The 1,011,093-nt window shown below is 37.2% G+C and overlaps 24 protein-coding genes and 3 long non-coding RNA genes across 47 annotated transcripts; 15 read left to right on the forward strand and 12 right to left on the reverse strand.

Annotated features, from left to right (window-relative positions):
- Window positions 1-283: 283 nt before the first annotated feature.
- Window positions 284-28,836, forward strand: Gpo1 (glycerophosphate oxidase 1). 2 transcript variants are annotated; one of them, XM_089727121.1, is made up of 17 exons: window positions 284-591; window positions 11,151-11,246; window positions 12,264-12,432; window positions 13,056-13,278; window positions 13,995-14,158; window positions 14,663-14,796; window positions 15,813-15,970; window positions 16,413-16,606; window positions 17,149-17,343; window positions 17,893-18,014; window positions 18,868-19,004; window positions 20,236-20,389; window positions 21,999-22,187; window positions 23,813-23,911; window positions 24,593-24,691; window positions 25,965-26,120; window positions 27,978-28,824. In XM_089727121.1, the coding sequence occupies exons 2-16, from the start codon at window positions 11,154-11,156 to the stop codon at window positions 26,097-26,099; spliced, it is 2,265 nt and encodes a 754-aa protein (XP_089583247.1). In that variant the 5' UTR covers window positions 284-591; window positions 11,151-11,153; the 3' UTR covers window positions 26,100-26,120; window positions 27,978-28,824. The 2 variants fall into 2 exon arrangements, with proteins under 2 accessions (XP_089583247.1, XP_028034134.2); XM_028178333.2 differs by lacking the exon at window positions 23,813-23,911 and having other exon boundaries at window positions 27,978-28,836.
- Window positions 28,837-34,731: 5,895 nt separating this feature from the next.
- LOC149503192 (uncharacterized) lies at window positions 34,732-37,142 on the reverse strand. Its single transcript, XR_016323020.1, has 2 exons — window positions 35,693-37,142; window positions 34,732-35,583 (listed from the first exon to the last, which is right to left on the reverse strand). It is a non-coding gene; the product is annotated as an uncharacterized LOC149503192 (long non-coding RNA).
- Window positions 37,143-38,602: 1,460 nt separating this feature from the next.
- On the forward strand, window positions 38,603-71,180 carry LOC114245980 (uncharacterized). Of its 8 annotated transcripts, none has more exons than XM_089727122.1 (17): window positions 38,604-38,762; window positions 41,138-41,255; window positions 41,662-41,978; window positions 44,724-44,798; window positions 46,377-46,493; window positions 47,113-47,223; window positions 49,532-49,634; window positions 50,550-50,747; window positions 53,214-53,362; window positions 60,372-60,452; window positions 60,785-60,847; window positions 62,417-62,560; window positions 64,684-64,819; window positions 66,208-66,397; window positions 67,456-67,602; window positions 68,091-68,235; window positions 68,586-71,180. In XM_089727122.1, exons 1-17 carry the CDS (start codon window positions 38,703-38,705, stop codon window positions 68,751-68,753), a joined length of 2,322 nt encoding a protein of 773 aa, XP_089583248.1. In that variant the 5' UTR covers window positions 38,604-38,702; the 3' UTR covers window positions 68,754-71,180. The 8 variants fall into 8 exon arrangements, with proteins under 8 accessions (XP_089583252.1, XP_089583248.1, XP_089583249.1 ...); XM_089727127.1 differs by lacking the exon at window positions 38,604-38,762 and adding an exon at window positions 39,650-39,727 and having other exon boundaries at window positions 68,586-71,176; XM_089727123.1 differs by lacking the exon at window positions 62,417-62,560.
- A 40,762-nt stretch (window positions 71,181-111,942) lies between these two features.
- On the forward strand, window positions 111,943-163,362 carry LOC149503193 (uncharacterized). Its single transcript, XR_016323021.1, has 2 exons — window positions 111,943-112,082; window positions 163,266-163,362. It is a non-coding gene; the product is annotated as an uncharacterized LOC149503193 (long non-coding RNA).
- Window positions 163,363-203,517: 40,155 nt separating this feature from the next.
- LOC114246038 (trypsin beta-like) lies at window positions 203,518-207,778 on the reverse strand. Its single transcript, XM_028178415.2, has 3 exons — window positions 207,068-207,778; window positions 204,859-205,022; window positions 203,518-203,698 (listed from the first exon to the last, which is right to left on the reverse strand). The coding sequence occupies exons 1-3, from the start codon at window positions 207,566-207,568 to the stop codon at window positions 203,518-203,520; spliced, it is 846 nt and encodes a 281-aa protein (XP_028034216.2). The 5' UTR covers window positions 207,569-207,778.
- Window positions 207,779-212,797: 5,019 nt separating this feature from the next.
- LOC114245974 (chymotrypsin-like) lies at window positions 212,798-220,076 on the reverse strand. The gene is made up of 3 exons (XM_089727128.1): window positions 218,094-220,076; window positions 217,040-217,182; window positions 212,798-213,235 (listed from the first exon to the last, which is right to left on the reverse strand). Exons 1-3 carry the CDS (start codon window positions 218,568-218,570, stop codon window positions 213,064-213,066), a joined length of 792 nt encoding a protein of 263 aa, XP_089583254.1. The 5' UTR covers window positions 218,571-220,076; the 3' UTR covers window positions 212,798-213,063.
- Window positions 220,077-224,524: 4,448 nt separating this feature from the next.
- LOC114246039 (trypsin-like) lies at window positions 224,525-230,584 on the reverse strand. The gene is made up of 2 exons (XM_028178417.2): window positions 227,987-230,584; window positions 224,525-225,456 (listed from the first exon to the last, which is right to left on the reverse strand). The coding sequence occupies exons 1-2, from the start codon at window positions 228,497-228,499 to the stop codon at window positions 225,139-225,141; spliced, it is 831 nt and encodes a 276-aa protein (XP_028034218.2). The 5' UTR covers window positions 228,500-230,584; the 3' UTR covers window positions 224,525-225,138.
- Window positions 230,585-258,869: 28,285 nt separating this feature from the next.
- On the forward strand, window positions 258,870-270,710 carry LOC114246045 (protein-glucosylgalactosylhydroxylysine glucosidase). Its single transcript, XM_028178424.2, has 14 exons — window positions 258,870-259,318; window positions 260,326-260,657; window positions 261,753-262,055; window positions 262,708-262,808; window positions 263,474-263,609; window positions 264,105-264,252; window positions 264,643-264,790; window positions 265,382-265,472; window positions 266,229-266,316; window positions 266,772-266,969; window positions 267,981-268,149; window positions 268,393-268,564; window positions 269,584-269,724; window positions 270,215-270,710. Exons 1-14 carry the CDS (start codon window positions 259,143-259,145, stop codon window positions 270,322-270,324), a joined length of 2,313 nt encoding a protein of 770 aa, XP_028034225.2. The 5' UTR covers window positions 258,870-259,142; the 3' UTR covers window positions 270,325-270,710.
- A 5,269-nt stretch (window positions 270,711-275,979) lies between these two features.
- On the reverse strand, window positions 275,980-315,541 carry LOC114246040 (carbohydrate sulfotransferase 11). The gene is made up of 4 exons (XM_028178418.2): window positions 315,013-315,541; window positions 314,019-314,273; window positions 302,377-302,581; window positions 275,980-280,052 (listed from the first exon to the last, which is right to left on the reverse strand). Exons 1-4 carry the CDS (start codon window positions 315,265-315,267, stop codon window positions 279,823-279,825), a joined length of 945 nt encoding a protein of 314 aa, XP_028034219.2. The 5' UTR covers window positions 315,268-315,541; the 3' UTR covers window positions 275,980-279,822.
- Window positions 315,542-316,753: 1,212 nt separating this feature from the next.
- Oseg5 (intraflagellar transport protein Oseg5) lies at window positions 316,754-327,549 on the reverse strand. 2 transcript variants are annotated; one of them, XM_028178371.2, is made up of 14 exons: window positions 327,306-327,549; window positions 327,051-327,218; window positions 326,618-326,724; window positions 325,387-325,565; window positions 325,155-325,244; window positions 323,593-323,730; window positions 323,195-323,319; window positions 322,445-322,693; window positions 321,912-322,072; window positions 321,108-321,317; window positions 320,151-320,292; window positions 319,138-319,291; window positions 318,293-318,433; window positions 316,754-316,908 (listed from the first exon to the last, which is right to left on the reverse strand). In XM_028178371.2, exons 1-14 carry the CDS (start codon window positions 327,398-327,400, stop codon window positions 316,876-316,878), a joined length of 1,992 nt encoding a protein of 663 aa, XP_028034172.2. In that variant the 5' UTR covers window positions 327,401-327,549; the 3' UTR covers window positions 316,754-316,875. The 2 variants fall into 2 exon arrangements, with proteins under 2 accessions (XP_028034172.2, XP_089583266.1); XM_089727140.1 differs by lacking the exon at window positions 327,306-327,549 and having other exon boundaries at window positions 326,618-326,713; window positions 327,051-327,189.
- A 549-nt stretch (window positions 327,550-328,098) lies between these two features.
- Window positions 328,099-329,945, forward strand: Art3 (arginine methyltransferase 3). The gene has a single exon (XM_028178377.2). The coding sequence runs from the start codon at window positions 328,229-328,231 to the stop codon at window positions 329,783-329,785; it is 1,557 nt and encodes a 518-aa protein (XP_028034178.2). The 5' UTR covers window positions 328,099-328,228; the 3' UTR covers window positions 329,786-329,945.
- Pde1c (Phosphodiesterase 1c) lies at window positions 328,113-802,192 on the reverse strand. Of its 11 annotated transcripts, none has more exons than XM_089727129.1 (15): window positions 600,614-600,866; window positions 529,881-530,196; window positions 384,824-384,913; window positions 372,997-373,153; window positions 366,528-366,641; window positions 361,229-361,339; window positions 360,214-360,258; window positions 355,831-356,080; window positions 347,766-347,882; window positions 343,338-343,478; window positions 342,561-342,730; window positions 336,399-336,624; window positions 335,421-335,694; window positions 334,847-334,939; window positions 328,113-334,259 (listed from the first exon to the last, which is right to left on the reverse strand). In XM_089727129.1, the coding sequence occupies exons 2-15, from the start codon at window positions 530,140-530,142 to the stop codon at window positions 334,192-334,194; spliced, it is 2,118 nt and encodes a 705-aa protein (XP_089583255.1). In that variant the 5' UTR covers window positions 530,143-530,196; window positions 600,614-600,866; the 3' UTR covers window positions 328,113-334,191. The 11 variants fall into 11 exon arrangements, with proteins under 11 accessions (XP_089583255.1, XP_089583256.1, XP_089583263.1 ...); XM_089727130.1 differs by lacking the exons at window positions 529,881-530,196; window positions 600,614-600,866 and adding exons at window positions 521,167-521,694; window positions 522,650-522,813; XM_089727137.1 differs by lacking the exons at window positions 529,881-530,196; window positions 600,614-600,866 and adding an exon at window positions 801,823-802,192.
- On the forward strand, window positions 421,438-424,395 carry LOC149503194 (uncharacterized). The gene is made up of 6 exons (XM_089727143.1): window positions 421,438-421,676; window positions 422,458-422,512; window positions 423,096-423,158; window positions 423,584-423,619; window positions 424,010-424,030; window positions 424,281-424,395. Exons 1-6 carry the CDS (start codon window positions 421,587-421,589, stop codon window positions 424,370-424,372), a joined length of 357 nt encoding a protein of 118 aa, XP_089583269.1. The 5' UTR covers window positions 421,438-421,586; the 3' UTR covers window positions 424,373-424,395.
- Window positions 449,849-467,055, forward strand: LOC149503195 (maltase 2). Its single transcript, XM_089727142.1, has 11 exons — window positions 449,849-450,008; window positions 450,340-450,519; window positions 453,520-453,677; window positions 454,723-454,848; window positions 455,490-455,746; window positions 458,147-458,345; window positions 461,337-461,444; window positions 462,252-462,402; window positions 464,879-465,074; window positions 465,953-466,090; window positions 466,798-467,055. The coding sequence occupies exons 1-11, from the start codon at window positions 449,849-449,851 to the stop codon at window positions 466,865-466,867; spliced, it is 1,743 nt and encodes a 580-aa protein (XP_089583268.1). The 3' UTR covers window positions 466,868-467,055.
- On the forward strand, window positions 469,478-475,108 carry LOC114245997 (maltase A1). Its single transcript, XM_028178357.2, has 10 exons — window positions 469,478-469,761; window positions 470,253-470,432; window positions 470,595-470,752; window positions 471,502-471,627; window positions 472,110-472,565; window positions 472,633-472,740; window positions 472,939-473,089; window positions 473,414-473,609; window positions 474,032-474,169; window positions 475,005-475,108. The coding sequence occupies exons 1-10, from the start codon at window positions 469,602-469,604 to the stop codon at window positions 475,069-475,071; spliced, it is 1,740 nt and encodes a 579-aa protein (XP_028034158.2). The 5' UTR covers window positions 469,478-469,601; the 3' UTR covers window positions 475,072-475,108.
- Window positions 478,897-485,165, forward strand: LOC114245996 (maltase A1). Its single transcript, XM_028178356.2, has 10 exons — window positions 478,897-479,046; window positions 479,697-479,851; window positions 480,244-480,423; window positions 480,534-480,691; window positions 480,778-481,359; window positions 481,435-481,542; window positions 481,616-481,766; window positions 482,276-482,471; window positions 483,127-483,264; window positions 485,041-485,165. The coding sequence occupies exons 1-10, from the start codon at window positions 478,946-478,948 to the stop codon at window positions 485,117-485,119; spliced, it is 1,848 nt and encodes a 615-aa protein (XP_028034157.2). The 5' UTR covers window positions 478,897-478,945; the 3' UTR covers window positions 485,120-485,165.
- On the reverse strand, window positions 720,982-723,510 carry LOC149503196 (uncharacterized). Its single transcript, XR_016325817.1, has 2 exons — window positions 723,336-723,510; window positions 720,982-721,239 (listed from the first exon to the last, which is right to left on the reverse strand). It is a non-coding gene; the product is annotated as an uncharacterized LOC149503196 (long non-coding RNA).
- On the reverse strand, window positions 781,020-782,119 carry LOC114248118 (larval/pupal rigid cuticle protein 66-like). The gene is made up of 2 exons (XM_028181243.2): window positions 781,975-782,119; window positions 781,020-781,430 (listed from the first exon to the last, which is right to left on the reverse strand). Exons 1-2 carry the CDS (start codon window positions 781,984-781,986, stop codon window positions 781,065-781,067), a joined length of 378 nt encoding a protein of 125 aa, XP_028037044.2. The 5' UTR covers window positions 781,987-782,119; the 3' UTR covers window positions 781,020-781,064.
- A 23,426-nt stretch (window positions 802,193-825,618) lies between the features above and the next one.
- CPR65 (cuticular protein RR-2 motif 65) lies at window positions 825,619-826,741 on the forward strand. Its single transcript, XM_028181238.2, has 2 exons — window positions 825,619-825,749; window positions 826,053-826,741. The coding sequence occupies exons 1-2, from the start codon at window positions 825,738-825,740 to the stop codon at window positions 826,494-826,496; spliced, it is 456 nt and encodes a 151-aa protein (XP_028037039.2). The 5' UTR covers window positions 825,619-825,737; the 3' UTR covers window positions 826,497-826,741.
- Window positions 826,742-827,812: 1,071 nt separating this feature from the next.
- Window positions 827,813-828,870, forward strand: LOC114248111 (larval/pupal rigid cuticle protein 66-like). Its single transcript, XM_028181233.2, has 2 exons — window positions 827,813-827,966; window positions 828,450-828,870. Exons 1-2 carry the CDS (start codon window positions 827,955-827,957, stop codon window positions 828,813-828,815), a joined length of 378 nt encoding a protein of 125 aa, XP_028037034.2. The 5' UTR covers window positions 827,813-827,954; the 3' UTR covers window positions 828,816-828,870.
- Window positions 828,871-832,150: 3,280 nt separating this feature from the next.
- Window positions 832,151-833,336, forward strand: CPR63 (cuticular protein RR-2 motif 63). The gene is made up of 2 exons (XM_028181224.2): window positions 832,151-832,300; window positions 832,724-833,336. Exons 1-2 carry the CDS (start codon window positions 832,289-832,291, stop codon window positions 833,258-833,260), a joined length of 549 nt encoding a protein of 182 aa, XP_028037025.2. The 5' UTR covers window positions 832,151-832,288; the 3' UTR covers window positions 833,261-833,336.
- A 212-nt stretch (window positions 833,337-833,548) lies between these two features.
- Window positions 833,549-836,015, reverse strand: CPR62 (cuticular protein RR-2 motif 62). Its single transcript, XM_028181246.2, has 2 exons — window positions 835,976-836,015; window positions 833,549-835,478 (listed from the first exon to the last, which is right to left on the reverse strand). The coding sequence occupies exons 1-2, from the start codon at window positions 835,985-835,987 to the stop codon at window positions 834,342-834,344; spliced, it is 1,149 nt and encodes a 382-aa protein (XP_028037047.2). The 5' UTR covers window positions 835,988-836,015; the 3' UTR covers window positions 833,549-834,341.
- Window positions 836,016-837,959: 1,944 nt separating this feature from the next.
- CPR61 (cuticular protein RR-2 motif 61) lies at window positions 837,960-839,258 on the forward strand. Its single transcript, XM_028181251.2, has 2 exons — window positions 837,960-837,988; window positions 838,448-839,258. The coding sequence occupies exons 1-2, from the start codon at window positions 837,977-837,979 to the stop codon at window positions 839,201-839,203; spliced, it is 768 nt and encodes a 255-aa protein (XP_028037052.2). The 5' UTR covers window positions 837,960-837,976; the 3' UTR covers window positions 839,204-839,258.
- A 5,185-nt stretch (window positions 839,259-844,443) lies between these two features.
- On the forward strand, window positions 844,444-845,839 carry CPR60 (cuticular protein RR-2 motif 60). The gene is made up of 2 exons (XM_028181230.2): window positions 844,444-844,520; window positions 844,601-845,839. Exons 1-2 carry the CDS (start codon window positions 844,509-844,511, stop codon window positions 845,546-845,548), a joined length of 960 nt encoding a protein of 319 aa, XP_028037031.2. The 5' UTR covers window positions 844,444-844,508; the 3' UTR covers window positions 845,549-845,839.
- A 3,467-nt stretch (window positions 845,840-849,306) lies between these two features.
- Window positions 849,307-850,601, forward strand: CPR59 (cuticular protein RR-2 motif 59). Its single transcript, XM_028181222.2, has 2 exons — window positions 849,307-849,439; window positions 849,903-850,601. The coding sequence occupies exons 1-2, from the start codon at window positions 849,428-849,430 to the stop codon at window positions 850,500-850,502; spliced, it is 612 nt and encodes a 203-aa protein (XP_028037023.2). The 5' UTR covers window positions 849,307-849,427; the 3' UTR covers window positions 850,503-850,601.
- A 2,275-nt stretch (window positions 850,602-852,876) lies between these two features.
- Window positions 852,877-854,663, reverse strand: CPR58 (cuticular protein RR-2 motif 58). Its single transcript, XM_089740393.1, has 2 exons — window positions 854,559-854,663; window positions 852,877-853,369 (listed from the first exon to the last, which is right to left on the reverse strand). The coding sequence occupies exons 1-2, from the start codon at window positions 854,568-854,570 to the stop codon at window positions 852,926-852,928; spliced, it is 456 nt and encodes a 151-aa protein (XP_089596519.1). The 5' UTR covers window positions 854,571-854,663; the 3' UTR covers window positions 852,877-852,925.
- A 12,442-nt stretch (window positions 854,664-867,105) lies between these two features.
- On the reverse strand, window positions 867,106-936,134 carry LOC114248122 (zinc finger protein chinmo). Of its 2 annotated transcripts, none has more exons than XM_028181249.2 (7): window positions 935,687-936,134; window positions 902,331-902,476; window positions 874,040-874,263; window positions 873,211-873,536; window positions 872,921-873,126; window positions 872,507-872,701; window positions 867,106-871,925 (listed from the first exon to the last, which is right to left on the reverse strand). In XM_028181249.2, exons 2-7 carry the CDS (start codon window positions 902,449-902,451, stop codon window positions 871,705-871,707), a joined length of 1,293 nt encoding a protein of 430 aa, XP_028037050.1. In that variant the 5' UTR covers window positions 902,452-902,476; window positions 935,687-936,134; the 3' UTR covers window positions 867,106-871,704. The 2 variants fall into 2 exon arrangements, with proteins under 2 accessions (XP_028037050.1, XP_089583267.1); XM_089727141.1 differs by lacking the exon at window positions 935,687-936,134 and adding an exon at window positions 926,825-927,253 and having other exon boundaries at window positions 902,331-902,475.
- Window positions 936,135-1,011,093: the final 74,959 nt, after the last annotated feature.

The following is a 1,011,093-nucleotide window of genomic DNA, read 5'->3' on the forward strand; positions in this document are numbered from 1 at the left end:
TTCAGACAAATTCAATAGAAGTGTAGTGGAATAAAATTCATTCTAAGCACGGAAAGCAATGTTTGTTTCTTATTAGAATATTTAATAAATAAATAAACCATAAAACATTAGTAGAATGACGTCGATGGATTTCATGAGTTTCTCATTAAAAGATGTAAATGCGAGCTCGAAATTTTACAATGTTCTTTTTCCACGCGCACGTTTTAGGTTGTGCGCTTTCGCCTGAAGTTAGTGTTGTTCAATGTCAACAGTACAATATGAGTCAAAATCGAACGTCCAAATCTAGTACAGTCGGCAGAGTGATCGTTGACGTTTAGGTAACCCGCGCATGTAGCGTCCGCGATGCTACGCCACCTTTAGTTCGAATAATGTGGAGACTCTTACAATTTTAACACTTCAATGTGACCTCTAACTTAACCTGAATGGAATAGTGATGTGAATTAGTACAACTGTAGTGCGGTAAAAATACGCAAAGTTTTGCAAGTCGTTCCCCTTGCGTAGATTTTTGTATTATTCATAAAACTATTATTGAGGATACCCATGCCCATGTAAATCTAATAATTTTTCCTGTACGGTATATTACAAATAAAGGTACGTGTTGTTAATTATTGAATACTCACTCAAATTTCACATACCTTATTAGTAGCTATCTACTGTGTCACTATTTGAACACATGGATTTTGTAGTATAAAATCCCTTAATTTTTTAATTTAGGTAACTACTAAAATCTTGGAAATTACGCAATTTTGTATGCTGTGATGTGAGGGACGCGATTAATTTCATCACAAAACTAGATTACTTAATAAATTTTAAAATTGGGAACCCCCCATAAATAAAATAGCTTTTCGGTAATGAATACAAATGACCTTTTTTCCTGATGATTCATAAATGTAGTGCGTCGGCACTGCAGGCGTATATTGTATAATGTTATTACTGTTGTGACATAATACCAAAGACTCCGTTAATTGCGAGGAAATGGCTATAAATTAAATTATTCGTTCATGATGTACATACACATTACTCGTATACGTTAAAGGTATTTAATTAGTGTATCATATATATAATATAAAATAGTATTAACGTGTTTCAACATAAATTTATATACCTACCTATTGTGTTTGTCAATTACATTTACTTCATCCTAATAACAGTACAAGCGCTGTATTTGGAATGTACTAAAACAAGATCTAGCTTTTTAATTTTCTATAAGAATTGTGATTTATAATTAATTCTTATTGAGTATTTTTTCCTATTCAAATTAAGAGTGATCGCAGCTCGATAGGGCCCAGAATCGTCAGCCGAGTTCACGGACCGCGCATCGCGACAATTTCACAAGCTGTCGCTATTTTAGTTCTGGCTACAATACCAATCTGTGGCATGCTGCTCAGACAGAATATTCGTACATAAACACATCGTGCTCACCGTTTACTCGAGCTTGAATTGTCTCATAACGATACCTACGTACCCGATTTAACGCCGAGATTTTGACGCTATTTATAGGATTCAATCATGCTCACATTTAGTGCTACTTACTAAATTACCACTAACGGTGTGTTTAGATGAATGTTGATTTGTACTGTAATTTTATTAGTACGTTATATTATATTAATGCTCACATTTATTTGTCCATTTTAAAGTCTTGGCAAACAATTGCTCGTCACTTGGATCCTCGGGATCTTTTGTTTCCCTCTTATCCTCGGATGAACTATACTCATCTCCAAACAAACGCCGGCGTGCATCCTGCAATTGGAGATAACCACATACAAACATCTTGGTCTGTATGATTCGTAGTTTTCATCTCTTTCATGCAAGACAGGCCTGGCAAGACGTGGCCTCATCAGCAAGGTTTATCTTGTGTACTGTGGAATAATACCGTTCCATTATCTTCTGATCTACACAAAAATAATAAAGAATCGGAGCATAATTTCATTTAAAATAATACACTGATAGGCGATTATGCGATAGTGATGCATACAGTATTTTGCCGCTCTTAAAAATGTAGCCATTTTGGGAATTCCCGTCTGAGTATAGCTGGAATAACCCATTAGACTATCAGAGACTATGTAGAAAAAAACCTGAAAATTAGCCCCTAGGCGCCGTAGTGCAATACCAAGACTGCGCTAAGCATTTTTCTTCAATATTAACAAATGTGATATACTCGTAATGACATTTAACAGTATTTTTTTTTACTCTTGCTTAAGTGGGTGGACGAGCTCATAGCCCATCTGGTGTTAAGTGGATACCCGAGCCATTCACATTAACAACGTAAATGCCGCGACCCACCTTGAGACATTAGTTCTAAGTCTAATTTTTTTATAGTACAACGGCTGCCCTACTCTTCAACGAAACTGTTTCACGGCAGAAATAGGCAGGACCGTGGTGTCTACTTTTCTGTTTTCACAAGACGCCCTACCACCACTAATTACGAAAATCATAATAAATAGTCCGTGAACATTATATTTGTGAGCATTAAGTACGTATTTAGTAGAAAAATTGGTGCCCATCCGCGGGAATCGAACACGGGCACAGTCGCATCACTTGATACGAATGCATCGGGCGTCTTATCCTTTAAGCCACGAGGATTTAGAATATTGACATTAGAATTGTGACCTTGTACGGAACCTATTAAAGATTAGTTTTGTTTTTCCTTCCCTATGAATACATAGACTTCATATACGCAGATTATCATCATTATTCCATTTGCTGACAGCGTCCATAATATGTAGTAGTTTAAAAGTTACGTCTGCAGTAAATCGGCGAACAGACGTAATTACTACCATTAATAGATAATACTCCTCGTAGTAAATCTACATTGTATCAATGTATGTATACGTGATATGTAATTATAATTTTATCAACACATGGAGTAAGGCCTTGAGCTGTTATCAAACCTCTCTACCAGACAGACGCTCGCACGCGATAATCGATTTAGTAATCAAGTCTAGCATTAAGTGAAAAATAATCTATAATTACTGTGCAAATCAGCTTTATGGAAATGTTGTTGCTACATAGAGTTTTCAAGGACTTTTGCGAGAGTTTGTTGTTTAATTTGGTTTGACGGCTGGAACTCATAATTGACATAGACAAACATTTATGTAAGTCATTTTTCAAACGTCAGTATTCAAGGTTCATACAAGATTAGTATTGAATGCGACCTTCAACATAGTTATTAGTAACGTAATTTTACAAAACAAAAGACAATACAAAAATAGTATAATCCACAAAAAATACACGGGCCTATCAAATAAATTTATTTAAAGTGTAACAGAGTCAGGTTCTGTATTTTAAAAACCATCATATGGCATATGGCATCATACGCAATGTTTGATACAAGGAAGTTAAAAACGTTTTAATTTTATGCAAGACATACTACGCAACGATATGTATTGAATATTGACTTAAAAGTTCACATCCGCCTTACAGAGTGTCGTACTGATAAAAGGTTCTCAGGAAGAGAGCTGTCAATTCCCCCTTCAATAACTCCTAAAAAAATTAAACACTTGTATCTGAACTTTATTAGCCGATTTATATATTAACTTTATTGATCACTAAAGGCTTTAATAATAATACTATTTTAGACATTTACTCAACCATTACTGATTTATTGGCAGAGTTAATCGATGTAAAGGCATCAATAAATCTGTATGGGAATAGTCTCGATTTTGTACAACATAAAACCTTTCAATAACTACTGAAAGGAAATATTAAAGTACCCTCTCGTATAGCATCTAATAAATACTAAATAAAAACAAATTTATCGAGCACATTAAGAAATAAAAAAACTAAATGAATAAAATAAACGAAATAAATTAAAAGAAATATTTTCTCTGAGAAATACATCATCGTGCGCCAATCTTAAAATGTAAATATAAATTGTTGGTTTTAATATAAAAATAAAAATGGAATTGTCTAATATATAATATTTAGGTATGATCTATTACGTGACCAACGTAAATTACAAAATTTATAATTCGCTCAATGATGTGTTTTTATTACGGAATGATAATCTCGTTGTGATAATTCTATAAGAGATAGCCAATTAAAATTCATCAGACACAAATACTTCCCTTGAATTCACAACAAATCTTGAGTAGGTACCTATATAGGATTATATTTAATCATGGAAATATAATAGATAGATCACAGTGTCTTGCAGATTCTAACGGGAAATGCAACTTTAAGCAAAGGTCGTTCATTCCGATCTATTATAGTTGTGTTTGATACCTTTTGCGGTCACACAAAATATAGATAATAAAAAATAAAAGAAGAAAGCCGATCGAGACCCCTAGGTATATAATATAACCTTTGTAATAATGAACGCGTTAATGCGTTTCATTTTTAATTATAGAATTAGGTGTCCTCTGTAGGTTTTGTAGAAAATGATGGAAACTTTCATGCATAAACGTTTTGACCATAATTATTCCAGGCATCTTAAATAGCATGGCATCTTTTTGTGTAGGTTCCATTCTATTTTTATAACTGCTCCGTGATTCATGGTATTCAATTGTTCTTATCTCGAATGTGTTTCTGTGTACCAATTAAATAAAAGAAAATCCGTGCGCAGTTGGGCCTCGTGAAATGTGAAAATTTTTATTAAAAAACTAGCTGACTCTGCAAATGTCTTCGTAGTGACTCAATCGATAAATAAAAGACCTAAGCTTTTGTATAAAATAAACTTAAAACAAACAAAAGGAATCCGTCCGACGGTGGACACATCAAAGGAAAAACAAAATTGTTATTTTTATTTATCTACCTTTTAAACCTTCTCTGGACTTCCAAAAATAATTCAAGACCAAAATTAGCCAAATCGGTCCAGCCGTTCTCGTGTTTTAGCGAGACCAACGAACAGCAATTCATTTTTATTTATATAAATACCTAGATGTACATAATATATGAAATATGAAAAACAATTGTTCCATGCTGTACCAAAGCATGTATTGGATTCTTGAATATTGAAATTTAAAAAACGTACATTTCTCAGCGTTTTTTGGCCTTGGCAACGCGTTAGCATGGTTTTATGGCTGAAATTATAAAATAAAGAGTTATAAAATTGTAGATATCAGCAGGCGGCATGCTTTGACTGTTTGTTCAAATTGTCGAATCAATAATATTACTGATGAATTAAAACAGAAGTATTCTACATATAATATTTCCTTAAATATTATAGAAACGCATTGAAGGGTTATTCGACCATATTTTTATCGATACGATCATTTTATGTCCCGGAGCTCTACATGTCCTTCATCTAACGAGATTTCATAACAATCCGTAACACCGGGTAGTGGTTTCACTGTGCCTCTAGTATTGCTGACCTTTAAGCCCAAAGTCAAGAGGTTTGAATGTGCTTTGCGATATGTTCAAATACAATCAAAACTCGTAAATATTTCGGAAGATCTCTTCTGGTGAACTCCTTATCACTATAATAATGGTTTTTTAATGTTCAGTTTAAGTTTTATAACTCACTCTACGTTAACTGAGACATATTTTCGTATTGTGCTTCAATTAAAAGTAATCAGAAAACGTCTCCTGGGATTTCCAAATTAAGAGCGCTTTTATTGAAATCAAATCTCAAAATTTTTAATGGCTCTCAACAAACATTTCTACTTTAATATTATTAGTACCTAGTTAGAATATATATACGGAAAAACTAGTAGAATAATTTTAGAAAGGAAGTGATCTGTCACTGATTTGATTAATGAAACAAACTTGCGAAATATGGTAGTGTTATTACAGTCCTAGGATTAGATTTTCCTACATCACGAACGTTCCATTACGTTATCTACACGATATCTCAATGTCTATTTAGAGGACGAAAAATATTTGTTTCTCTCGATTATGAATTATTACATTTTGTGTCACTCATCATGTACGTAGTATTGTTTCTATTATACATAGAAACAGAAGGTGAGTTAAACCGATCGTGAAAATGAAAGAAAGTAGAGCTGATGATCGCCTATGAACTCGACAGAGAATTAGGCGCTAACGATGGGATAGTGTTTTGTGTTAAACTTTTGCGTTTAGCTACATTTGACGATTTTACTGCGATTTCTAGTTTTAACAAGCGAAGACCGGGTGACTGAATCGTCGAGTCTATGTTCTCGCATGTAGGTGCACTCGCGAAGCAGCTGTTTTTCAGCTGTTAAGAATTGTTTAGGGGCGTTCGGGCAGTTGTTAGCAAGCCCTCTCCACAATACCATCGAGCAATCCTAACATCCTAAAAAACATTTATACATTAATACATTATGTAAGATCCACGCAGACATCATGGCTAGTTATATATGTTGAGTTCCTAAATTGACAAGATGTTTACGATCATTAAATAAATGATTAATGTTTTCCGTACGTACTTATTTATTATTTTTAAATAAAAAGCTCCTATTAAATTTGGCTAGGCAGTGATAGGAATGCGGACAATGGAGGTGAGCGTAAACTCGGTCTATTTTCTCACTCTCATTCTTCCTAAATTGTATCTTTTATCTCTAGCCGTAACGAATCTGTCGCGAGTTAAAATTTACTCTCAACGCGCCTAAAGAAGTTTCACTTCAATAACATAATTTAATTACTCTTAAATCTTTTCAAAGTAAAAGGTTGTGTAATCAAACTCTTAGCCAATTAAAATAAAATATATTTAGTTATTTCATTCTTAAATGTTGTTGTTAAGTAAAGTTATGAATACAAAATAACAAGGAGCAATACAACGCAAATTTCATTAATTTCATTAAACTTAGATTTTTACGCTTTGAGATTGTCTTCTAAAAATAAAAATACCTGTTCGTCGGAAAGTTTTTGACAACCCTACGTATAGATGTCAGCTTTTTTATCTCTTTATCTCGTCTAAATTAAAATTTTAAACCGGTAGATATTTGTTTGCATTTTTTCTTAATCAAGGTTGAGTTTACCTTACCGGTTTCTAGAGACTGAAGGAACTTGTGAGCTTCTGTTCACTTAATAAAAATATTGCATTCATGACGGATTATACTATTTTTTCCATATTGTTAAATACACGATTACTGGGCTACTTAGGGCAGTATAAAATATTTAATGTTTATATTTAATAAACTTTGTTTAATCAAGCCTTTCTTGAGATCTAAAGCAATAAAATCGTTTGATGTGGGTAATATGTGATAGGTATGTAATCTTGTTTATTTATGTCTCTGAGAGATATAACGATCAGATGAGTTAGTCAAATTCGCATTCAATTTATATATAGTAACGTGTTTTGATTAAGGATGGTCAAGATTCTAAGAAAGAGCATTTGGTCTTTGTGGTCTTATTCCCGCTGATAGGGTTCTCAGCTTAACTTTCTAGCCTTCTAACCCAACCATCATTTAACACCCCATAGGTGAAACATCGTAGAAACTTTATATATACTATTATATATATTTACTGGTGGTAGGACCTCTTGTGAGCCCGCGCGGGTAGGTACCACCACCCTGCCTATTTCTGCCGTGAAGCAGTAATGCGTTTCGGTTTGAAGGGTAAGGCAGCCGTTGTAACTATACTTGAGACCTTAGAACTTATATCTCAAGGTGGGTGGCGCATTTACGTGGTAAATGTCTATGGGCTCCAGTAACAAATTAACACCAGGTGGGCTGTGAGCTCGTCTACCCAACTGACCAATAAAAAAATATATATATAGAAGTGAGTATAAAAATACAATAATATAGAAATCAGACGTTAGTAACCTTATCTAGAAAGCATAAAACATCGCGTTTTGAGTTCCAGTAGGTATCTTTTTAACATAGCTCAGATACCGCAATAACAAATTAAAACACAAAATAAATATTTCAGTTGTAAGTTGTGCTTTATTGATAGAATGCATGGAATACGTCACCGTGCTCTGTTAAGTATGGCAATATTATTAAAGTGTATTGTTTAAAAGCTAAGTGAATTTGAAAGAAAACGAATATTTTTGAATCTTGAATTTGAATAATTTTCTGTAAATAGTTGCTATGGTTATGTCTCTCAAATATTAAGTGTATTATCTATGGTCATGTCAAAAGAATCATTAGTGACGTTCGATTAGTCACGTAGCTTACAAAAATTAGGCATAGACTAGACGCATTACAAATATCCACTACTGACGTGACAATGACATTTGGCGCGCTAAACATGGCGGATTTTCGGCCTCATTAGACGGAGACGGAGACATTTACGTATATTCATGTTTCATTTTATGTACGCACTGAAATACTGTTATATTGTTTTCCTGCGAGTTAAAGTGCTGAGTAAGAACGAGATAGATATATGTTTATGTGTGTGCCTTCAAAATGGGTGCTATTTATATAAGCAATTGTACGTATAGAACAATATGTCGTGTCCCTACTATATAGGTCTATGCAAATATCGCGATCCACATTCGGTGTCAGGATTCTTTGATCTCGCCAAGTCTAACAAATTTTTGGTAATGCTAAAATGAACAAGCGTATACGAATAACAACAGATCGACAAAAAATCTAAAAAAAATAATACGTTCATGCACAAACACATAGCAGCTCTTTTGTTAGGTATACATATTTAGATTGCTGGTTCGCAAAGTATGCAGTCTAATATTTTCGAATAACTTATCAATTTAAATCTATAGCTTACCATTCGTGGTTAGTTTAAGGTTAGCATTAATTTCGACTTTGGGAATAATTTCGGGAATTTGTTTATCGGGGTTTTGTCGAGTATTTGTTTAGAGAAATGGACTGTATTTTATTTTAGGTCGTTGGCTAGCTTCAATTAAACTTGATTTAGAAAGAAAGCCTTTCATTTCTCTTCGTACACAATGCTAAGTACCACCAGACAATTTTGTACAACTGCAACGACTAGTGTTGCCACATGGTAATGTGTTGCCACATTAGAAACATTTATAACAAAATGTTAAGTTTATGATTGCCCTAAAAAGTTTTCACTCATCGTGTAGTCTTAGCCTTACTAGTAACGAAAACCTTTTCATTGAAAGACAAACGCGTGATGACTTCGTGATAATTTAGATATCGTGAATGACGATTACAGCCACGTTACATCACGGCGGTTCACGATGACTTCAAATAATATTTATTACGATAAGAAACGTAGTAGGTAGATACAGTACCAATAGTACGCAAGGTATCGATAGATAACGCGCGCGCGATTTGTCTAAAATATGAATGACTCAGTACTAAATGAATTTAATTCATCATTGTTTTCTGGTAGATTTAATCAATGAATATAATGTGTTTAAAAAAAATTAAAGAAGCTATATGTAGCAATACAATATATTAGGAATATTATTTAGGAATGAAGTCGTCGTTGCCTAAAAGATAAGACGTCCGGTGCATTCGTGTTAAAGCGATGCACCGGTGTTCGAATCCCGCAGGCGGGTACCAATTTTTCTAATGAAATACGTACTCAGCAAATGTTCACGATTGACTTCCACGGTGAAGGTATAACATCGTGTAATAAAAGTGAAACCCGCAAAAGTATAATTTGCGTAATTACTGGTGGTAGGACCTGTTGTGAGTCCGCGCGGGTAGGTACCACCGCCCTGCCTATTTCTGCCGTGAAGCAATAATGCGTTTCGGTTTGAAGGGTAAGGCAGCCGTTGTAACTATACTTGAGACTTTAGAACTTATATCTCAAGGTGTGTGGCGCATTTACATTGTAAATGTCTATGGGTTCCAGTAACCACTTAACACCAGGTGGGCTGTGAGCTCGTCCCTATAGCTAGGCAATAAAAAATAAATAAATAAAATAAGCAATAAAAAAAAACCTATTCTTTGTTTTACCTAGACACAAGCCCTAGATACAGTCAGTCTATTTTAGAGTAATTGAAGTCAATTCTAACAGCTCGTGTGCAGTGTCTAGAATCACTTAAGAACATCAATTTGTAAGGTACAATGTACAATACCTATAAACTGCTGTTGAAGGTCGCTATTAACATTTATTATACAGGTTTTCCAACAATATTTTTAACATTGAGATTCATACTCGCTATCTAAATAACTACATATTTGAATTCAGTCGAATCGTTTTATTTAACTGTCGGTACTCAATTTCGTTTTCTTAAAATAATATTAGAAAGAGTACCTACGCACCGTAAGAACTAGAATTTGTATATTTATGAGTGTTGTACTAATAACAAGATTCACACACACTCGCACATCTGTTTTGAAAAATATCGGTCTACAAACAGTCAACCATTTTTAAAAAAACATGATGATAACTCTAACGCGCATCAGGCTGCTAAACAAAAAAATAAGACTGAAATACAGAGTAGAAAATGGTACAAAACTGTTTTGTTTTAGCTCATTTATGCATCACAACACAATCATTTGTACAGATAGAAAAAAAAACCAAGGTCGTATTTAACTTAGCTCATTGGCTAGCTAGCTTTGGTTTGAGAAACTCACCAGTCTGCTGTCAGTTTTTTTTAACAAAGTTTTTTAGTGTCATAGACGCACAGGTTAGTTCACGACCAGAATTCTTCTGAGCACTCCCTGATATAGACCATTGTCTCCATAAGCTTAGTAGTTCCAAGCTATCAGTGAGGTATTGTTACAGCCAAAAGCGACACTGAATCGTCTGCCTTATAAGACATTACAAAATAGACATAAATTATAGAATTAATTAGGTTTTTTTGCGCGTAGACAGGTGATTCGTCTTACGGCCCATCTGGTGTTGAGTGGTTACTTGCCCACCTTGAAACTGGATGTCAATATCTCAATTGCTTAGTATAATAATTACAACAAATAATGATTTTGCGGGTTTGATTGTTATTACACAATGTTAATCCTTCATCGTGATAGTCATTCAAGAGCCTGATTCAAGTACGTGTTTGATTAGAATAATTGGTACCTGTCTGGTGGATATAGACACCGGCACTATTGCATAGATAGAACACACGACGATAACGTTTTAATTTTCAAGGTCACCTTAATCGTTTATTATTCCGTAATGCTTTTAATTTTGTATCGTTTTAATAAATTAGCGAGTGTCTCCAAATTTTAATCACATTGCGATGCGTCTGTTAGATCAACGAAGGAATGGCAATTAGATTTTCATTTCGGGGTCAATGATATTACGGTGCGGGCAATACGTAAAATACAACGAATAACTACTTTCTTTCTATAAGAAATCTTATTTTGGGTCTTCTTGTTCAGAATTGGTTAATTTTAAATTTGCAGAAAATGTCTAGAAGAAGAATTATTGCAAGTGGAGTAGCTGGCGTTGCGGGTGCAGCCTTAGCCGTGTGGGCCTTCTCCGCCGATGACTCTCCGGTTGTGAGTACAAAAGACTAATTAGAGATTTTTTGTAATGTGTTAAGCATAGTAATTTGTGTTTTTTAATAACAGCGCCATTTATTTGCCAATAGACACACTGAAAAGTGAAAATAATACTTGATATGTAGGTAGGTACCTTTATAATAGACATAATTTTTCCCTTCCCGTTTCTGTAGCCCCTCTGGGATTTAACCAGGAGATAACATCAATCGTTGGCGCGACTGCCCTTGGGCCCCTTAGCGAGCGGCTAAAGCACTTTCAAGTTATTTTCTCTTGTTTTTATTTTGTAACATAAATTCGAAATATAAAACGTCATGGCCAAGCGTTAGACTTTATAACAAAAACAAAAAAGAAAAAAAATCAAAGAGGAACTCAGATACCAGCAACACTCCTGGCATATCATTAGCGACTGTCATCCTCACATCGATACCATCCTGTTAGGTGAGAAAGACTATGAAGATAAGAATTACGTGCTAAAACTAAACAAGAAATTGTGCTAAGCAATCGGTTTTGCAAGAAGAGATTCCGACGATCACCGGAAACTAAACTAAATTATTTACATTTTACGATCCAAAATTCGTATCTCCATCGGCCGGCTTTTGTTTCTATCTAGATTCGAGCGTAGGTTGTTGGGTGCCAAGTTGTTTTAGTTGTTTACCCCAAGATTACGTACCCTTACTCCAAGATACCTCGCTAGTCATGCTTACTGCGCCCAGCGGACGCCCGGAGACTTCCAGCCCCCGCGACTTCAAGTCAGGATAAAAGTCATAATTCGAACTTACATCAGTTATGGCCAATACGAACAAACAAACTTCTTTATAATTCAAACTATTTATATATATGGTTTATTTTGGCGGTTTTTATTTTCATTCATTACTTTCAACGTTTAACGCGACGAGTACTTTACGACTTTCATAGTCACCGACGACCGTGAACTGTAAATAATATTTTATTTTTGTCTACTTCACGCTAAAACCGAGGGAAATACTAATTTATTTTTCTCGATCTTTTGCTTAGAACTGGTATTCAGCAGCAACGGTGTCAGCAAAGACCGTACGCAAGAAGCGTCCTCTGCCAACCAGAACAGAACAAGTGGCCAATCTCCAAGCTGGGCACACGTACGATTTGCTCATCATTGGAGGCGGCGCCACTGGAGTTGGGTGTGCACTCGATGCAACAACTAGAGGTATTCACCTAAATGTACCTACTCGTACCATATGTTCTCAGTGTGCTTAATGCGAGTTTTTTAACGTTCTCGATAGCGTAAAAGTTAACCCAATTTTGGATGCAGTTGGAACAGCGCCCCTAGCGGCAAACGTAGGCAAACGATCCCATTACATACAACTCTTACGCTATCGATAACGTTAATAAATTCGCACTAAGCACACAGATTAAAGGCCAACGTTTCTCCCCAAACGAAAAATAAATAAATAATACAATTTTAATGTTTTAATAACTGTTTACGACAAGCGAATCAAATAGTTTCTCACCTGCTATTCTATCCATTTATTAGTTTCATTCTTCATCCATGAACACGAACTTTGTAGATCATTTATATATTTTTGCCTACTTATATATCCTCGAAGGGCTATTCTGGCTTCTGCCAGATGTGTAGGCGAGCTCACAGGGCTCAGCCTAAGAGACTTTGCTTACATCTGTCCCAGCAAGAGCTGAATCTACCACCGGATCGAAATTTGGACCCACTGAGAAAATCCGACAAGAAACTAAGTGGTTTTTGTATAGGGGTTATCTCTACATACTTATCGATCACAATGTGGCAACTGATTGACTCAAGAAATTTCATTTTAGGTCTCCGAACAGCCCTAGTAGAAGCAGACGATTTTGCTAGCGGTACATCCAGTAGAAGCACGAAGCTCATCCATGGCGGAGTCAGGTACCTGCAAAAGGCCATCATGCAGCTCGACTATGACCAGTACAAGATGGTTAAAGAGGCTCTGCACGAGCGCGCTAATATGCTGGAAGTCGCACCACACTTGACTAGGCCCCTGCCTATTCTTCTACCAGTATACAAGTAAGTTTTATTTTATATTTTATTAAGGACCAATTTCCTGAACTCGCAATACTCAACCTACTTGCTAAATTATAATAATGTCACAAGTAGATGCTACGAAAACATTATGAACTGTATTGGATTTGAAATTAAGTTTGTTATGCCCCAAGGATGTGTGCAATGAATTCAACTCTTTCAACTCGGGGCTCAAACCGGAGGGTTGCTAACATTGCTAACACTGGCCCCAGCAAGGGCAGTGCTTCGCAAAATCTACCACCGGATCGGAAACGCGACCCACTGAAAAATCCGGCGAGAAACTCAGTGGTCTGTGTCTATGGGTTAATTCGCTCGTCGAGCCATTCGTCGCAAACGACGGGTTCGACGAGGACGGTTACCGGTGCTCGTGGTACCTAAAGCACCCATACCCTCTATATACCTTACGTAGTTTGTTTTTTAACTAGTTCAATTTACTGGTGGTAGGACCTTTTGTAAGTCCGCGCGGGTGGGTACCACCACCCCGCCTATTTCTGCCGTGAAGCAGTAATGCGTTTCGGTTCGAAGGGTGGGGTAGCCGTTGTAACTATACTGAGACCTTAGAACTTATATCTCGAGGTGGGTGGCGCATTTACGTCGTAGATGTCTATGGGCTCCAGTAACAACTTAACACCAGGTGGGCTGTAAGCTCGTCCACCCATCTAAGCAATAAAAAAAAATACGATGTCGTTTTTACGTTTCAGATGGTGGCAAGTACCGTATTATTGGTTCGGTATTAAAATGTACGATTTCGTTGCCGGCGACAGAAACGTTAAGAATTCTTATTATTTATCGAAGAAGAATACTCTTGAGTTGTTTCCAATGTTGAAATCGGATAATCTATGCGGAGGAATTGTTTATTATGATGGTAAGAATTAATATAATAAATAAGTTAAAAAGGCTTTCATATTCAACCGCCCCAACTAGGTGCTCCTGTAATGAAGGAAACAGATGAAAGAAACAAGACAAGTGTTCCCAGACCTCAAATGAGAAGTATCTCTAGAAATACACTATAATTGGGAACAGCACCTGAACTTCGTACAATAAGCAGGGTCATTGACTCCTACACCAACGAGTCGATCAGAAATGTAAATTTATTCCAATCCGTTGATTCTCTTGGGTTCCAAATCTTTGATCCAATTGCTCATTAATGAAAGCCAAAATACGTGAATGAATTTGCGTTACCTGATCTTTGACCAATTTGCGAAGGTTTGCCAAACAAATAATTTGCGGAGGTAACTTTCAAATCATAGGCCATCATGTGCGTCCCTTCTTACATTTAGTAATTGCGTTTTTAAATTATTTTCTTTCTAAAACTTAGCAACATTAAGTTTGTTCAGCGAAAATAAGACTTGTTGTAAAACTCTTTCAGGACAACAAGACGACGCTCGAATGAACTTAGCGATTGCACTGACGGCCGCTCGTCACGGCGCCACCATTGCTAACCACGTCAGCGTCACCAAACTATACAAGATAGCCGGGAAACTGAGCGGAGCTAGACTGAAGGTTCGTTTATTTGCCTTTGTACGCAGACGAGCATATGGTCCATGTTTGGCGAGTGGTTACTCTCACTCATGGATGTTAGGGACTTTTTGGCGGGAACTCGAGGAGTGAAGTTGTGTGATTTGTTTTATTTTGTCTATTTAGTGTTCCTTGGGGTTTAAATTTGTAGTAACGGTGGTTTATTAATAATTGTTTAATATCTGTGAAAGTGCACAAATGTGGGAAAATGAAACAGAGCCGCTGGACGTATCTTCTCGGGATCCTCCAAAAAGTTCGCTAAAAAAATCGCAGTAAATGACCACCATTTTACTGAAATAATATTTCATGACATATCATCTCATCTCATTTCATTTAATTTCATCCCAGTTGATTAATGTCCCAAATTAATCATCTTCATTTCATTTCATTTAACTCCATATTATCATTTTTCATAAAAATATGAACCTAGATTAAAATGGACTTAAAGGTCATAATAAACTGGTCATAAAATCCCTTTAAAAAAAAATCATGGAATTTAGCAATCCCTACAGCTTACTACTGAGTACTCGCCGCACGCCTCATTTGAATAAGGGTGTGTTAAGCGCTCAGAAAAGTGGGTAGAGTTCATTTTAAAGCGGGATGGTGTGTGTCAAAAAAGATTGCTGGATTTTTTAAATTTTTTTATAACCTTTGTAGGCAGACGAGCCTAAGGCCCATCTTACAAATTCTTTAAGGAAGATGTGGAAAGTATGTATCACTTGTATGACGGCCTCAGAAAACATTGGTCATTTGAAGTATTCGTCATCCGAACTAAGATGTTTATAAGCATCTGTCTCTGTCTGTCGTGAATTCGTGATGGTAATCATCATCATCATGGGGATGGGACCAACGTCTAAAGATTGGAGTAGATTAGGTACATATATGACATATAAGATCCTCAAATATCGTAACGTCGTAATTATCTGTGGAGTCATCGTAGTCATTGAGATAAGATATGATTCGTATGTTCATCTTCCCGTATCGACAAACAATATTTTTAGGACGAGCTATCCGGCAAGGAATGGGACGTGCAAGCAAAGTGCATTATCAACGCAACCGGCCCATTCACGGACAGCATCAGGAAAATGGATGATCCCAAAATCAAAGATATCTGCTGTCCATCTTCAGGAGTACATATTGTGTTACCCGGATATTACAGGTAAAAACGAATCAAGCCTCAGTCACAGCAAATTTACTCAAAGCATTGGAAGCATCGTTTGAACTCGCATGGTTACGGTGGCTGCTGCGAAACAGTCGTGCATTTTATTGAACGCAATCGTTGAACAAAGTACAGACTTTGATCTCATATCGAGACGTAAGTGGCAGCTTGTCCGTTAGATGTTCTACAGATATAGAACAAATTTAAAAGCAAGATATCAAATTGCCTATATCATTGAAACTGATTTTGGTAAGCCGGTTTCAATGGAGCTTTCATATGTGTCTCTATGTGAACGAGGATCAAAAAGATTCTTGAACCATGGGCGGTTTGGTTGCGGCTCTAGTACAGCTGATGTTTATAAGCCGCGGTGACTATTCAGACAGGCCATACTTTCACATACATTCGAAGGAAAATAACGTATACTCTAAATAAAATTCTCCAGTCCCGAACACATGGGCCTGCTAGACCCGGCAACATCCGACGGCCGCGTCATCTTCTTCTTGCCGTGGCTGAAGGGTACCATCGCCGGAACAACGGACCTGCCCTGCCAAGTCACCCACAACCCTAAACCCACTGAAGACGAAATCATGTTCATCCTTAGCGAAGTCAAGAACTATTTGAATCCGGACGTTGAAGGTGAATAATTTATTGTTTTTATTTTAAGGTAGTTTGAAATTTTTCTTTCGGTTTGCCAGATTTCTACAGGACGCGTAAGGGGTTTGTTTTTGTTCCATAGTATTTTATTTCCGTAACTCGCTATAACATTGACATTGCTTTTCGCGGAAACGTCATGTCTTATCTGTAAAATAAATTCATTAGTTTTATGTAGGTTTCATACTTCAGTGGTTTTATGTCGTTTTGTTTAATAGATTTATTGAAATACTTAGTCGTCAGTACAACCATAGAGCCGGTAACCTCTTCTAAGCCTCGATATTATTTCTTTCTTTTTTTGTTGCTTTCATTTAGTATAATTTATTGATCTGGTTTAAAAAGCGCTTGCTGGTAGTCTATACCATGTGGTTCATGCCGCCCATGACATGAAGGAAGGAGGAAAGTCACATACGGTCGGGATCCTCAGCAGTGAGGGAACGATGAAGAAGAGATAATTCATACTTGGATTAAATGTTTAGTATTAACAAAGTCGTTTATGACTCTATACTGAAGTTTCATGGTCACAGTCCGGCGCGGTGATGTATTGTCCGCGTGGTCCGGGATCCGGCCGCTGGTGTCGGACCCGAACAAGCCGGACACGCAGTCCCTGGCGCGGAACCACATTGTGCACGTGTCGCCGTCCGGCCTCGTCACCATCGCGGGCGGCAAGTGGACCACGTACCGGTCCATGGCCGCCGAGACCATAGATGCCGCTGTGGAAAGTACGTATTAAGGACTGATTCACACAGAAACAGTTGTATATTTACAATTTTCTATTTATATATTTATGTTTTTCAAAGGTATTTTGAGTATGTTTTGTATATGATGGGTGGACGAGCTCACAGCCCACCCGGTGTTGAGTGGTTACTGGAGCCCATAGACATCTATAACGTAAATGCGCCATCCACCTTGAGATATAAGTTCTAGGGTCTCAGTATAGTTACAACGACTGCCCCACAATTCAAACCGAAACGCATTACTGCTTCACGGCAGAAATAGACAGGGTGGTGGTACCTACCCGTGCGGACCCACAAGAGGTCCTACCACCAGTAATTACGCAAATTCTAATTTTGCGGGTTTGATTTTTATTACACGATGGTATTCCTTCACGGTGGAAGTCAATTTGTTAAGTACTTAAATTGCTTATGGCTTGAGTTTCGTTACTTGATATGCGGACAGTGGCAATAAAAAAGTCGTGTCACGTATGATTGCCACCTCACGTATGACGCGTTAAAACGCCTCTGTTTCAAAATCTGCTCCACTGATTTTAGGTGCAAGTCTCAAACCAATCTTCAGGGACAGTCAGACTGATGGATTCTTAATAGAGGGAGCCCACGGATGGACTCCTACTATGTACATCAGATTGGTGCAAGATTTCGGATTGGAGATGGAAGTAAGTTAGCAAAATGGATTCCTTTCAATTATGAATTCACATTTTCTTCAATAGTCTAGAAATTATTTACAGACAATTTTAAATATTAATAAAATGCTAAGGTTTTGTACAGGTTTTGGGCATTTTGTACAGGAATAGTATTTCTGTTGTGTGAAGCAAACTTAGATCAAACCAGTACATAAGTTTTGATTATTATTCTCAATAACCATTTAACACCAGCTCGATTGAAAATCTCACACGTATATACACACATGGCACAAGACCGGAGCGGAGATTTCGCTGGATTCCTCTTGTCAAAAACATTATAAATACTTATAAAAATACCCTATTTTTTATTGTATTCATTTTACCGTCCGTGGCAATGAAAAAGGCCTCGAACGAACGAAACTATAACGATCGTTTAAGTTGAGAATCGATTTTAATGGAAAATATTTACTATTCAAGGTCGAAACGAAATTGTAACAATCGTTTAAGTTGAGAATCAATGTTAAAGGAAAATATTTACTATTCAAGGTCGAAACGAAACTAACGATCGTTTAAGTTGAGAATCGATTTTAATGGAAAATATTTACTATTCAAGGTCGAAACGAAACTGTAACAATCGTTTAAGTTGAGAATCGATTTTAATGGAAAATATTTACTATTCAAGGTCGAAAAGAAACTGTAACAATCGTTTAAGTTGAGAATCAATGTTAAAGGAAAATATTTCTATTCAAGGTCGAAACGAAACTGTAACAATCGTTTAAGTTGAGAATCAATGTTAAAGGAAAATATTTACTATTCAAGGTCGAAACGAAACTAACGATCGTTTAAGTTGAGAATCGATTTTAATGGAAAATATTTACTATTTAAGGTCGCCCAACATTTGTCGAAGTCGTATGGGGACAGAGCGTTTGCTGTTGCCAAGATGGCGACCATGACCGGGAAGAGATGGCCAATCATCGGCAAGAAAATACATCCTGAGTTCCCGTATATAGACGCTGAGATTCGGTGAGCAACAATGGTGCTGTGATATTATATAGTTGTAAATTAGGATCTCTTGTGTGTCCGCGCGGGTACCACCGCCCTGTCTATTTCCGCCGTGAAGCAGTATTGCGATTCGGTTTGAGGAGCGGGGCAGCCGTTGTAACTGTGCTGGCCTTTAGAACTTATATCTCAAGGTAGGTGGCGGCATTTACGTTGTAGATGTCTATGGGCTCCAGTAACCGCTTAACACCAGATGGGCCGTGAGCTCGTCCAGTGACGTCACAATTATGTATCCGCAGATATGAATATCAATTATGGGTGCTAATCGTTATAGCAGCCACCCGTTATTTGCTCTTTCAGCTCTTTCAGTACTTCTCTAAGGAAATCGACATCAGACGTGTCGGCTATAAAAAAGAGAGCGAATACAATAACGACATATACCTATAGATCTGGTGTCGACTATTATTACCTACACTATTATTGAAATAGTTCTTTCCACGATTTTTAATTTTAATGAGTTCCCTATATTTTGCGCTGCTGTACGTGCTATAATCATTGTATACTAAAGATTGAGGGTAGGATGTTAGGAGCAAAAAAATCTGTCTACCCTGTTACTAATTAATTTACTATGTTACCAACTGAAACTTGATGAGACGCCTCGACAATTTTTTCACGAAACCTTAAAAGATGAGAAGAATATCGGAGAATCATTAAAATTAGGTTCTCGAATGGAGACCGCGCAGCGGAAGACGTAACGTGGGACGCCGCCTGGCTAGGTGGTGCGATGACCTCTGAACGGTGGCCGGTAGGAAGTGGATGAGGAGAGCCGCAGACTGGGCTCAGTGGTGTGGATTGGGAGAGGCCTATGTCCCCAGCAGTGGACGACTATAGGCTGTTGATGATGATGATTAAAATTAAAAATCTTTGTAGGAAACCGATAAATTTGTAGTGATATAATTTTTTTTTATGTCTAGATTGTTAGACGAGCTCACAACCGACCTGGTGTTAACTGGTTACTGGAGCCCATTAACATCTACAACGTAAATGCGCCATCCATCTTGATATATAAGTTCTAAGATCTCAGTATAGTTACAACGGCTGCCCCACCCTTCAAACCGAAAGGTATTTACTGCTTCACGGCAGAAATAGGCAGGGTCACGGCAGAAATAGGCAGGGTGGTGGTACCTACCCGCGCGGACTCACAAGAGGTCCTACCACCAGTAAGAATATTTAATAATAAAAATATTTTCCTCAGGTACGGAGTCCGTGAATATGCCTGCACAGCTATAGATATGATAGCTAGACGACTTCGTCTCGCCTTCCTCAACGTTCAAGCGGCCGCCGAAGCACTGCCCGTTGTCGTTGACATCATGGCCGAGGAACTCAACTGGAATGAGGCTGAAAAGAAAGTAAATAATCACGAAAGAATACCACTTAAAATCATCATCATCGTCGTCATCATGAAGAACTAAATCTGGCCACTTCTATAGAAATGTTACAATTTAATAGTATTTAATTCTGTTGCAAATCAGAGAAAAACATTGACTCGGGGTAACTATGGGAAGATTGTGCAGAAAATTTCTAAATGAGATTCAAAAACAGAATAATGACACATTCAAACTATGAATAAATTTATATAACATAAAGATAACATAATAGGTTGGGGAAAAAGTTTCTTCGCATTTTTTAAGAAAATTCACAAAAAAAATTAATATAGTTTATTTACATTTAAGTAAAGTATGTAGGTACCATTTTGTTCGATAGGTTTTTGCTATCTTGTAGGTAAGGACATGATCCCATTGCTATAAAAATTTTGGGGCTTCTGATCAAAATACCGCGACAATTGGTTTTGGCAGTCCTCTCGTGATGTTAACCTGACACTGCCTAAAGAGCTCTGAAGAGACCGAAACAGGTGGAAATCTGAAGGTGCAAAGTCAGAACTATACGGCGGATGCATTAACACCTCCCAGCTAAGCTCTCTTAATTTTTGCTGAGTGGCTAAAGATGTGTGAGGTCTAGCGTTATCATGATGAAAAACTACACACCTTCTGTTGATTAATTCCGGCCGCTTTCTCTCAACTTCTTGCTTTAAATTTCATCAGTTGTTCGCAGTAGAGTTGAGAATCGATGGTCCTGCCTGGTGATAACAGCTTTTAATGAATAATGCCCTTCCAGTCCCACCACACACACAGCATTAGCTTGTTGCGAGTTAACCCGGGTTTCGCCACAGTCTGTGAAGCCTGACCGGCCTTTGACCACAACCTTTTTCGCACGTTCTTGTCGTACGAGATCCACTTTTTATCACCAGTTATCAGTTTCTTCAAAAATGGTTCAATTTCATTACGTCGTAATAAAGAATCACAAATGAGTACACGGTTCATTCGGTTTCTTTCAGTGAGCTCGTGAGGTACCCAAATATAGAGCTTTTTTGTGTAACCAGTTTTTTCAAATGCGCCACAACTGTTTTGTGGTCGATTCACAGCTCTTCAGCTACGTCGTAACTATTGATATGCTGATCTTGCTCCACTTTTTCAAAAATGGCATTAATTTTATCCGAAATAGGGCGACCAGCGCGATGTGCATCTTTGACATCTAAATTTCCGGATTGAAAACGCATAAACCAAATTTGTGCTACTCTTACAGACACTTCACTAGGTCCATAAACATCGCAAATTTTTTTCGCGGCTTTCGTTGCATTTTTACCTTTTTTGTAGTAAAATTTTAAAATGTATCGAATTTCTTCAGTTGTTATAAAAAAAAAAAAAAAGATTCACTCATCTTGACAGTACGAAAAATAAATAAAAATCACACATTTTCCTAATTTGACTTTGGTATTATCTTCTTTAAAATTTAAACTTTTAATGATACCAAAACCAGCCAGATACAAATAGTATAGCCAAAGAGATTTTATTACAAGTTCATACATACAATAATGCGAAAAGACTTTCTCCCCAACCTATTATTATGAAAAAATTAAAAAATCATTTAGTTTAAATTACGTTTGCACTAAATTTACAGCGCCAAATTAAAATGGCAAACGAATTCCTTGCAAACGAAATGGGCCAAATGGTGAACCGAGCTAGTCGCGACAAGATCCCCATCAACCTGAGCAAGGAGGAGATACAGACGTACATCAAACGCTTCCAGATTATAGACAAGGATCGGAAGGGATTCGTGTCTATTAACGACATTCGGAGGAGTCTTAAGGTAAAAAGTTCCGTTATTTTATCGTGAACTAAGCAATAAAGAGTTCTCGATACACTCCCGGAACTAGCGGGTATTGTAGTATTTTATCCGGTCCGGGCGTAACTGGAATAGACCCTTAGGCTATCAGCGAATTGGTAGGCGGAAGAAAAACAAAAAAACGTGTGGTGTCGTGGGACACCGGATAGGAACGAAGCTCCTTATTATAAAAATATTAATTTTAAGTTCTATTCGAGGTATAATATAAAATAATTATTCGGGTATACAATTTTTTATTATGATTTTTTATTGATAACAAAAAAAAAACTACTTTACAAAGCTATCAACTTTATTTTATTCTCAATGATTTATAAAAAATATCTAATAAAAATATGTTATTTTTTGTACGTTATTACAAAGTTAAGTCGTGCACTGTGAGCATTACTAATAAAAATCTTACGTTACGGACGTTTTTCCCGGTTACGGTACCCCTCCGCATCGTGCCATAAGGAATTTCGTTCAAAAAAAGTATTTTATACCAGTAGTGTTCCACACGTGTAGTTTATCCTGCCTATTACTGCCACGAAGCAGTCGTTCGTTTTGATTTAGGTGGTACAATTTATATTGAATTAAACATATTCATTTATTATACGCGGATCAATATATCCGCATTAAACAAAGGCTCACTGAACATCCGCGCGTTCCTAGGATTCTAGGACATTACGCGTCAGGTTTGAGCCCCGTGAGCTCACCTACTAGTTAAGGTTACGCTGATATAGCCTCTCAAGGCTCTCAGTTCAGGTAGGAAAAAAAAAGAGTACATTACGCAAATGAGTACTGTAGTTAATAGTAACAACTATCCGTTACAGATAAGTAGTTCAAGCCAATCCAATTTACCCACCAGTGCTACATCATTGTTTTTTTTTTGTTGCTTTATGGTGGACGAGCTCACAGCCCACCTGGCGTTAAGTGGTTACTGGAGCCCATAGACATCTACAACGTAAATGCGCCTCCCACCTTGAGATATAAGTTCTAAGGTCTTAAGTATAGTTAAAACGGCTGCCCACCCTTCAAACCGAAACGCATTACTGCTACACGGCACAAATAGGCAGCGCGGCGGTACCTACCCGTGCGGACTCACAAGAGGTTCTACCACCAGTAAAAATTGTTGTGCAAGTGTTTTAGCGCTCGCGGGCAAGTGATGTAAAACCAGTATCGAACAAATTCAGGGTTTAAACAGACCGTTCCCGAAGTCGAAATGCAAATATTCACATAATAAACTATGTATAGACTGGTCGTTTAACTTTATATTTCGTAAATTCATAATTTAACAAAAATAACCGTTAGCCGGGTTCCCACGAGGTCATTGACCCCACGTGTCAGCTGTTTAGCAAAAACATTATCAAATATAATATAAATTTTCGAATGTTCTCTTTAATGATATCGCGTGTCTGAGAATCACTAACAATACCGACTATTTTGGTTTTCAGTTACATCTAGATTCCGCTCTGCGTATTACACAATGTTAAGTAAAACCAGAGCCTGTTTCAGTGGTAATACATCTTACAAAATGACAATTTTCTTGAAAGGATCAAGCGTCTTATTATTATTGTATTTCTAAACCGCTTCCACGGCTTGCTACATTTTAGAGTATGGGAGTGAAACCCAGTGACGCTGAAATAAGTGCGATTTTATCGGAAATAGACGTGACATACCACGGACAAATGGAAATACAGGATTACCTTCAGGTAGCGCTAGCTTGGTCGTAAAATAGGCTCTATGTTTTATGTGGGAAAAGGGCTAACGTGTGACCAGTTTCATCATGACATACCTACGTGTATTGTTAATTACATTTGGTTGTTGGGAAGATTTGCTATTGTCAATCAAATGTAATGTTAAATTACTCGTAAATCAAGAAATACAAGTTTGTATGGAATAATTTGAGATGCGTCGTTTTTTATTTGCCAATAAATCCTAGTTTGGCCTAATGGAAACTTCTAGCTTCTATCTCGCTTGCTGAAACCTGCAGGTCTGGAATCGGCCAGGTATCACAGCTGTGCAAATTTATTGGTAAACTAATAGGTACAATTTACTGGTGGTAGGACCTTTTGTGAGTCCGTACGGGTAGGTACCACCACCCCGCCTATTTCTAACAGTACCTAATCCGTTTCGATTTGAAGGGTGAGGCAGCCACGCATTTACGTTGTAGATGTTTATGGGCTCCAGTAACCACTTAAAACCAAATGGGCTGTGAGCTCGTCCAGCCAACTAAACAATAAAAAAATATCAGAAAATTTTAATAGCAGAGCTGTTTCAATCAGGCAATAATTATCGCGAACCACAATAAAGACGAGAAAGGTTTCTCTCTCAAATTGTTCCATAAAACTTTTACGATGTGGCGTCCGATGCTGAATGTGCTGTTCCCACAGAACTACGGCGAGGAAGTGACCGGCGAGCAACTCCACGAGATCCTACGCGAGATCGACACAAACATGAACGGTCAAGTTGAACTCGACGAGTATCTACAGGTCTATGGCGCTTCCACAGATTCACAATACCGAACCAATACTGTCAGATTAACCGCCTTTATATTACAGGCATTACGCGTTGACTTATATCGTCTTCTCGCATTAAAACTGTATAATCTCAAAACTTACTAATTTTACAGGAGAGTGTTTTAAAGGTTTAACATGTTATATTTTTAATATTAATCATCTTTGCAATATGTATTTATTTTTGATTTTTTACTAGTTACATTATCTGTCTTTTAAAGTAAGATAAAATTATGTATTAATTTTGTTAATAGTCGTCAAAACATAGGTAAACTATAAAAAAAAAAAAACTTAACTACGCTCTTTTGACAGTATTTATGGGAAAAATACTGGTGATACAAATGATTCCGCATATTAACTCAATTTCGAATATTTTTGGAAATTGTGTACACTTTTAATGCGAAAAGACGATAATAATATGTCGGCTAGTTTGCACGTTTTTACAGCTTTTTTTGGGGATTAAATTGTAAAATCATAGTTCAGCGTAGTATTATTGATCGAAGTTCAGCGTACTCAATGTTTCGGTTCATTGCTCAACTGTTATGAATATTTCTAAATTGCATATTTCAGGGTTTCGCACGGGTTTAACGGAACACTTCTGTCTTGCTATATCTGTCATTTTAATTGGAGACTGTAAAATGTATCATACTTTAAAATAGTCAATAACACTTGTTGATAATTATTCTCAAATTTTCTAATAGTTTGCTTCGGTTTTTAATGTGTACAGAACTCCAAGTGTACGGTGTAGTTTGAAGATAATAAACATTCATTTTAATTTATTTATTTAGTTAGAAGTAACTATCTGTTTATGTACTGAAACATATGTGCTTAAGTCTGTGTGTGCGTGTGCGTGAAGTTTGTGTTTTTGTGTTGTTCGTGGTACAAGTCTTTCTCGAATGGCAATTTCACAAAATAGTACTTAGAGGTTTAATTCCCTGTCAGAGGTTGAGAACCGTTAGGACTACTTCTACTTTGGACAATGCATCGAAGAAAGGAGAGAGAGAGAGAGAGAGAGAGAGAGAGCTAAAATTTTTGATTTGCGATATTGCGACACCGAATAATAATTCAGATATTCGCTTCAGATACGCAAAACGAACATACGGCCCATCTGATGATGAGTGATTACCATCAGCTTATGGACGTCAGTAATTTCAGGGGAAGAGACAATCCGCTGCCTAGTCAAGGTAGGCAGGTAGGTACTTTCGTTTCGATCTATTTACAAATGTTTATTCTACTCTATTACACACAGATGATGTCGGCCATTAAATCTGGTCACGTGGCGTACTCGCGTTTCGCTCGAATGGCCGAGATGGAGGAGGAGCATCATGAAAGGGAAACCCTCAAAAAGAAGATCACCGTAGAGAGGAGCGGCGGTGGACTGTAAATGAGTCTTTAGCGCACTTAGGTACGTTTTAGTTTCGGTCAATAATTTTGTTGCTGTATATGGGTGAATAAGCGACGACCAAATGTGGTATTGTTACGCGCTGAGGTTGGGGATAAATAAAAACTATACCGAAGTGTAAATTAACACTGTATTTATCACTTAGAACACTCACAGAACCCTTTAAAATTCCTGATTCACTTCTTCCGCTTCGCTTCAAGTGATCCGTTGGCTGTTTCGCTTCGTGTAGTTCCGATTACTAACTAACTGCGTGCCATCTCTGCAACGCTTTTATAGTCGATACGATATCCCTAGAATTATCGGGCACATTCCTCAAAAGTCGAGTGTTTTCGATGTTTGTTTCCGCTATCTGAGAATAGATGGCGTTGTACTTCTCGAGCGCTCTAGGTGTTACTAGATCCTTTGATATTCATTTCGGCTATTCGGCGATAGATGGCGTTACTCTTACCGGCTTAACAATATTAGGCGATTTTCGTAGCCCGTGGACAGCAACGTAGTCTTAATTTGCATTGCAGAAAGACTCTCCTGTCCTTCAAAGCAGAATGCGTAACTGCTTCACGTCAGTTTTTTTTTTTTTTTTGCTTAGATGAGTGGACGAGCTCACAGCCCACCTGGTGTTAAGTGGTTACTGGAGCCCATAGACATCTACAACGTAAATGCGCCACCCACCTTGAGATATAAGTTCTAAGGTCTCAATTATAGTTACAACGGCTGCCCCACCCTTCAAGCCGAAACGCATTACTGCTTCACGGCAGAAATAGGCAGGGTGGTGGTACCTACCCGTGCGGACTCACAAGAGGTCCTACCACCAGTAATTACGCAAATTATAATTTAGCGGGTTTCATTTTTATTACACGATGTTATGTTATTCCTTCACCGTGGAAATCAATCGTGAACATTTGTTGAGTACGTATTTCATTACAAAAATTGGTACTTGCCAGCGGGATTCGAACACCGGTGCATCGCTCAACACGAATGCACCGAAAGTCTTATCCGTTAAGCCACGACGACTTCAGCGAAGTGTAGAAAGATGTGGTGCCTACTCGCACTGGTTCACAGTACCTACGTCTGTGGGACAGTTTTACCTGAGCCTATCCCGATAATAATCAGGCTATACGACGCACGCCGATTTTCCCAAATACTTTTTTTTATTTTTTTTATTGCTTAGATGCGTGGATGAGCTCACGACCCACCTGATGTTAAGTACTTACAGGAGCCCATAGACATGTACAACGTAAATGCGCCACTCACCTTGAGATATGAATTCTAAGGTCTCAGTATAGTTACAACGGCTACCCCACCCTTCAAACCGAAACGAATTACTGCTTCAAGGCTGAAATAAGCAGGGAGATGGTACCTACCCGTGCGGACTCACAAGAGATCCTACCACCAGTAATTATGCAAATTATGATTTTGCGGGTTTGATTTTTATTACACGATGTTATTCCGTCATTAAGAGGCTATGTCAGCGTAACTTAACAACTAGGTGAGCTCACGGGGCTCAAACCTGACGACGTTGCTAACAATAACCCTAGCAAGAGCAATGCTTCGCAGAATCTACCACCGGATCGGAGACGCGACCCACTGAGAAGATCCGGCGAGAAACTCAGTGGGCTGTCTGTAGGTTAATTTACTCGCCGAGCCCTTCGTCGCAAGCGACGGGTTCGATGAGAACGATGAACGATGAAAGGCCAATGCCTTTTTTCCTACCTAAGTTGATAACCTTGAAGAGTTATATCATCGTAACTTGACATTTAGGTGAGCTCACGGGGCTCTAACCTGAGGAGATAAAAGTAGCGTGACAAAGCGGAATAATTTACGTAGTTATGTAATTTACATGATTCTTTTATTTTATTTCAGATCATCGCACCGTTATGGACGCTTAACGTGATTTCACAAACAGCTTAGTATTATTATTTATTTGTCAATACGTAATAATAACCTAATGGTAGTTTTTTACGTCTTTTATTCTAGGTTCTTGAAGAGATTGAACAAAGACATGAGATTTTTTTGTTGTAAATTTGTACATGTTTTATTTTGTAACTTGCACTCACATTTACCAAAACGTGATTGCTTATTGTGAGTTTTTCAAATTAATTTATTAGTAGAATGTTTTTTGTTGTTGTTTTTTTGTAAATAAAAGATATGTTAATTTACGTTGGCGAAAAATGACAACGACTGTAGATAAGATGCATTCGATCCTATTCGATTATATTAAATTAAATTTACGATTCCTAAAACGCACTTTTTAGTCAACATTTTTATTACAATAGAAGAATTTCAATGTGGCGAACCACAATTGAGCTTGATTCTTATAAAAATATACACATTAAATCAGATAAGAAATTAATAAACAATTTTAATGTATTATTATAGGTTATAGATACTCGTTTCATGCATTATGTACGCAAAATTGGAACGAGACTGCGAATTTTCGAAAACAAAATGCTTTATGTTATTAACAGAATTTATAATATACCCAAAAAAAGTCACTGCTAACGGAAAAACGAAAGAAATTATTGATTTCGTTCGTACAAACTGCCTTACTGACATTAAAAACATACACTTTAAGACAAAATTGCACATTGTCTTTCTATGTCACTTTCTACTTCATGAATTTGACTAAATTATTTGTACCTTTTTTATAATAAATTATTTTTAACGCATGAAAATGAATCACAAATGTAACGTGCAATAAATTAAATCATTAAAGAAATAATTAAGTCTCATTTATTTAAAATACCAGTCACCAAATATCATATTGGTTTTTTTCCTACCTATTACTACTAGTAACCTCGAGGGGTTAAGCTGACTTCACCGGACTTGTAGACGAGTTCACGGGGTCAGCTTGGGAGACATTGCTAACATCTGCCGTAGCAAGAGCAGTGCTTCGCTGAATCTACCACCGAATCGGAATCGCGACCCACTGAGAAGATCCGGCCAGAAACTCAGTCGGCTGTGTCTGTGGTTTAAGTTGTACGGCGAACCCTTCGTCGCATTTTACTGGTCGACGAGAAAAGTGACTTGTTATTTGTCAAATCTAATGTTTCTTTTTGATTATTTATTTTGTCTCGTGAATGGGTAAAGGAGCTTAAGACCCATCGACATCACGACGTGAAAACCGCCATTCAACTTGAAATGTGAGGTCGTAGTCTCAATTATATTGTTCACGGCTGTCCCACTACACAAACGTCCCATCCCATCCCATTTCAAATGCGTCCCATCACCAGTAAATACCGGTGGTGGTCGTAGTACGCTCTTGCCCAATCTACGGTAACCACTTAATGATGGGCCAGACCTAATCAGATGGGCCGTGAACTCATTCAGCTATTTACGCAATAACAAAACGAAGAACAAAATCATCAGCCACCTGAGCAAATGCAACGTAATAATAATAATATGTTAAAAGATCAAAGATGGAAGAGCCAGACAAAAACATTGGGAAGGACAAGCTCCAATCGTTATTTTCTGTCTCTACATGATACCGAAATGTTCAATATTACTTTGACTACACAGATCATAATATCATGTAGGTTGATTGATTACACAATAAATTGAAGTGTCCGGTACACAATACAAGGTCAGGAAAACACATTAGTTTCGTTTATGTTCAATAGATGGCAGTGAACTAATATGTTTTACAGTCTGAACAATTACTTTTTAAATTTCCAAATAAAATTCCCGTTGTATTTCAAAGAAATAATGACTATGTATGTACTATGTAAAGTATTTCAATTTTCATACACGAACTCTAAATACTACTGAGGTAAGAAGTAGCCAAAACGTAATGTTACGAAAAATCCTCTACCTGCCTAAAAAGGTTAAAGCCGGTTCAGTTCCAGTTGATATAGTGAAGCCGTTTTGGAATTTGGCCCGTCTAAATATTAAAGAGGCAAAGAATATAAAAATGTGGGTTTAAGGTTTCGCTAAGTGCAAATAACCATTATGAACTGTAACAGTTATTATGTCGATCTGACAAACGGCTGATACTTTTAGGCACTGAGCAAGTATGTAATCACTTCGTTTTATGCTTTTATGTATCGTTATTAGGAATGTTACCATTTTTTGACATTGAAAACTAATAAAAACATCGCTATCTTAGAACACATCTGACCGAGAATAGAAGGAATTTTCCGTTCTGATATTTCATGACCTCGCTCGCGTTAAACTTGAGCTCTTTAACTACCCGAGGATAGTGAACATTAATAGCACTTAGTTTAAGAGCGAAGTCATAGATGGCTCTGTAAATCTTCTAAATAGCTGTGATTCATATTCAAATTGTTTTGAATTTATAATTAGATAAGATTTTGAGATACAAATTTACATACAAACTTTATCGATTCTAAAAAGTATAGTAAATGTCAATAGAAGGCTACCAAAAATATATTTACGAAGTGTTGATGTTTCTACTTAATTTGCTGACTAATAGGTTAGTGTTGTGTGCATATCACATACCATAATATAATTTTTCATTTATAGTATTATTTCTTAAGTAGATGTAGATGAATCTAATAGAATTAATTTATTTTCTTATTGTAAGTTGTAATTTAATATTTATGTACGTATTTACCTACGTACATACTTAGTTTACATACTTCGTCTATTAATGTTTTTATTAAAATCGCATAGACAATGCAGGTGTTGGAATGAATGAATTTTTTTTACAGTAGTACCAACATCCGGTGTCAATATGCTACCTACTTACGTTTAAGTCTATAGTAAATGTATCAGAATAATAGGTAATAAATACGAGGTTAGCTGATGAAGAATTACTTACTGAAAACAAAATATTGCATGCGGTATGTAACCAATTACATTTTTTAAATTTATGTTTCAAATTTAGTTTTTCGTAACTATTTGGCGGGAAAAGTTTGACAGTGTAACATAAACTCGGGCGCGGCGCCGCGGCGTAGGGCGGCGGTAACGCCCCCGCAAGCTATAGTCGCGGGCGGGCGGTGGGTGGTATCACTTCCAAATTCTTTTGAAATTTTAAGAATTAAATTAGTGATACTAATAGAGACGAACGAGGGTGGGGCTGCAGTTTGATTGATACTTGACGGCATTTTGACTTTAGGATTAAATTAAAGATATGTTCAAAACAATGGCAATAAACGTTACTATTTAGTGATCTACGTTTTTTTCTTATTTAAAGTTTTGTTTTAGTTTGTTCAGACGAAGGTAACTTATTGTTCATGCTTAGATATTTAAAGGTACAAAATGTACTTGAATTGCGTGCTTCTGGTTTTCTTATCTATTTTCATTTCCAACTTCCTTCATCCTTATTTCATTTAATGCATGAAGGATTTCGATTTACTACGTCTGATAACATCAAGATCCACAACAATTTCAGTCATTTTAGGATCACTTAGCAAGTACAATACTAACAGGTTTTTAGCTGTGAATACTTTTAAAATCTATCACACTCAAAATACATTAAATGGGGCCACTTTGTTGGGTATAACTGCACAAAAAATTGTCTGATTAGGTTGAATCGAAATTTGATTTTAATTTGTATTAACTCAGTGACATTTACAGTAAAAATTACGATCTTTGGATCGTGTTGACATAGCTTCCAATTAACTTATTTGTCAAAATAAACGGCTTATGACAAATTATGAAGATAGTTTATTTAACTTGTTCTTAACGGACACAAGAATTATGCAAAGCGAGGTTACTGGCACAGAAATGGCATTCTATTCAAAAGAGCGGTCGGACTATGCTCTAGGTTATCATAGTAATTTGTTTACCATAAGACAGTCCTTTACCGGTGCTGATTAGCGAACAAAAACAGCGTAGTTTTCTTCACCATGCTAGTAACGTTACTCGTATTTAGTACACAACCACAAGCCAAATTTATCTAAATTTATGGTAAAACAAAAGTTGGATGTCAGTAAGTAAGATAGAGTACATGCCTTATCGAGAGTCGAGACCTAGAATAAGTGAGTAATGACTTTCGCAATTTAAAATGCGAGAAATAGAATATTATATTTTCCCTATCGATGCTAGTAGCCTTGAGAGGCTATTTCAGCTTATCCTTGACGTGTAGGTGAGCTCATGGAGCTCAAACCGGGGGTGTTGCTAACGCTGGGCTTAGCAAGAGCAGTGCTTCGCAGAATTTACCCCTGCATCGGAAACGCGACCCACTGAGAAGATCCAGCGAAAAACTCAGTGGGCTTTCTCGATGGGTTAATTTACTCGTCGAGCCTTTCGTCGCAAGCGATGGGTTCGGCGAGGACGGTGATCGGGGTAAAATATAGTTGACGGCATAATACAGTAAAGGTAAACAAATTGCTAAGTAATAAGACTCCGCCAGACAATTTTTTTTTTTTTTTTATATCTTTTCTCAGATATCGTGATTTGTAGAGTACTATAATATTATTATAAGAAGTAGCATTCTACGTCTACTAAGCTGTACGCTCAAAACCTAGGATTTTTGTAAATTTTTCATGGACACAATATAAAGAATAAATACTATTATTGAACGGGTTCTTACTACGATTTTTAGTTTTAATGAGTTCCCGGAATTTGGGCACTCTTCTAAGAGCCACGATCGTAAAAGACTGTGCGCAGGACGTTAGAACCAAAAAAATCTGTCTACCCTCTTCTAGACCGTCTTCGGAAGCTTCCGCTGAAATCCGATAACTTTTCCCGACAACGTAGATTCGGTATCTACAGTTATTTAAAAAAACTTTAAGAACAAATTGTTTTATCTAGGACTACATAGCATTATGTGTTTCAAAGAAGTTCGAAAAATCTATTTCATATTTTAAAATAAGTAGAAAACGAGTAGCAAGCCTAGCTGCGTATGCTCGTACGCACGCTTAAGCTCGGCTCCTCTTATCTATGACGTGCTTATTCGGTGGCAGGTAATGTTTTGTTAATCAGCTAATTGACGTGAGATGCAGCATGACTCATAAGAACTAGGGCGTGTCTGGACGCGGGGCGGGTAGCGCAATCGGTCCGGCCCGCCCACGATTACTTCCGCATCCGTCAGATCATCAACTCTTCATCTCTAGTATAATCACTAAAAATTATCTACCACTGATTCCCCCTTAAAACTTCACCACAGTATTGAATAGAAGGGTTTAGGTTACAGCGATTGTACCTTTATTGGTTTATCACATCTAATCATGAAATAGTTTGACTAATGCCAATTCAACATTAATATCGCACTAAAGTCTCACTAATGTCGTTCTATTCATCTAACGCTACGAGTTTCTATGTCCTATGTATATACGAGTAAACTAACACAACACTGTCATCATCTTGAGAAGCAAAGGGATGCTCACGCAATCAATTTATTGATCGTTTACTGGCTAGCTACAAAACAATCAATAAAGCCTGACCGAGCTCAAGCATTTGAAATAGTGTTGCGTGCCCATTATGACGGAACTTGCAAGATACTCTTCTATTTGAGTATGCCACAAATCAATTCAAGCGCTCATGAGTGTTGGTGATGCACGGCTAATCGTTTTACTATAATAACATGAAGCTTTTTCTAGGTAAGGAGTCTAGAAAACACTTAAAATTAGATAGGTAGACTACTGTTGTCAACATAGGTGAAAAAAGTATATATGGCCGTAAAATAACTCAAGCACTCGAGAAAGATTGATGAATGAAATAAACGAGAATGCCACCCTCTGCCGGCTGCCGGAGACTCATTCTTAAATAATAGGGCGTTTGGATTATAGCCACGGGCCATTTTTATTGAAATAAAATAACTTGAAGAATGAAGCCAAGAGACAAGTTTTTTTTTCTCAATTAAAACACATAGTTGTTCTTCACAGTACTTTATATTTATATTGAAAAGCGAATCAAAAAATATATTTTCTTATAAGGAAATAGCGTTGAACAATAATTCTGCGGAAACTATAGTGTTTTATGAACGACACTCGATTCTATGATTCAGTTTCCCGTCCCGGTCGAAGAAAAATTAAACTGTTCTTTATTCATTAACATCAACGTAAAGTATAATTTGTATCGGAATTCTCAATCCCGTCTAAACAATGAGTTCAATTGATTTCATCACTCGCTTCGTTCGTAGACTCATTAAAGAGATATACACAAAGCGTATCACGTCATTTAGCTACTGTGTGCCACATTTCCAAGTCAAGGTACACCCATACTGCGTCACTCACAGTTCAGTAATGTCGCATAAATAACCACACTACTTAAGCCCAAACAACTTTGTTTCTTACGTATTAAAGTCTAATTTAGTTTGATATTTTCTTAGGGACTAGTGAACTGAGATCGCATGTTTCTATCGTGTATTTTAGAGAAATTTGGACATTAGAGAGAATTGTATAAAGATCAAATCACTTTTAGGAGTTGAATTTTAATTAGGCACAGGATACATGCTCTCACGGGACATTCGTGCATAATGGACTTGAGTAAAGTGAATCAGCCGACGCACAGTGGGTCGATTCTATGATTTTAGTGACTTAGGGACCAACTTTGTTTTTTTATAATTTTTTTTATGTAGATAGATAGAGCTCGTTAATCTCAATAATAATTGTTTTGGGCAAAAATTACAAAAACTTTATAGTTTGGTCAGAAAAATGTGTTTTGTGATTTTTTTGTATGGAGCGGGTCACATTAAATTAAATTCCTGCTAAGTACCGCGAGGTCCCGCTTTGAAACTTTATTTTCCTTATACCTTGTCTAGTCTACTATCATTTGACGCTATGAACATGTGCATAAAGTTGCAACTCTGCCAAATAAATGGATCGAAAAAAATTAATAAATACATAGAATAAAAACCTATTTTTTTTTTTTCGTAAGTGCTTTTAAGTTAAATTTGTTTGGATTAGTAAGTAAAAGCACGTAATGATACCCATAATTACATAATACCTAACAACAATACATTTAGTAGGTCTATAATTAAGCAATCTCTCTAAATATTATATATTTTGTTTCACCTTTCGATCTTTGGGTCAGAAGACGAAAGAAGATTGTGTAAAATATCCTCATTAGTCGACGTTCTACTTCTCATTCTTGAATAACAACTCTCTGTATATTTCCGAAAATCTTTACTGCGAGCTTCCGCTGCCTCTTCCGAGAGTTTACCTATACGAATGTCACCAAAGTTCTTCATTCTTGTATATCACTGCCATGTGCCAACAATTTATGGATACTGGAAGGCATATATAATACCAGGGATATAAATTAACATACAATTCTGCGGTATATCTAAAAAATTCCGAAAAATTGGAAACGCGCTCTCCAGATGCAACAGAGTGATGAATCACGTGAAACCTCTCTATTAAATCTTTACGTGTTCCTGTAATGGGGGCTGTTTCTTCTGCATCCCTGAAAAATCTTCTGGCAGTATTGCCATCATTTGGTTGTTCCTACTCCTTGCTTGACAACATCTATAAGTAAACCGCATTCCTTTTTAAACGCTTGCTGTATAGCACTTTTTCTGGTTGTTATTTTTTCTTTGTCATCGCCCCTTGCAACTCCATTTCTTGAAGTCCAAACGATAAGACGTAAACAAAAAAAGTGTCATTTAAAAAAATATCTCACAGGAAACTACATACGATGAAAAAATTGTGAAGTAATAAAATTATATTTACCGATATGAAGTAAGCACTCCATGCATCTTATCCAGGCATGTAAAGATGGCATTCCTACAGGAATATTTCTTCATTATTTTCTCTTTGATAAGCAAGTCACTCCAAAAAACTCTGACGGTTTTGCTTTGCTAATATCACAGACAGCAGAAAATGTTTCTGACAAATATGATGTTATTCTGCCGTCTATCATCATCATGTGCAATTGATGCTTAACTTCAACTTGTTTGATTTTTGATGGCTGAAGTCTTTCTATTTCTTCTGTTATGCTAGCTTTTATAATTGTCACTGTTGACTGCGTTTCTTTTGTAAATTTAAACATTATTGGACGGCAATAAAAAGTTGATGAGGGTAGGTCGTTTTCCCAAACAATTGTTCCATCAAATTTCTGAAGCCTTATAGGAGGAACTAGACTGACCATGAAAATAGATGAATCATCATACTCTGTTTCAGTTTTTTGTTTATAATTACTTTGACCTGGGGCTCTATCAAAGCCTATTTGCTTATAAGCAGTAGCTCTCTTGCAGAGTCCAAATCCGAAGTAATCACATCTAAAAGCCTATATAGTGCCAAGTTTAGTAATGCTTGCATTTTAATAGCAGCTCCTTCTTCAGTAATAATTACCTCGTCTTTCCCTGGATAACATTTGGTCTTTTCTTGCTTAATTTTATATTAAGAAGGGTATAAATCAGACCCATTTTCACTTGCTCCTTCTCTTAGGTTTATATACTGCCACTTAATTTAAGTGAAACTAATATTGCCTTATCGGGAGAATATGTACTACTTTTCACTTTACTTGTAATTAAATACTCCTTAACTTTTTCTAGATCTTCGGGGTGATTTGACAAGTGGTTCATTATTTCTCCTACATCTTCATTTCTAGTGTTTCTCAAACTAGCAATTGTAGTAGCTTTCATTTCATCCGGGGATAACGTAAGTGATTGGTAAATTTGTTCAATGCGTCTTCGTTTTTGCCTGGATCCCAATTCTTCAAAAAGTTTTCGAGGTGCAAAAATAGATGTCGAGGCTTCTGTAGTACATTTGAGGGTGGTACATTTTCAACATCTTCAGTATTAGAAATCTCGAGCCTTTCATGTGCAGTGTTGATAGCTTCAGGTATCATTCCTTCGGGCCAGTTTATTGCACATTCTAACCAATCACATTTTTTTCTTATAAACTGTGCTAACATGCGACTACTTCGTTTCCATATTGCACTTATATTTGAACAAAATTGCGTACAGAATTTTTGGAGCTCAACATTTTTCTCTTCGGTCACGTTTATTTGATTTTGTAGGAACTGAAAGAGTTTTTTATTATCAGACAGCGACTGTAGTTGCTCTCTTAAAATCATAAATAATTCTAAATTGTTAACAAAATTATCAATTATAACGGAAACAGCAAGATCACAACGACAATCACGAGATGTTAGTAGTAGTACGAATAAACGAACACTAGTTAGTATATAATAAACATGGTCACTTTATACTTCCAGAGACAAACAAATGTTTACTATATTTTCTACTACCCAGTAATGGCTGCTTAACTAATTATCCTCATTAAATAATGTTAACTATCCTAATAATTAGAGAGATTGCTTAATTATAGACCTACTAAATGTATTGTTGTTAGGTATTATGTAATTATGGGTAACATTACGTGCTTTTACTTACTAATCCATATCAAATTTAACTTAAAAGCACTTACGAAAAAAAAAAATAGGTTTTTATTCTATGTATTTATAAATTTTTTTCGATCCATTTATTTGGCAGAGTTGCAACTTTATGCACATGTTCATAGCTTCAAATGATAGTAGACTAGACAAGGTATAAGGAAAATAAAGTTTCAAAGCGGGACCTCGCGGTACTTAGCAGGAATTTAATTTAATGTGACCCGCTCCATACAAAAAAATCACAAAACACATTTTTCTGACCAAACTATAAAGTTTTTGTAATTTTTGCCCAAAACAATTATTATTGAGATTAACGAGCTCTATCTATCTACATAAAAAAAATTATAAAAAAACAAAGTTGGTCCCTAAGTCACTAAAATCACAGTATCGACCCACTGTGCGACGCTTGACAAAATTGCGGTTTGACTTTCACTCTTATTCTGAACCTGTCTAAACCTATAAATAATGAGAGCGTTGGATCTTCATAATATAGTTTGTTATTAGTTTTTTTAGAAAGTTTTGTGAATCACTGCTATTATTTAATTTCAAATTTTATTCAATTGTTTTGTAAAATGATGTATTAAAAGCAAAGTATTTAATAACAAGTGAGGGTTTTTAAATTTTTAACCATCAAAGCGGAATTCTGAATCTGATTTTGAATATAGAATTAGATTTTTGATGCATATTTTACATATTTAACACCATATCGGTATCAAGCACTTTGAGTGGTGAAACCCTTAATCTAAAAATCACAACGAGCAACTTGTTCTTATCGATTGTTTACAGACCACGTGTAGATGTGCAATGCATCTGACGCGTCGAGCGTAACAAACATCGTGACATGTGTGCATTTTTTGCCCGCCCAAGGAGGCCGCTGGTGCGAGGTTATACACCCATTATTACGTCCTTCCTACTTTCGATTATTATTATCGGGCGGCAGCGACGCACCCGCGACGGGGAGGAGTAGAAAAGCGCAGCTGCTACCTACCAATAATCAAGATCTGTCTCGGTTAGAGCGAGACGGAGCTCACATTAATTACTAAAAAGTTAGAAGATATAGTTCGTGGCGCAATTACCAAATTAAAATAACATGTACATGACATTCTCTACGAATCCAAAAACGTATCTATCAATATCGGCCTTTAAATTTCGGTCTTAATTATTAGAATATCTGAATAAAGTTTCTGTTGCCCGAACGTGATGGGAGGCGGATCTACGAAAATTGCCGAGCGTATTCGTCATGACTCGTCAGTTCACTCGCCGCAGTTTGGCGGCCGGTCGTGAGGATGGTGCGTTCTATACGTAGACAAAGAATTATTTTTGTTTGCCATCATAAAGTAGATAATGTCGCCTGAGCCTACAAAAGTGCAGGTGGAATACATCAACGAGGAAAAACCTATAAAGGTAATTCGCACAAAGTGAAAGGATTCTGTGTTATTGTGTAACATATCGGACGCCAGCGGGCAGTGGTCTCGTGTTGGCGCAGGGGGAGGGCGGGGCGAACGCGGCCCCGGCCGTGTGGGGCCCGCCAGGCCACACGCAGGAGGTTGTGACCGTATTGCGAGCTACTCCCTTGCCGAAATAGAAACAGCATCCTCCTACGGAGTTGCTTCCCACCTATTTATAAACACAACTCAATCAGTTTATTGGATTACCATATTTATCAAAAGACAGCAACAGCACCATGCATGCCTAATTATAGAACAAAATATCCAACGTGACATGATTCTTTTAAAACAGGCTTTATGAATTCACATTTTGATCTTTGGACGAGTTTATGAATTACCTAAATTATTGTGCATAATGAGGGTTGATTAATAGTTTACCAGATGTATAAAATCACAGTCATGCGATTTCTGGTGGGTGGATCAAAGGGCGGCAGCGGCCTTGCCTACGACGACTCCCGGCACTTGTTAGGAAAAGGCGTGTCGATACAACTATTGTAACTTTGTTTCAAACTACATAAAATATATTATAACTTAAAACAATGATGAAAATATTGAACTTCACTCCAAAATTATTTTTGTGTTGGTCATAATTTAATTGTCAACGCTACTTAGTTACGGATACTCGTATTTGTATAGGCCTAGTTAAAACTAGCTGATATTTTATTTTCATATCTATTGATTGACTGAATGGTTTATTTATCGGAAACAAGAATGAGATGTTTTAAATAGCGAATGATTGTCTATGAAGAAAAAAAATCTTGAACGGACAACGCCAATGTAGTAAACAATCATCGAACGGTATCGTTTAAAAAGTTAAAGAGTGACAGATCTTCCTTGAAATTTGTTACCTACTTGAAAATGGTTTTACCGCCAAATTATAAAGTTTTCAAAGCAATGTTTCCGTTAGATTTATCTGTTATGGTAGTATGAATTACTAGATTAAAAACTTCCACATGTAGCTAGTAGCGTAATAACTTATTGGATGTATAGGAATAAGAAGGGTCACCACGGCTGGTGAGAAGACTAGAAGACGCCCTTGCATTTTTTTGAAAAGTCAATCTAATGCTCTCCCTAATATTTTAACGATTTCCTCTAAAGTTGTTGTAATCTATAAATACTTAGATTAATTTAATTTGTTTCATACCAAGAAATCCTAGCCTACTGTAAACATTATATTTACAATAAAAGGCATAACTTTAATTTCTCTTGAATCTTTAATATTTTATACAAGGTAGATTCAGTAATCAGTCTAATATTTTTTTATTTTTATCTATCATTGTTGCAACTCTTTAAAAAAAAAATTGTATATTTTGAGTTTAAATTAGCAGATTTTTTAGTGCTTAAAACAATATCAGTGTTTAGGTCACACTAAAATGTAAATTATTGTTGTTTGAATAAATTATGCATAGCACAATAGAGGTGGTAAAATAATTTAAATGTCTAAAGTGCTGTATTTAAATGTGATGTGTAAGAATGAATATGTGCAAATAATAAAATAGGTTGTAATTTTTGGAATCCTACTTTTAGACTATGTTACTTATGAACTGTATAGTATTATAACATATCTCATAAAGGAGTATAAAATCTAAATATAAGAAGTTGTTTAAAATGAGCTACATATCTAAATGGTTAGCTAAATTTCTAAAAAAAAAATCATGCATATTGAAGTTATGTGTAAAGGAAAATTGCCATAAGAAATCCATTTTTTTTTTAATTTAAAAAGTCATATTTGTAAAAAAACTTAAGCTAAACCTACTATGAAGATTGAATAGGATTCATTGTGGCCAGTAAAAAAAATTTTAGTAGCCGTGAATAATATTCGAACCATATGTTATAACCATATATTCAAGGTTATGAATTAATTTTGTAGAGCATGTAAGGTAATATTAGCTGTTCTTAAAATAGAAATGAACTTCCCATAAAATGAAAATATTATTGAATGAAATAAAATTGCAAAATTAGTAATTCTTTACAGTAAAAATTAGTTGAGAGCTAAGCTAAATATTTAGTATTCAAATCGGTAATTTGCCACTGGTTTTGAATATATAAGTTCTAAGCTATGTAATTTATTCAGTATGCCTGTCATAATATTGCACACTTTTCTTTCATTGTGGATTACATAAAAAAATTGTTGTAATGTGATAATTTACACTAATTTTGTATGATCTATACTGTAAATAATAAATTTTAGCAATTTTTGTGTCTTATAAAAAAAGTTTTTGTTTCGGCTATCCTACTGAAGTTCATCTTATAGAAATAATAGTACTTACTATTTGGATAAAAATCAAAACACATACTGAATTTACTATTATAAACGTGATTGTGTTTCAGGAGGGCAGCGGCAGCCAGTCGCCCCTGGCCTTATTGGCTGCTACTTGCAGTCGTCTCGGTGCTGCCAACATGGGGCCCGAACAGCAGCAGTCAGATAAAGAGCAGCAACATCACTTCAGTTAGTATTGCATTGTCTGGTTAGAAGCGAATGCAATAAGCCTCACTTATTTATATCAATACTAGCTGTATCCGTCCTCTTAGCTGGGCATTTAAAATTAACATTATTATTTCTCGCCCCCACAAAGATTCTCATCATTAACACCCCCGCAACTGGTGTAGGGAGTCCAACACTCATATAAATATTAGCCTATCCATTTAGTATGTGTATTTTCTACATGGATAACAAGTTTCAAGTCAATCGGATGCATGGTTCAGTAGTTATAACGGAACATCCGTAAAAACCACTGTAGATTTATATATTAGTATAGATACATATATCATATTTGACAATAAGTTCTCTAATACTGAATTAGTATAATAAATATTATTAGATTATTCAGTTCTGATGCTCATTTTACAATTAGGTCCACAACAACAACAGACACAACAGCAGCAAGTGCAACAGGCACAGCAACAGCAACAAGTGCAGCAACAGCAAGTGCAACAACAGGTTCAACAACAGCAAGTGCAACAGCAACAAGTACAACAACAACAAGTGCAACAACAACAAGTTCAGCAACAGCAAGTGCAACAGGCACAACTTATACAACAACAAGTGCAAGGTGACGCAGCAACAATAGCTGCAATACAACAACAGTATTTGCAACAACAGCAGCAGCAGCCGCAGTTAAGGGTTATTAGTTCTGCTGTAGTGCAGCAGTTGCGAGCTCAAGGACTATCAGTGAGTTTTTATTTTAAAGACCCTTTTGTTTGAAACTATTCCAGGCCACATTGTAGCCACAGTGATAACACTTTATAGTGAGCTCTTATCCAGCAACACGAGACAGGTACTTGCCTAAGAAATGGTGCCGTTAGTGAGATAAAATCAAAGCTTAGTTGATCTTTACTGGTGGTAGGACCTCTTGTGAGTCCGCACGGGTAGGTAACATCGCCCCACCTATTTCTGCCGTGAAGCAGTAATGCGTTTCGGTTCGAAGGGTGGAGCAGCCGTTGTAACTATACTGAGACCTTAGAACTTATATCTCAAGGTGGGTGGCGCATTTACGTTGTAGATGTCTATGGGCTCCAGTAACCACTTAACGCCAGGTGGGCTGTGAGCTTCGTCCACCCATATAAGCAATATTTTTTTTTTTCGAAAATACCATTTCATAGAAGGAATGGAAGAGAAAGAGCATGAGCGAGCGAAAGAGAGATAACGAGCATGTTGCCTTAAATTGACTCCTTGGTTTGCGATATGTGGAGTCTTAAAGCAGCTTTGTATCTTTGGTAGCTTTGAGATTAGGCTGGTCGTTTTTAAAGGCACAGCGATAAATACTATAAGTGGAGTTGTCACTAAAACAAGTATCGAAGATCGATGCGACTGTCGTAGCCGTTGTTCAAATTCTGGTACAGTGTCGCCCAGTCAAGTAGTACTGGGAATCGTGAGGGTTGCCAGTGACGGATTGTTAAGTATAACTCGATTCCCACATACTCATCCCACAGCCCTGAAATGTGGTTTGTTGACTTAGCGATTGTACTTATAAAAACAAAGAACTTATGTGCCAATCGACAATGAGTCCGAATGATTATTCTAAAAAATATACAACTCAATTATAAATTCAAAGATATACACATAAGACAGACTATTGAATGTGTGAGCATTTAATTTTATGTATGAACGTCATGAATCTTTACTTGTTTTTTTGTTTTGTATGTCAGACAGATTACATAATATGAGCTGTAGGTAACCAGTTCTTTTGAGTCTGAGTCACAAAAACAAAATTATTATCGCTAATAATTTTAAATATAATAATATAGACTTCTGTTTACAAAACACACTTATCCGGATTACTTTATAGTTAATTTAACATACTTTATGATACATAAGATCATCATTGAGGATTGATCTCATTTGAGGATGGACAAGTTTTAGTCTGTTCGGCGGGCGGTCCGTGGGTTATGTCACCAATTGGGTTGTTGTCGGATTCAGACAAAGGAGAAACCCCATTCTGGGCCTAAGCGTTACACGAATGGGATATGTACCAAAAAATTCGTCTATTTTGCTTGATTAACCCATTGAAATCTTAGCTTCATTGACAATAAGTTGAATTCTATTTTTTGTTTTAAACAATCTTTGTAAACATCTGCAACACTTATTTCAATATACGTAACTAGCTCCACAAACGTGTGGGTTAGAATTAGAGCATCCCTAAAATGGGATCGATAAAAAAGTTTTCATTAAAATTAAAATAAGACTGACCTAAAGGTCCTAGTTACCAAGTCATAAAATCTCTTCAAAAAATAATTTCGTGCGCAGCGCGTTTCGCATTACGTTGTTTTTAATTTTTGGCTTTCGTTCGTTTTCGTAAACAACCATAAGCACGATTTCTCGTAACAGGTTCCATTTTTATTTTCTAAGCAACCTGTTGCTGCAACGGGTTTCGTTAAAAAATACTCATCTTTAGTAGGAAACAGCCTTAAAAATATCGTTTTTTATTAAAATATCTCGAACAATAAACATAACCAAAAATGTAAACATTGTCTGATTTTACCAATTTGGCCATTGCTGGGAGACCTGAAAATTGGGCTCATGAAACCTTTTTAGGTATTGTAATTTATGTCCAAATTCTAGCACTGGAACGCCAGGCCCAAGTTTGTATGGATTTCGGGTTTCTCCTTTATACCATCGTTAATTTCTGTGAAGATAAAAATAACGTATTTTCTTTGGTATAATTATACATGAGGCCGTCAGCGCAAAAGTGGCCTAAGCTTACCACAGTTAGTATGCAGGCAATTAGGTTTGAATTTTCATGAATTTGAATTTTAGTAGGCAAAAAAACAATACGCGCAAAAATAATGTTTACAAAGCTACCTGTTTACAAAGCTACCCATCTATGGGTGAAACTATGGATAGGCCGGTTTTACATCAAAATTTATTATATCTATACATATAAATAAAATTGGAGTGTCTGTTTGTAATATTGAAATACCGCCTTTTACTACATGCATATGAATATACCTATATACGGTACATACAACAAAACAACATTTTATATAATATTTGTCTGTCTGTCTGTCTGTTTGTTTGTTCCGACTAATCTCTGGAACGGCTGGACCGATTTTGACGGGACTTTCACTGATAAGCTAGGTAGCTGATGATATAAGGAGTAACTTAGGCTACTTTTTTTAGACTAGCTTCGCCCCGCGGCGTTACCCGCGGTACGACAATAACCGCGGGTAACATCGCGGGACTCAACTATAAATAATAAAATTTAATGTTTCCGAAGCGAAGCGAGGGCGGGTCGCTAGTTTTAAATAAATTCCAATATACGTCATATAAGCTTAAATATAAAAAATTGTGGGTTAGGCCACTTTTGCGCTGATGGCCTCACATATAATAGTTTTCTCGAAGTCTTGCAGACCGACCTTAGTCTCCCTGAATTGTTTTTTCTGTCTGCACCCACAAAAAAACGTTCTATTGTTGCAGGGCAATGAGTTGTCGGCGGCTATTGTGAATGCCGCGAACAGTGTTCCGAATGGCATTCAAGTTCAGCAGCCACAGGTACGTTACAACGTAAATAAAGCAGTTTATTTGGATTTCAATAAGCACATTCCTAATAAATAAATGAAATATCAAATAATAATAATAAAAAGTGCGCTTCGGAACTGGTGGTAGGACCTCTTGTCCGCGCGGGTGGGTACCACCACCGTGCCTATTTCTGCCGTAAAACAGTAATGCGTTTCGGTTTGAAGGGTGGGGCAGCCGTTGTAACTATACTTGAGACCTTAAAACTTAAAACTCAAGGTGAGTGGCGCATTTACGTTATGGATGTCTATGGACTCCAGTAACCACTTAATACCCGGTGGGCTGTGAGCTCGTCCACCCATCTAATCAATAAAAAAAACAATTTTAGCTTTGAATTGGGAATTTAAGGTAATTTTATTATTGACACACTTGGCCTCCTGTTTATATATTTAAAGGAAAGTTTCAAACGTACTTTTTATCAATTTTAAGAAGTCCTAATAACTTGGAAATCTGTGCACGTATCAATGACAATAAAATAACACATATACAGGGTCAACAGTATAAAAAAAAAAAATTGAATTTTTAATGTGACCAGTTATTCAGACTAGTACAAATAAGAGTTGTTTCAATACAATATCTAATGTAAAGAAATGAGTTTCACTATCGGCCCTACAATATTAATGAGTAAAGGCTAGTTTACAAACTTCGTTGTTACGAATTCCTTGCTTAACTATCAGTCAAGTATTCAACTATCAGTCACGCTTTGGTGAATAACTCTGTTTTAACAAATATTATACACATATCATAAATCGGTCTTCGCTCAGAAAACTGGTAATCTGTAAATCTGGTAGTTTTACTAGTGGTAGGACCTCTTGTGAGTCCGCACGGGTAGGTACCACCATTCTGCCCATTTCTGCCGTGAAGCAGTAATGCGTTTCGGTTTTAAGGGTGGGACAGCCGTTGTAACTATACTAAGACCATAGAACTTATATCTCAAGGCGGCATTTACTGCATTTACTTTATAGATGTCTATATGGCGGCATTTACTTTATAGATGTCTATTGGCTCCGCTAACCACTCGACACCAGGTGGGATATGAGCTAGTCCACACATCTAAGCAATAAAAATAAATAAAAACAAACGAAAATGACGGTTTGTGACGTCACCGCCATTAAGATGCTAACGTGCAAGAGAGATAGCGATTTGCACCCACTACGCCCATCCCCTTTGTGCGCTTTACTACCCGTGTCCTGCGCAGAAGATGTTTAACCTAGCCTTATATACAGCGGTTCGTTTTATTAATGACTAGCTGACCCGGCAGACTTCGTAGTGCCTCAGTCGATAAATAAAAGACCTAAACCTTTGTATAAAATAAACTTAAAACAAACAAAAGTAATCCGTCCGACGGGGGACACATCAAAGGAAAAACAAAATTGCTATTTTTATTTAATTCCAAGCATTTTCATATTTATCAACCTTTTAAACCTTCTCTGGACTTCCACAAATAATTCAAGACCAAAATTAGCCAAATCGGTCCAGCCGTTCTCGAGTTTTAGCGAGACTAACGAACAGCAATTCATTTTTATATATATAGATAAATTTGTTATATTCCAGGTTATTTCTATGCAGCAGCTGCAGTCGCTACTGGGCGGCGGCGTGGTGCCGAACGAAGGTGCTACATATCAGAACTCACCGCAACAACTCTTGCAAATACATCCGCAATTGTTGCAGGTATTGATATTTCGCGAAGCAATTGCTCTTGAGTTGTTAGGTCTCATTCGGAGGCGCTCGGGCAGCTAGCAAATCCCACCCCTCCTGGCTGAGCCTTTACTCGCCCACCTGTCCTGGTGAAACTGGAAAGGCCTTCGAGCCACCAGTAATCTTTCATTAATAAAAAAAAAGGTAATTATATTTACAATACAATTGAGACTTCTACCTCAAGTCTAAGATGAGTGACGCCTTTTATTTTGTTAAACCCGTGAGCTCGTTCAACCTATGTAAACAATAAAAAGGAAATATGTTCAATTTAAGAAATCTTCAAAGGTCTGGCTTCATAGAAAATCAATTATATCCTTTTTTTTTTAAGAACTCTTAGCATCTTCATAAAAATCAAGCTTTCTAGAGATAATAAAAAAATAAAAAAATTTAATGTAATTAATTAGCTAGTCATATTAGAGATAAAATCAAACAATCGGGAAAACGATACTGTTTTCTTTCAAGATCTTTGTTTTATAAAATTAATAATATTCTTCTTTAAGCCACTCGAATATTTTTGTCTAGTTTCATTGTGGAGTGGGGCACTTTTTAGTTTTACGTCAGTTACTGCTATGTTTATAATATCCCTCCCCAGCAACAACCGGGCGGAGTGTACGGCAGTTGCCTGGTGGGCGGCGTGGCTCCCATGCAAGCCGTCACCGTCGACGGGCAGGATGCTCTCTTCATACCAGCACAACACGCTCAGGTACTACAATCCACATTACAATGGCGATAATCCCATCCTCGCGGATCGTTTGGAACCTCTGGGTCTGCGGAGGGACTTCGGTTCCCTCTGTATTTTGTACCGTATGTTCCATGGGGAGTGCTCTGAAGAATTGTTTAAGATTATCCCCTCATCTCATTTTATCATCGCACCTCCCGCCATCGGAGCAGAGTTCATCCATATTATCTGGAACCGCTGCGTTCATCGACAGTGCGTTTCCAGAGGTATTTTTGCCACATACCATCCGGCTATGAAATGAGCTCCACTCTACGGTGTTTCCCGAGCACTGTGACATGTCGTTCTTTAAAAGAGGCTTGTGGAGAGTATTAAGCGGTAGGCAGCTTCTTGATTCTGCCCCTGGCATTCCTGAAATCCATGGGGGACGGTAACCACTCACTATCAGGTGGGCGTTTGCTCATCTGCCTAATAGGGCAAAAAAAAATCCACATGAGCTTTCTCGGCTCAATCAGCTCTAGAATATGGAGGGTAGAGGTAAGGAGAACCGTCTCATATGAGAGAAGCTTGAAAAAGTGTCGCATTTTCAGCACTAAATAACAGTTCAAAAATCCTCCAGAATGGCGCTGGCACAGGCACAGGGTATGATATGAATTGAGCAGTTGTTAACTGATAGAAGTCTGCTGAGTTAGGAAATTTAATATATTTAATGACCAGAGTAGTTAGTGACGGTGTAATATACAAGACCTCACATGTTTACGTAGTCCAAACTAATTTCGTTAATATAATCCAAAATTATTGCTATGGTAAAACGTGGAGACATCGATTGCATTTTCTTATCAGCTTTAAATAAAATACTTTTTGTAATTTTGTAATGCTTACAGTTCTTTCGTTCTTTTTTATTTCTCTATCTTATTCTAATAACTCTCAGCGCCTTTTTTCAAATTTACCCGGTTGCTACTGTAGCGCCACCCTTATTTAGCAGATTTTAACGGACACTATTTCACACACAGAGACTGTTCACCTTACCTTTACCCTCTATGCCCTAGAAGTCGTAACACGTATGCTGTTACCTACCTTCAAACATACGACCGAATTCTCATTAGTATTATATGTTTGAACCAATCCTCAGACCCGACGCAGTAGTTCCTTGTGACATAAAGTCGTCGTGGCCTAAAGGATAAGACGTCCGGTGCATTCGTGTTAAGCGATGCAACGGTGCTCGAATCCCGCAGGCGGGTACCAATTTTTCTAATGAAATACGTACTTAACAAATGTTCACGATTAACTTCCATAATGAAGGAATAACATGATGTAATAAAAAACCAACGCGCAAAATTAAAATTTGCATAACTACTGGTGGTAGGACCTTTTGTGAGTCTGCACGGGTAGGTATCACCGCCCTGCTTATTTCTACCATGTAGCAGTAATGCGTTTCGGTTTGAAGGGTGGGCCGTTGTAACTATACTGAAACTTTAGGGCTCATATCTGAAGGTGGGTGGCGGCATTTACGTTGTAGATGTCTATGGGCTCCGGTAACCACTTAACACCAGGTAGGCCGTGAGCTCGTCCACCCAAATATGCAATAAAGAAAAACATAAATGGGAAAGATGGTCGGTCTATCTATTATCACTAACATTATAATAATATCTAAGGTGGACAGCGTTATCTATGTTACCGGGTCTATGAGTTCCAGTTACCACCTAACACGAGACGAGTCGCCAATTCGTCTGTCTATTTACCCTAATAAATACATCTAAAAAAAGATTTTTTATTGCCTAGACAAGCGAAGGGTTACCTTTTCTTTTTTTTTTCTTTTTTTAATTGCTTAGATGGATGGACGAGCTCACAGCCCACCTGATGTTAAGTGGTTACTGGAACCCATAGACATCTACAACGTAAATGCGCCACCCACCTCGAGATATAAGTTCTAAGTTCTCAGTATAGTTACAACGGCTGCCCCACCCTTCGAACCGAAACGCATTACTGCTTCACGGCGGAAATAGGCGGGGTGGTGGTACCTACCCGTGTGGACTCCCAAGAGGTCCTACCACCAGTAAAAACCTAGTGTTAAGAGTGTACTGGAGCTTATGAATATCGCTATTCCCCTTGAGACTTGTGATCAAAGTGTTGAGTCCTTTTATAGACAGAGCTTATGACAGTTTTGCGGCAGAAATCAGAACGAGCTTTTATGTCACCATTATTTTTTTAATTATTTTTCAGGCAATAAGACTATTTGTAAGAAATCAACAAATTCGCAATTTTTTATGAAGGTACTCTATCAATGTATGTGGTTAATCGAGTGTTTGGTTAAACAATGTGATTTTCTTTCCAGAACTTCTCCGGTATGGGACAAGTCAGTCTCGTGAACGGACAGCTGGTCAGAACGCCGGTACTGCCGGCTGGCTTCCTGCAAAACGTCATGCATCTACCAACAGGTAAACTAGACTAAAGAAATTAAAATAAATTAATATACATACATATCACATTTATAGACCTTATTTTTCGATTATATCAGAATAGATCGTAACATTTAGTTAACATCCAGACCATCACATTAGCTTCGGGAATGCTTAAGGGATTTTCATTTTCTTTGCTTATCCAAACTAAATACTTTTTTATTATTATTCTTTAAACATTAAAACGATAAAGTGTACTCTTCAATAATAGTAAACAGCGACCTCAGAAAGTCGTTTGATTATCTTAAAAATAATCGTTGTACTCGAAGGAGATACACTATGTCGTTTTACATAAAAACTATTTATTTCAAACCACTATCTAATGCATGTACGTAACCCGAACTTAATTTTGGTTACTTTCACTAGATGATGCGTTTTATTTGGATGAGTGCAGTGTGCAGAATAATGATTTGTATGCAGACGGCTTAAGATTGAATTTGGAATCTAACGTTGGCTACTTAAGCCAGTTTGACATTTATAATTTATTGATAGAATTGAATTAGCAAAGATAGGAAAAGCCGGAAAGAATGTTACTATTTTTTATTTGTTATAACTGACTCGGCAGACTTCGTAGTGCCTCAATCGATAAATAAAAGACCTAAACTTTTGTATAAAATAAACTTAAAACAAACAAAACGAATCCGTCCGACGGGGGACACATCAAAGGAAAAACAAAATTGTTATTTTTATTAATTCCGGGTACGTATTTTCATATTTATTTACCTTTTAAACCAGCAATTCATTTTTATATATAGAGATAAGTCTGTTAGTAACAACGACTGTATATAAGTAAGAATTGTGTACGCAGCACCTCCAATAAAACCATCGAATGCCTGTCGCTTCTAACAACTGTCATACTAATACGTGTTTTCCCCGGCCCGTTCCCCGGCACAGAGCAACAGGCCACCGTCACGATCCCGGGCACTAACCTATCCATACCCTTGAGCGCTTTGACCGGGAACCAGCCGATGATCACGATCCCCGGGGCGAACGTTACGTTACCGGGGATACAAATACAAGGACAGTCCGTCCCTTGTAGCTCGGTCGCCGACAAGCAAAAGGACAAGGAGCCGTCCAGCCCCACTGCGCAAGGTACCGCGTGTTACCGTGCTGGAGAACCTTCTCGATGCTTCTATTCCGATATCGTTTGCTTAATTATCAATACGTCACAGATTACTGCTACTGTAAAGTGATTGGTACATTTGCAATGCTAATTTACTCTTTATAGTATCATAATGTACGCCCATTTCACGGTTTGCTATCTCGTTTTGTACGTTTGTTTGCTCTGCTTTTTTTATATATGATATATCATTACTAAATGAGACGCCGTAAATACCTGTTTTTATTTAATTGCAAATTAGTTTAGAGATAAAGAAAAGATGCTTACAATAATCGAAATAAAATAGTCAAAGCTTTTTTCGAATTATTGTGCGAAAATTTTTATTTTAAATACATATTTTTTTGTCAGTTGGGTGAACGAGCTCACGGTCCACCTGGTGTTAAGTAGTTAGCGGAGCCCATAGATACCAACAACGTAAATGCCGCCACTCACCTTGAGATATGAGTTCTAGGTCTCAAATTTATAGTTCAATCAAACCGAAACTGATTAACGGCAGAAATAGGCAGGGTGGTGGTATCTACCTATGAGGACTCACAAGTCGTCCTACCACCAGTAATAATAAGAGTATGGCTTAGCATTAAGTAAGCATATATAATACCAATCAATACTTTGTAGTAAATGTGGCAAGATTGATATATTTTGTTTAAAATATTTAATAGAAGCATATGAAAATTTTCTCCACTAGTAATCATTCCTTTTTCACTCATTGTACTAGTTTTTGTGTACTTTCTTGAATTATGAGCTTGGTTTTTGCACAACATCTTTTCACTTGTAGACTTCACCCATCATTTATTTAGTTTTCATGCAAGGACTATTATTATCATTTGCCTTTTTAAACAATAAAATATATTTGCACACAAAAACACTTATTTGTTCTGGTTTAAAACATTGAAGAAATAAATAGAGAATGATGACATATAATATTGAAATATGAATAATTAATTAATACACTGAACAATTAAAACATTTCAACAAGGAGAGGATAGGACGAATTATGGAAAGTGTGTAATCGGGCTTGTCAGGTGGAATGGACCTAAATCGATTACAATTTTAGTATTGAGAAGATTAGTAGCGAGAAAACTGGAGGTTTCGTCGCGAGAAAGTTGCTGAGGAATATGAAGGCTAATCATAGTGGTCATCTTGTTGTGGAACTTCAGAATTGAACTGGGGTTTTGTTCAGTTATAATATTTTTATGGGTTCAGATTTGAAGAATTTCAATGTTTTTAACTGTTAATTCAAAATCATAGTTTTGCAGTACCACGTAAATTGCGGTGTGGTCTGTATTAAAAAAAAAAGCAATGACATCTTCAGATTTGAAGAGTTTCAATGTTCTTAATTTAATTCAAAATCATAGTTTTGCAGCACCATCTACCCGATGATATGTAGGCGAAGTAAAATGTCCCTTAGAAATAAGGTGACACTCTACAAAACTTGCATACGCCCCGTCATGACCTATGCAAGTGTAGTGTTCGCTCACGCGGCCCGCATACACCTAAAAACATTTCAAATTATTCAATCCCGTTTTTGCAGGATAGCCGTCGGAGCCCCGTGGTTCGTCAGGAACGTCGACCTCCATGACGACCTGGACTTAGAGTCCATCAGTAAGTATCTTCAGTCGGCGTCCATGCGCCACTTCGATAAAGCGGCACGACACGAGAACCCTCTCATCGTGGCCGCCGGTAACTACATTCCCGATCCTGCGGACAGAATGGAAAGCAGTCGACGTCGCCCAAAACACGTCATCTCGGATCCACCCGATCCACTAACGGTGCTTTTAGGTAATTCAAGCACCGGTCACCGTTCTCGTCGAACCCGTCGCTTGCGACGAAGGGCTCGACGAGTAAATTAACTCTCAGACACAGCCCACTGAGTTTCTCGCCGGATCTTCTCAGTGGGTCGCGTTTCCGATCCGGTGGTAGATTCTGCGAAGCACGACTCTTGCTAGGGTTCGTGTTAGCAACATCGTCAGGTTTGAGCCCCGTGAGCTCACCTACTAAAGTTAGGGTTACGCTGATATAGCCTCTCAAGGCTCTCAGCTTAGGTAGGAAAAAAAAAAAAAAAAAAAAAAAAAAAAAAGCAGCACCACGTACATTGCGGTGTGGTCTGTATTAAAAAAAAAAAACAATGACACTATACATCTTCAGATTTGAAGATTTTAAATGTTCTTAATTTAATTCAATATCATAGTTTTGCAGCACCGCGTACATTGCAGTGTGGTCTCTATTTAAAAAAAAAAAACATTGAGACTATACATCTTCAGATTTGAAGAATTTAAATGTTCTTAATTTAATTCAAAATCATAGTTTTGCAGCACCGCGTACATTGCGGTGTGGTCTGTATTTTCAAATAAAAACAATGACACATCAGCTTGCCCACGCGGTGGGTGTGTGAGTGGGGGTGGGGTGAGTGCGGTTGTGCATAGTGAATGTGCGTGCAGGGGGCGGCGTGGCGGTCCGCGGAGGCATGGTGCCCGTGCAGGTGCCGGTCAGTGCTAACGGGCACACGGTGTACCAGACGCTGCATCTGCCGCTGCACGCCGCGCACCACGCGCCGCACCATCTCCAGATCATACCGCAGCTGCAGCAGGTACAGTAGCTTAGGGGGACTAGAGACTAGAGTTAGAACAGGGACAAATCAGGGATGTCACAATTCTTTTGTTGAATATATTAGATTTAACTTTGTTGAATTGAAACTGACTTTTATTTAGTGTTTAAGAATATTAAATAGTTTAAATTCAGTCATCAAATTTTTGTAACTCATTAAAAATTTTAAAAAGTTAATTACCTAAAGTTAGGTACCTATTTAACAACTAAATAGTGCCCCAGCCCTATCAAAAAACTATTGTCCCCAAACGTAACCTGATTCACCCCAAAGTTTATTCTTAATTCTTTTTAGTCTAATGAGTTTAATCTACGGTAGCTCAACCCTTCACACTACTGACAACCATAGACCTATATAGTAGGGACACGACATATTGTTCTATACGTACAATTGCTTATATTAGGTACCACCGCCCCGCCTATTTCTGCCGTGAAGCAGTAATGCGTTTCGGTTTGAAGGGTGGGGCAACCGTTGTGACTATACTGAGACCTTAGAACTATATCTCAAGGTGCGTGGCGCATTTACGTTGTAGATGTCTATGGGCTCCAGTAACCACTTAACACCAGGTGGGCTGTGAGCTCGTCCACACATCTAAGCAATAAAAAATAAAAATAAAAAATAGCACCCATTTTGAAGGCACACACATAAACATATATCTATCTCGTTCTTACTCAGCACTTTAACTCGCAGGAAAACAATATAACAGTATTTCAGTGCGTACATAAAATGAAACATGAATATACGTAAATGTCTCCGTCTCCGTCTAATGAGGCCGAAAATCCGCCATGTTTAGCGCACCAAATGTCATTGTCACGTCAGTTCGGCCGTCTGTTTTGGGTTGTACATTATTTATTGACTGATATCGATTTAATATGATTGCTTATATAAAATTTCTTATTTTATCATGCTTAAAATATACAAAAATAATAATTAAAACATATTTTATAGGATCTCAAGAAAGTCGATGCCCCAAAACTATTATCTATATATATTTAAATTCATTATGGAGCCCTCATCCGAAAAATCGGACACCATTTTTCCATCGGAATCTATTGATCATGACACTAATCATAAATACCTCTTTAAAATATGTCATCAAAACATATTTAGACATTTTGTTTAGATATTTCGGGAAAAAGGCTACCGACAAAATCTCTTCGGAACTATTTAAATAAAATATTTTTATTCCGCAGTGAGTAAAACACTATTGTAAATTCGTTAAATATTTAATAATGGCATGTATTTAACGCGGCGACAAACTAATCTCGTTTAGGATTTTTAAAATAATTAAAACGGGTAGCAAAAATAATGGGTTAGGCAGCTACAGCAAAATAGCATTTTAAGTATAAAGTAGCAACTTTATATTGTATTCTATTCGCTATATTCGCTTTATTTAAATTTAAATTGGCAGTGATTTTTTGGTGAAGCAACTGAATTTATTGTTAGGCAACAACTTGGCGGCGAATATAAAGTAGAGAATAGGCCTTTATATATTATACAATGAGATTTTTTATAAAATTAACGGAGATGAGAATAAAATATGCACATAGTTATAAAAAACATACTCTTTGCGACATTTTATAAGGTCTAAATAATGCAAATTGCGGCATGCAAAAAATATTATTGGTCTATACTAATTTTTTTTTAATGGTAAACAGTAAAAGGCACAAAAGTAGAACAATTATCTTTATTTATTTATGAAACATTATAAATGAAAGAAGCTATATCAAGGTAGATAAAAAGTACTACAACTAACAAAAAAAGCTATTGCAATATTAGTGCAGGCTTTGATTTAGTAGGGCGCCCACGTTTTTTTTTGAGTCCAATCGGAATCAATTTTGCCTCTATAGGTGGAGTGGTTAGTTTTAGCCGTATGGCTAGACCCAATATATGTTTACAGATGTATATTTTAAAGAATTGAGGACAAGTGCATGTGCCTTGCTTCCATCCTGCATTAGGTAATTCGGTTTTCCAAAATGCGAAGTTTTTTTCTTAGAACTCATCAAATGTATGCCATGATTCATCATATGTCATGCCCGTAGCCTTTACTTCTTCATTAGGTACTAAATATACTTTTTTATTACAATCAGATATTAAAGTCTTTACTTTAACATTCTGTTTTGCCCAACAATATCCTTCTGTCCATTCTTTTAATTCAATATTATGAGTTTCTGGGAATGAATTTTCATTGATATCATTAGACCACTGTGTAACCATCTCGCTTGCCACAGTAAGGAATCGTGATAAGGGAAAGCGTTCCCGCATCGTATTATGATCTTTGATTGACTTGTTGAAAGCTTCCAAAGCATTGTTAGTAGTCGCTGAAGGAGTTGCTGCTGCTCCTAAGAACCAGTTTGGATTTTTGAGCAGCCATTCTTGTTCGAAATATTTTATAAATGAAGTCTTTGAAGCATGTTTCACAATAAAAGCTTGTGATGCAGCATCGAAAATTTCCTGTGACGATGCGTCATGTAAAGCATATATATCCTGCATAATGTCTTTTCTGTTTTTTTTATCCACCGTTTGCTCGACTTTTTTCTTAATATTTTTTATGTCGTGCGCCCAACGTATGCGTACCGTGGTATCAAAACCAAATACTTCCAAGAAAGCATTTTTAATTGCTGGAGCTGCATCACTCACTAGTACTTTTGGTTTGAAATCGAGGTCAAACAAAGAGTCAATCTTCTCCTTTAAACCCCTAAAAACCATTTCAGTCTTCTTGCTTCTCATTTGTTGAAACTGCTAAACAAAGCGGATAGAATTTCTGGTTTTTGTTTGTTGTTCCTACTATCAAAACAGGGAAACCTTGCCAAATTAACTTGTAGGTGGCATCCGCGTGCAAAACATCAATAGAACTTGTAAATTTCAATAACTTTTTTGTTGTCAAAACGAACCTGAAAATAGGTTGGTCACTCTCCAATATCCAGTACTTCATAATAAATGGTTCATCTTCGTCTTCGGGAATGTTTTCGTGGTCATGTATCCACTTTTCTAATTCGCCTAAGTAAATAGTAGGTTACCCAAATTTAATTCGCCGTCTGTCACTTAAATAATTATTGAGTTGTATTTTTGTAGGCAACTTAATTCCATCGATCTTTTGAAGAGCAGCTAATATAGCTTTTGGCTTTAAGTGCAGGTCAAATAGTTTGTTAATTTCAATTTTAGTTTGATCATTAATACCGTAATCGTCTCGTGCCCCAATGTCATTATGATTATGATCAGCTTCCGTACGATAAACAAAAACACAGTCGGATCCACATTCAAACAGCAAATACAGCGCTGTCGCGCACTGTGGTCCCTTCTTCCGTACTTTTTTACATCTGTAAAATCGTTTTTGTCCCTCTTCTGTCATTCGTGTGAATGTCCGAGACCAAGTTTTTTCTGAATTCACAAAATCTTCTGCCTCTTTTAAGTTGGAAAATTTATAATAAAATACCCAAAGTTTGTTATGTCCTCGTACACGCTTCGGTTTTGGTTCTTCTTGACCCTCTTGTTCTGATTCACTTGAGCTCCATTATTCCGGTACTCCATCATCACAATTCATCACACGACTGGACATCACAGGTCCTGCTGATTCATTTCTGCATTTAAACGTAGCTTTGATTCCCAAAATACGTAAAAAGCTATTTTAGAAAACGTTTACGAGTCCTTATGCGCTTGAATAGTACAAACAATAACAAGCAGTAGTGAGTCCTGTGACGATCGGCCGTCGTCGCTTCCTATTGGCTGATAGCGCGCTCCACCTCCCGCGCCGCGGCCTCCGCTTTGTTTCTATGCAACCAACACATTTGTCGATTTTTTCAATACTTTACAATTCTACAACAAAAATTCTCATATCCTAATACTTAAAATTGGGACCCGTTTTAATTTTTATAGCTGCTTGAAATTACTGCCCGAAAGTGTATTTTTATATGGAAGCCAATAGTTACTACAATACAATATTTGATATCCCACTGTTAATATTAGCTGCCAAGTCATTATTTTTAATACCTCACATATTATTTCATTTCTCCTGTTTAATATATTTACTATCTTATAGTGGCAGCCGTTATTTAGTTATTATAGATCTTATGTTTTGTAGCTCATTATAATATAATTGTTGCTAAAATATTTAACCACTACCAAATGATTTTTTTTGGAACCATGTAGTTAATCGCCTAATAAGTTGTTAGTCGCCTCATTAATAATTTGCCTTTAATAATTAAGTGATTTTAGAGAGGAAGTCACAAGGAATGACGTTTGTAATTTTATTAACGAATAAATGTTCTGTAGGTGTTTTTTTTTATCAGGCGGTCCCTTGATAAGTTTAAAATTTGAATCACTCTCAAGTGAGAGTGATCCAAATGGTGCGGCGCACCTTCCTTGACAACTTTATAAAATCAGTGTAGCAAATTTTAAAAATCGTCATATCGTTTACTTGGCAAATTTGAAGCACGAACTCGTCTTATAGAGCAAGAGCCCGCGACAGCCAGACCTTCGTTATTTTATAAAAGCTGAAAGTTTCTCTGTGTATGACTCCAGCACAGGTAAGAACGACCCCCAACTATAGAGTTCCGATTGTGGTTACTTGGGCAGGTAACAGGCAGTAAAGGTATATAAAATAGTACCTTAAATTCGTTAAAGTATAAAGTTATTTTTTTTTATTAATTACTCCAGAATATCTTTAGAAATCACGATATCAATTCCGGACACTTTTTACAGTTGCTACCCCCTGCCGGACACCCCTAAACTTTAATAAATTTTAATTATACTTTCGTTATACTATAAAAGCTGAATTTTATATATGTTACTTAGGGACTTATAAAAATATGTTACCCCAATAGCCAGACAGTTTTAATGGTTCTTACATCTTGCCGGACACATTGAGAGCCCGCTCTGTGCGAGCGCGAGGTAGCAACTGTTCATGCGGGTGTGAGTGAGATAGAGTGCTTAGTCTATTGTGATCTTTTAAGATATCCAATAAAAAATAATTTTATTACATTCATAGCAATGTTATAGAAAGTAAAAAATGTTATTTTAATATTATAAAGTACAAACAAAATATTATTACATGTCAAAGAAAAATATTTAATCGTTCTTATAATTTTCCTCATTGCCGTCGATATTTTCGTTATCTTCATCGTCGCTACTACAGTTACTCTAGTCTATTGTCACCAATATCCAATACCTTATCCATTAGTTTCTGAAAAAAATTAAGAAAAAGTATACAATTTGAATAATTAAAAAATTATGTGCAATAATTTGTCATAATAATTACATACCTGATTGAGTTTTGAGCGAATCTCCAACATAACTTGGTATTTGTCATATTTCAATACCCTGCCATTATTATCCGGGTTGATATGAGGTTGGATTTTTTTGATGAGCACTATTCCAAATTTTATATATATAATTTGATCGCAAAAATTGCTGCAATAGCTCGCTTTTACAAGTTGGTAGATTGCTAACGTAAAAAATTCGCAATTTCTTTCGGTCAAAAGCTTCGTTTACATCAGAGACTGTATACGAGTCGATGAATATTTGAAGTCGAGCAGCATCAACATCAATTACATTACGGACATTGTAAACATTGCATATAAATCTGAATGATATTATAGATGTTTTGTTGTTGATCTAAATTTTCAATTGATTCGCTGTTACGGAAATTCTTGAAAGCTTCCTGGTACTTTGGATATTTTTTAATGTTTTATATGGTTTTAATTTTCCTTTCCTGAAGAATGCACGATAAATCCCAGAAATGACAGCTGATGTGCAGTAAAAGATCACAATAGAGTAAGCACTCTGTCTCACTCACACCCGCATGAACAGTTGCTACCTCGCGCTCGCACAGCGGGCTCTCAATGTGTCCGGCAAGATGTAAGAACCATTAAAACTGTCTGGCTATTGGGGTAACATATTTTTATAAGTCCCTAAGTAACATATATAAAATTCAGCTTTTATAGTTTAACGAAAGTATAATTAAAATTTATTAAAGTTTAGGGGTGTCTGGCAGGGGGTAGCAACTGTAAAAAGTGTCCGGCAATGGATATCGTGATTTCTAAAGATATTCTGGAGTAATTAATAAAAAAAAATAACTTTATACTTTAACGAATTTAAGGTACTATTTTATATACCTTTACTGCCTGTTACCTGCCCAAGCAACCACAATCGGAACTCTATAGTCGGGGGTCGTTTTTACCTGTGCTGGAGACATACACAGAGAAACTTTCAGCTTTTATAAAATAACGAAGGTCTGGCTGTCGCGGGCTCTTGGGCTATTAGATTTCACATAATATCTAAATCACATCATCCTTGCACATAACAATATACTTACTTCCTATTAAAGTATAAATTCTACAAATACATTCATACTCAACAATATTTAAAATAAGATGAGCCAAGAACGTTTATCGATAAAACCTAAACATTAAAATCTTCTGGGGAGCACTAAAACCGCCATGTTTTGTGGCCAGATGACGTCACAGTGGCACGAATTTTTTGTTGACGTTTCATTTCCATAGGTTTCCTACTTCAGTGCTGACAACCGATGAATTATCGCTTTCCGAACGTCAGAAAGCAGACCCATTTAATAGATACTAGTTTGTAAGTAGTCATGGTCGCTCATAGATATTGGCAGTAGATAAGTCTATCTAAGTACAGGACTTTTCAATTACAGAATATGGTAGCGTTGTGGCTCATGAACAATTAATCTGTTGTATCTATTAGTTATCATAAAATATGTTTCGAAAGTCAACTCAAAAGATAAACCAAAGTACTGAAAATCTTAGTAATTTTAGTTAGTGTTATCGTCATTTTAGATTTCTAAATACTTGATTTTTAATGAAATATCGACACGCATACAATAACTTTAAAATTATTGTTAGCTCTACTTTATATGTTCATATATATATGACTCTAAATTGTATTGTTATGATTATAACAAGAGACCAGCATTATTATTATTATATATGAATAATATAATATAATGATGAATAATATAATGATGTTTTTGTAGATGCAAGCGCAGCCGCAAGTGGCGAACGTCCTGACGCCGTCCGGTCAGATTCAGCAGATACAAATAGCATCGTTGGGTAATGTAAGTACTCTGTGAAATTTTAATATTGTTAATGGCTAGGGAAAATGTGCCAAAAGTGAATAGAAAAAACTCATTGAAATTCCATCACATGAGTTTTCCCTTGAAGGTAGTTTGATTTATTTGGATTTGGTAGTTTATATGGCATAAAAATTATAATGAAGTAAGATAAAATAATAAACATTTTTCATTATATATTTTTTTATATACGTACTATTTTAACAATTATTACGTTAATGAGTAATGTATATTGAATTACGTCCGCATTAAGATTTTAAGTGTATTATTGGAACATACGTGCTGTATATAAAATGCTGGGTTTGGTTTCGGTACAGCAAGGGGCTGGCACACAGGCGGCCGTGAGTTCGGCCTCCACACCTACCACGATAACACTGCAGGTAATTGACTTACCTAAGCCGCAATAGGTATGCGCGGGCTGCAAGGGATCAGTTAACGAAACTCGAAACGGTCACCGCTGTAACATAATGGGAAAATATAATATTTATTGACGAATTCAAGTATTCCTTTAATATTATTTGATATATTTCTGGACCCCGCAATGTAAAGCACACTAAACTCGAAGTTCATAAATGATGCTTCGGGCGCTTATTCGCATTTTTGGTGCTTCCTTCTAAACTGATTTCATTTTTAGAGTTTAGTCACGCTAAACTTTTGATAATGAAATCTATACTAATATTATAAAGAGGAAAGATTTGTTTGTTTTTTTGTTTCGAATAGGCTCCGAAACTACTGGACCGATTTGAAAAATTATTTTTCCATTAGAAGCCGACATTGTCCCTGATGAACATAGGCTACTTTTATTTATTTATTTTTACTTTTTTTTTTGGTTTCATGTGTGTTTTAATGTTTCCGAGGCGAAGCGAGGGCGGGTCGCTAGTGATAGATAAACCTTTAAGTTTATTGATTAACCCCCGAGTTTAGCACGCTTTACATTGAGGGCTGAAAGATATCCAAGAGTATTTTGATAAGGAAATCCAAATTTCTTTACAATTTATGCTAAGGCAGGGGTTACCGCTTCCATAATTTATAAAATGTTCTCACCGCGAGTAATATTGGGCATTTGTAATACTCTATTCGGATATTATGGAGAAGACGGTTTATTTATTTGCCCCTTTTTTTGATAGGCGTTGCGCAATAGAACATTTTGGGGCATCGTCTTCCTTAGATACTAACCTCACATTTTTGTAAAAGCGATCTCTTTGCAAACATACGTTTTGTATTTATACAAATTTTTATACAAAACAATGAATAAAGTTCCATTATGATTTTACGATTTCACTTTGTCATACTGTGAGTTCCGCCCCGACTGTCTTCGTATCAGATGCTGTAACAATCCAGGGTGATTGTTATCCGCGATCATCTGATGATTTGACTAAAGGATTTTAAAGAAGTTATACTCTTGCGTAAACTTTGAACTGTGGTAAAGCAAACTCAATGAATTATCGCGGTGAGGTACATTTAAAAGATGACCAAATGTTTGATGGTTTTATGTGGTTTTTTACTGTTACGTGCTATATTTTCTTAGGTTAAAGTCAGATAATTAAAGTAAATATCTATCGAGATTGGAATACGCTCCTTAAAATTGAAAGAATTGAAAGAGCTAAATGCTAGTCTAAGACTAAAACCTAATACTAATTATTATTGAAGGCATTCAAATTGATTTATTTATTGTGCTCATATCGTGCAGAAATAGTGGCAAAAAGTTTGTAAGCGACATCATTATAATTATGATTTTTCAATTAGCTCTGCCTACTATCATAGATGATAAAACCATTAAACATTGGTCTCTGGTAGTCTTAAATTTAACAGCATGCATTATTTTGATTTATTAATTTATTTTTCAATTATAAACGTTTTATTTATACACTAACATTCCAATTCATTTTTATTAATGTATTATTCTAACGAAATATTGAATATTGTCAAATTAAACGCTGCACGGAAAGGCGGTATCGAATCCGATGCAAGCGGAGACTGCAACGGTCCAACAGCAACAGCCTACTCAGACAATAATAACGAGCACGCCGTCCGGACAGCAGGTCACCGTCATACCGGCCCAGGCTAACGTGCAGACGTCCGAGGTCGTCCAGGTACCGCGCCCGGGAATGTTCCGACTCGTCAACCGGGAATATTGCTGAATCGTATCTGTAGCTTAGCGGAGGTAGAACTACATTAAACAACCACTGAGACATGTTAAAATAAGAGTTGACATAAAGGCTATACCTTATACTATACTTGAGACCTATACTTATACTTGAGACTATACTTGAGACCTTAGAACTTATATCTGAAGGTGGATGGCGCATTTACGTTGTGGATGTCTATGGGTTCCAGTAACCACTTAACACCAGGTGGGCTGTGAGCTCGTCCACCCATCGAAGCAAAAAAAAAGGCTAAATACCAGGACACAAAATCCCAAAAAAAAACAGACATGTACAATGCGGCTTTAAAATGAATGTATCACCGGAGTGCTTCCTTACTTCTATGACATGTATTTCAAACAAGGTTTGAAGGAAAGCAGTCGACAGGGACTTCCTTGAGAGACAATTAAAAACTGGTTCACTCATCTCTCAGGTAGATGAGATTCTAAAATTGTTAACATTGTGAGACGTGCTCTTACGTGGCCCACGTTTTGTCTAATGTAGTAGTTCGTAGTTGCTTTAAAATTAGATGTGCCCTTTACGTAAACTAGTACTAGGAATTCTAGTGTACTGACGTATTAAGTAACTTGTTTTATTTTTTTAAATGTCATAGATTCTATTCATTTAAGTCAAATCCTCTCATTGTCATCTAATTAATACTTCTTCTATGTGCAAAATTAATGATGTCACGAAATTAAGTGATTGAGTTTTGATGAGAATGAGAATTATAATATGTGAGGATTTTCTTAATTGTCCAGAGTACATACCTACTGACTGGAATCGTTCGTTTTTCCACGGTTCGTTTACAGTATGGAGGGTAGAGGTAATAAGCACACTATGTATGAAAAAAGTCTGTCGAAAAGCGACAAATTGTGATGGCGCCACCGTAGCAAGTGGTGTAATTTCAAAGATAGTGTCAAAAGTTATTTATAAAGTTACTTATAAATTTTCATCTGAGCATTCTTCACTACGTTTTGCTACTGCTACATTTATGTTGTTACGGTAGCAAGTGGTATGTATAATATCTATAGGTAGATATTATACATACCACTTGCTACGCTAGTGTTAGTTTGGTGGGTTTTTAAGTTGTAATTTGTTGTTTACAGCTGGACACTCAACTTGACCACCAAACGCGACTCTACCCTCCACAATTTAAAGACACAATTCGTTTGACCCACAAAAGGAAACCTAGACTCTGTGAATAACTCAGCAAAATAAATAGGATTTCTTCAAGAATGCTCTCAGTTTTCTCTTGGGATAAAGATAGTATTTGATCAAAAGTCGGTTTAATACTTTACTTGTACAGTATACAGTACTCGTAGATACTCAACGTTTTCCACTCTAATCGTATTGTAGTCCATATTATTATAAAATATGTACTTTAAGTGATTTGCGGCTAGCGTTCCATTTATCCGCTCCTTAATCAGATGAAGTTGAAACTTTTTACTCTATAGCGAGCGAGTGGTTTCGGACATACTAATATTAACGTGACTATTCTCGTCACTATTGCTGCGAGAGTTTTGCGAAGTGTGACGGTGTTCACCAGTAAACTAATATTATTAATATATACGAGTACGTATATTAAAAATCTGCAATACCTACATAAAAACATTAATTTAGTGTGAACAAGTGTATTAGGTTTAGTAAAGTACTTTGTGTATGTAACAGCATGGAATTATATATATACATATATAGCGCTCAAAATAACACCTGCTTGACACAATGCACTGCATGTTTCTTTGTTAAATGTCCGTATTTTGTTATAAATATATATATATATATATTTATACTGGACTGTATATACATGGGTCGCTGTGGTGCCATCTCCCATGGGATGTTACCACAGTAATTCATTGTGATCTAAATATAACTACTAACATAGGTCAAGTTTTATTAACAATTTATATGAGTCATGGATACTTGAAATAAAAACATTATTATTATTATTATTATTATAATCGATTTTAGAAGATCCGTTTGTTATCTATTCAAATTTTGAATAATTCTTTAAGTCTTGTATATTAGTGCCTAATCATTTATCACATGTCAGTAATATCGTTACAACGGTACAGGTACCAACCCTAGGCGTGGGTGGAGTAGGCGGTGCTGTTCAATTAGTACCAGCCCTGGGACTGCCGGGTGTTCAGTTCGCGCAGATACAACAACAACAACAACAACAGCAACCGCAGCAGCAGACCGTTAATATTGGTAAATATTTAAGACTTATAAGTTACAAAATCGGGAAATAGGGAATCTGAAAATGATTAATATTTAATTAGATAGTAGGTAAGGCGTGTTCTAAAACATAGGGATAGCTAAGTTTTAATGTCTATGAACTCCAGTAATGACTTAGCATCAGGTGGACCAGAAACTCGTTGACGCATCAAAGCCAAAGGTAAAAGATAACAAAATTTATCATTTTACTAAAAGTATTTCAGGTCATCCTATTTCACTATATTTAATCTCCTTTCATAATATTTTGTTAGATTTTAAGCAGTGATGTGTTTTGGCTTAAAGGTGGAGATAGTCGTTGAACTGTAAAACTGAGACTTAGAACTCATATCATAATGTGGATGGTGGCATTTATGTTGTCCGTGGTCTTCGGTAACCACTTAACATTAAGCTCGCCGTGAGATCGCCCACCATCTAAGCAATACAAAATATATATAAAATATGTATTTAATATAATGATTTGCTGGAATATTAATTCATTACATACGTTCCATTTTACGTGTGCTAGAGTTACAAATTGTAAATGAATTTTGGCCGAAAAGACTAGAAGTCAGGCCATTAAAATAACTAAAAAAGGTGCGCGTGGGCAGGTCTTTGTTTTCTTTTGTAATTTGTTATTATTATTTTTTCTTCTTGTATAATTTTATTTAACAAGTACATATATAAACATCTGTTTTAAAGTGTTATTATCTAAATTGTATTGTGAAGTTTTAATAATTACCATCAATGCCGAGTCGACCATCAACAACCGGTAGGTACATCACAAGTTAAATTTTTGTTCGAAAACTTTAAACAATACAAAACATTTACTTGTTTTATTATAAAATATTTTATAATACTTGTATTAGTGAACAATGTTCGCCGAAGAATAATGCTGTTGCTTTGCGAAATAACCTCTAATTGTCTTCGTATGGGTCGCGTCATCACTAACTTAGAATTGCAGTAAAATGATATTCAATTAAAATGTGTTATTAATCGATTGTTATTGTAATTCCAATTGTGTAGGAGTACCTATAAAATCTGATGATTTATTTTTGGAATTTGTCATTCAGAATTATATAATTTTGTTGCACTCATACCAATGATAATCTTTCCTATTGAATTTAAGTGTCATGGATTCAGATACAGAAGTCACAGCTGTATAATTTGACATCTTAGTTATTTTAAAATCTTGTATCTAATTAAAAAAAAAACAATGTGTAAGTTTTAGATAACAAATAATACTAATTAATCTACAAACTACCTACGAGTAAACAAAGTATAATAATACAATGTCATACATTTATTAAACAGGTTAATACGACAGTATGAACAAATAATGCACAATTGAAGGTTTTTTGATTAACTATTTAAACTTTCTGTAGGGCAACAAATCCAGCAAGATCCAAATGAGCCAGGCAAGTGGCAGGTGGTGACTGTCAGTACGGCAAGCAGTACTGCAGCATCACCTCAAGAGTGTGAAGCAGCCAAACAAAGAGCAGAAAGCCCCAACTCTTCAAAAAAACACATGAAGCGAGTAGCTTGCACCTGTCCTAACTGTGATCAGGGAGAGAAGTAAGTATCATATGCAAATTGTTTGAAATCTAATATATTGTTGTGTTCTTGTGGATTTTGTGAGTTGTAGATATGGTTGAAAATACATGTTTACTATGAATTATGAAATAAATGCAAAGCTTTTGTGTCGTATTTGGCAATTTAAGGGGTAAACCGGACATTGCTACAGGATAGTAAATATTTTGTCTCAGAGCTCCTGCTGACATTTGAATTGGTAGTATTTATTAATTTTTGTAAACTACCTATTATATATATATATATATATATTTATTGCTTAGATCGGTTGACGAGCTCACAGCCCACCTGGTGTTAAGTGGTTCCTGGAGCCCATAGACATCTACAATGTAAATGCGCCACCCACCTTGAGATATAAGTTCTAAGGTCTCAGTATAGTTACAACGGTTGCCCCACCCTTCAAACCGAAAAGCATTACTGCTTCACTGCAGAAATAGGCAGGGCGGTGGTACCTACCCGTGCGGACTCACAAGAGGTCCTACCACCAGTAATTAAAATGATATCACCTGTTTACCAACACCATCAGGAAAAAATTTAACAAGTAGAAGAATTTTTTACAGTGCAATTTTTTCATACAGCATTTTCTATTTGTGAAAATTAATAAAGTTGAATGTATGCTTATAAAATTTAACTCAATTCTCACTTTTGTATAGTTTAAACATTAATAAAAAATATAGAGGCAAAAAACTATGATTTTGACTAAGCTTAAAATAATAGCATTAAACTAATAAATAGGTTCATAAATTTAAATTTTGTCAGTGAAAATGGTATAAGTAAATACTGCAATAGTGATATTATATCCAAATCTATGTTTTTGTCTTGCTTCAAGCATACATGTTGAAGCTAAGTCAAGGTAATTTTTCATACTAATTTTTGTACGCATTCCCTATTTAGAGACCTTACAAAATTTTGGACAGTATAATTGCATAAACTTCAAATATTTATTCACATACTGAACAAAAATAAATTGGCATACTGGTATACTATAATTTTTACTTTCAAAATTTAACTTCAGTCACAAAATAATGTTGAAACGTTTTTAGTCGTGTTGTCGACCGCAAGAAACAGCATGTGTGTCACATTGCTGGCTGCAACAAGGTCTATGGAAAGACATCTCATTTACGAGCTCATCTCCGTTGGCATTCTGGAGAGAGACCCTTCCTTTGCAATTGGCTGTTTTGTGGAAAACGGTAAATTATTTGTATTATAATAGAAACTACTGGATATTGTATATTATGTTATGTGTACTTGGATTTTAACCACTGAGTAATGTTACTAGCAGAAAAAATTAAGTAATAATAAAAAAACTAAATAAAGTGTTCACTTGCATTGTTCGATCATAATTAGAAATGCAGTTGTTGCTAAATTTATACTTGGATGACTAACTGTTTGATTTAATTTCTATTCAGAAAAAGATGTGAAAATTAGTGTTTATTGGATCATTCCTATTAAACTAATATGGTTTAGTTATTCAATCTTAAGCATGCTATAGAAAAAATTCAAAAAAATTCAAATAAAGTTATCAATTTTCAATATTTCAAGATTAATGATAATTTTTACATAAGATTATCGGGGCTATATATGCTTGGTCATAGCCATATTAAAATTAACTCAACCTATCAAACAGAAGAAGCTAGTGAGTCTTGAAGATTGCCTAATTTTTGGAAAAAACATCCAGGTTCACCAGATCGGATGAATTGCAAAGGCATCGTAGAACACACACAGGGGAGAAACGGTTTGAATGCCCTGAGTGCAGTAAACGTTTCATGAGGTCTGACCACCTTGCCAAACATGTTCGGATCCATACGAAAAATAGAATTACGGTATGACTTCTTATATCATTAATCACATGAGAAACGAAAACGATAAAAATGCATGTTTTTAATTAGAGTAATTTAATGTTTTTTGCATTGCGAAAATAATGAAAATTCAAAACTAACAAATTTAACCCAAAATAACTTAAAAACAGATTAAAATATGTCTTGAGTGGTAAGTTTATTCAACTTCAAGGTTCAAGAGAACCTATGTGCACTAAGACAAGAACCTAACATAACACCACCTTAGTTCAACAGTAGCTCAAAGTTCCATCCACTTTGCTATATTATGACATAATATTAATTTCAAACTAAATACATAGCTTAAAACTAATAATATTTAAAATATTCTTTTACAGGAAGTAGCAACATCGACACAATCAATGTACTCTGATTCAGGTGATGATAGTTCAGATGAGAAAATGATGTTGACTATAGAGACCATCCATCCTGAGGGAGAGAGCGAAGATAAACTTGTCATGATCCGTCCTGGACCGAAGGTTGAACCGGAACAACTGGACAGCTAGGACGAAGACAGCGACGAGTAAACATCGTCGCTGTCAAAATAAATAAAGTTAATACTACTGTGTAGTATGTTTAGACTTGCAGAACTTGAGGGAATCACATAAACGATATTGTGAAACAGTGCACGCTTGTGGAATTTATGTTCTAGGCCAACAAGTCTTTAGTACAACAAAACATTGTGTTCTCACGGTTAGCAGTTTATTGGTAATAAACTGTCTAATTAATTTGGTATAGTTGACAGTTTGGTATAGTATGGGCGACTTCTGCATTGAAATCGCATGCACAATACATACCCAATTTCCCAACTTCAAAGTGTTGAACATGAGCTTAAACTTCAAATGTGCTATCTGTGTAGCTTAAAATAAAGTACTACGAACATGAAGTGAGTGTTAATAGAAAGTGCATCAGTTATGAAATAATCGTTTTTTTTTATTAACTGTTTGCTAACTGTGTAGTTCGATGAGTGAAAATTTTAAAAAGTTGTGTTAAATTTTAATCGTTACGAAAGAGTTATGAGTTAATATGTTTTTTAAACATAAGCATGTATATAGATTACTCGAAATTCAAATTTTATTTTTGAATGAAACGTGTACTGTTGCAATCTATTTATGTGGAAAAGTCGTGCAAAATTTGGTGATATTAAATTTGACTGAAATAAGGGACTATTGAATGTTAATTGAATGATAAGGGGTTAAATTTAAAGTATTTCATAAGAGAGTAATAATAATAAAAATTGTAAATAAAATATTTTTGTCACTGAAACACTGGTAGAAGATGTCTGTAGTGGATTTAAAATGTATAAATTAAAAAAAAAAAAGCATTTCCACAAGTAGCCAAAGTGTGGTAGTATTTTTAATGCTCTTTAGATTTAAGATATTTCGAGTAAATAAAAATTCTGGAGAAAATAATTTTAAGTAAACGCTGCAAAGTATTTTCGGAGTGTTAAAAATTTTTCTTCATTTTTGAGGGATGAAAAAATATCAGATCGCCGATTATTTATGTACAGTGTATCCATCTTATATAAGAATTATTTCTATAACAAATAATATGTTCATCTGTGATTCGATAATGAAATTTTTACAGGCCTGTCAGTGCTCATGTTCATAAGAAAATGGGAATGTATGTAAATGCACAATGTTTATATGTATGGTGTTATTTAGGTACTTAATAACAATTTTTTATTGAGATTCAGGGCATTGAGTCATTTTAACTAACAGACATTTTATGAGTATGTAAATAAACCATTACTGTAGCGCGTAATATGTGGCTGAATTAAACACTTATTTCATAGCAGATTAGTAATAAAAATAAATAAAAAATAAATAAACTTGGTTGCTACTGTATATTGTACTTTAAGGTATTATTTCGAGATGTGACTTATTACTCGATTTTTACTAATCGACTTGTGTTTAATGCCAACGTGTATACTTAGCTTGTTCTTCTATATGTTCATATGAAGTTAAATTTGTAGGGTTGATTCAATTTCAATTGGATTTAATCTAACTGTAAAATATATTCAAGCATTATATATGAGTGACAATCTGTCCGTTTTTTAACTACCAACTAATAATTATGTTCTGATAATGTGAATGGCAACCAGATCATTTTGCGGACACTGAAATATAAATAAAATATATATTATGGTTTACTTTTTTTATCCAATTTTATTTACATTAGTGAGGCCGACTAGTAACAGTAAATAATAAAACATTCCAAAACTTCGAACTCTAAAAAAAAAACAAAAAGAATTATAGGATTAATTCCGTCAAAGTTAAGTGTGCTTGCATGGTGGACATAAAACACTTTTTTTAAAGCTATGATAGTGACATTTGCTGACATATTTAATGTTAGAGTTTGTACGATGTTTATTATTAGTTTTTATTTACGAACACACACACTAACCCATACTAACCTTATGTAGTAAAACCTGTATGTACTAATTTAGTGCTCAGTGTTCTTGTTGAAAGAATCGGCAGTATATCCCCACTTTATTTAACAAGCACTTGACGCTTGTTGATTATATGAAACTCCAGCAGGCGTTAAAAATTGAAATGCAATAAAATAGTTCGTCTTGAAAAAAATATTATGTTATTAAATCAAGCTGCACTACATATAAAAATTGTTGAGGAACTAATATTTGTTTTCCATATGCATTGGATAAAAATAATAAATGCTTAGTACAAGCAAAAGTGTGAGCCGGTTACTGTTGTTTTAATATTTACATATTATGTCTCTTTACATCGAATCATGTGGTGGGTCCAAATTTATAAACGAATCTGGCTAATTATATATTGAATGTAAATAAAATAAATTAACAAAACATCAGGAACGTATTAATTTTCTCTAAGCTGTGTATATGAATTATGCTAGACGTGTAAGTGTAAAAATGGTTTTATTGTTGGACTTGTTAATAAAGTATTTTATTATAACCTTCTTGTTTAATTCGTTGTAAAAACCTGTCATATACTTAAAGCAGTCATTATCATGTCTACTCGCCGAATCTTCTCAGTGGGTCGCGTTTCCGATCCGGTGGTAGATTCTGCGAAGCACTGCTCTTGCTAGGGCCAGCGTTAGCAACGTCGTCAGGTCTGAGCCCCGTGAGCTCACCTACTCGTTCTGCGAATTTAGTATAGCCCTTCGAGGTTACTAACTAGTCAGGTCATAAGTATTGTCACACAGTAAAAACTTTTCTTTTAGAATGCTGGCCACAAAAAAGTTTATTGAATTCGAATTTCGAATTGTTCATGAAAATAAAAATGTATACTTTTAGAATTTTACTCATTTTTAAATATGGAGTGGACGCTTAAAGAAGACCGTGTTGCAGTTATTGCGTTGCATCGTTGCGGTTACGCGCCAATTCAAATTTTTAACATACTGAAAAATTTGAATATAACCAAAAGATTCGTTTATCGTACCATCAAACGATACAGTGAAGACTCTAGTGTAGATGTCAGGTCAAGAAGTGGTCGCCCTCGGTCTGTTAGGACTCCAGCAGTGATAAAAGCTGTGAAGGCGCGAATTCAAAAAAATCCCAAACGTAAGCAGAAACTGTTGGCCCTTCAGATGGGGTTAAGCAGAACCACGGTGAAAAGGGTGTTAAATGAAGACTTAGGGCTTCGGGCATATCGAAGAAAAACGGGACATCGTTTGAATGCTCATCTAATGGACCTGAGACTGAAGAGATGCCGCGCTTTGTTGAAGCGGTACGCGGGAAAAAAATATCGGGAAATTCTTTTTTCGGATGAAAAATTTTTTACCGTAGAAGAGAGCTACGACAAACAAAATGATAAGGTGTACGCACACAGTAGTGAAGAAGCGAGCAACCGTATTCCGCGTGTCCAACGAGGTCATTTTCCATCCTCGCTCATGGTATGGTTGGGAGTTTCTTATTGGGGCTTAACAGAGGTACATTTTTGTGAGAAAGGTGTAAAAACGAATGCAGTTGTGTATCAAAATACAGTCCTGACGAACCTTGTGGAACCTGTTTCTCATACCATGTTCAATAACAGGCACTGGGTATCCCAACAAGATTCGGCGCCAGCTCATAGAGCGAAGAGCACACAAGACTGGCTGGCGACGCGTAAAATCGACTTCATCCGGCACGAAGACTGGCCCTCCTCCAGTCCAGATTTGAATCCGTTAGATTACAAGATATGGCAACACTTGGAGGAAAAGGCGTGCTCAAAGTCTCATCCCAATTTTTTTTTTTTTTTTGCCTTTGTAGGCAGATGAGCATACGGCCCACCTGATGGTAAGTGGTCACCGTCGCTCATGGACGTCAGCAATGCCAGGGGCAGAGCCAAGCCGCTGCCTACCATAGCCAAGCCGCTGCCTACCATAAGCCAAGCCGCTGCCTACCATAAGCCAAGCCGCTGCCTACCATAAGCCAAGCCGCTGCCTACCATAGCCAAGCCGCTGCCTACCATAAGCCAAGCCGCTGCCTACCATAAGCCAAGCCGCTGCCTACCATAAGCCAAGCCGCTGCCTACCATAAGCATGGAGTCACTCAAGAGATCCTTGATTAAGGCAGCCGCCGATATTGACATGGACCTCGTTCGTGCTGCGATAGACGACTGGCCGCGCAGATTGAAGGCCTGTATTCAAAATCACGGAGGTCATTTTGAATATACTTTAGTGTCATAAGGATCTATGTTTTGTTAAGTTCATTTTGGTATATGAATGGTTACATCTATACTAATCTATACTAATATTATAAAGAGGAAAGATTTGTTTGTTTGTTTGTTTCGAATAGACTCCGAAACTACTGGACCGATTTGAAAAATTATTTTTCCATTAGAAGCCGACATTGTCCCTGATGAACATAGGCTACTTTTTTAAAAAAAATTTTTTTTTTTTTTTTTGTTTCATGTGTGTTTTAATGTTTCCGAAGCGAAGCGAGGGCGGGTCGCTAGTAATGAATAAACTTGTTTCAATTATTTTACATTAAACATGTGACAGAATTTATGACCTGACTAGGTAGAATAGGTAGTAGGAAAAAACATGTCTATTGCTTTCTTTAATTCCTCTGTAAACAAACAAAAGTAAAAAGACCAACAGAAAAAATAAAAAAATCTTGAATAAAAATCAGTAAACAGTAGGTATGTAATCAAAAGGAGCTCCCGAAAATAGTTAATATTCCCGACGTGATCATAATCGTCACTGTTTTATTCTATTCGTCATTTAAAATGCAACAATTTAATGCTTACAAAATCCGTGTTTTTATTTTAATTTTTTTATTGCCTATATGGATGGACGATCTCACAGCCCACCTGGTGTTAAGTGGTCACTGGAGCCCATAGACATCCACAACGTAAATGCGCCACCTACCTTGACATATAAGTTCTAAGGTCTCACGTATAGTTACAACGGCTGCCCCACCCTTCAAACCGAAACGCATTACTGCTTCACGGCAGAAATAGGCAGGGTGGTGGTACCTACCCGCACGGACTCACAAGAGGTCCTACCACCTGTATGTGTTGAAAATAACATAATGTAACCATTTTAAAGTAGGCCGTAGCGCAGGGTTATTGCCCTGACGAACGAAGCAATTGGTTTACGAGGCGTCATTCAACTTGTGCAACGCGAGAGCGGTTGATGAACCTTGAGCTTAGTACGCTTTACATTGAATGCCACAAAAATAACTAAAAGACAAGCATTTAGCAACAATAAGCATTCAGAATTAATGTGGTTTTAGTTTCATTTGCATTATTATTATTATATGAGCGATTGTTTCCTTTATACCGTCGAGGTAATTTGCTATCTAGGAAAACCATTTGAAGGCTCAATAGTCTTACGGCTCGATAATACGAACTTTTATTATTGCCTATACAAATGTCCAACTGATGGTTGTCTGGAATATCGCTCTTAAAGATAAGACCGCCAATTGTACTTTTTTTTTGTATTTAATGTTTCGAATTGTTTTTTTTTTGGTGTACAATAAAGAATACTCTCTCTCTCTCTCTAAAAAACAGACTAGAAATTTCTCTCTAGAATTTTTTGTAACCCAGTTCCATTTCACAGAAACTTATAGGATAAACTTTTCTCGCCTATTAAAAATATGATGCTTTCTAGACTAGATACTAGAGCATTCCAAATTAATTTTTTTGGGGGATAAAAACGGACAATGGATAGTGACAATGTGTCGTGTCATTGTTTTAGGAAGAAAGGTTTACTGGTCGCCCGGAGCCCTTTCCATTTTCACCATTTTCACGAGGTCTTCGATTCTTCCGTATTGTAATAAATATTTTAATTGTTATCCACGAATCGATTCCATATTAAACGTAATTTAATACATTTGATTTAAGCATGCGAACGTGCACACCCATTTGGAATTCTTAACGTTCGCCTTAGTCAACCGCACGTTAACTTGTGGTTGGAAATTGTTGATGTGTCCGGTGGTTACATCCCGGAGGAACACGCGATAGGATTTCCTGAATTATCGCAGATTAGAGTTTGCGTTGACGGTATCTTACTCACAGACTAGATTGTAAAATAAATCTCTGTAAAACAATTGAGCCGCTATTCTAGACGACTTGCAGGTTTACTTCTTTGGATATAGAACCTCCATTCTACATAATGAGACGTCATATAATATTCAATGCTACAAACGAATATCATTACCATAGAGTAACGTGTTTTAAATTGCTTTATAAAATTAGCTACATCACGTTAAAAATGTTGATGTTTTGGCATGTAAAATATTGGCGACATCCTTTATATTTATTAGTTCCCGATTAACTATCAATTTATGATATTCGAGTTTAAGAAAAAAATACTTTTTGCGAAAAATATTAAAATAAAGCTATCATCAAAATAACGATCTCAGTAAAAATAATAATCCTAATAAATGTATTATACAATAATGTAAACCAACATATTGGCGGGTTCCCAGTGCAAATCGTCGATGGCGCACTTACATCGCTTAATTAGCCCCTGTTTGTTCCGCAACAAGCCTCTCAACATAATTGCTCTCCAGCGCGATTCGAGTTAACAATCTGGCGTGGTTGGGTTGTATTGCACTCTTATCGCGATGTAACTAACTCGTGTCTTGTATACCGTTCATTTTTATCTTTCTCGTTGGCAGAACACAGGTAGGTAATTCATTCTTGTAATTCATAAAATGGTCGTTGCTTTTACTTCTACGCACAAATTACAAAAGTTGTGTCGTGAAATGTCAAAATAAGAATCTTTATTATTGACGTTTGTTACTAATGTTAAACTGCAGTAAATCGTTGGGTGTTTACCAAGTCTGATTCTGTTGTTCAGTTCAGTTTAATTCCTGATTTGTCGAGAAATGAAGGCAGCATTCGAATCAAACTATCATAAAACGATAACCGCTACAATTCAGGTCGTCGCGTCGGTGAGCATTTCGCGTGTCGCTACGCGACTAATGGCCGCCATTAGTGTGCCGTGAAATCATAAGACGATTGGCGACCGCTGCCCACAAAACGAAATGTTTCATTTTTATCGTTTACACGGCGTTCGGTGTTTCAATACTTAGAAAATAAACACTTTAGGTACCTATATTATTAACGTTCCGTTTCAAACTAAGATGCCAGAATGAATGTTTAAAAACTGAGTTTCCTATCTACTTTAATCTATGAATAATTAAGAAAAAACTAACCGGAAGAAAACACTGAGGTAAATCAAGATTTAATAGCACTTCTAGATTTATGACGTTATTCATTATTTAGCAGTTGAGTACCATTTAGGTAGGCGGTTGTGCTAAAGTTTCCTGGCATATGATATAATTATAAGATATAATAATGATATTAACGAAGGCGTGTAGTAAAATTCACTTTATATTACTACACAAAGTATTATGTTAAGTAGCAGTAGATAGACACTAAAAGAGAATCATAATGGTATTTACCGTTGATAGTAAAAGGCGAGCAAGAAAGCAAGACGTGGTTCCGCGCTCGGCTGAGCTTCCACGCTGCCTTCACATCTAATGAAAGATACGCGATAAAAGTTAATTATGCCTAGCTGCCTAATTGCGGTCCTCGGTAAAAATATAATTATGCGCCTGTGCGTTATAATTCATTGACCGTTTATGCGTAATTTCACTTTACACATCACCTTTACTATGGCGATTGAAGCAAATACATACCTACCTTAATCATCTAACCCAACCTATTCGATATTATATTTATTTATTTTTGATTCTTCTTCTTCTTCTTAGTCGCATACTTCATTGCTAAAGGTCGTGTCCCTGAAAGCCCTTCGTGGCTCTTTGTACCATCAGCTTCCATTTCCTTCGGTTTTCGGCTTTTCTCAGGGCGGTCATAACAGAGAGTCCAGTGAGCGCAGTTATCTGATCTGACCAACGGTTTGCGACTGGCCGGCGCGGCGGCTGGTCTTTTCTATTTTTTTCCGCTCTGTTCTCCGAATCATTCACGACTCTGCACCATATAGAAAAATCGAGAAAACCAACGTCCGGACTAATCTCATCTTGGTAGCATTGGAGACTTTTCTGTCCTGCCAAATACGTGTAATTTTTGATTATGTACATATATTTAAATGACATTAAAATAACTATTTTACGTTCGTTTCGTTACTTTTAAATTTCAGTTGTTTATCAGATTAAAATGTGATATTTTTTTACTAAAAGTTTTCTTTTCAAACATCTCCAAGCTAGAATTAGCTCCTGTGCTAAAACACAATACAGAGACGTGCAAATACATCGAATACACACCAAATGTACCACATGATTAAATAGATAAGGTATTTACCAGGACCAAAGGAATTAATCACAATGTGAATGTCACTATCCATATCCATATAATATCGAAGTCTTAATTCTTTGACATTTTGCGCATCCATCGTTATGTCAGCTGTGGTCTAAACGGAATGCTGTCAAAGGTGTTCACTATACCAAGCTCATAGCCTTGCTTTTTTCTTCAAGTCGTTGGTCAGATGGTCCGTCAGGCTTGACGGTAGGCAGCGGCTTGGCTCTGCCCCTGGTATTGTTGAAGCCCATGGGCAACGGTAACCACTCACCATCAGGTGGGCCGTATGCTCGTCTGTCTACAAGGGCAATAAAAAAATATATAAAAAAAACATCAGGAAAGGCACTAATTCTGGCACATGATATGGCATAATAATTTCGAAATTACACTACATCACTATTATTTGAAGACATTCATGTGATTCATTAAAACATCTGAGATTTTCTGTCAGTAGCATAAAGTTTACATTCAGAGGACCAAGATACACGGAAGTTGAATTCTTTTTTCTTTTCATAGTCACCGTCGACGCCCGAGACACGTCCTTACGGATCCATCAGATCCAACAACCCTTGCATTAGACGCCATTAGCTCGAACACTAGGAGTAGGCACCCCGGTAACCGTATTCGTCGAACTCAGCAAAGAGTTCGACGTGCAACCTAACCTATACATCAGCCCGCTGAATTTCTTGCCAGATCTCAACGGTTTCCGATCCGGTAGTAGATTCATTCGCGAAGCAGCTACTCTTGAATTGTTAGATATCCTTTGGAGGCACTCGGGTAGCTGTTAGCAAATCCCACCCCTCCTGGCTGAGCCTTTGCTCGTCCACCTGTCCTTGTAAAACTAGAAAGGCCTCTGGGCCACCAGTAAACTCTCAAACTTAAAAAAACACGAGCGTCAAAATGGACGCACCGCAGAGTTTTCTTTATAACCTCTTAAATTTTCGGTTGTAAACCTTACCAACACAGCCACGTGTATTAAAAAAATAATGAAATCTTAGTACTTCAAATATTTAAAGTTTCTTTTGTGTTCGTGTTTATCGAGTGAGGACATTACTTGGGGTATGAGGTTGAGTCTCAATTTTAATATAAAAGAGCTGCCTCGTCCTTAAAATCGGCACGTATTAGTGCTTAGGGCAGCATGATATTGGTACCTACAAAATAACCTATCGCCATATAACTAATATACCATATTGCTTTAAAGATTAGGTAAAAGAAAGAAAAATATGAGAGCTTTTAATACGTTTTTATTGGTTTGGTGTTATAGTGTGTGGCTTATGCGTGTTTGTTTGTGTGTAACGGAATTTTTTAACGACATTTTCGCCGAGTCCTAGACGTCCGATTAACTATAATATTTGGACACGCATCAAGGTACGATGACAATGCAAAAAGTTTATAATTTTGCTCTGATATCCTGACCACTATAAAGAGGATATGATGGATATAATTAATTGTTCAGCGTGTTTTTCTAGTTTTCAAGCTACATTTTTTTTTAAACAGTGAAGCTTTTTTCTTGATCAAGCTGCTAAGTGTGGTCAAGTAAGTACTGCAAGTAAATAAACTTGCGTGTAAAGGTCACAATTTCTAGTTATTCCTAGCAGGTGTGATGATCAATTCACCTGCTTGTGGCACCACGGTTGGCGCGTGTCAATCCACGCGTGACGGTCGACGACTTACAACATCCGGACCTTATAATTGACGATCAAGGAGCATTATGGCAAAGATATGGATAGATGCAGTAGTTTATTTTTATATCAATTACTCCTTTATTCTATCAAATAGAAAGAAAGCGCCTTGGATTTAACTGCGGCGTCTTTTGCACTGATTACTATGATGAATATAATATCATCCACGTCGCGTCTGACGATGGTGACTGATCTAACATGTGCTTATATTATGTGGTTAGCATATCGAAATATCCTTTTGAACGATCACACGTCGCGCAGTACATCTGGTCCTGATTCGAATATGAATATGTATAAGTTGTATAAGAGCTTAGGTCGATTCGTCCCAATTTGACGCTTTCTTCTTCTCGTAAGGCAAGACTCTTTAATTTATTTAGACCTGTTCTGACATTAGAAGAGTAAATGTATTGAGCATATTTTTCCCTGTTGACTTGAAGTGGATTACTTGCACACATAACACGAAAAAAAGGTCACAGAATTACTAATATTGTTTTGGTTAAAATACCTCGAATTTTTCAATATTTATAATAGACTAGCGGCCCGCTCCGGCTCCGCTCGGGTCTTTAACATATTTGATGTTGTTTTATTTTTTAAGTAAAATAACACTTATTGCGGCGTAACTATAGTGAAACATATGCTGTTGCGACACTTTTTGTAAATAATAATGTGTTTTACAAAGTCGTAGTACATTAATTTAATTCTATCATTAATAGTTTTCGCAGGGCACGCGATGTAAAGAACATTTTAGGTAATATTTTTACACCTTGGGTTATATTATTGAAGTTTTAGTAAGGATCCGTAATTTTATTAAAAAAATAAAATAGCCTATGTCACTCGGGAATAGTGTAGCTTCCAAACAGTGAAAGAATTTTTCAAATCGGTTCAGTAGTTTCGGAGCATATCCAATACAAACAAACAAACAAACAAACAAATCTTCCCTCTTTATAATATTAGTATAGAGAAGTATAGATAGATATAAAATTCATAATTCAAGAAGTAATTCAGAAGCCAAGACATAAACGTGTACAGACATTTTTTGTGCGGTAGCCATTTGTAAACACAGCCTAAGATTGAAGGGATCGCTTCGTAGTATGATGGCATTTGTGAAATGCCACATCCATATTATTATCAGGAACGAATGCAATGAAGTGAACGACTTCACTGGACACACAGGAATATTTTCGATGCAATATTCATCTATTCAATTCTATACTGTTATAAGACCATAAGACAGAATCGTATTCATTCAGTAATCTTACAAAAAAGTAAAATAAAATACCAAATGCAAATAATATGAATGTTTATTTATCCGATTCGATATCAGCGATTTTGTTTATAGGTTATTTAGGCTGTTTATTCATAAACTTATTTTCAAAACATATCACACATGTTTTGAGTAGTTATTGGCAATACTGATGACATTCAAAACCGAAAAGCTATTAATTAAATAAAAAAATCTTTTTTCTTTTTTGGTGAAATGGAAATGGTATTTTCGAAAGATATTTTTTTTTATTGCTTATATTGCTTTATTGCTTATATACGAGCTCACAGCTCACCTGGTGTTAAGTGGTTACTGGAGCCCATAGACATCCACAACGTAAATGCGCCACCCACACCTTTAGGCTTTATTCTAAAATAATTTTAAAGAACATTCCGAAATACCCCGAGTTCGTGTGACGGAACAATTGTAGAATTATTTCTTTTAAAATAATTATAAAAAAAGCAGTTTTGGTATTTCGTATTCGTAATCCTCGGAGGTTTTTAATAATACATAATGGCGTATAGAGGTATGAAGCAGGACTGGTGAGCAGTCGACCGTAACAGAGCGTCGGTTCTTGACCGCACTTCACCAACGAAATCTCACGCGGACTAGCATTCAACAAATTAAATCATAGTTTAGAAAACGGATATATCGGAATCCGTATAGAAGATTTTACAAGGTCTTGTGGTACAATGTTGAAACAACTTACTTCTAGTACTGATTATTTGCCGAAACTGAATCAGATTTATGTCGGAAAACGAGTAAATTACTTATTTTGTTTGTTATAAGTATTTCGTGATAAGGTTAGTTTGTTACTTCTCAATAAATTAAGGTTTATTTATATAATTTAATCAGTAAACTTTTTCAAAAGCAAAGCACAGAGGTAGAAAAGTTTTAACTCTCTACAGTGAATTTCTACAGTTCTTTCTTCGGGATTATATATTCGAACTACTACCGTACCGGAACTTCGACTCGATGAGAAGATCCGGCGAGAAACTCGGCGGGCTGACGTTTAGGTTAGGTTGCACATCGAACTCTTTGCCAAGTTCGACGGTTACCGGGATCCCTAAGCCTGCTCTTAGTGTTAGAGCTGAAGGCGTCTAATGCAAGCGTTACTGGATCTGATGGATCCTTAAGGACGTGTATAGTCGAACGTAATCAAGTCTTTAAGTGAGTATTAATGAGACTATTTACTGAAAGTGGCCATTTCCCTTGAGTCCCTAGCGAAAGATGTGGCGATTCTATGCTGATTTGATTATGAATCATGAATCATCAGGAGCTATGGGTACGGTACCACAACAAACTATACTACTACTAGACTATCTTTATATTTTTCTTTATTCTCTTGTCAATTATCTTCACCGAATAAAACTCTTACTAGGGATCTAAGTATATCTTGGCAATTGCGCTACTGAGTTCCTACCATCCCAAGTAATTTTACCGCTAAGCATTCGCATTTCGATCAGAAAGGTGGTCGAATTAGAATTCTGTTGATATTTCCAGCGCGTGGCTCACAGTGGGCGACATTTGTATTATCTACTTTATAGACTAAAGCGACAGTCATGTGAACTTAAAATGGATATTTTCATACTAAAATAGTGTGATAACAAAAAACAGGATATAAATGTACACGTGGATATTATCTCGAAATAACCTTTAACTTGCTTCAATTTCTGTTGTAAGATTTATATTTTTAAGCTATTGCATAGCTTTTATCGCAGGCCTTGAGCGCGGCGCGGCGGCGACCGAATCATGAAATTCCGTAACGAAAAAACCTTACACCCCTCACTCCGCCTACAATGTAGCTCGCGTTCAACACATTCACACGTTGCGCTTGTGTAGTGTTTGTGAATAAGCGCGTGGCGTGACGTCACACTGCATGCGCATCATGAAAATTCTGCCTTCTCTCTCTCGCGCGGTCTAGCTTATGAGTGTGAAGGGGACAGTTAAGGTTTTGCTTTTATTTATGTTTAATATAGCGTGGTCTTGTTTTATTACTGTTTTAATATTAAATTATCATTTTCTAATTATAATTGCATTAGTTGATAAAAAATGCTATGCTTTACCGCGGCAGTTTCCGAGTGCCGCACGTGTTTTTATTTTTAGTTGTTCTGTTGTTTTTTTATTTGTTAGGAGATGTGGCGCCTCGGAGTGCTGAGCAACCAAGCATGACTGAAAGACGGTTCTTGATCGCGCTCGACGGCTAACTTGAAATTTTTGAAACGATTGTTCGAAAAGTGGTTTTGGTAAAACACACTTTTAATGAGTTTGGGTTTTTCTTGGGATTCTTACATTGACTTATAGTTGAGGATTTTTATTATAAAGGAAATCTTACTGATTACTTACATAGTTTATGGACTTTCTTAGTTTGTTGTATGTGGTGGTTCATAAACGAAATTATCGTTAAATTAAGTTTAAAAACATTAAGTAATCGTTGATTTTCTTATTCACTTTAGCGCTTCGAAACGCTTAAGCGATTGAAAAATGTGGCATACTACTTATAAGTGCTTTGGGATCGGCTACTTATAAAGAAAAAGACGAGACGATTGCTGAAATCATTTTGGTTTATTAGTGTATGTTTGCTGACAGTATTATAAATTATATTAATTTGAAAAATCTGCTAGTGTCCGTTCGTAGTTTATTGTATCCGCGTGTGAAGCTTAGCCTAGCTTGTTTTATATGGTTTTTTTAATAATAATCTTACCGAATAACTCATAAAATAAAACATTATACTGGTTATTTTTTTCGTGACTTTTGATTGTGCAATTTAATATATTAAAATGTTATTGGTAATATTATTGGGTGGTGGTACCTACCCGTGCGGACTTACAAGAGGTCCTACCACCAGTAATTACGCAATTTATAATTATGCAGGTTTGATTTTTATTACACGATGTTATTTCTTCACCGTGGAAAACAATCGTGAAGATTTCTTAAGTACGTATTTTACTAAGAAAATTGGTACCCGCATGCGGGATTGGAGCACCGGTACATCGCTGGATACGAATGCATCGGACGTCTTATCCTTTAGGCCACGACGAGTTCCATTTTGGTGAGCGATTTCACGGGAGCCTTGCTCTTTTAAACATGCATTTATTATAGCTGACTCTTCATCTGTTTGGGTCTCTCTCGACGGTCTCTAAGCTGGCCTACAGCAGGGACCCGAAATATTTAATGGATTTATTCCGATTTTGCGTTGCGTACTAGAATAGAATGTTGGAAACTGTTGAAGAGAGATTCCGTGTTTTTTTACACAAACAAAGTATTCAGTGAATAAAATAAACACTCTAGTTTTATTGAAGAGAATTCTAAAAAATAAGAGTTTCAAGTTCTTAATAAAAAAAAAACGATTTCAAATCAAAACAAGTAGCCTGTTCTCAACTCGACTAACATGTTGTTATTGTGGTGTGAACGCATCCTAAAAACGATTTGAGCGGGAAAGATTAGTCGTGATTTTGTAAGTTTTTGTCTTTTTCTTTAGATGTCGAAAAAATGTCGTCGGGTCTTCGTACTGTCCGTCGACCGTGACGAACGATGGTCACCGCTCTGAGAATTGACTCACACGGTTTGTTAAATAAATAACATTTGAAAAATATAATATTCTTTATTAAAGTTTTTGAAAGTATTCGTTTGAGATTAAATATTAAATCTGGTTTTAGATATTGTTAAATGTTTGAAATAACACCTAAACTATCGTAGCATCTATTGTGCGTTGATAATACTATGACCTATGACAGAAAAGTACATGAAATGCCAATAAAAACTGCAGTTCTATCAATCGCGTAGGATATACATATCAAGAGATAGCATGGAATCTCTATAATGTTTAATTATGTGTTAATCATTATGTGCTTTTATTTGAAATTATTTTTAACGACTAGGTAAATATATTCGTCAAATTAATTTTAAATCATACCAGATTTAAAAAGGGCAATATATAAATAGCCCTTTAATAACACTAGAGTTGAACCGTCGACCCATAAATTAATGACGCAGTAAATTGATTTAAATGTACTTTTAGTGGTGAGTACAGTTTTCATAGGCAATGTCACACTCAAGTGCTAACTCCAAGTTAAGTTCCAATGAATACCGACTAATTTAATAGTCTGACAATTTCACACATCATTGTTAAGGCACTCACTTTTGATATTATAGTGATGAAAAGAAAATTGTTTCTTTTTTCTTTTTTTAGTTAGACGGTTAGCGTGGCATGGACATGTGATGCGTAGAGAGAAAATGCATGTGACTAGGAGATGTATGGAAATGGTAGTGCAAGGTAGAGGGGGAAGAGGTCGACCGTCGAAAACATAGATGGGGTGTGTGAATGACGATATGAGAGAGAGAGGACTAAGTGTTGAGATGACGACTGATAGAAGAGAATGCAATAGAAAAATTCGCTATGCTGACCCCGCCTAGTCGTATACGGTGGAGAAAAAGAATAAGATTTAGTAGAGGGTGAACGGTGTCACGGCCCACCTGTTTTTAAGCGGCTACTGGTTTCATTTATCACGTAAGGGTCCCGAGGGCGAGTGAGCGTTAAAAAAAAATATCTTCATCTTGGGATAAAAACTATTCTTACATAATATTTTCGAACCTTCTCCTTGGGTTCGAGAAATCTCCAGAATTATGTTAATGTAAATCACGAATAGATATACTTTATTACAATGTGAACACTACCGATGATCTTTAGACATGAAATCGAAGTTTCAATTGAATTTTATGACGGCCGTGCCATCCTTCATATCGGAGCGTATGACTTTTGCAGCAGAAATAGGCAGGAAGGTAGTACCTGCTCATGTTTGATCCCCAGTACGCGAGTATAATTGAAGACATAACTGGATGAAGGGGATGTGATACAATTTGTTATTTTTGAGAAAACGGGTCACAAACTTTTGTTACTTGTACTTTATCTTCGTACATAGGCTTTAAGCCCGGAGTTTTAAGGTCTAATATAGTTTATAGATACATAACACTTTCATTCAATGTAAAAACACAAATCTTAAAAATGGTACTGTGCCCTCTCATGCCCCATCCACTCTTGCCTTCAATTATCAGAGAACGTTGCTGCCCAGTCTTCTGTCACAATCTTAGTGACGAAATTAGAGGAAGAGTGGGATTTTGTAATCTGGTAACTAAGACCTTTAAGTCAAGTCTTATTTTAATTTTTATTCTTATTTTTATGAAAAATTATAATAGGTATAATATGGAGTGAAATAAAATGAAGATGATTCATTTGAGACATTACACTGGATGAATGAAATGAGATGAGATGATATGGGATGAAATATAATCTCAGTAGAATGGTGGTCATTTACTGAAATTTTTTCAGTGGACTTTTTGGAGGATCCCGAGAAGTTACGTCCAGCGGCTTTGCTTCATTTTCCCACATTTGTGCACTCTCACAGATATTAAATAGTTAATAAACCACCGTTATTACACATTTAAACCTGAAGAAACACTAAATAGAAAAAATAAAACAAATCACACAACTTCACTCCTCGCGTTTTCCCCAAAGAGTCCGGAAAAGTGGGAGCGTTCTAAGCCGAAACTACCTTCAAAATTGAGTATCATCTATATATTAATTGTCGAGGGTAGTTTAAAAATCAAATGCTCGAACTGGGTCTAGATGTCAGCGCTGCACTTTACCAAGCGGCTGATCGCGCCAATAGAAGGCATAACTGGCGAAAGAGTGTTACAGAGTCACGGCTCTCAGTACTTCTCAGCCATGAAGGAAGGACCAAGAAGAAGAAATAGAGTTATAAAAGTACTTAAAAAATAATAATATCATCGTCGCCTATCATAAACTGAATACCACTGCCTCAATTCAGAAATGAGGTAAGAGTCACAGTCCTATCTATACATTGACGACCGTGAATCCCAGTGAACAAGGTTCAAATTCGTTCATATGTTTTTTTGTCGTTGCTTTTCACGCGTTTTCTCTTTAGTGTCTTCATTTACGAAACGGTCTATAATATAATTTGTGGTTAGAAGACAAGCTGAATCCGGAAAACTGTGGTTTACGATCGACGTGCACCAATAACGTTCCTAATCTATTCCAATATAGTCGCAGTACCGTAAACTTTATAAGTGATCGTCTGCTTGAAGTTTATGGAAGACTCAATGGCTTTAGTTTAATGCCTATTCACCGAAAACACTTTTTCATGTCCCATAAATATTACACTTGTGAGCAAACGTCTTTATACACTGAGAAGCTTTTGATTTATAAATGCAGTTTTGACCACAAAATCTAACTGCATTAGAAACAAAATAAGGGCTTACAACGCGCCTGTATTGTTAGTCCGCACTGATCATTGACAACGAAAGCTTCGTAAGTGTCCATAGCTTAAAGGATAAGATGCTTGATTTTTTATTGCCTGTATGCATGGACCATCTCACAGTCCACCGGATGTTAAGAGGTTACTGGAGCCCATAGACATCTACAACGTAAATGCCGCCACCCATCTTGAGATATGAGTTCTAAGGTTTCAGTATAGTTACAACAGCTGCCCCACCCTTCAAACCCAAACACATTACTACTTCACGTCATAAATAGGCAGGGTGATGGTACCTACCCGTGCGGATTCGCGGAACTGGATCTGATCTTGAAAGTTTCCGAAGCTCATTTTATTTTTTTATAAAAACTTTGGTGTTGAGGATAGCCACAGTACTGCAAAGCGATGATTGACAGCCTTGCTCTCTCTGCCACTGTTGTTTGTTAAGCACGTGTATTTTAATGTTTTTATTTTATTTTTATCAATCCTGGAAGAACTAGGCGTCTCCTCAAGACTCTCCACCATTTGCTTACATAGAATTTTAGAGTTTTTCGGCCACGTTGCGAGGAAAAACTTCTCATCACTGGCAAAGTGGAAGGAAAGAGGCCTAGGGGGCGTAGTCCCATGCGCTGGTCCGATCAGATTAAGACGACTTTGGAATCCAGCATCAATGTCGCTATCCACTGCACGGAGGACAGGAGCGAATGGAAGAACATAGTCCTAACAAAAGTGATCCATAAAGGTCACGACCCTCAGCACTGAGGAATACGACGCACGGAGGAGGAGGAGGATTTTATTTATTTTTATTTCATATAAAATTTACGAAATTTTACGTTTCCGTTCTCGTAACGTAAGATAAGATCGTCATTGCGGAGAAATCGCCCATAATGATGATTCACGCTCTAGATACAACTTAGAAACGGGGCGGTGATTTTAAGACTTTTACACTTTTTTCTTTTCTTTTTGTGAAACGAAAAGAAAAAATGTCATGGTCAGTAAATATGAAGAAACTAAGATTTGTCTGATTTTTCAGGGATTGGCACATTTGTGTACGTTTGATTTTTTGTTATTATTATTATAATATAATATATTTAACTCTATGCTAAACGGTCACATATGTGGGCATATTTTTTTAAATGAATTTTCACTATTTTTATTATTGTTGTTTAATTATTGTGTTTTTTATAATTTTAACATTAATTTGAGAAAACTATAGTCCCCGGCACGTAACTTGGCAAGAGTCGTAAGATGCGCAGAAGTCGTTTTTTAGGTCTCTTTGGTTGTCAAGCGGGACGCGGGGAAAGACGTAGAACCGTTCCGAGCGCACGATTGGTGAGTCAGTCGACCCTCCCCTCCCGCACCGCGTCCACGTTCCGTTCGCTCCTGGTTACACATGCGCCTACTAGATTGTAGGAGCCCTTTGTTTATATTGAGTTTTTGTTACGAGTTGTTATTATTGTTTTAAATTTAGTTTTAGTTACGGGTGTTATTCTTTTAAATTTGTTTGCAATGCCAGGACCAAATACCAATGACCATATAGTCGATTCAGTCACTGAGCGTTTTATTATTTACGCCAGTGACGACAGCGACTCTTCGTTATGTCAACGATGAGGAGCCAACTCCTTCCATCAGCTCAGGTGCTACCATAAATTTAATCTAAGGGGTAGCACTATTAGAAAATGATAGTGACGACGGCGACACATAATTTTTAATATTAAGTATATTTTTTTAAATAAACTTCTTAACTTTTAATTGTATTTTATTTTTAACACCTAATACACTTCACGAATTCCTCTCTTTTCTTTAACTTTCTTCTAAACACAAAAGCTTCAAAAACAAATTACGGCAAATGAAAAATTAAATTAAATTAAATTATATGCGGGCAATAAAAGTGATCATTTTTTTGTTGCAATGTGCACCATGCGCGATATTACCCCCACTACAGCAAAACCTTGCCAACTTACGTGCCGCTTACTATACTTACTATGTTGAGTTTCAAAGAAGCGAATTCTATTATTATTAAACAGTCCATTCAGTACTTTTCCAGTAGACTTTTATTTATTTAATAGTAATGTTAATAATTATTATGTCATGACACCATGCAAATCAGAAAATATATTTTATACTATTGACATTAATTGCATGATAAAAAATAAATGTATTATTATGACAAAACCTAACAAATTCTATTTAGGTAGCTACAATTTTAGACAAGTAGCAAACTCGCTACATTATTTTTTACACATTTATCTAGCCATGAATTTGGCTAATCAACCTACTGCTTCTTTTGAGCAGAAAAAAAATATGACATCTATTAATTTGGAATCCGTTCCAAGTACTTTAAATTAATTACTAAGACAACAGAGTTTACCTCTTGCAGTAAATATGATTTATTTGGACACAGCCCATCAACAAATAATATTTCTTTGAAAACAACTGTGATCAACCTGGTGCATCAGAACTTACAAGGTTTGATGGGTAAAGAACTTGAAATTGATTTGTTCCTAGATTATAATAAAGTCAATGTTCTATGTGTTACTGAACATTGGCTTAAAAAATATGAATTAAATTGTAATTTTAAAAATCACCAGGTTGTAAGTTCCTTCTGCAGAGAGAATGCTATACGAGGTGGCTCACTGATCATTGTTAATAAAGATTATAAATGTAAGGAACGTAGAGACATTGTGAGCCTCTCTGTGGAACGGATTATTGAAATGGCATGTGTAGAGCTTGAGCGATTCATTGTTGTAAGTGTGTACAGGCCCCCGAATTCGTTATATGATCTTTTTGAAAATATAATGGAACGTGTTTTATTAAAGCTTTCTGTTTCTAATAAACATGTTTTTATTTGTGGTGATTTTAATATAAATTTATTAGAAAATACAAATGCCACTATTAGACTCAGAACATTGTTAAAATCATATAACCTTAGCAATCTATTTTCAGAGCCCACAAGAATAACTAGCACATCGGCAACCTGTATAGATAATATTTTCACAAATGTAAAACCTTTACATAAATGCATTATTAATCATTTAAGTTCAGACCACAGTGGACAATTCTTATCTTTTAAAATTAAATCTGTTTCAGATGTTAATAGTACAAGAAAGCTACCGTTTGTTCCTATTAATATTAGACGTTTGGAGAAGCTTAGAGGTAAAGTTTTGGCAAAAATTCCGAATGTTTGTTATAGTGAAGATCCTAATGTTCATTACATGGATTTATTTAATGTTATTAGTTCTGAATTTAGTGCCATCTTTACTTCTAAAACTCTGATCTTACATAATAAAAGATCATTCAATGAATGGGCGACTATTGGAATTCACAAAAGTAGGCAGAGATTATACGATCTCTATCATGAAAAATCATATAATCATAATAAGTCATTTCATGAGTATGTCTCTAAATATTCCAAGCTGTTTAAAAAAGTCTGTACATTGGCCAAGTCATTGCACTTAGGCAATCTTATAAAAAATGCACCTGACAAAATTAAAATGACTTGGAATATCATTAATAGGGAGACTGGGAATGTCAGAAACAGCAATGCTGAATTAACTTTAAAAATCAATAATCGAATAATAACTTCTCATCAAGAAGTGGCCAGTGCCTTTGAGCACTACTTTACTGATATCCCAGCTTCTACCACAAAATCTTTAATTTCATCTCCTACCGTCGCCGAATCATTACTGCAAAATCATGTTGATAAATGCAGTGTTAACTTTAAGTTCACAAATATTGATATAAAGGACATAATTGATAATTTCAAGCTCATTAATATTAAGAAAACTGGTGATTTATGGGGAATTTTAATTAATGTTATAATATCCATTATTGATATAATTGCACCTTACCTTGCTACAATATTTAATGACTGTATTGATGGTGGTGTGTTTCCTGATCTAATGAAATATAGTAAAATAATACCGTTATTTAAATCTGGTAGTACTTTTGACCCCTCTAACTTTAGGCCCATTTCAGTACTACCTACATTGAGTAAAATTTTTGAAAAAATTATTCTGGAACAACTTTTGAACCACTTCAATTCCAATAACCTGCTTCATAACAAACAATATGGATTCACTAGAGGTCGGTCAACTATTGATGCAGGTGTAGATCTCATTAAAAATATTTTTCAGGCTTGGGAAGAGTCGCATAATGCCCTTGGGGTTTTCTGCGACTTATCTAAAGCTTTTGATTGTGTTGAGCATAATACATTGTTGAGGAAATTACACCATTATGGTATTAGGGGCGTTTCATTAGAACTTATTAAATCTTATTTATCCGGAAGAATCCAAAAGGTAGACGTTAAAGGAACGAGATCTTCCGGTGTCTTACTTAATATGGGTGTTCCTCAGGGTTCCATATTGGGTCCCTTCCTATTTCTTGTATATATCAATGATTTACCTAAGTTTATTGAAACCCGTCACGAGGTCGTATTATTCGCTGATGATACATCATTATTGTTTAAAATTAAACGACATTTGGAAGATTATGACGATGTGAATGATGCTATCTCGCGCGTGGTACATTGGTTTAGTGTTAATAATCTGTTATTAAATAACAAAAAAACAAAATGTATAAAATTTACCACACCTAATGTTAGACAAGTTGACACTAATATTACTGTAAGTGGAGAGACACTGGAGCTTGTGGATTCGACAGTTTTTCTTGGTATAACAGTTGATTCTAAGCTGCAGTGGGGTCCTCACATATGCAAGTTAGCGAGTAGGCTTAGTTCTGCAGCGTTTGCGGTAAAAAAAATACGAATGTATATTAATGAAGATACGGCACGCTTGGTTTATTTTAGTTATTTTCATAGTGTTATGTCCTATGGCATTTTGCTATGGGGCAATGCTGCCGATGTCGAAACGATTTTCATCCTGCAGAAGAGGGCTATTCGTGCTATTTATAATATGCACCCGAGGGAATCCTTGAGGGACAAGTTTAAGGAAATCAAAATTCTAACTTTAGCGTCCCAATACATTTTTGAAAATTTATTGTACGTGCGTAAAAACATTGAAGAATTCCCCAGAGTCTGCGATTTGCACAATGTGAACACTAGGAACAAACATAGGCTTGCGTTGCCGGCGGCTCGAAAATAAGCAACTCTTTTAGGGGGCTGGGTGTACAGCTTTTCAACAAGATCCCACTAAACGTTCAACTACTACCTGTTCATAGATTTAAGAAAACTGTTAAGGAACGTTTGTGCAACAAGGCATCTTATAAAGTTAAGGATTATTTACTAGATGGCACTACGTGGGAATGAGGCGCTCGCTCCTGGCCTTTTCATTTTTCATTATTATTATTATTTTTTTAGACTTGTTTTTTCTTTTATTGTGAATATTTCTATTTATTTAAAAAAAAGAAAATATCTGAGAAAAAACAAAAAGAAAAAAAAGCCCGCTGAGTTTGTTTCGCCGGTTCTTCTCAGGACTGTGGCTTTTTTTGGAACCGGTGGTAGAGTTAACATTGTTATTTGTATTTTGACATTCAACAAGTGTGTCATACTGACATCTAAGTTGAAATAAATGATTTTGAATTTGAATTTGAGTAATTGATTGGAAAATTGAAAAAAGTTTGATTAAAAATAACCTTTTTTTTTAAATATGATTGTAAATATTTTAAATAAAAACATGTCCTGTGCGAATCGCGTATCCGTCTAATTATTTTAAAAGGCTGAATAAAATTATCAATCGCTAATAAAACTCAAGTTTTTGCGCGGACGTAAAATTGATACGAATTTTACAAGAAGTTTGTCGCCTGGTCAGTAACGGGAGTTTCAATTAGTCAGCATATTTATTAAGGCTACGGCGTACCACAAAAGCGACAGTAGCAGAATAAATTTTTAATCGTTCGAATTAATTTAAATGGCCAACTATATAAATTTTACGAGTACCACAGATTTAACTTAATGTAATTAACAATCGAGATAAAAATTGGCTTCCTTTTGACATTAAATTACGACTCGGGATATCGTAAAATTTTTTTTTTGCTGCTTAGTTTCTTTACATTGTCTGACAGAATCTTTTGTTCCGCCATCTTTTTTTATATATTATATTGTTGCCATACTAAAGTGCCTTTTTTATAAATAAAAGGGAAGATTCATTACAAAGCCTGGCCTATGACGTCACGTAGGGTTAATTTAAAGATAGCGTGATAAATTAATAAAATTAAGCCCAATCCCGATTCTGCAGGATAGCCGTCGGAGCACCATGGTTCCAGAGGAACGTGGACCTCCACGATGACCTGGAGCTCGACCCCGTCAGTAAGTATCTACAGTCGGCATCGCTGCGCCACTTTGAGAAGACGGCACGACATGAGAACCCTCTTGTCGTGGCCGCCGGAAACTACATACCCGATCCTGTAGACCGATTGGTAAACCGTCGACGTCGCCCAAAGCACGTCATCACGGATCCTCCTGATCCATTAACGGTGCTTTTAGGTAATACAAGCACCGGTCACCGTCCTCGTCGAACCCGTCGCTTGCGACGAAGGGCTCGACGAGCGAATTAACCCACAGACACAGCCCACTGAGTTTCTCGCCGGATCTTCTCAGTGGGTCGCGCTTCCGATCCGGTGGTAGATTCTGCGAAGCACTGCTCTTGCTAGGGCGGTGTTAGCAATTCTCCGGTTTGAGCCCCGCGAGCTCACCTACAAAGCTAGGGTACGCTGAAATAGCCTCTCAAGGCTATCAGCATAGGTAGGAAAAGAAAAAAAAAAAAATTTTTCAAGTAGTAGTAATTTTTTACTGGTGGTAGGACCTCTTGTGAGTCCGCACGGGTAGGTACCACCGCCCCGCCTATTTCTGCCGTGAAGCAGTAATGCGTTTCGGTTTGAAGGGTGGGGCAGCCGTTGTGACTATACTGAGACCTTAGAACTATATCTCAAGGTGTGTGGCGCATTTACGTTGTAGATGTCTATGGGCTCCAGTAACCACTTAACACCAGGTGGGCTGTGAGCTCGTCCACATATCTAAGCAATAAAAAATAAAAAAAAGTAGCCCACTTCACCATGTTAACAATTGCTACATTAATATAATACGAATTGTTATGCTAGCGCTAGTTTGATGAGTTTTTAAGTTGTATAATAATTTGCTGCTTGTGTGTGAGTCCGCGCGGGTGGATACCACCACCCTGCCTATTTCTGCTGTGAAGCAGTAACGCGTTTCGGTTTGAAGGGTGGGGCAGCTGTTGTAACTATACTTGACACCTTAGAACTTATATCTCAAGGTGGGTGGCGCATTTACGTTGTCTATAGGCTCCAGTAACCACTTAACACCAGGTGGGCTGTGAGCTCGTCCACCCATCTAAACTTGTCTCCCACATGCGACATTTCTCCTTATAGTTCATATATTAGTAGTATAAACATCCTTATAGTATACAGTATACTATATTATATGCTATAGTATACAGTATACAGACATTCCATTTTAGTAAAAAAACGTTTGACTCAATGAAAATATTCTGCACAATAAATAGGATTTCCTCAAGAAGACTCTCAGTTTGTATTTACTCTTTAGATAAATATCGTTTTTGATCGAAATTCGATTTAATACTATGATTATCTTCCTTCCTTGCTTACCCTCTGTAATACAAACTTGATTGGATAAACGACGCTCCCATGTGGCATAGAACAAACAAACTTACAAACATAGACATTCGCTGTTAGATTATATCACGCTTTCGATACGTATAAAATATCTTAGTACATTCGAATTGGCATTAACTCAGTTTTTTTGGCAATTTGTAATTTATTTTATTTTTCTTTGTGTTCGTGGTAGTTTGAAAAGCGGTGACGTCTGTTCAACAAGTTCACGATGTATCAGAAAAACGTAAATAATTTGAAGCCATTCCCGAAAACGAAATTAATTTTAAAATTAATTTAAATGAAACTAAAATTTAGTTATTAATAATAATAAACAATAACTAATTAAGCAAAGAAAAATAATGAAACTAAACTTAATTTAGTATTGATGTTTCAAATTACAGCGGATTATTAAAAAGCTGCTGTTAGGATTCACGGTCGCGAGCGATTGAGATGTGTTTCATATCACCAGTGTGCTTAGTGCGAGTTTTTTAACGTTCTTTAGAGCGTAAAAGTTAATCCAAATTTATATGCAATGCCCCTAGCGGCAAATGTGCCTATGCTTCGCCCAGTAAACATAAGAGAGATAGCACTCAGGTAAAAAATATTCAATCATTTAAATCGTTGGAAACGGACGTTCCCGAAACTGCGAAACTCCTAAAGTGAAAATCGTTCTTGTACGTATTATTTGCAGGCGAACCTACGATACTGTAGGTGATACACTCGAGCGGAAAAGTGTGCACAGGCTCTCAAAATTTTAAAATTAATAATTAAAAACATTCTCGTGAAAAGACTCGAATGCGTCAGATTTTGATTGTGTATACTATTGTATGCGAACTCAACAAATGTAGCGGCCAATGTGGACAAGTAAAACACAACTATAAATAAATTTATAAAAAAACTCGAAGAACCAGACGCAAAAACTCAAAACAATTAATTATAAGGTATCTAAGGAATTTTCAAAATAATAAAAAATAGATTCTCGAAGAGCCAAACGATATCGTTCTAAATATTCGCATCGAATCGATCATCGTTCGATCCTTGAATCGATTCGACGCGAAATATAAATGGTATCGCTCAAAGTTCGTTAAACTCTGGATAATGGCGGTGATCTATATTACTTCAGCAGAAATAAATCCGATATGGAGGTATTCAATAATATTTATTTCAAGGATTATAGAGTCTCGAAGTAATGTTATAGTAAGGGTCTATCTATCTAGCGGACTTTTCAACGAAGTTATGGGATGCATTCCTTCTCCTACTCTTCACCAAAACCAATAAACGCTTATTTGGAATAACAGATGTTATAAAGTTTTACAAATTGTTTCTTCAATACACAAACCTTGTTGTATAAAACTAGCATTGGTTATAACATAACATAGTCAACTGTTCAATTTTGTATTAAAAAAAAACTAAAAAATACTTTTATGGCTGAGAGTATAATAGGTATTAAAAATGCTAGTCCTCTTAATTTAAGGAACAGCGATAATTTTTCGTTTTAAAACGATATAAAATCGCCTGTGTCTTACATTGTTAGCTTAGGTACCGCCGAAGGGTATGACTACGATACTTGGCGACGACGAATCCACTATATTGTAAAAGGAGGCGGCAGAACTGGAGATGGAGAGCTCTCTTTCTCTCTGGGTCCCGAGCCGCCGCCTTTAAGTCGGCGGTCCGAAGAAGGGCATTCATCCAGCTCTGGCCCCTGTGGGCAGTGGTGATGGTCATGGGGTGACTGACGGGTAGAAGCTGTGTCGTACTTTACCGTGTCTCTAGCGCACTGGCACCAGAAGGATAGGAAGATGCGTCCGTGTTCCTATACGTGTGGTCCGCGTTTCCGTCGAAGAGCAATCCGGTCGACGGTGTGACGGGTTTCGACCTGGAAGACTGGTTCTGACCCAGCGGAGTATCCCGGAACACTAGCGACACTGCCCGGGGGCCTGACAAGCCACCGTATCGCAGAGACCGGCATCATTAATCGTAGACGATCGCCTAGACGACCTGTGGCTTTGAGAGTTTGGTTGTAGTGTTGATCGCAGGGACTCGACTCCCTTCCTCTGCTCGGGATCTGACACCGGGTACCCCCTAGGCGTGGGCCCCTCGTATGAGGTTCGGCCGTCTGCCCGAAAAGAAGGTACTATACATAAATTATAATAGGTCTCTGTCAAAAAATACCGGGAAAAGAACAATACTCGTAATACACAAAATGTTAATAATTATTTATCCAAATTTATTTTATCGCTTTCAAAGTATGCTCTTATGAGACTGTGTTTTCGGAGAATAGAAATCTTCATTCTGGAACATGGCATGTTTCATACCGAACAGAAAAAACGAGTTGGAACCATAAAAAAAATCAGCCATTTCCGATACCTATTTAGACTTAATCTGTACAAGAACAAACATACAATCAAATGAAGAAGCCAAGAATAATAATTTCCAACAAAATTAATTTTTAGACCGTAGTCAAAATAAATGTTAAATTACACTGAATATGGACAGTGAATGAGTAATGTAGTGGAAATAAGATGTAATTTTGTTTGTATATTTATGAGGTCAGTGTTGATCGATCTTCGTGTATTGATGTGATGACGGGGCGGCCGCCTCCCGGATAATGACGCGCTATGCTCTACAAGCAAGGTTGATACGTAAGACTGTGTATTAAATTTTCTATCAATTTTTAATAAATTAGTTGATCTATGGTTTATTTTATTGTTGGGTGAGGCCCTAAGCATATTGTTGGGCCCGCGGTCTACTCCCAACATATGCAGACTGTCAAGTCCCCACATACCCTACGTGCCCACTAGGCGCGGACACCTCGTATGAGTTTCGCCCCTCTGCCCGATAAAAAAAACATAAAAATAATAATAATTATGGTTTATTTTATTGTTCATTTGTATTTATATTGCCTATGTGGTATTAATATTATCTTTTCTATTTGTACCGGGAATATTGGTGATGGGAAAATAGGCCGACATTCCGCCCTTTGAGGATCTTTTGTATCGTTCCCTCAACTTCGACTTCTAATCTCTAAACACCGCTCATATGTTGAAGACAGGATAAATACTTGGTCCACATTGCCTAAGATGCCTCTTCATGTAATTTGTAGTCTTACAATATGTGATGCTTAAGTTCCACTTCTTCCGCGGAAAGTCTGCAATCCTCAACGTCTTGCCGTGGACATTACTGTCAGGTAAGCCGTAGTGTATTTTAAGCTAGCTAGCATGTAAAATCTCTATATATAAAAATGAATTGCTGTTCGTTAGTCTCGCTAAAACTCGAGAACGGCTTTTGTACTTGTACTTGCTTTGAATTTTTTTGTAGTGTACACGCTTCTTCACCGCAGTCTAACGAGATCGCGGAGCTCAAGAAGATGGTGCAGCACCTCACCCTGAAGCTGGAGGAGCATACTCAATCAGCCTGCTGCTACTCTACTGATCGTTCGAGACCACGCGATCACCGCCGCTCACCATCCCGACAGCGGAGCCGAAGCAATTCCAGCTACCGAAAGTACCCCATATGCTGGTATCACAGCAAGATTAGAAGGCTTAAAGGACAAAGGGAAGATCTTCCACCGAGGGGGTGATATTTGCTCGGTAGACCGACGGATGAATGCTGTTGTTCGGAACTTGTATATATGCGAGCTTAACTTGAAAATGTCGTAAGCGAGATTCAGGCATCTGTCAAATATCTTGCGTTATATGATGGCTACCGCCACAGGCTGAACTGATTTGGCAAATTTTGGTCTTGAATTATTTGTGGAAGTCCAGAGAAGGTTTAAAAGGTAGATAAATATGAAAATGCTCGGAATTAAATAAAAATAACAATTTTGTTTTTCCCTTGATGTGTCCCCCGTCGGATGGATTCCTTTCGTTTGTTTTAAGTTTATTTTATTTTTAAGCTTAGATCTTTAATTTATCGATTGAGGCACTACGAAGACTGCCGGGTCAGCTAGTTCTCTTATAAATATACTAGATAGACGTTATATGGGCAGAGCGTATTGTAAGCCGCAAGGGTAGATATAACCACCCTATTTCTGCCTCTACTGTATATCTTGCCTAATTCTGCCGCGAAGCAGTCATCTGTACCCGTTTAAAAATGGGCAGATGTTTTCGTGTATGTGAGTTCATTTTCCGGCTTAGTGCAATGAAAAAAAAAGTAATGGAATATTTTTTTTTAGCAGCGGACCAAGATGGCTGACGTAGAGTCATCAGGGTGAGGATTTCGCTGATCAGGCATCCTTGAAGTGGGCCACGCGTTTGGTTGTAGTGTTGGCTGCAGTCACTCCTCCTACCTCTCTTTGTTTCTGCTTTGGAGACTCGAGCGCTCAGGTGCAGGGTGCAGAGTGCTGGAAAGTAGTTTAGTTACTTAGCTAATTGAATTTGACAGTTCCACATACCCTGTGTATACCGTTCGGCGCAGGGACCTCGTGAGGAGATTCGGTCTCCCAATAAAAAAAAGATGTGTGGATAGGAACGAAGTTCCTTATTATAAAAATATTAATTTTAAGTTCTATTCGAGGTATAAAGAAAATAATTATTCGGGTATACATTTTTTATTATGATTTTTTTATTGATAAAAAAAAACTACTTTACAAAGTTATCAACTTTATTTTATTCATAATGATTTATAAAAAATTTAAATATAATAATAATATACTAAGAAACAGCTATTTATATGAATAATAACCGTCATCACGTAAACTATACATTAGACACTGTATAGTCATCATACTAAGACTATACATAAATAATAAAAATCTTACGTTACGGACGTTTTTTCTTGGTTAGGGTACCCCTCCGCATCGTCCCATAAGCAACTTCGTTCCAAAAACCGAGAATCCTAAAGACACTTCCAATTTGGGGACGAATAACCGTGCGTGATTTGTTCCCAGGTACTATTTGTTATTACTATCGTGTGAATAAAAACGACAAATTTGTCGCGAAGATACCGCAAAATGATTTACTTCGGTATATGTACGCTTTCTAAATTCATCAATACGTTAAAATGGTTTCGTTCGTGTGAAATTCGACTAGTAACGTTACGAACATTCAATTTCTCGATAATGTCGCGTTCATATCGTTTCAATATGAAATCTATCCGAGATTGGCTTACGTGCTGACACCGTGGGAGAGGCCCGTGTACCACTCTTGTGCACATTGAATGCTACGGTTTCTAGTTTTCTATCTTAAAAATTTGTATTTAGAAAGCAATGGTTGTAGATCTTTTTTGAAAACTTCTGCTATTTTTCTCAGGCTTTAGTGATTATACTGGAAAATTGATGTTATTTTTGAAATTACTTTTACTCGGTTTATTCTCGTATTTTACGTACGTACCTACGTGTGTACTGTTTCCAACGTTAAGAATAAATGTCGGAAATATTATAATGACAGTTAAAGCACGAGATTAAGCCTTGAAAGTAGTTTTAATTATGTCTCCGACTCGTGAAATCACCGAAGAAAATACCTACATGCAATTGTTGTTTTAGTTAATTATTTTTATTGAATCTTTAACAGCACATATATATATTGTTTCTTTGTAAATTATACTCTTTAGTGCACGACACTAAAATCGATAAATTGTAGTTTTAGTTAAATACTTTTTATTGAATCTTTAACAGCACGTATTCTTATTTTTTATTTTTATTAAAGTCGATACATATTGTATGATACGATGATGAATGAGAAAGTTTGTCAGGTATTTTTAAGACATAAAGCTCTACTGTCTGTATTATTCCTTATAAATATTCCCCGATTTATTCGCCATTTGCGGACCGAATATTTTTTTTTTGTTTGAATGAGTAAATAATCTGAGGTGGTTTGTTGAGTTAATGAGTTAATCGATGTTATTTGTTTTTGAAGTCAGTTTCCACTCTATGGTTTGTGTATTACTAATAGAATCGTGTGATTAATATTTTTGTGTAATATTTCTATTGTGTACCATTAAATTAAATCTAAATAAGCCAATATTTTTATAAAACATACATACTTCTTCTTCTATATCGTTCCCTCACTACTGAGGATCGCGATCACATGTAACGTACTTCCAATGTGCTCGATCATGGGTGGCATGGACCGCATGGTACAGACTACCACCAAGTGCTTCTCTTGCTATATCTGACCATCTGGCTGGTGTTCTGCCCACGGCGCGCTTTCCCTCTATGCGACCCGTAATTATGAGCTTCTCTAATTCATGTGTGGGAGACCGCATGATGTGTCCGAAGTAGCTCATAACACGATATCGGCAGATGGAAGAGAGCCTTTTTCGGATGTTTAGCTGCCTTAGAATGGACTCGTTTGTTCCCATGGCTGTCCACGGTACATACATATATAAATACATACCAAATTATAATAATAAAAGTGTGTTAAAGACTGACTCGGTAGTGCAGTAGAAAGCGTACCTGACTGTTGCGCCTATGGTCGTGGGTTCGATTCCCACATCGGGCAAGCATTCCTATGATCAACAGGTATGTTTGGTCTTTGTCTGGGTGTTTATCATCTATATATGTATATTTTAAACGTTTAAAATATGTCTTTGGTGTCTATATAAATCCTAATTTGGGGCCAGATGACCGTGCGTCATTTGTTCCTATAAATTATTATAAAAACAGCTATTTAATAATAAAAAACAATAAAACATATTTTTTACGTCACACGTACTGGGAAATCGTGAAGTAGTAATCATCTATTGTTAGTCCAATCACTCTGATATTATAATAAGAAATCAAAGCCTACAGAAGTCTCAATTTAGTTTAATTTAGCTGTCAGTTGCAATGTACATTCCGTTTGGTATCGGCTAGGATTTAGCATTAGGGATGTAGTGTAAAATATTATTTGAAAGTGTTAACTTTAATTTTAGAAATATCGACAAGTTTACCATAGCTAAAAATTGTAATGAGATTATATTTATTAAGTTCATTTTTGTCGATATTTTTGAGTTTAAATTCACGTAGTTATTGATTGTGTTGTCCATAATTTGGTTATATTATGTGCTGACTTGTCGTTTAGGACAAGATAATTCAAAGTATGTTTTCTACCTCTTAGTTAAAAGTGAGACTGTATTCACGTTTTGATGTGGAATCACACACAATAAATAAATAAGAACACGGTAAAATAGAAGGCCTGAACTATCCAAAAAAAATTGTCACATACATACGCACTAGCACAGGCACAAGCACACGCACACGCACAGGTACACGCACATGTACACACAAACAAGCATACACACACACAAAGAAGAATCATTTGTTCTGAATACTGCTAATATTTAATTTTTCGGGTAAGCGTACGTTCGAGCGTGAATTGCATGCGCAACGTACACTTTTTTTTCTCCCTACCTTAGCTGATAGCCTTGAGAGGCTATTTCAGCTCAGGGGCTCGAACCGAAGTAAAGTTAGCACTGACCCTAGCAAGAGTAGTGCTTCGCAGATACCACCGGATCGAAAACGCGACCCACTGAGAAGATCCGGCGAGAAACTCAGTGGGCTGTGTCTATGGGTTAATTCGCTCGTCGAGCCTTTCGTCGCAAGCGACGGGTTCGACGAGGACGATGACCGGTGCTTGTGGTACCTAAAAGCACCAACGTACACAAGTTACATTAAACTACTTTACAAAACGATTACAGCGTTGTGTCCGCTTTTATGTGTGTAAGCAGTGTGAATTCGGCTTTACGTTTTGTCGAATTGAACAGAATTGTACAACAGGGTAATGGGCCGTTGATGAAACGTAATGAAAGTCCTACTATTGATAAATTTTCAAAATGTGAAGACTTACCTCCATAGAATTGGCAGTTTTAAAACTACATAAATTCAAATTTGGAAATCTGATTATATTAAAGTTACGCGCAGAAGAGGCAGCCCTATTCGTTACCAATGGGATTCCATCACCTGCTGGCCGGCATTGCGTAAATGACATTCCTGGGAAGCTGTTTTTTGGTGGAACTCACCGGAACGGATCCGGACATTCCGTTTCGAGTATTCAGATATTCAACCTCACGATGTGAGTCGAAAAAATAATTGAAAACTTCCGACTGAACAACAGTCTTTAGATAAAGTCAATTTTAAAATTGTTTGAGAAGTAGTTGTGGTAAAGCCTTAAACTATGCCTTTAAATCTTAGATGTTTTTAGTTGTAGGCTTGTCTTGGAACATTGGGGTTAAAATGACCTTGGATTTGTTTTATAAATAAAGTAAAAAAAAACTTCTTGTTCTTGACGTGAGCAGTATAACGAAGTAAGTAATCTATATAGGTATATATAAAAACGAATTGCTGTTCGTTAGTCTCGCTAAAACTCGAGAGCGGTTGGACCGATTTGGCTAATTTTGGTCTTGAATTATTTGTGGAAGTCCAGAGAAAGAGGAAGTTTAAAAGGTAGATAAATATGAAAATGCTCGGAATTAAATAAAAATAATAATTTTGTTTTCCCTTTGATGTGTCCCCCGTCGGACGGATTCCTTTTGTTTGTTTTAAGTTTATTTTATACAAAAGCTTAGGTCTTATATTTATCGATTGAGGCACTACGAAGTCTGCCGGGTCAGCTAGTGTAATATAAAACTTAAACGAAAATTTTTAGAATTATTCTAAAATGGAGCGTATGAAGGTATCCATGACACATAAGAACCTATTGAAAAACGAAAAATTTAATTCGTAAGCCTAATGACCTTATCGAGTAATCGTCTAGCAAATGGCATGTGGTTACTGTTACTCATTTATGAGGATTCTGCGGTCATGATTAGTACAGAGCGTTGCGAGAGGCATGCGAACGGTATCTTAGGTGTCTAGGCTCTATCTTAGTATCTTAGGTGAAAATTATGCTTATAAGATTTCTAAGTGACGTACTTAGGTGAGCAGTTGGACATTTACCTCATCTTGCGTACATTCAAGTGAAAGCAATACATATTTTAATACATTAGTAAGTTATAGATAAGTAAAGCCTTATTTATCATTGAAAACATACTTCGTGCGATTATTATCATCTATATTCACATTTTGAATTGGTTATTCTTTTTTTTTTAACAGCCTTTTATTCTTACAATATAATAATAGTGATTGCAACAGATTAAAAATAATCTTATAACTTAAATTTAATTATAAAATAATATTAACTTTTTATATTCATTTATTTGTTTGTAAAAAAAAGAAGGCTTCTTCCAAAGAAATCAAATAATCTCAATTTTGGGCCACCTCTATCCAATTTTTGCCCGCTGTCGTTGTGATGTTATCCTGCCATCACGTGGAAGGCTTTCCTCTTTATCGCTTTCCTTCTGGACCATTCCACGAAGTGATTCTTTAGGTCTATCTTTCGTCTTGTAGTTTCGCTACATGGTCCGCCTAAAATTGGCTACTTAGTTTTTATTTGATCAGTGTTGTACTTTTTTAGCCTTTGTAGGCATACGAGTACATACAGGCAGGAATGGCGCAAGATGATGCAGGAGAAAGTGATTAGAGGAGGCCACGACCCTCAGCACTGAGGATTATCGACACAAGGAGGAGGAGAGGCATACGAGTATACAGCCTATCTGGTGCTGAATGGTTATCGTTGTTCACTGACGTTAGCAGTGTCAGCGGCACAGCCAAGTCGCTGCTTACCACTGAGTATCTCGTTCGAAAAATTTCATGCTAAAGCCAGATGGTACGTACCAGAAAATATCTTTTGAAATGCGCTATAATTTTGTGACTGTGCAACAAAACATGTAGCTTTCTTTATACATCCACCATTTCTTTTTAAACCAAAGTTTCATGAATAACTAACTGACGTGCTAAAGAATAATACTTGCATAGATATTCACTTTTATCTGGGCTGGACTGTTATCTTATATACCCTTCACTTCAGCGTTTCGATTTTTTTTGGTTTATACAGCAAGTATTAGGCTGAAGTTGATGTAAATTTAAAATTTTCAATTAATTTTTAAACTTTCAGATTGCAATCTAGATTTTACAGTTTAGAACAACAATGTATTAATTTATTCATGATTTATTTGGATCTTGAACTAGTCGGCATAATATGTTAATGTATATAAAGATTAATCTATATAAAACGTACAAGGATCTTATATGCCTTTTTGTTATTTCGTTGAGAATTTTAAATGAAATAAGAACAAAATAAAGAAGAAATGTTCGAATGTCATTCCTAAAAAAACTTGCCTCGTGGGAAACTCTCTGGTCAGCTATAAGAGTAATTACAAGAGAAATAGTTGAAATATTTTAAGTGTCTAACTGCAAATTATACAAGAATAAATTAACATCTTTAAAAATTTAGGATACCTTAATGTTACCTATTGTATGCTTTTAATTGGTTTTGTTTATAGAATCATGAAAAATACTATTTTTAATAGAATCTATATAAGTAAATGATAGACTTCTACTATGCACTTTTACTGGTGGTAGGACCTCTGTGATTCTACTGACCTCTGTGAATCCGCACGGGTAGGTACCACCGCTCTGCCTATTTCTGCCGTGAAGCGGTAATGCGTTTCGGTTTTGATGGGTGGGGCAGCCGTTGTAACTATACTGAGACCTTAGAACTTATATCTCAAGGTGGGTGGTGTATTTACGTTGTAGATGTCTATGAGCTCCAGTAACCAATTAACACCAGGTGGCCTGTGAGCTCGTCCACACATCTAAGCAATAAAAAATGAATAAATAAATGTTAAGTTTGATCACGTTTCTCGGTATGCGTAGTTGGGCCGTGTTATCCTTTAAGCCACGAAGACCCTTTCCGTCACAAAGCAGTTATTTGTTTTGCAATCCATACCGTTATTAATACCGTAATCAATACCGTTTTACGATCCAATCGAGACTTCCACGTCTTCGCCTACCTCCCAAGGAGATCAGCGTTCGTTTATTACCAGTTGTCCCGTGAGCTCGTCCACACATCTAAGCAATAAAAAATAAATTAATAAATGTTAAGTTTGATCACGTCTCTTGGTATGCGTAGTTGAGCCGTGTTATCCTTTAGGCCACGAAGACCCCTTCTGTCACGAAGCAGCTATTTGTTCTGGTTTGAAGTGTGGGATAGCCGTCTTACAATCAGCGTTCGCTTATTACCAGTTGTCCTGTGAGTTCGTCCACGCATTTAATGAAATAAAAAAGGGCCCTTACTATTGAGATCCTATAATCTGAACTCTGAGTTGAGGTAAAAATAATGATTGTGTAAATGAAACCATCATTTGATTTTTTAATCAGCAATAAGACTTTTTCCACCGACGGAGGCTAGAGATATACACTAATTCAAAATATTTAACAATTTTCTAATATACAAAAAAAAGCATTTTCGTTACCTATATTTTCATTTTATTTACATCGCTAATATTATTAATAAACTTAGTTCCCAATTAGTGAACTAAACGAGGATATTCAGTAAATAAAATTTGCGATTCAAGAATTAAATAATAATTCCATAGACATTTGACTATTTCTTCTCTCTTCTTTTGAAAAATCTCATATAACTGAACACAGTCAGAACGGGTGCAACGACCGCACGATTTTATCTTTTACGCCACATTTGACGGCTAAACAGTTTCGGCACGGATCGAGAATGCGCATCGTTCATTAAGCGTGTTGGGATCACATCGATTTACTGACGGCAATACTACATAATCCAATAAGAGTTATAAGAATACTAATAATGTATTTTCAGTCGTCCAATACAATTTAGATACGGATTACGAGTGGTCAAAGCTGTCGAAGATGATAGATGAACGCAATAATGTTCGCCTTGTGCAGATTGCACTACGTTTGTTGGAATTCAATTAACACCTTCTATTGTTTTAGGAATTTATTTCTCACTAGCTGACCCGGCAGACTTCGTAGTGCCTCAATCGATAAATAAAAGACCTAACCTTTTGTATAAAATAAACTTAAAACAAACAAAAGAAATCCGTCTGACGGAGGACACATCAAAGTAAAAACAAAATTGTTATTTTTATTTAATTCCGAACATTTTCATATTTATCTAACCTTTTAAACCTTCTCTGGATCTCCACAAATAATTCAAGACCATAACTAGCCAAATCGGTCCAGCCATTCTCGAGTTTTAACGAGACTAACGAACAGCAATTCATTTTTATATATATAGATTAAATTAAATTAAATAGATAGAAGATAGATTAGCCTTCAAAACAGTTCGAACACTCGTCTCCGATCCGGACTCCTCAAGTGAGCGGTGCGCTTAATCTAGCTTCAGATACTCGTGACGGTGGAACGTTTTTGTTCTGTTAATGGTGCAACTACAGCTTCGTGTGACCGAAGCCATCTATCGATTGCCAACGATTTACCGGAGAAACCATTTAGGGTACTGAATGATTCTTCGTTGACTGTAATTTCAAATTATTTATTGGATTTCATATTTTTACTGGTTGTAGGACCTTTTGTGAGTCCGCGCGGGTAGGTACTACCACCCTGCCTATTTCTGCCGTGAAGCAGTAATGCGTTTCGGTCTGAAGGGTGGGGCAGCCGTCGTAACTATACTTGAGACCTTAGAACTTATATCTCAAGGTGGGTGGCGCATTTACGTTGTAGGTGTCTATTGGCTCCAGTAACCACTTCACACCAGTTGGGCTGTGAGCTCGTCCACTCATCTAAGCAATAAAAAAAAAATGAAACACGTGTGCGTTTTATCCGATTTCATTAATGATTAGAATCCCTTTATAATTTCACAAGGGTTATTTTTGTTATATAATTGAGGCTTCGTCTTTAAAGTAGGTAGGTTTTACGTTATGGTGTCCTTGTTAAACCAACATTTAATATCAGTTCCTCGGCCCGTTTATACATATGTAGTAATAGAAAAAATAATAAAGATCGAAATAATTTTGTATCAATCCTCTTTGAAAAGAACATTTGAATTTCTAACTACACATATACATGATTGTTTTGCGGCAAAAATAGAAATGTGGTTTTTAACCTAAAAGGCAACGCATTCTCGAAGTATATTCTCTACCATCTAATAAAAAAATCTTTGCTGTTTGCATGATTCGAGACTGACATCTATGATTCAATAACGCGGTAATTTTGTTTATTGTACAGCCATCATGAGATTTGGAATTATTTGACGTCGCTTAAGGTCATTCGTTTAAAAAAGAACATACACATTACATTACATTTAGTCTTTTGTTATGTTTTTGTCGGAGATAAAGATACTTTTACGATTAGTTCTCGTATTTATTGTTTTCATTAAATTATTTCCGACGAAGTCGCGAGAGAATACGATAAGAGTAACTTAACTATTCGCAACGTCGCAAAATAATGAAATGACTGCAATAAGTATTGATTAGAGATTAAAACTTAAAAGTACATTTTTCTTACCTATTTGCTGGTAGCCTAGGGGGCTATACAAGCCACGTCCGGACGCGTAGATGAGGTCACGGGCGAATTTGCTAACACTATCACTAGCAAGAGTTTTTTTGAGATCTCGCGGCTTAAACTAGTAGGCGTTGATGGAACCGCGACCCACTGAGAAGATCCGGCGAGAAACTCAGTGGGCTGTGTCTTTGGGGTAGCAAAAGCAGTGCAATGCAGCTGGAGGAACCGCGACCCCCTGAGAAGCTCCGGCGAGAAACTCAGTGGGCTGTGTCTTTGGGGTAGCAAAAGCAGTGCAAAGCAGTTGGAGGAAACGTGACCCACTGAGGAGATCCGGCGAGAAACTCCGTGGACTGTGTCTCTGGGGTAACAAGAGTAGTGCGCAGCATCTACGAGAAACTCAATGGGCTGTGTCTGTGAGCTAGTCCGCTCGTCAAACGCTTCGATCAACAAATCGACGAGTTCGACGAGGACGGTGACCGGGCTTAACGATGTTACCAGTACATTGCGTGTAGCTCAGGAAGGTGGTAGTGAAGTATTAGAATTCAATATTTTTTTTAGTGATATCACGTCATCCTAGTTCCCTAGTTCTAATAACTACCAACGTCTTCGGTTGCGGAAAGAATTCGCCTAGACCACGCCGGTGCAGCTATAATTGAGGCAACAAAAAATACTAGTTACAAAGTTGAAAATATAAAACTTTTGTTGTGTAGAAGAAACGAGAAACACCCGTTGTTCAAGTTTGGTGTTTCTTCATTGAAAACGTTGATAGTGATCTTTATGAATAAAAATTTAGCGATTTTGTATGTTCCCACGGCGGGCTACATTTTTTATAAGTCATGTTTGTTACACGAGCTTTTAATCTTTCTAGGGATAGGAAAATTGTTTTGAACTAAAGCTGTGGAAGAAACCTATAGTGATCTTGCTAAGAAGTAGGCAGCGGCTTGGCTCTGCCCTTGCCATTGCTGAAGTCCATGGGCGACGGTAACCACTCACCATCAGGTGGGCCGTATGCTCGTCTGCCTACAAGAGCAATAAAAAAAAAAAAGTAGTTAGCATGGCATGTGATTAGGAAAAGTATGGATTTAAATGATTCATACGGATATGGGATTTCTAGCTGGAGAATCCTAATAATTCTGCCCGGCTATTAACAAGACAATACACGTGCTTCCTACACCCGCTTTTGTTTTTAGGCCTACCTGCCAGTAAGTAGCCTCGAGAGGATATTTTGGATTCTATTTGGTTGATGGCTCGCCTCACGATCTCTCAGCCTGAGAGAATTTGCTCACATCTGTCCTAACAAGAGTAGTGCTTCTCCGAATCTACTACCGCATACATTCGAGTTCGATGAAACCGGTGACTGGGTGACTGGTGCTATTATTAAAAGCACCGAGAATGACTCCCACGAACTATAAATGCTAATTTCATATAATCCTTTTATCGGTGACCACACGTACACAGTCGAAAACACGTTTTTTTTTATTCCTTAGATGGGTGAAAGAGCTCACAGCCCACCTGGTGTTAAGTGGTCACTAGAGCCCATAGATATTTATAACGTAAATGCGCCACCCACCTTGAGATATAAGTTCTAAAGTGTCAATATAGTTACAACGGCTACCCCACCCTTCAAACTGAAATGCATTGCTGCTTCACGGCAGAAATAGGCAAGGTGGTGGTACCTACCCGTGGGGACTCACAAGAGGTGCTACCATCAGCTGCGGGTTTGAATGTTCACGATTGACTTCCACGGTGAAGGAATAACATCGTGTAATAAAAATGAAATCTGCAAAATTATAATTTGCATAGTGACTGGTGTTAGGACCTCTTGTGAGTCCGCACGGGTAGGTACCACCACCCTGCCTATTTCTGCCATGAAGCAGTAATGCGTTTCGGTTTAAAGGGTGGGGCAGTCGTTGTACTAAACTTGAGACCTTAGAACTCATGTGTCAAGGTGGGTGGCACCATTTACATTATAGATGTCTAGGCTCCGGTAATCACTTAAAACCAGGTGGGCTGTGAGCTCATCCACCGATGTATGCAATAAAAAAAAACGCTTTAACAATAATACAACTGTATACTTAATGTTATATATAAATAATTAAAGATACAATAAAAAAATTGCATGTCGAATATGATGTTGTGTTACACGTTAATGCAAAATGCACTTAATATAATGCATGATTGTAATTGCGACAGAGTTCATTGACAGCAGGCCACGTTATAAGCGGCACGAGCAAAATCTGCAAATTTAATTGTTTCAAGAAAATCAATGTGTCATTGTGTTTCGTTTTGTAAATTCTGAGAGGTTTTCACAATCACAGTATTTAATTGTGCTAATTTTTTTTATTTGTTACGAAAGATCCAACTAAATACATTGGACTAAACCGAGTTTTGATTTGGCTATCCCGAAGTGTTTTATGTTTAAATATACTGCCGTACGCTGTTAATAGTATGTTAGAAGCCTCCTCTAAAGTATCTAAACTAATTATTCTACAATTTGAACTTGAATCAATCAATTCAAGTTAAAATATATAAAAATTATAAAACATTCACATTTATACTAGGTTTTTACTAATGAAGTTCCCGTTTAGTATACAGAAAATTATGTGAGCTCGTCCACCCATCTAAGTAATAAAAAAAAAAACAATCAAAATGTACCCATGGTATCAATGCATCTCTGCCAGCGCAGTGGTAATTTTAATCTTTCAATGCCTTTCTCAAGTAGTTTGTTCTCTTGAAGAAGAAGATGTGTAGAAGGCGAATGTTTTGTCGATATTTCTGTTAATAGAGTGAATTATCAAAAAGCTAGCTAATTGAAACTTTGAAATCGTAGTGTTAGCTACTTTGAAACAGAAGTTAATTGAGAAATGTTTGAATTGTGCTAACGTTATTTTCAAGATATTTTTGCATGTAGTTATGAACATTTAGACTGTCGGTCTACGAAGAAAATTCACCCGCTCGGTGAAAGATTTTCCCTTTTTCGTTTCCCCCCTAACTTCTTTATCTGCATTGGTGCTTGCGTTTCATAAATAACTTTATATTCCTATAAAAATCTAACTCCACGATTGTGTAAGCACGCCTCCTAACAATGCAAAGAGATGTGATGGAGGTTGAGGTATTGATGAGTGCGATGTCCGCCAGCAATGGGGCGACCACAAACTCCTTTTATGCCAAGGAATTTCCTATTAGCATGTGTATGCAATCAACAGTGTCCAAGGACAGAGATTGGGCACTGCCTAGACAAAATTCTTAAGCTCCTTCTCGTATGGTAGTTGTACTATAGCTATACATATCGCGTAAGAAATTTGAAATCGTACGGGAGAAACTGATGCAGCGGGGGAGTCACGACCCTCAGTAATGAGGAAAACGACGCGAGGAGGAGGATACATATCACGCATTAGTGATGTCAACAATTTGTTTGGGTATGCGCCCGTTAAACTTACCAATAGCATTGGGGGCTTTCGTCCACAATAATCGCTGTTTTGTCTCGTCTCTATTTACATTTACGATTCCACGGGCTATGCATATGCGCTATGCGAATAACTTCAGGGGTGTAGCTAGTACCTATTAGAATGTCTTAGTATTAAATGTTAATAGTACTGATTTTCAAAAAGCCACAGTCCCGAGAAGAGCTCGCAAAACAACCTCGTTGGTTTTGTCGTATTTATGCCCTTATTTTGTTATTTCTGTTTTAAAGATGTTTTATAATTCCTTTCTTAAAAAAAAACGAAATATTAATATTAATAAAATGAATAGTTCTGAGCGAACACCTCATTACTATTTCGCACTCTCCATTAAACAGTCATTTTAATTGACTTTCAATTGAAATGCTGCACAAGTGCTCCTTAACAATTTTCTTAAAACGTATTAACATGGTTAATAAATTTTATGAAATGTTATTAGTTTTTTCAAATCAAATCAAATCAAATCAAATAAATTTATTCAACATAAATGAAAGTACATACTTGTTGAACGTCAAAAAAAAAAAACTACCGCCAATTCACAAGAACTAGCCTCCGTCCTGAGAAGAATTGGCAAGAAACTCAGCGGGCATGTCTTTCTTTTTTTTTTTTACATATGAAATTATTATTTATTTATTTTTTAATATTAGATTTTTTTTTAAATATGAATTTTTTACAATGAGTAATATAACGTAACAATTACTACAATATTGAAATGCCTGGAGCGAGCAACTCATTCCCACTTTGTGCAATCTTCTAGATAATCATTGACTTTATAGTAAGCTTTATTGCACAGATGTTCTTTAATAGTTTTCTTAAACCTATGTATATGTAGGTTCTGAACATCTTGTGGGATTTTGTTGTACAGGCGCACAGCCAAACACCCGAATGAATTTCGTATCTTATGTAACCTACTCATCGGCACAACAAGCTTGTGTTTGTTCCTAGTATTTCTATTATGTATGTCCGACTGTTTAGGAAACTCCTCAATATGTTTACGAACATACATCAAATTTTCAAAAATGTACTGGGATGGCATAGTGAGAACTTTAATTTCTTTAAATTTCTCCCTCAGGGATTCCCTTGAGTGCATGTTATAAATAGCACGTATAGCTCTTTTCTGCAGAATAAATATCATTTCTACATCGGCCGCATTGCCCCATAGCAAAATGCCATAGGACATGACACTGTGGAAGTAACTAAAGTAAACTAAACGAGCCGTGTCCGCGTTTGTTAACATTCTAATTTTTTTTACTGCGTACCTATGCTGCAGAGCTGAGCTTACTCGCCAATTTATGAATATGAGGTCCCCATTGCAGTTTGGAGTCCACTGTTATACCAAGAAATACGGTTGACTCAACAAGCTCCAATGATTCCTCAGAAACAATTACATCACTCTCCACTTGTCTCACATTTAAAGATGGTTTAATAAATTTTAAAGTAAATTTAATACATTTAGTTTTCTTACTATTCAATAATAGGTTATTGATACGGAACCAATGAACCACACACGAAATCGCATCATTCACTTCGTCATAGACTTGTAATTGTCGTTTAATTTTAAATAATAAAGATGTATCATCTGCGAATAATACGACCTCGTGTCGGGACTCAATAAAACTAGGTAAATCGTTTATATATGTTAGAAATAAAAAAGGACCCAAAATGGAACCCTGAGGTACACCCATTTTCAACAAGGTGCCTGAAGATCTTTTACCTTTCACATCTACTGTTTGTATCCTTCCTGATAAATAGGAAGTAATAAGTTCCAATGCACCATCCCTAATACCATAGTGATGTAGTTTCCTCAGCAATGTTTCATGTTCAACACAGTCAAATGCTTTGGACAAGTCACAGAAAATTCCAAGACAATCATGCGATTCCTCCCAAGATTTAAAAATATTTTTGACTAGATAAGCACCTGCATCAGTTGTAGAGCGACCCCTGGTAAACCCGAATTGTTTATTATGAAGCAGGTTATTTGAATTAAAATGTTCTAAAAGTTGTGTCAAAGATTTTACTCAACGTAGGGAGTACTGAAATAGGTCTATAGTTAGAGGGGTCATCAGTACTACCAGATTTAAAAAGAGGTATCACTTTACTATGTTTCATTAAGTCAGGAAATACACCACACCTAATACAATCATTAAAAATACTAGCAAGATGAGGAGCAATAATGTCTATTACAGACTTCAAAACCTTTACTGATATTCCCCACAGGTCAACTGTATTTTTTACATTAAGGCTATTAAAACTTTTTATTATATTGCTTGAATTAATTTCCTTAAATTTAAAAATTTCATTACATTTGTCGACATGGTTATGCAATAATATTTCAGCTGCTGTGGGGGATGAATTTAGAGAAGTGGTAGTTGAAACTGGAATGTCAGAGAAAAACTTTTCAAAAGCATTAGCCACATCTTCATGACTAGTTACCAATTTATCATCTATTTTTAATGAGAATTCTTGGTGGCTATTTCTGACTTTTCCACTTTCTCTACCAATGATGTTCCAAGTCATCTTTATCTTGTCAGGGGCATTTTTTATTAAATCACTTAAATGTCACTGATTTTGCCGCTAAACAAACTTTTCTAAATAGTTTTGAATAGTTCCTGACATATTTATGAAATGTTTCATCATTATTATAAGCTTTTTCAGAGTACAGATCATATAACTTTTTTCTACTTTTGTACACTCCGGTGGTGGCCCACTCGCTGAACACTGTTTTGTTTTTTAATGTTACAGTTTTAGGAATAAATACATCAGTAAAGACCAAATTAATTCTCTCAAACATTTTCTGGTATGACAAATTTGGGTTTTTGTTATAAATAATTTCTGAATGTTCTTGCTTAATATTATTTCTAAACTTCTCAATTCGTTTTTTATTAATAGGAACAATCACAAGAGTATTTTTATCTTTAGAATTCATATTAGATTCAAAAGACACAAATTGTCCACTATGGTCTGATGTTAACTGATTAATAATTTTTTTGTTAATCGGTGTTACATTTGTAAATATGTCATCTAAACATGTTTCCGATGTGGTTGTTGTCCTAGTAGGCTCTAAAAATAAGTTTGGGAGGTTATATGACTTTAACAGTGTTCTGAATCTAATAGTGGCATTTGTGTTTTCAAAAAGATTACTATTAAAATCACCACATACAAAAATTTGTTTATTAGAGACAGAAAGCTTTAGCAATACATTTTCCAAAATATTTTCAAAAGAATAAAGTAAAGTAATGACGCAGGCTGACCATCAATAAGGGTAGCTTATTTTTTTTTTTTTTTTTTTTTTTTTTTTTTTTTTTTTTTTTTTTTTTTTTTTTTTTTTTTTTTTTTTTTATTGCTTAGCTGTGTGGACGAGCTCACAGCCCACCGCTAAGTGGTTACTGGAGCCCATAGACATCTACAACGTAAATACGCCACACACCTTGAGATATAGTTCTAAGGTCTCAGTATAGTCACAACGGCTGCCCCACCCTTCAAACCGAAACGCATTACTGCTTCACGGCAGAAATAGGCGGGGCGGTGGTACCTACCCGTGCGGACTCACAAGTCCTACCACCAGTAATTACGCAAATTATAATTTTGCGGGTTTCATTTTTATTACACGATGTTATTCCTTCACCGTGGAAGTCAATCGTGAACATTTGTTGAGTACGTATTTCATTAGAAAAATTGGTACCCTCCTGCGGGATTCGAACACCGGTGCATCGCTTCAACACGAATGCATCGGACGTCTTATCCGTTAGGCCACGACGACCACGACGATTATATGTATAAGTTTTGTTCATAGTACTGGATCAGACATCTGGGAATTCAACTTTATTCTGTTATAGGCGTACTGGCCCGCTTCGCTGGACATTTAAAATTAACATTATTATTTACTGTCATTATTATAAGGGAGTCCAACACTCATATTAATATTAACCTATCCCTTAAGTACATGTATTTTCTACATGGATACCAAGTTTCAAGTCAATCGGATGCATGGTTCAGTTATAACGGAACATCCTTAAAAACCACTGTAGATTTATATATTAGTATAGATTCAGATCGGTACAAAAATATGTTAGATTTTATCTGCCTGTAACCTCTAGTTTTAAGCAAGTCTACGAAAGCTCAGAGTTCCCAAGCTCTGAATAAGCTCTGATCATTAGAGCGAAGAAGTCACGTAAATCCTTTGTTGCCATGTTAACGAACAGATTAGTTTGAGCAATCGGTTAGGTACCCGTACGTATTAATTGTAAGCGATACTTGGGCGTTTTTTTTAAATTAAATGATTGTTTTTTACGTGTAATTAGTAAGAAATTGTACTTAGAAATGTTTTTGAGAATAGCGGACAAATAAAGAAATATAATTTTCTTTGTGTCATATTAAAAAAAAATACAGATTTTTTTCATTTGGTATATTTAACATTTGTAATTTTCTTTTGATTTAAAAGAACACATTAAAACTTAAAAAAACGTTTTTTTCTTTTCATAAATTCTTCTCTGATCTTCTCTGAAGGTCTCTTCAGAGAATATATAGTGCTATTCACGAACTTAATCCAGCTATTTTAAAAATACTATTCTATTTTATACTGCAATTGGTTTTGACTTTGTTACATTCATTATTCCAGACCTTATTATGATAGATATTCATTATTATAAGTATGTTAATCATGCATTTGAAAATATTTTTAAAGTCAGCCATAACAACAAACATTCCATAGAAAATAGTCCGTGGAAATACAATTAATCACGTTCATAAAGAATTTAGAAACTCAGTGTTAATTAGCCTATACAACGAATCTTTTTTTTTTTTTTTTGGTCAGGAGGAAATCGCCGGACTTCCGCCCTCCACTGGGGATAGACGGCGGGGCATGTCAGAGTCGAACTGACTAAAACCTCCTGTCGCTCAACAACCAACGTCCAAACCTCGCATGAGACAGAACTCATGAAGAGGCAAAGGGGGGAAAGTGAAGCGTTTAGTGCGGAGCACATCTCTCCCATCACCCTCCCCCTCGGGACGCCGGACCGGCGGTCGTAGGCGCCACGACCACCAGCCCTCTCGGTCGGCATACAACGAATCTTATGCTTTTTTAATTATTAATAACGAATATTATTAATTACAACGTCTATTACTGAGAACGTGGGAGGTCGACGAACCTCCTTGCACGATATAGCGAGACGTGGTATGAAAACGTAACAAATAGGGTAGATCTGCAAAATTAGAAACGAAAATGAGTAAATATTACCGTGTGCCCTTAGCATAGTCTGCCACTATAGGTACGTGGGGAGAGAAAGAGAGAAAGAGAAAGAACTCATTTATTCGCTAAGCATAGTGAAAATGAGTTATAAGTGTAGTTAAAAGCAGCGTGTATGCTTTGTCATTATTTGACATGCGAATTTTAGTGCAGTGCAAGATACTATGACATTTTTTTTTTTTATGATTGAAGCATTACTGGTGGCCCGGAGGCCTTTCCAGTTTCACCAGGAGGATATTATATAATTTACCATTCATTCATCCATAATTCAACGAATAATTAAGAAACCCATTTATTTTTAATGTCGTCCCTAGGAAAATCATTTATGTGATAATAATTTTCACTAATAAGATTATCTTTTAGTTTTGTCTTAAAATGAAAATCGTCTAGGTCTCTTAATTTCTTTGGTAGTTTATTAAATATCCTAACGCCCATACCTAGTATTACTATTAGTCTTTAAAGTAGTTTTGGATTTTGGAAAAAATAGTTTGCATGATGAATGTAGAGAATGTTTAGTAAGTACATATATCAAGTTGGAAGTCGGAAACGCACTCTTTTCTTTTGTTACTTAGATGTGTGGATGAGATCACCGCCCACCCAGCTTTAAGTGGTTACTGGAACCCATAGACATCTACAACGTAAATGCAGCAACCCAGCTTGAGATATGAGTTCTAAGGTCCCAACTTCTCTAGTCTTCTTTATACAACAACGGTAAAACCGCTGCCTTACCCCTCAAACCGAAACGCATTACTACTTCACGGCAGAAATAGGCGGGGTGGTGGTACCTAGCCGCTGTGGACTTACAAGACGTCCTACCACCTGTAATTACGCATTAATTAATTAATTTAATTAATTAATTATAATTTTTTATTTTTTATTGCTTAGATGTGGACGAGCTTACAGCCCACCTGATGTTAAGTGGTTACTGGAGCCCATAGACATCTACAACGTAAATGCGCCACCCACCTTGAGATATAAGTTGTAAGGTCTCAGTATAGTTACAACGGCTGCCCCATACTTCAAACCGAAACGCATTACTGCTTCACGGCAGAAATAGGCAGGGCGGTAATACATACCCGCGCGGACTCACAACAGGTCCTACCACCAGTAATTACGCAAATTATAATTTTGCGGGTTTCACTTTTATTACACGATGTTATTCCTTCACCGTGGAAGTCAATCGTGAACATTTGTTGAGTACGTATTTCATTAGAAAAATTGGTACCCGCCTGCGGGAATTAATTAAATTATAATTTTATTTAATTAATTAATAAAATTATAATTTTGCGTGAACATTTGTTAAGTATTTATTTCATTAGCAAAATTGGTACCAGCATCCGGGATTTGAATACCGCCACAGTTGCATCGCTTGATACGAATATACCCAGGGATCTTAACTTTTAAGTCATGACGACTTCAAACTGTTAACATTAGGCTCATATTTATGTTTGAAGATGTTTTTTCGCACTTTTATTACTTTTAATTGGTAGTTCATTTAACCAATAAAACACTAATAACATACAACCGTGTACTTCCGTTGTTGATTCCAAGTTATTAAATAAGTAACTACATATAACTACAGCTTTAAGTGCACGGCGTTGCAATAGCGCTGAAAAATAGATTTCGCCAAAATTAAAGGTCGTGTTAAAATCCTTTATATATTACTATTATCACATTACTATATGTATTTTTCTAGATTATTAAGTATAACAAAGTCTTTTATATGAGTTATAACAGTGACGTAAATTCAAAAGTGAACAAGTTCAAATTCACGATTAGGAATTTAAAACTGTAAGGTTTGCTTTAAAAGCTCTCGGATTGTTCATGATGTTGATGTTTTAGCCTTCCGTGACGTGCAAACAATAGATTAATGTAAAAAGTTTCAATTCTGTCGGCTTTTTTTTTAAGTTATTTTATGACCTGGTAACTAAGACCTTTATGTCTTATTTTAATTTATATTCTTATTTTTATGAAAATAAGAATATGAATTAATATATTTGAAATGAAATGAAATGAAGATGATTAATTTGAAACATTAATCAACTGGGATGAAATTAAATGAAATGAGATGAGATGAAATATAATCTCAGTAAAATGGTGCCCATTTACTAAGATTTTTTCAGTGGACTTTTTGGAGGATCTGAGAAGTTACGTTCAGCGGCTTTGTTTCATTTTCCCACATTTGTGCACTTTCACAGATATTAAACAGTTAATAAACCACCGTTATTACACATTTAAACCCGAAGAAACATTAAATAGGCAAAATAAAACAAATCACACAACTTCACTCCTCGCGTTCCCGCCAAAAAGTCCAATTCTGTCGGCTAAATACATTGAATTAGGATAAATAGGTCTATGGTTAAATACGACTCGAACACAGATAACATAAAAATCAAACGAATCCAAAAATCCTGTATATTCATTCTTATTTGTGAGATTTTCTTGAATATATTCAATTTTATTTATTTACTTAATATTATTGTATTTAATTGTAAATAAATAATATCTCTGTCTAGTAGTTTGTTATTAATTCCCTTGAAGTTAATTTCTCAAAATTTAATAATACGCACAACTCGAACCAGAAATCATCTAACTATAATTTTCTTTTTCTTTCTACCAAAGATTACAAAACATGTAAGGACTTAATTGTATCAGTAAATTATTTGCATTTAACTAGCGAGATCAAGGAATATAACGAGTCTAAATAAACTATAAAGAGGTAAATGACCTTCGATTCATGTTTTCGTTAGAACAATAGCAGTCATAGAGCACAGAGCACTAGTTATGTTTTATGTAATTACGCTTGTTCATGTCCCGTGACGCGAACGGTTCACGGACACTTCGAGAAATCATTCTGCGTTTTATTTCATGCTTTGCTGTATAAAATAATGGACTTGTTTTTTAATGTTTTCTTTAGTGGTAACGGTTATTTATATAAATAATATCTTGAGCAAAAAATATTTTTTGTAAGAAATTTTAAAGCCATAGGTAATCTTCTTTTTTAAATACATAATATATGTCTTGATCATGAAGCCAGGGACTCAACGATACATTTATATTTTTAGCTTTTTAAAAGTTAAAGTTATTTGCGGGAATGTCGACGTACCAAGTACATATAAATGCTTACTCGTAATTAAAAAGTCCAATCATTATACATGTTCAATTTAACGTGAAACAACAATTTGACATTTGCAATTACGAGTAGAAAATGAGGAGTGTAATTTTACGTTTTAGTTTTGGCGGGCTTTCTGTCTTCACCACAGACTATATCAATGTGCAGAGAACGCTGACAGTGGCTGTATGTAAATACATCTACAATCCATCACAGTTACATTTACTATAGACATAGAAGGCTAAACTTCTTCTGAGGTTCATGAATTCATGGCTCTTAGCTATCGGAGCCTAAATAATCCAGAGTAAATTGGGTTGCCAATTTTATGACTTGAAGTTAAGTGGTTTGTATAGTTATAACTCTTTTATTCAAACTAGAACGCACTGTCGCTTCACGGCAGAAAAATAGACAGGATGTCAGCTTTGGCACACAGTACCGTTTCACAGAAGCGAGATTTTAAGCGATATTAAACATTCCGATAAAGAGCCAATAAACTTGTTCTCTAAACTAATGTATGTCCGAGGCGTTAATGCGACCTTCGACCCGGCAGTTAGGGGCATTAAATACTACACTATCAGGACAGATAAATTATATGCTAACATCACTTGGTCCCGATACAAACTTACAGGGTATGTACAATTTTAAGTCACGAATATGTATAAAAGTGTTTTTCACCTGAAGTGGATCACGCTTAGTATTGATTTGCGAAAGACAAAAATGTAAAAAACAGGTAAATATAACCATATAAGCTCATTTATGATGCCAGGCCCTTTAAGTGTTTTTCTTAGATTACGAGACTACAGGATTGAATTAAAAAACTGGTTTAATTAGAGAAACTTTTACTTGATATTGTATTATACCCTTAATGGCGGTTTATGGTCAGCGATGCCACTTAACATCCGGTAGACGCTCTGGTTGTTACTAAAAAACAACCAATTAAGTACATAATGCCACAATTTTATTCATATTTTAGTTGTAAATTCGTGTAAAAGCATTTTAACACGAATTACTTATGGTCAAGCAAGCACGAGTCTTTCATTAGTGCCTAACGGATGTTCGGTGTGCGGTTCCGTAGATTTTGTTCAACATAATCGTAAATTTATCTTGTTTATAAGTTTATTATGAGAACTAAAGCCGTTTTAATAATTATGTACGTGACCGTTACGTGTAAAATTGAGTCAGGTGGTCAAAATGATAATGGTTTGTACGGCTCGTTTCTAACTACTATACCAAGGTTCTAATGCGGTAGGCATAACATTATCTAATGCGTGCTTAAGAACGACTTGAAAGAAAAATATCACTATGATTTGAGCATTTTTTTATGTATATTTGTTACTCTTTTACGCAAAACTATTGAATGGATTTTGATGAAACTGTATAATAATACCTGTAGCTGACACACCAAAATAAGATATAAGCTATAATTAATTATGATACATTTTGAAGTCGTCGTGGCTTAAAAGATAAGACGTCCGGTGCATTCGTGTTGAAGCGATGCACCGGTGTTCGAATCCCGCAGGCGGGTACCAATTTTTCTAATGAAATACGTACTCAACAAATGTTCACGATTGACTTCCATGGTGAAGGAATAACATCGTGTAATAAAAATCAAACCCGCAAAATTATAATTTGCGTAATTATTGGTGGTAGGACCTCTTGTGAGTCCGCGCGGGTAAGTACCACCACCCTGCCTATTTCTGCCGTGAAGCAGTGATGCGTTTCGGTTTGAAGGGTGGGGTAGCCGTTGTAACTATACTGAGACCTTATATCTCCAGGTGGGTGGCACATTTACGTTGTAGATGTCTATGGGCTTCAGTAACCACTTAACACCGGTTGGGCTGTGAGTTCGTCTATCCATCTAGGAAATAACAAAAAAAATATCTATCTCTTATGTGTAAGCCATTATCGCCAAAATAGTGAACCATAAATACAATAAAAATTGATAATTTATTTCTAACGCACGTTTGGTAGTAACAAATTGGTCCTTATATCAAAATAAATACTTTTATCCGACGAAACCGTAATTCAACTAGGATTCGAAACTTTGCGAATGAAAGGACTGAAGAAGAACAAGAAAATATAATAATAATAATAACTAAAATACATGGCTAATAAAGAATCATTAAAATACTTGCTTTTTTAATTTACATTAATTATCCAAATAAAAAATTGACCTTGATTAAAAGTCTGCTCATTTATTGCCTCTAAGGCGGAACAAAGTTCGCCGGGGTCGCTAGTATTTGAATAGTTATGACTATACACTAAGGGCGCTATATTATGAAAAATGAGAAAGAAAATTCAATAAGATCAATACTCGAAGCGAATCGAGGGCGGGTTTATATATATAAATAATATATATAAAGTTTATATATATTATTTATATACATAAAGTTTCAGTTATGAGGAAGAAGGTATGTTTCGAAATGGGTGGCGGCATTGGTTTGATGTTTATTGACTACGATATCCGCTTTATCCTAAGTTAACTGTGCGCGAAGTTTATCGTTTGAGGACAAATAATCGCGACTTCGACTCAAGCCATATTCTATCATAATTATTTCGAAGTAGCAGTATAGTATCCGGCAATAAATATTGCACATCCATCAATGGAAAGAGCCAATCGGCTAACTTCGGCTTGCTTTACTTACTTGGGAATGCATTACGAATAAAGCATTCTTTCCGTCACACGATATATTAACAATCCGCTATGTTTTTTTCAAATCCTACCAATGCCGATAGCCTCGAGAGGCTATATCAGCGTTACCTTAGCGTGTAGGTGAGCTCTCGGAGCTCAAGCCGGAGGTGTTACTAACAGTGGCCCTAGCAAGAGTAGTGCTTCGCAGAATCTACGATCTGTTCGGAAAAGCGACCCATAGAGAAGATCCGGCGAGAAACTCAGTGGGGTGTGCCTATGGGTTAATTTACTCGCCGAGCCCTTCGTCGAAAGCGACGCGTTTGGCGAGGGCGGTGACCGGTGCTTGAGGTATCTAAAAGCACTGTTAATGGATCGGGAGGATCCGTAATGACGTATTTAGGGCAATGTCGACTGTTTACCATTAGGTCCACAGGATCGGGTATGTAATTTCCGGCGGCCACGACAAGTGGATTTTCGTGTCGTCCGCTATGTACATCGCATAGGTAGTGTGCGACAGAGATAACGCTCTGGCGAGCCGAAGTAAGTTATTTGTCTCTTTTCAAAGGTCGATTTCCAATATTTATCGTCGGGTACTGTACAGGTTTTCCTATTTTATTATTCAATTCTTGAAAATATGCGTTCTTTTAGACGTCCGTAGGTAAAATCTAATAAATAAATTGGTTAGTCGTACCCATGGGTTTAATACTTATAGTACTTGGCCATATTTGGCCTTTGATATCCGAAAAGATAAGGTGGTAATATTCTAAACCAATAATATCACATAGCGAAAGCTTATCCATGTTTTTTAAACGCCCTACGTGTCTCCATTGCAGCGTTGCTACGCGAAGAGACGAAACGAGAAAAAATTATAATTTTAAATAGATCTATTATTAAACACCAGTCATTAATGGTATTTATTATCTCGTTTAAAAGGTTAAGCCGGGTTGTTTGATATCGAGTTTCACGCAAGCCGTAGTGAATTCTAAAGGCGCGTGCTCCGGACAGCTGCTCGCGCAGATGCGACCGCGCATTTGTCCGGCACCGCGCCCGCTGCAAGGAATTATTCAATTTTAATTAACTAGCAAATGTCGGTTGCTTCGTTCGTGTTTTAAAAGGTCTTCCTGTCGGACATATTGAAAACTAGCAGCCGCAGAACGGCGAACGTTCGATGTTCACCATAAAGAAAAAAAAAAGGCAAAAGAAGCCGGGGGGAATTCGTTGTATGATGGATATTAATTCTGTAAGGATCATTTTTTATAGAAAATAAAAGTATGTGGCTCGAATTATCATTGTTTCTCGGTGCCTGAAATTGATAGATAATGAAAGAAACGGTTTTTTTCTGAGTTTAATTAAATACTAGATCCTGTAGTTTGTTCCGGCTTTATAAGGGTATATGGAACGATATCATATTTCTACATATTTTTAATGCGAAATAATTGTAAGGAGACCGTTAACACGAGCAATCGTTTGTTGATGTCTATGGGCTGTATTTAAAATCCGGAGGATCGGGAGGTCTGCATATGTAATGAAAAAGAGCACATACTAGCAGTAGACAGGAACCAGGATTCGTTCGGCAAGGACATTATGACGTGAATGTTGATTTTTATTGCTTTTAAAAAAATTGGTAAGAGCAAATTTAAAATTATCTCTTTTCTTTGAAAAGTCTAGTTAAAATAGAATAGTGCTATTAAAAAACAAACACTTTAAAGATAACACAATTTTTAAGCTCGGCAGTAATTCATTATCGAAACGCATATTTGTCGAAGATCAAACGAGCAAATCGTCGTTGTCAAACCAGAATCTGCTATGTGCACTTTTTGAGATTTTTACTTTTTTACCTTTTCGTATACTTCACAGCCATATCTACCGTATAAAAAAACTGTTGTGTCTATAGCTTTAATATTTATCTATAGCTTTCATTTGATATAGTTCTTAAAAAATCACCTTCATATAAAATTTTATACGAAAATGTTTTTATATTACTCGTAATATTTTTTTTTTTTTGTTCAGGAGGAAATCGTCGGACTCCCACCCTCCACTGGGGATGGAGGGTGGGACATGTCGGAGTCGAACCGACTAAAACCTCCTGTCGCTCAACAACCAACGTCCAAACCTCGCATGAGACAGAACTCATGACAAGGCAAAGGGGGGAAAGTGAAGCGTTTAGTGCGGAGCACATCTCTCCCATCACCCTCCCCCTCGGGACGCCGGCCACGACCACCAGCCCTCTCAGTCGGCAGACTGTCCGAAGCCCGCCTAGATGGCGCCGGTTAGAGTGGGTTACCCTACGGAATACCCCGCTGGGCCAGAACCAGCGTGGGTCGAGGATAGCTGGCCTTCCATCACCCGGATGCTCTTGCGTAAAACGCGTGCAGAGCAGCTTGCACGTCGTCTTCTTAGGCCCCCCTCGCCGGTCCCCAGACCGACATGTGAGGGGGACCCGAAACACTTAGAGGGCCAGGGCTTGGGCGAGATCCGCCTCCCTGGCCCCCACTCGACGGCGGCGGGATTGTGCGTCTCTCACGCGCCCCGCCGCCTCCTTCTGCGAGATGTTGCACTCGCAGAAGTCGAGCATTGCCTTCCACGACTCGTCGTCGCCGAGCATCGATGCCACAACACTCGGCAACGATAAGTCGGTTCCTATTTTTGCGACGAGGACACGGCGCCACCCCTCCCATGCGGGGCAGGCGACGAGCGTATGCTCTGCCGTGTCCAAGTCGCAACCACAATGGTGGCACTCTGCCGTCGGCTCGGCTGTGATCCGGTGCAGGAACTCACCGAAACAACCATGCCCAGTGAGCACCTGCGTGAGCCGGAAAGTGAGGCGTCCTCTGTCACGATTCACCCAATCCACAAGGACCGGGCGAATCGCCTCGACGGTCCTACGACCAGCCGAAGGATCAGCCAGCCGTCTGGACATAGCAGATTTTGGTTTCACAGCGACGAAATGTCAAATAATTATTTATCAAGTTTCATTAAATTAAGATTTGTTAATGCACTTACAATAAATAGATGCTTTGTTATCTAGACGTCTACGTATAAGACGTTATCCGTCGGTATTTGTCAGCGATGCGCCTATTAGATCTTTCCATAACGTTTAACGCATACGTTTACGGCATCTTTTGACGTCATTTCAATTAAACCTCACATTATTTTGTTGTTGCAATTAATTATCATGCTAGTTTTATCATTAAAGCACGAGCGGTTAATAGAGAGCTCTTGGATTTTATGATAATCCTTTTAAGCATTTGAGCGCGAACCGTCGATCCATCGACTTCCTATGACCGCGTATAAAATGCGGAGCGTCGGAATAGCGATTATTTGTGCAGTTTGATTATAACATTTTTAATAAGTTCATAAAGAACATTTCGAAATAACCGCTTAAAATTATTTTGTGGTGTATTTTTGTAATTTTTTATATTGTCGATAGTTATAAGATCGGTATCAATTCAGTATCCTATACTATATATGTATTCAGTATACCTATTCAGTATTAATCAGAGCCACAAACTCGAATATTCAAATAACAAGTGTGAGGTTTGTTAACTTAATATTATTATGTCGGTTGAAATAGCTGGCCGGATTTAAGCTTAGCCAGTGATCAATTAAATTAGCATAGAAATGTATTTTTATGATAGGTCATCTAATGTACGGCGATTCAAAAAACTAATAACGCCATCTATCGAGGTCTGTTATAAACTTTTAATTACTAACAAAATTAAATAGTATTAACTGATCCAGTAGTTTATTAATCAATGATAGGCCTTTTTATTTATACTGATAATTTTATTATAAGTTATCTGTGGCAGCCTAATCACAGGCCAATCTGTCGGAGACAATGTAAAAGCTTCCGCCCACGGCATAAATTCGAAGACTAGAAATGCCTCGGATTAAACGGCCATAATACTCTATTTAGGGTTCATGGAAAAAGGCGCCAAATTTTTTGACAGTGACATAAATGTAGTGCTTGACTTTATAATTTTTCCTAACAGTATAGATTTACGTTTAGAAATTGCAAGAATATTAATGCTAAATATTACAAAAATTCATTCATACTTCCTAAGCCGTCGTAATCGCAAATACTGTACTAAATTATTTCATTCATAAAACTGACCACACCCACGCGATCACGAAACCAGTGCTATAGGCAGCGCGGATGTGAACTCAGGGCGAGGCTGGGACCAGTTTTTACGTCCTTCCCTCAGGATACAGCCTCTCATCCGGCGATCTGTCGCGACCGTTCACTCGAATTGGAGTTAATGACGACGTAATTACGTACATTACATTGTAAATGAATGTTTAAGGATTATTGTAGTACCTGTGTTTAACACGCTCTGCTTACTACGACCTGTAAATATGTAGGTACATATATCACTATGAATCTTTCAATGTCATTTTCAATATCTTTAACGCCAATTAAGTGTATTATTATCTATGCTTAACGCATCCGATTGACTTAAGCATTTGTACCCGTATTAAGGATCAATATTAAAAGACTAATGTCCTGATCAGTGTCATTGGGATTAAAAAGACATAGCTTTAATTAATTATTTTTTTCGGTGACCAGTATTGTTAATTACCAAGAGTAGTAGATTATCTGTGTGCCCAAATTTTTATGCAGTTGGAATAGCGCCCCTAGCGGGAAACGTACGCAAACGATCCCATTCCATACAAATATGAGCTAACTTTTACGCTATCGAGAACGTTAAAGAACTCGCACTAAGCACACTGGAGCGACGCCAGTTGCTCCTTGTGGGGTCGGGGATTCGATATTAGAATGTGAATTCCGAGGACCATAATCGATAGACGAAATCTCAATCTGCGTTTCAAATTTGGATTTAGGTTTTTCCTATTCTTCAAACAAAATTCACGATTGTTTATTACGAACCGGACGGAAAGCCGATTGCAACTCGCCTGCGTCCGTATTCACGATTGGAAACATGAGGTAATCTAGATAGGAAATTTTTAAAACAACTGAAAACATCTCCATTTAAATATGTTATTCGGAAGTTTTGGAACGAAGTTCCTTATGGGACATTGCGGAGGGGTACCCTAACCGGGAAAAAACGTCCGTAACGTAAGATTTTTATTAGTAATGCACATACGGAGTACGACATACCTTTGTAATAACGTACAAAAAATAACATATTTTTTTATCATTCATTGACCACGATCTCAAAGCGTTCGTTTGCGCAATACACTAACTCTTATGCAAACAGCCGTGAATAAAGTGTACCACAATAAGTTCGCACGTTACCGAATAGCCGTGGGTTGTTACGAAACCTCCAGTTTTATTTTCTTTATACCTCGAATAGAACTTAAAATTAATATTTTTATAATAAGGAACTTCGTTTCTATCCGGTGTCCCACGACACCACACATCTTTTTTTTATTAAAGTTATTAGTGGCCAATAATTTCAGACGAGAATACTCGGGCCCAAGCCAACGTAAGCCAACGACTACCTTCAAGTTTATAATTTTACAGTGTTCAATTTTACCGTTGTGGATTCTATTTGAAGTCAACACCTGCAGCTGTTATCAGCAGGTGACGTGTCCCGCAATCGTTGAGCCCGCTTCGCCTTATGCCGCCTTTTCCCTGCATTGGCCCGAACTTTAATGTTTATTGTTCGATAATTTGGTGAATATTAACAAAAACTAATACTAATTACTAACACGCAAAGATACCATACAATTATTCCGGTCTGCCACTGTCTATTATTGCGAACAGTGAACCTTTAACTACGTCTTGGTGTTTGTTCAAATTTTACATATAAAATTAAGCATATGTACCGATATTTTATACCGGTCATCGTTCTCGTTGAACCCGTCGCTTGCGACGAAGGGCTCGAGGAGTGAATTAACACAGCCCACTCAGTTTCTCACCGGATATTCTCAGTGGGTCGCGTTTCCGATCCGGTGGAAGATTCTGCGAAGCACGGCTCTTGCTAGGGTTCGCGTTAGCAACGTCGTCAGGTTTTTTTTTTTTTTTTTTTCTTTTTTTATGATTGAATGATTACTGGTGGCCCGGAGGCCTTTCCAGTTTCACCAGGACAGGTGGACGAGCAAAGGCTCAGCCAAGAGGGGTGGGATTTGCTAACAGTTACCCGAACGCCTTCGCAGCAGACCTAACAACTCAAGAGCAATTGTTTCGCGAATGAATCTACTACCGGATCGGAATCGCGACCCGCTGAGAAGATCCGGCGAGAAACTCAGCGGGCTGATGCATGGGTTAGGTTGCACGTCGACCTCTTTGTCGAGTTCGACGAGTACGGTTACCGGGGTCCCTAAGCCTGCCCCTAGTATTAGAGTTGAAGGCATCTAATGCAAAGGTTATTGGATCTGATGGATCCGTAAGGACGTGTCTAGGGCGTCGACGGTGACTGGCTCCTGCATGATCAGGATTCGGAGAGTAGTCAGCGGCGGCAACGATAAGGCGATTATCATGACGCATAGCCTTATCGAAGTACCGTTCCGACGCTGACTTCATGTATTTCTGGATAGACTCGAGGCCCAGGTCGTCGTGTAGGTCAACGTTCCTCACGAACCACGGAGCTCCGACAGCTAACCTGCAAAAGCGGGATTGTAGAGATTGAAGGGTGTCTATGTGTGTGCGGGCCGCGTGAGCGAACACCACACTCGCGTAAGTCATGACGGGCCTTATGCAAGTTTTGTAAAGTGTCACCTTGTTCCGAAGGGACATTTTACTCCGCTTACAGATCATGGGATAGAGTCTACCGAGAATAAACGCGGCACGGTCACGGACTGAACGTCGTCAGGTTTGAGCCCCGTGAGCTCACTTACAAGCTCGGCGAATCTAGAACAACCCCTCGACGTTACTAGAATAGGTAGAAAAAAAAAAAAGATATTTTATATGTAGCCGTGTATATTCACAGGATGTGTAGATTGAAGAAAACTTTCTGAGAACAAAATTCATTTAAATACTTACTTATATTTCTTTCGTAAGAGCATTAATATCAGTGTGAAGCTATCTGCAATAATTACATTACGGGTAGAATTAAAACTCAGATTTTATTTCGCTTGCAGATTCGAAGCCAATTATAATGCTGTTGACATAACCACGCTTCCGGATGTAAGAAAATGTTTCAGTAATAAGTACCTAAGCTAAGTGCCGGAATTATCAACTTTAGTTGGGCGTGTTTAAGGTTTAAATTTCTGGATCGCAACAAAGTTAAATAAGCCCCACAATACGGCAGGATTTGATACATTTTGTTCGGCAGTTATCAATAAATACATCAAAGTCGCTGTATGTGGGCAGTTAGAATTTATAAAATTATTCCACTCTAATTTTATTATTGTAATATTTGTATTATTTTTTTAATTTTATTAGCAATGTTTAATTCGATTGTATATTCATGACGGCTATGTTTTACACATATTTTATTTGAATTAAAATTAATTTCCTGTATTATTTTGTAATTATTGAAATGTTGCCTTATATGATTTGATTAAGTTTCAAGCCAATCGGAAAAGAAACACAAGCCCATCTCGGAGTATATCCGAAAATCTATACTATAAAAATGTGTATGGAATTTTAATGTAATAATGTTTCGATTGTTTAGTGAAAACGCGGCTTATTTCAAATTTATCACAACACAATCATTTTGTTCCTATCGATTTTGGTTCAAGAAACTTTTACTAAAACGTTGGCATTAATTCAGCACTTCGTTATCAAAACGGTAGTTGTCATTATTAACACCGAATAAATGAACAAGAAAACACGAAAACAATATTTCATGTTTTCTGTAACAGTGAAATAATGAAACATGTTTCCATTTATCAAAGTTACGTAATTAATTGTTTTTTTTGTTGTTGTATAAAATATAATTAGTAAATTTTTACGAAGTAATGTTAGCAGTTCGTTGATTGGTTGGCAATAAATGCTTAGTATTTGTGTTAAATATCTTTTTTATTGGTTAAATGCGTGGACAAGTTCAACATATTATGTATACTAGAGGTCCCGCAGTAGTCGAAATTTGACTATAATTAATTGGAATTGTAAGTTTGTACACTATTATGATTGTATTTTATACTTCTATAATCACAAATTTCGCCAAGACTACACTATAAAAAATATTAACAAAGACAAACAATATTTAATTTATTCTCAATTTGACAACAGACGTCAAGAACAAAAGTTTGACAGTAAATAGTATGCATGCGTGTGTGCGTCAAATACGTGGTATGTAGTGTGTGTAATGTTTTTTTTACTGATTTAATGTATATTTTATGATTTTTTTTTTTTTATTGCTTAGATGGATGGACGAGCTCACAGCCCACCTGGTGTTAAGTGGTTACTGGAGCCCATAGACATCCACAACGTAAATGCGCCACCCACCTTGAGATAGAAGTTCTAAGGTCTCAAGTATAGTTACAACGGCTGCCCCACCCTTCAAACCGAAACGCATTACTGCTTCACGGCAGAAATAGGCAGGGTGGTGGTACCCACCCGCGCGGACTCACAAGAGGTCCCACCACCAGTAATTACGCAAATTACAATTTTGCGGATTATTTAAAAAAAAAATTAGCATTGTGCACTTCTTCTCTATATTCTCTAGAAGTGTGGGAAATTTCATATTCCTCTGTCCGTGCAATTTTCGTAAAAAGGGATACAAAGTTTTTGCTTCACGTATTAATATATAGATATCAACAACGTAAATGCCGCATTGTGAAATTAGTTCTGAGTCTCAGTTTTACAGTACAACGGCTGCCTCACCCTTCAAGCCGAAACGCATTACTGCTTCACGGCAGAAATAGGCAGAGTGGTGGTACCTACCCGTATGGATCCACAAGACGCCATACCAACAATAAAATTCTTAAGGAAACCTATATTCCCAATCTTGCCATATTCCGAACCTATATTCCCAAGGGAATATTTTTCGCCGATCCGAAATTGTTTTTGGGAATTGCTGGATTTCTTAGCAAAGAGTTTTTGGGTGTCTATGCTGTTAAAAATGTACCTTTTAATAAAAACGTTCTTATTTTATTTATATATCTTCATGCTGCGTTTGCTGCACACAATTGTCACGGTTAAACCATACTCCATCTCCTTGTCTTTATCGCATTTTGACTTGAGATATTTCTTATATGTATGTCGAAGATTCCTAAAAACATCTGGTTCTGGCAATAGTTCAATATAAAAACGGATAATATCCGAGAATCGTATAACAATTCCAATGTTGACAACACTGCTTTTCTCGTGTAAGATTGAGTTTCTTTGAAATAGTGTTTGTTTCGTTTCAAGCTACTGAAATAATGAATAATCTCCGACAAAAACAGTCCATGTTATAGTTTGATTTGAAATACGACCGAAAACCAGATTGAACAAAGGCGAACGTAGATGAATTGTAAAATTAATGAGATTAGTGTGCTTAGTACGAGTTTTAGTAGTAACGTTCTCGATAGCGTAAAAGTTAGCCCAATTTTATATGCAGTTGGAACAGCGCCCCTTAAGCCTTGTTCGGACTAGGCGAGTATTTTAGTCGAGTACCGAGTAATTTAGTGGCTAAACTACTCGCTACTCGCCCGAAAAAATAGAACAAAATGGATTGACTTGACTAAATTATTTACTAACCTACTCGACTAAATTTTTGGTGCTCAGACACATTTAGCTACTAAATTACTCGGTACTAGACTAAAATACTCGCCTAGTCCGAAAAAGGCTTAACGGCTAACGTAGGCAAACGATCCCATTCCATACAAATATGAGGTGACATTTACACTATCGAGAACTTTAAAAAAGTCGCACTAAGCACATAGGTTAGAAAATGGCGCGGTGAAAGATATACTAAATTAAAGTTAATGTTACCACTGTGGTTTTATTACAACAGCGGAGTAGTTGTAGTGGCAGTTTGAGCTGGCGATCACCAAAATCCCATTTAAAAAAAAATCATTCATTTAAACTACAAAGGTATTAAGTAATACCTATTTACTATAGATTCATATCTGTATATTGGATATATGAAAACTTATTTTGAAATCATTGACTATCAAGATAACATACTAATTAATGACACAATCGATAATGATAAAACGTCGCTTCCACCAGCTCGTATCGTTCACAAATAACAAACGAACAGATTTGTAAATAAGAAATAATAATAAAATCGTCATTTATAGCTGTAGTTTACATCGAAACCGGCTTCGGACATCCGATGTATGTATTGTTTGTATTTACAAGCACTCGAATAACAATGGGTTAGGCAATCGTTGTCGCGGCCGAGCTCACTCAGCGCCCGCAGTGACATCGTCGCCTGCTGTGTCAACGTTATCATTGTTTCGCATTTTCGCTTACATCATTTACATTTTTAGCGTCATCTTCAAAATTAAAAGTCGTTATTTCAGTTACGAAAGCGCATTTAGCACGAGGCATCGTTTTACCGCGCCGCTGTAAATCATCGATCGACCAGGGTCTCGTGTAGGCGCGTGAGTCAGGTGTAGCTAGTAAACATAGGGTGCCGCCGACCCTCATTGTGTGGACCGGTGGCGCGAACATTCGCGGCACGTCCTATGTTCGACGTTTTGTTTTGGAGCACCATCCGGTTCCTAGTGGTGGGGGAGAGGGGACAGGTGGGCGCAGGTAACGCGATCGACCTGAGCCAGTCCATCTCGGTGTGTCGGGCTGCGCGAGCGCCTCGCCCGTAATAAATACTAACTAGTATGGAAATGGCTAGTCATTCCGCGACAGGTGCGCGCCCGCGGCGTTCGTGCACGTGTGCTGTTAGTGAGTGCGCAGCCGCTGCCTCCCGCACCAGCATGGCCAAAGGTGAGTTTTCTTTCTCAAAAATTCGTTTGCTTCGTTCTTTTCATAGAAAGAGCGTCCGGTGACGCGCATCTGCCGTACCGTTTCGACGCAGCTGCTGTTCTTTGAATAAACAGGCCACGATGTTTTTTAGTTTGACATTCGTCTCCCGTTGTGCCCTTCGGTGGTTCTAAGGGCTCTAATACAATTAAGAGCGGTTAAGAAATGCCGGGTTGGTTCACACGTTACCATACGTCACACGTCGTGGTATATTTCGCGTGTCTGTGTAAATATTAGTATCGATAAGAGTCGCGAGTGCGTGTACTGCACTACTGTTATCGATTCCACACATGCGTCACGTCAATTGTTATCTCTGGCGGATCTGGGTCATTGTTCTTTTTTAATTCGTGAACTGGTACTGTATTTTTTAATAGTTTTGATCAAAATTCCGTAAGTTCGTTTTTAATCCCTTTAATTTTATGATTGCCAGTACTCAAAATACACGTATACCTACATACTCCATTTAGGTTAAGAATGATTAGCAGTTTTCAACTTTACACATAAAAAAACCGCTCGTTTGCAGACAAAAATGATTATAATATTAAAATACACATTTATTGTACCAATAGATGTACGCATGACTGATACACAACAAAGCTATAGGACAGAGAAAGCCATAAAAAAATTCCGAATACTGTCGCAAACTCCGGTTTTTTTCGTCTATCTTATCTCGCTTGGCAATCCAAAGTAAAAAATGAATTACAGAATTACATTTGTCATTTTTAAATATTAACTATTCAACTAGAAGCGGTAGTATCGCTTGCAGTCAAAACTCCACCTTCAAATAATTCACTTTTAGCGAGTATTTGTGTGCACAAGTATATTACAGTATATTTTTAATTGAACAAGTTTCATTCCTATCTTACAAATTAAAACCAAAACGTGTGATATTTTCGTTTTAACTAATAACAATAATCCTAATAAAATTAAAACTTTATGCATTAAACATAAATATTTTTCGGCGGTAGTTTTGAACAATTGGTTGCCAAGCAATTACATACAAGCAAATGATAAAATATTCAGAGGATGGTAGGTAGATCGGCAACTCGATTTTCAAATCGTAACGAATCGATTGAATCGTAAATTTAAACGATTCCCAGAAATCTAGAGACTAATGTTCGGTTGCCACGACAACGTGTCAACATTATATTTTTGTGCAATTATTTTTATTTCACTATGCCGCGTTTCATTTTTCTATCAGGTAGGTAACAAAAATATCATTAATAAATAGTTAATTAAAGGTTTAGAACAAGAAATCACAATATAAATTTTATTTAGGAAAACAGTACTGGAAAATAATAAATTACGTATATGGGAAAGTTCATTAACCTGTTAGTGCTAAAAAAATATAAGTTTAAGTTAAATGGTTTTGTTCATGGATTTTCGTGTTGTAAAATGAATGACATCTCTTATTAGAATTGGAAACCATACATCTGTATTTATGTATAGAGGAAAAGACAAAAAGCAGTGAAGTACCATTTTCTTTGTGTACCGATTTTTTGGCTTAGTAACAATTAATGAGCTTTAGTGTTTGTTATTAACAAATAAAAAATTTGAAATAGAATTTTTCTTCAAATTTAAATTATAAAGTAAATAGGAGGATGTATTACATAAAATCAATACATAAAACGATGTTCAGTGGTTATTGTTAAATTTCATTTAATTATCAATTGGAATATTACGTTTAGTATCCTTTCGGTTGTACGCTCATCTCTATTCTCTGCGATGACACAATCTACATACATTTCGGAACACTCTCATCTTATTTTCGTCATAAAACTAATGCAAATTTTTCATGTAATGTTATTTGTTTATTGACACACGTTATTATATGAGGCTTAAGTGGGTTTTTACGGCCGCGATGACGGTTTTGTCGCCGGCCATTATTACATGCTTCGTTCTTTATGGCTTCGTCAATTCAAATATTGTCACTGTTTTTGTTTGCTATTAAATGATAAATTGCAAATGTTAAAACCTATCACTGAGTCATTGACTTCGTTTACGTTTCCTGTCAAGGTAATGAGCTTCGCCTTAAGTCGACTCAAATGTATCGCATTGGCTGCAATAAACATTTAGTTGATGAGCTAATTTTAAATGACGTCATTCCGTTTCCTATTCCTAATATTTTGGAAATTTATTTTTATATTGTTGTTGGAAAGATGTGTTTTTTTCTAATTGTTTTGCAATCTGTCGCCAACCTCAAGGCAAATGTCTGAGGTGTGGTATTCCTTTGAAAAAAAATTATATGAATTAGTTTAAGGCATGGAGTTAATAATCTAACTCTATAGTTTAAGGTTTTTAGGATTCGAAGTTTGAGGAAAGAGGTCGAAGACGAAGGCTTCGAACAGCCAGTGATCATTTAAATTAATTGGAACACTATACTTGTAAAGGTACAAGGAAGAGAAATAATCCGAAGAGGAATTATTTAAAAAACATTACATATGAGTGAGAATTTCTGATCTTGTGTATTTTTTATAAGTGTAATCATATAAAAAGTACTATACATGAGGTACTATGTATTTAAATACGTCTTTATTAGTTTGAAATATTTCTATGGAATGGAATCATTTAATGTAACTTTCATTTGCTTTAAGGCGTGTGATTAACTTGAAATCTTGTACACCTAACAAGGACCGATGACATAACAATATTTTATTACATTAGTCTAATACCCTGTCATCTGTCAACAGGATAAAAAATACGCTCTTTATTGAGTGCAGCTTTTCATGCATGTTCTCATACATGTTAAACTATATTTTTATTTAAGCAACTTACTACATATTAAGTTGTACGTAGTAACTTGCTTAAACATTCGTGTTTCTAAGTCGTTTATTCGATCTGTTGAAACTTAGTATAGTTTGTTGGGCGATTAATAAAAGGTTTCTGGCGAAGTATTCCTTGTAATGAAAGCCTGAGATTTTTTGACAAACGAGTTGATTTCATAAATTAAATTGACAGAGAATTAAATTTAAAAAAAAAATTATATTCAATAAAAAAAAATCAAAATTCCCTCAAATAAATTACCGTATTTATAAAAATAATAGAACCTATTGTCTTCACCGAAATAAAGTAGTTTTAAAAATTACATTTACAAACACCGACGCCAACAACTTCACACGGCAACAAATTACCGTATCATTTCGTATTCCCACGTGAAAGCTGGAAAATCAAGTGTCTATACTGTCATAAGAGCAATAAAACAACACGTACGGCAGGATTGCTTGTTACATAAATGTTCGCTGTTGCTTTGTCATTATTTTAATGTGTTATTTATACTTTCTAGAAAATATTACACAGATAGAAATAGGTACTTGTTGAGTCGCTTTAAAAGTAATTAACTGAACCGCACTTACGAATATTAATGTTTGTGACTATAGAGTAAGTGTAGACAGAAGAGAAACGAATTCATGTTTAAGAACGTTAATTTGGGATTCCGTTGCAATATTTTTCAATGGGATTTAAAAAGTATTTTTTCCGTGAGTATTTAAATAGCTTTTAAAAAATTAATCGAATGATTCATAGAATTTAGTATGAAATATATAAATAAATCGTAATTCGACTAGCAGATCGGATCGCGGTATCCGCGCTGCTTTTTAGTCTGATGTCGTCACGCATCGTCTCCTCATAACGGAACCAACATAGATAGCTCGAACTATCCGAAGCTACCGAATATCTATTCGAACCGTTAAATACTTCTTTAGCAATATTGAGAACAATAAACGCATAAGTTAATTCAAACAGATTTCTGTTTATTTTTGGTGTAGACACTTGCATAACGCCAAATGCACATCGCTATTGTCGGAACAACAAGTATGTTGAAATCTGAATAATGCTTAACGTTAGGACTGGCTGGTGTTTGACTTTTATTGCTAATTGATTGATCGTCTACCAACGTATGCTGATAAAAATACAAATTTTAATAGCGAGAATCTATAAACAAAATAAGAGCGTTGTTTGTAATAATAATAATCTGTCCTACATGACACTGACAGAAGTGACAGAGTTGTGAAGGGAACAGATAATCACAAGGAAAAAAAAACTATCCACAGATTACAGAAGAAATTTTGCTAACAGCTGCTCCTGTTATCTTTTCGCGCTTATTTGTCAAGAACTCAGTCAGTGACAATAATTAAAGTCACATCACAATTGATAGATACCGACAAAAATCCAATTAAAACAATCGAATACAAACCGAGAACGTAACTGGTGTTTTTTCATATGTAGCGTTTAAAAGTCGTTGCGTTTTATTTTTGCGCTATTAATTAATTTAATCTGTGGCACAGTGAGGCGGGCGGACTCTGAAAGCGAAGGACTATTCTGTTTATGTATTTTACAAAGTTTGTTGTTTGATTTAAAAACACAATCACTGCATCAATGTTGTGTTTGTGTATTAAAATTTGGAAATAAGGCTGGATACTGTGGTAGCTGATCAGTATTCACCAAAATGAAGGCTATTGAATTAACGTCCATTTTACTTTGAAGAAACATCAAATTATCATGTCAAATTTTAAGTACGGTTTTTGTTTCATCTAGCTTTCCTAATAAAACCAAAGAATAATTGGAGCGAACAATATTTATTTTAATGATGTATCACAATTGCGTTCACATTGTTAGAGATATGACGAATCTAGTCTGTTCGAGAACTCGGACCATGAAATTGTGTGCACGAGGCGTATCGGCAATTTGCGTCAGTTTTTTTTTCATCACAGTCACGACAGGCCGGATTCCTCGTCGAGCCAATCGCTGGCTAGAGACGGTGTAATTGGGAGAAACTACGCCACCGCAAACGCTCGAGATCCATTGTCGACCAACTTAATGAGAACTTTGAAAATCGACTAAGTATCTAAAATGGTTAGTGTTTTAGAGACACGAAAGACCAGATTTGATTTGCCGGTCTGTAATGACACTGTCTTCTGGCTGTGTGTAAAGTGACTCTTTCGGCCCTTTTGTCCCGGTGATAGCGGTTTGTGTGATGCTGATGGTTCTTCGGCGGATGTAGAATTGACCACTCGTCGGCGATGATTATGTATTTTTTGTTCTGCCTTTTTTTATGGACAGATTGTCATCTTATAACATGAATTATTGAATGTAGGTATGTAAGTATTTCAGTTTCTGACTTAAAATTTTATTTTGATGTTTTAGTGAGTTTAGGAATTTTAATGTCTTTTAAGAGTGTAACGAACCTATGCGCGCCATTTAACCTATCATTATAATTCACTCCATGAAACATATATTAATTATAATTTAAATTATAAATTAATAAATTTCGTGATTGTTTTGGTAAATAATTAAACTGAAGAATAACTTCTAACCTCCCTTCTTTGATTGAGTGAAAAATTTCATAATTTATGAATATATATTTCAAGTCTACTAAAAAAAAAAAAGTTAAAAATATGGAAGGTTCGGTTTTGAAAAACGTTTAAGCGTAAACGCGTTTATGTTCATACATAGAAAGCAGAAACAGCATTGTAACGCGCTAATTGATTTCGATAAATGTTACGTGCTGTACTCACCACGGCAGCGGCTTTCTAATCACGAGAACAATAAGGGGCGTTACGAGCCTAGTCACTCGCATCAGATCGAAACACGAATGTATCAAACTGGATCATTTATTTTATTGTTGAAATTCCATTACTGTAATATGTATATCTGTGGTTTTTTTTTTATATTCGAAAGTGTCAATTCGAAATAGGTTTTTAGCGATAGTTAGACAAACGGATCTCAGTACTGGATGCCTCTTGCGAGAAATCGTTTTTTTTTAACTTGTGGATAATGTCATATTTATAACGTCATAATATCATAGTTACGTTTATATATCCATGATACGAATATAAGAAAATTAGTTTAATCGTCAAAATGTTACTACTAAAACTCTAAGCTTCATCAAGAACTTAGCTGAGCCTCAAAGCTTTGGCAGACTCATCATTATTTCAGTTCTACATTCAGTTATGTTACGGTAATGACTGAAGTCATTAATCTTGATTCCGATAGCCGTATCATACTTATTTTATAGTTCATAAAACGGCCAATCTCTTCACTATGTGCCCGATACATAAATATTTCAAATTAAACTTGGCGGAAATGTAAAAATGTACGACGTAATGCCTATAAAATTTATTCGATACAATTACCTTGACTCTTTACTGCAAATCATATATCAATAATGATGTTGTAAAATTAAAGAAAATTATGATTTTAAATTACATTATCAATTAATTGCCTTTCTGTTTGGACCACCTCCGAGTTGAAAGACATCAGATAAGGACTACATGCTTAGCTTAGCTTGTTCAGTCTAACGAACATAACACAATATATACATATATAGCTTGGGCTTTGAAGATGGTCTACGATATTATCTTTGCCTTCGAGATCTGTCCGGCAATTGTACGGGAGATTTAATTATATACTTTTTCACGGGTCGCAGACACGATTTAAATTATTTTTACGTTTTAATCAATAGCGTTTAATATTTCCGACGTTTTCAGTACAATAGTATCGATATCAATCTAGTACGTGATCGAACGACTAAGTTGTTATTTGTCGAAATTTTAATATCGCATTTACAACCATTTTGTAGATTATCAATCATCACTTGACATTTACGTTTCTCGGTAAGCAGAAAAAACTAACAGTATCTTATGGTTGGATCTTCACGATAAGAGAATCCCAGGTTTTAGATTAGATAAACCCCAACCATCTTCTGCCTTGAACATTGAGTATATTTTTTTATTTCAATACCCTCGCGTGCCTACCGCCGCGGGTCGATGTAACTTGTTTTCTTTTGCAAGTATTTGTATTTCGCGAAATGCCAAATCATTACAGCAAAAGAAAACCGATGAAGGCTATATTTAACCGAATCTTTTTACCAAATAGCTTAGCGTATTTAGTCTAATAAAATAAATTTTATAACTAACAAAATTATGATTTTTAGCCAATACACGTTATTCTAACGAATTATTTCGTAACGTGAAGAGGGTAAAGGATCCGTCGGATATTTATTAGTTCTTGACACGTGATTTATGTTCTTTAACAGAATTTCTCGCCAATATTTGAAATGCTTATTTAACATTTTTAATTAAAAAATTTTGAAGGTAGAGTAACATTTTTCGTAAACGAATACAAGGATGTGCGGTGGAATAAGATAATGAAAGAAATCTTCGATCAATAAAAGAAATTCGCTGAAACTTGATTCTCGCTAATGTTTCGAATATTCGGTCGGTGTCCGAGCATTCGTGCCCACTGGGTTTCTCGCCGGATCTTCTCAGTGGGTCGCGATTCCGATCTGGTGGTAGATTCTACGAAGCACTGCTCTTGCTAGGGCCAGTGTTAGCATCACTCCGGTTTGAGCCTCGTGAGCTCACCTACTAGTTAAGGTTACGCTGAAATAGCCTCTAAAGGCTATCAGCTTAGGCAGGGAAACAGTATAGTAGTAGGAACATTCGTTAAGTGGAAGGTCTTCCCTTCGTAATTCGCTTCAAATCATCAATCATTAAAATGGGACTGTCGCCATCGTCCCTGAAACAAGCGATAGAATTCTCCATAACTGTATTGCTGACTCACCATTGAGCTGTAGTGCATGTCCTGCTCTCTGTTGCCGGTTGCCGCTAGGAGCGCTGTTCCAACTCCATACGAATTTGAGTTTTACGCCATCGTGAAGTTAAAAAACTCGCCCTAGCACACTGCATCTGTAGGCGGGATTGTGTTGCCTTTTTTTCCTACCTATTCTGATAGCCTTGAGAGGGTATATCAGCTTCGCCTTAACGTAGAAGTGAGCTAACGGGGCTCAAACCGGAGTGTTGCTAACACTGGCCCTAGCAAGAGCAGTGCTTCGCAGAATCTACCACCGGATCGGAAACGCGACCCGCTGAAAAGATCCGGCGAGAAACTCAGTGAGCTGTGGTGCCTATCAGTAATACGCTATATAAAGTTTGCAAGTTTCATTGTATTTCACGTTGTCATTCTCTCATCGTGGAAGTCGCTTATGAACAATTGGTATGTACGTATTCATTACCTTAGAAACATGTCGTAACGTGATAGTGCAGTCAGCAATTACCGCTACGCTAACGTTACGAAAACCGTTACCGATATATGTATAACAGTTTTAACTGCATCAAGCCGTTACTGTTTATAACAGTATCACACGGTTTTTTTTTCTTGCGTTGCGTGAAAAAGAGAATGCTGTTTAATAATTAACAATGGGATTATACGTTTTGTTGCTTTGCTAATGCTGCTGTTAAAAGTTGTTAAAAATTATTTCGAGCTTAGATCTTAAATAGTTGTGCTAGTGTAATTAGGAAATTCAATTTTTAATTGCACCCCAAACTTTCCATCGTATACTAGTTTTTTTTAATACTAATGTTAATCTCTATATATAAAAATGAATTGCTGTTCGTTAGTCTCGCTAAAACTCGAGAACAGCTGAACCGATTTGGCTAATTTTGGTCTTGAATTTTTGTGGAAGTCCAGAGAAGGTTTAAAAGGTAGATAAATATGAAAATGATCGGAATTAAATAAAAATAGCAATTTTGTTTTTCCTTTGATATGTCCCCCGTCGGTCTTTTATTTATCGATTGAGGCACTACGAAGTTTGCCGGGTCAGCTAGTAATTAATAAACATGAATGATTCTTTCAATACCAATAATTACTTTGAAATAAGTTTGAAGTAACGTTTGGTTGCGTGCGTTTATAGAACAAACATTTATAAATATAATCATTGTTTTAGTGTGAAATTAAATGGACTCCAAATAAAATGAGTACACGGCCAGAGCTCTCATCCAAGGTTTAAGGTTATGTTTAAAAAAATATGACAGAATATCTTAGTGACAATAATATTGGGCTCAAGTTTATTTAACAAGAGCGATCATTCAATGCCCAGTATGCACATTGTTGTCAGCGCTATCCGGGTAGTTTCCTACTTATTGTATTACGAAGGAAGACTTGTTTATAATATGAGTCAATCGTATCAGTTACAAAGAAGCCGCATGCACATTACGAAATGAGTTCTCACGTATTGTTATCACAATGAGACTGCATATACATAATCGACCCAAATGTACGTATGTACGTAAATGAACGGTCTTAAATAATTACCTAATATTTTTCTTTCTAGAATCTTCACAAATTGTATTGGCTAACCAATAAATTAAACATTAATTTTGGTAAAACGACATGAGTAATATAATATTGTCCCTCTGATTCTTCTGTGAACAACTCTGATGCTATAGAAGTAATCGCATTAATGTTTTAGTTCAACTTATTCATAAGTAATTGTAACTGGGAACAGATCACACACGGTCGTCCGGACCCAAATTCAGATTCACTGTGCTACGGGTACCAGAGACATAACATAGAAACTTATATACGTTTTATTATAGATAATAAACTTCCAGGCAAAGAGCAAACAAATCTGTTTGATCATTGTAATGTTTGCCCGATGTGGGAATCGAATCCACGACCCTCGGTGCGACATTCAGGGGCGTTAACTATTGCACTATCGAGTTAGACAAATGAAAACTTTCTCAACAAGTTAAACGTTGATTATAACAAAATTGACTTCCACGCTGAAGGAATAACATCGTGTAATAAAAATCAAACTTGCAAAATTATAATTTGCTTAATTACTGGTGGTAGGACCTCTTGTGAGTCCGCACGGGTCGGTATCGCCACCCTGCCAGTTTCTGCCGTGAAGCAGTGATGCGTTTTGGTTTGAAGGGTGGGGCAGTCGTTGTAACTATACTGAGACCTTAGAACTCATATCTCAAGGTGGGTGGCGGTATTTACGTTGTAGACGTCTATGGGCTCCGGTAATCACTTAACACCAGGTGGGCTGAGAGCTCGTCCACGCATCTAAAAAAAATAATAATAACAAGTATATAGAGTGCTCAAAGCTACCTTCGGCGTATAGTACCTACTATAATTTAATTATCATCACAACAAGAACTCTATGAGACAAGTCATTCGACCTTCGTTCGAAGTACGTAGCGAGTTTCAATTCAGTTTTCGACACCATGATTCAGCGCTACCCGCGTAATTGAAGTCAGTAATGCAACGTAATTGTACATTTGGATAATAGATTTTTTTTCTCTCTTTAAAACCGTCATACTGCCACATTGATGTGTGGGGCACAAACTAAGACGGTATTAAGCTATTTCTGTTATTATCAAACTGGTTTTGATTCAGCTCAAAGCATTAGACATATTTCCAAGGTTCATAATATAATTTTAATCGACTATTTATATTGATGATTCTGTACGACGCGACGCATCTTGTCGCTTAGACTAACAGTAGGTACATACCGCGGAAGTAAAATATTAAATATGTTTTTTTTTAACATTAAGGACAAATTACTGAAAATTTTCCAAGATACATCTTTTTTTTTATGAATGAGTCATTACCGGTGGCCCGGAGGCCTTTCCAGTTTCACCAGGACAGGTGGGCGAGCAAAGGCTCAGCCAGGAGGGGTAGGACTTGAGAACAGCCACCCGAGCGCCTCCGAAGGAGACCTAACAACTTAAGAGCTTATCAAATGAATCTACTACCGGATTGGAATCGCGACCCGCTGAGAAGATCCGGCGAGAAACTCAGCGGGCTGCATAGGTTAGCTTGCACCTCAAACTCTTTGCCAAGTTCGACGAGTACGGTTACCGGGGTAAGATACATCTCCATATATACGATGTGTTCATAAACAACTATTATAGTATATCGTTTTATCATAGAACTAACTCAAAATACGGACTAAATCTACGGTGATCTGCAGTTTTTTTTAAGCTAAAGATTAAGCATTTTTCGAGATGTATGGACATTGTATTGAAATGACAGTACTTCCGCCTACCCGCATCAGTTCAATGACATACTGAAAATTTTGATGATTCAAAATATAAATTACTTAGTGTTGTTTACAGATTTGGGACATGTCTTTTAACAGATGTAGTATAAACACTTAAAATCACTAACACGTGTTGCGTTGCAAATAGCAAACCGAATTGACAATTAATTTCTAGTCTTATTAGCTTTGTTGATACGAAGCAGGTCATTTTAGAGCAAAATTATAAAATGAACGCATTGTCAGGTCATTCCTGGCCGTTGCGGGCTTATGACAGGATTTGGGGAAGGCCTATGCGAAAGCAAAACAATCTTTGCCGGTGTCAAATGTGTAGAAAGGTTACATTAATAGTAGGTACCTAAATATGAATTAAGGTTGTTAATAAATGCTTCTTTATCTTTATCATCGGCCCTTGATGCGTGTGCAAATATTCAAGTTACTCGGAAGTGTTGTAGCTGGTTAAAATTACGTTCAAAGATTCCGTTACGTACAAACTTCATACCCGATCCTGTGGACCGAATGGTAAACAGTCTACGTCGCCCTAAACACGTCATTACGGATCATCCCGATCCATAGATTATACACTTAATATATTTGAGACCCGATCCATAAACGGTTCTTTTAGGTACCTCAAGCACCGGTCACCGTCCTCGCCGCACCCGTCGCTTGCGACGAAGGGCTCGACGAGTAAATTAACCCATAGACACAGCCGTTTCTGATCCGGTGGTAGATTCTGCGAAGCACTGCTCTTGCTAGGGTCAGTGTTAGCAACACTTCCGGTTTGAGCCCCGTGAGCTCACCTACACGTAAAGGAGAAGCTGAAATAGCCTCTCAAGGCTTTCAGCATAGGTAGGAAAAAAAAGTATAAACTAACATATGTATGTACCGAGCTAATAAAGCATGTTAAAAATGGATATAATTCGTTTACCTATAGAGAAATCTGACCGCTATCCTCGGTGGCTTTTGCTGAATGCACGAAAAATACTATTAAACTGTTGACCGGTCGCTTTTCCTAAGGCGACAGAAGCGCCAACAACAATGTTTCAATTCAATAATAACATTTTCGAGAACATACAGTTCGCAATCAAACAAAATTAAATTTTATTTTTATAAGAATAAGTGCTAAAAAGTATTAAATTAAGTGTTCGTGTAAAAACGTGAAATAAACACAACCGTAAGCTAATATTAATTTAATGTTAACATAATAAAAGATTATTTTTATTTCGGTATTTAAACAATCAGCTAAAAATGCAACAAAGCAAAACGTAAATATGCTTAATTTACACTTTTTAATTACCGAAGACTTGTAACACGTCCTTTCTTTTCATCCCTGTTTAAAATAATATAACAATCAAATGAAAAATTGACCAGAATTGTACTCGTCTCGTTCGATTTCGGGCTCAGTCTGGACATTACGAACATACAAACCTTTGTATAGTAACAAAATAGAATTCGTGAGTTCCGTAATCGACCGTAATTTGAACTACAATGGTGCGCCGGTCAACGTACAAAAATATTTCCATGCAATTAAATATTCATTACGTGAACGCCCGCGGACAAACATTTACCATCATTACGGATGCATAAAAACATTTGGACATATTTTTCGTGTATAAAGACATCTAACTACGCTTCAGGCCGCATTAATGTTCACGAATTTGTTCGTTGACAGAGATTATACTTTGTTGTTTTATAGTACCTACAACAAAACAAAATAAATTATAATGAACTAATCTATAAAATAACGATATCAGTATTATTGTTCGAACGGTAAGATAGAATGGTAGTAAGGGAGAATAACGATTGTGTAATACATTTTAATGATACAATAGAACAGTATTATTTGAGTGTATAGCAGAATACTTTTATAATTAACATTCGTTTTTAATTTTAACTGTAGGTTAGAAAGCTGGAAGATTTGACAGTTCACTTTTAATACCAACGTAATAATAGCAGTGTGTTTAGTGTTGTGAAAAGAAGAATGAAAAGAGTAGGTGGTTTACTAATCGAATTTTCGTGTTTTTTATTAATAAGCCACGCAGATCGTATCTGTCAATATAATTAACAGGACTGTCGTTTACATTGACGATTCTAGTGAGCGATATACTATGATTTCGATATTCATGGCCAAATTTGATCCATTTATTTATTAAAAAAGAAGTTGGTAGCACAACTATATTAAATCTATTATTATTATTATTTATAAACTTCATATTTTCTCTATTTCGTTAATTTATTTATTTATTTATTTAGTTGCAAAGCAGTTACAAAGTGAACATCAATACAAAACACTGACAAATTGACAATAAGTAGGTACATGGCAGATGTCACCTCAATTATAGGTGCAATCGACAGTGCAATAGTTGACAACATTATGAAATTAGAAAAGTTAATAAAGTAAAAAGTTATTTAATAAACGCCACGATTGATTTAGAAAATAGAAGTTCAATACAAATAATAATTTAAGTACATCGGCTAAATCAGAAATTTCCTTCGCCTTTACCGTAGAGGAGTAATAAATAAATAAAATAAAATTAGATATTAAATTAAAATTGAAGAAAAGAAAAACACAATATCAAGTAACGGCATTTGAATATTCCCACGCTCCCGACTCCATTCCGTTGTGACGCAGGCCGTATGCTAATCGTCGCTCACAATGGCCGTCTTCAAATATAATAATTGCTTTAATAAGCACCTTTGAATCACAATCAAACAGAATTACAGGCGGATTGCGGCTGCCGTTTGTTTGAACTCGTATTTTGGGGTTAAAATTGAATTGATTAATTCGGTTTTCATATAACTACATATTATTTTCACTTCGTACGTTTACTTCAAGCCTGGGAGCGTTAACTAACATGAAAGTGATCTGGAATGTTGGTTTTCCTTTAAATCCAAATTGATTAGTTAGCGTTCGACCAGAAAGTGCGGTATTAAAATATCATTAAACTGTCCAATGAGTGTTAAGGTGTGTATTTCTAATCTGTTTAGTTATGTGCCATTACTGTCGTTCTCGTCTGATAGCTGTGTGTCTTGATTGTGTGCGAGGTGGAATCTGTTTTCATAGGATTTGCAAGCCGTGGTATATGAGACTAGAAACCAGTAATGAGAGGGTAATTTTTCTGAATGAAACATCTCAACTATGCTTGCATGTATTATTTATTTTTTTACTTACTCTACATAAAAAATAAGCAGTAAAATTACGGTTATTCTCATATATTTTGTGTTCATAGTGTATAATGTAATTATCTAAATAATTTTCAACAAAAACTTTGTTAAAGAAGTAGTACCGTGTTATTATAAGAGGGTCTTGGGGATTTTTTATTTTCGTGTTCGAGTGGAATCGTGTTGTAAAATACCGTAAAAATGTTATAGGAGGGTTACATGGCTAAAGATAAATAAAATTTGGCGGTATTTTATTACTGTAAAATATTGTTCCTTCACCATTAAAGTCCTTCGTAAGCACGTGTTAAGTGCGTTTTTCCTTAAAATCATTGATACCTGCGAGTATTTTATATGCGCTTTAAAAGCCTGAGTTTGTTTTTGACGTTCGCTGTTATTGAAATTTTCGATGAATATACAAGTTTCTTTTTCGAAATATTATTGTTTATTGCACAAATGAACTTTGATCGATTTAATATCAGTAAGCTATTTTAAAACATAGCTTTCCAGTAGTCCGTAATTTTGAATTTGCATTTCTTTGGTATCTGAAATACAAAAACTAGCGTATCTAAAGAAAAAATAATTGTGATTGTATTTTTCAAATATAATTATCGAGAGTAGAGCTGATCTTTTGCACCCTAAAAAGTATTTAGACGAGGAAATTGTCTTCACATATTAAATGAAAAAAAAAGGGTTTGGTTTCCGTATTGAGTCTGAAATAAATAATTTAATTACAACAAACCGTTATCATATTATCCTTAAAAAACAGTGAACAAAGAAAGGTACATAAACAGCATTCACAAACGCTTTTAAAAAATAGAAAATAGACAAAAACCGCAAACCTCCGGGCCGCAACGGTGATTAGATAGCCGAGACGGTCATTCACCTCGTCTTGCAACCATCATACAGCCTTATACTTTAGCTCCTCTCCACAATTACAAGTTTTAATGTTTATTGTACAAGTAAATTGTTTCTTAATAGTCCTATTTATTAATTGTTTGTTAGGTTCTAAAAAGTTTATTAATGATGTATTGAAAACGTTGTTTCCTGATCACGTTTTTTTTAAAATAGGTTTTCTTTTGATTATTCTTAAAATATTTAAAATTATAAACGTTCAACCTATATAACACGTTTTACGAATCATGCTAATTATAATTTGTGTGTCTCAGCTGTGAGAGATGCAGTTACAATATTAAATTATTGTCTCTAGTAACGAAGATAGAAGGAAATAGAGTTAAAAAAATAGACGTTGTGTTTTTTTTTTTGATGAAATTGTCTAGGATTCTGGTTCGTTAGTCGAATTCTTTATGTAAAACGATTAAAAGATATAATTTAATAAAATATCTCAGTAAAATAAACAGGTTTACGGAAGAAACCGAGAAGCTACGTCCACGTCCAGGTGGGCAGCGGTTTGGCTCCGCCCCTGGCATTGCTGAAGTCCATGGGCGACGGTAAGCCCTCACCATCAGGTGGGCCGTATACTCGTCTATCTTCAAGGACAATAAAGAAAGTAACGTTCATTATTCCACAATTGAGCACACTCAAAGATGATAAACGATTAATAGGCCATCATTATTACGTTTTTAAGCCTGAAGTAAAATAAAAGTTCACATAACTTCACTCGTAGCGTTCCCACCAAAAGTCGATTACCTATAGTATAATATGTCAATACTACAGACTAAGTATCATCATTATTAAATATAGAAATTTTTTCTGACTGTCACCTAATCATCCAATGACATGATATTTCTGACATTGAAATTTAAATGAGTCTGTTAATACGATAATTGCTTTCAACTTACGTAAGAGTAGTGATTTATTTGTAATTAATTGGTTTATCTGTACAATTAATTAAATATGATTGAAGTATCAGTTTGTGATATTAAAATAAAGGCTTTTATTTGCTGGACTACAACTACAATGTAGTTCGCTTCTTCGATTGTTCGGGAGTCATAAATATATTTGAAACTGCATTGAACAAAATAAAAATGGTTGACAAATATTATCGAATTTGTAAAATTAATCAATAAATACGTTTAAATTTAACAGTTTGTACAACAAAACTAATAAGAGTGCTACCATTCCTTTCCCATGGCGTCTGCCGTGAGAAAGATTTCTATCCACGTCAACAATTCTACTTGTGCAAAAAGCCGCCTTCTTCGGCAAACGGAAGGAAGGTCACACGAGAATTGATACAATTAAAAGAATAATAACACATACGAAGAATTCATTTCAACGCGAACGAACGTTGCTTTGTCGTCAATTTTTTTATTATTTCCGTGTAATTTTGTTTGCTGATAAAAATTTCTATTTTTCATGAAATTCGTTTATATTTTAGCGGCAGTTTAAATACCGTTAAAAAAGGCACGATTGGCGCCGTGTTGTTTTTAAAAATGATGATACATTTAAACGTGCATGAAAATAGCAATAAGACAGAGAGAGACAGAGAGAGAGAGTATTCTTTATTGTACACCAACAAAAGAAACAATACGAAACATTAAATACAAAAAAAAAGTACAATTGGCGGTCTTATCAATTCTTAAGAATCAAAATAACAACGTATTTTTCGTCATTACCCGACCATAATTAATGAAATAAATTATTTTTATCTGATAAAACAATAATAAAAAAAACGTAGGTGCTTTGTTATGATTATTAAATTACCATACGATAAATTTTCTTCATCGAATCGATTTCATAGTATTTAGTTCGAGTACGGTCACGATTGACATTACAAGGATCTCTGGGGTACGCTTTCAGCATTATACCGGATGATATTATAGGCATTATTAAATCAAAATACAAAAGTATCGGCCTACAGATACAGATCAGCCCTTTACGAACAATCGGCCCCGACAATTTACAGACAGGCGAATTGAATACGAAGTTTCTAATGGATCGCTGATTTTGTGAATAGTTCATCTAATGAGCGCGGTACTGGTTATTACAAATAAGCTATAAAATGTTTATTGTATGTTACACTAAAATAGTTTTATATATTACGATAGTTGTTAAGGATTCACTCCTTAAGTTCTCTCTTTCGAAAAAAATATAACTTTGTAGGTTTCTGAAAAAGTTTTTCTTTAAAGTGTTACTCTAAGATTCCAATCGTTTTTATTCAAAGATACAAAACAGAACAACGAGTCAAGGAAAATATATTTAGTTTATCATAAAATGAACAGTCTCTCGTAAATAGTACGTGAACTCATGTGTTTAATCATGTTTTTCTATTAAAAAAAGTGCTATTTTCCTTTTTTACGCTTTACGAAGTGTACCGATAAAATTAAATAGGAATTTCACGCCTACCGTACAGATCAGAACAGATTATGTTTCGAGAAATAATATACTAATCTAGACATTGCAGGGGGAGACTATCTGTTGATCGGTAGAACAACAATAGGCCAAAATGAAGTGGCGAAAGCCCAACAATAAGCGTTTAACGTCTCACGTTCTATTATATGCTTACAGTTTTCCGTGATATTAAGTATAATGGAACGATAAATTTCAATTTTCGAATACGTACTTTTGTCTTGACAACATCGTGCCACAGCACGGCACTATGCAGCCTTTTCATAGACAAAAGGTTCTTTTTTTAAGATAGCAATAGATTCTTTGCGATGCTATTGTGGCCAGTATCGAGTTTATACTTAAAAGTTTCAATTATTAAATACATACATACATATTCGGATAAATAAAAAAATTATGTAAGATCTTAATGAAATGAAGTTGATTTATTTGAGACTAGTAAATTGAGATGACATTATATGAAACAAGATGAGACAGGGACTGACTAAAATGGTGATTATAATTACTGAGACTTCTGTGGACTTTTTGGAAGAACCTCAGAAGCCACGTCCAACGTGTTGGTCTCATTTTCCGACATTTGTGCATTTTCACGGATGCTTAACTGGCAATAACCCACGATTTTTACGCGTTTAAAATTGAAGAAACACTATTAAACAAATAAAATAATTAATTTAACTTCGCTCCTGTCATTCCCGCCAAAACGTCTAGACAAAAGGTTAAGCTTAGCCATACCATTTATTCTTTTTGTGTGACGTTTCATTTTCATTTTGTAGACCATAGGAAGTCGTAATACTGTTTAAATTTATTTACTGATCTAGTATGTACTACGATCAAAAATTTTTTTTTTTTTTTTTTTATTGCTTTGCTGTGTGGACGAGCTCACAGCCCACCTGATGTTAAGTGGTTACTGGAGCCCATAGACATCTACAACGTAAATGCGCCACACACCTTGAGATATAGTTCTAAGGTCTCATATAGTCACAACGGCTGCCCCACCCTTCAAACCGAAACGCATTACTGCTTCACGGCAGAAATAGGCGGGGCGGTGGTACCTACCCGTGCGGACTCACAAGAGGTCCTACCACCAGTAATTACGCAAATTATAATTTTGCGGGTTTCATTTTTATTACACGATGTTATTCCTTCACCGTGGAAGTCAATCGTGAACATTTGTTGAGTACGTATTTCATTAGAAAAATTGGTACCCGCCTGCGGGATTCGAACACCGGTGCATCGCTTCAACACGAATGCACCGGACATCTTATCCGTTAGGCCACGACGACCACAAAAAATGTACATTATTATTTTTATCATTTTTATGTTAAATTTTTTTCGATCGTGTTTCAAGCTGACTGTCAATGTCAAAGCATAGCGCTGTGTAAATAAATATATTATAAGGAAACGCCATTAACCCAAGAGATTGATTGATAAATATATTAAACTTAAATTACGATATATTTTAATTGCACTTACCTTCTTAATAATTATATATTTCTTTTACAAAATTAGTTGAGCTTTTTCATTCTTGACATAAACGTAATCTTGTGCTACAAATTAAAACTTTGAGAGTATTATTAATAGCGTTTTATTTTGTTTGTTACAGGAATAAGAATTTCGAAGAGAGATGAAAACTGAAAATTATTCAATAAGTAAGTGATTTTTTTTTTGTAATACAAAGCAATAAACACGAAATGTGAATTTATTGTTGAGTTTATTTTGCGAGCCCCACAATTCAATACATGTCAAAATATGCAAATTAAAGAAGAAAAATAATCATAAAGAATGAGATATTTCGGTTTACTTGGAAGTAGCTTGGTCTTATAATTTATTAAAAAAAACATTCACATCTTGCCTTTATGTGCGTATTGTACGCAGAAAAACTTTCAGATGGATAAATTTTTATATAATGCGTAAATGCCGTAATAACCAATTAATCAAGTCAAACTTGAACCACAAAAAGAAACGAAATCCACGTTGCGTGTAAATGAATTCAATTTGATTTCCCAGAAATGTAATGATAGGTAGTTAATGCAATAGAGAAATAAAAAATAAAAAAAAAACATCAAAAGAACGTTAATTCCGTGACTGAAACTTCAAATCGATGGTATCGACTTGTTAGAAAAACACTTTTCGAATCCGAAATTCTTAGTAGAATATTTTTATATTAAACTTCACCAAGAAATATAATCGAGGAACATGGTAATTGCCGTGACGTGTTCACTCGTCACGCAACGATGACTGCCCCCAACCATGGCACTTTTCAACTGTCCGACTTATCTATCGAAATACCTTAGTTTTATATACATCGCTGTATTCATTGAATTGTCGAACAAAATAATGCAAGTAAATACAGCAATGAAATGCGGTACCGCGAAGCGATAGTTTAGTTGTGTGTAGAAAGTGGAGGCTGTGCCAGTCGAAGTCCAAGGTCTGTACTGTGCCGTGTGTCACTTGTTTTCAGTATCTGTGTATAAATAAATGGTTTTTGACGATTCTTAAATTGGTTTTTTATTCTCAAATTCGAACGAAAAATTTATTTTTTAGTTCTATTTGAATGTAGTTTTGATTTAGGGTTAAATTCAATAAACACTAAAGTAAGTGCTACTAATATTTATTTTCTAATACTATTGTTGTATTTTCTTTTATAGGTCTGTATATAGATATAAAATGTTGTCACAGTGTATTCAGGTAATTTTAACATTATCAAACAGGGTAAAATAGCATATACCTAAATAGCAATCGAATAAGTAGCTGTTCGTCAATAACGAGTAGTTTAATATTGTGACGTAAATATGTATTAATTTAATCTACTGCTTATTTGATATTCAAACGAAAAAGTCTGTAGAATAAAACAGAAACACGTAAGTAGGTAGGAGTTTTGTATTTGTAAGCAATAGAACAGATTACAACTTCGGATCAAAGTACAAAATATAGCTGACACAAATTATGTATCAGCTTTACACAGTATTAACTGTAAATAACAAGCAAATGTTGTAATTTTCTTGGAATTACGTAAAATAGAACGCTGATGCTACAACAATCTTTATAATTTACTAAATTGAATATTGAATTTGGTTTTTTATTGAAAACTGCTCACTTTTATTTTTAAATTGGAATAAATTGAAAATGGTTTCTTGTTTATAGAATTTAAGTGCATGTATTTTATATACCATTTTGTATAATAAACGAACGAAAATCCAAAGTATTTCTTGCTAATTTATATCTTATTAATGTGTCCTAATTTTCCTCACATGTACTTAAAATTGTTACTTATGTGAAAAGGAATATAAACACTTTAATATCGACTCCATTACCTGTTCAATATCAAGTTAATTTTGTTAAATATCTGAAATTAATTAACTGTCAATTCGTGACCAAAATGGAGGCAAAAGTGTCGTTGCGCTTAATAAATGTCGGATTACTTTTTCATAAACGTTAATAAAATGCTCATGTCATCGGATACCTTTGCCTGTTAATAAGGAAAGTTTAAAAGTACATTTAATACAGGCGCCTGTTGCGCCGACATTCGATATTTGACGCGCGTTCTCGTATTGGCCGGCTTGAGGTCATTGTCTCATCTTCGTCAGTGTTACCTATATAAACCTTTACCATTTAGATCTTATCTTACCTTGGCTCTACTTTCTAAGTAATAAACCTATTATTGAACATAGCTGTTCTTTTATGTATTTTCTTGTGCGTCTCAATCATCGAACCTTCTATTCTTTATTGTTTACTATTTTTGGTTTTAATTATTGGCTAATTTTTGAATTCTAATGTCTAATATTTTTTGAGCCACACTCGGTTTTATTTCAGCTATGTGACACGACGTTTTCACACATATGTATTTTCAATGTTTTGGGAGAAGAGATATGTACAATTCCTATTTTATTAAATTATGAACTTGTTAGAAAGTTAATAGTACAAGACTTGCTTATTTTGATTCTGTAGACAGATATTATATAATAGGTACTCAGAATTGACCTTCCGCTTTAGCAAAGGTGATTTCCTCAATGTCAAAAGTTATTTTGTTTAAAACATTAAATTATGTATTTAATGTTATATTTAAGAATATAAATTAGTTATATAAAATAAACACTGTAGACATAAAAATTGAACGCAGACGTGGAACATGTCGTATGTAATGTCAATATAACATTTCCTTCGGTTTTCGCGACACAAAACTATTTTTAGGGTTTAATCTAAATAATAAGAGACTAGCTCTCACTTGAAAACTGTATAATATTCGAAACATTGGAAAAATGTGTTTAAATGATAATATTAGGTACACGCGAGATTAAATACTAAAAGTTATTTTAAATAAGCATATTTTGTTTTTACATTGTGCCACTCGATACGATTAATATCGATATATCGACCAAAAACAATGATTATAAGTTTTGTAAACTTCGGTTATGTTACTTTAATAGAGGCTCAGTTTAGATCGAAAATTTCACTGGTGATGGTGATATTTCCATGAGAAAAGAATGTTCAGAATAGGTCCAATTCTACATTCAAAATAATATGTATCCATTTAGTATTGGCAGTTTTTGGCGGGAATGCGAGTTGCTAAATTGTATGAATTGCTTTATTTTATTAATTTGATGTTTCATTACGTTTAGATATGTAAAAAATGGTGGCTTATTAACAGTACAGGATCCGTTAATGTTCAGAAAATGAAACAAAGCCGCTCGACGTGGTTTCGAGGGTTCTTCCAAAAAGTCATCAGAAGTCTCAGTAAATAACCATCATTTACGGAGTCTTTATTTAATCCTATCTAAACTCGTTTCATTTTTTTTCATCCCAATAAATTACAGTCTCAAATACATCAACTTTATCTCATTTCGCTCCATATAATTTTTCATTTAACAGAATGAGTACGTATGTGTTTATAATTGAAGATTTTTATAAATTCGACATTGGCAACACAATAAGCGAATTGCTATACTTAGAAAAAAATAGAAGAGCAAGATGGAGTATTATATCATATCAAAAACATTTACCGCAGTCTTCGATTATTTTATAACATTCTAAAGACATCTTAACGCGATTTTATTACATTGTAAAATTTTAACACAACAATCTTTTTTTGTTATCCTATTTTTTCGTCAATTTACGGTAATATTATTTTTGGTTACAAATGTTTTATTTTATTACTTTTTTTAATCAAATAACGTACATAAGTATTATTTATGTCAAAGAATTTAAAGACAGTTTTGACAAACTTAACAGTAGTCTTTGTGAAGTATATTAAAATTAGTGTCACATTTTATTTTATCAAAATATTTAACATAAATTATACCAAAAATCACCATATCAGAGCTTTGTGACGTGAGAGTTCGGGGAGGGGTATCCTAAACCTACTGCTGTGGGCTGGAAGATAGATAGACACCAACATTTTTTTTTAAAGTGAATGACAGTCGGACTTTATTTATTTTTATTTTATTGCCTTTGTAGGCAGACGAGCATACGGCCCACCTGATGGTGAGTGGTTACCGTCGCCCATGGACTTCAGCAATGCCAGGGGCAGAGCCAAGCCGCTGCCTAACTTGATGTCTCGGGAATGCACGTGGCCGTTTCTTTTCCACGAATGCGTTAATATTGTTAGTACCTAAGAGAGTTTATTTGCTTTTTACGCTCACGTCCTGCTCATCATGAAATTTTATACACGTATACGGAAAAGAATCTTAAAACTATTCTTTACAATCTTATGTTAATAATAACAATAGGGATGCGTCTTGTGAAATATATAAAACTGTTACGATTGTATACAGTTAATATAACGACCCCACATACTGTTGAAAGCTAGATTAGTTTAATGATTATTCGCGATCGTTAATCTCGATATCGATACCGAGGATCGATTATCTCGTTAGTTTAATCGATAATAACCAGGATCCGCAGTATATGTTGCAGCTATAGGAGTTGTAGTTAAGATCGTTTTTACCGTGTTCATTGACTCGGGTGTCTTCTCGATCAATCACGATGTGGTTCTTAAGAAAAAGTTACCGGCTTATGGCAGCCATGATTGATTTTTATTTTTCCGGATGAATTTCTAGGTACATCTTAATAAATGGACGTGCAGTGTTGGGCGTAGAAGGAAATTCCACAATAATGATCAGTCTATCAATAAGCCATTTAATACAATAAAAAAGATTTACACTTTACAATTTATTTTAGTTTCAATACTTTTTATTTGTTTAATATTGATTTATAGTTTAAGATCAAAATAAAGTAGGTGGTAAATAAGGTAAGTCAGATGTCAGGGAATATAGAGATTCACCACTATTATGGGTTTTTATAACAAGATTTTAGCATTTGTATGTTACATGTATGTTTATTTGTATGTATGGAATCTTTGGAAGTCGTTGTCACCGTCAAGGCATTCGATTAAGGTCGGTCCTACCGATCTAAGAGGCCCTACCACCATCTTTACTAGTGGTAGGACCTCTTCTGAGTCCTCACGGGTAGGTATCACCACCTTGCCTATTTCTGCCGTGAAGCAGTAATGCGTTTCGGTTAGATGGGTGGGGCAGCCGTTGTAACTATACTGAGACCTGAGAACTTATATCTCAAGGTGGGGGGGCGCGTTTATGTCGGGTAGGTGGGCTGTGAGCTCGTACCCAGCTAAGCAAAAAAAAAAAAATTGAAGCTCTATGATCCTGATCAGTATCGAAGGGATAAAAAAGAAAGCTGAAATCATTAAAACTAGTACGGATTAAAATTTAAGCGTGTTTTTTATCGTATTTAATTTCAATGATGCTCACAGCTTACTCTCCTCCCCCTCGTCATAGTATAAAAAATAAATTGAACTAAAAGGAATTTTTAATTCTGGCACACGTGTTTTAGCTAAAAGGTCCGGTAAATCGTTACATTGTGGAAGCACGTGTGTCATAAATAGGGTCACCGTCCACGCAGGTGTGACTATGCATCATATATGAAAAAGGTGTATATATTTTGCTAATAGCGCAACGTGCTGATAGTGCAATAATAAAAATAAAACATTCTTATTCTAGAAGAGTCTGCCCGCGTAATGTTGAATTCATTAAATATGTTCGATAAAAGTTCATGGACTTCGGATACGGGGGTACGCCTAAGGCGCTGTTCATTAGAATATGAATGAGGAATTCAAAATATATCATATTTTTTTATGTAATTGAATAATAGTTATGCCACTTATTTGTTATAAAGGTGAATCGAATAAAACAATGATGTTGACAAACAATTTGTATTTAGAAATGTTTCTTTCATTGTATTTGATAATTCATGAAAGTTTTTTAATATCCATAGTATTATGATAGACAAATAATAATTGGCAGCGTTGAGAAAGTTATTAATTATCTAATATCAAACTCATTACATTTTCATGATGGCGAAATCTAAGCAAAAGTTCTAATTTATCATTAATTGAGTATTAAAACGTTTACCACAGACTACCTTATATAGTTAAATGTAGATTTACTGTAATTAAACAAATTGTCAACGTAAAATTAATTGCAATAAGTAGTGCAGAATCAACGGTACCTAACTCCTTCCTTACATTTATCATCTAAACCTTTAAGCACCAGCCTGCCCAACCTATTTACTAAAGCCGTACTCATTATATTTCATATAAGCTATTTATAGTGGGTTCCTGTAAGAAGAGTATTCTGCTTGCTTGTTAGAACTCAAAACCGTATCGGGGGATCTCTTATTACGAAGATTTGAATCAAGGCATTGGAATCTTCCTTAATAAGTAGGTGACTTGCGTGTATAAATCAGTTTTTAAACAGATTATAATCAGAGTTACTGGAGGGAGGGCGTCATGCGAGACCACACGGTTGGGTACCACCACTCTGCCTTTTTTATGAAGGAAGGACTGCTAGTTGGCTTTCTAGTTTCACTAGGACATGTGGGCGAGCAAATGTTCAGTCAAGAGGATTGGGATTTGCTAACAGCTGCCCCAGCGCCCTAAAGGAGGCCTAACAGCTTCGCAAATTAATCTACAACCGGATCGGAATCGCGACCCGCTGAGAAGATCTGGCAAGAAACTCAGAGGGCTGATGTATGGATTAGGTGGCCCACAGGCCCTAAGCCTGCTCCAAGTGCTAGAGCTGAAATAATCCGATGGACGTGTCTAGGTCGTCGACGGTGACTGGCTCCGTCGTGATCAGGATTTGGGGAGTAGTCAGCGGCGGCAACGATAATGCGATTATCATGACGCATAGCCTTATTAACGTCGTTACGACGCTGACTAGGTGTTTCCGGATCAGTTCGAGAAAGCCACCACCGTACCTATTTTTGCGATTTGTTTCGGTTTGAAGACTTGGGCGGCCGTTATACTATAACAACTGAGACTCATGGTTATCATTTTGTAATGTCTACGGGTTTTGGTAGATCATCAAAGTTTTTAAGCTATTGTATAGCTTTTATCGCGGGTTTTGAGCGCGGCGACCGAATCAAGAAATTCCGTAACGAAAATAAAACCTAACACCCCCACACCGCCTACCATGTAGCTCGCGTTCAACACATTCACACGTTGCGCTTGTGTAGTGTTTGTGACTAAGCGCGCGGCGTGACGTCGCGCTGCATGCGCATCATGAAAAGTCTGCCCATCTCTTTCGCGCGCGGTCTAGCTTATGAGTGTGAAGGGGACAGTTAATGTTTATAAGCATAGCGGGGTCTTCCTTAATATTATTTTAATATTAAATTATTATTGTCTAATTATAATTGCATAAGTTGATAAAAAATGCTATGAGCGGTAAACCGCGGCAGTCCCCGAGTGCCACACGTGTTCTTTATTTTATTTAAAATGACTTGCTTAAAATAACGGGGTCTTTGCCGCTTAAGCTGTTATTGAAAATAACGCGAATTAGCTTATGCCGTTTTGTAATAACGTTACAACGTGATGCAAACGGTAGTCACGGTTTTTTTATATACAAAAAATACAAAAAAAATTGAATTATAACAAAGAAAATTAATATTTATTCTGAACTGTATTTTCTTGTGAGAGCATTGCAACAATGGCAAGAGTTTACGTCAAACGCGAATAGAAATCGTGAGATTTTCATAAACGTTTATATCTTTTTTTAAGATACATAAACGGCACTATGATACTGCTATTTCTCTTTGAGATAACAATCAATTATTTATTAATGATACAGCCTATTTGTTTGGATTGACATTATTGACAAATTGGGCGGTGTAATTAGTAATTTAATTAGTGCTCCTGAAACCTGATGAACAGGTTTGCTTGCCCTTTGTTAGGGTGTCTAATATCCATATGTGTATATATTTAAACGTATTTAAGTATTCATATCAGAATCTGGTTCCCATGATACAGGGAATCCTAGTTTGGGGTTAGATCATCATCATCATCAGCCTTTATCTGCCCACTGCTGGACATAGGCCTTCCCAATGCCTTCCACATAATGCGCTCCTCCACCTTCCGCATCCAGCGACTTCCCGCCGTGCGCACTAAGTCGTCAGTCCACCTGGTTGGAGGACGCCCCACGCTCCTGGTACCCATCCGTGGCCTCCATTCGAGAACTTTCGTCCCCCACCTGGCGTCACTGGCTCGACAGATGTGACCGGCCCATTGCCACTTCAGCCTGCTAACTTTGAGAGCTATGTCGTCGACTTTGGTTCTCCGTCGAATTTCTTCGTTCCGATTATGAATTGTCAACTATATTTTTTTTTTAAATCATTAATATTGAAATCATTAAATATTAATGATTTAAAATTAATTCATTTCATTTTTTTTAAATCATTACATAGGCTTCTGTGAGACATCACGGTATGGCGCTGGCGGCGTAGTTTTACGAAAATTCTGTTTGTGTCAATCGTGTTATATTAGCTCAATAATTAGGAAAACAAGCAGCTAAATAAAATCTATATACTTATATGCCTGCATATTATAAAATAGAAAATAGGTAAATGCATAGCTATTACATATCAACCGATAGTGAGCTGTTAAAATCAAGACTATATGATAATATTAAATCGGAAGCTTTTAATAATATATTTTCTATAAATAATTTGAATTTTTGAGAAATGGGAAAGTCGAACGCTCTCTGCTGTGATCAATGTGATCAATTCGAGTCTCTAAGCTTATATTGAAGAAGTTACGAACAAATTTAACTATCAAATTTATTCTACGTACGTCAATTATTATTTAAACACGAGCGATTGGTTACGAGCACGCGTTCCGATTGTCTGATGAGGGGGTATTAACATGTAAAGTATGTTTGGAATCGATAATCTAATGCGATTGTAAATCGAACGCTAGTTAGCTTTTCGGTAATTCTATAACTATGCAAGAAGTTGCCAACTCAAATTCTGTTGTTACGTAACGTTTTACTAATAATAAATAAAATCTGATTTAAGTTTCGAAAGGTTTTTTTTAAATTCTTTATTAGAGCCATACCTATAACCTATTAGGTTAATTCGGCTAAGGTTTTATTTTGATTAAATTTTCAAAGGCTCTAATCTTAAATTCCATTTTTAAATATTTCATGACGTATCAAATTTACGATTTCATAGACGAACGAATAACAATACCGACTAAAAATAATAATAATGTACAACGATTTATTTTAATAACCAGTCCTTTCAATTATCGCATTCCTCGCACCGCTCTGAATAAGGTTCTGTATAGAGCCTTCATACTTCCAACTGGACACCTGTCGATAAGAACTGTCAACGATACGTAACGGCTACCGAACCGTGTCTTGTTATCGTATTGCTTTTCATACGCACACGTTTGCGTACATACATTAGCATTGTAAGCGGGCGGGAGTTCGACCGTGAACTTCGTACCGTGTGAACGAACTCGTTTAGGAGTCGAAATGCTCTCTCAATCGTGTTAGTTTGCTCGTTTGTCTATGGACGTGACTGCCAGGGACGGGCTCGTGCATCTGCGGGCACGCCGTGCGCTTTCCAAATCGATTCGTTCGCTCCGTTGTCTGGTTATTCACTGGGATAATTCGTGATTTTGAATATCGAATTTGTTGTTATGAACTTTGAAATAAGACAACGGATTGTCTCTGAGGAATTTAGGTGCGTGTTAATTGAATTAATAATGGTAGTTAGTATATTTAATCAAATTATCCTGTTCTTCTGTTAGTGGTGGGTCAGTGTTCTGTGAATACCTTTGATCGGTCCTGCTAACAAGTCACGGAAAGGAATTTGATTTGGTTTCGAAAATTAATAATAAAAATTTGATTTGGAAGTTATGTGAAATTGATACTGTCACGCTTTGCTGGTACTAAAACTTCTAAGCTAAGTAAGCATCGACTCGTAGGATAACCCATTCTAACCGGCGCCATCTAGATGGGCTCCGGATAGCCTGCCGACCGAGAGGGCTGGTGGTCGTGGTGCCGACGACCGCCGGTCCGGCGTCTCGAGGAGGGTGATGGGAGAGATGGACTCCGCACTGAACGTTTCACTTTCCCTCCTTAAAAAAAAAGAAAAAAAAAGTAAGCATCAACCCGCAATAACACTTAACATTAAGTAACTCCAACCCGTGTTCTGTTGAATAACAAAAAAAAATCATAAACAATATTGAGTCGCTAATTGACGATTATAACTAAATGCTCGCAAAGCAATTAATTATATAGATCGAAGCGCGGGTTTCTCGCACGTTTTAACTCCGCGTACATTCTCGCCTCTGCTCCCATATATTCGCCTGTCGGTCCGTACATCACCGGTCCCTATGTCAGAGACAGCTACGCGACTTGGCACGCACTGACCTACGACAGAACTAATGGGATTGTCGAATAAACAATCCCTCCAATCGCATTAACTGTGAGAACTTTCTGCCTCATTGCGAATTATAATTAAAAACTACCAAATCGTGAAGATAGTTAATGACGTTTCTTACTACATTTGGCATACGTCAATAGAATCTTTTACCATCAAGTGTGTATTCTTTTTTTTTATTGCTTAGGTGGGTGGACGAGCTCACAGCACACCTGGTGTTACGTGGTTACTGGAGCCCATAGACATCTATAACGTAAATGCACCATCTACCTTGAGATATAAGTTCTAAGGTCCCAAGTATAGCTACAACGGCTGCCACACCCTTCAAACCGAAATGCATTATTGTTTCACGGCAGAAATAGTCGGTGGTGGTACTACCCCGTGCGGACTCACAAGAGGTCCTCCCCCCACCAGTAAAAACACTACACATACTACACATTTGGACCCATCGGTCATGTATAAACTTTTTAACGCAGTACGCTATGATGACGTGTTATGGTTTGAACATTAGAAAACCGTCTTTGTTAACTAAGCCATTTAAATAGTATACGTTTACTTTTAACAAATGAATGCAAATCGTCTATTTGCACGACAAATACGTACAAAAAGTAAATTATTTTTAACAGTTAACATAATAATACGAATTACGAACATTGTAACATTTAAAACAAACGGACTTACTTTAATATTTGACTATTATTTTAGTTTGTATGCTTAAATGTTCAATCTACTAAAGAATTGATTTTAGTCTTTAGCTATCTATATATTAATACGTGAAGCAAAAACTTTGTATCCCTTTTTAAGAAAATTGCGTGGACGGAGGAGGATGAAATTTTCCACACTTATAGAGATTATAGAGAAGAAGTGCACAATGCTAATATTTTTTAAAAATAATGGATAAAAGATACATTAAATCAATAAAGAAAACGTTACACACACTACATACCATGTATTTGACGCACACACGCATGCATTCTATTTATTGTCAAACTTTTGTTCTTGACGTCTGTTGTGAAATTGAGAATAGAATATGGTTTGTCTTTGTTAATATTTTTTATAGTGTAGTCTTGGCGAAATTTGTGATTATCTAATATATAAAATTCTCGTGTCACAGTTTTCGTTGCCATACTCCTCCGAAACGGCTTGACCGATTTTGATGAAATTTTTTGTGCTTATCCGGTATCTATGAGAATCGGCCAACATCTATTTTTCATCCCCCTAAACGTTAGGGGTAGTCCACCCCTAAATTTTATTTTGATTTTTTAGACAAATTTTTAATTTCTATTTTTTTATGATACAACATACAAAAATACATACAATCCTCAATTTTCACCCCTCTACGATCAACCCCTATTTTTTATTGGTTAATTATAAACTTTAATTTTTTTGCCAAGATTTTCATTTTTATTTTGTCATGAATTAAAATAAAAAATCTGATGTTACTCTCAATTTTTCATCCCTCTATGATCAACCCCTATTTTTTATTTGTTAATTATCAACTTTAATTTTTTCGGCAAGTTTTTTATTTTGTTTTGTCATGACTTAAAATAAAAAAATCATATTACTCTAAATTTTCACTCTTATACGATCAACCCCTATTTTTCCATTCCGATTAATATTTTTTTTATTCTATGCACAGATCCGCAATAAGGTTGCAAGATGGCAATCAAATATTATAATTGTAGTACGATAAATTCTTATTCAAAGTTTATAATATCAAGTTCCTTTAATTATGATTTTTTTTAAATTGAATTTGATCTCCCGCCCTCGGCGGTCGACTACTGATCAACTATCAATCGATCAGCTATCCCCGCCAGGTGTCACCACTCATCCAGCAAACATCACGTAGTAGGGATGAGGACGAAGCCGGTCTCCTGTCTTACGTACTCACTATACATGAGTCGACTATTATCAAAGGCGGCAATCTGACTTTTGGACAATGATTGGTAAATCAGAAAAACGAATTATTGACTTTGTATTCCATCGGCAGTCACAAAACTCTTCGGAACGACATCTTAGATAAATAACAGGTTAACTATTAACCTTTATTTAATGCAGGTTTTGAACCGTATTCTTTGAAGGAGACGATTATATTCAAATCAATCTGTATTGACATATCAATAAAAATTTTTGTCCAAATGCACAGATTGCCACCTTTGATAATAGACGACTCACATAATAGATTATACACCTAATATATTTGAGAGCTATACAATACTATACATTTTTCAGCCATGTTTTTTTGGTTTTATTTGTGTATCAATAGTATGTTCAGTAGGTCTGAGAATCGGCTACTATCTGTTTTTCATACCCCTAAGTGAATTTTTTTGGATATTTTTTTTGTTTATAATGAGGTATTATGTGGTTAAAGGAGGTTTTTTTTTCTACAGTAGAATTTCCCTAGAAACTTATTTAAGGCAACACAACGTTTGCCGGGTCAGCTAGTAGAAGTATAAAATACAATCATAATAGTGTACAAACTTACAATTCTAATTAATTATAGTCGAATTTCGACTACTGCGGGACCTCTAGTTCTCTTTTAATGGACGTTCAATACGCATTATACAGTGATAGGCATTTTATTTATCTAAAGTGTGATTACGATTCTGTTTCGTTTGAAAGGTTTTATTTATGCCAATGAATTTTACTCATAATGTGCTTAATCTCATAGTCTAGTGATTTGCGAATTGCTTGCCGATTTCTAACCCATCGTTACATTTTAAAAGTTACCTTTTGGTATTTACCACGAAACCGTAGTGGAAAATTCGGAATATCTAAGTGAATTTCTGTTTTTTTTTTTTTTGATTGCTTGTTTTGACCTGTTCTATTAAAACTAAATCGTCGTACCTACATGAAGTGGGATAATGACACTGACAGCTAGCCTTAATGTCTTTTTGACGGAACTAGACGAATTATTGCCAAATAATTATTTTATTTTGTTTGAGTATGTAACTAAAGACAGCACAGTTACACTTGTAGCGATCGTTCAATATTAAAGGTTTTTCGTAGCAGCTTAGTGCTAGCTCAAAAAGATAGGACGTCTATTTTTCGAGTCAGTGCCCGCATCCTTATTGTTGAAGACACATGCAAATGTGACGAACCGCGTTCTCTAGCGCTTTTTTAGAATTCTGCTTTTATTAAGTTTATCACATGAAGGGATCCACAACTGATTGTTAGTGGGACAATTTGTTATGCCAATCGACGAAAAGTATGGTTGACATTTACTACATTAATATAACTAAGCCATTAGAGGTGAACAAGTGGAATACCGCCGAAGTCTAAGGTCTCAAGTATAGTTGCCCCACCCTTCAAACCGAAACGCATTATTGTTTCACGGCAGAAATAGGCGGGGTGGTGGTATCTACCCGCGCGGACTCACAAGAGGTCCTACCACCAGTAAAATTCGTGAAATTTGTTAACTTGAAAATTAGCGTGAGGTTGATTATTTATCGAGTTTCGGAACGCACAAAATATATAATACTTCTAGCTTGAAAGTTTTAAGTTTAAGATACGGCTTAGAGATACATTTCGCATTAATAAAGGCCGAGCTCACATCTCACATCTCGCCGTTTTCCCATAGAGCTGCTACAACCTACAACCATAAAACACGTTGCCCGTGTCGTAACGAGGCCGCCCGCGTTCACACGCCGCGCCGCAGCCAGCTACAAACGGAGTGATTGATACGAAATGCGCCAACTACTAATGCACGGATTAACGCCTTTTGTCTATTTGTACTTCGGTTTTTATGTGCACAAACAAATCAACGCCTTACAACTAAAGTCGGTAGAGACGTGAATCGTTTGGCTTAACTTTCAAAATGTCCTAGACTGTGTGGGATGTGGCTGTATGAAAAATCGAGATGTATGTTCTGAATGTCATTGACTTTTTGCTCTTCACGATATGTTGAAAGATTAGCATGGAACAGTGTTTCTAAGGCGCTATGAATAATGCCATGTACTAGAGACGATAGAAAAACTGCATTGGTGAAGGTTATTAACCTGATATGAAGTGGCTACCTAAACTTATTGGCCTTGCAATCATAGATATAACAATTAATATATAAGACTTGTAATGTCAGACACACTGTCAAGGTAAACATGTCAAGACATTCTTATATATAAAACGCATTAGAAGCCTTCCACGGAATAGAAAAAACAGCCTAACATTATTAGGCTTGTAGCAAGTTCTATTTAAATTCGATCTAGTTTAATCAAATCTAACAAACAAACTTCATTAAGATTATCGAATAAAATTTAGCATTGGTTAAAAAAAAAACAAACAGACAGCAGACACATGCCTATTTCAGTTGTGAAGCAGTAATGCGGTTCGGTTTGAAGAGTGGGGCAGTCGTTGTAACTATACTGATACCTTAGAACTCATATTTCAAGGTGGGTGGCGGCATCTACGTTGTAGATATCTATGCGCTCCAGTAACCACTTAACACCAGGTGGGCTGTGAGCTCGTACACCCATCTAAGCCATAAAAAAATAAAAAAATACGAGTACTACGATTAAATGCACTTTTTCATGAATAAAATTTAATTTATTCGAATAAAAGATTCATATACTAGTTGAGTCCATCGCTAAGATGGCTCATAGAATCAATAATTTGATCACAATGACTTTGCTGTTTTTTTAATATTTTAAATTTTGTAGCTGGGAAAATGTTACTTCGGTTAGAGGTATAATCAATATGAACTGATAATTTTACTGGTAAAAGAATATCATTTTGCAAGAGTAAGGTTGCCTTTTTTATTATAGAAATATGCAAAATAATAAATAACAAGTTTATCACATCTATTTAAGTTAGTTCCTGTACCAGTGTGCGAGAGAGAGAGCGACGATTTCAAACTACCCACAGGTTTTTATTTTTTTATTGCTTAGATGGGTGCACGAGCTCACAGCCCACCTGGTGTTAAGTGGTTAGTGGAGCCCATAGACATACACAACGTAAATGCGCCACCCAACTTGAGATATAATTTCTAAGGTCTCAAGTATAGTTACAACGGCTGCCCCACTCTTCAAACCGAAACGCATTACTGCTTCACGGCAGAAATAGGCAGGGTGGTGGTACCCACGCGCGCGGACTCACAAGAGGTCCTACCACCAGTAATTACGCAAATTATAATAAATAATTAATAGGAGTGGGTAAGAGAGATTCTTCCTTTGACTTATCAATCGTATCACCCCCGGACTTTATTAAAAACAACACTTGCACACAATTTCGAGGTTAATTTCGAGGAACAGATATTTTATTTTAAATTTTAAAATTTATATTAAGATAGACAGATAACTTAAAAAGGAAATACTTTCAGTGAGAACAATTAATTCGGGGCTTTATTTTTTGTTTATCGTTCTGGACTATTAGCACTATTAAGATTGGTACTCACTTGTTTTTGAACGTCGAATAATCATTATATCGTTCAAGCTGTATCGCGCGATTGTTTTATTAAGAAAAAAAACGCATTGTGACGGTTATTATCACCGCTGATGCATCTGACACAACACGAAAACATGTAAATCAAAACAACGAAGTAACGAAACATGTGAATGATTCGTCATTGGTGTACTAATACACCGAAACCAGTTTACGATCAGCTATCGTTCAGTTCGGGCACCGGAACCTATGTTAATGCGATATAAAAACCCACATAGTATGGGTTCACGACCTTGATTTGCATTAAATAAATGACGAAGTACAAACGCTTAGACTAGAGTCATAATAAAAGATATTAGCGATACAGGGCGTAGGAAAATTATTCACGAAACTCGAAGATTAATGCCAACTTAACGCGTAGCGGAAAACAAGCGCGAGTAAATTTACGTAGATTATATTCAAGTTCTTTGTTGAAATTGTTAGTAAATTATTGACATTGAATCGTAACTATCAATATATTTACTAAATTAATCTAAAGCTGCTTTCAGGCTACGCTATAATATAATAGTATATAGCTCATAGCACAACAATATCGCATACCGTATATTGTTATGAAACACGTTCACACTGTGCTGTACTATATATTATTGGCTAAGTATAGGCTGTTTTACTATATGGCACTATAATATAGCGTAGTCTGAAAGCAGCTTAAGACAGTGAAAGCATGTTCGGGAGGGATCGACAAAGGAAAGATCTTCCACCGAGCGGACGAAATTGCTCGGTAGAGTAACTGTGGGAATGTTGTTGTTCGATAATTATATAAACGTAGCCTATTGAGTTTCTCGCCGGATCTTCTCAGTAGGTAGCGTTTCCGATCCTGTAGTAGATTCTGCGAAGCACGGCTCTTGCTAGCTCTTGTTAGCAACATCGTTAGGTTTGAGCCCCGTGAGCTCACCTACCTCACCTACTAATTAAGGTTACGCTGATATGGTCTCCCTAGACGATCAGCTTAGGTCGGGGAAAAAAAAGTATAAACGTAAGCGTATCTTGAAAATGTCGTTAGCGAGAATCAGGCACCTGTCACATATCTTGCGTTCTAAGATAAGAGCCGCCACACATGTATGTGTCATGCACGATATCCTATTTACTAATTAGGTGATATCTTAAAATACTCTATAAAACATTTTCTATTAAAATATAAATGAATTTCCACAACAACTATTAAGCTTTCAAATAAATTTTAAACTGTGCTACATTTAATAGCTTTGCCATAGTACTAATCATAAAAAAAGTATAATAAGCTACTATAACAAAACAATTTTCTTAGTAATTAACTTACTTTATTCCTGATTAGAAGCGATTTAATGTACGTATTAAAACTAAAACAAAAAAACTGCAACAGATTATTAAATCTATGATGGCTTTTATCATAACGTTATTAACATAAATTAAGCGCACGCGTTGGGAGATAAGTCGTTATATGTAAAAAAAGATCTATAGGAGAGGTTCGGATGATTATATTAGCACAACGTTAAATAAACGAACATTTTCAAATGATATTCTATGCTTTATTCGTTAGTGAATTTACGTAATTAAACTAATGAATACGTAATTAATTGAAATTCTCAACCAGCGAAGTGTACGAAGGACTCACGTGAGATGCATTACTGATGGTAGGACCTCTTGTGAGTCCGCACGGGTAGGTACCAATACCCTGCCTATTTCTGCCGTGAAGCAGCAATGCGTTGTATTTTGGCGGGAAGGGTAGCCGTTGTAACTATACTGAGACCTTAGAACTTATATCTCAAGGTGGGTGGGGCATTTACGTTGTAGATGTCTATGGGCTCCAGTAACCACTTAACACCAGGTGGGCTGTGAGCTCGTCCACCCATCTAAGCAATAAAAAAAAAACATCAAGCAAGTTCTTTTCTATCAAAATTATGAACTCATGAAATAGAAGCTACTTAAACGACAGCGATTTAGGCCCAAAGTAAATTAGTAGGTAGGTTAGTAGTTGATTTCCGTGTCAGCTATATCGTTTATAGTAACAATAAAATTGAACTAAGCATGAATGCTGCAGAAGCTCATAGACACAACGACGTTATTGCCGTTCTGTGTCTTGATAAAATTGAGATTAAGGTCTCATTTGAATTGAAATAATGACTATCACACGGTTGAAACCGGAACGTTGAACTGTTAATAATGATCAAGCGGTTCATCTAAAGGTGGTTGCGATTTATAGGCTCTTTCATGTCCGACTCTCATCATAGGGTTTTCAATTATTTACAGTTCGTATTTTCATTAATGCTTTACGGCTACCGAGTTTGTGTGGACTTAAAGACGATACTGTGTTCAATGATTTCATATTAAATTAAAATACTAAAGGACTTCGCATTTGATCTCTTCTCTCTCGCTAATTGGGTTTGATTTCGATCGGATGCATAAGAATTATATAAGAAAAAAACTAAACAAGTTTAATATGATTTTTTTTTTGTTGCATAGATGGGTGGACGGTGGAGCCCCTCCGTACTCCTAAAAAAAACAATTTAACTGTTTTTTAATTTTTAAATAAAGTACTACTAATTGAATAAGAACTGTCTGATGAACTCATCTTTGTTTAATACTTCACTATTAAATTTTATTGCCTTTTGTTTATTTCACTTTTATACTAAACACAATATTGCAAATTACCCGAGCACAACAATGGCGGAGAATTTTAGGTGCGTGAGAGCAGACGTAGACACTAACGCGCATGCGCACTTGTCAGTACACAGGGGGGAAAAGTTACACTTTCTTTCCCGTACAGCGGGACGAAAACCGAACTTTCGGCGTAGGTAGGAGAAAAAATAAGTTTTGGCTAGGTTATCAAACGTAGCTTACAATGTTGCTTTATATAGCTAACATTACAACCTAACCTTTACAATTGACAGCTGTTTAAGCCCGCACACTCGATTGAACGCGCTAACGAATTTGATAAGCCGATGTAATTCACGTTAACATCATTGTAAAGCATTTACCTGTCATCGTTGTAACTAATTATTATAAGGGATCCCGTATTTATTATTGTGATATAAAAGTTAATAATTTTTTATTTCTTTAAAGATTATTCATTATTAGTTCGTTGACCTCGGAATTAAACAGGGTGTAGTTGGCTTGTAAATTTTCATGTGGTGCTTGTCTTTGTGTTGTATTATGTGGATCTTGGCTGATTTTCTTTTGTTTCTTGCAGATTACTTCGTGGATTGAACAGTTTGTTGGTGTTGAACTAGGTAAGTATATACCAAAATTATTAAACATTTTAACTATTTTTAGCTAAAATGGATTTATTATGATGATATGCAGAGGGGAAGAGGTCTACCAAAGAAGGCATGGAAGGAGTGTGTGAATTACGATATGAGAGAGAGAGAGGAGTGAGTGTTGAGGTCACGGCTGATAGAAGAGAATGGAAGAGAAAAATGAGCTGTGCCGACCCCTAGTGGGATAAGGTGAAGAAAAAGAAGAAGAACTATTTTTAGCTACTACTTTGAATTTGATCATAGTCTTTCAAATATGAAGGTAGATAGGATGAGTCAATTTATAGCTTTATGCATAAAATCACAGATATAGCATTGCTTCTTACTCAGCTTTTTTATGATCCGCAGAAATATGTAATATTGAAAAGTAAAGTAAATATTAAAAAGTAAAGTTAATATTTTAAAGTAACAATACTTAAGGCATTTTATGAAGAAATACTATCATAAATTTCAAATACATGAAATACTCTAGTCAATAAATAGAGAAACAGAACCAATCTCATTTTTTAAATATAATATATTTTTTTGAGTTTTTTACGTTCTAAAATTTTTATTCGTACATTTACTAATGATTCAAAAGAAACGTGCTCAAGGTTCATGACCTTTGTTTTTTTTTCTAAACGTCACGCTTCACGTGGGAATCCGTTGACACCGTTGTTGCCATGCTCTTGGTAATGTAACCGTCCCATGATGCGGGTCATTAGAGCAATAATGAGCAACAACAACAAAAAGAATAAACGCACTATGTCAAATTTAAAAATCATTAAGGTCTCGTTTCAGAATAAGTAAATAGTTCAGAATAATAAGTAATCAAATCGATTTTCAGATGCATTTAATTTCGATCGATTTAAATTAAAAAATTAAAAAGTAATTAATGCACGAATAAAAGTTTCGCTATGAAGGTTTACAAGAAAACGACATTACAAAAATAGTAGCGGAATCTTGCGACTAGACCCGGATGTTCATTTAAATGTAAATAATTTAAAATCGGATGTTCTGTTACGAAAGTCGATGCAATACAGGATATCTGTGCGATCAGCAGCGGCCCCTACCACGGGTATCGATACTGCGTAATCGATATTACGATCGTGAGGATTAATCGTGCTTTAATGGAAGCTAGTTCAAAATTAGTACTTATTTCACTCAAGTATGGAACTAATAGGATTTTAGTGTAAGGTAAACATTGGAAGAAACTGTCACAGATTCTCTCCTACAATTATTTATTTTGTATATATTACGTAATTCGATTGCAAAATAACACATTAGAAATTACTATATAATTTTACAATGATATATGTAATTGTCGTTACAAATTCTGTTTTTAAACAGTAGTCTATAGTTTAATTGGTCCACTTCGATACAGAATAAATCTTAAATCAATGAAATATAACTTTTAGTTACCGTGTTAAAATTAATAATTATGTAATAAATTCTCTAGTCATAATTTCGCATTCTTGCAATCTTGTGCCAGGTTATATTATCACGGTCTTTCGGACTCTAACTTTCCTGGACTTATTTGAGACATTGAGTCCAGCGTTCATATACGGATGGAGCAATAATGAAGTGAACTAATAATTATAACAATTGTGGTATCCGGAGTGGAGTTTTCAATAATTACGATCGATGCCCCGTTGGCGTCAAATTGCAGGACATATTTTTGTTGTTACTGGTGGTAGGACCTCTTGTTAGTCCGCACGGGTAGGCACCACTACTCCGCCTATTTCTGCCGTGAAGCAGTAATGCATTTCGGTTTGAAGGGTGGGGCAGCCGTTGTAACTATAATGAGACCTTAGAACTTATATCTCAAGGTAGGTGTCGCATTTACGTTATAGACATCTATGGGCTCCGGTAACCACTTAACACCAGGTGGGCTGTGAGCTCGTCCACCCATCTAAGCAATAAAAAAAAATGATTCTCCAGAGTTGCCAGATTTTCAATATTAAGATAAAGTTTCTTATTTATAGTCGACGACGGCTGCAGATGTTGTATGGCTACCGAGGCTGGTGGACTTCAGCAATAATGGGGTACAGTTGACCGCATCTATCACATAATATAAATTATAATATTAAAATACATACTATTAGAGTTGTAAGTATAGTAGGTAGAACACAACAGCGACTAAAATTCCTTTTTTTTTCTTACGGTATTTCACATATTAATTAACACATAGGTACATACTTTAAAAAATAATAAATTGGATCTAAACATCACGACGCGTCATTAGTCGGCACGTAGGCAGAAACACCCACGCGTCGCGCGGCTGTCAAACTGTCCGGGAACAATTAACGGGCTTCCTTCGAAAAATATCCAAGTGCATACGACCTTTGAACTTGACCTCCGCTTTATAGTAACAGTAAATCTGTCCATAGAAGAAAGTTAAATAAGTTTTGTCGGTTTGGCTTTTAGAAGTTCAAGTGAATTTAATTCTAATGGCGAGAGATTTAAGTAAGTTTTTCGTCTTTCGTGTCTCGTGAAGAAACTTACAGAAATGCATAATGTAATTAAATGTTTGTCTATAGATTTAAAACGGCTCTCGCCGGATCTTCTCAATGGGACGCGTTTTCGATCCGGTGGTAGATTCTGCGAAGCATCGCTCTTGCTAGGGCTCGGGTTAGCAACGCCTCAGGTTTGAGCCCCGTGAGCTCGCCTACTTCTTAGGTTACGCTGACATAGCCTCTCAAGGCTACCAGCTTAGGTTAGAAAAAAAGTTTAAAATGGCGACTTTCGAACTTTTAAATATTTTTTTCTGCACAAAGGCACTTGTTATTATTATGAAGTTTATGAGTTATTATTTTAATTATCGTTTCACTTCGTGTGATTTCAAATATTCTGATCATAAGTATTTTTTTCATATTTCGCGAGTCGTAGACATAAATATAGAATACTTTTACGGTTCAATCTAGCGTTTTTTATTGTCCCTATACATAATTATTATAATATATTATTTTCGAATACATTACAGTTTTATTGGTCGCGGACGATGACGGTGTTATTCTTGGACATTTTTAATGTTGAGTTTTTAATGTACAGTCTATTTGTCGATGAAAAAATATTTCCAGATTTTAACTCTCTTTCTTTTTCTTTTTCTTTCTTTCTCTCTTTTAACTGTAACTTAAAATCTGAATCGGGCTGACAACATTTACAAGATAAACTCGCTCAAACAAATGCCGAGTTAGAACATTAAGACGGTCTGTAGCAGACGTTTAAGTTTAATGTTAATCAGTGTTTTGGTCGTAAAATTATCTGACTAATAATAGCTCATCATTAATTTTAATTTTAAACACTATTAGTGTAAATTATTGCTTTTAGTGACAAATTGAGATCTTATAAATTTGGATCAGTCAAACCATTGTTAGTGGTCTATTAATTTAATCTCATTTAATAATATGTTGCTCTTTTAATTGTACGCTATTAAGAATATAGTTTATTATTTTGGGTTGATAAATATAAAGGTGAAGGGAAAACCGGTTTTGAAACACCACTCTTCTTCTTCTTCTTCGTCGCTTTCTTCATTGCTGAAGGTCGTGTCCCTGAAACTTGACCGTTGCCTGTCTCATGAGCCGTTTCCATCTCGTCCGGTCCTCAGCTGCTCGAATGGCGGTTGCGACTGGCAACCCAGTTAGAGCGGTTACTTGATCACACCAACGGCTAGGTAATCGGCCGCGGGGTCTCTTTCCTTCTACTTTGCCCGTCACAATTACTTTGTCCAAGTTATCTGACTGTCGGCGGGCAATATGACCGAAGTAGCTGAGGATCCTCTGGTAACAGCCTGACTCGGATGCGAAGCTGATCCAGGATAGATTTATTTGTCCTCTTGGCCGTCCACGGAATTCGGAGCATTCGTCTCCAGCACCACATTTCAAATGCGTTCAAACACCACTCAACGGATGCTTCATTTGAAATGTTCTTCAAATCATTATTTGTTCATAACAATTGATTTTCAAAAATAAAATAAATCACATTTTTAGGTAATCTCTATAAATAAAAATGAATTGCTGTTCGTTAGTCTCGCTCAAACTCGAGAACGGCTGGACCGATTTGGCTAATTTTGGTCTTGAATTATTCGTGGAAGGAAGTCCATGGAATGTTTAAAAGGTGAGAAAATATAAAAAAAACTCGGAATTATAATAAAAACAAACAAATTTTTTTTTCCTTTGATGTGTCCCCTTGATGTGTCTTTTATTTATTGATTGAGGCACTACGTAGTCTGCCGGGTCAGGTAGTTTGAAATAAATAAAAATAACTTTACTTTAAAATTAATTTTTACTCATGTAGCGTAAGATTTATACTATAAGCAACACGAGATGGTATTGTAAAAAAAATTTTCAAGTTTAATTGTTGAGTTAAATTCAGAAGTATTCTGGATCCGCACTACAGCCAATATTTCATACATTTCGTGTTATAAAACAAATTCCTTTTTATTTATTACTAGTTTCATTCTGTGTGTTTTCTTGGTTGCCTAAATGGCAGTCATAGTATAAAGAATAACTCGTCAAGTGCATTCATGTTGGTGTTTTAGGTAGGTACCACAAGCACCGGTCACCGCCCTCATCGAACCCGTCGCTTGCGACGAAGGGCTCGACCAGTGAATTAACCCATAGACACAGCCCTCTGAGTTTCTCGCCGGATCTTCTCAGTGGGTCGCTTTTTCGATCCGGTGGTAGATTCTGCGAAGCACTGCTCTTGCTAGTGCCAGTGTTAGTAACACTCCGGTTTGAGCCCCGTGAGCTCACATACATGTTAGGGCGAAGCTGAAATAGCCTCTCAAAGCTATCAGCATAGGTAGGAATAAAAAAAAGCATTCATTCTAAACGAAGGGACTATATCGGTATTCAATTCTCGTAAGCTGGTAGTATTTTTCAAGCAAAAGCACAAATTTATATGTACATACATATTCGCGAACGTCTTCCAGTATAATGAAAGTAAGTAAGCAATTGCAACTAAAGTAAGTATGGCGTAAAAGGACTTGCACTATTTTGTAGATTTCTTCCGCGATACAGTAATGCGTTCCGGCTTGAAGGGTCGGTGACCGTATTTACGTTGGGACGTCTATGGGCTATGGTAACCACTCAACACTAGGAGAACTGTGAGTTGGTTAAAACATCAATACCAAAAATAAGCCAAAACTGTTAAAATTAAGAAATACCTAAACAACTACTTTTAAGCTATGCTATATTGCTCTGCCATTCTATTGTGACACTCAATTTACATCTGCAAAATAAATCTTGTCCATTTTGTTGTTATAAGTTAACAAAAAATAATTCACCATAATCTCACATTCATATCAAACTCACAGCAATGATCATTAAAAGCATTTCGGACAAACGTGCTCGATTCTACAGAGTGACAACTTGACAAATTGTTTCCTCAAAATTACATTAAAAACCACGACGTAATTACGCGATCCTGTTCAATTTACCCATTCCAGATTTAGTTTTGCTCGTTACTCACTAAAATGTTTGTATATTTGATATGATTTTGAACCTTAAATACATAACTGCAAGGCTCGATCGTGATCAATGTCACATGCGCCATGTGAGCGTGAGTCATCTTCAGTTTGCGCGCGAACCGGTCTAGAGGCCGGGCACACGAAACAAGATCGCACCGTGGATGTGGCATTTAAGACCCTGTAGATGACATGCTTGTCGTCATTACGTTGTTTGTTTTTCGTTTATAATAATAAAATTTGGTATTTATAACAGAGTCGGACACGGCCTGTTTTATGATGAGCCCGTGGAGTATAAGTCTTTTTCGTTTTGGTGTGACATTCTTGGTATTTTACGGAAGAACGTAAACGTGTTTGACAGACAGTCTTGTAATTAACTGGTTAATAGCTACAATTTGTTTTTGCCGTTGGCTCCACGGCGATTGTATCGGTAAATTAGGGTGTATAAAAATCACATATGAGACACTTTAAGCACTTTAGACTTATAAAAATGAGAGCGAGAATAAATTATTTTACGTTATAGTGATTTAATGGAACGCCCCAGATTTAAATTTGATTTTAATCATAATCGAGTCTATAGTTTAGTTAGTTATTGTGAAAAAAACGTACAATTCGTCAAGATGGTTTATCGGGTAGACGTGAGTAGAGGACGGCGATGACACAATATGTGGGCAGACGAGTTCTAACTATAAACGTGTAGTATAAGCTTCGTTTATTATTAAAGTAACGTTATTTGGGTATTCGGTAATGAAGAAGAAATACAATAGAATAGAAGTTCGAGAACGGTTGACCGGTTTAATATTACAGGGGAACAGTTTTTTACCTACTTGAAATGCGCTTATGAATTGTATGTTTCCAGACATTGCTTTTGTTTCGTTACCATCCGGCTTTGGAATGAACGCACCTTTATTGTGTTTTCTGAGGGTTATAAGATGCCCTTCTTTAAAAGAGATTTGAGGAGAGTTCTCTCTTACTCCTCCTTCTAAGCCCGGCTTCATCGTAAAGTACTTTCGAGGAATCTAAATTCACCATACAGGCACATCTGGACCGAAACCAACGAATACCCAATACATAAAACGATTAGATTTTTAAAAATTATAAATAGAAAAAAAAAAACAACACCGATCAATGTATAAACGTTATCGTACCTAATCAATGGTTATTTAAAAAAAGCACTAACCGTTAAGAATTTTACAGCCTCGGTGAATTAGTAAGTGTGAAACCGAATCCCACACACACGTAGCTAATCGATAACTTGTCCATAAAACTATTTGTGGCTCAACGATATCGATCGTAGGAAACCTATTCGAGTAATTTAAGCCGAACTTACAGCAATATACATACTCAAATTAAATAGTATTGTTTGATATCTAAACGGACGAATATACCTAGTCAGGTCATAAATTCTGTCACATGTTTAATGTAAAATAATTGAAACAAGTTTATTCATTATGTAACCATTCATATACCAAAATGAACTTAACAAAACATAGATTCTTATGACACTAAAGTTTATTCAAAATGACCTCCGTGATTTTGAATACAGGCCTTCAATCTGCGCGGCTAGTCGTCTATCGCAGCACGAACGAGGTCCATGTCAATATCAGCGGCTGCCTTAATCAAGGATGTCTTGAGTGACTCCAAATTGGGATGAGGCTTTGAGCACGCCTTTTCCTCCAAGTGTTGCCATATCTTGTAATCTAACGGATTCAAATCTGGACTGGAGGAGGGCCAGTCTTCGTGCCGGATGAAGTCGATTTCACGCGCCGCCAGCCATTCTTGTGTGCTCTTCGCTCTATGAGCTGGCGCCGAATCTTGTTGGAATACCCAGTGCCTGTTATTGAACATGGTATGAGAAACAGGTTCCACAAGGTTCGTCAGGACTGTATTTTGATACACAACTGCATTCGTTTTTACACCTTTCTCACAAAAATGTACCTCTGTTAAGCCCCAATAAGAAACTCCCAACCATACCATGAGCGAGGATGGAAAATGACCTCGTTGGACACGCGGAATACGGTTGCTCGCTTCTTCACTACTGTGTGCGTACACCTTATCATTTTGTTTGTTGTAGCTCTCTTCTACGGTAATAATTTTTTCATCCGAAAAAAGAATTTCCCGATATTTTTTTCCCGCGTACCGCTTCAACAAAGCGCGGCATCTCTTCAGTCTCAGGTCCATTAGACGAGCATTCAAACGATGTCCTGTTTTTCTTCGATATGCCCGAAGCCCTAAGTCTTCATTTAACACCCTTTTCACCGTGGTTCTGCTTAACCCCATCTGTAGGGCCAACTGTTTCTGCTTACGTTTGGGATTTCTTTGAATTCGCGCCTTCACAGCTTTTATCACTGCTGGAGTCCTAACAGACCGAGGGCGACCCCTTCTTGACCTGTCATCTACACTAGAGTCTTCATTGTATCATTTGATGGTACGATAAACGAATCTTTTGATTATATTCAAATTTTTCAGTATGTTCAAAATTTGAATTGGCGCGTAACTGCAACGATGCAACGCAATAACTGCAACACGGTCTTCTTTAAGCGTCCACTCCATATTTAAAAATGAGTAAAATTCTAAAAGTATACATTTTTATTTTCATGAACAATTCGAAATTCGAATTCAATAAACTTTTTTGTGGCCAGCATTCTAAAAGAAAAGTTTTTACTGTGTGACAATACTTATGACCTGACTAGTTATATAATGATCATATTTATCGATAATTAAGTACCTAATTATATTTCTTGGTTTTCGTGAACATACACCGCGTAGCATCTAGTGTAAAGCTAGGTAATCATTTGGAACATTGTTTCTGTGTCTATGCTTTATACTGTGACAATAGCCACGCTAGTGTTTAAGTCCAAGAAGTAATTTGGCGGAGTTTGCTCCTATTCAATTATTTCTTATAGTCTATAATTTAAAAGTTAAAAACAAATGCAGTCATCAAAAATTAAAACAACTTTTTAATGTTAAGTAAAGGGACGTAAACCTCTGTTATGTTTGTTTGTTTGGTTTTTCTCTATAAAACACGAAACGCAATAAAGTTATTCGATTGTATTATGTCATCGTTATAACGCAGAGGCCGTTGCCTCTCGTACACTATGAATATTCAAACCAGTTTCACCGCGGCGGAACCCGTCCGAACGCGCCTCTGGCTCCCGATTCTCGGCTACTCGACATTGATGTCATTCTCGACAGGTGTTTCCGTCGTGTCCTCATAAATAAGGGTATTGTTGTTATAATGAATGGCCGCCACCAACACCTCGTTAATGTTCGACGTTTTAATGAGTTTCACAACTATTTCTTGACGGATTGCCACTGTTCTCGCTTAAATCGATACCGGGTCTGTAAGTAATTGTGCCTGCATTTTAGCGTCTGTTATTTACACGTTTTCAATGCTTCGAGGTGAGCGAGCACAGTGAATTCTGTTTGTGGTCGTTATAAACGCGACAGATGAAGTTAATGATACATCATTTTGTTTATTTCCAGTGCAAAATTACGAGTATGTCTCATGAGAGCTGTTAATTGACAGTGTGGAGGTAATTATGATATAACTAACTTGACCATACGTCTCGCTCTGGGCGGGATTGTCCCGCTGTCCCCAACGAAAACAAAAATGTCCCGCTTTCATTTATCTGTTTTGCATAATATAATATGTTTATTAGAAACTTACCGAATACTTACTTATCCCAAATCCTTATTGTATTACAAAATACATATTGAAGTAACTCTAATTTTGCTGTAGAAAGGTAGTTTTTTGTTGCGAAATTATTTATAAATACAATTTTAAGGGCAAGTTGGTGTAAGAGTTGATGTCAGTGAGGGTAAGATACTACATGCATATGAATGTATATACGGTACATACACCACAATAACATTTTTTATAATTTTTGTCTGTCTGTCTGTTTGTTCCGGCTAATCTCTGAAACGGCTGGACCGATTTTGATGGGACTTTCTCTGATGATGATATAAGGAGTAACTTAGGCTACTTTTTTTAGACTAGCTTCGCCCCGCGACGTCACCTGCGGTACGACAATAACCGCGGGTAACATCGCGAGACTCAGCTGCATGCATACATGACATACAATATCATGTATGTAGTTTGTACTGGAGGCAGAGGGTATTCTAATAATGTTGTCTCAAGGTGGATGACGGTCTTCAAGTTGTCCAGACCAATACCTCCAGAAACTATTTTACACCAGACGAACCGTATAAACATAACCACAACTTACTTGTACATTAGTGATGATCTCATTATTATTGTTATCAAGTCGAACGCATCAAGAATGCAGCCCTGCAACAGTCTCATTGACCCATCTTCGATTCCGGCTACAATTTATTTCGAATCGTTATACAAGTTATAAAACTATTGTGTTAGAGAGAGAGAGAGAGAATACACTTTATTGCACACCAAAACACAATTTACATTCAAAAAAAAACAATCAGAAAACAGATAAATTTGTACAATAGGCGGTCTTATCGCTAAAAGCGATCTCTTCCAGACAACCGTATAATTTATAGAAATTCTGGAAAATATAAAAAAATATAGCAGGTATGTTGCGGTGTACTATAGATAATACGTTATAGAAAATATATACATACAATAAACAAAATATATACCGTTTACATATAATATGAAATATATACTTATTATTATATACCAATATACATACTTACACACAATACATACTAATATACTTACATACACATAATACATCAACAGTATGGAAATAATAAATGATGATGCAAACAAACAGCACTAAGAAGATAAGTAGTGTTCCTTCACCATTCTTTTAAAACAGTTTAAAGTTTGAGCACTTCTCACTGCATCCGGCAGAGCATTCCACAATCGAACCGCCTGGACGGTGAATGAATGATCAAAGAATGATGATGAATGCGCCGGCATTTTCAGTCTCAGGCTATCCGATGATCTCAGGGAAAAATTATGCGTATCACGTAGGAACTCGAAACGTTCTTTGAGATATATGGGGGCATGGGGGTTAAAGAGAGTACAGTATAGTAATGAAAGGACATGAGTATTGCGGCGAAGGCGAATTGGTAACCACTTGAGTTTAGTGCGAAATTCAGATACATGATCATATTTCCGTAAACCAAATATGAATCTTATGCAGAAATTTTGTAGCCGCTCAAGTTTATCAAGTTGTGTTTCAGTTAAATCAGTATAGCTGGCATCGGCGTAGTCAAGAATTGGAAGAAGGAGAGATTGTGCAAGCGCAGTTTTAGTGGCAGTTGGAAGAAAATTTCGTAACCGTCTCAAAGATCCAGCTGTTGCAAACACCTTCCGGCTAACCTCTTTTATCTGAGCGTTCCATGAAAGGTTTTTATCAATTAAGATTCCTAAATTTTTCACAGTATCGCTGATAGGAATTGGTACGCCATCAAATAAAATAGCCGGAAGCTGCGACCATTTCACTTTCGAGCACAATCTTGAACTGCCGACAACAATGACCTGTGTCTTCGACGGGTTCACCCTCAATCCATGCGAATTACTCCAACGGGATAATATTGATAAGTCATTATTCAGCGTCTTCATCGCGTTGGTCAGTTCTGACAAAGAAGTTTGTGTATAGATCTGTAGATCATCTGCATACAGGTGGTAGGAAGAAGTAAGTTGTATAGAAATAGAATTTATAAAAATTGAAAAAAGTAAAGGGGATAAAACGCCACCCTGCGGTACACCTACGTGCGTTTCACACCATGAAGAATAAGCATTCTCACAGTGAATACGCTGTCGGCGACCAGACAGGTAACTTCGAAACCAATCAACCACGGTCGGAGATATGTTAATGGAGCTAAGGATGGCTAGAAGTATGTCGAAATCAACGGTGCCAAATGCATTACTGAAATCCAGCAATGCCAACACCGTCAGTTTCCCACTCTCCATGCCAAGTCTGATGGCATCCGTAATATTCACCAGGGCTGTGACTGTGCTATGACCAGGACGAAAGCCGGATTGGTAAGGGTTTAAAAGCTGATTCCTTGTAAGAAACTCATTGAGCTGGTTGTGAATCAAGCGTTCTAAAACCTTTGAAAGGAACGGTAAAATGGAAATTGGACGGTATTCTGAAAAGGATATAGGATTCGACTTTTTTGGCAGTGGTGTAATTTGTGCTTCTTTCCAAGCCTTTGGAAAGATGCCGCTAGATAATGAGTGATTGAGGATATGACAGATAACGGGAAGGATTTGGTCCAGGATAGGAAGGATCATATTACGGGCGACACAGTCACTTCCAACTGCATTGGAAGTTATAGATAATATGCTCCGCTTAACATCACAAGCCGTTAGGTGATTAAAAACAAATGGAGAGCAATTTGGGACTGGAAGAGATGAAATATGATTTAATGTTTTTGATTTAGTTGTCCCATCAAAATCGGACGACGCACAGAAATGTTGATTTAATAAATCAATACTCGAATGAGATAAATGAGTGTTATGTTGTGATTTTCCAATCCCCAGTGATCTAAGAAATTTCCAGACTTTAGCTGGATCTCCATTTTCGACAGCACTATGGATATGTTGGCGTTGTGCATCCCTACACACCCTGTTGCAGTGATTACGGATGCGGTGATAATTTGTGCCATTTTCGAGGGTAGGTTTTTTCTTATATTTTAATTTAGCAGCCGCCTTCTTGATTAAGATACTTTTAATTTCATTAGTAAGCCACGGCGCTGGCAAATGTTTTATTCTTACTGGTCGACATGGTGCGTGCTTGTCATATAGACCAGTTAATTTTGCATTGAACTGATCAACTTTCTCATTGATTGAGGTAGAACACGTCAAAGCAGTCCAGTCAATGCTGCCTGCATCTTCTCGAAGACTTTCAATATCCATACCGTTAAAACTGCGCAGCAGAAGAATTTTTGACTTAGCCTTAGGAGGTCGTACTTTGTATGAGACGAAAATGAGATCATGATATGAGAAAGCGTCAGCTGAACATTGTCCATGGTCAGCTACGTAATCAAGAGAAGTAACGAAAATAAGATCAAGAAGTGAAGGAGCACAGTTTGGAAAATGATGTGTCGAGTTCAACGGTAGAATAGTTAAATTTACCGATTCGATCATCGAGTGAAATAAAGTACTGCGAGAATTATTTTTAAGGAGGCATGTGTTAAAGTCACCCATGATAATGGTATGAGTATATGAAGGCATTATGTTTTCTAGCAAAGTTTCAAAAGAAGTAAAAAATCTATACTTGACGAAGGACAATAATAAACACCAAGTAGCATCTTCGTGTGTTGAAGTTCTATTTCAAGAAATAAGTGCTCGCCCGCACATGGCGGTGTAGGCTGTGCCGATACATTAACAACTGTACAATTAAAATATGAACGGATATAAATGGCAACGCCACCACCGCCACCAGTAATACGGTCGTTCCTAAAAAGTTGAAAACCAGGAATGGTATAAGATGTAGACGGAAGACATGGCTTAAGCCAAGATTCTGACACAAGTATAGCATGGATATTCTTAGAATCAAAACTTGCCAGCATGTCAGGGAAATGAGCCGGAATACTCTGGGCATTGATATGAACGACATTAAAATTCCTAGGAACACCAGAGAACCGTGAAGACAATGTTTCTGCTAAAGAAGGCACACTAATATCGCTGTTGTCGCTGTTTGCTGAATAAAAAGTTTCAGATTCACTTGTATCTGTTGAGTTGAGCATATAAGTAGAGAAAGTATATATATATATATATTATACACAATATCAAAATATCAATACGGTTATGAATATATATACAAATTAATAATACCCACCAACTGGGAAAGTGTCTATGAAAATTAATTTAACTATAATAGAGACAAAACAAGCCAAAAGACAAACAAAATAACAAAATAAAAGAAAATCAAAGTAGCAAAATAGAATACCTATATAAAATATACGTAGCAATTAGGTAGTATAATCTTATTAGAAAATGAAAACATTAAATAGTAAATACAAAGCAAAAGAAAAAGAAAAAAAGAAAACAAAATAAATAAATAAAAGAAACTAAAATTAAAGAAATACAAATCAGAAGCATGAGTAGCAGTGAAAAGATTACAGTATACTTAAATTCATCTCGACGTTTTCTTTATTAAGCTTCGCTTTAAACTTAATACGTGTAATTTAGCTGTATAGACGAAGATCCTTTTGCCACTTGAAAGTTGACAGTTAAAAATTGTCAATATCATGCACTGTCACTGTCACTCAAATATTTAAATTTAAAATTAAATGTACCTACCGACAAAAGGCTAGGTACTTATAAGCCAAAAAACAGGTAGTTTGAAATTAATACTACATTATTAATATTATAAATTATAAACAAAATTAACGATAAAATGTAAAAAAATCATAAAAAATAATAATTAAAAAGTTTATAAGGAAAGTTAATTTCACTTTGTCACCTGTTAATCCTGTTATACACAAGAAAGGAAACAAACAAGAAGCAAGATTATCACTATCACTTTCTAGCAGCAGCGCGCTTTGCCTTTACCACAGCCGGTTTTGTAACAGCACGCTTATGAGCATCAACCTCAGGGACTGCCTCCGATGTGTTCTTTTGAAGATGATTAAGATCTCGATGTGTAACGACGCGATGTTTGATGCCATCCGCTCCCAGAATGTAGACACAGCCATCCTTGGTCCAGACCTTCTTCATGCCGAATCTACTCCGTGCAGCCATGAAAATGTCGTGCCGCGCTTTCGTCAGAAACTCCGAAATAGTAAAGCCGGTACCCTTTAGTTTTGTTTTAGAAAACCAAACTTGACTGCGCATTTCATACGTTTGGAATTTTATCAGTATGGGACGAGAGCCTTCGGATGTTGACAATCTATTCATACGGTGACATCTTCTAATATCAGCTGAGGAGAACTCGGCCAAAGCAAGATGACTGCCTATGAAATTAGACAATACCTGTTCAATTTGCTCACCCTTAGTCTCAGCTACTCCGTGAATGATCAACATTTTTCTACGGCTGCGAGTCTCTGTATTATCCTGCATGCGCGCGAGCATCTCCACCTGCTGTTGCAAGTTATTAAGTGCCTCAGTAATGAATGCCCGAAATGACGAAAATTCCAATGCCAAACTTGATGATGTGGTTGATGGTTCTGGAGACTTGTTGAGCTGGGCTTCGAACTTCGCCATACGTGCATTAAACAGCTCTGACATCTCAGCCAGTGAAGATTCAAGTGGATTCATAGTAACAGAGCAGTGAAGTGTGTAGAAGTAATTAATTGTAAGGATAACACTTGTCCAGCTGGTAGGTACAATCAGTTGTTAGAATAAATCATATAAATAATGGTGCCGTATTTTTTTCTTATTTTACACAATTTCCACAAAAACACAGTATTTTCGTTTCAACACACAACTACCCACTCCCATTGTGTTAATATAATATGTAAATATAAATACGGCCATAAAGTCGTCATTTGTAAATGATACGATCGCTTTTTATTTGAAAACTTTCATTCAGTGAATAATACTATAAAGAACTGGTGGTCGTTTGTTAGTTATGATGGCTAACCTGTTGGGAGGATAATTAAACATCGATATTTAAACAATTTACTAAATTTAAAAACGCAATCAAAATAAGTAGAACGCTGAAATGGAGATGGACAGGACATATCTTAAGAGAGAAATACGAGAAATGGACCAAAATAATTACAGAGTGGTTGGTACCCGCGGGATGGCTGTATAAACAAAAAGGAAGACAGCCAAAACGTTGGGAAGATGAAATAAAGAGTGTAGCCGGCCCGCATTGGAGTCGAATGGCCAAAAATCGAGAATATTGGCAATCTTTAGAGGAGGCCTTTGTCGAGAGACAAGCTGTTTTTAAAACCACACCGAACGCCGAACGGAATCATTGATTATAAGCTGCACTTAAATTTAATTTATTATTAAGTAATGTATTAAGTTAGTAATTAGTAAGTAAACAACAATAAAGGCTTATTATTATTATTATTTAAACAATGACCCGTAATACCTACGTTGTTTAATTATTATGCGCAATAAAGTCAAACCACTTTGTAAAATATTATTCATTTCAGCTTTAGTATCGGTGAAAATTAATTGTTATTAATATGTTTTAATATTCTATTTTTATGTATTCGATTTGTATTAAATACTTTAAGCTAACATCGTAAGAAGAAGATAAAGCATAAAAATATTTTTAATAAAAAAAAAAAAAACATAAAAAAGTTTTACTACACAATGTGTATTGCAACTATTTTGCTAACAATACTGGCCAGTAATAATTTTGACAAATGAAATTGAGGTTAACAATTCTTGAAAATTGTTGAAATAGAAATTTTTTGACAGTGCAATTACAGCTGTAGCAACCATTGATTTTATTTTCGACACTATTATGTTTATATTGCTGGTGTATCAAATTGATCGCGGGCACAATACGTTATCTATGCGAGTCACGTTTTATTACCAAAATGGTAACGGTTGCACACGTACCGACTCCGGAATCTTGGAGAGCCGATGCTGCCCTATACCACTATGGGCATTAGAATACATTATAATTATTTGGGTTATCGCCTCCTGGAGAATATTAATTTGGTAAGGTACGTACTCGTCGGCATGGGAACATTTTCTATTTGTATTTATAGCGGAACTGTTATACTACCTACTAATACTTATAGTCTCAGAGTGCTTGTAGAAAGCATATATGATATGTATAACAGAGCCGCGATGAGCACGAAAAAATGTAGTCAATTAGGATAGGAATGTAGTTCCTGGTCGGTCGGAGTTCCTTGTAAGAGCGAAATTTAAGGAATGCTAAAAATAAGTACACTTAAAATGATTTTACGGTTTAATCTTTTAGCGAGATTAAATCGTAAAATTATTTATAATTATCTGAATAGCTCGTCAAAACATAAAATCCTAAAATTATATATCTCTAACGAGAAATGTTCTCGGTAATATTCTTTTTTTTTGTTGCTTAGATGGGTGGACGAATTCACAGTCCACCCTGGTGTTAAGTGGTTATTGGAGCCCATAGACGTTTTCAACGTAAACGCGCCACCCACCTTGGATTTGTATCATTTCGTGTTATTGCGAGTTAATATAAGGCGTTAATTCGAAAAAAAGTTCGATCGGTGTACTCAAGCGGCTAAAACACAAAGTACATACACGCACGTTAGTCCCACATTAATGGCGCGCGTAAGCCGGGAGCTTCGCCCTCGGGGACCACACGTTGGAATTAATTAGGGCTCCTGTCGCACCTCCGCTCCGTGTCCGGGGCATCTGTTGCATTCGTTCCGGCGGCCCCGATCAAACGAGATCCCGACGACAGCTGTTTGTACACACACAGCCTGCCCCTGTTTTAACTCTTGTTGGACTTCTTACGAATTGAAACTGCATAAATTTAATTTTAGGCGATCAAAACATTCCGGGCTTTGCTTACAATGTAAATTAATCGAAAAAAAACAGGATTTAAATACTGTAGAGAATACTGGAAAACTAATAGTGTATCTAATAAAACAGGAAAACGAATAAAGGGTTCGAATCCCGCCAAGGGAGGATATTTGTATGATAAATATAAAAATGTCTTTTCCAGGGTTATGGATGTATATTAAATATATGTATGTGTATAATAAAAATCTTACATTTATTTCCGTTATCTGGTACCAGTAACACAAGTTCTTTACGAACTTACCACGGGACCAGTTAACGTGACGTGATTGTTAGTAAATATTTATTTATTTATTATTATTTATTTATCTTAAATGGCCTAATTGCTTAACTAATAACTTAATTATGATAATAAAATGGTATACTGCGTTTCTGTAATATTGCGAATTTAAGGTTTGATAGGTACATATCTATAGGATAATATGACATTATTATTATTAGCTATACCGAGAGATGTCCTGTCAGAATTGTAATTTTTCCCACTTCTCTTTAATTTTTAGATTACATTACACTAATATGCTTAATTTTCTCGATATATACACAAATAAGTTATAGCCTTGTCACAGTTATGTGATTTCGATTATGATTCGGGACAAACAGATCTTAAAAAACAATGGTGATATCACTGTTTCCTCGATTCATCTGAATGAACAATGTAGTTTTCTTGCTACCGACTGAAGAATGAAAATAAGCGTAATGGTAATTCTCAAATTAATTACTTATCAAACTTGAGTAATATTCTTTTTATTGACAGATAGCGGCTAATCAAGCTCGCACTTCGCGGAGACTGGTCGTGACGAATTATTTTACTGTCTAGCGCAAGAAGCCTTTTTTTGGATCAGAAGTAAATCGCCGGACTTCCGCCTACGAGTTGGGGGCGGTAGGCGTGGCATGTCAGAGTTGAACCGAGTAAAGCTCTACGTCAGCCTAGAAAAACAGGTAGGTTTAAGAAGCTTGTTTTTCCACACTTTGGAGCATCAAACTAGGAAGGTATATTCTGAATATTTACATTATCTCGAGGCACTTAATTAACATTGCTTATTCAACGTGGCAAAAATCTTGTCATTTTAAATGTGACGTCCGCTTATTCGTCTGAGGAGTAGGATATTTAAGTGATGATTAGTTGTTGTTTTTTTTGATAAACCTGCCCAATTAACATTCTTCTTTCAAAGTTTTAATTCGAAAATATTTTATTTTACTTCGGTTTGACCTACCGTTCTACCGGTCTACCGTTAGACTGATTCTTCAATTAAAACAATTGTCATTTCTTAAAGCTATCTGTATTGCTTCATGTTGCAAGTACGAAATTTATGTAATCGTAGTAAAACTGATTGTTAGTCTTATTCAAATAATTATCTGAAATTCAGTGCAGTTTATTTCAATTATATATGTTTAATGAATGTAATTATTTGTTTATATTATAATTGTCTTGACTAGGCGCTTATTAGAATGCTCTTACATCATGGCAGTTGTAAAACAAATGCTATTATCGTTTATGGCCGTAATTCGTTAATTTTACTTCAAGAAAATGTCTAAGTGTTTTTATTTATATATTATAGTGTTTTAAATGGATGAGTTAGAAAAAACAGAATGCGTCGTAAAATAAGAGTAGATTCAGAGTAATTACATTTAGCGCAATGAAAAGAAAAACATGAAGTTGTAAATATTTTATTCGGGATGAGTAGGGATCTTGTTTTTCGAGCGTATTTATGTATTTCCGTCTATGCTGCTTGTCTTATACGGCCCATACCTCAAAATTGTCGGACAAACTTGACGTATTATTTTAAAACAAGAACCTTCACAGAGATGAAATAAAAAAATGAAAGAAAGATATTTTTTTGCCATTCTAACAATAATTTACCAGAGGTGGTAAGTTTGGAAGGAAAAACGTTTTTTTTTTCTATATTAACCATATAGACCGATAAAATAAGAATTGTCGGTTTTAAAATTTTCCTTCATTACTTTCAGACATCATCAATTTAGACATCAAAAACGGTCTTATTAACTCGAGTGCTTGTGATTAATACGTTGGCTCTGAATTTAGTCAAATGATTATTATTTAATTTATTTATTATGAATTTACTCAAATCGCCTAGCCCTCAATTCCAACACAAGATCTACTCGGACATTTTACGAAATAAAACATGCACGTAAAAAAATCCACAGTAGAGCGATTTTTTATTATTTTTCCCTTATTTGCTAATTGTATAGTGTGGTTTCATTGTTTTTATTTTCATCCCGTCGTTAATGAATCGAATGACTCAGTTTAGTGACTGACACATGACGCAGGTATACAGCCCGATAAAACGTCCTTTATCACATTACGCGAGATTTATCGGCGACAATTCAACAGATAAGATAGCCGGTTATTTATTACATACTCGTTATAGCGTTATAGACAATGCAAATTTGCATTCTGCGAGCTTAGTACGATTTGATGTTTTGTTTCCCACCAAACTTGTTTGTTTCAAGGAAATTATTGAAATTAAAAAAAATCACATTATATTTGGCAATTCTAAACATTTCATTTTTATTTAATTAGCTGTCATAATATAATAAAATAACAATAGCAGAGCTAATATAAAATGTGCATTTATTAATAAAACTCGCCGAGTTATTGACGATATCTTTTTATTTATACTTTGTGGAATTCATTTAGCGGTAATTGTGCGTAGTTAGTTTTTTGTTGATGGTAGAAACAAATTTAAAGGAGTATTTGTGAAATATTCTTGGCTTTGAATGCCTCGGTGTGCTTGACATGTCATTGTGTCAATGAATCAATTTAACATGAATGAATTCAAAGTTTCTTTTCAGATAGTAAGTGTTCGTGTCTTTTTTGTTTTTTTTTTTAGTTAGTGTACAATTTCCAACAATATTCGAAATTGAGTTAATATGCGGAATCATTCGGTATCACCAGTATTTTTCTAATAAATACTGTCAAAAGAGCGTAGTTTAGTTTTAGTTTTTTTTTTAGTTTACCTATGTTTCGACTACTATTAACAAAATTAACACATAATTTTATCTTACTTTAAAAGACAGATAATGTAACTGGTACAAAATAAAAAACAAATGTTGCAAAGATTGAATATTAAAAATATCACATGTTAAACCTTTAAAACACTCTCCTGTAAAATTAGTAAGTTTCGAAATTATACAGTTTTAATGCGAGAAGACGATTTGGTAAGGGTGTGTTGAACGCGTATTCATGTTGTCTTTTGTCACGTAATCTCCCCGGGTTGATAGTACCGGGATTGAGAAATCAAGGTAATGGAGCAGAGTGGCTCAAAGTGATCGGAGTCGCTTAATTCTTCTGGTAACAGTCGCCTATGACTGACCGGTTATTGATACATTGTATGAATTTATCGATAAACGTAATTATTTTTCCTAGCGATTGTTACATAGACCTGCTGAGTCGTAGCGAGGCATTAAATCTCAGCATGACTTGTGCGTTTACAAATCTATCGGCTGTGTTCTCAGCCCCGCGTTCCCATGGTAACCCATTTGAATTGCTTTAATGGAGCTCGTTTGTTTTAATTGGATTTATAATTGGTAGCGACTGATTTACCGTCCATATGTCTTGGTGGTTCCATTTCTAATGGTCTCATTGCAGATATTGCTATTGGGATATTGAAAGCGTTGAATGTATCGCTTGCACTCCGGCTGCGGGTTGTAACACATAAAGTTACGATTTATTATTACTTCCTTGAAGGATAATCGTGAAATTTGCTGTTTTTGTTGTCGAATTCGAAACGTGGCAAGGTCAAGCGTCGTAAAAAGTAATTTGAAGGTTTTTTCCAACATTTCAATGGAATAATGAAACTCAGTGTATTAGTATTGAGGTTAATGAATTGAAAGTAATAAAAATATATAATTTTTACAACAAATGTCCAATTATAATTATGTTCTAGTTTTGTTAATTTTAGCAATTCACGCTTCAATTTGCTTTGTTTGAGATCGGGCGGAAGGGAAAGTCTCTCCTTTACATTACATACATGGTGATTACAATACGTGGAACCAATTTATTTATGTGTAGCTTTTATCGAATTATAATAATATGTGGTTTATGCTAATATCGATGAAGGAAAGTAGTATTCAATTTGCAGGTTTTTATTTTATTTGGATCATTTATTTTATATTTCAAAGCAATGATAATAGTCGGAACTTGACTTATACTTAGTTTTACCGTGAGTAGCATTTGTGGATGAAAACGTAACCGTCCTAGGTGCTTAAACTAGACAGCACAGGTTGTGGCAAATCTAAAGTGAATTATTACTAGCTTAGTAGACATCTTTCGGCTAATGATAAAAAGTTACGAGTTCTTGTATGATGTGAGTAATTTGAAGTTAATTTATCGTAGATATTGTAGATAGCTTTTAGCGACAAGACCGCCTAATGGTATTTTTGTGTTTGCAATAAAGTATAATGCATTTTCTGAACTTTACAAAGCCGTTTTCCAGCTAACTCTCCGTGTAAATTTCATAATGTAATACATATTATGTTATAGGCAGCGATTTACGATTAAATTTAATCCCGAGCATACTAAATTAGCAACAAGGTTGCAAGATTTTTTATAAGTTCTTTCTATGCTGTATAGATGGATAACAAATGTATATGAAATATTATGTTACATACGAAAATGTGAAACTTAATTATTGGGTGAAAATAAAATAAATTAGGTCTTTTTTCAGAAGATCTTATATGTGCATGTGAAACATGTTTTACTGGTGGTAGGACCTTATGTGAGCACGGGTAGGTACCACCACCCCGCCTATTTCTGCCGTGAAGCAGTAATGCGTTTCGGCTTGAAGGGTGGGGCAGCCGTTGTAACTATATTGAGACCTTAGAACTTATATCTCAAGGTGGGTGGCACATTTACGTTGTAAAGGTCTATGGGCTCCTTAACTTAACACCAGGTGGGCTGAGAGCTCGTCCACACATCTAAGCCATAAAAAAGAAATAATAGACACGTATATAAATAAATCTTGGGGTAGAGAAGTCATTGTTCCCACGTCTATGTAATATTATAGATGGAAATTGAATAGATTAATTTTTCTCTAACAAAAACAAAAAATATGAACGCTAAATTGAATCGTCAGTGTTTTTCAATCAAATCCTATAATAACGTAATCTGAGTATCTTTTTATATCTATTGATCTCCAATCGTATTGATTAATACGCATCCGTTTTCACCGATGTACGATAATTAAGTTGATTCAATTTAGATGTAACGAATGAACACATTGGCGTGTGTTAAATGGTAATAGTCACGAGACGGTACACACCTGCCTTGAATGGAATTCACTTGAAACTTTAATAGATTATTCTAGAACATGTTCGACGAGCGCTATGTATTCACAGATAAAACGAGAAATAATTTCATTTGGAAAATATTATTATATGTTTAATATTTGCAAAACATTCAGCAGACAATCTATGGGGGTTCTCAATTCTATTTATTATTAACCTATATTTTTTAAATTCATTGTATTATGAATCAATTTGTCAAATATATGAAATAGTATGAAAACTTTTTTGTTTATGGAAATATTTTGTTAATTTCTTAGAGGATAACTGTGTTAGGAACGAGTATGTTATTGATGATTTAAGATAGATGTCGTTACTATATGGCTGTCTCATGAAATACACGAATTTAATTTGGTTAACACGCCATAGTAACGAGGTTAATTGTTATTTTTCACAGTAGTTCAAAGCTTTCCTAAGTGACAATATTTGTAATTTAACATTGTTGGGTCATATTATTTATAGATTATTTTAGATAAATCTATATGTAGGTTAAGTATATATATAATACATAAACGTGAGTAATAAAAGAAAAATTGGAACTCGAAGACTTGAAGCGAAACAAGAAAATAACGAAGATTTAAAATTTGGATTGCGGCGGAAAGCTGATGAAATGACGTGATAGAAAATTTATCGATCCAAGCACAGGCAATGGCACTGGAAGAATTCACGGGTTCAGTTTATATATTCCCGTGATCTCTTAGTGGCATCACTGGTGCAGGACGACACTTCAACTGCTACATTAATACAGAAGAATCTACAGAAAAGAAAAAAGAAAGGAAACAACAGTCTACTCTTTCTCCGCCTTCTAGACGACTACAAATTTGCGGAGAAATAAGACGCGTACCTAGTCTGTGTCGGTTTTGTACCGCACAGCTTTTGTTCAAGTGTAACTATGTATTTCGTGATTGTTAGATTAGAAATAAAAATTTCTTGGGTAGTACCCAAATTAAAAATAAATAAAAAATACCAAATTTCATAATTAAAATTTAAGTTGAGATTAACTTAAAAAATAAATAAAAAATACCAAATTTCATGATTAAAATTTAAGTTGAGATTAACTTTTATAAAAAATTACACTAACTTGTACTAACTAACTTTGGGTAGGCAACGCACTGGCGTAAACGCTGGTGACCGTGGGCGGCGGTGAATCACTTACCATCAGGTGACCCGTCTTGCTCGTTTGCCTCTCGTTGTTATAAAAAAAAAAAAAACTACTCATATGATTTCCTGCATATTCCGAGAATTTTTTATTTTTTATTTTGTGTCCCCAATAGCTCTACTATGAGGTGTTTCAGGATTATTCATTCTTTCTGGGACACCGTGTATATAGTCATAATACCGGATGTTAGGTAAATAATTTTACTAAATTTGAATTGAATCTCGTGTTCATTTTACATTTGTAAGCTCAATTTCATCTGCGAAAGAAAACCTTTTTTTTTGTAATTTGAATTACTTGTAGTTTAGACTTTTTTGTTTCAACATCCACTTAACTGAAGAAATCGTTGTATTGCGAATAACGCGGCATTGTTTAGTTCTATTCCGCAGACGGAAAAAACAAAATGGCGCTGTGTCGATACAACAGCTGATTAAATTGTGGTTGAAGTTAAGGGTTTTGTAACGAGGTTCAAAGGTAAATGTCTTCTCGCATGAACTTATTTTTGATGTCCTTTCGAAATGCAAAATGAAATAACATTAAAGCTTAGGTATATGTTTAAAAACGTTAAAAACGGACAAAAGATTATTGTTCATGACAGTACGATTTGGCACAAAAGACATGGCGTTCTAGTTTTTTTTTATTTATTTATACCGACTTATCTACCTTACTTTTTGTTCAGAGATTATTTAAATGATATTGTAATAACGGAAAGCGGAGCAGCCTTGCCTTTAAATTTCTGGTTGTGCCAATTCCCACCAACAATTTTTGTTATCTTATCTCAAACAAATAAATATCAATGATTGTATGTATTTTGTAAATACGAATACCACTCGATCGATATTTTTATTGGTATGTTTTATGTTGGTTATGCAATTTATATTCATGAGCTGTGTTATTGAAAATTTTTAGGAAGTATATAAGAGTAAATAAGTATATCTTTTTCATTTTAAATTGCATACTTTTAAATTAAACTTTTTTTGGTATTATAGCCATAAATTAAAACAATTTTTTTTTTCAACACGTTACCAAGAGGCAAATTTTATTTTCAACATTTTTCAGTTCTATTTATTTACAAATTATCTGTTAAATCGTTGTCTTATAAAAAATACAATGTTGGATTCTCAAATAATAGTTCCAACTATTTAGTTTGGAACTCATAACAGGTATTCGTGTCAATACAACGTTGAAATTGCGCAAAGCTTGTTGGTAACCACAACGATGTGCCGCCTAATTTTATGTTAGAAAGTATAAAGATACAACAACCGCTAACTTTTTACAAAAGGAATTATTTGTGGAAACTTAGCTTTTTGTGTAGCACACAGCATAGCCACGAGGTATTTCGATTAGATATTGTCTGTTTGGCATTTGATTGACGTGCAGTATTGTCGAGTTTATACTTTTTTTTAATTCGTTTGATAAGGTGATACAAGGATTTGGCTTTTATTATGCAGGAAAATAAAAAAGAAAACATCTCGGTTAAAGTTGTCACATCTCGTTTCATATTTAGTAGATATTTTCATTGCTGCCTACTTTGTTGGACTGTAAAGCTGACCATGAATACTGCAGATCTGGTGGTGTCAAAATTCTTCAGTTTTATTTGTATTAGTTTGGGCATAAGACTTGAAGGATTTCATGATAGTTCCACTTCAAAGAGATCCCCATTGACCAATATTTATACGATATTTACTAGAGAGCGGACTGATGTATTAAACAATAATGTTTTGTTAATATAGAATAGTTCTTAAATAAATCCTTTTTTAACTTGGTTTCCCAATCTTTTAATTTACGTCATTGGCAAAAAGTAAACGCTATTGCCAAAAGAAGAAAAAAGAAAAAAATCATTATTATAGTATTTCATAGTTGAGATCGAATCTCATACAAAATGAAAACATTATTGTAGCTCTGTAACTGTTACCAGTCAGAAAAAAATACAAGTCATTTTCGAAACTCGAAACGACAGTCGAACAAGTAAACCGATTTTTTCATCGGTGCACTAAAAATCGATTAGTTTTTGTGCTGGAGAAATCGATACCGAAGCAAAAAGCTATCTTTCATAAGCAATGACGCGACTGTATTCCGAACCGTTAGGCATTAAGCGCCTAACTGTTACGATTTTGCTTAAGCAGCATCTGTTTTTATTTGTTCCATACGAATTCCATACGATTAGGCGACGTCGAGATTGCCACATCCTCTCTTTTCTCTATTCTATTCTTCACAATCCTGATGCCCCTATCTATCTCCGTGAACGCTTTGAATATCTGATTCCTGACGGCAAAGTTAGTCGACAAGCTACTTCTCTTCTTTTAAAAACTCCCATACACAGCTCTAGTCGCTATAGTGGCTCTTTCACAATACAAGCAATGCGATTATGGAATTCTCTCCCTCAACCTATTCGTGCTAGTTCCTCTCTAGAAGTTTTTAAGAGTCAAATGAAGAAACATTTCCTGTCACTTTAATCGTATTTAAGTTATTGTTTTATGTATTTTTATTTATATATATTTTTCATTTAATATTAGATATTTTTTTTAATGCTTAGTTTAAAAATCATGCTTTAATAGCTCTTATATTGTACACTATTCCCCTCTTATACATCGTATTTCTCTCTGATAATGGTTTGCTGGAAGAAAACTCATGAATGAGTTAAGCTCGCCTTTGTACATAGTATTTAGACATTCTTTAAATCTGTTTTTATTGTATTTTCTTTTTGTGTACAATAAGTATAAATAAAAATAAAAAAATCGAGTTGTAGGTGTGGGCTGGTGGTTTGTTTTTCGAAACAGTTCTGGCCACACGCGCTTTGAAATAGGAGAAGAATGGTCAAGTTTCAAAAGACACTCTCGTAAATTTCGTATCGAAAAAGGTGGGTAGAACTTTTTTCGTAATTTTCGTTAGAATGTATAAATATTCATTTACGATAATTTAAATATGTATATATAAAGACAATTTACTTGCTTTTAATATGCTTTGCTATCCAGTTTATTTGGATGGTTGCAGAGTTAGGGTCCCTGAGATGTGAGGTTTTTTTTTATAAATTATTTTTGGGATATTTTTCTCTGGAAGTATTGATTGTGACTGCAAATATTGTGAATGCATATGAAGATATTACGTTACTTCAAATCGCATAATCTATAAAACGGTAAATTGCAAGAAATGCTACAAGCAAGAAATTTCATACACCTGCTTGTGGTAGAAATTAAATGTTCACGAAATTTTATTCATAAGAGATAATTAAAAATTCCTTTTGTCCTCTTTTGAATCTTTGTTTTTTATTTATTTTTTATTAAGCCATTGTAACGATCGACTTGTTTTAAGTAGTAGATTACTCAGACGCGACAGATTTTTACTTTACTATAAAATTACTACTACCATAATAAGTGTTTGTAAAAGATATTTAGTGTTCAGAATTTGGCTCGAGCTTGCTTTACTCCCTTGTGTATTGTGTTGTGTATACACTTGTGTATACACTGTAACCTTAACACAAGAAAAATCCTGTGTTTTAGCAACAAAATAAAAACTATGTTTTAAAATCATTGAAAATAATACGAACACTGCAGTGATAGTTAACTTGATATTCGACTCGTGTCCGCATTTTTTTTTTTTTTTTTCCCTACCTATGCTGATAGCCTTGAGAGGCTATTTCAGCTTCACCCTAACGTTTGTAGGTGAGCTCGCGGGGCTCAACCGGAGAGTTGCTAACACTGACCCTAGCAAGAGCAGTGCTTCGCAGAGTCTACCACCGGATCGGAAACGCGACCCACTGAGAAGATCCGGCGAGAAACTCAGTGGGCTGTGTCTATGGGTTAGTTCGCTCGTCGAGCCCTTCGTCGCAAGCGACGGGTTCGACGAGGACGGTGACCGGTGCTTGTGGTGCCTAAAAGCACCGTTAGTGGATCAGGAGGATCCGTAATGACGTGCTTTGGGCGACGTCGACGGTTTACCATTCGGTCTACTGGGTCGGGTATGTAATTTCCAGCGGCTACGATGAGAGGGTTCTCATGTCGTGCCGCCTTCTCAAAATGGCGCAGCGATGCCGACTGTAGATACTTACTAAAAGAGTCGAGTTCCAGGTCGTCGTGGAGATCCACATTCCTAAGGAACCAAGGCGCTCCGACGGCTATCCTGCAGAATCGTGATTGAATAACCTGAAGGGATTTCAAGTTGGTGCGGGCTGCGTGAGCGAACACTACGCTTGCATACGTCATGACGGGGCGTATACAAGTTTTGTAGAGAGTTACCTTATTGCGGAGGGACAGTTTGCTTCGACTACAAAGCATTGGATAGAGTCGTCCTAGAATAAACGCGGCGCGGTCGCGTACCGTTTTTATATGGGGACGGAATGTCATCCCTCTGTCGAGGGTGACGCCTAGATATTTGACCTTCGAGACCCACGGAATGGGCTGGCCAAAGAGAGTGATGGGACTAACGGCGGAGGTGTTTGCGCGCCTACTACGGAGTGGGATGCTCGAAGTGATGTTCGGAGGGCGACCCCTTTTGAAGAGCACCGCTGCGCTTTTCGTGGGGTTGATGTCTATTCGCCACTTCCGAAACCACTGTCCCATGGTGGCTACTGCGATCTGGAGTCGCCGATGAAGCAGCGACATCTTCCTACACGAGTAGTAGATAGCCGTGTCATCGGCGAAGAGCGCTAGATGGGTCTCCGGAGACCGGGGTATATCATTGATATACAAACTAAATAATAACGGGGAGAGCGCGGAGCCTTGCGGGACTCCGGCGGTCAGTTGACGGGGACGAGAACGAGTTCCCTCTACTCGATATCGAAACGAACGGTTCGACAAGAAGTCTCGTATGATGAGCACGAGTCTGTCTGGCACTCCCATGTTGTACAGTTTATAAATTAAACCGTTGTGCCAGACTTTGTCGAACGCCTTCGCGATGTCGAAGAAGAGGGCGCCGGTCGGGATTTGTTTACGCCTATTTAGTCCTATCAGAATGTGCTCCGTGAGGCGGTGCACTTGTTGTACGCACGAGTGCTTAGAGCGGAATCCGAACTGTTCGTCAATAAGAATTTTGTTCGCGGTAACAAAATCCCAGAGGCGTTTCCTAAGGAGCCGTTCGTAAATTTTTCCTATCGTCGAGAGGAGACTAATCGGACGGTAACTAGAAGTTTCGTTTGTCGGTTTGCCCGGCTTATGTATACCGATAACGTCCGCTTCTTTCCACACCGCGGGAAAGATGCAGTGCGTCATAGCGGCATTTAAAATTGTAGCCAACATTGCTATCAGTTGGACTGGCAAAAATTTTAGCGCGCGGTTGTGGATGCCGTCGGAGCCGGGTGCCTTCCTAGGTTGGAGGTTGTGGATCGCGTCTCTAACTTCGTCAGTGGTAATGGGGGGTAACGCGTCCGAGGGCGGCAGGGAAGCTCTGCGCTCGACCTCCCTGTCGACTAACTCGGTGTGTTCGGGGTCCGCGTGTTGAGTGCTGGTGGTGCACTGCTCTTGCAGTGCATCGGCCAGCAGCTCAGCCTTGTCATCGTCATCGAATGCCGGTGGTTGGCCTGAAGGGCGTATGAGGGGAGGCATAGTAGCGGTAGTTTCGGATTTGAGAGTCCTAGCTAGTCGCCAGTATGCTTGGTGGGAGGGCGCGAGTTGTTCTAGATAACTATGCCAATTATCGTTACGCGCGTCGCTTAAGCGGGAGTGGACTTCGCGTTGTAGACGACGCATCCGAATCCGGTTTGAATGCGTGGGAAGACGATCGTAGGCCCGGATTGCCGCGTTCCTAACTCTTAAGAAATTCCTAAGATCGGGGGACAGTCTGATGCGGTGGAAGCTGTCCTCCACATCGACTTCTTTTGAAGATCTAATGATCGCGGAAGAGATGTGATCGGTAATGATGTTTATGGATTCGACGGTGTCCTCGGGGGATGGATTCGAATCCGGGCCGCAAGGGAGGATTGGCGGAGCGGCGTCGGCTAGGCACGTGCCCAGCTTATTCCAATCCACCATGGTCCTCGTAACAGTGACTGGGTTGTGAGGGCGACCGAGCTGCATAACGACAGGTCGGTGGTCTGAGTCGAGCTCTGACATTGCTTCGATGGAACGTAAGCGCAGAGTTACGTTCCTAAGCAATGCCAGGTCTATAGTGCTCGGACGGAGCGCGATGTTATACGGATAACATGTTGGAGTTGGGGGACCGACTATTTCAAAGGTGAGGTCGTCTATAAACGCGTCGAGACGCCTACCGTTGACGTTTGTACGATGGCAGTTCCACCTAGTGTGGTGGCAATTTAGATCACCTGCCAGGATGACAGAGTCTCCCATGCCGAACAGTGACTCGATGTCACTGCTCAGAAGGGGCTTGTCCGGGGGGAGATAAACGGATGCGTGTCCTCAATCATTCAGTGATGCAAATGAATCAGTTTCGTTTCCCCCCGAAAGTGCATCACTTCCGATCGATCCCCATTCGTTCAATTCCTTAGAGTACAACGCTCCTTGTTAAGAACACAATGGAAATTTCATTGGAGTTTAGATCGTGACGCCGGTCGATCTATGCTCTAACGATATTTTAGTTTGCATTAAATTAGCATTGGTTCTTTACTCTAATATGATTTTTTTAAACCATCTATATCTATATATATATAAAAATGAATTGCTGTTCGTTAGTCTCACTAAAACTCGAGAACGGCTGGACCGCTTTGGCTAATTTTGGTCTTGAATTATTCGTGAAAGTCCAGGGAAGGTTTAAAAGGTAGATAAATATGAAAATGCTCGGAATTGAATAAAAATAAAAAAAAAAATTTCTTCGATGTCGGACGGATTCCTTTTGTTTGTTTTAGGTTTATTGTATACAAAAGTTTAGGTATTTTATTTATCGATTGAGGCACTGCGAAGTCTGCCGGGTCAGCTAGTTCTGTAATAAAAATACTATTTTTCGTAGTCTAATCATGTAAATGAGAATTCCGCGGCTAATATTACTGGGTTCTCACTAAAAAACTCCGGGCTCTGTTGAGTTACATGTCTTGTAACTTCACTGATGACAAAAGGAGGCGTGGAAGAAGGAATTTGAAAAGATTGTCTTCTACTTAAAAGTGTTCTAGCGTCTACATTAAAACCACACTATTCATCAATAAATATCGTTGAAATTATTATAATTTCAGACCATCATAATACTGTGCATAACACTGTGAAATATTGCAACATGAATGTAAATTGAAACAGGAATATATTGCAGGAAGTGACATACATTATTTCTCTATCGTATCCTAAATCAGCACTAGCATTTCTATAATCACATATAGGTGTGTGTATGTGCTAACAATAGCGATATTTTGTAGCAGTACACACCTGCGTGTGACGTCATCGCCCGGAACCTACCCTGCGCCTTATCCATGAATTAGCATTTCCCGAGGCGAGACCTGCTTTCCTGTTTGACGGTAGGGCTGTAACGATGTAATACTTTAAGATAGACTTTCCTTATGGCAAACAGAGAATGAAGATTGACATATAATTGGTGTATGTATGGTTTTCAAATTTATCTTATACCTTCCTGAAAACATCCGATGTACGAATTGGTTCAGGTATAATTGAAGACAAATCTTCAATCGTTTGTAACGTAAGCAAAATAGGTCTAGTTTTTACTGATCAATATTTTTATTAGTTTGCCAATTTAAGTTTTTTTTATTGCTTAGATGGGTGGACGAGCTCACAGCCCACCTGATGTTAAGTGGTTACTGGAGCCCATAGACATCTACAACGTAAATACGCCACCCACCTTGAAATCTAAGTTCTAAGGTCTCAGGTATAGTTACAACGGCTGCCCCACCCTTCAAACCGAAACGCATTACTGCTTCACGGCAGAAATAGGCAGGGTGGTGGTACCTACCCGTGCGGACTCACAAGAAGTCCTACCACCAGTAAAAGGTTTTTTTAATTGTATACAACCCTAAGCGATTGGCGCGTTTGTAGCTCGATGTACTGCTGCTGCGGCTTGTAGTTGCAGTCATGTAGTAGTTTAGCAATGTTTAGCAGACGTAATAGGCAGAACAATGCAACCCCTACTTATTTTGGTACCGAATTTCGAGGATGATTTCGTTCAAGAAACATTTTTGTTCACGAGGTCGTAATTTATTTGAGTTGCTTTTGTTAATTTAGAACGAATGTTTTCAAAATAGTCACTGCTCACGTCACTCGTTTGTCAATGCGTGGTAATCAAAACAAATCCTGACGTGATATGAGCGTTAAGACAGCTCAATATCCAAACCAGGCTCTCTAACATCTGCCTCAAGAGGAAATTTGAGTTTTTCGGTCACATTGCCAGAAAGAGCGGTGACAGTCTTGAAAAATTGATAGTAACTGGCAAGGTTGCAGGCAAAAGGTCTCGTGGCCACAATCCAATGCGCTGGTCCGACCAAATCCGCACCAGTCTGGATACCACAGTCTACGATGCCATACACACCGCTGAGAACAGAGGAAGATATCGAAACGTCATCCACAGAAGGATAATGGGAGGAGATGGTCACGACCCTCAGACATGCGGAGTGCGACTCAGGGAGGAGGAGGATATGAGCGTGTTTGGGATACAACATTAATTGTCTAGCTGCCAGCCCTAATGGCAACAGCATGAATTATGCGACCCGCTCCACTACCCGTTTTTGTCGGGATCTTGTTTATGAATGAGCCCATGTATTTATAGACAGTTTTCCTTTACAAGTGTCGTAATTATCTCAACAAGGCTTGTAGTTTCAAGACTTGGAGATTGATATAGGATGCATTAAATTAAATAAACGCTTAGTATCTTCTACATTTTGTATCTGAAATGTTGTAGTGATTTGAAAATCAATACAATGAAACCCGGGACAATTTTGTTACGCTTCCGAATTTATTTATATGTCTAGTTTCTATTGCAAAGCTGTCACAAAATTGTTTCTGTTCAAATGATACTGATAGTATCGTGTCGATTTTTTAAAAAATTTTTATTTGTATTTTTCGTTCAAAGATCATGCAAAAACTACTGATACCATTTTTATTAAACTTTTGTATTTAAAAGGTTATATAGTTAACAATATACCTATATATTGTTGTCTCTATCTTATTTTTCTGCGATGATTGGAGTTGGAAAAAGGCTATGAAGTCAAAAAATAAATTCATAATTAAGTGCAAGGATTCTGAGGAGAATAATATTTGGATAAATATATGTCGGAGAAACCGCATTATTAACACCATCATCAGACATCATAGGGGCGAATAGGCTAATCGAGTTAAAATAAATATTGAGTACATAAAACACATTTGTAGTCTTAAACAATTTAGAAATCTTCTCTTGACGTTAGCAAAGGAAAACTAAATGAACAGTTCTTAGGATGGAATGGTTCTTTTGTGGTCGTCGTGGCCTAACGGATAAGATGTCCGGTGCATTCGTGTTGAAGCGATGCACCGGTGTTCGAATCCCGCAGGCGGGTACCAATTTTTCTAATGAAATACGTACTCAACAAATGTTCACGATTGACTTCCACGGTGAAGGAATAACATCGTGTAATAAAAATGAAACCCGCAAAATTATAATTTGCGTAATTACTGGTGGTAGGACCTCTTGTGAGTCCGCACGGGTAGGTACCACCGCCCCGCCTATTTCTGCCGTGAAGCAGTAATGCGTTTCGGTTTGAAGGGTGGGGCAGCCGTTGTGACTATATGAGACCTTAGAACTATATCTCAAGGTGTGTGGCGCATTTACGTTGTAGATGTCTATGGGCTCCAGTAACCACTTAACATCAGGTGGGCTGTGAGCTCGTCCACACAGCAAAGCAATAAAAAAAAAAAAAAAAAAAAAAAAAAAAATGGAGGCACCGCTCTTCAAGAAGGCTGGTTGGTAAGTGTAAATGGCGTCTATGAACGTCTCTCGGGAATTTTGCTGCGCTTCGTTTTGCTACCAAACTAATGACCGTCTCCGACATATATATTCCAGATTCCAAGGCCCAAGGCAACAGCTATTTTAATCTGTACTCATAAGCTGTGCAGAACTGTATTATCTGATAGATTAGATTATCTGATATAAATGATCAGAACCCGATATCTTTCACAGAATTTCATTTGGCCATCGAGGCGGTAAACGCGTATATCACTTTGATTGAATTGCGAATATTGGGCCAGAATTATATTTATTTTACCTCTTTTTCTGACACTCATTAAAAATTGGTCTTGGTTTTTTATCCGTAATGATTTTTATTTTCAAAACAATCTGCGCGGTATAATCTCTTGCACGCCTTTATGATCCAATCCCGGTGCACAGCAACCCCAGTGTATACGCTGTAACCGTCCGCGATATATGACAACACACCGACTAGTATCTGTGGTTGGCTGGTCACTAAGCCATTGCCGGCGTCATCTCTGAAACATGTGAATAACTAATTTGAGTCTCCGCTCTTGTATCTCCGAGGCACTAGTCGTCGAATTCGGTTGAGTTCTGTGTCATCCGAGATCTGGACGAGGTTTAATGAGCAAAGAGAAGCTTAACTCAGTTCAGCTACCGTCCTGAGCGCGTAGACGAAAGTCCGGTACTTTCTTCCTGGCCCAACAAAAGGTATCGAAAATTGATTTTGTACTAGAAACTACAGGAGAAATCGCGGATACTTTACCAGCGCTACTGACATTAGAAACACACTAAGTTTTGTCAAGCGCTGTAATGCAATCTTTACCTAAATCAAACACCTCGTTTAACGACAATATTATTTATTACGAATACCTTCATTCATTGAGCTACAGCAAATGTCATGTAATTAATCTTTTAAAAATATTTGATAATGCATTGTAAGCTTCGTCTGATAGATGAGGTAGGAAGAAACAGACAAAACGAAAGTAAAAACTTTTCTTATTAGGATAGGCGGCTTTACCTACCATACCTACTTTACCTATGCCAGGGGCTCCCAAACTTATTTTGTCTACTGCCCACTTTGAGAATAAATTATTTTTTACCGCCCCCATTTTTCACCTACTATAAACCATTATAGCGAGAGCTCAGTCGGTGTCTAAGAGCCCTCCTAGATGAAAGTACAAATCGCCTCCCAAGCCTCTACACAACGCCCCCAGTTTTTTCTGGGTCTTTTACCGCCCCCCCTTTAGGCGTGCATTGCCTACAAGGGGGCGTTATCGCCCACTTTGGGAAAGGCTGACCTATGCGATCTACGTTGCACTATGTGCAGTGGTGTTAGGGGGCACCAGCCTCGGTACTTTCAATTAACCGTTACATTTGTACCTATTCCATTTTGACCGCACGCTTAATAAAGGACGCGGTGATCATTGCACACGGGTGCTACACTGGTTAGAGACATCTTATCAGCATAGCCGGGTAAGCGTTTAAAAGAGCTTATCAACATTACAAGCCTCAACCCAAGGTTTCTACTCTCAAAATAATAGCGTATCATTACTTCTACTACACTAAAGATGATGATGAATCGTGGCCATGTAGTTTACTACTACTGGTTTACTACATGGCCATGTTTGATTTACGAGCTTAGTACATGTTTCTAGCAGCTAAATCTATAACTTACTTATGATTGTTTCCAATAATAGGTACGCAGCACAGCGTTCCTCCTCCGACATTGTATCCTGTGATCTGGCTGCATTCTTGCTGCGTCATGATCTCTTGTTTAGTCGCTTTAAGCGATCGGCGGCTACTGAAATCCCCGAGTTTCTCGAACTGGAAATATTCATTTCATACGATTAAGCATGCACGTATTGTGTAAAGCGATTTATCACTTGATTTGACAGATGTTTTGGGCTGGTTTGGATGTTTTCTGGTAATACAATAAATAAATGTCCTGCTAAAAGGTTTATTTTAAGTTTTATCTTTATATATTCTGTTTTCGCCTTTCAAAAGTTCTACAGTTCTTATCTTTTTGCGAACCATTTAACGAAACAACGTATAATAATACTAGCTTTTGCCCGCGACTTCGTCCGCGTGGAATAATAGTTCACAAATAATGCTTTATTTTAGAACAAATTTGGTTAGCATAAAAAACGTTATAGTGAGCCAACCTTAACATATAGACATATGCTGTCGCGGACTTTTTTTAGATCTTTTAAAGGAGAACAATTCTGTCATACATTATTTTAGCGAAACTTTGACCGTTTCTGCAGCGCACGAAGCGGAAGCTCTCAAAAGGTAAACATAGCCCCGATTTTGAAACATTCTTTATTGGTGCTCCGCTTGTATTGGTCTTAGCGTGATGTTACATAGCATAAATACGATAAATGACTGAAAGAATTTTTCAAATCGGACCAGTAGTTTCTGAGATTAGCGCGTTGAAACAGACAAACTCTTCACATTTATAATATTAGTATAGATTGGTAAGATGCGCCTCGAAGGTATCAACGATATATAGCTACAATAAGTCATTTTAATGAAGACAGTTAATGTTTACGTATATTTTAATCCAAATTAAATAAATAAATAAATAAGCCTTTATTGCTGTTAGAGTTTAACTTATTTAACTAAACATAAAATGATAATAATAGAGGTAAGAAAAGTATAAAATTAACTTATACTAAAACATATCTCGGCATTCGGCTTATCTCTCCTCTTAACAGCTTGTCTTTCGACAAAGGCCTCCTCTAAGGATTTCCATTTGCTTTTGTCCTTTACTGTACGTAACCATCCTGGCCCAGCTATTTGCTTCAAGTCGTCTTCCCATCGCTTCGGCTGTCTTCCTCTGATTCTTTTGTTTTCTCTAGGGTACCATTCCGTTATTATTCTGGTCCATTTTTCTTTTTTTTCTCTCATCATATGTCCCGTCCCGTATACTATACTCGAAGTATCTCCCGTTCCTGGATAGATTTTCTGTATTTTTGTGGCGGTGGACCGACGATCTAGTCAAAGTGGCTGGTAGGGACTAGATACTAAAGGCAAGAGACCGAAAAGAATAGGGTACATTTGAAGGGACCTACACTCGGCATTGGGTGAACACGGGTCGAAGAAGATAATTCAATATAATACCGCGCCATTAGAAAATGGGTTTTGGAGTATTTCTCGGCAATATCATAAAAAAAAAAACTGATTAATATTTCAAATAATTGCCTGTTTACGGTTTTCACTGAAAATGTTTCAGTACTTCTATGCCAAAACATGTAATCATTGGTATTTGATTTTTATTAAAACCAGAATTATTTTCAATTCGTTTCGCTTCAGATTATTACAAATTGTCTCCTTCTTTACCCGCTGTACTTTTTGTAGAGTACATTTATAATTCCGTCACGTAGATCCACGCAATCTCAGATGCTGCGTTTTGTCCGTTTTGTGATTAGACAATAGCATTAAAAAACGAAATTTAAAAGTATGTACTTACTTGAAAATAAACTGTCGAAATATCTTCGTGCACGTAACGACTGGATGCTTTTTATAGTATTTTATACATAGGTCTGGTGTAACGGCCGTCTGGTGTAGTGGTAAATGACATGGTCACTACTCAAGGGGTTCGCGGGTTCGTATCCCGCCAAGGGAAGATATTTGTATGATAAATATAAAATGTCTTTTCCAGGGTTATGGATGTATATTAAATATATGTATGTGTATAATAAAAATCTTACATTTATTTTCGTTATCTGGTACCTGTAGTACAAGTTCTTTACGAACTTAGCACGGGACCAGTTAACTAAATATTTCTTTATTTATTTATTATAGGTAGTATTTGTCTTCACTGACGATTATATATTAAAAATAGTTTTTTTTAGTCTTCAAATCTAATGTAGAAATTGAGAATATAGTTTACTTACGCTTTGTTTGCCCCAACCCACTGAAAACAGATCAGTTCGTGGCACTGGATCTTTGATTGACAGTGGGATCTTCTTGATGCTCTGCTGAAGTGGTACTCTATAATCCAGAAACGCCACTGCCAGATTGTTTTTACCATTCACCTCATTATATTTTCGATTTATTTCATAATTCCTGACTCTCCTGATAACCGAAGAATCTTTTGGTACGTTTGATCCGAAAAACGCGTGAATTTCGCCGCTCTTGATCCGGATATCGTCCATGCAGTGTGCTGCCGTCAGAACAGCTTGGACCATTATAAGGGAAGCTCCACACGAAGTCGGCCTGGTGGTTTTGAAATGCAGAAAACAAGCGTAGGAATAATCGTGTATTCCAACTTCGTATCCTTTGTAAATCAGAGGTTCCAAATCTTTAGTAACATTTGAGTGTTTCGATAAAGCAAATGGCCCGAGGACAGTTAAAACGTATAAATATAACAACAGATTATTCATTTCTAATGAATCAAATAAATTGCATTTTAACTAGGAGGTTACCCAGTTTAATGGCGTTTTCATTTGATTTTTAATTATTGCAGTTGCAAAACCATGAAAGTCAAATCATTATTTTATTGCCCGTAATTTTATTAACAAATCAATTTGAAAATGCAAACATTTAGCTTCGATTTTAGAACCATTTTGAAAGCTATGAAACATGGGTCTGAGAACTTAGGTCAAAAGGTTTATTTTATTGCAAATCCATTAAAATTCATTTTATTTGGATGAATTTGATTTTAGAAACAAAACATTTATAAATCTGTTTTGAATTTCTATTCTTGAATTTATTAAATTTTCTATTAACATGAAAGTGTTCAATACATACATTTCCCTTTAAATTATGGAATATTCTTCTGGCTTTGTACTATGTTTTGCATAGAATCAGAATGAAGTAGCACCGCATAAAAATGTAAATTATGAACTTAATAATGTACATAGAATAATGGAATGAAGGTTACATAGGAATAAATGTATTTCATATATCTTATTGTATAGGAAGATAGATTTTCTACCGAGTAGGTGTCTTCGTTCGCGGCAGACTGAACGCTGTTGTCAGAAACTTTGCATATTATATGCAATTTCTCCAAATAATTGTAGTGTAATTTGCGTAATTACTGGTGGTAGGACCTGTTGTGAGTCCGCGCGGATAGGTACCCAACACTCTGCCTATTTCTGCCGTGAAGCAGTAATGCGTTTCGGTTCGAAGGGTGGGGCAGCCGTTGTAACTATACTGAGACTTTAGAACTTGTATCTCAAGGTGGGTGGCGCGTCTACGTTGTAGATGTCTATGGGCTCCAGTAACCACTTAACACCAGGTGGGCTGTGAGCTCGGGTGGACGAGCTCGTCCACCCATCTTAGCAATACAAAATAAAAAAAAGATCTTAAATGTACTTATGTCGTCGAGTCTAGTCTATACTGTGTTCTTATAGTCACGCATTTCACCTAGTAGGCCCAGAACATCAAAAATTGCAAATAAATTTTAATAAATTTGAATTAAAAATAGTGTAAGAAAAAATGATTTTATTGTAAAAAAAGCGTCAAATTCAAATTTATTTTCAATTTTTTAGTTGGATTTTCTACAAAAGCGTAATTTGTTAGTTTTTTTAAACTATTATTTATTTTTGTAAAACAGCCGTCAAGCAGTCATTATGAGAACACAATACTTTGCCTTCATGTCTTTAGGCGGGTGGCGGATTCAACCACATCCACAAGAGTTCACAAGAAAAAGAGTCTAAGGTGGTTGTGTGAAGTGAACTTTTCTGCTCATAGGTGTTCTTTCAATTTGAAAAATAAGTATTATAAGTCTTCTTAAATTAATCCAGTACGTAATCTAATATAATAAATACATAAATGAAACAAAACGTCATAAGCGCATAACTTTCTGCTTTATTATTTGCACTAAAAGCAATTTACATTATCTCTTTAACCTTAAATTCATCTAATTTGAAAAAAATAAAAAACTAACTTTCAATCTACCAGTTTTTGAAAACAAAATACCCGTTTGGCGTTGTGTTTGATCCAATCATAATAATAGCCAACGTCTGTGTAGAATACGACGTTAGGCGCTTTTAAAGGAATCTTGTGGGATACCAATCCTATTTGTATGTATCCTCGGACTATCAAAGCACTGCCTGAGTCACCCCTAGATACGAACCAAAATTTTATTATTCACTTTACTTCAGAAAGAAGAGTTCAAGTTTAAATTTTCAAGAGGTAGAGTAAATGAAAGAAGTTAAGAGTTGAAATTTAAACTTTCAAGAGGTACAACAGTAAATTAATAAGTGCTTAATCGCAAAATGGTTTGTAAATGGGTTTTTTTTTTATTGCAAGTAAAATGTTGTGTAAAGTGATTAAGTGAAATTTCCAATTTATCTAAAAGGAGTTGTGTAAGAAGTTGTATTAATAAATTAACTGATCAAAATGCTGGGACTCTTATTGAATACCTAAATCAATAAACAAAGCAAAATATACCTGTAGCGATTGACTTACATAGCTGGATATTCTGAGGCTTTGGCATTGCTAGCGCAAATGGTTCCTGGTATTGCTTCATAGTTTGTTTCTTTGTAGCAGCTATTCTGATTTCGGACAATTTGATCCAAATATTTTAACACAGGAATCACTCTGATATTGATTTCCTTTAAAAAAAACCTTTAAAAATTAGTATTGTGACAAAGGATAATTTGTTAAAAACAAACATGAAATACATCGTGTCTAAAAGAAGTAAATATAAGAAGACAATGTTCAAGTATATTGTTGTGGCTATGGAAACCTTTACTGATATGTTTATATATCTAATTGAACATTATTGTGTGTGTGCTTTGATTACTATCTTTACTTTGATATGTACTATTTAATTATTCTTATTAGTTTTATTATCTTTTTCTTAGTATTTTTTATTTCTTCTTTCCCTTCGAGTTTAATAGAATAGGTAGACATTTGGATAAATTAAAAAAACGGAAAATAAACGTATTTGTTTGAGGGATACCTAATATGAAAAGAGTTGGATAGCAGATTTCAAAGTTTTGAGCTCGTTTGTCGAATTGGTTAAGTATCGTGAAGCTAAATAAGAAATGGTTTCACTAAGATATTATTATAAGAAATAGTACAAAACAAAATTACGTCAACCACTCCCCAACCAGCGACAAATGCTTTTTCTTTATAAGGCGGGTTCCTCATCAGGGCTACTCTTTGTATTTTCGAAGTGAATCTCAACGGCTTAGATAGCCCAATGAGACCTAGATCCGAATGTAACGTCGACGGATCATAATTTTCATGTATAATGTATCTTCCAGCTTTTATTGTCAAACCCATATTTTTGTTTTCACTTCCGACAGTAACGAGAATTTCCTTTGCCTCTTCTAAGCAATGAGCCGCGGTCAGCAACATCATCTGATTGATTATCGATGATCCACATTGCCATTTGCGGACATTACCGGTTGGTGTGACGCAACCGGCTCTCAAAAAAGCTGAGTGGGGATATTCCTTGATTGACGCCAAATATCCGCCCACAATAAAACCAGACATCTCACATACTGTCCGTTCCGACCAAATTAACAAAATTGCGATTACTTTCAACATATGCATCGTAAATATGAATAGCAATATTTTGAATGTTCTGTTGTTCGTAACCGTTAAATATTAATCCACGCTAATGTTCATCGTTAAATGATTTTATGATCCAATTAATAATTGGCTGGGTTTTTGAAAAGAACGATATTAATTATTGATGTACCTATATATCGTGGGGTGAAAGGCTATTTGGTTTAAGCGAAATTTTTGCAACTTTACAGCAGACGTTAGTTTAAAAATTTTGAAAAAGAAAATTTTTTCTTCTGCTTTTTGAATGGAGTAAACTTAATTGAAGTTCAATTAAAAACATCGAACTTTTGATGTTAATCTATTTATATATATAAAAATGAATTGCTGTTCGTTAGTCTCGCTAAAACTCGAGAACGGCTGAACCATTTAGCTAATTTTGGTCTTTAATTATTCGTGGAAGTCCAGAGAAGGTTTAAAAGGTATATAAATATGAAAATGCTCGGAATTAAATAAAAATAACAATTTTGTTTGTCCTTTGATGTGTCCCCCATCGGACGGATTCCTTTTGTCTTTTATTTATCGATTGAGGCACTACGAAGTCTGCCGGGTCAGCTAGTACGAAATAAAACGGACCTTTAATTGCAAACAGAAATGTCGCTTAAACCAAACATCCTTTCACTCTTCGATATGTATTGTTATGCTATTTTTTATTGCTTTTTTTTTACTTACGTTTTACGTTTTTCTTTTAAGGTCTTACGGTGCATTTAGTGTTCACTGAGTCATTACGGATCCTCCCAGTCCATTAACGGTGCTTTTAGGTACCTCAAACACCAGTCACCGTCCTCGCCGAACCCGTCGCTTGCAACAAAGGGCTCAACAAGTAAATTAACACATAGACACAGCCCACTGAGTTTCTCGCCGGATCTTCTCAGTGGGTCGCGTTTCCGATTAGGTGGTAGATTCTACGAAGCACTGCTCTTGCTAGGGCCAGTGTTACAACACTCCCGGTTTGCGTGAACTCACTTATACCTTAAGGAGAAGCTGAAATAGCCTGTCAATGCTATCAGCATAGGTAGGAAAAAAAATGATTGACCGGAATTGTACAAAAGTTAGGCACGCGGTTCTTGTACGCCATCTTGAAAATCAAAGTATATACTGCATTTGCAAAAAGTTTCAATGATTTGATTAAAACTAAAATAATTTTACTATTTAATGTCGTCGGGTTTTTTATTAACATTTTTTCTAATGTGTCTGTTCTTACAGTTTTTGTGGTCCCGGACGACCAAATTATTATTCCTCGATATTAGAATGAATTACCTTAAATTTTGTAAATAAACATGTACTTTTTTTTGCACACACGAAGAAGTAACTGTATTTTAAGGTCTGGCAGTTTGTTCGAATGTGAATGTCGAGAATATAATAAATAAACTAATAAACGAAAGATGAAACTGTAATTTTTTTTTACTACGACTCGGTAAAGCCGAAGGTAGCAAGCACATTGAAGAATATAATGCATTAATTCAACTGAATCTATGATTCATGTCAACATCGAGGGGAATACGCCTTGAGCTGCACGTATAGAAGGTCCTACTAAATTACTTTTTTCACAGCCTACCTGATGGTTAGTAGTCACTGTCGCACATGGACATTATCAATACCAGAGACACGGGGCCAAGTTGGTGCCTACTGCTTTATGCTCCGCAAACCTCGCTTGTAGATGGTAATGTCATAACAGTCGGGAAGTTCAATCTAGAGACGCATACTTTAAATTAAAAAAAAAGTGGAAACGCTCTGCTTAACGTAGCGATTCCAGATACTACGGATGAACTTTGCTCTGGCGGCGGCAGGTGCGATGGTAAAGTGGAGATGAAGGATGAATTCCTGAAAGATTAATTCCTCAGAGCTTTCCTTACGGAACGATACAAAATACAGAGATAACCGAAGTCCCTATGTAGATCCAGAGCCTCCAAGCGATCCGCGAGAACGAGATTATTGACAATTCGAATGTCTTTCTTCTGTATGGAGTCAAATGGAAGTAGTTGGTACTTGGGAGCCCCAATTCAAAGATGGATCACGGCCAGACCAGACTTGTGCTTTGTGAGGCAGTGAGAGGAATACTCTTTTTAAATTTATTATTAGTAGCGCATTATTAATAATTTGAGTTGACTTTACCAATGGCTATAACCCATAAACGACGGTAGTCACTTTCCGGCACGTGAGCCGATGTGTCATTATTTAGTAAGAACAACACATTATTCTAGAAAATAACCACATACCTGTTTAAATGCATCTAAAAACTTGAAGCTTGATGCCATGAAAATTATGCTAAGAGGTTAGTGACAGTATTAACAGTTCTCAAACTATGGGATAATAATAAGAATAATAATAAATAAGAACTATGTACTAAGATATTTTATTTATTATAGTTATTGCAACTCAATTCCATAGCTTCTTGTGCGATCCAATCATAGTAATATCCGGTGTCTGTATATAAGGTGATGTAACTTAATTTGTGTCGGACCTTGGATGAGACCACGCCCACCTGAATGAAGCCCCGCACGACTAGGGCACTGCCAGAGTCACCTCTAAAAGAAATAACATGTAATGGAAATATATAAAGACTAGCTGTACCCGTCCGCTTCGCTGGACATTTTTCTCTCCCCCCCCCACAAAGATTCTCATCATTAACATCCCCGCGACTGGTGTAGGGAGTCCAACACTCATATAAATATTAGCCTATACATTAAGTACATGTATTTCCTACATGGATACCAAGTTTCAAGTCAATCGGATACATGGTTCAGTTATAACGGAACATTCGTAAGAACCACTGTAGAATTATATATTAGTATAGACAGTGGCGGATTAAAGGTCCAGAGCGCCCTAGGCAATAACTTTATCGGCGCCCCTGTACCGGCCATAAATGACCATCATAATACTATAAATTTTAACTACTTGTTTTTGCAATTATGATGACGTTGTATCATCAAACCCTAGACTTTAGTAGACCAAGACCCTTGTACTTACGCTAATGCGCGAATGAAATACAAACAAACCGGCAATATTGCATAATACGAGTATATCGATGCTTGTGCAATATAATCTATTATAGATTTAGAATATAGATCATCATTTAGTTCTTAATCGTCGATATACTATTTTATTTATTTATTTAAAAATTCTGAGCTCGCGCGCCCATGCGTCCACATCCAGTTGAGGTCGAGGACGAAGCGGGGTGGTTCCGGGACACGATGCGTCGCATCTGTGACGTGTCGATGCCCCGGATTAGCCCTCGACCTCCCAATCGCCAAGTGTACTGGTGGTCGCCCGAAATCGCGCAACTCCGCGTGGAGTGCATTCGGGCGAGGCGCCAGTGCGCGAGGCATCGCCTGCCGCGGCGCAACGATCCAGTGGCGTTCGCGGTGGTAGAGGCCCAGCTGTACGGCGCATTTCGCGTCGCGCAGAGGGCGTTGCAGCTGGCCATCAGAAGAGCCAAGGACCAACACATGGAGGGTCTCCTGGAGACGCTGGATGAGGATCCGTGGGGGCGACCCTATCACATGGTGCGCAATTAAATGCGCCCATGGGCCCCCCAATCACGGAGCGTTTCCAGCCTCAGCAGCTGCGGGACATCGTCTCGGCGCTGTTCCCGCAGGAGCAGGGGGGATTTGTCGCTCCCGCTATGGGCGCGCTGCTGGAATACGACGGCGATGCCCCTGCTGAGGTGCCCCATATAACAGGGGCGGAGCTCCGTGTGGCAGTACGCAAAATGTGCGCAAAGGACACTGCACCTGGCCCGGACGGCGTCCATGGCCGGGTTTGGGCCTTGGCTCTTGGTGCCCTAGGGGACCGACTCTTGAGGCTTTATAACTCCTGCCTCGAGTCGGGACGGTTTCCTTCATCGTGGAAGACGGGCAGACTTGTGCTGTTGAGAATGGAGGGGCGCCCGGCTGATACTGCCGCCGGGTACCGTCCCATCGTGTTGTTGGATGAGGTGGGCAAACTGCTGGAACGCATTCTGGCAGCCCTCATCATCCAGCATCTGATCGGGGTGGGACCCGATCTGTCGGCGGAGCAGTATGGCTTCCGAGAGGGCCGCTCAACGGTGGATGCGATCCTTCGCGTGCGGGCCCTCTCGGAGGAGGCCGTCTGTGGGGGTGGGGTGGCTTTGGCAGTGTCGCTCGACATCGCCAATGCGTTTAACATCCTGCCCTGGTCCGTGATAGGGGGGGCGCTGGAAAGACACGGAGTGCCCCTCTACCTTCGCCGGCTGGTCGGCTCCTACTTGGAGGACAGATCGGTCACGTGTACCGGACACGGTGGGGTCGTGCATCGGTTCCCGGTCGTGCGCGGTGTTCCACAGGGGTCGGTACTCGGCCCTCTTTTGTGGAATATCGGGTATGACTGGGTACTGAGGGGTGCCCTCCTCCCGGGCCTAAGCGTAATCTGTTACGCAGACGACAAGCTGGTCGTGGCCCGGGGAGGGAGCTTTGCTGAGTCTGCTCGTCTTGCCACCGCTGGGGTAGCGCATGTCGTCGGCAAAATCAGGAGATTGGGCCTCGACGTGGCGCTCAGTAAATCCGAGGCCATGTGGTTCCACAGGGCCCGGAGAGTGCCACCTGTCAATGCCCATATCGTGGTTGGAGGCGTCCGGATCGGGGTCGGGGTGCAGTTAAAGTACCTCGGCCTCATTCTGGACAGTCCTTGGACCTTCCGTGCTCACTTTCAGCACCTGGTCCCTCGTTTGTTGGGGGTGGCTGGCGCGTTAAGCCGGCTTCTTCCCAACATCGGGGGGCCTGACCAGGTGACGCGCCGTCTCTATACGGGGGTGGTGCGGTCAATGGCCTTATACGGGGCACCCGTGTGGGGCCAGTCCCTGGCCGTGGGGGTAGTGAAGTTGCTGCAACGGCCGCAACGCACCATCGCGGTCAGGGTCATACGTGGTTATCGCACCATCTCTTTTGAGGCGGCGTGTGTACTGGCTGGGACGCCGCCTTGGGTCCTGGAGGCGGAGGCGCTCGCCGCTGACTATCAGTGGCGGGCTAACCTTCGTGCCTGGGGCGTGGCGCGTCCCAGCCTCAGTGTGGTCAGAGCGCGGAGGGCCCAATCTCGGCGGTCCGTGCTGGAGTCATGGTCCAGGCGGCTGGCCGATCCTTCGGCTGGCCGTAGGACCGTCGAGGCGATTCGCCCGATTCTTGTGGATTGGGTAAATCGTGACAGAGGACGCCTCACTTTCCGGCTCACGCAGGTGCTCACTGGGCATGGTTGCTTCGGTGAGTTCCTGCACCGGATCGGAGCCGAGCCGACGGCAGAGTGTTACCATTGTGGTTGCGACTTGGACACGGCGGAGCACACGCTCGTTGCTTGCCCCGCATGGGAGGGGTGGCGCCGTGTCCTCGTCGCAAAAATAGGAAACGACTTGTCGTTGCCGAGTGTTGTGGCATCGATGCTCGGCGACGACGAGTCGTGGAAGGCGATGTTCGACTTCTGCGAGTGCACCATCTCGCAGAAGGAGGCGGCGGGGCGCGTGAGAGAGGCACAAGCCCGCCGCCGTCGAGCGGGGGCCAGGGAGGCGGATCTCGCCCAAGCCCTGGCCCTCTAAGTGTTTCGGGTCCCCCTCATATGTCGGTCTGGGGCCCGGCGAAGGGGGCCTAAGAAGACGACGTGCAAGCTGCTTTGCACGCGTTTTACGCAAGAGCATACGGGTGATGGAAGGCCGGCTATCCTCGACCCACGCTGGTTCTGACCCAGCGGGGTATTTCGTAGGATAACCCATTCAAACCGGCGCCATCTAGGCGGGCTTCAGACAGCCTGCCGACCGGGAGGGCTGGTGGTCGTGGCGCCGACGATCGCTGGCCCGGCGTCCCGAGGGGGACGGTGATGGGAGAGATGTGCTCCGCACTAAACGCTTCACTTTCCTCCCTTTGCCTCTTCATGAGTTCTGTCTCATGCGAGGTTTGGACGTTGGTTGTTGAGCGACAGGAGGTTTTAGTTGGTTCGACTCCATCCCCAGTGGAGGGTGGGAGACCGGCGATTTCCTCCGGACCAAAAAAAAAAAAAACCCGTGTATAATAGCTATTTTTGTCGACTGTCGGTTGTGCTATGTAGTTAATTACCCGAGGATGTTGGCAATTCTAGAGACCCAGTCAGACCATTGGCTATGAAGAATGGGCACTGTTCGAAGTTCGTTAAAATAAATTGTTTTTACTGGTATTCAGCGCAAATCTTGGCGTCGGTTCATAGTATAATTGCGGAAATGCATTGTGGATGAAAACTTTGGTTTCATGGCGGATGTTGCGAAGATAAAAATAAAGATGAGGAGATTCATCAATATTATTGAATTCCTCGGAGCATTCTTCATAAAGTATTTTTTTTTTCTTGAAACTTACAGGGCAACGGGGCCATTATGATTATTTCCGCTGCAAATGATGCCATTAAGTGAGGTATGTCTGAGAATTTGAGAACATGATTTTCTGGTCATAATCTTCTCTCTAGCTTCTTGAAGGTAATTCGTCGCGATCTGTTTCTCTTCCTACAATAATGTGGATTGTTAATATTATAGTGAATATGTGTTAAAATATAATTATTTATGAACATGCAACAACATCTTTCTATATTAGCTTGGTTTTAGAGTAAACGCTTTGCCCATTGAGAAACGTAAGTTCAACCCTGTTAAAAAGCCAAGGAAACGCTATAAAAAAGAAATGAGCGCTTTGGAAAACCGTGGCTGGATTATATCCACTGGAACTTGCAGATTGTTTATTTGGAATTAGAGGGTTCTTCCGAAAAGACCGCTCACTGAACGAATTAAACTCCAATCGATGTACGATGTCCAATAGATGTAGGTATATGCGAAAAGATATATTAATTGAATTTAAAGTTTAGATGGGCCCTCCAGAGTTAAAAAGTAATATGGGAGAACATTCCTTCAATATTCAGATTGTAATCTAAAAATGTTTTTATTTATTGCTTAGATGGGTGGACGAGCTCACAGCCCACCTGGTGTCAAGTGGTTACTGTAGCCCATAGACATCTACAACGTAAATGCGCCACCCACCTTGAGATATAAGTTCTAAGATCTCAGTATAGTTACGACGGCTACCCTACCCTACAGACCGAAACGCATTATTGCTTCACGGCAGAAATAGGCAGGGCGGTGGTACCTACCCGCGCGGACTCACAAGAGGTCCTACCACCAGTACGATGTCCAATAGATGTATATGCGAAAAGATATATTAATTGAATTTAAAGTTTAGATGGGCTCTCCAGAGATAAAAAGTAATATGGGAATGCTTGATGAGAACATTCCTTCAATATTCGGGTTGTGATCTCAAATATTCTTGCCGTACAGTATTGATACGCTACACATATGCGTTGTGCAGAAATTGTATTGATTATCTTTCCTTAACACCAACAGTACGTAAGAGGCAATGGAATACTTACATTAACAAATCCCCAGCCGGAAACGTAAGCTTCTTCGTCATACGGTGGGTGTTTCATGAGCGCAACTCTGCTGCAGTTCGCGCTTAGCTTTAATTGTGTTTTTAGCAGCACCAGCGCTATATCATACACCGCTGATTCGCTTTTATGGCCAGAATGTATTGCGTACTTATGACCCGATGACGTTATACCTAGATCCTTGTTCTCGTGGCCGGTGTGAATTAAGATTCCTTTAATAATACCATTTCCGCAACACTTCAAGCAATGTGCCGCTGTCATGACTATGTTTTGAGTGATTATCGAAGCACCGCACCTCCAATTACTGACTTCACCGTCTAGAAGGCAACTGGTCCCCATAAACGCTGCATGGGGCTGCCTCTCTATCTTCACGTGTTCACCATCAATGATGAACGGATCCATTTTCCTGTCACATGCTATCAACGGTAGTAATGACAGTATAATAATAGCCTTTATTGACATACTCGGTCTGACTACGGAATTCGTTGTGTTTACCAGGATTGCGTTAGCGATCGAAGTTAATTACAGTATCGGCGAAAATGCAGGTAATTGCAGCACATAATTTTTTAATGCGTATCGCTAATGAATTGAAATTAATTTGATTGTAAGCTGTGCTGGTGCAACTTCAGAAATAGTCGTCGACTAAGAAATAAGACGCCCGGCGTACTACCATATCAAGCGATGCTACTATATCTGTGGTCATATCTCGCAGACGGATATTAATTTTATTAAGGGTACAAATGTTAAGCGCATTGTTTCCACGAAAACTTACATAATAAAGGCATTGCGGAATTAAAATTAAACCTTGTTATTGATGTTAGATATCACAAAGCACGATATCACGAAGTAGCCATGTGCTCGTGTTTGGTGGGCGGAACGGGATAGCCAATTTTTCTACCTCATGTATCAAGGTGAGTGGCAGTAGTTACTTTGTGGCGTCTATGGGCTTCACTCAACCGTACCACGTAATATAGGTGATCCGTAATCATTCGCACATCCATATATAAAGAAGAACTTAGAAAAAGGATTGAGTACGGCTGGAGCTATGAAACGTTTTTCATATTAGTGGATTAAATGCTTTATGTTTATTTGCCTTGTTTAAAACTATGTCCTCCTTAAGCTATTGTCCCTAGCCCCTCAAAATTAATAGCATTATATTCAGTCTCGTTTTCGTAAGGCGACTTTTTTTCCCCTACCTAAGCTGATAGCCTTGAGAAGTTATTTCAGCGTAACCTTAACTAGTAGGTGAGTTCACGGGGCTCAAACCTGTGAGTGATGCTAACACTGACCCTAGTAAGAGCAGTGCTTCGCAGAATCTGCCACCGGATCGGAAACGCGACCTACTAAGAAGATCCGGCGAGAAACTCAGTGGGCGAGCATCTACCGAGCAAAGACATCCGTTTCCATCAAAACATAAATATATGTTCGAGTTGTAATAGCAGTTTTACTTCCTTATTTCCTTTAACTCTTGCAATAAAAACCTCTCATTATCGTAAAAAAATTAAGGTTTTGGACTGTCCACTGCACGAAGGCACTCGTTTCCCTCAAAGCATACTTTTGAATATCTACTCATATGACGGTTTTTCGTTCTTATTTCGTTAAACTTTAGCAGCAAAAACATTTGCTTTGTTAATGTTACTCGACGATTGTTATGTCATTAAAATATGTATTTACGTCTTTGTTGCAAAAATATAATTATAGTAGAAGTACCTACGCTTGAAGACGCGTAGTTGACTTGTAACTATACTGAGACCCTTAGAACTTATATCTCAATATGGGTGGCGCATTTACGTTGTAGATGTCTATGGGCTCCAGTAACCAGTTAACACCAGGTGGGCTGTGAGCTCGTCCACCCATCTAAGCAATAAAAAAAGTTGGATATTCATTGGTTTTCTGAATAAAATGTAGTTTTTCAAGCACCATCAACGTAAACGCTTTTTTTTTAGTGCTTAGTTGTGTGGATGATCTCACAGCCCACCTGGTGTTAAGTGGTTACTGGAGCCCATAGACGTCTACAACGTAAATGCGCCACCCACCTTAAGATATAAGTTCTAAGGTCTCAAGTATAGTTTTACAACGGCTGCCCCACCTTTCAAACCGAAATGCATTACTCTTTCACGGCAGAAATAGGCAGGGTGGTGGTACCTACCCGTGCGGACTCACAAGAGGTCCTAACACCAGTAATTACGCAAATTATAATTTTGCGGATTTGATTTTTATTACACGATGTTATTTATTCCTTCACCGTGGAAGTCAATCGTGAACACTGGTTGAGTACGTATTTCATTAGAAAAATTGGTACCCGCCTGAGATTCGAACACCGGTGCATCGCTCAACGCGTATGCACCGGACGTCTTATCCTTTAGGCCACGACGACTTCAACGACGAATTTACTACTGGATAGGAATCGCGACCCGCTGAGAAGATCCGGCGAGAAGAGGGCTGATGCATGGGTTAGGTTGCACGTCGAACTCTTTGCCGAGTTCTAAGAGTACGATTACCAGGATCCCTAAGGCTGCTCCTAGTGTTAGAGCTGAAGGCGTCTAATGCTAGAGTTATTGGATCTGAAGGATCTGTAAGGACGTGTCTAGGGCGATGACGGTGACTGGCTCTTGCGTGATCAGGATTCGGAGAGTAGTCAGCGGCGGCAACGATAAGGCGATTATCATGACATATAGTAGAAATACTTACGCTGAAGACGCATAGTTGGATATTCATTGGATTTTCTGAATAAAATGTAAAGTTTTTCAAGCGACATCAACGTAAGCCTTTTCTATCTCGTCTACTCTACACAGGCAAACGAAAGGTTGTGCTACGGCTACTTGAAATATGAGACCGGTGTCATGAGTTTAAATGAAAAGTGTAATAAAATTAAGCAGAATCAGTACGGCGGTAGCAGTTTAACAAGACTACCATCTGATTGTTGTTTTGAAAGAACTTGAGAAACCAAAGCCAGCTATTTAAAAAAATGAAAATAACATTAATGTAACCTTAAAAAACTTAGGTTGACAAAATAAAACAACTCAAATAACTATACTTGAGACCTTAGAACTGATATATCAAAGTGGGTGGCGCATTTACGTTGTAGATGTCTATCGGTTCCAGTAACCACTTAAGACCAGGTGGGCTGTGAGCTCGTCCACAGTATCTAAGCAATAAAAAAAAACAAAAAAAAAACAGTTATTATATTTTCTGCAAAAAACTGTTACAATAAATCAGTATACTTTTATTATAATAAACCTTTCAATTATCAAACCTGGTTCGCATTCAAAGCATATCAACCACGCCTTTGACATTTACGAGGTCAGTCCTTAACAAAAGCAATCTATTCATTGCAAAGATATTGCCTAGTTTTAGAGAAAATCTGATACAGTCCTCAGTAAGCTGTTTTCTGGCAATTACTTGTAGACTACCTAAATTATTACGTTCAAATAATTCGGAACAACTCATTAAATTGTTTTCTGCAAATTGTGATAATCGCAATTTAGTAAGTTTATATTAAGATTTAATTTTCACACTCTAATCAATATATGTACACAGTTGAACAAATTAAAATTATAAAATGCACCAATTCAAGAATGAGTACGCACCTTTACAAGTTTGCCTGAAAATCAATAGTAAGTACCTACGTTGAATAATTAAAACAATTAAAATGACAATTAGTCCCTCCGGAATCCGGTTACTACACTGTTGAAGGTTTATATATTCACATGTTTGACCGCACAAACTATATTGTATTGACATTATTATATCTCAGGCAAATAATTTATTATATAAAAAAAAGAACATAATAATCCTAAATAACCTAAAAGAACATGTTATTATCCGCAACACGCTTCGTCAGATTACAGAAATAGAGTTATCAGCAACATGCTCCGTCAAATTCCACACTAACAGTAGACACAAAATTCATATATAGTATCTTCTTGTTGGTAATTTCTGTTTCTTTTTAAGAGGAGATTTGTCGTCTAGTTTTACGACGAGCCAACATGATGTCAACTCACCTTGGCAGGCAATGGTCTAAGATTAGTTAGTTATTCAGCGTCGGAATTAGTGGGACGATGACACGGCACAATCTCGTATGTGGATGCTGAATTAGTAATAGGGCCTCAAAGATACCGAGGTCACATATGGCGACATCGTTTGATTTAAGAACGGATTACTATTAAATAAAGCTAACTGGAATACCAGTAACATCCAATCTGTTATTAGCCTAATAGCTGGTTTCTCGTAAAATATTATCTTAGAAAAATATAATCGACTTAACACACAGCAACTATATGTGTAAGTCTTCAACTGTACCACTACCTTGAGCTGGTATATTACAAAATATAAGGAAGCAGTTTTGTCTACGTGTATTGGTATTATCAAATAGCAGCATTACACTGGCTAAGATAAACAACTGCTATTTATAAGTCGCTTACAAGTTTACAGGAACGTTTAGATAACGGTCGATAGTCTTCCGAGATTTATAGCTAAAGCCCAGGGGTAAGTACTGTCGAGTACCTACGCTACTTAACTTGAACACCAACACTAACGATTTAATGACGCGTTGGACTAAAGAAAACATTTCTACATCTGCTGGTGAGTAAATATTTATTGATTTCTTTGATTCGTTTTTAAATATGCGAGAAGATTAGATTTAGTAAAGTCAAATTTAACTACATTTTTCCAATTGTTTATGCTATTACAGATTGATTGAAAGGCAGTGATTGTGGAACATATTCCCTATATAACCTCATAGTGTCCTATGATTGTACTTTTTAAAATATAAAAGCGTTATATAGACCTCTGTAGGATACCTTCCAAATTATATTTGTGTAAATGAATTAAATATTCTCTGAGTAAAATCGCTGTAACATCTATGTATACGGATGTTTATTGTTATGCTTACGGGCGGTTGTGAGAAATTATTTCGTGTTACTGAAACTTAATTTTATTAATAAAAATATATTTATCAGTTTAGCTACTCACTAGAAGTTCATTGTTAGTTTAGTTTGGTTTGGTTAATGCTTCGTAAATACATTAAAACAAACCGAAGTGGCAATAAACATTATCAAGATGTTGCTTTATTCGTGGAAGTCCAGAGAAGGTTTAAAAGGTAAATAAATATGAAAATGCTCGGAATTAAATAAAAATAACAATTTTGTTTGTCCTTTGATGTGTCTCCCATAGGACGGATTCCTTTTGTCTTTTATTTATCGATTGAGGCACTACGAAGTCTGCCGGGTCAGCTAGTACGAAATAAAACGGACCTTTAATTGCAAACAGAAATGTCCCTTAAACCAAACATCCTTTCACCCTTCGATATGTATTGTTTATTGTTTTTTTTTACTTACATTTTACGTTTTTCTTTTAAGGTCTTTACGGTGCATTTAGTGTTCAGTGAGTCATTACGGATCCTCCCGGTCCATTAACGGTGCTTTTAGGTACCTCAAACACCAGTCACCGTCCTCGTCGAACCCGTCGCTTGCGACGAAGGGCTCGACGAGTGAATTAACCCATAGACACAGCCCATTGAGTTTCTCGCCGAATCTTCTCAGTGGGTCGCGTTTCCGATTAGGTGGTAGATTCTACGAAGCACTGCTCTTGCTAGGGCCAGTGTTACAACACTCCCGGTTTGCGTGAGCTCACTTATACCTTAAGGAGAAGCTGAAATAGCCTGTCAAGGCTATCAGCATAGGTAGGAAAAAAAAATGATTGACCGGAATTGTACAAAAGTTAGGCACGTGGTTCTTGTACGCCATCTTGAAAATCAAAGTATATACTGCATTTGCAAAAAGTTTCAATGATTTGATGAAAACTAAAATAATTTTACTATTTAATGTCGGGTTTTTTATTAACATTTTTTCTAATGTTTCAGTTCTTCCAGTATTTGTGGTCCCGGACGACCAAATTATTATTCCTCGATATTAGAATGAATTACCTTAAATTTTGTAAATAAACATGTACTTTTTTTTGCACACACGAAGAAGTAACTGTATTTTAAGGTCTGGCAGTTTGTTCGAATGTGAATGTCGAGAATATAATAAATAAACTAATAAACGAAAGATGAAACTGTATTTTTTTTTTTACTACGACTCGGTAAAGCCGAAGGTAGCACATTGAGGAATATAATGCATTAATTCAACTGTATCTATGATTCATGTCAACATCGAGGGGAATACGCCTTGAGCTGCACGTATAGAAGGTCCTACTAAATTACTTTTTTCACAGCCTACCTGATGGTTAGTAGTCATGGTCGCACATGGACATTATCAATACCAGAGACACGGGGCCAAGTCGGTGTCTACTGCTTTATACTCCGCAAGCCTCGCTTGAAGATGGTAATGTCATAGCAGTCGGGACGGCAGGAGAAGTTCATTCTAGAGACGCATACTTTGAATTAAAAAAAAATCTGGAAACGCCCTGCTTAACGTAGCGATTCCAGATACTACGGATGAACTCTGCTCTGGCGGCGACAGGTGCGATGGTAAAGAGGAGATGAAGGATGAATTCCTGAAAGATTAATTCCTCAGAGCTTTCCTTATGGAACGGTACAAAATACAGAGAGAACCGAAGTCCCTACGTAGATCCAGAGCCTCCAAGCGATCCGCGAGAACGATATTATTGGCAATTCGAATGTCTTTCTTCTGTATGGAGTCAAATGGAAGTAGTTTGTACTTGGGAGCCCCAATTCAAAGATGGATCACGGCCAGACCAAACTTGTGCTTTGTGAGGCAGTGAGAGGAATACTCGTTTTAAATTTATTATTAGTAGCACATTATTAATAATTTGAGTTGACTTTGCCAATGGCTATAACCCATAAACGACGGTAGTCACTTTCCGGCAAGTGAGCCGATGTGTCATTATTTAGTAAGAACAACACATTATTCTATAAAATAACCACGTATCTGTTTAAATGTATCTCAAAACTTGAAGCTTGATGCCATCAAAATTATGCTAAGAGGTTAGTGACAGTATTAACAGTTCTCAAACTATGGGATAATAATAAGAATAATAATAAATAAGAACTATGTACTAAGATATTTTATTTATTATAGTTATTGCAACTCAATTCCATAACTTTTTGTACGATCCAATCGTAGTGATATCCGGTGTCTGTATATATGGTGTAGTAAGCTGAATTGTGTAGGATCTTGGACGCGACCACGCCCACCTGAATGAAGCCCCGCACGACTAGGGCACTGCCAGAGTCACCTCTAAAAGAAATAACATGTAATGGAAATATATAAAGACTAGCTGTACCCGTCCGCTTCGCTGGGCATTTTTCTCCCCTCCCCACAAAGATTCTCATCATTAACACCCCCGCAACTGGTGTAGGGAGTCCAACACTCATATAAATATTAGCCTATACATTAACTACATGTATTTTCTACATGGATACCAAGTTTCAAGTCAATCGGATGCATAGTTCAGTTATAACGGAACATTCGTAAAAACCACTGTAGATTTATATATTAGTATAGACAGTGGCAGATTAAAGGTCCAGAGCGCCCAAGGCAATAACTTTATCGGCGCCCCTGTACCGGCCATAAATGACCATCATAATACTATAAATTTTAACTAGTTGTTTTTGCAATTACGATGACGTTGTATCATCAAACGCTAGACTTTAGTTTACCAAGACCCTTGTACTTACGCTAATGCGCGAATGAAATACAAACAAACCGGTAATATTGCATAATACGAGTATATCGATGCTTGTGCAATATAATCTATTATAGATTTAGAATATAGATCATCATTTAGTTCTTAATCGTCGATATACTATTTTATTTCTTTATTTAAAAATTCTGAGCTCGCGCGCCCCTCGTAACTACACGCCCCTAGGCACGTGCCTAGTTTGCTTTACGGATAATCCGCCTCTGAATATAGATTAAGTAGATAAAATGTAACGGAACGAAAGAAATTGCCTAATTAATGGTGTAGATACCCGTGTATAATAGCTATTTTTGTCGACTGTCGGTTGTGCTATGTAGTTAATTACCCGAGGATGTTGGCAATTCTAGAGACCCTTTTTTTTTTTTCCTGCCTAAGCTGATAGCCTTAGAGGCTATTTCAGCGTAACCGAGCTAGTAGGTGAGCTCACGGGGCTCAAACCTGATAACGTTGCTAACACGAACCCTAGCAAGAGCCGTGCTTCGCAGAATCTACCACCGGATCGGAAACGCGACCCACTGAGAAGATCCGGCGAGAAACTCAGTGGGCTGTGTCTGAGAGTTAATTTACTCGTCGAGCCCTTCGTCGCAAGCGACGAGTTCGACGAGAACGGTAACCGGTGCTTGACTTCAAGCACACACACTAGGTACTTACCTAAAAGCACCGTTAGTGGATCGGGAGGATCCGAGATGACGTGTTTTGGGCGACGTCGACTGCTTTCCATTCTGTCCGCAGGATCGGGAATGTAGTTACCGGCGGCCACGATGAGAGGGTTCTCGTGTCGTGCCGCTTTATCGAAGTGGCGCAACGACGCCGACTGAAGATACTTACTGATGGACTCTAAGTCCAGGTCGTCATGGAGGTCGATGTTCCTGACGAACCACGGGGCTCCGACGGCTATCCTGCAAAACGGGATTGAATAATTTGGAAGGATTTTAAGTGAGTGCGGGCCGCGTGAGCGAACACTACACTTGCATAGGTCATGACGGGGCGTATGCAAGTTTTGTAGAGTTTTGTCACCTTATTTCTAAGGGTCTAGAGACCCAGTCAGACCATTGGCTATGAAGAATGGCACTGTTTGAAGTTCGTTAAAAAACAATTAAATATTTTTCACAGCACACATCTTGGCGGGCGGTTCATATCATAATTGCGGAAATGCATTATGGAAGAAAACTTTGGTTTCATGGCGAACGTTGCGAAGATAAAAATAAAGATGAGGAGATTCATCAATATTATTGAATTCTTCGGAACATTCTTCATGGAGTATTTTTTTTGGTTCTTGAAACTTACAGGGCAGCGGAGCCATTATAATTATTTCCGCTGCAAATAGTGCCAACTGGGATATTTCTGAGAAATTGAGAACATGATTTTCTGGTCATAATCTTCTGTCTAGCTTCTTTAAGGTAAATCGTCCCGATCATTTTCTCGTCCTATATTAATGTGAAGTGTTAATATTATAGTGAATATTTGTTAAAATATAATTATTTATGAACATGCAACAACATCTTTCTATATTAGCTTGGTTTTAGAGTAAACGCTTTGCCCATAGAGAAACGTAAGTTCAACCCCGTTAAAAAGCCAAGGAAACGCTATAAAAAAGAAATGAGCGCTTTGGAAAACCATGGCTGGATTATATCCACTGGAACTTGCAGATTGTTTATTTGGAATTAGAGGGTTCTTCCGAAAAGAACGCTCACCGAATGAATTAAACTCCAATCGATTTACGATGTCCAATAGATGTAGGTACATGCGAAAAGATATATTAATTGAATTTAAAGTTTAGATGGGCCCTCCAGAGTTAAAAAGTAATATGGGAATGCTTGATGAGAACATTCCTTCAATATTCAGATTGTAACCTAATTTTTTTTTTATTTATTGCTTAGATGGGTGGACGAGCTCACAGCCCACCTGGTGTCAAGTGGTTACTGTAGCCTATAGACATCTACAACGTAAATGCGCCACCCACCTTGAGATATAAGTTCTAAGATCTCAATATAGTTACGACGGCTGCCCTACCCTTCAGACCGAAACTTATTACTGCTTCACGGCAGAAATAGGCGGGGCGGTGGTACCTAACCGCGCGGACTCACAAGAGGTCCTACCACCAGTAAATATATCAATAATTAATCCAATAAATAATCAAATATTCTTGCTGAACAGTATTGATACGCTACACATATGCGTTGCGCAGAAATTACATCGATTGTCTTTCCTTAACACCAACAGTACGTAAGAGGCAAGGGAATACTTACATTAACAAATCCCCAGCCGGAAACGTAAGCTACTTCGCCATACGGTGGGTATTTCATGAGCGCAACTCTGCTGCATTTCGCGCTTAACTTTAAGTGTGTTTTTAGCAGCACCAGCGCTATATCATACCCCGATATTACGCTACTATAGCCAGAATGTATTGCGAACTTATGACCCGATGACTTTCTACCTAGATTCTTGTTCTCGTGGCCGGTGTGAAATAAGATTCCTTTAATAATACCATTTCGGCAACTGTCAAAGCAATGTGCCGCTGTCATGACTATGTTTTGAGTGATTATCGAAGCACCGCACCTCCAATTACTGACTTCACCGTTTACAAGGCAACTGGTCCCCGTAAACGCTGCATGGGGGTGCCTCTCTATCCTCACGTGTTCACCATCAATGATGAACGGATCCATTTTCCTATCACATGCTATCAGCGGTAGTAATGACAGTATAATAATAGCCTTTATTGACATACTCGGTCTGACTACGGAATTCGTTGTGTTTACCAGGATTGCGTTAGCGATCGAAGTTAATTACAGTATCGGCGAAAATGCAGGTAATTGCAGCACATAATTTTTTAATGCGTATCGCTAATGAATTGAAATTAATTTGATTGTAAGCTGTGCTGGTGCAACTTCAGAAATAGTCGTCGACTAAGAAATAAGACGCCCGGCGTACTACCATATCAAGCGATGCTACCTATATCTGTGGTCATATCTCGCAGAAGGATATTAATTTTATTAAGGGTACAAATGTTAAACGCATTGTTTCCACGAAAACTTACATAATAAAGGCATTGCGAAATTAAAATTAAACCTTGTTATTGATGTTAGATATCACAAAGCACGATATCACGAAGTAGCCATGTGCTCGTGTTTGGTGGGCGGAACGGGATAGCCGATTTTTCTACCTCATGTATCAAGGTGAGTGGCAGTAGTTACTTTGTGGCGTCTATGGGCTTCACTCAACCGTACCACGTAATATAGGTGATCCGTAATCATTCGTACATCCATCTATAAAGAAGAACTTAGAAAAAGGATTGAGTACGACTGGAGCTATGAAACGTTTTTCATATTAGTGGATTAAATGCTTTATGTTTATTTGCCTTGTTTAAAACTATGTCCTCCTTAAGCTATTGTCCCTAGCCCCTCAAAATTAATAGCGTTTTATTCAGTCTCGTTTTCGTAAGGAGACCTTTTTTGTTTCCTACCTAAGCTGATAGCCTTGAGAGGCTATTTAAGCGTAACCTTAACTAGTAGGTGAGCTCACGGGGTTCAAACCGGAGTAATGCTAGCACTGACCTAACTGCCTACCTGCTAGCTGCTAGCAAGAGCAATGCTTCGCAGAATCTGCCACCGGATCAGTGGTCGAGCATCTACCGAGCAAAGACATCCGTTTCAATCAAAACACAAATATATGTTCGAGTTTTAATAGTAGTTTTACGTCCTTATTTCCTTTAACTCTTACAGTAAAAACCTCTCATTATCGTAAACAAATAAAGGTTTTGGACTGTCCACTGCACGAAGACACTCGTTTCCCTCAACATATGCTTTTGAATATCTACTCATATTACTGTTTTTCGTTCTTACTTCTTCACCTGTACCACTACCTTGAGCTGGTATATTACAAAATATAAGGAAGCAGTTTTGTCTACGTGTATTGGTATTATCAAATAGCAGCATTACACTGGCTAAGATAAACAACTGCTATTTATAAGTCGCTTACAAGTTTACAGGAACGTTTAGATAACGGTCGATAGTCTTCCGAGATTTATAGCTAAAGCCCAGGGGTAAGTACTGTCGAGTACCTACGCTACTTAACTTGAACACCAACACTAACGATTTAATGACGCGTTGGACTAAAGAAAACATTTCTACATCTGCTGGTGAGTAAATATTTATTGATTTCTTTGATTCGTTTTTAAATATGCGAGAAGATTAGATTTAGTAAAGTCAAATTTAACTACATTTTTCCAATTGTTTATGCTATTACAGATTGATTGAAAGGCAGTGATTGTGGAACATATTCCCTATATAACCTCATAGTGTCCTATGATTGTACTTTTTGAAATATAAAAGCGTTATGTAGACCTCTGTAGGATACCTTCCAAATTATATTTGTGTAAATGAATTAAATATTCTCTGAGTAAAATCGCTGTAACATCTATGTATACGGATGTTTATTGTTATGCTTACGGGCGGTTGTGAGAAATTATTTCGTGTTACTGAAACTTAAGTTTATTAATAAAAATATATTTATCAGTTTAGCTACTCACTAGAAGTTCATTGTTAGCTTAGTTTGGTTTGGTTAATGCTTCGTAAATACATTAAAACAAACCGAAGTGGCAATAAACATTATCAAGATGTTGCTTTTCTATGTTGTCGACTAAAATATCTAAGACTCATCTTCATTATAGAGCGAACCGAGCATAGCTAATGCATTCGACCGTGGATTCAGTTACTCTTGTTTGCAAACTCATATAGTACTCGATTATGACTCGTAAATGTGTTAAATGTTCGTTTCAAATAAAATCAGCTGTGACCAAACACAAATTGATATCTCTATTTCACCATAGATTGTAACGAATATAATTTTTATTAAAAAAAAGCAGAAAGTTGGATGATCGCGTGTTCATTTCTTAGAAAATATGTAATAATTCAAATGAAGTTTACTATTTATGTACCGGATACATTGTTTACAGAATTTAATTTTTCTTTCCTACGTAAGCTGATAGTGCAGAGATACCATATCAGCGTAACTAGTAGGTGAGCTCGCGGGGCTCAAACTTAATGATGTGCTAACACGAACCCTAACCGAGCCGTGCTTCGCAGAATCTACCACCGCATCGGAAACGCGATCCACTGAGAGGATCCGGCGAGAAACTCAGTGGGTTAATTTACTCGCCGAGCCCTTCGTCGCAAGCGACGAGTTCGACGAGAACGATGATTGGTGCTTGAGGTACCTAAAAGCACCGTTAGTGGATCGGGAGGATCAGAAATGACGTGTTTTGGGCGACGTCGACGAATTTAATTAATATCGCTTGTTAAAACGTCATTCAGTTTCATATGAAAATTGTGGCTGTAGAATATAACATCATATAGCTGACAATCAAAGCGCGTTTCAGAAAATCGGTGGACTACTATCTATCAAGCATAAAATATCATGTTAAGTGGTGTCTTTTCGCAAAGTTGACTATTAGACAGATAGAGTGGTAAATGCAGCGCTCCGATTATTGGAACCACGATCCAAATTTATTTAAAGTAAGTGACGGTTGCAAGTCGCATGTACTAGTCATCTTTAGAACTGAAAAAAGTTTTTATCGCTTATTTATTTATTTATTTATTTATTTAATAAGTTGCACCAACAAAGTGATCATCAATACAAAACATTGACAGATTGACAAAAGTTCATGGCAGATGTCACCTCAATTATAGGTGCAATCGACATTGCATTAACATTAAAAGTAAAAATAAAATATACAGCTAAGATTTGGATACATTTCATTCATTGCTTAAGATTAATTTAATTGGGAGATGATCCGCGACAGATTTTTCCTGTAAGTAGTGAGACAATTTGAAAAAACATCTATTTCACTTAAAATAAGTTCAGCGCAATCGGACAACTCCGAAGGAACATTGACGGAGACCGCGCTACCGTGGACATTATTGTAGTCTCAAAGGATTCTGTTTAAGGGAGAGTAAGCACCTAAATTCGAACGAGCGGGCTTTCTTATAAACGGTTTATATTTCTTCGTTCTTGGTAGGTACTTAGGTAAGTTTAGTGCCCGATTACACCCTTATAAGAAGCTAATTTTGTATACAACGAAATGCCACAATTTATTTGTTTTAAATTCATGTGGAGGTTTATATTATTTCACAAAAGAAATACGATTTTTACACATCTTCCCTGATTGTTATTTCAGTCAATTAGAACATTAGCATTTATTCGACGAGTTTGAATCGAGTATCGTTAGAGTCTTACCGATGGTACGGTCGATGGGAGAGCACAAAGAAAAAGTACTGCAAATGGTCGGACCGTTAGGCGAAGAGCGGAATAACTGTCGTGTTCCGGTGCTGGACGCCGTTTCCAAAGCTTTGATTACTACTGCTTTATTATGCTTTCGGAACGAAGTATATTTTTTTCAATTTTTTTTTCAAAGTGCTGACGATGAGAAACTTTGCGCCGTGACAATGGAGTTCAATCGTGTTAGATTTACGTCATCTTTTTTTTAAATTAATTCATAAATTAGTGAGATTCATAAATTAGATTTTTTTGTTCTTTAAGTGTTCATAAAATGTTTTATTTTACAATAATTTTGGCTTTGTATGTTCCGAATTAACCTAATAAACTTTTACAGTTAATTAATATCGTTACGTTTCAAATTTATCGTCTAATTCAAAACACGCATTCGAGATTAATGTCCATATTTTCGAACCAAACATGCGAATGTATTCGAACAATTCACACTTCAATAACAAATCCACAACATTCCGATATTAGGTGTGAACATGAGAAACTTGCCATAGTTACTTACGATATATCGCGGCTTTCATCGAGCGAACTAGCTCCCAAATAATTCTAATGTATAATTCTTAAGATTAACATGATCAAAACATGTTTATGTGGAAACAAGACGAATTTTCCCGATACACTGCGCTGACAACACTAGCGTCGTGTCCGGACATAGAGTATAGATTAAATAGACAGAGTAGCAAACTTTAAATAATGCTTTAGATATTTTTTTCAGACAACAATCCAGAATTTGTGCTCTATTCATTGTTCTATTCATTTTGCGGTCCGCGATGAGTGTGGTGGCACCCATGCCAGAGCCCACCTCCGAGGCCCCTGTTCCGCTGGCGCCTACTCCTGCGATCCCTCGCCCTCCACGAAGGGTTGACCTAAGGCCTGCGCCACCTCCGCGGATATCGGCCGCCCCTGCATCTGCACGTAGAGGAAAGATAAACCCTACGCCAGCGCGGGCTGAGGACATCCGTTCGCCACTGGCGAGGATGGTGGATGAGTGGCCAACGCTACCGCGGCCCAGGCCTGCAGAGCCGCCTCTTTCGCCCTCGCGTGCTGCGGGGTCACAGAGGCCATACAACATGGCTGCTGGGACGGAAGAAGTAGACCACTCCCTCCCAAGCAGAGAGGAAATGGTGGCCTGCATTTCGCGGGCGGTGGCGGTTGAGGTTGGCAAGCACTTTGCCAGCCTCGAGAAGATACTCCGCTCCTCCATTGGCTCCGGGGACTGTGTCCCGGCGCCAACAAACGCCGCCGTCCCGCGGGGCCAGGCCGCCCAGCCGACCTCCACCCCCACCTCATCCACAAGGTTGGCACGACGTGGAGGCCGCAATCAGAATAACAGGGGTACGGGTGCCCAGAATCCTGCCCTGAAATCCCAGCCCCGTCCCCTTCCTCCTCCCCCGTCAAGCATGGACGAGGGCTGGACGGAAGTGGTGAAGCGGGGCAAGAAAGGTAGGCAAAAGACAGAGGCTCTGGCAGCTCCCAGAGGGGGTCGAGCGCTGACCGCTGCAGCCCGAAGCACAGAGCTGGTGGCCGTGGCTGCTCCTCGCGAGGGTCGAGCACCGGCCACCAACAAGAAGCAGAACGCCAAGAAGAAGAAGACGCGCGCAGCGCGGTCGGCTGCCGTCGTAGTGACGTTGCTACCAGCCGCCGCCGAAAAGGGCCTCACCTATAATGAGGTGATGGCCCAGGCGCGCGCGGCCGTCAACTTAGCGGAAATCGGGGCAGAGGAAGGCCTCCGCTTCCGGCATACCGCCAATGGAGCGAAGCTGCTGGAGTGTTCCGGTGCGGATAGTTCTGGTGTCGCAGACAGGCTAGTGGCGACGCTCCGCGTGGCGCTGCCGGAGAATGAGGTGCGCGTGCACAGGCCGGTGAGGATGGCCGAGATCAGGATCACCGGCCTGGACGACTGTGCCACCAAGGAGGAGGTGGCAGCTGCGATAGCCGCCCAAGGTGGATGTGCCTTGGAGAGCGTAACCGTGGGCGAACTTCGCTCAGGGTACTCCGGAGCTAGGTCAGCGTGGGCGCGCTGCCCTGTGGAGGCAGCCACTTCCTTGGCTACTCCTCCGCCGGGAAGGTCAATGGGGGATCCGGGGAGACTGCGCGTGGGCTGGATAGCGGCCCACGTGCGTCTCCAAGAACCACGTGCCTGGCGATGCCTCCGGTGCTTTAGCACCGGGCACGGCCTCGCTAAGTGCACCAGCTTAGTTGACCGCAGCGGTCTATGTTTCCGCTGCGGCCAACCGGGTCATAAAGCGGCGTCCTGCACGGCCGCCCCGCACTGCGCTCTGTGCGCTGCGGCCGGGCGTAGGGCAAACCACCGGGCGGGAGGCAAGGCTTGCTTCCCGTCCAGTGTTAATACTGAACGCAACCGGCGCCGAAAATCAAGGCGCCGGCAGAAGAGAAGGTTGGCCAGAGGAGCACTGGCCAATGTTGCAATCCCCACTGCGGCGCCGGTGCCGGAGGGTGGGGGCAGCGGTGAAGAGGAGGGGGCGATGGATGTGGTTCAACAGTAATGGACCGCACCTATCGCTTCCTCCAAGGAAACCTGAACCACTCCGCCAGAGCTCAGGACATGCTGTCTCAGAGCATGGCGGAGTGGTCCATAGACGTGGCTGTGGTCGCCGAGCCGTACTTCGTTCCCCCGGCAAATGATTGCTGGTTCGGGGACGATAGCAGCCTGGCGGCCATAGTCATAAGAAGAGACGCGACGATCCCCCCCTTGGCGATGGTGACCAAGGGCCAAGGGTTCGTCGCGGTGCAGCTGGAAGGGACCGTCGTGATCGGGGCGTACTTCTCTCCGAATAGGCCTACTGTCGAGTTCGGGCATTTCCTGGGCGGGATCGGGGCGATTGCTCGCCGCCTCGCTCCTCGTCCAGTGATTCTAGCGGGGGACCTCAACGCGAAGTCTGTCGCATGGGGCTCCCCCCGCTCGGACGCTCGTGGTAGGCTGTTGGAGAGGTGGGCGAACGTGACCGGCCTCTATTTGTTGAATAGAGGGTCGGTTGCGACGTGCGTGCGGTGGCAGGGCGAGTCTATTGTGGACGTTACGTTCGCAAGCCCGGCCATCGCACGCCGTATCCGCGACTGGAGAGTTTTGGAGGGGGCGGAGACACTGTCAGATCACCGATATATTCGGTTTGATCTCTCCGCCCGCTCCGCAGTCGCGGACGTCCACGGGGACCACCCGTGGTGCGTCCCGGTCATTCCCCAAGTGGGCACTGAAGCGCCTGAATAAGGAGCTCCTGATGGAAGCCTCTACGGTGGCGGCGTGGGCGCCCATGCGTCCACACCCAGTTGAGGTCGAGGACGAAGCGGGGTGGTTCCGGGACACGATGCGTCGCATCTGTGACGTGTCGATGCCCCGGATTAGCCCTCGACCTCCCAATCGCCAAGTGTACTGGTGGTCGCCCGAAATCGCGCAACTCCGCATGGAGTGCGTTCGGGCGAGGCGTCAGTGCGCGAGGCATCGCCGCCGTCGCTTGCCGCGGCGCAACGATCCGGTGGCGTTCGCGGTGGTAGAGGCCCAGCTGTACGGCGCATTTCGCGTCGCACAGAGGGCGTTGCAGCTGGCCATCAGAAGAGCCAAGGACCAACACATGGAGAGTCTCCTGGAGACGCTGAATGAGGATCCGTGGGGGCGACCCTATCACATGGTGCGCAATAAAATGCGCCCATGGGCCCCCCCAATCACGGAGCGTCTCCAGCCTCAGCAGCTGCGGGACATCTCGGCGCTGTTCCCGCAGGAGCAGGGGGGATTTGTCGCTCCCGCTATGGGCGCGCCGCCGGAGTACGACGGTGACGCCCCTGCTGAGGTGCCCCATATAACAGGGGCGGAGCTCCGTGTGGCAGTACGCAAAATGTGCGCAAAGGACACTGCACCTGGCCCGGACGGCGTCCATGGCCGGGTTTGGGCCTTGGCTCTTGGTGCCCTAGGGGACCGACTCTTGAGGCTTTATAACTCCTGCCTCGAGGCGGGACGGTTTCCTTCATCGTGGAGGACGGGCAGACTTGTGCTGTTGAGAAAGGAGGGGCGCCCGGCGGATACTGCCGCCGGGTACCGTCCCATCGTGTTGTTGGATGAGGTGGGCAAACTGCTGGAACGCATTTTGGCAGCCCGCATCATCCAGCATCTGATCGGGGTGGGACCCGATCTGTCGGCGGAGCAGTATGGCTTCCGAGAGGGCCGCTCAACGGTGGACGCGATCCTTCGCGTGCGGGCCCTCTCGGAGGAGGCCGTCTGTGGGGGTGGGGTGGCCTTGGCGGTGTCGCTCGACATCGCCAATGCGTTTAACACCCTGCCCTGGTCCGTGATAGGGGGGGCGCTGGAAAGACACGGAGTGCCCCTCTACCTTCGCCGGCTGGTCGGCTCCTACTTGGAGGACAGATCGGTCACGTGTACCGGACACGGTGGGGTCGTACATCGGTTCCCGGTCGTGCGCGGTGTTCCACAGGGGTCGGTACTCGGCCCTCTTTTGTGGAATATCGGGTATGACTGGGTGCTGAGGGGTGCCCTCCTCCCGGGCCTAAGCGTAATATGTTACGCAGACGACACGCTGGTCGTGGCCCGGGGAGGGAGCTTTGCTGAGTCTGCTCGTCTTGCCACCGCTGGGGTAGCGCATGTCGTCGGTAAAATCAGGAGATTGGGCCTCGACGTGGCGCTCAGTAAATCCGAGGCCATGTGGTTCCACAGGCTCCGGAGAGTGCCACCTGTCGATGCCCATATCGTGGTTGGAGGCGTCCGGATCGGGGTCGGGGTGCAGTTAAAGTACCTCGGCCTCATTCTGGACAGTCGTTGGACCTTCCGTGCTCACTTTCAGCACCTGGTCCCTCGTTTGTTGGGGGTGGCTGGCGCGTTAAGCCGGCTTCTTCCCAACATCGGGGGGCCTGACCAGGTGACGCGCCGTCTCTATACGGGGGTGGTGCGGTCAATGGCCTTATACGGGGCACCCGTGTGGGGCCAGTCCCTGGCCGTGGGGGTAGCGAAGTTGCTGCAACGGCCGCAACGCACCATCGCGGTCAGGGTCATCCGTGGTTATCGCACCATCTCTTTTGAGGCGGCGTGTGTACTGGCTGGGACGCCGCCTTGGGTCCTGGAGGCGGAGGCGCTCGCCGCTGACTATCAGTGGCGGGCTAACCTTCGTGCCCGGGGCGTGGCGCGTCCCAGCCCCAGTGTGGTCAGAGCGCGGAGGGCCCAATCTCGGCGGTCCGTGCTGGAGTCATGGTCCAGGCGGCTGGCCGATCCTTCGTCTGGTCGTAGGACCGTCGAGGCGATTCGCCCGATTCTTGTGGATTGGGTGAATCGTGACAGAGGACGCCTCACTTTCCGGCTCACGCAGGTGCTCACTGGGCATGGTTGCTTCGGTGAGTTCCTGCACCGGATCGGAGCCGAGCCGACGGCAGAGTGTTACCATTGTGGTTGCGACTTGGACACGGCGGAGCGCACGCTCGTTGCCTGCCCCGCATGGGAGGGGTGGCGCCGTGTCCTTGTCGCAAAAATAGGAAACGACTTGTCGTTGCCGAGTGTTGTGGCATCGATGCTCGGCAACGACGAGTCGTGGAAGGCGATGCTCGACTTCTGCGAGTGCACCATCTCGCAGAAGGAGGCGGCGGGGCGCGTGAGAGACGCACAAGCCCGCCGCCGTCGAGCGGGGGCCAGGGAGGCGGATCTCGCCCTAGCCCTGGCCCTGTAAGTGTTTCGGGTCCCCCTCATATGTCGGTCTGGGGCACGGCGAAGGGGGCCTAAGAAGACGACGTGCAAGCTGCTCTGCACGCGTTTTACGCAAGAGCATCCGGGTGATGGAAGGCCGGCTATCCTCAACCCACGCTGGTTCTGACCCAGCGGGGTATTTCGTAGGATAACCTATTCAAACCGACGCCATCTAGGCAGGCTTCGGACAGCCTGCCGACCGAGAGGGCTGGTGGTCGTGGCGCCGACGATCGCTGGCCCGGCGTCCCGAGGGGGAGGGTGATGGGAGAGATGTGCTCCGCACTAAACGCTTCACTCTCCTCCCCTTGCCTTTTCATGAGTTCTGTCTCATGCGAGGGTTGGACGTTGGTTGTTGAGCGACAGGAGGTTTTAGTCGGTTCGACTCCGACATGCCCCACCCTCCATCCCCAGTGGAGGGTGGGAGTCCGGCGATTTCCTCCTGATAAAAAAAAAAAAAAAAAAAAATATTCATTGTTCATCACATAAAATTCGAAAAAACAAACAATCAAGTACTATTGACTTCTAAACTTGTTTTACCCTTAACATTTTCAATAATTCTATTTCAATCAGAAGATAACCTAGATAAAATACACAGCAAGAATAGGTAGGATCTGCAAGCTCACGATATATTCTACCATCACTGCTTAATATAGAACCTAGGGAGTCTAAAAAGCTTAGAAAATTAAGGTAAATAGATTCCAATTTAAGAATGGATCATACGAAGTTACAGGAGTAATTTGAAGATACCGAGGTTGCATTTTCCGATAAATAGGAAAAAACACTAAATCCACATAGTGTTTAAGCAGACTGCTACTTAACAAGAACAAATATAAAATTATTACATTAGATTTATTGTTTTTCGGTTTTGATAATTCAATTTCGATTCAATTCGGTTCTAAATATTCGGTAACGCCTGCAATCTGAAAATCGCGACAAGAACTCGTGAAACAGTACTGTGTATACTGTATAACGTGGATAAATTAAATACATAGCTGTTATTTTTTTTATTTTTTTTTATTGCTTAGATGGTTGGACGGGCTCACAGCCCACCTGTTGCTAAGTGGTTACTGGAGCCCATAGACATCTACAACGGAAATGCGCCACCCACCTTGAGACATAAGTTCTAAGGTTTCAGTATAGTTACAACGGCTGCCCCAACCTTCAAACCGAAACGCATTACTGCTTCACGGCAGAAACAGGCAAGGCAATAAAATAATTTTGCAGTATCGACGCGCCTTCTGCAATAAAATGATTATCGTTTATCCATCTAGTTGCGGACAACGACATTAACATAAGGTGCGCACGCGCAAGACCGCCGGGCGCCTGACCGGTGCGCGCTCGTAGATTTATTGGCATTCACCGTGCTCAATGACACGGTCACTACACTCACTAGCACTACACTCCCAACTGGTCCTTTATATAACACTAACTATTAGCAGCGGCCACGCTCGTTGTATAAATAGCAGAAATAATAGAATCTTCAACGCCGCTGAGATCGTGTCTTTTTGATCGGCTTCAAACGTGGTTGCTATTTTAATACGCTTTTATTAGCTTCAGACGTATGTATGTATGTAACGGATTCTTTGAACATGATTTTGACCCGATTCAAAACGTCGGATTAACTCGAAATTTGGTATACTTATTAAGGACCGATGACAATACAATACAAAATTAAAACAAATTAAAAAAAATATAAAATTGAAATGGAACTAAAAATAAACAATAGTTTAAAAAAACTAACAAAATACGCTTTTATCGAAAATCCAACTAAAAATAGAAAATAAATTTTAATAAATTTGAATGATTTTATTGTAAAAAAAGCGTGGGGTGCATGGTATCAGTGCAGTAGTTATAAATATTTTATGAACAGATAGAGTAGAAGTGTTATTTTGATACTATCCTAAAAAGCACCCCGCGCTTTTTTTTACAATAAAATCATTTTTTCTTACACTATTTTTAATTCAAAATAAAAAATTATGTTCTATTTTTTAGTTGGATTTTCTATAAAAGCGTATTTTGTTAGTTTTTTTAAACTATTATTTATTTCTCTTCCTTACCTAATCGCTGTTAGCTTCGAGGGGCTATTATAGGTGAGCTCACCGGCTCAACCTGAGAGAATTTGTTAACACTAGCCCTAGCAAGGGTTATACGGCTCAGCTGATGGAGAGTGGTTGCTGTCGCCCATGGACTTTTTATTTATTGCTTAGATGGGTGGACGAGCTCCTATTACATCAGTAATGGGGCGCGGTCAAACCTCTGCCTACCGCTAAATGGTATGTAGGTAGGTAGGATGGTACCCACGAATCTGGGTAAAATTCGATAGTGTCCATAACAGTTTAAAGTCGTCGTGGCCTAACGGATAAGACGTCCAGTGCATTCGTGTTGAGCGATGCACCGGTGTTCGAATCTCAGGCGGGTACCAATTTTTCTAATGAAATACGTACTCAACAAATGTTCACGATTAATTTCCACGGTGAAGGAATAACATCGTGTAATAAAAATGAAACCCGCAAAATTATAATTTGCGTAATTACTGGTGGTAGGATCTCTTGAGAGTCCGCACGGGTGGGTACCACTACCCTGCCTATTTCCGCCGTGAAGCAGTAATGCGTTTCGGTTTGAAGGGTGAGGCAGCCGTTGTAACTATACTTGAGAATGGAAATTATAGAAACACTGAGTCAAAATGTCACTATCCCTAAGTTTAAATAATAGTACCTAACTAAAAAGGCATCCTTAGATAGAGTAAATACCGGAAGAAACCATAATAATAAGTTAAAAACATATTGTTAATAGAATAAGAAACAAAAACTGTACAAAACTAGATGTTAAGAATTATGTAAGAGTGAGTACAATAAACTGTGAATAGAATAAGAAATAGATAGTAAACTCTAGACATAACAACATAATACTGTACTGTAAGAAAATTAAGTTAAAACATATTGATAAATAAAGTAAGAAACGAATAATTGTAAAGAACTAGATGTTAAGAATTATGAAAGAATGAAGACAAGAAACTGTGAATAGAATAAGAAATAGATTGTAAACTGTAGACATAATATTATAAAATTGTACTGTAAGAAAATTTAAGTTAAAAAAAATATTGTAGCTATGTTGTATTGGACAATGTCGTCAAAGGTATTAAGTAAAAAAAAAAGTTATGTAGTAACATCAGTATGTATTATGTATGTATCAACAACATTATGTAGTAACAGGTTACAATAAACGGTCACATACGTAGTAAATCTATTACCCCAACAGATAAAAATACAAGGTAGTCAAATTAGCGGGAGTCCCACCCGGCAAAGAAAGTAAGGTGATGGATAAAAGAAAGAAATAGTATGAGGCATGTCAGTGCGAGAGGCATACAAGCGAGAAATAGTATGAATGTGTTACATAGAATAATAAGGTCCTGCCGAGCCTATGGGCGGGGAAAGGCTATAAAAAAAAAAAACTATACTTGAGACCTTAGAACTTATATCTCAAGGTGGGTGGCGCATTTACGTTGGATGTCTATGGGCTCCAGTAACCACTTAGCACCAGGTGGACTGTGAGCTCGTCCACCCATCTAAGCAATAAAAAAAAAAGTTATAATTGCTCTATACAAAAAATACATTCGTAATCTATCTCAATTTAATAACGAAAACTAAATCATTATCGAATATCTATATATTAATACGTGAAGCCAATACTTTGTACCCCTTTTTACGAAAATTATGCGGACGGAGGAATATAAAATTTCCCACACTTGTAGAGAATATAGAGAAGAGGTGCAGAATGCTAATATTTTTTTATATGGTGCACAAAACAGACATTAAATCAATTAAAAATAAATTACACACACTACCACGTATTTGACACACACATGCTTACATACTATTTGTGTATTGTCAAACTTTTCTTATTGTTTAAAGTCTGTGGTCAAATTAGAATAGATTAAATATTGTTTGTCTTTATTAATATTTGTCTAGAGTGTAATCTTAGCCGAAATCTGTGATTTTAGAAGTTTTAAAAGTCTTCGACAATAGAATCATAATAGTGTTAAAACTTATGATTTCAATTAATTATAGTCGAATTTCGACTAACGGGGACCACTAGTTTATCTAAATATCTATTTGCACATTACAAAGTTACACAGTAGGTAAGTAATGTGCCTTTGTGTTGGATTATGACGAAGGGCTACCAAGAACGTTCGATAAGTTCGTTGTCCTAACTCCGATGTTTCTGAGAACCCCTCAGCACTGTGGTAAGTTCTTTGAAATTTACTCCACAAAATCTTTGACATAGACCAAAGCAGTTCGCGGCCAGTTTTTGTATAAAGTCTACACGTGGACACGTTTTGACGAACCATGCCTTGAAATACTGTGAATTATTTGCATGTAGCAAAACTAACGGGTGACTAACGTCAGTTAGTTTTCCGTGTACAGCAGTAAAAATGTTCTCGATTGGGCCAATAGAGAAAATACACACACCAACATTGAAATAGGAAAGTATGCTCGGCAACATTTTTTCAGAGCAGAGAATTATATAATAGCATTTTCTCTAAAGGCTTTAAAACTTAAACGTAAAGTCTTAATAAAAATATATACAGCTTTTATAGGTCATGTTTAGTAGCTCAACTTATATGAGAGGTTTTTTCATTAAAAAACAGTTACATTAGTTCTACTTAATTTCATTTATATAATAATGATATCTTTGTCGCAGAATATGTCAAACGTTCGTTGATCAAATGTAAGTGACCGCCACTTTCTATTCGATATTACACTTTAATATGTGAATATAAAACGTGACGTTTAAAATTTTCTATCTATACTAAATATTGTAAAGCTGAAGAGTTTGTTTGTTTGAACGCGATAACCTCAGGAACTAATGGTACGATTTGAAAAATATTTTCAGTGATAGATAGTCCATTTATTGAGGATGGCTATAGGCTATATAACATCACACTAAGACTTAACGCTAAAATTTAACGTTTTTCCCAAAGTAACAATTCCACGCGGATGAAGTCGCGGGCAAAAGCTAGTAAGCAATAAATTAATAATTTTTTCACGGCAAGTTGAAGTTAGACTTAAAAGTTCAAGTATTCAATACAGTTTCTATACAAATAATTATCGGATACTAGTTCTCGAAGTTGAAGAGGTAATAATAATACACAAGAGACAAACTGCAAACACATAATTTACTCAGCTCAGTATAAATCGAAGTGTAACATTGAATCTGCTTTTTGCACAGAACGCTTTTCATCTGTTTTTTTTGTAACCGCAAGTCTTAGAATAAATTCCAGTACGTACAATTTGAAAATATGAAATCAATATTTGATAGATTAAGTTTGTTCAGATGTAGTTAATAAGTACTTAAGCGAAGGCAGTTGCTCCTCACATCAAACAAGGTCATTGAACTGAATAAAATTTGCGTTACATTGTATTATATGTTTGCAAAAAGCATATAATACATAATATGTAGTAATTGCATTTCGTTAAATTTATCATGTCAGGTTAAATTCTGACATTATTCGTGCTTAGTTTACTATACTAGCTTCTATAGTAGACTGCGGGATTTGAACTTTTAAGTCTAATATTCAACTTGCCGTGAAGAAATGTTTTATTAATTTTGTGACTATATAAAATTTAAAAACGTTACGTTTTATATTCATATATTGAAGTGTTATATCGCGTAGGAAGTGGCGGTCATCTAAATTTGGACACCGAACGTTTGACATGTCCTACGACAAAGATATCATTATTATATTTAAATTAAATTAAGTAGGACATGTTAACAATTTAGTTTATCAAGGCATCATCCGTCAAAATATTCTTAAAGTAAGCTTAATAATGTCCACGTGTAGACTTTTCGGGCTTAGTTTACCAGCTACTAGTAAACTAAGCACGAATGATTTCCTTACACAAACTTAAATATCCACTCAAAATGCATATATTTATCGAATGTAAAACAATAAAGACACACCGTGGGAGGGGTCGGATGTATAATTAGGAACATGATAAAGCAAGAGTAATGACTTTCAATAGCGCAGTTCACGCCCACGCAATGCACCCGTTCCCATAACCGATACACGTAGTTTGTAATATGACTCTTTTATTTCGCGTTTATTATTTTTAATTTCAAACTTATCAAATATTTGTATTTTGCCTGGGATTCGTATAAACACGTCCACAGCCTGTATTTAAAAGTAGTTTTGAATATATCAGTGCCTGTAGGTACTGGCAGACGATAATGTGAGGAGGGGGCGTCTTAAAAAAGCTTAAATAGACCGTGAAAGAAAGATATTCGGAGATGGGTGTAGAGAAGATGTGTGATAGGCCTGGCTGCAAAAAAGCACATGCTACGTCGACCCCACACACTGGGACAAGAACAAGGGAAGAATAAGAAGAAGTCTCTCACGTCTTCTTCTAGTGGTTGAAAATAATCCTTAGTTTTTTTTGCATGGAAAAAACATTACACTGAGCTGGACAATACCTTTTTCTTGTGCAAAGTCCTAATGTAAATTTAAGATTACCCAGCAATATAACTTTATTTGACGCCGTTGAATAATAATGATAATGGGTTCGGTAACATTGTTAATATTACCGCCAAAAATGAAGTTGACGTAGTGGATAAAGTATAAGTGCATTAATCGCTGCATAAAACAAAAGTAAGACAATACAGTAAAAAATTTGATGTTCGAAAGCTAGATACATAATCGCCCTCTGTATTGTGGTACGCGATTACTTTCATTGCCAAAGATAGTGGAGTGGTGTCTTCACCCTTCCCTTTGGCGGTTCCCACTGAAACTGAAGCCCATACGAGGAAAACTCTGGATAAGTTAGTGCACGATCTCTTTTTATCCATCATCTCACAATTTTATAAATAAACCAAATACAGTCCATTTAAAACCGAACGACAGGGCGTGTTGTAACTTAGAATTTAATTTCATTGGAATCTATTTAAGTGCTTGTTCCTTAATAAGATAAGATGTTATAAGCAGTTACTACTAGTATAGCTCAAATATGAGCCAAAACGTGAGAGCTCTGCCGATTGCCCTAAGACAGGTCGAAGTTTCAACGTCAGATATATTGATATATAAATCAACGTCCTTATTCAATCGTCCAAAGTTAAGATTCAATCGCCCAAAGTTAAGATTTCCTCTCGCGGTGTTGTCGGAAACTCAAATACAAAATTGCACTCAGTGCTATAGCCAGGGTCACCGACCGCTCGACTCGTTTGGGACATAAAGTCTATTCTGCCCTTAAAACCACAACGCATTACTGTTAAACAGTGGTAACAACAAGGACGATGTTAGCAACCATTGCTTGAGAAAATAGACGTAGATGTTGAATTCTACATCTGGACCCTCCAATAATACTTAGACTCCTGTATAAGTCCAAACAAGAATTAGGTAAGAAAATAAATTTTAAAATGAAATTGAAAAAAACTATAGCAGTAAAAATATCAACTATAAAGTGATATATAGTAATATATAAAATAGTATACTTTAAATTTAACTTAAAGAAAATTGAAAGGTATAAATTAATGCAGATTGGAATAAGTAAAGAAATAAAGCATATTAGCGTGTGTGTGTGTTTAAGGATACCAGTATTTTTATTTCTTTACCTGACTGCCAAAAAAGATTTACAAAATGTACATGTTCACATAGGTTTAATATTCTCGAAGAACGGGTGTTATAAATTTGTCACAGAATCGGATGCATCAAAGTTTATTTTTTTTCTCAAGTAGCCGTCACAAATCTCAGGCATTAAACCAGTTGCGAGACAAGGATCATTCTTAACACCAGCATTTAAATTGTTTTCATAATTGGCGGTGCCGCAAAGCATACGTCCTGGGGGCTTAGGATATGCAGGGATTTCGCATACACGTCGGCTCTAATGATTACAGAGCTGTAATCAATTAATTGGACTGAATTCTGTTTGTCGGTATTTTAACAAGTAAAGCGTTATATTTCACAGATCATACGAATTTCGAGAACTTTGAAATATCTTCTTTCATTTTAAGTTAATCTGGATGTACGGAGGGATTTCGGTCCTATCTGAGTTATGTATCATACGTTCCATGGGTAGTGCTCTGTGGAATAGTTGTAGATGAGTCTGAGTCCGCACGGGTAGGTACCACCGCCCCGCCTATTTCTGCCGTGAAGCATTATGCGTTTCGGTTTGAAGGGTGGGGCAGCCGTTGTAACTATACTGAGACCTTAGAACTTATACCTCAAGGTGGGTGACGCATTTACGTTGTAGATGGCTATGGGCTCCAGTAACCACTTACCACCAGGTGGGCTGTTAGCTCGTTAACCCATCTAACCAATCCCTACATCTCCTTTGTACACCACGCCACCGGAGCAGAATATAATTGAATTTTCATACGATCTGAAACCACAGAACTCCTCAGTGGGTTTCTAGAGACGTTTTTGCCACGTACCATTTGGATCTAGAATGAACTCTCCTACACGGTGTCTCTCGAAAGTAGCAGCTTGTCCTTTTTCAAACGAGGTTTGAGGAATAGGCAGTTTGTCTAGTTTGATTCTGTCAGAAGCAGACTATCAATCAATAAGATAAAACAAGATTTTGCAATTATGCTTAAGATCCATTTTTTTTTGCTAATGTAGTCGTTAGATTTTATTCCGAATAGATTGACTTAAGAAAATATTACACCGTATACATAGCAACGATAAGTCAGTTTTCATTTCAATACTCAGTTGATTTATATAGGAGAACTAAAATAGTAAATTGCCGTTTGGATGGGCACTAAGACACTAGAACGGTCTACCGGTGTCATCATAAATAGGCTCTCATTACGCGCCTTAACGAGTATTCTCTATGCTAGCACGTGCCGCGATGTACACCAAGACTGTATTTACACCGATACCAGTTAATTAGGAATGATTTAGCGGAAAATATCTCGACTATTCTGGATTAAAGATAGGGAATCAATTGAAAAAAAATGCCTATTGAATTCATTCCTATGAATGACAATGCCTATTGATTTTAATAGGCACAATTAATTTTTTGAATTTAATGAATGTAATTAATTAATTTAATAAGCACTTTAAATTTATTTAGTTTGTCATAGAATGAAGTAATCATTTGAATTTTTTCGTCTGCGTAATTAAATGAAGTCATCAGCCTCAAATTTTTAATGATTCTGGAATAGATGACGGAGAAATCAAACAATCCAAAATTGCATATTGTAAAGAAGTATTATAAAATGTCTATACATATTTAATTTGGCAAAAACTAACATCCACTGTCATAGCTTTTAAAATGTAAACTTTTTTTTGTGTAAACTTTTTAAAAAAAAATGTAAAATACCCCGATAGTTTGGGTACCTAATATTCCCTATGGTGTAATGTACATTCGATTTAAATGTTCCCCGCAGTGAACAGGTATGCGCACCGCAGTAATTATTGATTTTCTTATGGGAAATAATCCTATCTTCCCAATGTTAATCGGGTATACTTTATTGAACAGTCTTCTTAGTTCGTGGTTTAATAAAGGTCTTGTTGTACCGTTAAATGACAATTTAATTTAGTGTTATATGTTTTATCTTGACTTGCGAACTTAGCTGATTAGTGCGGAGTCGATCCTGATGATTGATGACACTTTCCATCGAAAAATAATTTTAGAGAAGGAATACATTAAGCTGAATTATTTAAAAACAACATTTTGGCGTCGATAACTTTCGTCGTTGCTGCGATGCGAGATTTGTTGTTAGATAAATATAAAGTATTAGTGTGTGCCTTCATAACCATCCATTTACGATTGTCTTACCCAAACCTCATTTGTATAAAAATAGCTATATGATACATGTCGTGAGTAGCTATTTAAGTGGTACTAGGCGGTCCACCCACTATGGAGATGTAAACAGTAATTTAGTCTAATATGTCGCTGCGTCACCATATTACAAGACCTCCATTACGTAAATTACGTATCCTTTGGTCGGATTGCAAGCGTTATAAGGGGATATAGTCATTAATTATATATGTTCTATCCAATCTTAGATACCTCAGCGTTTCTTTTCGAATATTGTTTCGAGTTAACGGCCGTCTGGTGTAGTGGTAAGTGACATGGCCACTACACAAGGGGGTCGCGGGTTCGAATCCCGCCACGGGAAGATATTTGTATGATAAATATAAAAATGTCTTTTCCAGGGTTATGGATGTATATTAAATATATGTATGTGTATAATAAAAATATTACATTTATTTCCGTTATCTGGTACCTGTAACACAAGTTCTTTACGAACTTACCACGGGACCAGTTAACGTGGCATGATTGTTAGTAAATATTAAAAAAAAAAAAATTGTGTGATAAATATTTAAACCTTTTTTGAAGTTCGAAAAATTGGTATTCTAATCTTTTTTTTGATTTCCTTCGGTCGGCCTGTATTCTTTTCTTATAAACTATTTATTTGTCATAGTAACAATAGCTCCTTTACAATTTGTGTAATAATTAAAGTCTCAGCTGCTTGATTTGAGCACAAGCCTAGCTCTAGGTATGAATATATTTAACGTACAACATGTTAAGCATCAAGGAGTGTCAATATTTTTCATACTTCATAATGATTTGTTGTTGAAAAAAAGTTATTTTATTGAAACATTGTAGCTTCTAAAATGCTTTATTTTTTATTTATTGCTTAGATGGTTGGACGAGCTCATGGCCCACCTGGTGTTAAGTGGTTACCGGAGCCCATAGATATCTGCAATGTAAATGCTGCCACCCAACCTGAGATATTATAATAGTTCTAATGTCTCGGTTTTTAAAGTGCAGTCCGTAAGTAAAGTATATTTATAATACACAAACACAACATTGAAGAAAGCATTTTTATCGCAGTAAATGTCATACTTTAGGTTAAGTTCGGAGGCCAAAAAATTTATTGCCGCGATTGGCCACCGCCTCAGAGAGCGAGGCCACGATCCTCGGTCTGGGTCGTACCTGGTCCAGAGATTGTCCATTGCGATACAGCGTGGCAATGCTGCTAGCGTAATGGGTACTTTCGGGCCGGGTGCGATCCAGAGTGGCTTGTTTGACTAGCCGATGCCTATGCGCGCATTGTTGTTAGCGTGGACCTGTAGGTTACTTATGATGACGCTTGTAGCTGTAAGTAAGTATTGTACTTTTTGACGAAGCATGTTGCTGATAACTCTGTTTCTATAATCTGACGAAGCGTGTTGCGGATAATAATATGTTTAAAAAAAGTGTTATTTCATTATTGCGAAAAATAAAGAATCTTTAGGTTAAAACTGTTGTGACAGATATTCAACGATAGATATAGAGATATAATGTAAACTAAATAAATAATGGAGGATAACGCGGTCATCTGGTACTAAACCAGGCCTTCTTCGACTATGAGAAGCAGCTATGGCAGACGTACATAACTTATACACCTTTAACTATTAAGCAGTCTGATAAAAAGCCAACAAAACCTGTTCGTTATACGAATGTTATCCGAATATGAGAATCGAAAATATAATTCTCAATACAGAAGTCAGGAGCGCTATCTAGTGTGCCACTGAGTTATTAAATTAAAACAGATTCTAGAATTGATATTGTATTTTGTTCAAAAAAATGAGTGTTTCGTTATTGTAAGACTAGTATGATTCGAATTAAATTTCATCCAATTATGAAGAAGCGTCATATAAAGTTGTGTATTGCACCTGTTACTGACCGGGCACGCTCCGCCGAGCACGACGGCTGCCCAGCCATCCGTGAACCGGAGGAGCCGGTAAAAATATGGACTTGAAGTCGAAATACTTAGGTTTCGTTATGGTATTACGACTGATTAGTTTGGATTGTATGTTTGTGTGAATCGATTGATCTAATTGCGAATGAAGTTTGACGCAGTTGACTGCATAGAGTCATAATCTATGCCATAGTCGATGATATAGTCTATGCCATAGACAATGCACACCAAGTGAATAGTGATAGAGTAGATTTGCGAACATAATTTGTTGTCAATAATTATATAATTTTTAAATCGGATGAAAATTCACAGAACCCATACCTGCAGCGTCTCGAAGGATATCTTCATCCTATAGCTAACAAAATGTTTAAAGTTATAATTTAGCCGTTTCATTTTTAACCAAATTACGTATAGCAGATAGACAACGCCTCTTGATCATCATATTACCGCCCCATCAAACCCTCGAACGCAAACTCGTTTTTGCCTCAACGGCTTAAATTACAACGAAACGGGCATCCATGAATTGGACCAATTTTTTGGTACTTCATATAATACGTTATTAAATTCTTAACGCAACCAAGCGAGACAAATCTGTAGACTTTGAATAGCTTTGACGTAAATGGCCAAACGTGCCCAACTGTGTTTAATAGTACACGGAGGTTGGATCCAACGTGTTGTGTCCAAGTTAAAGTGAGGAAAATCATAGAAATCTTGAAGGCCAGAGGTGTTTGACCGGAGCGGCGGGCGGAACGCGAGGGCGTCACGCTCTGACAGGCGGGCGGGTAATGACATTGACTTCTTCATCCATATCTCACTGGATCTTGGAATCCGGTGTATAAGTCGGACGAATGAAACTAAAACAATGTCCAATATGTTCATGGTATAACTGTAGACACTACATAGATAGTATACATACATACCACGTAGGATACATTTGTAACAGATTTACCTTTTGTTTTAAGAACAAATATAAAACAATTGCAGTTATTAATAGTGCTCGAAACGTAACAAATGATGGTAACACCGGAAGCTGTAAAGAATATAATGTTCCCTTAAAACGTTAATTTTAAGGCGACCTTTATTAACAAAATGTAATATTTGGGACTGTCTAGATCTACGTATTAGATAATTAAGTGGAAAAATACTAGTAAAGAAAGTGCATAAAAGAAATATGTATAATTGAAAATTAACGTAGTAACGATTAAAGTGTGTTTAAAAAAAAATTAAAACTCTTACATTTGAACAACCATGGCGTCTTTTCACTTTATTTCTTTTAGTATAAAGTTTTCTTTGACTATAAAAATATAAATTTAATAAGATTCCCTAAATATAATAAGATTTTTTTGCTTAAATAGATGGTGGTGGTGTCAGTAGGGAATCGAATCCCATGAGCGTCAACAACATAAACACCGCTACCCACCTTGAGACATGGGTTGTAAGTCTCGGTTTTAACAGTATGACGGCTGCCCCATACTTCAAACCGAAGCGCATGACTGCTTCACGGCAGAAATAGGCAGGGTGCTACCTACCCGTGCAGGCTAACTATTAATAATTTTCCGGATTTAATTTTCATTACACGATATTATGCTTTGACTGATTCGGTGGTGCAGTAATTAGCTTAATGATTGCTGAGCCGAGGATCATCATACAAAAGAATGTACATAATAATAATAATAAAGTCTACATTGTGCCACTGGTGTAATACCTAAACACCTACTCCAATCTTTAAAAATATTAGACATAGCAGAGAACACGCACATGATCATACAAAAAGCCGCAATATTAAACACATGCCGTATAGTCCGTAAATTCTTCCAGGAAGATTTTAATATTCTGCAAGTAGAAAATTAAGCTCACTTGGCATAGGCCCGTGATCTTCATGATACCGAAATGTCTTAAATATTTCAAGAAATACAATACCTTTAAAAATAATAATAAAATCATTTATTGCTTTTCACACAGAACCAGATTAATACATCTAGATAAATAAAAGAAAAGAAAAATAAAAAGGCAAAAAGAGGTGGCTCAGCTAATACTGTTCAAAGTAGATGAATCGAACAGCGCTGATTTTCAGTCACCCCCGTTCCGCCTTTGGATTATTGCGGGATTCAAGGCTAAGCCACTTGTGTACAGATCAGTATATATCAGTCACTGTTTCCTGTAGTACAGGGAGTCCAAGCTTAAGACCAAGCCAAGTTGAGACAAACGTGTGCATCTTGACAAAAAAGCACGCAAAACTAAATAATGAAAGTCATTCGTGAACATCTATTGAATACGTTTTTCCTTAAACTAGAGGTCCCGCAGTAGTCGAAATTCGACTATAATTAATTGAAATTATAAGTTTGAATATTATTATGGTTCTATTGTCAAACTTCTATAATCACAGATTTCCCCAAGACTACACTATAGACAAATAATATTAAAGATCAACAATATTAACCTATTCTCAATTTGACCACAGACTTTAAGCAATAACAAAAGTTAGACTTAAACAAAGATGTGTGTGTGCCAAATACATGATAGTGTGTGTGCTGTTTTTTTTAATTGATTTAATGTATTAATGATGCATAATTTTTAAAAATATTAGCATTCTGCGTTCCTTCTCTATATTTTCTATAAGTGTGGGTAATTTCATACTCCTACGTCCGCGCAATTTTCGTAAAAAGGGGTACAAAGTTTTTGCTTCGTGTATTAATAAATAGATAAATAATATCTACGGAATCAGTATATTGGCACAGTCGCATCGCTTGATAACAGTAGGTACACAGGCGCCGTATTCATTAGACCACGACAATTGCATATTGCCGTAATAAAACAAGTGATTTTTCCGACTGCCGCTGATCAGAACACGCAAGAAGAATGATGTTACAATTGGTAATGAATGGTAATGGTGTTTAATTGATTGATGATTCGTTACGGCTCATTGACTCAGACCGTACGTCGTTTGGTTTTCCGATACACTGGTTACACGTTCGACATTATGATGAATTTATAATAAAAGGAAAATATGGTGATATCTAGCACAATTAATTCGTTCTGAAGTAAACGGGTGTTCTATTTGCTTATTGTCTAGATGAGTGAATGAGCTGACGGCCCACCCGGTTTTAGGTGGTTACTGGAGTCCATAGACATCACCACGGAATGTCACTCCGCCATCTGTGGTTACAATAATTATATTCTATAAATAAATTGGCTCTTATTTATTACTACAATATGAAGCACTTGTATTTCATTGTTAAATACCTCTATCAAGCATCTCAAGTATTTTTCGACTGGACGATTTTGGCGTGCAATAATTCTTTACGTCACTCCCGACTAGTAATATCCTTGGAAACAATAAAGCGACGTAACAAACCGTGTCAATCGAGAATCAATCGAATTGAAAATACAGGTAGCTGTTGTAACCCGAAAACAATATAGAAGTGTCAGTGGCACAGTGGCTAACAGAGCGGAACCGAGGTACACGGTTCGATGCACAGGAGCACGTTTCCTCACAATGCTTTAACGTTAACGATCGGACTAAAAAACCTTTGATTATAGCATTTCATGTAATTAAAATGACACTAACATCTCTTAAAGATTGACGTTTATTAATGGTATTTTTGAGTTAGGTAATTAAATTGTAATGGGTCCAGAGTGAGAAGCATTCTGTTGTTGAACAGGTTTGCGATAAGACCGATAGTAACAGTGACGTAGATGAGTAAGGAAATTCGCAGTCCAATATTAGAATGCATTCATACATTTATTTTAGCACGCAAGAATCGTAAGCTGAATTCTTTCATCCACCTCCAAAGACACGAAGAATAAAATTAACACGTATTTCAAGAAAAAAGGCGATTCGCAGATTTGACATACAAACTTCAGGACGTTGCTATGAAGAAACATTATTATAGCTGTTTTCTATTAGAATTAAGATATGAGCTAATAGCTTACTTAATGTTCCATGTTTAGTGAAACCAATCAAAAAAACGCGGTCCAGATGTGAACAAAGTCATTTTTCAAACTCAACAGATGTAATAACTTTATTTTACTACATTTGCTTCAGTTACGATTCTGATTCTAACAATAACAAAGAAACTCTACCAAAGAGTCTTCCTCTTTACCACCTTTTGTCTAGATATAGATTGACTTTAATTTAGATAGCCTGAAAGGCACATCATGCAAAATGGTTAATGCTTATTAAGCCTGTGATAAATTGACAAATTATTTTACCAAGTATCACGGCCTAAGCGCGGCATATTATCAAAAACTTATCGAAACGTTCCCATTTATGAGAACTCAGTTTTTCCCAATGTTAAAATAAAAGGAGCTGTCTCCAAAAAAGATTAATTGAATAGTTTGGTCTATTCGATTCTTTACTTCACTATTTGATCATCGTGATTCGGTACCTGCCGTTCCGTAGTTGGTTGACTGAGATGAAAATGGTGCCAATTTATGGTATGTTATTGTCGGTTTTAATCGATTAAAGACCTCGGTAACCGTACTCGTCGAACTCGACAAAGAGTTCGCCGTGCAACCTAACCCATGAATCAGCTCGCTGAGTTTCTCGCCGGATCTTCTCAGCGGGTCGCGATTCCGATCCGGTAGTAGATTCATTCGCGAAGCAGCTGCTCTTGAGCTGTTAGGTCTCCTTCGGAGGGTAGCTGTTAGCAAATCCCACCCCTCCTGGCTGAGCCTTTGCTCGCCCACCTGTCCTGGTGAAACTGGAAAGGCCTCCGGGCCACCAGTAATCCTTCAATCATAAAAAAAAAAACATTTGTTACAAAATCAGTTGAGTTATTCATTAAAAAACGGTACTAAGTTAACAACCAGACTATGAATTTTAATACGGATTGCTTCGAAAGTGTATTGTAAAATATTGCACGCAGATTGTGCGATAAAAGTTTGAGAAGCTCTGTTGGTCAGAGGCTCTCAAAGACACTAACGAGTAGAAGGTGAGAAAATAATCTTAAAATTAAACTTATTGCACTAGTTTAATCTTACCATGAGGTACTATTTCAATAGTTTCGTGAATTTTTTTTTTCCTTAATAAGCTGATAGCATTGAGAGGCTATATCAGCGTCGCCTTAACTAGTAGGTGAGCTCACAGGGCTCAAACCTGATGACGTTGCTAACACGAACCCTAGCAAGAGCCGTTCTCGCATAATCTACCACCGGATCGGAAACGCGACCCACTGAGAAGATCCGGCGAGAAACTCAGTGGGCTGTGTCTGAGGGTTAATTTACTCGTCGAACCCTTCGTCGCAAGCGACGGGTTCGACGAGAACGATGACCGGTACTTGAGGTACCTAAAAGCACCGTTAGTGGATCGGGAGGAGTTTCGTGATCTCAGCTATATTACACTAATATACCAATGTTGGTATAAGTTGATTATTGTTACTATATTATACACACTGCTTAATCATACTATATAATGAAATGATTATGGAGAAATTACTAGCAATTATAACATTTTCTACGGCTTTCTCAAGTCGTAGACATAATTAAAACTAAAATACTTTAACAGTTTATAGGTATTTAATTGCCATTAACTATTAGTTCGCACGGTATGAAATGAAACGTATTTTTTCTAATAGAAAAATAGACGATAGTTAGCACAATATTAAAAAGTCGACGAATCGAACACCTTCATTGTTCGTGAGCACGAAAACTATAGAGATAATGATATTAAAAAAATACGCGATTAAGCCGTAAATGCTAACTAAAAACCAATGTAGGGTGCGTAAAACAGAAGAAGAACCTTACGGGAGAGGCCAGTCTCTAGCAGTGGACGTCCGTAGACTGAAAAAAAAGGACTACTTTCAAAATGATGTAATAAACTGCCGTAAAATTAAATCCACAATATTTATAAACTAGAGTAGCTAATGATGTGGTGAGCCCGTACTGATCGGATATAGGCCATTAAAGGATATAAGGCCATTACGGGGATACTTTTTTTTTATCTCAAGGTTGGGTAGCGGGTAGCGGCATTGTCGCTCTAGTTATCATTTTACTAGCGGGAAATAAGAAAAAACCTCTTGAGGTCTCCAAAAATGTCTTATGTCTTTAAGGGATAACGTTACCGCGATTAATGTAAATTCGCTTCCTTTGCTTGATTTTTGTAGATACTTGTTAAGAATATACCCGCTATGTGCAACACGGACCCTTCAGATTTTTTCTTAAGACGGGCCTGGCGCGTCGGTGGCCGCGAGTCGAATAGCCTAATGACCGCGGTCACTGACCTTCCAGCTCGAGATAATTAAATAAGTTATTTGAGAACATTATCATTACTCATAGACTTATAACACATCCGCTCATAGATCAGCTTGTATGCGGTGTTCGTTTCCACGAAAAATTTGCTGATTTGTTATAACGTTTGACATCCACTCTATCTGTGTGCTTAGTGCGAGTTTTTTAACGTTCTCGACAGCGTAAAAGTTAACTTAAATTTGTATGGAGTTGGCACGTTTGCCTACGTTTGCTGCTAGGGGCGCTGTTCTAACTGTATCTAATTATACTAATTTGAGTTAACTTTTACGCTTTTGAGAACGTTAAAAAACTCGCACTAAGCAGACTTGAAGTACGAAAGTATTACCAGTAAATGATCATATAATCCTAATTTCTTGCTTGATTATAGCTTGGTCTAGAGCTTCGTAGACAAGGTAAGGTTGTTGATGGATAATTTCATGAGTAATTAGCATTTGTGTATCGGATCTGATCGAAGAAATAGCCAAACTTAATATTTTACGGTAGTGCAGTGCCTTTTGGGAGGTATTATGTATGGTATTAGCGTTGAATAATCTTGTTACGTTCTGTCGGCCACGCGCTCAGAATGAGGAAGTGACGATTGAATTATCTCAGCAACTTGTCTAGGATTGGGGTTGCCATGACTGCGTAGGCGGATATAATGAGATTAGTGTTTAGTGGTTCATCTTGAATTATGGCTTTTTATTCTCATTGCGCACGATGTAATTTTTATTGTAACATATTAAAGGTTAAATAATGATTATTTGAAAGTTCTCTCCTAGCTTATACATGTTCTAGAAATATCTAGACTGATCTTTGTTATATTTAATGATAGTTTCTGTAATGACCAAGATAATGAATGGACTGATCAGTATAGAGGTCTGTTATTTGTTTGTTTTCAATGAAAAATATATACTATAATGGGTACTAATTCCGTGAAAGATTATTAACACGTTTGCGTATGGAACTTTACTTAACTAGTATCTTCTATACTTAAAATGGCAATAAATACTGTTACAATTAAAAATAAACAAAATATTACATTTGAATTTGGAATCTGTCATTTTTATATGATTGGTCATTGAGTTTTCTCATTTTGGCGCCAATACATTGTACAATATTTTGCGATATTAAAATGGAGTGGGGTGATAAAGAGAACCGAATCGCTGTGATTGCATTACACAAAGTAGGTATGGAGCCAAATGCAATTTTTAAAACTCTCCATACGCTTGGTATCGAAACAACTACTGAAGTGGTAAGCAAAGGAAGGACATAGAAATTTTTTGTTTACGGATAAGAACATTTTAACAATTGAGCAACATTTTAACAAACAAAATGACCGTATTTATGCTCAAAGCTCTAAGGAAGCTTCCCAATTAGTCGACAAAGTGCAACGTGGGCACTATCCGACTTCAGTGATGGTTTGGTGGGGTATTAGCTCTGAAGGAGTGACTGAGCCATACTTTTGTGAAAAAGGTATCAAAACATCGGCACAAGTGTATCAAGATACCATTCTTGAGAAGGTAGTGAAGCCCCTTAACAACACCATGTTCAATAATCAAGAATGGTCCTTCGAGCAAGACTCGGCGCCAGGTCATAAAGCTCGGTATACGCAGTCTTGGTTGGAAACGAACGTTTCGGACTTCACCAGAGCTGAAGACTGGCCGTCTAGTCCCGATCTTAATCCGCTGGATTATGATTTATGGTCAGTTTTAGAAAATACGGCTTGCTCTAAACGCCATGATAATTTGGAGTCCCTAAAACAATCCGTACGATTGGCAGTGAACATTTTTCCCATGGAAAGAGTGCGTGCTTCTATTGATAACTGGCCTCAACGTTTAAATGACTGTATTGCAGCCAATGGAGACCACTTCGAATAAGCTTTTTATACTTTAAATTGTTTCATATTTATGTATTAAACTAACACACTGTAAAAGTAATAAATGTTATTTGCAATAGATTTTTTTTTCTTTGTCTCAGTATTTATGGAAAGACTGGGTATAACAGCGCCAATGCGATTTTGATACGATTAAAATAGCAGAGTGCAGAGACGAACAGAAATTATAGAGGTTCTTTTTCGTTATTTAGATAAGAAACTTAAAAAAAGAAGACGACCAGTGTTGTAAGCCCACACATAAGGGTTTCACCACCTCTCTGGTTATTTTTGCCACGAAGCAATCATGTGTTGTAGTTGAAAGACTACCTATGTTATTTGTTGTGACATAACATGAATGTCTCAAGAACGGCGACAATCATAAAGACCGAAATTACACACCCACTATCCAACACCAATAGAATTCGGTACAAAAATGATATAAAATACCAGCACTACGATTGGATAATGGAATGGATAGTCAAAGGGCCTTAGATTACACGTATCATCTGGTCACGAACCGGAGTGACTATAACCGTGTGGTGTCTGCACTAGCACTGCCCCATCTCTTTCCGTAGGTGTCGCAAAAGGCAACTAAAGCGTTCGCTGTATAAGCAGCAGTAGTCTTCGAATATTAAATCTATCAACTGGGACTTAGGTACTGGTGGCATATTGTAAGACCGCAAGTGTAGATATCCGGCCTATTTTTGCCGAGAAGTGATCGTGCGTTCTGTTTTGAAGAGTTTACAACGCAATCGAGGCTTTGACCTTACAAATATGGCTGGAGGTTCAACGTTGTGATATCTACGGCTTTCGAAGCCCAATACCAGCTCATCTGGTCAAGGTCATAACAAATAGGAAAACCGAGGTGATTTCAATAAGAGGATAATAATTCCGCGTGTGCCACGACGTTATTCCTTCCTAAATATTTTTTTTGTAATGATGCCTAACTCCGCCATTGCCGGTCCCAAGCCCGGATGCAAAAGGAGGAGGGCTAGTCCAGAGGTTATTGACCGTAAAACCAATGTGAGGTAATCGGCGCAGTAAGGTTACCAGAAGCCGTGAACCATTCGTTTAGAAAGTCTGTCTCTGTGGGCACGGACACAACGATGGCAGCCCCATCACCGTGATCGGGACTCTGTGAGCTAAACACCTGCAATTTAAATAGTTTATGAAACCCATTGTGAGGGCCCTATGTACCAGCGGGGTACTCTAGGACTACAACACAAACGCAACACACAATGATGCATTTGAATAGAACACGTCACCCAGGCGTCCGTGTACATTATTATTATCTTTGTTATTAGAGCAATAAGTGTGTCATGGCAGGTCGCGTAATCTGTACGTTGGCGCTGGGAGGGACGCACGACTGCATCCCAACACGCGAGCGTTCCCGCCTATCTACATAATTCGCGTAACATTTGACTCATACCGAATTTTAATATGCAATTCCAAAATCGAAATTTCTTTGATTAAGTATCAAAATTTTAAGTTAAAACATCTTTTTAACAAATTCGTAAATAGTTTTATTTGTTTTGTTCTATAAATGATAGATATTTAGAATTTCGATATTCGCTGTGTGTTTATTGAATTCGCGTGGATGTGGCGATTTTTGACGCGAAATAAACAAGTGGCGGCCATGATGGGCTTACTCACCGTCGCCGCTTTGGTCGTCGTTGTAATGACAACTAAAGGTAGCGAAGGTGGCCATGCGGCTGCCAATGATGAAGAGCCTGAGGATATCAACAACGATCCTAAAGTTTTTTCCACATTCAGGTAATATATGTCATGATTTTTAAATTTAGCTTTGATTAGACGTCAGTATTGGTTAATCTACAGACGATATTAAATTGAAAATTTTTTTTTTATTGCTTAGATGGGTGGACGAGCTCACAGCCCACCTGGTGATAAGTGGTTACTGGAGCCCATAGACATCTAGAACGTAAATGCGCCACCCACCTTGAGATATAAGTTCTAAGATCTCAGTATAGTTACAACGTCTGCCCCACTCTTCAAACCGAAACGCATGACTGCTTCACGGCAGAAATAGGCAGGGTAGTGGTACCTAACCGCGCGGACTCACAAGAGGTCCTACCACTAGTAATTACGCCAATTATAATTTTGCGGGTTTCTTTTTTATTACACGATACTAGCGACCCGCCCTCGCTTCGCTTCGGAAACATTAAAACACACATGAAACAAAAAAAAAAAAAATTAAAAAAAGTAGCCTATGTTCATCAGGGACAATGTCGGCTTCTAATGGAAAAATAATTTTTCAAATCGGTCCAGTAGTTTCGGAGCCTATTCGAAACAAACAAACAAACAAATCTTTCCTCTTTATAATATTAGTATAGATTATTCCTTCACCGTGGAAGACGATCGTGAACATTTGTTGAGTACGTAATTCATTAAAAAAATTGGTACCCGCCTGGGATTCGAACACCGGTTCATCGCTCAACACGAATGCACCGGACGTCTTATCCCTTAGGCCACGACGACTTCACCTTCACTGGTAGGCCGAAAAAGTAAATAGCAGTATACAGGTCCCATACTTGTATATTGCACATGTCTTCAAAATCAAGTTTTAGTTAAGTACCTATGTTAAAACATTTAACAATTATATAATATTAAACCCAAATTAAATCAGATACAATTCATTTTCCCGTTTCGCACTTGTGAAAGATTGTCTATATTTTTGGCCTATCGTTTCCCCGATGGCCGACACCTCGCAATGGTTATAGATAATTTGAAAATAGTATATAAAGCTTATGGTTCTTTTATAGGTTGCCAACCAACGATAGATTCATGGCGTCTATAGGCAATGGTCACGTAGCAGCGAACGTATTCAGCGATACGGTCTACATGAACGGATTGTATAACGGTAACAAAGGCGAGAGTCATCGTGCTAGGATACCTAACTGGGCCAACATCAGACTGAATTCGACCTTATCGCATATCCCGTACAGTCCAGTTTACTCTTTAGATACAAAAGAAGGTGCCTTTAAAGTCAGAGTTGATAGAGAGAGGTCGATTGTGACGCAGAGGATATTCGCTCATCGGTATTACACAAGGGCTATTGTTAATCAGATCCAAGTTATGGCTAAAGCGCACGCCGGTGAGTTTATTTTTAATTTATCGGTCTGACTTTCAGTTTGTTGCTTGTGGAGAAAGTTCGTGCTCTAAACAGGCAATGGTAACTATTTGGTCGAAATCAACTAAACTCACTCGAGGACAAAATTTTGTACATATTTAATTTTGTGAATAGCAACACAACATTATTATTTCCATAATTATCCTTGTTATTTATGGATATAATCCCTATAATATTATAGAATATTTTATTATGTGTTTTAATAATAGAATTGGGTTTTACTGAAAATATCCTAAATATACACTATTTCAATAAAACAAGAAAAAGGAGAGTCACAGAAAAATATATTATTAGTTTATGATTTATGGGCTGCATCTCTTGCTATTAGGGTGAGGGAGTTCTGGTGCTATAGGTGTATTTTTTCCTACCTGATCATAGGGCTTTGTTAATATTCCACTTCGATAAAGCGGCACGACACGAGAACCCTTTCATCGTGGCCGCCGGTAACTACATTCCCGATCCTGCGGACAGAATGGAAAGCAGTCGACGTCGCCCAAAACACGTCATCTCGGATCCTCCCGATCCACTAACGGTGCTTCTAGGTACTTCAAGCACCGGTCACCGTTCTCGTCGAACCCGTCGCTTGCGACGAAGGGCTCGACGAGTAAATTAACTCTCAGACACAGCCCACTGAGTTTCTCGCCGGATCTTCTCAGTGGGTCGCGTTTCCGATCCGGTGGTAGATTCTGCGAAGCGCGACTCTTGCTAGGGTTCGTGTTAGCATCGTCGTCAGGTTTGAGCCCCGTGAGCTCACCTACTAGTTAAGGTTCCGCTGGAATAGCCTCTCTAGGCTACCAGCTTAGGTAGGAAAAAAAAAGTTAATATTTTGTTTTAGTATGTTCCTGGTGTTTTAATTAAGCTTTCTACTTTAAAAATAATTCATTAAGACATATAGAATCCGGTTTCACAGATTGCAACGGCACTCCGTCCGTTAAATTTAAACACCTTTTATTTCATTACAATTTTATTGTAGCTCAAAAAGCGCCTTATAAACATACCGAGCAAGTGTGTTTCTTAGTATTTTGCACATAGAAAATGTATATATGTAAATACTTTTAGAGCCAAATTTTGTTCGCCACGAGATATGGATTGCGATACAATTAATTCCTGGACCGGATAGCGAAGATATCGCCTTCAAGGACCCCGTTCCCGAGATCATTGAAGGACGCACAGTCCGAAGTACGTGTGGTCAAACTTTGAAATCGGAGGATATCGTATATCAGCCACTGCCGGTGGAGGTCTGCGTGTTCTGGACGTCGGTGCCTGATCACTTGGTGGCCCCGCAGCACGGGTCCAGGGTTTTCACGTTTGTTATGACAGCGGATACCAATAGGACAGTTGCCAGAGAGGAGATGATCGGAGGTATTTTTTAACTAATCAGAATTATGTTGCACTTAAATTATATTTTTACGAGTAGGTATATCATTTTTTTACTTTATAACTAGCTCACCCGGCAGATTTCGTAGTGCCTCAATCGATAAATAAAAGACCTAAACTTTTGTATAAAATAAACTTAAAACAAACCAAAGGATCCGTCCGATGGGGGTCTCGCTTTCGGTTAAGATTGTAAAGGCAGACATGTTATCAACAATGAGTACTCGGGTGCGTGGATTTTTCTATATGAACAGATAATAAAGTACAAATAAAAAAAATAGACTCAAAGCTTTAAAGCACACGAGAACGCACTATGTCGAACTTTGAGAATTCAGTATTAAGTACACAATTGCAGAGATAAATAAGTGTATTGATAATTCCGGATTTTATTAGCTTTGGCGGACAGAAAATATCAAGGTTGAAGTTTCGGTTGCATTGGATTATTTATTTATTTATTCGACTAACCCAGTTTCTGCTTGAGAATTCTAGTATCAAGAAGTAAAAATCTCACCTATCATTTTTGAGGTAGGTTCTAGAGAACATACGACAGCGCAAAGAAACTATTTTAAAATTAACACCAGTGAAACATAGGACATAGTGCATTTTCTATTCTTAAATTATCATAAAATTATCGTTTCAGTTCTACAAGAAGACGGAGAAGAGCTTTACGATAAGCACGTGGCCGAGTGGCAGAAGCTTCATCAGCAAGCTCACATTGAAATAGAAGGGAATTTGAAAGTTGTATGTTTATTTAAAAATCATTATTAAATTAGTGCGGTCATCAAATTAATTTCTTTGCAGTTCATTAAGTACGAACACTTTTATTTTGGCAAGTTGACATTTCACTTCATTAAGACACAATATGCGGCATTTTATTTGGTGGTAGGAGCTCTTGTGAGTCCGCACGGGTACCACTACCCTGCCTATTTCTGCCGTGAAGGAGTAAAGCAGTAAAAATTTATATCTCAAGGTGGGTGTCACATTTACGTTGTAGATGTGTATGGGCTCCAGTAACCACTTAACATCAGGTGTGCTGTGTGAGCTCGACTACCGAACTAAGCAAAAAAAAAAGGCATGGTCATTTGATTTACCTCAAAGTCCCAGCAGTAGGCGGCGGCTTGGCTTGGCTTGGCTGATGCTCAATGCGTAGCTCTGTGCTCGTCTGCCTATAAATTCAATAAAAAAGGCCCGCGCGCGATCACTTCGTGCACCAGCTGATACCTATTTGGGTGATATTTGGAGTAATGATATGGAACATTTTTAATAAAAATCGATATATTTTTCAGGAGTATATACCGGCTTTTTGTTTTGTGACCACAATCTTTTTGAATTCGGGGCTGACGACAGGAACAAAATAATGTTAAATTATGTTACAATTAGACGTTAAGATCTATTTCAATTTTTAGGCAAAGGTTGTAAATGCAATCTGGTACTACTTCCTCAGTTCGTTGCCTTCGGAGGATTCACATCAGCCATTAGGCAGGTTTTACGGCCTTAGCCCAACAGGACTCGCCAGAGGAGGGACTTTGGAAGATTACGAAGGTACTCCCGCATATTTTGATAAAGCGAACAATGATCTAAACACACACAGCTTCCACACATATAGTTTTACTTTGAAATTTCATCATAGAACGTGTGCTATTGATATTTTTATCTATTGCGAGAATCCATTCACATAGTCTGTTACTTTTGGCAGAGCAGTCGTGGTCATACGGAATCCTTGTTTATTAAAGCCTTGACAGCTGTTCTTCATAATTCGCAAACTGAGGCTTGGCGCACGCACTCGTTAAGTGGGGTTTTGGTAAGGTATTTCCCTTGATCAGTCCAGCATTTGGGCCAAGAGGTCTTTTATCATTGACCCTACCCTGAACAACAAGTTTCTCCATAGACTCTGCTGGCTGTCGCGATACATGTCCTGCAATCCTGGATTGCATTATTACGATAACCTCAGAGATGTTACCTTACCAACCTTTGAGAGAATCGATTATTTGATTAATATTGCGAAACGAAATTGAGATTCTCGAAATCATTTTCTAGGTCACAATTTCTGGGACACCGAAATCTGGATGTTTCCGTCTATTTTACTTCTATATCCGAAGTATGCGGAGAAATTACTCCAGTACAGGCTGGACGTGGCCTACGTGGCTGCTCAGCTGGCTAAGGTCACAGGACACAAAGGTTATAGGTAAGCACCACATCCTGTCTCCTATCTTAAGATGGGTTTGGCCGCTTTTACGTTGTTCCCGTTCATGAACTCTGGTAACCAGTTAACTCCGGATGCACCGTGAGCTCATCCATACGCCAAACCAATAAGAAAAGCGTTTAAATCATGGTTATACGATTTTTACTATCGAGAATTAACTGGTTTAAATGTATAAAAAATACATTTTCGTTTATTTTTTAGCCACACAATACGCATTACAAGCTAAAAAGATACACGATAAATAACAAGTAAAAATATAAGCCATGAGCGCACGACTAAACAAGACAAATATGCTGAGTTTGTACACAAAACAACACGATAACGAAAACTAATCTAACTTATAATGTAAGGAAATAATTATTCGTCTCTTAGGTTTCCATGGGAGAGTGCATACACAGGGGTGGAAGTGACACAGCCATGCTGTCCAGAGGTCGCAGAGTACGAACAGCATATAACCGCCTGCATCTCGTTTGCCGTGAGGCAGTACCTGGCTACCACCAGGAATGAGGAGTGGCTGAAGGTTTGTTTTAGTTCAGTTCTAATCCGTAGAAAGCTATGCGTCAATACCATTGTACCAATGTACTCGCTGTCCGGCTGGTAATCACTGGAGCACATGGGAACCGCCACCGACTTGGATTGGCGTTGTATTGGATCGGTAATGTTTAAAATTAAAATACTATTATTATTACATACATTACAAAACAGAAAAATAGACAAATTATAATAATTAATTGTATCTTGAACGCACAAACCGATCCTTACTGTCTTCCTACCGAACCTTATAAAATATATGGAACATAGTAAAAACTAAATGCTTCCAACTCACGAACCTCATGCGGTCCTGTAGCGGGTAGTTATAAAAAAAAACACAAGATACATATTTGACAGATGCGTGAAACTCGCTTACGACATTTTCAATATAAGTTAACATATAAACAAGTTCCGAAGAACAACATTGGACCATCTTCCAGGCTAAGTTCATGCTCGTCCTGGAGTAAGTGGAAAGCCGTTCGGGCCACAAGTAACTATTCGTTCCCAAAAAAATCCGGTAACATTTGAATCGTCTCAGTTGTACGTTTTCTCTTTGTAATCAAAATCTTAAATATTCCAGCACGGCGGATGCGATATAGTTACAAATATAGCTGACTTTTGGGCTTCTAGAGCGGTCATCAATTATAATACTGGACTATACGATATTGAAAGTGAGTACTGTACTTTTTATCATTTTTTATTCCATAGTTGGGTGTACGAGCTCAGAGCCCACATAGTGTTAAGTGGTTACCAGAGTCCATAGACATATATAACGTAAATGCCGTCACCCGCCTTGAGACATTAGTTGTAAGGTCTCCGTACAACGGCTGCCCCACCCTTTAAATCGAAACGCATTACGGACTCACAAGAGGTCTTACCACCAGTAATTACGCAAATTATAATTTTGCAGGTTTGATTTTTATTACACGATGTTATTCCTTTACCGTGGAGGTTAATCGTTAACATTTGTTAAGTGCGTATTTCATTAGAAAATCGGTACCCGCCTTTTCTAGCACAAAAAATAAAACTAGGTGTTCCGCATCACGTATTTCTTACTTCCTAACACGACATCTTCTATCTCTCTCACTCATTCATGCTCCAAATCTGTCATCCATCAATACCATTCCGTTCCGTTCCTACATAGTTATTGTTGGTCATTATAATATTTCCGAATTTTCGAATACTTTAGAGACGCGGGAAAACCGTAGAAGATGTAAACTATTATATTTTTTAATTATACCTTGTGTGTAGCCAAGCATACGGTCCGTCTGATGGTAAGTAGTCAGCGTCGCTCATAGACGTCAGCAAAACCAGGGACACAGCGATGCCTCCGCCAATTACAATAATTTATTCCTTGCTAATTACCTCGCGAAATGTTTCTCAATTGTCTGAATCCGGAACTGCAATGATGTGTGATTTCCTTGCAGACGTTATGGGACCCGACGAAGATCACAGCAACATAAACAATTCAGCCTTCACCAACGTCGTAGCCGGATATTCGCTGTACTTAGCCCAGTACGTGTACTTTAATATTTTACCGAATGCTTATCACATATGATAATGTAGTATGACAACTTAGTTCCAGTAACACGCAGGATGGTAACTTTCAATCTTCTTCTCAACACTTCTAATCAATTTCGGCTATGTAGAGTTTAAGCACCATTATGTCTATTCGTGGAACTAGTAAAAAGTTACTAAGGAATTTAGCGGAGTATGGACATCAGCGACTTCTGGGTATTATGCCCAGGTCTACCGGTCTACTACCATCTATTGGTGGATTGGCGTATTTTAAGCCCGTACGTGGAGATACCAATATCCGACAAATTTCAGCTACAATTCAATCCGGTTTGAAAAGTGTGACAATACCATTGAGACCCCAATTAGGTGTCAGAATTCAGATTGTGATCTCTATGGGCTCATCCTTTATCTTAAAAATGTAATCCGTTTGTCATTTAAAATTCATTTTTCAGGTATGTATCGTGCCTGTGCAAATCGTATTATTCAGTGGAAGACCCGGATCACTGGGCGGATATAGCGTGGAGTCTCTATCTGCCTTACGACGAGAAAAACGACTATCATCCACAGTACGAAGGCTACGTGCGCGGAGAGTCCATCAAACAAGCTGACGCGGTCTTACTAGGATACCCTTTGTTGTATAAAATGAATACGTAAGTCAAACAATAAATACCTAATACAAAAAAAAACACAAATGCTGGTGGTAGTAGACTATTTTGCAAGACTGCATTGGTGTTTTTCACAGCGACGCAGATTTCTGTCACGAATTTTTCGTATCTTATTAATTACTAGCCGTACTCGCCCGCTTCGCTAGGCATTTAAAATTAACATTATTAATTATTGTCATTATTATTAGGCAGTCAACACTCATATAAATATTAGCCTATCCATTAAGCACATGTATTTTCTACATGTATACCAAGTTTCAAGTCAATCGGACGCATGGTTCAGTAGTTATAACGGAACATCCGTAAAAACCACTGTAGATTTATATATTAGTATAGATAAATACGCCATTTCTAAGTAAAAACTATTTTTCAAAATTTTTTGGTTATGTGACAGCGTATTAATTATATGCCCTTCTCTTTCCCTCCCGTATCTTATTAGGCATTTTCATAACTGTCTCACTGGACAACGTCAGGAAAAAATATTATATTTGGGCCTTTAAATGGTGTGCATCAAATTTTGCTATCTCGTAAGTACAGTGATTGCGGGATTAATTAATGGTTTTTGAACTGTTTAATTTTTTCATCAGGGTATGTTAGGAACGAGAAAAAGAAGTGACCTTTCTAAGAAGAGTAATGTTGATGTAATATTAAGAAAAGGGACACAGACCAACGAAGTGTTCCTGCAACAAAATCTCTTTCTGTATTCGTTCGATTACTTGCGTTCTGAATTTAACTGAAAAACATTATGAAGAAACAATCATTAGCACTTATCATAGGAAACATTGTCATCCGCCTATTGAGAGTAAAGTCGGTTTGCGATATCGTCCGCATATACATTATACCTACTAAAGTAGAAAACCAGAAACCACCAGACACTAGAAAATCATAATGACTAGAAAAATATTGATTTGATAATTTATTGTTGAAATTATTTAAATGATATATCGATTTGTGAATCTAAATTAATTAAGCATAGAATAACATCGGTCCTTTCAGGACGACGAGAAAAAACGACATTGATTATTATGAATCAGTTACGAGGAAGTCTGGTCCAGCTATGACTTGGAGTATGCATGCTATAGGATACTTGGACGTAGAAGACAAATCAAAGGCTGCAACCATGTTCAGCGAGAGCTACCAGAAATACGTCAGGGAACCTTTTAAAGTGAGTTAGTGAGGGTACTTATTCTTATTTTCTTAAAAATGATTTATAAGTAGCTATTTTACACAGAGACACATCGCTGAACTGACATTACTCAATAAATGTGGTTGTAATTATCACGACAATAAACTAAAAAGACAAGAAGAAAATCTTAAAGAAACTTATAAAAATATTAATTCACAAACATCAATAATTAAATTATTTTGTTTTTTGTTTTTGGGCTGTTAGTATTGTCATTTTGTTTAGGTCTGGAGTGAGTTGCAAAGCCCCCAGGTCGGTGCTGTGAATTTCTTCACTGGGATGGGAGGGTTCCTGCAGACATTGATCTTCGGCTACGCCGGAATCAGAATCCATTTGGACAGGATAGAGATCACAAGGCCGCAACTGCCACCAGAAACGAAAGAATTTAAAATAAAAGGTTTATTTTTATTTTTTATTGCATAGATGGGTGGACGAGCTTTACACACAGCCCACTTTATACACAAACATACCCTTTACACACTTTATACATAGCCCACCTTGTGTTAAGTGGTTACCGGAGCCCACAGACATCTACGACGTAAATGCCGTCACTCACCTTGAGATATGAGTTCTTAGGTCTCAGTATAGTTACAACGGCTACCCCACCCTTCAAACCGAAACGCATTACTGCTTCACGACAGCAATAGGCGGGGTGGTGGTGCCTACCCGTGCAGACTCACAAGAGGTCCTACCACCAGTAAAAAGGTACTGGAAACGAGTTACAGTATGCATAGATGTGTATTATGACTATTTGAGTACTAAAATAGTTGTTTACAAATCCATTGAAATAAAGATAAGTGATATAATAAACATTATTAGTTAATGCTCTAAAATACAAACGACCGAATAAGAGAAATTCTCGGTCTACTCCTATACGTCTTTCTGGCATCCATGAAAGAAATAAACTCCAGGTTGGGGGCTTTAAATATGGTGCTTTTTTTAAGTGAATTCAGAAAAGGAGGAGCTTTTCAAATCAACTATTTGTATTACCTCGGAACTCTTTTCTAGGTGAATTGATTTTGATGATTCTTTAAATTTCAAAGCTAGTGCTTCTCATGTGGTCCAATGTAAACTTTATCAAGTTTTGACCATTTTTGAGTTTTCCTTAGTAATTAGTTCTTTTATTTTTATTTTGTATTTTTTTCCTACCTAAGCTGATGGCCTTGAGAGGCCATTTCAGCATAACCCTAACAAGTAGGTGAGCTGACGGAGCTCAAACGTGACGACGTTGCTAACACTAACCCTAGCAAGAGCAGTGCTTCGCAGAATCTACCACCGGATTGGAAACGCGACCCACAGAAGATCCGGCTAGAAACTCAGTGGGCCGTGTCTGTGGGTTAATTTACTCGTCGCAAGCGTTCGACGATGACCGGATTTATTATCGTTAAACTAGTTAATGTATTGAACAATTTTCAGGTATTAAATATTTAGGATCGAGTCTGTCGATGCATATCCAGGCGACCAGCGTCACGCTGACGGTGTCGTCGGTGCACGACCAGTGGCCGTTAGTCATGAACGACGGGAGATACAACGTGACGCTCACTCCTGGTATGACAGGTACGACCATTCCCACATTTTTGACAATAACACTTTTTTTTTCCTGCCTAAGCTGATAGCCTTGAGAGGCTATTTCAGCGTAACCTTAATTAGTACGTGAGCTCACGGAACTCAAACCGGAGTGATGCTAACACTGACCCTAGCAAGAGCAGTGCTTCGCAGGATCTACCACCAGATCCGAAACGCGACCCACTGAGAAGATCCGGCGAGAAACTCAGTGGGCTGTGTCTATGGGTTAAAGTATCACTGACAATCACGACTCGCCTGTTTAACCACAACGCTGTCTATAAGCGCGTTGCCGTTGACCTTGACCAGGCATAAGATGGAAGTCTCATTACATTATGTAACAGATGCTTCATTTTTATACCGAAACTCATGACGTCACCGTAAAAGCCGACAGAATCATGACACTGACAGTAGTTATGCAGACGGTTTTGCCCAAATGAAAAGCCTCCTCGGCCTCGAAATAAAAACAAATGTTGTATTCCAGTGACACTACCTAAGGATGGTATTTCGACTATACGTGCTGTACCATGGAAAGACTGCAAGCTGCCCGCCGATATTATCGGGCAGAATTATCTGAGGCCTATTGGATCATAGAGTAAATTAACTTTGTGCAAAATATACTAAGACTTAATATTAGATGTTCAAGTTTTTGTGTCCCATTTTTTGTATGGAATTTATAATATTGATGATAATCGAATAACGAACGTTTCTTTCTGGTTTGATAATCTGAAACCAGTTTTCTGAAATGAATTAGCGGATTAACAACATTGAAACCTATCGTAAAAGCTAGAGAGAGATATTTCTAAAGTTGAAGGAGCGATGCTGCAAAATGCCTAATGATATTTTGCCTACTTTCTAATCCGTCCTTTTAACGCTAGAATAGATTCTAGTAGAGTCAAGTTTGAGGCCTGTGTACAAAAACAATTTATTTTGATATATAATACATTTTTTATCGCTGTTAAATTAAAGCTTTAAATAAATTTGGAGTTTTATTAAACAACAGTTCGCAGATAATTTAAGTTGTGGCGTTTAAGAACACACCTTTTTATGATGCGCGAGCCGGAATGCACGACAGGTTGAAAAAAGAAGATAGTCTATGACATCATGATATTTTACCGCAAAAATATGACGAAGAAATAAAAAAAAATAAACCGCTACAAATATACAGCATAGTAGCTTTGTTTCGATTGTGGCGTTAATTACAAGCTGATCCAAAAACGTGACTTTCACGAATTTCACTTGAATAAAGAAGGGGCTCTATTTGAAGCCCCTCAAAGTCATTCAGTATATAATATTAGCGTTATATATACCTAGTCAGGTCATAAATTCTGTCACATGTTTAATGTAAAATAATTGAAACAAGTTTATTCATTATGTAACCATTCATATACCAAAATAAACATAACAAGACATAGATTCTTATGACACTAAAGTTTATTCAAAATGACCTCCGTGATTTTGAATGCAGGCCTTCAATCTGCGCGGCCAGTCGTCTATCGCAGCACGAACGAGGTCCATGTCAATATCGGCGGCTGCCTTAATCAAGGATATCTTGAGTGACTTCAAATTGGGATGAGGCTTTGAGCACGCCTTTTCCTCCAAGTGTTGCCATATCTTGTAATCTAACGGATTCAAATCTGGACTGGAGGAGGGCCAGTCTTCGTGCCGGATGAAGTCGATTTCACGCGCCGCCAGCCAGTCTTGTGTGCTCTTCGCTCTATGAGCTGGCGCCGAATCTTGTTGGAATACCCAGTGCCTGTTATTGAGCATGGTATGAGAAACAGGTTCCACAAGGTTCGTCAGGACTGTATTTTGATACACAACTGCATTCGTTTTTACACCTTTCTCACAAAAATGTACCTCTGTTAAGCCCCAATAAGAAACTCCCAACCATACCATGAACGAGGATGGAAAATGACCTCGTTGGACACGCGGAATACGATTGCTCGCTTCTTCACTACTGTGTGCATACACCTTATCATTTTGTTTGCTGTAGCTCTCTTCTACATTAAAAATTTTTTCATCCGAAAAAAGAATTTCCCGATATTTTTTTCCCGCGTACCGCTTCAACAAAGCGCGGCATCTCTTCAGTCTCAGGTCCATTAGACGAACTTTCAAACGATGTCCTGTTTTTCTTCGATATGCCCGAAGCCCTAAGTCTTCATTTAACACCCTTTTCACCGTGGTTCTGCTTAACCCCATCTGCAGGGCCAACAGTTTCTGCTTACGTTTGGGATTTCTTTGAATTCGCGCCTTCACAGCTTTTATCACTGCTGGAGTCCTAACAGACCGAGGGCGACCACTTCTTGAGCTGTCATCTACACTAGAGTCTTCATTGTATCGTTTGATGGTACGATAAACGAATCTTTTGGAATATATTCAAATTTTTCAGTATGTTAAAAATTCGAATTGTCGCGTAACCACAACGATGCAACGCAATAACTGCAACACAGTCTTCTTTAAGCGTCCACTCCATATTTAAAAATGAGTAAAATTCTAAAAGTATACATTTTTATTTTCATGAACAATTCAAAATTCGAATTCAATAAACTTTTTTGTGGCCAGCATTCTAAAAGAAAAGTTTTTACTGTGTGACAATACTTATGACCTGACTAGTTACATGTATCTGTAAAATTTGTATGACAACGAATATTACGCAACGAATATGTGCGGTCCCTAACACAATGTACTAAGAAGATTTATATTGAGCAGAAAGTTTAGAAGGCTAGCTCTCGCGTGCTATAAGTGTGACCAGCGCTGAGGACAGCTGTTCCCCGAACGCTGTGTTCTAAGCCGTCAAAGGTATCTGCTATGCTTCTGACTTCTGTATTTACACGTACTTAACAAATGTTCACGATTGACTTCCACGGTGAAGGAATAACGTGAGCTCACTTACTAACCCGGTTAGTAAGTGAGCTCACAGAGCTCAAACCTGACGATAAAACAGGAAGGTAAAATCAAAAGTAGGCTCAGATGTGCTCCTGGAATTGCTGTTGTGCATGAAATATCGATGACCACTCAATCTCAGGTAGACTGTATACTCGTTTTCAACAATTGTGGAATAAAAAACTGACTGAGACCTTAGAACTTATATCTCAAGGTGGGTGGGGTCTATGGGCTCCAGTAACCACTAAAAACCAGGTGGGCTGTGAGCTCGAAAAAAAAAAGGTGCCGACATGTCAATTTCTGCCGCAAGATGATTACCGGCTGACTGAATGCGTAGTGGACAAACAGAGTAGATTTGTACTTCGAACCCATGTCTCTGGGTGGTTGGCGGCATCCACGCTGTGATATTTATGTTACTCCGGTAAACAATTAACACCAGGTGGGCCGTGACCTCGTTGAACCTTGTACCCAATAAATAAACTGTTCAAAACAATACAGCCATTTTTAAATTGATTTTTCTTGGCAAAGATCTCTGATAAATACCTGATTTTAACTGTGAAAGCTATCAGATCAATAGAAAAGCCTTTTCCACCTAATTTCTTGATGACATTGATCAAGTTTAATAATAATAATACAAAGAAAGCCCTACATGTAAGTATATTAAGAAGAAAAGTATGTACGATACTAAATTTTTACGTGAATTTTCATTCAAAAAACGACACTCCGGAATTGACTTTACTTTTTCAACTGAATATACTTGAACGAAACAAGAAATTAACCTTAAGCTGTATAATGTAACATATGGACCGTTTATTTTGAAAGTGGTGTAAGTCCATTTTGTTTTGTTTCGAGAAAATTAAAGGTTACTTACTATATTTATTGATTTAAAAATACAGGCAAATCATATGAGGTCTGGCATTGTTTCTATTGTTTTATCAACATTTAATTTGTTTATATAAATTTGTTTTTTGCTAATTAGACTACGATAACACATATCTATGTGCTGTATATGAACTTACACCACTATCAAAATTAGACAATTGTAAAAATCGTTTAATTTCAATTTGGAAAAATCAAATATCGCTTAAAATATACTTCATATTAATATAATTTTGTTTACAAATACGCATAACAACACATAAAATTTTATTTTAGACGGCAACTACATTGTCATTACAAGATACTGATTACAAGAATTAACTTATTCTCTGCATGTGGTAGTGTTTCAAAATATGCATGATGCACCGGAGATATATAGGGTAGTAGCTGATTCATGTCTTTATATTTTTCGTACGTAATAAGTCTGGCATTTTGGTACAAAGGCTCCAGGGCGATTTTTTCAAATTTTAACGGTTTTCCAGGACGTAGAAGTAATAAATTGATAATTTTAATTTTAAATTCTGCGTCCGTCATCGTTGTTTTATAAAAAATGGTATATGGTGCAATTTTGAGGAACCTCAACCAACATATTTGCAACCAATTGACCTGTTCCCCATTAGTATTTTTTTATCTATTTTTTAATTGCATTTTGGAGATTTTTTATTGAAATGAAATTCTCCCGTTTCATTTCATATAAAATGAATTTATCCTGTTTCCTACATTGCGCTATTACATTATACACGGAGGGGAAACAATGCAAATCGTCGGCGGGTGAAACCGCGGGACACACCTAGTATAAAATAAATGAAAAATAACAAAACACTGATCGGCATTCATCTGCTATGCCACCTACCTCTGTCGATTGAACTTACACCACTTTCATAATTGATGATTATGCAATTTCATTTACCGACCGATTTTAAGTTGTACAAAACATGGGATTTTTTTGAGCAATTAAACACGGACTAGTTATATATAAAACTGTACATTAAATTAAGCATGAATTACGTGATAGCTCATTTTTCTCAAAAATGGACTTACACCACTTTCAAAATAAACGGTCCATATATTAAAAAGTCCAAGTAGATTCACAGGCGATATAGTTAAAAAAAATAGGACACACATGTTTTTTGTATTACAAAATGCTAATGAGTTGCACACCCGTGTACATAGATGCAAATAACAGTGGTCTACATTTAGTTTTTTCGTGAATTGACTGGTAGCGAATTGCTGTGTACAAGTGATAGGTAACATTCAAATTCAAATTCAAAATCATTTATTTCAACTTAGATGTCAATATAACACACTTGTTGAATGTCAAAACATAAAAACAATGTTAGCTCTACCACCGGTTTCAAAAAAGCCACAGTCCTGAGAAGAACCGGCGAAACAAACTCAGCGGGCTTTTTTTTGTTTTTTTCTCAAATATTTTTTTTTTTTTTAAATAAGTAAAAATTAACGCACTTTTAATAGTTTGCTCTGCGTGTTAGTTTGTATGTAGCGTAATCTTTGAACTTCATTTTCACCGACTTCAAAAGCGTGCGTACTGATGACAGAACAATCATTTTGTAACTTCGCTCCAATATCCTGCCCGGTTTTAGTTTTTAAAGGTACTAACATAAATTTTTCCATCTCTTCTTCATTCAAAAATAGTATTGGATAATTAGAATATCACACAAGTCACATAAGTAGCGTTGTTAAAACAATAACTATGTATGTAAGTACTGGGGACAAAGAAATTCTTTTTTATAACGACAGAAGTGATATGTCAGTCGTGCCCCTGTAAGGTCACCCCGTATAAGTTATTGGAAGTATTATCACGACGCCGAATTACTCTAAGATTTCCTTCCCAATTGTTAGGTACTAAGAAAGTTGTACAAAGAATGATGTAGTCACAACCCTAACAAAAACATATATTTAAGTGCCGCAAAAAGCTATCATAATTGTAGACATGAGCAAACCCTAATTCAGGGTCATTAAATTGGGATTTATCATCATCATCATTTTCCTGCCCTTCTCTCAGTCACTTGGGGTCGGCGCAACATGTTTTCCTCCTCTCCTTCCATAGTCCTCTAGCATATACCATTTCTTCACTCAGTGCCTTCTTATTATTTTTAATGTCTGTTAATGCAGTATTTGTGTGAAATCTATACTAATATTATAAAGAGGAAAGATTTGTTTGTTTGTATTGAATAGGCTCCGAAACTACTGAAACGATTTGAAAAATTCTTTCACTGTTTGGAAGCTATCTCAGAGTGACATATGCTATATATTTTTTTTTTTTTAAATCGGGATCCTTGCTATATCTGCAATAATGTAACCCAAGATCATTCAAAACTATCTTTATAATTTTCTTTTTTTAGTAAGTTGACGCAAATAGAAGGGTTGATGTGTGTGTATTATGATTGTTAATTTGGATTTTTTTATTAAAGACCCGAGCGAACCTGGAGCGGGCCGCTAGTCGAGAAATAAATTGAAAGACAATTATGAAATGAATACTTTCAAATTTATTTCATTTAAAAATCTTTAGTACTAAGCGTACACACCGTATACAATAAAAATTAAAAAAATATACAGGAGTTAGCTAAATAATCGGTTTTACCGTTCTAGCTACTTATTTCAAACAAATATAATAAGGAATCTGCACATGGAAATCATATATAAACATTCCTAATGAAATTAAATAAATTGGTCTACCCTATGCTTAAGTAACCAATTTATTTACAAGTAGTTACAATGCCAGGAAATAAATAAAATCAATAAATTATAATTACTACCTATACGATGACAAAATTATACTCTACAAACACGCGTAGAGCACATACATAAATATACGATTAAGAAAAAAATCAGATATGTTTAATATTGTCCTTCTGCAAGACACATTTTTATTATATACAAATTATAAAAGCACCTTTTTTCCCTTCAAAACGCCCCAAGCGCCCCTAGCGGACAGACGACGAAATTACAAAACTAACCACTAGAGGCGCTGTAATACGCATATTTCACTTTGGAAACAAATCAATTTTTGATTCAAATTAATTGATTTAATTTTCCAGAAGAACATATTGCGTCATCAAACAACGCTTTTACAACTAAACGTTTACAGCAGTAAGATCATTATAAGTCAAGATAAAACTAATATCTTATTTAAGAGCACTCGATGAGACATCATGATTCTTAATAATATCAAACAAGTCTCCTAAAAAGTGTAATATGTTTTAGATATACGACACAATTAGCACCATCGGTTAAGCACCTAAATTAAATAATAATTGTACTAGTTAGTATTTATGTACGTAGATGCATTTGCTTAGGAAAACATTACTTATCACATTTCTCTTATACTAGTAATCTGTTTCAGTTGTTTTTTGCTATAGCTCAAACCCTCAGTCCCATAATCCTCGTGTGCGAACGCCATCCATCAATATTGAACCCGAAGACGGCGTCGGCCTTCTAATTGTTTATGGGCTCCGGAAATTCGCTGAGGTAATAATTCGCTTAGTGAACACAAAACTGACCAACAACCGCACTGTATACCAGTGAGTAAAGTGTACGTAAAAACGACATCAGACAACCGAATACCTCAGAACTAAATACTGAATCGCCCCTAAAACTTAGCTAACACAATCTAGCATTGGATTAAATAGAATAATATTATATTTATCTTATCTTATCTTATACCTTTAAGCGAACAATTCTTGTATATATATAATCTGAATCTCGGAAACGGCTCCAATGATTTTCATAAAATTTAGTATACAGAGGATTTCGGGGGCGATAAATCGATCTAGCTACAATTTATTTTCAGAAAATGTTGTTTTATTCGTGTTTTTAATAATCAACTCTTCCCGACATTTATTGGCGAATAAATTTTTCTTAATTGAGAGCAACTAACCGCTTTAAAGACACAACAAGATGGCGTTATCAAAAAAAAAACCGAGCTAAGCTCAATCATCATCTAGTAATAGATTAAACGATACAATGAATACTTAGTATACAAAATTAAGCGCTCAGTGAATTTGTAGAAAACTAGATCTGAACGCACGAGCCGAGCATATTACTATTCGATTTTTATTGTCAAATATAAGTATACGATCTAAAGATTTTTTTTTACGTATCGACACGCTTATGTCAGCACTCTAATATGAAAAAAATCTCGTTTACTTTACTTTAAGTATTGATATAATTTCAAAGCTATATTTGTTTTATTATAAACTGTTTCTCTGTAAGTGATTTTTGAGGCATTCAAAATATATCAATGTCTGTGGAAAAAAACAATTTTCATACCACAAACAACAACCTCATCACAACGCACTACACAAATTTTTTTGTGGATAGATTATTAAAAGACTGATCAAGAGTATTCGATGTTTGATTGTTGGACTTGAGGTATATCGATTCAATGCGATCCGAATAAATCGATTTAATACAAAATGATTCGTGCATCCCTAGGTCAATGCGTTCCCTGTTCGCATTTCGATTACGGCAAGTCGAGTTAATATTTGAAACATTTCACACATTACATGCGATAAAAAATAACTTAAGGAATTTACTTAGATTTAATAATAATAAGAAAGGAAGGAATAATCAAAGAATTAATATTGATAACGATTATAAAAAAAATTTGTAGAGGTAAGTAGCGATGGTTCACGATAAACTTATACGCTATAATTACTTACTTACCAAAAAGAAAAAAAATATAATATAAAAACGAATACTTTATCAAAATGGGACTTATATACTATTGAAAATGATTAAATAAATACATACTTGAATTCATGAACATGAACGAGAGATCTCTGACAGTTTCCAAAAAGGAAATAATATCATTTTTATGCAGACTTTCCTACTTTTTAGGATTCTAGGGATCTAGGTGATAAGAATAATCCTAATATTAGACATTTCGATTTGCGTTTTTTTTTTATTGCTTAGATGGGTGGACGAGCTCACAGCCCACCTGGTGTTAAGTGGTTACTGGAGCCCGCAGACGTCTACAACGTAAATGCCGCCACCGACCCAACGTAAATGCCACCACCCACCTTGAGATATGAGTTCTAAGGTCTCAGTATAGTTACAACGGCTGCCCCACCCTTCAAACCGAAACGCATTACTGCTTCACGGCAGAAATAGGCGGGGTGGTGGTACCTACCCGTGCGGACTCACAAGAGGTCCTACCACCAGTAATTACGCAAATTATAATTTTGCGGGTTTGATTTTTATTACACGATGTTATTCCTTCACCGTGGAAGTCAATCGTGAACATTTGTCAAGTACGTATTTGATTAGAAAAATTAGTACCCGGCTGCGGGATTCGAACATCGGTGCATCGCTAGATACGAATGCACCGGACGTCTTGTCCTTTAGGCCACGACGACTTCAAATCAATATTTATATAGATCTAACAAGATATAGAAAGTATTAAAAGTGTTTAAAGCATAACGTAGAACTCTATTATGTACTTTTTTAGATAATCTACCTATTGACACCTATTGAGACTTCTTTAAAACGCGATTGTTGTTAATAAAATCGCCCTTTTTGTTGTTCATTTTGTTAATAAATAACTGCATCAGAATGTAAAAGTGCATCAAAGCGCTTTGAGTGAATTGATTGAATCATTATATTATTTGCTCCGTCCCTAATTATTATACATACAACACTACTGCTATACAACATACTTAAAATGTTAAGTTCAACGTTGCAATTTCCGAAAAATCTACTATAAATAATACTATAAATTTACTATAAATACTAATAATAAATTTAATAACATACATACACATGTAAGTACATCAATAACTACTTGTGTGAACTCAACTCAACATTACCTCTGAAATTTCACGATGCCCAGTGAAAATATAATTTAGAAATTATATCAATTAAATCATTGTACTTATTAAACTATTCTAAATATAATGGAAGGAAATACAGCGACATTTTCAATTTCGTTGGACTAGTCACATATTATTCAAGTTCGGTGTAATACGATCGAAATGATCAAATGAGAAAAATATTTGTTTTTTTTTTTCATACTGTATGAAATGGTAAGCGGCATTCTTTACAATTCATTTAAGACTTTTTTAAAACACTACAGGACACATTTTAGTGCAAACATGAGAACCCCAAAATAGGAAATGTTCAGTATGTACAAGTAAAATATTTCTTTTTTCTTTTAAGTTTCTATTGTCATACTGCACATTTACTCACCGCGTGTTTCTATAAAACTTTATAAGGATCGTTCGCTTATATTTCTGCGTTAGTTATCCGGTAAGTGCTTCCGCATTCACAAAAATCGTATTAAATTACAGATTGTTTCATACAACTACATCAATCTAGATCAAAACCGACTAAACTATCTAAATGGTAATCGAATATTTTGAAATCGTATTTATATAGTTTGTATAACCTCCTTATCAGCGGTAAGTCTAGCTGCGAGTAGTACTTGTGGAGTTTCTGTGCGGTGCCCGAGGTGCTGGTCAGTCTCGGGAAATTCACTCCAGTTACTTGGATCGTGTGCAGTGCTAGGAGAACGTCGTCCAGGAGAGTTTCGTATTTACCTGAAATTTGATAAAGAAAATGTTATGTTTTTTGTTTTTTCTACCTATGCCGATAGCCTTGAGAGGCTGTATCAGCTTTACCATAGCGTGTAGGTGAGCTCTCGGTGGTCAAACGCAGACGCTGTCGCAGAATCTATCACCGGATCGGAAACACGATCCATTGAGAAGATCCAGTGAGAAACTTAGTGGGATAGTTTTTACTTCGGAATGAATTTATCAATATCCGATGGAAACTATCCAGTATCAGAACAGGCAGCTGCAAATCTTAGATACCCTAATGTAAAAGCCAATTTCGATATCATTATAATTAAAAACTGTCCTGATCTTCATACGCATGAATATTTGAAACAGGCGAGATACATGATCCCATTGATACAACGCGAACAAGCGTCAATAGCCAAAAGTTAAGGGAGATAAATTATGATGAGCAATAAATCAATACTACTACTTCTTCTTCTTCTTATCAGCCTACAGACATCCACTGCGGCGCATAGGCCTCCTCCAAGCCTCGCCACAAAGACCGGTCCCGCACTGCCTGCATACATCGGATCCCCGCGAACCTCAATAGGTCCTCGGTCCATCTCGTTGAAGTGGCAGTGGGCAGGGCACATTGCTCGTGGAACGGATAGTTGCTGGGGCCAGAACGTTCTTGAATGGCGACCGCGTACCGAAGACGTAGCGTGGATAGGCCTCCCACAAGATATTACTACTACCAATATCAAATTCGACGCGGAAACCTATTTTCGTCTCATCGACACTCAAATCTCTCTAAGGGCTCCGATGACCGCTTCGCATCAGCTGGCTGTAAGAATGTCTATTTAGAGAAACGGGAAAAGATAAATTTCCGCAGTAAGAGATGAGGGTCGATACGCGTGGGTGTATTTTAATAATTTAATAGCCTCAAACAATATAATATCATGCCCAATAATTTCGGAAGTCCAGACAAATCTGACACCATATTTGTGAGTCGCTGTTTTTTGTATTCGAGTCGTCAAGTTCGTTGCGTTTCTGGGAATCATTTCGGTATCCGGTCTACGGTTTTGAAGGTTGCCGTTCGTATTTGAGAACATTTAGACGTTTTCGTAGTTATTACACTTATTTGTTTATTATATGTTAGGTATTTCATTAAAACGACATTTTTTATTGCTTAGATGGATGGACGAGCTCGCAGCCCACCTGGTGTTAAGTGGTTACTGGAGCCCATAGACATATACGACGTATATGCGCCACCCACCTTGAGATATAAGTTCTAAGATCTCAAGTATAGTTACAACGGCTACCCCACCCTTCAAACCGAAACGAATTACTGCTTCACGGCAGAAATAGGCGGGGTGATGGTACCTACCCGCGCGGACTCACAAGAGTTCCTACCACTAGTCCTATATCTGCTTGTTGGTGTTTTTTAATGTTAATTGTGTACCAGTGTACAATAAAGTATATATACTCTCTCTCTCTCTCTCTCTCTCTCTAATATTGAAATGACGAGAATGATCAAAGTTCTACATTGTTGGTATATTCATGAATTTATTATGTCATATTCACTGTATGTTACATTTCTTCTAATTGAACCCGTATTACAGTGGTCTCAGTCACTAATGACTAGACTAAGTAGTACACTAGAATTGACACTGGTACTTGTTAGGAGTACAAGTTTTATCAAAATCATTTATTTCAACTTAGATGTCAGTATAACACACTTGTTGAATGTCAAAATATAAATAACAATGTTAAATCTACCACCGGTTCCAAAAAAAGCCACAGCCCTGAGAAGAATCGGCGAAACAAACTCAGCGGGCTTTTTTTTTGTTTTTTCTCAAATATTTTCTTTTTTTTTTAAATAAGTAAAAATATCTACAATAAACGAAAAAACAAGTCAAAAAATACAATTAAAAAAAATAAAAATGAAAAATGAAAAGGCCAGGAGCGAACGCCATCAAGATACATGATGTAGTTCGTATTGTTATGTGAATTTCGGTGACAGCTTCAAACTGTCAATCTGTCTATTCCAGTGTGAAAACGGAGGACTACTTAGCATCAACAGTTCTATGTTTGTGCTAAAAAAATGTTTTTAACATGCTTCGTCAAAAATTACAATACTCACTTTCAGCTACAAGCGTCGTCATAAGTAACCTATAGGTCCACGCTAACAGCAATGCGCGCATAAGCATCGGCTACTCAAACAAGCCACAAGGGATCTTTTTTTTTTATGATTGAAGGATTCCTGGTAGCCCGGAGGCCTTTCCAGTTCCACCAGGACAGGTGGGCGAGCAAAGGCTCAGCCAGGAGGGGTGGGATTTGCTTACAGCTACCCGAGCGCCTCCGAAGGAGACCTAACAGCTCAAGAGCAGCTGCTTCGCGAATGAATCTACTACCGGATCGGAATCGCGACCGCGAGAAACTCAGCGAGCTGATTCATGGGTTCGGTTGCACGGCGAACTCTTTGTCGAGTTCGACGAGTACGGTTACCGGGGTCCCTAAGCCTGCTCCTAGTGTTAGAGCTGAAGGCGTCTAATGCAAAGGTTATTGGATCTGATGGATCCGTAAGGACGTGCCACTCTGGATCGCACCCGGCCCGAAAGTACCCATTACGCTAGCAGCATTGCCACGCTGTATCGCAATGGTCAATCTCTGGACCAGGTACGGCCCAGACCGAAAAATTAAATCGTAGTTTGTTTTCTATGCGTCACCAAATAATCCGTGTGACAAAATTCACATTGACGTCAATTACTTAATTTGCATCTAAGGAAAAAGCTGAATCGCTATCACGAAACCAAGGCCATCATCGCTTTAAATACAATTATTATATTGTTTGTTTTTAACTAATATAGAATATATATGCAAAATATAGAATTTGTTTTAATGGTCCGGTATAATAGAGCGAACTTGTTCGTTCAGAAACTAAGCATACAGTTATATAGCAACGTTATTTAATGTAATTCTGGAATATGTATACCGTTCAGAAATATAGTATTTTAGATTAACGCTACAAAGGAATTTTTATAGCTTAGATGGGTGGGCGATTTCACAGCCCACCTGGTGTTAAGTGGTTACTGGAGCCCATAGACATCTACAACGTAAATGCGCCACCGACCTTGAGATATAAGTTCTAGGGTCTCAGTATAGTTGTAACGGCTACCCCACCCTTCAAACCGAAACGCATTACTACTTCACGGCAGAAATAGGCAGGGCGGTGGTACCTACCCGTGCGGACTCACAAGAGGTTCTACCACCACCAGTAATTACGCAAATTATAATTTTGCGGGTTTCATTTTTATTATACGATGTTATCTCTTCACCGTGGAAGTCAATCGTAAACATTTGTAAGGTACATATTTTATTACAAAAATCGGTACCCGCCGGCGGGATTCGAACACCGTTGCATCATTACAAATGCACTGGACGTCTTATCCTTTAGGCTACGAAGACTTCAAATTGGAAACTACCCCCCTTATCTAGTCCAGCTAAATGTTATTGCTGGTTTTGTATTAAAATAAAGTTTTTGACAAAATGTTTTAGTCCAGACGATGTTATATGATTACACCGATTCGATTGAATTTCAAAGGTAATTATTCAGTTCGTTCCTCTTCTAACGATATATCTTATCTACTCATTTAAACAAACAGCAAAACATATTTCTCTTCTTTGTCTATAACGTGAACCGATAGATATTTACAATTTACTTTCTTAACCTTCAGACACAGCCCACTGAATTTCTCGCCGGATCTTCTCAGTGGGTCGCGTTTCCGATCCGGTGGTAGATTCTGCGAACCACGGCTCTTGCTAGGGTTCGTGCTAGCAACGCCGTCAAGTTTGAGCCCCGTAAGCTCACCTACTAGTTAAGGTTACGCTGAAATAGCCTCTCAAGGCTCTCAGCTTAGGTAGGAAAAGAAAAATTACTTTCGAACATAGGCATGTAACTCCAAATTAAAGCCTACAAAAACCTTTTTAGTTTTATCTAGACAGATTGTGCATAGCAAAGATGTTGCGACTCTCAACTCTAGTAATTATTGGCCAAGGTTCAATTTATTTGGCGAAACCACAATCAACAGAAATAGGTCACAGTTAAGAATAGATACAATTACATGTGTCACGTACAAACTGTTCAACAAAGTCACATTCAATGGATCTTGGAATTGACTTGTAAAAAGCGCCTATTTTTTCTAAATATATATAACATTAGGGTAATATATACATTAGGGTAACATGGGTAACATGGGTAAATGGGTAATCGGGATACTAAAGCGTATCTAAGTATTCTAAGTTGTTAACCTCGAAGCTTCTTTGACGAATATGTTAATTTTTATCCCGAGGAATAGTCGCTAATGGTATTTTTAAATCAGTTCTCTAGGGCAATGACGATAACAATCGTCAAAAACCGTTCAAAAATATATTAAAATATTCGCAACTGCTACTATCAGATTACTGTATATGTGAAGGAATAATTTAGAAAGAGAGAATAAATACATTATATTGAACACGCCAATTTAAAATCGAGCCTTCGAAGCTACTACTGAACGAAGGAAGAATTAGAAATAAGTTATTAGATTTGTAGACGATTTGTGGATTTTGCTTGTCGTGTCTGTTTCTCCGACATCGACAAAGATGCGGCCAGGTTTGCAGCGTATGCAATTACGAGTATTATTTGTCTAAATGTTTCGGTAATCTGAGCAACTGGGTCGTCAGCCGCAAATTCCACCGTCACCACTTAGATATATTTTCTTGAAGCAATTCGTGATGAGTTCAAGTATTGAATGTATTCGCCACAGTTGTCCCAATTAAAAGAACCCTCGACACGCCCAGCTCTTTTCTTTGATAATCATTTTATTAATTTAGTACTACTACGTATAAGAGCCATATTTTATATTGATGTTTGACAATCCAGTTTATTTCTTAAAATTACAGTACTTCGGAGGTCTGTCTGTACATGACTATGGATACTTTTCGCAAAGCAACTGACTATTTCTCAACTTGATTCGCGTTACGAAATATGGAAGGTCGTAATGAATTCTAAAATAAATAATTGTATGCTTATGAGCTATGTTATTCATGTTATGTTAAAGTCGACTACTGTTTAACGTGACGCATGGTACAAAAAAATTACGTCTGTATTGCGTGCACGGTAAGAACATTTGAGAAACCATACTGTAAATTGGAATAGTTCTATTGTCATATTTTTTGGCTCTTGTAGACAGACGAGCATACGGCCCATCTGATGGTGTGTGGTTACCGTCGGTCATAGACGTCAGGAATACCACAGGGATAAAGCTAAGCCGCTGTCTACCGTTAGGTACTCTCTACAAGCCTCGTTTGAAGGACATCTCATAGCTTAACACGACTTGAATGGCTTTGAATTAAATTCTCGATGCAAACTCAACTTCGCAGGCCACTAATTGCAGTAGGAGCTCGTGTATCGTAAGTAATACCGGCTGTCTGTCTACGAAGACGTGACGTAAGTTCGAACGCGGATTCGAGAGCGCAAAAACAACGGGCCATCAGAATGTTGCAAAAAAAAAACCGTACCGTCAACTCGACGATGTGTTATTTTATTGGAGGCCGCCGAGGTTATTTTATCCGATGTACCTACTATGTTACATTGTAGGTACAAAATATATTTTCCTTGACTTAGATGCTCAAGTTCTTGACTTTCTCAAATGCTGTAAATAGCAAACATCCTTAGCCAATGCGGATGTTAAAAAATCCCCAAGCATATACCCGTATTTTTATTTTTTTATTTCTTAGATGTGTGGACGAGCTCACAGCCCACCTGGTGTTAAGTGGTTACTGGAGCCCATAGACATTTATAACGTAAATGCGCCACACACCTTGAGATATAGTTCTAAGGTCTCAGTATAGTCACAACGGCTACCCCACCCTTCAAACCGAAACGCATTACTGCTTCACAGCAGAAATAGCCAGGGTGGTGGTACCTACCCGCGCGGACTCACAAGAGGTCCTACCACCAGTAATTACGCAAATTATAATTTTGCGGGTTTGATTTTTATTACACGATGTTATTCCTTCACCGTGGAAGTCAATCGTGAACATTTGTTGAGTGCGTATTTCATTAGAAAAATTGGTACCCGCTTGAGATTCGAACACCGTTGCATCGCTCAACACGAATGCATCGGACGTCTTATCCTTTAGGCCACGACGACTTCTAGGACTTGAAGTAATTATATCGATTTCTGTCTTCGTTCTTCTTACTAAGGCGCCGGAATGTATAGTAGACTCTAGAAAAGTCTGGAGTTACTGAGAAGAAATCTATTTCTCAGAGGCCTAAAAGTCTAAAACACATTAAAAACGAAAGAAGGTAAAGTTAGGCAATGCCAGGCGCTCAATAACAGAAATCGACATAATTACTTCAGTGCGCTACGTAGGGCACCGATGACCTACATGGCATGGCATGTCAACATGTTAAACTGATAATGGTCTGCACGTGTTTTTTTTAAATAACGTAATGCAGTTTTTCAAATTAGGCTTACGTTCGCATGGACACGGCCCAGTTTTTTTTTTCTAAGTTGCAATTATTCGCTGACCAAATAATTTTTTTAAGTCTTTTTCTTAACGTGCTATTAAGGTCTTTGACCTCCTTCCTGTAGGGAAAATGAATGCGAATGTCGTCATGGCTAAACATTTGGCTAACATTTGAAATTTATGTTCGGTACTCCCTCTTTGATAATATAATACTCGAATGTATGACTTTTCATAATAAGGCAATTAAAGGGACAATTAGGACAATTAAAGTTACCTACTAGGTCCATTGATCGAATTCCGACCAAAATCATGGTTAATGGAATGCTTTATAACCTATTCTACTATTATTACTGTCACCATTATCAAATCGGCTGCAGACGTCCACTTTTTTAGGAAGAAAAGATTACGGTGTCCTGAAGGCTTTTCCAGTTTCGCCGGGACAGGTGGGCGAGCAAAGGCTCAGGAGGGGTGGGGTTTGCTAAAAGGAGACCTAGCAGCTCAACAGAAGCTGCTTCACGAATGCATCTACTACCAGATCGGAATCGCGACCCACTAAGAAGATCAGGCCAGACACTCAACTGTCTGATTTATGGATTAGGTTGCACGACGAACTCTTTGCAGAGTTCCGTGACTACAGTTACCAGAGTCCCTAAGCTTGCTTGTGTTGGAGCTGAAGGCGTCTAATGCAAGAGTTATTGGATCTATTGGATCCCTAAGGACGAGACTGAACATAAATCTGCTACTTAAAAATGTAGGGTATTTATAAAATTGCGTAATTTTAACGAAACGGCCTTCTCTTTTCATTTGAGATTGTGTTCTATTGTTTCAATTAATTCAATGCTTGTGTGCTCTCAGGAGACACGCGCTATGAATCAATATGAATGAATTTGCTTTCAAACCTTGACTCTTGTGCTAGTTATTTTTATGATCTGTAATGAAAGCCGTTTAACAGACTGACATATTTCGTACTAGGGGCCACCGGGAGAATGTGTATGGTACAGTGAAAATCTTCTTTTTCAAACGACGCTTGACAAGGCTTACGCGGTATTACACAATTTCAATAGTCGCTGAGTTTTAACCTTCTACTGTCCATATACTCCTGTTACCTCTTAACATTACGTAGATGTAAGTAAGCTCCTTTGTGCAATGTACAGATTGCACGCAATGCCAACAGTCGCATCCAATGGAGGAACATCGCTCGACGTACGGCTGCCTTATTACTACTGGTGGTTAGACCTCTTGTGAGTCCGCGCGGGTAGGTACCACCACCCTGCCTATTTCTGCCGTGAAGCAGTAATGCGTTTCGGTTTTGGAGGGTGGGGCAGCCGTTGTAACTATACTTGAGACCTTAGAACTTATATCTCAAGGTGGGTGGCGCATTTACGTTGTAGATGTCTATGGGCTCCAGTAACCACTTAGCATCAGGTGGGCTGTGAGCTCGTCCATCCATCTAAGCAATAAAAAAAAAATAAAAAAAGATGTCTATGGGCTCTAGTAACCACTTAACACCAGGTGGGCTGTGAGCTCGTCCACTCATATAAGCAATAAAAATAAATAAAAAAAAACGAGTGGCGACGACGAGACCTAACCCTGTCCATCGATAGCCACGACTACTCAGCCAAAAGTATCCGACTAGGAACAAGAAAGCTCCTCTGACATAATCATATCATTCTGTGCACCAGCTGCCTTAGCCAGGATGATTAGACATTGTTCACTACATCATTTCATAGATAAAGTATTCCAAAATATATTTTTTTGTAAATAAATATAATCTTTACTTGTTTAATTTATGACGTGTCGATTTTAATAATTTATTTCCATTTTCATATTACTGCAATATATGTTTGACCAAGTGTTAGGACAAGTGTAGTCGAACAACAACGGCTACCTTTAAATTTATTGAAATTAAAAAATATTTTATGTGTGTCGTATTCATTAAGATTCGAGCAGAAAACGTCACAGCAATGGTTCTCAATTGTAAGGAGTTTTTTTTTATAACTGTAGATAGGCAATCCACCTCGTGGTTCATTTGGGTATTGTGGTCAAGATCTTCTCAGTAGGGTCGCGACTCCGATCTGGTGGTTAATTCTACGAAGCACTGCTCTTGCTAAGGCTAGTGTTAGCAAATTCTCTCAAGTTGAGCCGTGAGCTCACCTTGTCGTCCACGAGAAGCTGGAATAGCCTTAAGCTACTAACAAATAGGTAGGGGGAAAAGTGGTTACCGTATTTCATAGGTTCATAAGTTCACCACGTGAATGCCGCCACCCACGTTCAAATAGTACGTAGGAGATTCAATTTTATCATATGACGGTTATCCATTACCGAAAGCATGAAAGAAAGGAGAAGTCTGGACCAACGCAGAACGGTGGTAGCTACTCATACGATCTCATAATACGCCCTGCTATCAGTAACTGCGCAAATTTTTAACAGCATTACCAGAGACGATTACCAAGATATCTAGAGGTATCGGAGATACGCTCTGTATCAGCGAACCGAATGGGATTGAAAATTGAAATGATGACATTGATACTCCTAATAACATTATTTGAATTACCAAATAATAATTACTAGATAACATATTCAGAGCAAACTAAGCTTGTACCACTGATGAGTTGTACCATGACGGGTGAGTATGGTTCGGTAGAAAGTCACTGGAAGCCACTGTTATTTAGAAACAATACGGGATTCGCATCCCACTAAATGTCTTTATATTCATTCCTAATCAGAACAGAATCACATAAAGATATGCAGAATGAGATAGAGCACCTCATATTATTATATAAGCCTGGGACCAACATAATTAATATTAACAGGTTATTTCTGCACGTTTAATGGAATACAATGAAACTCCTCCGATCAAAGAGCACATTAACCAGTCATAATATATTCCAGTTTCTTTAGTGACACTCGTACCTACAGACACAGTCTAAGAATCAACAGCTGTATTTATTACACCGGCAACATAAAAGGAATGAATATTTATGACCCAAGGCGATCGCCGCATTACGGTGTAGCTAATTTAACTAGTTTTTGCGTAATGTCGCCAAGTTATTTGATTATATGAATTCGTCATCGCGTCATGTGCATTCCAAATACACAAACTTCACGAAGGTAATTAGCGTGCAAGTTCCTAAAATAGCAAACGCAGTGTAGGTAGTGTCCATTTAGTGTTTTAAACGATATATTAGCCGTGGTTGTCGTCGTGGCCTAGAGGATAACGTATGGTGCATTCGTGTCGAGTGATGCGACTGTGCCGATGTTCGAATCCCGCAGAGAGGCATCAATTTTACTAGAGAAATACATACTTAAGACGTTTTTTTTTATTGCTTAGTTGGGTGGACGAGCTACAAAGACACGTACACGGTGGAAAACACGTTTTTTTATTTCTTAAATGGGTGAAAGAGCTCATAGCCCACCTGGTTTTAAGTGGTTACTGGAGCTCAAAGACATCTACAATGTAAATGCACCACCCATCTTGAGATATAAGTTCTAAGGTCTCAGTATAGTTACAACGGCTGCCCCGCCTTTCAAACCGAAACGCATTACTGCTTCACGACAGAAATAGGCAGGGTGGTGGTACCTACCCATGCGGACTCACAAGAGGTCCTACCATAAGTAATTACGCAAATTGTAATTAGACGTATTCACGAACGACTTCCACGTTGAATAAGTATTGTGTAATCAAATTAATAAATCGCAAAATTAATAAGTTTGCAATATTACTGGAGGTAACTTCAAGGCCTCACGAATAACCACTATTAACCTGCTTATTTCTCTTCTAAAATCTTGTATATAAAGCGTTTGGTAGCCGTAGTTTTTACATTTAATATTTCATCTTTAGGTTCAAATTCGATAACGAATTGATTGCTTCATCTGCAATTATAATTTTTTACTGAATACGAAACAGAATAACACGATTGCAAGGTCTCCAATTAAGATAATGATATAAACATTCTTTATAACTTTAAAAGATGATCGAGTTTATTTTGTTATGTCTATAAGACTATCGCGATACTTTATTAATTAAAAAGTAAAGGAAAGTTCTATGCTGTTAAATATTGCGTGCATATTCATTACACGAACAAGAATAATTCAGAAACATTGTTAAGTTGAGGAATGTGTGAAAATCTCTTGACTGCGAAGCAAATGTTCCCGCAATACCAAACTCTTATAAATGTCCAAGCAAACTTGTATGTAAACTTAATTTTAAAATGGCGCGAATCCGATGGGCTGATGATTTTAAAGTACACAATATATTGTTTGTTCATGTCAGAACATAACGTTTGCATTTTTTTTGTGTTGATGGCAACAAGACATGAAGAACACGACGGTAGTGCATCGTCATATTTCATTTATACATTTTATTTTATACTAGCGACCCGCCCTCGCTTCGCTTCGGAAACATTAAATTTTATTATTGATAGGCGAAGCCCGCCATGTTGCGCGCGGTACGACAATAACTCCGGGTGACGCCGGGGGGCGAAGCTAGTCTAAAAAAAAGTAGCCTAAGTTACTCCTTATATCATCAGCTACCTATTAGTGAAAGTCTCATCAAAATCGGTCCAGCCGTTCCAGAGACTAGCCGGAACAGACAGACAGACAAAAATTGTAAAAAAAAATTATTTTGGTGTATGTACCGTATATATATTCATTCATATGCATGTAGTAAAAAGCGGTTATTTCAATACTACAAACAGACACTCTAATTTTATTTATATGTATAGATTACTACCAACGTAGCAAACAGTGTTAAGCGGAATTTAAGCACAACACGCGAATGCTACAACGCACTTAGGCAAACGAAGCCAAACTCTCAATTACAGTTGAATAAAAAAATACTGTATGGGTAAATTTTTGTGATTCATTTCATCTTTCGAAATATTAAAAGTCATTGGAATCGAGCTATTCTTGCATATTTCGAAACAGTCTTTCAAGGCCTTCCAATTAAGGATTCCGTCGACGAAAAAAAAAAAAAAAAACACATCCCATCAATCCGAATACCGTTTCAGCAGTGCGTTCTGCGAATTGATAGTGATTAACGCGATATACCCGTGTTTTAGAATAAATTCTGTTTTTAGATAGATTCCAGGAACTTCACAACCACAAACAACTTGATATTTTGTTTATTCAAACGATTCCTGGAGTTATGAAACTTTGTAATGCAAACATAATTATTGCCTATATAGTTTCACGAGATTGTTGTTATTCTGAATTCAACATTCCCAAACTACTGCTGCAAATATGAATGCTATAATTTCCAAACTACTGCTGCAAATATGAATGCTATATTTTTTTTGGAACGATTTTCCGTATGGGACGATGCGGATGGGTACCCTAACCGGAAAAAACGTCCGTAACGTAAGATTTTTATTAGTAATGTACACACGGTGTACGACTTAATTTTGTAATAACTTACAAAAAATAAAATATTTTTATTATATATTGTTTATAAATCATTGTGAATAACATAAAGTTAATAACTTTATAAAGTAGTTTTTTTTGGCAATAAAAAAACACGTGTGGCACTCGGAGACTGCCGCGGTAAAGCTATTGCATAGCATTTTTTATCAACTTATGACAATAATAATTTAATATTAAAACAATAAAATAAGACCACGCTATACATATTTATAAACATTAACTGTCCCCTTCACACTCATAACCTAGACCGCGCGAGGGAGAGATAGGCAGACTTTTCACGATGTGCATGCGGCAGTGGGACGTCACGCTTATTCACAAGCACTACACAAGCGCAACGTGTGAATGTGTTGAACGCGAGCTACATAGTAGGCGTAGTGGGGGTGTAAGGTTATTTTCGTTACGGAATTTCTTGATTAAGTCGCCGCGCTCGCTCAAGGCCCGCGATAGAAGCTATGCAATAGCTTAAAAATCATAATCAAAAATGTATACCCGAATAATTATTTTCTTTATACCTCGAATAGAACTTATGTTTACCTATAATACAAAATGCAACTGAAGGTCACATTTTATAGTCTAAGAACGATACGAAAGAGAAACGGCAACAATACATCGTCACCGATAAACTAGCGGTCGGTAAAAAAGTGTCAGAGGTCGCTCAAACATAGCAGGGTCCGATATCGTCGGCGATATTATCGTTATCGTGGCAACAAATAAAAAAAAATTCGCTTTCATTATCTTTTTGGTGAATATTGACTGTTCTTAGTTTTTTGTGATATCGGCACTTAAATTTTAGTGAATACGAATATAAATATTTGGATAACTTAAAAACTGCAATCTTAAAAGGACGAAATCGCGCCTACGACATCTTAATAATATATAATAATAAAAACAATAATATTTTTAAAATTTGTATTTTAATATAAAGAAAATTGTATAATTAATAGGGTTTTCAATAAATATACACAGTTTGATAATGATAATATTAAACGTTCGGAAATCAGAAATCTTGGGGCTCATCTAATGTCTAAACGAACGGGCGGTAGTTCTTTTGACGTTCAACAAGTATGTACTTTCATTTATGTTGAATAAAAATTTAATGATTTTGATTTTTGATTTTATCACACACCACATACACATACAAAATATTCATACTTACTATCATCAAATATGTACACAATATGTAATTTACTTATGAACGATATTTTTCAGTATCAATGTATTTTAAAATTCATTATAGATGATATGGTTTCAATTGATAATATTCCACGTGGGAGTGAATAATATTTCAAAACTTTTTGGTTTGTTTCGTGGTATTGCTGATGTCGATGAGTGACCGTAACCACTTAGCATCAAGGTCGGCAGACCTCAAAAATAATAAAAATAAAACTGCCAAGAATCGGCGGTCATCATCAAATTATCGTGTTTCCAATTTCAAAATTGCTATTACCTATCAGATTTGATACTTGGCCTTAAGCGTAGTCAGAAAGAAACTCACTAATGTTGAATTCTCTTGGGCGATGAATGTTTTTTATTATTTTTAATGAATGGAAATTTTTCACAACTTTGTATAATTTAAGCATGGGACACAAGGAGAGACGACTTGCGCTCATAACAAACAACTAACCACCTATTGCGTATTAGTTACAAGTTGAAGGTTATTAATCTTATTAGTGTTGGGAATAACCGCTATTTCTAAAGTGTGTGACATGTATTTTTTTATTATTCGCATGGCACTAAAAATTTCTTAACCATTCGTGTCTGAATAAGTCGGGTTTGTTTTAAATCAAGAAGACCTTGCTTTCAATGTGTTTGGGGCTGTGAAGAAATGCCAATTTTCGTGGAAACTATAAAATAATTTCTTCAGTAGCATTAACATTTTTAATGGAAGGTGATTGTTCAATCCGTACTTCACTATCACTACATAGTATAAAACAAAGTCGCTTTCTCTGTCCCTATATCCTTATGTATGCTTAAATCTTTAAAACTACGCAACGGATTTTGATGCGGTTTTTTTTAATAGATAGAGTGGTTGAAGAGGAGGGTTTATATGTATAATAACGTCCATTAAATAGTGAAGAATTCAATAATAAATTACAGTTTTCGAAGCGAAGCGAGGGCGGGTCGCTAGTAAGAAATAAATAATTTGTTTTTTTTTAATTCACGACCCAATTAGTAAACCGTATAACCATGCCATACACTACAGTAACAAAAGCTATGTGATTGGGCTGCATTTTAAACTATGATTGCGATGATTTAATACGAAATTAAAAAGAAATCAACGTTGGAAATATACACATACGATTTGGCTTCAAAACGCACAATCAGGGGTTATTTAAAAATTATAATTTCTCAGTTTATTTAGTTATTACTTTATAAACGAAATAATTTACGTAACATTTATTCTGAGTTCATTCCTAAAACTATTATTTTGTTTTCGAAATAATCTTTCATTTTCCTAATGATTCCAAGAATTAATGTTTTTTTTTTTTCATAATACGTACTTACATTTTTATGTACAAGGGTTTCGATGACAAAAAATTGTAATTGGGGCTTAGGATACACTTTGGGGTTCTACGAGTGACTCCAGCGATTTGATAATGCTAAAGAATATACTAAAGCAAATATCAAACGCACCATAGTTTTTTCATTTGTCCTGATGTATTTTGATAAATGATCTGCCATTGATAAAGGACAAAGAATCGCTCCTTCTTGATAATTGCTGAAGTGATTTGCAAATCATCCCAATCTCTTGTATGACTACTCATTATATCTGAGAGTACGTGCCAGGCAAAGAATTGGCGGGGCTTCTTTGACTAGGACAGTCAGAACAAGTGTCCATTGAAAAGAAATTATTAGTTTGTAGTTTTAAATTGACCATGGAAGTGGCCACGGCTTTTAAAATATCTTTCAAAATATACCACTATGCTTATGATTACGATCGTAGACTTCTGTGTTATTGAGAGCAAACATAGAAATTCTTGTAGTCACAAAGCATGGAGTGGTTTTGATACGTAATGGACGCGTGGGATTCATTTATGTACATAATAATATATCATTTCAGATGTATGTCCATAGAATTTACTTATGATTATTTGTATAGAATGATAAATTTGAGAGACATGCAAAACGCTCACAAAATTTATGCATATACAAATTTTGTTTCTATAACTTTAAAAATAATGATTTGTCAGTAAAAAATCATATTTCAAAGACAACAGCAGAGCTATGCGCTGACGTGATTGGTCGAGCAGGTTGAATCGCGCCATAGGTTGAGCGCAACGCGCGATTTCTAAATTACGTCACAACACACCTCTATAATTATATTATTATATCAATCAGGTTATGGGCATACTTTTTTAAGCTTTCTTACGTCATTTCAGAAACTGATATATTTTGGTGCTCTTTTTACTGCACACATTGGTGTACAGGAAAGCGCTTATGAAACATGCTAACCCATAAACACAACCCACCGAGTTTCTCGCCGGATCTTTTCAGTTTTTTCGGGTGGTAGGACTCCTTGTGAGTCCGCACGGGTAGGTACCACCGCCCCGCCAATTTCTGTCGTGAAGCAGTAATGCGTTTCGGTTTGAAGGGTGGGGAAGCCGTTGTGACTATACTGAGACCTTAGAACTATATCTCAAGGTGTGTGGCGCATTTTAAGTTGTAGATGTCTATGGGCTCCAGTAACCACTTAACACCAGATGGGCTGTGAGATCGTCCACAGATCTAAGCAAAAAAAAAAAAAGGTGTGTCGCGTTTCAGATCCGGCGGATCCGGTCGTAGGTTTTGCGAAGTAATGCTCTTACTAGGGTTAGTATTAGCAACGTCGCCATGTTTGAACCCCGTGAGTTTACCCGGAGAATCTGCAGAAATAGGCGGGGTGGTGGTACCTACCGGCGCGGATTCACAAGAGGTCCTACCACCAGTAAAAATCATCTATTATGTTACATTAGTCCTAAAGAAAGAACAAAAAAAAAAACTAGTTTTAAATTAGCAATAATTGCCGCTTTTTGGTAGTTTGTTGACGTGCAGAGCGTCCTGCAAGTTACCCACCCGAAATTCTCACACGGACGCTGCTCGGTTAAATAAACAGGTTTTTAATTTCAGATTCAATTTTTAAAGTCGTCCTGGCCTAATGGATAAGACGTCCGATGCATTTGTATCTTGCAATGCACTGTTGTTCGAATCCCGCCGGCGCCGGCGGGGGTACCGATGTTTCTAATGAAATACGTACTTATCCTTCACAATTTACTTCCACGGTGAAGGAATAATATCGTGTAATAAAAACCAGACCGGCAAAATTATAATGTGCGTAATTACTAGTGGTAGGACCTCTTGTGAGTCCGCACGGGTATGCACCACCACCCTGCCTATTTCTGCTGTGAAGCAGTAATGCGTTTCGGTTTGATGGGTGGGGCAGCCGTTGTAACTGAGACCTTAGAACTCATACCACTCATATCTCAAGGTGGGTGGCGGCATTTACGTTATATATGTCTATGGGCTCCGGTAACCACTTAACACCAGGTGGGCCGTGAGCTCGTCCACTCATATACGCAATAAATAAATAAAAAATATGAAATTAAATTTTGTAAATATCAAATTCAATAAAAAATACATGATACTTAATTGACATGTTTTAAGTTTTCTTCTTTTTTTGTTTTTAGTTTTGTTAATTTAAAAAAAAATAATAAAAAAATTCTTATCTTGGAATAGACATTGAATTTGATATTTACAAAATTGAATTTGATATTTCCAAAATTGAGTTTGATGTTAATATTGAGCTATGACATTCCAATATATTGAAAGTATTGTCGTCAGTCAGTACATTTTTTTTTTTTTTTTTTTTTTTTTTCCACAGGAGAAAATCGCCGGATCCCCACCCGCGCGGCAGGTGGGGTATGTGGGAGTTGAACCTCACTAAAAACTCCTGCCGCTCACAACCGGCGCCCTACCTCGGACCGGGCCGGAGCCCAGTCGGGGCTATTGAAACGGCGGGACAGGGTTGACGCAGAGCACATTACATCCATCCCACCGTCCCACGGACGCCGGACCGGTGGCCGCCAGCGACACGACCACCGGTTCCCTCGTTCAGCGGGCCGAGAGCCCGCTTTGATGGCGCCGCGTTACAACTTCCCCCAGAGCGGTCGGGGGAACGCGGTCTACCATCACCCGGCTTCCTATTGCGGGTGAGCGTGCAGAGCACGCCACCCCACGTCTGGGTCCCTCCCCGCACAAAACGGGTGGGACCCCTAGCTCTTAGGGGGCCAGGTCACGGATACGACCCCGGTCCCGACCCCCTGCTCGGCGGCGGCGGGTTTCTGCGTAGTGAGGAGAGCTTTCCCTCACTCGCCCCGCCGCCTCCTTCTGCGAGATGGTGCACTCGCAGAAGTCGAGCATAGCCTTCCATGACTCATCGCTGCCAAGCATCGACGCCACGACGCCAGGCAGCGACAAGTCAGGTCCTATCTTTGCGACCAGGACACGGCGCTGCACCTCCTAAGCGGGGCAGACAGCGAGCGTATGCTCCGCCGTGTCCAGGTCGTGTCCACAATGGTGACACCTCGTCGTCGGCTCAGCCCCTATCCGGCGCAGGTACTTCCCGAAGCATCCGTGCCCGGTCAGCACCTGCACCAGACGAAAGGTGAGACGTCCTTCGCCACGATTCACCCAGTCATCAAAGACCGGGTAAACCGCCTCGACGGTCCGTAGCCCCCACGTGGGGTTGGCCAATCGCCTCGACCACGACTCGAGCACGGACCGCCGAGAATGGGCCTTCCGCGCCCGCAGCTCACCTTCGGGGAGACGCGCCACGCCCCGAGCACGAAGTTCGCTGCGCCACCGATAGTCGGCAGCGAGCGACTCCGCCTCCAGCTCCCATGGCGGCGTCCCCGCCAAAACACACGCCGCCTCGAAGGAGACGGTGCGATATCCGCGAATGACCCTGATGGCAACGGTGCGCTGCGGCCGGCGCAGGAACCGAGCCATAGTGGCCCGGTTGCGCGGCTCAGCCCACACAGGTGCACCGTACAGGGCCATCGATCGCACCACCCCCGCGTAGAGGCGGCGCACAACCTGATCCGGTCCACCAATATTCGGGAGCAGCCGGCTCAAAGAACCGGCCGTCCCCATCAATCGGGGGACCAGCTCCGCAAAGTGAGCACGAAAAGCCCACCGGCTGTCCAACACGAGGCCGAGGTACTTCAACTGCACCCCGACCCCTATCCGGACGCCTCCAACCACGATGTGGGTGTCAACTGGTGGCGCCCTCCGCGGCCCGTGAAACCACAGAGCCTCGGATTTACTGAGCGCCACGTCGAGACCCAGCCTCCCTATCCTTCCGACGACGAGGGCCACTCCCGCTGTGGCGAGACGGGCAGACTCCCTAAAATCATCCCCCCGGGCCACGACCAACGTGTCGTCCGCGTAACAAATAACGCGGAGGCCCGGGAGGAGGGCGCCCCTCAGCACCCAGTCGTACCCGATATTCCACAAGAGGGGGCCGAGAACCGACCCCTGCGGAACACCACGCACGACCGGAAAACGATGAAGGGTCCCACCGTACCCGGTCAGTCAGTACATTAGCAAATTTTCGGGATAAACAGACGTCATGAAGTTGAACGTATGAATAATGTTGAAAAATTCCATTACTTAAATAGATCATGTAACTATAAAAAACATTATGAGCGTCTTAAATACAGTAGATTGGGGGGAATAGAAACGAGATAGAATAGCGACAAATCTGGGATGTCACAATACTTTTGTTGAGTTGTTAGATTTAACTTTGTTGAACTGAAAATGACTTTTATTTAGTGCATCAAGAATATTAAATAGTTTAATTTAGTCATCAAAGTTTTGTAACTCGTTAAAGATATTAAAAAGTTAATTAATAGTGCCAGCCCTATCGAAAAACTCTATTGTCCCCATACGTAACCTGATTCACCCCAAAGCCAAGGTGAATCGGGTTAAGCTAGTTTTTTCAGTTTTTGGGTATATTTTGTAATGAACTATGTATAATAACGCATCGTATATAAAAATTTAAGCCTCCGGAACCATTTAAATCTCAATTTTATTGGTATTACCCTAAGAAAAACCATTGAAAATTTGTGTTGGATTTGGAAAGGGGCCCGATTCCCTCTAATCTACGGTAGTGATTTTTTTTTTCATTATGCGGGAGATTAGCGAAATTTCAACGATTATCAATTTAACTGAAAGTCTTCAAGGAAAGAGATTTTTAAAATTTGGGCACTTTTGCGATCTGCGCGCCGTAATTCCATAAAGCCAGTTCCAAGAAATATGATAAGGCTTATATCCTGTTTTTTTATCCATTTTTAATAAATAAGTAATATTTTGTTACTAGCTATGACGGTGACTTCACTCGCGTAGTGGTCGTTTCGGAATGCATTTTTGAACTTAACAGTAGCGCAGTTCAGAAGACTAATAAAGCCATTTATCTTTTTTTCTACCTATACTGATGATAGCCTTGAGAGGCTATATCAGCTTTACCCTAACGTGTAAGTGAGCACTCGGGACTCAAACCGGAGGTGTTGCTAGCACTGGCCGTAACAGTAGTGCTTCCCAGAACCTACCATCGTATCGGAAACGCGACCCACTAAGGAGATTCGGCGAGAAACTCAGTGGGCCTATAGGTGAATTTACTCGCCGAGCCCTTCGTCGCAAGCGACGGGTTCGGCGAGTAAAAGCACTGCCATTTATCGATTGTTGTCGTAAACGCGCACAAACTTAAATAACTTTATGACTGACCGACTCGATGGTGCAGTAGTTAGCGCTCCTGACTGTGGTGCCAAGGGTCGTGGGTTCGATTCCCACATCGGGCAAACATTGTGTTATTAACAAGCTTGTTTGTTTTTTTATTATCTATACATGTATTTATTTAAACGTATTAAAAGTATGTTTTTCAGTTTCTGGTAACTATAACACAGGGAATCCTAAATTGGAGCTATATGACCGTGAGATTTTTCCCCAGTTATTTATCTTATACCTTTAAACGAGCAATTCTTGTAAATTAATATATACTTATATAATCTGAATCTCGGAAACGGCTCCAACGATTTTCATAAAATTTAATATACAGGGGATTTCGGGGGCGATAAATCGATCTAGCAACGATTTATTTTCAGAAAATGTTGTTTTATTCGTGTTTTCAATAATCAACTCTTTCCGACATCTATTGGCGAATAATAATACTATTTTTCTTAATTGAGGGCAACTAACCTCTTTAAAGACACAACAAGATGGCGTTATAAAAAAAAAAAATCATCATCTAGTTTATATTAAATGAAGTTATTTTTAGGCACTTAAAGCCGTTAAACTTTCAAGGTAAAGCGATAGTAACAGTAGTGGTGATAGTATATATTTTAAACCAACACTCACATCCATAACTCGAACTCAAAGCCCAACGAAACAAGATACACCATACATGCGCATACAAGCATTTAGTTTATAATTAGTAATCGGTATTTAAATGAAATAACGATATATAGTTACATTTTGATAACGTTTTGTTATTACTCACTGTAACGGGAAGTGCTACTGATAATATTTTATTTTAATTCAGTACATTTTTAAAGCAACCGAAATTTGCAGTAGGTACAATTTTAAGTATATATTTTTTTGGCTATCTAATCGCCGGTAGCGTAAGGGGCTATTCCAGATACGCCCGGATGGATAGATAGGTGAGCTCACGGGCTTAATCTGAGAGAATTTGCTAAAAGTACCCCTAATAAGAGCAGTGCTTCGCAGAATCTACCACCGATTCGGAATCGCTAGGAAGATCCTGTAGCCGGTGGCCTAGATTAAAATAATTACTGTTCAAGACGAAATAAAATCCTATGTCCTATATAATGATGGTTTATTTGTTATGTTTATTTTAATTTGATATCATGTATCATTCTAGCCAGGACCGTTATAATGGTTTTTATTCAGTTAATCCATTTGTGACGTATGTAAAAAAAAAACTTGTCAGATGGAGTGATTGGTTTATCAGTCACTCTTAGGCATTGCGTAACCGCTAATCTTTTTAATCATCATCATTCATCATTCTTTCCTATTACCCTCTGCTGGGGTGTAGGGCTCGAATCAAATTTTTCCATTTATATCGGTCTTGGGCAGTCTGTTCTAGCTCCTCCCACGTCATGCCCAAGACCCCTAGCTCCTGCTCCACCGAGCGACGCCAAGTTGTTCTGGGGCGGCCTCTCTTCCTTTTTAATCAACTCCTATTAAAACAATTCAGTAAAAAAAAATGTTTCGTCTCACCCACTTGATTCTACAAATCAACTAGCAGCTTGTCTCGGTTTATTTTTATTGTGCGATGCGCTAACATCTTGAACATAAGCCGTTACTATTCAGTAGAGGCCGCGACAACAACACTGTTCAAAAAGCTCCAAGCGAACGACCTTTTAAGCCGGCCCTTCAAAAATCGAAACGCATGAATAGTTTGCAACAGTAACACGCATAGATATGGTGATATCAAGGCGCGTGTGGGTAAAAACATTACTGATCACGCATTTTATTGTTTGCTTAGATACTGCTCGTTCACATATCCACCGGGATATGTGAACGAGCAGTATCTAGGCGTTTTAGGCAGCTCTTCACGAAGCCACACACCGGTGTGGCTTCGTGAAGAGCTGCCTAAAACGGTACTTCTAATTGATACGGCGGGTCAGATAAACGTTCGGACTATAATGTTTTGTGTTTAATTCGACGCAGCAATTTCATTTTCTAAAGATACAAAAATCGGCATGGAGAAGTATCGAGTAGATTTCTGGCCATCGGCATTGTTGGCATAGGCTCGCAAAATAAATCTGCCTTGCCACGTAATGGACCGTTATCATAAAAGGGTGTTTTTGAACTTATTATTAACTAGCCGACCCGGCAGACTTCGTAGTATTTTAATCGATAAATAAAAGACCTAAACTTTTGTATAAAATAAACTTTAAACAAACAAAAGGAATCCGTCCGATGGGGGACACATCAAAGGGAAAACAAAATTGTTATTTTTATTAAATTTCGAGCATTTTCATATTTATCTTACTGGTGGTAGGACCTCTTGTGAGTCCGCATGGGTAGGTACCACGGCCCTGCCTATTTCTACCGTGAAGCAGTAATGCATTTCGGTTTGACGGGTGGGGTAACCGTTGTAGCTATTCTGAGATCTTAGAACTTATATCTCAGGGTGGATGGCGGACTTACGTTGTAGATGTCTATGGGCTCCAGTAACTACTTAACACCAGGTGGGGTTGTGAGCTCGTCCACTCATCTAAGCAAAAAAAAGATATATCTACCTTTTAAACCTTCTATGGACTTCCACAAATAATTCAAGACCAAAATTAGTCAAATCGGTCCGTTCTCGAGTTTTAGCGAGACTAACGATTCATTTTTATATATATAGATTATCAAGAAAAAAACTTACCAACTAATGTGTATTTTATTTGACACGGATGGCAGAGATCGGTGATCGGCTGCCAGTGTTCGTTGTTGACGACATCGGCCAACTCCTCCGATTTGTTCGTCAGGAACATGGCGAATTCTTTGAAAGTGACATCATTGCCAAATTCAAGGGACTGGTTTGAGGGGTTCTCGCGGTACGTTTTTATTATGCGCCTTCCAACGTGTTCCTGTAATAAAACCTCTTTTATTATGGTGTTGTTTTTTGCCATTAACAATATTTGTTTTTGTTCGTTTCCTGTATTACAATGCTCTTTGCACCTGGGATTAGCCGATGGTTCAGGAAATCAAACCAAAAAAAACACAATAAAGTTGAATTGTATAATATACATGAGTTTTTAGAGTTACAGATTCCCGATCCTGCGGATAGAATGGAAAGCAGTCGACGTCGCCCCAAGCACGTCATCTCGGATCCTCCCGATCCACTAACGGTGCTTTTAGGTACCTCAAGCACCGGTCATCGTTCTAGTCGAACCTGTCGCTTGCGACGAAGGGCTCGTCGAGTAAATTAACCCTCAGACACAACCCACTGAGTTTCTCGCGGGATCTTCTCAGTGGGTCGCGTTTCCGATTCGGTGGTAGATTCTGCGAAGCACGGCTCCTGCTAGGGTTCGTGTTAGCAACGTCGTCAGGTTTGAGCCCCATGAGCTTACCTAATAGTTAAGGTTACGCTGACATAGCCTCTCAAGGCTCTCAGCTTGGGTAGGAAAAAAAATAGTAACAGCTCTAAATTAAGTAGTTTTAGAATATAATTTAAGTAATAATCTCGTAATCTGAACGATTGCGGTGCATCGACCATACCAAAACATGAACGAGAACCAGTATATTAAATTTTACATAGTACAATCCAAATGTAACTAGTCAGGTCATAAGTATTGTCACACAGTAAAAACTTTTCTTTTAGAATGCTGGCCACAAAAAAGTTTATTGAATTCGAATTTCGAATTGTTCATGAAAATAAAAATGTATACTTTTAGAATTTTACTCATTTTTAAATATGGAGTGGCGCTTAAAGAAGACCGTGTTGCAGTTATTGCGTTGCATCGTTGCGGTTACGCGCCAATTCAAATTTTTAACATACTGAAAAATTTGAATATAACCAAAAGATTCGTTTATCGTACCATCAAACGATACAATGAAGACTCAAGTGTAGATGACAGGTCAAGAAGTGGTCGCCCTCGGTCTGTTAGGACTCCAGCAGTGATATAAGCTGTGAAGGCGCGAATTCAAGGAAATCCCAAACGTAAGCAGAAACTGTTGGCCCTTCAGATGGGGTTAAGAAGACCCACGGTGAAAAGGGTGTTAAATGAAGACTTAGGGCTTCGGGCATATCGAAGAAAAACAGGACATCGTTTGAATGCTCGTCTAATGGACCTGAGACTGAAGAGATGCCGCGCTTTGTTGAAGCGGTACGCGGGAAAAAAATATCGGGAAATTCTTTTTTCGGATGAAAAAATTTTTACCGTAGAAGAGAGCTACAACAAACAAAATGATAAGGTGTACGCACACAGCAGTGAAGAAGCGAGCAACCGTATTCCGCGTGTCCAACGAGGTCATTTTCCATCCTCGCTCATGGTATGGTTGGGAGTTTCTTATTGGGGCTTAACAGAGGTACATTTTTGTGAGAAAGGTGTAAAAACGAATGCAGTTGTGTAGCAAAATGCAGTCCTGACGAACTTTGTGGAACCTGTTTCTCATACCATGTTCAATAACAGGCACTGGGTATACCAACAAGATACGGCGCCAGCTCATAGAGCGAAGAGCACACAAGACTGGCTGGCGGAGCGTGAAATCGACTTCATCCGGCACGAAGACTGGCCCTCCTCAGTCCAGATTTGAATCCGTTAGATTACAATATATGGCAACACTTGGAGGAAAAGGCGTGCTCAAAGCCTCATCCCAATTTGGAGTCACTCAAGACATCCTTGATTAAGGCAGCCGCCGATATTGACATGGACCTCGTTCGTGCTGCGATAGACGACTGGCCGCGCAGATTGAAGGCCTGTATTCAAAATCACGGAGGTGATTTCGAATAAACTTTAGTGTCATAAGAATCTATGTTTTGTTAAGTTCATTTTGGTATATGAATGGTTACATAATGAATAAACTTGTTTCAATTATTTTACATTAAACATGTGACAGAATTTATGACCTGATTAGGTATATTAAGGAATCAGTGATAGCTTTTAATATCATATTCAACCTGCAATTTTTCTCCCCTCCAAGTTCTTTTTGGGTGGACGAGCTCACAGCCCATCTGGTGTTAAGTAGTTACTGGAGCCCATAGACACCTACAACGCCAATGCGCCGCCCACTTTAAGATATAAGCTGTAAAGTCTCAGTACAGTTACAACGACTGCCCTGCCTTTCAAACCGAAACGCATTACTGCTTCACGGCAGAAATAGGCAGGGTGGTGGTATCTACCCGTGCGGACTCACAAGAGGTCTTACCACCAGTAATTCATCGTGTGTTCCCAGAAAACACACAATATTGCACTAGAGGACAGTAACTTTTATAATTATACTCCTAAATTTAAGGCACTGGAGAAATCAAATCCTCGAGAACAACTATCAGCTTAGCCGAAATCGGTAAGGAATGTATACAGATAAACCGATAGCAACTTATGCAAAGCTGGTATTCATAGTATGCTCCCAGCATTTTGGACGCCAGCTTGGCTTTGCCTTCCAAATGACTCCGAAATTATACGTGAGACCTTAGAACTTATATCTCAAGGTGGGTGGCGCATTTAAGTTGTGGATGTCTATGGGCTCCAGTAACCACTTCACACCAGGTGGGCTGTGAGCTCTAAGCAATCTAAGCAATTTAAAAAAAATAGTACATCAATATAGCATTTAATCTATTCAGTGTATCCGTCACAACCAGTTTCAATACAGTTATATGCATTTGAATGATAATAATTATAATAGTTTAAGTTAAGCTTAATATTAATAATATACGGAATACTTTAAAATCCGTGTTTGGATTGTATGATTTATGGTTACCAGAACTGAGGTAACTATAAATTTAACATGTTTTTTACATTTATCTAATCTATTATTTTAAACGAAAAATTCTTGTATACATTTACATATCAATGTTACATGCATCTCGGAAACGGGTATAGCTATGTGGGTCATGTTATGTATTTAAATATGATTTAGTTTTTAATTTCACATTTATTTTCAGTTCTAGGTGGTTTAAGGGTTTTTTCTTCCTAAAAACTAGTTTCCATGCATTATTGCATTGCACATTGGATGTTGCTCAACACTAAGATGATTTTAATATAAAATCCCATGCTTTTAAATGTTATCTATACACATAAAATGAAGTAAAATATCATAATGAATTAATATTACGATTCGATTATGAAAAAGTTTATGTTTTCTCATTTCTACCTAAATATTTATGTTTACTGCAAAAAAAAATATTTTTTATTGCCTAGATGGGTGGACGAGTTCACAGCCCACCTGGTGTGAAGTGGTTACTGGAGCCCATAGACATCTACGACGTAAATGCGCCACCTACCTTGAGACATAAGTTCTAAGGTCTCAAGTATAGTTACAGTTACAAATGTTGCAATAATGTGTTGTGATGGTACATATCACAACGGAATTCACTTACAATATTAATAGTAGGTATATTTTAAAATTGTCAGCGGCCTCGAAGTCCACAAGGAGCAACCATTTATTTTTGCTGAGATATTTGAGGCCGTCAGCGCAAAAGTGGCCTAAGCTTACCTGAGCTTACTATAGTAAGAACGGAGACAATGAGGTCTGAATTTACTTTTACACTGCCTTATAGGCAAAAACAAAACACGCATAAATAATGTTGACAAAGCCATCTGTTATCTATGGGCGAAATTAGGAATAAGCCGGTTTTGCACAAAATATATTATGTTTTAAATAAATTGCAATATAGTAGCGCCACGAATATAAAAAAATGTAGGATAGGCCACTTTTGTGCTGACGGCCTCATTTATAAGGACAGGCTCCACTGACAATACACAATAATAGTTTTAAATGTCATATTCCATCTACATAGCCGCGTTTCGTCATAATTATATAAAAGTATCTAAATTAAATAATGACATTAGAGAATATTCCAAATTCGCAATTTTGAATTTTATATGCATGTTAAGTGGATATTTATGAATAAGCAGAACAATTCAAATGTTAAATTTTAGCATACAAATGTTAATTTGATAAAGCGATAATGCAATTAAATACATTCCGGTCTATACATTCATTATTACTACTAGTCTTTTGATTCGCAAAAAAAAAAACAGGTCCCAGAGATTTGAAAAATGACAGTTTTTTCATTGAAACTACAAATAATTTAAAAAAAATGTTAATGCGAATCGAGATTTTTAAATTTATGATGCATATGTATAACAGTTTCCTGCAGTAATATATAATAATTCACCCTCGTTGCTCAGTTTTAAATATCCACAATGTTTATATGTATAAAGGTTTCATTAACTTATGCCAGTATTTATAGGATATCATAAAACTCTGTTTTTTTTAATTATACTGGTAAAGGGAGTATAGTCCATTCAGCCGATATTAGGAATAGTTTTTGAAGTGAAAACTTCTTTAGAATCGTTGTGATTTCAAACAGGATGCAACGGAAAAAACGACAGGTAAGAGACACAAATACAAAAATGTGTAGGATGAAGCCAGCAAAGAATGAGACAGAAATATACATACTATTTAATACAGCGCCATCTGTGAGATTTTTTAATACTAACGTGTGTATGAAAGCTCTTGTAGTGAATTTTAATTTAGGATTATACGTGAAATTAAAATATCAATTCACAGAGGGCCCTACCTTACAATTATTTACTAATGACAAAATTTTACATATAATTAAGACGTTTAGGATAATTGTATTGGAAGGTTTCACTTCTACCACGTGTGAATTGCACACATGTATTTTTTTTTTTTAAGATACGTTTTCGGTGTTGTGAGTGTACATGGATATTTTGGCGATACGCACGATGCTTGAACTAAATATTGTTCCCTAACCTTTTGTACGAAGAGCTCGGACTTTCGACAAAGACTTGCACCTTCGAAATGGAGAGGCTTATTTCGCACAATATTAAGTTAAATGCAGCAGATTAATTACAAATAGATAGATATACGTATACCATAAACCAACGCATTTACGTAAGTACATCAGGATTCCGTAACAACGAATAAAGTCATCCATTAAGGCAGGTCACGGTCGTGTTCATAGGTTTACTGGATTTCATGTAAGACGCAATTGTTATCAATTTGCCTGAACAAGGAAGGCCACCGGAATAATTAATTTGTTTTCGTACGCACATCATTATTTATCGTTCATCTTTTTGACTGACACATTTGGCCTTAAATGTTTATTTTTAACGTAAAGCTATCGTATTCCGTTCTACTTTCGAGGGCAGAAGCCTACATACTAAAGATCACAAGGCTTCAAGATTTTTGAATACATATTCAACGATCATCATTCAGTGCAGCTTACTACTAGACTAAGATATTTGTCTAATACGACTCGAAGTCCCTGTTATTGATAATCAGGTCTTAATTAATACACATACATATACGAAAATACAAAGGCATTTATACATACAATGTGAATAACATAAAACAAAATCAAACTCTTGATTTGTCCTTTTCAAATTGTCATTCTTTGTAACTATACTGAGATCTTAGAACTTATATCTCAAGGTGGGTGGCGCATTTACGTTGTAGATGTCTATGGGCTCCAGTAACCACTTAACACCAGGTGGGCTGAGAGCTCGTCCACTCACATAAGCAATAAAAAAAAAAAAACAACTTAGGTGTTTATGCGACCGTTTCAGAGCAAGGTTTCTTTAGTAATTTTTTGGAAAATTATAGTCCAAGAGATCTCACTTAAATTATTTAAAAAAATGTGTTTAGTAAATACCATTCCTATACAATGGATTTTTATCGAATGTTTGTTACTGTCTAGATAGAATCAATTGTGACTGCAAAAGGCGCAATTGACGGTTCGTTTTACTAAAAACATTTATTTGTTATTTAAGACCTCTTGTAGGACCTCTTTGAGTCCACCCTGAGGACCACCCTGGCTATTTCTGCTGTGAAGCAGTAATGCGTTTCGGTTTGAAGGGTGGGGTAGCCGTTGTGACTATACTGAGACCTTAGAACTATATCTCAAGGTGTGTGGCGCATTTAGGTTATAAATGTCTATGGGCTCCGGTAACCACTTAACATCAGGTCGACCGTGAGATCGTCCACCCATCTAAGCAATAAAAAAAAAAGTAATTTATTTCTATATTTTTCTTATATTCCTATGTCCACTAAATTTCTATTCAACGTCAGAATGGTTTTTGTTGTTATTTTCGTAAAACAAAAAATACTGGCTTTAGCATTTTAAAAACTAATGATCGCAAAAAAATTAAGCAAAAATTAATTATTTTAGCATCCTGTTGAACCTTGATAACATTTAAATAACATAATAGTAACGTATTAATTATGCTTCCATATTAATGCTTCTTAAAATGCGATGGTTCTTCGCTTCGATTTTTGAACAAATATTTAATAAAATATTTTAATTTGAAAAATATTTGTTATTATTCTAAACGGGCAGACGAGCTGTTTGTCTGGCTATCTGATTTGCGGTTACCGAAGACCTTAGATAATACATTGTGAACTTAAGCGCTCAGCTTGAACTTGACTAGAATTTTGGTAGGCAGCGGCTTGGCGACGGTAACCGCTCACCATCAGGTGGGCCGTGCGCTCCTCTGCCACTGACAATTAAAAAAAAATTAGGAACTCTTAATTATATTGTTTTATACTGTCCCGCTCACTGCCTCATACAAGGAACACGAGTCCGCAGCGACGTACGATGGAGAAAAAAGAAGAGGCCAATCATTGCAGGCCCATAACACGCCGTACCAAGAGGAATATGTTTTTAAATAGTTCACTAGTACTATATAAGAACTAGTTGCATTTCCTTTCCCTAGAAAGTCAAAACAAATAAACTCAATTTGAGAACCATAGATTTTTTATTTTTTTTTATTTTTTATTGCTTAGATGTGTGGACGAGCTCACAGCCCACCTGGTGTTAAGTGGTTACTGGAGCCCATAGACATCTACAACGTAAATGCGCCACACACCTTGAGATATAGTTCTAAGGTCTCAGTATAGTCACAACGGCTGCCCCACCCTTCAAACCGAAACGCATTACTGCTTCACGGCAGAAATAGGCGGGGCGGTGGTACCTACCCGTGCGGACTCACAAGAGGTCCTACCACCAGTAATTACGCAAATTATAATTTTGCGGGTTTGATTTTTATTGCACGATGTTATTCCTTCACCGTGGAAGTCAATCGTGAACATTTGTTGAGTACGTATTTCATTAGAAAAATTGGTACCCGCCTGCGGGATTCGAACACCGGTGCATTGCTTCAACACGAATGCACCGGACGTCTTATCCGTTAGGTCACGACGATTACATGTTATTTAAAAAATAATTTAAATAGTATCTAATCATTTCGGTTTTCATATTAAACGAAAATTCAATCATTAGTAAATATTAGGGATATGATTTGATATTTGGGTAAACAATCGTCCAGTCGAATAAATATTCACGTAAAACAGGTTTACGTCGGCAATCAGAGTGTGGGTGAATTGTGATTCCAGTTTCCGTTGTGTTAGCACAATTACGAACAGGACCCATCCAACGAACGAGCGCTCTTAATTTTTTTGGTCTGGGAAGACATTTTTAATTTAGAAATTTAGATTAAAATAATTTTACATTATCTTAAGCAACAAACGAAAGCATATAAGTATTATACAGTGTGCTTAGTGCGAGCTCTTAAACGTTCTCGATAGCGTAAAAGTAAACTCAAATTTGTATGCAGTCGGAACAGCGCCCCTAGCGGCAAACTTATGCAAACTTTCCAACTCCATACAAATTTGAGTTAACTATTACGTTATCGAGAACGTTAATAAATTCGCACTAAGCACACAGACCGCCTTGTCTGTGTCTATATAGTTATCGTCGTTAGTGAATATACGCAAATCGAAAACAGAATATGGATTGTAAATGATTTACAAGAGGTAGAAGTAGACATAAGAAAAACGGACGGATTACGTGAAAGACGATATGTGTAAGAGGGGAGTGACCGAAGAAATTGTATATGATAGAGGCGTATGGAACGAAAAAAAAACATATTGCACCGACCCCATGTGACTGGGAGAAGGGCTGGGATAATGAATGCTGATTCACCAAATTTAACACGTTGACTGCCATTTTGTAGGTCACGGGTGACCTACGTAGTGCACTGAAGTAATTACGTCGATCTCTATAACCAAGCACCTGGATTGCCTAGCTTTGCCTTCTTTTGTTTGTTAATGTATGTTTTGGTCTTTTAGGTATATTATAAATAAATGCATTCTCAGCATCTTCGGATTCGTCTTTCCCAGAGCCTATTAGATATTCTACTAGGTAAGAAGATCGAAGAGCAAAAATAATTACTTTAATGCGCCACGTCGGGCACCGGTTTTTTTTATTTCAAATTGTAAATGCATTTCATTTTCTATTGCAATGTTTGAGGATATGCTTACGGTCGAGCTGATGAAGACTAGTCACAGCTGCCCATGAGCAACGGTAACGGTAAGGACATAAGTTCTTAAACTTCGTTTATGGACGGTTTTATAGATAATACATACTTAATTAATCAAAAGAAGCGCCCGGATGTCTTGATTCGGTAATGAGAAGCGAAATTAATGAACAAATAGACATCAATCAATCAGCATGTAAGCCGAATTTCTATCCGCATAAAAATGCGTCGCAAAATATACAAAATTTGTAACTATACCTGAGACCTTAGAACCTATGTCTCGAGGTGGGTGGCGCATTTACGTTGTAGATGTCTATGGGCTCCAGTAACTACTTAACACCAGGTGGGCTGTGAGCTCGTCCACACATTTAAGGAATAAAAAAATAAAAAAAATAAAAATAATTTTAATATCGATATCTTAGAAGTGCCTTGTCTAGTATCCCATATCCCTACTTAAATAAAATGTATGTCTTTTCTAATGATGAGTAACAAAATGCTTGTTGCGGAATTTTACAAAGATATACTACACAAAAAAAAATCAGTTGTACTAGATGCACCATTTCACGATCTATACGATTAACGAAAGTAAATTTCGAATAAACAATAGTGAAAGTGTGAACGTACCGAGATAGATTATAAATAGAATGATTATTATGTATGATATGTACGTATTTCTGTGTATGTATTTTTAATTTAATATAAATTTCATTGCACCTACGTATTTATTTACTTTGCACTACCTTTGGTTGACTGGTAGAGAATGCCTTAGGCATGAAGTCCGCCAATGTAAATTTAAGATGAAGTGTAATAAATATATAAATAAATAAATAAATAAATAAATAAATAAATAAATAAATAAATAAATAAATAAATAAATAAATAAATAAATAAATAAATAAATAAATAAATAAATAAATAAATAAATAAATAAATAAATAAATAAATAAATAAATAAATAAATAAATAAATAAATAAATAAATAAATAAATAAATAAATAAATAAATAAATAAATAAATATATAAATAAATAAATAAATAAATAAATAAATAAATAAATAAATAAATAAATAAATAAATAATTATGCAGTTATGTTAAGGAGTTCTATTTGAACTTTTATTAGCTGTAAAGTAAGCCATGTAAAGACTGTTTATTTCCAGCTAATTCCTGGGTGAAGTTTAAGGTATAGTGTTGTAAAGCCCATAAACCCACCAGACGCTCTTGTTTGAAAGTATGAAGTTATTTCAAACTGTGAGGTCCTGAGGTCATTCTGTGTCTGCTAACTGTTGTCGCCAGGTTGACCGTTTTTTTTTGTATTGCATATACAGGTGAACCAACTCACGCCTCAGCTACAGCTAAGTGGCTACCGGATGTGAATGCCGCCATCTTGAACACGGGTCAAAGTTTTAATTTGTATTTAGTATATCGGTCGTCGCTACCGTTCAAACAGAAGCGAATGTATGATACGCGGCAAAATTAGACCGGGTGGTGCTACTTATTCATGAAGGTTCATAATACTCCTTTAGCACCGCTTTGGTCGTCTGTGCAATAAATGAACACAAATTAATTGGAAAATGTAGGAAGTAAGTTGATATGATACTAACAGATGGATGGATGGATGGTACGCGGGAAAAGTCAGAATCGTATTTCCTATTCATTTCTGATTATTTTACACAGACTATTTAAATGTTGGCTCATTTAAGTAATCACGGGACTTCTTAAAAAGCGCGTAAAACCATTTCTCCTTAAATCACTTTTTATATTAAATTACCAAGATATGTGTAGTACTACTCATTTTGATGAAATCCTCTTTCTGTTTTTTTTATGTGAAGGCATTGCTCTTTTGGCCATCTGGAAAGCCTTCCAGCAATCTTTTCTAGCTTCACCAAGACGAAAGGGGAGTTAAACTTGAACTTGTTGTGCCTCTATGTGATTATCTCCTCCCGATCTACTAACGGTGCTTTTGGGTACCTCAAGCACCGGTCATCGTTCGTAAATTAACCCATGGACACAGCCCACTGACTTTCTCGCCGGATCTTCTCAGTGGTTCGCGTTTCCGATCCGGTGGTTTTTTTTTTGTTGCTTAGATGGAAGGACGAGCTCACAGCCCACCTGGTGTTAAGTGGTTACTGGAGCCCATAGACATCTACAACGTAAATGCGCTACCCACCTTGAGATAAAAGTTCTAAGGTCTCAGTATAGTTATTACGGCTGCCCCGCCCTTCAAACCGAAACGCCTTACTGCTTCACGGCAGAAATAGGCAGGGCGGTGGTACCTACCCGTGCGGACTCACAAGAGTTCCTACCACCAGTAATTACGCAAATTATAATTTTGCAGGTTTGATTTTTATTACACGACGTTATTCCTTCACCGTGGAAGTCAATCGTGAAAATTTTTGAGTACGTATTTCATTAGAAAAATTGGTACCCGCCTGCGGGATTCGAACACCGGTGCATCGCTCAACACGAATGCACCGGACGTCTTATCCTTTAGGCCGCGACTACTTCAAAGTCGATTCTGCGAAGCACGGCTCTTGCTAGGGTTCGCGTTAACAACGTCGTCAGGATTGAGCCCTGTGAGCTCGCCTACTAGTTATGGTTACGCTGAAATAGCCTCTCAAGGCTATCAGCCTAGGTAGGAAAAAAAGAAAAGTGATTAGTATATAATATATTAGATATTAATAGGTCATAATTATTGTCCACGAAAATGTGTAACAAAATGTTATTTTTTATTATTATTTTACAGTTCTATTAAAACTGTTAGGTAGTAACAATGTCTATCACAATTACTTAGACCATAATTATTAAGATTTTAAACACATTAATGCAAAATGATCATGGCGGTTTTGTTTGGTAGAGAAATCAAAATTATTGTATCTATTATTAAAAATTTATAATCTGTCAAAATTGGCCTTTGGAAAAGATTGTTTCTCTAGCAACTTTTAAATTTCTACAAAAAGAAGAACAGGGTACCCAGTTACATACTCATTCCTTTAATCTGGAAAATGAGAAAATGCTCACCTGGAAATATTGACTTGGTGAATCACCCTCCAGTTTATTTCTATAAGCCGACAGCAATCTTTCAAATGGATTCCTAACAAACACCATCTTATGGTAATTATTTAGCATGTGTTCACGTTCCTGTGCAGTCACCATGCTCAGATCCCTGAACATTCCGGGTAAGTGAGGTATATGCCCTGGAATTGATAGAACATCTGTGCTGTTCCATTTACCAGCCAATATGAGGAGAAGTCTCTTCCAGTTTGTACAGGCCACCTAGAAAACAGTGCTTTTTGTTTGTAATTTTATTCAATTCATAATGTGTTTTATTTGTGCATAAGTGACTACACTATTCAATCAACAATAGTTTTAATGTAATTTTGGTACTTAGTCGTTTTAGTTACATTATTATTTTTTTGGATAATGTATATGTATATAGCAAGATAATAAATAGGAAGTACTTTGATGTAATGGACAATTCTAGAGAAAATGTTTTAGCCTTTAGCTGGCACTAATGAGGAGGTCTTCTGTAAGATTTTTTTATTGCCCTTGTAGGCAGCATACAGCCCATCTAATGGTGAGTGGTTACAGTCACCCATGGACTTCAGCAATCCCAGGGGAAGAGCCAAGCCGCTGCTTACCTCTTAATACTCTCCACAAGCCTCCCACAAGTTAACATGTTTTAAATTAAATAGTTTAATTAAGTTTAGTAGTAAAATTAGTTCAGCTTGGTAAATGTATTTGACATGAAATCAATGTACCGCTAGAAGGGTTTAGTTAAAAAATGTTTTATTGAATAAATCAGATGTTTAATATTTTGAAATGTCTAAAATTTACCATTAATTTTGTTAAGTAATTGAACACCATTTGAACATTGATAGTTGTCTATTAGTTCACGGTAATTTTTAGAAACTTTGAAGTGTTGAGCTGAGTCTTTTGGTGTTTTTCTCGTTCTTTTTAAATGATTGTAATTTAATTATGTTTTTTTAATTATAATTGTGAGAATCGCACAAACCTTTGGCACATAACAATATAGCAGTTTCCTTTCATCATCAACCAATATATGCCTTAACTGGTCCGGTTGCAGGTCATCCAATTTGTAGTTGCGAGGAAAACGTCGGCAAGCCTCTTGGATGAGTTCTTGTCGAGCCAAGTTCAAGGACTGGGTCAACTCCAAGGAATGTTCATTTATCTCATTATCGTACACACTACAGTTTGCGAAAAAACGCACATTTAAAAATAACACTACAACAATGCCTCTAAACGACATTTTCACAGAAAGTTGATTTATTCTGAAACGTTTGTACACTTTCAAAATTTATTCCGCTAGTAATAATGTAGGGCACGTGTCGATTTACATTTTATATTAATGTTAAAGTTCTACTTTCTGATTTGCATCTAATTTAAGTCAGTGTTTCATTTTTTAATGAAACTTCATTGAAATAATAACTTTTTCGTAAAACTCAATCTAATCGCAACACATCCTTCTACGACAACGCGAACAAAACAACTGAATATTGAACGATTGAACAAATTTTTCGAGCTCAAATGAACGTAAGCATGATGAACACTGAATGGTGATTGGTGAACTAATGAACTGAGTAGACCGTACTCTTTATTGCCACCGAAACGTGCTCTCGTACCTACTATGTAAGTATAGTTTGATAAATATATAGTTTCATGCATTATAGGTAGGTCGTTCTGGTTCACATGCACATTATCAATTTTTTATAGCTTAATTTAGGTCGCGATTTAGACGAGCTCGCGGTCTATGTTAGGTTATATCTACTGCAATAGACAGCAAAAAATGCCAATAAACAGCACAAAGTGGATAGGTACCGCAGGTCACCTTGTGGTAAAGTTCTCAATTCTCAATAGTAAAGTTGTAGATAGCATGTAGGATGCAGGGACGTCTTAAACTAGGATGGGGCCCTTGAGCACACAAGAATTTGAGGCCCTTTTGGAAAGTAAAAAAAGCGAATTATATTAACATTTTTTTACTGAGTATGACCATTTATTATAGGTAATCAAATATAGTATGATATAATATATCATTAATGATATTAGAATGCTGCTGGTTTTTTGGTTACGATTTCGATAACGGTTTCTTTCGGGATTTCTGTTGAGCAAAATCTTCTATTATAGGCATAGTATATATGCCTTGTAAATAAATACTTTCTGATTACTGATTTGTGAAAAAAGTGTAATGTGCCCGACAAAATGTTTTGAGAATAAACGTGTGAGAGAAATTGTCGGTCTTTCGGGGCCCCCTGAGAATGGGGGCCCTGGGCACGGGCCCCGTGTGCCCTTATGGTAAAGACGGTATTGCATGTATGACGGTCCCATCTTCAGATTGGCACTTAATGTTATTTACCTTGTCTTTTCCAAATAATTCCAGACTGAATTTACTGGTAAGATTATGTAGATAAGCCTGCACGGGCGAGTAACACTAACCAGCCTAACTTCTGACGAGGTGTAATCAGAGACAGCCGACCTCATTTGAAATTGTAGTGAATTATTAATAAAAATTAGGCGTCGCTAGGCTGCTCTAGCTTTCAATGTTGAATTATAATTTTGTGATTACTTCATTTTAAATACTGTTATCCATTTTTTATCGTGCTTAATACCTATATTATCGATAAATAAGTACCTACTTAAAGTATGTCAGTCAATAAATAAAAGCAGTAATTAATATATGACTGAATATGAATTAATATATAAGACTGACTTGTCTATATTTATCACCAAATTTCGAAATAAAACTTCGTTTTTTTTAAATATTATACTAAACTTTTTCATTTATTCTTTATAAAAGTAATATTTAAAGAACGATCTCGTTGCGTCATAATTTATAATCATTACTAAAACAATTGTTTCGTTAATTTGCACTCAGCTTTTCTGGTACATTGCTCTGGAACAAAATAATACAAATATAATATATTGGATTGGTAAGTAAAGCTATTTAAAGCAGGTAAGTGGGGGAGCAGTCATTAGGTCCTCCTCGCTTCGTTTCCTCAATGCTGAGGGTCGTGATCATTATACTTCGACATGATTATATTCTTTGTAATATCCCGCCAACGCCTCCGATCATTGGCCGCATGAAGCTCGTCGTGGAATGGGATCTCGAGTGTGGTGCGGATTTGGTTGAACCACCTTGTCGGACTGCGCCCGCGCGGTCTCTTTCCCTCGATCTTCCCTGTTACGAATAGTCTCTCTAAGCTATCCGGTGTTTTCCGAGCAATATGACCGAAGTACTCGCGCAGAGTGTAGAGAGAGAGGACAGTCTTGTCTTGATCTGCAGTTGGTCTAAGATAGACAGATTGCTTCTCTTCGCTGTCCAAGGTATCCGGAGCATTCTTCTCCAGCACCACATCTCAAAAGCATCCACGCGTTTGCGATCAGCCGCTTTAAGGGTCCAGGTCTCCGCTCCGTACAGAAAAATGGAAAAGACCAGAGTGAGCACCAGTTTCATCTTTGTTTTCTGGGTAATGCTACGGTCCTTCCAGATTTTACCGAGCTGGGTCATGGCTCCCTTTGCCATTCCGATACCCCGTCGTTATTAGATACATGTAATCAAATTGAAACTCCCAAGATTTTTGGCGGGAATGCGAGGAGCGAAGTTGTGTGAATTGTTTTATTTTGTCTATTTAGTGTTTCTTCAGGTTTAAATGTGGAATAACGGTAGTATATTAACTGTTTAGTATCTGTGAAAGTGCATAAATATGGGAAAATGAAACAAAGCCGCTGGACGTAGCTTCTCGGGTCCTCCAAAAAGTCCACTGAAAAAGTCTTAGTAAATAACCACCATTTTCTCATCTCATTTAATTTCATGCCAATTGATTATGTATTGTTTCAAATTAATGAACTTTGTTTCATTTCACTTCATATTATCATTTTTCATAAAAAAAGATAAAAGATTAGGCTGTATGGTATGATACTTTTGCCTTTTAGAAAAATAGAACTATTACTATAACTCCGATCTCATGTTTCAAGATAATTAGTATTCAAGTTGTGATTTCTATGATCTACGACGACGATTTAACACCAGTGTGCTTAGAGCGAGCTTCTTAACGTTCTCGATAGCGTAAAAGTTAAGAACCAATTTTGTATGCAGTTGGAACAGCGCCCCTAACGGCAAACGTACGCAAACGATCCCATTTCATACAAATATGAGCTAACTTTTACGCTATCGAGAACGTTAAAAAACTCGCACTAAGCACCCTGATCAATCGTAACATGGCCTAGCAAAAAAACCAGCTGACATGCTTGTTAATTTGAGCAGTTAAATTATTTACCCTTAAATGCTGGATATAGCAAACTTGATGGTATTGGCGTATCAGAGCAAAGGCCTCTTCTGCCACCGGCAGCTGATGGTGTTGCCATGCCAGCACCGCGAGACATGCCCATAATGTTTCGTCTTCAACAGTGCGACAGAGCTGTATACAAAATCAAATTCAATTACCTAAGTAACTTTTTAAGCTATTGCATAGCTTTTATCGCGGGCTTTGACCGCGGCGATCGAATCAAGAAATTCCTTTACGAAAATAAAACCTAACACCACCCACTCCGCCTACCATGTAGCTCGCGTGCAACACATTCACAAGTTGCGCTTGTGTAGTGTTTGTGAATAAGCGCGCGGCGTGACGTCGCACTGCATGCACATCATGAAAAGTCTGCCCATCTCTCTCTCGCGTGGTCGAGCTTATGAGTGTGAAGGGGACAGTAATTAATGTTTTGCTTTTGTTAATGTTTATGAATATAGCGTGGTCTTATTTTATTATTGTTTTAATATTAAATTATTATTGTCCAATTGCATAAGTTGATAAAAAATGCTATGCAATAGCTTTACTGCGGCAGTCCCCGAGGGCCACACGTGTTTTGTTTTTCGAAGGTTTACTGACTAATTGTTTTTTTCTAAGGCAACTGTGTGATAATTTCTAAAGACTAAAAAGATCTACGGTCTGGCTATTACGAGCATAAGAGCTCTATATAGTTGTACACCGGAAGTCTTTTCAGTAATGAAATATTATTTCAGTTTTTAAATTGTCGCAGTTTTAATTAAGTTATGATGATGAGAAAATTAGATTTATTAATAAGTTTTGTATGCCAAAAAAAATAGATATCCCCACACCATATTTACCTGTAGAGCATCCTGCCACATGTTCGTTGACACATACTTCAGTAATTTCTCTTGGAAAGCTGCGATTGATATGTGAACAACCGAGCCATTACCCTTACATATACGAACGATACCATCTTCTTCGCTTAGGATACACGGGTTGCGTCCCAGATCCCTACAAACAGTTTTAGGTCTGTTTCAACTCAGCGATTATCATATATATTTCTTAGATTGAAGTCTAAAGAGAATCTTTCGCCGTGTCACGTTCTGTTGGATTATGCGATGATAGCAGGGTTGTTTAAAAATTTAATCTGATATCTCAAGCGTGACTATAAGTTTCGGTCATCTCTTAACACCAAATGAGCTTTGAGGTCGATTTCGATTATACGTAAAAAAAAAGAAGATTTATAGCTTATAGTAATTAAAAGGAATTATGCCAGGTTTGTTAAAAAGTGGTATTAGCCAAATTTGTTACGCTAATTTCCCTTGCTATCTCTAATGTTAATTATCTTGAATCATAATTAATTCGGTAGACATGTTTTACCCAAAAGTTACTTTTTTTCAGATTTAAAGGAAAATAAATATGTTTATTTAAATTAGTATCAAATTATTATATTTTTTATTGCTTGAATGGGTGCACGAGCTCACAGACCACCTGGTGTTAAGTGGTTACTGAAGCCCATAGACATCTACAACGTAAATGTACCACCCACCTTGAGATATAAGTTCTAAGATCTTAGTATATTTACAACGGCTGCCCCACTCTTCAAACCGAAACGCATTACTGCTTCACGGCAGAAATAGACGGGATGGTGGTACCTACCCGCGCGTACTCACAGAAGGTCCTACCAACAGTAAAAAAAAATTTATTTTCACACAAAATAAAAAGATAAATATTGCTATGCCATAATTTCATAAAAATGGTTAGGTATTCTGATATTAGCGCTAAGACATCCGATGCAAATTTGGAAGCGACCTACAATCAGCGAATTCCTTCTAAATTTACAAATATGTAATAAACCAATGTCACTTACGTAACTTCCTTACTGACAGTAGTAAGAACGAGCCAGTCTAATTGGACAGCCCTAGGGCAGCACCAAGCCACAATGGCGTTGGCGCGTAGTCCAACTAGCAATTCTGTCTCTGAGCTCCAAACGACGCTTAGTACTTGAGATCCTTGAAGAAATAATTAGGTACACTATAATTAAATATTCCACAGTTAAATTAATTATAGCCTTGCTATATTAAAATATATGCTATATTAAAATTATAGCTATATTAAATTGAAGCCTTAGTTCAGGTTATTGATCGAATATTGAAACACAAAAAATAAATTATATATTCAAAACCTGATTGAGCCAAGGCGGGATTTTTATAAGTGTTTATGATGTCGCCGAACTCATGACTCTCTTGGTGCTATACGATAACTGGAGCTCATGGGTACCACAACATGAATACACCTGCATATCTAAAAATGTTGTGAGGTTTGGAATCAATCTCTCAATTTGCTTTGGAATCCATCCCTATCCAAATCAGAAAGTACCGAATACTTGGCGACATCTACCTCCTATTAGCGGGCATCTACTAGGTACTAGATGAAACTATGAATTAGGGAAACACGTAGCTAAGTAGGAAATTAGAGAATCAATAATATTATAATCTTGAACATGTGGCGTCTAAACGTTCAGCTATCTCATCCGCCAGTTTCAATTGATAATTAGTTATAGATTGATCTTTAAGATTAGTCTAGACTAGTCTAGAGTGGTAAGTGGTATTTATGTAGGTACTATCGTAAGTAATTCGACTAAGCATTTTTATTTCTGTTTTTAACCGTTTCGTAAAAATCACTCCTTAAACACTATGCTTAAGATACGTAACTGAGAAAGAAATATGTGACACAAAATAATAAAAACTGCAAGAATGATTCCAAAAATGTTCGTAGGAACTTGGTTGTTATATGGTATATATCTATTGACGATTTTATCACTCACCTAATTTAACGAACTTCGGCTTAACATCTTTCACGGAGACTACGTATAGGTCTTTATTGTAGTCCAAAAGAGCCATTTGTCGGTCGTTAATTGGCCCTGTCTGACTCAGAGCAATAGTTGAAACTGTCATTTTGTGGTTGAGTTTGGTTACCGTGCTGTCTGTTGAGCTACGCACAATGAGACCGGTTGGAAGATCGAAAACGTGAATCACTATAGACAAAAAAGAATATTATGTAAATAAATGCAGCTTAAAACTAAAAAGACGCGCTCAAATAACAAACCGCACTAACAAACATTAATTTCATCTTGCATTATACCCTCACCAGCCGGGATATTATCATCGCTCTTTGATACGTGTGCAAATTTTCAAGGACACGAAAATACCGAGTTAAATAAACGGAGAAAGTGACATCTAATCAATATTATATTTCTTATGACCAGTAGGTACTCGTATTTAAGACTAGTATAGAAGAATTGAAGGGATATTTAGAGCTGTAATTTTAGAAGTGATAACTGATATTTTAAGTACGCCTATTATAATTTAATTAGTTCTACTGTAGAATGTCACTACAGATAAATCACTATCTTATTAATGTGGAGACAAAATTTCAATGGTACCCCTACTAATAGGGGAAAAAGTTTGAGAGGTGGTAAACACATAATATGTTAAACGAGATTGATACCTATGTACTTGTCGGTCGCAGTCCATTATTTGTCACAATCATTCAGCGTTTAACATTAAATAAAAACTGTTTGTTGAGAATGCAGAAGTTTTCCGAAATGTTAAACTGATGGATTACTTACATTTGCGATCGGTTTGATCAACGACAGCCAATGTATCGGGTCCTAAAGACACAGAGGATTTGCCAAGAGTCTCGGGTCTACCACCACAACGAGGACTTGCCAACAACCTGCCCATGTAACTATAAACTGAAATTCCAGCTCTTTCTACAACGCACAGGCATCTGTAATTAATTCACATGTTGATAGATAATATTTGGCAACAGAGATAAAATCTTAGAGGATCATAGTTTGTTAGGGTATTACCAGCAAACCTGGTTCCTACCACAGAATAACCAGGGTGTAGGTGAACGGCAATAATCTAAAAAACTAATGTAAATAGAAAATAATGTTCGCGAATATTCACATCTATTTATTTTCGTGTATATCTATTTATTTAAAAGAGCAACCAGTGGCAATGATATCTAACTTTTGAATTGAAATAAAATATTTGCTAGTACTAAAAATATACGAATGTATTCGTTATTATGCAAACTATTATTATTCACTAATTCTGGATGCTCTACCTAAAATACTTTTTCGCCAGATTTGCTTACCTTTCGGACAGTAATATCATGCTTACAGTGCCTTCTTTAAGATCGAAAGTCACTGGTGTATTCCAAGAGCTCAGTTTGTGTATAAAGCACTGTTTGACAGTAGCTACGACTAAATGATTGAAGCCTAACGATATTTGTATAACTCGATCCGGATAATCCAACTGGTCGTTCTCTTCTGATACTATGTCTTTGATAGAAATGACCTTTCGACCAATTTGTGTGCAGGAGTAATTTTTCCATGTGTATTCTCTGAAATTTTTAATCCTTGTAAATTTGAATTAGGCAAGGACGGCATCAATATTTTTTCACCCAAACTTTAATATGGCTCTGGTCTTTCTTCAAACCGCATTTAAAGAATTGTTGTATCCATCGATATTTGTAGATATAAGTAATTTAATTGTTAAGTGGTTGTGTCTGTGATTTCTTGGTTTAGTCTTATTTTTTAAGACCTTTTTCAAGCTCAAGTGATAGTTTCTTTTTCTGTCTGGTTTTAATTATGGATAATCTCCAAAGTGGCTCATTTGATTTGACGGTATCTTTATTGCGACAATTTCTGACGTAATATTATATTTTAAGGTAATTTTTATGCCGAAAAAAATAAATTAGGGTTCCAATTTCAACAATAAAAGAACCAAACAGATTATCTTTCTTACAGATATTTTAGAATTTCTAGTATTCAATAAACAAAGAAAGTCCTATAGTATAATAAAATTAAAACTAGTACAACAAATTGGTGTACTATCGTTTTACCTGTCAATAATATGCGCAAATATGACATGGCCATTGGCACAAGCCGCAGCCAACTGGGTACCATCCATGGACCAGGCGATGTCATATATACTGCCGGTTGATGGACGATCCAAGCAGTATGACCACTTGAACAAAAATAACTTTTATAAGGAAGTTCTTTGATTTTATTAATATTTAAATTTCGACTTAGAATGTGTGTTTTCTGTATAGTCATAAAGCGTAGCATCAACACAAAAAAAATTAAGTTGGTCAAATAGCTTTATTATAGCAAAATAAATTAAATATTGGTCTTCTCTCCTTAATTATTCGCGATAACTCTGAAAAATTACACAATTTCCCGTATCAAACCAGGGGGGTTATCTCTACATCTGTCATACATAGATTGTATAAATACTCACACCATTAGCATTGCACAGACGTGTCAAATTAAAACTTCCCGCAACGAACATGTCGCCGGCTGGAGACCAACTGACGCTGGTGATAGGCTGGTCATGTTTCACGCTCACCGAGATTTGCTGACCAAACGTATCCCAGATCTATTCGAGAAATTAAAAATTCCATAAATTCCAAAGGCTCAGAACAGTTTCCAAAAATATTATTACAATGAAGAAAATAAAATAACAACTCATTTAGTGTTTCCCAGTGATACCCAAAGCTGCACAGAGATTTTCGTAATGAGAAAATCGCAGTCTTAGTTATATGCAGGTCTATCTATCTTACTGGCAATGCGACCTTTGAATACAAAATTTCAAAAGAGCCCCTCTTTGAGCCTTAATATATTGTGCTTACGATATATCAGAAAACATTTTGGGGACTTCTGGTCCTATTAAATTACGATATCCGTATTTCCGCAGCACTACGACATGACAACTGCTTCTTCGGGTATCATTGACTATTATCAAAATATTGATAACACGACGTGTAATCATGAATACATTTCACTTTATTACGGTATTTATTATTACTGTAATTTATAATGAAAACCGCAGCGATATTGTTCGACCACATGAAACTGTAGTAGGTAATTACATAGGAACCCTGCCTCCACTATTGAGGAACAAATAATACACACACGCACACACACTTATACAGCACTGTGTAGGTATAGTTATTTTCCGGTAGTATGTAGAACTTAATGGCCGAAGATGCTAAAGGCGGGGCTTGGAGTCGAACAAAAGTTCTTCTCCAACTCCTGGTCTCAGCGTAGTCACGATGTTAGACGATGACAAGTCCGGTCTTATTTGCTAGATAAGGACAGGGCATTGCTCCAATCACGCAAGGAAGTCCGCGAAGTGTTCGACCGTGCCTCTTCGCAGCCAATAAATTAGTCTAGTTCGATCGAGCCTGGTAGCTCACCATCGTCGGTTTTCTCCTGTCACGGGCGTCCTATCGCCATGTATAATCAGTGGCGAGCGCTTCCGTCTCTAAGGAAGGACGCCTTCCTGGAACCTAGTGCGCGAGAATGCACGCCGCGGTTTTTTTTTTCTACCTGTGCTGATAGCCTTGAAAGACTATTTCAGCTACGCCCAACATGTAGGTGAGCTCACAGGGCTCAAACCGGAGTGTTGCTAACACTGGCCCCAGCAAGAGCAGTGCTTCGCAGAATCTACCACCGGATCGAAAACGCGACCCACTGAGAAGATCCGGTAAGACACTCAGTGGGCTGTGACTGTGGGTTTATTCGCTCGACGAGGACGGTGACCGGTGGAGACGATGCGGTATCCTCGGAGATACAGCAGCCTGCCCGTTTCTACCGTGAAACAATCATGTGTTCTAGTTTGAAGGATAGGGAGGTCAAACAACTGTTATACTAAAAGTCATCGAAGATGCAAGTATATTTCCCACAGAAGTGTACACATATACTGGATTGTATATACCTAGGCTCTAATTATAGTCTACCGTCTTTTACTAATCAGTCTACTAGACTAATAAGTCACGAAATTAAAATTAAATAAATAACCTTAGTAAAACCATCCTCAGCCCCGGAAACAACCAAATTGTTATTTGCGTTCCAAGCCGTGCACAAAATGAGACCATCGTGAGCTTTCCACTGAAACGATTTACAAAAAATATTATAGTGAATATAGGTAATATAAATATTATAGTGCATAAATAATATAGACGGATAACAAAAAAAATACCCTGAAACTAATCTCGAACACTATAATTTGAATTAAATCTCATTGGATTACCTTAACAATTTTACTGCTCGAACTCAAATGCTTGATAACGAGAAAGTTTTCTTTTGTGTGCAATATAGCGTTACTGTCTGGACTCCAGACGGCGTCGAAACATGGCACATCGGACTGAACCAATGTTGAACGAAGGAGACCGTTGCGAGACCAAATCTTCACAAAACCATCTTCGCCGGCTTAAAGAATATTTAAACAAAAAAATGTTTTTGTTTTCAGAATCTATTGATAGGTACTACAGTTTACCATGTGCGAATTGCTAATCGTTGCTTTAATCTCGCGCTTAGTGTTTTAATTTTATTGTTTCCCACATTTTGATTACTTTATAGATTGGATGTTCGTAAGGAGTACAGTATTATTCGTCGACATTCGAAAATTGTGCTAACTACCTTCTATGTATTCGATGTTGGAAAGGTTTCAATGTAACCAGTATGCTAGGCATACTATAGGTACTTAGTGGGAGTTTTTTAAAAGTTCTCGGTAGCGTAAAAGCTTTTTTTTGGTTAGGATGAAATCGCCGAACTCCCACCCTCCACTGGGGATAGAGGGCGGGGTATGTGTATGACCGATTTGGCTAATTTTGGTCTTGAATTATTCGTGGAAGTCCAGAGAAGGTTTGAAAGGTGAGAAAATATAAAAAAGCTCGGAATTATATAAAAACAAACAATTTTGTTTTTCTTTTGATGTGTCCCCTTGATATGTCTTTTATTTATCGATTGAGGCATTACGAAGTCTGCCGGGTCAGCTAGTAAGATATAAATATCTAGTCAAAGAGACGGTCATTTGGACATTATTGATTGTCATCGTGAATCGATGTCGGTAAGGTTATCAAAATTTTAATGAGAGAGCATCAGTTATTTATTCTCATTGTAAATTAATTAGCAGTAGAACAGCGAGAGTCTCTTGTCTGAATATAATGGATAAAGGTCTCATCATTGCTTATTTTTATCCATTGGATTAGGTACTTTTCCTAAACTAGCGACCCGCCCTCGCTTCGCTTCGGATTATTCGGATATTTTTGATTTCTCTACTATTTAATGGATGTTATTATACATATAAATCTTCCTCTTTAATCACTTTATCAACCGCATCAAAATCCGTTGCGTAGTTTTATAGATTTAAGCATACATAGGGATACAGGGGCAGAAAAAGCGACTTTGTTTTATACTATGTAGTGAAGAAGATGGTCAATAAATTAACAGCTATATTAAACGACTAATAATTTTAATACCTGTTAGAAGACCCGCTCCGTCTGGACTCCACTTTGCTGTGAGGCAGGCCCCCTCGTGAGCGGGCACCGATTTCTCTATACGTCCATTGTGATTTACTATATGAAATCTAGAAATGTTATTTTACATTCTACTAATATCAGAATCAATAAAAAATAAACGATTGCAATAATGGGTGGATCATGGACATTGGCAATTTAAGACACCTGCAGGTATTCATAGTGAGGAACTTAGAAAAGCAAAGGAATCGTGGGCGTCTAAATGGTTGAAATACGTAGTTAGAAACGTTAAATACAATAGGTTGTCCAAGCTACGGAATGAAATAAATGGAAGATTAATTTAATCGGGCCAAGGTCTATCTGTAGATCCAAACCCAGTGAATTTGATGATGATAAATTTTTACTATTTATTCATTAATTAAAAAAGGAAACTTACTTGCCATCAGCTGTAGAAATCAATATGACATCATGTTGATGCTTAGTACCTCCTAGACTAGTTTTAGGAAATAAGTGCATGCTAGTCGGATAGAAATCATCAGGAAAAGTAGTTACCGGCAAGCATTCATTATTAACTAAATTCCACTTTAATAGTTTATGATCGTCTCTGGAAAGTATATCAATACAGAATTAAAAATAAATATTTAAGGCATTTTTATTTGTTATTTCACTTTTCTTATCCTATTTCCTTTACCCGCAAGAAAATACGTCCTCTGTATTATTCCAACAAACGCAAACCACTACACCGGTGTGTTTTGGTTCCTTGTGGGAGGAAATTTTAAATTTCATTCTGGATCAGTGAGTTGTTGATTTTGTACAGAGATTGAATTAATAATAAAAAAAGTATAATGTACTCTTCTACTATAGGAAAAATGCTACACCGCACTTAAATAAATGCAATTAGTCCAGAAAATACACGATTAGACCAAACGTTGCCATGGATACGCAAATACAACAAACTATTTTGTGTAACCTAAAAATAATTGTTCTAATTTGTGTTATTAATTGTTAAATAAATTTGTTGATGCTGAATATTTGCTACGATGTAATAATCAGTAATTGGCCATTAATAAAAAAAATTGCTATGAAGAATCGAAAATTGAGTTTCGGAACTTTTATTGTATTTATAAACCCGTAAAACGATGGTGTTATTCATAATGTGATTTATATGGTTTCCGATAGCTAAAAAGCCAATACCTATATGTTTAAATTGTAAAAACACAAAATTAAGAGATTTGGAAAAATTTAACATAATCGCTGAAGAACACTTTTCTATTTTCTAAAAATTCAAATGAACTCATCAATATTTTATAATATTACTAAGAGGTTAATTCTTAATATGGTGTTGCTTTATCTCTTTTTCTTTAATTTCATTTCGTTTTACTTTCTTTTTACATAACAAACAAGGCTTCGGTCTTTGTTATAAAAACTTCATGTATGTGCAACATTCCCTTTGCCGATTTAATGAACAAATCAACAAACAATTTGAATGTCTAATGTCAATGTCAATATTCACATGCTGCCGATTGGGGAATAAATTTTATTTCAAGAAGAGTTTCCCATTGATTTTACGCTGAACATATACGTGTTGTCCGTAATTCAATATAATTTTTAATTATGTCGGATGTACCAGATCTTAGTAGTGACGAAGAGCATTTTGACGAGGAAGAATGGCAAGAAATGGAAACCAGTAACGTGTCGGTAACATGCTTGTTTTGTTCAGAGCTGATTTCTTCTGTGGAAGAAGCTTTGGCCCACTGTGAAACTTCGCATAAATTCTCTTTAAGTATTCTAAAGCTCAAGTTTAATATGGACTGTTATTCATACATAAAAATGATAAACTACATAAAGACAAACAAGCCAACTGCTGAAGAAGTTATGAAAATTAAGCACCCGCCTTGGAACGACGACAAGTATTTGAAACCTGTTGAGAATGACGAATGGCTCACATTCGACTTCGATTCTGTATCTGAAAAACCTAATTCCCCCAAAACATACCATGCCAATGTTGAGAATGGTGTTGTTACTCTTTCTCAGGGACATTTTACTGAATTACAAAAAACCATACAAACATTGAGCGAACAGTTAAGTGAGAGTCAAACTCATCTGCAAATGGCCAAGGAGGATATAAACAAAATGCAAGATTCAATGAAAACATTAGTTGAAGGTGGTCAGTCCTCAAGTTGTGAAGTAAAAAATAAAACAAGTTGTGTTGCGAGTATTCCTATAGAGTGTGACGAAGGATACTTTAACACTTATGCACACTTCGGAATTCATTACGATATGCTCTCAGATAAAGTACGAACAGAAACATATCGTGATGCCATATTAAAAAATAAAGAAACCTTAAGAGAGAAGACTGTACTTGATCTTGGTTGTGGCACAGGAATACTGTCAATGTTTGCTGCATTAGCGGGTGCCAAAAAAATTTATGCCTTAGACCAATCTGATATAATATACCATGCAATGGATATAATAACAGAAAACAATTTACAAAATGTAATAAAGACAATTAAAGGTAGACTGGAAGAAACAAAACTTGAAGAAAAAGTTGATGTATTAGTTTCTGAGTGGATGGGATACTTCTTATTATTTGAAGGAATGCTGGATAGTGTAATATATGCCAGAGATAACTGTTTGAAGTCAGGTGGTTTGTTAATGCCTAATAGATGTAGCATAAGTATTGTAGCAAATGGTGATGTTGATACACACAAGAAGCTAATAGATTTTTGGTCTGATGTTTATGGTTTTAAAATGAACTGTATGAAATCTGAAGTAGTAAGAGAGGCCAGTATAGACGTAGTTGCATCCAAATATATATTGTCTCAACCATATGTTATAAATGAAATAGACATTAGTACTTGTGATACTACTGTAATGGATTTTACATCAGAATTTAAATTGGAGATTCTAAGGGATGGTTATTTGACATCTTTAGTAGGATATTTTGATACGTTTTTTGATCTGCCCAATAGTGTGTCATTTTCAACAGGTCCTCATTCAACACCTACACACTGGAAACAAACTGTATTTTATTTAAGAGATTGTAAAGAGGTTAAACAAGGCAGTGTTATAACTGGCACCATAATTTGTAATAGGCAAAAAACAGATGTCCGAGCATTATCTGTGCAGATAGAGATATTTGGAAAAAATCACAAATATATACTAAGTTAGAAAATACTAATAAAAGTGTCTATTGTAATTTTCGTAATATTAATAAATGCCACCAATTTTTTTTATTAAAATAAATTAAGACAGTTAACTTTGATAATACAGTTTGATATTTCATTTAGAAATTAATTGGTGATAATGGTTCAATATATTTACTGAAAAATTATTTTGTAGTATTTCAATCAGCTGAGTTTTTTGAAAGATTAATTTAATTTTTTTTTGTTTTATTAGTCTATATTGCTTTTGTAGGCAATTGAGAATGGCATCGTGTGCATCAGCACCTGATGGTTAGTAGTCACCGTTGCTCATAAACATCAGCATATCCAGGGGCCCAGCAAAGCTGCTGCCCACTGCTGAGGACTTTGCTAACTTCGTTTGATGAAGGACATATCATCAGTGGTCAGGAAATACTTAAGGGGAGTTCATTCCAGTCAGATGGTACATGGTAAAAAGTTTTCTTGACATACTGTGGATAAATGCAAGGTTCTGGATAATATGGACAAATTCAGCTCTGTTAATGGGAAGTGTGATAGTAAAAAGGAGAAGAATGGATCACTGGATGTTTCTTCAGAGTACGTCCCGTGGGGGCATGTGATACAGAATAAGAGAGAAGTGAAGTTCCTCTATAGACCCAGATGTTCAAAACAATCTGTGTTATTTTTAATTCACATCAACAGATAAGGAAAGTTTTATTTTTTATTGTCAGTAATTAAAAATACATATGGTGTTAAGTTGCAATGACTGATCATTTAGTTGAAATCTGATCAGCCTTGCATTAATGATTGCAGTTTTTAAGGAAGTTAAATAAAAAAAAAGTTTTCTACGAAAAATGTTTATTTTATACAATAATATGATAAAGTTACACATAAATAAAAGTTGTTCTTTTTATTATTTACACAAAGACGAACCTACCGTTCTACTAAACTTAGTACATGAGATTTCAAAGATTTAAAATACGTTACATTAAAAGTGACATTGTTAGTGGGTAAATAAATTCATGTAAGTACATAGTGAATACCTAAATTGCGGAATACAGTCTCCTATTATAAATTCTATATGATTTAAACCAAGCCGCAGCACAGCGAATATAGAAAAAATACAGTGAAAAAACTTATGCATAATAATTATATAGTGTTGATTATTCATGTGGACGCGTAAGACCGACCCTGAACTGGGAAGAATGTCAAAAAATACTGAAAGATCTGTGGACAATTGCGTTTGTGATTTTTTAGAAATTAATTTTTAAAGACATTGTTGCCGAGGAAGAGGAGGCACGCTATGGTGTAAATGAAAAATGAACGTTTTATTATTTTTGTTTTAGATTGTATTTTAAAATAACGGCTGTGATGATACACAGGTACAGTAGGCGCGCGAGTTCATGTCCATCCTGAGGAATGCACTACCTGTGACCTAGTTAATTATGGTAATGTCGATAATAACTACCGATTTAGTCAACAGCTGTCAATTTGGTTTAATGTAACTAGGTCATTTTGCAAATTATAAAATAAATGTGATAAGTAATTACTTATTTACTTCTAATAGAGAAAAATATTTTATAAATTCCAATTCAATTACTATCAGATGAAAAGACAACCGACAGATCAGAGTCCGAATCAGTGTAGGTTTTTTTCTACCTGAACTTGTTGGAAGCGGAGTAGTCATGACTTATTCACCATGAAATAACACAATAGCGTTAGCGTAAATTTTCGGTATCGATAAGCGCGCGTCACAACTGTCAAAGACAATACTAGACTAGGCTCCCGATGGACATGAAATCGCGCGTATACTGTACACGGGTAAGTTTGTTAGCATTGAAGTGTGTGTGGTGGCAGTGGTACTGCTTGACCGCATTTTGTTTTGTTGGCAGTATTGTGCGCATAGACAGACATAAATATTCAATGGGACCTATTGACAAAAATCAGTGTTATTCCATGGTCCCTAATCAAGTTTATGTTACGGAAATAAATTTTCATTTATTATTATATATTATATTATATTATTAGATTACGTATACATATATAGGGATTATTATTTCATTATTCTCCTAACTAAAAAAGAAACATGAATTCACGTTTTTCATAGTCATTGATTTGTCAATATTTATAATTTATTGTAGATACCTAGGTAGGTACTGAAATTTTTTACATAATGATATTACGATTATTTATCGTGTGTGCAAAGTCGATTGAAAACCACAGTAGGTACATTCAGTATTTTTCGCCATACCTCCTGGTTTTAGACTGGTCATCTTGAAAAATACCCCACCGCTGACTTCATAACCATTATTTTTTAAAATAGCATGACCACTAAACATCTAACAATTGGGTGTATCTGCATCTTAAATTGATTTTGTTTAAGACTACGTACATATCATAATTTAAAACTGCCCTAAATACGGACATTACAACTAAAACACTTAAGTCGGAATGTTCGAGTCACATTCAGAAATATTTTTACAAAAGATCAACAGAATTACGTGTCTTCCAATACAACACGGTTAACATAGTAATCTATATAGTACTATAGCAAGCTATTTATACAGAAACATCAATAAACGTTTACATAAGGCTCAGTATATACTATCAACTACATTTTATAAAGCTATATCCCCAATTAAAATGGCTTTACCAGAAATACACACATCAATGAATTATTATTTCGAATACGTTTACATAATTTTTAATCTATTAAGGTTACATAGACTAATTTTGCTCTAAATGTTTTTTTTTTTTCAAAATAGACGATAAATATTTAAAAAAATTCAATATTATCTACGGTAAGCGTCACCAGTTGACATATAATATATCAATACTTTCCCTGAAATAAATAGGGACCTAATATTTTATGTGATTATGGCGTTATTTTCTGATATTCAATGAGAATGGTCCCACGTGTGTACCAGGAAAACTAGGCCTCAGACGATATTGTGTTTTTAAGTTTTAAATTTTGGCAATTGTTTTTCCCTAAAATCTTATCGTTTGTTTCAATATAAATTCAATATTTTATTAATAGGTATCTACCACGCATTAGGTCGCACGCGAAGGACGGCAAAAATAGCTAGAGTCCTCCATATTTTGCTATATCTTTTGTGCACCCTTACCTAATTTGAAGCCAATCAGTCGAATATATTTCTTAAGTTTCATAGGACAAAACTCACTTTGAGAAGGAGCTGTTTCTGAAAAAAGTATCGAGTATATTTCAAACTACATCTATATCAGTTAATTGTAAAATAAGTAGCAAAGGTGTTGTTTCGAAATACAATGATATAATTTAAAGTATCTATAGATATAATAATAATAGGTAACGTCTATCTACTTAACGTCTAGTATTTGAGATGGCGTTATTACCTAAAACATAATTAATATTAATAAATAACATTTGGTCAGGAATATCAAGACTCCAATTTAATCGGAAACATTAAAATTAATAAGCGTATTTTTCATATGGGTTAAGATTTATAACTAACATTAAGCTACACAATTGTTAGAATACATTATGAGTTTTATGAACGATTATAAATTATTATTTGAATGAAGAGTGCCTCAGTGCTCACTACATTATTTGCTCCGTCACCAGCATCTGATATTTTTTATCATTAATAAGTTAAAACATTAAAATCTAAATACAAACGATTAGCTACTGATCATTTTCTATATATTTATTAGAGCAAAGCATTTTGATTCTTTTTCTGAAAAAATTCTAAACTTTATGCGTTTATCGTGGGAAATATTTTAAGCTATCGCACTTATACTCATGTTGGAGGAAGACAAACGTTCCCGAATACAAAAAGAAGGTCTTTGTATCATTTTTGATATGGTCATAATTAAAAATCGCGATCAAATTAAATGCCGAGTATTGAAGTTTTTTTTAATATACCCGCGCAATATAATCCATCTGTCGCACGGGGCAAAGAACTCTAGTGACGCCAAAAAGTTCACTTTCGATTACTGGTTAGTAAAATTTGACCTTACTAAAACGAACTATGTTTGTGGTTTTCAGGTTTTGGCTAGGTAGGAGAAAGAGAAGGAAAAAATGCTTTCCTTATTTAATTTCGGGAGCGGTTATCTTCCGTCCTATATTAAAATTTCTCAACGAAGCTCTAAAACTTAAACGCTAGAATGGGTCTTAGCATTAAATATACTAATGGCATTCACCGCTCAGCGGGATTTCGCCTTTCCGATTCGCTCACTATGTTGTCTTCCACATAGATAAATACACCTACGTCCTACACATTTAAACGCATTGTGCTATCGAATCACATTTGTGCGTTATTAAAACGTCAATTACAAGAGCAACGAACATAAAGCGTCTTTGCACACTCAAGCACAGGTCCTTTACTATTTTTTCAATAGCGTTTTTAGCATGTTCGAACAACTAGTTCTAACGCTATTTACAAATGTGGCTAAATATTATTCTTCTGGTGGAGGCTGAACCTCTATGTTCTCCTCCTGCTCCTGGTTGGCCCGGGCCTCGGCGTCTGGATATTAACAGTATATTTTGTAGACAGTTGTTTGTCAAAGGCTTAGGTATCTAAGGTGTGTCTTAAGATCTGTCTTTACTTAATTGTGACACCGCTGCGCAAATATATTTTCAGGCTTTTCTCAATTAACTAGAGAGAATTATTTAAAAAAGTCATGTATGTTTAAACTAGAAAAATAAACTTAGAACACAAATATTAAACACACAATATCTTTCGGTAATCTCATCAGCAGCCCTTAGTCATCCAATTCTGGACATAGGCCTCTCTCAATTTGTACCAGTGAACCCTGGCTTCGGCTTTCCTCATTAATTTCTGGTAGCCCACTCTTCGCAAGTCATCGTTCCACCTAGTTACAGTAGGGATGACCCACTACAATTGCCAGTGCGTGGACTTCACTCAAGAATCGTCTGCTTCACCGACCGTCAGTATTAATACTTATCATCTCAAAATCTTAGTCGATCTTCTTATTAATTTTAATTTTCGAAACATAAATCAAAAGCATACTTTTTAACCATTCGAAATGGTCAGGCTGCTGAATGAACTAGGTAGGCAGGAGAAAGAGAGAAAGAGGGAGTTTTAGTTACCTTTAGTAGCCTGCTCCTTCCATATCTTCTTATTGTCGCTGAGACAGGTAATCCAAGGTTTCCTTATCTTGAATTTGTTAACACTCTCGGCGCCTGTAATGTTTACTAAATTTGTAAATTGCCAGTTGCTGTTTTTTTGTAATCGAACATACAACGGCCATAAATGTGGTATAATGATTTGTTGTTTCCTATTGCTCAAATAAAAGGATTCACCACATAAGAGAAGTGCAGGATAGTTTTGCGATTGTCGTTCTACCAAGGACCAAGTATTTCCTTTGTAAGCACAAAATAAGTTGAACCGAGAGTCGGTTTATCCGTTCGACTTTTTTCCACCAGGAAGATTTCATGGGTTCGGTTTGAAGAGTGGTATTGATGGGCTTTTGACCTTTTTAACACGCTTTTCATTTTTTTTATTTGAAAAACTATTGTACCTACTAGATCATCTTTCATGTTGATCATCAGGGTTGTTTATGGTGAAACCCCAAGAAACTTTACCACCAAAATTATACCAAAGAGTACCGAAACGGAACTTCGAAGTTAGAACACCTGGATATTTTGTATCTATTTTACTTACCCGAATTTTCATCAATAGTCGGTTCAGTCGCTGCGTTAGTTCCAGATTTATTGCCGGAGTGCAGAGGCCCCAAGATACATTCCAGCATGTCTGCACAAACTCCCATGCTGGGCTCCACGATGAACTCAATGAAACCAATTTGGGATTCCGCCACCAGAGTATTATTTCTGTCGCAGAGCGGACTAAAGGGCAGACCAAGGTCTCGTTCTTTGTCACCTTGGAGGAAAAACTCATCCAAGAGACTCATTGTCCATCGGTGGTGGAGATCCCATCTCTGTAACATTGAAGGCGTGTATGGGGTATTAAGAAAATTTAAGTATTTGGTTTGGTAAACTACTAGCCGTACTCGCCCGCTTCGCTGGGCATTTAAAATTAACATTATTATTTATTGTCATTATTATTAGGGAGTCCAACACTCATGTAAATATTAACCTATCCATTAAGTACCTGTATTTTCTATATGGATACCAAGTTTCAAGTCAATCGGATGCATATTTTAGTAGTTATAACGGAACATCCGTAAAAACCACTGTAGATTTATATATTAGTATAGATATAGATAATGCTATAATGTTCTCTTTAGTCGTGCTATTAGACGATATTATGTGTATGGAGTGACAGCGTCTTCGAGTTATTAATATCAACAATAACTACACCTATTTAAGTAAGCTTATTTTCTTTATTATTCTTTTTCTTTATTATTTCTATATTAACTTTCTCACGAAAACAAATTTTATAATTCCTAGGCACGGTAATGACAAACTGATGACCGATCGCAGAAGAAGAAAAACCAAACTACTCCATGAATGTGTGAATGTAAAGTTGTTTAAACTCCATCACTGCGAGAAGAGAGAAAAAAAATCTTTTTTTTTTTCGCTCGTGTCAGCATATTGCAATGAAATAGAAGACCGAGACCTTTATTCGGTATCTATTATAGTTTATTTCCAAAGTATTTCCATAAAAAAACGTGATATTTACCTTAGCAGGGTGCGAAATGTCGCAGCAATGGAGCACCAGAGATGTAGCCTTCGATTTGTCTATGGTTGGCTCTGCGAGGGACAGAAGCGATCTCATGTTCTTCAGTTGCTGGAAGTGGAAGGACATGTCGGTCGCCAGCACCATATCGATCACAAGCGTACGAAATTCGCGAAACTCATCCCGGGATAGATTCTGGAGTATATTGTATTCTTCTTCGCGCATTAACCTGGAATTCAAGAAGATTACCTTAGCTTGATCTTATATAAATTGTTGTAACGAAGTTTCTTATGGGACGACGCGGAGGGGTACCCTAACCGGGAAGAAACGTCCGTAACGTAAGATTTTTATTAGTAATGTACACAGTGTACGACTTAACTTTGTATAACGTACAAAAAATAACATATTTTTTATCATTAATTGACCACGATCTCAGACCGTTCGTTTGCGCAATACACTGACCCTTATGCAAACAACCGCGAATGAAGTGTACCACAATAAGTTCGCACGTTGGGCGAACGGGCGTGGGTTGTTGTGAAACCGCCAGTTTTATTTTCTTTATACCTCGAATAGAACTTAAAATTAATATTTTTATAATAAGGAACTTCGTTCCTATCCGGTGTCCCACGACACCACACATCTTTTTTTTTGAGTGCATATCATATTCTATAATAGCTGTTTCCCACTATATCGCTTGCGTTGACTACGCTTTATTCGCGTAGGTTGAGATCTGTGTTCAGCATTGGGATGAAAGGTGTCCTATATTTTTCCCAGGGCCTAAAATATTTCCAAGCTATATTTAATTTGGTCAAAGTTTATTTTGGGCGGAGCTTGGACGTAAAAACGTAACGTAGATAGAGCTAGGTACTATCGTATTAATCATATTTTGATACTAGCGGGCCCGACAGACGTACAGTACAAACGTCTTAATTTATTTATTTTTTTAGGTAGTGCGCCGAATTATGTATCTAAACCATTCTCGGATTCACGGTAACACACAGAAAAAATGTCATTAAAATTCAAATTAAAAATTTTAATAATACGATAAAGATATAACAATGCCGGTAGTGAATGTTCCCGAGGAAGTTGTATTTAATAAATAGTCAATTTTATAATAATGAATATTTTATTTCACAAAGCATTCCTTGCATTGAGATAAACAATGTACCAGATAATTGGAGAAACCGATTCTGTAATTACGTTGAGAAGCGCACATAGACTTCTAAAAAAATATATTTTTTGCTTTCTTAACGCGGACCGCCCTGAATTGCCTTATCAAATAACATAATTTGGACCCAACATTGTATAACGAAAGAAACGGGTAACTAAGTCGAAAAGTTTGTGTTCAATCATCCAGCCCATACACACTAAAACGTGAAAGTTGTCTATCCCGACAAATTACATCGAAGTTTTCATTTATTTTTAACGCGTAGAAGACGTAGAGAAATAGGCAGTGTGGCAGTATCAGTGTGCTTAGTGCGAGTTTTTTAACGTTCTCGATAGCGTAAAAGTTAACTCCAATTTGTATGCAGTTGGAACAGCGCCCCTGGCGGAAAACATAGGGTAACGTTACAACTCCATACAAATTTAAGTTAACTTTTACGCTATCGAGAACGTTATAAAACCCGCACTAAGCACACTGACCCATGCGGTCAGACAACACGAAATCAGTTTAGGAAATAGGAGGATCATTTGGAAAGTTGTTGGAAAAAATAGATCAATAGAGCAATGAGAATACCTACTAGTTTTATAACTATTCGCCCAGTATTAAAACTATTGAAACTTTGACGGTTAATGGCTCGGACGTGGTTTCGTCCCGGGCTAATTGGATTCTATCTAGTTCTGTATACGAACTGGATCGATAAAACTATTCCAATATAGTTTAAAACAACTTAGAGTCGTTTATGATAAGCATTGTGGACGTTAAAAGAAAAACAACGCATGGATTGTTTCCAATATTTCATTGCTTGAATTTAAAAGATCACGTTTCTTATCGCTACGAATTTACGAGTAGTCTGTATTTACTGTCGTTTTACGGTACCCCCTGCCATTTTTTATATTTCACAACAAGCCGCCAATCACCTATCCGATTAAGTGGGATTTTCAACGCTCGACGTTTGTTTATAAGAACGATATTCGAATCTCTAGGGAAATCATGTCATAACATAACGAGATCCTAGCTTTCGGCTTATTTTATTTGGGTGAAAAAAAATTTCGTATAACCATCGCCCTTTTCATCTTTTCCATTTTTTGTTCTTTTAAAATATTTTTTAGGGATATTTGTTGCCATGGAAACGTTTGTATGCTTTCCTTAGTTATATAGATTTTTAGAACGCTTTTCTCTCAGAAATGGTTTTGTTAATTTACTATTAAGTGTAGTTTTGTAATTCAGCGAAGTAAGTTTCTTACTGAAAAGTTTCTTTTTCTGGGAACAAAATAACGTTTTGTTGAATTAATTGACGAATTGAAGTCACCATGTGATTTGGAATTTCTATATTTTTTTATTCGAGATCAGAATAGATCGGATTGTCATTACTCAAGCAATAGAAATTGATAGATTAGTGTTGCCGATCTATGCGTTAAATGCATTTTATCTAATGATATCTATGCACCACATTTTTTACAGTTAAGAGAAAATTATAGCGGATCGTAACGTCAAAAATAAGTCTCTTATTCCATTCATTCATTGAAAAACGAACACAACAATATGAAACGAATGGCACGGTGGTATTTGATTAAAATGTCGCCGCTTTTGTGCACGTTTTCACCCGAGAACTACGGTTTTATTCATTGTTTTGTTGATTTTTAATTAGTATCTGCCCAATTATTCGTTCCGTGATAAGAGTTAGCTGTAGCATATTTAAAAAAAACAGGATATGTATGTATGAGGATGTAATAATATGGAAGAAAAAGAGGAGCTCAGTGTTTTAAACTCGGAACTAGTAGTTCTATATTAGAAAAATAGAGACAATTAAACTCTAAAGTATTATTGCTATCTGTATTTCATTGTATGCTATTTATTTACAATATAATAAAATATGTTAATGGTATGTAAAAATATTTAAAAAAAGGCGAGGTTAAGCCATACGGGTTTTAATTACAACAAAACAATCTTTCTTGTTGTATGTTCATTAATTAGTTTGTACTCATAAACCTCACTTAGATAACATTGATTGATTGAGTGAGACATTGCATAGCCAAAGCATTTATTATTGAAGAGCTAATCCTCGATTTAAAAATAATCCTCCAAAACCCTATAGGTGGTCTTTGGAGGATTATTTTTAAATCGCGTCCACACAATGATGAAAGATTTTGACGACGATTTTTATGAAGAATAAATATTTTTACTGACGAGGTGACGCCATTTTGAAATTATGTCAAAAAAAAGGAAATGCTTATTGTTAATTTCAAAACTTTTCTTCATTGCGTATACAGGTGAATGAGCCCACCTAATGTTAAGTGGTTAGGTTACCGGACTACAAGACTTCACAACTTGAACGCCGTCATTTTGAGGCTTGAGGTCAATTGTTTAGTAATTACGCATAATAAAATTTGTGCGGGTTTGATTTTAATTACACGATGTTATTCATTCATCGTGGAAATGTATTAAATATGTATATAAATATTTTATTAGAAACATTAGTATCTGCTTGTGGGATTCGAACGCCTACTTATATTGATAAAAAGTATCACAAAATTTCGTAACTTCAAAATATTCAAAACATTTGTCTAGGGTTAAATGTGGTAACCCTACAAGCGGGAGATAGCGGTTTCCTCAAGGTTTAATATTTTTAATATCCAACAGTATTGTGACCTGAGCTCATAATAATATATTCTGTTACTGAGCAACCTTTCTCTTGCACGTTCCCGCAATAAGACTTGTTAGAAAATAGTTTAATATTTTTCTCCTTTGTGGTGGAGAAAATATTTTGCGAAGTGAACACGGGAAATTCTTTTTGAAACTACCGAGGACTTTGATTAGAGAAATATATTTTTGATTTTGTTTACTTTTACGTATGTTAAGTGATCAATACCAACTAGTTTCTATCCAGTTGCCATGTTTATAAATGCTCTTTATTTTTTGGCATTACAGGCAACGTGTTCAATTTCTGAACGTCAAAATGTCAGCGAGCGACGTCCGCCATGACACCAACTCTTTTTCGCCAGAGCGACGCATCGATTTTATATTTCTTTTCTATTAGGTATTTGATTTGTTGCTCTTGGCAGCTGGAAAACGCAGCACAACGTCTGCCCTAAAATACATCTGGTCTTGTCCCTGGACTTCGGTTCCCTCTGTATTTTGTGCCGTATGTTCCATGGGGAGTGCTCTGAGGAATTGGTCGAGATGCTACCGTCATCTCGTTTTTACCATCGCACCGCCCGCCACCGGAGTAGAGTTCATCCATAATACCTGCAGCCACTGCGGTCATCCACAGTGCGTTTCCAGAGGTCTTTTTTACCACGTACTATCCGGCTATGGAATGAGCTCCTCTCCACGCTGTTTTCCGAGCGCTATGACATGTCCTTCTTCAAACGAGGCTTGTGGAGAGTATTAAGCGGTAGACAGCGGCTTGGCTCTGTCCTTGGCATTGCTGAAGTCCATGGGCGACGGTAACCACTCACCATCAGGTGAGTCATACGCTATTAGTGCACAAAGGCCGCGGTACGCGAAGAATGGCGACGTCTGGTAAAGCGCACTGCCACCCGAAGTGATTACCACGACTACTCTGCCAAGAGTGCATACGACTGAGAAGAATGACATGTCTTTCTTGAAAAGATCCTTGTGGAGAGTATTACACTGTATGCAGCGATTTGGCTCTGCCCCTAGTATTGCTGATGTCCATGAGCGACGGTAACCACTCACCATCAGGCGGGCTGTATGCTCGTCTGCCTACATGGGCAATAAAGAAAACAGAAACCCCACTTAATTTATATATCTAAGCTATTATATTGTGTTAATCAAAATCAATGATTATTTCACTATTTATGACATAACATGTATCATTCTAACGCAACACAGTTTGCAGATCTTCAACTCATTTTCAACACAATCATGTTACACATGAACTGGCACTTTGTGGCTTCCAAATAAACTATGTATTACTATGTAGGTAGCATCGTTATTAAAATGTAGCGAAATTAACTTCCGAATTGGCTCTAGTTTCAAAATTGGATTCAGAAACTTTGTATATAAAACGAATACTTCAAACCTAGTTATTTAATGTGTTTTGTTCGCGTCTTTTTACTGTCGCTAGCGACGTTTCGGTCAAATACTGTCAATATTAAATATTCTTTAAATGAAGTGACAGTTAGATTGAGGAGTTAGCGCTGCTAAATAATAAAAGCTATCAGAATATATTCGTTAAATTAACTTTAAAGACAATTAAGTAAGGACTAAATTCTGATGTACTATTAACTATGTATAAATTTTTATACATAAATCTCGATCTTACAACCGTAGTGTTAAAGATGAAATTGACATATCGAGTGCAGTTGAGTACTTTTAAATTCCTGGAAAATTTATCGCTATTTCTTAATAAAAACGATCAACAGACAATTTAACGGCCGTCTGGTGTAGTGGTAAGTGACGTGGTCACTACACAAGGGGGCCGCGGGTTCGAACCCCGCCAAGGGAAGATATATGTATGATAAATATAAAATGTCTTTTCCAGGGTTATGGATGTATATTAAATATATGTATGTGTATAATAAAAATCTTACATTTATTTCCGTTATCTGGTATCTGTAACACAAGTTCTTTACGAACTTAGCACAGGACCAGTTAACGTGGCGTCATTGTTAGTAATTTTTTTTTTTTAATTATTATTATTATGTATTAATTGTTTTCACAAAAACTCCAGTCGACAATTCCAATTAAGTCTTAGAATGAACTATCATAAGGATTATAATCGACTGTACGACCAAAGATAATTCACATAAATACGTCCTTGAACCCGATTCCGATCCGGTAGTAGATTCATTTTCGGAGCAATTGCTCTTGAGTTGTTAGGTCTCCTTCGGAGGCGCTCGGGCAGTTGTTAGCAAATCCTACCCCTCCTGGCTGAGCCTTTGCTCGCCCACCTGTCTTGGTGAAGCTGGAAAGGCCTCCAGGCCACCAGTAATCTCTCAATCATAAAAAAAAAGTCCTTGAATAGAGTAAAATACCTGAAGGCGGCGCTGATGTGATGGTTCTCCAGCACGGCCCTGTCGTTGTAGAGCAGGGCGGTGTCCGAGCCGGACATCACGTGGAAGTTGTTTGTCGTGCCCGTGTGCTCGTAGTCGTGGACCACAGCGGCTACCAGCGTCGCGAAGATCTCCAGGTCCGAGAGCCAGTTCTGAGAATGGAAATTAGAAATTACAATAGCCAATTGGTTTTGTCGTTTCGTTAATTTGTCACATTAACCGCGATTAAAATGCTCATTGTTTATAAGATCTGGTTATAAAAAAAGAATATTACGGTAGCTGACTGGTAATAGTGTAAATAAAAACAGAACTGGTAGTAGGACCTCTTGTGAGTCCGCGCGGATAGGTACCACCGCCCTGCCTATTTCTGCCGTGGAACAGTAATACGTTTCGGTTTGAAGGGTGGGGAAGCTGTTGTAACTATACTTGAGACCTTAGAAGTTATATCTCAAGGTGGGTGGCGCATTTACGTTGTAGATGTCTATAGGCTCCAGTAACCACTTAACACCAGGTGGGATGTGAGCTCGTCCACCCATCTAAGCAATAAAAAATAAATAAAAATGAATAAGACAGTACAATAGTTGAAAGTCTTTTTATGGGTACCAATAAGTCCATATTGGTGACCTTTGATTTTAAAATACAATAAAAAAACAAAAATAATTTTATATCAATAGTTCGACCAGATAGTTTTTAAATTGGATTTGTTTTTTCGATTTGTAATGCCCTTAGAATAAAGAAATATAGTCTTTAACCCGTTACCATAAGGCCGGTCTGGCACAGCATGTAGTGCACGGTTTGCGCGACGTCAGCGGCGTGCAGGTTATTGTGGTACGGGTTATGAAACCTGCAGTAGCCCTCCTCTATCCGGCCGAGGAAGTTCTCTAAGATTGTCGGAGGAACCTAGGAATAATTAAAAAATCCAATTCTTTTGTTAATCCTTTCAAAATTAGAACAGCTGATTTGAATGTGATTAATAATTCTACGACATTCATCAAAGTAGCTACTCACACAAAAGAGGAATAGTAGGATGAAGAATTTCTTATTCTAATGCACTATCCTTAAAGCTTTCTTTCAGTTCTGAGTTTCTTCAGTAGATCATGTTGCAAACCCTCATTGATGCAAAAAAGTCTGCCGCGATTATGCGTTCCCCTTTTGGTAGGGCTGTCGTTGTACCAATTCAATAGACCTCAATAGTATGTCTCAAGGTGAACAGGGAATCAAAGTTGTGGTGCAATGAGCAGTCTATGGGTTCTTTCGCTTATTTACGCAATAAAAACAAAACGTGCCGAAGTCCTATGTAGGTACGTCGTCTAATGCTACGCTGCTTGTGGGCATTAGTAATATTAAAATCACATACAATTCAATATTGAGTACAATTATGTACTAATACTGGTGGTAGTACCTTTTGTGAGTCCGTACGGGTAGGTACCACCACCCCGCCTATTTCTGCCGTGAAGCAGTAATGCGTTTCGGTTTGAAGGGTGTGGTAGCCGTTGTAACTATACTGAGACCTTAGAACTTATATCTCAAGGTGGGTGGCGTATTTACGTTGTAGATGTCTATGGGCCCCAGTAACCACTTAACACCAGGTAAGCTGTGAGCTGGTCCACCCATCTAAGCAATAAATTTTTTTTTTTTTTTTTTGTTTGGATTTCAATAGTTATAAATAAAATATGATCAGATAGTGCTTAAATTTCATGTTATTCGACTTCATTTTAAAAAACTTAGAAGGTTCAATTGATATAGTCTAGGTAAAGTTTGTTTCTCCATAAATGTAACAGAAATTTTGTAATACCGTATTTAACGTAATTAACAATTGAAACTGTTTTTTTTTTTAAATGATTGAGTTAAATGATTTAGTCGAGGAAAATTGCCAACCAGATGGACGGACATTATCAAGGAGGCCACAAACACCAGCGTCCTGGGCGCCATTAAGCAGACCGAATGCAGGCAACATTGGAGGAAGCTGGTGCAAAGATTGGACCAAGGTGGTCACGACCCTTAGTAATGAGGAAGCGACGAAGAAGAAGAAGAATTGGATTTGGTTGGTTTTTTAAGGAATCAAATCGTTGTAACCACGAAATGCGGTTTTCTACAATCCGAAATTGCAGTTTCAGCTTCCAAAATGGCAAACGTTACAAAATAAAGTGAAAAGAGCTCTTCGAGCGAGCGACAAACAGAGCTGCAGTTAATCGACTCCCCGCTGATACTTCGTAGGGGACTATTTAACAACAATCTCTATCTGTGAAATCGCGGCGACGTTCCTAGCAAACTTTTTGAATTTTCGATTCGTTTCTAGTGTGTACTCGTAATATCAGACTTAGTATTATTTTTTACATTATTGTGATTCGTAAAATCTTTAGTGGTTCAACAAAAGCCTATTTCTAACACTTATCTGTTAGCTTAACTGGTATGTAAATATATAACTAAAACTTTCATCAATTTCAAAACGTGTGATTAACTTGAAATCTTGCATACGTTTACAAGGACCGATGACAAAACAATAATTTTATTTTATTATTATAACCTAACATTCAGATCGCAATCAACATAATAAGCAATCATAGGATTAAATTATTTTCGGTTTTCGCGCGTCGGACAATTAAAGTTAGTTTTACGGCTTAATCTCGTATTTCCTATTGTATGTTATCGTGGTCACTGACGACTAATACAAACTGTAAAGTATACAAAACGTCTTAAATAATTTAATGACAGTAAAGAATGCGAGATTAAATCGTAAAACTAGTTTTAATAATAATTAAAAAAAGTAATTTTATTCTTCAGTGCAGCTGAAGATTGCTTTTGTTTAGTTTTTAAACTATATTTACTTATTCATGCACACTAATGCTTATGTACTATGCTATGACAACCCGGGCTGCACTAGTTAACTAGGATTAGAGACGCAACATTTGTCAAGCTATTTACTTGTACCCAAAAGTACATAAACAAAAAAGATAAACACAATAAATTGTGCTACAGGAATTGGGAGCGACGTCGCAATCTTGAATCAACAACAGAGTTTTCCCAATAAAGTATTTACAGCGTACACGTACAAACGTTGAGAGATGCCCTTATCTTCACGTGTTCCAATATTCAGCTATTCACGAGAATTTCACGTAAGAATACATTACCGATTGTAATTTCAAATTGAAAGGAGTTCCGTAGCGTGTTTCTGTGTGGCCTGACAATAGATACGTTCGCGCTGTTCGAATACATTCGAGTTTAAAGTATGAATATACTGCCTGCGGAGAATATTTCTGAAGCGAAACTTCTTTTGGTGCGTTGAGAGTAAAATTTAACTTGCGATAGATTCGTTGCGGCTAGAGAGAAAAGATACAGTTTAGGAAGAGCGAGAGTGAGAAAGTAGACAGAGCGTCTCGCGAATCACTTGATCGTAGAGAGAAGGAAAGAGCAAAGCGAGCTGGATAGTTTCACTTAAACACAGCACCTATTAAAAGAGAAATTTCATTAAGGGATGAAAAATGAAGTAAACCACAACACATCGCAAAATAAGTTTAACTTCTTTCAAGCCAAGTTATACGCGCACCATTTTTTTTAATACGCTTTTATTAGCTTCAGATGTATGTTAGTATGTATGTAATGGAATCTTTGAACATGATTTTGGTCCCCTTCAGAACGTCGGATTGACTCAAAATTTGGCATACTTATTAAGGATCGACAACAACTCAATATTAAAAAAAATATTGAAAAAATTGAAATACAGATAGCATGCACTTCACGCTTCTTTACAATAAAATCTTTTTTTGTAACACTATTTTTAAATCAAATTTATTGAAATTTATTTTCTATTTTTTAGTTGGATTTTCTATAAAAGCGTGTTTTTTTTAGTCTTTTTTTACTATTTTTATTTGAAAATCTCAGTTGAAAGTTGAAAATTAATTCGGTTCGTATGTTTTGTTTAAATCAACATTTGTCTCATTAAATGCAGAAATTTAATACAAAATCAAAATCGTCTCCGCCGGTGAATCCCTCAAGTTGAAACAATTCTGATGCAGGTCCTAGCTAGGTCCTAGCAGGATCCTAAAATCTTAAAACAAGTAAAAATGTTACTGTTACGTATCACTTTTAAGGAAAAAAAATGGTTTCAAGCTTTTCGTGCGAGAGACCCATTATGAAACACGAGTGGAATCATAATCCAAAAATTATTAATGACGTGAAAGTGAGTTTACTTATTTGTTAAGCTTTCACTCGTTTTAACTCCTTAACTGATGAACCAAAAAAAAATGCCTACACGTCGTCAGAAAAGGATTTTTTATTATGAAAAAAAAAAAAGGAAATTTTCGGGATTTTCCCTGACCCAAGTCGCGGGTAAAAGCTATAATAGTAACGTCGTTTTCGACTACAAAACAAACATCTTAAATAACTCTTCATTAAAATCTATTTTGTAACTCTTTAAGTGTCTAATTTATACTTATGAAATCGGTTAAAAGTTTCATTCTGAAAGAGATTCTAACGCACGATATCGTGGTATTCAGTAAACAAGTAATTTGTTGTTTATAAAGTTTGCTCAGAGTTGCTCTCTAATATAACTTTCTCGTTTGTATGTTGCCATTTCAAAACGGAATATTTCATTTTGCTTCTTTTCATTTAAACGTCTAGTTTTGAGTAATTAGTGTAGCTTTAGAAATGAAGCGAATTATTAATTTGCATTTGAAGTTTAATGCTGCTTATATGTTTTGTTATTTTTTTTTATAAATACAAGCAAGTTTTTAAAACAAAGGAAGATTCTAGAGCGGTAGGACGATCGAAATGAAATAAACATTTTTAGCACGCTGTATGAGGTTGATAAATCGGCTGATTCGCGGGGTCAACGTCCTCATGTGTCGCGAGCGCGGTGTTTGCTTTAGATTGCTTGTTCAGGAAATAAGAAGTTACTCAAAGCTTAATATATATTTGGATGGTTTTTAAGTGTGCGTACTTAAAATACGTCCCACTACCAGCAAAATGTGATGACGTTGAAAAAGTCTTCTACTGCATTTGGATTTTCTGTAAAGATCATCGCAATAAGGCAAGAGACACATAGCCAAGCTGCTGCCTACCACAGAGTACTTTCCGCAAATCTTCTTCAAACAAGGCGAATGAATATTCTAGATACAGGCATATTTAGATGGATGTTTATTTATAAAATACTGTATTCCGATTTGTGACAAATATTTTCGCACTTACCTTAAATTTATGAATCATTCCGTATCGATTCAACAGTTCGTAACCTAAGTATTTGACCGGTTGCCCGTTGGCCGCCTCGTGCAGAGTGAACACGTCGAAAGACCATTCATCCAGAGTCTGAAATTAAGTAGTTCAACGTGACTTAATTGTTTTTAAGTTAGTGAGGAGAATTGTTTTTCAATGTACAGAAATTATTGTACCTGAAATCTCAGTTACAAATACCGTTTAAATATAAAATAAGGAGTATTTAGTATGGAGTAGATTTTGTTATTGTTGATGTAGGTTATGTTCCTTCGAGTTTTATGCGGCTTAATATTCGATAGCAAAATTTTACCGAATTATTATTTGAATTTGTTTATTCAGCTTCTTTTCAAAAACGTATTTCTTTTTTTTTGGGTCAGGAGGAAATCGCCGCAATTTTGCTTATACGTTGGGTGTAGTACGCTTGTCGGAGTTAAACCTTATAAAATTTCATGTCGTTCAAAAACCCGCATCAGTCTCATATGAGCCAGAATGAACCGAGGTAGACTGAGAGCAAAGTGACGGGAGTTGCTCAGCGCGCGATCCTCTTCGAGATTCTATCTACACGGAAAAACCATCCAGATCCGATTGGTTTCCAAGCTCTCCTACATGACGTCGTCAAACTCGTACCTCCGGGATATCCAGCGTCATGTAGTGTGGCCATCTGGCATCCGGTCTCCCTCCTCATTCGCCAAAGTGGTATACGGAACAGACTATAAATACTTTGGAGGCAAAGGTTTGGGTGAGATCCCTAACCGAGCCCCTGAACCAATGGCGACGTGTTGGTTTGGAGACAGAAGAGCGCTATATCTCATGCCCCAAACCCTACTTCGCCAAGTTACTGCTCTGCCAGAAGTCGGGCATTACACGCCACAATGCTCAATACTGATTTGCACGATGAGGCCTCGGCGCCGCATCTCCTATGCGAGCAACGCGAGCTTCGCTGGATATCCATTTCACAACACCATTTCATGTCAGTTTTTTAAATAAATATTTTTTGCATATTACCTTGACGTGTAAGCTCACAGCCTATATGGCATGACAACATGAACGCCGTGTGATACATGAGGAGCAAATCTTAATTGTATTGTATAATGGTCTACTCTGGAAACTCGATCCCTGAACTACTTCGCAGCAAAAATAAGCATGTGGTATTCCCTTGTGCGGGCTCAAAATCTGCCATGCTACTTGTAAATATAGGTTGGCGATCGCGTATTTATAGCACTCCGAGAACCCTGATCTTTCTTGTTGCTGTGCGTGTTCTCCCATAAATCCCACAGTTGCCACTTGCGACACTCATGGAAGAGATATGGTGGTGCTATTCCAGACCGACATCACATTTCCCGTATGTAAGGTTTGCTTACAAACCCTATTATGCAAAACCAAAATAAAAAGCGTTCATATTTTCAATACCATACAATTGTTGCTGTAATTAATATGAATCGTTTTTCATAAAAACAAATAGAGCATTCAAACGATTTCTGTATAAAGGGGAACACAATCGGTCGCCCTGAGGCTTTGCTTCAAGTCAAACAAACAATGGACTAAATAAATATGTAAGTTAGGAAAGTCAATTAAAGCACACATGAACGCGTGGTTTTTCGTTGTTTGACCCTGTGTAGACAGTATCAAATCTGTATTGTAGAATGTTGTTTAATACTAGTAAAGCGATTCGGATCTATAGGGAATATATACACATCGACTTTTATATATACATATAAATTAATACATTAATTATAAAAGTTTACAAATAAAAATAAAAAAGTTGTTCTTTACAATATTTTGGCAGGCAATACTTGTGGCAGGACTTAAAGTCGTCGTGACCTAAGCGATAAGACATCCGGTGCATTCTTGTTTAACGATGCACCGGTGTTCGAATCCCAGGCAGGTATCAATTTTTGTAATGATTACGTACTCAACAAATGTTCACGATTGACTTCCACGGTGAAGGAATAGCATCGTGTAGCAAAAATAAAACCCGCAAAATTATAATTTGCGTAATTACTAGTGATAGGACCTGTTGTGAGCCGGCACGGGTAAGGACCATCATCCTGCCTGTTTCTGCCGTGAAGCAGTACTGCGTTTCGGTTTGAAGGGTGAGGGCAGCCGTTGTAACTATACTAAGACCTTAGAACTTGTATCTTAAGGTGGGTAGCTGCATTTACGTTGTAGATGTCTATGGGCTCCGGCAATCACTAAACACCAGGCGGGCTGTGAGCTCGTCCATTCATCTACGCAATATATGAAAAAAAAAAACCATTATTATACAGTTATTAATGATATTAGGATTATGTATTGACCAAAATATTTGTTTTATTTTTATTATAAAGCATTTTAGTTAAATATTTACGGTACGTAATATACAACAATTCGCTTACTTTAAAAAAGTAGGGTCTAGTAATTAAAACTCATTATCTTTATGATATGTTTCTTTAAAGTGAAATTAATCTTCATTTATTCTCTATCGCTATGTTTATGTTATTGAAATATAGTTATTGAGAATTAGTTTCCGAGCCTTCATGAGGACTATCTTCAACACAAAAGTGCAACATTAATTCTTTAAATACATCATCCAAAAAGATCCTTATATAGTTGATCTCAAGAGAAAACAATCTCATATAATTTATTCCATCGGCGGTCAGAGGTAGAACCGTTATTCAGAGAGGGACGTGAGATTGGAATGAATGTACCCACATGAACAGACTTAATTACGACCGCACCTTCGGTTTTAATTAGTTCCCAGCTTTCTTATCGGTCTAACAGACTAGACGGTTCTAAGTGCGAAATTATGAAGGTACCAAGGTAAGACGTTTGCTAACCGTTAATGGTCCGAACGATGAAAATGAGGGCACAGTGCCTACTGAGTTTCTCGCCGGATCTTCTCAGTAGATCGCGTTTCCGACCCGGTGGTCGATTCTGCGAAGCCCTGCTCTTGCTAAGGCCAGTGTTAGCAACACTCCGGTTTGAACCCCGTGAGCTCACCTACACTTTCGGGTGAAGCTGAAATAGCCTCTCAAGGCTCAGCATAGGTAGAAAATAAAAGGACACAGCATCGCCAGAGACTTTGATTTGAGAAGACCGTCAAGTCTGATGCACTTATTGGGGAATTCAGACTTCCCGTTCATCTTCATCTAGCTAGGATGTTTCCTTTAGAATCATTGTATGAACGTACACGTAAGAAACGATTATAAGGATTTTTTTATTCACGTGGGACAAAGATCGAGCTAGTTTATTTTACAAAATAAAATTAAGCTAATCTCCTACAGCTTTAATTCAAAAGGTCCTTGAAACAATTACATTTTTATGTTGCTTTAGTTGAGCGAATGATCCCTACATTAGTTATCTGACATAATCATAGTAAGAAAATTATATTAGCTTGGCCATGTTGCTTTGAATTATGTAATGTTTTATTACAGTGGAGTGAAGAGTGGTTTCTCTCAAGCCTCGCTACCTAAGTGAATTGGACTTAGCAATCATAATACACTAATGTAATACTTGGACGCCATTTATGTCACTCACGGAAGAGAAGGGGTGATGCTATAAGGTAAAGCGTAGCTAAAGGTAAACTTCTGAAGTGGTCAAGTGGTTTTGTCATTTTTCTTTGAGCAAGAACTGATTATCGATTATTAATTTAAATATTATTAATTAAACAATATTAATAACATTAATAATAACTATAAATTTTTTTAAATAGTATTTTTCAGAAAATGTATATTTAATCTTTATTTACATTTTATAATTAATAATAAGATTCTAATAAATATAGTATAAATAATATTAATAAATATGAATGATATTAATAATTTAATTGATTTAACTTAATTTTCAAAAACCAGCAGCACAAAAATTCCAGTGCGGTTGGAAACTGACATTTAGCTGACATTATAATAAAAACTTTCACTATATTTTTGAGCTTTTCGTGACGTGGTTTTGGTCGTGAGCAGCTAGCTACCCTAGTCGAATTTCTTTTACGACTTTTCACTTTAAATTGAAGTAATTTGAGAAGGAAAAAATGTAGCGTCTTATCTCACCCGCAAAAAATGTGATGCTCACAAAAGAAATAGGCAATTACGAAATATTGCTTTTTATCTTGAATTCATCAGTGTGTGTGTGATACGTTAAAATTGCATGAGAGGATCTTGTTTGATAAAAATAAGTTTGGCACAAACTAGGATTTTCTCTTAGCGGATGTAGAAAAAAGCATTCTATACAAGAAAAAATACACTTTAACAAGAAATATATATGTATCACAATACATCTTAATATATATATATATATATATAACATGTCATGTTGTTTGTCCGCGATGGAAACCTAAATTACTGAACAGATTTAAATAATTTTTTTTTTAAATATGTGTTTTGTTCCAACTTAGGCCATAGGATGGTTTTTATTTCGATTAATGGTCGCAATATTTATTAATTAACAATAGAATGATTTCTTATATTGATCATTTTTATTAGTTGTAAGTTTCATAAGTCTAAAACCGATGGCGCCTTAAATCAGTTTTTACAGACGATTGTAATACTGTCTGACATTAATGTATCATAGATGGCGCTGTGTTAAAAATACCAACGTTTCACCTAAGCTACCATTTAATGGCATAAACACCACGTGTTGCTGAGGCTAAAGTATAAGTGAAATTTATTTCGTAGTAAACGCAATACAGTGAAATCCAATTATTCTTACTTTGTTAATTTTTGGTATTAGCATAGCCGGCCACGTGTTATTTCGAAACAAAAACTTTAGCCACAGCAACGTGTGGCCGGGTCTGCTAGTAATAATATATATTTCACAGGGTTGAGCCGGGCGGTACGTCAGAAATGACGTTATCGCTCTGGGTGTGGAGTCGCTCAGGGAGTTCGTGATTAGGCTCGCCCGTGGCATGTACGAACGAGCCGAAAACATCCCCAAGGAGCATCTCCACAACATTGCCTCGATGCACGCCAGACTTTTGGCACCCCCGACGATCGTTCGGATATCCATAATCAACAATAGCAACAATGCATAAGGCCTAAATTTTGCGGGTAATTCTTCAAAAAATATTATTATTAAAGTAAATCGAATTTGTAGAAGCTCTTATTAAAAGGCATTCAGATTTGTAACAATTTTACAATAAAACAATTACCCGGTTATTTCGAGGTACTTAACTGAACACATTGATAAATATTAACAGGCATTACGAACACGACAGCCAAATATTGTTTGCGGGGGTTTTCCGACCGGAACAATGAATCCTCCTGGTTCGTAACTAAGTAAATAAATTAATTAACGTTACATCGTGTTTGTGCCAGCTCTGTGAATTTTTGATGCGCCACAGAGCAAGATTTATGTTTGAGCACTGGAGATTTATTGTGTACAATTAAACCTGTTTCGGGTTTTCAAGAAGATAATTTAGCTTACAAACATATTATTAAATCCTGTGTGAACCCAGCATCTTGAGATTTTTCTTCTTTATCATTTCTCTGTAGTAGTAGATTACTTACCTAATTTATTATCTCAGTCCTTAATAGTAGAAGAATAAACTCAGAACTATTATTTACTACAATAATTTCGAAATTGTTTCGAATGTTATTTTTATTGTAATATCGAATTTCTTTTTGAAATCTTAATTTTCACGAGTTTAAATTTGTAGCCGCGTTAATGTTTTAAGTTCACGTACCAATTCTTTTGAGGATTTCTCAATTATTATAATACCTCTCTACCATTCATGGAACACACTACAAGATCTACCATATATCTGTTTAATCAAGTAAAATGACATCATGTGTCAATATACATAAACCCACACGTATTGGATTGAAATTGATTAAGGAAATTGAAACAGAGTAGAAATTTAAAGCTATCTCACTGAATTGAAGAAGTCTGTACAATTAAGACTTTAATTTTAAAGTTGTTTAGGTATTAGCTTATTATCTGTTTGTAAATGTAAAAAATTAGAGAAAATGGAAAAGATATTTGCTATACAAACACCATGATAATAACATCAGAGCAAACACACACATAGAAAACATCAAAGTAAACAAAATGAAAATATTATAGTTTTTCGCATGTATTCACTGGTTATGCTATTATTTAGACCACTAACTCAATGCTGTTGGGACTTTAGTTTTAATTCTCGTGATGGTCATCGACAAAGGCGCCGTCGCCGCGTCAGTTTGTCTGACCATCTTAGTAAATAATAAAAAAACAATTATTTTAACAAAAAAAGAAACCGCCTTTGACAAAATGAGATGAAACTAGCAACAATATAGTCCAAAGAAATTAAATAATGGATTATTGGGGATAACTCAAAAACTACTTATCAGATTTTGATTCACTTTAAATGCGACCACATGAAAAGCACCATATTTCAAATAAAATGAGAATAATCTTAATCGGTCCATCTAGAAAAAGATTGTGAGGTAACAGAAATAAATAAAAATAGATACAAATCAAAAATATGTGAATGAAGCTCTCTTGACCCTTCATTAATTATATTTAACTTTCCCGCGCATCAGCTTCGCCTATCATAATAGTATTATCTATGGTGGAAGCTATGTTCATTCTATAATTGGATTTACTCTCTGGCTTTGTACATTCACAAATATAACATGCTTTCTTAATAGATTAAAAATACTTGCAGCTTTCAAAAAAGGTCTAAATATTGAAGCAATAGCTTTCAATGTTGTTTCTCTTTGCAGGTTCGAAAATAATTATAATAATTGTAAGTGTAGAAATAAGTTAATAAAATAATAATAATACATTACAAATATATACATTACTAGCGACCCGCCCTCGCTTCGCTTCGGAAACTGTAATTTATTATTGATTTCTCCACTATTGATGTTTTTATACATATAAACCTTCCTCTTCAATCTAGGAGTGGGTAATATCGGTTTTGCCGCGTATCGAATCGTATCTATATATCGAGGATCAATATCGGATATTGAATCTATATATTTTCTGAATCTATATTTTGATGAATGCTAGTAGATTTTCTCGATTCATGATATTTGAGATTTGAAACGATACGCTGATATAATATCGTAGTAGATATAGATTTAAGTCAACGTTATACGGTTGGTTTTCTGATATCAATTTATAATATGATCTTAAAGTAATAAAAAGAACATGAAAATAAAAATATCAAAAAAACTTTCCTTCATGCTTTTACCAGGCTTAGGACTGGCTACATTATTTTCAGTTTTTAGTATTTTGTATCTTAATTTAAAATTACAAAATATACCAAAAGAGTGTAGATTTCAAAAGTTTAATACAAACACAAGAAATAAACTCAATTATTTGGATTCAACTAAAAATAGAAAAATGTGTACTTTAAAAATCAAACACAAAAAACTTTTAAGTATTTATAAACACTTGTCCAAAAATTCTAGTTCAAGGTCAAAGCGCGTGAAATTAAATTCAACGATGCAAATAGGCTATACTGCATTCAAGTTAGGGTCGAAAGTTGAAACTTCTTTTCTTAATTGTATCCTGCTGATACGCTAAGAATAATCTACAGACATATGGACTTAAATATAAGGTTTACAATTGTGTGGATAATGCCTGTTTCTGTTTCATTCATCACATGATATCCCTATCGTGCGCTCACTCACTCTGGCCGATTCGATACGAACCAAACGAATATTGCTGATATTAACGAATCGGTACGATATGCCGATGCGCATCACATCGAGCAATATCGTGTATCGGCTGATATCGAAATATAGATTTTGATTCACGAATCGGTACGATATGGCGATGCGCATCACATCGAGCAATATCGTGTATCGGCTGATATCGATATATAGATTTCGTGCGGGGCGATATCGAATTCAACGATATTGCTGCGATATATAGATATTGAATCTATATACGATTTATATCACCCACTCCTACTTCAATCATTTTATCTATTAAAAAAAAACGCATCAAAATCCGTTGCGTAGTTTTAAAGATTCCAGTTTACATAGGGACAGACAGATATAGGGACAGAGAAAGCGACTTTGTTTTATACTATGTAGTGATATCAATAGTATTAACAGTTGCAAACGAAACAAACCTTCAATACTCTAACGACATCCTGAGGAAACTGCATAAGAGCGGTACTGGTCACCCGGCGATAGATTCTGTCGACGAATATTCCGGCACGTATCGCATGGGCCACCGACCGGAACTTTGGCTTCTCGTCCGACTTCCGTTTGGCGGTCGCCAGCTGTCTCGTGAATGTCGACGCCAGCCATTCGCGAACCTCAGGGGGCACCGCATCAGGCTGTACCTCAGAGAGCTCGTCATCTTCATCAGCTAATCGTCTGTGTATAACAGGAATTTTAATCAGAACCCATATAAGTTTGCTAAAAGTTTAAAGCTAGCCCCGGCATAAGCTTCGGACATTCAGCGACTTAGTTTTTGTCCTAAGCCAAACACTTAACTTGAAAAATTGAAATTGTTAGGCACAAGTTCAAATTGTATATATAATTCAATTATAATTATAAAATAATTAAACACAGTATTGAAGCCGGTTTCAAACTTTACCTGCAATTTGTTCTAAACATTGCGGTTGCGACTTACACAAGTTAATTAGTTCTGTGGAACTCCGCATCATACGCTCGAGGTGAAATTATAGTGCAAAATTATTTCTAGCTCTCTGCAACTACCTCATACAATGTTGGTTCATTTTAATTGATCCTATCGCTAACTACGTCTAAAATATCTATGACCTGGGATAATTAAGGGTATCACTCTAAGATTTAAAAAAATATTATCATTATGATATGTTGCATGTTTTATGGTTTTAAGTGATGTTTGTTTGATTAATGCTATCTAAATATTAAACATGTTATGGTCGCACTAAATCCTCCCTTTTGTTTCGTTATAATAATAATAGGAATAAAACACAACATTTTAACCCTAAAAAGTGAAATTAAGTCCAAAGTGAAATGAAGTTCTTTGAGTAAGTAAACAAAAATGTGAAATAAACAATTACAAACAGGTTTGTTGGGATTCATGCAGTAACATTTTAAGCACTTCGCTTTGTATGTCACTTGTGACATGCAACGTGCACGGCTAACCCTTATGGATTTGATGTACATTGCTTTCCATTAAAATCAAATACAAATAACACTCTAATGGTATGATATATGCAATACTTCTGTAATCATATGCTGACAGGTATTATATTGTTAAAAATAAGCTCCGTTACATATAATTTGAAGAAATATAGATTGAAACTCATCTCACATTTACATTGATAGGTAAGGAAGGAAACCACTTCCGAAACTAGAAGGGCGTATTTACCATCGTATCACAAACGAATAAGAGTGTTTAATTTTATAGTAGGAACCTAAAACTCATCGCTAGTAAATTGAAATTTCAAGAGCTCTAAATGTGTATAGCTGATACTCGTATGCTTGTATCTATATATTAATAAGTGAAGTAAAAAATTTGTATCCCTTTTTAAGAAAATTGCGCTGACGGAGGAGTATGAAATTTCTCACACTTATAGAGAATATAGAGAAGAATTGCACAATGCTAATATTTTTTAAAAATAATGCATAAAAGATACATTAAATCAATAAAGAAAACATTACACACACTACATACCATGTATTTGACGCACACACGCATGAATACTATTTATTGTCAAACTTTTGTTCTTGACGTCGTTGTCAAATTGAGAATAGATTAAATATTGTTTGTCTTTGTTAATATCTTTTATAGTGTAGTCTTGGCGAAATATTTTGTGATTATAGAAGTATAAAATACAATCATAATAGTGTACAAATTTACAATTCCAATTAATTATAGTCGAATTTCGACTACTGCGGGGCCTTTAGTGTACAAGAGATCTGTCGATACGCGTGATCGAATTTTTAAATTTTCATTGCAATGTTATCTATAGTTTCTTTAGTGTTAAATAAATTAAACTCTAAACTCTTTAACAATGACAGTAGTAAATAATAAGTGACAAATTATGAGATTGCCTCTCATTAGGGATACAAAGTGATATACCTAGTCAGGTCATAAATTCTGTCACATGTTTAATGTAAAATAATTGAAACAAGTTTATTCATTATGTAACCATTCATATACCAAAATTAACTTAACAAAACATAGATTCTTATGACACTAAAGTTTATTCAAAATGACCTCCGTGATTTTGAATACAGGCCTTCAATCTGCGCGGCCAGTCGTCTGTCGCAGCACGAACGAGGTCCATGTCAATATCGGCGGCTGCCTTAATCAAGGATATCTTGAGTGACTCCAAATTGGGATGAGGCTTTGAGCATGCCTTTTCCTCCAAGTGTTGCCATATCTTGTATTCTAACGGATTCAAATCTGGACTGGAGGAGGGCCAGTCTTCTTGCCGGATGAAGTCGATTTCACGCGCCGCCAGCCAGTCTTGTGTGCTCTTCGCTCTATGAGCTGGCGCCGAATCTTGTTGGAATACCCAGTGCCTGTTATTGAACATGGTATGAGAAACAGGTTCCACAAGGTTCGTCAGGACTGTATTTTGATACACAACTGCATTCGTTTTTACACCTTTCTCACAAAAATGTACCTCTGTTAAGCCCCTATAAGAAACTCCCAACCATACCATGAGCGAGGATGGAAAATGACCTCGTTGGACACGCGGAATACGGTTGCTCGCTTCTTCACTACTGTGTGCGTACACCTTATCATTTTTTTTGTTGTAGCTCTCTTCTACGGTAAAAATTTTTTCATCCGAAAAAAGAATTTCCCGATATTTTTTTCCCGCGTACCGCTTCAACAAAGCGCGGCATCTCTTCAGTCTCAGGTCCATTAGACGAGCATTCAAACGATCTCCTGTTTTTCTTCGATATGCCTGAAGCCCTAAGTCTTCATTTAACACCCTTTTGACCGTGGTTCTGCTTAACCCCATCTGAAGGACCAACAGTTTCTGCTTACGTTTGGGATTTCTTTGAATTCGCGCCTTCACAGCTTTTATCACTGCTGGAGTCCTAACAGACCGAGGGCGATCACTTCTTGACCTGTCATCTACACTAGAGTCTTCATTGTATCGTTTGATGGTACGATAAACGAATCTTTTGGTTATATTCAAATTTTTCAGTATGTTAAAAATTTGAATTGACGCGTAGCCGCAACGATGCAACGCAATAACTGCAACACGGTCTTCTTTAAGCGTCCACTCCATATTTAAAAATGAGTAAAATTCTAAAAGTATACATTTTTATTTTCATGAACAATTCGAAATTCGAATTCAATAAACTTTTTTGTGGCCAGCATTCTAAAAGAAAAGTTTTTACTTTGTGACAATACTTATGACCTGACTAGTTATACATACGAGTACTTATATGAGGATAAACCGGCAAATGTATAAATATTTTACACTTAGACACTGAGCGAAAAGATTTGTTATATTTGTAATATGCTAATCACTGATATTGATGATCGTTATGTTTATTTGTTTAAATAAAATACTGTTTATTCATTTAAGAAAAAAAACGATTAAAGTTAGATGCTATCTTTACTAAAGCGATCTTTCATCTAATCGTGTCACAGAAATTACCAATTCTAAAATACAATATATCGTTTTTTCCTGAAAATGTTTACTTCTCTATCTTTTATTATATTATTACAGAATGTTTATTTAAAGCATGAGAATTTAATTTTTTTTCCCATTAAATTAATGCTTGGTACAATGGAAAGCAATATAGCACATAGAAAACTCACAAAACATTTCAAGCGGGTCTTACTAAGGCTGAGGTTAGGGCCATTTTATCCTAACACCATTTGAGTGAAAAAAAAAAAACTAAGAAGTAGGCAATTATCGCGGAATCTTATTAATTCGTTTAGGATTAAAACCATACTTAATTGCGGTGAAGACCTTGATTAAATTTTATATTCTGCTAAAAATCTGCTTTTATCCGCGCTCGATATTATAAGCGGACAAATTAAGCTTCGTTTTAATCCTAAGTAAAGTATTTCATTGCCGAGTCCTGAGTAGTAAAAAGATGTGTGGTGTCGTGGGACACCGGATAGGAACGAAGTTCCTTATTATAAAAATATTAATTTTAAGTTCTATTCGAAGTATAAAGAAAATAAAACTGGAGCTTTCGCAACAACCCACGCTCATTCGGTAACGTGTGAACTTATTGTGGTACACTTCATTCACGGTTGTTTGCATAAGAGTTAGTGTATTGCGCAAACGAACGCTCTGAGACCGTGGTCAATGAATGATAAAAAACATGTTATTTTTGGTGCGTTATTACAAAGTTCAGTTGTACACTGTGTGCATTACTAACAAAAATCTTACGTTACGGACGTTTTTTCCCAGTTAGGGTACCCCTCCGCATCTTCCCATAAGGAACTTCGTTCCAAAATTTACTGATGACTCAGGACCTTTCTACAGGTTATCATCAAATGGTGATAGAATATATAATAACTGGTAACATCGACACACCTAAACACCAGGGTTGGGGCCGACTGCTGACGCGCCACTGCCGGTCTAAAATAAAACACGACGTCAATGGGACAAAATCAAGCAATATTTCGAGGAATACGACAACACAGCAAACCATATTGTTGATGTCATTGATGTACATTGATGACATGACGGACCAACCATCCACAAACAATTGTAGAGTTTTTAAATTTTGCAGATAGCCAGTCCTTACTAAATAAGTATGTATGGATATTATTAAGGCCGTACCTGAAGATATTCAAAATTTTATAATAACTATAACTTAAAACTTAAAAGATTTGGAATCGTATGTATTTTTTCATTGAAAAACAACAATTTCTATGTAATTGATTAATGTTGTTTAAGCAAACGTTGCAGCTACAAAATAAGGAATGTTCAATTAAATTAAATAAATTACAAACATTTACGGAGAAACAAAATAATTACGACCTTACACAAAATAAATTAGCTTTTGATGTACAGGCTATAAATATAGATTGCTAACAAGGTTCACCCAGAAGTACACATGCTTAAGGGCTGGTAGAGAAGACGGAATTAAGGATCAGACGAAGACAATCACAAAGACAATAACACAGGGGATAAAGACGGCAAAATGGACTAGGTTCCACGTCTAATCTAAAACGCATCTAATCAAAATACTATACTACAAAAGAATGAGCTACACAATCAATATTTAAAATAGAAAGATAAAATAAATAAATAAAACTGGTTTACTTGTATAGCTCATTCTCTAGATGACATTTAAACAATGTACCATAAGTTGAAAACCCAAAACTTTAAATTACCAGTCCGAAAGCATTTTATTTACGGAGCTGGTCGTTTCGCAAAATAACTTTTTGAAGGAATATATGAACTAAACTAAACAAGAGGACAGGAAAGTTAGACAGTAGTGAACTGAAGCTTCAAAAAGAACAGAAAGACCTAATCGCACAGATTAGAGAGGAGGGAGGCGCGACTACTTGGCCAATGTCGGTGGTGTTGTAACGGTATTAACTTTGCGTCGTTCGATTTCTCTACCGAGCATCGGGCCCAGCAGGGGGTGCGCAGGCGCCGCATGTGGAGCGTGGCCTGCTGCGCTCGTGGCTGCTCAGCTACTCGCCTATCCCTGCGTTAGACACAATCACTGGCGACGCGACGATCGCCGGCTCTCATTAATAAACACTATTTCATACACATTACCGGCACCAAGTTTCCTATCTTTATTTAACAAGAATATGCCATAAAGAAAGAAGGTGTAGAGTGGAAGGAATGCTGGAGCATTTAGAAGTATCATTAAAATAATTCTAACAATGCGAGTAAATTGCAAAATAATATTGTTATTGTGTGTTTTCCTTGTTAAAGATCTCTTTTAATTTAAATTAAGGATTTTGTTGACCCTCTTTTCGATAAAGCATTTCGAAGCTGAACAAACCTCCCACGATTGTTTTCAATCTAATTATTTGTTTTAAGATTTATTTAGATTTACTTATTTATTTTGTTTACATTAAATAGATTTGCTTTTAATGTTTGTTTCTTTTTCCAGCAACCGTTAATCTCAACATACAAAACATCTATTTTAAATATTGAAGTTGTTGTGGCCTAAAGCGTAAGGCGGTATTTGTATCGAGTGATGCAATTATACTCATATTTAAATTCATACGGAATTGGCAGGCACCAATTTTTCTAATCGAATACTTACATACCTATCACGCTCATATGGATAAATGACTTCGACGATCAAGGAAGTAAACGTAGTGTAATAAAAATGAAAGCCTAAAATATTTTTGTATTATAATTTGGGTGATTATTAGCGGGAGTGATATTATAAGATCAAAGGGGCAGGTGAACCAGTTATGCGTCCGATTTGAAGGGTTGGGAGAACCGTTATTAGTATACAATTGAGCCTCATAATATCTCCAGATTCCTGGCAGCATTCACATTATGGCTATGGGTTCCATTGTTTTGCATACATACCACTTATCGCGCAGTGCGTACTTAAAATTTATCTTTAAGGACATCAGTACATGATTTCGGATTATTATAATATTTAGATGAAAAACACGAGGAGTTTTGCAATTAATTTAGATTATTTATTTGCGTTGTATCGCAAAGCCCGATTGAACATAATCTCACGAATTAATTAACGAACACCGGCGTGAAGCTGAACATCATATTACGATGTCGGAATCGAATCGGATTTAATTGAAATTACTTAGCAAACATTCGTTGTTTAAAATAGAAAAAAAATGGATAAAAAATATTTATTCTATTAATTGCCTTAGTAATCATTGAATTTGTTTTTAACACAGTACTTTCATAAGCGACGCGTTCGTGGTTGTTGTAATTGTTTTTTTTTATTTAGCTATATTTATATCGTAATTAGTTGTTATTAAACTAATAGTATTTTAATTTTTTTTACTAGCTATAAAAAAATTATTTCACTTTGTTTTATTTTGCATAGCTGGTCAGAGGAGTAGGACACCTGGTGCTAAGTTACTATTAAATAGATTAGATGGGTGGAGAAGCTTACGGCACACCCAGTGTCAAGTGGTTTTCAGGGCTTATAGAAAGAGAAGAGAAAGCTATTGAAGGGGATTCACTGCATCATTATTTAAATCATCAAAGTTGAAATTCCCTAATGACAGACTTAAACAGAACATGGTAGGTTCTTCCTAAGTTCGATCGTTTTCTAAGCCAATAAAAGCTGGCAAACAAAACTGTGTTTTGGTAATTTTATGGTCCCATTGATATAATCCTCAATCTTTTCCTCATAGCTGGGCATCGTGGCAAACTCAATCTTGGTTAATTCTCGACATCTGACGATATCTCTCACTGGCTGATAGAGAGTAGTACTGAGAGCTATTTCTCTGTATTCTGGTACTTGAAGCGCTTACTTAGGATTTCTTCCTCTTGGCCTTTACTCATGATTTTTCTTATCAACCCAATTACGAAGTGTGGCTTGTGTACAATTTGCATGTAGAGCTCGCGAACCTGATAAGTTGCATTCCCGATCCTGCGGACAGAATAGAAAGCAGTCGACGTCGCCCCAAACACGTCATTTCGGATCCTCCCGATCCACTAACGGTGCTTCTAGGTACCTCAAGCACCGGTCATCGTTCTCGTCGAACCCGTCGCTTGCGACGAATGGCTCGATGAGTAAATTAACCCACAGACACAGCCCACAGAGCTTCTCGCCGGATCTTCTCAGTGGGTAGCGTTTCCGATCCGGTGGTAAATTCTGCAAAGAACGGCTCTTGCTAGGGTTCGTGTTAGCAACGTCGTCAGGTTTGAGCTCCGTGAGCTCACCTACTAGTTAAGGTTCCGCTGATATAGCCTCTCAAGGCTATCAGCTTAGGTAGGAAAAAAAAATTAAAATATAAGATAACTTGGAAAAAATTATAGTTTTAAGCCCCGTGGGTGTACAGGGAGGCGTTTTAGATCGGCGACTAACATTAAAGAGATAGGACAGATGACATTAAAGAATCCACAAGTATCAACATCCGAACTACCATTAAATAGGCTGAACTCCAGCAAGCCTGGTGAACCCTGCTGTACGGCAAGAGCTGGTGCAGTAACCTTACCGTGCATATAACGACCCTTAGTCATGGGAAATCGATGACGTAGGGATCGGCTTATCGCCACACGCCACACTAACATGATTAAGTCATAGACTTCGCAGCGTTCCAGCACACGACTTGAAACAAGAGATTGAAATCTTTATCCTATTTAACCAAGTTCATATTCGAATCGGAAAGTCATTACGCCTATTCGTTCTACAATCGTCTCAAAATCCTTTCAATTGTTATTCCTCTTAAATCCTAGTAATTTGTGAAGTTTATAAAAAAAATCACTTGTTATCATTTTGGAATTTCTTAATTGAATAGCTACGTAGGTATTTTATTCGTTGTGCGTGTACACTTATTAAGTACCTATGTATTTTCTTCGAAAATTAGGAAACTACTAACAGAATTTAAACCATCACATTTTCTCATCCGTGATGTGAGAAAACGCTCTTGATGTAGGGATGGTACTGAAGAAACCTCCAGAACATCTGTAAGATAATTATTTGCATTAACAACTCCATTATTAAGGACTTGAGCTGTTAAACCATGGCTTGTTGTGCTCACGTCAAAGAGTCACGTTGTCAAAGAGACCTCTCAACCTAATACAGTCCGATACTGTTTTGAACCTTCAGCAGCCAGAATTGGCAACAAATTGTAGCGAAATCAGTATGACGAGGAGTGCATTCAGGACGAGTACGTGTGTACCACCAATGTAAACACGGCCATTTTGAAAATTTTATTCTAATATTACAAATTGTCTAAGCTAAGGCATAAAATCTGCCTGTGACATGATAAAAACGGTGCCATTAATCAGCACACTAAATGTGTGTTATTTAGAGAAATATTAATCCAAAATCGTTACTACATTCGTAAGGTTTTTTAAAGAAAAATATTTTCCTTCTAAACCGTAAACAACAAACATGTTGTATTATTACAATTAGAGTGATTCCCAGTAATATTTCGAGGTATTTCCGTGGAACGCCAACGTTGCCTTCCACTAATTAACCTGGATCCCTTATTTTGGGCTCACGATTAAGGTTTCCTTAATTTGCGTTTCCCTTAGAGCTTCGTACTAAAATTGCTCTCGTTTCACGACAACGACTTTCATCTTTTATGTTGAGCTTTTTTCCTTGAAGACCTCCGTAATTGATGTTATTAGGAGTGAAAAGATATTTTTTTTAGTATCAGGTTGTAAATGGAGATTGTCTTGAATAATAGGGAGGATTCCTATAACTTATTTTGTATTTATTTTTTTACGAGACAATAATTCTCAATATTAAAGCCATAAAATCAAGCAACTCAATTTTGTAATTCGTTCTGATGAAATATTGAGTCTGCGTCCTTATCTAGACTACGATTTATTCAAGTTATTTTTCTAAAAAAATATAAATTTATCCGTACAGAAGCGTTTTTGCAAAATCACAGTATTACATCAGACTTCATGTGACCGATGTCTAGAATTATTGTTGCTAACACTTGCCCAAATTCGTTCATGATAGCTGATACCTGAAGACTTACATTTGATTTATGTATTACATTTTCTTTCTTTGCTTTCTTATTGACATTTCAAAAATATACTAGTTAGCCTATTTCTAGCTATTTTTATTGAGAGCACTGAAGCTCGATAGTAGCAAACTAAACAAACAAAAATAAACTTGGTCGACAAGCAAGGAGAAAATAATACTTTATTGTTTGTCTTGATTTGTAAAAATAAATAGATCAAAAAGAAATTCACTTCATGTTTCTGTTGGCCGTATTTAGACTTTTTGGATATCTTTCTCGCACTGCCTGCACCTCAATGGCAATGACTTCATGAACCATTATATCCTACATTTTATTTATTGACAATAATCCAGATACAATGGTTTTTAAATTCAAATTAAAAATTACTCGGTAAATTTTGACTTCATTATAATCCTTGCATTCTTATCGTTTGTTTTTTCCCGGGACTTATCGTGACATCCAAGCTCAAGGCGCTGATATAACTTGTTTACATTACGCAAATCATCCAATGACACTACATTTGAAGTAGGCTTTTCCAGTTTCATCAGGGCAGTTTATCGACATCTTAATTTGCAATTTGCTCGTATATATTAATTAAATGAATAGTTCAGTATTTCATTACCGAAAAACTACAGATTTTTTTGTTTTTCACAAGGCAACCCAACACGTACCAATAAATTCGCCTCGCGCATTACAATGCCCCAGCATTCCGTCACAATGTAACGAGAAACAAAGAATGGAAACCCAACAAAATAAGTATTAGTTGAAAGCAATCTAAATGCTTTTAAAAGGGCAACGGTGAAAAAGAAATAGATGGTATTAAAGGACTTGAGAGTAAAATTTATGGTCACGACGTAAACAGTACTTAAACTGCTACAAATCTGAAACATAAAAATTGTGAGAGGCTTTTTTCATTTCTTAACAGTTTCTTGTAACGGAGAACGCTTCGCGAATTTTAATATTGTTTTCGACTTAGTTTTTACTTTAGTTTTCGGCTTATCATAATTTAGCCAATTTACGAACCGATAAAAACATAAATCATTCTAAGGCAAGTAAGGAGAATACAATTTATTTTATTCATAGATTCGCCCTGGAGTTTCGTGTACCATTATGATTATGTGATCCTTTGTATTTGAAAATATGTATCGGATAGACGTACTAATCGGTTCTGACAGTAAAATTTAAAATTTTGTAGCCTTAGAATTTTCTAATTAATTTAAATTATCTTACTGACTAAATCGTACGTACTTGGTCTCATCTATGTAGACAGCTTCAAGCACTTTTGCAGCATACTGTAGGTTCTTTTGTAAAGTCTCTGCAGAAATTTCACCTCGGTTTAATTGCCTTAATAGATAGCGTAATCTGTGAACAAAACGAAAAACCTTTAGTAGAATTAATTTAATAATAAAAAATAACACCACACAAGTAATAAATTCGGAATATTCGCAAGATTCGACGCAGATTTTACCCAAGTACCTATCTTGATTGATTATTAAATTATTGTATAGCACATTTTGCTGTGTTATTTATGTTGTTAATACGTCATCTTAAAATTAGAGTCGGGTTCTCTATGATCGGAATTCGGTCGATTCATTTCATGTATTTAGAATTTGTGTTATAATTGACAGGAAACAAATTAAACCCACCCCTCAAAAATAGAAATGCATAGCTGCTTCGTTACAAAAATAGGCAATATGGTGCTACCTAGTCTTGTGGGTTTGGCTATCTACGCCTATAAAATGCTGCTGACCATACACTGCTGGGCCCCTTGAGTCAATTTTCGCCCTCAGGGAAAGAGATAGATAGAGTAGTGCTATTCAGATTTTATGCTTATTCTATCAAGGTACTTTAGATTCGATTTTTTTAACTAGTTGCCCGTCACAAACCGTAAGCTACAAGTACTAACTACACCAGAAATTATCTCTAAATAGTTGTCAACAGTTGTAGAAATTTTGAATTAAGTCAGATAAAACGTAAAAAAAACATGCCTGTTTTACTGTATTTGTATATTATATATTCTGATTCAAAGGATGCCAATGCAATTGTGGGTCGATTTTATGGTTCAAGATAAGTGCCGGCATCCATGTTGTGATGGATCTGGGTTATTGTAGCAGTTTGATATCATTAGGACACTAAGCCGCATGCTTATTTCAGCCAATAAAAATATGCTAAAATAAAATATGCAAAAGATATAGTTCAGCTGTGGCCCAGACCCGTCGCGTTCCATTATAAAGAAAAAACTCAATTCTTGCCAAGCCATAATTTAATTGACCCGAAATAAAATGATTGTGCGGATTGGTAGTTGGGTATAAACGGATAAAAGTTATCCGATATTGGGCTGTGTTGCCATTTAGGAATCTTTGGAAAGTTGCAGGAGTCTTTGGAAAATAAATTTTTAATCGTGAAGTATTTGACTGGGATTGCTAGTGTATTCGTGTCAGTCGTAAGTGCCTTTGAATCAAAGTAATAGCTGTAGACAGCTTTCTCATGGCAGCAAAATTAGTAATTAGTTTTTGAAACATAATATACATAATACATATATAGTGTATGTATTATTGTTTAAGTGGGTGTACAAGCTGCTTGCTTTTTGAGTAGCTAAGCCACAAAATACAATAAAATCATGGATAGTTAGACTTTTTTATATATATAATTAAACTGGTATATTTTTAAGAAATATAAACTAGTAACGATATTTTCTTGGTACTTCATATATTATGTATAATGTTTGGAAATTTTTTAATAGCTTCCTTAGCTTTGGATTAGCTTATTTCCTTAGTTAATTTTAAAAGTCGATAATTTTTCGTTTTTTCTCTTTAAGCTGGTAACACTTTCTATTGGTGCGGGTAGCTTTCGGCCCTCGTCGAAATTGGGTTGAAAACCTAAATGCTTTACACGAGCTTCGAAGAGATTTTAGCAAGCGAAAATTGGACTATTTCGACTTGTAAGGGCTGTTAGAGCTGTTGATAAATCTCGTCTACGCTTTTTTTGGTTTCAATGTTTTTCTGTTTTTATTGCTTAGATGGGTGGACGAGCTCACAGCCCACCTGGTGTTAAGTGGTTACTGGAGCCCATAGACATCCACAACGTAAATGCGCCACCCACCTTGAGATACAAGTTCTAAGGTTTCAAGTATAGTTAATCGAGGTATCTACTTTTAAAGTCGCAGTAAATTATATAATAATATGATTATGGACACATTATGATAGAATTTTTACTTATTGCAAACAAACGACAGTTGTTCATGGTTTTACGTACCATTGAATACAAAGCGTTCGATCATTCATGAATCAGACAGCTACACAAATAACTCATTATCCCACAAAAACGAAATGAGTGAAATTCTTTGCGAAATACAATTTTATAGCGGGAAATGCAAATCCACACAAAAAAAACCTTTTCAAGCAGTCCATAGTGCTTTGAGAAAAACAAAAATATTTTTGCTTTAAAAATATTTTCTTAAGAAATTTTACCGTTGTGAGAAGCTGAAAATATCATAGGTACTTTAATATAATTTATCATTTAGATCATGAACTATCGTCTAGACGCGGTCGCGGGGGAAACGTCTTGAGAAAACGATATTTATCTGCAAACATCTCTTGAATTGTTTATTTGAATAGGAAAAATACATTTATTATTAAAATTAGCTGGTAAAGTTAAGATCCAATATTATTTTGAATCTTAGGGCTTCAATTTAGATTTTTAATCAGACTAGAGGCCCCGCAGTAGTCGAAATTCGACTATAATTAATTGGAATTGTAAGTTTGTACACTATTATGATTGTATTTTATACTTCTATAATAACAAATTTCGCCAAGACTACACTTTAAAAAATACTAACAAAGGCAAACAATTTTTAATCTATTCTCAATTTGACAACAGACGCCAAGAACAAAAGTTTGACAATAAATAGTATGTATGCGTGTGTACGTCAAATACATGGTATGTAGTGTGTGTAATGTTTTCTTTATTGATTTAATGTATCTTTTATGCATTATTTAAAAAAAAATTAGCATTGTGAACTTCTTCTCTATATTCTCTATAAGTGTGGAAAATTTTATAGTCCTCCGTCCGCGCAATTTTCGTAAAAAGGGATACAAAGTTTTTGCTTCACGTATTAATATATAGATTGCTGAATCGTGGATTTAAATATGATTTTACAAGGTAACTAAATTATTTAGTACACTGTTTACTACACTGTATACATATATCCTCAGTGCAATCACCGCTGGGTCTAAACTCTTCGTAGTATTGAATTAATTGGATGTCAAACTGTAACAGAGTCAGTCGATCGTACACTACCGCTGTAGAATACATATGTATGTATGTTAGACGTTTGATTGGCACTGGTTATTGTATCATCAATAAACACTTTGGTAGATTCGGAAGCGTATAGTATTTTGTATCAATGATAACGTAGTTTAGATATTTATTTATTTTCGAAATCAAAATGGTATATCAAAATTTATTACTATACGCCCAACGAAAGGTCATCAAAAGTCATCAAAAGAACATCCATTAACAAAGTCAAACCCGTTAAATTAGCTTTATATAGTTGTTGATGGTAAGCGCTATGTAGTAAACACAAAAACTGTTGTTTTAAATGGGTAAACGCTGTCGCAAAACAGTCTTGCGGTCTGGTTTAGATTGTGGGATAGACGCTAAACTCTAGATACAGTTTAGACTAAGTTTTTGTATCTTGCGACATTCAATAATGGTTCTAAACGATATTAAATTTAAAGTAAATGATTTTGAATTTGAGTTGTGACTTTCATTCGTGTCACAAAGTGGCCAATGACACTTTGTCAGTTTTTTTCTTATTATATTTTATTTTTTTATTGCTTAGGCGGGTGGGCGAGCTTACGACCCGCCTGGTGTTAAATGGTTTAAGTCTTAGTTTTAACAGTAGTATGTTTATGTACACCCGTGATAATTTCAAACCCGACTGGCTATTTATTACTTGTGCTAGTAGATGTTGGCTCGTAAAAATGTATCGATAATCGTTCAGAATATTTATTTGAAATTCTCAGGGAAATTGGATTCAATATTTGTATGTTGCTCTCTAAATTTATTTTCTCATTTATTCCGCAAGAGATTTTTTATTCTTATTGGCTTATACAAAGCAAACCGTTTCCAAGAAAGGCTGACGTTGGGTGTTTGAAAAATGTCGTTAGATTGTTACAGTAAAGTGATGTTGAAAATCGAAAAGAAAAGAAGAAAAAAAAACTCGACTAATATAAACTTTATTAATTACGTTTCGTAATTTGAATTCTTTTCAAAGAATTCGTAATCAGTTTTCGGAATGTAATTAAATTTGTTAATTAAATATTTTTAGGGTTTTTTCTTTTTTCCAAGTAACTTTCACGTTTCTGAGTAAAGAGAGAATCGATGAACTGTATAAATTACTACTTATTTTATTTTGTATTTACTTGCATATTTTTAGTATTTTTTTTTATTTTTTTTTTTTATTGCTTAGATGGGTGGACGAGCTCACAGCCCACCTGGTGTTAAGTGGTTACTGGAGCCCATAGACATCCACAACGTAAATGCGCCACCCACCTTGAGATACAAGTTCTAAGGTCTCAAGTATAGTTACAACGGCTGCCCCACCCTTCAAACCGAAACGCATTACTGCTTCACGGCAGAAATAGGCAGGGTGGTGGTACCCACCCGCGCGGACTCACAAGAGGTCCTACCACCAGTAATTACGCAAATAATAAATTTGCGGGTTTCATTTTTATTACACGATGTTATTCCTTCATCGTGGAAGTCAATCGTGAACATTTGTTGAGTACATATTTCATTAGAAAAATTGGTACCCGCCTGCGGGATTCGAACACCGGTGCATCGCTTCAACACGAATGCACCGGACGTCTTATCCGTTAGGCCCCGACGACTTTTTAAAATTTGTATTTAATCGTATGTAAGTCTATCTTATATTGCATTTATTTTTCACATGTGTATATAAGTATATATTTTTATGTAAGTTTATTAAGATATAGCACCGTCCATGCTAGTTTGCTTATTCCTCTTCCTGCATGGTTGCCTAGAAGAGATCGCTTTCAGCGATAAGGCCGCCAATTTATGTCACCGTTTATTATTTGGTTTAAATGCTTATTCACTACATGTGATGTCAAATAAAGAGTTATTATTACCACCACCTATTTCTGCCGTGTAATGTCTTTCGGTTTGAAGGGAGGCGTAAAACTTCTATACTATAAAACTGAGACTTGGAACTCATGTCTCAAGATGGGTACCGGCGTTTACGATGTACCCATTGATGTCTACAAACTTATTTTGTCACTTTAAGAATTAACTATTTTTTAGCGCCCCAATTTTTTCACCAACTTAAAAACCACTCTAGCGAGAGCTCAGTCGGTGTCATACAACGCACCCTTTTTTTATGGGTCTCTTACCACCCACTTTTAAGCCTGCAGCGCCAACAAGGGTGCGTTATCGCCCACTTTGAGAAAGGCTGCTATAGGCTCTGGTAACCATTTAACACCAGTTGGCTGTGAGCTCGTTCACCGATCTAAGCAATAAAAAAGGTATTACTTTAGTATTTGAGCTTCGATAACCACTAAAAACCAAACGGGTTTTGAGTTCGTTCCCTCAACAATGAAATATAAAAAAAAAGCTCTGAAATCTCCACTCTTCGGTGTAAGTACAAACAAATATGTTCTTCAAATGAGATTTTCTACATATAATGGTTCTTAGCAGATAAAGGCAAATGACGTGGAATGGTCCGCAATAAACTCTTGTTGCGAGGAGGTAGTCACGACCCTCAGTGTTGAGGAAATCGAAGCAAGAAGAAGAAGCAGCTGTGCCCTTTACGGTTTTCTTGAGTGAAACTAACCGATGATAATGTTTCTGGTCCCTATTAGTTTCGTCTATAGCCACTTAGTAAGTATTTTTATTTGCAAGAATACACAGGCAATACGCAAGCAGACCTTACACTTCCGAACATGTGATACAATATTTGATATTAGTATAAACGGCTTACAAAATTCCGTGGATCCTAAACAAACACGAGTCGAAATTTCTTAGCTTTTGTCGTAAGATTTGTAGTAAAAAACGTTCGTTGTAATCGGATTTATCAGACGTAAGTGAATAAGAAAATAATAAAAATGTTAGGAATTAATTAAGCGTCATCATAATGTTGTTGTAAACATTGGTTGTCTTTTTATACAAAACACTTTTATATCGAGGCTTTTTTTTTCTTACATGGGTGGACGAGCTCACAGCCCACCTGGTGCTAAGCGGTTACTGGAGCCCATAGCCATCCACATTGATCTACAACGTAAATGTGCCACCCACCTTGAGATATAAGTTCTAAGGTCTCAGTATAGTTACACCGGCTGCCCCACCCTTCAAACCGAAACGCATTACTGCTTCACGGCAGAAATAGGCAGGGTGGTGGTACCTACCCGTGCGGACTCTCACAAGAGGTCCTACCACCAGTAATTACGCAAATGATAATTTTGCGGGTTTCATTTTTATTACACGATGTTATTCCTTCACCGTGGAAGTCGATCGTGAACATTTGTTAAATACGTATTTCATTAAAAAATTGGTACCCGCCTGCGGGATTCGAACACCGGTGCATCGCTAGATACGAATGCACCGGAAGTCTTATCCTTTAGGCCACGACGACTTCAAGTTGAAGATCGGTCATCAAAGCTGCCGCGTTTGACTAGTTTTATATATTCAAGACCCTCACCTCAGTGCGGCCTTATCGCAAGCGTCGGGCGTGTCGACGGCGGGCAAGTGTTCAGTTTCTAGATCGAGCTGGTCGAGTTGTTCGTCAGTAGGAGTGGAGCAGCTCTCGGTCTTACTCCGGCTTGAAGAACGGCGGACGATTGTCAGCGCGCCTTGCTCTGTGGACAAATAGAATACGTTAAGGCGTTGTCTTACCACGAGACGGACGTAACGTATTGTTTATGATTTACAAGAATGAGCGAAATTATAAAAGTGCAAAAACATATTATTGCAGGTAAAGAAGAAAATGGACAGTAGTGTATATGGTACACGAATGGAATTACAAAAATTCTGTTGTTTCAGAAATAAAAAAGAAAGGAAAGAAAAAGAAAGGAAATTTGTACTTTTAAAAACAGCGGCCTATTTTTTTTGGGAAAACAAGAGATTTGTTGTCAAAATAATAAATAAAAGAACGACGTTTATATGACTGGATTATTTGTTTTATAACCAAATTATTTTAAAATTGATTTACACCAGGGGTTCTCAAACTTATTTTATGTACTGCCTACTTTGGCAATAAATTACTTTTTAACGCCTCAATTTTTTCGCCTACTTAAAAATCACTATAGCAAGAGCTCAGTCGGTGTCTAAGAGTCCTCCTAGATGAAATTACAAATCGCCTCCCAAGCCTCTACGCAACGCCCCCATTATTTTCTGGGTCTCTTACTGCCCTCCTTTAGGCCTAGAGCGCCCATAAGGGGGCGATATCGCCCACTTTGGGAAAGGCACGAATTTTATGTTCGTGGGTGACACGAACATAAAATTCACTCCAATTTGTATTACTTCAGGCATCATGAAATATTATTTTCGATTTTCCACTTTATACCAAGGCAAAGTTTAGGCAAGAGCGCAAACTTCAAATCGTATTTAAGCTGTTCCTCAATATTGAATACGAAGTTGTTTGTAGTTGCGTTTGTATTTATATAAAATAAGGTCACGACTATATCACCACTTAGAGAACTTGCTAACACTTGCCGTAGCAAGAGCAGTCCTTCTTTGAATCAGCCACCGCATCGGAATCCTGAACCACTGAGAAGATCCGGTGAGAAACTCAGTGCGTTGTGCAGGTTTCATGTCGAACTAGAGTGATAGATCACTGTCAAGTATTTTTTTTTACAAAGCCAAGTTGACGACAGCGTTGTGTATCGTAAACGTGACGTCATTTGGCGCTTACATCTGTTTAGAATAAAACGAAATTCAAACCAAATTCATGAATGAAAACTATCGAATTTCCAAAAAAATTATAATATGGGTCTGTTTATTTTGAATCTAGTATCAATTAAGATAATAATATGCGTATGTTAAAAAAAAGGAAATGTTTTCAATTGTAGTCGCCGCATTCGACGAGTTTGACGAAAACTGTGACCGGTGCTTGGAGTGCCAGATCCGACCCTTAACAACAAGATTCATCAGTAATGCAGAAGGACACTAAGGTATGCAGCCCTTATTTAACCGACGTATTACAATGCTATTGCTATTGGCAGATAATGCTAATTATTTTAAGAAAAAAACTCAAAACAAATAGATCGATAGGGTAGCCAATGGAATTTAATAGTTTTAAGAATTCCAGTTTCGCGAACTTTTCTTACAAATGAACTGTCACAAATTAATTACAACTAACAAATTAACTGTCACAAATTAATTACAACTTACAAATGAACTGCCACAAATTAATTACAACTTATAAATGAACTGCCACAAATTAATTACAACTAACAAATGAACTGTCACAAATTAATTGATAGGCGAAAAATCAACATTGCCTTTTTCAAAATTTTCCTTACACAAATATGTATGTTTCTGCATGAAGAACATCGACTGTATAAAATCACGTTTAATATATAAAAAAAAAACTAGAGTACGCCTAGTACATTTGAATTTGAACTGAATTAACGGTACCCCTTTATCGCTGGAGCATTGGATTTGCCTTTGAATAGGCTGAAATGAAATAACCCTGATTCAGTAAAAGCGTTTGAAGGGGAATTTAAATATTCGTTGCATTTTTTGCAATGAAAAATCCTTCATGGCGCGCCGGTGTTTTTGACAGAGGTTGTTTGTGTTCAATGCTGGAAATCCAGATATATCATAATGGTTTTTCTTTAAAAGCAAACGGTTTGTAGGTAATATTCTCGCAGCTTAAACACTAATTGATCAAGATAAAATTAACGTCACAATTTTTCATAAAATTGAAACGACTGAACCTTGCCTTTCTTGTGATGAGGTTTGATAAAGTAAAATAGCGACCTTACTAGCATTGTCAATGACAACGTTACTATATATGATCATGTAGGCAGTAACTTCGCCTATCTTTGAAGGAAAACGGTCGGTCAATAGCACGGTATAGCTTCGAATTCAATGTGTCTTTTTGTACACTTATCTAGTAAGCGATATAAGGTCATGATTTGTAAAAAAGATATTCAAATGAAGCACAATACGCGATTTTAATTTTGATTTATCCCTAGAATTTTCACGTTTCGCTATTTGTAATTACGTATGAGTGTTTGAGAATGTGCTCTGCCGATACCGATGAAAGGTCAAAAGAAAATCAATTTTTAGTTTGGTACGTGTGTGGCGAAAATTGTCCATATCCTTAATTAAATGTGTAGCTGAAAACCCATTCCACTGGTCTAATTTAGCAAATTTCCGACCAACCTGGCCTTACACGACGTTAACCAAACCTAATAGCTAAGATCGTGGTAGATTAATGCATTGTTGTTACTGTATATGGACTGATCAGCTCACACGGAGTACATTAACGAGAAATTATGGAAGCAGCGTCTAAGCAATGCCTATTATTGAAATTGATTGTGGTATCGAGGTCAGTTGCTGCTAATTACTAGCTCGTTTGCGTGTGACATAAAACTTTCACTTACAAGACGCACGGAACGGCTGGTCTCAGCAGTTCGCATGAAATAAATGAAACAGAAATATCCCCAAATTAAATAATACATAAACCGCCGAATTCTAAATTCAATTGTAACAGAATTTTTCCTTTGGGAACAATCAAAATTCTTTTCAATTTAATACAATAAAAGCAGATTTTTTTAAGTGAAACTTCTTTAGTTCGTGTTGAGAGTAAAATTTAACTCGCGACAGATTCGTTGCAGCTAGAGAGAAAATATATAATTTAGGAAGAGCGAGAGTGAGAAATTAGACAGAGCGTCTCGCGAACCATTCGACCGTGGAGAGAGGAAAAGGACAAAGCGAGCTAGATCGTTTCTCTTACACACAGTATTCCCTATTACAAGAGAAATTAGATTTAAGAATGAATAATGAAGAAAACTACTATACTACACACCGCAAAAGAAATTTCAATTCTTTCAAGTGCACCAAGTTGCACGCGCACTATGTTTGAAGTGAAACTTCTTTATCGACGTAGGGAGGAAAAAACGTATGTAACGTTTTTTCGGTTACGCGCCATCTTAATTTCTTCAGTTACGCGCCATGTTTATTTTATTTCTATTTAGTTTGTTATCAACAGATGTCGCTGCACGTAAATTCATCAATTCCTGAATCGTGGTGACGAGATGTTACACAGTTGATAGATGTTCTCGTATTTCTCTTGCTAAATCATACCTACCTGGATACCGTGATCATGCAGGCGGTTCCCCCGGGGTGCGGCTGCTCCATTGCACTGCGCAGTGGTTGACCCTTGCTATTATTTTTATATTTTATAAGTTTCACTTCTACCGTGTGTGACTTGTACACACACACATTTTTTAAACCTTTTCCGTTATTTTCCGAAAGCCGTCGCCACTTATTCGAAAAAAAAATAAAAAAATTATAGTATTTTTATAATGGCGCGTAATTTAATTTCTAATTTATCCAGACAAGTTAGTGCACCATCCATGAGGTGCTAACCGTTATACGGCTCTACGTTACTGACACTGTCTAACATAAAACCCGAGGAGGAGCTAAGTATTAGCTGTTATTTCATTGGATAATAAAAGTGAAGGATTGTTTTTAATATCCTTCAAACCAGACGGTTTGTAATTAAAATGGATAATATGGCGTATACCAAGCCGATTAAATATATCCTATATTGAAGACCTCCTTGCTTTGCTTTCCTCATTACTGAGGGCCATGATGTCCCCCTCTGCATCATTCTCTCATGCATAATTTCCCTCCATTTGCTGCGATCCTTGGCTTCATGGTGGTCATCGTGGAACTTGATGTGCTCTTGACTATCTCGAAGGACTGTGTCCTCTGGGACGTTTGCCCTCTTTCTGGCCGTTACCATCAGCTGTTCGAGATTATGACCCTCTTTTCGAGTAATGTGTCCAATGAACTCATATTGAGACAGGCAAAGTAATATGACTGCGCTTTGTGATCTTACAGTACTGAGTTTTCGCGATGCAGACAAATTTCTTCTAGTTCTAGAGAAACTTATTATATTATGTATGTACTAATTTTAAAAGTACATGCTGTATTGCGATGATAGCTTTTAGGATAATTCTTTTTCTTCTCAGTCGTACACTCCTGGTGGAGTGGTGGTGGCTATGTATGTCTTATTGCTTGGTTGCGGCTGTTGAGAGACTTCTCCATCTCTCTCTATTTGTGGCGGTACATGTACATTCAGTAAGGGAACACTTAGTGGATGACTTACTCAAGCCTTGTGGATCAGCACCGAGACCGTTGACCGTCTACTCTTCCTTGAACCATTAATCGTTCCAATGAGCTTTCATTACGGATGAACGGAAAGCTTAGGATAATAAGGCGGTGTTATTATTTTGAATTCTGCGGTAAAATATCTCTCGATATTCCTCCCGAGTTACATCGTCTTTGTCTTTACAATTGTGAACTAGCGTAATCGTAATTTGCACCATTAAAGTTTTCCTAAAGTGGTACCTGTACGCGACTAGTTAAATCGATATGCTGAGCAGCGTGCAATGAATTCACAAGCGCGGTCTAAATGCTATGCTCCCTAACCCACGTTAGGAAAATACGTAATGCGTTAGTGTCGCATGTAAATTGCGTTGCGAACGTTGAGTGTAGAGCCATGTTGGTCTTGCACATTCCCGCCACCTGCAGTCCTTTTCTCCCGTACTGGGAATTGCAAATTAATGTTGCATGGCCTGCGTTTGATAGCGTTGCACGTGACAAGTGTGTTACAGTCTGCTTCCATTCGAATTCAATAGTTCAGACGTCTTGATGTCTGTGAGTGGCTTATCTGTAATCTGAATTGGAAAATCGTTTGAAGTACTCGATAATTTTATCAACAGGTCCAAGCTATTGAGACCTAGAAGAAGACTAAATTTTATTGAAAAATTGTTTGATAATTGATTCAGAGTTGAGAGATGGTTAAGTAATAAACCGGGTAAACCGTAAGTAATTTAATTGAAATTATGTGACCACTAAATTGTCTGAATGTTTTGTGTTTAATAGAGGGATTGCTTCGGAGACAAACGTGGTAAGTGCCCCATGATTGCGTTAAAATTGAAAGTTATTACCTACGTGAAATGTTATAATGTATCAAAAGAAACTACCAACCTGCCCATTTCTGCCGTGAAACAGTATAGCGTTTCGGATTGAAGAGTGGGGCAGTTGTTATATGTAAAAATTGAGATTTAGAACTAATGTCACAAGATGGCCGGCGAAATTGACGTGTTTGATGTCTATGGGCTCCGGTGACCACTTAACACCAGGTGGGCCGTGAGCTTGTTCACCTATTTTAGAAATTTAAAAAAGAGCTGCTCGTTAAACCAGTCAAAATATATATACAGTTTTTTTTTTCTTCCCATACTGATAGCCTTGAGAGGCTATTTCAGCTTCACCCTAACGTGTGTAGGTGAGATCACGGGGCTCAAACCGGAGTATTGCTAATACTGACCCTAGCCAGAGCAGTGCTTCGCATAATCTACCACCGGATCGGAAACGCGACCTACTGAGAAGATCCGGCGAGAAACTCAGTGGGCTGTGTCTATGGGTTCATTCGCTTGTCGAGCCCTTCGTCGCAAGGTGCTTGAAAATACAGTAATAAGTCATCGGTAATTACAATTAAGTTCAATAATTAACAGCGACAGCTTAGTGTGGGTTTTGTTTCGATTTCGTTACTAAGCAACAAGTTCGAAGGGCTGACTGATTATACAGGACAATAAAGCCGTTTTAAAATCGCCTTTATTGCATTAAATAATTCACATCATAATGATGGAAATAAAAAGATTTTGAATATTGAAATAAATTTGTTTAAAACCATTCTTATAGCTTTAATATATATAATTTTTATTGCCTTTGCTGGCAGTCGTGCTTACGGCCCACATGATGGTAAGTGGTCCATGAGAATGGACTGGTCAGCAACGCCAGGGGCAGAGCCAAGCCGCTGCCTGTTACTGCCTTTGTGTTGTCATTATGTAATATAATTCTTGGAAATTTTATGACAATAAAAAAAATGCGAGATGAAATAGTATTAATTATGTCCAATGATTAATTAGCATATTCTTTCGGTCATACTAATTGGCCATACATTTTGGCAATTTTCATATTTTAATAATTTAATATTACATTTAATTTTAATAATACTCTACATCTAAACACGAATTTAAGGATTTTTTTGGAATAAGAAAATACTAGAATGTTGTTTTAATGTAATTGTAATATACATATTTAAATTAAAGAATAAACTTGTATTATTTTATAAATAAATAGTGAAAACCGACCGACCCTTTGTAGATACTATCGCAAGACATTCTGGGAGGTATCTTTAAATTGCTAGCGCGCTACCTCTCGTACTCTGGTGACGTCATAACAAAACCTTACCTCAACTATCAACTGCAAATGTACAAAGCTCTAACTGAATCGCCAAAACGACAAGTAAACATAAATGAAAATCAAACAAAAACAACCAAAAATATTTAACCAATTTTTTTATGAAGTAAAAAAAAACACAAAACTACACTATTAACCGTGTAATATATATACACAATATTAACATTTATGTCATGATATTTGTATAACATATTCTTGGTGACCTTTCGTGTTAAAGTTAAATCAACTATTCAACGTATCTTGGTATCGTTCTATATTTACTTTATGTGCCAATCCAAAAGGGTTTGTATACCCTCTCATCGGAATGTAGCACGAAGGAAAATAAGCAATTTTCGACGTAAACGAGTTATTTTCGGTTGCAATAAACATTTATAAATATGGTTTTCGCAACCATTGCTGGTTATAGACAAAGAATTTTATGCATTAATGGGCTTCAATTAAAGTCGTCGATTGTAAAGCAAGTTAATAGTAACTTGGCATGTTTTAACGGCGTATTGGTGGTGTTTTTCCCCCAACCTATTTGCTGGCAGCTTAAGGGCTATTCCAGCTACGCGTGGACGGGTAGGTAAGCTCACGGGTAGAACTTGAGAGAATTTACTAAAAATAGTCACCAATAGACAAGATAAAGAATTAATATATCAGAGGAAGTGTGAAAGTAGCCCCGGTAATCAACAAATTAAAGAGCGGACGGTTAGCGTGGTGTGGACATGTGATGCGTAGAGAGAATATGCATGTGATTAGGAGATGTACGGAAATGGTAGTGCAAGGTAAAGGGGGAAGAGGTCGACCAAAGAAGACATGGATGGAGTGTGTGAATGACGATATGAGAGAGATAAGAGTGAGTGTTGAGATGACGGCTGATAGAAGAGAATGGAAGAGAAAAATTAGCTGTGTCGACCTCACCTAGTGGGATAAGGTGGAGAAAAAGAAGAAGAAGAATTTTCAATTTAAGTAGTGATGCATTACGTGCGATATAATGCAATTAAAAATCAGTCAGTCAGGAGATTTAGTTGAGGAGCTTGAAATATATACAATAAGTATTTATTTATGATTCTTTAAAGAAAATTGCTCTCGGCTAAGGCTAAGTTTTATTGGTTTTAAACTTATTAGTTGCAATATAACAGGAGTCGTTTCTTGTTAACGGCTGGCTAGCCACGTCTTAGTAATACGAGCTCCATATAGGTCACCCATCGTGTCTAAGCGTTTATTGCTTTCGTAATAAAACAAAATGTGACCAGTTTTTATGACTTTACAACTCAACAGAGATACGATATTTTTTTCAGATTCGCTACGAAGAACTAAGGCTGTTCTTTGAAGTCAAGATATTTTTTCAAATCTCAGTTTTCCGTATAGCAGTTAGGTAATAAAATGTGAATGTAAATTATGTTGAATCCAAGCTTGAAGCTCGATAAAAATATTTTAGACGCATGTACCTATTTCCAAGAAGCTTTTCACGGGACTCACACTTAAGAAAGCTTAGCATCTGACGGCGATAAATTCTGAACTGTCACCCTGAAGTAAAGCGGCAGTGGAACAATTTTGTTTTTGAAACATTCCGTTTGGAATTTTCTTATACAAAACGTAATGACTATATATTGAATCTAATAGGTACTTACATCAAATATTGTGGAATTAGTGGTCGAAACTAGAATTTAATCACTGATACCTTAAGACAGATTACTTTATGTGTTACAGTTTCTAATTTTTTCAGATTTATTTAATCTATTTCATCTATCAAAGGAAACTGCTTGTTGAACGAGCTTAGTCGTGCCTGGCTTTGCTGTTGTCCATAAGCGACGATTAACGCTCACCATACGATGGACCTTTTGATCGCTTTTTTCAAAAATATCAAAATTGGTTTGGCACTTGACAGTCTGTTAACAATTTGCTATAAAGATTATATTATTTCAGATGACTTCACCAGACAAGTGCTCAGAATATGACTTATGTATCTCATAAAAGGATCTAAAAAGGCCTTATTACCTATTAAGCTATTACGGAACGTTTGAAAGACTAAGAAGTAATAAGGGGTAGAATCGCCTAATCTATACTTAATATTATAAAGAGGAAATATTTGTTTGTTGGTATTGAATAGGCTCCGAAACTACAGAACCGATTTGAAAAATTATTTCACTGTTTGGAAGCTACACTATTCCCGAGTGACATAGGCTATAATCTTTTTTGAAAAAAAAATAGAAATCCTTACTAAACTCCAATAATAACCCAAGGTGTAAAAAAATTACCTAAAATACTCTTTACATCGCGTACCTGCAAAATGTGTCGCGACAACATATGTCTAACTATTATAATTTTTTTATTTTAAAAAATAAAACTACCTCAAATATCATTGATATTTTTGTTAAAGATCCGAGCGGAGCTGGAGCGGTCCGCTAGTAATTTAATAATAACACTACTACTATAGAATTTGAATTAATCAAAAAAAATACGTTCCTAACAAAACGGAATCAAGTGTACTGTAATGTAAATATGGCTATCAGAAGACATGGCTACTATTAGTAAATACTATCATTGCTAATGGCATTGCATTTTCATTGCACCGATGTCTAATTGCTTACAAATGAGTGTGAGTTTATAACAAACACGATATGCTTAAAGTAATGAAAATCACTTTTACGGTTTGGTCTTACATTTTTTATTGTCATTAGCTTATTTGCGATGTTTCGAATACTTAAAAAATTTCGTTTTCACTGATTTTAGGTCGGATATCACATAAACAAGACAGAAAAAAAAACACAAAATTAATCCGTAAAAGTATTATACTTTTTATTCATAAGTATATAAATAATTAAAATTTAATAATGGAATAAACAAAAAAGGATTTTAATAATTGCAGTCTTCTTTAGTTTTGACGCGAGAATAAATCGTAAAAGTAGCTTTAATTGCCTTATACAAAATTTTATACGAATATTAAATGACAAAATGTATACGATAAGATTTTTTTATTCCATTTTCATCTACAACTTCAGAGTTGTATATGTCAATTAGCAATGTTTCTTACGATAAGGTTTAAAAAAAAACTGCTAACAAATTGTGCACGGTCATCCTGCCCTTAATTAGGACTCCCTGTGTTATAGGTACCAGAGACTGACATACACACTTATATACATTTGAATTGATATATATATATATAAATAGACAATAAACATGGAGACAAAGAGCAAACAAACCTGTTCATCACACGAATGTTTGCCCAATATGGGAATCGAATCTCGGCGAACGCAATAAAAAACACTACAGCGAAAATATTGTCGATAATTTCACAAAGATCGTTTTTATTTTTTGCTCAAATATTAATAATTTATAACGCACTTCACGACGCGTAGGTACCAACGTTTTTGACGACTTATTTTTACGATATCGTTCCATTTATAGGTATTGTAAAATGATACATTGCTTCGCCTTCTGTATTGAACTATGCTAGGGACAAAGTATGAGTGAAATACTAAAAACTTCTATGTAATACATTTACTTTTTTTTTCTACTTATGCTGATTAGATAGCCTTGAGAGGCTATATTCTCCTTGACGTGTAGGTGAGCTCACGGAGCTTAAGCTGGGTGTGTTGCTAACACAGGCCCAAGCAAGAGCAGTGCTTATTTACAAGCAGATCTTTAAATCGGTAAGCACTATAGATAAGTACAAAATAAAATATGTTTTTTTTTGCTTTAGGAGGTGATACCGAACTCATGACCACGACACTCGTGTTCAGTGGATAGCGAAGCCTGTAAGCCGCCACTAGGACGTGATTTAAAAGAAAATCTAAATCGTTCATTGACCCTACACTGAAAGTAATTATAGCAGTTTTGGTTATGTTCTTTATCAGCAAAAAAATGGTTTTTTGAAGATTTTCGGTTAATAACCATAATCTAAAAGTTTAATTTTTAAAGAGAAAGACAATAATAGAACAAATAAAAAAATATTTTTTAAAAGAATCTAGGCACATAACTACTATTGTGATTATGAATGCATGCTACATGCTTGTGTCATACAAAACTGCTAGAAGGTCATACAAACTTATACATGACAGATTAAAATAAAATTTTACAATGAAATTCTAAAAAGTCGTGTACTTAGTCTCAAAAGTATCATTTATTTTTTATCTTTGAGGTAAGTGAATAAAATCAGTCGTCCAAAAGCAGGTAATTTAATGTGTGTGCGGTGGCCTGAAAATTCGAATCATTCACTCAAATTTCAAAGTCAGCAACGCCGAGGCCTTTTTATGTTTATTTCTCAACGTTTTTTTTCTTTCTATTAATACTAACGTTATCAGTAGCAGTGGAATAAAATTCTAAAATCACATGTGATTTTAATCACAGAAATGTTTCTCTTATAAATATGTACCTACAGATAAATCCAATTTTCTAATTTAAAAAAAGTTATTTTCCACATATTTTAATTATTTAAGTAAAATTCTTCGGAAGACATATTATTATGATTTAAAAAATAGTAAATTATCAATTAGACTTCTCGTAACGTAATGAAAATCGTGTTTGTGTAGGTCCATCATATAAATAGATAAGACAAGGTGGCGCTGAAATGTCATTCCAAAAAAGTTTTCTAGAACGATAATAACTACAAAAGGAAATTCACTAAAAAGAAAGAAAAAAAAGGTTCAAATTATTGAATAATTCTATAAATCAAAAGCGTGAGGGATGCATGGCCGAATCCACGAAACCAACGTTGAATAAAAAAAAAAACGTGCACGAACTGTCATGGCGGCTGTCCGGAAGTCACATTTTAATCAAAATGAATATTCGCATTTTCGAGCACCGGATTTCGAATAAAACAAACGAATTCTTTCAATCATTATTCGTATAAAAACAAAATGCTTTGGACTGTTTGGTCCATTTGAAATTAGTATAAATACGTCTTATTATTTTGTAAATAGCTGTTTTATACGATCTCTTAAGTCACAAATTATCTTCAGGAAAATAGTAAATGATTTGATTAGATAAGAAAAAAATGTGCATCAGGAAAGCCACCAAGTTGTTAGGGCCGTGCTTACTGGGAGGGGTGCCGTTGCGGGGCGTGGGGAGCGGCGGAGGACGTGGCGCCTCCTCCCGCGGTGCGCCCGCGCCTCCCGGCGGACTCGCCACTGGAACAGCAATCGATATGTCAATATGACATCTATTAATTATGTCAATGTCAAATGTCATTAATTTATGTACATTATACATCAAAATTCGAATCGTATTCCATCTTCTCGAATATTCTTAATGCTTATTTGGTTAGTATCTATCTTAAATCCTATAAAGCAATATAGTATTTTCTGATGGTCTCAACATTTTAATGTGAAAATTTTATTTTAATTTTTCCTATTCATACCAAAATTAGTTTTGATAGCATTAAACGATAATTCTAATTCTTTATTTAAATATTACATCAACGTTAAGTCAACCTATAAATAAAGTACAATTGGTACAACTGAATTAAATTAATAAGCAGAACATAAGTTCTAAGTTACAAGTAAAGTGCTTCTAGGTATTACGGTGAAACTTTCCAACTTAGTGTCAACAAGACATATCTTTAAATTTTGAATTTTGATTAATATCAGAAAAGTTTTTTTTCACTACCAGCTCTCTTCCCTACCTCGTGAGCTGAGAGAGTTTGCTAACACTGGCCCTAGTAAGACCAGTGCTTCAAAGAACTTACAACCGGATTGGAATTGGCGACCCACTGTGAAGATCCGGGGAGAAAATTAGTGGCTTGTGTCTATTTCAGAATAGGCAATGAAATGTGTGGATCATATAAATAAAATTTAATAGCACTTATATTTATATACCTCCTCGTAAAATAGAAGGAGAATGCATTTTCTTAACGATCAATTGAGAAAATATAGTGAAGATCTGCAAAATTATTTGATAAATCTCGAAATTCGCTGAAGTTTACGAGATAGGTTAGTAAGCTGTATAGTTTCGATACATAGTTTTGTATTATTTTAAGGGATTTTATGACCTGGTAACTAAGACCTTTAAGTCATGTCTTGTTTTAATTTATATTCATATTTTTATGAAAAATGATAATAAGGAGTGAAATGAAATGAAGATGATTAATTTGAGACATTAATCAACTGGAATGAGATTAAATGAGATGATATAAGATGAAATATAATCTCAGTAAAATGGTGGTCATTTACTAAGATTTTTTCAGTGGACTTTTTGGAGGATACCGAGAAGTTACGTCCAGCTGATTTGTTTCATTTTCCCACATTTGTGCACTTTCACAGATATTAAACAGTTAATAAACCACCGCTATACACATTTAAACCTGAAGAAACACTAAATAGACAAAATAAAACAAATCACACAACTTCACTCCTCGCGTTCCCGCCAAAAAGTCAGTTTTGTATTAAATCAATTTGCAACAAAGTCGCTAAAACGAAAACGATCCTTTTTATATTTCATTTTACATCACACCCGACGTACAAACGTTAGACCACTAATACTATTTAGTCTCAGTAAGAAACGTAATTAAGTCAACTATATTATAAGGCTGTCACTGGCACATGGAGACCCGGAAACGTTATTGCATTTGATATAACGGGAACATTCTCGAAACATTTACTTAGTAATGTTTTGATGTGTCACTCGGAAATCTTATTCCGAGTAATACATATGTAGGAAATGTGTTTTTTCTTTCGTGCGTATATTTTTCTCTATATTTTAGCTAGCTGACCCGACAACGTTATTATTCGGTTACGAAACGATCTCGTTTTGTGAATTTGTGTATTTTTCCGTGCGAGCCCACAATACCAGCGTGTATTTTTAACTGTAAGCATTTTTTCAAGTTCGCAGTTAGTACGTGTTAATTCATCTTAATGTTAATTCTTTAATACATTTCCAGTTTCGATCTCACGGTATTAATGTGTTAGTCTTTGGATTTAATAAACACATCACTATTCCAATTCAATTGTGACGGTCGCATCATTGATACGAAGTCTACATTGCTATTCAATAATATAAATAATTTACCACAGTCTTCCTTACGTGTATACATACCTGTCCACCTTTATCGCGTATCTGTAACATCTAAGACGAATATAAGCTTTCAATTGGCCTCAAAATTTCCCTTTTTTTAATAGAATCATCTCTGATTATTATACCATCGTAGAGTGATCACCATCAAGCATTTATTTAGTGCTAAAATGTATTGCGAATCCGCACAGGCAATTATATTTCTTGCCTAACAATGAACACGAGTATTCTGTCAACTGATGGTGAGTGAACATCGTCGTCGATCATGCCATGACTTTTATGACCGGATTGTCTGATGTCAACACACCCTGGGTTGTACCTTCAGCAGTTTACCCATTGCAATGAACCAAAAGACGAGACTTTTTCTGTTTCTTCTCTGAATAATAAATGGCTACCAAAAATAAATACATCGGAACAATAACAACTACATACGGAAATCTTTTCACACGAACTTTGGAGATATCGTTTTGAGGCCGGCGAGCCCTTTATGCTGTCTTATAGTTTAGATTTCTTACTTCTTTGAATATTAAGTTTCTGTAGCTTCTGTAGCTTCATTTTTTTCTAATTATCACTCTCTGAGAAATACCTTGATCGACAAATGATCAGCTTAAAACAACAGCAATAAAGACGAAACAATCTCCAAATTAATAACTATCTTGTTAACTTCTGTACAAAGTCTTTGGCTCGATATCACATAGTATCAAGGGCACATGTGTTAAAGGAGTTATGTCGTGCTCAGAACATCGATAATAGTACATACAGACACCCAAAGCGGATTACAGGAAATATATACAAATTACTCTGAACAAACTTGTGAGTAAACACAAACAAATAATTAAGGTAATAATAGTTACTAAAATATTTTAAATGTATAAACAAATTATTCTGTAATTAAGTTTTTAGAAGAAAAAAATCACGTGTGGCCCTCGGGGACTGCCGCGGTAAAGCTATTGTATAGCATTTTTTATCAACTTATGCATTAAATTAGACAATAATAAATTAATATTAAAACAATAAAAAATAAGACCACGCTATAGTTATAAACATTAACAAAAGCAAAACCTTAACTGTCCCCTTCACACTCATAAGCTAGACCGCGCGAGAGAGAGATGGGCAGACTTTTGATGATGCGCATGCAGTGCGACGTCACGCCGCGCGCTTATTCACAAACACTACACAAGCGCAACGTGTGAATGTGTTGAACGCGAGCTACATGCTAGGCGGTGTGGGGGGTGTTAGGTTTTATTTTTGTTACGGAATTTCTTGATTCGGTCGCCGCGCTGAAAACCCGCGATAAGAGCTATGCAATAGCTTATAAAACTGGGAATAATCATACAAAATTTTAACAAAGGTAACTATCACATTGTATATTTTTTGTACTAAAACCTGAATCACGCTAACAACAATTTCAAGGTAATCTTGATTTTAAGTATGTTTACAAGTCCCGTAAAAGAAGATTCGAGCCGTCGCGTTGGTCGATCGAACAAACAGCTCACCCTGCGGATGGTCTTTCCTCTGTCGTCTCCAACAAGAAAGCTACTTACATTTTTTTTATTGTCAAAAAAACATTTCCTCTATTGCTTTTTTAAAAAAAAGAAGCTATCTCTTGGCACATAAGATTATGGTTGGTTAACAAAATATCCGCTCTTCAAAAAATACGTTTCTGTTGAGATTGGACAGAATCTTAAGTAAGCTCTTTAGTATACATAGTGCATAGTGTATGTTAGAGTGCATTAACGTCCCAAAAATGTTCTAATCAAATCAGTTAGAAGTAACAAGATAAATGCTACTACTCACCTTGAGAAATGAGCTTGATGTCTCAGTTGTATTGTACAATGGTGTCCACGCTCGGGACAAATAATAAGTCGATTTTGTGGAGGTGAGATATATTTTTAGTCTGACAGTAATTATTAGATAAAATATTTGAATATTTATAAAAAAGGCGCCATGACTGAGTAAAAAATGTACAGATAATATAAAAAATGCGGGTATGCGTAAAAGAAATCATTTAAAGAAATATACATTCGATTCGGAAATAATTTCAAAATCGAAGCCAAATTAGGAGTCAGATGCTATCCGCATTAGCATGTATAACTTGAGAGGATTTGCTTCCGGTGGCATTCACATAATAAGTCACTGGTGTGCATTGCATTTGTGTATGTAATGGAACGCTGGCTTTAATATACCCTCAAGTTTAAGAGAATACTCACGTTCGCTTGTCACTTACAACCGTGTGTATTGTTTTCGAAAAACGATGTATTATTATTACCTGAAAAAAAGAAAAATAAATTTATAATACAAGGCTACTACAATTTAACATGTTAAGCTTTTAAAATAAAATCAATATGGCAATGGTAGGTTTATTTTTAATGAATGGTATGAATGGGTTGGTTAGACATAAGATATCGACGTTGCTTTCTGTTGATTATTAGATAGATGAGGATTTGCCTTTTGAGGATTGAGGACATTCGGTAAGAAAGTTGGCGTATTGTGTCTCTGGGTATACTATTGAGTTTTTTGATTGAAACCTCACAATTCTCAATCCACGGAGAAAAAAATTGTTGAATATCTATTCCACTTATTACCGGACCAGTAGTGAGCTGATGCGCCGATCTGCCCAACTTAATCTTCCTAGATTTAATCCTCATAAAAGCAGTTCCCACCTCGTTAGCGTCCCAAGCGCCGTACGTCGGCAGGTTGATCAGCATGAAGATACAATGGAATACTCTATATATATAAAAATGAATTGCTGTTCGTTAGTCTCGCTAAAACTCGAGAGCGGCTGGACCGATTTGGCTAATTTTGGTCTTGAATTATTTGTGGAAGTCTAGAAAAGGTTTAAAAGGTAGATAAATATGAAAATGCTCGGAATTACATAAAAATAACAATTTTGTTTTTCCTTTGGTGTCCCCCCCGTCGGACGGATTCCTTTTGTTTGTTTTAAGTTTATTTTATACAAAAGTTTAGCTCTTTTATTTGTCGATTGAGGCACTGCGAAGTCTGCCGAGTCAGCTAGTAACATATAAATATTAGAGTAGTTGCAAAATTGTCTGTGATGTATTCCTAACCACGATTAATAGCAAGGTAAAAATTCAAAATATGAAATATACAAATGGAAATATTGAATCTTTCTTTGAATAGATCTGACAATATCGTATGTCAGGCTTAAGCTTGCGAAGGATATAAATCTTGGTTTACCCGATTCGCATGGGTACGATTGCTTCACCAGTATAAAAGTGCCAATAAAACTGTTTTTCTTCTTATAAGTCACGGGACATAGCGATGTATGAGAATGATACTTTTGTTTTCTATTTAAAACTTAATGTTTGGATAATCGCGGGCCACCTAGTGTGATGTGGGTGTCAACTTTGGGTTGACAGTTGTTATGGCTATTCCCACATTGGATAGTGGAGCGCGGAAATAAAAGTGAGTATAGAACATTATGGGTCCCAGTCAAAATGTAACTGCACTTTTCATCTATTCGTCGACGGTATTTGATCGACGTGACCAAAGCGAAAAATATGGGCATGGAACAGTAAATATTTACTAATTTTTTAATACTAGTGGTCCCGCAGTAGTCGAAATTCGACTTTAATTAATTGAAATTATAAGTTTGAACATTATTATGGTCCTGTTGTCAAAGACTATTAAAATTCTATAATCACAGATTTCGCCAAGACTACACTATAAACAAATAATATTAACGATAAACAATATTAAACTATTCTCAATTTGAGCACAGACTTTATACAAAAGTTTGACAGTAAACAAAGAGTATATAATAAATGTGTGTATCAAATATATGGTAGTGTGTGTAATGTTTTTTTTTATGATTTAATGTATTATTAATGCATAATTTAAATAAAATATTAGCATTCTGCACTCTTCTATATTCTCTATAAGTGTGGGAAATTTCATATTCCTCCGTCCGCGCGATTTTCGTAAAAAGGGGTACAAAGTTTTTTTTCACGTATTAATATATAGATAAAATTCTATCTAGGGCTTTTAAGGGAAAGTTGTATGTACAACATACGCGTAAGGACGTTACAGATTTTTCAATTGTATTCAAATGTATTTGCCACTGCAAAATAAAATGTTATAAAAAAATTGAGTTCTTTAAATACTCGTAATAAATCTGGCGACGAATTTAATTTTTTATGCTGATGACTTTGTGTTATCGCTGCAGGGTTTGTAAATAGATTGATATTCGAGACACTAGACAGTAACCCTAGTTTGCAAACCCTACAAAAGCCAACTTTTGTAAATTGCACCGCAGCATATTCGTTACCTCTGCTGTTCTGAAACCTCTGAGCTTAGAACTATATCAAGAGTTGTTTCTTCGGGCGGATATTATTGAAGCTCTCATCGAATCAGTTTTGTTGAGGTATACAAAGGCACTTTTATTACTGCCCAAAGACAACATTAAGATTACCATGGACTCTTTATATCGAATGTCTAAGCAGCTTGTCCATCTTGGGAAATTTTGTTGTTATTAATTTCGATTCATACGGGATTTCGGATATAAAAATCAAAAAAAAAAAAAGATTATAGTCCGAGTGAAGAAGTCACGATTTGTGTTTGGTAAATTCAGACCGCAATACGTTTATCGAGTACCATCATCCTAAGTACCAGCGGAGGCTCAGAAGTGCCGTTACCAAGGCAACCAAGTAATCCACTTATTTAGTTAGGCACTCCTTCAATTCGGGATTTCACGCCTACTCGGCCGGCCACTAGTACGAATAATTGCGGATATTCCAATATCGGCTGATATCTAGGTGCAACACATTTTATGTCTGTTGTAGTTAGTGCATTACACTGTTACAAATGGTTCTTTATTATTTCAGTTTTATTCAAATAATGTGTTATTTTATTCACATCAAAATAAAGTTTAGCGTAGTAAAACTATAACATAAACTGAGTTGCTCTATATAGAGAAACAACATTTAAAGATATTGCTTCACCAGTTTTTATGTTTTTTTTTATAAATCAATATTCAAAAAATGTTTTAATATTTCTAATGTTCCTTCTTTTAATGTCTCTAATATATTAAGTGTATAATCTATGTTTTAATGTTTCAATATTCAAAATTACCATTGCTGTCACCTGTATAACATATTAACCTCTTTTAAGATTTATGTCATAAATCATATAGAGGTTACATTCATATCATTAGAATTTAGAATTTCATAAAGATATTTGTGCACTTTGTTAGCCACACTATGTAAGCTATGAAAATGTTTGCAATCTTGATAAACAAATTTTCTACAAAAAGACAGTCAACACTTTTAGCCAAATAAATGATAAAATTTACTGATTCAATACTGAAATCAAACCTCAATCACTTAATTCCCAAGAGGGCTCACGAAAAGGACACAAATTCGAACAAAACTCGAAAGAACTACTATCAATTGAAAGACCTAAAAGGAAAACTTTCCGAAGTCCAGAGGCACGTGCCAGTATGTCAGCCGAACAGGAAATAAATTAGTTCGGACAAGCCAATAGAAGTCATTGGCTTTATTACTTGATAGTATATGTATGTATCGCCATTAATAAGAATATCGGAAGGTGAACGGACAAATCGAAAATAACACATTGAAAATATAAATATTTTAACTACACTCTTCCACATCAAAAGTTTCGGACTTTTACAAAAGAGGAATACAAATTAAATGCAGTTTATTAGTATTTTTCTTGAACTGCGAACGGAGACTAAGTTTATTAAACTTTAGATCTATTAAAATTTAATCAATTATTTGGATGCGCACATGTATGCATATATCGGTTGGGTATTAGTTTAATTTTTAAATTCAAATTTTAGAAATCCGTCCAAGTCTTGAGATTCATCAAAAAGTAATTTTAGAATTCAATCAAAAAGTAAAGTTCGTTAAAATTTTACTATCGGAATACAGTAGATCTGTGTTGGCATTGTAATGAAGCAGCAAGGGTAAATGTTGATTTGACACAAAGATCTCAAGGGTCGTAATTTTCAGCAATTGCTTATCCAAGCCCTAAAATCTAAGAACTAATATAAAATTTAAGAATAATTTGTGGCATATACATATTATTATCTTAAGGTATATACCTTGAATCTGTGTTACTCATCTTCCAAAAACGTTTATCATTAGATCATGTCAGTATTAAATTACCATGTTATAGTTTTAAATGCAGAAGTATAAACTTTCGATAAGTTTAATGATTATGATACAAGAAGTGGGCGAAAATTGTAATATATAAATTTTTAAACATTACAATAATGGTTAATATTTACCTAAACACTACGAATAAATAATTATTTATTCGTAGCCTAAACACCATATTATTAGACTAATAAAAGTGAATACTAATATTGAAGACTATTTTTATAGACTATTAAATTTCACCTTAGCTTGCAAGATCTCTAACGCAAGGAGCATTGCTGCAAAGTTACGAGGTGCCATTAGAAACGAAATGAATCTTAATTTTGCAAGCGTCTGCAACCGACCGTAATTCAGAATAATCAAGTTGACTCAACTCCAGAGATTAGTTATAAAGCGACTCTGTCATTTTGAATATCTTGAAAAAGTGTATGCTTTTTTTTTATTTAGCTGTTTCTACATATTATTATATATTTTTATGTCATTTAATTTTTAACTTAGAGTATATAATATAATTATATTTATTTATTATATTGTTTTTTCTGAGCGCTTACTGTACATATTAATATATAATATGTGACATATTCTATGATATTTTTATCCTTTTTGGTAATGGAAAATCTCATAAATGTTAGTATAAAATTTTAAAATAATAAAATGCAAATCATAGAGCCAACACGGGTGAAGTGCAAGAAACACCAAAAGAAAAAATATAAAAAGTTCCTTCCCAGCAAGTGGCACGTTGCATTGGATATATTACTTGGAGATATAATCCAAGGCCGGTTGAAGTCAAGCAAGCGGCCGCTCGTAAAACTCATGCTAAATCCCTACGCAGCATGATAAGAGGACATCGTACGCCGACTCCACATGTGTGATAAGGGCAAGAAGAAGATGAGGAAGAATTATAATTGGGGTTTTAACGACAAAGAAAATTTGAGTGAAATTTAAATCATTTTTATCTTGCACGATAATTGTTTCTTCGACTATTAATCACAAGATATGGGTACCCGATCCCCGGCTGGTATACGCTACTACTGGTCATCTTGTTCACAAATAACTTCCACAAGGCAGGCAAAATTTCGTGTAGTAAAAATCTAACACGCAAAAATTATAATTTGCGTAATGTCTGGTCGTAGGGTGTCTTTTGAGTCTGCACGGAAAGGTACCACCATCCTGCCTATTTCTCCCGTGAAACATTGCGATTTGACGGGTGCAACAGCCTTTGTACTATTAAACAGAACTTATAAACTTACGTTTTAAGGTGAATGGCGGCGTTTAAGTTATTAATGCCTATGGGCTCCGATTGCCGATTGACACCATGGTGGGCCATCAGTTCGACCAATTATCAAAAGTATACAATAACATCTACTCATATTAATGAAAGACTGTAATGTCCCACTGTCTATTATTGATGGTAGGACCTCAGAATCCGCGCGGGTAGGTACCACCACCCTTCCTATTTCTGCCGCGAAGCAGTAATGCGTTTCGGTTTGAAGGGTGGGGCAGCCGTTGTAACTATACTTGAGACCTTAGAATTTATATATCAAGGTGCGTGGCGCATTTACGTTGTAGATGTCTATGGGCTCCAGTAACCACTTAACACCAGGTGGGTTGTGAGCTCGTCCACCAGTCCAGTTTACGAGTGTTTTTTCTTTCTTCCTTTTTCTCTATATCCAAGTGACGCAATCTTTCCTTTTATGACCGTGTCACCATCTACTTCTAGTTCTTGAATTAATTTTCTACTCAACTGTCTTTCTAATTGTAAAATTAATATTACCATTCAAAAAATTTATATCGCAAAGCAATCGCGTATTTTAGTATGAATTTAATATTTAGGGAGCAATTGAGACTATGGCAAGGCTACATTTTGTTATATATGAGTTTCGTTAACCGCTCAAGACCATGAAAGTTTGTCTCCCGATCTCTGAAAGAAACTAGCTGCATATTTTTAGTTCATTCAAATGTCAGTGAACTTATGTTAATAAGATATGTATTTAGAACGACTATGTAGTTATACGACTATAATATACATATATTACATACTATTCTGAATTATATTTTATACAATTTACTGTTACCATAAATAACTATTGCACTGCATATTTAAAAACCCAATAAAATTTATTTACTATATACCAAATAAAAATAAACTTTCCTTAAACGAAAACCTTTTCCAATATCAAGATATCTTTATAAAATTCGGAATCTGTGTATTTGCATATACCCACAAAATATTTGACGTGCGACCTACATTTTTACGTACAATGTGCGTTTGAAATTTGTATTCTGACCGCGAAATTCTGATAGGCAAGCAAGTAATGGGCTTGTCGGTAAGCAAATCAGAGGGGCTATTCCCCCTAGGGGATGTTGTCCTTCGTTAACACGATTTGCGGTTCGCTTATATGCAAAGTCCGGTCTGTATGCACGGGCAATTTCCTGATTTTGACATACCGACCAAGGGCTTAAACCGCGATTGGACAGGCGAATTGTAATTACATTTTGATTGGCATTGAGTTTGACGTGTTGTTTGTCATTGAGGTAATGATGTCTGTGATGGCGAACCTTCCGTCGCCGAAAGGATCAAACCCCCGATGTATTGAGTGATGGGGTTGTACGTGGCTAGCATCTTGAAGTAGGCTCATTTTTTCTAAATTAATTCTCAGTGTTGTTCACGCTGTGATGTCTCCAAAACTGACTTAATACCAATAGCAACTTAATGTTATTGTCTGCCTTTTTATAACAATAAAGCCAACTTTTAGAAAAGAAATTCGAGGATAGTATCATTTTATATTAAAATAATTCAACCTATTCATTTTCGTAGGTCCTTTATTGTGAATCGACTCGCTATTACACATTCACTGAAAAGTTTTCGTAAAATACTAGTAATTTGTAATTTTAGATTTTACTAACTGTAACATCAGAAAATACAGGTTTAATTATGTTCCCAATAAGCCGTAATTTAAATACATTTCAACAACATCAAAGGTTGCCATACGCCTGTGTAATGGTTAATTAAAAAGCTACATATAACCTTTTGATTCTACATACCTTGAATATTGATTACGCAATTATTTAGAATGAAATAGATTTGCAGATAGCTTTACAATTGCTACTTAACAGACTTTAAAATTTATATGGATACTTTGAAGAGATGTGTTAAGGTAAAGATTTATATTAGTAGTGGTAGAGTTAGGTTTAGCCATTCGTTTTTCTTTAGATTTTCTCCTGTGATAAGGATGTCAAAAGACATAAGTGACAAGAACAAATTCGCTGTCAGAAAATATCAGAGACTCATCGTAGGCTGGATTAAAAGATTGGACTTCGACGTTATTTTCAGCAAAAGGTCCTCCCTGGTCCTGTGGATTCATGTGGCTGGTTGGGTTGGGGTATAATTCCTGTACCTCATGGCTCAGTCGTCGAACTTTTGGCGTTTATTTCATTAACCTCGTCTCCAGGCTAAATAGCCCAAATGGGACGGCCGATGCATGGACCAGCTTCTTCCTGATAACGCCGCCTCCACATAGGTCGCTAGCTATAAACCAAGCTCCCGTACAGCGCCAGTCCGTTACCGTGAGGGTAACGAAGCTGCTGCAGGACGCAGCGTGCCATTACGGCCAGGGCTATCCAGGATTATCGGACCATCTCCATCAAGTTGGCACGTGTGGGGCCGCCACCTTGGATCCTACGGGTAGAGGTGCTCACTGCTGAGCACCAGTGACGAGCTGATTTGCGTGCTTAGGGCGTGATTCGTTTCCATGCTAGTGTAATACTATTGAAAAATGAAAGCCTAATCTTGGAGGGTTGTAGGTACTGAAGATCCTTCTCCTTCGATTGCGTTTATTCATTGTCATCGACGCTCCATTACATTGTCAGTTAGGCATCCTTGGGGTGACCGCGTGGCCTCCTATCCATGACTAAAAGACACCATTACCTCTCCACATGACTTTATCTATTTGTCTCTCTGTCTCTTTCTTTTATTTATGAGTCCGCATGTACATAAGTAGACGAGCATTGTCGCTGTAGTGTAAGTTACCTCATTCGCTATTATATGAAATTCATAATTCAGTACTTTGGTTCAAAATTTTCTAAAATGAATAGTTGCTTAAAATATGAATTAATTTTTATTAGATAAAAATAGCTTTTTGATTAAAGTTTGGCAATTTTATGATGGTAACTATGTTCTAAATTACAATTTGAATATTGAGGGAGCATTCTCGGTAAATATAAGAATATCATTGGACATTTTCGTCACGTCATTATTCATCAGATTTTCTGTATTGAAATTTTCTTCAATATCAGACATTAGATTGAAGTTTCGATTATGTTGTATCGGCATAGAAAGGTTTACCTACAAAACTGTTCGTCCTACTTGAATAATGAAAATTAGGAACATTCTAAAATTACAAAAATAAGCCATCTATCTGGTCTTTTCTACTATCTGTTAAAAATGTAATTTTTTTAAATGAAACTAAAGCAGGCTAAAGAATATCTGCTATTTTTTTTCAAATCTAAATGTTTTTGTGCAGAAGCATTTTTCTATTTTCTGTCCGAATTATGGTTTTCGTGTTGTATCTAAGAATATAATTAGAAAGTGACTGCTCTGAAATTGAAAAGAAGCAATTCTTTAAAATATTCGCCGTCTGTATCCCGTTTGTGATATTAATACGAGTTTCATTGACCTTATTCTTATTAGAATATTTTCGACTATTATCGGGCTGGGAATTCCAATATAGAACGTTAAAACAAAAAATTATAATAAATACCCCAATGTAGTATGCCCAATACTATAAAGTACTTCTAAATATGGGCTTTGAGTAAAAATCACCAATGTTTTACCCAGGCCCACATGAAAAACACATCACTGAACGAAATTATCGACATATTGAAGGAATTCTTCACGTGAATGTGTGGTATAAATCGTCGATCGGGCAGCGAGGCCAATTGGATACTTCATCTCTCAGAAGATAGCTCGTTATGGGAATATAACAAGGAGGTTTATCGAATATTATGAAAAGTTATGCAGGACCGTAATCAGGACCGTGCGTCTTAGTGAGGGCTTGACAAAAACCGAAACGTTGGCTAACATCACACCTAAAATTGTTTTTTATAACCCCTGTAGGTAGACTAGCATACGGCCCATCTGATGGTAAGTGGTTACCGTCGCCCATGGACTTCAGCAATGCCAGGGGCAGAGCCAAGCCGCTGCCTACCGTTAAGTCTGTCCACAAGCCTCGTTTGAAGAAGGACCTGTCATAGCGCTCGGGAAACCCCGTGGAGGGGAGCTAATTCCAAAGCCGGATGGTATGAAGGATTGCAGGATTTTTTATATTACGTTTAAATTTTACGATGGTTTAAATTATCTGAATGTAGTTCTCAGTAATTTATGAGATAAAATACTTCGTCTTCAATTACAGATGGTTTTAAATCATTGATGAAAGATTCTAAAGCACCAAGAGAAATAAAAATGTCTTAAATTTATTAATAGAGGAGTGTGGCTGCTATAAATTTTCTGTCCGGGTGTCAAGGTCGTCAGGCCACTTTATCTCTAGCAAAAGATGGCTCTTTATGGGAACCGGGAGGCGTATCGAATACGAGACACAGGACAGGACCGAAATCAGGGTCACAAGTGACTATGGATTTAAGAAAATCTTTTGGATATGACTATTACTTAATGGGTATTGATGTAATCTAAATTTAATCTGCTCTTTGTTTTAGAACAACAATGCGAAAATTTTGAAACATGCAATTATTAAATTAGAGTTAACTTACATCGAAACATTTTTATATATCGGTGTTTGGAATTCGCCATATGTACATATTTAGAAACATTTTTTGAAATACACTATATTTAATGTGTAATGTCAATTCGAATCTTTATCTTTCAAATAAACATAGACTTAAATAAAATCTTTGACAGATTCACGGTCATTAGAAGCAGACTTTTATTCACTGAGCAGTGAGTGAGGTATAGTCACACCTCTACCTACAGCTTAGAACTTCTTCAAATGATGAATGAACTTAAAAAGTTTTTCAAATGATTTCAATTCATATTTTAATCCAAACACTTGACTGCCTCTCTGTAAATGAGGCTAATGTGGGTCAGAAAGGCTGAACGCACTCGATAATGGGTACCGAAGGGGTAAATTACTCGTGAAAATATTGCTACGTCTTGTAAGCACATTCTAAAGGGATTTCTTGAATGAAACAGGTCACGCGATAAAGAATTTCTCTAATAATAAAGACGATGATTCGTTTTATTAGAATAGTAATTAGAATATCCTTTTACTATAATTTAGCGTTCATTTTAAGTAATTTACATTTTCTCACTCCTCAATCTGCTTATGACCCTTTTGATCACGGCCTTAGTTTAATGATAATAAAGATATTTTACTTTACAAAATCTATGTTATTATGTATTAAATTTTTAATGACATACCTATGTGCATAAATATAAAGATAAGAAGAAAAAATTTAAAATCAATAAAATAAATTGCAGACATTAAAAAGGACGCTAGCGTAGAATCGTGTTTTTAGATTTAGATATTAAATGTGCATGAAATTATTTGTCAATCGTCATATCTATCATAACTAATCATTACAGTTTACGTTCGACATACGTTTTTTTATTCCACAATTGTTGAAAATGAGTATAGAGTCTAACTGAGCTTGAGTGGTCATCGATATTTCATGTACAACAGCAATTCCAGGAGCACATCTGAGCCTACTTTTGACTTAGCTTAGCTTAACCTAGCTTAGTTTAGTATAGCTTAGCTTAGCTGATTTATGTCGTATGTCTATACTAATATTATAAAGAGGACAGATTTGATTGTTTGTTTGTATTGAATAGGTTCTGAAACTACTGAAGCGATTTGAAAATATCTTTCACTGCTGGCAAGCTACACTATCCCCGGGTGACATAGGCTATATTAAATTTCCAAAAAAAATAGGGATTCTTCACCAAAACTGCAATAATGTAACCCAAGATATAAAAAAAATACCAAAAATATTCTTCACAACCTATGCGCTGCCATCCGATCGAAGCAGAGGCGGGCCGTTAGTAATTCATAAAAAAAAAAAAAACAATCGTTCCAAAATTACGTTCCAATTATTGTTTCTCAGAGTGAAAGTTTTTCAATTTACACAAATTACGCAGTTAAAAATTCATTTATATCACTTAGTCGTTGCTGTCGCGTGGCTCATTCATGATTCAGAATTTAAACACGTTATTCGAGGCTGCTTTCCCAAACGTATCAATTATTAAATGTAAGCAATTACAATTACCACGCACGGCTTAATGTTGACGAGCGCTTAGCGGAGCGCCCTGTTCGAAATTTGTGTTTCATTGCGTTGGCCACACAGCTTTGTTTCCATTTAAAATAATTATTCGAAATAGAGATGAGCTGGAGTCGTCCAGCGTAGTAGTACTAGTAGTAGTAGTAGAAGTAGACAAATAATGGTCAGTGGGGGCAAATTGGTATATTACGTACAAAAAACGGGAACTAGACTTTATGTTAAATAGTGTAAGGACATAGTTCTGATAAGGAGAACACGAAGACGAGACGCCAGAGACGACAAATCATTTTCTCGCCAGTGGACCTAATACCCAAATTGCGTAAAAAATATTCTACATACTATTTCGTCTTTTAAAACTAATTATTCAAAAATAAACCATGGAAAACCATGGTAGCCGACATAGCCTAAAGGATTGCGACATTGAAGTGGCAGGACACATTGCTCGTAGAACGGATGGGCGTTGGGGCCAGAAAGTTCTTGAGTGGCGACCGCGTAGCGAAGACGTAGCGTGGGTAGGCCTCCCACAAGATGGACCGACGATCTATTGAGGTTCGCGGGGATCCGCTGGATGAGGACCGGTCTTTGTGGTGAGGCTTGGGGGAGGCCTATGTCCAGCAGTGGACGTATATGGGCTGATAAGAAGAAGATTCAAAAATAAATTTAGGTTGATAACTTTAATATGAAATTAAAATGTAGTGTAATTATTTTGAACCGTAATAAAAAAGGGCATATGGAGAGTCTAGATGGTAGGATATCATCAGTATACATATTTCTGCTGCAAAGAATCTGTGACTTTTGATGTGAAGGCATTTAATAACTGAAAAGAACCGAATCGCGCTTATTTTAGTCACAAGATAGATTTGCATAGATATTTACAGTTCGCGATTAATAGCATTTGGACCGTTGGTTTATTAAGTAATAAAACCCCTACGTTTATTCCCTAAACGGAGACTCTGACGTTTTTGCTTAATACTCTAACCGCGCATTGTAAGACGCAATATGATCAAGCTAAGACGAACCTGCTGAAGGTCAACTAAACGTAAGCAATACTAACTGGGCGCAATGATTTCTATCTACCTTATCCAATACTCTTAATATTACTCCATTTGAAATGGATCTACTTGTTCATTTATACTCTAATTGTTACAACATATTATATTCTTATTTATAAAAAAAAAATACAACTTTTGGTTTGTTTCGTAATATAGAATTTTTCATGCATAATTGTTGATGCTTTGTACATTTAACAAGAAAATTCATGTTATAATATTAGTTTTATTTATTTATTACATTTGAAATTAGTGTTCCAATAACGTGGTTTCCGTAATATAATTTATCGAACAACAACATAAGCTTAATGCACATATGTAAGTGTGGTAAGCGATGCCACTCCCCTAGTATCAGATGTCTGTCGCCGATAAGACGGGAGTGTCGCGCGTTATTACAAAACAACTATGTGCTGCCCTAAAATAGATTGTTATTACTGAGCCATAACATAGTCTCGTGTTTACAAATTATCGCGCCAAATTACTGCCTATACGATCGTACTGTTTTTTTAAGGGATTTTATGACCTGGTAACCAAGACCTTTAGGTCAAGTCTTATTTCAATTTTAATGAAAACTTTTTTATATGAAAAATGATATAATGAAATGAAATTAAGTTGATTAATATGAAACTTGGCATCAAATGAAATGAAATGAAATGAGATAATGATAAACCATCGTCATTATAACTAGTCAGGTCATAAGTATTGTCACACAGTAAAAACTTTTCTTTTAGAATGCTGGCCACAAAAAAGTTTATTGAATTCGAATCTCGAATTGTTCATGAAAATAAAAATGTATACTTTTAGAATTTTACTCATTTTTAAATATGGAGTGGACGCTTAAAGAAGACCGTGTTGCAGTTATTGCGTTGCATCGTTGCGGTTACGCGCCAATTCAAATTTTTAACATATTGAAAAATTTGAATATAACCAAAAGATTCGTTTATCGTACCATCAAATGATACAATGAAGACTCTAGTGTAGATGACAGGTCAAGAAGTGGTCGCCCTCGGTCTGTTAGGACTCCAGCAGTGATAAAAGCTGTGAAGGCGCGAATTCAAAGAAATCCCAAACGTAAGCAGACACTGTTGGCCCTTCAGATGGGGTTAAACAGAACCACGGTGAAAAGGGTGTTAAATGAAGACTTAGGGCTTCGGGCATATCGAAGAAAAACAGGACATCGTTTGAATGCTCGTCTAATGGACCTGAGACTGAAGAGATGCCGCGCTTTGTTGAAGCGGTACGCGGGAAAAAAATATCGGGAAATTCTTTTTTCGAATGAAAAAATTTTTACCGTAGAAGAGAGCTACAACAAACAAAATGATAAGGTGTACGCACACAGTAGTGAAGAAGCGAGCAACCGTATTCCGCGTGTCCAACGAGGTCATTTTCCATCCTCGCTCATGGTATGGTTGGGAGTTTCTTATTGGGGCTTAACAGAGGTACATTTTTGTGAGAAAGGTGTAAAAACGAATGCAGTTGTGTATCAAAATACAGTTCTGACGAACCTTGTGGAACCTGTTTCTCATACCATGTTCAATAACAGGCACTGGGTATTCCAACAAGATTCGGCACCAGCTCATAGAGCGAAGAGCACACAAGACTGGCTGGCGGCGCGTGAAATCGACTTCATCCGGCACGAAGACTGGCCCTCCTCCAGTCCAGATTTGAATCCGTTAGATGACAAGATATGGCAACACTTGGAGGAAAAGGCGTGCTCAAAGCCTCATCCCAATTTGGAGTCACTCAAGACATCCTTGATTAAGGTAGCCGCCGATATTGACATGGACCTCGTTCGTGCTGCGATAGACGACTGGCCGCGCAGATTGAAGGCCTGTATTCAAAATCACGGAGGTCATTTTGAATAAACTTTAGTGTCATAAGAATGTATGTTTTGTTAAGTTCATTTTGGTATATGAATGGTTACATAATGAATAAACTTGTTTCAATTATTTTACATTAAACATGTGACAGAACTTATGACCTGACTAGGTACATTTAAACCTGAAGAAATACACTAAATAGACAAAAAATCACCCAACTTCACTCCTCGCATTCCCGCCAAAAAGTCCACTGGATTATCAGAAATAATTACACTCTTGTGATACGAACACTCAGCTTTCGAATACTAATTTCACTGATGGCAAGTTACAGATGCAAGCGCACACGGGGTCATAGACAGGATTTTAAGTCTTCTGCCGTGGCAATTATGCATCTCGTTTTTAAGACATCCCAGCTATTGTACTAAGGTCAAATAATTCAGTCATCTTGTCACAGGCTCCGTTAACGAAATACCGTAGGAAAAGAAGGCGATAAATACACCCACTATAGAAGTATAGGAGCAGTATAGTATAGCCTAGTATAATATAGTAGAGCAGTATAGCTTTTATGTATGTCCATTGATCGATGGGGACCGATGTAGTGCGTTCTCGTATACGAGAGTAATTACTTACTGGTAATTATTTTCGTTCATCTATCACGCGATGTTTGAAAATTGTCATCGCTTGCCGCAACTATAATTACGTCAGTTCAAAAAAAAAAAAACAACATTCATTTTACTATCCATAAAACATTCGTATTATTGAGATCGTATCTACCACAATAAAGTTTATGGACGTTCAACGAAGCAATTCACGTGCAACAATTGTATTTTCAATTAATAAACGACAAAGTTTCTCTAGCACGGCTCCTATATGTAACTCAACAAGCCATAAAACTATTAACAACGTTGGCAACACTCATGTCTGTTTTACGAAGTTGTTCTGGTAGCACTGGCGGTGTTCTTCAAACTTTTCAACGCGATTGTACTTGACGAGCTGCCATTGAGTGAGACTAGCGTTTCGTTTGTTTGAATAACGTTAAATATATAACTTACGTGTTTGGTACGTTAACGGTTTTATAACTAGCGTGAATGATGGCCTGCGAAACTATATATCGGCTGCAAATTAACGGTTACCGAAAAATAAGACAAATAGGTAGTGCCATTAAGAAAATTTTGTGTTTCAGTGGTACTTTGTAAAACGCGATGGCGGGGTCATTATACCGCAGCCTTAACGCGAAGTTTCATGATCATGACACTCAATATCCAGCTACAAAAATCACTAGCAAGGATGGCAGTAGCGTGTTCTGTGAGCCAGAAATACGTGGATAGATTGTAACATGACCGTCAGCCCTATCAGTTATCACGCTGCAACTCTTTATCCCCCGAAAAATCAACTTGTTCTGATTCTTTCTGAACTACAAATTTAACGCGGGTAAAGCCACGCGGTACACCCAATGGGCAATTAGATTTTACTTATCCATGTAAGCTATCAATTCTACCTTAGGTCACAAGTACAGGACATTTGTTATTATAAGAAAAAAGTCTGTTCAAATATAGATATATTCGACATAGACCACCTTGAGCTTTTTTTCATCACTATTTTTCATTAATAAATTGTTGTATATTCCTAAATCCGAACGTGATTAGTCGATCTCAGAAGTATCATTGATATAGAGCGTTCGCGTCAGCTATCCGACCGGGAAGCCAAATCATATGTGTATACACATGCGCTTCCATTTACTAAAATAAGGGCAGACGAAAGAGGTTATCCAAAGTAGTTATTAGATTATTAAGGTAGAACGTCTTGTAGGCTGGCAGAAGTAGGTACTACCTGGCCTATTCCATGAAGCAGTAATGCGTTTCAATTTGAAGTGTGGGGCAGCCTTTGTACTACAAAACTGAGACTTAGAAAATCACGTCTCATGAAGGGTATTTAGATTTTTGATGTCTATGGACTCCGATAATCACTTAAAACCAGGTGGGCTTTGAGTTCGTCCACCAAACAAAGTAATATATATATTTAGAAAAAACACCTGTTCTGAGCATATTTTTGTTCCAATTTAAAAGTAGTTATTTTTTCCACTTCCTCTATTTCTCTAGATACTTCTAAATAGTGAACGAATCTTTCGTGTATTTGTTACGATCGTGTCATCATTTGTTTTTAGTTCGTTAACTAGTACTTTTACAATCCTGATAATGAGGCCGTGAGCTCTTCCATTCACCTAAGCACCTAAGATTTGATTTCAACTACACTAGATCATCTCACTACCAACCAGTTTAAGTAGATACCGAAGGATAAATTTGTCGTAACGCGAATACTGCTACTTCCTTTGAGATGGGATCTCAAGGTGGGTAGCGCATTTACTTTGTAGATTTCTATGGGCTCCAGTAACCACTTAACATCAGGTGGGCTGTGAGCTCGTCCACCCATCGAAGCAATAAAAAAAACCAATCACGTTTATTGTCTTAGAACAATTTAGAAATATTCTCTTGACGTTAGCAAACGAAAACGAATGACAGCTCTTAGGAAGGAGGTACCGCTCTTCAAGAAGGCTGGTTGGTAAGTGTGATGGTGTCTATGCGCCTCCATCGGCTAGGCTCTGTCGTAGCACGTAGCTAGACGAGGTCCGGCGATACAGCAATCATCCTGCCATCTCTCGGGAATCGTGCTGCGTTTCGTTTAGCTACCAAACTAATGACCGTCTCCGACATACATATGAATGCAAATCTGAATTTCCGGGCTTTGAATATATCCAGCAAATTTGTATTCCAAATATTGCTGTAACTGTAATGGAAAAGTTTTGAAGGGAGCAAAAAAAATCGGTATGGCAAAAAATGCATTGCGACCGGTTTTATTTATGAGTTAAGTTTGACCTGGTTTTTATATTTTTACCGAAGGCGTGCCAAACTCAAATTTATATCGTACATCATTTCAAATCACTTCGAATTCGATTGGGCCCTTATCGAGGTCAAATTGCACAAACAAACAGGCACAACAACAAGAGTCTGTTCTTTTTTTCTTTTTTATTGCTTAGATAGGGAAGACGAGCTCACAGCCCTTTTGTTAAGTGGTTACTGGAGCCCATAGACATTTACAACGTAAATGCGCCACCCACCTTGAGATATACGTTCTAAGGTCTCTCAGTATAGTTACAACGACAGACCCACCCGTCAAGCCGAAACGCATTACTGCTTCACGGCAGAAATAGGCGGGGTGATGGTACTTACCCGTGCGGACTCATAAGAGGTTCGACCACAAGTAAACACATGTAAAGTATTCACATGTAAAGATAGTTCTTTAGAAAAATAAGGCTGAAAACTTTGAGAAGCGCTGCTAGCTGAGTATGTTTTAATTACTCGCACTATATCCGCCTTCAGATTCTGCGTTTTCAATCTGGCAATCCTACCTGTAACTTAGTTGTACAAATTGGAACAGCCGACCCACTTTGCAAGGCTTAATTGCTTCGTCTGAACTCATTAGAACGTCCTGGTGCGAGTTTTGGTACTTCGTGAAAACGTTTCATTTTATATCCAAACAACTGTTGTAGTCAAATTTTGGAGCTCGTTCATTTCTACGAGGCAGTAATTTATCCTAGTTTATTTGAACTTATTACCTGTGATTCAAAATTTATTTGAAGTATTCTACTCTAAAATTTTCGTAATTTATCCTAGTTTATTTGAACTCATTACCTGTGATTCATAATTCATTTGAAGTATTCTGCTCTCAAATTTTGTTCGCGTGAAAACGTGTGCGATGTTGGGTATTAGTGGCTGTGTGGCTTGATAGATTTACCACCGTTCTAAGTTTTTCTGCCGTATTCGTTTTCATATAGCAGATGCAACTGCCATTTTTTGCTTAAGCGGCTGAACGTACTCGTGGCTCTGCTGGTGTTAAGTGGCTATCAAATCTCGCTGCCCACCTTGAAAAATGAGTTAGTAATCTTACCTATATGGGTATATCGGCTGTTCTATCTTTCAAACCGGCATCCATATCTCCGACATGAAAAGCATTTGTGAATACGTGCTAGCTACATGCTTACTTAGAAAAAAGTTATCCATCAGCGAGATTCGAACATTGCATTGTCGCATCGCGTGTGTACCGGGCGTTTTACCCTTCAAGCCACAACTGATATCATACAATTGCGATTACGATCACATGTCTACAGATTTTACGTTACTCAGTTTATGAATGATTTTCATTCAAGTGTAAATGAACTCATTATTCGCCATTTCGCGACTGTGCAATTTGCTATTTTGATTTGTGTCATGATAGTGCAAAGCGAACGATGGATAGTGAGCTCGTGTACTAGGTTTCAGAATCAGTGTAAAATATTGGGTTTCTACGGTTCTTTTTATTGCCCTTGTAGGCAGACGAGCACATGGCCCACCTGATGGTGTGTGGTTACCATCGCCCATGGACTTCGGCAATGCCAGGGGCAGAGCCAAGCCGCTGCCTACCGTTTAATAGTTTTTATATTATTCTCGACGTTTCTTATGCTTACGACTTGCAAATACAAAAAAAAAAGCGAAAAACTTAAGAATCCATCTAGATAGTTACATGTACAATATAAAAATAGCATTTAAGGTATTTATCAAAAAAGTAAAATTCTTAAATTCTGGTTGGATTCTGTGGTGATTAAACAACTCTTTCAATCCTACCCGCAAAACACACTTATTGTGAAATTCGTAGTAAGGACTCGTTAAATATGTATATAAATATTGTCCAATCAAAAAGCGATGCTTTATTCTGCTATCGAGAATGAGCAAGGAAAGGTTCAAGATATTCCTTGCTTCATAAATTTTAGTAAGAAAAATACCCTTAATTCTAGCGATCTCCAGCGTCTCGCGTGTCATTATGGAGGCAAATCTAATATGTACGGAAGACCAGACGCCACGTTCGCGTGCAGTCTGCTTACGTGACACGCGTTACGAATGAATAAATAGAGGCGGTCCTTATTTATTTTATATGAAAAATATGCGACATTTTTCTCCGTTTTGCTTTTCACAGTGAGCATTCATTCGTAAAATATAGTCTGTTTGTTGTGTACTTTTCTTGTGCTATGCAGAAATGTACATTTACAGGTTTTTTAGATTGTGTGAGATTTGTCGCGACGGAGCAACAACCCAGTTGAGCGCCTTGTGGTGCAAGGTATTATTGAGGGTACAAGAATGCGCGGTAGATTACCGTTACGAGGAGTCGACCATACAAAGGCAGCTTTGAACGGTCCCGTCAATGAGTGCATGAGAAAGGCCGTGGTACGTGAGGAATGGCGACATTTTTTGCCATGTACCATCGGGCTTGGGAATGAAATCCCCTCCACGGTGTTTCCCGAGCACTATGACAATGTCCTTCTTCAAATGAGGATTGTGGAGGCTACTAAGCGGTAGGCAGCGGCTTGGCTCTGTCTCTGGGATTGCTGAAGTCCATGGGTGACGGTAATCACTCACCATCAGGTAGGACGTATGCTCGTCTGCCTACAAGATAAAAAAAAGCGCAACACCACCCGAACTGATAACCACGACCACTCTGCCAAAGAGAGCAAACGGCTAAGAACAAGAAGAGCATAATATTAATAAAAATCTCGATTAAGACCTTATAAGCTGGAAAAATATTAAGAATGGAACGACATTAAAAATAACTGATAAATAAATTGGATACGTAAAGAGAAAGCCTAGATTTACTAGACTCATGGTATTTCTTTACAGCAAAAAGTATTATATTTACACAAAATTCATTCTGATTGTTTGAAATAATTGTATTTACAAACAAAAAAACGACATGGTAAATATAAAAAAAAAATTGTACACTGAGTGGTTGATAAAAATCTGCAATTCAGATGCACGTTGTCTGGGAAATATTCAGATTTTAGCAAGACGTTTCAAGACATTGTACAAGTATACAATTACAAAATGCTGACAACGCTTGCAGCTGAAAGTAAGTATTGTACAGTTGACGAAGCATGTTGCTGATAACTCTGTTTCTATAATCTGACGAAGCGTGTTGCGGATAATAATATGTTTAAAATAAAGTGTTATTTTATTATTGTGAAAAATAAATAATTTTACACCTTTTTAATTAAAAAACTGAATGTGGTTGACGGAACAAAGAAATTTTACTGGTGGTAGGACCTCTTGTGAGTCCGCACGGGTAGGTACCACCGCCCTGCCTATTTCTTCCGTGAAACAGCAATGCGTTTCGGTTTGAACGGTGGGGCAGCCGTTATAAATATACTGAGACCTTAAAACTTATGTGTCAAGGTGGGTGGCGCATTTGCGTTGTAGATGTCTGTTGATGTATTGTATGTTGATATATGCAATAAAAACAAAAAAATAAACAAAAGACAGTGGCCCTAGTCTTAGTGAAATTATTGGACTTACAGTAATTTCTTATCTGCACAGTAACGTTAAAGTTATTATCTTAGCATGGACATCAATCGATAGACGTCGAGTCAACACAGTTAACAGCAGAAGTAATTAATTAGCGTACGTTGCGAGTGTAGCGCCGTGCTATTGAGTGTGCTCGACTTCGTAAGCCCAGTGGCTTAACAGTTTACTCGGTATTCCAGATCATTCCATCGTTACGCTTAAAAATATATGTAGTTTTAAAAAAAAACAATACATTTTAATACCAAATCGACCTAAAAATGGTGAGAATCATTGTTTTTTTCTTGGTTATTCTGGTCAGGATATTATTATTTTTTATTGCTTAGATGGGTGGACGAGCTCACAGTCCACCTGGTGTTACGGGGTTACTGGAGCCCATAGACAGCTACAACTTAAATGCGCCATCCACCTTGAGACATAAGTTCTAAGGTCTCAGGTATAGTTACAACGACTGCCCCACCCTTCAAACCTAAACGCATTACTGCTACACGGCAGAAATAAGCAGGGTGGTGGTACCTACCCGCGCTGACTCACAAGAGGTCCTACCACCAGTAGCCCACCTTTAGTTATTTCATTGAAACGTCAACATTATCCGATAAAAAGGTATCCAATAAAATGATTTACGTAGAACTAGCGACCCTCCCTCGCTTCGTTTCGGAAACTGTAATTTATTATTGAGTTCTCCACTATTTAATGGATGTTATTATACATATAAACCTTCCTCTTCAATCACTCTATTTATTAAAAAAAAATACAAAATGTGTGCAATTCACACGTGGTAGAAGTGAAACCTTCCAAAATTAAAATACAATTATCCTAAACGTCTTAAGTATATGTAAAATTTTGTCATTAGTAAATAAATATAAGGTAGCGCCCTCTGTGAATTGATATTTTAATTTCACGTATAATCCTAAATTAAAATTCACTACAAGAGCTTTCATACACACGTTAGTATTAAAAAATCTCACAGATGGCGCTGTATTAAATAGTATGTATATTTCTGTCTCATTCTTTGCTGGCTTCATGTATTTGTGTCTATTACCTGTCGTTTTTTCCGTTGCATCCGGTTTGAAATCACAACGATTCTAAAGAAGTTTTCACTTCAAAAACCGCATAAAAATTCGTTGCGTAGTTTTAAAGATCTAAGGATACATAGGGATATAGGGACATAGGAAGCGACTTAGTTTTATACTATATAGTGATGAGTCTAATAATAGTGTCTAATATATATGAAGATAAATCAGTGGCATTCATATTGATAGTTATGAATTCCAGTAATACCTTAAACCCTTTTAAGGTTAACAACGCTGGCAACACTCAATCGATAACTGATTTACATCAGTTAAGTCATGAGCACGTTCACCCATCTATTCAATAAACAAAATAAAACGTTAAAATTGCAGACGAATATTGACAAAATGGAATGTAATAGCACAATTCAAACGAAGCGTTTCGCTTTTTTAATATCCCTTTTATGACATCGTACGAGATAATGTCAACTACCCATCATAATATGAAATGACTCGTTTATAGGCCAACGATTTCATTATTGTTTTTTTTTTTATTACTTAGATGCGTGGACGAGCGCACAGCACACCTGGTGTTAAGTAGTTACAACGGTTGCTCCGCCCTTCAAACCGAAACGCATTACTGCTTCACTGCAGAAATAGGCAGGGTGGTGGTACCTACCCGCGCGGACTCACAAGAGGTCCTACCACCAGTAATTACGCAAATTCTAATTTTGCGGGTTTGATTTTTATTACACGATGTTATTCCTTCACCGTGGAAGTCAACCGTGAGTAATTGTGAGTACGTATTTCATTAGAAAAATTGGTACCCGCCTGCGGGATTCGAACACCGGTGCATCGCTCAACACGAATGCACCGGACGTCTTGTCCTTTACGACGACTTCAAAATTTGCTGAATTTTTACTGTTTCGGACGAACAGACAGATCTACTTGACGTTATTCGTGCATAGCACCATAACGGGAATGCTCTCATCGAGTTTTAGACATAATAGATTATCCACCTTTCAATCCGGAATCCTTCACGTCAGAATGCTCTGTACCGTAGTATCTGCTCATGTGGGCTTCGCAATGTATGCTTCCACTAGTCATTACGTAAACTACAACAATAATAACACGAGCAGATTGCCTTCAGACCTCCATATCGTACCTCGAAATGTTTAATTAGTATCCTCTATTGAAACCAATAATAGCTAGTAAAAAAATCATACTTAACAACAAGATGTTAGAAAATATTACAGTTAGTCAAAGCATTCGCTGATTGACTACCAACCATCCGTGAGCACAGAAAATTAATTGACACTAGCAGAATGTGCTATAATTTGCTGTTGGTGAAAATCGTGTGCTCTTTTTAACTTTGTTATGATATTTCGAACTAAATTAATTAAATTTTTGACCAATTATATTATATATTTCGAGATGTTGTATAATTAAAAAAACGATTTTACTTTGTGCCCGTAAACGTAAGTAATTTATTAAAATTTTCAAATCGGCAACAGAGCACTCAGTCTGTAATTGAGTATCAAATTAAAACTAGTTAGACATGACCGTAAATCGATGCAAATCATTAATTTATAAATAACTCAAATAGCGTGATGATGTGGCGTGAAAATTGATATTGTTGTACAATGAGAGGTGTCTTCTGTACCCTTGATGTTCTCGTATAACGGCTTTGTGGGGTACCGTTGACAGTATTAATCCAGTTTGTCACAGTTAGTTTCAGGGAATTTCGGCTATCAACTGAGACTATTATATTATATAATCTGGACAAAGCCGGGCAGGATGATAAGCTTAGAAATTCTAGAGAGATTAATTAAATATTCTAAATATTTGTTTCGATGCTTATTACACTAGCTTTTAATATTAATTCGATAAACGACTAGTGCCAAATTTGGGTGCCGTTTTTAACTATACTAGAGGTCCCGCAGTAGTCGAAATTCGACTATAATTAATTGGAATTGTAAGTTTGTACACTATTATGATTGTATTTTATACTTCTATAATCACAAATTTCGCCAAGATTACAATATAAAAAATATTAACAAAGACAAACAATATTTAATCTATTCTCAATTTGACAACAGACGTCAAGAACAAAAGTTTGACAATAAATAGTATGCATGCGTGTTGCGTCAAATACATGGTCTGTAGTGTGTGTAATGTTTTCTTTATTGATTAAATGTATCTTTTATGCATTATTTAAAAAAAATATTAGCATTGTGTACTTCTTCTCTATATTCTCTATAAGTGTGGAAAGTTTCATACTCCTCCGTCCGCGCGATTTTCGTAAAATGGGATACAAAGTTTTTGCTTCACGTATTAATATATAGATAAAGCTAAAGGCCTATAGAAGATTTTCCTGGTTTATTTGACATTAGACTCGTCCGATTCTTCGATTTGTGATTGTAACCAAATATCGGTAATCGTCAAATCATTGAAAGACGCTGCAACGATCTTTAAGCATTCGACTTAATTCTAAAATAGCGCTTCATTTTCATTTATGGTAAACATTTGATTCATAACAAGATATTACGTTCTATGAATATTAATTTAATGGTTATTTTCCAACGAGGTTAAGGATGTTTTATATTAGACATTTAAGTGGTTGATAAATTTACGATTATATTTTTGTCATTGTCCTCATATTATCATGTAAGTACCCTAAAACCGGTTTAAGACAATATATTTTTTTTTTGCTAAATAGGTGGAGCTCAAAAACCATTAGGTGTTAAGTTACCCGATCCCGTAAATATATCAACAGGGTAAATACCATCACACATCTTGCGACATAAGTTCTAACGTATACATTGACATGAAATAAGATCTGTGCACTTTTTGGCGATCGAAAGCTGAATGTCCTGTTGATCACCCCTGAAGGGCGATGTGAACCACGAAACGAGTATAAAAGTCATTATGCACCTAGAATTGAGCGTCAGCAGTAGACCCGCTATTAATAAAGCAAAAATGAATACAAAAACTCTTTTTTAATTCGTGTTCTACGGATATTTTTATTTTTATTTAATTTCAAAATACAATATATAAAGAGATCACTCCGTTTAGTCTGAGATAAAGCTTTGAAGATTATGAGCTTATATTAGAATTATTTATTCTAATACAAAGTCCTCCCTTGGCCGATATTTTCCTTGTTAATATTCAAAGAAGTTCTCGTTTATGCTTGAGTCAAAAAATAGCGAGGAAAATAATGTTAAATTAGTAGTCGTATTACTGAAAGTAAGTAAATATGTGCTAAAGATAAAATATAAGAACCATTGGTTTGTATTCACACAATTTCACACATTTTTTTGCCACGTACCATCCGGTTATGGAATGAGCCCCCTCCACGGTGTTTCCTGAGCGCTATGACATGTACTTCTTCAAACGAGGCTTGTGGAGAGTACTCAACAGTAGGCAGCGGCTTGGCTCTGCCCCTGGCATTGCTGAAGTCCATGGGCGACGGTAACCACTCACCATCAGGTAGGCCGTGTGCTCGTCTGCCTACTAGGGCAATAAAAAAAATACATAAAATTTAGAAACGTACATTAAGTCTTTACATAAATCCTATTTAAGTAATTATTAAGGACTAAATAATAATTAGCCAAGCTATTGAGTACCACTGAGCACGATTCATAAAAAATAGACTCATTTAAAGAAGGACATAATATATCATAGCGTTCAGAAAATACCATAGAGGGTTCATATCGGAGCTGGATAGAATACAAAACTGAAAATTCCCTGTGGATGAACGCAGTGTTTACGCAGTTAATGAGGATACCAGGACTCGTTATGCAATACCATCAAAATGAAACAATACAGAAGGCTTGTCGTTGTGAAGATAAAACATAAAACCCAACAAATTATAAAAATAAATCAAGAAATAATGAAGAGTGAAAAAGAGGAATGTAGAAATCTGATGGAGGCTGCCACCGAATATATCACAACACTAAGTCCAACAATATTAAATCTAAGTATATGTCATGTCAATGCTCCTACTGCTGTATAACCACACCCGGGTGCAAATCCACCCCGGCCTCATAGAGTAGGCAGTTTATATACGGGCAGAGAAGTATGTCTCGAAGCCACTTCCGTGCCCCCGTAAGGGTGCACTACGACCCATGATGATGAGGTAATCGCTTGCTGTAGTGAAAATAAAATATCAAGTGCTCTGAGGATTTATTTGAAATGATTGCACGTTTTTTATTATCGCACCACCCGCCACCGGAGTAAAGTTCATCCACAGTGCGTTCATCTGCGACATCTTTTTTGCCACGTACCATCCGGTTATGGAATGAGCCCCCTCCACGGTGTTTCCTGAGCGCTATGACATGTACTTCTTCAAACGAGGCTTGTGGAGAGTACTCAACGGTAGGCAGCGGCTTGTCTCTGCCCCTGGCATTACTGAAGTCCATGGGCGACGGTAACCACTCACCATGAGGTGGGCCGTATCCTGGTTTGCTTACAAGGGCAATAAAAAAATGCAAGAAATTTAAAGTTCTCAATTCAATTCATGTCGTGGCTTAAAGGATAAGACGCCCAGTGCATTTGTATCAAGCGGTTTATATGGCTGTTCCGGAGTTCGAAACTCGCAGGTAGATACAAATGTTTCTAATAAAATTTGTATTCAACAAATGTTTACGAATGACTTCTACGGCGAAGGGACACCAACATCGCGTAATGAAAATCAAACCCGAAAAATTCTAATTTGCGTAGCGACTGGTGGTAGTCCTGTGAGACTGTGCGGGTAGGTACCACCACCCTACCTATTTCTGCCGGAAGCAGTGTAGCGTTCTTGTTTGAAGGATAGCACAGCCTTTGTATAATACAATACCACTTCGTGAAAATCATCAATACATCAAAATACGTTTCTAGGTTTATATCGGCAGACATCACCTATCACTAGATAGAGGAAAAAGCAAGCTTGATCTATATGAGTTTATACTTATATTACTAGCTGTACCCGTCCGCTTCGCTGGGCATTGAAAATAAACATTATTTTTTCTCACCCCCACAAAGATTCTCATCATTATCGCCCCCGCAACTGGTGTAGGGAGTCCAACAGTCATATAAATATTAGCCTATCCATTAAGTACATGTATTTCTACATGGATACCAAGTTTCAAGTCAATCGGATGCACGGTTCAGTAGTTATAACGGAACATCCGTAAAAACCATTATAGATTTATATATTAGTACCTAGTCAGGTCATAAATTCTGTCACATGTTTAATGTAAAATAATTGAAACAAGTTTATTCATTATGTAACCATTCATATACCAAAATGAACTTAACAAAACATACATTCTTATGACACTAAAGTTTATTCAAAATGACCTCCGTGATTTTGAATACAGGCCTTCAATCTGCGCGGCCAGTCGTCTATCGCAGCACGAACGAGGTCCATGTCAATATCGGCGGCTACCTTAATCAAGGATGTCTTGAGTGACTCCAAATTGGAATGAGGCTTTGAGCACGCCTTTTCCTCCAAGTGTTGCCATATCTTGTCATCTAACGGATTCAAATCTGGACTGGAGGAGGGCCAGTCTTCGTGCCGGATGAAGTCGATTTCACGCGCCGCCAGCCAGTCTTGTGTGCTCTTCGCTCTATGAGCTGGTGCCGAATCTTGTTGGAATACCCAGTGCCTGTTATTGAACATGGTATGAGAAACAGGTTCCACAAGGTTCGTCAGGACTGTATTTTGATACACAACTGCATTCGTTTTTACACCTTTCTCACAAAAATGTACCTCTGTTAAGCCCCAATAAGAAACTCCCAACCATACCATGAGCGAGGATGGAAAATGACCTCGTTGGACACGCGGAATACGGTTGCTCGCTTCTTTACTACTGTGTGCGCACACCTTATCATTTTGTTTGTTGTAGCTCTCTTCTACGGTAAAAATTTTTTCATCCGAAAAAAGAATATCCCGATTTTTTTTTCCCGCGTACCGCTTCAACAAAGCGCGGCATCTCTTCAGTCTCAGGTCCATTAGACGAGCATTCAAACGATGTCCTGTTTTTCTTCGATATGCCCGAAGCCCTAAGTCTTCATTTAACACCCTTTTCACCGTGGTTCTGTTTAACCCCATCTGAAGGGCCAACAGTTTCTGCTTACGTTTGGGATTTCTTTGAATTCGCGCCTTCACAGCTTTTATCACAGCTGAAGTCCTAACAGACCGAGGGCGACCACTTCTTGACCTGTCATCTACACTAGAGTCTCCATTGTATCGTTCGATGGTACGATAAACGAATCTTTTGGTTGTATTCAAATTTTTCAGTATGTTAAAAATTTGAATTGGCGCGTAACCGCAACGATGCAACGCAATAACTGCTACATGGTCTTCTTTAAGCGTCCACTCCATATTTAAAAATGAGTGAAAATTCTAAAAGTATACATTTTTATTTTCATGAACAATTCGAAATTCGAATTCAATAAACTTTTTTGTGGCCAGCATTCTAAAAGAAAAGTTTTTACTGTGTGACAATACTTATGACCTGACTAGTTATAGATGTATATAAAATTCTTCCTGTTAATATTTCTAGAAATTTGCAGTGGCCATTATACGAAGGAAACATAAGCTTCGTTTAAGAGTTCTTAATACGTAACACGCGGTGTTAAGTGGTATTTATGTGCAAAACGTGCTTATTCAGCTACCTGCCCGGCCGGTAATGCTAGTAATTTCATAACAAAACGTTCATACCCGACGAAAATTGAGTATATTTTAGCTTTAGATCTTTACAACCTTGCAATTTATTATATTCGTATTACATATTATAGACATATTATACATTATAGGTAGAGAGTTTGATTTTTAATACGCTTTTATTAGCTTCAGACGTATGTATGTTAGTATGTAACGGAATCTTTAAACATAATTTTGATCCCCTATAAAACTTCGGATTAACTCGAAATTTAGCAAACACGACAATTCAATATTTAAAAAAAAATTGAAAAAAATGAAAGCCAACTAAAAAATGAAAAATTAATAATAGTTTAAAAAAGCAAAAAAATAGAAAATAAATATTAATAAATTTGAATTAAAAATAGTGTAAGAAAAAATGATTTTATTGTAAAAAAAAAACGCGTTGGGTGCATGGTATCAGTAGCCATAAATATTTTCTGAACAGGTATGAGTAGAAGGGTTATCTTGATAATATCCTGAAAAGCACCCCACGCTTTTTTAAACTATTATTTATTGTTTTTATAATTGTAATTATTTCATTTAAGTGAGCTCGATTTACGACTAAATAAAGAACATCCTTTACCTCTGTCTAAACTGTATTTAAAATCGCCAAAAAAGAGCAGAAATCCTGGCTCAATAGCGTAAAATTGCACTTTTTTTTCCCTTGTAGGCAGACGAGCACACGGCCCATCTGAAGGTGAGTAGTTACCGTCGCCCATGGACTTCAGCAATGTCAGGGGCAGAGCCAAGCCGCTGCCTACCGGACGTGGCTTGTAGCCAGCAGTAGACAAGAGGGGGATGATAATATAAGAATAAAATTAATATACATTTTATATTTCAAAGATGTTCCTCTCTAAATTAATCATCTATCTTTATAGCAGCGTCACAGCACACAATTTCGTCACTATTTTGCCAATACCTTCCAAGTGATCCAAATTCTTCAATTTCGACCACTGTATTTATCACTTGTAATGTTGTTGCTTTACCAAAATTACTACATTTATATATTGTATTAAATTCTCCAACAAAAAAAAAAAACAATCAAATCCCTTTTCCCAGCGGACGACGAAATGTCAAAGTTAAAATTGCTAAAGTTATTTACACGTTAGTTTATGACTAAGTCTGAGAGTGTGAATTTAATCTAACAAAACTAGGTTTTTATTACTGGTGGGAAGACCTCTTGTGAGTCCGCACGGGTAGGTACCACCACCCTGCCTATTTCTGCCGTGAAACAGTAATGCGTTTCGCTTTGAAGGGTGGGGCAGCCGTTGTAACTATACTTGAGACCTTAGAACTTATATCTCAAAGTGGGTGGCGCATTTACGCTATAGATGTCTATGGGTTCCAGTAACCACTTAACAAAAGGTGGGCTGTGAGCTCGTCCAGCCATCTAAGAAAAAAAATATTGTATTTAATTAACAATTTTTGATAACATTCTTTCAAAACATACATAAGGAAATAAGGCCTCAGAAAGTGAAGTATTGAAAGAGCACGTTATCATTTCGAGGAGTGAAAGGCCATTAACAATTCGATTTTTTAAATTGAACTTCAATTATGTTTACCCCATTCAAATAGCTGAAGAAGTTTTTAAACATTATATTTTTTGGAACGAAGTTCCTTAAGGGACGATGCGGAGGGTTACCCTAACCGGTAAAAAACGTCCGTAACGTAAGATTTTTATAAGTAATGCACACAGTGTACGACTTAACTTTGTAATAACGTACAAAAAATAACATATTCTTTTATCATTCATTGACCACGATCTCAGAGCGTTCGTTTGCGCAATACACTAACTCTTACGCAAACAACCGTGAATGAAGTGTACCACAATAAGTTCGCACGTTACCGAATGACCGTGGGTTGTTGCGAAACCTCCAGTTTTATTTTCTTTATACCTCGAATAGAACTTAAAATTAATATTTTTATAATAAGGGACTTCGTTCCTATGCGGTGTCCCACGACACCACACATCTTTTTTTTTTCCAAATTTTAAAGTTTACGTGGCTGTAAAGTTGCTATAATGTCGCTTAACCCAAATAGACCTTCGATATGTTAAGGCTAAGCGTCTTCAGTAATGAAGTCTTAAATCTTCGATACTCGAGTGTTGTTTGTATAGAAAATTGTATTATGAATGCATTAACACGTCAAGGAGCGTGACGGATCCAACTCCGAGACATTATCGCGGCTGCGTAAATATACTAGGGTTGACACTGACGAGTTTCTTCTGGTGCTTTTATTGCATTGTATCGGCCATAGAACGCATGACTGGTTCACAGCAAAATAGGCATTATGGTGGTATCCTTGTGGTATACAATACGGTCGGTTCGTAGATAAACCTTGAGAACTAGATTTTTTTACTGGTGGTAGGACCTCTTGTGAGTCCGCGCGGGTAGGTACCTCCACCCTGCCTATTTCTGCCGTGAAGCAGTAATGTGTTTCGGTTTGAAGGCTGGGATAGTCGTTGTAACTATACTTGAGACCTTAGAACTTATAACTCAGGGTGAGTGGCGCATTTACGTTGTAGATGTCTATGGGCTCCAATAACCACTTAACACCAGATGGGTTGTGAAGCTCGTACTCCCATCTAAGCGATAATAAAAAATAGAACTATTTTTTCCTTGTATCCTTAATTTATCAAGTAGTCACATATCTACAAGTTCATCAGGTTTTTGTTTTGAATAGATTTATTTAGGGATTCAAGTTGAAAAATACCTGACATGGATTTAACCTTACGTTAATTAATGGTCAGTCTAGACGTAGCACAGTAATTAGATATTTTTATTTAGTGCTTAGTGTATGAGTAGACGAGCACACAGCCCACCTGGTTTTAAGTGGTTAGTGAAGACCATAGAGATCCACAACGTAAATGCCGCCACCCATCTTGAAACATGAATTCCAGTCTTTCATTCAGTCCATTTCAGTCGTCTTTTCCATGAATCTCAGTTTTATAGTACAATGACTGCCCCATTCTTCAAACCGAAACGCTTTACTGCTTTCCGGCAGACATAGAGAGTGGTGGAACCTACCCGAGTGGGCTCACAATACGGCCCGTGCAATTTGACATTTGGAAAGCACATTAAAATTAAGTATATTACTTGTTTTAATCATGAAAGCTTTTTGTGGAGTTCCGTTGTCGTTTTAACTTTAATTTGACAGCCCTGATCCCACTCATCGATCCGGGGACTTTGCACTTTCCCGGAAGATTACGAGCAGAGCTATTCATGTAATTTAAGTATTTTTTTTGCGTGTAATTTTCTTGAACGTTGCTACAGCAAGGTTTTACTTTGCGCCAGTGAAAACATAAAGAAAGTTCTTTCAGAAATGATCAAATTTAGATTTTATATTGAAAGCAGGGCTTTTGTAGTAATTGAGTGATTAGCAGTGCCACCCATAGAATCACAAAACATCAAAACCGACGCCCATTCTGATAAAAATTACATCAAAGCCTCAATTGTGTTGTATAAACAGTAGGATTTGTTCCGAATCAGTTGTCTTATATCCATACTACAACATTATGTTCCGTAATGTATTCTATGATACAATAGATTTAAGAAACTTTCACCAATAAAATTATCTATAAAAATACAGACGGACTTCAATGGTTTTTAATATCAAATAATTAAAAGCTGATGTGTTTGTAATTGTGTGCAAGATTTGTACGTTAGTATTTAGAAATATACTCCTGCTACAGTGTGAATTTATTTTACTTTAAACTCTAATCACCCCGGCTATTCCCAAAATATTAGAACGAAGTCCCAATATACATTTCGCATACATTCGATTAACTTCCACGGTGAAGGAAAAACATCGTCACAAATAAAAATCAAACCCGCAAAATTATACTTTGCCTAATTACTGGTGGAAGGATTTTTGTGAGTCCGCGCGGGTAGGTACCACCGCCCTGCCTATTTTCTGCCGTGAGCGGGTAATGCGTTTCGGTTTGAAGGGTGGAATAGCCGTTGTAACTATACTTGAGACCTTAGAACGTATATCTCAAGGCGGGTGGTGCATTTACGTCGTAGATGTCTATGGGCTCCAGTAACCACTTATTACCAGGTGGGCTGTGACCTCGTCCACCCATCTAATGATGAAAACTAAAAAAAAATATCAAGAAGCATTGGGTAGTTCATTTTACGATTAAAAATTATTTAACGAAATAAATAAGAAATACATGTCGATCAGTCATGACCTTATTCATGAAAACGATTTAATTGCGAACAAATATTCTCATATTAATGTCCCCTCTTCATCGATAACAAACAAAAAACATCCTACAAACAACCCTCTCACAATATTCATTAGATTGAAATTGCTGTGAAAATAAATTTAAAAAATCTCTGACCTATCGGAAAGCAATTACAAATAGCCAATTAACTTTATAACAGGTCGGTTAATTAATAACTGTAATTAAGTAATGAAAACAGCACTGGAATGGGTTTTGCGATTGATTACTAGTGAGTGTATAACAGTAATGTTATCTCAAATACGACTTCTACTATGTTGTGTAAGTTTTAAATATAATACAAATAATATGTTATTTGCTTTATTCTCTTTTAACTATTTAAATTATTTATTTAATATTTGGGTTAATCTTTTAAGAGATTTTATCATAAAAATGGTATCGTAAAATTTTAATTGTACATTAGAAGTTATTACGAACTTTAAATGTGATAACATTAGTAAAGCTCTAGGCGTTTATATCCAACCTTATCCCCCCTCTAAAGCCGATACCTGAATTTCACTGTAAACTATTTCTATATGGAAGAAGCGGAATACTGGAATGACATGAATCGATATTTTCTACAATGCGCACTTATCTGAACGACGATATCTTTGTATATGTTAATACGTCATAGCACTCTTAAGCCCACTGAGGTGCTCGCTGGATCTTCTCAGTGGGTCGCGTTACCGATCCGGGGGTAGATTCTGCGAAGCACGGCTCTTGAGAGGTTTCGTGTTAGCAACGTCGTTAGGCTTGAGCCTCGTGAGCTCACCTACTAGTTAAGGTTACGCTGAAATAGCCTCCCAAGGCTATCAGCTTAGGAAGGAAAAAAAAGCACGCTTATAAAAGTACTGTGAGCGATTTTTTGAGATGACGAGCAGAGTATAATAAAATCATTTTTTATTACTTCTAGTTGTACATAAGGTTTATTGATATGTGAGTGACTACAGTTGAATGCTAAGGTGATATGAGGTAAACCCGCACGCGGTAGTCAAAGGGCTAATCGCCATCACGAATAGGTTAATAATCCACACTACAGTTTACTTTACTTTGTCTTTTTCAGTGCATTTTGATGGTCGCGGCAAAGTCTACGGAGACAGAGGAAACGGGAGATTTAGGTGATAGCTATGATAAAGCGCTATAGTAGTGTTTTGTTCAGTTTCCGCAAGCTGTCTTACGTCATACGTCTGTAAAACAATTTTTATAAAGAAAATACTCTAAATATATAAGGGATCAACGTATATAAAGGCCGGTTTCGATCAATGTAAATAGAAAAATAAAGTAACATAGCATTTTCCTGGAATTTCGTGAGTGGTATAAATAAATTAATATCACAGCTTAATGTCACGTTGTTTTGCTGTCATTAAATTATTACTGACATTTCGAGAAATTATTCGAAGCGAAATTCATTAAGTATGTAAGATGAAGAAAGAGCCTGCCGCCTAATACGGAGTATTTGATCCATAGTTCTTGTTTTAATAATAAGCTATATCAAGAAAAACATAGACATAGATCGGATGTACTCGATATTCCAGTATAAAGAAATCTATATATTATTATTATTATATCGTTAAGTTTATGGAATGAAACTTTAGGGTAGCTAAGCAAGCATAAAATAACAATTTGGATCATTTGAAATGCGAACAGAGACTCTAATGATAGTGTATTTATACAATTTGAACACATTTTAATTATTTTCAGAAACACTGTTGGACATAATTCCGAGTGATGATAGTTCTTCAGAATCAGAAGCGAAGAGTCGAGGTAATGACAAGACGATACAAATCCAAAGGAAATTAATGTACCATTAAATGTCGGACGCTTATTATTTCTAACGCTTTTAATACTTTTGCGTTAACGTGGTTACGGACGACACAGCTGTTATTTGTCCACAATAATGTGCCGTGAAACAATTTTTTTGATTAAGAATTCATATTCAATATTAGTTTTATTTATGTCTGCGACCCGTAAAACGAAAATAATTATATACGTATTTGCTTTTTTATGTTTCAGAACTAAAAAAATACTACGATCATTTATGTGAGTTGTCTTGAATTAAAAACGTTTCCGTGAAAAGCGCTGCATTTTTTGTTCAAGAACATTTTGTTCTTAGCACTTCTGATGATACGTTTTATTATTATTATACATACTTCATTATTTTTATACATACTTTTATTATTACCTTGCAGCAAAAATGGACGAGAAACATTACAAGAAGAGTTTGCGTAAGTAGTGAAGCGACTTTTTAGTTGTTGTTTTGCTTCGAAGTAGTCATACGAGAATCCGATTTTAAAGGTGAAATGGCAGCATTAAAAAGAATTGAACTTGAACCTGAACACTCAATGTGAGTGATGGCGTTCACATGTGATCTCTGCGAGTTTCAATCTCTGGCTTCTCTTCGGCTGTTCACTATCGACTTTGGTTTGATTTGATTCGAAATTGGTTATACCCTCATGAATACCATCGCAAGCCGAACTTCAATGTTTCGTACATTTTTCAGTTTTTTGTGGTCATGGATTGACTGACTGACGTAATAATATTCTGTTATTATGAAATTTTAAAATACCGCTTTTTATTTTCTCATTTTAACACATTTATTTCATATTCTTTTCTAGAAAAACAACTCAGTCAAGAAGGTATGTACGTGTTCGTAAGGCTATTTCTCGCTCACTAAAACAATATGTTATTACATAAATACTATATTATTACTATAGTATGTATGAATAATATATTCGATCAAAATACACTGAACATATTATAATGTTATTAAAAACGAATTAAAAATTAATTGACTACCAACGTCATCTTTGTTATGAATGGTTTTTGTTTTTCTTTTACGCGCAGAGCTAACTTTGTGCGACAATACTAACTTAAATTTATTTTCAGATCAAGATCGCGTGGATTTCTTCAGCGATCTATTGAAGAACGTGAAGAAACTCAATGCTAAAGACATACCAGCTGCGTTTGGTGCTAATTAATAAACTGTTGATTGTTTAAGTCACGGTTCGTTATTTTAGTAAATAAGAGTTTGTTAGTCGTCTTGACTGTGCCTCTGATATTGTTGATGTCCACTCACGTAACTCACCCCAAGGTGGGCCATATGTTCTATTTCCTATTGATGAAATAATACGTGAGAATTTGGATTAACTCATTAAAAATATTTATTACAATATTAATCACAGAGCGTTACATTGATCGTTACTTGATGTAGAACCAGAGAGAATGTAGACCAAGGAATTTATTGTAATGTCGACGGGCGGTCAGGCAGCAAACGAATGTACGGCAACTTTGCTATTTCAATTTGTGTTCTCATATTTAAGCACTTATTGTACCAAAAGAAAAAAAATACGTTTTATCCTCCCAAACGATCATAATATTATCTAACTTCTTCGCCTCAACAATAGGCAGGGTGATGGTTTTGGGTTACAATACGTCCTACCATAATTGCTAGTTGAATAGTAGTAAACTACCATCAAAGAGGAGTCGGCATAAAAGGGAGTCAACGTGAAAATTGATTAATCATCGGGTACAATTTAGACACAGTCCTAAACTAGGACCCCCTGTATTACGAGAATTAGATACTGAAAAATATAGGTATATTAACCACTCAGATAAAGACTAAACAAACTTATTAGACCCATGTTTATCTGGTGTGGGAATTAGTCAGTGGTTCTAATTACTGCATCACCGAGTTAGCTTAAAGAAAAATCTCTCAACATCACGGTTTGATATTAAAGGCATCATAAATACAAAATTAATTCAGTCGTTCTGTAACCACGAAGACTTTATTGGAAAAACAACTAAACCGTAGTGTATATATACTAAAGCAAACAAAAGATTATGTATGCTATGATGATCTTTGAAAATATATAAACGACTTCTGAATTCCTTAGAATATCCTATGTTGTTTGGTGTGAAAACTTGAACAAACCAGTGCATGAACTTGAATTAGGTATACATAATGAAGCCCCACAGGATAGAGTGGAAAAGTAAAACAAGAAATAGTTATTATATAAAGTGCTCGTTTTTTTGTACCCAACTCCAAATTTAGTTTTAAGACTTTTGAAACTTCGAATAGGCTAAGTTTAAGAGACCTTAGAAATTTCAATGCAGAGTTTACTTTAATCTTTTCAAAGATTCGCCTTAAAGTAAGTCGGATGCAAGTTTTTTAACCTGAAAGGTTCCCATTGAAAACTTATATTTTTCTTGGCTTCAGTTGTTTTTTTCTCTGAAATGGCCAATGTTCTTTTCTATGTGCTTAATAAATATATATATCATTATCATTATCATCATTAGCAGCAGCTTGTAGCAGTCCATTGCTGGACATAGGCAATTGGAGATACCTATATATATGTAGGGAATATATAACTATATATATGAAGAGAATTTGTGTCCACCGTGTACCGTGTGATCTAGAGAGAGTGAAAAATTAATTGGCTCATCTAAAAGGCAATAAAACTAATTAATCCTAGATAAAACGTTTCTTTAAACAATATCTTGAGTTATAACAAAAAAAGTTTCTACAATACAAAAGGCTGAAAATTAATAACCTTAAAATATTTAAAGAATAAAAAAGCCAAAATAGAGGCCTACTCATGTGAGCAGAATTCGCCAGTTTCTTAATCAAACTGACAGTGAAGTCTAAGAGAAAAACAATATCACGTGGAACTAAAATTTAAGTTTATCATTAAATCGAGCACTGGCTTAATTACGGTCCGCTTTCAAAGCGCAGCTTTTTCAGTAGCTTTTGAATGTACAAAATTAATTTCGACTCGAACGCCGTTTGGTCTGTGACGTTCGCATTAAGTCATAAAAGACGTCCTGACTTCACATATGAAGTTTAATTTAGGAATATTTCAAAGTGAAACTAAAACTATTTTGAAATAACTTAGAACAGTTCGAGTTAACTATATACGAGTAGTACTCGTAGTGGGAAGATAGTTAATTGCAATTCGAAATGAAATTCATCATCGTCCAAACTAGTACAAATATAAACCCTTTGCAGGCGTCGTCGTGGCCTAAAGGATAAGATGTCCGGTGCATTCGTATATAGCGATGCAACGGTGTTCGAATCCCGCAGGCGGGTACGAATTTTTCTAATTAAATACGTACTTAGCAATTGTTCACGATTGACTTCCACGGTGAAGGAATAACATCGTGTAATAAAAATCAAACCCGCAAAATTATAATTTGCTTAATTACTGGTGGTAGGACCTCTTATGAGTCAGCGCGGGTAGGTACCAGCACCCTGCCTATTTTTGCCGTGAAGCAGTAATGCGTTTCGGTTTGAAGGGTGGAGCAGCCGTTGTAACTATACTGAGACCTTAGAACTTATATCTCAAGGTGTGTGGCGCATTTACGTTGTAGGTGGGCTGTGAGCTCGTCCACATATGTGGGCAATAAAGAAAAAAAAGGCGTTTCAGAGGCGAATAGCCGTCGTGCGATACAGTAGATATTCCAGACTCATATTTCGAAGTGGATTGCAAAATTCACATTGAAATATCTTTGTGCTTTGTTAATGAATAGCAGGTAGGTCGTGATTTCGCTCATTATGCAATAAAAAAAAACAAAACAAAAAACCCCAAGATCCACCATCTACAATAGTTACATGTGGTTACAGGAGCTCATAGAAATCAAAGTAAGTGTCGCCACCCCCTTTGAGATACAAGTTCTAAGTCTCCGTTACTTGCTGACTTACCTTTCGTATTGAAGTTAGTTATTTACTTTGTATTGTATTTACGTTTGTTGATGTCTATGGGCTCCGGTAACCACTTTACACCTAGTTGGCCGTGAGCTCATCCAACTATTTAAGTTTTCTTTACTTATGCCGAAGGTATGCCTTACATATTAGTATAATTAATTCGGCGTGCCTAAAGTAGGATTACGGGGTACGCGGCAGGAAGCTAAGAACCGCTTGTCTCTTAATTTGCATGCAAAGCTTTGTAAGCTGATTACGTTGGAATGAATCTGTTCCTTGGATTTTTTTACTCGAATTCATATGACGTAATTTTTACTGGTAACGAGTCTTGTGAGCCCCTACATGTTTTACCAAGGTCTTGTAGCTAGAATATGGGATAACCCTATATGTTACTTGCAACAGCTTCTCGACTATGGTTGGTGAGAATGGCCTTTGATTTAGTTCAGGTATTAGTCAACGATCATGTCCAAACGCTAAGGTCTTATTGACCGTATCACTGAGCTATTTGTGATACGTACATTTATCATTACGCTTATAAATATTTAGAATTGTTAATTTGTCAACAAGTCAACGCTCTCATGTATAGGTTTTTAGGTCAGCGGGGCCAACAATGATACTATTCTACGCTGCTATTCATCACGAGATACGGATATACGACTCGGTTACATGTCGCTGTTGATGCCTTCTTTAACTTATTCGTACTAGCTATTTCTTCCTGCCAAGTTATTTCTGTCCTCCGTAGATAATTTTACTAGTGCTATAATTTTACTAGGTTTATTGTAAGTCCGTTTGGCAGGTACTATCCGGATAAGACAGACTTGTAGCAGCAACCTAAAGTAATACGCACATATTTTATGTACATCCATTTTTTCTTGGTGGCTTATTTTTACGATGCTGTTTTTACTTAGTATTGCTTTATTTAGGTGATTTGACCGATTTCTTTAAATTGGTAAAAACTTTATTAATTAGTCTTTTGAAAATACCACCAGTAAACCGAACAATGGAAAGCTTACTATTCAAAAATACCACGTGATTAGTTTTTAGTAAGAAGTATTCCATTTGGTCACGCATGGTTCCAATATTTTCCGAACAGCCAGCGTTGTGGAGGAAACGAGATTTGCGGCCAGTTACAAGACAGGTACTTTTAGTAGGGCTCTAAATATATCCTTCGGCCTTCTTTTTTTTACACAGACTGTCAACACTATCGTCGAGGCGATAGACGACAACTCTACGTCGGCCGTCTGGGTTCGGCAGCTCGACGGGCCGCCCTAGGCGGTGCCGCTGGTGTTCCGCAATACCCCGCTGTAATATATCCGTGGGCCTGCGGTCTGCCTCTAACATCTGCAGACCGTCAAGTCTTAACCACCCCGCGTGTACCCTAGACACGGATACCTCGTAAGGAGTTCGGCCCCCTGCCCGATAAAAAGGCACTTCTAGTCCTTATCACTTTTTAAATCTTCTATCTAGTATACGCACACCGCAAGTCTACGGGTCAACAGTGATCCGTCCCACATTTACGACATACAAGGTCCAGTCTTGTTGACACACACTTCAAAATTACCCGGCGAATTAAGTGCAAATAGAACGACTCTAACCTCTGTGGATCATTAGTCATTCATTCGCACAAAGGTGAAGTTGCGTTTTGTTAACACCAAAGGGACTCTTTGCCTTTTGACCTTTTGCCCCTAGCTGGACCCTTTTCAGTCCTTCACAAAAACTCTGGTATGGTTCTTGTAAGGGTTTTGTTGTAAGGGTTTTACTTCATAAAAACTGAAGACTAGTGATGAACTAAGATCGTTTTTTCGATTTCGCTAATTTGGTAGAGTGAAAGGTCATTCTTTGATCGGATTTTATTATATCTAGACCAGCTCTGGTTATTGATTTTAATGAAATTGATTTATGACAAAATTAAAGATACCGTTTTTTCTTTTGTCTTGATTTTTTTTTTATAATTCTATATCTTAATGTGTGTTTTTATTCACAGAAAGAATCACATAAATTTTAACAGAGATGTACAAAAGGTAAGCTTTAGTCAGAAATTTATTTTCTTCCAAACAAAAATAATATTAAGGAAATATAGCTCTGTAATAGGATGTGGTTATATGCACAATATAACAAAACAAAAATGTACTGTATATGGTTATACAAAGAAACATGGCATACATAAATATTATATGTAAACAAAATGAATGTTTCATCAATGTTTATCCTCCTAAACCATTCATCCGATTGTAATGAAATTTAATGTAGTGGTAGTGGATCAATCCACTCGAGTAAGTTTCTGTCATAGTACCATCAACGGACGAAAAGTGGAGCGCGTAATATTTTCATGATGTTTATATATTTCATAAAGATAGTGATAGTTTTTTTTTTTTTTTATTGCTTAGATGGATGGACGAGCTCACAGCCCACCTGGTGTTAAGTGGTTACTGGAGCCCATAGACATCTACAACGTAAATGCGCCACCCACCTCGAGATATAAGTTCTAAGGTCTCAGTATAGTTACAACGGCTACCCCACCCTTCGAACCGAAACGCATTACTGCTTCACGGCGGAAATAGGCGGGGTGGTGGTACCTACCCGTGCGGACTCACAAGAGGTCCTACCACCAGTGATTACGCAAATTATAATTTTGCGGGTTTGGTTTTTTATTACACGATGTTATTCCTTCACCGTGGAAGTCAATCGTGAACATTTGTTGAGTACGTATTTCATTAGAAAAATTGGTACCCGCCTGCGGGATTCGAACACAGGTGCATCGCTTCAACACGAATGCACCGGACGTCTTATCCTCTAGGCCACGACGACTTCAGTGGACTTACAGTGGAGTGTAATGGTTTCATTAATATGCAATAATTTAATAATAATAATAGTATATGTTCCGAATGTAGAATTCCGTGATTTCAAGTTTCTTTTGTAGATACAAATAATTGCTCATGCAAATGTGCTAGGAGTATTTGAATATTAATAAAGTATCATTTTTTATCCTTTTTTTTACGGCCTCGAGGCAGACGAGCATACGTCCTACCTGATGGTGATTGGTTACCGTCGCCCATGGACTTCAGCAATGCCAGGGGCAGAGCAACGCCGCTGCCTACCATTATGTACTCGTCTTTTGAAAAACTGTGGTTTTTGTCATTAAAAAATTAAGACATAATGAAGAAATCGTACTATGGAGATTATTTACGAATTATGCCCTTATAATTTAAAAAAATCCCAAATAGTGGTTTTGAAGTACATATTATTATAATGATAGGGTCCAATTAAACATGATCAAACTTATTTAACTTGATCTTCAAACAGATAACTGAGATTTCGAACTCATGTCTCAAAGTGTGAGAGGTGGCATCAGGTCATAATGTGTATAAGTTCCGGTTACCAATTAAAACCGGGTAACTCGTGGGACCGGTCACCCATTTAAACATTAAACATTTTGTATAAAGAAACCCTTATAATGTTCATTGTAAGTTCTTTGAGAATAAAACAATATAAAACTAGGTAAATTTGCATGCACTTCGCAACAGATTCTATTGAGTTAGTAAAAAATCACTGGAACACTCGGATAGCTGATTTATTTCTCTCTGAAAGTGCTCGTGAACTAAGATATATTTCAAGTTGATTTTGTCCCCTTTCAGATAATATTATGCCGTAGATGTTTGTCGGAAGTTTATCTAATTGAATGAATATGGCATTCTTCTTCTCAGTCGTGTCACTCTTGACAGAGTGGTCGTGATCGTCATGTAGTGTTGAAAGGGGCAGACTTGATGCGTCTCACGATGTCGCGCCATCTCTCCCTGCTCGAGGCCATTCTAGAGATGGCCGGTCCATAGAACGCCTCGTTGTACAGGGAAGCGTTGATGGTACAAGACCGCGAGGGAGGCTACCAATGCGGTGGACCGACCAAATTAAAACTGCAGTGGGAGGTCCCCTAAATGAGTGCAGTAGAATATGGCATAGTTTCGTTAAAAAAAATACAATTATTAGAAAAGAATAGTAATGACTGTTTATTAAAATATTTACGAGAATATGGTGGAGATGCGGAATGTAATCAATAAACAATTGTATTGTATGTAAACAATTTCGATTGCAAACCGAACGTCACTAATTCTAAATTCAAAGATTATTAATACATGAATTATTTCGTCCACACAGTACTAATATGTATTGAATATTTACTAAGATACTTGTTTTTGTATCACTGTGATTTTAATAACGTCATTCTGTAGAAAACAATTTTCGAATTTTTAGTACTTTTCTTAAACAGAAGTTTTCTTGTGATAGATATTGAGCGAGTCATTTCACAATCAGTCAAAGCACAGATGTTTTTGATAAAAAAGCTAGAATTACTATAACATTTTTCGAAATTGCCACAAAGTATTCCTATTATTTTAATACCTATTTTATTACCAAAATGTTTTTGTTTCGATTTAAACGTATATAATGTCTCTGGTACCCATAACACAGGGAATCTTAATTTGAGGCCGGATGACTGTTGGTGATGTGTTCCCATTAATTTTAAAACAAACTTGGTAATAAAAAAAAAATACGGTAAACGAGGGGGCACAAAGCGAAGAGCATCAGAGCGACGCGAGACACTTGGTATTGTGCTTTATATATTATTATATATTGTCGGGGTTCACCTTCGACAATTCGATGTTACCAGCCACGAGAATTAGGAATAAAACTTAGAACACAACAAATAATATTTCACTTGATAGTGACCGCACAATGTTTAGTTTTCTTTTTAATTATTAGACGTCAATTTTGTTATAAAATTAACAACAACAACCCGCTAAATTATAAATTACTGGTGGTAGGACCTGTTGTGAGTCCGCGCGGGTAGGCACCACCACCCTCTCTATTTCTGCCGTGAAGCAGTAATGCGTTTCAGTTTGAAGGGTGGGGCAGATGTTGTAACTATACTTGAGATATTAGAACTTATATCTCAAGGTGTGTGTCGCGTATTTACGTTGTAGATGTCTATGGGCTCCAGTAACCACTTAACACCAGGTGGGCTGTGAACTCGGGTACACAAATAAGCAATAATAAAAAAAAAATTGGGGCATTAAATAGTCGTCGTCTATAAAATTTCTATTATCCTTAAAGGAGATTGCCGATTCTTCTATGGGCCGCCGTTGCGCATTTTTTTTTTGGTATGATAGCATAAATTTTATAATATCGTACTTTCAAAGGAAATAGAAATTATCCATTTATTTTGTGGGGTTTTAGTTGTTCTTTGACTTCTTGTTCAATTTTGAGGTTATTTTTGTAACAAACCTACTAAAAAACAACCACTCCTTCCAACGATTATCAGAAACAATAGGTACAATAGTCTTTAAAAAGATTCTTGAGCGTGCAGGAATCCCGAAGACTCTACTGAACACGAACTCAACGCAATGATAAGTTATTTATTAGCACAATAAACTGACTGAGAGTCGAATCTAGATTACCGGGTTAAAGTCATCGACCATTAGACACCAACGAGACGACCGTATGAGTTATTACCGTAAATCAGTGATTCTCAACCTTTTATTTGTTGCGGCACATATTTAACGATTTTAAAATTTGGCGGCACACATTAAACGATTTTAAAATTTGGCGGCACACAAAGAAAAAGATTTAAACTATTTACTTTCTAAAACACTGCATAAAACGTTTATAAAAACCATTAAATATACGAAATAAACTAATATATGCTTTAATAATATTTAAACGTTTAAAAAGGGATTAATTACAAGCTAATAATAAAAAAAAATTATTTGATATAATTTAATAATATTAACATCATTATATATTGGTAAAATTTGGCGGCACACTTTTGAAATTTCGCGGCACACAAAAGTGCCGCGGAACAGTGGTTGAGAATCACTGCCGTAAATGCAAATTGTCTCAATGACAAAAAAAAACAACGAACAATATCTTAACGGATCACGAAAACCATTTTCAGCGAGCAGGGTAATTCGCATGCGAAAAATGTACAATTTAGATGAATTTTACGTGGAAGCGAATAGTTTCTGAATGCAATTTCGTGAAAACATTCGTTTCGGGACCTAGCCGCAACGAAAACGGTGGCACCACTATTAAGTACAGCCGCAATGCGTCCCTAGGGACGTTAACATGCAAACGGAATCTCCTACTATTTGCAGCTTTAACAGTTCTTTTTTTTATTTTTATTGCCCTTGTAGGCAGACGAGCATACGGCCCACCTGATGGTGAGTGGTTACCGTCGCCCATGGACTTCAGCAATGCCAGGGGCAGAGCCAAGCCGCTGCCTACCGAAAAAGTTCAAGTTGTTGTTGTTTATTCTTTATTATTTATTGTACACACAGTTAATATTATGACATGTCCTTCTTCAAACGAGGCTTATGGAGAGTATTAAGCGGTAGGCAGCGGCTTGGCTCTGCCCCTGGCATTGCTGAAGTCCATGAGCGACGGTAACCACTCACCATCAGGTGGGCCGTATGCTCGTATGGGCCGTACGCAGGGGCAATAAAAAATAAAAAAAATGCGATAAGATATACAAATGGCGAGCTTAACTCGACAATTGAGTTTTATACCAGCTAACCGTTCTTAACGAAGGAAAGCTTTACATGAGTGGGTAGAAGAATACAATCTAATCAATTTACAATTTACAATCATGTCTATCATAGAATGGGCAAATTAATTCACTGCCCATCTTAAATTTAATGGTCATCTCTATAATTACGTCATCAATATCAACGCCCAAATAAGTATAACTTCGAAGGTGCCTCTACTGGTTTCAAACGGGTAGGTACCATCACCCTGCCCATTTCTTCTGTGAAGCAGTAATACGCTTCGGTTTGTACTGTTAAACTCAGACTGAACTTGAAACTGAGACTCTTTGGGCTCCTGTGATCACTTAATACCAGGTGGGCCGTGAGCTCGTCCACCCATCTAAACAGTTAAAGCGTCGAAATGTTTAGTACCATCTATATATATAAAAATAAATTGCTGTTCGTTAGTCTCGCTAAAACTCGAGAGTGGCTGAACCGATTTGGCTAATTTTGATCTTGAATTATTTGTAGAAGTCCAGAGAAGGTTTAAAATGTGAATAACTATGAAAATGCTCGGAATTAAATAAAAATAACATTTTTGTTTTTCCTCTGACGTGTCCCCCGTCGGACGGATTCCTTTTGTGGTCTTTTATTTATCGATCACTACGAAGTCTGCCGGGTCAGCTAGTTAATAAATAAAATAGCCATTGTACTCCTATTTCATTTGCAAAATTGTGTCAAGTGGTTTTAGTTCCACTATTACATACCGGTTACAGAGTAGTGATAGTGTTAAGTGAAGGATACCAGGATTCTGTATCTTTTCAATAATATGAATTTTATACCGTTGCATTAATTAAATTAATTCTAAAGAAATTTATTAGGCTAAATACATATCTAAGCGATATGAACGAAACAAAATTTGAGCTTTTGGCCATGCCAATACATACTATGAATCTTTATGAACAAACATTTATCAAGTTAAATTGTGTAAAAGATACTGGATTTAAAAGGCATTATACAGAATAAAAAGAAACACCAATATTAAGCCAAGAAAAATATCGTAATTTTTTTTATAGAAATAATAATTCTGAATGGAAACAACTAGTAGTGGTTATTCCTAGAAGATTATCCTTCGTGATAACCGCATTTCGTGATTTTAGGCTTTAGTTCCGCAAGCATTCACGATCGACCTTAAAGTTTTCAGTCACGAATCTTTCCCAAAGACTTTTGTCTTATGAAATAAATCGATCTCCAAAATTTTGGATTTCTGCACCTAATGTTTCCCTTAAACTAACTACCACTTTCTAATATTCCAGAGAATTATATGTATTTGGAAAAATAAATTGTTATTAAAATGAAATGTTTTTAGATCTATTGAGAGACAAAATTCGTTTACTTGGTGGTAGGACCTCTTGTGAGTCCGCGCGGGTGGGTACCACCGCCCTGCCTGTTTCTGCCGTGAAGCAGTAATGCGTTTCGGTTTGAAGGGTGGGGCAGCCGTTGTAACTATACTGAGATCTTAGAACTTATATCTTAAGGTGGGTGGCGCATTTACGTTGTAGATGTCCATGGGCTCCAGTAACCACTTAACACCAGGTGGGCTGTGAGCCCGTCCACCCATCAAAGAAATAAAAAAAAAGCTTAATGCAAAATTTTCGTTCCGTTATTAGAATTAATTATTAAGAATAATAGCAATGAGTAACAATGTCTTCAAATACCAATTCACGTTAATAATGTAGTATTAGGTTCATGTTGAATCCAATTCTGCTTCATAACAATGGAAATAGCTGAATGGCCGCGTCGAGTAATCTGTGCGATTTGCCACAGGGATCGAGTTAGGGCCTCATTATTTTCTATTGTTCAATTATACAATGGGTGCAATGATAGCGTAGGTAATAATAAATAATTATTTCCTTGCAAATGTTGTTTGGGATGAAATTTTAGATATGGTCGTATCGCAAGCTATTAATACGAATTGAAGTTGATTTAACATCCATAGGTACTTATTTTAATTAGCTAACACAAGCTTCACGTTGGAGGTCTGTGGTTTTTGTTCGATAAATGCTTAACGACAGGCGACCCATGTCGTTCCTCAGGCCGTGACCTTCAGTAACATTAACAATATTAGCCCACAAAGTTTCACTGTTGAACATAGGTCTCCCCCAAAATCACTACATCACCAGTCCTGTGTTGCTCACATCCAGCAGATTCGCACGATCTTCAGCAGGCCGTAGGTCCAATTAGTGGAAAATCTATCCACGCCCCGCTCCACTAGTACATACTGCAATGATCTATACACATAAATAAAATTGGAGTTTGTTTGTAATATTGAAATAACCGCTTTTTACTACATGCATATGAATATATATACATACACCAAAATAACATTTTTTACAATTTTTGTCTGTCTGTCTGTTTGTTCCGACTAATCTCTGGAACGGCTGGACCGATTTTGACGGGACTTTCACTAATAGATAGCTGATGATATAAGGAGTAACTTAGGCAACTTTTTTTAGACTAGCTTCGCCCCGAGGTTTCACCCGCGGTGCGACAATAACCGCGGTTAACATCGCGGGACTCAGCTATTTTAATAATAAAATTTAATGTTTCCGAAGCGAAGCGAGGGCGGGTCGCTAGTAATCAATACAATATCAATCAATATAATACGAGTTAATATCACTTACTCGATGCGAAAACGAATCGAATCGTGAACGAGAATCGAATTTCCTTTATTCGACGACCCTGTTACGCGATACTTTGCCTCATAATTCTGCTCCGTTTTTATTTGTATTCATTATTTTCACTCAACAAAGCTTAAGTTGCAGATTGCTATGTACTTGATAGTCATGGGTATTCGAAATAATTCACGGCGTTACTTAGAACGATGGACATCACTAAACATGCTGAAGCTTATAGATTTTTAAGCTTTATCAATGTGTCAATCTCTACGATAGTAACTATGCAGCTGTATCTTTTCTTAAATTAATTATAAGCTACTCAATTTCATTTTAACCTTCAGTTTATGTGAGGATCATTTAGTGAAGTGGATGTACGTGGAACGAATTAGACTTTTCCTGAGTCAACAAAATTATTAAAAATGTTTCTTTCAAGTTTTGTATATGTATAATCTATAATAGAGGTCTAGTCTATAGGAGAGGCAGTTGCTATTGCTAACACTATTAAAGAATGAACTGTTTTGATTAAAGAATGAACTATATTACTTGAGTCATGAAGTGCTACTACAGGCAAGATTCCGTTAATTGGAGTGCACTTAGCCAAGTCAAGGTAGCTTGCTAGTAGGAGCAAAATTATCTTGTTTAATGAAATTCTTAAAGAAATTGGCTTAAGTACAAATTAATAAAGAAAGTGACGTAAAAAAGAAGATATTTTATGACTTTGATGTATATTTTTGTCCCTTAATGTTTTTACTACAAATATAAAAATTGTTTTTAGAAAATAAAGTCTAAAAGTAGTCACTTTGAGACGGCTTGAATAAAAATGAATTTCAAGGCTCACATGCATAGCAATCATTGGTCCCGAAATCAGATAAACCATTTTTAAAGTACAAGTTACATTATATTTCAATATTACTAACGTGTTAAAAGAGATCTGAAGATAGACAGAATAACCGTCAATATTTTAATAAAATAAAATTAATATCAACATAATCCCAATATGAAAGTAATTTGCTGAAATCGGAGACAAACGGAGCTTGGTTTGTTCAGTGGAAACATCTTTTTATTTTAGTAAGATAATAATAACACGTTCTAGTTTTCCGCGTAAATGCTTTTCGGCTCTGTCCTAGATGGATAGAACGAAAGGTGCAAACGTCCGCACTAATGAAGTCGAATACTGTAAACACGCTGCGTGGAAATTCCATTTTGGAAGTTACGTGAAACGTTTTCTTTCTAGTTCTAAAATTAAGGAACAGAAGTTTGGAGATCTGGTTCTAAGAAAAAGAATTCGAGTAGAATAGTTTATTGTCCAGCAAACATAAATACGCGAAAAATGCAATATGCACACAAAAATGGAAGACATTTAATGGATGGACTGTACTACTACGATAACAGTTTTATTTATTTCACCAAAATTAGTAAGAGCAATTAAAATTAACAAAAAAAAATCTAAAGCAATTACACATACAAAACTATTAAGTAATGAATGTTTAATTCTTTTTATTTTTTTATTGCCTAATGTGTGGACGAGCTCGCAGCCCACCTGGTGTTAAGTGGTTACTGGAACCCATAGACATTTACAACGTAAATGCGTCACACACCTTGAGATATAAGTTTAAAGGTCTCAGTATAGTCACAACGGCTGCCCCACCCTTCAAGCCGAAACGCATTACTGCTTCACGGCAGAAATAAGCGGGGCGGTGGTACCTACCCGGGCGGACTCACAAGAGGTCCTACCACCAGTAATTACGCAAATTATAATTTTGCGGGTTTGATTTTTATTGCACGATGTTATTCCTTCAACGTGGAAGTCAATCGTGAACATTTGTTGAGTACGCATTTCATTAGAAAAATTGGTACCCGCCTGCGGGATTCGAACACCGTTGCATCGCATGTATACGAATGCACCGGACGTCTTATCCTTTAGGCCACGACGAGTTCAGATTTCGTTTATGTCGCGATATATCGCAGCGATTTATCGGTGTCGATCGCCATAGACGAATCGGTCAAGCTTACGACATATCGCTGCACTTTATTTACTTTAAGCACTTCGTCGATGGCAGTTCGATTTTCTATTGAATAAATCGTTGTCAACCCTATTCGCGCAGAGTAATAGGAGCGTGTGGATTCAAGAGAAAAAGTAGTAAGAAAGAATAGAATATTTTTAATTGTATTGGTTAGTCTGAAGAGAAATTATTAAAGAGGGGGATCGTGTTTGTTTTAAGGGGATTAAATTAATATTATTTTAGATTACCGATTTATTACCGATTTTTTCCAAATACTTTTTTTAATGTTTTTTTTGATAAGCTAATTGTGTGTTACACATTTTTATTATATTGGTCGTGTACATAATACTTCATTATAATTAATTTTGTTTGTTCATTTGAATGCCCGAAATTGCATTTCCAATCCGATCTGATCTGATGATTTTAAAATAATGGCGCGTACATGTCCTTTTTGCCAAAACATTGACTCAACTTTTTAAGGAAAAGATAGTAAATAAATAGTTGTGTCTTAGGCGTGAATTTTAACTTGTTTCATAAATTTATATATTATACAAAACATAATTATCAGAAGAATGCCTAAGACCGGTAATAGACCGGAAAACGCTACAAAGAAGAAGGAGAAGAAAACAAAACATCATTTCCGATTTGTAGCGCCCATAATATTGAAATTGTAATTAAGACTGTCGGATAATATTTGAAACCGGAATGTTGATGGCTTCATACTGGTGCTTACTTTAGTGGTTATGGAGTATATAGACGGAACAGCGTTAATATTACCACCCACTTTGACACATGAAATGGAAGAAGATTGCACAAAGTGGGAATGAGTTGTTCGCTCCGGGCATTTCAATATTGTAAAATTGTTATGTTATAATTACTTATTGTAAAAATGAATATTTAAAGAAAAACTTAGATTAAAAAAAATATCTAATATTAAAAAAATAAAAAAAGACATTCCCGCTGAGTTTCTTGCCAATTCAGGACGGCCTCAGGACGGAGGCTAATTCTTGTGAAAGGGCGGTAGTTCTTTTGACGTTCAACAAGCATGTACTTTCATTTATGTTGAATAAAACTTTTTTTGATTTGATTTGAAGTCTCAATGGCAGTATGTTACTGCTGTCCCGCTCTTCAAGCTGAAACCCGTGACTGTATCGAGACAGAAACATATCGAATGCATCCGCAAAATATAATGACCCTAGTAATGAGTAAAGAAATACGAGCTATTTCTCATCCCAAAATAGAAATAAAATGAATCTTCGCAAATCTAAAACACGCTTAAGTTAGCTCGATTCACAATTCACAAATGATTAATCTTCGTACGTACAAAATATATCCAAACATTATCGACGGTGCGGTAAAAAGTTGCCAAATGGATGCTTTCTTTGTGAATTTATCGTTTTTGTACATTCACCCCGTGGGAGCCTCAAAGAATTCTCACAAAGCGTTTTGATAAATGTAATTTTTTGTTCGTAAATTGTCTAATGCTCTCGAGGACCGTCTCAGCTTTAAATATGCGTACGTTGAGTACATTTTTATTATGTTATATTAAGATGAGTATGTTAATAATGTAAGCAATGATTTCATTACATTGTTTTTTAACTTGAATTCTGTGTCGAATTACGAAACGCTAGCATTTAAGCATTTTTTCTCTGAAAATTAATTTGTTATTTTGTTAATATTGCGGTAACGCCTTCTGTTTACAAATATATATTGGTCTTAGGGAGTCTTGTGAGCCTGCTCGGCTTGCTACTACCACCCCGCCTATTTCTGCCGTGAAGCAGTAATGCGTTTCGGTTTGAAGGGTGGGGTAACCGTTGTTTTACAAAACCGAGACTTTATAGCTCATGTCTCAGGCTGGGCGGCGGTTTCACGTTGTTGATGTATAGTCTCTGGTAACCACTCAATATCATGTTCATATCAAAAAAATGTTATTTGGAATAGGCGCGTAATAATATAGATCTGTGACAATACTCTATCGCCCGAAAAGAAGAAGTGATAAGTTAATGCCATGTATAAAAGCCCATTGTATAAATTGAATTATGTTAAATCAAAAATAAGCAGTCTCGGATATTCAAAAAAGAGCTACATAATCGCCAACCGCATTGTGTTTCGTGATCACTTCCCTTTCCGAGAACTGTCGAGTGGCGAAGAAGGACGGTCGCAGACTCACAGAAACTCTTTATTTATTTATTTTTTATTGCCCTTGTAGGCAGACGAGCATACGGCCCCCCTGATGATGAGTGGTTACCGTTGCCCATGGACTTCAGCAATGCCAGGGGCAGAGCCAAGCCGCTACCTACCGCTTAATACTCTCCACAAGCCTCGTTTGAAGAAGGACATATTTTATCATAGCGCTCGGGAAACACCGTGGAGGGGAGCTCATTCCAGAGCCGGATGGTACGTGGCAAAAAATACCTCTGAAAACGCACTGTCGATGAACGCAGCGGCTCCAGATAATATGGATGAACTCTGCTCCGATGGCGGGAGGTGCGATGATAAAAAGAGATGAGGGGATCATCTCAAATAATTCCTCAAAGCACTCCCCATGGAACATACGGTACAAAATACAGAGGGAACCGAAGTCCCTTCGCAGACCCAGAGGTTATGTACTCATGTAAGCGTTTTACGAGGAACAACGCTGATCAGCTTAGCGGACGACCTCTTTCTATCCATCATCACATAGTTCTTCTAATTTATAACTCGAAACTAGAACTGTAGTAATTACCTGTCCTACCTATTTCCACTGCAAGCGTAACATTCTTTAAAAGTCAATTTCCGTGTAAACTTCTCCGAACTCCATTTCCATGCTTTTATTGCGAGCATAAAGATATTTCCTATGTGTATGTGCATTACTATAATTCTCATGTTGTATTTGTTATTTTAGCTGTTCTACACACACTCATCACTTTTAATTATTATTCTCATGATCCTCTCGCAGGTCTTCTGGAAAAGATTTCTTAAAGAAATAAGCAGTGCCTTTGTACATTATTTTCCTACTACTCTGTACTCTTTCCACAGGTGGTAGGACCTCTTGGGAGTCCGCACGGGCTGGTACCACCACCCCGCCTATTTCCGCCGTGAAGCAGTATAAGTTTCGGTTCGAAGGGTGGGGTAGCCGTTGTAGATGTCTATAGGCTACAGTAACCACTTAACACCAGGTGGGCTGTGAGCTCATCCACCCATCTAAGCAATAAAAATAAAATAAAAAAAAAGAAGTTTTACTTTAGAACTGATGTAATAAGTATTATTATTATAAGCATACTATGTGCCAGTAATGTAGCATGTACATTAATTAGCTCTGGAACATTCAGTGTCGAGTGTTCGCTTTATTGCAGGGCTCGGCGTAAGTGCCAATAATGTCTAGTCTCGTCTGTAATGCTCCAGATTTAGGGTCAGTCGAAATTAGATCTAAACGGCTGCCTCATTACGTTCGAAATTCGGTGCATAGCACAAGTACTAACGTAACGAGCATTCTTTAATAAAAACGCGGCGATGTATGTGGTTTATAAAATATTATTATTATACTTAAGTGAAATTCACTTACTTTTTTTCCTTACACGATGTTTTTACAAACGAGATAAAATTTTGGAGCGAACTGCGGAATATTTTTCCTTATACTTTAAAAGCAGCACTCTGTCTTAATGTAATTGTGTGAGAGTAATATAGAAAAAAAAAAACGTTTACATGAAAAGAAAAATATGGCAAAGAATCATCAATAGCTCCAGTAACTCCAGAATAGTTAAATTCATAAACAAAAAATCACAGTGAAATGGAAGAATTTCGTGAATTTTTAGCAAATCTGTTGAGTTTACGATGTCGTCAATAAAAAAAAAAAAAACAAAATGTTGATACAGACCTTTCCATTAAGAGACTATTTCTTTTGAGTTTCCTCTGCGAATTTAATCAAATGATTAGTTGACTGAAATCATTATTAAAATGTGATCTTCTCATGGATCGTTTGGAGCTTCTGGGACTATGGGAGGACTTCGGCTCTCTGTGTTTTGTTCTATGGGGAGCGCTATGAAATGCTATTCTTCAAACGAGGTTTGTGGAGAGTATTTAGGTGGAGGCAGCAGCTTGGCTGTATCCCTGGCATTGCATAAGGCTAATATAGCTTGGCTTAGGAAGGAATTATATTATATGCACTCACTAAGTCATGGGTGGTGGTATGAAAATCTATGAATTGCGTAGCTACCATGTCTTGAAGTAATTTGTTATTTGTTCTTGACAAAATATCTATAGATTCAGATTAGTCTTTTTGAAATGTAAACCTAAATATGTTTTTTTTGTTTTTTGTTTTTTATTGCTTAGATGGGTGGACGAGCTCACAGACCACTTGGTTTTAAGTAGCCCATACACATCTACAACGTAAATACGCCACCCGCCTTGAGATAAGTTCTAAGATCTCAGTATAGTTCAACGGCTGCCCCACCCTTTGAACCGAAACGCATTACTGCTTTACGGCAGAAATAGGCAGGCTGGTGGTCACCTATCCGTGCGGACTCACAAGAGGTCCTACCACCAGTAAGAATGGTGTCAACATGTTAATATTTCTGTTTCTCTAGTCGTATAGCTTTCTTGTATGTTATGTCACTCTTGTCAGAGCAGTCGTGGTCTTCAGTCAGTATCATTGCTGTGGTCAGATGTTATGCGCTTCACGAGCGATTGCCACTTTTCCCGGCCTGTGGTGAGTCTAGTACACTCATGCAAATAGCCGCCAACTATCGACTTGATTTGGTCGGTCCATCGCATAGGCAATCTTCCACATGGTCTGGTGCCTTCCACTTTGCCCTGAACGACAATCATTTCCTCGCCGGGATACATGTCCAAAAAATGTTAGTATGCGCCTACGTGTGTACGAAACAGAAAACAAATTACAACTTTAAATCTGTTTTAAACATATTCAAAGTTATTAAACTGAGGACCCAACTTCATTACTGAAGCGACGAGACGGCGTGAACCGGTTATTTAATTTATATTGAGACATACTCGTAATAATCAGCTTTTAAATTTAGTTTTATTGCTTAGATGGGTGGACGGGCTCACAGCCCATCTGGTGTTAAGTGGTTACTGAAGCCCATAGACTTCTACAACGTAAATGCGCCGCCCACCTTGAAATATAAGTTCTAAGGTCTCAGTATAGTTACATTGTATAGTTGTAGTATAGTTGTATCGTTGATGTCTCTCAAATAATATTATTTTCGGTGTGCATTTATTTCAGCAAATCAGCAAATTTTTCACCGTCGAACGATGCCGGATTCGATGTTTTTAATTGAATTTCAATTAGGTTTACTCTATTAAAATTAATAAAGATGTTTTTTTGCTATAATATTTTTTCTCCTGTAGCGTTCCAAAATGGCTTTTCACCTCTCGATATATGTCTCGGAATAACTATGAATTTATGGCGGTCGTGTCCACTAATTGGGGACGTCAGCGCAAAAGTAACCCATGGCCCCACAATTTTTCATAATCATGCTTATAATTATGCTTAATGCAATTTATTTAAAATATTATAAATTTTGATGCAAAACCGACCTATCCATAGTTTCACTCGGCCTCAATTGTGAGTTCAATACAGAAATCCTGGCGAGAAAGTGTTGCTCCTGATTAGAAACACAAGTTTTACAAATAATCACGACACATAATACAGTACTTAGGCTATTTCCAGTCAACTGAATAATGGGGCAGTGCACAATCTGCTTACCACGCTTATTTTATTCTACGCCACTTAGACTCCGTACACGATCTTAGCGTTTGTGTCCCGTTGAACAATTCTACTCGTGACCCGGATGCGACATATGAATAAAGCTTTTCTTTGTGGTGTGCCGTAAAGGATAAGACACCCGATGTTTTTTTTTATTTTTTATTTTTTTTATTGCCTTTGTGGGCAGACGAGCATACCGCCCACCTGATGGTGAGTGGTTACCATCGCCCATGGACTTGAGCAATGCCAAGGACAGAGCCAAGCCGCTGCCTACCGCTTAATACACACACACAAGCCTCGTTTGAAGAAGGACATGTCATAGCGCTCGGGAAACACCGTGGAGGGGAGCTCATTCCATAGCCGGATGGTACGTGGCAAAATGTGTATTTTGTATTTGTATCAAGCGATAACACCACCCTACATATTTCTGCAGCTATGTAGTAATGCGTTTCGGTTTGAAGCGTGGGGCCGCCGTTGTACTGTAAAAACTGAGACTATAGATTTTAAGTCTCAAGGTGAGTGGTGGCATTTACGTTGTAGATGTCTATGGGCTCCGGTGGTCACTTAACACCAGGTGAGCCTAAGCTCGTTCATCCGTCTGAGCATATAATAAAAAATAATTATGTAACTGCCATTTTAAAAGAATGTAGGAATAAACAGTTTCTCTGTCTGTTAAGATTCCCTTAATTATTGCATCTAGTTTAGATTTCAAGTTCCACTAACGGAAAAATATTAGAAATTTCTAGCAAGAATTCTCTGAAAAATTTATTCATCATCATCGTCAGCTTACAGAAGCTTATTTTAAATCACGAAAGCTTTTTTTTTAATATTTTGAATTTGCCCGTGAAGGTAGACGAGCATACGGCCCATCTGACGGTGAGTAGTTACCGTCGCTCGTGGACGTCAGCAATGCGAGGGGCAGAGCCAAGTCGCTGCCTACCGTTTAATACTCTCCACAAGCCTTGTTTGAAGAAGGGCATGTCATAGCCCTCGGGAAACACCATGGAGGGGAGCTTATTCCAAAGCTGGATGGTACCTGGCAAAAAATATTTCTGGAAACGCACTGTGGGTGAACGCAGTGGCTCCAGGTAGTACGGATGGACTCTAGTCCGGTGGCGGACGGTGTGATGGTATTAAGAAACGATATGATGGTATCACTTCAAATAATTTCCCAGAGCACTTCCCATGGAACATACGGTACAAAATATAGAGGGAACCGAAGTCCCTTTGCAGACCCAGAGGTTTCAAACGATCCGTGAGAATAGGATTATCGATAACTAGCGACCCGCCCTCGCTTCGCTTCGGAAACATTAAAACACACTTGAAACCAAAAAAAAAAAAAAAAGTAGCCTATGTTCATCAGGGACAATGTCTCGTGGTCGAGGCGGTTGGCCAACCCCACGTGGGGTCTACGGACCGTCGAGGCGGTTTACCCGGTCTTTTATGACTGGGTGAATCGTGGCCGAGGACGCCTCACCTTCCGTCTGGTGCAGGTGCTGACTGGGCACGGATGCTTCGGAAAGTACCTGCACCGGATAGGAGCTGAGCCGACGACGAGGTGCCACCATTGTGGACACGACCTGGACACGGCGGAGCATACGCTCGCTGTCTGCCCCGCTTGGGAGGTGCGGCGCCGTGTCCTTGTCGCAAAGATAGGACCAGACTTGTCGCTGCCTGGCGTCGTGGCGTCGATGCTTGGCGGCGACGAGTCTTGGAAGGCTATGCTCGACTTCTGCGAGTGCACCATCTCGCAGAAGGAGGCGGCGGGGCGAGTGAGGCAAAGCTCTCCTCACTACGCAGAAACCCGCCGCCGCCGAGCAGGGGGTCGGGACCGGGGTCCCGTCCGTAACCCGGCCCCCTAAGAGCTTCGGGCTCCACCCGCTTTGTGCGGGGAGGAGCTTAGGCGTGGGGCAGCGTGGTAGGTCGCGTTCCCCCGACCGCTCCGGGGGAAGGTGTAGCGCGGCGCTATCAATCGGGCTCTTGGCCCGTCGACCGAGGGAACCGGCGGTCATGTTGCTGGCGGCCGCCGGTCCGGCGTCTGGGGGACGGCGGGATGGATGTAATGTGCTCTGCGTAAACCCTGTCCCGCCGTCTCAATAACTCCGACTGGGTTCCCACCCGGTCCGGGGTAGGGCGCTGGCTGTGAGCGGCAGGAGTTTTTAGTGAGGTTCGACTCCCACATACCCCACCTGCCGTGCGGGTGGGGATCCGGCGATTTTCTCCTGTGGAAAAAAAAAAAAAAAAAAGGGACAATGTCGGCTTCTAATGGAAAAAGAATTTTTCAAATCGGTCCAGTAGTTTCGGAGCCTATTCGAAACAAACAAACAAACAAATCTTTCCTCTTTATAATATTAGTATAGATCAGAACGGCCCTCTTCTGTATGGAGTCAAATGGAAGTAGTTGGTATTTAGGAGCCCCGGCCCAGAAGTGGGAGCAGTATTGCACGCGAGGTCGGTCCTGTGCTTTGTAAAGAAAAAGCCTTTGTCCAGGCGTAAAGTACTGCTTCGCTCTGGTGAGAACTCCAAGCGTTTTGGGCGGCAAATTGGCTTTGCCCTCCAAATGACTCCTGACTGAAATTGGACATCGCTCGATATGTCGACCCCAAGTATCCCAATACTTTTGGAAGGTTGCAGGAATACTCCTTTAATTACGATTTAAAATAAACTCCAAGTATTTTTGTTTGGTCTAGTTATTTTACCAGTATGATTTTATATAGTCAAGATTTAAAAGCATAGAGTCACAAACATATTATAAAATCATTAATAATTCTTATTTTTACTTTTAATATTAAAAAAAATTACATTTATTATTTTTCCCGTGAATGAAAATTAAGGAGATTACTTACAGTAAATATCTAATAGGATGGGAAATCCGCTTACCTGAAATGAGGAAAAAAGTCATTAGCGTTAATATTTAAGTAGGAAGAATTCTTTATAGCAACAAATTTGCGAGCTTTTACTCTTGTTTGTGCATAATTGAAGGTTTTTTTACATAGGCTGATGTTTACAATTTTACAATTTTATCTAGAACAGTATTAAACCTCGCATAAAATATTACGCCTAGTGTCTTCTTTTGAACAAACATATTTTAGTTAAGATTTTTAAGTACACAGCTCTTTGCGAAATATAATTATCATAAAGCACTTGTTTTCTGAATGAGTAAAGCATAATCGGAAATACGATAAAACAGAAAAAGATGGAGCCATTTGTGGAAAACCAACATTTCATTTTCAATCGCGTTATTTATATTATGATATCTTATTCCGAAGTTGAATTTAATTTTAGTGTAGGCACTACGTTGCTTTGTTTGGAAACATTTTTAATTATACAACTGTAACTTAGATCATCGTTACACGTATGAATAGACATATTTATAAACATGATCGGTCAGTCGATGAATATAAAGAGTTGAAAGACTACGGTATGTTCACTTCGGCAGGCAGCTTTGAAGGTATTGTCGTAAATGTGTAGTGTATTTTTTTTGCTTAGATGGGTAGACGATATCACAGCTCACCTGGTGTTAAGTGGTTACTGGAGCCCATAGACATCTACAACGTAAATGCGCCACCCACCTTGAGATATAAGTTCTAAGTTCTCAGTATAGTTACAACGGCTACCCCACCCTTCAAACCGAAACGCATTACTGCTTCACGGCAGAAATAGGCGGGGCGATGGTTTTTTTTTTTTTTTTTTATTATTGAAGGATTACTGGTGGCCCGGAGGCCTTTCCAGTTTCACCAGGACAGGTGGGCGAGCAAAGGCTCAGCCAGGAGGGGTGGGATTTGCTAACAGCTGCCCGAGCGCCTCCGAAGGAGACCTAACAACTCAAGAGTAGCTGCTTCGCGAATGAATCTACTACCGGATCGGAATCGCGACCCGCTGAGAAGATCCGGCGAGAAACTCAGCGAGCTGATTCATGGGTTAGATTGCACGGCGAACTCTTTGTCGAGTTCGACGAGTACGGTTACCGAGGTCCCTAAGCCTGCTTCTAGAGCTGAAGGCGTCTAGTGCAAAGGTTATTGGATCTGATGGATACGTAAGGACGCGTCTAGGGCGTCGACGGTGACTGGCTCCTGCATGATCAGGATTCGGGGAGTAGTCAGCGGCGGCTACGATAAGGCGATTATCATGACGCATAGCCTTATCGAAGTACCGTTCCGACGCTGACTTCATGTATTTCTGTATAGATTCGAGGCCCAGGTCGTCGTGTAGGTCAACGTTCCTCACGAACCACGGAGCTCCGACGGCTAACCTGCAAAAGCGGGATTGTAGAGATTGAAGGGTGTCTATGTGAGTGCGGGCCGCGTGAGCGAACACCACACTCGCGTAAGTCATGACGGGCCTTATGCAAGTTTTGTAAAGTGTCACCTTGTTCCGAAGGGACATTTTACTCCGCTTACAGATCATGGGGTAGAGTCTACCGAGAATAAACGCGGCACGGTCACGGACTGATTTTATATGCGGGCGGAATGTCATCGATGCATCCAGGGTAACGCCCAGGTACTTGACCTTCCTGGCCCAGGGTATGGATTGACTAAAGAGAGTAATCGGGGGTGTGAGATTCCTCCTCCTAATACGGGAGGAAATCCGTGTGGAGCTTCCCCTCTGAAATAGCACCGCAGTACTTTTCGCTGGGTTGATGTCTATGCGCCATTTTCGGAACCACTGTCCTAGGGCTAGGGCTGCGCTCTGAAGCTTCTTCGCGATTAGGGACTTGTTTCTACTGGAATAGTAAACAGTCGTGTCGTCGGCGAATATAGCTAAATGGGTCGGCGGCGACCGGGGAATATCGTTAACGAATAAGCTAAATAGGAGGGGTGAAAGGACAGAGCCTTGCGGGACTCCAGCTGTGAGAGGTCGTGGGGAGGAGCGGGTTCCCTCGACTCGATATCGAAAAGAGCGGTTCGACAAGAAGTCCCGTATGATGAGCACGAGACTATCCGGCACACCCATGTTGAATAGTTTGAAAATCAAACCGTTGTGCCAGACTTTGTCGAACGCTTTCGCGGGGCGATGGTACCTACCCGTGCGGACTCACAAGAGGTCCTACCACCAGTAATTACGCAAATTATAATTTTGCGGGTTTGATTTTTATTACACGATGCTATTCCTTCACCGTGGAAGTCAATCCTGAACACTTGTTAAGTACGTATTTGGTTAGAAAAATTGGTACCTGCCTGCGGGATTCGGACATCGTTGCATCGCTAGATACGAATGCACCGCACATCATATCCTTTAGGTCACGACTACTTCTGTGTATGACTTAGTAGTATTGTTTGAGTGCACAGGGATGTAGAGCAATCTCTCTTTCTCTCCCTCTTCCTAGTTATTCCCACATCCCACGTGGTGGTGAGGTCACCTTTCCCTATTTTTCTCTTCCGCTTCGCTCTGTATTCGACACCATCTTTAGTAAGATTGAATTCCCTTTTATCTTTCAGCGCTACATCTTTCTATCTTGTCTTTGATGTAGAGAGCAGAAACAGGAAAAATGTTGGTACCCAGACCATGCGGATATGTGTGTGGGCATCAATGCACTATCGACCTGGTTTTTTTAGTGCTTTTACTTTGTGTCACAACGAATGTCACTTCATTGTATACTGTTACGTTGTTTCGTGTCGATCCATGACGTATTAGTTGGAAGTATGCTCTTAGCCGAGCCGTCTCATACGTGCCTCTCATACGACAGATCGCAGATAAGACTCCGGTCGTGAACTAGCTCTTGAATAAATCGCATGCACCAAACATACTTAGGTTCCAACTGTAAAATTTTCACTACTGCATGCTCAAACAGTTTTTTCTCTAAATCTTTGACTGAAAATGATAATATTGTATTTATTAAAGGTTTGTTTTTCAGGGATGTGGTATATTTTTGTAATAATTCTTTCGTTGTCACGTGTGGGAGCTAGATACGAAAATGTGAATATTAAGCAAGACTGGTGGGAAACAGCGGTGTTCTATCAGCTCAATACAAGGTCGTTCATGGATAGCGACGGCGATGGTATTGGAGATATTAACGGTAAGTCATACTAGTTAAATTAAATTCACGTGAGGACGTAGCTTAAAAAATGATCCGCTTGAACCTCCACTAGAGCCCACAGATATCGCTTAGTGAATTCTGTATCGTGAGTTGCAGTGGAATTCCGAAGTAAATTAGTATAAAGATAGAGACAAGAGCGCTCAAAAAAAAAATCAGACAGATTTATCGATAATTAATCGATCATTTTTCGAGACAATTATTTATTTGTTTTCGAGATCGATTTTTTTAACATAGTTTTTTTATAAGTAAATCTATACAAAATCAACCTTTTATCAAAAACAACTATATCTAAACCATAACTCTTTCACAGGCATTACAACGCGTCTAGATTATTTAAAGGAGTTAGGAGTTGACGCAGCATGGTTGTCTCCGATCTTCAAGTCCGCAATGCACGACTTCGGCTATGACACCACAGATTATTACACAATACAACCAGAATATGGATCGATGGAGGATTTTGAGCATCTTCTCAAAAAAGCCAATGAACTGAGTGAGATCTGTTTAATATTCATTGCCCAGTTTATTATGTAAATTTATGCATGACACTCGAACGGAATGATCAAAAATTTTCTTACTCCCCAAACGAAACTCGGAACACGGCGAATCGACTGTTTGAACTTTAAATTAACTACGCTTAATCAGTTTTAACTTGAATTTTGAAGTTCAGTATTTTATTTCTTAGAAATTTCGAAGATTGAAATTACCGTAAAATTTTAATTGAATTTTTTTTTTTATTGCTTAGATGGGTGGACGAGCTCTCAGCCCACCTGGTGTTAAGTGGTTACTGGAGCCCATGGACATCTACAACGTAAATGCGCCACCCACCTTGAGATATAAGTTCTAAGATCTCAGTATAGTTACAACGGCTGCCCCACCCTTCAAACCGAAACGCATTACTGCTTCACGGCAGAAATAGGCAGGGCGGTGGTACCTACCCGCGCGGACTCACAAGAGGTCCTACCACCAGTAATTAAAGGTCATGTGTCATAAATTTAAAATTCACTCAAAATGTTGTCTTTGGTTTTATATAGGCGGATTTAATATTTCTGAGTCTCTCAGTCTTTATCTGAATATTTTAAAAGGACCATCAGGTAGCCTGCTTTTTTTACCAATTCACAACGCACGAAACAATCTATTGGTAGATATTTGTGGATTCATTAAAATTAAGAAAAAAATACATTATTTGTATCGTATTTTATCTGAGTTAGAGATACCCGTTAACAAAGTCATCAATGTATTTAAGAGGCAACGATTACGATTTTTTCACGTAACGTTTTTCTAAAAACCCTTGAAAATAAAAATCTTTTAAGTGGTTTCAAAATTGCAATCTTTTTTCAGAAATATTGATGATACTGAAAGCAAATTTCATTATAACTAGTGTCCTCTGGTTGTCGAAATTCGACTATAATTAATTGGAATTATAAGTTTGTACATTATTATGATTCTATTGTCAAATACTGTTTATACTTCTTTAATCACAGATTTCCCTAAGACTACACTTTACACAAATATTAATAAAGACAAACAATATTTAATCTATTCTCAATTTGACCACAGACTATAAACAATAAGAAACGTTTGACAATAAAAAAAACAAAATGTGTGCAAATCACACGTGGTAGAAGTGAAACCTTCCAAAATTAAAATACAATAATAATTATCCTAAACGTCTTAAGTATATGTAAAATTTTGTCATTAGTAAATAATTGTAAGGTAGCGCCCTCTGTGAATTGATATTTTAATTTCACGTATAATCCTAAATTAAAATTCACTAAAAGAGCTTTCATACACACGTTAGTATTAAAACATCTCACAGATGGCGCTGTATTAAATAGTATGTATATTTCTGTCTCATTCTTTGCTGGCTTCATCCTACACATTTTTGTATTTGTGTCTCTTACTTGTCGTTTTTTCCGTTGCATCCGGTTTGAAATCACAACGATTCTAAAGAAGTTTTCACTTCAACAAATAGTATGCATGCGTGTGTGTGTCAAATACATAGTAGTGTGTGTATTGCTTTTTTTTTAATTGATTTAATGTATTTGTATGGATAATTTAAAGAAATATTAACATTCTACACTCCTTCTCTATATTCTCTATAAGCGAGAGAAATTTCATACTCCTCCGTCCGCGCAATTTTCGTAAAAGGGGGTCCAAAGTTTTTACTTCACGTATTAATGTATAGATAACGTCATTATAATTTTCCTGTATCGGTTTCATTGACTGTTTCAAAATAGTTATAGATTCATACAAAACTTTACCGGTCGTTCGTTCTCGATATTTTCCCGTGCTCTGCACTCGATCATTATACGATTCACTGGTTTAGAATTGTTCAATTGGTCGATCGAAACTCCTGACGGTTGTGTAGTGAAATGTGATCTAAAGTTTTAAGAGCGTTAAATAAATACTGTATACATGAAGTTTTAATGTTTAATTAAGATTAATAATTTTCTTTTTCGTCTAAAAAGCTATTGAAGAAAAGGTTTTATTTAATATTTTTTTTATTAATATTAAAAAACATCGGAAATTGTGCAGTCTATAGAGATGCAATGTTATATAGGTGACTGAAAAAATAGAATAGAAACAGTGACTACATTAAGATTGCTTTATATTCGAATATAATATTATTGCTGTGAACAAATGAGATCCGGGCGAATATTGTTGAGACAAGTTCATTAACCCATAGACATAATTAAATGAACTAGAGGTCCCGCAGTAGTCGAAATTCGAATATAATTAATTGGAATTGTAAGTTTGTACACTGTATTTGTACACTGTATTATGTACATTGTATTTTATACTTCAATAATCACAAATTTCGCCAAGACTACACTTTAAAAAATACTAACTAAGGCAAACAATTTTTAATCTATTCTCAATTTGACAACAGACGCCAAGAACAAAAGTTTGACAATAAATAGTATGCATGCGTGTGTGCGTCAAATACATGGTATGTAGTGTGTGTAATGTTTTCTTTACTGATTTAATGTATCTTTTACGCATTATTTAAAAAAAATATTAACATTGTGCACTTCTTCTCTATGTTCTCTATAAGTGTAGAAAATTTCATACTCCTCCGTCCGCGCAATTTTCGTAAAAAGGGATACAAAGTTTTTGCTTCACGTATTAATATATAGATTCCATTGCCTACCACGAAGTCAATATCAATGTCTCAACACTCTTTTCTATAGCAGCTGTCTCATTCTTTGGAGCAGGAACGAACGTATGGCACCTGTCCATGCGGGGCAATTATATGCATGTCTTAGAACCAGTAATTACGCAATTTCAGTAATTTTTGAACATGTATTAGGTATCTATTTACTTAAATATTGTTATCTGACCTGCGTGATTGGAGCTTTGGAACACTTGTATCGATAAGTGTATATCAAACGACGTATTCTAAATCTAAATCATGCATCGGTGTGACCACTTATCTAAGCCATCAATGAATTAGAAAAAGTAATTAAAATCATTATTTTAAATATTCTAGATATCAAAATAGTTTTGGAACTGGTCCCGAATCACACGAGCAACGAGAGCGAATGGTTTTTGAAATCATCAAATAGAGACGAATATTACAGCGACTGGTTTATTTGGGAGAGTGGTCATTTAGACAATATGGGTATTCGAAAACCGCCTAATAACTGGGTAAGCTAATAGAAAAGTATGTTTAGATTATACAAGTCACAAACCCGATATCGACCATGTAGTAAGTATTAAACGGGATATTAAACTCTAAGGATACTAATCTTTGAGGTTAAATTCATTTCGTAATTCCAAAATTGCCCATGCGACAACTATATTCTCTTATATTATAGTGTGGGTATTTTTAAATTCAATGATTTCGTGTACTGTATCGCCCTGTAGAAATGTTTCTTTAGTGACTGTTTAGATTTTAGTAAATCTATGAAATTTAGTCTTCGTTGTTTATAGCTTGTTAGCTTATTATTCACAAAAGAAAAAAATGTTGTTGCTTACATAAAACATATTGTCTTTTCGTGAAGCCGAATTGATCTAAAAATATATTTTGGATGCTACTTCTAAGTGCAAGTAAATGACGGTTTTTTTTATAAAATATTTAGTGGTAGTTGCGTTATGTTGAAATGCTTCCAAACGACACCTCATATGTCCTTTACAAAGAAAATTATAAACAATTGGAAACAACTGAATATTTTAAAAGTGTGATACAATGAATGTGCTTGCATTCTTAAAAAGCATTTTTATTATATTGTTACGCGCTGGGGTTCGGGGTAAATAAATGTTCCACCAAAGTACAAGTAAAAACTGTATTCAACACCTAAAACACTTCACAAGCACTTTAAAATTCTCAATTCGCTTCTTCCGCTTTGCTTCAGGTGATCCATTTACTGTTTCGCTTCGAGTAGTTTCGATTACTGACAGCGTGCCATCTCTGCAACGCTTTTATAGTCGATATCACGTCCCTATAGTTATCGAAAATATTCCACACATTTCGAGTATTGTGTTTCCGCTATCTGACAATAGATGGCGTTGTACTTCTCGAGCATTGTTGTGCTACTAGATCCTTTCTTTCGACTATTCGGCGATAGATGGCGTTACTCTTACCGGCGTAACAATGTTATCTACCTTTAAGTTTGGTTTTTCTTTTATAATTCAAACATTATCGTTGCTACCTTCACGTTACTAGTTAATTGTTATTAAAATTCAATTTAAGGTGAGCGTATTCAGGAAAAGCGCATGGAAATATATGGCCAACAGAGATCAGTACTATCTGCACCAGTTCGGCGAGTCTCAGCCCGATCTGAATTACAGAAACCCTGTTGTCGTTGATGAAATTAAGGTATGAATTACTTTTTAGAGACTAATTTGTTCTTATTTTTTAATGAACTATATAAGGAAACTAGTTGTTGGCATAGACATACATGACTGTATCAAAACTGTCTTTTATTTTGAGATTCCACAGTGCGTCTTTTAGACCACAATTAAAACATCTGGTTTTCTTTTAGATGCTAAAGATTTTAGTGACCTCTTTCTGTAAAATGTGGTCTTAAATACCACAGTAAAAATACGAATTAATTACGTTAAAGCAAAATATAATTCTTAATTTGCCTTTATTTTAGCCCTATCTTTCTTCACAAAATGGTCAAAAAGCGCAATCGCTGCAGTAATTTAAGTTATTATTTTGATATTCTCAATTATATGTCTTTAATTACTGGTATTGCAGAGAAAATAGTTTCTACTACGCTCTAGCATCAAATTAAATCCGTATAAATTATGATTTGCGTAATTACTGGCACTCCAGGGAAAGTTTCAGTCATAATATAACTAATGTATCATTAGTATAGCACGAGAAGATTCAAGATATTTTAGAAGTTTAACAACTTTAATAATAATGTAAAAAAAATGTGTTTGGTGAATCGTGAAACTATTTATAAAAATAATGAAAACTCTACACATTTTAAGACTTTTTTCTCATTACAGAACGTTATCAAATTTTGGCTTGAAAAAGGAGTAGCAGGCCTGAAGATACCCTCTATCAATTATCTATTCGAAGTTGACAAAGACTTGTATGGCGGACGCTATCCTGATGAACCGATAACTGGTCGGCCTGGATTAGGACCTGATGATTACGTTTATCTAGAACACGTATACACTAAAGATCAAGAAGAAACATATGACATGGTGTCGCAGCTTAGAGACGTATTCGATGGTATTACTATAAGGGATAATTTGACGAGGTGAGCTCTGGCTGTAATAATTTATTGGATTGTTAATAAACTGTGCAATATGAAGCAAATCTTCCCATCAACAGTTTAGGTGGAAATGGAGAGTCAATTTTATGAAGTTGCGTCCTGCGTTCGACTTGATAAATAGTGATTCAAATTCATTTTAAAGATACGCGAGAAACAACCTTGCAAATAAAATTTTATCCACGCTAAAACTTTCATGCATACATTTCAAGTTTTGTCCGAGAAAAGAAACACCTATTGCTGGTGAAACAAATTGTATATATGAACCAAATGTTTCAACAAACATGAGTACCGTCTTTTATAATAAAAAAAATTCAAACAAACCATCATAGACCAATCGTAGGTTTAGATATTTTTTTTAATAGCAGCTCAGTAGTAATTTAAATTCAAATAAATATTAATAGTCACATTTCCACATAACATTGCTGATTTACGGAGTTTAAGCTTTTCATTAACTAAGGTATGTCTTAGAGTTTCTTCTTCTTCTTTTTCTCCACCTTATTCCACTAGGTGGGGTCGGCACAGTTAATTTTTCTCTTCCATTCTCTTCTATCAGCCGTCATCTCAACACTCACACCTCTCTCTCTCATATCGTCATTCACACACCCATCCATATCTTCTTTGGTTGACCTCTTCCCCCTCTACCTTGCCCTACCATTTCATTACATCTCCTAGTCACATGCATCTTCTCTCTACGCATCACATGTCCATACCACGCTAACCGTCCGCTCCTTAATTTGTTGCTTACCGGGGCCACTTTCACACTTCCTCTGATATATTCATTCTTTATCTTGTCCATTCTTGTCACTCCACACATCCATCTCAACATTCGCATCTCTGCCGCATGCACACCTCTTTCATGCTTTACTTTCGTCGACCAACACTCAGATCCAGATGTCTTAGAGTTTGATTGATGTATTATTTTTTGTGACGAGATACATTTTTTAATTTACCTATATAGTTTCTGAAGTTATTGAACACTTCGTGAAGCGGTTTAGTTTTGATCCATGTATATTATTCCCAAAATAATATTTACCCAGAAAAACCGAATAAGATGAATCGCGTTTCCTCAAACATTTTTATAAGGGAATTCACACGAGATGGAAAAGCTATAGATATTTCAACTTTTTCTGAAAGAAAAAAGAAAAAATTAAATACAACTCTTATTTTGGGTTCCATCAGTTCAATAACGAATTCACACTTAAAATTAATGAGTAAACTTAGTAAAAAATGATTTAGTACAAAACATCATTATGAAGTTTCCGACTTCTATACTTGTTCAAGTTCACCCTAATGATGATAAGAAACATTTTAGAGCTACACTGCTAAAACTAATAAACGTAACAAACTGAACTTTTGCTTTTAGCATCTGGACGATTGAACTTTGGTAACGTACCTCAATATTTTAATAACACCGGAAAATAAACTATTGAATTCTATTTTTTCTATATTATTCCAGGAATGAAACATATTTTGACACTAAAATTGTTTATGTCTGAACATATACGTATCCAAAGATAAAAACTATGCTTTGGACAGCCACGCAGCCTCATTTATATAATATTATTTTATTATAATCTGTAGCTGTTTTTCTAAGCTTATAATCTGATTGTATTATCTACCTATCTCTTTACATAACTAAGGTATAATCTTTATAATATTTTACACATAAAATAAACCTATCGTCTGATGACCTTATTTAAATTACCTGGAACTATTCCACACAATCGCAGTTCTTTTCCATGCTGCGGTGTTTCCTGTGTGCCAACTTTTCCACTATCAATCTTGTGAGATATTTTAGGTGCACAAAATTATCATATCACTAATAGCATCCCACACCATAACAGTGTCCAAATAGCTTAATCAAGTGGATTAAAGTAGACAGCCAGATCTTTTACAGCTACAAAAAAAAACAAGTTTCATGAGAAATAGCCGATTAATACAAAGCGGATAATCAGAACGATAACAACAAAAAAACTTTCTATTTAGTAATAAATTTGGACCAAATTGTATAAGGACCGATTTGCACTGTATCGGACACATGGAATTAAATTGATTTATTTTTTCTAGTATGGTAATTTTAGATCATTACGCTTATAATATTATAAACATGCTCGTATAGAAAACGAATTCACTAATTCAGTACATTCACAAAACATTTAATGAGCTATCAAAACTGACAGAATATCCTGACGCGTCAATTAATTTTCAGTGTCCTTGATTGTGTGATGTAAAACAACCTTTTAATTCAACGGTTAATAAAGCCGGTTTTAATGTCGGGCGGACCCCAAAAGTTACGGTTGCCTTGTTAAAATTTCGAACACGTATTCCTTTTCGGAATCTAAATCCGTTTTGTAGCTGCCCTAAAACCAGAGCCATTGTTGGCAGGATAATGATGACGGAGGCCGACACGACTATCAAAAATGCAGTGAAGTATTATGGGGAAGGTGCCCATTTGGGAGCTCATGTGCCCTTCAATTTGGGTCTCATTGGAGAGCTGAATAAGGAATCGGATGCACGAGACTTCAAATACATCATTGACCGTTGGCTCACGTACAAACCTTTGAAGAAACCTGCAAATTGGATGGTGAGATTTAATTTTTAGATTAAGTACCTTTTTTTTTTTTTATTGCTTATATGGGTGGACGAGCTCACAGCCCACCTGGTGTTAAGTGGTTACTGGAGCCCATAGACATCCACAACGTAAATGCGCCACCCACCTTGAGATATAAGTTCTAAGGTCTCAAATAAGTTACATTTGACTGGGCTTCCACCTAAAAGATCAAAAACATGGTTGGAGCTTCAGATAGACCTATTTTCAATGTAGTTCCATTGTGAAGTTTAATTTATGTATATTGTCAAGTCATTTTAATTTTAATTACTCTAAAATAAATCAGTTTTATCTTCGATCTCAACGATAGTGGCGTCTTGAGACATGAGGTCGAAGTCTAACTGGAACGTATGAGTGCTTAGCGGCAGAAATAGACAGGGAAGTGATACAAACCCATGCGGGCTTACATTACGCCCTGCCACCACCATCAAATACCAGTTTTAAGATCAATCCCAAGATTTTGTATTTTCACTAAGTTTGATCGATATCAATCTAGTAACTTCTACAATGACATTTAAATAAACTACTCTAAGTATATATTGCGTTCAACATACAGACATATTTCTGTAATATTTTCCTAACACATGATTTGATTATCGCTAATTATCTGTAAAACAATTATTTGGCCAAACTACTCGTACTAAGTAGCACTTTGATAGTAAATCTTTTCACATACATAGTCAAAACGTAAAAGCAAATTTTATTCAAATCGATGAACTAGCAGACTATCAGAGCTTTATAAGCCCACATAAGTGCAGCGCGGCTACCTTCGCATTAATTGTCATTCAAAAAGAAATGAAACTAGTTGCATTATCCGCATAAACAGTTATATCCTGTCAAACCAGCAGTCCTACAGCAACGGTTACTATAAAAAATTTAGCTATGCTATTACATAACGTTGCTATTATTTATGCGATTATTGATGAAAATCCATTCTGGATAGGATTTATGTCCGTTCTTACGTCTACATCGCAAAATGAGTATCCATGCAAAATTCTAAGTTTATCAGACAAATAGTTTGGGCTATCTCATGATAAGAGAGTGGTGTTTCACTTTTACATATTTATAGATATAGATATATAGGGTTCATAGATAAATCTATAACAACTTAATCTCCAATGACAGTGCATGATAAAATATGTTACAAATGAATCGTGCCAATACAAAATAGTGAAGTTCTAAACTAGATTTTGATGTTTTATTTATGAGATTATTATTTACATCTCTGATGACACTATGACTTAAGTTTCATTTTAATGAGACAAGTTTTTTACTCTATTCGTTTAATGCAAATAAAATCAGTATTACTAGGGCGGGACAGCTGTTGTATTACACATTTGAGATTCAGACCTCAAATCTCAAGGAAAGTGGCGGCCTTCATGTATTCATATCTATTGGCTCCCATAACTTTTTAACACTACGCGAATCGTGATCTTGTTCACTGGTAATAAAAAAAATAGATTAAAAAAGGACTCCTAGAATAGCAGATAGTACAGAGATTTTAAGGGCGCCAATTTTATGGCTTACCAAGTATATGCAATATTTTCACTAAGAAAACCGGATAAACAACCGCATTTCCGATTAAAAGTAGATCAAAAACATCGTTAACGGCCGTCCTTCGTGACCGATTCGATCACCAAATATTTGGATATTGGTCCACACACACCAAAAGCTTGTTTTATAGCTTTTTCGATTAAGACTTGACGCGTAATGGTATTTCAGTATTTGATGTTATCTTTAGCGACGTGAACATTTCTCAGGCTATTTGGAAAGCGTTGTTAGCTTAGTAGCGGTGTCGTGTAATCACCGGTCGTAGGTACAATATCTATTGGTTCCTTTAAAATCTTGGATGAACCCATGGTGATTTTAATAGCGGTTTTGAACCCCAAAGATACCTTCTCTGAAATAGATAATTGACTCTGAGAATTGAACTTAGATTTCCCTCTACGCTTACTGTGATGTAGTGGTGATATTCTAATTCAATCTGGAATATATAAATGCTTCGATGTAGACCTACCTACCGATTAATGACGTACGGCTTCCAACACACCGTATGCTCAGTAACAAGATATAGGTTTAAAAAGTATTTGAAAGATACATTTATATATATATAATATTATGAAGAAAGGTCTTTCCTAACTTGTTACGTCACTATTCATTAATGGATGGGGCCCAAGTTCTGCTGTAGGTAGACATAATTTTTGACGATTTTGTTGATTTAGAAATAGTTTGGATTTCTTACCATCATTGAGAAATAAAAAATAAACTCTAAAAAAGAAGAGTCTAAAATTAGAATTTTTATCTGTGTAAAAATCCACTGAATTCTCTGCTCGAGAAATTACTATTGCGATAGAATTGATTTTTCTTATTGCATGTTTCTATGTACGAAAATCAATATCTAAATTATGCTTTTGTGAAACTGATATTAAATTTAATTTATTAGTTAATTATGAACTCGCGGTAACGATTAATAGATATTTAATGGACTTAATTATTATATTTTAACTACGTGGTGACTTTAAGAGACCAGTATCGCTTCCAAGCTACAGTCACTCTGTTTTGAATTTCTTTAGACATGTCGCTGTTAGGACGACCGGAACTTATGGCAGGATTTGGGGGAGGCCTATGCGAAAGCAAAACAATCTTAGCCGATGTCAAATGAAAAGAAAAATGTACCTAAATATGAATTAAGGTTGTTAATAAAGGCTTCTTTATCTTTAACTACGTGGTGATGATTTATCATACAAGTAGGTAATGTTGAGGAATGTTGTTAGATTGAATCTTGTATCGCCCACTGATTCTCTGATTAATCTTTGGATATATATTTAGGGTCGTCACATTGTAAGCATACAGTAATTATTTATTTATTGTAATGTGTTTTTATGTCAACCCAAGCTCAATACAAAAACTTCGTTGAATACGCTGATATACTGAGATTTACATCATTACGCTTTATTACCAAACTAGATTGGAAATCACGACAAGAGCAGAGTGTCTTCTAGATTCAGACCTGATCTGGTGGACGCTCTCAACATGCTAATTCTACTGCTGCCTGGAATTGCGATCACTTATATGGTAAGTTTTTTATTTATTTTATTACTTAGATGGGTGGACGAGCTCACAGCCCACCTGGTTTTAAGTGGTTACTGGAGCTCATAGAGATCTACAATGTAAATGCGCCACCCACTTTGAGATATAAGTTCTGAGGTCTCAAGTATAGTTACAACGGCTGCCCCACCCTTCAAACCGAAACGTATTACTGCTTCACCGCAGAAATAGATAGGGTGGTGGTACCTACCCGTGCGGACTCACAAGATTAAAATTCAGAGAATAAAGATAGAAGAGATGGAAGTTAGAGATCTAGAAGTTTCTCAAACAAATTACTCATTTAATAAACAAACAAAAATCTTTTGCGTATATAAAAAAGGTATGTTATTGTACCATACACAATATACAGCAAATTGTAATATTCTGTCAATTCGGAATAATAATACTAACTACATGACAGCGGAGATTTTAGTGTCCAGAAAAAATTGCATCGACCTGCCTATTTAATGTCATTAAAATCTCCCATGTCCGTTGCTAATGTCGATTAGATTTATTACTTTGTAAGCAATTGCCACAGCTTCAGTTTCACCCAATAAAATAATATGTGCTTTTAATAATAAATTACAATCCGGTTTTTTCTCTTTCAAATAAATAAACATATTATTATGTATACGTGTAGATACTTTGATATTCAAGTCCCGTGTTTAAATAATCAAAGAGTGATATACCATTGATATACCCAACTGAGCCTTAATGTTGAATGAGAACATAACAAAAGCTGAACATAACAATGCTGACGAAATTCGAAATTCAAATATTCGTCCCGTTTGCAAGGGTGAAGAGATAGGAATGGTTAATGGATTCGTTCCTTGGAGCGAAACGAAGGATCCACTGGCCTGCAACACTGACGATCCTGTGAATTACATCGAAGTGTCCCGGGACCCCGTCCGGACGCCTTTCCAATGGAACTCCGGGAAAAACGGAGGTTAGTACAGTAGCAGCTGACTTGTGTATATTTTGTTTTGCTTACATAAGTGGAAGAGCTCACGTCCTAGTGTTTTTTTTTTTTTATGATTGAAATATTACTGGTGGCCCAGAGGCCTTTCCAGTTTTACCAGGACAGGTAGGCGAGCAGAGGCTCAGCCAGGAGGGGCGGGATTTGCTAACAACTGCCCGAGCGCCTCCAAACAAGACCTAACAACTCAAGAGCAGCAGCTTCGCGAATGAATCTACTACCGGATCGGAATCGCGTCCCGTTGAGAAAATCCGGCGATAAACTCAGCGGGCTGATGTATGGGTTAGGTTGGACGTCGACGTCTTTGCCGAGTTTGACGAGTACGGTTAGGTGGGACGGTGGGATCCCTAAGCCTGCTTTTAGTGTTTGAGCTAAAAGCGTCTAATACAAGAGTTATTGGATCTGATACATTCGTAAGGACGAGTCTAGGGCGACGACGGAGACTTGCCCCTACGTGATCAGGATTCCGAGCCAGAGCGGTTGGCGATTTTGTAGCTCTTATTTGAATATCCGACACTACTTATTCTCGATTTAACATAATTCAATATATACAGCGGGCTTTTATACACGGCATTAACTTATCACTTCTTCTTTTCGGGCGATAATTTGAGTATTGTCACAGATCTACATTAGTACGCGGCAGTTCCAAATAACATATTTTTTTATATGAACCTGATATTGAGTGGTTACCAGAAGACTTTAAACAAAGGCCGCCATCCACCTTGAGGCCTGAGTTCTAAGGTCACGGCTTTATAGCACAACGGGTGCCCCACCCTTTAAACCAGAACGCATTACTACTTCACGGCAGATAGCGTGGGCGCTTGATTGTCGTTTGCAAAGGTTATCCTTGTGAATTGTGTTATTCACACTGGATACTCATCTAACAATTTATTTTAAAGGGGAACAATTCTGTCATAAATTATTTTAGCGAAAATTTAACCATTTTTATTAGCGCTCCGCTCGTATTGACCTTAGCGTGATGTTACATAGCCTACAGCCTTCCTCAATAAATGGGCTGTTTTTTTTTATTGCTTATATGGGTTTTTTTTTTTTATTTCTTAGATGTGTGGACGAGCTTACAGCCCACCTGGTGTTAAGTGGTTACTGGAGCCCATAGACATTTACAACGTAAATGCGCCACACACCTTGAGATATAGTTCTAAGGTCTCAGTATAGTCACAACGGCTTCCCCACCCTTCAAACCGAAACGCATTACTGCTTCACGGCAGAAATAGGCGGGGCGGTGGTACCTACCCGTGCGGACTCACAAGAGGTCCTACCACCAGTAATTACGCAAATTATAATTTTGCGTATACGTGAACGAGCTCACAGCCCAGCTGCTTTTTAAGTGGTTACTGGAGCGTATAGACATCTAAAACGTAGAACTTATATCTTAAGGTGGGTGGCGCCCATCTTAAGATATAAGTTCTAAAGTCTCAGTATGTATATGTAACACTGAGAGAATTTTTCACATCAGACCAGTAGTTCCTGAGATTAGCGCGTTCAACCAAACAAACAAACTCTTCAGCTTTATAATATTATTATAGATAACGACCGGGGGCTCCTTCGTTTCCCTATCCACTGACCGGAGCGACCCTTTTTGAATATTTCGCATTTCAGCTTGAATAAAATACTGCGCGGATGTTCCGCAATGTCAGTCCTGTAACGATACGAGTTTTGGGATGTCCCTCTGTAAATTATAAAGTGTTATCGTAGCTTACAATGATCCTTTTTTTTTTGTAAATTACTTGATTTTTATGAAGAGTTTTCGTTACCTACTTTTCACATAAAATAAAATGATAAATTCGTTAACGATGAATAAAATTTCATTACAAACTTTTCAAATTTGATTAATAATTTAATTAACGATTAAATATATAAAATATATTGCTGTTTATGTGTTTTTAAATTTTAAAACTATTAAAATCGTCATTTAGAATACTAAATTGTCGTTTAGAATTTATTTTAAATCTGTTTATTTGTGTATTTTTTTTTTGGGTGTCATGAATTAAAAGAAATTTGCATTTTGCAAACTGAATAATAATAGATTTTGGCTGACAGTCATTAAAAGCAAACAATCAATTAAGGCTAACGTATAGGACGGTTTATACACTGAGTGAATGCGATGTAAAAATATTTATTACATATTTCTCATTTCATTTTTTACTAGTGGTAGGACCTCTTGTGAGTCCGCGCGGGTAGGTACCACCACCCTGCCTATTCCTGCCGTGAAGCAGTAAAGCGTTTCGGTTTGAAGGATAGGGCAGCCGTTGTAACTATACTGAGACCTTAGAACTTATATCTCAAGGTGTGTGGCGCATTTACGTTGTAGATGTCTATGGGCTCCAGTAGCTACTTCACATCAGGTGGACTGCGAGCTCGTCTACTCATTTAAGCAATAAATAAAAAGATGTATTCTGATTATAAACACATTGCTTTCGACCAGGGTTCTCGACTGCTGAGCGAACCTGGCTTCCAGTAGCTGACGGCTATGAATCGTTAAACGTGGCCAGTCAAAGATCGGCTGTCAGATCGCATTATCAAGTTTACAGAACGCTGACTAATTTACGCATCAGGCCTGCGTTTAGACTTGGGAGATATGAATCGTTGTCACTGAACAACGATGTGTTTGCTTTCAAAAGGTACGTATCTGATTTATTTTTGGTTTAATTGGTCGACGAGCTCACGGCCTACTTGATGCTAAGTGATTACTGGAGCTCATAGATATCAACAACGTCAAAGACGCCACCCATTTTGAGGTATGAGTTCTTAATCTCAGTCTTATAATACAATGGACACCCCACCCTTCAAGTCGAAACGCATTACTGCTTCGCAGCAGAAACAGGCAAGGTGATGCAAATTACCCACGCCGACTCACAAGACGCCTTACAACCAGAATGATGTAATAGGCTAAATTAATAAATATAATTCTCTCAAAAGACGAGGACTGAAGCAGAGTTTTGTTATACCCTTAAAGTGAATGTTTTTGGAAGGTTGTCAAACTGTAAAACTCATAGAATCATTAAAATTTTAATGATCCCCTCGCAAAAGAACCCATCAATGGAAGCCACAGGGTCTAATGATATTTTCATAATACGAGAATACGTATTTAATTACCTTTATCAACGTGCGTCGATCCCAACTCACTCGAAAATACTAAGTAGGGTACTTAGAGTAGGACCTAACGTATGTTTAGACAGGTCTGTGCTACCTTACCTTTATATTATACGGTATTTATGTAGCGATTATATAAAAATCTATCTAAAGATATACAAGACATTTGTGGTAACTATGAAATATTTGGATATGGTAACAACATTTGATTTTTTAACAAAACCATTTTAATATTCTGATATTGAACTGAATTGAACGTTTGGTTTTAAAGAAATTGTGTATTTTGATATTTTTCGATTATTGCGAATCGAAAGATAAAATGCAAAGCGATCTGAGCACTACGGTATAGATACAACGGTATTATCTCATGAATACACGAAGCAAGGAATTTAAAATTCTATTCCAGATGGTACAACGATGATACGTATATAATCGTTATGAACGTTGGAAAGCGTGATCGAATTGTCAATTTGACGGCTTTCGATCTTGTATTTGGACAATTGGAAGTTGAGGCCAGCAGCGTTTTGTCTTCAAGGACCTACAGGTATTCAAATATCCATGTTTGAATTTGATACGTTCTAAACGTTATCTTTTTAATGTATCTCAGTCTCAGTTCACGCATTTTGTGATATTTATATATTTTCGTACAACTTTTTTTAAGCTATTGCATAACTTTTATCGCGGGCTTTGAGCGCAGCGACTGAATCAAGAAATTCCGTAACGAAAATAAAACCTAACACCCCCACTCCGACTACCGAGCTACATGCTCGCGTTCAACACATTCACACATTGCGCTTGTGTAGTGTTTGTGAATAAGCGCGCGGCGTAACGTCGCATTGCATGCGCATCATGAAAAGTCTGCCCATCTCTCTCTCGCGCGGTCTAGCTTATGAGTGTAAAGGTTACTTTAAAGTTAATGTTTTGCTTTTGTTAATGTTTATAAATATAGCGTGGTCTTATTATATTATTGTTTTAATATTAAATTATTATTGTCTAATTATAATTGCTTACGTTGATAAAAAATAGTATACAATAGCTTTACCGCGGCACTCCCCGAGTGCCACACGTCTTTTTTTATTGCCCTTGTAGGCACACGAGCATACGGCCCACCTGATGGTGAGTGGTTACCGTTGCCCACGGACTTCAGCAATGCCAGGGGCAGAGCCAAGCCGCTGCCTACCTGTTCCATTCAACTACTTATAAAGCTTTGAATAATGAACAAAATGTAAGAGCAGTGAATTTTTTTTTCAGCGACAACGTTCAAGCAAACCGTTTGGATTTGGCGGTCGACGAAGCTTTAGTTTTAAGGATGCAGGTTTAAGTCTTTAAAAAAAAACCTATTGTCATCACCTAATAATGTTAGGTATTTTAATTCTGATTGTTTTACTTTTTCTTGATTCAAAATAAATTTCTCTTTTATACAAAGAGTGTTACATTACAGTGTTACAGTAGTTGATAGAAGAATATGTGCCTTTCAGTTGTCCGAGTCGAATTTTCAGAACTTGGGTGAACCATTTTGAATCACCTCGAGCTCTCAGCCCATCTGATCTTAAGTGGTTACCTGAGCTGACAGGTATTCCAACGCGAATGCCGTCGCCAGCGTGAACTATCGATCCGATTGAATGCTCTCCATTTTCGCAACGTTATGGTTTGTTTATTTTCAAATAATATTTTTAAAGAACCCTAAATGATATGAAGCATCCTATTTGTGACATAAGGCTGTGTCGTCGTCGGTCATAGTAAAAAAACAATAACAAAAATACATGCTGCATGGCTTGCCATCCTAAAGACCATGAACCTTCGTATAGTTTTCGATCTGTTATTAATATTGCGACTTCTAACATAGGACATTAAATTTTTTACTATCATGTTTTCGGTTTTCATAAAGAAACACATTTCCGATTCCTTTTAAAATTTAAGACGCACACTCCGTTTGGGTATCTAATTGATTTCAGTTTCATGACGCTGAACAGGTTAAGAAAATCACACAATCCTGTATATAATTAGTAAACAGCTTAAATAAATAAAAATTCTAACAAGTTTACAATAATAATATACTATTTTGTCCATAAAGTCAATTTCTGAATTTGAATGGCACAAAAGAGTCATTCAACATGGTGTAACTAACTGCATGTTGGTCTAACGAGTTTACTATACTGCTTACATTAGATTTTTAGTTTATTTACCATGGATTATTTAGTCGCCGAAAGTATCAGCAAAGATTAAAGGGTTAAGTTAACATTAAACCCAAATCAACGAAACCTGGACTAACGTTATCGCTTAGAGGTAATAAAAAAATTAATTGAATAGTCAACTTTAGCTGTTTAAAATACTAATACATCTCTGTGCCTTGCGACCTTAGTTTATCCGTGATTAAAAATTCAATTAAGTCTAAGTTTGCGTTGTAAAGTTTTATTTATTTAATTATTTTCCCTACCTATGCTGATGCTTTGAGAGGCTATTTCAGTTTCACCCCAGCCACAAGCTTAGCCTGGTTTCTCTGATTACCGAAAAACTAGAGCACTAAATAAAACAGGACTTATATGCATTGAATGTTATTAATATAAGTTATAACCACCGCTCGCATTAATTACAGAAGTTTACTTCTACAACGGGCCACTAAATTAAATACCTAAGACCCCTAGCATATTACCTATAGTCTGTAACAAGCACTGTATATTACAAACTTTATCTTGTTTATATTGATCCGTTGTTATCGCTTTTACAACAAACATATTATTGTATAGATACTTTGAGCGTAAGTCCGTGTCAGCTATTGATGTCGGATTTCCGCAAGTGGTGTGAACTCTAAGCGGATTAGTGACACTAAGATGCCATACAAAGCAATCCTCTCCTTCTGTTTGAATCACAATCGTTTTTTTTCAAATTCAGCTATTTACCTCATGTTTCCAATAATGTTTCAGGGTACCAGAAATTTTATCGGACTATAGAACTTGATAATTGAATAAGGTTAAAACTAAATATCGAATACTATCCAGATAAATTGCGATTTTATGTACCCGTTGTATTTTCTGAGTTGGTCTATGTGCTGGTTTCGAGTTTGTTGTGAATTTTGAGCCTTTACGCATAGGTAGCACCATCATTTTTTTTGATCATCACTCAAGAGGCCTGGAGAGAAGTACGCGGAACAGTGTTGAATCCATTAAGCAACAGAATTCTCGATTTGATATCTCAGGGCAGGGGACGACACGTTTTCCTATATGTGGGCTACAGTAACCCGTTAATATAATTCATACCATGGGTCATCATTAAAGCATATGACATTTTTTGAAAGTCCATTGCCGTAATAATTGTATTTGTGAATATTTCTTTTTCATGTAATTATGCCATGCTTCATAGTAGAATTTCTAGCCAAAATATCTTTGTACACGTACACAGTTAAAAACTCCGTTATCGCGCCCTTCATCTGTTATCGTTATCCAACCACTTGGCTTGTGGCAGAATTATCAAAGAGATTCCACTTGTCATTCGACAAAGTTGATGGCCAAACATTATTTTTTGTTGTTTTCTCTCCTGTTTTCCCATGTATGTAATATGTACTAGGTTGTGAGCCTACCACTAATCAGTTAATTTTTGTATGTGCGTCTGTAGATTACCTCTTTGAACAGAGGGATATCTATTGGATGGACCGAAAATACCTATATTTAGCTATATATCTATCTATAGCTTTGGTAAGTGTGAAACTTCCGCTGGAGATAAGCAAATCTTACACTAAACGGCAGTAAAAATAATAATAACAATATAAAACCACTTCACTTTGCTATTTTGCAGTACTGTATAGCAACAAATCTCTTATCTATAGAAACATCAATAATATCTTAAATCTACTGTTATTAGATTTCCCAAAATAAAAAAAATCTCTTGATGACACAAAATGACACAAATACAAAACATCTTATCACACCACTTGGGGTGTATCAGTTTGATAAGAGATACTGACTGTTATAAAAAGGATCTTGTAAATAAATCGTGTGTATGTTTTTTGGTCACTCAATTGCTTGCGTTAGAGTACCAGATTTATATTGTTAACAACAATGAAGACAGTGTGTTTGCTGTCTTTGCTTTTCGTTGCATGTAGTGGAATCATTATAAAGAATGGAGAAGTTCAAGATTGGTGGGAGACTTCAATTTTATACCAGATCTACCCAAGGTCTTTTGCTGATAGCGACGGCGATGGTATTGGCGATTTGAATGGTTGGTTGTGATTGTATTTTATTGTATAATAACTAAACGTTATATTAAATATTGTATGTAACTATGTAATTTTTTACTGGTGGTAGGACCTCTTGTGAGTCCGCGCGGATAGGTACCACCACCCTGCCTATTTCTGCCGTGAAGCAGTAATGCGTTTCGGTTTGAAGGGTGGGGCAGCCGTTGTAACTATACTGAGACCCTTAGAACTTATATCTCAAGGTGGGTGGCGCATTTACGTTGTAGATGTCTATGGGGTCCAGTAACCACTTAACACCAGGTGGGCTGTGAGCTCGTCCACCCACCTAAGCAATAAAAATAAAAAAAATGTATTTTATTAAACATCAAAATTAAACTTTATTAAATAAAAAAATGTATACCAGTTACAAATATTAAAACCATCTTAAAGTTGATTTAATAATTATTGCTATTGCTCCTTATGTCTAATGAAGGCCTTTTTTTAAGTTTTGTTTTTATTTTTTTACGTCATGCAGGTATTACTTCAAAATTGGAATATATAAAAGAATTAGGTGTAGGAGCTGTTTGGCTTTCGCCGATTTTCAAATCGCCCATGGTTGATTTCGGCTACGACATTGCTAATTTTTATGAAATCCACCATGAATATGGTACGATGGAAGATTTCGAAGCTCTATTGAAAAAGGCGAATGAATTAGGTGAGTTTACAAGAAAAAACTGATAAAAAATCAATATTTTTTTTAAATTCAATGATAGTTGAATGACTACGCTGACAGGATGCATAGTGACGAAATTGTCCGAAATTTCAACGCAACGAAAGCTGAAAAAAATTCGTTAAGTACATATTGGTTTTATTTCAGACATCAAAGTTGTTTTGGATCTTGTACCAAATCATACATCAAACGAAAGTGTTTGGTTCCAAGAAGCTCTCAATGGCAACGAAAAATATTACAATTATTTCGTTTGGGAAGACGGAATCATAGACGAAAATGGAAATAGGCAGCCACCGAATAATTGGGTACGTAGAAGGAAAAAAATACACAAAAATGGAACAACCTTCTTCAATTTGCAATGTTCTGCTGTTACTAAATTCAATTATCATTCTAGGTTTCCAATCCTATTAATGTTTTTGTGTATATTTACTAATTCTATAAACGCTTTAATGGGTCAAACTATGTATAAAAAAACCAAGGAGGCTAATCCATTTCGGACGTTCTATTCTCTTGTCTCATCATGTATCTACCTATACATATGTATTAAGTAATGATGATTGGTATGTACCTAAAGGATAGTGGATACTGAACTCATTAAGTTTAGTCTCATTCGGATAACGATAATTTAAAGAACCCAGTTTCGGTTTATTATAACTATATATGACTTAAACTATGTACTGCTATGCTATTATTAGTAATTCTAATGCTGCATTGGCTATGGGTTTTCCTCACCTTATGTTTATATGCTGATAAATAAGCGTTATAGTTAAAAAAATAAAAGAACATGATTTATAAAATAACTCTCTCATGTTAAACATTTCATAACAAAAATTGCCTTAGCTGGACTCACATAGTTACTGACTGGTTCAAAAATCTTTTGATATTTTATTTTGTTTTATTTTTTAACTTAATTTTGTCAATGTTTTCTTATGCTTGTCATTTCATGTAAGCAATGGTTGTTAATATTTAAGATCGCTTAGAATAGAAAATCGTAGTAAGTTAAAGATATGTTTGCATAACTTTTTTTCACTATATGTGTGTCTTTGTGTTACAGTTGAGTCACTTTAGAGGCAGCGCTTGGGAATATAAAGAAGAAGTCGGAAAATATTACTTACATCAATTCGCTGTTGGACAGCCAGACTTGAACTACCGCAATCCAGATGTTATAGATGAAATGAAAGTAAGATTTAATTTAAGAAATCCCATTGTTCCCCATACGTTACGAGTAAAAGTTATCAGAATCTAAGATGTTATTTTAGTAGTAGTATCTCCAAGTTACTTCGAAAAAGAAAAAAAAAATTGTTGTTAGACCCTCGATTCACAGCGAGAGGTAATTGATTCGGAAAATGTTTCATAAAATGAATTCTATATTTTGCGCGTGATGTAAAAACAAATACAACAGTGATGACAAAAAATAATGATGTGAGATCTTGTATGCGTGAAATTGTATTTATTTTTATTTGTATATTTCTTAATTGTTACGTCGTTTTTCTTAATTGTATGTCCTATTACTGTTCTAGTAATACAACTTGTAATTATCATTTATATTGTAATAATATAATAGTCACAGGTGAGCAAATCTTTGTGGAGTACTTAATATTATATGAGAGGTCTAAATTGTACAGTGGAAAAGCGGCTTATTATAATAGTCACATTTTTTAGAACATAATCCGATTCTGGCTTGGAAAAGGCATTGCCGGATTCAGGGTAGATGCTGTGAATTGTCTATACGAAGCCGACAAGAATCTGTATGGTGGAAAGTACCCTAATGAACCGTTATCTGGTAGAATGGATGTTGACTCAGAATCCCATGATTACCTGCAACATATTCACACCAAGGACCACAACGACACTTACTATATGGTTTACCAATGGAGAGACGTCTTTGATGAGTTCAAGGCAATCGATGGGCTAACTAGAGCTATGATGACCGAGGTATACGCATCGATCCAAGATGTGGTTAGGTATTTCGGTGAAGGAGATTTAAAAGGAGCACAGATTCCGTTTAATTTCGATTTGATCACTGACGTTGATGCCAGTTCATCAGCTGCTGACATAAAAAGAGCCGTTGATAAGTTCTTAACTTATAAACCAGTCGACCAAACAGCTAATTGGGTGGTACGTATTCTATTAAAAATGCTGTACTATTTAAAAAGGTAGATTGTTTTAAGAACGTTTTTTTAAGGTTGGGAATCACGACAATAGCCGAATGGCTACAAGATATGGTGCTTCATTGGTAGATGGTATCAACATGCTAGTATTACTTCTTCCGGGAGTAGCAGTTACGTATATGGTAAGCTACGTTTTATTCCTATTAATAAATTCACAAAAAGAAAAGTATCATTACTAGTTGGCAATAGGTCATGTTTAATAAATTTTGTTACAATATTTGCGAATGCTGCTTTTATTTCGACCAAGCAGCTTTTAGCAGCATAGTCTAATAAAACCAGATTGACTTAAAATTACAAATATATATACATATATATTTTAGGGAGAAGAAATTGGACTGGAAGACGGCTATGTTAGTTGGGAAGACACAGTTGACCCATCTGGATGTAATACCAATGACCCAATAAAATATGTCGAATCGTCGAGAGATCCCGAAAGGACTCCTTTCCATTGGAACTCCGAGAAAAACGCTGGTAAGACATTATTTTAATTAAAATAAACTAAAGTTATTTATAGAAACCGCCGGTTATTTTGTAAAACTGTACGCAATTTGCAAATATACTTTGGAGAACCACCAACGGATAGATATTCAAGTTTTTATTATGACTGGATGGAAAGCGCTTAAGGCCCTAGTGTCAAGTGGTTTCTAAAATATATTGCTACTATAAAATCAGTACAGTCTAAATTACGACATAAAAAGCAAGCGGCGGTGTCGAGTGTACTGACTTCTAACAAAGAACGAGTCTGGTTTTCCACGTAATAATATAATTCCACTGATATATTCTTTACTGTTTTAGGATTCTCTACCGCTGACAAGACCTGGTTGCCGATGGCCGAGGGCTATGAAACTTTGAACGTTGAAGTTCAGAAGGCCTCAGAAAGGTCCCATCTTAAAGTTTACAAGGCTTTGTCAGATTTACGTCAAGAAAACACATTCAGATACGGCCGTTATGAGTCTTTAGCTTTAAATCAGGATATTTTTGTATTTAAAAGGTAACCTTATCTATCGTTCAATTGATTTTCAAAAGATATAACTTTAATTATGAATACTATATCCATGAATTGTTTTACCGTCTATTTGCGCATCCATTTGTCGCTGTAATTTGTGACTTATTAATTTATTGTTTTGTTGTATTTCACTTCTGCTCAGCTGTTGTCAACATTATACTGAACGGATAATTGACACACAAAAGAGCAGTTTGGTAAATTTAAAAAGTAATAAACATGTAAAATGCTTTACTTTCGCCATCACCAACAGAATTTTCAGTTTATAATTTATTTGTCCTAAATTATTGCCCTGTAAAGTAAATTGTATAATAGTACATTATCATGAAAATTACCGTTCGGAACGTACGGTTATCGTGAATTTAATTCGTGTTAACTTTGCGCTTAATAATTTTTTTTTGTTCGTACAGATGGCTTAACGACGTCATTTATCTAGTGGTTGTGAATATGCGAGACGTGGAACATAACATTGATCTTACATACTTCGAAAATGTTTCTGGGAACGTTGCCGTGTCGATAAGGAGCGTTAACTCACCTAAAAATGAGGGGTGAGTAAATACATCCTGCACAATGCAGTGTAGATACATGTGGCCAAAATAGGGATAAGATTTGCAATATACCGCAGTATCTTAAAGATTGCACTACGTCCCATAGTTGTTAGGGTCTCATAGATACGGGGACGTATTGCTACTCCCCGTATCCTGATCACGCAGGAGCCAGTCACCGTTGACGCCCTAGACATGTATTTACGGATCCATCAGATCCAATAACCCTTGCATTAGACGCCTTTAGCTCTAACACTAGGAGCAGGCTTAGGGACCCCGGTAACCGTACTCGTCCAACTCGGCAAAGAGTTTGACATGCAACCTAACCTAAACATCAATCCACTAAGTTTCTCGCCGGATCTTCTCAGCGGGTCGCGATTCCGATCCGGTAGTAGATTCATTCGCGAAACAGCTACACTTTAGTTGTTGGGTCTCCTTTGGAGGCTCTCGGGTAGCTGTTAGCAAATCCCTTCCTGGCTGAGCCTTTGCTCGCCAATCTGTCCTAGTGAAATTGGAAAGGCCTCCGGGCCACCAACAATCTCTCAATCGTAATTGTTACAATTGAATTCTCACAATTCAATCATAGCTATGAGTACCAATATTATTTATTATTCATCTTCATCAAGGCAATTGTTCTTGATAAAATATATAAGACAAGATACAGCTAATAAATAAATGTAATATTATGTATGTATAAATTATAATAAATATATATTACGTTAAATGTAGAATTGTAATTCGTTTATGAACAATGTTCGTATATGTAAAATATTTCTTTGTGTTCAATTTATGTATGATTGATGAAGGTTTTCATCATAATGGCGTATCGTTTTTACAGGGATACATTCGACGCGAAATCTCTACCCGTTGTCGGATTCGAAGGACTCGTCTTGAAGGTTGTTTAGGTTATGAAATAAATCATTCGTGAAATATTATACATAATTTTGTTTTATTTTAATCTATATTTAGTAAATACCAGGATAATTTCTGACTAACTTGGTGGTGCAATAATTAGCGTCCCTTACTGTTGCGCAAAGGGTTGTGGGTTCGATCCCACATCGAGTAAACATTCGTGTGATGAACAGGTTTGTTCTTTATCTGGATGCTTATTATCTATTTAGTTAAGTTTTTTTTTGCTTAGAAGGGTGGACGATCTCACAGCCCACGTGGTGTTAAGTGGTTACTGAAGCCCATAGACATCTACAACGTAAGCCTTAAGATATAAGTTCTAAGGTCTCACTATAGTCACAACGGCTGCCCCACCCTTCAAACCGACACGCATTACTGCTTCACGGCTGAAATATGCAAGGTGGTGGTACCTGCCCGTGCGGACCCACAAGAGGTCCTATCACTAGTAAAAAATATGTATGTTTATATTTAAACGTGTATGTATATAATATATATAAGTATGGATGTCAGTCTCTGGTTTCCATTACACATGGAATCCTAATTTAGGACTGGAAGACCGTGCGTGATTTGTTCTTAGTTATTTATTATTTATTTATTTATTATTGTTCCATTTAATTTTATCTGCCAATTAGTTGTTCTTTACCTTAGAACGTTACCTACGTTAGAACCTTCTTTGAAACTAGAATGGTCTATATAGTTAGTAAGTAAGGGGTAGCTGATGCTCATTGCTAATGCTCATGCTAATGCCATGGGCACAGTTGAGCCGTTACCTACGGCTTGGGTCTCATTTCGGAACTAGTTGAAAGAAAGTCATAACATATGGCTTGAGAAACATCGAACGATATTATAAATATTACACTTGAACTAACAAAAGAAAATCGACAATATAAGATCTCAAAAATATTTGCTCTATTCATTTTATTTCCGCTGCGTATTTTTTTGTGTGATTATACGCACGCAATATATTAAGTATAATATATGTGAATGACGATTTGAGAGATAGAGGAGTGAATGTTGAGATGACGGCTGATAGAGAAGAAGAAGACACTAAATTTAAACTAAATTAATATGAAATCGAAATCTGGAGTCATTTTTTTTTTTCAGGCATCAGAAATTATGTAACAACTATGATACTTTACTGTTTTTGCTATAGTGGTAAAAAAACGGCTTACACTGTACGTTTGACATTTAGCAATTTAGTTTTTTTTTTATTATACTATCTTATTATTATTATTTTAAATATGGAAATCTATTTTCAAATTGAGTCATTTTTTTATTGATCAGTGCCTCTTTTCTCTGTATCAGTTTCATTAATGTGGACATGATAAAATACAAAAAAATAGGGAATACAAGTTCTGTTGCCGTAGCAATGCCGCACAAATAGCTCTCAACATTAATGACGTGTGACTCAGTGAACCCTAGAAATATTTTTTTTTCCTACCTAAGCTGAGAGCCTTGAGAGGCTATATCAGCGTAGCCTTAACTAGTAGGTGAGCTCACGGGGCTCAAACCTGATGTCGCTGCTAACACGAACGATCGAAAACGTGACCCACTGAGAAGATCCGGTGAGAAACTCAGTGGGCTGTGTCTGGAGTAAATTTACTCGTCGAGCCCTTCGACGGGTTCGACGAGGACGATGACCGGAATGCTAGAAATGAACACACGACTCGTTATTGGTTTGAACGTTTCCGATATGGAAATTTTCATGTATAAAACGAACTCCGCGGTCGTCTGAAAACTAAAGTCCACAATGACGAATTAAAGACGATAGTGGAAGCTGACGATACTCAATCTACCGTTGAGTTAGCAGCAGCTTTTAACGTTAGCGTCAAAACAATATTGGTCCATTTGCATCAAATTAGCAAGGTAAATAAATAATAATTTAAAAAAAAACTTACAATTTACGCTTTTATAGAAAAGCACCCCACGCTTTTTTTAAATAAAATAATTTTTTCTTACACTATTTTTAATTCAAATTTATTAAAATTTATTTTCTATTTTTTAGTTGGACTTTCTATAAAAGCGTATTCTGTTAGTTTTTTTAAACTATTATTTATTTTTCATTTCATTTTAGTTGAATTTCAATTTTTACATCTCCTTTTTTTACATTTTTTTTAAATATAGAATTGTCATCGGTCCTTAATAAGTATACCAAATTTCGAGTTAATCCGACGTTTTGAAGGTGGTCAAAATCATGTTCAAAGATTCCGTTACAAACATACATACATACATACGTCTGAAGCTAATAAAAGCGTATTAAAAAGATAGAAGAACTTAATAAGTTGGTGCCGTAAGAACTAAACGAGCGCCAGCGCGATGAACACATTGAGGTTTGCCTCGCTTTGCTGAACAGACACCGAAACGAATGTATTTTAAGCCGCATTGTCTCACTTACGATGAAAATTGATTGTTTTTGATAGCAGTAAGCGGTCATTATATTGGTTAGACCTTGGTTCAGCACCTAGGCATTGCCTCAAAACTTACACCAACTTCCCCCTAAAAAGGTTATAGTCACTGTTTGATAATCTAGCCTCGGTATAATTCATCATAGCTTCTTAACAAATGGCATCAGCATTACCGGGGATGTGTACTATAAGGAACTGGTTCACAGTGATGGAGAAGTTTGTAAATTTTCGGCCAGCCTTGGTTGATCGCTTGTCATCGCTGCTCTAACAGGATAACGCTCGAACTCCTACAGCATAGCAAACGATCTCTAATCTATAAGAGAGTGGAAGAGTGATTTTATAAGTATTTAGAATTTTGCATCATCCACCGTACTCACCAGACTGTGCTCCGATAGTCTCCCATTTTATCCAAATTTGGACAACTTCTTGGCAGGGAAATCAATATCCGACAGTTGGTACAAATTGTCTTTGAAGAGTTGTTGACTCTCGTACACCAAACTTCTTCAAGAAGGACATTGTAAATTGTCATTAAGCTGGCAGAGATGCACCCATACCATGGGTGTATATGTTGAATATTGGAAATAAAAATATTTATAAAGAAATAATGACTTTAAATTCCTTTCTTTATTTTAAACTAGCGACCCGCCCTCGCTTCGCTTCGGAAACATTAAAACACACATGAAACCAAAAAAAAAATTAAAAAAAGTAGCCTATGTTCATCAGGGACAATTTCGGCTTCTAATGGAAAAAGAATTTTTCAAATCGGTCCAGTAATTTCGGAGCCTATTCGAAACAAACAAACAAACAAATCTTTCCTCTTTATAATATTAGTATAGATACTAAAGTGCAATTTTGCAGGTAAACACCCGAAAAAATAATTAATAATTATACAATTTTCGTAGGCTGATGAAAAAGAAAATTAACATCATAGATAGATCACAGTTCGAACTAACGTTTTTTAACAATTCTGTTCGGATACCTAACACGCACGGCCTTAGATATGGTGAAGTTACTCAGCACTCAACAGGATGTCAATTATCCCCATACGTTAATCTGCCGCCCAAAATCTCCTGCTAAGCAGAAGTGTTGCGGATTCGTCATGAACCACTAAAGAGAAAAAAATTGCATCCGTCAAAAATTGTAAGACATCGCTGAACTAATCATTAAGAATTTTTATTAAGCTACGTTTATATCCAGGCAGTATTTACGTTTTGATTTCGTCAGGTTAACGACTAATATAATCGACTGCTAGTCCATTGAACTGATCCTTTAATATTCTATGATATATATATTTACTTAAATACCTTTTTCATCAATTATCGCATCTAGATAAATTGTCAAATTTGAGAGCATGATTATTTTAAAGTCAATCGAGCGAGTTCGAAGCTCAGTGATTGGTCGGTAGATAACCTTGGATCAGTTACAAAGTGATAATGCAGATACTTAGGACAAACACTTGTCGAAGATGAATTTATCATGTCAATTTATCATTAGTTTTAACGCGTACTGTACGTATATAAGCCGAGAAACAAGCATTATTTTATTAGCATACGTCGTCAATATGAGGTAAGTGAAACATCAATTAGAATTAGATTATTTTTCTAATCCAATATATTCTAGTCTTCATATTTGTTGTTTTCATTCAGTACTAATTATGGAATACAAAATATGTACACACAAAAAAGTCGTTTAGTGGTTTCTGTTGCTATCTTCTTATGCTAGTGATGACTAGCATAAGAAGGCTCATCTGATGTTCAGTGGAGATAAAACGTGGAACTCACTACCCATTTTGAGATCCAAGATGGTGTTTCATTCCTATGACTTTAGCGATTAAATTAATCATTATTCGTTAAATCGTTATTGAATTAACAGTTGATACTTTTTAAAGACATTTTAGTTCCAAGCTATAATCAATATGTTGGTTATTTTGTTTTGGCTAGTAGTATTATTCTACTTTTATATTAAATCATTTAAATTATTATGATAGCTGTTTTATAGGGCTTTCGAGGGATTTTTTATAAATTTTACAAATATTAATTCCTAATAGATATGGTTAACTTATTCACAAAATAGATTAGATGCACTGATGAAGCGTAGTATAGTGCATTTCTTTCACTCGGAAGTTGATCTACACATCATGTAAACATGTAGCCCAATACGTATAATGGACAGCTTATTTGTCTCTTACATATGACAAATAAAAAGTTCGTTTTCAGTGCGAAATGGAGAATTGGTATTATTTTACTGCCGGTGCTGGTTTTAGTCCAGTGTCAAGTAAAAGAATTAGATTGGTGGGAAAAGACCGTTTTCTATCAAATTTACCCTAGGTCTTTCAAAGACAGTGACGGTGATGGTATTGGAGACCTGAATGGTAAGTTCCTATTTTTTTTTCTTTATGAATATTTTTTAGATTCACCGAAGTACTCTCTAGCCTACCCTAGAAGCCTTAGCTCGCGCTAGGGCTAGTGTTAGCAAATCCTCCCAGGTGGAGCCCCGTGAATTCACCTACAAACTGGGCGTAGTTGGAATAGTCTAGGATACCTTGTTGGTAGCTTAATGGTTAAGTGAGAAAAATCAAAGGTTCATAGTTTAATACAAATTCCTAGTGATAATCGAAATTATGTGGTTAATAGCGCCAGCTTTTTTGAATTATGTGTTGAAAGTTCAATTTATTTAGAATAATAGCCTAACATACCAAATTAGTTGGAAAATTATCATGATGTAGCAATAGACTAATGTAAATTTATCTTTTATTTTATGAAGGAATAACAGATAGCTTAGAATATCTAAAGGAATTGGGTGTTGGTGCGACATGGCTATCACCGATTTTCAAATCGCCAATGTACGATTTTGGATATGACATTTCTGATTTTTATGATATCCAAGAAGAATATGGTACAATGGAAGACTTTGAAAAGCTTTTACAAAAAGCAAAAGAGTTGGGTTAGTAGATTAAAATTATATTACGAAAATATGAGTACCTAACAACAAAAGCAGTAAGAAAATTTTCTTAATAATTTATAATAATTTTAAGCTGTACAATTTAATTCCAGATATTAAAATTGTTCTTGATTTCGTACCTAACCACAGTAGTAACGAAAGTGTTTGGTTTGAAGAAGCTCTTAAAGGACACGAAAAATATTACAATTATTTTGTCTGGGAAGACGGAGTTGAAGATGAAAACGGAAAATTAAATCCTCCCAACAACTGGGTAAGTTTATGTTCTAATTTTGATAATCACAATGTGCCTTGCTCAACGTATTGTAATGTAAAGCTAACTAATATTTGAAATCACAGGTCAGTGTATTCCGAAAAAGTGCTTGGGAATACAGTAAAGAGGTGGGTAAATACTATCTTCATCAATTTGTTATCGGACAGCCTGATTTAAATTACCGCAATCCAGAGGTGGTTGAAGAAATGAAGAACGTTATTCGCTTCTGGCTTGATAAGGGTATTGCCGGATTCAGGGTGGATGCGATCGCTCATTTATTTGAAGTAGATAAAACACTGTTTGGAGGTAAATATCCTGATGAGCCATTGGCACAAAATAGAGAGATCGATCCAGACAATTATGACTATTTAGATCACATCTACACAAAAGACCACGAAGAAACATTTGAAATGGTTTACCAATGGAGAGACGTTCTTGATGAGTATAAAGCAAAAGATGGATTCACTAGGGTTATGATGACTGAAGCTTACTCCAGTCCTCAGATCACAATGAAGTATTTTGGCGATGGTGTCCGTGCTGGAGCTCAAATGCCATTCAATTTCGTACTCATTTCCGATGTTAGTGGTTCATCTACTGCTGCAGAACTTAAATACGCTTTGGACAAATTTTTGACCTTTAAGCCTGTTGACATGTTGGCTAACTGGGTGGTAAGTTATAATAACTACAGTGTCACAATACTATCAGTGTTGATTTTTATGTTAAACTTTCATATTAATTAACAGGCTGGTAATCACGACAACAACCGAGTAGCTTCTAGGTATAGTGTTGAGCTAGTAGATGGGCTTAATATGATTGTTATGCTCCTACCTGGTATAGCTGTAACTTATATGGTGAGTACTCATTACACAGAACATGACTATTAATGAAAGAAATGAAACTACGTAACGTGTTTATATTGTATAGGGTGAAGAAATCGGGATGGTTGACGGATACGTAAGCTGGGAAGATACGGTTGACCCCAGTGGATGTAACACAGATGATCCTATCAACTACTGGACTGCTTCTAGAGATCCTGAACGTACACCATTTCAATGGAATTCTGAGAAAAATGCTGGTATAAGTGATAGTTTTAAGTTTCTTTGAACTTGAAGGTTCGCATCTTATTTGTGCAGTTCTTGTTTCTATATTCTCTACTCGTGTATCCGGTTGTCATAATTGAGTGTGTGTGCGTGTGCGTGTACTTGTGTGTGTATACTTGAATATTTGGTTCAGTATTATAGTTTAAATGTTGACTATAATATATAGTTTGCGTTGAAGTTTTCAAGCAATTGATATATTATTTAGTAGTAAGTATCTTTACTAGATTGGGGTGTGGGTTCAATTGCCACTTCGGGAAAATATTAACGAACATTTGCTTTGTGTTTTGCTTTGCTTTGTGTTTTCCTACTGTTCAAGTGATCTTTATTTTATGTACTGATTTAGTAATGTTTTGTAAATTTATATTTGGATAAGAGTATACTCTGAATTCCTTTCCTAAAGCGAGATAATCATAGCAAATCCTTCTGTGAGACTAGGTAATCATATAGATTTTTTCCCGTTTATTAAGTATTATTTAATGTACAGGATTCTCTACTGGTGATAAAACATGGCTGCCAGTAGCGGGGGGCTATGAAACCCTCAATGTCGAAATTCAAAAATCGACTTCTCGCTCTCACTTGAACGTTTACAAGCAACTGACACGTCTGCGAAATGAACCTGTGTTCCGGTATGGTCGCTTCGAATCAGTGGCACTTAACCCTGATATTTTCGCTTTCAAAAGGTATGTTTTGATTATTTCCACCACATTACAGTGTGTTGTCAATTGTCTTTTTTGGATTTATCTTTGGCCAGCCTATGCTAATTTTCCATTTAGATTATAGTTAGTATAGTTGCCTCGTTTTGCGCTGCTGGTTGTGTTGGTTCAACGTACTTAGAAAAAGTATTTTTTGTTATCTATGATTAGCTTATCGAAATTTGGAAGATGTTTGTGTCTGTGGTATTACATCACACTTATGAAATCCATAGGTATTTGATAAGAGGTACATATAGAACAGTGGTGACACTGCTCGTTGCTTTGCATTGCATAAGTTTATATCTGTTAATTGTTATTGAAAGATACACTTGTCCTTGAAAACTGTTTTGTCATTTGATTTATTAGTTTAAAATAATTCGAATTAAATTGATAAAAGTTTTTTGTAGTTTTGGTTTAGTCGTTAGGAAATCTAATTCCTAAGCTGTGTACAGCTTATGTTCGATTAGTTTCCTTTTTAATTATTTTTAGTCTAGAGATCCATAAACGCAGAGCTCTCTTTTGTTATGAACTTTTCATAGCTTTTTAATAGACAATTGATGGACCATTTTAGCAAAATAACACGAAGTCGTCAAACTGGTACGATTGATTGTCGGTTTAATTATACAAGAGTTATTGTTTTCAGATGGCACGATGGTGAAATTTACGTGACAGTGATCAATTTGAAGAACCGTGATCATACTATTGACTTAACTTACTTCGAGCATGTTGTTGGTCATTTAGAAGTTGTCCTTACTGATATTCGTTCCAAGAAGGTTCCTGGGTAAGTGCTTGTAGCTTCATACATCATTCATAAGGAAATCAAATTATAAAATCACGCAACATTTATATTAGGGGTTAAAGTATGAAGTTGCCGGTTTGTTTTGAAAAATTGAAATTCATTTTTTTTGCTTCCATGTAACATACAAAGGTAATTTATGTCTTTGCGATAGAACTCTGGTGATCTAGATTCTACAAACTGTGTGAAAGCATTTTGTACTGCCTCCTGGGAAGAGAAATTTTTATCACGTAGAAAATTGTCCAAATAACGAAAAAAGTGATAGTCCGTTGGAGCAAGGTCTGCCGAATACGGAGGGTGATGAATGGTTTCTAGTTGCAGTTTCCGTAGAGTTAAAACGGCTTCTCGTGCTGTATAAGGTCTCGCGTTATCATGGAGCAATAATGGTGAAAATCGATTCGGGGCTGTTTCACTGCAAGTTTTGCTATCATTGTTTGGAATTCGGTACACTAAGCATTTGCCGTTATCGCTTGACCAGATCGGAGAAAGTTACACCAAAAACTCAAATCAAAATTTCCATAACGAAAGCTTTTCAATCAAAATCGCACGGTGCATTCATTAGCAGTCCCCTCTCCAAACGCAACATTGATATTGCGAACTGATTCTACAGCGTTAGTTCCGCGTCGGAACTCGTATTCAAAAATCACTCGAATTTTCGAAGTATTCATTTTTCTTGTCTAAACTGAATAAAAAAAACTGTTGCATATTTTTTAAAAGAAGAACTTCATTGGTACTAATTGAAAAAAGTTTCACTCAAAAATATCAAACCATGAAGATTTTATATCAATTCGAAGTACTTATTACAATAAAACGCCAATTTCATACTTTAACCCCAATTATACTTTTTTTTTACATTACCACACGTGACACTAGTTGTCACGCACTTAATAGAAAGGGATAAATCAACACTGCAATTGAATATAAACGATACTAGGTGTACAACTGTGACTGTTCTCTGATCGATTTAAAGATGTATACGGTTTTTGTTAGTACTTCAGAGTGGGTGTTTGTCCCAGTATCTTCGACATAAAAATGACATACGAGTCGTTCTAACAAGTTGGTGTATTTCATACATGTAGTGTTAGTTACAGCTAAATTAGTTTAAATATTGTAATAATTTCTTTGTCAGCTTAAAAGACAATTACCAAAGCATTACTAAATGATTATTTTTATACGTCAACTAGCTGACCCGACAGACTTCTTAGTGCCTTAATCTATAATAATAGACGATAATAAAAGACCTAAACTTTTGTATAAAATAAACTCAAAACAAACAAAAGGAATCCGTCCGACGGGGGACACATCAATAGAAAAACAAAATTGTTATTTTTATTTAATTCCAAGCTATTTCATATTTATCTACCTTTTAAACCTTCTGTGGACGTCCATAAATAATTCAAGACCAAAATTAGCCAAATCAGTCCAGTCGTTCTTGAGTTTTAGCGAGACTAACCAACAGCAATTCATTTTTATATAAATAGAAGAAGAAGATGTAAGCGAGTTTGGACTATAAGAAAAGTCGCAAAATGTATTGATGCCAATAGGTTGTGGTTCGACCCTGGCTTTCTTGAAGGTTCTTGATGTTAATCTGTGCGGTTAACATGTGTTTATAAATGTTATTGTGATACGATTGAGACAACATCTGGCAAACAAATGAGACGTGAAAAGAAGGACCACTTCAGATCTACATAGATATGTCTTGGTATTATCGTGATGCGTAATCGTAACACAAAGGTTCTTTCAAAAGATTTTTCTTCACAGAGATTTGCTGGAAGCAAGCCAAGCGGAGATCGTCGCTCACGAATCTTTAGTGCTCAAAGTTGTACACACCCTACGGTAATTGAAAGAAATTTAACTCTTGATTAAATCTTCAAACAACTTATAAAGTGTTTCTTTTGAATTGTTTCGTGGTATAAAGTAGGTATCTTCTGCGATATCGAAAGTAGGTTACTGCCATGTTTTTACAAAACTTTGACACTATTTATAAAGTTTCAACATCATTCTATTTACATTTGTTTTTACGACTTAAAAATTGTATCCTTAGTATGAGACACGCTTCCAACCGTGACCTATAATTTAACTCTGGTAATAATAATGTATAATTTTCTATAGTATCGCATCACTGTAAGTTCCTTTGATGTTGTTTCAAAGAATTATCTGAGAATATTCATGATATGTTAATAACATGTCACTGCAAATGATCATTTACATATATAGTATGGCTTACCCATATCTATTACTTGAAATATCACTTGAAATTGATATCTAATGTTCACGTTTGCAAATTCGCTAGCAGCGTTCGAAACACCTTGACAAAATTAATTAACGTTCATTTTAAAGGGATTCATTTGCGTTTATGAATTATGGATAAGCAAACTCGTAATGGTTCTAGCTCTAGCCAATCCCTAGCTTTAGATGATTATAGAAAATTTTCACTGAGTGCTTTGGAGATACAGTTTTTTTCACATTTAGTTGTTCATGAAAAAATAATGAGTTGTTTTCGGACTTGTTTTCCGGCATCATGAAAACCTTGTGTATTATTAAACATACTACATGTTTAAATAAAGTAGTTTGTAGTTTTGTAGTTACATCTTCATTCGGTAGCCAAACTTATTTAAAGTATCAGTTAAGCCTTTTTATTGGAATCCTATTTAGCTACGATTTACAAATCTATTGATTTATATCTAATTAAATTATTCGTTACGTTCTAGTGTTGTAGTATTTTGAGCACTTTCCTATAATTGGTCAAGCCTACATCATTCTACTAACCAAAGATTATTCGCCCCTCCTCTCCGTTATTTTTGAAAACGGGTCGGTTCCTTAACCTTTTTGCTTCTTGTAACGTTACCAAATCAATTTTGGTAAATTATATCGCGTCTCCAGTTTATAAAAGGCCTCTGCTCGGCGATCTGGTAACAGAAATCGATCACTCCAACTTTCAAAATAACTTCATTGTCCTCAAAAACGTGGAGCAGTATTGACTTCTCCCATTTCTCATCATATTAATGGGTTTATTGTTACTTGCTCTTTACGAAAAACATTTAATCTAAACAACGAAAGCTTTTTGAAGTGGATCATTAATTTGCCTTGTAATCTTTCAGTCGATTGAGTACGAAAATTTCTGGTTTCCGATGAAACTGATTTATTATAGCTTTCTAAAGATTATATAAGGATCTTGCGTTGAAATTACGGAATCTATAGCACAATATTACGTTGACAAAGTAAACTTAATTTAGTAGGGGCTTAGTCAAATACACTTTATGTACTTGTGGTATCAAACATCATTTGTAAAATCATTTGTAAATTTGGAAGGCAAATTGAGATTACGTCTTCTATTTTGAGAAATTTACCATACATTGAATACTTTTTCATAGATTCAATAAGCAATTATTGGTATTTCAGTGCCATAGTATGACTAATCTCCTCTTGTCAAGAAATATGTGCTATTATAATTTGAATGCTTTCTTATTATCAAAGTATTTAAGATTTATACTGAACAAAGCACCAGCTAGTTCTCAAAACGATAGTACATATTATGTAACGTTGCTCAAGATCTTTTGTTCTTTCCATTATTTTTAAATTTCTTCAATGTACTTTCCCACGAATATTCATAGAAATTAAACCTCCTTCGAATCGTGTACCCCGCTTAATTAATAACCAGTCAAGGTCCAGCTAAGGTTATGTGCGTTACCTTCTGATCCTTGATTAAATAACTAGGAGCTGGGTAAGTGCCCTTTTGGGTGTAATAACTTTGGATCCATATATAGCCCGAATTTAGCTGCCCATCGTCAGAGCGGATTTTCATTTATCTTGATGTGACTTATTTTTCTCAATATAAAATTGGAATCTTATTCCAACTAAACGCATTTAATGTGGCAATCACGCCATAATAACATCATCTATACGAATATTTTAAAGTTACAAAACTAAAATAACGCATTGATAAACTTTTGTCCTAAAGACAAAAATATAAATACATAATAATATGTATGTACTATTCAACGATCATCAATTTTAGATCTTAATGGATCAGATTTACTATCGGCGTTTGTGTATCCGCATTGGTAGGATCCATTATCCTTACCTATTGTTGAAGCAGTTGTGGGTTTCGATTAGTGTTTCATTTCGACATCATATCTTATGGTGGATAATGGCATTCATGTTGCTATGAATAGGGGTTCCACTGAAAAACAGGTAGCTCCAAAACTCGTCCACCCACTTAGCACAATAAAATAAGGCTCCACACAGACCCTCAATAGTGTCATTAATTCGAAAACGGGGATACTGTGAACATCACAAAGTTAGAACGTACCCTTAAACAGGTTTACGTTTGTTTTTAGTACAGTATTTCGTCTTGCTTTCACTTTAAATTTTACGACAGGGAGAACGAGGCTGGTGGATGCTTAGTGAAGCCAACGTTGTCGTATAAAGGTGTGAAGTTTATGGATTCCGAATATGGTATCTTGTTAACAGGTAGTGAATGTAGTCAGGGATGATATTAGCTAAATTGAAGGAAAGATATTGAAACATTAAATTTTATTATTTTGAAATTAGAAAATATGCTGTTAACGATTAATAGCTTTTAAGGCTATATGTACATTATTGAGCTCAGAGCTTACGTTATGTTGAAGGTTTATCAGAACATCTCAGCTCATTGAAGCATTACCACTCCCATCTTATACTGACCCCTACCGGCGATCAAGTTGGGCTCCATGGCGGTGTAGTCAGAGTTTCCTAAGCCCTCGATCGCTAGATTAATAATTACTAACCTAATCAGTATGTCTTGAATTTGACGAGTTGTGATTTTTTGGTGCTCAAACTTAGCCAATAAATAATTATCCGGGACAAGTACCTATAACATGATTTGAAAACTATTAGCCGTCGAATTTTATAAATTATTTCAAACTTTACTTTATTTCACAAAAAGACCAAATCATAACAAATTAAAGAATATTCCTGTAGGCTTTCATGAACACGAGCTTGTTAAAAATAGATCGGTATCTGTCGCAACGCTTTGAGAATTTCGTTTCAAAATAAATTTTCTATTTTGTAATTCTATCTTTGATATTAGTTCATCAAACAACAGCCGGCTCTTATGTACATTTCATTTATTTTAAACTGAACTATTTTCTTTTCTTATTTCTATTGTTTTTTCTATCGTGCATTCTTTTCTATTGTTAATTTGAAATAGGAGACAAGCTCTGGCTCTGTATTAAAGCGATTATTATCGGAGCAAATGCACCTTAACGTGAGGGTGATGTTGAAATTGAGATCACCGTCACCGTGGTCGTGATCACCATCACTGGTGGTAGGACCTCTTGTGAGTCCGCACGGGTAGATACCACCACCCCGCCTATTTCTGCCGTGAAGCAGTATTGCGTTTCGGTTTGAAGGGTGGGGTAGCCGTTGTAACTATACTGAGACCTTAGAACTTATATCTCAAGGTGGGTGGCGCATATACATTGTAGATGTCTATGGGCTCCAGTAACCACTTAACACCAGGTGGGCTGTGAGCTCGTCCGCCCATCTAAGCAATAAAAAAAAAAGATGAAACATCGAAATGAGCATCAAAGTGGATCACATGATTGGTTTGGGGTCTAAATACGGATCGCTTGGAAGTTCTCGGTATACCGAAACATTCGCTTTGTTTTTACAGAATGTTTCATGAGAAGTTCTCTGAGGAATATTTTGAGATGATCCCACGAAAAAAAAAAATCAAATAGTATGATTATCATTTTTTCGGGGTCTATATTCTGCGATCTTGATTCGTTTTCGGCATGCCTATGCGGTTTAATATTAGTCTTATTATTTTAGGGGATGACCAAAGAGCTACCGGATTGTTCGATCTTTAAATATTTTGAAATAGTCTCCTCTTAATATCTATACTCACATACTTTTTGTAAGCGTTTGAATGAATACAAAAGCCAGTATATAATGTATGTGCTAGGTCGTTACCACTGAACCCTCATGATTAATATTCGGAGAGAAATAAAGAAGAAACATTAGCAAATTTCATTCCTGCACTTTGACCACACAAAACCAACTCGCTCCACTTAAATTGTAAAACATTTCTCGCAAAAAACAGTCCATGAATGAATGGGATTCAATTTGTTTTTCCGGAGTTTCGTAAATTATTTTCTTGCTTCCCGCCTTGGAGTACACATTGTTATCTCAACAGCACTCCCTCTAGATTCACGGAACTGAAATGATGGGCAAATGTTTCTTCCTGTACAAGTTTGCACAGAACAAATATTTTCTTTGAATTGCGATTTTCAAACCTTTGCGCCATACACTCAAGAGATACACACTGCGCTCACTAAAGCATGTAAGCACAGTTATTATACATAGTTAACTATACATTTTGAGTGACTTGGTGGCATTGTAATTGTCGCCCCTGTTTGCTGGGCTGAAATTCATAGGTTCAATTCCCAATTCGGGAAAAAGTTTGTGTTTACCGGAACCTATAGATATCACAACGTGAATGCACATGCCCACACTGAAATAAGGGATCTAAATCTCAATTATTACAACTGTGGTCCTAAACCTCAAACCGAAACGCTTGGCTTCTTCGCGACAGAAGTAGGCAGTCGTACTTTCCCGTGTGGGCTTAGAATGCACTGTACTGTCAAAAGGAGCATGAAGATAGTGGCAGGCACTTGTGCGGGTTTGCACCCGAAACCTGTTAATTCGTTTATCCAGAAGGCAGACGAGTATACTGCCCACCTCATGGTGAGTGGTTACCGTCGCCCATGGACTTCAGCAATGCCAGGGACAGAGCCAAGCCGCTGCCTACCGCAAGCACCGCTTCGTAGTAAAACAGGAGATACTGATACGGGTTCATAGCACACTTATCTTGGACATGATGCACAACGAGTGCTGTCCAAATAAGCAACAAAACGGGTCTAAATTGAAAATAAAAATCGGTTTACATTCCAAAGTAACAAGTAATTTTGTTTGAACATTTTTGTAACTGCTGTATTAAATTTCTTACGAAATTACTTAGCATTTTAACTGGTATTCTCATTAGAAGGCGTACAAGGTCGGTTGGTAACATTAATTTAGATATAGTATCGTATTGCGGGAATAGGTAATGTTAATATTATGTATTTACTTAGTGACGAAAGGCCTTCAATGGTTTATTTATTGATATGGATTAATGAAATGTTCGTTTTTTTTTCAATCGGTCATTGAACTTTTTGTTTTGTTCTCGGGAAACAAATTTCACGATGGCGAAGAATAGGATACAGAATGACAAAGATCGAATATATATGTTTATACAAGAAAGATCTGGAAGGTAATTAAGTTATGTGTCTCTTTAATACGTTATAGCACGCTTACGGCTTTGGGCACCCAACTCTTCTTCACAGGATGCAAAGGAAAGAAAAAGGGGAAAAAAAGGAAGATACCTAATGATTTCATTCGGGAATCAAATTAGATCTATTTAGTATATTGAAGACAAATATAGTATACAAAGACCAATAAACTGAAGCGATCTGATATATTTCGCAAATACGTAAATTATTATTAGAACTAGCAGTGTTCATAGCTTATTATACTGACTTAGCGCTTATTTCAAGCAGTTATACTCTTATATTATTATATGTCTACCATAATTTGATTACTTTAACAAGCCCTTTATTTTATTATTGTTTTAATGGCCTTCATTAATGACAAATGTAAAATGAGCTCACGCATTTAACACACACACTTCAACAAATATGACTTACAGCTCAACAACTATATAGAGTGAATCGAGAATCTTCCATCGAGGGCTTGGATGTCTTCTATACTAATATTATAAAGAGGAAAGATTTGTTTGTTTGTTTGTTTCGAATAGGCTCCGAAACTACTGGACTGATTTGAAAAATTCTTTTTCCATTAGAAGCCGACATTGTCCCTGATGAACATAGGCTACTTTTTTTAATTTTTTTTTTTTTTTTGGTTTCATGTGTGTTTTAATGTTTCCGAAGCGAAGCGAGGGCGGGTCGCTAGTTTACCTATAAGCCGACAAATCAAACATTAACGTCTGAAACTTGTAAGTTTTGAGCGATACAGATTATGTTTAATACAACACAACGACTGGTGGTAGAAACTCTTGTGTGGTCCGCACGGGTAAGTACCACCACCCTAAATATTTCTGCCGTGAAGCAGTAATGCGTGTAATGCAGTAATACCTTAGAACTTATCGCAAGGTGAGTGGCGCATTTACGTTGTAGATGTCTATGGGCTCCAGTAACCAGTTAACACCAGGTGGGCTGTGAGCTCGTCCGTCCATCTAAGCAATAAAAAAAAAGTTAATTACAAAAAAATAAAAAAAAAGCATACTGTGATTATTCGAATTCACGTGTCAAATTAATTTCTCATCTAGAAGTACCCACCCGCTGTAATTAAAAACTCTGTAGCGTTTCGCGTAAATTCTCCCGTGAAAGTTACTAAAAGCAAGCCCTTTTTATTTGGGAATAAAAAGGCACTGTAACGAATTAACGTCGCTTTTTCGGTGGTTTAACTTGAAGTGAGAGTAATGGTTAGTTTAAGACCGGGGCACATGGGATTGCTTAAATAAAACAGTGACTGAAAGACCACCTAACATGATATCGTAAAAGTACCGCTTCAACACGCTCGCTTATTAACATATCTTCGAATTATGATCAAATTATTGTATGGAACAAATCTTTACAGTATTTAAATTTTATTGTAAAGATAGGAGAATGGGTGTCAAGAAGTTACTGGATTATACAGGTCCTGTTCATAAAGAAGAAAGAAGAATGAGCGACCACTCACCATAATGTGGATACGTCTGTCTGTCGACAATGGTAATAAAAAAGTTGTTATAAATGTGGCAGTCTCAGTAAATGTTATCAGTCGAGTTTAGTCGAAAACATGAAGTAGTTTCACTTGGGTAAGGTCGATACAGCGATGGCAACACTAGTTTCCGACGGTTTGACATTTGAATCAGTTTGACAGTTGACGTTTGAGGTACACTTTTACGGTAAAGAAGGGGTCGCCATCATTCTGTCTGGGAGCACCGATTTGAACGGTCGTTACTTAGCCACGTGCGTCGCTGTAACGAACTTGCCGCGTTTCTCGACTATTAGTGATCAATCTCATAACGAGTCATCCTACCCCGCTCCGTTATATAATTCATTTTGATTTCTCCTTTGATTTTTTAAATATCAAGTGTAGTATTATTTGTCTCTTCTTTATATGCAAATAAAGTTTCTGATCCACAAAAATGTATTACTCTGTTACAGTTGACTTAGTTTTTGAAGAGCTTAAGGGATTATTTAGTCTCAAATTCAAACCGTTTCATATGAGTTTAAAAAAAACTGAGATTTTAAATTTTCTTCAATATTATCTGGTATTAGTGGTACTCTATATAAGTATATTATATCTGAGCAAAAGTATGTTAGTGTACATACACTAACATACTTTTGCTCATACACTTAGCACATGTTAAGTGTATGTTTTTATATGTCGATATAATATATAAGTATTGTTATTTATATGCAGTAATTTATATGTCGATATATCCAGATTGACTGCTTGGTAATTCGATTTACTGAACTATTTAGATAAAAAAGACGTATGCTTAAATGTAAATAAATACAAATGTTTACTTGATCATTACGTTCGATGTATACTCCTCTTTAGTCGTAATAAGTACAGAAGCCGGTGGTTTTCAGTACGAGCAATTAAAACAAGGCAGTAATTATGTTAGGGCGTTCTCCTAACGAGTCGGTCTCGTGTAAAATTGTATTCGGCCTATTTGCTTGACAACTGTTTAATGACAATCTCGTTACAATTTTGCTGAGTGTGCTTCGTTAAATCATATAGAACTTATTTGGGAACGGTGTATTTGCGTATGTTTTTTTTAAGGTTTGTTAAATGAATTGGTTGTTACTATAGCTCATCGACATTCTTCTTCTTCTTCCAGTGCCTCTTCAATCCTGAAGGTTGGCCGTTAGCTTCTTGTATTCATTGCTGTCAGCAGCCAGCCGGAACAGCTGTTCGACGGAGGCAATACCGGTCCACTCCCGGATATTCCGGAGTCATGTCTTTTTTCTTGGCCCAGCACGTCTCTTTCCGTCCACTTTGCCCATCATTATCAGCTGCAGCAGCATGTATCGATTGTTCCTGACATCGACATACTGCTACAAAAAATGGTCGGGTGTCGCTTAGGACCCTTCTAAGCTTATATCGTGAGCTCGGATGGCTGTATTCGGACTGTGGAAAGCTTTAGAGGAAACGCCACAGGAGCGAGCTTCCATGAGCCAGTTAAAGCTGTCCTCTGAACCGACGGTCCGAATGTTATTGTTCGAAAATTGTATTTGTATATGCGCATTCATATCACGAAAATATCGTTAGGAAGATTCAGGCATCTGTCAAATATCTTCTATCCTATGACGGCTACCGGTTACAAAATAACAGTCAGATGGAAATAAATCATTATAAATCAATACCGATTATGATAAATTAATAGAATTTTGTGTGTTTATTCGTTAAAAACAAAAAAAAAAACAGAAAGAGGTTAACTAATAAAAAAAAGAGCAATTTATTTATTTAATTTTATATCTGTCTATCTGTTTGTTTCTCCGTGTAGGAAATTATGGATTGGTTTATCGTGAATAAGGAGAGATACGATCGGTTTCGATTTAATTAAACATATAGGATATGAATTCTTTATTGAAAAGGATTGCGTTTTGAGAAACGTCCTTACGCCCGAGAGAGTCGAAACTAAATCTTAAAGAAACAATATTTATTTTACAATTTACAAGTTTGTTTAAAGTAACTTAAATTATATTTATCAGCAACTCTACAAGTGTAGCCTACACTTAAGCCTTTTTTTTTTTTTTTTTTTTCGGGTAGAGGGCCGAACCTCTTACGAGGTCCCCGCGCAAAAGGGGCGCGCGGGGTATGTGAGACTCAACGATCTGCATGGTGTTGTGAGCAGACCGCGGGCCCAAGGATTTTAGGACCCACCCACTAAACGACTCCCCTGCACTCTTACACCCGACGTCCGATCCCCTCCGAGGTCAGAACCCGGATGAGGTAGGGGGGCTACCGCGGTCAACACTACAACCAGACGGCGCGGCTCACCCCAAGGACGCCCAGCCGACGGAGCCTTCGAGGCGAATCGAAGGCTCTGAAACGTCGGCCGTCTCGGTACGGCAGCCCGTCGGGCCGCCCAGACGGTGCCGCTGGTGTCCCGGAATACCCCGCTGGACCAGAACCAGCCTGCCGGGTCGGGACGCGATACACCGTCGACCGGTCGCTCTATTCACTCCACGGCAGCGCGCTAGAGTGCTGGTAGCGCGCAGCGCGGCCTCACCCCCTCAGGTCGCCCCTTGACCTTCACCGGGGGGAGGCCGCCACCTACAGGGGCCGGGACGTACGGGCGTATTCCCGCCTCCGGCCCCCGGCTTGACGGCGACGGATCGGTGCGGAAAGGGAAGAGCTCTCCCTCTCTCGCTCCGCCGCCTCCTTCTGCGAGATGGTGGACTCGCAGAAGTCGAGCATCGCCTTCCAGGACGCGTCGCTGCCGAGCATCGTAGCCACGACGCGCGGCAGCGAGAGGTCCTCTCCTATGACCGCGACGAGGGCGGCGCGTTGCTCGTCGAATCCAGAGCAACGCGCCAGCGTGTGTTCCGCTGTGTCATCCTCGTCGCGGTCCGCGCAGTGGTGGCACTGCGCCGTCGGTTCCCTTCCGGCTATCTTGTGCAAGTACCGGCCAAAACAACCATGGCCGGTCAACATCTGCGTCAGCCGGAAGGTAAGGCATCCGCGGTCGCGGCCCACCCAGTCCGCGAGAACCGGGCGGACCGCCTCGACGGTACGGAGGCCGGCCGACGGGTCCGCCAAGCGGCGAGACCACGCCTCCAGCACGGACCGCCGAGATTGGAGCCTCCGCGCTCGAACTACTCCTTCGCCGGGGCGCCCTTCCCCCCTAGAGCGGAGGTCGCTACGCCACCTGTAATCGGCAGCGAGCGCCTCCGCCTCCAGGTCCCAGGGTGGCGCCCCGGCGAGCAAGGACGCCGCCTCGAAGGAGACGGTGCAGTATCCTCGGATCGCCCTGACCGCGATCGCGCGCTGCGGACGTCGCAGCGCCGCGACGTTCTCGCGGGTCAGGGCGTGGCACCATACGGGAGCGCCGTATAGTGCCATAGACCGCACCACCTCCATGTAGAGGCGGCGTGCCACCTGATCGGGACCCCCGACGTTTGGAAGCAGCCGGCTCAAAGAGCCGGCCGTCGCCATCAGTCGAGGGCCCAATTTTTCAAAGTGAGCGTGGAAGCTCCACCGACCGTCCAGTTCGAGGCCGAGGTACCGAAGACCGGTCACCCCGACCTCGACGCGGACGCCTCCGATCACGAGGTTGGCACCCAGAGGCGGCGCTCGTCCCGGCCCGTGAAACAACAGGGCCTGGGTTTTGTCGAGCGCCACCTCGAGCCCCAACCGTCGGATCCTTGTGACGACGTGTGCCACGCCTGCGCACGCCAGACGGGCAGACTCCCGGTAGTCCCTCCCCGGAGCCACGACCAACGTGTCGTCGGCGTAACAAATTACGCTCAGCCCGGGGAGGGGACCCCGAATGACGCCCCGCAGGACCCAGTCGTAGCCGATGTTCCACAGCAGGGGGCCCAGGACGGACCCCTGCGGAACACCGCGCTCGACAGGGAAGCGGTACATCGCCCCACCGTGTCCGATGCACTGGATCGACCTGCCCTCGAGATGCCTACACTTAAGCCTCTCTAAACATTTTTTTTTGTATAACCCAAGTGTTCGAGACATTCTAACAAAAACGCTGAGTTATAACTGCATTTTTAAAGCCATTAGTGCAAAATGTTGAAGTGACAAAATCTAAAATTAAGCTAATCTTACAAACTACGATTCATTTTTCTACAGATAATTCAACAGTCCACAAACATCAGCGGAACTGTTGAACAAATTTTCATGTAGTCCAATTTTAGAAGCTACATAGCAAAAAATAATATTGCTAGCACGAAAGTAACTCTATCTGTCTGTTACGTTTTCACGCCCAAACAACTCAATCGTTTTGTCGAAATTCGGTATGGAAATATGTAGTTTCAACTCTGGGATAGAGCCTTTACGCTTTTCTGAGCACGGATCTCCACCCACGCAATATAAAGTTTAGTCAACGCGGGCGAAACTGCGGGCGGTAGGTGAGCTAGTCTAAAAATAAATAATAATAAACGCGAAATTAAACCCTAAAAGTATATTGATAAACAATATTTATGTTTGAGCCACCAAAGTATATCTTACACGACAGTAGTCTCTCTGAATAGCGGTGAAATTTCATTGAAATTTGATTTTTCATTGTTCAGAAAATTAAGCGTCAAATTTCAAATTTGTAACTTCATCTGCTTAGGGCCTGCTTTGATTACATATAATTAACATTTTAATTTAACCAAGTAAAATTGGTAGACAAACTATATGGTAATTTGCGTTGTGGAGAATTTTTTTTTTTTACAGTCTGTCAGTGGCCACGTGGGTATATTCTGGCTTTATCATGATTGGCAGGGACGCAGCTCAGACAGTGGAGGATTAAGAGCACCAATCTACCTATTTCTGCCACAAAGCAGTCGTGCGTTAGGGTTTGAAGGCTTGGACAGCGATTAATCAATACGATGAAGACTTTAGCTTGGTGTCCCAAAAAGGACGGCAATCACGTTTTTTTTTATTGCTTAGATGGGTGGTCGAGCTCACAGTCCACCTGGTGTTAAGTGGTTACTGCGGTCCATAGACATCTACAACGTAATCTCAGTATAGTTACAACGGCTGCCCCACCTTTCAAACCGAAACGCATTACTGCTTCACGGCAGAAATAAGCAGGGCGATGGTACCTACCCGTGCAGACTCACAAGAGGTCCTGCCACCAGTAATTACGTAAATTATAATTTTGCGGGTTTGATTTTTTATAACACGATGTTTTTCCTTCACCGTGGAAGTCAATCGTGAACATTTGTTAAGTACGTATTTTATTGTTAAAATTGGTACCCGCCTGCGGAATTCGAACACCGGTGCATCGCTAGATACGAATGCACCGGACGTCCTATCCTTTAGGCCACGACGACTTTGTGATGTTTATCAGTTTTGGTACTTACTCACTAACCACGTGAACGTACGTGAGTCCATGACTACAATTTGCTAAATCTTATCAACTTCATCTAGTACAATCAGAAGGCCATATGAGAGTATTATATATTTTATATTATAACAGAGACGGCCCCATTTATATCCTCCGTGATATCGTGATTTGACAAAAAAATATGTCCATTTTTTCGTCTCCGTAATATGATCTCGCATTGTGCGACCTAACTTATTTTACTCGTAGGTATTACATATAACGAGTGTACGGGTACATTCTAGTAAGTTTTGATAGGTTATTTTTTATCTGACTTAAAAAAAAAGAGGAGGTTTCCAATTCGACTTTTATTTATGTGTCAGATCTTTTTTCCCGGTGAACCGATATCATGTTTTTATTTTTTTACTAAATTTAAAACATGCTGGCTTCTCGTGTGGTCGCATTTAAATTTCATGAAGATCTGACCAGTAGTTTTTGAATTAACTTGAATAATGCCTATTCATTTGACTTCAATTAAATTGATGAAATTCTCATTTAAAAAAATTGTAATTGGTAGGCAGCGGCTTGGCTCTGCCCCTGGCATTGCTGAAGTCCATGGGCGACGGTTACCACTGACTATCAGGTGGGCCGTGTGCTCGTCTGCCTACAAGGGCAATAAAAAAAAAGATGTTTTTCGTGGTGGGTTGAAAGTTTTTAAACTAAATAATACTAAAATATAATATATTACTTATTACCGTTCACTAGTGATCGCCTCTCGAACATAGTATGAATTTACAATGATAAACATAGCAAATTATAATAGTATTATATATATATATATATATATATATTATTTAAGTATTACAGTAAATTATAACACACACATTATAATTTTTGTTTTTAAGCATTTTAGGCATTTTCTTAACTTCTTCGATAACGTCAGCTGGAACGTACGAACAACAACATACGTGTGCCCATCAATATAGCTAAGTAAAAGGAGTAAAGATATTTTTGCTAAGCGATTTCGTTCGACAAACTAAGCTTTGTGTCGCTTAAAACAAAATCATGTCTGGTATATAATTTATTCGTAAATGTTCGTTCCATTTCGACATTAGCAAGATTATTTGGTACTCTTCAAACCCTACCTACATGCGCAAAGTGCGAGCAGCACGCTGTGATTATTGTAAGTTAGCCTATTAAAGTACGTTTTATATCGTGGCCTTAAAAATACGATTGGAATACAATTTCAGGTGTATTAAAAATAATTGATCTGTTACAAGCCGCGCTGCTTTGAGAAGTCGTCAATTGAATCCGTTAAGAATCATTTTCATAGAATCTATACTAATATTATAAAGAGGAAAGATTTGTTTGTTTGTTTGTTTCGAATAGGCTCCGAAACTACTGGACCGATTTGAAAAATTCTTTTTCCATTAGAAGCCGACATTGTCCCTGATGAACATAGGCTACTTTTTTTTTATTTTTTTTTTATTTTTCTTTTCTTGGTTTCATGTATGTTTTAATGTTTCCGAAGCGAAGCGAGGGCGGGTCGCTAGTTAAGTTATAAAATACGAAGTAATGATTTTATGTCGTTAAAAGTTTTTTTTTGTTTTTATGTTGTTAAAAACGAGTTTTATTGGTGGTAGGACCTCTTGTGAGTCCGCGCGGGTAGGTACCACCACCCTGCCTATTTCTGCCGTGAAGCAGTAATGCGTTTCGGTTTGAAGGGTGGAGCAGCCGTTGTAACTATACTTGAGACCTTAGACCTTATATCTCAAGGTGGGTGGCGCATTTACGTCGTAGATGTCTATGGGTTCCAGTAACTACTTAACGCCAGGTGGGCTGTGAGCTCATCCACCCATCTAAGCAATAAAAAAAAATTATAAAAAAACTGAGATTTAAAAATCTTCTTAAAATAGGTTAATTACATAAATAGCACGATTATTTACATAACGTTGAAACAAGAACATTATTTACCTAAAACATAATTCAGAATTGAATATTTCGATGTGTCGAAAATTAATAGTATCGTTACAATTCAACTCTTCCGAGATCACTCACGGACGGATAAAGTAGACTCAATCGATAAATCATAAAAACAAACATAACACGATATAAATAAATCGATTTTCGTGATTAATCGAATGATTTTTTATTACGTTTGACGACCAACGTAATGCGATTGCCGCCAGCATACAACCACGCCCAGTTTTGTTGCAAAATACTCTCGCCACGGACTTTGAACGTGGAATTAAAAATTACTATACATGCTAGGCTTATTATTATTGCACATACAAGCTTTTGTTTAGGATAAAATCAATGAGGAGTATTGTTTTGTGACTATAATTGCCGCCATTTTGGTGGTCAATCTTAGTAGCACGTTTTTTTTTTGTTATTAAATCATATCGACGCTTGAAAGGCAAACGTCACTAAACGACAATAGCTGCTTTGTACATAAATGATAGGCAATAACAATATTCGATGTGCAAAAAAAAAAAAATTCTAGGTCTATTAAAATTATTTCAATCCTACAGCTACTAGCTAGATTCTACTATAGCTAGATTCGTTAAAATAAATTTTGTTTTCAGGTATTTCAACTTTAAATTAGTCTACTGTAAAGTTCACGCATTGTCGCTTAGTCACGTTTGCCTTTCGAGCGTCGATATGTTTTTGTAATGATAAATCCGTATGTTTTAGCTTTGAGAACAACCTTCAAATATATACGACTAAATAAATACGTTGTTATTTTGATTACAGCTACGAGCCTAAAAATTCTAAGAATCGGAATCAATTTAAATTCCAAAAGATCGATACCTAAAACAATTAAGAAATACTGGACTGAGTAACAGTCGAGACAAAATTTTACACGTAGTTTATAACTATATTAGACGGTACAAAATTATTTCGAGAATTTAGAATTCGTTAACGAAGCAAACTTTATTCGATGGAGCTAAAACGATGTTATCACGTTTAGAGCTGAGGCATTAATTTTAGTGTTCTTTTATGCGATGTTTTATTATCGGGCAAAGGGACAGCTCGTCCAGTATTAAATGGCTACTTTAGCCGATAGAGGGATCAGAACATCCACCATGCGATTTGAAAATAAAGACACAACGATTAGCTTACAGTAGCTGGCGATAAATATTTCACATCGATCTTTCGACAGAGACAATCGGCTAATTCCGGCTTTGTAGAGCGTTATCTTTGTCGCACACTACCTATGTGACGTTTACCCGTAATTGTCATTGCCTTTGTGGGATTACAATACGCCCTATTAAATATATTAAGTGTATAATATATGCGCCCTACAAAGGGTTTTACTAACTCATATGCAATTATTGTAATTAATTTATTATTTACTTATATTGAGTACTACGTTTTCGACGTCTAGGTTTCTAATTAACAAGTTTTATATAATTTACAAAATGTTTTTTTTTTCGAATAACACAACCCTGAGCATGTAGAAAATTGAATTTGAATTGAAATTGAATTGAAAAAAAATATTACTTTCGATATTTCGAATACATTGTTATTTTTAGTGTTTTTTAAGGTTTTTTTTTTAAGGTATCACGACAATAAAAACAATGAAACCAAAAAACAGAATAAATCCATAAAGGCGTTTTAGTAATATCTACGCCTCGACACAAAATTATTTGGTCTGTGAACTTAATAGTATTTACGTTCACAGACCAAATAATTTTGTGTTAGCTTATGTCAATCCCAGATTTTTTTACGTATTCTTCTACAAGTGTTAACGCTTAAGGAATTAGCATTGTCTAGGTCCATGACATAGTCACTTAAGCTGGATAAGCCCCTTAAGTTACCCGCAAATAGGTATGCGCAATAAATAAGTCATAACCCCTTGATTATAGCATAGACCTATATAGTAGGGACACAACATATTGTTCTATACGTACAATTGCTTATATAAATAGCACCCATTTTGAAGCACACACATAAACATATATCTATCTCGTTCTTACTCAGCACTTTAACTCGCAGGAAAACAATATAACAGTATTTTAGTGCGTACATAAAATGAAACATGAATATACGTAAATGTCTCCGTCTCCGTCTAATGAGGCCGAAAATTCGCCATGTTTAGCGCACCAAATGTCATTGTCACGTCAGTTCGGCCGTCTGTTTTTGGTTGTACATTATTTATTGACTTTGATATCGATTTAATATCATTGCTTATATAAAATTTCTTATTTTATCATGCTTAAAACATACAAAAATAATAATTAAAACATATTTTATAGGATCTCAACAAAGTCGATGCCCCAAAACTATTATCTATATATATTTAAATTCATTATGGAGCCCTCATCCGAAAAATCGGACACCATTTTTCGGTCGGAATCTATTGATCATGACACTAATCATAAATACCTCTTTAAAATATGTCATCAAAACATATTTAGACATTCTGTTTAGATATTTCGGGAAAAAGGCTACCGACAAAATCTCTTCGGAACTAAATATTAAATTTAAATAAATAAAATAGTTTTATTCCGCAGTGAGTAAAACACTATTGTAAATTCGTTAAATATTTAATAATTAAGTGATTTTAGAGAGGAAGTCATAAGGAATGACGTTTGTAATTTTATTAACGAATAAATGTTCTGTAGGTGTTTTTTTTTTATCAGGCGGTCCCTTGATAAGTTTAAAATTTGAATCACTTTCAAGCGAAAGTGATTCAAATGGTGCTGCGCACCTTCCTTGAGGTGCGCTGCGGTAGTGTGTTATGGACTTAAGAGTCAGCAAAACAATTAAAATAGATTGTAATAGTCTAAGAAAAACACGTACTCAAAATACGATAACATTCAGCATGCTAGAAATGGGCAGATGGCACAGTACTACGCCATATCTTTATGTTTTGCAGCAAACGACAACTTTATAAAATCAGTGTAGCAAATTTAAAAAATCGTCATATCGTTTACTTGGCAAATTTGAAGCACGAACTCGTCTTAGATTTCACATAATATCTAAATCACATCATCTTTGCACATAACAATATACTTACTTCCAATTATAGTATAAATTCTACAAATACATTCATATTCAACAATATTTAAAATAAAATGAGCCAAGAACGTTTATCGATAAAACCTACTAACATTAAAATCTTCTGGGCAGCACTAAAACCGCCATGTTTTGTGGCCAGATGACGTCACAGTGGCACGAATTTGTTGTTGACGTTTCATTTCCATAGGTTTCCTAGTTCAGTGGATTATAGTCTGTCCAATTAGACGACGTTTTCTTTATAAAATTGAAATACATTTTATTGTCCTACCCACATCTTTTGCTCTTCTGGTTTGTAGGTACAGGTGGTGGGAGATGTTACAAGTTATTTATTTTTTATTTATTTATTGCTTAGATGGGTGGACGAGCCCACAGCCCATCTGGTGGTAAGCTGTTACTGGAGCCCATTGACATTTACAAAGTAAATGCGCCACCCACCTTGAGATATAAGTTCTAAGGTCTCAGTATAGTTACAACGGCTGCCCCGCCCTTCAAATCGCATTACTGCTTCACGGCAGTAATAGGCAGGGTGGTGGTAGCTACCCGTGCGGACTCACTAGAGGTCCTACCAACAGTAAAACGCACGAAGAGTACCATTCAGCCCATATCTGCCGCGAAACGATCAAACCTTCTGATTTACAACCATTCTATCAGCGTAGCTGAGGATTTAGTACTATATCTATGGGTGCAGTATTTACATTGTGGTGTCTGTATGCCCTTGAAGAACCTAATATCCGCTCTGATAAGCTTTCAAAAATTTTTATAAATATCAGTTTTTAACTTCGAAAAGCTTGCCCGTTGTATCAAAATTAATTAGAAGATTTAAAAGGAGCCACGTCGAACAAGGCTAGACACGTAATATGTACGCTGGCATCTCAAGAATATTTGACGCCATATGCCATAAATTCTACGCATAGCTCCGACGCACAGTGATTGAGATGTTATATAATGTTATGTAATGCCTGAGTAAATAATTACTCGTTATATGTTTCATAAAGGCAATTATTGTGTGGTATATTTTAGGAACTACTTCTAAATTATTATTATTGGTATTTTAATGATTGTTTTAATTATATTACGTAAAGACGTAATAGTAACTGTTATTCAATAATTATGACTTCCACCTCCAAATGGGTGATGAAATTCGAATTCTAATATCCACAGTAGCTTATCTGCCCATTTAGATCGATAAAAAGTCAATTTAGATCGATAAGAAAAACACAATAGTTCAAGGGTAGTATCAATGTAGACAGGCTGTCAAATCGTGTGCTCATTAATGATAAAAAGTCACTTTAATGTATTTATTAGTACAATTTCGCTTTACGCGGCTGGCCCGCGCACGCAACCAGTTTGACATGTCGCCATAACATGAATTTACTCGTTAAGTGTCTAGGCAACTTATACCGATGTAATAATTAAATTTATTTTAAGTATACGTGCTTTAATCGAATGCTAGTTTTCGTAATGTTGGTAATCAATAGGCGTGCTTATTATTAGATTACGAAAAACAATGAATTAGGTACTTGCTTGACACAATTACCTAATTGCGAGGTCGTTGTCTTGGTGATTATAAAAGTATAAAATCCTGCTTTCATTTTTTCTAGAAAATTTAATAACATTAAGTGAAAGTTAATTGATAATTTCTTGTAAATTATAAATAGTTTTTGTTAGCCCGCAAATATTATCAATCTGTTTATTTTTACCAGCAATAATGTGGAACGTTGAATATCCTTCAAGCCTATGAATAGATCCAGTTGCCATTTACAAGATACGTCGTAGAAATTGCATTTCATTAGTCAATATCAAAGTTGCATTTCCTCAATGCAAGCTAGCATTTACTAGTGATAAGACGTAACGTCACGTACGTAACACGGGTAGGGACCACCATTCGCCTAATATCTGCCGCGAAGCTGTCAGGCATTCCGGTATAAAGGGTGGGACAGTCGTGGGAAATAAACTGAGCTGTGAGGTCATTCATTGATTCACGTAATTAATAAAACTGATATTATTATGAATACTTATGGTTGCTACTCTTTTTTAAGGGCAATGCAAAATTATTTTAATTATTTATTATATGAAGATGTCTGAAGTCACAAAAAACCTGTCTAGCCTTAGTGAACGTAGCGAAAGTTACTACACGAAAATCAGGAGCTTCTTGTGTTGATACATGAGCTGGCATATATTGCCACGTGATAACGATCTATGCTGTGACCAAAAATCAAATCATAAAAGCGCTTTCAATCGTGACGCTAAAATTGCTTGACCGACTTCATATTTGTTTTGGTTCGACGCGTCCAAAATGAGGTCGTGCTCAATGATTAAATCAGTTGCCATCAGTTTGATTGATACAACAAACACATGTAATCCGATTGGTTCTATAATAACGGCGCAAAGAGGATTAAACGCACTACGCTGCATATTATTAGTTCGGAGTTATGTGAAACCGAGAATACACTGGTTGGAACATAGCGTGAAAAAAAAAAGATGTGTGGTGTCGTGGGGCACCGGATAGAAACGAAGTTCCTTATTATAAAAATATTAATTTTAAGTTCTATTCGAGGTATAAAGAAAATAATTATTCTGATGTACATTCTTTATTACGATTTTTTTATTAATCAAAATAAAAATAATCGCAAGGGTCAACCACTCCGCAATGCAATATGGAGCAGCCTCGCCCTGGGGGAACCGCCTGCATGATCACGGTATCTCTCTACGCCAGGTAAGTATGATTTAGCATGAGAAATACGAGAACGTCTATCAACTGTGTAACATCTCGTCACCGCGATTCAGGAATTGTTGGATTTACGTCAGCGACATCTGTTGGTAAAAAACTTAATAGAAAAAATCTTACGTTACGGACGTTTCCCGGTTAGGATACCCCTCCGCATCGTCCCATAAGGAACTTCGTTCCAAAATAGTTAACTAAGTGTACCCCTTTGAATGTTCAAATATTTGTGCACTAGAAAAGTGGATAAGTTTTCGGCACATCTCGTGATAAGAGGTTACAGGAACTCCTGGACGTGGATTAGAACGTGACATTTTGTTAACAGTACAATAAACAAATGCTTTACACTAATGTAATAAAAATAATATCAAAACTAAATATTAACAAACTTTAATCTATACTAATATTATAAAGAGGAAAGATTTGTTTGTTTGTTTGTTTCGAATAGGCTCCGAAGCTACTGGACCGATTTGAAAAATTATTTTTCCATTAGAAGCCGACATTGTCCCTGATGAACATAGGCTACTTTTTTAAACAAAAAATTTTTTTTTTGGTTTCATGTGTGTTTTAATGTTTCCGAAGCGAAGCGAGGGCGGGTTGCTAGTAGAAAATAAAAATCGAATAGTAATACTATTATCGTGGTGACTCTATTGGTGGTATTTAATCTACGCTATATTGTAAGGTTCCGTAGTATTGATAGTCAAATTAATAAAATAATGTTAGAATGAAGACTCAGATATTTGGTTTCGGAAACAATTTAAGTTTGTGAAAGGCTTTCTTTATTACTTACTTAATATGAACTGTTATATGTTATTTGATAATAAATACGAAACAAGTGAGATTTATGAAAATGATTGACAATTTAAGGTTTGCTAGCGAACACATAATTAATTTATTACATTCTCTGTTTTTTGTTGACTTCGATATTCGATACCTAGATCTTGAGATAAGTGCTATTGAATGTTGTCGAGCGCGCCACCTCACAATTAAAGCCTCAGTCCAACTTTTAATGAGGTTACTGTTTTTAATTTGTTTTTTTTTTTGAAATTACGATCTTAAAGGAAAGGGGTTAAAGCATATTGCACATTTGCTAGTAAGTGGACGTATCCTGCTAACATCTGCCGCGGCACAATCATGCTATCTGATTCGAAGTGATAAAAGCTATACAATACAAACGAGACCTAGTCCTCTTGTCTGAAGACTGAACCCGAAAACTGACAGCGGACTTCTTAGCTTGACGGTTCGTGGTTATGGATGAAAAATGAAAACTGATCTGTCGGTGTTTCTCAAATTGAGTAAGTAATATAAATATTTTTTAAAATTCTTATTTATTTCATTTAAGTTTAGATACAATATTAAATTAGCAATCCGGGCCCGTTTCACTGGTCGATCTTTGATTCGATCACTACTAAACTTCAAAGCATCATCAACTGCTACGCTACTATGAAGATTTCCTAAATATATGTTTTCTTTGACTAATATTAATTACATTGTCGAATCTTACATCGTTTGAATAATATCGTTTTCAAAAATGCGTTGACGAACTGTAAAACTGTTCACTCGGTTTCTTTGTCATTGAAATGTTTTCTCGATGAATTAAACTGATAATTGCTACCATATAAGTAATAGATGTTGAAGCTATTGTTGTACTGAATTTTCCATGATGTTCAACTTTTGAAAGTCACCTTTTACGACTTAACTATACCCTTAGAGTTGCTCTAGATTTCTCGCAATTCTCCTAAACACTGAGCTATTTCTATTTTCTTGCCCTGGTTTACTCATTCTGCCTGGACTGAAAAATATACTAAATATTTTTACTGCTGGTAGGACCTATTGTGATTTCGCGAGGGTAGGTACCTCCACCCTGCCTATTTCTGCCGTGAAGCAGTAATGCGTTTCGGTTTAAAGGGCCGGGCAGCCGTTGTACCTACTGAGACCTTAGAACTGATATCTCAAGCTGGGTGGCGCATTTATGTCGTTGATGTCTATGGGCTCCATTAACCACTTAACACCAGGTGGGCTGTTAAGCAATAAAAAAAAACTTGCAAATATATTCTAATATTTTTTTTTATTGCTTAGATGAGTGGACGAGCTCACAGCCCACCTGGTGTTAAGTGGTTACTGGAGCCCATAGACATCTACAACGTAAATGCGCCACCCACCTTGACATATAAGTTCTAAGGTCTCAATTATAGTTACAACGGCTGCCCCACCCTTCAAACCGAAACGCATTACTGTTTCACTGCAGAAATAGGCAGGGTGGTGGTACCTACCCGTGCGGACTCACAAGAGGTCCTACCACCAGTAATTACGCAAATTATAATTTTGCGGGTTTCATTTTTATTACACGATGTTATTCCTTCACCGTGGAAATCAATCGTGAACATTTGTTGAGTACGTATTTCATTAGAAAAATTGGAACACCGGTGCATCGCTCAACACGAATGCACCGGACGTCTTATCCGTTAGGCCACGACGACTTCTAATAGACATGTACCAGCGCTAGATTTGTAATTCAGAAACAATAAAATTCTTATTTTCCCGTTATGAATACTAGTTTATGTCGCTCTTCGATCCATAGTTACCAATCGATTTTTAGATTCGTTGGTACATAAAATCAGGAACAGCTGAACACATTGTCGTATTTATTACTCTAGATATTGCCGGCGTCGACTGGGTCATGTCATTTATCATCTTAAATAGTGTTATATAAAATATCACCGTTTAAAATTTCATTCAAATCCGCTCAGCCATTATTTTCGCGCGATAAGCAACGAACATCCAAACATACAAACTTTTATATAATATCTAGTATAGATGATAGCTATACGTATACAAAACAAAGTTATTTTATTTAAATAAAATGTAAACCAAATGAGCGTAACAAAAATACTGTTTTGGTTTCAACAAGACTTTAAAATGTATTGTTTTTAATAATGTATGAAAATGGAAAGGAAATAATGACATTACAATTTGAATAATCTGACATTAGCGAATTGAAGGCTGCTCTGAAGGATAATGCTGTAGTTGACATTGGAATAACAATTTTGTGTTTATCGAGACTTGGTTCTTCAACAAATAACCTTAGCATTCATGTGTTCATCGTGTAGACAATGGAATTAACATATGCCATTCTATTCTGAAATTGAATGAAATGCGTTTAACATATTAAAATAAGTTAGCTATGCTGTCTATGCATCTCTGCAGTCTCTAAGCAGCCGTCGCTACCCAAACTTTTGTAATTCATTTTAATAAACATATATTATAAAGGATTGTACTTAAGCTAATACAAAAGAGAGAATTTTTAAGTTGTTTGTTAGTTTTACGTTTTGTGTTTTACTTTTTAACAAATTATTGATGGTTATTTTTAATTCATTTATAATGAAGCGCTTGTCAATCTTCATATTTGCTACTATAAGAGCTTCTCGGTAGACAAAGGCACGTCAGGAGTAAGCTGGTGTTTTATAAGAATATACTTTATAACAATAATATAGTTTTTTATTTAGCACGTTTCTATTAGTTTGACCTGTATCTACCTTCTATATATCTATGTAACGGAGGTTTTCAATGTAATTTTCCCAAGCTTTAAGGTGATTACAGGATTTACTTAAACATTTTTTATTGCTTAGATGGACAGACGATCTCACGGCCCACTTTTTATTAAGTTGTTACTGGAGCCCATAGACATGTATAACGTAAATGCCACTACCCATCTTAAGGCATGACGACTTCATGGGCCGATGTCAATACAGTAATTATATTAGTTTGGGTTTTGATACTGACCAGATATCAATATTTATAATCTTTTTACGTATGCATTTTGTTAAGCTTTTAAACTTTTTCTTTTTTTAGTCAAATATTTCAAAAACTGTTAACGTGTTCCCAAAAAACGGAATAAATTTAATCTAATCAAGTTTAAACCTTTATTGTAATACTATCTAGCTCGATCTAGCTGTAAATGCTAGGAACAGTCAGCGTTACGACGGTAGCTGTGACCTAAAATCTCATGGAAATGTCAACTAAAGGTCACAGTACGCGTAAGCGAATAGGATACAATATGATTGCATCACACATACATATGTACGAGTACATATGTAATTTAAATTATTCTATTTCATTCTGATGTACCTAACTAGTTATTGTGCTGATTGTGTAGTCTTTGTAAAACTACTCTAAGATCATCATTTGTAATAAATGTTATCTATTTTTTGAACTTTGTGAGCTTTCGCAAATCGTGAAAAGTCGTTTTCAAGTCGTTCAACTGAACTAACTTAAATATACTTGTTCTTTCATTTTATCTTTTTCGTTTTGAAATGATCTAGGCGAGTCGATATTGGTAAAATGCTGTCTTGCATTTTGTGAAAGGACATAAAATACTTTTCATATCATCCGTAGCTTCCCGGGGGAATTCGTTAGGGAAACGTCGAGAAAATACTAGTTCTCTATGAAATGATGTTTTATGTATCTGTTTACATTTCTTCATGGATGACTTAACATAAGGTTAGAATAATGTCTAATAAAAAAAAAGGAATCAGACTATAATGGTGATCAAACCTGGCCCTAATTTGGACTGAAGAGAAATGTTTTATCCGAATATTGAATGGCTGCCAAATTTAAAGGTTTGCATAGGCTAGGTATAAATAGCCCTTTAATTCAGGATTCCTTTTCTTACATGGTTACGCCGGTTGTTTATGTCACTACTGTTCCCAGAGCGTTTGAAAATCGTGATAAGAGTCTACAGAATATATTTATAATGAGTGAAACTTTAAAGAGACATATGCAGATATATAAGGATGATCTCTAGGTTCGGGCGATTTCAGTTGAGATGATCCCCCTTTATCACTGTTGTTCCAAGTAGTACTACGATAAGAGTGGCCGCTCCAACTGAGAGGTTGTTCGTCTTGTGATCTCTTGCTCCCGTAAGTAGAGCGTAATTTATGTCTTTCAAAAGACTTTGAGTGGTATTTATTGCTGATGTGCAAAATTGTATCCCAGGAGTGACAAAGCCCAAGGTATTTGAAAAGGCGGTAGATATCATAAAAGTGCTAACGAAGCTGGAGGATTTCTCATGTAATTTGAAATTTATAAAGAGTAAATTTGAATCTTAATTGGTTGGAAGAGGACGTGTCTTAAACTAAGGTAAGCCAAAAAATAGTTTGAAATTTAAAATTTATAAATAGCGTTGTAAAAGTTAGACAGGAGCACTATTTTCATATCTTAACAGAAATTACCATGTCATTTTATGATACATCTTATCAAGGAAAATATCGATAGTGTCAATTATGTTATTGCATCGTAATTATTTTATGATATTTTAAAAATAGTGCTAGGGCTGTTTTCTATCTCTTATTTTTTTTCCATTTCATTTATATGCTACAGAAAACACATTTAAAGCTATATAAAAATTTGTAGCAAAGTTGTGGAGCAATACATACTTTAATTAGGCTTTAAGTCACATTTGGTTCGTGTTGGAACTATCTCGCGGTTTCGTTTGCAGGTCTGCACTTTCACGGAATGACGTCACAACCCGATGCGAATACGTTTTAGTTAAAGATTATACAAAAAAAAAAAAAATTATTAAAAAAAAGAGATGGCATCCCTATTTATGAATGTATTATAAAACACTAAATATAAATTCACGTATAATCAGATCAAAGCACGTCGTTGCTATCACATTAAATTTGCTGTCATAAATTTATTGTGGATCAGCATTATAATGTGCGATAGGTAAGCATATAGCATGTATACACCTCATACTAAGTGGTTACTGTAATACATAGACAAAGTGACAATTCGTTTAGTTTAGTTTAGTTTAGTCTAGGTATGGAGATACTAATGGTCAAAGTCATACCACCTCTCTTATATTAACATCGCAACGATATTTCAATATCAGAAAATGATGGTTCGGCTCTAAATGAATTTGCCTTTACAGAATTTCTAGAGCACTATGGAACTGCAGTTGGGAAAAATGTCGCCGTCGGTGGACAACAACTTGACCTCTAGCCTTGCTGTTGTCCATGAGTGATCGTGATTTCTGCCTTCAAGACCAGCTTCAAGAGATAGCGGTAGGCAGCGGCTTGGCTCTGCCCCTGGCATTGCTGAAGTCCATGGGCGACGGTAACCACTCACAATCAGATGGGCCGTGTGCTCGTCTGCCTACAAGGGCAATAAAAAAAACACAAAAAAGTTCCTGCATTAATATCTCACTTGTTTTATATCGAAGATTGCCTTACCCTCCAAACCCATTAAGATTCTCGTCGCATCTGTGGAGAGCACCGCTCTTGTTAGGACAGATTTTAGCAAAATCTTTCAGACTGAGCCCGTGAGCTTGTCCATCAGCCAGAGTGAAGCCAGAATAGCTCCTTAAAGCTACAGACAAATAGGCAGGCAAAAACATAAAAACAAAAAACTTATCGTGAAATTCAGACGTAAAAGAATAGGGAATAGTGGAAAGAAATGTTATTAATAACGCATACTCGTTTATTTGATTACTATATTCTTGAAGTCGATTCCAATTCTGTTTCAATTACTAACCTGAAAATAAAAGTTGATTTCGTCTATTTTATTTTTATTAATAATAAATCAAAAGCACGTAGTTTCAATGAATGGACTTTTTACAGCTAAATATATTTCGTCAGCTGTTTTTTCAGGTGGTGCTGTCAAGGTCGTTTTGATATTCGCGAAAGTCATGGAGAGCGAAGAAACAGAGATTGGATGGTGATTTTACATTAAATTTATTTGGTTCTTCAAAACGTTCGAAAGGTCGGGAGAATCGGAGATTCATAATTATGTTAGAACAAATTCTATATACGGAACAAAATAACACATTCGCGATTTATATTGGTTTAGTGCCAAATTCTGAAATCCGGAGGAGTCGAGCTAATAACAAATTTCATTAGAACTGTACCTTAGGTGCTAATTGGCCCCATCTCTTCATCAATCAATTACTGGTGCTCGTACTGATAGGTACTATAATACTACCTACATCTACCTACATCATCGTAGTAGTGATACATACCAGTTTGACAAAATTTGCATCTGTACAGTAGAAGCTTACATGAGTGATCCTACTAATATTATAAATGTGAAAGATTGTGAGGATCGATGCATGTGTCTTTAACTTGAATCTCCCAATTTATTAGTCTATACCAGAGAACAGCACGTGGGCTACAATATTAACGGAATACAAGTGGCGGGTAGGTAGTTTGTGAAAAAAAGGTTTTTCTTAAACGATTAGTGATAGTCACAGCGCAACATGACCGTTTTCACTAATAAGCTCTACATGTACAATAGCAGATCAGCACTGAGCTTTCACTCACGTAAATTCGAAACGTTCTTTGGTTTATTCCGAAGAAGATGAACCTTTCATAATACGAAGTTTACAACTAGGTAGCTCTCCATTCGACCATTTATGGAACTAAAATCTCCCCGCAGCTTAAGGAATATTTCAACGTAATTTAAAACACCTTGTTCCCCATAGGGTTTTAGTTTTCTTTGTGGCAATTTTGATACTGAAATCACATTCATAATAGTAGAGTAGAAATAACAATAAAACATTTTTTGGATTAGTAATGAACAACATCTTGTTGATAGCGTACAAAATTGTGACGTTCCGCTATTTCCAATGTACGTGAGAGATAAACAAATCAACAGAATCTTGTCAATATTTTCAAGGATTTCTTCACACGTTGGAAACGCTCATCTGGGACGAAGTAATTATCGAAGCTTATAGACATCGCAATACGAAATGCACTTGCAATCCTTTTAGCATTAACCCATAGATTCATGGAGTATCTAGACACTAAAATAAGTATAGGCACAATTCCGGGAATTAGAAATTATGGATCATAGAATAGTAGTGGGGAGCAACAGATTAAGGTAAGTCTGAAGTAGTATATCCATAGATTTTGACAAAGACTAATATTTAAACTCAGCATATTTCAAAACTAGCTTCAAAGATAGTATGTACGTAACAGTTTGGATGTAATCTTGGAAAATTTCTTTACACAACACCCATGAACGACCATGATCACTCGTACTTTTGGCCACTACATAAATAGAGTGGTTAAGTGAATTTAAAATTACTGCTTCTATAGTTTAAATGTAAACGTTGCTTAAATGTTGTCTGTGAAAATTTGAGAAAATGAGAAAAAATCGCGGACGTGGCTTCTCGGGTTCAGTCAAACAGTTAATAATTTCAATGGGATTTTTCAATTAACTCATATCATTTCGTGATGTTTCATTGAATTTCATCCCTGATCAATTTCACTTTATCCTGTAAAATTTTCATATTGAAAAGAAAGAAATAATAGATGCTGAACCAAACCCTTGAATAATAATAAAACTATGACGACTAATTTGGAGGCATTAATACCATAAAGGAGCTAACTTAACCTCAAAGCGTTACAAGGTATAATGGTAATACAAAACCAATTAGTTGATTTCGTAGTCAAATTTATTCGATATCAATATCGTGGAATTTACATTAACATACAATGTTTGACATAATTAGATTTCATCTATTGTTATGATTCTTTATACGAGTAGTGTGTTGTGCATATCATTGAGGTTCTACTATTATTTTAATATATAGACAGATCCATACTACCTGGAGCCACTGCGTTCATCCACAGTGCGCTTCCAGAGATCTTTTTAGCCACGTACCATCCGGCTTTGGAATGAGCTCTCCTCCACGGTGTTTCCCGAGCGCTAGACATATCCTTCTTCAAACGAGACTTGTGGAGAGTACTTAATGTTAGGCAGCGGCTTAGATCTGCTCCTGGCATTGCTGAAGTCCATGGGCAACGGTAACCACCTACCATCAGGTGAGCTGTATGCTCATCTACCTACAAGGGCAATAAAAAAAACAAGATTTAATTTTATACGTATTTTTTTTATTTGAGAGCGCACAGGAATAACAACCTAATTGAAATTTTAAAAGTTGTTTTTGTAATGATAATGATGTTTTGTATTTTAAGATAGTGAAACGAAATCAATAAAATCAAAATATTGTACAACAATATCCTATTTTTCAAAGTTTGATTTATTTAGTTTATTTATTTAGTTTCAGATTGAACTTCACTGCAAAACTAATACTCAGAAGGAAAACTTTGTAGAATGTTTTATTGAAACGTATAAGAACCACTAGGTACTTATTCTATAAATTGATAAACGGTTGTGCTATTTCAAGTCACAGCAAGAGGTTGTTTTCTTCCGAATTCCCTATAAGTTTACCGTACAGAATTAAAGCCTTCGTCAAACAGAACGCGTACTTAGCGCGCGTCAGAGCGCTAAACTAACGCCGTGCTATGACGCCGAGATGTGATGTACTACTGTGGTAACATACCGTCAAACAGAGCGCCAGCGCTCCGTCACACAGAGCGCCAGCGCTATAAGAGCTATAGCGCTGGCGCTCTGTTTGACGGTATGTTACCACAGTAGTACATCACATCTCGGCGTCATAGCGTAGCGCTCTGAAGCGCGCTACTTACGCGTTCTGTTTGACGAAGCCTTTACGGTTCAATTGTAAAACTCGTCAATCACGTCATTGTTATTCCGCGATTTTTCCATTAGCGAAGACTAATTGCCATCTGCTCTCGCGCTGATAAGATGATTGATTTAACCAAAGGCTAAAAGCCCTATTTTCAATATATACTGGAATTCTCAACAATTGTTACGCTCTAAATAATATATTAATATTTGATTTTATCTATTTATTTTCGTGGTGATTCAAAGTAAAATACGTATAAGCGTTGCTTGATACATATGTAGGCACTCATAACAGGTGACGCTCCTATGTTTAAATTCAAAAATCGGTGACAGGTATCAAATTTTCATTATTTTTTTCATTTCTGATCTTTAACCAAAGAATAATATTGCGCAAAAAAAAAAAACAAACACGCGCAAAATATATGCATTGTATAACAGCGCGTAATATTTTTAAATAATTAAAATCCACTAATTTTGTCAGCTAAAGATTATTTTGTAATATTTATAATCGTTGGAAAATTATTCTGTAATTTTAATAAAAAGTAAACGGTATTTTTCCAATAAATATGGTACTTGTAATAAAGGGTGGATAATATCGAATAATGTTGCGTTTGTCATGGCGGGTGAATGTCAATCGAAGTCATATTCATATATTCAACATATTCTCTTGTTAGCAACGGTCGCACATATTGGTCATACACGAATGGCACTAAATCACTAATTATTCCTGTAATCGCCGTTTGTTTTAGTAGGGTAAGCGTCTGTATAACTTAAATAGCGAAGAGTTAATGTTATCGTCTTCGAATTTCAACATTTCCTGAAGCTCATTGCCCACCACGGATTCTTGTGCTAACGATTTCACGAATAGACTATTACATGCCTCATCTGGCCTCCTGACGTCCCCTTTTTTTTTTTATTGCTTACGTCTGGACGAGCTCACAGCCCACCTGGTGTTAAGTGGTTACTGGAGCCCATGGACATCTACAACGTAAATGCGCCACTCACCTAGAGATATAAGTTCTAAGATCTCAGTATAGTTACAACGGCTGCCCCACCCTTCAAACCGAAACGCATTACTGCTTCACGGCAGAAATAGGCAGGGCGGTGGTACCTACCCACGCGGACTCACAAGAGGTCCTATCACCAGTAAAGACGTCCTGACGTCCTGACGTCCCCATATTTAAATGTTCTTAATTACTAATGGTAAGACGTATTGCAAGCTTCCACGGGTAGGAATGTTCAAAAAAAATCAAGACAGCCAAAAAAATCCATTAAAACTTTTCTAGTATCGTTTGTTCGCTACCTTGATCGATTTCAAATAAAATAGTAATATATAGTTTTTTAATAAACTCATTATTAACGTTACACGATTACTGATGATTTAAGATTAAACTAATTAAAACGGCAGCTAATTACAAAATATGTAAACCGAACTAAGAAGTGAGTAACTTTTATCTATATTAATAACAAAACAAACTATGACAATGAACAAGCATTAGACGTATGTATAACGCGTTGAAGGACACTCCAAATCTGAGAATATAACGAACTTCATTCCAAGTTGTCGGGGTGGTTTTGTAGCGGGGAACAATGGAAAGCTACTTCGCCAAGTTCCTTTAACAACTTGCACACACACAGTACTTTATTCATGTCTTCTTTCTGCTTCTGTTTACGACATAAGATTTTAATAATTTAATAGAGCACCTTTTGAATTATTTAGACCAAGTTTAATTTGTGTGATATTACAAAATTACGCTTACTATTACTTATTACTGGTGGTAGGACCTCTTGAGAGTCCGCACGGGTACGTACCACCACCCTGCCTATTTCTACCGTGAAGCAGTAATGCGTTTCGGTTTGAAGGGTGGGGCAGCCGTTGTAGCATACTGAGACCTTAGAACTTATATCTCAAGGTGGGTGGCGTATTTACGTTGTAGATATGGGCTCCAGTAACCACTTAATACCAGGTGGGCTGTGAGCTCATTCACCCATCTATGCAATAAATAAAAAAATACTACGAGTATAATATTTTATGACGTGTAAATTAGACTGATTATTTTCATTTTTAGCTTGCCGCCCGAAGAGTGAAATATTCGTTATACCTATAGTATTGAGAGTTAGTTCTCATGTATCAATATCGCAGGTGGCATTCGTGTTATGTATTATACTAGGTGGGCTTCAAAAACCACGAAACAGTTGAAAAACGATTTTTTATTGGTTTCTTTTTGTATTGGTGCTTTTGTCCCTGCCTGATTGCTATTCCCGACTTCACTGGACTGGATGCTTTCGGGGTAAGCACCTGGGAAACTTTGCTGATATCTACCCACTAAAAAGATACGATGAGAAGGTCAGTGGGTTGTGTCTGTAGGAATATTGGTGCAGATAGGTCAGGTTTGAGCCCCGTGAGCTCACCTACTAGTTAAGGTTACACCGAAATAGCCTCCCAATGCTATGAGGTTAGGCAGGGAAAAAAAAGGTGCAGATAGTTAAAGCTTACTCGTAGCGATAGTAATATTAATGGATGATTTTCAGATCAGTAACTAAGTACCGAGGGCTTCTTTTTGTTGTAAAGGTCTCCAATGTTACAGACAAACGCGTGGCCTAATTTAAGTGGTTACCTAAGCCAATATCAAAGCATAAATACCGCCACCCACTGAAAATATGACGATAAAGTATAGATTGTGTTTTATAACTGCTGTATCACTCTTCAAACCATAAACATGACGGATTTTAATTTAATTTTATTGCATATATGGATGGACAAAATCACAGCCAACCTGGTGTTAAGTGGTTACCGGAGTCCAGAGACATCTACAAGGTAAATACCGCCACCTACCTTGAGATATGAGTTCTAAAGTCTCAGTATAGTTACAACGGCTACCCGCCCCTCAAATCGAAACGCATTACTGCTTCACGGCAGGGTGGTGGTACCTACCCGTGTGGACTCACAACAGGTCCTACCACCAGTAATTACGCAAATTATAGTTTTGCGGGTTTGATTTTGATTACACGATGTTATTCCTTCACCGTGGAAGTCAATCGTGAATATTTGTTAAGTACGTATTTCATTAGAAAAATAGGTACCCGCCGGCGGGATTCGAACACCGGCACACCGGTGCATCGCTCGATACGAATGCACCGGACGTCTTATCCTTTAGGCCACGACGACTTCGCGGTAAAGGCAATGTAGACCTCCCACCCTTGTGTGCTAACAATACGTACAACTACCAGTACATACCTTGAGATTTAATCCAACAATAATTAAAGTGCGTGTTCATTTTTTTTTATTGTTTAGACGAGTGAACGATCTAAGAGTACGTAAATGCCGCCAGCCATGTTGAGACATGAGTTCCAAGTCTACGTTCTACGGTACGACTTCCCCACCCCAAATTTTGTTATTCAAGTGATGTTATATACAGATTTATATTATGTTCTACATTAAAGAATCAAGTGTAAAATAATATGATTTTAACAATAATTCACCCACAACTGCAAGAACAATAACAAATAGGACATTTGAATAAACAAACAATGATATAGTACAATCTGATATATCTAAAGCAAACTAATAAAACAAAACTACAAACACATTCGATTAATGATACATCACCGTTAGGAGATAAAGGCTTATCGTATTTTATCGATGTTTATCGATGTTTTGACGTCACGCGAGGCACAGCACGCCCCGTCACGAAGCCTCCGATTTTGCTAATCCGAGTAACGTGTGAGTAAATTTACGATAGCCGATGAAATCAGTGGAGGCGATAGTAGAATCATCAAAATGTAATTTCGTATTTAATTACATTTTAATAGTTTTTCTTCGAGATCCGAATTGTTGATCACGTTATATGTATCGTCACTACTCCTCTTATAAGTTTGTTGAATATGTTTTTTTAAACTGATAATATAGTTAGTTTTATTGATTGAAATTTGGCTGTAATCGTTGACACCTCGATATTTAGATTCATTTAAAATATAAAATTTTCTCTCCTATTTTCTTTTTCGACAATTTTAAAACTATATCATTATTTTTTTTCTATCGATTATGCTGAAACTCTTCAATAGATAATACAACAAAAGAAAAGGAAGGAGATCGGCTCACAAAAAATTGGGCTTAATTATTTTTAAAAGGTGGAATTGGCCTTTTTAGGATGTTGGCTTGTGATCTAGAGACCTTTTCAGCTTCAACAGGAGGAGTGGAATTTGGTAACAATCGCCCGGGCATCTCCGAAGGAGCCCTTCCATTTGTAGGGTAGCAGCTTTGTGACTGCATATACTGCACACGATTTTAAAATTCGGCAGTCAGCTGACGCGGTCAACGGTCTTTCATAACGCACAGAGGGCGCCAGAATCCGGCAGGCTCCACAAAAGAACTACCTACAACGCTGGATAGATATTTAAACCTTACCTGACAAACTACCGAGTTCATAGTGCAATAGATAATATATTACTATTCCAGCTATCGTAATAGTTGTCTTTGTATTTTGAAAAAGTTTACATTGATTAAATGTTTCTTATATTACGGCCCAAATTCGGATTGGATTTTAATCTGGGTCATCTCCTGTATTAGCTGTCGGAGATACACCGACCGATTACACCGAATCTCAAATCTTTTACAAATATACTGACTTTGACTTGCATCAGCATCATTCGCTATAAGATTAACAAGGAAATCAAACTTATCCACTGTTATTGATATGGCTACCTGTGAAGTGTCATTTTATTTTCTTAAGGCATAGACAAGTGATCAGAACGAAACACAAGTGAACGAACAGTAGTGAACTCACCGATCCCTCTGCTTTTAAGTGGTTACAGCAACTCAGAATCATCACAATGTGAATACCAATCCAATTGGACACCTACATAAGGTCTAAGCCCCAAATAATTAAATTTCAAATGCACAGTTTCACCTGGCCTTGACACATTTAGTGATAACGATGGTTCATTTCGAGTCATAATTAATAGTTTCTGCCATTCTACATGTCGTATAGATTTAGTTTAATGACTATGAGAACATTCGTCCACAAATGAGCTAACAATATTATTTGTGGTCATGACACGTAACTCAGAAGCCGATATGTCGTTTATATCTTTACTAGCCCTTAATAATTAAGTGTTTTCACGACGAAATATGATGCGTTTGCTGAATGAGAAAAATATCTACTTTTTTTAATGAATGAGGAATTACTGGTGGTCTTTCCAGTTTCACCAGAGAAACAAACCGTATTGTGCGATATCTTATATTGTACAAGAAATATTCGTCACGGTAAAAAATCGTCGCAGCATATAACGGTGACCAACGAATATGATATTCCAATTAGTTTTTTATTTTATTGCTTCGATGTTTGGACGAGCTCACAGCCCACCTGGTGTTAAGTGGTTACTGGAGCCCATAGACATCTACAACGTAAATGTGCCAACCACCTTGAGATATAAGTTCTAATATCACAGTATAGTTACAACGGCTGCCTCACCCTTCAAACCGAAACGCATTACTGTTTCACGGCAGAAATAGGCGGGGCGGTGGTACCTACTCGTGCGAACTCACAAGAGGTCCTACCACCAGTAAAAAAATTGTAAGCATTTTTGTCCCTTCGCTTACACTAGCCGAAAAACATACTCTTAAAGCGAAGCACAGAAGATCGCTTAAAGAAACCTTCGTAGATAAAGTTAATAATGTGATTACACTGACATCAGACAAAAATACTTTGTAATCCAATAATCTCGTTCGTTACGTCCTACGTTTTCTGCTTCTTCGATGAAAAATGAACATAATAATATATTTCTTGATGAAAGTAAGATTTAACGAATCCTGAGCGGATTCATTATATTGCTTTTGAAGCATTAGTAGTTACTTTGATGGCGTATAATCGAAGGATAAAAATGTCTTGTTACTGTATACGGTGAATTGAGTTCTAAACATTTGTAGGGTTTTTTTTTTTTAACTGCTACAGAATAGGGTATCAATTTACTAATAGTTAAGCCAGTTCAGTTTAGAGCACTCTTCAGCAGTGGACTGTGAACAATCTGTGATGATGAAACCAAAATTATAGTACAGTTTTTTTTTTTTATATTAATGAATTGCGACGTTTAGAATTTTTTATGTTACTGCAATCAGAAACTAAACGTAGGGAGAAATTATTAAAGCTACCAAAAAAAAAAGATGTGGTGTCGCGGGACACCGGATAGGAACAAAGTTCCTTATTATAAAAATATTAATTTTAAGTTCTATTCGAGGTATAAAGAAAATCATTATTCGGGTATACATTTTTTATTATAATTTATTTATTGAAAAAAAAAACTACAAAGTTATCAACTTTAATTTATTCACAATGATTTATAAAAAATATATAGTAAAAAGATATGTTATTTTTTGTTTATTACAAACTTAAGTCGAACACTGTGTGCATTACTAATAAAAATCTTACGTTACGGACGTTTTTACCCTCCTCATCGTCTCGTAAGGAACTTCTTTCCAAAAGACATCTTTTTTATTTAGTTTTCTTAGTCTATAAAATAATACATTAGTATATTTTACACATTACGCTCGGTTCTTTGAGTGACTTACCGATAACATACGAGTATCCGTCGAGGGTGAGAACGCATTTCCTCAACGCACCGGAGGCGGATCGATGTCTGTGTGTCCTTGGAGCTGCACCCAACGCTCGTCCACCACCGGGGTCGCTGTGGCACTTGTGTACCAGCTCTTTGTCATTAGAAACATTACTTTTGCCGTCGACCGAACCCTGTCTGCTGCCTTCGAGCAGCGGTTTGCCTCGCCACATCGTCACATCATACGCTATCACCGAGTCAAACGAAGTCACTCACTAATCAAATCACTTTCAATCACCGTTCGAATTCACTCCTGTCTCAGTGTTATTCACAGTAAAATCTCTGTTTTTATTTATTTTTTATATATAGATAATGTTTTTGCGTTAATCCGTCCACTGTCATTTTCGATGGCCTTTGGTTCTTAGCGTTTCGGAGGTCCGTAATACGGAACGTTTAGAATGAGCGATATGTTTTCAACACTGTATTTGATATGCTATCGGTAGCAAATTAGTTCGCTTTGGGCGTTTCTCATAGCCTCCTTTAACTAAAATGAATAAATAAAAAATCTAAGTTCTTTTTTACGATTTGAACGTTAACAAAATTGGCGCAGCTTAGAAACGCGATGCTGTTTGAGTTTGTAAGCAAAGTTCGCGTAAGTTTGGACGCGGTGTTAGTGTGATGATGAATGTTTATAGTTTAAATTTGTAAGATACTTTGCGAGGCGATAATTATTTTCGTTAACACGTTCGAACGTATTGTGTTGATAAACGAATGAAGTTGATACGATATTTATGGCGCAAATGTGTTTCGAAATATCAAAATTGAAAGTTATTGGTGTCAGTATTCGAGGAGACGTAATAGTTAAATTAAAATTAATCATTTCGGAATGAATGAGTGTTCATAGTCACGATATTCATTTATTAAAAGCGGTATTTCGATAACTATTTGCATTGCTTCATCGGATTATTATTCTCGCATGCGAATTACAAAACCATTACCGAGCATTGATAATTCATTGCGGGCCTTGGGCTTTAGGTTTCGGATCGCTCCTAATTAAGCATTTAACGTTGCGTAAATAATTATTCGTAACAAAATCTTTCTTTGTTACGAGACTCGTTACTAATAGCACGGCTAATTGACCGAAAACAGACTCGTTGTTCTATAGGACGCGTCGTGTTTACGTTCGAGATAAAAGTTCGGAAACAAGTTACGTTTGTAAAATCGTGGCTGTAACTGAATATGATTAAATTTAATTGAAAACCGTTGACAATTTACGCGTTAAATACGCGTCGAACGAGTCACGTGCGGAAATACGAAAATCTATTTTGAAGCGGACAGTGTTGTTTTTCGGTTTGTAGTAACGCGGCACGGGGCGGCCATAAAACATTGCGTCATGACCCACGGCTTAGGGTGGTCCCCGCTTGTAAACAGATCGTGACGTTGTCAAGACGAGGCCGGCCAACAGGTGGGCCCGAAAATATTTACGAAAAGAAACTCACAAGAAACTCGCGGCAGCTTTTTTTTCTATTTTAATTGTTTTAAAAATTTCGAATTCATTTGTCGGTTGGTTTCGCGTTAAGTACGGTCATGCTCGGTGGTGCGCGAGTCGTGACCAGACTACCGGTCCGCGTGGAGGCCTGCGCGCGACTGTCGGCCACGCCACGACAAGCTCCCGCCTCTACAGGTAGAAGCTGATTAGTATTTAGTACCGAGCAATTGTTACATCCAGATTCGTTATTCCCGGGGTATCAGATGAAATAGCCCAATGAAGACCCGGCGACATTTGATTTGTATACAAATCAATTTGTATCTGGCTGGGAAAAGTACATATTTTACATTTTCCCGATTGTAGCTCTTTGATATCAACTTTTACTAATTTTGTAGCGTTAATTATGCTGTCTTAGTGATTCTAAATCTATTATAAACTAGTTGACCCGGCAGACTTCGTAGTGCTCCAATCGCTAAATAAAAGACCTAAGCTTTTGTATAAAATAAACTTAAAACAAACAAAATGAATCCGTCCGACGGGGGGGACATCAAAGGAAAAACTAAATTGTTATTATTATTTAATTCTGAGCATTGTCATATTTATTTACCTTTTACGCTTTCTGTGGACTTCCACAAATCATCCAAGACTAAAAGTAGTCAAATCGGTCCGGTCCAGCCGTTCTCGAGTTTTAGCGAGACTAACGAACAGCAATTCATCTTTATATATTATTATATAGATAACGTTTTTGAGCATTAAAATCGAAAAATAAAGCATTTCTCTGAAAACAAGAGCTATGTAATTCTAGATTATTCGTTCGCCGAGAAATAAGATAAATTCAAAACTAGACTGTTATTCTTTAGTGAACACGATACGATCGTATTAAAATATTTCAATATATATATATTAAGTCTTCATCTTCGTACATACATATAATCTTGATAGTATTCACAGTAGTGGGTATTATAGAAAAGAAGAAATCGGACAAAAACCCGAATCGATATAAGGTCGCTTCCGAGTCGAGAAATCTTTCATACTCACATATTCAAGGTCCGAACATTCAATCCACCGAGTAACATTGTCCACTCGGTGTATGTTTACATTGTATTTGACATAAAAACGTTACGTTTGACTATTTTTTTAGACTAATGAACCCGTAGTAGTCGAAATTCGACTATAATTAATTGAAATTATAAGTTTGACCATTATTAGGGCTCTACTATCAAAGACTATTTATTATACTTCTATAGTCACAGATTTCGCCAAGACTACCTATAGACAAATATTAATAAAGACAAACAATATTTAATCTATTCTCGAATTGACCACAGACGTCAAGAACAAAAGTTTGACAATAAATAAATAGTATGCATGCGTGTGTGTGTCAAATACATGGTAGTATGTGTAATGTTTTCTTTATTGATTTAATGTATCTTTTATGCATTATTTAAAAAAATATATCGGCATTGTGCACTTCTTCTCTATATTCTCTATAAGTGTGGAAAATTTAATACTCCTCCGTCCGCGCAATTTTCGTAAAAAGGGATACAAAGTTTTTGCTTCACGTGTTAATATATAGATATAAACCCTCCATGTGTTTATGATCGCGCGCGTAGCTTTCACGGCCGACTCCTGAGTTGAATGCTCAGTAAGGATCACGGAAACCATAATATTTGACTTCTCATGCCAACCCACCCACAGCTGGAAATTTTCAGTTTAATTTTATTGCTCTACTTTGGCATAAAGCTCGCGGTTCGTATGACGTTGAGTCGCTACTAGAGTCTGTAGACATCACAGCGTCATAGCTCGCTATAGCATAGAGGTGGCATAGTTTTGAACTTGTTAAGTTAGACGAGCTTACAATTAGTATCAATGGTCTTGTTTAAGAAATTATCTCAAAGTTTCATGTAACTACAGAACGCGGCAAGGAAAGTTATACTTGTAACTTCTATATGATTCATGACGTAAATCTTAAAAGAGATTAATATGTTATAAAGGTGACATCAATGGTAATTTTGAATATTGAAACTTTAGAAGAAGGAACATTAGAAATATTTAAAAAAAATGTGAATATTGAAATATAAAAAAACATAAAAACTGGTGAAGCAATGTCTTTAAATGTTGTTTCTCTATATAGAGCAACACAGTTTGTGCTATAGTTTTACTAGACTAAGCTTTGTTTTGATTATATTATATTCGATTTTATTTTTGATTTATATACTTATAGTCTTTTATATAGATACTATATCATACTATTATATACATACTTATAGTCTATTATACTTTCCATCCTACTATATAGTTTGTATCTGTCGAAAAACCTCTACAATTGTGATTTACGTTCTAATTTGTATGGGATTTGCTAACCAATTCAATCATTATTGCACCCTCGCTATTGTCACTGTCAAAAAATCACATCATACTCAGTTCATTCAGCTCTGGTGCTGAAGCGTGAAGTGAGTTTGCACAGGAAGGTATTGTTGTCTGCTGGCACGAAGACATTTTTTTTTTAATGCATTCCTGGGTGAAGGATTTCACGGCCCAACGACCCACGGTTAAGGTTACTGGAGCCCATAGACATCTACAACGCAAATGCCGCCACCCACCTTGAGATATGAGTTCTAAGGTCTTAGTATAGTTATAACGGTTAGCCCACCCTTCAAACTGAAACGCGTTACTGCTTCACGGTAGAAATAGGCAGGGTGGTGGTATCTACCTATGCGGACTCACCAGACGTCCTACCACTGGTAATTATGCAAATTAGAATTTTTCGGGTTTGATTTTTATTACATGACGTTATTGCTTCACACACCACACAATTACTGGTGGTAGGACCTCTTGTGAGTCCGCACGGGTAGGTACCACCGCCCCGCCTATTTCTGCCGTGAAGCAGTAATGCGTTTCGGTTTGAAGGGTGGGGCAGCAGTTGTGACTATACTGAGACCTTAGAACTATATCTCAAGGTGTGTGGCGCATTTATGTTGTAGATGTCTATGGGCTCCTCTAACCACTGAACACCAGGTGGGCTGTGAGCTCGTCCACACATCTAAGCAATAAAAAAATAAAAAAAAGAACCGTGGAAGTCAATCACGAATATTTGTTAAGTACGTATTTCATTAGAAAAATTTGTATCTGCCTGCGGGATTCGAACACCGGTGCATCGCTAGATACGAATGCACCGGACGTCTTATCCTTTAGGCCACGACGACTTGTATAATTCTTCAATAAAGTTGTTCGGAATTAAAAAACTAATTTATTCTTTTATACGCACTATATCACTGGGCTACGACGACGAATAGAAAAAAACTCAATAAAGCCGAAACCAGAAAACAACTTAAGCACATTCACTTCCAATAAAAATTTATTTAACCACTATTTTCGTTCTGGACCTCGATTTATATCAATTTAGGTCGTCGGCTCCGTACAAAAGTCACAATTTAAGTGAAGTCCTCTAGATGCGAACGTGCCTTCTAATTTTATCCTTGGCACGAGAAAACAATTCGACGATACTTTGTGAAAGCGTTATTAGTTCTCGCGACGACAGGAAAAATCCATCTGGATTCATTCGCCAAAATAGTCCGTCAGACGATCTTATCATCTACATCAATAATTATAATCTATGGGGCTGTAAGAAGATATGTTTAACTATATCATTGAAGAGGATCAGATCTTATCATAATTGAAAAGCATCAGTGGCTTAATTTGAGAAGTGCAACGTACTTCTCAAATTAAGCCACTGATGCTTTTGCAAAAGAATAGATCTTATAAAGTTTTTGTTAAATGTAAATAATTCTTCAATCATAAGTTTTTATTTTTATTTTTATTGCTTAGATGGATGGACGAGTTCACAGCCCACCTGGTGTTAAGTAGTTACTGGAGCCCATAGACATCTACAACGTAAATGCGCCACCCACCTTGAGATATAAGTTCTAAAGTCTCAGTATAGTTACAACGGCTGCCCTACCCTTCAGACCGAAACGCATTACTGTTTCACGGCAGAAATAGGCAGGACGGTGGTACCTACCCGTGCGGACTTACAAGAGGTCCTACCACCAGTTGAAATTCATTCATTCGTTCGTTCATTGGTAAAGAGCCAATTGAGAGCACAGATAGGGATTGCATATCTGCTAATTTCTGTCGCAGAGCAGTCGATCGTGCTGTATAAATGATAGCAACGTAATATATGTAGGTAATAAGCAACTTCGATCTCTTGTCTACAGAAGGCTGTGCTAGCGTTGGGATGTCGATAAGCTACGAAAACGTCATTGCGGATCCTCCCGATCCATCAACGGTGCTTTTAGGTACCACAAGCACCGGTCACCGTCCTCGTCGAGCCCGTCGCTTGTGATGAAGGGATTGACGAGCGAATTAACCCATAGACAGAGCCCGCTGAGTTTCTTGCCGGATCTTATAATTAAAGGACTGTTTTATTTGATATGAGCAATAACAATTCGATGTTTGTAATTGAAATTCAATTATGTTTACTCCATTCAAATAAGTGAATAATTTTTTTTGTTATGATATTTATTTCAAATTTTACACTTTAAATGGCTCTCCTGTAAACTTGCAAAAATGACGCTTAATCCAAATAGCTTTTCACCCTTCGATCTATATTTATATAGAGCTTTTGAAAATAGAACCTGAATAACGTTCATATCAAAGCTTTAAATTAATTACGGTAAATTTTTTACCATCGGGCGATTTAATACATAAAATATAGTGGAAATAATTCTTATTCTGAATTTAAAACAATCAAGTTCGGATACTAAGAGATTATGCTCAAGAAACTTTGGAATGATAAAGAAAGCTTTTTATCAATCCGAGTCAAAAAGTATTCGCAACATCATTTGTTTTAACGAAGACACGTTAAACTTGTTAACGAGACATGATGTTGGCAGTTCTGTATTCAACCCGCCTTGTTTTGAAAACCTTGAAACTATGGGCCGGTATAAAGGTCAGTCAACGTGAAAGTGTAGGAATGTTAGGATTAGTACTGACAAGGTGGGGTGGTTAATCAAGATTTTTTTTTTTGGAACGAAGTTGTTTATGGGCCGATGCGGAGGCCATTTGTAATTACGGAAATTATAATTTTTGCGGGTTTGATTTTTATTACAGTTGGAACGAAGTTCCTTATCGCGCGTTGTGAAAGGGAGCTAGACGGAAAAAATTCTTACGAAAAGTTGTCACGACACTTTTTAGATCCGTCATTCTAACCAATCAACGTGTAGGCGCTTATCGCGTGACATTGCTCGTATCCGATTGGTCCGCGTAATGAGTACAGTTTCTCGAGATAGCGTTTCAACAATAGTAATTTAGTTCATAGTATTGTTTTTTTCTTCTTCATAATGCCGTAATTTATTATTATAACTTAAAAAAAAAATTACAATTCCTTCACTAATTAATCGAAAGGAACTTCGTTCCATCCGGGTGTCCATTGACACCTCTGAAGTTTTTTTTATTACAGGCTCAGTCGCATCGCTCGATACGAATGCACCGAGCGTCTTATCCATTAGGCCACAACGACTTCTTATTGCGATCACGAAACTTCATATAGATATTATTTTTATAAAATATGTTTACTGGAAATAGAGTGGCACTGGTTAATATCACCATTCTGCCTATTTCTGCTTCCAAACAGCCATCTATGATGACACAGCAGAGACTTTTTTGTTGCGTAAATGGATGGACGAGTTCACAGCCCATCTGGTTGTTAAGTGGTTACTGGAGCCCATGTACATCTACAACGTAAATGCGCCACCCACCTTGAGATATAAGTTCTAAGATCTCAGTATAGTCACAACGGCTGCCCCACCCTTCAAACCGAAACGCATTACTGTATCATGGCAGAAATAGGCGGGGCGGTGGTACCTACCTGTGCGGACTCACAAGAGAAGAATTCTAAAGAATTGTAAATATTTTAGAAAAATGTCTGTTCAAGCCTTAAGTTTTTCATAAAATCGGTAGGTATTCAAAGATGTTGAATGTAAGGTGAGACATCAAATACTTTTACTCGCGAGTCTATTAGCATGGTATTGACATTGTCGATTAGAAACTCCAAAATCCCCGAGTCCTATAATATTGATATAGGCTCCATGTATTTGAATTATTGTCGAATTCTACGTACGCCCTTTAGAATTAACGACAATTTACTTTATAACCGAATTACATTAATGGAACTGTGAAAATTCTTTGAAAGTTAATAAAAGTACTGGAGGCAGCTGCTTGGCACTGTCCCTGGCATTGCTGACGTCCATGAGCGACGGTAACCACTTACCATCAGGTGGGCCATTTGCTTGTCTACCTACAAAGGCAATAAATACAAAAGTAAAATTTCTTAAAAGGCGTGTCTGTTTTTGTCTTTTTGTAGGGTCGAATCATCAATGCCACTTACCACCTATTTTCGCTATCGATAAGCCTGATTCAATTTATAGCACCCAGGACATGTATTCTTCTGACTTCAAAAACACGGTTTCGTGGTACCAATTCTTCTACGGGAGTATATACTTAGCAAAGCATGTTTTTTGTCAAAAGTCCTGTTTTAAACCAATAAGATTACATTTTATAAATTTTATCCAGGATCATCCAGCGTCGTACCGAGACGGGCTGAAAGCAGCTTGTCCGAAATGCCAATAACACTTGACTGAGATATTATTTATAGAGATGAAAGTAATAAAGATTGAAATTTATTAATTCCCGTTTTTTTGTTCGGCCATCTAAAGAAGATAGCTCATCTGATGTTTACAATTTTTTAGATTGGTATGCAGTGTTTCACATATCACGATTAAAATAAATAACAGTAAAAAAAAAAACAAAAATAAAAATCTTTTATAGAACCAACTAAAACCGCTTTTTTTTTCTTACACTATTTTTAATTCAAATTTACTAAAATTTATTTTCTATTTTTTACTTGGATTTTCTATAAAAGCGTTTTTTTTTTGTTTTTTTTTTAAACTATTATTTATTTTTCATTGTTTAGTTGAATTTAAATTTTTTCAATCTTTTTTTTTTTAAATATTATATTGTCATCGGTCCTTAATAAGTATGCCAAATTTCGAATTAATCCGACGTTTTGAAGGGAGTCAAAATCATGTTCAAAGATTCCGTTACAAACATACATACGTCTGAATGTAATAAAAGCTTATTAATAAAAAGTACAAAACAAATTCAACATCTACATACAAGTAGCGCCATCCTACAATGAGCGGTGAAAAACAGAACTAAATGCTTCCGCAAAACTCACTTACCTATTGTGTACGTGGCGCCATCTATCTGAAACGTGGCACTCTTGCACTTCTTGAAGATTTTACCGCTGACGACTTGTCTAGTGGCGCTGCCGTGCGTCGAAGGTTTCGATGCGATCTCCCGTCTCACCAACGCATGCGTGGCGCTAGTGTCGAATTTATTCCTCAACTCTTCGAAAGACAAATCCGTTGGCGTTACGGATTCGCTGCACTGAACTTGCCCGCACTGCCCGGATAAGTCAGGTTTGGCCGTCTTGTCGTCCATTTTTATAGTTCACTCACTAACATTTACATACGTCTTACTTAATTAAATCATGAACTATTTAATAAAAAAAGATTTTGATTACATTGAAACACGCTATGGACGTCAAATGGCTAGGATGAATGCGATGGTTCGATGCTGAGCAGAAACAAAAAAAATTAAAAATTTATTTACATATTATCATCTATTTTATCCATTATAATATGTGCTCACGAATAGTCAAATTCAACGATAAACATTATTATGAAACAAACATTTTAATTACAAGTAATTTGTGTAAATTATTACTAAAGGTTTTTTTTTCTCCTTCTTCAGCTGATAGCCTTGAGAGGCTATGTCAACATAATCGGGCGAGTAGATGAGCTCACAAGCTCAAACCTAATAGCGAGGTTGCTAATACTGACCCTAGCAATACCAGTGCTATGCAGAATCTACCACCGGATTGGAAACGCGACCTACTGAGAAGATCCGGCGAGAAACTCAGTGGACTGTGTCTGTGGGTTAGTTTACTCGCCGAGCCCTTCGTCGACGGGTTCGATGAGAACGATGACCGGTTACTCAAGGCTAACGGTGTAACGCTGTGATTAATGTACGTACGATGTAGACTCTTTTCCTGTCCACCCATCTCTTGTTCTCAAAAACATCACCAACGTATAATCAGAGGACCCAAAAAACGCATCACCTATGTGCAGCGAGACAGACAGCCCACTGCCCGAATAGAGGGGGTAAGGTAAGGTGTCTAGAGAACCCGACGAGAGATCAATTGCGCTAAGATCGGCTCGTCAACCAGTTATTTTTTTTATTTTATAGCCTAGATATGTGGACGAGCTCACAACCCACCTGGTGTTAAGTGGTTACTGGAACCCATAGACATCTATAACGTAAATGCGCCACACACCTTGAGATATAAGTTCTAAGGTCTCAGTATAGTTACAACGGCTGCCCCACCCTTCAAACCGAAACGCATTACTGCTTCACGGCGGAAATAGGCGGGGCGGGTGGTACCTACCCGTGCGGACTCACAAGAGGTCCTACCACCAGTATATTTTATCTATTGCCCTTGTATGCAGACGAGCATACCTAATGGTGAGTGGTTACCGTCGCCCATGGACTTTAGTAATGCTAGGGGCAGAGCCGAGCCGCTGCCTACCGCTTAATACTCTCCACAAGACTCGTTTGAAGAAGGACAAGTCATAGCGCTTGGGAAACACCGTGAAGTGGATCTCATTCCATAGCCAATAAAGCGAATAGAAACTACGTTACGTTCAGGAATAAGAACCGAAGGATAAGAATAACAAAGTAGTTAGCGTTTTGAAATTGAAAATTACCATCCTAAGGTTTAGGGGAACCGTTTCAATTTATTATAGCTTTTAGTAATGAATTAAAAAAAAATTTTTAGATAATTCTTAGAACATTTGTTCATTATAAATGCAAGGTGAATCTTGCACAAAACGCCACAGTGCTAACTAGACAAAAATCTTAACAAAGAACACGAAATCTTCGCAAGTAATACCTACTACATTTTACAGCGTATCTAGTCGATGTCTGTTATACTTCGTGTTTCGATCGAGATTTCATTCATCAGCTTGTAGTAATTACTGAATCATGACTTATCGCTGGTTACTGTCGATCCAATCTCGCTCTCTATTTATATCAGACATCGGATAAGAATCTTCTCTAATTTGTTTTGTGCCAAATATATAATATCATTAGGAAAATGTTCTTATCGCGAAATCTGAATGGTAACGGAAAATCTAACATTATTATCCGATAGCGGTTTTTTACATGTTATTTTTATTCAAAATAAAATTAAGCATTTAATTACAACGAATTATCGATTTCGATGAGTACCAGAAACTATTTTATTTAAGAGTTGTTAATTAAAATATCGATTTTTTCCCGCCTAGTCAGAGACAAATGAAATTAATTTTAAAAATATCTCAACATAAACGAAAAATAATTATCAATTAGCGAACCATAAATACTTTTCGTCTTTGTAACTTTCATCCCTTTTTTTATTGCTTAAACTGGTGGACTAGCTCACGGCCTACCTGATGTTACAGTGTTAATAAAAAACAAAGATCCCTGGAAACGATCATTGATAGCCTAAGGAGCTTTTGGAGGCTAAAGGCAGTACAACATGTAGGTCGGTAGGCGAGCTCACGAGCTCAGCTAGAGAGAAATACTAATACTAGCCTTAGCAAGAGCAGTGCTTCGCTCAATCTACCACTAGATCGGAATTAGGACCCACTGGCAATATCCGGCGAGAAACTCAGTGGGTTAGAATCGAAGGTTTAGTACTAGGTATTATCAAATGCTTACAAAAATATTTGACTTACATAAAAATATTATGATACGTATTTTGTTTGTGTTAAAACTTCTTTAGACGCGTGTTGTAATTTGATTGAAGCGTAGCGACGGTTCAGAATACTACAGTGCACCTTCCATTTTGTACAAGTCCATAGAACTTTATATTCAGATGAATGTAATTCAACTGTATTACAAAACAGTGACCTCATTCTTCAAACATGAACGCTAGATAGTTTTAATGCAGAAATACGCACAGCTGTACCTGCAAGAAAGAACTCGCAATACGTCGTGCCACCTGTAAACCGTACCCACTAAATCAAAAAATAATTATGCTAATTGCCAAAAATTATCAAATTAATAACACAATTTGGGCTGCGAGAACGAAAATTTAACATCATGTATATTTCTCAAAGCGCTCTGCTTAATAAAATGTGGTATAATTAAATGAGGTGTTTGGTCTCTTTCAATTATGTGACAAGCTTACTGATGGTAGGACCTCTAGTGAGTCCGCGCGGGTAGGTACCACCACCCTGCCTATTTCTGCCGTGAAGCAGTAATGCGTTTCGGTTTGTAGGGTGGGGCAGCCGTTGTAACTATACTTGAAACCTTAGAACTTATATCTCAAGGTGGGTGGCGCATTTACGTTGTAGATGTCTATGGGCTCCAGTAACCACTTAACACCAGGTGGGCTGTGAGCACGTCCACCCATCTAAGCAATAAAAAAAAAAAGTTGTCTGTCACTAAATGGTGATTGGTGTCGTAGCTATTTTTGTCGGGTGGCATTCGTGCATTCAGAATTGAAGTGCTATTACAAATATTTAAGTGTTTCTTATGTCTCAACGTAGCAGTATATTCCACATTTATTAATAAGGCAGTCGAGATATGTGGGTAAATACGTTATACTACCCAATGATCGAAATCCGACCTTAATTATTTCAATCCAGTTTCGCAGCAATTTTGTGTATTATAAATAACTTATTAACAAATGACTTCATTTCGATATTTATATTTAAAATAATACATTTAAAATAGTTGATAGAAACTGAAAGTTTTTAATTAAAAGCTCACCACCAGCTACGAGAAAGAAAATAAGAAAATGCCTCTACAGATTGAGGAGACAATTGCAATTAACGGTTTTGTCATTGTCTATTTATCGATTTTATATCTAAATAAATTTCTTTTCTCAGATTTAGACCGTATCTAAATTGAAGTCTAGATATGTTTCTAAGCTCTACACCATTTTTAAGAAATAAAATTAATTTAAAAATATTGACTACTTCAAAAGTAATGCAATCTTCTGAGTATTCGGCTGCGTGGAATTGCCTGTATGAACGTACCGAGACGATTTCTACTTGGACAAGTTTCGCGAGTGATAGTTGTACGGAATTCAAAACTGAATATCCAAAGCAATTTAAACTCTTGCTTCAACTTATTAAAATGCAATATTAGCTTAAGAACTATACCCTTAACTTATTCTATCGAGTGATGGACAGACAGTTATTACCCTTAGGATCTTTTAAATTTGTTACATGAACATGCTTTTAATTCTCCATCTTCAAAGATTGTTCGCATGGGTTTTGAATATATATTTTTCTATTGCATAGCTCACCTAGTGTTAAGTGGTTACAGGAGCTTACAACGTAAATACCGCCACCCACCCTGAGATATGAGTTCTAAGGTCTCAATATAGTAACAACGGCTGCCCCAGCCTTCAAACCGAAACGTATTACTGCTTCACGACAGAAATAGGTAGGGTGGTGGTACCAGTAATAAAGCCTAATAAATAGACAGCCTCGTCAAGGCATGCATTACCTAAGATATAGTCTCTTCCTTGCTGGGCATTTCTACAAGTATCTGATGGAAGCAGAATATTTTGAAAAAGTTTAACTAAGTCATAGAATAGTTCTTCTTTTATCGTTATCGAGTTTAATCGAGTGAATCAATGTCACCTTTGAATGCGTATTTTGTTATTATAATTTATTAATATTTAATTACGTAACGTGTAACTAATCATCTATCATCTATCAATCAGGGGCCACTGGTAAGTGTTTTTGAAATGACAATCTAATGACGACTCTCCACCGGATCTGGAAACGTCCTTATTATGTGAAACGGTCACGCATTGCCTTTCAAAACATCCTAGGACATCTTTTTCTTCAAACGAGGATTTTTAAAGAGCCCTCATTGGCTTAACTGCGGCGCTGGCATTGCGGAAATTTATGAGCGTGATCACATATGACCAAGCAGCTAGTAAACTTACGTTTACCTTTAGATAATTCAAGGCCTTACTGCTTAAGTTCAATTATATTTTTTTGCGCAGAAATAAGCAGAATCTATATATTAATACGTGAAGCAAAAACTTTGTTTGTACCCCTTTTTACGAAAATTGCGCCGTCGGAGGATGAAGAAATTTCTCAAACATAATATAGATACTATAGAGTAGGAGTCCAGAATGTTAATATTTTTTTAAATTATGCATAAAAAACGTATAAAATGAATTAAAAAAAACATTACACACACTACCATGTATTTGACACACACACGCATGCTTACTATTTGTTTATTGTCAAACTTTTCTTATTGCTTATAGTCTGTGGATAAATTGAGAGTAGTTTAAATATTGTTTGTCTTTATTAATATTTATCTAAAGTTTAGTCTTGGCGAAATCTGTAATTATAGAAGTATAATAAATAGTCTTTGACAATACAATCATAATATTATAGTGTACAAACTTATAATTTCAATTAATTATAGTCGAATATAGACTGAAATATAGACTGAAGTCGTAGTGGCTTAAAGGATAAGACGACTTCCGGTGCATTCGTATCGAGCGATGCACCGGTGTTCGAATCTCGCTGGCGGGTACCAATTTTTCTAATGAAATACGTACTCAACAAATGTTCACGATTGACTTCCACGGTGAAGGAATAACATCGTGCAGTAAAAATCAAACCCGCAAAATTATAATTTGCGTAATTACTGGTGGTAGGACCTCTTGTGAGTCCGCAAGGGTAGGTACCACCGCCCCGCCTATTTCTGCCGTGAAGCAGTAATGCGTTTCGGTTTGAAGGGTGGGGCAGCCGTTGTGACTATACTGATTGGGGCAGCCGTTGTGACTATATTATGTAGGTGTATAATAAAAATCTTACATTTATATCCGTTATCTGATACCTGTAACACAAGTTCTTTACGAACTTATCACGGGACCAGTTAACGTGGCGTGATTGTTAGTAAATATTTACTGAGACCTTAGAACTATATCTCAAGGTGTGTGGCGCATTTACGTTGTAGATGTCTATGGGCTCCAGTAACCACTTAACACCAGGTGGGCTGTGAGCTCGTCCAGCCAACCAAGCAATAAAAAAAAAATTCAATTAATTATAGTCGAATTTCAACTACCTGGGGACCACTAGTTGTAGTAAATAACCAAGCGAGCTCTCAATTTGATACGGTCTACCAGTAGTAACAAAACGAGCGCCATTGAATTCGAGAGAACGATCGAAATGAATGCAGCCCGTGAGATTGGCCACGTCATTACCATACGAAGACGAAACGGACCCGAAGTAGTTCCGCAAGTGGTCGTGTTGTGGAAATTGAATATTTAAACACGTACGAACCTCGAACAATTTTGATCTTGGATGAGTTTGGTAAATGTGAAAAGTTAAACACAATTTTTTTTTTTTTTTTTATTGTTTAGATGGGTGAACGAGCTCACAGCTCACCTGATGTTAAGCGGTTACTGGAGCCCATAGACCTCTACAACGTAAATGCGCCACCCACCTTGAGATATAAGTTCTAAGGTCTCAAGTATAGTTACAATGGCTGCCCCACCCTTCAAACCGAAACGCATTACTGCTTCACGGCAGAAATAGGCAGGGTGGTGGTACCTACCCGCGCGGACTCACAAGAGGACTCATAAGAGTCACACTACCAGTGAAAAATTTTATATTTATTAAATTTAATCGAATCGACGACGACATAAACTCTTAATTAGGAATTTATTTTAAACTAGCTGTTAGCGGCAGCTTCGCCAGCGTCAAGGAAAAGTGTCAATGAATTTTTCTAAAGCGTCACATAAGCTTTATAATGATATTTAATAAAACAGTTTCCTGTGCGAACGGGATGTTCGAGCTAGTTTATATCGCTCTCCTGACCTAAAACTTAAAAAATACTTGGTAATCCGTTGCTTTGTTTCGACGCGAAAAAAAAGACAAAAAAGATGTGTGGTGTCGTGGGACACCGGATAGGAACGAAGTTCCTTATTATAAAAATATTAATTTTAAGTTCTATTCGACGTATAAAGAAAATAAAACTGGAGGTTTCGCAACAACCCACGGTCATTCGGTAACGTGCGAACTTATTGTGGTACACTTCATTCACGGTTGTTTGCATAAGAGTTAGTGTATTGCGCAAACGAACGCTCAGAGATCGTGGTCAATGAATGATAAAAAAATATGATATTTTTTGTACGTTATTATAAAGTTAAGCCGCGCACTGTATGCATTACTAATAAAAATCTTGCGTTACGGACGTTTTTTCCCGGTTAAGGTACCCCTCCGCATCATCCCATAAGGAACTTCGTTCCAAAAATATGAAATATTTCTTCTTCACTTCAACATCAAGCTTCTTACTCTTCAAAAATTCGCGTATCCACCGAAATCAGTCAAAGAATTGATTTATAAATGGCGCCTATTCAAATTTCTAGACTCAAAGGTTCCATTTACTTCTCAAAGAAAGTGATGATTTATAGATGTTGTCAAAATTTCGTGCACCATGAATTATACTTAGAACTCGAGGAGAGTTCCAAAAAAAAAACTGAGCGCGTTCTAGAATAGCACAAAAAAAAAACTTTATAGTTTTCTTTATATCATTTGTAAATTCACGTGACTTTAATGAGTATTTACGAGTGTAAACCTCTTTTTGATTGTACAAAAATATAAACGAATGGATTGAGAATGGATTTTTTTTAGATACTTTTATGATCCCTAGCAAATTAAATGTAACGTTCGGATTGAGTACACAAACATTTTGGGTTTCTATTTATTGTTTTAGCTTTTTTTTTATTAACAGACACAGGCAGATGAGCTGATGGCTCGCCTGACATCAAAGTTTATTTATTTAACTATGCACTGTATACGTTTACATGGCGATTTTGATTGTATTTTTTTATTGCCCGTGTAGGCAGACGAGCGCACAGCCCACCTGACGTTGAGTGGTTACCATCGCTCATGGACGTCATAAATGCCAGGGGCAGAGCCAAGCCACTGCCTACCGTTAGGCAAGCCACTGCCTACAATTGTACAATCAAATTGAAACCCTTCTCAAAGTGGGAGGGGGCATTCACATTGTGATACCCATGGGCTTGGATAGTAATTTTAGACTAGGTGGCCCGTGAGCCCCTTCAAAAATTTAATCAATATATTAGTTAAAGACAATGTTGGATTCCCGGTAGGAGATGATTTATTAAGATATGTAATATTGGGAGTCTGGGTGCGCACGTGTTTTACTGGTTTGTAAATTTACCAATAACACAGGAGACAAGAATAGGAACCGCTTAGAAAAACTGTTTTTTTTTGGAGTCACTAAGTTATTTATTAATTAATTTAGGAATCCAACGGCATAGGTGAACCTTAAATTAACAAAAAAAACAATCGAATGAGGCCCATAATACAGTAAAATACACAATATAATGCAGACTATATAATATTTTAATATGACCGGATAAAAGATTAAGTTGCAAGCTTAAACGGCAGAAAATTAAAAAAATAAAAACATGAAAAAGAAGACAACAAAAAAACCGTATCTTTTGAACCCTTTGTCTTATTGTAAATTTTTTTTATTTTTTTTATAACAACTAAGAGGCAAACGAGCAAGACGGGTCACCTGATGGTAAGTGATTCACCGCCGCCCACGGTCACCAGCGTTTGCGCCAGTGCGTTGCCTACCCAAAATACATACATATTGTTACAAAAAATAAGTTTTTGTAACAATATTCAGCAGTACAACATGCGTTTTGCTTTACTAACAGCATTCCGTTTTTACGTCTAGATATTTCACATAATATTTCCATGTAAATATGTACGTAGCACGTATTCTCAAACGATTGCCACGACGAATAGCGTTGTATAAATAATAAACAAAATCCAGAAAAATTCGAAGCGAAACAACTGCGGATTTTGCGTACAACTTTTGTAAGCCCGCATCCAAAGATGATATTTTTACTGAATGGTACGACGGCAGTCCCTTTTTCCCCATGATAGAAATTAGTCTGTCTATATAACTAATCTGTATATTAATTAGATATGTTATCATGCTACTTTAATTGACCGTAGAAATTCAATGAAATATGATCTACATCATTGTTTCAATAAACATGTCCCTTTGTCTTAAACCAGGACTGACCAGGACAATGTTTTTTGCGGGTTAAAAAATCTGATTTGCTATACAAGGTTTTGCAAAAAATTATTTATTTTGGAAAACTACCAAATAAATTTTATGAATTTAATTTTCTTTTAGAGAACCCTACAGTAAGCGACGAACGCGAGCTATACCTCCGATAACAAGTTCTTAAATTATAATAATAGCCCCACAAGTCAGCGCCGTACGTGCCATCGCGTGCTACAAGCTAATTCGCATCGCGTTGTAACCCAACCGGAACTGATGTTCCTTCGTCTGCTCCTTGTAAGCGAGGGGTCGGGGCTCCTGATAGGGCTGCTTGATGTTACCGCGATTAAGCGCAAACGTTTTGTGATGTATCATAGTGAATTTAGCTAGCACGTTAGTCGAATTTTTCCAGGACATACCAATCATCAGTTTTAGGCAGCGGCTTGACTCTGCCCCTGGCATTACTGAAGCCCATGGGCGACGGTAACCACTCACCATCAGGTGCGCCGTATGCTCGTCTGCCTACAAGGGCATTAAAAAAAAAGATTGGCTTTATTTTAATTCAATTGGAATTGCTATTGAACATTTTACTGGTGGTAAGGCGTCTTGTGAACTCGCCAGGGTAGGTACCACCGCCCATTAAATAAGCCCTCCATTTTAACCAAGCGTCTGATCTTTATACTGAGATAGAACTCAGAAAAGGGATAGCGCTGGTCGCGAAATTAATTCTTTCGCCCCATGAAAAGCTCGACACAGCTATTTATCTTTCCGAATGGTAAGCTGCTAGAAGACTAATAGACTAAGATCTCGGGGCCACCAGACGTCACGTAATTCTGAATTTCTATTTTTAAGGATATTGCCTAAAATATACGTAAAAATCAGCTTTCAGAATTTACGTGAAGTACGTGATGATTTTATGTACCTTGATTACCTGATACCTGAAAATTGGCCGTCTAAGCAAACTAGCAGGTAGGCGTTCTTAGTACATACTAATTAGCCACTACGCAATCGGCCACATTTCGTTCGTCAGAAAACACGTGACGTTAGCCCTGGGATCTTGGACTATAAGACTGAACTACATTTAGCCTTAGAATTATGTACTGTGTTAATATTTTTCACGTCGCATGGCCTCTTGTTAGCTGACTTCTCTTTATCTCTCTCACTTTATGGTTTATCTTCAAATGTAACATCGATTCTGCAACGCACAGCAATTTAAGACGTAAATCTCTATCTCATCCTAAATGATAAAGATAAAGACGTAATTATCACTATTAAATTAATGTTAATTAAATAAAATACGTCTTAAATACGTGTTCAGGGTAGGGTCAACGCTAAGAGATCTCGTGGACGAATCCCCATGCGCTGGACAGATCCGGTGAAACCTTACTGAAACCCCACTTAACGTGTGCATGCGCCGGGCCTCGGTTCGCAAACTATGGAAAACATCTATCAAGGCTTTAACAAGCAAGAATTCCATATGACCACGACTGCTCTGCCAAGAGCAACCGACTATGATGATGACGTCTTAAGTGATTGTGCCCTTAATTGTTTAATTTATTATTAGGTATTATTTAACTCGCAATCGAGTTTGTACTTTAGAAACATATCTTACCGAAGTACGATAAATTTAGTACATACAAAGTAATAATATTAAAGTTAAATAGATATTTATACTTCAAACACTTATACGGTATACTTTGAGAGAAAATTTCAACTTCTTAGTCTGAGTATAATATAGCTGTAATTAGTACGGCAAAAGTAAAGGATTTCATTAGAGCGAGCTTGCTTCTGAAATTTTTATCTTTAAATACTTTTCTAACATAGCCGATTTTGCCTCAGTAAGACAATAATTAATACAATGGAGAAAGGTACAATGTTTAAAAAGAATTTCAAATTTTGTTTAGACTTACTTTGGCCTAAATATCTACATCGATATTTTCCCATTCTCCTTGTAGAATTCGGAAATATAACTAAGATGATTAGCGATATTTAAATGTTGAACATCTAAATTAACCGGTTCCTTGGAAACTGTACATAATTTATCGGTCTAAATGCTGTAAGAACAATAATGAATTATCAATTTAAAAGTTTAGACAAATTTAATTTTATTCATTAAAAAGAACTGTAGACAAATCACGCACGGTTATCCGGCCCCAAATTAGAATTTCCTGTGTTATGGGACCAGAATACTTATAAACGTTTAAATATATACAGACAATAAACACCCGGTAAAGAGCAAATAAATTTGTTTATGACACGAATGTTTACCCGACGTGGGAATTGAACGCAAGACCCTCGAGATGCGCTAACTATTGCACCACCGAATCAGTCAGAATTATGATATTTTTTTTAATACTTTCATTTTTACTCTGCTATCTTAGCGTAAATGAAAAAAATATAATAATAATATATCCATTAAAAATTACCAACGTATTAACTTGAGATGAAAATCATAATTTCATATCAAGTTTACAGACCTTTATCAAATATACTAGACAGTCTCGGGTGAGCCTCGGGAGGTAGATTAAAACGTAATTTAGATCTGCCGTCACCGTCGTCGAATGAATATATTAAAAATAAATAAATTACCCGTTTAAAACGACGATACTGCTGAAGATGGCAGGTACCAGAGACGCAAGCAAAAAAGTTTCGAATTTTTATTAATAGTCTTAGGGGGGAGGGTTGCAAAATCCAAAGTAAGAATATTTGGGAACGGCGTTTTTTATTTATTGCTTATATGGGTGGACGAGCTCACAGCCCACTTGGTGTTAAGTGGTTACTGGAGCCCATAGATAGACATCTACAACGTAAATGCGCCACCCACCTTGCGATATAATTTCTATGGTCTCAAGTATAGTTACAACGGCTGCCCTACCCTTCAAACCGAAACGCATTATATCGTTTCACGGCCGAAATAAGCAGGGCGGTGGTACCTACTCGCGCAGACTCATAACACGTTCTGCTACCGGTAAATAACCAGTAAGTAGGTAGCCGCGTAATATGAACAATTTATACTGGCGTTGTTAGTGAGTTTAGCATTAAAATAGGACCACTTTCGTTCTCTTAGTTGATTTCTAATGCTAATTTTAATTTTTTTTAATGTATAGACAAAGAGGGTGCAGCTTAGTACCATTTTTACTGGCGGTAGGACGTCTTGTAAGTCCGCACGGGTAGGTACCACCAACTTGTCTATTTCTGCCGTGAAACAGTAATGCGTTTCGGTTTGAAGAGCGGGGCAGCCGTTGTAAATATACTTGAGACCTTAGAACTTATATCTCAAGGTGGGTGGCGCATTTACGTTGAAGACGTCTATGGGCTCCAGTAACCACTCAATACCAGTTGGGCTATAAGCTCGTCCACCCATCAAAGCAATAAAAAATAAAAAATCTCGTGTTTGTAAATCGATTTTCTTGGTATGTTTTTAATTCAAATTTCGTTTACTGGTTATATTATTATCGATGTTTTGAAAACTATATAGTTTTTCGTGGTCACGAATAACGAAAATAATGAAATCGTTATAAAACTATACTTGAGACCTTAGAACTTGTATCTCAAGGTGGGTGGCGCATTTACGTTGTGGATGTCTATGGGCTCCAGTAACCACTTAACATCAGGTGGGCTGTGAGGTCGTCCACCCATCTAAGCAAAAAAAAAAAAAAAAAAAGAAAAAAAAAAAAAACCCGAGATTAAATCGTAATTCAGTGTTAGCACGTTAAACGCCATATGAAAAATCGAGTATTTTCACTCAGACCACGCTGCTCGTGGGTGAACCTTATCTTAGTGAACCGTTTGGGCCATGAGGGTCACCCGTGAGCCTTTTAAAATATCTAAACTAGACGACAAGGGCTGCTATTTTTTTACACCCCTTCAAATTATCGCTTTTAACAAATTTTAGAATGAAAATTTCAAGTTGAAAAAATTACTGATTCCCTGATTTTGGCTTGACCCGAATGGTTATAGTACGCTAGGCCCACCGATGGTTCGGAAAGCGTACAACGTGCTAATTACGACTACGACTCGCGAAAATCTAAGGAAATACCATCTATATTTTTGTTTAGCATCTTTCTTAAGTATATTAATACGCGAAGTAAACACTTTGTACCCCTTTTTACGAAAATAACGCGAACGGAGGAGTATGAAATTTCTCACACTTATAGGGGTTATATAAAGCAGGAGTGCAGAATGCTAATATTTTTTAAAAATTATGCATTAATAATAATTTATGTACATTAAATCAATAAAAAATCATTACACTCACTACCATGTATTTGACACACACACACACATACGCACACACACACACACCAACACACACACACACACTTTGTTTATTGTCAAACTTTTGTTATTGCTTAATGTCTGTGGTCAAATTGAGAATAGGTTAATATTGTTTATCTTTAATTTTATTTATCTATAGTTTAGTCTAGGCGAAATCTGTGATCATAGAACTATAATAGTTTTTGACAATAGAACCGTAATCATGTAAAAACTTAGAATTTAAATTAATTACACTCGAATTTCGACTACTGCAGGACCACTAGTATGTTTAAATATACATAGATAATAAACAACCAGACAAAGAAAAAACAAACCTGTTCATCACACGAATGTTTACCCAACGTGGGAATCGAATCCGCATTAGCAATAGGGGCTGCTAACAATGCACCCAAGACAGTCATTAATTGGAATATTTTATTTTTCAAATTACGAGATGTCAGTAGGTAATTTTAGTTGAATTTCGGTCACTCAACGAACATGAGGATTATTATTAGTACTTTAAGATATATTCGTACAAAAACAACACGTAAGTGTTAAATGAAAAGCAATTTTGATTTAACACAAGTTTGTATTGAGAGCAAAAACTAGTTGGTTGGTTTGTGATTATGAAATCAAGTTTGATGTTAGTATAACCGATGGGGTTGTGATATTTATGCGTTCCATCTGGTAAGCAAATAGAAACGGATGAGCCGTGAGCCAATTTTCAACCCATCTATGGAAAAAAGCACAGTGAAACAAAAGCATTAGTTCCATTTTCCCACAACTTCTCGGCCTTGACGTTTTTATTCGAATGTCTCCAGAAAGAGCTATTCGTTATATCATTAGTAACGTTTACTTGAGATTCGTCTCGACTATTTGTCTTGTTCTCCCGTGACATTTATTTTTCTATGACTTTTTAATTTTCTTGTTCTCGAAAAACCTATTTATTGCCCCCGCGTAGGTAGACGAGCACTAAGCCTACTTGATGGTGAGTAGTTACCGTCGCCAATGGACTTCAGCAATGTCAGAGGCAGAGCCAAGCCGCTGCCTACAGTTAAGTACTCTCCACAAGCCTCGTTTGAAGAAGGATATGTTTTTTTGTTTTGGACTGGCATTTTTTAAAACATAATTTTGAAGAGGTTATGGCATAGCGATTATAAAACGTTAGCTACTAAGAAACGGAAGGATGAATTAATAAAATATTTAAACCTGACCCATGAGACTACCGCCATGTGGCATATAGATTCAACTGTCCTTGTTCTGATAGCTATGTCGGCGGACAGTTTCAACCAACACCAAAAGAAGGGTTCCTTATCTAACTGAATTAAGGGCCCGGTGCAGAAAGACTCTTGACACTGAGCGTATAGGGAGGAAATTAGCACCATGGCGTCAAAACCACTGGGGCATTGTGTCGTAGACAGCGCGTCTACGGCAATCTCTTTTATGATATTTGTAAAAATTGATTTTTTTTATTATTAGATGAATAAGGTTTTCAATAAATATAATGTAAATAATTGATAAATAATAGAAGATAAATTAAACTATGATTCCCTTTGCTATCGTAACCAGATACTTGAATAAATGAGTCTTGTACGATTTCGAGATAATATTTATTTTTCAATATCTTTAGGTTTATCAAAAATTGAAGACCTTTCATGTAATCTAAATGAACAGTAAGCTTGCTAGATAGTTCAGCTAATTGCTGCCAAATGTCTGGGATAGTGGGTCCTCAGATTTTTTCCTAGAATCCTACTACTTAATTCGTATTTCAGTATCGATGTGTTGTCAGTCAGCACGGATCGGTGCCACCTTCCCATCAATCTCTACCACGACGCAGTGAGACGTTACATTTGGAGGATTCGAAGTTATGATGCTCCGATTACCAATCGCTTACACTTAGGTGCGAAAAAAAAAAGGTCTAGTAAGTCTGAAGTCGTCGTGGCCTAAAGGATAAGACGTCCGGTGCATTCGTGTTGAAGCGATGCACCGGTGTTCGAATCCTGCAGACGGGTACCAATTTTTCTAATGAAATACGTACTCAACAAATGTTCACAATTGACTTCCACGGTGAAGGAATAACATCGTGTAATAAAAATCAAACCCATAAAATTATAATTTGTCTCGAGTATAACTCGTCCACCCACCTAAACAATAAAAAAAAAAGTAAGTGAACTTCTGCCATTTATTTTTGTCTAAAAGACGTTGACCTTTTCAAGATCATGTCACTCACTAAAGGTAATTTTACAGAATATTAAATCTGACGCGAGTTGCATTCGTGATAAATGCAAAATCATTTGCATAAAATTTTACGAATGAACGACCAAACTAAAGCGATGAAATTGTTCGTTGCGAAATTCAAGTAAAGAACCATAATAAAATGGCGACTACTCTATATGCGATACTCCGAAATTTAAGAAATTTAAGTGAGCCGATAAAAGTTAAATCCTATGAGATGTAAATATGCAACAGTCATGAATTTTAACGGATCTCTATGTGTGCGTGCTTTGAAGTTTTAACTAGATTAGTCATTGTTGTGACGTGGAAGGCTCAATTAGGCGATAGGCAGCTCTCAAATCGTCTCAATAAACGTGAATGTCAAGGAGATTTAGCAACTTATGAAAATGATTAGATTTTATAGTTTTTTTCGTTGTTCTATGCGAATGAACGATCGCCCGAATAACTGGAGACAGTTGTTGTCAGTTGAGTAAAGTTTTCTGGAATATTATTTTCGGTGGCGTGCGAGCAGCTTTAGCAAACAAATAGCGTGTTTCGTGTTATGTACCAGACGTGTTTCATTTGTAAATTGTAAAATTTAAATTCTAAGTCACGCGATCACATATCTATATACTCTAAATCTAGAAATCTAGAATCTAGAAGTCTAAATATTTAAAAAAAACATCTCTACTAAAAGTAAGTAAGGAGTAAACTTAAAAATATGTATTACAATTTGAGGTCCAGTCCACAAACTTCAAAACCAAGTGTAGTTGAAGACGAATGTTCAATTTAGTTTTTCAATATTCAAACTAATTTGGTGAGACTACGTTTTTTATTAGATAAAAGAGATGAAAGTAATTCAACCAACTAAATCAAACTAAAGAAGACAAGTCTTTTTTTTCCCTACCTATTTTAGTATCGTCGAGGGGTTATACTATATTCACCGAGCAAGTAGGTGAGTTCACGGGGCTCTAACCTGACGACGTTGTTAAAACTAGCTCTAGCAAGAGCAGTGCTTCGCAGAATCTACCACCGGATCGAAAACGCGACCCACTCAGAAGATCCGGCGAGAAACTCAATGTACTGTGTCTGTAAGTTAATTTACTCGCCAAACCCTTTATCGCAAGTGACAGGTTCGATGAGGACGATGACCGGTGCTTGAGGTACCTAAAAGCACTGTTAGGTGATCGAATAGTCTTAAGGAGACCTAATTTGAGGACGTAAACATGACGAAATTCAAGACCGTGGCTTTAGAACTGCCATAGATAGCAGCGAATAACTTTACATAAACAGGCGAGATGAATATTCGTCTGCATCTTGAGGCAATAAAAAATATATAATAAATTAATGACCAAGTTGAAATTTTAATTACAAAACAGTTTCTTTTTTCATTCTTCAAAAACAGGCATTGCAACGAAACCTAAATCATTGAAATGCATTACTCGTACGTAATGGGATTCGGCTAATATTTGCAACTGGAAATAATGTTTGCAGTGAAGATGCAAGGGTTGGGAAAAGCGGATCTTAATAAGTTATCGATAAAAGAATTTTTTTTTTAAAGTGATTTAATTACAAGCCAAAGAAGCTCAAGGATGTATAGCTAGCTGTGAACCGGAAAATACGAACATCAAACATCCATTCTCAGCTCATTTTAAATCTCGGAAACGGGTAAATTGTTACCGTCACTTTTAGATATCAGCTATTTCAGAGACAAGTAGTGAAAACACGTGGTCATTCACGAATCTTCAAATAACTTTGCCAGTGAGTTTCTTAAAGGATAAACTAATTAATCAACCCCTTTATTGCGAAGCAGGCCCATCTTGGCCCATCTTGGCCTTACTTTCAGTTTGTGCGGACCGATTATTTCAGGGGCTTGTAAGAGTTGGACATCGATAACCATATACTATAAATTGTATACAGTGCTTACACAAAGTTATAGCATTTTAATCTACCCTAGTGCTGGTGGGTCGAGAAAAACCTACCAGGTCTTTATTTTTACTGGTAGTAGGACCTCTTGTGAGTCCGCACGGGTAGGTACCACCACCCTGCCTACTTCTACCGTGAAGCAGTAATGCGTTTCGGTTTGAAGGGTGGGGCAGCCGTTGTAAATATACTTGAGACCTTAGAACTTATATCTCAAGGTGGGTGGCGCATTTACGTTGTAATATCTATGGGTCTAACCACTTAACACCAGGTGGGCTTTGAGCTCGTCCACCCATCTAAGCAATAAAAAAAGGCACCGGTGGAACTATCGTTGGGGGCGCATCGACCCGCCACCGCACCAGATGAAGGCTTATGATTTTACTTGCCGCAGCCAACGTGTTAAAATGCATTATCGACTGAAAGAGAACGTAGGCGGCTCAGCAATAACGGACACAAAGTAGGGCGCATTTTGAACATGTTGATGTATGCACGTTTGTGAAGTGCAATAAATACGTTCTTTATTATGTTACGTGACTGAGATATTTATTGTGTTCCAAAAATAAATGAATAAATCAACTTTACATATTTGACGGCTCCAAATAAGAATTTTCTCTTGGTTTCATAAGAGCGCCTAGGATTCATGAGAATATAAATTACAATACGTTCGAGTTTTTGAGATACCTATCTAAAAATAAATATCTATCTATCAGTTATTTATTAACAAAAAAGCGAGATAAATCATAAAAAAAAATACAACTTATTTTGGTTTGTGTACTAAAATGAACACATTTTAAAAGGCTCATTTGGGCGAAATTCTTACCCATGTAGGAATTTCGTGCAATGAGTTGAGGAATTTGTGCTCTTTCACACGATACATGACAATTTATATCTCATTCTTTTTTGAAATTAAATTTAAATCTTAAATTGAATTTAGATACACTTGACATTGCTTGACAGACCTGTCGTCAAAGAGTAGTATTAATTTGGTTAATATTAAATTCGCTACATTTAGTTAGTAGCTGTTTTATAACCAGCATAACTATTTGATTGGACCAACAATGCTAAACGCGGAGCGCGTGCTATAGACAAAATCCAGAATGGTAAACAGTCGACGTAGTTCAAAACACGTCATTACGGATCCTCCTGATCCATTAACGGTGCTTTTAGGTACCACAAGGACCGGGCACCGTCCTCGTCGAACCCGTCGCTTGCAACAAAGGGCTCGACGACCGAATTAACCCACAGACACTCCCCACTGAGTTACTCGCCGGATCTTCTCAGGGGGTGCGTTTCCGATCCGGTAATAGACCCTGCGAAGCACTGCTCTTGCTAGGGCCAGTGTTAGCACCACTTTGAGCCCCTTGAGCTCACCTACACGTTAGGACGAAGCTTATATAGCCTCTCAAGGCTATCAGTATAGGTAGGAAAAAAAAGACAAAATAATAAGTTGCCTAAGCATTAAGGAAAGTTAATTCGAGGGGAAAACATGCACAAATGAGCGAGCTCACCGGCTCACGGCCCCAAGTGTTCAGCTGTGACCGGCATAATTCGAACCACAACGTAAGAAGAACCACCTGCTAGTAGATATAAAGTCGAAGTTTTTGTGACAAGATAACTAAATTTCAAGACGTTTTTTTATTACATAGCCCAGATAACAGTTATAGTAATTTAAAAATACTCATAGCTCAACGGTACTTATGTACGTATATACAAATAAAAGGTGATATTTTGAAAGTTTGAGTCTTTCAAAGTGTCAATTTTAGTTTGAATGGTTATAGTAATAATAAAATGCGAATCAAAGCAACAGCAAACGAAGAAAGAGAAAAGTTCCACCCTACAACAGGTTTCAATGGATATATAGAGATATAACCCAAGGATGGTTGAGATCATGCAGGCGGCCAGTCGTCGAACTCATACTAAATCCCAATGCAGCATGGTTAGGGGAAGATGCCGTACCAACCTCATAATATTATGATGTGAGGCATTATTTACCAAAGCAAAAATGAATCTCGAATAACATAAGCAGTTGTAGTAGTTAATTTTGTGTCACAATATCTTCAACGATACTGTTAAGGCAAATGATATTTCACTAATCCCTACCTGTCGGCTTTTGAAGAAAGGCTCAGTCTTTTCATGTGTCATCTGCACTGGAACGAAACAATACCGTAAACTGTATTGACCGAATGATGAGGGATAATTGATTTGGGTTGGGACGACAAAAAACTAGTTTCGTATACAGAGGTACATACATTTCAAGGTTTTCGATTATGAAAAATGTGAGTAATTTTGACGTAGGTTAGCAAATAAGGTTACGATTTAGTGGTTATAAATGAAACAAAAAGCGCGCTGTGAATATTGCAAGGCCACAGTTGCATTTAAATAATGGCTATTCATTCTGGTGGCAGGCGGTGCAATGGTAAAAAAGAGATGATGGTATCATTTCAACTAATTCCTCAGAGCACTCCTCAAGGAAAATACGATACAAAATACTGAGGGAAACTAAGTCCCTCCGTAGACCCAGAGGTTCCAAACGATCTATGAGAATAGGATTAACGACAATCCGAACGACCCTCTTCTGTATGAAGTCAAATGGAAGTAGTTGTTATTTGGGAGCCCTGCCCCAGAGACGGAGGCAGTACTTCAAGCAAGGCCAGATCTAACCTTTGTAAATCAAAATTGTTTGTCCAGGCGTGAAGTACCTTTCCTCCGTTCGTCTGTTGAGGACTCCCGGCATTTTTGACGCCAACAAAGCGTAGTTAAAGATAAATTTGCTTTTCGGTGAACATCCTTCAACCTAAAACTCACAAAAATAATTTGTATATTGTTATTGTGAGTTGGACTTTAATCATAAAGGTGAGCAAGATTTTAAGCCACTCAAATGTAATTGAAACCGTACAGTAATAAAGTCATTACAGTACAGTATAAGCGGTCATAGGATTTGATGTCACTATAGCCGTGGGCATTTATTAAAATATAATGTAATATCACCAGAAAATACCGTTATCCGCAAAATAAGCTCGACTAAATGATTAAGACGTTCGTCCATTCTTTTCCGAATACTGTGCAATTTTCGTTAGATCTTACACTTATCCACGTAGCTTATTGAACCTGTCCAGACAGCTACAGACAGACAATAACCTGACTGAAGATAAAGCCTATTCAGTCTATGAACATCGCTCAAGATAATAGTTCTTTTGTGTAAATGTAGGTTCAGATGTAGTTGCTATCGATCAAGTACAAGAAATAGGATACTGAGTGTAACAGTACATTACATACATAGAATATGAAAAGTTCATAAGGGCCGTCAAAGATTTTATGTGAAATTCGGGAAAATCTGAAAATGGGGGTTTAAGAGAGGGCGAATTGTGAGCATTCATAATTAAGTACCAATGTCATGTTTAACTGGCTTGAAGGTGGAAGATGCTCTGTAAATACTATCGAATGAAAATTTTCGAATTCATGTTTGAGGTGGCATTTAAGTTGTAATTGGTTCCAATAGTTACTTCAGAGGCTGTGGACTGGCTATTTATCTATGTCGATCGTCTGGTTCTGGAGGCTCAGGGCAAAGCCCCCTCCGCCAGGATTTACACTTCCTGCCTAACATTACGGGGGTGGTAGATATAGTTAATGAATAATTAATGATAATGGGTGGATGTGAGTAATGATAATGTGGGATGAGCGGCTGTGACGTAGGCTTCTTTTCAAAAGGTGGGTGGGATATCCGCTTCCTTTGCAGGCCCCATCCTTCTTCGTTTCTTCCGTCTTCCTTTCAGCCGAAACCATCATAATTATAATTAGATCTAAATTTATTTCCACTTGTCTAAAACATTTTGTATGTCCTTAAATAGGATATTTAGGGTCTTTGCAGTGCTAGTGAAATCCTTTTAGATGAAACCTTTTCTGCGAATAATTTATATTTGTCCGCTCTTTTGCCAACGACGACAATTTTATTCATAGATAAGATTTTATTTTAGGACATCTTGTGTTAGTGTTTTGAAACTTACTGGGAAATGGACAAGCGGCGTCATGTCTATGCCATTATCATTGTTTTAGACATGTACCTGCAAAATTTTCAAATTTGATCACATCAAAAAAAGTTTTCTTGCACTTGATGTATTTTGATATATTTTGGGATCTTAATGCATATGATATTGTCTATCAGTAATCTAAAAATTATGCAGAGAAGATCAAGGTTCATTTGATAAATAAATTTACTACTCAATTAAATTATCACTTTTTCTAAATCTGATTGGAAACTATAATTGAAGATAACGTAATACCTATGTATATTTATAGAATATTTAATAACTTATTCCTCAATTGTATGCTTAAACATTCGATCTAATCTGGCTTCATCCAATATATTTCTATTATAGTATTCGCGGTTGGATAAATGAAAGAGAAAATTCTCATAACAAAAATGTGTGAGAGAGTTGAAGTTTGCGCACCTGCAAACGTTGGAATTCAATTATGAAAGCCTGGAGGGAAAATGAAATGTACGAAAATGGGGTTTCGATTGAAATCGGTGACGTATTTTCACATGAGAATAAAATGAATGAGTCGTTTAACTAACAGTACTACAGACGTTCAATGTGAACACGCTATGCTAATTGCTATCACGTAAATTTCCAAGTCATTGAACCAATTGAGTTTCGTTCTGAAAAATGTACTTTATTATTTTCTCAAATTGAAATATTAAATATGAAATAAACGAACAATGTAAAGTGAGTTAACGACCCATGATAATTGCACCGGTTCGCAAATTTATTATATATACAATTCAGTTAATTGTTTTTGCAGCTGGATCAGCTCTTGCGTAAGCTAGGGACTCATTGCGATGCTTTGCGGTAGCTATTTAGTGGAACGTTACCTCGTCTACCTATTTTCTTTTTATTTCTATTGCTTAAATGGGTGAACGAGCTTACCGCCCACCTGGTGTTAAGTGGTTACTGGATCCCATAGACATCTACAACGTAAATGCGCCACCCATCTTGAAATATATATTCTAAGGTCTCAGTATAGTTACAACGGCTGCCTCACCCTTCAAACCGAAACGCATTATAATAATAACAAAGTAAAAATAGGTTACAATGAAGGCCCTACTACCTATTTGTAAATTTATTTACGTCACTGTGTTAAACAAAGCTTGTAGTAATTCTTATTTTTAAAATACTTCTATAGAGTTTCATATTAGAAAAACGATAGGGAAACAATTATCTTCAAGACCAATACAAAGGTTAGCAGAAATGGGGCGGGTTTGAATCGATTTCATTTTGCCAAATACAAATTAACCTTAAATGATAACAGAGAAATATAAAATCAGCTTTTGAAAATAGAAGTAATTAACCAAATGTTTTAATGATTTTTTTTGAGGTATGTGCAAGCTATACTTGTATATGAGAGAAATGCAAATTTTGTGCTTTATGCTAATGGATAGTTGGAAATTAAACTACAATAAATGTAACTACGTAGCTGAACATGAGCTTTGAACACACCCTCTGTTTCTGGAATACTCCAATTACACCTACGATTTTGATGCGCTACTATTACACATCCTTCATTTAACGTGACATGTGGGTTATTAGCGGTAGATATTGGCTTGACTTGATATCAAAAGTATACTCATATTGAACCGCGTAATCGTCGGCATATTATAAATTTCCCAGAAGCAGGTCGTAAGCGCATCTACATATTATTAAATTTTTTAGAGTCATCGTTGTCTGAAATATAGGCTGTAAAATATGGTTTCTATGGCAGTGGACCGAATTTTCCAATGCTTACGCTAGCTTTCACGACGAAGGAAGGCATAATCATTTATTTATTTATTGCATAGGTGCGTGGAAAAGCTCACAGCTCACCTGATGTTAAGTGGTTACCGGAGCCTATTGACATCTATAACGAAACGCCGCCACCCACCTTGAGATATGAGTTCTAAGGTCTCAGTATAGTTACAACGGCTGCCCCACTCTTCAAACCGAAACCCATTACTGCTTCACGGCAAAAAAAGGCGAGATGGTGGTACCTACCCGTGCGGAGTCACAAGAGGTCCTACCACCAGTAAATAACCTACTTCTGGCGAGAAGATATAAAGTGCTCGAGTTTGAAAGAAGGGACAAAACAATTGATATGTTGACCTTATGTCTCGAGGTGTGTGGCGGAATCCACATTGTGATTTTTATGGGCTCTGATATCTACTTTACATCGGGAGGAATTTAATCTCATTCACCAGATTTTGTAAAAAAAAAACTAAATATAACAGGGCTGTAGGTACTTAAATTAATAGATATTTATTACTGTAGTACACCAGAGGTGCTATCAATCAAAACGTTATTATAAACAGTGCAGACAACTCAATCGAGTTGAAATGAATTTAACTTTAATAATTTTAGAAGTGAGTTCGTTCCAATCAAACTTTAAGTGGAACAACCGATCGCTGTGGGAATAAGAATATGTAAATAGCTGATATCAAGTGTATAAAGAGTACGTACAGCTCAGTATATATGATATAATCAGATTCAAAGGAAATACGGTGCTTTAGTAACCCAAAGAAACTAGATCGCCTTTGAGATTGTGCTGTTTGTCGGGCTTTTACCTCGTGGTCTTCTTCCGTCCATCTTGCCAGTGACCATTAGCTTCTCTAAGCTGCCGTCTTCCTTTCTAGTAATGTGGCCAAAGTATTGCAGAAGTCTACGTAGGCAGATGCTAGAAAGCCTCGTCCTTATCTGAAGTTCTTGAAGGATCGACACGTTGGTGCGACGTGCTGTACAGGGACTTCCTAGCATCTTTCGTCAGCACCAAACCTCAAATGCATCAATTCGGTCGCGATCGACTTTCTTCAGGCTCTAGGTCTCTGCGCCGTATAATAATATGGATTGCTATTGGTTTTCAGGGAGATGTTTTTATCCTTCCATATCTTATTAAATTGCGCCATGACCCCCTTTGCCGGTCCGATTCTTCTCCATATCTCATTTTTGCGTGAGCTATTACAGCTAATGTTTGCACCCAGGTATACAAAGTTGTCAACTACTTCTAAATCAAGTCTTTCTGTGAGCTCAAGTTCGAGTACAGGATAAATGGGTAACGATGATTTCACACGATTGTGGTTTTGACTTCATTTCTCAGAGTGGTCATTCATTCTGGGATGATTGTGGGAAGCTACACCCCTCGGGATAGGTAGGTTTTTAAAAAAGTTCACCGTCAACAAAAATCAACGCTAATAAAATAAAAATCTCTTAAGTGTTCCCTTATCACATCGGACTGAATTCGACATGTCTACACGCCATTATCAGAATAAATGCATTAAAAAAGCTTTTCCTCGTCCTATCTACAGGACGAAATCGATTTTCTTCGGTCCTCGTTTATCTGATAAAATCCAAGAAATATTTCAGCTCGTTACTGCGACGTACGGGTATATTATTTTAACAATTCATTGGTAAAGAGAAAACGTCTGTGATAACCGACTGATGATGTTGGGTTTTATTTTTGTATTACATATTTTCTAATATATTCTATTAAACTGTCGATTATAATTGCTATGTTAACGGGTTTCTACCACTATTATTAATCATTATATTTTAGGAAGATTTTCCGAGTATCAATAGGAGCACCCAAAGTCGAACCAGTTAGAACGAAAGCTTAAACCGGTGGCAGATTCTGCGAAGCAATGCTCTTTCTGGGGCTAATGTTAGAATATTGTCACAAATTGAGCTCGTAAGCTCACCTGTTTGTTTGCGCGTAGCTAAAATAGCTCCTTAGGCTACCAGCAAACAAGTATGGAACAATAATACCGTTTTTTTCGGAAATGCAATTTAGTCTAACTATGAGCATAGTAATTGCAACCGCGTTGATATATCGAGAACTCAGTAAAATTAGTAATTGTGGTGAGAACCTGTTAATGATGTCATTCATAATACTGGTTGGTATAATCATATTTAAATATTGACACTTTAGTAGCTGAAATAATATCGATATCGTCAGCGATAGCCTGTTTAAGTTTATGTCTTATATTAATGTCATATTTATTAATCTTATAAAATTTATTATTAATTTATTTTTCAGATCTACAACAACGATGTGTACGATGTTCTTAAAAATATATATATTAGTTAGTCAATGTTCAATAACAGAAGATCTTCCTGTAAGTGAGTGTTATAGTTTCATAGATTTTCGGTTCGAATAATGTTGTTATATGTAGATATGCACACACGACATTTTGAAATCACTAACGCGATTCGTGTACTTCTCACGTTCTACATTACATATAAAATTTTATTTTGTACTACGAATACAGGTGTGAAGGTGCAATGGTGATATTTTTAAAAGTACAAGTTCCAACTCCAAATACCAAAGATGTTACGAAAACTTAGACGAGACTCGAACACGGTCCTCATTTAACTAACAAAACAATTCCATGTATTCTAATAAACCTGAATAGCGCTGTTTTATTTGAAAAACATCTTGAAACTGTCTACACGGTACATGCATACGACGAAGGAATGATATTTGGAAATGCACTTTAGTCGAGAAAAGCGATTCGGTGTAATATAAGCTCCACTTAAATAACTGGTAATATGTTAGTTCTGATATCTGCGCGTTACCACCGGTATTTTCTTTAAAAATATAATACACTGATTTCAATGTAAAATCTTCATACATTAAATTGTATTTGGTAAAAGTAAAATGGACATACAAGTTTACGTGTTGGTTTATTAAAGGGGTAATTAAATTAATAAATACGAGGTAATAAAGTAAATGAATAGTCACGATTTTTGCTAGGGCCTATAGTTAGCATTTTTAACTCGCATGGTTAGGTATCGCCATCCTGTGAATTACTGCAGCACAGGAATCAAGGGTTTGAAGAGTTGGACAGCCTTTAGACAATATGATTGAGATATCAACCTCATGTCTCAAGGAGGGTGGCGGTATTTGTAATATGTATGTACTCTGGTAATCACGGCACGGCATACGGGCTCTTTCAACATTTTAAGCAATACGCAACGTAAACAAAACTAGAAAAATCAATTTATTAAATACAAATATATGAATAATGAGCAATACATAAAGTAAACTGTGCCAATACAGAGTTTCTAGTAAACTAAAAAGGGAAGGATCGTTAAGGTTGACCTTTGAACTTTTTCAAGAGCTTCGTACAGTTTTCGTATGAAATTCGCAACGCTCAAATAAAATATAAGAGTAGCTTTAACTGCTACAGTTATGTTATTCGAGATCGTAGATATCTTTTTTTTATCTGTACATTTCATTTATTATTGTGTAAAATCACAAACCAGTTTTTACTTTCAAATTACTAATTAATGGTAGGACCTTTTTTTTACGCCTTTCCAGTTTCACTAGAATAGGTGGGCGAGCAAAGGCTCAGCCAGGAGGGGTGAGATTTGCTAACAACTGCCCGAGCGCCTCCGAAGGAGACCTAACAACTCAAGAGCAATTGCTTCGCGAATGAATCTACTACCGGATCGGAATCGCGACCCGCTGAGAAGATCTGGCGAGAAACTCAGCGGGCTGATGCATGGGTTAGGGGTAGGACCTCTTGTGAAATGGTGGTAGGACCTCTTATGAGTCCGCTCGGGTAGGTACCACCGCCCTGTCTATTTCTGCTGTGAAGCAATAATGCGTTTCGATTTGTAGGGTAGGGCAGCTGTTGTAACTATACTGAGATCTTAGAACTTATTTCTCAAGGTGGGTGGTGCATTTACGTTGTAGATGTCTATGGGCTCCAGTAACCACTTAACACGAGGTGGACTGTGAGATCGTACACCCATATAAGCAATAAAATAATAAAAAATTACAATCGAAAATTACATTAAAAATTACACACATCGGATCTGTGATATTGCAATGGCCCGCATGGAATGACCGCATTATCTTATCTACCGGGTACGTATGCATAAGAAGGCTCGCTTTATGAAAAACAGATATATTGACAGATGAAATATATGTCCTATGCAAGTACATAAGATTTACTGGTAGTAGGACCTCTTGCGAATCCGCACGGGTAGGTACCACCTCTCTGCCTATTTCGGCCGTGAAGCAGTAGTGCGTTTCGGTTTGAAGGGTGGGGCAGCCGTTGTAACTATACCTAGCGTGACCATACGTCTCGCTTTGGGCGGGATTGTCCCGCTTTCAGGCTGTCCGTCCCGCTGTCCCTAACCAGAACAAAAATGTCCCGCTTTCATTTATCTGTTGTGCACGTGTTTATTAGAAGCTTACCGAATACTTATTTATCCCAAATCCTTATTGTAGTAATACTTTAGTAACTCTTAATTTTGCTGTTGAAAAGTAGTTTTTTGTTGCGAAATAATTTATAAATATTATTTCAAGGGCAAGAATTAAATTGTCAGTAAAGGTATGTAAGATACCATAATAAATTAGGTCAAGTCATTTTTCAAACAATATTTTTTATTTTGCACTTAAATATTACATCTTACCCCGACGTACCCTATATGTATTTATTTTTATACAAAATACCATAGACATCCCGCTTTGACACCAAAAAAAGGTCACGCTAACAGCTATACCTATAACTCATATCTCAAGGTGAATGGCGGCATTTACATCGTACATGTCCATGGGCTCCGGTAACCCCAAAAACCAAGTGGGCTGTGAGCTCGTACACCCATCTATGCAATCAATAAAAAAAGAAACATCCAGATGTTATTTTTCAGAAGCAACCAACATCCATCTTCATCAAGGTCGTTTTAGACAAATTACTAATTCTTCTTTGCTAAGTCACTAAGTAAGGCTTAGTAGGAAAGATAGATTATTTTTCTCTCTTCTTTCAACTAGGCTTGTTGAATAGAAATTGTATTTTTTCGGTAAGTGTAATTCAAGTTAATGGTTTGTCAGAATATCTATTTAAGTTTGTATTCTTTGTGTTTTGATTCTTTTTCAGTTGAAATTTCACCCATGGTTCAATTGAGTTTTTTTTTTTAATGATAGCTAATACGAACAATTTTATGCAGTTAATGTAGTAATTGTGAAATCGATATTAAATTAGTTCCTATAAAACATTAATTTAAAATAATGACTGACTGCATTCAAAAGCTAAATTAAAAAGTGAAAATCAAGCTATAAAATAGAACTACTATTATATGTACTAAAGTTCAATATTGGGAACAAACAAAGAGAAATAACAATAACAAACAATATTGTTAGCGCGTGATTTAAATGTATCTATCGTCACATCTTACATGATATAACAGGGTCGTTTTCAATTTTGCGGGCAAAAAAGTAATGATTTCATGAATTTAAACTTTCTCTAATATTCCATTTTTTTGTATTTAGGCAAGTTCAGAATAAAAAAATGCTTCATCACAGTGATGTCAATCACTTATTTATTGATAATATTATATAATATTCATTTATATTTTTCATTTTACGCATTTGATAACGCCAGCACGGATGACAATTTAAATAGGAACTTTTTTTAAAAGCTCAGAATTCGTACTTCTTTTGTTTTTAATAATATTCTAATATTCAGTTAGTTTTCCATTATTATTGTATTATATACAGAATAAATAAAATTGCTGAATTTCAACACGCATTACTGGAAAAATACCAAACAAGTTATAATTTGAATTTCGAATCCGTGATTCGAATGAGATTTGGGGTAGTTTTTAATATATAACTTCTAATTTAGCAGTGTTTATGAATACATATATAGTTATAAAACCACGTGCCTGTTGTCACGACAATAAATTTACTGTAATTATAATTACGGTAACATTGTATCTCTAATTTACAGTTAGAGATAACAAATCTAAAAGCCCAAAAAACACAGAGCCTGTACTCGGAACTGATCGAGAGTGAACCAGCTTCGGGAACAGTGATCACCACCTCTGAGTGTGACATACCTACAATAGATTTGACTGGTGGTGACTCCGATAGTACACATTCCTCTCGATTAATTCTTAGTAAGAAAAATTATAAGAGATACACTAAATTAAATAAGTTTATAAATAAAACGCAGCAACTATTGAAATCTAGAAAATCTATTAATTATATAAAAACTATATGCAAAGAACGAAATGCACTGCGTACAAAACTAATTATTTCACTTGAAAAATTACAATATGTTCATCACAATCATGAGTTAGAAATAGAAAAGTTAACCTCACAAATAAATTCATTGAAAACAGATTTGGACAGTGTTACTAAAAATTATGAATATGCCCAAAAGGACATATGTGAACATATATCGGTGATGGATAATCTGCTTGATTTATGTAATAATAATAAAGAGCGATTTGAATCTTTGACATTACAATATGCTAATTGCAAATGCCACTGCTCTATATCAGGTTCTCCACTACCAGACCATTCCAATAGTCAAAATCAATATTCTGTTTCTACCTGTAAGCCCGTTGTAAACAATATAATTAAACCTTTGCTTACAATAAACATTATTAAAATATTCAGTGATGAACTAGGGAAAAATATGGGTGTAGCGCTGAATGATCTGTGTTCGGGACAATCTGTCATAAATTATTGTATGCCAGGGGCTTCATGTACCCACATCCTTAATAGAATTTTAAATGTGACTCATTGCCCAAACACAACAATAATTATAATGATTGGGAGAAGGGGAAATGCAGATATAAGAGATATAAAATATCAAATAAATCAATTATTAACACTACAGGTGAAAAAGATCATCATGTTTGCATTTCCATTTATTCAGAGTATGCCAGCGGAAAACAAAATGAGACATAGTATTAATGATTTTATGCAAACAATTTCAAATGTAAATAATTATTATGTCATGACACCATGCAAGTCACAAAATATATTTTACACTATTGACATTAATTGCACGATAAAAAATAAATGTATTAGTATGACAAAACCTAACAAATACTATTTAGGTAGCTACAATTTTAGACAAGTAGCAAACTCGCTACATTATTTTTTACACATTTATCTAGCCATGAATTTGGCTAATCAACCTACTGCTTCTTTTGAGCAGGAAAAAAATATGACATCTATTAATTTGGAATCCGTTCCAAGCAATTTAAATTAAATACTAAGACAACAGAGTTTACCTCTTGCAGTAAATATGATTTATTTGGACACAGCCCATCAACAAATACTGTTTCTTTGAAAACAACTGTGATCAACCTGGTGCATCAGAACTTACAAGGTTTGATGGGTAAAGAACTTGAAATTGATTTGTTTCTAGATTACAATAAAGTCAACTTTCTATGTGTAACTGAACATTGGCTTAAAAAATATGAATTAAATTGTAATTTTAAAAATCACCAGGTTATGAGTTCCTTCTGCAGAGAGAATGCTATACGAGGAGGCTCTCTTATCATTGTTAATAAAAATTATAAATGTAAGGAACGTAGAGACATTGTGAGCCTCTCTGTGGAACGGATTATTGAAATGGCATGTGTAGAGCTTGAGCAATTCATTGTTGTAAGTGTGTACAGGCCCCCGAATTCGTTATATGATTCTTTTGAAAATATATTGGAACATGTTTTATTAAAGCTTTCTGTTTCTAATAAATATATTTTTATCTGTGGTGATTTTAATATAAATTTATTAGAAAATACAAATGCCACTATTAGATTCAGAACATTGTTAAAATCATATAACCTTAGCAATTTATTTTCAGAGCCCACAAGAAAAACTAGCACATCGGCAACCTGTATAGATAATATTTTCACAAACGTAAAACCTTTGCATAAATATATTATTAATCATTTAAGTTCAGACCACAGTGGACAATTCATATCTTTTAAAATTAAATCTGTTACAGATGTTAATAGTTCAAGAAACCTACAGTTTGTTCCTATTAATATTAGACGTATGGAGAAGTTTAGAGGTAAAGTTTTGGCAAAAATTGCGAATGTTTGTTATAGTGAAGATCCTAATGTTCACTACATGGATTTATTTAATTGCATTAATGATGAATTTAGTGCCATCTTTACTTCTAAAACTCTGATCTTACATAATAAAAGATCATTCAATGAATGGGCGACTGTTGGAATTCACAAAAGTAGGCAGAGATTATATGACCTTTATCATGAAAAATCATATAATCATAATAAGTCATTTCATGAGTATGTCTGTAAATATTCCAAGCTGTTTAAAAAAGTCTGTACATTGGCCAAGTCATTGCACTTAGGCAATCTTATAAAAAATGCACCTGACAAAATTAAAATGACTTGGAATATCATTAATAGGGAGACTGGGAATGTCAGAAACAGCAATGCTGAATCAATTTTGAAAATCAATGATAAAATAATAACTTCTCATCAAGAAGTGGCCAGTGCTTTTGAGCGCTACTTTGCTGATATCCCAGCTTCTACTACAAAATCTTTAATTTCATCTCCTACCGTCGCCGAATCATTACTGCAAGATCATGTTGATAAATGCAGTGTTAACTTTAAGTTCACAAATATTGCTATAAAGGACATAATTGATAATTTCAAGCTCATTAATATTCAAAAAACTGGTGATTTATGGGGAATATCAATTAAGGTTATAAAATCCATTATTGATATAATCGCACCTTACCTTGCTACAATATTTAATGACTGTATTGATAGTGGTGTGTTTCCTGATCTAATGAAATATAGTAAAATAATACCTCTGTTTAAATCTGGTAGTACTTTTGACCCCACTAACTTTAGGCCCATTTCAGTACTACCAACTTTGAGTAAAATTTTTGAAAAAATTATTTTGGAACAGCTTTTGAACCATTTCTATTCCAATAACCTGCTTCATAACAAACAATATGGATTCACTAGAGGCCGTTCGACTATTGATGCAGGTGTAGATTTTATTAAAAATATTTTTCAGGCTTGGGAGGAATCGCATAATGCCCTTGGGGTATTCTGCGACTTATCTAAAGCTTTTGATTGTGTTGAGCATAATACATTGTTGAGGAAATTACACCATTATGGTATTAGGGGCGTTTCATTAGAACTTATTAAATCTTATTTATCCGGAAGAATCCAAAAGGTAGACGTTAAAGGAAAGAGATCTTCCGGTGTCTTACTTAATATGGGTGTTCCTCAGGGTTCCATATTGGGTCCCTTCTTATTTCTTGTGTATATCAATGATTTACCAAAGTTTATTGAAACCCGTCACGAGGTCGTATTATTCGCTGATGATACATCCTTATTGTTTAAAATTAAACGACAATTGGAAGATTATGACGATGTGAATGATGCTATCTCGCGCGTGGTACATTGGTTTAGTGTTAATAATCTGTTATTAAATAACAAAAAAACAAAATGTATAAAATTTACCACACCTAATGTTAGACAAGTAGACACTAATATCATTGTAAGTGGAGAGACACTGGAGCTTGTTGATTCGACAGTTTTTCTTGGTATAACAGTTGATTCCAGGCTGCAGTGGGGTCCTCACATATGCAAGTTAGCGAATAGACTTAGTTCTGCAGCGTTTGCGGTAAAAAAAATACGAACGTATACTGATGAAGATACGGCACGTCTAGTTTATTTCAGTTATTTTCATAGTGTTATGTCCTATGGCATTTTGCTATGGGGCAATGCTGCCGATGTCGAAACGATTTTCATCCTGCAGAAGAGGGCTATTCGTGCTATTTATAATATGCACCCGAGGGAATCCTTGAGGGACAAGTTTAAGGAAATCAAAATTCTAACTTTAGCGTCCCAATACATTTTTGAAAATTTATTGTACGTGCGTAAAAACATTGTAGAATTCCCCAGAGTCTGCGATTTGCATAATGTGAACACTAGGAACAAACATAGGCTTGCGTTGCCGGCGGCTCGAATTAAGAAAATAAGCAACTCTTTCAGGGGGTGGGTGTACAGCTTTTCAACAAGATCCCACAAAACGTTCAACTACTACCTGTTCATAGATTTAAGAAAACTGTCAAGGAACGTTTGTGCAACAAGGCATATTATAAAGTTAAGGATTTTTTACTAGATGGCACTACGTGGGAATGAGGCGTTCGCTCCTGGCCTTTTCATTTTTCATTATTATTATTATTTATTTGAATTGTATTTTTTTTGACTTGTTTTCTTGTATACTGTAAATATGTTTTCTTGTTTAAAAAAAAAAGAAAATAGTTGAGAAAATACAAAAAAAAAAAAAAGCCCGCTGAGTTTGTTTCGCCGGTTCTTCTCAGGACTGTGGCTTTTTTTTGGAACCGGTGGTAGAGTTAACATTTTCTTTTACATTTTGACATTCAACAAGTGTGTTTTTGATGACATCCAAGTTGAAATAAATGATTTTGAATTTGAATTTGAATTTGAATTAAAGTTATGAGAATTAAATCAAATTACAAATCAAATTAAATTAAAAAAACAACCCAACACCATTTTACCTTTTCAGTTTTTTTATTTTTATTTTTATTGCCGTATGGGCAGACGAGCATACGGCCCACCTGATGGTGAGTGGTTACCGTCGTTCATGGACGTCAGCAATACCAGGGGCAGAGCCAAGCCGCTGCTTACCGTTCAATACTCTCCACAAGCCTCGTTTGAAGAAGGACATGTCATAGCGCTCGGGAAACACTTCAGAATTAGTCTCAAGTTCCGTTTTAAAGAGTAAAATTAGGTTCATTATGAATTTTTGAAAGTAATTGAGTGTAATTGAACGTAATTGAGGGTACCAGTAATAACGTAGATATCTTTTTTCTGGTTTGATTTTTACTAGGCGTTCCTTCACCGTGGAAATCGTTTGTAAAAACGTCACTATTTTCGTGAGCACCTCACGATTTTCGTGAGAAATTCGCTTCATATGACTTCATTGGGCTTCAGCTTTGTAGCTCATTATGATAAATACTTTTGCAGTGTAAGTAAAAATGATTATAATTTGTAGCATATCGTAGAGCAAATAGATTTAGAAACTATTATATAGACTTCAACCCTAGAGGATGGGCATATTTACGTATTATATGTACGGACATCGCAATAAAACCCCAAATACTTTTTTATTTAAATCATTCAAATTATTCAAATCTATATTTAGATTTCTTATTGGATTTCGTAAATTAAACAAAGCTTGTTGAATTGAATAAACAAAGCTTATTCAGTCGATATAAAACTCCTAATATTCTTGTAATGGCCTGTGTAATTCGTGGAATTCAAACTTGCGTGGTTGGAACTTACCTTTTGATCTATTAGATCATTATCTACAGCTTTTGTTCGCTGGAACAAAGGGTGTCGTTGCTTTTGTGCGAATACCGAAACAGTTTAATGATGTGCTCAAGAAATACGTTGTTCATTTTGACTCACATATTTGGGACTCTTGGGGACTCGGGAATATACATTTTTCAGTGATTCACGATTCGCATTATCTCGACAAAGTTGGCACTATTTTTTCTAGGGTTCTGTATACAAATTTAAACGGACTTATTACAGTAATTTTACTCGAGTAGATGTGGCAATTATTCTTCGGTCCATAAAGCTATCTGACTACATTAAATCAAAGTCTGAATTTATTTTTATAAAGCTAATAATGTTATTTAAAACCTTACTTGCATTCCAAAATGTGTTTAATTTTGTTCATATTGCGAAGCTATCCTAATTGGAATGCTTTAGTATATTTTAGACCCAAAACAATTATATTGTTAAAATATATTTGTATAATTCGATATGGGTACGTATGTTTTTTAATCTTTCGTATAGATTTTAAGCCAGCTAGACCGATTGTTATCGAAAATTTTCAAGGAGTTTTCATATCGGTCTAGTGGATGATCTTGTGTTGTTTGATAGCAATCGGGACTAAAGTCAAATCTACTATCAGTTGCCTTTTCTTCTATGAATATGAAAATATTATCTTATAATTCAACTCGCAAAACAAAGACCAATAAGGAAAACTGGAAGGAATAAATTGACGACATCTAATATGTAAATTGTATAAACAAGTTATGAAACAATTCCAACGTGTAATATTTGTGGGAAAAATCATGTACAACTTATTTAGAATTATTTCGGTGATGGTTCGTATTTCGCGACGAATTTCATTGAGATATTGGAAAAGCAATTAACGTGTAGAACGTTTAGGAAATTTTGAAATCTTTCTTAATTTATTTCGCCATTTGCGGTTAAAGAATATTTTTCACTGTACGACTTCAAGACGAATTAATATTTTGTAATCAAAATAAAAGCCGCAGGATTTGTAATCGTAATTACTGGTAGTATTAAGAGCTTATTTACGAACGAACCGCCATCTTGTTCCACCCTTCTGTCCCATCGGTTCCCCGTCCCTCAAATTGGAACGCACGACCGCTTCGGGAAACCAAAATTAATTACTTCTTTACTAAGTTAAAATAAAAATTACCATTACGATTTAATATCACGTTATTTATTGTTTTTTTATTTTTTTTTATTGCTTAGATAGGTGGACGAGCTCACAGCCCACCTGGTGTTAAGTGGTTACTGGAGACCATAGACATCCAACGTAAATATGCGCCACCCACCTTGAGATATAAGCTCTAAGGTCTCAAGTATAGTTACAACGGCTGCCCCTCCCTTCAAACCGAAACGCATTACTGCTTCACGGTAGAAATAGGCAGGGTGGTGGTACCCACCCGCGCGGACTCACAAGAGGTCCGACCACCAGTAATGACGCAAATTATAATTTTGCGGGTTTCATTTTTATTACACGATGTTATTCCTTCACCGTGGAAGTCAATCGTGAACATTTGTTGAGTACGTATTTCATTAGAAAAATTGGTACCCGCCTGAGATTCGAACACCGATGCATCGCTCAACACGAATGCACTGGACATCTTATCCGTTAGGCCACGACGACTTCTAAGTTTTAAGTCTCAGTTTTGCGATACAACGGCAGCCCCACCCTTCAAACCGAAACGCATTACTGCTCCGTGGCAGACCTGGGCAGCCGTTTCAAAGTTATAGCTTTGACATCTGTATCTCATTGGAAATACTGTTATATTGTTATAACTAGATTGGAGGATTAGCCTACGCTAATATCACCGTGGCTCCCACTACCACTACCAGACACTACCACTGATCTCATCGATCACTCAGATATCGGCGAGATACGCTATTCTTAATTTAGTGCTTGGCGAAATTGGTATTTGGAACATTGGTTAAGAAATGTGTGGGCAAACATTACCCATTAAAAAAGCCTCTATACATTCAAACGATTGTAACAGCTTAGCTTAGTATGGCATAGTATATATACTCTTTAAATTTGTTATTTTCGACGCACAAAAATGAAATAACAAAATTGTCTATTTCGAAATATACGTTTTCTAATCAAAGTAATTTATTTCTAGATTACTTTTGAAATAAGAAAAACATTAGTAATTTTCGTACGAATGGAAAGCGAGAAAAATAATCTCGGGTGTTTTCTAAGTTGTAAATCCTGACGGAGCTTAGTAACGAGAGTGGAAACGAAAAGTTATGTATATCCGAAATTATTTTTAACACATCCGAGAAAACGTTTTCGCAAAACTAACGTAGCTATTAGGGATTATTGCTATCGAGTATCGTTCGTAATAACTAAGTAATTTCTTCTTTTTCTCAATCGTGTCACCCTTGATAGAGTGGTCGTGATCGTCATGTAGTGCTGGAAGCTTTCACGCCTCTCCCGATGTCCCGCTTTTTTTTTAATTGCTTAGATGGGTGGACAAGCTCTCAGCCCACCTGGTGCTAAGTGGCTACTGGAGCCCATAGACATCTACAACGTAAATGCGCCACCCATCTTGAGATATAAGTTCTAAGGTCTTAGAATAGTTACAACGGCTGCCCCACCCATCAAACCGAAACGCATTACTGCTTCATTACTGCTACTATGTATGTTAGTAACGGAATATTTGAACATGATTTTGACCTCCTTCAAAAGGTCGAAGGAAATTTGGTATACTTAATAAAGCACCGACGACAATTCATATTAAAAAAAAAAAAAAAAAATGAAATTCAGCTAAAAAATAAAAAATAGTTTAAAAAAACTAACAAAAAACACCCCACGCTTTTTTACAATAAAATCCTTTTTTCTTACACTGTTTTTAATTCAGATTTATTAAAATTTATTTTCTATTTTTTAGTTGGATTTTCTATAAAAGCGTGTTTTGTTAGTTTTTTTAAGCTATTATTTTTTCAATCAACAACAACGAGCTAATGTTTTCAAATTTCTCTCAATGTTATTAATTGATCGTTCACTCGGCAATAAAGCGCTATTTATAATCAGCTCCCGTTGTACGAGTTTTAATCAAATCTTACGATTTATGATTAATTATTATTGTTTCTTGGCGGAAGTCTATTCTAATTAATATGCTGGTAAATAACTATATAATTAACTGCGATCGTGAAAATATTCATTCTCGCTCACGACTCGGTCGTGCGCGGACGTGCTTTCCGATCCGTGGCCCGCTTGCGAGCTGCGTCTCTGAACTCACAGCTGTGCTCGACAGTGTAGTGACCGTGAATACATCGTGCTTACAATTCGGTAGTGCGGACGTTCCGATCCGTTGGTTGCTTGCGATCTGCGTCTCGGAGTCCATTTTTGTGCGCTAAAGTGTTGTAACCGCGAACCCACCCTTTACCAACTGCCTTTTTCAAGGCAAAACCAATCGCTACGATCAGGCTTCCTGTGGCACTCACAGGCTAGCGATTTCCTAACCCTTCCCAAAACAACAGTCTTTTTCAAGACTAGACCCCCGCTCGCGATTCTGCCTGCTGTAGCATTATACAGCCCGAGCGGGTTCCTTTCCTTTTCCCCGCCGATTGCCGTTTTCACGGCATAGGCATTCCCCTCCCCTGCTCCTTGCTGTCCTGCAGCACAGGGGGGTTACAAATCCTATCCGGGGCCTCCCCTTTCGGCGAGTTCAACAAAAGTCCCGGGGCCGCCCCCCCCGGGCAAGAAGACCGAAGAATGGAGCAAGAAGATGTTAGGGATATTGTCGGGTTCCTCCAGGATAGGTACCCGTCAATTAGGGCCGAATATTTAGCATATAGGGCCTCCCGTGGCAATCCCTCCCCCCCCGCGTCCGTCGCCGCGTATTTCAACCGTGCCTCGGAGGCACGCCGCGCCCCCCCCGCCGCCGCGTTAAGTTTGAGCGCACGTCCCGACGATGCGACTCACGAAGCGCCTAGCGCTACCCCCACCCCCGCGCCCGCGTCGTTTACGTCATCGCGCGCTTCGTCCGTCGCGACCTCGATCGTTTCGAGTTCAGGCTCCGATACCGAATCGGAGATGGATTTCGAATCCGCGTCAAGCCCTCAGCCTGGAACTTCGGATGGGTTCCAAACCGTAACGCGCGGTAAAAAGCGTACTCGCGCCGTGGAGTCCCGGAGCTCCACGACGAAGCAGACAAAATCCGCGACCGCCTCCCGCCCGCAGGTAGTCGTGACACCGGAGTCGGACTCCGCTCGCCGCGTAACCCCGCCGCCGCGTCCCAAGCCCGCGCCCGCTCCTAAAGTAGCTGCCCCGCCCCCGCTGATACTTCAAGAGAAGACAGCGTGGAATCGAGTATCCCAGGCCCTTCAGGCAAACAAAATTAACTACACCCATGCGCGTAACGTCGCGCATGGGATTCAGATAAAGGTCGCAACGCCGGGCGACCATAGGGCCCTCTCTTCATACCTCCGAAAGGAGAACATAGGTTTCCACACCTATGCTCTTCAGGAGGACCGTGAGCTCCGCGTAATAATACGCGGAGTCCCCAAGGAGTTGGACATAGACTACGTTAAGGAGGACCTGATCGCTCAGTCACTCCCTATAGTTAGTGTGCATCGGATGCACAGTGGGCGGGGCAAGCAGCCCTACAACATGATACTCGTCGCGTTGGAGCCAACCCCGGAGGCCAAAAAGAAAATCTCATGCCTCTCGAAAGTTTGCGGCTTATCCGGGGTCTCCATCGAAGCCCCCCATAAACGTGGCACTCCCGGGCAGTGCTACAGATGCCAGCTATATGGCCACTCGGCGCGTAATTGCCACGCGCGTCTCCGCTGCGTGAAGTGCCTCGGCGATCACGCTACGTTAGATTGCGTTAGAGATAGGGAAACCGCGACCGAACCCCCAAGTTGTGTCCTATGCCTTAAGCAAGGGCACCCCGCGAACTACCGTGGATGTCCTAGGGCTCCGCGCAAGCGTTCAACCCTCCCAGCTCCGCGAACCGTCGGCCCAAAGACTTCGGCACCCTCAGTGCCGAAACCTGCCTTCGTGCCGGCTGCAGTTCCCACGGTTTCAGCGTGGAAAAAGCCGCTGCCGTATACGAAGGCGGGAACGCAAACCGCACCCCCGCCCCCGCTCGCGACACGCCCCGCGCCCCAGCCCCTGCTCGCTCCTCGCCCCGCGTCCGCGTTCCGTCCCCCGCAACCCTCTGCCGCCAACGACTTCGCGCTCGTGCGCGACTTCGTCACCGCGGTGAACTTCGACCGTCTGCGATCGTTCGCTGACGCTATCCGTAGGTCGGCAACCCCCGAACAGCGGCTCGCGGCCGCTTTCGATCACATGGACGTTTACGAGTCCGTGTCGCGTACGTTATAAAATCTTTACCGGTAATCAATGGCGCTAAAAGGTAGAGAAAAACCGTATTCCCTTACGTTAGCATTCTACAATGCTAACGGACTCGCGCGGCAACGCGATCAAACTTTCGAATTCCTCCGCGACAATCTTATAGATATCTTGTTAGTGCAGGAGATCTGTCTGAAGCCCTCGCGTCGCGAATTACGTCATGGTTAGGAATGACAGACTCACCGCCTCCAAAGGCGGGACTGCCATTTACTATAGACGGGCCCTGCACGTTGTCCCTCTCGATACTCCCTCGCTCTTACATATCGAGGCGTCAGTGTGCCGTATCTCGCTGACGGGACACCAGCCGATCGTCATCGCATCCGTTTATCTCCCCCCGGACAAGCCCCTCCTGAGCAGTGACATCGAGTCACTGTTCGGCATGGGAGACTCCGTCATCCTGGCAGGCGATTTAAATTGCCACCACACTAGGTGGAACTGCCATCGTACAAACGTTAACGGTAGGTGTCTCGACGCGTTTATAGACGACCTCACCTTTGAAATAGTCGGTCCCCCAACTCCAACATGTTATCCGTATAACATCGCGCTCCGTCCGAGCACTATAGACCTGGCATTGCTTAGGAACGTAACTCTGCGCTTGCGTTCCATCGAAGCAATGTCAGAGCTCGACTCAGACCACCGACCTGTCGTTATGCAGCTCGGTCGCCCTCACAACCCAGTCACTGTTACGAGGACCATGGTGGATTGGAATAAGCTGGGCACGTGCCTAGCCGACGCCGCTCCGCCAATCCTCCCTTACGGCCCGGATTCGAATCCATCCCCCGAGGACACCGTCGAATCCATAAACATCATTACCGATCACATCTCTTCCGCGATTATTAGATCTTCAAAAGAAGTCGATGTGGAGGACAGCTTCCACCTCATCAGACTGTCCCCCGATCTTAGGAATCTCTTAAGAGTTAGGAACGCGGCAATCCGGGCCTACGATCGTCTTCCCACGCATTCAAACCGGATTCAGATGCGTCGTCTACAACGCGAAGTCCACTCCCGCTTAAGCGACGCGCGTAACGATAATTGGCATAGTTATTTAGAACAACTCGCGCCCTCCCACCAAGCATACTGGCGACTAGCTAGGACTCTAAAATCCGAAACTACCGCTACTATGCCTCCCCTCATACGCCCTTCAGGCCAACCACCGGCATTCGATGACGATGACAAGGCTGAGCTGCTGGCCGATGCACTGCAAGAGCAGTGCTCCACCAGCACTCAACACGCGGCCCCCGAACACACCGAGTTAGTCGACAGGGAGGTCGAGCGCAGAGCTTCCCTGCCGCCCTCGGACGCGTTACCCCCCATTACCACTGACGAAGTTAGAGACGCGATCCACAACCTCCAACCTAGGAAGGCACCCGGCTCCGACGGCATCCACAACCGCGCGCTAAAACTCTTGCCAGTCCAACTGATAGCAATGTTGGCTACAATTTTAAATGCCGCTATGACGCACTGCATCTTTCCCGCGGTGTGGAAAGAAGCGGACGTTATCGGTATACATAAGCCGGGCAAACCGACAAACGAAACTTCTAGTTACCGTCCGATTAGTCTCCTCCCGACGATAGGAAAAATTTACGAACGGCTCCTTAGGAAACGCCTCTGGGATTTTGTTACCGCGAACAAAATTCTCATAGACGAACAGTTCGGATTCCGCTCTAAACACTCGTGCGTACAACAAGTGCACCGCCTCACGGAGCACATTCTGATAGGACTAAATAGGCGTAAACAAATCCCGACCGGCGCCCTCTTCTTCGACATCGCGAAGGCGTTCGACAAAGTCTGGCACAACGGTTTAATTTACAAACTGTACAACATGGGAGTGCCAGACAGACTCGTGCTCATCATACGAGACTTCTTGTCGAACCGTTCGTTTCGATATCGAGTAGAGGGAACTCGTTCTCGTCCCCGTCAACTGACTGCCGGAGTCCCGCAAGGCTCCGCGCTCTCCCCGTTATTATTTAGTTTGTATATCAATGATATACCCCGGTCTCCGGAGACCCATCTAGCGCTCTTCGCCGATGACACGGCTATCTACTACTCGGGTAGGAAGATGTCGCTGCTTCATCGGCGACTCCAGATCGCAGTAGCCACCATGGGACAGTGGTTCCGGAAGTGGCGAATTAACATCAACCCCACGAAAAGCGCAGCGGTGCTCTTCAAAAGGGGTCGCCCTCCGAACATCACTTCGAGCATCCCACTCCGTAGTAGGCGCGCAAACACCTCCGCCGTTAGTCCCATCACTCTCTTTGGCCAGCCCATACCGTGGGTCTCGAAGGTCAAATATCTAGGCGTCACCCTCGACAGAGGGATGACATTCCGTCCCCATATAAAAACGGTACGCGACCGCGCCGCGTTTATTCTAGGACGACTCTATTCAATGCTTTGTAGTCGAAGCAAACTGTCCCTCCGCAATAAGGTAACTCTCTACAAAACTTGTATACGCCCCGTCATGACGTATGCAAGCGTAGTGTTCGCTCACTCAGCCCGCACCCACTTGAAATCCCTTCAGGTTATTCAATCACGATTCTGCAGGATAGCCGTCGGAGCGCCTTGGTTCCTTAGGAACGTGGATCTCCACGATGACCTGGAGCTCGACTCATTTAGTAAGTATCTATAGTCGGCATCGCTGCGCCATTTTGAGAAGGCGGCACGACATGAGAACCCTCTCATCGTAGCCGCTGGAAATTACATACCCGACCCAGTAGACCGAATGGTAAACCGTCGACGTCGCCCAAAGCACGTCATTACGGATCCTCCTGATCCATTAACGGTGCTTTTAGGCACCACAAGCACCGGTCACCGTCCTCGTCGAACCCGTCGCTTGCGACGAAGGGCTCGACGAGCGAACTAACCCATAGACACAGCCCACTGAGTTTCTCGTCGGATCTTCTCAGTGGGTCGCGTTTCCGATCCGGTGGTAGATTCTGCGAAGCACTGCTCTTGCTAGGGTCAGTGTTAGCAACTCTCCGGTTGAGCCCCGCGAGCTCACCTACTAACGTTAGGGCGAAGCTGAAATAGCCTCTCAAGGCTATCAGCATAGGTAGGAAAAAAAAAAAAAAATATATATATATTTTTGCGCAGTTGTAACGAGGATATTAAGGGTTATTGGTGTCGAATACGGTTCGGAAACAAAGCTAAGTGACTTATTGTAACTGGTTATAATTAAGATTAATTGTAATAGAAGTAGTTAACTATCTACCTATCAACCTACTCCAGTAACTTTTTTATTTTTTATTGCTTAGATAGGTGGACGAGCTCACAGCCCACCTGCTGTTAAGTGGTTACTGGAGCCCATGGACATCTACAACGTAAATGCACCACCCACCTTGAGACGTAAGTTCTACACGGCAGAAATAGGCAGGTCGGTGGTACCTACCCGCGCGGACTCACAATAGGTCCTACCACTAGTATTTGTACTAACTACCGTCTCCAGTAACTCCAGTAACTATATTTGAGACCTTAGAACTTATATCTCAAGGTGAGTGGCGCATTTACGTTGTAGATGTCTATGGACTGCAGTAACTACTTAAAACCAGGTGGGCTGTGAACTCGTCCACTCATCTAAGCAATAAAAAAAAATGATTTTACGATAAATCTACTCCCTGTTTTTTTTTGCTCCGGGATCCCCTAGAAAAGCTGAAAGCTACAAAAGTCGTCATATCATGAAGTTTAATTCGTTTTAAATTACAGGGGAAGCCCATAAAATATTAATGGTCACTAATTCCCGGCACATTCGCATTAAATACATTGTAGAATCCAATTACCCGCCTTCACTGCGACTGCTAGGTTTAAACACTCAACAAAAAGTATAAATCAAAAATTTTTACTGTGCCTACAATGCAAAGAAACATCGTAAAATATTGTATTACTCAACACAACATTTTACGCTTCGAAGGAAATATGAGTTTAGGGAATTAGGCATACTTTTGCTGTTTACATTTCTGACTTGCGTTTGTCACATTTGCTGACTACAAAGTTGTGTAGCATATAAACAAAATTATAATTAACAGCATTTTTTTATTTTATTTTTTATTGCTTAGATGGATGGAAGAGCTCACAGCCCACCTGATGTTAAGTGGTTAATGGAACCCATAGAAATCTACAACGTAAATGCGCCACCCACCTCGAGATATAAGTTCTAAGGTCTCAGTATAGTTACAACGGCTACCCCACCCTTCGAACCGAAACGCATTACTGCTTCACGGCGGAAATAGGCGGGGTGGTGGTACCTACTCGTGTGGACTCCCAAGAGGTCTTACCACCAGTAATTACGCAAATTATAATTTTGCGGGTTTCATTTTTATTACACGATGTTATTCCTTCACCGTGGAAGTCAATCGTTAACATTTGTTGAGTACGTATTTCATCAGTAAAATTGGTTCCCGCTTGCGAGATTCGAACACCGGTACATTGCTTCATACGAATGCACCGGACGTCTTATCCTTTAGGCCACGACGACTTCAAAATCGACATCGACTTAGTTTTATATTGTAATAATTTGTTATAAGTTGAATGTTATAAATCTTAAACAACTACATAGTATTGGACCTATTAACACTTTATGAATTCTGTCGCTAGCCTTGAGGGATGAGATTGAAGAGCTAAGAAGTCACCAAGCCGCATCTACAAGTTTTTGGCACAGTTTTTTTTTGGTTACAACCCAAACGTTGGATCTTCATCCCGAAATAGACTTTGGTAAGCACTTGCATACATATATATAAATCACCTTTATATCTATACTAATATTATAAAACTGAAGAGTTTGTTTGTTTGAACGCGCTAATCTCAGGAAGTACTGGTCCGATTTGAAAAAATATTTCAGTCTGAGATAGCCCATTTATCGAGGAAGGATATAAGCTATAATACAACATCACGCTAAGACCAATACAAGCGGAGCACCAATAAATAATGTTTCAAAATCGGGGTTTTAATCCCTTTTGAGAGCTTCAACTGCGTGCGCTGCGGAAACGGTTAAAGTTTCGCTTAAGCAATGTATGAGAGAATTGTTCCCTTTTAAAAGATCTTAAAAAAGTCCGCGACAGCATATGTCTATATGTTAAGGTTGACTCACTATAACGTTTTCTAAGTTAACCAAATTTGTTCTAAAATAAAGCATTATTTGTGAACGATTTCACGCCGACGAAGTCGCAGGCAAAAGCTAGTCAGATGTAAAACAGCGATTGCCGCTATACGTAAGATAAAGCTCATATGGGATAAATTATTTCACTAAAAACAGGTGGCCAAGATTAGATTAAGTCGTAGAGGTACCGAAAGACCCATGGTACGGTAGATCGATGACGTACGTAGCCACGTACCCAGGACGGTGGGACGGACGTAGATGAGAATGGCGGGCGATTGAACATTATGGCAAAAAAAGAGGAGGCCTATGGCCAGTGCTGGGTATCAAAGGACTGAGGATAGTTAAATGAGATAGCCTCTCTCTCTTCCCAGCTATTGATCCCACATGGTGGTGGGGACAGCTTTCCTTACTTTACTCCTCCACTTCGCTCTGTCTTCGACATCCTCGTCAGCAACATTGCATTCTCTTTTGTCCTTCAGCACTACGTCCTTTCACCTTGTCTTGGGTCTACCTCTAGGTCTTCGACCGGGGAGGTCGAGCAGTAGCGCCAAATTTCCGTCGTTAATGAGATACCCTATGAGATTTTATTGCATTGAGCAATAAAGCACCTCACTCTGAAATGTATGACATCTTACAATGCAAGAATAAAGTAGGCAGCGGCTTGGCTCTACCCCCGGCATTGCTGAAGTCGATGAGCGACGGTAATGACTCTCACCATCAGGTGGGTCGTATGCTCGTGTCTGCCTATAAGGGCAAAAAAAAATATTAATTATAATAATAATTGTTTTAGAGTACTAAATGTACTTTTAATTATTAATGCCTGAGATTCACGAGGATGGATTCTCGAAATTAGAACAGGAGGTTTGATATCACTGGCTTTTCCAGTAAGCTGCGGACTTTAAACCCTTGTTCATCCGTCATGTAATTAAAAGTGAAGAGCTTTCGTAATGTACCCCTTATTTCTATTTGATAAATAATCCGCATTAATCAGGGAATGCAAACATCCTTGATCAACAACCCCGACTTTGATTACATTACGCAACTAAACATTTTAATAGCAATCCTCCCATTAATTAAGGATTTATGCTTTTAAATTGTGTTCATTTAAATTTATTGACAGTGAAATCACTGTTTATATAAGGCGATAGCGGTTTACATTTGATAATTAGGAAGCGAAGTCTCTTCGGTATAATTTGAGATAGCTGACGTATTTTTACAATTTCAGCCTCTGCGAAATCAATTAGAGTTTAAATCAACTATTGTATTGCTCTGTCATCATCAATCATTTTAAATATCGTTTACCTTGAGCATATAATATTGTTCGTACAATAGAAAATTACAATTTAAAAAGAGTCCTTACTGAGTAACTAATACGATGGTCTAACCAGATCGGCACCGCTTTTGATTCCATATCCCACAATTCCCTCCACACCGCTAGAGGCAGAAACAGATGGACAAAGATCGTGCCACAGAAATTGCTACAGAAGGCTGGTCACGACCTTCAGCATTGACTAATACTACATCAGGAGGAGGAGTGATACGTAGTATGAAAGGTATTGGCTTAATTCATTAACTTTTTCTACAATGAAACCCTTTAAATATACCTAGTCAGGTCATAAGTATTGTCACACAGTAAAAACTTTTCTTTTAGAATGCTGGCCACAAAAAAGTTTATTGAATTCGAATTCCGAATTGTTCATGAAAATAAAAATAGTATACATTTAGAATTTTACTCATTTTTAAATATGGAGTGGACGCTTAAAGAAGACCGTGTTGCAGTTATTGCGTTGCATCGTTGCGGTTACGCGCCAATTCAAATTTTTAACATACTGAAAAATTTGAATATAACCATAAGATTCGTTTATCGTACCGTCAAACGATACAATGAAGACTCTAGTGTAGATGACAGGTCAAGAAGTGGTCGCCCTCGGTCTGTTAGGACTCCAGCAGTGATAAAAGCTGTGGAGGCGCGAATTCAAAGAAATCCCAAACGTAAGCAGAAACTGTTGGCCCTTCAGATGGGGTTAAGCAGAACCACGGTGAAAAGGGTGTTAAATGAAGACTTAGGGCTTCGGGCATATCGAAGAAAAACAGGACATCGTTTGAATGCTCGTCTAATGGACCTGAGACTGAAGAGATGCCGCGCTTTGTTGAAGCGGTACGCGGGAAAAAAATATCGGGAAATTCTTTTTTCGGATGAAAAAATTTTTACCGTAGAAGAGAGACAACAAACAAAATGATAAGGTGTACGCACACAGTAGTGAAGAAGCGAGCAACCGTATTACGCGAGTCCAACGAGGTCTTTTGCCATCCTCGCTCATGGTATGGTTGGGAGTTTCTTATTGGGGCTTAACAGAGGTACATTTTTGTGAGAAAGGTGTAAAAACGAATGCAGTTGTGTATCAAAATACAGTCCTGACGAACCTTGTGGAACCTGTTTCTCATACCATGTTCAATAACAGGCACTGGGTATTCCAACAAGATTCGGCGCCAGCTCATAGAGCGAAGAGCACACAAGACTGGCTGGCGGCGCGTGAAATCGACTTCATCCGGCACGAAGACTGGCCCTCCTCCAGTCCAGATTTGAATCCGTTAGATTACAAGATATGGCAACACTTGGAGGAAAAGGCGTGCTCAAAGCCTCATCACAATTTGGAGTCACTCAAGACATCCTTGATTAAGGCAGCCGCCGATATTGACATGGACCTCGTTCGTGCTGCGATAGACGACTGGCCGCGCAGATTGAAGGCCTGTATTCAAAATCACGGAGGTGATTTTGAATAAACTTTAGTGTCATAAGAATCTATGTTTTGTTAAATTCATTTTGGTATATGAATGGTTACATAATGAATAAACTTGTTTCAATTATTTTACATTAAACATGTGACAGAATTTATGACCTGACTAGGTATATAGAGTCGTCGTGGCCTAAAGGACAAGACGTCTAGTGCATTCGTTTCTAGCGATGCAACGGTGTCCGAATCCCGCAGGCGGATACCAATTTTTTTAAATGAAATACGTACTTAACAATTGTTCACGATTTACTTCCACGGTGAAAGAATAACATCGTGTGATAAAAATCAAACCCGCAAAATTATAATTTGCGTAACTACTGGTGGTAGGATCTCTTGTGAGTCCGCACGGATAGGTGCTACCTATTTCTGCCGTGAAGCAGTAATGCGTTTCGGTTTGAAGTGTGGGGCAGCCGTTGTAACTATCTAAGACGTTAGGACTCATATCTCAAGATGGGTGGCGGCATTTACGTTATGGATGTCTATAGGCTCCGGTAACCATTTAATACCAGGTGGGCTGTGAGCTCATCCACCCATCAATGCAATAAAATACAAAATAAAAAATTGAATACATCGTGGCCTAAAGATGTCTAGTACACTCGTATTGAGCGATGCAGCTTTGCTGGTGTTCAAATTACACAGGCAGATACAAATTTTTGTAATGAATATGTACGATAAGTTCTTGAATGATTCTTGTTCATAAATGAGTTCCACGATAAACAAAGAATATGGTGTGATAAAAAATGAAGGTGCAACAAAATTAAATTTGCGTAATTATTATACTATTGAGATTCAAGGCCTTCAGTTTCAAAGTCAGTGGACATATTCACATTGTGACCATAAATAAAAGAATAAGTTTGTCTGTTCGTCGTCTAAGAAAAAAGATAATCAAATAAACTGGCTCAAAATCTAACAGAAAAACCTCTTCAGCATTTTAGAAACAACAAGAAATATCTCGAAGACCTTGAAACTTCAAAGAGCTTCTGTTTATCATTCAATCTTCGTATTGTTGTAGGATCTAGTTAACCGAAGACGAGATTAAATTCAATGGAGTTAAAGTTTCGACAACTTTACTATTATTTATCTGTTTGGTTTTGCAGCTTGTAGTGAATCGAAATTTTCTGTTGTGCCTTTAATGTTATCGTTTATGAACTAAATACTTTAAAAAGAGGCATTTTGACATAACGTATAGATGTTAGTTAGGTTGTCAATTGTAGGGCCTAATAACAAAATTCAATTCACTAGATCCTTGATATCGAAAATATTTAAAAATGTTTTTTGGCTTGTTAATTCTCGTCAACAATGCCATCTGCGTTAAAAAAAAATCAAAGCTTTTTATTGCTTTTTTAAGCTCACCTGATGTTAAATAGTTACCTTCACTCATTATATTGGCAATATCCGAGACACAATCAAGCTGTGGCCCAAGGCTGAGAAGTCTTTTCACGTCGTAGCGCTCGGGATGGACACAGTGGAATTAATTTTGGGGCCGGATGGTATGTGTCAATTAGATCTCTAGAAACACATTGTAGACTAACGTAGCTATTCCAGATACTATGCATGAACTCTTATCCGGTGACAGGTGAGCCGTTAATAAGTGGAAAATAAATGACATACAAACGTATGACACATAAGGTACCAAATATAGAGAGACCCGAAGTCCTTCCGTAGACCCAAAGGTCCTGAACAAGCCGTGAGAACGAGAATATCGGCAAGAACATCCCTTTTCCGTATGGAGTCAAGTTAAGGAGTGCAAAGTGATAATATTTCGCTATAACTGTCGTACGCAATTTTATTATTACAACTTTATTTGTAGTTTCTCATTTTTTTTTGGTAGGTACCACCGCCCTGCCTATTTCTGCCGTGAAGCAGTAATGCGTTTCGGTTTGAAGGGTGTGGTAGCCGTTGTAACTATACTGAGACCTTAGAACTTATATCTCAAGGTGGGTGGCGCATTTACGTTGTAGATATCTATGGGCTCTAGTAACCACTTAACACCAGCTGGGCTGTGAGCTCGTCCACCCATATAAGCAATAAAAAAAAAGTTTTTTTTTGCTCTTTATCAATTATCCTACCTTCATATTATATAGTCTATAGCGTCGTCACTTTACTATTGATTCAACTGTTTATAATTTTGATAACAGTAATATTGATGTCCATAATTTGCGTCCGCTATTATTGCCCTGGATTTTGTGCTAGTTATAACTATGCAATAGAAGTAAAGTGGGTCATGCAAATACGGTGAAATTTAATACATGGTATACGCCACTGAATTATTGTATATTGTGTGTTGGATAATGACGCTGACGCCAGATTTCCCATGACACTGGTTGACAACGTGATTTGCAGATTTTGTAGTGAAATAGTGAACGCTATACAATTCGCAGTTCGTGTGCTAAGGAAAAGATACAACCAGAAAACTAGGGCAAGGGATCTTTTTACAAAATTACAATAGGCTTTTCTTTTTAAACGCTGCATCGAAATTAATACGAGCCCAGCTAGGATGTGAGAAATCGTAGATGAGGGGAAGAAAAAAACTGCGGAATTAAGAAAACCTTAAATAATATAAAATTTATCTAAAGCCCATAAAGGGTAACAGTGTACACTAGTTAAATTCATACACTATTTAGTCTAAATAATATGGTAGTTGTTACAGAACTGAGCAAGAACACAGCAGTTATTCGGTGTCGGCCTATGCTAACTGCCGAGTTGAATCCATACATCAACCCGCTGAGTTTTTCGTCGGATGTTGTCAGCGGGTTGCGATTCTGATCCATTAGTAGATTCAATCGCGAAGCAACTGCTCTCGAGTTGCTAGGTCTCCTTCGGGGGCACTCGGGCAGCTGTTAGCTAAACCCACCCCTTATGGCTGAGCCTTTGCTCGCCCACCTGTCCTCATAAAACTGAAAAGACCTCCGGGCTACCAGTAACCCTTCAATCATAAAAAAAAGATTTAAATAAATCTCGCATCTACACAATATCCCAATAACAACATTAAGGCCGTCAGGTTACCGAGCGAAAACATTATCCAATATAATTGGATATCCTTTGTATTCGTTTTCTATAGTGCATTCTTCTTTTGAAGTACTTGTACTGTAATTTTTGACAGTTGATTTGTTCTGAGTAAGATTAGCAATTACCCAATAAATAAAGTTCTTGCTGAACAAACATAAAGCACTAACCGAAATTGCTGTTTTAATTCGATTAGTTGAAACTAAAATTTGACGAACAGAGAGTTTTGTTTGTTCATACATTCTTTTTGTTTTGAAGTTTTGGTGTATTTTATTATATTGTGATCATTATTCGATAAAAACTTTAATGGATTTTGAAAGTCCTTAAAATATTCAGCAGCGACAACACTAATTTAAGTTTTTAAATTATTAAAAAAAAATATTGTACATTTATATCTACGTCCTTTTCTAGAAGTGAAGAAATGAATATCTACGAGATAGGACCTCTTGTGCGTCCGCACGGGACCACCACCCTGCTTAATTGCCGTGAAGCAGTAATGCGTTTCGGTTTGAAGGGCGGGGCAGCCGTTGTAACTATACTAGAGACCTTAGAACTTATATCTCAAGGTGGGTGGCGCATTTACGTTGTAGATGTCTATGGGCTCCGGTAAGCACTTAACACCATGTGGACTGTGAGGTCGTCCACCCAACTAAGCAATTATAAAAAATAAAAATAAAAAAACAAGATGGTTATAACAGTACGATAAGTTTGGGGATTTCGTCACCATTATATGTACGTACTTATCACTCTACAAGCTCGAATGTGGTATCTATATTAAATTGTGAAATCCTTTACACACAGAACGTGCTTCGTACGTCGATTGAAAGATCTTTCTATTTTAAAGCATTATCATATTAACAACCAATATTATTACTAAGAATAACAAGCTCGTTGAATTTCTTTTTTAAATATACATATTGAAAATTCACATAAATATTTTGTATTTCTGTATCTATCAGTTAACATCTAATTTTCATTAACATCAAAACTTTTAATTGTCTTAAAATACTTAAAAAATCATAGACTAATAACTCTGCTCTAACATTCTGATTAGGATCAGCAGGCTAAAAAAATATAAATTCTAATACTAGCGCACCCGACAGACATCTTAAATTCGAAAATTTTATTTCACTTGAATAGACACAAAATTCACTTGAATTCACTTGAATAGACACAAAAAAATTCATCCAAATCGATCCAGCAGCTTAGGTGGAGTTCAGTCACATACATAGGCACAGAAGAATTATAAGGATTTAGTTTGTCTTGCTATTTAGGCCTTTTTTTAAATATATATTTACTTATTAATTCACTTGGAGACTGTACCAAACTTGAGGCCATAGCTAATCCAATTAATGTTAAAATTTACTTAAGATCTTCTAGAATTTATTTTTTCATTATCATTGCTGAAACGGTCAGATTATAATAACATAAATAAAGTACATATATTTGTATAATGTATTATAATATAAAGTAAGTATATGTGTGTATGTTATATATATATGTGTGTGTATGTGTGTGTATTTGTATGTATATATATTGTTTTGTATCTTGTAATATGTATATATTACTATATGTAATGTTTACTGTATGCATTAGGTTTGTGTTCCTAATTCTTCTTTCCTTTTGCGGGCCTACTGGAAGAGATTTCAGCATGAAATAAGTAGTGCCCTTGTACTCTGTATCCTTATTGACGTGCCTTTTCTAACAGCTGTGTGTACAAAATATATTAAATAAATAAATAAAATAAAATAAATAACACAAACCACCAATTACTAATACCACGTAAATATAATTTTTAATAGAGTTATCAGACTACAAATATTAATTTGACCATCTTTGGAAATGAAAAAAAGATATTTTTATTATAGAAACTGCTTTGTAAACATAAACGTTATTTATAAATTTTTAGAAGGCTTAATTATATAATATTGTATGGCGTTTTGATTTTTCTCACAAGATGTTACTCCTACAACGTGGCAGCAATTTGTTAAAATGAGCTAAGTACGTATTTTATTAGAAAAAACTATATCTGCCTGTTGGAATTGAACAAATATATCGACGTTGAAAGGCAAACGTGACTAAACGACAATGCGTGAACTTTACAGTAGACTAATTTAAAGTTGAAATACCTGAAAACAAAATTTATTTTTACGAATCTAGCCGTAGTAGAATCTAGCTAGTAGCTGTAGGATTGAAATGATTTTAAAAAACCTAGAAATAAATTTTTTTTGCGCATCGAATATAGTTATTGCCCATCATTTATGTACAAAGCAGTTATTGTCGCTTAGTCACGTTTGCCTTTCAAGCGTCGATATATATAGTTACATCTCTTCGATACGAGTACAATGCGACGCCTTATCTTCAAGGGCCACGACGATTTCAAACATATCTGACAATATTTACATAGATATTTAATAAAGCAAAATGAGAGATCCAAAGAAGCACATTTAGATTCTTTGCATAACGCTTGCCGAAGGACATCCCGATCGCAATATAGAAATTTACGATCACGTTTTATAGCCGAAGAATTAATCAAAACGACGCTGAAATTCGCCTCCATACTAAACTACGTAATGCTCTCTTGAATTTTGTGTACTTTTAAATAAATAAATCAAAGTTTTTATATTGTGTTATTTTGAATATGTGTGTTCATAAAGTGATAGTCAGTTTCAAAGTAAATTGAAAAAAAGAAATATTTCCAAAGAATTTCAATGTTTTTTTATTTTATTTTTGTGTTTTTATTGTCCTTATAGGCAGACGAGCATACGGCCCGCCTGATGGTGAGTGGTTACCGTCAAATTCAAATTCAAAATCATTTATTTCAACTTAGATGTCAGTATGACACACTTGTTGAATGTCAAAATACAAATAACAATGCTAACTCTACCACCGGTTCCAAAAAAAGCCCCAGTCCTGAGAAGAACCGGCGAAACAAACTCAGCGGGCTTTTTTTAATAATAATAATGAAAAATGAAAAGGCCAGGAGCGAGCGCCTCATTCCCACGTAGTGCCATCTAGTAAACAATCCTAAACTTTATAATATGCCTTGTTGCATGTCGCTCATGGACTTCAGCAATGACAAGGACAAAGCCAAGCCCCTGCCTACCATTAAGTTGCTACCGTTGTCAGAATACATAGCTCGAGCTATAAATAAAAATTCTTACACAATGATATCTTCGTCTAACAAACTTAGGCTTCATTCTAAAATAAATCGCAAAATCGCCGACACCATTTTCTTTACCTACCAAGTACAATGTAATACAAAAACTTTAGATACTTCAGTTACATAGATCTATCATTCTATCCGAAGTGGCGACGCGTAACATAGAATTTCTCTTATGTAAATATTTCCAATTTCCTTTCAAATATACTGTTTACTTTAGCATTCAAGTTTGATATTTTTGATTTTTTTACCGACATCAATGTTCGATGGCTTTAAAATAACATTTACATTTCATGGAACCTTTGTTCATTGCCTTTAAAGTGGCGAGTATACAGCCTATCTAAGGATGGCTCGCCACCAGTAATAATGCTATATTAGGACTCTGGCTCGGCGGCAGATAGAAGCATGAGAAGATGGCCTGGAATGATCCGGAATAGACCCTTGTTTCGGAGGAGGTGGTCACGACCCTCAATATTGAGGAAACCGAAGCGAGAAGAAGAAGAAGAAGGACTCTGTATAAAAACTCTTCTGGAGAAAGAAAGCTCACGAAGCCATGTACTTAGTTCTAGAGCCAGGTGGTTCCTATATATTATAAGTAAAACATATACGTGGTCAGTTGCTCCTTCCTATCTGCGCCATTTATCTATCTCTATATATAAAAATGAATTGCTGTTCGTTAGTCTCGCTAAAACTCGAGAACGGTTGGACCGATTTGGCTAATTTTGGTCCTGAATTATTTGTGGAAGGTTTAAAAGGTAGATAAATATGCTCGGTATTAAATAAAAATAACAATTTTATTTTTCCTTTGATGTGTCCCACGTCGGACGGATTCCTTTTGTTTGTTTTAAGTTTATTTTATACAAAAGTTTAGGTCTTTTATTTATCGATTGAGGCACTACGAAGTCTGCCGGGTCAGCTAGTATGAAATAAGATTTCCATTTGAACAGTTTTATCGATAAGTTTACAGCTCATTCGTTTTACGCCATTGAATATGAATAGTGTTTGAGCGAAACGTTTGGTTTTTAACTACATTTAACACTATTGGTGTTACGAAATTTCTTTTAAAGTCTTCGCGGCTACCTTCGTCAGAAACACTGTTAGTTAGTGGGTTCTTGCTACGAATCTCGCCTTTGAAATTAGTAAGAACGTTAAAGAGTACCGGTTATGATTATAGGTTTAGTTATTTTTGTCTTTGATAATCTTAGATGATTTAAACATAATATTTAAACATACATGTTGATCGTTTTTTACTGGTGGTAGGACCTCTTGTGAGTCCGCACGGGTAGGTACCACCGCCTGACCTATTTCTGCCGTGAAGCAGTAATGCGTTTCGGTCTGAAGGGTAGAGCAGCCGTTGTAACTATACTGCGATCTTAGAACTTATATCTCAAGGTGGGTGGCGCATTTACGTTGTAGATGTTCATGGGCTCCAGTAACCACTTAACACTAGGTGGGCTGTGAGCTCGTCCACCCAACTAAGCTATAAAAAAAAAATCTACCTTTAAATTTTTTAGAACTTTTTAAACTATTGTTTTTTTATTTCTCCGTCACTCTGTGGTTCTTAAGTGCTTATTGAAAAGCAAAAAGACCCAATACGAATTTATATGCCTCAAAGTTATGGTACATCATCAAGGTAAATATTCACTTTATGATACTTTCAAGAATCTATACTATTTTAAGATGAGAATTAAAAAAAAAAAAATTACTACCGCGATTTGTAATATTCAAAGGATTCAATACGTCGGCAATAAATATTAAGATTTTTGTATTTCAAATCGAATACTTATCGAAAATTCTCAAAAACGATAGAAAATTGCAATTTTGTTTCATTAAAATAATAATTAGAAATCACATTTGAATAAAAGTCCACTTCAAAACAAATCCAATCCTATATTTTCCTCTTCAGAACGTGCTGAATTAGGGATCCGGAAACATTAACGTTAAATTATGACGTTGACATGATGTCTTGCGTTTGATCTTTGATCTGTCGTGAAGAGCCTTGAAAACGGTACAGAGTGATAAGAGCGTCACTAAAAGACTGGCTGTTTTGGGTCGTGCCAAGTAAATTAACACTGAAGTAGGGCAATGAGCCTCACAGCACAATTTTGAGCTTAATTTACGTAAAGGTAAGATTTAATATTTCTGTAGAACGACATCTCTTTGTCCGATCTAAGACATTTTGTGGTGAGCTCTGAGTGGTTTTTTGGCTTAAATTCACGTTAACCAACATTTGTATTAAGTTTTTGGGCCATCTAATCCACGTATAATATTATTTATATATTCGATAAATAGTTTATCTGTTTTATTAATTTCATTTAAATTATTAACTAAATATTAAACTCGCCAGTCGATAATATTCCGTGGTTGACCTTTAGGTTATCGTTGATTTGCGTCGCTGCCGGTCCCCTGCCTAATCCTGGATTATTGCGGGAAGGCTCAATCTATCCTGTCAACGTTAGTTTGTGACTCAAAACGTTACACGACTTAATATTAACATTGTGGTTTCTAAATTTCGGAACCATTATTGGAAAACGAAATTATCAAATTCCTTTTTGGGTTGTTCAATGATTAACTATTAATCAATTCGACTTTATAAAAACTACTTTTATCGATAATCAGTGGTCCGCCACGAAAATTGCAAGGTATTAGAAAATTGGAAAATATTATAAAATAACTAGCCGTACTCGGCCGCTTCGCTGGGCATTTAAAATTAACATTATTATTTATTGTCATTATTATTAGGCAGTCCAACACTCACATAAGCATTAGCCTATGCATTAAATACATATATTTTCTACATGGATACCAAGTTTCAAGTCAATCGAATGCATGGTTCAGTAGTTATAACGGAACATCCGTAAAAACTACTGTAGATTTATATATTAGTATAGATGACAACAAAAAGCGTAAGATTAAACCGCAGTAGTAGTTTTAATTATGTCAACGAAACCCGATAATGACCGAAGAAAATACTATAATTCAATATTGTTTTATTTTGATACTGGTTGGTATTTTTTTCAGATCTAAAACAAAGGTCATGATCGTTGATCGCACAGGCAGACTGGAGCTCAGCGGTACACTTAATTTAGAAGTAACGGACAACTTTGTTTACCTGGGCTCCAACATCAGCAACAATGGCTCTTGTAAACCGGAAATTCGCAGATGGATTGGGATGGCAAAAGGTGCCATGTCTCAGCTGGACAAAATATGGAAGGACAAAAATATCTCTATGAACACCAAGAGCAACGTAGTCCGCACACTAGTGTTTTTAATATTCATATACGGAGCAGAGACATGGACTATAAAGAAAGCTGACCGCAATCGGATTGATGCCTTCGAAATGTGGTGCTGGAGGAGGATGTTGGGTATTCCCTGGATCGCACGCCGCACCAATGTATCCATCCTAACTCAGCTAAAGATCCGGACTAGACTCCCCACCATTCGCCTGCGAAGGATTCTTAAATACTTTGGCCACATCGCAAGGAAAGACAGTGACAACTTAGAGAAATTGGTGGTCACTGGAAAGGTCGAGGGCAAGCGACCAAGAGGCAGGAACCCAACCCGTTGGACGGACCAGATTCGTGCAGCCCTGGATACCACAGTGCACGATGCTCTGCACTCAGCTGCAGATAGGAACAGATGGCGTTGCATTATAAAAAACAAACTGTTTCAAGGCCATGACTACGACCCTCAGTAATGAGGAAACCGACGCAAGGAGGAGGAGGTATTTTTTTCTAACGAATCATTTTATAAGATCAAAGAGATATCATTTTTTCCATTTAATCGATTTATAATACAAATGTTATCCGCTTATATTTAACAGCGCTTAATTTTCCTACCCTATTATGGATATTCCTTTGAAAGTCTCTCTTAAATACAGTTCATAGGGCACCTAACTATCCATTTTAATTACAATCACCGAAATCCTCACCCGTATCTCAACTATGAGGTTGTGAGTTTTTTCATGATTCGTGAAAAATTGGATCGCCGCTTTTATTGCTCCGGGCGGCGCTGAGATAATTCACCTCGCATCACCGTAACTTTATTTTTTTTTTGTACAGAAGCCACAAGAAACATTTTTTCCTCGTAAACAAGACATTTGATTTCGCGAAAACGTTTCGTGTATATATTGGCTTACCGTAAATCGGCGAGGTGATTGCAAGGAACCATTAATCATTTAGGATATTCGACAGCATGACGTAACGAACGTTGCTTCTGTAAGAACGTAGATGTTACCACGAACGTATTTTCAAAGAAACGTCTTCTAATATATTTATTTACATATTGAGAAGACGTTATTTTTAAGGTTACGGGGAGCGAGGTTGTAGCTCTTTTTTTTATTGCTTAGATGGGTGGACGAGCTCACAGCCTACCTGGTGTTAAGTGGTTACTGGAGCCCATGGATATCTACAACGTAAATGCGCCACCCACCTTTTGAGATATAAGTTCTAAGATATCAGTATAGTTACAACGGCTGCCTTACCCTTCAAACCGAAACGCATTACTACTTCACGGCAGAAATAGGCAGGGCGGTGGTACCTACCCGCGTGAACTCACAAGAGGTCCTACCACCAGTAAAAAGCTCTCGGTAAAAAGTATTTAAATATTATCTTACGGCTACAAAATGCTCTTAAGAGGTCTGAAGTCTGTTTGACTTTTTGTCGCATTGTTCCATCCCGTAAAGCCGAAGTTGGAAAGTGGCCCGATACGTGCAAGTACAGTTTTTTTTTTAAATTAACGCTTCTTGGTCCGACATCCCGCACTGCGCATGTGATCCTGACGTATACAGTCTAAGTCGACGTGAGGTTAGCCAATATCTTAGTGACTCGAATAACTATAATTTTAGTTTCAATCCCAAGTGAATTTTCATATAATTCATATTGAATAGAGCTTTTTGTAACGATTTACACCGATTTCGTTTCCAAATATTTTTTTTTTATATATAGCTTTTATTTTGCTCGATTTGTTTCATTGTTGATTTTTTTAATGGGCTTTACAAGAATATTGTGCCGTTTGAATCATTAAACAATGAATTCACTTGACATTTTTTGCATTATTGAACGAGCTTGCAGCGTGTTTGGTCTTTACTGGTTACCAGGCCTCGTAAACATTACATCCAAATATCGTTTGTATTGTGTCACGTCAAAATATCGATTATATTGTGTAACAATGGCCGTTAAAATGGAACGTATCAATACGAAATAGGCAAGCTAAGTGAGATGAGCCGTGCAAGTGCCACTAGTAAAATTTGTGAGCACGATGATTTAGTGAACGACTAAGAAGATAGTTAATGTAAGTAAAGCAATTGTCGAACACAAGGCGATGCGGTTGTTCCTTACCGAATTGGCTTCAACATAAGTTTGACTATCAGAGCTGCCAATTTAGATGAAATCACTTTAATTTTAAGTGAAGATGAAGGTGATACCACTAGATTCTGCAGCCCAGTCTCAGAGGTAGTTATAGCCCTATTTAAGAGTGAAATCTTGTTTCGAGGTTAATTTTAGTTCTGTTTACTGAAATAGATGAAAGGAAAAATTAAGTAATTGCTGAATAATGGGGTATCTACTAGCTACAAGACCTGAATGACAAATTTTCAATGGAATAACTACCTTATAAAATAGAACGCATAGAAACATTTTATATATTCAAATTGTATATTAATTAGTAATTTTCGAAAAAATCCAGATTGGATAGTAAAAAAAACTTCAAATTAGATGGAGCTATAATCAACATTTTTTCGAAAGTACATAATTACAGCTTAACCTTACAATTTCACTGTCAATGATAAAATGGACAAAGGGAGAAAAAACCATCGAACAAAAAAGTGATTAATTAAAAACCAATTTCGCTCGACAAATGGCCTCTACGCCCTTTGAAACAAATTGAATTTCCGATCATTTAACGCCGATTAGTTGATGTATTTTTAATTATTAGTTAAGAAGATATCAAACCCAACATACCGAGGGTAATGCATTTTTAATGTGGTGTCACGTAATCTTGTAGAGTTCGATAACGTATTCACGTATTGATTTAGATGACGTGAATGATGGCATTTAATGGAAATTATTTAATCTATACTTATATAAATAAAAATGAATGGCTCTTCGTTAGTCTCGCTAAAACTCGAGAACGGCTGGACCGATTTGGCTAATTTTGGTCTTGAATTATTTGTGTGAAGTCCAGAGAAGGTTTAAAACGTAAATAAATATGAAAATGCTCGTAATTAAATAAAAATAACAATTTTGTTTTTCCTTTGATGTGTCCCCCGTCGGACGGATTCCTTTTGTTTGTTTTAAGTTTATTTTATACAAACGCTTAGGTCTTATATTTATCGATTGACGCACTACGAAGTCTGCCGAGTGAACTAGTTACTAATAAATATTCGACTTAAGCGCATAAAGATAAGTACCTAATATACCAACTTTTCTTTTTTCCCCGATGGGTAGACGATGGCCACCTTGGTGTTAAATCGTTACCGGAGTAAATATACGTAATAACGTTTGCTGGTGGTAGGGAAATTTGTGCCCGCCTATTTCCGCCTATTCCTGTCGTGAAGCAGCTGTACGTTTAAGTTTGAGGGATGGGGCAGCCGTTGTATCATTAAAATGAGATTTAGAACTTATGTCTCAAGGTCGATGGTGGCAATTACTTTGTTGATGTTTATATATTCCGGTAACTACTTAGCACCAGGTGGGCTCGTTTATTATATTATATATTAGCTCGTTCATATGAAAGAAAAAAGTAAATAATAATGAGACAGACTGAGGAATGTTGGCATTTGGATGCTTCAATGAACTTTTTATAAATATAAGTAAAATAAATAAAATAAATATAAGCAAAATTATTATTATATTACATTGTGTATTTGTATGTATATTTATAAATATATATATACCATACATAATATATATAACTAGTCAGGTCATAAGTATTGTCACACAGTAAAAACTTTTCTTTTAGAATGCTGGCCACAAATTTTTTTATTGAATTCGAATTTCGAATTGTTCATGAAAATAAAAATGTATACTTTTAGAATTTTACTCATTTTTAAATATGGAGTGGACGCTTAAAGAAGACCGTGTTGCAGTTATTGCGTTGCATCGTTGCGGTTACGCGCCAATTCAAATTTTTAATATACTGAAAAATTTTTAATATACTGAAAAATTTGAATATAACCAAAAGATTCGTTTATCGTACCATCAAACGATACAATGAAGACTCTAGTGTAGATGACAGGTCAAGAAGTGGTCGCCCTCGGTCTGTTAGGACTCCAGCAGTGATAAAAGCTGTGAAGGCGCGAATTCAAAGAAATCCCAAACGTAAGCAGAAACTGTTGGCCCTTCAGATGGGGTTAAGCAGAACCACGGTGAAAAGGGTGTTAAATGAAGACTTAGGGCTTCGGGCATATCGAAGAAAAACAGAACATCGTTTGAATGTTCGTCTAATGGACCTGAGACTGAAGAGATGCCGCGCTTTGTTGAAGCGGTACGCGGGAAAAAAAAATCGGGATATTCTTTTTTCGGATGAAAAAATTTTTACCGTAGAAGAGAGCTACAACAAACAAAATGATAAGGTGTACGCACACAGTAGTGAAGAAGCGAGAATCCGTATTCCGCATGTCCAACGAGGTCATTTTCCATCCTCGCTCATGGTATGGTTGGGAGTTTCTTATTGGGGCTTAACAGAGGTACATTTTTGTGAGAAAGGTGTAAAAACGAATGCAGTTGTGTATCAAAATACAGTCCTGACGAACCTTGTGGAACCTGTTTCTCATACCATGTTCAATAACAGGCACTGGGTATTCCAACAAGATTCGGCGCCAGCTCATAGAGCGAAGAGCACACAAGACTGGCTGGCGGCGCGTGAAATCGACTTCATCCGGCACGAAGACTGGCCCTCCTCCAGTCCAGATTTGAATCCGTTAGATTACAAGATATGGCAACACTTGGAGGAAAAGGCGTGCTCAAAGCCTCATCCCAATTTGGAGTCACTCAAGACATCCTTGATTAAGGCAGCCGCCGATATTGACATGGACCTCGTTCGTGCTGCGATAGACGACTGGCCGCGCAGATTGAAGGCCTGTATTCAAAATCACGGAGGTCATTTTGAATAAACTTTAGTGTCATAAGAATCTATGTTTTGTTAAGTTCATTTTGGTATATGAATGGTTACATAATGAATAAACTTGTTTCAATTATTTTACATTAAACATGTGAGAATTTATGACCTGACTAGGTATATGTGGATAGTATTTGTGTATGTAGAAGTGTGTGCATATATATGTATATCTGTATGTGCGTTTGTGTATAAATATATTTCAATTGATTGGTACACCGCGTGTAATTCGGTTTCAAATGATTCTTGTCCACCTGATGGTTGTCTGTAAGAGATTGCCCTTAGTGATAAGACAGCCAATTGTACTTTATTTATTTATTTAATGTTTCGCATTGCTTATTTTTTGGGTGTACAATAAAGAATACTCTCTCTCTCAATCTTTTCTTTGTTCGTACGAAGTAATTTACTTTTGTTAGTTCGCATCACGCGTGTCTCATCTCTATATAAATCGAAAACCTTCGTTTTTCCTGTTGTTGCCACGAATTCGTTGTATGTTGTCACTTTAGTAAAGCAAAGATTTCTTTCTTTCTTCGAGTAGTTTTTTAATTATTGATTTCTCAATCATCAAATAACGATTATATCCGTCAAGCAAATTATAAATTGATGTGATATAATTGATGAGTGTGATATAATTTTCATTATTTTACTGCGGTATTTTTAATGTAAGTTGCCTTTTTTTTTACTCGATTACTAATAATAGTTTTTTCGCGATTTATCTACGTATGTTTCTAAGCTTGAACTCTAAAGACAAAATGATTCAAAGATTTCAATGTCGTCTACAATTTTACACAAGCACAAGGGTGGGGCAGCCGTTGTACTGAACTGAGACCTTTGAACTCATGTCTCAAGGTTTAAGGCATTTACGTTGGAGATGTCTATGGGTTCTGGTAACCACTTAACACCAGGTGGACCGTGAACTGGTCTACCCATCTAAGCAACAAAAAAATGCACCACTGTGTATGTATCTTCGCCTGAGAAATAATGCCCATAGAATTGAGTACACCTATACAGATTTTGTTATGTGCATAAAGTATGACATAAGTATTCATAAGATTATAATAGCTGGAGCTCGTAAAATGTGTGCTAGCTTTGGGCTCGGAAGTAAGCCGTGCCAATTTTTTTAAATGACTGTGCCATTCCGTCATGACAGTGACGTCGTCTATTTGTAATTACGTTCGCTCCATTACAATGAGGCAGTGTCATGCGATGATGTGTTAAAACGGATAGTTTATTTCTTGTTAAACATGGAATGAACCAATAAGCTTTAACGCTTTTAACCAGGCTAGTTCTTGTACGTATAGTTATCCATTAGTAAATATTTATGGCCTCGGGAAAATTACATTTTTATTTATTTACTAGCTGACCCGGCAGACTTCGTAGTGTCTCAATCGATAAATAAAATACCTAAACTTTTGTATATTATAAACTTAAAAAAAAAACAAAAGGAATCCGTCCGACGGGGGACACATCAAAGGAAAAACAAAATTGTTTGTTTTTATATAATTCCGAGCATTTTTATATTGATCTACCCTTTAAACCTTCTATGGACTTCTACAAATAATTCAAGACCAAAATTAGCCAAATCGGTTGAGCTGTTCTCGAGTTTTAGCGAGACTAACGAACAGCAATTCATTTTTATATATATAAGATAGATTTGATACAATACGATACACTTTATTGCGCTTAAGTATACTATAATATTGACAATATATGTAGAAAGTTAATGAGGAAAAATTATGCCTGCTAAATATAATACAATAAGCAGACTGGTCCCTGAAAGCGCTTTCTTCTATTACACCGTTGCACACCTTGTTTCAATAATTACGAACTTAACATGGCGCCTCCGAAGCTGGCCCTAATAGAATTAAGAGGCAAGCACCTAAAATGTGTAAAGCTTAAAGGTTATATATGTTTTATTCTGATGTTAGCATATCAAGCTAGTTTGAGCAGCTAGCTTAAGCTTAAAGAATACCGGGTGAATCATTGATGTCTAACAAATACATTGGTATTGATCATTTTTGCCTGAGGTCTAAAGTTTATGTGTCTTCAATGATGATACAATATTTTTCAGTCTATTACGTATGCTTATATAGGATGAGAATGAATGGAATGTATAAAAGAGTGTGGAACGGAGCGTTAAGGTGTGGGTGAGAGAAAACGATAAGAAAGGGAGGAAAAACAAAAAATACACCGAGAAAAGCAAGATGGCGAGGACGATAAAGGGAGCGATGTGTGAAAAAGGTGTCAATAATGTTTTTTTGTTATTATAATAGGGAAGATTTATGATGATAACAATAAATCTAAAATAGCGAATCAGTTTTACTTAATGCGCTACGATCCAAATTTTACATATATGTATTTATGACTACAATCCTAATTTGTAGTAATTGGAGTGCTCAGATGGGCGAATTGCTTGATTTCTTTTTGGGTACCATGCATTATATACGTCAAAGGTCATCTATCATCCGTCAATAGCATCAGCCGTGATGCCAGGGAAGACGTCATCAAAACTTCTACTTATATTCTTTGTATCGAAGTCCTCAAATACCGCGGCATACCTAGTTCAGTCGCCTTATTAATAACTTGAAATTTCAGAACTTTTAGTTTGTTACAAGGAGTTTTCAAACATGTTAATAAATTTATTTAAATGGGTTTATCATTATTTTTAAGAAAAAGTTGTGGCGTAAGGGCTTGGAAATCACGAGAACCACAAATATGTGTAATTAAGTTTATATGGTGAAAAACACATGAGGCGTTAAAATAAATAAATAGAACAAAACATACGACAGTCTCATGTACTTCACAGATTAATTTACCAAACCTCCATTTGCGGACTTGACTTGGTGGTAGGACCTCTTGTGAGTCCGCACGGGTAGGTACCACCGCCCCACCTATTTCTGCCGTGAAACAGTAATGCGTTTAGGTTTGAAGGGTGGGGCAGCCGTTGTAACTATACTGAGATCTTAGAACTAATATCTCAAGGTGGGTGGCGCGTTTACGTTGTAGATGTCTATGGGCTCCAGTAACCAATTAACACCAGGTGGGCTGTGAGATCGTCCACCCATCTAAACAATAAAAAAAAAAGGTTATACGGAGAAATCATTCACAAGAAAGCGTTCTATTCAATCCCGATTACGATTCACGTAATTATTTATGCAACGTGTGTATACGTCGAACGAAAAAATAAGAATTCTATTTTTATGTTTAAATTAGTATAGATTATAGCATCGCCTTGTTGATGGAAAGCTGGCTGATTGATATTAAACATACCCGCTGACGGCCGAAAGACTCGGAATCCGTTTCCACGCTGTGTGGTTTGTGAATCGTTTGGTTTATATTTGGATTTTTGTTTATGAAAAATTAGGTTCATCCTTCGTGATTATATATAATCGTTATTTAAGAAGGGTATATTTCTGGTGGCAGGGCGTCTTATGAGTTAGCACGGGAAGGTACCACCGCCCTGCCTATTTCTGCCGTGAAGCCGTTATACTGTAATTTATTTTTGCTTAGATGTGTGGACGAGCTCACATCCCACCTGGTGTTAAGTGGTTACTGGAGCCCATAGACATCTACGACATGAATGCGCCACCCACCTTGAGATATAAGTTCTAAGGTCTCAGTATAGTTACAACGGCTACCCCACCCTTCGAACCGAAACGCATTACTGCTTCACGGCAGAAATAGGCAGGGCAGTGGTACCTACCCGCGCGGACTCACAAGAGGTCCTACCACCAGTAATTACGCAAATTATAATTTTGCGGGTTTCATTTTTATTACACGATGTTATTCCTTCACCGTGGAAGTCAATCGTGAACATTTGTTGAGTACGTATTTCATTAGAAAAATTGGTACTCGCCTGAGATTCGAACACCCGTGCATCGCTTAACACGAATGCAGAAGACGTCCGGCGTCTTATCCTTTAGGCCACGACGACTTCAAATTGAAATTGAGACTTAGAACTCGTGTCCCAAGGTGGGTAGTGGCATTTATGTTGTTGAGGTCTATAGGCTTCGGTGACTTGGTGAGTCGTGAGCTCATCGATTGCAATCGCCTAATTTCATGCTACTCTTGTAATTAACGTAGAAAGATTGCGATAAGTTCCCGCATACTTAAGAATATAATTATGAACTTTCTTTTTATGTTTGAGAGATTACTGGTGGCCCGGATGCCTTTCCAGTTTTACCAGGGCAGGTGGGCGAGCAAGAGCTTAGCCAGGAGGGGTGGAATTTACTAACAGCTACCCGAGCGCCTCCAAAGGAGACCTAACCACTCAAGAGTAACTGCTTCGAGAATGAATCTACTACCGGGTCGGAATTGCGACCCGCTGAGAAGATTCGGCGAGAAACTTAGCGGGCTGATGCTTAGGTTAGGTTGCATATCGAACTCTTTGCCGAGTTCAACGAGTACGGTTACTGGGGTCCCTACTCCTAGTGTTAGAGCTATAGGTGTCTAATGCAATGTATGATGCAATCGTAAGGACGTGCAGATACGTTGCGCAGATATTAGGTTGATCTCTCTGTTCCATTGGAATAAAAACCGTTCCAACCTGAAGACCGGAACGGTATTTTTTAGTGGCACAAATACTTACAATAAGGCCCTAAGTACAATGATTATACTGAAAACAACTTTTTATTGGTGGTAGGACCTCTTGTGAGTCCGCGCGAGTAGGTACCACCAACCCGCCCGTTTCTGAAGTGAAGCAGTAATGCGTTTCGGTCTGAAGGGTGGGGCAGCCGTTGTAACTATACTTGAGACCTTAGAACTTATATCTCAAGGTGGGTGGCGCATATACGTCGTAGAAGTCTATGGGCTCCAGTAACCACTTAACACCAGGTGGGCTGTGAGCTCGACCACCCATCTAAGCAATTAAAAATAAAAATAAAAACTTTATATCATTGGTTAGTATCGGTAATTGGTATCGGTATTTGTAAGGGACCTGTGTTTGATCTACTTCTGAACCTTTATTAAAATTGAAACCTGTGTTTTGTTTCTGTCTCTTTTGTATGTATACTGAATACAGGCGGAAATCGAAGCTTGTCTCCGTTGAATGTCTAAAGCTTAGATAAGAGTATGCCTTTTGTAGTACAAGAGCTCTATCAACCGATGGTATCGCATTGTGTGTTACTAAATTATAAGTATACAAAAACACATCGTAATTGCAAAATGATCTGTCTCCCAAGCTATTAGATTAGATTTGTAAATTGATGTAACTGCAAAATGATCTGTCTCCCAAGCTATTAGATTTGTAAATTGATGTAACTGCAAAATGTTCTGTCTCCCAAGCTATTAGATTTGTAAATTGATATCACGCGAGATGAAGTAAGATGGACATATTATGTACCTAACCTTCTTCAAACGAGGCTTGTGGAGAGTACTTAACGGTAGGCAGCGACTTGGCTCTGCCCCTGGCGTTACTGAAGTCAATGGGTGACGGTAACCACTCACCATCAGGTGGGCCGTATGTTCGTGTGTCTACAAGGACAATAAAAAGAAAAGTAGAACAATATCAAGTCGTTGAAAGATCAATGGTGTTAACGTCTATGAAATTCCGTGCGAAAATTAAGGTTTTCTTTTATGTTGACCCTTTGATGTCTGATGATCTTGATTTTTTGATGGTCTTCTGATACTTTGATACATTGTAAAGAAATCTATTATGCCTATCAAAGGTCTCATTGATTCGCTGGAGAATGTCACTGCCAGTTGGTCTGGTCTGAAAAAACAAGTTAATAGATTGATAAAAAAAATACATCACCTTTTCAATTGGTAGTAAAAGTATAATAACGTCCTTTTTTTCTTCGCATTTCCGCGCTACGGTGTTCGCTTTTCAGCTATAGCCAAATTCTAAGGGTCATCACGAAATTATTTTGAATTTAGCTATGAGCAGTACAATTGTGTATATAAACACATGTCCACATTTTCGGTCAAAATACATGTCATACTTATTACTACGATCATAATCTACTTGATCACAATCGAAGTTTTAAGTCTCAGTGTAAGAGTGCCGAAGAAATCAGTCTAAGCCTATTTTTTGGTAAAGCTACGTAACCAAGAAAAACAGTTCTTCAAGTAATTCACTGTCGCAAATCCTTGAGAACGAATGAAGTTTATGGTGATTTAAGCCGGCAAATGAACTCTAAGAGCGACCTGCGCTAAGTGAAGTAAAGTGGAAAAGACGTGGAATTGAGACAGTAATTTATCCTTAACAAAATAGATCGGGCGTTTTCTTTCTGCGGTAAAACCATTGAAATCAATTTCTGTTCTAAACCATTGTTTACGGCTTGATCTATCGATTATCGAATTATTGAAGAACGACATAAAAATAATAAACGCGATGTAGAATCGTAAAAACCGTTTTAATTATAGATTGCCTCGCGAAATATGACGATAATACAGAAATAAATTAATAGGTTTTTAAGCTATTGCATAGCTTTTATCGCGGGCTTTGATCGCGGCGACCGAATCAAGAAATTTCGTAACGAAAATAAAACCTAACACCCCCATCCGCCTACCATGTAGCTCGCGCTCAACACATTCACACGTTGCGCTTGTGTAGTGTTTGTGAATAAGCGCGCGGCGTGACGTCGCACTGCATGCGCATAATGAAAAGTCTGCCCATTTCTCTCTCGCGCGGTCTAGCTTATGAGTGTGAAGGGGACAGTTAATGTTTTGCTTTTGTTAATGTTTATAAATATAGCGTGGTCTTATTTATTATTGTTTTAATATAAAACTATTATTGTTTAATTATAATTGCATAAGTTGATAAAAAATATTCCGCAATAGCTTTACCGCGGCAGTCCCCAAGTGCTACAAGACTTTTTTTTCTACTGCACTCAATGTGCAATGGAATGGCACATTATTGTTGACTCGTATAAGGAATCTGTAACAAGCTAGGTATATTATGGCAAGTCATCAACTAAATATCATTTCGTTTTCCGTCTATACGTTTGAAGAGTTTCCACGACTATGTATGACATAAAAATATGGTACAGCAGTAATATACGAGACTTGTGTCTCGATGTAGTTACAGCGATCTCGTTATATTTGCATTGGACTTTTTAGAAAATGAAGAATACATTCTTAAATCGTATTTTTATTTCGATTATAATAAAACAAATTCAAGTCCCGATTTAACGTGGTTCGTTCCCTAAATACTGACAGCATATCTATCTATTAGTAGATGTTGAGATGCTGTAAATGCCGGTGGGCGGTGATTGAACATTTCAACGTCCATACTCGATACCACGGACAGACCGAAAATCGTTTGCTAAAGCCAATATCTACATGACGTAAAACTCATATTTTTGTGTAACTCTGTCATAATCAGATTAAAATCAGAGCTACCATGCATTTGAGGTATGGTTGTAAGAACAATGCAGCTTAAAAACTTACATTTTGTTTATTTTGCCTGATGTCCGTCTGAGTTTTTAGACATAGCGATTTTACTAGAAACTCCTTTAAGTATTGGGAATTGAGGCGTGTCAGGAAATATCATTGACATTTTGAATAAAACGGTAAATTAATAGAATAGTTTTCTTTAGGAAACTTCGCGTAGCGCCAGTTCTATACCGGAAACGATTTTGAGCCAAATTTTGGAAGAGCTAACCATAGATAATAATGATTAGCCATATATTTTTACATCAAACGCTGCGATTAGTATCAGGGTAGATGTGAAGAAAATGTTAAATTTTTTTATTATTTAGAGATTTAAAGTAAAAATATTTTAATTAAAATAAAACTGTTATTAAATTAACGTCTCAGTTTAACTATAGTTAATTACGCTTTTCAGGTGAGATGTTTTGTAAGCCTCAAAGCTCTGTCTCTTTTTGCAATTCGAAATAAAAATAATGTGAAAATCGAACCAACAAAAAAAAAAGAAAAATTGCGTAATTACCGGTTGTATGCTGTATTATAAGCGCACACGGCTACGTACCGTCTCCCTGCATATTTCTGCTACAAAGCGGTATTCGATTTCAGCTTCAAGGGTTGGGACTGCCCTGGACAACCTCAACTATATTATTGAGAGGCTCGCGTTTCAGGCTAGGTCTATTGAACTCATGACGAACCGTGACTTATTGACCCGTTTATTCAATAAATTAATAAAAAAGTCTTTCTTGGCATCCATATACAGGATGAATATTTGTTCTTATATGTATTCATTAGTATAATGAAGTATTATAATTATTATATGATTATTATAATTATGGTCGCGCGTAAATTATTGGCATATTTCAAAGTATCATCAACATTTTTATAATATAATCCTTTACTTCACCTCCTCGCAATACATAAGAATCTATTTACCAAACTTAACTTTGGCTTTATTAGAAAAGTTTAGTAATACTTTGAAAAAGTTTCGGCTTTTTATCCTTCCGAAATTTGGGAATTTCAAAGCGAGCGCTTGTTTCAAACTAAACTCCATTACAATTTTAATTTTGTTTCATCATAATTGAATTTTTAAAACGGTTGTGCTTTAATAAATTTTCATCTTATTAATGCAATTTATACTTGATGGTATATGCGATTATGAATATACATAATAATTTTGCATACAAAAGCCGCGTATAAACTGAATCATTATCATAATTTATTCCTTTACGGCTTCGATGCCGGACATTCATAGCGTGCTCGTAATCCAATCATAAATTGCGTAACGTTGCAACGTATACAAAAAGTATTTTAATAATAAACACAAAACAAGTTTATAGATCGAACCTCCACATGTTTCTTCTAAAACAAAATCACTTTGTTCTTCGTTTGAAATTCACTGTCAGTACGCGAGAAGTCGCACCCAAAACCGCGCGAACTTAGGAAAATACGGACTGGTCACGTAACACGGGAAGCCGTGCTTTCCCTGAAACGTTATCGGCGCGTCTGACGGCTTCTGCTGCGAATAGGCTCCGAAACGACTGCTAACGTAGCTGCATTGCGCTCCAACAGTGCTATATTACAATTATTTTTTATTACCTTTGCATTATAGGTAGACAACCATACCTGATATCACTTTAAAAACGTTATTCTTGAGGTAGGACTTTTTTTTATTGTTTAGATGGGTTGCTGGTTTTAAGTGGTTACTGGAGCCCATTTTTTTTAATATTTTAAGATTCTCTCAACTTTCTTTCTCAGATGCTTTTAACATTTTACTTAATATGGAATTTCTTTGTAGGCCTTTCGAGTTTTATTTCAAATGAATATTTTTTGGACATTCAAATAGACTTTAAATAAATAAATAATGAGCTTTAAGCTTTATCTGCTTTTCAGTTTATGCTTTTATTTTCCTAGTTTTTTTTATATACATATGTATTGTTATTTAATTATTTAATAAAAATTAGTCAGCCTCTGACGACTTTTAACACAACCTACCTTGTCCTAAAAGCAAGTTGTGTTTACGCCCAATCATCATTCTCTTGCCCTTCTCCCAGTCAACTGGGGTCGGCGCAACTTATTTTCTCCTTCCACACTCCTCTATCATATACTATATCTTCGCTCACTCCGCTCTTACAAATATCGTCTTTCACGCAATCCATCCATTTCTTGTTAGGTCTACCTCTTCCTCTATATCCTTCCACATTCATAGTTAACACTCCGTTACCTTCACGTCCTTACGGATTGACCAGATCCAATAACTGTTGCATTAGATACCTTCAGTTCTAACACTAGGAGCAGGCTGAGGAACCCCGGTAACCGTCGAACTTGACAAAGAGGTCAACGTGCAACCCGAACCCATGCATCAGACTGCTGAGTTTCTCGTCGGATCTTCTTAGTGGGTCGCGGTTCCGATCCGGTAGTAGATTCATTCGAGAAGCAATTGCTCTTGAGTTGTTAGGTCTCCTTCGGAGGCACTCGGGCAGTTGTTAGCAAATCCCACTCCTCCTAGCTGAGCTTTTGCTCACCCACCTGTCCTGGTGAAACTGGAAAGGCCTCCGGGCCACCAGTAACCTTTCAATCATAAAAAAAATGTCTTATCAACTTAATTTTCGCCCACTTCTCAGCTTCTCTGTCACAGGTATCACTTCATCAGACTTCCAGTTCCAGTTTCAGACTTCCTCTAACATATTCATTCCGTATTCTATCCATTTTCGTTACTCCACACATCCATAGCAACATTCACATCTCTGCTCCATGCAATCGCCTTTCATCCACCATTTTAGTTTAGGTACACCCAAAATAATAGTGTATTAATTTTTCTATTTAAGCTTCATGATAATGTGTGTAGGTTTTATCCAGTTGTGTGTCCCTAGCAAATAAATAATGATAATTTTAATTTTACTCACAAAGAAAAAAGTTTAAATGCCTGAAAAGTGACAGGAAGATTTAACAAGGAAGTCTCTATTTACCGTTACACGGAAGTTTGAGCGTAATATCAACAAAAACACGGTTAATAGAGTCGTTCCGAGTAATGACTGCGATTTGAGTGTACGCCCTAACGTCATAACGCTTTATTGCGATCATTCGTCGCTCCGCGCTTTTTGTGGTAATTTAATCATTTCCCGAATACTTTGCACGATTACAGACAAGCGTTTGGTTATGTTAACCCATATCATAGTACTAAAATAAAACCTTTTATTAATTTGGTATGTTTAAATGGTCGTACAGTAGCAGATCCGCGTGTGATCTGTTAAGCGAATGCGCTTGCTTGCTATTCTTCTTCGTCGCTTTCTTCATTGCTGAAGGTCGTGTCCCTGAAACTTGACCGTTGCCTGTCTCGTGAGCTGTTTCCATCTCGTCCGGTCCTCAGCTGCTCGAATGGCGGTTGCGACTGGCAACCCAGTTAGAGCGGTTACTTGATCACACCAACGACTAGGTAATCGGCCGCGGGTTCTCTTTCCTTCTACTTTGCCCGTCAAAATCAGTTTGTCGAAGTTATCTGACTGTCGGCGGGCAATATGACCGAAGTAGCTGAGGATCCTCTGGTAACAGATTGTTGAGAGCCTGACTCGGATGCGAAGCTGATCCAGGATAGATTTGTTTGTCCTCTTGGCCGTCCACGGAATTCTGAGCATTCGTCTCCAGCACCACATTTCAAATGCGTTTATTTTCTTGCGCTCGGATGCCTTAATTGTCCAGGACTTTGCCCCGTATAGTATATATATATATCGCTATAAGCGATGGAAAATCTTTGTTAGTTACCATTGCAGGATAGTTGTCAAAGCACCATGGTTCCTAAGAAATCTCCATGATGACCTTTTTTTTTTTTTTTTTTTTTTTTTTTTTTTTTTTTTTTTTTTTTTTTTTTTAACGCTGGGGAATCCATTTACGGATTCCCGGTCGAGGGGGGTAACGGACCGGGTTATGTCGGACTCCGGGGCGCCTCCTGAGAGGAAGAAGGGGAGAAGAGAAGAACCGAGGTCCTTCACCTCCCCCAATTTCTCACAGGAGACTACGCCTTGAAAAAGGCGCGCGCGAAGCACTTGCCCCGCAGAACGACTACCGACTAAACCCCATCGAGCTCCACCACACCGACTACACGAAAGTAACGGTACCGCGATGCGCGCCGAAAGTCTCGCCTTAGGCGGTACCCGTACTGGTGTTAAGACGGGATTTCATCCCCGGGAAAACCCCGTAGAACCTCGTCTCGGGAGACACACCGTGAGCGGCGCACAGGAGCCACCTTGCACCGCTTCACCACCGGACCAACAGTCCGGTGCGGGGGCGCCCGGCACTCGATAGTCCCTACGAGGGCTGAGCGGCGGCCTCTCGCACGCGCCGTCCACCCCGCCTTCTGCGCTGAGGAGCCGAAGAGGGATCCCATTCCCTTTCGCGCTCCTCAGCCTCACGAAGCGCCATGACCAAGTCACAGAACCCAGCCATGGCCTCCCACGAACTCCGGTCCTCTACCATACGGGCGACGATAGCCCTCAAAGAGAGGTCCTGCCCCAACACCGCGACGAGGTTTCGCCGCGGGTGCTCCCACCGTGGGCACGCTTCTAGCGCGTGCTGGGCGTCATCGTTCGGGTGCCCGCACTGGTGGCAGCCCGGATGTGGCTCCCTTCCGCAGACTCTCCACAGATACCTCCCGAAGCATCCATGCCCCGAAAGGACCTGGGTGAGGCGAAAGGAGAGCTCACCGTGTCGCCGGTCCGACCATGCCTCCAGCACATGCACCAGTGCCTCGAGCGTGCGCTGACGAGTGGCCGAAGTTCGGCCGAGCTCCTCCAGCAAGCGCTCTCTCCATTTGGCATACGCCAGACCACGCGCAGCACGCCTCCATCGATCGACAACCGACGGGCCGGGTGTCCGTTCCCGAGTCGAGGACTGTGTTCTCCGTCGGTATGTCGCGGCCAAGATTTCGGCCTCGAGGTCCCACGGTAAGGATCCGGCGAGGGCACAGGCCACATCCTGAGAGATGGTATGGTACCCCCTGATGACCCTCACCGCGAGCGCCCGCTGAGCTCTGAGCAGCAGAGCCGCGTTTCGCGCGGTAAGTGCGGGCGACCACACGGGAGCACCGTACAGGGCCATACTGCGCACCACCCCCAGGTACAGTCGCCGGATACCGGCGCTGCATCCACCGGTGTTGGGAAGAAGACGGGTCAGCGCACCCGCCGTCCCCATCAGCCTTGGAACCAGCATTTTGAAATGGTGGTCGAATCTCCATTTGCTGTCCAACACAAGGCCCAAATACTTGAGCTTCGGCTGGACAGCAATGGTGACACCCCCGACTACGAGATTCGCGCCTTGAGGCGGCCCCTCCCGAGCCGAGTGGAAGCACACTGCTTCGGATTTATGAAGGGCCACCTCGAGGCCGAGTCTCTTTATTCGACTCACCACAGTCGCTACACCTGCTACAGCCAGGATGGCTGCTGACCGGTAGTCGTCATCGCGGGCCGTCACCAGCGTGTCGTCAGCGTAGCAAACCACTTCGACGCCACGCAGGTTAGCCCCACGGAGGACCCAGTCAAAGCCTATATCCCACAGGAGCGGACCCAGTACCGACCCCTGTGGAACTCCCCGCGACACTGTTTTCCGTCCCCACCCACTCCGCTCGGGGAAGATTACAGCCCGCCCTGAGAGATAATCTTCGATCAGATTGCGGAGACCGGTGGGCACGCGGTGAAATCGTAATGACTCCATGATCGTACTCCAGGGGATCGTGTTGAAGGCGTTGGCTATATCGATTGACACAGCCAATAGCACGCCCCCCCCAGAGCACGCCTGGTCGGTAAGGTCACGGACGCGCAAGACCGCGTCCACGGTCGACCGACCTCTCCGGAAGCCAAATTGGTTGGACGCTAGATTCGGCCCAATATTCTCCAGGTGCTGAACAAGACGCTCGGCAACGATACGCTCAAGGAGCTTACCGGCCTCGTCCAACACGACTATCGGGCGATACCCGGAGGGCTCATCTCTAGGGCGACCGTCCTTCGAGATGAGCACCAGCCGGCCCGTACGCCACGGCTCCGGGAACCTGCCCTCTCGGAGGCATTTGCTAAAAAGCCTTCGAAGTGCAGGTCCCAAACCATCTTCAGTTAGGGCCAGAGCCCATGCCCTGCTCGACAGACCGTGATGATGATGACCTAGAGCTTGACTCAATCAGTAAGTATCTACAATCTACACTTTGAGAAGGCGGCACGACATGAAAACCCTCTTGTTGTGGTCGCCAGAAATTACATACCCGATCCTGTGGACCGAATGGTAAGCAGTCGACGTCACCCTAAACACGTCATTACGGATCCTCCTGATCCATTAACGGTGCTTTTAGGTACCTCAAGCACCGGTCAACGTCCTCGCCGAACCAGTCGCTTGTGACGAAGGACTCGACGAGTAAATGAACCCATAGACACAGCCCACTGAGTTTCTCGCCGGATCTTCTCGGTGGGTCGCGTTTCCGATCCGGTGGTAGATTCCGCGAAGCACTGCTATTGCTAGGACCAGTGTTAGCAACACCTCCGGTTTGAGCCCCGTGAGCTCACCTAATATCTCGGTGAATCTAGAAAAACCCCTCGAGGTTACTACAATAGGGAGGAAAAAAAATTGTTACTAAAAAGCGTTTGAATTTAAATTATTTTCGTATTTTCGTATTCGCTGCCGTGGCCGGCAGGAGATGAATGAGAAGAGCCGAAGAACGGGCTCAGTGTTGTGAATTGGGAAAGGTCTATGTCCACCAGTGGAAGACTGGGGGCTGATGATGATGATGATGATTATGATGATGTATTCGTTACCAACAAAGGCAGAGAAAAAAGATTACAAGTATTAGTATAATTTACTTGTTTAATTATGCATCGATAAGGATTTTGTTTTGCTGACACTCAAAAAAATCTCATGATATGTCGGAAGAGAAAAATATTTATTTACTTAACAAATGTCTTAAAACCGTAAATATCTTATTATTAATTGAATTGTATTATTTACTTATTTAAAACTAAAAACTAGTATATAGAAGTAAATGGAATAGCCATAAATTCAGCTTGCAACGCGAGTACTATCCATAAATCTAGCGTTCAAGATGTTTTTACTACGTTCTACTAAATAGAGTGACATTTTGAATCGATCGAAACTTACATTACAAGCAGAGACCAAACAAAAATATATAGCTTAATTAAATACTATACAACCTTACATTTGTCATGAAAATATGATAGTCTTTTTTTTTTGTGTGATGATAATAATAATACTATAAATTCTATTTAATATAGCAGTAGTGCGCGTAGACCCAAGAGGTTACATCGTATCTTAACATAAAATCTGTACGAAAAAAAAGTGTGTGTGTCCGCTCCGACGCACGACTGGAGTTTACTGGATATAAAAAATTAAACGAAACAATACGAGAAATAGTTCTATATTACGACAACACGATACACTACAGATTATTAACAAATTAACGAGACACAAAACAAACGACTAACAAATATATGAAAATACAATAATGAGAGAAACGCGCGATCAGTACGAGGCTTTGTGGCGGACTGCCGGCGCAGCAGCCCGGCGCGCATTTCGTGTGACATGCGCATAACGCATTTCGTGTGACATGCTAGTACGATTTTGGTCCCCATAATTTTCATACCCCGGGCCTATATATGTAAATCGATTCTAAAGGAGTAAACTCCAATAAACAAACTTCTTTTTAAATTAGCTCTAGGAACAAATAGAACAATACGTTCGGCCCATATTAAACGGAAACATGTGCACGGATTACCGCATTAATATATGATTGTATTTATAGAAACTTATTTTTAAGACATTAATCTATACTGTACGCACGAGATGTCTGGTTTTCTTTAGTCTGTAACCCAATACACTGTACGCCAGTGGAGTGTATGTACAAACAGTATTTTTGGCGGGCGACCCATTAAGTTTTTAGCTTGTCATCTGATTGATTATGGTATCGATATAAAATGTAGGCTTCGCCGAAGACGAGATCGTGTTCGGTGGAAACTTTTCAATTAATTCTTGTTTACGATGAGTTCATGGATTATAAACAAACAAAGGTGTTTGAATGAAATTTTAAGTGTATTTTTTACCTACCCAAGCTGGTAGCCTAAGGGGTTATGCGAGCGTATTTAAGAGTACTAGTGGTCCCGCAGTAGTCGAAATTCGACTATAATTAGTTGAAATTATAAGTTTGAACATTATTATGGTTATATTGTCAAAGACTATTATATCTCTATAGTCACAGATTTAACTAAGATAACAGTAAAGACGAATATTAATAAAGACTAGAGGTCCCACAGTAGTCGAAATTCGACTATAATTAAATGGAATTGTAAATTTGTACACTATTATGATTGTATTTTATACTTCTATAATCACAAATTTCGCCAAGACTACAGTATAAAAAATATTAACAAAGATAAATCATATTCTATTCTCAATTTGACAACAGACGTCAAGAACAAAAGTTTGACAGTAAATAGTATGCATGCGTGTGTGCGTCAAATACATGGTATGTAGTGTGTGTAATGTTTTCTTTATTGATTTAATGTATCTTTTATGCATTATTTAAAAAATATATTAGCATTGTGCACTTCTTCTCTATATTCTCTACTAGCGACCCGCCCTCGCTTCGCTTCGGAAACATTAAAACACACATGAAACCAAAAAAAATAAAAAAAGTAGCCTATGTTCATCAGGGACAATGTCGGCTTCTAATGGAAAAAGAATTTTTCAAATCGGTTCAGTAGTTTCGGAGCCTATTCGAAACAAACAAACAAACAAATCTTTCCTCTTTATAATATTAGTATAGATAAGTGTGGAAAATTTCATACTCCTCCGTTCGCGCAATTTTCTTAAAAAGGGATACAAAGTTTTTGCTTCACGTATTAATATATAGATAAACAATATTAACCTATTCTCAATTTGACCACAGACTTTCAGCAATAACAAAAGTTTGACAATAAACAAAGAGTGTATGTGTATGTGTCAAATAGATGGTAGTGTGTGTAATGTTTCCTTAATTGGCTCAATGCATTCTCAATGGATAATTTGAAAAAAATATTAGAAAATCTGCACTTCTTCGCTATATTCTCTATAAGTGTGGGAAATTCCATACCAATCTTAGTAAAAAGGGGTACAAAGTTTTTGCTTCACGTATTGATATATACTAGAGGTCCCGTAGTAGTCGAAATTCGACTATAATTAATTGGAATTGTAAGTTTGTACACTATTATGATTGTATTTTATACTTCTATAATCACAAATTTCGCAAGACTATACTATAAAAAATATTAACAAAGACAAACAATATTTAATCTATTCTCAATTTGACAACAGACGTCAAGAACAAAAGTTTGACAATAAATAGTATGCATGCGTGTGTGCGTCAAATACATGGTATGTAGTGTGTGTAATGTTTTCTTTATTGATTTAATGTATCTTTTATGCATTATTTTACAATAATTTCAGCATTGTGCACTTCTTCTCTATATTCTCTATAAGTGTGGAAAATTTCATACTCCTCCGTCCGCGCAAGTTTCGTAAAAAGGGATACAAAGTTTTTGCTTCACGTATTAATATATAGATATAGACAGCTCGCACATCCCTATTTGTTATTCCTCGTAGGTCTTTGAGGGGAATGCCTATCGGCGGGGTGAAAGAAGTGCCGCTGGCCGATCTCCAAGCTTCCAGAAAAAAGTTAGCGATTGAATCGAAAAGTGTTTAATTGTGATTACCTCAGTTACTTAACTTTTAGTGAATATAAGTTCATTGTTGGTTTTTCACACATCATCAATCTATTCGTTCGACTGTAATAGCTTTAACACTTAATTAATTTTACTGGTGCTAGGACCTCTTGTGAGTCCGCATGGGTAGATACGACCGCCCTGCCTATTTCTGCCGTGAAGCAGTAATTCGTTTCGGTTTGAAGGGTGGGGTAGCCGTTGTAACTATACTTGAGACCTTAGAACTTATATCTCAAGTTCGGTGGCGCATTTACGTTGTAGATGTCTATGGGATCCAGTAGCCACTTAACACCAGGTCGGCTGTGAGCTCGTCCACCCATTTAAACAAAAAAAAAACACGTTTAAGAAGAATTTCGTTAATTAACTATGGTTTTTTAGTGTTTCGATGGAACTGGTGGGCTAAATATAATTTTAATCATGTTTGGTTTTCCGTATGTATATACTTACTTTAATATACCTAGAGTACGATTTTGCCTTGATATAAATCTTCAGGATAGTGGTATTGGTGAAGTTGCCAATACTTCCTAGCTCTAGTGATCAAGATAATAATTAAAGAGAAGTAGAAGTTACAGAAAAAAAAAGATGTAATATGTAGCTCCATAAAAACCTGACCGTAATATGAATGTATCTTACTTATTATAATAACCGCAGATACATTTTTTTATAATTTACTTTTGTGAATTTTTTTCGAATTTTATTTTATTCTACAATATTTTTTTCTTTTGTGTTACTTTGATAACGAAATCTAAAAAACCAAACCGCGCTTTTCGACTCGCCACTCAGTGCAGTGGTTTTTTTTTTTTTTTTTTTCTGGGGATACTGGGCGGGGTATGTCAGAGTCGAACTGACTAAAACCTCCTGTCGCTCAACAACCAACGTCCAAACCTCGCATGAGACAGAACTCATGACAAGGCAAAGGGGGGAAAGTGAAGCGTTTAGTGCGGAGCACATCTCTCCCATCACCCTCCCCCTCGGGACGCCGGACTGGCGGTCGTCGGCGCCACGACCACCAGCCCTCTCTAGAGTGTATTTGTCATGAAAGTAGTCACATATTCGAAACCTTATAGACTAAGCCTTAGTTTTTCCTAAAACGTAACCTAAAGACTGTGGTCTCCAAGAATCTAAGTAATTTTCTAATAGCATATATTTTTGATTAGATGATAATGGTAATTTTGATTTTCAACTATCAGTCCACTGAGTTTCTCTCCGGATCTTCTCAGTGGGGCGTGAATCCGATTTGATGGAAGATTCTGCGAAGCACTGCTCTTGCTAGAGCTAGTGTTAGAAAATTCTCTCAGGTGGAGTCTATGAGCTCGGGCAAAGCTGAAATAGACCCTTAGGCTACCAGCAAATAGGTAGGTTAAAAAAAAGGGTATGCAACCAAAAAAATACCATATCCGACAAGGTATCCATCCACCCATCCATCCACCATCCATCCATCCGTCCACCCATCTAAGCCATAAGAAAAAGGTATTTTACTAGTTCTCTATCATTCGAGAACTCGACTCAACGTTATAGTGACAATAAGAACATCCATAGCAAACCACGTTCCATCTATTTGAAATACGTAAAACACAATTCAAATACGCGATATATTCGCGTTTCGATAATTAGGTGCGGCTGTTTATTTTGGCGTGCAGTGTACGTTACGTGTATCGGGCGAAACATCGTCTATTTGGTTTCAATGTCGGCGCTGACAGTTCAATAGCTGTGTTCAACGACTTTGTTCTGCACTAGCATAGCCTTATTTTCCGTTTTCAATAGAAATTCAAAACACAAACTTTGTATATTCGATGAAGAAATGAAGTGTATCTTCATGAAAATAATTTTATTGTAATAAACTAAATGTGTTTGCTTACTGGTGTTTACTTTCTGACAAAAATATGATATAAATGAACAGGAAATATCGCGGTCATAATCCCGATCATCTAGCTGATGTTAAATGAATATTATGGCCTATCAATTTCGCAACGTCGATGCTTTCAAATTCCTTGAAACATGAAGAAAAAATGTCAGTTTCATTGCAACAGTAGTATCTGCGTTACTAAATAAAAAGCAGTCTATAAAAATTTTTTAGCAACGCGTTTGTATAAAATCTCTACAATCAGTACTTAAGACATAAAATAGAGTAAGCTAAGTAAAAAATGAATATAAGGGATGTGAAATAAATAAAAACTGACAAATCAGATGACATTTCTTTTAAAGTTCACAATCAGAACTGCATTTCATAAAGCCGTTGCATATTTTGCATAATTATACCTATATATTTAATTTATTTTAGGAATGTTTGAAAAAGTGGATCATCAGTAAAATTATTTCTATTGCCCATCCTTATCAGCTACTTAATAAAATAGAATACTAAAAGTTACAGATACAGACAGACATAAATGGTGGTTCATGAAGATCATAGAACTATTTTTGGACATATCAAGATGAATCTGCAACCCGTTTTAACGTCTGACTTTGCTTATCACGTCTAACCTATGTCTGTGTATGAGCCCTCGGAGGTTCTTTAAAACATAAAGTCCAGAAAATGATTGAAAACTGTGTTTATATCTCTATAAAAGTGTGACAATATCTACGCGCTCCAAAACTGCTTAAAATTAGGTGTTTCATAACATAATGTATTTTATTGACAAAACACGCTTCTAATGACTATCAAACGATCTAAAATCTGTAACATATCAATAATTATTATTTAATTGTAATCTCCGTTCGGCTCGAGGGACCATTTCGTCGGAATACCCATAAGATACGGGCTCTCATTCTGTTCGGCTTTTATACATTTTTCAGCAAATCAGAACTAATTAGACACTTCCTTTATACACTAATATTAATCTGAATTTTACTGACTAATTTATCTAATAACATAAACTACATAACTCACATTGTTTTTGAACTGTTACTCACGCCAATAGAAACCACAACGTGGATGCCGCCGGCAAACTGTGAGATATTTCTTGGATTTACGTATCAATCTACTTCAAGCATTATATTATAGTGTGTGAATACTTAAGGCGAGAAGTTGTGACACGGCGAACACTAATTTATCGAACGTATTTCTATAAGCATAGAATTTATTGTTATTTTACCTATTTGATCGAAATTAATTTGTATAATACACAAAAATCAGGATGCCTTTCGTAAATAATGTTGAACAATTACGTAGTACTTTAATTTACCATTTTTCCTCATTAATAGTGGCTTTTTTGTCGCCCGCTCCTCTAACCATTTCATAATTAAACGGCCTACACAATTTTGGACGGAAAACCTTAATTTTGTGGAACAAAATGAGTCGTGTAAAATTATTATGAATTTGTGTTCCCAGACACGGGACGCATACTTAATGCGTGTAATGAAGGTAAATTCAGGGAGGGAACGTTTTTGTTTGTACGCTGGTTGCTTTAGTACACTTTGGTATAGTCGGGGCCTAGTGGAAGTCTCTCACGGCTGACTGTTATTTTTAGAAAGTGTACGTGTGAGTATCTGAGGTTTTCTTTGCATATTTTTTCTCCCTACGGCCGATTGCTATATTTAGAAATAACTTAGATTCTTGATAAAATCTTGTTTAATACGTTCTTTGCGGGTATCCTATGTTAATGGCATATCCTAAATATACTAAATATATGAATACGAAATGTGTTCACTAAGCTCGGGAACATAGCATAATTAGCCACAGTCACTTATTATGCGGTCACTGTGAAGTGAAGCCTATACAGTGAGTGCAGTTGATCAACTTAAAGTGAAGACGTCCAGGAATCTAGAAAGCCTGAATTCTGTGATTTTTCTACGAAAGTACTATCTATTGTGTCTCCCATGTATTGTATATCTATGATTCTTTCCTTTTTAAGATCAAAAATCAATTAATCGCCACAGATAAGTTTTCTTTCACTTACATGGGTGAACGAACTAACTAACGGTCCAACTTTTTTTATTTATTGCTTAGATGGGTGGACGAGCTCACAGCCCACCTGGTCTTAAGTGGTTACCGGAGCCCATAGACATCTACAACGTAAATGCGCCACCCACCTTGAGATATAAATTCTAAGGTCTCAGTACAGTTACAACGGCTGCCCCGCCCTTCAAACCGAAACGCATTACTGCTTCACGGTAGAAATAGGCGGGGTGGTGGTACCTACCCGTGCGGACTCACAAGAGGTCCTACCACCAGTAAGTATCAATCGTATAATATAGTGGCTGTCTTACCCTTCAAAGCAGAACGCATAATATCTTCGCAGCAGAAATGTGCAGGGTGGTGGTACCTACCCGCACAGACGCCCTACCATCAATTAATATGTTTGCAGGTTTGATTTTATTACTACTTGATCATCGATTCACTCGAGTGATGACATAATCGCATCGCTCAATACGAGAACACTAGGCGTCTAGGTCTAATCCTTTAGGCCACATAGACTATAGATTTCAGTAGAACCTCGGCGCTCATTCAGAGTATATTTGAAGAGATCATCCTCGACATATTTTCTGAGCGTGATGAAATGACTTTCTGAAACTGAGGTTTGGAGGTTTGAGGTCTATGGTAGGCGGCAGCTTGATTTTTCTAACGGAGTTTCTGAAATCTATAGGCAAAGGTAATTATTCGTCATCAGATGGACTATACGCTCGTCTGCCTTTGATGACAATAAAATAATGCTCAAGTGCATTGTACAACATGGACACAAATTTCAAACACATTTTAAAATAACATAATGTTCACACGGATAATAGTCTCTATATGAGTGAATCATTTGAAGTGTCCATGCCTACTGCACCGTGAATTGGACAAATGAACGGGGAAGCTGTGTGAGAGAGCTTACCTGCCGGCGACGAGATAAAGGAGTCGTCATGACAACCGGACTGCGAAAGCTTTGTTACGTGATTTGCAGCGCTCGGTGATTACGTGAAAATTATTTTGAAGTGGATTTCCATTTTGAGCTCCTCCAGTGGAAATACTTCCGACTATCTTGACTGCCTATCGGTATACGAGTAATCACGACAAGAGAAATTGATGAGTGATTAGTAATACTGTGAAAACATCATTTAAGAATCAATACTTGTTTTAAGAGTTTCTAAAGCTATTAAATATGTAGTAGGTATACCTTCACGAATAATTCACGAAAAATAAAACATCGAACTTAACAATAATATGTACATATTTGTAGAAGTTTTTTATTAGTTTACCATATAATTATGACGATTGCTATAAAAGAACACAAGATATTTTACACAAATCTGAACCTCGGGAGCAACATTTTCAAGATAAAATTGCATACATACAAGTTCCGAACATTAGGATATACTGAGCAATTTTACCCGTTCAGTGGAAGATATTCCCTATGTTGTTACACCCCAAACAAATATGTGAAAAATACGGGTAGTGCATTGACTCTTTGAATATCATTTATCTACGTAATAAATTGGCCATTTTTTTATAATCTTTTTTTGGGTTACGTGAGTGGTTACCGTCGCCCGTGGACTTCCGCAATACTAGGGGCAGAGCCAGGCCGCTGCCTACCGCTTAACACTCTCCACAAGCCTCGTTTGAAGAAGGACATGTCATAGCGCTCGGGTAACACCGTGGAGGGCAGCTCATTCCAAAGCCGGATGGTGCGTGGCAAAAATGATCTGTGGAAACGCACTGTGGATGACCGCAGTGGCTCCAGGTATTTTTTTTCTTTTTTATTGCTTAGATGTGTGGACGAGCGCACAGCCCACCTGCTGCTAAGTGGTTACTGGGGGCCATAGACATCAACAACATAAATGCGCCACCCACCTTGAGATATAAGTTGTAAGGTCTCAAGTATAGCTACGACGGCTGCCCCATCCTTCAAACCGAAACGCATTACTGCTTTACGGCAGAAATAGGCAGGTTGGTGGTATCCACTCGCGCGGACTCACAAGAGGTCCTACCACTAGGTAGTATGGACAAACTCTGCTTCAAATTAAATTACATTCAATAACCGAAATAGCACCATAACAATTAACAAAACGCCCAACACATTTGTTAATTAGCCGCGATTCGCTAATACCAATCTTTGTAATGGAAACAAAGAGCCTCGAACTGAAGGGCTAATTTAATCGGACAACGTGGTCCTTGTCATTCTGCGTTTCTTGCTAATTGGAAACCGTAATTACGAGCTTCGGTATCGAAGTCTGTTGATAATAGCAGAGACAGACACTCTTGCGCAAACTATTATTTAGAACCCGTGTCTCGAATTCAATCTGACGGTACAAAATGACCGTAATTGAAGATGTCGAACAGTCAGTAATAACCGCTCTTTTGTTACAAAATCTGATTTATTCGAGGTCCTATTCCGAAATCGTGTTTAATGAAGTCAAAGAGATCACCCTCAGATAACGAATTTTCATATTTTGTTGTTCAATTTTCCTTTATCTAGATTTATATATAAATGTTGAAAATTATTATTTGATTCAGATTTAACATACCGACAGTCTTACGATTGAGTTAATGTTATTTCAGTTTTAATATTATTTTACATTTCCTTTTTAAAGCTATGACGATTATCTGATTTGAGAGAAACAGTAAATTGTAAAGCTACTATTCATACGTATATTTTTCAATACTAGAGGTCCCGCAGTAGTCGAAATTCGACTATACTTAATTAATGGGAATTGTAAGTTTGTACACTATTATGATTGTATTTTATACTTCTATAATCACAAATTTCTCCAAGACTACACTATAAAAAATATTAACAAAGACAAACAATATTTAATCTATTCTCAATTTGACAACAGACGTCAAGAACAAAATAAATAGTATGCATGCGTGTGTGCGTCAAATACATGGTATGTCGTGTGTGTAATGTTTTCTTTATTGATTTAATGTATCTTTTATGCATTATTTTAAAAAAACATTAGCATTGTGCACTTCTTCTCTATATTCTCTATAAGTGTGGAAAATTTCATACTCCTCCGTCCGCGCAATTTTCGTAAAAAGGGATACAAAGTTTTTGCTTCACGTATTAGTATATAGATGACACACGCAGACACAGACAAACAGCAAAAAAGATTTCACTTTCATTTCACACTTTTAAACTTAGAAAGGACCGCTATGCTTCGACGTGTAAATAAATAAAAATATTTTTTATAAATTGGCGACAAGGTGAAGGCTGACCTGGCTGTAAATTATTTGTGAAATTCATTGTTATAAGGCTATGCTCTCTTTCTAAATCAGTGGCAGGCTATGTATCGATGGTACGTATTGTTGTCTGAATATTAGCACGCGAAATGTAAGACGCTTTTTTTTTCTGAAAAAAGCTCAAAGCAAGCAAACAAAACGTGACTCTTAATTGAAGAATCGCTTGGGAAATTTCTTAGTTATTTTAATAAAACTGTATCTATCGAATAATTTTGTGTGATGATTCTGAAAAAAAAAACCATGTCAAGATTAATTATGTATGCAGTCTCTATAGTCTTCGGAACATTTTTGGATAGCAAGGCTGATATTTCGGACGTTTTTCAGTATCGGTTTGAAAGTGAAGCTAATTTGGCTTTTACAATGCCAAAAGTCCTGAACAGGACGAAGTGGTACTTCAATTCTTCTTATGCTTCACAAGTCACTAGTTCGGCTTTGCGAGGAGTGTTACTTCAGTCTTTGGACGGGGATTCCCAAGAATCACTGAAACCTCTAAATCTAGAAGGATACATACTTAGGTGCTATTGATCTTATCTAATATTTGTTTCACGTTTACTATTATTTGAACTTGCCGTCTACGGTTCGTTTAAAACACCATGACATGTCTTTCTTCAAACGTATAATAGAAGGAGTTCTTAGCGTCATACAGCGATATGAATTGTCTCTAGAACCTCTGCTACCTTACCCCGTGGTAATTACTTACTATCTTAACTTTTTTAATTTCTAAGACAATAAAGTTCCGAACCAGAAATGTCAGAAATATCAACCACAACTGAATGAAATTTATACTCAGTCGAGTAAATTGTAAGCAAATGCATAGATTAAGAAGAAAGAGTTCTACAAATATAAAAAAAAAATCGTTTCATGAGTTATTGAAAATATGAGATATTGTTATAAATTAGATAAAATATTATTGATGAGAAAGTTCAACTACTACAAAACCAAAGTAAACCAAATATCTAGTATGATCCAACCGACGACTGACATTGTCCCAACAAAATGAATTGACCCCAAAAAATACCTTTCGAAAAAAATCGGTCCAATTTCATGTCGATGGCACATATAGATATTTCGGCGCCCTCACTTGTACCGAAGTACACTCAATGCCATAAACATTCGGTAAGTACGGCGCGAACGAGTTTAATCCTCTTTATTACGTGAAAAAAGTTTTATATGGCTGAGATACTAATTACTATGGAGCCTTTGTTCGGAAAAAAGTTAATTTAGGTTTTGAATTCTTTTACTATTTATTCTTAAATCTTTTACGCGAGATTGATACTATACCGTGAAACTTATCTAGTTCTATACGTTTATTAAGCCTCCTAGACATCAAACTGTTCATTAAAACTGCTCACTACAGAATACGGATTTGCGACACCACCCGACCATTTTGAGCTATCATGAATATATGTAAAATCTATGGTCTGTTTGTGGTAAGCTATTAAGATTTTTTCCTACTAAGAAAATTTGAGGAGAAGAAGAAGTTCTTCTCTTATTCTAAATACTTTGAATCAGTTTAGTTGATACACTGCGTGTAGTGCGAAAAGGTTTCAGATACGGTGGTATTGCGCATTATAAATCCGAATTGAAAGGATTGAAATTATGCAATACAATTGAGTCTTCGAACTCATGTCTCAATGAGGACGGCATCATCTTTGGAACAAGGTTTGCGAATATGCTTGGAAACGTGGTGCCGTTTTCATGGCGATGTAAAGTGATTATCGGGTCCCATTACAGCGAGAACGCCACCATCCATATTGAGCCATGAAGTCGAAATTTCAATTGTACAACTTAATGACGGCTGTTACACCTTTCAGACCCTAACTCATGGCTTTTTCGCCTCAGAAATAAACAGATTGGACCTACTTGTAGGACTTATAATAACCTCCTACTAAATGCCCATGGATGATCGCAGTAGGCTGATATCATTCTCCCGTAACGCCTTCTTTTCGAGGAATCTCTTAGCTGCCTTTTATGAAATCCATGTGGTCTTATTCTAGACCGCTACACAGACACTTTACTGGTGGTAGGACCTCTTTGGAGTCCGCGCGGGTGGGTACCACCACCATGCCTATTTCTGCCGTGAAGCAGTAATGCGTTTCGGTTTGAAGGGTGGGGCATGCGTTGTAACTATACTTGAGACTTTAGAACTTATATCTCAAGGTGGGTGGCGCATTTACGTTGTGGATGTCTATGGGCTCCAGTAACCACTTAACACCAGGTGGGCTGTGAATTCGTCTACCCATCTAAGCAATAAAAAAAAATCTAGGCCGCCACACAGACAAACTGATGACGTTTCAAACAATTCCTCAGAGAAACAAAACAATTAGAACGTAAATTTAAAATCCGGATTTACTACCGAAACATTTTAAGTATTAAAATCGTCTTTGATCAGATGTTTCCATTATCGAACGAGATTTTCGTAACGAGTAAGGATCGTTGGCAATCAAATAATGTTCCTCGGGGCGTATCCACGAGCTTCCCGCTCGGTTGCGCTCGATGAGCCAAAAAACGAATTTACGAACTCACAAAAAATTCACGTAGTGAGCCAATAATGTTTTTGAAGATTTTATAAATGAACGACTTGGCTTTGGTTACGCAAATAATTCTCAGTGATGTATCGGTATCTCAAATTTTTGAGTTGAAACTTTGTACAGTTATTGTTAGAATTTTAATTAAAGTTTTATAGCGTCGACAAATGAATTTTGGAGATAATTCCCTTTGTCTTTTTTGGAGGACTAGGATAAAGCATTTTTTAAACGGGTTTTCAGACTTCTTAACGATTAATGATAGTTAGGTTATTCCTCTGGCCTTGTTAATGTACATTAGGGATGTATAGTTAAGGTTAGGATAATGGAAAAATCAGGTGTCAACTCAACTAACATTAATCATGCCCAATTTTATAAGGCTGATATTTCAAAACGGAATTTAATGAGCAGCAAAAATAAATACGTTTTATGATTTACTTCAGTAAGATATCAATACGTCCTACCACCAAAAGAATAACGGATGCTCGTACAAAGTTTGTTATGTCCCAAAAAAACATTGTGTAGCAGAAAAACGCCACTATAAATAAATACTAAAGTAAATTTTTGACAACTGAAAAACCGAGGCAATTTTTCGAACCATTGAATCTCGTTCCATTTTCGATCGAGTTAAAAGCGACCAACGCGCGTCCGTTGTGAAATCGGTGGTCAGTGTTGTTCATAGCAGGATATTGTGTGGCGCGGACACGAGCCGTTGATAAACCGCTATCGAAAATGAAATTGAACTCCTTTGTACTGAGGATAAATTTGTTTTTTTTTAACTCCTAACAACTAAGAAGCGTTTAGTTCTTTGAAATTGTTTAGGTAATGAATAAATAAATAATAAATATTTACTAACGATCACGCCACGTTAACTGGTCCTGTGCTAAGTTCGTAAAGAACTTGCGTTACAGGTACCAGATAACGGAAATATATGTAAGATTTATATTATACACATACATATCGACGCTTGAAAGGCAAACGTGACTAAGCGACAATAACTGCTTTATACATAAATGATAGGCAATAACTATATTCGATGCGCAAAAAAAATATATTTCTAGATCTATTAAAATCATTTCAATCCTACAGCTAGATTCGTTAAAATATAATTTTTGTCGGGTATTTCAACTTTCAATTAGTCTACTGTAAAGTTCACGCATTGTCGCTTAGTCATGTTTGCCTTTCAAGCGTCGATATATTTAGTATACATCCATAACCCTGGAAAAGACATTTTATATTTATCATACAAATGTCCTCCCTTGGCGGGATTCGAATCCGCGACCCCCTTGTGTAGTGACCATGTTACTTACCACTACACCAGACGGCCGTTATTATGAAAGAAACTATTCTATTCATTTCAGCCTACCGTTAAAGTTTTCCTAAAATTCGAAGATAAAATAAACAGTGTCATGACAGAGCGCCTGAGATACAACGGGGATTGTGGTATAAATTTCGCGATTGGAAAATTTAATGAAAATATCATTTTTATTCTCAAGGAAACCCTAAATCTACTGTGTATTTTAGACAGACGGATTCTAGTGGAGAAAAATCGGCCATTGTAAACCAAATTTATTTCGTAACACGTTTAGACATGGTCCGGTCGCAATACAGACTAAGTTACGTGATTGAGGCTCGTAAATATTTCATTCGGACATTTACACTGTACGTGTGATATTAACGTAACGCAACGTTTCGCTGACGTAATATGGAGATCCCGCGTGCTTCCCGTGCGCGTTCACCATTTTTATGTGGTTACATGTAAATCTTTATTACACGGTTCTCTGTTTACAATCTGTTTAAATTTTATTGAGATGAAATGCATTGTAAATATGTTTTGGTGATTAGCTCGTGTCAGGACGTATTGTAAGTCAGCACGTGTATGTACTTTTACTGGTGGTAGGACCTCTTGTGAGTCCGCACGGGTAGGTACCACTACCATGCCTATTTCTGCCGTGAAGCAGTAATGCGTTTCGGCTTGAAGGATAGGGCAGCCATTGTAACTATACTTGAGACCTTAGAACTTATATCTCTAAGTGGGTGGCGCATTTACGTTGTAGATGTCTATGGGTTCCATTAACCACTTAATTGTTTTTGTTGTGAGCTGTGAGCTCGTTCACACATTTAAGCAATAAAAAATAGAAATAATAACTACCATCCGGCTATATCTGCCGAGGAGCACTAATGCGTTCCCGTTTGAAAAGTGAGAGAATTGTTATAAAATCTAATTGACACTTAGACATCACGTCTTGAGCTGAGTGGCATACACGTTGCGTTGTCTATGGGTTTTTATGATTAATTAATCCCAGGTGCAACTTAATGTCCTTCGTACATAAATGCATAAAAATAAATCCTGTAACAGTAAATAAATATTATGTTTATTTTTGCCACTCACTTCGCTCTGAAATTTGCAGTGGCCATTATTATATTTCAACTGACACTTCGAGTTAACGTTACACGGTGTGCTATATATAACTATTAAATTTTGTTTTTAGTGTTATGGGACGATAAGTAACCAGGCGAATTTATCTTTTACTAGAGGTCCCGCAGTAGTCCAAATTCGACTATAATGAATTGGAATTGTAAGTTTGTACATTATTATGATTGTATTTTATACTTCTATAATCACAAATTTCACCAAGACTACACTATAAAAAATATTAACAAAGACAAACCATATTCTATTCTCACTTTTACAACAGACGTCAAGAAAAAAAGTTTGACAATAAATAGTATGGATGCGTGTGTGCGTCAAATACATGGTATGTAGTGTGTGTAATGTTTTCTTTATTGATTTAATGTATCTCTTATGCATTATTTTAAAAAAAATTAGCATTGTGCACTTCTTTTCTATATTCTCTATAAGTGTGGAAAATTTCATACTCCTACACCCGCGCAATTTTCGTAAAAAGGGATACAAAGTTTTTGCTTCACGTATTAATATATAGATTAAATAATTGAAAAACAAAGCGAGTAATCACATAACTGATCGAAACTAAACTATCAATTCACAAAATTAACGCAAGCTATGAATCGACTGACGCCATATGCGGAATCGCGTCAAAATTTCAAGCAATGATTGACATTTGGCATAGCGGCATGTGTCATGGCCACCGTGATGGCGGCTTTTATGGGATTTTTATGGTTATAAGTAATAAAATGAAGCATGGTATTGCGTATGAATATCATGTGAGCGATAAATCCGGAGCAATGCCTTTTATTTAATGTTCTAATAATATTAATAAAAGTTCGCTCTTGGCTGAATATTTAGGAAATATAATTTTAGTTTTAGTGCATTTTTTAAACTAAGTTTGTTTACTTTTATTGTGTATTTTGACTATTACTTGACTCGGTAGCGCCTCCCAATTAATCCACAACTAGTAAAATTACATTCGGCTCGCTGAGCACAAATATGAATATTTTTTGGAGATTCAATGGAATCTGAACATACGTCAGTTTGTATAAATGCGTTTCTGAGTGATTGATTTTTTAATCATTTTTTTTAAATTAGCTTCTTTTTTTTTTATTGCTTAGATGGATGGACGAGCTCACAGCCCACCTGGTGTTAAGTGGTTACTGGAGCCCATAGACATCTACAACGTAAATGCGCCACCCACCTCGAGATATAAGTTCTAAGATCTCAGTATAGTTACAACGGCTACCCCACCCTTCGAACCGAAACGCATTACTGCTTCACGGCGGAAATAGGCGGGGTGGTGGTACCTACCCGTGCGGACTCCCAAGAGGTCCTACCACCAGTAAAACCCCTTTTTTGTTATGTAATAGAATTTTAACTAGTTAGTCTTCTAAAAATAATAATGAAGGTTTGTGTGTACTGCACCTTGTTGTTTTTATTATATTTCGGGAATGAAACTTGTCATGGTTCCGCGCGAATATTTTTAACGAATTAGCATTTTTCATATACTTAGCATACATAACAGCATATTCTATCACTAGTTTAAAAAAATATTATACTAAGCTTAGTTAAATCAAATTTACATTATTTCTGCGAGTTTTTACAATTTCAGAGATTCAATTACAACAATAGTTTTATTCGTATCTGGAATCTCGATAGTCCTAGTAGATTTCATACTTCACCACATACATAATATAACCACATTATCATTGTACATTATTCAAATTTTACGTTACATTCAAACTTTGAATTTGCTTCAATGCTAAGTTAATCTATACTAATGTTATAAAGCTGAAGAGTTTGTTTGTTTGAACGCGCTAATCTCAGGAACTACTGGTCCGATTTAAAAAAAATCTTTCATTGTTAAATAGCCCATTTATTGACGGAGACTATAGGTTATATAACACCACGCTAAGACCAAAAAGACGCGGAGCACCAATAAAGAATGTTTCAATTTTTTTTTTCTTTTTGAGAGCTTCCGCTGCGTGCGCTGCAGAAACGGTTAAAGTTTCGCTAAAATAATGTATAACAGAATTATTCCCCTTTAAAAGATATAGAATAAGTCCGCGACAGCATGTGTCTATATGTTAAGGTTGGCTCAGTATAACGTTTTTATGCTAACCAAATTTGTTCTAAAATAAAGCATTATTTGTGAACTATTCCACGCGGACGAAGTCGCCGGCAAAAGCTAGTTATTTATAAGTTAACAAGATAAGCAATCACTTGATGTGACTTAGTTTAAAATAGTCACGTTAGCTTGCATCAAGCTTACAAATTTGTTCGCAATCGCCAATAGCAATTGAACTAGCAAAATAAAATTATCAGAATAACAACTCCCATGTATTTTGGCTACTGATTTTACCACTGACTGACTATAAATATAAGGTGTGTATTAACTTCATACTGAAGGAAGTTTCTTGTTCGAATGAAAACAACTGTCTTGTCCGAATGTTGGTTTAATACTCTCCTCTATTTACAAATTACATGGCTTATATGTAACTACACTACACCTTGGGGGTGAAAAAATTATAGTTATAAGTTTTATATTATATTTTTATTATAAGTTTTTTGTATTATAATATTTTAACAACTAAAACAATTTAAAAAAATTATAGTTAGTAATACTTATACATTTATAATAATAAGGAATCTAAAATAGAGCATACATTATAATTGATTATTAAGAAACTATTAGAATTTATATGATTTTGTTCTATTTTTATGTAAAATTTGCTCTTTGTCATTTTTAGAAATTTTAACATTTACCCCCGTGTCTTCTTAAACAATAAATGGGCCATTAAACTGAGTATCTAATTTCTTTGCTGATTCGTTCTTTACTAATATAAGATCACCTTTAACATAGGATACATGAATAATATTCTTATCATAAAAAAAATACGCTTTTCTTTACTTAAAATTAGATTATTACGTGCATCTTGTTGTGCTACCTGTAAACGATATTTTAATTCTAATGGATAGTAATCGGCATTATACAAGGGTTCAATACATTTGATATACTACACTACAATAATATAAATAAATATTGTACTATTGTACCACAAACAATGATTTATCTTTTCACCGACACCTGTTTTGAATCAGTCACCTTAACAATGTTTGATGAAAACAGACATCTGACAATTTCGTTACCTACAAAAGGTTTTTTCCTTTACAAAAGGTCCGAAACGGGAAAGTGTAAATCTATCTATTTCACTGAGTCGAGAAAGGGAATAAATTTATTGACACTTACTACTTAGGGTTCCTTAAATTAGTAACAATGTTTAAATATACTTTACTCATTTTTATTAATTTTGGTTGACAAATTTGGGTGAATATTGTAAAATAGAATTTGCCTTTGTACATAATTTTCCTATTACTCTGTATTAAGTATGTCTTCTTTTTGTGTGTACATAAATAAATAAATAATTAATAAAATAGAATAGCTTTAGCTAGCAGTTTAACTCGCTAATTGTGTTTAAAGTACTAATGACAACCAATAAATGTGTATTTTAAGGAATATGCAATGAAATTTCGTCTCATCAGTAATCATTGTGCATTAAATCTAATGGAAAGGAATTTCCAATTGAACTCATCGAAAAACTGGCACAAAAAAAGGCACCTACCACACCCTGCAACATAATGTTTTTATCCACCACATATTTTACCTATATTTTATCCTACAACACCACAGAACTAAGCGGCGATTTAGAACATCGTTACCTCACCATCTATCGCTGAAATCCAGACCAAATGTATTTATTATACGAAATGTTTTCCATGCGAATTAACAATAGAACAACCATTTAACGGTAGTGCACAATTCAAAACAAATGTAATTTGATTTGCACTTCATGGTATTATTATATTATTACATAATTTTTATGATTAAAACCTTCAATAGCATTTCAACTATTATAACCTTATTTGTTATTCACAAACTTTTCCAAGTGAATATCTTGTTAGAATAAAACTGAGATTAAGTAAAATAACCCACTCAAAAACTTGTTAACATGTAGTCGCAAATTATATATTCATTTTTATTTATTTATATTTTATTGCATAGATGTGTGGACGTCCATAGACTTCTACAACGTAAATGCCGCTACCCACCTTGAGATATGAGTCCTAAGGTCTCAAGTATAGTTACAACGGCTGCCCCGCCCTTCAAACCGAAACGCATTACTGCTTCACGGTAAAAATAAATAGGGTGGTGGTACCTACCCGTGCGGACTCACAAGAGGTCCTACCACTTTGTTTATTTCAGTCAATGTCAGTTTTTGCTGACATTGGCTGAAATAAACATAAAAAAAACAAGCACAGCCCAGACGGACGATAAATTTAACATGTGTATAAACGTCTATGAACTTTCACTATGAACTGATTGACTGACTGAATTTTGTACGATAAATAGCTTCAAAACGAGCACACTATCTCATATCTCGTAAATGATGATCTTACTAGGAAGACCTTTGGAGTATTTTGTTTGTATTCGCAGTTAGCTGCAAACGCCATGTTACTATTCAGAAAAGCAAACTTAGTTATATTATTAAACGAACCCTAAAACTGCATGGAAATTTATATCTCCGATGGATCAGTGATTAGCAATTTACTTTGCTGCTGACTTCAAGTTACATTCCCATGTTACATTACAACAAGTTTGAAAGAAACAAAAGCGTAACTTTTGTTTTTAAGTAGTTCAGTTGTACAGTTAGCACAGATTAACTTGATGGCTTCTAAGTAATCTCTAGTGCAACAGTATGTTTTAAGCCGCTTATACTGCAATATTGGCTTTCATTCGCGTTCTCCTTCTTAAAGAATATAACAAGAATGACATGTGAAACTGGAATTTTGCGACTTGCTTGAGTCGAGTTGATGAGTAAGACGTGTTCTAGAAATTATTATTGTATTGTGATATTTTACACATTCTTTGTTTGAAATATCGAGAAAGAAATTATGCGGAACACTTGTTTTTATTTTACTTGGCAAAACCAAACGAAACAAACCAACAAAAGCCCGGACGAGTGGCTCTCCAGTAAAATAAAGCTTGCCCTTTAAAGCCAAAATGTTTTGGCAAGCCTCTAGTCTTATCCCCGAGCTCTGCAATGAGGGAAAAAATGAAATAGTCTCTTTAAATTTCATATATTTTAGATAGTAAGTAAAACTAGAAGAAACTAGAAGAAAAAGAAGAAATAAATTTTTCTTCTCAATGAAACCCGATAAATATTCCTTGTCAATTTCCTTGTCCTTGTAACATCTTTATGTCAACTTTTTTTGTTGTTGTGTGAATGGCATCGTGTTAGGTTTACGATCAAGAACTTAAACATCACAATATGAACGTCAAAGTCTCAATTGTATTGTTTAAGAGCTGCCTAAACTTTATAAGATAAGACCACTATAATGTAAGACCACTTAGAAACATAAATCGGAAATTTTATGGTATCTACTTACAATACTTCAATCAGCCCAAAAGAAAGATCATGATCGTGGATAAATCCAATATCCTCAACGAAAATAATGTTCTTGGCCAATACGACATTGTCAAGATTTTCGTGTGCCTTGGCTCGATTATTTTGAATTGCGGTGGAGCGGGAACCAAAATGAGGCAACGCATCGCAATGGCCAAATCCGTTATGAACCAGCTAAAGAAAACATGGAGGGATCGAAACATACTCAAGAAGATGAAAGTGCAAATCGTTGAGATGCTCGTTTTCCTAATATTTTTGGATGGCACCGAGACCTGGACTTTAAAAGTGTCTGACAGACGACGCATAGAGGTGTTTGAGATGGGGTTCTGACGACGCATGTTGCGTATCTCTTGGACGGCTTTCCGGACGAATGCTTCCATCCTCATCAAGCTAAAAGTTGACCATAGACTATCCACCATATGCCTATATAGAGTACTCCAGTATTTTGGTAATTTAGCGAGAAACCCCTACGACAACCTGGGGAGACTTATAGTGATAGGTAAAGTGATGAAAGACGATCCAGAGGTCGGAGCCAAAAAATATGGAGTGACCAAGTGTCCGAACATCTAGTCACGAGACTGAACCACACTTAGGTGGCTACAAATCACAAAAACGGTCACAGGCGGATCCATCACGTTGCTCAGCAATGAGCGATCAATTGAAGGAGGTGGAGGATGACTTACAATACTTCTTAGCAGTAAATGTGTATCCAGAAGCCACAAACAAGAAACGCTGAATATCTCAAATGTCCTCAAAATTCAATTCTTCTCAATCGCACACTCCCAGCGGAGTGGTCGTGGTTATGTATGTCTTATTGCTTGGTTGCGGATTTTGCCAAGCTTGTCCATCTCTCCCTGTTTGTGGCGGTAAATTCAATGGCCGTGGTTAATTACACGTTTCACAGCCAATCCAACATTACAAGCTCCGAATCACCAGCCACCTAAAAATCACCTTCTATTTACACGATCCAAGCTTCAGTGTGTGGTTGGCAGTAGCATGTTCATACGTGTCGCTATTTAAACGACCCTGATCTATTCATTTATCCAAGTTTTCTTGAAACGTATTGTTTAACTAATATAAACTACACAATAAACAAAAGTATCTCTATAGTTTTCTTTAAAGTATAATACACAATAAAGGTTCCATATTCAAATATCCCTAGCTGGGATTTTGTCTTCTATTGTTAGTGCCGGAAACACACACGTACGAGATAAAAACGCACACGCGCAGACTGATATACCATATGTCTTAAAGAAAGGTACTAAATTTCACCAAAAAACGGATCCCCCGTGTAACAGGTCAGTCAATGTCACTAAAAATGGACGGACAAAACCACAGAGCCCATATTACTTAGACGCTAGACAGCTCTTTGTTTAATATTAAGTAGCTCTACTAAAATGCAGTATGCATTGAACCATTGTTCTAGTGTCCTTTCTTCTAGTTTTGAATTTCTATTGTTCACGAAGTTCATTATCTAACGGATTTTGAAGAGTTCTTTTCTCTTCATTTGCCGCAGACTATTTTGTTCCTTTATTGAAAACCTAAAAGTAATTAATTCAATTTCCATTCTATTTTTTTTCTTCTCTTGACTCAGCTCATTCTTACTCAGCACAGTAGCTGACGGCTATGATGTTAGATAGCTACGGAGTACATAGACATCATAGGTATGAAGTCGTCGTGGCCTAAAGGATAAGACGTCCGGTGCATTCGTGTGTAGCGATGCACCGGTGTTCGAATCCCGCAGGCGGGTACCAATTTTTCTAATGAAATACGTACTCAAGAAATGTTCACGATTGACTTCCACGGTGAAGGAATAACATCGTGTAATAAAAATCAAACCCGCAAAATTATAATTTGCGTAATCACTGGTGGTAGGACCTCTTGGGAGTCCGCACGGGTAGGTACCACCACCCCGCCTATTTCCGCCGTGAAGCAGTAATGCGTTTCGGTTCGAAGGGTGGGGTAGCCGTTGTAACTATACTGAGACCTTAGAACTTATATCTCATGGTGGGTGGCGCATTTACGTTGTAGATGTCTATGGGCTCCAGTAACTACTTAACACCAGGTGGGCTGTGAGCTCGTCCACCCATTTAAAGCAATAAAAAAAAATAAAAAAAAAGGTATGTATGTAGGCATGGCTTGGCTCTGCCCCTGGGATTTTTGAAGTCCGACGATAACCACACATCATGAGGTGGACCGTATAGTCGTATGCCTGCAAGGGCAATACAAAATAAAGCTTGTATACTGATTTTTTTTAAATTTAAATAAAATACTTTCTTTGGAACAATTCGCATTTAGGTAAAATTGTGCATGTACATATTATGATTGCTATTTTTTTTATTTTTGCTTCGTTTTTATTTCTTTCTCGCCATAAATGAAATCAAGTGTTTCGCTTCAGCCATTTCTAATTGCACAGACGTTAAACGTTGCCTTACTTTGAAGGGGAAATCACGTTCTGTCTCCAGTGTCTGTTTTATTTAAATGTAGCTCATAAAAAATGCTGTGTTGTTGAGAATTTTAGATTTCAGCTTCTATTTTGAGAAGCCCACAGTAATTCTTAGATACCATTACCAACCTTTAATTGTTATGTTAATTGTTGATTTTTGAAGAAATGTAGCAGTATCTGTATCGATATTTAAGAGTTTTTAATACAAATTCCTTTTCTAATATAGTGGGATGTATTTTAAGCTAGAACGGATTTAGTTACCATCCTATTTAGTTTTGGATAAAAACATCCGTGCGTTCTGATCTGAAATATCTGCACACAAAACTGTTGATACTGTCATTTCATATCTTAAGGTTGACCTCTCTATTTTTCTTATGATATCTATGGAATTCGGTTAACATTTGAAATTAGATGGATCGCGAGTTCGTTATATGTATCTCATTTAATTAAAAAACCGAGAAAAATATATGAATAGTGTTTTTAAATCGGACATATATGATGATGAGCAATATATGATGCAGATGAAAGGCAGCAAAAATTGTACAAAATTCTATCATAAATCTGACAACCTACCTCGTGATATAAGTCAGGATCGTATTTGAATAGCTCCTAACTCTTTCACAATATAGACACAGCCCACTGAGTTTCTCGCTGGATCTTCTCAGTGGGTCGCGTTTCTGATCCGGTGGTAGATTCTGCAAAGCACTGCTCTTGCTAGGGCCAATGCTGGTAACACTTCCGGTTTGAGCCCCGTGAGCTCACCTACATGTTAGGGTGAAGCTGAAATAGCCTCTCAAGGCTATCAGCATAGGTACGAAAAAATATCTATATTACATTAAATATTTTTTCCTCTAGTAGACATATGAAAATTAAATGCGGGCGAGACGTTTCGGTATTTGGTTATTTATGTGTGATGAGATGTAGCTAAACGAAATAGTTTTGATTACATGGATCCCAATATCGGAATCAAATATGGGTCACTGGTTTCGTCAACTGAAAAGTTAAATTATAATGTTTTGAGATTCCAATCCGGTCACTGAATAACGCTAAATAACGATCCAAGCTCATGCGAATTTATGCTAAGGAAAATAATAGAGAAAGCCCGATGTAACATTGAGAAATACAATTTGTAAATAAAAAAAAGATGTGTGATGTCGTGGGACACCGGATAGGAACGAAGTTCCTTATTATAAAAATATTAATTTTAAGTTCTATTCGAGATATAAAGAAAATAAAACTGGAGGCTTCGCAACAACTCACGGTCATTTGGTAACGTGCGAATATATTGTGGTACACTTCATTCACGGTTGTTTGGATAAGAGTTAGTGTATTGCGCAAACGAACGCTCTGAGATCGTGGTCAATGGATGATAAAAAAATATGTTATATTTTGTACGTTATTACAAAGTTAAGTCGTACACTGTGTACATTACTAATAAAAATCTTACGTTACGGATGTTTTTTCCCGGTTAGGGTACCCCTCCGTTCGTACTAGTTCCTACTTGTTCCAAAAAACTACGATCTCAATATTTTGTGACGCCTATTTAAAGTTACTCGCTGTTCTGGCTCATCGAACCAAAGTGGAACTTGGCCGCTGAAATGAGATCTCTCATTTATCTACGTGAGCAAACACGAGTCAGTACAATCGTCCTGCCAAATACATATGTATATGGTACATACATGCTACGAGGAATCATGCGTTCTCGAACGGAACTTCGTGTCTCAAGGTGAATTGTATGTTATATTTGTGAGCAGGAATAAAGGTCCTTCCTATATTTGCTATCCGGCTATGGAATGAGCTCCCCTCCACGGTGTTTCCCGAGCGCTATGACATGTCCTTCCTCAAACGAGGCTTGTGGAGAGTATTAAGCGGTAGGCAGCGGCTTGGCTCTGCTTCTGGCATTGCTGAAGTCCACTCACCATCAGGTGGGCCGTATGCTCGTCTGCCTACAAGGGCAATAAAAAAAAACCTAGTCTTGACCTAGGCTTCATATGCCCCAACACTATTTGTCATATCAAATAAATTATATCACATAAGATTCAATTCCAAATTAATTCTGAATTTATATCGAAATATACCTTCAGATAGTTATATACGACACTGTGCAAAGACCTAATATTTGAGCTAGATATAAATTTTCATTATATTCGCCCTTGTGAAATCATTAAAACGAAATATAATATTTAAATACAGTTATACTACATATTATATACATACAACACTAACTATATTCGTATCTCATAAACGTAATTCTACAAATCAAATCATTAATTATCTTCACCCTTGAGAATTATGTGATTTTTGGCCGGCTTGACGTTGATTCGTACCTTAAGCCCATATCCCGTGATGTTTGAGAGGTTGTCGGAATATCCAATATTAGTGGTGTTTGTGTGATATAATAAATATATCATACTGGTATTTTTTTTTGTTGGTTAATAATAGTACCGAATCTGTCATAATGCTTTTTACTGTTTTATTGTGCGTGATGTAATTGCATTATTCATAATATATTGGCACGACACTGACGTCGAAGATTCAATGCCATTTGTTATTTTCTTGCTGTATTCGATTGATATTGGCTTTTTTTTCTTGTTGATCGATACTTGATGGTGAATGATGAGGTTTTCTCGTGATTATAATTTTCGGTGACCCTGGAGGTACATAGTTAAACTGTTTGTCACTGACGACGACACATTTGCAACTTGGTCCATCAAACCATATGATAATAATATGAATTATTTTCTTGTCGAAAGGTCGACGACCTCACAGCCCATCTGCTATTAAACTACTTCGTTTCAGAAATAGATAAAATTGGGTTACTATCTTTGGTGATTCATAATACTATTTCTTTTTTCTATTCTATCAGCCCATAGAGATCCATTGTTGGACATATGCCTCCCTCAAGCCTCGCCACAAAGATCGGTCCTGCGCTAATAATTCATAATACTATCTCTAGTAAATGTTTATCTACCTCAATATGTCAGATGGGACAATATAAGCCGTAGTGGAAATTCGTTTCAGAGAAATGTAATAAGATTAGATATTTTCCCTGTAAATCCACGTAATCGGCTCGCCGTTTGCTACTTGCTTGGTATCCAAAGATTACCGCTAAGCAATAAATCAGACGGGAGGTCTTGTGTGTCTTAGACGCCAACAAAAATTTTCAAAGAAAAGAACAAGTTAAGCTAACTTTATTGAGTGAACCTACCAGTTTTTTTTATTGTTTTTGTAGGCAGACGAGCATACGGCCCACCTGATGTTGAGTGGTTACTGTCACCCATTGACTTCAGTAATGCCAGGGGCAGAGCCAAGCCGCTGCCTACCGTTAAGTACTCTCCACAAGCCTCGTTTGAAGATGGATAATCTATATCACTGTCACTATCAATAAAATCTAAATTTTCATTTTATTTAAGCCATCGTTAAAAATATGCTTTATAAAAATAATTCTATTAGTAACACGCAATGGACAATGTTAAATAACGTGTGATACATTGACAGTTTTTCTTCTGCTGTCAAAGTGTATGCTGGTTTAATATATGACTATGTTTCATAAAGAATACATATGAAACAGTCATATTGTATTAACTATTTTGATTCTTTGCTACGAAAACTTACAAACAAACCATTATACGTACAAAGGCATGAACCTCAACCAAATCACGTTTGTTGAAAATTGGCACCACAACCACAATCTGTTAAATGTTCACCAGATATCATTTTGAGCCCTAGCCAAGCTTTTCCGTTTCATTAAATAAAACATTTTTTTTTTTCAAAAAATGTTTCTTTTTTTTTATCGGTCTACTTCTGCTTTCATTACACTATTATATTGCGGATGCATGGCTTTCTCTTAAAAACTATTGGGCTATATGCTATTCGTTATACTAGCAATTCAGATGCCTGCCACTGCCTGCCACTTATGCCTTGTAATTCTTGGAACTTTGCCATTCATTTTGGTTCAACAGCGAATATGATTATGTTTAAATCTATTGTTACGCGCTAGGGTTCGGGATAATAAATGTTCCACCAAAGTACAACTAAAATTGACATTTTTAACGACACGTGTCCTGGTCTCAAAAACAAACTAGTATCCAAGTTCCTTTGTTTATAATTGATGAGAGAATGTTAAGTAGTTAGCTCTTGTTTTCATGTCCCTAGAATTATCGAGAATATTCCGCTCATTTCTAGTATTGTGTTTCCGCTATCGGACAATAGATGGCGTTGTACTTCTCGAGCGTTCTAGGTGCCACTAGATCCTTCGATATTCGTTCGACAATTCGGCGATAGATGGCGTTACTCTTACCGGCGTAACACTATCATGCAAAGCTGTTGATTGTAGCGAACTTTGGATGAGACCTACTTTCAGCAGCAGATAATTTTAAAGCCGCTTATACCTTAATTAGTATAGTCTATTGGTTCTATTTTTAAAAGATAAGCCGTAAGCTCTTATGCTTAATCTAGGAATTCGCGCTTATTAACGAAATACACTAGAATTACTTTCAATTTACATTAGATTAAATTTCGGGACATATAAGTAAACAAACAAGAGAATTCGTGAACGCTTCGAATATATTATACACGGCTGTGTGCATTTTGTATGAGTCAACCGTGTCGAAGTAAAACTCAACTTTATGCTAATTAGCTTTGTGAGCTCGGTGCTTGAACGGTGAACTTTTCAGCAGTAATTTAAGTTTTTGTTGTTTTTATATATATCTTGTGACGTTCGTGAATTACCTTTTTCTTCTTCTTCTTCTTGTCTCTATAGGCTGCTCTCTGCTGCTTTTTCCATTCAGGCCAATCATACGTCATTGGTGCACTAAAACCTTTCTCGTCCATATCCTCTTTCGCATAGTCTATCTCAGTCTTTTTAGGACTCTTCCCCCTAAATAGGAGTAGCGTTCACAAATTACTAGCACGGTGTAGGAATAGCATCGTGTGATAAAATTCAAACCCACGAAAATTCCAAATTGCATAATCACTGGTGATGGAGAATCTTGTGATCCCGCACGGGTAAGTACCACTGCTCTACTAATTTCTGCCGTGAAGCAGTTATACATTCAGATTTGAGGTGGGACATCGATTATGTAATACTATTGAGACTTCGACCATGAGTCTAATTTGGGTTGCAATATTCACATTGCGACGTTATTAGATAATTTAACACCAAATGTGTCGTGAGTTTGTTCATCCATATATCCAATTAAAGATAAACGTTGTGAGTACATATACATGTTGAGACATACGCAATGCAAATTATATAATTTAAATTGGAAGGCCTTACTTGGGTCAATTCCAGTTCCATCATTTTTAATTGGGTCAAAAACCTCGTATGAAACAGAACCAAGGGAAAGTATATCCGAGAGACCGGTTCTGTCTACAGCACCCGAAGGAGCAATGAACTCATGTATTTCATTGTGACCTAAATGAACTTTGCCATAAAAAATGATGTCGGGACTTTCACATTGGTTCCAACGGTAATTGAAAGAAAGCATTCAAAGAGAACGTGTACTAACTAACATCGGCAAAATTACAGAAATGAATTTTTGGGAATGAAACAAAAAAAATGGAATAAAAAAATTTTTACAACTGTAAAATCTAATGACAAAATTTAAAAAGGCATCACGAAATTCATGATGCGTGATCTGAATTTAAATATTTAAAATAAAGTACAAATGTTAGTAATTATTTACGTGTAAAATGCAAATTATTTTAACTTTTTATTTAATTTAATGAAAACCTGTAAAAAGCATAGCTAAGTCAAAAACATGACATAACTATTCAAGATTGAAAGTGCAAAAAGAACATAATTTCACTATTACAAGAGTTCTTTTGTTACGTAATTCTATCCGAGTTACATCTTGAACCTGGAATATGAAATATGAGTGGTGTAACAAGCTTTTATAGAGCTCTGGGGACTAATACATGTCAGTCCGACAAACTGTGACCATGCCTCAATTTTAGCATCCCACGACACAGCCGGATATTTCTCGCACATTATATAACATATTTACAACGGCTATAAATATTCATTCTCGCTCACGACTCGGTCGTGCGCGGACGTGCTTTCCGATCCGTGGCCCGCTTGCGAGCTGCGTCTCTGAACTCACAGCTGTGCTCGACAGTGTAGTGACCGTGAATACATCGTGCGTACAATTCAGTAGTGCGGACGTGCCGATCCGTTGGTCGCTTGCGATCTGCGTATCGAGGTCCATTTTTGTGCGCTAAAGTTTTGTAACCGCGAACCCACCCTTACCAACTGCCTTTTTCAAGGCAAAACCAATCGCTACGTTCAGGCTTCCTGTGGCACTCACAGGCTAGCGATTTCCTAACCCTTCCCAAAAAAACAGTCTTTTTCAAGACTAGACCCCCGCTCGCGATTCTGCCTGCTGTAGCACTATACAGCCCGAGCGGGTTCCTTTCCTTTTCCCCGCCGATTGCCGTTTTCACGGCATAGGCATTCCCCCCCCCTGCTCCTTGCTGTCCTGCAGCACAGGGGGGTTACAAATCCTATCCGGGGCCTCGCCTTTCGGCGAGTTCAACAAAAGTCCCGGGGCCGCCCCCCCCGGGCAAGAAGACCGAAGCATGGAAGAACTCAGTGAGAGTGTTATCAGTGACAGGGATTTTGTCGGGTTCCTCCGGGAAAGGTATCCGACAATTAGGGCCGAGTATGTTAGGTATAGGGCCTCTCGTGGCAATCCCTCTCCCCCCGCGTCCGTCGCCGCGTTTCTCAACCGTGCCTCGGAGGCACGCCGCGCGCCCCCCGCCGCCGCGTCAAGTTCGAGCGCACGTTCCCACGATGCGGCTCACGTAGCGCCTAACGCTACCCCCACCCCCGCGCCCGCGTCGATTACGTCATCGCTCGTATCGTCCGTCGCGACCTCCGTAGTCTCAAGTTCAGGCTCCGATACGGAATCGGAGATGGACTTTGAATCCGCGTCCAGCCCTCAGCCCGGAACCTCGGATGGTTTCCAAACAGTGACACGTGGAAAGAAGCGTACTCGCGCCGTGGAGTCCCGGAACTCCACGACAAAACAGACGAAATCCGCGTCCGCCTCTCGACCGAAAGTAGTAGTTACACCGGAGTCGGACTCCGCGCGCCGCGTAACCCCACCGCCGCGTCCCAAGCCCGCGCCCGCTCCCAAAGTAGCTGCCCCGCCCCCGCTGATACTTCAAGAGAAGACAGCGTGGAATCGCGTGTCCCAGGCCCTTCAGGCAAATAAAATTAACTACACCCATGCGCGTAACGTCGCGCATGGGATTCAGATCAAGGTCGCAACGCCGGGCGACCATAGGGCCCTCTCAGCATACCTCCGAAAGGAGAACATAGGTTTCCACACCTATGCTCTTCAGGAGGACCGCGAGCTCCGCGTAGTAATACGCGGAGTCCCTAAGGAGCTAGAAATAGACTACATTAAGGAGGATCTGACCGCTCAGGCCCTCCCGATAGTTAGTGTGCACCGGATGCACAGCGGGCGGGGCAAACAGCCCTATAATATGATACTCGTGGCGTTAGAACCCACCCCGGAGGCCAAAAAGAAGATCGCATGTCTCACGACAATTTGCGGCCTATCCGGGATCTCGATCGAAGCCCCCCACAAGCGTGGCACTCCCGGGCAGTGCTACAGGTGCCAACTCTATGGCCACTCGGCGCGTAATTGCCACGCGCGCCCCCGCTGCGTGAAATGCCTCGGCGATCACGCTACGTTAGATTGCGTTAGAGATAGGGAAACCGCGACCGAACCTCCCAGCTGTGTCCTATGCCTTAAGCAAGGGCACCCCGCGAACTACCGTGGATGTCCTAGGGCTCCGCGAAAACGTCCGACCCACCCAGCCCCCCGAACCGTCGGCCCAAAGACTTCGGCGCCTTCAGTGCCGAAACCCGCCTTCGTGCCGGCTGCAGTTCCCACGGTGTCGGCGTGGAAAAAACCGCTGCCGTATACGAAGGCGGGAACGGAAACCGCACCCCCGCCCCCGCTCGTGACACGCCCCGCGCCCCAGCCCCTGCTCGCACCTCGCCCCGCGCCCGCGTTCCGTCCCCCGCAACCCTCTGCCGCCAACGACTTCGCGCTCGTGCGTGACTTCGTCACCGCGGTCAACTTCGACCGTCTGCGATCGTTCGCTGACGCTATCCGTAGGTCGGTAACCCCCGAACAGCGGCTCGCGGCCGCTTTCGATCACATGGACGTTTACGAGTCCGTGTCGCGTACGTTATAAAATCTTTACCGGTAACCAATGGCGCAAAAAGGTAGAGAAAAACCGTATTCCCTTACGTTAGCATTCTACAATGCTAACGGACTCGCGCGGCAACGCGATCAAATTTTCGAATTCCTCCGCGATAATCTTGTAGATATTCTATTAGTGCAGGAAACCTGTCTGAAGCCCTCGCGTCGCGACCCGAAAGTCGCAAATTACGTCATGGTTAGGAATGACAGACTCACCGCCTCCAAAGGCGGGACTGCCATTTACTATAGGCGGGCCCTGCACGTTGTCCCTCTCGATACTCCCTCGCTCTTACATATCGAGGCGTCAGTGTGCCGTATCTCGCTGACGGGACACCAGCCGATCGTCATCGCATCCGTTTATCTCCCCCCGGACAAGCCCCTTCTGAGCAGTGACATCGAGTCACTGTTCGGCATGGGAGACTCCGTCATCCTGGCAGGCGATTTAAATTGCCACCACACTAGGTGGAACTGCCATCGTACTAACGTTAACGGTAGGCGTCTCGACGCGTTTATAGACGACCTCACCTTTGAAATAGTCGGTCCCCCAACTCCAACATGTTATCCGTATAACATCGCGCTCCGTCCGAGCACTATAGACCTGGCATTGCTTAGGAACGTAACTCTGCGCTTGCGTTCCATCGAAGCAATGTCAGAGCTCGACTCAGACCACCGACCTGTCGTTATGCAGCTCGGTCGCCCCCACAACCCAGTCACTGTTACGAGGACCATGGTGGATTGGAATAAGCTGGGCACGTGCCTAGCCGACACCGCTCCGCCAATCCTCCCTTACGGCCCGGATTCGAATCTATCCCCCGAGGACACCGTCGAATCCATAAACATCATTACCGATCACATATCTTCCGCGATCATTAGATCTTCTAAAGAAGTCGATGTGGAGGACAGCTTCCACCGCATCAGACTGTCCCCCGATCTTAGGAATCTCTTAAGAGTTAGGAACGCGGCAATCCGGGCCTACGATCGTCTTCCCACGCATTCAAACCGGATTCGGATGCGTCGTCTACAACGCGAAGTCCACTCCCGCTTAAGCGACGCGCGTAACGATAATTGGCATAGTTATCTAGAACAACTCGCGCCCTCCCACCAAGCATACTGGCGACTAGCTAGGACTCTCAAATCCGAAACTACCGCTACTATGCCTCCCCTCATACGCCCTTCAGGCCAACCACCGGCATTCGATGACGATGACAAGGCTGAGCTGCTGGCCGATGCACTGCAAGAGCAGTGCACCACCAGCACTCAACACGCGGACCCCGAACACACCGAGTTAGTCGACAGGGAGGTCGAGCGCAGAGCTTCCCTGCCGCCCTCGGACGCGTTACCCCCCATCACCACTGACGAAGTTAGAGACGCGATCCACAACCTCCAACCTAGGAAGGCACCCGGCTCCGACGGCATCCACAACCGCGCGCTAAAATTTTTGCCAGTCCAACTGATAGCAATGTTGGCTACAATTTTAAATGCCGCTATGACGCACTGCATCTTTCCCGCGGTGTGGAAAGAAGCGGACGTTATCGGTATACATAAGCCGGGCAAACCGACAAACGAAACTTCTAGTTACCGCCCGATTAGTCTCCTCTCGACGATAGGAAAAATTACGAACGGCTCCTTAGGAAACGCCTCTGGGATTTTGTTACCGCGAACAAAATTCTCATTGACGAACAGTTCGGATTCCGCTCTAAACACTCGTGCGTACAACAAGTGCACCGCCTCACGGAGCACATTCTGATAGGACTAAATAGGCGTAAACAAATCCCGACCGGCGCCCTCTTCTTCGACATCGCGAAGGCGTTCGACAAAGTCTGGCACAACGGTTTAATTTATAAACTGTACAACATGGGAGTGCCAGACAGACTCGTGCTCATCATACGAGACTTCTTGTCGAACCGTTCGTTTCGATATCGAGTAGAGGGAACTCGTTCTCGTCCCCGTCAACTGACCGCCGGAGTCCCGCAAGGCTCCGCGCTCTCCCCGTTATTATTTAGTTTGTATATCAATGATATACCCCGGTCTCCGGAGACCCATCTAGCGCTCTTCGCCGACGACACGGCTATCTACTACTCGTGTAGGAAGATGTCGCTGCTTCATCGGCGACTCCAGATCGCAGTAGCCACCCTGGGACAGTGGTTCCGGAAGTGGCGAATAGACATCAACCCCACGAAAAGCGCAGCGGTGCTCTTCAAAAGGGGTCGCCCTCCGAACATCACTTCGAGCATCCCACTCCGTAGTAGGCGCGCAAACACCTCCGCCGTTAGTCCCATCACTCTCTTTGGCCAGCCCATTCCGTGGGTCTCGAAGGTCAAATATCTAGGCGTCACCCTCGACAGAGGGATGACATTCCGTCCCCATATAAAAACGGTACGCGACCGCGCCGCGTTTATTCTAGGACGACTCTATCCAATGCTTTGTAGTCGAAGCAAACTGTCCCTCCGAAATAAGGTAACTCTCTACAAAACTTGTATACGCCCCGTCATGACGTATGCAAGCGTAGTGTTCGCTCACGCAGCCCGCACCAACTTGAAATCCCTTCAGGTTATTCAATCACGATTCTGCAGGATAGCCGTCGGAGCGCCTTGGTTCCTTAGGAATGTGGATCTCCACGACGACCTGGAGCTCGACTCCCTTAGTAAGTATCTACAGTCGGCATCGCTGCGCCATTTTGAGAAGGCGGCACGACATGAGAACCCTCTCATCGTAGCCGCTGGAAATTACATACCCGACCCAGTAGACCGAATGGTAAACCGTCGACGTCGCCCAAAGCACGTCATTACGGATCCTCCTGATCCATTAACGGTGCTTTTAGGCACCACAAGCACCGGTCACCGTCCTCGTCGAACCCGTCGCTTGCGACGAAGGGTTCGACGAGCGAACTAACCCATAGACACAGCCCACTGAGTTTCTCGCCGGATCTTCTCAGTGGGTCGCGTTTCCGATCCGGTGGTAGATTCTGCGAAGCACTGCTCTTGCTAGGGTCAGTGTTAGCAACTCTCCGGTTGAGCCCCGCGAGCTCACCTACTAACGTTAGGGCGAAGCTGAAATAGCCTCTCAAGGCTATCAGCATAGGTAGGAAAAAAAAAAAAAAAAAAAAAAAAAAAAATATAAATATATTACAACGGCTCGTTTCAATTATTCTTCTCTTCCTATAGCTGCACGGATATATTATTTAATTGAAATATTAATGATTGATTGTTTTTTTTTTATTGCATTGATGGGTGGACGCGTTCATAGTCCACCTGATGTTGAGTTGTTACCGGAGCCCAAATATATCTATAACGTAAACGCCGCCACTCACCTTAAGATATGAAGTTCTAAGGTCTTTTTTTTATTGCTTAGATGGATGGACGAGACACAGCCACCTGGTGTTCAGTGGTTACTGGAGCCCATAGACATCTACAACGTTAATGCGCCACCCACCTTGAGATGTAAGTTGTAAGGTCTCAAGTATAGTTACAACGGCTGCCACACCCTTCATACCGAAACTCATTTTTGCTTCACCGCTGAAAATAGGCAGGGCGGCGGTACCTACCCGTGCGGACTCACAAGAGGTCCTGCCACTAGTAAAGCGTTCCGAACTTGGTTCTGTCATAGAAGACTGCGCTACTCAACGATTTCGTACTAAGATCGCAAAAAGCTAAGGGTGCTTATTCGTCAGATCAGTGCCTTAATAGCTGGAACAGAAGAAGAACGGTCTCTACAATGTCGGAATAATATTATGTGTCTAATCCGAAAAATTTATGCGCGGGCTCATGTGATTCGGTTGAGACTGTCTTCAGTAATGTTGCTGTAAAACGTCAGTTATTCAACTAGAAATCAAAATGTTTATGGGCTTCAGTAGTCGCTTAGTATTTGATGAAGAGTAAGCTTCGTCTAGAATTCAAAGTAATTAAAAAAGTCACTACGCATAGGTTGGAATAATTAAGAGCAGCAGAGTTATTTATTATGACGAGCTTTCTTTTAATAATAAATATTTTCGGATCACATTCAGTTATTTTATTCAGATTAATTCCATACGAATGAAAGTTATCAAAAACCAAAAAAATGTTCAAGGATAACGTTAATAAATAGTTGGATATTTTTTTAAATTCAAAAATACTTACTTGGATAAGCAAAAAATTCCTTCCTTTCTAAGCTTTTTTCGATTTAAGAATTTTTCGTATAAGTTAAATTGCAACGATGCCGATGTACTAGGACATCAGAAATTGAAAGAGAAAAACAATTACATTTTGAATTCCCGAAACTAGATGTCACTGTACAAAACTTTGCAATTCTTTATAGTCGTTATTTGAAGTTTTGCCTGATGCAATTTAACCTCACCGAGAAAATACTAATACATTTTTAAAACGAATAAATAAACGAAAATTATATAAAAATGTTATTGTTTATTGAATGAAAATTTTACACACTAGTAGTGCTTTGTATCAAATCCATTATTTTACCTTACTCCATTTGATATTATCATATTTTTATGATTTATTTCTCGTAATTAGATTAATAATAATAAATTATTTACTATGTTAAGGTCTACAATATAATGCTACGACGGAGCTACGCGCACGCGTAGCAGGAATCTCGTAGAGCGAGAGAATTAGCGCCGCCCAAGTAGACAGAGACAGCCAATTTTCACCCTCGTAGAGAGACGTGGTTTTTCTACAAAGAAACTACAAGGAGAACATAAACGTGAATTTGACGTCAAATAGTTGAGTCTAGTTGAAATTCAATTTGCAAAATTAATTGTGACATTTCCTGCTAATGTCATAATTGTTATTTGGGAATCCAGTTTTCAACTTAAAATATGAACGTTTTTAAAATTGAAAAGGGGCATTTGTATCAAAATATGAGGAATAATTTGAGAGGGAGATGTTTTTGGAATAGAAAAGCATTAAGGCAGGATCTTTTGAAAATTAATTGATAATTTAATATTTATTTTATTACAATACGACTTCTTTTTTCGAACATGATGATCGAGCAAATAAGACCATATTGTGTAGTAGATGGTTATTATTGACCAAAGGGCTTCTTAAAAACATTAAGATAAACTGTGTGAAAGAAGATATGCGAGAGAAGGATGTAGCTGCTGAGATGACATGATTGGAAAGCAAATTGAAAAGGCAAAAGAAAAGGAAAAATTAGCTTAAACGGAAAAAGAGGACATTTTGCACTGACTCCAAATAGTGGGATAAGGACAAGAAGAAGAGAAAGTGGTGGTCTGCTTCGCTACCAGCCCTATCGTCCATAGAAAATTTCTACTAAATCTCAGTTATGTTCAGTAATGATTATCGATAATTTACATGAAAATTTAAAAGTTTCTTTAAATGTGCGCCATCTATCTTACCTGAGACGTACCAAAACTGGAAGTTTTCTTTACGTACCTACAATACTGTGCAAAGATTTCATTCAATCCAATAAAGGACACGGAGACGCGTAAATGCCGAAAATTTGTTCATATATTTCGTAATGTTTATATAATATTATATATATAAACGACTACTGGACATAGGCTTCTCCAAGTGGACGCCACTGAGCATGATTTTCTTGCTTCCCTTGCATGCGGCTCTTGCCAACCACCCTCCATAGATCACTCACTCCACCGAATATGACGAATGTTCTTAACGAATGTGTAAATTCAGAAGAACTAAAAACTTAACGCTACTGTAAGCTTTTAATTAATATCAACCTATTTTTTTTCTGAGAAACGGAATTACATAATAGTATGTAGGCAATATTCGTTTATTACGCAGTCGGTTAGCGTGTTAATCCATCTTCATTCAGACAGATTCTTACTACATTAATGACGCGGTCGTTAATCATCCGAGTTTTGTAACGTGCTCATAACATCAGAAATATCATAGTACTCGATTGAATAGTTATATTTTCTTTTCCATTGAATAAAATTTTAGTCATAATAATTTATAAATACATTGTTTATCTATATATATAAAAATGAATTGCTGTTCGTTAGTCTGACTAAAACTCGAGAACGCCTGGACCGATTTAGTTAATTTTGGTCTTGAACTATTTGTAGAAGTCCAGAGAAGATTTAAAAGGTAGTAAAATATGAAAATGCTCGGAATTAAATAAAAATAACAATTTTGTTTATGCTTTGATGTGTCCCCCGTCGGACACATTCCTTTTGTTTGTTTTGAGTTTATTTTATACAGAAGTTTAGGTTTTTTATTTATCTATTGAGGCACTACGAAGTCTGCCGGGTCAGTTATTTATTTAATAAAACTCTGTTTTTTTTTTGTATTTATATTTTTATTTTCTACGGTCGAAAAACAATTACAATGAAATTTCAACGCTTTGGAAACTAATTTAACTTGACTCTCTTGTAGACCGGGCTTTTGGTTTATCAAGTATTCGGACATCGACTCCGCGGTGATCCATCTTCGTTTAAGACAAGTTTCAAGCCACCTTAATGATGATCTCGCTTAAAATCACTAGTTTTCCGAAATTATCGGAAACATCACCGTCATCAGCTAAGTCGTCTATGGAGTTTCGAGAACGTTTAGAAGTGTGTATTCGTATTATCTGTTTCAATTGTTAAACTCGGAGAGATAAAAAAATCGTTTGTCCATTGAAAAAGTTTTACTAAATAGCCGGTACATATTTTAATAAAAATTAATACATCTCATGTCGATTTATTTATTTTCCTCCCATAGAATTAGTGTCACAAATTAATCAACTTGATCTTATTTCGCTTTTTATTATTTTTCGTATTACAGAAAATAAAAAGAAATAAGTCTTGGCTTAAAGGTGCCGTTACCAGGCCATAAAATCTTAAAAAAGAAAAATACCTTAGATATGCAAAATGCAAAAATGAAGTCTATTCTTGATTTCCGAATCAGTTAAAATATACACTATAATATTTTTAATTTAATGTTTTATTTTATTCATACTATTATTCTAATAAATTGAATGTAAGCTATATAAGTACGTACCTACATAAATCCGCCATAAAAATTCGAGCGTAATAAATAGAATTTCGTTTGAAATTTTGCAGTTTCACAGTCAATTTCAATGGAGGCTCTGCCGCCATAGCGTATTTGTACTAGGACAACATAGCAAACGAATAGTATACATTTGTGTTTACAGGAGCCAGTGACATCTTACGCATGCGTAGACTTATCGAGACAAAATTGTACCTCAAGGATGAACTAGATGTCATTACTGTTGAAGAAACCTTGAAAACTCAGAACAATGACGTCATGAGGACATTATACTAGGAATTCATGAAGGTAAAAGAGCTATCTGTTTTTTTAACTTCAATCTGCAATTTTCTGGAAAGAGCCTTCAGTCAGTTCGGTTTCATGACATGATTTCTTCATAGAGGAGGTTGCTCGTATATAAAATATGTGCCCCGGCAAATTCGGATTAGTCGATACGAGTATAGCGTTCTACTGGCTATGACCACAGACGCTTGAATAAATTTATACTGGTCGTAAACTTTGGAAAAAAGAAAGAAAGAAAAGTGCAGCGCTATCTCTCCCTTTATTTTGTCCTTGAACCTTAAAAAAAGGGATTGAAATTTTTTTTTGATTGTTCTTTTGGACTCTGAATTTTTTTTATGAGATAATTTCCTCAGCAGCATCCTCGACCCTCTTAATCTAGGTCACTTAAGAATTGAATCGTAAACCTGAACTTTTTTTATTCTTTTCAGAATTGAGGCTTCGACCTGAAAGGTCAAGGCCACATCCAGTTGCGATGTGTATAGGTTCCCATAACCACTTTTCATCAAATTAGTGTGTGCTCGTACACAGTATAAAAAAAAATCTCTCGTTAAAAAAAATCAAAATTAAGCTGTCTAGATTTCTTCCTCGCATTCGCACTATTTTATGTATTTTGATTATTTTGCACACATACATACAGTCATACATACATTTATTGTGTTCATTTTAATTACGATAGATGTGTTGATCAATCAGCTCGTGTCAAAGTACCACCACCAATTAATCTATCTATCTATTGGATAAAAAACCGAAGCTTTACGAACGTGGAGGGTTCAACGTTTCGGGAAAAACTACCAGGGCAACATAGACGATAGGAATTGTAGGATAATATTAAAACGTTTGTATTACGCAAGCGCGATTGTGCCCCTTTTTTGCTTGTGTCTGTTTGTGGAGGCAGCGTATTCCCTGAAATTTCTACTAGGAACGCATAAGTTAAAAAAAGTGAAACAGTAACGCCTTCGAGAGATCGAGGGTTGAAAATTGTTTACAGACGCAGTTACCCACCCCCAAGGCATGAAAGAGAAAAAAGTTTTTAGGTGGATAAAGGCTCTACAAAAACTTTATTGCACGCTCTGAAATTGTTATTGCCTTATTTAGATTAAGCCAAATGCACTGTTAGTGGGTTTTACACAGGGAAACAAAAAGGTATGTACGCCTATCTGCATCTCACCGATAAACAGCCAATATATTATTATAATATATATTTTTCCTAGTTTATCAGACCATTACTATTATTCTGTAAAAAAAGATCATCAAAAGCATCTTAGAAGCCAACTCAGTATTCGCAAAACTGCCTTTCCGATTTTTTCTTGATTAATAAATATTTTTCACGTGATTCTGTGACGAATGGTGGTAAGATAGGATTTATGCGACCGAATTATGAGGGAGGTTTTGAATGATTGAGTACCAGGGCGCCATATCAAAAAAGAACTTTTTCAACCCCCATCAGTCTTCATCAGGGGACAACAGATGTCACTAGCGACAAGAAATTTCTTTTTCGCACCATATTGTTAGTCGAAAAGCTGTTACTGCAACAAATAAAAATTTTGTTTGTGAAAGTATAAAAAATTAGTGGATTTTTTTAATTCGTATAAATTGTTGAAAAGCATGATGAGTTTCAACACAGTATAAACAAACTTTCGATAAAAGCTTTCCTTCGCGTGCGTATTTAGGGCACAATGACGACCGGATTGCGAGGGAGGTTACGGATAACGCTTACCAGGGGGATATGAATTATAAGAATTTGAAATCTAAGTCTTTCGGTATATTTTAAAATTTTCGATTTAAGTTTTATCAAACATTATTACCGTTTTAGCTTTTCAAATGTATAATGTGATTTCCATAAAAAGTTAATTTACTGAATGAAAAAAATTACATTGTAATGATTCCATGGGAAGTGCTCTGAGGAATTGTTTGAGATGATTCCATTATTTCGTTTTTACAATCGCACCGCGCGCCACCGGAGTAGAGTTCATCCATACTACCTGGAGCCGCTGCGTTCATCAACAGTGCGTTTCCATGACTAATATCCAATTTCGCAAAAAATAAAATTCTCTTTTGTTTTAATATCTCGTAGCGATCTGTTTTTCAGTTAGCAATGAGCTATTCCTTTGGCTGATTTTAATCTTAATAGATATATAAACAGAATCAGATGTCCAGTGACACCTTCATCTTTTATTGTATGATTTAATTTATGATCTGTAAGGTATACTATGCCTCCTTAGTTTAGTAAACTGCACTGCTCATGTGCCTCCTAGGTCCGACGCCATTTTATTGACGTGTGTTGATTTTGTGTGTCGACGTGTGTGTGTATTTTTTGCTGTAAGCTACTATTTCGCCTATGCTTCCTTTTTAGTAAAGTAGGGCTAAGCTTTAAATTTGCATTGCTTATTATCCTATCTATATCTTATATGAAAAGTATTATTATGTACCTTTAACTAATTCAGGCTTAAGTTTTAAGGTAACGGCATTTCTAATGTGATCTCGATGACCTCCAGTAACTACTTAGCATCAGATGGGCTGTGAGTGCGTTCAATTGACCATGTTATATAAAATTTTACTGGTGGTAGGACCTCTTGTGAGTCCGCGCGGATAGGTACCACCGCCCTGCTTATTTCTGCCGTGAAGCAGTAATGCGTTTCGGTTTGAAGGGTGGGGTAGCCGTTGTAACTATACTGAGATTTTAGAACTTGTATCTCAAGGTGGGTGGCGCGTCTACGTTGTAGATGTCTATGGGCTCCAGTAACCACTTAACATCAGGTGGGCTGTGAGCTCGTCCACCCATCTACGCAATAAAAAAAAAAAAAAAAATTACTAAATGTTATTTAAATTCAATAAATTAAGCGAATCAGATTTTCAAGCCAACAAACAACAACAGTTAAGTTGTGGGGGAGGTATTGAACTACGAGGACTAGGACAACATCTAAGAGAAGAGCTACGTCGATAATGGTGGACCTAGAGCCCTCTATGTACCGTGAATAGAGCTAGTGAAAAGCGTTTTATTGTGATATCAACACAAGTCACCCCATTTTTTTTTTTTTATTTAAATAAAACTGTGACATAATTTGATATGGTAATATAAAACATGATCTAACATTTATCTTGTTTCAGAGAAAGTTCAATTTTAGTGTCGAGATTTGAACCATCTAATTATTTAATATATGGTTTTGAACCGTTGCTTCGGTATTTGTTTTGTGAAAGTAACCATAGATGGAGCTGTTTTAGTCCTCTTCCGATTTATATATTCCTGGTACAGTACTGAAGCCTTCCTCGGAGCGCCACTGAAACGGTACTGAAACGGAAATTGAAAGCACCCTCCCTGCTTTTTTATAAATACGGTGGTGTCACATGACACTTGGACTAGCATAGCGTGGTTTCAGTCAGTACTTACTCATTTTCAAGGAAACTCAGTCAGAAATCAGACGTTTTCAGGAGGTTAAAACGCGATCAAGATACTAGGAGCTCAAAAACAGACCAGAGGTTTCCTTATACACAGAACATCATAGGATACAATTTATTTTCCTTTACATTTCTCAACAAAGAGCGCATAAGTTTTATTTTCACTTTTAAAATTACTGTAATAAACTTTCTAAATATAATAGATTATGCTAGCAAGACCTTAAAAAATGAAGTACACTACCTATAAATAGAATAGGTCTCACTGACTCAGACTTATTAATTTTAATGCAAAAAATTATGTCTCGTCGTGACAGTCTTAACACTAAACCTAATAAGTAGTTTAAAAATAATTTAAGCGAAATTTGAATAGCGTGATCAATATAAGCCCTTTATATTTCCACTCTTCGTTAGCTACATCAATCATCAATTTTATTGTAAGCATTTATATAATAACTATAACTATTATGATAACAGCCTTGTTCATAAAAATACTTCCTTCAGATTTATGCCTCGTTGGTATTATTCTGAAGTCTACTCAGAGCCGCTGAAGTTCTCCGGCTTTGAGGGAAAACTGTTTTTCAGTAGATTTTAACGCTACATTGGTACTAGGGAAGCATAAATATTATAGAAGTACATATACATGTACACGGAAATAAAAAAGGGTTTTATAAAGTTACTTTTAACATATGACTATTACGAGTACATACTTTAATAACAAAGCATTTAATAATAAAAAAATAATTACTTTTCAACAATTTTATGCAAGTATTTTATTTTAACAAAAGTTCGGATCGGAGAAGATCGGATACCTTATCATACGAAGACTTAAAGGTTTTCGTTGGCAAATCTAAATGCACATAAATGCAATAAAAGGAGTAGAGTTCATCCATACTACCTGGAGCCACTGCGGTCATCCACAGTGCGTTTCCAGAGGTATTTTTTGCCACGTACCATCCGGCTATGGAATGAACTCCCCTCCACGATGTTTCCCGAGCGCTATAACATGTCCTTTTTCAAACGAGGCCTGTGGAGAGTGTTAAGCGGTAGGCAGCGGCTTGGCTCTGCCCCTGGCATTGCTGAAGTCCATGGGTGACGGTAACCACTCAATATCAGGTGAGCCGTATGCTCGTCTGCCTACAAGGGCAATAAAAAAAGACATAATCTTGGAAACGCTAAGCTTGTTTATGCTCGATAATAAAAAAAAAAAGTACTCCGAATAAACTTCGTTAAGATAATATTCGAAGGGAAAAGCTTACTTTGAAAATATAATCTGAAATCCAACCTTCTAGCAAGTATGTTCTCTTAGTACACTGCTCGCAACAACCTCCTACTAAGCGCGCCATCTCACACACTTTCGTCGCAGGTACAATTCGTAGCTTTTAGCAGCCATAATGAGCCCTGTTTTATTATTGCAGTTCGTAGATTTTTTAATAAACTCACATATCATGTAATGAACCCCATATAATTGATTCAAAGCAAATCAAAAAAAAATATTCAACATAAATGAAAGTACACACTTTATGAACGTCTAAAAGAGCTACCGCCAATTCACAAAAACTAGCCTCCGTCCTGAGAAGAACTGGAAAGAAACTCAGCGGGCCTGTCTTTTTTTTTAAATATTAGTTTTTTTTTATTAATTTACGTATTGAGACGCACTAAGGACAATTCTATAATCAAACACCGCTCTATTCATAACAAACATAGTATATTCGGATCAACTTTACTGCACCTATATTGACTATTATAGGTAACTAACTACTAAATTGCTTTTTAGTAAAATGTTTGATTGCCTCAGTTACGTCGTAGCTCACGCCCGTAGCTGCTACTACGAATTCGTAGCCGCTATAAAAAGCTACGTAGCAAAATGTAATTTTCAAAGTGAAACTGACATTTAAACCTCAGCAAATATATTGCTGTTTGCTGTTTTCACTTTTATCTTAATCAGTAAAATGTACCTACTACTAAAATAGTAGTTAAAACTTTAAATTTTATTTTTGACGAATTTTTTTTTTTCAACCTATGGTGAACGATATCACGACCCGTTAAAAAAATAATGATTACTACCAAGGATAGTGGATGAATGCTTCCAACCCCTATAAGATAGGAGACCAAAGTCTCGTTTGTACTGTATAATGGCTATCCCACCACCACTATCAAACCAGAATACAACTGCTCGCGGCAGATATAGAATGGTAGTACGTATCACAGCGAGCCCACAATGAGCTCTATCAACAGTTACGAGAATTTATAAACAATGTGATTTTATTTCAAAATCGACAAGGAAGCGTATAATAACGAACCTCCTATTCGTTTTTTTTTAAAACATGGTAAAAGGATTTTATTCAACAAACAGATTTTTTAAGTTATTTTTTTATTATTAATTGTATAATAAATTTTTGTTAGTGACATTCAATATCTTTACAAGATGTAGTAAAAGCTCCGCTTCCACTACTTAGGGATAAAAATGGGAACTACGGACCCCACCGAAAAAAGAGAATTAATAAAACGGAAAAGTAAAGACGTGTTGCAATTTTTATTTTGTTTCAAAATTAGTTTTTATTTTATTTTATTACTATAACTGGCTGGACTGTTGATTTTTTTGTGACGTCATAGCTAGCTACCGTTACATTTCGATACGATAACTTTGAGTTTAAAAGAATAGCGCCCTCTGCGTCTTAATCGAAGCCCACGAAGAAATACCTTTTGTTGATTTATGAACTCCTGGTATATTTTCATAATCATAACCTCAAAGCGCAGTAATAATTGGATAAGCTGGCATCTTGGTACTTTTATCTTTACGTTCACCAAGGCTCAAGACCTCCAAAAGAGCTAATTTTGTTTATAGCTAAAGACACTTAATTTATAATATTAAATCCATAACAACGATTGTGATACAATAACTTTTCTAAAACTGAATGCCTTGCTACAAGTCTACAACAGCCTAATATACTTATTTATATTGTAAAAATCTCAACCATAAAAAAATGATTATAATAGTTATGTCCTGTTTTTGTTAAAATCAACGAAAACTGCCGAAAGCGCTGGTTATCTTAATAAAAAATGATTGGTAAAATTAAATGTTTGTATTTATTTCTTAAACTCACAAAGCGGCTATAAGTGTGAGCTTGATGTAACTGGTTAGATTTTGGTTACTTAAATTAGAATAAGCCAGATGTATTGTTTCATATTATTCATTAGTAACTTTAGGTTTGCTTTTACTTGAGAAACATGCTAGAATTGCAGAAATTGCAAACATCACATTCATAATTCGAGACGATAATTGCATTTTTAGAGCTAATTATATTTTTGTCAAATTATTTTGTTTTGTTCATAAAGTGACGATAACATAGGTCATGAAATGGCGCGACTTTTTGTGGAAAAAGTAGACGAAAGTTTTCAGACTTCATAAAAATATTTTAAGAGATCAGAATGAGGCAGTGATGATGAATTTATCCTGCAAACAATAAAGAAAAAGGTGGTTGTGTATATTTTAAGTTTAGTGCTATTTTTGTAAAGACTATGTATGGCATTCAGAGAGAGAGTGAGAGACTTTGTAATCAATTCCACATGATATACTTTTCTTCAAACCAGCTTAACACTGAACGCTAAGTACATACAGGTAAATAATAGTTGTGTCTTTAGCTTTACCAGGTAGGCATTTAACAGGCACGAATAAATTTATTGTTAAAAAAACACTCTGAATAAATTCTACCGGTTTTGACATGAGTGACCCTCAACCGACCAGTGCGACATCGGCGTATAGTGGGAGGCCTTGATGCTACGAAGGTACTAGGGAAACATATTGACCGAAGAGCTGTTATCAATTCTTCGGTAAGTTCAATTTTTTTTTGTGTAATCATGAATAAATTGCAATAATGACCTGAAAACAATTATTTGTAAAATAAAAATAATATTTTCATTCAGTTTACAACATTAATGATAATTGCTAAAACCAACTAACTGTTTTTCGGCTACGATTTTCCCAACAAACAAAATATAACGAACAGTGCCGATTGTAGCTCGTAGGAGGTCACGTAGCTACGAAGGTACCAGGGGAGCATATCTAAGAAGAAGTTTAAATTTCAGAGCTTTTCAGGGGAGAACGGCGTAGTGCCGAGCTTCGTAGCCATCGCTACAAGAATTGACTTGAAAGAAAATTTGTCATAATGAAATTGTAAAAATTTGCAAAAAAAATATGCTGAAATGATTATTAAGATGAATTATAAAAATAATACAACTATAAAAGCTATAAAAGCGACGCTACGTAATCTATAATACAACGGAAGAATTTGTAAGGAAATTAACGTAGTAAACAAGAGTTAAAAGTATAATTATTAATTTAAAAAAATAAAAATAAACCGGTCATAATTAATTCATTATCATAATTTAACAGATTTACTAAAACTTTAGTTTTCATATTAGTTAAGAAACGTTAGTGTATAAATTATTATTATTAGCTTTAATATATTATCGCCCGATGCTAGTTGCTTCGATGTTGAAAAATTTCGTAGAGCCGTGATAAAGCGCAAAAGTGCCTCATACAGAGTTATCTGTACGTTCGCTATCGTCGAATTATGCCTTCTACGCGGTCACCCCTAGTACAGTCAATGCTTCAAAACTTCTCACCAACGTTTCATGATAGCTCACGCAGGACAGTGAACGTGCTTCGGCCAATGAGGGGCGAGAGTCGTATTAAATATTAAATGGGGTTGGTTATAAAAACTAAACAAAAAATCGTTTCAGCAAGCTACGAAGAAGGCTTCAGCTGTGTACCAGGAAAGCATACTTCGAAAGAGGTCAAACAAAACAGCTCCATCTATGATAATTTTCGGTCAACGCTACAACAACGTTAGTCATCGCATAGTGTTTACGAGTTTAGTTTATTTTAATCTAAAAGTCCAAAGAGATTTTCTAGTCGAACAGTAGGAGGTAAAATATAAAGTATCCTGCAACTTGCTAGTTTTTAATTAAGCATTTTTACGAAAGCAAAATGTGAGGGGAGTGATATGTATTTTATAATTCTACTCTCGTTAAATCTAACGAAAAATCAAAAAAATAGAATAACATGCTATTCGGAATAAATAATTATTATATTATGCTCTGGTATTGGCCCTAGCTCTGGGAAATGATAGTTGCCTATTTTCGAATATTTACTACATTGATCGATTTTTCAGTCGAAAAAAAATCGAGTCGGCGGAGGCACCTATCCTAAAAACATCCTAGAATCGCATGAATTGAAAGAGATAATTCAATCGAAAATGCTTGAGGTCGCGTTCAAATTTTTTGTATGTACGTATATTACTAATTTATTTATAATATTTTTATAACTTATTAAATATACAATATTTTAAATTAACTGAAATGAGTATTTTTTATAATTATCAAAACTGAATTTTATGGATGTACATTATAATAATAATAAATCTTACAGTGCTTTCCGAAAGATAATTAAAAGAAGCTTTTACTTCACTCCACATGAGCTATGAAAATCCTCAGCGTAAAGGAAAAGTACCAGGAGCTTATGGACACTGGGAGTTCAAAACTCTCGTTTTACTTACTATCTAAGTAGTCCCGCTTAAGGGACAAAGGCGACGTTCAGGCAGAAGGAGATGGCCTATCCGAGCGCCCAATAGTAGTGTGACTCCACTCCACTAAGTTGTATTATATAATAAGTACATATCCTACACTTCTACATACGTATTTATTTACAATTCACTCTAACTGGACACTACGTCTTTAGTAGTTATAATATCCTGAGCGTTTACACGAACCTTAATGGTAGTAGTGGAAACAGATAGAATAAAAATAAGTTAAGGTTGTTATTATTTGTGAACTGCGTAACTAAGCCAGTCTCGGGTACTTTTACAAAAATAATACAAATACGGACTGGCTTTTTCTGCGTGTTTTGAATCTATTTTATTTTATTGCTTTGGAGCCCAAAGTTACGCGTGGTTGATTGATTTGTAACTAATACATGGGATAACTATAAATTTTACAATATTATTTATAGTCATTGTATTTTTTTTATTTTTTTTTTTATTGCCTAGATGTGTGGACGATCTCACATCCCACCTGGTGTTAAGTGGTTACTGAAACCCATAGACATCTACAACGTAAATGCGCCACACACCTTGAGATATAAGTTCTAAGGTCTCAGTATAGTTACAACGGCTGCCCCACCCTTCAAACCGAAACGCATTACTGCTTCACGGCAGAAATAGGCGAGGCGGTGGTACCTACCCGTGCGGACTCACAAGAGATCCTACCACCAGTAATTACGCAAATGATAATTTTGCGGGTTTGATTGGTTCTTCTTCCAGTGTATATATAGGTCCCAAAATTATTATTAAAATTTAATAATACTTTATATCGTTGATGTTTTTAAATGTTTAATTTTATAATATGTTTTTTTTTTCGATCTTTGAACACTTTGAATTTGTTGAAAATGTTTCAGGGTCTCCATTATCAATCCATTAAATTATTTATTTACACGTATTATTTTGAATCGGTAAAAGTAATTTTTTTTTTTTTGTAATGATAGTTTTTTCTTATTTTTAAAATCGGGTCTCATCGGCTCGGCTTCGGTGCGTAGTGGGAGGCCTTGACGCTACGAAGGTACTAGGAAAGCATACAAAGCAAGGAACTATTGTGACTTTTATTCATGAATTCCTTTACGCAGTAGTTATAAAATTGAAAATAAAAAATTACTTATTTATTTATTACTCGCAAAAATAAAATAAATAAATAAAAACAAATGTTTTGTTTTCAATCGCAAAGATTCGGTTGGAATAAAAAGCTCACAACTCGCTTGGTGCTAAGGGACTTTATCATCCGTCCATGAAAATTGTATGAGAAAGCTTTAATGAGAATGTATGACGAACGAACAGTGACGATTGTAGCTCGTGGGAGGGTACAGAGCTACGAAGGTACTAGGCGCGCACGTTTAAGAAGGAGTTCACATTTTAACGTAAAACGCTGTAACGAAGCTTCTTTTAGCAGTCGCTGTAAGCTTTGATACCTTGAAAGTACAAGGACATTATGATATGCTAGGATGTATTTTTTACCTAAACTCTTAATTTCCAAAAATTTATTAAAATTTGTGTAATAAAAAATATAATAATAATAATAAATATGAGTAATAAAATAAAAGTAATATAAGTAATAAAAGTAACACATTCATTAGAAAGAATTGATTCTACTTTAATGAATGCTCTACGATCGATAGATTTCATTGCTACGAATCTCATAATACATTAAAAATTATACATTTGTTAAGACTTACATGTGTGCATACAGATACACCTACACTTCAACTTAAATACATATTTATATACTCGTATACCTATATTTATATACTCGTATATATTTAAAACAGTGTTACAATTTAATACCATCATTTAATTTTTTTTGAACACAATAGACATAGAGACTTTTCAAAAAAAAATGTTCGTAAGAATATTTAATATCTCATCAAAACAAACAAGTCAACAATTAGAAGTAATAAGTCAAAAAATGTTAAAGAAGATGAATAAAAAATTTTTATCATTTCACAACGAATAGAACGATTGTTTTCTGGCGTAGCTTGACGATCAACGCGTATTTGAGGCCTTGACGCTACGAAGTTACTAGGATGATATGTTTATAGAAGAGGCTTACCTACAAGCTCTGGCTAAAAGCTTAAATTACAACAAGGAAGATTAACGGATGAAACGCTTAGTCGGAAATTTTGCGAGAATTTCTTTCTAAAAGGAAATACTTAACGATCGGGCTAAGAAAATATGAGAAACACATACATACTCGTACATAACTAACACAAATTCTATTTGACAGGTTTGTATTCAGTCAGTTGTTATTGAGAGCATGAGCCGAACGGATTCGGGAGGTATCGGATCGTGAAGCTACTAGGATTACATAAAATTGCAGAGATTACAGGAATTCATTTTTAGGATAAACCTGATTGAATTTTAGACATCATACACATTAGTGGACTTTACACACCTTACATCACAGAGGAAACATTTAAACTATAATAGCGATGAGATATTAGAGGAATAGCTTATACGAATAGATGATGAGAAAGTAGTATTTATCGAAGAAAAAAAATTTAAATGTTGAATACAGGATTTGTATAATGACATATTCAAAATGACTCTCGCGGTTTCATTTTATTTTGTTATACATATATTATTTCCGAAAGTTCGAATAATTCAATAGTTTTCATAGTCATACGGACGGCTAAGCTATTGTTCGACTATAATGTGTCTAACTGCTTATTATTAGTTATTTTCTGTTCTAGTTCTATATTTCTACTTTCTAATTATATCTACGACTCATAAAAACCGTTTAAAAACAGTATTTATATGAATTAGTCGTTGGATTTTATAATCAAAACGTCACAAACGCCAATCAAAACGTCATTAATAACTTGATACATTTTACAAACGAATGTGTAGTAAGTTAAACTTGTGAATAAGCAGAAGCAGTTTACTGTTAGACCATTCATTCATAAGTATTCCTTGAGTAAGAAAAGAGCCCGCTTTCTATAAGTCTCTCTCTCTCTCTCCAACTATCCCTCTCACAACTGCATATTGTACGATTGCCAGACTGCTCCCTATTTCAGTAGCCACGCCCAAATGTAGCTTTCAGAATCCGAAGGCTTTGGCGCTGCGGGAAATTATACCAGGATTTCATAAGCCCCAAGATGTTAGCAACGGATATTGAATTCGTTTCCCAGAGTGCTTTATATTTTGGAAATGGGAGCTTTTTTTCTTCTTGCTTTCATAGATCTTTTGTTTCTACGTGAAAATTGTACCAAGATCGTAAAAGCTATAACAGTCATTAGAGAAATATGATAATATCTTTTAGCGTGAGTAAATTTAAAAAGTTCAAGGATATATTTCTATTGTTGTAAATTAAAAAGGAACTTAATTGAACACCGATAACCTTGTATCACCATAATGATAGCATAAAAATATTATAAAGCATGAAGAAAATTATATAATTACTAGCGGTCCCGCAGTAGTCGAAATTCGACTATAATTAATTAAAACTGTAAGTTTGGACACTATTATGATTCTATTGTCAAAGACTATTATACTTCTATAATCACAAATTTCGCTAAGACTACATTATAGAAAAATATTTATAATGACAAATAATATTTAATTTAATCTCAATTAGACCAAAGACGTCAAGAATAAAAGTTTGACAATAAATAAATAGTATGCATGCGTGTGTGCGTCAAATACAAAATGGTAGTGTGTGTAATGTTTTTTTTATTTATTTAATGTATTTTTTAGACTTAATTTAAAAAAAATATTATTAACATTCTGCACTCCTTTTTTGTAGATGATGTGTTGTTGTGTTGCTGTGTTGATAGAGAACTATAAGTGTGGGAAATTTCATACTCCTCCGTCCGCGCAATTTTCGTAAAAAGGGATACAAAGTTTTTCCTTCTCGTATATTTATATTTTAAATTGATTTTATTGGCTTTTCACTAGATTACTATATTATTTTTACATTACTATATAAATTCAATACGTTAATCAATTATTAATTTTAAAATAATTGTGTTACAAAAAAAAAATTGAAACTGCCGAAATTATCAAATAAAACAAAATTTGTATTATTATTATTATTTTATAAATTGATATCGAATTGTATCCTATCGATTTCTATTAAAGTCAAATAATAATAATACTGTCTAAAAATTAGATGCAAAATCTTTTGACGCTGCCTAAAAAAATATAATAATATATTCACATGGAAAACTACATGAAATTAAATCTAATCAGGGCCATTAAGGTTTCCTCCGTATAAGGGTATCATCAGAGATTTATCAACAATGACGAGAAGTATCGATACTGGCTGAAAATAGTACCAGGAGTACAAAGACCTTGAGAGCTGAAAGCTGAAATACATTAACCCTGTGAATTTTCTATCTAACTGAAAAGCAACTTCAAAAAAGCTACGGATGAAAAGCTTCAATATTCCTGAAAATGTTACCAAGATTGCATAAACCTTAAAAGCTAGTTCACGAGTCTTCTGAACACTCCATGCTTTTATTTCATTTTGTAATATATTTTTAATCTTTGTTATAAGTAACTAAAATTTTTTCTTGTGTCAGAAAAAAAAAGTTCTGTTTTCAAATTTATTTTCATAAAAATGTAGAACACAATATAACGTAGTGTACAATTAACATTAAAAAAAAAGCACGCGTTGCCAAATTAACCATTACTACTTCTTTCTAATTTGTATTACTACTACTGCAGTAGTATTAGTAGTGTTAGTAGTGGTGGTGGTGATGTGGATATCAAGCGTAATTAATTATCTCTAGTTTCAAAGGTGCTAAATTAAAACAAAACAATAATTTATTAAGCAGTGAATAAAAATTCATCTTTATTCCAATTCCAAAATCCATTACGATTCACTGCGGCAAAAAAAAACTGTATTAATTCAAATTCAAAAATCATTTATTTTATTTGAACTTAGATGTTGTTACAATGTTAACTCTACCATGAGTTCCAAAAAAGCCACAGTTCTGAGAAGAACCGGCGAAACAAACTCAGCGGGCTTTCTTTTGTTGTTTTTCCTCAAATTTTTATTTTATTTTAAATAAGTTAAAATATTTACAATAAACGAAAAAACAAATCAAAAATACAATTAAAAATAATGTCAAAAATAATACAATTAAACGTCAATAAATGATTAAGAACAAATCCATTAATGTTTTGTTTAATGATAGATAGCAAAATTGTAATAACATTATATTATATATTGTTTCTTGAACTTTGAACTTGAAAATTGGTTTTGATCAAAATTGTGATTGTATTATTGAATTGGCGTCAAAACTGGATAAAATATTTTCAAATATTTTATGATTTGGTGATTTGAATTGAATTATTTCACGCTCGTTCGCACTTTCGTCGGAAAGCTCTTAACATTCATGTGAACCTGGTAAAATTTTCAGGTTTCCGACATAGTTGACTGAAAATTTAAAGAGACCTCTGGTGACAGAAGGTATCTTCTATAAATTTTAAGCTCACTTAGCTCTTAAAGTTACTTTAGTCCTGGTAAAATGTTCACAAGGCTTCCGTGGTAGTTTGTCTGAAAATTTAAAATAAACAAACCTCTTGTGAATGGCATTAAATTTTCAGCATTTAGCTCTCAAAGCTTTTGTGATCCTGGTACAATTTTCCAGCATTTTAGACGCTTTTCGTCACAACTTGTCCAGTTTCTTCTGATAACCTGATTGACGATAAATGATTTAGAGAGAGACATGGTCACAGGAATTCCATAAAGAGTTTTATGACCCCACTCCTATTTTCACGGGGCTAAAAAACTTTCAATAAAAACTTCACTGAGTAAAAAGTAAAAGTGTAACACTAAAGTAAAAGTAATAAAGTTTATTTTTCAATGATTTTATAAATAAAAATCATTGAGAAATAAACAAAAATTTTGAACAGTTACTTCTTGATGTTTATACAATACCAGTACTTTTTTATGTAGCGTCAAAGCTTGTTGATTCTTTAATTTTTTAATGGCAGAGCTAATTTGATTAAAAAAGGATTTCTAATAAATAATAAATAAACAAAAGTAAGCTTTATAATACTTTTTTTTTGTATTTTAAATTATTTGCTGTAAACACAAGTGGTATCTCGAAATTTTTCCTTACGGAATATGGCTTTCGAAGGTTTGTATGTTGACATTGTGACAATTTACAAATAGTGTCTATTCATAAGCACTGGAACATCAAATGTTTCATAAGCATTGTTCGTCGTACTTTACTGAATATATTCATAATTTGAGATTATTTAACTATATAAAATTTTGTAACACTTGCATCAAAAAAAAAAAATTCGTATAACTATCGTTCGCTCAGAGATCAAAACTTAACCACAATAAAAAACACAAAAACATTCATTTCATATATTTATATTTACTAATTTTTCAATTTAAAAGAGAAAAAGAAATCAAAAAGGCCAGAAAATAGTACTTAACTGTTTTGCCTATCTCCGTTTGCATATAGTTATTTTTTTACTTTCTGATCACAATATTATTAGTGTTGGAATAAAAGGCATGCCATGAAATTGTCGCGTGACCGACAACAATTTTTCAACAAATCGTATAATAATTAATTCTAAGCCATTTTTCGAAATAGTTTAGAAATTCTGATATCAAAGTAAAATATAGCCTGATCGTTCGTCACTGCTCTAAGCGTTTATACATGCCTGGTACTTTTTCAGGCAGCGCCCAAGACTTTTCGTTTCATACAGTGGGCATGTGTGTCGCTCACCGCCTCTCTTCTACCACTAACACATATCAAGCATACATTTTAATCATTATTTACGTAATTTAGGGCAATTATTTATTTCGAAGTTTTATTTTAACATTTTACCGTCATAATATTTACACATAATAGCAAAAAATGTTTTTTTTTTAACAATAACTATAACTAAGCCTGTGCATTTTCTAGTCTAATTAATTACCTTGAAAAGTTTCCATACAGTTCGACAGAACATAATTCTAGGATCGTCATAATGGAAAAAAATATAATTCTATTATAAAATTACTTTTACGATTTTTTTGTTATTACTTACTGTAAACTGTGGCTTTTAAAAGTATTGCTTGTATATATATGATTCTGTTTCAAATAAAGACAACAAAAATAATACTTTTGAAAAAAAAATTCCAAATGCTCTCTAATTGATGGAAAATTACTTCAAGCACGTAAGCTTGGAAGGGCCGCGTTTAGTTTTGGGCGTTTATGTTAGCCTGGTAAAAATTTTAGGGGTCCGGCATGTCAACTGAAACTATAGAGAGACCTCTAGTTTCAAGTTCACAACATTTTCAGCACCTAGCTCTTAAAGCTTATGTGCTCCTGGTAAAAAACTTAATGAGTATCGAAGCTTTCCGTGAGAGTCAAAACTGAGCTTCAGAAAAAGCTTCTCGGCAAAGGAAAATATAATTGATTGACTGAGTGACGACAACACATTTCAACATAGCATCAACGCATTCCATCACAGTTTATCGAAACTTGCGAACTCCCCTTTTAGTTTCATTGATAAAGCAGCATTCGATATATAGTTACTTAAATATTTTTTACAATTTTCGATTGCTTTTAAAAATACTTTATCAAAACTCTTAAGGTCTGAAGTATCTACTGGTTTCGGGAATGAGGAGAGCTTTCGTGACTTGGCTCTTAACGTATATGTAGTCCTAGTACTATTTTCAGGCAGCGTGAAAGCCTTCGCATACCGGCGAAATTAAGTAAGTTGATGGTCGGAAAGCTTACTCGTCTACCAAGAGCCATTTAATAAGACAAATAGATTAGGCAATTTTATCTAATCTTTCAATATTAATGACTATAATAATTTCGCAAACAATAACTGTAACAGTAAACAAAATATGTGCATATTATTTAACAGTTTTGTTTACATGTTATTACATTAGGTTGAGGAAGAATGCTTTTTTGATTGTAATTCTCTCCAATAGATGTCGCTGGAATCGAGATATTTGCTGTAGCTACAGGCCCGTAGCAGGCTGCCCTATACCGCCGAGGATACCAGGGAAACATAAGTTATCGGAGTTCGTAAACACGTTAATAATGTTTGGAAGTTTTTCGTAGCACAACGTTTATTGACATGTCATTGAGTGTAAGCATAACTAGTTTTATTTTCATGTGATTTTCCGAGATACTATTCTTAATACTTCTACCACATAAAAAATACTATGTTACTCATTATTACGATTTCTATTTGAAAAATTCGAAAATAATTGACAATTCCATTAAGGACAAAAATATTTGAAATTAAATTATTCTCAAAGTGATCTACGGTAAAGGTTAATAAAATTATTGTGATTTTAATTAGATTGCCATCTTAGGACGTAAATTTAAATTGACCTTTGACAAACTATGTCTATTCTACGCTAATTATACAATTCATAGCGAAATTAATTAAGGAGTCATAATAAATTAAATTTTAGTTGAGTTCATAAATTAAATTTAAATAATTTGTTTAAAAAGAGAAAGAGATAAAGGTAAATTAATAGATAAATTATTATAAATCTGCATAAAACAATATTTGCACAACCTAAATTTAAAATCACAGTATTACGGAGTTTATAACTAATTTAAAAGGGATAGTCGATGGTTTAAAAAGAAAATAATAATTATCTTTTCAACACATTACTAATAAGTAAATATACTAAAATGTTAATATAAAAGTTTTCCGTATGATTCTTCCATTCGGTATTTTTCGTTATTCCAGAAATATCGAGACCTTTTTTATCGAAGGCTGTCGAAAATTCAATTAATGTGGACGAAAACTTTTTCACCGCCTAAATATACATACAAGAATCGTATCAAGATTTGGTTAGCGATGACAGCCCAAACAAATTTCCGAAGTGTCTGAAGTATTGAAATAAGAGGTCTGATAGCACGGTCGTTTTTTTTTAATAAAAAAATCGTGCCTATCTATTGTAGTTGCTTTTCAACTATTGTATGCTCCATATCTTACACGCAAGGTCTTTTAAATATTAACCACAATTTGTCATTTAAAATAGTACATATGCCGCTCTTGCTGACAAAACTAAATTGAACCTAGTGTATCTAGCGTTGTATCAGTGTTCGAATCTGGTAGCGAGTACCATTTTTTCTAATGAAATACGTACTTAACAAATTTTCACGATTGACTTTCACGGTGAAGGAATAACATCGTGTAATAAAAATTAAACCTGCAAAATTATAATTTGCGTAATTACTGATGACTAGAAGTCCCACAGTAGTCGAAATTCGACTATAATCAATTGGAATTGTAGGTTTGTACACTATTATGATTCTATTTTATACTTCTATAATCACAAATTTCGCCAAGAATACACTATAAAAAAATTAACAAAAACAAACAATATTTAATCTATTCTCAACTTGACAACAGAACAAAAGTTTGACAATAAATAATATGCATGTGTGTTGCGTCAAAAACATGGTATGTAGTGTGTTATGTTTTCTTTATTGATTTAATATATATTTTATCCATTATTTAAAAAAAAATATTAGCATTGTGCACTTCTTCTCTATATTCTCTATGAGTGTGGAAAATTTCATACTCCTCCGTCCGTGTAATTTTCGTAAAAAGGGATACAAAGTTTTTGCTTCACGTATTTTTATATAGATAAGACAACGTCAACTGAGTCCGCACGGATAGATACCACCGCCTATTTCTGTCGTGAAGCAGTAATGCGTTCCGGTTTGTAGGATGGGGTAGCCGTTGTACAGAACTAAGACTTTAGAGCTCATGTCTCAGGGTGGGAGGCGGCATTTACGTTGTAGTTGTCTATAGGCTCCAGTAACCACTAAACACCAGGGTAGGCTGTGAGCTTGTCCACCCATCTAAGCAATAAATAAATTAAAAAGGGGACAAATTTGTAAAGTACAAAAAGTATGATTTCAAATAATACTTTATTTCGATTTTTCAATTTTATATAGAAAGCAATACAATACGTAAAAAAAAGAACAAAAATAGTGCCTGTCCAGTAAAAAATAAATCCAAATATATTATTATGGCCATTTAGCGTAGAGTTAAATATGTAAATAATGAAAAAAAGACAATGTAGGCACACGTACATATATGTATGTATGCATGTGCCAATGTCATTGAAGAGGTTAATTAAATCTTCATTGTTAAACATTGTTGAGACGTAAATATCTGGGGTTCAAATGTCGACGAAATCACCTTATTCTGCAAAGACCACGAAAACTGTAAAATATTCTGGAAAAAAACGGGAGATTAAATTGTAAAAGAAGTTTGATTAAGTTTACGAGATGCTCTTGATTAATAAAAAAAAATGGAATTATGTGTGAGCTAAGAGTCTGCAATGCGTTGGTACAACATCTGGTCGACCATTCAAACCAAAGTGTATGATTAGTTCCATGCAAGACAGACCGGCGATACCGTTCTGTGTATGACCAGCACAAACATTGCAATGACAATAGATAACTTAGAAAATGTAACACTTACTCTAGGAACGAAATACGTTTGAATTTTTTAGTAAACAAATCTACAATTATTATTTGATAATCTCTATTTTTTTTATTTTCATTTTCATCGTTTCATCAAACTAAGTAATAGTTTCGGTCACCCGATACTAGATGTCGCTATGAAAAAGCTCTACGCAACCGTAGAGGACGTCGTAGCGGGAAAAGAAAGCTCAACATTACAGAGAAATGTACCAGGATCGCATAAATCGAAACAATAAAAGAAAAGTTTTCCACGAAGTGAAAATATTTGTGGAAACTCCAGAGGAGTGGGCCAGTGCTTATCTAATCCGCGCTTATCTTTTCCTAAACAGGTTACGGAAATCCCGATTAGAGCGGAAAATATCTGCTTTGTACTAGGACGCCATAACCCGGGAGAAGTATTGCTTAGTTGGTGTAAGCAAGAAGAACAGTCACTCCCCTTCAGAAGGCGGAGTCATTTTCACGCTTGCGCAAATGCCTTTCATTACGAGTAAAAACTTAACATGAAGTAAGATTTAAACTTGCTAGACTAATTAAAAGTATATTTACGATTTAATCTTACGTTAATTATTTCCAATATTTTAATACCGTATTGTAAAACCTATTTTAATCTCATCTACGACTCGCAAAAATCAAAAAATATATTACACGTCTAGTGCTTGTAAGCTGGTAATAATGTTCAATGTTAATATACAGTTAATATACGGACCTATTTATTATATATCTATTAAAATATTTAATTAAATCACTAAAATATACATGGGTATCTTCAATTTGACAATATTAAAGAAGGAAATATCAAGCTTTAGAATTTCTGAGAACAATGCCATCTCTTGACAATACGTAGAACTACGTGGATCCCATAACTTAATTTTGTGGTGTTCATTCACATAATTATTTAATTTGATTTATTCTTACATTCTGGCTTTCATTCTCACTTCCTTATTGAAATAGGAAAAAAGTTTGAATGAAAAAAATTGATAAAATAAAATTAATGCGGAATTTGCATGTTATTTTCTTTGTTTAGGCAGTAATATTAACTAAATTCTACTGATGTCATAAAGATGGCAGCACTTTCAATTTAAGTTACTTATGATCAATTAGATTGTAAGATAATTTTAGGAAAATATGTCATATTTGTAATAAGTATGTTAAATTATGAAGTATATAAAGTATATAAGTAAGAGTTGTATTATTAATAATAATAGTTTACTTATTGCGAATAATTTTAAGTCGTGTCGTTTTCAAAAAGTACTTTCAATAAGGTACTAAGAAGTTGTAAAGTTAATGAATTAGGCTTGGAAACTTCGATGATTGATTTATTCGATATTCCACAAAAAATATCCCGATTAAATCAACTAAACTTATACCATGAAGACAAACGAGAAATAACCTTAATTTAATTTAAGACACAAGGATCTTGAATGATTATATTTTATAATAACATCGGCCTTCCCGACATTGAGTGCGTATGCCAAACTTCCTTCGGGGTCCCCGCGTCTGGAGCGCGCATGGAGTATATGAAACTGAACGGCCCGCAGATGTTGGGAGCGAACCACCTCAGCGAGCGGGCCCAAGAGCTGGATTTTAGGACCCTACCTCCTAGACGACTCCTCTGCACTCTTTCACCTGACAACCAATCTCCGCCTGGAGTCAAAACCCGCTCAGAGTAGGGATGTGCTCACGGTCAACACTACAACCAGACTCGCGGCGCCACACCGAGGACGCTCGACCGACGGGTCGTCGAAGCGCTTGTCGAACAACATTTAACAGTAACCGGGTTAACGTATAAAAAGGCGCTTTTCCGTAATTCCTATCTTGGACACTAAACACAATACAAAGGAAGTAATTCCTTTAATTATAGTAAAAATAACGTCAATGTCAACTTTTAAAATATACAGCCTTATAGGATACAATTAACTTACAATTATACCTGACATTCAATGTTATATTTTTTTAAAAACTTTATTTCACATTAATTTTACATACCTTTTTGGTGCAAAGAAAGAAGACAAAATCACATTCGTCTAATTGAACTCGCAGCTTTAAAGCATCACTCTCATTGGCGTGACGTGGTGGAAACAGCTATCCTAATTGAATCCGGAGCGGTCTTACCTGTAAAGAGGAATTGTAAATTGAATTAGTCTCGGCCAATTTAGTTTTAAACGTAAATCTGCCGAGCTTTTTCACGGTGACTTTGAAACAACCGAAAAGCTTTAAATTTGACGACATTACAACTGACGCGGTTAACGAAGAGATATGCATCGCTTATTTGATACGAAGTGTAAGTTTATTAAAGAAGGTATATTGAACACGTTTTTCTTTATAGTAATGAGCTGGTTGTTCCAAGATTAACTTATTGTACCTACTTAACTTATTGAACTTTAGTGTAACATTTCTAAAACGATAAAACGCTTTGAAGTCGTTATGGCCTAAAGGATAAGACGTCCGGTGCATTCGTATGTAGCGATGCACCGGTGTTCGAATCCCGCAGGCGGGTACCAATTTTTGTAATGAAATACGTACTCAACAAATGTTCACGATTGACTTCCACGGTGAAGGAATAACATCGTGTAATAAAAATCAAACCCGCAAAATTATAACTTGCGTAATCACTGGTGGTAGGACCTCTTGGGAGTCCGCACGGGTAGGTACCACCACCCCTCCGCCTATTTCCGCCGTGAAGCAGTAATGCGTTTCGGTTCGAAGGGTGGGGTAGCCGTTGTAACTATACTGAGATCTTAGAACTTATATCTCGAGGTGGGTGGCGCATTTACGTTGTAGATGTCTATGGGCTCCGGTAACCACTTAAAACCAGGTGGACTGTGAGCTCGTCCATCCATCTAAGCAATAAAAAAAAAATGTAATTAAATTCAAACATCAGAGAGACACTGTTAAGCACAAAACCACATTAATACTAAACCGAGTACACATAATGCGTCCTTACAATTCGAAGGGTCATCGGGATTCGCCAAAAGCCTAACCTCATTTCGGTGACGTGTTTTATCTGGTTCAGTGAACCGATTTGTACGTTTTGGCGGTTAATTCGACACCTCTCGGAGAGGTTACGTATTTTCGGTAAAGTTCCAGAAGAATATTCGCTATTCATTGAAAATGTGACAAATTGCCGAAATCACTGCGCTTAAATTTAACAACGCTTCAACTTCTAACAACTTCGACTGTACTTTCGCAATGAAGAATAGCACCATGCAAAAACCCGCACAACTTGTTAATTTACGACTACTAACAAATATGTACTTGATATCATCATTACCTCACGGATCGTTTGGAACCTCTGGGTCTGCGGAGGGACTTCGGTTCCCTCTGTATTTTGTACCGTATGTTCCATGGGGATGCTCTGAGGAGTTGTTCGAGATGATACCGGCATCTCGTTTTTACCATCGCACCGCCCGCCACCGAAGTAGAGTTCATCCATACTACCTGGAGCCACTGCGGTCATCCACAGTGCGTTTCCAGAGGTCTTTTTTACCACGTACCATCCGGCTATGGAATGAGCCCCTCCACGGTGTTTCCCGAGCGCTATGACATGTCCTTCTTCAAACGAGGCTTGTGGAGAGTATTAAGCAGTAGGCAGCGGCTTGGCTCTCTGCCTCTGGCATTGCTGAAGTCCATGGGCGACGGTAACCACTCACCATCAGGTGGGCCGTATGCTCGTCTGCCTACAAGGGCAATATCAAAAAAAAATTCTTCTGTCACTATTTAAATTGATTATTTAAATTCTCAAACGACCTCACCTGGTACTAAGAGTGACGGAGCCCATAAATATCATTGTACTATAGAACTGAGACCTAGACCTGATGTTTCGAGGTCAATGCCGGGATTTACATCGTTAATGTCTAATGGCACTGGTAACCGTTTAACACCAGATAGGTCATAAGCTTGTTAATTTATCTAAGCAATAAAAAAACATAATCCAATACCCCCCTACTCACGTTAAAACATCAGTCTTAGTTGTGTTGTAATAAGGACTATCCCACCGTTCAAATGCGGGCCCATTATTGTATAAAAATCGGCAGTGTGGTGGTAAACATTTATAAAAACTTACAAAACAAAACCACCAGCTCTTTTTAAGTAAATTTGCTTAACAAATTCTTACTTTTGCCTATGTGCATACACAAGAATGAAGAAAATTATTCCCATCAATTCGTTTTCCAATCAACTTTGAATCCTCAGAAGATTTTGCGTCTCGTTGCGTCAAAATTTAATTTGGCGACGTTGAAATTGTATGCAAACACGACGCTGAAACAATACACCATATTTTCTTTCAAGATTATTTTTTACGATGTCTGAATTCGGTATCGGTTCAGTAAGATTTTTCTTGTTACTGTCTTTATTTTTTAATTCATTTTAACACAACGTTTTATTTAAGACAATTACAAAATTTAATAACTGTAAGATGCTTATAAGTAGCGTCTCAGTTTTGCTATCCGTATTGTTATAAACCAGGTTTTTGACTACAAAAAATATGATTTTCAGTGGTAAGGTCATCATCTCTTAATTTTGTAAAAACCTGCATACCGCCCGTTCTAACAATTATTCTATATACCTATATTATAATAAATAGAATAACCCTTACTCGTGAGACCATGTAAAAAATGGGCGTGGCACAGCGAGCAATGGAACCGTCGATAAATCGGGTCCGTAATACCCAGATTAGACGCCAAACAAAACTTACAGATGTTGGTAAGAGAGTAGCAGATCTTAAATGGAGTTAGACTGGACATTCAGCAAGGCGAAATGATAAGAGATGGAATAAGACAGTGACGGAATTATGGCCAAGATTAGGTCGTAGAGGTGCTGATAGATGGACGGTGAAATAGTCAGTATGGCAGTCGATAATTATAGCATAAAAAGGAGAGGCCCAGCAGTGGGTATTGAAGGGCTGAACAGAAAAAAAAAATCAAATTTAGAAACATTTTACCACGTTCCATTACAAATTTAAATTTATTTTACGCTGCGCAGTAACGCCAATAAAATTTCATAATTAACATATTCCGTTAAAAGCCTACAAATTAAAACTTCCCGCGTTTCCGATACCACCTGTCCATATAATTTAAGACCGAAATCTTAAACGCGGACTGATTGTGCGAAAGTGAGCCTTATTTTAGCGATGTTTAAACTTTTTTTCATTCTCGATAGAACCGACGTGTGACTTTATGGATTCTTAATTTATATTTTAAGACTGAGATGAATTTGCTTACGCAGCCACCAATTTAATTAAGCGACAAAACAATGTGGAGGTAATTATATTATAAGCGATCCCGGAATTCCGGCCTCTTTCACTACGAACATGGGCTTTGTTAGGACTAAATAATTTATGGCAAAGGGTATGTAACCCTGTAGTACTCTAAATTGTCACTTAATCTAAATTCTAATTATGCTTGCATAGCTTACAATAAGATTGTGCATAATTTTAATTGAAGACATGTTCTTGTAATTTTATCAATTTACAAAATATAAAATTAGAGTTTCAGATATTATGTAAATTATTAAATTTAATTCATAGTTTTTTTTAAATTACTAATCTTCATCTTTTAAATGTTGTTGACATGTGAACTCGAGATTTGAAACATCCCAAATTTGTCCATGATAAGAATCGGCTAAACAAATTTCTCAAATTCAGAAACAGGAGTCTTTCTTCTTATGCCATGTGTGGGGTCGGTTCGGCATGTCTTATTTTTCCATCTTTTCCAATTCGGCACTCATACCCTTCTACGGCATATCCTCTTCCACAGAGTCCATCAAAGTTTCTTTAGGATGCCCTCGTCTCAAATTACTGTCTCCTTTCATTTTAAGAAACAGAGGAATGCTCGTTAAAGTCTGTTATTACTCACAAAGTAACCGTTGTTTCTGAACAATTATGGATATATCCTATTTTTCCTATTGTATTTATTGGCATCGGAAGCAGACGATTACAGAGTGATTGATATAACTATATACATATTGAAGCGCTTACTACGGATCTAACATATCGAATATTTACTAATATTTTGGTTCGTGAGCATATGTTAGGTAAGTGTTCAGTTAGTGAAATTGGTATCTGTCTAGGAGATTCGAAAACACATCCCTCGATACTAATTCACCGGACTCACAAGAGGTCCTACCACCAGTAATTACGCAAATGATAATTTTGCGGGTTTGATTTTTATTGCACGATGTTATTCCTTCACCGTGGAAGTCAATCGTGAATATTTGTTGAGTACGTATTTCATTAGAAAAATTGGTACCCGCCAGCGAGATTCGAACACCGGTGCATCGCTCGATACGAATGCACCGGACGTCTTATCCTTTAGGCCACGACGACTTCAAAAGTATATTTCCCTCGCGTTGAAAATTTCTATAGAGGCCACACACAACATCAATATTAATAAAAACCTAGTCCCTAATTCGAATAAACACGAGAAACCACAGGTTTTCATCAAAACTTATCCATTATTCGTTACAAGCTTCCTTCATTACACGTTCTTGGATCAAATATTGAACCGACAATCAATTTCACGTAATATCCGTGAAATTTCCTTACTTCGCAGAATTTAATTACGTCTGAATATAAATAGCAGACATTTTTGCGGTTCCATTTTCGAATATCAATCGAATACCATAATATAACAAGTAATATTAAATTATTACCGAGATAAATATAAATGTTTGAGGCAAAAAAGTCATGAATAATAATTTTCGAGCATACGAAAGACTAGTGAGCAAAAATGAAGAGCTGAAGAAACGAACAACAGTTTAAAATTTTTCATACTCAAACTCATTTGCTATGAATTGAGCATACACTCATATTGGTAGTAAATAATGACGGAATCATCTCAAGCAATTCCTCGGAGCACAAAACAAAACAAGAAAATAAACTAAATTTCTTCCACAGATACCCATCGGTTCCAGACCCATTAACATGTTGTTTGACACGTGAATTAGAATTAAAACTTTTACAAACAATTTAAACTTTTACAGTTTGACCACATGCTACGCGTATGTAGTCCTCCGAGATTAATTAATCTTGTCGAGCAGAGAGAGCAGAGATAGGAAAAAAAATACATTAAACTATAGAGTATTCCAAAGCGAAACAAAAAAGAAAAACCTGAGATTAATCCGTGTTAACTAAGGTCTATGATTCGCAAAAAACAAATAAACTATTGTTACGCCGGTAAAAGTGACGCCATCTATCGCCGCATAGCCAAATAAATATCGAAGGATCTAGTAGCTTTTGCTTTACTTTTACTTTACAAAGCACAGGTCCGGCCTCGCGTGGAGTACTGCTCCCGCCTCTGGGCCGGGGCTCCCAAATACTTCCCAGCTACTTCCATTTTACTTCATACAGAAGAGAGCCGTTCGGATCGACAATCCCATTATCACGGATCGTTTGGAACTTCTGAGTCTTCGGTTTTTCCTGTATTTTGTATCGTATGTTCCATGGGGAGTGCTCTGAGGAATTGTTTTTTTTATTGCTTAGATGGGTGGATGAGCTCACAGCCCACCTGGTGTTAAGTTACTGGAGCCCATAGACATCCACAACGTAAATGCGCCACCCACCTTGAGGTATAAGTTCTAAGGTCTCACGTATAGTTACAACGGCTGCCCCACCCTTCAAATCGAAACGCATTACTGCTTCACAACAGAAATAGGCAGGGTGGTAGTACCCACCCGCGCGGACTCACAAGAGGTCCTACCACCAGTAAAAAAGTTGTTTGAGATGATACCATCATCTCGTTCCATCCATACTACCTGGAGCCACTGCATTCATCCACAGTGCGTTTCCAGAGATCATTTTTGCCACGTACCGTTCGGCTTTGGAATGAGCTCCCCTCCACGGTGTTTCCTGAGCGCTATGACATGTCCATCTTCAAACGAGGCTTGTGGAGAGTATTAAGCGATCAGCAGCGGCTTGGCACTGGCCCTGGCGTTGCTGACGTCCATGAGCGACGGTAACCACTTACCATCAGGTGGGCCGTATGTTCGTCTGCCTACAAGGACAATAAATAAAAAAAAAACTGTAGAGTACTTAAACACTAATAATACGAATAAATTTCAAAACCAAAATCCTGACGTCAACATGTCAATTGCGTTATCCAAGAGAACCTATTTATCGTAACATGATATTCTCCATATTGCCAAAATCTCCAAAGAAACGTATGAGTCTGTTGGGGTGATCGATCATTTTTGCCTCAGACACAATATCCGGGAAGTAACTTTGTTATATTTTGTAAGAGGCTTCGCTCGTATCCTCGACGCATAGCTTTTAGTTTACATCAGCCGACTTTAACGTAGTTAAGCTCGATGTCTAAGTATTCAAGTCATGGCGTATTCGTAATAGCTTGTTATGCCCCATTGACATTCCGAAAAAGAGTAGATTTCTTCAAAACGCAAATGCATTTACGATAAATATATTAACTAAAACATAAAAACCGAGACAAAAAAAAAACAATGGGAAGCGGATTCGCATTCAGAATCTCGAACAGAAAATAAAACCCCTTACAGACGGCTACTTCAAAGTAGATTAATTCAACAGCAGGTTTAATTAAAAACATGACGGTCCTTTATCTAAATGAATCTCGATTCTTTAATTAATATTTGGTTTATTCTGTTTGAGCATGAGACCTCTTGTTATTTCAGTGATTATTTCGTAAAGCTGGAACGAATAAGCTGTTTTTTTCGTCCAGCAAAGCGATAAGAGAATATGGTACATAGAAGATGACGTTACAAAGTTTACGTACACAAATATATCTTATGTCATTATTGAACGATGACAAGATATGAAGCGGTCAGCTTTTTATATAACACTTTGATAAAAAAGTCTCATTTATGAACCAATAGCGTCCAAGTACTAGAATTTTACAGAACATGATAAATTCAGAATGTAAATAAGCTTTTAAAACTAGTATTCGTAATGATCAAAACCAAAAAAAAGATATTTATCCAACTAAACGTCCATAGTCGTTTTTTAATCGTCATGACATTAACGGAATCCCGTTTTTTCCCGAATAATGAAGAATCTGCAAGTAAACTCAGGGCTCGCTTTTTCCAAATATATGTAAGTATACAATGCACAAAATTACTTGAGTACATCCACAATTGTGATAACGATGATTTGAATTAAAAAAGACAAGCCTGCATCATTAAAATAAATATCTGTTCGTACATTTGTTGTGTGAAGCACTAATTAAAAATTTTGCCTTTTCATTCACATAGTCGCTGACTGTATTGAGGTTGCAATAACCACTGTGGGTTGCGTTTCCAATCCGGTGGTAGATTCTGTGAAGCATGGCTCTTGTTAGGGTTCGTGTTAATAACATCGTCAGGTTTGACCCCGTGAGCTCACCTACTAGTCCGGCGGCACTGACATGGTCTTTCTAGACCATCAGCTTAGGTAGCAAAATTAAAAAAATAAAATTAACCGCCTAACACGAAATGAGATCTATTTTCTGTTTATATATTGAAAAAAGTCACTCAAATTACACAAAGTAGCCAATCGATTCTTTGAATCTTGTAGAAAAAATTACTACAAGCATCGGAACCTCTCAGATTACATTTTTCGCTGTTTCTAGTAATAAGAATGTAACACCTCATCGCTGACGTCACATCACTATGACGAAGTAACTCGACTCTGAATACATTTCAGTTGGCAAACAGCTAGATTCAACGTGATGGATGAAACTAAATATTCACGAGTGTTTTGAGCTTCGTTGAGTACTTGCCCGGGAGCCGCCGGTTTGTTTGTGTTATATATACCGATGGGGCGGGAGAAGAACTTTAAATACTGGATCGACGGTGAGGAGAGCATTTCGTAAATAATCTTCATATTTTTGCATACCTTTCAGTTAAGAGTTGAATACTTATATAGAGGAAAAGAGAAATAATATATGTACAGATGAATATGATATATAGCCGTTTTCACTTTCTCGGGTTGAGTGAAATCTAATACATATAACAATAATTACAAGTTTTGCTTTTTGTAATTTTTTTGTTTTGTATTTTATATTTTGTTTTCTATAACACTAAAGTACCAATAACATTTTTATTGTTTGTTTTTAATTTAAAAAAACCCGCTATCATCTAACATGTTTTATCCAGACCTATTTTCATTGATCTGTTTCGATTCAATTGCTTAGTATTATACGAATTATGCTGACTATAACTTTTTTGAGAGTTCACAGACGATTTTCATGAATCTTACTCAATACTCACATCTCACACGTAAATCTAAGATGCAAGTTTTAGCAATTACTATGTTACTAAGTTAATACTAAGTTATTGGTTTCGTTGTAATACCTGTTAAGTGATTGCATATCTCATTAAGAGCAGTGAGGAAGCGGCTCGGCTGTAAACGATATTACGTTCATTAGAGAAATTGGCCACTTATGATCAGGTGCGCCCGTATATTCATATACGTTTACGGTAATCAAATATACGTCCGGTGCATTTGGGTTGAGCGATACACCGGTGTTCGAATCCCAGGCGGGTACCAATTTTTCTAATGAAATACGTACTCAACAAAATGCTCACGATTGACTTCCACGGTGAAGGAATGACATTGTTGTAATAAAAATCAAACCCGCAAAATTATAATTTGCATTATTACTGGTGGTAGGACCGCTTGTGAGTCCACGCGGGTAATTACCACCACCCTGCCTATTTCTGCCGTGAAGCAGTAAAGCGTTTCGGCTTGAAGGGTGGGGCAGTCGTTGTAACTATACTTGATCTTAGAACTTATATCTCAAGGTGGGTGGCGTATTTGCGTTGTAAATGTCTATGGGCTCCAGTAACCACTTAGCACCAGGTGGGCTGTGAGCTCGTCCATTTATCTAAGCAATAAAAAATACGTAGATGCGATAGGTAATTTGTGTTTTAATGCGGCGGTTAAACCCATTTCGTATTTCACGAAAAAGTCACGAGAAAGTTCTGGTTTTTCGTAAACGTAACAACCGAATGTTCATTACTCGTGCTGCGGGGCGCCATTCGGACAAACTACGCCTCGGGACAATGTGTGTTGGACGCGAAGTCGAACTGCGAAATTAAAATAGTTTGGGAATTGATTTTGGAAAAGTTTTCTTTCGACATTTTCCTTTTTGGGTTAACGGAGCTTTTATTTATTATTTGTATAGTAAAATAATTGGTCCTATGACGTTGTCGTTTAACAATACTGGTTATTTGAAACATAATTTATCTATGGCTGGTAATAAATTCTATATTAAAATTAATTTAATAAAAAAATAAGAAATTCTATTTTCAGATTTAGTCATGAATGGATTCTACAAACAGGTGCACCACTCGTTAATGGTTTAAATGCTTCCGACATTAAAATTTTGATTTAAAAAATTAATTTTTGTTGTTATAATTGGTGTTGACACCGAGGTTGCCCGAAAACTAAATCCAACAACGACAAATTAAACCTACCGCTGAGTTAGTCTTCAAATAAATTAAAATATTTTTTTAGTTAGATCCCGTGGTCGAAAATAATGAATGAACAACGCTTACAAAATCAAAAAAAATTGCTGACTTCACCAGGCACCAGATAAGACGTCAGGTGCACACATATATCGAGCGAAGCGATTAAAAAAACACGTGTGGCACTCGATGACTGCCGCGGTAAAGCTATTACATAGCATTTTGTTATCAAGTTATGCAATTATAATTGGACAATAATAATTAATTTAATATTAAAACAATAATAAAATAAGCCCACGTTATATTTATAAATCTATATATTAATACGTGAAGCAAAAACTTTGTATCCCTTTTTACGAAAATTGCGGGGACAGAGAAGTATGAAATTTTCCACACTTAAAGAGAATATAGAGAAGAAGTGCACAATGCTAATATTTTTTTTAAATAATGCATAAAAGATACACTAAATCAATAAAGAAACCATTACACACACTACAGACAATGTATTTGACGCACACACGCATGCATACCATTTATTGTCAAACTTTTGTTCTTGACGTCTGTTGTCAAATTCAGAATAGATTAAATATTGTTTGTCTTTGATAATATTTATTATAGTGTAGTCTTGGCGAAATTTGTGATTATAGAAGTATAAAATAGAATCATAATAGTGTAAAAACTTACAATTCCAATTAATTATAGTCGAATTTCGACTACTGCGGGACCTCTAGTATTAACAAAAGCAAAACATTAACTGTCCCCTTCACACTCATAAGCTAGACCGCGCGAGAGAGAGGTGGGCAGACTTTTCATGATGCGCATGCAGTGCGACGTCACGCGGCACGCTTATTCACAAACACTACACAAGCGCAACGTGTGAATGTGTTGAATGCGAGCTACATGGTAGACGAAGTGGGGGTGTTAGGTTTTATTTTCGTTACGGAATTTCTTGATTCGGTCGCTGCGCTCAAAGCCCGCGACAAAAGCTATGCAATAGCTTAAAACCCGCAGACAGATGATACCAATTGTTCTAATTAAATACGTACTCAAAACATATTCACGAATCACTTCTAAGAAGAAGGAATATGATATCGTATAATAAAAATCAATTCCGCAAAAAATATAATTTTCGTTATTACTTGTGGATCCGTTCGGGCAGGTAGCATCCTCCCCTAAGCCATAACGCATTACAATTCGGTTGAGAGCTCGCCCATCTGTGCAATATAAAAGCAGGAAAGCTTGTGGCTTAATTTAAAACATTAATTTAAATTCTGTAATAACAAAACCAGCTCATGGACCAGAACAGCTGAATACAAAAGTCTATGGAGGCAGTTGGAGGAGACCTATGTCTATAATAGACAAATAGACAAAAATGATAATAATTTAACTAATTTAAAAATTAATTTATGAAGGAGCATATTCTTATAAGAGCAAAGCTCGGTCATCGTCTAGTTAAACTAATATGAATACCACTGTTTAAACATATTAAATAATTAATCAAATGAAATAATAATAGTCCGTGTAAAATTTAAGTATTTTGTCTGAACAAAGGCTTTTATTATATTATAAAAAATATTATAACAAAACCGCGAGCACTCGAAAACACAGTCCGTATTTGCACACATTTTGATCAAGTACAAGTGGGTTTTCAGAAAACACAAAAACATATTGGTTTTTAAATGAAATTTTATTAGGACACAATTAATATATTTACTCAAAATATTATGTCCGCTAAATTTCTAAAACTACATTAGTTACATTAACTCAAAGCTAGCTTCCAGTATTGTTATAGTCTCGACCCTGTGACCTGCATGAGAGGTAGCTACATACATATGTGTAATATATACCCCCGAGTTGCATAGCCAGCAAAAGCTAAAAATAAATGAGTGTACATAGTACACAGCAGCTACCTGTTCTCCTAAATAAATTATCTATTCACCAAACTATGCGCTTAACGAAGGTACCTACATTAGCTTCGAGTCGCATTCTATCTGCTATCATTTCTATTTTGGTCTACAATAAAACACATTCCAACCTTATAAAATCTCATAAAAACGCTTTTCAGCATCCTTAATTCCACACGAAAGTATACGCGCTCGATAAATTAAAGAGCAAATTGGCAAACAGTCCCGTGCGAAAACCTTTAGGGAGTCGTAAAAGGATATAATGTAGGTGGGTCTTATGATTCCCATTTGATGATATTAATAACAGGCTACTTAGTACATTTGGTATTAAATTAAGAGATTTGATTAAATTTTTACTAGCATCAACGGAAGGTTAGAGCAATGAGCTTATAAGACATACACGATCGACTGATTGAATTAGTGGTTGGCACACTTCGAACCCAAATCGATTTGTCGAAGGGATTGCTCGGAGAAAGTGGAAGTGGGCCGACCACATATGCCGTCGCACTGACAATCAATGTCACATAAAAGTATTGGAGTGGGGACCTCGTACTGGACGTCGTAACGTGGGCAGAACGCCATTAAAATGGACCGAAGACCTGGTCAAAATAGCTGCTAAGGACTGGATACGTAAGGCTAGAGATCGAAAAGAATGGAGTGCATAATAATATGAAGAAATCTGCACTCAGCATTAGATGGACAGAGGTTAAAGAAGAGAGAGAGAGACACTTCGAACAACAAATGATGACTGACCAAAGAAGAAAGATAGAATTCGGTTCTTAAAGAATTGTTTTAGATTGAAGAATAACGCTAAAAGGCGTCCAAGAGATCGTGGAAAGTAGCACCAGTAAAAACTTTGCTATCGAAAGCTGCTTAACTGGAAGGGGAGATTTGGATGAACACCCCACAAGGAAAATATAGATTTTATTAATGCGGGAATACTTTGTGGGTCAGCGAAGGTACATTACCTATTTCTTTAGTTAATCATTGACTTGATTTATCAAGAGCTACTAACAGTTCGACTAGATGTCTTCTTTGCTTAAGGTCTTTTTTTTCTTTCTATAGGCTACCTAAATACTAAGGCGTATGCAAGTTGTGAAGAGTCTATCAATCGAGTGAGAACAAAAATAAAAAAAAAGCTTTATTGTGAAGTGTTTTAGAAACAGAATAAAACTTTATCAATTATCTGCCACTTTGTTGAAAAACTTCAATTTCATTTGCATCGCTGAATAAAGAACCGATGGAACCTAAGATTTCAATGTGATTGAGGACAATGAAAGGAAGCCATGGATTCGTGAAACGTGAAAGAAATAAATCCAACGAGAATTAAATCCCTTTATTCATTCGAAACGGATTTTATGAATGAAGTGCTTAATTACTTTTATGAATTTCAATATTTTAAGAAAGACTGGAAGACTTTTTACGTGATTTGCTGTTGTTAAAGTTATTAATGTTAGAATTCCCTTCTTTTGTTATGGCCCTTGTGGGCAGACGAGCAGCATACGGCCTACCTTATGGATTAGTTACCGTTTATCATGGACGTCAGGAATGAACCAAGCTACTGCCTAGTGTAGCCAAGCCACTGCCTATTCAATGCCTATTTCTGACTATATCAGTTGAGACTATCACTTATGGTAAATAGTCAACATCGCCCTAAACACGTCATTTGCGACCTTCCCGATTCATGACGGGTGCTTTTAGGTACCTCAAGCACCGTTCTCGTCGAACCCGTTACTTGCGACGAAGGGTTCGGCGTGTAAATTAGCCCATAGACTGAGTTTCTCGCCCGAACTGCTCAGTGGGTCGCGTTTCGGATCCAGTGGTAGATTCTGCGAAGCACTGCTCTTGCTAGGGGTAGTGTTAGCAACGTTCTTAGATTAGAGCCCAGTGAGCTCACCAGCTTGCCCGAAGAATCTACTATAACCCCTCGAGGTTACTAGAATAGGTCTTTCACGTCACGTCTCATGATGGTGACATATAAATGAGTCGGGAACTCATATTATCTTCTCAGTCGGACACTTTTGTCAGAGTGGTCGTGCTTGCTCTGACGCTGTACGTGCAGAAGGATCCGTTAGGTCGCCCATGCTCCCGAGGACCGCCCTTCAGTCAATGAGCTTCCAGGTCTGGCGGTTCGAAGAACGCTCATATGTCTATGATTAAAAATGAACAAAATCTTTATTCCGACAGCCAAAACGAGTTTTATTTCTACAACTAAATTTGTCCATTAAAGACCTGCAGAATTTCGAAACCTTTTCATAGACAAATATAAACTACATAGTTAGCAATCTTGATTCAATAAAAGATAGGTAAAATAGATTAAAGAAAACTCCTCCTAAAAGTTTTCAATGATTTACTTTTGGAGAATTCTCGTGACTTGACGAAAACTTTTAAGGTGATATTTAATCACGAAATGAGAATAAGTATTTTTTTATTTAATTTATTAGATAATCCAGATTTACGTTATCAAATGTAATACATAGAAATAAATATGGACTGCAAAATATAACAATACATCTCAGCAGTAAAACAAATAAAAAAATACTTCGAAGCGTTTTAAGAAAGACAGCCACCAGTAGAATATTCTGAATGTTTTTTTCATAATTTTAGAAGAATACACCTTAAAAAATGTATTTTGTGAAGCACACAAATATTAATGGCAATAAATTAACGTCTTGGACAGCCGAACCCTTGCAAGTGACGGTTTAAGCCACATAAAGAATTTAGTATTTTTTTGACACTTTCGATATTTTCTTTTCAAATTTTTTTTCTTTCTTTTTACTAACGAGTAACGTTTTGCCTTGGTTCTGTATAAGAATATTCTGAAGTTAGCTTGAATAGGCAGATTATTTCACGGCTCGCTGATTTGTAAGAAAACGTAAATGCTTATACTAGAGCTGTAGACGACTGATTATTATTAGAACTCTCACAGTCAAGTATTCAGTTCGAAGTTGTATTTAAATTTATTGTAACACGTCATTTTTTTTTTCCTACCTATGCTGATGGTCTTGAGAGGCTACTTCAGCTTACCCTAGCGTGTGTAGGTGAGCTCACGGGGCTCAAACCGGAGAGTTGCTAACACTGACCCTAGCAAGAGCAGTGCTTCGCAGAATCTACCACCGAGTCAGAAACGCGACCCACTGAGAAGATCCGGCGAGAAACTCAGTGGGCTGTGTCTCGACGAGCCCTTCGTCGCAAGCGACGGGTTCGACGAGGACGGTGACCGGCACGTAATATTGTTTTCTTTTTTATATTCAAGTTTGCATTTATGATCTTAATATTATTAGTCACTTTAATGGTGAAACTAGCTTTAGTTATGACAGCTTTATCAAATGGAGATTTTGTAGTTAAGATTGTGTATTTTTTCCAGATTTTAATAATTCATTAAAACATTTAATTATACTGTTCTGTCTAGTTTAGTTACATGCACATATCTAATAGCCTCGTCGATATTGGTTACCTAATAGTAAGCTTCTTCTCATAGCTAAGATAGGTAAGTGAGGCTCATCTGACGCTAAGTGGTAACTAGAGCCCATAGACATCAGAAGGTGGTTCACGCTATGAGACACCCTTTGAACCGGAACGTAGAGTTACTTTGCGGCAGAAATAGACAGGACAGAGGGCTATTCCTAGTAAGAACATTAACGCTGCTGTTTACTTTGAGATTTGAGGCGCATTACTTAATTATGATTGCCTAATTCTTCGAACACAAGACGGCTTCAGGACTTAAATAATCAGTGTGGTACCTACCCTTGCGGACTCAAAATATGTCCTAACACTAACATCAGGCGGACAGGTCGTTTGTTTATCAGTTACGTAAAACCTCACAAACACTTACTGACCTACAAACCTGAATCTCCCCATAAATACATAAGAGTTCATTAGAAAAGGCAGAAAATTATTCATTGCAAAAAAAAACATATAAGCCGTTTTCACGGAGCACGTTAAAGAGAGATTATCTTTCATGGTTTCATAAAGTATACTTTATAACAAAATGTTATGTAACGACGGGAAAATTTCGTATAGGGCTGACAAAAATCTAAACGTCAAATGATACACTAACTAGAATTTTTTATTTATTACCAAAGAGGGTATTTTTAATTTATTAGTTTAATTTTATTTCAAATCACTGGACTAACTTAATCTTTACCAAATTTATAATGTATGTTTTTTTTTATTGCTTAGATGGGTGGCCGAGCTCATAGCCCACCTGGTGTTAAGTGGTTTCTGGAGCTAATAAACATCTAAAACGTAAATGCGCCACCCACCTTGAGATATAAGCTCTAAGGGCTCAGTATAGTTACAACGGCTGCTCCACCCTACAAACCAAAACGCATTACTGCTTCACGGCAGAAATAGGCGGGGTGGTTGGTACGTACCCGTGAGGACTCACAAGAGGTCCTACCACCAGTAAAATTATGTACCTAGTAAATTTATGTAATTATTATACCAGTATGTATATTTAAAGTGTGCTACGAAATTTACTCTGTTTTTTAATAAAACGCAATTGTATACAATTGAACTTAGCTGACACGTGGAATTTATTGTCGGTATGAGGAGAGGTCGCCTGCCAGCTGTTTTGAGAATAATGCGAGGCCACGAAAGGTAAAAAACTATGAAACCTATGTTTAGTTCAATAAATTATTCACGTTTTCTGCTACTGCACTATGGGTACAGTTTATATGTATATTGTAATATATATTTGTATTGCATAGACGGGTCTACGAGCTTGTGTGAAAATTGTTAAGTACGATTTTCTGTGGGTTTTTAATACTCGCACAATTCCACCCTCGATACGTGTTGAACGGGCGTCTTATCATTTAGACCATGACGAGTCTTGTTGCTGTTGAATATGTTAATAAAATAATTATTCTGCTTAAGCTGTTATCGCAAGTTGTCGCAAAAACAAAAAGGTACAATAATTTTTTTTTTTTTTGCCCTTGTAGGCAGACGAGCATACGGCCCACCTGATGGTGAGTGTTTTTTTTTTTATTGCTTAGATGGATGGACGAGCTCACAGCCCACCTGATGTTAAGTGGTTACTGGAGCCCATAGACATCTACAACGTAAATGCGCCACCCACCTCGAGATATAAGTTCTAAGGTCTCACTATAGTTACAACGGCTACCTCACCCTTCGAACCGAAACGCATTACTGCTTCACGGCGGAAATGAGCGGGCGGGGTGGTGGTACCTACCCGCGCGTACTCCCAACAGGTCCTACCACTAGGTGGTTACCGTCGCCCATGGACTTCAGCAATGCCAGGGGCAGAGCCAGGCCGCTGCCTACCGCTGCCTACTAGAAAACAAAAGGGGCTAAATAATTTACAGTTCTCAGTCTCCGTTACTCAGTTACAGTTACACTTCTCAGCTATTTAGCCTTCAATCCGAAGAAATCAATTTTACCGATAAGATTGTTAAGGTGCAAGTTTTGTCACCACTCTTCTATTTAATTGAGTATTTTATGAGCGACTGATTTTACCCATGCTCAATATATTCCGCACTCACACAGTCACAGCACTGCACTAGTCTACATTACAGCTTTAAATTGTTACAAAGACCATAGTCTTAACAATCATAAGACAAAAAACTTTAGTTAAATGTTGATTAGTAATAATTTACAGTTGAGGATATTCTCGTGTTCTTTTTAATTAAGTTGCAATATCCATATATATAAAAATGAATTGCTATTCGTTAGTCTCGCTAAAACTCGAGAACGGCTGGACCGATTTGGCCAATTTTGATCTTGAATTATTTGTGAAAGTCCAGAGAAGGTTTAAAAGGTAAATAAATTAATGAAAAAGTTCGAAATTAAATAAAAATAACAACTTTGTTTGTCCTTTCATGTGTTTCCCATCGGACGGATTCTTTTTTTCTTTTATTTATCGATTGAGGCACTACGAAGTCTGCCGGGTCAGCTAGTAGTTTATAAAAAACGTTAATTGACAGCTAACGACTCAGTTTTTTTTTTTAGAACATAAAGACAAACGTGTAAGCATAGACAATAATTACAACCTTCTTTTCCATTTGGATTCCTATTAGTCCTGTCTAAACAATAAAGTTTCGTAATGTAACATATAATTTTATACGAATTTAGAGATTGCAACGTAATGTTCAAAGTCATCAGCGTAATTATATGAGTGCGTTTTACTTACCCACTGTAAATAACCTTAGGTTGATGATACCATCATCTCCTTTTTAGCATCGCACCGCCCGATGGCGGAGTAGATTTCATCGATCGCGTTTCCAGAGACCTTTTTTGCCACATACTATCCGACTTTGGAATGAGCTCCCCTCCACGGTGTTTCCCGAGCGCTTTGACATATTGTTCTTCAAACGAGGCTTGTGGAGAGTACTTAACGGTAGGCAGCGGCTAGGCTCTGCCTCTGTCATTGCTGGAGTCCATGGGCGACGGTAACCACTCACCATCAGGTGGGCCGAATGCTCGTTCGTCTACCTACAAGGGTAATAAAAAAAAGGTTCTAAAAAGGACTATAATTATGAATACTTAACATGTACAATCAAACTGAAACTTTTTATTTTTTCATAGATACCTAAATAAATTATTATTTTTAATTGAATTCGTTTGTAATTTGTTGAGAAATTTGAATTTTAAAGAACGTTTATACTCAACTTAATTACGAATTAATGTTAAGCGTCTACAGGCGTACGTGAGTAGGTAGATAAATGTTTCAATTGAATCAAAGCAGCGGTTGTCCATTAAACACAAACACGCCAAAAATAAGAAAAACAATGTTAGTAGGGTTCCACATAGTACTACAAGCTACATTACAATCGATAAGTAATTTCACAGCGAGAATGAGTTTAAAAAATAATGTTGTGTATTTTATGAAAATTTTCTTTCAATTTCCGAATCCTTTCCGTCTTATCCCAACATCTGACAACCCCTGCCCGGAGGTATGTAAATCCCAACAAAAGGCCGCGGTATGCGAGCCGTAATATTTATTACAAAGAAAGACAATGGCGCTTCAAGCTATTATGTTCTATTTCATTTACTAAATGATTTCCTCGAGTTTTTATTATTATGAGGCGTTCTACCGCTGTGCGTTAAATCTAAGCGTTCTTCTGTCTGTATTTACATAGTCCATTTAGAAATAATAAAATGATGAAGTAGAAGAAAACAACAAAAAAATAATGGACAAAGAATTGACAATTTTCGAACGAAGGGCAGATACGTTTTTTTATTATTATTAATTCGTTTATTGCAATTATAATTACAATTTTAATAATATTTATTGTAAAATACATTTCGTGATATATCCTAATTAGCCTCCGTAAAAATTTTGAACAATATAATATAAGATTATTTCTAAAATTAATATTTTTAAATGTTGTAACCTTAAAAATCTTAATAAATATTTAGAGCAAAGCACGTTGTTGAAAAAAATCTGTTTTGAATTTCACCCTAGACCACATTCTTGAGAACAGCTGCTATTCATTTCATGCATCCAAGCGCTATGTCAGAAAGCTGGTACCTCCTTGAGCTTTGGAAGACATCCAAATAGTGTTTTTACTTTTTTCTAGGAAATGTCAGTAATGGAAAACACATTTTTTTATCATTTTATCTTTTTTGGCCTGAGGTTTTTATCGTCTGTTGGATTATAAATGAAAAACTTCTGGCCATGGTCACTTGATCTTTCTCCTCAAAAGTATACAATATCCTCGTTTGACCACATTATATAGTGTTGTAATTTCTACTGTGAATGATTGCTCTGAAATTGTAGTTAACCCAATACAATTAGGGCTTGGTACGTATTAGGATCCACAATAATAATATTGTGGGTCCTAATCCTTAAAGACATGATTCTTATGTCAGCTGGAACCCTTCATCTCTAAATGTAGGTAGGCAGCGGCTTGGCTCTACCTCTGGCATTGCTGATGTCCATGAGCGACAGTAACCACTTACCATCAGGTGGGCCGTATGCTTGTCTGTCTGCTCAGGCAATAAAAAAAGTCAACAATTATGATCATCATTGTACTCGCCCTTAATTAAAAAAGTTGAGTATGAGCATTTTATTCTAGTAATTTGTAAAATTATATTTATCATAAATTATAGAATTTGCAGATGAATCTAATGCTCCTTTTTTTCACTTCAGTAAGTATACAAATAATCGTAATTCAAATTTACAAAAAATTCTAAAAAATAAAAGTAAATTCGCCTCTTTGTTACTCGTAAAGCAAAAAGTTCTACAAGTAACCTTGTTAAAGGAAGATACGAAACGAATATGAAAAAAATCCTTCGTAACTCAATAAAGTTTTCATGTATGGAAGCTTTCTTTGGAGAGTACGTTTGTTACTTAGAATTTATTAGAGTTCATTTGTACAAAATGTTATTATTATATTAATTTGAAAATACAAAACATTCAGATAAATAATTTGTTTCTAAATGAAAAAAAAAAAAACAACCAATGAAGAAATTTCTGACAGGCAAGCGCGCCGTGGGCAAAACACCAGCCAGATGGTCAGATCTAGTAAAAGAAGCACTTGGTGGTAGTCTGTACCATGCAATCCATGCCATCAATCATCGAACGCTGTGGAGGAACGTCACATGTGGTTGCGATCCTCAGCAGTGAGGAAACTATATAGAAGAAGCTATGGGTATAAATTCTTAGGACAGTTGCTAATAATTTTATATAATAACGCGGGAATAAAAAAAAAATCTTTTGAATCTTCGATCTCATTTCTCGAGGCAAAAGGTGACATTAATTACAAGCTCTACTTACTCACTTCATCACGTGAATTGTGAGCCAATAACCTTCTGTAATTTCAAAACCTAATATTAATCATAGTTTATACAGCAATCTATTAATATCTTGCCTCACGTGCCCGCAATATTCAACCTACACCCTCGTAGTTCTTAACGAACCCACTTCAGTTCCAGTATTCGCTGCATTTCGAAATCAACGCATTGAAGTGGAGAGCATTCAACTACGAACGTTACAGAGAAAATGAAAAGCCCACTCCGTTTCGAACCGCAACCGTGCTTCTCTACTTCAAACTAGCAAATAAATGTATCACTAAATAATAGAGTCATGAAATTAACTTATGGTTCCTGAAAAGGCTATTTTTGTTTATTAATAAGGACATTACGAAATTTTCGATATAAAAACTTAAACGCTAAAATATAAGCCGGCGTTCTTTGTTCTAATTTAATCTAACATTTAAGATATGAAGGTGCATTTCACGTCCCTTAGCATTACTATCGATATATTTTTTTATCTATAATACTGTTACGCGCTGGGGTTTGGGATAAATAAAATTCTACCGAATTACAAGTTAACACTGTATTCAGCACTTAGAACACTTATATAACAATTTGCAAACACTTTAAAATTCTCAATTCGTTTCTGCCGCTTCGCTTCAGGTGATCCGTTCGCTGTTTCGCTTCGAGTAGTTCTGTTTACTGACTAACCATCTTTGCAAACGCTTTTGTAGCCGATACCACATCCACACATATTTTCGAGTATTGTGTTTCCGCTATCTAATTGTGTTGTGTATTTTCATGTGTATTTATATATTATTACTTTACATGTATATTATATTGTGTGTAATTATGTCTATGTATGTATTTTACTATTTTATACATAGGTATATTAAATTGTAGTATGTGTATTCTATAATACTGAGATGTTATATTAAGGAAGATTTTTGTTTTGAGTTTGTTCTTTTTTTTTTGTTTTGTTGTTGTTTGTTATTCTTTTGTCAATGCACCTACCATGCATTATCTCTGCACCACCCTATGGTCGACTGGAAGAGAATGCCCATGGCATTAAGTCCGCCTGTGTACAAGTTTTGTTTTGTGCATAAAGTATAAATAAATGGCGTTGTACTTCTCGAGCGTTCTAGGTGCTACTAGATCCTTCGATATTCGTCCGACTATTTGGCGATGGATGGCGCTACTCTTACCGACGCAACAATACTCATTTACGAAAACTAGTCCATAATTATTATTACAGGAAGGTAGTATTAAAACAGTCAAATGTCTTAACTTATTAACTTAAACTTTTAAGTGCATAATGAAACTGTAGCTTAACCATATTCGGGGTTATCTATACTAATATTATAAAGAGGAAAGATTTGTTTGTTTGTTTGTTTCGAATAGGCTCCGAAACTCCTGGACCGATTTGAAAAATTCTTTTTCCATTAGAAGCCGACATTGTCCCTGATGAACATTGGCTACTTTTTTTTTTTTTTGGTTTCATGTGTGTTTTAATGTTTCCGAAGCGAAGCGAGGGCGGGTCGCTAGTATTAAGTAAAAGTAAAGCAGAGAATTTGAATTCAATTATAATTTGGAGTTATATATACTTCACAGAACAAAGTTGAATAGTCTTACAAAGGAAAGACGCTTCTTTCTTCGGAGGCTGAAGACTTCCGCTTTTTATCTGAAGGCGGGCCACGATAATTACTTTTAAAGATAATTGCATTAATACTATACCGGTTACTAATGATCCTCGATTAAAATATATAATCAAAGGCCTAGTAGAGAAAAGAACGTTTGCATTTGAAAAGAAAAAGTAAAACACGACGAGATCAAAGTTTTCCAGTCACCCTTTCTGATTCTCAAATAATTCCAAACGCTCTAGAATACCTTTAAAGGTGTAGCTATTAGAGCAACTACATGAAAAAACTTATCTTCGGTTCGATTATAGTTCCCTTCCGCTCTGTAGATAGTAAAAGAAAATAAAAATTGTAGTAATTTCATTCATTGTAATGGCCCGCCGGCCATACTATTATTAAATAACATAATAATACAATCAAAGCCGGCCTATAGTTCAGAGAACATCGCAATGAATTACCGATAAACCTTTCATTGGAAACTGAAGGTATGGAAAGGTCAGAGGTTTTAAAGGGCTTAACTAATTATAATTAATCTTGATAAAGTTAAAAAAATCAGTACTCGTACCGATGAGCTGAGACAGTTCTTCGAATCTTGTCCGAGTATTAGAAAAATTGTTATATTAATAGGATTCTATTATATTTTTGAATATTGTGGCTTACTACTGTAAGACAGTGATTATCAGAATCAGTAAGTTCAATTAAAACTACTTTTATTATTTAATCTCACATTTATTTATTAACCTTATATAAGTTCCGACCTTTCGATTACATTAGAGTTTTCGTGGTCATAATCTTTTGTTCGACACATGAATATTAAACTTACGAGGGCGGCATTGAAAATTTCGGGAATTAACGAAGTGACACAACATTACTATTTAAAAATGTATTTATTGCTTTTCGAAGTATTCTCCGCAAAATTTGACACATTTTTCCATACGATGGAACCAATCATTGAAGCAACCATTCCATTCGGAAGTTGGGGTCTCCAAAATGGCCGTTTTGTAGGCGTCCACAGCTTCTTCAGGTGATGAAAATCTCTGTCCACGCAATTTATTCTTTATTTTAGGGAAAGTATAGAAATCATTAGGGCTTAGGTCGGGGCTGTACGGCGGATGGTCTAATAATTCTATGTTTTCTTGTTCTAAAAACTCTTTTGTTCTGTGCGCGGTGTGAGAACTCGCATTGTCGTGATGGAGGATGATGCGGCGGTTGCAGTTCTCTTTACGGAGTTCAGAAACGACCTGTGGCAAACAAATGCTAGCATACCATTCTGCATTAACCGTTCTTTGTCCCTCAAGAGGAATTGTCGTGACATGGCCGGTTTTGGAGACAAACGTGGCCACCATTTTTTTTGCAACACTCCGTGAACGAACAATTTTTGTTGGCTTTAACTCATTTTCGAACACCCAAACTCGTGACTGGTTTTTTGTTTCGGGTTCGTACGCATATATCCAGGATTCGTCACCTGATACAATGTTGTATACAGCATTTGAGGATCCTGCGTGGAATCTTTCGAGAGTTCTGACGCACCAAGTAACGCGAGCCGTTTTTTGCTCTTCACAGAGCGAATGCGGTATCCTTCGGGAAAACAACTTTTTTACACCTAATTGTTCATGCAAGATTATTTGTATTTGACTCATGCCAATGTCTAAAGTTGCTTGAATTTCGTGGTATGTCACATGTCGATCTTCCTCAATCAGCTTACGCACAGCATCAACGTTTTCTTGGGTGACTGCAGTTTTTGGACGACCTTGACGGGGATCATCACTGAGCTTGACACGTCCACGTTGAAACTCAGCAAACCAGCGATAAATTGTGGTTTTGGATGGGGCTTCATCACCAAATGCAGAAATCATCCGGTCAACACACTGTTTTTGTGTTAAACCACTTCGAAAGTCATAATAAATCATCGCTCTTGAATTTTCTCGAGTCAATTCCATTTTCTCAACGACTAAACAAGTTTGGAAAAACCTCGTGACAAGACCGAGAATCTTTTTTTAAATAAATAAATGGTATTCGATTTTTAAAACCAAGGAGTTTTCAATTAAAAAGATTTTAATATGACAGGAACAGTGGAAATATTCCATTCCCGATACTTTTAGTGCAGCCTATGTACTACCATCTATTATTTTTTTTATTTCTTGTCTTTTACGTTTCATTTCACACAGAACGAACTAGTACTTAAATGTCTGACAAAAGAAGATGAAAATTCAAGTTAAACAAAGAAGATTATTACTATTATTACTGGTGGTAGGACCTCTTGTGAGTCCGCGTGGGTGAGTACCACCAACCTGCCTATTTCTGCCGTGAAGCAGTAATGCGTTTCAGTTTGAAGGGTGGGGCAGCCGTTGTAACTATACTTGAGACCTTAGAACTTATATCTCAAGGTGGGTGGCGCTTTTACGTTGCAGATGTCCATGGGCTCCAGTAACAACTTAACACCAGGTGGGCTGTGAGCTCGCCCACCAATCTAAGCAAAAAAAAAACACCATGTTTGCGAAATAAAAAAATTCCAATAAAATATGATGTAAGCACAGTGATGTGTACATAAATTCTATTTTCATACCTTAACACTTAGATATTAAACAACAAATCCCTCCGGTTACATTTATCAATAACAATGGCCTTTAGGAATGGTTTGTGTCAAATATTTATCAACCCATCCATTCCTAGCTAGATTAAGACTCCTCTGTGTATAAAACGCGAGGAAACAAATCGAATTACACCAGCGAAAGATGGTAATATCAGTAACGAAGTTACGTTAAATTTCCCGTTCGGAAAATCGGAGCTTATCGGTCGTATCTCGCTGGCTTACGAAAGTAAACGCTGAGATATTTATTTACAGATCTCTTACAGAGACACTTATATCTGGGGCCTTGAATAAGTACTCAAGTTAAATAGCTTGGACTTTTTTAATGAGCTGCGATTTTTATCCGTAAAAGATTGGTGATAAGTATTAAATAGATTGGACTACATTTATTTAAATAAATGAGTGTGCGGAAATCGAGATTTGAAGATTGTGGAGGATTGTGAGGTTCATTTATTTATGAAAATGTAAGAGAAAGCTAAATCGAAGTTTTGAAGTCGTCGTGGCCTAAAGGATAAGACGTCCGATGCATTCGTGTTGAAGCGATGCACCGGTGTTCGAATCCCGCAGGCGGGTACTAATTTTTCTAATGAAATATGTACTCAACAAATGTTCACGATTGACTTCCACGGTGAAGGAATAACATCGTGTAATAAAAATCAAACCCACAAAATTATAATTTGCGTAATTACTGGTGGTAGGACCTCTTGTGAGTCCGCGCGGATAGGTACCACCGCCCTGCTTATTTCTGCCGTGAAGCAGTAATGCGTTTCGGTTTGAAGGGTGGGGTAGCCGTTGTAACTATACTGAGATTTTAGAACTTGTATCTCAAGGTGGGTGGCGCGTCTACGTTGTAGATGTCTATGGGCTCCAGTAACCACTTAACATCAGATGGGCTGTGAGCTCGTCCACCCATCTACGCAATAAAGAAAAAAAAAAAAACGACTTTGTTAAAAACCCATGCTTACTAGTGGTACACACCATTCAGAAGCGATTGATATCCTGTGGAAGATTTCCCTTCTGCAGCTGAAGTTATATCACAAAAGCGAAGGACATAATGACTAAAAATCTTTACTGAAGTTTGAGAGAGATAGCCGCCGAACTTCGTGTCAAATAATTATTTGGGTATGAAACGTGTTGCTCCTCGGCTAGTCTTAAAAGAATGAATGAATGAATTTTCTCCAAAAAGTTAATCGTATGAGAGTCGTTGAGGATACGCTAGAACGAGTTCCGACCCAACATTCATGAAACGCATTGTCACTGGTGACGTGACGTACGAGTTTGACATGTAAACTAGACGACAAGCTTCAGAGTGGCACTTTTCAATTAAACCGAAACCGAAAAAAACCACGCCAAAGTCGATCAAAAGTTAAAGCCATGTTGAATATCGCGCTGTTGTGCACCCAGAAATCTTGCCGAAAGGCCAAACGGTAAATTAATGATTGATTTGATTTAAAAAGTTATTTGAGCGTTCCACGGCGTTTTAAAAAACCAATTCGTCAAAAAACGCCAGACTTGTGGAAAGAATTTACTGGAATTTCAGCTCTGCGAGGCTATTGCACAAGGCCATCATTATTTTCGACCAAAAACATCAAAGAGTACCATTGAGCGACCGCTTTATTCACCATATATGGCACCTTTTTTTTTTTTGGTCAGGAGCAAATCGCCGGTCTCCACTGGGGATGGAGAGCGGGGTATGTCGGAGTCGAACTGACTAAAACCTCCTGTCGCTCAACAACCCACGTCCGAGCCTCGCATGAGAACTCATGAAAAGGCAAAGGGGGGAGAGTGAAGCGTTTAGTGCGGAGCACATCAGAATCTCTCCCATCACCCTCCCTCTCGGGATGCCGGGCCAGCGATCGTCGGCGCCTAGACCACCAGCCCTCTCGGTCGACAAGCGGTCCGAAGCCGAAGCAACCACGCCCAGTGAGCACCTGCGTGAGCCAGAAAGTGAGGCGTCCTCTGTCACGATTGTCCACAAGGACTGGGCGAATTGCCTCGACGGTCCTACGACCAGCCAAAGGATCGGCCAGCCGCCTGGACCTTGATTCCAGCACAGACCGCCGAGATTGGGCCCTCCGCGCTCTGACCACTCTGGGGCTGGGGCGCGCCACACCCCGGGCACGAAGGGCACCCCGCCACTGATAATCAGCGGCGAGCGCGTCCGCCTCCAGGATCCAGGGTGGCGTCCCAGCCAGTACACACGCCGCCTCGAAAGAGATGGTGCGATAACCACGGAATATATGGCACCTTGGCGTTTATTTTTTATTTTTCTTAAACCCAATCTACCGGCCGTGGAATCCGATTTCATTCAATAGAAGACATGTAAGAGATTTCGCGGCGAGAAACGAACTTAATTCCGGAAGAGCGTTTAAGAAATGCTTTGATAATTGGATTATTCGTTGGCGTAAGCGTATCGTTTGTGAAGACTATAGTTTGAAGGTGATAAAATAAGCATTTGGATGAATAACTAACATTTTGTGTATTATTGATATTTTCCCGGTACTTTCTTCACACAGTGGTGCACTGGGGGTAGGACCTCTTGTGAGTCCGACCGGGTAGGTACCACCCTGCCTATTTCTGCCGTCAAACAGAAATTCGGCTTGAAGGGTGGGGCAGCTGTTGTAACTATACTAAGTCTTTGGAACTTTTATCTTAAGGTGGGTGATGGCATTTACGGTGTAGATGTCTATGGGCTCCGGTAAAAAAATGACGAATTGTATAGGTTATATCATCACATAATATTATAATACATCTGTGCTAAAATTTCATAAGAACTTTTTAAGGTACAGTTTTTTTGTTAAAATATTAACTATAATAATCTCCATGGCCGATGCGCGTAATTGCTCTAGATGGGTAGACAAAATCATGGTCCATCTTATGTTAGGCGGTTAATGGAGCCCATAGTCAAAGTGAATTCTAGAACCCATTTTGAAATATGAGGTCGAAATCGCAACAGTATTTAACGGGTTTCTTACCTTTTAAATTAAAACACAATATGAAACGTCGCTTCGTAGGGAACGTTCAAGTCCGTGGGTAAATTTATATTATTTAATATACAAAGACTACTGAAACTAATTATTCTTAACTTTTCCTCAATTTTTCATAAAGACTCTGAGGTGTCTTCTTCAATCTATCGCATAGTTAATTGAATAGTCGGCTTTAACGTTAAAAAAGTAAAAAACATATTTTTTAATGACGATGAAAATTTTTAACGATATCAGGAGTTATTAGGGCGTTAAAATGTAAGCCTCAGCCAAATGAGATAAACTTCGAGGGAGAGTCCTGTAGGTCACGCGTGGCGAAATGCTTACATTTAGGAATTTGAACTTTACACGTAATAAACTTAGAGACGTAAATACCCTGATACATCTGTATACAGAGCTGTTTATTATTTTTGTTAGCCGAGTTAGTCGCCCGTGACCAAGATGACGACTGTATCTTTCATAGATTAGACACAAGTAACAGTCAAAAACATCAACTAAATAGACTATTCTATAGCTGCATTTAACATTTTTTTGGAACGGAGTTCCTGGAGGCGGCTTGAGGTAGAGCTTAGCCGATCATTAGCTGGGCGTCACGTAACGAAAATGGGCTATGTCCCTGGTTCTTGAACGTAATTAAATATGACCTTAAATCCAAGTTCGTAAAGACTAAATTTCGATTTCGCTATTTATTGTTAAATTACATTAACAATTATTACCTAACATTAAAATGGCGGCATGGAAAACATTTTAGTCTAATGCAATTCGGTATATTTTTTCTTTTTCATTTCTCTTCTTTTTGTTTCACTTTCAAATAATTAGCTAATTATCTTAGATATCAAATAAGAAAATATCTGACACGTTGATCTACAAGGATAACAACATAAATCGAAGATGCACAACATTTTGAGTTTCGCTATGATTAAAAGTATAAGTCATTAACTTATTATTACTGGTGGTGGAATATATGTTGAACCCGTACGAATAATTACCACGATTCTGCCTTTTTTTTAAGCAAAATGGAAGGGTGGGGAAAACCCTGCCTATTTTTGCCGTGAAGCAGTAATGCGTTTCAGTTTGAAGGGTGGGGCAGCCGTTGTAACTATACTGAGATCTTAGAACTTGTGTCTCTGGGTGGGTGGCGCATTTACGTTGTGGATATCCATGGGCTCCAGTAACCACTTAACACCAAGTGGGCTGTGAGCTCGTCCACCAATCTAAGCAATAAAAAAAAAAACAGTGTGGAATAGAGTTGAATTGTGTACTTCAGTTTTCATGGTGGAATTTACATTACGATGTCTATTGGATCCATTTACTACTTAACAAAACAATCTAGATTTATCTTTATTACAAATAGTTACAAATTACATTCGAATCTTTCATATTGTCGATTCAATTAAATCTAAAACAAGCTAAATAAAATAGGAATATTTCTGTCTTTACTTTAAATAAAATAAAAGCTTAAACTAAGAAGTTTATTCCAGTAAATCCGTTGAGCGCTCTGAGCGAGTTCGGTCGTGCTAAATGAATTTCGATTTCTTTTAAGCTGTAAATCTGAACTTAAGTAAAACTGTTCCGAATATTTAATTAAAACTAGTTTTACGGTTTAATCCCGCGTTTATTTATTTTTATTTTTAATGTTGTCGACGTTTCGAATACTTTAAAGTATTGTACATAATAAAAACTGTAAATTGGTTTTCATTGCGTCTACCACTAGCAAAAATCGAAGGTAAATACCTAATAATATATGTTTTGAAGGTGTTCGTTATTGTAAAATTTGTAGGTTCCTGCATTGAATCGAAAGGGCTGTCGGGTGTCAAGTGCGGGGGTGTCCGACTCTCGACTATCAGTCCGGTGTTGAGGAGGTGCAAGGTATGCCGCCTACGGTGTCCCGAGACGACGTCCTTCCGAATTTTTCCGGGAATAAAATCCCGTCCTATCATCAGGATGGGTACCGGGGAAGGCGGACTTTGGGCAGGCACTATGCGGTACCGTAAGTTTCGTCTGGTGGAGCTCGAAGGGATTTATTTAGTCGGTAGTTGGTTTTCCAGGGCGGGTGCCTCGCGCGCCTTTTTCAAGGTGTAGTCTCCTTAGAGGAATTGGAGAATGAGGAGGACCTCAGCATTCCTCTTCTCCCTCTTCTTCTCTGGAGGTGCCGGAGTCCGAAATAACCCGGTCTACTATCCCCCTCTACCGCGTATAAGTAAACAAATTCCCAACGTTTTAAAAAAAAATTCTATATCAAGCTCTGCCATTATTTAGGATTTTTATTTTATCGGTTTAGATGTACTTAAAAGCTCTCGTCTCGCAACAAGCCCACTAGAAATTAAGCTCATCTATATTGAGGCATGGGGCTGAATCTCATGTTCTCTATATAATGGCTGTTCAACTTTTCAAACTAGAAAGCATGACTGCTTTGTACGTACGTTTATAAGTCATGTAAATGAAAATGAATGCTACTAGACTAAGTAACCGCAGAAATAGACAAGCAAGTGGTACATGTCCATATGTATTGACAAAAGTTATAGGCTAATATCGTTGATGTATGTACGAATTGAAATCATTCCAAGAAAATGTACTTGCTGCAAATAGAAATTCGTCAAACAGGCCTCTCTCATTGTTCAGTGTCCGATCCGACGGTTCTGTGAGAGCGCCATTAAGAGATTGGAGGTAGGATGATGTCGATAGTAGTTCGCACACTATCGATTCTTCAAGTATTTCGATTACTTTTTTTGACAAATAATTAAATGGTTGCTTATGTTAAATATTATAGAGGTAGCGTAACCTATCATAGAATAGATGATAGGCAGTATTTTAGCTCTACCCCGGGTATTGCTCACGTTCATGAGCGACAAGAACCCCTCACTATCCGATGGGCCATATGCTCGTTTGACTACAAAGATAAAAAAGGATTGTATGGTTTTATGAAACCACACTATATAGACATAGACATTTAACTCTGACAAACAACATTTACATTAAACAGGAGGAGCGCTGGCACAAATGAGTAATAGTCTATACACTACACGGTCAGCTGCTGCGAACTATAGTCGCCGCCATATTGGCCTTTGCTGCTCTGACGAGCGCCTTTTACTTTATCCCTACTCCGCGGCCGACCGTCACGCGACATGCAACACACAGACGAAAAAGTTTGAGACGATGTTATAAAAGTTCCACTTTAATAAAGATAAAAAAAAAAACACACTTTTGAGATAAGTTTGCACATATAAAAGTTCCGAACAATAACATTCGCACCATCGCCTTACTGAGCAATTTTATCCGATTGATGGAAGATCACTTTTTGTCGTTACCTCTGAAGCTGCAACGCCACTGTTGCTCACATTACAGATTAAGCGAATTTGCGGCATCAATTTACTTGCTCAAGAGCAACGTACTAACAACCTTCACGGACTTAACTCGCCAGGATTCTGTTATTTAGTATAATTATATTTAAAACATTTTAATTGTTGTTCTAAAATTCCGTTCCTTTGCCGTTTTGTTTCGGCATGTTTTGTGAAGTATGGTAAATCAGTTTTTTCTTTACTTTTTTTTACTAAATAACAATAGCAAATAGCAAATTCGCTTAATCTGTAATGTGAGCAACAGTGGCGTTGCAGCTTCAGAGGTAACGACAAAAAGTGATCTTCCATCAATCTGATAAAATTGCTTAGTAAGGCGATGGTACGAATGTTAATGTTTGGAACTTTTATATGTGTTCGGAACTTTTATACTCTGACCTTCTCTCTGAAGCTGGACGTCATCTTATCACCTAAGCGATCTTGAGCTTGTCCGCTTAATCTAAGCTAGATATTTTTAAAACTAGTCGCCTGTAGTAAAACATAGAGCTGATTTGTCGATCGGTGTGCGAATGCTCTTCAAGTCCCAACAAACTAACTTATGGAAGGGTTCATCGCATTTATGTCGGTGGCTTGGAATTGATGTGGTCCATCACTACCTGTCGCTAGTACCTTTACGATTCACAGTTTGGATAAAAAGGCTACTTCGGATCAGCGTGAAGTATGTTTATGTTAACAGGGGCGATGATACTTTTAGATGACGAGATTTTAGTTCGCTGTTTTGCCTTGTTTGTAATGTTAGCCTCAGCTGAAGGCTCGAATTGATATGAAAGTTCGCGGTGACCGAAATTTATTTTCCTAAAGCTGATTAAAAAAGTTGGTACGCATTACGTCGTCATCTTTCCAAGTAAAATTCTATGAATCTTTTAAAAGCTTCCGAAACGTGTTTTAAAACGTATTGCCGCCTGGAGTTTCTGAATATAAGATCCAAATATTAAATACTTTACAAGTGAATATTATGTTAGCAACTTAACGAGGCCTTCCAAAATGTGCTTATTTGTGGAAATTTATCTAATTATCAGACACACAAGACTCGAATTTTATTCATGCCTCTGTTACACGCGTGGATTATTTGACTCTCTGTATGTCTAACATTTGTTTTAGTCCTATTAAAAAACAAAGTCAAATAAAACTGCTTCCTAAATCTATCTACAGAAACAAAGAAAAAAGGCCAATGTTTGTCGTTCTCCAATCGATTGGGATGAAACTTGGTGTTGTTGTTGACACTCCTGGATAAGATTTCCTCAAAGTACTATCAAAATACAATAAGTGGCGTGCGAGTGATTCATCTCCTAATTAAGGAAGGTTTGTATCGAGTTACACCAGTTTGTTATAAAATAAATTCACGGATATCCCTATCAAAAAAACAATCAGTTAATGTGGAAAATCACCATAACGATATAACATTAAAAATTGCAATTTACACAATCCAATAATTATTGCTATGCACGTTTGTAAAGCGATTGCATTACTCGTTGTTAATGTCCTTGCATGCCTTTTTTTTGTTTATATTGCTTAGGTTGCTTAGGCCCATGGACATCTACAACGTAAATGCCGTCAATCACCTTGAGATCTGGGTTCTAAAGTATCAGTTTCTACAGTACAATCCTGCAATATAACGAAGCTTTGACTTTGCCATGAACACATTGAAATTGAAAGAAAAAAACTTGTTCCCTCTAATTCCAGTTCCATTTTTTTTTAAATGTCAATAGCAAAGGGCTATATGTTCCACCTGATGCTAAATAGCTATAATAGATAACGCACGCTTGCAATGTCAATCAGCCAGTACACCGCCCATCAATTAATAATAACAATCATCTTAATAGTGGGAAGCATTATTCTTTCTAATAATACCTTCACTGACTGTGCACTGCGACCCGGCGCAGTAATTAAAACGGCTTCGTTACGTTTAATCACACCGTTAATTAAAACCGTAAAATGATCCTTCAAAAATATCAACCGTCCCGAAATCAAGCCCGCCTCACGAGGTCGTCGCTCGTCAACGCGTCGTCCCGTTGAATTGTTACGAAATCTGAGTAATTTAACAATGCTTTTAATGTTTAGCTATTAAATTATACTAAGATCGTCTGAGGCTCTCAGGCTCGGTGGAGTGCCGATTTACGCAGGGCATTGCAGGGTGACTGGAAAGAGCTGGATAAGAAAAGCCGAGGATCGTGCTGGAGTGGCGTGCAATTGAAGGAGCCTATGTCCAGCAGTAGACTGATGCTATAGCTTGATGATATATTTTTTTCGTTTAAGCTATTGCCTAGTTTTTATCGCGGGCTTTGAGGGCGGCAACCGAATCAAGAAATTCCGTAACGAAAATAAAACCTAACACCCACACTCCGCCTACCTACAGCCTCCTGTAGCTCGAGTTCAACACATTCACACGTTGCGCTTGTGTAGTGTTTGTGAATAAGATCGAGGCGTGAGGTCTCACTGCATGCACATCATGAAAAGTCTGCCCATCTCTCTCTCGCGCGTTCTAGCTTATGAGTGTGAAGGGGACAGTTAATGTTTTGCTTTCGTTAATGTTTATAAAATTAAATATATCGTGGTCTTATTGTATTATTGTTTTAATATTAAATTATTAATATCTTATTACAATTGCATAAGTTGATAAAAAATGCTATGCAATAGCGGCAGTCCCCGAGTGCCATTTTTTTTTATTGCTTAGTTGAGTGCACGAGCTCACAGCCCACCTTTCCTTCATTCACCAATTCCTTCATAATTAAACGATCGTTAGGTAAAAGTTTGATACAATAACTGTCATTATTTATCGATCAAAAATTTAACTCCAATAGAAATTCACGAGACCATGAACTCCCTAAAAACTAATCAGAGCATTTCCATTAAGACCGATTGAAACAATCTCATAAAACGAATGTCAAATTGGGAGCTGTCAAAAGGGAAGTTCTAATTTATGAGCTTAAAGAAAAGAGGCGCTGTCATGAGGCGAAGTTTCCGACAAATTTACTTAATTTGACATGCTTAATCGATCGACCGGCATTCAAGAAGCGAAAGTTTAATTATAACCAAGGTCTCTTATCAACCCAGAAGCGTTGATTTCCTATGAAGTCTTAAGAAACTTTAAGTTTGATGATGAAAATTATTAGGTACTTTGAAGTCGTCGTGGCCTAAAGGATAAAGTGTCCGGTGCATTCGTATGTAGCGATACACCGGTGTTCGAATCCCGCCGGCAAGTACCATTTTTCCAATGAAATATGCAATTAACAAATGTTCACGATTGACTTCCACGGTGAAGAAAAATAACATCGTGTAATAAAAATCAAACCCACAAAAATATAATTTGCGTGATTACTGGTGGTAGGACCTCTTGTGAGTTCGCACGGGCAGGTACCTCCACCCTGCCTATTTCTGCCGTGAAGCAGTAATGCGCTTCGGTTTGAAGGGTGGGGCAGCTGTTGTAACTATACTGAGACCTTAGAACTCATATCTCAAGGTGGGTGGCGCTTTTACGTTGTAGATGTTTATGGGCTCCAGTGACCACTTAAAAACCAAGTGGGCTGTAAGCTCGTCCACATAGCTGAACAATAAAAAAAAAGAAATAAAAGGTACCTAGGCTAGTTCGTTACATGTCATCCTCGGTGCTTTTAACACGCTATTATTAGATTTTTTTTATTGCTAAAAAAACAAATTCACGACCCACCTGATGTTAGTTATTATCGGGACCTATCGACATCAACAACATAAATGCAGCCACACAGGTTGAGACGTCTCTGCTTGACCTGTATGTAGCGGAATCTTTCAACGGAATTTTCGCTAAGTTACATACTACTATAGTAACATTAACTTGAGCGTATCAAAGACGGTTTAAGATACAGTGAGCGACAGAAGATCAAAAAATATATATTTAATTCGGCTACCTTTAGTAAGTTTTTGAACTAATTTATATAATAACTTATTATATTACGTGAGTATTTTTATTGCACTACATATTATGTACATAATATATCACAGAGCGAATATTTAGTAGTAGATATTATGGTCATTATCCTATTCAAATAGTACTTTCCGTCTACTCACTTAGCACGGCAGAGCAGTAATTTCGCTTCTAAAAAATACATATTTCTTATTGCGCCGTGATTGAAGGATTCTTATATCCGGGGATATGTTGTTAAAGTCATTACCGGGTGGTAGGAAAACACCATAATGTGAATAGCTCACTCACCTCGATATATGAGTTGAAAAGCCTCAATTATACTATCGGCCATCCAACCTCGGAGACCGCATAACTAACTGTATCGCGGTCCACATAGGATTGTGGTAGTATTAGTTTTTTATATTATTTTATTGCTTAGATGGATGGACGAGCTCATAGCCCACCTGATGTTAAGTGGTTACTGGAGCCCATAGACATCTACAACGTAAACGCGCCACCCACCTTGAAATATAAGTTCTGAGGTCTCAGTATAGTTACAACGGCTACCCCACCCTTTGAACCGAAACGCATTACTGCTTCACGGCGGAAATAGGCGGAGTGGTGGTGCCTACCCGTGCGGACTCCCAAGAGGTCCTACCACCAGTGATTACGCAAATTTTAATTTTGCGGGTTTGATTTTTATAACACGATGTTATTCCTTCACCGTGGAAGTTAATCGTGAACACTTGTTGAGTACGGTACTTGAAAAATTGGTACCCGCCTGGGATTCGAACACCGGTGCATCGCTCAACACGAATGCACCGGATGTCTTTATCCTTTAGGCCACGACGACTTCAGATGGAGAACGAAACTCTTTGGGGGGCCGGGTTACGGATGGGACCCCGGTCCCGACCCCCCACTCCGGCGGTGGCGGATTTCTGCGTAGTGAAGAGTTTTTTTTTTTTTTTTTTTCCTACCTATGCTGATAGCCTTGAGAGGCTATTTCAGCTTCGCCCTAACGTTAGTAGGTGAGCTCGCGGGGCTCAACCGGAGAGTTGCTAACACTGACCCTAGCAAGAGCAGTGCTTCGCAGAATCTACCACCGGATCGGAAACGCGACCCACTGAGAAGATCCGGCGAGAAACTCAGTGGGCTGTGTCTATGGGTTAGTTCGCTCGTCGAACCCTTCGTCGCAAGCGACGGGTTCGACGAGGACGGTGACCGGTGCTTGTGGTGCCTAAAAGCACCGTTAATGGATCAGGAGGATCCGTAATGACGTGCTTTGGGCGACGTCGACGGTTTACCATTCGGTCTACTGGGTCGGGTATGTAATTTCCAGCGGCTACGATGAGAGGGTTCTCATGTCGTGCCGCCTTCTCAAAATGGCGCAGCGATGCCGACTGTAGATACTTACTAAGGGAGTCGAGCTCCAGGTCGTCGTGGAGATCCACATTCCTAAGGAACCAAGGCGCTCCGACGGCTATCCTGCAGAATCGTGATTGAATAACCTGAAGGGATTTCAAGTTGGTGCGGGCTGCGTGAGCGAACACTACGCTTGCATACGTCATGACGGGGCGTATACAAGTTTTGTAGAGAGTTACCTTATTTCGGAGGGACAGTTTGCTTCGACTACAAAGCATTGGATAGAGTCGTCCTAGAATAAACGCGGCGCGGTCGCGTACCGTTTTTATATGGGGACGGAATGTCATCCCTCTGTCGAGGGTGACGCCTAGATATTTGACCTTCGAGACCCACGGAATGGGCTGGCCAAAGAGAGTGATGGGACTAACGGCGGAGGTGTTTGCGCGCCTACTACGGAGTGGGATGCTCGAAGTGATGTTCGGAGGGCGACCCCTTTTGAAGAGCACCGCTGCGCTTTTCGTGGGGTTGATGTCTATTCGCCATTTCCGGAACCACTGTCCCAGGGTGGCTACTGCGATCTGGAGTCGCCGATGAAGCAGCGACATCTTCCTACACGAATAGTAGATAGCCGTGTCGTCGGCGAAGAGCGCTAGATGGGTCTCCGGAGACCGGGGTATATCATTGATATACAAACTAAATAATAACGGGGAGAGCGCGGAGCCTTGCGGGACTCCGGCGGTCAGTTGACGGGGGCGAGAACGAGTTCCCTCTACTCGACATCGAAACGAACGGTTCGACAAGAAGTCTCGTATGATGAGCACGAGTCTGTCTGGCACTCCCATGTTGTACAGTTTATAAATTAAACCGTTGTGCCAGACTTTGTCGAACGCCTTCGCGATGTCGAAGAAGAGGGCGCCGGTCGGGATTTGTTTACGCCTATTTAGTCCTATCAGAATGTGCTCCGTGAGGCGGTGCACTTGTTGTACGCACGAGTGTTTAGAGCGGAATCCGAACTGTTCGTCAATGAGAATTTTGTTCGCGGTAACAAAATCCCAGAGGCGTTTCCTAAGGAGCCGTTCGTAAATTTTTCCTATCGTCGAGAGGAGACTAATCGGACGGTAACTAGAAGTTTCGTTTGTCGGTTTGCCCGGCTTATGTATACCGATAACGTCCGCTTCTTTCCACACCGCGGGAAAGATGCAGTGCGTCATAGCGGCATTTAAAATTGTAGCCAACATTGCTATCAGTTGGACTGGCAAAAATTTTAGCGCGCGGTTGTGGATGCCGTCGGAGCCGGGTGCCTTCCTAGGTTGGAGGTTGTGGATCGCGTCTCTAACTTCGTCAGTGGTAATGGGGGGTAACGCGTCCGAGGGCGGCAGGGAAGCTCTGCGCTCGACCTCCCTGTCGACTAACTCGGTGTGTTCGGGGTCCGCGTGTTGAGTGCTGGTGGTGCACTGCTCTTGCAGTGCATCGGCCAGCAGCTCAGCCTTGTCATCGTCATCGAATGCCGGTGGTTGGCCTGAAGGGCGTATGAGGGGAGGCATAGTAGCGGTAGTTTCGGATTTGAGAGTCCTAGCTAGTCGCCAGTATGCTTGGTGGGAGGGCGCGAGTTGTTCTAGATAACTATGCCAATTATCGTTACGCGCGTCGCTTAAGCGGGAGTGGACTTCGCGTTGTAGACGACGCATCCGAATCCGGTTTGAATGCGTGGGAAGACGATCGTAGGCCCGGATTGCCGCGTTCCTAACTCTTAAGAGATTCCTAAGATCGGGGGACAGTCTGATGCGGTGGAAGCTGTCCTCCACATCGACTTCTTTAGAAGATCTAATGATCGCGGAAGATATGTGATCGGTAATGATGTTTATGGATTCGACGGTGTCCTCGGGGGATAGATTCGAATCCGGGCCGTAAGGGAGGATTGGCGGAGCGGTGTCGGCTAGGCACGTGCCCAGCTTATTCCAATCCACCATGGTCCTCGTAACAGTGACTGGGTTGTGGGGGCGACCGAGCTGCATAACGACAGGTCGGTGGTCTGAGTCGAGCTCTGACATTGCTTCGATGGAACGCAAGCGCAGAGTTACGTTCCTAAGCAATGCCAGGTCTATAGTGCTCGGACGGAGCGCGATGTTATACGGATAACATGTTGGAGTTGGGGGACCGACTATTTCAAAGGTGAGGTCGTCTATAAACGCGTCGAGACGCCTACCGTTAACGTTAGTACGATGGCAGTTCCACCTAGTGTGGTGGCCATTTAAATCGCCTGCCAGGATGACGGAGTCTCCCATGCCGAACAGTGACTCGATGTCACTGCTCAGAAGGGGCTTGTCCGGGGGGAGATAAACGGATGCGATGACGATCGGCTGGTGTCCCGTCAGCGAGATACGGCACACTGACGCCTCGATATGTGAGAGCGAGGGAGTATCGAGAGGGACAACGTGCAGGGCCCGCCTATAGTAAATGGCAGTCCCACCTTTGGAGGCGGTGAGTCTGTCATTCCTAACCATGACGTAATTCGCGACTTTCGGGTCGCGACGCGAGGGCTTCAGACAGGTTTCCTGCACTAATAGAATATCTACAAGATTATCGCGGAGGAATTCGAAAATTTGATCGCGTTGCCGCGCGAGTCCGTTAGCATTATAGAATGCTAACGTAAGGGAATACGGTTTTTCTCTACCTTTTTGCGCCATTGGTTACCGGTAAAGATTTACAAAGTGCGGGACACGGACTCGTATACGTCCATGTGGTCGAACGCGGCCGCGAGCCGCTGTTCGGGGGTTACCGACCTACGGATAGCGTCTGCGAACGATCGCAGACGGTCGAAGTTGACCGCAGTGACGAAGTCGCGCACGAGCGCGAAGTCGTTGGCGGCAGAGGGTTGCGGGGGGCGGAACGCGGGCGCGGGGCGAGGTGCGAGCAGGGGCTGGGGCGCGGGGCGTGTCGCGAGCGGGGGCGGGGGTGCGGTTTGCGTTCCCGCCTTCGTATACGGCAGCGGTTTTTTCCACGCCGAGACCGTGGGAACTGCAGCCGGCACGAAGGCGGGTTTCGGCACTGAAGGCGCCGAAGTCTTTGGGCCGACGGTTCGGGGGGCTGGGTGGGTCGGACGTTTACGCGGAGCCCTAGGACATCCACGGTAGTTCGCGGGGTGCCCTTGCTTAAGGCATAGGACACAGCTTGGAGGTTCGGTCGCGGTTTCCCTAACTCGCGAGCAATCTAATGTGGCGTGATCGCCGAGGCATTTTACGCAGCGGGGGCGCGCGTGGCAATTACGAGCCGAGTGGCCGTAAAGCTGGCATCTGTAGCACTGCCCGGGAGTACCACGTTTATGGGGGGCTTCGATTGAGATCCCGGATAGGCCGCAAATTGTCGTGAGACATGCGATCTTCTTTTTGGCCTCCGGGGTGGGTTCTAGAGCTACCAGGATCATGTTGTAGGGCTGCTTGCCCCGCCCACTGTGCATCCGGTGCACGCTAACTAACGGGAGGGACTGAGCGGTCAGATCCTCCTTTATGTAATCGATGTCTAACTCCTTGGGGACTCCGCGTATCACTACGCGGAGCTCGCGGTCCTCCTGAAGAGCATAGGTGTGAAAACCTATGTTCTCCTTTCGGAGGTATGAAGAGAGGGCCCTATGGTCGCCCGGCGTTGCGACCTTTATCTGAATCCCATGCGCGACGTTACGCGCATGGGTGTAATTAATTTTGTTGGCCTGAAGGGCCTGGGACACGCGATTCCACGCTGTCTTCTCTTGAAGTATCAGCGGGGGCGGGGCAGCTACTTTAGGAGCGGGCGCGGGCTTGGGACGCGGCGGCGGGGTTACACGGCGAGCGGAGTCCGACTCCGGTGTCACGACTACCTGCGGGCGGGAGGCGGTCGCGGATTTAGTTTGCTTCGTCGTGGAGCTCCGGGACTCCACGGCGCGAGTACGCTTTTTGCCGCGCGTTACGGTTTGGAACCCATCCGAAGTTCCAGGCTGAGGGCTTGACGCGGATTCGAAATCCATCTCCGATTCGGTATCGGAGCCTGAACTCGAAACGATCGAGGTCGCGACGGACGAAGCGCGCGATGACGTAATCGACGCGGGCGCGGGGGTGGGGGTAGCGTTAGGCGCTATGTGAGTCGCATCGTTGGAACGTGCGCTCGAACTTGACGCGGCGGCGGGGGGCGCGCGGCGTGCCTCCGAGGCACGTTTGAGATACGCGGCGACGGACGCGGGGGGGGAGGGATTGCCACGAGAGGCCCTAAATTCGAGATACTCGGCCCTAATTGACGGGTACCTATCCCGGAGGAACCCGACAATATCACTAGCACTATCTTCATGCTCCATTCTTCGGTCTTCTTGCCCGGGGGGGGCGGCCCCGGGACTTTTGTTGAACTCGCCGAAAGGCGAGGCCCCGGATAGGATTTGTAACCCCCCTGTGCTGCAGGACAGCAAGGAGCAGGGGGGGGGAATGCCTATGCCGTGAAAACGGCAATCGGCGGGGAAAAGGAAAGGAACCCGCTCGGGCTGTATAATGCTACAGCAGGCAGAATCGCGAGCGGGGGTCTAGTCTTGAAAAAGACTGTTGTTTTTGGGAAGGGTTAGGAAATCGCTAGCCTGTGAGTGCCACAGGAAGCTGAACGTAGCGATTGGTTTTGCCTTGAAAAAGGCAGTTGGTAAGGGTGGGTTCGCGGTTACAAAACTTTAGCGCACAAAAATGGACCTCGATACGCAGATCGCAAGCGACCAACGGATCGGCACGTCCGCACTACTGAATTGTACGCACGATGTATTCACGGTCACTACACTGTCGAGCACAACTGTGAGTTCAGAGACGCAGCTCGCAAGCGGGCCACGGATCGGAAAGCACGTCCGCGCACGACCGAGTCGTGAGCGAGAATGTGTTAGCATTGCCTATGCAAAGCCTTTTTGTCTTTTTGCGTAGCAAAAATGATTACTCACCATCAAATACTCATCTGTCTACAATTAAAATTAAAAAAGCTACCGGAGACTAGATACTTTGACATCGAACTCTTCATTATGTTTTAACGACTAACACACTCTTTAAGCCGCTGTGTAACCAATTCTGAGATTTATTGTAAATATAGAGTAGTTAAAAAGCTTGCTTTTTACCACTCCGTGATTTATAATTAAAGACTCGGCCATACGCTGGCGACCAATGAACGAATTACTTTAATTGAATTGCAAGACCGTTCTAAGGAAACAATGAGGCAGTAAATCGAAGCTCCTCTTCCGCTTCGACACGAGCGACCACAATTTGTTGACTATACGATATTCACTTCAGCAATTTGTACACACAAATATACCTATAATGATATAGAGTATTTCAGAATGAATAAACAATAATTAATTGTGTTTTCTGTGATATAATAAGAAAACAAAATTTATTTTAAAGCTTTAATCTCTTTTAAAATTAATATTAAAAATTAAACGGTATTAATAAACTATACAAAACTGAATACTCTTTTTCCTGAATGACAGACTTCACTACATGACACTGAAGAAAAATCCTTTTTAAAAGCTAAAGAGCTTTAAATAATAAAGGTTTTTCTTTACAAACATATATTTTATTCTAGAAAAGCTCACGACCCCAACATAACTTTGTTTGTGGAACCCATAGTGTCACATCTCAATGGCGCTATGCTGAAACTTAAAATCGAAGTAAAAATAGTATTGATAAAAGACCCATCCTTCACACAGTAAGGCGTGATTGCTTTACAATTGTTTACAATAACAATTCTAGTCTGAAGGATGAGCCACCTACTATACAATAGATTTGAAACTGCTATCGCATGTCTCAAAGCAAATGGCAGTATTCACGATACACTAGTATACTTTAGAACGGATTTAATACCGGATGTTTCAGCAAAAGGATTTTTCTTTTATTTTTAGCAAATAAAAATTGTGTCAAAAGATGCGACCACTTCGTTTGACATTTATGAATCAAATTTGATTATGGGTTGAGCACTGTGCTCGCAACGAGAACGTAATTTTGAGAAGGAACGAAGTAATATAACACGGTCTTTGTATTGCTTTTTTTTACTAAGATAACTAGACGAGTTCACCGCTCATCTGGTGTTAAGTGGTCAACGGAGTCCATAGACATCAACCACGTTAGTACCAACAAACGCCTTGAGACATGAGTTAAAGTCTAAGCTTTTACAGTGCAACAGTTGCCCCGCCCTGAAAAACCGAAACGCATTACTGCTTCACGGCAATATTAGGCATGGTGGTGGTATCGATCCGCACAGGCTCACGACGCCCTGCCAGCAGTAATTACGCCAATTATAATTTATGTGGGTTTGATTTTGATTACACGTTATTCCTTCCGATACGAATGCACTGGACCTCTTATCATTTAAGCCACGACGCCTTCTTTGTCACAAAATTCCTAAAATATTTTAACTTATTTTTTTTTATCAAACTTTTAGTCTGCTTACGAGGCGTACATCCATTTTCTAGTCACATATACTAACTTAAAAAAATATATTTTAAATTTATTTATACTAAGATATAATTAAGTACTTACATCAAAAGCTTAAGGTATACCCTTAAAAATGATTACAAATAACATTAACTAAAAAAATATTTGAAAAAACTGAAAAAGTTTTTCCTATCTCATTGTTAAAAAAAATTATTTCTCAATTGCCCTGGAAACGTCGAAAGCTTAAGTCCAATTACCAAGTGTAACTCGAATGTGACACCAGTTAACCTATTCTGTTCATTCGTTCGAAATGTTAAATTCGCATTGTAGAACTTTCGAATTTGCTATACCTAAAAGCTTCGGACGAGGGCAATGAATATATCCAGAGATGAAATATAGTTTGGTTTAAGTGACATTTTTGCTACTCTACAAGTGGGCCATTTATAGATACAAATTTGGAAAAAATACCCTAACTAAAATCTTCTTCGGCTATTTGAATGAAACTTAATTGAATTACAATTAAAAATACCTAATCGTTGATACTAATACCAAATAAAAAGCCTTTTACGGCTCGGTATGTTTTTAAAACACTTGAAGCCGCCATCCGCTTTATCACCACACTCATTTAGACATGAGGTCGTAGTGATATTCTGTCTCAATACAGGCCGTTCAGTAATACTCGTGAACTTTAAGTGATCGACATAGCTGCTGAAACTAAAAAAGTATCTGAAAAAACTGAAAAAGTCATTCCTATCTCATTGTTAAAAAAATATTTCTCAATTGTCCCAGAAACGTCGAAAGTTTCAGTCCAATTACCAAGTAAGTGTAACTCGAATGCGGCACCAGTTAACCTATTCTGTTCATTCGCTCGAAATGCTAAATTCGCATTGTAGAACTTTCGAAATTGCTATACCTAAAAGCTTCGGATGAGGTCAATGAATATATCGAGGAATGAAAAAATGTTTGATTTAATTGACATTTTTGCTACTCCACAAGTGGGCCATTTAAAGAAAAAAATTTGGAAAAAATATCCTAACAAAAAACTTTTGCAGCTATTTGAATGGGTTAAACTTAATTGAATTACAATTAAATATATCGAATCGTTGATACTAATACCAACTAAAATAGACCTATATTAACAAAGATAAATGTCAGGTATTGGGCGAAATGTCCCTTAAACCAAATAAATAGCCTTTCACGGCTTGGTATGTTTTTAATACACTTGAAGCCGCCATCCGCTTTATCATACTCATTTAGACATGAGGTCGTACTCATATTCTATCTCAATACAGGCAGTTCAGTAATACTCGTGAACTTTAAGTGATCGATATAGCTGCTGAATCAATTTCCCTCAATCCCTATTCATGATGGGTCGTGAATAGATCGATCTGCACAAAAGGCTACGAGCGAACTGTGGCAGCGTCGGTGCACCGGAATATTCTTACGCAATTTAAAAGTCGTTTAAATTGTTAATTCGTGGTTTAAATTTGAATTAAGTGAGATAAAGATCATTTGATCGATCACTTTAGTTTACTACTTTGGTTCTTTTAGGCAGTAAGTCTGGAAAAGTTGGTAGAAGTCTCAATTGTGTTATAGATATCGGAATGCAGTGCGAGATTTGCAAGTAGAAGCACCTATCTATTTGGGCTCATAATACCGTAAGTTGTTTGGCAATTTTATATTATTTGCTGTTTTTTTTTTCATATATAGGTATTTCCATGTTCGGCCTTTACCTACGGAAACTCCATTTAGTATACAGGAAGTTAAAGTATTTTTTTTTAAATAGGTTTTTTGTTTTATCCACCATGGCCACCCATAATATACACATATGCATATACATGCAGAGATCGCAGTTGTAATATTTCGGTAGTCTTCTTGCAAAATTCAGGTATACGTAAGGCCAACAAACACTTCAAAACCATGCTGTACTGTCGCTCGGATAAGTACTTTTGTCCCTGTTAAGAAGTTTCTAAGCTTTGGAAAAATTAGAAGTCTGTTGGCGCAAGGCCTGTACGGTGGAAGACGCACTTCTAACCCTAGTTTTTGTAGCTCTGGTCTGTTGGGCGGAATGAGGCCGAGCGTTGTGGTATAGGAGCAGCGGTGAGGAGCCATTAACCAAAGCTGGCCGGAGATTCGCGAGCCCTACGCCATTGTATCCAGTTTCACGCACAAAACATCAGTAATGCTGATGCCATTTAACAAAGATTGAACATCAGTTTTATGGTGTAAGTTCTCGTTTGAAACATTGCCTAAGTGCTAATCCAGAGTGTAACCAACAGGATGACCGCTAAGATTATCAAAAATAATCCATTTTTCATCGCAAGTGATAATATGCTTTAAAGCCCTTTCATTTCTGACTTTTTTAAGAAGAAACGTTATTCAAGAGGGGCATTGAAAAATTACTACTGCGCTGACAGAGATATATCAATACTGAAACATATTGTTTTAATAAAAAAAACTAAGCTTTTTGTATACCAAGCGGACTACAAAAAGCTTAGGTAAAGACCTAATATTTTTGTGCCAAGTGCGTTCACAATGAACTAAGATCCCGACTTTTCCATCTGGGGACGTCTAACATTTATTCTTTAAATAAAACAATTTCTAGTTTAAAACATCTTAAAATACTTCAATCCAGACTAGCAGAGCAGGTGTTCTAAACTTTACCAGTATATCTCTATAGAGAGCTCCTGAAATAGTTCTAAGTGCTCATAAATTCAGTAATAATAGGCTTGGCGATTATTTGTTTGAGTTTGCGAAAATTTTGTTTAATTATTAACGAACTTTATAACGGCAGTGTAGTATAACAAACTAGTACGGATTAATGAAACATTGTTTGTGAATGAAGCTATTTATAATTTTAATAACGTGTTCGAAGGCATTTACCGCAACGTCAACTATTCGGCGTCAACTTAAATTCAGAATAGGTCACGCAAAACTCAATCTTTTTCTGGAACATTCACACGACACAGTAAATTTAGAAGTTCCCGAAATCGAAAACCTTGATTGTTAAAATGCTAACGTTCATTTTTGTATTAACAATAACATTTTTGAAGGTGATGAAATATCTTGGATTAGATATAGTTTGAACATAACATTGTATCTAAAACAAAATAAATATGTATAGTGTGTATAGTTTTTAAGTTTGATCAGGTCATGAACTCACTAAGTGAGTAATCGAAAAGTTTTTTATAGATTTTTTTATAGGACTATTTTATAGATTTTGCTTTTATTATACACAATTTTATGTACTGTCTACCGATTTAAAGCCCCTATTGTAAATGGTAGGCGATCGATAAATCAGGACGAGAATTTATATATAATGTTATATCTCTCTATGTTATATCCTCTCATAATAATGTTGTATTTAATTATATTTCAATTGATACTCAAACAATCAGTTTGATGCAACTATAGATATAAAATAATCATATGCTCAATGCACAAATTAATGCTCAAAAAATCCTGAAAATTTATTTCATATTTCAATTTTATACTCAACAGCACTACAAAGATAGCAGCATATTAAAATTCAAGATTAATTTTAGTGAACGTTGCAAAAACTCAAAAGACCCCAAGCAAAATAAACGTTAAGCAGAATGTAGCCTATTCGTGTTTAAATAGAGTATGAAATCGGCACTTAATTTTGATACTTAAAGCAGTGCTCCTGTGAAAATCAGTCTTTATAGTGCAGTCGTAAAGCTTATTTCGGAATGCGGTGGCGTAGCACAAAACTGCAGCTGGAAAGATTCATCGGTGTTGGAGTAAGTAGCCATAAAATGTGCATTATTGCGGTATTCTCAGCGCACTCCAACGAATATTCGCGACATTTTATGTTCACACAATCGTTCGTGATTTTTGTTTAAAGCTATTGAAGTTTAGTGCGAGACCTGGTAAGCGTGATACAAATTAAGAATTATAAATAAGATACCAAATAATAGATCAAGGAAAAAGATTTTCTTTTTTTAATGTTTTATACAAAATCATTAGATTATTGGCATAGTTTTTTTTTTTAAATACAGTTCCGTGCGTCAGGAGACCGATTGTCGCGTTTAGTTAATGATTGAACTCATCAGCACAGGAATGATTAGCGTTAAACTTTGAAGGAAACTTTGAAATATGTAGACCATTGAGTAAGCTGGATAGGATAGCTATTGGGTAAGATGGCGTAGACGAGTGATTGAGTTCACGACCTACCTCAGGAAAACTTATTATCGATATAAATCAAATAATGGATGCCACCAAACCTACATTAAAAAATATGAGCGAAATTTAAATTGATTCTAATTCTAATGTACGAAGTATATGTAGTTCAATATACTAAATTTAGTTCATCTCCGTTGCGTTTATCAAGAAAGAAGAACAATATTCACGAAATGGGCACAACATACAATACATCAAATTGATATTCTTACATTATACTCCGTACACCAATTCACGTTATTGTAGAAATAAACATAAATCATGCTTTCCTCGGAATTTATAAGACCTGTAATACACATTTACTAATGTTGGTAATATACAAACTAGACATCGAAAGTTGGGCCAACATGAGAATGTTGGATGTGGCTATGGAAGAAAAGTGTTGACTATTGGCTGAGATTAAAAAACTTCTTATTAACTTATAATTAAGAAACTTAATTATTTTCTTCATTGGAATTTTTCTGCCCCGTGTACTTATTAGTCTCTACCGATAATGAAGACGCTCGTTTTTACTTGATTGCTCCAGATTGTAAGATAAAAAAAATTAAGTTAATATTAGTTAATAATAATAGGGCAAACCTGATTGTAAATAGTCATCATCGTTTATGGATGTGAGCAATGCTAGGAACACAGCCATGCTGCTGCCTACTGCTGTGAACTCTTCGGAAAATTTCCTCTGAATGTCATAGCGCTTGGGAAACACCGAGGGGTATTGATTTCAGAGCCAGATGATTCGTGGTAAAATTAATCTCATGAAACATCCTGTGGATGAAAGCAGGGTCTCCAGGTAGCCTCTCCTATTAAGGAGTCCTGCCCCAGCTCAGAGATCAGAGCAGTACTCCACGCGAAACTGGACTTGGTCAATCGTGAAGTACCGCTTCGATCTGTTTCATTGATATCCCAACTTGGCTATTGGTTGTAACGCCCAATATTGGTGGAGTCAGATCACGTAAGAGGCAATAAGGCATTATGTTCCATAAGCGGCAAGTGCATCAAAACGATGCAATGCGATGCGGGACTATAATAATTTAGGCATTTGGCCTAAATGCCTAAATTGACTTAATAAAGGAAACGATACACTTTGATAGCAAGATGAACTGAAGTAGAAAAATAAATCTATATATATAAAAATGAATTGCTGTTCGTTAGTCTCGCTAAAACTCGAGAACGGCTGGACCGATTTGGCTAATTTTGGTCTTGAATTATTTGTGGAGGTCCAGAGAAGGTTTAAAAGGTTAGATAAATATGAAAATGTTCGGAATTAAATAAACATAATAATTTTGTTTTTCCTTTGATGTGTCCCCCGTCGGACGCATTCCTTTTGTTTGTTTTAAGTTTATTTTATACATTATCGATTGAGGTACTACGAAGTTTGCCGAGTCAGCTAGTATAAAATAAATATCTCAATAACCTCAGTTGCTTTCTACTTTATTTTTTTGTAGGTAGCTATTTGTAGCATTTAAAGCAACCCGCGTGGGGGTTTTTTTACAATTAAGTTATTAATTTTCGGCACATTACATATTTCTGCTCTCTAATATTTATCTGGCATGGAAAACTATAATTATTATTATTTTCTTGGGTATCCTGGTTAGGACGTTAAGCCAAAGTATTAAAATTATTGTTTTGTTCTTGCTGACACGTCTGCAAACTTTCAAGTCAATCGAACATTTGTGATACACGTCGCCAGTAATTTTGTATCGAAATAATTTTAATCCTGTCGCCTCGTATCGCATCGCAAATTGACGCCTTCTATCCCTCAGCTAGGACAATATTTAACGTGGTCTCTAAGTCACGCGTGACCGCACGTACGTTCATAACGTTCAATGAAATGTAGTTCCAGACTTTATATTGGGACAAACGGGTATTGCTCATTAAATGTACTTACTGATTTTATTTGGGATTTTATATTAGGCACTTAAGGCACCGGTTGGCCAACACTATTACTTAAGATTCGGCCAACGATAGCCAAGTAAGCGTACGAAAACAGATTTTTTGAAACAAGATAAGACTGCATAGATCAGCTATTTCTTCCAAAATATTTACGGACTGCGTGCACAAATCTTTATCGCTATTAACGAAAACGTGGCTTAGAAAAAGTAAGCGGAAAAACAGATAGAAGGCTACGACTTTTTTTAACTAAATATTTGTAATACGGTCGACCCGAATCTAGTGACTTTTCCATTATAAATTCATGTTCTATAGAATCCAATATGAAAGTACTATTAAAAGTGGGTTTAGAATAAAGGTAAAAATAATCCTTTAGGTCTGGTTGTGAAACGCTGATTTATTGACGTTTTTCCAAAATAAAATTTAACACTATATGTGGTAATTTACATTTCAATGAAATAGGAGTTTATAAGAAGTCAGAAAACTGTAACAATAACGATTATAACGCTGGTACCGTAATTTTCTACAAGATAAAGATCTTAAATAAAAAAGACCGTATTAAAGATACTTTTAAACGTGTTATCTGTGTGTCAAGACGAATCCCATGAGACGCATGTATCACGTTAACAGGATATAAGAACGGGGCTTTTTGCTAAATAACGTTAAACTTTTTGCCAAACCGTGTGGACCGGCGAATCAATCTTCAATAGAAAAGCCACGGCGAGGGGGCTTTGGGCTAGTTGACTGTGAGCAAGATATACCGAATAACATAAGCGATGAATAACGCTCAATTTTTGCCAAAACAATTAGATCCAGGCAAAGGATACAATTGCATTGAAAGATCCAACCCAAAGTATAAATTTTGGTAAAAAAATTATAGATGATTAATTATTATTTTTTATTTATCCTATTAGTACAGGAGGCAATTCGTTAATAAGAAAAGAAAATGTAATTAATCGTTTCAAATATTATGTTAGTAAAGCCTTTTACTACGTACGTAGTATTCAAAAGCTAGTAGAAAGCTTGTTTTAGAAAACAAAAAATGACGTCATCTTGTTTCATGTTTAAAAACCTTATTTGTAACGTACGCATTTATTTTAGAATTAAATAAAACAATGCGCTATCAAATGCTCTGTAACATTTTCCACATTTATATTCGTGTTTATTTTATATCAAAGCTGTGCTTCAAAATTAGGGTCTTCAAAAACATGGGAAAATGTTAATGTAAACATTACATTAACATATTATTACGAGAGCGAGACGTCTTTTTTGAAGATATTCCCTTTTTACTCTAAGTATTGGAGAGATGAAAGCAATTGGTATACTCTGTGGCATGGATCGTTCGATCAGGTATCCATTCTTTGATTAGACTGCGGTTTTACACTCTTAATCAATTATAGCAGCGTCACCAATGACACCTTTTTCCATATCTACAACATAACTTTTACATTTATTATTAACTTTATTTATTTACAGCATCATATTTTAATAATTTTAAATTTTAAATATCCAAACGTTTATTTATATAATACAGGACCATATGCCGAAAAATGATTGAAAACTAAATTAAGGGTTCTATTGTCTTCAGTCGCTTTTTAAATTAGTACTGTCATAGTTTGATTAATAATATGCCGTATACCATCCTAAGATACCATAGAGACTAGACTTTGCAGTATCGGAGTACTGATGAGAACATTTGTTAAATTTAGGGAACATCGTAACGGTCTGCATATTAATACGCTTACCCTGGCCATTGCCATTAACCTCAATTTAAAAAAAAAATCGCGGTCCTGACTTCTTCATATCTTTCAACGTCACAAAGCCTCGCATCGTCATAAATTACAGTGTAATCGATAGTCAGACCGAAGGATGGGTAAAGGGATTTTGAGGAATTTGTCTACGTTTTTTTACGCCTGTCAAAATGTCGGGGTTTTTTTTTTCCTTCTAGAAAATGAGTCGATTCTGAAATGTGTCCTAAGAGTTATGATCCAATAGTTCACTCACGCGTTTCGCGCTAATGGTACTGTGACAGTACGAAATTTCTGAAAGAGACGTCATTAACTTTATGATTCCTGTGGGTTTCGCTAATCAATGAAATTTGTATTTGGTCTTTTTCCCACTAGACCGATAACACATTTCTAGATTTAATCGTGTTACAATTCACTTAAATATTCGTACAGCGCAGCAAAGCTGCAAAAATATCACGTTAGACAGCTTAAAGCATGTAAAATATGTTTGCTGTATCGTCAAAGCACTCCGACCCGGTATGTGGTGTAAACATTTTTTAAACGAATCCTTTTACAAGTCTTTGAGCGAGAGAAAAAGGAACGCCATAATAATAATACTCTTACCGTGCTTTGTTTCTTTGTTCGTACTAAAACGTTTGGATTACTTTTGAATGTGTGTATCTTTTCTACATTTCCGAGTATCACACGCACAATCAACCTAATCTGTGGATATATTTTGATCAGAATTTTTATCTACATACTAGTATGCTATTTAATTCCTCCAAGGCTTTTTAGCCGGAACGCAAGAAGTGAAGCTATGTGATTTGTTTTATTTTGTCTATTTAGTGTTTCTTCAGGTTTAAATGTGTAATAACGGTGGTTTATTAACTGTTTAATATCTGTGAAAGTGCACAAATGTAGGAAAATGAAACAAAGCCGCTGAACGTAGCTTCTCGGTTAAAGTAAGACATGACTAAAGGTCTTGGTTACCAGGTCATAAAATCCCTTAAAAAAAATTAATTCCTCCATCGTTTTTTGGAAAGCCCCAATATTGACTTATTAATAAATATCGACACGTGCTAAGTTTTATACTTTTTTGATATTCCCTCTTGGCTATTTATATTTTAACGTAAACGTCTACTGCTGTCAAGATATGAGTGCTATATGAAGAATTAGGGATTAGCATTGTATCTTAAAAAAGGTGATGAAATTCAAGGTGTGATACCTTTAGACTAGTACAGTTGTTAAATACCAAATAAGTCAATAGCGTAACCCTATTTTAAAAGTGGTACACTTTTAAACTTACATAATATATAAAATAAATAGTAAAAATATACATGTAAATAAATAATTCACTCATTACATTATCACACGTACCTTTTGAATATTATTAGGGTTGGGACTCGGATAGGATTTTACACAAAGCCCCGGATATTGAAGGGATATCCTCGCGTTGGCCAACTGATGGATTTCCCTCTAATTTCGTTTTACGAGAATTTTATTATCTGTTTTATGCCCAACTACTCAATACACGTGCTATTCACAAACACACTTTGAAGTACAAAATCTCCATAACAATAAATTAGATTAGAATTAGAATTATAGCATTGAGATAATATAACATAGAGACAATAGACAGAGCATATCGATAATGATAAACTATAACTTAAAGTAATTCTTAAATATCGGATTGTCGTTGTATTCTTAATTATTGTATGCTTAAAAATAATGTGTAAGAAAGTCTCTCTTTATGTTCAAAATTACGTACAAAATTGATCAAAGAAACAAACAAAAATCAGTCAAGCATAAAATAAAAAATCTGGAGTCAAAGACACTGCGGTACAGTATCTAAGCCATTATCTTACGATAGTGCGGATTGTTTTTCCGATCCGGTGTTAGGTTCATCAAAGCATTGCTCTTGCTAGGGCAGATCTTAGCAAAGCTTTGAGGCTTAGCGTTATGAGCTCGCCACCGCACACTGTGAAGCCACAATAGTTCCTCCAGACTATTGGCATTTAAGTAAGCAAAAAAATTTAAATTTAGTCTTTATTACCTACCTGAGCTCTTTACTTTTCTCCATTTCCTCGTAACGAATGTCTGATAAATTTAAGAAAGCAACAAAAAAAAAATTAAATAAAACCTTCAAACAATAATTTACTTACAAAACCGTACAAGGTATCAAAGATTTGCCGTTATTACATGGGGTTTTCCTCATTGGACCACTAAAGTTGTACATGTATTTTGTGGGGCAGCTCTACAGAGAAGCTTAATGGAAAAGTAAATTGATAAATAATGGTACGAGATATACGTACATTTTCTTATACTATACCTTTAACAACTGTTTTGATATATTTCAGCTATTCAAGCTTGTTTTAGTTTGTAATTATACAGATTCGCAGATTCTAACTGTGGTCTACTTTGTTTTAGCTATCTATGAATATTAAAGAAGTTTTTATTTATTGCTTAGATTTTTCTTTTTTTTTTTGTTGCCGTATAGGCGGACGAGCATACGGCCCACCTGATGGTGAGTGGTTACCGTCGCTCATGGACGTCACAAATGCCAGGGGCAGAGCCAAGCCGCTGCCTACCGTTTAATACTCTCCACAGGCCTCGTTTGAAGAAGGACATGTCATAGCGCTCGGGAAACACCGTGGAGGGGAGTTCATTCCATAGCCGGATGGTACATGGCAAAAAAGATCTCTGGAAACGCACAGTGGATGAACGTAGTGGCTCCAAGTAGTATGGATGAACTCTACTCCGGTGGCGGGCGGTGCGATGGTAAAAGCGAGATGTCGGTATCATCTCGAACAATTCCTCAGAGCACTCCCCATGGAACATACGGTACAGAATACAGAGGGAACCGAAGTCCCTCCGCAGACCCAGAGGTTCCAAACGATCCGTAAGAATGGGATTATCAACGATCCGAACGGCTCTTTTCTGAATGGAGTCAAATGGAAGTAGCTGGTATTTGGGAGCCCCAGCCCAGAGGTGAGAGCAGTACTCCACGCGAGGCCGGACCTGTGCTTTGTAAAGCAAAAGTCTTTGTCCAGGCGTGAAGTACCGCTTCGCTCTATTGAGGACTCCCAGCATTTTTGACGACAACTTGGCTTTGCCCTCCAAATGACTCCGAAATTGGATATCGCTCGAAATGTCGACCTCAAGTATCCCAATACTCTTGGAAGGTTGTAGGGATACTCCTTGGAATTGCGGCGCCATGACAAAGGGGTCCTTCTTCGCAGTGAACGCGCAAACCTGTGTCTTCAACGGGTTGAATTGAACCAAATTCAATTCACCCCACTCGGAGGCTCGCCCCAGAGAGTTCTCCACTTCAGACACAAGTTTTGATCGTCTCTCTTGCACCACGCTCCGTGAGAGACTCTGATGGCCGATATATCGCGCATCCCCCGTGCTGTCATCCGCATAACAATGCATGCCATCAATAGACAGCATGTCATTGATATACAAGATGAAAAGCGTAGGGGAGAGCACCGAACCTTGTGGAACGCCAGCGTTAATGGTCATGGTATCAGAGCATTCATGAACGTGATGCCCCGCCAATCCAAAAAGCTAGCGATCCACTTGCAGAGACCCTCGGGGATTCCGTAAGCTGGTAACTTCGACAGAAGTGCCCTATGCCAGACCCTGTCAAAGGCCTTGGCGATATCAAGGCTCACAGCGAGAGCCTCGCCCTTGCTCTCCAAGGCTTCAGCCCACCTGTGAGTAAGGTATACAAGAAGATCTCCAGCTGAGCGACCGTGACGGAAGCCGTACTGTCGGTCGCTGATCAGCTGGTGATCCTCTAGATACTTCAGAAGTTGTATGTTGATTATTCGATACCCATCGGATACCCATCAGATGGGTGGATGAGCCTGGGGTGAAGTGATTACTGGAGCCCATAGACATCTACAACGTAAATGTCGCCACCTACCTTGAAATAATTTTCTAAGGTCTCACTTTTTACAGCTTAAAAGATCTGTCTGTAAGTAGCAAAACTCTTATTGGGGTCAGTAGATTGCATAACGTTAATGCCGGCGCACAGATTCTGAGACCACAGTGATAGTTAGCACCATCTAGCCCGTGCTTATAAGCTGAGCTACATTCAGGTACTGACATTAGGTCGGAACCAGAATGCAGAGCTGCTTCCTTGCAGAAATATAGGTAATCCATCTATAACAAGGCATTTTGCAACACGATTCCCCTCTAACATGAAAAGAAAAAAATCCCAATTATAACACGGTACTTCTACAACACGATAAAGAGGTTTTTGTTTAAAATTATTTAGAAATATTACATTATGCATTTTGGGTATAATAGGTACAAAAATTCACACAGGCATAGTTTTGTACTGGGTTCTAGTCTCATATGATATGGCTTCGCACAAGACGGAACTTTGTAAGAACATATCTAATGTGCTATGGTAGGGTTACCTGTTAATAAAAAAGTGATGTCTACTATAAACGGATCCTCAGGGTGGCGGAGACAATTGAGACAATTTACATCCACACGAAATATTATATTCTCTTTAGTACACGTTACAGTGGGTAGAATACGAAATGCAATCGAGATATGCTAACCGCCGGTATTTATACAATCATCTTGACCTATTTAAATACAAACTTAGTAGGTAATATTAAACATTGTTCATCTTAATTATTCTGCTGATTATTTACGTACAATTATTATTTAATAATATCGAATTATGTAACATAAATAGCATTAAGGCTTATTGCGCCGTAAGGTTTATTGCGCCGGAAGCTGTCAAGCGGAAGGCGCCAATAAAATATTATAAGGGTAGAATACGAAATGCAATCGAGATATGCTAACCGCCGGTATTTATACAATCATCTTGACCTATTTAAATACAAACTTAGTAGGTAATATTAAACATTGTTCATCTTAATTATTCTGCTGATTATTTACGTACAATTATTATTTAATAATATCGAATTATGTAACATAAATAGCATTAAGGCTTATTGCGCCGTTAGGTTTATTGCGCCGGAAGCTGTCAAGCGGAAGGCGCCAATAAAATATTATAAGTATAAAGAAATATGAATGAACTATTTACTTGATTATGAAATTACTAATTATATTATAAGACAATAATAAGTTCTATATATTTCCTAAGTTCGTAAATAATTAATTATGTGAGGATGGAAGTGTTGCTCGATAACATTCGGCCATCCTGTGTATGCCGTGTCCCACGGCGATCAGCGCTGCTATTGGCGCCTGCTTTGTCGCTGGTGTTTGGCACCTGAAATTTACATGTTTAAGCAGTAATTATATCTTATATTATCTAATTCACACACCTTTTGTTTGTTGTACATCACACACCTTTTGTTTGTTGTACATCACACACCTTTTGTTTGTTGTACATCACACACCTTTTGTTTGTTGTACATCACACACCTTTTGTTTGTTGTACATCACACATCTTTTGTTTGTTGTACATCACACACCTTTTGTTTGTTGTACATCACACACCTTTTGTTTGTTGTACATCACACACCTTTTGTTTGTTGTACATCACACAGATTTCATCAGTTGTAGATCACACAGATTTCATCAGTTGTAGATCACACAGATTTCATCAGTTGTAGATCACACAGATTTCATCAGTTGTAGATCACACAGATTTCATCAGTTGTAGATCACACAGATTTCATCAGTTGTAGATCACACAGATTTCATCAGTTGTAGATCACACAGATTTCATCAGTTGTAGATCACACAGATTTCATCAGTTGTAGATCACACAGATTTCATCAGTTGTAGATCACACAGATTTCATCAGTTGTAGATCACACAGATTTCATCAGTTGTAGATCACACAGATTTCATCAGTTGTAGATCACACAGATTTCATCAGTTGTAGATCACACAGATTTCATCAGTTGTAGATCACACAGATTTCATCAGTTGTAGATCACACAGATTTCATCAGTTGTAGATCACACAGATTTCATCAGTTGTAGATCACACAGATTTCATCAGTTGTAGATCACACAGATTTCATCAGTTGTAGATCACACAGATTTCATCAGTTGTAGATCACACAGATTTCATCAGTTGTAGATCACACAGATTTCATCAGTTGTAGATCACACAGATTTCATCAGTTGTAGATCACACAGATTTCATCAGTTGTAGATCACACAGATTTCATCAGTTGTAGATCACACAGATTTCATCAGTTGTAGATCACACAGATTTCATCAGTTGTAGATCACACAGATTTCATCAGTTGTAGATCACACAGATTTCATCAGTTGTAGATCACACAGATTTCATCAGTTGTAGATCACACAGATTTCATCAGTTGTAGATCACACAGATTTCATCAGTTGTAGATCACACAGATTTCATCAGTTGTAGATCACACAGATTTCATCAGTTGTAGATCACACAGATTTCATCAGTTGTAGATCACACAGATTTCATCAGTTGTAGATCACACAGATTTCATCAGTTGTAGATCACACAGATTTCATCAGTTGTAGATCACACAGATTTCATCAGTTGTAGATCACACAGATTTCATCAGTTGTAGATCACACAGATTTCATCAGTTGTAGATCACACAGATTTCATCAGTTGTAGATCACACAGATTTCATCAGTTGTACATCACACAGATTTTATTTATAACTTATGCAGCCTCTATCCTGAAGTAGTTTGATTTTGTGTTATAATTTCCACGCGTGCTTATTAATCAATTATATTTCCATTCAATGATTTTGTCTCAGATATTAATTATTTTTTAAAAAGCAATCTTTCGACCTTACAAGTCCACCCAAAATAGGATATACAGCCCAGCTCATAATATATAGAATTCACAAGAAATGTTTCATTAGTGTTAATATTGAGATAAACTTGTACCAAAGCAGCACTTTACTGTGGTATTATACAGCTGTGTCCTAAATACATTCGACAAGTCTGTCATGTAATGTTATCTCACTAAGAGTACTATTAAAAGTATCACTACTACCCACGAATTTAACAGAATTTTGTGATATTGATATTAGGGTGATTTATCATGATTCTTCGATTATTAAATCTATATCAGCGATGTCGTAATTCGTTATTTCCACAAAGCCACAATAATGTTGTCTATATGAACATTCACGGGGGACGTTCTTAAAGAGGTCGACGGGTATGCGCCTCCAAAACCTTTCATTGTAACCACGGAAGACTTAATCTTTAATTTTTTAACTTATCAGCATATGCCACACAGAATATTTAATTCGCTGCCAGTGTCTATGTATGCAATGAGACTAGAGCCATTAATTAACACTATCTTTTTGTGCAAATCTATGCATATGCTGTATGTTATAAATAAGATATTACTCACTTTTGGGTGTGAAGAGCTGGCCGCATACCATCAGCTGGCCGACGTAGTGTCCCGGGCGATGGCACACCTCGCAGCGCGACCTTCTCTTCGGCAGGCGTAACTTTTCTTCGGTTGAAAGTCGGTCCCTCTTGCAACTGGAGCAACAGCACCTTCTCTTCTCCATGTGGTAGCCAGTCGCAGATGTTTAGTGTAGTTGCGGTGTATCGCACATTCTCTAGCCGACCCACGAAGACATCTGTCTTTGTTGTCCCATCCATACACGTGTTCCAACTGGTCGATCTTGTGCAGCCATCCCTTGACGTTGCTAGATTTTTCATCCGGCCGGAACGTTGGAATAACCTCCGCATCGGTTTGGGTGACACGTCGCATTTTGTATCGCCTGTGTTTCTCAGCGGTCTCAAATCCGTCAATGTATGGGCCTGGCATAATCCCGCTTCTGAAGTATAAACGGATCCTCAGGGTGGCGGAGACAATTGAGACAATTTACATCCACACGAAATATTATATTCTCTTTAGTACACGTTACAGTGGGTAGAATACGAAATGCAATCGAGATATGCTAACCGCCGGTATTTATACAATCATCTTGACCTATTTAAATACAAACTTAGTAGGTAATATTAAACATTGTTCATCTTAATTATTCTGCTGATTATTTACGTACAATTATTATTTAATAATATCGAATTATGTAACATAAATAGCATTAAGGCTTATTGCGCCGTAAGGTTTATTGCGCCGGAAGCTGTCAAGCGGAAGGCGCCAATAAAATATTATAAGTATAAAGAAATATGAATGAACTATTTACTTGATTATGAAATTACTAATTATATTATAAGACAATAATAAGTTCTATATATTTCCTAAGTTCGTAAATAATTAATTATGTGAGGCCGGAAGTGTTGCTCGATAACACTACACATACGGGCTTATTGCTCAGTGCTTATTGTCATGCGGAGATCAATCACTATCATCAGATCACTCGATCAGTCACTAATAAATAAATAAAGATATTGATAGGTTATATTTGCACGAAATAAAATTCTCTATATGAACTATTCCAAACCTGTCAGCGGTCTAGATTACAAACATCACATAAAAGGGCTTCCTTCATCGGCGGGACATCTTGAAACTTTCAAAGTGTCGTAAAGATTGATCCCCCAAGTTCAAGCACAAGCTTGAGAACGTTATACGTGATGTAATAAGATGGTGGAAGCATATTTTCTGGAACCCGGGTAATTGAAACAGAGGGAGGCATCCTTAAAACGCTTTATGTCCCGGACATAAATCTTACAGTTAAATCCGGGCCTTAAACTGTTTCTTGGCGGCTCTTTTAGGTTTTTTTCAGATTGCGTTAGATAATCTTAATCAGTTTACGTGAGTGAAACTTTAACGAATATTTATTTATTTCTTGAAGCTTATTTGTCTAATATATCAAGGTTCTTGGTTGCTTCCATGATGTTATGTCGACAGTTTTCGGTTACCACTTAACTGGTGGTAGGACCTTTTGTGAGTCCGCACGGCTACCACCACCCTGCCCATTTCTGCCGTGAAGCAGTAATACGTTTCGGTTTGAAAGGTGGGGTAGCCGTGGTAACTATACGGAGACCTTAGAACTTATATCTCAAGGTGGGTGGCGCATTTCCGTCATAGATGTCTATGAGCTCCAGTAACCACTTAACACCAGGTGGGCTGTGAGCTCGTCCAGACATCTAAGCAATAAAAAAAACAGGACCACGAGGTCCAATGAGTCAATAAAATAACAAAAAAAAACTGTTAAGGTTCCATGATATTTTTTTAAAGTTATTTTTAGTATATTATTATTTAAAACATTTAACTATTTCATTTGTTGATTATAATTTACGGAGTAAAGTACCTAATTTAATTACCAAACCGATAGAGTTACTCAATTTACGTCGCAATACAATCGCAAGAGTAGATTTCCTTATTTCGGTCCCGAAACATTAATCTGATTTTAAACTTTCCTTACCTTCCTTACTTTCTTTAGTCCCTCCGCCGATAGATCTAGAAGATGCGACAATAGTTAGCGGCTTCTTTTAAAAAAACCAAACAGCAAAAGCATAGCGTGACTCATTTCAGAAAACTCCGAAATGATTCACAATAATGTTAGCAATTATAAAGTACAAACAGACCCACGAATATGTAACAAAGTCTGACAGCACACAACCGAGATAATTTTAATGGAATTAAACAGCAATTTGTGTAGCCGAGTTTGTGGAAACAAACCAGGTATCTGGTTTTGCGTTTTACCTAGACGCCGTAACCGTTTGTTATATGTACTAATATAATATAATATAATATATAATAATATTATAAAGAGGAAAGATTTGTTTGTTTGTTTGTTTCGAATAGGCTCCGAAACTACTGGACCGATTTGAAAAATTCTTTTTCCATTAGAAGCCGACATTGTCCCTGATGAACATAGGCTACTTTTTTTATTTTATTTTTTATTTATTTTTTTTGTTTCATTTGTGTTTTAATATTTCCGAAGCGAAGCGAGGGCGGGTCGCTAGTATGTATATAAAAGCGAAATTTGTTCGAGATCCAAATGACCTTACTGCGAATAGTTCAAATAGCGCTCGTCTATAAGGCATTTCCAATCATTATTTTTGCTACAAATATGATATTCATACTTATCAGATATTTAAACTATTTTTCTTAATGATTTAATTTAAAGTTCTATTTTACCATTAATAAATATGCACAGACACGTAATAGTGATAAAATTTCACTATAAAAGCATTAATTAGGTAAAAATAAAAACCCACAGATTATATTAAGCTGCATAAATTCTGTTATAAGGCAGCATTCGTTCTACTCACATCGAACTGAAAATTCTGCATGGGTGGATACTATGAATACTGTGATTTTGTCCCAAAGCCTTCCAGTTTAAAAGGAAGATTGCAATTGGGACTCAGGTCTTAGGTCTTGAGATGGATAGAGCCAAACATTAACCTTGCCTTTTTTTAATTGAGGTATATCCGTATCATCAACAGGAAAACCCTGTATAGTGAAAAAGTCTTGTTTAAAATGGAAAGGTTTTATTTCACAAATTTGTTGCTTGCATTATTAGCCGCTTGGGAAACTATCCAATTTTGTGCCTAAATGTATTTCACTAGATCCCGCAACTAATGACCAAGTTTCAGATCGATTGGTCGTGGTACGCTTACATTACGTTGTTACATTTAATTTTCATTAATTAAATTCAAATAATACTGTAGTTTTAAAAAAGTTTTCCTTCCAATATTTGTTATAAAAAACAGTTGTATGTTTACATGCTTGTGGCTTGTGTTCATATTTATCGCCCCTTTTGAAATTTCTAGTTCTTTCCCAAGTGGATAATGCCACATCGTTGCTCACTGAGTTTCTCGCCGGATCTTCTCAGTGGATCGCGATTCGGAGCCGCTGATAGATTCTGAGATTCTAGTGTTCTTTTTTTTTTTGGTCAGGAGGAAATCGCCGGACTTCCGCCCTCCACTGGGGACGGCGGGCGGAGCATGTCGGAGTCGAACCGACTAAAACCTCCTGTCGCTCAACAACCAACGTCCAAACCTCACATGAGACAGAACTCATGAAAAGGCAAAGGGGGGAAAGTGAAGTGTTTAGTGCGGAGCACATCTCTCCCATCACCCTCCCCCTCGGGACGCCGGACTGGCGGTCGTCGGCGCCACGACCACCAGCCCTCTCGGTCGGCAGGCTATCCGGAGCCCGCCTAGATGGCGCCGGTTAGAGTGAGCTATCCTACGGAATACCCCGCTGGGTCAGAACCAGCGTGGGTCGAGGATAGCCGGCTTTCCATCACCCGGATGCTCTTGCGTAAAACGCGTGCAGAGCAGCTTGCACGATGTCTTCTTAGGTCCCCCTCGCCGGTCCCCAGACCGACATATGAGGGGGACGCGAAACACTTAGAGGGCCAGGGCTTGGGCGAGATCCGCCTCCCTGGCCCCCGCTCGACGGCGGCGGGCTTGCGCGTCTCTAACGCGCCCCGCCGCCTCCTTCTGCGAGATGGTGCACTCGCAGAAGTCGAGCATCGCCTTCCACGACTCGTCGTCGCCGAGCATCGATGCCACAACACTCGGCAACGACAAGTCGTTTCCTATTTTTGCGACGAGGACACGGCGCCACCCCTCCCATGCGGGGCAGGCGACGAGCGTATGCTCTGCCGTGTCCAAGTCGCAATCACAATGGTGGCACTCTGCCGTCGGCTCGGCTCTGATCCTGTGCAGGAACTCACCGAAGCAACCATGCCCAGTGAGAACCTGCGTGAGCCGGAAAGTGAGGCGTCCTCTGTCACGATTCACCCAATTCACAAGGACTGGGCGAATCGCCTCGACGGTCCTACGACCAGCCGAAGGATCGGCCAGCCGCCTGGACCATGATTCCAGCACGGACCGCCGAGATTGGGCCCTCCGCGCTCTGACCACACTGGGGCTGGGACGCGCCACGCCCCGGGCACGAAGGTCAGCCCGCCACTGATAGTCAGCGGCGAGCGCCTCCGCTTCCAGAACCCAAGGCGGCGTCCCAGCCAGTACACACGCCGCCTCGAAGGAGATGGTGCGACAACCACGAATGACCCTGACCGCGATGGTGCGTTGCGGCTGTTGCAGCAGCCTCGGCACCCCCACGGCCAGGGACTGGCCCCACACGGGCGCCCCGTATAGAGCCATTGATCGAACCACTCCTGTATAGAGACGGCGCGTCACCTGGTCAGGCCCCCCGATGTTGGGCAGAAGCCGGCTTAACGCGCCGGCCACCCCCAACAAACGAGGGACCAGGTTCTGAAAGTGAGCACGGAAGGTCCAACGACTGTCCAGAATGAGGCCAAGATACTTCAGCTGCACCCCGACCCCGATACGGACGCCTCCAACCACGATATGGGCATCGACAGGTGGCACTCTCCGGGGCCTGTGAAACCACATGGCCTCGGATTTACTGAGCGCCACGTCGAGGCCCAATCTCCTGATTTTGCCGACGACATGCGCCACCCCAGCGGTGGCAAGACGGGCAGACTCAGCAAAACTCCCTCCCCGGGCCACGACCAACGTGTCGTCTGCGTAACAGATTACGCTCAGGCCCGGGAGGAGGGCACCCCTCAGCACCCAGTCATACCCGATATTCCACAAAAGAGGGCCGAGCACCGACCCCTGTAGAACACCGCATACGACCGGGAACCGGTGCACGATCCCACCGTGTCCGGTACATGTGACCGATCTGTCTTCCAAGTAGGAACCCACCAGCCGGCGAAGGTAGGGGGGCACTCCGTGTCTTTCTAGCGCCGCCCCTATCACGGACCAGGGCAGGGTGTTAAATGCATTGGCGATATCGAGTGACACCGCCAAAGCCACCCCGCCCCTGGAGATGGCCTCCTTCGAGAGGGCCCGCACGCGAAGGATCTCGTCCACCGTTGAGCGGCCCTCTCGGAAGCCATACTGTTCCGCCGACAGATCAGGTCCCACCCCGAGATTCTAGTGTTAGCAATGTCTCTAAAGTTGAGCCCGTGAGCTCGGAATTTTTTGTAGAGCTGGGTAGAATGAGACTTATTATTATTAATAAGACCATTCCTGGTTCATTACTATCGGATGTTTAACCCTAATTTGTGAATTTTAGACGTGGGTACCGTCTATTAAAGTCAATGCGAATAGACGCTCGGTCTCATTACACTTTGTAATCCAGTCGGGTACGGAGCCTGTTTCGGTGTATTTCACTGTGATTTGTTAAACCGCTGGCTTTTCTGTTTGATTTGGTGCTTGTATTTATTTGTACTAGTGGTCGCTCGGGAGTCGAAATTTGACTATAATTATTTGAAATTATAAATTTGTACACTATTATGATAGTGTGGTGAGTAATATAGTGTGTGATATGATATTGTCAAAGAATATTATACTTCTATAATCACAGACTTCGCCAGACTACACTTTAGATAAATATTAATAACTAGCCGCCCACGCTTCGCTTCGGAAATTATAATTTATTATTGATTTCTCTACTATTTAATGGATATTATTATACATATGAACCTTCTTCTTCAATCACTCTATCTATTAAAAAAACCGCATCAAAATCCGTTGCGTAGTTTTAAAGATTTAAGCATACATAAGGACAGGTATAGGGACAGAGAAAGTGACTTTGTTTTATACTATGTAGTGATGAAGACAAAGAATATTGGCTGTCCAACTAGGTAACGCAGCCAGTATCTTGGGAACTGTGCCTCCTTTAAGTGCATTAGAAGATTTGTTCTACTGTATGAATTGATTTATGTTCAATTATTTTTATTTATTAAGATTATTGCCATAATTATTGAGATAGGCAATCAATTAAATTCAAAGAATATTATATTCATTATCAATTTTCCCGATAAATTACGTCAGAACAAATTATTTTCTAAAGTGGCCTCTCCGAACTTTTATGAGTGCTCGAATGGTGGCAATCGGTCGTATAAAACTTGTAAATCGTATTGAAGACGGTCTGAAAGTTTCATTGGTAACAAAACGCACCTGCTCCGTAAAGAATGAATAGAAATTTATATTTTCATCTCAAATATCTTCAATATATACTGCTGTACCCGACCAAACTTAATAATTAAAATTAATTGTTTCTATAGTCGAGTGGCCAGCGAGATAGATTAGTAAACGACGCATCTGCGTTCGATTATCGATCTTTGTTAATTACATTACATTACAATATATTACATTGCATTACATTACATTACATTACATTACATTTGGTTTTAAGTGTGTTCACATGTAATTTCGGCACTTATGGTACCGGACAAATACTCTTAAATATCATTGGGTTTTTTATTTCCTATTGAAACAGGGTAATGAGTTAATGTTTTCAACGAGACACAAAATTTGTAACCCTATAGAAGTCTAAATGGGATAGAATAATATAAAAATGGCAAATAGACTGTGCTCTGTCCTGTTTAGTGTGTACGTGTTATGGGTAAGTCTAGGTGGAATAGAATATAGGAAACAAAAAACTAATATAATGGGTAGGCAGCGGCTTGGCTGGTAGGCAGCGGCTTGGCTCTGCCCCTGGCATTGCTGAAGTCCATGGGCGACCGTAACCAATCACCATCAGGTGAGCCATATGCTCGTCTGCCTACAAGGGCAATAAAAGTGGCGAGCAGACTGCACTCTGCCCTGTTATGTATTTGATCGTAGTAAGCCTAGGAACTGTGTTATAAGTCGTGATCATTTGTAAAGCTCTTAATATCAAGAACAGTACTTTCCCGCCCAAATTCCCGCATTAATCCCATAATGAGTGGCCACGAGCATGATGATAATATATAGTCGGCCACGACGACATGTTATTAATAGGCCAAGGCAAAATATTGAGAATCATTTTCTCTTTTTTTAGTTAACCGATTTTTTCTCTTGTTGCTTAATGACTATTGACATAAACCTTAGACTTATGAATAAAATGAAAATGAAGAAAGACAGTTCTTTTAATACGTAAAGTGTATTTGAATCGTGGTGATCGCGTGTACACTAATTTTCATGAATACAAATAACATAGTCTAATATAATAGTCTAACTAATACTAATAAAAACCGATCGATTTGTCTGGTGAAAAACAATATAGGAAAAAACTGAATGGCGATCAGTTTCGCAAACCAATGAACCGAATGATAAACTGCGATCCGATTGGTATACGGTGTTGTGAGGAAAAAGTTTAAATGCTCGCACGAGTCCAGCTGTTTCCCAGTATGTTGCCTAGCGACTATTTTGTTGGCGATTCATTGTCGTCATTATAGGTCACTTTTACTGAAATTTTGGGTCTTATGTATGGCGTTTTTAGAGGTTAGACCTTATGTGGTAAAGAGCTCATAAATACAATATGACGAACATTCATTCATCTTGAGACATAAGTTGGAGGTGTCAATTGTTGAGCAGCTGCCCCACCCTTAAATCCGGAACGCAATACGCTTTAAGCTCATATTTTTCTTTGAACATTCATCTTAATGTATATACAAAATTATTATCACGTACAACTTTATCTCCATCTAATTGAACGTTCGATTCAGCCTTTAGCTTTTGTTTATTTTATTGTTGACCCGATTCTAGTTGCAATGTTTTATTGCCGAGCGACCCGGTGTTCCAGTATTTTTTGTTATTTTTGTTATTGCTTAGTTTGGTGGACGAGCTCACAGCTCATCTGGTGTTAAGTAGTTACTGGAGCCCATAGACATCTACAACGCAAATGCACCACCCACCTTGAGATATAAGTTCTAAGTTCTCAAGTATAGTTACAATGGCTGCCTTACCCTTCAAACCGAAACGCATTAATGCTTCGCGGCAGAAATAAGCAGGGTGGTGAAACCTACCCATGCGGACTCACAAGAGGCCCTACCACCTTTAAACAACATAATAGAAAGCTCTACCTGATATTTGAATGTGGATGCGTGGCTAGATGGACCTGACTATATAATCAGTGCAATAAACAAAAACCCTACTATATTTGAATGTAATATTTACTTTACAAAACATAAGCTACAGATTTAAATAGCTTTAGTCCGACTATAAATACACCATAATGTTATATCAGTGTAAACTTTGCGCTAAGCGAACATCAAGCGAGGTGTATAATCGACGTCCCTTGGGCTACCGAGGGTAAATCAATTTGCGAATGAGCCGATACAACCCAACTCACGATATGCCCTGGAGGATCAAACTTAGACCAGTATGCATCTAGCCCGAAGGGGTTTGGTCAAGCGTATATCACGAGTTAAGTGATAAATTTAAGTCGGAAATGTAGTTAAAATAATAATAATAACTAGAGGTCCCACAGTAGTCGAAATTCGACTATAATTAATTGGAATTGTAAGTTTGTACACTATTATGATTGTATTTTATACTTCTATAATCACAAATTTCGCCAAGACTACACTATAAAAAATATTAACAAAGACAAACAATATTTAATCTCTTCTCAATTTGACCACAGACGTCAAGAACAAAAGTTTGACAATAAATAGTATGCATGCGTGTGTGCGTCAAATACATGGTATGTAGTGTGTGTAATGTTTTCTTTATTGATTTAATATATATTTTATGCATTATTTAAAAAATATATTAGCATTGTGCACTTCTTCTCTATATTCTCTATAAGTGTGGAAAATTTCATACTCCTCCGTCCGCGCAATTTTCGTTAAAAGGGATACAAAGTTTTTGCTTCACGTATTTATATATAGATTAAAGGAAGAAATTACTAGAGCTCAGAAAATTAATAAAGCATATATTGTGCCGCTGGTGCTTTCCAGCACTGGAGTCATACCAAAGTACCTTCACCACTCCATCAAACTATTAAATTACCCAAAAATATATTTTTTAACATGCGAAAAGCCACAATTTTAAATACGCGCCGGATTGTTCGGAAGTTTTTGCAGGACGAAACATCAGATGAAACTAAAACTGAAAATGAACTCCACTTGGCGTAGGCCCGTCGTTTTTCAGTATTTACCGAAATTCATAGAAATTCGATAATAAAACCTTTGTACATAACAATAAAATCCCGACAGACGTTGTCCTGCAAAAATTCATTCAAGTCGATCCAGCCGTTTAGTTGTAGTATAAATAAATAACCTAGAGCCCGACTGCAGTGCCATCCGCCGGGCTGATTTGTGAATCTAAGCCATCCAGGGTGCCACCCAAACACATACAAAAAAAAAACATTCAAATTAATCCAGCCGCTTAGGAGTTCAGTGACAAGCACACGCACAGAAGAAATATCGCTACGTAGTATAAAGCAAAGTCGCTTTCTCTGTCCCTATATCCCTATGTATGCTTAAATCTTGAAAATTACACTACGGATTTTGATGCGTTTTTTTTTAATAGATAGAGTGATTGAAGAGAAATGTTTATATGCGTAATAGCATCTATTAAATAGTGGAGAAATCAATAATAAATTACAGTTTCTGAAGCGAAGCGACGGCGGGTCGCTAGTATACTTATATAAAGATATTTAGATAAATAAAAGAATATAAAAAAGGCAATTTTTTTTTTTTTTTTCCCTACCTATGCTGATAGCCTTGAGAGGCTATTTCAGCTTCGCCCTAACGTTAGTAGGTGAGCTCGCGGGGCTCAACCGGAGAGTTGCTAACACTGACCCTAGCAAGAGCAGTGCTTCGCAGAATCTACCACCGGATCGGAAACGCGACCCACTGAGAAGATCCGGCGAGAAACTCAGTGGGCTGTGTCTATGGGTTAGTTCGCTCGTCGAACCCTTCGTCGCAAGCGACGGGTTCGACGAGGACGGTGACCGGTGCTTGTGGTGCCTAAAAGCACCGTTAATGGATCAGGAGGATCCGTAATGACGTGCTTTGGGCGACGTCGACGGTTTACCATTCGGTCTACTGGGTCGGGTATGTAATTTCCAGCGGCTACGATGAGAGGGTTCTCATGTCGTGCCGCCTTCTCAAAATGGCGCAGCGATGCCGACTGTAGATACTTACTAAGGGAGTCGAGCTCCAGGTCGTCGTGGAGATCCACATTCCTAAGGAACCAAGGCGCTCCGACGGCTATCCTGCAGAATCGTGATTGAATAACCTGAAGGGATTTCAAGTTGGTGCGGGCTGCGTGAGCGAACACTACGCTTGCATACGTCATGACGGGGCGTATACAAGTTTTGTAGAGAGTTACCTTATTACGGAGGGACAGTTTGCTTCGACTACAAAGCATTGGATAGAGTCGTCCTAGAATAAACGCGGCGCGGTCGCGTACCGTTTTTATATGGGGACGGAATGTCATCCCTCTGTCGAGGGTGACGCCTAGATATTTGACCTTCGAGACCCATGGAATGGGCTGGCCAAAGAGAGTGATGGGACTAACGGCGGAGGTGTTTGCGCGCCTACTACGGAGTGGGATGCTCGAAGTGATGTTCGGAGGGCGACCCCTTTTGAAGAGCACCGCTGCGCTTTTCGTGGGGTTGATGTCTATTCGCCACTTCCGGAACCACTGTCCCATGGTGGCTACTGCGATCTGGAGTCGCCGATGAAGCAGCGACATCTTCCTACACGAGTAGTAGATAGCCGTGTCATCGGCGAAGAGCGCTAGATGGGTCTCCGGAGACCGGGGTATATCATTGATATACAAACTAAATAATAACGGGGAGAGCGCGGAGCCTTGCGGGACTCCGGCGGTCAGTTGACGGGGACGAGAACGAGTTCCCTCTACTCGATATCGAAACGAACGGTTCGACAAGAAGTCTCGTATGATGAGCACGAGTCTGTCTGGCACTCCCATGTTGTACAGTTTATAAATTAAACCGTTGTGCCAGACTTTGTCGAACGCCTTCGCGATGTCGAAGAAGAGGGCGCCGGTCGGGATTTGTTTACGCCTATTTAGTCCTATCAGAATGTGCTCCGTGAGGCGGTGCACTTGTTGTACGCACGAGTGTTTTGAGCGGAATCCGAACTGTTCGTCTATGAGAATTTTGTTCGCGGTAACAAAATCCCAGAGGCGTTTCTTAAGGAGCCGTTCGTAAATTTTTCCTATCGTCGAGAGGAGACTAATCGGACGGTAACTAGAAGTTTCGTTTGTCGGTTTGCCCGGCTTATGTATACCGATAACGTCCGCTTCTTTCCACACCGCGGGAAAGATGCAGTGCGTCATAGCAGCATTTAAAATTGTAGCCAACATTGCTATCAGTTGGACTGGCAAGAGTTTAAGCGCGCGGTTGTGGATGCCGTCGGAGCCGGGTGCCTTCCTAGGTTGTAGGTTGTGGATCGCGTCTCTGACTTCGTCAGTGGTAATGGGGGGTAACGCGTCCGAGGGCGGCAGGGAAGCTCTGCGCTCGACCTCCCTGTCGACTAACTCGGTGTGTTCGGGGTCCGCGTGTTGAGTGCTGGTGGTGCACTGCTCTTGCAGTGCATCGGCCAGCAGCTCAGCCTTGTCATCGTCATCGAATGCCGGTGGTTGGCCTGAAGGGCGTACGAGGGGAGGCATAGTAGCGGTAGTTTCGGATTTGAGAGTCCTAGCTAGTCGCCAGTATGCTTGGTGGGAGGGCGCGAGTTGTTCTAAATAACTATGCCAATTATCGTTACGCGCGTCGCTTAAGCGGGAGTGGACTTCGCGTTGTAGACGACGCATCCGAATCCGGTTTGAATGCGTGGGAAGACGATCGTAGGCCCGGATTGCCGCGTTCCTAACTCTTAAGAGATTCCTAAGATCGGGGGACAGTCTGATGCGGTGGAAACTGTCCTCCACATCGACTTCTTTAGAAGATCTAATGATCGCGGAAGATATGTGATCGGTAATGATGTTTATGGATTCGACGGTGTCCTCGGGGGATAGATTCGAATCCGGGCCGTAAGGGAGGATTGGCGGAGCGGTGTCGGCTAGGCACGTGCCCAGCTTATTCCAATCCACCATGGTCCTCGTAACAGTGACTGGGTTGTGGGGGCGACCGAGCTGCATAACGACAGGTCGGTGGTCTGAGTCGAGCTCTGACATTGCTTCGATGGAACGCAAGCGCAGAGTTACGTTCCTAAGCAATGCCAGGTCTATAGTGCTCGGACGGAGCGCGATGTTATACGGATAACATGTTGGAGTTGGGGGACCGACTATTTCAAAGGTGAGGTCGTCTATAAACGCGTCGAGACGCCTACCGTTAACGTTAGTACGATGGCAGTTCCACCTAGTGTGGTGGCAATTTAAATCGCCTGCCAGGATGACGGAGTCTCCCATGCCGAACAGTGACTCGATGTCACTGCTCAGAAGGGGCTTGTCCGGGGGGAGATAAACGGATGCGATGACGATCGGCTGGTGTCCCGTCAGCGAGATACGGCACACTGACGCCTCGATATGTGAGAGCGAGGGAGTATCGAGAGGGACAACGTGCAGGGCCCGCCTATAGTAAATGGCAGTCCCGCCTTTGGAGGCGGTGAGTCTGTCATTCCTAACCATGACGTAATTCGCGACTTTTGGGTCGCGACGCGAGGGCTTCAGAAAGGTTTCCTGCACTAATAGAATATCTACAAGATTATCGCGGAGGAATTCGAAAATTTGATCGCGTTGCCGCGCGAGTCCGTTAGCATTGTAGAATGCTAACGTAAGGGAATACGGTTTTTCTCTACCTTTTTGCGCCATTGGTTACCGGTAAAGATTTTATAACGTACGCGACACGGACTCGTAAACGTCCATGTGATCGAAAGCGGCCGCGAGCCGCTGTTCGGGGGTTACCGACCTACGGATAGCGTCAGCGAACGATCGCAGACGGTCGAAGTTGACCGCGGTGACGAAGTCACGCACGAGCGCGAAGTCGTTGGCGGCAGAGGGTTGCGGGGGACGGAACGCGGGCGCGGGGCGAGGTGCGAGTAGGGGCTGGGGCGCGGGGCGTGTCACGAGCGGGGGCGGGGGTGCGGTTTCCGTTCCCGCCTTCGTATACGGCAGCGGTTTTTTCCACGCCGACATCGTGGGAACTGCAGCCGGCACGAAGGCGGGTTTCGGCACTGAAGGCGCCGAAGTCTTTGGGCCGACGGTTCGGGGGGCTGGGTGGATCGGACGTTTACGCGGAGCCCTAGGACATCCACGGTAGTTCGCGGGGTGCCCTTGCTTAAGGCATAGGACACAGCTTGGAGGTTCGGTCGCGGTTTCCCTAACACGCGAGCAATCTAGTGTGGCGTGGTCGCCGAGGCACTTTACGCAGCGGGGGCGCGCGTGGCAATTACGAGCCGAGTGGCCGTAAAGCTGGCATCTGTAGCACTGCCCGGGAGTGCCACGTCTATGGGGGGCTTCAATTGAGATCCCGGATAGGCCGCAAATTGTCGTGAGACATGCGATCTTCTTTTTGGCCTCCGGAGTGGGTTCTAGCGCTACTAGAATCATGTTGTAGGGCTGTTTGCCCCGCCCACTGTGCATCCGGTGCACACTAACTAGCGGGAGGGACTGAGCGGTCAGATCCTCCTTAATGTACTCGATATCTAGCTCTTTTGGGACTCCGCGTATTACTACGCGGAGCTCGCGGTCCTCCTGAAGAGCATAGGTGTGAAAACCTATGTTCTCCTTTCGGAGGTATGAAGAGAGGGCCCTATGGTCGCCCGGCGTTGCGACCTTTATCTGAATCCCATGCGCGACGTTACGCGCATGGGTATAATTAATTTTATTTGCCTGAAGGGCCTGGGAAACGCGGTTCCACGCAGTTTTTTCCTGGAGAATCAGCGGGGGCGGGGCAGCTACTTTAGGAGCGGGCGCGGGTTTGGGACGCGGCGGTGGGGTTACACGGCGAGCGGAGTCCGACTCCGGTGTCACGACTACCTGCGGGCGGGAGGCGGTCGCGGATTTAGTCTGCTTCGTCGTGGAGCTCCGGGACTCCACGGCGCGAGTACGCTTTTTACCGCGCGTTACGGTTTGGAACCCATCCGAAGTTCCAGGCTGAGGGCTTGACGCGGATTCGAAATCCATCTCCGATTCGGTATCGGAGCCTGAACTCGAAACGATCGAGGTCGCGACGGACGAAACGCGCGATGACGTAGTCGACGCGGGCGCGGGGGTGGGGGTAGCGCTAGGCGCTATGTGAACCGCATCGTCGGAACGTGCGCTCGAACTTAACGCGGCGGCGGGGGGCGCGCGGCGTGCCTCCGAGGCACGGTTGAAATACGCGGCGACGGACGCGAGGGGGGAGGGATTGCCACGAGAGGCCCTATAGCTGAGATACTCGGCCCTAATTGACGGGTACCTATCCCGGAGGAACCCGACAATGTCCCTAGCACTATCACTGTCGCACACAAAATCTTCGCTCATCTTCGGTCTTCTTGCCCGGGGGGGGCGGCCTCGGGACTTTTGTTGAACTCGCCGAAAGGCGAGGCCCCGGATAGGATTTGTAACCCCCCTGTGCTGCAGGACAGCAAGGAGCAGGGGGGGGAATGCCTATGCCGTGAAAACGGCAATCGGCGGGGAAAAGGAAAGGAACCCGCTCGGGCTGTATAGTGCTACAGCAGGCAGAATCGCGAGCGGGGGTCTAGTCTTGAAAAAGACTGTTGTTTTTGGGAAGGGTTAGGAAATCGCTAGCCTGTGAGTGCCACAGGAAGCTGAACGTAGCGATTGGTTTTGCCTTGAAAAAGGCAGTTGGTAAGGGTGGGTTCGCGGTTACACGGCGCACAAAAATGGACCTCGATACGCAGATCGCAAGCGACCAACGGATCGGCACGTCCGCACTACTGAATTGTACGCACGATGTATTCACGGTCACTACACTGTCGAGCACAACTGTGAGTTCAGAGACGCAGCTCGCAAGCGGGCCACGGATCGGAAAGCACGTCCGCGCACGGCCGAGTCGTGAGCGAGAATGTAAAAAGGCAAAAGGAGGTGCCCCAGCTAATACTGTTCAAAGTAAATGAATCAAACAGCGCTGATTTTCAGTCGCTCTTTGGTTTAGTGCGGGATTCAAGGCTTACCTAGCCTATGCCTATACCTAGCCTAGCGTGTGTATAGACATAAAACGTGGTGTAAACTACAAAAAAAGCTACCTTATTCGAATTACATTTCAATTTCTGTACTGAATTTTATCAGCACTAGTATATATTTTCAGTCAACCTTTTTTATATTTTTTTTTAGTGCGTCGATAGGTGAATGAGCTCACGGCCCACCTGGTGTTTAGTGGTTACCGGAGTCCATAGACATCCACAACGTAAATGCGGCTAGCCAGCTTAAGATATGAGTTCTAAGGTCTCAGTATAGTTACAACGGCTGCCCTACGCTCCAAACCGAAACGCATTACTGCTTCACGGCAGAAGGCAGAAATAGGCAGAGTGGTGGTACCTACACGTGCGGACTCACAAGAGGTCCTACCACCAGTAAGCTCACAAATAACAAGGTCCAGTAATAACTTCCACGTGGATCGTGAGTTTCATCTGTCCACGTGCTCCAAGAAAAATCCTATAAACAAACAACAAAGCCAACCTTTTGCACGAACGTTTCCAGAGAACTTCGTCTCACATAAAACCTTCCACTAAAAGCCTTAACACGGCTCGCTCCATTTACGTGCTCACAAGTAAACCCCAATTTTCCTCTCGAACGAAGCAGTATTGCATAGCAGAACGATTTTCCTTACATCATTCAAAACTCACTCGGCTGTTCCCGGATCTGTCGTGTGCGTCGGATATTACGCCGGTATTGCTACTGAAAGCTAATTCCGTTGCTTTGCAGGACATACGGAATGAGAAAAACTTACGATTTAATGTGGTGAGGTCGGTGTTTAAGATAGATTATCGTTGGCGGACGGTTGACGGTAATAATAAAAATCGATTGGTATCTAGAGCTGGCCCCACGATATTTACCGCCATATGCTACGATGATGCAATTGTCATTGTTAATTGTCACCTGGTAATTGTGATGGAGGCTACGCTGCTAGGTTATAAAACTCATCATAATACAAAAGTTATTGTGATTATAGTTTTTGCTGTCGAGCCAAACGCCTCAATGAATTTTATTTTATTCACCTCACGTGAGTAGTTTTTAATGTAATTTAATTATATAAATTTTGTTTCTAATTAACTAACATTAAATTATATATTATTTAATACTATTACTTGTGAACTGTGTGCCGGAAAATAGGAGACAACGAGACGAACTCCGAGGGAACTAAATTGATCACACGGAAAGTGTGACACGAAACGTCTACATACACCGTCCGAGCTTAGAAGTACAATGCTGGCAGATGAGCTTTTTTTTATCCTACCTACCTAAGCTGATGACCTTGAGAGGCTATTTCAGCGTAAACTTAACTAGTAGGTGAGCTCACGGGACTCAAACTGGAGCGATGCTAACACTGACCCTACACTGACCCTACCAAGAGCAGTGCTTCCCAGAATCTACCACCAGATCGGAAACGCGACCCACTGAGAAGACCCGGCGAGAAACTCAGTGGGCTCGAGATGAGCATACGGTCCACTCGATGATATGTAGTGACTGTATCGCTAATGAACATGAGTAGTAACCTGGACACAGCCAAATTGCTGCTTACTGCTAATGTAACTCTTCCTACATTTTTCTTCCTTAGCCGTGTTCCACTCAGGAACCGCTAGTAAGAAAAGGAGAGCGCGTGTCAAAATACGTTTTAATCGTAGTAAAAATACGAAAAATGTAGTACTTACCCCTGTCCACTCAAATATTTGTAATTATATTTAATAATTCTACTTTAAAATTTAGTATTTTTTTTTATTGATTAACGATTTGTTTTCGCTACATTAGTATATTTCTTTTCAACTAGCTAGATGATGGCCGAGCTTTGCTCGTTATGTTTTTTTTGGTAACGCCATCTTGTTGTATCTTTAAAGTGGTTAGTTGCCCTCAATTAAGAAAAATAGTATTATTATTCGCCAATAGATGTTGGGAAGAGTTGATTACTGAAAACACGAATAAAACAACATTTTCTGAAAATAAATCGTAGCTAGATCGATTTATCGCCCCCCAAATCCCCTGTATATAAAATTTTATGAAAATCGTTGGAGCCGTTTCCGTGATTCAGGTCATGATTCAGATCAGATATTAATATACAAGGATTGCTCGTTTAAAGGTATAAGACCTGGACACGTGAATAATACGAGTAATAATGGAATACAAGCTACGTCACGGTAGCAATGCCACACAAACGGCTCACAATGTTATTGACATATACGGAGTGGTTAGTAGAAACGAACCCACGAATCACTATTGGCTTTGAACGCTTCTGACACGGAACTTTTGATCTTAAAAACGAACCCAGTGGTCGCCCGAAAATTTAAGTCAACAACCACGAATTTTGAAATATACATATATATCGACGCTTGAAAGGCAAACGTGACTAAGCGACAATAACTGCTTTATACATAAATGATAGGCAATAACCATATTCGATGCGCAAAAAAATGTTTTTTCTAGGTCTATTAAAATCTAAATCTTAGAACTTATATCTCAAGGTGGGTGGCGCATTTACGTTGTGGATGTATATGGGCTCCAGTAACCACTTAACACCAGGTGGGCTGTGAGCTCGTCAACACATCTAAGAAAAAAAAAACCGACTCCAATGATATTTTCAAGAAATCTTCAGATTGGCCTGGCACGTGATCTGTAAAGTTTGGTACGGATCGGGTCAAAGTCAAATAAAACACCGGCCAGATAAGAGCTGGATTGGCAAGATAAGTGGTGGTAAGATAAGGGTTTGACTAGTAGGAAATAATCACGCTTAAAAATAAAAACAATTGTATTCAAAAACACATCTATTTAAACTGTAGTAGGTATGCCTGAAACTACGCCCGCACATTTTTTTCGTTAAGTAGTTAGGATTAAGGGTTAAGTTTCAAATCGGAAACTTAAGATGTTTCAGTTTTATCTGAGTAACTTGGTTCGCTTCATTTAGTTATCGTTTTCGATAATAATTCCTCTTTGAAGTTTCTTGAAGCCGTTAGTCGGGCTTCGGCAAATACAAACTTGTGAATGTTGCCTAATTAATTGAATAAAGCGCTACTTTGCGGATATTATGAGTAACGAATGACTGTATTATCTCAAGTAATAAATAATGGGGTTTTTTATGCTTAGATGGGTGGACGAGCTCACAGCCCACCTGATATTAAGTGGTTACTGGAACCCATAGACATCTACAACGTAAACGCGCCACCCACCTTGAGATATAAGTTTTAAGGTCTCAGTATAGTTACAAAGGCTGCCCCGCTCTTCAAACCGAAATGCATTACTGCTTCACGGCAGAAATAGGCAGGGTGGTGGTACCCACACGTGCGGACTCACAAGAAGTCCTACCACCAGTAATAATGTGTATGGGAATCAAAATTTATTGTTTACCAATAGTTACTCAGGATACCATAAACTTGAAGAAAAAATCATTTGAATATGACTTCTTTATCTGAAGACTGATCTTATTCATAAAATATACAGTTTATTATCTATATTATAATTACCTCTATAATACATGTGTTCATCAGTGTTTACTCTGTTTCGTGATTTTACTTACTAACTAATCTACAAATTGACTAATTTTTTATGAACTAGAGAGTGACAAAAGCAACTCTTCATCTCGGAAAAAAATACCGTTACTTCTAAATTACCAATTTTTTTGAGACGAGTGAAATCGTGGTGTGCCTCTTGTATAGTACATAAATGATAAAACATAATCATATCACAGATGTACAAAGCCAGGATTTTTAGCATAGGTCCATACTAGAGTACACAAAGGTGCTTAAATACGTTCACATCACTTACATCTTAAATCATTCTCGCTCACGACTCGGTCGTGCGCGGACGTGCTTTCCGATCCGTGGCCCGCTTGCGAGCTGCGTCTCTGAACTCACAGTTGTGCTCGACAGTGTAGTGACCGTGAATACATCGTGCGTACAATTCGGTAGTGCGGACGTGCCGATCCGTTGGTCGCTTGCGATTTGCGTCTCGGAGTCCATTTTTGTGCGCTAAAGTTTTGTAACCGCGAACCCACCCTTACCAACTGCCTTTTTCAAGGCAAAACCAATCGCTACGTTCAGGCTTCCTGTGGCACTCACAGGCTAGCGATTTCCTAACCCTTCCCAAAACAACAGTCTTTTTCAAGACTAGACCCCCGCTCGCGATTCTGCCTGCTGTAGCACTATACAGCCCGAGCGGGTTCCTTTCCTTTTCCCCGCCGATTGCCGTTTTCACGGCATAGGCATTCCCCCCCCCTGCTCCTTGCTGTCCTGCAGCACAGGGGGGTTACAAATCCTATCCGGGGCCTCGCCTTTCGGCGAGTTCAACAAAAGTCCCGGGGCCGCCCCCCCCGGGCAAGAAGACGGAAAAAATGGAAGAAGATTGTGCTAGTGATATTGTCGGGTTCCTCCGGGATAGGTACCCGTCAATTAGGGCCGAGTACCTAGAGTTTAGGGCCGCCCGTGGCAATCCCTCCCCCCCGCGTCCGTCGCCGCGTACTTCAAACGTGCCTCGGAGGCACGCCGCGCGCCCCCCGCCGCCGCGTCAAGTTCGAGCGCACGTTCCGACGTAGCGACTCACGAAGCGCCTAACGCTACCCCCACCCCCGCGCCCGCGTCGTCTACGTCATCGCGCGTTTCGTCCGTCGCGACCTCGATCGTTTCGAGTTCAGGCTCCGATACCGAATCGGAGATGGATTTCGAATCCGCGTCAAGCCCTCAGCCTGGAACTTCGGATGGGTTCCAAACCGTAACGCGCGGTAAAAAGCGTACTCGCGCCGTGGAGTCCCGGAGCTCCACGACGAAGCAGACTAAATCCGCGACCGCCTCCCGCCCGCAGGTAGTCGTGACACCGGAGTCGGACTCCGCTCGCCGTGTAACCCCACCGCCGCGTCCCAAACCCGCGCCCGCTCCTAAAGTAGCTGCCCCGCCCCCGCTGATTCTCCAGGAAAAAACTGCGTGGAACCGCGTTTCCCAGGCCCTTCAGGCAAATAAAATTAATTATACCCATGCGCGTAACGTCGCGCATGGGATTCAGATAAAGGTCGCAACGCCGGGCGACCATAGGGCCCTCTCTTCATACCTCCGAAAGGAGAACATAGGTTTTCACACCTATGCTCTTCAGGAGGACCGCGAGCTCCGCGTAGTAATACGCGGAGTCCCAAAAGAGCTAGATATCGAGTACATTAAGGAGGATCTGACCGCTCAGTCCCTCCCGCTAGTTAGTGTGCACCGGATGCACAGTGGGCGGGGCAAACAGCCCTACAACATGATTCTAGTAGCGCTAGAACCCACCCCGGAGGCCAAAAAGAAGATCGCATGTCTCACGACAATTTGCGGCCTATCCGGGATCTCAATTGAAGCCCCCCATAGACGTGGCACTCCCGGGCAGTGCTACAGATGCCAGCTTTACGGCCACTCGGCTCGTAATTGCCACGCGCGCCCCCGCTGCGTAAAGTGCCTCGGCGACCACGCCACACTAGATTGCTCGCGTGTTAGGGAAACCGCGACCGAACCTCCAAGCTGTGTCCTATGCCTTAAGCAAGGGCACCCCGCGAACTACCGTGGATGTCCTAGGGCTCCGCGAAAACGTCCGACCCACCCAGCCCCCCGAACCGTCGGCCCAAAGACTTCGGCGCCTTCAGTGCCGAAACCCGCCTTCGTGCCGGCTGCAGTTCCCACGGTGTCGGCGTGGAAAAAACCGCTGCCGTATACGAAGGCGGGAACGGAAACCGCACCCCCGCCCCCGCTCGTGACACGCCCCGCGCCCCAGCCCCTGCTCGCACCTCGCCCCGCGCCCGCGTTCCGTCCCCCGCAACCCTCTGCCGTCAACGACTTCGCGCTCGTGCGTGACTTCGTCACCGCAGTCAACTTCGACCGTCTGCGATCGTTCGCAGACGCGATACGTAGGTCGGTAACCCCCGAACAGCGGCTCGCGGCCGCTTTCGATCACATGGACGTCTACGAGTCCGTGTCGCGTACGTTATAAAATCTTTACCGATAATCAATGGCGCAAAAAGGTAGAGAAAAACCGTATTCCCTTACGTTAGCATTCTATAATGCTAACGGACTCGCGCGGCAACGCGATCAAATTTTTGAATTCCTCCGCGATAATCTTGTAGATATTCTATTAGTGCAGGAAACCTGTCTGAAGCCCTCGCGTCGCGACCCGAAAGTCGCGAACTACGTCATGGTTAGGAATGACAGACTCACCGCCTCCAAAGGCGGGACTGCCATTTACTATAGACGGGCCCTGCACGTTGTCCCTCTCGATACTCCCTCGCTCTTACATATCGAGGCGTCAGTGTGCCGTATCTCGCTGACGGGACACCAGCCGATCGTCATCGCATCCGTTTATCTCCCCCCGGACAAGCCCCTTCTGAGCAGTGACATCGAGTCACTGTTCGGCATGGGAGACTCTGTCATCCTGGCAGGCGATCTAAATTGCCACCACACTAGGTGGAACTGCCATCGTACAAACGTCAACGGTAGGCGTCTCGACGCGTTTATAGACGACCTCACCTTTGAAATAGTCGGTCCCCCAACTCCAACATGTTATCCGTATAACATCGCGCTCCGTCCGAGCACTATAGACCTGGCATTGCTTAGGAACGTAACTCTGCGCTTGCGTTCCATCGAAGCAATGTCAGAGCTCGACTCAGACCACCGACCTGTCGTTATGCAGCTCGGTCGCCCTCACAACCCAGTCACTGTTACGAGGACCATGGTGGATTGGAATAAGCTGGGCACGTGCCTAGCCGACGCCGCTCCGCCAATCCTCCCTTGCGGCCCGGATTCGAATCCATCCCCCGAGGACACCGTCGAATCCATAAACATCATTACCGATCACATCTCTTCCGCGATCATTAGATCTTCAAAAGAAGTCGATGTGGAGGACAGCTTCCACCGCATCAGACTGTCCCCCGATCTTAGGAATCTCTTAAGAGTTAGGAACGCGGCAATCCGGGCCTACGATCGTCTTCCCACGCATTCAAACCGGATTCGGATGCGTCGTCTACAACGCGAAGTCCACTCCCGCTTAAGCGACGCGCGTAACGATAATTGGCATAGTTATCTAGAACAACTCGCGCCCTCCCACCAAGCATACTGGCGACTAGCTAGGACTCTCAAATCCGAAACTACCGCTACTATGCCTCCCCTCATACGCCCTTCAGGCCAACCACCGGCATTCGATGACGATGACAAGGCTGAGCTGCTGGCCGATGCACTGCAAGAGCAGTGCACCACCAGCACTCAACACGCGGACCCCGAACACACCGAGTTAGTCGACAGGGAGGTCGAGCGCAGAGCTTCCCTGCCGCCCTCGGACGCGTTACCCCCCATTACCACTGACGAAGTTAGAGACGCGATCCACAACCTCCAACCTAGGAAGGCACCCGGCTCCGACGGCATCCACAACCGCGCGCTAAAATTTTTGCCAGTCCAACTGATAGCAATGTTGGCTACAATTTTAAATGCCGCTATGACGCACTGCATCTTTCCCGCGGTGTGGAAAGAAGCGGACGTTATCGGTATACATAAGCCGGGCAAACCGACAAACGAAACTTCTAGTTACCGTCCGATTAGTCTCCTCTCGACGATAGGAAAAATTTACGAACGGCTCCTTAGGAAACGCCTCTGGGATTTTGTTACCGCGAACAAAATTCTCATTGACGAACAGTTCGGATTCCGCTCTAAACACTCGTGCGTACAACAAGTGCACCGCCTCACGGAGCACATTCTGATAGGACTAAATAGGCGTAAACAAATCCCGACCGGCGCCCTCTTCTTCGACATCGCGAAGGCGTTCGACAAAGTCTGGCACAACGGTTTAATTTATAAACTGTACAACATGGGAGTGCCAGACAGACTCGTGCTCATCATACGAGACTTCTTGTCGAACCGTTCGTTTCGATATCGAGTAGAGGGAACTCGTTCTCGTCCCCGTCAACTGACCGCCGGAGTCCCGCAAGGCTCCGCGCTCTCCCCGTTATTATTTAGTTTGTATATCAATGATATACCCCGGTCTCCGGAGACCCATCTAGCGCTCTTCGCCGATGACACGGCTATCTACTACTCGTGTAGGAAGATGTCGCTGCTTCATCGGCGACTCCAGATCGCAGTAGCCACCATGGGACAGTGGTTCCGGAAGTGGCGAATAGACATCAACCCCACGAAAAGCGCAGCGGTGCTCTTCAAAAGGGGTCGCCCTCCGAACATCACTTCGAGCATCCCACTCCGTAGTAGGCGCGCAAACACCTCCGCCGTTAGTCCCATCACTCTCTTTGGCCAGCCCATTCCGTGGGTCTCGAAGGTCAAATATCTAGGCGTCACCCTCGACAGAGGGATGACATTCCGTCCCCATATAAAAACGGTACGCGACCGCGCCGCGTTTATTCTAGGACGACTCTATCCAATGCTTTGTAGTCGAAGCAAACTCTCCCTCCGCAATAAGGTAACTCTCTACAAAACTTGTATACGCCCCGTCATGACGTATGCAAGCGTAGTGTTCGCTCACGCAGCCCGCACCAACTTGAAATCCCTTCAGGTTATTCAATCACGATTCTGCAGGATAGCCGTCGGAGCGCCTTGGTTCCTTAGGAATGTGGATCTCCACGACGACCTGGAGCTCGACTCTTTTAGTAAGTATCTACAGTCGGCATCGCTGCGCCATTTTGAGAAGGCGGCACGACATGAGAACCCTCTCATCGTAGCCGCTGGAAATTACATACCCGACCCAGTAGACCGAATGGTAAACCGTCGACGTCGCCCAAAGCACGTCATTACGGATCCTCCTGATCCATTAACGGTGCTTTTAGGCACCACAAGCACCGGTCACAGTCCTCGTCGAACCCGTCGCTTGCGACGAAGGGCTCGACGAGCGAACTAACCCATAGACACAGCCCACTGAGTTTCTCGCCGGATCTTCTCAGTGGGTCGCGTTTCCGATCCGGTGGTAGATTCTGCGAAGCACTGCTCTTGCTAGGGTCAGTGTTAGCAACTCTCCGGTTGAGCCCCGCGAGCTCACCTACTAACGTTAGGGTGAAGCTGAAATAGCCTCTCAAGGCTATCAGCATAGGTAGGGAAAAAAAAAAAAAAAAAAAAAACATCTTAATAACATTGAACTAACAAGACCACAGAGCCAATAAAAATAACGATAGAAAAGATGTGTGATGTCGTGGGCCGTGGGACACCGGATAGGAACGAAGTTTCTTATTATAAAAATATTAATTTTATGTTCTATTCGAGGTATAAAGAACATAAAACTGGAGTTTTCGCAACAACCCACGGTCATTCGGTAACGTGCGAACTTATTGTGGTACACTTCATTCACGTTTGTTTGCATAAGAGTTAGTGTATTGCGCAAATGAACGCTCTGAGATCGTGGGCAATGAATGATAAAAAAATATGATAATTTTTGTACGTTATTACAAAGTTAATTCGTACACTGTGTGCATTACTAATAAAAATCTCACGTTACGGACGTTTTTTCCCGGTAGGGTACCCCTCCGCATCACCCCATAAGGAAATTCGTTCCAATAATAATGTTCAAGCCTTTATGTGTAAACAGCTGCAATCATCCGGCAATAACAATCGATCTCCGTGAAACAATTTGACGATGCGTCTCGCCACTAACAGCTTTGACGGTTAGATGACACGCGGCTTGAGTGCTCTGTTATTAAGCTGTTATATCACTATATTGGATTACACGGATATAAAGCTTCCCGAAGTATATTTATCTAACCTCATTTTCTCACAAAAAATGCACATTGTCAGTAAAAATGCCATATGTAAAAATAATTAATCAAATGATAAATATGATTTTTGCCTTATACGCTCCATTTAAATATATTTTTTTACATTAGAAGTCGTCGTGGCCTAAAGGATAAGACTTCCGGTGCATTCGTGTTGAGCGATGCACCGGTGTTCGAATCTCAGGCGTGTACCAATTTTTCTAATGAAATACGTATTCAACAAATGTTCACGATTGACTTACATGGTGAAGGAATAACATCGTGTAATAAAAATCAAAGCCGCAAAATTATACTTTGCGTCATTACTGGTGGCAGGACCTCTTGTGAGTCCGCACGGGTAGGTACCATCACCCTACCTATATCTGCCGTGAAGCAGTAATGTGCTTCGGTTTGAAGGGTGGGGCAGCCGTCGTAACTATACTTGAGACCTTAGAACTTATACATCAAGGTGGATGGCGCATTTACGTCGTAGATGTCTATGGGCTCCAGTAACCACTTAACACCAGGTGGGCTGTGAGTTCGTCCACCCATCTAAGCAATAAATAAATAAAAGTTAATGTAACTGCAATTTGATGCCGATTTTGATGGAACTATGAAAGAAAATGTTTGAAGTAAAAAAAACTCCAAAATAAATCATTAATAACAGAGTCCTTAGGTAACAAACATAAAAAAATACACCGTATTGAGTACTTCCTCCTTTTTTGAAGTTTATTTACAAAGTTTCCGAACTTACCTCATTAGGAAGAAAGAAGTGATATTATTTCGGATTCCAAGTTACTAATAAATAATAAATAATAATAAATAAATAAATAAATATTTACTAACAATCACGCCACGTTAACTGGTCCCGTGATAAGTTCGTAAAGAGCTTGTGTTACAGGTACCAGATAACGGAAATAAATGTAAGATTTTTATTATACACATACATATATTTAATATACATCCATAACCCTGGAAAAGACATTTATATTTATCATACAAATATCTCCCCTTGGCGGGATTCGAACCCGCGACCCCCTTGTGTAGTGACCATGTCACTTACCACTACACCGGACGGCCGTTATTGAAGCTACTAATGAAGCTATAAATGCTTTTTTAGTTCCGGATTGTATTCAAAATTGCAACTTTGCTGTAGAATAATCCGTAGAAATACTGGTACTCTCTAATCAGGCTCTCAACACGCTATGCCAAAATTAAAAACATTTAATGGTTATTTATAAATTTTATTTACCTGAAAATTTAAAATGTTCAATACGATCTGTATAACTTTAAAGATTTTTTATACTGATGCAATTTCCTTTTAGTCAAATCCATTGTGAATTATAATATTTTTTAAGAATGTAGGTATTTGACTATTTGTAAATGAGTTAACAGCCCCGTTTATGGAAAGCGGGTAACGGAGTAATCCCTCATTTTATCAACTTTAGGGGTTAAATATCCAAAAATACTGAGGGGTTGCCACTAATTGCAAAAGGCACTAACAGCCAAATTTTCATGTTTAGTATACAATCATCTAACACGTGATGCTCCGTGAATTTTACGTTGGCCAAAAACGATAGATACTTTCCACACAGAAATCAATTGGAAACTTGGACTCCTTTTTTATTACTGGTGGTCCAGCAGCCTCTCCAGCTTCACCAAGACAGGTGGGTAAGCACGGGTTCAGCCAGTAAAAGTTGGAACTTACTAACAGTTCCCCGAACGCCTCCAAAGGAGATGTAACAGCTCGCGAATGCATCTACTACTGGGACGAAATCGTGCAACACCACAGGAACTTTACAGTTTTTCAGCTTGAATTTTTTTTAATATTTTTTTTTATTGCCCTTGTTGGCAGATGAGCATACGGCCCACCTGATGGTGAGTGGCTACCGTCGCCCATGGACTTCAGCAATGCCAGGGCAGAGCCAAGCCGCTGCCTACCGCAAATTAGTCACAATAAGGCTGACAATAATCAGTCAAGAGGAAATTCTCTGGCGATCACTGCACGAAATAAATAAAAGGTTTTGCTTAGTATATCTCTTTGATTTTCTGACAAGAGACGATGCATGACAACAATCTTCGTAATACACATTAGCTGGTTTCGGAAGCCAATAAAGAGCCTATCTAGTAATCTGTGTGGGTGGATCAAGCCACCGCGCACGTGAGAATAATCTAAATACGTAACAACTTCGGTTCGTTGACATCCCAGATCGCTATAGAGAAGCGCGCCTAATGGAGTGCTGTTCGCAGGTAAATCTTCGCCGAGATTTTAACCAAAACAAGAAAGATTACGTGGATAAATCGTTGAATATAATGTTGTGAATTACTCAATTCAGGAGATCGAAACAAGGCGGTAGATTTTTTGAAGATTCACGCGGCTAAGTGGTGGTAAATGAAAAAAAATAAACGTGGAACAAAATTTTGGCGGGAAGTTTTACACAACCGACTCTTTACATCCGTGGCCTTTTTAATATATAACGTTATGAAACTTTTTTATTAAAACAGAGGATAAGTACCAAATCGTAACCAAGCCAATGTGTACATGTAAAACGTGATAAATAAAATATGCCCTAATTTAAAAAACGTGGTTCAGTTCTGCTCAAAGAAAATTCAATGTGATCACAATTTTACCATTACCACAAGGCTATATATGCTTTTATGTTCTATCATTTAATGCTAATGAGTACCTCGGTATAACAGCAAGGGAAAGGGCTTAAGTTCTCGTCATCAAAACGCGCTGTACTCGATGGAAGAAGTTGCTGACCAAGACATCAGTGTTGCTGGGCCTTTCCTACATTAAGTTAGGAAAAGAAAGAGTCAGGCTATAAAAACTTTGTGATAATAACATTTTTATAGACTACCTACTAGCTGAACCGGTAGACTTCGTAGTGCCTCAATCGATAAATAAAAGACTAAACTTTTGTATAAAATAAACTTAAAACAAACAAAAGGAATCCGTTCGACGGGGGACACATCAAAGGGAAAACAAAATTGTTATTTTTATTTAATTCCGAGCATTTTCATATTTACCTACCTTTTAAACCTTCTCTGGACTTCCACAAATTATTCAAGACCAAAATTAGCCAAATCGGTCCAGCCATTCTCGAGTTTTAGCGAGACTAACGAACAGCAACTCATTTTTATATACATAGAAGATAGAAGATAACAGTTGATGAAAATAGATACATATTCTTTCTATTTTCTAGCACGAAGCAAACATGTGTTCCGATCGTAAGAGTTGAACAGCCGTAATACACTTGAAACTTTTGACGGTAAAATAGTAGGTAATGCGTTTCGGTTTGAAGAGTGAGGCAGCCGTTGTACTATAAAACTGAGACTTAGATCTCATGTCTCAAGATGGGTGGCGCAATTTGCGTTGTTAATATCTATGGGCTCCGCTAACCACTTAACACCAGATAGGCCGTGAGTTCGTTCACCTATCAAAAAAAATATCATAAAAAAACTTCGAGCTTATGTTCTAAGGCACTATTTAATATCAGATGAGATTTGAACTTTTTTTGACTTGCTTATTTAACGCAACAAAAAAACATCTAACAAATACGTAAAAAAATAAGCGAATAAGTCGATCAATTCGCAGTGTGTTCGTTTAAATTTAAGCAATAAAACTTTAAATATAGAATTTAAATTTGATTGTCTCTTCTCACCTATAGCTTTCGATCTTGATTCAAACACTCATATACTTTACCGAGTGACGCTGAGTCGCATTTAACATATAAAACTGTTTGAAAAGCTGCGAGCACCCGAGCTTTATTGTCTTAGGCCTGAAGCACGTTTTATTTTGAAACGAACCAAATTGATTCCAACGAAATACGCTTATAGAGGAGTGAACTGAACAATGGTGTTCTTATTTGGAGATGATTTCAAGCTTTTTAGATGAGTGTTATTAAACCGACTAGCTTTTGCCCGCGACTTCGTCCGCGTGGAACTTTGGCATAACGCAAAATTTTACCTCTTCATTTACGTACTTAACTTAAACTTAAGCTTTAACCGTTTCCGCAGCGCACGCAGTGGAAGTTGTAACTATACTGAGATCTTAGAACTTATAGCTCAAGGTGGGTGGCGCATTTACGCTGTAGATGTTCATGGGCTCTAGTAACTACTTAACACCAGGTGGGCTGTGAGCACGTCCACCCATCTAGGCAATAAAAAAAAAAGTTCTCCAAAGGAATTAAAACCCCGATTTTGAAACATTCTTTATTGTTGCTCCGCTTGTATTAGTCTTAGCGTAATACTATACAATTCCTCGATAAATGGGCTATCTAACACTGAAAGAATTTTTGAAATCGGATCAGTAGTTCCTGAGATTAGCGCGTTCAAACAAACAAACTCTTCAGCTTTATAATATAGGTATTAGTTTAGATTACAACTTCGCAGTGAAAGACATACTGAAGAAAGAGTTAGTTTAGTTAGAGAAGTTAGAGTTAGAGAAAGTTGAGAAAGCTTTATTAATTATTTAGCGAACTACGACCAGTGCCGTAGGCTCAGTGACAATAATCTAATCAGACAATATTGTCAGGGACGAGATGAGCCATGACCACTGTATTTCGCTTCGAGCTTTATTTCAATTAAAGCCAGTTTACGGATAAGATAAGTTTCAACCACATAAAGTTACATCAAAAAGGATTTTGTGTCAACCTTGAACAAACAGATGTAATTGAACGTGAAAAAAACGGCTATTTAAGGATTCCTTCTTGATATCTAAAGAGTCCAGTATCCACTTAACACCGAACGAGCCAAGAGCATGATTTTCAATCTAGGCCAAAAAAAAAAATGTTGTAGATAATATATTCCATGTGGCATACGCTCAAAATACTACACTACTAAAAGTAAGTATCGATGGAAAGTCAAAATTCTAAGATCCTGTTTTTTTATGATGTATCACAAACGCCGCGTTTTTATGTATTTTTATTTATAAACGGCATGTTAATGTGGTCATCTCTTCACGCGGTCTGCAGCCAGACAAAGTTCTATCTAACTAAAACACTGTTTCCTTAATAAATCAACTGAAAAATGTAGATCTTTACTACGAGTCGAACCTCGAACTCATCCGTAAGTATATGAAGATTACGTCGGAAAGGTTCTTCGTGATAGCAGTCACAGTAGCCTTATCGCAGTCGCCGCTAATTAAACCTCTGATCCGGCTCACTTAGCAGTGGTTGTCGAGGCCAAAGACTCGTACTGATGGCTCGACCTGGTCCGTTCTGAGTGCTGTTGAACTTTAATCTAACGAAGACTTCGATATTATGTTTAAAAGTGCCTTCCGGTGTTCTTGTGGGCTCTGGAAGCCCACCATCAAACATTGTGCCCATTAGCTAAAGAAAAAACGAAAAAAAAAAATTATGAACAAATCACGCACGATCCTCAGGCTCCAAATTAGGGTTCCCTTTGTTATGGGTACTAGAGAGAGGGTAGAGACACACACACATTTGTATACGTTTTAAATGTATACATATCCATAGATAATAAGCACCCAGACAATGAGCAAACAATCATCATACGAATATTTGCCTAATGTGGAAAACGACGACCACGACCCTTAGCGCAACAGCCAGGAGCGTTAATTACTGCACCACTGAATCAGTCAAATTATATTTGTATTATTTGTTTTAAAAAACTGTGCTATATTTTTGGAACGAAGTTCCTTATCGGACGATGCGGAGGGGTACCCTAACCGGGGAAAAAACGTCCGTAACGTAAGATTTTTATTAGTAATGCACATAGTGTACGACTTAACTTTGTAATAGCGTATAAATTACTAATGCACACATTGTACGACTTAACTTTGTAATAACGTACAAAAAATAACATTTTTTATCATTCATTGCCCACGATCTCAGAGCGTTCATTTGCGCAATACACTAACTCTTGCACAACCATGAATGAAGTGTACCACAATAAGTTTGCACGTTACCGAATGACCGTGGGTTGTTGTGAAACCTCCAGTTTCATTTTTTTTATACCTCGAATAGAACTTAAAATTAATATTTTTATAATAACTAGCTGACCCGGCAAACATTGTTTTGCCATATATAAGATTTCTAGGGAATTTCTAGTGTAGAAAAAAAAACTAACTTATTGTAAGTGTGTAAGGATGTGGTAAATGAGTGAAAGAGGTATGTAGTGCTGTGAACGATGAGGGAATATATAATAAAAATAACAAAACCTCATTCAACCACATAATACCTCAGTATAACAAAAAAAAAAAGTCCAAATAAAAAAAAATATGTTAGGGGTGGACAACCCTAATCACTTAGGGGCATGAAAAATAGATAGTAGCCAATTTTCAGGCTTACTGAATATGCATAAAAAATTTCATGAGAATCGGTCAAGCGGTTTCGGAGGAGTATGGGAACGAACATTGTGACACGAGAATTTTATATATTAGAAGAACTTCATTCCTATCCGGTGTCCCACGACACCACACAGCTTTTTATTTATTGACGATTCAACAAAGCAAAGAGTCAACCACAAGTTAATAAATTCGGCCTTTTTAATATCGAATACCACGAAACTGGAGCTGCGTTTTAATATAAAAGTAACCTAACTTGAATCCCGAGACGGGAGCGACCCCGAAATCGCTCAAGTATACTTAACGGTTCGTAACGAGATCTTAAAAGTCGTTACGATTTCTTAACAGCGGTTTCTCACAAACGTCTTCTAATGATAAAAGTAGAAATTCTTCATGTTCCTCGATTGCCTTGTTGTTCGAGTTTCGCGTTCATATTTTCCATCGTTGCTTTATTTTGTGTTTTGTCTGACCATTATTGTGGCCGCTTAATTAATTTTTGATTTAAACGATTGACCGCAATGTGAAGGGACTGACTGAAAATTGTTATTTTATCATTCATTATTTGTATTCATTTCTTTTGACGGTTTTGTATTGTATTATTGTCATTCAACTTTCGTTTCCATTTACCTATGTAAAATTAATTAATAGATTAATATAAAAGGAAATTATTGTGACCGAAAATTGGACAGAATAAGGAATGAGTATATCAGAGGAAGTGTGAAAGCAGCCCCGGTAATTAACAAGCTAAAGAGCGGACGGTTAGCGTGGTATGGACATGTGATGCATACAGGGAAGATGCATGTGACTAGGAGATGTATAGATATGGCATTGTAAGATAAAGGGGGAAGAGGTCGACCGAAGCAGATATGGATGGAGTGTGTGAATGACTATATGAGAGAGAGAGGAGTGAGTGTTGAGATGACGGCTGATAGAAGAGAATGAAATAGAAAAAATAGCTGTGCCGACACCACCTAGTGGCGTAAAGGTGGAGAAAAAGAAGAATGTGACCGAAAACAAAAAAAAAGCATCTGAAATAAACCGTAAAGCTAATTAATAAAGTTCAGCCTTATGTGACGCAGCCGAAACTTGGTCGAGAGTCTCTCGTGTCTCTTTGCCGCTGAACACACGAGGTTTATTGCACTTAGAGCACAAACACACAAGGCCCGGGCTGAAACGACAAAGATAAGCGTCCTCTGCCGGCCGCCGTCATTAGTGGAGATGCTGGAACTCCACTAATTGGGCAGCCTATTAAAAGAGTTGAAACAATGTCTTCATGATGCATATAAAAAAATAATACATATTTGTGTTACATTTACACTAATAAATTGATATGAATAATTAAAAAGGAGTGAACTAGAAAGTTGATTGATTTGTTAGGCAAAAATATAGTTTGATATTTTCACCAAACACTATTTCCTATTGAGATAATCAGCTAACATTTTTTTATCTTAAATTTAAATTATTCCAATATTATCATCATAGTATTATTATTAATGCCTTTATAAGGTTTATAATTAAAAATAACAATGTCTTGTAATTGTTGTAATAAAATATATAAAAAAAAACAATCATTTTCAAGTACTAGAAGTTTTAATGCTTGTAGCTTTTGTATATTTTATAAGAGAAAAAAATGTGGCGAAGATTTGTGCCCTCCAGCCGTCACCGTTAAACTACGTCATTAGGGAAAAAAGACACAATTTCAGGAAGCCGTATTTCGAGATGAAACGGAATATCTACGCTACGGAATTTACGAAGCGTCATATGGCGCAAACAAATTATTAAAAGGTGCTTTTTTATTTTCATTGTCTTATATTAAATTAAATACAAACTTCCGAAGCTCCACAGATATTGAAATTCGTGATGAAAAATCGAAAGCGATCGGAGATTCATCACTAATGACGTCAGAGCTAACAGCAGCTTTCTGAATGAGTGACGAATGCTCGATCTAATAACTTGAGGAAATCTTTAGTGCAGCCTTTGTATTTTTCATCTAAGATCCAAACTAAAATAAGCATTTATTATAATAACATGCTTTGTACATATTATATTTAATTTGAAAAACGTTAAAATTTATTTTATGTTATTGAGTTTTTACCGTCGTCAGTTGACCTATTTAGTGTTAAATGGTTACGTAAGCTGACCTTTTATCGTGAACTAAAAGTGTTTCTTATTTATTTTTGCTGGCCCGCAATTCGTCCTTACACTAGTAATTTAATTGTCACTGGTTACCATAGCACCATAATTAATGAAGCATTCAAATTGTGAGATCCATGGGCACAAGTAATCACTTCACACCAGATGAGATGTGAGCCCATTCAGTCATTAAAACAGAAAATAAATCTGTGAACTCAACGTCTATAATCTGCGTCTGACTTAATTAGCGTCTACCAGCTGACTTTGTATAAAATTGCGACCTCATGATGATATATGTATAAAAAGCATTGTTATTGCTTACATAGCACTAACTTTTCACTTTCGGAAACTGTTTTATCACACCCTGTATACTTGATTCTAAGCATCAATTCTCCTTATATCTTGTTATATGTCATCGAAATAGATTGAAGTCGTCGTGGCCTAAAGGATTAAGACGTCCGGTACATTCGTATCTAGCGATGCAACGGTGTTCGAATCCCGCAGGCGGGTACCTATTTTTCTAATGAAATACGTACTCAACAAAATGTTCGCAATTGACTTCCACGGTGGAGGAATAGCAGCGTGTAATAAAAATCAAACCCACAAAATTATAATTTGCGTAATTCCTGGTGATAGGACCTTTTATGATTTCGCACGGCTAGGTACCAGTACACTGCTTATTTTTACCGTGAAGCAGTAATGCGGTTCGGCTTGAAGGGTGGGGCAACCGTTGTAATTGTACTTGAGACCTTAGAACTTATATCTCAAAGTGGTTGGCGCATTTACGTTGTAGATGTCTATGGGCTCCAGTAACCACTTAACACCAGGTGGGCTGTGAGTTAGTCCACCCATCTAAGCAATAAAAAAAGAACCTTCTGATTTCGATCAAATTGACAATGGCATTCAGAATCTGTCATAGCTTCCGAAAACAAGGAACTGCTACTTATATGATGCTAGCCAATCTTCTGACACTACGGAACACCTTTTCGAATTTTGTTTACTCATAGTGATACCAAAAGACTACAGTGATGCCCGTGTGTGAAGTACTTTTATTATTCGCGAAGTGAATTCCCTCAACCCTTCGGCCGAGGTCGGGTTACAAATCTCCAGGGAATTTCATTACGAAATATTCAAGAGCTCGTGTTATCGACGGAAAAGGCCCACGCGTCGTCCTGCGCTATTATTCGCTAGTAAAATATGAGATATTCATATAGCGGATTGCATGTCTGTTCTCACATTCCCACGTTTCTATTAGCTCGCTTTGGGCAAGGACTCGTGCGGTGGAATCCGGTAATTCATTTAAAACTAACTTCCTAAATATCTAATTGAAAATATTGACGTATCTTAGAATAAGATAACAATGAAATGAAGGCGAGAAAAGAACCAAAAGCAGAATTCTTGAAACTATCTTAAAAACGGATATATTTATGTTTTTTTTATGCTTTAATTCATTATATTATATTACAGTCCATAAGAATGAGAAAGGCCTTTTAACTATTTACGATATTTTTTTAGGTCTTAAAGATCCTATAGAATGACCTGATTCGCACTATGCCAAATAATAATATAATCTTGCACTTATTATCAAAATAGTCCTGCACTTTATTACCAAAGACATAGCAAAGTGAACGCTGACACTCTCATTAGAATCCAAAGTTGAAGTACCAAATAATGAAATCTGTATTGCAGTGTTAAATGTAGAACATACAATACCACCCATTTTTAAATGTATCCATGTTTATTTTCCTACAAAGATTTACCGTGACAGTTCATTATAATTTTATTTCAATTGTAATTTGATAATATCGTAACTGTGAAACTGTGTTCTCCTTATGGAACGTGGAAAAATCATCGTACCGTCATCCGTGCAATTTTAATGAGCGCTAACATATGACGTCACAGGCAACGACTAATTGGTGCTTATTGAAAACAACCTGTGAACTGTATCTAAAATATTAAGCTTTATAATATGGATTCCAATACTCGACACTGCAATATTATCGAATATTTATCTATACTAATATATAAATCTACAGTGGTTTTGCATCCGATTTACTTGAAACTTGGTATCCATGTAGAAAATACATGTACTTGATGAATAGGCTAATATTTATATGAGTGTTGGACTCCCTAATGATAATGACAATAAATAATAATGTTAATTTTAAATGCCCAGCGAAGCGGGCTAGTACGGCTACACTTAATAAAAATAGTAGAAGTCGTCGTGGCCTAACGGATAAGATGCATCCGATTTAAGATAAGATGTCCGATGCATTCGTGCTGAGCGATGCACTGGTGTTCGAATCTCAAGCGGGTACCAATTTTTCTAATGAAATACATACTCAACAAATGCTCACGATTGACTTCCACGGTGAAGGAATAACATCGTGTAATAAAAATCAAACCCGCAAAATTATAATTTGCGTAATTACTGGTGGTAGGACCTCTTGAGAGTCCGCGCGGGTGGGTACCACCGCCCTGCCTATTTCTGCCGTGAAGCAGTAATGCGTTTCGGTTTGAAGGGTGGGGTAGCCGTTGTAACTAAAACATGAGACCTTAGAACATATATCTCAAGGTGGGTGGCGCATTTTACGTTGTAGATGTCTATGGGCTCCAGTAACCACTTAACACCAGGTGGGCTGTGAGCTCGTCCACTCATCTAAGAAATAATAAAAAAAAATAGATATCTACATAGATACAAGACGTGGCTTAAAGGATAAAGAATCTGACAAACTATTATCCAGCTATATGACTATGCTAGTATTGGGTTCCTACAGGCAGGCATTAATATATTTATCCCTAAGTAAAGTTTTCGTTCTTTAGAAACCGCAAAGTGACAAACGTAATGCAGGAAGTCCTCAAGCTCGGTAGAGTGACGATCTAGGCAGGGTGGCTGACAAGAGTTGGGTGACAGAAGCCGAGGTTCGTGCTCAATTACGTATAATGGGAAAGGGCTACGCAGTGGACAGCTATAGACTATAATAATAAATGCAGAACCATTAGACTACGACCTTAGACTTCTATCTCAAAACGGACCTTTGGTAGATTACATACATACATATATATGTACATATGTAATCACTGGAGCCGATTTACATCAACAACAAACTGTGAACTAATTTAATCAGCTACAACCGAAAAAAGAAATGTATTCGTAAATTCCTGTAACTCGCCAGTTATGTTTAAAACACATATATTAATTAATGAACTCGTCAGAACCGAAATAAATACCGCGGTACAGTTCATCGTGATTCTATGCATGAGTTAATCAGCCAATTTCGCTAATTAGGTGCCGTGAGCTCGACATATGTACATTGCCGTTGGACCAACCTTAATATCAAATACGTGAGGTCGTACAATTACTAGTGTTTGCGCTGTACTGAAAATTTTAATTAATTTATTTTTGTAGTTATATTTTAATTATACTACGATTTTAATCATACTAGGGTTAAAGACAGCAATGAAGCTGAGACAACTATTTTTGTGTTATTCATAAAAAAAGACAATTAATTTTGTATAGAATTAAAATCTCTTTACATATACCAAGGGAGCACCTCACGTACTACCCAAATAAAAGCTACACAGTGTGTAAACACTACACAACTAAGGCTGTCATTGAATCTCATTAACGTCACAATTCCCATGGCGCCGTACCTCTAATTTGAAATCAAAGTTTCATACGCTATCCTTTTCTTAAAACCGGAAGAATTATGTCCTTTAATGTAGAATTAGACGTAGGTGCCATGCTATTTGAGATATTTAATTATTGTTAATAAGTGGTCTTTAAAAAAACTGTCGATGCATATCATCGACAATTGGTATCTTAACTTGGACACAGAACTGAATCACAGTAGAGGTATATCATTAGGTACACCGATTCAAATTGTATCACCAAACATAACTCTTATATCAAAGGCCTTCATTTAAAAAATATTGCTATTGGAAAGTTAAACAAAATTTTCATACCACTCATACATTTAGATTTCCAATGAAGTAAATATGTCGAAGCGATAATGAAATGTGGGGTGGGAAGTTAATGGGACCAGATAGAAATAAATACGTCACTGATATGACCTCATAGAGAGAAACGACAAGGGTATTTGAAAACAAATTTGTCTATACTTTCTTATGATACTGCCTAAGAAGACGACGAGTTTGTCTGGTGTTAAATAATAGCCGGAACCTATATAGTTAAATCATAACAAAAATCCCGCTGTCTACTCTAAATCATGACGTCGAAACTCAATGATGATCCTTCAAGGCGCTATATTATAGTATCTGTCGTTTTGGCAAGTTCAAACATTTTTCTGGGGTGGATTTCTCACAGCTCACCTGGTGTTTTTCACCAAAAACTTCCACTATTAATTGTGTGACCTTTCGACTGAAACCACAGCTTCGTATTCCAAGACCGCCCGGGAGGTACCGTCATTACGCCTATTTCTGTCATGAACCATTTAAATTCATTTCGGCTCGTTGGTCAGGACAGCTGCTATTACACAAAACTAATTGAGACATTCGATCGCAAGTTTCATCATGTTAGGGAAGGGGTTTACCATTGTAGTTCCCCTAATGGAGTCTTTTAAACAGCCCCCAGACTGTTCAATTTACTACAGTAATTTTACATTAAAAAATTTGGCCAAACGTTGGTTTATATTTGTAGCTTTCCAACACGCAGGCAGACGTATAAAAACAACCTATTACCTTAAACTGAGCACTGAATAAATTATTTGCAAAGAAAACATGCCGGACCCTCGGACGTGGTGAATGTTTGTAAAGGAGCCATGAATTACTTTGCGTTCATTGGTGATCGACGTGGAATGCTCTGAAATTTTCATAATATGGTATAAAAACTGAATATTCATTAATTTACCGTAATAGGACTGATTCTGTACCACATTCAGTACAACATATTGCGGACTAATTGGGTAGATACAATTACCCATACTTATTTTGTTGAGAAGAAGTTTGTGCGTTCTAATTTGAATCCAATGAGACCTAGATATCTTGACTCAAAGTAAATGGTGGTAGTTTTCGTCTTGAATGTCTATGGGCTTCGGTAACCACATAACACCAGATCAGACGTGAGATTTCCCATCAATTTATGCAATAAAAGGAGTTCTGCTAGAAGTTGTGCGGTACATGGTCTCAAGTGGAATATAAAGGTTTTTTTTGTTCAAACAATACCGAAATTTCTATTAAAAATTTTCGAAAAATAGAAATTCAACTAAAAAATGAAACAAGAAAAATATAATTTATTTTTAAAAAAGCGTGAGGCCCATGCACCCCATATCAATAGTTAGATGTGAGTAGAAGAGTTATTTTGACAATATTCTGAAAAGCACCCCACGCTTTTTTTGCAATAAAATTATTTTTTCTTACACGATTTTTAATTCAAATTTATTTTTTTATTTTTTTCAATTTTTTTTGTTGGATTTTCTATAAAAGCGTATTTTTTACTTATTTTTTAGTTTTTTTAAACTATTTTTCATTTCTTAGTTGAATTTCAATTTTTTAAATATATTTTTTAAAATTTTTCAAAAATGTCATCTGAATCATTCCGTAACTTATCCGAGAAATAGGTGATCGGTGCGCCTGGTAGTTTCCCTTCTTGGTCTTGACACAGACACTCCGGTCTCGGGAAAACAAAAAATCGCTAATCCTGATTATCCTAATAAGGGTAACGGATCAAACTGTTTAAAATATTTAATTGTCATCGGTCTTTAATAAGTATGCCAAAGGACAGTGCCCATTTTCTTAGGGCGTTTGGGCCCCTAAAAAAAGTTGTCGGGTCATGATCGTTTTAACTTAATTTGATAGACAAAGAAATATCGTTTCATATTCAGAAAACGATTTTTACATTCTCACCCAGGTTTAAGAGAAATCTATTTTTTTCTGCAGCTAATCAATAATCGCTCTCATCATTATTTACAGTATTAAATAAGTTAATTGTGGTTAATGTTGCTAGAAATAAGCCCTTACGTACATTTTATTATTATTACATCCTCATAATAATAATAAAATGAAATGAAAATCCGGAAGCCGGCAACGATATTGTTGTTGTTGTTTTTAAATTCGCCAATAAGCAGGCAAAGAGCGTTAGCCTATACAGCCTAGTCTGTCGTAGTTATATTTATTATTTTTTTTCAATAAAAAGCTGGTTTATCTCTATTGCTTTTCGGGAGTTTTGACGTCAACTCGATGAATAGGTAGCACATTGAGTGAGCGTGAATTTCCGCAGACCTTTTATCTTGAAAAAAAAAACAGTCACTGCTATGTTAGCCTCAATTTTATTCCAATGTCCGTCAATAATCGTGAACAACGATTTTAATCCACAAATTAATACACAAAACAACACCCAATTTATATATTATACATCACAATAAAATATTGAAAAAACATTAAAATAAAACTTCAAGTGACGCTTCACTCGGGTTGCTGCCAAAACTCTCTGATCATATATAATAAGAATAGAGTAATGGTAGGCCATTAACCCGTCATGACGTATGCAAGCGTAGTGTTCGCTCACGCAGCCCGCACCCACTTGAAATCCCTTCAGGTTATTCAATCACGATTCTGCAGGATAGCCGTCGGAGCGCCTTGGTTCCTTAGGAATGTGGATCTCCACGACGACCTGGAGCTCGACTCTTTTAGTAAGTATCTACAGTCGGCATCGCTGCGCCATTTTGAGAAGGCGGCACGACATGAGAACCCTCTCATCGTAGCCGCTGGAAATTACATACCCGACCCAGTAGACCGAATGGTAAACCGTCGACGTCGCCCAAAGCACGTCATTACGGATCCTCCTGATCCATTAACGGTGCTTTTAGGCACCACAAGCACCGGTCACCGTCCTCGTCGAACCCGTCGCTTGCGACGAAGGGCTCGACGAGCGAACTAACCCATAGACACAGCCCACTGAGTTTCTCGCCGGATCTTCTCAGTGGGTCGCGTTTCCGATCCGGTGGTAGATTCTGCGAAGCACTGCTCTTGCTAGGGTCAGTGTTAGCAACTCTCCGGTTGAGCCCCGCGAGCTCACCTACTAACGTTAGGGTGAAGCTGAAATAGCCTCTCAAGGCTATCAGCATAGGTAGGGAAAAAAAAAAAAAAAAAAAGGTAGGCCATTGAGTTTTTTACTAACGGAATCAATAATATCTAAAAATATTAAATAATTCATGGTTATAAGTAAATAATATTATTAAAATATATAAATATTGAATTGAACAAAAATAAACTAAAAAGTCTGTGAATTATAACCATTAGCTATTTTTTTTTATTTGTTGTTCAAGTAACAGACAACTCTTTCATTTGGCAGCTTAAAGGTTTACTATAAGGCTTTATGGGCTAAGCCCTTTGCCTATTGGCGAATTTAAAAACTATGGCACTCATTTTTGGGATGTTATCAAATAAGTATTTTTTTTTTTGTAAAACAAAGCCAGGTTTAAAGAAATGTTGATAACATAAACTAAACAACGTGAAAAAATAAGGCATAGTTTTTCAAGTACAAATAGTTTTGACATAAAGTTGGCCCACTTTTGGGCATTGTCCTTTCGAGTTAATCCGACGTTTTGAATGGGGTCAAAATCATGTTCAAAGATTCCGTTACATACATACTAACGTACATACGTCTGAAGCTAATAAAATCGTGTTAAAAAGACATGATTTAAACATGGTTAGTAAAAATATGAGCGTCTACAATTTGATTATTTTTTTCAAAGCCTGTCACAGCCTATTTCACTTTCTTCTTCTTTCTGCTTCTTAACCTTAAATAACTACCTTAGATTTTTATAAATTTAACGATGATTTAATATTAGTATCACTTACACTTCTAACAAAGTATTACGCTATTGGAACTGAAAATATCGTAATTTAGAACCTATTTTGTCCCTATTAATTTTCACATCCAAATATACTGGTTGTGGATAAACCACATAAATGAAACCACGAACATTTAAAATACAAGCTACATCAACAAATGTTTTTTCTACTCTCGGTGACCTACTGTTTACAATTGGCGCAGCTAAGCTTACTTCAAAGGTTGAAATTCCAGGTAATTCATCGAGAAAGCTCTGTTGGTCTCGGAAACGAAGTTCCTCATCATTAAAGAAAACAAATGTTTGTTATTCTAAAATTATTTTGAAAAGGAAAACCTTATGAGTTGTTTTTTTTTATTGCTTAGATGAGTGGACTTGCTCACAGCCCACCCGGTGTTAAGTGGTTACTGGAGCCCATATACATCCACAACGTAAATGCGCCATCCACCTTGAGATATCAGTTCTAAGGTCTCAAGTATAGTTACAACGGCTGCCCTACCCTTCAAACCGAAACGCGTTACTGCTTCACGGCAGAAATAGGCAGGGTAGTTGTACCCACCCGCGCGGACTCACAAGAGGTCCTACCACCAGTAAAAAAGCTGTTTACTGTTTATAGCACAAATGGGTGGACAAGCTTATGAACCGCCTGGTTTTAAGCACTTATTGGTGTTTATAGACATCACAACTGGTTTCGTATTGCGTGAAGGCTACTGCACCTTTCTAAGCAGAGCTAAATCGCAGCAGAAATAGTCAGGATGGTGGCACACCTATATGCGCTACCTTGAAACACTTTATTAGTTTGCTTCAATATCAGAACGATGATGATAGGCCAAAAGGCCATCTCGCAGCCCCTTACCTTAAACGTTAACTCAAGCTGACAGATATCGCAAGATCAATACCTAGCCTACCTTAAGACACGAAGTTGAAATAACACTTAAACGACTTTACATTTTTTTCTTTCTCAGTACTGTGGTTCCCACCCTTAACTTAACACGCCTTATCTTGAAAGCGTGATAAGTACGCACTGCCTTCTAAAAACCTGTCTGCGGTAATTGGAGTTCGGCATGGTCGCATCGCTCGATACTAGTTCGGTATATCGGACGTCTTATTCATTAGACTACGGACGCTTTAAGCACGAAGGCTTATTGTTTAGTCACACAATGCTATCACGATGGTTAATGCTGAAATAGGCTTAGTCTAGAAACAGTTGTCATAAGCCTCAAAATACCACAGCGAGAAGGCTTTAGTTAGCAGAGGCTTGTTTTAACTCTGAGACGCTCACGCTCCGATTATAGTCCTCTTTCTTTTTTAGGTAGCAGGGTTTAATTTCGACCATATACAATTCCAAGGAATTACTTTTAGACGATAATTGTATAAATTTTCCGTAGCATCTATACTTCTATACTAATATTATAAAGAGGAAAGATTTGTTTGTTTGTTTGTTTCGAATAGGCTCCGAAACTACTGGACCGATTTGAAAAATTATTTTTCCATTAGAAGCCGACATTGTCCCTGATGAACATAGGCTACTTTTTTTTATTTATTTTTTATTTTATTTTTTTGGTTTCATGTGTGTTTTAATGTTTCCGAAGCGAAGCGAGGGCGGGTCGCTAGTTATATTATATAGCTAAATGCCTTTGTAACTATACTGAGACCTTAGAACTCATACCTCAAGGTGGATGTCGCCATGTACCTTATAGATGTCTGTGGGTTTCAGTAACCACTTAATATCAGGTGGGCTATAAGCTCGTTCATCCATTTATGCAATAAAAAATATATTTTATTTTATTTTTCTAAAGTGTAAAGAAATTTGTGTGTATACTATTTAGAATGAAGGTATTATTGCTACGTCTTTAAAACCTAACAGAGTTCCACTCCATGCACTGTTACCATTTCCACATTCCATTGTCTAGAAATATCGGGGAGAACGAAGCGCTCACTATAAATGCGTTATGCCCGTCGGGAATTTTCATTAAAATTTTCCCTCGGCTTACACCGCCCAGGAAGCCTTCAGGTAGCAGAAACTGACAGAAATTTCATAACTTGTCTCTTCAAACTAGATTTAAAACCTTCTAAGAATGCTATGTTTTTTTATATAGTTTTTTTTTTAATATTAACAACAGATTATAAATGAGCGAAAGAGAACGCTTCAGCTTTAAGCTAAAAAAAAGTTCCAACATGCAAATAACGTTAAAAACTCCTCAAAAAAAAAGGCGATTACATAAACTATTTCTATTTATCAATTCATAAATAATTTGAAGTGTCGATAACTATTGCAAATTTCGCAATACAGAATTCATAATTATCATTGCTCGAGACGAGCCGTCTATTGCCGGTGGCTGGGTATTAAAATTCATTTTACGAAGCATTATGCGGGTCGTGCTGAATTCTGAAACGAGATATATTCCAACGGCTACGTGACCTTTTCGATTGAATTACAATGCCTCCTCACTGATCTAAAAAGAAATGTGTAAATGCCAATAATTTAACTCTGAAACTACAGTATCGATCGACTATGCTAGTATTTTCGCTTCGAAATAATTTGCATCTTCTTTTTTTTAAAGGAATCGATCACTAGTGGCCTTTCCAGTTTCAACAGGACATGTGGGATTTACAGCGCCTAATTCGTATCCCATATATTTTACATCAGAGTCATACGCGATTACTACGATAAAATCTAGTTTTCCGGGCACGTACACGCAATTTAAGGCTTTTGTGGTCGGCCTAAAGTGAACCTTCCCATACCGGCCGCTTTACACGGCTTACGTACTTCAAAAGCACTCGAGGAAATCGAAAAACTACTGAAATCAATTTTTATGCTATTTATTATACCATGTTATTTAGTATTGAATTGTTTTTTTATAAAGACATCAAGAATGCTTGTTAATTTTATGGAATTAAAAACGATTGTCATCGTATTCATAGAGCAGGCATTAAACAATCGTTGATCTTATACTGTCAGTTGAGCTTCAAGAATCTTGATTGATCTCCTAATTGTTTTCTATTCGGGTGTATTGTTAACTTGGGTTCGCTTTGATCGGCCCTCAATATGCTAATCGTAAGGATTGAGTTCAGGCCCCTAACTTTATCGTTTACATTGTAGCTAATACAGTTTTGACGGAGGTCACTGCGTGTCTGATTTGAGAAAAGGTGTCGCCACTGAATTAATTAGTCGGATGTTCATAATTGTTACAGCTGGAATAAAGAGTAGCTTGTGTTATTCTCTAGTCCTAGCATACAAGACAATTCCCTAATTCGTTAGTGAGTAAAGTAACCATGTATTATACCCATGTATTTATTGAGATAAGATTTACCCGGCACTGTCCGGGCCAACATACAAACTTACACATTTAAAATATTAATATTGTTACGTCGGTAAGAGTAACGCCATCTGTCGCCAAATAGCAGAAACGAATATCAACAGAACTAGTAAAATCGAGAACGCACGAGAAGTGCAACGCCATCTATTATCAGATAGCGGAAACACATATCAAAACTACTCGACGATTCAGGAATGTTCCCGATAATTATAGAGATGTCGTATCGACTAAAAAAGCGAGAGATGACACGAAGGCAGTTACTGTTAGTAATCGGATCTACTGGAAGCAAAACAGCGAATGGATCACCTGAAGCGAAGCGGAAGAAGCGAATTACGAATTGTAAAGTGCTCTGTAAGTATTAAATAGAGTTTTTATTTGTACTTCGGCCGAAATTTTATTTATCCCGAACCCCAGTGCGTAGTAATATCATACTACAGAAATATACAATCGGAGGCCGGTACTTGTTTTCGTCTCGTACCTGTATGCCCCCCATAACACAGTCCAAAATCCTAACTTCGTATCGCTGAATGTGGATTCTTTTCAGATACTTATTTTTTTGTTAATTTCATACTTCGTAAATAGCTTCTTGTTCAAAATGAAAATAATTTCAGAGCACACAGAAGCGCGGAGTCACATTTGTTTAAGTTACTATATATTTGGCTTAAAATTGGATCGTCTCACAAAGTGCTAACACTTTTAAGTTTACGAACGGCTTCATTAAGTTCGCTTATGAATTGATTGCCCGAAAAAAAAAGATCGTTTTAATTTTAACAAGACCTTCGTAACGACACCCACAAAAGATCTGATTGCAGCCGGATAAGTTTTCGTGGTCGGTAATTCAGAAAACGCGATGGTGCCCAGTGAAACGTGTTACGAATGTTGATCAACTCTTTAGGATTTATCGGATCTGTACTCTGAAATAAGATTTCCGTTTTATTAAATCCGAAATCTGTTTTAGTTATTGAAATTTTGTTACTTTAAACTTTGTGGTTAAGAATAATGAGAGCGAGATAGAGGCAGAGAGAGATCTAAATATAGAAAGGAGATATGTATTTGAAATATTTAAAGAAGCGTCCGTGGCAAAATACTTCGAAATTTCGACCTCATCATTAAACTGACTTTTAACATCAAGTGGACCTTTAGCGATACTGAAACGGATAAAAAAGAGAAAAAAAAAACATTTTTGAAGATTATATCGACACCTCCATGCAACAACATCGTAACTCATTTTTTTACAAATTTTGAGTTACAATGCTATTCTTATACAAAAAGAAAAAGGATTTTTTCTGTGTAATAATTGTAACTCTACGCCTATTCAATTTGATTTTATGAAAGAGGTAAAAGCATTGTAAATCCCAAAAAAAAACAGATTAACCTGCAAGGTTATTGTAACTTTATTTACAATACACAAAATATTACGAATATCTAATCAATGACATACAACAAAATTGTAACTTTATTCACAATCTTTGCACAGCATGACTCTGGAGTTTATGAACACAAAATACCATGCTACTGCATTGTAACCTGAGTTACAATGTTTTTGCACGGACTTTGATATTAGTTTTTGTGTGGGCCTGACCCCTAAGATGCATTACGATCTTGTCGCCCGAGTTTACTTGCATTGTGTGTGCGATTTACATGATTAAAAATTGTAAAGAAAGGATATCGGAAACGGCGAGATATGCGATTTTTAAAGATTTTTGGTGTCTGAGTCAAGGCAAGTAAATTTTGTATGTACCTAGATGTGTAGACAGAGTTTAACGAAAATAAATAACAACATCAGTTATTTGTCACTCACGACGTCATTAGTCCTTTAATTACTATTTATATGCTGATGGCGACAAGAAAAGGTTTTGTAAAAATATGATTTTCGACACTCTCTGTATTACCGACATGTGGTTGCAAACTATTTACAAGGAGATAGATGCAGGAGGGACAGGAATTATAACAAGGGATTTGAGAGGAAGTCATAATAGTCGAACAAATCTGATCCCAGATGCAGTGAAAGATTCTGTCAGAAATTATTATCATTAACCCCTAGAATTGATTCCCATACCCTAAGAAAAATAACTTTCAAATTATACTTTACAAATTATACTTTTTAACATACTCTAAATTATATGGACTTTATGTTGATCGGATGAAAGTTAATTGTCCAACAGAACAAGTGTCAAATTCTAGACAGTATAAAAATATGTTTTATAAAGAATACAACATAGAATTTCATAAGCCAAAACCTCTGTATCTGACTTATAAGTTTCAATCCAAAAGAAATCCAAGCATAGTCACAGCCATTTATGACTTACATAATGTTTTGACAACACCCCGGTCTGAAGTTTCATTATTTTACTATAGAAGGAAATTTGCTGTATATAATTTTACCATCTTAAATTTAGGAAAGTCCAAAGGATATTCGTACGTATGGAATGAGACAACAGGCTGTGTTTCTTTTTATTAAGCAGAAATATGAAGAAGGCTTTTGCATATTTAACTTTTTTTCTAATTGCTGTGGCGGACAAAACCATAACCGAATAATAATAGCTATGTTTCCTATGCGTGTAAAATATTTGGCATATCGATTATACATAACTATTTTGAAGTTGGACATTCGCAATCTGAAGGATATGCCATGCATGCATTGCATGCACTACGGAACAAAAATCAAATTATTCACGTACTAGAGCAATGGATCACTTTAATTAGATGTGCTATAACAACATGCGAGCCTTAGTCGTAGCTGAATTAGATCAGAATGTAATTCTAGATTTTATAGGTTTCTGACGGATAAAAACAACTTGGATAGTTATGAGAAAAAGTAATGTGGTCTAAATTAAAACACATTAAAATAGAAAAAAAAAACCAAGATTTAATATATTTCCAATATGATTATTTAAGCAGCCAATATCTAACTATTAACCTTGCTTGGAAACGCATTAAAAATCGACAAGAATTAAAGAAACAACTCATGTGAACAGCCAGAGGAAGAAAGTATTCCGTTACCCGTTTTAGTGGGTGGCGCATTTACGATTTACGTTGTAGATGTCTATGAGCTCCAGTAACCACTTAACTTCAGGTGGGCTGTGAGCTCGTCCACCTATCTAAGCAATAAAAAAAATATTACTTAACGATAAAATACTCCCAATTTCCACAGGAAATTTTAAAGATCTCGTAAGTTTATGCAAGTGCAACGCGATTCCAGAATTTTACTTAAATCTTCCACATTCAACTCAATTAGCTGAAGATAACAAAAGTGATGATGAAAATTAATTGTTATTGAGTTCTATTTTATTAATGTTACCAAACAAGAAAATGGAGTTGATTTTTTTTGTTATTCCTGTCATTAGCGGCTGATTTTAAATGGTAGGTAGGTACTGCGTGCGATGCTTTAATAAGTGTTTGTTCTAATTAACTTTTAATAAATTTTGTCAGTAAGCTGCAGTTTTAGTCTTACAATCAAATATTTTAATTAATATTAATCCTGTTATAGTGACTTATGTCCATTATGATAGGATTTTTAAGAAATTTGCAATTATTTGTATGAAAAACAATTGAACGTTTACATACAAATTTCATGCAATAAAATTGTAACTCAGAGTTACAATTGTTTGAAAAGATAAAAAAACATAATAAGTAAAAAAATAAAGGACGTAAATCAGACATACAATGTTTGTCACTGTAACTCAAGTGACTTGACTAGGCATTGTTTTTCACGTAAGTCATGAAAAGCCATGAAAACAACTTTTTTTTTATAATCTTAAAGTACATGACAATAGTGCACATTAAAAACATAGGATAACAACACTTTCGAAGATTGTAGAGTGAAACCTTGAATAGCTATGATATTTGGAATTTTCATTTTACTCTCACCAAAAATCTCAAAAAATGAGTTACAATTTTATTGCATGGAGGTGTCGATATCTCCCATTAAATTAATTGGCGATAAACTAAGCTAAATATAAAACACCCATAAACTTTATTATATCATTAAATCACCATCGAGCTATCTTCGTAACATCGTATGGTTTCAATGTGACGTCATTAAGTCATAACCGATAGAAGGGTATCAGTTTTTATTGCTAAATGATAGGAAAAATAATCCTTTGTTAGGTCTCCTCCGGTCGGGAGTCTGCCCGTCTGGCGTGCGCAGGCGTGGCACACGTCGTCACAAGGATCCGACGGTTGGGACTCGAGGTGGCGCTCGACAAAACCCAGGCCCTGTTGTTTCACGGGCCGGGACGAGCGCCGCCTGTGGGTGCCCACCTCGTGATCGGAGGCGTCCGCGTCGGGGTCGGGGTGACCGGTCTTCGGTACCTCGGCCTCGAACTGGATGGTCGCTGGAACTTCCGCGCTCACTTTGAGGAGTTGGGCCCTCGACTGATGGCGACGGCCGGCTCTCTGAGCCGGCTTCTTCCAAACGTCGGGGGTCCCGATCAGGTGGCGCGCCGCCTCTACATGGGGGTGGTGCGGTCGATGGCAGTATACGGCGCCCCCGTATGGTGCCACGCCCTGACCCGCAAGAACGTCACGGCGCTGCGACGTCCGCAGCGCGCGATCGCGGTCAGGGCGATCCGAGGATACCGCACCGTCTCCTTCGAGGCGGCGTACTTGCTCGCCGGGGCGCCACCCTGGGACCTGGAGGCGGAGGCGCTCGCTGCCGATTACCGGTGGCGTAGCGACCTCCGCTCTAGGGGGGAAGGGCGCCCCAGCGAAGGTGTAGTTCGAGCGCGGAGGCTCCACTCTCGGCGGTCCGTGCTGGAGGCGTGGTCTCGCCGCTTGGCGGACCCGTCGGCCAGCCTCCGTACCGTCGAGGCGGTCCGTCCGGTCCTCGCGGACTGGGTGAGCCGCGACCGCGGATGCCTCACCTTCCAGCTGACGCAAATGTTGACCGGCCATGGTTGTTTTGGCCGGTACCTTTTCAAAATAGCGGTCCGCGGACCGCGACGAGAAAGACAGCGGAACACACATTGGCGCGTTGCTCTGGATTCGACGATCAACGCGCCGCCCTCGTCGCGGTCATTGGAGAGGACCTCTCGCTGCCGCGCGTCGTGGCTGCGATGCTCGGCAGCAACGCGTCCTGGAAGGCGATGCTCGACTTCTGCGAGTCCACCATCTCGCAGAAGGAGGCGGCGGAGCGAAAGAGGGAGAGCTCGTCCCTTTCCGCACCGATCCGTCGCCGTCGAGCCGGGGGCCGGAGGTGGGAATACGCCCGTGAAGGTCAAGGGGCGACCTGAGGGGGTGAGGCCGCGCGGCGCGCTACCAGCACTCTAGCGCGCTGCCGTGGAGTGAATAGAGCGACCGGTCGACGGTGTATCGCGTCCCGACCCGGCAGGCTGGTTCTGGTCCAGCGGGGTATTCCGGGACACCAGCGGCACCGACGGGCTGCCGTACCGAGACGGCCGACGTTTCCCGCCGTCTGCTCACAACACCATGCAGACCATTGAGTCTCACATACCCCGCGCGCCCCTTTTGCGCGGGGACCTCGTAGGAGGTTCGGCCCTCTACCAAGAAAAAAAAAAAAAAAAAAAGAACTGTCTGAACCCGTGCTCGCCCACCTGTCCTGGTGAAACTGAAAAGGCCTCCGGTCTAACAGTAATCATACTTTCCAATAATAATCACTGTTACAACATTAAAAATATAATTAACTAGGTTTCGGTCTGCAGATTTTCTCTTGTGATTCACACTTTATATGGTATCAGCAGATTCGTGCCCAGCGCTATGAGAAGTAACCAAATTTATTTTCCAGGGCTGAAACTATTACGATTTATACCAAATTTCGTCAAAATCGGTTCAGTAATCCGAGAGTGAAAATATAACAGACAGGGTTACATACTTTCGTATTAACATTATTATTCACTACATAACTTTTAACTTCAGAGAGTATCATGGAAATTAAAAAAAGTAATGATGAAAACGCGAAATGTAATAACGGGTATGTATTTACGAGTATATAATATATTTACCTCTTATCATCGTCACTGTTTTAAAACTCCTGGAAATCTCAAAACGAATTAGAATGATTCGTTTTGAAAACTTTCAGGCTTCTATTAATTAGTCTTCTATTTGTATTCAAATATCTATCTATTAAACCTTTGTCTAAGTCACTCTCAAGCATACTCTCTGTAATTCAAGTTGGAAAGATATTCTTAGTTCGGTCTATCAATTGATCTCGGAACTTACAGTGTTGCCCTTACTACGTGATCACGTTTGCAATTCAATTTATTATAGAAAATTATAATAGATTTAATTATGATAAAATTTTGTTTTATTTTTTAATTGCCACACACTGGTGGTAGAGGATAATTGTAAGTCCACACGAGTAGATACTGCCAACTTATTTCTACGGTGGTCATACTGTTATAGCATATGCTTATTGGTTCTTGTCAGTGAGTCGCGATTTCGAATCGGTGGTAAGCGAAGCAGTGCTCGTGCTAGGGCAGTTATTATTAGTCTCTCAGGCTGAGCATCGTGAGCTCAGCTACCAGTTCCGTGAAACCAGAATAGCCCCTTCAGGCTGCTGTTAATTAAGTAAGAAAAAAAGAAAATTAAGTCTTAGTGTTCAAAGATAGTTCCGACATTCCGTTTCTGAAATATACAGCGTATTGTAAGCTAGTTCATCCAACCAAAGCAATAATAAATATTCCCCATAATAGTTAAAAATGTCAGAGCTCCAGCCACGACGACACTTATTACAACACGACAACCACCAATGCAGTAATCCTTATCAATTGAGGATAATGAAAGTCTCAGAAAGTCTAAGATAACTTTTAGGGGTCATATCAGATATTTCATTAAAGCAAAGCATTACCAGATTTTTTTTATTGATTAGGTCGATGGACGAGCTTACAGCCCATCTGGTGTTAAGTGGTCACTGGAGCCCATAGCCATCTACAACATAAATGCGCCACCCACCCACGGACTCCTACTACCAGTAAATGTAGGTCATAAGAAATTGCTAGATACTGACGAGCGATGTTTTTAATCTTAATATTGCCATTTAAATTATTATTGTATTACCAAGCACGATACTAGAATTCCACGAACCTATAGTAAGGGTTGAGCTCGCCCTCTGCAGTGTGAATGGCATGGAGAGGTCAGATATTGAACATTTTCTATTTTAGATCCGCTATTTGAGGGCTTTTGCGCTTGGCAGATCGGAAAATCCCAGTACAGGACAGAGAATAGTGAAATTGGTACCTGCTTACACGTGTAAAAATGTTTTTCATAAAATAAATACAGGATTCACAAAGCCTTTTTTATTATTTATATCAGATCCTACGGCGTGTTTATTTTATTTTATTAATACTTACATTTAATTCGTATACAATTTATAAGTTTTATTTTGTACTTTATTCGTGCTTTCAATACATTACAGCTCTTTATCTGTATTTGTAGAGTTCCACGTTTGCGAGTATTGTTTTGTGTAACGACTCTCCTTATAACCCTAATGAATATTTAGTACACTCCAGATATAAGCAGGTGGTAAGTACAGATGCCAAGTCACGATCCGTCTCATCACAAGTAATCATAAGAATTTTTATAAATGTGGCTGGTTCAATTTTATGTTCAATTCATCTTAATTTTTAACCGACTTCAAAAATGAAGGAGGCTCTCAATTCGAGTGTATGTTTTTTTTTTTAATGTATATTACCTCATAACTTTTGACTGGGTGAATCGATTTTGATGATTCTTTTTTTAATTAGGAAGCTGACGCTTCCCGTGAGGTAGGTACCATTTCAATTTAGTCCAGTTCGGATAATGGTATCCATGAGAAAATCATATTATAAGTCTTAAATTTGCATTAAGTACCTGCACGACAAATAGATTAATAACTCATGAATTCAATATCACGCCAACCGATTTAGATTTTTATTGTTTTTAGTGTATATTCATTGGTTTTGGATTTTTTTTCTATTCGAATTCGGTTTTTGTTAAAGCATGTCTATTTACAATTATTATTCTTAATCGTGTCACTCTTGACTGAGTGGTCGTGATCGTCATATAGTGTTGTGAAAGTGACAGATACTCCCTGCTTAGTAGGTGTCGATTTTTGCACTGCGCTACACTTAGAGCATTTAGTTATGTAGCTACCAGCCACGTAGGCCGTAAGATCGTTTACCCATCGACAGGTTTGAAAAATAAAACATAATAAACCTTAAATTCAATATTGCAAATATTTTTTTAGTTCGAATTGACATTGTATCACTCATAAAGAGCTATCTTATAAAAGTCGGTAGGAAAGTTTTTGTGTTTCACCGTAGTAGTGAAGGCAATATTGTCTCGACCGCCCGTAAACCTCGCGGGGAGAGCTGAAATGTTTAGACACAGGGCCGTACTTGGCGAATTTTTCTTTCTGATCGTCAAAACGAAGCGCGGTCGAGCCCACTTGCCTTTCCTAATTATTATTTTTAATATTTTGTATTTTTTCTAACGGATATCGATCAAGGACGTAGGGACATAAGTAAAAAAAATCCTAGAGACAGAATTGACATTTTGAATTAACGTTTTTACCATAGCAACGCCCGCCACCGGAATAGAGTTCATCCATACTACCTGAAGCAACTGTGTTCATCTATAGTACGTTTCCAGAGATCTGTTTGGCCGCTTTACTTTTTTACTGGTGGTAGGACATCTTGTGAGTCCGCGCGGGTAGGTACCACCGCCCTACCTATTTCTGCCTTGAAGCAGTAATGCGTTTCGATTTGAAGGGTGGGGCAGCCGTTGTAAATATACTCGAGACCTTAGAACATATATCTCGAAGTGGGTGGCGCATTTGCGTTGTCTACGGGCTTCAGTAACCACTTAACACCAGGTGGACCGTGAGCTCGACCACCCATCTAAGCAATAAAAAAAAAACCTTCTATCCGGCTTTGGAATGAGCCTCCCTCCACAATGTTTCCCCAGTGCTTTGACATGTCCTTCTTCTAACGCAGCGGCTTGTCTCTGCCCCTAGCATTGCTAACGTCCTTGACAGTAACCACTCACCATCAGGTGGGCCGTATGATCATCAGCTTACACGGGAAAAAATGCAATAAAAGGACGCTTAAAGTGGTTCGTCACCTTAGTATTAAATTACAGGCGTGCGGGAATAAAACTCCTTCATTAAAATATCCATTAGTACATTTGTTACACATATAGCAGGATCTTTCCATTTAAAACGAACATTAAAATTTATTGGGAATGTATGTGATTCCACTAATCGCATGTATTGTGCTATTCTAAGATGTTTAAAACATTGAACAAGTCCAAATCCAGCATAACTCATAAATCCATGTCATACCTACTTTTTTCGACTGATATTCTGACTCATCATAAGGCAGAGAATGTGCATCAGTATCTGGCTATAGTAGTATATTACTGGCTATTATACAAAACCCATACAGCATAAGGCTTTCTCCTTCTTACAGTACCAAACTGAGTCTATTCAATTACATAACCTTATTAAGACCCTTTTTTCCAAATAGATTTAAAAAAAATCTCAATTCTTATAATTAACCTCTAAAGCTATTAGACTGTTTTGTTTAATGTAAACAATGTTTTTATTTTAAAATCGTCGGTACTCGATTCGTTCCTGAACGACAAGAACTTTCTATTTTGGAACATATTCCACAAGCTATGTGTGAAAACTGAAGATATTCTCCATAAAATGTATGTGAACGTTCCAAAGAAAACCTTTGAACAATTTGAAATTTGTCATTATTCTCTTCTTTGGAAACTCTCTCTCTGGAAACAAAAGTCGAAGTACGAAAAAATTAATAATGCGCTTACATTTCTCAGTTCATATTAATATTTGTTTCATTTATCAAAGTAATTAGCTATCTATGATAAGACAATCAATTCCATTCATGAAAAGCCAACAGGCAGTGTAGAATCGGCTGGAGGAGGCTTACATGTCACAAGACACGCTGACCTAAGTCGATAATCCGATGTGTCAGAATTAAAGTTAATATAACGCGTAAATGGTGGTACATTTAGGGACAAAGAATTAATACAAAAAATTTTAAGTGGAAGAGAGCCAGGAGATATTTATGTTAATAAGACTAAAACATTTCCAGAGTAACTTTACTATTTTGTAAACAATTACCTATTAAGGACCTTTTTTTAAAATCCAAATTGTTTAACATTTGAACGTTTTGAAGACGGTTTTGAAGTCGTCTTCGCCTAGATAATAAAATACGTTGTGGAGTAGATTCTGCCTGCACCACTTTTCCTAAAGGACGTACGTACGTGCTCGCCAACGAGTTCCAAGATAGAAGAATGTCATAGTGTAGGTAAAAAAAGTTAAGGAATTTTCGTAACTATTGGTGGATGGGTGGCTTGTGAGCCCACCGGGGTAGGTGCTGCCATCCTGCCTACTTCTGCCGCAAAGCATTCATACTCCACTCCTGTTTTAAAAAATTGCCAAATAAAATTTGAGTTTGTAATATTGAAATAACCGCTTTTTACTACATGCACATGAATATATATGTGGTACATACGCCAAAATAATATTTTTTACAATTTTTGTCTGTCTGTATGTCTGTCTGTCTGTCTGTTTGTTCCGGCTAATCTCTGGAACGACTGGACTGATTTTGACGAGACTTTCACTGATAGGTAACTGATGATATAAGGAGTAACTTAGGATGTAAGGAGTACTTTTTTAAGAGTAGCTTCGTTCCGCGGCGTCACTCGCGGTACGACAATAACCGCGGGTAACATCACGAGACTCAGCTATTAATAATAAAATTTAATGTTTCCGAAGCGGATCGAGGGCGGGTCGCTAGTTTTATAATAAAATAAAAAAAATCGACTTATGGCACAAGACGGGCGACCACATTCACGTTATGATATCAATGCCCGGTAGTAACTGAAAACGAGTAGTCTGATTTAATAAAATAAAAAATCCAAAAGCAAACTGTAACCTTCGACGTGAAAAATAGTCGATTTCTTCTAGACGGAACGACCGCACATGCCTCGCGATGTTTATAATAATTCAATATTAATATTATCCAAGCGATACATTTCGAATTTTAGATGTATCTTATGAGCTGATAATGCTTCGCCGGGTTTACTTTCTATATATTTGTGTAGTTTTTCTGCAACAATGTGTATAATAAAATCCGGAAGATTGATTGAATTTTTATTTGTATCGTAAATATTCTTGTATTTTCGACGTGGGAGTTCAATGAGAGCCTGGACTGAGTATTATTCCTTGCTGATGGAACGTTCGATTCTTGTTCGGAGATACCATATCCCTGAAAATTAATAATTTACGTTTGAGGTCTGGTTGTACATGAGCCATCTACTAGACGACTAGCTTGGACCTGTTGACTGCGGTTCGTTAATTATACGTGTAAATCTACAATAGGGAGTATTATATTATACTCCCTAAAATATTATATCTTTAAACGAACAATTTTTGTATATAAGTATATATATAATCTGAATTTCGGAAACGGCTCCAACAATTTTCATAAAAGTTAGTATACAGGGGATTTCGGGGGCGATAAATCGATCTAGCTACGTTTTATTTTCTGAAAATGTTGTTTTATTCGTGTTTTCAATAATCAACTTTATCGATAATTTTGATTTTTTCTTTAAATAGCCAGTTAATATTTTTTTTGTTATTCTGTCCGTAAGAAAAATATTATTCCGATAAATATTAATTTTAAACCAAAATATTTTATATGAAATTTATTTATTCGGTACGGCAGTGTGACCAGAGGTTTCATCTATTTACATCGCTTTTATTAAAAACGAATCCCGACGAGTTGTCCGACACCGAATTAATTTGCAAATTGGGTTTTACAACCGAAGCACGAACGATAAAAACATTTTAAAATCCAACGAGCTACATGAATATGTTAATTGTTTCATTAAAATCTCCGCGTTTTTAATATGCGATTTTAATTTAACTTCTCGTGGAGGTAATTGTTATTTTAAAACGTTGATTCGCAAGTAAAAGTTTGATGTACGGTGTTTTTTGTGTTTTCGACTAAAGGTTTATTCGATTTTAGATTGATAAATGTACCAAAATTTCTTGCGGCTCCGCGTTGTTGATAAGTGGCATACATTTTTGATTGAATGATAAATGCCGTGAGTTATTGCAGACTGCATAATTATGCCTTTTGAAATACAAACAATAGCTATATCTGCCAATATTTACATACATATACTCTCTCTCTCTTCAATCGGTTCCTCACTGCTGAGGATCGTGACTCCGTCCGATTTCGTCAACCAACTGTCTCCATCGATCCCGCCCTGCAGCCCGGTGGAGTGCGTCGCTGATAGGTATCCCCAGTTCCTCCGCTATTTGGTCCGACCATCGTTTGGGACCTCTACCCCTAGGCCTTTTTCCCTCTATTTTACCGGTCACCACAAGGCGTTCCAAATTGCTGGTATCTCTACGTGCAACATGACCAAAATACCGCAATATTCTTTGTAGGCAGATTGTGGATAGACGTTGAATCTTTAATATATACAACGTGTTACAAAATACAGTGTAAAAAATTTGTTCAACCCTAGTAAGCTGTCATGTCAGAGAACCAGATTATTTAACAGAAATGCCTACGTATCTATTTTACCTAATAATTGTTTACTTTAGTAGTTTTTCTATTTTTCATTTATAAACGTTTGATACCCCAATACAAAAATGTCATTATACTCAAGTACTGGCTTCGAAAACGGTCAAGCTAGAAAGAAAATATCTACTTATATATACTTATAAGTATATTAAAATGAATTACTGTTCGTTAGTCTCGCTAAAACTCGAGAACGGCTGGATCGATTTGGCTAATTTTGGTCTTGAATTATTCGTGGAAGTCCAGAGAAGGTTTAATAGGTGAGAAAATATAAAAAAAGCTCGGTATTATATAAAAACAAACAATTTTGTTTTTCCTTCGATGTGTCCCCTTGATGTGTCTTTTATTTATCGATTGAGGCACTACGAAGTCTGCCGGGTCAGCTAGTGATATAATAAAAACAACCAAAATGTGAACCTTCGTATGTTTATTTATAAGTCTTGGTGCATTTTGTTTTAGTAAAAGATTCCTTTGTAGTTGTAAGGGAAGTAGCCGTTGTATGGGAGAGCACCGAATTTAGCATAGTAAGGGAATCCATAGGGTGCGGCGTAGGCGTAAGGGGCGGTGATGAGAGGAGCAGCGGCGACTAAGGCAGGGTCCTTCCTGACCACAGCATTGAAGCCTTCAGCTCCGGCGGCGTAGTCGACCGTCCTGCGAGTACCGTCAGACTCCAGCAGCGAGTACTGACCCTTCACGTTGTCTCCCAGTCGGCTCTCCACCTGGTTCTTGAAGTCGCCAGTGTAAGGATCCGCGACGCTGTATGCGAAGTTGGAGTAATCGCCGGCGCTGGCGATGGCCACAAAGGCAAGGACAACGACGAACTAAATGAAAAACATGACTATTTATATTATACTTATAAATTAATACAAAAGAAAAAGTGTTCATTGTTGAATTTTGAGAGCTTTACGGGGCACCAAAAAACAGTAATAGGCCTATTATGTTTTTCAATAGGCATTACTAATTTCATGTTAAAATTGGTAATTTTTTTTATTGCCTTTGTAAGCAGACGAGCATACGGCCCACCAGATGGTAAGTGGTCGCCGTAGCGCATGGACTTCAGCAATGCCAAGGGCAGAGCCAAGCCGCTGTCTACCGTTAAGTACTAATAAAAAATAAAATAAAAAAATACTAATAATAAAAAATATGTTGCAAAAAATCCGTTAATAATTGTGTATCCTTGTAGCGTGATCTAAGAATCTCAACGCTTTGCAGTCAGATTGGATTGTAGTAACAGTTGCTACCGGCTTGGGGTTCAAGCGTTCCGTTCCATCAGAAAATATGAACTTATTAAATTTTAACAAAACTAAACAAAAGTTTAAACAAAATTTAAATAAAACTAAAGGATAACATCAATATTTAATTTACCTTCACGAACATTTTTCTAGTTATTGTCGCGACTATGTCAATGTGACTTGTGGTGATTCGAATAACCCATTATCTCCTTTTATACAAACCCCGCCCGAATAAAATATCCATATTCAATACAAGGAAATGTACTCATACAACTTGTTATTTAAATATCAAAAACTTACTTGCAATTAAACCAGCTAACATATAATTTACAAACCTTGAAAATAAAAACATAATTAAAATATGACATTTTGATGTCGTGCGAATATGCATTGGACTGTTGGAAAGCGGCTTATATCTTCTGATGCTTAAAACTTCATTTGAATTATGTAAGTATCTTTGTATGTGAGGGGACAAACACAAGGTACACATTGTAGCTTGGTTAGCATAAATATCGCGATGTGAAAAACGGGAGTCACTTTGCGAGGGTCTAAGTGAAGTCTTTTGAAGTCGGATTCACCTAAATAATATCTTATTCTATTTTTTTTTATTGCCTAGATGTGTGGACGAGTTCACAGCCCACCTGGTGTTAAGTGGTTACTGGAACCTATAGCATACATCTACAGCGTAAATCCGCCACACACCTTGAGATATAAGTTCTAAGGTCTCAAGTATAGTCACAACGGCTGCCTAACCCTTCAAGCCGAAACGCATTACAGTTTCACGGCAGAAATAGTCGGGGCGGTGGTACCTACCCGTGCGGACTCACAAGAGGTCCTACCACCAGTAATTATGCAAATTATAATTTTGCGGGTTTGATTTTTATTACACGATGACATTCCTTCACCGTGGAAGTCAATCGTGAACAATTGCTAAGTACGTATTTCATTATAAAAATTGGTACCCGCCTGCGGGATTCGAACACCGTTGCATCGCTATATACGAATGCACCGGACGTCTTATCCTTTAGGCCACGACGACTTCACAGACTCTGGTACTACTAAATATCATATGCACTGTTCTCTTCACTCTTCACTTCAAATACAGAAGGTCATGTCATGAGGATTCCACCCCAAGGAGTCAAGACAAAATGCTGTTAATTTTCCATCCCGTATTCATGAATGTAGTGTTAAATAATTCTGTACCATGTCACAGCTTCATATAAAGCGTCTTACGAATTTACAAGTTGTACGCATGAGCGGATTAATAAGTCAAGAGATGCCTTTCGTTAATTGGTATTCCCAAAGGCGTACGCTGTTAGTCGATTAGCCAAAATAGCTAGTGAAGAAAAGTGGCTAAACAGGCTTGTGAGCTACAGATAAAGTAAATCAATTTAATGGAGTTACAACTTGGTATCAATGCTGCTATCTTGATTGTGGGTAAGCTGAAAACTGTGGTGGGGTGATAGGAGTAGACAGATCTGTCAACCCCAGTTCTGTTTTTATAATGACAGTACTTTTTACAAAGTTTCATTTAATTTTCCTACTCATTTGTTAATTGAAATTGATTAATTGATTATTGTATAAGTGTTAATGACTACAGTAAAACCAGTTAATAATGAAACATATATTATTTATTATATGACTAGAATAATTCGTCAACTTCGAAAATGCGCAAAATATCCGCCCTTTAAAATTTGCGAACTTCTTATCTCGTAACGTCTCCTGACGTCGTAACAGTTGGGAATTTCTTATAATAAATTACTATACTTCTAAATGTTGAATTTCCTTAAGGTAGATTTCTAAATCCGTTTTGAGACAGAAATAATTTAAAGTTTTTTGACTCTCATTTGTTTAGTTAATTATTATCATTAATATTTAGTTTTCGTCCTTGGATCTCAAAACCTGTAGCGGTATTCCATTGTACTTCCGTCTTATCTTTCTATTTACATTTTAAAGATTCAAATCACATCATAGTGAATGAGCTACCGTTAAAAAATACGTAAAACACAAATGAAAATCTACAATTTTCATGTTTTTAAATACGTATAAAGAATTCCCGCAAACAAAGGGTGGAATCGGAATGACAGTATCGTTTGGAGTGACATCAAAAGTACGCTGTTTTGTGACTGAAAAAGGCGGCATTCTGGGTCGTGACGTCACAACGTAAGATGACAGCGGAATAGATAAATGCTTTGAGGGTCACATCCTACTTGATATCCCTTTGATGAGAAAAACCTAGTTCTGTACAAATGATAAATATCAATATAGAAAATGTTAAAAAATACCATTATTTTGCAGTGTTTTCTGGAAAAAGTTCAATTCAATATCCTCTTAACATTGGTTAAATTTTTGTGAAGGTATGATCGCCTCTGTTTTCATCTAAGCCTACAATGAACTATAATTATTAACGTTTAGTTATTCCGTCAAGATGGTAGCGAAGTTTACAAATTTAGGCTGCAAACACAAACAGCTTCAAACTTTGGGCGTTTAAGTTACGTGACAAAGCCCGAAAGTCACTATTATGACTGTATGCCAAAGATAGAAATGTTTTGGCAAAGATCCGCATAAAGCTAAATGACCAATTGACGCTATATGCAGAGATACACGTTTTTCCTTAATATATTATGTTAAAATTTTGAAATAATACAACTTGAAAAATAGCAAAATGATGTAAATTGCTTGGTTAGGTAGGATGAGATAAAGTTGACAGCTGTTCCCAACTAGAAGAGGGTTGCCAAAAATAAACAAGAATGGAAGATGTTAGTGGAGACGTGTAGCAAGAGACACACTAACTGACAGACATTCTGTAGAACATAGAAAGATTAAATCAGCAGTCCTAAAAGTTCAAACTAACTGGCTCATTAAATGAATAATAACATTTTGAAAAAAAAAAAAGGACGAACATTTAATACCTATCGAAAAAAAGGCCACTTGAGATTAAGCATCTTCTTCTTATATTTCGAAGAGCGTCAAACCTTGTCATAATTTAGGTAATAGGTATAAAAATAGGTAAGTAGGTTATAAAAATAGGTAAATTAATGAAGATTTTGATTCTAAATATCCACAAAGCTTGCTATTCAAAATAGATTATAATATCTATTCGTGGATGACCAGCATAACTATGACTCGACGTTTCGTTATCCAATGCCGTCCAAGTTAAAACTTGAATTTTATTTAAATACTGGACTCATAAAGCTGTTACCGATGTTTTTGTAGCTTTTTTTGGATTTTTGAATAAGGTCACAATCGTGGTCGTATTAAGCATTAATCAAAGTCCGTAGACAACGCAACGTGAGTATAGACCACCCTGAGATACGATTTCAAATTTCCAATTGAATCATATACCTGTGGTCCCAACCATCCAACCGAAACACACTGCTGCTTGACATTTGACATAGAAACGCAAATTTCACGTTACAAACATACTGAAATTAGAAATTATTTCACAATTACACAAATGGAAAAATATTTACAATATACCGAAAATTTGGTTGTAAATTTTCGTGAAGGAAATGGACAATATACCTACCGATGCCATAGAGTTTGTTCGTTTCTTAAGTGCTATTACAGTTAGCAATTAAGTGATAGCTCATCAGCCCAAGCTATAAACAAGATGGTTATAGTCTTTCTGTATTGACAGTTTAAGTTAAAAACGGGAGCGTATTGAGAAATTAAGTGTTATCTTCAGAATATACAGTATAAAGCAAAAAAATTAGGTATTGAAAATAGCCGATTTTATAAACCATCGCTATATCGGCAGGCGATAATGTCCTTGTTCCGACAAAGTTTTGTTAAAAGTGAAATACAGAAAATACATATGTAAATCATTATGTCCGTGAACATTAAAGATCAATAGTGGTAAAGACCATTTATGCTATATATACATACAAATAAATAAAATTGGAGTGTCTGTTTATAATAATAAAATAACCACTTTTTAGTTAATTCGTAAGTATGTATACACAACACATATACACCAAAATAACATATATTTTTTAATTTTGTCTGTCTGTCTGTCGGCCGGCAGATGTCAGCTAATCTCTGGAATGGCTTGACCGATTTTGACGGGACTTTCACTGATAGGTAACTGAAGATATAAGGAGTAACTTAGGGCACGTTTTTTTAGACTAGCTTCGCCCCGCGGCGTCACCCGCGGTACGACAATAACCGCGGGTAACATCTTGGGACTCAGCTAGTCTTCAATAAATAAATACCTCCAATGAAACTTAGAAATGACCGCCTCTAAATTGTACCACAAAAACACGAAACGTAATTATTATTGTTACAGTTTTTGTCACGACAAGTTGAACCTCTTACACTATTGCTTCGAACATGCGGCAGGACTATAAAAACGTCTGGCTACATAAAATATTACTATAAAAACGTCATTTACTTCCTTGTAATATAATTGTTGAATTATTATTTATTACTTACGATTTCGAGCGGATCATACAGAAATTAACGTCGCAATAATGATTAAAGTATTAAACGCACGAAAGATCAGTCCATATTTATAATTATTATAAGCCTTGACATTTCAATGACATGGAAAAGTAAAACTTACTACTCTTTTTGTAAATGTAGATGAACGGGCTTTCAGATTACCTAATATTATTATTATGATTATTAATACTTTATTTCAGTTTTCTTTTTTTTTTTTAATCATAACATTTTGTTAGTAATAATTGCTTATAATCTATGTTAGTGACTTAAAAAATCTAACACATAACTATCATTATATACATTTTATACCATTACATTTTTTTTTTCTCCTTCCAAGTGCCTACTGCAAAGGCTATTGATCAGCAGTCCCTCGATCTTGCTCGATATGATTCTCAAAAGACTGTTGCCACTGTCACGGTCTCGACGCAATAACGATGCACTTCTCTTCCGCATTATTGCAAAGAAGTCATCGGTGTGATCATATTGAAGGGTTATCGGAGGTCTAGGGGTCTGCGTCTGAATTCTGTTGATCAGAGACAAGAGGCCAAAATTTCATTTGTATTAAAATAACGGCTATTTCTCGGACGCTTGGACGAAGATAACAAATCTATATATATAAAAATGAAACCCGTTTTCCGTTGTCACGACATAACATGAAAACGGCTTGACCGATTTGGCTAATTTTGGTCTTGAATTATTTGTGGAAGTCCAGAGAAGGTTTAAAAGGTATAAAAATATGAAAATTCTCGGAATTAAATAAAAATAACAATTTTGTTTTCCCTTTGACGTGTCCCCCGTCGGACGGATTCCTTTTGTTTGTTTTAAGTTTATTCTATATAAAAGTTTAGGTCTTTTATTTATCGATTGAGGCACTACGAAGTCTGCCGGGTCAGCTAGTTTACAAATAAATAGTTTGCGAATATCAAGGCTTGATTTTGGACTTTAATGATAAAATCGATTGAGATAAAAATCCTTGATTTCATTGGTATTCTGTGGTGCCCAGTGTAGTGAAATTCAAGGATAAGTGAACGTGTACACCTAGATGACTGTGGGCTGCTACTCTTCATCCTGTGCGACATTAGTCTCTATAGTTCCATTATTACAGCTTTCACTATTTAGTTTTAAATTCAGGAAAGAAACAAAACAAAAAGTGTATTTCGACGAAATTATAATCTAGTGTAAATTTGATTGAGCAATTCTTTTTTTGGACTACATTTTTTAGGATTTTTATAAATAAATGATATTTTAAAATTTGGTATAATTATTGATTATAATTTAGTTATTACAATTTTGTGTTTCATAAGTACACGTTAAAATTATTTTTTACGTGAAGCAGTAATGCGTTTCGGTTTGAAGGGTGGGGCAGCCGTTGTAAGTATACTGAGACCTTAGAACTTATATCTCAAGGTGTGTGGCGGATTTACGCTTTAGATGAATATGGGTTCCAGTAACCACTTAACACCAGGTGGGCTGTGAGCTCGTCCACCCATCTAAGCAATAAAAAAAAAGATACAGTGGATGTAGCGAATTCCGAATTTCGAATTCCGAAAGCGATTTCCGAAAAATCTTAATGCAATATCTAGCGTTTCTGAGGACGCGAACTTTCTAGTACAAAAAAAAAAAAAAACCGCAAGATATTCACGCCTTAATGTACCATAACTAAAACTATAAAATTCGGATGGTGATTACGTAAAACTAAAACCAAACGACCATAAGTAAATGCTAATAAAATTTACGACAACTCGTCCATTATTGGCTCATTAAATACGCCAAAATTTTGCGTAGCCATAATTCGGTCAAACGCTTCGTCAAATTTTACAACCCGTTAAATTCATTCATGTTTATCGCATAAATGAAGTGATAAAATGGTGTAATAAAACGATTTCAGATCAAGCAAAGTCTAGAGAAAACTAGAAAAAAATGTAATTATGACTTCAACCGCTGAAATTTGACTTTATATTGGCATGTAGTCGTCGTGGCCTAACGGATAAAACGTCCGGTGCATTCGTATCTAGCGATGCACCGGTGTTTGAATCACGCAGGCGGGTACCAATTTTTCTAATGAAATACGTACTTAACAAATGTTCACGATTGACTTCCACGGTGAAGGAATGTGGTCGTGTAATAAAAATCATACCCTTAAAATTATAATTTGCGTAATTACTGGTGGTAGGACCTCTTGTGAGTCCGCACCGGTAGGTACCACCGCTCCGCCCATTTCTGCCGTGAAGCAATAACGCGTTTCGGTTTGCAGGGTGGGGCAGCCGTTGTAACTATACTGAGACCTTAGAACTTATATATCTCAAGGGGTGTGGCGCATTGACGTTGTAGTTGTCTATGGGCACCAGTAACCACTTAATACCAGGTGGGCTGTGAGCACGTCCACACATCTAAGCAATAAAAAAAATAATAATAATGAAAAACAATTGTAGAAACAATACATAATGTGTCTAAAAATAAGTTTTTTCGCTTCACGTCACTGAGTATTAACAACTATTAATAGCAATTTTTTTTACTACTTTATAACAGGCATTTTTTTTAATTTACAGTTTTAACCTTAATAACCAATTCTTAGAATGTGTAACCGACTAAAAAAAAGTGCTCCAAAGTTTGACACACATCATTCAAAGATACATAATAAAATAATGATTATTTTTAAAAACTTATATTATACCACTTCCTCTCTTATTGAAAATTAGCACTTTCCATCCCCTGGGTACCTTCTCCAAATTTGGAATAATACCATGCACTTCAATCAAAGGGGCAATCATATTATTTTGTGGCAAGCTAAATCAAATGAAACAGAGCTAGCTACATTTATATTTTATGATTAATTGTATTGTACGCCAATCGTTTATGTCTTGGTGTCGGAATAATTATTTCACTCGCAGACAACTCGTTAAAAGAAGCTCCGGTAAGCAAAGCAACTAGAGCTATTGTAAATAAATGTAGAATTCCAGAATAATATCTTTTTTTATTTAGCCTTAATCCTAAATAAGGGTATCAGTTAAAAAAAACATTTGACGTCATAATCAAATGATGTGTAAGTGGTTTTTGGAACGAAGATCCTTATGGGACGATGCGGAGGGGTACCCTAACCGGGAAAAAACGTCCGTAACGTAAGATTTTTATTAGTAATTCGCACAGTGTACGACTTAACTTAGTCATAACGTACAAAAAATAACATGTTTTTATTATACATTTTCTATAAATCATTGTGAATAAAATAAAGTTGATAGCTTTGTAAAGTAGTATTTTATTTATCAGTAAAAAAATTATACCCGAATAATTATTTTCTTTACACCTCGAATAGAACTTAAAATTAATATTTTTATAATAAGGAGCTTCGTTCCTATTCCGTATCCCACGACACCACACATCTTTTTTTATTGTGAATTTGAACATTTCTAAGGACAACTGTAAAGAGACCATGATCGCGTGCCTGTATCACTAAAGTATGTTCACCACAGTGCACACACTTTGTTAGGAAGACATTGAATATCGCTTAGTCATCCCAAGCCCCTAATTCTATTTAATAGATAGCACCTAACAGTACTTAATACATTTTTATTGAGACAAAAATAACACTAACTACTTTATATTATAACTTTGAATTTTCCCTATAGGCGAATTTATAAGAAGAATTAATGAAGAATGAGAATTTATAAGGCACACATAAACCTTAAATATATTTGCGGCACTTAATGCTGGTAAAGCTCTAAACACGTTTGTGATGGACAATCTATCTTCTATATATATAAAAATGAATTGCTGTTTTGTTGTATTTTATACAAAAGTTTAGGTCTTTTATTTATCGATTAAGACACTACGAAGGCTGCCGGGTCAGCTAGTTTCAAATAAATAACTAAACGGATGTAACAGCAGATTTCATTTCATTAAGATCCACTGGCTTGGGCCCTGCTTGCCTGACTACATCCCGTTATAATAACGGCTCTAATAACTTAACAAAGTTGCTTCCTACAAGATGTGCTCTAAAGTAGTAAACGTATACAACGTTACGACCTAAAACACTATAAAGTGCCTCAGACATAGTAGCGACAGTATTCCAAAGTTGTCTTATAGTGGTTCAATTGATCTTATGTAGGTATAGTTTAAAATGCTGAAGTGATTGAAAAAGATTCGGTTTCTTCGAATAATTTCCGCGATGTTTTTTAAGCTATCACATAGCTTCTATCGCGGGCCTTGAGCGCGGCGACTGAATCAAGAAATTCCGTAACGAAAATAACCTGACACCCCCATTACGCCTACTATGTAGCTCGGGTTCAACACATTCACACGTTGCGCTGGTGTAGTGTTTGTGAATAAACGCGCGGGGTGACGTCGCACTGCATGAGCATCATGAAAATTCTGCCCATCTCTCTCTCACGCGGTCTAGCTTATGAGTGTGAAAGGGACAGTTAATTTCTTGCTTTTGTTAATGTTCATAAATATAGCGTGGTCTTATTTTTATTATTGTTTTAATATTAAATTATTATTGTCTAATTGTAATTGCATAAGTTGATAAAAATGCTTTGCAATAGCTTTACCGCGGCAGTCCCCGAGTGCCACACGTCTTTTTTAGATTTTGTAACACTATTTGCACACCAAATCAAGTCATCGAAATTGAAAATCTAATTAAATGAAAAAATTAAATAGTGTTTTGTTGTGCTTGTATGATTTACGTACAGAAATTTAGAAAAGAACAAGCCCTAGGTTTCCTGATGATTTTTATTAATAGTGATACTAAATTTCGAATCGGTACTAAAGTCGTGACGATTCAAAAGCTACTATGAACGTCTATATCGATTTTTGTTAGTTTGTACGAGCTGTCAATAGTACACAGTTACTTAAAATAATTGGTAGCTGCCCCAGAATCGGAATATAGGTCTAGTGAATAATACAAGTTATTTACCATCCTTATTAAAATCTAATGTCAGTAATAATTCACATTAAAAAGTGAAATGTATCAATGTTTCCTCAACGATCCAAGTTAAGGACCATACGTCTGTATTCAATTACAACTTCGCAACGAAATGACGTTAAACCAAACGAAATAAGAAAGAAAAACAGAAAATTTATCGTGGTCTTTGAAGACGATGAGTTAATATTTATATTCAGTTGTACAGATCGCAAATTCCCTTGATGGAGAGTATTTACACAGAAACCTAGTAAACTGGTGGCTTCGAAACCAATTGATAAAATCGCCTTATGTTTATTATTTTTTTTATAGCCAAATACTATAGGTGCCAATGAATAGCATAGGTATATTGCGCCAAACATTAATCACGGTCAATTGAACTTCATAGATGACTTTGAAAAATGAAGTGAACATTTTATGAACAGCTGATGAAATACATTTACTTCTCTCCGCCGGATCATTCATTTTCTTTACTCGCGATAGGATCTGTTGTGAAATACAGAAGATAAAAATGAATAACTTTCTTTACATTTTTTTTGGATTTGGTTGGGATTAGCTCAGTTTTAGAATGACGACTCTACTAAGTTTCCGTCTTTCCCACCGATGGTAAAAGAGGAGTTAAAAATTAGGCAGAAATTTGATGACGATATTATTACACAGTAAGCAAATGGTATTACTAAGAGACATAGGGAAAGTGCTAGTGGAGACGATTATCAAAGCGAATGTTATAGACCTCGTAATATGGGTGGCGATAAAACTCTCGGTTTTATACAACCAGAATTCATGACTGCTTCACGGCAAAACTAAAGTTAGATAATAATCCCAATCCACTAATACCTAAAGCTGCGATACGATTCTATCTCTTTGTTGTGGATTTCAATACCGGCACAATGGTATTGCTTGATATGAGTTCATCTGGTTTTAAGCTGATGTGGCAAGTTTTATCCTTATGTTAGTGAGCTTGAGAAATTGAATTGCTTCTTCATAAAGTCTCCGTTTGAGATTTTCGCGTGTTCTAATGATCTCATCGACAGTATCCATTTTCAGGTACAAATGGACTTTTATCACTTCGAAAACACAAAGGTGCTGCCCCGACAGCTCCCCTTAGTTCTTTACATTATTACGCTGTTTGGTACAAACTAAAGATAGGTTATAGGAAAATGATACAAACAGATCTTTGCTTTTCCACGTTGACTTGAAACATATTTAAGTTGTTCTTGGCCGGGATTTTTTTCTCATACCCACCAATGTACTTAATGCCCACTTAGTTTTTTAATTTGTAAACCACTATTCCTTATAATTGGGGTAAGGAAAGAGCTGTGGAAGAGATAATCACCTAAAGGATAAGCCACCCGTCGCTCTCGCATATAAGAATGCGACTATACCATAATTCGAATTAAAACACATGCTCACGAACAAATTTTGAGGCGATGGAAAAACAACAAGTAATATAAATCAAACCCGTAGAAATTGTAATTGGCTTATTTTTTTTTTTTTATTGCTTAGACGGGTGGACGAGCTCACAGCCCACCTGGTGTTAGGTGGTTACTGGAACCCATAGATATCTACAACGTAAATGCGCCACCCACCTTGAAATATAAGTACTAAGGTCTCAAGTATAGTTACAACGGCTGCCCTACCCTTCAAACCGAAACGTATTACTGCTTCACGACAGAAGTAGGCAGGGTGGTGGTACCTACCTGCGCGGACTCACAAGAGGTTCTATTACCAGTAAAAATAGTAAGTAATATACTGGTGGTAGGGGGTTATGTAAGTCCACACGCTTAAAAAGTAGGGTGACTCATTTGAAAATGAGGAAAGGAAGCTGCTGCGATCTAAGGATGACAGGAAGATGTAGCCTGAGATACATTGCTTTTGTTTAATATTTGTAGATACATTTGTTTAATATTCGAGCAGAAATTATCAAGATATTGGAACTTTCCATTTGTGACATCAGTCTGCAATATTAGTAAAGCGATTGTGTTTTTTTATACGAAACTTGTTGAATCGTTTTTGAATCAGAATGGAGGAATGACGAAGGCATCCTTAGCGATTTTCCTGAATTTATCGGGAATATATTCGTGTTTTCCGCTCGGCTGACTTTGACTGAAAAGCCCCCACATACCTACCTGTGTTATTCGTGAATATTTCATAAAATATATTTTGAGTAAACTAAATGCTCCATTAAATATTCCGTAACATACCTTAGACGTGTGGTAATAATCTATTCTTTGTTGTAATCTATTGATTCCACATCCAGTGGTCCCATATCTTCTATGTAAAATATATATTCTTCTCTTTAGCAGATATAGAATCACTGCCTTCTGAAACTACTATCTGCAATACTACTGCAATATTGGACATATCGATGCTCTCGTCCTATTTTTGGAGCGAAGCAGTCAGGCATTGCTATTTGTAGTTAAAGCAGTCGTTATAAAATACGATAAAGACTTCAACCTCGTATCTCAAGGTAGTTAGCGAGACTAATGTTGGGATGTCTATGGGCTCCGATGAAGATTTAACACCAAGTGAGGTTTATGTGAGTTTCGAGTTCCAATATTTACGTTGAAGTCCACAAATTCCCTCAACCGCCCCGTAATTTAGTTGGCCGTATGCTTCGTCTGCTCAATTGGTAGTACAAAAACTTTGATCCATAATTTGACACAGACACCAAACGTCAATCGTGATTTTGAGATCTTTACATTCAATCTAAATTAAAAAAAAAATGAAATCACATGCTTGACTTTAAAAAAAAAACATTTAATACCATAGTCAATAGTTTTATATTACCTAAACAATGGTTACTTCGAATAGGTTCGTTCGAATCCTTAAAACTGCTCAACTGATAGTACAAAAACCTTAGATCCAAAATTTGACACAGACACCAAACGTCAATCGTGATTTTGAGATCTTTACATTCAATCTAAATTAAAAAAAATGAAATCACGTGCTTGACTTTTAAAGAAAAACATTTAACACCATAGTCAATAGTTCTATACTACATAAGCAATGGTTACTTCGAATAGGTTCGTTCGAATCCTTAAAACGCAGACAGTAATATTGTATGAGCACGTGATATAGATCAAAAGAGAAATGTTGAAACGACGATGGACAAAAACCAGGCGGACATCTGAAACGAGATTAATGATAACGGTACAGTTCTTTTATCGATTTCCAGTAAAAACCCGATGATTGAATTCATGTAAGTGAAAATTGGACAATGTTCGCGAAATTATCTAAAAAAGTAAGTTGTACATTTATTTAAAACTAGCAAACCCGGCAGAATTCGTAGTGCCTCAATCGATATATAAAAGACCTAAACTTTTGTATAAAATAAACTTAAAACAAACAAAAGAAATCCGTCCGAGGGGGTACACATCAAAGGGAAAACAAAATTGTTATTTTTATTTAATTCCGAGCATTTTCATATTTATCTACCTTTTAAACCTTCTCTGGACTTCCACAAATAACTCAAGATCAAAATTAGCCAAATCGGTCCAGCCGTTCTCGAGCTTTAGCGAGACTAACGAACAGCAATTCATTTTTATATATATAGATAGATATAATTAAAAAGTTCTTTCGAAATTCTTATATTGGAATAACGCGCTTATAATCGCATTCTAAGCAGACCTTCCAACCGGACACAGCTTGAACGAAATATGCTTCTAAATCTTATATGTTGTACGAAAAGTAGTTCTCAAATGTTGACATCTTCTGTTTATCACTCGTAGCATATTAATACAGAAATGCTACATATTTTGGAATCTTTTTAAGGTAATTTTTTATGTGTAGAGTGTGTAGTGTGTAGAGTTGATATATGTACGGGCCGCGTGAGCGAACATTACACTTTCACATATCATGACAGAAGGAACGAATGCAAGTTTTGTAGAGTGTTGCCTTGTTATGAAGGTACAAGTTACTTCGGTTGAAGATCCTGTGATAGATGTGAGATAGAGGAGTATTAAGATGTCCCTCTAGGGGCTATCGTACTTAATACTAATAGTTCTAGCACATCATTCTTATCACATTTGGCAAAAAAAACCCTCCATTATTTTATTTCTATCTGCAGAAAATATATCATTTTGAATGCCATTTCCTTTGACGTAGTAATCTGAAATGCGAAACCTATTTAATATTCGATAACCTTAAGATTGGGCACGAAATATTAAACACACTTTTCATTCTCAATTGCTTTAAAAGACAAAGAGAATATAGGTCGAAATCGGGTCACAATATTGCACACTAAGAGCAACGAAAGTAATTATTATGAAGCGAAATGAACAAGACGTTTCCATCTTCGTTTAGAACCAAGACACACTTACGTTAAGTTCTATGAAAGCTTCGGAACTTTTACTGACTTCATAATGTGATATCTTAAGTACCTTTTAAGTATGTTTAAATTATCGATTAATATTTGACGTCATCAAGATAAATTACTGACATGTTTTGTTATTTTCAGACCTCGTAATATCTAGACCGGTATATTTCAAGACTAAAGAATGAATATTTCATAATGGATAAAGACATTGTAATTCATTTTAACTTTAAAATTATCTATCATAAGAATATCATGATTATAACAGTAAATAATATTGCGTCATAGTTATTAGGTAGATAGAAGAATTGTAGTGAGAAATTCTAATCGAATATAAGTCTCTATATCAATTTTTTATAATAAATATTTATAATAATTCACGTATTGTTCTGCTGTTTACATCTATGGTAGAATGTGTGAATTCTTTTCTATCGGACGATAATTGTATATTTTCGTTCTGTAGCTTTGATTTGATATTATGATGTATTATGAACTACATATTCTTTTCTACAAAGAAAAGTCGTTTGTTTGAAGTCGTAGTCTGAAGAAGTTTGAAGTCATTGTGGCCTAAGGGATAAGACGCCCGGTGCATACATGTCGAGTGATGTAACGGTGTTCGAATCTCGCAAGTGGTTCCCAATTTTTATAATGAAATACGTACTTAACAATTACTCACAATTGACTTCCACAGTGAAAGAATAACATAGTTTAATAAAAACCAAAACCCGCAGTTATAATTTGTGTAATTACAATGGTAGCACGTCTTGTGAGTCCGCACGGAAACAGAAATGCGTTTTGCTTTGAAGGTTGGGGCAGCCGTTATACTGTAAAAAACTGAGACCTTACACCTCATATCTCGAGGTGGGTGGCGGAATTTACGTTGTAATAATATATGGGCTCTAATTACCACTAAACACTAGGTGAGCCGTGAGCACATCCACCCATCTAAGCTATAAAGAAAATAACATGTGTGCAATTCACACTTGTTAGAAGTGAAACCTTCAAAAATTAAAATACAATTAACCTAAATGTCTAAGTATATTATTAGTAAAATTTTGTCATTAGTAAATAATTGTAAATCACCTTTTATAGTATGAGGTAGCGCCCTCTGTGAATTGATATTTTAACTTCACGTTTATCCTAAATTAAAATTCGCTACAAGAGGTTTCATACACACGTTAGTATTAAAACATCTCACAGATGGCGCTGTATTAAAAATAAAATACTTTATACGTATGTTTTAAAGTATGTAGAAACTGAGCATTCTGTCTCACTTTTCCTCTCGATATTTCTCACTTGCTTGCTCCCTACTCTCACTCCATGGCTAGTTGCTTCATGCTACGTTCGCCCTGTCTTACTCTCTCTCAATCGGTCTCGATCGCTCTCTCTCTCTTTTTCGACACTTCCGTTGCATACTTGCGTGACGTTACATCTGTAAAAATTTTACACTGATGCGCTCAGCTAAAGAAGTTTCACTTCAAAAAAGCGGCTGCCATTAATTTCCAGTTATTTCTGTGCTTATATTCCGATGAAAACCAAAAAGTGTATAAATTACCTAAGGCGTTATTAATTTGAGCCTCCAATAACATTCTAATATCGATGTTTGATTCTACTTAAGCCCCCAAGAAAACCATTGTTCGGAAAACCAATTAATTTTCGGCGCTTGGCTTTAATTTTGTTCGTTTACATAATATTTAATCTTGTAAAGCCTAGCGAATATTAGGCATTTCTAGTTTAATTAAACCTTCTATAAATTGTTTTATTGCAAGGAGAACTATAAAATTTTGAATTTCGACTCGATTTGCTTAGTTCACTGAAATTCTTTGTTCCTTTTTTTCGAAGTGAAAACTTCTTTAGAATCGTTGTGATTTCAAACCGGATGCAACGGAAAAAACGACAGGTAAGAGACACAAATACAAAAATGTGTAGGATGAAGCCAGCAAAGAATGAGAGAGAAATATACATACTATTTAATACAGCGCCATCTGTGAGATTTTTTAAAACTAACGTGTGTATGAAAGCTCTTGTAGTGAATTTTAATTTAGGATTATACGTAAAATTAAAATATCAATTCACAGAGGGCGCTACCTTACAATTATTTACTAATGACAAAATTTTACATATACTTAAGACGTTTAGGATAATTGTATTTTAATTTTGGAAGGTTTCACTTCTACCACGTGTGAATTGCACACATTTTGTTTTTTTAATATTTACGCTATGTATAATTTTAAAATCTCCTAAATCTTCTTTAGTAGACTACAAATGCTGGGAAAAATAAAAGGTGGTTAACAAAATATTCAAACGTCGACGAATAACACTTTACTCGTCCGTGGCTAAGAAAATTGTAAAGCATTCAAATCTTTCCGAAATGACATAATTACATATAATAAAAAACAAGAGATTAAAGTTTAAAAATTGTTTTAAATATGTTATATCGATATGCAAAAACTGATAAAAGGTACACAATATTCAGACACAGTAAATATACAGCTGCAATAACTATACTAATATATGAATCTACAGTGTTTTTTTTTTTTTATTGCCCTTGTAGGCAGACGAGCATACGGCCCACCTGATGGTGAGTGGTCACCGTCGCCCATGGACTTCAGCAATGCCAGGGGCAGAGCCAAGCCGCTGCCTACCGTTTAATACTCTCCACAAGCCTCGTTTGAAGAAGGACATGTCATAGCGCTCGGGAAACACCGTGGAGGGGAGCTCATTCCATAGCCGGATGGTACGTGGCAAAAAATACCTCTGGAAACGCACTGTGGATGACCGCAGTGGCTCCAGGTAGTATGAATGAACTCTACTCCGGTGGCGGGCGGTGCGATGGTAAAAACGAGATGCCGGTATCATCTCGAACAATTTGTTTTTGCGGATGCTCCGTTATAACTACTGAACCATGCATCCGATTGACTTGAAACTTGGTATCAATATAGAAAATACATGTACTTAATGGATAGGCTTATGTTTATATGAGTGTTGGACTCCCTACACCAGTTGCGGCGAGATAATGATGAGAATCTTTGTGGGGATGAGAAATAATAATGTTAATTTTAAATGGCCAGCGAAGCGGACGGGTACAGCTATATGATATGTATATATTTGGCAACATTTCTGGTTTGGCTTTTCTGATGTGAACACGACTACAGTATCTATAAAGTGATAACATTTAATCGACTCAATATTTCGTTCGGTTTTGGCTGTGTCAGTATAGATTTATGTAAGCTTGAACGAATGTAACGTAATTAATATACATTTTTGGTAACAAAACAATAATTTGATAAAATAGAGACAACAAAAACTTTGTACTTTCTAACTTAGCCATAGCATTGCCACGCCATTTACTGGTGGTAGGACCACTTGAGTCCTCACGAGTAGGTACCACTAGGCAGGGATTGCGTTCGAGAAATTTTGTTTTATTAATTTCTGATTTTATATTATGTCTGTCTATATTTTAATATGATTCATAGAAAAAAAATTCAAGGTATCGATTTAATGAACAGGCTGTTTTAAACTTAAAATCGTGTTTCGTGAACAGTTCGCGAACAAACTATACGATGCTATACTTTTTTTCAATCTACCAGGATATTTAAACTGATATTTATTGACAAATCACATCGATATATTGTTGAGGCCGGACTCATAAGGGCTTCGACTTTAAAAAGAGCCTTACAATGTATTTATTTTGTATGGTCCTTGTCGACAGACGAGCATTACAGAAGCAACAGCCAAGTCGCTGCGTATCGATGAGTACTCTCCTCAATCCTCGTTCGAAGAAATGCGTGTCAAGTTATTGGAAACTTTTCAAGTCATCACGGCCTAAATGCGCGGATTTTTTGATGCTTAAATCCTTCGGATAAAATTTTATCCTGATAATTTACTTGACAAAAGTTCACGAATGACGTATATTATTATTATGAAAGTTTTTTTTTTTGACAGTGTTTTACGGCCCTGGATCCGAGTTCTTATGAGCCCGTAGTAAAGTCAAAAATTCACTTCAATATTATTATTATGAAGGAATCATATGGTGTGACAAAAATCAAACTGACAAAAATTGTAGTTTGCGTTATTACTAGTGGTAATTTTTGTGAGTCCTTTTACGGATATGCACCACCGCCCAACCTTTTCCTTTCGCAAAGCCGTAACGCCTTACGGTTTAAAGATGTTATGCTACATATGAGACTAACACCCCTTGTGTCAAAGTCGATGACAGCATTAAGGCAATATTGTTTATGAGCTTCGGTGACCACTTAATGTCAGGTGGATCGTAAGCTTTTTATATGCAGTGATAATAAAACAACAAGTAAAGGATGTTCCTCAAGTATGCCCAAGAATATTACGTATTTTGCGCTAGTAGACAAATTAATGTTTTTGACAAAAGAGGAAAACTGTGTGGCACTTACTACATGAAGCCATTCATTTTTTGGGGTAAAACCAACTTAACTGGTTAGACCTTCTTGCTAAAGTTTTAAAGCTGAAGTCTCAATAAACTACTAAATATATAAATACTGAATACCTTGGTGCTACATGGTAAATAATAAAGAAATTGGGAAATTTAATTTGTATATTGTATTCTGTGAAGAAAACCGTTGGACAATTATAACAAACAAAAATATAGCGTGCAGCTCGCAACGTCAACCGCGTTGAATTTATAATTGGAATGTAATGAAGGACGCGATATTTTTCAGGTTAAAAAAGCGTTCTCGACTCGGCTGCTAAGTAAACAAATGACACACGAACCAACATAAGAAATCTACAAAAATGGACTATTTATTTTTAACGGACGAATTATTATTGTTTTCGAAATTCTTCAATAGCTTTAAATAGCTGTTCTGTTCTGTTCTGTTTCTCAGAGAATTCGCAGTCATCTAATTGATACTATTTATTTATATATATTTTTATATGTACTTATATATTTATGTACATTTTTTTTTTATTTCTTAGATGTGTGGACTAGCTCACAGCCCACCTGGTGTAAAGTGGTTACTGGAGCCCATAGACATCTACAACGTAAATGCGCCACACACCTTGAGATATAGTTCTAAGGTCTCAGTATAGTCACAACGGCTGCCCCTCCCTTCAAACCGAAACGCATTACTGCTTCACGGCAGAAATAGGCGGGGCGGTGGTACCTACCCGTGCGGACTCACAAGAGGTCCTACCACCAGTAAAAAATTATGTCTATATTTATGTATATGTACACCTACCAAGTTCATCTCTGCACCCCCCTAAGGTAGACTGTCAGAGAATGCCTATGGCATTAAGTTCTCCTATATACTGTCTAGTATATAAAGTTATAAATAAATAAATAAAAATAGCGTACGTAACGTCTTTGCTCTACACTTATTACTTGCCTGCTTTATGACAGTTTCTGTACTATCTAATCTGAAATGTAATTAATACTACCTCTGCGTTCTATCACGGTGCGTTTCCAGATATATTTTTGCCACGTACTACTGTCCGGCTGTGGAATGAGCATTCTTCTACTGTGTTTCCCGAGCGCTATAACATGTCCTTCTTCAAACGAGGCTTGAGGAGAGTACCTAACGGTAGGCAGCGGCATGGCTCTGCCCCTGGCATTGCTGACGATCATGAGCGACGGTAACCACTCACCATCACGTGAGCCTTATGCTTGTTGTAACAGTTTTCGTGCTCATCGATGACCACAATATTTTAATGTCGACCACTAAAATAATTAAAATTAAAATGTACGTAACATTTTGGTTTTAATTCTTTTGTACTGAACTTAGTGTCTTCTTCAAAATGTTTCAACAAATCTAAACATTAATTGTAAACTTTCGTAAAACGCAAGAAAGTCTAAAGCTGTAAAAAAATATTTAAGAATCTTACCTATTCGATTCTTAAAAATATTTCTCCTTAAGCATTCGGAAATGCTCTATTTAAGTTCATTTAGTTTTCAAATTATTGCTTAGTCCTTGACAAGGTGAGTTAAAGTTAATTTCCTAACAATTGATAGCTTCTGAATTATCTAGTATGAGGCTATTGTCATAGTTTCAGGGAGTATATCCAGTGTTGCTATAAGCAAAGAAAGATAATTTTTGTATTACTAAATTGCTTGTCATTTATGTTAACCGCTTTTTTGAGTTATAATCATTTGTGGAGTAACGATATAAAATTGAAGAATGTACCTGTGAATAGTTTTACTTCAAAAATAGCTCACTTATTTGAATTCAACAAAAAATATTGTATTAAATCGAATCTGTCTTCAAATTTAAGATGCGGCTGCAAAAGAAAGTAAAAGTTACTATCGAGCATAGAATTATAGAACGACCACATACCTGGTAATCCTGTATATCTCCTCATCTTCTAATCTTGTTCAACAGCAGTTCAGTCGAAGAGCATCAGCGTCGCAGAAGACCTGTGACACAAACACTCGCCACTATTAAACACCTGCGTCCAAACTCCGATAAATTACAAACTTAAACCAAACTTTGACAGCGGATAAATTATTTCATAAATAGGGATTAAAGCTGGGAAGTGAGGAGGAGGGCTCCAGGGATTTATGGAAATTATCCGAAGAGGAAGGGCTAAAACATATCATTAAAGTCGTAAACTCATCGGCGCGAAACTCATTCGCGTTCGCAATGTTTCCCGAAGAGCCAAGGAGCGGACCGTATCGCAAGCGGTCGAGTTCGCTTCTGGGCTAAGAGAAAGCTTGGGCGGCCGCGCGTTTGGGCGGCGGTGGCGGCGCGACGCGGCCGCCCTAGGCGCGCCCGGTACTAGGCGAGCATATCGCAACGGAGATACACGAACATGTGCGTCGGGACGCACGGCGCATGCTCCCCGATAGGGAAAGCTGGAAAAAGCACAAGGCGAGACCGAGATAAAAATACCACTGTGACTGAAGTGCGATAGAGACGGAATAACGCTAAATTGGGAAACGTCAAGCAGTCTGAAAAGTTGTATTCGGAGTTAGACGCACACTAGCGTGCATTTAATGTAGAACTTTGCTGAAGTTCGATACTTGAAAAACTCCTTCTTTCAATAAATTTTCTTGAATATCTGAGATATTTTGCTATCGGTTCATTTGCACTATTAATACCACAAAGTAGTAGCAGGTTTATTATAAAATTATAATATTTCCTAAATGAAATATTGTACTACATGGCTGCTTTGAAGCAGTATCTTTGTGAATTAAAATCATATCATGGATTAAATGATCTCTTGAGAATATTCTCTTGAGATATTAATCTCAGGAGATCATTTAATCCAGGATATGATTAAAGCAGTAATCTCCGACTTCTATTTCATCATCTTATTGAAATATCTCCGCCGTATTTTTCTACGTACTTCTCTCTACTGGGAGAAGTGTAATATCCTCTCTCATGTCCATATAAATATACCTGAGAAATACATCTTAACACAATTACAATTTATCTGACGATCCTGTAAAATAATTATTAACTAAAAAAAATGCAATATCTGTCAAGATCAATGTTTGTTACTTTGTTTTTCTTTGAAAGCTTATTTTTGTAAAATATAATTTGACATGGAATAATTTAAAATAATTTTGGGCTGTGCTATGTAGTATTGAGATTAAACTATTTTTGTAAGCAATTTCAACTGTCTTGATGTAGGTAAAATGATGGCGTGAACAGCTTACTTCGATACTAATAAATAAGGAAGAATGCTAAAACATCGGTAGGGCGATGTCGGAATACTGAGGCCGATATAAGGCATCTCGAACTCAATGATGATGATAGTGATGAATTAATGAATGATGATGAATGATTGAATTATGATAAATGATTGAATGATGATGAATGAATGATGATGAATGATTCAAAATAAGACTTAATACTTCCTTCATAAATACTATTATTTAACGAGCTCTTACCACGGTTTTTAGTTTTAATGAATTTCTAATGTTTCCACAACGTTGTAAGTTCCGTGGTCATGGGGAGACAGTTTCCTCGCTACATCTAAACTGTCTCGCTGTGGTGAGAACCCATTAAATAGAGGCATCTATATTGTAGACAAGCTTGAAAGTTTAAAGCAGTACCGAAAGATGCTATCCATAGAATAAAAATAAAGTAAACACTCAATAATAATGTATTATTAAAATTGCCATAACATTTTTTTTAACTTCACTGATCTTTTTTTTTTCTTTGTTTATAGTTTTATTGATTCATCTGTTTCAATAAGTATGAAATGAGTTTACTTACAAAAAATGTTATTTCATTAAGAAGTTTAACTAGTAATGAAATATGTATTTTTTATTTATTTGATACTATATTTTTATTTTATTTTAGTGTCCTTGTAGGCAAATGAGCATACGGCCCACCTGATGGTGAGTAGTTACCGTCGCCCATGGACTTCAGCAATGCCAGGGGTAGAGCCAAGCCCCTGCTGACCATCTCTTACATAAACAATGCTTACTATTTTATTATCCCTTTTTGAAGAGCCAACAGCATTTATGAATACAACAAAATGCATATTTTTAAGCTTTAAGCCCCCATAAGCCAAACTTACAAGCAATCGTTTTAAAATAACTACTCATAAATAATAAACGAAATACAATTAAGTTTAAAGAAAAAAAATTAACTAGTCGAAGTGTTAATAAAAAACATTGTTCAAGAACTTAAATATAACTTCGACCTCCCGAAAGTTTCAACTTTCGTACTGGTACGATTATTAATAGCTCCAAAAAGCACGCACACACTTTTATTAGATATACGGGGAGGGAGTGAACTTCGTAAACATCCTTGGGTAATATGGTGTCCTGGTACTTCTAACCTTATTACTGAAATTTCAAGGAAAAATTCTCTTGGTCTGGCTAGCTAAGCACAATTTAGAAAACCATATTAATTAAAATAAAAAAAATACTGTCACTAAGATTGGGATGGATATTTTAGATTGAAAAATCTTATTAAAATAAATTAAATTATTTGTAAATATCTTTTGTTTATTTATTAGTAAAACAGGGTCACGCTTAGCGGAGTATTGTCGATTGTCTGAAAACATAGTTTTCTTGAAACTACTTTTGCACTATCTACTTACTGGGTGCCAATAAAAACAGCACAAAGTTTCGTCACAAATCGAATTAGGTATTAATACTTTAGACACAATATATAGACGCCAAACTTTTATTTAGCATATTTAATTTTTAATAAGTAGGTACGTAAAAGCTGTGTAAATTTTTAAGTAATCCCTAAAGATAAATAAATTGAAAGTCCACTTCCAAATTTGTATACACGAAACATAAAAAAAAATTGGAATTGACAAAATTGATTTTAACTACATATAAGGTTCGGAAAATCTTCAGTCAGTTTCAGTTGTGTCGTAAAATGCGACGACGGCTGTGTGACAGTGACGGGGGCATGTCCGTTACGTCACAATCGTCAGTTTCACCCCGCGAGTACCAGGCGACCAGAACCGATAAAGAGTTTGAATTTCAGGTGCGAAAATAGAACGCGCGTACTTACGAGCTACACAGCGTAATGGTGTGCGTCGCGTATCTGTGTGCATCTTTTACAAATTTAGAACACCGATTCCAATTTTAAAATTTAATTTAGGCGTGTTCATTTAGCTTCAAGACGAAAAGCGCGGTGTGGTCTTGATTATAGATTTGTGTATTGTTAATCGTTTTTTATTAATTTTCGTATTAATCACTTTGAAACCAAAAGACCGATTTTATATCTCTATATATAAAAATGAATTGCTTTTCGTTAGTCTCGCTAAAACTCGAGAACGGCTGAACCGATTTGACTAATTTTGATCTTGAATTATTTGTGGAAGTACAGAGAAGGTTTAAAAGGTAGATAAATATGAAAATGCTCGGAATTAAATAAAAATAACAATTTTGTTTTCCCTTTGATGTGTCCTCCGTCGGACGGATTCATTTTGTTTGTTTTAAGTTTATTTTATACAAAAGTTTAGGTCTTTTATTTATCGATTGAGGCACTACGAAGTCTGCCGGGTCAGCTAGTTTTTATATAAATTGGGGAGTAATGATGACAGGGCGATTTACTAATTAATTAAAAAACAAGTTGTCTTTTTCCAATTTCCAAACTTTTTCCAAAGTGATTTGACAGTCCCTATTCTTAACGTATAGCAATATGATGACCACCTACAGACAGGAAAGAGTCATGGCATCTTCGGAAAGAAAAGATAATGGTAATAATTTTGGTTGATGGTTAAAGACGCTTTCTTACAGCTACACGCAGCTGCGTAGTATTTTGTAGTCTATAATCTAATATATACCTAGTCAGGTCATAAGTATTGTCACACAGTAAAAACTTTTCTTTTAGAATGCTGGCCACAAAAAAATTTATTCAATTCGAATCTCGAATTGTTCATGAAAATGAAAATGTATACTTTTAGAATTTTACTCATTTTTAAATATGGAGTGGACGCTTAAAGAAGACCGTGTTGCAGTTATTGCGTTGCATCGTTGCGGTTACGCGCCAATTCAATTTTTTAACATACTGAAAATTTTGAATATAACCAAAAAGATTCGTTTATCGTACCATCAAACGATACAATGAAGACTCTAGTGTAGATGACAGGTCAAGAAATGGGTGCCCTCGGTCTGTTAGGACTCCAGCAGTGATAAAAGCTGTGAAGGCGCGAATTCAAAGAAATCCCAAACGTAAGCAGAAACTGTTGGCCCTTCAGATGGGGTTAAGCAGAACCACGGTGAAAAGGGTGTTAAATGAAGACTTAGGGCTTCGGGCATATCGAAGAAAAGCAGGACATCGTTTGAATGCTCGTCTAATGGACCTGAGACTGAAGAGATGCCGCGCTTTGTTGAAGCGGTACGCGGGAAAAAAATATCGGGAAATTCTTTTTTCGGATGAAAATTTTTTTGTAGAAGCGAGCAACCGTATTCCGCGTGTCCAACGAGGTCACTTTCCATCCTCGCTCATGGTATGGTTGGAAGTTTCTTATTGGGGCTTAACAGAGGTACATTTTTGTGAGAAAGGTGTAAAAACGAATGCAGTTGTGTATCAAAATACAGTCCTGACGAACCTTGTGGAACCTGTTACTCATACCATGTTCAATAACAGGCACTGGGTATTCCAACAAGATTCGGCGCCAGCTCATAGAGCGAAGAGCACACAAGACTGGCTGGCGGCGCGTGAAATCGACTTCATCCGGCACGAAGACTAGCCCTCCTCCAGTCCAGATTTGAATCCGTTAGATTACAAGATATGGCAACACTTGGAGGAAAAGGCGTGCTCAAAGCTTCATCCCAATTTGGAGTCACTCAAGACATCCTTGATTAAGGCAGCCGCCGATATTGACATGGACCTCGTTCGTGCTGCGATAGACGACTGGCCGCGCAGATTGAAGGCCTTATTCAAAATTACGGAGGTCATTTTGATTAAACTTTAGTGTCATAAGAATCTATGTTTTGTTAAGTTCATTTTGGTATATGAATGGTTACATAATGAATAAACTTGTTTCAATTATTTTACATTAAACATGTGACAGAATTTATGACCTGACTAGGTATAAACTATAATATAATCTATTAATGTTTTATTTTTAGAGGTATATTTTTCAAAAACAGTTGAGCACCACTTTCGTCACTGTTTGTCAACCTTTTTTCGAGTTTTTGTTATTGAGTAATATTTTATTAGTTTATCATTTTATAACATAATTTTTATATGCCGGATTTTAATAATCGAAGCCTATAGAATTCATAATGGGAGGTCGAAAACTCAAATATACTTTATAATGGCTATCCATCACCCTGGCATCCAATACTGCTTCGTTTCAATTTGCATTAATGTTCCTTTACGGGGTCCACTTGTATGAGCTTACTATTTAAGAAGAATCAGCGGGCTGAGGAGAGTGATCGAGGAGGTAAAGGTCACCTGCTATTGTATGTGTACTAGCGACCCGCCCTCGCTTCGCTTCGGAAACTATAATTTATTATTGATTTCTCCGCTATTTAATGGATATTATTATACATATATAATGGTAATTACGGTGTTTAAATAAGAAAAGACGAAATTGCGTTTCTTCTAAACAACAAGAAACAACATTTAATGCCCTTTCTTCAATAATTCTTTAACACACATTTCACAACGTCCATTAACCGAAAAATTATTTAAACAACTATCAATTGTCATATGACAGATTGACATTCAATCATTCATTACATCTCCCCCGCTGAAAAGACAATTGTAAGAGGCAGTGAATGGTTTTACAATTGTTTATCATATCAGATAGACACTGGAGACAACTTTGTTATATGGTAGAGGTTTGATTCTGCTTTTTTGTGTCCGGTGTCAACTTCATAGATCGATTCTGAAATCTTCTTTAGTATTTTGTATGGCCCTGTTCTCAATTCATCCATTTTCTTCCTGTTTAGTTTATTTCCATTCTCCACATAAACACTATCTCCTTCTTCCAATTTATACCCTTCTCTGTACTGGTCAAATATATTTTTATTATAATTGTGAGATTTTATTGTGTTTTCTAAGGCTAATTTTCGATCTCTTCTCAAATCTTCTGTTGTACAACTTGTTTTCAAATGTAGTGGTAGAATACTCACATTTTCACCCTCTAGAAGGTACCTGGGAGCAAACTTTGTAACTGTGTGTTCTGTTTCATTATATTTTTCTACGCATTCTTGTGCAATTGTTGTCCAAGATGTCTTCTTATCGCTTTCGTTTATCTTACATCTTATCTTATTTGTTAGTGTTTGATTTAATCTTTCGTTAAGCCCATTCGAAAAAGGCGCATCAACAGCTGTGAAAACTATTTTGATATTATTGTTCTTTAGAAATTCTTTAAATTCTTTTGAATTTATGCCAGGGTATTGGTCTGATAATACCATATTAACGTCACAATTTTTTGTTACCTTTTGCATTAGCTTAATGAAATCATTGGAGCCTTGAGTTTTTGATGTACAAATATAGGCATACCGTGTGAAATGATCCACTAGAAGATGCAAATACCTTTTGGTTGATCGGGATCCTCCAAAGCCCCCAATAGTATCGATGGATACAATTTCAAACGGGTGTGTGGCTGGTCCCAAATGTGACATTAAACCATATTTCGACTTCCTCCTGGACTTGTTTTTAATGCAGGTTTCACACGCATCACACATTTTATTAATGTTTGCTGTAATATTTTTGGCTGAAAAGAATGGTGTTATTTTATTTGTCATCTGGGTTCTTCCAATGTGGCAGTATGTGTCATGGACTTTTTTTATTAGAGCTTTGCTAAGTTTTTCTGACAGTATAATCTTATTTCTTCTTTTATTTTTCTTGTAATAAACTTCATTCTCTAATATGTGTTTATTCTTTTCTTTTTGTAGGTCTGGATTTGTTAGCTGGTCATTCTTTATTTCTTGTAGGTCGATTAAATTTACGACCTTTAAAAAATCGTCGTTATTATCATTTGCTTCTAAGACTGGATTTCGGCTTAAGCAGTCCGCTTCTTGAGTTGATTTTCCTGGGTTGTATTTAATTTCAAAATTATATTGTGATAGATAATATGTTAAATCACCTAGTTCCTCATCAGTTCGAGCTTTAATGTTCATATTTTCCAGGGGTTTATGATCTGTGTATACCATAAATTCTTTTCCCATAAGCCAATGTTGCCAGTATTTGACTGCTTCTTTTATCGCCAGACATTCTAAGTATATTGCCTTCTTCTTTTTCTGTGCTTCTGTTAATTTCTTCGAAAAATAAGCAACCGGTTTACTCACGCCGTTTTCATCGTCTTGTTTCAACACTGCTCCAACTCTTTTGATACTAGCATCTGTGTAAATTCTTATCGGTGAATCTGGGTCAAATATTTTTAGGATTGGTTCTGAGCAAAGCAATGCTCTAATTTTATCAAATGCTTCCTGGCATTCTGCCGTCCATACAAATTTCACATCTTTCCTTAATAAGTTATGTAATGGATCGAGGATAATTGCACTATGTGGTACAAACTTATGATGAAAATTTACTTTTCCCAAAAACTGCCGTATATTTTTCCTTGTTTCTGGAATTGGGAAGCTTTTGACAGCAGTTAAATAATCTTTCAGAGGTCTTCCGCCCGATCCACTAACGGTGCTTTTAGGTAATTCAAGCACCGGTCACCGTTCTCGTCGAACCCGTCGCTTGCGACGAAGGGCTCGACGAGTAAATTAACTCTCAGACACAGCCCACTGAGTTTCTCGCCGGATCTTCTCAGTGGGTCGCGTTTCCGATCCGGTGGTAGATTCTGCGAAGCACGACTCTTGCTAGGGTTCGTGTTAGCAACGTCATCAGGTTTGAGCCCCGTGAGCTCACCTACTAAAGTTAGGGTTACGCTGATATAGCCTCTCAAGGCTCTCAGCTTAGGTAGGAAAAAAAAAAAAAAAAAAAATAGAGGTCTAACTGAATTGTCTTCTATTATATGACCCAAGTATTTAGCATGGTGACTTGCAAATGTACATTTTGAAAACTTCAGTCTAAACCCTTCCTTTTGTATTGCTTCCAGTAGTCTCGATATGTGTTGTATATGTTCCTCAAAAGTTTTAGAAAAAATTAAGATGTCGTCAATAAAGTTTACTGCAAAGTTAGATAGTCTGTGTTTTCTTATAATATTGCTCAATATTCTTTGGAAAATCGCTGGTGCAGTCTTTAACCCAAATGGGAGACAAGTTCATTGAAAATGTCCTTCTTGTGTCACAAAAGCAGTCTTATGTCTATCTTGAATTTTCAATGGGATCGACCAAAATGCTGAGTTTATGTCTAATGTAGAATAATACTTACAGTTTACTGTTTTGGTCATTAAGTCCTCTATAAGTGGGAAAGGTTGTGATTGTGGAACTACTATTTTGTTTAAATCTCTGAAATCTATGCATAATCTTGTTTTTTTATCATCTTCTTTCTTATATGCTAGAGTTACAGGAGCAGCAAACGGGCTGTAAGATTCCTCTATCAAATTTTTCTGTAGTAGCTTCGATATTTGACTTTCAATTTCTGTTCTGTCTTCAATTGTGCATCTGTACGGACGCTTATAGCAGTATTTATCTACCATCAAGTCTATATGGGTTTCATAATCCTGCACAGAGCCAACATCATATTTGTCCTTAGCAAAAACAGATTTGTATTTATCTACTAACTTCTCAATTTTTGATTGCTGATATAAATCTAGATGATTTACAGACATTTGAAATTCATCAATGTTTACATGTTCATTGAAATTAATTTCACACAATTTGTTGGTATTTATAGTAGTACCCTTTTTTACTATCTCAGAGTATAGTTCCATCTCTATCTTCTCTTTCTCTTCTATTCTCTCTTTAAATGTTTGTTCTTTATTTTTGTCACCTAGTACATCAGGAATTCCGACATTTGTTACATTATTCTCATTAGAACAATGTTCATTTGAGATTATGCTTTTCTTTTCGGGATATTGTATGATGTTAAGTTCTTCATTTTGTATTAATTTGAATTTTTTTATACAATCCAAACCAATTAAGAAGTCATAGTTAAAATTTTCATTATCTACCACAAAAATATCCATATTTCTTTCAATATTGTAGATTTTTATTTTTAGCGTTACCATACCTTTCGTTTTTTTCTCACCATTAATAGTTTTTAAGTTTACAACTTGCATATCATTTGTCTTCTGTTTCTCTTGTATTTTCAATAATCTTGCATTAATTAAAGAAACATTAGATCCAGAGTCATAGATTCCAGAAACCTTCAAAATGTCATTTATTTGTAAACTTATTTTTATTAATGGTGGTATTTCTAGTTTTTTGGGTTTGTCTCATTCAGTTCTATTTCCAATTCTGAATTATTTACTGTTTTTACCACAGCTTTTTTCTTTTTTTCTTTGAACCAACAGCTGTCCTCTGGGTGGAACCGTTTCCCTTTTTTTTCATTTAAACAGATTGGGCATGGTTTCTTTTCGTCAATCTTTTTCCCTTTATTATCTAAATTATATGAGCTGTTCCTTTTTTCATATTTATTTTTCATCACCAGATGTTCCAATTTTCTTATCTCATTGTAAAGGTCTTCCGTTCTTTGTAATGTTTCTTTGTCAATCTTGTCCGCCACATAATTGAGTAAACCAAATGCTATGAGATCAATAATTGTTCCGGTATCCACTGTCTTCCTGACTTCCAACAATAATTTCTCCTTCTTTAAAGCATACTCAAGTAAGGATCCCGATTTATATTTAAAGACAAGAGCATATCTAGTGGAGGACCATCCTTTGTTCGCAAATGTCTTACAAAAATTTTTCTCCCATTTGCTCCATTCTGATTGTACTGTAAGCTTCATCAGCATACAACTGTACCAATCTACACTAGCATTTTCTAAGAAGTTCTTCAAAATTACAATTTTTTGTTTATCCTCGTTTATTTGAAAACGTTCACATTCTTTATTAAAATCTTTGATCCACTGTAATGCATTTGAATTACGGCCGTTGAATTTTTCTATAATAAAATCCTTTGCAATTTTCCCTAAATTTTGTTTTTCTGGTTTCTGCTGTTTTTGCTCTTGTAGTTTTTCTAACAGTTTTTCAAGCATGTGATTAGAATCACTAGATGTCGATTCATAACTAACAGGTTGTTTTGAAATCTCTTCCAAATAACAATCATTGAATTGCAAATTTTGTTCTTCATCCAGATATGTTTTTGAAATTTGCTCCGTCACAGTTATCCATATTTTTCTCGTTTGATGCCTTTTTACTAAAGAGTTTTTTACTCTGGTGTAGTTAGGAGTAGTTGTGATCACCTTATGAAGATTTACGGGTTGATATTCGACTGGAATTCCAAAAACTTGTCCACTTGGTGTAGCAATGGAAGTTATGCATATGACGTTTCTTTTTCCATCCGCCATTGATTTCATTGTAAAATCAAATCTTAATTTCTCCATTTTCTCAATATATTAGCAAAAATGTTGTTTTATAATGGTAATTACGGTGTTTAAATAAGAAAAGACGAAATTGCGTTTCTTCTAAACAACAAGAAACAACATTTAATGCCCTTTCTTCAATAATTCTTTAACACACATTTCACAACGTCCATTAACCGAAAAATTATTTAAACAACTATCAATTGTCATATGACAGATTGACATTCAATCATTCATTACACATATAAACTTTCCTCTTCAACCACTCCATCTATTAAAAAAAACCGCATCAAAATCCGCTGCGTAGTTTTCAAAATTTAAGCATACATAGGGACAGACAGATTTAGGGACAGAGAAAGCGTCTTTGCTTTATACTATGTAGTGTTATGCTTAACAGCCGAATGTTCTCTTGTAAGACCCTTCAGCATTCAAAAAAGATAAGACTAACATCTCGCATTTCAAGTTTGTTTGCCTTCACTTTAAAATCAGGCACTCATTATTGCACTTTGCTATTCCTAAAATTACTAGTTTATTTAAATCACAGAAAGGTGATTGAGCTCACGTCTCGCTTGATGTAAAGTCAATTCCACCACCTTAATACACGAGATTGGATTCTCAAATGTAATACCTGTGCTTCCCATACAATAAAAACATATAAATACATGCTTTTTTATTACTTAGGTTGGTGGACGAGCTTACGACCCACCTGATGCTAAGTGGTTACCCGAGCCCATAGAAATCTACTACGTAAATGCCGCCACCTACCTTGAGATATGCGTTCTAAGGTCTCAGTTACAAAACAACGGCTGCCCCACCTTTCAAACCGAGACGCAGTACTGCTTCACGACAGAAATAGGCAGGGTGGTGGTATCTACCCGTGCGGACTCACAAGACGTCCTACCACTAGTAATTATGCAAATTCTAATTTTGCGGGTTTGATTTTTATTATACGATGTTATACCTTCGCCATGGCGGTCATTCGTGTACATTTGTCAAGTACGTATTTCATTACAACAATTGGTACCCGCCTGCGGGATTCGAACACCGATGTATCGCTACATAAGAATGCACCGGACTTCTTATCTCTTAGGCCACGACGACTTCGACTTCCCGGCAAGTCAATCGTACCTACCATGCGGGCTTATAATACGCCCTGTCCCCAGTAATTATTTGAACTTTTATCAATAAATTGCTTACTCGTTCTTAGAATATATAGCTTAAATCAGTTCTAAGGGCTAGACGAGACAATGCCGGACCTCACATACTTTGGTTGGCTTTATTAGTAAACTAGCGACCCGCCCTAGCTTCGCTTCGGAAACTGTAATTTGTTATTGATTTCTCCACTATTTAATGGATGTTATTACATAAAAACCTTCATCCTCAATCACTCTATCTATTAAAAAACCCGCATCAAAATCCGTTGCGTAGTTTTAAAGTTTTTAGGGATATAGGGACAGAGAAAGCGACTTTGTTTTATACTATGTTGTGATACGTACCTAATACGAATTGCTCTTCGAGCAACGTGTTAATAAAACAAATTTAAAACCGAAATTACAACAGCGGAATCTTTCGGTCACCTAGTCGTAAACAAGTTGAGTAAAACCTTTCCGAATTACGTTTACCGAGTTTCGTTCTTTGTTATTGTTCCACATTGATGTTTAGGTCCGAGGGCATATTTCGTAAACAATATTGTTTGACGTGTTTTGTAAACATAGCAATCGGTTAATGTCAATGTCGAATTTTGTCGATTTGTTTACCCGTGAAATTTGTTTTTCTTGGACATACGCTTTCTTAATGATTACTTTTAGGTTTATTATTTTTACGTAGAAGTAGATACTTGTATCTAGATATGTTATAATTTTAAAGGTAGTTCTCCCAGCTTATTTCGTGCCGGTAGGGTATTAATGAAATTGATTCGCTTCGACTCTTACTGATATTTTTGGCCCATCTCTATTCTACATCTCTAAGGATCATTTCATTGATTTTCTACGATTGTAAGGAATTTAGCTGAAGGCATCTGATCTGGGCTCTCATCATCCACGTTTTTCATTCTTACTTCATTTAAATGATGCAGTTTTTCTACTCTTCTTATAGGATCCGGGACATATTTAGAGCCCACACATAGAATTCAATCTTGTATAATTGAACTATCCGTAAATTGAATGCGTTTGTGAAATAAAATGATCTCATTGACATACAATTAACATATTCTTAATTGGATATAAACAGCTCACCTTATTTGATAATTAATTCCTAGTTTTAAACGAGACCAACATGGATGATTTGCATTCATACATACATATTATAATCACATTCTATTTTAACGTACCTTTTAAGTAGTATAGTACCTAACAAAAAAAAATGTGGTTCACTTATTGAAAAAGTCACAAGTCCCATGTAATTTTTTTAAAATATCTAAATAATAAACCGATAAATCTTTACAGTCAAATCTATAAAATTTGATTTCTTAAATGTCACTAGTTCTTCAATTATGCTATGTTTTTTGAAGCAAAAAATTCACGATTAATGACCTTGTTTGCTTTTAGAGGTAAGTGAAGGTCAAGTCAAGTAATAATCGCTGAATACTAAATAAGATACGTTGACACTTGACGGAGTTCTAGTTTATTATATATATATGTATATATATCCGAAAACCTGTTTATTTACTTTTTAATGGCGAGAGGAAGTCTTTGTCCTGGTTTGAATGGGGGGGGGGGCACGATAAGTAAACTAACTAAACTAAAAGCTTATTATATCTTATATCGACATCACCGGGGTTCTTTGATTATATATATAGTTTGAACGATCAGTATTTGAGTCTTAAAGAGATAAGTTTCAAAAATTTTGGGAACCGTCCACAGACCGAAGCGGTACTCTGGCAATGACCGGTCCCCTTCTCAAGTAAAGACATACATACTCCTGTCAGTGATAAAGAAAACCCTAAGTAACATAGGAAACGTTTATACTTAGACCCTTTCAGATATAAATGAGAACAAAAGTATTAAATGAACTTATATCAAGTGGTGTCAACAACCAACATTTATGATTCATTTCAACTTTAATATGGTACTGTGATGTTTACATTCAACTTATAGTTTTTTAATCTACGATTGATCGAAGTTTTTAATACCAAGTTTTTAGCCCGTAGGATTAGCAAGCTGAAGTGGCAGTGAGCAGGTCACATAGCGCGAAGATCGGACGGCCATTGGGGCAGAAAGATCCTCGAGTGAAGACCACGTACTGGCAAACGCAGTGTGGGACGGCCACCTACCAGATGGACCGACGACCTGGTGAAAATTGCTGGGTCACGTTGGATGCAGGTGGCAACGGACCGGCCGCACTGGACATCAGTTGGAGAGGCCTATGTTCAGCAGTGGATAGTAGACAGGCTGAGATGATGATGATGATGATGAAATTGTATCTATCACCCATGGCCGCACCGCTTTCAGAACTGCTTGTTTTTGCCAGAATCGATGCAGCAAAGTCAGAGGATTAATCTTTTGTATACAAAACATAAGATTGTTCTTTTTAACAACGGTTGCACAATATTTGTGGACATTTGCTGTAAATGTCGATCTGTATCTAGAAACAAACAGAACCGTGTCCGCAGTCACGACCTTGCGCTCACGCAGTTTGTCTGGTCTGTGTACGGTACTCATAAAAATAAAATTTTAATTTTACGTGCACAAACTTTTCCTGCTAGCTCGCGATGCATATATATACATGTCGAAATTCCTCCTTATCTTTCCTTTAGATTTCTATGCACTCATTTCTTTTGGAACTAATGGGTATTTTATTGTTGTATTATCCCCCAGAATAGCTTAGGATAGATCATTTTTCCAATACCACTTATAATTTTACCCTATCTCGTTCTTGAATTAATGTTATCTATTTTTTTTTATTGCGTAGATGAGTGGACGAGCTCACAGCCCACCTGGTATTAAGTGGTTTCCAGAGCCCTTGGACATCCACAACGTAAATGTCGCCATCCACCTTGAGATATGAGTTGAGGTTCTCAGTACAGTCACAACGGCTGCCCCACCCTTCAAACCGAAACGCATTACTGCTTCACGGAAGAAATAGGCAGGGTCCTACCACCAGTAATTACGCAAATTATAATTTTCGGGTTTGATTTTTATTACACGATGAGCTCTGTGAGCTTTTGTAACAGCTTCATATGAAGTAAGTGCTAAATTATAATAATAATTTAGCTTTTACTGAAATTATTCTTAATTTTCCTGGGCTTAATTTTTAATAAATAGGCTGTCTTCCTAAAACATAATCATAGTCATAAATAATCAGATTTGTAACGTTTTGTAACATTTATAATTAAGTTCAAAATTAAACAAATCAGATTAAAATATAAATAATTTTTTTATTGGTGGTAGGACCTCTCGTGAGTCCGCGCGGGTAGGTACCACCACCCTGCCTATTTCTGCCGTGAATCAGTAATGCGTTTCGGTTTGAAGAGTAGGACAGCCGTTGTAACTATACTTGAGGCCTTAGAAGTTATATCACAAGGTGGGTGGCGTTTTTACGTTGTAGATGTCTATAGGCTCCAGTAACCACTTAACACCAGGTAGGCTGTGAGCCCGTCCACCCGTCTAAACAATAAAAAAAAAGATATCAAATTTTAAAATTAAGTACCGCTAAGTTAAGCCCTTAAATCGATACTACTAATTTTCATAAAACGAAAAATAATTTATAGTTAAATTTAATCTGAAAGTTGTTTGCAATCGTTACTAAAAACACGTTGGCCGTCGGCTATCCGCATTCTTATTAATATCGCTGAATCATTGGCAGCCTCACAACGGCGCTACACATTGACTGTCGTTTACTAGAAGTCACGTGATGAGGATGTACCTAGTTTATTCTGTACTCCAGTATTGCAGGTCGGGATGCTAATGATGAGTTACTGATTATGAGTTACAAATCGTATGTTCGAGGCTAATCAGTTTTCAATATCATTAAGAACATTAAAGCAATGATATTTCGTGTCGGAAATATAGGCTGACGAAAATTCTAAAATTTGATTAATAAAAACATCATTTCGTATAATTTTATGGTTAAAATTAATGTTTTCTAATTAAAATTTACCATAATTATATATATAACTTAAAAAAAACATTTTACTATGCGTTCTGCATATACATATACATATGCAAGAAAATACTGAAATGGTATATAGATTATACACCTTTTTAATATTAGGAATAGTTAGGTCGTTAATGTAATAAGTTAATATAGTAAAAATAGATGTCTGTTTAAATGAGCACCTCAAATTTTCAACCAATTTGACACTACCAATTCATCTCTGAAAGTGAGCGATTGTATTTTATCTCAGTCGTTACTAAGTAAAAACACTTTAAAACCAAATGGATTAGAATGTTTTTTACTCGTTAAAAATAGATTAAATAATCCTTAAGTTTTTCTGAGCTAAGCTCAGAGCCACATTCATTGTTACGCATTTATTTTAATCGTGCAAATGAAGTGGCAACTAAAGTACATATTTAAGGTAAAACTATTTTTAGTTTAGTTCGTAGATATTATTCTACAAACATAATTTCAACTTAGGATTAATTAAATTAACTCTTTCTAAAATATGATCTGGAAAACTTTGATTAGGATTGTTTGAGAGAGCGAGAAGATTTTTTTTACTAATCTGTGGGCTTACCGTGCGAATAAAATCACTGCCTTCAAGGACGATTATCGAATTAAGGTGACTTTGTTTTTTTTTTAACTTTATAACCGGTTGTTTTTATCCTTTATCAAGTTGATAATCTATTTTTATATGCTGGCACTGGGAAAGTATTTAAATAGGATTATCTGATAACAGCCCAACTGAAAAGAGAAAGGTAAAGGTGAGTAAAAGCGCCGGGTATCACAATTAACAAGGGCACATAGTACCCTGAGTCGCGCTAAATAATAATTTAATTGTATAATTAGACATCTTATGTTTTCAAGTATATCCATAAAGAACCGATAGAATAATAACGAAGAAAAAGCGAAGCTTTAACACAAGTTACACTATGTGGCTCTTACTTATGAAAATCGACCATTGATCTATATTGATAACCTAGAATTTCAAATTACCGTAAAAATTAATTAGTAAAACTTAAAAATTAAAATCATTAGCTTTGAAACGTGACAGTTACATTTCAAACATACCCTTAACTAATCGGAGTAAACAATACAAAGTTGTATTACTGTGCTACCTGCACTACAATGAAGATGCTACGTTCATTCATCCGAGATCATTGTCAGTTCGTCGAACTTAGATGATGAGTATTGAATTAATTTTATTAACACAACATTATGTTGCTGTTTTATTAATAGAAATATACATGCTTTATTAGGCTATTTCATTCATATTTTTTGTTAAGAGTTTCATCTTCTCTGATTTTCTGTGCAGACTTATGCGTATTTAAATTGTCTTTCTGGAATTTACATTAGCATTAAAACGAATACCGTAATATTAAGAAAAAACATGGTTTGCCATCAGTTGTTTTTGTTGTATGATATTTATGAAAATGATATTGATATGATAATAATTTCTGAAAAAATTAAATCAAAGACATAGAGTACATTGTTTTGTTGTAAATCAAATTGAATTTGCAAGGTATTGGCTTGGTAAGACCTCAGATTTCATGACTATTGTTATAACTTACAACTAAAAGCATTGCATTTGTACCATAACCAATTGACAAAGTCTTTTTACTTGTACTAAATTGTTGCTTATTATAAAGACATTACGACCTTATTTTATTACAAGGCAAAATTCGATTCTGCTCTGCTCCGATATTTCCTGGACACCAAGATATTGATGAAATATAAGGTTGAAAATTTACCCATCGTCGCGAAAACAGTTGTTTGTTGATACAGCTATACGATGCTGAGCTTATAGTTACTAAAACAAGACGGCTGCAAGCCTTATGTCAATAAATTAAAGCAGAGCTTGCTCGGTAATGATAATGACTTTTTTTTTATTGCTTAAATGGGTTGACGAGCTCACAGCCCATCCGGTGTTAAGTGTTCACTGGAGCCCATAGACATATAGACATCTACAACGTAAATGCGCCACCCACCTCGAGATATAAGTTCTAAGATCTCAGTATAGTTACAACGGCTACCCCACCCTTCGAACCGAAACGCATTACTGCTTCACGGCGGAAATAGGCGGGGTGGTGGTACCTACCCGTGCGGACTCCCAAGAGGTCCTACCACCACTGAATTTACTGTACGTCTGATTTTAAATAATTAGTTTTGAAGGAAACATAAAAGTATGTTATTTTATTTATTTGCACTTTAAAATATACGTTACTTTTAAAATCAATTCGTACCCAAATAAAATATTTATAGAGTATTCTCAATAGGAAACAAAATTGATAGGTAGTACAGTAAAGGACGCGGTTTTATCAGAGCGAAATTTTAATTTAAAACAGTAACAAGATTTATTTTATCGGCCGTCTGGTGTAGTGGTAAGTGACATGGTCACTACACAAGGGGGTCGCGGGATCGAATCCCGCCAAGGGAAGATATTTGTATGATAAACATAAATGTCTTTTCCAGGGTTATGGATGTATATTAAATATATGTATGTGTATAATAAAAATCTTACATTTATTTCCGTTATCTGGTACCTGTAACACAAGTTCTTTACGAACTTATCACGGGACCAGTTAACGTGGCGTGATTATTAGTAAATATTTATTATTTATTATTTATCGTCTTCCGAATTGACATAACATGAGCATCTGAGTGCTCAAGTCATGCAGCCCTGATACAGTTGATAGCCCTGATACTTTGTGTTGCATTAACAGTAGATACTTATTACTGGTGGTAGAACCTCTTGTGAGTCCGCGCGGATAGGTACCACCACCCTACCTATTCCTGCCGTGAAGCAGTAATGCTTTTCGGTTTGAAGGGTGGGGCAGCCGTTGTAACTATACTGTGACCTTAGAACTTATATCTCAAGGTGGGTGGCGCATTTACGTTCTAGTGTCTATGGGCTCCAGTAACCACTTAACACCAGGTGGGCTGTGAGCTCGTCCACCCATCTAAGCAATAAAAAAAAAAAAAAAAAAAAAAAAAACAAAAAAGATAGCCCTGATGCTTTGTGTTGCATTAAATTGCAGAAACTACAAAATAAAATTTTCGGATCATAAGATCGAAGTGTTAATCGCATTTAAACTTTAGCTAGAAACTCAACCTGCACATCGGAAAGAATACTACCAATTTCTAAGCAGTGGCTCAAAGATATTGTTCATTGTGAAAATCGTCCGATAAGGCACTGTTATTTAAAGTACCTAATTAATAAGATCAATTAAAAATAACCAGAGTATCCGCCCGCTATGTAATTAGCAATGTCCGCTACGATGAAAACTCAGCTTTTGTCCTTGCTTGAGATTTAAACGACCTCACCCGCACTCGGGTCCAATTACCTCACAATTTTATTATTACCTGCAGGATTGGCTCAAACTTAGATTGCCTTTTATGTTTAAATAGAACTCGGGATTTACTTTGTTCATAATGCTTCGCCATTTGTTGATTTTCCTCCCATTGTACCTATATTTATTCTTGATGCGAAAATTCAAATGTTTTTGCTTTTATAGCTGACGGAACTGAATTACTTTTTAATCTTAAGGAAGTGGAGTGTTTTGATAGTTGTTAGCATTCACGATTATTACTATCGGAAATATAAAAAAATGAAAACTCGTATGGAATCGAAGCTATGTATTCACAGTGACTATTAGAAAACTTATTGGATGAAATTAAATATCTAATTTTTATACATATTAAAGAATCTCTAAATTCGCTAGTTTAACAGCAAGGCTTACATAGATTTGAAGGTCATTTACTTCAAATGTACTTAGTAAGTGCTCCCACAACTTTCTCTCAAATTTAAATGTATATTCATCGAATTTTTAAATACTTTTCATTTTATCACAGGAAGTCAACCGTGGAAATTTTAAAATTATTAATTCTACCGTATTTTTATAGTGGTCAATGACACTTATTTTTTTCCACATACATAAAATTAATAAGCTTGTACTCTGTAGGTTTGTTTACAATAAAAATACCTCGGATATTAGATTAAATAAGTTTTAATTATGTCTATCACTAGGAAAGACAACACCGAAAATCTTTACCCTTATTGACATGACAAGTCTAAAATGTCGCCGTCACCCTAAACGCGTCATTACGGATCCTCCCGATCCATTAACGGTGCTTTTAGGTACCACAAGCACCCGTCACCGTCCTCGTCGAACCCGTCGCTTGTGACGAAGGGCTCGACGAGTGAATTAACCCATAGACACAGCCCACTGAGTTTCTCGTCGGATCTTCTCAGTGGGTCACGTTTCCGATCCGGTGGTAGATTCTGCGAAGCACTGCTCTTTCTAGGGCCAGTGATAGCAACACTCCCGGTTTGAGCCCCGTGAGCTCACCTACACGTCAAGGAGTAGCTGAAATAGCCACTCAAGGCTATCAACATAGGTAGGAAAAAAAAAGTCTACAATATCTGCAATAAAACTCACATACAAGTATAAACGAATGTGCGCCTAACATTCCTGGTGCCCATAACCGATTTCTTATGATGATAACTCGTCTATTTTCGAGCTAACGCACACTGACACTGTTAATGACAGCCATGATTACAGTGTGTACTTAATACTTACGAACGCCGTTATTTGATTTACCTTTGCCCCGGCCCTTGCCTTCCAAACGCAGTTCATTGCCACGGTCGATCATTACGCTTCGGATGTGCATGATCATTAAATGTTACGTAACTGCATACGGATGGGCATATTGTAATTACACTACGTTAAAAAAATTCTGTAGACACACTTCAAAATTATAAATTTTAAGTAGTAAAATTAATTGGGTTTTAGGCCTTAGCTGATAGTTGCTGAGTCTTGCACTTAATGAGTTAAGTGATAGTAATTAATATGGCATTTAAATTAAATAGATGAAAAATAAATAAGTAGCATTTTTTTAAACTTAAAAACGTTTCGTAAGGTTCATGAAATGATGACAATACTGCTAAATGTACTCGTTATTTCAAAATGTTATCCCTTGGTCTGCTTTATAGATTTTTGATGTAAACATGGAAGGAGAAATCATTTATCTGGATCGGCATGAGAGAGAGAGAGAGAGAGTATTCTTTATTGTACACCAAAAAACAAATAAACAGTGCGATACATTAAACACAAAAAAAATTATTGCATGCATATTATATCTTCTGTACTTTAACTGCGACACTTTGAATGTTTTACTGAAACCTGTATCGGTGCAGTAGCTAGAGCTCCTGACTGTTGCGCCGAGGGTCGCGGTTTCGTTTCCCACATCGAGCAAACATTCGTGTGATGAACAGATTTTCATTAATTATATATCTTTATACATATTTTTAAATGTATATAAGTATGTATGTCAATCTCTAGTATCCATATAGGGAATTTGGGGACGGATGACCGTGCAGTTCCCAGTTATTTATTCACATTTATTGTTTAGTCTACTTGCAAAATACTCGTTGTATATCTTATATTGTATTATGTATAATATGTAATCTAGATTTCTACATTAAAATGGTATTTTTTTTTAATTTGCAATGTCATAGTGCATCGCCCAATTCAGCAAGATTCAAGTCATTTTAATCTCTTAAGCTGTAAGATTGTTTAGATTTACTAATCTCACTGTTAGTTCGCAGTTAGATAGTCGCTATAGAACAAGCACCACGTATCTTACCATTCCGTTACATAGCATATCCATAATATAAAAAACCGTAATGAATATCGCACCGCTGGGAATCTCAGAACAGTAATCACGATGTTGCATTTTAATTATTTAATCATAGTTCTAGGTGTATGTGAAATTTGTATGACTGACGTTTCCGGGCCATGATTAATAAGACCCTTTTTTTCGCTTTGTATTAAATTATGGATTGGTATTAATTGTTATGTTCTCTCATCGTCGAAATCTCAGCCGTATATCGGCTATCCAATCCTTCAAATAGGAGCATATGTCTGCTTCGCACTCCGATTGATAACTCGCTCATTTTAAGTATTAATCGCAAAGTTCAAATCCAGACGGACGGGTAACCCTAGATTTACTTTCCATATTACTATACTGAGACCTTACAACTTATATCTCAAGGTTGGTGGCTCATTTACGTTGTAGATGTCTATGGGCTCCAGTAACCACTTAAACCAGGTGGGCTGTGAGCTCATCTACGCATTAAAAAAAATATAATAAAAAGAAATTTTAAATCTAGAACACGCGTTATTTTAGCGAACATAGAAAGGAAATAAATTTTAAGAATGGATACATCGTAACACCAAATAAACCCACTTCGATAAAGCGGCACGACAGGAGAACCATCTCATCGTGGCCGCCGGTAACTACATTCCCGATCCTGTGGAAAGAATGGAAAGCAGTCAACGTCGCCCCAAACACGTCATTTCGGATCCTCCCGATCCACTAACGGTGCTTTTAGGTGCCTCAAGCACCGGTCATCGTTCACGTCGAACCTGTCGCTTGCGACGAAGGGCTCGACGAGTAAATTAACCCTCAGACACAGCCCACTGAGTTTCTCGCCGAGTCTTCTCAGTGGGTCGCGTTTCCGATCCGGTGGTAGATTCTGCGAAGCACGGCTCTTGCTAGGGTTCGTGTTAGCAACGTCGTCAGGTTTGAGCCCCGTGAGCTCACCTACTAGTTAAGGTTCCGCTGATATAGCCTCTCAAGGCTATCAGCTTAGGTAGGTTTAAAAAGAAAAACCAAATAAACTCGAAACATTCATACAAATAAAGGCATTATCAACACTCAATCAGAGCTTAAGCAGTAATAAAATTTCGTATCCTATAACTGGCTTTTGTACTTCTTAATAGCAACAATGACATAAATAAATTTTACTGTACATACATACATGGTCTTAATAGCCCACGAATAACGCGTAATGAATACTGCTCAAGAATTATTCCGCATTTCTAAAGCTGAAACTATTACGTAAAACGACTCTAATATAAACAATTAGGGTTGAGTTTACTACGGTAAACGTGGTTTTCCTAATTGAATTATTTCAATGTTTAAAATATACGTGACGTGGTATAATGTCGCTGAGCAAGTGAAATGGCAAGTTAAATGCCGTTTAGGTGCAGTTTAGGTGGCCTATTACAAGGTAGACTAGAAATATGGTGGCATATGAGCTGTAACTAAATGGTGAGTGAGATTTAGGCTCACTTGGTGTTAATTGAAGTCGTCGTGGCCTTACGGATAAGACGTCCAGTGCATTCGTGTTGAGTGATACACCGGCGTTCGAATCTCAGGCGGATACCAATTTTTCTAATGAAATATGTACTCAACAAATGTTCACGATTGAATTTCACGGTGAATGAATAACGTCGTGTAATAAAAATCAAACCCGCAAAATTATAAATTTGCGTAATTACTGGTGGTAGGACCTCTTGAGAGTCCGCGCGGGTAGGTGCTTATTTCTGCCGTGAAGCAATAATGCGTTTCGGTCTGAAGGGTGGGGCAGCCGTTGTAACTATATCTAAGACCTTAGAACTTATGTCTCAAGGTGTGTGGCGCATTTACGTTGTAGATGTCTGTGGGCTCCAGTAACCACTTAACACCAGGTGGGTTGTTCGCTCGTCCACCCAGTTAAGCAATAAAAAAAAAAAAAAAAACTTGGCGTTCAGCGGCTACTATTTCGATAGTCTACTTCAAGACAGATATAACCAGAAAGGTGGTACGTAGCCATTCGGGATTACACTATGCACTAGTGGTAAACGTTCCGTGTGATCCCGGTTTTTTTTATTGACCTTGTAGGCAGACGAGCATGGCCCACCTGATGGTGAATGGTTACCGTCGCTACTAGACTTCACCAATTTCAGGGGTAGAGCCAAGCCGCTACCTACCCTATTACCAGCACTATCATTGTTTCTTTTCTAACTACATAGCATCAACAGCTCCTATCTTCGGCACATGACGTTTTACAAACTCACATGAGTGATTAAGACAATTTTTTACACTTCTTAATAAAAAAACAATATTTTCAAATTTGGAAGATAAGTCAGTCATTGTGTCAATAATAAATTCTGAGGAGTGCATTGACGATCTCTTTTTGGTATAAACGGTTCTAGAAAGGACTTTTTTTAAATCTACTATATTTTACCACAGTATATTAATGTACCTTAATTTTCAACACTTAAGGTACATATTATTAAATCTATTTTAAATCTGTAAGTCTAGACCTAACGCTCTGATTGGCATAGAAATCCAATACCATTGCGATTTCGGGATCAATTTTCATTTTCATCGCATATAAATAGTGGTCGATTTGTTTTAAAATCAAACAACAGACGGTTTCCTCGATATAAACATCTCTTCTAATCAAAATGATGCAAAAGGTGAGTTTTCATTATATATTTGTACGTCAAAGCAAAATCGCTGTCTTTTTTAACAATCTCTTTTATTTTTGGTGACTTTGGATAAACAGAAACAGAATTATATAGCTACCAAAGCTAATGAACATCACAAAGTGAATCCCGTTATTCAAATCGAAATATTGAGATCGAAATCTCAATTGTATTCCAAGGCTGCAAAAAAAAACCATCCACGAAATATCTGTTCAGAATGTTTCATACATAATAAATATCCTTAACTCCATAATTTTAAGTTATTTAGAAACTGAATAATCCCTTCTTTTGTAGATTACCTTTTTCTCTGGACTGATCTTATCAGCAACTTGCATGGTATTGCACCAGCAACAGCCGCTGATACCGCAGGTTCAATATGACAATCCGAATTACAACTTCGCGTATGACGTCAACGACGGCTATACCGGGGATATCAAGAGTCAGCACGAAAGCAGACGAGGTGACACTGTATTGGGCCAGTACTCTTTGCTTCAACCGGACGGAATCAGGAGAACTGTGGATTACAGAGCCGATGACCACGCTGGTTTCCAAGCTAATGTCAACAGCCAAGGCCTACCTGTATCCCAACATACCAATGTTGGCTATCCTGCTTCGGATCCTCAACTGAATCAAGTCTACCAACATGCAACCCCAACCTCTGCTCCAATCCCAGTAGCAGTATCTAGGACATCGTATGTTCAGACCGTTTCAAGTCATGGACACAATCTGTGGGCTTAATTATCCATTTTACTCGGGTTTGCTAAACGATCAATGTTAAGTCTAGTTTGCATTTATATTTCTATGTAGTCAGTAAGTGAACGATATAATACGTAATTGAGCACCGGTCCGGCTGACCTTGCAGCCACGCACTTATTAAAAAGGAAATTGGTTTTTGTGGCGTAACTCATTTCTATCGTACCATATTTGAAATATGTATGTATGTGTTTATATATTTTTTCAATTAAATAAACTTGAAGCAAATTGTTTGTTGTTTAATTAAACAAAACAAATTAGTTTCCAATTGAATCTATTCATCGGGCCATGTTTCTTGAGCTAGACGCACAATAGATTCGAATGGAAATGAATTAGTGTTCGCATTAGAAGTAGGAACAAAATGCGAGGAAGGTTATTTTGTTATTAATGGCTGCCTTAATGATCGCAATCCAAACGCAGATACTGCAAATATCAATATTATTTCACTACAATTACAATTCAATGTTACAATTCTAACGATATTTTAATATGAAATAAATTTTATTTATACCATCACTACTAGATTTGCTTATTCTGCTTCTAAGTTCGAAAATAATTTCAACCTTGAAGAAAACCCATTTGATTATTGGCCCAAAACTGTCTATGTTTTCATTGAATCGAATTCCATTTCTATACGGAAATGATGTGTTCCATTCAAAAAGACGATCCCAACCATGATCATAATATTTGATTCGGCGAATATCGGATATTAGAATGAGGTAAAATTTGTCCGTGATTTTATACCTTACATCTAAATCAGACTACTTAGTAATTTGTTATGACGTGATTTTTTGTTTTTTGCGAAAAAACAGTCTTATTAAACCATATTTTTAGCTAAAATCTATGACTCAAACCATTCTTATTTTATTACGGAGATAGGTGAAGGAATTCACGGACCGCCTGAAGTCAAGTGACAACCAAAACCCATAGACATCAGATACCATGAGACAAGATGCCTTAAATGTATTGTATCCAGTAAGCGCTAATTGGCAATCGCAGTACACCGATATAATTCTTAGAAAAGGCTACAACCTAATCTCTGATTAATTCCTCGGTTGCCTTTTACGCTACGGGAAGATACATGGGGTGATGCCTTGTAGCCTCTAGCCTCATACCACTAAAATTCTGTCATTTTTTTGGGCACGAATATGTAATCATCGCACCGATAAAGCAAACATAAGTGACAATTGCATTGATAATAACACATGAAGCTCAGTACAAGTCAAACGAGTTCATAAATAACCATAATATAACGAGAGCTTTATTGAGTGCATCGTCCTCAAGCGATCTTGATCTTTAGTAGCTTCCTTAATATCTTGTAAAAAGTCTTTTAAAAGTAGATCTGGAATGTTTGCGTTTTATATATAAAGTGGGCTTCATTGCGTTAGCAATATCATACCCCTTGGATATCCAGACAAAGTCACAACTGAAAATCTAGACAAAATGGTTGCCAAGGTAAATTTTAATAAATTATGTTTTAAATGTATCATAATTTAAGAATTCAGCAGACTTTGTCGTTTCATCACCAAAAAAATTTTGACATGGAAATTTTTGTTGAATTTGTCGAATTTAATTTGGATTTTGTAATTGGCAGATTTTTCTTTGAAAAAATTAACACGTCGTAAGAAGTACACGTCGTAAAAAAAATTTTTTGATTTGATTTGAAGCAAGCGGTAACAAGTTTGAGGTTCTTTCAACTATAACCCAAAGCTTTTTATGCCACCTAGTGTTGGGATATAAAGTCGGTCACGTCAGTACGTAAGACCTAATCCGAATTTTGTAGCCAAAATTAAAACCAAAAACGTTGCTGTTGATGAACTCAGCTCTCCGACGAAACTCGAATTACAGTCCACACACGACCTTATATCCTATTTAAATCACACTTTAAACCACTTAATAAAAATTAGGCAAATATTTTAATAAGGCGTATTTTCACAGTGTTTCATCATCCTCGCCCTGGTGGCCGTCGCTAGCGCCGGTGATTACTCCGACTTCGCATACAGCGTCGCGGATCCTTACACGGGCGACTTCAAGAACCAGGTGGAGAGCCGACTGGGAGACAACGTGAAGGGTCAGTACTCGCTGCTGGAGTCTGACGGTACTCGCAGGACGGTCGACTACGCCGCCGGAGCCGAAGGCTTCAACGCTGTGGTCAGGAAGGACCCCGCCTTGCTCGCCGCTGCTCCTCTCATCTCCACCCCTTACGCCTACGCCACACCCTATGGACTTCCTTACTATGCTAAATTCGGTGCTCTCCCATACAACGGCTACTTCCCTTACAACTATAAAGGAATCCTTTACTGAAACAGAACGCGTTTGAGCTTGTAAATAAATATTTTGATGGTTCACATTGTCTATGCATTCCTACTTTTATTTTTAATACAATATTAAACACATACTTGAAATAATGTTTTTCATTGAATTGCTATCTAAATATTATCTTTTGTGTTTTTGTTGCAATTATGTTTTTTTTATTACAAATATTAAAATTACATTCCGACCCTTATTTTTATGTTCTCTCAATTTCAATTTGTAAAACATGAACCTTAGAACTTGTATCTCAAGGTGGGTGGCGCATTTACGTTGTGGATGTCTATGTGCTCCAGTAACCACTTAACACCAGGTGGGCTGTGAGCTCGTCCACCCATCTAAGCAATAAAAAAAAAATAAAAAAAAACAATTTTACTATTAAGTCATTAGAAGCTTTAATTAAGACTAAAAAAATTATACTACCTATAACACAACGGTATGATAGACCAATATTTGACAAATGCCAACATTTTTAAATATTATGATTCAATATTATGATTCACTGGTGGTAGGACCTCTTGGGAGTCCGCACGGGTAGGTACCACCACCCCGCCTATTTCCGCCGTGAAGCAGTAATGCGTTTCGGATCGAAGGGTGGGGTAGCCGTTGTAACTATACTGAGACCTTAGAACTTATATCTCGAGGTGGGTGGCGCATTTACGTTGTAGATGTCTATGGGCTCCAGTAACCACTTAACACCAGGTGGGCTGTGAGCTCGTCCATCCATCTAAGCAATAAATAAAAAAATCTCATAGGATATTTATTTACATAGCTTTTAGCTGTGATTTTTGTGGCCTTAAAATATGGGCATTGTAAATTATTACTTTTATAACGATTTGATGATCAACGGAAACGAAAGGTACTACCGAAATTTTCTTTATACTTTATTCCTTTTATATAAGCTAAGCAGCTTTTACTACTAGCTCAAGTGTGCAGTGGCTAGGATGTATTCCTGACTTGGCCGATGTATATGGGCGATTTTTTTTCCCCTACCTATGCTGATAGCCTTGAAAGGCTATTTCAGCTTCACCCTAACATTTAGGTGAGCTCATGGGACTCAAACCGGGAGTGTTGCTAACACTGGCCCTAACAAGAGCAGTGCTTCGCAGAATCTACCACCGGATCGGAAACGCGACCCACTGAGAAGATCCGGCGAGAAACTCAGTAGGCTTATGGGTGACGGTGAATACTCACTAGTAGTAGAAAGCAGTACTTTTGACAAAATTAATAACTGTGTGCAATGACACATAAAGCCAAAAATGAAAAGACAATTTCAACAAAACATAAATGACATCAATCATCAAGATTTAGAAAAGTATATCGTTATTTACGGATTTGTAACCGAGACCGTTTATTTAAAGACATCCTACCTTTCATGATGGCTTATAGTGAATTCATGTGTAAAAGTAATTTTGTAGTTCAAAATTAATGAGAAGTTTTCTTTAAAATATTTATAAGAATATTCGCTTTTTTAACTGATATCTGACTTCTATTTAACTAAGTCGATATCTTCGAAAATTTTTGTATGTATCTAGAAAAATATTGTCGCAATACAATTAAGATTTTGAACTGATTTCTCAAGAAGGGTAGCGCCATTCACATTGGAGACTTTGAACCCAAGCAACCGGTTGATGTATCGCAGGAAATCCTCAGCTCATCTTTGGCGATAAAAAATAACCAACAGAGCCGCTATTGCCAAACAAACGCTGAGTATTTTTGGGTTGCTCTTGCAATAAAATATGTGTAAAAGAGTCATTAGTTCAATTTTAATCAAGATTAGATAATCACAGTACAAGCATATTCATGTTTAATGTATTTTTATACAAAAATTCTCGTTATATTTTGTAGTCATTATGAAACAGTACTCGTTAACTGATAAACATTATTTGGTAAAGTTATTAATTGCAACTAACTGAAACCGTTGCCATGAATTATGATAATGGGCCTTATCTGATTCCTTAAAGTGACCAGATACGCAGGGAAGCTAAGGTGACAAACAGCATATATAAAATCCCAATCTAAAATAATAGTTTACATAAAATATGTATTACTCGTAGAACAGATAGCTTTTTAGTCAGATGACAAGCGTGTACTGAAAAAGTCCGATGTCAGGCTTTCATCAAGGTGTTCTAATGACTCGGCGTAGATTACAGAAATTAGATTGGGGATCGCACTGCCGGTAGCTGTGGCAAACCTTGCGGGAGATTTAGCTCCAGTGGTAAATAAGGAGGTTCGGAACAAAAATCGATCAATCCAATGTGACATTTTTTCAATAATGTGATGTGACATTTTTTCAATAATGTATAAAGTTTTTATATGGGTTTTCGAAGACACAGATAATAAGCCAATTTCATCGGCAATGGCAATTTCGATACACCTATCGACACATTAGTGAAATAAGTACCTTATAAGAAATTACAAAAAATAAATAAATGAAAGAATCGATTTTCGATCAGTTTGACATCAGATAATTTTCCGTTTCGTCTTAGTCTAGTCGGTGAGATGGTTATTTTGTGAGCCCAAAAAATTTACCAAATAACGGACCTCTTTAGGTTTTCTGGTAGTGAACAAATGTAAAATACTATACCTTGACTGACTATCTATCTATAAGCCCACAGGCGTCCAGAGCTGCACAGAGTGTATTGTATCCAGACAAATAGACCGAAGTCCTGTCTATACGGCTATGACAAATGGGACAGCCACTCTGCAGTAAAATTCAGACTAAACTTTCGTGGGTGGTAATGTTTACGTTCTATCATACATGCAGCTATAGTATGGATGTATGTATGTATTTATCAGCTTCCATGATCAGCATTGAAAACCAAATAAACCCTGATGAGCTTGCCTACCTATCTTTAGCAATAAAGTTTCCCTTGAACGCTGAATTAAATACAGCAATTAAATTACGAACAGTTTCCACTTGATTCCAAATTCCAATTTCCAAATTCCGATTTCCGAATTAAGAACAGTTACCACCTTTGCTGGTGGTAGGACCTTTTGGGAGTCCGCGTGGGTAGGTACCACTACCCTGCCTATTTCTGCCGTGAAGCAGTAATGCGTTTCGGTTTGAAAGGTGGGGCAGCCGTTGTACCTATAATGAGACCTTAGAACTTATATCTCAATGTGGGTGGCGCATTTACGTTGTAGATGTCTATGGGCTCCAGTAACCACTTAACACCATGTGGGCTGTGAGCTCGTCCACCCAATTAAGCAAATTAAAAAAAGACCGAAAGTTGAGTAGAGAACAATAATTTAACTGCAATTAAACTCCTTTGTTCCGCATAGTTATTCGTCGACTGACAAATTTGTTCGGTTAAACCCTCGACGCGGTGACCTAGAGTGGTACATATCTTTTACTTCCTATTATTAGCTCGGAACGAGTGCGCAGGACCGACTATAAAAAGACAAATAAAAACCAGGATTAATCATTCACAGTCCACTGTGCAGCAAAACCGTACCTATTCAAAATGGCAGCTAAGGTAAATCACATTTATGTTACAGTTTACGGAAATTTAAATCGAGCTTTCTCCGGCAGTGGCGTGCGTGAGAGATTATTATTGTGAATTAATGTTAAACCTGAAAGTTCAAATATTCGAATGTAGACTTTTGTTTTATTTTATTTATTATAATTGTGAATTTTAATTATGGCGCTTTCTTTTTCTATATTAAGATTTGAAACAAGTCGTTTTGCATTTAAAGTTGTTCTAGATTACGTTTGTTCTGGATTAAAATAAATTTTTTTCAAAAACTTTGTAATTTGGAGCGACTAGTATCTATTCCAAAAAATATTCTCATTTTCTATTATAATGCCATGAAAAGTGTTAAATATTTTTTTTTGATCAATTTAGATATATCTTGATCTTTTGATTGGAAATGTAGTTAATGTATTATTTCTTCAACAGTTCGTCGTTGTTGCTTTCTTGGTCGCGGCCGCTCACGCTAGCGCGATTCATGGCGACTACACCAGCTTCTCCTACGGCGTGTCAGACCCTCACACCGGCGACGTCAAGAGCCAGCACGAGACCCGCGTCGGTGACAGCGTAGTAGGACAGTACTCTCTCTTGGAATCTGACGGTACTAAGCGCACTGTCGACTACGCTGCTGATGCTCACTCTGGATTCAACGCCGTCGTGCGCAAGGACCCCGCTCTTGTACACACTCCCGTTCTGGCCCACTCTGCGGTCGTCGCGCCCTTGGCTCATTCCGCTGTAGTCGCTCCTGTAGCCCACTCAGCCGTTGTTGCTCATGGCGCTCACTTGGGCTACGGTCACGGAGCTTCGTTGGCCTACGGCGCTCCTTTGGGCTACGCTCACGGAGCCATCGCTACCCCTCTCGCCCACGCCGGTCCCCTCGCATACTCCGCCCCCCTCGCTCACGGTGTGGCCTATGGAGCGCACGGTCTATACGGTGGACATCTTGGCTACTCCAAACTCTACTAGATAATTATTGAAATGGTAGTGAATGTTATGTCTGACGATAAATGCTGTGATTTAATAAAGAAATGTAAATAAATTATTATTGTGTTTTAGTCAATTTAATGGGTACTCATTACACCATTAATTTAACATACTTTGTTGCATACATAAAGTACAACAATAATTTTTTTAATTTTAGTATTATACTCTATTTTATAATAAAAAATTTACAATGCCGATCTCAACATTTACAATGGCCCCTTGGCCTTGTACCTTTACCTTTTGTAATGTACCTTTACAATACACAAAAAAAGAACTAATAAAATTATAAAATTAACCTTATTAACATTCCTAAATCTGCCTTTTTAAGCTCTATACAAATCCAATTTTATAGGTTTACCACTACTGCATTAATTATACTACATATAATATTAATAACGAATAAGATGTGCCAAGACAGTAAACTATATATAATACTCACTAAAATGATAACTGCTATTACAAGTACATAATTGAGTTCGGAACCACGTGTTTTAAGGGCGGTGGCGTTTACATTATTGCCAAAGATGCTAACATAGCTGACGAATGTAAGACATAAACATGTTAAAACAGTGCACGATTCTTTAGCAATTTTTTTAACTTCTCATAAATTTACAAAAATCGTTGACCTTTGCAACGCAATTTAATGAGTCGTAACAAAGACTGACTGCTAATCCAGATCCCACGAGGTCACAAACAATATTCACAAGCGTTTGGAAACACCGCACCGTTTCATAATTCAATGATCTCAAAATTAACTGCACCTTTGTTTAATGTCTTCATTGATAACATCTAAAACGGCCGGAATGTTGAAACACAAGAAACAACACGATTGAAGCTTAAACAGCGTGTCAGTATGCATATTCTAGTAAATTTACTAATTGAGGTGAATATTCTTAGTCTATTTATAAATATGTATGATTCGATATAAAATTATCTGTCGGCTCTCCCGGAATATTAAATAGTAGTGAGAGGGAATCAGCAGTGACGTATAAAAAGCAATTTATTTTTAAAAATATTTTTATTTCGTAACAGTATCAGACCTTGCAGTTCAGACTTTAATTAATCACCAGCCGAGTCTCGGGTTATAGCCTAATCCACGGCTGTATACTCCGGCAGCCAAAGGGTTGGCTAGAGCACCGTGTGGGAGAGCACTGTTAGGAGCCCATCCTGCACCGTTAGCCAATGCTGCATTAGGCGCCCAACCAGCTCCATGAGCTAAAGGTCCACCAAAATTAGGGGCGCCGTATGCACCATATCCAGCTGGTCCACCGAATCCACCTTGACCATACGCACCGTGTCTGCCATAGGCACCGCCATATGGATAAGCACCCCCATTAGGATAAGCACCCCCACTAGGATAAGCACCCCCATTAGGATAAGCACCAGGTCCGTTGTGCAAGATGGTATGTGAGTAAGATGAAACAGAGGGAGCACCATGTCCATAGTTGAGACCGTTGGGGAAACCACCGAGGTTACCTACTGCACCACCGTGGCCGAAGCCTAAGGAGCCCGGGAAGGCACCGTGACCGAGAGGACCGGCAGCTCCAAAAGGACCGACGGCACCAAAAGGCGCAACGGAAGCACCATGAACAAGGGAACCGGCTGCAGCGTGGTGACCAGCGTGGCTTATTGGGTTAACTGACGCCAAAGGATTAACCGGTGTCAAGGAAGGTACTGGAGCTAATGGGACCGATGCGGCACCATGAGCATGTGCTATTTTATTTGCATGAGCTACTTTAGCAGCATGATCGGCCGCGGCATGTGCTGCAGCCGCTTGGTTTGCATGACTCAAATGTCCCGCTGCAAGAGGTGCAGCGTGAGCCAGCGGATTGACACCAGCTAACGGAGAACCATGAACTAGTGGAGAAGCAGCGGCTAATGGAGCATGGGACAGTGGTCCAGCGCTAGCTAATGCAGCAGCATGAGATAGAGGAGCACTAAGTGCTGTGTTTCCGAGAGGTCCAGCGGGTTCCTTGTGTACTATGGCCTTAAAGCCAGTAGCGTCGTCCGCGGAATATTCGACGACGCGCTTGGTCCCGTCAGCTTCGAGGAGCGAGTATTTGCCGACCACGTTTCCGCCGACACGGTTTTCCTGTTGATCCTTGACGTCTCCGGTGTTCGGGTCCGACACTCCATATGAGAAGCTCGAGTACCCACCGCTGGCTCTCACTGTTGCCACCAGCAAGGCGAATACGAGGAACTACAAATTTAACAAACATTAACTTATTAATCTAATTTAAAAATCTAATTTAAAATTTAATAAAAAATCTAATTTATTGTTTAACGATGTTACGAATCGAGCAATTTTTTTCGTGCTGTTTCGTGAGCCTTTAGAAGTCCTGCTTCTATTATTGCGTTTCTAGATACAACAGTGACCTAATATTCCAATAAATTCCAGTGACCACTGTAGTGGATCCTGAACTCTTTTTTATATTTTTTTATTGCTTAGATGGGTGGACGAGCTCACAGCCCACCTGGTGTTAAGTGGTTACTGGAGCCCATAGACATCTACAACATAAATGCGCCACCCTCCTTGAGACATAAGTTCTAAGGTCTCAGGTATAGTTACAACGGCTGCCCCGCCCTTCAAGCCGAAACGCATTACTGCTTCACGGCAGAAATAAGCAGGGTGGTGCGGACTCAAGAGGTCTTACCGCCACTCCTCGACAACATCAATAAAAATGCGAATTTAAGTACCTTAACTGCCATGATGTTTTACTTGTATCCGTTTCGAACCTGAGCTCTGAACTGAATCAACCCCGCACTAATCTAATATTTATATTCACACGATATCTTCACATCGTCTTTTTGGGGGCCAAAGTAGGAAATTACGCGTTACACAGAACGTTCTGACGAAACATCTGCTTTCAGAGGTTAATTACCATCTGAAATGAGCATCTATTATGTTAATTGTAAGTTTTAATTATGAAGATCGAGTGTAACATTGATGCTGCTAGTGCAGATAAGTTTGTTTTTTTATACAAATTCTCATAGACAAGTTAACAATTATTATGGTACCATGGAACCATTGTTCAGTTAAGTTATACGTTGGTAAGTAAACATTTCTTTGAAAACATCAAGATTTGATGATTATATTTTATTGGAAACCTTTGATACGAGTCATCATTTGATTCGAGTTTAAATCAATATTTGCTTTTAAGTTTTTACCGTTAACTAATCTACCTGATGGCCTGAACATAACGCTATCCTGCCCATTTCAAAGCTGAAGCAATCAGTCATTCCGAAAAGCAGAATAATCATTGTATCAGAGCAGTTAATACTTCATTCGTATATTTGAAACCAAAACAGCAATTTCCACGTCTTTAAATCCAGGAACCGCTTTATTTCATGGGTAGAGACGTTGTGGTGTGATCTGGGCTTATCTCTCTAATAAGAAAAAACAGAATAGAAATAATATTTTTGCATGTCGATTGTTTGATCTGAACCCAGCCCCCTCGTGGCGGCGTAGGGCTCCGGAATACCAGCACGAGGTGCCCGTCGAAAACGTGCCGCGATTCGCGGCACCGTGTGTACTTTCTTAACAAAATATTGGCTTATCACTCATCAGAACCGATGACCTCGTCGAATCTTAGAAGAAGGCTTTAGGGTGAGGATGGGTAAAGAAGGAAGTGATGATGAAAAACCCTAGGAAAACCGAAGTAAGACCGTCACACGTGTATAGGTGGTACCATTCCGTTCGAGAGGCAAGAAGAAGTGACAGATGCCAAGTCGCGAATCCGTGTCAATTCCACTGAAGTATGAAACTTAGGTCTATGGTCAATTCGTAACCAGTCTTCACAGATTAATTTAGAGCTCATTACAGATTGGTTTCGAACATCCATAATTAGAGTTTCATTGATTCGTAAAAGGCATCACTTACTCCTACTTCCATACTCCACCTTTTTTGTGAACTCGAGGCTGAAACACACGAACGTGCTTTATAATATATCCTCATCACCATAATATCCAGCACTTTGATACCCACTGCTGCGCATAGACTTGCCCCTTTTTATGCCATAACGTTCCATCAACCCACCATTCTCATTCACGCCTGCACCATCGTCCTAACTATGCCATCGGCCCACAGTACCATAGATCTTCTCGCACTTCTACGATGTAATATCAACCACCATTATCAATATCCTACTCCATCTATTGCCATTTCGTCTCCCTAAATATCCAGCCCACCCACATAATATCATATCTGGTACTCTCTTACCAACATTTGCAACATTTGTTTGGCGTATACCCTATATATACCTTAGTACCATATGCCTCTAATTATACTACCGGTGTACACTACTACCAATATAATTAATTAAAGCCATACATTTTAAAAAATACGTCATTGAATCATGAAAAGTTATAATCATGAATTACGATAAAATTACGACAACGGGGCGACCACTAGTTTTAATAGGCATTCATATTTAAAAAACTATATCAATGTTAAGAATTCATAGTTACAATTGATTTATAGATACATAAAACTACTGATTAAAGTTTCCTAATTCGCATTTAAGTAGCTTCAAGTATTTTAAAAGCGAAAGTTAAGGTTTTCCTTGAATCTATCGTTTAGACCATATTCTTCCTGCAATAAAGCACATTGCGTATTCGCCTCATTAATACGAAGATGCGCGTATATAAAGCGAGCTATGTTAATAACATTCATCACTACACACAGACAACAATTCAGCAATGTACTCAAAGGTACTTGTATGAGAACTTAAAAATCGCACTAATTCTATAAGCAATGTATTTTGTTACTTAAAAAAATTATTGCAATATTTTTATTCTTACAATTGGGCAGGCGTGTTCACGATTATCAGTCCATGGACATCGCAATGTGAATGTCATCACCCTTGTGACATTATGTCGAAGTCTGTATGTGTCGACTGTTCGCTAATCAAAATTTTGGTTGGATCTTATACAGGTTCACAATATGCTCTACCACCATTGATTATGTAAATTTATATACGACAAATTTTCTTTTCGTTCGTGAACTCAAATTAGTATTTTATAAGAAAATTTTCTAAGTAAATACTGATTCGTGTTCGTATTTAAATGTTTTCTAAGAAAATATGAATTTCGAATTTAACCTCAAAAATGGTCTAATAATTGACCTAATCATTAGGTCACAGACTAAATTGTATGTTTTGTTTTGCACAGCTCGCCTTTTTCGCCTTGTTGGTGGCGTCCGCTAAAGCCAGCGGTGGCTATTCGAGTTTCTCTTACGACGTTTCGGATCCGAACACCGGTGACATCAAGGATCAGCATGAAAATCGCGTCGGCGGAAACGTGGTCGGCAAGTACTCGCTCTTAGAAGCTGACGGCACCAAGCGGGTCGTCGAATACTCCGCAGATGACGCAACTGGATTCAAGGCTGTAGTGCACAAGGAACCTGCTGGACCTTTGGGTGGATTTGGCGGTGCTCTTAGCCACAGTGGGATCGGTCCTGCTGGTAGTTTGGCTCATGGCTCTCTTTTAGCAGGCGTCTCTCCTTTAGCTGGTGTCCCTTCTTATGCTCATGGCTCCCGTGCTAGTGCCACTTTAGGATACAACACTCTCTCCAATGGTTTGGGTTATGCTGGTTCTCCTGGCCACATTGGTTCTTTGTATGGCGGCTACGGAAACGGACTCGCAAATCCTCTAGGCTACGGGGGTTTTGGTACACCCACTGTCTCTTCCTACTCTCACTCCATCCTCCACAATGGCCCTGATTCGCGACCCTACGGCAATGCTTATGGCGGATACGGTGCCCACGGTGGATACAGGGGCTATGGCAGTCCTCACGCCAACGCTGGGTTCGCTCACGGAGCTGGATGGTCTGCCAATGCTGGACTTACTCACGGAGCTATCGGTAATCCCCTCGCAACTGGTGTTTATGCAGGAGGCGCGGGATACGGCTCTAAGCTCGGTTGGTAAACGTGATTTCTAATCTGATATTGAATATGGCTAGTAAAATAAAACGGTATTTAAAATAATTGAATATGAAATACGCTTTTTTTTTTATTATTTGCAATACGACAGTTTTTAAGTCGAACCAATAAAACTTGTTGGACATACTTTGTTTTTTGTCTGTTATAGCTTAAATCTTTCCTTTAACAAATTATGTATATTATATATATATATATATATATATATATATATATTTTATTGCTTAGATGTGTGGACAGGCTCACAGCCCACCTGGTGTTAAGTGGTTACTGGAGTCCATAGACATCTACAACGTAAATGCGCCACACACCTTGAGATATAAGTTCTAAGGTCTCAGTATAGTCACAACGGCTGCCCCACCCTTAAAACTGAAACGCATTACTGCTTCACGGCAGAAATAAGCGGGGCGGTGGTACCTACCCGTGCGGACTCACAAGAGGTCCTACCACGAGTAAAATTGATGATTGAGCAACGCCCTCTTATGTCAACCATAAATATTACATTGAAGATTTCTTTATTTCCCCTATCAAGCAGTGGCGGAACACATTGTCGATATAATAATATTTCATTGTAGTGGACAGAAAAACTTAAAGTTCTATACTGTACTATTCTGTTTTTTTGCCCTACCTATTCACTGGTAGCCTAGAGGGCTCCAGCCTCTTATTCCAGCTACACTTAGACTGATAAGTGAGCTCATGGACTCAAACTGAAAGAATTTGCTTACACTAGTCCTAGCATGATCAGTATTTCGCAGAATCTACTGTTTAATATGCGTTTAATTTTAGGAATAAATTATTTATAATCATAAAATATATATAACAAATACCTATACATATATAACATTGAAAACTACTCCAGCGGAAGTTATATATTTGCGAAATTACAGCTAATAGGGCTTATTATTAGCCTGTCTGAGTATATACCACCATCATACTATGCATAGATTATACACTTAATATATTTGAGAGTACTATGTGTGTGTGTATGTGTATTTTGTTCTGGCTTGTACTGTAAATCCGAAATTATAAGGTCATATGAAATGGTAACCTCATTCCCCAAGTTTTCTAAAATTTCTGCGTGTTTTCATATTGTGATACCCATGTTCTCCAGGAACCACTTAAAACTAAATGAGGCGTTTACTAGTTTGCTAACTTAAAGGCAAAAAATATTCAAGATGCTATTCAATCGTCGTAGATTTCTGAACTGAATATTTCTAAGGTACTGCATATTTAGAATCGCTTAGAAAATTAAGTATCTGTACATTAACTTGTAGCCCAGGCATGTTACCGTCACAAAGCATCTTATCTCTAAGGCTACAGTTACTAGCCATGAGTATTCCTAAGCATAACTAACCCTAACCACTAGAAAGACATAAAAAATGCGGTTGTTTAAATTTACTAAATTAGATAAACATTTCTTTGGGAAAACTTTATGCAAATATAAATTAACATCCTATATATACAACCACAAGAACCGGTTACCGTCCTCGTCGAACCCGTCGCTTGCGACGAAGAGCAAGACGAGTGAATTATCCCATAGACACAGCCCACTGAGTTTCTCGCGTTTCCGATCCGGTGGTAGATTCTGCGAAGAACTACTCTTGCTAGGACCAGTGTTAGTAACACCCTGGGTATGAACCCCGTGAGCTCACCTACTAGCTCGGTGAATCTAGAATAACCCCTCGAGGTTTCTAGAATAGGTAGGAGAGAAAAAAACCATATTATTATACACAATAGAACTTTATGGGTAATTTACAAACTATAGAGCTTGTAAATATTTTTATAGTAAAATATTCAAGGTTTTTCAAAAATCAGTCAAAACGTACATATACCTTCACGGTTTTCGACAATAGACCGTTTATCGATTTACAACAGTAATCACGACGGTAAACCGGCTTAAGGTAATTTGACAATTTTAGGTAGTATGTAACCTATGAAATCATTTTGCAATGTTTGACCTTTTCTATGAAGTTACTTGATCCGTGGGCGCAACATTACATGATTTTCTTTATTATTTATTTAGAGTGCTTGTAAAGTAACGTAACATATATGACAGATCTTTTACATGAAGTCGTCGTGGCCTAACGGATAAGACGTCCGGTGCATTCGTGTTGAGCGATGCACCGGTGTTCGAATCTCAGGCGGGTACCAATTTTTCTAAGGAAATACGTACTCAACAAATGTTCACGATTGATTTCCACGGTCAAGGAATAACATCGTGTAATAAAAATGAAACCCGCAAAAATTATAATTTGCATAATTACTGGTGGTAGGACCTCTTGTGAGTCCGTGCGGGTAGGTACCACCACCCTGCCTATTGCTGCCGTGAAGCAGTAATGCGTTTCGGTTTGAAGGGTGGGGCAGCCGTTGTAACTATACGTGAGACCTTACAACTTATATCTTAAGGTGGGTGGCGCATTGACGTTGTGGATGTCTATGGGCTCCAGTAACCACTTAACACCAGGTGGGCTGTGAGCTCGTCCAACCAACTAAGCAATAATAAAAAAAAAATGAACTTGTCGAACGTATTTTTGTATAGCTTAATAAACAAATGCATATTTTTATATTTTTAATGATATCTTGGATTCTTTCTTTGCAATCTGTACCTACATAAGTTAAAATTTCTGCATTAAGACAGGCGATATCTAAAGTGTAACTAATTACCTCAAAAGAAATTCGGCTGTTTAGAATTTATAAGCCGATAGCTAAAAGCTCTGTAAAAAATTGTCACTCACTAAGTATTATACAGATATTGCAATTTAAAAACATTCATGTGGTATCTCACACTGCTAATTAAACTACTTCTTCAGTTATGTGCATAAACTACTGTACTCTCAATAATATTTAATGATATCAGCACACTGCTAAATAGTTATGCATAACACTTTTAAGTTTTATCCATTTATCGTGTTAATAGTCTTAGTGTATAAATATCTGAGCCACCAGAGGAATGACAAAATTACAGCAATTTTCTTCGAGAAAGCGATGCGACACGATGACTGTCTTATCGTGACCACCTCGAATTACATTCTTAAACCTAGTTTGTTGGATCCTCCCGATTCACTCTCACTGCTTTTAGACACTCCAAGTACCGGTCATCGTTCTCGTCGAACTTGACGAAAAGTTCGATATGCAACCTAATCTACAGACACAGCCCACTGATTTTCACACCGGATCTTCTCAGTGTCTCAGTAGGTCGCTATTTCGATCCCGTGGTAGATTCAGCGAAGTACTGCTCTTTATACGGCTAGTTTTAGCAATTTCTCTCAGGCAGAGACCCTTGAGCTGGCCTAACAAGGCGTGCATAGCTGAAATGACCTATTGGTATCAGCTATTAGGCAGACCGAAAAAAAAATGCAATTATTATACATTTCTATGACATGTCCTTCTTCAAACGAGGCTTGTGGAGAGTATTAAACGGTATGCAGCGGCTTGGGTCTGCCCCTGGCATTGCTGAAGTCCATGGGCGACGGTAACCACTCACCATCAGGTGGCCGCCATGGGCTCGTCTGCCTACAAAGGCAAAAAAAAAAGAATAAAAAAAAAAAAAATAACAATTGACTAATGAGCCTTTAAAACTGACATAAGCATTTTGGTTTTTTTTTTGGTAAATGATAAAGGAAACAACATCTATTAATTTTGTGAATAAACTGTTTAAAGTAGAATATTTATATTTCTTAAATTATTCGTCAGCAAACGGGACAGACTTGAATATCCATATGCTGTGACCATCAATCATTAAAAAAAGTTGCTAGTTTTACATTGTTCAAATATACTTACTACGTAAGAAACAGTACAACTTAATCAATTCGTCCCGTTGAGATGTTTCCAACACCGATCTTTGTTAACTCTCACAAACCACATATTTGTTCACACCGCCGCAAAACTAATTCGTTCAAGAAAAAACGCATTGTTAAATGCTGATTAATATGGAATTCTGAAATATGATTTCTGGGTCGAATTTCTGATTTGATTTTCATGTATTGTTTTTTAATTGTATATTGTATTGCCAGCAATTGTGGCACATGAATAAATTCTAGCTTGAGGCTATTTAATGTGGAAGGTTTATTGAATTATTAGTGACGTACATCACTCATTATCCTTATCTTTCTCCTTCTCCTCTACATCGATAAGCTCACTGACACATGCCGTGCTCTCTAAGAGTATCTGAGGTCGTCCCGGTCTCTTAGCTCAATGTGAGGACTAATGAATATTTTTAGAACAAATTATGATATGGGTGTTTTTATCAAAGGTCGTATATGTTTTATTGTTTATCTACTTTTTTTTTCAATGAAAATCGATAATATGCAAAGGGTTTTAAGAAAGATTTATTTCTGATTTATCTCGCGCTTAATTCCGATTTATAATTACGGACGCTTCGAATACATTACAGTTTTTGTGATCACAGATGAATAATGAACAGTCGAATATTGTGCTAACTATCGTCTAATGTTCTTAGCAACGATTTAAAATTGTTACTTTGCGCTACTTAACATTTTAATTCTCATTATTTTTAGATCTATTCACGCCTAATCATTTTCGTTCACATGATTAAAAATTATAATGTTGTGATGTCTATAGGCGCCAATAACCATTAAATACTAACTAGGCGGGCTGTGATTTCATCAGTACATATACAATAATTGTACAAAAATCTGAATACTAATAGTTCTCAAGCTTTCAAATATATCTAACCTTCCTTAGGGAAAAAAAATTTAAATGTTATTTTGGAATATCTATCTATACGGTGGACTTTGTGCTTTCTGTGTTTTGTATGGTAAATTCCCTCAATTACTGGACCCCATTCCGACATACTGCCTACACTTGAAACTATTGCATTAAATAACAGTTCGTTTGATAGCACACGATTTTGCCGCGAAACTAAAGAATCTGTGAAAAGTATTTTAAAAGCTGTTTCCCATTACTTATTTTCAAATATTTTTCAAAAGCTCACCAAACTGAAAATGGGTTGAATAATGCTGATTTTCTTTTAGACTTTTAAGTCTCAAATAGATATTACAAGTTTAAATATAGTTCATTATGTTATATGAGAAATATGGTATATGAGAAAAATGAAACAAACAGATCTTTGACCCACAATACACGCCATCGACAATCGAAAAACAAATTACAACAAAAAGAGAATGTTTTATTTTTCCTTGAAATAATAGTTTAGGCTCTCTCAAGCTTCCTGCAATAAACTGATTGCGCATGCGCATCGTTTGTTCGAAGATGTTCGTATATAAAGCCGAAGAACTGGTCCCGTTGATCATTCATCGACGATAACAAGAAAAATGTACTCAAAGGTAATTTATCGCAGCACCAAGAAGAAATATATTCACCAGTAAACATAAATACATTCTAATTTTATTATTATCGATTTCAGTTGGCATTTATCGCTTTATTGGTGGGAGCAGCAAAAGCCAGCGGTGGCTTCTCCAGCTTCTCTTACGACGTTTCGGATCCGAACACCGGAGACATCAAGGACCAGCATGAGAAACGCGTCGACGGCAACGTTGTCGGCCAGTACTCGCTTCTCGAGGCTGACGGTACCAAGCGCGTGGTCGAATACTCCGCTGATGAAGCCGGATTCAAAGCTGTAGTGCACAATGAGCCTGCAAATGGGATGGCAGGTTCTCATGGTCATGGCAGTGCCTCTCTTAGCCGTGCCAGTGCAACATTCGGTCATTCTAACCAGAATGTAGCAGCAGCCTCCGGGTATGGTTCACGTGCAACAGGAATTGCATCTAACGCTCATGGATCGTTCTTGGGCGCTGGTTCCCCGTTTAACCACAATGCCAACTCTCATTCCTACGCTGGTGTTGGTGGACTAGCGCACCGTGGCTCAGGGGTCTACGGTGGATTCGGAAATGGTCATTCGTCTCAACTTAACGGTCGTGGTCACGGAACCGGATTTGGATCTAGCCATGGGGCACATGGAAACGGACTTGGATCTAACCTGGGCCATGGCTCCCAGGGTGCTCCTACAGTTTCTTCTTACTCTCACTCAATCCATCACAACGGTCCTGATGCGCGCCCATACGCCGGTGCTCATGGTGGATCCAATTTCGCCAGAGCGGGTCTCGCTCATGGTAACGGTTGGTCTGCTAATGCTGGACACAGTAACGTAGCCGTGAGCACTGCCGGATGGTCTGCTAAAAGCGGTCTGGGCGGCAGTGGTTGGTCTGGCGCTGGCTTCCCTGGAAGCACTGGTTGGTCTAGCAACGCTGGCTTCTCTGGAAGCACTGGTTGGCCTGGCAACACTGGTTTCAGTGGCAATTCTGGATGGTCTAATGCTGGCAGTGGTGGACATGCCGCCAAAATCGGCTGGTAACACTTTATTTTGAATCTGGACTAGACATGAAACAAATTAGTACAAATTATAGTATTTAAATTTTAAGTAGTACAAATTCATTGCAAGTATTTTAATGTATTCAATTCAATAAAATTTGTTGATCGATGTATTATGTAATTTATTTCTTTTCAAATGAGAACCCTTAGCAACACTACATACTTATTAAGACAATAGCCTAGTGTTTCACGGCAGTCATAGTTGGTACACGTGTAAACGAAACACCCACACCGTAATTAGAATTCTGACGTCGATTCCTTTGGCAAAAACACACTCTTTACATGGCCAAATATGTACGTGGTCTTAGTACGTGCCATAAATAAACCTGTTACTGCTATTTCGAACATAAAATATAACATTTTAACTAAGAACATTTCCTGGCGAGCTGGTTTTGTGATTGAAATATATATATAAAAAAAAAACGTGGTATGGTTTAATGAGCACTTATTGTAAATGGTAAATGATAATTTATTATGTGGTTTCCACTAGAGGTTGTACTTGAAAAATCTTACTAAAATACATTATCTAGTGTCGACCAGGATGTAATTGTACCAAAGACATTATTGATAAGAATTTCTCAAAATAACTTTTACATAATTTCTCAAAATAAATGACGTGATAAGAACCAAGACAATAATTAAAACTTCTTTTATGTATATGTGTTGCTTTTAGTATCACAATATTTTTGTTTTTAAACAGCAACGAATAGTTTTCAGTCGGCTGTGATCTGGAAATGTTTTGCACTTGACAAATTAACGTAATAATTGATGAATAACTTACTTGCTTACAAATAAAATTAGTATATAGGTATGGCATTGTGATAAGCTTCATTATTGACACTGATAAAATATATTTTTGCAAAAAATATATTTGTGCACATGATCAGAGGTAATTTCCAAATCCCCAAAAATATTTTTAGACAGCAATTTAATTTAAAAAAATTGTGAAGAGTGTATTGATTCATCACACGATTTTTTTACATACAAGGATCTTAGTATACATGTTTTTTTTATTAGATTCAGTTTTTTTATTTATTTCATTGCCTCAATAAAGGGCTAAAAATGTTTTTATTAAAATTATTACGAAATTATAAACAGCCCTTCTTTTCTTAAATATCTCGAAGTTTATAACTTCGTTGTACTACATTGAAGTCGCCTTGAAGTGCACAAATCTAGAGCGATGCATAATTCAAGAGATTCTAATCTCTTTATATTGTACAAAAAATCTCGTCATGATGATAGTTGAATGTTAATTGAATGCGTAATTTCTTTCGTAATAAATGAAACTAAAAATATTAGGGAACCGGCTTCTTGAACAAGATGTCGATCTTGCTTTTAGAATTTATATGCAGCCGAGTATTAAAATACACTGGTGGTAGGACCTATTGTGTGTCCGCACGGGTAGATACCACCACCCCGTCTATATCTGCCGTAAAGCAATAATGCACTTCGGTTTGAAGGGTAGGGCAGCCGTTATAACTATACTGAGACCTTAGAACTCATATCTCAAGGTGGGTGGCGGCATTTCAGATGTCTATGGGCTCCATTAACCACTTAACACCAGGTGGGCTGTGAGCTCGTCCACACATCAACGCAATAAATAAACAAAAGACAACCACTAAGACGTATCAAATAATGCGACTTTAGTTTAACTCAATCCTTCTTGTCAGTCGTTTGCACTATTGACAGAGTGGTCGTGGTCATCATTTCGGATGACGGTGCGCTTTACAAGACGTCGCCATTCCTTGCGTACCGCGGCCCTTCTTGTGCACTTGTAAACGGGACCACTTAGATCTGTCTTTATTTGGTCGGTCCCTCGTAACGGTGATTTGCGGTGCCGTCTTGCACCCTCAATCATCCCCTGCACCACAAGGGCTCAACTGAGTCGTCACCCCGTTGCAACACAAGCCCGAAGAAAGTGAGAATGCAACCCTGAACGATGGAAGGTAGACGCTGTTTGATGCCGAATTAATTATTTCTGTGTAAATAAGCACCTAACATATTTTGTTAATAAAACTTTTCTTATTGAATGACTAGCATCGAGCAATGAATAATGAAACTCGCAAAATTTGTTGCGTCATTATAACTGTTGGTAGGCCATATTGTAATTCCGTATTTGCAGATAACGGAATTCTGCCTATGTTGTTTTGAACAAATACCCTTCGTTTCTCAAGGCACAAGGCACGGTATTCATATGATGCAGGTTATGGGCTCTAGTTCCTAGAACTAGGTAATAGGTGAAATACCTGTTGTACGCTATGTTAAAAAATATATATTCTCTATGTTAATATTTCGATATTCAATTTATACATTACACTATATGATTTAAATTATAATTGTATTTTTATTCAGTTTGCAACTAAATAATGTGAAATATTTTATAGCATCTGCGTGTCAAAAATACAAATCTCGACCTGCAATACATGTTTTAAAATACATTTATCCGAAGTAATGTACAATAACCGTTTGTAATGAACAAGAATCCCTAAGTAATGTTTTCATAAACAACACGTAAATGCGTGTTCGTGTAATGATTTTCAGTTATTAAATAGCAGCCATTAACTTTCCAGTGCATCCGCGTACGCAAATGACAAATAATTATGACCTTTAACGATGCACATTGATCTTAATTTCTTTCTTTCTTTGCTGCTGTAGACGGCCTTGCCCTTCCGTATCCGTTGGCGTATCGTTGACGTGTAAGTAAGCTGAGAGCTAGAAATGCTTTTTTTTTCAACATGATATAAATAGTTTATTTTTTTACGTAACTTTACATTGTATTGTGCTCCTCGTGTCTGAGGGTTGTGACGACTTCCAACCATGACTTTCATTTTCAGAATGTTATGCCAACACATCCCTCTGCTCGGAGAGCACGGTAGACGATAAAATCAAGAGTGGAGCCGATCTAGTCAGATCAACGCATTTATCCCAATTTTACCTTTCACTTTACAAGTAGTTACTAGTTTTTCATGATGGTGTCATTTTTCCTAACAATTTCTCCGAATTCATTTCATAGGATTCGCTTGAGACTGATGTTAGAAAGCTTTGTTTTGATTGCCAGTTTCAAGAAAATATATGCGTTAGTCCAATATACATTGTATCAAATAGTTATCAATGCCATTCAATTAATATCGTTCTGCCACCACAGTAGTAATAAATCAACAGCTATGTTAATTTCGCGAAAATGTTAATGATCATCACTACATTACTGGTGGTAGGACCTCTTGGGAGTCCGCACGGGTAGGTACCACCACCCCGCCTATTTCCGCCGTGAAGCAGTAATGCGTTTCGGTTCGAAGGGTGGGGTAGCCGTTGTAACTATAGTGAGACCTTACAACTTATATATCGAGGTGGGTGACGCATTTACGTTGTAGATGTCTATGGGCTCCAGTAACCACTTAACATCAGGTGGGCTGTGAGCTCGTCCATTCATATAAGCAATAAAAAAAAAAAAAAAAAAAACACTTACGTAAATTACAGAAATTGTGGATTTGATTTTGATTTTTATAATTTTTATTATACGACTTTAGGTACGTAGTTGTTTGAAAAAAAAATTCCTAGTCAATTTTCAACCTCCCGATCAAAATCTACCGGTAGATAACTTAGGGCAAGGGAGCATAAGCAATGGCATTTAAGTTGCAATTACTGACAACAATTTTTAATATTGGAATGATGATTTTACAAAGTTTTTTTTTTTTTTTACGATACGGATGTGATATTATATTTCGTCTCCTGGTCTAAGTTTAAAGATCACAAAATGACCATGCTCATGCGTCGGCCACGCCCTCGCCTCCGGAGATTCGTATAAAAGCTCCCCGTAAGCTTCATTTGTATCATTCGAGAGGATCCTTTCATTCCTAACGCAATGGCAGCTAAGGTGATCTATTTAATAATTTTAACAGAAGTGATCGTAATATAAAATTTGTAAAATTGAATTTTTTTATCAAGTTTTTTGTAATATTTATAAAACCTTAATTGAAATTTGTTTATCTTGATGAAAAATCAAATTTTCGGGTGTGCTTTGAAATTTACTTCTTAGATTTTCCGAACTCAGTATATATCCAATGTTAAGTGTAGCCTTTAGATAGCACGTGGCTGTCGTTGACCGTCGAAACGATATTGAATTGCTCTATCGTAGCTTTCGTGGCTTTGCCCTTAAAGCCGAACAGCAATATTTATTTCCGGCACGAAGACAAAAGGATGTTACGATCATACAGCGTCCGACTAACAGACTAATGACTTTATATTCGATACTGTGCGCTTAATTTAAAACTTAATTAGGTCTCGTCCAAATATGTATATAACAATCTTTTTGCTTTAACATTGATCGTTTTTTACAGTTCTTCGTAGTGCTCTCAGCTTTGGTGGCAGTGGCCCACAGCTCAGTGGTGCACGCACCATTAGCTAGAGCAGACGCTGACTACACCAGCTTCGCGTACGACGTGGCCGACCCCAGCACTGGGGACTTCAAGAGTCAGGTTGAAACCCGCGTGGGAGGTACCGTCTCCGGGCAGTACTCTCTCATCGAACCCGACGGTACCAAGCGCACTGTGGACTACGCCGCCGATGACGTGAACGGATTCAACGCTGTCGTGCGTAAGGACCCTGTTGTTGCTCCCGCTGTCGTTTCTACCGCTCCCGCTGTGGTTTCTGCCGCTCCTGCTGTTGTTGCCGCTCGCACCGTTGCTGCTCCTGCCGTTGTGTCCGCCGCCCCTGCCGTCGTTGCTGCCAAGACCTTGGTTGCTCCCACTGTCTACAGCGCATCCCACCCTACCGTATACGCTGGCGGAGTGCACAGCGTGGTCGTTCCTTCTTTGTATGGTCGCACATACGCCGCCCCCACGGTAGTTGCTACCCGCGCCTTCCATCCTTCCTATTACGGATACGCCAGCTCTCCCTACGCTTACTCTGCCTACCCCGCCCACCTTTCATACTGGTAATTTAACGAACCTTTTATGGCATCTAACGACTTGTATGTAAATATTGTTACTAGTCTGTACATACAATGTGAATTACAATAAATGAATACATACATCAATCATGTTTGTCTTATTAATTAAAACTAAAAACTAAATTAAATTCTATATATGAAACTTCTAAATTTGAACTTCTAGTTACTGATAGTAGGGAAAGCTACGAGTCCCTATGTTTAGATACCATCATCCTATATACTGTAATTGAGAAAGCAATATTTATTCTCAAGATAGGTTTGAGCTTTTCACGATGTGATGACAACTATGGTTTTCGTTAACCTCTATAAGTTTATAGTACGGTGAGCTCGAGTATCTTATTTGCAAAATATTTGAATAGTTTTTTTTATAAACTCATATTAGCTAATAATCTTTGGAAAGTACGAAAGCACCACGTTTTGCTAAAAACTTAGATTACGAGTTTGTATATTTAAGGAATAGGAAAAAATCGCCAGGCTTCCGCCTACGCGTTGGGATCGGAGTAAATTCAACCGACTAAAGCTCCCTATCGATCAACAAACGCATCTAAGCTTTAGATGAGGTTCTCTTACGATGCAGGTGGGGGAAGATTACGCATTTCCCATGGAACATATTTCTACCTGCCATTCTAACCTCATTGAGCGCCAGAGCACGAATACTAATAATCCCAGTAAAGCCAAACTTCCGTATTATCGGCTTTATTAAAAGAGGACTGCGAATGCACTTTCACTTTTAATCCACAACTAACGTAATAAGCAGAGTAAAAAGAGTCTTATCCCATTCATCAATGTTGAATGTGTTGTGTTAAAGCAGGTGGAAATTAATAATGGATCTGAATCTACAAAGACACTTTTATTTTTTTATTGCTTAGATGGGTGGACGAGCTCTGAGCCCACCTGGTCTTAAGTGGTCACTGGAGCTCATAGACATCTACAACGTAAATATGCCACTCACCTTGAGATAGAGGTTCTAAAGTCTAAGTATAGTTACAACGGCTACCCCACCCTTCAAACCGAAACGCATTGCTGTTTCACGGCAGAAATGGGCGAGGTGGTGGTACCTACCCATGCGGACTCACAAGAGCTCCTACCACCAGTAAATCTTGCAATTCTCTCACATTTATAGATATCGTAAGCTGTTCAATCGAACCATAGTGTAAGCGCCGTGGACTTGCGAAAGCACAAAATTTGTTTCAAAGTCATCATTATCCTGCCATTCTCCCAGTTACCTGGGGTCGGCGCAACATGTTTTCTCCTTCCATACTCTTCTATCATATACCATTTCTTCGCTCACTCCCCTTTTACCCATTTCATCTTTCACACAATCCATCCATTTCTTCTTAGGTCTACCTCTTTCTCTATATCCTTCCACATTCATAGTTAACATTCTTTTACCAACTTCATTTTCATTACGTCTCATCACATGTCCATACCATCCCAAACGCACACTTCTCTGTCACAGGGGCCACTTTCAGACTTTCAATTTGTTTCAAAATAATTTTCTTAAATTGATCTGATGCAAACCCATTCACAGCTTAAAGCCCTTTATGGACTACTTGCGTGTCTTGATCCAGAATTAGATACGTCTTATATAATATCCGAAACGCTGTTAATTGGAGATATTGTCATAGAATGTAGGACGGCACCAACAAATCAATTGCAGATTGCAGAGACCAAGTTTCTTACTCCTCCATAATTTCTCAGACAAATGAAAACCGATTGTTGAAGCTCTTCGCAAGTTTCAGATCAAGTTAATCACGACTTTAGCTCTCCGGTAGTTCACAGTGCAAGATGCAATGCTACTGAAATACGAATTTAAATGAGATGGAAATTATGTGTTCGTTTGCAATAACCATATCATATTTATGTTTCATTTCTATTAGACAGTGGCTGCAGTTCAGTATAACTCTTTCAAAACTTTATTTGAATTTCTAAGAACAATATAATATAGTTATTTTACAATTGGGAATATACAAAGAACTCTTTAAAGTTTCAAAAATTGTTCGCATGCAGAAAATTTAATAGAAACTGAGAATATCAATTTTGACGAGCGTAATTATTTCAAGCTTCTCTTTCTCTCTGCTCTGGGATTAGCACCAGGCTCTGTTTTTGTTGTAATTTTTATTATTGCATAGACGGTGAACGATCTGACATCGTACCTCCAGCACTCTTACAGCAATCCATAAACAACGCTACGTGAACGCTACCACCCACTTTGAGTCATGAAGCTTGTCTCAATTTAATAGCATTGTAAGCAATAGTTTGTGGCCAAATACGACATCCAACTTGGTCTTCTAATATTCCACATCTGAGCTCACCCCATCCAAGTCCGGTCTTTAAGGTATAAAACTCAATAAAAGAGGTACTTAACAGATAGAACTCCCTTTATTTACAATCAACGAAGGAAAAAATGAATTACCAATAAACTTCGGGGTCGATGTAAATGCCAGAATAGCTTGGATATCCGGGGTATACGGGTCCGGGGTAGTTAGGCGAATATACATCAGATAAAGGTGGATAGGCAGGAACGAGAACAGGGTCGGGGACGGCACGGGCGGTTAATAGAGCAGGAGCGGCAGATACAACAGCGGGTGCGACAACAGGTTCCTTACGCACAACAGCGTTGAATCCGTTCACGTCATCGGCGGCATAGTCCACAGTGCGCTTGGTACCGTCGGGTTCGATGAGAGAGTACTGTCCGGAGACGGTACCTCCCACGCGGGTTTCAACCTGACTCTTGAAGTCCCCAGTACTGGGGTCGGCCACGTTGTACGAGAAGCTGCTGTGTTCAGCGTCTACTTTGACTAGTGGTACCACCGAGCCGTGGGCTACGGCGACCATAGCAAGAACTACGACGAACTGAAAATAAATAGGAATATGAAAATATTTCCAAAGATTTCATTTTTGTTCCGTTTGGGGTAGAAACTTTGGGCCACTGGGGTCCATCTGCAAAAAGCTTTTTAAGGACCTAAAAAAAACTATTTGAGGCCTCGGGAGACCAGAAGGCCGGTACGTATTTTGCACAAAGAATTAGCATTGCTATCCAGCGTGGAAATGCTGCTGGTCTTCTGGGGACGCTGCCAACTGGCGGTGAGCTAACACAGATTTTTTATTTATACGTAGCCTTAAAATAGTACTATATGAAATAATATATATTATAATAAAACTAGTTATAAATGCTAGAAACACTATGAGTTTAATATAAGGGATGATGTGATAAATGATTCACTGATGAAGTTATTGAATAGAATATTATAAAACGTAGCATCGATGAAATATAAGTTTTTTTTTAAATATTACTATCGTAATTTTAACGATTTTAAAATCGACGGTAAACGCATATTAAAAATAAAAATTTGAATTACAAGAGTCGAAAAGTCGATTTTTTTTTTCAGAACAAAGTGAATCTGTTTTTGCCCTATACCTGCATACCAGCACACGATCCACCCAGTGTCCATTGAAACTCACTCAGTGATAGAAATCACAATGTCAATATCACCGCCCATCTTAAGGCATGGGGTTTGTAATTTCAATTCTATTATATAACGGCTGTCTCATCCCACAAGACGCGCGTTTATATCGACCAGTAATAATTGGCAAAATAAGTTAAGCATTTTCAGCATTTTCATTCCTTCAGCATTTTCCGGCTTCATTTTGGATTAATTTTTATGTTAGTGAGCATTAATTACGCTACTTATCATACATAATATTATGGACTAAGTCGTTTCTTTTGTGTGCGAAAGTGAAGAAGTAACGGACTATTCCCTGGGGCTTTTTTGTACTTAAATGTGAGTGAAACCGCGCGAAAAACCTAGTAACATCACAACTGCTACGTTCTACAAAAAGTCGAAATCATCGTATTTGAATACCGATTACCTACCGCTCATTAGGCAATAGGCAAAATAGGCAATAGGCAAAATAGGTATTCTTGTCATTATTATATAATAATATGATATTATACAAAAATTAGAGAGAATAAACATAACATTTTTATCTAATTAGTTAGATTTTTCTTATATAAAGTTAATACTTTTATCTTAAACCATACCTTGGCTGCCATTGCTGCTCTTCAAGTAATTCACTCGACGAATGAATACCTCAATCATCGCACAGTCTTTTATAGCTAAATATTCGCGAATTACTTTTAATGATTAGTTGACGATCTTGAAAAAGTAACAAATGCAATTTGTTCCTTAATATACCTACGTATATCTATAAATTAAAGACAAATTAATGCAAGGTATTTATCATTTGAACGGTAACTACGATGTTTCAACATAAACAAGTCGTTTCTAGAATACGATCGAAAGGTTAATTAGTCTTCCGGGATTTTTGGTTGCCAACAGAATTCAATTAATCTAAATGTAATTCTATGTACATCGATACATGCGGTTACATCTATATATTAATACGTGAAGCAAAAACTTTGTATCCATTTTTACGAAAATTGCGCGGACGGAGGAGTATGAAATTTTCCACACTTATAGAGAATATAGAGAGGAAGTGCACAATGCTAATATTTTTTTTTAATAATGCATAAAATATACATTAAATCAATAAAGAAAACATTACACACACTACATACCATGTATTTGACGCACACACGCATGAATACTATTTATTGTCAAACTTTTGTTCTTAACGCCTGTTGTCAAATTGAGAATAGATTAAATATTGTTTGTCTTTGTTAATATTTTTTAAAGTTTAGTCTTGGCGAAATTTGTGATTGATTATAAATATATTATAAAATACAACCATAATAGTGTACAAACTTACAATTCCAATTAATTATAGTCGAATTTCGACTACTGCGGGACCTCTAGTACAATGAATTTTATATACGCTGAAAAAACTAAACAAAAGTAGATTTTTTTTTTTTTTATTGGTTAGATCGATGAACGAGCTCACAGCCTACCTGGTGTCAAGTGGTTACTGGAGCCCATGGACATCTACAACGTAAATGCGCCACCCACCTTGAGATATAAGTTCCAATCAGTATAACTAGTCAGGTCATAAGTATTGTCACACAGTAAAAACTTTTCTTTTAGAATGCTGGCAACAAAAAAGTTTTTTGAATTCGAATTTCGAATTGTTCATGAAAATAAAAATGTATACTTTTAGAATTTTACTCATTTTTAAATATGGAGTGGACGCTTAAAGAAGACCGTGTTGCAGTTATTGCGTTGCATCGTTGCGGTTACGCGCCAATTCAAATTTTTAACATACTGAAAAATTTTAATATAACCAAAAGATTCGTTTATCGTACCATCAAACGATACAATGAAGACTCTAGTGTAGATGACAGGTCAAGAAGTGGTCGCCCTCGGTCTGTTAGGACTCCAGTAGTGATAAAAGCTGTGAAGGCGCGAATTCAAAGAAATCCCAAACGTAAGCAGCAACTGTTGGCCCTTCAGATGGGGTTAAGCAGAACCACGGTGAAAAGGGTGTTAAATGAAGACTTCTTAGGGCTTCGGGCATATCGAAGAAAAACAGGACATCGTTTGAATGCTCGTCTAATGGACCTGAGACTGAAGAGATGCCGCGCTTTGTTGAAGCGGTACGCGGGAAAAAAATATCGGGAAATTCTTTTTTCGGATGAAAAATTTTTTACCGTAGAAGAGAGCTACAACACACAAAATGATAAGGTGTACGCACACAGTAGTGAAGAAGCGAGCAACCGTATTCCGCGTGTCCAACGAGGTCATTTTCCATCCTCGCTCATGGTATGGTTGGGAGTTTCTTATTGGGGCTTAACAGAGGTACATTTTTGTGAGAAAGGTGTAAAAACGAATGCAGTTGTGTATCAAAATACAGTCCTGACGAACCTTGTGGAACCTGTTTCTCATACCATGTTCAATAACAGGCACTGGGTATTCCAACAAGATTCGGCGCCAGCTCATAGAGCGAAGAGCACACAAGACTGGCTGGCGGCGCGTGAAATCGACTTCATCCGGCACGAAGACTGGCCCTCCTCCAGTCCAGATTTGAATCCGTTAGATTACAAGATATGGCAACACTTGGAGGAAAAGGCGTGCTCAAAGCCTCATGCCAATTTGGAGTCACTCAAGGCAGCTTGCAGGCCTTGATTAAGGCAGCCGCCGATATTGACATGGACCTCGTACGTGCTGCGATAGACGACTGGCCGCGCAGATTGAAGGCCTGTATTCAAAATCACGGAGGTCATTTTGAATAAACTTTAGTGTCATAAGAATCTATGTTTTGTTAAGTTCATTTTGGTATATGAATGGTTACATAATGAATAAACTTGTTTCAAGTATTTGACATTAAACATGTGACAGAATTTATGACCTGACTAGGTAGTTACAACGGCTGCCCCGCCCTTCAAACCGAAACGCATTACTGCTTCACGGCGGAAATATTTTACGTTACTCGGTGGATCCGAAGCTTTAGCACTTGGATTTTATAACTGTATAATTGAAAAGCTATGGAAAAAATGCGAAATATCGTTTCGATATCTATCGGGAAATAGCAATCGATTATCAGGAACCTTCAAATAAATCTTCAATTTGGTTAGCAGTTATTGTAATTAAAGGTTTGAAGGGACCTTAAGCGAGAGATGTGGATGGTAAAGAAAATAAATCGAGTTAAATGTAGTCTGAAAGGCGAAGTCCGGCAGTTGGCAGGGGACTATTTCTTCCAGTCATAAAAACAAATATTTATGTATGCACGTTTGCTACCCTAAGTAAGGTAAAGTGCACGAATGATTGCAACGATAAATGTAATAATAACAAAGTGTTATAAGAAAAAAATACCAGTTGTTTATTTGAGGTACATTTTGAGCACGCATGAGTCTGCTTTTCTCTAGAGGTCCCTCGAAGCATTTCGCAATGAACCCACGGATAGCTGTTACACTGGTCTGCTAAAAGTTTAACCAGCATCTATAGATATATTTTAAACAATTGTTCCTTCTGTTGTAGACCGATTTTAAAAAGCATTAGCTTTTTTTAATGCTTTTTAAAATCGTCGGATTTCGCTCTTCCAGACTTTTTTCAATTTTTTTTAAGTATTGGTAATATACCTACTACAAATGATCTAACAGTGCTGTTGGAATTGTTTTCACGTAATTTTTTTTTTTTTTTTTTTTTTATTGCTAATATGTATGTATGGTCAATACCGCAGTCCGCCTTGTATGATGAGTTCTAAATCTCAGCTTGTAGAACGGCTGTCTTCCCAATCTTCAAACCGAAACACCAAACTGGTTTATGGCAGAGATAAATAGGAGAGACTAGAATCAAATCTTTACAAGATAAGATCACAGTCCGCATCACAAGGAAGAATTTTAGCTAAACTCTTCACAGCCTGCCTTACGTCATCACTCTATAAAATAATTGATATTATAAATTTTGAACTAAATAATTAATTGCGCGTCCATATGACCTTCAAATCACTTATTCGTGGCTTCGCTTGTCATGTACAAAAACAATTGGGTCAAATAATGTCTTTCCCAATTATTTTTCTTATGTCCTTTTTTTGTAACCCTGAAGAAGTTTAAGAAAATTTTATTGATGAGCGAGCAGTTGACTATTCAACCTAAGACCTAAAAGCGTAACGAACCAACAAACTGTCGTGATTTATTCAATATAGATTCATTCATTTAAAATGTCAATTGTCTGCGTGACTTGCACACGTGAGATTTAAATTTATTTCTAAATCTAAGATAAGGTCTTATAGCCATATAATTTATTGCCTAGAAGTGTTCTTTTCGGCTATGTATCCGATCTTACAGATGCCCAATACCACTTATCGATCAACTTCTATCGATAAATTTAACTTTAGTTCGCTTTATATTATTTAACACATCCCAAGCTGTATTCAGTAGAAAGAAACCACTTTTTTATGGCCTTTGTAGACAGACGAGCATACGGCCCACCTGAGGGTAAGTCATCGTGGCCTAAAGGATAAAACGTCCGGTGCATTCGTATGTAGCGATGCACCGGTGTACGAATCCCGCAGGCGGGTACCAATTTTTCGACCTTCAGACCGAAACGCATTACTACATCCCGGCAGAAATAGGCAGAGTACCTACCCGTGCGGATTCAGTAAGCCTACCACCAGTAAGCTCCTCCTCCAGTATTCTCCGCAAGCCTCGTTTGAAGAAGGACATGTCATAGCGCTCGGGAAACACCGGGGAGGGGAGCTCATTCCAAAACCGGACCACGTTTTAAAGTCACAGACAAGAATAAAACGTGTATTCAATCAATGTGTAATAATTACTTACGTTAAAGGCGAAAAATATAAGTCACTTTCACTATTTGCCATCATTTTACTGGTGGTAGGACCTCTTGTGAGTCCGCACGGGTAGGTACCACCACGCCGCCTATTTCTACCGTGAAACAGTAATGCGTTTCGGCTTGAAGGGTGGGGCAGCCGTTGTAACTATACTGAGACCTTAGAACTTACATCTTAAGGTGGGTGGCGCATTTACGTTGTAGATGTCTATGGGCTCTAGTAACCACTTAACACCAGGTCGGCTGAGAGCTCGTCCAACCATCTAAGCAATAAAAAAAAAAACTGTCGGTCTAAATAACATCAATCAAAGCTGATACTCTCGCTTCGGAATGAAGGAAATATGAAAATGATTTTTTTTATTGTCTAATAGTGCATAATTGAAGTCCGTGAACTTTTACCACTTCAAACTATCTCCATATTACCGCTTCTGACTGTTACGCCAAGGGTCGCGGGTTCAATTCTAACATCGGGTAAACATTCGTGTGATGAGCAGGTTTCTTTTCTCTTAATCTGAGTTCTTATTGTCTACATAATTTTATTTAAGAAAGACGTATATGTCAGTAAAGACGTATATGATGTCAGTCTCTGGTAGGAGTGGGTGATATAAATCGTATATGAGCATTTCTCAAAATTATTGCACAATAGACTTTATTTAGCCTCTGTCCCATTTTTTTTATATTTTGTTCCGGCTAATATATTAGATCATTACTACTTTTTATAAATTGTGTAAGCAGTAAAACTACTCTACTTATTAGAAAGGAAAAAAACAGATATAAATACAATGAGATTTTTTCATTAAAAATATATATCATAAATCAGCTTCAACCAGGTGTATGAAAAGTGCAGTGTCCTAATCTCAATATCTTACCAAACCATCGATCTTTAGTTGAATGGACATGGGCATTGTATAAATATAAAATATTATTTATTTATAGCCATAAGTCACAATTCATCCTAAAACATCCTTTTTAGCATTACTTTATAATTAAATTTCTAATTAATGATTTTAACTTGTCCCGTAAAAAGTTCCACCTAGAAATTCCAGTTTTTGTTACCATAATTCTGAAGAAATATGAGAATCGATTAATGCAATTATATTTTAGAATAATGGTAGCATTAGCCGGCTTGGCATCCGTCTTGTTTTAATTTCGACTAGTTCTTTCTGGTGCCGGTACGAACGGTAAAAGTCAATATTTAAGCTAGCGGTCAGAAAAAAATTCCACCTTTGTTACTCAAAAAACATAGATAAGTGCAGATTTTATTGTTATTTCACTTAACCTACTATTAAAGCTCCCATTCTTGATTTCGTTAATCAAATCGAAATAAAGAGTAATCGTGTGAGTTGCATGTGTTTACAAATAAAATAACATGTTGTACTTGATTTGTTACTTCCTTTTTTGTTACTTTTGTGTGGTAACGTATAAATGGAAAAGAGAGTAACAAAATAGGAAATCATTAGGCTGAGTATATATAATATATTATTATTTCACTTTCTGCTTAAAATAATTTTATAATAATTATTGCAATTACAACGGCGTCAATTTCTTTGTTTTTTTGTTGTACTGTACTACTACAAATAATCCGCTGCATTTTGTATCAAGTATGAACGCTGAAGAAATAAAAATATTATTACGTTGTCCATTTTTCTGGTGCCAAAGATGTGATTATGATTTATACGATCACTATCCAGCCGATGAATGTGATTATTGCTATTAAAGGATTTTACTGCATTAGAAACCGTTAGGCCTCCTTTTCATTATGATTAAAAAAGAACTGAAACGATATTTTTGTTACCTACTCGTAAATGTTACTAAATATTTGAATAGGGTATTTTTTAAACGAAAAATTTTTAAATGTCCTTTGACAGCAGTTCATACTATAATCTACATATTATTATATAAATATAATTATAATTATTTTTAACACGGCTCAAAGTTTATTATAATTTGAACTACTACGAAAACTAGCCTTATAAAATCCTAGTTTGTTACCAGTATTCCATTTTTGTTACTGTCCCATAAAAGCGGACACGTATTTCTTTTCAAAATTTTTATTTATTATCTTAAAACCTGCAATTTTTATGAAAAAAGCAAAAGAAGTGTATTGTTATTTCATTTGTGAACGTATTTAACAATAAAACAACATTAAAACTTCTTTACTGTGATTTTAAAACAAAGTTGTGGGCAAATGGTAACGTAAAGGATATATTACAACTTATATAAGTAACATTTTGCTGTAAATGTTAACAGTTTTTTATAGAAACGTAAAATGATGGTTATGTCACCCTATTGAAATACATAAAAGTTGACGAAATTGATTTGGTGTTTTAATTAACGTAATTGATAGACGGTAACAAAATAAGAATATTTCTCCGCCCTTGGTATATTTCTACACATTTATCTACTTTATTACATATTAAACCTCACAACAAACCTCATATTCAAAATCTTTAGACACCTATCTACAAATGAAAACAAAAAAAATACTTTAGTTTAACATTTTTATTTTAGTACATTATTCTATTGGTGGTGCAATTATTTTGAGAAATGCTCATATAGATTCAATATCTATATATCGCAGCAATATCGTTGAATCCGATATCGCCCCGCACGAAATCTATATATCGATATCAGCCGATACACGATATTGCTCGATGTGATGCGCATCGCCATATCGTACCGATTCGTGAATCGAAATCTATATTTCGATATCAGCCGATACACGATATTGCTCGATGTGATGCGCATCGGCATATCGTACCGATTCGTTAATATCAGCAATATTCGTTTGGTTCGTATCGAATCGGCCAGAGTGAGTGAACGCACGATAGGGATATCATGTGATGAATGAAACAGAAACAGGCATTATCCATACAATTGTAAACCTTATATTTAAGTCCATATGTCTGTAGATTATTCTTAGCGTATCAGCAGAATACAATTAAGGAAAGAAGTTTCAACTTTCGACCCTAACTTGAATGCAGTATAGCCTATTTGCATCGTTGAATTTAATTTCACGCGCTTTGACCTTGAACTAGAATTTTTGGACAAGTGTTTATAAATACTTAAAAGTTTTTTGTGTTTGATTTTTAAAGTACACATTTTTCTATTTTTAGTTGAATCCAAATAATTGAGTTTATTTCTTGTGTTTGTATTAAACTTTTGAAATCTACACTCTTTTGGTATATTTTGTAATTTTAAATTAAGACACAAAATACTAAAAACTGAAAATAATGTAGCCAGTCCTAAGCCTGGTAAAAGCATGAAGGAAAGTTTTTTTGATATTTTTATTTTCATGTTCTTTTTATTACTTTAAGATCATATTATAAATTGATATCAGAAAACCAACCGTATAACGTTGACTTAAATCTACTACGATATTATATCAGCGTATCGTTTCAAATCTCAAATATCATGAATCGAGAAAATCTACTAGCATCCATCAATATATAGATTCAGAAAATATATAGATTCAATATCCGATATTGATCCTCGATATATAGATACGATTTGATATGCGGCAAAACCGATATTACCCACTCCTAGTCTCTGGTACCTACCCATAATACAGGGCATCCTAAATTAGGACCAGTTGACTTTGCGCGATTTGTTCCAAATTATTTATTCAATTACTAGCTGACCTGGCAGACTTCGTAGTGCCTCAATCGATAAATAAAAGACACATCAAGGGGACACATCAAAGGAAAAACAAAATTTTTTGTTTTATATAATTCCGAGCTTTTTTACATTTTTTTATCTTTTAAACCTTCCCTGGACTTCCACGAATAATTCAAGACCAAAATTAGTCAAATCGGTCCAGCCGTTCTCGAGTTTTAGCGAGACTAACGAACAGCATTTCATTTTTATATATGTAGATTATTGCCCACCTTGGGCTCTAATATCACGATATAGCATCACCAGGGACTACTACCACGGGCCTGGTCGTCAAGTAAACATTTTACAGAGTTATCGATTAATATCGCGTTGAGAATTCTGCCTATTTCTGCCGCGATATAAGTCAACATACCGCTTCAAGTGATCGCTTAATTTCAGCTGTATTATGTTTAGATTGATAGATGATTAGATGTATTATGATATGAAGTCGTCGTGGCCCAAAGGATAAGACGTCCGGTGCATTCGTATGTAGCGATGCAACGGTGTTCGAATCCCGCAGGCGGTTACCAATTTTTCTAATGAAATACGTACTCAACAAATGTTCACGATTGATTTCCACGGTGAAAGAATAACATCTTAATATATATAAATCACGTGTCACGTTGTTTGTCCGCGATGGTCTCCTGAACTACTTAACCGATTTTAAATTAAATTTGCACACCATGCGCAGTTTGATCCAACTTGAAAGATAGGATGGTTTTTATTTCGATTAATGGTCGCAATATTTATTAGTTAACAATAAAATGATTTCTTATGTTGATTTTTGTTATCTATACTAATATTATAAAGAGGAAAGATTTGTTTGTTTGTTTGTTTCGGATAGGCTCCGAAACTACTGGACCGATTTGAAAAAAAATTTTTCCATTAGAAGCCGACATTGTCCCTGATGTACATAGGCTACTTTTTTTTATTTTTTTTTTATTTTTTTTTTTTGGTTTCATGTGTGTTTTCATGTTTCCGAAGCGAAGCGAGGGCGGGTCGCTAGTTAATTATAAGTTTCATAAGTCTAAAAGAGATGGCGCCTTAAATCAGTTTTTACAGACAATTGTAATACTGTCTGACATTCATATCTCATAGATGGCGCTGTGTTAAAAATACCAACGTTTCACATAAGCTACAATTTAATGGCATAAACACCACGTGTTGCTGAGGCTAAAGTATAAGTGAAACTTATTTCGTAATAAACGCAATACAGTGAAATCCAATGGTTCTTACTTTGTCAATTTTTGGTATTAGCATAGCCGGCCGCGTGTTATTTAGAAACAAAAACCTTAGCCACAGCAACGTGTGACCGGCTCTGCTAGTCGTGTAATAAAAATCAAACCCGCAAAATTATAATTTGCGTAATCACTGGTGGTAGGACCTCTTGTGAGGCCGCGCGGGTAGGTACCACCACCCTGCCTATTTCCGCCGTGAAGCAGTAATGCGTTTCGGTTCGAAGAGTAGGGTAGCCGTTGTAACTATACTGAGACCTTAGAACTTATATCTCGAGGTGGGTGGCGCATTTACGTTGTAGATGTCTGTGGGCTCTAGTAACCACTTAGCACCAGGTGAGCTGTGAGCTCGTCCATCCATCTAAGCAATAAAAAAATAAAAAATATATGTTAGAAGCATCCGTCGCTTCGTTCAATCTATATGTTCCAGTGACGGGTAATGAGACATTTCGCTTGTGAAATGTTCTGCCTATTTACGCAAATAAAAAAACATTTACCGAAATATAAAAATCCCGTCACAATAAATAACAAAGCGGAAACGTTTATAAACTAGAAATAAAAGAACACGATTGTATATTTTAGCAACATTTTTATTAAGAATCCCACAATGGAACAAATTTTTCGTCAATATAATAATAATAATAATAATCTAGACCTAAATCATGTTTTCTGTGTTGTAGGTAATTAATTCCACTGTTTTTTTTACATAATTAAGTGCAAATGGACACATATCTGCGTAACCTTAGCTTGAATATACAACAGTAATTAATTTATGTGTTTTACTTCTTTTTTTGTTATCTAATTGTAATCCCTGGTTTACATATAATATTACATTACAATGGTATTCATATTATAATTGATTTTGAAAACTGTCGAACGCACGAGCCTTTGCTTTTTATGATCGGAAATTGGAACTGCTCATGAAAGATCATAACGCTCATGTTCAGTGGTTACCGTCCTAAGCGTAGAAGCTGTCAGAAGGACGGCAAGACGCCTATTCGCCTATTGATAGACGCCTATTGCCTATTCACAATGCCCGGAGCATAGAAGAGACAAGAAAGACAAGGTCAATTCAATTTCAAAAAGCTATTCTCACTTACAGAGCTATGTAAGTAGGGACGTAGGGACGACTCTGTGTGCGTTCGACAATTTCATACAGTTACACCAAATCCACACCTAAAGCCCTTAACTCCACAACAAAATCGTCACTTGAACATCGATAATACACATTCTCAATCCGATATTCACTCAATGCTACACCGACAACGCGTTTCCATAGCAAATTCTCCGATTTACCACAAACTTCCAATCGAACCTCGTACGTAAACAATAGATATGGAAACAGAGTCGTCAAAGTTAAGGGCTTCTAATGTCGACCTCTATTACGAAGCAAAACGTAACAATAATGCCTACAAATACATCGCGTAACTAACAGAATACGCCAAAATATTATTACCACACTAAAAAATTCGCTAGTACACGGCACGGGCCGTCACATACATATTTTCACAAATTAATTCGCTAATACCGACCAGAGCCACGTGTACTTATACATAAAAAAAAATATAAGAAATATATCAAAAAAAACTCCTGAAAAAAGTTCAGAGCAATCAATTTTTCTAAATTAAAATCGTAAGGATAGAAGTAATAGGTGAAAGATACTTAATATCTTCAGGTTTTTTATTTTTCAAATATTTTTTGATAGCTCCAAGCATATTTCAAATTATAATCATAATGTTCGCATTGGGAGTTATTATTGTTTTAATCTTTTAAAGTACACGTGCCTCTTTATGAATCAAACAAGCATGTGGTCTAACCATTTGCCTTATCTTTCTGACGTCGTGGACATCAAGTACCGTAGTTCGAGACCAAAAATTTCCAAGGAGCAGCCGATCGCTTCGATTAGCAATTGATCGACGCTTTTGCCAACAAATAGCGACGTCCTCAAGGAGCTTTCGATCTCGAACGATACGTAGGCTTTTTGTTATATACCTATAAATATATTTATTATATTATGTATAATTTATATGTACATTCAACCCGCTTCATTCCACGCTACAACACCACTCGCTAAATCTATACTTCTATCGTACAAGTACAAAAAAACAAAAACGAACTAATAAAATATCTAAAATCACAAGTGGTGCTATTCTCTTACTGTTAAAGAATTATATTATATATTTTCATATATATATAAAAAAGTCGCTTAAAAAAATCACAGACAATCACTTTTCCTTTACAGACATAGACCACCGACCTGACGTGCGATTAATTATTTAAGCATTACTTTGCTACGTACAAAATCCTACTTAAATAGTTTTACAACCATCCTGGTTTATATTACACCTGATAAGTCACTGTTCAAACGTGCTTTCCCGACCACTTACAAGATGACGACCGTTCTACATACCCCTCGCTTTCACGTTGTAACTGAAAATAATGAAATACATACGAGAAATAAATGCTAACCAGTGCTCAAGTTCCCATGTTTCCACTCGCCACAAGCGGGCTGCCGTACATTCCGTTTTAACAACAGCATAATATATCTGTTCCTGCCACTTTTAATCTAATTCGAATTTTTATTTAAGTGACGCCCGAAAAATACGCTTTTGGCCAACGCTCACGTAAAACCCGTTAAGTTTCAAAATAAGAAATCATTTTCCATTTTATTATTATATATACATACACATACATATATATTTATATTTTTGTTTATAAATTAATTTGTACTGGCAGTAACAATTTAAGACTTCGTAAATTTGTACTTTGTGTCCTCATACGGAAAGTGCTCTTTGCGATTACATTAAGAATCGTAACTATACTTTTTAAACATTTCACATATACATGCAGATGATACAACGAACTTATCATGTAACACCGAGACTTACCCGAATCGAACTAAGGTAAGATATTAAAACACGTACAGATGAGACAGATAAAATGTCTTATTTACACTTCATGAAGACGAAAGTTCCGTCATAATATTACGTCAAACATCGAGATGTTAAGAATTATATTGCAAAAACCCGAATAATTAGAAAAACTCAGAAGTAGGCTCACTCTTTTTCGATCTTAAAGCAATCTGTCACATGCATTACGAGCTCCAATCTTCATTCAATTTGACTGCACAACTTACATAACATTCAATGCGACAAAATATTATTTTTTTATCAAATTCGTAAAAGTTTTATTTTATTCACGAGACCGTTTATTTAAGTGCATACCTATAATTAAAAACAAAAACACATCCAATAATTTTATTTACCGGTTAAGTGCAACTAGATTTTGAACATTGCGCAGGTACTTAGGTAAAATTCAATTCCTTAAATAATTTACTTAAATTTATCATGATAAACATTAAACACGATGGACGGGTGTAACTTGTTAACTTGAATAAAAATAGAAAAAAAAACAAAAAATTAAGCGTAAAACAAAAGGAAAAAATAAACAAAAAAAAAATTGTGACAAAAAATTTTTAATTCGCAGAAACCTAACAAACAATAATTTTTTCAATTCAATTTTTTTATTTTTTTCACCTCCTTAAAACATAGTAACATCTATGCAACACAAAAATATTAACTGGAAAAATAATAATAATAAAAATACGAATAAAAAAAATTTATACTCCGGAGAGTGAAGGAAGGTACATTTAGATTACGTGAAATGAATCGCGACCGATCCCCCGCGGCTGTGCTGCTTACGAAAAAGACATAATTTTAATGAGATTATTACATTTAGCCTACGTAACACTTACTAACTAACAGTTAGACCTTCAACTCAGCACATTCGACTCGTTCACTTCCGAAGCTATCGCTGTAATATTTTGAGCTTGCAACACTGAGTCGAGTATACAGTGTACACACTACCTTGCAGAGATTCAAATGAAAAGTGCAATTTCCGTCCAGCTCTATATAGATATATCTACATACATTCATTAACTATTACCTGAAATGTTTAAGCTCCGAGCAAAATTTAATAGATAATATATAATTATATTTTTTTAATTCAATAAACTTACTGATACATTACGTCTGAATGACATTTTAAGATTAAAATTTTCAAATCACTAAAGTTGAATCCTGAGGTAGTTTATTTGTACTTTTTTTTTTCCGCATATTTTATGCTTATAATCTAATATTTTTTATTTCTTCTTCATATAAAAAATCTACTTATAGATTACTTAATAACTAGTTCTATATTCCTCGAGGTAGATAATCTTAAAAACTAAATGGGCCTTGTAAGATATTACATCCGAACTTTGCTAGTCGAAAATAGATCTTACAACACAGACTTAAGAGTTTGAATGTAATTTTCTTACGAAGCCCGTGTGACGGCAGAGGGTCACCTTACCCGTAACAATCTTTGGCTTTACCATCACGACAATTCGCGATTATTGTACACTTAATAAAAAGAAATAAAATCTTAAAAACAAACTTAAACTAACCATAAGGCAAAACCCAATGCGGAACCAAATTTATACGCTTCACATAAATGCAGTGATCGTCGTGCGAAACAAATTGAACTTCTAATTAAAAATCGATAAATTTCTTTCGCATAACAAACGTTGGATCCAACTTACATATTTTGGTCAAACTCCTCATATATTACCGGAAACTCGGAATGAGAAGTGTGACCAACGTGCCTTTGTCAAACGATTGCCTTATCATAACAGCCATTGGTAGTGGGAGATCGGTCTAATATTAGAGGACTGAAATACACCAACATGACGTGAATCCTATCACACCGAATACAAACATTACAACTATTAACTTGTCCACTAATTACTTTTACATGACACAACTTAATTTAAGATAAATTATATTATTCAAAGTGCGCTGATTTTTTATAACACGCTAGTAATATTATTAAATAATGAATTATTATTATTTTTCATTAAAAAAGAAAACTTAATAACTTTACAATGAAATTGACAAATGTAATCTAAAAGTTGTACCTTTTTTTTTTTTTTCAAGAAGCCAATGTTATTGATTTTAACATGCAATGTTCTCTTGGTGCTAACGAGACATCACTGATTTAAACAATACAAGTATCAATCGACACACATAAAGGAGAACAGTAATGAATAAAAAGCTAAATTAATGTTAAAAATAAACGTGACGCATTAATGCAATTTTTATAACGTATCACAAAAAACATTAAATGTCAAAAAAGAAATCACAACTATGAATTTTGAATTCATAAAAGAAGAAAATAAACGCAAATAGAACAATATAATATAATTGTAGTTTTAAACGAATTACAATTAAAATATATGAATGCTAACATCAATTTTATTTAGCTTAGCGAGATAATATTAAATAATATGTTTATTATAACTGAACAATTGAAAACGCTTACTGAAATATGACGCCAATAAAATGGATTAACATGAAAAAAGAAAAACCCAACTCACGAATATGACGAAGCGATACGTGCGAACATCGTTTGTCTTAATAAGCCAAGTCTCGATTTCGATTTGCAGAAAATTCGAGAAGGCGCTGGATTTATCATGTCATTACATCGATATACCGGCCCTATAAGTGACCACAAGGAGAGCCACGTAGAGAAGTCAATACCTGTGACAACCTAACGTGTAAGCTATTTAGGCTCTCAAATTTCTAGGTCAGTGTATGTTCAATAATTTATCTCTCAACAATTGGTAGGTACTGTCGGAAATATTTTATTCCGATAATCAGTTTAATTTTTTTGTTTCCATACAATGTTATTTCGTCCTATATTGTTGAACCCATCCTAAGCTGTATTCAGTAGAAAGAGACCACCGCCAACCACGTGTTAAAGTCACAGACAAGAATAAAACGTGTGTTCAATGTGCGATAATTACTTACGTTAAACGCAAAAAATATAAGCCACGTTCACTCTTTACCATCATCTGTCGGTCTAAATAACATCAATCAAAGCTTATACTCTCGCTTCGGAATGAAGGAAATATGATTTTTTTTTTTTATTGTTTAATAGTGCATAATTGAAGTCCGTGAACTTTTACCACTTCAAACTAAATATCTCCCCATTACCGATATTGTTTGATGAACTGGAAATCAATACAGGCTTACCTTTCAAAAACGTAATTATTATTTCATTCATTTGTAGGGTTTGGTTTTAATCAAACAAATACATTTACATACAAAAATCTCAATGGCCTGTCTATTCGGATAAAAAGCTTGAAAATTTCAAATCAACTGTATTTTATTAGCTTCTATTTGGTATTTGTATAATGCGTAATCGTTCGAGATTATTCTTGTCGAATATCTCAACATCGGAGAATTTCCGTCAACTAATCAATTCAAAGAATTCGTCAAACAAAAAATAACAACAAATTGAATACTCTCAGTAAAATGTGACTAAAAATTTACATAAAAGGAATAATAATAGCCATTTAAAAGAAAACTAAAACGCTGTCTTTTCAACGGTAGACAAAAACTGAATCTAAAATAATAATATATAAAAGTCACTTAGCCTTGATAAACATTCGTCTATAATATATTCTATAATTGTATCTTAAAATGTAAATATAATAATAAATAAGAATGCAACTTATTCCTAAATATCAGGAATATAACACACAGACGCTACATTCACTCACGATAATAATAAATAATACAAACGAATGTCAACTTAAAATTGAAGTTATTTGGCACTGACCGTTGTAACCTAAGACCAATTATTGCAGTTGAATTTATAATAAAAGATTAATACGAGACGGAGCCCCGCGGCGTCGACTCAACAAAATATAATACAATGACACCGCAAGACTCCCACAATTTATCAATAAAATAATTATTCTCTTTCAAAAAATCTCAACTGGTTGCACTTGTAATGACTAGGAATAAAGAAGCAGTAAGTGGCCTTCTAAATGCACTACGATAAGAAACCTAACGGAATGTTAAAATCGATACCATCGCCATGAAACATATAATTATTTGGTATGAATAGTAACATCCGCTACAGGCGAGCCCGTTGCGTACTGCAGAAATGGATTTATCAAACACATTCACGCATCAGCCCTTACATGCGAAAATTTTAACACGTTTTTTTTTTCGATTTTCCCTAACTACTTAGAATCTACGGCAAATTGTACTTTGTACAAAACTGAAGCCCGTTTAAATTCAATATGTATTTAAAAAAAAAAACTGTTTGAAACCCTATTTTCGTATTTTTTCGCATTTATCTCATCGTACAAATACATACAATGTGGCAATATGAGGAAATTATCATTAAGTATACGGCCTGTTCGATATTGTAATGATTGGTTTTGTATCACAGATATATTTTATGTGTAAACTTAAAATATCTAGACTATTGTCATTATGAGCAATAAAAAAAAAAAAAACTATAAGAAAAAAATAATGTATTCAATATAAAGAGGTAGTTTTGCCACAGGGTGCAGTAACAAATGTCTCAACCTAGGCCAAGGCGATTACAACATTCTCCTATTATTTACACACACTTAGCCTATGACCATCAGTCTCAACAACATATCTAAGATTCCCTAGTTCTGGTTATTGAAATAAGGTACGTGATAACTAGACCGAGAGCACAAAATAAAACGAATATAAAGGTAACTTTTATCTCACAGTCAACTGGACATATTACTATAAATTGCATAATTAAGGTACATAAAAGTGATGCGGGCGCTATTACACGGGGTACAATATTTTTAAAACACGGTACCAGACAGATACGAGTACTGAGCAACCATTCGTAGTCACACCTGAACATTAAATTAAGTAACAATTATCGCACAATTCAAACCTTAAAATCTTAAGATAAAATTTTGAGGTAGATACTGTTTTTTTATAATATGCATCGACGAGGTAATTTATTGTACGTTTGTTACGTACCGTTCGCGGCCCGGCGAGGGCGACCAGGGACATAAGGACATCCACAAGCGCAGTCTATAAAATTAAACGTCAAAAAATTATACTCCACTGGATACATTTAACATTAAAGAGGTAGATTTACGGTCGCCCTCGCTGGCCGGAAAGTACAGAGGTAGTTCGGTTACAAGTTTGAGAGTTTAGCATGTTCGCGATCGATCTTACTGCGTGTGGTTCGGTAGTGGTCCTTGGGAGATGTGCGGCGTGACCTGGTGGCGGTGCTCGCGCGCGATGTGGCGCCGCACGGTGTTGTTGCGCGTGAAGGTGCGCGAGCAGTGCGGACACGGCACCCTGATGCCCTGATGCCGCTGCCTGATGTGGGCCCGTAGATTCGTCTCGTATCCGTATAGTCTCTCGCAATATGGGCATTTCAGTTTCTTTCCTGGAATTGTACGGCAATTGGTTTTAATAATGATCATCATGAACTTCTTCATCGTTCGATAAAGATGTTTATTTTTTTAATTCGTAGACTTTTTTTATTGCTTAGATGGGTGGACGTGCTCTGTACTGTAGCCCATAGAAATCTACAATGTGAATGCCGCCACCAACTTTGAGATATTATTATGAGTTCTAAGGTCTCAGTATAGTTACAACGGCTGCTCCACCCGTCAAACCGAAACGCATTACTGCTTCACGGCAGAAATAACTAGTGTAGTAGTACTTAGCCGTGCGGACTCACAAGATGTCCTACCACCAATAATTACGGAAATTATAATTTTGTGGGTTTGATAAAGTCAATCGTAAACATTTGTTAAGTACGTTTTTGGTGGCAGGATTCAAACACCGTTGCATCGCTAGCTACGAATGCACCATACGTCTTATCCTTTAGGCTACGACGACTTCAGAAATATAATTTTGAAGTATAATAATAGTGCATTATGCACTGTTTATTTCACACCCGACAAAGATTAATAAAGTTTTACCTACATATAGATTCAATATATTATTGAGTTATAAATTTACCGTCAGCAGTAGCAATTCCTCCAGATTTGCTGGTTATTATTTTCGTTGGCCAAATGTCGGGGCTTTGTTTGGGTGGCACCGAAGTCTCTATCGGCTTCTCATGGTAGTTGGTGCCGGTAATGGACGGCGCCGGTGGCGGCGAATTGTTGTACCCCCCACTTGGGTGGTAATCATTATCATTTTTAACCCGTAAATCTGGAATCATAATTAACGAATGTGTCATTGTTATTTTGCAAGGAAAATAATATATCGTGAGAGGTGCAACATTTCTTATTAAGCATTTTAACTGCTTTCTATAAATAAGGTGCAAATTAACAAACAAAAAATTCTATTCAGACATACTTTTTTTCTTATCGCGAAATGTATTGCTTGAATGATTTTTGGATCTTTCTTCAGCTATTATAGTTTTAATACCTTCAGCACCCTGGTCGTTTGGCAAGCGTTCCATTATTTCGTCGTTAGCGGATGCACTGCGTTCGTAGCCGTTGTTCTTAACCGGATTGCCGTGGGTCGATGTGCAGTCTGGGGGGTTCTCCTCATATCTAGCACTAGCTCCAGGCGATGAACGGGTGTCCGGCTCGTCGGCGACACTCCCGCAGTGCGATGATGAAGAACTTTGCCTGGAATTTCAGAAATGGAGTTTTCGTCATTCTCCCCTATACCGGTCATAAATGAATGTAGATGCTGACTGAACTCATCATTACCTGTAATTCCTTGTGATCGGACTCTGGCATGGAGAGGACTTTGGAGGCGCTGGTCGGCGGTGAGACGGGTGTATTGGCAAGTGGTGGCCGGAGGGCGCAAATCGCCCTATGTTTCCACCGCTATGGATGGGCAGTCCATATTGGGGCATAATTGGAGCGAAAGTGGTATTGTGGGGTTGCAGAGGGGTAGACTCTTGGACCTCACAATTCCCCGACCCTGATACCGGACTTGTCTTTATACGTGTTTGGTGACGTTCTCCAGATGATTGCTGTGTTTGTTGTTTTACCCAAGCATCCTGGGACATTTCCATAGACAGACCCTTGACCTGAAACGATATTATTTTTAAAAGTAAATTCAATAAGCCTTGAAATTGTTCGGTGTACTGATTCAGTTACATGCAGGACACTTGTTTAAATTTACATCGGAGTTGTTAAGATTGGATGGGTATTCAAATTGACAATTGTCAAAACAAAGAGCAACCTCGGCCTTCGACGACACACAATGCGTTACAAAATTTAATATTAGTTAGATAAGGTATGAATTGTAATGATTTTTGTACTGGCCTAATGATCGAAATTCGACCATATTCACTGATGTCTCAAGATTTAGATTACTTTAATATTTTTATTTATGTTTTCAACACTAAAAAGTGTAAAAAGCTAATATAAAAAAGCGGTTGATAAACAGACTAAAAATTTAAATGTACTTTGAATTTTATTATAATATTTATGTAAAATATAAGAAATTGGATAACTTAATCTGAAGAGAAAGGACATGTGAAATCCTAACTCCTTAAAAACGGATCAATGGCTTCATAGGTAATTTTACCTGTAAATTCTCGCCGCTTTTAAGAAAGCTTGAAAGGGCATCCTGGCTGACGTGTACCTCGCCCTTGTACATGAATTCGAGGAGGGCCTGCATGTTATCGGCAGTGGTAGCCTCCAAAATGACATAACAAGCGCCCGCATGGCTAGGTGGTGCCGTGTCGAATAACTCTTGAAAATGTTTACTGCACGCGGCCAGTATCACCTTATGCGCTTTGAATTGGCGACCTGAAAAGGAAAAGTACATGGTGAGACTGTTATCAATACAAACAAAGCAAATAAGACCCGTAAATTGTTCGGTCTGTTCGTCGCATTTTTGTTTCTGGACATTGAGTGGCTCGAATTATTTCATTTTGTCGAACTAATGCCAAAACTAAATACGGCCTTGGAAACACACTCTTCTGTGGTCAAGTTAGTGAGCAACGGTAATTTCTGGTAATGTGTATACTAAACAATTTAGATAACACCAAAATGTTTTGTTGTGTTGATTGTCTTACATTTTATTGCACAAAGTTATTGAACTTTTTATTCCCTACCTAAGCTGATACCCTTGAGAGGATATGTCAGCGTAACCGGGCGAGTAGGTGAGCTCACGGCGCTCAAACAGGGAGTATTGCTAATACCGGCCCTAGCAAGAGCATTGCTTCACAGAATCTACCACCGGACTGGAAACGCGACCCACTGAGAAGATCCAGCGAGAAACTCAGTGGGCTGTGTCTATGGGTTAATTTACTGGTCGAACCCTTCGTCGCTACTGACGGGTTTGGCGAGGACGATGACCTGTGCTTGAGGTACCTAAAAGCACCGTTAATGGATCGGGAGGATCCGTGATGACATATTTAGGGCGTTATTATTGAACGAGATCATGACCTAATATAGCTACCGACGTCTATAGAAAACATAATTCACCGATATTAAATTCGAACCATAAAGTTTCAATCTATTTCGCCTAACAGTTCCTCCCACTCTTAAATCGAAAAGTGCGTGCTTCGTAGATGATATAGGCTAGTAGTTTCGAATGGTATTCACAATACGCTTTAGTATCAGTAATTATGTAATTTCAATTAATTAATTTTATTTGTTTCATATTATTTAAAATGTAATACTGTTATACCACAAGTCATACGTGACAAATTACAATGGGGGTGGGTCCATTTAAAAGCGAAGGTTATAAAAAAAAAAATATATATAACTAATTTATATGTATTATCTATGGTATCTAGTATCGCGCGGTGTAGTCCCGTTGACCCTATTCTAATTTTATAAGCGTCGGTTCACATGAGACGTCTGCCGCCCACGCGATGCAATAAGCCATAAACAAAAGTCAAGGTGCCGGCAATTACTATTCAGCAGGGCTGTGCTTGTATATTTAGATCGTGTATACAACTATCGACTGTTCTCCGTTTTTCTGTATATCCACCGCAATTCGATTTAATTTTTATTTTAATTCCCATACAAGTCGCTTCGAAGGTTTCTGTAACAGCTGTCCAAAGATACGCTGAAAAAGAATGTCTTGCAACCATTAAGTTCCAAGCCACAAGTTTAACCTATTTGAAATGTGAGTTTTTTTTTAAAGGATTTTATGACCTAAGATCTTTAAGTCATGTCTTATTTTAATTCATATTCTTATTTTTATGAAAAATGATAATATGGAGTGAAATGAAATGACATTAATCAACTGGGATGAAATTGAAATGAGATGATATGGGATGAAATATAATCTCAGTAATATGGTGGTCATTTACTAAGATTTTTTCAGTGGACTTTTTGGAGGATCCCGAGAAGTTACGTCCAGCGACTTTGTTTCATTTTCCCACATTTGTGCACTTTCACAGATATTAAACAGTTAATAAACCACCGTTATTGTACATTTAAGTCTGAAGAAACACTAAATAGACAAAATAAAACAAATCACAAAACTTCACTCCTCGCGTTCCCGCCAAAAAGTCGAAATTTAGTTTTGATCCACCTACTGCAGACGAACTGAAGGTAGAAATTAAAAGTCATCACTTTTAAGTCGCAGTTTATTATCGGTCTAGCCTGATCATTCTTAATATATTCAAAATACGACCTATAAATTATATTGTAACATTGGAACGATTTTATTTATTATGACAATTTGAATTATGTAACCCTGTATACTACGTACGTGACAATTTAGTATGAGGAAAATATATTTGTTATTCAGTTGTAGAGTAAAGTGTAAATTGAAAAAATAGTAACGATGACAAAGAAACTCGCATATTAGGTATAGAAAATCATCGAAGTGATATTTTGGGGTTCCGGAGTCGTGCAAATCAATTTGATTCCGTTTTTTTATTTGCTTATATGGGTTAACGAGTTTACGGCCCACCTGTTAGTTAAATGGTCACCGGAGCTCATGGACATCAACAAATGCCGACACACACTTTGAGACATGAGTTTTAAGTGTCAGTTTGATAGTAAAACGGCTAGCCGACCCCTCTAGCCCACTGAGTTTCTCGCCGGATCTTCTCAGTGGGTCGCGTTTCCGATCCGGTGGTAAATTCTGCGAAGCACTGCTCTTTCTAGGGCCAGTGTTAGCAACACTACGGCTTGAACCTCGTGAGCTCACCTACACAGGTTAGGGCGAAGCTGAAATAGCTTCTCAATGCTATCAGCATAGGTAGGAAAAAAAAACCCTTTTAACCGAAACGCAATATTGTTTCGTGGCAGAAATAGGCAGAGTCGTGGAATCTATTTGTATGGGCTCACAATGCGCTACCATCACTACTTACACAAATTATTTTTATTTTTGGGTTTTATTTATGTTACACGATATTATTCCTTCATCGTGGAAGTTACTGGTGATCATTTATTATGTACGTATTTCAATAGAAAATTTATTATTATTAATTAAATTTTCTAGAACGGATTGCGTTATGAACCTAAAAAAACTTGACAAAATTTATACGTATTACGTACGAATAGTATTTGACATTGTATATTTTCAAAAATCTGCGGTTTGAATAAGGAAGCGAAGAAACAATATGAAGTTTTTTGTACTTGTCCTGACTAATTTATTTTTACTATTCCACCGTACATTTACTACACATTTTACATTCCACATGAAACCCCTGATGAACACTGAAAAGAATATTCAATTCATAGGACTGATTCTACCATGGTAAGGAGCAGCATATTGCGAGCGAGCACTTTCGCAAGCTCTATTGTCTTTTTCTTTTCTAGATCTCTCTAACCTTTTTATCAACTATATTACTTCGAAAATCCAGTCTAGAAAAAAGGGATAAGCACTATTTGAGTCTAATATTTCAAGGTGCGCCAGTGGCATGCATGTTAAGGTGCCTATTGGCCCTGGCACCCGCTTAATATCACTTCTAACATCAGCTACGCACAAAGAGCGATAAAAAAGATGCGTATCTATTACGTAACTCACGAATATTCAAACATCGCGACGAATTGTCGATACTAGAGCACGCTTGTGCTGTATGTTCATCTACTATTATTACACTATAGTTATAATGGTAGGTATATCTAGTTACGTCACTACGACGAATAGAGCGGAACAAAATACTGATGGCCTTGTACTCAAGCCGTATGCGCTATTAGGCTGCGCACATGCAATGCGATTACTCATACATGTTATATCTATATATTAATACGTGAAGGAAAAACTTTGTATCCCCTTTTACGGAGGAGGAGTATGAAATTTCCCACACTTATAGAGAATATAGAGAAGGAGTGCAGAATGTTAATAATTTTTAAAATTATGCCTAAAACATACATTAAATCAATAAAAAAAAACATTACACGCACTACCATGTATTTGACGCACACACGCATGCATACTATTTAATTTTATTGTCAAACTGTTGTTCTTGACGTCTGTGATCAAATTTAGAATCAGAATAGATTAAATATTGTTTGTCTTTATTAATATTTTTCTATAGTGTATTCTTGGCGAAATTTGTGATTATAGAAGTATAATAGTGTTTGAAAATAGAATCATAATAGTTTACAAACTTACGATTTCAATTAATTATAGTCGAATTTCGACTACTGCGGGAGCACTAGTATATTTTAACACTTAAATTGCATTTGAATCATCGGCGTGCGTCATACATGTTTTGTTAAAATCCAGCTTTTTTTACCCTCAATCTTTGTAGCCATGAGCCCAATGCTAAAGTGAGGTTATGTTTTAGAGAGAAAAGTGTTTTGAGTTTGAGCAAACAAATATAATGCAATTTATGTTGGACTTATACTGAAAACACGAATTACAGAACATAAATAAATATTACAGTAGTAAATTTAATAAGCGCTTATATTATTACTATTATTATTGGGGCTTTTTATGTGATACCGTGGTGCAACAATTACAACCCTTAACACTGTACAATTTTTTTCATTATTTTTTTTCATTAAATTCTTATTGATACATTTATTCTTACGATGCAATTTATTTAAATAATTAATTCGATTCTCTCTAGAAATAGATACAAAACGTGTAAAAGCGATTTTTATCAAAATTAGCTCCTACCGTGTTTCATGTAATGAGGCAAAAACTTTATATTTGTTAAATTGACCTAATGTCACGAGTCTCTGGCATCTCAAATATCTAGCAATTTGATAAAACAATGACTCAGACATACGAAAAACGGAGGAAAATATTAATTGCATAAAATTAATGTACAAATGGGGCAAAACAGCGATTATAATAACTTTAGCGTGTAAATGAAAAATTAAATATGTAAATAAAAAATAAAAATTAATGTAGCACGCGGTCTTTAAATTTGAATATATTAAATTTATTTGCGTTGAAATATTCAATTTAGTGAAATCACTCATTAGGTTCAGTACTTGCATCTACGAATTTAACTAGTATTTGGGATGGCTATTGGTATTTATTCCGTTATCGGTATAGGAAGCAATCCCGCTAGCAAAAGCCTTTTTAAAAAACTAAACTGACTTCAGTCGTAGTCGAAGATAAGTTGAACTCTCATTACGTGGTTGAAGTTACCAACAACAAGACTAATGAAAGACGATGGATCCAATTTGGAAGATAAAAATGTATTTTTTGAAAATACACTCATTAATAAAATTATTCGACGACAGACTTCTAGACTATATTTACATAAGATGCATTATATTTATTGAATTTATCATTACCCTTACATACACCCTTGGCTTAGCGTAAGTTGGCTGGCTACTAGCAATGAATAAGAGTGTCTTAAGAGTTAGTTAATATTATCTTTTTTTTTATCTACATGGGTGGACGAACTCAAGCCCACCCTGGATAGTAGTTACCGGAGCCCATAGACATCTAGAACGTAAATTCCGCCACCCACCTTGAGATATGAGTTCTAAGGTCTCAGTATAGTTACTGACCCTTCAAACCGAAACGCATTACTGCTTCATGACTGAAACAGGCAGGGTGGTGGTATCTACCCGTGCGGACTCACAAGAGGTCCTACCATAGTATCATAATAGTAGGTAGCGGCTATGTTTTGCCTCTAATTTAGCTGATATCCATGAACGATGGCGATTACTTATAATCCTGCCATAAACTAATCAACCTTAATAGCAAAGAAAAAAATAACGAAACAAACTTTTGTTATTATAAATATGAATTGAAAATATATTGCACAATTTCTAGAGTGAAAAAAAATTTTTTTGAGAATGAATAATCAACTGCTTTACAATAAATTATAACAAGCTTTCGTCACTGGAACTTGTAGATCAAAGCTTTTGATAAAATATTATAACACAGAGGTTAGACGACATACCTGAATCACCAATTATTGTTTGTTTGTTTTCTGCTTTGAATATAACTACAGACTACTGATGTGATTTATCTAAGCCTTTCTTTCTTACAAGATAAACATTTATCCCATTACAAAACTAGTTTGCAGTTTATCTCATGACGATGCCGGATATAAAACAATAATAAAATAAAACATTTGCAAAGTGAAATCTGATTTCACCTTGCAAATGAGCGCTATGACATGTCCTTCTTGAAACGAGGCTTGTGGAGAGTATTAAGCGGTAGGCAGCGGCTTGGCTCTGCCCCTGGCATTGCTGAAGTCCATGGGCGACGGTAACCACTCACCATCAGGTGGGCCGTATGCTCGTCTGCCTACAACGGCAATAAAAAAAAATCGTTTAGTTTAAATTTAACACGGATCGAACTAAGCAGTGAAACCTTATAGCACTCAGGAAATATCATGAAAAGGAATTTATTTGCGAGTTTGATTGTGCATAGTAAAAATTATTTTTGAACAAAAATTCTTATAGGAAGTGTAAAAAAAATTACGGAATCATCTCGAACAACTTCTCACAACATTCTCCTTGGATACTACTGTCTTGAAGATAGACAGCAAAGTCTCTCGGGACCAAGAGATCGCATGTACAATTTTGATGCGACTATAGAAAGATGTACTCAACAAATGTTCACGCTTGACTTCCACGGCGGAGGAATAACATCGTATAATAAAAATCAAACCCGCAAAATTATAATTTGCGTAATTACTGGTGGTAGGACTGCTAGTGAGTTCGCGCGGGTAGGTACTATCACCCTGCCTATTTCTGCCGTGAAGCGTTTCGGTTTAAAGGGTGGGGCAGCCGTTGTAACTATACTTGAGACCTTAGAACTTATGTCTCAAGGTGGGTGGCGCATTTACGTTGTAGATGTCTATGGGCTCCAGTAACCACTTAACACAAGGTGGGCTGTGACCTCGTCCACCCATATAAGCAATAAAAAAAAAATATCATATCATTTCAAATAATTCCTCGTCGCATCGATAAACGCAAGTGTCCGGAAGCCCTTACGCAAGAGGCACAGCACGATCGTTCCGCTCGCACAAACACCGCCCACAGATCACATTCAAAATACTTCCTCATATCAACCGTTTTTCTTTGCATTATCAACAGTTTTAGAACAATCACTCGACATAAACAAATGGTATCTTATTTGCGTGCAGAGTAAAAAAAAATCGCCTTCATTACTAACTACTGAAGTTGCCTGTCTATTTAGAGATAAAATACACTTTTATATCTCTTTTTAATGGGCTAAACAGCTCATGACTCATCTAAAACTATACTGAGATCTTAGAACTTATATCTCAAGGCGGGTGGCGCATTTACGTTGTAGATGTCCATGGGCTCCAGTAACCACTTAACACCAGGTGGGCTGTGAGCTCGTCCACCCATCTAAGCAATAAACAAAAAATAATAATAATAATTAAGTGATTACCAGAGCCTATCCTATACAGCCATTACAAAGTGAGTGCTCCCATCAAATTTGAGACATGAAGGGCTTGAACGAGTATGTAAATATGATCCCGCAATAGTTCTGATAGTAACACTGGTAGATTAATTCGGAAAAGAGGTGTTCGAAGTGTTATTGTTAGATATATAGAAAAAAATAAACTGGCATTAAAAAGTCTTAATATTGTATGTGAATGTTTGAATTCGTTGAATTTCGGTCTATTTCGCTGGTTCGCGTTCTGTATAATTTCGGGACCGCTCGTTCTATGTTTATTTCGACATTCAACAAATAGTTATGTTTACGCGGAAACGAACAGTGATTTCGAATAATACATAAAATAATCCAGTTTCAAAACTTCTAATGCTACACCAAAACTGTATTTTAGTTTCGGAAATTGAGACTTAAAAAATTAATACGAAGTCAAACAGCAAATTTCTTTTCAATTCTCAAAGATAAGCAATATCTTGGTTTATTGAAATGTTAAATAAGAATCTCTTTTTTTTAAGAAAATCACTTTTTTAATTTTTGAATCGAACAATCTTTGGCCACGTTCAGAGAAGGAAAAGTTATTTATTATAAAATGGTTTTTGATGCAATTGTTATTTTAGAACTCGATCAATGAGGCAATCTTAATTTTTTGAGTAGAGTACGCATCCAATACGCTTAGTTAAGCAAGGATAACGTGACAAGGAACCGACAAGGGTTGCCATACTCAATTTAAAAAAAAATCCCTTTATTTATTATGTAGTGGAACAACCTTTTTTTTGTTTTTATTATCAGTCTATATGAAGAGATTGTTATTAGATTTTTTTCATTATTTGTATTCAAGGTTCCCATGCTAAAAGTTTTTTGGCAACATTTTTTTCTACAATCTCTTTAGTTGTGTTTAGTTTTCTTATACTAGTATAGGTTGTGAGTCATGGGGCTGACCATGAATAGCAGTTGAGTTGAATATACGACTAGGAATTTTAATTGAAGATGTACTGAGACGAAACGCAGTTGAAAGACAAATTTTAACGTTTCTAATGCTGGTAGCCGAAATACAAACATAAAAAAAAATACGTAATTATAATAAATATATTCAAAACAATATTGAGCGTACAATAGTGAAAATTAAAACGTATCTGTATTATAGTTTTTTTCAAACAATAAAAATCGGAAAAATCATTAATTTAGTCATATTGGATAAACGAAAGACTCAAACAATTTTTTCAGTGCGGCATCCCTGCACGCGACCGACATTGGTAACGCAGCTTGCAACACCGCCGCCATTGGCCTCATTTTTAGACCCAGTAAACGCTTATCTTGCATGTGTGCGTTCGATTTTCGATGGTTTTCAGTAAATTTGTAAATGTTTATTATTATTCTACGAAAAAAATTAAACAATTTATTAACAAAGACTGTATATAAGTTAAAATGATTTCTAATACTACAAAATTGTTTAAGCTTTAAAATTCGAATACAATTTTTTTTTTAAAAGTAAAGCTGTAAACAAAAACTTCAAAGAACAAAAACGGTTAGAAACAGTTTTTGTTTTTTTTTTTGTTTTTTTTTTCAAATTTCGAAGATGACAACATAATAGCAATTTAAATGTTGCATGCTGACCTACATTCCTATACAATTTATCGTTTACTAAATGAGCGCGTCGTATGCGAGGGCCCCAGTGGCCATTGCAACGAGACTACGCGTAAATAGGTCATCGAGCGACTGAATAGATTATTATTAAGGATGAATAAGAACGGTCTCGTCGTACAATAGAAAAATAACAGAATATACCATACCTATTCTGTTATAATATATTTATGATTTTAAATTATTCCTTTTTCGGAGAGTACTGGTTTTTCTTAATGTTCTTTTTTTGTTCTTGTTAACTTCACATTAACGATGTTGTAACGATAGAAAAGTAGAGTTTATGGGTTGACAGTTTATTTATCTTTTTATTCATCAAGCAAAAACCAAGGTCAAGTTTATTTAAGTATATTATTAATTTAGTATGTTAATTGCAGCTTAATAAGATCTTCCTTGATTAGTTATTGAATCTGTCTTAAACTCTAGTATTTCTAGTCTCTAGTATCTCTAGTTTTTCGATTCTAAGCACGTACGTCAAAACTGACTGATTCTTATAATACGTTTATTACTTTTCTGTACTGTTCTTTTCTTTTAGTACTTTTCTGTTTTAATTAAAGAAAAAAAACTGAATGCAAATTGTAATATGAATTTTTTTCATGGGCATATCAACCATTCTTAAAACTATTAATCCGAAGTAAAAAAACCTTTGCATTTCTGTTATACATAAATCAATACCGTTACTCTCTCTCGCATTTCCTGAAATATCCGCAAATAGAGGTGCGGATGCGTGAATTCGACGCGAATCTCAAATCAAATTGAAAACTCTACCTACCCGTAGGCCCGGGCGGATGCAAGCGTAAACGACATCAGCCCCCCGCTCGACTAACCCCATTTCCCCCCTCGCTTAGATGACAACGCCGCTCGGAGGGGGGACCGGCACCCCCTTTTTCAAGGTCGGGCGAAAGTTCGCCAGAATGGGACAGACATACGCATCCCCGGGGAAAGTGCAGGAGAATAGCGGGACAGAAAATCAATCTTGCAGGCTGGGGTGGGTAACTAGGTGAGCAGTTTCGATTTTGTGCGTACACCGTATTCGTGTTAATGGATGTTGCAATTTTAATTTGGCTGCGTGATGGGCGTGCTCTGAGCGACGTTTGACGTAATGTGGATCGACTTATAAGCGGTAATGTGGCTTATAATAAATAATTCAACTTATAGTGTGATCTAATCGAATTAGTGAACGGAGACGAACCTAGTTTAGTGATTTGAGATTTACATAAATTTTACTTACTTTACTGGTGGTAGGGCGTCTTGTGAGTCCGCACATGTAGGCACTACGGCCCTGCCTATTTCTGCCGTGAAGCAACAATGCGCTTCGGTTTGAGGGGCGGGGTTGTAATGTACCCGTTGTAATGTACAATCGCGACTCACAACTTATGTCTTAAAGCGAGTTACATTGTTGATATCCATGAGCTCCAATGGCCACTTAACAGCAGGTAGGCTGTGAGCTGGTACAACAAGCTAGGTCAATAACAATATTTTTTAATAAAATTTAAACAAACCTAAAATAAATTTTGACTTACAAATGATTCGATTTACAATCGTGATTTTTCTATTAATTATTATACGTAATACTTCAGTGTTAGAATATGAAAGAAAACACATTTTTTGTCGTTATTTAAATATTCGAAGTTTTAATTACAACATCCAGATCTGTTTCTAAGACAGATGTACAATTATTTTAGAAAATAATTAAGTAAATGTACCATTGAGTAAAGTTAATTTAAATTTCAGTTCCGAATGTAACCCAGATTAGTTTGGTCTGGAGGCCTAAGGGCTAGGCCGGCTTATCGGCAAATCGCATGTTGGAGTGAAATAAAGCTGAATAACCAAATAGAATCTAGGTTTAGATATGTAGCGCAGCCTGAAACATTTCATGAAATTGAAATAATTAATTATTTGTTCCAACTCATTGAATAAATACATACGTGTTCTTTTATTTTTTATTTTTCAAATAGACTTGGAATCTCGGGTCTTGGTTCTTGTGGCGTATACATTTAAGTATGTTGTTGATGTTTTCACGTTTTTTTATTAATGCCACGAAGAATTTTATATTCGAATTCGAGGGTGGGACAGGCGCTTTTGAGGCTGAACCTAATGTCTCAAGATTTATTTCTTTTAAGGAAAGCTTAGCGCTACAGCTTAGCGAAATTGACAAGGTCTCATACATATAATAGTAAGAATATACGGTAACCCAGTCCAATTAGACTACACACGTGCACTGGGATAAAGAAAATTAACAACAAGAGCACGAGATGTGCCACTCACGATGTGTTAGCCGCTTAATACCAGGTGTGCCATTAGCACATATCTTCAAATAAAAATATAAGTTGCTTTTAATCAATGAAGATACTATGTCGACCTTCAGAACAGTTCTCCGTGTTCCAAAAATAATACTATGTATTTCCGTGCATACCTTCGGTTCAGCATGGCGTTTCCTCATTTACGTTTTATTTTAAAATTTCATTTTGTGTAAGCTATTCTTGTTTTGTTTCATACAAGCTTTCATTATAGCAATAGGTAGTTAAAGAACAAATGCTTATTTTACAGCATCTATATATTAATACGTGAAGCTTGAAGAAAAACTTTGTATCCCTTTTTACGAAATTTGCGCGGACGGAGGAGTATGAAATTTTCCACACTTATACAGAATATAGAGAAGAAGTGCACGATGCAAATTTTTTTTTTAAATAATGCATAAAAGATACATTAAATCAATAAAGAAAACATTACACACACTACATAACATGTATTTGACGCACACAAGCATGCATACTATTTATTGTCAAACTTTTGTTCTTGACGTCTGTTGTCAAATTGAGAATAGATTAAATATTGTTTGTCTTTGTTAATATTTTTTATAGTGTAGTCTTGGCGAAATTTGTGATTATAGAAGTGTAAAATACAATCATAATAGTGTACAAACTTACAATTCCAATTAATTATAGTCGAATTTCGATTACTGCGGGACCTCTAGTTGTTAGAATTAGGTGTAGTTAGTTAGTTCAGAAAAAATCTATCGAAGCTTGAAATCGACTTGCCCTCCCCTTCAAGTATGGATAGTGTTTTTTGGACACAGAACACCTAAACTTAGCACCCCATTTCACGCCTTTTAGCTCAAAGGCGCACTTGTGCGTGTTACACATTTAAAAGCTGAATCCGTTCTAACCCTTTCGTTGCACGCGTTCCACAGCTTTGATTACCGAAACAGCTCAATCATAATGACTACCCAATTTTAAGATCAAAGGTACCTTACCCTTTCGCGGAGCCCCAATCAATAGCATGCATCCTCCACCGAAAGGGGGAAGGGAGGGAATTAACGCAAAACATGCACAACTACACAAAATACACAGGCCTCCACAGGTAGGGTTGGCTCGTGTCCTCGAAATCTCTGAATCGTGTATAAATTAGATACGATTTACGTCACATTCAGCCTTTAAATATATTTAAACATAACTCGTCGTTAATGTTATTCTTAGTCTTAGAAACCCCTTTGGTATTTTTTTTGGTCTTAATAGTCGTTCTTGAAGAGGTGCAAATAGACAGCCAGCCCCAAGGTAAGTGGTTACCACCACTCAGGGACATTAGAAGCATAGCAAATTCCTGTAACCTACTGTCACGTAATTAGCGAGTTACTGATTAGTTTGATCACACTGGCTTTATTAATATCCTACGATAAACATTTGTGACAGCCCTACAGTATGGAGGGTGGCTTTGTTTTACGTATAATGCATTCGAATATAACTCACGGGAGGGGGGAGGCTTGGGGGTTGCGGGCACACCCTCTCCCACCACAGAAACACCTTGATTTTTTGATGGTGAGGTACCACGATAAACGATTTTATGCCCTCGAAAGATTGCAGCCTGTATTTTATTGTTATGGTTTTAGTAATAATATTTACGAACGTTTATTTCAGTCGTGATTTCGGTGTGCTTTTTAAGTATTAGAGTATGGTAGATACTTAAGATGGGTGTTAAGGATCTCTAAATCCCCCTCCAAACAAGTTTTCATTCTCGCCCACCACCGAGCTTCACTTCATCGAGCGATCGCGAACGCATATACATCTTTAACGATTACATACATTATCTACTACAATATTCAACCTCATTATTATTTGTTCTTCAGTTTTTATCTTTTAATATACTTGTAAATACGAGCCAAATCGTTTCATTGAAGAGTACAACAAGACATCCAGCAAGGAACAATGGGTGAGAATTTCATGTATTTATTAATGAATTTTACTGTAAAGTCGAAAAATGTTAATCCTCATTTTCTAAGTTTACGAATTTCCTTAAATAACCGTATGAAATTGACGCTGTTTTCACTGAAGCCTCGACTACACGATCGCGTTTACAAACCCGCAAAACCTCTACGAAGGCCCTGTGTTACAAATAATCTATGAACTTTTGGAGCTTTCGTAAATTTTTATCACTAGTTAGCGATGGGTCATTAAGCGTGAACTTTATATTATGTTTCCAGTCAAAAGCTTACGCAAACATTTCAAACAACAGTTTTTATTGGAGTATGTGAGTAGGATAGCTCATGGTTCACTTGCTATTAAGCTCTTACTAGAATTTATAGACGATTACGGTTACCGCCTCTTACTTACATGAAGTTTAATCTCAATTCTATGCCAACACTGCACCATAGAAATGACCTTTTTTTTTTTTTTTTTTTTTTTATTGCTTATATGTGTGGACGAGCTCACAGCCCACTTGGTGTTAAGTGGTTACTGGAGCCCATAGACATCTACAACGTAAATGCGCCACACACCTTGAGATATAGTTCTAAGGTCTCAGTATAGTCACAACGGCTGCCCCACCCTTCAAACCGAAACGCATTACTGCTTCACGGCAGAAATAGGCGGGGCGGTGGTACCTACCCGTGCGGACTCACAAGAGGTCCTACCACCAGTAATTACGCAAATTATAATTTTGCGGGTTTGATTTTTATTGCACGATGTTATTCCTTCACCGTGGAAGTCAATCGTGAACATTTGTTGAGTACGTATTTCATTAGAAAAATTGGTACCCGCCTGCGGGATTTGAACACCGGTGCATCGCTAGATACGAATGCACCGGACATCTTATCCTTTAGGCCACGACGACCTGTATCTATTCCAATAGCCCTTTTAGACAGCTTTTAGCTAATGTTCTACTAAACACTTTGTGTGTGTTTTTTTGCACGATAAATCAGTAAGTAATGAATAAATTGTAGTTACATGATATAGCTTCCAATTTTTTCGCTTGTTCTCGTTCAAATACTGATTTAAACCTCACAGTTTTAGATTTTTAATTGTGAAGCGTGGAAGCACGTTGTAGCTATCCATTAATTTGCAATACAAACGCAGATACGATGTTCAATATTTATAACGTTTTGGATACGATATTCAATATTTATGACGTATCGACAATAATTATCATAATCTGCGGGGTTTCCAACGATAAATTTTACAATAACATCTCGAAATTCATATTTTTGGAACTGTTTTGTCATCAATTTAATAAGTTACTGAATTATTTATTTTACAACTAAAAGTTTTCATTATTATGCGCTTTCAAGTCGTTTTGAGTGACATACGACCGAAAGCACCTTGATGCTTGCGACTAAATGTTATCTTAAGAGAGGGAGAGCGGTATAGTATCGTAGTTCACTAAGCTAAATAACACCTTGTACCGCTATTTGGTTCTAGGTTACGTTACCCTTATCACGACGTGCATTATCATATCTGATAAGCGCCTGAAGCGCTATCAGCTACACGCATGTTTCCTATATACGCATCTAAGTTCAATAATCTATATATTAATACGTGAAGCAAAAACTTTGTATCCCTTTTTACGAAAATTGAGCGGACGGAGGAGTATGAAATTTTCCACACTTATAGAGAATATAAAGAAGAAGTGCACAATGCTAATATTTTTTTTAAATAATGCATAAAAGATACATTAAATCAATAAAGAAAACATTACACACACTACATATCATGTATTTGACGCACACACGCATGCATACTATTTATTGTCAAACTTTTGTTCTTGACGTCTGTTGTCAAATTGAGAATAGATTAAATATTGTTTGTCTTTGTTAATATTTTTATAGTTTAGTCTTGGCGAAATTTGTGATTATAGAAGTATAATATACAACCATAATAGTGTACAAACTTACAATTCCAATTAATTATAGTCGAATTTCGACTACTGCGGGACCTCTAGTAACAATAGATGTTTCATCGACGATGAAATTTAAAACGACCCGTCTTTACTTTAGGTAATTGAGAAATAAACACATTTATTTTGCAACAACAGATATCAATTATTATTATTTTTGTAAATTGTGTTAGGTTAGTGTACTGTTAAGAGCCCACAAAAACACTTCGCTTTTTATTTAAAATAATTTAATTTACATTAATTAATGTCTGCACTGATTTACATCCGCATTCTCAGTTGCAGAACTGTACTAGGCGTGGTCTGAATATTGACTGACTCTTATATTTGGAAAATACAGTGGATTAAGTGAAATTACTGGAACTGCAAGATGTCGTATAAGAATAATAAAATTACGAAGAAGATGAAACATCATTTTGCTGAATGCACCATGTGTACATACAAATAAGGGTTATAACAGTACGAATTCAAAGGGCACGGTTCATGTAATGTTAAGCTGTTACCGGACCACAAACATCAGAACGTAAAAGATGCCAGAGTTAAGAATTGAAGTCAAAGTACTCATCATGCGAGCTCACAATGTGCCTTAACATTTGCTGTTTCAGTTCTGCTACTACAAAAGAAGCTCAGCCACTTTTACTAGTGGTGGGACCTCTCGTGAGTCCGCATGGGTTGGTACCACCACCCTGCCTATTTCTGCCGTGAAGCAGTAATGCGTTTCGGTTTGAAGGGTGACAGCCGTTGTAACTATACTTCAGACCTTAGAACTTATATCTCAAGGTGGGTGGCGCATTTACTTTGTAGATGTCTATGGGCTTCAGTAAGCACTTAACACCAGGTGGGCTGTGAGCTCGTCCACCCATCTAAGCAATAAAAAATACTTATTTTCTAAGTAACAATTTTATAACATTAATTATTGTGTGATTATTGTTTTTTTTTTCGCACTAATTCAAACTACGTATCTTACGTTTTTATCAGCTATATCTAGAACTAAACATATCTGGATACATTAACTAGTCTCTTACTTTTCAATCTTCCCTCTAATCAATGAATTTTTTTGGCATATAAACATTTTCAAGCAAATTTTTTTTCTGTTCAAATCATTATTGCTTCCATTTAATTAAATTAGCAATTAATCTTAATAGCTCCCTGATAGTATTCACCTTAGTTTTTATAGCTTTTACGATTGTTTAAAACAAAATTCCGAGTCTAAAAGCAAAAGCTACATCGACAACAATTCCAATTTATAACATTTACATTACGTTTTTTTCTTTTTCTTTCTTTCTGCCACGATCTTATGTTAGTAAACACAACTTCGATATCTTTGTAGGAGGTAGGTACTTTCAAAAATCCACAGTGATTCCGGGACGAGCTGCTTCGCTGAAAACTGTGCCGGTTACCGTATTTTATGAAGCATAGGCAATATCCGAGAATAGTTTCTGTGTCGTTAGTTCGAAAACACGAAATCGGGTGGCCGCGTCGGGGGGTGGGAGCGACACACATAGTGAAGCCGGTCGATACTGCCTGCTCGTCGCTGCGTTCTAGCTCAATCCAGAAAACGCATTGAGTTGAAATGTATTCGAACAAAGACAATGAACGGGTCGGCTTGTTGGCTTTGCTTCAATACGAAAGGGTTGTCTCGGTTAATTGAAATTTTGGCATGCTTCATCACTACATAGTATAAAACAAAGTCGCTTTCTCTGTCCCTATATCTGTCTGTCCCTATGTATGCTTAAATCTTTAAAACTACGCAACGGATTTTGATGCGGTTTTTTTTTAATAGATAGAGTGTTTGAAGAGGAAGGTTTATGTGTATAATAGCATCCATTAAATAGTGGAGAAATCTATATATATAAAAATGAATTGCTGTTCGTTAGTCTCACTAAAACTCGAGAACGGCTGGACCGATTTGGCTAATTTTGATCTTGAATTATTTGTCGAAGTCCAGAGAAGGTTTAAAAGGTAGATAAATATGAAAATGCTAGGAATTAAATAAAAATAACAATTTTGTTTTTCTTTTGATGTGTCCCCCGTCGGACGGATTCCTTTTGCTTGTTTTAAGTCTATTTTATACAAAAGTTTAGGTCTTTTATTTATCGATTGAGGCACTACGAAGTTTGCCGGGTCAGTTAGTTTTAAATATAAATCGAACTTTACCGAATTGAGTTAAGCTTCAGTTTTTTATAGCAACATCCAGTGAGGCATACGTTTGTATTTTTTTCATTCGTCGTAGGGTTTTTTTTCTATCGTTTCAAGAATACCTTTACAGAAATATGTGAGCTTGGTAGTAATTACTTTGTGCTATTTATTTATACGCCGCGATTTTTTTACAATAATAATTATGGGAAACATTGTCGTATAACCTAACCATTTACCAGTAAGACGGGAAAGCGTCTTGCACCACCTTACCTATTTTTGCCTTGGACTGGTAATACATTTTGAATCAAAGTTCAGAATTGCCGTTATATATTATGCCGTTATAATTAAGACTAAGACCTCATGCCTTGATGACAGCATTTGCGCTATCTTGCCTTTGAGCTCCCGTAACCACTTAACACCAGATGGGTCGTAAGCTCGTTCACCCATCTATGCAATAAAAAAACCAGGACACCGTAAGCGGCTTCTTCTGAAATAAGGTCGTAACGAAGATACGGTCAACGATGCGGAAAACGAGATACAGCGCGACGGTAAGTGGGGGCTCAGCCTTAGATGCTCTCCCGTTACAGACTCGCCTCGCGCACGGAGGAGTGTCAATGATTTGTCCAATTATATGTTTATTCACATTCCGACCGTATTATTCAAGATTCACGGTGAGATAAATTGAAAATGTTCTTGCTGATATTTTTTTAAATAACATCCAATTTAATTGCTGATCTGTGAATTGGATCAGCAATTACATATACCATAATATCTTTTACAGTGCATTTAAAAAGACAGGCTGTATCTCGACAAATTAAATTAGAAAAAAGAAAAAATATCACAACTATTTTCCAATTGCACCGAATCTAAGAAAATTAATCACCAGAAAATAACCTAATTCCGTAATTCACACTACGAAACCAAAGATGTAATATTACTTACTATGCACTATTGATAAAAACCTACATAGAAAGAGACATTTTTGTAACCGGAACCTGTCGTCTATTCATAAAATTCTATTCAAGAAATAAAATAAGCATAGAATAAGTGTAATTTAATGATACAACTTGATTCACGAGAACGGGTTTTCATAACTAGTTTGGCTCCGAAGATGGAAACATCTGGTTATAGCAAAAAATTCGATAATACAATTTCTTTGATAGTACAATAATATTTAAACAGCTATATTTTATTTATAGCAAGTTTTTATATGGGAAATCGTGTTTAAGAAATCGATATTAAATTTAAGCTCATGTATTTTTTGCATTAAATGAGTTGATTTACACCCGGTGAAGTCGTTGCTGAATCTACTACAAATTACCACGTAAATTCTACCACCCGCCTTGAGATATTAACTCGACTGTCAATCTTGATTGGTTAACCCTTAGAAACAGCCCACTGAGTTTCTCGCCGGATCTTCTCAGTGGGTAGCGTTTCCGATCCGGTAGTAGATTCTGCGAAGCACTGCTCTTGCTAGGGTTTGTGTTAGCAGCGTTGTCAGGTTTGAGCCCCGTGAGCTCACCTACTTGTTAGGATTATGCTGACATAGCCTCTCAAGGTTATCAGCTTAGGTAAGAAAAAACTTGATTGCTTCGCGGTGGAAATAGCAGCATAACATGGCTTATAAGTGCAGATCATAATAATATCAACAAGAATAATTTAAAACTCAAGGCCTTGGGATCTACAATTCTTTAAGCCATATTTTCACTAGTAAAATCATTTTCATTCCTCATTTCGTTCATCTATGCGAATTCAATAATAAGCTACATACTCTTCTATATAAATCCGCACAATTAAGTAAGACATTCGGCTGAAAGAACGTTCACCTCGTTTTAAACAAAGCAGCCGAAAAAAAGTAGCGTTGCCACGAAACTCAAATTTCTAATTACGTCGTACAACACCCACGTTATATTACACAAAGACCGATAAACGTAGTACAGAGAAGCCAGAATCGTTTCAACTATAAGCCTTCCATTTGTGAAGACGACCTCGACGAGTGCAAACTTCCTACCGCCCACGACCGCCGCCCTGCTTCCCCACTCCACCGTCTGCGTCTAGCACATGAACGCCGGCTTCGAAAATTCAGGGATAACTAGCTCGGGTGCGCGTCACGTTGCTCCATTTAATAAAATAAAATCCGAATATTAAACATGTAGTAATAAATTGAGCAAAATAATGAGGAATCTTTTTATTAGAATCAACTTTTATTACAATTAAGTAATGTTGAAGACAAGACTGATGGTACATTGAAAAATATTCCTAGAAAAGCGTCGTATATATTTTTTTTATTGCTTAAGTAGGTGGACGAGCTCACAGCCCACCTGGTGTTAAGTGGTTACTGGAGCCCATGGACATCTACAACGTAAATGCGCCACCCACCTTGAAATAGCGCAGTATAAATAACGCAGTGATCTGGTAACGGATGACATTTGCTTCGCGGCCAGCGGTTTAAAAAGAAAGAATAATAAAAGATATGATTAAAACACTTTTGTAGTTTAATCACGAAACCAAAATAACTCGAGAAAACTACACTAAGCATTATACGAAATAAGATGGCTCAATGATGCTTTTCATGCTAACTTTTTGAAAGACCGGAGGTTCCAAATGATCCGTGTATGCCGTCAATAATGAGAACGTTATCTCCAAGTGCTTACAGACATGCGCATTCTTTATTAAAGCATAGTTTTTTATTACAATTTTTTTTATTGTCCTTGAAAGGCTGACGGGTGTGTGATTACCGTCACCCATGGAGTTAAGCAATGCCAGGGGTAGAGCCAAGCCGCTGCCTACCAATTTATATCGCGTTCCACTTCCAAAGATGGGACAGCCGTTAAATATTGTCCCAAGTGTGAATTAGCTATATCCATCACTTAAAACCAAATGGGCTCTGAGCTCGCCTGCTAATGTAAAATAATCAAAAATAAATCAGGCACTTAAGGGACAGTAAGTCTGTATTTTTTTCAATTTTAATTGCGTTGGTCACACCTCGGCCTATTGCTATAGCCGTTTATTAAATTTATATCTTATCACATTGCTTTAAGGTCTAGGTAGATATTTGCCAGATACTACGAGCTTCGGGAATGTTGTATAGTGCCAAAATGTCCTCTGGAGCCCCCCAAAAATGTTCGAGTTTTTTATTAGTTTCACTTAGTAATTATTTTGTGTGCTTTAATATCATTGTATTACTACAGTCCGGAATAGATTTGGTTTCAGAGTATATCTCCGGTACATTATTCACCGTCCTAATTGGTATTACTATGCATTTTTTAGGTAAATCTTACTAAGAAGCGTTTTGATATAAGCTGAATACTATACTAGTTTTTGTCGCATCTGGTTTCGTTTTACGTGATCGAGAAAGGAAATTGTGAATTTAACATTGAATTTTTTTTTTTATTGCTGAGTTGGGTGGACGAGCTCACAGCCCACCTGGTGTTAAGTGGTTACTGGAGCCCATAGACATCCACAACGTAAATGCGCCACCTACCTTGAGATATAAGTTCTAAGGTCTCAGTAAAGTGACAACGGCTACCCCACCCTTTGAACCGAAACGCATTACTGCTTCACGGCGGAAATAGGCGGGGTGGTGGTACCTACCCGTGCGGACTCCCAAGAGGTCCTACCACCAGTGATTACGGAAATTATAATTTTGCGGGTTTGATTTTTATTACACGATGTTATTCCTTCACCGTGGAAGTCAATCGTGAACATTTGTTGAGTACGTATTTCATTAGAAAAATTGGTACCCGCCTGCGGGATTCGAACACCGGTGCATCGCTACACACGAATGCACCGGACGTCTTATCCTTTAGGCCACGACGACTTTCAAAATTAAACATAATATGCATAAAGTTTACTATTGCACCATTCATTCACCGTCCAGGCGGTTCGATTGTGGAATGCTCTGCCGGATGCAGTGAGAAGTGCTCCAACTTTAAACTGTTTTAAAAGAATGGTGAAGGAACACTACTTATCTGTTTAGTGCTGTTTGTTGCATCATTTATCATTTCCATACTGTTGATTTATTATGTGTGTGTAAGTATATTAGTATATTAGTATATATTATATGTAAACGGTATATATGTGTTTATTATATGTATATATTTTCTATAATAATGTATTGTCTATGGTACACCGCAACATACCTGCTATATTTTTATATTTTACAGAATTTCTGTAAATTAAACGGTTGTCTGGAAGAGATCGCTTTTAGCGATAAGACCGCCTATTGTACATACGTGCTTTTTGACTGTTCTTTTGAATGTAAATTGTGTTGGTGTGCAATAAAGTGTATTCTCTCTCTCTCTCTCTCTCTCATAGAGGAAGGTACTGTAAAATAATTAAATTATGAATTCTGACGCATAATAAAAAAACCCAGTACCTAAATATTAAATTCATAATTAACATTAACGTTATGAGGAAACAAAATACTTAAATAAACTCACCCGGTTTGTTCATTTAATGATTGTAAGACATTATTTGAATGATTTTTTATTGCTCATGTTGGATAGACGACCTAATTGATGACTGATGATGTACGACATGGAATTGAGCGGTAATAAGTTAAAAATACAATAGATGGTCTTGACGCTGAATCGATTTCTTCCTAACAACCATTAGATGGATGAAAGCAAAGAAAAGAAAAACGTAAAATGTAGGGTAGTTATAATTTTGCAAGGTTTTTTTTTCTTTTATTAAAGCTAATCCTATCTTTCGTATTCATCATTGACGGCTTATAATTTTTTATTATCCGAGTAAAAATCATACACATATGTACTTATTCAAAGAGATATTCCTTCGATATTCAAAGAGAAATTCGAATATTTGTTAGCATGAAAGCCAGTCTCTTTCACGAAAAAGCTACGCGACTGGTTTTGATGGACCCTCACAACCTCATAGAATAGTGAATAGTTTATAATAAACATCACAGCATGTTCATTACGCGAACGTTTGGCCGATATCGTCTTCTCGCATTAAAACTGTAATCTCAAATCTGTAATCTCAAGACTTACTAATTTTACGCGAGAGTGTTTTGTGATATTTTGTGACAGGTAACATGTGATATTTTTAATATTAATCATCTTTGCAACATTTTTTTTACCAGTTACATTATCTGTCTTTTGAAGTAAGATAAAAGTATGTATTAATTTTGTTAATAATAGTCAAAATATAGGTAAACTAAAAAAAACTAAATCTAAACTACGCTCTTTTGACAGTATTTATAAGAAAAATACTGGTGATACTAAATGATTCCACATATTAACTCAATTTCGAATATTTTTGGTAATTGTACACTTTTAATGCGAAAAGACGATATGGGAACTACTGCGTGCTTAGTGCGAGCTTTTTAACGTTTTAACGATACCGTAAAAGTTAACTCAAATTTGTATGCAGCTGAAACAGCGCCCCTAGCGGCAAACGTAGGTAAACTTTCCAACTCCATACAAATTCGAATTAACTTTTACGCTATCGAGCACGTTAAAAACTCGTACTAAGGATGTACCTACCTACTGTGCCAGTGAGCCAGTTATTGGGTGTCCATAGACCCCCACAATCAGTTGGAATACATTTTGTAAATAAAATATGTTGTATATTGATCCCAGGACAGTCCTAATATGAATGCGGCTTTACTGGAACTATTAATATTAATACAATTATTCCAGCAAATATTTTTAGAGAGAGAGAGAGAGAGAGAGACATATATATTTGAGACGACACCAGAAGCTATTCGACATCGGCAAAGAAAACGTGACGTGTTACATTAACAGCCATATTTGAATAAGTAAACTTCTAAGGCATAAAGACCAGACATCAGAGACCTCCTATCAGGAATATATCGCTTTCAGTTACGTACCCCCCGTTAATGGAAGTTCGCTCGTGGTCTATGCACGTACATATGCTGAATATATTTTGATTTATCTAATTACAAGGTTTCGCGTATTCGATGTTACAAGAATGTAAAATGAATTATATTCAAAAACCACTCGATATTTCCTGGAACGAGAAATTGACGAATCAAGTATTAGTTCAATTTGTAACCAAATTTCATGTAACTTATACAGAAATATATGTACATCCATAATAACATGTACATAGCTACGACATTGACACTGCCAACCGGTCACCGTTCTCGTCGAACCCGTCGCTTGCGACGAAGGGCTCGACGAGTAAATTAACTCTCAGACACAGCCCACTGAGTTTCTCGCCGGATCTTCTCAGTGGGTCGCGTTTCCGATCCGGTGGTAGATTCTGCGAAGCACGGCTCTTGCTAGGGTTCGTGTTAGCAACGTCATCAGGTTTGAGCCCCGTGAGCTCACCTACAAACGTTAGGGTTACGCTGAAATAGCCTCTCAAGGCTCTCAGCTTAGGTAGGAAAAAAAAAAAGAAAAAAAAAAAAGACACTGCCAATTGGTTACGAGATGTCAAAATGATTAATAAGGCGTATTGTGATCCTAAGCTGATTTGTCTTACCTTTTCCTGAAATATCCCTTGTCTTACTGGTGGTAGGTCCTCTTGTGAGTCCGAACAGGTAAGTACCACCAACCTGCCTATTTCTGCCGTGAAGCAGTAATGCGTTTCGGTTTGAAGGGTGGGGCAGCCGTTGTAACTATACTGAGACCTTAGAACTTATATCTCAAGGTGGGTGGCGCATTTACGTTGTAGATCTCTATGCGCTCCAGTAACCACTTAACACCAGGTGAGCTGTGAGTTCGTTCACTCATCTAAGCCAATTCATATCTCAAGGTTAGTAGCGTCGCGTTGTGATGTCTATGGACCACTTAAGATAAATGCCATAAGCTCGTTCATTCATCGACGCAATAAGAATAATAATGAACCACGTTTATATATTTATCGCCAGTATAATGTGAAGTTTTAGTTTTACTTTATTTATAATGTTAAGTTTAATATCGGCAGAATGTAAACCATTCGAAATTCAGTATTATTGGAGGTAATTGCGCATGCGCGTTGCATCCCTAAGCTATCGTCCTTTGTGCTCTCCCTGTATCGTCTTGAAACCGCTACTAATTGGGTCAAATAATGTCATATAGAACATATTATATAATAGTATACCGGCATTCTAAAAAACTTATTCAAGTTGAATATAAAGTGACATTGAATTTGGTGACATTTTTCAATGTTGCCACAATCAAAATAGCTTCCTTGCTAACTAATGTAGTGTGTTGTGTATTAAATTTATCTTAAAAAAACAATAAATAGGATGTAAAGAAAAACCTTTATTATTTAAAACTCTTTAGTTTTTAAAAAGGATTTTTCATCAGTGCTTATTCAGTGAAATCTGTCATTCACTAAAAAGAAAGTTCGGTTTGTCTAAAATATAAATTTTATTAGATTAAGGGTTTTAAATGTTGTTTTCTTAACGCAATTAAGCCTTTCATTGCTTATTCATTCTGAAGTGCCAAATATCATGTAAAGGATATAGAAATAGTTACACGCTCAGACATTCGCATAAGACAGAAGCTTTCAGCAAAAGAGACAAGACGTATGGGCTTCATGTATGTATTTGTCTACATTACACGATATTTTCCAAGTATATGAATTAAATAGCCTAGCTTCTAATATCAGTATGTGAGGTTCATAGACATATCGTCTTCCACCTTCAAACTCGAAGTCGTTACTGTATATTAAGTGTATAATCTATGGTTACTGCGCACGGATGAACCGACATTTTGTTTATCTTTCATTAAATTTGGTAACGTCGATAAATCTGACTTATTTGTCAACTGAAATTCAATGCTTTTACCAAAACAACTAAATAATAAAACTCAAGGCCAACATTACGTAAATTGACACGAGGCGTGCACTTAAACTTATTTATCAGATTCTACAGTAATATGCATTTATTTGAGTGTGTATGTATCGTCAAATGTAACGAAAAAAGAATTGCCAAAATTATCAGTGCCGATGTCAACGACCTCTTTATCAACTTAGGAAGATTTTAGCGTACATGCACGTATGAGCTGTAAATTATGTGATAAATGGTGATAATATTTAAAAAAAATTGCTCTTACAAAAATGATTTTATTTCTTCTTTTTTACTGGTGGTAGGACCTCTTGTGAATCCGCGCGGGTAGGTACCACAACCCTGCCTATTTCTGCCGTGAAACAGTAATGCGTTTCGGTTTGAAGGGTGGGACAGCCCTTGTAACTATACTTGAGACCTTAGAACTTATATGTCAAGGTGGGTGGCGCATTTACGTTATCGATGTCTATGTGCTCCAGTAACCACTTAACACCAAGTGGGCTGTGAGCTCGTCCACCCATCTAAGTAATTAAAAAAATCTTAACATGATAGGATCGGTTTGCTCGTTTTAGCTTAGATTACATCATTATAAGCGACTCGGAGTCTCAACTGCAATGGATTCACCGTTACTGTCAAAGAATCCGATTGCACGATTGCTTGGTGACAAGAAGGAATGAAACGGTGATATTGACACGTGCTCAGAGCACGCCCCAGCACTTGTAAATGAAATTCAATATGAGAGGAAAATATAACAGTCAATTATCTATACTAATATAATATTATAAAGAGGAAAGATTTGTTTGTTTGTTTGTATTGAATAGGCTCCGAAACTACTGAACCGATTTGAAAAATTCTTTCACTGTTTGGAAGCTACACTATTCCCGAGTGACATAGGCTATAATCTTTTTTGAAAAAAATTAGGGATCCTTACTAAAACTCCAATAATGTAACCCAAGGTGTAAAAAAATTACCTAAAATATTCTTTACATCGTGTGCCCTGCGAAAACTATTGATGATAGAATAAAATAATGTACTACGACTTTGTAGAACACATTATTATTTACAAAAAGTGTCGCGACATTATATCATTCTAACTATTATATAATTGTTATGCCGCAATAAGTGTTCTTTTATTTAAAAAAATAAAGCCACGTCAAATATCGTTGAAATTTTTGTTAAAGACCCGAGCGGAGCCGGAGCGGGCCGCTAGTTATTATATATATGTTAAAACATCTTGATTTTCTTAACGCAGCGCCAACCTATCCGATCGTCGAGGAAAAATGCAAAAAAACAACTCGATTGTTATTAATTATACTTTACAGCGTGAGATAATCGTGGACTGGATTGTTCTATTTCACCAAATACGATTGTTTTGATTCTTTAAACAAATCAAATTCATTCATTGTTATACTAAAGATTTTATTATTAGGGAAAATTCGAATACTTTTCTTGACAGAATTAGCTAATGGTAAATTAACTTATAATTGATCTATTTCATTTTCTCTTTCTTATCCAATTAGTTGATTAACTCTTTATGTACACACAGGAAATTGAGTAATGCACAAAATACACTTTGTTTTACTAATGGAATTATTAGAGATAATCTTTTTTTTTTTGATAATATGATATTATATATTATCCGACTTTTGAAACAATGATAGATCGACTTTGATAAACGCATTAAACAAAACAAGATTTATAATGCGGAAATAGGAATAGACAAACAAAGTCAAAATCAACAACTGTTAAGATATTATAAATCGTATAAAAATATTATAATGTATTTCTGCATAGGTTTCTGTTGTGTTAGATAAAAAATATAATTATTTTTATCAGGGCCTAATTACCATTGTTCTTGTTACGTAAAAATATCGTAGTTTGCATTTCCAAAGAGTAGAATCAAGGAAACGACACGACCATACGTTTATCTGATAAAAATATCTATGAGCCGAAGTGTTTTTTGTATGTTTGTATTTAAAATGACTTATTCTAAATTAAGCTTTAAGGATGGATGTCACCCGTAATCACATCTTAGGTACACAGTTATAGTATCTGACTCAGCATTGAGGTGATCGCATATTCCGAGTAAACTAGGTTTTTATTTTTATTTTTAAACTGGCGTATATATGACCACGCGACCACTAGTAGTCACCTCAGCTCATGAACGCTAGAACGTTAGAACCTAAGGAAGTATTGGCTGCATCCCTCGTGTTTCTAAGGACACTCCTCAAATCATGCTTGAAGAAGAATACATCGTCGCGCTTGTAAAAGCAAGAAGAAACAGCCGTAGAACTGACTGGGGTTGCATCCCAGTATTTTCTTGTTTAAATTTAGCCAAATAATACATCTAACATACTTAAGTATATCCTCCACTTTCGGAAAGTCCTCAATCATCGATTTGAGAAACTATTATGTATATCATCAGCCCACAGACGTCCACTGCCACTACCCCAAGATTCGGTATAAATACCGGTCTTAAATTACCAGCATTCAGCGGATTACCGCGACCTTCAGGAGCTCATCAGTCGGATAAATAAGGTATGTAATTAATGTAATTAAGATTTTTTTTAATGTTGATGATACTAATTGAAAATAAGTAGTTTGTTAACGTATTTCATAGATTACTAATAACAAATTACAAGACATTTGAAAAAAAATAACTCTGTTTATTCAATTAAAATAATACTTTGCACAGCTTTTGGCATTTTGTTCTTACGTAAAAGTTCATATTCATAATACAGTAAATCGTGGTAAACACACCGATTTAATAGCACCAGACGATTCTAGAAATGAATAGATTTAAAACAGTTCAGCAGTCTTCTTTTGGCGTTTTAGTGCACAGAAATGGTATAGAATGGAACAGAATCAATATTGTGATTTTGGCATAAAATAGAACCACTCTTCCCTTGGGTGTCACAAGAGATTAATTGGAGAATAGACAATAGCGTTCTCTGAGTCAACACTGGTACAACTACCAGCATACTACGATCTGGTGGTTTACTAGTGGTCAAGGCTATTGAAATTGACACTAGTCCTAATCGATATCATTCTGTCAATTTCTGTACCAAAACCGTCCTCGATTCTAGTTTCAAAGGTAAAGCAGCCCTAATGCAATTCGCTCAAGATTTCCACTTCATGTTTGGGCAGGATAAAACCTGTTAGTTTACAGGTAAATTAAAACCTATGATGACATATGTACTTAAGCTTAAGGCCTACCCTACCTACGCCCTGTTAAAAAGTTCATCATCTGAACGAGAGATCGAATGTCTTTTTGTAAACGACACCTGAAACTCACAAAACACTCTGCAAAATCGAAGAAAAGTACCCGGACTACATGAACTAAAAGAGTTTTCAACTCACCTTCGCAGTAGAGCGTGACATCGGCGAGACTCTCCGAATTCCAGAGGTTCGCGAATGACGTGGCGAGGTTCGAACCGAAGCTGTTCCATTTTAGGCAGTACTGTTGCTGCTGCGAGTCCATGCCCGGGCCGCCTCGAATGCCTGCCCTGTAATGAAAATTGACGTAAGGAATCTACGTGGACTCATTAATTATGACTAAGAGATAATTCGATCGGTTTCCTTTTGTATAGTAGTATATAATATACTTGAGACCTTAGAAATTATATCTCAAGGTGGGTGGCGCATTTACGTTGTAGATGTCCATGGGCTCCAGTAACCACTTAACACCAGGTGGGCTGTGAGCTCGTCCACCCATCTAAGCCAAAAATAAATAAATAAGCAGAGTGGTGGTGATACCTACTCGTGCGGACTCACAAGACAACCTACCACCAGTAAATACGCAAATTATAATTTTGCGGGCTTAAGTTTTTTTACACGATGCTATTCCTTCACCATGGAAGTCAATCGTGAAAATTTGTTAAGTACGTATTTCATTAGAAAAATTGGTACCCGCCTGCGGGATTCGGGCACTGTTGCATCGCCACATACAACTCATATTCGGCTGTGCCTAATTCCTAAATATGATGATTCGGTGAGTTGATTTTAAAACGTCGATTCGTTCACACACATGTGAAATACCCAGTACAGAGCGGTGTGGCTACGATCGATACCCTCGATATCGGACAAACAATTGTTTGGTGCGCATATGTAATTAATGTACTGAATTTCATATTGTGTCGTGACTATATTTTACATATTGTGTACTTTGCTATCTACGTAAAATACGTTCTTTAGCGGTGCATTTTCAGAGATCCTTTTTGCCATAGACCATTCGACTATAAAACACACTTCTTCACGCTATCACTTAAGGTTCCTGATATTTTCAACTTCAAAGAAAACTTAAAAATAAATCTCTACCACTACCTCGACCACTTACAGAAGTATATCTGCCCTCGAACATGTTTTTCCTTTCCAGAGCCGAATACAAATGGAAATTGCAATATAAAGAATGAAGCCCAGTAAACAGCTGGTGGTTTTACTGGTGGTAGGACCTCTTGTGTGCCCACACGGGTAGGTACCAGTACCCTGTCTATTTTAGTCGTGAAGCAGTAATGCGTTTCGGTTTGAAGGGTGGGGCAGCCGTTGTAACTATACTGAGACCTTAGAACTCATATCTCAAGGTGAGTGGCGGCATTTACGTTATAGATGTCTATGGGCTCCGGTAATTCATTAAAGGTTAAATGAGAAAACTGAGCGTTCATATGAGCAGACAGCATGGCACAGACCCACAAGGTCGGAAGAACAGTAATCGATGCGGACACACAACGTTGAATATGTTATGTGGAGCGCTGGACATTCCCACGGTGAGCTTCCACGGGCCAAATGTATATTTAACTTTAGAGGACACTAGCTGTACCCGTCCGCTTCGCTGGGCATTTAAAATTAACATTATTATTTCTCACCCCCACAAAGATTCTCACCATTAACGCCCCCGCAACTGGTGTAGGGAGTCCAACACTCATATAAATATTAGCCTGTCCATTAAGTACATGTATTTTTACATGGATACCAAGTTTCAAGTGAATTGGATGCACGGTTCAGTAGTTATAACGGAACATCCGTAAAAACCACTGTAGATTTATATATTAGTATAGATTAATTGGACGCCACGTCGAAAATTATCGACAAATGTGCTTCCTTGTTCGTTTTAAATAATGGGGGTTAGAGTTCAAAGTTGCTGATTTAAAATAGTGACAACTTCCAATTGTTTTTGGAAACAACAAAAAAAAACGATTTTCTTTTTGACTGCACTCGAAGGTCATAGAGCACATAGACAACGAGAACGACCTTGAGTCATGAGGTCGTAGTCTCCAGTGTATTGCGTATGCCTGTTCTTCTCTTTAAATAAATATTCATGAGTATTTAGCAGTAGAAATAGGCAGGACTGTGGTGCATACTCGTCGGCGGCATCACAATATGCTCCATCACAAGTACCGTTTGAATATGTTTTTTTTCTTTTAAATTATAATTTTAAAAGTATTTAATGAAAGTACTGAATATTTTCTTCTGCTTGAAGAATCAAATGAGATTCAATATGAGATAAGGACGTGCCAAATAATCTAAGCCCGTCCTTTTCATACAAACAAACAATTGTCGTCACAGTTTAATTTAGTTTTTGATTTACACAAAATTATTGTAATTTTTTTTAAGAATTAACTGTTTCGCAAAAATAGAGAAGTAACGCAAACCTAAAACTCTATATATCTATAATGTTATATTGAATTTTTAAAATTAGTAAATATATTAATTAACGCTATAAGTCATCAACCTCGCAGGCTTTGTAGGGTTGTTCCAAGGCTGTAAATACTGCGTTCAGATCGATTCGGCCAGAGACCTTTGAATATGTAATGCACAGCAGTAGCCGTTCCCACGCTACCCGAATGTAATGTTATTAGATTTTCGATAATTAACCTGATACTTTAATTGATGTTTAAATGAAACAAGTGTATGTAATGGTATGCGCGAAAACAAATATATCATCTATGTACCCTATAAAAAATTGTAATAACCATTTCGAATATCCTATACAATCCGCTTTGAATTAACGACATCATCCAAAATTCTAGATTGCTTTGTAATCAGATATTTAGATCGATATTGCATTTGTAATAACACACGATATCTCGGAATGAGTCACCTGGAAAAATCTCTTATTGTGAAGATAAAGATGACCCAACCCAAACACACGGCCAGGAATCAAAAAACGATTAGTTCGTTTTGTGCGAAATTTAAAAGCCAAGGAATATTTATTTATGGAAGAATGGTCAATAGCTAGCACTAAAAACAAATATTTAACACGTAAATCGCCCGTGGCCACGGACACACCATAGCTTATCCGTAACTTTCGAAATAATAATATAATAACAATGAAAAACGAGAGACTAAACCATGAAAATAGTTTTAATTGTGTCTGCGATTCGCGAAAACCGTAGAAACTAACATAAAACAAAGCAATAAACATTGATCCCAACTTAAATAGATAATTGTGAAGATGAGCCGTTCAAAAAATTTCGTTACTTAATATCGAGAAAGGAAGGAATTAAATGTTTGCCCGTCGTATATAAATAAATACAGTGACTATGGAATCAAAAATGGCTTAAGCGCAATAAATACGAAAGATAATTTAAAGGTAGTTTTTTCCAGAAATGTCGAAGCTTATGATTGAGCGTAGCCCTCCTGCTAGATGGAGCGACCACCTGCGCAAGGCAGCTGGCAGTAACTGGGTGCGTAGAACCGAAGATCGGGTTCAGCGGCGAGCTTTAGGGGAGGCCTATGTCCAGCAATGGACTGCCGCAGGCTGATGATGATGATGATGATGATGATTGGGCGAAGGGACGTCTTAGTTGACTTATTATAGTACGGCTTTTTCATTTTATCTCGTTTTAAAGATTCGTTTTTAAAGCCTTGAAGAATCCTTATGTTTTTTCAGTGCATTTGCACAACTGTTTTCCCGCAGCCATATTCTGTAAACTTGTAAATAATGGCGTTGCGACATTCAAATATTAAGATTGTCACCGATTACACGAATGTGTTCGAAAGTGCTTTATAACAGCTTGAGATGATCTTGTCATCTTCTTTTTTGCATCACACCACCTGCCTGCAACGGAAGGTTCGTCCCTACTTTCTAGAATCGACTAACTGGATACATTTACCCAGAGTTCCTTTCCAGAAATAATTTCCGACTTATAGAATTACTAGATAGATGAGCTTGTGAATTGAATTTCTGTACAGCTTACGTCTCTGTATTGTTCAAAAGTTCAAAAACGAACGTAAAAGGATTACTAACAAATGAATAACGCTACAGTATTTCGTATTAGGTCTACGACTTTAAAAACCTTCCGGAGATATAATGAATATTTGTGTGAACGCGTCTAGGCTGGCCAAGATGCATCCAAACGAATAGAAGTCTTCTCTACCTGTACGTTATCGATTGACCCGATGACCCGTTTCACGAGAATCTACCGGGCTATTTAATTTGTTAATTGCTTTCGACAACCCATTTTAATGGAAAAGTAGAGAAATTCATTTACCTTCTTGTTTGTTGAGTTGAGTGGTCTGTCGTGAAAAAAAAACGATTTTTGATGTTGTTATTTTTTTGGGTATTGTAAAAATAGTATATTGCTCAAGGTGGTGAGCACGCAGTCTATTTGATGTTTAATGACACAAAATATAACTTTGAGACGTGATATTGAATAATTTAAGAAAGTGACCTTAGGTGAAGGCATAACAAGGCTAAAGTTTGAAGCCTATTTTTTTAAATTAAATTTACTTTTTACTAATAGTATAAAATGTCAAATTTGGGAGCTTGAATGGTATCATTATTTATGTACAGTATTTTAGTAGTTAACTACTGAAGACTAAAATGTTATACCTAAATAAGACATATGTACTCTGCAAAAAAATGTATTATATAATTAATTTTTGTAGACATATCTGTGGACGTGTTGAAGGTATACGTATGTACTTATTGTTAAATTATAGCTGAGTCCGTAGACACCGCAATATCACGATCCACTTTGGATGTGAAATCGGAATATTTAATATTCCTAAAAAAAAATGTGTTGATTGTGGCTTAATCACACAAATACTACAAGAAACTCTGAAAATACGTATTTCCATAAAAATAATACTTAATTTTCTTTGTTGGCAACAGTTGGCGGACGGAATCACGTGATATTAGGCAGTTATCGAAAATCATCGATGTCTTAAGTTCACTGTCTTAATAATTTATTCATACAAATTGTAAATAAGCAATAATAATACTAAATTTACTTATAACATGTCGTTACCAAGCTATATTTGCATCTCGACTTTCTCTTTTAAGTTCTTGACGCATTTGGACGTGCGTATTCATTAGAAATCTTCTAAGTAGGAAGTTAATACATCCACACAATGAAAACAAAGGTAGCGTACGATCCTGTACTTTATATCAACGCCCAAATTTAGTGCACACAGATTCAATACGATATCGATTCGATTTCTGCCTTAGCTGCCTAACTGTATATTTGCATGCGTGCACGTATAGCCGGCTGGGTCTAGTTGAGCCCCGATGACTCTATTATTATGCCCCTTTGTTCCTAGCGCGTCGCTTTTTCGGAGCAGGGGGGAGTTCCCCTTAGACTGGTCGTTGTGGAATTTCGGCTGCGACCTGGTTCCGGCATGCAGTACACGCGCAAGCGTAGTAAGAGAGGGGGGTGCGGGCGCGCGGGGCGGTTGCACTGAGTTGCGCAAAGCATCGGTCACTCTGCAATCGCGTCATAGAGTAATTATTATTTAGGTGGAACCGGTGAGAAAGTATATGTACGCCTTCGTACGGACGTAAGAAAGTAAATGTTTTGTTTTTTGGTTAAGTCACTTTTTTTTTGATCCTAGCAACTAATTGGTATTCTATCCAGAGATTTTTAAACATTTCTATACGCCGATAGAAAATATTTATTACCGTACCGCTATCCACTTCCCTTTGTAAGAAAAAATGGTCTCGATACAAGATTGCCATTTTAGCACACTTGTCAATTTTTAAGTAGCTTTACTTTTCACTAACAATATTCAATAACGTTTTCTTTTCTATATAGGAAAATCTAATGGACGAATATCTTCGCTCGGCGGGTCAGTCAAACATTGATGTTCAGAGCTTCTATATACAAGACATATTTGAAATCATTTTAGCTTCAATTCAAGCTGTATTAATTATTATTTTTGTAAGCCGATATCTACGTCTGTAGATCTGTTCCATCCGAAGAATATTTGGTGAGGAATTTCATAATGAAGCCCTCAAAAATATAATTTCGCGAAAATCACTGCAAATCGCAATCCTTACATAATGAATTACATTCTGCTAGCTTCGTTCAAACTAGTTTCTAAATAACAAAATTTCTTATTGGCATTCAATTATGCATTCACTGACACACATACGATCGGTCGCTAATCGACATGACACATATGACCTACCCTTATTCGGCGATATGCATAAAAAACCGTTCTAAGAATACATTATTGTGACATTTCTATTCGTTCGTTATTCAATTATTAGCCATTAATTTTAAACGATATATATTTAAAAAAGTATTGTGAAATTCCTAGCAATTTTTAATAGAATTCAGTTAGCCATTAATTTTAAAAGATATATATTTAAAAAAGGATTGTGAAATTCCTAGACAATTTTTAATAGTTGGACGTAAACGATTGATATCGTAAACAAATTTGTCCTGTTTTAAATGTGTCAAAAATACAAGAGACAAAAACAAGACGGCGGTCGTTATGCCCGTCACGCATCAAATCCGGATCCAATGATAAACTCACCAATCACTAAACTAACAAGGCTTAATATCTTTTTAAAAATTCAACTTGTAATTTAGATTAGTATATCAATTAATCAAGTCATCTAAAAGTGGTTTCAAATAAAACAATGCTTGTTTCAGTTTCTTAACAATGGTATGCACTGTGGGACTTTCAAATTTATAACAGTGACGATAGCCCTTGCTTGTTCTAATATAAATACATGGTACGCTGCACAAACAAAATATTTATATTTTTCTGTACACTTCATTCCAATAGTCGGTACTTAGACAAACACTTTAGAGAAACTTTACAATGAAACTCTACATATTACAGTATACTTTACATAGCCTTTTATATACACGAGTATTTTTATTCATTGAGTAACAAGAAGTGTTTGTGGAGATATTTATGAAATTCGCATTGAAAACACTGTTTTGTTGTTTGATTTATGAAAAACATATTTTGTTTACGTAATAAGTAGGCGTTAGTTTAAATTTACACTTTATGTACATATATTGAAGTTCAAAAAACGAATTTGCATTAAAAAATACAATCGTGGTAACAAAGATGTTTTTCTGCATTAAACATTGGGGCACTCAATTAGTAAATGCTTAATAGATATTATTTATTATATTGCTATCACATCGACTACATTTCTTTATTTCTTCTTTTGTAATAAGATGGATGTGAGTAATGTTACAGTGAGCTATTCTTAACCTATTTAAAAGTACTTGAATTTTTTCTATTATTAATCTGAAATTTCCTTTTTTCAAAAACTGATTTTCTTATATCATATAAAGCACTTTTATTATCTTTTACCCAATAGCTATTCCAGAGTGTTTGTTGCCATGCCTATGTGTTTGTTTGACTGTTTAAATAATAATGTAAAATGTACTTTAAAATTCCTGAGAATAATAGATTACCATAGATTAATTTAATTATAAGCTTACAGTGGTCGTTAATGACAATTGCTGTTAAAAAGCGACCTTAATATTTAAAAAAAAAAAAATGTTTTTCTCGTATCTAGAAATGCCCTTTCTATCTCCACGCACGCCGTGATGCACAGTTCAGCCCGTAGGTTCACGTACAATCGTATTGCACAAGAGATTTCGAAACGACTGCGCTCTCAGAAACGGGTTTTTTAAATTCCCACACGGCTTATCTAGATGCGTTTATTTTAGTTGCACGTTTCGTGATTTCTTTTGATATGTGCGATTGCATGCTTTCAAAGCTCTAATATTGTTTTAGAATGAGATGGAGAAGCATAACCTCTGATAATATGTGATTACAGGGCTATTGTATAATTGATAGCTTAAGTGAGATCCTGATTTTATGACACAACGACTCCTCTAACCAGAAGACATTGCTGCTTCACTATACGGATAGACTGGATGGTGCCTTTTTTTTTTTATTGCTTAGATGGGAGGACGAGCTCACAGCCCACCTGGTGTAAAGTGGTTACTGGAGCCCATGGACATCTACAACGTAAATGCGCCACCCACCTTGAGATATAAGTTCTAAGATCTCAGTATAGTTACAACGGCTGCCCCACCCTTCAAACCGAAACGCATTACTGCTTCACGGCAGAAATAGGCAGGGTGGTGGTACCTACCCGCGCGGACTCACAAGAGGTCCTACCACCAGTAAATATAATCTGGCTGTAATATAATCATCAGAACTTCTATAATATCGTTATTATATAACATTTTTTTTAATCCATGCACGCTATGCATGTTTTGACCTAGCTGAGGTACTAACACCCATTTCTAACTGGAAGCAACTGTCTCCTAGTAGTTGGAATAGGGTAGATAGTATTCCAATAGAAATTCGTTCTAATCATGATTCCAATAACTGTGGGATATAAAATAAAAGCGGGAGGACTTTTTTATTTATTGACTTCAAAATAACCAGTTTTCCGTTGCATTAGATTTCAGTAACAGCATTATTTTACATATTAGCATTATTATAACAGCATTTTTTTTTTGGAACGAGGTTCCTTATGGGACAATGCGGAGGGGTACCCTTACCGGGAAAAAACGTCCGTAACGTAAGATTTTTTTATATGTAAGGGGATATTTTAATTTCAATTTCGCCGATAAAAAAATGTCCGGTTAACTTGAAAACGTTCACACGTATCAAATACATATGAGAATGCAATAATTATATAATTTCGCTCTTATATTCTGACCACAATCAACAGAATAAAAAAGGCTGATATTAATTGTATTGTTCGGTTTACTTTTTAAGCGTGTTTAGTTTTTAAACTACGTATATTGTCTCTCTCGCTTTATTCTCGGTAAATATTATACTTTAAACGTTATAGTTTTATTTAGAAACATAAATTAGCATGTGAGTATTAGTTACTAGGACATTTGACTGTTCAAACACTTTCTATGCGTTTTTTTCGAATAGAAAGAACATCGCCCGCACGGCATGGGTCGCCTCGTTTAGAAAGCTGCAGCTATTGCATTGCGTACACGCATAGCTAATCTTTACACACATACGGTTTCAGGTAAGAGGCGGATTTAAATTTCTAGAGAAAAAAAAAAACAATCACGTATCAACCTAATTGTTTTTTTCTCGTTTTTTTTATTCTCGCTGTATTTACATCTAGATCGTTCAGTAATTCTCGGAGCCCAAAAACATCTTGAAATATAAGCTCAAAATGGTGTGCAATTGTCGTCGATCAAACGGTTAATCGAAAGCTCCAGTGAAGCAATAGACTATACAACACTTGTAGTGGACTTACCACATGCTCTACCATCACTAAAATATTGTAACGATTTCGGTCTAGAATAGGATGTTACCCTAAGGCATAATTCGACGTCTTCCCGTAAAAGACGCCTCACGAATTCACAGCAAATCCAATTTCAATTTTTCTATTTTCTATTTCAAATAATTCCAATTTCAAAGTATATTTGAAAACAATGTGAATATGACAGTTCTTTCTAATTAATATAAAAATGGGCAAAATATTACAGTTTTCTTTTTATCCCAAAATCTTTTATACTCTACTAAACTAAAACCCTTATAAAAAAGTCACTAGAATAACAAAAGAGAACGTTTTGTATCATACAAAAATTGAGCTAACTCTGAGGTCTCAGAGATATATGTATGTCGAATTCCCACAACTGGGCGAACGCCAGACAATGTTCTAATTGTACTAAGAATGTTGTGGTCGATTGAGCTATTAGCATTATATTGGCAATTTTAGATATTAACTACCGTTGCTGTTAATTGAAATATGAAACTTTTCATTTTCATGTAGACTCGATAAGTCTATCTAAGAAGCTTAAATCACTCTGGGCTATTCATGGCAGTTCATAGGAGAAAATTGATTAATCCCTACATCACGTTAAAAATATCCTCTTCTAAATATAAAACCGATCTATGACATTTACTCAAACTATAATTTGTAAGATATTTAACAAATAAATCTTTAAATTTCAGATTATGTTCACAATAAAATACTGTTTTATTATTGAAATAATTTAATAAAAATAAACAATTCGTGATAATCTTAAATTATTTTATGTGAAATTAATTTCACACGTTTTTATTACCTTGGCTTGTATATTTATAACTTCCCGAGCGCGTGTCATTACATGTCCTTCTTCAAACGATGCTTGCGGAGAATACTTAATAATTGGCAGCTGTTTGGCTCTGCCCCTGGCATTACTGACGTCCATGAGTGACGGTAACCACTTACCATCAGGTTGACGTATGCTCGTCTGAACAAAAGCAATAAAAATAGAAAAGAAAATTCGCTCTATATCTAGACCAACAGTATCAGCAGGATAAAAAAGTCCAAATTCATTGTTAGTCCGGTTATATTATTATTTTTAAAGCTCTAAAAAACTAGGAGAACGCTTTTCTCTCAATTCTATTCTCGGCAACTATATAAGACAAGAGCACGAGCGTTCGCTGTGTTTTTTAAAGCACCGTTATATAAGAGAGAGTCAAAAAACAAAGCGCCTTCGAGCTGCAGTGCCGAGTGAAAGGCGATTAGTACATAATGCACGCACTGGTTCGCGCATGCGTGTTTGTATGCAGCTGAGGCCGCAGGTTTTTTGACTGTTCGATGGACAAAAAAGGCTAGAAGTTGTTGCACGAGAATTCTATCGGACTATTAGTGAGAACGATAATAACTGCGGCCGGCCCTGGTCACCCTCCTCAAGCTATCGCTATCTCTTCCACGTAGAACTAAAGAATAGATTTATTATTTAGATAAAGATTTAATTTCTTTTTGGAACGAAGTTCCTTATGGGACGGTGCGGAGGGGTGCACTAACCGGGAAAAAATGTCCGTAACGTAAGATTTGTATTAGTAATGCACACAGTATACGACTTAACTTTGTAATAACGTACAAAGAATAACATATTATTATAATATATTTTTTATAAATCATTTTGAATAAAATAAAGTTGATAACTTCGTAAAATATTTTTTTTATCAATAAAAAAATCATAATAAAAAATGTATACCCAAAACATTATTTTCGTTATACCTCGAATAGAACTTAAAATTAATATTTTTATAAGGAACTTCGTTCCTATCCGGTGTCCCACGACACCAAACATATTTTTCGTTTAATTCAGTTGATCTATAGAGAAACTTGTTTTTCAGGGTAGGGTCAATGGTAAGAGATCTCGTGGACAAATCCCCATGCGCTGGACCGATCAGATGAAAGATCTTACTGAAACCCCACTTAACGAGTGCGTGCGCCAAGCCTCAGTTCGCAAACTATGGAAAACATCTATCAAGGCTTTAGTAAACAAGAATTCCACATGACCACGACTGCTCTGCCAAGAGCAACCGACTATGATGATGACGATCCAAAAGGCTGTTCTGATAGTCACCACGAAGTTACTACTCGTAGAAGAGGGTACAACAAAGATGGCGATTTTTTTGTTTAATTGAAAGTTGTAGTCAAATCTATACTAATATTATAAAGAGGAAAGATTTGTTTTTTTGTTTGTTTCGAATAGGCTCCGAAACTACTGGACCGATTTGAAAAATTATTTTTCCATTAGAAGCCGACATTGTCCCTGAAGAACATACGCTACTTTTTTTTTTATTTTTTATTTTTATTTTTTTTATTTCATGTGTGTTTTAATGTTTCCGAAGCGAAGCGAGGGCGGGTCGCTAGTCATTTATAAGAACCTTTGTATAATCAGTTTTACATATAAATAAAATAATTAACATTTTTTTTTTATAATTGACTTTTTTGCTCTGGACACCGTTAAACCAATCACTACTCTAATAGTCGCCTTAGATTCGTAGTCCAAAAAGGATTGACATCAAAACGACCACTAGGTATTGTACATCAAGTTGATTTCGTCTATGCATAGAATGTAATGAAGTGCAGTGTCATGTGGGATTATACTGAGAAGATTTTTGAGAAATGAAAGAAGAACATTTAAAAAAATGTTACAGCTTATCCTTTTTTTTAAGCTACTTTCTCCCATCTTCCTTTAGTTAATAGTGCTATGATAAAGGCCTAATACTATAATATAAGGCTAAATACACATTTAAAACTGGACCAAGATTCATGTCAAGCACAAATCATAGCGAGGCGTGAAGAAAGGCTATTTAAGCGACTTTTTTGCAACTTTACAGGAGAGTCAAATATAGTTTAAAATATGAAAAAAATATCATAACAAAAAAAAACTTCTTTAGCTATTTCAATGGAGTGAAATTAATTGAAGTTCAATTAAAAACCTTGAACTGTTCAACTGTTGATGCTAATACCAAATAAAACGCACCATCCATTACAGACGACCGTCTGGTGTAGTGGTATGTGACATGATCACTACACAAGGGGGTCGCGGGTTCGAATCCCGCCAAGGGAAGATATTTATATGATAAATATAAATGTCTTTTCCAGGGTTATGGATGTATATTAAATATAATAATATGTATGTGTATAATAAAAATCTTACATTTATTTCCGTTATCTGGTACCCGTAACACAAGTTCTTTACGAACTTATCATGGGACCAGTTAACGTGGCGTGATTGTTAGTAAATATTTATTTATTATTTATTTATTATTTAAAGATACATTTCACGTGTTAAGCGAAATGTCGCTTAAACAAAATAATTTTTCACCCCTCGATATGTACCAATCAATTGTAAATGTTTCATCTATAGAATTACGAAGAGCTCAAAAAAAAGGATGCAAATACTAGGGATCTAGGCTCCAAATATGTTTTTATCCATATAGGTGTCGAGACCTTTGGTCCGTGGGGTCCTAGCGCTATAAGGCTCTTTAAGGAATTAGCAAAAAGGTTACTCAACATCATAGAAGACCAGCTAGCTACCTTGGACAAAGAATTAGTCTAGCTATTCAAAGGGGGAACGCTGCCAGTATCTTCGGAACCTTGCCTAAAGGGACTCCTTTTAATAATATATTTTAGTTATTAGATTATTATTATTATTGTTAATTTGTAAGGTTTTTAGTTTTAGGTTCATTGTTAGATTTGATAACAATTACAGTTATGTTTATATTTACGTTGTCTATTCGTGTGTTTGTTTATCTCGTTTCTCACAGCAACGGAGCGAGGGCTCGGACAAATACTTTTTCATCTCTAATTGTTTGTCATAATGAAGTTACAAGTGTTTAATTATATATAGAGAATTTTTAGTAACAAAATTTTGTTTGATCCGGAAGAATTCCAACTTCACGTAACTTTGCATAAACTTTGTACATGAAAGGTGACACAGAATTCAATCTGGCTCATTAAGCAGTGGCTTAAGTGACTTATGAAAACAAACTCGACTCGATGCCATTAAAAATGCCAATTGCTATTTAGATACAATTACGATAAGATTATGGATAAGATCGGTATAATATCTATGAAATACATGTGACGTTTTGTTTATTTTATTGTGGGTATATCAGCGCCCTTCATTTGGGGCCCCAATGAAATTACTACAGCAAAAAGGCGGGTTTTCTGAAAAACTGCTTTTGTATAATAAAGTAAATTATTATTATGCTAACAGCAAGGACATTGGGTTATGTAATTTGCATGCGTTCATTGTGGTACATGCTTTAATACGCTCAACATTTAAACAGTTTAAAATACATATTATCATAATACATATGGGTTATCTGATGATAGTGGATAGTAATAAGTTGTATAATATTAAGGAAGCATTATGTATTAATCTAAGTTTTAAACATTAATACTGTACAGCTTCTGTTGACATTTAGTTGATGGTATCCGTTACGGTATCACGAAGTTGATTATGCCTGTCACATTGACAGTGCGTATGAGCGACAGTAATCATTGACTACCAGGCGAGCCGTCGTTTAATCTACCACCGATAGAGGCTTAAAAAGATGCCGCAGGAGTCTTTGTAAAGAATGTGTGTTCCTTATTTCTATGGTACAGAACGGACTTTATCAATCAGCCATGAGAATAACGCGCTTATTTTGTTCATTTATCTAGAACCTAGCTTAATTCTCAAGTACCGTTTACATCCCACAATATACTAAAGAGCTATGATGTACAGAATGTATATAAATATGAATATTTCAAATTGCGAGCAGTAAAAAATTTATAGTAACTTTTTTCTTGTTTACTTTTTGTGTATTTCCCTATCTATTCACTAGTAGTCTAAAGGACTATTTCAGCTACGCCCATACGGGTAAGTGAGCTCACGGGCTCCACCTGAATTTGCTAACACTAGCCCTAACAAGAGTATTGCAAATCGCTTCGCAAAATCTACCACCGGACCGAAATAGCGACCACCTGAGAAGATCTGACAAGAAACTCAGTTGGCTGTGTCTGTGTGTGTGTGTCGCTTGTCGAACTCTTCGTCGTAATCGACAAGTCCCATGAGGACGGTGATCGGTGCTTTAGAGGCCTAAAAGCTCCTTTATATGAATATGGTTGAACAAGAGGAAAAGGTAGACCTAAGAAGAAATGCGGATGGATTGCGTGAAAGACGATATGTGTAAGAGAGGAGTGAGCGAAGATATAGTATATGATAAAAGAGTATGGAAGGAGAAAACATGTTGCGCCGACCCTAGGTGACTTGGAGAAGGGCAGGAGAATGAATAAAGCCCATGACTTGCTTGTGGAATGTCTCCAGACACGAGTTCGAAGTCTCAATTTTATTATAAAGCCCATTTTCCCTTAACCCTTAAAACTGAAACGCTTTAATGGTCTGCTATAACAAAGGCAGTATGATAGTGATCAACCAGACTGGCTCATACTTCTCTCAGTCTTAAAATTATTTAATTTATAAGGAAAAGTTTGATACTGAAAGTTAATTTGTTAATGGACGTTTAAATTTAATCACACAGCTACATTATTATAATGCTCAATTTCCAGTAGTTATTACGATTAATGATTTCAAATGATTATTTCTCAACACGGCCCACACGCGTCTCGAGATATGTGCAACTACTAAATGTACGTTTTACTTCCCCTATAATAAAAATAAATGATTGCTCTAAATAATAACTAACCAGCCTCGACCTTAAAAGCCCTAATTTACGACATCGTGTAGCCCTTATAGCTAACACACCGATAATTATAAATAAATCTTTATCGTAACATTACAAACGACAGGAAACCAATTGAATATTGCCATGGAAATTGTATTTATAGTAATAAAACGTAGGTATACATTTGAAGGTGTTACGTAAAATTGATCAATCATAGAATTTTAAATTACCGACGACATGTTTCTCGATTGTGTAAAGTAATTAAAGCATTTACGATCGTTGTTTAGTAATCATACGTCAATAATTTATTTGGTAGTCGAGTACTGGAGCTATTGAATAGTGGAAATCGAACCAAAACCGCCAACGACAATTTCAAGATACAGAAACAAGTCGGTGATGCAGTAGTCAGCGCTCCTGGCTTTTAATTTATTTATTGCTTAGGTGAGTAGACGAGCTCACTGATTATCGAAATTATTAGCCCATAACATCTACAAAGTAAATGCCGCCACTTACCTTGAGATATAAATTCTAAGGTCTCAGTATAGTTACAACGGCTGCCCCCACCCTTCAAACCGAAATGCATTACTGCTTCACAGCCGAAATAGGTTGGTAAATACCCGTGCGGACTCACAATACGTCTTACCACCACTAATTACGCAAATTATAATTATGCGGGTTTGATTTTTATTACACAATCTTGTTCCTTGATCGTGGAAGTAAATCGTGAACATTTGTTAAGTATTTCATCAGAAAAGTTGGTACTCGCCTGCGAGATTCGAACACCATTGCATCGCTACACACGAATGCAACGGATGTCTTATCCTTTAGGCCACGACGACTGTTGGTTCCGATACCGACATCGGGCAAACATTCGTGTGATGAACAGGTTTGTTTGTTCCGGGTATTTATTATCTATATATGTATATATTTAAACGTATATAAGTATGTATGTCAGTCTCTGGTATCCATAACACAGGGAATCCTAATTTGGGGCCGGATGATCGTGCGTGATTTGTTCGCAGTTATCAAGATAATCTTGTATTTACAACAACATTCGGACCAATGCCGACAGTTTGTCGAGCAGTAATATTTGCCCGATGGGAAATATTTCTATTGTCGTTCTCTATAAATACTGTGTTTGCTGTGTGAGGCTCAGGATTGGATTGTGTGGCGTGCCTTCGGAGAAGCCTATGTCCGACAGTAGACTAAAATAGACTGTCAATGACTACGTTAAGGTTATAAAATGGATTTGATAATTTAAATTTAAAACATTAATAATCAGGTAGTCTCGTGCTAGACCCATTTGTCAAATTTGACTAATGATTAGCAGGCGGTCTGGTCAAATCAAATTACACAGGCACATTGCGTCTTCACGATTAACAATATGAATTGGTATTCGTCTACCGCAAAGCAATGATGCGTTTCAGCTTGAGAAATGTCGCTTCTTTTCTGGGTTCAGTGGCCAATATAACCGAATAATAAATTGAAACTTCGATTTCATTGCTGGATGGGAATAACAACACCTATTTTTCTACTGCAAATTTAAATAGATCATAATAGAACACCTAGATTTCAAGGCTCCATAATCTATGATAATCAGGGTTCACTTATTCTTCTACTACTACTTTCTCATTGGGTAAGCTATTATGTTATTGGGTATTTTACGCAGTTGGTATCTCGATATGAACGCATTCTATTTGTAAAAATTACTTAATAACGCAAATGTTAGCCATCTAAAATGCATTTTATACTAATTAGGAGCAGGAATGTTAGAGAGATTTTCAATATCAACAGTAAATTTTACTTTCGACATGACTTAAGTCCTTCTAACATTCATTACGTGGGTAATTTACCTCCATAAATTTGCCAGAAGCATTGGTATTATTTGGGTTTTTTTTTCAAACATCACATTTCCCGCCAATGCTTCGCAAAACGTTTTTTGTCTGACAAAGACATCCGAACCCAGTTTAGTTTATTGAAAGGCGATCACAAAAACTCATGTGTCCTTCGGGAACAGGACGCTCGCGCAGTTCCGCGTAGGGAGCAGAACTTGTCCCAAGCGATCCTTGACCTCAATCCAGGATTACCAGTTCTGGAGCCGAACACAGGTTTAGACGCTATTGTTGGCCGAGGTATCGCGTTATGGAAGCATTGTGTTTGTGTTGTACAATTCTAAATTCAAACTTTCACTTTTTATATATTTAATTGTTTTTTTTTTATATCAAGCCAGTATCAATTCGGTATGTTGCATGATTTTTATTCAATGATTGTGATGTGGTTTTTAAGTGTCATCAAAGATCTAGACTCCCCGTTGTTGTTGACACCTTAGTTAATATGCACGCAATTGTGTCCAGACATTGGGCCTATGTTAGGGTCACTCGTTTTGTTGAGCCGCTTGAACTTTATGCACAAAATAAAACAAAATTAATAGCTTTAGTTGTCCTAAAGCATATTTCTGAACTAAAACTAAAAATAGAGGTTACTGGAAAACAAATGTAACCAATTTCGGTAATCCACCTAAAACCGATACTTATTTTGCATAATTAATTGATTCAATTAAAATGCTTCAGATAATGAACCGATTGAACCTTGAAACTAAAAATTGAGTGCGTGTCCAAAATAAATTATAACGTAGTAAAATTTATTTATTTACACAGAGTTTATAATTAAAATCAAGTAGGTAGGTACCGTATCTTCAGTGACTCAAACGAATATGTTTTTTTTATTTGTCTAGGCTAGCAAAGGCATACTTGAACAAACGGCCTAAAACCAACAACCCCAGTCGTAGACAGTTTAATTGAATACGTAGTGTGACAGTTGTTAAATAAATTTCACGTGTTCCCTCAACAGTGGATTTGTTCTTAAAAAAACTAAAGTTCTTTTTTTAAAGATAGACCGCAATGTAATCCCAGACAGGTAGGTACCAGCATCGTATCTATTTCTGCCGCGAAACAGTCATGCATTCCACCTCAAAAGATTGAAGAGTATTATTTTGTAAAATTGTAACCTAATAACATCTTGTCTCCGGGCGATTGGCAACATTTAATACTAGTAAGGCCGTAAGTTCGTTAATAGGAGCATGAATTCAATAAAAAATAAAATAAAAATAAAACATTAATAAATATTTCTAAATCACTTTCTTATTAAGGCAGTCGTCCCTGGCAACGCAATTATTGCCTTTTTTAGATTCATCCAAAAACAATATGTTGACAATTCGATTAACCAGCCAGTAACTAACTACATGATGTATGCGTATACTTTAAAATTGTTCTATTGGTTCCTAAGAGTTTCAGTAGCAGTACCATTTCAGATATCTTTGCGCCCGCTACCATAAGATTTAATACGCTACGAATTTCATAATTAATCGATTATTAAAGATAGTTATATGAAAATTGTCGTGAAGACCCAAAAGTAACGTTAACACGGTCAAATGATAAAAAGCAAAGATTTTTAGTGAAAGAAAAGCCGCTATCTCATTGAAACATGAGGTCGATGTCTCAAACGCATTACTGCTGTAAGCTGAAACGCACGACAGCTTCGCGTTAGTAACGACTAAGCAGGTACACCTACCTACGTGAGAACCAACATAATAAATCCTCAAACTCCATAGAACATTTTATGTTTAAACTCATAAATAAATAAACAATTATCGCTGGATATATTAACTAATAAGAATTTATTAATTTTAATTAAATATGTACGTTGATGGCACAGTACAATTGCACGTGCGGCTAACGCATGTCGGAGCCGTGGCCTTGGTTACGTAAGCGTCGCGCCTCGAAGGTCCTGGGGGGGCGTCCTTGGCCTCCCCGACCCCCTACCCCCCCGCCCGTCCCCGGACCTAACCTAGACGCAAGGCCATTCGGAAATGAAAATAATATTTGTTACATTATTAGTAAATCACTTGGTCTTGACTTATGTACAGAGCTCTCGAGGAAGGCTAAGTTATATACTTGCGCTTTGTTTTCAATCGATATAATTATTATTACAGAGCCGAGCTTGATTCAGTGAACAGTTTTCGGTGTAGTGATAGCTCTGAATTCAAGTTACGGAATTGTTTATATGTAAGAGAGCTATTCCGAATATACATGTAAAAAATTAATTCAATTTTTATTCTTACATAATTAATTAATTGTTTCTCAATTTGTCGATTTAAATAATGCGTCGTCTTGTTTATTATGTGACGTGCATTTCGCAACACTGGAATTTACGTTCGATCCAAAATTAAAACGGATAAAGAAAGCTTCATATCCTATGATTACTTCAACTCCAACGTCGAGATCCAAGCACATTGTCTTACTATAAACCGATAGCCAGTGTCGATCATCATTTTGTTTTCGATACCAATTTGCATGGAATAAAAAACGGATCGTAGATCGTGTTAAATACACAATCGCAAAAACCCAACGGATATAGAACTATGTGTCAAGAAAACCATAAATTCAATTATAACCTAAGCAATTGCCATCCAAAAAATTCTCGTTAAAAATCAAATTTCAAATCTCGTTAAAATTGAATATCAAAATTTATTTGAATATCAAAACTGCTTATTGAGTGAAACTGGAAAGAAAATTGCTCATTGAGTTTTTAGCCAGATCTTCTCAGAGGGTCGCGTTTCCGATCCGGTGGTAGATTCTACGAAGCACGGCTCGTGCTAGAGCTCGTGTTAGCAACGTCGTCAGGTTTAAGCCCCGTGAGCTCACCTACTGTTAAGGTTATGCTGATATGGTCTCCCTAGACCATCAGCTTAGGTAGGAAAAAAAAGCTTGTGTTAGCAAATTCTCTCAGGTTGAGCCCGTGAGCTCACCCACCCTGTAAACAAAAGTTTCCTTGTACGCAAAAAGATCGAACAGTATTTTGAATATTGGCAATTTACTACACTTGACAACTTAAGGTTTCATCTTCAGTACAAAAGGATTTAAGTACTAGCCTGTTGAAATTTAGGTATTTTGGTGCGACTGTCTCACTTATCATACTAACATATTTTCTTCAGGGAATATTTGAATTTTGGCGAATCTTATCAAGTTTGTGTGCATCTCTGACGTGATTATTTTGATTAAATGCCGACATGTTTACTCAGATATTGTTGACGTGTGTAAATATATTCTCTAACTCTAAGAAATATTTTTATTTATTTGTCTTATTCACATTCGATAGCTCGTAGTTACAGTTCGGTTTGTAGTAACCATGGTCAGATCCGGATAATCCAGACATATCGCCAACTTTAACTGGGTTGAAATTCGGTAGAAAAACTATATCACTTCATCTTTCATAAAAAAAAATTTTTTTGTATTTTTTGACTTGTTTTTTCGTTTATTGTAAATATTTTTACTTATTTAAGAAACATATATATATATATATATATATATATATTTGAGAAAAAACAAAAAAAAAAGCCCGCTGAGTTTGTTTCGCCGGTTCTTCTCAGGACTGTGGCTGTTTTTGGAACCGGTGGTAAAGTTGACATTGTTATTTTTATTTTGACATTCAACAAGTGTGTTATACTGACATCTAAGTTGAAATAAATGATTTTAAATTTGAATTTGAATATAATTCGATCGAAAATTCTGATTATGATTTGTGAAAAAAAAAACCCACTACGAATAGGTTGTAAGCACCAACTGTGTTTGTACATGTGCATGTGTGTATACATCGAGACGTGTTATGTTTGTATTTAAAACTAAAATTGCCACAGTTTTATATGGAGCGGTGACATTTTGTTATCATCGAAGAACTGGGGCTGTTTAAACAGTTTCAGTGTTACATGAAAAGAAAATCTTTCAGGACTACCAACCAAAACGGCCAGCTCATACATAGTTTCTTAGGCAAATTGAATAATTAAATTCGGCAAAAGAATCGATAACCGAACAGCCCTCCATAGATAAGAGATATTTTTTTCTCATTATTATTTTTGTCTATGCTCATTATCGTTGTAAGTTCACGAAAGGTTCACGGATATTACTTCTTTAACCAACTTGAAGAAAATACTTCTCAATTCAGACTCGTCAGATTTGTATTTTTATTAATGGGTTAGGTACCTCAAAACTTTTCTCTGAGTGAACCAACTTCGACGATGCCTCAATAGAAAATGGTTGTTTCCGTGCTGTCTAATTTAAATTTCATCAATATATGACCAGTAGTTTTTGAGCTATCCCTAATTGTCATATTCAATTGTCTTCGACCACACTCATCATAAATTTTTTTTTTTTACCTTATGCACAAGAGTATAGTGACGTACTTGATGCCTAAGGCGTTTTCTATCAGTCAACCCACGATGGTATAGAGATTGACACGGTAAGCGCATCGCTTAATTGAAAAACGATATATATAATATGTACATAAATATACAAAACATACAAAGCTGTTAATATTATAATATTACAAAACACAATTCACACATATTCACATGCATACGTCAAAGCAATTTTAGCTTATAATAGGAATATTTATAAAACTTTACGTCAAAACGTAGCTATCAATTTTATTTTTATATTTGTGCGTAAACTAACTGTAACTAAACCGCGTCAAAGCGTCATTTTAATAATGCAAATAATAAGCGCCTCTCCTCAAGCTCTCTCGATCTCCTCATTTCTGATTCGATCTCGTAGAGAAATACCAAGCATAGCCCTCTCCATAGCTCGCTTCGCGACACTAAGCTTCCTAAAAAGATCCCTTGTGAAGCACCACGTCTCGGAACCGTAAGTCATCCCCGGCAACACACATTGGTTGTACACCTTTGTCTTCAGGTCTTATAATAAAATTTATAAGCTACTGATTAAATTACTTGCAGACTACCAATTGTTATTACAAATGGCGTCTATAACTAATAATAAAACCATTAAATCCGTAACACGATTTCAATAGAAATCACGGAATAATGCATTTTAGCGCCTTTTTGAATGCTAACAGAATATAGAAATATTATTATCAAAATATAAGAATAATTATTCATTTAACATGTGGATAGTTTAGATGTGCGTGGTTCTTATGTAAGTACTTCTCGATTTTCGGACGAAATTGTGGTTGGTAGTGGATGAATGCGCAGTTTTAGCGTGCTATCCACGACAGCCCAATTAATTCGCAACGAAAAAAAATTATTATTTCAAAAACAAGTATGACGAGTATCTGGACGAAAATTTATTTTGATATCTATCTATTATTATGAAAAGTAGTAATGTTTTTTTTCCTCAATCTTATGATAACATTTTATTGCTGTTTATTCCCTTTCCAAAAATTTGATATGAGATCACACTACTAAGAAAACTATGCGAATTAATAATTTCAAATAAAGAACGCTACAAAATCAGTGATTACGGTATTTAAAACAAAAACGGTAAACATAAAAAGATTTTGATTTAAAAAGTTTGGTTAAGTGAGTATTTTTTAAATTGTGAAATAAAAAATAAATCTTAGTACCTTCTAAATTAACTCAATTTACTTGAAACAACATAACATCACTGTGACTTGTTCATAAGGTAATCGTGTTTCTTTATCTAAAATTTGTATGAAATGTGGTAGGCTTGAAATCATAAGGTTATCTACAAAGTGTAGAGATACGTGTCTTGTACATACTTTGTTTCTAATCATTCCTTAGAAATATATATACATATATATATTTTTTTTTCGTTAACGTAATCTACATTATTTAATTTCTGTTTTGATAGCTTTACTTCAATTCGAATTTGATTGAATCCGTAATAACTATTGGGCAATATATTTACTCGATGCGATAGTAGAATTGGTAGTTAGCTTACCTTTTAATAAAAACTAGGCCTCCGCGCAACTTCGTTATGTGACAAAACAATTAGAGTTCCAAATTTGAAAATAAATTAACTGCTGTTTATTTTAAAAGAGTATAATCTATGTTGCTGGCGCAGCGCGTCTCCATTGGTCGGTTGGCTGTGGCTGTAACGTCAGCGGAAGCGTAGGACCAATCGAAGCAACGACCTTCGCACTATAGCATGCTAATACCTTTACATAATGCAAATAAAAAAAAAAAAAAAAAAAAAAAACAAGTTATTCAAAAATTTGTAGAACGCGTAAATACGTTAAAAGGTACAAGGTCTCACATTTTTTTCCTTTTCCATTTTAAACTCTTTATCAATGGAACAGTAATATCCAGTAAAATGTATTTAAATTCGGTATCACCAATGCGGTCGAAATACTGTGTTGTTTATCGCAATTTTAGGTATTATATTTATGATATAAATTTAATGGTGTTACATTTTCACTACATATATTTTTGTATATCTCATTCACTCGAAAGATTCAGTCGGTCATGATGACACCTAATCATTCATATTTAAGTGAAAAAAAATTAACACAATAGTAACAAGATATTTTTAATATTCCTTTAATTCAATTCTATTGACCAGTAGGCCAGTTCGTTGTCATGTTTATTTTTATTTTATCAAAACCTTAACATGAATCATGTTGTTTTCGATGCACTAAAGTAGGTATTTAACTAAAACCAAATTATGTAAAGTAATAACATCTACAAACAAAACTAATAAAAACGATCGATCCAAACATCGGTACCGGCAATTATAATCTAGATGAAAGTTAATGCGTGTGTACGCAGAATCGTTTGCCGTGAGAACTGAGTCATCGGATTGTATGAATACCACAACACTAAGCCCCATATGAAAAATAAAAAAAAATCAAATTTGAATGCACAAAGAATTAAACAATTCGAAATTCAAATTGGCGTGTTGAGTAACGCATGTGATTCGTCAATGCGTAAAGAGCGGTATCTGTATAAATTTAAGGTCGATTATAAATGCGTTTGATTGACGGACCGCGAGCGTCTCGGAGGCACAGAAGCGCGGTCGCGGCCGCGGCGAGCGGTTACCGATGACCGCGGTTCGTGTCTAGGTGCTAATCGCTTGTCCATGGACGCGCGGGGCCACAATGACAGTTTCTATGCAAATGTTTAATGCGTTACGCGACCAGTTCACGTCTCGCTGAGCGGTTCCGGGGGCCGTATCTTGTACTCGTAATCAACTCGCGCGCTGTGGCCATACGCGTATCTCGCGGAAAACTAGAATTTTTGACAGTTTGTCTCTATGCTACCGCCATAGAGGTTCGCTATTAGCGATCGCTTCGCATTAATCATGATCAGGTTTCGTGAAACGAGCGCAGCCAGGAACCGGTTGCGGAGAACGCGCAGAAAGAATTACTGATGCAATATTTTTCGAATCGAAAAAAAAAAACTGGAGATACGGTTGTCTCATTATCAAGTTCAATAGCCCCAGAGCGACAGCACGTGTATGCAAAACTTCGGGGGCGATGCGGAACTGCGCAAATACGTCTTAATGCAACAACGTTTTAAGGTGCAAACTGGCGTACGCCCTGTTAAGGTTATCGTGTGTAAGTCGCGGGGCTGTCAACTATTTATCGATACCTAGGTTAATCGATAGCGTTTAGAAAAAATCGAAAAGATTGATAGTCAAATGGAAAAACTTACGACGCATATGTTTTCTAAGGCGTTCAGAACGTTTCCTGGTCGAATCGCAGCGAAAACCTTCGATTGGAGCTATTTCTTTCCATACCAAAATCAAGGTCGGAAATTTTAAGTTGCGCAATTATATATTTTTTCTTATAATTCAATCACCTAATATTTTTTTGAATAAAAAAAATAAATAGAGCAACAATACTTTCCTCGATTCCATTTCGCTAATTCCACAGTCCTCGTATCGTTATATATTTAAACCATCAGAGCTCTAATGAGCCGTTCACAACTATCATAGTTTGTATCACTTGGTGTCCGTCAATCAGCTCACAACACTCGAGGCACACAGGCTTAGTTAGTTAGGGTCGGTGTGATTACTTCCGCATGTTGCAGCGCTCGCGACGCGCGTGTGTGTAGGGCCGTACGCGTTCGCTCCTAGCCGCGGGGAGCCTCGCTCGCGAATGCGACCGCCGAAAACTCTTCGCGCCGTCCGAATGCAGAAAATTCGGACGCGTCGAGTGGGGGACGCTCTACGACTATCCAAAACTTGTGCGCGTACGTGCACTGTGTTTCGCTATGAAAAAAAAAAAAATAACAGCCAAGGTTAACGCGCGATGCCAAAAAAAGACGCACGGAAAATGAAAAAAGACGGCTAGAGCGGTGGTGCCCCTCGCGGGCCCTCGTGATGCAGCCGATTCTGCACACGCCGTGGCACGCACCTACTTCGCATATACAGCGCGCTACATTCACCTGCGACTCGTTAACAATGCAATAGAACATTTTTGAATGCGCAAATACACGTTCTAACAAATACTTCTGTTTCATCACGGTTAATGACTTCAATATTATTATCTAATGAACTTGTATTGAGCGCCAAAAGTCAATGTACGAAATGCTTTTGGATTAATTCAATGGTTTTCGTAATTTCAATAGATAAGTCGTATTTTATTGGACGCGTTCCAGTTTCAAGTTTGTGACATCAAACAGCCACTAATGCTGAACGTAAAACATTATGCAAAATATTAAATTGAATGCGGCACGTGTAAGTTTCTAGTGCCTCACTAAGAAGTACTTATGTGCAAAAACTGGCCAGTAAAATATTCAAGTCAAGCTAATTAATAAAATGTAGTATATAAAGTAATAAAGTGTAATAGTAAAATGTTCTATGTTCAAGCTAATTAGTCTTTGATTTCAATTTAACAATTTCCATAATGAACACAAAATAAGGTGATTTATTTTTTTACTACGTATATTCATTCGGTACGCCAAAAATGCCTTCGGAAGAAGCTATTCCCATTTACGATTTAAAACGTAAATATATGCGCTGAATTTATACAATCTTGACTGTATCATGTCATTATAATATGCTGTAAACATTATTGTTTTACTTTTATAACAATGCACGGGGGTATGTGTACAATTTCTAATTTAGATTAATTTTTGCGGTATAAAAAGTATCTTGGATCACTGTCGGGTGCATCAAAGATCAATTTAAATCATAGATCCATTGCTATGTAAACTCAAGAACCAGTGTAGGTACACTATAGCATTTTGATTATAAACCAATTAAAAGTAATTTACTAATGACTGTACAACTTTTAATTTAGATTTATTTTTGCGGTATAAAAAGTAGCTTGGATCACTGTCGGGTGCATCAAAGATCAATTTAAATCATAGATCCATTGCTATGTAAACTCAAGAACCAGTAAAGGTTTTGCATTATGCATTATGATTATAAACCAATAAAAGTAATTTACTAATGACTGTACCATAAACTGACATTTAGAACTTTTGAATTATCTATTTCTTTAATTAAATTTTTAGTTACAATATTATAGATCACAATGAATGAGATTTTGAATGTGTTAATCCAGATAATAAACTATCTTAAACAAAATACTATCAACCATTGTTACTGAGTCGACAACAAACATAAAAACTTTCATACTTTTATTATTAGTAGAAATTGTTGTAAACAAACAGACGATAATACATTTTAGTTAGATTTGTTATAATTGTACATAATTTATACATTTTACTAACTTAAAATTATTGTAATTTTTTTTTGTTTGTTTTCCTACCTATTCTAGTAACCTCGGCGGATTGTACTAGATTCACAGAACGAGTAGGTGAGCCCGCGAGGCTCTAACCTGACGATGTTGCTAACCCTAGCCCTAGCCCTTGCAAGAGCAGTGCTTCGCAGAATCTACCACTGGATCGGAAACGCGACTCACTGAGAAGATCCGGCGAGAAACTCAGTGGACAACGACCATTCTAGCCTTTACCAATGCTGAGCTGATTTGAGGTAATTCACATACTTTAAAATAGTTTATAACTCATTTTATGGATGTCGTTCGGAAAATACCATTGGAGGCAGGAAATTCGTTTGCAGATAACATAGATATGGGAAGAATCAAGAGATATCTATACTAATATATAAATCTACAGTGGTTTTTACGGATGTTCCGTTATAACTACTGAACCGTGCATCCGATTGACTTGAAACTTGGTATCCATGTAGAAAATACATGTACTTAATGCATAGGTTAATATTTATATGAGTGTTGGACTCCCTACACCAGTTGCGGGAGCGTTAATGATGAGAATGTTTGTGGCAGTGAGAAATAATAATTTATTAACTTTAAATGCCCAGCGAAGCGGTCGGGTACTGCTAGTCTATACTAATCTATACTAATATTATAAAGAGGAAAGATTTGTTTGTTTGTTTGTTTCGAATAGGCTCCGAAACTACTGGACCGATTTAAAAAAATATTTTTCCATTAGAAGCCGACATTGTCCCTGATGAACATAGGCTACTTTTTATTAAAAAAATTTTTTTGTTTTTTTTGTTTCAGTGTGTTTTAATGTTTCCGAAGCGAAGCGAGGGCGGGTCGCTAGTTTTTTATAAAAATAAGAATAACGAGTAGTTCAATTAATGCGACAAGCTTACCGGAAATATAAGCGTTCTTGGGCGTTTCACATAAATTCTCTTTGCCTAGTGTATTCTTAATCTGTAGGCTCGTTTTTTTTATATAATTTGTTCTATAATACATGCGCAATTTTAATACTGAATTAAATGACCAGTTTTCAAAACGGAATTTGCCTGAAATCATTTCCCCTAAACAACTTCGTTAGTCTCAAAACTGAGTAGGTACCTACAAACAACTCCTATATAAAATATGAAACTCTAACATCACATTCAAACGTACACACTGATAAGTGACTATTATATCGGCTGATTTAAATTGAGCCTGCGCACCGGTAGCGCGCTTGAAAGATCGCGTATCTGTTTTAGCTGGACATTTTCATGTCCAAATCTAGTTATATAATCGTAGAACGACCTCGTGTTCGAAGAGACTTCCGCCAAACATTTTTGTAATAGGCATACGAAATGTGCACTAAGCAAAGAACAATAATATTTCAATACGGTTTCCTTATCAACGTTGGCAAGGCCTTGTTGATAACGTCACGGCATTAGAATATAGCGTGTTGCCTTAGACGAAAATGTATTATTTTTATATTGGTATTTTTTTTGTTATTGCTTAGATGGGTGGACGAACTCACAGCCCACCTGGTGTTAAATGGTTACTGGAGCCCATAGACATCTACGACGTAAATGCGCGACCCACCTTGAGATATGAGTTCAAAGGTCTCAGTATAGTTACAACGGCTGCCCCACCCTTCAAACCGAAACGCATTACTGCTTTACGGCAGAAATAGACAGGGCGGTGGTACCTACCCGTGCGGACTCACAAGAGGTCCTACCACTAGTGATTACGCAAATTATAATTTAGCGGGTTTGATTTTTATTACACGATGTTATTCCTTCACCGTGGAAGTAAATCGTGAACATTTGTTAAGTACGTATTTCATTAGAAAAATTGGTACCCACCTGCGGGATTCGAACACCGTTGTATCGCTACATACGAATGCACCGGACGTCTTATCCGTTAGGCCACGACGACTTTTATTACCGAATATATCTATTACCGAAATTATCTTTCTCAGAATGTTTTTAAAGGACTTAGTTGGCAGTGGCTGTACCTCTGACATTGCAGATGTCGATAAGCAACGGTATCTACTATGCTATGCTATGCTCATCAGCCCACAAAGACTAAAAAAACCAACCATGTGAAGTATTTTTAGAACCTATTTTTGGCAGAAATCCTGTCAAAGTACTTTTAATCAGTTTTACTGGTTCTCAGTGTTCACTTATTATAGACATTTCTGGTGGAAGGGTATATTGTGAGTCCTCATGTTACCGGTACCTCAATACCAGCAGCGAAACAGTCAAGTTTGAGGGTCGGAATACCTATACTACAGCCAAGACTTGGATCTGCACATGTGAAGATGCATACAATTTGTTTACTTAACTTCACATGTCTTAACCCTGTCAGAAAGAGATCGTATCTAGTGATTTGAATGGCCTACACTTTTAAGCTGTTACTTAAACTACCGTTAAAAAAATCTTTAAAAAACTATCAACTTTTTTGATTTAAATTCATGTAAAAAAAAAATTCGGGCTGAATTGTATATTTTTATTTTTTATGTCATTAATCTCTTTTGTTATTTTTGTCATACAAAATCTTCATGAAAAACTTTCAACAAAACGTTTTCGATAAAACACGGCCAACCAAAAAAAATTGTTTTTTTTTTTCGTATTCCGTGGATACTCGTATCACACAAAACTTGAGGGCCTTCATTTATTTTGTGTAAAGGCCTTTTACTGTTGAAATATTAAATTCACAACTGGTTTTTTTTATAACCGAGTCCTAGAACGTTCCAACGTGCTAGCCGCAGCCCGAAAGGCACTAACTTACTACCTTGAGATGTGCGATCGAAATCTCAATTGCATTAAACATCACCTATCCCACTCCTTCACCACAATTCCACAAACCAGAAAGAAGGTGTATCTCGTGGGAGAAACAGCAAGTTTTTTTTTTAAATTGCTTAGATGGTTGGACGAGTTCACAGCCGACCTGGTCCTAAGTGGTTACTGGAGCCCATAATACAACGTAAATGCCTCCACCCACCTTGAGATATGAGTTCTAAGGTCTCAATATAGTTACAGCAGCTGCCCCACCCTTCAATCCGAAAAGCATTACTGCTTCACGGCAGAAATAGGCAGGGTGATGTTACCTACCCCTGTGAACTCACAATACGTTCTACTACCAGTGACCATATATGTGACCGCTTTACCCTAAAATAGTATTTAGAAAATTTTCTTCTTGCTCTTAACCTATTTCGTGTCGTCACCACAGCGTGTCCTCTCTTTCCATTCAGGCTTATCATACGTCATCTCTCCATCCAAGTCTTTTCAATACACCTCCTCACGTTACCGTCTTCCTTCGTAGCAATAGCATTTAGAACATTCTATATATTATTATGGGGCCTACTAAATTCTTGCATCGTTATCTTATCATTATTTGGCACAAACACTGATTAGATGGCTGCATTGTTTAATCACTTTTCGTATGTATGAATAAATCATTTACGATTATCAATATAAGGGAGTGCTGTAAGTCTACACGGGTAGATATTACCTGTCTTTTACTGCCGCTAAGCAATGATACATTCCGGCCTAAAAGAAAAGATGAGACATACCTTATCCAATACAAGTTCGACCTTGTGTCTTGTGATGGGTGGCGGTTTTCGCGTTGTCAATAAGCTCTGGTAATCATCCAATGGACCTGAACTCATTGACCCATTCATTACATAAAAACTAAAAAAAACTCATAGTTGAGTCTCGGAAGACAGTCTTGAACGTAATCGTTGGCTTATCGTCAGAAGTTAAGCGTCTGCACTCTGCTGTCTAATAGATAAAAAATATACCTAGTATCTTTGTATCGATATTTGTTCGTTCAAACTATGAATTAATGAAAACGTGTACAAATTCCTTCCGCGATTAGCTAGTATACTAATCCTGCGCTAGTTGCTATCGCCATACTAAGATAGGATAGATGTCCCAGCTAATAAATCGGCTATACTACAGTACTATTCTCTCGCTGGATCTTCTCAGTGGGCTGCGTTGCCGATCTGGTGGTAGATTTTGCGAAGCACTGCTCTTGCTAGGGCCAGTGTTAGCAACGCCTCCTGGTTTGAGCCCCGAGAGCTCACCTACACGTTAGAGTTACGCTGATATAGCCTTAAGGCTATCAGAGAAGGTAGGAAAAAAAGTGCTATTCAGAGCGAAAGAATCGAAGATCCGTTGAGGTGTAAATAGGCAGCACGGTGGTACGTACCCCTGTGAAATGACACGCTCTACTAGCAGAAAAAATTATCTAAAGACCACTTTAAGTTTGAATTTAGATGTAGAATTTTTTCTAATGAAATACGTACTCAACAAATGTTCACGATTGATTTCCACGGTGAAGGAATAACATCGTGTAATAAAAATCAAATCCGCAAAATTATAATTTGCGTAATCACTGGTGGTAGGGCCTCTTGTGAGTCCGCGCGGGTGGGTACCACCACCCTGCCTATTTCTGCCGTGAAGCAATAATGCGTTTCGGTTTGAAGGGGCTCCAGTAACCACTTAACACCAGGTGGACTGTGAGCTCGTTCACCTATCTAAGCAATAAAAAAAAAAAAACAAAAACAAAAACAAAAATTTCGAAAAACTTAACGCGATTTTTTTCTCTCGATACTAACCTAATAAAACGAATCGATTTAAAATTCAGATAATTACTACTTTACTAAAACCGTAATGACGAAAAGTAACACTTTTTAGTGCTCATAATATAGTTGGTTGGTTTTTTTTTTTTCATGAAAGGAATTAGGTTTTTTTTATTGCAAAAAAATATTATTATGTTAATGTCGCATATAATCGAATGATCATTCAAACTAAACGATCCGATAAACGAATATCAATGTCCACGTTTCGAATGTTCAAAAAACGTTTTGAATTTATCTAAACGATTTTAATGTATTTTAGTGTCGTGAATCGAATAAATGTTTGAAAAAAACATAGCCTAATTTATTACCCAGGTAATATATTCAGGCATAGACCTCTGGCTACGTCCACGTGTATTTCATCGTAAACAAACGGTATCGTTCAGATAATGCGTTATCAAAATGTATGTATAATCCGGTGTAGCCATAGTATTGTCTAATAAATAATGTCCGATGCAAATTTGAGGCCACTACTTTTTTTTTTCGTAAATTTTCAATTTTTTTTTTGGCAGTGACATCTAATAGTTCTGTCAAAGTAAAACGTCGTAGGTTGTGATGTTTTTTCCCTAAAACCTCTTTCGGAAACACCTTGAAAATTGATTGCTGCATACCGAATTTTTGTTCTATAATTTGAAAGGTATTTTAAACATTGAACATGAGAATTGTTTTCTCTCTCTTTTTTTTCTAATTAGTAAATTCCGTGAGTTGAAACTTGAATCTTATCGATAGTATTAAATGTTTACTGTTATTAAAAACAAGGTATTATAATCAACACGATTAATAACATCCTTGAATAGTTCATGACAAGTTATTAGCAAAAGCATCAAACTTGCTATTAATTTGCTAAAGTCCAAAATAAAAACACGTTCATTTCCGTAAGCAGTAATCTTGCAGTTTAGATTATAATATATTAAAGATTTTAATGGCGCCCATAAACTATTAACCCGGCCATTATCAAAGTGGCGCCAGTTTTGATCCTACGAAAAAAAAAAACTACGTTGCATTTCAACAGACTCCAGATGATTCAATTTTACATATCGAACAAATTTAAAATTCATGAATTAAAAAAAAATGATTTAAATTTCGAAACCGTATGTAGTACATATATATAATTTAAATATGAGAACGTTTGTATTCGAATACGTTGAACTTTAGATGATCGTGTAAATTTTTTTTTTCGAATAGTCTAAAGTTCAATTCATAAGAATTCTTTTTTTTTTGTATTATTTATTTTTCACGATGCTATACTAAATTCAAAATAAGAATTTTCGAAATAGAATTATTTTAAAAATTCAACTGCGCTCATGACAATTAACTACTTTTTCGGAGTGCTAAGTTTTCGGCCGGTAGGTACATCTGGTTAAATATTTGCGCATGCGTACATACATACACAGGCGTTCAATGTCAAATTCTGCATTTGATAATACGCATGACTATGGCCGAGATATTTAAGTATAGAAAAAAATTTATTAATAAATCCCAATTGATATATCAATTTTGCCTATACCATATTTTATGAACGATATTTTTCATAATAGAATACTTTTGCACTGACCTACATCGTAGCTACTGTTAAGACGAAGTAATTAAAAGCGTTAGTGAAGTAACTGTATGCTAGCATAAGTTTAGTTTGTGATTGGTATACTTTATTCTAGAAATTACATTATAACTTCATAATTTTAAAGTTCTCAATTACACGGTGCAATTACTTGCGGGGTACACCCCGGTATCGCTAATGTCTTCATGTTCAGTCTACTTTGTGCCAATCTACCAATATATAATAGGAAATAAAGCTGTGAAATTCAACCTAGTTTACAAATTCTACAAAAAGCATTCCTAATCTACAAATTTATTTGCATTTTCTCAAAATTTAATACAAAATATTAATGTTTAATTATAATAAATCTACGCAATGAATGTAAATAAAAATCAAGTTTCCGTTTTTGGATATATTTTATTACTAATACAATTATTGTGTTTACTTACAACTACAGAGAAAACACAACAGAAAACATGCAACAGAAATTGTGTTACGAAACTATAATAAAAAAAAAAATTCTAATTAAGTAAATATTAGAATAAAACATGAAGGGGATATCTGTTACAGCAACCACCTCATAATATGATACTGTGAAATCGTGTGAATTATCAAAGATTACAAAATGCGAAACTCCTCACGACGCTACGTAGATGCCGATCCCGTGTCAGCTGGACCGGAAATCGCCGAATATTTTCGAAACAGGTTCCGCGAGCATACGTAGTATATTCATTGCAGCCTTATTTTCTTACACATAACCACCGAAACCTTTGTGCCGCCGAACGAAATGACCTGAATATCGGAAACGTGCTAGCGCTAATTGGATCCGCATAAGTGCGTAAGTCTTTACTGAGTACTCACGTGCGGAGCGAGCGTTGTCAATGTGCCATAGGTAGCGGAGACGCGGCTGGCTGTACGGCTCGGCGAGTGCAGCGGAGCCGCGGACGCGCGGTATCGAGGAAGTAAGTCCCGGCGAACTGTCATCGGCACGGAAATCGGGCGGCGGCGTCCTGTAGCGCGCATGCGCCGCGCGCCCGTCAACAGCCGCCCTGCAGCCGCCGCTGCCACCCCACTTACCCTACCCTTTAAATCGAACGTCATATCCCACACCGTTCCACCGCCCGACCCGCCGTAATTTCTGAAAAACGCTGACTACCCCGGCCGACCCTAAAAAATGCATTGCGTAACGGTTTCAGAAATTTCCCGTCGATGTTTGCTCCAATCAATTATCCACCTTTTTTTTATTGCCCTTGTAGGCAGACGAGCATACGGCCCACCTGGTGGTGAGTGGTTACCGTCGCCCATGGACTTCAGCAATGCCAGGGGCAGAGCCAAGGCGCTGCCTACCGCCTATTGTCGACCTGCTTGTTGGACAGTCGATACGATCTATTGTTGCTCAAATTGCAATCAACAATTCTTCTTATTACTCCCGACTATACTCGTGACAAATGAAAGCCAAACAAATTATTTACCACAACATGTTGCTTCTTGTCTGCCGCGCTTCTGCCGATTCCGGGTATATTGCTGAAGCATACATAATTACTGATTCGAGGAATAATTTACAAAGGGTGTCTAGACGAAAATTTCGGCGGAAATTATGAAGAAATGAAGGAAAACTTATGGAGGCCACTCGGCAATCAAGTTATGGCGATTAAGAAAATTCTCGTTTGAATTTCATAATTTTGAAGTCGTCGTGGCCTAAAGGATAAGACGTCCGGTGCATTTGTATGTAGCGATGCACCGGTGTTCGAATCCCGCAGGCGGGTACCAATTTTCTAATGAAATACGTACTTAATAAATGTTCACGATTAACTTCCACGGTGAAGGAATAACATCGTGTAATAAAAATCAAACCCGCAAAATTATAATTTGCGTAATTACTGGTGGTAGGACCTCTTGTGAGTCCGCACGGTAGGTACCACCGCCCTGCCTATTTCTGCCGTAACTATACTGAGACCTTAGAACTTATATCTCAAGGTGTGTGGCGCATTTACGCTGTAGATGTCTATGGGCTCCAGTAACCATTTAACACCAGGTGGGCTGTGAGCTCGTCCACACATCTAAGCAATAAAAATAAAAAAAAATCATCAGTTTTTGACTAGTAAGGATACTAAGGAAATTTTGAATCGCTTATTAATTTCATGCTCTTTCATAATTTAGTGGATCACCAAAATCAGGACGAAGCTGAAAATCAAAAGAACAAGGAAATACGTCTTATTAATGAGAAACCCGAGTTAAGAGATTACTTGAATGACCTTCGTCATTCGGCCCTGAATCTCCATTACACACCGTGGCGCGGAAGGCCAAAAGCCCTTCATAGACTAATGTGATAAAGTTATCGAAGTAATTTAGTACTCGGTTATTGTTATAACAGAAACACGTCGCTGCTTTAAATCGATTGACTTCTTCAGACTTCAAACTGATTCAAACGTAAATTATTGGGTTTTTAAACTGTTTAAAAACCGATTCGTTGCATTTTGTTCTTAGACATTTATTAAAAATAGCCTTTGTTTTGAATGCGGCTATACCTTTTGACGTTTTAAAATCTGCAGAGCAACGACTACCGCTGCTCTAAATTTGTATTTAGAACAATTCTAACAGTTCAATTTGAGGCCCCTGCATACCGTACCAGACGGATTCATAGACAAAGGACGAAGTCGGCCAGCCGACCGAATCCGGGTCACAGCGATTGGCCAAAAAATAATGCAGCAGATGTGTGTTCTTTTCCGAAATAGAACCGGCTCCGATATGTAGGTCGGACGATGCGTCTACGTTTTGAATCGTTACATTTTTATATCGCTATTCAGCAGTGACAGTTGGAGTGTGCAATATTACAGATAACACCAATGAAAATAGCTGACACAGTTCACACTGGACGTTTTCGCAGTCGTTGGTTTACTTAGCTGGAAAATCCAATATAATGGGAATCTTCAAAGCTTCAACGCTTTAAAGACAAAAAAAAAACGTCTGTGGGAAGTTTTTCCCTATAAATTTGGAACTAGTTTGGGTTTCGACAAGCAACCGTAGATTACGATGCAGTAAAACGATACATCTGCAATCCTCATGGCAGTAGTCATTATGGTAATTCCGGGAAAAATACCCAAAAAATAAAACACGTTAAAAGCAAAAACCCTGGGAAAAACCTGTGTTTGTGATAAAAATTTCAACTCTCAATTGTAGGATCTTGTACATGTATTTTCCATTTTGGTCCTTCAAATCACCTGGTCAATTACCCTAACGTCGACTAGACGACCCTATATTTTGGTGGCTTAATTTTCATCACACAATTTTATTTTTTCATCGTGTGAATGGTTCGCGAATACGTGTTACTTAATTACCTTTTTTAGTATTAATAATTACATATTTACTTTAATTATCACCTTAATAGTCATATGAGCATGCGGTCTACCTGGCCAGTGGCTACTGGTGCTCATGGCCAGCAGCAATCAGGGCCTGCATAGGGTATAATTTACCATACCATAATTTCAAGTCTAAAATAATATATCCCATACAGTGCTCCATATCCATTAGGCCATTAATTATATATATACGCACAGTCTTAAAATAGCATCAGTAAATGACGTAAAATAATGAATTCCAATTTTCCCCCTAAAACCCACTCACTTACAGGAATAATGATTACCTATCACATATATTATTTAAAATACTCGTATATCTATACAAATATCACCGATAGCCAACAATTCGATACGCGGTCATTAGTCTCCAAAATTGATCTAAGCTTTCCATCTCTTTACCGCGAAACGTATATAAACTTGTTAACCGAAGATTTATAGCTAAACTATTATCTGTTCTGTGTTAAGCCACTAAACGATCGAGAATTTATTTTCAAAAACTTTGTATTACATCACAAAAATTTTAGCTTTTCTTGCAATTGTTTTTATTTTAACAATAAATCCAGGTTCTCTTCTAATATACTTAAGGTCACATAGCTGTCCCACTAAGGCTGTTTACGTTCAAATAGCTATTGCTGGGTCAAAAGACTAACGTTTGGGGTACTAAACCTCAAATAATTGTCCTTTTCTTACATAGAACGAACGTTCGCCCTAAATGCTAAATTGCATTCGGATTTGCATTGGGATACATTGGACGTCACAACGTGAATCCCCCACCTACCTTCAGTCAGTAGTCATAATTAGATTGGATTTTGACTACCCCGCCGTTCAAACTAGAAGGCATGAGATAAGCAGGATGATGGGTACCTACCGTGCAATCTTTTACTACGTCTTACCACTAGTGCAATCGTCTTCATGAACTTGTATGCGCCCGCGAGTAAATAGCGGTGCCGCTCTGCCCTCTTTTGGTCGTGAGGAAGTCTTGCACTCCTGTTTTGAGAAGGAACAGTTAATTTCAAATATTGGGATGATTGAGATAATGATTAAGATTTTTACATACTTTTATATCGTTGCTTAGCTATGCATGGCACTGCTGCTTTTCTCTTTTAAATATCGTCATTTTGAATTTATATAGAGTTTTATATAACGATGCATAAAAATTACCAATCACTCCCAATTGTAGTTGCCATACACAGACAAACAAATTAAGCAAAATTGTAATTCAATTCAAATTTTTTTTATGTCTTTAGAACCCCAATAATACTTTTATCCATATACAATAAATATTTTATATTTTTTCGAATTATATATAGAACTACTTCGTCACCTAAGAAAAATAGCGCGAAATTTTCAGCATTTTCGTTTTGAATAACAAAACTATCCGTTATGGATTAGTATAAAATTGAATGGAAAAAATATACAGTAAAATATTCATGTTTATTTTCAAATGTTAATATTGACTCTTAAAAAAAACTAATCTAAACTTTTTTTTGTCAACAAAAACTTCTTGCCCTTATTCCGCATTATATGGCCGGCACAGCATGTTTTTTTTATTGCTTAGGCTGGTGGACGAGCTCGCGGCCCACCTGGTGTTAAGTGGCTATCGGAGCCCATAGACATATACGACATAAATGCGGCCACCTATCTTGAAATATGTGTTGTAAGGTCTCATTATAGTTACAGCGGCTGCCCCACCCTTCAAACCGAAACGCGTTAATGCTTCACGGCAGAAATAGGCAGGGCGATGGTACCTACCCGTGCGGACTCACAAGATGTCCTACCACCAGTAAAACCAGCCAGCATGTCCTGTTATCATGCTGCATAGGGATTTGGCATGAGTTCTAGGATTGACCACCTGTCGGACTTCAATCCTCCTTGAGTTATATCTCCAATAGTTTATCCATTGCAACGTGCCATAGGAAGGGACTTTTCTAATTCTTCTTTTTCCTATACCTACCTCATTTTCTTCATTCGTTTTTAGTTCTATGATTTGCATTTTACCTATAATAAAAAATTACACAATATTTTTTTTATTTCCGAAATTCGAAACGATAAAAATACCAACAAAATGATGTACTTATAAACAATGTATACAAATAACGTAAATAGAAGAATGCATCTGCAAAACATCCGAAGCGGGAATAGTAATGAAAAGTGGGTCGGATCGAACGATGCTATCGTGAAATTAGAACCGAAACGTCATATGCATGCAACCTGCAAAAACAACGAAACTCACCACTGTAGTCCAAACATAAGTATGTTTTGTTATAACCGAGAAACCGTACATGCGACTTTATGTTTCTGAGGAAGTAGCGATCGTAAGCGAATGACCTAAATATGACTACTATGCTACAATAGACGTAAAGGTATGTATCGCCTGTCATTGTCCAGGCTTGCTTCATATAAGTGGTCACTGCCGTCCTTAGATAAGCAATTGTGGGAACTAATCACAGAGGCAAACATTTTCCTTATACCCAGTAAATAAATAAATAAGCCTTTATTGCTGTTAGAGTTTAACTTATTTAACTAAACATAAAATGATAACAATAGAGGTAAGAAAACTATAAAATTAACACATATCTCGGCATTCGGCTTATCTCTCCTCTTAATAGACTGTCTTTCGGCAAAGGCCTCCTCTAAGGATTTCCATTTGCTTCTGTCCTTTGCTGTACGTAACCATCCTGGCCCAGCTAGTTGCTTCAAGTCGTCTTTCCATCGCTTCGGCTGTCTTCCAGTAAACCAGTAAACCGATCCCAAAAACGAAGCATTAGTACTGAAAATTCGTGATACGATCGCATGCAGCCAATTAAAAACCAATAAAAAAATGTTCTCTCTCCAAATATTCACGTATCCTTCGCTTTCTTTGCGCACTTAAAACAGCTGATAACTCATTAGCATATTATTTAGTTACTAGACCAGTCATTCAGGAAATGCTTTGAGGCCAAAACGAGAGCTAGGTTCGCTGGTTGACAGTCATTCGAGAAACGAAATTATGTATTTATTCGAATATCTGATATTGGTTTAGTTTAGGTGAAAGTTAGATATTTTATCGGGATTGTAACGCGTAGCGACCCCTTCTAAGCTTTCGCAATGTATACAAACGTTTTAGGCGATTAAATTTTGTATAGATTCCCATTGCAGGCTTTGACATCAGACTTGAACATAATATTTTAATTATTTATCGTGATTTCTATAACGGCAGCTCTTCAATCTTCGAGCGTAATGAATTGAAATGTTGGGGTTTTTGGGTTTCCTAAAGGTAATTGATAGACGCACGGAAGAAAGGGCTGCAGCATTCACTAACTAATAAGTATAGTTTGATCGCCAACAAGCATCTACGGGGTGGCTGTATTGCGAGTTCACGACCACTGCGATGGCCATTTGGACCGATTTTGGTAGGACCTCCGTGACGCAATACACTTGAATTTTATAAACCATATCTCAGCTCGGGTCACGGTGTTTAATATAATACAATACCAAACAGTTTACAATTGGGTGCACCAAAATAAAGACAACGGACAAAAAAGAGTGAATGAGAAAAATGAAATTTAAAACTAAAGTAGATTGGACGAACCTATCGCTGAAAACAATCTCTTCCAGTCAAGTTTTGGAAGGACATTCATTATAAATATACTTACATTATAACATAGTATAAATAAAAATAAAAATATCCAATATACTACACATTTAAAACAAAAACACATGTATACAATAAATACTTGTAGGTATGGGAATCTTTTTTGAAAATAAACAGAAACTTAAAACTCATATCTACATACCTAATACAGACAGTTAGTAAAGCTGCAAGCAAATGGGAATAAACGACCAATCCAGCGGGATGATAAAAAGACAAATAATGATTTTAGACTTTATTTTGAATACACTAACAGACCCGGAATGCCTAATAGAAATAGGATGCTTATTCCAAAGTCTGACAGCCTCGACTATGAAGGATCTGCCATAGAGCCCAGTTTTTTGAGTAGACAAACTCAGTTTGTTATTCTCAGATGATCTGAAGAAGAACATACGTGGGAGGAGAGCCAGAACTTAGATCGTTCTTTCAAATAGAGGGTGGTGAATATATATACCTAGTCAGGTCATAAATTCTGTCACACGTTTAATGTAAAATAATTGAAACAAGTTTATTCATTATGTAACCATTTATATACCAAAATGAACTTAACAAAACATAGATTCTTATGACACTAAAGTTTATTCAAAATGACCTCCGTGATTTTGAATACAGGCCTTCAATCTGCGCGGCCAGTCGTCTATCGCAGCACGAACGAGGTCCATGTCAATATCGGCGGCTGCCTTAATCAAGGATGTCTTGAGTGACTCCAAATTGGGATGAGGCTTTGAGCACGCCTTTTCCTCCAAGTGTTGCCATATCTTGTAATATAACGGATTCAAATCTGGACTGGAGGAGGGCCAGTCTTCGTGCCGGATGAAGTCGATTTCACGCGCCGCCAGGCAGTCTTGTGTGCTCTTCGCTCTATGAGGTGGCGCCGAATCTTGTTGGAATACCCAGTGCCTGTTATTGAACATTTTATGAGAAACAGGTTCCACAAGGTTCGTCAGGACTGTATTTTGATATACAACTGCATTCGTTTTTACACCTTTCTCACAAAAATGTACCTCTGTTAAGCCCCAATAAGAAACTCCCAACCATACCATGAGCGAGGATGGAAAATGACCTCGTTGGACACGCGGAATACGGTTGCTCGCTTCTTCACTACTGTGTGCGTACACCTTATCATTTTGTTTGTTGTAGCTCTCTTCTACGGTAAAAATTTTTTCATCCGAAAAAAGAATTTCCCGATATTTTTTCCCACGTACCGCTTCAGCAAAGCGCGGCATCTCTTCAGTCTCAGGTCCATTAGACGAGCATTCAAACGATGTCGTGTTTTTCTTCGATATGCCCGAAGCCCTAAGTCTTCATTTAACACCCTTTTCACCGTGGTTCTGCTTAACCCCATCTGAAGGGCCAACAGTTTCTGCTTACGTTTGGGATTTCTTTGAATTCGCGCCTTCACAGCTTTTATCACTGCTGGAGTCCTAACAGACCGAGGGCGACCACTTCTTGACCTGTCATCTACACTAGAGTCTTCATTGTATCGTTTGATGGTACGATAAACGAATCTTTTGGTTATATTCAAATTTTTCAGTATGTTAAAAATTTGAATTGGCGCGTAACCGCAACGATGCAACGCAATAACTGCAACACGGTCTTCTTTAAGCGTCCACTCTATATTTCAAAATGTTTAAAATTCTAAAAAGTATACATTTTTATTTTCATGAACAATTCGAAATTCGAATTCAATAAACCTTTTTGTGGCCAGCATTCTAAAAGAAAAGTTTTTACTGTGTGACAATACTTATGACCTCACTAGTTATATAGTATAGGTATAGGAGTGTATTGTAATGGTATTCACGGTCAGTCCACGGTGCCATCCACGCAACCGAAGATAAACTGAGCTGGCGCTGACTGAATCCAAGCGAGAGTTATTTGTAACATACATAATTCTTTATATTATATAGGGTCGATGACGCGCAACAATTACTGAGCTTATTAAAACACAATGAGCGCAATGCTAAAACAATTTGGAGCACAATAAATGGGAGTGGAGCTTTTTTTTAATAGTTAATAATTACATAGAAAGTGAATTGAAGCGCAATGAAATTAAATTGAGTTCTCTCAATTTGATAATATGTTGTCCGTGAATGTAATATGGAATGAAACGAGATGACCTGAAATGTAATAGTGCTCTAATAAAATGATGGTAAAATTTATTAAGAGATTTTTGAAAGAACACGAGAAGCCATGTCTTGTGATTTTATTTCTTTTATGCACATCTGTGCAATTTATCAGATTCAACAGATTGATAAACAATCTAATGTATCTAGTTGTATTCCAGCAAAAAAGGCGATATTGCTGTTGGTGTGTCAGGAATGGCTGGCACTACCGGAATTTTACACCTGAATACTTCTTAAGAGCTGTATGAGCAGTCTCCCTGTAATTTTTTTTGTTGCCAAAAACGCTTTCTAGACGTTCTTTCTAGGCTTTCTTTCTATCTTTTCGTACATGGCAACATTGATACCTATGATTTCTAACATGAATTCATTTAGTGCTTCGTTCACTCTTATGACCATTCATTCCTTCATGTTTCAACACAAAGTCTTAGATCGACCTTCCTGATTTGAGAGCTGGATGTGCTATGTATGAACATACACTTTACTGTGTGTTTCTGTAATATATTTAGCAAGATATTAAACTTACTGAACTACATTCTCTTGATATAGCATAGAAATAATAAGAAGGTTCGCCGGAGGAAATACTTGAATCATTATGTTTTCTTACATTTTGTTTAATTTAAATCCTTTTTTTAAATGGTGGCCAAAACGTATACCAGTTTTTTGTAAGTCATGTATTAACTATTACTAATTTATTCCGCTATACTCTTGAATTTTCAAACTCGTCTCGAACCCATAGACACAGCCCACCGAGTTTTTCGCCGGATCTTCTCAGTGAGTCGCGATTCCGATTCGGTGGTAGACTCTCCGAATTACTCCTCTTTCTAGGGCTAGTGTTAGAAAATTTTCTCAGATTGAGTCCGTTAACTCACGTACCCGTCCGTGAGAAGCTGGAATAGTTTCTTAGGCTACCAACGAATAGATAGAGGAAAAAACTCGTCTCGTCACTTTCATTTCAATATTTCGGTTAATGGCTTTGATTTATTCATATAAAATGAGCCGTTGTAAAACAAGAACAATTAATTTTTACCGCCGGTAGGACCTCTTGTGAGTCCGCGCGGGTGGGTACCACCACCATGCCTATATCTACCGTGACGCAGTAATTTGTTTCGGTTTGAAGTGTAGGGCAGCCGTTGTAACTATACTTGAGACTTTAGAACTTATATCTCAAGGTGGGTGGCGCATTTACGTTGTAGATGTCTATGGACTCCAGTAACTACTTAGCACCAGGTGGGCTGTGGGCTCGTCCACCCATGTAAGCAATAAAAAAAATTAGTATATAGCGGTAAAAATTTAGTATATATTTAGCGGTAGGCAGCGGCTTGGCTCTGCCCCTGGCATTGCTGAAGTCCATGGGCGACGGTAACCACTCACCATCAGGTGAGCCGTATGCTCGTCTGCCTACAAGGGCAATAAAAAAAAAAAAAAAAAAAATTTGGTGCCCCTAAATTTTTCTCCGCAGTGCTTTTTGTAACGCATCACAAGAGAAATGGTAACCATTAATGAATTCTACTAACCAATTAAAAGAAGTCAAGAAGTACGTCCGCCATCTATATAAATAAAAAAGAATAAACGACCAAGATAAACATGTATGATGAAGCATTGTGTTTTCTGGGACTGTTATCGTTTCATGATTTATAATGTGAGAATTAAAACTAAAATGGCGTTCTTGTGCACATAATTTTAGTCGTATCTACAATGAAAACGTATTAAAAAGACAATAGGCGAATGGAAAACGTATTGAACGTTTCAAATTCGATATGTGCCTATTAAGTGTGTAAATATTCTGAATTATAATTCGTTTTAGTAATTGCTCAGAGTTTGTACTCGAAAGAAAAAGTAAACAGTCAAGTAATTTAAATGTATTTTAATTTAGAACTAGATAATAGAAAAACTATTTAAAAAAAAAACAAGTTCAAGCATAAGTCAGACCATATAATATGATGTTTCGAAAACCGGAAAGCAGTTTTACCCTATAGCAAACCGAAACAATTATTCTCTAAAATAAATATAACTAATTTTTTTAAAATAACATAAGTCTGTTTTTACTTTTGTTGTTTTAAAGTAATTAGGGCCCAAAAGATAATGCATTTAGTGTATCTGTAACTTTATTTTTTCTACCCACTGCCTGTAGCCTTGAGGGACTATTCTGGCTTCATTGAGTGAATAGGCGAGCTTGCCCTAACAAGAGCACTTCTAGAATCTACCCCCCGATAGATATCGTAACTCATTGCCATGATTCAGCGAGAAACTCAGTGGATTGTGGTTATGGGCTAATTCGAACATAGAATTCTGAATCGACGAGTTTGACGAGGAGAATGAGTTTAATAGGTATCCCATAGGAAGGATAGGTTATGCGGGAATATGAAAGCTAGTCATCCGAGCTTAAAACATGACGTACTATCAGTTAATGTCAACATACTCGAGTCGCAAGACATTCTCTGACCTATTAAATACGTCTATTAAAGGCACTCTAAAAATGTTTTTAACAAAGTAATACCTATGCCAATGGATGAAAATCGTAATTCCATTACCACTAATTTCAATTAAGGTTACACAAAATTATGGATCATCTAAGAATCTTTACCACCGATTCCAAACAGAACTACGGTTCTCAGAGGAACAGGTGAGAACAATATGAATTAGGCCAGATTCTCTCCCAAATACAATCAAAGGCAACGAGTACGTAATATCTCGATGATCAAAGTAGTAAAATCGTATATAAAACAAAACCTAATTTTACCACAACAATTAAATAGCGAACGTAATGTACCTGACAAGTTTGCAACGAGACCTTGAAGAGTCCATAATCAAATTAACATAAAGGCAGTTATGTTTGTTTATGTAACTGAAAACGTATAGCTTTATATGCGCCCGCCATTAATTTGCTCGGTTTGTTTTTTGCGTGTGTATTCATAGATTTCAAGGAACCTAAACGCTTAGGTTACATGTGTACCTTTTTTATTTAATTAATTGTCAATTAATTAGACTGCCAGTTCTTACGTTTGCGGACGAGAGAACTTTTTTAATACCTACCTATTCGGTGGCTATAGCGGCTATCCCAGCTTCTCGCGGACGGGTAGGTGAGCTCACGGGTTCGACCTGGCAGATTTTGCTAACATTAACCCTAGCAAGGGTGTGTAGTGCTATGCAGAATGTACCACCTTATCGGAATCGCGAACCGCTGAGAAGATCTGGCAAGAAACTCAGTGTGCTGTGTCTATGGGTTAGTACGCTCGTCGTGATCGACAAGTTCGACGAGGAACGAGAAAGCTCGTGCACACACTTAAACGAAATTTGTTGACTTTTAGAAAACTTGATGAATTTTCATATCGTTTTTTTCTTCTTCATCTGTTTCTTATTTTAGTTTAATTAAAACTATTTGCACGGTTCAATGTTGCATAACACTTTACAGTTTTCATTTTCACGAATGACTATAATTTTTCTTATTCGTTGTCATTTGAATATTGTGCTACTACCATCTAATTTTCTATAAAAGTATTTATTGACTTTAATGTTTTCGACTGTTGTGACTATTAATAGGACACGTATCAAAGTTGAAAAAATTAACTCTCATTCACACATTACTTGGCTTACATAGTCTTAAAAAACTTTGGGTTTCACAGTTAACAGCTGGTGAGATTTTATCGCAACGTTGGCAATGATTTGTGACTACCGTACTTTCTAGTCCAATCTAGTCATTAGATCTAATACAATTTAAAATTTAATTTGATATCGCTAACATACTTATTAATTTTGTTAATGCCTTTTCACGTTCATTGAAAAGAGCTCCAACCCCATCCACATCCAACTGCGCCTAAATAGCGTCAAGAGGTGCGTGTCCCATAGAACATTTGTATTCTTCGATAACGCTTTATCATTTAGGGACAGAAAGAGGATACCAGATTTAATGTCATAAATGTTTACCAAACTACGTAGAGGGCACAAGTATAGATTGCTGATAGCGAAAATAACTGATAGCTTACAGGCGTAGCTTTAAAAAAAACCGGACACATGTAAACCAAGTTCAGCGCGTTATCTATGCTCTCGCGTGCATGTGTTCAAAATAATGTTGGTAGGCACAGCGCGGGCGGTACGGGGAGGGAGGCTGCGGCGAAGAGGAAGGGAGGGCGCTTCGCAAATACTCACTGCATACAATGACTGCCTGACTGCCAAAGATCGCATCCCGGACAAACAACTCGGCACGTGTAAGACCAGCGCCGAATCGGAAAAAACGTTTTATATATGCACTTTTAAATTTCAATCTAAGTTACATACGTACGATTTACTCTTTCCAGTTTCATATGGTAAACAACATTGATAAGACAATTGAATATTGTTTACATTCATCTCTGTTGAAGATGATTAAGATCAGAAGGACATTTCCATTTGGTGTGAAGGAGCTAATGGCTTATTTGTTGTTTGAGAGGCTACGAATGTTACCACAACATTACAGTACGACATGAGATCGTATCGTAATCCTAATTGAATTAAAACTACGACAACCTACTCTTTGTGAATCGGAATGCATAAGTGCCGTCGTTTGAAGTAATCGTGGCCTAACGGATAAGACGTCCGATGCATTCGTGTTGAGCGATGCACCGGTGTTCGAATCTCTGGCGGGTACCAATTTTTCTAATGAAATACGTACTCAACAAATGTTCACGATTGATTTCCACGGTGAAGGAATAACATCGTGTAATAAAAATGAAACCCGCAAAATTATAATTTGCGTAATTACTGGTGGTAGGACCTATTGTGAGTCCGCGCGGGTGGGTACCACCACCCTGCCTATTTCTGCCGTGAAGCAGTAATGCGTTTCGGCTTGAAGGTTGGGACAGCCGTTGTAACTATACGTGAGACCTTAGAACTTATATCTCAAGGTGGGTGGTGCATTTACGTTGTGGATGTCTATGGGCTTCAGTAACCACTTAACACCAGGTGGGCTGTGAGCTCGTCCACCAATCTAAGCAATAAAAAAAAAGTGCTTTGAAGCATAAACAAGCGTGACGGTAAACTATGCAATGCTTTCAAGAAGTAATTTTGATTCGCATTTGTTTTTTAAAATGATTGCATTCGAACGACCTAAATTAAAGACCCACAGTGAAGACCGTAGGCGCTATTCATAAACACGATACTAGCTATAATTTTAACTATGTCTATCTACTGTTGCTGCTTATAATCTAACGTGTCTTGTTTTCATTTTGATATTCCTAAAATTCAATGGCCACAAACTAAGTGAAATTCAGCAGTCAAGCCGTAATCTACCGCTTTGGGTTATTTTCAAAGCGCGCTTAATCCCGTCTAGGATAATAAAATCCATCTATACTAATATATAAATCTATAGTGGTTTTTACGGATGTTCCGTTATAACTACTGAACCATGCATCCGATTGACTTGAAACTTGGTATCCATATAAAAAATACATGTACTTAATGGATAAGTTAATATTTATATGAGTGTTGGACTCCCTAAACCAGTTGCGGGGGTGTTAATTATGAGAATCTTTGTGGGGGTGAGAAATAAGAATTTTAATTTTATATGCCCAGCGAAGCGGATAGGTGCAGCTAGTAACATAATAAAACTATTGGTCTCTCGGAAACGATGCTAGTGAACCTTAGATGCTCCCTGTTCAAATCACTTATTTCAAATTTAAATCACTTCTCGAATGATATTTATACGAAATCGTTAATGAATTGAAAGAAACAACAATAGTATTAACGGCCGCCTGGTGCAGTGGTAAGTGACATGGTCACTACACAAGGGGGTCGCGGGTTCGAATCCCGCCAAGGTATCTTCCCTTTGTATGATAAATATAAATGTCTTTTCCAGGGTTATGGATGTATATTAAATATTAAATATATGTATGTGTATAATAAAAATCTTAAATTTATATCCGTTAACTGGTACCTGTAACACAACTTAGCACGGGACCAGTTAACATGGCTTGATTGTTAGTAAATATTTATTTGTTTATTTATTATTATCACAAGTTAATACGCACACACATATCATGAACAGCTTGCCTTTTTTATTGGTTAGGTGGGTGCACAAGCTCACAGCCCGCCTGGTGTTAAGTGGTTACTGGAGCCCATAGACATCTACAACTTAAATGCGCCACCCACCTTGAGATATAAATTCTAAGGTGTCAGTATAGTTACAACAGCTGCCCTACCCTTCAAACCCAAACGCATTACTGCTTCACGGCAGAATTAGGCAGGGTGGTGGTACTTACCCGCGCAGACTCACAAGAGGTCCTACCACTTTAATAAATGATCAAACAATAAATCTCATTAAGTACGAAGAAACATTTCACGCTTTGAGAATCTACATAGGAACAATCTCTAAGGGTTTCGCATATGGCAACAATTGTACTAATAACCAAAATAAATTCGTCGCACATTGCCAAAACTCTGTGAGAGAATTCTTAACGTTCAGCTGATGTCTTCGTAGGAAATTTTATAAATAGTATACTGAACGTCCATCGAACCGGTAACACCGCTTATTTGACTTTAAAAAACATTCAAATAAACACACCTAATATTTTCTATTTCGTCCGAGGAGAGCTCGTCCTTTTTAAATACCTAATCTTTTTATTAATCGCCATGTCAACAGTTTAAAACACACACTGTTTTTATGAATTAAATTTTAAGTTACGTTCATAATGTGATTTTTTTTGTTCTTTTTTTTTACTGGTAATTCGAAATGAAAATAAAATTGATTGCTGTTTTCAGTGCAGTTTCTGAGAATTTTGAAAAATGATTACACACGACGTGTCTTTGGTGATGAAACGCATTTTTTTTTTAATGGATTTTATGACCTGGCAACTGAGACCTTTAAGTCATTTCTTATTTTAATTTATATTCATATTTTTATGAAAAATGATATTATGGAGTGAAATGATATGAAGATGATTAATTTGAGACATTAACCAACTGGGATGAAAATAAATGAAATTATATGGGATGAAATATAATCTCAGTAAAATGGTGGTCATTTTTTCAGTGGACTTTTTGGAGGATCCCGAGAAGTTACGTCCAGCGGCTTTGTTTCATTTTCCCACATTTGTGCCCTTGCACAGATATTAAACAGTTAATAAACCACCATTATTACACATTTAAACCCGAAGAAACACTAAATAGACAAAATAAAACAAATCACACAACTTCACTCCTCGCGTTCCCGCCAAAAAGTCCTGTAACGTATATTGTTTGAATGTGTCGACAGATCTTGAAGGAGCAAACGAGTAGGTCAGATTTCGAAATGAAAATCAAACGCGCATTAACTTTCTTTTCGTACGTGAATCGTACTTACTGATTATTCACGACTCGTTTATTTGAGATTTGTCTTATACTACATGAAATTAATACATAAATTAATTCCTTACCCAACTAAGACATAGTTTTTTCACAAATGTCAAAATAAATACTAACAGACAAGGTTCTAACTTTTCTATTTCTAACTTTATCCATAAGATAAGCATACTTTATGTAGTGCCCTTAGGAATGTTATTTGAAAATGACAACCTATGAAAAACAAATTAATTCATAATAATTTATCACTGTAAATATAAAATCGGGCATTCAATACGGCCCTGTAATCGCATTGTACAATAACGTCATTCACGCACACATAAAAACGCATAGCCAAAATTTCGTGGATGTATTTCTCTAATCGGGTTCGATGTGTGCTGCGCAGCTCTAGTGACGACGAGACGGGCTTACGCGACAACGCCTATGCGAAACAAAGACGGCGACACCTAGTTATATAACGCATTATTTTTATAATTAACAGACAAAAATGTTTTAGTGATACGGCTGCGCGACCCTGAAAGCGGCCAGTGATCCCAACCAACTAAAATTTGCACAGATCGAATGTGGGCGACCTCGGTCGCTGGTTGCACGCGCTACACTCACACATTCAAACGTTTACACACACGACAGTGGAGAAAATTTTAGCGGCTTCCGCCTAACTTTAAAATCTAAGCAACAATGTGCAGCCTGTATAACATATTATGAACTACATAGTAATGGCAATCGGAAAAGCAGAAAAAACACTGTAAATAATTTGAACGACTTTAAATTAACTTATAAATTCTTACTTAAATTTTATCCTTACTTGTTTTTCATTGATCAAGTTTTTTCGCATATTATTAGTATTTTATACGCGATTTTAGTTTATGTGATACACGACATTTATATCTAATAAGCTGTGAATGAAACGATTCTATTATCAGGGAATTAAAGTGTTGTTAGTCTCTTTGAGAATATAATACGTTGGTAATGGGGTGCTCTGTACGCTGAAGGGTTGCTGCTTTGCAACAGAAAGGGATGAAGAGTGAAAATGAAAATATCCTGATTACGTTTTACAGATTAATGTGCACACATTTTTCGAGCACCAATTATCAATGAATGTAAAGAAAATGAATATTCATTAACTTTTACGTTTTTTCCAGTGTTTATGTTCAAAAACCGTTTTTAATTTCGCATATAATGCTATGTAAATTCACTTTTATAAAACATTTAAACTGAATGAATTAATTAATACTCACCTAAGCTTATTCATCGTAAATATCAAACAAACGTCAACAGGTCTGTTTGTTTGTAAATTGGCCTGCAAAAAATATACTAAGTAAACTTAAATACCGCTTTATTTGCTTTCATGAAATCGAACATCGATGATGGAATCAAAACCTTCAAGTCAAATAAGGTCGGTCAAGTTCACAGGTTTCAGTAACCGCTTGCAAACACGGCTCCATTCTGGTCGTCTTACAGTTTCTTTAATACATTTTTAGCACAACAACCATTGATTTAAATATACAACAACCCACTGATGGTGACTGGCATCGATCCTTCAGGAAAAATAACAATGCCATAGCTAAAGTGCTACTTATCACTTACTTATTTCCCAGTCTTTTGAAAAATGACCATTTATGACGCCCAGGAAACACCGTAGAGGTAATGTCCTGAGACAAATAATGAAAAAAATCTATGAGTAGGCACGGTGGATGAGCACAATGCTCCCGCATGTGAAAGAACCCATCTGAGTTTATAAAGACTTTGCTGAACCTACAATCTGGCAATCTATTTAACTGATGGTAGGACCTCTTACGAGTCCGCACGGGTAGGTACCACCGCCCCGCCTATTTCTGCCGTGAAGCAGTAATGCGTTTCGGTTTGAAGGGTGGGGTAGCCGTTGTAACTATACTGAGACCTTAGAACTTATATCTCAAGGTCGGTGGCGCATCTAAGCAATAAAAAAAAATCACTCTATCAGCATACTTGAGAACAAGGTAATTTTAGTTGGATAATAATAATATTAAATTCGCAGATAAAACAAATGAAGTTAAGTTGTTTTTCTGCATAACAGAACAGTTTCACGGAACTAAACAAAAATGTTTTTGACGCAATTAAGTTTAAATTTTTATATCTAATTCTATTGTTTCTTTTTTTTTAATTAAATTTTATTTGGTCATCGTTGATACTATTTGTGTGTAAGAACAAAATTTTATTTGCAAATTAAAACAGGGGCCGTAACACGATTGTGGCTTCTAGAATAGATTATTCCTAGAACTGTTTATTTAACTCTTTGTCAATACGAAAAACAAAACTCTGATGATGAGCTCGGCTGATGGTGATTAGCTTGGATTTCGATAGCTCTAAATATTTTTTTTGAAGTGAAAACTTCTTTAGAATCGTTGTGATTTCAAACCGGATGCAACGGAAAAAACGACAGGTAAGAGACACAAATACAAAAATGTGTAGGATGAAGACAGCAAAGAATGAGACAGAAATATACATACTATTTAATACAGCGCCATCTGTGAGATTTTTTAATACTAACGTGTGTATGAAGGCTCTTGTAGTGAATTTTAATTTAGGATTATACGTGAAATTAAAATATCAATTCACAGAGGGCGCTACCTTAAAATTATTTACTAATGACAAAATTTTACATATACTTAAGACGTTTAGGATAATTGTATTTTAATTTTGGAAGGTTTCACTTCTACCACGTGTGAATTGCACACATTTTATATTTTTAATATTTATTTACTAACGATTACGCCACGTTAACTGGTCCCGTGATGAGTTCGTAAAGAACTTGTGTTACAGGTACCAGATAACGGAAATAAATGCAAGATTTTTATTATACACATACATATAATTTAATATACATCCATAACCCTGGAAAAGACATTTATATTTATCATACAAATATCTTCCCTTGGTGGGATTCGAACCCGCGACCCCCTTATGTAGTGACCATGTCACTTACCACTACACCGGACAGCCGTTAAATAAGTGGAGAACGTGGGCTCGTCTGCCAGACTTCGACACAAACCACCCGGCAACATTTTAAAACGATCATGCACTATCATAACGATTGTCATTTGCTCCCGACTCCCACCTTGATCTTTCGATGGTGTCAAATTTTTATATCTCACTGTGACGCAACAAGATAAGGATAGCTCTAACCCTGGTGGTACTTGCACACACATACATAATTAAACGCAACGTACACGTGTAAGACACTTACTTGTACTCTTAAACACATGTAATCTTAAACGTTCGAGGTTAATGAAACATTATACATTTTATTAATGTTGTTTGTCGTTTAATAAAAGGGGAGAACGGGGTGTTTAGTTGTTTTAAATTACAATTTTTATTTTATTGCTTAATGGATCGACGAGCTTACAGCCCAAGTGGTTACTGGAGCCCATAGACATCTACAACGTAAATGCGCCACCCACCTTGAGATATAAGTTCTTAGGTTTCAGTATAGTTACAACGGCTGCCCCACCTTTCAAACCGAAACGCATTACTGCTTCACGGTGGAAATAGGCGGAGTGGTGGTACCTACCCGTGCGGATTCCCAAGAGGTCCTACCACCAGTGATTACGCAAATTATAATTTTTCGGGTTTGCTTTTTATTACACGATGTTATTCCTTCACCGTGGAAGTCAATGGTGAACATTTGTTGAGTACGTATTTCATTGGAAAAGTTGGTACCCGCCTGCGGGATTCGAACACCGGTGCATCGCTACATACGAATGCACCGGACACCTTATCCTTTAGGCCACGACGACTTCAAAAACGTTAAAACTAGTTATCGGTTAACGTTTGTGTGCATTCGTTTAAAATGTAAAACTGTTAATATGAAAATTTAGAACACTTTGATAGCGTTGTCTCTTTTAATGCGAAAATTCGATTTAGTTGCATTGTTTTTAAATCTAGAACAATGTCCTTTATAATTTTCTTCATTTCAACGTCCCACTATTTCTTAAAACGAATTGTCCATTCAAGAACCATCAATCCCAAGACAATTGGACGTAGATAGACGACATACACTACAAGTTAATTAGAAAAAAAAAGAAAAAAAATAAGACAATGAGCTATACCAATCTACTAAGGGCAAGGATATGAAAAGTTACGAACAAAATAATTGATGACTTCTCAATCAAAGACTTTAAGTAGCCTTTGTGATTTGGCGTAATTTAAGCACATTTTGATTTAGTGCTAACTAATTGCTAGGTTCCGTATCTCGGATAAGGGAAACAATGATTTATTTGCAAGACGATATTATTTACATAATACATGATATATTAATTCAGGATCTTAGCTTTAAAATTTAAGGGTTGTTTTCTATTGCTCTAGAAAAGTGGACGAACTCACGGCCCGTCTGATTTGAAATGATTACAGCACATATAAATTAGAAGTTAAACGCGCGAATTAAGTCGCGGAAGCGATTTTTGCTAAACGTATTATATAAAGATAAATCTTTAGCGTTTTACCAAGTTCCAAACACGATCATCTATACTTAGTCTGGCCATAAATACTGTTACAATTAAAAATAAACAAAATATTACATTTGAATTTGGAATCTGTCATTTTTATATGATTGCTCATTCACTTTTCTCATTTTGGCGCCAATACATTGTACAGTATTTTGCGATATTAAAATGGAGCGGGGTGATAAAGAGAACCGAATCGCTGTGATTGCATTACACAAAATAGGTATGGAGCCAAATGCAATAAGTATATATAAAAATGAATTGCTGTTCTTTAGTTTTTTTTTTTTTTTTATTTCCTTTCTAGGCAGAAAAGCATACGGCCCACCTGATGGTGAGTGGTTACCGTCGCCCATGGACTTCAGCAATACCAAGGGCAGAGCCAAGCCGCTGCCTACCGCTAAAACTCGAGAACGGCTGGACCGATTTGTCTAATTTTGAAGTCTTGAATTATTTGTGGAAGTTTAGAAGGTTTAAAAGGTAGATAAATATGAAATTGCTCGGAATTAAATAAAAATAACAATTTTGTTTTTCTTTTTTTTTGTTTTGTTTATTTTATACAAAAGTTTAGGACTTATTTATCGATTGAGGCACTACGAAGTCTGCCGGGTCAGCTAGTCACTAATAAATACTGCCGTCAAAATTCGCATCAAAATCTTTATTTCAAAACTATCACTATGTACATCTGTCATAAATTTTTTAGACGCTCTCAACTGAGCAAAGATCCAATTAACAAATAAAATTTAAGCCTTCAGTAGCTACGACAACTGTAATCTGCATTCGTATCATTGAAAGATTTAATAACGAAAATAATAAAGCTCAACTCATTGTGTAAACAAATATGACGATTTCTAGCTAAGGTTTTTTCCTGTACAGTGGATACCTGAAACATGCAGAAGAACCCTGCCTATGACAAAATACAGACGTACCTACCAAAACAAAGATCTTTAACGATGACTGAAAGATTAGCACTGAAAATCATCGAGCAATCTAAAAAAATCAACTAATATACGATTGCAATGTATTCACGTTTTTCAAAACATTAAAAAAAAAACACCAGTGATAATCTTCAAATATGGGTAAAGTTTATCGAACGGTGACCTTGAAACAACAAACAGAGATAAAAAAGCTTCCGCAATTAGATGTATATAAAATTAACATGTTTCGTCTAAAATTGTAATACAAAAAAAAAACTAGTATGATATGTTTAATACATTTTTGTAACGCGAACGAGTGAGACTGTGTATTCGAATAAACTGATCAGACTATGCCCTAGGTTCTAATTCTACAGTGGATAACACTTTTCTAATTAAATACGTACCTGGTCCGTATTCACGAATAACTTTTTCTACGAAGGAATACTGAAACTGCGATCTTTAAGACTAAGCTTTTTTTTTTATGGGAACTATCGACATCTTGTAGTGGATGCCCCTAAACTTATATGTTGTTAAAGTTAAGGCATTTAATTATTGTGTAACTAAACACAGAAAACAAAAAAATAAAAAACCATACAAGTCTTTATTTGTTATAGAAAAAATGATTAAATATTATCAATCAGTGGCAACTGAAAATGTCCAAATCCTTCGTAAAAATAAAATATCTTAAAGGTAATTTGTTACTGCCATCAACAGGAGCAATGAGAAATGAATCGAAGCGAAGCCATCTAGTGGCCGACGCCCGTAAACATTTTTGTTGAATGCTTGAGTTGTTTATCTATAACTAATCTATATTTTTTTTTATTGCTTAGATGGGTAGACGAGCTCACAGCCCACCTGGTGTTAAGTGGTTACTGAAGCTCATAGACATCTACGACGTAAATGCGCCACCCACCTTGAGATATAAGTTCTAAGGTCTCAGTATAGTTACAACGGCTACCCCACCCTTCGAACCGAAACGCATTACTGCTTCAGGGCAGAAATAGGCGGGGCGGTGGTACCTACCCGTGCGGACTCACAAGAGGTCCTACCACCAGTAATTACGCAAATTATAATTTTGCGGGTTTCATTTTTATTACACGATGTTATTCCTTCACCGTGGAAGTCAATCGTGAACACTTGTTAAGTACGTATTTAATTAGAAAAATTAGTACCCGCCTGCGGGATTCGAACACCGTTGCATCGCTCGATACGAATGCATCGGACGTCTTATCCTTTAGGCCACGACGACTTAGTATATGTGTATTATCTATGGGAATAACATCGCAAATAAAACACAAAATATGATATTTATTCTCTAATGGAACCTAATGAAAGTAGTTCTATCTGTTTAGCTTTCCGCACGACTAATCGCAGATACCAAATATATTCAGGGCTGGAAACTATCTCAAATTTATGAATATATCTCTCTCAAATAATGACCATATACCTTGCAGTACAACCCACGTTGAGTAGCCGGAAACCACGTGAAGTCGTCTTGGCGTAAAGGACAAGAAGTCCTTTGCATTCGCTTCGAAAGATGCAACTATGCCAGTTTTAGAATCCCGCAGTCACCAAATTTTCCAATGAAACACCTACTTAACACATGTTCACGAATGGCTTCCACTTTTATTCCCTACCTATTCTAGTGACCGCGGTGGGTCATAGTAGGTTCACCGGGTGAGTAGGTGAGCATACGGAGCTCTAACCTGGCGAATTTGTTAACAATAGCCCTAGCAAGAGCAGTGCTTCGCAGAATCTACCAACGGATCGGAAATGCAATCCACTGAGGAGATCCAGCGTGAATTTCAGAGGACTATGTCAGAAGGTTAAGATTTCACGATGCATCCTTGACATTCCAGCTACACATAAAATCTATTTTTTTTTTTTTTTTTCCTACCTATGCTGATAGCCTTGAGAGGCTACAGAGGCCGCACCGCGTTTATTCTCGGCAGGCTTTATCCCATGATTTGTAAGTGGACTAACAAAAATAACTTTGGCAATAAAGAAATATCTGTACGTTTTTACTACAAAACTTATATACAAAACTAATATATTTTTAATAGTTTTTACTACAAAACTAATATATAACTCATGTCTCAAGACGGGTGGTCGCATTTACCTTGTTTACGGTTATCGGCTCCAGTAACCACTTAAAATCGGGAGAGCCGTGAGCTGGTCCACCCATCTAAGCAATAAATAAAAATCACGCATCAAGTTAAGCTCAACTTGAGAATGATCTAGAAATCCAGCCGGCAAGGTGATCTTCTGATCAGTTAAGTGACCGCTTAAATATTTAGCGACAGTAAGAAGTTTCTTCAAATGCACGGAAAATTTATATAATTATGTACCATATAATTTTGGGGCATGTGGAGGAATAAAAAATAATTTGACACATATCCTCGTATGGCCGTGTCCGGTTATTTTCGGTTCAATTCACGACATATTTACAACTAACAAATCGAAAATTGTTATTTTCCGAAATGCAATCTTATAACATGTAATCAAACACTTGAACAATCAATATCGATATGATTATTTCAATACGCTCACAGTACTATTCGTATATCTAAAACAAACAAAAGTGGTATTTATATACTGTTCAAATAATCGCTTCTAAAATGTGGTTAACTATTAAAACCATTATTATGTTAAGCTGGTTTGTATTTAATTAACTGTACAATTTATTGGTTACCTGAATCTATATATTAATACGTGAAGCAAAAACTTTGTATCCCTTTTTACGAAAATTGCGCGGACGGAGGTGTATGAAACTTTCCACACTTATAGAGAATATAGAGAAGAAGTGCACAATGCTAATTTTTTTTAACTAATGCGTAAAAGATACATTAAATCAATAAAGAAAACATTACACACACTACATACCATGTATTTGACGCAGCACACACGCATGAATACTATTTATTGTGAAACTTTTGTTCTTGACGTCTGTTGTCAAATTGAGAATAGATTAAATATTGTCTGTCTTTGTTAATATTTTTTATAGTGTAGTCTTAGCGAAATTTGTGATTATAGAATTATAAAATACAATCATAATAGTGTACAAACTTACAATTCCAATTGATTATAGTCGAATTTCGACTACCGCGGGACCTCTAGTAAGTCCTAAATTATCAATTCGTTAATAGATTCCAAAATCAGAATTCCGATCGATAATTTAGTTTTCAAAATAGCATTCGAACTTCGGTTTTTTAAATCAATCGAAAGAATGTGGTTGAATATTTTTAGTGTTCTTTTAACTGTACCAGATTAATGAAGGAACTTACAGCTCACTTGATTTTAAAGGGTTACAGGAGCTCATGGGCATCACAATGAGTATGCCATCACCCATCTACGAACATGAAGCCGAAGTAACAAATGCTTTTCAAAACGTGGCAACGAATATCCCACTCTTTAAATGGGACACTTGACAGGTACACAGCATAAATAGACAAAATCGTAATACCTTCCTGGTCATGCTCACTATACTACCTTCTACCAAGCATTACACAAATATATAAATTTTAGACGATAAAGAATATTCTATCTTATGTATTAGATTGTTACACCAGACGCCAACGAAGCAATCTTCACAATTAACATATGGTACCACTGCGTTCATTCAAATATCGTTGCTCGTATTTATGGGTGATAGTTCACAATAGCCATCGGATAGGCCGTGAGATTCGATGGCATTAAAAAACCAATTTAATTCAATTTACAATAACGAGAAATATGAGTATTGTGCCTTGGGGTATTTCACAATCAAATAAAATAAACGTCCTCTTAATTATTAAAATACTTCACTTCTCGATATTGTACCAGACAAGACCTAGTACAACGCCCTGTGACTATCCGAAATTCCCACATTGCGGAACCTCCAGATGCGTCGCAATTATGAAGTCATTTTAAAAACTAAACAGATATCCCGACTTTACTGATACAAGCAAACGTTAACAAATAACAAATAGCAATTTCATAGCATTGCATGTATTAAATTATTTAATATTTGTGGCATTATTAGTTTGTTTGTGTATTGAGTTCATTTGGATTGACACTACAGAAAATATTTCTGGAATCCATAAAGGTACGACAGGTAGAATAACAAATGTGTATTTTGTATAAAATTTCGCGAAACTCACAATGGAACCGGTTTTCACTAGTATAATATAAATCAATGTTTATCATTGAACTTAATCTCCTTAAAGATGTTACACTTGATTTAGAATTGTATTATCTACCACATTTTGTTTAAAGAGTCCAACAAAGAAAACTATGTTTACTCATCCTTGTCTTGATTTTAGAATTTGTAGTATCAATATAGGTAATAAATTGAAAAATGGCAAGCAAGCTCAGTTTCAAACGAGCTACTAGAATTAAAGAAACATTTCCAAAAGCTACAGCTTAAGTTTTCGTTTCTATGAATCTTTATTGTATGTTATATATTTAGATAAACAAAAGCTATCCAATTCTGTAAAAGTTGCACACTGTACATTCCCATACATACATAATCTAAATAGGACTTCAAAAAAAAAAAAAAACTTCAAATCGTGATTTGTAAAAAGCGTTTTAACTTATGGTTAGTAAGAAAGCCAATCAATCGAGTGAGTGAGTGCGAATTTTGGATACATCTAGAATCGATTTTGAAAGAAACAAGTTCAAACTGGGTTATAAAACAAATGAGCTCTCTCCTGCGATTTCGAATGGTACCTAATTAGATAAAATAGCAAATGTGATTTTTGACAAAATTAACAAACTCAAATACATATAATATGTATATCAATGATTGGACTCTTTTTTACTGGTGGTAGGACCTCTTGTGAGTCCGCACGGGTAGGTACCACCGCCTCGCCTAGTTCTGCCGTGAAGCAGTAATGCGTTTCGGTTTGAAGGGTGGGGCAGCCGTTGTGACTGTTAGAACTATATCTCAAGGTGTGTGGCGCATTTACGTTGTAGATGTCTATGGGCTCCAGTAACCACTTAACACCAGGTGGGCTGTGAGCTCGTCCACACACCTAAGTAATAAATAAAAAAAAACTAATATTTTGGACTGATTCGGATGGATCGAAAATTAATTGTCGAGAGTTAATCAGCTAAAGGGGTCGACGATATTTCCCAGGTCATGATTGGTTCAACTTTCGTTCCAAAGGCGAAGACGAAGGCGCCCCTAACAAAGGCGAAGTATATCCAATGCTCTCACATTCTGAACTGACTCACGTGACTCTAACAAAACAAATGAAGAACCCAAAATTACCGATGCACAAAATTCGCCATACAATTTTTATTATACGTGCAGTATATTGTAGTGATCTTGAACGAGTTCATGAACCATCGAAGCACGTTGCGGTGACGTCACTCGACAAAAACAAAACAACGAACAATTGCATAACACACAATACGTTTAAGACTTGTTGGGCGGTATCGGTAATACTTGAAGCATAACACAGCATAGCTTGTTATAACTTGATTAATCGCAACACAGACCGGTTCTCTGACTATAATTTAGAATGTCAGCGGAATGTGTTATTACTTTAAAGTTTACACTGTAGGTAACTCGAAGCGTTATTAATAGATAAATATTCCGTTAGTTTATAATTGAAATTTCTTTATTCTTTATTGTACACACAGTTAATATTACAGTAATTGCGATAGGATATAAAAAATGGCGAGCTTAATTCAACAATTGAGTTTTCTACCAGCTAACCGTTCTTAACGAAGGAAAGCTTTAAATGAGCGGGTATAAGAATACAATCTAATCAATTTACAATTTAAACAATAACAATAATAAAAATAAAAAAAAACACTAATACATAATATATCAAACTACATAAATACATAGACACATAAATAACGTAAGCATAGACATACACGTACATATATAATGAAATTAATAGAAACAGCTAGACCATTTGATACCGTTTAAACAGTACAACGAAACGCCAAAGGAATTCTGCGAGATGACACATGCTCACTAAATAATTACCCTTTAAAAATGTGTAATTGAAGTGAAAACTTCTTTAGAATCGTTGTGATTTCAAACCGGATGCAACGGAAAAAACGACAGGTAAGAGACACAAATACAAAAATGTGTAGGATGAAGCCTGCAAAGAATGAGACAGAAATATACATATTATTTAATACAGCGCCATCTGTGAGATTTTTTAATACTAACGTGTGTATGAAAGCTCTTGTAGTGAATTTTAATTTAGGATTATACGTGAAATTAAAATATCAATTCACAGAGGGCGCTACCTTACAATTATTTAATAATTACAAAATTTTACATATACTTAAGACGTTTAGGATAATTGTATTTTAATTTTGGAAGGTTTCACTTCTACCACGTGTGAATTGCACACATTTTGTTTTTTTTTTTAATTTCACAAAATTATTTATAGATTAAGTCAATTTTAATCATTAAGATATTGATTTATGTGACATACTTCATTCTTTAATTATAATAGTATGCTTTTAGGTTAGCATCATAAGATATATAAAGATGTATTGCAGTATTTTTTTTTTAATGCTTAGTTGGATGGACGAGCTCACAGCCCAGTGTTAAGTGGTTACTGGAGCCCATAGACATCTACAACGTAAATGCGCCACCCACCTCGAGATACAAGTTCTAAGGTCTCAGTATAGTTACAACGGCTACCCACCTGCTTCACGGCGGAAATAGGCGGGGTGGTGGTACCTACCCGTGCGAACTCCCAAGAAGTCCTACCACCAGTGATTACACAAATCATAATTTTGCGGGTTTCATTTTTATTACACGATGTTATTCCTTCACCGTGCAAGTCAATCGTGAACATTTGCTGAGTACGTATTTCATTAGAAAATTGGTACCCGCCTGCGGGATTCGAACACCGGTGCATCGCTACATACAAATGCACCGGACGTCTTATCCTTTAGGCCACGACGACTTCAAGATAAAATTGATTTTTTAGAACTCATTCTGGTGCTTTAGGAAATTCAACTGTAACAAGGCGGATTTCAATGCAATCGATGACTAATTACACAAGGCTGCACCATTCCTTCCGTACTACAGGTGAAACAAAACAAAAAAGCCTTCATCGATTATTTGTACAAAGAATTTCGTCAGTCTGTCACCAATACGAGTGGCTAAATATTTAAAAGCACCTATAAAGAAATGGGCACTTGTATAAAAATATAATATTTTTATTTTTTGTTAAGCAGTTTTAAAGAATATTCTTATCTCACTTGTGATTTGTGTTGTACGAACTTTACTTGTCACGTCCTTTTAAATTATTCCCATTATAATAGCATTATTTCAATATGAGCATTTTCATTTTCATTAAGTATACTATTTTTGGCTACAAGCTCACTTGTGTTCCGCAATACATTTAAAACACACTACCATATAATATTTGACACAGCACATACATAAAAAAAAGGAACATAATATTCCTAAATAACCTAAAAGTACATGTTATTATCCGCAACACGCTTCGTCAGATTACAGAAATAGAGTTATCAGCAACATGCTTCGTCAAAAAGTACAATACTTACTTTCAGTTGCAAGCGTCGTCATAAATATTACATCTATACTAATATTATAAAGAGGAAAGATTTGTTTGTTTGTTTGTTTCGAATAGGCTCCGAAACTACTGGACCGATTTGAAAAATTCTTTTTCCATTAGAAGCCGACATTGTCCCTGATGAACATAGGCTACTTTTTTTTTATTTTTTATTTTTTGTTTCATGTGTGTTTTAATGTTTCCGAAGCGAAGCGAGGGCGGGTCGCTAGTTTAAAATATAATACTTAACATTGGCACGCATTAGTCAGTGCGTGCCAATCCAACCCCAAGATTGATGTGATTAAGAACTGCAATTGATCGAAGCAATAAATAGATAAATTTCAAAGAGATGTTTATTTGGAAAACCTATTTTATCTACTTTGAGTAGAATAGCAGCTCATTTGATGAATTTTCTTTGTCTATACGGAAAACATCGTCACAATTGAACATCATTACACGGCGAAGCGAAGTTTGAACGGCTGCCAATTCGGGCGTTGTCCTCTATATAGTCTCGTTTTCTATTTCTCTTGTAATTCTTTCCTATTACTGAACAGTACCGAAGCGTCATGGCGAAGAATAATATCAATATCAACTCATTGAGCACGACTCATTTTTTTGGCATAGCTAAACAAGCTCACGCCCCTCCTGGAATTATTATGTAGATGCTGAAAGCACATGGACATCATAATAATGCCGCTACTTACCTTGAGACATGAGGTCAAAGTCCCACCTCTCAAATCGAAACGCGTTACAGCATCGCGGCAGAAATAGGAAGGATGTTGGCACCTAACCGTGCGGCCTTAAAATGCGCTATATCACCAGTAATTAGAGAAAAAACTATTTTCATTTTTGGAACGAAGTTCCTTACGGCGGGCTTGAAGGAGATAGGGATTTTGCTGCGCGATCGAACTGAAAAAAATGTGATAGTAAAAACCGTAAGAAAAAGTCCGTGGAATAAGGCCTTGTTTTCCGCACAGCGATATTTCACCGCGCGATTTTTTTCTCGTAATTCTTTTTTTTTATATGGAACTTCGTTCCTATCCGGTGTCCCACGACACCACACATCTTTTATTACACAATGCTATTTCTTCATCGTAGAAGTGCTACGCGGACACAGGCTAAATACGCATTATTTATATAAATATACTAGCGACCCGCCCTCGCTTCGCTTCGGAAACATTAAAACACACATGAAACCAAAAAAAAAAAATTAAGAAAAGTAGCCTATGTTCATCAGGGACAATGTCGGCTTCTAATGGCAAAATAATTTTTCAAATCGGTCCAGTAGTTTAGGAGCCTATTCGAAACAAACAAACAAACAAATCTTTCCTCTTTATAATATTAGTATAGATACATTTTTTTATTGCCGTTCTAGGCAGACTAGCATATTAAGACAGCTCAAACTAGGCTCTCTGCAATCTGCCTCGAGAGGATATTTAAGTTCTTCGGCCACATTGCCAGAAAGAGCGGTGACAATCTTGAAAATTTCATAGTAACTAGCAAGGTTGCAGGCTAAAGATCTCGTGGCCGCAATCCGATGCGCTGGTCCGACCAAATCCGCACCACTCTGGATACCATAGTCTACGATGCTATACACACTGCCGAGAACAGAGGAAGATGGCGAAACATCATCCAGAGGAGGATAATGGTAGTAACCATTTCCTCAGACTCCTCACGACAGACAGTCCTCACGACCCAGACATGAGGAATGCGACTCAGGGATGAGGAAGAGGCAGACTAGTATACGATTAAGCTGATGATGAGTGGTTACCGTCGCTCATAGTCGTCATTAATGCCAGGGGCGGTGTCAAGCCGCTACTTGGGGCTGAGTATTGTCCGCGAGGATCTAGGATTTGATAATTGACATAGTTGCATCGCTTGGTACCACTACAACCAGTCATCTTGTCTTTTAGGTCTCAACGATACCGATGTTTATGACAGTATTGTCACTGAAAAAAATCGACAAGAAGCTTCGGACCTTTCACAACATAAGATTTATACAATATAGCCGTACTCGCCCGCTTCGCTGGGCATTTAAAATTAACATTATTATTTATTGTCATTATTATTAGGGAGTCCAAGACTCATATAAATATTAGCCTATCCATTAAGTACATGTATTTTCAACATAGATACCAAGTTTACAAGTCAATCGGATGCATGGTTCAGTAATTTTTTTTTTTTTTTTTAACAGTCACGCCACATTAACTGGTCCCGTGATAAGTTCGTAAAGAACTTGTGTTACAGGTACCAGATAACGGAAATAAATATAAGATTTTTATTATACACATACACATATTTAATATACATCCATTACCCTGGAAAAGACATTTATATTTATCATACAAATATCTTCCCTTGGCGGGATTCGAACCCGCGACCCCCTTGTGTAGTGATCATGTCACTTACCACTACACCAGACGGCCGTTATAACGTTATAACGGAACATCCGTAAAAACCACTGTAGATTTATACAACTATTAGTATAGATAACACAGAAAATTTACATAGGGTTATATTGTAATTCAGTACATTTAATACGACTATAACTTGAATTAACGAGTCTGATCATTGTCCAAAGATATGGCCAATATTATTGCTGTGCAAAGAACTTTAAAGACACGTTTCGGTGACAAGATATGATGAAGTACACAATCATATTCCTTTGCTGCTAAATGATAATTTAGAAGCATTACACATCATAGATCTTCCGGATACTCAGTCAACACGAAATTGTAATTTCTTTCCTTGGAGTAAATTGAATATGAGATTTTAATTGAATTTGTTTTAGTCGCTGTGCAGCGTACGTTCTAAGTGGTTTTTGTGATTAGTAAATATAATATATATATATATCTATATCTATACTAATATTATAAAGAGGAAAGATTTGTTTGTTTGTTTGTTTCGAATAGGCTCCGAAACTACTGGACCGATTTGAAAAATTATTTTTCCATTAGAAGCCGACATTGTCCCTGATGAACATAGGCTACTTTTTTTTTTTTTTTTTGGTTTCATGTGTGTTTTAATGTTTCCGAAGCGAAGCGAGGGCGGGTCGCTAGTTAGTAAATATTCATAAAGGTCATATCGTTCTTACTAATTACATGTATTTAAATTGATTTTTTTTTAATAATTTTTTTCATGCCAATTTTACAATAATATTTTTTTGATTATACGATATTAAATTCGTACTTAAGATCAGACACAGGCTTGGATGTATATCCCTGGAATTATGGATAGTCATAAGCTAAGTTAAACAATTACATATCACGTAAAAAAATATTGAACAACTCAAAACGAGTTAAGTTCCGTACATAACCTACAGCTACTTCAAACAATGTAACCTCAAATAGGAATTCCTGTACACCAACCATGACCATGACTTTCATGGTCACGGTCGAGAACCGACTCAGATAGCGTCGGCGTGTGCCACGTCTATAGAATCGACTTCGATTAGTTCGATCTTGCACGTTTCTTTTTTGTCGTTCCCGGGTAACAACAGGTCAATGTCCAAAAAAAAAGTAGGAAATTAAATAATGTACATATTATACCTTAAAAGTTAATGTCATGAAATATATGTCAAACGTAATGAAACATTTAGTACTCGAAATTTAGGAAAACTTCTTATGAACTTTTGCGATAGTTTAAAACTTGTACCGTTATATATGAGTATACAAGCTCCCGGCTTACTCAGTATTAAGCGATGACTGTAGCTAACAGACATCACAATGTGTCGACGCTGCCAGCCAACTTGTGACATAAACACTGCAAGCCGAAGCGCATGACTGCTTGTCGCATAATGCTGAACCAAAATAAGATGTAGTAACGTTTTATCCTTATAAAAACATTTTAAGAATACAAAACGCAACTTAAAGGCAATTTGGCCTTAGGTAAGAGGTTTTGTGAGCCCTTAAGGATATCAAAACCCTGGATATTTCTGCCGAAAAGCAGTTCTGGGTTCCGATTTTAAAAGCGGTACAACTTGTACTATACAATTATGACTTAGACGTATGTGTCTCTAGGTGACTATGACCGCACTGATATAATTATATCTATTCAACACCAGGTGGATCTTGAGCTCTTTCTGTGCAATTAAAGTAATAATTTCAACTCTTAAAAATGGAAAAGTTACACTCTTCTCCACTTTTACCGTCCGCTATCAGACTGAGCTCATCCGAAATTAATTAATGAATATATGTACTTACAATTCCTCAAAATGCAGCTCTCCTCAGAAACTGTTTTGTTCAAATAGCCAGATTTCGATTTGACTTCATAAAATATGTAATGACAAATAATCGTAGTCGAAGTACGAACTATGCATTTTACATTCGTAACATGGCTGAATCGCCTACACATCTACGATCTGCCTTCAATAATAAATACAATTTCGTAGCAAATCACACATTACATTAAAAGCTTATTTCTATCTGTTTACATGTACTATTTTTCTCTCCTCACAATATTCAATTATATTACAATTATAAACCAGAACACATTTATTTATAAATTTTCACTAAATAAAGAGCTCAAATGTCAAGGCGTTTATTTTAAGCAGTAAATCTGGAAACTTTGGAAAATAAGAATTATCTTTAGGTTTGGTATTTTAAACGGACTCAAATTGAATTTAAATTTAAAATCAGATTAATTCTTAAAATATAAGGAACCCTCAACAGAACGAAGCTGCATTCTCATATCTTCTCAATGACTTGATGCGGCAAGACACAAATTTGAAATGGGGTTCCCAAGTACCAGATAGAATGTCTCAGTGTCTCAGAGCTCACAGAAAGCTAAAGATCCCCGTTTTATTAAGATAGTTTACTTTGTGTTTTGCACGGCATCTACCATGATGAGCGCTTTGAAGAATTATCTGAGATCATCCCTTTATTTCCTTTTCACGTCCACAATAATAGTACTTGATTTAGCTTCTACTAACGCAAATTGAATGTAGCCAATATGCGATTCTAAATGGATTTTAATAAATTAATGAGATCACTGTAGTGCAGAAATACAAAAGCCATTGGGTGTACGGAAAAAAATATGTCATAGCCTAGCCTAGCGTAGCATAGCATATCTATTTAATTGAAAGCGGAATTTTCTGTACTCTGTTCCATTGTTACGTGAGAGTTAGGCAACGCATGCTAAGCTTATAAAAATAGTTTTTTTTTCTCTTCTTATTTGTTGATAGTCTAAGGGGCTATTCCATTACGCAAGCACGGGTAGGTGAACTCACAGGCTCAACCTGAGAGAATTAGTTAACACTAGCCCCAACAAGAGCAGTGCTTCGCAGAATCTACCATCGGATCGGAATCGTGACCCACTGAGAAGATCCGACGAGAAAATCACTGAACTGTGTCTATGGGTTAGTTCGCTCGTGGGACTCTTCGTCGTAATAGAAGAGGATGGTGACCGGCACTTGAATTATTAAAATGATTAAAAATGTAAATTTCACATGTAACGACTATGATCAGATTATGATAACCCCGAAAATAGCAATAAGGAAACAACGCTTACCCTAAATGACGTTGCAACAAGTGGCGAATGAACAACATCAGATCTGACGGTGACCGTTCGCAGGCGAAACTATTTCGTGAGACAATAGAAACAAGATCGCTTTTTCTACTTTAACGATAATAAGGAAAGATGAACGCATTGATTACGTAACGTACTTGAATCAATTCACGGTCATGGCATGCTTTAAGGTCGGCTAACAATATTAAGATTCCATCTCGCATCGTGTGGTGATATAATTTTTTTACAATAAAAACTACCTTCTGCCTTTGACAATAAGACTCATGATTCCAAAGTTCTCTGAACGTTGCAAGCTTACATCGACAAAAGTAGTCACAAAGATTGTGTAAGTAAGTACACGCCATACATGAATACATGAATGAAAAGGATTGTTCAAACAAACATTTTAGAACAAGAGGCAGCGATTTTTTTTAACTTAGCAGCTATAATACATATCTTCTAACGATACACAATAAAAACGTAAGTTGTATCGTGAAATCGAGTTAAAATAGAACAAGAATCATTGTTACATTTTAGTAATTACTGATTCGAACAATGTATACTTTAGTGCTGTGTTATATTTCATTTGATTCATGATTCACTACACTAGTGGTTGGGTATATTGCGTATCAACACGAGTCGGTTAAAGTATGCTTATTAGCTTATAAGCTCTTAAACAAGTTCGATCTGAACTTCATTGTTTTATTTTCTTAATAAGTTGACATACGGCCAGCCAGATGGTGGACTGTCACAGATCTTGATAGACATCAGCAATCAGGAGCAAAACACAATGGCTACCTACAGCCTAATACTCTTTTTAGGACTTATTTGAAGAATGATACGTCATAATGCTCAAATGAATGCAACAAATCCATACAACATGATTGCTATTATCCAAGTTTCAATTGTAAAACGGCTGACCTCTCCCCTCTCCTCAAACTGAAACGCATGAATGCTAAAAACAAACAGAAAGAAGGCATATTCTCGAATATCTTAAAGGGTGAATCTTTTGAGCATCACAACCTGTCCCGACATCGACTGCCATAAGTAATCTATCCTCTATCATATTTTACCTCGAAAACCATTTGCGCAACTTTAGACGTGACGTCATTAATTATAAATTACAAAAAAAAAACTACCCTCAACAAGGCAATTACATTATTGAAATAAATTACATTATTCCGAAGAGCTGGCAGCTACCTTGGACAAAGAATTAGTCTAGCTATTCAAAGGGGGAACGCTGCCAGTATCTTCGGAACCTTGCCTAAAGGGACTCCTTTTAATAATATATTTTAGTTATTAAATTATTATTATTATTTATTTAATGTTTTGCATGTGTACACTTATTGAAATCGCAACATAGCTACAATATCGCGTCACCTGGCTTCACGGGGCCCTGTAAATGTTCAACGGTAACGTTCGTGAACCATTCAATCAATAAGCCTGCCTTAAATCGTGAGCGAGTCTGTTCCTATAGCAACGATCCTTGACGGCTCCCGGGACGCCGGGCTCAGCCACCGACGGGAGCCACATTCGCTTTACAAGTAAAATATTTAGTTAGCTGTAAATACATAACGGTTTATGTACATTCGTTATTAAAATTTAAAATTATATGTTTATCCATTCGTTTATTTCAATTAGAAGTAAAGTCTATGTAAAGATGGGAGGTTTTTTATATACATATATACTAGCCGTACTCGTCCGCTTTGCTGGGCATTGAAAATGAACATTATTATTTATTGTCATTATTATTAGGTAGTCCAACACTCATATAAATATTAGCCTAATTAGCCTGTCCGTTAAGTACATGTCTTTTCTACATGGATACCAAGTTTCAAGTCATGCATGGTTATAAGTTATAACGGAACATCCGTAAAAACCACTGTAGATTTATATATTAAGTATGATATCACTGAAGAAGCCTGATAAAGAGGCAACGTGTGAGATGTTTTAATCCAAAAATAAACTGAACCGGCTTTAGAAATACAATGCATCACTGATTTATTTATTTTATTTATTTATTACAAGGAGAACCAACAGCCAACTAACACAGTATAATAATATAACAAATAATAGAAACAAAAAGCCAATTAAAGGTACTCACTAATATAAACAAATTAAAACACTAGAGAAACAAAAACAGAGAAACAAAGAAATAAAAAACAATCAGGAAGCAAAAAACAAAGAGTTGAAAAATGCATTAAGTACGGTTTTTTTTTTTTTTTTTATAAATTTTAGTTCTATACTAAATACAGTATATTATATAATATATTTTATTTATTATATCACAAAAAAGATGAAAAATAAATGACGAATAAAAATAAATAAAGGGCTAATTACTAAATTTAACTTTTGTAAATAAAAAAATAAATGATGAATAAATATAAATAAATGATTAATTTCGAAAATTCACTTTTGAAAATCTACATGCTGCTGAATGAATATCTACAGAGACAAAAATCGATTTTCATGCTACAGCGACCTTCGATCCTCGCACTTCGATACAAGGATACTTCATTGTTTATCTCTTTTCTGCTCCAAGTTCAAGGCAAATTTCTTTTATTTTTATTTTCAGTCTTTTGTTTTTGACCATGATAAATTTTGTACGTGTATCTATCTTTATTTTTAGAAGTAAATTTCAAATGACGATCGATAATGTGGTACTAATAAATTCGAACTCACGCGGCGTTCACCTATCCAGAGATGACATACTGTTTACTTTACTTTACTTTACTTTACTTTACTTTACTTTACTTTACTTTACTTTACTTTACTTTACTTTACTTTACTTTACTTTACTTTACTTTACTTTACTTTACTTTACTTTACTTTACTTTACTTTACTTTACTTTACTTTACTTTACTTTACTTTACTTTACTTTACTTTACTTTACTTTACTTTACTTTACTTTACTTTACTTTACTTTACTTTACTTTACTTTACTTTACTTTACTTTACTTACTTTACTTTACTTTACTTTACTTTACTTTACTTTACTTTACTTTACTTTACTTTACTTTACTTTACTTTACTTTACTTTACTTTACTTTACTTTACTTTACTTTACTTTACTTTACTTTACTTTACTTTACTTTACTTTACTTTACTTTACTTTACTTTACTTTACTTTACTTTACTTTACTTTACTTTACTTTACTTTACTTACTTTACTTTACTTTACTTTACTTTACTTTACTTTACTTTACTTTACTTTACTTTACTTTACTTTACTTTACTTTACTTTACTTTACTTTACTTTACTTTACTTTACTTTACTTTACTTTACTTTACTTTACTTTACTTTACTTTACTTTACTTTACTTTACTTTACTTTACTTTACTTTACTTTACTTTACTTTACTTTACTTTACTTTACTTTACTTTACTTTACTTTACTTTACTTTACTTTACTTTACTTTACTTTACTTTACTTTACTTTACTTTACTTTACTTTACTTTACTTTACTTTACTTTACTTTACTTTACTTTACTTTACTTTACTTTACTTTACTTTACTTTACTTTACTTTACTTTACTTTACACTACTTTACTTTACTTTACTTTACTTTACTTTACTTTACTTTACACTACTTTACTTTACTTTACTTTACACTACTTTAAGTTTAAAGTAATAAAAACAAATATCCGAACTAACCTAATAATATCCATCTCCCCTTTCCTTATTTGACTCTCAAATACCTAACGCATCGGTCGCTTAATCTAACTAGTACCATTTTGCATCTGCCTATATTAATCTTTATCTCACCTATATTATCAACCTTTCACAGCTTCTCATGTTTCGAATATATAAAGCTCTTCGTTATTAAATTATTTTGTATTATCGTATGACCACCAGATGTAACATCTGCCTTTAGTTTTTGCAAAAATACTCTGCATATATATTATTATATATTAAATATTTAGAAAAAATATAAGGTAAAGTTTTTAAGAACACGTAACTCCCTGTATCTTTTACTTAAATGTTATACACAGCGCGCAATGTAACCGAACTATTAACTGACTGGCGTGCTGAGTTCACGGTCTCGCTGTAGGGCGGCATGCGCCAGCTGTGTTTGCTTTAGATTACGGCTTCACGTAGTTAATGTCTACCGCATGAGTAAAGCTTATCAAAAGATATATCCAGCCTACTGTTTTTAGCTTAGCAAATGAATGCGAATTTGTTGAGGTAGTTTATTTATTCGCTATCCTCGTCGAGAAAAAATCCTCTATACTGCTTCTGAAGTTGACGTGGCATGCAGGATAAGACGTTTGGTACATTGATATCTAGTGAGGCAACAGTGTTCGAATCTCGCCTGGTACTTGACTAGCGATTATTCTAATAAAATACTATTCAATAAAATGTTCACAAATGACTTCGACCATGACGGAAGAACATCGTGTAATGAAAATCATACCTGAAAAAGTTCTAATTTGCTGGTGGTCGGACGTTTTTGGAGGTAGGTACCACCGCCCGGCCTATTTCTGCTGTGAAGCAGTAATGCGTTTCGGTTTGAAGGGTGGAGCAGGCCTTGTACTGAAAAACTGAGGCTTAAAACTCATGTCTCAAGGTTGGTGGCAACTTAAGACGGCCATGATTTTGATTACACATATTGGCAATAAATAAAAAAACAAGATTCTTCTGTCGTGAATTTTGCTGAGCACGTAGTAATAGTGTACGTGTTTAGTCTCCAAAAAACGACAGCGTGATTACGCTACAATTGTTTTCGTCTCAAAAAATAATATCCCGAACGAGACCACTTAATACTTTCCCCGGATGATGAACCTAAATATCGACGGAAACGATGTAATAGACTTTTTCAAGAAGCCACTTCTAGGTTTATTGAATTACGGCGGGTAGATGAGGACTGGAGCTACAAGATTGTGAGATGACGATTATTTAAAAAAAATGTTTTTTGCTGCCAATAAATTCTGAAAACGAACAAATATTTTGAGGATTTAAGTGAAAAAGGCTATGTGTTTTGCTTAAACAATAGATGCGTATCGTGCTATGCGTCTTACGATAGTATATTTAAGAAATACTAGAAGAACTTTAACTAAAAGTTTCAATTGTTCATATGTGCATACTTACGTATTTCCGATTATGCTTATCTCTAGTGATGAGGCGTATTTACGGATCGGTACTACCACCTCCTTGCTTATTTCTGCCACAATACAGCCATGCTTTGCAGTTCGAAGGACCGGGTCAGTCGCCAAACTAAAAAATTGTGTGGTGACATTCCCATTGTGATATCTATAAGTTCCAGCAGCCACTTAACATCAACATGGCAGGCAGTGAGCTCTTTAGCCGTAATAAAAAAAACTTACAGAATACTCTAGATGAGAAACTTAAAGAGCGTGACCAAAACTTACTGCATAAATGAGCTATGCATATTTGGACAGGAGACTCTTCCGAAAAATACATTTTAAATAAATATTAGTTTAAAAAAAGTAACAAAATACGCTTTTATAGAAAATCCAACTAAAAATTTGAATATAAATTTTAATAAATTTGAAGTGCTTTTCAGGATATTATCAAAGTAACCCTTCTACTCATAACTGTTCATAAAATATTTGTAACTACTGATACCATGAACCCCACGCTTTTTTTTACAATAAAATCATTTTTTCTTACACTATTTTTAATTCAAATTTATTAAAACGTATTTCCTATTTTTTAGTTTGACTTTCTATAAAAACGTATTTTGTTAGTTTTTTTAAACTATTATTTACTTTTAATTTTTTAGTTGAATTTCATTTTTTTCAATATATTTTTTTAAAATATTGAATTGTTAACGGTCCTTAATAAGTATATCAAATTTCGAGTTAATCCGACGTTTTGAGGGGGGTCAAAATCATGTTCAAAGATTCCGTTACATACTAACATAAATACGTCTGAAGCTAATAAAAGCGTATTAAAAACTAGATTGTATCTTCGAGAAAATTCTTTCAACATTATAAATACTGAACAGATTGCCAGCAAACAATGCAGCAGACGACAGACGCATAATCTCGAGCAGAACAATATGCTATTCTAGCTTGGCAATTCAAATATTGTTTTTAAACGGAATTACGAAACTTAATGTATGTTAATATGTGTAAAATTCTATTCATACTTTAAACTACTGCGTTTCGGAAAAACGTTAATAATTTATTTATCGACAGTCACCAAAATGATTCTCATGGGAAACAAAAATTCAAATTCAAATTCAAATGTATCTTGGATTATAAAGTACATGCATACGTTTCCATTAGACACAGACGAAATTGTGACGGCTATTTCTATCGACGAGTACACTAACACTTTCATGACAACTAAAAATAATCTAAGAACGTTTCGATTTTCTTTCAATGATTTTAGACCTACTTTTATTTTTTTATGGTTCATAGACTACGTACCTATCTGTTGATGTCAAAGCCTGACATTTTGCGTGTCATGAAACGGCAATATAGTATCTTTATTCACAGCGTCTTCATTATCAATCGCTGAAAACTGACCACTGACCAACTCCAAGGTTCTCCGGCGAAAAGATGTGCACTCTCCGTATCCAGCTAATTCCCGCAGCCTGCGTTCCACCTAGTAAAAATCCGTCACAGTATAGCTATATACTAATTCCGCGATAAACATGATACAAAGAGAATGGTATCCAAAGTCGAAGGATGAATAAACTATTATCTTAACGCGAATATAAAAAAAAAACAATTCTTTTACTGAGTTCAGCCTAAATCGCGATATGGAAATCCCGCGTATCCGCCGACTTTCATTTTCCGTTACACCTCTTTAAGTGCAATGGAAATTATTTAAATATAACAAACACTATTTTTTCAATTTCGATTATTTCGTGTATTCATATTGGTGTATTCGATTATTTAATTTAAAGTATTATTACCATGACTACCATCAGACTTCGTTTTCGAAGTCGATTCCATATTTCCATTATCAAAAGCCGGCGCAAGTAATTGTCACAATACTACTGACTGATTAATAATTAATTTATGGCACAGAAATGTATCATAAACCATTCAAGGTCAACTCAGTGTACCACAAGAGCATTTTTCATTATCATAAACGAATTGAGCTGGAAATAAAAAAAAATATATATACGGAAAATGTTATAGCGCATGTTTAGTTTAATTAATCAAAACAGTTTTATTTATACTTAAATAAATAAAAAACCCAAATAATATCTTAATTGTATTAAACAAACTTTCGTGTTGTTTGTTTGTGCAATTATTGTTATCTTTTTTTTTAATAGGCTTGAAAACAAAGTCATTTAAGCCAAATCAGTATTTCTGTTATTTTTTATATTATTGTTATCATTTCCTCTGCGTCACAGATAAAATGACATTTATTAAAATCACAAATTGTTTGTGGAGACGCTCTAGTATCTATTGTGCTCTTATTATTAAATTAGGATATGATTTAAAGGGGGCGGATAGTCAAACGCAGCTATGTATTATGAAGTCGGGAGGCCCGCTCGCAAATAGCAAACTGCGTCTTGGCATACATTGTAATTTACGGTGCAGGGCCGCATTTGGATGCAGTTGGAACTAACTCATCGGAACGAATGGCTCCAACCACGTTTTTTTTTTATTACCCTTGTAGGCAGACGAGCACACGGCCACCTGATGGTAAGTGGTTACCGTCGCCCATGGACTTGAGCAATGCCAGGGGCAGAGCAAGGCCCTGCCTACCGCTTAATACTCTCCACAAGCCTCGTTTGAAGAAGGACATGTCATAGCGCTCGGGGAATACCGTGGAGGGGAAGCTCATTCCATAGTCGGATGGTACGTGGCAAAAAAGACCTCTGGAAACGCACTGTGGATGACCGCAGTGGCTCCAGGTAGTATGAATGAACTCTACTCCGGTGGCGGGCGGTGCGATGGTAAAAACGAGATGACGGTATCATGTCGAACAATTCCTCAGAGCACTCCCCATGGAAAATACGGTACAAAATACAGAGGGAACCGAAGGGAACGAAGACTATAAATAATTCAAAACGTCAGATGACAATATAAAATGCGAAAATAAATGTGGTTCAGCTTAGTTTGTACTAAAAGTAGTCTTAATAATGGTGACTAATTAATTTAATGTTACAGTCATAAAGAAGCATTAATTTTTTTTTTTTTTAAATGCCAATTTTGATCGAGACCGCATTTTAACAGATTTCTAAGAGCAGATCGCATCCAGCCTGACATTTTAGACAGACGTATGTGGCGAGGAGTCTCAAGATCATCAGTGACCATCTTAAGACTAGAATTAGTATAGTTTCAGCAACTGCCAAATTTAAAAAGAATATTTTTTTAAGCCTAACGTGTGAATTCTTTTTTTTTTTGTATTATTAACTCTAACGTCAGTACATTTTATTCATAAATATTAAACTGGTTTAATAAGCATTGAGCGGTGTTTACGGAAGATGATAACATGAGCAAAAAAACATATTTCATTTGTAATATGTATATATTCAAGTTTGATTTTAAAATAGACATGATGTTTTTTGGTTGAATTATGAGATAATACAAATTGTAATTTAAATTGTCGTGACGTTTTAAATTCGTGCCATAATTATTCGAATCTTATTATGTTAATTATATTTGCGTAAAATCTGTAATTTGCACATTCTAGGGATTAAAATTGAACCTAAGGTACTTGTCAGAATATACGTGCGTGGAAAATTGAAATTTCAACATAAGTATTACTAAAACAATCTCATTGGAATCGCAACCTCAAATTTAATTAAACAATTAAATTTGAAGTTGTCGTGGCCTAAAGGATAAGACGTCCGGTGCATTCGTATCTAGCGATGCACCGGTGTTCGAATCCCGCAGGCGGGTACCAATTTTTCTAATGAAATGCGAACTCAACAAATGTTCACGATTGACTTCCACGGTGAAGGAATAACATCGTGTAATAAAAACCAAACCCGCAAAATTAAAATTTACGTAATCACTGGTGGTAGGACCTCTTGGGAGTCCGCGCGGGTAGGTACCACCACCCCGTCTATTTCCGCCCTGAAGCAGAAATGCGTTTCGGTTCGAAGGGTGGGGTAGCCGTTGTAACTATACTGAGACCTGAACTTATATCTCGAGGTGGGTGGCGCATTTACGTTGTAGATGTCTATGGGCTCCAGTAACTACTTAACACCAGGTGGGCTGTGAGCTCATCCATCCATCTAAGCAATAAAAAAAAACACGTCAAAATCATATTTTGAAATCAAACTTCTTAGGATTGCGAGTATGAGGTGCACACATACATAAATGCACCCTCACATATGTTATGTCTGAGGGAAACACAGAGACTAACGTTCTGGAAATTATTTCAAGGCCCGTGCAGATCAGTTCCCAGAACCGGGGCTTAATAGGACTCCGGTTTAGAGGGTTTTTTTTTCTTTCGGGAACCTTAACTCCCGTGGACGCATTCAGTCGCAAATTTTATATAATCTTTGCATTAAAAATATGCACCTTAATGTAAATCTTATTCGATGAACTTTTAATAAGACGCATTAAGATATCTTTAACGAATAACCCGTTTCGTATTTTCTCATTAAAGTTACATTAACATTAACATGTAAATAGAAAACGCATGTGACAAAAATAATTACTTTTATTAGACTAAAGACCAGAAATCAATAAAGTTACACGTGCAATATTTGAACGACCTAAAACGGCTCGCGTCTAAAAAAATCCGGAACCAGGGCTCGACTCCCAGGGCCTCTACCACCTGACATAATATTCGGCCTTCAGGTAAAGATTTAGCCGCCATTGAGGCAAATTGAAAAGAGCTCGTCATAAGCGGCGTGAGGGAGGCAGCGGGTGCGGGTCTCCGCCCGGCGTCTCTATCGCAACGGGCCCCACCATTGCCATGGATACCGGCCGGCGTCGAATACGGCCCTGGGTGGCCTTGCAATGGTGTGGGGAGGGCAATAGCCCCGTCTTGCAAGTCTATCAATTCGCGCTTGGCGACGAGGCCTCTAAACCGAACGTTTTTCCGCGCTAATCTATACGTGCGAGTGAATTTTCAAGGTCGAACACTATTTTTCATGCAGTGCATTTAAAAATGACACCGCGCAATTCGATTTTTGTACGCTCGCTGTGCGCTGTGATAGCTTTACGTACAATTTTTCTATGTTAAAGAAATGAAAGATTGATGTCTGCATTCGCAGAGCCTCAATAACTGCCTGTTGCAATTGCTAGTTAATTACTGGTAGTAGGACCTCTTGTGAGTCTGCATGGGTAGGTACTACCGCCCTGCCTATTTCTGCCGTGAAGCAGTAATGCGTTTCGGTTTGAAGAGTGGGGCAGCCGTTGTAACTATACTGAGACCTTAGAACTTTTATCTCAAGGTGAGTGGCGGCATTTACGTCGTAGATGTCTATGGGCTCCAGTAGCCACTTAAAACCAGGTGGGCTGTGAGCTCGTCCACACATCTAACCAATAAAAAAAAACATATTAAACGTATGCACTAGTGCGTACATACTAAACAAATGTGCATAAGTCAGATCTCGAACCTGCGATCTTCGTGGCACCCGCGTTATCCCTGAGTCATGATCGCGTACTTCAATCGCGATAAGATCTCAGTAATGCGACACACGTCATAACATTTAAATCATTATAATTTTACCACTTTACGCTCAGACCTTGAGCTCTTGAGAGCTGTAAACAAAAACAGTCGAATATCGATCGAATCTGTACTAAAAGTCACAAGCTAAGCGTTACGTCCTTGCAACAAAGTTAATTTTGGCTTAAATTTTTGGAACAACGAGTATGAGATTTATATTAAGTGTGCTTAATTTTCAAATGAGCAGTTTTGAGAACAACATGTATTTTAAACATTACCCCCAAGATCGTTATTCTGTTTCATAAAAACTACAATTTAATTCCTTAAAACCTCGAAATATCAATTGGATTGTAATAAGTTGTATTAAATTTTTCTTCTGAGTGATCTATCTACATTACAAATATAGCCCCCTACCTCGATTTTTAATTTCACTGAGCATCTTACATTTCAGCGCAGTTACAAACCTCGTGATTATCAGTAGAATAAGCACCGTGAGTAAGATCATAGATAATACACATAAATTAAGTAGGATTTGGGAACCGACAAATCTATCTACCCTCTATCGTCCGTCTTTAGATGTTACCACTGAAACTCATCGACCACCGACAGTATATTTACATATATAATTTTAATACTAACCCCTAATTCAGTTTTTCTAATAACACAATATTTAAGTAAATGTATAAATGAAGTGAAACTTTCAACTTAACTTTTGATATTTATAATGAACACTGATTTTAATACTGACAAATCGCGCCTTAAAACTGTCATTTATTTTGAATTTAGGATTGTCTGGATGGAACAAAAAATTAGTACCACTTTATGTATCTGTAAATATTGGCCAAATTAATGCTTAAGTCATTCTCTACTAGTCAACTAAAGGTAACACAGCATAGAAACAAATGGTAGGTGATTTGGTAAATTAATTGAATATACAACAATATATTATACAAATAACAATTTCACAGAATTGACAATGTTTTCAGGGCTGTTTTAAAACGCATTCTTTTTTACTAAACCGAATACTGGATTTGACTAACTTGATGACGTGAAGGCGTCATTGTTTCTTTGTTTCTTGTTCATTGTTTCTCTATGACAAATCTACGTATGAGTATATGTATATTTAGTAGTGTTCAGTTGAAAAAGATGGTGGTGGATAGAAAATATCTGTGACCTGTAATCGTTTAACCACTGATATTCAGTCACAGAAAATTAATTATTTACGTAATTTTTAATTACCCTTAAAATGTGGTTCTTACTGGTGGTAGGACCTCTTGTGAGTCCGCGCGAGTAGGTACCACCAACCTGCCTATTTCTGCCGTGAAGCAGTAATGCGTTTCGGTTTGAAGGGTGGGGCAGCCGTTGTAACTATACTGAGACCTTAGAACTTATATCTCAAGGTGAGTGGCGCATTTACGTTGCAGATGTCTATGGGCTCCAGTAACCACTTAACACCAGATGGGCTGTGAGCTTGTCCATCCAACTAAGCTATAAAAAAAATCACACTAAAGCTAACTTTTCGACCTTTGATAACATATAGTTTTTCGCCTGATATTTGTCTATTTACCATCAAAAATCGTTATCAATTCAATTAGTTTATGGCAAACCTTTACTTTTTTAATAAAAACGCTTTTTTTCTTCTCCATCTTCACTCAAAATCACTCGCCCTCTTCGCTAGATTGCCTTCACGAAATCACAACGTAGATTAAAATACATTTTTGCTTTCATGCAAAAGCCGTAAACCCTATTTTTTTGTGCCTAGAAAAGCTTTTTCACGGAACCTAAATTGTGCAGGGCGGAATAACTTATTGTGGCACAAGCGCTGAATATCGAGGTCGTCTGCGAAGGGAAACTGGCTGGAAACACGCGAACAAACACGCGCGAGCTCATGACCTTTCACTAATTAATAATTATTCGATAGTAATTTCCTTCACCGGGAAGAGCCAAACGATGAGGCAGCCAATAGTTTATCGATTTCAGATAAAGAACGGATTTCCAAAATAGGAACGTTAATAGTAAATTTTTTCATTTTCTTAGATGGTCACATAATTGTAACTACTTTTACGGATTACTTTCGCTTTTATAATGCAATTCGAATGTGTATTAATTATTGTAACTATACATGAGACCTTAGAACTTATATCTGGGTGGCGTATTTACGCTGTAGATGTCTATGGGCTCCAGTAACCACTTAACACCAGGTGGGCTGTGAGCTCGTCCACCCATCTAAGCAATAAAAAAAATCCCGATTTCTTAATTTTTTTTTATATTGCCTAGATGGGTGGACGAGCTCACAGTCCACCTGGTGTTAAGTGGTTACTGGAGCCCATAGACATCTACTTTTGAATCTAGACTATCTACATCAGACTTTTGAAACATACATAAAAAACCTATCTACGTAGCTTTATAAGCTCGTCACGTACCTACAGAACTCCCGAATTTCTTGACAACCACCGAAAATCACTTCCCGAAGTTAAGTTTCAATAATTTAAGATCTCTGGAAGCCATAAACGACAATGTCCAGGCTCGTTTTCCCCGATCAAAAGCCGTCTCCGGCAAAACACTGGCTCAGTGGAACGGCCGCGGACAAAAAAAAATAAGCTCATGTTTCTGGCGGGCGCTTTATCGGCGGCACATTTCGCTCTATGCGCCCGCTTGGGACCAAACGCAACAACAGTTCAGCGATAAACAGTAATGCAACATAGGTAATCTATCTATATATATAAAAATGAATTGCTGTTCGTTAGTCTCGCTTAAAACTCGAGAACGGCTGGACCGATTTGGCTAATTTGGTCTTGAATTATTTGTGGAATCCAGAGAAGGTTTAAAAGGTAAATAAATATGAAAATGCTTGGAATTCAATAAAAATAACAATTTTGTTTTCCCTTTGATGTGTCCCCCGTCGGACGGATTCCTTTTGCTTGTTTTAAGTCTATTTTATACAAAAGTTTAGGTCTTTTATTTCTCGATTGAGGCACTACGAAGTCTGCCGGGTCAGCTAGTACTTATTAAATAATTTTAAAGTGAAACTTTTATTACATCGTCTCAAACTTTTTCGTCTGGACGCAACTTTTTTGACTAATGCGTGGACACATGTCTACGCATCAGTCGAAATTCGACCATAATCACTGACGCCTCAGATTAAAATTCATTTTACGCATTACGTTTTCTCTTTTGTTTCGTAAATTTTCTTGTTAAGGTGCTGAAAAAAGTCGGTTTATAAACAGAGTATAAATAGCAATTGAAACGTTTTATTATTTAGACAAATATGTACATGAGCAAAGTGCTTATGTACCACAGATACATGAAAGCGGCTTACAGACTGTTCGTCTATGAACTACCTGATAATCGGCACGACAAGCCAGCCTCCCTTCCCCGGGCCTCCCCCTCTTGACCCCAAACCCGACGGTGCTGTGTTTGACAAAATGCTCTAGTTACAATCGCACAAAGCTACCTAAACGACAGAAAACCTTTGACCTTTAGTCTGTTCGAACACCGACCTATTTAGAACGGGTGGTGCTAATTTTTTGTTCCATCCAGACAGTCCTAAATTCAAATGATAGCTTTAAGGCGCGATTTGTCATTATTAAAATCAGTGTCCATTACAAATACCAAAATTTGAGTTGAACGTTATCTCATTTCACTTTATACATTTAGGTGTGTTTTACTAAAATCTGAATTAGGGGTTCGTACTATTATTTCGCGTTTGTCAACCCTAGGCAATAAACGTGTTTTAATATTTAAAAAAAATAGATTCTAAGCTAGACCAGAAGAATACGCCGTCTAGAGGATAAGACAGCGGAAAAATGATCACATTTTCGTGATTCTTCCACTGTTTTCTGATCCATTAACGCCTCATTAATTCGTTTGCTTGCCTTAGCCACACGCGTGAACCAGCATTCTATCGTGGAGATTGACTCCCGTCACTAGTAAACCATGAGCGAGTCGTCCATTTCAACTAATGAAGACGTATGCAGCGGGTCCACTATACTACTAATTTATATGGTGAAGGTAAAAAAAAGGACGCTAGTAACATCTTTGTGCGTGATGACTTGTGGTAGGACCTATCCGAAGCCCGGACGTGTAGTCGCAAATCAGTAATGCATCCATTAAAACTTTGACCTCATTTCCAGGGAGAAGTCAGATTGTAACATCAATGTGCTTCAATAACCACTTAAAACTCGATGACTCGTGAGCTCGTTCTCCCGTCTAAACCAGCGGTCAGGGAACCGGGGTAAATTACCCCAAATGGGGTAAAATGAAATTTTGGGGGGTAAAAATGAAACTTTTGTGAGTAAAAAGTATACTTCTTTAGAATAGTAAAATTGTTTGCTTTTCAAAATTATCATGGGAGCTATAATATGAAAGTCACTAAAAAAAAGCGATTTGATTATTTTTTTGTTCTTCGCCATGGGGCAATATCAATTTACACAAAAATATTTTGGGGTAAGAATTAAAAAAGTTCCCCGACCGCTGGTCTAAACAATAACATCACACACAACACAATGATATCCACGGCTTCATCTTACCAAGTTGAAGATTTCATATCGTTCGTCATAAATCTATTAAGAATCCCATTTTCTACTACAATAGGCTTGATGGGTTTCAAGTTTCAACGGACGGAAAATTCTCGTTACTCAAACGAAGAGAGGAAGCTTATGAGAACCAGTAGGAGGCCTTACCTTTTTTTTTTTAAATTAAAATCTACTATGACCTCCGAAAACCTAGCAGGAAATTTATTTTCATTCGTACGATAATATAATGCCATTTATCTAATTGTTTTTAAATTATTATACGAGTAGTAAACGCGTGGTATCTAAAACGGCAATCGCTCATTTTTACCGCATTAGCAGTTGTTAATTTACTTTTTAATAACAATCCCTTGACGGGAATGAAAGTAAATTATTCAGTTTCAACTCTAACGTAACATGATATTGTTAGAGCTTTTTTTTATTTTATCAACACACACCCAAATCTATATAATGTTTGCTTAGTATTAATATTCGGGATACATGTTAAGTGAAATCGGTACGCTAAAATGAAAAGGCTCTCAAATGAGACGCTTCGCTGGAGATAGGCGAAAGCTGAAGGGTGCCTCCCTTCTCCCTTGAAGTTTTGGGGCAAACAAGGATGAACTAGATCGCTAGTTCAATAGAAAGGTTTCGTCGATTTTGATAACGTGATTAAAAATTCCACATGTACAGCACAAAAGATGAAGATATTTTATCATAAAATGTTATTGCTTATTTCGTTGCGAAATCCTTCATGTTAGGATATTGCATTTTTTTAAAAGGCAAACTAAAACCAAAATGGCACCTTACATAATATCTCTTGCACCTTAATTTTGAGCTTCGAATGCTTTTATAATTTTCCTGGTAACGGACGACTAATGTTTTTTTTACGGTAACAAAGTTGTTGACTCGAATGTAAAGAAATAATCGATTGGATCAGTGGATAAAAACATTAGAATTGATTTTCATTCACTTTTTCCTCCTACCCACTCATTTATTGAACTTGCAGCATCTAACTGTTCAGTGTAGTGCATGTCAAATCGATTACCGATCCAGTTGATCGTTTAACATCGCCTTTTATAAAGATACGCTTCCCAAAAATCAATTATCGATTCAAGAAAACAGCAACACATCATTATGTTGTTAAACAAATGACAAATTCAGGGCAAGTACAAAATTGAGATCGTTTCGGGCAAGATATTTAATAATCTTTTCGCGAATTCTAAACGCGGAGTTCTCCGTAGCGTTTCAGAAAATATACGAGCAACCTGAGAAGTCAACGACTGCCAATCCGTGATGCGAACAGATCATGAGCACGTGTAACTTCGTATCTTAGAAAAAAAAAAACTAAGTACAATTTGATATTTAACTTCCCCGAAGGGATGAAGGTGTGTTGCCGTCTAGACGAACCAAAAGGACGGGTTTTGATAAGGGTGCCTTGGACGACCTTGAACTTTAGAACGACTTTAACAAATGATTCTGTCCCCACCCGACCGCGCGTACATAAATCTTTTACATATTTTTCACGTGCCGCTTGCAACTCTGCTTATAAATAAGAAAGGATGGGAGGAGGCTATTTAGTTTACAGTAAAATAGGTCAGATACTACCCGAATTCTCGCATTAAAATCTACGCACCCACCTCGTAAAACTTTGTATTTAGCCAGCGTAACGAACAAATTCACGGGCTGCTGATTGACATTCAAACAAAATACATTCAATTATTTATAGAGCTGCCGCCAAATGAACAAGTATTTCGGGCGTTACGACATCTCTGAAGGCTGGTTAATTGGTATCGATCAGATACAAAAGAAGCTCTCTGCGATCGCGGCGTTGGTGTTAGACAGCACGACACTGAGCGTGCGTCGGCAGGGTGCAGCCACACAAAAATAAAGTTCGGGCAGTTCCTAAACAAAAAGAAACTGAAATAAACAAGGTCGGGAATCAACGCCGCCGTCGCCGCCGCCATAAAGACCGACGGCCGTCCTTGAAAATGGGGGGTTCTTACAAATTGGGTTATTACGGTGAGAGGGGGCGTGGGGGTCGAGACGGGACGAGCGAGTGGGACGAAAGATATTTTAGGCCTACGTTTTAAGCAGTCGAAAAGGGAACGCGAACGCGTGGGCGTACCTCCGCTGCGCCACCCTGTCGCCCGGCACGCCCTCCAGGAAGAAGTCCCGTCCCAGACTAGGGTTCCGGCGCCGATCATTATAATTACTCTCCAAGGTGAGCCGGGAGCCTGCAACCCACGGGCGGCCTAATCCACGAGTATGCTCCGCCGGGACCGACCAGATATGCTCGACATAATATTACGCTAAACATTAAAAGCACTTAAACATCATCTGCCCATCCGAACGGTGCCAATTATGAGGGAAATTGAAAGCCTCGTCTCCGGTTTTGAGAGTAGGCTCTGAGCTTTATTAAAGCTTTAAATAGGTCGAGCCACGAATTTCGAGGATTGACAAATAGGTTCTATTTGACTCGAGATGTGCATTACAAACGACTTAACGCTTCGAAAACGCTTTACAGCCTTATTGTTATAACTTAATCAAATGTCTTATGGCGATTCTTTGAATACATTTATTAATGAATAACGTTTTTCTGAGTCTACATATTTTCTGTGTTAGTTTTCAGGTTTTTCTAAAGGTTATTTGAAGGATTTCGAGCACCCTACTAATTCTTGTAAGTAGTATTATAAATTTAATTTCCAAAAAAGTTGATCCGGCTTAGTGCAGTGTCTAGTTAATCCTCGGCGGGTATCACCGATCGCAGGTGTTGAAAACAGCTGTAACGGGGACCTATTAGCATCAAAATTGCTTTGTCCCTTTGTTCAGGGTTAAGAATGGGCATGGCACGTGAAACACTCATTCAAAGGCAGCGAGGAGCGCCACATTAAAACAAATTCACTGATCGAATAACTATTTATTTCATTCATTGTTTTTCTTCGAACATCACACGTGCAATGTTTGATACACGTGTCGCTTGGAGACCGTTTCGCTTTAATTTTGATTGGCTGCCTCTCGGGAATCTCTCGTCCCTAAAAGACATTAATGAAAATTCTGGAACTACGTAACTTTACGCCTATTACAGACGCGATGTGTAGGCGTAGTTTCTTTTGTTATCACCGTAATGAGAGCTTTAGGAATGTGTTTAACGCGATTATTTATTGAATAATTTCTAGTTTTATAAAAAATTACCAAATATTGTTCTCGTCAATATCCTACTCTATTACAATAGTCGTTGAAAGGAAAATTTCTAAAATTTTCCGTTAGAAATGCGATTGCAAATAATTAGCTTGATTTAATTCATTACCTTTATTGCCCATTATATAACCTAAGGTTGAGAAGTTTCCACAAATCCTAGACTACGTAAATACCGCTATCCGACTTCAGACATAAGATCTAAGTCTCAACTGTATACATAGCGGCTTTCCCACCCAGAAGCGGGGTTAATGGGCAGGATGGGCAGAAAAATCCTCACCAGAGCCATGAACACGATAAAATTATTGTCGCCGTCTATTTTGTGACTAAAATGAAGTCTTAATTACCTATGAATGCTGCGCTAAGATCTCTTACTCCTCAAATTCATATGCGCGTCTGATTAGTGAAACATACACTGAACATACGCGCTATTACCTAAATTAAAAATAAATGAGACCGCAGCGAACCCACACTACCTATTTTATTGTTAATCAAAGTAATTTACTGTAACTATACTGAGACCTTAGAACTTATATCTCAAGGTGGGTGGCGCATTTATGTTGTAGATGTCTATGGGCTCCAGTAACCACTTAATATCAGGTGGGCTGTGAGCTCATCCACACATATAAGCAAAAAAAAAAAATTCTAACCTTTGATATTACAAAATGTTCAATGAATAAAATAGTTCCAATTCTAATACATTTTAAGCGTTTACAAAACACAAACAATAAGGAAATTGCATTAAAATTCAAATTTTATACTGAAACAGTACAACAAGATGTTATTCAGTGATCGTTTCCTGTTTGATTGTCAAAATACATGGATTATAGTGAGAACGGCGATGTGGCATTCTTTATAATTTTCAAATAGAATTTAGAATGCTACTTTTCTTCAACTAGTGTAAATGCTACTTACTACATGACGGTTATATTTTTGTTTTCTTCTTAGGCAGACAGGCTTACGGCCCCTCATGAACATAAGCAACCCCAACTTCACATCCAAGCCGCTGTCCACCGCAAAAGTCGCAGTATTTTGGGTTAAACACGTGGGAATGTCACTATGGAATCAGCTTGTTACCATTATAGTAATTATCACAATTTACAACCCTACCCAACTTGAAGTAGCCTGTGCATTGTTGAGAGATTTTTTAAATTAATTTATGAAGCTTATTATGAGCTTAATGGAACAAGGAACATCGTTAACAGTGATTATGATAATTTTCCATAATTACTGTATGGGCATTAAGGAGTAAATGGTCAAGGTACCACGTCCTCATATCCACCGAGTGAGAATATATCTAGTCTGAAGTAGTGACATATTTCTAGGAACTAGCTATTGAATACGATGGAGATTTGACCGCAGTTAGCACCATACGAACCGTAATCTCTTTGGCATATCCATACAGAAATACATTAAAACTCTTAATTCGCACTTCCTTAGTTCCGTTTTCACTAAATTTTTGCCAATTCGCGAATTTAAAAAAAATACCCAATTCCTATATTCGCGGCTAAAGATTTCTAAGGCGCATATCTGATCGGTGCATTGGTACATACACATACTTAAAAAGGATTCCAATATGTAGGTATTCAACCGAATGTCCTCTGTAAGCACGCTTTTTCATATTCACGGTTTCTATATTCGCGGCATATATACGGAACATATACCCCGCGAATAAGGAGCTCTTACTGTAATAATTATATTTAAAAAAAAAAATGAACCAATAGTAAAATTACATTATTTGCCACATCTCCTCCCTTACTACACTCCGACTATAGCATCTATTTTGAGTTAGCTTCTTTACATTTCTTTTCTGTAACGTGATTCTAGCGCATCAACAGGAAATTGTATCCGTTGCGTTGTGTTTTCTTTTAAAATCTTGTAAAATCATATTACGAAAGACCACAAACATTAGGAGCTGGTTGTGCGTTTTTGCACACTAATTTCTGCTTTGACTTAATAAATTAGGATGTGGTTTTATTGCTAGGATTGTTGGAAAAGCTCATGGCCAGTTAGCACCAGGTGGGCCTTGACCTCGTCCACCTATCTTAGCAATAACATAAGAAGGCTGCCCCACCATTCAATCCGAATCGCATTACTGCTTCACAGTAGAAATAGGCAAAGTAGTGGTACCCAACCGTGCCGGCTCATAAGAAATTCAATCACCCGTAATTACCCAAGTTATAATTTTTGATGGTTGATTTTTATTACACGATGTTATTCCATCACCAAACTAATCAATCTTAAACATTTGTTAAGTACCTATTTCATTATAAAAATTGGTATCTTCCTGCGGGATTCGAACACCGGCACAGTCGCATCGTTAGATACGAATGCACCGAGCGTCTTATCCTTTAGGCCACGACGACTTCAAATCTTAAGGAACTATGATGATATCTCATGTTATAGTGCTTGTAACGATAAGGATGTGTAGACCATACACTTTTTAAACCATGCGCATTTTTTGCGCAGTCCACATTTTCTTCGCACGCACAAGGCTATTTCAAATGCTTCAAATAATTTGGGCCGATCATGATTTCCCTAAAGATGCTCACTGATGATACCAATACCGTAGAAATTACCTAAAAGAAAACAATACTTTGATTGTTTAAGTAGGTCCACAATCACAGTTTGTGGTGTTTCAAGGAAAAAAAGAAATTGAAACTCAACGGTATTTTAACATATTTTTTTATTAAGGACGTCAAATAAAAATCGCCTTGAAAATCCACGACCGCATAAGTACACGTTGTCCTTCTACTAAACGTCCACATTCCATATTCTAATAGCTAAAGGTGACGTCAGACTGCGACCAAACAACCAATTATACGTGAATAGTGCCCCTAGTAACACACTGCGTTGAATACACAACGCGTGATACCGAAAGACCAGCCAAACAAGCCCTTTACTAACGCAACAAAACTATTCAAACGACGAGATAACGAAAGCTCTTACTATATTTGTCGATAAGTAGCAACTCGAAAAATTCACATTACTAATTGAAGTATGTTTTGGTCTTGCAGATATTTCGATAATCAAGTTCGTTAACCTCCTCGCGCATGTGTTACTGCACACATGTTTAGCATTCAGTCAAACGCTACGGACTACAATGATGACAAAAAATGTCCATTGACGGGCCGTGTAGTTTCACCTAACAACTATGCGAGATACATAATTATTGAGCACGTTATAAAAATGTAAGGATAAAAGAGATAATAGTGGCCGCGATTTCTTATGCGCAAACGTATTATTAGACCAATGGTAAACAATGTTGTTTCTTAAACATATGCCGACTTCGCGTTCAATCGCGTTGTTTAGATGGCCCTGTAATTTTTTCAATAACTCCTGTTAATTTTTATTCGAAACTTATTTTCATTTTAAGCTTAATTCCAATTAGTATAATCATTTTACATCTACTCTAATAAAGAGAGAGGAAGAGAGAGACAGAGACAGAGAGAGAGAGAGGGATAGAGAGACAGAGACAGAGACAGAGAGAGAGAGAGAGAGAGAGAGAGAGAACATACTTTATTGCACACCAAAACACAATTAACATCAGAAAACAGTCAACAAGCAGATACGTTTGTACAATAGGCGGTTTTGTCACTAAAAGCGATCTCTTCCAGACAACCGTTTAATTACCCGAAATTCTGGACAGATAAAGATACAGCAGGTATATTGCGGTGTACTATTAACTACACATTATTAAAGAAAATACATACATACAATAAATAGATATATACCATTAAACACAATATATATTAGTCAACCGATTTAACTGGAACAAACTAGAAAATACTAACTTTAATACATTGCTCAATTTTTCAAAGATTTATTATTGCAGAGATGAACAGCATCGCGCAGAGTAACAGACAGCAAGTCTGCACATGATTTTTCACCGTTCAAAACTGTACCGAAAAAGTACCTGCGTAAATTTAAAAATAATACTGAACTAATTTCAAGGTTCAAGCAATTGCAACTGTTCAACATCAAACCTAAAGTCTTCATCAATGAATCAACATCAAGAATGTTCACCGCTACCTATTAAGGTTGTTACTAATTTAAATTTTCAAGAAATTCGCGGTATCCGATGTTTATTTTTTCAACTGGCATCACCAGAAATGGACGCTAATTATAATTCGTGAAATCGAATTGTTTACCAAATTTAAAATTATTTCATAAATACTTTAGGACTAATAATATATGCATTGGCGTGATATTGATTCTGATAATAGTGTCAGCCCTGCTACTAATACTACATATAAACCACATGCAAAACAATAATCAGGGAGATTGTAACGAGGCCAATCGAGTTTGTTGCGAATTCATCTACAGTGTAGTTCAATACACGTTTAATATACACGAATGTGTATAGACCAGAGTTCGTACTATTTTTGAGTTCAACAGATTATTAAAATTTGGATATGGCAGTTTGATATAAACTTAGCAGATTCTTCTAAAATGCCGTGATGTTTTATAGTCGTTCATGAATGTTATCTAAACAAAAGAATAACAAGTTAACTCGAATTGTACCTTTAAATAGGAGACTTTTGCGAATCTTCGTTAAAACTATAACTTGGTAATATTAAAATTTGACGTTTGACATTTTAGACGGCTGTAAACCACTCTGTAAACCAATAATGGTTGCAACTGTCATAATCACTTGACAGCTGGAACTCCTCAATTCTGACCGAGTTCCAATCCCGGGAAGAGATCGAACGTTGGGTGAGAAAGTGTAAGATGAGTCGTTTGATGAGTAGAGTCCTAAAGTCATTCTTGGTCCCACGCTCGGCTCTCAACATGTGCAGACCTTCAAATCCCACATACCCTGCATCCCCCTAGATGCAGGCTTCTGGTATGAGGTTCGACCTACTGTACGAAAAAAATCGATGCTATAAATCACACTTTCCACAAAAAGCATTTCTATCTATGTATCAGCCCACACACGTCTCCTGCTAGACATACGCTTCACCAAACCTGGCCAGAATTTCCTAATACTTGTGGATAACTTCAATGTTCAAAAGTTGACAGATTATTTCGAATATTAAAATACGAATACAATTTTAAAAGTAAGTAATAAAACCACATCCTTAAATTCCTTGATTCGTTTTTTCCGCGTGCACAAAGACGGCTGCTAGGTAACGGCAGTGATGAAAATAAACCAAACTCTGAACATTGACGCGTCACGCCCTTCGGACGTATAGTAAAATTATATCGCTGCCCAGAATAAAATTTGAGAATTATTAAATTTTTTCGTAAACAAATAAATAATAATGCAGAAATAAACTGGACAGGACTTGACAGTTGAAGAATATGGACTAGACAAAAATTGAACTGAAATAATAAGTTATTAAAGTCCAGAAAGTGAAAACTAACGTAAAATATATCAATAGAAATTATCGATAACATGTGTACAAGAAATATTAATGGAGCATGATAGAAATAATTAATGCTGTCAACCACATTAGGGCATATTCAATTGCATAATAAATATTACCTGAGCTTTATCTCAGAACACTTTATTACAAAACAAACCACCTGCTATATATCCGGCTTCTTCTTCTTCTTGTTCGTCTTTCTGGCGTTTTCCCGATCTAGTGTCAGAGTCCGCTTTCCAACTTAAGCTATCTATAAAATATAATACATCTATATATAACTAAGTATATCCGACTATATTATTAAAAATATTGTCGACAATTCATTCGTTATTTTTTTTTGCTTCACGCGCAATATATTATTATGTTAAAAGACATCTAGGATAACCTACGATATTTATTGAGAAGAGTGAAATCTGCATATTCCCTTATAAAGCTGGTTCAAGAAACAGGGATTTATAGTACATAATATTCTAAGGCTAGTGCACGGCTAAATACTGATATCTTACCTATTTCGACCACGAAGTAGTTATGCGTTTACATAGAATGCAATTGAGACTTTGGCCTCAAGCTTGAAGCTTAATGGCGGAATTCACATCGTTCTATTTACGGTCTTCAGAAGTCAATGATTTGGTTCTTCTTGCAACGCAACAAAAAAAGCGCTTGTCAGCTCCGACGCGCGATTGGAATTGACTATGTAAATACGATTGTCAATTAATACAAAATCGGCAAAGGGTTATTATAAATTATACGTATCTCTTATAATATAACGGCTTTGGAATGAACTCACCTCCACGGTGTTTTCCGAGCGCTATGACATGTCCTTCTTCAAACGAGGCTTGCGGAGAGTACTTTATGGGAGGCAGCGGCTTGGCTCTGCCCCTGGCATTGCTGACGTCCATGAGCGACGGTGACCACTTAACATCAGGTGGGCCGTATGCTCGTCTGCCTACAAAGGCAAAAAAAAAAAAAAAAATGTGTATGTTTTATACTAATATTAAAGCTATTAATATTATACATATTTATGTAGATCAGGTTTTAAAAACAAAATGCTCTACTAACTACCTAATGTCAGGTATCTTGACTATTATTGCGCCGGTACGAAAAGCTGTTTCAATTGTTTTGTAAAGTTATAAAATAATAATAAAGTTTTTTTTTTTTAAACGTACCGGTCATTTTCTTCTGAATTTATTATTATATATAAAATATGACGTCATTAGTAGATTTTGTAAATAAACTAACTTGAAATATTAGTGCACACTCCACGTGACGGCAAGTCACGTGCACAAACCTGATTCAGTATCTTGCGTTGAGGAACCAACCACGCCCTTGGAAACGAATAGCAAGAACGAATATTTTAGGAAAATTTTAATGAAGTTTATTCTTTAATAATATGTACACAATGATTTAATTCAAATTAGAATGACACGTACTACGTTGGTAATTATTTGTCTATAAGTCATGCTTTATTGACAATGATGAAAATGCGAAATTTTGCTTATTTGTTGTGCTTTAATTATTACTTTTTAATTATTCAACGAATCATCATGAAATTTACGATATACGCTTTCACATTAATTTGTTTTTTTAACAATAACATGAGTGAAGTAACAGGCAAAAGCTTGTAGATATACAATTTGTATTTAATTCAATAAAAATAATTCGAAAAATACAGCGCTTTTGTTAAAAAAAATGTACTTGTTGTATAACCTGATGTAAATGAAATTAAATTAAGTCCAGCGACTTTCTTTTTTTGGTCGGTATTCGGTACGATTGTTATTGTTCGGAACTTGTAAAGTTTTCTTTAAATTATTGTTAGGATGATCCTTGCGATTCCTTTATACATCAATAAATACCGTTACTTACTTTCAAGACTAGAATTTGGGTCTGTAAAAATAGCGGTGTTCGTGTTGAGATTGCTTTGAATATTCTTTCCTGCTCGCGTCGTTTCTTCACAGCTGAGGGTCGTGACCATCATGTTTCAACAGGAATTTACTTTTTGTAATGTCCCTCCGACGCTTCCGATCATTGGGCGCGTAAAGGGCTTTGTGCAATGGGATCTCTAGTGTTGTGCGGATTTGATCTAACCACCTAGTTGGTTGCTCTAAGTTGAGACTAAGCTTGAAAGCTGCATCAGCCTCCTGAGTACTTCACATAGTAAACGTTGAGAAAAGATCAAGTACAAATTAGTTTTACCTTTAGAGAGATAACTTGCGCGCTAACGGGAAGTTAAATAACTTAATCACAAAAAAATATCCGTATAGTTTAGCTAAGGGATGCAATGCGATAATATATTAATGATGACAAAAGGATAAGAGATCCTGGCCTTCTGTAACTACCTATTTATCATTTTTAGTTAGTAAAATTGTGTTGCTGACTTAAAACAAGAAACTTTAATTTATTGAATTCCAGTTGAGGAGGAAATAAAAAAGAGGCAAAAGGTGAATATTCAGTTGGGTAAAAAAGTATTATTTACGCTGTAACTGCATTTCTCAAGAATCAACGAAGTTTGAAATTCAGAGAATAAATAATAATTTAAATTAAATCGTATGATTTAGAGAACGTGAGAATATTTTTAAAATATTGTTTACACTATTAACATTAAATAAGTTGGTATTGTGAAAAATCAGAAAGAAAAAAAAATATTTTTTTTTTCTTCTAATATGCTTATTTTTTTCTTTCTAACATTTGATATATTCGATTGAATGAAACTTTGATATTTTTACATTTAACACAAGAATTGTTTGCACACAATTAAACGCGATTTAATCTTATCTTTCGTTAGTAATCTTGATTATTTTATTCACATTCAAATTTCGACCGTTTCGAATTAATTACAATTACATACATAAAAAAAAAAAAAATATTTTATCGTAAACACGTCTTAATTAGGTATTGACCTGCAAAATTTTCGGAATAATAAAGCAAAATGTTTTCCAATACCACAAACACCACTAAAATTTATAACTCCCGGGAAGCTACTTATGTTATGAAAAAGTCTAAACTTGATCAACACAAATTTAAATTTATAAAAAAAAAAAAAAAATGCCACATCCGTACACTCGTGATTCTAGTGTAATAAGTGTACATCTATAACACTAGTTTGAGAATAGTCACGGGTTCGTTACCCGGGAGCGATCTCAAGAGCATCTTATGTCACGCTAATTACGTCTGCTCGCTTTTATGTTTTACACAGATTAAATAAATAATAAAAATAAGAAATAAAAAAGCCCTTTATTCCATGCAATTAAGGCCTCCTCCAAAGATTTTGTTTTGTCTCTGGCGACATCAATCCAGTTTACACAGATTACACATCATACAATTAGGAAAAGCTTTTATGGACGTAATTATTTGTGCCTACGCAAGCAAGCTCATTGACCACTTTCAGAGATTCTAGGTGCTATATTTTATGTGCAACTATGGTATACAGCGTTAATTATTAACTTTGAATTTCAACTGCATTGAGGCGACAGTGCAATGGCTACTGTTTCCTTCAAACAATTTCGCTGTATATTTTCGCATTAGTGGGGCGGTAAAAAACGATATTAATATCTTGAGATCGTATTTATAGTTATATATACAAGTTACTGGTGGTAGGACATCTTGTGAGTCCGCACGGGTAGATACCACCGCCCTGCCTATTTCTACCGTGAAGCAGTAATGCGTTTCGGTTCGAAGGGTGGGGCAGCCGTTGTAATTATATTGAGACCTTAGAACTTATATCTCAAGGTGGGTGGCGCATTTACGTTGTAGATGTTTATGGGCTCCAGTAACCACTTAACAACCATGTGGGCTGTGAGCTCGTCCACCCAACTGAGCAATAAAAAAAAAGATAAGAAACAAAGATTGAGTAGCAAATTAGGTAAGGATATTGCTAAATATAGGGAAAGTACCTGCTAGCAATAAATCCATCATAGCCCAGTGGTTAATTTCATGTAAGATCCTGTGAAAACAGCTACGAATCGATATTTTTAATCTTTTATCCTTAAAACTTATATGAATTTTTATTTTTCTCTGTAAACAAAACTTCACATTAGAACTCAACCATTATTAGTTTAAAATGCGATTCACTCTACGGTATTACTATTTCGTGGCCGCTCTCCCAGATTTTAGGCAGTGAAAGGCGAATAGTGTAGACTGAATACTAATATATTCAAACCGTAACATAATAATATGTTTAGCTGAAAGGAAAAGGGCGCGGTGCTCCCAACAAACCAACACGACTTCTTGATACTGACCAGTTTAAAATATTACTAGCGACCCGCCCTCGCTTCGCTTCGGAAACTGTAATTTGTTATCGATTTCTCGACTATTCAATGGATGTTATTATACATAATATAAACCTTTCTCTTCAATTACTCTATCTATTAAAAAAACCGCATCAAAATCCGTTGCGTAGTTTTAAAGATTTAAGCATACATAGGGATATAGGGACTGAGAAAGCGACTTTGTTTTATACTATGTAGTGTTTCTTATATTGTACTATCTGAGTCCCACGATGTTACTCGTGGTTATTGTCGCACTGCATGCGCATCATGAAAAGTGCCCATATCCCTCTCGCGCGGTCTGGCTTATGAGTGTGAAGGAGACAGTTAATGCTTTGCTTTTATTAATATTTATATATATTGCGTGGTCTTATTTTATTATTATTGTTTTAATATTAAATTATTATTGTGTAATTATAATTGCATAAGTTAATAAAAAATGCTATGCAATAATAGCTTTACCGCGGCAGTACCCGAGTGCCACACGTGGTTTTTTTTTAATAATTCTAATAAATTATAGTTTTAATTTTATTTTGATTTATTTTATAGATAGAATAAAATAAGCGTGAAGCGCCAACAAGTTTTTTTCGTTTCTGAGCGTCATAGGAAATTATAATATTTTAATTTACCTAAGTTATTATGAAAAAATTGTTTATAAAAAAACCTGTTTATAAACAAACGTTTTTGAGTAAAAAGCAGTTTTGAAGGATACATCTAAATAATAAAAACTTATTTAAAAAAAATTAAGTGTTCCGAAACGGTAATTACGAATTTATTATGTGTGAAATTTTGGGTTTTTTTTTTATTATTTTTGTTCTCATTAACTTAATAATGAATAATTAAAACTATATTTTATGTTGGCTTGCATTTTAAGAAAAAAAAATGTAGAAAAATAAATTTAAAACAGTGTATGTAATCGTTCCTTAATTATGTTTATTTAGAATATTGTTCATTCTTCATTATTTTACTGTATTTAATAATTAACTTTTAAGGTGTCGAATACTTGAGTATGTTCTGGGGTTGGCAATAAGTTTGGCCCTAAACTTATTTTAACAAATTTGAAGTCGGCCGATGTATTCGTATCACCACTATGTCGCTGTTCAAATCCCGCAGGCAGGTAATGAAATACGTACTCAACAAATATTCACGATTGACTTCCACAGTGAAGGAATAATATCGTGTAATAAAAATCGAACCCGCAAAATTATAATTTGCGTAATTACTGGTGGCAGGACCTCTTGTGAGTCCGCACGGGTAGGTACTACCACCCTACCTATTTCTGCCGTGAAGCAGTAATGCGCTTCGGTTCGAAGGGTGGGGCAGCCGTTATACTATACTGAGACCTTAGAACTCATATCTCAAGGTGGGTGGCGGCATTTACGTTGTAGATGTATATGGGCTCCAGTAACCACTTAACACCAGGTGGGCTATGAGCTCCTCCACCCATCAAAGCAATAAATAAATAAAAAGGTATACATTTTTCGAATGAAATACGTACTCAGTTCACGAATACAAAAAGCATTTGTAAATCATGTTGGAAGAAAATTCTCTTAAACCAATCTGTTTTTGTATCTTTTTTTTTTGAAACATGTGATCTTCTGATATTTCAATTGTAATTTTAAAGATGACCTACCCTTCGAACCGTAAGGCATCAGTATTTCGTGACAGAAACAGCCAAGGCGGTAAAACAAATCTAAAATTAAAATTAAACCGTGATTATCTACGGCTTACCTTCTTGCGAACAATATCTCCTTATGCATCTCAATCATCTAAAACATAGATAGTCTTCAAAACTCCAGTGAAAAGGCTTGAGTGGCCCAGAGTTTCGTCTTCTCAGTCACTTTCGTCCCTCATGTTAAGCTAATGTAACTTTTGTACTATAAGCTGACCTTTATAATACTTAATCATAACATCCAAACGGTATTCGTTGATTTTGTGAGATTCTTTTCCAATTAGCTATCTAAAAAGAAGATGCTACACTTTCACAAAATTTAAATGCCAAAAAATACTGCTTGATTATTTAAAGATATCATTAAGTTGCAAAAGAACATGCCGGCAAAGAATTTTAAGTCACGTCTATTTTTGCCGCAAAACATTCGCTGATACTGGTTTTGAGTATAGCAAATGGCAACATCAATGTATAGAATATATCGACCTCACGTTTGAAGGTTAATGGTGATTGGAAATCACATTCATCTTGGGGTCGATTGACACATTTACTAAAAGTGCTTGTTTTTGCAAATTTAATGAAATTCATAGTTGCTTAATCACTAATGTTAGGACGTATTGTAGGCCCGCGTGGATAGGTGCCGCCATCTTATTTTTACGACAAATCAGTCACACGTTTCTCTATAAAGGGTAGAATAAATAATTCAGTACGATACAATAAGCTGTAGAATGTAGATGCTACGAAATGCATATCAAAGTTGCTACGCCATGCACCGATGCACCGTAGCGTATGCAGCTACAAGCTCTACGGGCGTAGCTTTAAGAAATTGCACTTGCAAAATGTACATAGTAAGATACTTTTGCATTGTCTACAAATTAGACTAAAAAATTTCAAAAATCGTAAAAAAATACGCGTTTCTTTGTGATCAAATTATTCGTAAAATCCAAAACGATTTCTATAACGCGATCTTGTAAGTATGTAAATTTTTGTATTTAGAAACTAGCAGTGGAAACGATACATAATTAATTATAAGAGATAACGTGGAAAAATAAATTACTTTTGCAAAAGAAACTTATCGTTGGGACACGTTACAAAAAATAATGTAAATTTAATTAATATTCACGCTATTATAAAACTAGTTTAACAGTAAAATTCACACTTGGATACATTTAAATGAAAGAATTTCGCTTAGCTATTTTGAACAGCAAACGTACAATCAAGTGTTTCAGTAGGCAGTAGTATTTTTAAGCATTCTTTCTAGTTCACAAGTAAACCGAAAAAGTGAGTGTTATTCACACACACTACAATTCTCTTTCTCTCTCTCTCTATTCTTTTTTTTAGTTTTTTTTTAAGGGATTTTATGACCTGGTATCTAGTCCTTTAAGTCAAGTCTTATTTTAATTTTTAATCTTATCTTTATGAAAAATGATAATATGGAGTGAAATGAAATAAAATGAAATTAAATGAAGATGATTAATTTGAGACATTAATCAACTGGGATGAAATTAAAAGAAATGAGATGAGATGGGATGAGATGATATGGGATGAAATATAATCTTAGTAAAATGGTGGTCTTTTACTGAGATTTTTTTCAGTGGACTTTTTGGAGGATCCCGAGAAATTACGTCCAGCGGCTTTGTTTCTTTTTTCCCACATTTGTGCACTTTCACAGATATTAAACAGTTAATAAACCACCGTTATTACACATTTAAACCTGAAGATACAATAAATAGATAAAATAAAACAAATCACACAACTTCACTCCTCGCGTTCCCGCCAAAAAGTCCCTCTCTCTATTCTGTTTTTGAGTGTTACCATAATAATATTAAGTCGATGACTCGACCCGATAATAACGACACCGTAAGAATATTTTGTGCAAATCGTGGTAAGAACAATGATGGTCGTTTAATAATAGTGTCTACATTTAAAATGATACTGCTACAACGAAGGTCTCGAAGCGACTTGCGACAAAAAGCATAGTGGCAAAAGTTCAATCATCATAATCATGTCTCTACATTCAGAGTCATTCTTCGTATTTCGCATCCATTTACGACTCCGTCTTTTCTTTTATTTTTATTGCTTAGATGGGTGGACGAACTCACAGCCCGCCTGGTGTTAAGTGGTTACTGGAGTCCATAGACATCTACCACGTAAATGCGCCACCCACCTTGAGATATGAGTTCTAAGGTTTCAATATACCTAGTTACAACGCCTACCCCACCCTTCAAACTGAAACGCATTACTGCTTCACGGCAGAAAATAGACCGGGTGGTGGTACCTACCCGTGCGGACTCTCAAGAGGTCCTACCACCAGTAATTACGCAAATAATAATTTTGCGGGTTTGATTTTTATTACACGATGTTATTCCTTCACCGTGGAAGTCAATCGTGAATATTTGTTAAGTACGTATTTCATTAGAAAAATTGGTACCCGCCTGCGGGATTCGAACACCGGTGCATCGCTAGATACGAATGCACCGAACGTCTTATCCTTTAGGCCACGACGGCTTCATACGACGACATCTTTGTATCGTTCAACGCACAGAAGGTCTGTGCTTGCAGATGAAATGATCTCAGTACGACAGCACGTCTACTCTGTCGCGTCTCTACAAATTAATTCCCGCTCCAGCTTACTAATCTTTAAATATCCAATGCACGGGAGCAATTATCAGAGTCATTAACCTCAACGTGGCTGCCACTGTGCTAATCTCAACGCCTATAAAAGTATATTACCGTAAAGGACACCACGAAAACTAGGTCAAGGTTTGTTTGGTGACGCCGAGACCTAGATTTGGTATTACGAGTTGACTTATATCTCAAGGTGGGTGGCGCATTTACGTTGTAGATGTCTATGGGCTCCAGTAACCACTTAACACCAGGTGGGCTGTGAGCTCGTCCACTCATCTAAGCAATAAAAAAAAACTTGTTTTTTATTTATTTATTGCATAGATAGGAGGATGAGCTCACAGCCCACCAGGTATCAAGTGGTTGCCGCTGGACGTATCTTCACGGGATCCTCCAAAAAGTCAACTGAAAAAATATGAATGAAGATAGGATGAAAATCCCATATCATCTCATCTCATTTCATTTAATTTCATTCCAGTTGATTAATATCTCAAATTAATCATCTTCATTTCATTTTATTTAATGTCATTTCACTCCATATTGTGTAATAATTTTTCATAAAAATAATATAAATTAAAATACGACATGACCTAAAGGTCTTAGTTACCAGGTCATAAAATGCCTTAAAAAAAGGAACACTTTAATACACGTGATATTGAATACATCGCATTAAAACAAGTTTGAAAGTGTGAATCATAATTTAACATCCAGTGAATTGTGACTCCTAAAGTTCTCTTTTAGACCATTAGGAGGATCCAATGATATCCACATTCCAATCACTACTCAGCGATTGCACTAAGAATTTATCTTTCTACTAATAAATTACCTGTACAAACATTCGTTCTTAGTTCTTAATGCATGTTTAAAAAGAAATACAAACGTGCAATCAATCACATTACACAATTAATGTTATACGGATTAATTGATTGTACAGATTTTAAAATAAGAAAATTTAAATTTTGGGGCTGGCTTCTTCTTAGGACTGCGCTCATAACACTGATACCGGTCTACGAACCGGTCTCTGACCTTGCCCCGCGAAGGTTTCCGTATGGCCCCTACTGGAACTTGAATGGATGTAAGTTTTTTTCCTGTTTTTTAATTTTTTTTTATTTTATGTTTTCTTAAAACGCCTTTTGAGAGGATTTTTGACAAGTTTAGATGCATCGTAGTTCGTCTAACGAATTCGGTAATTAAAAATATAAGCTTACCGTCTTACATCTAAAACGACAATGCGTTTATATTTTCGACGCCATTTTAAAGTCTGAGCTCGTTTTTTGATCAAATCTATATATCTATATAATATATATAAAAATGAATTGCTGGTCGTTAGTCTCGCTAAAACTCGAGAACTTTGGCTAATTTTGGTCTTTAATTATTTGTGGAAGTCCAGAGAAGGTTTAAAAGGTAAGATAAAAATGAAAATGCTCGGAATTCAACAAAAATAACAATTTTGTTTTCCCTTTGATGTGTCCCCCGTCGGACGAATTCCTTTTGTTTGTTTTAAATTTATTTTATACAAAAGCTTAGGTCTTATATTTATCGATTGAGGCACTACGAAGTCGTCTGCCGGGTCAGCTAGTCAACAATAATATTAACAGAAAATCAGTTTCACTGCTTTTTAAGATCGTTACGTTTCAATAACTTGTTTAATAAACAACGATCTAAAATACACACACATTGTAATCAATTGCATGAGCTTCGCAAGCCGAGGTAAATACGTCAGGTGCCTGTTGAACAGAGAACTTGCCAAAACATAAATTACCGATCGAGTTGGAATGTAGCCAAGTTAATAACAAAAACAAAAAAAAAAACGAAGTTCTTAATGCCGTTTCAAATGTTTTAGTAGTTTCTTCATAATTCTGAACTTACACGTCTAAGTCTTTATTATTATCTACAAGCCTAATGCTACTAGTATGCAAATGTCCAACGACGGCTGTAGAAGGTATTAAAAAATTATTACAGTACTCAGAGCTGTAATGACGTTACTACCTTAAAAATCAATAATGTACAGTCAGCTGCAGAATTGCATGCATGAATACCTTTACTTATATTATAATCTTTCGATATTCAGAGCAACTTAAGGCATCTGCATTAAAAAAAACTAGCCGATATTGGTGGTGCTATTTGCTAGATTGCAATAACTCACACCTCATCTCTATAAACACCAAGCATAGCGAATTTAGTAATAATACATTACTACAAAAGATAAATTCGAATCTCATTATCTCCATAGTAATTGCGCTAACGGCCTCTATGGCAATTTCGTAAGATTCTTACTGTACCAGTCGTGCATTTTTGCATCCCACTGTACACTATGAAATGTTAGAATTTTTCTTTTTATAAGATTAACGTAACCAACGCATATCAACCTCATTTCACACAAATATTCCATACCGTTCGTATATATTTTAATGGATCGAAATGCACGTTAATGAATATTGTTTGGAAACAATTTCAGACTATGCCCTATTTTCCTAAAAAACTGGATTACTTTTATGGAAAGTTTTTTTTTTTTTGTTGCTTAGATGTGTGGACGAGCTCACAGACCACCTGATGTTAAGTGGTTACTGGAGCCCATGGGCATCTACAACGTAAATGCGCCACACACCTTGAGATATAAGTTCTAAGGTATCAGTATAGTTACAACGGCTGCCCCACCCTTCAAACCGAAACGCCGTCCGTTTATCTTCCACCGGATAAGATCGTTCTAAGCAGTGATATCGAGGCGCTGCTCGGCATGGGGAGCTCTGTCATTCTGGCGGGCGACCTAAATTGTAAACACATCAGGTGGAACTCACACACTACAACCCCGAATGGCAGGCGGCTTGACGCGTTAGTCGATGATCTCGCCTTCGATATCGTCGCTCCGCTAACCCCGACTCACTACCCGCTAAATATCGCGCATCGCCCGGATATACTCGACATAGCGTTATTAAAAAACGTAATTCTGCGCTTACACTCGATCGAAGTAGTTTCAGAGTTAGATTCAGACCACCGTCCCGTCGTTATGAAGCTCGGTCGCGCTCCCGATTTCGTTCCCGTCACGAGGACTGTGGTGGATTGGCACACGCTGGGCATCAGCCTGGCTGAATCTGATCCACCATCGCTCCCGTTTAGCCCGGACTCTACCCCGTCTCCTCAGGATACCGCTGAAGCCATAGACATCTTAACGTCACACATCACCTCGACATTAGATAGGTCATCGAAACAAGTTGTAGCGGAGGACTTCCTTCACCGCTTCAAATTGTCCGACGATATTAGGGAACTCCTTAGAGCTAAGAACGCCTCGATACGCGCCTACGACAGGTATCCTACCGCGGAAAATCGAATTCGAATGCGTGCCCTACAACGCGACGTAAAGTCTCGCATCGCCGAAGTCCGAGATGCCAGATGGTCTGATTTCTTAGAAAGACTCGCGCCCTCTCAAAGGTCTTACTACCGCTTAGCTCGTACCCTCAAATCGGATACGGTAGTAACTATGCCCCCCCTCGTAGGCCCCTCAGGCCGACTCGCGGCGTTCGATGATGATGAAAAAGCAGAGCTGCTGGCCGATACATTGCAAACCCAGTGCACGCCCAGCACTCAATCCGTGGACCCTGTTCATGTAGAATTAGTAGACAGTGAGGTAGAACGCAGAGTCTCCTTGCCACCCTCGGACGCGTTACCACCCGTCACCCCGATGGAAGTTAAAGACTTGATCAAAGACCTACGTCCTCGCAAGGCTCCCGGTTCCGACGGTATATCCAACCGCGTTATTAAACTTCTACCCGTCCAACTCATCGTGATGTTGGCATCTATTTTCAATGCCGCTATGGCGAACTGTATCTTTCCCGCGGTGTGGAAAGAAGCGGACGTTATCGGCATACATAAACCCGGTAAACCAAAAAATCATCCGACGAGCTACCGCCCGATTAGCCTCCTCATGTCTTTAGGCAAACTGTATGAGCGTCTGCTCTACAAACGCCTCAGAGACTTCGTCTCATCCAAGGGCATTCTCATCGATGAACAATTCGGATTCCGTACAAATCACTCATGCGTTCAACAGGTGCACCGCCTCACGGAGCACATTCTTGTGGGGCTTAATCGACCAAAACCGTTATACACGGGAGCTCTCTTCTTCGACGTCGCAAAAGCGTTCGACAAAGTCTGGCACAACGGTTTGATTTTCAAACTATTCAACATGGGCGTGCCGGATAGTCTCGTGCTCATCATATGGGACTTCTTGTCGAACCGCTCTTTTCGATATCGAGTCGAGGGAACCCGCTCCTCCCCACGACCTCTCACAGCTGGAGTCCCGCAAGGCTCTGTCCTCTCACCCCTCCTATTTAGCTTATTCGTTAACGATATTCCCCGGTCGCCGCCGACCCATTTAGCTTTATTCGCCGACGACACGACTGTTTACTATTCCAGTAGAAACAAGTCCCTAATCGCGAAGAAGCTTCAGAGCGCAGCCCTAGCCCTAGGACAGTGGTTCCGAAAATGGCGCATAGACATCAACCCAGCGAAAAGTACTGCGGTGCTATTTCAGAGGGGAAGCTCCACACGGATTTCCTCCCGTATTAGGAGGAGGAATCTCACACCCCCGATTACTCTCTTTAGTCAATCCATACCCTGGGCCAGGAAGGTCAAGTACCTGGGCGTTACCCTGGATGCATCGATGACATTCCGCCCGCATATAAAATCAGTCCGTGACCGTGCCGCGTTTATTCTCGGTAGACTCTACCCCATGATCTGTAAGCGGAGTAAAATGTCCCTTCGGAACAAGGTGACACTTTACAAAACTTGCATAAGGCCCGTCATGACTTACGCGAGTGTGGTGTTCGCTCACGCGGCCCGCACACACATAGACACCCTTCAATCTCTACAATCCCGCTTTTGCAGGTTAGCCGTCGGAGCTCCGTGGTTCGTGAGGAACGTTGACCTACACGACGACCTGGGCCTCGAATCTATCCAGAAATACATGAAGTCAGCGTCGGAACGGTACTTCGATAAGGCTATGCGTCATGATAATCGCCTTATCGTAGCCGCCGCTGACTACTCCCCGAATCCTGATCATGCAGGAGCCAGTCACCGTCGACGCCCTAGACACGTCCTTACGGATCCCTCAGATCCAATAACGTTTGCACTAGACGCCTTCAGCTCTAGGATCAGGCTTAGGGACCTCGGTAACCGTACTCGTCGAACTCGACAAAGAGTTCGCCGTGCAACCTAACCCATGAATCAGCTCGCTGAGTTTCTCGCCGGATCTTCTCAGCGGGTCGCGATTCCGATCCGGTAGTAGATTCATTCGCGAAGCAGCTACTCTTGAGTTGTTAGGTCTCCTTCGGAGGCGCTCGGGTAGCTGTTAGCAAATCCCACCCCTCCTGGCTGAGCCTTTGCTCGCCCACCTGTCCTGGTGAAACTGGAAAGGCCTCCGGGCCACCAGTAATCCTTCAATCATAAAAAAAAAAAAAAAAACCGAAACGCATTACTGCTTCATGGCAGAAATAGGCGGGGCGGTGGTACCTTCCCGTGCGGACTCACAAGAGGTCCTACCACCCATAAATTATTCGAAACGAGCAATGTCAGCAATCACGTGGTAGTCAAAAAACCATGTTTTTGTAGTCTTTTTCGCGTCAAGTTTCTAATCTAAGTCTAATAATTCTTGAAGTGTCCAGTCCTGATTAAGTATGACGTATGTAAATTATTAAATCTGTTTTATCATCACAGCTGTTTGAAGCTGTAGACATTAACGAAAATGTGTTTTTTTCTTTAATAAAGAAAAAGTCACAACACCATTCTAAGCATTTCAATTCAAGGTGCTTATTTTAAAACTAGCCTGACCTTCACGTACGTACGCAATTTAAAATAGACTTAGTTAACATTTATTTTTGCCTAAAATTAAATATTCCGAATTATACATACATTAAATTAAGAAGCCAAAAATAGCTAAAGGTATTAGATGAACAAAATTAAATGGTTGTTTCATTTATAATAGCTTCGAGAAAATATAATCTATTCAAATATAATTTATTTTATAGCACTTCTGAATACATACGTGGACTGAGCCATTGATAAATTCTTAATATGATTGTACCTATCTGACGTTATAATAAGAAGTTATTCATTATAATAATATGTCTATCGTCTATCTATCGTAGTTGTCTACGGGCTCCAGTAACCACTTCACACCAGGTGCGCTGTGAGCTCGTCCACCCACCTAAGCAATAAAAAAAAAAGAATAAGTAAAAAGTCTTTCTATACCATGCTAAATGTATTATTATTTGAAATATTATAAGAGTATTTTGTTCTCACGTAAACAAAATCTCGTACAGTTGATTCCTGTCTAGTTTGTCAACCCCAAGTAACCTTGTAACGTCGTATTAAAGCTACTAGCATCATTTAAAGTGCACTACGAGCGGCACAGTAATCTAATAAGCAAATAAGGACGGATGTGGGGATCGAACCCCATATCGTGCATGTGTGAATCTAATGTTGATGTCGTAATAAACCCGTTTCGATCATGTGATATTTTTTTGAGGAGACTCGTGTTTTGTACCGCATGTTCTACGGGAAGGGCTCTATCGTAATTTTTGACATGATCCTTTATCATATTTTTACCGCTGTTACCACCGTTTTAGCAGTAATGACCGGAAAAAAACTCAACCTCACTAGCTGGAACCACTGTATATTTTAATACGTTATATGTGCACATATGGTGTAAGGCGACTGCTCCTGTCGTTGTAGCAATAAAGTGCTCTCTTAAAGGAACTGGAAAACCTTATTAATTTACCAAGTTAACCTATTTACTGTGTTAAATTAATTTCTTAGTTTAAGGAATCCAATGTTTCCTCATCATGTCTTGTATAGATACCGGGAGTATTCGTTAAATTTTGTATTTTGTTTTCAAGATATATCCACATTTAGATTTTACGTTTACTTCATTCCAATCAATTTAAGAATAAAAATAAATAAAAGTGCTTATTAAATCCAAACACAGTAAAGCAATTTGTCATAATTTTGTGCAAAAACAAACTGTTATCTACGAGTTACGTGGCTAACGAAATGAGACTGCTTTATATTATTGAAGCAGTTGAGTTGGATTGTCAAGGATTTTTATTGATGTGTGCGTGAGATGTTGTTGGGAAACACGCACTGTGTAGTAGTGTGCGTCAATGCGACGTTCATGGACACGTTCAAAGCGCAGGCCGGCCGTGAAGTTGTTTATGGGACTGTGCCCACGTATACAAACTCAAGGCCAAGCCGAATGGATATGGACATTTGCGAATTAATTTATGCTGCCATCCCATACTTATCTTTTATTTACTTGTACTCAGTTACTTACAGCGCCATCTGTTATTGGTGTATTGAAATACTAATAAATTATGAAAGAGTATGTAAGGTTACTTTTTTTACCTTTTTTATTTTGTTATTTAATTACCTAGTAAGATGGATGGTTTAAATTGCCGCCGGAGCCCATAGACAACAACAACATAAATGCCGCCACCCACACTGAGACATGAGTTTTAAGTCTCGTTGTGCTAAGTTTTCTAATTTTCTCGACAACGTAAAAGTCAGTTACGTTTGCCACTAGGGGCGGTGTTCCAACTGCAAACTTGAGTTAACTTTTATGTTGTCGAGAACGTTAAGAAACTTGCACTAAGCACACCGTTTTCAGTACAACGGCTGCCCAATCCTTCAAACCGATACGCATTACTGCTTCACGCCACAAACGGCTCACAAGACGCTCTACCACCATTTTAAATAGGCATACCAACTCAAAGTTGTAATTTCGAGTATTCGGATTCGGTTTACTGTGAATACTTCATCTCCATACAAAAAAACAGGTCGAAGTCTTGGTACCAAACTAGTTACTTTCTGTATTGAAATTACAGGTTGTGTACGAGGGCTGCACTAAAAGTATCGGGAATGGAATATTTCCACTGTTCCTGTCATATTAAAATCTTTTTAATTGAAAACTCCTTGGTTTTAAAAATCGAATACCATTTATTTATTTAAAAAAAGATTCTCGGTCTTGTCACGAGGTTTTGTCAAACTTGTTTAGTCGTTGAGAAAATGGAATTGACTCGAGAAAATTCAAGAGCGATGATTTATTATGACTTTCGAAGTGGTTTAACACAAAAACAGTGTGTTGACCGGATGATTTCTGCATTTGGTGATGAAGCCCCATCCAAAACCACAATTTATCGGTGGTTTGCTGAGTTTCAACGTGGACGTGTCAAGCTCAGTGATGATCCCCGTCAAGGTCGTTCAAAAACTGCAGTCACCCAAGAAAACGTTGATGCTGTGCGTAAGCTGATTGAGGAAGATCGACATGTGACATACCTCGAAATTCAGGCAACTTTAGACATTGGCATGAGTCAAATACAAATAATCTTGCATGAACAATTAGGTGTAAAAAAGTTGTTTTCCCGATGGATACCGCATTCGCTCTGTGAAGAGCAAAAAGCGGCTCGCGTTACTTGGTGCGTCAGAAATCTCGAAAGATTCCACGCAGGATCCTCAAATGCTGTATACAACATTGTATCAGGTGACGACTCCTGGATATACGCGTACGAACCCGAAACAAAAAAACAGTCATGAGTTTGGGTGTTCGAAAATGAGTTAAAGCCAACAAAAATTGTTCGTTCACGGAGTGAAGCAAAAAAAATGGTGGCCACGTTTGTCTCCAAAACCGGCCATGTTACGACTATTCCTCTTGAGGGACAAAGAACGGTTAATGCAGAATGGTATGCTAGCATTTGTTTCCCACAGGTCGTTTCTGAACTCCGTAAAGAGCAACCGCCGCATCATCCTCCATCACGACAATGCGAGTTCTCACACCGCGCACAGAACAAAAGAGTTTTTAGAGCAAGAAAACATAGAATTATTAGACCATCCGCCGTACAGCCCCGACCTAAGCCCTAATGATTTCTATACTTTCCCTAAAATAAAGAATAAATTGCGTGGACAGAGATTTTCATCACCTGAAGAAGCTGTGGACGCCTACAAAACGGCCATTTTGGAGACCCCAACTTCCGAATGGAATGGTTGCTCCAATGATTGGTTCCATCGTATGGAAAAATGTGTCAAATTTCGCGGAGAATACTTCGAAAAGCAATAAATACATTTTTAAATAGTAATGTTGTGTCACTTCGTTAATTCCCGAAATTTTCAGTGCCGCCTATGTAGACTCACAATAGGTGCTCTCACTCCGACTACTATACCCTTAAAAAATAA

The sequence above is a fragment of the Bombyx mandarina genome, chromosome 04, assembly GCF_030267445.1.
Source record: "Bombyx mandarina strain Sakado chromosome 04, ASM3026744v2".
Classification (NCBI taxonomy): domain Eukaryota; kingdom Metazoa; phylum Arthropoda; class Insecta; order Lepidoptera; family Bombycidae; genus Bombyx; species Bombyx mandarina.

What these genes read in the sequence shown, in the direction of transcription:
- LOC114245997 (XM_028178357.2), top strand. Translation starts at nt 469,602, where the DNA reads ATGAAGACAGTGTGTTTGCTGTCTTTGCTTTTCGTTGCATGTAGTGGA. An exon ending in GGCAGCCACCGAATAATTGG is followed by an intron (nt 470,753 to 471,501) that starts GTACGTAGAAGG and finishes TTTGTGTTACAG; the next exon opens with TTGAGTCACTTTAGAGGCAG. An exon ending in AACTCACCTAAAAATGAGGG is followed by an intron (nt 474,170 to 475,004) that starts GTGAGTAAATAC and finishes TCGTTTTTACAG; the next exon opens with GGATACATTCGACGCGAAAT.
- LOC114246038 (XM_028178415.2), bottom strand. Translation starts at nt 207,568, where the DNA reads ATGAATAATCTGTTGTTATATTTATACGTTTTAACTGTCCTCGGGCCA. An exon ending in AACAAAGCGTAAGTAAACTA is followed by an intron (nt 205,023 to 207,067) that starts TATTCTCAATTT and finishes TTAATCGTATGA; the next exon opens with AATGAATATTTCCAGTTCGA. An exon ending in ATTATTGGAAACAATCATAA is followed by an intron (nt 203,699 to 204,858) that starts GTAAGTTATAGA and finishes CACATGTTTCAG; the next exon opens with AGATGACGCCGGCAATGGCT.
- LOC114245996 (XM_028178356.2), top strand. Translation starts at nt 478,946, where the DNA reads ATGAATTTATCATGTCAATTTATCATTAGTTTTAACGCGTACTGTACG. An exon ending in GTATAGCTGTAACTTATATG is followed by an intron (nt 481,543 to 481,615) that starts GTGAGTACTCAT and finishes TATATTGTATAG; the next exon opens with GGTGAAGAAATCGGGATGGT. An exon ending in CGTTCCAAGAAGGTTCCTGG is followed by an intron (nt 483,265 to 485,040) that starts GTAAGTGCTTGT and finishes TTTTCTTCACAG; the next exon opens with AGATTTGCTGGAAGCAAGCC.
- Pde1c (XM_089727129.1), bottom strand. Translation starts at nt 530,142, where the DNA reads ATGGACGACAAGACGGCCAAACCTGACTTATCCGGGCAGTGCGGGCAA. An exon ending in CCGCAACGGCACCCCTCCCA is followed by an intron (nt 373,154 to 384,823) that starts GTAAGCACGGCC and finishes ATTTGTCCACAG; the next exon opens with AGCAAGGCGCGCTGACAATC. An exon ending in GAAGGAGCAGGCTACTAAAG is followed by an intron (nt 334,260 to 334,846) that starts GTAACTAAAACT and finishes GTTAATATCCAG; the next exon opens with ACGCCGAGGCCCGGGCCAAC.
- LOC114246040 (XM_028178418.2), bottom strand. Translation starts at nt 315,267, where the DNA reads ATGTCGTTTAGAGGCATTGTTGTAGTGTTATTTTTAAATGTGCGTTTT. An exon ending in TATATTGTTATGTGCCAAAG is followed by an intron (nt 314,274 to 315,012) that starts GTTTGTGCGATT and finishes ACTGTTTTCTAG; the next exon opens with GTGGCCTGTACAAACTGGAA. An exon ending in AATAAAATACACATTAGTTG is followed by an intron (nt 280,053 to 302,376) that starts GTAAGTTTTTTT and finishes ATCAAATTTCAG; the next exon opens with GTAAATACGAAACTCTCCTG.
- LOC149503194 (XM_089727143.1), top strand. Translation starts at nt 421,587, where the DNA reads ATGAAAACAGCACTGGAATGGGTTTTGCGATTGATTACTAGTGAGTGT. An exon ending in ACATTACAAGAAGAGTTTGC is followed by an intron (nt 423,620 to 424,009) that starts GTAAGTAGTGAA and finishes ATTCTTTTCTAG; the next exon opens with AAAAACAACTCAGTCAAGAA. An exon ending in AAAACAACTCAGTCAAGAAG is followed by an intron (nt 424,031 to 424,280) that starts GTATGTACGTGT and finishes ATTTATTTTCAG; the next exon opens with ATCAAGATCGCGTGGATTTC.
- LOC114245974 (XM_089727128.1), bottom strand. Translation starts at nt 218,570, where the DNA reads ATGTCAATAAAGGCTATTATTATACTGTCATTACTACCGTTGATAGCA. An exon ending in CCGGCTGGGGATTTGTTAAT is followed by an intron (nt 217,183 to 218,093) that starts GTAAGTATTCCA and finishes ACATTATTGTAG; the next exon opens with GAAGAGAAACAGATCGCGAC. An exon ending in CATAATGGCCCCGTTGCCCT is followed by an intron (nt 213,236 to 217,039) that starts GTAAGTTTCAAG and finishes TATTTCTTTTAG; the next exon opens with AGGTGACTCTGGCAGTGCCC.
- Oseg5 (XM_028178371.2), bottom strand. Translation starts at nt 327,400, where the DNA reads ATGAAATTTAAAATTTCCTCCCACAAGGAACCAAAACACACCGGTGTA. An exon ending in ATTTCTACAGCTGATGGCAA is followed by an intron (nt 326,725 to 327,050) that starts GTAAGTTTCCTT and finishes TAACATTTCTAG; the next exon opens with ATTTCATATAGTAAATCACA. An exon ending in GTCTGTGCAATGCTAATGGT is followed by an intron (nt 323,320 to 323,592) that starts GTGAGTATTTAT and finishes TTTTTGTTCAAG; the next exon opens with TGGTCATACTGCTTGGATCG.
- Art3 (XM_028178377.2), top strand. Translation starts at nt 328,229, where the DNA reads ATGTCGGATGTACCAGATCTTAGTAGTGACGAAGAGCATTTTGACGAG.
- LOC114248122 (XM_089727141.1), bottom strand. An exon ending in TGTCACGCTCTACTGCGAAG is followed by an intron (nt 874,264 to 902,330) that starts GTGAGTTGAAAA and finishes TTTCCTTTTCAG; the next exon opens with GTCGCCAATTCAAAGCGCAT. An exon ending in AAACGACCAGGGTGCTGAAG is followed by an intron (nt 872,702 to 872,920) that starts GTATTAAAACTA and finishes TTATGATTCCAG; the next exon opens with ATTTACGGGTTAAAAATGAT.
- Gpo1 (XM_089727121.1), top strand. Translation starts at nt 11,154, where the DNA reads ATGTCTAGAAGAAGAATTATTGCAAGTGGAGTAGCTGGCGTTGCGGGT. An exon ending in ATTCTTCTACCAGTATACAA is followed by an intron (nt 13,279 to 13,994) that starts GTAAGTTTTATT and finishes TTTACGTTTCAG; the next exon opens with ATGGTGGCAAGTACCGTATT. An exon ending in CATAGATGCCGCTGTGGAAA is followed by an intron (nt 17,344 to 17,892) that starts GTACGTATTAAG and finishes CACTGATTTTAG; the next exon opens with GTGCAAGTCTCAAACCAATC.
- LOC114246039 (XM_028178417.2), bottom strand. Translation starts at nt 228,499, where the DNA reads ATGTCAATAAAGGCTATTATTATACTGTCATTACTACCGCTGATAGCA. An exon ending in CTCTTACGTACTGTTGGTGT is followed by an intron (nt 225,457 to 227,986) that starts TAAGGAAAGACA and finishes AATGTATAGGCT; the next exon opens with AATATTTATATGAGTGTTGG.
- LOC149503195 (XM_089727142.1), top strand. Translation starts at nt 449,849, where the DNA reads ATGTGGTATATTTTTGTAATAATTCTTTCGTTGTCACGTGTGGGAGCT. An exon ending in TGGTATTGGAGATATTAACG is followed by an intron (nt 450,009 to 450,339) that starts GTAAGTCATACT and finishes ACTCTTTCACAG; the next exon opens with GCATTACAACGCGTCTAGAT. An exon ending in GAAAACCGCCTAATAACTGG is followed by an intron (nt 453,678 to 454,722) that starts GTAAGCTAATAG and finishes ATTCAATTTAAG; the next exon opens with GTGAGCGTATTCAGGAAAAG.
- LOC114246045 (XM_028178424.2), top strand. Translation starts at nt 259,143, where the DNA reads ATGTGGCGATTTTTGACGCGAAATAAACAAGTGGCGGCCATGATGGGC. An exon ending in GACTTTGGAAGATTACGAAG is followed by an intron (nt 263,610 to 264,104) that starts GTACTCCCGCAT and finishes ATCATTTTCTAG; the next exon opens with GTCACAATTTCTGGGACACC. An exon ending in TTGTTGTATAAAATGAATAC is followed by an intron (nt 266,970 to 267,980) that starts GTAAGTCAAACA and finishes CGGTCCTTTCAG; the next exon opens with GACGACGAGAAAAAACGACA.
- LOC114245980 (XM_089727127.1), top strand. Translation starts at nt 39,665, where the DNA reads ATGGTTTTACCGCCAAATTATAAAGTTTTCAAAGCAATGTTTCCGTTA. An exon ending in CTACCACGATAACACTGCAG is followed by an intron (nt 60,848 to 62,416) that starts GTAATTGACTTA and finishes CTGCACGGAAAG; the next exon opens with GCGGTATCGAATCCGATGCA. An exon ending in GCAGCAGACCGTTAATATTG is followed by an intron (nt 64,820 to 66,207) that starts GTAAATATTTAA and finishes AACTTTCTGTAG; the next exon opens with GGCAACAAATCCAGCAAGAT.